Genomic DNA, 866,807 nt, shown 5'->3' with positions numbered 1-866,807 from the left:
TGTCAGCTGGGAGATTAACTCCAGAAGACATGAAGACCTGGCAGTCTCGGAGTGCATATTCAAACAGGTCAATGACCCCTTTGACGTCATTATAATGCCTAAGGGCAAAGAAAAAGAGGAGAATAGGTTTTGGGGAAGGAAGGTTGGGGGAGGGGTATTCTTATATATAATTCTTAATTTAGCAGATCTTAGATAACCTGTAGAATAAGAAGTTACATATATAGTTGTATACGTGGGGTGAAGATGAAAGTTATCTGCATCTAGAACTTTCAGATAAAATAGAGGAAGTAGGAACAATACTGTGTCTGAAATAGAGAATGAAACAACTTGCTATGTGACATTAAGGATTAATTCCTACTAGATAAATCTAGATAAATATGAAAGAGACTTAATGGAAGAGGAAACATTTGGGCTGGATTATGAGGGATTATTCTAGACTGGGGAGAGAGCATGAGATGTGAAGATACATAGAATATTTAGAAAATTGATGAGGCAGTACCAAGTATAGAGTGAAAGAGGGAAAGATAAAAGGAAAGGAGACCAGAAAACAATAGATTGAGGCCAGATCATTAGTGCTAACAAGTTTAGACTTTATTCTCTAAGTAATTGGGAACTGAGGAAAGTTTTCAGCAGAGGGCATGATCTGTATTTTAGAACAATTACTGTGATAGACCTATAGGGAATAAAGGAGACTAGAATGAGACTCGGAGGCTAATTAGGATGTTGAAATTGTCTAGAGAGAAATGATGAAGAGTTGATTGAATGGAAAGGAAGCGATAAATAGGAGAGATATTTCAAAAAGGAAAGTAACTGAGCTTGGTAAGTAAATCAATTGGAAATGCATTTGGATGCAAGAAACAGAATTTCTGCCTAATAGGGCTCAACAGATAGAGATTTGTACCTAATTAGGTATAGGTAGGTGACTGTCAGAGTTGGTGTAGAAGCTTGTATCAGGGACGTTTCTTCCTTCCCTGGGTTTTGCTTCTAGTATCGAATAACTCCTACCCCAGAGCTGACTTTAGGTATTACTGGCCAAGTCTAAATCACATGGAAGTTTCCAGCTCCAATGAAAAACAGGTGTGTCTTGATAATCTGAAACTAACTGTGGTCCATAACTAGAGACTGATCACACTTACCTCATGCTTTAATTTGAACACAGAATAAATAAGTATTTAGTTATTAGGTGACAATTATAGAATTTACCATAATGACTACTGGAATTTAGGAGAGTAGTGAATCTAAGACTTACCTAGAATTTCTTCCTATTCAGTACCTCAGATATTTATTTAGAAATTTAAATTTATAGATTTAAATAAGGTAAGGGACATGCTGAGCTCATGGATTAAAATGGACCCTAAGTTTTATAGAACAGCGTTCTATTCAAGAATAAAGCCAGAAACTAATAAAAGGGCAAGGCTTCATGAGTAGTGAACTATTACACCAGAGAAGGAGGATCCAGCATCAACTGAATTTAACTTCAATTTGTGCACAAGTGACTGGGCTTTTACAGGGAAAAGAATCATACAGAAGCAGATATGTGAAACTTTGGGCAGATTCATGGAAGTATAAACTTGAATTTCTCACAAAATTGGAAAGGGAGAGGAAGGTTGGTCTCCATGTAAAACCTGTATGAGGGGCTGGAGCAGCAGGTAGGGCGTTTGCCTTGCACGCAGCCGACCCGGATTTGATTCCCAGCATCCCATATGTTCCCCTGGCACTGCCAGGAGTAATTCCTGAGAGCAAAGCCAGGAGAAACCCCTGTGCATCTCCAGATGTGGCCCAAAAAGCAAAAACAAAACAAAACAAAACAAAAAATCCTGTATGAGCTTGCTAACTGATTCTTATCAAAGTTACACCATTACCGTCACAGACTTAGGGAGAGAAGGTCCCTAAATTCAGGTATTTGCTAAAAAAGAAAATGTAATCTCTTTTTGGCAGTTGAGCTATCTTAGGCAGAAATGTCAGAAAACTGAATTCATAATACTAAAAACTGTCACTGTCACTGTCCTCCCATTGTTCATTGATTTGCTCGAGCGGGCCCAGTAACGTCTCCGTTGGAGACTTTGTTGTTACTGTGTCTGGCATATCGAATACATCACAGGGAGCTTGCCAGGCTCTGCCGTGCGGGCGAGATAGTCTTGGTAGCTTGCCGAGCTCTCCGAGAGGGGCGGAGGAATAGAACTCGGGTCAGCCATATTGGCTGCGTGCAAGGCAAACGCCCTACCATTGTGCTATTGAGGCATTGAATATTTAGAAACTATGTTAGCATTTGCTCAAGTCTTTGTATATGGAAGGAAAGAAGGCACTGAGGAGAGAGGAATATGGACAAAATTATTTGTGCTGAAAAACTATGATTTTTTTAAATGTAGGAATACTGCTATTTATTCAGCCACTGATTAGCTGATTGAATTGGGCATGAACTCCACCTTACTTTTTTTTTTCATTTTTTATAATTTTGCTTATTGAATCACCATGAGAGCATTTACAAAGCTTTTGGGTTTAAGTCACGGTCATACAATGAAACACCTATACCTTTACCAGTGCCCATTCTCCACCACACAAAACCCCAGTATACCCCTATCCCACACCCTCCCCCTACCTGTAGGGCAGATGATTTCCACATTACTCTCTCTCTACTTTGATCACATTCAATAGTTTGACACCAGACACCAGACCAAATTATTATTTGGGATTTTACCCCAACACTCAGATCTGCTGAAAAGGCAATACTAGACAATTTGTTTTCTATTGCTGATTAAGAATAACATATGATGTCGTGTGGCTGCAGTAGTGTCTGCATGATTTTGAAATTTCAAAATTTTAACACTTAAATCTGGAGGTATTTCTGCCAAAACCTGCTGAGTTCCAAGATTTGTTCCTGAGTCTCTGGAATCATGGCCATTAAGCAGCTTGATGAGGAGCCAGAAAGGCCGTTCTGGGTGGCGACTCAGGGTCTCGTTGCTGTGGGGAGGAAAGGGGCAGCTCCACCCCCATCCTGTGAGGCCCCACATGTCTCATCACTGAGGGCCCAAACCTAACTGTCCAGTGGCCTCTGGAGGATGGCGGCCACCGAGTTGCCAAGGGGGAGCAGGAGGAGGGACAGCACCCTTTACCCCCTGATGTGGCCCGGCAACAGTAACCTACTGTGGGTTCCGGACGCATTTCTGCTAAAAGCCGCTGGGTTTCGAGATTTGTTTCTGAGTCTCTGGGATCATGGCCATTAAGTAGCTTGATCAGGTGCCATAGAAGCCATCTGTGGGTCTCGTTGGAACAGGGAGGAAAGGGACAGCTCCACCCCAACCCTTGGGGCCCCGCGTATCTCGTCACTGCTGGCCCTAACCTGACTGTCCAGTGGCCTCTGGAGGATGCGGCCACTGGGCCACCAGGGGGAACAGGCCAAGGCACAAAACCTATTCCCACCGGGGTTGGCCCAGTGCCGGTAACATACTGCAGGGACCAGAAGCATTTCTGCCAAAAGCCGTTGGGTTTCGAGATTTTTTTTTTCTGAGTCTCTAGGATCCTGGCCATTAAGCAGTTGGATCAGGAACCTGAGAGGTCATGCCTCCAATTATATAGCTGAGCCAGAGGTGGTTTGTGGTTGTGTCTCCCACACACCTAACTTTTGGCCGTTTACTTTCTTGGTAAACTTTGCCCCAAGTTTTTGGGGTCTGGCCAAAAGCACAGCAGCAATTTTGGGGTATCTGGAAGTCAGAAGGTGACATGAGGCTGCTGATGCACTCACCTCACAGGTACAGATTGACCTGCTGGCGGCACTGTGATCTTTATAATACCTACACTGAGGCCTAATCTGAAGAGACTCAAGGAGAGACAGAAAAGAGTTCGGTCAAACAAAAAATCTTTGTCATAAGAGTGATATGATGATGTTCCCATACGAAGTCAGAGGTGGAGGTTGGAGTTTTATTGCCAGAAACCAGGCAATAGCAGGTGGGTAATATCTCCTTCTGAAGATATTTTTATTTTGAATTTTTGTTATTTTCAAACTACCCAAATTATGATCATTTGTTACAGGAGCCCTGGAAAATTTATATATATATATATATATATGGATTTTCTAATATATATATTAGAAGGAGAGGAAAGCATTCCAAAGCAGAGAAGACTGAGTAGATATGGGTTGAATATACTTTTTAGGAGACACCTACCATTGTGGGTTATAATTTTAGTTTATAAGAATCAATAAATACCCTTCGTCATTAGCAGCTCTTGATTTTCTATTTTTCATAGTAGCAAATGTAGCAGCACTTTTTAAACCCCACCATGATTTATAGCCTCTATTCATCCTTTTTAAAAAAATAATAAAACAATAGAAAGTAAACATATTATTACTGTATCCTCAGGGTTCCTAATATAATATGTGCATATTTCTAGTATTTTAAATTTATCCCATTGGGTTTGGATTAATCATTCTGTCTCTTCCTCTAGATTGTGTAGTACTTGAAGGCAAGACTATTTAATTTATATTTTTTCAATTATTTAGTAAAATATTTGGCATATTCAATGATTTACTTGACAAAATTATTGCAATAACCATAATAACTAGGGGTGACTTTAGAGCTGAACTCTCCAAGATTAATACTGACTCTCTTGCTCGTTAGTGTTTACGACCTTTAGCAAAGTTACTAAATTTCTTTATGCCTCAGTTTCCTTATCATAACATGAAACAATAAAACTCTCCCATAATGGCTTTAAAATAAATGAATACATTTTAGGCATTAAAAAAAATCTAAGCATATATTGGGGCTGGAGTGATAGCACAGCAGGTAGGCTGTTTGCCTTGCATGCAGCCAACCCAGGTTCGATTCCCAGCATCCCATGTGGTCCCCTGAGCACAGCCAGGGGTAATTCCCGAGTGCAAAGCCAAAAGTAACCCCTGTGCATCGCCGGTGTGACCCAAAAAGTAAAAAAGATGCTAAGCATATAGTAAGTATTCAATACATCTAGTAGCTAGGATCTAGAGATCCCAGCAACCAATCCAAATCTAAGATCTAGGATCCAGAGATCCTAGCAACCTCTACACCAAACTTGTGCCATAATGCGCCCACAGCAAAACTTCTAAAACATGTCACCACTTACGTGGCCATGTGCTAGATCTACCCAACAAATTATGTGTTAATATGGTTATTCTTCCAGTCATTTGGTGAATATGGACAGAGAAAATAGAGCAATCTGGCCTAATCCTTCAGCATTTTATAGGAGACCTAACTACAAAGACTCACCTCAGTACAGCAAGAACACTAGCAAACCTTTGGGGAAAAACACAAAAGACCACCGAGCTCAGTGAGCAAAAATAGTATCACCGAAAATATAGACACCACCAGTAAGTCTTCAATGTCTTTAGTGACACCATGAAGAGAATGTTCAACAAGCTGAAATAAACAATGGCAAACTGGATCTTGCTACCTACATTCCTTGGAGAATCCCAGCAAAAATAGGCATAAGTGGGAAAACTCCAAGGCACATTGTACTCAAAATGATAAAATGATAGAGATAGAATAATGACAGCAGCAAGATCACAAAAAAGAACTTGCATACAAAGGGAAAGCCCAGAAACTGTACATTTGATCTATCAAATGAAACTCTGTGAACTAGAGGAGTATGGAGGGATGTAATATATAACTCAACATCTTACCAAGAACACTCTAAATAGGTCATTCAGTTTGAAGAAACAATGTAATGAATCATGGACAGGCAACAGTGCAGGGAGTCTCAAGACCTTGAAACCCATTTTACCGAAATCAATGTCTTAAAAAGCTGCTTTAAAGAATAGGACATACCTTCCAACATGTAGCATTGAGTATAGCACTCATTAATGGTTCATATGGTTGTCTTTTATGAGACTGAGATAGTATGTTTACTCCTAGATTGTAAAGAGATTTTATATATTTTCAATAATAAATCAATGTCTTGTTTGCAATTGTTAAAATAACAAAATCAATCATCACAAATTGACTTTTATTGACTTATTTCATGATAACTTCATTTACCACTCCATTTTATCTTTTTGGAGCAAGTCATATGAAATAAATTTGTTATATGCCTGCCAAGGGGGTGGGTTTGGGGGTTGAGGGAGGGAACCTGGTGACTTTGGTAGATGGAAGAGGAAAATGTTGAGGGGATTGGAATGTTGGATGACTAAAACAACTCTATTATGTTCACTTTTTAAATCATACTGTTTTAATTAAAAAATAAAATAAAGTGATTTATTATATAGTTTGTCTTCTGTTTTACACATTTGAATCATAAATTTCAGATTATTTTGTAAATATATTATTTAATTTTTATTTTGATGTTGTGATTTGCAATGTTGTAAGTAATAGAATTTCATCTCTTGTATTACTTGTCATCCCCTTGATCTTTGATTTGCTCTAGCGGTCGCCAGAACATCTCCATTTGTCCCTGATGTGTGCTAGTGTAGCCCAATGGTATCTGCTCGCTCCAGGAACATGAAGAGCCTCAAACTATTTGTGCAGAGTTTTGACAAAGAAGTCTGACCATCTCGTAGGTGGGAAGCCACGTGTCCTTTTGATGTTCCGTGGAATCCAGTCAGTAACAGCTCTAGTCTAGTGGTCATCTCTAAATCGCATTATGTGTCTGGCCCATCTGATTTTTGACGCCTTGGCAAATGAGTCACTGCCCCTGATTCTTAATCGTTGATGGAGGTCGGAACTCTGGATTTCTTCTCTCACTTGAGTGAAATGTGATATTCCAAGCACAGCTCTTTCAATTCCTCTTTGGGATATCCAAATAGCGTTCTCCTCCTGTTTTTGTAGGGTCTAGGTCTCTGAGGCGTATGTTAGTGCAGGGAGAACTGTGTAGTCGAAAACATGTGCCCAGAGCTGGAGGTTCTTCATCCTCTTAACAACTTCTTCAACGCTCTTAAAGGCGTTCCATGCTGCTCTCTTTTTCCTGAGCAGTTCTGGCGCCAAGTTGTTCCTCATGTTGAGTTCTCGACACAGGTACACTTGTACACATAGCTGCTGCATTTGGAGATGTTCATTTCATTGAGAGCAAATGGAACATAAGGAACTAGTTCATTTTTTCATGAACATTGTCTTGGTGAGATTCAGTTGCAGTCCGACCTTTCCACACTCACGGTCAAAGTCGGCCAGCATTTGTGCCAACTTGGCTAATGTTTGGTGTTATTAGAACAACGTCATCAGTGAAGCGGAGGTGGTGTAGTTGCTGAACATCTATCTTCACTCCCATTTCTTCCCATTCCAGTCATCACATGACGTTCTTGAGGGTAGCACTGAAGAGTTTCAGTGAAATGGTATTACCCTGCCAAACCCTGCTGAATTTCATATAATACTCCAATTCCAAACCCACCAACAGTGTCAGCATTCTTCTACCAACATCACAAGCTTTCCAACCACCCCTTACCCCACCTCCTTACAAAACTCATTTTGATTTATTATAACTTAAGTCATATCTTTACAGTACTGTTGGTGCTTATGGTTTTGGTAACTAGTTGACTTACCTCTATGCCACCAAAGTGTCCAACGATCCTAACTGATACTCCAAATTATCACAGTTCCTTTTCCCAATTTCATTCTCATTGGTATTATCATTTCTCTGATCCAAAGCAGGGTTTTCCTACATTTGATACCTTCCATTTTCTTGACTTCTTACTATATATACCATAGATAAGTGAGAACATCCAGTGTCCGTTCTTCTCCTTTGACTTTGCTAATTATAAAAATTTATTTTAAATTAATTTACTGTGGCTAAGTGGTTATATTTTTATTAAAGATTAGATAATATGAGTGTACTAAAGATTAAATCTTTTTGTTGTTGTTGTGTATTTAAACTTCTGACTTTTCTTTTCATTCAAGAGTTTAACTATAGGGCCAAAAAGAGTTCATGTGTTTAGAGTATATGTTCCACATGCAAGAGGCAAGTTTAATCCCTGCCACCAAAAGAACCCATCAGTATCAGGTAGCTCAAAAGAGGTTATTACTATAAGTATTCTTATTCCTTAGTATATGCATGTTAACTTTCCCTTTTTCCCTTGAAAAAGTAATATGATTCACACCTTGATAAATATTTTCATCTCTTTAGAAATAATTGACTATCTCTAGCATATCTTAATGGTGGCTACTTTGTTCATATGACATTAGCAAAAGCAACTGTAATTGTTTTGAATTTACAGACTTATTATTCCAAGATCCTTTCAATGCATGGTTCTGATACTTGCTCTTTATCTTCAAATTGTGCTATTTTTTATTTATACGTATGCCAATTTTTTTTTTTTCGGAGAACAGGGGGTGGATGTTGTTTTGTTGCTTTGGCACATGACCTATCAGTGCTCAGATGACTTACTCCTAGCTCTATGCTCAGATGTCACTACTGGCAGCGCTCAAGAGGACATATGAGGTATTAAGTTCAAACTGGAGGCAGGGTGAGGGGGAGCAGTATGAAAAGCCTTACCCCTATACCATTTCTATAGACCTCAGGGTTTTGTTGATTTGTTTGCTTTCGGGTTTTGTTTGGGGGCCACACCTAATGGTCTGACCATAACCAAGGGATTCATATGGTGCCAAGGCATTGAATCCACACCTTCCATGTGCAAAGCATGCATTCCTGCATACTGAGATAACACTTCTGCCCCAAGCTTTTCTTAAAAACAGACTAAGATAGTCTATGTAAAATAAACTGTTGAAATAGGCCAAATTAGTTATATGGTGGTTCTGTAGTGTCCTAATATAGTGTGAGAGGAGAACTGTTCTATGATTCTGTGATCAACTCCTTTATTGCAGAGTTTCTCAAACTTTTTCAACTAGTGACCTTTCCTACTCACCTTAAGAAATGTAGCGTGAGCATGTGCTACCAGAAACAACTTGGATTCATTGCCTGGTTGATTTTGCATTAATTTTTGATGATTGCATGTTCATCTTTACTTTTTTTTTTAACAAACTCCCACATTAAGTTATGAGACCCTGGATGAGATCATGACCCACCCATAATTCCCATAATTTAAGAAAATGAGTTCTGATGAGTCTGTGTCTGGGCTGAGATTTAGTAACAATTTTCTACTGTTTTCTTCTGTTTTGGTAGCACAGGATGGCTTGAGGAGGCTGGAGTTGGATATTTACCTCCCCAAAAAGTGAAATTCTACAGGCTAGAGTTGGATATTTTTCTTCCACTAAGTCATTTAGACTGTAATTATACTCCAGAGATATAAGATCTGGGGTTTTCAGGGCTGGAGCAATACAAAAAGGTGTTGAATTACTAGGTAAAATAAAGCCTTTGACAATCTGTACTGCTACTCAAAGCGGACCTTCCAAGTTATTTTGTTTGGGATTTTCCTGTTTATTTTCTTTAAGACAGCTTCATAATCTAAAAATTAATTTACATGTCTACTGAAAAATAAGTCCCCTGAGATGTAAGAGCTCTATTTAGTTTCCCTCCCATTCCATGCTTCATATCTCATATAAACATCATAAAAATTAAAAATTAGTAACAGATTATTAGAGGAATAATTGAATAAATGATCCATTTCATTCAATGATCAGTAAATAATTATTGATGAATGATCTGTAAAGTGTAATTGAAATTCTTCTCATACTGCTGACATTTTACTACTAGTTCAAATTTAAAGATAAGGTGCAGTAATAACTCATGTTAAAGCAGATCTGAGTAAGAAGTTCTCATTGTTTCTAGGACTTGCTGTTTGGTGATAGGATAATATCTTGACCTCATTTGTGAGATTCTCATTTGTCTACTGCTTTTATCTTCAGGGAAGTTTTGACTTTGGAATGACTAACAGTAATATGATGTTCTTAGAGGAAGACTGATCCGCTTTGGTAACATGGTTTTAAAATGAACTATGCTGATCTATTAAATACCTCAAGGAGATCAGGAAACAGTAGCAGGGTGGACATTCTGACTTCCCTTGAAATAAATTTGAAAATCTTCAGGCAAAAGATGTCTTCTCTCTTCCCCAGAAGAGAAGTACTCTTTTATCTGAAGAAGGAGGAAGGGGAGGAATCTGAGTGAGGAGGCCTGGAGTCTCCCTCTTATCTTTTCTTTGTTTAGCTCCACAATTTCTATCCTCCTGCATCTTTCCATGAGTCTCTCCTCCTCATCAAACCCAACACAGTTCACTGAGTTTACACCACTATTGTGTTTTCTTATGAACTCTCCCATCTCCCAACTCTCCCATCTCAAGATTATATATATGTATGTATTATATCTAATCTTATGAGAGTATATATAATGTATATATAATATATGTATATAATATATATTAAAATATAAAATCTTGTGAGAGATGGGAGAGTTCATAAGAAAATGAAATAGTGGTGTAACCTCAGTTATAATATATATGTACATATACATATATATTTTATATACATATATATAAACTCTGTATGCTTCTTTCTTGTTTATTGGTCTTTTATTGGAGGTTCCCAACAGAGGCGTTAGGAAGAAAGAGGACAAAGGTATACTTCCTCCATGATCCTAGGGTGGGGTTCAGAATAATACTCCTCTAAGTGTGTCACTTTGACATGTGGGTAATTTTGAACTAAAGGCAATCAAGACCCAGAAAATTCAAGAAAAACTTTTTTTCCTGTTTTTTAGGGGTCACACCCAGCAATGCACAGGAGTTACTTCTGGCTCTTGCACTCAGGAATTACTCCTGGCGGTGCGTGGGGGATCATATGGATGCTGGGAATCGAACCCAGGTAGGCTGCATGCAAGGCAAGCGCCCTACCTGCTGTGCTATCACTTCAGCTCCAAGAAAAAGTTTTTAAATTTAATTTTTATTTATTGAATCACTGTGAGATACAGTTACAAAGTTTCATAATCGAACCTGTCATACAATGATCAAACGCTCATCCCTCCACCAGTTGTGCATTTGCCACCATCAGTGTCCCCAGTATCCCTTCCACTACCCCTCCCACTACCCCATTACCCCCACCCCAACCCACCCCCTTTCTCTATGGAGGCACTTTACTTCTTACTCTCTAGTTTGAGGCAGTATGGTTTTGCAACACAGAAACTGAGAGGTCATCATGTTCGGTTCTTTGTCACTTTCTCCCATCCCGAGCGACCCCTCCAACCATCATTGCTTAATGGTTCGTTCTCTATCCCAGCTGCCTTCTCTGCCAATTCATGAGGCAGGCTTCCAACTCTTTTAACTTTGTTAAAAGAGCTATCTAAGCCAGAAATCTAGAAAGGTAAAGAATGAAATAGGCTTTCTAACACTGGATAAAGTTTAAAGTTATTTCATGTGAATTTTCTTTCTTTTTTTTTTTTAAATATGACCCAGGATCTGGAGAGATAGGACAGTGAGTAGAGTGCTTGCCTTGCACACAGCTGACCCAGGTTCAGTTCCCCACAACCCATATGGTCTTCTGAGTCCCACGAGGAGTGATCCTTGAGCACGGAGACAGAAGACAGAAGACATGAGAACTTCCCAGGGTAACCTCAAAACAATAACAACAAAAATATGTTCCATATGGGGCTGGGGAGATAGCTCAAGTCATACCCCTGAGTTTGGTCCCTGGTACTGCATAACCCTTGAGCACTGCTGGGTATAGCCTAGTGGCCCCTAGTAGTGCCATGTTGAGTAAAATCACATCATCTGAGCTGAAGCACTAAGTCATCAGGTCCAGACTGCCAGGCTGAGCATCATGCATGTACACATGTGTGTGTGGATGTGTTTGTGTGAGTATGTGTGTGTTTATCATACATAAGGAGGGAAAGTCAATGTTGAGGCACAAACTGTTCAAAAAAATCAGTCTGAGAAGATTGGGAGATAGTACAGCAGACACAGCACTTGCCTCGCATGTGGCCTACCCCGGTTCCATCTCCAGCATCCATATGTGCCCAGCACCAACACCCCCAGTCATCGCCAAGAGTCATTCCTGAGTGCAAAGTCAGGTGTAAGTCCTGAACACAGCCAGAGAGAGGAGGAGGAAGAGAAGGAGGAGGAGGAGGAGGAGGAGGAGGAGGAGGAGGAGGAGGAGGAGGAGGAGGAGGAGTAAAAGCAGGAGGAGAAAAAGCAGGAGGAGAAAAAGCAGGAGGAGGAGGAGGAGAAGAAGGAGGAGAAGTAGGAGGGGAAAGAGAAAGAGTACAAGAAGGAGGAGGAGAAGGAGAAGAAAAAGAAGACAACAGGGGCTGGTGCAATAGCACAGCAGGTAGGGCATTTGCCTTGTACGTGATCAACCCAGGTTCGATTTCCAGCAACTCATATGGTCCCCCAAGCACTGCCAGGAGTAATTTCTGAGTGCAGAGCCAGGAGTAATCCCTGTGCATCGCTGGGTGTGACCCAAAAAGAAAAAAAAAAAGAAGACGACAATGATGATGATGATGATGATGATGATGATGATGATGATGATGATGATGGATGATGATGGGTGATGATGATGATGACAATGAAAATGGCAATGACAATGATTATGATGTGGCAGCACAGCTCTGGCATATATACTCAATGGAATGACTATTTTATTATTCTGTAAATTTAAAAGACAAAATAAAATGGATATATCCTGAGGGGAGCAAATCACTGGCCTGGTTAGATCCCCCAATATATATATGGTCCCTAATTGATTCTTCTTTGGGGATATGAAAAAGATATGAAAATGAAAATTAATAAATTCTCCATACCATTAAAAGTTTCCAAAACCAAAATGCAAACTACCCTATCTTAGCACTCACAAGCTTTGTTGGGCCATCCTTCCATACATTTGCTCAGAGAGGTTAACAGTAAAGAAAAAAATATGTAAACATTTTAATCAATTCTATCTTGCCACCTGTGACAATTCATGGCACTGAAATCAGAAAGGATGGGATCACTTTTCCATTTCCTTAAGGTCACCAAGGACAGACAAGCTCAGGACATACTGTATTTGTCAGAAGCAAAAGAGATGACTGGTGAGGTGGCAGTGACAAATCTGCTCTAGGCTTAGCTCATTTTACTGAAGAATGTGTGTCCCCTTCTGACATTTATCAAAAGAAATTCAATTTTATAAGAAGAAGGATGTCAAATAATAGTACATAGCTAACACTCATTCTGCTGCTGTCAGAAGGCCAGACGGGGGCAGAAAGGAAAAGGGTAGATGGAAGGGAAAGTCATGCTGGCAAAAACACCAAAACCCAAAAACAGAGAGAAAATGAAACAAGGTGGAAGGTCAGGTCTAACATATTTACAGGATTGAATACATTTCTAACTAAATCACCCTTTTCTGAGATCCGCATTAATTCCTGGTTCATACTTTCGAACATTATTTTTCATCTTCTCCCAGTATAAGGAATGACACAGCTAGATTTTGTTTTGTTTTGTTCGGCTGCTGCTATATCAGAGGAGAAAGCTAATGAAACTGGGTCCAAGCCCATAGGACCAGGTACAATGAAATGTACCCTGTGGGCAGGCAATCAATATTTCTTATGGTGATGATGATGATTTTTCCCTGGCAGGAAAGGATGTTCTGGGTCAAAAAATAAAACCAAAAGATGTCACAGAGGTAGCAGAAAAAATAGAAGTCAGATTAAGCTCAAAGGAAGGGATTCTATTAGGAGGCTCATGACGGAGTTGACAAAATATTGTAACAAGAAATAGTGTTTCAACATCCTGCATTAAAATACTGGATTAAGGTACAAATTAAATCTCTTTCTCCGTGAGGGGTTTCTGCAGGACATAAGCAATTAGGCTGCTATCTAGAGAAGGCAGGAAACTTGATTAACAGGTCCAAAAAAGACAGCATAGGGAAGATGGGTTTAACACCAGGAGGTGAAGCACCAACTGCTATGCAAATTGGCTTTTCCCAAATGTTGGAACATTTCAATCAAAGGTTGAAATACACTTTTTTTTTTAAACACCACTGTTCTCAAGCCTTAAACTAGTCAAAGGAGATTTTTATTAAGTAAATGCTACTGATGCGTGTGTGCACGTCTCCTGAGATGAGGGCAGAGCCTCTGCAGATGGTTTAAGCAGGAAACAGGTTTTTGCCTCTCTTTCCCAATTTTTCAAATATTCAAGGTGTCCTAGCTAAGGACGGCTGAGCAGGCAGCTTGTGGGCTGTGGGGGAGGGTGTCAGACACTAACTGCAGTATTTCTGTCTGACCTCTGTGCCCTGTGTTCTCTGGAAGGTGCCACTTGACGTGATCCAAAGCAGTCTTATTTAGAACAGGGCGTTAAGACGCTGCTAAAATTAGTCAATGACGGAGTACTTTTATATATTTCTCTCATAAATAAACGTTAAGTCCAGAGACATTAAACCTAGAGTCTAGTAAATTTTTTGACTTTCCTCCTCAAATTTGTACTTAAGCGTCTTTGAAACTTCTCAAGTTCAAGTTATAAGGAATATTTTTTAAAAGCATCTCTTATCAAGGAAGTTTCCTTGAACGTACACTTAATCAAGCTCAGGAACATAAAAGCAGACCTTCTGCTCCTATTTAAAAGATTTTGGAAAGAACGTCAAATCTGCTACCAAATCTTAATAGAGTCATCTTCCTAAGATACAGTCATCTTACCTGCACAGCTTTCAAGGTTGGAAAATTTATAGTGGACAAGGCAGCCACATTTCCCAATCCTTTTTTTACATAGGTAATAAATAATAAATAATAGGAGGTCATATATAATTAATTAAAAATATAATAAATTAAAAATACAATAAATTGACCAAATAAATTAACGTATCTTCATATTTTTCATATTATTTTGGAGCTATAGCACAGCGGGTAAGGTGTTTGCCTTGCACATAGCCGACCTGGGTTTGATTCCTCTGCCCCTCTTGGAAAGCCCGGCAAGCTACTGAGATTATTCCACCTGCACGGCAGAGCCTGGCAAGCTCCCCATGGAGTATTCAATATGCCAAAAACAGTAACAAGTCTCACAATAAAGACGTTACTGGTGCCTGCTTGAGCAAATCGATGAACAACAGGAGGGCAGTGCATATTCTTCATATCCAGGGCTGGCAAGCTTTTCTCCAAAGGTGAATAAATATATTCTTTTTTTTAAAAAAAATTTATTAGTGAAGAACAGTTGTAGACTTACAAATTTTTGTGCTTGGGTTTCAGTTATACAATGATCGAGTACCCATCCCTCCTATTCTCCACCACCATGAATAAATATATTCACCTTCTCATTCCAGAGTCCCTTACCCCTATTCAACTCTGGTGTGACATAGCAGTGCTCATAGACAATTTTGAAACAAATGGGTGTGCCTGTGTTCTAATGAAGTGTTATTTACAGTGACCCACAGCTGATATTGACCAGTTAGTGATTTTCCTGGATCCCTGGTTCATTTTTCCCTTTCATGTCTTTCTTCAGCCTCTAACACAAAGTTGTAGCCTTGCAGTCACAATATAGCAGAGCTGTGACTAGAGACCAAATGTTATAAACAAAGACTGCAGGGGGAGATGTGAGAATCCGCTAAAAATCTGTGCTCAATCATTATCAAAATATACAGTGGGAAGTATTCGAGTTAACAATCCATTCCTCACCCTGCTGCTTGACTGATCTTTCTAAAATGCAAGTTTGATCATGGAACTCCCCAGATTAATTTACTTCACTGGCAGCAGACAGCCCTGACTCTTTAGCTTGTCACAATCAGCTTCACCACGACTGACCCTGCTTTCCTCGCTGGCACTGCTCTTGCCCTCCCCTCCCTCTGACTATGCTCCAGTTACACGGAAGGACTCTTAATTTCCAGAAAGAAACCTACCTTGCTCTCTTGCTTTTTAACCTGTGCACTTGCTACTCACTCTGCCTGAGACATTTTCTATAAACATCCTTGACCTTGCTGATCCTAGAGGACTCACTAATTTCTGGAGTATCCTGGAGGACCTCGACTCTTAGACTGTGCTCCCAACTCACCCCCTGCGTACCTGCGTTATAATACTCTCCTCACGCTCTGGAAATGTTTGCTTCCTTGTCTATTGCTCCAAGTTCATTTGAAATTCTTGAAAGCTGAAACTCCATTTTCTAAGTGCTTGCATAGTGCCTGGCATATAAGGAATAATCCATAGTGATTATGAAATCAATCAATTAGGTGAACTTTTGACCCCTCCACTCTTGAAGCCCTTAACTTCAATTGCTCTCAATTCTGAGGAGTTCATTTCCATTTGCATATTACCCAGATATGATTCTCAAACAACTAATATGAGGATAAAAATAATCAAAACAGTCAAGTATTACAAAGCCATTTTAAATTTCTTTTCTTTTTTCTTTTTCTTTTTTTTTTTAATAAGGTAGGAGCACTGCTATTTATTCAGCCATTGATTAAGCTGATTGAATTGGGCATGAACTCCACATTACTTTTCTTTTTTAAATTTTTTAATTTTATAAGTTAGTTCTCAATGTTTGATTACATTCAATATTCAAACACCAATCCCACCACCATTACACCTTCCCACCACCAAATTCAGGATGTTTCCATTCCAAACCCCAATCCCTTTTTAAATTTTTTACATAAATAAGAGTCTTTTCTCATCCACTGATCAGTCAAATGCAAGGTGAATTTTATTTGAAAAGCAATCAAATGTTTATGAGTCCACAGGATACATAAACAGATGCTTTATAAAGCTATCTAGAAGAACAGACTGTAGAAATAATATGTATTTCACAGGAAAACTATACAATGTCCACATATAGCATATTTTAGGTTATTAGATTCTACACTTCTGGAATTTTGAAATTTTTTGCAGCTTTTTTAAAGTTAACATACACTTTTTGACTGGTCTGATAGATTCATCTGTAGAAAAAAACAATTTTGCCTTAAATCCTTTACTCCATAGAAATTGTGTGTTTTTGGTTTTTATTTCCTGAGAGGCAGTGCCAGACTGGACTCAGGGCTTACTCTTGCCTCTGCATTCAGGGTGGGGTTTGGGGAACCAGGGATCAAATCTATATTGGCTGTGGGCCACGCAAGGGTCTTACCCACTGTAGTATATATCTAACCCCATAGATTTGTAGTTTTTAAAACAAATTATAGTATTTTGCCAGTTCCCTCATTGAAAGATAAAATAAAATTTTTACCACATCTCGCAAAGATAGCATAGTGGGTCAGGCAGTTGCCTTGCACATATCTAACCCAGTATTGATCCTCGGCATCCCATAAGGCCCCCACAGCATCACCAGGAGTAATTCCTCAGTGCAGAGCTGGGAGTTACCCCTTGGGAGTCACCCCTCAGCAATGCCACATCTCATGTTGTATAGGCATGTGGTAAAAATTCCTTAATTCAGAGCTCTATTTTTTAGGGGGTGGACAGAATTAAACCCATGATATTGCTGTTTGTAGAAAATTTGGAGGCGGAGATGGTGTGAGGGAAGATATTAAGTGGTTTTCAGGAGGTCTGGGAGATCCCACCGGCAATTCTTAGCTAACTGCAACTTGGGCTCAACACGAGAGACCAAAGATCTCTCTGTTTGGGCTTGACAGTGCCAGGGCTACCTGGGTTACCACGGGAGCTGCTGGTGCCTCCAGGGCTGCACCTGGAGATGCTCGAGGGACCATGTGGTGCTGGAGATCAAAACTAGGCATCAAAACTGGGTTAAGTGCATGCCAGGCATGTGTGCACTCTAGCCTCCATACTCTCTCCAGATCCCCAAAAGTTCTTAATTTTTTTAAGTTTGGTGGTTCTACCAAGCTGCCTATTGGGGTCAGTTACCCTGAAAAACAAGTGCTGGGGGACTGGAGAGATAGTGAAGTGGGTGATTGCTTGCCTTGAACATGGTCGACCTGGGTTCTACCCCCAGCATTCCATACCACTCCCCCCACCCCCAACCCCAAGCTCCTAGCACTGAGAAGAGTAATTCCTGAGTGCAGAGCCAAGAGTAACTTCTGAGCATCTCTGGGTTTGGCGGAAAAGAAAAAAAAAAAACAGGTGTTGGGAAGGGAGAACATTTCCCTTTATTCCTTACTTGGTGAAGTAATCAAGTAATCAAATTAACATCCAACAATTAGTAGAAGAGAAAAAATTATTTACATGTATAGCACAGCGATAGGCCTGAAACCCAATCATAAAAAACTCTGCCTTGTGCGAAGCCAGCCCAGCCGTACCGGGTTTGATTCCTTCGCCCCTCTCGGAGAGCCGAGCAAGCTACCGAGAGTATTTTGCCCACACGGCAAAGCCTGGCAAGCTACTCATGACGTACTCAATATGCCAAACACAGTAACAACAAGTCTCAAAATGGAGACGTTACTGGGCCCGCTCAAGCAAATCGATGAACAAGGGGAGGACAGTGCTACAGTGCATGAAGAATTCACGTAGATATGGTTTCCAAGATCAGTGGGGAGAAACAGGAATAAAATTCTTATAGCTAAGGAATCAAGGGGAGAGGGGGAACCACACATTGTGTGAAGAGGGTGACTCATGGAAGGAAAGCTCAATGCTCTGTTACTGGCTCTTTGCTCTGCTGTGTAGGTAATTTCTCTGATAGGTATTTCTGTTTATATGTCTAATCCGAAAAATGCCTCCAGCTGGCATTCTTTTAGATAGTGGAGCGATAGCACAGCGGGTAGGGTGTTCGCCTTACAAGCAACCAACATGGCCGACCCGAGTTCGATTCCTCCGCCCCTCTCAGAGAGCCCGGCAAGCTACCGAGAGTATTCGATATGCCAGACACAGTAACAACAAAGTCTCCAATGGAGACGTTACTGGGCCCGCTCGAGCAAATCGATGATCAATGGGAGGGCCTTTACCTTAGATAGTTAACACTAAGGTAAAGGTAAAGGTAAAGGCCCTCCCGTTGATCGTCGATTTGCTCGAGCGGGCCCAGTAATGTCTCCATTGGAGACTTTGTTGTTACTGTGTTTGGCATATCGAATACGTCACGGGGAGCTTGCCAGGCTCTGCCGTGCGGGCGAGATACTCTCGGTAGCTTGCCGGGCTCTCCGAGAGGGGCGGAGGAATCGAACTCGGGTCGGCCATGTTGGCCGCTTGTAAGGCAAACGCCCTACCCGCTGTGCTATCGCTAAAATTTTTTACTATTTTTATAGTAAAAATTTCTTATGAACCACTAGTAGGGCCTCAATTGATCTCAGTTTAAAAAAAAAATCCATGTAATTATCATGTCTTCCCTGTCATAAATACAAGGTGGTAAAGTGTTATTCATAAAACCTTATCAGTAATAGTATTGTAAGTCAAAGTTTTAAAATCTAAAAAAAATGTGCCTGTCATAGCGGTAGACTGATGGGTGGGAGGAAAACTGGGGACAGAGGCAGAGGGAAGTGGACACTAGTAAAGGGATTGATTTTGGAACATTGTATGTCTGAAACCCAATCATAAAAAAACTGCAATTCACAGTCAATAAATTGGATACATTCTTGTGAACAGGATATCTTGGGGGAGGTCTGCCCTTCACTTTAGCAGTTGAGAATAGCATTTTCTGGACAGTTTATACTCATACTAACACACAAATATATATATATGTATATATATTTATATACACACAAATATATATGTATATTTAAATGTTAAGTATGGATATAAACTGTCCAGGAAATTCCACATATATGTATTTCCTGATAGTTAATACCCATACTTGTATATATATTTATTACTTTTCAAAAATCAATCCAAAATAACAATAAAACTATATTCATGCCCTTATTTTCTAATTTTAAATTCATTCTCTATTACTCTTACATCTGTGCTTTGGTCTTGAATTGTTTATTGCCAATTAGTTATTTCCCAGTAATTATTGGGATTAGGTATTGAGATCTGATCATTTAATGATTTCTGTAAATTGATTAATAGTTTACAGAAAACTTACGGGGCAAAGAGGGCAAAGAATCTGGTGGTTAATTTTTTCCTTTTCTCCATTTTGAACTCAGCTGAGAGAAAGAATCCGGAGTTCCGACATCCGTCGACGATCAAGAATCAGGGACGCTGTCTCATTTGCCAAGGTGTTGAAAATCAGATGGGCTGGTCATGTAATGAGATTTAAAGACGACCGCTGGACTAGAGCTGTTACTGACTGGATCCCGCGGGATGTCAAAAGACTGCGTGGCCGCCCACCTACCAGATGGTCAGACTTCTTCATCAAGATCATGAACGATCGGTTTGAGGCTCTTCATGTTCCCAGAGCAAACAGATGCCATTGGGCTACACTAGCATGCGACAGGGATGAATGGAGATGTTACTGGCGCCCACTCAAGCAAATCAACGACTAATGGGAAGTTAAGTGATAAGTGATTAAGTGAACTCAAATCATTGAAGAATTTCCTGTCGACTAGGAAAACAATATCTAGACTGGCAAGTTTTAAAAAAAAATTTTATTAGTGAATCACCATGAGATATGTGCTTCGTTTCAGTAATACAATGATCAAGTACCCATCCCTCCACCAGTGCCCATTTTCCACCACCAATGGTCTCAGCATCCCTCCCACCACTCCCACCCTGTCCTCTCCACACCACCCCGCCTCTGTTGCAGGGCATTCCCTTTTGCTCTCCCTCTCCTTTTGGATGTTGTGGTTTGCAATATGTTTGGCCATCAGATTCGGTCTAAAGTCTATTTTCAGTCCGCATCTCCCATCCTGAGCGGGCCCTCCTAGTACCATTTACTTGGTGTTCTCTTCTCTATCTGAGCTGCCATTTTTACTCCTGACCCCTGGACAAATTGTGAAGTTTTTTAGAGCGTAAGATTTTTCTCTCTCTCTTTCTCTCTGTTTGTGTACACATTACTATAATTAAGAAGTACCTTTACCTCTCCTCATGTATGTGTAATATTTTCTTGCTTCCCAACAGTATTAATACATTCTATTATGAAATCTTATTTTAAAGGCCAGGGAGATAGCGCTAAGAGCTGGAGTGCTTGAGGCTCCAAATTAATGCCTGGAACTGCATGACTTCCCTGAACACTGCTGGTTTGGCCCTGGGCAAAATATCTTTGTCCCTGCTTATGTAATGATAATTTAGTAAATGAGATCAGTACAAAATTATTGGTTTTATTAGAAAAGCTAACCTTTCAGCATTGAACAAAGTATCTAAATGTAGATTTTCATTTTAGTTGAATATGTTCTTCATAATATTAAGTAGTTTTACTGATTTAATAAACTTATATTACTTCTACTTAAGGTTTAAACTATGAAAACTGTATATTTGCCTTTACCCATACTGAGTCGCTATTATGAGAAGTTTTATTTCATCCAGTAATTTTTTTGGTCATATTTTCAGCTTGAGTTCAATTGTTAATAGCTATAGATAATCTAGAACCTTGGAATGATACAAAACTAATGGGAATTTGTTAGTTTGTCTGACTGTATTTCAAAGTGATAAGCCAGAGTACTGATATACTGATTATCAATTGTAATTTTAAATTGGTATATATTTGCTTCTCTTTTTGGGGGGAGAGATTGGGCCAAACTGGAAGTGCCCAAAGGTTGCTCTTGAAGTAGTAGAAATAAAACTTTAGGGGTCAAGGTCCTGTCCTGCTTTTTTTCCCATGAAAAGCATGTGTTCAGCCCTCTGAGCAAATATCTTTGCCCTGCTTCTAAAGTTCACATAGAGTAGGGGGCTCGAATGGTGTGTTCAGTGGTTGAGAGCTGTCTCCCTGCCCTCCCCTGGCCTCCCCAGAAGAGAGACAAAAAGACTGGGGACCCCAGACTAATGGTAAAAATGGCCCATTTAATGTAAAGCTTCTAGTACACATATAGAACATCTGAAGGGATTTGAGGTATAGGACTGCATGTAGGTGTGATTGTACAGCCATACAAACACTTATAGAGTAAACCGTTTCAGTGGAGACAATTCTTTTGGGGGGATTAACTCTATCTCCCAGGGACATCTATATTGCTTTTCTCTTTCCCCATAATTGTACATATTAAACAATTAAGTTCACTTCTTATTAATACTTAGAGTTATTTGGACAAACACAGTAAGAGATATACTCTCCAAAATTTAGTTTTCAAGACTCTGATGACAAGCAAGGCTTTTACCTTTGGAACTACAACAACTGAAGCCTGAGTCAGGTATTTTTGACAGATGTCCAGGAGTAGATATATTTCAGTCAATTAACTCCCAAATATTAGGAGCAGCATTTTTAATGGCCTAAGCAAAGAACATTGCCCTATAGCAAAATATGAAGAGGCTATAGGGATAATAGAAATGCAGGTAATTCACTTCAAATACAAAATCCAGAGTTACCAGAAACTTTTGGCTTATCAGTAACCAAGACTGACTTGCAGAACTGTGACAATGAGAGGTAAAACACAAAGGAAAGGTTAAAGATACACTCAGGGGACTAGGGGTAGTCACAAGAGCACTGTAAGTTTCTCCAGGAAGAGGAAAAGGGCCAATTCACCGATGAAACCTAATTTCTTAGGGTCAATATCCAACACCTGCTTCTGTAATGAATGTGTTCCTTTTGATCACTTTTACACTCTTAGAAGGCTTAAATATGTGTATGGCCTTAGAACATCGTGTTGTGGTTATTCTTGAGTTCTGTTAGTGCTATAAAATGCATAAAATGCTGGTGCGTGACACACAGTATTCTACTTCCTGTTTTTCTCTGTAAACATTTTATTTGGGGGGAGGGGTTAAAAGTTATAATTACTGGTTAGAGAGATAATAAAGGGATAGGGCACTTGCCTTGCATGCAGCCACCCTCAGTTTGATACTCAGCACTATATATGGACCCCTAAGCACCAGCCTAAGTGATCACTGACTATGGCCGGGGAAATGTTCAAAGGACTATAATCTATGCTTTGCTTGGTTTGGATCCTAAGTACCTAAGTACTTAAGATCTTAAGTACCTAAGTACCCTAAGTACCACTAAGGAAGCCCCTCAAAAAAATGCATTTTTTTGTTTGTTTGCTTTGTTTCGGGACCACACCTAGTGCTGCTCAGACTCTTGGATCTGAACTCAGAAATCACTCCTGGCAGTGCTCAGGGGACCATATGAGATATCAGGGATGGAACCACGGTCAGCCATGTGCAAGGCAAACACCCTACCCACTGTACTATCTCTCCAGCTCCTTCAAAAAAGTTTTAATTATTGTGTGGCTTGACCTAAATGTAGGAGGCATAGATTCAGACAAATATAAGTACTTCTGTGTAAATACTTTCATTTTTGAGAAAAGAGTAACTCTGTCTACTCCCTAAAGGTGTAGCATATAGTTAGTTTTCAAACTCCTCTGCTTTTCAAGCACATTGAGGATACCCTCAAAGATCTAAAATTGTCTTTGAGATTTCCCAGAGGGCTCCTTTAAAATTATAAAGATTTCTTTTTTCACCTTAAAAAACTCTACAAAAAATAGAGGTACTAGAAAAGAGAGTTTATTTGATGTTGTTATCGATTAGTTTCATTGAAAGAGTTATTAAATCAAAAGAGATGCTTAGCCTGCTCCAGGTTAAACTGATATGAGTGAAACCTTGTTAAGACAAACTTCTGAAACCAAGGTTTGGATGTAAAGTTTCTAGAGGTTTGTCAATGTCATTACTGTTCAAAATGGATTTCTGTTTATCAGGGTCCTGGTGCTGTTTTGTCCAATATCAGATAACAATATAAATTATCAGTTTATATACCCAACTTTTTAAAATCAGGACTATACTCAACAGTGCTGGGGCACCTGGGCTGTTCCCTACAGACATTCAATCTGGCTCTACTCAGAGGCCATGAGGGTCATACCAAGAATTACTACACCTGACAGTTCTGGTGAAGGGCATGAGCTATCAGGGGTTAAATGAAAAGTGTTGCACATGCTAAGCATGTGAATACTAAAATATACATACATGCATCTCATTTCTATTAAGATCATAATCCACACACCAAATAAATCAATTATTCAAGCTATACAACGCAATGGCTCATGCATAGTATTCAAGCATCAGCGGTAGGGTGTTCGCCTTACAAGCGGCCAACATGGCCGACCCGAGTTCTATTCCTCCGCCCCTCTCGGAGAGCCCGGCAAGCTACCGAGAGTATTCGATATGCCAGACACAGTAACAACAAAGTCTCCAATGGAGACGTTACTGGGCCCGCTCGAGCAAATCGACGATCAACGGGAGGGCCTTTACCTTTTACCTTACCTAAAAAAGAAATTCTGGGGCTGAAAAAAAAAAGACAATACAGTGGCGAAGGCACTTGCTTTGAATGCAGCCAACCCTGGTTCAATCCCCAGTGCCACATATTGTCCCCTGAGAATTGCCAAAAGTGATCACTGAGCACGGAGCAGGAGTAACTCCTGAACACTGAGGGAGTGCCCCCTCAAAAAAATTAAAGGAAGAAATTCTGTGCTCACTAGCAGTCAGCCCTCCTTGGCTCAAAAACCACCAACTCAGATATGCTTGTTCTGGACATTTCATATAATTAGAATCATAGAATATGTCATTTTTTTTTTTGGTGATTAGTCCCTTTTTTTTTAAATGAGTCACCATGAGATGCAGTTACAAAGTTTTCATGTTTGAGTTTCAGTCATATGATGGGAACACCCATCCCTCAACCAGTACACATTTTCCACCACCAATATCCCCCCAGTATATCCTCACAACCCACCCCTCCCCCTGCCTCTATGGCAGACAATTTTCCCCACACACTCTCTCTCTCTCTACTTTGGGGCATTATGGTTTGCAATACAGATACTGAGAGGCCATCACATTTGGTCCTTTATTTACTTTCAGCACACATCTCCCATCCTGAACTATTCCTCCAACCATCATTGACTAGTGATCCCTTCTCTATTCCAGCTGCCTTCTCCCCCAGCTCATTTAGGCAGGCTACCACCCATGGAGCAATATTCCTGGCCCTTGTCTCTACTGTCCATGGGTGTCAGTTTCATATTATGTGATTTTATATTCCACAAATGAGCACAGTTGTTCTAAATGTCTGTCCCTCTCTTCTGACTCATTTCTCTTAGCATGATAGTCTCCATGACCAACCTCTTATATGCAAATTTTGTGACTTCATCTTTTCTAATTGCTGCAAAGTATTCCATTGTCTAGATGTAGATTGGTTCCTTTTGTTTGTTTGTTTTTGAGCCACACATGGCTGTGCTCAGGGCTTACTCCTGCCTCTATGCTCAGGGATCACACCTAGCAGTGCTCAGGGGACCATGTAGGATCGGGATTAAACCTGGATTACTGATGCAAGGCAAACACCCTACCTACCATACTCTCACTCTGGCCCAATTACCTCCTTTTTTTTGGACATAAAGTTTCAAGCATTTTATCTCTTGTTATTGTAAAATACTATTTTGCTGTATGGCTATATTTTAGTTATCATAGGTAAAACCTATGATAATCATTTTGACACATGGTTATCCTAGTTTTTATGCCAATTTTTATTTTTTTGCAAAAAAAAAAGTGGAATAAAGGGAAAAGATAAGTAAAAACCAAAGAGGCCAGAGAGATAGTATAGCAGGTATGGTGTTTACTTTTCATGCAACCTATCCTGGTTCAATCCCTGGCACCCATCACTCAAACACTACCATAAGTGATATATATATATATATATATATATAGGGTGGAGTGATAGCACAGCGTGTAGGGCATTTTCCTTGCACGCAGCCAACATGGCCGACCCGAGTTCGATTCCTCCGCCCCTCTTGGAGAGCCCGGCAAGCTACCGAGAGTATCTCGCCCGCACGGCAGAGCCTGGCAAGCTACCCATGATGTTTTCGATATGCCAAACACAGTAACAAGTCTCACAATGGAGACGTTACTGGGCCCACTCAAGCAAATCGATGAATAACGGGAGGACCGTGACTGTGACCATATATATATATATATATATATATATATATATATATATATAATAAAGTTAGGGTTAGAGGATAACACAGAAGGTAAGGTTCTAGCCTTGCTCACAGCCAATCTGGGCTTGATCCCCTGCATCACATATGGCCTTCAGAGCTCTGCCAGACGTGAGTCCTGAGCATAAAGCGAGGAACAAGTCCTGAGTATAGCCAAGTGTTGCCTCCAAATAAACAAAAATGTGGTAAATTAGAAAAAAAAATCTTTAAATTTGTGCCAACCTTACTAGAAAACAAAAACAGGGCATAACAATTACGTAGTGAAATGTGGTAACCTTTTTGGTCATGATTGTTGTGGGGTTCTTTCTCTGCAGTGCTGTGACCCAGGACTGTATCTGGTCATGCTGAGGTGGAAGGAATGTGATGCTGGGGATCCAACCCACAGCCAGTACAAGCAAGGCATGTTTTCTGCCCCTAGAACCTCATAGCTGGCCTAGATACGACATTTTGTATATTGTTTCACGGTTGATGGACATTTGGGTTGTTCTCAATTTTTCAGAAAATTGATATAAACTTTTATGCACAAGGTTTTGTGTGAACATGTTCTTAAAACTTCTCTAGTGTACATACCTAAAAGCAGATTTACGGTGCTACATGCTTGATCCAGTTTAGCTTTCATAATTTGTTGTTCTAAAGTAGTTGCTATACCATTTAATGTTCTGGCCAGCAGTGTGGGGATGTCCCAGTTTCTCTTCATCTTTGTCCAACTCTTCTTAACAACTGTCTTTTTTATTATAGCATCCTAAAGAATGTGAATTGGTATCATGTGATTTTGATTTATAGTTCCTTATTAAATAATGACATTAAACATCTTTTCATGTGCTTATTGGTCACACATATATTCTTTTGGGAGGAATGTTTACTTAAATTCTCTGCCCTTTAAAAATTGTATTATTTGTATTTTTTGTTGTTGTTGTTATTTAGCTATAAGGCTTTTTTATTTTAGCCACAAATTCCTTTTCAGATATGTGATTTGAAGATATTTCTTTCATTATCTTCCTTTGCAGTGGAGCGACAGCATAGCGGGTAGGGCGTTTGCCTTGCACTCAGCCAAACCGGGTACGATTTCCCCATACCTCTCAGAGAGCCTGGCAAGCTACCAAGAGTATCCCACCTGCACAGCAGAGCCTGGCAAGCTCCCCGTGGGATATTTGATATCAAAAACCAGTAAAAACAAGGCTCACAATGGAGACATTACTGGTGCCCACTCGAGCAAATCGATGAACAATGAGAGAACAGTGCTACAATGCTACAGTGCTATCTTCCATTATATTGGAGGATGAGGGTTGGGCCACAGTCACCTCTATTCAGGGTTTAATCCTGGTCTGTGCTCAGATATCACTCTTGGTTGTGCTCAGGAGACCATATGTGTTGCTGGGAATCACTGCCAGATAAAGCACCTTATTTCCTGCACTCTCTCTGCAGACCTTCCACTGTCTTGATGGTGATTTTTGAAGCACAATAGCTTGAAGTCCAATCTAATTGTAATTATTCTTTCTGTCACTTGTGGTTTTGGTGTCACACATAAGAACATTTTGCCTAAGCCAAGGCTGTTAAATACATTCTTAATTTTCTTCCAAGAGTTTTCTTATTTATCGCCTACCTATAAATCTTTCATCTATTTTGCATTTATTTTGTGTGTGATATGAGGAAAGGATTTGACTTAATTCTTTTATATAGATATCTAGTTTTTATACTTGAAAATGATATGTTTAGTTTCAGATATGTTTATTGAAATATGTTGTTTAAAAAACTAAGGTTTTAGGCTTCATGGACAAATGCCCACAGAAGTCTCAGATTGATAAAGAGTAAAGAGCCTGGCTATTTGCTTTCCAAGGTTCCCAGTCTTCCTGGTGAATATGGACATTCACTTCCTAGCTTGGCTCTCAGAATATTTTTTGGGAACAAGAGAGTAATTGATGCAAGTAATTGATACAAACCTACAGGTTGTAAAGACGAAATTTGCTAGAAAGTCTTTACTTTGTTTTCTGAGCTTCAGAAAAATAAATAACAAGAGGTTTCTAAAAGTCCAATCTGAGATTACTCACAAAAGTTTCCAACAAAACAAACATAAGAAAGCTCATATGCTGAGTTGTGTTCTTACTCCATCTCTACAAAAAATCAAACAAAACCCACTAACATAAACCTTATTTAAAAAGATTACAGTAATGTTTATCAAAAGGGAACTATGAAAACATGTGTTTTAGTGGAGAACTATGCATTATACCACATAGGTTTGCATTATCTACTTTTTAAAAGTCTTCACATTATTTTGTGTCTATTTAAAAATTGACAGCCATGTTCTGTCCTGTCTGATAGAGTTCTAACTGACTTACTTCCATAACTGAAAATCACTTTTGCCTCCATTTGCAATACCTTACTTCATGGGCTGGAGCGATAGCACAGCGGTAGGGCGTTTGCCTTGTACTCAGTCAGCCCGGCCAAGCCAAGTTCGATTCCTCCACCCCTCTCAGAGTCCGGCAAGCTACCGAGAGTATCTCTCCCACACGGCAAAGCCTGGCAAGCTAACTGATGTATTCAATATGCCAAACACAGTAACAACAAGTCGCACGATAGAGACGTTACTGGGCCCGCTCCAGCAAATTGATGAACAATGAAAGGACAGTGCTACAGTGCTACCTTACTTCATATAGATTTGTATCTTTTGACTTTTCCTTGGAAGTAAAACTTGTTTCCATATCAAATGAATAAAGTAGGGGTTGACACAATAGCACAGTGGGCAAGGTGTTTGCCTTGCACAGGGCTGACCGAGGTTCTATTCCCAGCATCCCATATGGTTCCCTGAACACCACCAGGAGCAATTCCTGAGTGCAGAGCCAGGAGGAAGCCCTGTGCATCACCGGGTGTGACCCAAAAGGAAACCAGAAAAAAAAATGAATAAAGTAAAATATTTACAGCAATGTTTCTCTTTATTTTTGTACTGGACACCCCAGCAGTGCCCAGGACTACTCCCAACACAGTTCTCAGGGATTACTCCTGGTCAATGCTCAAGTGACTGTGTGGTATAAAAGATTTTAATCTATGGCTCTCTAATGCAATATGTGCTCTAGCCCTTTGAGCTATCTCCCCAACTCTCGAGCATTCAGTTTTACATGTGCACAAGTATCTTTATTTTATTTCATATTCAAAACACTTTTTAAACAACTCAAATGGGGTGAAGAGGAAATCAGGTAAGAGAGAAAAGAATAAATGAAATGCACAGATTATGGGTGTTTCTCATTTGGACAATTTATTAAAGTGAACAAATCTTCAGAGAGTGACTTGTCCAAAATGACAGAACAAGAACGTGGGAATAAGATTAAGGTGACAGGTTAATAATCATTAATGAAAGAAGAAATTAAAATAACCAAAAGTATGTGCAAAAGTGTTTAATCTCCTAATGGGTTCAAATTTCCAAATTAAAAGAATGAAAAAGCAATCTTTTCTTACCTAAGCAACTCTATTTCTAGGTATTTAGCCAGTAAAATTCTTTTACAAGTATGTGATAATTTAGGATGTTTGTTTTCAGTATAGTTATCAAAGAAAAGTTTGGAAAAACCACAAATCTCACTAAGTAGTGCTTAACAACAAAGTATATAGAATGATACATTTTTTGTTTAAAAATAAAATATACATTTTTTTAGGGGCATGGAGTAACAAAATAGTCCTCTACACTTTTTCTGCTTTAAAGGTCATTTTGGCTTCCATAACATGCAAAAATAATATAGTGGTGACTTAGAAAAATCCTATCTTCTGAATTTAATGAAGTAGCTTCTATATTGTTCCAGTTTACATTATTCAATACATACAAATGAATTCATCTATTGAATGTATCACAAAAGCTTATCAATGAGACTGGAGAAAATTGAAGATTATTCTGAATTTTCTATTGATGTTCATAATACCCAGATATTATTAAGATGAATAATAGTTCATATATAATTATATTCTTTACCTAACCATCTAAGTTCTTGGGGGGAAAAAACCATGAGAATTTCATCTAGATCATTTTGAACAATTTATAAACTATGTATTATAGACATGTGTATTTATATGTGTACAGGTGCATATATGTTTGGGGGGTGGGCCTCCTCAGCAGTATTTAGAGACCTTGGTGCCACTCCTGGAAAAACTTCACCCAATAATTTGGGGCTGACAGTTTAGGGTTTGGACTTGGTGATACAGCACTATTGAGACTCATTCATGGGGTCACAGGGGCTACCCTGTGCTATTTGGGAGGCAGAGACTATGGGGTATCAGGGACCTCCTGCATGCAAGGAAAGTACTTTAGCTCTTTGACCTATCTCTCTAGCTCCAAATATTTAAATATACATATATACCCTTTCTATTACAAATGACTACATGTCTTTGGAATATAGTGCCCATGAAAAATTCAGTTGCTAGACGATGAATTAATGCCCAGAATTGAACATACATCATTTAATAATCATTTATGAATGAATACCATTCAAATGGAATTAACATACTTTAAAAAGTTATTTGTGAAGCTAACTGATTTTCAAACTGCATATACTTTCATTTTCAAAATAAGCTTTTAGTAGGTAAATAGCATAATATCATTTAGATCGTAAGTGGCAATAAATGCTATAGGAAATAGATTTGATCAGGAAACCAAGCCAATGTCACGGCTCACTATCCATAAAGACCATGGCAAATAATAGTAATTAGCATTTGCTGCAGGCTTGGTGCATTGAAAATGCTTCTGTCAGTTGTATCTCCAAGCAGCTCAGCAAAGCACGTCATGATTATCCTGGTTTAAGAGGAGGTGATTTGAGGTGCCTAGTGACTTTTTCCAGACACACCAGGGGGTCAAAGTCAGTAGGCTGGCCAGAATTCTGGAGGACAATTCTGTAACTGTTCTAATATATTTTTTAATTAATTAATTTTTCTTTTTGGGTCACACCTGGCTATACACAGGGGTTACTTCTGGCTCTGCACTCAGGAATTATTCCTGGCAGTGCTTGGGGGACCATATGGAATGCTGGGAATTGAACCCAGGTCAGCTGGTACAAGGCAAACACTCTACCCACTGTGCTATCACACCAGCCCCCACTTCTAATACTTTACAAAGCCATATTTTAGGGCCTTTTACTCATTGAAAGCAATTTGGAGAAATCAATCACACACCTATACATATGTGTCCCTCAACAAATCTGTTTGAATAGACCAGATAACATATTATCTATAGTTTGCACCCCAAACTTATTTCTGTTTTCTATTTAGCTCAAAGCTAAAATAAGAATAAATTTGTATATTATGAAACAAAAAAGCACCAAAAGGTTGCTTGAACATCTCGTGTTTAGCTTTTGTCTTCCATGGCCTAATTCTCTTCTCATAGCTCAAGATTGGGCTCTGAATGCAGTAAACAATCAGTGGATACTACTGATAGACTGACAAGGTCATGATGAGATATGAGAGACTCTATTTCCCATGAGATCCTCAACAAATTTATCTGTCTTGAGTGAATTATTGGTATGGAGGCCATTGAGGGCAGAGGACCAACGAATGACACTTTCAGGGCTATAATTCTTGAGAAAATATTTTCCCCCTTCATGATTGTTTATCTAAATAGTTAAATACAGCCTCTTATGATTCGGTACTTGTCTGCCACCCTCCACTTTAGAGAAACCGATTTCTAAATAATTTCTCTTGTACATGCATTTTAAAGGTGTGTAATTAACTGGTAACAGGTTGTTAGGTAGCTGATGAGGTGTGAACCAGCCACTAATTTGTTTTCTTTATTTACAACTTTCCTTGCACTTGAAGATGACAGCATGGTGTTTTTCATTCCCTGCTTACTTCACCAGATTAAAAAGTGATTTGTGAAGCCATTTTTAATTCTTCAAATTCCATTAAAAAGGAATATCCAGGGGAGTCTTAATCAAGACATAATAGGCACTAAAATGTGATCACACAACAGCACTCCTAATGCGGCCCTATTTCAGCTCTAATGTTAAGGGATTGACTCCAGTTAACTGAACTTGGTCCTAACACTGACCTACAACTTCTGGAATAACCTCCGTTTGGTTGGCCTTGACTTTATGTTAATAAATGCAAATGTTTGCAGCTAACATACTTCACTGCTTTAGAACTGTGTCAATGTAACCCCCTGGGATAATTTGTTACAAAATTATTATTATTGTATTATCATTAAAATAGTTTGCTTTTCCCCTCCAATTGCCTTGCTCCTATTTAATAATGCATCTTAAAAAATTAGCTTGAGAAGAAATTAAAGCAGAAACATAATGGAACGTGAATTGCTTAAAAACACAAGACTGGAATATTGAAAATGCAGCCGAAAAAGAAACAGCTAGCTGAACGTAGACTTGGTATGTAACTAAAGGGGATAATTTGAAACCAGAAAAAAAATATTGAGCTATTAGGGGAGTTTGAAAAGATAAATGAAAATGAAAACTCTATTTAGGGGTGGGGAATGTGACTCAGTCGTGGAAGCCTGTCTTGCATGTATGAGGCCCGAAGTTAGAGATGAAGCTCCATATGACTTCTGAGTGTGATTCTATACCCTGTGGAATGCCCCCTCTATCCCCACCCTTCATGTACCTCCACCATTAGGCAACAGGTAGGGAAACAAACACCTCTATTCTTGCCTTAAGAACTGGCACCTGGAGAGAGAGCAAAGCAAGTCACTTACCTTCCATGTGGCTATCTGGGGTTCAATCCCTCACAATCTATGTGATCCCCTGAGTCTACTAAGACTGCTGATTGCGGAATCAGGGGTGAGCCCTGAGCACTGTCAGGTGTGGTCCAAAAGCCAGAAATAAAATAAAATAAAATAAAAGCTATAACCACCAGTTAACCGATATGTGAAAATGTATGTCCAGAACTGTCCACAGCCTTGGTCAGTTAACAATAAGTAACAAAGCACAGACAGTAGGTATTTGGCAACACTCTCCATTCTACCTGTCAAAGCCTGTATCAGTCTTCTACCTGGAACATGGCGTCCTCTATGATACTGGGTTTTTTTTTTTGATGCAATATATTTTGGAGCATCAACTCCAGAAATTGCTATGGTAGTCACTCTTGGATGATATTAATTTCCAAGGCTTATGGAATTTATAATTGATAGCAAGCATTAGAGAAGGATTTTATTTTGAAATTGCAAACTTTAACTGAATGTACCCGAAATGTCACTTGACATGATTAATATAAAAATTATTAGATTTTTTTACATTAGTTTTTCTTTCCATATGAAACTATTAGTATGTGCATTACATCACTTCTCTACTTGGATTGGCTATATTTCAAGGGCAGAACATGTGACAAATAGCTATGTCCCAAAGACTGTCCCCTACCAACTACCTAACGAAGCTCTGTCACTCATCCTTCTGCCTGATGGTTGACTTTGATTTCTTTGGAGTTCTTACCAATACCTCAAATTATCTTATTTGCTAGCATGTGTTTTTTTTTATTTGTCTTGTTCTTTCTTTCTTTCTTTCTTTCTTTCTTTCTTTCTTTCTTTCTTTCTTTCTTCCTTCCTTCCTTCCTTCCTTCCTTCCTTCCTTCCTTTCTCCTCCTCCTCCTCCTCCTCCTCCTCCTCCTCCTCCTTCTTCTTATCAGTTGATTTCATCCTCCAAAGCAAAGACTCACTGTGAATGGTACCTGAACAAAGTGTGCACTCAGTATTCTGTCTGCTGAACCTCTCCTTTTATCCTGCCAGGGCTCGACCTGGCCGTTCCTCCCCTTCCCCTTATCCATCCCATTCCTGGAACTGGACCTTAGTTTGAATCCTGAATGTGACTGGGAGATCTTCAACCACTTTGGATTTCTGTGCTCTAATGTGTGATGAAGAGAAAACCAGGCTACCACTGGCCTGATGAAACATTTTGGGGTGCTTGTTCCCACTAAAGTAACATCCCAGACTTCAATCTGCCACAGAGGACTGTACATTGAATTCTTTAAGGCATTGGTTATTAATTCATTAAATCTCCATAAAGACAGTCCTCATAATACTGATAGGATTCCTATTCTGTAGACAAGGAAACTGAGGCGCAGTTTTACAACTAAAAGTAAATTGCATAAGGGCCAAAGTGATAACTCAATGAGCTGTAGTGTACATTTTCAGGTGCTCCGGGTTAATTCTTCCACATGCACTTGTGGTCACCCTGAGCACTGTCAGGATGGACTTAGAGCATCAAGCCAGGAGTAGTCCTAAGTACCACAGGTGCCATATCTGGCTAGATCTGAGCTCAGGGATTACCTTATCACCTGTACTATTTCTCCAGCCCCTATAATCTTCCTTCTTGGAAGCCAATGAAAAGAGAAATAAGAAAATTCCTGTTCAATGAGTAAATATTTAGTGAGAATTTAGTATATACTTGACATTTCACTATAGATTAGGATATGATTATGAACAAAATGGACAAGAGTTTTACACTCATGAAACTTCGTGAATAGGCAGAGGTCTATATTAGACAATTTTTCAAATCAAACAAAGTCCTGTTCAAAAACAAGACTGAGAATAATGGAAAACATGCAGTTTTTAAGAGCTTTTATTGAGGAAATTTGAACTAGTGTAGGTGGCCTGGGAGACTCTTTGATTTAAAAACAGAGAGCTTTATGGAAAAGAAAGGAAGAAAATAAAGAGGCCAGCAGTTGCAGGAATAGTTGAAGAACTCCAGTTTTAGCCATTTTCTCATTATTATGTTCTTCCAATGCCTTTTTATTTTTTTATTGTCACTTTTCTATAACATTTTCCAATTTAATATTTTTGGGAAACTTTATGTATTTATGGACCTCTGAAATTGTCCCTAGATACACTCTTTTCAAAATTTATCCTTATTTGCAGGAACTTGGAAAGAATTGACTCCCCATCAAAGAATATTCACAGACTAAGGTACAGCTAACCACACGAGCTTTACTTCAGTTTAGACCACTGTGGTGGTTGAAAGCATTTAAAAGTGCACTTAAAAATTTTACTGAGACACCTACCAGCTTTTGCCTAAAAGGAAAAAAGGAAAGGAACAGAACAGATGAAGGCTATATAAACACAATGATGTGTGGCCCTGCTCGGTGCCATCTTTAATTCATCTTCTCGCAGGAAGGAGTGCTTGCAAATTTTATCAAATAGATTTTGGACCATCCATGCAGTGTGGTGGGCCTGGATTCCTGCCAGCAGTTAGAGAAGTTGTCATTTGTTGTGTCCTATCGGTTTGTTATTATTTAATGTGGGGGGAAGGGGGAAATGTTCAGATATTCGCACTCACAGAGGTATGTGATCACAATTCTTCTTGAAATATTTTATTTCTTTAGTACATTTACTTATGGTTTGGGGACCACACATGGCTCAGGGATCACTCCTGGCGGACTCGGGAGACTATATGGAGTCGGGGGATTCAACTTGGGTTGGTAGTGTGCAAGGCACGTGCTCGACCCAGTGTGCTATCTCTCCAGCCTCATTTCTTGAAGGATTTTAAAAGGAAGATGATTATTCAGAAGTACTTGATTATAAGAAAGAGGTGCTTATCTGCCATCAGTAGCTCAGAACTGTAGATATTTTAAAACATTCTGCTACATATTATTCCAGCTGTGTAGTTTCAGATTTTTAGGGAAATAAAACATGCTTAAAATATTTTAGCGACTAGAGAGCAAGTTTAAATTTTGCCTGTGCATTTTAGAAATGCTACAAAACATTATCCATTTTTTAAAAAAATAATGTTTCACATTCTGTTAATAATGTCCAATAACAGTTTCTTTCTATTTAAAAAAAATTCAGAGAATGAATTCTCATGTATTGATTGATTGATAATATATACATATTACCATGTGTATATATTAGGCTAAAGATGTCAATATAAGATGCAATAATTTAGTCTAGTATTTTTCATGTTCAACTAAACCTTTATATATTTAATAAACAATACAACCCTAATCATAAACTTTACTGATAACATAATAAATCTCCATTATTCAGGTTCTCTAATCTTTTGCGATCTTTATTTGTTGGTAGATTGCTAAGTTTTGAAGAATGTTTCAGAATTTAAGACATCTGTAGTTGTGAGGCAAATAAATATCTCTTTTATTTTGATATTAGGTCTTTCAGACTAAGAGAATCTTGATTTCTATATTACTTTTTTTCTAATAGACTTCCCTAGTACCCAAGAACAGATTAGTGACATTTCAGGGAATAAAAATGGGAGCTCTGAAGAGTGTTGTTAGAAGTCAGAAAAATCAATCAAGAAATCACTTACAAATTGTCAGTTTCAAAAAGACATTTGGGCTCACCCTGAACTCTCTGGCAAGAGGTCCATAGATTGTTCTCTTTTGAGAAAGATAAGGTTTTCCCCCTCAGGACAATTTGATTTTTGTGTATTAAATCAGTTTCTTTTAAATAAAATGACTCAATTAAGTTTCTTTAGGTAACATTCGAAAAGTGAGTGAGGTTTTCTACACTAGAATCACCTCCACTTGCACTGTTTGATTGCTTTCTTTTTTTCCTTCATGGGTCTCTCTCTCAGTCTGATGAGGCCCACATTCTCTCTTTCTCTTTTTTTCCCTCTCCCTGTCAAAAAAAAAATTATTACTAAAAAATGCAAACAAAAGTGAGTGCTTTGCCTCAAATGTTATTCATTTCTGGGTGGGCTGGGACTTGAATTTTGTGGCATACCCATTCAGCAGTATTTGTAACTGCATGCTGGAAGTGAGGGGGTCTCTTTTCCACAGTGCTGAGGAGCAAAACATGGCTGGCCAAATGCAACACAAGCACCATTAAGTGCTGTACTAGCTCTGTGCTCTACTGGGCATCTGAGAGCAACCCACCAGCACAGAGCCAGGAATAACCCAACTGGTATGGCTGAAAAATCCCAAACCCGTTCACCAAAAATAATTATGTAATAAAGTTTTAATGTTACTTGGCTAGACTGGAAGAAAGACTCAGGAAATGGAAGCAGTTGCCATTTAATAGTAAGAAAATGAAACTGGAGTGATAGTACAGAAGATAGGGTGCTTGCCTTGGATGCCATCAACCTCGGTTGGTCCTCAGCATCCCATGTGGTCCCTTGAATCTGCCAGGAGTGACCCTTCAGTGCAGATTCAGTAGTAAACCCATGAGCACTTCTGTGTGAGCATCTTCCTTATCACCCCCTACAACCCCTCAAATCAAGAAGACTTGGCTTGACTATTTTTTCAGGTCTAGAGACTGAAATTATGGGAGGAGGTGGTGGTGGGGGTAGGAGTTGGGGAAGAGGAGGAAGAGGAGGAGGTGGAGGAGGAGGAGGAGAAAGAGGAGGAGGAGGGGAAGGAGGAAGAGGAGAAGGAGAGAATCAGAGATCAGTGGTCAGCCAGTCACCTAGCTCAACGCACTAATTAGTGTGATGAAAGCTAGTATCCTGAGCACATATCCTTTGAAAAACAGAACATCTTCCTCTGCCTATGCTCATGAAAATGATTTGTCACCTGGGACACTTTCACTTTCCTCGGTGAGAAACTCCTAAATAAAGTCTATAAAGTATTTTCTTTGAATCTTTTCCAAAGAGAAGTTTATTGACTTTATTTTCTATAGTCTACATTTCAAAGAATGATGTTTTCTTATAATTATAAAATTATTAACATTGAATATAAAACTCAGTCATAGCTTGTTTTATTGTACTTCATTTTATTGTGCTTTTCAGATAACTGCATTTTTTTTTACAAATTGAAGGCTCCGGGCAATTCTGTCCAGCAAATTTTTCAGTGTTGTTCTTCCAATAATTCAGACAAGTATGAACAGTTTTTATCAATAAAATGTTTTGAATTAAGATGTACAAAATGTTTCCATCATTATGCTATTTCACGTAATGAAATATGAAATATAGACCACAATATAGTATAAACACAACTTTTATATTCACTGGGAAACCAAAATATCATGTGACTTGCCTTACTGAGATACTGTTTTACTTCTACAGGAACTGAACTTGTAAAATCTCCAAATGCCTATAAGGTTTTCTTCATCTTCCCACTTCCTTTCCCTTATTTTCTGTGATAATCAAGGCAACATACGATTCTGGTGTTCACCAGAATTGAACACTTGCATGTAGTTTTTTTAAAAAACCACTACACCCATATAAAACTAAACCAAAACCAAGTGTTGTATAGTGAACAATCAACATGAAATCTCCATATTAGCTCAGTCTCTGAATTAAAGCAATGCAGGATCATCCTCACTCCAAATTTTCAGGCAGAGTTTTTCTGAGATGTGTCATTTTGATATGTGGAAAAGAAAGATCAATTTCTGTGGACCTTGGGAGAAACTGTAAGCATCAGTTAAAGAATGCAGATTACTTTAGATTTAGGGTAATCTTCAGAAATAACCTTTTTGATTGAAAAAATATCATAAGGCAGTTGCTTATCCCCACAGGTAAGGTTTTGTCATATGAAGTCATCCTCCTGGTTATTTTTTTTGATGCCCCAGATGCCTGTCTTGTCCTTTAACTCAGGATAAAATCTGCCATTTGTCCCATTTTTATTAGAATTATATAATATTACAATTCTACATATGTGTGTAATTAAAATTATTTTTTTCTTGCTAAGAACTGAGAAGTGTGGGGCATTTTTCTCTGTTCTCTGATAGTAGCAAATAGATTTGGTACAAAGAAATGCTGTTGCCTATTTTATGGATCCTGTTGATCAAATTGATCCAACTCTAGTAGAGTTAACATTTGGTGAGGAGGACATGGCACATTGGAAGTTGGAGTGGAAAGAAGGTTGGGAAGTCAAAAAAAAAAAGCAGAGAGCCCTCATGCTCCTTTTCCTTTCATCTTTGACATTTGTGCAATGCCTTGAAGGATGAGAAAGATTATACGTGACACATTTCTGCTTGTCCCTGGGGCTCCAAAATATGTCATCAAAATGGAGTAAGTGAAACAAGCCGATCAGGATTTACTGCTCCCTACAAATACAGCAGACTTATTTTTGCCCTGTTGGCTGTTTTGCTAAATCAGTTTTTTTTTGTGGGGTTTTTCTTTAGCACATGTGTAGCAGGAGAGGCTGACTGCTCTGTTTGCTGGATATTTACTGCCTTCCTTTTGACCACAGGACTTACAAAGACCCTCGAGTTGGAAAAAAAAAAGGCAAACATTCTATAAATCAGAATGCAGAAAATCCGTTGAAGGCCCTCCCATATTTTTACTTTACATGATAATACATTTTGAAAAGTTTGAAGAAAAGAGCATTTTTGTAAATTGAGTAATAATCTTCCATTGCATTTTAGTTTTAACATATATATTGTCACACAACCTAAATCTTAATTTCAAATACCATGAAAATTCATGTACTTGTCAGAAAAAAATCTTGATAATAAAATAATAGCATCCAGTCACTGTCACTTCCTCCTGTTGTTCATCGATTTGCTCGAGCGGGCCCAGTAACATCTCCATTGTGAAACTTTATTGTTACTGTGTTTGGCATATCGAATATGTCACAGGGAGCTTGCCAGGCTTTGCCGAGCGGGCAAGATACTCTCAGTAGCTTGCTGGGCTGTCCGAAAGGGGCGGAGGAATCGAACTCCGGTCGGCCATGTTGGCTGCGTGCAAGGCAAACGCCCTACGCGCTGTGCTATTGCTCCAGCCCAATATCATCCAACAGTTTAAAAAGTTTGCTAAGGGAAAAGGGAGCTCAGATAGAGAAGGGAACACCAAATAAAGGTGTTGGGAGGATCCTTCCATGATGGGAGAAGCATGCTGAAAGTAGACTATAGACCAAACATGATTGTCACCCATTGCCTCTTTTGCAAACCACAACACCCAATAAGAGAGAGAGAGAGAACAAAAGGGAATGCTCTGCCACAGAGGCAGGGTGGGATGGGGGGGATGGGAGCTGGGAGGGATACTGGGATCAGTGGTGGTGGGAAATGGGCACTGGTGGAGGGATGGGTATTTGATCATTGTATAATTGAAACCCAAGCACAAAAATTTGTAAGTCTGCAACTGTACCTCATGATGTTTCACTAATAAAAAGAAAAAGTTTAAAATCTAATTGCTCCTTGAGCACCACTTGAAAAGTCCAATATATTTATATATATGATATGGAATATGACCTTGTAGAAAGTTAGTTCACAGAATTAAAAAGATGTTTAAACTTTTTTCTTGCCTATACATTTTAATCATTACAAGTGATGAAATTTATAATAATCTGATCTAATTAATTTAATAGGCCGTGAATTTCATATATATTGTATATATATTGACTATGATTCTGCTTTCAAACTGTAAATCTGGTACTTAAATTATTTAGATAGAGACTCTGCATTTTCTTGAAACTTGAACTCGTCTTTAAGTGCATTTCTGCTAGAATGGAAGTGAGAGTTCTAAGCAAAGGTGCTTATATCAAAGCAGCTAGTGTTTTGAGATAAACGTAGAAACATACAATCCAATAATTTATTAACAAGACCATAAGTGCAACATTTTAAAAACAAGCTATTACAAAGTGAGGAAAACAAGAAAATTTAGCAAAACAATAAGCCAGGATTAGAAAAGACCCATAAAGTAAATTCAATTAAGTAACTTGTTTATTAGAAGGAAGATTATTTAGTCAGCATTGACTATTTCAAACATACATATATTATTCCAGTGAAAATAAAATGTGTTAATTTGTCCAATAAATATTTACTGTTGACACTATGCTCAGTGTAAGGAGATGTGAAGTAAAAGATAAATAGTTTCTGCTCTCAATAAGCTTACTGTCTATAAAAGTACAAATAAAAAATAATCATTAATTTATTTAAAAAGACTTAAAAATAGTGTTCCTTAGAAAGTTAAGTATGCTTATAGAGAAGAGGTGGTAGTAAAAAGGAGGGAGTAACTTGTGCTCACTTTGAATTATTAGAGCAAATAACTGGCTGGAGAGAGCACAGGAGTCAGCAGGCCCCTGACCAAAGGGCCCTTAGCATTCCTGGGCATTACCAAAGCCTGCAGAGCATCACCAAGTACCATCGAATGTAGCCTTGGAGACCCCCAACCACTACCAGGTTAGCCCCAGTGATCCTTAGCACTACAGGGCCAGAGCAGCAGCGCATCTTAATTGGCTGAACATTTCTTGGAGTGGTGCTGTCCCCCTGGAGCACTGCTTGGGAGCCCCTGCCTTGCAAACAGAGCAAGACAAATTCAAAATCCAAGTATACTTGTGTTGCTGGCATGGACAGTACCAGGAAGAATCTTACTCATCCTGTGAAGTGAACAAAAACTTATTCTGAATTTACTAGAATTTTGGATATAAAAATAACATAATCAGATCAACAAACTAAAGAAAAGCCCCCAACAACAAAATGGAAAGCGAGATAGAGTTTAAATGATCTGGCTTACAGTAATGACCCTGGTTAGCTGTGTAAGTTGTGGTGGTAAGGTCTGGAGAGGAAGGACTTTTCATAAGGAGAACAATGGAAACAAAAAAAATTACATGACCTAGTGGTGGTGGGAAAATATTTCCTGGGGCCAGCAAGCTGGAGGTGGTTTTGAACATAGACTCTGTAATGGAGGCTTCACACAAATACACAGAAGCAACACATTGCAGGGAAATATCTTTGACAGAAGAAAAGACCACCATTCACCACGCTCCCCCAGAGTAGTCCCTGGCAATGAAGGGGGATGCTGATAGTGTATTAGAACTACTTCCAGACAACCACAGCAGCCTTGAGGAAAGAACACAGAATCCCACCACCAGGAGTGGATGAAAATAGAAGCCCTGAAGCCTCAACAAGGAATGCCCACATACATAATCTCTCTGATGAAGAATACAGAGACAAAATGATGAGGATGTTCAATGAACTAAAAAAAAATAGTAAGATACTTAAACAACTTCTAACAAACTTCATAGAGACATTGGTAGCAAAACAATAGTAATTGGAGACTTCACCACCATATTGTCACCTATACAAAGGAAACTACAAACCATACTTCCAGAAATAAAAGAGGACTCAGGGAAATGTAGATTCATCCCCTGCTCATGGATCAGTATGATTAACATTGTAAAAATGGCAAAATTCCCCAAAGCATTATACACATTCAGTGCAGTCCTTTTAAGGATATCCATGATATTTTTCAGAGAAATAGATCAAGCACTACTGAAATTTCTGTGGAAAAATAAATCTCTACAAATAGCTAAAGCAATTCTTGGGAAAAAGAAGATGGGATCATAACCTTCCCCAACTTCAAACTCTACTACAAAGCAGCAGTGATTAAACAGCATGGTATCAGAATAAAGAGAGACTCAGATACCAATGGAATAGAATTAAATATCCTGACACAGACCCTCAAATATATAATCACTTAATCTTATCACTTAATAAGGAAGCAAGAAATATTAAGTGGAGCAAGGAAAGCCTCTTCAACAAGTGGTGCTGGAAAAACAGGGCAGTATTCAGAAAGAGAGAAAGAAAGAAAGAAAGAAAGAAAGAAAGAAAGAAAGAAAGAAAGAAAGAAAGAAAGAAAGAAAGAAAGAAAGAGAGAGAGAGAGAGAGGAAGGAAGGAAGGAAGGAAGGAAGGAAGGAAGGAAGGAAGGAAGGAAGGAAGGAGAGAGAGAGAGAAAGAAAGGAAGAGAGAAAGAGAAAGAAATAGAAAAAGAAAGAGAGGAAGGAAGGAAGGAAGGAAGGAAGGAAGGAAGGAAGGAAGGAAGGAAGGAAGGAAGGAAGGAAGGGAGGGAGAAAGAAAGAAAGAAAGAAAGAAAGAAAGAAAGAAAGAAAGAAAGAAAGAAAGAAAGAAAGAAAGAAAGAAAAAGAGAGAGAGAGAGAGCTCAGACTTCTTTCTAACCCCAGGCACAAAATTAAAATCAAAATGGTTAAAGAACTCAATATCAGACCTGAAACCATAGGGTACAAGGAGGAAAATGTAGTAGAACCCACTGTGACATAGAAGCTGAAGGCACCAAGCAAGTGGAAACAAAAATAAACAAATGGGACTACATTAAACTAAGAATCTTCTGCATCTCAAAAGATATGTGACTAAGCTATATAGATAGCCCATGAACTGCGAAAGATCATTTACCCTATACTCTTTTGATAATGGGTTAATATCAAAGATATATAAAGCACTGCTATAACTTTACAACAACAACAAAAACGACATCTAACCCTATCAAAAAAGGAAACTTCCGCAAAGAAGATTTTCAAATAGCCAAAAGGCACATGAAAAAATGCTCTACATCACTAATCATCAGGGAGACAGGGAGATACAAATCAAAACAACAATGATATCATCTCACCCCACAGACATTGGCACACATCCAAAAGAACAAGAACAGCCAGTGCTGGCATGGATTCGGGGAGAAAGGAATTCTCATCCATTGTTGCTGGGAATGCTGACTGATGCAGCTTTTTTTGGGAAAAAAAAATATGGACACTCCTCAAGACGAAAAAACAACAACTAGATATTGAGCTCCCATTTGACCCAGCAATACCACTTCTGAGAATGTACCTGGGGATCCAAAAACACATAGCAGAAACACCACCTGCATTTCTATGTTCATGCAGCTCTATTCACAATATCCAGAATCTGGAAACAATTCAAGTGCCCAAGAACGTTCGACTGGCTAAAGAAATTCTGGAGCGATAGCACAGCGGGTAGGGCGTTTGCCTTGCACGCAGCCAACATGGCCGACCCGAGTTCGATTCCTCCGCCCCTCTCGGAGAGCCCGGCAAGCTACCGAGAGTATTGGATATGCCAGACACAGTAACAACAAAGTCTCCAGTGGAGACGTTACTGGGCCCGCTCGAGCAAATCGATGATCAACGGGAGGGCCTTTACCTTTACCTTTACCTATGCAATGGAATACTACTCAATCACAAGGAAAAATGAAGTCGTGAAATTTGCTTATAAATGGATGGACATAGAGTGTATTGTGCTGAGTGAAATGAGTCAGAAGGAGAGGGACAGACATAGAATAAATTCATGCATTTGTGGGATATAAAAAACATAGTATGAGAATAATATCCAAGGATAGAAAACACAGGGGCCAGGAGGATATGTCCATGGTTGGAAGCTTGCCTCAAGTATGGGCGGGCGGGGGGGATTATAGAGGGAAGGGGCAGTTAGGATAGGGAAGGGGCAATAATGACGATAATAGTTGGAAATGATCACTCTGGACAAGAACTGAGTGTTGAAATTAGGTAAAGGATATATATGATAACCTTTCAGTATCTGTATGCAAAACCATAATATCCAAAAGGAAAGAGAGAAAGAGAAGAAAAGTACCTGCCATAGAGGTAGTTGTGTATATGTGTTGGAGGTGGGGGTGATGCAGGGGAGGGTTATTGGGGACATTGGTGGTGGAAATGTACACTGGTAAAGGGATGGGTACTAGAATATTGTATGACTGGAACTCAATCGTGAACAACTTTGTATCTGTGTATCTCACTGTGGTCCAATAAATTACTAAAAAGAAAATGACACCGTTTTAAAAAGAAAGAAAATAAAGCAATTAATTGAATGGGGAGAGGACAGACACAGAAGGAAGAATTTAAGATGTTACTGGAAATTTCTAACTTGAGCAAATTTGTATTATAATTATTGTTGCAATGATATGGGGTTACACCTCATTGTAGCTTAACCTTTTGGTTGCAGTGTTTGCACACATTTTCTAGAGGTTCCGCACTTTACTTGTTGGAACACGCTTAGGTGCAATGCATGGAAATTGCACATTTTATTGGGCTGCCAGCGTTCCCAAAGAGCAGCATCACTGAGATTGTAATTGGTGCAAGTGAGGTGGTCCAGGATTTGATTTTGTAGCCAAGTTTGAAAGGCAGGTGTTTTGCCACTGAACTATCCCTGGTTCTTCTGCAGTATCACTTTTTTTGGGGGGGTAGGGTGGAGTGGTGGTCTATATCCAGCAATGCTCAATGCTTGCTCCTTTCTCTACATTCATGAATTACTCCTGGTGGTACTCAGAGACTATATGGGATGTGGGGGATTGAACCCAGGTTGGCTGAGTGAAAGGCAAACACGCAACCACTGTACCATTAAAATGTTCCATGTTAGTACAGCATCACTTTTTGAAACAAATTAATGAAAGGGGAACAAATTTTTTCAAGTCTCTTTTATGGCTTTTTCAGTCCAACAATATATAATAAAATACAATAGTATTATTTTTACATTAAAAAGTATAACATTGTTTGACTATGCTGAAAATTTATGGAAAATACAATCTACCTAGATACATAATTTTAAAACTAATACAATGGTCCACAACAGTGAGATCAAAGTTATATAAAAGGAAGCCAATTTAAGACAAAATATCCACATGAATGTGTAAATGTCCAGACATAACTATATAAAAGATTAATGAAGTAGTAAGATATTTGGACTACTATGTGAAGTTGCTGTCAGTGACCCAATCACACACGCAGACCAAATCAGCACTTGACTGCCATATTCCACACAACAAAAGAAAGTACGTCTCTAAAAAGTTAACACTTTAATATTCTAATTGAATTGTTAGCTTGCTTTGGTAAATTATTTGCATTCATCATCAGTGTGAATAATTCCACCTTTCCATAAATAATGGAAAAATATATCTTTAGGCTAGCCCTGCCAAAATTATCTCGAGTTCTAAAGTGATAACATACAAATTAATGAGATTTTATTGTTCAAGTGTATAAAGCTGACTTAAGGAGTATTTGAAAATAATGAATAGATACAAAAATAGAGTTATTATCTTTTCATATAATGTTGGGCTTGCAATGATCAGATGAAGTGTTTGTGCTTTTCCTTCTGGACAATAATCTGAGAAGAAAATATTTATGAGTTCTGCTAGTGCTTATGTCAGGAGAACAGTAAAAAGCTCTCAGATGATAAGTCCCAGCCTGATAAGAAAGAATGTATTCCATTAGACAATTTCCAAAGAGAAGGTACTTGTTAGTATTCTAACATATAAGTCACTGTTTTCATTTTAAAATATAAAGATGTACTATATGCTAATATATAACATTTCTATGAGGTTTCTTCATTTTCCTTCTAGAAGATAAGAGATGCTTTATTTAAGTAGTATACTTTTAAGAAAAATTAATCTGTTAACTATATATATTTATATGTGTATATATATATCCCAAAATATATATATACATATATATGTATATATATCCCGAAAATGCTGTAATTGATTGTGTGTGTGTGTGTGTGTGTGTGTGTGTGTGTGTGTGTGTGTGTGCCTGCCAGAGGCCTGGGATGTCCCTTCAGTGACTCTTGGCAAACCAGACTGGTGGTTCCAATGCAAGGGTGAAGGGTGTGTCAATGTCTTCCTGTGAAAGCTAACAGCACCACTGTGGCTCCATTTTGAAAACTAGACTCCATTTTGTGCCTAAAGATGATGAGTTTAAAAGTTAAATGAGAGAAAACCCCAAGGGCAGTGACATGCAGAACCAAACCACAGATAAGAGGGCAACTGCCTCAAGACATATAGATGTTTGACTAACCTCTGCCCTAGGACATAGGTTGAAACAATGCTTTAATTTGTAACTTGCAATGAATATGCAGGATTACCTCTTGGTTTGTTTCTGTACATCTGCTTTGCCTAGATGGAAAAATCAGGGACTTGACAGACATTCCTTTTGCCTTAGAAGAAAAAAATGTATAAGAAGGGAATCAGCCCAGTGTTCAGAATTCCAAGGCCAAGGAGTGGTTCCAACTTGTGGACCCTCAGTGCTGAGTCCCTTGAATGTGTGTGACGCTGTGTGAATAAATCTTTGAAACTGCTATCCTGTCTCTGTGTGACTCAGTCAAGCCCTGCCGAGCGGTGATGTAACAGTTGCTTGGTCCCTACAGTGCCCTGGACTAGTCAGGTCATCCTGGTGGTGCTGAGGGGGCTCTGGGTTTGTAACTGGTGATGCTCAGACCATGTGGTGCTGAGGATCCAAATGGGTCAGGTGTTTATGTACCCTAACAACTATATTATCTCTAACCCTGCTTATAACTTTTTCTTTTTTTACTATCTGGTTTCCAGAAGGAAAATGCCAAATGTTCTATTTTCTTTCTAGAAGGAAAAATAGCAAGATGATAAATATGCGATGTGAAAGAATAGGTTGAGCAGCAAATCCAAGTGCCTAAATGATCTCTACCAGGAACTGAAGAGATAGTTCAAAGAGTTTGTGGCAAGGATGTGGCAAATGATATCATGGAAAAGAAATACTATTATTAGGGATGACAGGTAAGTTTTAAAAAATGTGTCATTCAAAATACATGCATATTAAATTTGGTTCTCTATCCTGGAGATCAAATTTCTCTCATTGACAATATGTAAAATCTGAAAAAAAATTTTGATGTGTTTATTTAACGAAAGAAAACAAAGCATTGGTGATAGGAAAGAATTCACCTTTTCTTATGAAGGAATAGCTTGTTCTTTCCTCTGCAGCTTCCTTTAATGTACACATGGGCATTCAAACCCACCAGTGCTCTCTATCTCAAGAACCTGGTCACAAATAATGACACATTTCGCACTGAGACATTGAAATCAGAACGAGAATATAAAGACAACCTTTATCTTGTGGCCTGTAATTCTCTGTTAAAGTGAGCCGAAAGGCAGCATTTGTGAGTGAACAGAGGGACCACTATACACTGGATCTCAAGGGCTTATTCTTCTACCTCAGAAAGTCAGAATAGAGGCTAATGAGAGACAATCTTAGAAGATTTTAGAATCTTAGAAGGTTTTTAGAATGTCACATTGTTGATTCTCATCAGTTGAAATGCAAAACCTCCACTCAAAGAAGAACTAAAATACAAATAATCCATTGATTGACATATTAACCAAATAAAGGATATAGTGTAGGCACCCACGTATTTTGGGGGAAAAAACAGCCAAATAAGTCAATTTTTTTCTTTGACATGCCAACAGAAGAGAAGTAACAGATATAATATATCCAGGTTTCAGTAAGCCTTTGATATCATTTCATTTGACATTTCCTTTCAACAAGCTGGTAATACATAGCTCAGATCACAGAGTTGTCAAGTGGCTGAAGAGTTGCAATCAAAGTATAGCTGTCAGTGACTTGGTGCCATCTGGAAGACATTTATCAAGCAATGCCCATTCATAAGGACTGTTTGTGGGCCAGAGTTATCCACAGGGTGATGGAAGTGAGCATAAGTTCAATAAATTTGCTGATAACACCAGTCTGGAGCTACTCCTCAAAACTTGCAAGGTAGTAATAGCTTTCAATGACCTTGATTAAGTTGGGCTGGTTTAGAGAAAGGATTTCAAAGCCAAGATGCCTGTTCAAGACACAGGGGCAGATTTTTCTTGCAGGAGGACTTAAGGAATGTTGCAGAAAATCTAGCAATATTTTAATTACAAAAATTTTCCAAGGCACTATAATTAATTAAGAACTCTCCACTATGCAGAGTGGCTTAGAGCTTCTTTTATTATATGAGTTTCCTAATTTGCAAAATGGGCTCTCAAATACCTGTTTCTTAATTGTCTTTTAAGATGTAAATAACCCCTGGAAAGAGCTTGACAGATACTGAATACTAAATGTTCTTTTCCTTTCTCCCTGATTTCCTCCTAGGGGGGTTGGGTGGGGAATGGGGATGGAATTTCCTAAACAGAACAGAAATTCAACAAGAAAAAAAGATTCTTCCAGTAAATGTTGGCGTTGAATCTTAAAGCACCCTTTGACATCTCAAAATATGACCCCTTAATGATATTTAGCTGTTAGGGCGCGGATCGTGATCTCCCTTAAACGACAAAGAGACTCCAGAGACTGCAAACAGCAAGCAAGGTTTATTGTAAGACTGGCTAGCCAGGGTCAAGCCACCTACACAGACACGCAGGTCAGCTAGGTGAGGCAAGACCCCGAACTTCTTCAAAGGGGATCTTATATAGGCCTTCACTGGCCGTTACAGCAAAGCCCGCACATTTTATAGCCAATAGAGTTCTAACAACGTATGCTTTCTTAACCAATCCATTTGAAAGTACATCACTCCTTAGCCTATAGATTCAAAGATCAGCATTTACGTACATAGGCATTGTGGCTAGTGGGCATCTGGTAACTCGGACATTTGGTTATCACCTGGCTTCCTTTGATTCTCAGCCCTGCATTCCGGTGGGGGTGGATAAGGGAAAAGTTCCTAACAGAGGTAATGGATAAGGAAGGGCCAACAAATGGTTTCAGAATTTACATTTCAATAAGGAATGGTTTCACTCTAAAGCTCTGCTAGGAAGGGGCAGGAAAGGGAGAGTTACTAATTTGTAGAGTTTTAACTCTGGAATCTCCCTCAGGGTCCCTAGGGACCTAACACAGCAATCAAGTAAAATACTTTTGCAAACATAGTTTTACATTTTTTATTAATGATTATAAGAATTTTAAGAAATTTATCTTCAAAAATTTGGGAGACAAATTATAGTTTCACATTGTTAGAAAACCTTTGTAGCAGGCATATGGCAGATACTCTGTAGTTGCTTATTTTATTTATCAGTCAGAAGGAATACTTTAAAAAAACTAAAGTGCTTAATAATAATTCAAAAGCATGTATTCTTCTCCCTGTTGGGAATCAAACAATCCTTTAAGAAAAAGGAAGAAGTAACAAGAGCCTGTATAGCTCACAGAAATCATTTTCACTCATAAGTTCTTATCTGAGCATAGCTAGAGAAAACCCTTAGTTCTGTTCCCATCAATAATGGAACTAGACAGAACTTGGTATCTAGTATCTGGTTAAGCTATGAGAAAGTGACAGGTATTCTTGGTCAGTCTCTTTCAAGAATCAATTCAAAGATATCCTCAATTACGAGTATCTTTCTGTTCATAAAGGAAAATATATAACAACTTCTAATATGGATTTATTAAATTCAACTCTGGTATATAGAAAATGACTTTCAGAAAATAAAGTTCCTGGCATTTAACAGTCCTTCCTTTATCCTTATACTCAGTTTAAAATCAGTCCCAAAGGGATTAAAAGCTGAATCTACAATTAAAACCATCAAACATTCCCTGATTTTAGTGTTGAGACTATAAAGAATTTTACCACTATCTATCAAAGCTTTTGTACTATGGTAAAGGTAAAGGTAAAGGCCCTCCCGTTGATCATCGATTTGCTCGAGCGGGCCCAGTAACGTCTCCATTGGAGACTTTGTTGTTACTGTGTCTGGCATATCGAACACGTCACGGGGAGCTTGCCAGGCTCTGCCGAGCGGGTGAGATACTCTCGGTAGCTTGCCGGGCTCTCTGAGAGGGGCAGAGGAATCGAACTAGGGTCGGCCATGTCGGCCATGTTGGCTGTGTGCAAGGCAAACGCCCTACTGCTGTGCTATCACTCCAGCCCTTTGTACTATGAAGATACAAAACTCTACACAAGGAAGATAATGTGAAACCAGACTTCCTCAGATACAAGCTTTCTGCTTTTATGTCACTAAAAGAAATGTGTAGTCAAATCCCATGTCCTTACTCCCAACGCTTTACCAAAAACTTTGCCTTTTCTCTGGTAATCCAATTTATCTAATAGAATTATTCTCATTGTAGCCTTTCTCACCCTTGTCATCTGTTATTCCCATCTCTTCTTCTATGCTTTGAAGTAGTTGGGCCCCCAAGGGTGGTTTATGTGAGGCAGGGGGAGAGAGATGGTCACTTTCTCCTGTTTCACTTCTTACGCCCTGAGGCCATCTGGGACTGCTAGGACTGGTAAAGTCTGTGGATGAATGCCCTTATGACACAGATCAGAGCCCCAGCAGCTCCACCAGGTGACTGTCAAGCCACACCTGACATCCATTTGGTCTTCTTGGCAATAATTCCCTGGGAGCCACAGACCCCGGCTGGAATGAGGAAATGCTCTTTGCAGCAAAAGAAAGTCAGTCCTAGACCTGACCCAGGGTTTTCAGGTTCTTGTCTTCTCAGAAAGGAATTTCAGGAGCAGACAAGCAGTGAAGTAAAAACAGATTTTATGTGGAGTGTTTTGGGGGAAAGAAAAGGAGGGAGAGCAAAGGGAGAGAGAGTAACACATTTAAGGGAAACCAGGGGCTTCTCCAAAGGCAGAGAGAGCCCCTATACACATCCCAGCATTAGATATTAAAGCATGAAAGCACACATACATCTCAAGAGGGGAGATGTAGGTGACACATGTGCTCAGGTGACACATGTGCTCGGTCACGAGGACTTGGGCTCAGGTAGCATATGTGTGCACTTCCTTTGTTCAAGGTAGCTTTTATAGGGTTTTTCCTAAGGTGCCCCAAGTAGGACTTTCTAGCTAGGTAAGAGTCTGTTGCTAGGGTGGTTGCCAAGAGGGGTGAGTTGGGAGTGGTTGGTGGTCTTTTGAAATTCCTTTCCTTGGCCTTTGTTCCTGTTGGAACTGCTCTCAGAGTGGGGGTTGTTCAGGTGTCATAACTCTCCTTCAGGTCCTTCATTGGAGTCTCTGTCTCTGCTAAAGTTTGTGTCTCTGTAGGGTCCAGCCTCTGCAGGGTCTGCCACTGGTGCCAGGAAGATCTTATCAGATGTAGGTCTTAATTCTTGCAGCTCCAGTGCTATTGGATTTATTGTAGCACTGTCCTCCTGTTGTTCATCGATTTGCTCAAGCAGGCTCCAGTAACGTCTCCATTATGAGACTTGTTGTTACTGTTTTTGGATATTGAATACACCATGGGGAGCTTGCCAGCTCTGCCGTGTGGATGGGATACTCTTGGTAGCTTGCCGGGCTCTCTGAGAGGAACGGAGGAATCAAACCAGGGTTGGCCATGTGCAAGGCAAACGCCCTACCCACTGTATTATTGTTCCAGCCCAAGAAAATGTATGGGATACTATTACAAATACCAGAAAAGGGTCCCCAGAACTGAAAGCCATGGTTACATATTATAAAAAAGTTCATTAAGCAGTTATCATAAAGATCTACTGAGGATGTAAGGAAAAAAACAACTAGAAATAGGTATACGGATTTACTACTTCTCAGAAATTTCATTGCCATGGAACCTCTCCTATCTGCCTTCCACACCTTGGACTAATTATCCTCATTATTATAATACTCATGCGATGAGGAATAAGTAAGGAAGAAGAGTAAGCTCTACCCTCTTGAGTAGGGCCAGAGCTAGTACAGTGGTTAAGGTGTTTACCTTGCACACAGCTGGCCTGGGTTTGATTCCCCACATCTCATATGGTCCTCTGAGTGTTGCCAGGAGTGATTCCTAACACCAGAACCAGGAGTAACCCGGGAGCACCATCAGATGTGCCCCCTCCCCCAGAAGAAGATAGTGTTTCCACCTTCTGCTCAACCCACCTTCCTCCACCCCCCACTACCATGCTCCCTGTCCCCCCAGCAAAAGGTCTGGCATGGGTCAGAAATGGTAAAGTCTACTACTAACATCAACATGGCACAGATGCTCTTGTGCCACCTGCCACAGGAAACAGCTGTGAAGCTGTACCTGAAATCTGCACAGTGCATAGGAAATGGTGCTAGGGATAAAAGTCTTATTCACTGTTCTATTCTCATCATTTAGAAAAGATTTATAAACTGTAGGGCTGGAGTGATAGCACAGCGGTAGAGTGTTTGCCTTGCGTGCAGCCAGCCTGGCTGAGCCCGGTTTGATTCCTCCGCCCCTCTTGAGAGCCCGGCAAGCTACTGAGAGTATATTGCCCACATGGCAAAGCCTGGCAAGCTCCCCGTGACGAATTCAATATGCCAAACACAGTAACAACAAGTCTCAAAATGAAGATGTTACTGGGCCCACTTGAGCAAATCGATGAACAACGGGAGGACAGTGCTACAGTACAGTGCTATAAAATATTGCTTCACTTCTGTCTATTATGCTGCTTGCTCAGAGCCACAAACTTTGGTTCCGTAAACTGAGCATAAGGATATTATATGATATCATGTCAATTTGTGTGTAGATTTTAAAAGACTTTTAAAAATCTACACACAAATTGACATAATATCATGATTCTTATTTTGCTTTGTAAGTGGGATATGAGGGCCTCTAAAATGCTTCAGATTTGATGAAGAAATAATCCTTTTAAAATCCTTTTCTGCCCATTTCCGCCTAGAAGACTTTGTGAGTGTTATTGGGGGTTTGAAAATTGGGCTTCACTGGGGTTTACTCCTGCCCCACCATGGGCTGGGTCACCATAACCTGCGAATGTGGCTTAGAGACTTCAACAGCCAGCCCAGAATGACAGGAAATTGAGTCTTTATCTCCCTGACATCTGGCTGAGCATATCAATTTCTATCAACTAACTCTGAAGAAGAGCTGTCAAAATACTCATGTAAATATGCTTTTCTTCTAAACTGTTAACACAATATAAGAGAAAATGAGTTTTTTTCCTGACTATTCAATTGAAAGTTGACTTGGTTGAAACAGAAGGTTAAATGTGGCGACACTGCAAATTGTTGTGAAGGGAACGCATATACATACTCAAAAATGGAATACATTAAATAACTTAGAATTACTGTCAAATAATCAATTATAGTAAGTCATAAAGCTTGCTAAAAAATAAAGCAACACAAGGCTGGAGCTATAGTACAGCAAGTAGCATGCTTGACTTGCATAAGGCCAACCAGGTTCAATCCCCGGCACCCCGTATGCCCTCTAGCCCTGTCAGGAGTGATCCCTGAGCAGAGAGCCTGAAGTAAACCCTTAACACCACCAGGGGGTGCCCCAAATTTAATCACTTAATCACTTAACTTCCCGTTAGTCATCGATTTGCTCGAGCGGGCGCCAGTAACGTCTCCATTTGTCCCTGTCGCGTGCTAGTGTAGCCCAATGGCATCTCTTCGCTCCGGGAACATGGAGGGCCTCAAACCGATCGTTGATCTTGACAAAGAAGTCTGACCATCTGGTAGGTGGGCGGCCACGCGGTCTCTTGACATCCCGTGGAATCCAATCAGTAACAGCTCTAGTCCAACGGTCGTCTTTAAATCTCATTACGTGACCAGCCCATCTGATTTTCGACACCTTGGCAAATGAGACAGCGTCCCTGATCCTTGATCGTCGACGGATGTCAGAACTCCGGATTCGTTCTCTCATTTGAGTGAAACGTGATATTCCAAGCATAGCTCTTTCTATTCTTCTTTGGGAGACCTGAATGGCATTCTCATCTTGTTTGCGTAGGGCCCAGGTCTCTGAGGCATATGTTAATGCAGGAAGAACAGTGGAATCAAAGAGATGTGCGCGGAGCCGGAGGTTCTTCGTCCTCTTAGCTATTTCTTCGACGTTCTTGAAGGCATTCCAAGCTGCTCTCTTCCTCCTGCGCAGCTCGGGTGCCAGGTCATTTGTCATGTTGACCTCTCGACCTAGGTACACATAGCTGTTGCATTCGGAGATGGTCGTTCCATTGAGAGCGAATGGGGCGTCAGGAACAAGGCTGTTTCTCATAAACATTGTCTTCGTAAGATTCAGCTGTAGTCCTACCTTTCCACACTCACGGTCAAAGTCGGCCAGCATTTGTGCCGCTTGGCTGATGTTTGGTGTTATTAAAACAATGTCATCAGCAAAGCGGAGGTGGTGTAGTTGCCGACCATCTATCTTCACTCCCATTCCTTCCCATTCCAGTCGTTGCATGATGTTCTCGAGGGTGGCACTGAAGAGTTTCGGTGAAACTCACTCGAGTCATCCTGAATAGGATTGGCAGAACACTAGATGAAGGACAACCATGTGAGCAAGCAGGGTTCCGCAAAGGATTCAGCACCATCGACCATATCCACACGATAACCAAGCTCATTGAGGTTTCTCGGGAATTCAAGATGCCGCTCTGCTTAACGTTCATTGATTTAAAGAAGGCCTTTGATTCTGTTGAGACGGAAGCGGTCACTGAAGCCCTAGCCAATCAGGGCATTCAAGCCCAATACATCAGGATCCTCCGTGAGCTGTATTGCGGATTCACTACCAGGATCTCACCATTCTACAAAGAAGTGATCGTTGATGTCAAGAGAGGGGTGCGGCAGGGTGATACCATTTCGCCCCAAATTTGAAAAGTAAAATAAAATAATCTTTAAAAATTGACCTGGAGTGATAGCGCAGTGGATAGAGCATTTGCCTTGCACATGGTTGACCTGGGTTCAATCCCAAGCACTGCCAGGAGTAATTTCTGAATGCAGAGCCAGGAGTGACCCCTGAGCATCACCAGATGTCACCCCAAAAGAAAAAATTAAAGAAGCAATAGAAAAGGGGAAAATCATAATAAAACTTAAAAATCAATATGATATGTGATACCAATACTGATCTTAAAAGATTCAAAAATAAAAAGGAATCAGGTTCAAGGAATTTAAAGCTGATTGATCCTGCTGGGGGAGGGATGCTCTACAGATCTGGAAAAGAAAATATGTACTCCTCCATTAAAATTACACATGCAAAATTAAGGCATCTGTTTATGTTTGCTGTCTATTTTAGAAACTACGAAGAGTACACATATACCAAAAAATGTTTCTAATATACTTTGAAGAAATGTGTTTGGTTAATACAATATATCATTTTAGGAAATAGCTCCTTTCCAATTCTACTATTTTTTTCTCAGATTCAAAATAAAACATTTTTACCTGTAACGTTATTTTGTTTAGTAAATTAATCTATAGTCAGTTTTCTGACCTATCTGAAATACAGGCTTTTCTATTATGAATTGCCTTATTATTCCATTCTACTGTGGAAAGTGACACTGTCAGAGTATAATCAAATTTACAATGTTTATGTGTAATTTCATGTCACCTGTCTTTTTATCCTACTTTCTTTTCATTCACCATGATTTACAAACCTGTTGATAGAGTTGGGCTGGAGCGATAGCTCAGCGGGCAGGGTGTTCGCCTTGCATGCAGCCAACACGGCAGACCCGAGTTCGATTCCTCCGCCCCTCTAGGAGAGCCCGGCAAGCTACCAAGAGTATCTCGCCCGCACGGCAGAGCCTGGCAAGCTACCCGTGATGTATTCGATATGCCAAACACAGTAACAACAAGTCTCAAAATGGAGATGTTACTGGGCCTGCTCGAGCAAATTGATGAACAATGGGAGGACTGTGACTGTAACTGTGACTGTTGAAAGAGTTGTAGGCATCAATATTACAGATCCACCACCAGTTCAGTGTTCTTCCACCAAGGATCCAATGATACCCCACCTCTTGAGCAAACTTTCATTGTCAAGTTGTAAATTTTCAATTTGCTTACCATAATTTGGTTCTGAGAAGTAATAAATCCAATAGCACTGAAGCTGCAAGAATTAAAAAATGCTCTTTCTAGTTAGGTCTTAATTTGTAATGCATATTTTCTCTAGTTACAATATAGCATGTGAAATTTTAGAAAACAGAATTATTTTAAAATATTAAAACAGGTTTTACAATGAGTAAACCTTCCTAGGCATTGCGATAGACAATTTTCTTAGTAGATGTAATTCGCAGTGTAAGAAACGGATAAAGATTTCTCCCCCGTATTTTAAAATTTTAAATCATTATTATTATTAGCACAGCGGGTAGGGTGTTTGCCTTGACTGCAACCAACCTGGGTTCGATTCCTCCATCTCTCTTGGAGAGCCCAGCAAGCTATCGAGAGTATCCCACCCACAAAGGCAGAGCCTGGCAAGCTCCCCATGGGGTATACCACATGCCAAAAGTAGTAACAATAAGTCTCACAATGGAAATGTTACTGGTGCCCGCTTGAGAAAATCAATGAACAATGTGAGGGCAGCGCTACAGTACTACATTATTATTATTTTGGGTTTTGTTTGAGAGGCACACTAAGCAGTGTTCAGGGATTATTCCTAACTTTGTGCTCACAGATTTCTCCTGACAGTGCTTGGGGGGATCTTATGCAGTACCTAGACTCAGTTCAGAGTCAGCGCCATGCTAAGCAAGATCCTTAACCCCTGCACTATTTCTTTAGCCCTCCATAATTTACATTATGAAATTTAAGCATATGCATAATAAACTAGTGTACTCATAACCAGCCTAAATAATTTTTTTGTTCTTATTTTGTCTCTACCTCTCTTTCCTTTAGATGACTTTTATAGATCATTTTGGTCAAATATATTCACGTTTGAATGCACAGATGTAATCCCCATTCTACAGAGTTATAAAATGTTATCACTATTGTAGAAAATATCTTTATGTCTCTGCTTAGCCAATCAACAATATCTGACTATGTCAAGATCAATTTTTTTGTTCTAGAATTTCATATTAATGTAATAATGATAATCATGATCATGATAATTATTATAATAATAAAAATCAATATACTGCACCCACATTTTTGTGTCGTTTGCTGGTTTTGGGCCCACGCTTGGCAATGCTGAGGGTCTATAATTTGTTCAGTATTCAGGGGTCACTCCTCGAGGTACTCAGCAGACCTTGCGATAGAATCCAATCATGGGCTCTGGCCACCTGGCCCCACAAAACTACATTTTTATGATACAACAAACCTGCACAATAAATATAAATTATCTTTTTCTTTTTCTGGCCTCCCTAGCAGTGCTTAGGAGCCCAGGGGACACTCCTGGCAGTAAGTACTCTATCCCACAAGTCCCAGATCTAATAAGAGCACTGAGCCAGCAGCATGGAGTTGTATGGCTCAGCATTGCTGCTGGGACCAGAGTCAACTTGGAAGTGCTCGAGAACCACTAGGGTCACAGTTGCTGGTGCAGAGGGACAGCTAGTTAGGGCTATACTTACTGATGTTGGGAATCATGTGATGCCAAGAACCAAACGTGGGGCCTTATATACATGTATATGTATGTACGCTAACACTTTGTGCTTTTGTGCTATCTCCCTGGCCCCTAATATGAATTTTAGACCAAGATATCTGTGTTGTAAATGTTACTTCTACAAAAATAAAATGGCGATATCTTAGAGTTCTCCAAAGAAATAAAACCACAGTGTGTGTGTGTGTGTGTGTCTGTGTGTGTGTATCCAGAAAAAGAGAGACTTAGGTGATTGATTTCCATGCTTTCGGAGGTTTTGGGAATCAAAAATCTGATGCAGAAGGCTGATAGGCTAGAAACTCAAGGAAAAATTGTAGATGAGTCCTAAGGAGTTTCTAAAGGGGTTGCTCTTTGCTCTTGAAGGCCTTTAACTAATTGCATAAAGCCATTCTGTACTATAGACAAGTCTGCTTTCACTTCACACTTAATCACTTAACTTCCCGTTACTTGTCGATTTGCTCGAGCAGGCGCCAGTAACGTCTCCATTTGTCCCTGTCGCGTGCTAGTGCAGCCCAATGGCATCTGTTCGCTCCAGGAACATGAAGGGCCTCAAACCGATCATTCATGATCTTGACGAAGAAGTCTGACCATCTGGTAGGTGGGCGGCCACGCGGTCTTTTGACATCCCGTGGAATCCAGTCGGTAACAGCTCTAGTCCAGCGGTCGTCTTTAAATCTCATTACGTGACCAGCCCATCTGATTTTCGACACCTTGGCAAATGAGACAGCGTCCCTGATTCTTGATCGTCGACGGATGTCAGAACTCCAGATTCTTTCTCTCATTTGAGTGAAACGTGATATTCCAAGCATAGCTCTTTCTATTCTTCTTTGGGAGACCTGAATAGCGTTCTCATCATGTTTGCGTAGGGCCCAGGTCTCTGAGGCATATGTTAATGCAGGAAGAACAGTGGAATCAAAGAGATGTGCGCGGAGCCGGAGGTTCTTCGTCCTCTTAGCTATTTCTTCGACGTTCTTGAAGGCATTCCAAGCTGCTCTCTTCCTCCTGCGCAGCTCGGGTGCCAGGTCATTTGTCATGTTGACCTCTCGACCTAGGTACACATAGCTGTTGCATTCGGAGATGGTCGTTCCATTGAGAGCGAATGGGGCGTCAGGAACGAGGCTGTTTCTCATAAACATTGTCTTTGTAAGATTCAGCTGTAGTCCTACCTTTCCACACTCACGGTCAAAGTTGGCCAGCATTTGTGCCGCTTGGCTGATGTTTGGTGTTATTAAAACAATGTCATCAGCAAAGTGGAGGTGGTGTAGTTGCCGACCATCTATCTTCACTCCCATTCCTTCCCATTCCAGTCGTCGCATGATGTTCTCGAGGGTGGCACTGAAGAGTTTCGGTGAAATGGTATCACCCTGCCGCACCCCTCTCTTGACATCAACGATCACTTCTTTGTAGAATGGTGATATCCTGGTAGTGAATCCACAATACAGCTCACGGAGGATCCTGATGTATTGGGCTTGAATGCCCTGATTGGCTAGGGCTTCAATGACCACTTCCATCTCAACAGAATCAAAGGCCTTCTTTAAATCAATGAACGTTAAACAGAGCGGCATCTTGAACTCCTGAGAAACCTCAATGAGCTTGGTTATCGTGTGGATATGGTCGATGGTGCTGAATCCTTTGCGGAACCCGGCTTGCTCGCATGGTTGTCCTTCATCTAGTGTTCTGCCAATCCTATTTAGGATGACTCGAGTGAACAACTTGTAGATGACAGACAATAGGCAGATTGGGCGATAGTTGCCAATGTCATGGATGTCTCCCTTCTTGAACAGTAGTACGGTCCTGCTGGTTTTCCACTGGGACGGAACCTTGCATTCAGACAGGTAGCGAGTGAAGAGCCGAGCCAGTGTATTGATGAGTACTGACGGCAGGTTCTTCAGGTGTTCAGGTCTGACCTTGTCTGGGCCAGGTGCTGTTTGTTTCTTTACCAACGAAATGGCGTGTTGGATTTCGGAAGGGAGAACGTTGGGAAAAACATATCCATCCTGTGGAATTTGGTATGTCGGCAAGTGGACATGGCTATCGAAGAGATTTGAGTAGAAGTCATGGATAATCTTCTCCATTGCCGTTCTGGAGGATGTGATTGATCCATCAGGACATCGGAGGGCAGTCATCTTGGTCTTGTAGTTGGCGAAGGACAGGCGGGCGTAACGAATACTTTTTCCAGTTTCTGCCGCATCTACCAGTACTTCTGCTCTTCTCTCTTTGAGGTCTTCCTTGATCGCATCTCTGCCCTGCTTTGCGAGCTCGGACTTCAGCTTGCAGTTGCCTGAGGCATGCACCAAACCACGCTGGCGAATTAGCTCAAGAGTTTTCAAAGATAGGCAATTTTTTGTGGCTATCTCTCTCTTGGCGTTCCTCGCACATTCATGGAGGTGCTGAACCAGTTGATCGTATTCCTCGTCAATGTTGTCAACAATGGCATCTTCCCATGTTGCCGCAATAGTACCAAAGAGTTCCCAGTTGGTGGTCATTCTGGGAGTTCTCTTTTTGAACTTTGCAACCCTCTCTCCCCACTCTGTGAAGTAGAATTTTGCACGAAGGAGACGGTGGTCCGATCCCGTTCGAAATTTTGGGACAACAGAGACATCAGTCAGGCAAAACCGTCGATTGAATATGATGTGGTCTATTTCGTTGTGGAATCGTCCACCAGGAGACTCCCATGTCCATCGTTTAGATTCTGCCTTCTGGAACTGTGAGTTACATGAATGGTCTTGGTCGACATGATGAACTCAGACAGTCTCTCACCCTGTTCGTTCCATTCTAGGCCATGGGTCCCGATGTGACGTTCTTCAGCTGATCTTCTCGGTCCTATCTTGGCATTAAAATCACCCACAATGATCTTGTAGAAGTGTGGTCTTCTTTATAGAACTTCTCTAGCTCCATGTAGAACTTCTTGATTTCTCTTTCATCATAATGAGATGTTGGTGCGTAGACAACGAAGATAGAAACTGCAGGCAGTGAGCCACATCTATTCAAATGTAAACGTCCAATTCGGGTTGTTAGGCATTCAAATGAATCAATGCTCTTGGCCAAGTTTGTGTTGACAAGGACACCGACGCCTCCAACACCTCTTTTATCGCATGTTCCGAGGAACAATTCTTCTCCAGTGTCGAAAACGGCATGATGAGATTCGTGCCTTCTTGTCTCGGTCAGACCAATGATGTCATACTTGATCATTCGCGCTTGTACCATCAGGTCCTCGATGGATGCATCTGATGCTAGCGTACGTGCATTGAAAGTACAGATGATCATTTTTGTCTTCCTTCGTTGTGGCAGCCTAGGTCGGCCTTGAGATTTTGTCGGCCTCTCCTTTCTCATCCTTCTCAGTGCTGCCATGTTGGTGAAGCCTTCAGGGTCAGGTGAATGAGACCAGTTGTAGTTACTGGTTTTGGCATATCGAATACACAATGGATAGCTTGCCAGGCTCTTCTGTGCGGGCGGAATACTCTCGGTAGCTTGCCAGTCTTTCCGAGAGGGATAGAGGCTTTTGGGGCGACCTCTAATCACCCTTGTAGGTGTTACCATATTTGAACCCTATCAAATACGGTACGGCAATTCCGGAAGATGGGTATTTAGTGTCTTATGATGTGTCACGCGGCCGCTTTGCGGCCGCGCGGGTCCAGAAAGCGTCCTGAAGTGTGGCGACGGCTGGGTAGTGGAAGTAGTGTCGATAGTGGAAGTCTGCCAGTGGGGTATTTATCTGGGTAGGGTGGGTCTCCTGCTTTACTTAAAATTAACCTAATTAGAGGTCGGAGTGACAATACAACAGTTAGGGTGCTCGCCTTGCATCTGGATCTGATCTCCAGCACCCCACATGTTCCCTGGAAACTGCCAGAAGTAATCCCTGAGTACAGAGCCAGGAGTAAGCTTTGAGTACTGTCCAGTTATGGCCCATAAACCAAACCAAAACAAAACAAAACAAAACAAAATCAGCCAATATTAGTAGTAGGGGAGGAAGATTTTTGTTTTCTGTTCTAGGGCCACATCCTATGTCCTGGGAGAGGGGAGCTACTACAGCTCAGTGCTAGGAGGTCACTTCCAGGGGACCATGTAGTATTGAAGATTAAACACAGAACTGCTGCATGTAAAACATGAGCTTCTGTGCACTAAGCTATCTCCCTGTTTCCAATTTAAAAAAGCTTAATCTTGGGCTGGGGATATTGTTTAAGTCCCTTTACATACTTTGCATAAATGTGGACATGAGTTTGGTTACCCGAGACCAAATAGCCTCTAATGATCACCAAGTATGGCCTCCACATAAATAGTAAACAAAATGTAAATTTCACCCCAAGGAACTTTTATAAAAATATCCAGAATAATGCAATGCTTGACCATATCTATATATGGTCGAGGCATATGGCCTAGTCAAGTTACCACATAAAATTTGTCTTTACATATAGACTCTCTCTATACATATATAATATATATTCATATACATGTATATATACATATACATATATGTGCATACACATATGTAATGTATGTATATAAAATGTGTGTATATGTAATGTGTGTATATAAAATGTATGTGTGTGTGTGTATCCTCCATTGTCCTTTCTTCACTTACCTATAAGCTTTTTGAGCACATTGGTTTGTAGGAGAGTATTGATTGAGAAATGTGAGGTATCGGGCCAGAACGATAGTACAGTGGGTAGGGTGTTTACCTTGCATGCAGCCAACCCGAGTTGAATCCCCAGAATCCCATATGGTTCCCCAAGTACCACCAGGAGTAATTCCTGAGTACAGAGCCAGGAGTAACCCCTGAGCATTGCTGGACATGACCCAAAGACCAAAGAAAGAAAGAAAGAAAGAAAGAAAGAAAGAAAGAAAGAAAGAAAGAAAGAAAGAAAGGAAGGAAGGAAGGAAGGTGAGGTGTTTTTCACATAATGAGACCAAAACAACAAGATGAATGGCAATTAAAAATCTCCATTACAAAGCTAAAGATAGCTCAATGGGCCTCCTGCATACTTCGCAAACAGAAAGCACAGCTTTATTCCCTGGCATCACTGTTCTCTCACCACACTAGGAGCAACCCCAAGCACAGAGCCAGGAATAGTTTCTAAACAGCTCTGGATGTGGCCCCCCAAAACAGAAATAAGTCTTCGTTATACTGTAAAAAATTCTGGCAACTTGCTTAGCTAGCTTATTAAGCAGGTCATATTTGATTACATTTATGTTTCTTTGATATTGAGATTTGTTTATTTCACGTATGGTATATCTTGTTACAAAAATCTTTATCAAACTATCTAGAATTCATTATTGAAGTAAATGATGTATTCCTCATTTTTGTCTTAGTGCTCTCCCAAGCAGTGATCAGATGTCTCCAGGGCCACTCTACGTGGTACTCAAATCTGGGACTTTCCCATGCCAAGCATGTTCTCCAGCACTTTGGGATCTCATCTGGCCTTTATCCTAGTGGTTTTTAGCATATATGTGAAGAAATAAAATTCTCTTGTGAAAATAGGGACTGGGAAGTGGCTCAAATGGTAGATCACAGGCTGTGCTTTGCAGGGTTCTGGGTCTTAGCACAGCTGGCCATAGCCTCCCATGTAACCCCTATGGTGAATTTTATTATTTTTTTTATTGAATCATATAAGATTCATGGTTACTAAGTTGTTCATATTTGGATTTCAATCATAAAATATTCCAATACCATTCCTTCCTCCATCCCCCTTGGAGAGAGCCCAGCAAGCTACCGAGAGTATCTCGCCCGCCTGGCAGAGCCTGGCAAGCTACCCGTGACATATTTGATATGCCAAAAACAGTAACAACAAGTCTCACAATGGAGATGTTACTGGTGCCCGCTCGAGCAAATCAATGAACAATGGGAGGACAGTGCTACAGTGCTACCATTCCTTCAACAGTGTATATTTCCCACCACAAGTGTCCCCAGTTTCCCTACTAGTTCCTACCATCCCCATTCCCCATCCCCAGCCTGCCTCTATGGTAGCTGTGGTAGTTCTCTCTCTCTCTCTCTCTCGCTCTCTCTCTCATTATGGTTTACAATAGAGGTATTTACAGATTATCATGTATATCCCCTTACCTGATTTCAGCACTCAGTTCTTGTCCAGAGTGATCATTTCTAACTATCATTGTCATAGTGGTCTCTTGTCTATTCTAATTGCCCTCCTTCTGCCCCTCTACTCGTGGCAAGCTTCCGTCCATGGACCAATCCTCCTGGCCCATATTTTTACTGTCCATGGATATTAGTCTCATATTGAGATTTTTTTTATATCCCACAGATGAATGCAATATTTCTAAGCCTGTCTCTCTCCTTTTGACTTATTTCACTCAGTATAATACTCTCCAAGTTCATCCATTTATAAGCAAATTTCATGAGCTTGTTTTTCCTGGTGGTTGCATAGTATTCCATTGTGTAGATATGCCATAGTTTCTTTACCTAGTTGTCTGTACTAAGCACTCAGGTTGTTTATAGATTCTGGCTATTGTGAATAGTGCTGCAATGGAAAATTAGAAGTGCACTTAGTGTTTCTACTGTGCATTTTTGGGGCCCCCAGGTTATATTCCCAGAAGTGGTACTGCTGGTTCATATGGAATTGCAATTTCTTGTTTTTTGAGGAATGCCCATATTGTTTTCTAAAAAGGCTGAACCAGTCAGCATTTCTCCCAAAAATGAGTGAGAGTCCCTTTCTCCCCCATCCACACTATTGAAATGGTAATCTAAATTCTCCCCCCCAAATAAAAGACCAGGCCTTTTGGCACTAGATGAATTCCTCCAGACCTTTAAAGAGGAAATAATGCCAATGCTTTTCAGGCTTTTCCAGGAAATCGAAGAAATATAAACATTCCCAAACAGCTTTTATGAAGCAACTATCATCCTGATACTCAAACCAGACAGAGATGCACAAAAAAAGAAAACTATGGGCTGATATCCCTGTTGAACACAGATACAAGAATCCTCAAGAGGAGACTAGCAAATAGAATCCAACATCTCAGCAAAAAGATTATACACCATGACCAAGTAGGACTCATTTCAGCGATACAAGGATGGTCTAACATTCGCAAGTCAGTCAACACCATATCAATAAAAGGAAAAATTAAACCATATAATCATATCAATAGATACAGAGAATACATTTGACAAGATCCAGCACCCATGCATGATAAAAATTCTCAACAAAATGGGAGTTGAGGGAACTTGCCACAATATAGTCAAAGCCATCTACCATAAGCCCACAGTAAGCATTATCCTCACTGGAGGAAAACTCAGTCTTCCCTCTAAGATCAGGCACAAGACAAGGTTGCCCATTCTCACCACCCCTATTCAATATAGTTCTGGAAGTATTTGTCATAGCAGCTAGTGAATAACAACAACAAAAATATCAAGGGCATCCAGATAGGAAAGGATGAAGGCAAGCTCTCACTAGTTGCAGATGACATATATTAAGAGAATCCTAAAGACTACCAAAAAGCTCTTAGAAACAATAGATTTGTATAGTGAACTGACAGGTTACAAAATAAATACTGAAAGTCCATGGCTTTCTTATATGCAAATAATTAAAGAGATGAAAGAGATATTTAAAAAAAACAATCCATTCAGGATTGTGCGTCAGGAAATCCAAGTTCTTCGGAATTAGTTTAACTGAAGAGGTAAAGGACCTGTACAAAGGAAACTACAAAACACTTCTTCAAGAAATAAAAGAAGACATGAAGAAATGGAGACGCATCCCCTGCTTATGGACTGGGAGAATTAACATTGTCAAAAAAAAACCCCCAAAAAACAAAAAAAAACAACTTCCACAAAGCATTATACAAACCTAAGAGTTTAGTATGGAAAACCACTCAATATTAACACTTTACTGGCGATGACCCAGTAACGATCTGGTTCTTTGATTGGTACTGGTCTAGAAAATCAGTGTTCCTTAAAGCTTTTCTGATAGGAGAAAATTGTGATGACATTAGCACTGGTCACAAAAGTCTTGTTACTGTTACTGTGTTTGGCATATCAAATACATCACGGGTGGTTTGCCAGGCTCTGCCGTGTGGGCGAGATACTCTCGGTAGCTTGCCGGGCTCTCCGAGAGAGGCGGAGGAATCGAACTTGGGTCGGCCATGTTGGCTGCATGCAAGGCAAACGCCCTACCGACAAAAGTCTTAAGCACAAGCAAAAATTGCATTCATCTGGGGAACATAAAGCAACAAAATGGGAGACAAATACCCAGGAGTGGCTGAGATTAGTACCAGGAATTTTGCTCCATGACCTGGAGGCCAGCTACACATGCTAGGGGAAAAGGAAGCTCAGATAGAGAAGGGAGCACCAAATAAAGGGTGTTATGAGGATCTTCCCAGGGTGGGAGAAGCATGCTGAAAGTAGACTATAGACCAAACATGATTGCCACTCATGCCTCTCTTGCAAAACACAGGAACCAAAAGAAGAGAGAGAGAATAAGGGGGAATGCCCTGCCACAGAGGCAGGGTGGGATGGGGGGGATGGGGGGTGGGAGGGATGCTGGGACCCATGGTGGTGGAGGATGGACGCTGGTGGAGGGATGGGTACTTGATCATTGTATAACTGAAACCCAAGCACAAAAATTTGTAAGTCTATAACTGTACCTCATGGTGTTTCACTAATAAAAATAAATAAATAAATAAATAAATAAAAAGAACCAAGAGATGCAGATGGTCAATAAACATGTTCAAAAACAAACAAAAAAATCCACAAAGAGTCTCTTAGACACTATAAACTACAAAATTTTAGTAATGGTTCTGATCAACATAAACTACATAGATTTGAAAATTATTGTAAAACATGTAGACTCCTCCAAGAATAAGAATATATGTGGGTGTTTTTGTAGCAGGCATGAGTCTTTCCATTGTATTGAAGTCTCTAATAGTGAATATTGATGCTGAATAGTTTTTATAGTTAACCTCTAAAAGGTGAGATGTCATGGGGTGGGTAATGGTTTGTAGTCAGTTAATGCACTGTGACAGATTTGAAAGCCAATAAATGTCTGACAATAAACGAGTAACTAAATAAAAAATTTTCAAGTTCCTGGTGTGGGTAAATCTAATGCCATGAACTTCATTTTCACAGCAGTTGACATAAGTTTCAGTAATGGTTGCCTTTTATTAAAGAGAAAAATTGAATAACATTTGAAGACTTGAATGTTTAGTCTTATGGTTTTCAGTATAGATTTATCAAGAACTGTGGAACTATAGGGTCAAAAACATTAACAATAAAAATACAACTATGCTAGCAGATTGACACCAGTAACTCTAAATTCTTGTTTTTTATGTTTCCACTTGAATTCTCAATAACTTGTAACTGGGATATCAGCTGAGATTAATCTGCCCTTTAAGCTTTAGATAAAATTGACTTAAGTCTCTCTGTCCTTAGTCCTGAGGGAAGTATAATGCTCTTGCTGATATTTTTACAAAATACTATGGCTGATTTTTCTATGCACATGTTGGCTCAGTGTTCTCATTGCTTTCTTCTCTAGCAACCTAAATCTTCATGTACTGATATACTGAAAAACTCTTTTTTTCTCCTCTTCAAAACTTTTGTAACATTTTGCAAGTTCATTCTTTTTTTTTTTAAATTCTCTCTCCTTCAGATGCACCTCACGTTTGTTTTATTTTTATTTATTTATTTATTTTTATTTAAAATTTTTTTTCTTTTTGGGTCACACTCGGCAATGCTCAGGGGTTACTCCTGGCTTTGCACTCAGGAATTACTCCTGGCAGTGCTCATGGGACCATATGGGATGCTGGGAATCGAACCTGGGTCGGCTGCATGCAAGGCAAATGCCCTACCTGCTGTGCTATCACTCCAGCCCCTGCAAGTTCATTCTTATCCTAACTCTACAATAACCATCGTCTTTAAAATTTTTAATGACTCTTAAAAAAATTCTACCTTGTATACTTTAAAAAAATAAATCATGGTGTCAAATCTTTATTAAGCTAAGGGGGGAGATGCCTTATTGATTTATAGACAGATTTTTATTTCTAAAATAATTCTATCCTTTTCTAACAGCATTGTGTTTACATCTGTACATTCCAAACACAGAGAACCAGAAAACAAGTCTTAGTGTCATACTGAAAATTTCCAGAAGTATCATATTGTAAATATACTCAAGTCTGAACATTCCCTTAGTATATAAGAATTATAAGGATCCCCGAGCAGGATCATTTAACAATTAATTATTGTTAAATCCAGAGACCTTATTTTAATCATTGCTCAAAATAACTATTTTTCATCGGAACAAAAAGTACATTTCAAGAATTTATTTGGTGGAACATTTCGGTCCAGATGGAGTTTTCAGTTCCTTTGAGAATTCATTTCCTTTATTTTGGCAAAAATACACTGAAGGGTTCTCTCTGTGCCAGACACTGTGTTAAGTCGAACATGAATTAAGTAATTTAGTCATCACCACCACCTCCATGAGGCAGCTATATTTCCAGCTCTTTTTTATTTCCATTTCACTTATAAGAATACTGAGGTTTAGGGCTAGAGAGAGAGCAAGGAGGGTAGGTTGTTTACCTTGCCCATGGCCAACACAGGTTCAATCCCTGGCATCCCACACGTCTGCCATGAATAAATCCTAAGCATAGAGCCAGAGTAAAACCCAAGCACCATTGGGTGTGACCCGAAATAAACAAAAGACTGTTAGGTCCCTAGGGACCCTGAGGGAGATTCCAGAGTTAAAACTCTATAAATTAGTAACTCTCCCTTTCCTGCCCCCTGTAGCAGAGCTTTAGAGTGAAACCATTCCCTATTGGAATGCAAATTCTGAAACCATTTGTTAACTCTTCCCTGTTGGGATGTAAATTCGGGAACCATTTGTTGGGCCCTCCTTATGTTACCTCCCTTAGGAACTCTTTCCTTATCCACCCCCACCGGAATGCAGGGTTGAGAATCAAAGGAAGCCAGGTGATAACCAAATGTCCACTGTTACCAGATGCCCACTAGCCTCAATGCCTATGTACATAAATGCTGATCTTTGAATCTATAGGCTAAGGAGTGATGTACTTTTAAATGGATTGGTTAAGAAAGTATATGTTGTTACAAATCTATTGGCTATGAAATGCGTGGGCTTTGCTGTAAAGGCCAGTGAAGGCCTATATAAGATCCCCTTTGAAGAAGTTCGGTGTCTTGTCTCACCTAACTGACCTGCATGTCTATGTAGGTGACTTGACCCTGGCTAGCCAGTCTTACAATAAATCTTGCTTGCTGTTTGCAGTCTCTGGAGTTTCTTTGTTGTTAAAGGGAGATCACGATCTGCGCCCTAACAAAGACAACACACGTAGTCTATGGTATGCCAGGGAGTAATTTCTGAGTGCAGAGCCAGGAGTAATCCTTGAGCATCACCAGGTGTGGCCCCCAAGGCAAAAAATTTAAAAAGAAACACTGAGGTTTGAGAAAGTTAAGTGATTTATTTATCCAAGAATACAAAATCCTGGCATCCCAAGTAGATTAGACAGTTCGCCCAGCAAGAGACAGGTGGCACACTTAAACAAGGTGGTGTGTGTACTCATCAAACGACTAAGAAGCCCTCGGCTCTCTCTCGCCACCTCCATTCAGTGGTCTCAGGCTACTTCCCACTGAGAACAACTGATGCCAAGGGCAGATGAAGGAGGAAATGAGGGCCTGACTGGTTGGTGATCAGTTGCCGTTTATTCCATTCTCCCCACTCCCTGTTCCAGTTTCATTAAGCCCCACATTCCAGACTCCTGTTTCCCTTGCTAGTCTCTTCACGCCCTGACTCGCCATCCTGGTCTCTCTAGTCTCTTCCAACTCCCTCTAAACCTTGGCAGTAGCAACCACACCCAAGTTCCACAGCACAGTCACCATATGAAAACCCTTCCTGCAGCCAGGAGATCAGCTCAAGGGTGAAACACCACCTAGGGTTTTTTCTCCTTTCTTTAGTCCAACAACCATTTAAACACTCATCTTAATTCTACTTCTTAATATTAGTCATTTTGTATGGACACAGTAAGAGATATATTAAGCTTGTAGGGCAGCTCTCCTGGGGAGATCTCGTTTTAGATCTCAGACTACAGTGCTCAGTCCAGATTAATCTTTCCTAACCCTAGCAGAGTTCTAATCTAGATGTTAGTTTTTGGATCATGACAGAATTTTTTCATGATCATGCCCTTAACTTATAGTTAAGCATTATGGCACTTGGCCTGGTCCATTTCGATGCCAGGGGAGCTCACAGCTTGCCCTGGGTACATCCAGTCCCTTATCGAGACCCTGCTTTTGGGGTGCTTGGAAGTAAAGGCAACTGAGGCTTAAGTTGAGAAAACAGATGCCCCAGAGTGGATATTATTTAGAGTCAATTAACTCCCAAGTTACAAAAGCATAGCATTAGCTGTCTTTCTGTGTCTATACAAAAAGGACATTGCTCTGAATTAATTATGCAAAGGACATAGTGATGTAGGCAGGTAGACAGGGAAGGCCTCCTCCGGAGGCAATGACAAAAACCAGCCCTGCAGAAAATAGGAAAACAGGAACTAAAGCTTAATAAGACCCTCATCTGGCTCAGCAACAGATCCAAAGAAGCTCCTGTAGGAACAAAAGGCCAAGAAAGGAATTTCAAAGAAGACCATCACCACTCCCAGCCTCCCTGGTAATCTCCTTAGCAATGGACTTTTACCTGGGAAGAAGCCCCATGTGGGGGCAGGTTGGAGAAACCCTATAAAGGCCACCTTGAACAAAGGAAGCACGAGCATATGCTGCCTGAGTTGGGTTGGAGAGAAAGTAACTGTCTTTCTCCTCCCCGCTTCACATAAGTCACCCGGTGGGGCCCAGGACATCAATAGGAGAAGAGAAAAGCAATATTTACAAGTTAGCAGGGTCTGATTAGGTGATAAATTGATTGACCAGTTGGGGAAGCAGAGCACAAAGAAAGGTAATAAACACAGAGAAATGGGAGTGCCGTGGGAGCACTGTGATAGGAGTATCACAATAAACCTAAGCTTCTTAAGGCAAGGCAGAAAGGGCAAACAATGTTATCCTACAGTAGTGAAGAAGCATTTGTCAAGTTATGGGCAAGGGTGAGCGAGGGACTATAAAACACATAAGGGCTAACAACAGTGGGAACCATTAGGCTTCTGTAGTTGCAGACAAGAGCATCTGGGGGATGAGAATCTGGAAAGATCCCACTAGAATTCAATTCTGTGACCCAAAGAGATGGGAAACTGATTATTATTAAACTTTCCAAGCTCTAATATCCTCTGACTTCTTAATGTGCCCAAGTGGCCAAATTCGGCCTTAGGCAAAGGGCACCTGTGTAGTACAGTTCATAAAGGTGAGTCTCCTTTAAGAGCAGAAAATTGATATAGCTCTCTCTCCCCTCTCAGATTGTATATAATGAGCACCTTAACACAGGATCTAAAAAAGCTCCAAGTTGTAATTTTGAAAGAAAGGTGACAACCTTGTGTCAAAACACCAGGCTGTGTTCATGGTTTGGAATGAAAACTTCTGAATCATAACTGCAGATGAGAGCAACTCCTAATCTCAGAGCTCACTGCGATTTTAGATTCCGGGAATACAGGCACCTGGAGAGTATATAATGCTGATATGGATTGAATGTCGATAAGGGACTTTGCACAGGCTATTTTCCCTTGGGGCACCCCAGCGGGGGGCGGGTGGGAGCCCTCCCTGCTCCAGGGGACCCAGCCTTGACAGCCGACCTCCACTTGCCAGCTGCCACCATGCTCCAGGCCAGTTTCTGGACTGCGTGGCCACGGGCATATCATAAGATACTACTTCCTACTCATTTTCCATAATTACCAGGGATATTTGGTGGAGTTCAGACAGTAGACAGCAAAATATATATATATATATATATATATATATATATATGCCTTTCAGAGAGCCCAGCAAGCTACCCAGAGTATCCCACCTGTGCGGGCAGAGCCTGGCAAACTCCCCATGGCATATTTGATATGCCAAAATCAGTAACTATAACGGGTCTCATTCCCCTGACCCTGAAAGATCCTCCAACTGTTAGGAAAGACGAGTAAGGAGGGGCTGCTAAAATCTCAGGGCTGGGACGAATAGAGATGTTACTGGCGCCCGCTCAAGTAAATAGATGAACAACAGGATGACAGTGATACAGTGATGGACTGAACGTGTTCCCCTAACTCCATTCCTTGAAATCCTTACCCTCTACAACCTTCCACCCTCATTATAAAAGATGGAGGCTGAGGAAGCTAATTGTGCTATGAAAGGGGAACCTTCAGAAATGGGGTTGGAACTTTGTCAAAGACATGGGATGCGCTTTCTCTCTTTCTGCTTTCTGCCATGTGGAGACACCACAGCGATCAGCAGCCTGCAACTCTACAGCAAGTCATCCCCAGAACTCAATCTTGCTGACACTGTTATCTTAAACATCCATCCTCCAGAAGCATGGGAAATACAGTTTTGCTGTTTATAAACCACCAAGCTATGATACTTTATATTATGACACACACTAAGATAGATGGCATTTACTCTGAGCCTGGCCAGCATTTGTGAAGAGGTTTCAAGATCACTTAATCACTTAATTTAAGTGAGGATGTGAGGGCGATCTGGCTGCGACATCTGTCACCCCATTGATCGCCAGGGTTGATTCGGCTGATCTGGCTGGCTAGGCGGGTGTCCCCTTCCTCCCTCACCGCTCCATGTGCGTCCCTCCCGAAGCTGCGTGCTCGGTCGAAGAGGACGGCCTTCCCCGATAGAGACAGACCGGTCTTCGGTCGAGGGTATACGAGTAGCTGCGCTCCCCTGCTAGAACCTCCAAACAAGGTTTCAAGATAGTCCTCTTTAAATTAATCACATCCTAATGCCCCAAATCTGGGAATGCATTGTATGGCAAAAAAAGAAAAAGAAATAGTGTGGGGAGGATTAAAATTAGTGGCTTTAAGGGGATAGAGGGACAGTACAGCAAGCAGAATCCTTACCTTGCACATGACCAACCCAGATTCAATCTTTGGCAACTCATAGGGTCCCCTGAGCACTACAAAGAGTGATCCCAAAGGGTAAAGCCAGGAATAAGCCATGAGCATCGCCATGTGTGGATCAAAAGCCAAAACAAAGGGGGAACTTTGAGATGGGAGAATTGACCTGGATTATCCAGGTAGAACCAACCTATCACAGATTTCCTTAAAGGCAGAGTCATCCTAAGCTTCAGAATACCAGAAGAATGATAGCAAGTGAGGGATTCAAGCCCCTTTTGCTGCTATAGTTGTTTGTTAGAAGGAAAGAAAACAAATACAAGTCTTTTCATCTTTTATTATAGAGAGAAGGCCACTCGGTATTTACTTTTTAGTATTATTATTGAATTACCGTGAGATAGAACGTTACAAAACTGTTCATGTTTAGGTTTCAGTCACAGAGTGTTCCAACACCCATCCTTCCACCAGTGTACATTTCCCAACACCAATGTCCCCATTTTCCCTCTCATTACCCCATCCCCACCCCCAGCCTGCCGCTATGGCAGGCACTTCTCTCTCTCTCTCTCGATATGCATTTATGAATATATGATGGTTAACGGGCTGGAGCGATAGCACAGCAGTAGGGCGTTTGCCTTACAAGCGGCCAACATGGCCGACCCGGGTTCGATTCCTCCCCCCTCTCGGAGAGCCCGGCAAGCTACCGAGAGTATCTCGCCCGCACAGCAGAGCCTGGCAAGCATATTCAATATGCCTAACACAGTAACAACAAAGTCTCATGATGGAGATGTTACTGGGCCTGCTCGAGCAAATTGATGATCAACGGGAAGACCATGACCATGATGATTAACAATAAAATGCCGGAGGACTCAAACACCAATCTTTAACCACTGGCTCTATTCACGCTCCCAGGAGAAGCTGCCTTCAGTCACCTTCCAGCATTACTTCCAGCATTGCAGAGTAGTCTGAGGTGGTGAATTGCTGATTCTGAAAAATACCTCTGCCTCAACACTAGAAAGAGTTTTGTTTTGTGTAGCAATGAATTATTAGGAGAGAGTAAATAGATTTTCAAAAACAGTCACAGAGGGTCAGAGAGATAGTTCAAAAGTTAAGGCACCTGCTTAGCTCAATCCCAGTTTGATCTGCGGCACCACACATGGCTCCCTGAGCACTGTCAGATTTGACGTAACCTCACCTCAACTCTACCCAGTGAAAAAGAAAAGAAAAACATTCCCAGAGTAAGCTGCTTAACTCCTGACTACATGTAAGTTGGAGAATGGCAGAAAGCAGCAAGCCAATCATAGGTCATTGGTGTGCATGCATGTGCATGCATGCACGCGCGCGCGCGCGCGCACACACACACACACACACACGTTTCTGCATAAAGGTAATTGCTTACTTCCACACTTAATAATTATGGGGTCCCTGAGTAATCTCTAGTCACCAAGGAGATAATAAAGTTTTCGTGTTCCTCAAATACCAGGTGAGTGTAATTGAGTCATGCAGTCACAAGTATAAATCGATCCACCTGTGCCCAAGGAGTAACAATAAGGAAAATAACAGAAAGTCTTGGTACACTCGTGATATCCCAACATCTTCATTAATTTTCCTCTTGTTGTATATATCAATGTATTCCTTGGTCCTTCAAGTGTTCAGAGGTGAACAATCACAAGAACTTTTCATGGAGGTGCTCAGGGGTTACTCCCTGCTCTGTGCTCTGGAGCTGCTCCTGCAGGAACTAGGAGATACCAACAAAGGAATCCGTGTTTCCTTCATGAGAGCATGTGCTCCAGGCCTTTGAGACATATCTCTGGTACAATAGTCACAGGAAGGAGATCCTAATGCGTTAACACATGCCATGTCTTCAACACATGGTTCATGCCAGAGAAATTCCTTCCCAGATCATTTCTTCTGTTTTGTGAGTAACAATGTCTGAGTACAAGAATCAGACTTCATAGTGTGATCCCTTTAGTTTACTTCAGAGGTGATCTATGAATTTGAAGTCCCAGGATTGTAGATGAAAAGAAATTTAGGTCTCTAGGTAATGTCTGTGTTTAATGTCACAAGGGACCTGCATGTTGAGTGACTGACTAAGCCAAGATTATAGAAAGAAAACAAGAAAATAAGCTGCATTCACCTTCTTTGTTCAATTCTTTTTTAGATGTTCGCCTCTTTTTAATGTGGTTGTAAATATTAGAGCCTTACATCAAATTGAGACTCATATTGGTATGATCAGATGGCAAAAGTTTAATTCTATATTGCGTTTTATATTAAACACTTCTAAAGAGTAAAAGGAAAAAATTTTTTTCACTATTTTTCAACATATGTATAATGCCGTTTTGACAGCACTACCCAAAATCATCAGGAATATGTTCATTTTAAGAAGTGAAAACTAAAAGGCAAGATTAAAATTATTTTTGAAAAATAAGTTTATTTAGAAATATCAGAGGAATTGCAATTTAGGTAGGACACATAAATTCTTACAAGCTATAGGTACATCTGTTGAGGATATTGGATAGTCTATATTTATGGAAAGGGTAAAAGAGGAGAGTTCAGTCTGTTAAAATCAACATCAGAATCAGCTCTGAAGCGCATATGCTGCCTGAGCCCATGTGCCTCTGCACCCACATGGCCGAGTACATGGTGCCTGAGCACATGTGTCACCCGCATCTCCCCTCTTGAGATGTGTACTTTCATGCATTCATGTAAAATGCTGGAATGTGTTTAGGGACTCTCTCCACCCTTGGAGAAGCCTGGGTTCTCTCTTGAGCGCATTACTCTCTGTCTCTGTCTCTCTCTCACTCTCTCCCCCTCCACACCTTAAAAACCCTCTAAATAAAATCTTCACACAAAACAAAACAAAACAAAAACCAAAAAAGGATCAGCTCTGAATTTTTCTTGAAGATAATACAAAGTTAGTCATTCAAGTAAATCTCAGCTTCGTCCATTTTGAGACAAATCCAATCTGGGTTATTTCTTGTCTGTTTGGGAAACCACAGGCAAAGTTCTCAAAGCTTAAAAGGAGGAAACCTTTGAGTAATGTTATATCATTAACAAATTTCCAATACTCTAAGCAGTCACTGTGAAGAATAAATATTCATGGTTTCCCATTGTATAAGTTGCTTGTAATAATATATTTCTGACTCTTGTGCTGTTTTGACTTATTTTTCTTCACTTACACACTGTTTTCTTCATGTACGTATAATAAACCTCTGTCAATCATTATTTTGATGTAAAGTAAAGTAAAGGCCCTCCTGTTGATCATCGATTTGCTCGAGCGGGCCCAGTAACGTCTCCATTGGAGACTTTGTTGTTACTGTGTTTGGCATATTGAATACTCTCGGTAGCTTGCCGGGCTTGATGATTCATTAGTTTTGCTTTAGCTATTTCTGAACTTTTGGCAATCCTGAGCTACAAATTTATGAGTTTAAGGATGAGGGATTTTTGGTGCATGTCCATGGGTCAAGATACCTTTTATTTCTGTATGAACGGGGTATTTACAGTAAAGAAGTCTCTTGTCCATGACAATGTTATTTTCCTTAGGGTACAAGTGATATTTTCCATTGTAGGTCTCTTGATTCTATTTTGTTTTATTTTGTTTTGTTTTGTTTTGGCTTTGGGGGCTACACCCGGTGATGCTCAGGCTCAGGGGTTTCTCCTGGCTCCATACTCAGGGATCACTCCTGGCAGTGCTCAAGGGACCATACATGATGCTGGGGATTGAACCCAGGTCAGCCACATGCGAGGAAAATGTCCTACTCATTGTACTATTGCTCTAGCCCCTTCTGATTCTATTTTACATGGGATTTCTTTCACAAGTATATAGCAATTTCCTATTTCTCACAAAACATTACATGATTTCCTCTATTGATTTCTATGCAGAAAATGTCCTCTTAAAATATCAGGAACCAGAAAGGACACACAGTGGACTAGAACACATACTTTGCATGTAGAATACCTGGGTTCTGCCTCAGAACCCCAAGCACTGTGAGGTTTGTGCTCAAAGTAAAATTCAAATATTAAACAAAGGTACACATGTGAAACATGAAATTTGCCACTACACTAAATGCTAAATGCTAATGCATTGTCTCAGCTGACGTGTTCTGTGAAATTTCTGCAAGTTCTATTTATAGGGTGTATTCCTAGATCCACTGGTCTATGTATTTGCACAGTATCTGTCTTCTGTTTTTCAAAGCTAAGTCAACTCCCATCTGCAATACTTCTTTTACTCAAAATGGGCTATAGGCACCAAAGTCTGGAATACCGTGGAGGCAGTGGCAAGCTGAGCCTGGGATGGGCTTGAGATGATGCTTCAAGGATAATAGCTCAGCAAGGACACCCGCTGACTTTGAAAATGAGAACAGATTTAGTCTGGGCAGGCTCTGCCCATGGCTGGTCAATATTTCAATCTAGCAACCTGGTAATTGCTACATAAGAAAGATGGGAAATATAAAAGACAATACAGCAAGTCCAGGGATCTTGTAAGTTTTTTGTGGAGAATGGTTGTTGGAAGTGGAGGCCATGTGACCATTAACCTGCTGGAAAAGTTAAGCTCTTGCTGGACCCCTAGGAAGTGCCACTGATGCTCTGCAAGGGGCATGAACCTGGTAGCATCAGTAGGTAACAGCTGTGGGTAGCAGTTACACTAAGGCATTTACCTTTTTTGTTTTCATTTTGTTTTGATCTTGATTTTGTTTTAAGGCTCCACTGGTGATATTCAGGCCTTCCTTCTGGCTCTGCACACAGGGAACATTTCTGGAGAAAATATTCCTGAGAAAGGGACCACTGGCTTTATGTTAGAAAATAGTATATTCTAGACAAGGCCTAAATATCTGCATTAATGCATAAAAGATTATAATATAATCTCTATGAATATAAAGAAAAACACTAATCAGACCTAGAATATAAATGAAATGTTAATTTGTTATTGAAAACCTACAAAATCCCTTAATAGCTTGGAGTAAATAGAATTTATTAGCCTAGTAGAAAACAGCCATGAGTGAATGCCATCCTCAGTACCAAGTGCTAGAAGTTTGTTCTTAAAAGACAATCCTTTAATGATTTTTGCAAAACTGGTTTCAAACGTTTTGTTAATTGATTGATTGATTGATTGGGGACCTCATCAGGGGCTACTCCCAGCTCTATGCTTGACTGGGAAGGATGCTCCAAGCTGTGCTCGGAGGATCATGTGATGTAAGAGATGGAATCAGGCCTACAGCATGCAAAGTATGTGCTTGATTACTGAGCTTTCTCTTGCCCACTGCAGAAGTACACTTCACATAGCTCTCTAAGTAGTTGTAAGGTGCAGTCAGAGTTGAGAATCATGCTTGCAGGCAGCATTCTGCAGTGGAGCTTTCATTGCCTTGAAGGTCCCTAGTCTGCATGGAAACAGGGTGAAAACAGGTTGCTCCAGGGTTAGATTCTACCCGTGCTGGAACTTTGATAATACCACACAATGTTGGGTCAGAAATGACTGCGTAATCATTTAGAAACAATTTTAAAGAGAGTTTTTTTTTAGAGTGGTTGAATTTTTATTTATTTATTTATTTATTGCTTTTTGGGTCACACCTGGCGATGCACAGGGGTTACTCCTGGCTCTACACTCAGGAGTTACTCCCGGCGGTGCTCAGGGGACCATATGGGATGCTGGGAATCGAACCCAGGTCGGCTGCATGCAAGGCAAATGCCCTACCCGCTGTGCTATCACTCCAGCCCCTAAAGAGAGTTTTTTTTAAACTTCATTTTAATTTAGTTTGACAGAGTGAGGATGTATTTGTTTAATCTCAGACATCTGGATCTTTCCAGTTATATCTCTTGGCTAAAGAACTGTTGATGTTTCACCCAGCCAGTTCCTTCTTTTCATTTCTCGAATTGCCTGTGGTTTTAAAGCTAAGGTGATATGTGCATTAAGAATGTGAGATCTGTGTGTGTCTCAGAGCAGATACCTAGATGCTTAAAGCAGCAGTTTCTCATTCGCCACTGATTAGTTATATAAGCTTAAAGTTTCAAGTTAAGCTACTGAAGCAATGTTTATAAATAGAATAGCTGGAACATTGAATTGAATCTGATTTCAAAACACCAGTTTAATGGAAAAAATCAGTAACAAATTAAACATCCTTCACATATTTATTGATAGGGAAGGTCACCTTTTGTTAGAGCAAGCAGAGGCATTGTGGTGTCATTTGTAATTCTGGCAGAATCAGCACATTCTCTCCTCCTACAGGTTAGAGCTCCATGTGTTCATTCATAGTGACAGAAACAAATGTCATTCCAACCTCCTTCTCAGCATGAGGACTCCAGGGTATAATGCTGGTCTTCTCCCTTGCTGGGGGATTGCAAAGCTTAATTAATGTTTGCCAAACACTTGGAGAACCATATATTGAAATTACTATGCAATTGCAAAAGATTACTGTGAGGGGAAATGATAGTAAAAATTACTGGAAAAGGAAGAGAATTTAATTGGTAAATCTTATGCTTTACTTTGAAAATTATATCAGACAGAAGTGAGTTGACTTTGTAAGTACCCAAGAATATAAAGAGTTATCTTAAGAATAGTGGTCTATAAATCCAAGGTATTGTGATTAATGGGTTGATTTAATTTGGTTTAAATTCCAATTAATAACACAAACCTAACCAACTACATTTTTTATAAAAATTATAATCTATTTGTATATAATATTTGTTTGTTAAAAAATGTTTATGCATTAGGAGACTTAGTTTTCTTTCAAGTCCAACTAGAACATTTTCCCAGCCCCACCTCCCAGACTCCAACAAGATAATTTGATTTATTTTGAAATCTTTCCTATTAGCTTTTGAATATTGTTCTGAGCCACATATTGTTTATTTGAAAATTTCTTAGGAAATTTCAGCAATGTAAGATACATTTCCTTTTCCTTTGCTGAAGCAAGCCACTGAGACAAATTTGTATGTACTATAGCATAATTTCATAATCATGTAACTTATAGTGATTTTCTTTCCCAGTCCGTTTTATACTAAAAAGTTAATCTTGTCCATTGATTATCATTTCTGAGCTAATGAATGAAGTAGAACCATTATTCTGTCTACTTTGTAAGACACAAGATCTACAAACACCAATTACTGTGGTTCAGGGCTTGAATGGTCATTTGTTGAGCTGTCCAGTTCAAGACTGGGATTGCTCATACATCAAAGCAACTCTTGCTTCACAGTCAGACTAACAGAAGCTATAATCTAGATTCCAAGGTTTAGCTCCTAGTGCATGCCATGGAACAACATCCTGACTTCACAGAAAACAACTGGGCTGCACCAACAATCTAGGATTGCTGACAGCTTTCTTAACCTAGAAAGAGCTGTTGACTAAGGTATCCCCTGGGTGTTTAAGGGATATGGCCTGTCACAAGATATAAATTCTTTGGAGGAGATTGAAAAAAAGAATATGGTGTCTCCTTGAAAACAAATGAAACTATTTTGTTGATTGTATTAGGAAGTGAGGTATTGGGTAAGGCATACGAATTAGGAACCCTTGACATCAAATTAATATGCAGTCTAACTTGAGGACCAGATAACTCAGAGGTGATGCTGTTACAGTGTACTCTGTTTCTTACCCTCAGGCAGGCAAACTCAGAAGCACAGAACCATAGAAAAGGCCACATTCAGAAGAGTTTTTACTGAAAAGAATAGAAAGAAGGAAAAGAGGGCAGGAAAGCTCCTGTAGGATAGAAGGCATCTCCTAACAGGACTCCTGAGGAAGATTAGAAACTCTTCTTCTCTTTTTTATATCTTTTCAACTAGGGGAGTAGTTGAGCACTTTTTGCTTATAGCAGGCAGACAACAGTTGAATGTTCAGATGATGCCTTGGTTGGTTCCAGGTGATGGGAGACATTCTGGGACCATCCTCATTCTATCTTTATATACTGGAAATTACTTTCTTTTGGGTCATTATTTCTAATCTCACCCTGCCTCATCCACTTTATCCTTATATCAATACCACACAGCAAATGAAGGAACAGAAGTATATGTAAGGCCAGCGGCAAGTTCTCCTGAGAGGATGAGTGCTGGCAGCTCATTTGTGTGTATTGTTGCTCTATAGCTCTGCTTTGATGAAGTCTCACTTCTACTCACAACCTTGAATACAGCAGAACACACTCTTTGATAAGACCAGATAAGGTCAGATAATGTTGAATTTGATTTGAGCATCATGCTATCAGAAGCAACAAAAGCAACGAAACCATCTTCCATCCTCTGATCCTTTTGTATTCTGAGAAAAGGCTTATTACTAAGAACCAAACTGCCCTTTCCTGTTCCCAGAGAACACTCATCTCCACAATGACTTGCTAGTTTAACAAAATTTCAAGTTTGGGGTCCAGAGAGCTCAAACTTCTGAGTGCATACTTTGCATGGAGGAAACCTGGACTCTATCCCCAGCACAACATAGTCCCCCAAGTCCCGCCAGGAGCAACCCAGAGCACAGAGCTGGGAGTAACCCCCAAACCATAGGCATGACTTCCTGCCCCCTCACCAATAAAAAAATAACTTTCAGGGGCTGGAACAATACAGCAGGTAGGGGGATTGCCTTTCACGCAGCTGACCTGGGTTTGATTCCCAGCATCCCACATGGTCCCCTGAGCACCTCCAGGAGTAATTTCTGAGTGCAAAGCCAGGAGTAACCCCTCTGCATCGCCAGGTAAGACCCAAAAAGCCAAGTACATAAATAAATAATAACCTTCCGTTTTCTTCCTCTCTTTGAAATCATCTTTACACCTGAATGTTCTCCCTATTTCAGATGACTGGGAAGATCTCCCTAACTGATGCATTTTGTCTTTCAGAAGCCAAACTTCTCACAGAACACTTTCTGGTCTGACTGAATGCTCCTCTTTTACCACTTACTTCGCAGAGCTGAACTCCAGGCTCCTATCTACTTTTGTATAATCAGCACCACACTCCCTTAGGTTTCTCTGACTTTGCAAAAGCTTGGCCTGCCTGGGCAAAACTCCTTGCCCACCTCTTTTCCCCAGAGATTCGCCAATCACCCTTCATCCTAAACTGAGCTATCATGTTTTGGAGAGAAGCCTTTCTCTTCACCCTTCCCCACTATACCTCTACACACCCAACTCACAATTTTGTTTGTCAGTGTTGTTTGTCACAGTTAGTTAACTTTACCACGACTAAAACCCTTTTTGTCTGAGCTATGCTGTACCTGATAAAAGGTAGTTGGTAAGTGTTGGGTTTGGGCCATCTGCCTGAGGAAGGGTCATAGGTTTGGAGTGAATTGTCTGATAATAACTACTTCTGTGCCATCTATGTGGAAATGAGAGTCACTGCTGTTCTGATTTGATGGATAGCACTCACCCTTTCCAGATTGGAGACCCTAATTAAGTGTCAAAGGGGACTAAATTGCAAAGCATGAATTGTCTGTTAATTAAAGGGGGAGAGCAATTGAATTAAATGATCCAGTAATTGTTTCAAGTGACCATGCATCCTTAGACTCATCCTCAATTTCTTACCTGCATTAGAGTTGAGGTCTGGTTAGGAAAACCTTGGGGCTACCTGAGATACCTTAGATAAGAGGATCCCTTGTCACCATCTTGTCCATCATGCCTTCTCTATTCTCTTTTTTTCACACTTTATTCTCAACTTTTAGTCATTATTGCATAGACTTTTAAAAATAAATCCTCGGGACGGGAGCGATAGCACAGCGGGTAGGGCATTTGCCTTGCACGCAGCCAACATGGTCAACCCTGGTTCGATTCCCAGCATCCCATATGGTCCCCCGAGCACCGCCAGGAGTAATTCCTGAGTGCATGAGCCAGGAGTAACCCCTGAGCATCACCGGGTGTGACCCAAATAAATAAATAAATAAATCCTCATAACTATGTCCATTAATATTTTATATTGCTTGTGTTTTATCAACTCAGAGCTGATATGACAACTTTTCCTTTGGGGGCTACATCAGTAGTGCCCGGGGCTTACTTATGACTCTGCTCAGGGATAACAAGCAGCCTGCTTGAGAGAACATATGGGACACTAGGGATTGAACCGGATCAGCTGTGTGCAAGTTAAGTGCCCTACCCTAACTGCTGTACTTTTCTTAGACCCTGGAAGTAGTTGAATCAGCATTACTCAACAGGAACCAAACATCACCCTTAAAATACTGTCACTGTCACTGTCCTCCCCTTGTTCATGCATTTGCTCGAGCGGGCCCAGTAACTTGTTACTGTGTTTGGCATATCAAATATGTCATGGGTAGCTTGCCAGGCTTTTTTTCTTGCGGGCGAGATACTCTCGGTAGCTTGCCGGGCTCTCCGAGCGGGGCGGAGGAATCGAACTCGGCTCGGCCATGTTGGCTGCGTGCAAGGCAAACGCCCTTCCCGTTGTGCTATCACTCCAGTCGACCCTTAAGATAAAGAAAAAGAAATTCTTGACTTCTTCTAAGCCAGGAAATTAGCTCTAATTTTGGTGGAGTGGGCAAATTTGAAAAAGGTTCCTCTCATGGAACCTTGTGTACCTCTATATTAAGTTACAATGACATGATTTGAAATTATGACTCAGGTGCTATCTAAAGTCAGAAGTTGCCAGTGGCACACAATGTACCACACTGACACCAGTTCCTACTCTGGATGGTATTTCTGGAGTTTTCAGGCTCAAAATAGATGCAGATCTCGTTTCTTTCTCCATCAAGTAGGCATTCTTCAGCTTTTGCCTTATATGCTACAATCTGATAACCATCTTTCCTGCTTCCCTTTTACCCTTTGAACCAGTTGAGAGACTTTGTTACAGGGCTCTTATTATATCACTCTGAAGCTCATGCGGCAGCAATTGGGAACCAATGTTTAGCAAGGTCCTCCATTAAGATAGCAATGTGGTGCTAGAGAGATAGTACAGTGAATAGGGCTCTTGCTTTGCACATGGCTGATCTGGGTTTGATTTCAGTCCCCGAACACTGCCAGGAGTAATTCCTGAGTGCAGAGCCTGGACTAACCCCTGAGCACTGCTGGGCGTGGTCCAGAAACAAACACAAAACAATGTATAGTCTACCTTATAATTTTTATAACAACCTTGAGAAATGTGTCTCAATCTATTTTACAGATCTTAGACTTGGACTGAAGATTATAAAAGGAAATATTTAAGTGGCCCCCCATGTTCTCCCCTGAACCCTCCTACCTCGAGATGGTGCTGAGAGTTGTTGGCAGTCAAGTCATGGCTAAGTCCCAGGCTCATTGCCCGGAGAGTCCTACCTCATATATTCCTGGAAATCAAATCAAATCAGCTTTGCCCCATCTCATTTTTAGTTTGGGATTGCTGAACTGATCATTTCGTCTGGAAACAGCGGCTAGGTTATATCTGAATGTCAATGCCGAACCTCAAGCAGAAGCTGCTTGGAGTGCTTTATTGGGAGGCTATTTCTGGTTCTGGCCAGAAAGGATGCCTAATTAGAAACATCTCCTTTGGGCTCTGAGACCAGGAGTGGTGATATCAGGCATTTGTCATGCTTGATGCAATCTTTTCTGGAGCTCCTTACGTGTCATCTGTCATCTCTCAGTTAACATTCGCAGGCTCTATATTTGCATTTTTTATTTAAAGCTGAGCAGTGGTCTTTTTTAGTTTGCATACTACTTCTTCGGCTATTCAATTAAAAAAATATATATCCAGTTTTGTCAAGGTGCTGGGAAACCTCTGTCTCTCTTTCAAGAACCCACTTACACTTGCCTACCTGAGGTGATAGCCAGCGCATGACAGCTGTGATTTTACAGTTGCTGCCGCTAGGATAGCTCCAGGACAGTTGTGAGATTTTACAACCTGTTAAAAGTGCATTGCGCATAGTAACATATTTCTTAGTTTTGTGCTTATCACTCCTAAATCCAAAGTTGTTCGCTCTGACAGTATAAGACCAATGTTAAATGGTCTAGAAATTACATAATCTATTTTAATTTCCTAAAATTTTCCCCAGTTTTAAGACCAGATTAAAGGTTCAGAAACAACTTTGGCTATGCCTAAGAATTTCACTATTTAATTCCTTGGATAAAAATTCAATAAAGGTGATTTTTTAAAAGTTTAGAGGACCAAATAATCTTTTTTATTCCTTCTTAAACTTAAATAGATTCCGTATACGAGTTAACAAATATGCAGGGTTTCTTTTTCAGTGGTGGAGAGGCGGTGGCTTTGCCAAGGAACTGGGGGCCACCAGGGCTATACATTTTGAGATATCTGGAGGCCAGGCAAGTGCCAGGGATCTAGACTCTGCAAATGGTCTTTAATGAATATTTGAGAAGACCATATTTTCTAATATACATACATGTAAACTTTCCATTAATATGATTATTTTTTGCTGTAAGTATAAAATATATTTGGCAAGAAGGGAGTGAAAACATATGCATGTTATATTTACCATTCAGCCAGGGACATGGCTCAGGGGTAGAGCAGAGTTTGACCCTCAGCCCCGCCCCCACAAAACTGGGTGTGATGTCCACATTCTCACACCGAAATTCTTGTATTCTAGACTTGGGAAAGCTCTACATTATTTTTTTTACAAGAAAGTATGATACATAACTTAGGAGAATGAAGTGCTAAGACCCCTTTCATCTTCATCCATTCACTCATAATTAGAATAATCTATGCTTAGTATTTGCATATTGATTCTTGGTGAAAAACAAAAATCTTGGTTTGAGGAACTGAAATGACCTATTCCAAAGTCTAGTGTTTTCTTTGAGATTGCTTTTCTCAGGTACTCCTATGAAAGGCAAATGAAATAGAGAGCACAAATCAGATGGCAGCCTCCAGAGAAAATTTATTTTAATTGCATTGATCTTACTTCATAAGGTTAAATACAATTATTCCCCAGGTTAGATATAATTTTTATTGAGGTTAATGCTGAATCAAGATCTAATTTCAGCAGCTTCTTAAAGTTATTTGAATTGTTTCCCCCAGCTACACAGTGATACTTATTGTTCATTTAAAAGTCCAGTTCAAAATATAGTTGGATATGTTTTTAATAAGCTGTGGTTCAAAATAAAAGATTATGCTAGACATTCTTGAGACTTTCATTTCTCAGCCTGAACATATTTTCAAAAAGTGTTTTTTTATTATTATTTTTCTTTAATTTTGAGCCACACCCAACTACGTGGCTCAAAAGGATTTACTCATGGCTTGGTCCACTGCATGCCAGGCAAGTGCCTTATTAGTTGCACCATCTCTCTGCTATCTGTACACCTACACACCCACACCCCCCTCCACCACCAAAGCCCTGTAGTTGTTTTTGAAAGTTTTAAAAATGGTCTCATATTCCTTTAATCCCTCCTCATCAAGGAAGGAAGCCAAAGGTTTTCAACCCTCCAGCAATAGAAACTCAGTAATCTGTAATGCATGGACACAAAGAACCATGAAGCTTGTGGGCTGGAAAACTTGTTCTTTGAACCCTGAGTCCCATGGAAGAAGTCCAGCTACCTGCAGCTTACCATGCTGGAAAAGTCCCATGTCAGCTTTCTAGCTGATAGTTCTAGTTGAGTCCAGCCTTCCCTCCATCCCCAACAAAGCTGCCAGAAGAGTGAAGCAGCACTCTTCTTGATACTTCAGAGGAAAGGGATTCTGTGGGTTCTTAGTAAAGAACAAATACATCTATCTTTTTCATGTGGGATGAATATAAAAACTTGTGGCTGTTAAAACTTTTGCAGCATTTTTTTCCCTCCTTAGAAGACCCCAAGATCTCCGCTGCACTTTTCTTTGAATATAATATTGAGTGTCTCTCGGAGAGCCCGGCAAGTGACCAAGAGTATCCTGCCTGCACGGCAGAGCCTGGCAAGAGAGCCATGATGTATTCAGTATGCCAAAAAACAGCAACAATAACGGGTTTCTTTCCCCTGACCCTGAAAGAGCCTCAAATTTTACTCATCTTTCCCAAGGCAGCGTTGGGAAAGACAAGTAAGGAGAGGCTGCTAAAATTTCAGGGCTGGGAAGAATGGAGATGTTACTGGTGCCCGCTCAAGTAAATTGATAAACAATGGGATGATAGTGACACAGTGATAATATTGAGTACAATTAACCCTAAGGGCTGATATCTCCCAATTTAATCTGAGGTCATAAATAATCTCTACCAAAAAAGTATTTGGGACTTCATTGTCTCACCCTTACAATCAGGACTTACTGGCTGCCAAGGACAAATGTCCTCTGATCTCACTTGTATGTGGAGTATAAAACAATAGCAAAAAATTTAATAGTAGCCAATAATAGTCTCCCTGAAGAAATGAGTTTGCTAAATGTGTGAAGAGGGAAGAAAGGGACCTAGAGACAGTGAGGGAGAGATGCTGATTCTCTAGGACAGGTGATTTAGCAACATTGTTTTCCTAAAACATTAATGTAATAGTATTAAGAATAGCTATTAAATATGCACAATGGAATACTATACAGTTCTAAGGAAGGATGAAATCATGTAATGTGCTATGATATGTATAAATCTAGAGGATATCATGTTGAATAAAGTCAGTCAGAAGGAAAGATATATAAAATGATGTCTCTCATATATGGGAATTAAAGATACACAACAAGGTAACAACAAAGGACCTAAGGCAGCACAATGGAAGAACAGATCCACAACAGTGAGTTTGCATGGGAGAAAGGAATAAAGGGAGGGGCACTGGGGAACTTGGGGGAGGGAGGCTGGTATTCTGGTGATGGTTGTGGTCTTGGAATTATGTACACATGAAAACATCATTAACAGTATTGTAAGGCAAAATGTCCTGACCCTGCGCCAAGCTGTCTTCACTGGGGCACCTCGGGGGGGGGTGGGGGGAGTTGAGTTTCCCTCCCCACCCCAAGCAGAACCCTGGCCACCGAAAACCTCCAGAACCCAACTGCCACTATGCTCAAGGCCACTCTCCACACTCTCAGACGACCCTCACCCAAGAAGGAAATGGCAGAAAAAACCATGTATGTGGGCCCTGTGATTGAGACCTTCAAGCATGCTCAGATAGGGACTGGCCCTCCTCCCCCCAGATCCCCAGTTTTCCAGTAGCTCGGCAATCACACCCACAAACTGCTCCTGATGTGACACCATATAATCTCATCAATGGCCAAGATCTAGAGACCTTAAACTAAAGCTCCCGGAAGAGAGCCACACAGAATTTCCGATCAACCTCTTCTACTCTAGCCTACTTATTTACCAAAAGTAGGACACATTTGTTTGGTTTTAACATACTTGCTTGTATTCTCTTATCTACTGACTTAAATGACTCCAGAATGAAATACAACAACTTTTACACACTTCCCTCTTACTATGGTGTGAAGGTGCTTGGTGGTGGGATTGGTGTTTGACTATTATCTGTAATGAACTATTGTGAACTAGGTTATGAAAATAAAATACATAAATATTTTTTAAAAACAGTGGAAAGAAAGAAAGGGAAAAAAACACAGTGTTGTAAATCACAGTGCATCCATTGATAAAGATTTAAGATTTTTAAATGCTGTGATTACACTAGTTATATGATAATCTTAAAAATTATGTTAAAGCTTACATTTTCAGATAGGACTTTTGGGGTACAAATTATTGCTATAAAACTGGGGAAGCATTACATTTTATTGAATATAATCCTATGAGAATTTTTCCAGTTTGTTACTAAGCTGAATAAAAAAAAATTTTTTTTTGAGGGGGAAGGGAGTTTGGGCCATAGTCAGTGGTGCTCGGGGTTACTCCTGGCTGCGTACTCAGGAATTACTCCTGAGGGACTCCAGGTATCATATGGGATTGGAGACCATAAGGGATGCTGGGGATGGAACCCTGGTCAGGCAAGGGCAAGGCTGTCAGTATTATTGCTCTGATCCCTGAATAAAACTCTTTTTTAAAAAAAAAGAATAGTGATCTCTAGAAACTAACAAGCAAGTTTCTTTCTCAGTGAGGTTAATGAGAATCACTATAATCCCTAAAAACACACCAATGGATGCCAAAACCAAACACTATCAATTGCTAAAAGCTGGAGTAAAATTTTTCAATAGTATTTCTTTTTCTATTGGAAAGTATTTAAATTACAATAATATGAACTTTCAATTTTAGTAGCAAAAATAAAGAATTGAGTCACTGCTTTCTATTATCAATTCTTACCGTATATTTACAATGTACTGGGTATGTTAGGATATACATAAACAATGTACTTGCCCTGAATGAGCTTGCAGGGCAAGCTTTGTAGTTCTAAACAACTACAACAACAAACACACCTCTTTTTAAACAATGCTTTAGTTTGGTGTTCTCTGCATGGTACTGAGGAAATAGTTTGTAGGAGAAATTTGGGGCAATACCTAGTCCATAGTTTAATGTGGAGAGGCAGAAGAAATTTTAAAGATAAACAATAACATTCGGGATAGGTAGGAAGTGTTTACAAAGAAAAAAGCCACCGTCTTATCAATTGAAGAAAGTTCCGATGCAGCAAATAGGATGAGGGAGTAGTTCCTCAGATGCCATCAGAAGAAAGCAGGGTATCCTTAGACACTGAGTTTTCTGAAAAATCATACAACATTTTATCCAAATAGGAATAGTAAGAGAAATGAAAGAAGCTAAAAACAGATAATCTTGTGCAGCCGATGAAGAGAATAAAAAGGAAAAACTGAAAGCAAACTACGATTCTTGAGAAAAAAAAATTTAAGAAGTCATTTAGAAATATAACACTTATAGCTAATGCCACTGAAAGACTGAATAGACAAAGAAAAAATTTTACATAGGTTATAAAATGTTATAGATCCAAAATTTTAAACAGAACACATTGGTTTTTTCCCCAATTAATCTTTCCTCCCTCTAAGAACAGAACAAAAATAAACCTGATACTTTCTTCTTCTTATGCAAAGAGAAAAATATGTGACATGGTTGGTAATAGTAGTAATACCAGTAGTATTTTGTTATGATGAACTTTGTGCTTAAACCTTATAAAAGCCTATTCACTGCCATAGGGAATGGGAATACATTTCCAAAACATTTACAATTTCCTTTAGAGAAGGTTCAGAACCATAAGACACATTTACATGAATATCTTGGACATAAAGTAGTTGAAAAGTCTATTCATAAAACTTTTATTTCACTCACATGAATGTAATACATGTATTTTTAACAATTATGCTTAGGTTGTTCATGAAAGTTTCATAAGCCATTAAACAAAGATAGCTATCATCTCAAGTTATTTCCCAGCTACCTTTTGCAGCACATGTATATTAGGCAAGTTTATGAATCACAAAATTGGTCCAAATGATAATGTAGCAGGGAAGAACTTGCCTAGCACATGGCTACCGTGGGGTCGATTCCCAACACCCCATATGGCCCCCTGAGGCTCCTAGGAGTGGTCCCTAAGCAGGGCAAGAAGTAAAGGTCTGAGAACCATTGGGTGTGCTGGCCCCCTGCAGCCTTTCCCACCAACACACACACACACACACACACACACACACACACACACACACACACACACACTTCAAAAAAGTTAAATACTGAAGGTAGAGAGATTGTTTTGTTTTTAATTGCTGTGCCCCACATATGTGAAGTAATGGACATCAAGCAATTCTTTTTCCTTTTTTTTTTTTTGGCAATGTTTGGATTCTGGGTTTCCAAGGGTCAGCTCCCTTAGGACAAAACCCCTATTTTCCAGAGGGGGAGATTGGGTGGAGGTGGAGCAGGCAGATAGGGATTGAAGCAAGACACCGAGCCCGAAGAGAAAGTCCAGCCCTTCAAAATGAAACCTCTGCACCACTCACATCAGTTTGTCCAGGTTAGTGGCAAGGATCTGCCAAGTCTGGGTCCAACTGCATGGTGCTCTCCCAACAGAACAGCAGCTCTCCCGTGCTGACCCCTCCTAACACAGCCAGGGCAAAGCACACGTTGTAGGTCATGATGGTCAACATGAGCACATAGCTCAGGAGCACCTGGAAGACATGCAGCCCGGTTTGCATGAGGGGAGGCCAGCACAGCAGCTTCCCCTGGTGGCTACTCTCTGCCCTCAATGGAAGTTTCTATCGAGTTAGCTTGAGTCCTTCAGAGCAGAATGCCAGGATGAACATTAGCAGGACAGCGAGGACCATGTCACTTGGGCTGTTTATCCCAAAAATAGCAGCTCCACATTCTGGTAGCCAAGGTAGAAGGTGGTGGACATCATCACAGTCACCAGGTACATGCTGCTCTCAGACTGCGAGGGCCCAGGCATTTGAGGGCTGGTGAACTACGGTACTCTTGGTGGTCTCTGGGCTGATAAGATGGCAGCCATCACCACTTTTGATGACTTGGAGTAGCAAAGGGGTGTTTTCTGAAGGCACAAAGCAGTTGATTCTGGTCTGATAATCAGGTCTCTTCTGGGTACCTTAAGCAATTCATTTCTACTCATATGTTTATTCTAAGGTTTCCAAAAATATACAAATATATAAAACTAATAAAATAAATAAAATGTACAAAAACTAACAAAAGCAAACAGTGGATACCTTTACCAATAATGAAATGTGTTCAGACTTTATTGGGTCATATTTTTTGTCTACATGCAGGGTTTCTTAAACTTTTTCCACTCATGACTCCTTGTCAGGAATGCTCAAGGCTCGCTGAATTTCATCACTCATGGGCACGTCAAGTATTCTTCTTGGACTGCTTCCTGGTTCTCATCAACGCCAACAATTTAGTCTTTACCTTTGGGGCTGTGGCTAATGCCCTAAAGGTCTTTGGTTAGTTGTTTGGGTTTTTCTTTGGGGGGGATAGGAGGAGGTAGGGTGGGAAATCACACCCAGCAGTGCTCAGGGCTTACTCCTGGTTATGTGCTCAAGGGATCACACTTGGCAGTGCATATCAGAGGATGATATGCAGTATCAGGGACGGAACAATGTGGGCCATATGCAAGGCAACAGTCTTACTTGATCTACTGTCTATGGCCTTCCCCTCAAGTACTTTGGAAAGCAATTTAGATGTATAGAATCACCTTGCCCAGATCATATGCATTCAATCAGCCCTCACAGATTTTTGGTATTAAATATCTACCCCATGACACCACTGCCATAACTATAACATCAATGAGGAGAGGGTGCTCTGTATGTCCAGATGCATAAGAATAGTCTTTCTAACCTTACTCCATGCCTGTGTGTAGCAATAAATCAGTCCTATGATCCAACTTCAAAACAATGTATTACTTGTTCAGTGAAGTAAGGTGTTCAAAATAAGTCAACCCATCTAATACAGGCTTTGACTGTTGCTAAAAATTCAGAATTGATATCATGTCAGTACATAACATTGGAAATATTCTCTTCTGTTTCTTAGGAAGTTTGCAAAGGACTGGATTTCATTTCTTTATAAATGTTTGGTAGGATTCACTAGCTAAACTCTGTTGCCGAATGCATTTCTAAGATAGGCTTATTTCACTTAGCATAATGTTCTCAAGACCCATCTATGCTGTTGCACATGAAAAGATTTTTGTTTGTTTGGGATCCATACCCAGAAGTGCTCCAGGACTATCGCTGACTTAAGATTCTGTGTTAAGAAGTGGCCACTGGTAGTGCTTGGAGGACTGTCTGGAGGCTGAGATGGAACTGACACTAGCTGCAGTGCCTCCTCCTCTTCCTCTTCTCTTCGTCTTCCTACTCTTCTCTTTCTCCTCATCCTCCTCTTCCTCCACCGCCACCACCACCACCACCACCACCACCATCACCACCACAAAAAACTTCCATTTTCTCAAATTAGGAGAGGACTTGAACTTGTGGTATACAGAATGCTTGAGGGAATGCAGAATTTGGCCCAGAGAAGATTTAGATGTATATAGGGCTGGAGCAATAGCACAGTTGGTATGGTGTTTGCTTGCACGTGGCTGACTGACCCAGTTCAATTCCTCCATCCCTCTGGGAGAGCCTGGCAAGCTACTGAGAGTATCCTGCCTGCACGGCAAAGCTGCCCACAAGCTCCCTATGGCGTATTCAATATGCCAAAACCAGTAACAACAAGTCTCACAATGGAGACGCTACTGGTACCTGCTCGAGCAAATCAATGAACAACGGGAGTGCTATAGGGCAGTGCTACAGTGCTCCTCTCCTTTCTTCAGGTGGCCCTGAGTCCCTTTAGATGTGTTAAAACATACAAAGAGATGTCCTTGTCAGAGAAAGCCTTTTGGGGTTGGGGGTGGGGATAGAGTGGATAAAGATCTAGCTTTCAGAGGGCTACTGTTGCAGCTGATGTAGGCAGGTAGATTAGGGAAGTCCCTCCACCCCTGCCTGCCCTCCCCTCCCCCATCAGGGCAATGAAATTTCTGGGAAGTAATAAAATCATCAGTCCTAAATCTGACCAACCTTGTAGATACAGAAATCAAGATCTGATCAGACCTTCTCCAGCAGCAGACACTGAGGAAACTGGACCCTCCCTACAGAAAGGGAGTGAAGGCAATTACTGAAGAACCCAAAATTCCTTCCTCTGGCATGATTAACCCTCAGCTAGCCCAGACCAGAGAAGGCTGGATCCACCCTTCCAGAGAAGATTCAGCAGGAACAAAGGTCAGAAAAGGCGTTTTAAAGAAGACCACCCCCAACTCTACCTGCTTGGCAACCACCCTAGCAATGGACTCTTACCTAGCCAGAAAGCCCCATGTGGGGCAGTTTGGGAAAACCCTCTAAAAGCCGTCTTGAACAAAGGAAGGGTGTGCATGTGCTGCCTTGGCCCATGTGCTGCTTGTGCCCACATGGTGGAGCACATGTGTTGCCTATATCTCTCCTCTTCATATTTAATGCTGGGATGTGTATAGGGGGATGTCTAGAGAAGCCTGCTTTCTCTCTAGAGCACATTATTCTCACTTTCTCTCCCTCCTTCCTCTTCCTAAAAACCTCCAAATAAAATCTGTTTTCCATTCACTGCTTGTGTATTCCTGAAATTCTTTTCTGTGAGGTTGATGTAGGCAGGTAGATAGGGAAAGGCCCTTGGCAATGAAACCTGGATTAACAAAGTTTCATGGAAGAAGAATTCTAGGACTGATCCATCTTGTGGATACAGAAAACAAAGACCTGATAAGACAATCAGGTCTTTGTCTATATCCTCAGGCAGACCCTGAGGATATAGGCCCCCTCCCCATGAAGTTCCTCAAACCCTCAGACCTCTTCCTTAATCTGATTAAAATGTGATCCAGCCCAAAGAAGACCATCACCACTCCCAACCTCCCTGGTAACCTCCTTAGCAATGGACTTTTACCTTGGAAGAAGCTTCACGTGGGGGCAGGCTGGAGAAACCCTATAAAGGCCGACTTGAACAAAGGAAGGGCGTGCATATACTGCCTGAGCTCATGTGCTGCTTGCTCCCACATGGCCGAGTACATGTGGACTGAGCACATGTGTCGCCCGCATCTCCCCTCTTGAGATGTGTACTCTCAGGCTTTTGTGTCTAATGCTAGAATGTGTGTAGGGGCTCTCTCCCACCCTTGGAGAAGCCCGTGATCTCTCTGAGCGCATTACTCTGTCTCTCTTACTCTCCATTCCCCCACTTACCCGCTTATCCCTTTCTCTTTCTCTCCAAAAACCTCCAAATAAAATCTGTTACTTTACTGCTTGTCTACTCCTGAAATTCTTTCCTGCGAGGCAAGACAAGGACCCAGTAACCCTGGGTCCCGGGTGGCAGAGGCAGTTGGAAAGAAAGTCTTTCTCCTCCCCACTTCACATAAGCCACCCGTGGGGCCCACCAACATCAAGGTGAGATAAGAAATGGCTAACCCTGACTCTCAGGATGGTAGAGGCAGATGGGGAGAAAGTGACCATCTCTCTTCTCTCCACCTCATAAAAGCCATCTGTGGGGGCCCACTGATTTCACAGCTAGAAAGACTTCAGTTGTCAATATCCCTCCAGATTTCCCCAGCAACAGACCAATGTCTCCTGATGGTGAGGTGAGTTCAGTGGGTCACTAGCTGTCAAGGAAGTCATAGGAAAGACCCTCCCAGTTCTAAAACTCAGGAATCAATGACACTAATTAAATGAATAAGCCATTCTGTGCTGAGCACTGAAGTTTCAACAAGGACTCCTTCTCCTTACTCTGCTTTATGGTGAATCCTGATTGAGACTCAGAACTCAGGAAAGATGCTTAGTTCCCATTAGAGACTTCTGCGTGAGCGGTGCCCTACTGCCCTGACATTCTGACTTCCGGCTTCTGTTGCTGGGGCCATGTGACCTCCTTCTTGGAGAATCAAAAATCCACTTCAAATGAGCATAGGAAAAAGCAGAGCTCATTTTAAATTTTAACAGTTATTTCACAAACCCAAGGGCAATAAGCACAATCAAGTGAAGACAAGGAAAGTCATGAGGAAGTTGGTGTTTTTCTCCTGCTCTTTTCTCTTTTTTCCCTCTCAATCTGTGGTTACATATTCTTTTAAACCCTTATGCAACCCATCAGCTTCATTTTTCTCTCTCTTAAGTGAGCCTTGTCAGCTTTTCCACATGTGGCACTACCTCGCTGGTCTGCATGCACTCTTAGAGCTCTTCCAAATTCCTGGCAGAGTCTGGATTGGCTAGGTTTACACCGGGGCGGGGGGGAGGGGGGTGCACACCTGCTGTGGATGGCTGCTCTGTGGCAAGGGTGAGAAATGTGGTTTAACAGATTGTCACTGTAGATTTAGAAAAAGAAAGGAAAGAATAGTAAACAGAGAAGATAACCTTTAGGTGTTCTGAGACGACTGATAGAAGGGTAGATCACAGTACTAGAAAGGGAGTAGTAGCTAAATAAATACTAGATTGAGATTATTATTACAGAGAACAAAAAAGTTGAACTGAGATATCATTTATGCATGGAAGATAATTCTGGGTTCACAAAGTTGGTAGCATGAATCTTATATAAAGAGAGTTTCAATTTATAACATCACAAACTTTCAAGGTCATCATTAGTAAGTCAAGATTGTAATTAGCAAATTCAATAATGTTGTAATTATAATATAATTATGTCATTTCTATCCATATATATATATAATCCAATTTGTAGTTCTAAAGTTATAACATTGATTTGTTGATTTTCAGTCAAATAAGATAGAACCAAGCTACTTCAACTTGGTGGCATCCCAAGTGGTGCTCAGGGGCCTTCCAAGAAATTTTCAGCCAACCTGCCAGTGCTTCAATATGAGACCCCTGAATATGGTGTTGTTTGGGCTGTGTGATGCAGGAGTTAGCTGGGCTACCTTGACTTGGTGCTCAGGGGTCTCCCAGGCTGCGTCAGGCAATGTCTTGAGCAAGGGGAACCATGAGGGTTGAACTTGGGTTACCTATGAGTCTTAGCCCTGTACTATCTCTCCAACTCCCCTCTCAAAAAATTTTAAAGTAATAATAAAAATTATTGAGGACCTAATCAAAGTTAATTTTGGAAAGTATTAAGTAAACCCTATATTTTATTTAAATTATTCATCACTTCTTGGTGAAACTTCCTTTGGAAGTATCAAAAATTTCTCAGTGGTGTTTAAATAGGTTCAGAGGCTGAGAAATTTACTTCATGAGAAATTATAATCTGTATAACTATAATGTCTGGGTTGGTGATTTTATGTGACAAAGCTGATTATAGGCTCATCCACTCTGCTTACTGAAAGTAATTTAAACTAAAATCATTTCATCTAATATTCCTTGGGTATTAAATTTGCTTCTTAGGTAACTGAAACTCCTTTGGACTTCAAAAGGAATTTTACCTACTCTAGAAAAAGTATCATGTTTCTGGATATATTACCCTTATATAATCTCTCTTTTCTCTTTGATTTCCTTGATGTCTGAAAAATCTGATGGACTAGGTATTAATTAGTTTGCATAAGGCTCTCCCCTTTGTCTATCTCAGAGAGGCTGGTTTTAAGAAAAATTTAGTAGGCATATTCATGAGAAAATTTGTGTTGTAAGTAATAATTTTAATATACAACTTTAAAATTAATTAATCAAATTTAAATAACTAATATATTGGAGGATGTGTTGTATAAAATGTATATATATAGCCCACAGCAATGATAAGATGAACAGACATGTATTCTGTTTACTCTTTGCTCTAGCAGAGCAAATTTAAAATGCATGTATGTGTCATGTAAGAGGGTGGAAAGTTATCAAAGTGGGGATTTCGTTAATTACTTGATATTAAAATTTTTAATACAGTGAACAGAATCGGTTCTTCAATTCCCTTTAATTATAAAAGTATGTAACCAGTCTTCCTTACTTCTCTGAAGAGAGAACAGAAATCAACTTTTTCTCTTGGCAAGTCAAAGCTAACTTCCCTCAACAGATGCATGCAAATTGATTCTTCAGATGAAGATGTCTCAAGTAAAGGTCAAGAGAATGCCCCAAACTGAATTGGTTTCAAAGGGCAAATAGAACTCTAGACTCATTTGTTTTCATCAATATTTTGCTGTGCCTATGATACACATTCAATAATCAAATTCCATCCAAGCAGAGAAACCTAGTCATGGTACCCTAATTTGTACCTAGATGTAAAACCATTATAGGACAAACATGCTCTGTATCACTCATTATGTCAGTCTTGTCAGTCACTTTTTCATTCTAGCCCATGAAAGTAATGCCAACTTCAGTTATTTGAATTTCCTTAATTAATTGATATGATGCGATCATAACTAAGATTTTGGCAGCAGTAAGTAGAACAAACTTATTAATAATGATCAATTATGACCAGGTGGATTTTTTGACAGCTGATTTTTACCTGACAACATGTATAAAGCCTTTAATTAGGTAAATATCGCTAACAAGCTGACCTGACCATCTGCTGTCATTTCTCTTCCTGGGTAGAGCAGTTCATTCACTGCATATGAAAATTTAACCCCTCCCAGAAAGCTCCTTCAATCAGTCCTGACTATAATGTATGGCTTATCTATCACTATAACTACTACTAGAGAACATAGTCAGTATTTCCCATTTTCCTTATAGTTCCATGAACAATTTATCAAAGCGAGTTGGCGAGAGATCTACACAATACTATTCTTGTTCCTAAAGGAGTAATAGGCCCCTCTGTGTTTTGTTCAGTCAGTGATAGCTTTATAGAAAATAATTCTGAGGTAGAAAAATTGACTTTGTTGAGATAGTAGTGAATGGTGTGAGAATAACAGTGCTAAAAGTAAACATGGGGGTTGGAAGGATAGGTGCATGAAGCTGAGCAAGGAAAATGTCTTCAAAAATAAAAAGGTTTGGGGCTGGAGTGATAGCACAGCGGGTAGGGCATTTGCCTTGCACACGGCCTACCCGGGTTCGATTCCCAGCATCCCATATGGTTCCCTGAGCAATGCCAGGAGTAACTCCTGAGTGCAGTGCCAGGAGTAACCCCTGTGCATCGCCAGGTGTGACCCAAAAAGCAAAATAAAATAAAATAAAATAAAAAAATAAAAAGGTTTTGGAAAAATAGGATCACCAAATTCAAAAAATATGAAACTGAACTCTATCTTTATAAACAGGATTGCCACATGCAAAAATATACAACTGGTCCCCTTATCATACTATATATAAAAGTTAACTAAATATTCATTAAATACCTTGTATTAGACCAGAATACATAAAATACAACAACTGAAACCTAAGCAGAACTCATTATAAAATTGATTTCAAATGTATCTTCAATAAGTTTACTCCAGTGGCAAAGAAAACTAAAGCAATACCAAACCAGTGAGACTGCATTAGGCTAAAAAGTTTTTTCCCTGAAAGAAACTGGAATTAAAATACAAAAACTCCTCAACAAATTAAATAAAATATTTCCACATTATATATCTCTATATGGAGATATATATGATAAAGATTAACTTCTAAGGTTTAAAGCTTAACAAAAACAAGTAAACCCATCTGAAAATTGGGAGAGATGAACAGACACTTCCTTATAGAAGATGCATGCATGGCTGATAGGTATACGTGAACAACCCCATCACCACGTATTATCAGGGAAATGAAAATCAAAATGGCAAAGAGAAGTCATTTCACCCTAGTGACAATGATATATATCAAAAAGACCAGAAACAGCCCATGTTGTCAGGGTTGTGATCACAAAGGAACCCTCATTTACTGTTATTAGGAATACTGTTTCAGTCTCTATGGAAACAGTGTGGAGACTTCTGGAAAAAAATACAGACATGTCTCTCATCTGACCCAGTGATTTCACACCTTGGCATCTGGTCCAAAGACACAGAACACCTGAAATATATGGGCATTATCATGTTTGGTGCAGTGTTATCTATAATAACCAAGATCTAGAAACAACCTAATGTTTCTAATGACCTAAGTGGAAAAATCACTATCACTATCACTATCACCCTGTTGTTCTTCAATTCGCTCAAGCGGGCCCAGTAATGTCTCCATCCATCCCTGTCATGTGCAAATGTAGCACGATGACATATTAGGGGCTCCTTCAGGGTCAGGGGAATGAGGACCATTCATTGTTACTGTTTTTGACATATCGAGTACACCACGGGTAGCTTGTCAGGCTCTGCCGTGCAGGCGGGATACTCTCGGTAGAGATGAATAGAGGCTTTTGGGGCAGCCTCTCACCTTTACAGGTGTTCCTAGTCAGGCATATAGGTGGGTATGATACTCTCAGTAGCCTGCCAGGTTCTCTGAGAGGGAGAACTAGAGAGTAAGAGGTCCAGGAGCTTGGTTTATAGTCTCTGGATGGCCGTTGATGGGGTTACATGATAATTGGTGGCTGTAACTGTGTAGCTAGTGGAAGGTGGGGGAGCTGGGTGGAGGAGGCCCAGTCCCGAACCGAGCAGGCTTGGAGATCTCAGACCCGGCTCCCGCACACCTGGGTTCTTCTGCCGGTTCCTCATCCAAGCGTGTGGAAAGTGGTCTCAGCATGGCTTTGACTGGTTCCCAGAGGTCTTCAGCTGTCAGGGCTCTGCTCGGGGCAGAGAGGGAAACTCAACTCGCCCTCCTCCAAGGGGCCCCAGTGGAAAAATAAGTCATGGTTTATATACACAATGAAATATTACTCAGGTCTGAGACAAAATGAAATGTCACAGTTTACTCAACTTGGATGGAACTAGAGGTAGTAATAGAACGAGAAATAAATTGAAACAAATGAGATCATCAAATATCCAGTGATCTCACTCCTGCGCTATATAAAGACACAAAGCAAAGGAATGGAAAGTCTCTAATGATAGCACATTCTTAAACTCCGACTACAAAATTGAGGTCACCAAGCATTAGTGAGATGTATGTGAAGGGTGTGGGAAGGTAGAGTAAGTCTAGAAGTGATATAAGGACCGTGGTCAAGGATCTTTGGCACTTTGATGATTGTGGAGTACTTTGTACATAAAATATAAATATTTTGTACACAAAATATACATATTAACACTATTGTAACTACATTTTTTAAAGGCAGAGAAAAGGAGGGTAAAGATAAGGGTTTCACCACAGCACCCAAAAGGAGAGAGAGAACAAAAGGGAATGCCCTGCCACAGAGGCAGGGTGGGATGGGGGGATGGGGGGTGGGAGGGATACTGGGATCCGTGGTGGTCGAAAATGGGCACTGGTGGAGGGATGGGTACTTAATCATTGTATAATTGAAACCCAAGCACAAAAATTTGTAAGTTTACAACTGTAACTCTTGGGTTGTCACTAATAAAAATTAAAAAAAAAAGATATGAGTTTCAAGGTCATTTTAAAGAAAGGTTAAAAACACAGGGCAGTGGAGTTCATGCACAATTCAATCAGCTAATCAGTGGCTGAATAAATAGTACTCCTACATAGAAAAAAAAAACCCAAAAAACATAGGATGTTGTTTTACCAGTTGTTTGAGTTTAGAGAAGACACAGGGAAGTGTTAGGAGGTTGGTGGATTATTGGTCACTCTGGAGGAAACCAGAATGTATTCTAAATATATTTTCCTTTGCATCACTAGGATAAGAATAAAAGTCCTGAGATGTGTCAATCTAGAGATCTCTGGCTACCAGAGAGTAGTGAAAAGTAGGGTACAGTCCTCTTGGCTTTCATAAATTGGGAGATTGAGTACTGCCACCTACTAGTAGAAAGAAGACTTTCTCTAGTTGGGAATGGGGATTGGACTCTGGTTACTATCTTCAAAACACAAAAATCTGGGGTTGGAGAGATAGCACAGTGGGTAGGGCATTTGCCTTGCATGCGGCCGACCCAGGTTCAATTCTCAGCATCCCATATGGTCCCCTGAGCACCGCCAGGTGTAACTCCTTCGTGGAGAACCAGGAGTAGCCCCTGTGCATCGCCATGTGTGACCCAAAAAGATAAAAAAAAATCTGGTATGTACATAGTTGGATATGTAGAGTATGATGTTAAGTGAAATGAGTCAGAGGGAAAGGGACAGACAGAATGATCGCAGTCATATATGGGAGATATATATATATATACACACACACACACACACACACATCATCTGAGAATAATTCCTAAAGACAGTAGAAATGAGGATTAGGAAGACTGTTCCATCATAGGAAAGTGGAGGTAGAGTAGGTAGAGTGCAAGTGCAGTTAGGACAGAGAAGGGGCCAGTATGACAATGATAGTTGGAAATGATCACTCTGTACAAAAACTGGTACTGAAAGGAGGTAAAGGGAATGCATGAGTAAGAGTACTGCAAAACATGGTGCCTAAAAGGAAAATAAGAAAGACAGACAGAGAGAGAGGGAGAGAGGAGGAAAAGAGAGAAGGAAGGAGGGAAGCAGAGAGGAGGAGGAGGAGAAGGAGGAGGAGGAGGAGGAGGAGGAGGAGGAGGAGGAGAGGAAGAGGAAAAGGAAGAGGAAGAGGAGGAGGAGGAGGAGGAGGAGGAGGAGGAAGAGGAGGAGGAGGAGGATAAGGAGGAGGAGGAGGAAGAGGAGGAGGAGGAAGAGGAGGAGGAGAAGGAGGAGGAGGAGGAGGAGGAGGAGGAGGAGGAGGAGGAGGAGGAGGAGTGTCTGCCATAGAGGTAGGCTTGGGGAGGGAAACTGGGGACAATTGGTGGTGGCAAATGTACACTGGTGAAGTGATGGGTATTGAAACATTGTATGACTAAGAGTCAATTGTGAATAATTTTGTAATTGAGTATCTCATGGTAACACTGTGGCACCAACCTCCTGTTGTTCATCAATTTGCTTGAGCGGACACCAGTAACGTCTCACAACAAATTGTGAGACTTGTTGTTACTGATGGTAAAACATCTGCAATATAGACTATAAGAATTTGCGTCTCAGTGAACATGAATGTTTTAGATAAAATCCTATAGGCTAGGTGAAAGACATTTAATACAAAGTCAAATTCACACATAACTATCTGATTTGATATCACTTTTAACTGTATATTTCATCTAGATGAGGTATGAACTAAGTTTGCCTTGTGTATATAAGTGCAAACACACATACACAAAGACTTGTTGAAAATAATACTTTCCTTATATATAAAGATATGTTCGTTGTTACTAATATGATGTCCCATCATAACCATGGCTGCTTACTGCATATAAATATCCAACATCCTAATTAGGAAACAAATATTGTACAAATGTTTATTTGTTTTGCCATAGAAAACACAGTTCTTGCTGCAATGAAGTGTAGAAAGGATTGTTCTGCTGAATATGGAACTTCTTCCACTCTGCCACTTCCAGAGGGAAAAGAAAATTAGACTTTAGATATAAAAGTGTGTGAATTATCCAGTTTAAAACTCAAGCTTTTTCATTTCTCACACTTGTGACTTTACAGTAAAGAACTTTCTAAGTTTGTTCATGAGGATCACAGGGATGGAAAGGGCTCACAACAGTGCTAGGGTTATAGTGAGCTCTCAATAATATCAGTGTATATTCTAGTCGTCACTAAAGACTATGAGTTGCCTTTTAAATGACATTTCAGTCATTATTATATCTTGAAATTGCATTGCTCTAATAAGGTAATCCTTTTCAAAGATCATCCTTGGCCCTATTTAATTAATTTCATTTTTCCTGCAACTTTTCCAGTTTTATCTCTTCTTACTCTTCCCAAAATTGTCCTTTATTTCTAAGAGCTTGATGGCCCTATAAGTAGCCCCAAAGGCCAGACTCTATTTTTTCTAGAAGGAATCAACTAAAAGATAAAATGATGGTGAGAGATGGCAGGTTAAAAGATGCTGGGTTCTCATCTTAGAGAACCATCTTGCCTGCGGGTTCACAAAAAAAAAATGTGGTTTACATAAGAAAATAACTGGGAAGTATATTTTTAGAAATAGCAGCTTGTAGACTGGTGGGCAACAATCTGGTCAGCAAAATTCTGTGAGAGCTGACTTTCAGAGGCTAAAGATTCCACCTACATGTTATCTTCCATATTACAGGTTTTTGTAGGAAGAACAGATAAGGAAACATTATTCACATTCTCAACAGCTTAGGCTCGGGGAGTTGGCCTGTTTTAGCCAGAAATCCAAACCCTCATTCCTTTGGGGCCCTTTTCATTTCCTATCCTGATTCATTCTCTTTCCTTCTTCCAAAAACACATTCCAGAGAATTCATGTTTAGAACTTCCTAAATGTTCATTTTACATCCCCACTCAAGCAACTTTTGGGTCAACTCCCACTGTTCTTACCTTTAATCTCCCTACATTGATAGATTACCATTTTATCATTCTCTTCCTACCACTGATTGACATTTTGGTCTCTCTGGCTGACAGTTAATTGCCTCTTAAAAACCTCTTACCCCTCCTCGCTGTCAGAAATCCAATTTTATTCAAGGCAGTGATTATGTTCAGCTCCAACTGCGATGTTAACTTTTCCAACCTACTTGTAGCTAGAGAGAACTATGTACTACAGCTCTGCTTAATACAGCGTGAGTATTAGCATCTATTTATGACTTCAGGAAAATGTCTTCTTTTACTATTTAAACGGGGAAGATACATTTGATAATCTTCTCCTTTTCTATGATCGATGTGCTCTCTGAAATAATGTGAAGCAACAGGGGAGAGAAGAAGCTAAATCTACTAGTGTTGGAATCCCTTATTTGTATTACCAGGCAACTGAACTTATGTCCACCACTTAACTCTTCATTGCTTTTATCTTTGCCTCCTCCTGCAGGGTGGTACATTTACCACTTCTATTTCTTGTACCCTTTCCCCATTCAAGTGAAAGGAATATACTATTCCATTCCAAAGCTAATAAATAGTATGGGACGCAGATAACACTCACATAAAATTCACTTCTGCTCCGTATCCCATCTTTATAGTCCCGCGCTGACTTACTCATACGGGATTGCCAGTGCCATGCACGAAACCCTGGGATGGTACAGCAGTGTGCCAAAGTCATCTCTAATCTAACATGTGTGTGTCACAGGGATTACTGTGTGGTTTTCAGTTGCTCTAGATATAGATCACTTCCTTTCCACTCTCTTGTCTTATGTAATGGGCTTTCCTAAGTGTTGGGAAGTTGATTGGAGTTTTTGTTTGTTTGGGGATCACACCAGTGGTGATCAAAGCTTATTTTCCTGTGCTCCGAGATCACTCTTGCTGGTGCTCAGGGAATATATGTAGGACTGGGGATTGAATCAGGGGCAAGAGTGTGCAATGTAGGTGCCTCGACCCAGTACTATCTCTCTGGTTCAATAGTCTTTGTTTTGATTTCATTTTATTTTTCCTCCACATTTATCCCAGACAAAAAAACTGTCAGAATGAACTCATTCCATGTGGCCACACTTGGGAACAAGCTCATGGCCTCATGATTGCCCTGGGCACTTTACGCCACTGATTCATCTTCTGGGTCCTTGTCTAAGGATCAAAAAACAGCAGGGTTACCTTGATTGTCTCAGCACGTGTAACCGCACAAGGTTTGAACTCTCAGCCTCACACACAACCTGTAAACGATTGGGGCTGCAGAGATAGCACAGTGGGTAGGGCGTTTGCCTTGCATGCGACCAACCCGGGTTCGATTCCCAGTATCCCATATGGTCCCCTGAGCACCGCCAGGCATAATTCCTGAGTGCATGAGCCAGGAGTAAGCGCTGTACATCACCGGGTGTGACCCAAAAAGAAAAAAAAAAAAGAACTGTAAGCCATCTCATCTTCTGGCCCCTTGAATCTTTGCTTTAAACCCAAGTCTTTCACAAAAATGTCAGTTGGTAATGAGGCTTTCTCCCACTGTGTTTCCCAGTCAGGACTATGATGGACAACCGCTGCCTGAAGCTGTCCCTGAAAGGGTATTCTATTCTCCACGAGACCTCAGAGACACACTGGCCCTGTCTGCAGGGCTCCCACACAGCCACTGTCCTCTGCAGAGTTCCCATGCCAACATGGGGAGACCCCTGCCAGTTCTCCCTGAGCTTCAAGTATAAACAAATCATGCCCTAATCATGTTTGGATGTATGGAGATAGTCTGTAAGACTTGAATCTTTAGCTCTTCTTTGTCTAAACTGCATGGCTGCTGGCGCTTGCACCTGGTCAGAATCCCAGGAGCAGGTTGAACCTCATAGGTGGGTTGAGAGCCACAGCCCTGCCCTCCCCCCAGGCTTTGTCTCAGCAGAAAATTATCACACTTCAGCTGTAAATCCTTTGGTACCTGGATAATAACGCTAGTTACTTTGAGGTTTGTGATTTGTCCTTTTCATAATACTGTGGAAGCCCCAAGGGTTAGTGAGTTAGTGGGTTCTACTTCTAAAACGAAAAAAAAAAAAAGGAACTTTGAGAGTATTTATAAACATAAAATAGGCTTATAATAATGGCTGAATAGGAAATAAGGCCGGGGGCTGGTCTGGTCAGAATGACAGCAGTGCTTGCTTTTCAGTCTTGTCTTCTGAGCAGCGTCAGGGAGTTTGGCCTGGTTGTAATTGATAAGGAAAATAAGAGTCTTTAATTCTTTCCTGCACTGTCTTGTCTGATTAACACCACAATGAATGGCCAGCAGTTACATCAGGGAAAAAATGTTATCTTGGCACTTACACTTGTAATTCCAAAAGTTACACAAATGACCAGAACACACCTCATGAGAAAATATGAAAGGTATGGTATGTCAAATCCAGCCTCAGAGTCCTTCTGCGGCTGCCTCTGCCACTCAGGACATGCTCATTACGTTGATAGTATTCCCAAGGCTGCTAAAAATCTTCTTGGCATTTTGTTTTATAGCTAGGAAAAGGAAGCAAACATTTTCACCCTTGTATTGCTGTTTTCATTTTTTTTGGGGGGGGGGTGTATTTGAAGTGAAAAGAGGGCTAGTATGTTGTGAAGAAAATAGTAAAAGCTCCAAAGAAATAACAAATTGTCATGTAGATATTAAAAAACTAAGTGGAAAGATTCTCTTACCATCAGCAATAAGGAAATATACCTCAGGTTGTCCATCCTAAAGATTGGGTTCATAACTGTTCATTTAATTCACTGTCAGTTTCTTTGGGAATTTAAGTGTTTGGAGACCTCACCTTGTTTTGCCCATGTAGATTAACTACTGAACTGTGTTTTGGTCAGTGAAAGATCAAATGTCTCTAGAAGCATGAGCAATCTTATATATTAACATAAAACATTGTCTCTGCCAACAACTAATCATTCCAAGATAATTAAAATAAATGTGTTCCAAAGAAGAATGCATCAAAGGCCATTGTAGGCACTTCTATTATAGTAAATACTACCATGGGTCTTGATTTCTACCTTTCTCTCTTTATTATGAACTCACTTTCACTGCATCCTCTGGACTACTGACACCTCAGAACTGCTCTGAAATGATAATCACCAGTACTGAACTCTCTTTCTTGGGACCACTTCTTTCTGCACCCATTATTTCCACATCCTTTCTTGGACATTTAAATTATTTTCTTTTGAGGGTTTGGAGAAATAATTGGCAATACACAAAAGCTATTCTTGGTTTTGTACTCAGAAATGACCCTTGGTGGTGCTAAGGGAAACACAAGCAGTGTCAGGGATTGAACTCAGATTGGCCACATACAAGGCTATCTCCACATGCCAATCCTCTTTGACTATAGCCATTCCTCCAGTCACATTCCTCCAAGTCTGAGTCACACAAATTGTGATTCTCCCCCACTTTCTCCTCATTGACTTCCCTGCCAGAATTCCCTAACAACTTGTTGCTTTAGGCCCTGGTTCTTAACGTCGCATTAGTCCTCCAAGAACGATGAAACAAGACGAAAGCAATTTTCAGCAGCTTTCTCAGGAGACAGGCTGTGACCATCAAAGGCTCTGGGAAAAAATGGAGTCATCCAAATTCCTGACCTCGGGTCTGAATGGCTCTTCCAAGCTGACTAGTAGTTCTTGTAGATTGTCATTCATTACTTCCTCCATCACATGTTTCCAAACTTCACAACTCTCCTCTGACCTATTTTTTCAGTTCATGACCCTTACTTTGAAGAGGTAAGTTCTATTCCTATGATATAGATTAAAAACATGGTCAGGGTTTGGGGATTGGGGACAAGGGGGGATAGAGAAAGAGCTCACAATACTGGATCCTCTGAGTTTAATGCCTGATGTATGGTCTCCCAGTGAACCATTGGCTCACAAACCAGAACCATGAACCACTGGCCCACAAACCAGAACCAACATCACTAGAAATAGTCCCAGTTCCCTAACAACTGCTAGGGAGGTTTCCTCTGCACCGTCCCCCTCACCCCTTCAAATAAAACCTCCACCCAAAGTAAGAAATGAAACTAGGGCTGCTTGGTGTGAACTCTAGTCCCTATTTAGCATCAAGAACTGCAAAGGAAAAAAAAATCTCTCCTCTTCCTCAACAATAACCCCTTTATTGTCCTCTGAAATCTATTCGCACTCTCGGAAACATCTTCAAACACCCCATAAAACAGCTGTTTTTCTCCAGCTCCACACTATTTCTACTATAGCTGTATCACTTTTTTTTTTTTTTGCTCTGTTTTGGAGGTCACACTTGACATTGCTCAGGGCTTACTCCTGGTCCTGTGCTCAGGGATCACTGTTGGTGGGGCTCAGAAGACCATTGTGTGGTACTGGGAATGAATCTGGTCAGACACAGGCAAAGACTAGTTCTCTGTCTCTGTAGTTGTAGGTCTTTCCTGATTTTTCGTAACATTTCTTTAGTTAGATTGGCTGAAAATCTGGAGCTGCTTGGAGTTGGTCTTCTTGCTTCCTCAATTATTCACTTTATCCAGTCTCTTTCTCACCACTTGTGTATAATCTTATATAGCAAAATTTCTAAAACATAATTTGAATAAATCCGCTCTCCCCTTCTTAAAATACCGTAAGTAGAAGAACCACTAAGTAAATGATGCTTGGAGGGGTCACTCAGGATAGGAGATGTGTGCTAAAAGTAGACTATGGACCAAACATTATGGCCACTTACTACCTGTATTGCAAACCATAACACTCAAAAGAAGAGAGACAGTAAAAGGGAATGTGCCTGCCACAGAGGTGGCGGGGAGGGGGGGCAGGGAGGAGGGGATGGGGATGGAGGATGGCGGGTGGGGGATACTGGGAACATTGGTAGAGAATGGGCATTGGTGGAGGGATGGGTACTTGTGTAAACTCACACAAGGGGGGGCTCGTCACACACACAGCGGCGGTGGCTCTATCTCTCCCGCCGCCCGCATTCGGTTGTCTCACCCTTCTCCCACCCCGGAGAGGTCGATGGCGATGGTCAGGCAGAGGAAGGAACGAGGGCCAGGCTGGTAGGTATTAGTCGTAGTTTATTCTGATTCTCTCCTCATCTCTCCTTCTATCTCTGCCCTGTCTCTCTCTGCCCCCCATTCTTCCTCCTCCAGCTACTTCATTCTCCTTCTCCATCCCCCTTCATCCTCCTCTCTCTTCTGATCCTCTCTGAACTCTCTTCTTCCTTCTGCCCCCAGCCCACTCCTGCAGTACAGTTAAATCCTCTCTCCATGTGGAATTGGGGAAACAATTACACATAGGTGCGGTCACAATCAATAGGGGTGGAGATCAACAGGGGTAGAAATCTTAGCCTCAGGGAGGACCGCTCCTAGGACAGATCCTTCCTCAGCAGGAGGACCCACCCTAGAGCATAATCCCATGGGCGTGCCTCTCCTCTCCTTGTCCGAGAAGCATATAAGAATATAATATAAATCATTTTGTATGGATACAGTAAGAAATATCTTAAACTTATAGAATTGCTCTCCTAGGGTCATCTCGATCTCAGACTATGGTGCTCAGGCCAGATAGTCTTTCCCACCCCTAGCAGGATCCTAGTCTCATCGTTACCTTTGGATCATGACAGCATTTGTCTATGATCAAACTCTTAACTTATAGTTAAGAATCGTGGCACTTTGGCCTGGCCCATTTCGCTGCCAGGGTAGCTCACTGCTTGCCCTGGGTCCATTCAGTCCCTCGTCGGGACCCTGCTTTTGGGGTGTTAGGAACTAAGGGCAACTGAGGCTTAAGTCGAGAAAGATGCCCGGGAGTGAATAATATTCAAGGCCAATCAAATCCTAAGTTACAAAGCATAATGTTAACGGTCTTCCTGTATCTATACAAAAAGGATATTACTTTAAAGTAAACTGTTCATAAGGCATAAGGTGAGGAGAAAGGCAATATTTCACTCATATATATAAAATCATAGATTTCTGGGAAACTGATCTTACAAATTAACAAAGTCTGATTAAAGGGGAAAGCTGATTAACTGGGTGGGAAGGAGAGCATAGGGAAGACTGTTTACATGTTTACATGTAAACACAATGGAAGTGGAAGTGCCTCTGGAGCACTGTGGTGGGTGTAACCAGATTGATGGGTGTAACCAGATTAATGGGTGTAACCAGATAAATCTAAGCTTCTTGTTGAAGGACAAAGCAATGTTACCCAACAGGTACTCAATCATTGTATGACTGAAATGTAATCATGAAAGTCTGTAAGTCTGTAACTGCATCTCATGGTGATTCATTAAAATAATAATAAAAGGTAAAGGTAAAGGTAAAGGCCCTCCCGTTGATGGTTGATTTGCTCGAGCGGGCCCAGTAACGTCTCCATTGGAGACTTTGTTGTTACTGTGTCTGGCATATCGAATACTCTCGGTAGCTTGCCGGGCTCTCCGAGAGGGGCAGAGGAATCGAACTCGGGTCGGCCATGTTGGCCGCGTGTAAGGCGAACGCCCTACCCGCAGTGCTATCGCTTAAAAAAATTAAAAACATACTGTAAGTACCAGAACCCAATTGCTTCCATGTTCACAGTTGATTTCACAGGCTTGGGATAAGCCCCTCACGCATGAGAATGGATCTTCTAAAAAACCCAGGTATGAGGGTTTTGTGACAGAAATCTCCAGGCTCACACAGAGTTAGGATGGCCCCCCTCCTCCCATCTCCCTGTGCTTCCAGGTCTCTGACAGTCATGACCATGAACTGCTTCTTGTCACCATATAAGGTCATTATCAGTCATGATCTAGAGACTCACAAATAAATCTTGGAAGAGAACAACACACTGCAGAAATGCCTCCAGACCCCTAAATCATCATCAGTTAAAAATGAACTCCAGCTCTAGCAACCTATTAAAAATTTTAGAATTTCTGGAGTGACATCTCATACTTTGTACCACTGATGTACCAAGAGTAGGACAACACACTTGATGGGTGTAAGGTAGAAGACAATCGATCTTGATCTATCTATATGTATGTGTATGTGTATGTGTGTGTGTGTGTGTGTGTGTATAGATATAAGCTTATGTATATAAGCACACAAGACTCAACCTGTAACGACATGTAGTGATCTTTCATAAAGGGGCTAATGGCTCCAAGGTGAGATACAATTTTCACACATTTTTCTCTAAGGAAATTTTTGGGATCATTTTTAGTTGATTATTCATAACAAGCAATATAAAATAAATTATTTAGCATCTGCCTTTAGAGCAGGCTTGGGTGGTGGTGGTAAAATTCATAATAATGGTGGTGGGAAGGTGTAATATTGGTGGGGCTGGTGTTGAAATACTGAATGTAATATTGTGAACAACTTTATAAAAATAAATTTTAAAAACTTCTTATCACCACCAGAGGGAGAGTCTGAAATCTTAAATAAATGAAATACTTATACCCTTCTTAACTTGATCATTTATCTCTGCATGCAAAGCATGTGCTCTAGTTCTCTGAGTTATTTTCCAGATGCTTTTCCTCTTCTTTAATGCCATCTCTCTGCTCTGTTTGCCACCTGATTCTCTTGTAATCGGGGTCCATTTATCATCCCTTAAATACCATTAACTACTAGGTCTCTGCTTATACAGATCTTTCTGATGCAATGTCTTAACCTGTCTTGTCATTTGAGAGTTCAAGTCTTTGAACAAGATGAAGTCTTCTCTATCCCACTTCACCCCATTCTCCTTCCATTTAGGTAAAAAGCCTCAGCATTACCATACCATCGTTATCCTGGAAAACAACATCTATGAGTCTTTAATAGTTCTATGTTTTATATTCCTTTAATAGTTCTATTTACTCATAGTTATAAATTAATAAAAAGAAAAATTGAAAGTACACATAAACAAAGAGAAAAAATACACCTATAAAAATTTCCTACCCAAATTTAATCAGCACTAGCATTTTTGCCTTATGTTCCCGTGTATATTCTAAGTATGTATATGTTTTTATAATTATTTGATAATGGGTTTACAGTCTTTTATCATTTTTCAATTAGCAGGATTATAATTATCTTCTATCAATAAGTATACATACATAATCATTTTAAATAGCTTCTGAGAATTTCATTGTATGGGTAGCTTATTAAAACCTTTCTCTACTGCTCACCAATTTTGGTCAATATTGGAAGATTTAAGATTTTTCATTATTATAGTTAAATGTTGCAATGATTCATGTATACATATTTATGATAGGAATAGTTCCTTAAAATAAATTCTTAGAGGCATAATTTCTTAACCAAGGGGCATTTTTTCCTTTTAATTTTATTAAGACATCATTTTTACAAAGTTGTGCATGGTAGAAGAATGGTTTCTGGTATACGGTGTTCCAACACCAATCCCACCACCAGAGTACCCTTTCCTCCACTGTTTCCTGGTTCCTTCTCACCCCCACCTCACCCTTCCTTCTTGACAGGGAAAAAGAAATAATTTATTTCATATTGACAGGGAAAAAGAAATAATTTATTTCCTCTTGACAGGGAAAAACAAATAATTTATTTCATATTTTGCTCCAACAAAAGATAAAAGGAATGGCAAAGGGAATTATCAGAAATCAAATAAATGAAAGTCAATTTGTGATGATTGATTGCAATGAGATTTTAACCTCTGTAAATAAAGAAACTCAATATAGTATACTGCCTATTTTTATTTATACAACTGAATTTTCAACTCTGGCATCTAAACTATGCCACAGGCCCTCCCGTTGATCGTCGATTTGCTCGAGCGGGCCCAGTAACGTCTCCATTGGAGACTTTGTTGTTACTGTGTCTGGCATATCGAATACTCTCGGTAGCTTGCCGGGCTCTCCGAGAGGGGCGGAGGAATTGAACTCGGGTCGGCCATGTTGGCCGCTTGTAAGGCGAACGCCCTACCCGCTGTGCTATCGCTCCAGCCCATCTAAACTATATTGCATTAAATTTTATTTTGAACTTAAATCCTTTTGTGGTAATTTTCATGTCTTTCCTGTCATAAATAAAGCTTTGTAAAAAAGTTTTGTGCTAGTATATTTCACAGTCCATTTTACAGAGTGTGGGAAGCTATGCTCTCCCATAGCAAAATCACCCCATTTAACTGTTAATCTCTTTCTCCTCTTTCCTAGTCATCTGGAGCCTCCTCTAAGGTGGAAACATTGCTTTCTTAATTTCTATGTCCTCCTAAGACTTCATTTGGAGTGTCTTTGCTTCACATCTAGGTCAATCATGTCAGAAATTCAAACCATCTGGCTGACTGACCTTTTCTAAGCAGGTGTGGGGGACATTTCTTCTGTGAGCTATAGGAGCCTGTGAAGACACAGGGTCTGTCCCTGGCAATGACTGGACAGAAAGGTTTGCCTCTCTCTGACTGTCCTTGGGCTGTCAGTCCCTATTACTGTGAATGACATTATAAATATCTAAATGGTCCTTGGCAGAAAAGGGTTCTCTACCTTGGATTATGGAAACACAAAATAGAATTTTAGGGATTATCAGATCCAGATAAATTTAGTTTAGTGTTTTCAAGAAAATCAATTCAAGAGCCTGTGAGATAGAACAGTGGCTAAAGCATTTGCCTTGAATCTTTACTCCTCAGCAGTACATAAGATCCCCAAGTATCATCAGGGCTGATTCCTAAGCACGGAACCAGGAGTAAGTCCTGAGCACCACGGGATGTGGTCCAATCCCACATTCTGCAAAATGGAGTATGTTCCTAGGAAATCGTGAAATTTGGTATACTTGCACCCTAAGTAAGCCCTCAATAACTACTAGGATAATCTTGCTTATAAAACCTCTGTAGTGAGGAATAGAGGCCTGATTTGGCCAATGTTTGCAGTCTCTGATCTAGTATCAAGTAAGCCCTTTCCGAAAAGAGCCCTCTGCACTCTTGTTCATTTGGTTGACAGTGGTCTCCTGGGTGTCATTCACAAGAGGTAGGCAGTGAGTTACAGAGTCTCTGCTGATCATTTGGTGGGCATTGCCAGGTGGGCATTGCCAGGAGTCATGCAGGGGGTCAAGGACATTTTTGTATTTTAACTAAAATGATATTTGCTGTTATCCCCTAGCCCTCTCAGTTTCTTTCAGCACTGTCTAATATTTTGTTTCTGACTTGAATTCTGACATAGCTCTCCACAAACTTAAAAAGTGTGGGCATGTTCTTTAAAAGCTATTGTGGGAAAACAGGAGTGCAGGAAATTAGTCTCTGGGAGCCATCACCCACTCACTAGGTTGCTTAAGTACTTTTGACTTGAATTCTACAGCAATCAAGAGCTCAAGGCTCAAGGTTCTAAAGAACACCAATCTCAGCCTCAAAAGCCTGAAGTCCCAGAATAATGAGGTAGAGAAGAAGATTGAAAATAAAACAGGTTGAAACTTACTAAGTGACATAAAATAATTACTTAGGAATTATTAATATGGGGCCAGAGAGATAGAACAAGAGTTAAGGCATTGATTGACAAGTACAGAGCATTTGTGGGCGGTGCCACTCACTTGATGATTAAATTTTGTGATTCCATGAAAACTTTTTACACTGTGTGTGTGAATTACGAATGACTTAGCTGAAAATTTGCAAAATTCAAAATAAAGACAAATGATCACCTCCACTTTATTTTGAAACTTAAAGCAACTTAGCAGAAATATTTTTTAAAGTATCTATTTTTTAAAGTACTATAATCCTAGTGGAACATGCATATACTTTAAGTATTATTTTTGGGAAACATTCACTTTTCCTCCTCATTTCCAGGCTTTAAAAAACGATTTTAAAGTTTACAGAGTTAAAGTTATACAGAGGTGAGAATATGGTTAAAGAGCTTTAGTACATGGCTGCACATTACAGATTAATGCTGGGTGGAGCCCTGGAGGTCCCTAGCATAGCTAAGCCAAAGTATTGTTTTTTGGAGAGGTTTGGGGTGAAGGTGGGGTGGGCACATCCAGAGGCATGCAGCGCTTACTCTTGGCTCTGCACTCAGGGATCATTTCTGGGGGGCTTGAAGAACTACATGGGATACCAGGATGAAACTCAGGTCTAGCCATATGCAAGGCAAGTGCAGTATCTGTTGTACTATCTCTGGCACTCATTTTACTTACTTACATATTTTTGTTTTCCCTGGAGTTAATTTTTTCTCACGCTCATCGCTCTTCCTAGAAATCTGTTTCATCCATCTCTTTTCAGTAAGTACATACACAGCAAGCCTTTCATCCACTTCATCTTCCTGGAGACAATTCACTTAGCAGATGGTGGCATTTATTATTGCTCTTCAGGTATTGTCTTCATTTCTGTTTTCAGCACTTTCACTGTTTGAAGGATGAGTAAACTCAAGATAAGTGAGGTAGAACTTGTGTTCAGATTGCCGGGGTTTTCTAGTATTTTATATAACTCGAAGATGGGAAATGTTTTCCTCACAATCTCTTCTCCAAGATGAAGTACTTTTAGTATGTCCTGTACAAAATATAACGCCTGTTACTTTTCTGTCTTCTCTCTCTCCTTTTCATTTCCTTTATGAGTATATCAGTTTCCTTAGCATCAGGTTCTGTAAAATGCTTAATTGATTTTGTTAACATTTTCTCAAATTTGGGGTAACGCAGCAACATTTTCTTCCCACACAGCAAAACACACTATCGACATTCAATCTAGGAATAATATTGCTGAAGGCACTAAAATTGGTACAACACCTTTGGGAAATCATCTGTCTATATGTAAAAAATTTACAAAAATCATAATTCCTTTGCCTCGGCAATTTGTCTGGAAATGCATTTTAAGGAAATCTGAAACATGGGAAAAAGCTGTAAGAGAGTCAATAGAATTATTTGTAGCAATGAAAAAAATGGGAAACAATGTTATAAAGTCCATTAATGGGGTAAGGTAAGGTAAGGTAAAGGCCCTCCCGTTGATCGTCGATTTGCTCCAGCGGGCCCAGTAACATCTCCATTGGAGACTTTGTTGTTACTGTGTTTGGCATATCGAATATCGAATACTCTCGGTAGCTTGCCGGGCTCTCCAAGAGGGGCGGAGGAATCGAACTCGGGTCGGCCATGTTGGCCGATAGTAAGGCGAATGCCCTACCACTGTGCTATCGCATTAATGGGGAAATTACTAAATTTGTAATATAGACATTTTATAGACAGTTATATAAAATGACTAAACTACATAATATAGACTTAACATGCTTATATTAAGTTCTATTTTTCATATAATTGTAACATTAAACCTAATATACAGGTAGTATGCTCAGGTATTGTGATTACTGTAAGTAAAAAAAAATATGTTGAGAAGTGAAACAATCTCCCTTATTCATTCTGACTTTCTGTGAACTTTACCTCACCATTCCAGTGGTTAATAGCATTATCTTTAATCTTCTAGGAGTCTCAGTCAGGCAAATAACTCCATGGTTGTCAAAGAAACTTTTCAACACACTCATTAGATTGCCAATAAATTGTGTCCTAAGGCTCTTTGAATCCCTACACTTAAAATCATCATCTTCTTCTTCCTATCAATCCTCAAATTTTTATCATGTTTACAGTGCCTCTTCATTGAAATACACACCTGATCAAAAAGTTTTTGATTTCACTATTTTATTCAACTTCAATAAAATAGTGGTTTTGTCCTTCCTCTTCAGAGGCACTAACTATCAAGGGCAAGAAATGTAGCTCAGTAGGAGAGCGTTTGCTTTGCCTGTGGGAGTTCCTGGATCTTCCCTATCACTGCAAATGAATTAAAAAGACATCACTCTGAGTAAGACTCTCCCTTAAGGCAATAGGAACTGAACTTGACCTGGGATTATCAGTAGATTGTAATGATGATATTAAGAGAACAGTGCTCAATGATATTATAAAATCAGGTATTAAATACAAGTAAAAAAAAAAGACTAAAGGGATATATAAAAATAAGAGGGGATTTAAATATATGTCACATGAAAAAATATATAAAATTATTTGTCAAATTTGCAAACCTTTAGGCTATTCTTATGTAGTAAGGGAAAGGCTTATTTCAATCAGTAACTAAGAATTCATTTTGGTACAAGTCACCTTTTAACATATTAAGATCAAATAAAGGCAAAGCTATGCATCTTGTTTTTCTCTTCGTTGTGTTTTGTAAAACAATCAATAACAATCCAGAGAGAAGACTACTTAGGTAGGAAACAGAGCTATTCATAATGTAATTATGCTTGTAGAATAGAAATACATTCAGGCTCAGCTATAATGAAAATGATCCAAAAAAGCTCTAAAACCACTTAGTTAATGTTGAGAAACAATCAGGAGGACACTGACAATGGCCTTTAAATGGGCTTGGTATTTAATGGGACAGAGGCTTTACACAATAGCTTGTTTGAGCATTGAGTTACATAAATGTCTAGGCCTAACACAGCATAGACTCATCTCACACAATTAGAAGTCAGGCTTTATTTACATAAATCTTATAGTCAGTGGGTTTGCAGTGCTTGTCAAGTCTATTTCCCCATGACCTAGCACTTTATGGAAACCAGGGAAAAAGGCTGGGATGCAGCTGGTTTGTCAAAAGCTGTTCAAGGCAGTACTCAATTGCTCTTTAGACATTGAAGTTAACTATATTGTGCTATTTTTCTAACCCTGTCAAGTTTTCTAATGCAAACATTGATAGCTGGACTTGTAAAAACTGGGTGGAAGGTGCTGGGGAGGTGACTCAGTGGGGGAGTATTTGCCTTGTATGTGTGAGGCTCTGGGTTCTATTCCTGGCACCTCTTGGTTCCCTGAGAAACACTGGAAGTAATCCCTTTAAAACATGCCAAGAGCAGGCAGAGAACACCGCTGGCTATACTTCCCCTTTAAAAAAATATTTGGATGTGGTTAGGCCAATTAATGTTCAGATGTCATCTTTTCTACTGATAGTAACCTTTTCAGTCATTTTTTTCCCAGGGTATAAATAAGCTATATCGTGAGCACTGTATCATCCAGGATATAGAATCAAAAACAGGACATAATAACAAACAGATCAATAAATATCTCTGAAAACTTCATTATGATATACCTAGAAATTTACATAGCTCTGGTTTCAGGAAAAGACACATCAATAACAGGAATAAAGACAGAACTATTAAGATTAATTGGTAATTTTATTTAATATTTACCATTCAGCAGCAACCAATAGGAACATCTGAGCTAACAAAATCTCTTGAAATGTTCTGCTAAACAGCTGCTTCAGAAATACACATACATGATAAATCAACTGTTCATTGCCAAAACTTTTTTTTTTTAAAAATAGGCTTCAAGAGCAAATAACACTGATTTATACTGTGCCCAAGCACTAGTCAACAAATCTATTAAATTACAGAGAAAAAGGAAACCAAAGAAGCTTTGTTATCTTATGCATGTCATCTTATTTAATTGGACAGTTGTACTTCTTTAAAGCAACAGAAATATGGAGTTTCCTATATTTATATATATATATTTATATTTTAAGGATGTGATTACAAACACAAAGTGTTATCATCAAAAGCAAAAGCTAGTTCAAGAAATTTCTGACTGCAAAACTTGCAAGATACAAAGCTAAAATTCATATGTTCCTTTTCTCAATTAAGAATTCTTTCACTAAACATAAATATTTAACATATATTAATTCTTCTGACATTCAAAATTGTAAAGTCAATATGGCAGAATTATTGTTAAAAGCACATATGTACAAATATTTTTCCATACATAAAGTATTTGGCATAATTATAACAATCATACTGCATCCACAATTGTTTGCTTTTATTTTTACTTTTTTTTACACATAATGGTATCTCTTATTAAAATTAACCAGTTATGTACAAAAATACTGAACATTTATTATAGAAAACCTCTATAACCAGCCTCAACAGCATATACCTGCTGAATGGTTTCATTAAGAGAATATAAAAAAGTGGTCACTGCCTTCCAGGTAAGCTAGCAACAAAAACAAACACGGTTAAACTAAAATGAGCTTCCCAACAAAAGAGGGAAAATATTTGACAGTATGATTTAAAATACGGTTCATATCTATTGTCAATCGAGTGTTATAAACAGTCAGTGAAAGAATAAACAAAGCTACAAAATACATTACTACATACAAGGTGCTTTCTTCTCACAGCTCCTCTAATGGGGACATCAGCACCACTCTCTAGATCTAAGAGACTGTTTGCAGTTTCCGAGCTATAGTGGTCCTCTTCCTTCAACTAAAAGGACAACAGAATCAGCTAAGAAAACTATCTTCTTCCACTGGTAAGAATGATGAGTTGTGAGGACTTTTTTATTTTGTGCAGGATTCAGAGTTAATGCCCTTGCCTTTGAAAAGTCCTTTTTTGTCATTTAATCATGCTAATATATTTTCTCCACGTTTTTTTTTTATCTTTTGTTCTCCATTTACACTATTGATTTAATACTGTCCTGTATTGATTCCTGAATCCTTGTTAATGGGACACATTAATTTGTGCCTATTTAATACAGGAATATCTGCTCTTTTTCAGTGACAGATCTTGCACAGGAAACTATCAAGTTAGGAAGCACAAAATTCAAGTAAACATTTCTCCGGGGTCTTTTTGCATGATTCACCTGATAGGAACTCTCAAAATAAATTGCACCTTAAAAAAGAAATACAGTTGAAAGCATGGCGTCGGAGCACTAAAGGATTTATCAACCAAATCACAAAGCAGAGTTTTAAGAATATAGACAGCTGTCAAATGTCCTAAGTAACATTCAGTATTTTGTTTCCAGATCAAAACAGCAGTCCCAATTCTTACAACCCTTAAGTGTATTATCTGACTAACCGGCTTTAACGGTTCAATCTGATGATGTGCATTGATCATTCTGCTCACGGAAAGACCCAGAAATCTCTCCTTATTTACAGAAGTCTTTTAAAGTAAGGACCATTTAAGTACTAGTCTGTGCATACACTTAATAAGCTTTCTCGGAGTATCAAGTATTCGGTACAAAGTATACAACATCATCACACAGTGTATTGTTGGACAATATTGTATTGGTATGAAGATTAAACTATATATATATATAAAAAGTGAACATAAAAAGATACAAAAGAAGTCTATCACTATTTACCACTTTACAATGCGAAACGGTTTAATGAAATTCAGCCACACTTCGGGTAACATCTGGCCTTTCAGATCAGTAACTTTTTAAAAATTGTGCAACATTATGTTAATTAAGCGGGTTTGAATTCCATTCATCTAAAGACAAATCGGAGCAAGTTAAAGTGCCTACGCTAAGTGTCTTCTCATCAGACTTAATTCTCCTGTAAACGGCAAGGGATCCGGGGGGCAGGCCCACGGGCAACAACAGCCTCAGAGCTGCGAGACCTTCCTGGGCAGGGGCCTGGGCCGCGGGCCAGGGTCAGTCCTCCTGGTCCCATTCTCCAGGTGGGTGGATCTGGCCGCCAGGGGCTTGGGGGGCAAAGCGGGCGGCTCGGAGGTGACAGGGATGGAGAGGCTGTGAGGTAGCGGGACAGGGCGCCGCAGAGTCCGCTCGTACACGCTGTAGGGCGGCGGCGTCTTGCTCTCCTTGCGCGGGGCCTCCTCGGGGCCCGGCCCGGGGCCCGGATAGCCGGACCCCGGGCCGGGCGCTGACGGTTCGTGCACCGGATTCTCAAAGCCCGAGGTTTCCGACATGCTGCACCGGCTGAGGGAAGAGATGCCGCTGCTGTAGCTCCCGGACAGGACCGGGGAGTTGGAGCTGAGTCCTGGAGAGTGGTAATCCACCGGCGAGGGGGTGAAGGACTGCACCGAGCCCTGCTCCGGGGGGAACAAGCAGGGCGGTCAGGTTAGGACTCCGCAGTATTCCTCTCCGATCAGCCCCCGACCCACGCACCCTAACTCCCAGGCCGCCTGGAGGTGACTATTGCCGGTGGCTGGTTTCGTGCAAGACGTCCACACCAGGCCCGTGGTGCTCAAGGCTGACTCCTGGCCCTGTGCTCAGGGTTCACTCTTGGCCAAATTAGGGGGGCCTTATATGGTGGAGTGATAGATAGCACAGCAGGTAGGATGTTTGCCTTGCACGCTGCCATGGACCCAGGTTCCATTCCTCCGCCCCTCTTGGAGAGTCCAGCAAGCTACCCAGAATATCTCACCCACACGATAGAGCCTGACAAGCTACCTGTGAGGTACTCGATATGCCCAAAACAGTAACAAGTCTCACAATGGAGTCGTTACTGGTGCCCGCTTGAGCACATCGATGAACGACGGGAGGACAGTGCTATGGTGCTTCAGTGCTATACCATACAAGGGATTGTGTATGAGTGGGCTGTGTGCAAGTGTCCTACCAGCCCCTACTATTCCTCCATCTCAAGAAGGGGTTAAATTATAAGCAGCCCTCCAGGGGTGCACCTGGACGGTGGGACGTCAAGGATACAGGAGAGAGGCCAGCGAGGTTGTGGGGCTAGGGGAGCACCTGCTAGCTGGGAGGTCTCCAAAGAAACCAAGACGGGTGGCATCTGAACCTTGAACCTGCAGCCTTCAGAACTGTAAGGAAACTACTGTGTGTGTGTGTGTGTGTGTGTGTGTGTGTGTGTGTGTGTGTTTTCTGGGGGGAGATAAAGTGGTTGCTTGAAATCACACCAGTTTGGCGCTCCTTAAGTCTATGGTAGCTTCTTGTTCACTCACTTTCAGCAGTGCTCAGGCAACCAGGCCTTGGTGGAGATCAAACCTGTGTCAGCTGGATGCTGGGTAAGTGCTTTCTTTAATCCCTGCACTGTCTCTCCACCCCACACGGCGCTGTTTAAGACCCTCAGTTGGTGGTGATTTGCTGTGGTGTCATGGGATGCCTGCAAACACCATGTCTCAAGATTTCTTGTGATCTGCAGCACTGAAAATATATGCCAGGCATTTCTCTGCCGGGGCTGCTGTTCATTCACTTCACCCCAGTGCCCACTTAACTCCTCCTTGCTTTCAGGGCAGGAATTCAGAGGTGCATCATTAGGTCCACAGTTTGAAAGATAGAGAGCAGGGGGAAAAACAAGGCACTGTCCCCTTCCCCTCTTCAGCAGGCTGTGAGTTCTGGGAGGCTTGCAGAGAAGCAGAGAGAGAGAGGCCAAAGATTCAAAACTTGCCTCTTCAAATCCCACTGCAGTTTCCTCAGCTGAAGCAGGACGTTGGCTGTTTGTCTGTAGTGTTTTATTTATTTATTTTAAAACCTGACATAGCAGCCTTTTAGAAATAGGAAGATACCTCAAAAAACTTGAGATTTCTGGCACTTTATAAAGAATTGGAAATTTAAGCAACACTGACTCATATATATATATATATATGTATATATATACACGCACACACATCTATATGTATATATGTATATATGTTTTGGGGTGACATCTGGCAGATTGGGGGGACCATGCCATGCAGTGCTGGGATCAAACCTGGGGTTCCGATGTACAGAGCATGTGCTCTAAGCCTGTACAGCTCTTTTCTCAGCCCCTTATCTTTTTTTTTTTTTTTTTTTTTGTGAAGGGGCATGCCTGGCTGTGCTCAGGGATGACCCCTGATAGGCACCACCATAAATGATGCCTGGGATCAAATTCAGATTGAGTGCATGCAAGGCAAATGCTTTCCACATTATACTATCTCTTCAGCCTCTCATCTTTTTAAGTATGAAGCTCGGCATCTTTGGAAGCCAAACAGGATCTGTCCTATTCAGCTGGGGCATGAATCCTTATTTTACCATAGTTCCAACAAAGATCCACCAATCTCACCGTGTTCTACTAACTTCCTGAACTCAGCCATGTGAGCTGGCTAGGCCTGTTTGAAATCTGAATTTGCTACTTTCCTACACAATATCTGTAAAAGTTTTCATTCAATGAAGGAAACTTTTTTTTGTTGTGAAAAGACCACCAGAGCCATAAACCAATGATGTTCTGGGTAGCATGTGATGCCAAGGGTCAAACCCAGGGTGCCTCACCTGTGCTCTCCAACTTCAGTAATATCTCTAGTTGCACACTCCCTTCCTCCATATGGTGTCTTAAGGAAACTCAGTCCTAAGAAATGCTCCGTGTGACCGCCAGTAAATGCTGTATTTTCTGCACTCCCTGAGTACATTCAAAGCCTATTAGCATCTCTTACAATAAAGAAATCTCAATGACTTTGTTCAGCCAGTGTTTCCTAAACTTATCTGACCATAGAACATTTTTTCATTTATCACATAATGGCCTATAAAACTAATGTTCTAGGGAAGACACTTTGAGAAATGCTGCCCTAGACTAACTTTACCTTGGTCTCTTTTTAAGCAAAATAATGCTGATAGAGATACAGCCTTATGTGCAGCAGGAGCTAAAAATGAAGCATAGCCAATGAAGTGATCTAAATTCACTGCTGTTTTTATTAAAAAAAAAATTAGAGCCCAAGCTCAAAATAAGGCAGGTAATCACAGTCTTTCTGTAGGGTTAACTCCATTTGATTGCTGAATAAAAATCATCCGTTCAGACAACAAACTGCATTCTCATCCCAGCAAAGATAGTTGGTGACACTGTGCCCTCTAATGTAACCCAGGAGTTATGACTTAAATGTCCCATCTGTTCTTCTCTTCTGTTCAACCCCTACTAGTTGCAAGGTCACACACACACACACACACACACACACACACACACACACACACGGCCAGCAGAAAAACATGCAGTGCATAGAGAAGACCATCTATGCCACCTTTCTAATCAGGTCTATTCGGTAGCCACTTGAATGTTTTCAGCCATTCGAGACTGGTTCTTAAAACATAAAATGAACCTGAGTATCTCTACTTTGCAATATCGGGTTGAAACACACGGATGTTAATTCCATGGCAAACAGTGGCAGCACATCATATACCAGGGTAAACTGAAACACCATTCTGGTTTCTTACTCTCCCCCTACCCCACCTCCCTCCCACCCCCAGTCTCCAGCTTCAGAGCCAGCATGGTCACCTGTACCATAGCTGCCATGCAGAATGACAAAACTAACCCAAACCTGCTTGAAATCACTAGCAAACATCTACATCCAGAAAGTTGGCAAATGCAAACCAAATCACACTTCTCTGAGGTTCTCCCTCATTGTAGTTTTGTTTTTCCACCTTCTCAATTTAGATCTGCAACTACCCTGGCACCACAGACGCCTCTGAGCACAACCTGCCTGTGTCTGCAGAGGCTAATTTGTCTTTTTCTATCAGGTTCGTTAGAAATAGCTCATCCACAAAAAAGAACAAGCAAGGTGCAAATCCTAAATTGCTCAGGTACAAAAAATCATTATTTCAGTACTCACTTCTGCTTATTTGCCTCTTTCTGGTGCAGCCACTCACAACACAAATCAACACCAGATTGACCCTACAGAGACTAAATACTATTCTTTACTTTCATAGAGGATTTTGTATGCTTAGAGATGTTAAATAGCCTATCTGCATACCAAATCAAATGTCTGACCTTTAAAGCTGTCTACTGTGTCCTCCAGAAATTAAATTAACTCATTTTATTCCTTGTTTTTCATTATTAAGTATATATCTCTAACGTAAGTAAAAGCTTGGGTAGAAAATGGCAAAAGAAGACTGAAGAGATAACTCAATGGGTTTAGGGAATGTTTTGCATGCAGGGACCACAGATCTATTCGCTGTATCATATGGTCCCCCGAGGACCACAAGAAGCAACTGAGTCCTCCTGTCCAGCCCCAAAATCAAAGAGAATACAGGGTTTGACTTTGTCCAAATGGGTGAGGCCTAGAATAAAGGCTAAAAAGCACAGGGGAATATTTAGCAGATCTTAATTATTGATGTTTTTCTACTTATGTGGAAATACAAACAAACTAATGTGCTTTAAACCGCGGCCAAGCTAAAAATGTCCTAGGGGAAACATTGGACCATATTTCTCTTCCTCAATCAGTGTATAATCCAGTATATCTACTCATTCTGGTTTGTACATTCTCATTACCACCATTTGAAGACCAAGACTTAATAATTTGGAATTAAATGGCTGCAACCATGGATGTGGTTCCAGAAAAGGGGAGACTATTGATGTTTTTTAGTCCTTTTCCTCCACTTCTGTTCCCATGTCTTTGTCTATGCAAATGGAAACACTTCTCTATGTACCGGGGATGAGTTTTAGGGGTAAAGGGATGTGGCACCTGTCCTGACCCCTATCTAAAGAAGGGCCTGTACCTTCATTGGCGATCGCCCTGCGGGTGAGGGGGAGACTGGTGTCGTATGTCTCGCTGGTGAAGCTGTAAACAGAGAGTGATCATTTTAATTAGGAAGATCCAGACAGTTGATGATAAACGCCCCCCACATGCACAAACCCAGATGGATGATCTAGCATGTAAGGACCTTCTAGAAAGGAGGCTGAGAGAGAAACTAAGGGATGCCTGTCCAAAAGAGATTCTGTACGAGGGGTGAGAATCAAAGAAAACCATGAGGAGACTTGTGAACAGTCATCAGCATATGCATGTTTGAGCGCACTAACACTGGCGCTGCAATTTGTGCAAACTAGATGACATTCACATGTCATCTAGTGAGTGAGGTGACAGGGCCCCAAAGTGACCCAATGTCCTTTCATTTCCTCCAAGTATACCTGGTTCTTGATGTCACAATGCATTCAAAAGTACATTTTGGTGTGAGATGGCAGCAAACAAACACTGACTCTGGTGTAGTAGTTAGAGAATGAAGATCCCTCAGCATTTAGATAAGGTCCCTGGGATCACTCTGCCATCAGTCTCCCTTTTCCCAGTCTTCTAGTCCTCCCCAGACAGAAATCTCTTATCTCTGTGTGTCTACACTCAAGGTGAGGGATTTTCCATTTCTTTCCTGTGCTCAGCTCTTGCCTCAGTCCCTGCAGAGGTGGGGGGATGCTCTGGATCTCATTATCCTTGCAAAGAAGAGCTCTTGCTCTCCGCTTCTCCCACTAGTGTTCCATCCTCCATCTGGGATGCAGTGGATGGGAGCTGGCCCTGCTGTGTGCATGCATACGTGTGTGTGTGTGTGTATGTGTGTGTGTGTGAGAGAGAGAGAGAGAGAGAGAGAGAGAGAGAGAGAGAGAGAGAGAGAGAGAATGAGAGAGAGAGGGAGGGAGAGAAAGAAAGAATGTGAGTGTGTGTGTGTGTGTGTGTGTGTGTGTGTGTGTGTGTGTGTCCCATCCAGTTCTCTTAAGTGTGACTAGACTAAAAGCCTCGGGTGAGCCAGTCAGTTAGGTAGGCGAATGCAAGCAGCTTCCTGGTTTCCCCAACCCCGTGTCTCACAGAGGTGTTCCCATTCTCCCAGCTGTCACAGTGAGGTCTGAACTTATGAAAACAACAGAAAGGCTGAGGGAAAAACAGACAGTGACAGACCCGTCCTGGACAGTGACCACAGATGACAACACGAGGACAGACCCTGAGAGCAATCAGTGCAGAAGGGAGGGCAGCTCTGCCCAGTTAGGAGTCCTGTGTGCTCGGGCTGGGCAGGGACAGGGGACCCTGTTACAACCAGGCAAGTGAGGTCTCTGGCGTGTCTGGGCCCGTCGGCTCTGGTGTTCATAATGTGATGAAACCATGTGCGGGCACAGACACAGACTCTGCCCGGAAACTGTGTTTCTGCCATCATGATGACCCAAGTCCAAGGTGGCTGTGGCTTGGGACTCATGTCCTCTACAGGAGACTCACTGACCTCAGCCACTCCACAGAATCTGATAGTATTTCTATTTACCTCTTTGTCTAGAAATTTTAACTGCTGAAGAAACCTCACTAACTTCAATATTCTTTAAAAAAAAATGTATTTCAGGTTCCTAATTTTAAACACAACCACGTTTAAATTCAAGACTGCACTCGATTTATATGTGACCGTCATGAATCATGTACAAATCACCAGGTCCTGAGCCTGAATCTTCCGCCCTCTCACTGATACGTTGCTGCAGATGATCAATTAGCCTCAAGTTCTATCTTCTGTTTAAAGATCTCCTGTCTTTCAAAAACAAATTGGTGACCTTTAGCTCTGCTCTGTACAAAATAGGTAACAGAGTTTATGTGTTTTTTTCCCCTCCAATGGCAGCTAATTGTTCATGAGTATCTATGATATACTAGGTATCATTCAGTGATTTTAATTTTAAAACATCATAATTCAATGTGGGAAATAGTTTTATTTTTTAAATTTAAAAGCTCAGTTTTACTTTCTTAATGACAACAGAAAAGATACCAAAATAGGGCAAATAAAACATGATTAATCCTGAAAAATACATGAAGGAAGAAGCATCACACTTTCTCCTAATTTTAGGCCAATAGTATGTTTAAAGCTTTAAAGCTGGTCTAGACAAGTGTCAGTCTAATGCTCTCCTGTCACAAAGATAAGGAGGGAAAGGGGCCTCATTGCTATAAAAGATTTTCAATTTTCAATCGTTTTCAAGTTCTAGAAAGGTTTAAGTAAAACACATAATCTAGGATCTTACTTCAGAGATAGTAAAATTCCGATTCAGTAGATCTGAAGTATGGTGTGAGAATCTGCCTCAAGAATGCCCCATCCCAGGGGATGCATTACCCCAGTTAATCCTATAGGGCCCTTGACAATAGACTTCTTGAAACAACAAAGAGCTCTGGTCAGTTGTTCGCCCACATGCCCATTGAAGTTACAGTCAGTCAATTCCTTTTTAGGGGCAACCTGGAACTCTGGCATCAGTTCAGAAAGAGACTGCTGAAGGTAGCTGAGTTTGCAGAGGTTGAAAGAGAATGTCAAGTGCTTAGCAGAGTTACGGTATATCTGAGAATTTGGGGAGGGTGCTTAGAAAATGAAATGGTCTATAAAATCCGGTGGCACTTCTTTTAGAGAGGTTAAATAGTATGCCTATTAATATGTGATATTAATATTAATATTCCTACTATTATGGAATGGAGCATTGTTTGATGGAATAGAAATTCAAGAAAGTGGGAGACTAAATAAACCGTGCGGCCACTGAGGTTTTGTTTTTTTTTTTTAATCTCAGACACCAAATGCCTACCTTACTCTGAGGAATTCAGCACAAGTTGGAGAGGTCAGTAAGAGTTATTTTTATAAAAGTGATTGTTCAGATGCTTCAAATACCCACCAGTCTGTGTGGGTCTTGGAGGGACAGGGGGAGAGATAAGTTTCCCACTATCCGACATGGTCTTGGCTTCTTTCCCACTGTCCAGGCTCCAGCTGCTAGGGGTGGGGTTCACAGCTGGAAGGGAATAACACAGCTAAAAACACACCATCCACTTGGCTCTTGGAATGTTTGAGATCACAGAAGAGAGTTAGAATTATCCAGAAGTAAAAGAAAGAATCAAGTGGGTTAAAAAAAAAAAACCCTTCTAAATAAACCTTTATTTAATTGCCCTCCTCACAGTTATAGCTGACATTTAATGGGGTGATAGCCTGTCTCTTTACTTCCCTCAAGCAGTCGAACAGAGCTACAAATCTCTACACTACGGTGTAAAAACTTGTTGAGAATTATGAATGTGTTTAGATGCTGGCTAACATATGGAAGATCGTCACTAGGCTATTTAAAAAAAAAAAACCTTTAAGTGAAAATTTCTGGACAAGTGCCCCTCGCCTCAAGAGAAAGTGATATTACTCTTTCACCTATTTGGCAGAATAACTGGGGAAAAACAGCCGTATCATACCACAGTGCTGACCAGCTTTGAGAAAAGGACCCTGGTTCCCAAAGGCGAAGGATTATACTGAACGTGTGCCCAAAACAGTACTTTGGATGACTGATGGTGCATTCTGGGAGGATGGGGATAATTTCCCTGTTCCATGCTTCAGTAAGATGCTAAAATGTGGAACATCACCGTTCAGAACAAGGGCAACAACACATGCGCACGGTTATAAATAGTGACAGTGCCATGAGGATTACAAAATCAGATCTTCGGAAGAGTTCCAGTAGCTTTCTTCCTGTACAGATACTGCCATCTGATGGCTAGAGTCAGGATTTCAATATTTGACTATTGTTGAATTGGGAGGTTGATTTAATGGGCTGGAATGACACTCTCTTTCTCTCTTCTTTTCACAGTAGTTTGCTTGGTAGTCTGGGTGAGAAAAATAACATATTCCCCAATTCTCCAGACAGCGAGAGAGATACACTTGACTGGGATCATTAAGGTGTGTTTAGCTACTGTTTTGTCAATTTGCACTTCTGAAGGGAAAGAATGTTCAGGTGTTGGTGTGCTCAGATGACAATGCAGCCCAGCTCCTAATGATGGCAATTAAAGTGTACTTGAAAGGGACACTTCATTAGTGACTCTTGATTCATTGACTTGTGGAACCACCCTGACTTTTGAGGCTTGACCCTGAGAGAAGCATGGGCTTGATTTGCTGGAAAGCCCCCACCCTTTAGCTGAGGAAGTCACACTTAATCTACTCTTCATCCTCCGCTGTGCTGCTAATAGGCTATTAACTGCTGGGCACGGTGTTTGTTTTTCATTTTTGTGTGTGACCTTGAGGCAGGCCACACTCCATTATGCACTGGATTGCAATTCTTAAATAGTATCTGGGTCACCATACACAACAGATGAGCTGGCAGAATGAGCTTTGTAAAGCAGAGACAAAGGGTGGGATGTGGAATCAACCTGGGAAGGTGCTATTTCTATTGTGCTGAACAAAGTAACTAGCAACTTTGTTTCTGGAAGCCCAGGGATTGCCTCTGAGGCCCACTGAATGACACCAAGGCCATTAAGACGGGGAGTTGCTAACTGGCTTAGCTGCTGCTGGGAAATCCTATAAAGAAACTGTTTTTGTTTCTGTGGTGTTTTTGAAGAATGCATCTTGAATGACTATCTCTCATTAATCCCCCAAAGAGCAAATTAGTCCTAATCATTAAAGATCTGCAAAAACTCTCTTTCAAACAGATACACAGAAGACCAGAGGAAATGAGTACAAAACATTCCAGGACTGATGAATAGGCTGGCTTTCTACCCACCTTTCTCGGGTGCTGAAAGATTTGGATCACTGCGTGGCAAGGCTCCATCTCCAATATGATTAAACAGCAGCCTCTGCAAAGGTACATTGTTTTCATGATACAAGATGCTGATATGTGAGACCTCTTAAAAATAAGATGATTACCACAACTTTTTATTATAAACAGTTTTCCTACAGTGTGATGAGCCTAGGAACAAAGAATTCAGATATATTTAAGGTGGGAGAAGAGCTTTTGGTTTGAGGGAGAAAACACAGTGTTAGAGAAGATGATATTAAATTTTAAATAGAGTGATAAATAAATTTTCATGATAAAATGTGAGGCAAATAAATAGCAAGTGGCAGTGGTACTTTTAATGAATACAAATGCAAGACTGGCAATTTTGAAATGCAAGGAAGGACTACAGAGTGTTAGCTCAAAAAAAAAACAACTCATGTGTATGGCCTTGAAGTCCTTTAGCTCCAGATAAGGTTAAGACATATGCTAGTCTATAATTTTTACTTCACAAATAAAGGCAAATTTTATATGGTTCTGCTTAATAATACATTAAAAGCAGCAAGTCCTTAAAAGTAGATGCACTGCAGCAATGGGTATTATTGAGACCCTGGCAATACACACTGTCACACTGTGCTTCAAATTTTACCCAAAGCAAAAAAGCTCAAGAGCCTAATCAGGAGAGGCTTTCAGAGTTTCCCCTGCTGGCAACAAGCTTTCCTCAAGCAGATGGAACAAACTCTGAAATTCCCTTGCAACATCAAGTGACAAAGGGAAATAAAACTGGTTGCTTGGTTCAGCCAAACGCACTCAGATATCATTTCTGTGAGACATCAGTGCTGGGCACGGGAAGTATCCTGGGACTTCTGGGAAGATCACACACTCAGCAAAGATAAACCAATCAAGCCAAATCCCACTAGCGCTCATCTGTTTCCAGACGCAGCTCCAGACTTCTGTCGGGGTAGTGTGGAAAAAAGATTCATTAGCTGGAGTGTGAGTTAACTGTGTGCAACTCCGCTCTAAAAGGATTCCCAAATAACCTCAGGTCAACCCAGGAAGCTCTGACTCTGAAACTACCTCCTTGCAGTGCCTAGAAGGCCCAATCCTTGGATTGATCCACCCTGGGCCTGAGGGAAGCCCTTCCAAAGGAAGCCTGAATGAACAAGTGAGGCTGACCCAGTTCCTTCCTCCTGACTCTGGAGTTCGGGGGGCAAGCTGAGAGGACTCAGCTTCTCCTTCTTCAGCAACAAGACGAATGGCAAAGGCAGAGGGAGGCAGCCCTGCTCATTTGCCAGTCTCATCAGCAGCGCTCACGCTAGGCAGAGCCAAAAGAAAAGGCTTTGAGGGATGGGAAGGGAATCCCGAGGCACTGGAGAAAGGAAGCAGGCGCTCTGGTGGAGGCCTGGAACATGATACACATGAAACCTTGGAAATCACAGTGCTTCAAAGACAAATAAAATTTTATAAAGGGAAACTTCTGAGCAGGGCATGCCATTCCAAGGGGTTTGACTAATGTCAGAAGTTCGTCCCACATTTTGCTTTCACACATAGGCAAACATACACAACTCCTTCATCTAAAGAGGCCCTGTAGTCAGGTAAGTAGCAGCAATGAAATAAGCGAGGAGATCTCAGAGGGTGAAATCAGTGCCTGTTTTCCTCATCATTTCAGTGCTCAGGCATATGCCCTGTGTGTGTTGTATGTCTCCGGCTTGAACTGACGTTCCTAACGTTCCTAACTGACGTTCCTAAGGCCCAGATCCGAGAGTTGGCCTGGTACAGCTTCTGTGGAGACCACTAAGCAAGCCCAGACTTCCCCTTGTTTTCAAGGATTACCTGAGAGGGTTCCACAGGGGTCGGGTAAATGGCGCTGCAGGGTCTCTCTCTGGGGGACAGACAAGCGTTTTCTCTGGAATGTTTGTGTTTGTCTGACAACAAGGGAGAAGCTGGGGAGAGAAGGACAGAGGATCACTGGCACGGCGCTGTGAGGAGCAGAGAACCAAGTGACAGTCACAGCTCAGCCAACTGAAGCCAGGGGCCATGGCTCCTGGCTGGGAGGTGCTGAGAACCCCCAGTCTACCCCATATCCTGCCACTGACCTCTGGCACTCGAGGGCGCGGAACTCGTCACATTAGGCGAAGCGGAGTGAGTGGAACTCAAGCTTGAGGTAGATGGACTTGGCTGGAATAGAGGGATGCCTTTAGCATACAGTGCTTAGAAGGGTCCCCCCCCCCCCAGCCCCGGCACACCAGAAACAAAACCACTAACATTTATTCTCAAGTTATCAACACAAGAAAAAAATTCCACTTAAAAGTACAGGAAAAGTGCACTAACTCGCAATGCTGAGGAGGCCTACGTGAGTTAATCAAGGAGCTGAGTGTGAATCCTGCCAAAGGAATGCTGTGGCGCCAGGTTGGCCTGCTTCCTGCGACGTGGGACCCATCAGCTCACTCCCTGACTACAGTCCACGCTGGGATATTCCCAGCCCAGGGCACTGAAATAGCTGCATGCTTCTAAAAAGGAAGAGAACCAATCTCTGCATTTTCTCCAAAACGTGTCAGAAGCATAATCTGGCAATTCTTTTCCAAAGATGGTGGTAAAGAAAGTTTTAGCTTCATCTTACTGAACGCTTATCAATACTTATTAGCAGAGTCTGAAAAAATATTCTGGTTGCAAGTGTTTTATTAATTTTCTAACACCAAATCATTTTTTGGGGGTGGAACGGGGGGCTTTTTGGGTCATACTTGGCGATGCTCAGGGGTTACTTTTGGCTCTGCACTCAGGAATTACTCCTGGCGGTGCTTGGGGGACCATATGGGATGCTGGGAATTGAACCCTGGTCGGGCGCATGCCGGGTAAATGCCCTACCCGCCGTGCTATCGCTCCAACCCCACACCAACTCTTCTTTTAAAAATATTTTACCCCCCAACTCTTCTTTTTTAAAAGACTGTTTAGGGGTATTAAGGGCAGCTGCAAGCATGTGGTGAGAAGTTCTAGGAGTCCTAGAATAAAGAAGCAAATGAGAAGCAGGTCTCACAGCTAACCCCACAGTTTGCCAGGCTTCCCCAGGGCTGGTCTTAGTGTGATGGGTATGGAGGGTGGTGTGGAGGAGGGGATTTTGAAAGAAAAATCTTTGTAAACTCCAGTGACCAGGAAAGCAATAAAGGCTTAAAGGTTTGTCCTTAAGGCAAGTTCTTGCTGGTAGGTCTGTTCATTAGCACCGCAGAGAGAACAGTAACTCTCGGATTGAGACAGAAAAGGAATAAACACACCCAGACAAAAAGCTAATCAAGTACCTGCATGTTAAAGACTTCATCAGAGCTTTCTGATTGCCCTGTAATATTGCTTACTTCAGCAGAAGCTTGAGAGGACAATGAGGAGGAAGAATATCGGTTGACAGCTGGGTAACTTAATGGGCTGTTTCGGGGGAAAAAAATGGTCGTTAACTCAGTCTCTGAATTGTACTTCATCACATGCTGGCATGGTATAAAACCAAAGGAAAAAAAAATAGACATCCCATTTTGTTGTCTCCTGTTTGCCTCAATATAATCAAATGTTTGAGTCTATTTGTTTCTCATGCTGTTGCTGTTTTACCAGTGGCAGCTGTCTGCAGCTGCCTCGCGGGTTAATTATTTCATTAAGAAATAGCATATTTGACAAACTGTGCCATAAAGAATGAAAGAATCATCCCAGATCATGTTGTGGGAATGCCAAATTGTCAGATAATTCAGAATATGACTTACCTGCGTCTAGGAATTACCCTGCTACCATCTGGGCTCATAGAAGCAGGTGCTGAGTTCCTACACACCCGAGGACTCCCATTAGGAAAATGGACTGGACTGGCTTGTATACAAGCAGAGAACTCCTAAAACGTAGTAGTGAAAATATTTTAGATGGGTAATTATATGGGCAAATTAACTTATGCGATATTTTAGTTAATTAGATACACATTTTGATTGTCATGAAACTTTTACACAGGGACCTATTAAAAAGAATGTTTCAGCAGTAGGCTTCCTCTCGTTAGTTTTTCAATTTCCATGAAAGGTAATGTTAGTACTGTTTTTGTTGTTTGTTTTGGTGTTTGGGCCTTTGGTGTTTGGGCCACACCTGGTGCTGCTCAGGGGTTACTCCTGGCTATGCACTCAGGAATTATTCCTGGTGGTGCTCAGGGGACCATATGGAATGTGAGAGACTGAACCCGGGTAGGCTGTGTGCAAGGTAGACATTCTACCAGCTGTACTATTTCTCCAGTCCCTTAAGATTTGAGGACTCTTGGTAAAATGGTGCAGTTTGATAGAAAAACCAAAAGATGTCACTATTGGATACTTCATTGTCCTTTTAACAAAAAGCGAACGGCAATGGTCAGACTGCCCCCTTATGGACATTTAGTGTACTTACCTGTATCCCTAAACTCGACTTCATCACAAAGAACTGGTCCACCAGCTTTTTGTGAAGGGGTCTCATATCTTGAGGTACGAACTTCTCGTGCACGGCCAAACCGAATTCTAAAATTTGTGCCTTGATAATAATACAAGGGAAAAATATTCACATCAATGAGTACCTCCAACAAGTGCTTGCTACCTGTCAAGCCTACACCCTTGAATCTTACATGGATCATTGCTGATCCTCTCAATGGGACAAAAGAGGAACAAAGATTGAGTTGCAGGTGAGATGACTGAAGAGCTGGAACTCATGCATGCTCACAAGATGAATATGGTTCTGACTATAAGTCTCTCTGATTCCGAAACTGAGTTTTCAACTACTTTCCTAGAGATTTCAGGTCTATAATATCAATCCTTTTATCTTATTTTTATTTATATTGTTTGTTTGTTTTTTGGCCACACCCAGCAATGCTCAGGGCTTACTCTTTGCAGTGCTCTCAAGAATCAACTCTGGCGGTGCTGAGGGGGACCTGGTGGGATGTTGGGGAAGGAAACCCAGGTCAGTCGGGTACACGGCAAACACCTTAATTGCTATAATCTCTCGGGCCCCAATAACAATCCATTTAAAGATGGGGAGCAGGTGGGATAAGTCAGGGAATCGGCCACTACGACAATGACTGAGGGAAGTAGTCACTCTGGATGAGTATTAAGATCTGAAAGGAGGTAAAGTGACATGCACGATACCTTTCCAGTAACAGTATTGTAAAGCACAGTGCCTAAAAGGAAAAAAGAAAAAGAAAAAAGTGCCCACCATAGAGGCAGGCTAAGGGTGGGAGGCAATGGGAGAGAAAGTGGAGACATTGGTGGCTGGTGAAGGGGTTGGTATTGGAACACTGTGTACCTGAAACTCAATTATGAATAACCTCGTGACTTTGTAATTCATGGCGGTTCAATTTTAAAAAAGGAAAAAAAATAAAGTTATGTTGTTGCATTGACTCCCCTTTGTGTTTCCTAGATGGGATGGAGAAGATGGAGTGTGTGTGTGTGTGTGTGTGTGTGTGTATGTGTGTGTGTGTGTGTATGTGTGTGTGTGTGAGAGAGCTCTTCCCTATTAACAAGGCCAGATGTTTCTCCCTAGGACTATGTTTTCTGGATCGCATCATGTTTGCCCAATTGCCCTTAACTTATCAGGTTTTTCTTCTGCCCATCCATTCCTCTTTCAGATTTTTAGTCTGTTAGAGAAGAAGGGAAAAGTGAACCTAGAATACTTTCTTAGGGGAGGGTTTTTTGGGCTACACTTGGCAATACACCTGGCTCTATGCTCAGTAATTTCTCTTGGCAGTGCTTGAGGTACAATACAGAATTGAACCTTGGTTGGCCATGTGCAAGTCAAATGCCCTATCCGCTGTACTATTTCTCCCTGAACCTGGAATTCTTAATCAGTTGCTATACTTCTGATTTTTTGTTAAAAAATATTATTCTGATTCAAAAAGCCAGTACCCAAAAGAAGAGAGAGAGAACAAGGGGGAATGCCCTGCCACAGCGGCAGGGTGGGATGGGGGGGATGGGGGGTGGGAGGGATGCTAGGACGCGTGGTGGGGGAGGATGGGCACTGGTGGAGGGATGGGTTCTTGATCATTGTATAACTGAAACCCAAGCACAAACATTTATAAGTCTATAACTGTACCTCATGGTGTTTCACTAATAAAAAAAAGATAAAAAAATAACTTGTTTTACAGACTATGTTTATTAACAAGATAAACATAAACATTCAAATTTTCTTTGTTCAGCAATACATAGCCAGAAAGTTTCATCTGAGTCACCTCACTTCTGTTTCAGAGGCTTTCAAACCATTTTTCTGGCTAAAAGCTGTCGATAGAGACATCACAGGCAGGAAGTTACTAACTCCAGTTATTGAGACTTGACAGAAGAAAATGAGAATAAACTCTTTCTCTTCTTTTTGTTGGATGGTGATGCTGAGGGTCAGACCCAGCTACTCAAGACATAAGAGGCATGCATCCCTGTGCCTAAACCATACTTCTTTGGAGTTGAAAAAAATGAGGTTGTGGGGCAGGCCTCCATGCTCTACATGGCGGTCCTGGTGGTGCTTGGTGTGGTGGCCTCCAGCATCACTGCAACTCCTGGACTATTCCTGAACTGCTGTTGCATTAAAGGCTCAGGTCTTAGTCCTGAAGCACTAGCCTGGTTGGCCACAAATCACTGAGAAGACCCCTGAACACTAGTTGTGGGCACTCTATCCACCGCCAACACCCCCTAAAAACCTCAAACAACAACAAAAAAAATGAAGTTGCATCTAGTTTGACAACAACATATAACCTGTAGACTTGGTCTGTGAAACAGGATATTGTTTTAAAGCAAAGTATTGATTACTCAGTTGCTTATTATAATATATGCTATATAAAGTAAGAATCTCACTTTTTATGAATAACTTAGTAAGAATCTCATTCACTTATTTATGAATAAATTTATTCCTTTGTCTTACATTCACTTGTACCTACTTGAACCCCCAATTTTTAAATTTTTTAAAATTTTTATTAGTGAGACACCATGAGGTACAGTTGTAGACTTACAAATTTTTGTGCTTGGGTTTCAAATGTACAATGATCAAATACTCATCCCCCCACCAGTGCCCATTTCCCACCATCACAGATCCCGGTATTCCTCCCACCCCCCCATCCTCACCATCCCCCGCTGCCTCTGTGGCAGGGCATTCCCTTTTGTTTTCTCTCTCCTCTTGGGTGTTGTGGTTTGCAAAAGAGGCACTGGGTGGCAATCATGTTTGGTCTATAGTCTACTTTCAGCATCCTTCTCCCATCCTGGGAGGATCCTCCCAACACCCTTTATTTAGTGCTCCCTTCTCTATCTGAGCTCCCTTTTCCCCTAGCATGTGTGGTTGGCCTCCAAGTCATGGAGCAAACCTCCTGGTACTAATCCTGGCAACTCTTGGGTGTTAGTCTCCTATTTTTTTACTTTATTTGAACCCCAAATCTTTAGGAAAAGTTGGCCTCAATACTACAGTCTTCAGTGAGAGTTCAAAGGGCACTGGAAGAAACTATATAAAGTTGCTTGTTATAAGTGGCTGCCATAATCTGTACATTATTACATTTATTTTGCATCAAAGTGGGTGGACAAGTGGAATTTTTAGGAAACTCTGATAGACTGAACATGAAGCTATAATCCTGACTGTCAGTTTTGATTAAATCACTTACATAGGTAGCTACACAGACAAGCATCTGTCCTTCCAGGAGGGAGAAGGGGATTGGCTTTTGCTTATCTTACCTGCTCAAGCATTAGCTCTCTTAACCGTGCAATTTTCTCTCCATCTTCAGGATGACTTAAGATATAATCTTTGGCAAAGAATGCCTAGGAAAGGAAGGGATAGTCAGCATACTTCAGTATATACAAAGGAAATTAAAGAGTTGGTTTTTAAAGATCACGTATTTGGGGGGCTGGTGAGACAATATAGCAGCTAAGGTTCTGGCTTTACATGTATTTAGTCCTCAAGACTACATATGGTCTTCTGAGTGTATCAGCCAGAAGTGACCCCTTGAGCACCACTGGTTATGGCTCAAGTCTCAACACCCCCTAACAATAATAATAAAGACCTGTCATTTAAATAGGAACAACACCATTCATTATGCATCATTAACTATGAACCTCTTTGTTCAAGGAAATTACTTGAGGTAACATTTATTAAACAATATTGATACCCTCAGTACAACAATATTTATATTCTCAATACTCCATCTAATAAAATAAACATACTTTTAACCCATAATATATCCCATTATGGAAGCAACCCAAATCCCAACTACAGATTAATGGATCAAAAAGTTGTGGTACATATACAACAGAATTCTATGCAAATCTAAGAAAGGACAAAATTATGTAATTTGCCCCGACATGGATGGAAACAGAGGTTTTCAGACTGAGTGAAGTCAATCAGAAGGAAAGGTTTAGATTCATATCACCTCTCTCAGATGTGTAAGATACACAACAATGTAGCAAAAAAGGGCCAAAGGCAACAATGGGAGAACTGAGTCACAGACCTCAAAAGAAGGGGCCTTGGGGGAATCAGACGGCTAAACTGGTCATGAGTGTGGTATTGGAATTACGTGCACATGAAAACAAGTTTAACAGTGTTGTAAATTTAAATCAATCAATTAAAAAATTTAAAAAATAAATAAAATAGCAAAATTATCCTATAATATGAGGTGGATGAAGGTGCATCACAAATGATGGTGTGTTTGCTTTATTCAGCAATGACTCGGTGTCCATGTTAGTCCGAACTTTGCATGCTGATTTTTTTTTTTTAACTTTTATTAGTGAAACACCATGAGGTACAGTTGTAGTTTTACAATTTTTTGTGTTCGGGTTTCGATTATACAGCTGATGTGTTTTTATGTTGAAAGAAAGATGTTCTGAACTCCTAAGAAATCATTATCTGGAAACTTTCAAACAACAACACCTAATAGCCTCACCTCTTGATACCTGGAAACTCCTCCATTAACCGCAGCGTCTATAACTCCATTCAGGCACATAGTGAGGGGATTAATATTCTGCATCTGTCTGGTTTGACACTGAGTTATCAGAGTCTTTAACTGCTGATTCTTATTTTCCAACACTTCAATTGCATTTTCCAGAGGGCTCATTTCTACCTGTGAAGCAAATGAGTATAAATATATATTGGATTTTGTGACATTTAAGAAGAAGGACAAAGATTATCTAAGTTCTGAATTATCTGTGCTCCCCTGTGGCTCTCATCAGTATCTCTACCAGGGGCCATCCCAGACAACAGATAAGGATGGGAAAGACAAATTATCTGATCACTAGGCAGGTCTGAAATGAAAACATGATTACACTCATTGGTTGAAATGTGATTTGGATAATCAACTCGACATTAGCACTACAATGATCACTTTAATACTTCAGAGAAAATCTTCATGTCTTAAAAAACCTGTCTCTTGTTTTCTTTTGAAGTGTTACATCTTCAGGGACCCTGTATATTATTATCACCTTTCCAGATGCTTACTTGAAGCAAAGCGTCATAATAAAAAGATGCATTTACAGGTCATCAGGTGTCAAGATCCAGCTGGGATGATGGGACACATGCCCATATGGACCCCATATGCATATAGAACCACACCATACGGTATCACAGGATGGGACACACAGTTAGGAGTTACAGAAAATAAGATCATCATTGATGCCTCAGGTTCTGAGGGAGAGCCAAAAAAGTATGATAATGACTTAAAATGATGGGCTGCATGGGGAACTTAATTGTGGAACTGATGAAGGTGTTCTTCTAATGTATGACATTATGACTGTCATTGACATTCTCTTCCAAGAGAAGGTTTTTGTGGCTCTCTGCAGGAAAGTCAAATTTACAATTAAGTACACTTAAATATCCTTCTTTTTGTTAAGAAAACAAAGCACAGATTTCAAAGGTCACTTAGGATTATCTGCATTAACACTGAAATGTGTTAGAATACTTTGTATCAACACTGAGAAGGTACATTCATTCAAAGGCACTATAAGGAGAAAGTAAAGGCGTGTGAAATCATCAAGGAGATTCTATTTAGATCACATAAAGAACTCATATAAAGGCCCTTCCGTTGATCATCGATTTGCTCGAGCAGGCCCACTAACGTCTCCATTGGAGACTTTGTTGTTACTGTGTTTGGCATATCGAATACGTCACGGGGAGCTTGCCAGGCTCTGCCGTGCGGGCGAGATACTCTCAGTAGCTTGCCGGGCTCTCCGAGAGGGGCGGAGGAATCGAACTCGGGTCAGCCATGTTGGCTGTGTGCAAGGCAAACGCCCTACCGCTGTGCTATCGCTCCAGCCCAAAGAACTCATATAAATCGATATGAAATAAAGCAAATAGCCAAACAATAAGGCAGAGACAGTTCAATGGGCTGAGTGCAAGTTTTGCATGCAGGAAGCCCACTTTTTGATTCTCAGCAGTGCAAGGTCTCCCATGCATTACTGGGACAGACCCCTTAGCAAAAAGGCAGGAGCAAGTCCTAAGGACTCACGAATGTGGCCCTCAAACCAAACCAAACCTGAAGCAAACAAAACCCCCCCAAATCAATCTTCACAATTTTTTTGTGTTATTTGTAAGGACAAAGAATAACATAAAAATCATAGTTTGGGAGATGCTGGGAAAAAATGGGTATTTTCAAGACAAGTTACTGCATCCAAGAGAGCATCAAGTAATCATTTGCTGATCTATGAATCAAAGGTAAATTGGGGACCCTTTATCAATTCACTTCTGAGAAATTATTCTAAAGAGATGGCCACAGAGGTATGTGAAGATTGATGCAGATAACAAAATGCTCATCAAAAAATGATTTCTCTCTAGTCTCCAGATTGTTTATGACCTTTACATACTGTTTGCCTCTGAGGTAGGCAGTCAGGTAGGGAGCAAATTTCAGGAAGCCACACAACCAAGGAAATTCTGGAGAGCAAAAAGCCAAGATAAGAAATATTTGGGGACATGAGATACATTATCAAAAGGAATCATTCTGCTGCCAGCTCAGGATGAAGGCCAACCGTTGTACTGAATCAATTCATAGGCAGAAACATGCTTTGACAAGACAAGACAGACAGAATGAAAACCCCGCCACAAAAGTCTTTCTCTTTGACAAGCCCTGGCAATGACTCATATGTAGAGAGTCCAGGTTGAGGCATAGCTTGGGGAAAATTGTAATCCATTTCCCACAGCAGTTCAGAGGACTCCATCCTAGAGTTGCCCATGCTTCCATTTCACACTTAAAGATGCTAAATTTCCTTTGCCTTGGGGTCGCTCAAGAAGTCCCATTCTTGGGATCACTAAGAAAATGAGTAGATAATGGACCAAACATGATGATCTCTCAGTGCCTGTATTGCAAACCATAATGCCCAAAAGCAGAGAGAGAATATGGGGAATACTGTCTGCCATGGAGGCAGGGGAAGGGTGGGTAAGAGGGGTATACTGGGGAGGTTGGTGGTGGGGAATGTGCACTGGTGGAGATATGGGTGTTTGATCATTGTGTGATTGTAACCCAAACATGAAAGCTTGTAACAATATCTTATGGTGATTCAATAAAATAAAAAAAAAAAGAAGTCCCATTCTCCACACACTATGTACTTCACTCTTTTGTCTTGAAATTCTTTTCTCTGACAAAAGCCAAGAATCTAAGACCAGGGTGGAGGCTGGGAAGAAGTCATGCTGCTTTGCAGCTGCCTGTGGTGGGCATTACTGTGGAAGCCCTGGGAGATCTAACTACTAAACCAGTCCTGAGCTTCTGGGCATAAACTCATTGGCAATGGCACTAAGTAGAAACAGGCGGAGTCACGGGAGAAACAGTTACATTCAGGTCTGGGTGATGTAGGCAGGTAGACAGTAAAAGGCCCTGGCAATGAAACTGAGGTCAGCAAAACTTCTGGGAGGAAAATTCTAAGACTGATCCACCCTATGGATACGGAAGACAGAGACCTGATAAGACCTTCTGCAGTGGACCCTGAGGAGACTGGACCCTTCCCCATCAAGTTCCTCAAACCTTTGGACCACTATCTTAACCGATTAACTTTAGGGATTCAGCCCCAAGAAGACTCCTGAACTTTTGGATCAAGACAACCAAAGAAGAGCCTATAAAAGCCACCTTGAATAAAGGAAGGGAGTGCATAGATTGCTTTCACCCGCATGGCCGAGCACATGTGGTGTCTGAGCACATGTCTTGTCCACGTCTCCCCTCTTGAGATGTGTATTTTTATGCTTTCGTGTATAATGCTGGGATGTATGTAGGGGCTCTTTCCACTGTTGGAGAAGCCCGCGTTCTCTTTTGAGTGTGTTATTCTCTCTCTCTCTCTCTCTCTCTCTCTCTTTCTCCCTCTCTCTCTCCCAGACACACACACTTCAAAAACCCTCCAAATAAAATCTATTTTATTTCACTGCTTGTCTACTCCTGAAATTCCTTTCTGTGAGTGAGCCAGACAAGAACCCAGTAACCCTGGGTCCCGGGTGGCAGAGGCGGATTGGGAGAAAGTAACCAATTTCTCCTTCCCACTTCATAAAGGCCACCCGGGGGACCCACTGACATCATGGGCAGGCGATTGAAATAAGAGAACTTGGACTTTCTAGTCACAGTAGTAAGGAAGTTAGTTAGCCTGGAGGACAACATGAAAGCAGCCCAGGCAGCCCTTCACTCTTTACAGAGAGGAGCAGCCATAAGAAACAGGAGAGAAGACAGGGATGAATAAGATAAGACATCTTCTCATTACTTAAACCTCCAAATAAATAGACTAACAGTTCATAGAAAGAAGTGATGCCATGCCCTTAGCAGGAAGTCCCAGCCAAGTGTTGTTTACAGTCAACAAATGAAGAATTCATGGGAACTTCCTTCAGAAGTTGGATAATTCTTTGTATGTTACTCTATGTTAGTAACAAAGAACGCTTGGATACTGTGAAAAAACTCGGTGGTCAGTTTGGAGAAGTTCCCAGTTTGCAAAGTGGAAGAATTTGAAAATTGCAATGGAAGGGGAAAACACCAAGTACGTTTAAATCTATGAGTTAACAACAAAGCCAAACAGACAAAATCCTCTGGCTATTTATGAAGGGAGTTAGTATATATATATATATATATATATATATATATATATATATATATATATGTACAGGGGTTACTCCTGGTTCTGTACTCAGGAATCATTCCTGGTGGTGCTCGGGGGGACCATAAGGGAAGCTGGAAATCAAACCAGGTCTGCTGCATGCAAAGCAAATGCCCTACCCACTGTGCTATTGCTCCAGCCCCAAGTAGATATTTTATAGTCAGAGTTGTTGACTTTGTTTATTTGTGATACTGTGGGATTTTTAGTTATAATACATACTGAAATATTTATAGATTAAGATCTCAAAATAGATTTATTTCAAAATAATCCAGAAAAGAATGAAATAGAAATGCAGATGAGACAAAGTTGGCATTTTTTGGTAGTGGTTGAAATAAAATCACAGGTTCATATGTATTTTCTTTATTTTTAATCACTATCAAAAATTTTAAAAGGACTCTAGCACTTGTGGCAGGATATCATGGGCTTCAGTAAGGCTACACTTAGGAGGATCAATCTTAAGAGTCTAGATGGTAACATCAGTGGAGGTAAGAGGGGAAAGAGTGGTTGGCTTCTGGATATATTTTGAAAATAGGGTATCACTATTTTCTGTCTGGGGTGGGTTTTTTTTTCTTTTTTAAATTTTTTTGAAAGGAGGGTAGAGGGTTGTAACTTCAACCACTACCATAGCTGGTAGTGTTTGGGGCTTACTTCTGGCTCTGTGCTTATGGTTGGTGTGGGGGTTGAAATCCAAATGCAATTGCAAAATAAGAGCCTTTAACCTCTGTACTATTTTTTTTGTCTCCTCAATTTTCTGATGTATATGAGGTGCGGTATAATAATATTCTCTTAACCCTTAACTGAAATTCAAAACTCATAGTATTGTCCATTTTATGAATTTAAAACTTCTTAAGAATTTTGTTTGTTTTTGAGCCCCATACCCAGTGGTGCTCAAGGATCACTCCTGGTGGGGCTCAGGGACCATATGCAATGCCAGGGATCAAATCTAGGTCAGCTATGTGCAAGGCAAGTGTTTTGTTTATTGTAATATCTCTCTGGCCCAAATATTGCTTAATGTTTATTTTTTTTAAAATGAGCTTACCAAGGGGGGAAGGGGAATGCTTTGAAAACAATATAAATGACTCCTGAGAAAGCATTTCAAAGATACTACTTTTGTTGAAGAATAGTGTGAATGATCTCCCTTATCTGTGGAACATAGAGATAAAACAAGGAATAATAATAAAAAAGGAATAGAGTATCCCACCATATTATATAAGATGATTATACAGAGATAAGTTTATGGCATTGACATACAAAATTACTGCATCTATTACCGCCTAAGTGCCTGAGACCACCACCACTCTTCCTAGTCCAATTAGCATCCTACCCACCTCTCTTCCCACTTCTTGATAATCTGAGTTTTGTAAGGACAAACTTTGGTCTTGGATCACAAAACTCAGTTTACCAAGCAGTGCGGGAGGGGAGGTGAGGGATGATGACTGGCCCAGAGATGAGAGAAGGACAGTGGTGGAGGGATTTGAGCACTTCGGTGGTGAATCTGCAGTAACGTCAATCCGTAAACTCTACTGCAACTATCTTAGACCAATTGTATTTTTTTTAAAAAAAGAAAAGGAGAATATATCCTTGGGTTATGATTTAGAAAATAAATGTTCACAATCTTATCTAAAATCATCAGTGCCACGTGTCTCAAAATTTTGAAAAGTGATGTATAATGTACTATAAAGCATATAATGTAACTTACAAGCCAGGTCTGGGGAAACTGTCTTTAATCAAATGGGTTAATAGTTCTATATAAAAGATGAATAATCACACTGAAATAAAGATCATAAATGGCAAGTCATACGATCAAAGCAGGTCATGTAGATTTATCATCTATTTGAATCTTGTCAAAATTATGTAACACTTTTTTGGTTTTCAAAATCTTTTCAAGTATTGCTTTGTACACAGTAATTTACATTCCATTTAGCACAAACTTCCTGGGTACCTACTATGTGCCCCTGGTCTCCTTCTACACTAGAATGAAAGAAGAAAGCCCGCACCTTTAATAGAAGGTGGGGACATTCCAGGCAGGGGGAAAAGGACAAAGACACAGCTTCGAAGGTGTGGGCTGCGTTCAGAGAACAAAGCAGCCCAGTTTGAGATGTTCTGTTCGGCAGCATCTACGAGTGTACATTCTAATAAAGTAGGCAGCTGATATTTGAAAGGCTGTGTTTAGTAGTGCTAAACATTAGCAGCATGCTACATTTTTTATTAGTGGGCTGTATCTGTGTGATATTTGAAAGTAAGACCTCACAGAATTTAACACTATGGGTAGTAAGTGGCTCCAAAGGCTCTGACTCATTAATGCAGGAGGGATGACTAAGAACATTTCTGTGGGCTGTGCCCATACCACTCAGCAGGAAGCATAACAATAAGCCTTTCTGAGAGCGGGGTTAGCAGTCTCTCTTCCTCTATCCTTGTACAGGACAGTAGCCAGCAGCGCTAGAGCCCCTCACTCAGCCTGTAGAAGAACACCAAGCGTGTGGATGCCAACATACTGGACTCAGGCAAAACTTCCATTCAACTCTTAGCTTACCTGAGCACGGTAAGCTGAGGAGGGGTTCCATGTTTAGAGAGATTTCAGGTAGGACAACCCAGTCCTGGGAAAGAGCCTGGGCAGGAGCTGCTCTTTACTCACCCACAAAGGCAGCTTTACTTAGTTTAAAGCAGGAGGGGTTAAGCAATCATTTCACTTTGGGTCTCTTTTCTTTTCGCTTCTTTTGATTTTTTTTCTTTTTCTTTTTGGGTCACACCTAGGGATGCTCAGGGTTTACTCCTGGCTTTGCACTCAGGAATTACTCCTGGCGGTGCTCGGGATACCATATGGGATGCTGGGAATCGAACCCAGGTTGGCTGTGTGCAAGGCAAATGCCCTACCCACTGTGCTCTATAGCTCCAGGCACTTTTTCTATCAGAGTGTTCTGACCACTGAAGGGTTGGTTCATCCAGAATGGACCAGACAAGGGAGGAAAAAGGGACAACAAGCTGCTGTCAGCTGCAAGTTCAGCACAGGTTACTGTGGAGGAGAGGAAGCAGTGAGAGGCAGTGGGGGAGGGAGAGGTCCCAGCCTACAGTGGCTGCCTCTGGCCACTGTGGTCCTTGCTGAAGCTCCAGGAGAATATTCGAGTCCAGAGGCCACTGGGGAGTCATTCTCTAATAGCACCTACTGCTCACCAGCTGGTGTGCACCCAGGAGCACATAGTGTGAATGACCACCCCCAGCATCCCTTCTTTGGGTCACTGTCTAAACCTACTGTGCACCACACTGAGGTTCTGTATTAGCCTCATGTTCCAACGAGGAAACTGGGGCCCAGAGAGAAGAATATAACTGATTTGGATGTTTGAAAAAGTGGGGCCCAAGTCATTCCTTTTTTTCAATATGTTTCACTGATCTGATAAAAGCACTGAACCTCTTGCTAAAAAGGGAAAATGTTGGTAGACATGGTCCGCCCATTGTTCATCGATTTGCTCGAGCGGGCCCAGTAACGTCTCCATCATGAGACTTGTTGTTACTGTATTTGGCATATCGAATACATCACGGGTAGCTTGCCAGGCTCTGCCATGCCGGCGAGATACTCTCAATAGCTTGCTGGGCTCTCTGAGAGGGGCGGAGGAATTGAACTCGGGTCGGCCATGTTGGCCGCTTGTAAGGCGAACACCCTACTGCTATGCTATCGTTCCAGCCCAAAAAGGGAAAATAGGTATATGAAAATAGACCTTTTTGGGGACTGGAGAGATAGAACAACGGTTTAGGCATTTGTATTTTTTTTGCTTTTTGGGCTGGAACGATAGTGCAGTGGGTAGGGCGTTTGCCTTGCAAGCGGCCAACATGGCTGACCTGAGTTCGATTCCTCCGCCCCTCTCGGAGGGCCCGGCAAGCTACCTAGAGTATCTCGCCTGCACGGCAAAGCCTGGCAAGCTCCCATGATGTATTTGATATGCCAAACACAGTCCACAACTACAAAGTTTCACAATGGAGACGTTACTGGGCCCGCTCAAGCAAATTGATGGACAATGGGAGGACAGGGACAGTGACAGGGATGACAGGGACAGCTTTTTGGGTTACATCCAGCGATGGTCATGGGTTACTTCTGGCTCTATACTCAGGAATTACTCCTGGCGGTACATGGGGGACCATATGGGATGTTGGGGATTGAACCCGGGTCAGTCATCTGGAAGGCAAATGCCCTACCTGCTGTACTATCGTTTTGGCCCCAAGGCACTTGTCCAGAACACAGTTCAAGCCCCAGAAATGGTCCCTTGACCAATGCCGGGAGTGCTTTGAGGAGAGTCAGAAACAGCCCCTAAGCATTGCCAGGAATGACTTACTCTCCCCACAACAACAAAAAAGAGAGCCTTTATATACTTCGTAGCTTCGATACTGTAATGACTGATATGAGATAATGGAAGTAACCTTCTTGCATTGGTTGGACACACAGTAAGCACGAGGTCACACAGCTAGAGTGACCAAAGGAACAGGAATTCTAAGCCTCCTAACTAAAGAAACAAGTTGACTCAGTGCTATTTAATGAAGCAAGACAAGGGACCAAGCAGTAATGAATGATGACAGATCCGTGGGCCTGGATTACAAAATTGAGATTACAAGCGGAGGGGTGCAGAGGGGATGGAAGATGTGATATAAGTAGGGTCTTGGGCATTTTGGTGGTGGTGAAAGTGCAATAACTTTATACATCAAACTTTAAATGTAAATATTATTATAACCATGTTACCTCAACAATTGAAAAATATAAAGGACCCCAAATTGCTTATGTTAACAATCCTTCTGAGGAATCCTACTGGATGGACCAGGATAATAAAAATAATGGTCCCTCTTTCATATGCTGGGAGAAGTCACTATCATAAATATTCACCAACTGACTATGAGTATTTTCAGGGACTTTGAGTCAAAAACAGAAGCAATTTGTAGACAGCACGACTCCAGGTAAACAACTGGGATAAGAAAATACTTGAGAATAAGCTGTGATGCTTACCACTTCACGCTTCTCCACTTCAAACCAGCGGGAAATTCCAGGTAAACTCTGCACCAAATATAATGACGTTCTCTCTACCCAGAGACTCTATAAAACACAAAACAAATTAAGTCCCCCAAGTTGACCTTCTTTCCAGCTAGTGAGCTATGACTAATGTTTACTATTGCCTTTTATCCAGTTTTGCTGGATTCTGTGGGCTTGTCTGCAGTATTCATTCTAGCACGCTGGAAATCCCTTCTCCCTCACGGAGCTATCACAGTAAGATACTGCTAAAGCTTATGCTAATCATTCCATTGTATATCGTCCCATCCGAAATATTCTTCTGTGGGGAACAAGTGATCTATTTTAGATAGAAAGCTTAAAAATATATAAAACCGAGGCCATCTTTTTATTTTCTCCACTATTTCTCTGGAACAGTTTAAATTAGACTGTCTTCACTTCTTGGGGTTTAGCCAGTTTTATCTGTCAGGGGTAACAGTATCTGCTAATCAACATAGGATTAGAATAACATAATCCTAAAGAAATCACAGAGCTTGATCTTTCTTTCTGAAAGGTGAGGATCGTAAGCCTCACAGAGGCAACGGGCCCTGCTCAAGGCTGTATTCTAGGTCCCTGGAGAGTTGGCATCAGAAATTCATACTGTAGAACTTCCGAACACTGCGCTAGAGGTGACAGTTGGTAGGGTACCGTGGTGATGGTGAGGTGCTGTTATTGTGCATTTATACCGTGCACGTTAATGCTATTATAACCATCTGTCTAAACTAAAATCGATCCTAAAAACATAAATCAAACTTCTGATATCTCCCTGCTTGTTCCATGTCCACACTGTTTTGGTCCCAGCTGAATGGCCTTAACCCGCACTGGTCCCCTTGTGGTGAGTGCATGATGTCTTTCACCAAGAGCTGCTGCTACCGGGCTTCTCCTTCGTCAACCAGACTTCAGTGTCAATGCCTCACTTTTCTGATTTAAGCAAGATATATCCACAACAAGTTGACAGACTTTACCCAAACTCCTAAAATAGGATCATGTATTCCACTACATTGCCCCCACCTCCCACCCCGCCAATGAGCCTGTATCCCTGTACTTGCCACTAATCTGAAATAAATAGGGCACTGCCTCTGTGACAGAAGTCTTAAGTGGTCTGGGGGTGGCGGGGAGGCCGCGAGAGCAGGTGAGTAAGGGGGTGGGGTGCGGAGAAAGGCATGCTCAAGGTGCTGAGGGGTGGCAGAAGAAGGCCCACGCCGCACTGTGGGAGGAGGCCAGCTCTTTTCACAGAGGTGCCATGTGAGTGGAATTCTCAAGAGCGAGTAGGAGTCTGCCAGGCGGAGAGCGGGGGCAGCAGGCAGGCGGCAGGAAGCCGGAGGCGCAGACACGGAGAGGCTTGTGAAAGGGCACGGCAAGAGATGGAGGAAGTTTAGTGCTGGTGAAGTGGGGAGGGAGGGTGGGCGAGCGACTGGCAGAAACTTCTAGAGGAACAGTTAGGGGACAGAGACGGAGAGCTGTGAGCATTGGAGTAATAAGCCAGATTTTTTGAAATTTACTTTTTGTTGTTTTGTTTTGGAGCTGGATTGATAGCACAGCGGGTAGGGTATTTGCCTTGCATGCGGCCAACCCGGGTTTGATTCCTTTGTCCCTCTAGGAGAGCCTGGGAAGCTACTGAGAGTATCCCGCCCGCACGGCAGAGCCAGGAAAGCTCCCTATGGCATATACGATATGCCAAAAACAGTAACAACAAGTCTCAAAATGGAGACGTTACTGGTGCCTGCTTAAGCAAACTGATCAACAACGGGAGGACAGTGCTACAGTGCTACAGTGTTTTGGAGCACCCAAGGATGCTCAGGGACTAATCATGGTGGTGATGCTCGGAAATCGCAGTAGACTGAACCAGACTGGCTGCATATAAGGCAGGCAGCCAACCCACTGTACCATTGCTCTGGCTTTGTAAGACTATGTTTTTGCTGTTGTTGTTTGTTGGTTGGTTTAATTTGGTGTTTGAACCACACCTGGCAGTGTTCAGGGGTTCCTCGTGGCTCTGCACTCAGAGATCAATCCTGGCAGGCTCAGAGGACCATATGGGGTGCCAGAAATAGAACCTCGGTCAGTCATATGCAAGGCAGGCACCTTACCCCCAGTACTATTGCTCTGGCCCTTGGGCTTTTTTTTTTTTTTAAATAAGGCATTGTTAATGTAATTGACAGTTAAAGTGATGACCATGAGGATGCAAAGAGAGAACAGTGGAGAAGGTATTAGAAGGTATGGGTTACAGGGCTGCTGGGTCTGGCAGAAATCAGGTTGTGAGTCCCTACAAGTTAACTCCTACCTCTCATGGAGCTTTGATTTTCTACGCACTGCAAGCTTATGCTACTGCAAAGGACAGCATTGTTAAATGTTTTTTGGATGTTCAATAGTAAAAAAAACCAAGTATCTTGTAGAACTAGAAAATCTGAATATTTAACCCATTACACCTTTTGTTCATTCCCATCAATGCTACACAACTAACAGAGCTACCTCTTGTGATCACTTGGCATAACTGCACAGGAACTGACCCAGGAGGAGCTGGCCAGGTGAATGCCTATTGGACCATGATTACGGATAGTGTAGAAGGATTCTCGCGTAAGCAGAGAGGAATTATCTACAATGAAGTCAGCTAAACCAATAGACACACATAAGAAGTTAGATTTTCATTCTTTGTTTAGAGGGGAAACACCATGTGGGGAATCTATCTGGACTCTGTAAATCACTGCTGTCAAAGAAAACCAGATGAGCATTAACAGTGGGGGCAGCATTGCACCTTTCTTACAGAGGACTGAAAGAAATTTTATCCCTTTCTAGCTAAGAGAGCTCTGAATTAGTAAAGCATGTTAGAACTACTGAAAACGGAGAGCACAGTACTCGCAGACCATGGGTTGCTCTTACGCTGGTTTTCTCTTTTTGTTTTGGATCACACCCAGAAGTGCTCAGGCCTTATTCCTGGCTTTTTCTTAGGGATCACTTCTGACAGTGCTGAGGGAAACAAATCTAGTGCTAGGAGTTGAGGGTGGGATCCCCACGTGTAAAGCAGAAGACTTAACCTCTATACTATCACTCCAGTCCCTCTTCAGAAATTCTAATGACACAAGGTTCAAATATGAGAAAGCAGCAGAAGCTAGCACAGAATTTTTCCACTGCTATAGTATGCTCTAGCAAACTGTTCTCCATGTATTGAATCCTTTGTTCCAGTTCATTATAATTATTATTATTTTTTTTCATTTTTGGGTCACACCCAACGATGCTAAGGGTTTACACCTGGCTCTGCACTCAGGAATTACTCCTGGCAGTGCTTGGAGGACCATATGGGATGCCGGAGATCAAACCAAGGTCAGCTGCATGCAAGGCAAACGCCCTACCCACTACTGCCTCTGACTATAAACATCTTGAGGTTTGCACAGTTGGTATAACCAAAATGAGTGAGAAAACTAAGTTCGTGCATGGATTTAAGAATGGTTTGCAGACCACAGACATTAAAACATCATAAAGTACGGTGATTTCAAAATCTCTTTTTAGACCATTAAGTCAGAGTTCCTATTGTGGGCCTCAGGGTGAAGAGTGTTGGCGAGTACCTTGTCATTTTGATGCACAGCTAAATAAACCCGGAACCATTAATGACTTATGGCTCCTTCTGATTCTGTTACTTGACTCATCTGAGTAAATATTTACCAAGAATCTTGCCCCAGGAAGCTTCCATTCTGTGGAAAGAGCATGTAATAAATGTACTGTACCTTGAATTCGTTCTCTTTATCTTTAGTGCCTTTGTGAAATGGCCTGTCATAGCGAAATTTCCAGATGTGATTCACTTTATAGAAACTTTTGATGTTGTCTGGAACACCTTCTCTCTGCAGGACCTCCTGGCTTTCTGGAATAGGAGTCACAGCATAGATCTGCAAATCTGGGATTGAAGAGTCAAGGTGAGAACCTCACTTGGCAAATTCTATGGAAGTTTGGTTTGTGTTTAGCTGTGAAGAAGTGAGGAAGGTTGTGGGGAGGGTGGAGCTGGGGAAGGCTCATTGGTGAGAGGCATTTGTTTGCTAGGTGAGGCCATGAGTTTGATCCCCAGTATCACCTACATGTGCCAGTAAAGCTCTGGTGGCTCTAGGTTGGTGGCACATGGAAAGTGCCATGGCCAGTGTACATCACAACGACAAATGTGTGAGCACCGAGGCCAGGTGTGTAACTATCGAGCACTCAGAAATTACTCCTGGCAGTGCTCAGGGAAATGGGATGCCAGGGATCAAACTCACATTGGCCATGTGCAAGCATAACACTCTCCGTGCTGTACTATTCTCTGGCACAACAGAGAATTCTCTGAGAATTTCAGTTAGTACTGGGAAAAGGTATCGATAATAATTAGTAGGAATTTATAATTCTTAAGCTAATCAGTTTCAGTAAAAGATGCATTCAGAAGGAAAACTGGGATGAAATTTCTGTGCCTCCAATGACTATGGAATTTCTTTGCAGCCTCTTACGTTTAGCTAGTGATGGTGTCGATTATATGTGTAAAATTACAAAAGATTTTCCAGGATGCCATCGCCAAGAGATTTCCAAAGATACTGGGGTACCACTTTCTCTTCCCTTCCTCCTTCTATTATAAATATAGTATCAACAGAAAAGAGGATGAACGATATGACATGTGCCAGTAAACAAAATGCCATTTCCCTATACAGAAGTTGTTTCCATAGGACATGTCAGAGGAAAGCTATTTTAAGGGCAACCACTAGAAAAGAGCTTTAAAAGCAGGATGGAAATACAGAAAAGTCTTAATAAAGAGGAAAAAAAGTCTTTATCAGAATTTTATAGGAATTTCTCCTTAGCTGGCACGTGGTTATAAAAAGAATGATTCTGTTCAGCAGGAGTTTTGCTACAACTAAGGTGACAAGTAAGAGAAGCACCAAATGGATGACTAATAGCAAGAATCCAGTGGCTGAACACCCCTGCATGAAAATGCGGTGCAGTTGGTGGCCAGATGGTCCAAACTGGATGGTAACCCCTCTGAGTGTGGATACACTGAGCCTCTGCCTGGAAGATGGTCTCGTCGGGCTGATTGGCGTGCTGCATGGCAATGGCATGGGGGAACTCGTTGAGCATCCTCTGCTGGAAGGCCTCCAGTCTCTCGTAGTCATGCCCTCGACACACAAACTCCTTATTCTGTGGGGGAACCAAAGAAGAGATCATGAGTGTGTGGCTGAGAGTGTTAAAAACAGAAGACCGGCAGTGACTCACCAACAGAGTAAAACACACCCAAATATACACAGGGGGGAAATATTTCCAAGTATGAAAAATGCAGGGCAAAGATTCTAAATTTTGTTTTGCATTACTTTTGCTTTCTCTTAAAAAAAATTATTCTGGGGATGGAACCAAGGGTCTAATATATGCAAGGTAAGTGCTCGATGATTTGGCCATGACCCCGTCCCCCTTATATGACTGCTAAGATCCAGTAGCAAGCCTCTCTCTTGCCTATGTACTTGCATGCTATGCAAAGAAAACCTGACTCTCATATCACTGAAGTACAAAACAATTACAGTTACTTTAAATGTTAATGAAAATGTGTCTTAAAATTATTTTTTATAGGGATTGGAGAGACAGTAGCACTGTACTGTAGCACTGTCCTCCCTTGTTCATCAATTTGCTTGAGAGGGGACCAGTAATGTCTCCATTGTGAGACTTGTTACTGTTTTTGGCATATCGAATATGTCAAGGGTAGCTTGCCAGGCTTTGCCTTGTGAGCGAGGTACTCTCCGTAGCTTTTCGGGCTCTCCGAGAAGGGCAGAGGAACTGAACCTGGCTTGGCCTCATGCACGGCAAATGCCCTACCTGCTGTGCTATAGCTCCAGCCCTGGAGAGACAGTACAGTGTATAATTGTCTTATACATGGCTGACCCAGGTTCCATCCATGTAGCAGCAAACTATATTATTTCAATTTTTCTAAAACCAAGTAGTAGTCCATTGTATATATTCTATTGTGTAGTATTTCATTATGTACCTTAGTTACTTTATCCAGTCATCTACTATTGGACACTGGATTAAAAAAAATAATGCCATTTGCTGCTATGTGGATAGATTTGAAGAGCATCACGTTGAGTGAAATTAGTTAGGAGTGGGCCAGACACCGAATAATCTCTCTCATACATGGGGTATAAAGAAGCATATTAGGGGACTAACAAACACCCAAAGGCAACAGAAGCAGAACTGGTCTTCAGTAGGAAGTTCACCATGGGATCAGGAGTGAGGGGGTGGGGTGGGAGACAGAATGGTGGAGGGATAGTGGGACAATTGTGAAGAGAAGCAGACACTATGATGGAAGGTGTGGTACTGGAGTGACTTATGCAACTCTACCATTAACAGTACAGGAAACCACAGAACCTAAAATTATTTTTTTAAAAATTAGAAAAAGAAGAGTAATTAGATCATATAATTATAGGGCTGAATGAATTTATTTGAGCTTTAAAAATTATCCTGAAGTTGACTTAACAATGAAAGGTAATTTTCAAGGCTTTTAAAATGTTCAAAATGAAGAAAATAGACTAGAATCTGATTTCTTTCAAAAGGCCTACTGCAGTTCCGGAGGGTGCAGTGTAGCTTAGAAACCAACAGAGGGTAACCCTTCTCTTTCATTCTGAAGAAAATGCATCTAGAAACATTTCTAAATGACTCATGATGTAGAGAGAGATGGGCTTATTCAAATCGACACTTGAACAAAATTTATTTGATTAGCTGATGTAGTTTTCTCATTTGTTAAATTCCCTTTAAAATTATTGCCTCTATCACCATAAAAGTGGGGTTTTGTTTAAAATGCAAATTCCATGGGTGGGAATAATAGTACAGTGGTTAGGGCATTTGCCTTGCACATGGGCAACCCAGGTGAGATCCTTGGCACCCCATGTGGTCCCCCGAGCCTGCCAGGAGGGATTTTGGGTATGGCCTCTAAACAAACAAACAGACAAACAAATAAATAAAATATAAGTCCCAGGTTGTAGTGAGCACAACAGGAAGGGCCCTTGCCTTGCACATGCCTGACCCATGTTCTATACCTGGGACCATGTCTCCCAAGTCCCATCAGGAGTGATCCTTGATTACAGAGCCAGGAATTATCCCTGTGAACCACCAGGTATGGCCCCCAAAGCAAAGCAAACCAAATCAAAATAAAACAAAATGAAAGTATTCATAATGATGTGAAAGGACTATTAGACTCTTTTCTCCCTCCTATATTACATCTTGCTCCGTTCTCCAATTTGTTTATACCTCACCAACTACCTGGTCTTCAGGAAACATTCCAAGGATTGTTTTGCCTTTTTCTGATTGGGATTACTAACTCATCACAAGGATGTTTTCATTAAATTATCACTTCCTACATCCAAAGATAAAATTACAACAACAATGAGGAGCTGGTCTAGGTAAAACAAATGAACAAACAAGTATGGCTACTAAATGACTTATACATTTTTAACTTTATATATTTTACTGATATTAATTGCAAACACTACATGGATATCTAGGGCTACTCAATACAAGTGCTAGCTTAAACCAGATGCTGATTAGAACTACATTATGATTTTACTGGGGTACTTTCATAAATACTTAAAAAATCATTATATGACAGATTTGATCTAAAAATTAATATTATTTAATGTAGAATATAGAATATACAATACATAACATTTTTTAAAAAACGAAAGTTAATTTTCTTCTTTCTTTCGAGAGGGGAGGCTGCCTCCTACAGTACTCAGGAAGTTTACAGTCAGCCCCAGTGACCCACAGCTAACTGGGGAACAGTAAACGCTAGGGTGATGCTACGCTGCTCAAGCCAGCTGTGTGAGGACTCACAGGGTCACACCTGATGGTGTTTAGGGACTTCCATGACTGCACCTCATAATGCTTCTGGGCTCAAACTCCAGTCTTGTGCACGGAAGGATGGTTAACCTGACCTCTGAGTTTTCTTCTTGGTCTCTCTTTGATTTTTGGTTTTTGGGCCATACCTGGTGTTGCTCAGGCTTGGCTCTATCTCTGTGCTCAGATTTCACTTCCGGAAGTGCTAGAGGACTATATGTAGTACTGGGTATCAAACCTGGTTCAGCTGTGTGCAAGATAAGCACCCTAGCTTCTGTACTATCTTTCTGGCTCCCTCGTCTGACTTTTGAAAGACCATTAAAAAGAAAAGAAGCAATTCTGTGCCCCATCTGACCATATTATGATTTCCAAATGTAAATACTGGGTTAATGAATCAGTTAACTCTAACATGATGAAAGGAAACGTCATATTTGCCTTTGCATGATTTTGAGCCAATAGAGTGAACAGTTCATCTGCAGAGCCTCTGCTGAGTCCTTGGGCACTTGCACCATCTTCAAGTCTCTGTGCCACTTACAGTGCTACAGTGCCCCTCATTTCACTGACACCCTGAATCTGGACTCAGGAGCTCTGCAGAGAGTTCCTGGTGACAGTATGTCTACTTTGAAACTAGTCTTCCAAATTCAACAAGTGTTCTGAAATTCCCATTGGTTTTTAACCCAGAATCAGGTTTCCCTCTGCCTTTAGGTATATCCAGCTGTAGAGTCAGCTTTGGGACCAGAATGTGCTTATTCTCTTGTAGCCCAACAAGGAGATTTCACTTAAGTCTACTTAATCATTTAATCAATGAAAGAGGACATCAATTTGTCCAAATCTTCATGTTTGCTCCACGTGATATGAAAATATAACTTTGTCAGTGGTATTTGGATAATGTGGAGTGTATGGATAAATAAGTCAATATGTTTATAATTTATTTTCTAGAATCATTGTTCATGAAAATTTATTAATTATACAATTAAGTTTTATTTCTAAATGACTTTAATGACTAAACAATGAAGTAAAAACATTTCTTCTTTTCTAATAGTTTTATCTTGTATCTGTGAATAGATATAGGATGAAAGTAGGATTTAGGTCAGGCAATATACCAAGATATTTGTATATTGAAAGATAAAATTTATAATTAATTTACTCATTTTACAAATTATACCAGATAGTTCTCCTTAGCTGCCTAGAGAGGTAAGTACATATCCTCTTTCAACCAATGTTTGTATACAGGTTGGAGGTAACATGTTTTCAATGAATATTCAAGCACATAAACTACAGGACCCTAGGTGAACACTGGAAGAATGGAATCAAATATATTTTTAAGTAGGAAACTTTGAATGTCTGGAAATTTTTCCTGTTTGTATAAGCAATAAATTGAGTCTCTTTGCAGGGTGACATTTACCTTCTCACAAAGTCATCAAGTAGGTCAAACAAAATTCCCTGTATAATTCTGAAAGTAGGATGTTCACAGGAGGTGAAACTGCTATGCTTTTGAGAGTGTATAATTCTCAATCTTGCAATGCAGTCATTTATCCTTAAGGCAAACATCACAGCAATCGCAGACTGAACTAAATAGTGATCATTAACCACAGAAGGGAAACAACAATAATGACCAAAGATTGCTCATAAAATATATTAAACATATTAACTTTGGAAGAATCAAAACACTGCTTGATATCTGAGCAATTGCTCAAATAAAGTATTTTAGATTAGTGTGGTGTTTATAAACTCAAAAGTTTATGCAATTTTTCCTCTGCTTGAAAAAGACAGAATATTGTTAATATCTTTTTTTTCATTGTTTCTACCTTGGAGTATGAAGGCAAATAGTATATTACTTACTCTTAAGAAAAATGGAAATTTTTTCCCATAAAATCCAACTCTGAAGAACTCCGGTTCCAGGCGTTGCTGGTCCATAATTTTGTCATACAAAGAGGCTTCCATCATCTAGGAAAAGAGAAATTCTAAATATTTCATTTCACCTTCCAATTTCACTAGTTGATAGAAGAAATCATTTCTTTTACATAGAAGGACATTTTGTTTTTGCTCAGTTTGCAGAAAAGAAAGTTTGACTCCCTTCCTATACTAAGAGGTAAGGCTCACAGAGCAAGCTTATTCTTTTAATGACGAAGGTAAAAGTTTTAGGTTTTCCAAGTTATATGGTATCTATCACAGTCACTCAGTTCTTCGGGACCTAAAGGACACATAGATGTTTAGTAATCATCTGAAAGGATCCAATGTATTATTCCATCTCACTAGAGAAAAAATGATTTTGACAGATACAATCACAGAGAAATGCCTTTCTACACACTTAAACAGAAATGAATATGATCTATTAGAAATAGAACATTTCTGGAGAATTCTAGTGCCATCTGTGCTCACCTGTGGGCTTTGATTCTATCATGGATGTAGTAATTCAGGACATTCGGAAAATGTGGCCTTGCATAGGTTGAAGGGATAAAACCAGCAAATAAACTAGCAAAGGAGGCTCCCATGGCAAAGCTGAAAGCTCTTCAGCGTGTCTTTGACAGTATTGGAACTATGAAGCACATAAAGCTTATGGCTTCTCATTCATGGTATTATCATCCCCAGGGTTTCTAGAGAAAGACTAATATTGCACCAGAAAACTTTCCTCCTTTCCCCAGCCCCAGTAACAGCACCCCAAAGAGCAGTCAGTATGAAGTGTAATGCTCTGGGTTTATAAAAATCTTAGTGACTATGGCACCCAAGGGCTCTCCCGGGTAAACACTGTAACCTCACTTCTGCTACACGGACAGGATGCCAAGAGAAGCACAGAAGCAATCTTATAGAAAACTGCAGTGTCTGCCAGGACCAGTGTGATGGACTGAGGGGGAAACAGTTTTTTCCCCCTTTGGTTTTTATGTGAAGAGAAATACTGATGAATTGCTGTCATGAAATCCTAAGCCAGAGGTAAAGAGTCTAGTCCTATTGCTTGAATAAGCTAGTTGTGTGGTAAAAGGGATTTTATGAGCTGTCAAAGTTGCTACCGCAGAATTAAAAGATAACAACACAGCCTTCATATATATCTCTATGTGTGTGCGTGCATGTGCGTATGTGTGTGCTTATGTGTGTATCACTGTATCACTGTCATCCCTGTTGTGTATCCCTGTGTGTATCACTGTTCATTGATTTCCTCGAGCAGGCACCATTAATGTCTCCATTCATCCTAGCCCTGAGATTTTAGCAAGATTTTAGCACATTGGAACCTCTTTCAGAGTCAGGGGAATGAAACCCATCATTCTTATTGGGTTTTGGCATATTGAATATGCCACGGGGAGCTTGCCAGACTCTGCCGTGTGAGCAGGTTACTCATGGTAGCCTGCTGGGTTCTCCGAGAGTGAGAACTAGAAAATAAGAGGTTCTACGAGCTTGGTTTTATAGTCTCTGGGTTTTGGCCTTTGATGGGATTACATAGCGCCGGGGGCAGTTGGTGGGTATAATACCTAGCTACTAGAATATGGGGGATCTGGGTGGAGGAGGCCCAGTCCCAATCTGAGCAGCCTTGGAGATATCAGTTCTGGGTTGTACACACCTCAGCTGCCTGTTCCTTCATGAGTGAGGCTCATCCGAGCATGTGGAGAGTGGTTTTAGCATGGCTGTAGGTGGGTTTCAGAGGTCTTCAGCTGCCAGGGTTCTGCTCGGGGTGAGGAGAGAAACTCAATCCACTCCCCTCCAAGGGGTCCCAGTGGGGACAGCCAGGTGCAGGGGCAGGGAACTCTGCATTGTTCTCTTCTGGGAGCTTGTTTTTATAGTCTCTGGGTCTTGGCCGTTGATGGAATAACATGGAGTTGGGGACAGTTGATGGGTGTAATGCCTAGCTACTGAATTATGGGGGATCTGGATGGAGGAGGCCCAGCCCTGATCCGAGTGTGTGTGTGTGTGTGTATAAGCTAATAATCCTATTTTAGAAACTCTGAAGAGCTTAAATATTACAAAATGGTATGAAATGTTTGTGACTCTAAAGAATAAGGCCTTAGAAGGTAACAGGGACTTGTCTGAACATGAGAGAAGAGAACATATAGACCATTTGGTTCAAGGATTTGAAATATTAAATTCCTTGGATACTAATTCTGTATAGGTTAGACAAATAAATAATATTTCTGAAGCTCAGGAGATCTGACACTGATATAATTTGGCCCCCATAATAATTTAAAAGTTGGACCAATTACTAAATTTTTTCCTAAATGGTACATTGTTATAAAAATATGTGTACAAGTGGAAAGCTCTTTAAAAAATATGGCTATTTCCTATAAATACTAATCTTATTAGATTATATATTTTTAGAATAGACTGAGGTCTCACATTTTTGGTATATTATAGTATCCCACAAATCAGTTTGCTACTTCGATAGCACAGTGGTAGGGTGTTCACCTTACACGCGGCCAACATGGCCGACCCGAGTTCGATTCCTCCACCCCTCTCGGAGAGCCCGGCAAGCTACCGAGAGTATTCGATATGCCAGACACAGTAACAACAAAGTCTCCAATGGAGACGTTACTGGGCCCGCTTGAGCAAATCGACGATCAACGGGAGGGCCTTTACCTTTACCTTTACCTTTACTTCTTTGAATAAGCTACCGAGGGTGCTTCAGAAGGGAAGAATCTTCTAAAAAAGTTTTTATAAAACCACTGAGATGACCTCAAAGTTAATTTCATGCCAGAAAGCTCATTAAAGTAAAAAGATGCCAAAATGAGATTAGGATGCTTACCCTCATCTTGCTCAGGTTTCTGTAGTCATAATAACTCTCATACTGCTCTGCAATCTTCCGGCACAAAATGATACCATTCTCCCAACACTGTGGACAAATAACACAAATGTACTTTTTGTTTTGTTTTGTTTTGGGAGTTACACCCGGCTGTGCTCAGGGCTTACTCCTGGCTCTGAGCTCAGGGATCAGCCCTAGTGGTGCTTGAGGGAACATATGAGATGCTGGGGATTGAATGTGGGTGGGCCTCGTGCAAGGCAAGCAGCCTACCAGCTGTACTATCACGCTGGTCCCAAAAAGAATGTGACAATTCTCAAACATTATCTTATTTCCACCCAGAGGTCAGGAGGTGTCCTTAATACTTTCTGATGATCAAGCCTTAATCTTCATAATCGACCTCTAACAGTATGACTAAAATTTTAAAATAGGAAACATATCATATAATTAACATGAAAACCATTAAGACTCGGCAGGAAGTCGGAACTGAATACTCCACCACAGCAGCTATTAGCATATGTGCAAAAACATTTTCTGGTTTCATTTCAGAATCATCATCTCAAAATAACTCCAGCTCCACAATGACCAAGGAGATGAATAAACAGGCCTTGGTGATGAGGAGGGAATAATTACCACTGACCCCTAAGGCCCAATTATATACAACTGGCATGCTGAATTCCTTGTTTGGTTCCATTGCACTTGTAAATTGTGAGGGGCTAACCCAGCTGGCTGCTCTCAGAAGAGATGCAAAAATTCTGTGATGTCGCACAGGTGCCATCAAACTTTTTCTGCAAAGGGCGGGATAATAAATACTTTAGACTATGTGGGTCATTCAGCCTTCGTGACAACTATTGACCTCTGCTAAAAGGGCGGTCATTGACACGAATGAGTTTGGTTGTATTCCTGGAAGGCTTTAATCTACAGACACGCAAATTTGAATTTCTTACAAAAATGTCACTCATCAAGCATTGTTCTTGTTTTGATTTCTTTCAACTATGTAAAATGCAAATGCAATTCTTAGACTGTGGGCTTCTACTCATGCATGACCGCAGGTGTGGCAACATTGATGAAACACAGACTTCTAGGAATGGGCCTATACATATGAAGCTCAGGATTTTGTCAAATCTGTCCTACAGTGAAAATGTTAAAGCAGAGGGGAAATGTTACAGCAGAGGGGACAACTGGCATTTCCTTGCTATTAATGCAATGACAAGCCAATGTAGTTGATAAATAATAGACGAGGAGAGAAAGAGGCAATTTCCTTACATTACAGTTTTAGATGTACCTAATTAAGTTTGTTAAAAATGACAGTCACTGACTGTATTTAAATTTTCTGTTTGACCTTGGCAGTTTGGAGATATCTAGGATAGCACCAAAAGCATTCACACAGTCAAATCAACTGAATTATATCGTACCTTTTTCAATACTTTATCACATTTTTAAGTATATGATGGGATGACATGAAATTCTTTAACCAAATTCAGTTTCATTCATCTCACTTTACAAAAATGCTGAGTGGCAGCACAGATGCCAATCTGGAGAGGTGACTGATGGTTATATTGTTTTTTTTTTTTCTTCCAGAGAATAAAATACTTAAGTTGTCAAAACTCCTAGTTCAGTGTATCTTCAATTGATGTCCATGGTTCACACATTGGAATCTTCTGGAGACCTCATTAAAGGCACAGAATTCCTTGCCTGATAGCCATTTTTTTTCAAGTGGGACATTTTTCATGTGCATGCTCATATGAGGGACCCTGACTGAGGAAACGGGTGTGCATGAACTAGAAATCAAAGGACGTGTGACACCGACATGATCACTCCACAGAAGCCACCAATGGGCAGCAGCATTACCTTGCCTCTGTCGAAGTTCTGGATGATGGCCAGGTGCAGGTGCTCCTTGCGCTGCCACTCTGTTTGCATGGGGTAGGTCAGGAACTCCCGGAGGGGGCGATCAGACCATTCCAGCAGCTCATCATATAGCAGGAGAGTATACGCAGCCTCTGAAAGCCCAGCGGGAAGACAACAATTGAGATGGGACCCCCAAAATTTTTCCCTTCAATTGGAGCTTGTTTCAGATAAACTGGAGAAAGCACTGTTTTCTGAATTTCATGATTCAGAAGGAAAATATCCAGGACATATGCCAGCAGCAGGTTAATAATGAATGACTGCATTCCCTGTGAAATGTATTATCAAAGATTTAAATTTAATCTTTTAGTTTTCTGTTAAATCTCTCTCTGTCTCTCTCTCTGTCTCTCTGTCTCTGTCTCTGTCTCTGTCTCTGTCTCTCTCTCTCTCTCTCTCTCTCTCTCTCTCTCTGTCTCCCTACATATACACTTACTTTCACCATCTTCACTTTTCTATAATGTGTGTCGGCTACTGGTAAAATAAAAATTGTTAAGAATTTCTTCTTGTATAGGGTTCAAAGACATTGGGGGGACACACTGTTAACCTTTAGGGAAATGCCCTGGGTTGGGACCAAGAGCAGCCTCTAAAGGGTTTACTTAGGAGCCAAAAACGGTACCTAAGTTCTTCTGCATAATAGAAGGTTAAACATTTGGAACTGGTCTTAGGGAGGAGGTGTCAGGTTCGAGGCAGAATTTAGGAAGGATGAAGAAGCAAGGTAGTAAGTAAGTACAGAGAGGAGAAAGAAATCCAGCAATAGAAAAGGATCAGGGAGGGCAGACATGCTGAGAGTGGTGTGTGTGAAGGCCCGAAAGAGAAGGAAGGACAGAAAGAGATAGGTGGAAGGATTATGAGTCAAAGAGAAATGTTTGTTATGTTATTTGATTGGACTCTCCTGGTTGGTCACACAAATTTTCAGTAATAGCTAATAAAGTCACTATATGTTTGGTGTCATTTGCAGGGTAACCTATAAAGGGTGATTTTCTATATTTACCCATGGAAATGACCTATAGGTTTAAGAGAGTGTGGAATACTTGTCATTCTGCATATCTCTTATTTTCTTGGATCACAAATATGTCATAGATCAGTAACAGAAACTAGAATTCATTGGCATTGATAAATGACTATAATAATTTTCTCTCCAGCATCATAATGGTCAACTCGTTTACTAAATTGAATTAAATGGACAAACTGTTATTAATCCATTTAATTACCATTCCCATATGTCTAGATAAATCCAATATAGTTTTTAACCTAATATCAATATGTGGTCATCTTTTTCTTCATTTATTTGCCTTATAGGCAACTATACAAAAACCTCCAAAGTAAGAAGGACGATTTCCAGGACAATAAATTGGTCATCTCAATGTGTAACACATAGTTGTAATAATACGAAAGGCCTGGGTCACTATCATTTTTTTTTTCTTGCTCCTTACAAAGTCCTGGGAGGCACAGGCTCTGGCCTTTTTTCTCTTCAATTATCGATGGTGAGCTCAATCTTCTGGCTTCAATGACTGTTACAAAAGCTTTTATAACCCACCAGCAGTCTCTAATCCTCCTCCATTCAGTTTGTGCATGGATCATGTTTTCCCCCTGATTTAAACCACGCAATGACTCTCTGTAGCTCTCAGGATACATTTTTAGTTTCCAAGAGTGATAGAGAAGGTTTCCAGTGATTTGATTCCTGCCATTCCCTTGTTCACATTTCACCAGTGTCCTACATGGTACAAGGTAAGAGGGGCTCACTGCTATCTATCCTAAGAAGCCTCCAGCCGAGTTGGAGCCCTTTAACCTTACTGACAGCTTTTGCAGGATGCAACAAAACACAACCTGCACAGAGGCAGCCCAGGATGAGAAAGGGACAGAGGCACCTTTTGTGGCATGAGCACTGACTGACCTCTTTCTAGTGGGAATTGAATCTGAGACAGAGAATTAGTTAACTGACAGATGCAGAAACAGAGCTGAATCAGCATGATGCAGGTTGCCATGGGAGACTGCTTCGAATGGGACAGGAATTATTAATATTAAACTGATCATCAGATCTGGGCTGTAATTTTTTAAAGTAGTGCCAAGAATAGATCCCAGGGCCTCACACGTGCAAGGCAAGTGGTTGACCGAGTCACATCCCTGACCCTGTATTATAAATTTAAGAGCCTTCTAGTTTTCTCTGTGAAGATGAAATGATTTGAGATCATTTCCTGACTTTTTTTTTTTTTTTGCTTTTTGGGTCATACCCAGCATGCTCTTGGCTTACTCCAGGCTCTGCACTCAGGAATTACTCCTGGCGATGCTCAGGGGACCATATGGGATGCTGGAAATTGAACCCGGGTTGGCTGCATGCAAGGCAAATGCCCTACCCGCTGTGCTATTGCTCCAGCCCCATTTCCTGATTTTTTAATCACATACCCTTACAGAAACTGCCAAGCACCCAAGAAAACTCCATATGTGCCTTTGCTCTCTGTCCACACTCAGCTCCTGAAACCTGAGCAGACTGTAGTTCCCCTCGGACCATGCGGGCACACACACACACACACACACACACACACACACACACACACACACCACATGACCTCATCCCTGTCCTTCAGGCCTTTCCCCCCTCAGTTGCCAAATAACTCTGACTTTCTCTTGTGTCCCAAATCAGGCATTCTTACCACAGTCTTTCACACTTCATTTGTGTCTTTCACAGCACCTGAGCACATAAAAAATATCCTTGTGACAACTCATTTCACATGAAAACTCTAAGGACAGAGGGACATCCTTCCTTCAGAGAAGACCACTGTGTACGGGCTGATTTAGAGACACTTGAATGTTCAATTCCCAGATACACATAGTCGACTGGTGGGGACTGGGGCTGGGAAGGAAGGGAAACATGGAAGTTGCTAAGGGCGGAGTTTCAGCTTGCCAGGATGAACGATCCCATAGCAGCACAGCTTCAAGGTGATGCAGATCACACAACAATGAGAACGTACTTAAAGTCATTAAAATATAAGTAGCACTGTAGCACTGTCCTCCTGTTGTTCATTGATTTGCTCGAGCAGGCCCAGTAACATCTCCATCATGAGACTTCTTGTTACTTGTTTGGTATATCGAATACGTCATGGGGAGCTTGCCAGGCTTCACCATGAGAGCAAGATGTGCTCAGTAGCTTGCTGGGCTCTCTGACAGGGGCGGAGGAATGAACCTGGCTCGACCGGGCCTGCTGCGTGCAAGGCAAACACCCTACAGCTGTGAATATGTTCTAGCCCAAAACATTTTTGGCTATATTATTAGTAAGTATACTAGAGTGAAAATAATTTACAATAAAAATTTTAATGAGAGTGTCTGATAATAAAGAGCTGCTAGCCTCCAAACCATCTTCCAAATCACATTTGCTCTGAGAGGGTCCAGAGGATTCTGGGAGGCCAGATGTGGATGAGCTGTCCCCCGGGAAGTGGGAGAAAACAAGATGCTTGACAAGTCATTGGCAGATGCTGACAACGGAGTCAAAGGGCTTGTGGGGTAGTTTGTGAAGACAAATTACACCTGTTTTAGAATTTGATTCAAGTAAAGGTGACATACATTCAGAATAGACTGTATGATGTGTGAAGGAAACTACACATTTTTATTGAAAAACTTTTAATACTGAAGAATACCTTAAAAATTTCCAGAGCTCACATCTAGCAGTGCAGGGAATAGGAGGGAGGTGATGCAGAAAAGCAGGGTCACTGCCCAGCAACGTAGGATGTTGGCCTGATGTGCTTGGGGCTGCTGGGGGCGAGCAGGGCACCTAGGCAGTGCTCTGGGGGCTGTACTGAGCCAGAGACTGAACTCAGGGTCTCACCTCTGCCAGACATGTGCTCCACCATTCTGATCCCTATGCCTTATCTGTACATGAGGTAGGAGGGACACAGTGTACTCCTGCAGTTGATTTTAAATACTCTTGCTAGGAAACTCTCACTGTTTTAGGGAAATATGCTATGTATTTATTTTTCTGCATCTTAGGAAGATAATTTTACATTCTGAAGAGGGAAGAATAAATCATAGTGAATATTTCCACGAAGTGTGCTTTTAAAAAGCATTTATAATGTTGAACCAAAATCATCATCATGCAATTAAAAGGGGAGTTCTCCAAGGGGGAATGCCCTGCCACAGAGGCAGGGTGGGAGGGGGGGTGGGGGGAAATGGGCACTGGTGGAGGGATGGGTATTTGATCATTGTATGACGAAACTCAGGCACAAAGATTTGTAAATCTACAACTGTACCTCATGGTGCTTCACTAATAAAAAAATAAATAAAAAAAAAAGAAAATATTTGCCTCCACAGAAACTTACTATGAATACCTAGATGATATATGTAATGTATATAAATGAAGTATTATTTTTCACAAACTTGAGTCTTTTTCTTATATCTTCCATTAACACTGAATGCTCATTTAATTAATCACTTTAATTTTTCCAAATTTCTTCAAATAAAGAGCTTTAATGCCAAAAAAAAAAAGGGGGAGTTCTCATGCTATGGAGATGTGTAAATTGAGAAATGCACAGTGAGTACATGAGTATGGAAAAAAAAAGACTTGATGTAGTAGAAGAGTTGGGTTGAATTAGGAATGGGTGGCACCGTCACAGAGACTGGAGAAGAGTCAGGCCAACTGTAGAGTCCTGTAAAAATAGAAGGGCTTCTCCAGCAAGTTCATTTTCTCCAAGGGCAACAAAGAAATGAGGACAGAAAAAAGATGAATCAAATGGAAAATGGGCAAAGCACTTCTCTTATGACTTTGTGGAGTACAAAAACAGCAAGGTGAATAAATAGAGACTAAAGATTTATCCATTTCCAAAATAAAGTCAGATTGATGAGGATTTTATTTTTTTTCAGGTAACCAAAACATCTCAATCACACTTCTGAGCAGTTTTACTCAGTGTCCTCTTCCGTCTCTTTCCTTACACATTTTCATTCAAATATATCAGCACATGTGTGAAGAGATATGGAGGCTTCCCTGTGATTATGGGATTAATAATATTAAAGGAGAAAAACATGCCTTCCAAGTATTAAACTTTAAATACATGCATTCAATGGTGATGACTGTCTTAAACGCTCACATTGCTAGGTACTATTCTAAGAACTGAGATAAATAAGAAAAACAATTATCTGTTTCTTTCCCTCCCTCCATATCTAGAGGCACACATACTCACTGATTAATGAATAAGGCCATATAATAAGTGGTTTCTTAGAACATGAAAAACATTGCAATGGGAAAATAGTTGGAAATATCAACTCAGCTGGTGAGAAGGGCTGGTGAGAAAAGCAGGAGGGAAAGATCTTCGGGAATGTGACAATCTCTTGAAAAGGAGCCCATCCTATTGGAGGAAAAACAAACCAAACAGAGGACAAATGGTGATATGCTGGTGAACAGAAAGGTGTTGGTAGATCTTGAATGAGTTGCATATTATGGATTAAAGACCTTAATATTAGCCCTGGATCCCTAAGGTATATAGAGGGAAATGAAGGCAGAACCATCAATGCCAAAAAAAATCTTCAAAGATGAAACACCATTAACCAAACAAGTGGAAGCAAAAGAAACAAATGGAACAACACTAAGTGAAAAACCTTCTGTACCCCAAAGGAAATGTGGTCAGGATACAAAGAGAGCCCTTGGAATGGGAAAAGTTATTTACCCAACACCCATATGATAAGAGGTTGATATAAAAGATAAACAAGGCTCTGATAGAATAAGAAAAAAACATCGAATTCCATCAAGAAATGGGGAGAAGAAATGAACAGAAACTTCCTCAAAGAAGAAATACAAGTGGCCAAAGGGCACAGGAAAAGTGCTCTAAATCACTAAACATCAGTGAGACACAAATAAAAACAACAATGAGATACTATCTCATGCCACAAAACTGGCACACATCCAAAGAACAAGAACAACCAGTGCTGGCGCAGATGGCGGGGAAAAAGGGACTCTCCTTCATTGTTGGTGGGAACACCTACTGGTCCAAATCTTTTGGAAAACAATATGGGCATTCCTCAACAAACTAGAAATTGATATTCCATATAACCCAGCAATATCACTCCTGGGAATATACACTAGGGGTTCAAAAACAAAATACAGAAAAATCATCTGCACTTCTATGTTCATTCCAGCACTATTCACAATAGCCAGAATCTGGAAACAACCTGGGTAAACAAGAACATACGACTGGATAAAGTAAATATGGTACATGTACATAGTGGAATACTACGCAGCTTCTAGGAAAAATGAAGTAATGACATATGCTTATATGATGGACATGGAGAGTATCATATTAAATGAAATGAGCCAGAGGCAGAGGAACAGACATAGAATGATTGCACTCATTTGTGGGATTTAAAAAATATATAGTATGTTGGGGCCGAGGTCATAGTACAGCAGGTGGGGAATTTGCCCTAAATACAGTCAATCAGGGTTTAATTCCCAGCATCCCATATGGTCCCTCGAGCACTGCCAGGAGTAATTCCTGAGTGTATAGCCAGGAGTAACCCCTAATCATCGCCAGGTGTGACGTAAAAAGTAAAAAACAAACAAACATAAACCATAGTATGAGACTAATACCAAAAGAGAAGAAGTTAGGGCCAGGAGGACTGATACATGGTTAGAAGCTTGCAATTAGGACAGAGAAGGGACCACTGTGACAATGATAGTAGGAAATGATTACTCTGAACAAGAACTGAATGTTGAAAGGTAGCAAAGCAATATATGAGAACCTGTCAGTATCTGTATTGAGAAAACATAATGCCTAAAAGGACTATGTGTGTGGGAGAGTGAGGGGGAGGGATGGGAAGAGAGAGAGAGAGAGAGAGAGAGAGAGAGAGAGAGAGAGAGAGAGAGAGAGAGAGAGAGAGAGAGAGAGAGACAGGCATCTACCAGCGGCAGGCTGGAGAAATGGTCATTTATGGTGGGAAATGTACACAGGTGAGGGCACAGGTGTTGGAACACTGTATGACTGAAATTCAATTATGAACAACTTTGTAACTATTCAATTAAAAAATAACATAGAAAAGAAAAAAAATGAGTTACTTTTTTATAACACATGAATTGATGGAGTTACAGGTAGAGAAGGGTTGGACAATTTTTCTTTCTTTTTCTTGGGGTTTTTGGACTACTCCCAGCAGTGTTCAGCATTAATTCTTGGCTTTGTGCTCATCAGTGACCCCTGGACATGCCTAGTGGACGATCTATGGCATTGGGGATTGAAGCCGAGTCCTCCACATGCAAGGCAAGCTGAGCACTTTACCTTTTGTACTATGTCTCCTGGCCAGAACAATTTTTTTTCTTAAAGGGTCAGACAACAGACAAATTAGGTTTGCGGGCTATATGGTCTTTGCTGTAACTACTTAACTCTGTTCTTGTAATATAACAGTGGCCAAGCACAATATGTAAGCAAGTGAATATGACTGAGTTCTAGTAAAATATTCCTTACAAAATCAGGTGGTTGGCCCATAGGCCGAAGCTTGCTGACTCCTGCTCTAGTAAAAAACTGTGAAGTCTGTAAAGAGTTCAGGTGAACTCTGATGAAGGTCAACTGAGGCAGTGAAAGCAGGAGTTATGAAAAGGAAATAGCTTTGAGAAATTCTAGGAATTCTGAGAAAACCAATAAAATATCGTAATTATTTGAAGGATATTAAAGAAGAGAAATACTGAGATTGCGTGTCCTTCTCTCCCAGAAGGAAGCTTAACATGACACTCGCCATAACCATGCCACCAGACCCCATGCTGTTTCACCTGGGGTGCCCCAGACGGGAGCAAGTGAGACCCCTCCCTGCCTCAAGGGACCGAGCCCTGGCAGCTGAAAACCTCCAGAACTCAACCACTGCCATGCTCACAGCTGCTCTCCAAATGCTCCAACTGAGCCTCACCCATGAGTGAACCTATTTCTAGATCCTGCGGCCACATTTGAGGCCATGTGACACTTCATATGCCACACCCTACCCGTACTCCAAGAGTACCACACCAGATTTGATGGGGTTCAAAGTAGGAGACAACCAAACTTAGAAGGGAATATATATATATATATATATATATATATATATATATATATACACACACACACACACAAGGCTCAATCTTTAACAACATGTCAGTGATCTCTTATAGAAGGGCTTAATGGCCCGTGGGTGAAATACAACAATCTTCATGCTATTTCCTTTAAGGATACTTTTTTGTAGCATTTTCAGAAGTTTTTCATAACAAACAATACAAAATATATTATTTCAGTTGTGCTTTGGGACAGGGATTGGGGTTCAGGATGGAAACATCTGAAATATGGTGGTGGGAAGGTGTAATGGTGGTGGGGACTGGTGTTTGAATATTAATTGTAATCAAATATTGTGAACTACTTTATAAAATAAAAACTTTTAAAAAATAAGAGAAATACTGAAGATACTATCAAGAAATATGAAAGGTAACATTCTGAATAAATAGAGATGATTTTAATTACTTATATAGTAACATTTAAATTTGGGGTAGAGAGAAAACTGAGGGAGGGCATGATGCAGCAATTCTTCAGTCAGCCACAGGCCAAGATTTGGAGTTTCTAAATCCAGTGAAAAGGTTCTTGCTCTGGCAAAGATGTGGGAGACATACTCCTGTATTTCCTAATGATTACAGCTGTATTTCCTAATGATTACAGCTGAAAATCCATAGAGTATATAAAGAAACTGTCAGGGAATTCTGAAAAATAAAAAAGTATATGAAGATAACCACTCAAAAGAATGTTCATGCAGTATCGAGTTCCTTGTTTTCTTCTGTCTATCTCCTGATTTAAGATTTTTGTCTCCTGGAACTGCCAATGGGAGTAGATTGAAAATATCTTCAAGAAAAGCTAGTTTGGTGAGCGGAGTGGAAAGACAGAAGGCTTCTGATTCTCCTCGTGCATTCTGAAATCAGGCACAGAGCAGAAATCCTGCCTCAGTGGTGATCACAGCTGCAGTTGATGTTCCACCTGGCTCTGTTCTTTCACTGCAGACCTCAGGCAGACCCACTGCAAGAGCATGTCAGGTGCACAGAGGATCAAACCTTGGTTTCAAGGACTTTGGCTTTGATTATGCCTAAGTAGGAGGAAGAGGAGTCTGGAGGAGTCAGAGTGAAGAAGATCAGAGACAGGTGGGAGCTAGGAAAAGGAATTTTTAAATTCTATGTCCAACATCCAGACTCAAACTGCATCGGGGTAGAATGAACCAAAAATCAATAGCACAATGATTCTGAGAAATGAATTATGATAAAGATTACTGTGTAGGTTTTACACTTCCACTGGGTGATACACACACACATACATGCACACACACACACACACAATATCAGAAAAGTACTGCAAAGACTTTGAAAAACTAATGGCATTCAGATCACAACCTTAGGAAATGTGTATTAGAACTCAAGGTTTAAAATCAACTGGAATGATGACTTGCTCAAAAAAAAAAAAGCCAACATTTTCTAGTAGAATTTGACAGAATCTAGAGTCTCATGATATGGCATTTAAATCTACATGATACTATCTATAATTTCTTGCTATTCAAAAAACAAATACAAAATTAAAAGGACAAAGCAAAACAAACAACTAAGTAAAAGATAATTAACAGATGCCAAACACAAAATGACTTGTGTTAGAATTATAAAAAATACTGCACTATAGCACTGTCATCCTGTTGTTCATCGATTTGCTTGAGTGGGCACCAGTAATGTCTCCATTGTGAGACTTGTTGTTACTGTTTTTGGCATATCAAATACACCATGGGTAGCTTGCCAGGCTTTACCATGCAGGCGAGATTCTCTCGGTAGCTTGCTGGGCTCTCTGAGAGGGACGGAGGAATCGAACCTGGGTTGGCCGGGTACAAGGCAAACTCCTTACCTGCTGTGCTAATGCTCCAGCCCTAAAAAATTCTATGAAGCAGTTATTATCACCATACTCCTTGAATTAAAAGTAAATAAATGGTCTTGAGGTAAATAAAGGTTTTTTAGAAAGAAGATGGAACTATTTTTTTTTTTTAAGCCAAGGGCCATAGAGATAGTATAATAAGGATGAAGGCATTTGCCTTGCACATGGCCTACCCAGGCTCACTCCCAGCACTGCATGTGGTCCCTCTCAAGCAATGCCAAGAATGGTCCCAGAGAAAAGAGACAAGAGGAAGCCCTCAGCATAGTCAGATGTGCACCACCCCACAGCATCCCCCTCCCCTGCCCACCAGAAAGTCAATTGCAATTTTAGAACTAAATAAAATATGGACTTGGAAAGGGACCATCAGAAATTATCCAATCTGAACAACAGAAAGAAGAAAAATTGAAAGAAGAACATGGAGCCATGGAACTACTGGACAATTCCAAAAGAACTAACTTTCATTATCATCAAAGGACAGGAAAATGATTCGGGTAGAAATAATATTTTAGCAAACAATCCTGAAAATTTTCCCAACTGGGGAAGGAAATAAGTTTATAGATTCAAGAAGCTCAGTAAATACAAACAGGATAAACTCAAAAGAAACCATGGCCATATATATTTTAATCAAATCACTAAAATAGATAGAGACTTGAAAGTAACCTTGAAAGTAAATTTGCAGATAGAACCTTGAATACAACCAGAGAAAATTTACAAATACATAATGGGGAGCATTTTAAAATGACTAGATTTATTATTGGAAACCGTGGAGTCCAGAAAACAGAATAATATTTTTAAAGTATTAAAACAAAAGTATTACCCAACTGAAGTTTGATATGTTAGCAAACACATACTTTAAGGATGAGAATAAAATAAAACATTCTTAGAAAAAAGGAAGCTAAAGAGAATTCACCACTGGACCTGCTGTAAAAGAAATGCTCAAACAAGTTTTTTAAGATGAATAAAAATGATTACAGAGGGAAGTCTATTACTTCAATGGAAATAAAAAAAAGAATTAATGGTCAAATTTATTCACTTAAGTTCTTTAAAATATGTATAACTACTGAAAGCAAATAAAAACATGACATTAATTTTTGGGGTTTCAATGTATTTAGATGTAATACATACCATATAAAAAGAGGCTCCCAGAACCATGCCACCGGACTCCACGCCAGGCTATGGGGTGGGTGAAAGCCCTCCCCATCCCAAGGGATCCAGCCCCAGCAGCCAGCCTCCACTGCCCAACCACTGCCATGCTCCAGGCTGCTTTCCAACACATTATAAGACACTTCCTACCCATTTATGCCTCACGGAGAGCCCAGCAAGCTACTGAGAGTATCCCGCCTGCATGGGCAGAGCCTGACAAGCTCCCTGTGGAATATTCGATATGCCAAATACAGTAATGACAATAGGTCTCATTCTCCTTACCCTGAAAGAGCCTCTAATCGATGGGAAAGGATGAGTAAGAAGAGGCTGCTAAAATCTCAGGGCTGGGAGAAATAGAGATGTTACTGGCACCGGCTTGAGTAATTCGATGATCAATGGGATGACAGTGATACAGTGATACATACCACAATTACAATGTAGAGTTTGTATATTTAGCTGGAAGTAGTAAAGTCATTAACAATAAGTATACTGCAAAGTTAGGTATGGTCTGCAAAAGTAACTTCTAAAAATTATGAAAAATGAGCAGATAGGAAAGTACAGATAGTGTAGTATATAGTTAAATATATAAATCAAAATGGAGTACTTACTAATTCAATTAAAAGTACATTCTCAATTTTAAAATAGAAATGCGTGGTGCTCAGCTTTAATTATAAAAACAGAGAAGTTTAATATAACAGTGTTTAATATATCTAATATACCAGTGTTCAGACTGAAATATACAAATACCTGTAAAATTTTGTGCTTTGAGATGTAAATCATAGAGTTTGTGGATGTAGCGTATATACATCTCTTCCTTGTTGAGTTCAGTCTTATAGAAATTCTGTTAAAAAAAAGAGTACAAGTATGGTAAGTTCCTCAACATCAGACTTTCAATATCTCTCTCTGCTGAAGTTTTATGCACTGAATCCAGAAAACTGAACTTTTTCCATATGAAATTTATCCTCAAGTTATGAATTTTTTATAAGTAACACCTTAAAAATTAAAAGATACAGTGAGCATTTTAAAAAAAAGTGATATATTTTTAAAAGATGAATGCTTAAACATTCTTTATTATACAAACCTCATTAAAACTGGCCATGAACACAGACTACATCAGGGTACAGTGGCACTGACATTTTTAATTCAACATTGTGTTAAACATTACTCAATGATTACTGGATAGATTGGCTACTCTTGGGGGATGTTTTTAACACTGATTCACAGTTCTTTCATAATGATTACTTTATGCTAGTGTTACTGTCAGTGAACAGTTGACTCAATAAGAAATATTTAAAATATGTAATATACTTATTAAATCTGATCATTGATGATTAATGAATGCCATATTTTTCTTTGTAGTTTTTTGGTTTGTTTTTTGGGGTCATACTCGGTGATGCTAAGGGTTACTCCTGGCTCTGCACTCAGGAATTTCTCCTGGTGGTGCTCAGGGGACCATATGGGATGCTGGAGATTGAACCCGGGACCACTGCATGCAAGGCAAAGCCCTCCTCACTGTGCTATTGCTCTGACCTCTAATGTCACATTTCAAGCAAAATTTTCCCTAAAGCCTAGTTTCTTAAAATGTATGTGAGGGTCATGAAGAATTAGCTTTAAAATAAAATAATGATTGGGTCTCAGTAAATGCTTGGTTACTTATTTTATAAACCTGAGGTCATGTTAAATTTTCTTGGGCAAAAAAGGGGTTGCAAGTGGGAATTTTTAAGGTCTGTTCTAAAGGGAATAAAAAGTTTCTGTGATTTACAGGCAATGATGAGTAAAAAATAGTGTAAAAGCAACTTCCTCCTGAAAACGCATGAGAGAAAAGTCATGACTGAGTTTTAATTCTGAAATTACTATCCTGAGTCTCTTATACTGAAGTTTCCCATTTGTCCCCCAAATTAAAAAAAATATAGAGGGTTTGCTTCAAATTATTGTTTTAAGAGCATATTCTCTGAGAACATTTTTTTTTATTTAAAACAATGTACCTGGATTTTACAAAACTTCTTTAAAATATTTTACACATGTTCTGGACACATTCTGTTGGCATTTTTAAAGTATGCTTGCAAGCATCCACATCTACTCTTTCATCATGTTAGAATACATTAGTCATAACTGAACTTAGTAAACAGAGGAGAGTGAACGTATAAGAAGTTGGATTCCGGTGAAAGCATGATGCTGTGAGACTCTAAAGGAAGCACTCTCAGTGAGTGATCATTGTGCAACATAATATAAGCACTTAAGCCATCTGAACCAATATATATTTTTTATTTATGTATTGAATTACCGTGAGAAAAGTTACAAAGCTTTCAGGTTTAAGTCTTGGTCATACAATGGTCAAACACCAATTCCTTAACCACTTCATACTTTTCACCACCAAGAACCTCAATATACCCACCCCGCTCCATGCCTGTGAGACAGATGATTTCTACTTAACTCTCTCTCTACTTTGATTACATTCATTATTTCTAAAAAAGATGTACCAATAATAATTCCAAATTATTATTTGGAATTTCTTCCCAACAATCAGAACTGCTGAAACGGCATTGTGAAAAAATTTGTTTTCTATGCCTGGTTATGAAGACCATATGATGTCTTGGATTTCTGATATTTTACTAATTAAGTCTGGAGGGATTTCTGCTAAAGGCCCGATAATTACGAGATTGGCGTGTGTGCCTCTGGGGCCCTGGCCATGCTGGAGAGCTGCTCATGGGGGGCAACTCATGATCTTGGCAGGGCAGGAAGGACGTGCTGGTTTTGCTTCCCCATCCCATGAGGCTGCAGTTGCCCTGTCATCGCAGGCTCATACCTGGCTGTCCAATAATCTCTGAGGTGGCAGCCACTGTGCTGCAGTGACGGGGGGGGGGGGGGGGAGGTGGAAGAGACAGACACCCTTTCCCTTCTGGGGGGGGGCACGGTGCCCTAGTTTAATGCATAGTCCATTCACATTTGAACCAATATGTTTTGTAGCTTGGACTGATAATACATAGTATGTGGAAGGAGATGAGTAGTTATGGGGGAGAGATTAGCTTGAAGGAGAGACACTTCCTTACCTAAAGAGGGACATTTATCTTAAAGGGAAAAAGCCATACATTCTAAAAACTTCTCAAGCTGATTAGCCAGAGAGAACAGTGGAATGGACCAAACTAGCCAATGCTAATTTAAATTTGTACTTGAGCTTGAATCCTAAGATCTTCCTTGTCAAATATACTTTCCATCTACTAACAGGTGTACAATCTTCAATAAAGAACTCTTCTAGCCTGTAACACTGACACTTAGTTGAACATATGAGACAAAATATTTTTTTTCCAATTTCTATCATTTCCCTCCCTCCTGTTTTCTCTTGTCTCTTGAAGATCTTGACATTCTAAAAAAACCTCAGTAAATAATGCATTCACTCCTCTCTTATTATAACCAAAATCATTTTAATTAGCAAGAGTTGTTGTACCATAAACACAAGTCTAACAACCCCACAGCAGGTTTTTATATTATTAAGGGATGATTTGCTCTAATAGTTTTCTGGTAAAAACAGCTTTCTTAGAAAACAAAATAAGCAATCACTCTTTAAATGAACAGTTCTCCTCAAAAGGAAAAAAAAATCTCTCCAGCAAGTAGATGTGATTTTTTTCATATGTCTGGCAAAACTCATGACACAAAAAACATAACAATAATTACATTTCCTAGTATAAGTCATGTCAAAGATTATGCATTTTTGCTAACTAAATATAGCATTTTGACTCTGATTTTGTGAAGCAAGTCAGAGTTCTCCTGGAGGGGATCTAAAATGGATCTTTCAAAGAGCTAAGAAAAATCTCTAAGAGGAAGTTGTTGAAGAGAACCATACTGAGGCTAGGAATTAGAAACAAAAAAGATTAGCTTTAAAGTTATGTATTTGTTCCTTTAATAGTATTCTTGTGCTGATTTGAAACTAGAACAGTTTCCAAATACTAACATTTTCTTTAAGGATTATTCTTGGTCATAGCAAAGACAGCAAGATAAATTTATGGTCGCAAGCAAATTCTGATAGGCCAATTGATTTTATTATATAACAGGTTGATTCCCAATGAGAAGCTGAGTAAACATACTTAGGGAAGAGTATTAACCCCTCATCCAAGGAAATGATCTCTCTCCTGTTATATAAATTGAGGAAATGAACCTAGGATCTACATTTATTTATGTCCAAATAGAAGGCACTGGGAAAAGACAGTGTATATAATGAAAGAAGATAACTTTGGGAAAAGGCAAAAGCTTTTCTTTTATATTATCTGTGAGACTCTGTGCCTGAATTTGGGGTATAGAACTGAGAGCATCTAAAGCTTATAGAGTATTTAATTCCTTTCCCCCCAACCCTGCACCTCTCAACACAACCTAGAAATCAGTGATCATATAAGTACGGATATAGGAGCAGCTCAGGTTGATGATCACTGGCAAAACTTAAACAGGGAGGAACACAGAAAGGAGATAAAGGAGATTTCCAAGTGTTTGGAATGACAAATGCAAGAGATGGAGCGTAGTGGTAGAGAGATTTCGGTGTATAGGCCCATCTTTGATCCCCTGCACAAAAACCAAATTTAAAAGATGTAGCAATTAAATTCAAAACGAGGAGGATGTGGTGGGTGTGGTAGAGAATATAGCATATACTCGGAGAACAGTGCAGCAGGGAAACAAAATGCCAGAAAGAAAGCAAAAGTCTTGATTCTGAAGACGACTTTAGTATGTGTGCTGCTGAAGCGAACACTTGAAGACGACTTTAAAAGGGGAATAAGTAAAACAAGACAGACTGAAATCAATGTGCTAAGACATAATCTGAGTAGAGGCAAAACAAAGTTTCAAGGTTCAAGCAAATAGAGAATAAAAGGCACACGAGAATGTTAAAGTGATTAGAGGAAGAATAAGAGTACTTGTATGAGTACTTAGAATAGGTAGCAAGGTTTCCTCTATTTTGCAAAATAAGAAAAAGAGGCTGTGGCATTTACAATTTAGAGCTAGGAGTGGTTATATATTAGTATATTTCAAATATGATTAAAGAAAGTTAACCTAAGTATCAGTTTACCCAAAGTTAAAATATGCAAAGGACATTATAAAGGTATGGTGATTCTTTTATGATGGGAATACCACTTTAATCAAAGGTTAGATATGTTATATTTTAATATAAAGTTGTTTGACCAGGACAGTGCTGTTTAGCTGGCTACGTTTTACTCTGAGAAATGTTTGGAGTGATAAAATAGATGGTCAAAATACAAAACTTAACTAACATTTATGGTTGTTAAACATTACATTTAATTTGCAAGTCAAGTGAAAACTTGTATGTTAAATAGAAAACTTATCTGAACACAAAACAGGAGATCTAATATTTATTAAAATGCACAATTAGGAACATGAGAGACAGTACACCGGGCACGGATCCTGTCTTGCACGAAGCCAACCTGCTTTATTTCCCCACATCCCACATGATCCCCTGAGGACTCCCAGGAGTATTTTGTGAGTGCAGAGCCAGGAGTGAGCCCTGAGCATCACTGGGTGTGACCCCACACCAAAAACCAAAAACCAAAAACCAAGCCAAACAAAAACCCATTCGATATAGACTATCGAATGAAGGGCAGAAAGAACTGTATGTAGCAGAAAAACAAACCGCTCTGTATAACGTCTCATGTCTCCCCCTGAGAACAAGAAGACTTAGGGATGGGGAAAGAATGTAACAAGAGAACCAAGAGTATCACAGACAGAATCCTCTGAAGCTGCTGGTGTGGGACATTCTTCAGGGTTCAGACAGGAGAATTTCCTGGGATTTAGTTCAACCTGGACATTTTCTATGACTTTTAAAAGAAACCTTTCTAAACTATTTAAAGAACATGCAATCAAAAACACATTATGGGTTAAAAACAAAAGACAGCACTTCTGTGAAAAACAGCATTTTAGAAGGCAAAGGGAAATCGTTTACTAACCAGAAGGCTAACTGTGCAGCCAATCTTTTTGCCATCTACCTCTCCCATTTTCATGCAGTCTCTGTTAAAAACAAAAAACAAGAGTCAGAATTCAGAATTCCCTCCTCAAGGCACATCACTTGTTTGGGGAGCAGGTAAGAATACAGTCAGAGTGCAGAGGCAATTGGCCAGTTTCGATTCAGATAAAGACTCGGTCCAAGAGAGAAACTAACCCCTTGCTAGGTGATCTTAGTTGAGGCTGGGGATCAGACTCCTCTAGATAGATGGGGGTGGGTGGTGGGGAGGGCTCAGGGCTCAGGGTGGCAGGGGATGAGTAAAGATGCTGTTATTCTACACCTCCTACACTACAGTGGGAAAGTAGCGGTAAATTGGGCTGCCAACAATAAGATCGAGGGTTTCATTCTTAAAATCAAAACACCATGGCTTCTAAGTAGGACAGACGTTTTAGTAATTCAAATAATACTAAGATAAAATAAATGACACCTCTGAAAGCTATGTGTTTCGTTCTCTTGTCCCCTTTAAAAGAAAGCAGCATGGTTAAACAATTCTGTTCTCTTCATTACGCTTTATTCACCTTAAAAAGGATGCTTCTAATGGGCATGTAAGCACCACCACCACCAAAAAAAAAAATTAATTCACAATAGGCTCTAAGGACCACCTCAATTCCCAAAGAACATTTAGAAAAAGAACACAACATCAAAGAACCCCACAAGTAAAACTAGTTAAAAAATACATTACTTCACTGCAGAAGTGAATTAGTCTATGGTCTGAATATTAATTCTTTGAGGAATCAACTTAAGGGGGATGCTGATCACATTCTTTCTCTCTGTTTTTCTTACTGGGGCACGGGACATAGCCTTTCTGGAAAACACGGTACTTGCCTTACCTGTAATCTAACAACCTCTCCATGAGACGAGTGACTGTGGCAATTAACGAAACGCCACTCTCCCTCCATGTTTCCCGCTCAATTTTCTTTAATAGACTGGAAAAGAAAGAACCCAGGGCATTTTCAACATTTATTTTTATCAGTCACTATGACAACCATTTTACTTTCATCAGTACCTTAAGTGCCTTAGCAACAACTGTAACATCTTACAAGTAGCATAATTTGCAAACAACATCTTACCTAGGATAGGGACCAAATAGTGGGATTCTAATCCAGGAAGCATTGACAAAGCAAATTGATTTTCAGATTATCCAAGTCATAAAATGTGAACACATACATATCATCATATTTTCAAAATACACAAGCGCCTCAGAGCTTAAAGACATTTTCCCCCCTAGTTTCTCTCTGACGCTAAGAGGCTTGTACTTTATGCATCAAATAAGGCTGCGAAAGTGAAAACGGAAGTACCTATAAGTTTACTTTAAAGTAAGATCTTGCTTTATTCACATAAAAATGTTTTCCTACCTCTCAGTGGAATGCATCTTCTTCCAAGCAATTTTACTGCAATGCAACTGCTACAGGAAAATCCTGGTACAGACGGTATGACGTTTTGCGTTTTTTTCCTTTCACTTAACATTTGCCCACTCAATACATATTGTACTATCTGTGCACTCACTCAACAGTTTCATTCATTCTGTCATTAATCACAGAGGATTGTCTAGGTGGCTGTTACACCATATCGATGACAAATGCTAAATCACAGCTTTCCTTCTATACTTCCCCTAATCTGAAGCACCTTGGAGCAGAAGCACTATGTAAACACAAAATAACAACAACCATAATAATTAGGCTCTACTTCACTTTCACCCCTGTGTTAAGGCAAGTTAACCAAATTGGCAAAGCCCTGGTAATTAAACTTTCCTTCAAAGATGAAAGAACGTAAGAATATTTCTCTATTGCTGCAAATTTTATAACTGTAATCTGTCTAAATGCTTGTTTCATTATTATCTTTGATTTAGACATAATGCAAGGTGAAAAAATTTCTTACAAGTATAATTGAAGCCTAAATGATATGATGCTTGGTAGAAAAACAAACATTAAGGAAAGAGTTTAATTTGTCACAGATTTGTATTTTTTGGGGGGGGGTTTCTTTGGCTATCTTCTCTTCCAGTCCTACACCCCAACATTCTCTCTATTTCTTCTTCCCAGGCCTCTTTTGTTACTGACATTCCAGAGTCCAGACCTCTGTCTTATGTTCTCATCTGTTGCCCATGTATGCCTGATCATTTTATTTCTGGCTTATTCTAAAGTGTTTCCTAAATTAAAGGACAGAACAGCAGCATATGAAGAGATGGATCATGCCCTGACCAATACCACAGGGAAAAGTTCACTAGTTGGTTTAAAATGTGTTTTCTTTTAAAAACCTCTGAACGGCACCTGTTTCCAACTTAAATGCCAAATTGGTATTGAACCAAGGACTCAAATGAAAATCTGCCTGCCAAAGCAATCCAGGATGATGTAGAAATTTCCCCAAGTGACAGCCCACACCTCATATACTTTAGAGGCTAAAAAAACAAAGAACCCAAGTTAAATAATAATTCTAAAAATATGTGGAGGCTTCTTTTATGAGCATGAGTTTCGTTAATTTGCACAGCCTCCTCATGCAGTAAGAAACTGGAGCTACGAATTCCTCTTGTAATAGGCAAAATTCTGCAGTGCATGCTGCCTTGATTATCTTAAGACCCAGTGTGAGGAATAAAGCTGATAGCACAGCAGCGCTGCTTCCTCAGGAAGGCATGGTCTTTCAGTAAGAAAGCTTGCCCTAAAGTAGATAATGACCAAACATGAATGACCTCTCAGTGTCTGTATTGCAAACCATAATGCCCAAGAGCAGAAAGAGAGTATGGTGAATATTGTCTGCCATGGAGGCAGGGGGAGGGTGGGGTAGGGGAGATTGGTGGCAAGGAACGTGCACTGGTGGAGGGATGGGTGTTTGATCATTGTGTGATTGTAACCCAAACATGAAAGCTTGTAACTTTCTCATGGTGATTCAATAAAATAAAAAAAATTAAAAAAAAAGAAGGCTTGCCCTTTTAGCTTGCCTGATATAACTGGAGAAGGGAAACTTATTAGCAAGTACAGAGTCTTTCTTGATAACTTGAATGACAACCATGTGTTTTAATTTAATTTATAAACATGCCCATGTGCCCATGGGGAGTCCACAAGGAACTGACCAAAGAATGGTGGAAACTGACTTCTTTGGCTATATTAGAGGCAAGGGGCTTCCATAACATAGGCAAGAGGGATAAAAAACAGATCATCTGCAGGATGATCTATTGCTCTGCAGGCTCAATGGGGGTGGTGAGGGGATCTGACATCCAGTCTACCTCGATATATAACAGGGTTGTGTTGAGGCCAACTCTTATATAAAACACCTGTGCACACATATCCTCAAACCAGAGTTAGCAACCGCAACTATGTCTTATATAGCTAATCCTCTATCTTTAACTAGAATAAGATGTGTGAGTGCTAAATAAAGATCTTTGAAATGATTTGGATTCTTACTGAGTTATTTAGAACAACAGATAAGAAAAAAAAGAGAGTCAAGGATTAGGGAAATCACTGAGATGGATGCAACCTCTTTGGGAAATGCTCCCCTCCCCACCAGCTGTACGCATCTTGAGTGTTTGCTCCAAGAGCAGAGTAACAGCTACATCGACATCTCTAGAAGAGTGCTTAGTCCAGGGAGCTGCCATTCCAAAAAATAAAGGCCAATGATTGGATCAAGTGGAGCCAGTGGAGAAGCAGAATTTAGTTCACATACTTTATTGTGGGTAGATCACATTAGAATCTATGGTGCACAAATTCAACAGTAACAAAAGTAGTAAGTCCTGACTCCTACTTAATTAAAAAGATATACAGTATGGGTAAATGAAGGTAATATACAAGTATAAAGGAACTTTTTTTTGGGGGGGAGTTCATACCCAGAGATATATTGGGTTTACTCCTGGCTCTGCACTCAGGAATTACTCCTGGTGGTGCTCAGGGATGCGGGGAATATGGGATGTGGGGAATTGAACCCGGGTCAGCTACATGCAAGGCAAATGCTTTACTGCTGTGCTACTGCTTCAGCCCTGGAAAGTTAAGTTCTAAGGAAGAAAGGCAGGATAAAAGTTAATGTTGGTTTTTGGATTGGAATACAGGAGTTAAGTTCACTTGCTTTACACATGTTTGACCCAGGTTCCATCCCCAGCACAAGAATCTTGCTCGGAGTGCCTTGTGCAGACAGAGCCAGGAATAAGCAAGCTCTGAGCACAGCCAGCTATGACCCACCCCACCCCCAAGAATTGTTTTTTTAATTTTTTAATGTATTAAAAAATACTGTCAAAAAAGGTTTTTTTGCATGGTCAAAAACTATACAAATTCCAAGTCTCATTCTAAGGAGGCTGTTTGTTGAGAACTACATTATCAGGGAGCAGTGAGCTAATTTCAGCTTCTGAACAAAATTTTTTAAGGAGTTTTAGACATGAATTACAGAGAACAAATGAGATTCTGTACCATGATGGCACGCGTTCCTAATTCATAATGTGTGCAGTGACTCATTGTAGTTATACTAATTTATTGTGAATTTCTAGTGCCAAAAAAGCATTTTATAGCTTCCTGAAATACACTTTCACTTTCCTTTCTGAGCTCAGGTAGTAATGATATTTAATTATCACTTTATATTTGATTTATTCTTGATATTACCATAAAAGCATTGAAGAAAAATAGTCATACTAATACTTGTAGTAATGCGTTAAAAATCTACAAAAAGTAAAAATCTCCATTGAATCAATCATGCACCTTCCAATAGTCCTAACTATTGAGGTATTATGCTTTAATTATTGGTTTGAGTCAGATGTCAAGGTACTTCTGCTATTTCAAAGCCATATTTATACACAAGCAATCCAAACTGTATGTTACTAAGTTTATATTATAATAGATAAGAGGCACTATAGGATTATGCATTTATTAACCTTTTGAATTATTATAAATAATTAATCAAAAATTTCAAGAGATTCATCTTACTGAGTGCCTTCTCATGTTAGTTCTTTGTTCAAACCAAATTCTAGTAACCAAATGAGAGTTTTCAAAAGCAATTTATTATATTGAATGAGATTTTAATCAAAATTCTTGCTAAATAAACTCCAGCTGCTGTGAAATACAGATGCTTTGTACATTAAATACATTAAAATGAATGAAGGCTTGGTGAATGATTATTAAAAGTTCCAGTTTAATTACAGTATCAGGAAAAATAGTGTTCAGGATTTAGTACAAAGGACTTATTTTATCACCCACTATCACCACAATGCATCTGTATAACCTTTCTCAGCATTCCATTCAATCTAATTTTCTTAAAAGCTTCAAGAATGATTTTGAATCAGGCAAGTTGAAATCTATCCATCACTTTTAATACTTTTCAAACCTAATGTTAATATATTTACTTTAAATTAGTAATCATAAAATGAATTATAGAATTTTTCATCTGCTATCAGTACTAGAGTTTTATAATATTTTCTTTTAGGATATTTACTAGATATTTTGGCATAAAGCATGTTAAATATATATTATATATACTCTTTGTAAATAATTAAAAATTCTTTATACAATAAAGATTATATGATTGAATTGTGTTCTTTTTTTTTCCTTTTTGGGTCACACCCAGCAATGCTCAGGGGTTACTCCTGGCTTTGCTCTCAGGAATTACTCCTGGCAGTGCTCAGGGGACCATATGGGATGCCGGGGATGGAACCTGGGTCGGCCGCGTGCAAGGCAAATGCCCTACCCGCTGTGCTATCGCTCCGGCCCCTATATAACTGAATTGTGTTTATACTCCTAAAAGTTTTCTGGGGAGGTCCTTTGGTGACATACTCAGTGATGCTCAGGGCTTCCTTCTGATTCAATGCTCAGCAATCACTCCTGGCACTGCTCAGGGGACTATATGCAATGCTAAGAGTTGAACTGGGGTTGTATCTGTGCAAGACCAGTACCTTGACCCCTGAACTATCTCTCTGGCTCCAAATCTTCAGAATCATGTAAAAACACTTTTTAAGCATATCAAGCTGGTTTTTCTTTCAGAACGAGATATCTAGGGTTGTGGAAATTCTATGGGGGTTATGTCAAGCTTGAACTGGATTCCATCACTAGCACCATCTCTTCTCGTGAGCATTGTCAGGTACAGCCCCAGAGGCCACTGAGCACTGTTGGGTTAGCCAGAAGGCCCCCATCACCACAGGGCCTGAGCAGCATAACAGGCTGCTCAAAGGCAAGTTGACTTGACCTAGCATTGCTGGGAGTGGTCTTTGGGTCGCTTGGTTCTTCCTGCGAGCCACCTCCATTAAAAAGAATAAATAAAGGAAGGGAAGAAGAAACAATTTAAAAAATCTCTACAATACAGTTGAGAATGACTAAGCTCCACAGGAACTCATAAAGAAAAAAATGTTGGAACCAAAATTCTAAAACACTAGAACATTCTTACATGTTCTCTTTAGACATTTCACACAATCGATGAATTCTGGGTACAAGCAATTAATCCAGTAATTATGATCAATTCTACTTGTAGGAATGACTTTAAAGTCTCTTTACAGTACTCTATTATTTCTCAATCCTCCATATAATCCTAATTACAACTTTTCCTAGAAATGATTTGTTTCTGTGATATTCTAATAAGAAACATTTAGGAAGCAATTAATAATGATGAATGAGCAATCAGAATCAATAAATTAAATCAAGTGTTGAAAAAGGGATGCAAACTGGGTTAATTTTCCCAAGAGCAAATCAGCCAAAGTTATCCTATCCTACTTTGGGAAACACAAAACACAAAAATCACACCAACTTTTCCCTCTCTCTCTCTTACCCTACTTACAATCATTATCTTGTAGATTAGGTTTTGAATTTATTAGACAGAAAAAGAGTGAGAATTGTCATGTCCGTGTGACTTGTCCTAATCAGAGACTAAAACAAGGAGACATGTCTAATGATCAACATAAGAAGACCCATTGGCCAGAGATGGGCAATTATCCCTTATTTCACACTCCACAAAGGCACACTCCACAAAGAACTCCTGTGAGACCCAAGCTGTCTTTATAGCTTTCAGCTGCTGTACTGACCCCAATCTCCTGAATAGAATTGTCTTGAGATAACATATTACTCACATACTGTTGAAGAGTTCACGATATGTTTCATCACCTTTGCCTTCTGACATCAAGCTATCCAATTTGTCAATTAGCTTGGCCTCCACCTGAAACATATCCCAAAATTACTGTTTTCTCTCCTTTCAAAGAAGGATTTCTAGGCAAACTGCAATATATCTTCAAAGTTTTTTTTAATAATAAAAAAACTGTAAATTTTGCGACAGTTGATATTATCTGCTTTGGTTAATAGTAGACGGGAACCCCTCTTGGAATCCTAGAAAGCTAATTTAAAGAGCAATGGGACTTCAAACTCATGCCAGGGTAACATTTGCTGCTGCCAAAGACATCTATTTGCTGATTTAAACACAAATACTTGCAGCCCATCTTAAATGTTTGAATTTTTTTTTTAGGAGCCATAAAACTAGAAACTCTTGTTTAAAAAAACTCACTATAAACATCAGCAAACTAACATCTACAAATACATTTAAATCATTTAAATGTTTTAAGCCTATTTTAATTTTCAAAGCAATTTGAAGTTCCTCTAAATCTTTGCTGAAGTTGAGAACTTTTCCTCTCCATGTACAGATGGCAGATCCACAGAAATATTCTAAGTCAGCAAAAAGCAGCATGAGAGAGGACACATTTCCGAAAAACTGTAATCAAAACATTTATATTTTCAAGAATATAAATCCTGAGGATCAGAAAGGCAGAAATACCCCTTCATGTATATGAAGCTGCAAAAGTGAGAGAAAACAAAACGGTAGCTAAACAAGCAGGGATTAACAGAGTTGATAGTGATAAATGAACCCCCATCCACTGTAGGTGGGAATATCACCAGGTTCAGTCTCTGAGGAAAACAGAATGGAAACTTCTCAAAAGATTGGTGCTTCCATATGACTGAGCATCTACTCCTTGGACACAAAAACATTAATGTGAAAAAATATATTAACCTACGTTCATGCAGATCATAGTGAGGTCATGGAAACAACCCAAATGTCCAGCAACAGATGAATGGTATGGAAGCTGTGGTAAATATACACACTAGAATACTATGTGGCAAGAAGAAAACATGAAATTGTGCAGTGTGCTGCAATGTAAACTGAATGGGAGGGCAACATGCTAAATGAAATAAACAAGAAGGAGAAGGACAAATATTGAATGATTTCACGCACCTGTGGTATAGAGAGAAACACAAGGAACAGACAGTATCACATAATAACAGACCCTTGATCCTGGATTACAAAACTGAGATGCCATCTAAGGTGGGGGAGTGGGTAAAGTGGGGAATAATGAAACAAACTGAAAATATCAGGGGGACTGTGCTGTAGAATCTTAGGTACTTTGGTGGTGGCAAGGTGAAAAATCGGTGTACATCAAAACCATAAAAGTTATTAGTACAGCAAATATGTGACTGTCACTGTCACTGTCCTTCGTTGTTCATCGATTTTTTTGAGCAGGTCCAGTAACATCTCCATTGTGAGACTTTGTTGTTACTGTATTTGGCATATCATCACGGGTAGCTTGCCAGGCTTTGCCATGTGGGCGAGATATTCTCGGTAGCTTGCCGGGCTCTCCGAGAGGGGCAGAGGAATCGAACTTGGGTCAGCCACGTTGGCTGTGTGCAAGGCAAATGCCTTACCCGCTGTGCTATTGCTCCAGCCCGAATATGTGACATAAACTCTAACTTTTTTCTTTTAAATAGGGGTTGGGAGGGATACTGGACACTGTCAAAAGGCTAAGCCTTGTTATTCCTTTGAATCAAATTTAAATATTGGAATAAAGATCAATACAACTAAAAAATTCTTTCCTTTAACCTTTTGGTAACAGGAAAGCTCAATGTATGCACTCAGTTTGCTTGTGCAGTTGACATCCTAGTCTAAGGTTCGAGAAAGGACAAATCCTTCCCACAGGTTACCGCAGTGACTCTGAACTGACAGTAGGGTTTACTATTGCCAACTTGAGTTAGACATAGCATGGTAAAAGCAGCTGACTTCTTATAAGAGCTGGTTTTATAATAAGAACATCTGTCTTTCCAAAACTGGAGCAGAGCTATTAGAACAGATGTCAGCAAGAAATGATAGGCTCATCTTCTCAGAATTTCCTTTGCAAGTATTTCCACTGCTTTCCCCTTTAAATTAATTCTCAATGCTTCAAGCAAGAAGCAATAAAACACATTGAAAATCAAATGCTCAAAATGAAACCATTCTCCAAATACAATATGCAGACCACTGAGAGTTCAATGATTTTAAGAATCATTAGCCTTAGCTTCCTCGGTGTTGGATCCAACTGGGAGAAAAGAAAGTCGGCCAGTTCTTAAACAAAGACCTGGAAAATTACAGAATTTTTTTAGCTAAGAGGGAATGAAATGTCTTTTCAGGATTTCCTTAGCGGCTCAGGAGAACACAGGATCAGAGGGGTGTCCAAAGGCACTTGGTTTTACAACTGGGCAAGTCAAGCTGGAAGCTGGGTCCTTTGATAACTGGTTCCATGCTCATTTCCCAATGCAGAGGTCAATCTGGCAATTCAGTGAGAGAAATGAAAATCAAATGCTCAAAGGAACACATGTGCCTACCTGTTTAAAGTTGCCACTTCGCCTCTGCTCCCAGTCCATCATATCATGAAATATTGGAATCATGACATTGCGAAGATCTGGTTGGGGTATCAAAGTCACTTCCAGGAAGGGGCCAATCAGGGCAGGGATAAAATGAAGCTTATGTTCTCCTAAATTGAATTCCAGACATAATATTTCAGAAATTATTACAAAATTTGCTTGAGACAGTTACCACCCAAATATTCAATTATAATTGTCTCCCTAAGTAAGAAAACATTTCCTTAAGTAGAAAGGCACATAATAATTCCATATGTTAATGAGTTCTTTGTAATTTGTGAGGAGGGTCCACGTACATGGTGGTGGGGCTAGTGGGCCTGGCATAACTCCGGGCAATGCTGAGGTCCAGCAGGGCTGAATCCAGAAGCGTGTAGAGTGCCAGGGGCAGAACTTGCAGTGCCAAGAATAAAACTAGGCATGTGCTCTGCCACTTGAACCACATATTTGGTCCTTTTGTACCAATTTTTAAATTAAAAACCTCCAGATGTACTTTTTTTTACAGTTCAGATAAAAAGTACAGTACAGATAAAAGTCAGATAAAAATTTAAATTATGGGGCTGGAGCGATAGCACAGCAGATAGGGCGTTTGCCTTACACACGGGAAACCCAGGTTCAATTCCCAGCATCCCATATGGTTCCCTGAGTACTGCCAGGCATAATTCCTGAGTGCAGAGCCAGGAGTAACCCCTGTGCATCGCTGGGTGTGACTCAAAAAGTCAAAAATTTTTAAAAAATTATGTAAATCATCAAGAATTGACTATACATACTATTGTACATCCATTCTTTAAAATATTTTATGCAGTGATTAAAAATGAAAATTGAAGAAAGATAACACAGGTCCAAAATTTCAATAGAATTAACTGAAAAAGCAAAGAACAATACAGTATGTTCAGTTATATTTTTCATTACAAATATCTGCATAGTATTCCCTCTCTTAGGATGAAACTTTTTTACTCTTCTAGGCCCATTCAGATTTTTTCCTTTAAGTTTTCTAATTATCCTTACTTTAAATTTTACATTTATAGGATGGATTTATCACAGGTAAATTTTAAAGTGTATTAGCACAGACTTAATCATATTATTTTTCTAAATTTATGTACCCGTAAAAAGAGAATTCTACACAGTGGTTTATTTATTTATATTTTGGTTGTTGTTAGTTTTGTTTTGGGGACACACCTGTGAATGTTCAGGGTTTCTCCTAGCTCTGCAGTCAAAAATTACTTCTGGCAGTGCTCAGGATACAGTATGAAATGCTGGAGATTGAACCCGGGTCTGCTGTGTGAAAGGCAAGTGCCCTACCCTCTGTACAATCTCTTCAGCCCCAAAGCTCTACAGTTTTTCTACAGTTTTTAAAGAATATTTTTATTGATCTACAATTTTTTTATAGTTTCAGGAGTTTAGCTCCATGCATCTATATGTGTGCTGGAGTCACCACCTTTATAATTAGAAAAAAAATTTTTTTCTCCCTAATTCTCCCTATGTGAGATTGAAAAAAAGAACAAAGGAAAAGAAACACAGTAAGGGAAAAACAAATGGTTTAATTCATTAGAACTGGAAATTTTGTCTTTAGAATTGAGCTTACATGAGAGAGAGGTGCTCAGAGGGGTCTTTGGGACACTGCTGGAGGAATGTGGGCACTCTAGTGAAGGACATGGTACTGAATAGATGTATGCATGGAAAATATGTGCAGGAAATTCCGGTGCCTCAATAAAAATGAGTAAAAATATGTTGGCTTGGAGAGATGGTACAATGGATTGAGATGCAGGTTTTGCATTACAGGATATCCAGGCTAGATCTGGCAACAAAAACATCTGGCAAACAAAAATCTTTGTAGGGCTGAGGAGAAATCCCAATAGGTTGGAATGTACGATTTTACATGGAAGAGACCTTGGTTCAATGACCAGCACTGCATGGTTCGAGCACCTCCAGGAAGTACCCAAAAACATCTGATCATGTGCTACCCCTCAAAAACATAAAAATAAGATTCTATCTAGCATCAGAGAGAGAGGTCTAAGGTCTGGAGAGCAGATTTGCATGCAGGAACCCTGGGTTCAATCGGCAGCACCACATGTTATAAATATCAGTATAAAAATGATATCCCTTAATATCAGTCACAGTTATCTCTGGGTGGTGAGAACATAGGTGGTTTTATATTATGAAAAATTTTGTCCTTTTTCATGGTAGATGTGGTGGATTGTAGAGAGATGTTAAGCTGAAATTCTAAAATAATGTAAATTAAATCAGTTGAGTCAATTAAAAAGAAGTGGAAAAAGGTGGCATTTGACTGTATACTGTTTTTTCTACCTTTTTTTTTTTAAAGAAAAAAACCTATAATAAAGACAGAACCTAAGTAGAAAACTAAATGGTGATCAGAAACAGAATAGAGTAATATTCAGAAAAGACTGTGGTGAAATAGCAGTTAACTAAAGCTAGTATATTATCAGGTGCTTAAAGATATGGTAGCGATAAATTTGGAGTAAAGGGAGGTGGGAGGGTGGAGTTGCTATAATATGATTTCATCTAGCAATTGAGTATTGGATATAGTTTATTACCCTTGTCATTTATGTTAGATCCCACAGTTTATATTTGAATAATAACACCAACACTGCATGCTAGAAAAAAAATGTACAAATTTCCCAAGAGTTAACAACCATGGAAGAAAACATATGACACTCAAAGCATCCTTTTGAAAACTGTAGAACAAGTGGTAAAGTTGACTGACCAGAACATAGCTGGTTTTGTGAAATGGAAAATTACACCCTTAATTTTCTTTTCTATCCTTAATTTATTTCATTAAGGGTCAAATATAAACAAAATCATACTGCCAATTTCAGAATTACATATATTTGTGTTAACTATCCTTTTCTCTGTTTTCTACAGGAGGGCATTAAGGAAGCCAGAGAGCTAGGATATAGACCATGTCAGTGTGCAGATACAGAGTTTGAACTTACATTGACTCAAGAATTTTAAAGGAAAGAGAATATGAAAGGAAGAAATTGAAAAGAGGGAAAAACATGGATAATGAGATTAAAGATGAGCACACTCAATGGGGAATTTGAGAAGCCACTGTTTTTGTCTTGGAGTCAGACCAGGTTGTGCTCAGGTTTTACTCCAGGCTTTATGCCTAGGGATCATTCCTGGTGGGGCTTGGGAGATCATATGGGTGCAGGGATCAAACCTGTGTCACCCACATGTAAGGCAAGTACCATACCCTCTCTACTATTGCTCTGGCTCCAACCACTGTTTTTGTTGTTGTCATCTGGTTTTGTGTGACTGGATGGGCCTTCGGATACTTGAGTCATGATCCAAATGTAGTCTCTCTCCCTTTATGCAATGCTGCGGAACATTTTCAGGACACAATGCACAGGTGTCTGCCACTCTGAAATTACTTTGAACTGCTGCAGTCATACAATTCTCTCTTCTCTCATAGGCCTCCTCAAAAGAAACATTATTTCTTGCTTTTTGCCTTCACATTGTGAATGAGGCTGTGGGAGTTATCAGATTGCTCCATGCTTGTGGTATGACTGGAGTTGCTGGAACTCACCACCTTTAACTAGCTGGGAAGGCGTTTTAAACCATGGAGCCATCTGCTGCCCATTCACTGGGGATCACAAGCGTGGGTGTAAGCTGACAGCACTGGATTTGAACTCATGACTTCACATAAACTGGATTGAGATTAATCTCTGGAGTCATCTTTCAGTTACTTAAATTACTTATTGTGTGAGGAAGAACTTGTAATTCTTTATTTACTTATTTATATTTACTTATTGTGCCATATCTAGTAATGCTCAGGGCTTACTTCTGTCCCTGAGCCTAGGGATCAATCCTGGCAGGGTTTGGAGGACCATGTGGGATGCCGGGGTTGTCTGTGTGCAAAGCAAGTGCCCTACCCACTGTAGTATTGCTTTGACCCATGCATTTTATTTATTTTGATCTAGGTAATATTTTATCCTGCCCAAGAATCTTAGTTATCCTCATCAGAGCAAGAATTCATCAATTCACCTTATTCATCAAATAAAATTTTTTATTAACCTGCACTGTAGCACTGTCCTCCTGTTGTTCACTGATTTACTCAAGCGGGCAGCAGTCACGTCTCCATTGTGAGACTTGCTGTTACTGTTTTTGGCATATAGGATACACCACAAGGAGCTTGCCAGGCTCTGCTGTGTGGGCGGGATACTCTCGGTAGCTTGCCAGGCTCTCCAAGAAGGGCAGAGGAATTGAACTCGGGTTGGCCGCATGCAAGGCAAACACGCTACCCACTATGCTATCGCTCCAGCTGCCCCACCTTTTTATTTTTTTATTTTTATTTATTTTTTTTTGTAGGAGTACTGCTATTTATTCAGCCATTGATTAGCTGATTGAATTGCTGCCCCCCCCTTTTAAAAATTAATCTAACTCTATAAATTTATCCCTGAACGAAACAATATTGGGGCTGGAGCAATAGTACAGCAGGTAGTGTGCTTGCCTTGCATGTGGCCAATCTGGGTTCAATCCCTGGAACCCCGAGAGTCCCCCAGTCCTACCAAGAGGGACCTATGAACACAGAACCAGGAGTAAGCCATGAGCACTGGCAGATGTGGCCCCAAACCAACCAAACAAAAAGAATAAATACTGGGTCAGAGGAATAGCTCAATGAACAGTTCAATACCTTGTAACCCAGTGTCTCTGGTTCTTAGTTATTTTTTTGTTTGTTTTTCTTCTTTGGTATTTGGGAAGCACCCTCAAAGCATACTCCTGGTGCTCAGGCCTTACTCATGGTTCTATGCTCACTCCTGGTGGAGCCTTGGAGACTATATGCAGCGTGAGGGATTGAATCCAGACTGACCACATGCAAACCAGTATCTTAATCCATTTAGTATCTCTCTAGTCCCAAAGGCCTGGATTGTGTTCCCAGTGTGGCTTGGGCTCCTGAGTCCTGCCAGGAGCTTTCCCCATGCACTGAGCCTGGAGTAGCCCCTGAACAATGCTGGATATATAACCCCCAAATACAAAACAAACCAATAAACAAAAATGCAAAAGAATAAATACCTTTAAAATCGACAAGCTAACAGTGACAGAATATACAGAAACATCAACTCATAGTTCCTGTACTTCCCCCATCTGCTTAACATACATATTTCAAGCACAGAATGAAGTATTTGCTATTCCTTTCCTCCGTTATATTTGCCAAGAGTCAAAAGAAGAAGCAATTGAACTCGCCCTCACTGTCATTTGTATATGCCTGTATCTGTGCTGAGAGACAGGGGGCGAGGGTGCATACTTTGCATATAGGAGGCCTGGATTTGATCCTGGTGCCACAAGCTCCCCTGAGCACCACTGGATAATGGAGCATAAGTATCCCCTGAACATCAATGAGTGTAGCTCCATCCCTTCTTCCACCTCTTAACATGCTTTTGACCACTAAATACTTATTAAGTTGCCTTGGCAAGTGAGGAGAAGAAAAAGAGAATGAAGACCGGCAAGTTTGAGTTTAATGGGATTTATTCTTGTTCTCTCATCCCGTCCCAAGAGATAACTGCACGGATTCAGTCAAGCCAGCAGAGTGATGGAATTGAAAGGACTGTGTAGGCCACCCAATGGCCATCTTGGCATGTGGCTATTAACCAGGAAGGCTTTCTTGCTGCCTGACACTAAGACCCCATGGCTTTGCACAGTTTTTGAATGTATGTGTGGGGGGAGCAGGATTGGAGAAGCAGGGAATACATAATGAAAGAGAATCTCCTGTGAGCCCAGATAGTTCTCCCAAGCCTGCGTTGGTGGAATGAGATTCAGAGTTGCTACATTATGAGCTTCGTTTTTAATCTTTCCTGAGCCTGGCATCCTTTGGCTTCCCTAATGAAGAACATCATTAGCATGCACTTATTTTCTTTTCCACCATTTGCTTAAGTATTTTTGAATCTCTTTTTAAAAAATCTCTTTTACTTATTGTTATTTTTATAAATTAATTCTTTTTTGACACTTTTAGTGTAAAAACAAACTTAAATGTACACAAAATTACAAAGAATACTAAGACAAACCTTTATGTACTCATTATCTAACTTTATTCTATGCTAGACAGACATCCTGTTTGCTTAGCCTATCTACAATTTTTCTCCCTGGGATATTAAAAACAAATGTGAGCAATTATGGCACTCAAGTTACACATGTATCAGGAACCTCTTATAACAGGTGGGGTCATTATTTACTTTGTGTGTGTAGAAGAAATCTTTATTAAAACCTCCCTGTTTGTATTAAGGCATTACAGTTGATGTCTTTCTACACAATTCACACAAAGTCCAAATACAACATTTTATAGCTTAATTTTTTACTGACTGTAGACAGGTCAAAGCACTGTGCATGAGAATGGCCTTATTGGTGAAAACACTGTCCTCCCATGGTTCATCGATTTGCTCGAGCAGGACCAGTAACGTCTCATTTTGAGACTTCTTGTAACTGTGTTTGGCATATCGAGTATGTCACGGGTAGCTTGCCAGTCTTTGCCGTGTGGGAGAGATACTCTCGCTAGCTTGCTGGGCTCTCCAAGAGGGGCGGAGGAATTGAACCTGACTCGGCCGGGCTGGCTGCGTGCAAGGCAAATGCCCTACTGCTGTGCTATTACTCCACAGTGAAAACACACTGTGGGAATTTGAACTCGGTACACACTTTAGTAGGATCTCCAACCACAGAAAACTTTCACCCAATCAGCAAAGTAAGGTCTTGGGCTATCTATGGTAACAGCAAAGTAAACATCATTTAAATGATTTCTTTTTAAACTGCAGTTTAGCTTACTTTTCCCATTGCTGATTGTCAACCACATGGTCTTGTTTTGAAGTATTTGGGGCAGCTGCTACTTGGGCTGGTAGAGTTTTCTATTTATGCACACAGAGCAGCCTGTTAGGGAGATATTGATTTTTCTACAGCAGTTACAAGACGCTGTGCTTGCAAATGTGGACAAAGAACTTACTTTATATTTACTACGAATGTTAATATAACTAAAAATAGAAAAAAAAATTGGCCTTACACCATTATGAATGCCAAAGATGGGATATTATAGTTAGACTAAACTCATTCTTTGCAAACTTTATTCTTCAAAATATGGGTTCAGGTGCATAAAATTTGGGGCAAAAGAATATGCTCTTTTCTTTCATTGGATAGACTTTATCAGTCCTTCTACTCCAAAATACTGAAAAATAGCACCTTTAAAATAGGATGTTCAGAGCAAGAGGAACAGCATAGCTGGATGGGCCGAGCGAATGCCTATATGTGGGAGGCTTAGATTCAAGCCCTGGTACCACATGGTTTCTGGAGCACAACTAGGCATGAACCCAGAGAGTTGTGTGGGGAGTAGTCACAAGAAGCATCTACAAGTTACCATTCACATTCATTCAGATGACAGCCACCAAACAATAAATGTAAGCAAAATAAATAAAACAGTAAATACTGACAGAGATGTAGAACCACTTACAATGTCAGTGAGAATGGAAAATGATGCATATTGCTGAAGAAAATAGTATGGAATTCCTACCAAACAATCAAACATACTGTATATGTTTATTATATATTAAGCACATATAATATGTTTAATTACCGTATTATGACCTACTGATTATATTACCATATAATGAACTCCCATATGATGATCTACTGTTTGCGCATATCTAATGGGTATTAAAATCAGTCTCGGAGCTGGAGTGATAGCTCAGCAGGTAGAGCGTTTGCTTTGCATGCGGCTGACCCAGGTTTGATTCCCAGCATCCCATATGGTCCCCTGAGCACCGCCAGGGGTAATTCCTGAGTGCAGAGCCAGGAATAACCCCTGTGCATTGCCGGGTGTGACCCCAAAAAGCAAAATAAAATAAAATAAAATAAAATCAGTCTGAAAATCCTATAGTTTTATGTTTAAAAGCAGACAAATCTCATGTGCTCATTTTGCCTTGTCCTCAGCAGAAAGAAGAAACCAACTTATTTCTAACATATGGAAAAATTTCCACATCTCAAAGGTAAACACCAATGCCCCAAATCTAAGTTTAAAATACTGCCCTTTACATGTGTGTTTCCAAATTAGACCTGCTGGACAGTTTCAAGTGACAAAATGTATATTTTTAAACTCTGGATATTTCCTCTCAATATATTATGTAGAAGAGTTTTTGTGCATCTACCAAAAACTGTTAAGCATCTTGATTTATGAAATCATGAAAGCTTACTTGCTTTATTAAAACACAGTGAACTCATTATTATCAATTGTTTTTCTGTTCCACATACACTGGACAAAAGCTTAAAAATATATACAATTCAGGGGGCTGGAGCAATAGCATAGCAGGTAGGGCATTTGCCTTGCACACGGCCAAGTCGGGTTCAATTTCCAGCATCCCATATGGTCCCTCACCACCGCCAGGAGTAATTCCTGAGTGCAGAGCCAGGAGTTACCCTGTGCATCGCTTGGTGCGACCCAAAAAGCAATATATATATATATATATATATATTTATATATATGTAAAGGTAAAGGTAAAGGTAAAGGCCCTCCCGTTGATCGTCGATTTGCTCGAGCGGGCCCAGTAACGTCTCCATTGGAGACTTTGTTGTTACTGTGTCTGGCATATTGAATACTCTTGGTAGCTTGCCGGGCTCTCCGAGAGGGGCGGAGGAATCGAACTCGGGTCGGCCATGTTGGCCGCTTGTAAGGCGAACGCCCTACCCGCTGTGCTATATATGTATACATATATATATACACACAATTCAAAGAGTCAGCTTTTAACAGACATGGATGATTTTTTTGCTACTACCCCCACCCCTCCACCTCCTCACTAAACCTGCACTGGCCAGTGCCTCATGAGCTACGTTAAACTGAATTTATTGACACATTCCATTGAAAAATGCAAATATATAATTATCCAAATGAATTCCACTTCCATATTTTGAATATTCAATATAACTTATTTATAGGCAAATTATATGCATTATAACTAATGCATTTTGACATTCCTAAGTAACAAGCTGACATAAGGTCTGTAAAGGGTATTAAAATAGTATCTTGAATACTTAATTTTTCTTTTATATAGTTCAGAATAGAGCCTTTAACATTTCTAAACATCCAATTCTACTTATACAATAGCAAAGACCTTTAAAATTAAGCATGTTTTGGAAAACTCAGAAAAGTTAGGATATAACTTTAGGAATATAATGCAGAAATCATGGAATAAAATGAAAATTTATATTCATCTTCTACTTGAACTATATCATGCTGGGAATTCCTAATTGAGTATGAGTCTTTTCTGACAATTCAAGAGCAGTGCTAGAGCTAAAAGTATTGATATTTAGCCAAGTGCTTAAAGATTACTTGGAAAACTTATTAAAACTTCAGACTGTTGTGTCCCATTCTGCTTCTATGTGAAGCATTAGAACCTGCATTTCTTTCAAGCATCCAGGTGCTACTGCTCTAATGAGTTCTATCCAGTGATGTTTAGGTGTTACTCCTGGCTCTGCACCTGGTGGTACACAGGGGACCATATAGGACGAAGGGGACTGAACCTGAGTCAGTTGCATGCAAGGCAAGTACCTTAGCTGTAGTACTATCTCCTCTCTGGCCCCAAGTTTCACCTGTCTAAAAAGTACTACTAGAAGGCAGAAGAGACAGGACAGGAGTTAGAGAAGAATCATTATACTTAACTAGTGATTCTTAGCATGATATAGTTCAATTAGAGGATGAATATAAATTTTCACCTCATTGCATGATTTTTGCATAAATTCCCTACAGTTATGTTCTGACTTGTCTTAACTTGCCTGGGGATCCAGGTCAATTCCCAGCTCTGCCAAGGGTCACTCTTGAGAAAAAAGGCAGGAAAAGCCTCTGAGCTCTGCCAGATATGGCTCCCGCCCTCTCTCCCTCCAAGAAGAGGGCTGACATAATAATATATGTCTGGATAGTATATTATATCTGCACCTACAAAGACCGTGGCATTTCTATGAGAAAATAATGAAACAAAAGAAAGAAAAAAATTTTAAAAAGTTAATCTCATTCACTAATGTGCACCAGAAAATCAAGTACCTAGGAATCAACTAACTAAAAAGATGAAAGACCTATACAAAGAAAATTAAAACAACACTACTTAAAGAAGTAAAGGAGGACATCCCCTAATCATGGATTGGGAGGATTAATATCATCAGAAGGGCAATATTCTCTAAAGCATTATACAGATTCAGTGCACTCCTGATAACACCAATGATATTTTTCAAAGAAATAAAACAAACATTCCTGAAATTGATATAGGAAAATACCACTCCATACTACCTCCATCCCAGAAAAGTGAAAAAACATCCTCAGGGAAAAAAGGATATGGAAGGCATCACTTTATCCTACTTCAAACAACTATGCTACAAAGCAGTAGTGGTGAAAACAGTGTGGCACAGGAATAAGGACAAACTCTCAAATCAATGAAATAAAATAAAAAAAATCTAGACAGGTACTCAGCTATACAAACAGCTAATCTTTGATAAAGGAACAAAAAATATGAAGTGAATCAAGGAAAGTCTCTTCAACAAATAGAGAAAACTGGTCAGTTATTGGAAAAACAAAACAAAACAAGGTTTATTCATAGGGAGCCTTTAGAGTTTTCTATGCACACTATCATCTCATCTACATATAGTAAAAATACAGCATCTTCTCCAATTTGAATTTCTTTGATTTCCTTTTCCTGACTAAGTGCTGTGCCAAGACTTCCAAAACTGTATTGCATAATAGCGGAGAAAACAGACATCCTTATCTTGTGACTGATTTCCGAAGGAAGGGTTTCAGATTTTTTGCTGCCAATTATGAGACACACTGTGGTTTGTTATAAATGACTGCTACTATCTTAAGGCATATTCTTTCTACCCCTCTGTTACTGAGAATTTTTATCATGAAATGATGTTCAAAATCCTTTCCTATGTTTGATATAACTGATACAACGGGTATATATCAGCTTTTTTTCTGTGTCTGATATAACTTATATAACATTTTCTTTTCTTTTGTTGATAATGGTGTGTGACATTAATTGATTTGCCCATATTAAGCCATCCTTGCATCACTGGACTGAATCCCTCTTGATCATGATGCATGATCCTTTTGATAAATTGGTAGATTCAGTTCACTAAAATTTTATTGACAATCACTGGGTTTGTAATTTGTAATTTGTAATGGGTTTGTAATTTTTTTGTTTGCTTGTTTGTTTTTGGGTCATACTGGCTGGAGCCATAGCACAGCGGTAGGGCGTTTGCCTTGCACGCAGCCAACATGGCCGACCCGAGTTTGATTCCTCCGCCCCACTTGGAGAGCCCGGCAAGCTACCGAGAGTATTCGATATGCCAGACACAGTAACAACAAAGTCTCCAATGGAGACGTTACTGGGCCTGCTCGAGCAAATTGAATAACGGGAGGGCCTTTACCTTTACCTTTACTGGCGTTACTCAGTGTTGATTCCTGGATCTGCACTCAGGAGTTATCCCAAGTGCTCCAGGGACCAAACCTGGGTCAGCTGCATGCAAGGCAAGAGTCTTACCAGCTATACTATTATTCTGCCCCGCATCCATAATTTAATTGAATTTAATTTTTCTTTTCTTTTCTTTTTTTTTTTTGCTTTTTAGGTTCACACCCAGTGATACACAGGGGTTACTTCTGGCTCTGTACTCAGGAATTGCTCCTGGCGGGTGCTCAGGAGACCACATGGAATGCTGGGAATCAAACCCGGGTTGGCTGTGTGACAGGCAAACGCCCTATCCCGCTGTGCTATCACTCCAGCCGCCCCCCATAATTTAATTTTTAAAAAAGTAATATCTGTCTTCCTTTGTCATTAGGATAATATTCTCACAGAGACAGCTAGGAAGGATACTTGTTTCTTCTATGTTTTAGAAGAGCTTGAGGAACTGCTGTGTCTGTCAGTTGATGCGGAATCAATGTCTACCTGACTTGGTCAGTGACAGGAGATTGTGGTCACTGGTACCCAATAACAGCTGTTCAGTAAACTGGTCTTGGTGGATATAAAAAGAATTTCTCATTTCCCAGAATCTTTAGGGATGCCTGCTCTGAACCATGGCCTGATGGGTGGGGTTCACCCTCAGGGTGTCTGGACAAGCTACAGCATCTGAGATGGTAGCTCCCAGTAGTGGTGGGGGATCAACTACGCCCTGGATTTGCTGAGTCCTGCCAGTTCCCACTCCCTTTCTGGCTAGAGGAACAAAACTGAACCTTATTGCATCTTGTGCCCTCTTTGAGGCAGTTTCCTCTTGCTTTGAGCTGGCTTCGGCTATTAATTTGTTAAACTGTGTGGCAGCTGGAACCTGAAGGGAGGGGCTGTCAGGGTGGAACAGAGACCAGGAGCATGTTGGGTCAAGACCAAAAGCCTGAGGAGTGGAGCCATGCATGCAACCTCTGCTGGGCAAAACAGCTGAGGTTTAGATTTTGCGGGTGCTGCTCATCTTCAGTGTAGCTATTTCCAGCCGGACAAGCTGTGGCTGCACCACCTTTGTTAGGTTTATCAAGCCCTGAGACTCTATGGCCTGTGAGTTCCAGTATTAGACAGAATTTTGTGAAAAGTCTAGACATTCAGCAGTCATCTGTCGGCTGGGGCAGGGCTCAGTTTGCATTCCTGTGGAGCATCTCTTTGGCATAACTGCACCTAGTTTGTGGCAGGAGTAGCGGCCCTCTGTGCTGTGCTTGCCAAAAGCAGAGTCTGTTTTCAAAGTAGCAGTACAGCTCTAAAACTGATGTTTGGTAGGTCCATTGCTCTCAGCTCCTTCCTCCACTAGGCTGGTGTTGTCTCTCTAGAGCATGTTTGCAGGGCTCCTCTCCCCTCGGGCAGGGGAAGTGCTCCTTAACACTGGACTTGTCTGCAGTTCTGTCTCCCAAAGTGCTGAGTTTCCCTGAGATGGTGACTATTTCCCCCAGTGAATTCTCACAGTGCGACCCCATGAAGGATTCCATGCTCTGTTCAGCTTTTTAGGCATTCTTGGTGTTGATGCCACAGGAGCTCTCTCAAAAGTGTTTCTTTTTGGTCATCTTGGTCTCACCCTCCTCCTCAATGAACCATTATTTTGAAACACCTTGTGAAATTATTACCAAGTGTAGTAGGGCGACTAAAAGGTCCCTGAGCTGCTCTAAGAAAGTTAGGATACAAAGAATAACTTAGTAGACTCAAAGTTTGAGAAAGTACTCTTCAAAGCAGACCATGCTTGAAGCTCCTTTTCTTTCTTTTCTTTTTTTTTTGGGGGGGGGCACACCCAACGATGCTCAGGGGTTACTGCTGGCTCTACTCTCAGGAATCACTCATGGCGATGCTCAGGGGATCATATGGGATGCTAGGAACCGAACCCGGGTTGGCATATGCAAGGCAAATGCCCTGCCCACTATGCCATCACTCCAGCCTCCTTGATGTTCCTTTTCTTAATCTAAAGGTACAGCATGGATTATTTCTGGATTTATATAGTTGGAGGTTTTCAAGATGCTAATTCCCTTCTTTTCCCCTGAAATTACTGGCAAGTATTGAGCAAGGGTTAAATTATATATAACAAGGCTTCCTCAAATTGCTATGTATGTTACAGAAATTCACACAGCATCAAAAATTATCGTAAAACATGAAGTGAAGTGATATTCATTCTACTTTCGCTTAGTGAAAATAAACCCTGATGTTTTCAAGTTATGCTTGGGTAAATCCAAGAGAAAAGATACTTTCAGGTCATTATACATTTAACTCAAATAGGTCTACTTTAATATATCACTAGAAGAATTACACTACAGATCTCATAAATGAATTACATATAAACACCATAAACTTACAAAGCTATCAAGTGGAATGTAATGTATATTTAGAAAGAAAGCCTATGCCAGTGAAATTTGAAACAATTTATTTCCCAAGTATTATTCTTTCCTATGCAATCAGGTCTGTGTCATGAATTTGCTGAAATAGTATGTTCTGTCTGCTGTGGCATATTGACAAAATTGGATCTATAGTTTCTTAGCAACTGCAGGCGCTTCTAAATTTTGTGGCTATGATCTTAAGAATACAGGTCAATGGTTTTACATTTTTAAGAACACTGATACTCAAGTCAGTATTTCCTGAAATTTAATCAAAATTGTTATGTTTATTAGTTTCCATTCAGAATTCTAGAAATTTTGAATTATTTTCATTCCAAATTCTGAAAAGTTGGCTGACTACTAGAATTGTGTTTATTATTGCAGCAATGCTTGATGAAAAATTTATCATTCAATAACAATGAAACACATGAAGAAAAGGTAATTTTTTCACAGCACCAATATTGAGTTAGTTTTAAGTTTTATTTGATGTCAAAGTTTTAGTTATTTTATATACTTTTGGTTATAGACACTTTGCTTCAAATACTGTCACTGCTCTCATCACCTTATTTCATTGGCATATTTTTAAAATTACAGTTGTTTTTGACTCAAGGATGTAACTCAGTGTCAGAGTATCTGCCTTATAGGTATGAAGTCAAAGGCTTGATCCCCAGTACTTCCAGGTGCAGAGAACAATCCATGTGACACAACAGATCATACAACCAAGTATATGTAAGCCCTGTTCAATGAAACAGCTACAAAGGGAAAGGAAGAGAATAAATAAAAATAATATATTTTTTAAAAAGTACAGTGAAGGGCTGTAGAATGGACATGGTTTCTCTTGTCATCACTTACCAAGATTTTGCCACATGCTGAAAATTTCACAACCCATTGTCACTCGCATGTCACCATACCTAAAATAAAATACATATAGGAGTTAGGATATACAGTCTCTTGAAAAGGATGACTTTGTACTTTGGGGGCTGCAATGTCTTTCTGAGTCAAAATATTATGTTTTAAATAAAAGATGCCTAAAGAACATTGCCTGGATACCTCAAATTTAAATCCTTGGATAAAACAGATTTGTCTCTCCTAATGTTTCTTTCTATAGTTACTCATGAGTCTTAAAAGATGGAGGGCACAAAAAGTACAAATAAATTCAATATGGAAAGTTCTGAAAATGATTGCTTCTTGTCCATGTGGTTATTGCTTTGCAACACTAATTTTCAGTTGGGGACTAAATTATGAATCAACTATACCAAGTTAAAATGTAAAAACATTTGATTTCCCCCATAGTCCCACATAACTCCCCGTTTGTACTTACTTTTCTAACACCTTTTTCTTTTTGGAAGGTGTGAACATCTCTAGCTGCAGACACAATTGGTTTATAAAAATGACTGCGAGGTAAAAGTAGGAATCCCAGATCTAAGACAAAAGCAATATAGGTCATGATTAGGGTGTTATATAAACATTTACAAGTGATATACATCCATGAGACACTGGATTTACTTCCCAAGTGATACATCAACATGGGGATAACCTAGATAAGATGAGTAAGTGATCACAGTCAAAGGTAGATAGAGGCACATGGGGATTCATTATAAGCTTCCCTCTATAGCTGTTTGCAATTTGCTTTATTAAAGAAATAAGCTAAATGAATACTATTAATCTGTATATCTCTCAATGCTTCATCCAAAGCATCATGAGTTCTCTGGTATATTCCAAAATGGCAGATGCTTTATTTCTTATAACATGTCTGAATATCTCCAAGGAGGCTGGGATAGAATATGGATTACTTTATTCCTGTGTGAATTTTATTTTTGGAAATCCTTTCAATGTAGAACTGAAAAAAAAAAGGGTGCACACTTCTTTGGATATGCTAATTTCTTTAAATTAAGACAGTATATAAAAATGCCCTGCCCAGACAAATTTTTGAGTCTAAGATTCTTATACCAAAGCAGCATCAGAAGAAAGATCAGAATAAAATGTCCAGAAATAAACTTGATGAAAAGCATTAGTGGATAATGAGAGGAAACAACTTCTCAAGTGATACTGTACAAAATTAGATAATCGCAGGAGAAACATTATAAAGAATATCTTCTAAGTACATATAATTTTTATGAATTAAAATATAAAACCTAACCAAAATAAAGGAAAAATAGCAAAAATAACTAAATAGTAATTTTAGTCAATAATTAACAGAAAAGTTATTAGTTAACAAGAAAAATGACTAACAAGAAAGAAAAGTTAAAGTAATAATTTTTTGGATGTTTTTTGTTTTGTTTTATTTGTGGGTCATACACAGCAGGGCTCAGGGCTTATCCTGGCTCAGCACTCAGGGACCACTCCTGGCGGGGCTCAGGCGACCATATGGGGAACCAGGGAACTGAAGCCGCTTGGCTGCATGCAAGACAAGTACCTACCGGCTATACAATCACTGTTGTATATTTCTCCCCTTATCAGTTATTCCCCCAAAGTTTTTTCTTCTTTATTAGTGATAATATTAGAGAAAAGGCAACTATCTATAATAGGTACAATCATAACTTATAATTCCACTCAGCAATTCTATTATCTATTCAAAGAAATATAAAAATATACAAAAATTTATCAGAACACATATAGACAGAGAGAATAATGCTCTATACATATAATTTATAATTACCTATAATTTATAAAAATTTAATGTCAAAAAAGTAGATCTTTGATGATAAAATTTTGATATATTATGAGGTATAATATGAAGATGTATTCTATGACCAATAAAACTTAGTATTTTTATAGCATTTTTGATTTCTTAACTGTTCAAATGACAATTTTTATTAAATGTTAAATATGAAAAATATTATCTAGTATCAGAGCTGGAGCGATAGCACAGCAGTAGGGCGTTTGCCTTGCACGCAGCCAACATGGCCGACCCGAGTTCGATTCTTCCGCCCCTCTCGGAGAGCCCGGCAAGCTACCAAGAGGATCTCGCCCGCACGGCAGGGCCTGGCAAGCTCCCCGTGACGTATTCGATATGCCAGACACAGTAACAACAAAGTCTCCAATGGAGACGTTACTGGGCCCGCTCGGGCAAATCAATGATCAATGGGAGGGCCTTTACCTTTTACCCTAGTATCAGAGCAATAGTACAGCAGGTAGGGTGCTTGTCTTACATGTGGTTGACATGGGTTTTATTCCCAGCATGCCATGGGGGTTCCAGAGCACCCATGAATGACCCCTGGGCACAAAGCCAGGAGTAAGCTCTGTGGCCCAAAAACCAAACCAAACCAAATCAAACCAAACAAAAACACCCAGAAAAATAATAAAGAATGATGCCAGAAACACACAAAAAATAATTAAGAAAGGAAGAAAAAAACTTGAATGGAACTAAAGGATATCATGTCAAGTGAAATAAATCAGAAGGAGAAACACCAGATGACATCACTTATGTGGAATATAAACAAAGCAAGAAAATGGACAATGGCTAATGAAAACAAACCCCTGGTTTCTGTCAACAGAACTGAGTTTACCAAACAGGGAGTGAAGGATAAAAGAGGTGGACAAGAAGCAACAGAATGTGTGACTGCTGATGCTCTTATCTCCAGGGGTCTGTGAGAACTGGTACCAGATGTGCAACCATGAGTGAGTAACACAACGCAGCACAAGGGCACCATAACTAAGTGTGTGTGGGATCTGGTCACTGCAAAACAGCAACAACAACCAAAAAAGGAGGTGGAGGGGGGAGAGAAAAATGCTATTGTAGCGAAAAAATAAAAACAAAATAAAACCATACCTTCTCTCATCTTCTGTGACTCCCACCACTTTCACAAAGAGTATTATAGCCCTAACTTTTCACAAACAAAAACAACAATTCCTCTAATGGTATTTATCATAAAGACTTATCCCATCTGGGGCTGGAGTGATATTACAGCGGGTGAGGTTGCCTTGCACACAGTTGACCCACATTTGATCCCCAGCACTCCATATTGTCCCCCAAACACCACCAGTAGTAATTCCTCAGTGCAGAGGCAGGAGTGAGCCCTGAGCATTGTCAGGTATCGCTGGAAACCCAAATCAAGCCAGACCTCATAGGGTCTTCAGTAGTCAATAGAACTGTGATCTGAAGGGTCTGGCTGGTGGAATGGGGGAAGAGGACCTTGGGATAATGGTGGAGGGGTCTTGTCAATCTGGTGGTGGTCATGGCAGAGCTGAACTGCAAGTGTAGAACAATTAAGGTAGTACAGTAGTATTTTACATACAATAAAATAAAGTAAAAACAAAAAACAAACAAACAAAAAAAACCCTACTGAAATAACCTAAGATAATTTGAAACAGCTGGAAGAAATTTAGTTTCCTATAATTAAAAGATGGGAAGTACACTAGATAATTTCCTGAAGTACGATATGAAACTCTTAAAGAGGATAGTCACTTAAAAGGATACTTACCTTATAATCAAAGTTTTCACTTAAGAAGTTTTTCCGAAGTGCATCTGACAAGTACAGAACTGTTGTAATAATAACACTAGTGAAAAAAAAAAGAATACATTTTAAAGTTGGACATTTCACTCCAGTGGAAACCACTCATCAGATAAGAATAAAAAGCATTAAGATAAAAGAAAATTATTCATTTAGGCATATGAAGCAATATTAGATAATTCATTATTAGAACTTGAAAAGACACTAGAACAAATATATCCATACACACACACACACACACACACACACACACACACACACGCACACAAGCATGTGTCTATTTAAAGATGCATGCATACATATAAGGAAATATGAATTCAAACAACTTAGTGATCTACAAATCTCTTGATGTTTTACAGTGTTTTGATTAATTTACAAATGAAGCAAAATGATTCAATACAAATATTTGATGAAGAAAGCACACTTTTTGAAAGTACAGAAAAATAAATGGAGCCCATGAAAGCAGAGACAGGGCAAATTGAGTCATTTACAGGGTGTCTGTGCTCTCCCTCACTTCAGGTACAGGATCCACACATGAGTTATAAGGGGGCAAATTCTCTCTCTCATGGCAATAAGACTAAAGAAACAATAATGCTGTGATGTGATCTACATCCAGGTCCTAAGGTGTATGGCAGTGACAATGAGGGTTTACGGCATTCCAGAGCTTTCAGAGATAGGGCATATCCAGAGCATGAGAAATCATGGAAAACTTGACAATGAGGACACACGCAACTATATACATCTTGCTGGGGAGATTTAAAAAGAAGGACATGGTAAGCATTCTTTTTTTTTAGAAGAACATTTTATATTTATTTTTTGTTATCCTTCAAAGAGAAATAACAGAAATAAAGAAGATACACAAACTGGTACTGATAGACCTACACTTTCTTTATACAGACTGCAAAATGGAGATGCTACAATCCAGAAGGGAAAAACTGAGTTGACTTTAATTTCAAAAAAAGTCATTAAATCATTATTTTTCCTTCTTTGCTCTCAATTGATATCACCTAAAAATGAGGAAGTCTATGCATAAGCATTCCAGAAAGACATGTTGAATATACCTATCTCCCTTGCTCAAGACCACCAGTCTGGACCCCAGGAAACATGATATACCATATCACTTTACTGTACCTGCCTGTAATGGTAAGCATTCTTGGTTAATTCTATAGTTAAGTAATTTGTTTAAAATATGCTACTTTTCTGTTAGAAAAGATGAAGTCATGAAATTTACATACAAGTGGTACTACATGGAAAGTATCATGCTAAGCGAAATGAGTCAGAAAGAGAGGGATAGACATAAAAAGATTGCATTCATCTGGGAGACACAAAGTAACAAAATAGGAGATTAATACCCAAGAATAGCCGAGATCAGTACCAGGAGGATTACCCCATGGCTTAGAGGCCAGCTAGGCATGCTAGGGAAAGGGCAGCTGAGATAGAGAAGGGAGCACCAAATAAAGGGTGTTTGGAGGATCCTCCCAGGACGGGAGATACACTTTGAAAGTAGACTATGGACCGAACATGATTGTCACCCAATGCCTCTTTTGCAGATCACAAAATGAAAAAGGAGAGAGAGAACAAAAGGGAATGCCCTGCCACAGAGGCAGGGTGAGATGGGGGGATGGGGGTGGGAGGGATACTGGATCCATGGTGGTGGAAAATGGGTACTGGTGGAGGGATGGGTATTTGATCATAGTATAATTGAAACCCAAGCACAAAAATTTGTAAGTCTACAACTGTACCTCATGATGTTTCATTAATAAAAATGAAAAAAAAAATGCTACTTTTACAGCCTTGAGAGTATATATTTGCAAATAAAATACATTTCCAATAGGTTCAATTAATTAACATTAATACAGCAATGCAAGGTTAGCTACTTCCCAAACAACTAAGAAGCAAAATACCAACGTATAAATTGTTGATAATCAAAACTTTTTTCTGTTTTCTGAAAAACATGAGCAATGGAGGCTAATAAGGTGTTGAGAACCCAGGTCTTGACTTAGGGTTTGGAGTTAGGGATGTAGTTGTATGACCCTAGGTAAAAGGAAATGAAACAAAACATAACACACCTTGATTGTCCTGCTAGTAAAAGAGACCTAGGTAGACTAATTACTAATTTGAATACTATGTATTTCCTTTGAAGGACATACATGTGCAACCGTTATAAGGTGGAAGCTCACTATTATAGCCTTCTGGTGAAGCAGGGCGGGGGGGGGAGTTAATGAGGAGGGTGTGTTGGATGTGGAAATTCAGGGTAGATGAAAGATAAGAACTACCAATTATTGGGCACTGCTCTACCTAGTGGGTATTGTGCTGGGTGCATGTATATAACACATATATGACTTAAGCCTTTCAGCAGATCTAAGTGAAAACTGAAATTGAGACTCACACACCATGACAGTTATAACCAGGGAAAAGATAATATAAATAGGCACTGCAAGACCAATGATGGTAACTGAAGAAAACCACCTCCATAATGTTAAAAAAGGATGTTACTCTTTATAAGCACACAAAATTCTTCAATATACATAAATGCTGAGAAATCACAGGCAAGGGGAGTTTAATGATTTACTTATTGGTCAATTCTTGAAAGTGAAAAACATCAAAAATACTTTTCATAATATATCGAATGTGGCAAATGAGTCCATTTAATATGTCTGATTTGATGAGATAAATAAAACGTCCCAGACTAGGAAGATCTTAAAATGACTCTGCTTCAATTGCTTTTTATTTCTGCCAGTAACATTCAGCTCAGGTCACAGAGGCAGCTCCCAGAGCTTCTTATGGTAACTCAGCACTGAGATGCTTTCCAGGCACACAGGGCCGCAAGTTGGCTCAAGGCATTTACATATTATTGCTCCTTCATTGCAATGGATACCTGTGGTGTTTAGGGATCTTTCTTTATTTGTCCCAATTTACTCAAACTCATGTGGCTCTTTTCATTTTATTCTTTTACACATGACTCAGTTTCTGAAGATAGGGCCCATTCATATCTCTCTGCTCCCATTCAATTGCAAAGAAAGATCAGCAATCTATTACTACAAATGATCAACTGATGAATAGATACCACTGAAATACAGGCTTCAACAATCATTTCTGACAACCATAATTTATGAACATGGTATGAAATAAAAATTCATTACATGAAAGTGAGACTGGTGCAGAAGAATTCTAACTATCAGCTTAAGTTTTTTAGTCGCCACATCATTCCGGCATTTATAACGTGTTTTTTAGGAAATGAAATCCCCCCCCCCCCATAGAAATCTCATATTTTATTACTTGTCCTTTTTTTTTTTTTTTAATAATTTATTTATTTATTGAATCACTGTGGGAAAAGTTACAGAGCTTTCGGGTTTAGGTCTCAGTCATGTAGATACCGAACACATTTCCCTTTACCAATACTCATTTTTAACCCCGAACCCCAATAGACCCCCACCTCCCACCCCTCCCAATTCTTATGAGGCAGATGAGTTCTAGTTAATACTCTATCTACTTTGACTAGATAGATTATTTCGATAGAAGATGCACAATTATTGTTTAGAGTTTACGACCCACCCCCCCCCCCCCCCAATCAGACATGCTGAAACAGCGTTGTGAAATGATTTGCTTTCTACAACTTGGTTCAAGAGTAAAATGATGTCGCGCGGCCGCTATCGCGGCCGCGCGGTTTTGAATTTCTGCTATTTTACTTATTGACACTGGAAGAATTTCTATTAAAAGTTAGCTAGTTAAGAGATTGATTTCTGTGCCTCGGTGGGGCGTGGGGGACGGCCCACAAAGCCCCCCTTCCCATGAGGTCCCCGCCGCTTCCCCGAGCCCGGCTCAAACCCGCTTTCCACAAGGCTCCCGTGCGGCCGCCATCTTTCTTTCCAGAGAGGAGCGGGCGGGCCGGTCAACGCCCTTCCCCCTCTGGGCAGGCTTGGTGGCGCGGATCAACACAAGTCCATTTGCTTTTCTGCTCCAAGCGGCTGGTTCTCTGTGCTAAGTCCTTGTGCCTCCGGGGCCGTGGCCGTGCCGGAGAGCCGCTCGTGGGGGGCAGCTGGCGACCTCGGTGGGGCGTGGGGGACGGCCCACAAAGCCCCCCTTCCCATGAGGTCCCCGCCGCTTCCCCGAGCCCGGCTCAAACCCGCTTTCCACAAGGCTCCCGTGCGGCCGCCATCTTTCTTTCCAGAGAGCTACTTGTCCTTTTAAAAATTATTCTAATGTGAAAGCTTCTCGAGAAAACTGTACCTCCACAAATTATAAATGGACTGAGAAAAAGAATCTCTGTGTTTCATCTAGGCATCAATTAGGCCTTGGAGATAAGAACATCTAAATCTGGAATTCAGTAACTTCCATACAACCTGGTGGTTTCTTGAGGTTGTAAAAGAAGCCAAAGCAAGGGCAGCCAGAAGTCACGTGCAATGGTCAAGGGAATTAATCTAAACTGTTTCTAAGCTTCAGAGTATGTGAGGATACAGATGCAAGTCTCAGGCCCTCACTACTAGCCTCAGTTTGTGAAATTGTGATGGAGCCTAACCAGTTTCTACTCTTTACTCTTAACACTTTTTCATCAAAGACATTTTTATGTGGGCCCTGACACAGAGAGACAAGGAAAACAGTTTTTAAAACAAATGATAACTTTTACAAAATATTAGAAATGTATGTCATGCCATATGGGGTCATGACCTATAATTTAAGAAGCTAGAGTTTCATATGGCCATTATTTTTATGTTCTCAAGTCCCATGCACTCTTGAATTCACTCATCATTCCACTGATCCAGTACTTACTAAGATCAGCGATATCAGTACCAATGGCCAAACCCCAGGGCCAATTTCCAGTTTTCATCATCCACAGCCCCTAGCACTCTCCATACTTTTTCCTTTATCAAACAGTGTCTTGACAGTACTTTACTAGCTCTCATCTTACAGCATGGGTTTCTTCTTTCTTATCTCATTTCCTGGCTGCATATCCAGATTGACTTTCTTGAAGGCTGGCATGATTCACGGCCCAGTTCTAAGATATTCCTCTTTCCAATCTACACTTTCTTCCTGGGTATTCTCATTGACTTGCATGCCTCAGATACAGTTCAGAGACAGAATACCATCAAATACACATTTCTGACCTGGTTGTGCTCAGGGCTTGCTCCTGAGCAAATTTACATTTCTAACTAAGCTGTGTTCCAGGCTTACTCCTGACTCTGTGCTTAGAGATCAATTTTTCTGGGGCTGGGGGAACCATATTGGGTTCCAAGTATCAAACCCAGGTCAAACACATGCAGCTCTTCTCTGTCCTTACACTAGCATCCTACTTGTCCATCACTAGCATCCTACTTGTCTCCACCTGGATATGTAACAGCATCTCAAATACAGATTCTATAACACTTCATCTCAAAAACTATTCTTTCTCAGTATTTTCCATCTAAAGGAACCATGCTATCTGTTTTCTGTTTAGACCAAAGGAAGACTGTTTTTATCAGCATGAATCCCACATACTGAGATCCTGTGGTTGGGATGTATACAGCACATTAAGTGAACCTGAAAGGCTCTTTAGAGTGGCTGAAATATGAGAAGAAACCAATACAGGTGAGGTTGGATGAAAACAACATTCATGCAAAGAGAGACAAAAGAGAAACTAGGAAGAACCAGGTAGGAGTGTAATACTAGTTCTTAAGATGATTAAGCAGGTGAATAGCAATGGAACATGAATTTTTTTTTGGGGGGAGGGGTGGGGTAGGGGAGGGGGGAGGAGGAATCTCCTGTTTTAGCTTTTCAAATCAGTTTTATCCCTCATGAAGGACCTTCTTATCCCAGTCTAGAACAAAGTTCCTTTCACGAAAACGTCATGCAACTGTACTCTTTACTTTTTATGGCATTTACTTCTATTAGATACTGGAAAATATTTGCTGAATGAATCAATGAATGAATGATCTCCTTTAAGAATCTTGACTCCACAAATTATTTACTTACTATAAGTTGTATTTATTTACTATAAGTTGCATCAAAAAGCTACATTGGTTTAGGGTAATATTTGGTTTAATTATTCAGTTGTTGGTAGTGAAAGAAAAAGAAAATTGCATGCCAACATATATACAAGATAAATTAAATAAGGGCCTGAAATCTCAGAGAGTTTTCACTGTCTTCAATAATCTAGTCTATTATAAGTTTTTAGTTTCTTGAAAATATGTATAAAGCTGTGACTTTATTTTTATACTGTATTTTGCAATGTGTATGGAAAGGGGGTGGAGAGAATCTTGTCTCAACGTGTCCTATATATTTGGTATTTAATTTTCAGCTCCCTTATGTTCCTTTTTGCTCAGATTGAGCAGTTGTTCTCATCAGAAACATCTATCTAGCACTTATAGTGGGCACAACACAGTTTTGCAAGCAAAGAAGAGAAGTCACATCTGTTCCTTGCAAAATTTAGCCTGGATATATTACAGAATAATGTTAGATATTCAGGTGAAAATTAATTTAAAACTATACTAATAATCAAGTGCCTGTCACAGTTTTTGGTACCAATTCACGTAAAGCAAGGAGGTTCCAGGCTCTGGGATAACAAAGTATATGGATAAAATTGGCTGACATTGAACTTACATGAATATATACCAAAAAAAGAGAGCAGTACATAAAAATACATATACTGGGGGATGTACAACTAAGTTGAGTTAATGGATAGGGTTATAGTGATGTCTCTGGTAAATTACTATCAATTTGACATGCATTAAAAGCACAAAAGTGGATAGTAAAAGAAGAAAATTGGATTAAAAAGCTTCTTTGAAGTACCCTAATCAAATACTCTCTAAGAAACTTAGATCTGTCTAACTTCCTCCCTCCCTCCCTCCATCCCTTTCTTCTTTCCTTCCCCCCCCCCCCCCACCCCGCTTCTCTTTCTCATGGTGGTTATCTTACTCCTGGCTCTGTGCTCAGGAATCACCCATGCTAGGTCTCAGGGGATGATATAGGATGCTGGGGATCAAACTCAGCCACCTACAAAGCAAGCACCCTACCCACTGTGCTATCTCTCTAAGTCTCACGATGTTGCATTTCTAAAACACTGAAAACCTCATATAATTTCAAAATCTGAGTAGAAAATGGGTGGGGAAACTTAAAGAAAGAGAAGAGGGGGAAAAAAGAGGGAAATAAGACAAAGGTGTACATGCATGTTTCAGGTTATCAGGCCCTGGTGTCCCATTTAGAAATTAGGTTGGAATTGCCTCAGTCAGTCATGACCAGTGGATTAGTAGTACCAAATTCTCAGAGGTGAGGACTTAGGTGTTAATGGAATGGTATATTTATATTTTGCAAAAGTAGATGGCATTTTTCTTAAAAATATTTTTCTGATTATATATATTACATAGACCCTACCCCCGACCCCCACCCCGCAAAATCATTTCCCTATTTGGTTAAGTCTATAAATGAGAATCTGGAATGTAATGTGTTTAGTCTTTCCCTCATTCATGGGATGACAAAGTCTTCATAAATGGAGCAGAAATTTTCATGTGAGGCAGAGAGATGGTATTTAATATAAAAGAGCCACATGGTTGTCAGGAAGCTCAAGCAGAGCATGTGAATGTAAGAAACAAAATGTCAGATTTGCTTTCAGTCTGAAATTCTGCCATAAAAAATTTCTAATTCAAGGCAACGTATCCCATTGCCTATGGTGTGGGGCAGGATGACCGAATAATGATGCGGAGGGAGGATGGTATCGGCAGCCAGGACTCCATTTCATCTGGTTCCTGGATCACTTCGTAGTTCTCTCAGGGTGATTCAGAATTCCTGACCTTTGGTAAGAAGGCCAAATACAAACCAACAGCTCCCACTTAAAACTGAAGCCTCCAGACACACAGATGAAGATTTGATTGTACTCAGTAATCAAACTCATTATGCTAAATTCTAAAAACAGCGATTTGAATAATCTCAATTAGTCTTCAAAATGGGAAATCTGCTTCTGTACTTATGTAAAATATAATATGCCACATTTTACTATTTGTTACTTCACAAAGTTTTTAACACATCATTTTAACACCTCCACGTCTATAAATGTATAGTGCAGCAGAAGACATATTGGGCAAATCTAATCAAAATTAAAGCCTTGATTCTTGGGGCTTTTGCCATCATGTCTCAGCGGCTGGGAAAAAAAAAGGCATCCTTGGGCCTTGTATCTATACTTAAAAGGTTCAACTTTCACCCTGAGTATAGGCTGTTGGGGATTAAAGAAGGGAAGAGATGAGATACAGGCAACTGTGAGTTTAAAATTATGAATGCTTATGAAATTGGATAAATTGCCAGAGTCACTTATTATGATAACCTGTCATTTGTCTGAAGAATTTTATCTTCATTATGTGCCCTGAGGTGAGAGAGAAAGAGAAAGAGCTAAAGAATATATGACACAGTATTTTCCAGAGAAGGCTCCAGCCTCTCTTTTCCTACCTGGCCCCCATTCCTTCAGCACTGACCTCAGGGCACTGTGATATGTCTGATGAATAATTACAGCAACTTCCAAAATTTCAACTTCAGGCCAGTAGCTTTTTTAATATCTGGCTCTAGTTCCAAATTTCATTCGGGCACTATTTTCAAGTTTCTACTGGGTATACCACTTACATATATAAAAGAAACTTTTTAACATTGAGTTGAACTTCAACATCCAATTCAAGAACTGAATCTTATTCCCAGTGCTTGGTGACATTGGCAGATGCCTGGTCTATATATTTTTAACTAAAATGAATTAAAAAATATCAGAAATGAATCAAGCGTCCAGTAACAGAGCTAGTTAAAAAGAACTATAGTGACCCATTCAAGGGATATCATACTGTTGCAAAAGGAAAAATAAAATCTAAAAGAATGAGGGTTTTTCTAGGTCTTAATGTGGGAAGACTGCTGGCATTTTTGTCCAGTTATTTGTTTTTGTTTGGGGGCCATATACATTGGTGCTCAGGGATGACACCTGACCCTGTGCTCAGGGATTACTCCTAGTGGTCCTTAGGTTCTATATGTGGTGTCAGGGATCAAATCTTGATCAGCCACGTGCAAGGCAAGCACAATACCTGCTGTACTATTTCTATGGCACCAGCTGGCAATTTTAAATAAAAGAGTAACTGGCAGAACAGTGACACAAATATATCATGCTACCTACTAGGTTCTGTATAAAGGAATGCTGGAAGAACAGGCAAGAAACCAACAAAAGTGGGCACTACAGGTGTGAGAAGAGGTTAAAAAACAGAAGGCAGGAGTATTTCAACAATGCGTATTCTATAATATAGTTTTCTTTTTGGACTGTTTTAATATAAAACCTATTAACAAATTGTAATACACACATACACACACACGCACACACACACACACACACATATATATATGTATAAGAGACATTAATTTGGAAACAAATCAAAAGATCTCCAGGAATTGGAGGTTCCATACTTGAGATAAAATTGAAACCATCAGTTTGCACTCTCCTCTCCCCATCTATAATGAGCTACAATTATTGCCAATTTAAATGTTTTAAATGTCTTACTTGTTAGCCACCAAGCGCATAACAGTCCAGTCTTTTGGAAACATCTCTGGGCGTATTAATATTCGGAACACAGTAAATATCTGCAGCAGGAAATCCTTGGATGAGAAGGAAACAGATCATTTTATTGACTTATTTTAACACACACATACACACACACACATGCACGCACACACGCACACATGCACTCATAGAGCTGTTAACCATTTCCAAAGCAATTACAGAGAAACAGGAAGTCATATAACAGTTTACCCAGGAGAAAATATCATTGGCCTTTACAGTTTTATCATCTAAGGGGCTAGTTACCCATGCCCATTATTATCTTTTTTCCACTCTTTCCTGTACAGCAGAAAAAAGGGTTATTGATTCCTTTTCCCAAGCTCAAAAAGTTTAGGATTCAGAAAATGGAAAACTGGTAATAAGAATATTATCAGGTAATTATATTCTTTTACTTATAATGCCTTAAATATTAGAACTTTTCAACTCAACAAAACCAGAATCACTTCGAAATCAGCTTTATCTTAAGTGGAGTAAATATTTACTAAATTATGTTCAACTAATATTTTAAGCAAAAACCCATGTTTCTTAAAGAACATTCTGAAGACACATTACAAATGTATCACAAGTTTACAGATATGAATAAAATGTGCAGATAATATCCTAAAGGGTTTGCTGTGTAGAAACATTCTATGTAAATGTGCCATGCAGAATATATTCTAATAAGGATGTGAGCTATGCTGAGGTTGAAGACAAATATTTAGCAGCTATGGCAGTGTCAAGATATTCTTCAAAGATGCCACATGAGCACTGTGGTATTTTTGAGCTATTATCTCTATACTGATAACCTGTAAATAATTCTGGCAAGTTGCTATCAGACATGGGATAAATCTTAAAACTTTAGAAGAGAGGCTGGAGTGAAAGTCCAGCGGGTAGGGCATTTGCCTGGCACAGAGCAGACCCGGGTTAATCACCAATATCCCGTATATTCCCCCAAACACTGCCAAGAATAATTCCTGACTTCGGAGCCAGGAGTAATCCCTGAGCAAAGCCAGGTGTAACCTAAGAAGCCAAAAAACAAAAAACAAAACAAAACAAAAATTGTAAGCCATAGTACCTCAGCTAGCTATGGTGCATCTGAAGTTACAGGGATACTTGAGGAACTAACAAAAGTCATAATGAATGAAAAGAAATTTGCCTCACTTTGAAATAGATTGGTTAAATCTAGATTTAATTTAATTTATTAACTAGAAAGTTTAAACACATTTTGCAAACTGAAGTGCTGCTAGGAAACTGGAGCTTGCATGTTACTGTAAGGCAACAGTTTGCTACTGCTTTAAGAAAAAGGAAGAAAAACCCCAACACAGGAGTTTTATTTATCAAACCCAACAACACATTATGTTAAACATGTAAGCTGACTGAATATAAGATTATGGTTGTCATTCATACCATCAGAAGATAGACAGAACCTAAAAAACTAAAAACCATGTGGTAGCTTAAAAAACATGCTAACAGCTTTGGTAAAGCTTACAAATATTTTGACAAGAACCTATTTGAGCTTCTCTGGCATCAATACTTAGGTTCCTATGTGGACATGTGTCCACCAGGTCGCGTCTTTAAATAGCCAGACAAATCCGGCCATGTTTGCAGAATCAGGAGACAACATTTCCCAAATGATTTTTGCAAACAATTTTGAGAAACACAGCCTAGTACTCTCTTGGGATAGTGTATCAGGGGCAGACCCAATCTGTGAGATCCCCTTTGCCTGCATTTCTAAAGCTGATTTTGAAACATTTTTTCCCCAGCTGATACTTTTGGGTTTCTAACAATAACACATATATTCTCTGCAAAAAAAAAAAAATCTTTCAAAGGTGAACCCCAATTCATTTTCCTATCTTGTTTTATGTGCTTAGAGAGACAGTTGAAAGAATCTTGAAAGTAGGAATCAGTTGTTTTTCAGTCTACAATCACTTAGCAATTGTGAAAATAGATTCTAAAAATACTGAAGTTTCATCTTTTCTCCTCAAAACTTTTAAGGGAATTAGGGGCTAGAGAGATAGTACAGTGGGTAAGGCGCATGCATATGTAAGGTAAGACCTTGCATACTTTTGGCCCAGGTTCGATCCTTGCCACCTCATATAGTCCTCCAAGACCTGCCAGGAATGATTCCTGAATGTAGTACCAGGAATAATCCCTGAGCATTGCCAGGCTTGGCACACACACACACACACACACACACACACACACACACACACACACACACACTCACATGCGCATGCATAAACACACAATCAACACCACCATCACCATAATAAATTTTATGGGAATACAGTATACTGTCAGTGAGGGCAATGTGTGTGGGGTGGGAGAGGGTGATGTCAGTTCCACGGAAAAAACACTGGATGAAAAGGTAGTCTACAGGAGGCAAAGCATCTATCATAGGTACAGGAGTTGAGTCTGGACAACCAACTTCTGTGCCATCTCAGTTTCCTATTCCTCTCTGTCTCACAAAATAAAAGTCACATTGGTTTGCTAGTGTACCAAAGACTCAGGAAACCGAGGTTTTAATCCTGACTTTACAGTTAATTAACTCAATAACTGTGACATTTATTTAACTGCTCTAGAACTGAGTTCTCATGCCTGGAAAATATTGGGGCTTACAGGTATTTTGTCATGAGAGGAGATTTAAAAAAGTAAATATAATCATTTACCTATTCATATACTGCATGATTTTTAATCTATCTAAACTGTAGGCTAATGCTTCATCAGATAATAATACAAAAACTCTTTTATTATCGTACTTTAATATACTTCAGAAAATATTTATTGTCGATTGCCACACACAGGTTTCACTTCAAATTTCAGTCACACATTTTAAGGCAAAAAGAACTGAAGATACATGAATTCTATAGTATCCTTCTTCTCTTCTCCACAAACAGTAATACTTTGTCCTAAATATTTTTTCAGCTGTGATCACTACTGTATATGTGCTTTTACCATGGATATACCAAATTATTTTGTGCACATAGCAATAACAAAGTAACAAATTCTTGTTATAATAAGGAAAAAGAACACTGCCACAATAATACTCTTCTTTGGATAGCTCACAGAAATGGGTTTCATATGCCATTGCTTTAAAACTGGCATCCTGGGAGCAGTTTCCTTTTTATGTTCATTTATTTCAAATAGCACAACATGGCAACTTAACTGCATTACTGGTTATCATTTAAATATGAGTTCAAAATAAAAAAAGAAAGAAAGAAATGAAAGTGGATATTTTACAGAAGCGCCTTTTCTGCAGTACAAAAGGTTCAAGTAAGAAATTTGATGTGGAAACCTTTCAAAATGATAAAAAGCTTCACATTCAACCAGAAAAGAAAACTGGAGAACTTGCTATGACTTCAAAAACTATGACTGATAATCACTCTTTCATTCATAAATACTGGGTGCTTTCCTATGTGCTAGGCACTGTGTTTGACACAGAAATCTAGTGGGATAATTTATGTTCTTTTACTTACTCATGCAACATAGCCCACTCAAATGAGCTACTAGAATGTCATCTTTGCCTTCATAAAGCTCATAGTTTGGTGGAAAAGATAAATGTTAAGGTAAAACCACACAGATATGTGAATGCCTTACAGAGGCAAACTAGGGAAGTCTGAAGGTCATGAACTCCACTAGCAGGAAAGAGCATCTGTAAAACCTCAGAGGGAAAAAGGCACAAGCTTGCTGAACTGCACGAGAGATTGGCAAGAAATGGGCTGAATGAGAAACTAGAAGCAATAAGTCAGAAAGATGTCGGGCAGGAAAATAGAAGGTAAAAGAACGGGGCCCTGAGGAACTTCATGCAGGTGTGAGGGAAACACATTCATGTTTTACAAAGATTTTCTGATTATATTGTACAAAATTTCGATTTTTGTCTATATTTTGCCAGGGTGGGGTGGGGATGTGCGGTGGGGGGGAGGTGTTTCACAGCTCTCTGGGATTTTGTGGTGTTGGGATTGAAGTCAGGCTGGAGGGACAGCACAGTGGGTAGGACATTTGCCTTGCACGTGGCTGGTCTTGGTTCAATCCCCACATCTCTCCTGGAGAGCCTGGCAAGCTACCGAGAGTATCCTGTCCGCATGGCAGAGCCTGACAAGCTCCCCCTGGCATATTCAATATGCCAAAAACAGTAACAACAAGTCTCACAATGGAGATGTTACTGGTGCCCGCTCGAGCAAATAGATGAACATTAGGATGACAATACTACAGTGCTACAGTGGGATTGAAGTCAGGACTTCCACATACAACGCATATGCTTCTGTCCTTTGAGCTATATTCCCAGTCCTAAAATCATTCTCACACAATGTATTATGGTAACAGACTTCACAAGATAGAGATCAGGTTTCTGAGACAGAATTGGTGGAAGCATAGCAGGAGGAATTCTGAGCTCATTGGAAACCCGAGTTACAAGGGTTACAAGTTACCAGCTATCCAGAGAAGCAAGCCCCTGAGATAGGGAAAAAGTGGAATATTGTCTCCCCATGGCAAGAGCAGCAAATGGGACAGGGTCTTAGAGGAACATATTTCCTTTACTTAGGACTTAAACTATAGTCAAATGCTATTTTAAAATTTGTCAAAATTTTCAAATGTACAATTCCCTTGACGCAGATTGGAATTCAATTAAAGGGTGTTAATAATCATTATCACATTGAAATCCATACTTCTAAAATTGAATATTTAAGTATATTTTACAAAAAAATAACACCCAATGGTCTTCACTCTCTGAGACCTACAGAACAATATTTTTGCAATAAAATAAAGACAAAGTTGAAATAACTACAGGAGATGATGGTTTATGAATTAGGTAGACATTTATTAAGAGGGTTCATTCACTCAACAAAGATTCAATGTTCTACCCTCTGTGCTTAGAATACAAAGAACCGGTTCTCATTTCCAAGAACCCCCATGGTCATAAAGAATGTAAGGAAACAATGAATAACTACAATGCCCTATTTTGTGCTTTCATGAAAGGGGGGAAATAGAGTCAGTGAAGGCATCATAAAGTAAGTGGTATCTGAGCCATAGCATAGCAAGAGCTGAAAGCAACAAAAGGAATGACATATTAGGGAATGGGAGGGAAGTGGTAATAGAACTGGCATTTCTGGCTGACAAGAGTCAGAAAAATTAGAAATTATATATGTGATCTGTTAGGACTATATGTGGAGTTTTAAAGGGTTTAAGTAAAAAGTATATGGAAGGGGGTGAAGGCCAACATGATGGGAAGTTTACTGCAGACAAGGAAAATCTGACAGTGTCCTTTGGGTAAAGTGAGGTCTTTGGAGGGTTCTGGTTTTTGTTTGGAGGCCAGACCTGCAGTGCTGAGGGCTTATTCCTGGTTTTCTACTCAGCAGTCACTACGAGTGAACTCTGGGGGACTATAGGGATGCTGGATATCTATATTGGGTTGATTGCATGCAAGTCAAGTGCCCTGCCCACTATACTATCTCTCCAGTCCTGAAGTCTTAGATTTAAAGTTGGACTGCTGCAGAGGTCGACTGAGACTTGATCTAATATTTTTAAAAGTTAGTGGGCCAGAATAAGGGAGACAATAAAAGATTCTAGCTGCTTCTATAACATGCATTACATCAGGCTTAAAGAAAGATCCCCGCAGTTCTCTATTAAAAGTAATAACCAAAGAACTGGAGTCGCACTGTTCTCTGTGTACATGAAATACCAGGGATATGGAAAAAATTCAAGCTCCCACTAGAAGAAAGTGGGTGTAAAAGCAAACATTACTGGCTGCAAAAGGAGGGGGCAAAAGCCATAATCATTTTCCAGTTTTTTCCTTTGTTCATTTCTTTAAAAAATGACAAATTCCAAAGAAGGAAAGAATTAAACAATGAAGAATAACAACCCTCTGGTCCTCAATCCTACACACTTCTGCTGACATTGACAAGAGCACTCACACATGAGTAGCTGAGAACTAAGTAAAAGAAATAGCACAGTGTTTAAATGCCGGGAGCTATTTCTACAGTAACTCTAGACACATTTAGGTTCTTCAAGCAAGAATGGGTTTCAAATACTGTTAGTTTTAGTAGATACTTGAGAACAACATAATTTCAAAATTAACTTTGACTTAGAGAACCAGTGGGGAATGCTAAAACAGATCTTTCTTTGAATTGATAAGAAAAGGAAAGAAAAAAAAAGAACAACAACAAAAACATTCATCTCATTATATAATTTATCAGTATTAATTTATTAGTATTAATTAGGATTTTAAATGTATATATTCCATGATCCAATAGTCTTATTCCTAGAAGTTCATTCTCAGCAATAAGGATGAAATCAGTAGAAATGAATGTATCAAAATGTTCACTGTAGCTGTCTAGTGGAAAAGATTGGAAACTTTCTGAAAGTACATCAAATACTGCACTTTCATAGCTCAATTACATAGCTACATATAAATTATTTTAGAAGAATGAATATTTGGGGCTATAAGATACCTATGACATTACTAATCCCCCAAAGAACAACCAATAGAGTATTATTGAATTAAAAAGTGCATTATGTGCATTATGTGCACAGGAAATAGTCTATGAATATATCCTATGTGCTAATATTAGCTAAATGAAGATTAGAATACATGTGTGAAAGAAAAGGGGGTGATAAACTTTATTTATCTAAAACAGTAGGGTTGTAGGAAGATTTTAATCCTAATATCAGTTATGATTTTTCATTAAATATTACTAATTAAACCATACTTCCCTCATGAATAGCCTTATTACATTTCTAACATAAATAAATAAATATATTTACCCAATAGAATGTTTCCTCTACTAATTTGGCCCTTTTAAGATAATTTTATTTCAAGACTAAAACCATCTAACTTTGAAAGGATCATGAAGTATTTTTTTATTTTTTTGCAATCTGACAGCAAAGATTTTGCTTTAGTAAATTTTATTAAACTTTAGGAAAAAGCTGAATTTAGCTGCCTGAGCAAAAAGCCAAGATGTTAATAGAATTCTTAGCTTTCTCAATTGTTTGAAGATAATGATAGCATCCATCTTCAAGACGCAGGGCAGAAGTAAAATGAGGTGCTACAGAAGTGTTTATAGCACAGTATCTTGTTCTTGGCTGTGATGAAGAGTATTATTTAACCATGAACCATTATCACTGTTGCCTATACATATTGTGCTTGTTCATACTTAACAACTTACATGCAGGAAATAAAATTAAGGTATTTAACAGATTATTTTATTACTTTTGATATAATAATGTCTATGCAAGATACTCAATATATGTTGAATCTGACAACATTAATTTTCTCATGAGGGTCTTATGAGGATTAAATACATTAATAAAAATTAGCCTCTTAATATAGTGCCTTGCATATACTAAGTTCTATATAGATGTCTGTTTTTAATATTTAAAGTCCTCAGTTCAATCCCCAAGTGTTCAAAAATTTCTGGGTTTTACAACTCATTTAGCAACAAAAAATATTATCATCTTTATTTTACCCCCACTTATACCACGTATTTTAATTGCAGCAATATTAAGATGCTTTAAAATTCTTACCCCAAATTGTACTGGAGGTACTATATAATATATTTTATATGCTTGCATTATCTTTCGAAATCTCAAAAGTTCTGACTTCTAAAATATACTTGGTACTAAGGACTTTGAATAAGTGACTATGGAGCAGTGTACTAATCTTTGAGTAATATTCTAGTACAGATTTTAGTTGCATCAACAGGAATGTTCAGCTTTGAAGAAAACTGAGAATAAGAAAATTTGTTAAAAGCTCACTCCTGAGGGGCTGGAGAGATAGTACAGTGGATAAAGTATCTGCCTTGCACATATTTGATCTGGGTACCACATATGGTCCCCCACTTGGGAAACACTGGGTTAGAAGTAGCGAAATGCATACACATATACACAGAGAGAGAGAGAGAGAGAGAGAGAGAGAGAAGAGAGAGAAATGCGGGGGGAGAGACAGAGACAGAGAGAGACAGAGAGAGGAAAAGGTATGTGGTTGACAAAATGAAAAAAATATGATATAATACAATTTGTTATTTCCACTTGATCTATTATTAATATTGTTTATCAATTTATGTTTTTAAATTTTTAGACACTAGAAAGTCTGTATAGTGTGAAATTTTGGAAGATCGAATCACAAACTTCTAAAGAAAAATCTACCCATTCGTTATCTGCATTAAAAATTCAAGTTCTGGGGTTAGAGATAATAGAGTAGGTAGGCTTCTCTTGCACTCAACCAATCCAGGTAAAGATGTATGATTCCCAGAGCTTACGAGTAGTGATTCCTAAGCAAAGAGGTATGAATCAGCCCTGAGCACAACTGGGTGTGGCTAATAAATAAATACATTTTAAAAATAAAATTCAACTTTTGATGACAGTTAACAATACTATAATTATTTTCCTTTGAAATCCATAGATTTCTGTGGGTATGTTCCAAGGCTTTTTATTCATTTGTAATTCTAAACTGAAGATTGATTATATGTTTGCAAAATGTATTTTCAGGCTTGGTCATATGCCACTAACTGCTAGATAGATTACATATGACCCAACCGATTCTTTAGCTTGATATGACTCAATTTTTCAACTGCTCCAAGGCAGTCAAATATTCTTCTCAAGTCAAATTCTTCCAGACAGTTAAAAGAAAAAAGAAGAGTGACTCCAGACTTTCTCTATATATGAAAAAGAGAAAAAAAAAAAGACACCTACAAATCTTCCCTTAGAGCACTGTGCTGTGCCAAGCAGGAAAACATTGACACAAGACGGACCCTACTGGTCAGTAACTCCCCCCACTCAGCATTTCATTTCAGTCACCGTTACAGGATGATGGTTCACATACAAAGTTGACTGGAAAATTAAAGAAGTGGAAAGGCAATAAAAATAAATATGGAGAAAAAAATATGTCATTCAAATTCTAAGCTTTTCATGAACAGCAATGGGGAAAGCATTCAAGTTCCCTAAAACTCAGCAAAGATTGAATTTTTATAAAACCAGCATCAATACTTTCTAGTCAGTGTCAGCCTGTCAGACTAGCACAGCATATTGATTTGACTATAACTGATATAACTACAACTCTGCTTCCCAGGTCACGACGCTGTAGCCAGGACTCATGGTAGCTTTAGAGAAATTAAATAAGCTTTATCTTCTTCTGTCTTTGTTAACCTCTGTTAAACAATCATATCTCCTTTATCTTTTCCTAAGGCACTATTTCTGTCTACTTAACCGAAAGATAGTCTATTTGCTTAGTTGTTAAGTTATACTGTTTCCAGTTTATTGGACTTTGATGATTGATGTTTCAAATCCTATGTCTTTGTCCAAAATAGGAATTGTTTTACTGAGTCATAAAAGTTTAAAGAGCGAAAACAGATACTCTTATCTGTGGATGATGCTAAGAGAAAAACAACTTAAATTTTAATGGGAAAAGGTAAAGCAATTGTCAAAGAATGGTAAGAACAATGATTGAATAAATATACGAGAAGCTAAAAACATATAGTAAAGAAATTTTTTAAATTGCTACTTACCCTTAGATCTTCCTTCGTATTGAAGCTATCAAGAAGTTGTTGGTAATGTCTATCGGTCATCTGTCGTAATAAGGACAGGAGACAAGCAACAAATTCTCCCTTAAAAAAAATTTTTTTTTCTTTTAGTATGGTCAGGAAAAAAAACCTTCCATAGCTTACCTTGAACTCTCTTCAAAAAGAACACAAACAGGCATGAAAAAGTTATAACGCTCTATGAAGTCTTTTTATCTTCAGTTTTTATTTCTTTTAAGATCCATCAAAATTTCTCCATGATGATTACCATTTACTGACACAGGCAATTCCCCCCACCCCTTTTTTTTGTGTGGGAGGTGGTTGGGTGTCTGCAGGTTGGGGGATGGGGGGAGGGAATAAGATAGCATTAGGACACATTCAGCAGTGCTCAGGAGCTATTCTGGCTCTGTGCTCAGGGGACTAGAAGTGGTGCTGGGGACTGAGCCATGGTCAGCTACATGGAAGGTTTGACACATTTTATCTTATTTTACTTTGACTTCACCAGGAGGAGGAAGTAGTACTAAAAATATTGAATGGTAATAGAGTATTCATGATACCTCATCAGTAACAGCACTATAAACCATACCATGAAACTTTATATATATATGTATGTATGTGTATGTATATGTATATATGGGCTGGAGCGATAGCACAGCAGTTAGGGCATTTGCCTTGCACATGACCAATCTAGGTTTGATTCCTCCATCCCTGTCAGAGAGCCTAGCAAGCTACCAAGAGCATCTCACCCGCATGGCAAAGCCTGGCAAGCTACCCGTGGCGTATTCAATATGCCAAAACAGAAACAACAAGTCTCACAATGGAGACATTACTGGTGCCCACTTGAGCAAATTGATGAACAATGGGAGGACAGTGCTGCAGTGATAACCCATCAGTAACAGCACTATAAACCATACCGTGTAACTTTATATATAATGTATGTGTATGTATATATATGTGTGTGTATATATATATATATATATATATATATATATATATATATATATATGGGCTGGAGTGATAGCACAGTGGGTAGGGTGTTTGCCTTGCACGTGGCCGACCTGGGTTCAATTCCTCCATCCTTCTTGGAGCGCCCAGCAAGCTACCGAGAGTATCCTGCCCTCACAGCAGAGCCTGGCAAGCTCTTATAGAGGCCGTGGGTGGAAAGCAAATGCCAGGCAGTGGGGAGGTGGAGAGGAGTGAACACTAGTAAAGGGATTGGTAGTGAAACAATGTATGTCAAAAACCCAATCATAAACAACTTTGTAATTTCATAGTAATAAAATAAATAAATAAAAGTAATAAATACCATTTAAAATAAAAACAGAAATTTATTTTCCCACTCTTCTGGGGGCTAACCAATGCATTTTAAGAGGGGAGGCGTATTTTAACCTGGGAACTAGGGAACTAACTCTATAAACTGAAGACAATGAGGAGCCCCAATCATTTAATGGGCCTTTCCTGTGGTATCACTCACTATAGTGATTAAACCCCATTATCAATGCTATGAGTTAGGTGCTTTAATACGTATTTTGAAAAGGTGAATTTTTGGTTCATGTAAAAAGTTACAAGGCTTGCTCAAAGTTACACTGCTCAAAAGTGCTGAGTGGTTTCTGCAGGTCTTTCTTACTCCAAAAGAGTCACGCTCCAGCTCTGAATTCATATTGTTCTCTAATTCATTAGAGTGCCTGGCAGCTGATTTGCAGGGTGTAGAGAAAGTCACACCCTGGATAGTGCTGATTTCAATTTCTTTCAAAAATTAGGTTAGCTTAATTCTGATCCATTATGTGCTTGGATGCTACACAGATTAAAGTTCAATTCTTAGAAATTAATAATGAAAAAGAAAAATATACACATTTTTGTAAAATTGAAGACCTGTTAAAACAGTTACCACTTATGTCTCCAATGCACTTCTAATTTAAAATCAGTTAAACTTCAGTGGTTCAGCAAATTTATCTACTTTTATTTAGAATAGTAAGATCTAAAATAATACAAAAGACAACAAGAAGTAATTGTTGGTAAGGCTGCAGAAATACAGTTTAACTGGGAACTGATTTCCTTTTGTTTGAAAGTAATGGAAAGAGATTATAAGCATACATGCAACATTAGAGTCCATAAGCCATCAAGGTTTTTTTTTTAACAGAGGATCTTCTGTAAGAATAGTCAAAGATATCTCTACTATCTGCCAAGGAAGACATGAAGATACTACTTAATGGCTGTATCAGAGTAGGAGATGCAGGTTAGCCTCTTATTATGTGTATAATTTGTACTAGAGTTATAACTACACACTTAGATGAAGAAATGGTTTGTTTTTTTAAAAAAACCTAAACTGTAGGGTTAGCAGATTTATTTCTAAGTCTAACATTTTACTTTATTAATAAACAAAAAAATTTTGAGACTTTAGAAGTTAAGAAAATCAAGTTCTTAACAAGATAAAATTCATTTAAAAAAACCATCAGGCATACAAAGAAGCAGAAGAAAATCATGATGTAAATAAATAGAAAAATGTCAAGCAATAGGAAAAGGCTCAAGTGCACAGGTCATAGAATTAAAGTTCAAGGATGTTCAAGTACCTATTATTACTGTATGCTGTATATTCAAAAAGCTAAAGGGAAAATGGTGAAATAAAAACATGAAAAATATCAAAAGGACGCAATCTGAACTTCAAAAGAAACGACTATGTTTTTGAGTAGTCTTTTCAAACTAGATTAGATTAAAATCCACATTAAAGGGAGGAAGAAAAGAATATAAACTTTTTAATGATGACTCCATACCAGCACATAAAACAATATCTTAGGTACAGAAGAACTGATTCAAAGCTCATAGTAACTACAAAGCAAAAAATGGCTATATATATATATATATATATGCATATATATACAAAGAGAGAGAGAGAAGAAAATTGAGAATATCACAGAAAAAACAGCCAAATGAAAGAGTATGGAAAAATCATAGAAAAAGAAGTAACAGGAAAATATAAACAGAAAATGATATGACAGGCTAGCAGTAATACACTCATATTTAAATAATCACACTAAAGGTGAATGGTTTGAATTCCCCAGTCAAAAAACATATAGTGTTAAAAGGAGAGAGAGAACAAAGGGGAATGCCCTGCCACAGAGGCAGGGTGAGATGGGGGGGATGGGGGGCGGGAGGGATACTGGGATCCGTGGTGGTGGGAAATGGGCACTGGTGGAGGGATGGGTATTAGATCATTGTATAATTAAAACCCAAGCACAAAATTTGTAAGTCTACAACTGTACCTCATGGTGTCTCACTAATAAAAATTAAAAAAAAACATAGTGTTTTATGAACTGAGAAAAAGAGAGGGAGAGAGAGAGAGAGAGAGAGAGAGAGAGAGAGAAGCATGGGGGAGAGAGAGACAGAAGAAGAGGGAGAGGGAGAGGAGGAAAGAAAGAGAGGGAGAGGGGGATGGGGGAGAGAGAAAGAAAGGGGAGGGAGAGAGACAGAGAAAGAGGAGAGAGAGAGAGAGAAGGATCCATCTCTGAAGGTACAGGCAGAGGAACAAAGGCATGCGGGGCCGAGATCTCCAAGCCTACTCGGATTGGGGCCGGGCATCCTCCACCCAGATCCTCCGAATTCCAGTAGGCAGGGGTCACACCCACCAACTGGCCCCCTGGTGCCGTGTAATCCCATCAACGGCCAAGACCCAGAGACTATAAATCCCAGCTCTGGAAGCGCGCGGCTGCATTTGAGGCTGTGCGACATCTTATTATCTCATTCTTACTTTGGACAAACTGGAAGGCTACTGAATGTAACCTGCCCACACGGCAGAGTCTGGCAAACTCCCCGTGGCGTACCCAATATGCCAAATACCAGTAACAATGATGGGTCTCATTCTCCTAACCCTGAAAGAGCCTTGAATATGGCACTTTTTAAAAAAATCTCAGGGCTAGGACAAAGGAGTTGTTACTGGGGCCTGCTTGAGGCAATCAACGAACAACAAGATGGTCGTGATCGTGATCATGTCATTAATACATATGTATCACAAAATGCATACATATATATGTCTGTGTCTGTCTGTCTATCTATCTATCTATCTATCTATCTATCTATCTATCTTTCTATCATCTATCTATCTATCTGGGGCTGGAGTGATAGCACAGCGGTAGGGCGTTTGCCTTGCATGCAGCCAACATGGCCGACCCGAGTTCGATTCCTCCGCCCCTCTCGGAGAGCCCGGCAAGCTACCGAGAGTATATCGCCCACACGGCAGAGCCTGACAAGCTCCCCGTGACGTATTCGATATGCCAAACACAGTAACAACAAAGTCTCCAATGGAGACGTTACTGGGCCCGTTCGAGCAAATCGATGAACAACGGGAGGGCCTTTACCTTTACAACTATCTATCTATCTATCTATTGATCTATCTATCTATCTATCTATCTATCTATCTATCTATCTATCTATCTATCCACATCTAGCCTTGTGTGTGTGTCTGCTTAAGAACATAAGGCTGAAAAAATGCAGCATCAATAGTGAATCCTGAGCCAGAGAGACATGTAGTGGGTAGTGTAGTTTGCCGGGCATGTGTCCAATCCAGGTGTGATCCCCAGTACTACATATGATCTCCCATACCTACCAGGAGTGATCCCTGAATACAGAGCCTGTGTAAGCTCTGAGTACCACCACGTGTGGACCCAAAGTCAAAGCCAAATGTTCCCAGCCCCCAAAAGAAAAAGAAATCCATTCAAATTTCTATCTCTTAGTTTTTCTATATCCAATCTACACTATTTCTAATTCAGCTACTTAAATTAATATAGTGATTAATATTTATTTTAACATACAATCATGTTCATAGGAAACACTGAATTTTGAAGAATTAATATATTTTCATTAAATCTAGTAATAAAATATGTTCAGTAATGAACAGACTTTCAGTAAGTATAGTTCATGTACACAGAAAATGTTTCTCTCAATCTAGGTTATTAACTATTTAAATCTGTCCTATGTGGCTTTGGGCCACTAGAAACAACTTATTCTGCCATCTATCTGATCTCTGACACATATATGACAGGTTGTCAATCCCAACACCAGGTCTCCAAGGTCACTTTATTTATGCATTTTATCTACTTAGGAACTCCATGCACATTCAACCCTGCTAAGAGGCTAACCACACAAGTTTTTACAGATATATTTCCATCTACAATATAAATTTATTTAAGCAATGTATGAATTCATTTATATTCTTTCATACTCACAATTTGCTAAAAAAATAAAAATTACTGTTGGCAAAGATTCAGAGAGTTTTAGTTTAAAATATTTTTTCACAAATAGATTTCCTATAAATCACCATATACTTCAGTATTTGCATCCCTTTTATGAGAATATTGAGCACAATGGGTATCTAGATCAATGACTGTGATAATAGGAAGATGAAATGGCTGCCATTTTCTTCATAAAATATTCATCTATGGGCCTCGAGAGATAGTACTGTGGGTAGGGCACTTGCCTTGCACATGGCTGGCCTGGGTTCAATCCCAGGCATTCCATATGGTACCCTGAGCACTGCCAAGAGTGATTCCTGAGTGCAGAGCCAGGAATAATCCCTTAGCATCACTGGGTGTTGGCCTCAAACAAAAACAGAAACAGAAACAAAACAAAAGCAAATACTTTTCTTTCCATATAATAACATTCCTCTCTTCCATGAAATTTTAATTAGAATTTTCTTATATTCCTTTCCCTCAACCAGTGTAGGATAACAACTGATGCGTCCTTTCTCCCTTGACACAAGCAGCTTAGGTTTATCAGGTTACACCCATTCCTTTATCTGTAACCACTTCTCTATGCTCTCTTCCCCAACCAGTTAATCAGTTTTCCCCCCAAATCAGAATCTGTTCATTTGTAAGGTCAGATCCTTCTAGGACACTGTACTTGTATCGTAAGTTAATATTGCCTTTCTCCTCTCCTTATGTCTTTTGAATAGTTTACTTTAAAGCAATGTCCTTTTTGTATAGATACAGGAAGACAGTTAATATTATGCTTTTGTAATTTGGGATTTAATTGGCTTCGAATATTATTCACTCCCGGGCATCTGCTTTCTCAATGTAAGCCTCAGTTGCCCTTAGTTCCTAGCACCTCAGAATCAGGGTCCCGACGAGGGACTGAATGGACCCAGGGCAAGCTGTGAGCCACCCTGGCATGGAAATGGGCCAGGCCAAAGTGCCACGATTCTTAACTATTACTTAAGAGTTTGATCATGGACAAATTCTGTCATGATCCAAAAGTAACAATGAGACTAGGACCCTGCTGGGGATAGGAAAGACTAATCTGGCCTGAGCACTGTAGTCTGAGATTGAGGTGACCCCAGGAAAGCAATTCTATAATATTAATGTATCTCTTACTGTGTCCATACAAAATGATCAATATTATGAATCTTCATATGTTTGTTGGACAAGGAGTGGAAAAACACACCCATGGGATTCCGCTCTTGGGTGGGTTATCCTGCTGAGAGAGTATCTGTCCTAGAAGTACCCCCTGAGGGAAAGAGCTTTACCCCTAATTGATTGTGACCATACCTATGTGTAAGCCCCAACCCCTCCAGGTTTTGGGATTTAAGTAGACTGTAAGGGTGGTTAGGGGGATCCAGATTCCAGAGACAGAAGGAAAATAAAGGGGGATCGAGGAGTAGAATGAAGTAGCGTGGTGCAGGAAGAAGCAGAGGGGGAAGTAGAGGAGAGATAGGAGTGAATGGAGAGAGAATTGAAATAAACTGCAACTGACACTAACCAGTGTGGCTCTCGTTCCTTCCTTTGCCTGCTCATCGCCATCGACTTCCCCGGGATGGGGGAAGAGGCATGAGACTACCGAACAGGGGCGGTGGGAGAGATAGACCGCTGCTGTCTTTTTGGGTTTACACAACCAGTAGTCCCATGGTAAACGAGAGCTCTGTACAAGCGCACCAGGCTTTCAGAGACAAGATGTATGCTGAGCTGAGTTGCCTACAAATACAACTGGTGCATATCAGAACTATGTGAAAAAAAGCACTTTGAAATTGTAAGGAACTCTGGAGTCCAATTAGTTGAGAGTGTGAGCAAATGGTCACATAAACTGCTTTAGAAAATCTGCTTTCATGTACAATTAGATTTTTTGAAAGGAACTAAATACAACGGTTTCTGTTTTTTTTTCCCCTAGTTGAACATTTTAAAATTTAACAAATGGTTAGAAGAACAAAAAGTACCTTTGTTTAAAATAAAGTAAAGCTACTGTTATTTGAAATTATGATGTAAGGAAGCCAATTCTCCTGTTGGCATTACTGGGAAGCAAGGTGACAGCCATTTTATATGTTCTATACAGAACTGGAAGCAATTTATCATGACACTCCATGGGAACTGCTTTTACCCCCAGCACGTCCTTTTCCTGTGGGCACTTCTTTTTCAGGTACAGACTAAATCATGCTCAGTGTAGAGCCACCATGTAAAGAATCTCTATTATCTCTATTTAGAGAGCCTGTTCTATGAGAAAACAATGTGCAAATGGCAAAAGCATATTTCTAGTCAAAGAATTACTTATCTTTTAGACAACAAAACTTATCAGTGACGGAGAGAGCTCAAAGCACTGAGCGTATTTTTACAAATGAGACTGTATCAAATTAAGAAATTTCTGCACCACAAGAGAAATGATGTCAGAAAAAAAAGACATCCCAAAGACAATGAGAGAATATTTGCACACTACTAATTAGATAAAGGGTTAATATTCACAATATATAAAGCACTGTCCATAGAACTTTACAAGAGAAAATACACCAATCCCATAAAAAATTGGGGGAAAGAGATAAACAGAAATTTCCTCCAAGAAGCAGTTCTCCAACAGGTATTTAAAAAATGCGTCTACATCACCTATCAGGGGACTGCAAATCAAAACAAACAAAGAGATATCAACTCAAATTATTAAAACTGGCACATGTCCCCTCCCCCCCCCACAAAAAAAAAAAAAAACAACCAGTACTGTCTTGGATGTGGGAGAAAAGAGACCTTTATTCAATACTGGTGGGAATGTTGACTGGTCTAGCCTTTTTAGGAAAATAATATAACCACTCCTTAAAAAAAACTAGAAATTCTGCAACTGTGCCTCATGGTGTTTCACTAATAAAAAAAAAAACAAACAAAAAAACCCCCTAGAAATTAAGATCTCATATGATCCAGAATTCCACTTCAAGGCATCTACTCTGAGGGTCCCCAAATGGCTCAGAAATACAACTGCACTCCTAAGTTCATTGTAGCACTATTCTCAATAGCCAAAATCTGAAAACAACTCAAGTGATCAAGAACAGATGGCTGGATAAAGAAACTATGGGACATATATACAATGGAATACTACTTGACTATAAGAAAAGATAAAAATCATGCAATTGGTTGCTAAGTGACTGCATCTGGAGAGTCTATGTTGCCATAAAATGAAATGCAACAGAGACTAGAATTGGTCTTTACTAGGAAGCTTACCACAAAGGCTGGGGGATGGGGTGGGGTAAAGACAGAATGGGGGTGGGGGGAGGACTAGGAACATTGGTGGAGGTAAGCAAACACTCTGGTTGAGGGTCTGGTTCTAGAATGTTTTATGCATGAAGTCTTTTCATTAACAGTTTTGTAAATCATGGTGCCTGAAATAATTTTTCTTTTCTTAAAGGTAGAAGAAAGTGGATAGCCTAGAAACTGTGGGATTCAACCAAGAACAAGATGTTGAATTCTCTAGTGTCTGGGTCTGGTTTTTATTTTTATTTTTTATTTTCTGCTTTGTATCCCACACTTGTCTATGAAGAGTTTGGCCTCTCTGAAAGACCAACAGTAGGCAACAAAAAATTGCCATCAGAAGTCTATTCTTTTTTGACAAAGAGGTGCATACTTTGGTCCAAACTTTCAGTAAGAACCATTCTACTCTAGAGGCTGGAGAGAAGTACAGAGGTTAAGGCACTTGACTCACATGTGGCAGACCCCAGTTTGATACCTAGTACACATATATTTCTCTGAGTATTTCCAGAGTGATTCATGTGTTCAAGTTCAAGAGTGAGGGGTAAGCCAGAAGCATCACCTGTTGTGCTCCTTTTGCCTCAAAAACTCCAAAAGACCTGTTCTATTCCAGCTGAACCTCCCCACCCACACACACACACCACAAACTGCTAGCCTTACTCACACCTTTAAATGTGAAGTGAGGATGCTAGAGAGACTACCCTCACATGGCTATGATGAACTTTCCCAAGGTGTCTCTCCAATGTCAGAAAAAGTCAAATACTGCAAATTTGAAAATAGTTAAGAGAATAAACTTTAACAGTTCTCATCACAATTATATATACATGTTAAATATATATATATATATGTATGTATATAAAGCCAAAGGAGGAGTTGGTAATTTCTTCCATGGGTTTGAGGTGGTGGGCGCAGGAAGGGATCCTGAGTGGTAGAGAAGGAGGGGCCCTGTGGTGTCAGGGACACCATGAAGTGGCAGTGAACAAACCTTGGGCCATGTACTTGCCCTCTGTGGGATGTGTTCAAGCTCTTAGAACCAAGTCCTCAGCCTGGAAGGGGTGTTTTCCAGCTACTGGTTACTCTTAGGTAAGATAATATGGGGACCCTGGATTCTACTTCCATCTGGCCAAAATTATTTAGCATCACTGCCCTTCCCTCATAAGTGCTTTTGTATAGAGACAGCTAAAACAAAGGGTCTAAATATGAGGAGTCTTATTACATTTACAAGTATGACCAGTAATAGAAAAATCACTCATCATAGCAAAACAGAAAGATGTCCATTGGAATGAAATAGAAAATGGTTATCAATGGTAAGTTGGTTAAAGATGTTAGAGTTACTCTCCTTATATGAAAATTGAAATGATTTATAGAATAAAATATAAAATACAAAAAATTAATGCCTTTTGCAGCAGGGGTAGGGGCTTGGGCCATAGCCAGCTGTGTTCAGGGCTTACTCCTAGTTCTCCATTCAGGGATCATTTCTGGGAGGGCCGGGATACTATATGTGATTCTGGAGATCAAACCCATGTTACCTGTTGCATTATCTTTCTGACCCTCTGAGTAAAATGCTTTTAAGAAAAGAACTGGAAGCATAAGGATAGATAGAAAGAATTCTTAAACATGAAATAAAAGGTATGATACATAAAATGAAAATTTGATAAAATAAACTTCACTGAAATTAATAATTATACTCTACAAAAGATTCTGCAATGATTAATAAAAAAAAGAAGCCAAAGACGGGAAGAAAATATTTATAAATTTTATATTCAATAAAAAACAAGTATATAGAATCTATAAATAACTCTCAAAATTCAACAAGGGAAAGCAGTCCAACTGGAATATGAGGGGGAAGGGATTAAATATTTCAGTGAAGAAGATAAACGGCAATAAAAGCAAATGTAAAGATGTTCAATATCATTAGCTATTAGGAAAATGCAAATTTAAACCAAAAAAAAAGGCTATCTCTACATACCTATCACAATAACAGCACCAGAAAAAATAATAATAATTTTGAATACTGCTGAGAGGAACACTTGTGAAAAATAAGGTCAGTATAGAAAACAATTTGGCATTTTTCTGAAGAGTAACAACAGTATGGTCCAACAACTACACTCTGGAAATTTACAACGTGAAAAAGAAACCTACACTAAAATCTGTGGATGAAGGTGGCTGCAGAGGTACCTGGAAATTGAAGGCCTACCCTACTACATTAATGGAAATTATCACATAATATTATATTATACTTATGTATTTATTACTAGAACCTGGAGGCACCTTAGAAATTACCAAGTAATCTGGGACCAAAGGTTCTTATTTATCCAGAATGATAACTCAGGGGCCCTGACTCCCAATGGCTCCATTTCACTATTCTAAATTCCTTAAGAATTGGATGAGTGAAAAGTTATCAGAAAGGTTGGGGATATAGAATCACGATTTCAGTCAAAGTGAGTAACATGAAAGCTAACACTGAATTTGATTCTATGAAGTAAAAACTCTTCTAACAAACCTGCTTCAGTAACCTCCTCTAGCTGAATGAAGGTATATTTGAAAGGCACACAGATCACTCTCCCTAAGCCAGATTTACTAGGTTTATACAGCAACCCATCCTCAAAGTGACTGAAGATTTAGCAAAAACACAACTGCGCTCTGATCTCTGTGTCATTTGCTTTCTGATCTTACAGTGACATCCTGGAACTGGAGCCGCATTGTGGGGCCGGATGGATGGGGCCGACTGGTAATTTCCAGGATAGTTCTCAGCAGGATGTCCAGCAGGCTGGTCACGATGACATCTATTTCCTCCAAGACAGATTTTTCCTGCATGAGAAAAAAAATCATGTTTCAGGAAAATGTAGTTGTAATATGTATATTTAATCTCTCTATAACAGAAAAGGGAGGTAAAAAAGCATTTCTAAGTATAGATTTGAAGAGTCAGAGAACTTCGGAGTTTGAGAGACTTGGATCTCATGGAAGTCACCAGAGTAAATGACCTTTTACAAGAAGCAGAGGCGCGAAAGTTAGTAGCTCCCCCAGTAGTATAGAACTTGGCTGTACGATGGAGAGCTAACATATAAATTAACTGTGGGTGATGTCCTGGAAGGAGTATTGACTACTTCAGAACATCAGCTGTGCCACTAACATAGTATGTGAACTTGGGCAAGTCATTTTGCCCTACGAGCCCCAGCTCCTTACTGTATTTTAGAATTGAATTCCTTCTTGGTCCTAAAACATTTTAATTAATTTATTTACAATTATTCTTCCATTCACTCTATCAATTACTGTAGTTTACACTAGGTATTTTCCAAAACTCTATTTTAAGTGCAAGCGACAACTTCTATAGTTATGATTTTTTAAAAAAAAAAAAACATGTATATAAACACTATAACAGGTCTCATTCCCCTGATCCTGAAAGAGCCTCCAATCATTGGGAAAGACGAGTAAGGAGAGGGCTGCTAAAATCTCAGGGCTGGGACAAATAGAGACGTTACTGGTTTCCGCTTGAGTAAATTGATGAACAATGGGATGACAGTGATACAGTGATACATACAAAGGTATGCAAACAACAGTTGACATAGGTAAACACTATTCACTAAGAATGGAGCTAATGTCAGTGGCCCTGGTATAGACTGTTTTTCTGAAGCAAAATCCATACTATACATGTTCCAAGGACTTGAGAGAGAAATGTATAATCCCCTGCATTAATTACATGCAGTGGGTTTGGGTTCTTACTATACCTGCAACAGAACAAATTTGTGTAAAAATGCTTCCTACCATGAAGCCTGCCATTGCAAAGTAGATGTTTAGAAAGTGTGAGATGAACCAAATTTTTTTTTTTTTGGCTAGGATTTTAGGAAAAACTTTCTTTCTTTCTTTCTTTCCTTTTTTTTGGGGGGGGGGTCACATCCAGCGATGCACAGGGGTTACTTCTGGCTTTGCACTCAGGAATTACTCCTGGTGGTGCTCAGGGGACCATATGAGATGCTGGGAATCGAACCCGGGTTGGCCGCAGGCAAGGTAAATGCCCTACCCACTGTGTTATTGCTCCAGCCCCTTGTTTTTCATTTTCTGTAATGAGTTATTTGATTTATTCTAAAGTATCCACAATGTTAATTTGCAATAATACTCTAAATAGAAACTTGGCACTTTTATTGGTTTCTGGCCTGTAGAGAGGGAATTTAACTGTAAATATAAAATAAATACTTATCCTTGAATACCATTCTTTAGCCCTGTCCTGGACCAGTCTTATAGCTTGGAATAATGAGTGTGGCCAGGAACAAATCATGCTTCTTCAGGCAGGAATCACTTTTAGATACCGGACTTTCCCTGTCAAGTGCTAATTCTGTTGTCTCAGTAGTGGGGCACTATCTCACTATTTCCACTGAGGTCTCCTGCCAACTCATTGCTGAGAGGTGCTAAGTATGAGTGAAACTGGAGCCTAGTACTAATCAGGAGAAGAGGAACAGGAGTCTCAGCACTCAGCTGTTAGAGATCAATATAATACCTAACACTTGCAAACTGTCAGGACTGGAAAAGGACATTCATCATGTGTGAATTTCAGAGCCAATCCTTGAGCGATGAACAATAGTATTTGGAGTTGTCCCCACTTATAAACCAACATGTGATTTTCCTCTATTTGCACAACCTTTAGTGCAATTGTATTGCATCAGGAGTCAGGAACATTGACAGCAATTCCTCAAGTCATAAAAATTTAGAATCACTATTGAAGTCAATGACTATTCTGCAAGATACTCCCAGTCTCCTGGGCTTTCCTCTGTTTCCCCAATCTCCACAGGTTCTGGCCCAAATGTAGGGCCAAACTCTGAGCATCATCATCCAACCTTTCAGCAAATGGGCCAAAAAAATTTAAAAAATGCCTTCACTTAGCAAGCAGTGATTTATTCTTACCACAGAGCATTCATCATATCAAGATTAAAGACACATGTGGGAGGCTTTGAGCTTTCTAATTTTTTCTCACTGGGTATTGAGTTCTTTCTTGAAATCCAAGTTTAGGAAGCCCAGGTTATTTGGGGTTAGAGCAATCCCACAGGGTTAAGAAAATTCCTGTAGACGAAAAGTAAAAAGCCCAACCCAGGGGAAGTAAAAGTGAGAGTTGCTGGGGTCAATCTGTAGAGTGGTTTCTCAGAAGATGTTTAAGATTTTATGTTCAGATGCCATTTAATGGGCATGCACACCTCGGCCTGTGTTTACTTACTGAGCTATTTTTCTTGATGAGACAAAACACGTTGCTAAGGATACGTGCGCACATGATCAGGTCCTTCTGTTCTTGCAGATGCATGTGGAGGTGATGTAACACGACAGGCAAGAGAATGTAGCGGGAATCTGAGGAGAGAAGCATTATGTCACATCATTTGAGTCCCACACAAACCACGTGCAAATTCTTATCTACTTTATCATCTAATTTTAGTAGTTCAATAAATCAAGCATGTAGTTTAACAGATACTAATTCTACAGGGTTGTCACTGAAAACAAAGTTCTTTTCTTCTGCCCAGGATTCCTGTATGCAGGAGTCCTTCATACTCTTTTGTTTGTTCGTTTTTGGGGTCCACACCCAGCTGTACGCATGGTTTACTCCTAGGTGTGTGCTCAGGGATCATTCCAGCTGGAGTACAGGGAACCAACTAGGGTGCTAGGGATCAAATCTGTGCCAGTCATGTCAAGGAAGCGCCTTAAGCACATCTCTCTGGCTTATGTCCTTCACTCTTATTGCAATAAGATTTTTTTTTAAACTTTTGAATTGTTTTACTTTTTGTTTCCAAATTTCTAAACAGTGTGTGTGTGTGTGCGCACACGCGCATGCACGTGCATGTGTGTTGTGTGTGTGTGTGCATGTGTGCAAGTGTGCATGCATGCCATTTCCTGGTAATTCATCGGGGTAGGTTCCCTATGAATTTACTACTGTGGTGAAGATTTCGTTTGTCTCCTCTCATCTCCCAAATTCTCAAAATACTTATATCAAATATTCTGGCTAAATTAATATTTTGGGTTTGCTGCCATTCAGATTTTCATCTCTTTGTGCATGAGCAGATATGTTCTTTCTCTGAAAGCTTTCAGGTGATTATTCCTGGTAGTTGAATATTTCATGACTATGTGCTCTGCTTTGGTCTTTGAAATATAGAAACTCGTGCTCTTTAGTTCTGGAAATTTAGGTATTTCTAGGAGATTATTTTCTTCCCATGATTTTTTCCATCTTTTCTCTGGAACTTGGACATCATTTGTGTCAGGAATCTCTTAAATTGTCTTCTATCCTACTTAAATATTTAAAAATATTTTTGTCCATTTTTTCTAAGCATTTTCTTTATTCTTCAACCTTTCTGTTCAATTTTCTAAATTTTGCTTTCAAATATCCAATCTCCAAAAGTTCTTTCTTACTTCCAAGGCATCCTGGGTGTGTAACCATGTGGGTCCTTTTATTAAGAGAGCCCCCCTACCCTGCCAATTTCCACCATATCTTGGTTCAATGTTGCCACCTGGGCATTCTAAGTAATTTTCAGACAAATAGGAACTATTGTGTGTTTTTTGTTTGTTTTTTTTGTTTTGTTTGTGTTTTTGGTTCACACCCGTAGATGCACAGGGGTTACTCCTGATTTTGCCATCAGGAATTACTCTTGGCGATGCTTGGGGAACCATATGGGATGCTGGGAATCAAACCTGGGTTGGCCGTTTGCAAGGCAAATGCTCTACCCGCTGTGCTCTAGCCCCAGAACTATATTTTCATAATGCAGTCATTCCAATTCATTTCACTGAAAGATCTCTTCTTATAGCTTCCTATACATGCTCCTCTCCAGGTAATCTGAACACTATTTCATGATAGTTTTATTTTTCTTATTGGATTATCACTTTCTTAAAAGTTTTTCTTTTCAGGTGAGAGCAATGATACAGTGGGCATGGCATTTGCTTTGCATGTGGCTGACCCAGATCTGATCCCTGGCATCTCATATGGTCCCCTGAGCACAGCCAAAGGATTCCTGAGTGCAGAGCCAGGAGTATCCCCTGAAAATCTCAGGGTGTGTCCCTCTTCCCAGTGCCCCCTCAACCAAAAGAAAGTTTTCCCTTTTTTTTTTTTTTTGTGCAATTTGACCTATGGCTTTCAAACTTACTTGACATTGTCTGGGATAAGCCAGAATAAGGAATAACCATAGGTAAAACATACAGGATTCTATATCCGAATGAAATTCATAAAGAATGCAAAGTATTCTCAACTGAGAAAGTACCTTTATCAATGTTTGGCTAATTTCTTTTGATTCGGTGTTAGGTTACAGATAACATTATTCATTATATTCAACGTTTGACTTATTTATCAGTGTTTGCATTCTGGGTTTCTTTGACTCATATGGTATTTTGTGGGGGAGTCTGTGGCACTGAGTGGGGTTTGGGGTGTTGGGGATCGAACTCTGAGTCTTCACATGCAAAGCATTCATACTGACCCTTTGAAACCCTGGTTTCTCCAAGGACAGAGGTCTGGAGTCCCAGATTACCTTTAGTGCAGGTACTGAAGTTCTGGCCTTAGGTTTCTATCAAAACAAACCACGTACAACACAGGCATTCCTCACCTTGTAACAACATACAGAATCTATACTAGCAAAATAATTCACTGAGGTCTTCCCTGAAATAGTAACTCTGACCAGGTAGCTTAAATACTTATTTATAAGTCAATTCCTCACAAAACGAACCAAGAAAAAGAAGCTGGAAGCTTAATTTGTCTTAAGCTTAATCACTGCAGAGTGATGTATCACTGGAAAGAAAATAAAGCTTTGAAAATAGAGCTTATCTGATATTGTCCCTACAGTTGGAGTGCTTTAATTTCTAAAACTTTCGTTTGCAATTTGCCAAGAAAATATCTACTGACACTTGTACGACAAAGAGTTCATATGTGGTATGTACAAAAAGAATTCCATGACAACCTATCTTAAGAGGTTATTTTTTCTGCATTACCAGGGCAATTTCAGGCAGTGCAAATGATAAATTCAGTGGGTAAATGCCAAACAAGCTGACTGGTTAAAATGCTAATTCTTACCTTTAAACAAAAGAAAATAAAACAAAAACACCTGGCCTCATCCAGTATACCAAAGGAAAAAGAAAATCCACAACTGAATAAACACTAACTTAAGGAAACAACTCTGCACTTGGTTTGTCCTTGAAAGTGTCAATACACTCATATTTCTTGTCTCTGACAAAGGCTGCTGCAATGTGTGATTTTTTTTTTACTTTTTGTTTTGCCTGTAAACACATGAGTCAATAAAGTCCCATTAGTAAATCCCAAGAAAGAGGGTGTAGACTAGGTAGGAATGGCTGAGAAATGTTGCTAGAATTCCTTCCTGAGATTAATTCTGAGGAAAGCCCTGAGCTGACCCTGGCCATCTCTGTCAGTTAAGCTTTAGACAATGATCCTTGAAGTCAGCCTGTCAGTATCTGTCCACCAGAGACCCAAGTCTTTGAATCCTGTGGTGGTTTACAGGATTTCCACCTGAGCCTCCAGCCAGCACTGGTTATTAGAGGAAAGCCCTGCAGCTGCCCCTAAGCAGCCTCCGGAAGTCGAGACTGTGAGCCACACCCAAGGGCGGGGGCCACACCCAAGGGGGCTGTACTGCATGCATCAGAGCTGCACAGAAGCAGCAGCAAGGTAGAACATGAGCAACCAGAGTTGGGTTGGACCTCTGCGTCTAAGATCACCATGAATTGAGCTGCCCAGGTCACAGAAAGCCACAAAACCTGCCAACAAACCTCTCAGGCATCAGAGGCCCCAACACTCAGTGTGGAAGGGACTGCAAAGGATTTAGGGGTGACAGCCTCATAAAGACAATGCAATGGATCATGGAAGAAGACAGCAACAACCCAGGGTGATTTTTGTGTGGAGTTTATAGATCTCACACACTGGACTTAACCTCACCTCTACCACAGGGAACTGTTCCCTAAGGAAAACAGGTGCTATGTTAAAACTTCTCATTTTATTAACTGAATAAACAATAGAAAGGGATGAGAAGAACTCCCCGGCCATGACAGAGCACAGTTTTCTAAACCATAAGTGCACAGAACACCTTTTTTTTTTCTTTTTGGGTCATACCCAGCGATGCTCAGGGGTTACTCCTGGCTCTGCACTCAGGAATTACTCCTGGTGGTGTGTGGGGGACCATATGGGATGCCGGGGATTGAACTTCGGTTGACTGCATGCAAGGAAAACGCCTTACCTGCAGTTCTATCACTCTGACCCCAACACCTATTTTTGTTTAGGGAACGACTCCCTGTGATGGAGGTGAGATTAAATCCAGCATGTTCTGAAGTTCCAACTGTAGACTTGGTGGCAGATAGAGATAAAAGGCAAGAGGGAGAAAGGGAATTCAAGAACACCCCTGAGGTTCTTTTAGGCCATGGTACTGCCATATATTGAGATGGGAGTGAGTAGGCTTACAAGAAAAAAAAGGTGGGGGGGGGCGTAGAGTGATAGCACAGTGGGTAGGGCATTTGCCTCACATGGGGCTGACTCGGGTTTGATTCCCAGCATCCCATATGGTCCCCTGAGCACCGCCAGGAGTGATTTCTGAGTGCAGAGCCAGGAGTAACCACTGAGCATTGCCGGGTATGACCAAAAAATAATTTAGCACTGTAGCACTGTCTTCCCGTTGTTCATCGATTTGCTCGAGCAGGCCCAGTAACATCTCCATTGTGAGACTTTGTTATTACTGTGTTTGACATATTGAATACGTCACAGGTAGCTTGCCAGGCTTTGCCGTGTGGGCGAGAAAGCTTGCCGGGCTCTCTGAGAGGGGCAGAGGAATTGAACTCGGGTCAGCCATACCGTTGTGCTATTGTTCCAGCCCTACCAAAAAATAGAAATAAAATAAAATTAAAAAGTTTAAAAAAAATTTCCATTTTACTTATTATCATTGGGTGGAGTGAGTAGGGTCACATCCAGTGGTACTCAGGAGTTACCTCTGCTCAAGAGACCATATGCCAATGCTGGAGATTAGAATTAGGGTCTGCTGTATGCAAGGCAAGTACTTGACCCCTTGTACTATCTCTCCGGCCCCAAATTTCCAATTTAGACTTGCTGAGTTTAGGAAGCTGGTGAAACATCATTGGGGAATCCACAGAGGAGAGGTGGCTGCTGAGATTTAGAGCTCTGAGGAGAGATAAGTCTAGATATACAAATATGAATGCTGTACGAGCACATGGATCACTACTTGTAGTTAAATGAGTCAGATGAATCCCAAGACTCTTTGATCACTCTGCTGTGCATTACCCAATACAAGTTGTCACCTCCCTCAGCCCCCCACTGCCACTACCGCACACAGACACAGCTTCATCACATCAGCACCTACTTTCACAACTAAATATAAACAGCTTGTCTTCAGGAACCGTGTCTGCTGGCTTTGCAACAATACTGCTAACATAATAGCAGGAGTGGGGTCTGCCTATAATAAACATTTGGTGAAAAAATAAATGAATGACACCCTGAGTCCTACTGGATACGAGAGGCTACCAAATCAAAGCCTAACAGTTCCATCTTCACATCTGAACGCAGCTTAAATGAGAAGCAAGTAGGACGCACATTATCACATTCAGTTTACAATGACTCCATCTGCTGGTACTCGTCCTGAGTCACCCAGAGAAAACGGAGAGAGTTGCAGCAACATACTTCCCGACCAACTGAAGCAGTTTCCCACAGTACTAAAAACAGGACATTTAGACCAATCCCACTCCCTGTCGCCTGAGAGCTGTGCAGATGGGAACCGTGCTGTGGAGGGAAGGAAAAGAGGGCTTTCACCCCTTCCACGCACTGTGCTTGCTCATGCCGACTGGTATAGAAAAGTTCAGAAACAAGAGAACAAACTTGAAAGTAGGTGTTGAGTGGCCAAAAAATACGTATTTTTACTTTTATTTTGAAGCACCACAGGTAAAATTAGGGTCAACAATGATTGGGTGATGCATATGCATTTTCTTTGTTTCTTTTCCCAGAGAACTTTTCCCCAAATGCTTCCTTTTAGGAACCTATACTTTTAACATGATTTAAACTATTCATATACTATTTTTTTGCTTGTTTTTAGGCCACTTCCTGCTGTGCTCAGGGATCACTCCCGGGGATCATATGCGCTATGATCCAACCTGGGTCAACTGCATGCAAGGCAAGTGCCCTACTTGCTATATTCACTCTCCGGCCCATACTCTAACCCTTCCCTATTTTTTTTTATAGGGGCCACTCCTGACAGTACTTGAACCCCTCCCCGCAGTGCTCAGGGATCCACAAGATGCCAGGGATCAAAAGTAGGACCTTAAACATGCTAGGTGAAGCTCTGCCATTTAACTCACAGCCCCAACCCCCAGTGCATACTTTTAAGGGAAAACAGACGGACAGACAGACAGACAGACACATACACACACCCCCCTTTTGCATACTTTCCCCAATGGCCCTGCATTATTCTGCGTCTAAAGAAAAACAGAAGCCCTTATTGAAGCAACTCTAGTTTTCAGGTCCATCTACTACCTTGCGAACTCTGGAGAGTGATTAGTTTTAAAGAAAAGGCATTTCCCAGTGTGAAAAGTACTGAATCACAATCAGTACAAGAAAAGTCAATACTATACTACACATTAGCTATTTTATTATGAAATAAAAGATACTCAGCACCCATAAATTATAGTAAGAATTTATTTTATAGTTGCTTAGTTAATGAACCACCTGATCTTAATGTTATGACCAAGATTGAGGGTAAAGGGAGGATTCATTCCAAGAACATAGTTAGGATTATCTAATAGTTCATCTCGCCCTCTCTTTCTCTCTGCTATATTCTCTCTAGTCCATACTATAACCCTTCCCTATTTTTTTATAGGGGCCACTCCTGACAGTGCTTGGACCCCTCCCCACAGTGCTCAGGGAACCTTAAGATGTCAGGGATCAAAAGTAGGACCTTGAACATGCTATGTGAAGCTCTGTCATTTAACCTCTGCTCTACTTGTCATGACCAAATCTGTCTTCTCCAAAATAATTTCCATCCTGTCCCGGCCTTCAGAAAACATGAATAATACTATTTGGGAGATAAAGGTAAAATGAATTGCTTAATTTGTATGAATTAAATACATCTGTCAGGATCTCAGATAATTTTAACACCAAACATCTGGGGGTATGGTGCCGCCAGCAGGTTAATCTGTACCTGTGAGGCGAGTGCATCAGCAACTTATTGGCACCTTCAGACTTCCAGATACCCCAAAATTGCTGCTGTGCCTTTGGCCAGACTCCAAAAACCTGGGGTAAAGTATACCAAGAAAGTAAATGGCCAAAAGTTAGGTATGTGGGAAACACACTCACAAACCCCCTCCGGCTGGGCTATATAATTGGAGGCATGGCCTCTCTGGCTTCTGATCAAGCTGCTTAACGGCCATGATCCCAGAAACTCAGAAACAAATCTCGAAACCCAGCGGCTTTTTGGCAGAAATGCGTCCGGTTCCTACAGTAGATTACTGGCGCCAGGCCACCCTAGGTGGGAATAGGTTTTGTGCCATGGCCTATTCCCCCTAGTGGCCCAGTGGCCACCATCCTCCAGAGGCCACTAGACAGTCAGGTTTGGGGCCACAGTGACAAGACACATGGGACCTCACGGGATGGGGGTGAGGCCATCCCGTTTCCCTTTCCTCCCTTTTCCAACGAGACCCCGAGTCGCCACCCACAAATGGCCCCTATAGCTCCTGATTAAGCTGCTTAACGGCCATGATACCAGAGACTCAGAAACAAATCTTGAAACCCAGTGGCTTTTGGCAGAAATGCATCCGGACCCCGCAGTAGGTAGGTTACTGTTGCGGGCCACCCCAGAGGGGAGAGGGTGCTGTCCCTCTGCCTGCTCCCTGTTGGTGTCTCAGTGGCCGCCATCCTCCAGAGGCCATTGGACAGTCAGGTTTGGGCCTGCAGTGATGAGACACGTGGGGCCTCACAGGATGGGGGTGGAGCTGGCCCTTTCCTCCCCATTCCAACGAGACCCTGAGTTGCCTCCCATGAATGGCCTCTCTGGTTCATGATCAAGCTGCTAAATGGTCATGATCCCAGAGACTCAGGAACAAATCTCAGAACCCAGCAGGTTTTGGCAGAAATCCCTCCAGATTTAATTGTTAAAACTTCGGAATTCCAAAATCACGTGGCTGCTATTGCAGCCATGTGACACCATATGTTATTCGTAACCAGCAATAGAAAACAAATTGTCTAGTGTTGCCTTTTCAGCAGATATGAGTGTTGGGGTAAAATCCCAAATAATAATGGTGGGTCTGGTGTCAAAATATTGAATGTAATCAAAGTAGAGAAAGAGAGAGTAATGTGGAAATCATCTGCCCCACAGGTAGGGGGAGGGTGGGTATGGGGGTATACTGGGGTTTTTGGTGGTGGAGAATGGGAACTGTTGAAGGTATGGGTATTTCATTGTATGACCAAGACTTAAACCCGAAAGCTTTGTATCAAGCTCTCACAGTGATTCAATAAATAAAATTTAAAAAAATAAAAAAAAATCAATCTACTTAGATATTGAATCTACCTGTTTCCTTCAGCATTAGCTAGATACCCAAGATCAGTATTTCTTAACCTTTTCTTGACCGTTGCCTGCTTTGAACCTTACCTCCTGGGGCCCCTGTCCCATGGGCATGCCCTAGTATTGTCTTGATGTTGCCAGTTTATGTGATTTTTCACCTAAATACCCTTGGAATATCCTGGGGGCTCACAGGGGTTATAGCTGAGAAACGCTGCCATAGATACCCAACAGGTGGGCCTATGGGGCTGATTTAGTCCCGTGTCTGGCTGGGGCAAGATTCCTTTCACCTACTCTCTCTAGTCCTGATGCTTCCCTGGTGATGTAATTCAGACTGGTCGTATCTTCTTATGATTTTTCATTCACTTCTTTAGTGCTGACCATAGTCTGTTACCTTTTTCTGTTTTCTCTATGGGTTAGCTTCCAGTCTAAGCTCACACATAGTATTCTATTGCCTTGCTGCCTCCTTTATATGCTTCTTCTCCCTTTATTTCTCCTAAAGATTTCAATCTCTCCACTTGACTTAGACATGGGCCATCCAGATACCCGGATAAACACCCTAGAGTGTCTGTGAGAGTTTCTGGATGTGATGATCATTCTGATTAGCAGACCAAGTAAATCCGATTGCCCTCTCCAATGTAGGTGGGTATCACTCAATTCACTGAAACACTGAATCGAACAAGAATTTACATTTCCTGCCTGTCTTTGATCTGGGACTCAGTTATCTCGTGATTTCAGATCTGGACTGGAATTTATGGCTCTCCTGGATTTCAGGACTTCGGAATCAGACTCAAACTACTCTACAGGCCTTTTTGTGTCTCCATAGAAACCCCCTTGTGTTTAATTCTCTGTTGAATCTTTTTCTTTTCTTTTTTATTTTTTGGGCTACAGAGTTTAACACTGTTTCTCTTCCCCCTGCAGTTAAACAAATTTTTCCCAGTTTTGTGAGACGTGTCATGACCCGATAGGAAATGCACGCTTCTAACCATGGTCTAAGACCCTCTGTCCTAAACTTAGATACCCTCTCTGGAGTCTCACAGTAGTGTTGCACACATGTGCTTCCTCCTACATCTCCTACCATGAGGACAGCACAGACATGCTCCATCTATCATGAAGTACACAGCTTCTGACTCAGATGGTCAGTCACTAGACTCACTTTTAAGGCTTCCCTAACACTGTTGCAAGATCTTGCGTGATTTAAGTCGAGGTGGTTGCATCTTGGAAAGCTGTCAGGAACACTGACTGTTTTTCTTCATCAAGAGAGTCTCCTTTATGATGTGCCTTGTCATTTACACATGACAGCCACTGTTTTTCTCAATGCTGAATCATTACACATTCAGCCAAGCCTCATCCTCTTGGGACCCTGCCAAAAATCTTTTCTCTAATGAGCACCAGCATGTGCTTCTAAGTATTCATTGAGTGGGAGCTACTTTTGCTTCCCTATGATCGTCCTTCACAGGAGCATTCTGCATAATATTTGTTTGTTGGATCTCACCCAGTGGTGCTCAGGCCTTATTTGTGGCTCTTTTTCCAAGACCTGAGTAAGCCTGCCCAAGGCTCTTTGCCCAATTCCTGGTAGAACTGGGGGACCATGTGGGTGCAGGGGATCAAATCTGGTTCACTGTGTGCAAGACAAATATCTTACCCGCTCTTCTGTCTCTCTGGTTGCACACTATAACAAGAGACAGATTTGCCCTTCTTCTCATTCGACAGGTTAGCACAACACCACAATCACCAGTCTCCCGACAGTGGCTGCAGAATGTCCTGCAGATCACTAGCACTTACCTCCCAGGATCAATATTTCCTAAATCTCGTATCGCTTGAGTTTTCGCATGTCCAACCCCAATAAATAATTGCATCATTCCTCACAAAGACCCACAAGCTTATCTTCTGTCTTATAATAATTATCCGTTCTCTTTGCATGGTCATTTAAGGAAAGATGGGGCAGATAAAACCAATTAAATTGAGACAGGGAGGACTTCTTTTCTTCATTTGGCAAATGCAGAATTGTCAAGGGTGTTTTGCCTAAACCTCTTCATCCTTTACACCCTCTTGTTTCTCACGCTAGTGGAGGCATAGATGCCATAGCAGAAACTCAAGGATTTTGGGGAGCAGAGTTTGAAAACCACTAAAAGAAATATTTCTTCAGAATGAGTGTAGTCAGTCTGTGGGAGGAGAGGTGACCCTAGTGCCCAGGAACCCCAGAGTCCCTTAGCCAACCAGGAATTTGGTTCAGTGTGGGAGCACAAGAATTCAGTGCTACTTGTGCATTGACTACAAATAGATCTGATGGCTTTCTGGGGTCACTATTTCGTCTAAGGGCTCACGACCTACCTGGGTTGGTATAAAGCTGGCTCTCCACGGTTTTGCCGATGCACTGCAACTTCACAGCTTGCAGGGAGTCATCAACATGCACGATGGTGGGCAGACTCCCCAGGGTGTCCTGTACCAAGTTGGCCACTTCTCGGACATCAAAGAGTTTCAACAGCTCTGAGTACACCGCTGGAAATGAGCTCAGAAACACAGCCTAAATGAAGAAATGCAAATCAACTTCCAGGTATGTCTTGAGAAATGAGATGCAAACTTCTTTTGTATTTAAGGTTGCTCTAGTACAATACACAAAAGGACATATTTCGGAATGTGAAAAAGGTACTAGATAATAAAAATGGGCAAGTCTAAAAATTACAGACATTATCAAAATAATGTTGCCCCTGCCCTCCCAATCCCATAGAATCAGCAAAACAATCAAATGGAAAGAACCCTTAATCAAGACCTGGAATGAAGTCACTTATATTTCATTTCTTTCTGGACAAACTTTTTGAAGTGCTCATTTAAATCCATTTCAGAAACCAAGTCTAGTGATTCCCTAAAGTCACTAAATTTCTATGAAGAAAAACAGGGCAGGTCTTTTGAGTGATCTACGTATTATTTCATTCTAGTTTTGCTTCTAATCAACTCTGACTTGGGGAAAGTCATTTGAACCCCTGAGGTTTCTATTTCTATCACCTATAGAATATAGAGATCATACAATGACCTCTTTGATTGATGTAAGATTTACTAATAAGCCCAGAACTATATATACTGACTAAGAAAAACATCATGTAAATACAGAAATTTGACAAGCATTTTTAAAAGGGAAAACAGATGCTAATATCAAATCCTAAGGGGCATACTTAAAAGGGGCACTGTGGGATAAGATTAAACATCAAAAGGAATTCAGATATTTTAAATTTTACAAAAGAAATACAGAAACAAAAGTTGGCCAGCTACTTGGAACAGGAGACAGACATTTCTAATACGCTGCAATTCAATGGGAAATGACACCACCAGGAAATAGTTCAAAGAGAGAATCAAACTTGTGAGTTTTGGTATTTATCTATAAACCAACGTAGAAATATCTAAAAGAATCTGCTTTTGATGCTAAAGGCATCTCAAAGAAGAATCATAACTTACTCCCAAGTGAGAAAATGTTTTTTCTGATACGAACTATATTAATTTTTATCTTTTAACTGGTAAAGGTTAAAAGAAAAAATTTGAAGTGAGAACTCAACTTTTTCAGCAGCTTTTGTAAAAGCAGTGAACATCAAAGGAGTCTGATCTAACATGGTTAATTACTGGATACTCCTCAAATCTCAGTTCCAGAAAGAAAGGGCTGGTTAGTGGGCAATTTGAAATTGAGGTCTCTGGCAAGTATATCTACTACATCTTCGAATGCAGAGGATAAAATAACATTAAAAGAGTCCGAAGTGTATCCTTCCACATTTGGAAGATCAATTTATCTCTACAAGAAGAGGATAATAAACAATAGCACCAGTCTAGGTACATTTCCTATGATATATTATGTTTTCCAAATATCAAACAGTTGAAAATTATTACAATGCTCTTAGGAATCTAATTTTGTCTTCCTCTCTCCAATTTTAGGTTCAGAGTCTCAATAATTTTAAATTACTAGTCTTTAGTGAATGGTAGCAAAGAGGTTACTTCTCTGACAGTTTTCTTATGAAACCAACATGAGAATAAAAAAAGTGTATACAAAGGATTAAGGAAGTATAAATTTAATCAGAATTACTTCTCAGAGCATGTTCTAGGCCATGCTATTTGGAAAGTGAATGAAGCCTTCTCTTAAAACACATACAGATACTCCCAGGAATATACAGTTTGGCAACAGTTGCCAAGATTTAGTCATACAAAACCAGTCTCAGGGCAAACAGGGTAAAGTTAAATTAGTCAAAACAACATGTGGTGGGGCTGGAGCAATAGCACAGTGGGTAGGGCATTTGCTTGCATGTGGCCAACCCGGGTTCGATTCCCAGCATCCCATATGGTTCTACAAGCACTGCCAGGAGTAGTTCCTGAGTGCATGAGACATGAGTAACCCCTGTGCTTTACCAGGTGTGACCCAAAAAGCTAAAAACAACAACAACAACAACAACAACACGTGGTTTACCAGAGTTCCTATACTGTGTCTTAAGTAGACAGACTAAGATGCAGTGCAAGGCTTAGGAGAAACAATATCAAATGATTGACACCAGGGGTCTGAATGCTAGTACAAAGGATAGAGTGCTTGCCTTGCACAGGGCCAACCCGGATTGATCCACAGCATCCTGTGCACCAATGGGAGTAATTCCTGACTACAGAGTCAGGAGTAACCCTTGCACACACCACATATGGCCCCCAAACAAAAACAAAGGAGATTGATTCTAGTGAAATGCCTTCCCCAAGACTGGTGGTGACAATATGCTTAACCATCAGTATGTGTATTGGTAACTGGAATTGAGACTCAGACAAATCAACAGTCTCTCCATTCAGAGCAAGGAGAGCAACGGCAACCCAACTCTTCTGCTCTGCTGGTACTCAGAAACTCAGATAGGGTGCAATGAATAAGCGAGAGCTATTCATTGGATTTCCATGAAAGCTTTGGGTTTCTCACAGAAAACATTCACCCCTCTCTCTCTCTCTTTCTCTCTCTCTCTCTCTTTTTCTTTTTGGGTCACATGCAGCAATGCACAGGGGTTACTCATGGCTCATGCACTCAGGAATTACTCCTGGCAGTGCACGGGGGACCATATGGGATGCTGGGAATCGAACCCGGGTCATCTGGGTGCAAGGCAAATGCCCTACCCGCTGTGTTATTGCTCCAGCCCCACATTCACTTCTCTTGTCACATCAAAAGTAAATGAATTTGGAGATCAAGAAACAGTACATGGAGTGCTTGGCTTGCATGTGTCTGGTTCAGGTTCAATCTATGACACCATCTATGGTCCCTGAAACACAGCAAATGGTCCCCTGAGCATTATCAGGAGGAAGCCCTAAGCACAGAACCAGGAGTAAGCCCCGAGCACAGCTGGCTGTGACTTAATCCCCTCTTCATCATTTAAAAAATGGATTGAATTCATTTTCCTTTGTCCAGTGGAGAGGAATAGGTTACCTGCGATTGTGATAATGCTCCAGATCCTTTGCTCTCTTGGGAAAGAAAGAAACGGACGGACATCAGAAGCTCCTGGATGCAGCAGCGGAACTCCTCTTCATTTTGTCCACCAGTGGCAAGGGAGAAAAGCCTCCGAGACTGAACTATATACTTAAAAATATACTCTTGAGCCTTAAAACAAAAATTTCAAAAATAAGTTTCAACAAATACCAAGAGTACTTATTTAACAATGACAAGCATAAAAATAATGACACAAAACTACTTTATTGTTTGTTTTTGTTTGGCGGCCATCCCTGGCAATGCTCAGGGCACCATATGCAAATGTCTGGCCATGTGCAAGGTAAATGCTATTGCTCAGTCTTACATTACAATTTTAGTTACGGACATAAACAGTAAGACACTTAAGATTTTTGAGCAGTATTTACTTGTGGAAGAAGATGCCTAATGAGAGAAAATATGTAGTTAATTAAAAAATTTTAATGAATTCCCATCAGTTGTGAAAATTACATATTTCAGATTCTGATTTTTTTTTTAAATTTATCCTACTAAGACAATTATCTGCTTTTCAAAAATGATTTTGCATTGAAGATAGATACTCTTGCCATCTAGCATTTTACCCTGAATCAGACCAAAATGATGAAATTTTGTAATTCTTGACCATGGAAGAATTCAGAATGTCAGCTAAAATGTATTTAGATCCTTATTCTTAAATAAAAAAATTGATGAGTGGGCAAAGAAACATAATTTGAATTATAGAATTCTAGGCTTAATAAATATCCTTAAATACTAAAAAATTGTAAATATATAAACGAGAAAATGCTTATTTTAAAAAAATGTAGGTGTTAACTTTTATCTACTGATATCAAATTAAACTAGGGTCTGCTGGAATCAACAACAGGAATTAGAAGATTACCTAAGGTCAATCAGTGAAGAACACTTTTAAGAATATGCATTTTCCAAAAGTAGGGAGAGAGTATGGGGAATATTGTCTGCCATGGAGGCAGGGGGAGGTTAGGAACGGGCGAGTATACTGGGGATATTGGTGGTGGGGAATGTGCACTGGTGGAGGGATGGATGTTTGATCATTGTGTGACTGTAACCCAAACATGAGAGCTTGTAACTATCTCATGGTAATTCAATAAAATTTAAAAAAAAGAATCTGCATTTTATTTTTTTAAGGTATCAGCACATCTTTATACAACTAAGCACCCAGACCTCAAAGAAGTGGGCAAGGTGTAAATGTGAGACTCCTATTGATATGAGTAAAATCTCAGGTTTCCTAGTAGTAATCCCGTCTAAGTCATCCAATTCTTTTACAAAATTTAAAACAAGTATTTCTCAGAAGGCTTCTGCGAGGGTGGTGGAAGCACAGTGAGGAACTTTCTGCTTAACCGCCCATCTTGAGTTTTTCTCTTTGAAACCCTCCCTCCTGTCAGTGCTGAAAATCATATATCCCAGATCCCAGATGTGTTATGGTTCAATCCTGAGCAGATGCCAGTAGGCGAGACTGGAAGAGCTCTGTCCACATTTCATCAGCTCTGGCACAGTCAGAAATGTATTTAGATCCTTGAACTGGAGTGTCAGTAATGGATCATCACCAATTAGCGGTGGTGCAGAGGAAACCAATTAGTTTAGGCATTGCTGTGCACCAGCTCTGTGGCTCTGTGAGATCATGACAGTGTGTTCCTACCTTCAACACCTCCTGGATGTGTTCCTGCCGTTCTGCTTCTGTTATCCTGTCCACGTACCACTTGAGCACTTTGATGAGATCTCTAAATAGTGGAAAGAAATATGTCAAAGGTGAAATCGGTGGAATTCTCAGTAAAGAGCCAATAAACCAAACACGTGAGGAGGTTTTTATCGTGAGGAGGTTTCCATTCCCATTAGTTCCACATTTTTTTTCCTGTAAAACTTCTGTAATATGATCATTTTACAAACTCAGAACATCAACATCACTCCCCTTTTTGACACTACATGGAGAAACCTTACTTGCTCCCATTTACAGTTCTCTCCGTCACGAAATATTTCACTGGCTATGTTCTGCATACTTGAACACAAAAATCAGAGAAAGGGAAGAACCTGGATAACCTTAGGCAGCTGCTAATTGGGATGTTTTTCCTTCCAGGGACCATGCAAATACCTGAGAGTAAGAGAGTGTTATGGTTGGATGAAGCATCACCTTCCACTTCAAACCACACTCCTATGGGTTCCTCTCTGATCTTTAGGAAGAACAAAGTTCACTGTACAAACTATCTTCATAGGATAATTTATGGAATGGTCATTTTTTTTTAAAAAAAAAGCAATAATATTTGAATTACCATTCCCACCCCTCCAAAATTATAGTATTGATACATTCATTGGGCTAGTTTTGGGTTTCTAGAAAATGGTAATTTTTAGGATGTGACAGTTTTCCCTCAGTTAGGTAAGAATGCAAGAAAGTGCCAGCAGGTAAGATGCAGCTTGAAGAACTGTTCTGAGGATAATCTGTCAATAAGTTTTTGACAGCCCACAGTTCAAGAAGATTCCATTGGCCTTATTTGTCTTGTTTGGATTGATTATCCTACTTTGCTGTGAGTAAAAGGTCATGAGCCTCTCCCACAAAGGCCCAGATCACTAGGCAGAGCTAGGCCAATATTTCAAAGACCTTCCTGCTGTTACAGCTCATCCTCTCCAAGAAAATCGTGTCGGCTATGGTTCAGTTTTGCAAAGATAACTTCATTGGTGTAAATGATCAAGACATAAATCTTAATGTGTTGTAATAAAAATACTCAAATTAAGAAAACAACAAATTTTTTTTTTACCTAATACCCATTAAATACCCCATGATGGAGAGGGGAAGAGATAAAAATGCTATGCTTTTTGGAGGGTAGGGGGAGAGTTGGTGGTGCTACATTAGATGTACTCAGAAATTACTCCTGGCTCAGTATTCAGAGATTATACCTAGCAGAGCTCAGGGAATGATACATGGTCCCAGGGATTGAACCTGGGTCTGTTGTACGCTTTTCTTTAGCCCAAAATTCTATACATTTTTTAGTTTTCTTTCTGGGCCACACCTGGTGGTGCTCAGGACTTTCTCCTGGCTCTGCACTCAGGAATTACTCCTGGCGAGGCTTGGGGGACTACAGGGGATGCCAGGGATTGATTTGGGGTTGGCTGCATGCAAGGCAAGTGCCCTCTCCATTGTGCTACACTTTTTTTAGCACACCTTGAGGGCATATGATTAAGCATATTTACATATGTTAAGATATTTACATTAAAATGAGGTGAGAATAGCAAAGACAGTATTGGAACTGGGACAGAACAGTGGGGTACATTTCAGAGTTGTTTTTCAGCTAGGCTCAAGACTGAAAAGATGTCCTGCATGTGACAGAAAGAGAAGTGGCTGCTTGCTGACAGTTATTCTCGAGGCATGTATGGGGGTAGGCACTTTCTAAAGCATGTCGTTATTCATTTACTTTTACCCTGGCTTGCATAATCTGTGCTGAAAGAAAAGGAGGACCAGTTAAAATGCAGCAAATATCACAGGCCAGAGACCAAGGGCTACACTGCTGATTACCAGAGACTCCGTCTCCCCAATATCAGCACAAAATATAGTGCCTGGTATGCAGTAGGCACTCAGTAGTAATAGCAAAATAAATGATTTTAAAACGGTAGAATGGCAAAGGCTGTTTTCCTTCATGTTTCTTTCTTAACAACACCAAGACTCATCAAGAAGTATGTATGCTGATTTGGACCTTGGTAGCCAAATAGAAATAATTAAATATTTAAGACCAAAGGCTATCAAGCGAAATTGAGATGGGGGAAAAAACAAAACACATTTTAGTCTCAGGAATAGAATTCAAGAAGCTTCTCTCCATCCCACCTCCCAATTCTTTTTGTAATCAAAATAACTTCTACCCATTAAAATAGGGCACGAGAGAAGAGAAGCAACTGTCTCAAGAGACACTTCACTTGCTGTGCTTCATTTCTTCCCTTACTCGCTTTGAAATTTTCCTATATAGCTGGTTCTGCTTAGAAAAGCTCCAAAGAAACTGCTTCTAACCCAATTACAAGATAAAGGGCCTTACCTGTATGCAAGTGCTCCGGCAAAGTGACTCTCAATGTAAGTATCCATTACAGGTTTAAAGTGATGAAATTTGCTATCTTGAAGTAAATTTATTATATGAACCTAAAAGGAAAAATTGAGCATTATAAACCAAAAGCAAACCAAGATTTTTTGGGAAGGGGTTCTTTTTAAAGTGAACTCTCATGTTATTAAATGCACATTTCTGAAAACCATTATCAAAGGCAAAAGTGAGAAACCAAATTTTTATGATGTAAAGAAATTCAAACTCACCAGGGAATCAAATACTTTAGACCCATATTTTTGGGAATTTTCATCTAAAATTCCAAATAAGGTATCCAGTGTATCTTGAAGAAACTGTTGAAGAAAAAGCAAATGAATGAATGTACTATTAGCTCCAGTCTTTTTAATCCCAATAGTTTCCAAGAGAAAGCTGTCAAAACAACATATACCTTTACTATCTCGGAGCCATCAATTTCTTTTAATTTTGATAGACAGCCTGTGATCTTGTCTGGGTGGGTTCTCCATTTCAAAAGATCAAGCATATCACCTTTCCAAAGAGAAAAAAACAAAAAAGATTCATTGCTCTAGCAGAACAGATTTCCACATGAATGAGTTCTATTGGAAAAAGCTGTGTTCATCAATACACTCTCAATACCCCTCTTGGTCACTCAAATCATAGATTGTGATGAAGTCTCTAACCTGGCACAGCAAACAGGACATTCTAATTCTGCTATCTTCCCAGGGCCTTGACTCATAAACTCCTCAGTTTATAAGTCATTTTATCAGTTGTTAGAGGTTAGATTTTACCGCATCCAGGAAATCTTTTCTTTTCTGAAATCCTGAGTTTGAGGTGTCTCTGCAATGAGTTTCCACCATTTATTTATGATAGTGTTTATCTCTGTCCTCAGAGACTATATGTACACTCTATGAGAAAGAAAGTGAGGAAGAGAGAGAGAGAGAGAGAGAGAGAGAGAGAGAGAGAGAGAGAGAAAGAGACAGAGAGACAGGACAGATAGAAGAGAGACAGAGAACTGATGCCAAACTTGATTCTATCATATTTCTGGCATATAGAACAAAGCAGGCACACTGAAGGTATCTGATTGATACTTGATGAATAATTTTGCATCTTCTCTCAGAACAACAGGAGTTTTTTGATAATTGGGATCTTCCTTTGTGCTCTACCTTCAGCACATAGTACTCTGCATAGCAAATAATTCACCTGTCAATGAAGGCATTGACAATGTTACCCACACATGGCAGGACTCTAACATGTCTGCACAATGATAAGCTTGCTCAGTGATCATAGGAAGTCCTTAGACTTCAGAACACCAGGTCTTAGAACCCATGATCACCTATCGAGATTCTGGTCAAGTACATGACCAAGCTTTTCAATTGTCTCCTCTTACTCAACTTGCGAGTGGACACTGAGGGTAAGCAGAGCTGCTGAAGAGGTAATGAGTCAATGTCTCCCTTAATTTTCTTGAACCAAGGGCTCATGAACATGCATCAAGACTTCAGTAGTCTCAAAAAAGAGAAGAACAGGTTGTGTCTAGGGGGTCAATGAAAGTGGTAAGAACCATCTAGACTAGAGCACATGGGAAGTGCATAGGGCAGGGATACCAGCAGTCCAACATTCTGGACTGCGAAATGAGAAAGGTCAGGAAACAAGCCTGGGTTTTTGTTGGTTGGTTTGTTGTTTTTATTTTTTTAGGTTAAACAATGAAATCCACTTTAAGGTACTTGGTAAAGGAGAATCTCAAATGGAACTGGCTGAGAGAAAAAAAATATCAACACACACAAAAAGAACAAAAATGAAAATAAAGAAAATTAAGAAACCGATAAAGCAGTTATAAAGAGAAAGAAAGCATGCAACAATGAGGAGAGATGAGAAAAACAAGTGAGCTCAAGAGGAAAGAAGCAACTTCTACCAAAGTCAGATTCAATGAAAAACTTCACAACTTGTTTAACAGGAAGAAATTTTGTACTAAATAAGAATGCTTACCTAAAACACACAGAGAAAAGATGAAGAAAATGTTTTTTGTGTCTTTTGTTTATTTATTACATTCAAAATACTAACACCAAACCCACCACCATTAAACCTTACCAACACCATTATTTCAAATTTTCCCACCACCACCCATGCCTGCTCCAAAGGCAGATCCGAAATAATTTACTTTGTGTTACTTGTTAAGAGTAGCACTGTAGCACTGTCCTCCCATTGTTCATCGATTTGCTCAAGCGGGCGCCAAAAACAGTAACAACAACTCTCACAATTTGTTGTGAGACGTTACTGGTGCCCGCTCGAGCTTATTAAGAGTAATCTGCTAAAAATGAAAAGAGGATGATTTGAAAGATTAAAATAAGGATTTTTTTAAAAAAAAAACACTGAATTTGAAAGAGACATGATATCTTCATAACAATCCCCCTGAATATGTTCAATATTCCTATGTAACTCAGATATCCTAGAGGTAAGATTGAAACTTTAAAAGAACTGATTGGTTATATATAGAATTTGAGTGATTTCCAGAGTGAGACCTGCAGTGGCAGAGGCAGAACTCCATTATTCCTCCTGTCTGTTTGCGGCCTCCTTCCCACCTACTTCCCGCTTCCTGCCTCTGACTTCAGGATGCTTCCCTTCCCGAGCATCTTCTCATTTATCATTCTCAATGCACCTTCCCTGCTATTCACGCTTCACTTCCTACTCCACCTCCATTCCAGCTCTCGCTCCATCTGGTTCCTGGCTCACTCTATTTGCTTGCCTGTTGAGCTTGAGGCCATAGCTGAGGAATCCAGGCCCAACAGGCTGGTGACTGCAGAGGACATAGATAACTGTGCTGGTCACCACCAGCAGTGGTATCCCCAAAGATGGCGAGTAACTGGAACAGAGCTGTTATAAGCAGAGGGACCACAGGTGACAAAACAAATCTTTCCTGAGAGAAGTCCTGAAAAAAATGTTCTTTTGTTCTGTTATGAGTGGGAATCTTTATCCAACTGACAAGAGAGCAAAGAAAAAATAAACTAGCAGGGGCTAGAGCAATAGCACAGCAGGTAGGGCATTTGCCTTGCATGTGGCCGACCCAGGTTCGATTCCCAACATCCCATATGGTCTCCCGAGCACCTCCTGAGTGCATGAGCCAGGAGTAGTCCCTGTGCATTGCCAGGTGTGACCCAAAAAACAAAACAAACAAACAAAAAAAGAAAATAAAAAGAAAAATAAACTAGTATATCAGTCAAAATGTTTTACAGTTACAAAACTGTTTTTGAATGATCATTGCTCTATTTATCCAGTTAAGAATGTTTGTGAATGATCATTATACTCAGGCTAAGTCAAAGCTTTCCTCTTAATTCTTAATTTTAACCATTTGAAGATAGTTTAATTGCAAATTAGAAATTAGAACTTACTATTGAAAATGTAGTTTTATATATTCCACTCAATAAATATTTGTTTAATGTTTAAAAGTATGACTATAAGATAGAAGAGGTATAAAATGGCTCTATGACATGTTCCTTATTGTTTTTATTTTAAAGTTACAATCTTGGGAAGAGATTGACTGAATTAGCCATTATTTGGTGAAGAAGGATATGTGGGGAAATCATTAACTGAATAAATTTTAGATTAAATTAAGGCATTATTTCTTATTTTTTTCTTTTTCTTTTTGGGGCCAAACCCAGTGGCACTCAGGGCATACCCCTGGCTCTGTGCTCAGAGATAACTACTGGTGACATTTAGGGAACCATATGTATTGTCATGGATCAAACCTGGGTTGGTTGTGTGCAAGGAAAGTGCCTTACTATCTTTTCAGCCCCTAAACTTCTTTTTGACTTAAAAAAAGTTGTATAACTGAAGTCATGAAGTCTAAACAATGGCTACTGAACTTTATAGTGTGTCTGCCATGGTGGCAGGCAGATGGCTGTGGGTGGCGAGCATGGGGACACCACTGGGGGGAAGCCAACACTATTATTGGGATTAATGTTGGAATATTGTATGCCTAAGACTCAACTATCCATGATGTTGTATATCACAGTTCTTTATTTAAATAAAAAATATATATGTATATATTTTTGCTTTTTGGGTCATACCCAGCGATGCACAGGGGTTACTCCTGATTTATGTACTCAGGTATTATTCCTGGTGGTGCTCAGGGGATGATATGGAATGCTGGGAATCAAACCTGGGTCGGCAAATGCCCTACCTGCTGTGCCATTACTCCAGCCCCAATAAAAAATATTCTTAAGTTGTGTACAATAGTCCAAGGAAGCTAACAAGTAAAATGGTTTCTTCTACCATCCCTACTCTGAAGAAGCTTAACACATCACTTAATCTGACAATAAAAACGATGCAGCAAAGTCTTCTGTTGTTGGTACACTATCCATGAATGCGGCTTTATAATGGAGAACATCGGCACAGACATACTACAGGGATATTGAAAAGCAAATCTGCTCAAGGAAACTGTTTCGACAGACCACAACACTTACTAAACTGCACAAGTGCAATGGAAATGAGACCAGTGTATTTTCCAAGCTGAATAAAATGAATACAAAATATTTTACTCCAATTTGGAAAGGGATTATCTCTACACAGAGATATGTGTCTAGAATGTTAATCTCAGAATGATCAACTTCCTCCTTCCCATCTCGTTGAAATACACTATTCATTTCCTGACTCATTTTGAGATGTCTGAGACCAACAAGGTTAATCAAAGTCAAAATGATAATTAAGCCTTATCAGTCTCCAAAAATGAGCCATGAGCATATAATGAGATGTTTAATATTTTATGGCAGTTTATCTAAAACTTTTCTCTTCTCTTAGCAAGCAGCAGCTTGCCATTTTTCATAATTTGACTCTCTACATTGGCTTGTTTTGTTTTTCAGTACCAGCATCCAAAGCAGGGTTTCACACACACAAGAAAAGTGCTCTTCCCTCAAGTGATGTCCACAGTCCATTGGTTATCTCTGTCTTCACAATTCTGTCTAATGTCTTAAATCCTAGAACTACAACAAATGAAGGAACCCTCGAAGCTGGAAATATGCTTATCATCTTTGGAAAAAGAAATTCTACTGATGTGATTAACTATTTGAAGATGGAAAAATTATTCTGGGTTACCCATTAGATGCAACATGATCACAAGTTCTTAAAAGATGAAAGATGGTTAGTACAAGAAATCTGAACATGCTCTATAGCTGATTTTAAAAACAGAGGGAGGAGCTGTAAGCCAACAAATGATGAAGGCCCATAGATCCTAGAAGAGGTAAGGAAAAAGATACACCCTGAGAGCTTCCAAGAAGAATCCAGCCCTATAAAAACCTTGATTTTAGTCCAGTGAAACTGACTGTAGTCTTTAGACCTCAAGAATTGTAAGATAATATGTTTTTATTGTTTTAAGCCAAAACATTTGTAATAATCATATGGCAATAATAATAAATATTCCTTAAAATATTTACTGGGGGTATTGGATAAAAGGGGATTTAGGAAGTATAATGGAATAGACAGACCCAAGGATTGGCAAAGCTTTAGATTAGTTATAAACATATTAAGGGAGGTTCTATTAAAGTAAAATCATTAGTCACTGAATACTGATAAAACCTATCCCTGGCATCCCATATGGTCCTCCAAGCCCCGCCAGGAGTAATTCTTGAGTGCAGAGCCAAGAGTAACCCCTGATCATCACCAGGTGTGATCCAACCCCCCTGCCTTCAAATTTACTAAAAAAGGAACTTTTAAAATTTTTCTTTATTTTCTGCAGACGGCAGCATGCTGGACCTAACCAGACCGAACCACGGAACATTATGGACTATAAAGGCATGCAGAGAGGGACACCTCTGGGGCCCTGGTGGGCTCCCCAAAGAAACTTCCTGCAAAAATACATTAGAAAGGGAGAAGCACACATAGTATAAAAATGAAAGAATTATTTGCTTAAGTTCATATCAACAGAAGAGTGTGGCATAAGAAATAGCAATTTTCAAAAGTGGTCAATATTGCACTGCTACAATTTGACTCTTTTCTGATATCAAATTCTCTGAGAAGAAAAAAAAAACTTCCTTCAACAAATGCCATTCTATCACAGAAGAAAGAGCTAATGACACAAATGTTAGGCAAAGGCAGATTTAATGAGACATAATACCTTACCGTGAAGTGATTCTTTTCTACATATTGAGTCCTGACTTATTAGCATAGCATTCAGAATGCTACTCAGATGCCCTGTACGGGAAGCATCCTTTTGTGAACTTGAAAAATGTTTAATTTGCTTCCTTCATTATAGATGATGTTTTCATGACAATTCGCTTTGTTAATCATAACTTGCTAAACAATCACTGACACAAAAAGTAATATTAGACTAGAAAAGCAATATCCATCTAATTAAACAAAAAAACACCCTTTATTCTAAAACCTGTAATAAGCACTGACTATGGAGTTGTAAAACACGAGATAAACACAGTGTTCTCTCTCTCTCTCTCTCTCTCTCTCTCTCTCTCTCTCTCTCACTGTCTCTGTCTCTCTCTGCCTCTGTCTCTGTGTGTGTGTGTGTCTCTCTCTCTCCCTTTTTCTGTTTTTTATTTAATTTTGGTTTGTTTGTTTTGGGGGGGCCAAACCTAAAAGTGCTCAGGGACCATTCAGGTGCTAACGGATCACTTTCAGCAATACTTAGAGGACACAGAAGTCCTGATGATTGTACCCAGTCCTTCACCAGCAAAAAATATACACTAGCCTTCTGAGCCATCTCTCCAGCTCACTCATTTTTCTGAAGCAAAACAAAAGTTTTGATGGTTTACATGAGAATCTATATACTTGTTCCAATACTGTGATAATTCTGAAGTTCTTAAATTACTTGCACTTAACAGCTCACTGGGTCACAATGGTTTCCCTTTGATTGAGAATCAGAAGCAGAATGATCAATAGCAGTGATTTGGAGCATGCTTCTTAGATGTAATACTGCTATTTAATGAATAAATCTACCAAAAGTCACAGGTCCTTCAATACGAAGTTTTCAGAGAAGATAATATGGTACATTACCATTTTGTGTCAGTTTTGTGGAACAGAGGAAAGATGTTATCCAAAAAGACTCCTTTGTGGCCTTCATTGCTTGATTATTATTCCCAAGGAAAAGACCCTTGGAAAAGGGTAGTTTGAGGTAGCGGGAAGTATCCTGAAGATTCGTGTTTTCTTCACACTGTTAAAAATATTTTTTAAAAGGGGGGAGAACACATGAAGAATATTAAGTATAACTTCCATCTCTATGTGTATAAAATAAGAAACATTCAAAATACCGTTACAGATAGAATTGAGATCTTAAGCAAAATGCAACGAACATATATATATATATAAGGAATTAGACATGGATTCTGAACTCAGCCCAATTTGAGTTTGAATTCAAGAAATGTCACTTTCTATAAGAGTAATTTCATTATTTAAACACCCAAAATTTTCCTTTTCTATGTATATAACCTCAAAGTAGGGCTGGAATTATGAGTACAGTGCTTGCCATACAGGCAGCTAATTTGAGTAAATTCCTGGTGCCCCACAGTATCCTCTGAGTTCTGTTGAGACCTACAAACAAACCAACATAAAATAATTAAATTACATAATCTTTCTCACATGGTGCACAATATTCTGGAAATGCTAGAAAAATCAGTTTTAAGGGACCAAAAAATTTCTCCCCTCAATTAAAAAATTATCATTGTCTAGGTAACATGGTTACAATAATGTCAATATTTATTGTTCTGATGTACAAAATTACCTCACTTTCATCACCAAAGTGCCCAAGATCCTCCAAAACTGTCCTTAAATCATTTCTGATCCTCTTCCTTTCCCCAATCCCTATCTTTCCCCACAGCATTTTAAAAAGTACTCCCAACATCTTAGCGTAGGCAACTGTGTACTCTGCAAATTGGAAATTATATGAAATTTTATTTTAGGGTAATCCTAATCCCACTGTGTGACAGAAATTTTCTCAGAGAAAATGGTGGTTAACAAATAAAAAAGAAATGAAAGATTTAGAATCACAGTTTTAGAACTTTAATATGATTATTTCTTTTGGAGGGTTATCTCTGTGCTGAAGTCTGTAGAAAAATTGCTGGGTATTTATGGAAACAAAGATTTAATGGAAACAGATTGGACATTTATATGAATACAAAGAAGCAGCACCCAGATTACTTCCGACGAGCAGGAGGACAGAAATAGCTGTCTGTGAGAAATAGTGCTATCACAACACTGGAGCCAGACAATGTACAGAAACATCTCTATAGTGCCTTGTTACCAAAGATAGTGAAGTGAATCCATCACAATCAGTTCAAAGTTGACCATCACAGAAAATACCAAGGACAGAGAAACAAGTTAACCAACCAACATGAGGCAACTACTAGACAACACCAGGAAACAACACTTTCCAGACAATGCGTGACTTTGTTCTTCAAGAAAGTGTTGCAAGAAAAGGAAATTGTTCAACACTAAGCAACAATTAAGAGACAGCTGGTCAGAATCAATGCATGGTTCTAGACTTGGACAAACTTGCTGAAAAGGATATATATATATATCACAAATATACATATATATGTTTAAATATATAGATTTATATTAAAATTTATATATAGACTAAATTCTAGATGAGATCATATATAGGCTAGAATGAATTAATGGATAAAAGTAGATTATATATATATAAATAAACACACACACGCGTGTGTGTGTATGTGTGTGTGCATGTGTGTGTATGGAGCAATAAATAGTACAGGGGGTAAGGCACTTGCCTTGCATGCAGACACTTTGGTGGAGACCCTGATTTCATACCAGCACAACATATGGTACCCAGAGTATCACCAGGGGATTATTCCTGAGCACAGAGACTATGTCCTTGAGCATCTCCAGGTGTGGCCTAATCCTTCACCCCTATATTTATATATGAGAGTGACCAAAATGTCCTTTAGTAGGTAAATATATTATAAACTGGTACTTTCAGATAAAATTGAATACTATTTAGTGATAAAAGAAATGAGCTATCAAGTGATGAAACAACATGGCCAGAAGCTTTAATACATATCATTGAGTAAAAGAAGACAATCTGAGGTTACTTACTCTATGATTTCAGCTATATGACATGAAAAAGGCAAAACTATGACCTTTGGGTGATAATAATTTTCGGCTCATCCTTGGCAAAAAAAAAAGTGCAAATCTGGTGAATGATGTTGATAATGAGACCAGGGCAATTTTGCATGTGCGGGGGGCAAAGGAAATATTTGTATCTTCCTCTATATATTACTGTGAACCTATAAAACTACTCTAAAAAGAGTTTATTAAAATGTATAAAGTAATATCATTTGGGTTAAAAAAAACCTCCATACAGAACAACACCTAGAAGGAGATACCTCATAAGATTAATAGATATCATTATTGAAGTATGGTTTTTTGTTATGTTTTAGAAATTTTTACTTTAAATTATCTATTGCAGTGTTACAGCTTTCACTAAAAATTTGAGAAAAAGTTTATAACAAATATAGACCTAATATAGGTTAGTATAAATTTCAAAATTCCAGTGGTATTTATGCCTTTAAAACTTGTTTTATTTTCAAGACTAGTATTCTTGTAACAGGCAGCTGTGTTTTTCACAGAATCCCTTTGGTATTCATGGTGTGATTCACAAAATATATTAAAATTTTTTAATAATAAATGTTTTTAAAGACTATTCAACATATTTAGAGCAACATAATTGAAATATTACACAATGTTCTCACTAGCACACCTGCAGAGTAAAAAAGGGCCAATAAGCACAAAAATAGCCTCTATAATTCTCTTTTAACATTCTAATTTCAAACGCTTTCTCTTGTAACTGCAAAATACTTCACATAGAAAAGTGCATAAACTTGTACACTTCAGTTGCTACTTCAGAAAATTCATCCATTGTTCCAAAATCTTTGATTATTGCCCCCTCCCCTTGGTTGTATACTTTCTTGGATTCTCATCTAGGACATACAAGTCACTGTATAATTCATAGCACGCCAAATTCCCCTTATTATTAGTCTTTTATTGCAAGCTTGACTAACACTCCATCTATCACTTCCTGTTTGATTAAAGACTCATGCAATCACATCTCTGACACTGTCCAACTATTTTTTATATCATTTATTTGGGAGCTAGAGCCTGCCTGCGGCTGATAATGACCTATCTGTTCACATGAATTTTGGTCCCCTTAATCAGAGAGAGAGTAAAAGAAGTAAGGCCCTTGCTTACTGTCAACATGTGGCTGATCCCCATTTGATCTTTGCTGCTTACTGCATATGGTCTACTGAGAACATCAGGAATGACGTCCTGAATACAGAGAGGTGTGGACCCAAGTCAAAATGAAAACAGAATATTTTCTCTATAGACAAATTTTGTATTACACTCCTCTGACTCCCATGCTTCCCTTCTCCTCCCCCCCAGTTCCCAACCTTCCTACTCTGCCTCCAAATTCTAACTAGTTGCCTGGCTCTCAAGCATGAGTAACCCCTAATCTAGCTCTACTTTTGCTTGGAGTTAAGTCTGTATCATGTTCTCAACAGAACCATGAATAAAAGATTTCCCTCCCTTTGGGCCAGTTTTTTTTTTTTGTTATAACAAAAAAAAAAAACATACTCCAATAATGAATAGTCACTGCTACCAACCTGGTTTTCATTTTTCTTCTCCCCTAACTAGGGGAACGAAGATTTTACCATCTGAAACATTTTGAGGCACTAACTTTGAGGATTATTTTTTTCTTTTTGGATCACACCCGGCGATGCACAGGGGTTACTCCTGGCTCATGCACTCAGGAAGTACCCCTGGCAGTGCTCAGGGGACCATATGGGATGTTGAGAATGGAACCTGGGTCAGCTTCGTGCAAGGCAAATGTCCCACCCACTATGCTATTGCTTCAGCCCTGATGATTTTTTTAATAGTTGAACTATCAATCTCACTTAAGTACAAAATAAAATAATATGAACATTTCTCCGGAACAAAAGTTATTTTATGATCTCCTTCTAAGAAAAGCAGTGCGTGTGTGCTGGTAAGAGAAGTGGTGATGGGGACAGAGTGGAAATTTTTACCCATGAATTCAGATAAAGCAAAGCAATGATTCTTTGATGAAGCCTTTGATATAATATTTAGCAGAGATTCAAACCTGATGTTTTCCCCTCCAATAGAAATCTAAGGTGATATGGATTTATATGACTTGGTATGGAATTATATTTGGAGGTTTTCACCTATTTCTGAAGAACTTAAATGGCCTGGAGAAATTACATAGAACACCTTATATACCACTTATAATTTTTTGTTTGCTTGTTTGTTTGCCTTTGGATTATACCAAGCAATGCTTAGAAGAACAGATGTGGTGCCAGAGACTGAACACGGGTCAGCTGTATGCAAGGCAAGCACTACTGTACCTTCTATCTTTCTAGTCGATTCATGTGTCACTTCTAATCTCTGAAGTTTTTAGCATGCAGCCTTAACACATCAACAATGAGATGCTAAAGCAGTTCAAACAATTACTGTTTATGATTCTTCACACATAAATAGGGCACTGGAAAGCATTCTATAATTTCTTAGTCTCATAATATAATGCACTTAGGTGAAACACTGTAACCTGAGAAACTTATTTCTTTTAATGTCATAAAAATAGTAAATTTCAGAATTATGATTTAAACTAAATTTGTGTTCTCAACTATGATGAAACTCTATCTTCATCCACTGTTGTTTTCATCAGGTATCCAGTTTTCTATACAAAACTATTTTTTGATACAAATATAACACACAAATGATGGTCATGGCTAATAAAGATGAAAGTTACAGGGAGCAAAAGAAATCACATAGCCTGAAAGCAAAAGGATCACGTAGTAAGGCAAAAAGGCAGGCAGGTAAATGAGGCACGACCTAGGAGTTTGGGAATATAATTGATAAAGGTGAGTATTCATTTTGATAAGAAAAAAATCTATAAAAGAGAAAGATGGTTTGGGGCTGCAAAGATAGCACAACAGGTAAGGTGCTTGCCTTGCACATGTCCATGTCGGGTTCAATTCTCCAGCATCCCATATGGTACCCAAGCACCACCAGGAACGAACCCTGAGTGTAGAGCCAGGAGTAACCTCTGAGCATTGTGTGCACTACATCCTCCTTTCAAAAAAAATAAAAATAAAAACAACCAGAGAAAAAGGTGGTCCAAGAGCATTAAAAAATAAAGAGAGGGGCTGGAGCGATAGCACAGCCAGTAGGGCATTTGCCTTGCACGCCGCCAACATGACCAACACAGGTTCAATTCCCAGCATCCCATATGGTCCCCAAGCACCACCAGGAGCAATTCCTGAGTGCATAAGCCAGGAGTAACCCCTGAGCATCACCGGGTGTAACCCAAAAAGCAAAAAAAAAAAAAAAAGAGAGAGAGAGAGAGAGTTCCAGAAAGTAGTCCTCTGTGGGGTTAGGATCAACCAGAGTTTGTGTGGAAAGGTTCTTCAGCTTATTAGGAGGAAACGCACGGTTCACCAGTAGCAGTGAGAGAGTGAGGGAGGATCAGCAGCAAATTCCTGGACATTCTTCAGCCAGACTAGACTAGTGTCTAGACTGTGAGTGCAATTCTAAACTAGGAAACAGACCAGAGAAAATAAATAGCAATAAACACTCCCCACATAGGCGAAGAGCTAAGAGGCAATCAAGTCACAGAAATGAGGCTGGACAAGTACACATGGGACTGCTGGGACTTTAATTGGAAATATCAAGCACATTCGATTGTATTTGGGGTTTCAATGCCTGCCAAACTGAGCAACGCAGGCTTACCACCCTGAAACTGCACTGCATGGAAGCTGATAAATGCTTTTGTTATCATAGTAAAATTCAGTTAAATCCTAAATTAAACATGTGGTTAAATATGAATCACTTTCATGCTGGGGAATACTAGAAAATGGACTATTTCGGTTTGGCATAGGAATATTTTTCCATCAAATACACTGTAAGATGTGACAAGGCAAAGCAGATCTAAAGATAATAAGAGAGTGTCCTTCCCATTTGGCAGCTCATTCTCTTGTTGCTGACACAGATGTAAAGCGTTAATGGTATTGTGGTTGATGCTTGAAAGTCGAGAGATGAGGGAAAAATGAACTGAGCTATTCCTCCTCTGAAGAACAAGGGAGCGTGAACAGAGTGTCTTGAAGTTGCTATGAAACCAAGCCACTGTCATAGTAAAGGAAGTTTCTCTCTGTTTGCTTTGAGATCCTGAGATCTGCAAAAGTCATCTTGAAAGGGCATGATGTTAATTTATTACACATTAGAGGAAAGGAGGTAAAAACCAGCCCTCTGCTTTACTATACTTGAGAGTGAAATCAGATCTGACAGCAGAGATGTGCTCCCTGCAATTTTTATAGATGAATTAAAATGCAGCCTTTGCAGTAGTAGCAGGGTGCTGAATCTAATTGACAATTTAGAGCTTGGTGCATGATTCTTTTTTTTTTTTGCCCCAAATTAGAATGAACTTGGACAGCAATGAATGATAGGCCATGCCCCAGACTCTTTCCTTTGGTACTGTCCTACATATGTGAAAGAAAGCTGCAGTGGTCAATCATAAACACAATACCAGGAACGTGATGTTTGCAATAATGTAAGCTATATGATGGGGAGATGCATACTGATGATTAAAAAAACTAGTACATGAATTCATAATATGGGATCAATGTAAAGGGGCTATAATTTGTGGGAAGTAGAAAATAAAATCTGAAGATACAGTATACTGGACAACCCACTTGCAAATATATATTACCATTACTTAATTGAAATCAGCTTACATAGCAGTGAACTCTGCACTCATTTGCTATAACTGAGTACAAAGTGGTGACAAAAACCAGTGATACCAGCTATGCTAAGGAAGAGAAGAAAGGGTTATGTGGGAAAGGAACACCCGATCTCAGTCATAAAGAATAGGAGGTTTGCTTAGCAGGTATATGTGGAAGAAACAAGATGTGTCAAGACAGTAAAGAGATTAAAAACCTATGGATGAGACTATCATACATAGCATGATGTGGCAAATACATGCAATATGGAATCTGGCATTGATTCCTAAAACAGAAAAATGAGAGTAATAGGAAAACGTAAAATTCAAAGCTTTGTTAATTTAGCTTTAATAACTCAGCTATGGTTTTGCAATGGAAACTTAAGGAGAAGTTGGGTAAAAGGTACATGAGAAACTTCTGTACTATATTTTGTAGCTTTTCTGTAAGTCTGAAAATATTTAAGATAACTTCTACTTTGGTACATCTACACAATGGAATACTATGCAACTGTTAGAAAAGATGAAGTCACAAAATTTGCTGATAAGTAGGTGGACATGGAGAATATCATGCTAAGTGAAATGAGTTGGAAAGAGTGGGATATGGAATGACTGTATTTACTCATTTGTGGAATATAAAAAAAAAACCCATAACAGTCAATAGAGAAAAGGGCCAGGAATATTTCTCCATGGTTAGAAGCCTGCCTCATGAGCTGGGGGAGAAGGCCTCTGGGATAGAGAAGGGATCTGATGGTTGGAGGGATTGCTCAGGATAGGACAAGTGTGCTGAAAGTAGATAAAGGACCTAACTAACATGATGGCCTCTCAGGATCTGCATTGCAAACCATAATGTCCGAAAGTAGAGAGAGAGTAAGAGGGAAATTGTCTGCTATAGAGACAGAGAGAGGGGTGGGATGGGGGGGGGATATTGGGGACATTGGTGGTGGCAAATGCACACTGGTGGAGGGGTGGGTGTTCAATCATTGTATGACTGAAACTCAAATATGAAAACTTTGCAACTGTATCTCAAAGTGATTCAATTTAAAAAAAAAACACTGTTCTAAAAGTCCAGGTATAAAGAACCGCTATTCAGTAAAAAACTTATCACTGGGGAAGGATGGAGGGAATTCGAAGTGGTGGGGGATGAGTGGGGAGCGTACAGGGACAATCCATGGTGGAGGGAAGTGAGCCCTCTGGGGTAGGGTGTGGTGATGGACTGGGTTATGTATTAAATCCTATTATTAACAGAATTGCAAACCGTAGTGCCTAAAATATTTTTTAAAAAAGCATAGCTGCAGTAATATGTGAGTTTTTTTTTTCTTTTTTGGATCACACCCAGTGATGTTCAGGGGTTACTCCTGGCTCTGCACTCAGGAATTACTCCTGGTGGTTCTTAGGAGACCATATGGGATACTGGGGATTAGAACTCAGGTTGGCCATGTGCAAGGCCTTAGCTGCTGTACTATCGCTCTGGCCCTTATATGTGGTTTAATTTGGCTGAAATACGGTATTCTTCAGCACCTTGGGATAGTCTGAGACTTCAAAATTTTATTTTTGCTTTTTTTTTTGGGTCACACCCTGTGATTCTCAGGTGTTACTCCTTGCTTTGCACTCAGGAATTACTCTTGGAAGTACTGGGTGGGGGCAGATGAGATGCCAGAAATTGAGCCTGGGTTAGCTGCATGCAAGGCAAATTCCCTACTTGCTGTAGTATCACTCTGGCCCCAATCTGAGACTTAAATTAAATAAGAAAATCCCAAGTTTATTCTGATACTGTCTAATATCTACTGGACTAAACGACATTTCAATGATTAAGGAAGTGGGGCTGACCAATCTGGCAACCAACTGTTTGGATATAGGAGAAGTCAAGAAACTTGCAGAGTTCTGTTCTCAGAGAAAGTAACAGAAAGAGAAAAGGTCCAAAAGGCTGGCGAAATTCTTAGCTCAAAATCCAAGTGTGACTTCCATAAGCAGAGAGAGGGTAGCTTAGTGGATGAAAGCAGAGGTGCTGGTTGAAAGAATCTGGTGGTCAGCTTCCGGGTAGAAACTTCTGCCCTTAAGGGAGAAAGCTCATCTGAGTTGTGGGGACAGAAGCAGCTTCAAGAACAGACGGAATAAAAGGAGATAGTGAAGACTAGCTGTTGATGTAGGCTGGCTTTGTTGGGCACGGAAGAGGAAGGAGGGAAGCTTTTAATTTTTGTGTTGTTGTTGTTTTTTTTTTTAAGTCTGAGAATGTTTATAATCCCCAAGGATGCTGCCATTAGAGAGGAAACAGCTACTGTTAAGGAGAGAAAGAGGACACAGTGGGGAGCAGGGTCCCAAGGACATCAAGAGGAAGCTGCAGAGGGAAACAGGTGGAAGAATTAAGTTAGGCAGACAGAGAAGGAGTTCAAGGAGTTCGACCCATCCTTTAAAACAGGAAGCTGGAAAAAAGGGAAGGATGCAGATAAGTTTGCAGGTGCTGAGGGGCAGAGCATAGGAAGCTCAGGAAGTTCCTGTCTGTTTACTTCTGTTTTCTCAGTTAAATAGAAGGGAAGTGGTGGGGTATGTAGAAAGGTGGTAAATCACTTTTGTGAGAACTGAGCTAAGCAGCTGATCAATTTGCATGCAATGTCAATAGTCTTGTATATATTCTTCAAGGCTGATACTAACCTATTACAAGGATTTCTTCTACTGCCTAGGTAGGGGGATTGCAGGGAACACTGTTGGTAGATTGATCTGGAGCTGATCTTTTTCTTCCCAAACAGAGACAAGTAGAACTTGCCCCTATAAGGGAAGATAAAGAAGAAAGAGTGGACAAAAAATAAAGACTAAATTTAGGTGATTTTTTTTTTTGCTTTTGCTTTTTGGATCACAACAGGCATTGCACAGGGGTTACTCCTGGCTCATGCACTCAGAAATTACTCCTGGCAATGCTTGGTGGACCATATGGGATGCTGGGAATCGAACTTGGGTTGGCACGTGCAAGGCAAACGCCCTACCCGTTGTGCTATTGCTCAAGCCCCTAGGTGATTTTTTTTTTTTTATTGCAGGAGAGTAACACAGGAAAACAGGAACATTCAGAAAACTGGAGAGTTGAATGGAAACTTTGTGGTCAGGGTATAGAGAGTTTCGGCTTTTGATTAGAAGTGTTTCTGTGGACAGAGAGACAGTACAATAGGTAAGGTACTTGCCTTGCACCTGGCCAAACTGAATTCTATTCCTGGCACCCCATATGGTCCCCTGATCCCTGCCAGGAGTGATTTCTGAGTTCAGAGCCAGGGATAAGCCCTGAACATTTCCAAGTATGGCCCAAATACAAACAAAAATTTTAAAAAGAGTAGTTTTGGATGATTTCATTCATTCATCCAGGAAACTATCTATTTATTCAACCTCTACATGGGAAATCCTATTGCCCACGGATGAAACGAGGTCATAGAGCTGCCACAGTGAAGGAAAACACAATGGTCACTGGTCACTGGACAGTAAACTCGAGGGCCTCTGGACAGGTTGACCAGAAGATGACTTTGAACACTCGGCTGAGCTAATTACAGAAAAGAAATTCACAGAAAATTGAACAGCCACTCACTTTCCTATAATGCCCCCCTTGCTTGTTGACCAGAAAAATACATATTGCTGGCAGAAACAAGGACTGTTAGAGAATTTCAGCACAATATTGAATAAATCTTGAGGAGGGTAGGAAACCTGGAACTGGGACATCCAGAGACAGACATGCAGATCTGCAGACACTGAACACAGGCTTCGGAAAATGAAGGAGATTCTCCAGAAGCCATTCAGCAGAGAAGCATGGTTCAGCTAAGGCACAGAATTTCTGGTGACACTTTGATACTAATTAATAATTAATGTGACACTCTGATACTAATTAATAAGAAGAGAGGACTTTCTAGATAACAAATTAATTAGTCTTCAGTGATAAGCCCAAGTCTACCTTTAAGATATCTTAGCCCCCTTTTTTCTGTAGTTTCTACATTCAGCTTGATATGGTTTTATTGAAACTTTAATTTTATTAAGGTTTAATTTATTAATATTTAAATAAACTTTAAATTTTATTTTAATTTTTTAAAATTTAATTTAAATTGATTTAAATTTTATTTAAATTAAACTTTTATTATTAAAACTTTAACAGATTCCTTTTTATTTTTTAAAATTTTACAAGTATTAACTTTTTACATTTCTCTTATAATGTTTCGTGAAACAGGCTTATTATAGCAGCTATATTCTCAATTCGAAGTAAAGCCCCAGTTAGATATTTTTACCTTATATGATCTTGGTTGAACAGTGTTACAGGAAATGTTTCTTTTGGAATAAGTGGATGGAGGAGCATGTAGAGGTCTATGATCAGCAAGTCAGTTAGTGAACCCATTAGTATATCTTAATTTTTCAATTCTTTTTATCTTACTCATGAATGCAATCATGAAATGAGTGCTACTGAAAGTGCTTGGTGAACGACTGCACCTGAGAAATTCATTCCAAAGATGGTGGCCAAAGGCAAGTGATAGAGTGAGTCCTTTGTGTGTTAGAGGCTCTGGATTTGATTGGCTCTGGATTTGATTTCCAACAGTCGCCACCCCCAACCATCCCCTCACCCCTCAAAGGCAGTGCGGATCAGCTGTGCTGGATTTTTACAGACTAAGTAGGGGGCTGGGAAATAGTACAAGAAACTGAATACTGGTGAGAGAGAAAAATTGTGACCCACAAAGGGAATATGTAAACCTTGAGATAGTGAAGGTGAAATAAAGCTGAAACAAATTCTTACAGTAGGTCATCCCATTAAGTTAATCCCTCTCCAACCATTCTTATTTGTCCAGTTTCTCACCAGCCTTTTACTTACACTGATGTATTACATCAGGAAGCCAATAAATCTCCCTATAAGGAATTAGATTCTCTACTAAGTACAAACCCAATCTGGCTGAATTGGGTCACTTTAACCTTAGCGATATTAATCAATAAAGATTCATTTGCAGAACCCAATTTCTCAAAGGTAGACGATATCATTGGTGGCGTTTTATTTGTGCGCATGCGCACACACGCAAAAAAGGATTTACACATACACATATAATAATAAGAATGAGAATTTGGGGAAAGAGGTTGGTGCCACACCTAGTAGTGCTCAGGGTTTACTCTTAGCTCTGTGCTCAGAACTATGTGTGGTGCAAAGGACTAAGGCAGGATCCGGTGCATGCAAGGAAAGTTCTTTAACCCCTGTACTAGCTCTCCAGCCACAGAGGAAAATGTCTTAGAATGTCCTTCCAAAGACCAAAGATGTTTTATGAAAATGAATAAGAATAAGGACTAGAGTTCATGGCTATTCTTTTCCTAGCCTTCTTTTTTTGGATCTTCCCATTAGTTTCTTCAAGAAATGACTTGAAAAATGAATTTCTAAATGCTCACTATTTCAGTCTCTTTTCTTGTTTTCTGGAAGATATGTGGAAAGGAATAGTTTAAAAATATCTTTATGGATCTGGTCTTATCTACAGAACAAAGCTTATGAGAGAGACAGGGGTGGCAATGGTGAGATAAGGAGTGGGAGAGGAGAAGGTGAAGGGAAAACCCCGAGACAAAGGTGTAGAGAGAGGCTGGAGTGATAGTACAGTGGGTAGGGCATTTGCCTTGCATGTGGCCAACCCGGGTTCGATTCCCAGCATCCCATATGGTCCCCCAGGCACCGCCAGGATTAATTCCTGAGTGCAGAGCCAGGAGTAACCCCTATGCATTGCTGGGTGTGACCCAAAAAGAAAAAAAAAACAAAACAAAGGTATAGGGAAACAGGCACTATGGCGGTGGGTGAGGTGTTGGAATATTGTATGCATGAATCCTTTTGGTATTGTAAAAACTGTAACTAGGACGATATCCAAAAAAAAATCCGTATGAATTTAACGACAACAATTGTACTTGAACACAGGGTAATAGCAAAGCTTAATGAAATTTGAAACTTTATTAGTAATTTGCAGATAAATAACTGAGGATATCATGGTCAGTGAAGTCAGTCAGAATGATCACTCTTAAATGCAGGATATAAAGACACAGTATGGGAACAACAAATGGCCAAAGGCAACAGAACTGGGGAGTTGGTCCATGCAACTGAGTTTATGGATGGGTGATTGGTATACTGTTGGAAGGTGTTGTGTTGGAACAGTGTGTGCATGAAACTATCATTAATAGAATTATAAAGCACAGGGCCCCAATGAAGATGGGAGGCAGGAGAAAGAAAATGATCTGAAAAGGGATGTTTACCCTTGAGATTCTTTAAACCCTGTTCAAAGGGTAAGTCCAAGTTCATGCCAGACTGCGGACACCTTTATAGAATGATCTTTCTAAAACACACTCTCAAGTATGATTCGGTCTTATTTCACAGAGGAAATCTCTCACAAATTTTAGACCCAAATTAGGCTATGAAATTATTCACAACACATCAGCTTTTTTCTTAGCTCAGTACAGGATTAAATCTTGAATACCTCACGTGAAGAGCAGACAGGATTTAGCTCAGAGTAGCTTACATAAACCACAGTTTCTCTGTTCACATCTGCAGGGAAAAGCTAAAAACATCTTTCTTTCAGAGCATTTTTTCCTTCTCTTACCAACTTCTGGTTTCAAGTTAGTACTGTAGCACTGTCCTCTTGTTTTCATCGATTTGCTCGAGCGGGCACCAGTAACATCTTACAACAAATTGTGAGACTTGTTGTTACTGTTTCTGGCATATCGAATACATCATGGGTAGCTTGCTAGGCTTTGCCATGCTGGTGAGATACTCTCGGTAGATTGCCGAGCTCTCCAAGAGGGGCAGGGGAATCGAACTTGGGTTAGCCATGTTGGCTGGGTGCAAGGCAAACGCCCCAGCTGCTGTGCTATTGCTCCAGCCGGTTTTAAGTTAGTAATTAATAATAAACAACATGAAATGATTTACAAATATCTCACATAATACTTCTTCAAAATACTAACAAAAACTTTACTATCAAGATCACTTTCAAGATCAATGGTATGATGGTCTTTAGTTAGATGGAAGACCACAATTAAATGTAAAACAAGGCTAAGTCTAACCTTATCTTCCACTGAAGATAGAAGATTGTGATTCTATGGCCGTATACGTAAAAAGAGTTTTTACATTTTATGTGAATGGACTTACAAATTTTCTGAACTTAATTTCTAACATTTGGGTAAGATTTATGTTCATAAAAATGGCTTTATAATCAAAATCTGCAAGAGATCTTAAGCAAAAATTGAACTAGTTGACTTTATACCATGTAAAAGAAAACCATGGCATTAACTGGTCTAAAAACAAAAGTTATTAAACTTGGCAAGCATTCTATACCTCTTTAAATAAGCAATGCTGAATAAATTTAATCGTAAGACAACTCAGCTACACAGGATTTTTTCTGTGGCATTAACACTTCCTGATGAATCTGTACAATGTAAGTCTGTCCAAAATTAGACAATCTACTAACACAATTGTGAGCTGCCTGTGTCCATTGGGAAGATTACTGGCATCCTCTGCTCTTTAAATTGTTTAAGCCCAAATGAATTTTCCTGTGATTTCTGAAGCAGAGTTTTGCTACTCAGTGAATGTCTGAGCACTAGATTGAGCTGATTCAAAGGTCTGTTATCAAGAAAAGTTGTATCATTGAGAAGTCACCCTGTTAGAATTCTCTATCTGAAAATCAATATTGTTATCAATAGGATTCCTAAGTGCTCATGTTTTGAAGTTCTGCGACCTTTCCTCCTGGTAGTTTTAAGTTTATCAATGTCTCTAATCAGTAATTCAGAATCTTGGATTACTCACATTCAGAGAAGTCAATTCAGGCTTGACTGGAAACTTAGAAGCAGCCCCACAAATTACCTCAAAATGACAGGAGAAAGCCCACAGGTGATGCATAGTCTAGGAATAGTTCACTCCTCTATGAGTCATTAAGAAGCAGAATCCCTGTTTGATCTTACTCCTGTGTTTACTTAGTTAAGATTCGCCATTATACAGAAGCAACAATCACAAATACTCATACAGAGTCTACATTTATATATTTTGAGAATTTACAGGTGAAGGTATTTTGAATCAAAGCACATATTTCATAAAAGAATTTCTTGGACCTGGCTTGGAAGTTAATAGATCATCTCAGGTGTCTAATATGTTTAACTCCTCTGTTTTCTTTATGAGTTACTGTGCTCTCAAATATATTTTCCTTGTATTTTAACAATGTAAGTTCTTTTCAGTCACTTTTTAAAACAGAAAGAATGTAACTGCTAGAAACAGAGGTATATAAACCATTTTTCTGGACATTACATTTCCAGTAGAAGACAGAAACAGAATACTGTTTATGAATATTAGGAAATTTGTTTCCTGGGCAATGGATGTTTCTCAATGACTAAGTTAGAAAGTGGCCTTGTTAAATCTGGGTCTGAAAACTGTCATTCTAATAGCTAGGCAGGAACTGGATTAGAGAGAGAAGGCAAAAACTAGCCAGCAGGATCAGTTTGCCCAAGTGAGAACAGGTAGGAGTCTGGAATGTCACATGATTACAGGAATAGATAAATGTGAAAATATTCTGTAGATCTAAGTCAGAAGGAAAGTATTGGCAATATTTGAAAATATGTCTGTGTAAGCTTTATGTATTTCCTATTATAGCAATGAAAAAGAGCTTAAGATCAACATATAAATTTACCCAAATATCTAAACCTAAACCTAAATGAAGATGAAATAGAAATTATCTTCAAAATATGTCTTAAAACACAACATAGAATAGAGGCAATATTTAAAAAAAATATATATATATATAGTCCCCACCCCCAGCAACCTTCCAAGAGTATCTTTTTCATTTTTTAACCTTCTACAGAGTGAAAAGACAGTGAGTCAAATAATTCAGTTCTAATTTTCACAGCCATCCCCAGTATCTGATTAATATTACCTTATGTACAATGAGCTCATGAGTGCCATCTGGGAGAGTCCTGCCATCTTCCTGCATCAGGGGGACAAAAGAGAAACCAAACAACTTCTTCTCTCCTTTCTCCTTTGCTGTGGGGGGGAAAAACGAATTATTTGCTTATTCAAGCTAAGAGTTTACATACTTGTGTTCAGATATACACTTTACGTATTTCATTATTTATTGATGCACTCCTAACAATGCTTAGAGCTATCTCCTGGTAGTACTTGGGAGACAAAATATGGTGGCAGGGACTGAATCTGGGTCAGCTGTGTGCAGAGCAAGTGCCATAATCTCTGTACCATCTCTCCAATCAGAGTTATATAGGCTTTAAAGAAGCATGGTTGCCAAGAAATATAATCCACACTGATTAGCTTCCCCTACACAATATGGAGAAGGTTTTAAGAAGTGACTTTTCTGTATCACCGCCTAATTCCAGATTTCTGCCCAATCATCAAACTATGTGCACTGGTTAATCTTCATGGAACCATCTGCTGTTATGTTTTTAAAAATGTGCAGCTTGTCTATGTTTTAATTCTGGATAATAATTTCTCTTATTTATCACTGGCATCTGCACCTTATAACAACTTTCTTCAGTGTCCTGCATTCAATTCTTCCTGATTCTCTTTCAATCTCATGGGTATCATGTCTTAATATTAATTGATCTCTTTTATTACCATCTCTTTTATTTTCCTTGTTTTCCCAATATATAAGTATACATTTAAGAGTCCCAGGGATCTCGCACAGGATTTATCTTTGCTATTTATTGATTTTTTAAAATGCTTTCTCTCTTTCTCTCTTTTTTTCTTTTTTGGCTTTTTGGGTCACACCCGGCAATGCACCGGGGTTACTCCTGGCTCATGCACTCAGGAATTACTCCTGGTGGTGCTCAGGGGACCATATGGGATGCTGGGAACCGAACCTGGGTCGGCCACGTGCAAGGAAAATGCCCTACCCGTTGTGCTATTGCTCCAGCCCCTATCTTTGCTATTTAAACTTTCTTAAGATATTCATGGCTTTGCATTTCATGAAAATCAGTGATCTGCAAAAACTAACCTGGACTGGCTCACAAGAGCTGATGGCACATCTTTCCCCAACCCCAGGTTGTCATGTACGTTGGTCACTCAAAGTTGACCCTGGTGGAACTATTACCCCAGGTAAATGAACAAACATTGAATTTAGGGGTCTCCTGTCTAGAAACCTGAAGGCTGGTTAGTAAATATTGACAGAATACCAATAAAGTCTTGTTCTCCATCTCAATTTTGTCTCAAACCTAAATCTCATTTTACTGCCTATTTGTCAACATAAAGGTGTAATAGATGCCTCAGATTTAACATGTCTGCAACAGAACATTTGATTTTTGCCGTCCAAACAAATTCTTGCCATTGTCTCCCCTCCCTCACCTCACTATATGACTGCTTCATCTCGTGATCAACCTTGGTTTTTCTCTTTCCATAGCATCTAAACTGTCAGTAAATTTGCAACAAAACAGAAAACAAACAACCACTACCGTCCTAACCCAAAGCATTTTAATATTTTATTTGGGTGAATGAAAACATCTCTTATGTGGTCTTTCAGTTCCTATTTGCCCATGCATTGCCCATCCACCTGCCACATTTATCCTCAACTTAACTCTTCTGGTGAATCCTCAGTACAGATAAAATCTAACATCTCCCCATGACATCTCTATCTTCTGTCACCTCTCTAGCAGCATTCCCAAATTATTCTAATATCTTAACCTGGTGTCCTCCCTATTCCTTGAGGAAAAACAAAAACAAAAACAAAAATAACCAGGGAGGTTTCTCCTGCCAGACTTTTGCATTTCTTTCCCAGTTACCCAAGGGACTTTACCATTTAGTTTCTGACTGATACATCTTCTTATCAAAGAGGTCTTTCTTAACTACTTCATCTAAAGTAACAACACATGCCATCACACTCTAGCACCTAATCCTAATTTAGTCTTCTTCACTACCCTATTACTACTGAATAAAGTATGCAATTGCTCATTGTTCCTCTTTCCTCTCCAGAATGAAAGATGAGTGAGAGGAGGCGTTCTGTTGTGCTTATTCATATATCTCAAAATACCCAGTAAAGTGTTCACTGCATAGTGGGTATTCAGTAAATATTTGACTTTTTGTATTTATATTATATGTGAAAAGTTAGATATTTGCATCTATACAATTTATATATTTATAATATATATTTTTTGTAAATTTATGCATTAGTGTATTTATAGTGTAATTATATAATTGTATAATAAGTATAACAAACATGTGATTATATTATTATACTATCTACTTATACAAAGGAAATATTTGTAGTGTTTGGGATTATATATTCTCTTTTATTTATGTTTGTTCTAAACCAATCTTCCTTCCCTCCTTTCTTCTATCCCTTCCTTACTGTTTTGAGGGTTTATTCCAGATTCTCCACCCAGGGATTACTCCTGATAGGGCTTGGGGACCACATGCAATGTTAGGGATTAAATCTGGTCTGCTACATGAAAGGCAAGCACCTAACTTACTGTACTATCTCTCTGGTCCCTGTTTGTTTCTAAGTTTTAACAATTAACATTAAAAAAAACAAAAAACTAAACACACTTTGTAAATAATACTTGAAGGAAAAGGTAAAGAGAACAAAGTATTAACAAGTTCAACTGAAAAAACTCTTTATGATATTCTCCAAGTTCTTAGTAATTTTCTCCAAGAGCTCTTGAACTTCCTACTCATTTATACTTTCTCCTTTTAGTAATCTTAAAATGAAAATCTTTTGTTAGACCCAAGTATAAAATTATAATAAATGTTAGTGAGAAGAATGGTACAGCATCATTGCAAGATATTTACATATTTTTATTTTGAAAGTATAACCCATGGAACTTTTCTGGGAATTTGGAAGTACTTACTAGTCATTTACCTACATTCAGAAATACCCACAAAAGGTGACTTTAAGGAACTACTTGAGCCAATACCCTGAGAACAGACAAGGTCTTCCACCTCTCCCTAAATCACAGATGAATTGCACAGCACTCAAGTAAAGTCACTGTTTATGTTTTGGCAATGGCTCCGTTCCTTCCAGATTGTAGAGGAGTCGCTACATGATGTGATTTTTGTGTATCTTTTCCCACTTCCACTGTAAATTCAATTGCTATATTCATAAGGTACACTAGTCATGGTGGTATCTGAAATACATCAGGAACACAGGATCTATATCTATCTACCTACCTAATTAATTACCTATCTACCATATCTGGACTGGGGCTTAGAGGGAACATAAAGTGGGAAATAATGAAGATGATATAATGAGAGCAAATGAGTTAAAATACAGACACCAAGAAGTGACATAATAGTCCCTTGGACAAATAATGTAATAGTCTTAGGTACTTCAGGCCTTTAAAATGAGGCAATTGTTCTACATCAATGCTCAGACTACATGGAGTGACATTACATCTTATCTGTCATTGTGTGGGACTGGTGATGCAGACATATCCAAGTGTGACATGAATGAACCAATCAGAGGAATGCAGTGATTTCACATGACCAGAAAAGTCCTTGTGGATTCCCATGATCTGTCAAGAGTTGGAACTGTATAATTAAGGGTCAGCACTTGTTTAAATCATCAGGGCTGGTCAAGTTCAAATGTGGTGTCTTTCCTTTCTATCCAACCTTCTTGGACTGAAAACAATGATGAACTTCTATAAAAGTAATCAATAGAAGGAGAACTTTGTAGATTTCCACTACCCCCTCTTTCTGGATGTTTGATGGAGATTATTATTTTTTTTCTTTTACTATGTAATACCATTTATGGCCTAGTCTACAATTGCTATTGGGTCTCCTTCAGACTTCTTTGATTTGTTGCACATTTTAGTGGTTCATCTACCCTGTGATTCTGCCTTAGAAAGCCAACTATTTCCAAAACACAAAAAAAGCCATGTAGCCATCCCCATAAAATCACTTACTGGAACAATGTCGAAATTCAAAGCGGATGTGCGCACCCCTGAATTTATCCACAGGGATGGGAAGTTTCAGCAGTTCAGACCACCTGGGACTGTTGTTATGATATAATACAAAGGAGTGGTACTCGCTGGCTGGCGGCTCTCCAGAGCCAAAGGAGATAAAATCCTAACAAAGGAAATAGGCAGGTTAAAGACAGCTTCCTTCAAAGATGATTTTGAAAGCAACAAAGCAATTGCTTTGCTCTATCTGCCAGCTGTCCAAATAGCACTACATGTGAAATTACCTCCTTGGTCATTTGTAGTGCTCTTCCTTAATCTCTAATGATAGCAGGCTGTGTGTGTGCGTGTGCGTGTGTGTGTGTGTGTGTGTGTGTGTGTGTGTGTGTGTAATTCTGCATTTGTCTGTCTGTCTGATTCTGCTGCTTAATTCTCTAGCTTTCAGTATGGACCTCTGTGACATCTGAAGGATGAGCAATTGTGTGCTCCATTTGATAATCTACTACATGGCAAAGTTCTCAAGATGCTACAATCAAAAGTCTGTAATGTGCCTCCTGGGGAGGCTGACTAGGCCCCCTGGGCTCATATTAAACACTCTTCCTTTAAGGTAAAACCTGCCATTATCACTTCAATTAGCAACACTTCATTCTTAAGATATAGTTTAGTCAAAACAAAGATTTTTTTTTAAAAACCATTTACCAAAGAAAACCATCCATCTCTAAAACAGGGCAAATAAAAAAAAAAATCAAGCTACATTTAAGAAAAAAAAACCCACAGTATTACATTTAAGAACAGTTGCTATGGGAATTTCCTGAAACAAACTCTCTAAAGCTTTTTGCTTATCTATTTTTTTTCTAAAAGGCATTTTTATGATAGAAAAGGAAAACTACAGTGAAATTTTTCTATGACAGCAAATCAGAGAAACAAATCATAGAATTAGATAGCAAATACTACATATCAGGAATGACTTGATCACATTAAAGATGAACTCAGTGCATTTATGTAGAACTGTTCACAAAAAGTGCCCAGGATTAACATACCTTTAAGGTCTGGCCACTGCTTTCTACAATGAACATTGTAACTTCCACATTTCTGGCAACGCTCTTTCCACCTTTCTCAAATTCCCCCCTTTCTACAGTGATGTATAAATCATTCCTCATTTCACCTAGGATGAAAGGAAAATTAAAACCATGTTTTATATGTTAGGAAGTATAATACAACACTCTCAGAAAAATGTTATTAGCTTACAGTTATAGCCTACTTATATATATTATCTCTCTCTATATATATGTAGAATATGTTATACTTCTACAAAATGGTTTCTAGTCTTCACCAACAATATCCAAGAACAGTAAAATCCAGCATCTGCTAGGGTAAATTAGCAACAATAAAAATGTGCATTTAGGAGATAAGTCCTGGGATTGAAGAGGAAAATGCTGTCAACCCTCATGATTTTTCAGTATATTCCTCAATTCATTTATGAGGTGTGATTAAAAAATGACAGCCTAGCAGGAATGGCTCACAGACACCAGCATTAATTATCATAGCACTTAGAGTAGAAGAAATACCTAAATGGAATAAAAAGACATAAGTGCAAAAGGTACAGTTAAAATCTAAATGTTTTCTAAAACTCATCGACAACTGATTTCACTGTTGAAAGAATTTGTATTAGTGCCTTTTGGACACAGATGTGGAATAATGCTGTCACAAAAACAAACTTGGCTTAAATTTTTTTACCATCAAACTCTTAAAACAAAAGAGAAAGATTCTAGATTCAAATTCATATGTATTGATGTACATATAACATTTTTTTCTTCCATTGCTCTTCATGAAATTTGAATGGTTTCTTATCTTACCCTTTCTTGCTGTGGCAAGAAAAAAAATAGAAATTTTATGCCAACTAGAAAAGTTAAGAAAACAGAGAACATTTTTTTTGTCTCTCCTATAAAGATGAAGTTAGAAGGAGATGGTGAGTGGACTGGAAGTGAGAAATAAGTAAGTTACATTTCATTAAAACTTATTTGATCATTGTATAATTGAAACCAAAGCACAAAAAATTGTAAATCTACAACTTTAAAAAAAATAAAATAAAATAAAGGGGGAAAAAAAAAACTTATTTGTAGGTAAAATGTGACAGGGTTGGCAAAAATGAAATTACTCTTATTAACATTTGGAGAACTAAAGCACCATTCTCTTTTTTTTAAAATAAAATATCTCCATTTTTAAAATTGAATCATCTTGAGATACAGTTACAAAGCTTTCATGAGTGAGTTTTAGTCATACAATGATCAAATACCCACCCCTCCACTATTACACATTTTCCACCACCAGTGTCCCCAGTATATCCTCTCATGACCCTCACCCCATTGCCCCCTCCGACTCTGTAGTAGGTACCATCCTTATTATTCTCTCTCTACTTTTGGGCATCATAGTTTGCAATATGGATACTGAGAGGACATCATGTTTGGTCCTTAGTCTACTTTTAGCACACATCTCTCATCCTGAGCTATCCCTCCAACTATCTAAAATATTTCCTTAATAAAGCAAGTTATGAGGCTGGAAATGTGGCTCAATGTGGGTGAAGCCTAGGATTCAGTCCCCTCCATCACATAAAGAGAGAAAATCACTAGATGGACATGATAATAAAAGCATGTCCATGAAGAGGAGATTTGTATAACCTCCTAATCAGAGTACACACAAGAATGGACAGTCATGGGGAAACCCCAATGTGCCTGCTCACCTTCTACCACAGAGACCAACTTTTATGATCACATCATTTTTAAATGGCCTGAGCTGAGTAAGGAATCAGTGAGTTATAAAATGCAAAACTTAAGTACTTTAAAAAAAAGATGAAATCTTAACCATCCTTTACAAAACTATATAAAAAATTTACTGGAAAAATGGATTCAGTTGTCTCTCAGTAATTTCTAGTATTCTCATATAGTTCATACTGGTATCAACCAGAGAAGGCAATGACTTGTAATTTCACTGTAGCACTGTACCACTGTCCTCCTGTTGTTCATCGATTTGCTAGAGCAGGCACCAGTAACATCTCACAACAAATTGTGAGACTTCTTGTTACTGTTTTTGACATATTGAATACGTCATGGGTAGCTTGCCAGGTTCTGCTGTGCGGGCGAGATACTCTTGTAGCTTGCCATGCTCTCTGAGAGGGGTGGAAGAATCAAACCCCGGTCGGCTGTGTAAAAGGCAAATGCAGTACCCACTGTGCTATTGCTCCAGCCCACTTGTAATTTCAGAAGAAGATAATATATATATCAACATCCACACATTTAAAATTATAATCATGAACTTTGAAAGCTTTTAATTTTTTAAACATCACATTTTAAAACAGAGAATTGCTCAATAGATTTTACAAATTGGCTAGATTGTTTTTTATAACACTATTAACATTATTGTATTTCTATATACATAAATTTATATACTATATATATATATGCTCATCATCCTTAGAATAGTTCCATTTTAACAATTCTATTATAGGATAACTAGTAAAATCACAAATTGTGTCTTCTAGATTTTTTTGTTTGTTTTTGGGCCACACTGTGTAATTCTCAGGGGTAACTACTGGCTCTGTACTCAGGAATCACTTCTGATGTTGCTCGAGGGATTGTATAGCATGCCTGCGATTGACCCTGTGTCAGCTGCATGAAGGGCAAGTGTGCTACCCAATGTGCTATATCTCTAGCTCCTGGGTCTTCTACATCAATCGCAAAATAACTCTGATACAGTAATGTTCTGCACATATTCTCTTTCAATAATTTGGGAGAAAGTTATTTTTTATCAAAAATTTTATTTAGTCACTGTGGTTTATAGTCACTCCTGATTGGGTCTTAGGCATACAATGTTTCAACATCAATTAACAAACCAGTGTCCATTTTTCTGTGCTAGTGATCTCATTTCCATCCTACCCACCAGTCTGCCTTTATGACAGGCATATTTTTTATAATAGATTTTTGGCACTGTGATTTATAGTACTGTTACTGATACAGTTTCATGCATTATACTTTACCACCATTCAGCAAATTCCAACCCCCCTGGAGGACATTCTTGACAGTAGGTTTCAACAGATTTAGCAGGTAAAACAAACAAGCAAACACACAAATCAGCTTGGCCAAACCACAGAGGGCTATTCTACAAAAATGTCCTCCCAAGAGTTTCTTGGGAAGGGGATTCTTCTACTCTCATCTCTTTAGAAGGAAATGATAACTCTTAACTTCAGCACCACCAGGAGTAATTCCTAAGTGCATGAGCCAGGGGTAACCCCAGTGCATTGCCAGGTGTGACCCAAAAAGCAAAAAAAAAATGTGTTTCCTAAATTATCCCCCAAAGCCTACTGAGCTTATAACCTAACTGATTCTTCTATGCCTTCTGAATTCTTTAAGAGATTCAAAGGAGGTAAGAATGGGTGTGAACGGTAAAGAAGATAGCTCAAGGGAGTAGTGTGCAGGGGGGAGGGGGGGCAGGAAGATTTCTACATAGCTGGAAGCCTTCCTCATAAATAAAGGGGAGAAGGCAGCTGGAATAGAGAAAGGATCACTAAGAAAATGATGGCTTGAGGAACCCGTCTGGATGGGAGTTGTGCGCTGAACATAGATAATGGATCAAACATGATAACCTCTCAACATCTGCATTGCAAACCATAATGCCCCAAAGTAGAGAGAGAATATGGGGAATACTGTCTGCCATGGAGGCAGGGGGAGGGTGGAAAAGGGGGGGCATACTGGAGATATTGGTGGTGGGGAATGTGCACTCTTGGAGGGAAGGGATCAATCACTGCAATTGATCATTGTGTGATTGTAACCCAAACATGAAAGATTGTAACTATCTCATGGTGTTTCAATAAAATTTAAAATAAAGGGGTGTAGTGTGCATACTTTGAGTCTATGGCACTGCATGATCTCCATTGAAAGTGACCTCCAAGCAATGCACCAGTTGATGTCACCCACAAACCAAAACCAAACAAAGATAAAAGAGAGTGGTGAAGTAAAAGAACATGCAAAGTTGGTAGAAACGGTAGGAGGGACAACTCTACTTATACTGTCTTATGACTTTCAAAATAACTTCTGCAATATAATACATTTAAAAATTAAAATACCTTAAATATATGCTTCAAATTTTTGCTTTATAGCTGTCACCATTCTCATAACCTCCTAAATATTTTGAAAGCTCTGCAGACTAAAATAAGATTTCTTTGAAAAGAGAACCCTTGACAAGAAGAACATGTCTTCTGGATGACATGCTCCACGTCTCCCCAGGAATTTTGCAGCTTGCCATGTTCTAATACTGCAAGGTGCCAGATTTTGGCAAAATATGCAGAAGGATAAAGTTGAAACAAGTGCTAATTAAAATCATTACACTTGAGATTGACTCTGGAAAAAACTAATAAGCCCAAACGGTGTTAAGAAAGCATCTTGGGTAATTAAGAGAGAAACCATAAAGTGAGTATGAAATGGAGTCACAGCACCAGTGTGAAAAGCTATTTTCCTGACAGTGTTTATTAACACCTTGCACCTCTCAAATGTATGACTCTGTGAATTTGATGAGCATGACACTTCCTATGTTTAGCAAGTCCACTGGCTCGAAGTATTTACACAGGTGAAGGCTCTTCAAAGTCTCACCGGAGATAAAGATGAGGCAACGGCGATGGGAATAAAGTCAAAAGATTTTGTGAGTAGAATTAAATGTAAATGATTGGTAGCTTGACTTTAACAATAAGAGTTTTTAACAATAAGTAGTTGGAATCCTTAATCCTTTTTTTCTTCTTTTCGGGTCACACCCGATGATGCACAGTGGTTACTCCTGGCTCTTTATGCTCTATGCTCAGGGGACCATATGGGATGCTGGGAATCGAACCCGGATCGGCCACTTGCAAGTCAAATGCCCTACCTGCTGTGCTATCACTCCACCCCAGGAATCCTTGATCCTTGAGTCTGTCCTATGAAATCCTGGAATGAAGGCAGAGAGCACCTGCTGCCATATCATGCAAACTCTTGCACCAGTCACAGGGCCTAACCCGGTACTTTATATATACAGAATATTAATGAATATTTATAAAACTGGAGAAGTTTCTCTCCAGCTTAAAAGGAAATAACACACATAAAAGACTATAAATAATAACAGCAATAGTAGAACACCTCCTTAAATCCTTCCATCAATACTCCAAGAAGGCAGTATTATTTACATTTTATAAGAGGGAAATGGAGGAGTAGAGATTAAAAGTGTATCCTATGAGTCAGGGAGATAGCCTTAAAGGTTGGAGCACAAGCTCTGCATCTGGGAGGCCAAGGTTCAATCTCTGGCATTGTGTGGTTCAATAGTACTGCCACCAAGCCCCAAGCACTGAACCAAGAGTAGATGCAGAATATCACTGGGTGCCCTCCCCAACCACAAAAGCATTCAATATATTAGCAAGTATCCCCACTTTCCCTGTGAGAGGAGTGTAAATCAACAGGAGGAGAATGCCTCTTAAACACACCAGTGTGAGTTGTCCATCAGCTGAAGACCAGTATCATGAGGAAGGAAAGTATTTATTCTAACTGACCCTCATGGCTAAAAATAGTTAAATGTACTAAATGGTGGTGGATGGAGAGACATTACAGAGGGCAAAGCACTTGCCTTACATGCGGTTTATCCAAGTTTGATCCCCATTACCCAAATGGTCCCCAAGGCCTGTCGGGAGTGGCCTCTGAGTACAGAGTCAGGAGTAAGGCCTGAGCCACAACTAGGTGTGGTCCCAAAACTAAAACAACATCAAAAAAGTAATAAATACTGATTAAATATCTGGAATTGTCTTTACAGGATAGGAATAAATACACAAGGTAATATCAGATTATAAACCATATAGAAATAGGATAGATGGGGGAAAGATTACGTAGGTGAGCAGATACAGCAAAAAATAAAATTCTTCTTGCCTAAAGAGAATCCTAATCTCAATATGAGAACAGACCTTCCAAGTCAGGAGGGGCTTAGCCTGACCTCCCATGACTCAGACACATCAGCCAGCTTTGTTCCAATGTCTGCAACATGGACCTCGTCCTTCCTGGTATTCGTCAATGGCCTGGACCCACATTGCAGAGTCTGCTAAGACCGTTAGAGCTGGGCTGGCCAATGCAGTAATCACTGCCACATGTTGCAACTAAGCCCTTGAAATGTGACTTGGCGGAAAAGAGATCTACAGTAAGTGCATAATTTTTACAGCCTTCAAAGATTTTCAAAGAAAATGAAGAGTAACTCATTATTTTATAGCTGAATTTCCAGTTGAAATAATAGTCTAGATGTATTCTGTCAAAAAAAATGTGTTAAAATTGCTCCTCTGTCTTCTCACTTTGCTGCTATTTTTTTTTTTTTTGGCTGGGGCAGAGGGGAGGGTGGAAGGGAGGTCATGCCTGGCTGTGCTCAGGGCTTACTCCTGGCTCTGCACAAAGGGATCATCATTCCTGACAGGGTCTGAGGGACCATTTGGGATGCTGGGGTTTGAGCACAGGTTGGCCATATGCAAGACAAGCACTATGATCACTCCAGCCCTTTCCTTCTCACTTTTTAAAAGAAGCTACTGAAAAAAGCAAGATTACATCTGTATCCTGCACTATTCCTCATGGGCTCAGCACGGACTATAGATGTATTGCACCTACTTGTTTTGTAGATGGCAGTGAGGGAACTTGACAGAAAGTTATCTTTTCTTCTTCAGAAGCTTGATTCCTTAAGATTAAAAAGGGCTGAATGACCAAATCTTAACTACATGGAAGAAACTGGAGCTTGAAAGCACCGGGGCAGATTACTTCCTCAAAGTAAATGACTAACAGACAAATATGTCCTGGACAAGAAGCAGGATTTCCGCTTCCACACTTTTCCCATTCCAGAGTCTGGCACTGATTACATTCTCAGTTCCTCAAGAAGGGCTTTGGGGATATTCCTGTTGGTGTTCATCCCTCTGATAAAACCTTCCACAGAGAAACAGTGAATGAACTTGATCCTGTGGGTCTAATCACATGCCTCATCTTTCCTGACCCTTACCAGAACACAAACTCTAAAGGAAAAGTCTAGAAAATGAAAAGAGGAAAAATAACATCATGTTTGGAGACTACTGATGCAACACTAGGAACAAAAATGTTCACATGGACTTTTTCACTGGAGAATTCATATCAACCACCAGTGAGACCTATTAAGTCAAAACACTGAAAATAACCAAGGAAAGAAATACAACGATTGCACATTTGCCATTGTTCAAAGTTCCATTGAGTTTTAAAGTTGCTTTCAAAATTTTAAATAAACACATATATATGTAGACACACACACACACACACACACACACACAGAATGTTCCCTTCTTATTCTAATTTGGAAAATTAAGAAGTCAAATAAAAAAAGAGAACAGAAATTGAAAAAGAAGGAAGTTGTGTGTGTGTGTGCGTGCGTGCGTGCGTGTGTGTGTGTGTGTATGTGTTTTAATTCTCTTGCTATTCCCAGCACTGTTGCAGATGGGCATCTGGGAGCACGATGCCTCAGATGTGTTAATTTGGAGGTTATACTATGGTGAGGAGAAGGGAGAACAGTGAGCCTTGTTTCACACCAAGTTCACTTCCATCATTAAAAGCTGCATGAGCATAGCACATCCCAGACAATTACTCAGACAGTGAAGTGTCATGTTGCTTTATGTTTTTCAATGATACTGCCCAGCGACCAAATGAAGGAATTCTCCTAGCAGCTGCCTGCATTCTGCTGTAAAATATGTTTTTTATATTAGATTTGCCCATCAGTTTGCTTCCCAGAGGAATAAAATTTTTTTCCTTTTTTTGTTAAAGAGGAAATACCAGTTATTTATAGCAACTGAAGGAAATAATGAATGGCTGCAAGAGCCACTGAATAACATACCACCAAGTAAACAGTTCTATAAACAGTCATTTTCGACAACAGCAGCACGAGATGCTCTGGCTGTCTGTGTCCCTAAGTGAGGCCAGGTCATTTCAGGAAACTTTACAGCTCAGGAAGCATTGGGCAACGTTGCTCAGTGTCTGCCTGGGTTTAGGCTGTCAGTCACCACAGTCCTACCACGGGGCCTCAGAACTGGGCTGGGAGCCCTGTCACATGCAACTTTCCTGCTTACTCTTACATGTGCAACTTCAACAGAGACTTGAAGGGTCTTAATTCTACAACACTCTCTGCGTTTCAAGACAATTTGGTCCTTCTGGCCTTGATTTTCAACACAGTTTTGTGTGTGTGTGTGTGTGTGTGTGTGTGTGTGTGTGTGTGTGTGTGGTGGGGGGAAGTAGGATATGGTACACTGAGAAATACTTCTACTTTGTCATTTTTTTTAATTTATTTACTTATTTTAGCTTTAGGGATCACACCCGGCATTTCTCCTGGCTCTGCATTCAGGAATTACTCCCAGCACTACTTGGGGGACCATATAAGATGCCGGGGCCGTCGAACCCTGGTTGGCTACATGCAAGGCAGACATCCTACCTGGTGTACTAGCACTCAGGCCCCTGTCATTATTTTATTTATTTTATTAGTTTCTTACTTTTTATTTTAGCAGTGTGAATCTTAACCTTTTCCACTTAGAAATACACACTCTTTGGGGAGTCTTTATCAATCTCTATCAGAAACGAAGAAAAAAAGACACAGCAGTACATACTACATGTGGTTGCTTCTTTTCATACTCATATATCCAGTAGAAAAACCCTCAAGTGGGAGAGAGAGTACAGCAGGAATGGCAGCTGCTTTATACATAATTGACCAGGTTCAATCCCCAGGACAGTGATCCCTGAGTGCAGGGCTAGGAGTAAGCCCTGAGCACAATGGGGGTGGCCCAAATCCCAAGTTAGAAAAAAAAAAGGAAAAAAAAAACTTCATTAAGGAATAAATGCTGCTCATAACAGTTCTGAGAAAAGCCTGTAAGAATTTTCTATAAGTAAAATTTTTTAGCAAAAGTAAAATGATTTCTGGGCATCACCTCTGTCTTCTTCCTAGAATGGTCATAATAAAATATAGCTATGGGATTCTCCATACAAGTTACCTACCTTAACATAACAAAACATCAAACCATTTTTAAAAGTACTTGCATCTTGTAAGGTAGATATCTACCTATCTTAAATTAGAGAGTCAACAACACTGAAAGGAGAGGGAACTTGAGGACAGTAGTGGAGGGAAGTTGAAAATCGGTGGTGTGACTGATGCTGAAACACTGTATGTGTGAAACTCAACTTATGAATAACTATGTAAATCATGGTGACATAATTTTTTGAAATTACTTGCTTATTTTTTATTACATACCTCACTTCATTCTTCAGCATGGGCCACTGAAACTCTTCAATTCAGACTGATAATTTAAAAAAAAATTCCTCTGTGTTAACCAAATGCCCAAATCTTATTTCTGTCTCATCCAAGTCACTTACCAGGCATAATAATATTAGAAAAACCTAATTTTCGCGTTATAGATACTCCATGAGAAAACACTGATGAATATTCTCTTCTGATTTGTTCAATATCTCCATGTAATAGTTGTAGGGAAACTGCTAAACCTAAAATAAATACAAGATACAAAGTTAGAAAATAGAGACAGAGAAATAACATGGACAGGAAGTACAGTGTTTCATTAAGCCCAGATCTGAGATCATTGCTTAAAATTGAGGGTTACCAAGCAGACAGAGCCAACAGAATATATAGTAATTTAGCTAATATCTTTTAACCTGAAAACCTGAGTTATCCCAACGATAAGGAGGTTCAGGGCAAGTGAAAAATTTTGGAGCAGAACACTAAAAAGAGAAAGCTTGGCTTCTAGCCCCAAAACCGTCTTTCCCAGCTTCCAGATGGAAATAGGCCCGAGCCAACACTTATTTCTATATCAACAGTGGAGGACTGAACCTGGACACAACTGATCTCAAATTAGGAGTTCTCATCTTTTTTCTTTTAGGAGGAACATGAATTAATTATCAGATATCATAAAGATAAACAGAAATCTCAAGACATAACAATTCAAGGATTTTAAGGGCATTCACAGAGATATTGATAAGTTCAGATGATATTTACAAAGGTGATATAATAAAAGGTTAATGCAATAAAAGTTATATCATTAAAAGACTATATTCTAGAATTATACAGAATATAATATTTTCCATTTTCTGCTGAGATAAGCTTAAGCAGGGTGCAGACCACTCTGAAAAACAATAGCTTATTCAGTCTTTAAAATGGTTATTTTATTGTATTTATTTTCATGCCTTTATAACACCAATTATAGTGGCATTACCACAGTGGGATACGGAGTTGAACAAATCTTTTTTTATATTTTATTTTCCCAACTCTCAGGCAAAATCTGCAGAAAGAAAATTCACATTATAAGCTGGTGAATGTTTATATATTTCCAAGATGCAACTAATCTCTCAGCTTTTAAACTTTTTTTTCTTTCTCATGTTTATATTTTATAAAAAGAAGTGAAGATGTACCTACATTACTGATAGTTAAAGGTAACATTTTTTTGGCTTTTTAAAATTATTTATTTTTATCACTGTGAATTACAAAGCTACAAAGTTATACATAACTGAGATTCAGGCGTACAATGTTCCAATACTAATCCCTTCCCCAGTCTCCATGTCCCTTTATCAGTGTCACCCCAGCTTGCCTCGTGCACTATTTGTTTTCCTTTACTTTTTTCTTTCCCCTTTTAGGCACTGTGGTTTACCATACTGTTACTAAGAGGTATTACCAGTTTACCCCTTTACAACACCTAATCCTGGTCCAGAGGGATCACTTACTTCTATTATTGTCATAGTGGTCCATTCACTAACCTATCCCACTTTCCTCCCTCATCCTAAGTGGCAAGCCTCCTACAAAGGACCAGTTCTCCTGACCTTCACACCTATTGCCTTTGGGCATTAATTATTTCCCTACTATGCTTTTTTATAGTCCACATATGAGTGAGGTCATTCTGTGTCTGTTCTTCTCTTCCTGACTCCAGATCCATTCACGTAGTAGCAGACTGCATGGCTGAATCTTTCCTTACTGTCAAGTAGGACTCCATTGTGTACCATAGCTTCTTTATTGGTTGGGGAAATTACTTCGATAGTAAAAGGTAATATATTTTTAAAGAGTCTTTCAGGAGCCAGGAATGTGACTCAAGTAGTAGAGCGCATCCTTCGTATGTGCAAGGTCCCTCATCTGATCTACAGCACTGCATGCCTGCCAGCATCGCTAAAAGTGGGTATCCCCAAGCACTGCTGGACCCAAGCAAAGCCAGAAATGCCAGGATAGAGCAGACCAAGTGTGTCCTAACCCCCACAACAAAAATTATACGACATTCTAAGACTCAGTCATCATTAACCGGAACTTAAATTTTAAATGAATTTGAATAGTAGGGCCAAGAGAATGATAAATCTGTATTCTCAATATCATCTATCTATATTGCTGCTTATTTTTTCTTACTCAATAACATTAATATTATGTACAAATTATCACTACCATTCATTGCTTATACACTGCAAGGCTAACTACAATTCTGAATCTAAAAATGACATCAATCATGCTCAAATTAACTAGAAATACCAAACGTATTTGCCACATTTCTAAATCAGAGTACTCAGTAATCTGAAATAGTATGAATAACAATAAAAATGTCAGCTGGTTTGTTTCATTCCTTTTCATTTGAGTGGCTGAAACATTAGGAAAAATTGTTTTTAAAATAACAAAATAAAAAATGAGGAGCAAAGAGATGTCTGCGGTTCAAATCCAACCTTGAGGATAAATACCCACGGGACAGTGATGTAAGAGCAGGGCAGGGCAGGACTGAGTCACTGTGTCCTCATGCCTTTTTGTTGTGTGTGGATCTAACAGAAGACTTGTGTCAGAGAATTAAATCTGCCAGGCACATAGGAATTTGAATTAAACCTGCATCCCATTTTCATTTAATGATTTCTAAGTCACTTCCCTTACCTCATACATTGGAATGTGGTTATTGAAGACGATAGAAAGGGAGACCATTTTTTCTTCATTACATGGAAAGATGTAGGAAAGTAAATATAGGAATACTCCCATGTGGCACTGCTGGTTACTTTTAAAGTCCAGAGGCAGGAGAATGAAGACACACTAACATGTGTTCCAATCCATCTGTCCCAGCAGCTATTTCTTCCTGAGTCATACTCTCCACTACCCCCCCCCCCCCCCAACACCACCACCACCTTTTCACTGGCGTCTCCATTCTCCTCCTACATCTGTCCTTTTGCCTTCAAAACACTCACCCACACTACCATCACCATCAGCAGGAGCTGATATTTGTAGAACTCTTTTGTATGCCAGCCACGATATATAACAGTCCCTTCTGCTAAGGACACCAGTCAAATCCTGGGGTACTATAAGCAAAGCTTCCAACTAGAAAACCAGAGTGACTTAAAAATTATTAAGTGCGATTTTTTTAGTAAGTGATAATATAAATTTCATCAAAAGTTTTGATCAGGGTTATGGAGCGATAGAAAGTGGATAGGCCCTTTGCCTTGCATGTGGCCCACTTGGATTCGATCCAACGCATTTCATGTGGTCCCTCAAGCACTTTCAGGAGTAACTCCTGAGCATAGGGCCAGAAGTAATTCCTGAGTACAGAGCCAGGAGTAAACCCTGAGCATTGCCAGGTGTGAACCAAAATAATAAAAAGACAAAAAGTTTTGATCAGAGAGACACTAACCACATTATATGGCATGCATAGGGAATAAAGGAAAAAAAACAGTAACAATAATATTTTTAAAATGCATTTATGCGATTTAAGTCTGTATGAAGAGAATGTGGACAGCATATTTGCCTTTCTGCATAAAGTCAGATCACTTAACCAGCAGTTATTTTTATTTATTTCTTTTTCTTTTGCTTTTTGGGTCACACCTGGCGATGCTCAGGTGTTACTCCTGGCTTTGCATTCAGGAATCATTCCTGGCGGTGCTCGGGGGACCATATGGGATGCTGGGAATTGAACCCTGGTCAGCCGCGTGCAAGGCAAACACCCTACCCTCTGTGCTATTGCTCCAGCCCCACCACCAGTTACTTTTAAAAAACATAAACAAAATACTTTCTAGAAGATAATACAATGAAAGAATAAACTTTTTTTTGACAGAGAATGTGAATATTAAGGAAAATTCATTACTGGAAATAGGAGGAAATGTGTTTTAGGGAAAGTTGAAGATGTAAGGTGAACAGAAATATATCGAACATCTTTGACAGTAAGATGAGAGTATATAAAAGAAGAAAAGCAAAACTACTGAGATAAGAACTAGGCTGTAAGTAAGAAAGAAAATGAGAAAGTGTTGCAAAAGACAGATAATACAGTATAGAAGAAGCAGAGGGAGGTGTTTGAGGGCTGAATCAATAGTACAGTGGGAAGGGTGTTTGACAGAACCCACATCCAACGTGGGTTCTATCCCTGGCACATCATCTGGTCCCCCAAGCACCACCAGAAATGTTTCCTGAGTGCAGAACCAGGAGTAAACTCTTAACACAGCTGGGTGTGACCACCCTTTACCCCTACAAAAGCAAGAGTGTTCAAGAGGTCCATGTATCCTATACTATATGTTGATTAGAAGACATGACAGTTTTCAACCTGAAAGCTTAGAAAGAGAGAGACTAAAACAATCCTAGGTGTCAAGATTTCATTTGTCTAACCAAGTGAAAACAATTTGAGGGAGAGAAGAAAACACTGCCATTTTAAATTACCCAATTTTCCTATAGTGAAGGATTCACTGAAAGTGGTAAACTGACAATATAATCTGGAACAAAAACTGATGTAAAGATGAAGAAGCAAAGTGGATGAATCTGGAGAGTATGATGCTTTTTTTTCTGCTTTTTGGGCCATACCCAGCGATGCTCAGGGGTTACTCCTGTCTCTGCACTCAGGAATTACTTCTGGTAGTGCTCAGGGGACCAGATGGGATGCCAGAGATTGAACCCAGGTCGGCCGCATGCAAGGCAAATGCCCTACCCACTGTACTATCACTATCACTCCGGCCCCTATGATGCTGTTTTATGATTAGAGGCAGGTAGAACTTTACAAGAAAAAACATCTAACCCCATCAAAAATGGGGAGAAGAAATGAACAGAAACTTCTTCAAAGAAGACATTCAAATGGCCAAAAGGCATATGAAAAAGTGCTCTAAAACACTAATTATCAGGGAAATGCAAATCAAAACAACAATGAAATATCATCTCACATCACAGAGACTGGAACACATCCAAAAGAACCAAGAACAACCAGTGCTGGTGCAGATGTGGGGAGAAAGGAACTCTCATTTATTGTTGGTGGGAATGTTGACTGATCCAGTCATTTTGGAAAATATGGGCAATTCTCAAAAAAAACTAGAAACTGAGCTTCCATTTGACCCAGCAATGCCATTTCTGGGAAAATACTCTGGTGCTCCAAAACACACAACAGAATCACTATCTGCACTTTTCACAATAGCCAGACTCTGGAAACAACCTAAGTGCCCAAGAACAGACAGCTACGTAAAGAAACTATGGTACATCAACACAGTGGAGTACTATGTATCTGTTAGGAAAATGAAGTCATGAAATTTGTTTATAAATGAATGGACACAGAGAGTATCATGTTGAGTTAAATGAGTCAGAAGAAGGAGAAGGACAGATATAGAATGACTGATATTTATAAAAAATAGTATGAGAACAATATCCAAGGTCAGGAAAAACAGAGATCAGGAGGACCCAACCATGGTTGGAAGCTTGTCACACGTGTGTGTGAGTGTGTGTGTGTGTGTGTCTGTGTGTGTGTTTGGTGGGGGTGGGGAGGGGCAAAGAGCAGTTAGGATAAAGAAGGGACCAGTATTATATGAATAGAAATGATCACCTTGGACAAGAACTGAATGTTGAAAGTAGGTAGAGGGATATACAGGATAACCTTTCAGTATCTGTATTGCCAACCATAATGTCCAAAATGAGAGGGGGTGGCAGGGAGGAGGAGGAAAAAAAATTAGGCTAAGTTTTTTAATTCACAAAATATGTCAATAACGCTTTACCTTACTTTTGTTTCTGGCCTTTGCTATGGGTAACAAAAATGAAAATGCTAAGCCAGAAATGTTCTTTTTGTTAGAAAAATATTTAAACTGAATTTTGTTTTCTGGTTTTTTTTCAGCTATACCCAGTGATGCTCAGGGTATATTCAGTGGTTTACTCTAACCAATTAAAATTAACCAATTAGTGGGCGATCCTGAAAAAATTAGAAATTGAGCTCCCATTTGACCCAGCAATACCACTCCTGGGAATATATCCCAGAGAGGCCAAAAGAGTACAGTTGAAATGACATCTGCACTTCTATGTTCATTGCTGCACTATTCACAATAGCCAAAATCTGGAAAAAACCCGAGTGCCCGAGAACAGATGACTGGTTAAAGAAACTTTGGTACATCTACACTAGTGGAGTACTATGCAGCTGTTAGAAAAGATGAAGTCATGAAATTTACATACAAGTGGTACTACATGGAAAGTATCATGCTAAGTGAAATGAGTCAGAAAAAGAGGGACAGACACAGAAAGACTGCTTTCATCTGGGAAATACAAAGTAACAAAATGGGAGAATAACACCCAAGAATAGTTGAGATAAGTACCAGGAGGTTCACTCCATGGCTTGGAGGCCAGCCACACATGCTGGGGGAGAAGGCAGCTCAGATACAGAGGGGAGCACTAAGTAAAGGGTGTTGGGAGGATCCTCCCAGGATGAGAGATGCATGCTGAAAGTAGACTATAGACCGAACATGATTGCTACTCAATGCCTCCTTTGCAAACCACAGCACCCAAAATGAGAGAACAAAAGGGAATGCCCCGCCATAGGGGTGGGGTGGGATGGTGCGCTGGGGGGTGGGAGGGATGCTGGGAGCATTGGAGGTAGAGAATGGGCACTGGTGGAGGGACGGGTACTCAATCATTGTATAACTGAAACCCAAGCACAAAAATTTGTAAGTCTACAACTGTACCTCATGGTGTTTCACTAATGAAAATTAAAAAAAAAAGATAAAATTAACCAATTAAGTATTCAGAAATCCCTCTTGGAGAGGTTAGGACCATATGTGGTGCTGAGGATTGAACTGGGGGTGGGCCACATGTTACTCACTTTACTTTCATCTCAAACTAACTTTTAAGTATATATTTTATTGGTCCAGATGTTTATGATCCAATTGTAATGATATGGTAACTAATTTTAATCACATCTATAGTCAACAATTCATCTTTAACCTAAAACAATTTTTTTTCATGATTAAGGTTAAGTTACAAAAGAGTAGATGAGGAAAGATAGGTGGAGTATCTATTAAACCCAATAACTAATTATTTGAGGGCTGTAATTTCATAGGAACAGATACTAACACACTATCAGAAAGTCTCTTTTAAATTCATGAAATTCTGCACTTTTACATAAAAATGGCAAGCACAGCAAGATCTATAAATAGCACACAAAATTAATTTTGGACTAGGTCAGCCATTACCACCAATTCAAAAACATGTGAATGTTTAGCAATGCAAAAATGAAAAATAGTGACAAACATTATTGATAAATATATATTTCAATTAAGTGTTCAGTAAGTTTAGGTAGTATATCTACAGCTGCAAGGCTTCTATCAGTGTCAACTTCTCTGTATTTGGTTTCCGTAACTGGAAAATTTAGATAATGTTAATAACTTCATGCAATACTTGGAGTAATACTGAACACAATGGAAATGCCCAAACTCTTAACTGCCATTAAGATAGCTATCACTATTATTATTTTCAATCACTTCATTGTTTTTGTTCTTATTATTCTCTAATGTGAAAAGTAACCAATTAACTTCTACCTAAAACTGTTCATTATGTCTAAGTGGTGTCAGGCACACAAAAAATATTGCTTTGAATAGGAATGCTAAAACTCACTAAATTAGGGCAAATACTATAAATTTCCTGCATATTTACATGATTATATTATCTGGAGGTATCCCTTTACTTTTTGGGAGGACTTTGGGCCACACATGATAGTGCTCAGACTTACTCATTTCTTTTGTGCTCAGGGGTCACTCCTGGAGGTGCTCAGGGAACCATACATGGTATCTGGTATGGAGACGTTTGCAAGGTAAGTGCCCTAACCACTATACTACCCGGTCCTCTGAGCACCACTAGAGTCACCTTCTGTGTCTTCTGAGCACAGAACCTAGAACAGCCTGACCACTGCTAGATGTGGTCCCCAAAAAACAAAATTATGAATAAATGAATTTAAAAAAGTCGGACGCAAGTATAGAATCAAAGTTAGTCATTAATCACAGCAATTTTAAGGTACTACTCTGACTATCACAGCTACTGTTGAGACAATTTCTTTGGGAATAGTCATTTCCTCTCTGGCTATAGTATTATCCTAATTTTATGGTTGACCAGTTTATCTAGATATGTCTAATTTTATTTATCTTGCTCATATTTTTTGCTTCTTTAACCTGAGAACTCATATTCTCTAACAAAACTGCAAATTCTCATTTCCCACCACTTTTCAAATAATTTTTGCTTTCATGTGCATACTTTATTTGATTTGGAATTACTACTAAAAGCTAGAATTACTACTATAAATGCACCTATCTTTTTCATTGAATACTTTCTATATCTCAAGTATTCATTCTGGTTTTCCACTGCATTTCCCCCTTGCATAGCATTCTGGATAGTATTTTAAGTAAATGTTTTTAGTTTACTCATTTTCCTTCCAACTGTGATCATCTGGCATTTAAGCAGTTCACTGATTTTTTAAAATTACTTCTTGGAAAGAATTTTGGAAATTCTATTTAGTTCTTTCTAATCATTAGAATTTAAAAATGATAGAGAACAAGAACTTTTGTTTTGTTAAGTGCTACATAACTAAGAATGTGAGATACTGGGTGCCCAACCAACATTATTTTTACGCAAGTGTTTGAAAACATCTCTTGTTTATTTGGAGGAAGGGACGGCTGGCTCAGGTCTTACTTCTGGCTCTGTACTAGGGCATCACTCCTGACAGTGCTTGGGAGACCAAATGGAGTGTTGGGAATTGAACTTGGGTTTACAATATGTAGAGCACGCACTTTAAGCCAGTGCTAAATCTGTGCAATCTTCCTGGCCTTCCCTGTTTTATTTTTTCACATTCTTTTTCATTGTGACACTTTCTTTTTCACTGCGAATTATTCTACTTCTAATGTAGCTTTTTTTCCCTGGTAGTCTATTATCTAAATTTTGAGACAAATCTAAACGTTGGATATGGGAGTCTCCCGGTGGATGGTTCCACAACAAAACTGACCACATCATATTCAATCAATGGTTTTGCCTGACCAATGTCGCTGCTGCCCCCAAATTCCAGATGGGGTAGGACCACTGTCTCGTTCATGCAAAATTCTACTTTACGGAGCAGGGAGAAAGGCCTGCAAAGTTTTCGAAGAGAACTCCCAGAACGACCACCAACTGGGAGCTCTTTGGCACTACTGCAGCAACATGGGACGATGACATCACTGACAACGTTGATGAAGAATATGATCGACTGGTTCAGCACCTCCATGATTGTGCGAGGAATGCCGAGAGAGATAGCCACAAAAAAAAAATAAATAAAAAGCCTGTCTTTGAAAACTCTTGAGCTCATTCACCAATGTGGCTTGGCGTAAGCTTCAGGCAACCGCAAGCTAATGTCCGAGCTCGCAAAGCAGCGCAGAGAAGCGATAAAGGAAGACCTCAAAGAGACAAGAGCAGCAGTGCTGGTAAGATATGGCAGAAGCCGGGAAAAGCATTCACAATGCCTGCCTTTCCTTCACCAACTACAGACCAAATTCCCAGGATGGATATGTCCTTCCCAACATTCTCCCTTCCAAAATCTGACATGCCATTTTGTCGGTAAAGAAGCAAACAGAACCAGACTCAGACAAGGTCAGACCCAAACACCTGAAAAACCTGTCGTCAGTACTCATCAATACACTGGCTCGGCTCTTCACATGCTACCTGTATGAATGCAAGGTTCCATTCAATGGAAAAACAGCAGGACTGTACTACTGTACAAGTAGTGAGACATCCACAACATTGGCAACTATCACCTGATCTGCCTGTTGTCTGTTATCTACAAGCTATTCACTGGAATCCTGAATAGGATTGGCAAAACACTAGATGAAGGACAACCATGCGAGCAAGCCAGGTTCTGAAAAGGATTCAGCACAATGACCATATCCACATGATAACCAAGCTCATCGAGTTTTCTCAGGAAGTCAAGATGCTGCTTTGTCTAACATTCATTGATTTCAAGAAGGCCTTTGATTCTGTTGAGGCTGAAGTGATCATCAAATATCTAGCTAAACAGGGCGTTCAAACTCAATACATCAGGATCCTCCGTGAGCTATATTATGGATTCACTACCAGGATCTCACCATTCTACAAGGAAGTGATCATCCATGTCAAGAGAGGGGTTTGGTAGGGTGATACCATTTCACCAAAACTCTTCAGTGTCACCCTCGAGAACATCATGCGATGACTGGAATGGGAAGGAATGGGAGTGAAGATAGACAGTCGGCAAGTACACCACCTCCACTTCGCTGATGACATCATTTTAATAACACCAAATATTAGCCAAGTAGCACAAATGCTGGCCAACTTCAACCATGAGTTTGGAAAGGTTGGACTATAGCTCAATCTTGAAGACAATGGTTATGAGAAATGGTCTCGTTCCTGGTGTTTCATTCACTCTCAACGGAACGAACATCTCTGAATGCAACAGTTAAGTGTACCTAGGTCAAGAGTCAACATGACAAATGACCTGGTACCTGAGTTGCACAGGAGGAAGAGAGCGGCTTGGAACAACTTCAAGAGCATTGAAGAAAAAAGTAAGAGGACAAACAACCTCTGGCCCTGGGCACATCTCTTTGATTCCACTGTTCTTCCTGCATTAACATATGCCTCAGAGAGCTGGGCTCTTAGAAAACAGGATGAGAATGCTATTTGGGTCTCCCAAAGAGGAATTGAAAGAGCTATGCTTGGAGTATCATGCTTCATTCAAGTGAGAAATAGAATCCGGAGTTCTGACCTCCATCAACGGTTGAGAATCAGGGACACTGTCTTGTTTGCCAAGGCATCAAAAATCAGATGGGCTGGACACATAATGAGATTTGGAGATGACCGCTGGGCTAGAGCCATTACTGACTGGATTCCACAGGTGTCAAAAGATCACATGGCCGCCCACCTTCGAGATGATCAGACTTCTTTGTCAAGACCCTGAATGATCGGTTTGAAGTTCTTTGTATTCCGAAAATGAGCAGATGCCACTGGGCTACACTAGCACTTGATAGGGACGAATGGAGATGTTACTGGTGCCCGCTCGAGAAAATCGATGAGTAATGGGATGTCAAGTGATTAAGTGATTATTATCATCTTAATGTGATTTATCTTTGGCTGGTATTGCTTTCTTCTCATAAATCTCATAAATTGTGGGTGTCCAAGTAACAGTGTAGAGTGGTCACATTTATACTGTTATTATACCAGCACTAGTTTTTGTTTTTAAAACCAGTATTGTATTTTGGGACTATGGATTTTTCTAAACTACTGAGTTAATATAAATTCAGACCAGTGGCATAAGCCTGAAGATTTGATGTCTCTGGGGAGAATCATACACAAGCATCACATTTAGAAACAATCAATAACTCTCTTAGGGCTGGGATTAGAAGAGTCATTTCAAAATTCCACTTGTACATATCTAAGCCAGCTCTCAATTTTGAAAGGAGACTTAATATTTAAGCCCCAAATTGCCAGGACTATCCTCATGACCCCACTTCCCTGTCAGAGTACCTACTTGAATATTTATCCTTCTAACGTTGAGTTCTTTTTCTAATTCAGGAGCATTTCTCTTTTTTCTTTGAAAGTTTAGTTCTATATATAATCTGACATCATGGCTGCAATTTATGCAGCATTTTCATGTGTTTTTTAGTAGAACAGAAGGAAGATTATAACAAATGTGACCAAAGCTCAGTCTATTATATTTCACAAAGCCAAATCATTTTAAAATTCTTGATACCCCTGTTTTCAAAAACCATAAGCAGTCCATGAGGAAATCTGAGTGTCTTCAGTGCATAATTAAATTGTAGCATTGTAGCACTGTCCTCCAATTATTAATCGATTTGCTCGAGCGGGCACCAGTTACATCTTCATTGTGAGACTTATTGTCACTGTTTTTGGCATATCAAATACACCATGGGGAGCTTGCCAGGCTTTTTCTTCTGGGAGTGATACTCTCAGTAGCTTGCCAGGCTCTCCGAGAGGGACGGAGGAATTGAATCAGGGTTGGTCGCATGCAAGGCAAACATCCTGCCCGCTGTGCTTTTGCTCCACCCAATTAAATTGTAAATGAGTAAATTAACCGAGGAAAAATTACTAGTTAACAACTATCAATCTCAAGGCTTATTTTTTGAGGGGGTCACAGCCAGCCATACCTGGACTGCTCCTGGCAGTGTCTGAAGGACCATCCAGTGTCAAGAGGTTAAACAGTGCTGCCCTCATGCAAAGCATAAGCTTAACCTACTGAGTTATGTCTCTGGTCCTCTCAACATATTTTAATTAAAAAACTGTCCTTTGCTCCAAAAGTTTATACATATATAAAATTAAGATATAAAATCACAATATTGATTAAAAGATTGACCTAAGAAATATGGCAATTAAAAAGTATTTAACACTACACACTTAGGTTAAGTTTTTAATTATCCTGGGTTACTTCCATATCACTGTCACTAACCTCCTTCAATTTGCTTGAGTGGGCCCAGTAACGTCACCATTGTGAGACTTGTTGTTACTGTGTTTGGCATATTGAATACATCATGGGTAGCTTGCCAGGCGTGTCAGTCTCATAATCTGAAGGTCCTGAGTACTTCCGTATAAGTATAGAAAAATGATAGGATGCTAAAATACATGTTCTAAAAATATATGTGCTAGTAACATTTAAATAGATGTACTAAAGATAAGGAAAATGTTTTCACAAGAGGGGTATCTAAAGGTCATATTATAAATGAGAGAAAAAAATCACAAATTCCTAAAGTGATCTGTGAGGGAAGAAAATAGAATAAAATGAGCATAAATCGAGGGAATATATGTATATATTTATTTATTCAATTAGATTTTCATAAAGTTTGGTGACTAAACTAAAATGGGCTTTTCTTTCCATTCTTATATCATATATATGCATATATATCGATATGCTGATGCCAAAAATTGCTTTATTTTATATTTCCTCAAAATAAAATGTCAAAGGGGGAAGACTGAATTAATTTTTCATCTGAAATTCAGCCAGAATGTCTTAAAGCTTAAGGAAACTCATTTTAAAAAATGGGTCCAAGTTTAAATAACCTTGATGAAAAAAAACATGATCAAATAAAAATAAAAAAAACACAGAGAGAGGAATCGAGAGATAGATTAGTGGGTAGGGCACTTGTTTTGCATGTAGTCAACCTGGGTTTGATCCCCGACATGTATATGGTCCCTTAAGCAATGTTGGGAGAGAGTTCTGTGTATGGAGCCAGGCGTAACTCCTGAGGATTGCTAGATGTGCCTCCTTCCCAAAACAAAACAAGAGAGAGAGAGAGAGAGGCACTTTAATAGAACTAAGTAGGGCAAGGACTCATAAAAGAAAGGAATTATAAGCAAAGAAACAAAGAACAAGTAACAGAAATATCTGCTCTTTTTTCCCTTTTATGCCTCAAGTCTTCAGATTCTTAGCAAGATAACTAGAAGGTGTATTTAAGAAGACTAGTTTCTAGTTAGTTATATACTTTGGGGGAATCCAAGGACTAGTATATTGACTTGAAGGTGGAAAAGGAGAAATATGGAAAGGTGGTTTGAGAACAAAACTGAGTCCGATCTTTAAAATCTCTTGAACTGCCGGGTGAAGGTGGTCACAAATTGGCACCAGAAGTGATGAACTGAAATGGAGAACGAGAGGAGCACATTTTTTTGTGTGCATGAGGATTCTAGTAGTGACAAAGAAATATTGGCAGGATACATATCAATGATGAATTAACATCTTTGGTGAAAAATGAATTAAACTTAATGTCATAAATGATAAGAGATATGAGAAGTAACCTCAGCAGTTATATTGAGATAAAGAGAGCACACCTGTATATAAGATCAATCTCTTTCACTCAATTCACAACCTCCTGAATCATTTGTTGTTGTTGTTGTTGTTGGGGTACACACTTGGTAGTGCTCAAGGTTTACTCCTGGCTGTGCACTCAGGGATCACTCCTAGTGTTGCTCAGGGAACTGGATAGGGTGCCAGAGATCAAACCTGGGTTGGACGCATGCAAGCCTTACTGACTGTAGTACTGTGCTACCCTAGTAAAAGGCGATTTTTTCTTTCCGATAGTGCTTACATACTTGGGCTGTGTTTGGGAGGAGGAGCCAAAAGGTTAAAAACAGTGGCCCTGAATCAAGGCTCGCAGCCCTCGCCGCAGGAGCCTAGAGAAAGCCTTTCTAGGGTCTGTTGGCCATCTCCGCATCCGCAGTGCGATGGTCAATTCATTAGAAAGGAACATCCGGGCGGGGGGAGCTTTTGGGTCTGGGCAAGGCGCCTGGCGTCTGTGCTGTGGTCGAAAGCCATCTTCGCGGGCTACAAGCGCGGCCTGCAGAACCAGGGGGAGCACACGGCGCTGCTGAAAATCGAAGGAGTTTATGCTCGGGATGAGATCAAGTTCTACCTGGGCAAGAGGTGTGCTTACGTCTATAAGGCGAAGAACAATACAGTGACTCCTGGTGGCAAACCTAACAAAACGAGAGTGATCTGGGGAAAGATGACCCATGCCCACGGAAACAGTGGCATGGTTCCAGCTAAGTTCCGAAGTAACCTTCCTGCTAAGGCAATTGGTCACAGAATCCATGTGATGCTGTATCCCTCAAGGATATAAACTTACAGAAAAGTAAATAAATAAAGTCTAGATATTTTTCTCAAAAACAAAACAAAACAAAACAAAACAAAAAGGGTTAAAAACAATTGCTAGATCCCACTTCTGGGTATCTACCTCAAGACTACAACAATTTTATTCAGAAAAGACATTTGTGGTGCACATATGCTATCTGAGACCACGTGCTACCTGTGCCCATGTGTTACTGCCAAGAACATTTAGTACCTGAATGTATGTGTCACCCACATCTTCCCTAGAGATGTGTATTTTGTATTTTCATATCGCATGCTAGGGTGTGTACTGGGGATCCCAATCTACATTGGGAAAAGCCTTTGTTCTTTCTTGAGTGAATTCTTCTCTTCTCTTCTCTTCTCTTCTCTTCTCTTCTCTTCTCTTCTCTTCTCTTCTCTTCTCTTCTCTTCTCTCCAACTCTCTCTCCCTCTCTCTCTCTCTCTTCTTTCAACTCCCCCTTCCTCAAAACTTCAAAATAAAATCTGTTATATTCACACATACACACACACACACACACACACACACACACACGAAAAGACATTTGCGCTCCTATGCTCATTGCAGCACTATTTGCAATAATAGTCAAGATCCGAAAACAATCCAAGTGTCCAAGAACAGATGACTGAATAAAGAAACTATATATACAGTGGAATGCTCCTTGGTTCTAAGAAAATACAAAATAATACAATTTTCATCTACATGGAAGGATCTGAGAATTATGTCGAGTGAAGCAAGAAAGGACAGATACAGAATGATCTTTCCCCTTTGTGGGATATAAAGAAACAGTAAAAAAAAAGCGCAAAAGAAAATGAAAGTTGTAACTGCTCATTGGTAGGAAGCAGAGGGGATTGGGAGGGAGATGAGAGAGTAGGGGAAGGGAGACAGGGACACGGGGACACTATGGTGGGAAGAGGACACTCTGGTGGAGGGTGTGACATTTTGTCTAAGAAATTCTAGCATTAACAGTACTATAAATCACAGTGCCTAAAATAAAGTAATTGCTAGGACTTTCTAAACTTGACCCATGAACTTACTAATATGAGTTTAGCACAACTGCCAAAAGATACTATTATTAGATTCGTTCATAAAATCATCTCCAGTAAAATATGTTTATTTCAGAGATACTTAGAACTGGCCCTAATATCAGGACTTAATTTAGGATTGGCCTTAATTTAGGACTTGCTATGAATATATGGGCAAGCATTCTGAATTTATTTGGGGGGGTTAAATGTGGGGGGACTACATGCAGCTGTTCACTGGGCTTACTCCAGGATCTGCACTCAGGGATCATTCCTGGCAGGCTTGGGGGACCATATGGAATGCTGGGGATCAAACTCAGGTCAGCCACAAAAACGCTAACACCTTATCTGCTGTACTATCATTCTGGCCCAGTATCCTGAATTTTAATTGCTCTTTGTGCTTGATTTACAACCATCTATCATGTATGTGTTTTGCTTCAGGTACCAAATATTAGGTAATGTCCACAAGGTAAGATAACTGACTTTTAAAAAGAGTATACTGGAAACAAGATATTATTTGAGTCCCAATTAAATGCCAAAAGAGAACAGCCTAGGGCACATTCTAGCAACATCAAATACTAAAATGCTGACAGGATTAAATGAGGTGTCTACACACAGAGGTCAGATACAGGACCCCAGTGTATCCAGTGAAGAGGGAGAAAAAAAGAAGCCAAATATCTAACATGAATAGTGTCAAGTGAGACAATACTGCTGGACAGTAAGTTAACTGAGCAGACCCTGGAAGCATTAGAGAGGAACCATGCTAGAAGAAGAAATAAAATAGGAGCTATGATGGCACCAGAGGTCCACTGAATGGATTGATTACATGTTGCAGGGGGCTTAGTTGCTTCAAGTTGGTATCCAGCTGGACCAGATCACCCAAATGATAGATGTTTGTTAACATGATCATCCAAAAAAACATAGGCACTTATGTTAACACTGACATTTGCTCAAATTTGGGAATGTATTGTCTCATTCAGAAACACGCTCAAGTTGATTTGAAAAACAAGGATTAGTCTCCTTTCATAATAGTCACACGTTGATATCTGATTTCAGCTAGCAGTAATCATTTTATGGATATTCCTGTTACTAAATCCTTCCTTAAACCAATCAAACCTCTGAAAGATGCAATTTTGACATTATTGGGAATAAGTCAAGAGGTTTAACTACAAGATCACCTAAATATCAGTTCTCTGATATACTTAAACAAGTAATCCTATCACTGGAATCCCTACCTGGTAAAAGAGGAAAGGTAAGATTATCTCATGATTATAACTGCTAGTTCACAGATTTGCTATTTAAGAGTTATACAGAAAATCAGACTGAAGTAATATATAATAAATCACTGAATATTAAACTAAGAACATGAGAAAATAGAAATTGGTTGTCTTAATAGAGTCTGAATCAGAAATAAAGTTTACTGATCAGAAATGAAATGGAGATGGGCAGATTGGCAAACGCTGTAAGTCACAATTATAGTGACTGATGAGATCATTCAGTGGAAATTAACAATTACTTTTTAATGAAAAAGAATTTTCATCTTAAAGTTTCTATCCATATATATTAAGTAAAAGTAAGGTAAAGGTAAAGGTAAAGGCCCTCCCATTGATCGTCGATTTGCTCAAGCGGGCCCAGTAACGTCTCCATTGGAGACTTTGTTGTCTGGCATATCGAATCAAATACTCTCGGTAGCTTGCCGGGCTCTCCCACTTCTGACAGCATATATATTAAGAATATACATATTTCAATAATACATATTAAAGATAATGTAAAAGTTAAAAAGATTTCTATTTTTTTTACTGTAACTATTACTATGTCTTTGTGAGTTTGTCACAATATAAAGCATATTGTTAGCCAGTAACATTAAACCAGTTTAGAAAATTTATCTAGAGTACAATATACAACTGTCAGTTAATATATGATTCTTTTGATTTAAATACTATCTGCAACTATAATTTTTTTCTACATGGAGTATATTTCAAATATTATTACTGATAATTCTATATAAATTGGCAAAGTAAAAGTGACTTAGAGAATAAAATTAAATTCTAATCACTATTTACATTACCTTAGAATTTGGGTTTAAATTTTAAAAATACCTCAAAGCATAAAGTAATTTTCTATTGTTGAACTGTATGGCTTTTCTTCACTGAACTTAAAAGGGAATAGTTTTGAATAAATAAAACTAAAACAGGGACAGAGAGATAGTACAGCAAGTAGGGTGCTTGCCTTGCACGCAGTCAACCTGGTATCCCATATGAGCATTGCCAGGAGTGGTTCCTGAGTGAAGAGCCAGGAGCAACCCCTGAGCACTGCCAGGTATGGCCCCAAAACAAAAATAAAACTACAAAATAATATGATAACTGCAAGCAATATCCCTGGAGTTGTTTTTACATTCTTTGGTTTTGGTAGTATTGATACAAAGAGCATTTAAAATATTCCTCACATATGAGTGGATTCTATAGAGTAGATGAGAGTTATATACATGTGTACTCACAAACATTAGGAGCACTGAATCACTCTTTAAGAACTATAATTCAAAGAAAAGGAATAATACCAATTCAGGATTAGATGACTATGTGATGTACATATATAAACAAACTATATAAATGAAAATGATTTATAGGTATAGATATATCATGTATGTATACATAGACATATATCTATGTTTATATGAGAAAGAAGAATAATACAGAGCAAAATGCTAACTGTAGAGAAATTAAGACATCTCTTATTGACTTACGATTTTTCAGTAAGTTAATGAATGGAAAATAAAGAAGTTCAAAAGAATAAGAAAGAGAGCATGGTTTAATAATTAGGAAATTCCGAAAGTGAGCAAAATGTCACGTACTATATTTCCAGCCAATAGGTGGTGCCAATAAGTACTAGTTTCCTTTTAAAAATATTGAAAGCAAAGCTTCCAAAGCAGTGTGCAAGCCTGGAGCACTGATCTCAGCCTTGAGAACTATACCAATTCGCCAGTATTGGATTTATTGACCCCATTGTTCTGTGAGACTAGAATACTGAACCCTTTAATACCCCTATCTGCATCCTCCTCCCAAACTACACATTAACTCTCTCAAAAGCCTTCTTTCACCTAAGCTAAATAAAAAACAATGTCTACATCCTTTTGGAGGTAAGACTAATCCCCCTGAATCTCATACATTCCTTCTAGCTCTAGGGAATTCCTTCTTAACCTCTGCAGATTAAAGTACAGTTGACAGAAATGCAATTTGTACTCATCTTCCTGAGACAAAAATAGAAAATTGTGAAACCTGATTTGATTAAAACGTTTGGTTTTTTCTAATTGTAAATATATATATATATATATACACATTATATATGTGTTTGTATGTGTGTGTTTGTGTGAAAACTACTATGCATGTAGAAAAAACAAAATTTTATAAGTACACAGAGAATGCTGAACAATTTACAGTTTTTCTTAAGTATACTGAAACACAGCCAATAATTTTTACACAATGTATTTCAAGTCACAGAGCTAAATTTGTCTCAGTAAATCATATTGGCTCTGTCTTATTTCACATTCCTAGAATTCAACTGCTAATGTATCTCAGAGGTGACATTTATAATAACCACTTGCTCACAAAAACAAAACTAAGACCATTCAAACGAATATTTTTAGAATTAGATTCTTTTTTTGGTTTGTTTTCTATTTGGGGGGTCATCATCTGTCAGTGCTCAGGGCTTACTCTTGGCTCTGCACTCAGGCATCACTCATAGTAGGTTCAGGGGATTGCAGATCAAACATAGGTCTGGCCACATTCAAGGCAAATGCCCTACTGGCTGCGTTCTCCCCCGATGCCCCAGCTCCAGAACTTCAAATTCTTATAATATTACTTTTGGATTTTAAAATTCCCACACAGCATGAGCTTTGGAAATTTAAAAATCCTTAACCTAACTATATAATTATTTTTTTTTAATGTTAAATGGATCACTTGCAACTACAATTGATTCCCAGTTTCTAAATTCAACAAAGATAGTGGTTTATGTACTTATAAATGTCTTAGACTAGAAGAGGGAAAAAACACAGTTAACTTAGACAAATTCCTTTATTAATTAAACAGAGTAGATTACAAATTCAAATGATAGAAAGACATCAGTGAATTATAAAGGGTCTGGAAACCAGGTGGTAGAATTTGTTGCTAAAACTAATTTCAGAGTTACTCTCATTTTCTTTCTTTAGTACCAATGCACAAAATAGCAGGTAAAATAAACCAGCACTTTATCAAGTGAACTCAATTCTCTTGGAAACTCTTGACTACACTGCTTTAATCAGCAATTCTACGGTCTAAGGAAAAAACATGGAAGTCCTCATGGCTAAATATTTGACAGTCTAAACATTAGGCACACCGACTTTACTGGAGAGGATGAAGCTGGTGTTTGTGTAACACCCAACTGTATATGGGCATATTCCTGGCTCTGTGTTCAGGGATCATTCTTGACAGAGCTCAGGAAACCACATGTGATGCCAGGGATAGAACCCAGTTGGCCACACAGAAGGCAAGTGTCTTAGCCCCAGATCTATCTCTGGTCAATTCAATTCATATACTCAGGTTTCCCCGTTATTTTTAAGTCATTAGAGTAATTTTCTTCTATAATAAACTCACAATAGCTCTCTAATACCAATCTGCTGTTTTTGTACTTGAAGAAACCTTCCTCAAGAAAGATAACAAAGGGGCTGGAGTGATAGCACAGCGGATATGGCATTTGTCTTGCAAGTGGCCGACCCGGGTTCTATTCCCAGCATCCCATATGGTCCCCCGAGCACTGCCAGGAGTGATTCCTGAGTGCATGAGTCAGGACTAACCCCTGTGCATCACCAGGTGTGACCCAAAAAGCAAAAAAAAAAAAGAATGATAATAAAGATGATTGAACAAAGGCCCACTAAGACTGAAGGTAAAAACTTTTCCGTAGAAACTAAAGTTCTTATTTACTTAGATATTCCTTTTTGAGCATCCTCTCTGAAGCAGTATTTTGGATCAGTGAAGCTGCAGGATGGGTTTGTCTTGCCTTGAGGGAGCATGAAGCAGTCCCTAGAGCAGTCTCATTCAACCTTTTTTACACCTGCAGACCAGCCTGTCTTACAGCCAAACCCATGACAGTTTTATAATCAAGAGGGTGGACCAGTGGTTTTCATCCTTTCCACATCTGAGAACCAACACGACTCCATGGGCCATTGGCTGCAAATCACTGGGCTGGAGTCCAGTAGAGTACAAAGTAGACAGAAGTTTACTAGAAATGTGTATCACACCTGAAAGAAGAAAGCTGAAGAGGGGGCTGAGTGCAAAGGCCAGGAGGCCAGGCAACTTCTTGCATTAGAAGTCAAGCATAAGGACCATACAATTTGACAGTCTGGGAATCTAAATATCACAGCAAGACCAAGGATGAAGTCTGTCAAGTGAAGTGGGAACTCCCTCCCTCCCTTCATCTCTTTTTCCCTTTCTTTCCTTTCTTTGTCCTTCCTCCGTCCCTCTCACCCCACCTCTCTTTCTTGGCTTTGGGGTCACACCTGGTAAAACTCTTGGGGTTATTCCTGGCAATGCACTCAGGAATTACTCCTGGTGGTGCTCAGGGAACCATACGAGATGTTTGGGATCAAACCCTGAATGGCTGCGTACAAGACAAATACCTTACCCACTGTTCTATCTCTCCAGCCCCGTGGAAACCCTCTCTATGGCTTTCCAGTACAATGGTTTCTTTTATGACTTCCAAATATGTAACAAAATTTTACTGCAGTATATAGCTACAAATGGATAAGGCTGTAATTGGGGATTAGGTGGTTTGGATTGCATTTTCTGATGTCTCACACAAATATCTACATAGTATAGGTGGACAGTTAACCACATGTGTAGTAGTACCTATAGCCTCTGGGGAACTTTCCAAAAAGGAAAAAGGACTGATGCTTCTTTCGAGAATTAATTGAGGTGATCAGAAGCACAATGGTTAAATTGAATCTACTTAAAAGGGGACATTAATCATATCAGCAAAAAAAATGTGCTGGAGAAAACAAAGAGTACGAAGGGTCTCTTCAAGAGGACCCCCATCTGGAAGCAGAGAGAGATCTGGGATTTACCTTTACTGGAATTCTGACACTCATGAGTAGCATTGAGAATACAGGAATCTCTCAGAGGCAAACATCAAAGCCTATCATCAAAAACTTTACCTTGATTCAAAAGGCAACTGGAACCTTCCTTCCAAAATATGTAAATTAATAAATAAAAATGAATAAGAATGGCTCTTCATCTTGGGGTCAGAGCTAAATGGTATAGAAGGTAGAGTGCTTGTTTTGCAAATAGCCAATCTGGATTCAATCCCTGGCACCCCTATGGTCTCCTGCACCCCACCAGGAGTGATCCCTGAGTGTAGAACCAGGAGTAAGACCCAAATGTTTTTTTCAATTTCTAAAAAATAGAAGAGGCAGGAGACATACCACTTTACTAAAAGTAATTTAAGTTAAAGACAAATGTGCATAGTAGCATCTAAGATATACTTATGACTTTATGTTGTATTTCATTTATACCAATCCTCCTCTTCTAACTCCTCTAGAAATTCTGCTTTTGTTAGCATATTTTGTAATGTTCTTTAAAAATTTTTAATTTGGGGACCAGAGCAATAGTACAGAGGGTAGGGGACTTGCCTTGCACATGACCAAGCTGGGTTTGATCCCTGGATTGCATACGTCTCCCAAGCCCACGAGGAGTGATCCCTGAGCCCAGAATCAGGAGTCAGTCCTGAGCACCACAGGGTGTAGCTGTCCCTGCTCAATTTTTTTTTCAATTTGGGGGAAGTTACAATAACATATTTTAATGTAGTGACTCAAACAAAACCCTACTTACTCCCTTAACTCTTGGGAGAGGGAGGAGAAAACTGACCTCATTGTGCTTAACAGCATAATGTGCTGGCACTGTGAATGGGGGGTGGAAACTTCCTGCTCTCATTGAACTGAGCCATAACATTTCTATTTGCAGTTACTTTTAAAAAATGGGTGATTTGTACCTAACATAATGTGCAGAGGCCAGAATGAAAAGGTGGTCTGAGCTTAAATTTTGGTTTTTGTAGTTGCCTGGCAGACTGAACTATAACTCAAATAACCTATACTCAAGTTTCTTTAAAATCAGTCTAAAGGGTCAGAGAGGTAGTTCAAAGGACTAGAGCATGTACTCTTTACACGGGATATGTCAATTTGATCCCCAGTACCTCTAGGAGTTGAGCCCCTAAGAACCAAGCTTTGAATAGTTCTGCATACCATTGGGTGTGGTCTTCCAAACCAAAATAAGAACAGTATTTCAAAAGAAGTGCATTTAAAATTTTTCTCTGTTTTTGTTTTGTTTTGCCCATGCCCAGTTGATGCTTGGGGCTTACTCCTGGCTTTGTGCTCAGGAATTACACCTGAGAGGGCTCCAGGGACCATATGTGATGCCAAGGATCGAACCTGCAAGCCACAAGTAAGGTAAGCACCCTGTGCACTGTACTACTGCTCTGGTAGACAGACTGGTGTTGGAGCATTGTAAGCCTAAAATAACTGTATTATGAATAACTTTATAAACTAGGGAGTTTTAATAAAATTATTATTTTTAATTAAAAGGCATTGCATTGTGCTTGCTTCGGCAGCACATATACTAAACTTGGAACGATACAGAGAAGATTAGCATGGCCCCTGTGCAAGGATGACATGCAAATTCATGAAGCGTTCCATATTTTTTCAAAAAATTAGAAATTGAGCTCCCATTTGACCCAGCAATACCACTCCTGGGAATATATCCCAGAGAGGCAAGAAAGTATAGCCGAAGTGACATCTGCAATTGTCTGTTTATTGCAGCACTCTTTACAATAGCCAGAATCAGGAAAAAACCTGAGTGCCCGAGAACAGATGACTGGTTAAAGAAACTTTGGTACATTTACACAATGTAGCTGTTAGAAAAGATGAAGTCATGAAATTTACATACAAGTAGTACTGCATGGATAGAGTGTCAACTAGAATTCATCTACCTCGTAGGCATTGGGAGGGGTGGGGGGTGGGGTTTTATTGGGGTTCTTCGTGGTAAAAAATAAGTATTGGTAAAGGGAAAGGTGTTTGATATTTGCATGACTGAGACCTAAACATGAAAGCTTTGTAACTTTTCCCACAGTGATTCAATAAATAAATAAATTATTAAAAAAAAGATGACAAGATGTAAGATAAAAAAAAACAAGTGGTACTGCATGGAAAGTATCATGTTAAGTGAAATGACTCAGAAAGAAAGGGATAGACATAAAAGATTGCATTCATCTGGGGAACATAAAGTAACAAAATAGGAAACTAACATCCAAGAATGGCCGAGATTAGTACCAGGAATTTTACTCCATGACCTGGAGGCCAACCACACATACTAGGGGAAAAGGGAGCTCAGATAAAGAGGAGAACACCAAATAAAGGTGTTGGGAGGATCCTCCCAGGATGAGAGAAGCATGCTGAAAGTACTGCCACCAGTACTTTCAATCACAATTAGACTATAGACTATAGACTATAGACCAAACACAATTGCCACTCAATGTCTCTTTTGCAAACCACAACACCCAAAAGGAGAGAGAGAACAGAGGGGAATGCCCTGCCACAGAGACGGGGGGAGGGGGGGGATGGGGGGGTGGGAGGGATACCGGGATCCGTGGTGGTGGGAAATGGGCACTGGTGGAGGGATGGGTGTTTGATCATTGTATAATTGAAATCCAAGCACAAAAATGTGTAAGTCTGCAACTGTACCTCATGATGTCTCACTATTAAAAAATTTTTAATAAAAAAAATTTTTTTAAATTAAATAAAAAATAAAATTAACAACATTGGAAAAAAAATAAAAGGCATTGCACTTAGTTCAAATAGTAGTTTTTTCCAGAAACACCAGTTAATATAAAGCTAGTGGAGGAGGAAGCTTGGAATGCACAAGGGAGACCATGAATTTGAGAATGTTTTGTTTCCTTCTTGATTTGGGACAGAATGGCCACAAAGACCTACACACTAAATTAATCAGGCAAACGTATAGAACGACAGAGAAGTTACACTGAATTTTGCATGATCATTAGTCGGCTTTTGAGCTGTCCACATGGCAGATGTCTTTGGTATCAGAGGAATGATAAATGTCTGTGTGATTGAACTGATTCTCACAAAGGGATCATAGGCAGTGATTAAAGCTTCTTTCTAATTCCTACATTTTGTTTGCCTCTGAGCCTAGGTTCTTGACCAAGTTTACTCAGTGGGAACCATCCAGGACACTAGTGAAAATAAGATTTAGCTCTTCCTGGTTGGTGGCAGTACCAAGAACAGTAAAGAAAAAGGATCAATAGCACAGCAAGCAGGGCTTTTGCCTTGCACGAGGCCGACCTGGTCAACCCAAGTTCGATTCCTCCGCCCCTCTTGGAGAGCCCAGCAAGCTACTGAGAATATCTCGCACACCCGGCAAAGCCTGGCAAGCTACCTGTGACGTATTTGATATGCCAAACACAATAACAACAAGTCTCACAATGTTACTGGGCCCGCTCGAGCAAATCGATGAATAATGGGAGGACAGTGACAGTGACAGTGACAGTAGTTTTTTAAGCTTATAGTTCAAACCAGTGGTTTTCAAATACTGGTCTGTGGATCAATATGCAGTCTTTGCTCACCAGCAGGATAAAGGGTTGAAACTAGTGAATTAAAGGACATAATTGCAGGGTTTACTTTGCATCCACATGCGACTGAAAGTGAGATAAGGAATAAACAATATTAACCAAGTTTCTGTTTTTTAAATAAACTTAAAAATGTCATATATGTAATCTAATCTAGACATAAAACTAATGTAATATATCTATAATCTTAATAGTATCATCGTGTACCTTATATGAAGTTTAAAATGTTATATATTTCAGTTATCTTCAGAAAAAAGCAAGTGTACATTTTTCTCTACATTAATCTATAGTCAGTATTACTTTCTTTCTAAGCCAATTCAACACATGAGCCTGCATGTTTGTTCACCAGTACAGTAATGTTGCTTCCAGCCAAAGGCAATAAAGCATGTTTATTGGACCTTACTGGCAGATTTCCATTCATTAAACATATTTAACACTACAACCTTGAATCCAAGCATATCTGTCATTTGGATTTTAGTAAAGAATAACAATTTACAAATTTCAGGATTTGCTAGTGTTGAACACATTAAATTTTTAGAGTGATAGCAGCATGCCATTCATAGCATAAAGAGACACTCATGTAGCTTGAGTGTTATATTCAATATAAGGAGTTAATACAGATGAAAATGAAGGACTAGCCCCTTTCATCTTATACAAATAAAAGAAAGGACCTAAAATGATACATGTAGGAAGAGTCAGCCAAACCCAATACTCACCTGCATTGGAACCAGTCAAATTATAACGTGCATTTAGCTTTTTGATGATGTTCTCATGTATTTGGTACCACTCACTCTCGGTGTTACACCTATGAAAACATTAGCACTCTGTTAAACTTTGATGATGTATAGGTTCATGCAATATCCTTTGTAGCAGCATACCTGCACTGTTCGTGGTAACAACTATAATAGCAGCTTCTGCAAGCCTCTTTCTAGTCTCCAACAACTTTCTGCAGTGATAGTCACTCCAGTGGGAGTACTGTCCCTATCTGGCAATGCCTCACCATCTATTTCATATTAGAAGTGGCTGGGATGACCAACTCACAGATTATGAGAACCTCTTCCAGAAAATCTCAAAGAAAAATTCAGGCAGAGTGAAGGTTAAGTGAGGATTCCCTGCATTTGAATCCTCACTATTAACATTGAAACATTTACGGTTAAGTTATTTATCCCGTCAGTGCTTTGATTTCTTTCATCTCTGAACATTCAATGAGTTTGGGTTTAGGATAAAATCTACAAAACAGTAAATGATTGATATATGTTAGGTCTCATTAGCAAGACTCAGCCTACTGTTACATGACCAACTTATGTGAGCATCAAAATGCAACAGTCAGAAAAAATAATACTGAAGTGAACGCAAGGTGCATTGACAAAGGCCTGGTAGAATTTACCAAAGGATAATTAAATTGCCCTCCCAGCTTTTCCATTTCTGAGCTAAAAAGCATTTTTCCATATTCTGAGTCTCAAAGTTATCCGTACCATATTCTTTAAGCTCTTATCACTTGCTAACTCCTATTATTTTGTTCACATTCACATTTGGTGAGTCACCAGAAGACTCTTATGGTTCTGGGGAATTAGACAGACCTAGGAATGGTTGATATCTGTGTTCCCTGGAGGACTCTGTATGTGATGGGTGCTTAACAAACATCAGCTGCAGAATGAATAATAGATGGATGTCCCTCTGACTGATAATTCCAGATGACTCATAAATATCTGGATTGTAAATATCCACATTATTTGTAAAGTAATTACCTTTTTACCTTCAGAGCTCCTGCAATTAGGGTGGGGATCACAGCGGGTAGGGCGTTTGCCTTGCACGCGGCCAACATGGCCGACCCGAGTTCGATTCCTCTGCCCCTCTCGGAGAGCCCGGCAAGCTACCGAGAGTATTCGATATGCCAGACACAGTAACAACAAAGTCTCCAATGGAGATGTTACTGGGCCCGCTCGAGCAAATCGACGATCAACGGGAGGGCCTTACCTTTACCATTTGCAAATTCACTATTCTATCTTATCAGTTACAAACACCCTTCTTCTTAAGAACCCTGGATATCAAGATTTTAGACATTATCAATCAAAGTGTTCCACAAAAGATATTCTTCTTGCTTACACCTGACCTGTATATTTATTTCATCACCAAAGTCTTTTTCCAGGATGAATCTGATGGGGAGTTTATTTTTGAGCCTGTAACAGTAGGATGCCAAACAGAGCACTGAGTCTTGGAAGGCCAGAAGATTAAGATGGAATGAAACCAATTCACCTGTCCAGCTGTAAGACACTAAATTGCCATTTAGTACATTCTGCCTCCAGTTTTCTTATTTCAGCTCAGTGGGAAAGGAAGAAAGATGGCTTGCTTCCTAATAGCTATTAAGTGACTCCAAAATTCATGCTTTTAACCTACTAAAGTCCAAACAAAATCAAAGCTCCTAAAACAGCACCTTAAATTATCTTTCAGGATCAGGTGAGGGGGACTTACTACTGTTCCATATTTGAGGCTCAGGGATTTAGACACCATACCAGAGACTTATTCCAAATGATTTCTAATAGGCATTTTCCTAAAATATTTTAGCCAATTCATAGCTCTTTCTTAAGCTTCAATGACTGTTTTTGGCTGGTTAGTTTTTTTCTGGAACAGTTTTATCATTGACTGGGGTGGCAGTTTTACAAGATCTCTCTTCTAGCAAGAATAACCCCATACTTATTTATTGCTCTGAAAATACAGACAATAATAACACAAAGAGTGGTACAATTTATTTTTTATGAGATACTCTCTCCGTTAGACAGTGTGGAAATTCACAGGTCTTCTGATGATAGAGGAAACCTTTGGACCCTCAGCACTCCCCACTGACTACATATATATATGTATATATAAGGTAAAGGTAAAGGTAAAGGCCCTCCCGTTGTTCGTCGATTTGCTCGAGCGGGCCCAGTAACGTCTCCATTGGAGACTTTGTTGTTACTGTGTCTGGCATATCGAATACATCACGGGGAGCTTGCCAGGCTCTGCCGTGGGGGCGAGATACTCTCGGTAGCTTGTCGGGCTCTCCGAGAGGGGTGGAGGAATCGAACTCGGGTCGGCCATGTTGGCTGCGTGCAAGGCAAACGCCCTACCACTGTGCTATCACTCCAGCCCATATATATATGTATATATATATGTATATATATGTATATATACATATCTTGCTACCACACCTGTGGAGACAAGACCAAGAAATGACAAGCCTGTGAGACATTTTAGTTTTCTTAAAAAGCAATGCCACATAGAAGCCTCATTATAACATTTACTAGAGAGAGGTGGAAATCATACCCGCGAACATACAATTTGGTTACAGGAGAGTTCTGGGATCAGGCAGTTCTGAACTCAAATCTGATTTTTGTTCTTATATTAGCTGAGTGACCCTGGTAAGTCATTTAGCCTCTCTGAGTCCTCAGATATAAAACTGAGTCGATAGCTTCTGCTTTATGGATCTGCTTTAAGGATGATGTGTAAAGGGCAACCATTATCATCAGTATTGTTTCAAATAACTTTTCAAAGAGTTGGAAGGATTATCATAAACTTCAGCCCAACGGTTGAAACGGATACCACACAAAGACAGGGGCTGCAGTTTTACTATTCACTAGATTTAGCCAAGTTTGTAATTTTAAAATCAAGGTGACCTTTTTATCTATAAAGCACAAGGGAATGAGTTTCTGGCATGAAACCACAGGTTACAGACCAATCTTTGTCACTAATTTGAAAACGTGTGACATCCATCCAGCAGCACTGGTAGAGGGTTGATAAATCCATGAAACCCTGCAGCAGGGGCCAAAAAGGGACCTGAGGGGTAAGTCCCCCAGACTGTGTGCTAGAAAAGAGGACTGGGACATCCAGATTTATCAATGCACCTTCAGCACAGAAAACGAAAGTTCATTGCTTGAGGTGATGAGTGGAAGTTTGGTCCTCCCACCTCCTTCTACAGGGTCTCCCTGAGGATGTTCGTGTAGATCAATTCCCACTTTGCAAATCTAGAGACCATAGGGGAAAACTCAAAACCTTGAAGTGATCTTAGTGCAGTATCAGTTGAACTGCATCCCTCTCAAGAGGGATGTCGAAGTAATAACTCTAGTTCCCTGAGAGTGACCTTCTTGGTGAAGGGATCTTTACAGAAGAAAGAAGTTAACAGAGGTCACTGGCCAGGGATAGGGCGTTAACACAATAGGACTGTGTCCTAATACAAAGGGAAATGAGAACGGTGACAGACACATACAAAGAGAAAATTTCAAGTGCCTATGGAAGTCATGGAATAAGTAGCTACAGCTCAGGGAACATTAGAGATTCACCGCTAACCACCAGAACTAAGAGAGCAGCCGGGAATGGACCCCCTGGAAATCTTCAGAAGGAACCAGACCTGCTGGGACTCCAATCTGAGATTGCCAGACTTCAGAAAGGTGAGCTAGTAGAAATAAGTATGTTGTTACGGCAGCCATAGCAAATTAATCTATGAAGTAGGAGGGCAATCATGGATGCTTCTCTTTACTAATGCTTACTCATTCCCGTTCATTTTATATTAAAGTTCTAAGGCACATTAGGTTTTGCACATCACAAGATATACTTGAGGTAGCAGGTGGTTCTCCCAATTCTTAAACTACATTCTTTGGTTCTTGATTTCCCAACTGTTTTGACTGGCAAACGGTGATTTGTGGGCTCACCTGTAGTGGGTCTATTGATGACTGTGGGATTTTTTGTTTGTTTGTTTGAGTTTGGGCTTTTGGGGCACACCCAACAATGGTCTGTGATGACTCCTGGCTCTGCATTTAGGAATTACTCCTGGTGGTGCTCAGAGGACCATATAGGATGCTGGGGATTGAACTCAGGTCGGCCATGTGCAAGACAAATGCCCTACACACTATTCTATCTCCCCAGCCGCAGATGGCTGAGTTTTCAAGAAATGGCTCACAAACTCAACCCTTCCTGTCCTCTTCCACTGCCCATGTGATGTCAAACTCACAACATCCAAGGTACACATGACCACCGCACCCCCCAGAAGTTCCCACAAGCACACTCCTTACATGTACACTTTCAGGATGAGGTCATCTTTCGTCTCTCCTGTCAGCAAGTCAGCAATGCTGAGAACCGCACACCCGAAAGGCCGCCGGTATTGGACACTGCAGGCATTCTTTTTCTCTCCTGCTCCCATCCGGCCTGTTCAGGTGAAAAGCAAACATGACCCACGGGGCCATTTAACTACTGCCTCTTAAACATCCACACACAGTCAGGAGACAGACCCGTCGAAATATCAACTGGGTGATGAAGGCACAGGTTTGGGGCAGTGGAGATGTTACTCAGTCTTTAGCTCTCTCCATCAATCTAGCTGGGTGGCTACAAGCAAGGGCTTACATCCTGGGCATCAGCTGCCAGGCACCAGCACAGCTGGATGTGATTCCATGTTTGGAGTCTTCTTGTCAGGGAGTTATGAAGGCACAGCAGGCGTATTCAGTGATGGTGTCTACTTCATGTTCTATTTGTTCAGGGTGTTTTCCCCCTTCCCGCCACTCCACCCTGCCCTTCTCTTTCATTGCTGCTGTGGTGGGGACTGTAGTACTCATAATCCCATTAAAATATTTACACTTAGCTAGTAGGCAGGGGTCAGGGGCAGGAGGGGGTTTGCCGAAGACTGAAGTGGAGGCCTCATAATTACACCCGGTCACTGAGCTATCTCACACAACTCATCTTCCTTCCTTCCTTCCTTCCTTCCTTCCTTCCTTCCTTCCTTCCTTCCTTCCTTCCTTCCTTCCTTCCTCCCTCCCTCCCTCCCTTCCTTCCTTCCTTCCTCTCTCCCTCCCTCCTTCCTTCCTTCCTTTCTCCCTTCCTTCCTCCCTTCCTTCCTTCTTTAAAAAAACAGGCATTTAAAAATTTCAACTCTGAGAGAAAGCAATTTGAGAATCCCTAAAGTATCACAAGTGAGCAGAGGTGATCAAGTAAGCCAGCTCTTTCAGGGCTCAGGTGGAATGTAACCGGATCACTGAAATCCCCTGGATGGCTTTTACTCTTACAGAGTTTCAACTGCTGTTTGAAGTATGTTACTGAGATGCGGTTCTCACGTATTATTGATATTTAATTACCACTGAATTACAGTGAAAAAAATACTGGATATATAATATTCAATGAGGGGATTGAGTTGCTAATTCAAATCAAAGCATGGCCAGAGTTGCATGCTTCGCAGGCAGGAGCCCCAGTTCCAATTTCTGGCATGTATAGTCCTCTAAGTACTGCCAGGTGTGACTGTGAGCACCAAGCTGGGTGCACCCCTGAGCATCACTCCCCAAAGCAAAAAAGAAAAAACAACAACAACAATGTAAGCATCAGCAATGGAGAACAAATTGCAAATCTGTCTCCAGAGGCATGGCAATAGATTGAAAGTTTATTATTACTCTAAATATTATTACAGATTACATTAGGAAAAATAGATAACTCAATCTTTACAAAGATTATTAAAGTTAACATTTTTATTAACCATTTCCTTGTAAATATAGGACAAGAACATGATTATAGCATTTCAAAGGAAGCTCATTCATAAAACAACAGAAAACTCAAATACTGAAGATTATAGCCTAGGACCAGAACCACTGAAGATTCCTTATTAGGACTCTGGTAACTCTTAACTCTTAGATGTTTTTACAGGGGTGTGGCATACATGTCAGTCAACCCCCCATTCTTTCAGCTAAAATACATGGAAGAAAAAAGACCATGGACTTGCAAATGCTACCCAAAAAGGAGTCATAGGGCATGCTTTCTTACAAGCTTCTAGTGAAGCTCAACTCATAAACATACCATTCATACCCACAGATACTCAATTTTAAGTTCTTTCCCGGCTCTGTGGCACATCAGCTTTGTTCTATGGACTGTATTGGGATGACTATTTGATCCCAGTCCTGGTGTTCCCAACTCTAATGAAAATGCATAGTTTGGCAAAAATTTTTCTAAGCAGGAAGAAGTGTAAAAAACTAAAAATATCTAGCAACCCTGAAAGAAGTATCAGGTAGAGGTAGAAAGAATTTAAGTTCAAGGGGCAGTAGGACAGGAAACGACTCATTGTCCCCCACTTCTTTCCAATTAAAGTTCTGGGCTTTGATTTTCAGAAGGAAGGAACCATAGCTCCTGCTTCTGCAACTAATGAGGGTCAGTGCGCTGCTATCAAAAGAAAATAGGTGCAAAGAACTTTCTAGAAAAAGTAAGATGTATCTGTGCATAATAGGCAAGGATCCTCCCCCTCTTACTTTTATAGCAGACAGACTAAGTCTTAACCTTTCTAAGAGAGTCTTACATCATTTTTCTCTTTAGCCTCAAAATGTTTAGGAACTAAATGTGTTCTTGAGGTTCATTTTCCATAGTAATCTCAGAGAAGCATTAATGTGAGCAAAGTTGATTGGACTGGGAAGGTGGATTAATTTCAGAGTCAACACTGCATTTTACTGACTAAATGATTGCCAAAATCTTACGAAAAATGTTATTGCTAATCAAACACCAAGTCTTGCTTTTGTCTGTTTTAAGGCAAAATACCTGGTGAGGGTGAGAGTTGGTTCTTGGGGGGAGGGGGTCATGTGGTACTGGGAACCTCAGGGGCATGAACAGTCTGTGCTCCAGACTTCTGAGTCACCTCCCTACCAGAACGTCATGTCATGTGTATTGGAAAGGCACGCTCTACTGGAGAGACTTGCTGAGTGGCTATATAATCACCAATAATCTTGTGAATTAAGGGCAGCCTCTCTGACCTTGAGACCAAGCAAGGGATGTAGACTCTCTGTCACCAGAAACCTACAGATTCCTTCTAAAAATGTTCTCTAAGCTAAAACAATTACTTTATTGTAATATTGTAATAGAATTATACTACTATAATAGAATGATATTCTAATGTTTATTAATGTATTCATGAAGATATCCAAAGCTACATTTATGTGACCAATTATTGTTACAAATTTAAATTAAAATATTCTTCAGCTGGGGTACAAGGGAGAGGTGACCCAGTACAGACCTGCATGACAGTCTCTGAAGCACTGTCAGTTGAAGCCTTGGAAGCTTCCCTGTCCCCACTGGGTATAGTCCAGAACGGTACCACAGTCCCAGGTTCTTATGTGGTCTGGTTGGTTGAGAATTACCAGGAGTTGTCCCCTGAGCTCTGCCTGTTAGGATCCCCTCTCTAATTCCTCCTCCTCACCCCAAGAATCGTATAATGCTGTACCAATGCCACCCTGGGAAGGAATATACCATAAACACATAGGAACATACATTTTAACATCCAACGCTTTAAGAGATCTTATCAATGCACCCCCCCCAATACACACACAACAAACACCATTTTCATTTATAAAAGACAGAATTCGGGCTGAAGTCAAGAGTATTATGGCTGACCTGGCTCAATCCCCAGCATCCCATATAGTCCCCTGAGCATAACCAGGAGTAAGATTTGCTCAGGCAGAGCCAGGAGTAACCCCTGAGCACTGCCAGGTGTGACCAAAAAGAAAAAAAAAAAGAAGAGAGAAAAGGAAAAAAATTGAATTCAACAAAATTAAAAACAGCATACTTTTGTTCTGTGTCTACTACCCCCCTCAGCATAAAAACATAGGACTAAATATAAATGGGTTTTCAGAAAAGACCTTTATAAGAAAAAAATATTAAAAATCTAAATTGGAATGACAATGTTTTATGAGCTCTCAAAATACATGTGATTACCATAAGTCTAACAGAAAATGCTATAAAAATCAAGATCACTATGCAGGACTACACAGTACAATGTTACTAGTGTGCAACAACATGCCTGCAGCAGACATAACAGAGCAGTTAAAGAATTAGGAAACAATTTCCAGTATCAGATAGTTAGCTGGTTGTTCCCTGTTTTGTTTTGCTCTTTGTTCAATTCTCTGTTTGCTCCTTGTTTTGTCTAGTTCCTTCGTCCTAAAATGCTTGCTTTTAGAGATAGTTCATGAGCAAAAAGAGAGACCAAATTTTGGTTCCATTGTGCAAGCTCATCACAGAGCACGCAAACTGTGTTCTGTATGATGTTAAAAAGTTTTATATAAATATTTCCACAATCAAATCAAATTTTGGGAAAGCTAGGGTTAAAAAAATTAAGAAGACATTTTCATTTTTCTTTGTGGAACTTCTTGGCTACTTAAACAAGCTGATGATGATATAACAAGTGGGGAAAATTATATTTCATAACCCTCTTATTATTGAAATCATATAATAATGTGCTGGAGCATTCAGCACTTGGATCAAATGCCAACTGCTATAAAGTTTTATGAACTTTCAGGCAAACCCATTCCTAAAAGTCTATTTATGTTGTCAAAAGAAATTAGAATTGTAAAAGATAAACACCAATTTTGAAAATGGAATGTACTTAAGTCATCCAAAGTAAACAAACAAACAAAAAACCCAAAATATGAAACACAACATATCATTAAATGACTTCCAAGGAAAGAGGACAAAGTTATGACTGCATATGAGTTTGGGTAGAAATGACCCAATTACCCAATTCTATGATTCTTGGTACCATATTTGGTTTTGACTTATTTCTGATGCATACCGAAAATAAACCACAATCACAACAATAAGAGTTATACCTACCAATTCGGATAATGTGCACAGTGATATAGATGTCCCTTCTTAGCTCACTGCTACCCAAATCCTGCCAAAAGACAAAGTCTGATTATTTCAGATTTATGTGGAAGCACTAAAAGGAGAGAACAAACAGAACATAGTATTTTCAAAAATATTAGAACTAAGATGAGCACAGTGTTTATTTATTTATTTATTTATTTTGATATAGGGACCACACCTTCCTATGCTCAGGCTTGAGTGATAGTACAGCAGTAGGGTGTTTGCCTTGCACGCAGTCACCCCAACCGAGCTGGGTTCGATTTCTCCGCCCCTCTCGGAGAGCCTGGCAAGCTACTGAGAGTATCTTGTCCGCACGGCAAAGCCTAGCAAGCTACCCATGAAGTACTCAATATGTCAAACACAGTAGCAACAAGTTTCATGATTGAGATGTTACTGGGCCCACTCGAACAAATCAATGTACAACGGGAAGACAGTGACAGTGACAGTGACCTTCCTATGCTCAGGGCTTACTCCTGGCTCTGCATTCGGACGTCATTAACTGGTGGTCCTGGGAGACTATATCTTGTGTCTGAGATTGATATGGGTAGTCTGCATACAGTAAGTATGTTACCCACTGTATTATCTCTCCAACCACAGATATTCTTAACAGAATTTTATTAAAAAATTGGTTTTGGGCCACATCTTGCAATGCTCAGGGGTTACTCCTGATTTTGTACTCAAGAATCATTCCTGGCAGTGCCCAGGAGACCATATGGGATGATGTGGATTCAGTCTGAGTTGGCCGCATGCATGGCAGGTACCCTACTCACTGTACTATCTCTCCAGTCCCTGGTATTTTAATTCTTTAAATCATAAAACCGTGTGGTTCAAATCCTGTTCTAATGATATCACTGTAAATAACTTTACTATGAATCTACTGATGCTAAGTAATATATAAAAAGAAAATCCACTCTAGCTTTCTTCTTGCACTCATTCTTTAAACATTTATTAAACATGTATTCAATAATAGGTGTCCCATTAATCCCTATTATCACAAAGCCTTGGTCAATAGTATAACAGGCTCAAAAATGTATCAAAAATTAATAATTATTATTTGTAACATAAAAAGAACAAATGAATAGTGAGATTCAGAATTATGAAAACTGTTATAATTTGTGAATTATTTAAAATTCACTGTTCTCCCCAATAACTTATCTCTCTTCAAAAATCAAAGCACAGGCCATCTTTGAAACGTTCAGAATAAGAGAAGGAACACATGGAGGGTGCGGGATCCCGGAGGAAAAGAAAAAAGAAAAAACAGGTTCCAAAAAGAGCCGAGAGCACCGGGAAGTTCCAGATGGAGTAGGCGCCGCATCCCGCCTCCCCCAGATGGAACCCTGGTGACCAGAAGCCTCTACAAACACAGCTCGAGTATGCGGGAACGAGGACTTTTTCTCAAATCTGCCGGACTACACCTCCCAGGTAACCTCTGATCCCAGAAGTCATGCCCACAGCCCGCCCCCCAGCGCCATCTTTGAAACGTTCAGAATAAGAGAAGGAACACATGGAGGGTGCGGGATCCCGGAGGAAAAGAAAAAAGAAAAAACAGGTTCCAAAAAGAGCCGAGAGCACCGGGAAGTTCCAGATGGAGTAGGCGCCGCATCCCGCCTCCCCCAGATGGAACCCTGGTGACCAGAAGCCTCTACAAACACAGCTCGAGTATGCGGGAACGAGGACTTTTTCTCAAAACCGCGCGGCCGCTTACGCGGCCGCGCGACATCTCTCTATATACAAAGTGATCAATGAGAAGTAAACCACCCAATCTTTCTCCCTGAAAATCAGAGTTAAGTTTGGAGCATGGCCACAGCCCCAGAAACACAAGGACTTAATGCAGAAACCAGCAGCTTGGAGCAGAAAAGTGAACAGACGATGCGTTAACCCAGGCCATCATTTCTGCCCAGAGGGGAAAAGGGTGTTGCCCCATTCGCCCTCTCTTCTCTGGAAAGAAGGATGGCGGCCGCATGGGAGCCTTGTGGACAGCAGGTATGAGCCGGGGGTGTGGGGGCGACTAAAACCTCATGGGAAGGGGGGCGTTCCGGTCCGTCCTTCATGCCCTACCGAGGTCACCAGTTGCCCCCCACGAGCGGCTCTCCAGCACGGCCACAGCCCCAGAAGCACAAGGGCTTAATGCAGAACCCAGCAGCTTGGAGCAGAAAAGTGAAAGGACTATGCGTTAATCCAGGCAATCATTTCTGCCCAGAGGGGAAAGGGTGTTGCTCCCTTCCGCCCTCCTCCCTCTGGAAAGAAAGATGGCGGCCACATGGGAGCCTTGTGGACAGCAGGTATGAGCCGGGGGTGTGGGGGCGACTAAAACCTCATGGGAAGAGGGGCGTTCTGGTCCGTCCTTCACGCCCTACCGAGGTCACCAGTTGCCCCCCACGAGCGGCTCCCCAGCACGGCCACAGTCCCAGAAGCACAAGGACTTAATGCAGAACCCAGCAGCTTGGAGCAGAAAAGTGAAAGGACTATGCGTTAATCCAGGCCATCAAGTCTGCCGGAGGGGAAAGGGTGTTGCCCCATTCGCCCTCTCTCCTCTGGAAAGAAGGATGGCGGCCGCATGGGAGCCTTGTGGACAGCAGGTATGAGCCGGGGGTGTGGGGGCGACTAAAACCTCATGGGAAGGGGGGCGTTCCAGTCCGTCCTTCACGCCCTACCGAGGTCACCAGTCACCCCTCACGAGCGGCTCTCCAGCACGGCCACAGCCCCAGAAGCACAAGGGCTTAATGCAGAACCCAGCAGCTTGGAGCAGAAAAGTGAAAGGACTATGCGTTAATCCAGGCAATCATTTCTGCCCAGAGGGGAAAGGGTGTTGCTCCCTTCCGCCCTCCTCCCTCTGGAAAGAAAGATGGCGGCCACATGGGGGCCTTGTGGACAGCAGATATGAGCCGGGGGTGTGGGGGCGACTAAAACCTCATGGGAAGAGGGGCGTTCTGGTCCGTCCTTCACGCCCTACCGAGGTCACCAGTTGCCCCCCGCGAGCGGCTCTCCGGCACGGCCACGGCCCCAGAAGCACAAGGACTTAATGCAGAACCCAGCAGCTTGGAGCAGAAAAGTGAACGGACTCTGCATTGATCCAGGCCATCAAGTCTGCCGGAGGGGAAAGGGTGTTGCCCCATTCGCCCTCTCCTCTTTGGAAAGAAAGATGGCGGCCACATGGGAGCCTTGTGGACAGCAGGTATGAGCCGGGAGTGTGGGGGCGACTAAAACCTCATGGGAAGGGGGGCGTTTCGGTCCGCCCTTCACGCCCTACCGAGGCCACCGGTTGCCCCCCGTGAGCGGCTCTCCAGCACGGCCAGGACTCCAGAACACAGAAACCAATTTCTTAACTATCTGACTTTCAGTAGAAATACTTCCAGGGTCAATAGGTAAAAGAGCAGAAATCCAAAACCAACATTTAATTCTTGAACCCAGCTATAGAAAGCAAATCACTTCACAATGCTTTTTCAGCATGTCTGATTTGGGGGGGGGGGGGTAAACTCTAAATAATAGTGGTGAATCTTTTATTGAAACAATGAATCTAATCAAAGCAGATAGAGTGTTAACTAGAATTCATCTGCTTCACAGGGACGGGGAGGGGTGGGGGGTGGGGTTTTATTGGGGTTTTTCATGGTAAAAAATAAGTATTGGTAAAGGGAAATGTGTTTGATATTTGCATGACTGAGACATAAACCTGAAAGCTTTGTAACCTTTCCCACAGTGATTCAATAAATAAATTAAAAAAAAAAAAAAAGAAAAAAAAAATCAAAGCACAATTGGAAGAATATATCTCATGTATATAATTACATTCACTTACCACAAAAAGAGAGCAATGTCGTTCTGGTTTATCTGGGGCTTTGGGAAGTCCATTTCTATTTAGCCGCAAGAAAAACCTCTCACTGCAAGAGAAAAAAGAAGTTTGAGATTTTGAAAATGATTTGACATTTAAGAACTTTCCTATATTAAACTCAACGTTTTTAGGTTATTCTTTTAGCATCAAATTTGCTTGTATGAATTGAGAGAGTATCTATGACAATAAACAACTGCTTCATTTCTATTATACTGGGATTACAGTAACTGCAAGAGTAGAAAATAATATGCAGACAAACAAAAGTAAATTATTAAGAATAATGCCATATTAGTTCATCTATTATTGTAACTATTGTAACTGCTCTAAAAAATAAAAAAAAAGTAAGTGTACTAAAAGAGGAAATAAGAGGAAATATGTTTGTGGGCTTTACCTAATATTTTATTTATTTACTTTTTGGCTTGTTTTTGGGCCATTCCCAGCAATGCTCAGGAGTTATTCCTGACACTTCTCTCATGAGTGACTCCATATGAAATGCCGGGGATCGAACCCGGGTCAGCTGCGTGCAAGGCAAATGTCCTACTTGCTGTACTATTGCTTGGGCCCTTGTACCTAATATTTTAAAAACATTTCATGTCATATTCTTTAAATGAAAGGTGACATTCTGTATGCATACCATTCATTAGAGGCATACTCCCTTCGTTCCTATATTTCAATCATTGCAAACATAAAAAGAGGGCTCAAGAAATAAAACTTGATTTCTTTCTTGTTCACAAAGGAGCATAAGATAGCAAACTTCACGCAGAATTTCCATTTGAAAATATAGTACCAGCTAGATTTAATTTCAACACAAATAATGCTGTTCATCAGCTATCAAGTCAAGCTTATCAAGTCAAACTTGTAAGCACCACTGAGACCCAAGGTAATGTGGGACACTATTCATTTATGTACAAAAAAATATAAATGAGTAACAGCTCAAGAAAATTTAATCCACCAGCGACCAGGAGCTTCAGAACTTCAATATCCTGGTGTCTGATAGAATCAAATGGCTGGTGCCTCAGGCAGAGATCACACAGCTTACATGCACTGAAAGGAAAATTAGCATATGGTGTGACCTAGGCATCAACCCAGAGAACAAGCAGTAAAAAAGGGATGTTGGGCATTAGTAAAAGCCTCAGATCCTAGCTAATCTCTGTTTATTCATCCTCACCTTAAAGAATGGCTCTGTCATGCAAATTCTCCCTTTCCCATTCAGTTGGAGGAATGAAAATTGTAATCAGATCTCTCAGCATATAGATTTGAATTTATAGCTGCTATGAAACAGTTTATTCTCTTTTGTAATCTAAATCTAGATAGATAAACATAACAGATTCAACTGTCTGGCTTATCTAAAAATCTTTTTCTTATATAATAACTATTCCTGACCTCTCATAAGAAAGGGCAAGCAATACACATTCAGGGCATTTCCACACTTATTACCTATTTTTCTTATAGTATAGTGGCTGATGAAAGAAGGATAAAGAAATAGAAATTGCTGTAGGATTCTCAAATGAAGCTAAAAGTTCCCATATGATTATCCAAAACAGAGATTCGGAATAACAGAAATGATGAGTTCATTAAGAATTAATGGATGGGGGCTAGAGCAATAGCACAGCGGGTAGGGCGTTTGCCTTGCACGCGGCAACCCGGGGGTTTGATTCCCAGCATCCCATATGGTCCCCTGAGCACTGCCAGGGGTGATTCCTGAGTGCAGAGCCAGGAGTAACCTCTGTGCATCACCAGTTGTGACCCAAAAAGCAAAAAAAAAAAAAAAAAGAATTAATGGATGCACAATGAATCTTCTCCAAATGTCGTTCAAGGAAAGGAACTTCATGCCCCTTTACAGTGGGAAAAAACCTTTCAGATTATTTAAAATTTAAGATATACTAAAATAAATATATAATAGGAACTAATTATACTTGAAATATAATACAATTTTATTAATAATCATATTAATAGGATTCAACAAGCACTACAAAGTACTTTATGTAGATTAATTCATAATGTCCTCACTTTGCCCTTATGAAAAATTTAATATCATCAAGCCCATCAGAAAACAAATTGGCCCAAGATTCACAGAACTGGAATGTACGAATTCCATGTCATGCATTAATTCTAAATGCTTACACTTCCTTTGAATGCTCTAAGGAAAATTTTCTGTTCAACAGGGGCAACTGAATAAATATTTCTTTAATATTGAGACAAGAGAGAAGTCATTCAACTGCCTGGATTAATCAAAAGACTCAGCCTAGTCTAAAGAGCACAGGATAATTCTGCCCTTCCTGTATTCCTAGTCTAACAGGAAGAAAAGAAGTTTTAATTTTGATTTTTCATGTTTCAATTCAGTTCCTAGTATGAAATCTTTCCCTAGTACTTTCCTCCCTTAGAGGCCAGCCGGGTATCCTAGAGGAAAGGGCAGTTCAGATAGAGAAGGGAGCACCAAATAAAGGGTGTTTGGAGGATCCTCCCAGGAGGGGAGATGCATGTCGAAAGTAGACTATGGACTGAACATGTTTGCCACTCAATGCCTCTTTTGCAGACCACAACACCCAAAAGGAGAGAGAGAACACAGGGGATTGCCCTGCCACAGAGGCAGGGGGGGATGGGGGGATGAGGGTGGGAGGGATATTATCCATGGTGGTGGAAAATGGGCACTGGTGGAGGGATGGGTATCTGATCATTGTATAATTGAAACCAAAGCACAAAAAATTGTAAATCTACAACTTTAAAAAAAATAAAATAAAATAAAGGGGAAAAAAAAAAAAGAAAGAAAGAAAAAAAAAGGTCAATGTATGCTTGGGAAATAAAAAAAAAAAGAAAAAACAACAACAACAACAACAAAACTAAACTAAACTAAAAAAGTGACCTGGAAAAGAATCTGTTTTACTTAACAAATGCAAAACTCCTAACAAACTTACTTTGTAAAAAAAATCCTGAATATACAAAATACTGGTTAAACTCCACAAGAAGAAAACATCCAACCCCATCCAAAAATGGGGCAATGAAATGAACAGAAACTTTCTCAAAGAAGAAATCCAAATGGCAAAAAAGCACATGAGAAAATGCTCTACATCATTAATCATCAGGGAGATGCAGATCAAAACCACAATGAGATACCATCTCACACCTCAGAGACTGGCCCACATTCAAAAGAACAAAAGCAACCGATGCTGGCGTGGATGTGGCGAGAAAGGGACACTCCTTCACTGTTGGTGGGAATGTCCACTGGTTCAGCCCTTCTGGAAAACAGTATGGACGATTCTCAAAAAATTAGAAATTGAGCTCCCATTTGACCCAGCAATACCACTCCTGGGAATATATCCCAGAGAGGCAAAAATGTATAGTCGAAGTGACATCTGCACTTGTTTGTTCATTGCAGCCCTCTTTACAATAGCCAGAAACTGGAAGAAACCTGAATGCCCAAGAACAGATGACTGGTTAAAGAAACTTTGGTACATCTACACAATGGAGTACTATGTAGCTGTTAGAAAAGATGAAGTCATGAAATTTACATACAAGTGGTACAATATGGAAAGTATCATGCTAAGCGAAATGAGTCAGAAAGAGAGGGATAGACATAGAAAGATTGCATTCATCTGGGGGATATAAAGTAACAAAGTATGAGATTAATACCCAAGAATAGCTGAGATCAGCACCAGGAGGATTACTCCATAACTTAGAGGCCAGCCGGGTATCCTAGAGGAAAGGGCTGTTCAGATAGAGAAGGGAGCACCAAATAAAGGATGTTTGGAGGATCCTCCCAGGAGGGGAGATGCATGTCGAAAGTAGACTATGGACTGAACATGTTTGCCACTCAATGCCTCTTTTGCAGACCACAACACCCAAAAGGAGAGAGAGAACACAGGGGATTGCCCTGCCACAGAGACAGGGGGGATGCGGGGATGGGGGTGGGAGGGATATTATCCATGGTGGTGGAAAATGGGCACTGGTGGAGGGATGGGTATCTGATCATTGTATAATTGAAACCAAAGCACAAAAAATTGTAAATCTACAACTTTAAAAAAATAAAATAAAATAAAGGGGGAAAAAAAAAAAAGAAAAAAAAAATCCTGAAAATCCTGACATTTGTGACAGATGTTTGCTCTGCTTCTTAGACTTTAGTCACTGACTGATATAAAATAATTACTAATTATATTTTTGCCCCAAACACAAGCAATGTGACCTTTTCCCTTCTCCTGTATCATGGAGAACATGATGTAAGAGAAGGAAAAATACATTTTCAACTTAGTACTTTTTTTTTTTTTGCTTTTTGGGTCACACCTGGTGATGCACAGGGGTTACTCCTGGCTCTGCACTCAGGAATCACCCCTGGCAGTGCTCAGGGGACCATATGGGATGCTGGGAATCAAACCTGGGTTGGCCGTGTGCAAGGCAAACGCCCTACTGCTGTGCTATCGCTCCAGCCCCTCAACTTAGTACTTTTGTTGTTTTGATTGTTTTGCAGGTCACTCCTTGATGTACTCAGAAGAGCTTACTCTTGGCTCTGTGGTCAGGGATTAATCCTGGCAGGGCTCAGGAGACCACATGCAGTGCCAAGGATTTGTAGTATCTTTCCAGTCCCTTCAGTTTACTAATTTGGGGGTCCAAACCTGGCAGGCAATTAAGTACCCTACCCACTGTACTCTATATTTCTGGCCCAACTTAGTGTTTTTCGAGATGCACTTATTGCTGGTCCACATCTCTACTGAAACACTTGAGACAAATTTCACATTACTTCCTGAGAGGTAATTCAAAAATTATGAATAAATATCTACAAGAATAATAATACAGAAATCAACACAGCATTCTACATATTGCAATCTTCACTCTAACAGTGATACAAAATACTATTGAATATTCACAAATTCCAACAATATATTGATAAAAAAGTAACTGTTTCCTAAGTAATCCATTTCAGAAGAGATCACTTTTTCTCTACTACTACTACTACTTTAATTTCACAAGTCTAGACAGAATTCTAATTATGTAAGTATAAAACCACATCAGATCCCATTTCATGAAGAATATCAATATGTACTAAGCCAATGCATATCCCGTAGCTTACATATGTCTTAGTGGGGAGATAAAAATAGACTGCAGGCAGACACTATGAAAATATAAGTCATGTGCAACTTTTTTAAAAAACAAACCTCTTTTAAAAGGAAAGAGAAAATATTCTCAGTCAATGTTAAAAGTAATTTATATTAATTTGGTGACATGTACAACCTCAACCAATTTTATTCAGTCAAACAGTAACCAGTTAACCAATTAAGCAGCAAACAATTCAAGGAGGAAATACCAACAAAGACACATTTCAGTTTTAAATTACAGAGATTTACTTTCTCATACCTAACTTGAATAATACCAGAATTATGTGCTTTCAAGGGTAGAATTAAAAACTGAAAATATGATTGATGTTTTGTTTTGACATATCTTCTAAAATTCTCACATGCTTTTGTGACCACAGAGAAAGAGATTTTATACTTTCTTCTGGAAGTCAAAAGGTTGTATCACCAATTAGAAAATAAAACTGGATTTTAGAAAGCATCTTATTACAATATAGACATACCCTATCATTTATACTTCTCCCCTCTAATAATAAGAGATTGTGGGTTGCTTTTTATCACTGTGAGAAACTAGTGTTCAAATTCATGACACTCTAGGTATTGGCCAGTTCAGTTCCACTCAGTTCTATACCTAGTATTTAATATGCCTACACAAACACAATCTTTTAAAACAAAATCCAAATAACTTAGAATCTTCAATTTTTTCCCAATTTGCCCATCCTTATCCATAATATCATTTAGTTTATGGTGGAGAAACTGCATGAAAATTTCCAAAGTATATGCCTCACCAAAAAATGTGAGATTGAGTTAATTAAATTCATAGCAGCACCAGATTTTAGAATATGCCATTTAATCCTATCCCCATATCATGCCTTATTACATTAAAGGTATTGTCTTTTTAATAACTACAGTTATACTATATAACTATCACTGTATAGATATTATGTATAAGATAAATCTTTAAAATATAATTAATGTTACTATAGAGCATTCATCATCAAATAAGAAAACTGAACAGTGCTACAAACACTGATAAAATAAGAGTTGATACTATTAGCAGCAGAGGAAAATTATCATTTGACTTCCCTAGCATATTGCCTTGTCTGCCAGAGGAAATTTCAGAGAAGGAGAAATTTAGTGTCCACCTAAATTCTGCATTAGCCATTGTAATTTATGACGTTATAAATAGACAATGGCAAATTATTCCTCAGAAAAAGAAAAACAAATCACAATTATTTATTGTTTACAACATGAGCTTATTCTAACAGAATTCAAAGAAACCAAGGTAATGAATAAAAGCATAAATAAGCTCCAGCTCCCAAAACTCCCCCATCCCGAGCATGTACTCATGGGGGGAATAATAGCAACTAGATAGGTACCTCTGACAAGTACTGTGACATATACGTTACATGGACTTTCTCATTTAATTCTCACAACCACTGTATGAAGTAGGGATCACAGCAATTCCAATTTTACATGACAAAATTGGGGCTCAGAGAGTCTACTTATGGTAGTCAAAGTTACACGATCAGTTGAGGATGTATCAGAATACTAATACTAACATTTCACTCCAAAGTTTTAACTCTGAACCATGAATAGAGTATTATCTTTAAAGTGTAAGGAAGGCCTTTGTGGAGCTCTGATGACCACTTAGGCACAAAATGACGAAATGAAATCAGCCATAAATAGAAGAGGTCCATTAGTGTTCTCATGCAAGGGATCCTCATCCAGGTGAGTACAATATTCTGCATAGCTGTATAAAGTACAGGCCCAGTGTGGGAGATCTGAGCTATTAGGTCAGGAATCTTTGAAAGCTCCCTCAAAGATTCAACTACCCAGTCATATTTAAAACAGATTGTTTGATATAAATGTATAAGCCCCAACATGCTGAGACTGCTGTTTGTGTTTTATAAAAGCCTTAAATAGCAGAAAACAGGCAACAAATGTTGGAAATCTTCAAGTCAAAAACTTCCCCCTGTCTTCTACCAATCATAAGACTGATAGAAATGATAGAAAATTTCCTTGGCAATAAATGAAAGTAACCGCTTGAGCAAGACTTCCTAGATAAATAAAGCTATTATTGTTTTCTAATTTTAAAACTAAAAGCAACATAAAGGTCATAAGCTCTTCTGATTAAAGGGAAATAGGAAGATTATGATCCTTGATACTGGAGTTTCCATAGTTGTTTTCATAATCAGTAAATAAACTCAATTTTCCTTTTTTACCCCTCAATTTTAATTGAAACCCAGATTCACCATACAAATATTTGGGTGTTATCAGATGGTTTTTGTTAAGATAGGAAAGTGTTTGGTTTTAGTTGAATGATGCAAGGTGAAGGCAATTTTATTTTTTAACAATAACCTACTCATTACAAATTTAAACATCTAGTTGAATATTTCTTAATGCTTGGATAATTTATAACCACTTTGTGTTATTTTAATTTTCAGAGAAAAAACATCTGAATCAAAACTCTTCTTGGAAATATAAAAATCAAGGAGAAAAACAACACTTTTTAAAGTTACACATAAGCAGTTTAACAAATCACCTACAGTTTAACATTGGTGATTTGGGGGAAATTCATGGTGATACTGGGGAAAAAGTAACAACTATGGATATAAAATATTTAAGATCCTAGACATCCCAATGCTAAATTCAAATTAAATTCTTAGAAACAGAACTTAGTCCTATACTAAGTTCCTCCCTGGCCAGAGGGTATCTCTTCCTTTCCATTCTACTTTCCAATAAACCTTTCCATTTCAACGAAGATTCCTTAGAAATAATATACTGTACTGTTTAACTGAAGATACTTCCCTGTAAATGTTTCTAGAGAATTCATTTAGAATTTTACTAGTAAACAAGTTTCTAGAGAAATAACAAAGTAAGGTCTGACAGTAGCTGATCAACAAAAATAGGGACTGTGAAGAAGGCAGGATACCTTATGATTATTGTTCTGATAATTTACATAATTTGATCATCGTAAAAGCTGACATTTCATGTGGTTGGATTACTCTGATCTATTTAATGTAATTATTCTGACCTTTCTAACAATACCCTTTTTTGCTAGAGAAAGCATCTGTAATGAAAAATGTTGAAAAGTAAAGCAATCCTGAGTTCTTTATAAGTACTCTAGGCTGAAGCAAACAATTTCTGGTAAAGAAAGAAAGCTTAAATGAAAATGGAAACGCAACCTTCAGAATCTAAGAGCTGCAAGAACTGTCAATGCGATACAGCTATATATTTACAACCTCAAATAATATTCTTATTTTGTTGTTTTGAAGCCACACTCAGCTGTGCTTGGGGTTTACTCCTGGCTCTGTAGTCCAGTACGCGGAGCCAAGTACTGAACCAGAGTCAGCCACGTATAAGGTCAGCCTTACCTGTTGTACTATTGCCCCAGCCCCAACCCTGCCAAAGATGATTTTTTTAAAAAAGGAAAATAAGCCAAGATCAAAATTCCTTCTCTTGAGTTTGATAAGAGATACAACATTTTACTGACAAATTAATAATACACATTATAGCTTTGAAGAATAAAAAATCATCTAAATCATCACTAAATACAATGTCTCGAAGGATATACACAAGTTTTTAAGGTAAAGCACTGTAGCACTGTCTCACTGTCCTCCCACTGTTCATCCATTTGCTCCAGTGGGCACCTGTAATGTCTGCATTAATGAGACTTGTTACTGTTCTTGGCATAACGAATATGCCATGGGGAGCTTGCCAGGCTCTGTGGTGCAGGCGGGATACTCTCAGTAGCTTGCTGGGCTCTCCAAGAGGAACGAAGGACATGATGCAAGGCAAACGCCCTACCTGCTGTGCTATCGCTCCAACCCAAAAAGAGGATGTAGTCGTCTCTTTAATTTGCGAAAAGCTCTAAATGGCAAGGCATAGGGAAAAAATGCTACATATTTATCTATCAATTTTCATTTATTGTTAGCATGACAGTTTTGGCAAATGATGTTCCCTTAGCGACAGTGACAAGAATGTTGATCTGATTAACACAAAGTAGTTCTGATTAATAAATAAAGAAACTCTTTAAACATTTCTGGTACACATCACACCTTGAGTTCTCGCTCTTAATAAGCACATCTATACGGAAACGGAGAATGATAAAAACAAATACATGACAGTAATGTATGTGTATATGCTCCTTTCATGCTTCCCTCAGTAATGGAAGGCTTATAACTTTCGTTTAGCTGCATCGATGCCCACCCTGTGTTGAACTTCTGCAAGGTGCAGGAACACAAACCTAATGATAAAAGAAAGGCAAGGGAAAATCTTGTCTTCAGAAAAGAAGCTAACAAAGGCCACGTCATTAATAATTCCTTTGTCAATGTTGAATCATCTTACAACATTAATGGCAGTGAATACCAAAGAAGTCCTTCTGAACTTGATAGCTTTGTGTGACTGTAATATATTCAGTAGGAAATTTAGGAATACTAAATCAATCTGAATTCCCTATAGGCAATATACGGAGCATCATAAGATGACAATGATGTCTGGGATCCTGGACAAAGAACATTAAACACAGGAATAAGGATGAAGAGGGTTTTCTGGCCACATTCTACATCCCTACGTTCTGGATCATATAAATGAAAAGAGACAAATGGCCTGAAAAAATACTTTGAACTAAGTGAAATGAGAAAGTCCATTTCAAATTCATTTGCTTTATAAACTTGGTTTTCTGCCACTTTGAAATTCCAGCCACTTATGATAATAATGTAGTAATTTATAATTTCAAAAACACTTTGAATTGTATGACTGTCCAAATGATCTAGGGGGAAAAATGAGTGATTACTTTTTACCCTTGTTTTTTCCTGCATGAATCAAGTTATTTCTTAGCATTGTTTGTTTTCCTTTAGATCTTCCTCCTGGCTTATCTCGTAAAATATCTCCTATGAATGGATTCTCCACATTTATAAAGCAAAACTTCTATAAGACACAGTAATGTGAACAAAGTGAGAGCAAGTCACACAATCTGATTGACAATGAAGGGAGAAAAAATCAGAATTTTCATACACCTGCTGGAGAAACCAAGTAACCAAGAAGAGAGAGGGCTGAAAGTAGCAGCATCTTTAAATGGGAGGCCCGAGGGAAGGTCACTATGGGTCACAGATGGACAGACATCCACACTGAAATCTGTGCCAGGATGTCTAGACACAGCAGGAAATGCTCTGGGCCGTATGGAATAGTTGATAGTGCCACAATTCACAGGGCATCCCTGAATGCCTTCTTCATCTATTTTTGTTCTCACACAGAATTGCATTTCCCTGCATGGATGGCCAGTCAGACTTCAGACTTTTCCTTATGTTGCTGCTTTGTTTTTGAGGTTAAAATCCTCTATTAATTTTATAATATAAAATTAAAAAAAAAACCCTGTGCCAACTTCCTTCAGCATTCAAAACAATAAGTGCTCTGATGTAAAAATCGGTTGGACATGTGTGATCACACCATAATGAGCTGTAAATGATGTATGAAATGAGAAATTCTAATCCACGTTCAGAGGTTCAGAGAATTAAGAATCCATAGCTGCTCCCCTCACTGCAATGTGCACTACAATATATACATAAAAACAGCTTTTTTTGGTCCTATTTGAACTAAACCACCAGGCACCCTGAAAACTCCCTTTTTTAGGTCCCGGAAGATGTTTCCTAATAAAAGATCTTTATCAAAAGAAACATGAGTTTATAAATTTCCTTTGAAAAAAGGAAAAGGCTATTAGATCATGTTAGGCTCTGAAGACAACTACTGGAAGCTTTGATGGCAATTTCTTTGATTAGACTCTTCATTACACTGACTTCCTCCTCTTCTTGTTCTTTTCCAACTGTGATCCAATGACTCCACCCTCAGCACCTGCTTCTGATGCCTATTTCCTGAGCATATGTAACTGGGAGGCAGCACTTGCAACCAATTATACAAGCCCATCGGTAGTGGGGGCCTCACAGCATCCAGCAATTTTATTCATCACCAGGTCACTTCCTAACACTTTTCTCTGGTTTGCTCTCAAATGGGTGCTGATGGTATTTTCCCCTCAATATGTAAGAAATCAAGGTCACAAAATAATTTTTTTCTTTTCCATCTCAATATTTTATTCCCCTTTTGCTGCCTTCACTTCCCTTACTGCCTCTTTAGTAAAAGTGTCCTTCTTAATTCACAGCAGATTCCTTCACTTGTGCCCTAGGTCACTTCTGCCAATTGTTCCAGGATTGACCTTTGTTTACTTTTCAGTCTCCCTCCAAGACAGTTCTCAGGAAGTCTGGGGACCCTCCTGGTGATTCTCAAACAACAGGGTCAGAGGTTCAAGCCAGGGTTGGAGGATGCAGTGCTGCTCTGTCCCTGAGATGCTAGGGATTGCCTGGGTCATCCCAATCGTGCTGAAGAGGCTCTAGGGTTACACCTGGGAGTGCTCAGGGGCCTCCAAAGTTGCACACGGAACTGGGAACAAATCAGGGCAGCTGCGTGCAAAACATTCATCTTTTCCCCTGTACTACCTTTCATCATTACGTCCAAGATTTACTCACCAATTACTAAGGGGGACGCTTCATACTGGAAAATATATTATCTTGTTTAATCATCAAATAACTCACAATGAAGATTATTGTTGTCACTTAGCCAATAAGCTAACAGTCATAAAGGACATGAATTAAGTTGTCTGAGCTGATGCACCTACTGCAAGGTGAAGGCAACTATGACCCAGATCCTTGGGTTCTGGAGCCAGCTGCTGAGAGACTATCCAATAGCATCTTTACAGATGCAGAAAGATGGGCTTTGGAAATAGCTATAAATTCAGACATACTGCATAGTGCAGTGTGATTATAGTATAAAAGAATGTGCTCACCAAATAATACTCTTACTATTTATCCTTTTCTTAAATGACAAAATTGGAATTATATATCAAAAAGAAGGTTTATTATAGGCAACATAAAACTTAAATGGAAATGAAGCATTTCAAGGGAGAATTTTCCTCTGTGCTGGAAGAAAAAAAATACACAATGTCAGAAAAGTTTATGAATAAGGGACCAGCAGAAAGCTAACCCTCTGAATTTAATTATTATAAAAAAAACTTAAGTCACCAGGGTAAGAATTTTTTTTCCCTGAAGTACAGCCCTGCTGTGATTTTCTCAAATGAAAGTCTGAACCAGCAGCCTGCATGCATATGTATCCCTACACTGAGATGGGTACCCATTAAATATATTCTCTAATGATGGATTAGTCCTACAAGAAATTTACAACTTTAATTAATGTAGCTTTAGAATACATCAGTACAAAGTAATGAAAATAACAAGGGAGGTAGTAGACAATCTACACATAAATAAATAAATTTCCATATATATTATGCATGGAAAATAAAGCCAATCATATTTTTAATGACTCATATAATTTACAGCCTGTTATAGATTATATGGCATATACCAATACAGAAAATAATAATAGGGAAACCTGTAGTTACAGAGTATCTGGAAAGCATAAACACTATTTCTATGATAAAATTATCAAAAATCACTTTAAAAAAACTTTCTAACATAAAACCACTGCCAAATGAGACATGTATTGCATATAAAGCTAAGTAGTTCAATTTTACATCTATTTATATATATTGCTACATATTTCTATATAAATCTTGGTGTTCCTAAACATATCTTATAGCAAAGGTTATAGAAATCCTCATCCTTTCCATTTTGTGGACCCTTGGCTAATTTCCTCGCTTACGATCTGGTTTCTGATGCTTCACAAGTGACTAATTCAGCACTAATTTCCCCTCTCTCCCAAACTCAAAGTTCTCCAATCTAGTCTTCTGACACACACACACACACACACAAACATATATATATGCACACACACATATATGTGGATACATATCTTTATATATATGAATATATATATCTTTTTAACAGACCCCTTACTATATATACATTAGGGAATAAAAATAGACTAAAGAAGGAAATAGATATTATAAATGCTGAAGATGAGAATGGATATAGAATAGAGATTAAGAATATCATTTACAGTCTTAATATAAATGGTGGAGCTATAGTACAGCAGATAGGGCATTTGTTTTACCCACTGTACATAGTTTGCCAGATGAAATAATCTTGATTCCCAGCATTCCATTTTGTTCCCCTGAGTACTGCCATGAGTAATTCTTGAATACAGAGCCAGGAGTAACCCTTGAGTATTGCTGAGTGTGACCCAGAAAGCCAAAAAGCCAAAAGAGAATTTAAAAATAAAAAAAGAATATTGGGGGCCAGAGAGATAGTACAGCAGATAAAGTGCTTGCCTTTCACATTGGTTGAGCCAAGTTTGATATCAGGCTCCTCATATGGTCCCTGAGTATCACTAGGAGTGATGCCTTAGCACACAATCAGGAATAAGCCCCGAATACTGGGATTTTGCCCCTGAACAAAACAAAACAAAACAAAACAAAATGAAACCAAAACGAAACCAAAACACAAGTTAGAGTGAAAAAGGACAAATTTTAGATGATATCATTCACCTACACTATAGATAGAAACAAAACAAGGGATTAGATGGTAATGAACGATGACGAATCTGGGCCCTGGATTATAAAATAGAGATTACCAAGAAGATGGGGGGAAAGTTGCAGAAGGAATAGAGAGGTGAACTAGAAGTAACCTAAGAAAATTAGTGGAGAACATTGGGCACTTTGGTGGTGGTAAGGTATGATAACTACATTAAGACTATAAATGTTAACACTACTGTAACCATGCTACCTTAACCACGATAAAAAATAATTTAGCCAAATTTAACCAAATTTATGAACTAAATAAAATTAAATTATAAATGAGGTCTAAGGAAATAATCTCCTGTGACAGCAATTCCCTTGTGAACTGGATAAATTACAAATTTTATACCAGATTGATGTTCCCTAAAAACACTTTATGAAACTTAATTTGGAAAAATCATTTTCTTACTTGTAAGTTATCCTTTACAGTGGTATACCATGTTAAAGATGCACAAAAACACATAAATAAAGTACTACTTCTTTACTGATAACTAAGCCTAGTAAGTGGCTGTAGGTAGCCTAGGCTGGTACTGCTACAAAACACTGAAGGAGAAAAAGTACAAATGAAGCTATGTGAGCAAGACACTGTCAAAACATGCCTGAATCTTTACATGCATAGGAAGAGGTGTCTGGAACATGTACCAGAAAACTAACAGTCTAGGTCACTTTAAGGAAGATAAACATTTTTGAGAGAAAATTAACAGGCTTCCTAAGTACTCTGAAGCTTCCATGACAAGGTAAATTTGTATGGAAAATGTACCTTCCCTGGCACTAAAGACAGTTTATGTTCCACTGAGTGAACTTACTGATAATTTTGACAGGGTAACTATTTTTGCATGCCAAACCTCAAAGCACTGAAATGAAATCTGAACTACTGTCACACAGAAAGAGTTAACCCTATTCTGATTCTGGGGAGTAGAAGCCATGTTACACCCAGCAGTGCTGGGGGGTCACTCTGACTCTTTGTCAGGGGTCACATACGGCTATCGTTGGGGAGGGCCACATGAGCTGCCAGGATTCAAACCATTGTCACTATCTGCAGTCACACTGTAAAGCAAGTGCCTTAACAACTGCACTACTTCTCTGGTCCCATATTTTGTGACTTTTAAAAGCACTTTGAAAACACAACTTGAAAAATCTATCACTTTTGGTTGCAGAGACTATTTTAGAGGGTCGGTGTTAGTTTCATTATCAGCATGATCAATAATTTATAAAACCTTTTAAAGCTATCAATCTTTCAATCAAGACTTTAGTACAAGTATAGAGGGCCAGGGAGAGAGCATAATGGTAGATCTCTGGGCCCTAAGAGTCTCCCAAACATTGCTGGTTGTGGCTTTAGGTGTGCCAGGAACTGCCAGGGTGGCCCTAGTCGCCCCTGAAACTGCAGGGTAAAAGCAGTATCTGCATCCTCAAGCAGAGTATGGAATTGCTGACCCAGTTAGCTGAGTATCACCAGGAGTGGTACCAAAGCCCCTGGGCATAGCTTGGGAGCCCCACCCAGCCCTCTCAAAAAAAAAAATCCAGATGCTTCAACTCTGGCCAATATAATCCTGCTCTACTCCAGAAACATTCAAATACCAAAGCACCCAGGAATGGAAGGAATGTGATTAAGGCCAGTGGGGCAGTATGTTAGAAGGTGATCCTCAGAGGCCAGGCTGAGAGCTCATAGCACTGCGTTCCTCCTACCAGTGTGGAGGTGTAGGTAGGCTCCCTGAGCTTGCTGAACCTTTGGTTTCCTCTTACCCATAGAATCAGTGCTGAAAATGGATTTGAAGCATTTAGCACTACTCTAACTGATGTTTAATATGCTCAATAGATGTTGGTCATTTGCTTGTAAAAGGAGAGAAGTTTATTTCTTAATAAGTGTGTGTGTGTGTGTGTGTGTGTGTGTGTCGTTTTCCAGGGATTTAGTTCAATCCATGGCCTCACAAATGCAAGGCAGATGCTCTAGCCATATTTGCTGCCAGAAGTTTATTTTTTCAAAGTTTGGCTATCTGACTTGTTAGAGGAATGAGCAGTTATCTTTCCTGACCATGACTCTACTGGCTTTAAGAACATAGTCCCGATAAACCCATTACCCAGCCATGATCCAGAATCTCAAGTACATGGGTTTTGTGACCGAAACCTCCAGTCTCTAGTAGAGTTGGGGTTGGGCAACATCCCCCCATCTCCCTGTTCTTCTGGGAGCCTGGCAGTCAAGCCCATGAATTGCCTCTGATGCCATATAAACTCATTACAGGTCATAATCCAGACACATAAATAATCTCAAAAGAGATCAGCAAGCTGAAAAGATGCTTCCGGACCCCAGTGTCATCATCCAGTTCAAAATTTAACTCCAGCTGTATCACCCAATTCAAAATATTAGAATTCCTGGATCATCATGTCACATTTATGGCTGTGCAACATTTCATATTCTACACTACTGATATATCAAGAGTAGCACAACACATTGAATGAGATGTAAAGTAGAAGGCAACCAATCTCAATTAATAAAATATTATCACAAAAGGCTAAACCTGTAATAACATGTTAGTAATATCTTATACAAGGGCTTAATGTTTCCAGGTTGAGATACGACAATCTTCACACATTTTCTTTTAAGGAAATCTTTCTTTTTGATCATTTTTAACAAATTATTCATAACAAGCTACACAAAATAAATTATTTAAGGCCAGATATTGGGGCAGGTATAGGTGGTGGTTGGGAAAATTGGAAATAATAGTGGTGGGAAGGTGCAATGGTAGTGGGATTGGTGTGCAATATTGAATATAATAAATCATCATGAAAAACTTCATAAAAATAAAAATTAAAAAAAAAGAATAGCCCCTCTGCCCCTACGTGGACACAATTAATTCCTGTGATTAATTGTGTGGACAATGCTCCAAACAAATAGACTCCACTGTGTTAATCATTGTAAATTAAGTACTAACGGTCCTATTGAACCACAAAGGCATTTATCTACTGATATCATCTTTTGTCCACTGATTTTCATTATATGGATTGGACTTTTATCTCTGAAAAGAAAATAAATTAGATGACTTAAGTTTTTCTTATCAAATAGTAAAGTAAAAAAAAGTAAAGGCCCTCCCGTTGATCATCGATTTGCTCGAGCGGGCCCAGTAACGTCTCCACTGGAGACTTTGTTGTTACTGTGTCTGGCATATCGAATACTCTCGGTAGCTTGCCGGGCTCTCCGAGAGGGGCGGAGGAATCGAACTCGGGTCGGCCATGTTGGCTGCGTGCAAGGCAGACGCCCTACCCGCTGTGCTATCGCTCCAGCCCTTATCAAATAAATAAAAAGAAATTTAAGGGGAGAGGGAAAGTGTAGTTGAAAAGTGACTTGTAAGATCTGGGCCTTATTTGGAATATATAAATCATAACTTCCTTATTCAGGATTTGTAAAACAATATTTATGAGTCAACAGGGGAATTGTGAATAATGGCAGAATATGGAAATTTGATGATGATAAGGAAATGTTATTTAGATAGCAATTTTTAAATAGATATACCCTAAAATATTGGCATCTAAATATAGTTTGCAGCCAGAAATTTGCCTCCCAGCAATCCGGGAAGAAAGAGGAAGAGTGGAACAGGATGTAGCTAAAATAAGCAACTGATGGTGGGTACGTGAAGCAGCTTCATGCCATGCTTCCACTTTTTTCACATGTCTGAAATTTTCTAAAAGGTTGAAAAGGAAACACATGATGATTTAGAAATACCCACAGATCCCACAATATATCCATTGTTGTACATCACAAGAAACACGAGAAGCCTCTTAATCCTGTCTTAGAATTCCTTTTTATGAGACTGTATTAATACTTTACACTCATTAACCATGACAGGCACACTGAAGGACACAAGAATTACTGCTGGTTTCAAGATGAAGGAAAAGACAGAGGTCAACTGCAGAGGCCAGAATCACGCCCAAACTAGTACCTCCTTAAACGGCAACACTGAAATCCTCCTGCAGTGTGTGTGGTGAAGCAACCCGCAGCAGAGTTTATCTTCCAAACTCTGAGGAGAGTAGCAGGTGAGGATAATTTCGACTTGACTTTTCCTGTGTCAAGTTATATATTAGAGAAAATATAAAATTAGAGGTGTACACCTATGGGACATAACTAAAGAAAGGGAAGAGCGGAGAAGGAGATTTAGGGGAGAAGAAAAGCTGAAAGGAAGAATAGAAAAAGGGAAGAGGGGGGTGAGGAGAGAGAAGAGAGAAAACCAGAGGCAGGATTCTATGGTGATCCAGTCACATTGCAGAGCAGAAGAAAAGGCCCAGCTCCTGGCCAGAATTGGAGTTCCTGAAAACATTTTAGGTCTTCTGAACCCAGGATATTGTACTTCTTTCACCAGGTAAATAGACACAAAACAAGATAATCTGCCGACTAATACCTAATGAACATTTCAGAAATCTGCAAATGTTTATAACAAGATCAAAATACAGACACAAATCAATGTAAGCCTATATTAATCCAATTTGAATATTAAAGGAAAAGAGGAACACGTTTCTGAAAAAAAATATAGTTTGAAAGAATGAGCAAAAGAATGACCTTATTTCAACTTTTTTTATCCCATAGTTTATTAAATATGTTAGAGACTATATTATATGAGTAACATTATAATGATTTGGCTAGACTAATTCATAAATCAAGCTCTTGAAGAATACTTCAACAGGTAAGCAAGTACTAGTTCCAAAAAAATCTTTCTCATGTCAAAGACAAGCACTAAGCTCTAAACATGGATTGTAACTAAAACTGTTACCTACTAATTCATTTCTTCCTACAATGTAGAAAGTAAATTTTGAAACTCTATTACCTTTGTTATTTACACACACACACACACACACACACACACACACACACACACACACACATACCCCTTATGAAGTCTGTCCTTGCTGCAAAAAACCAACATCTTTAAATACTAGGAAGTGTCAAGAAATAGAATACACTCTGAGTAGTGACTAATCACTAACATATCAATCTACATACCAAAGATTTTATAACATATGTTTATGTATTTTATGCATTAAAAATAAACTTTATGCATATGTATCCAAAAAAACATTTAACATCTCCAGAAAAAATATTATAGGACTTCTTTGGGTTTAAAAAACAGTGTATGTGGTTCAGTGTTACTGAAAAATGCCAGGTTTTCGTTTGTTTTTTAAATGGAGGTTCCTACGCATTTCCAGGGGGAAGAACCTGAACTCTTGATGGTATTATCAACTTATCATAAACCCCCCTCCCTTTTTTTTTTCAAGTCACACCTGGTGGTGCTCGGAATTCCTGGCTCTGTGCTCAGAATCACTACTGGCAGTGCTCAAGGGGACCATATGTGGTACCAAGGACTGAACTCAGGTTGACTGTATGCAAAGCAAGTACCTTATGCACTATATTTTAAAACACATAGTAAAACTGGGTCATTCTCCTTGGTTTAAAATTAACTGTAAAGAACAAAAACATGTTTTGTAGGGGGTTTGGATTGTCGATAATGCTGAGTTGGTACCACAGTCGGTAGTGTCAGTTGCGATCCCTGGTTCTATGTTCAGGAGTGCAATTAATACAAATTCACTCAAACAACAAGTGAGAGAGGTTTGATATCAGTGCCATATACTTAGTTAATGATGATTATTCCCAATCTAAAGTCATTATTCATTTTTTCAAAGAATTGTTTTATTAATTGGGGTGGAGCAGTAGCATAGAGGGTAGGGTGCTTGCCTTGCACACGGCTAATATGGGTTGTATTTCCGGCATCCAAAATGGTCCCCCAAACCCACCAGGAATGATCTTTGAGTGCAGAGCCAGGGGTAAGCTCTGAGTACCGCTGGGTGTGGTCTCAAACCAAAAAAAAATTTGCTTCATGTATCACCTCATTTACAATTCATGGAAATCTCAAGAGAGGAGGCAGCTTAGAAATCCACAGTATTCTAAGATGAAAAAAATGAAAATGAGAGAGAGAAGAAAAAAATATGCAGTTTCCTACATTCAAAAGTTTGTCAATTATATTTATCTGCTCATCATTCCAACAGAGAAATGGATGTCATACCTCCATTGACAGTTACCTGATCGGTCGATTCTCTTTACTGTCAAAGAGCGAGAAGATGACTTCGAGCTCCTCTCCCAGGTTGGAGCACATGAGGCTCTTCATCTGCACAAAGAGGTGGTGACTGCTGGCCTGCACTGGGGTATCTTTCTTCCGATGTCGGTGCTCCATCTGAATGATTTCCCCCCAAAAAAAGCACAATCAGAATCAACTAAAAAAAAAAAAACAATGGAACTTGGCAATCAAGTTAGCTATGGTATGCAATGGCCTGCGCTATAATCTGGGGAGGGACCTGCATTTTAGTATCCAGTGGATGTTATATTCCAAACTGCATTGCAATTTCTAATAGAAGGTCATCATGAAACCTTGCCTAAAGAATCTGCTTTTCAATAGGCCTGGGGATGTTACTAAGTGGTAGAAAACATGTCTGACATATGGGAGGCTCTGAACGACCTACCTTGCTAAGTGTAATAGTTGACACTAGAAGTCTGACCCCCAGCACCATAAATGCAACTCCCAGTCCATAAGAGCAATAATAACGAATATTTCATTATTTAATCCATCCTGTTAAAATAATATCAATTCACTCAGTAGATTCAGGCGGCATGAAGTTCAAAGAATTCTACTGCTGCCTTATCAACTCCCAGTGTGAGAGCAGATTATTAGTCATCTTTTTCAAAAAAAAAAATCAGACTAAATTATAGCTAACCATCATTTCACTGATGGTAGCTGAACAATGCAGCTATGACTCTGCAGTTCTCATAATTAAAAGTTCTTTCAAAGTACATAAATTGGAAAATTGTGGTAGCTTTCTGAGACAGGCTGTAGCAAATGATATTTAATCACTAGCTTAATGTTTTTAACCTCCTGTGGGGCTGCACGCAGGGAGACTGAGGACAACAAGTGAGGTACGAATCGCATTGTGTGTCTTTTTCTCATTTACATCCTCAATAACAGCAGGATAGCCACACTCGGGAGGCAAAACCAGAAGTGAGTGTTGCCACAAGTCCGAGGAAGGAAAGGAAGTACCCAGAATCCAATGGTAAGAAGAACGTGGGGAGTATCTTTCATTCAACAGTATATGCTATGCACCTACTATGTGTCAAGTACTGAGAATGCAAAGACTAGTGAAAACAAAAGTAACTCCTATTTTAATGGAGCTTATGTAAGATAAGTAGGGGGAGAGACTCAACAAGTCTGTCACTGGTATCAGGGCTTGCGATGGAAACATCCTAAATGTGGTGGTGGGAAGGTGTAATAGTGGTGGGATTGGTGTTTGAATATAAGATGTAACCAAACATTGCGAACTACCTTAAAAATGAAAATTTAAAAAGAAACAAAAATAGCAACAACAACAAAGTATGTCGCCACATACATAAATAGGAAACTGCAATTGTATATATGGAGTGTAAGTACCAGATTATCATGCACATGGATGCTGGGAGATTGGACTTGTTTCTGAACAGTCAGAGAAGCCTTCATTGGAAAGTGACACTTGAACAAAGAAGTAAAGAGGAAAAGAGAATTCTGAGCTATCTTAGATAGTGATTCTATACTGCTTGCAGCAAAGCAACAGGGTCTTTGTCATCAATCCATCAAATAAAATATATTTTTTGGTAAAATATACGGTAAACATGTCTAGTAAACTCATATGTTATAAAGCCTTCTAAACATCTATTTTCCATACTGGTACTTGGACAAAGCAGTTCACAGTCTAGCTCTGGTCACACTTTGAGAAGGACTGATTCATGATAGGAGCACAGAGAAAAATGGCAAAGGCCAATGGCTTAATACAATAGGCACTGAAAATGTGGAGAAGCGTCGCTTTCATAACACAAACCACTAATGAGACCACTTCTTTTGGATCACTTGACAATTAAAAAGGAAATAATTAGGGGACTTGAACTCCATAGAACTGGAGTTACTGACTTTACTAACCCCATTTTTTTCATGAGTCCTCTTTTCATGCTTTGAAGTATGGTTCAATAACTACTGAGGGACCAAAATGTCATCTAAATTTGTCACTGTAAATGAACAGTACATAATTACCAAAATTACTTTTTTTTCCCTTTTCTTATAAACTCACCCAAAAAGACAAAATAGAACTAGACAAATTTATCTGTAATTATCATACTTTCAACAAGTACCCCAGACTGTAAAAGTGGAAAAAGTTTTTAAAATAGAGCTCAGAATTGTAACATGTATTGGCCACAATTCTAGAAAGCACCCTACAAATACTCTCATTATTAAAAACAAATAACAAAATACATAATTGCCTTTTCTGTAGCCTATAAAATTTACTCTGTGCTTAAAAATTTATTTTGCCTAAGAAAAAGAACAATCGTACTCTCAAAAAACTATGCTATTTGGGGCTGGGCAGAGGTAGGGAACTTGCCTTGCATGCGGCCAACCTGGGTTCCATCTCTGGTACCACATATGGTACACTGAGATCACTCACATCTTACCCCAAAGCACCAGAAATCTGAGCACTATCAGGTATTGCCTCAAACCAAAAATCAAGCCAAATAAACAAAAACTACTTCTTCAACTCAAAATGAAGGTTCCCTCCCCACCACCCCCCACACTGCTTATTTACTTACTAATTTAGATAAGATTTCAGGAGTTCAGGGTAGTAGCATAAACTCCCATCATGAAATTACTAACTACTAAATGTCAGAGTTGGAGGTAGAAAACAAAAACCTTATTAAAGGAATGGTCCTCAAAGAAGTGTGTTGATCTTTACTTCAAAGCTCCCAACATAGATCATGTTATTCACTACAAACTACAGGGGGAGGGGGGATGGTAATAGCTCTTACTCATGCAAAGAATTCAATATATCTAGATCAGTAGCTCTCAACCTTGGCTGCGTTTTAGAATCATCAAGAGAGCTTTTAAAAAATACTTATGCCTAGGTCCTACTCCAGAACAATTAAATTAAAATTTTGAGAGACTGGGGGCCCTGAGAGTGGTCGTTTTAAAAGCTCCCTGGGTGGCTTTAAAGTGCAATGAGGGTGGGAATCACTGATTGAGATCATATATACAGAGAGATACCTATCACAGGCCACTGAAAATGGATTGTTGCTACTTTGGTATAATTACTGCTGTGAAACCCTGGCCACTGTATGCATGCTAGTAATTAGTCTAGCTGACTACCCCTTTGTACATGTGATAGGCACTTCAAAACTTGCACATGTCACAAGTAACATGGAAAGAATCAGCCTTTGTGGAGCTTTTTAGCATGAAAATCTTTTCCTCTTCCCTCATTCACTATTTTTCAAGGGTTGAAAGGGCTTTCTAGGGATGGATTTGGATGTAAGTGGCTTATAAGTACTTGTTTATCTCTTGGTCACTCAATACATTCAGATATTGCAAATCTATTTCTATGAAAATACTACCACAACAAAATTTAAAAAGCATGCCCACACTTCAAAAGCTATAATGTGATGGTGAAAACCCAGAAAATTCATTTCTGAAATAATTTCTACTTGCAAAGGCATCTGCCGCTAATTTTAACTACACCTTTGTAGTTTTATTCCAAGGATTTATCTAATGATGGGAATTTTTAAATCTTCATACAAATTATCAGATGAATCGCATACACCAGGGTTTTTAACCTCAGCACAGTGAATTTGTGCTGAACAGTTTTCTCTGGTGGAAGCTGTCCTGGGCTTTGTAGGGGGTTTACCAGTTTTTTTTCTAGTCAAATACCTGTAGCATATCTCCTGGTCCCAGGTCCCCAGAGCTCCTGAGCTACCCACTTCCCACCCAATACACACATCATCAGCCCCAATTGTGATAGCCAAGAATCTTCAGTCATTGTCAGGTATCCTGTGGGGATGAGATTGCCTCTCCTTGAGAACTACTGGCTACCACAATTAATATAACTATTCCAGTCACTAAAAGTCACAAAACCAGCAGCTAAGGGGGTCTTAGAAAACTATGCCAGGTTCCTAAAAAGATCTTCAGCATGCATAAATAATTTGAGGACCCTGAGGCTGGAGCAATAGCACAGTGGTTAGGGTGTTTGCCTTGCACGTGGCCGACCCAGGTTCAATTCCCAGCAACCCATGTGGTCCCCTGAGCACTGCCAAGAGTAATTCCTGAGTGCAGAGACAGGAGTAAACCTTGTGCATTGCTGTGTGTGACTCAAAATGAAAATAAATAAATAAAAACCCAAGGACCTAACTAATGAGGTGCCCTTTATTTATAGATGAACTGAAATCTGGACTCTGGCATTAAACCAGAAGTTCCAAGTGGACATATGCTAACACAGTGAGGTTTAGCACTTTTTCCTGCCCAGATGAACATAATTAGGTGAAAAAGATCTGCTGGGGGGCGGGGGGATGCTATCAAAAGACTAAAGCAGGACATTTCTTTTATCTAATGACATGGAATGAATGCAGTAAGATGTAAACACCCGTGTATCAATTGTGACACAAAGCAGATACAGAGTGAAAGCACAGGAGCAACAACAATTATGCAAATATTTTCTGCTGGGGCATTTTACTTTAACCTATAAGCAAGCAATAAATCATCAAAACAACAAGGAGCTATTTATGGTGGTGCTTCCCCTCCTCCCTGAGCTCCCACTGATGGAGTAAGTAGAGTTAGCCACTTTTCAGTTGCACAGAGAGAAAAAAAAAACAGAACTACAGAAAACCTGATTATTGCTAGGTCAGACATAAACAAGAATTTGAAATTGCCTAAAAGAAAACAAGTCCTTCGGAAGCTTATAATCATTTGGTGTTTTTCTTGGGCTATTGTCTTTGCCTCAGAAACAGTAAAATGCAACCACTATTGAGGAGAAATTAAATTTTCAAGTCAAGTCATAATGTCTTGTTTTCCTTTCCCTTAAAATAAAGACTTCAAAATTTGAGGTAAAATATTAGGACCTCTTTCCAATAGTCGTCACTGCTACTCAATTGCCCCCCAGATGAGACTCCAGAAACTCCTGGCAACACCACAAATTGAAATGTTGAGAGAGATGAAATCCATTTGCCATCACAAATATGACGTTAAGTAAAACGAACAGCAATAAAATGCATGCATAAAAAATCAAACTAGGCAAAATAAAATGTATCTCTGTGAAGTATAGTTAGTTGCTTTTTAAATATTTGACAGCCCCAGATAAATACAAAATGTCTCTATGCTCTGGCCAATGAGACGTAACTGCAGTGTTGTGCGAAATTTTCAGAAGACACATTTATGCAATCGAATACACTAAGAGGAATCTTTTCCCTACATATCTACCCCTGGAGAAACCTAACAGTGAGAACTCTTGCAGCTGCACCCTTCTTTGAATTATTCTTGACAATGGGAGACATGCCCTCCACAGCAGTAAACCTAGGTGCCTATATCACTTTTGACACCATAAAACTATAAACAAGGCCAGCACGCCCTGCCTCTCAACTTGTATGTTGAAAGAAAAAAAGAACTTTCTATCACATCTAAGCTTTAATTTTATACTTATTTCATTAAGTATATTCAAATCTAATCTTAAAATAAGCGTATAAGGTATCCATTATTTCTCAACTTTCCTCCAATAACAATGGAATACAGATGAGAAAACAATGAAAGTGGACTGAATGTTCAGCTGTTCTGCGGAGAGTTGTGAGGGAAACATTTTAATATGAAATTCCTAGTGGGTCTCCATAACATAGTAAGGATTTCTTACACATTTTCATGATGAAGAAATTGAAATTGAGGTTCTGCAGGATTAAGCAATAAAGAAATTGAGGTTCTACAGGATTAAGCAATAAATTCAAGATCACAGAGCTGATCTTGACAAAATTCAAAGAAATGGAACTGAAATCAAGTTGTTTGGATACACATGCCTGACCTTTTCATTATACTACAATAAGCTCAGAAATAATCTCTGCTGAATACTATTATGCATGATTATTGAGCATAATAGAGGAAATATAAAACAAAGCACATACTAAAAAGAAACTTCAAAATGAAACATGTTTTTTTAAAGTGAGACAAAATATGATATTCAATGAGCAAAACACACAGTACAGATGTCACATTAGTGGATGTGACTGACACATTAAAACAGATTTGATCTGTTATAAAAGCTAAGACACAGTGATGACTTTAACTGGTCATGCTATTTTGTTTTGTCTTCCTTTCCTGGCTTTTTCTAATCTATAACAATGTTCTTGCTATGAAATCATTAATCCACTTAATAAAGTTGCCAGAAAGGAGAGGGTGCATCACAAAATACCACTCTCAAAAAAACTTGAATACAGTGGGCGTCATTCTCCAGAGGCCAGTCAGGTTTGGGCCTGCAGTGACGAGACATTTTCGGCCTCACAGGATGGGGGTGGAGCCGGTCCTGTCTTCCCCACCCCAAAGAGACTCCAAGTCATCGCCCATGAACGGCCTCTCTGGCTCCTAATCAAGCTGCTTAATGACCATGATCCCAGAGACTCAGAAACAAATCTTGAAACCCAGTGGCTTTTGGCATAAATGTGTCTAGTCCCCACAGTAGGTTACTGTCCCCAGGCTACCCCAGGGGGTAAAGGGTGCTGTCCCTCTGCCTGCTCCCCCTTGGTGGCTCGGTGGCCACCATCCTCCAGTGGCCATTGGACAGTCAGGCTTGGGCCCGCAGTGACGACATTTTGGGCCTCACGGGATGGGGGTGGAGCTGGTCCTGTCCTCCCTACCCCAACGAGACCCCAATTCATCGCCCATGAATGGCTTTTCTTGCTCCTGATCAAGCTGCTTAACGGCCATTATCCCAGAGACTCAGGAGCAAATCTTGGAACTCAGCAGGTTTTGGCAGAAATCTCTCCAGATTTAAATATTAAAATTTCAAAATCTCACGGCCACTACTGGAGCCACGTGACATCATATGTTATTCATAACCAGCAATAGAAAACCAATTGTCTACTTTTCAGCAATCTGAGTGTTGGGGTAAAATCTCAAATAATAATGGTGGGTCTGGTGTCAAAATATTGAATGTGATCAAAGCAGAGAGAGAGTAATGTGGAAATCATCTGCCCCACAGGTAGGGGGAGGGTGTGGGATGGGGATATACTGGGATTGTTGGGGGTGGATAATGGGCACTGGTGAAGGTATGGGTGTTTCATTGTATGACCGAGACTTAGACCTGAAAGTTTTGTAACTGCTCTCACGGTGATTCAATAAATAAAATTATAAAAAATGAAAAAAAAATAAGGTGGAGTTCATGCACAATTCAATCAGCTAATCAGTGGCTGAATAAATAGCAGTACTCTCACATAAAAAAAACTTCAATAAAAAATAAATAAGATTCACTGAAGTGTTTATGCCAAATGATGTAATAAGGTATAGACAATGAACATATCAATGACTAAGAAAAAAAAACTGAAATAGTTATTAAGAACTGACTTATCAATGAAGACATAAATTCCCTGATGAACTCTCCAATATTCTTCCTCAGGACTTTTTTACCTTATCCATAGATTTTTGGTGGGTGTTGTTCCCACCAAAAAAAAAAGTATGCCATTTCGAGACCACTGATCTAAAATAAGTGTAAGTACAATTAAAGCATGTAAGAAATGAAAATAAGTGTGATCCCCTCATTGCAGTAAGAAGGAAAAGGGAAGAGAAAAGAAAATTAATCCCATTATTTTATGACAAATACTGTAAATTTGGAATGGTATACAAAAAAGAGACAGACTTAAAAAAAAAAAAGGAGATAGGACACAGTATTAACAAGCAAAGTAACTCCAAAAAAGTAATGTTAAGTCTGAAATAATGACTTTTGGAAGTCAATTCAAACACATTCTCTGATTTGAGGATTTGGTTAAAGAAATTGGGCACGCTGCGCCTCTGGCCAGAACTCAACAACTTGGGACTAAGTTTCCAGAGAAATTAAACAGCCAAAAGTTAGGTATGTGGGAATCATGCCCACAAACCAACTCTGGATCAGCTATACAACCTTGTTTATCAGCCTTGCTTCAGAGATCCATAAATAAATCTTGAAAGAGATCAAAATCAGGCTATTTAAGTGCATTTTTTAAACAGCCATGACTCAGATACTCACGAATGAGTCTCAAAAGAGAGCAGTATACTGCAGAGATGCCCCCCCCCCCACTCCGCACCCAGCTGATTTCACTGGGGCACCTTGGAGGGGGCCAGGTATGCCCCTCTACCTGTCCCAAATGAACCACAGCAGTCACAAACCTCTAGAAACTAATTGCCTCAACGGTCAAGGCAGACCTTCACAGGTTCATCTTGAAACCCCCAGGCATGAGAATGAATCTCCTAAAATACTCAGGTATGCAGGAAACCAGCAAATGAAAACTCCAGGCTTCAAGGAGTCAGGGATGGGTGGCCTGTCCCCATCTCCCTGCCCTTCCGGTTTCCTGGCAATCAAGCCCAAGAAGTGCCTCTGGGCATCATTTAAGCACATGATTCAGAGACTCACAAATGAATCTCAGAAGAGAGCAGAATGCCACAAATATTTTTAAAAAATCTTATAATTCCAGGAGCACTCGCCGCTTTTGTGGCCACACATCTCATATTATTCATAGCAAACAATACAAAATAAATTATTTAGCATCTGCCTAGGGGGCAGGCTTCGGTAGTAGAGGGAAAATTTGAAATAATGGTGGTGGGAAGGTGTAGTGGTAGTGGGATTGGTGTTGAAATGTTGAATGTAAAGAATTATTGTGAACAACTTTATGAAAATCACTGTCATCCCATTGTTCATCGGTTTGCCTGAGCTGGCACCAGCAATGTCTCCATTCGTCCCAGCCCTGAGATTTTAGCAGCCTCTCCTTACTCATCTTTCCCAACGCTGCCATATTGGAGGCTCTTTCAGGGTCAGGGGAATGAGACTTGTTATTGTTACTGTTTTTGGCATATTGAATATGCCACGGGGAGCTTGCCAGTATCTACCATGCTTTATGAAAATAAAATATAAAATATTCTAAAAAGTAAAAAAAAAAATAAAGAAATTGGGCACATTTTATACAAGTATTTAATAATCTGCGATGTAGAATCTCCTGCTCCCATACCAGGCTGTCTTTACCGAGGGCCCCTCAGAGTGGAGTGGGTTGAGTTTCCCTCCCTGACCCAAGGAGAACCCCAGCAGCTGAAAACCTCCAGAACCCAGCCACAGCCATGCTCAAGGCCATTCTCCACAAGCTTGGACAAGCCTCATGCATGAAGGAACCGGCAAAGGAACCTAGGTGTGCTGACCCGGGGCTGAGATCTCCAAGTTGGCTTGGATCGGGACTGGGCCTCCTCCATCTAACTCCCCCATTTTCCAGTAGCTTGGTTGTCACACCCATAAACTGCCCTCCCCAGACTGCTCCAGTGCCATCTAATCCCTTCAATGGCCATGATCCAGAGACTATAAAACAAAGCTCCCAGAACCGACCTCTTATAACCTAGCCCACTGATGTTCTCTGTCCCTCTCAGAGAGCCCGGAAAGCTACCGAGAGTATCCCGCCCACATAGCAGAGCCTGGCAAGCTCCCTATGGTGTATTTGGTATGCTAAAAATAGTAACAATAATGAGTCTCATTCCCCTTACCCTGAAAGAGCCTCCAATATGGCACCATTGGGAAGGACGAATAAGGAGAGGCTGCTAAAATCTCAGGGCTGGGACGAATGGAGATGTTACTGGCACCCGCTCGAGCAAATTGATGAACAACAGGATGACAGTGATACAGCGATACAGTGATTTAATAATCAAAGATTACAGGCAAGTTATACCAGGATGGGAAATCTAGGTCTAAGTAAGTTAGACTGAATCAGATTGAAGACGATACCATAAATTATACAAATACCAAATAATTCAGCCTTATTAACAGAGTTTCTGGTTTGGAAATGTAATGGAGGGTCTGAGAAAGATGGAGGAAAGACCATCCGTTCCAATCAAAGAGAAGATAATTTATGTTTATGCATATAGTTGTACGGTGGGGGAGTAGGGAAGAAGCAGAGCTAATATGCTAATGAGCAATGAGTGGGTACTGTTAATTGCATCACTGCCCTAAAACACAAAAGACGTAATTCAGCATGATCTATATACATTGCACTAGACTATCAAAATTATTTATATCTTCAAAATTTAAAAAACCCTTTGCAATAAGTTCCTTATTTACATTAACTTTGAAAATGGGAGGTTGAGTAGAGAACATTATGTCTGACCCAGGAAAAGAATCTCAATTCTGTGCTCAGGGCATGGACACCTTAGCTCTCAGTTCTCGTTTGTCAGAACGGTCTGTTCTGACAAAATCAAGCGCATCTGAAGAATGCCATGGCAACCACAGAATTATCAGTGAGTCACGTTGTCCTATACTTACCAATCGGTAGAGCTCAGTAATGCTGATGTCCTCTGGATCCACCATGGCATACTCTTTCCTAGGGACCAGGTCAAGACCCAGTTGTCTAGAATACAAAAATGTAAGAAGAAAAGTCATCTCAATGGAATATATGAGCCATTTTTAAAGAAATACCTTGAAATTAGACAAACCATTTCCTGGCCTTCACCTGCCTCCACTTCTCTCACCCATATTTTAAGATCTTATATGATTTGTTGTTGCAGTTAGAGCAGCCAAAGGAACCAGGCTGGACACTGGACATATGTTGACAAATTAAAAATATAAATGACAGACAAAATGAATTAAGATGGAGCAGATTAACATGTTAGTTCTCAGGGAGTGTTTCTACCAGAGGTGGGGCGAAGGGAGCTTGTTTCTTTATGGGGAGAACCTTTGGGATCATTTATTTATTTATTTATGTTTCTTTCGCCCCTCTTAGAGAGCCCAGCAAGCTATCAAGAGTATTGCGCCTGCACGGCAAAGCCTGGTAAGCTATCTGTGACGTATTCGCTATGCCAAAAACAGTAACAAATCTCACAATTTGTTGTGAGATGCTATTGGTGCCCGCTTGAGCAAATTGATGAACAACAGGACAGTGCTACAGTGCTATATTTATTTTTCTTAATTATTTTTTTAATTGAATCACCATGTCACCATGAGATACAGTTACAAAGCTTTCATGGTTTTCCTTTCTTTTTTTTTTTTTATTTTTTTGGGTCACACCCAGCGATGCTCAGGTCTTACCACTGGATCTACATTCAGGAATTACTCCTGGTGGTGCTTGGGGGACCATATAGGATGCCGGGAATTGAACCCTGGTCAGTTGCGTGCAAGGCAAACACCCTATCTGGTGTACTATTGTTCTGGCCCCAGTTTTAGTGATTTTAAGTCATACAATGTTCCAACACCCATCCCTCCACCACTGTACATTTCCTGTCACCAATCAATGCCTCCTTTCTTCCTCCTGCAACCCCCTACACACACCCCATCCTACCCATACTTTTCTTCTCTCTCTCTCCTTTTAGGCATTATTTTTTGCAATACAGATACTGAGAGGCCATGAAGTTTGATCATTTGCCCACTTTCAGCACACATGTTCAATTTGGAGCAATTCCTTTGGGATCCTTTAGATCACAAAAGAGATCTATCCACATTGGACTGGGATGGAAATCAGAAGTAGACATGGGGAAATGAAAACTTGCTCTTAAAGATTTTACCTGGCCCACAAATTCCTATTCATGTCTGAAGCTAACATGTTATTTGTATGAAACTCTTGCAACATGTACAAGGTTTTCATTCATTTACGGTGGAATCTGGATGCAGTCATATGGTTGGAGAGAAGGCAGGATTAAGAAAGGTGGGAAGGCAGTAAAGTAAGTTAAGACATGGGAAAGACTCTGTGGAAATATAGTTGTAGGGTGTCAAAACAGCTAATCTCTTATGTCAGGTTTCATTGTGGTTAAAGTGAGACATATTCTCAGGCTCCGGGCCATGTTGAGAAGTAGAAATGTGAAATCCACCTTAAAATAACCGAGTAGGTGATGTTTTATCACGGACAGTGGAAAATGAATAGAATCCTGCCAGTTCCTCTCCAGCAATATTTGTGATACAGTTCTCTGCAAGGCACCCACTTCATCCACTGCTAACAATGCTACAGAATCCAATTCATCTCTTTCATCATCTACAACCATCCCAAACTCTTCAAAATATCTCTGTAATTCCCTAAAGAAGAACACTATCTCTTTACTCTTTACCAAAACCTTTTCAACGACCACACTCCACATACCAGGTTTAATTCTCCAAGGTTAATCTGTTCCAAACCCTTTCATATCATCACTCTCTCCAACATTAAAATTGTATGTCAAGTGTGGAACCTCAGCTATTTTATTTTGAATTTTAAACATCTTGAAGCTGTGTGCTACCAAAAACCCTGTGAAAGTTTCCCTAAATAAAATTTATTGATTCAGCACAGTCTTCAAGCCAGGTACTGCCCCAACTACCCTGAAGGATATTTGCTCTTAAGATTAGAAGACCGAGGCCTTCTTAATGTAGGAGCTGACATTTAAGTAACTAAAACAGTTCCTTGTTTTTCTTTAATAATCTTTCTCTTTAAGGAACCAAAAGAATCACACTCCTTTCATTTTTGTTGAAATTATAACAAACACTGTGATTTTTATTGAGTGCTTTCACTTTCTCTGTCTTTCTCTGTCTCTGTCTCTGTCTTTCTCTCTGTCTCTCTGTCTCTGTCTCTGTCTCTCTCTTTCTCTCCCTCCCTCCCACACCCCCCACCCCAGGAAGACCACACCAGATACCAGGCAATGCTCATGCTCAAGGGATACTTTCAGTTCCATGCTTTGGGGTTGCTTCCAGTGGTGCACAGAGGACCATGTGGGGCCATAGATCAAATCAGGGTAGGCCATACACAAGGTAAGCAAATGAGCCTCTGTATTCTCTTCCTGCCTCTGACTTGTATTAAAGTAGCCTAGGTAACTCTATCATGGACTAGAAGGTATCCTCTCAAAATTTATACTGAGATGCTAATCCCAGTATGGACTGTATTTGAAGAAAAAGACTACAAGAAGGCAATAAGGATCAAGATAAAATCATATGAGGGCCTAAATCCAATGGATCTGATAGCTTTATAATAATAAGAGAGAATTTTCTCCTCTCCTTCCCTCCTCTTCCCTTCTCTCTCTCTCTCTCTCTCTCTCTCTCTCTCTCTCTCTCTCTCTCTCTCTCTCTCTCTCTCTCCTTATAGAAGACCACATTGAGAACTCTGAAAGTCAGTTAGAAAGTTCTCACCAGAAACTGAATTTCCTGGTAATTTGATTATAGACTTCCAGCCTCTAGAACTGTGATAACATGGTAGTATTTTTGCTACAGCATCTGGAGTCAACACATACAACTTTCTTGCTGCACTTCATCTAGCATTCTGCTAGGGTCTGCTCTCTACTCTCCATCTCCTCACAAGAGAGGTCTCAGTGCAAGAAATTGCGTGGAACTGGGTCAACACTGCAGAGAAAAGACTGTCCAGCACAAGGGCTTTTCAACTTCTATTACAACTGAGGACAGGCAGCAATTCATGGACCAGAAATTGAAAACCACAGATCAAGCAAAAAAGGAAAGATATGTAACCACAGGCTAGTTAACATACCCACAGCTCCTTCTACCACAAATTCATCTACCCACACCCTCTGCTGACAGAGATGGGGCAGGAGCAGTAGTCAGTGACTCACTCTTCTTAAACTAAATCCAATTGGTTCACAGGTAGGCACTTGACCTAAGTATAAATCATCCAGGATTTGCCAGTAGTTTCTGAGTGCCTAGTCTAAAGTGTCCATCTAAATATGACTGATAAAAGGGATCTGTCAGTGAGAGTCTTTCTTGGAGAAATTGAACCTGGAAATTCAGTCAGCATCAATCACATGGCACAAGAAGAAAGTACACATGAAGGGCAACCGGTCACTGCAGAACAAGAGGGCAAGAATGGATTCTAACTGCAGGTGTTCTGCATTAGATGTGGGATCCAGAACCATCTTGGGTCGCAGGATTCTATAATCCTGAAGTTTCTTTTTTTTTTTTTTTTGCTTTTGGGTCACACCTGGCGTTGCTCAGGGGTTACTCCTGGCTCATGCACTCAGGAATTACTCCTGGCGGTGCTCGGGAGACCATACGGGATGCTGGGAATCGAACCTGGGTCGGCCATGTTGGCTGCGTGCAAGGCAAATGCCCTACCCACTGTGCTATTGCTCCAGCCCCAATCCTGAAGTTTTTTTTTATCTCATAGGACTTAGTTATTGAATTTGTGCTGACTACCTGGAGTCCTCCACATGTGAAGAGAATTCTCTAGGTTCCTATTTTGTTTTGTAAACTCAAGATATACCTCCTACTGTGTGAGATTTTGTAGAATCGACTTCCCATTGTTTGAGACAGTGCTTAATAAAATGATTAAGAAATAAGGGAAATAAAGAAGGGAGAAGAGCCAAAGAGAGTTTAGAGGATACTGGAAGTCAATGAAGGTACATGTGGGTCAAATTTTAAATCTTCCCAGTCACTTAACTGCTCTGTGACATCAGGCAGAAAGATCAACTGATTCCCCTTGTAGACAATCTTAGCAGGAAGGAGACTAGAACATGGAGCATTGTTGAAACTGCCTAAGGAGAATGCTTCCAGGAAGAATACTTTTTTTATGGCCCCAGTAGAGAACAAGGATAATCTCCTCCTTCTAAACAAAGAGCTTCTCTCTACCATTCTGCAGCAGTTTGACACACAATTTTAAAATGAACATATTTTAAATTTACATTTCTCTGGAGATCTACATGTGGACAGATCTATTTCTCGGGAGATCTATATGCTGACAGATTATTTTGTAGGACAACTTGATCTAATCTCATATCGAAGACACTGTCTGGATTCCCTTTCCAATTAGCACTATTCAACATGATGTAAAACAATTTCCATTTAAAGGACTAAGGAAAATGCACACTCTATACTCAAAGTCAATTTTAAATAAGAGGCCAAAATTCAAAGAGAACAGAGTGAAACTCAGAAAAGCTATGCATTTGAGGATGATCTAAATAAAATATATTGCTCATTTTCATGCATCAGTGTTTTACCAAATTACTAAATTAGACAAATCACTCTCCAAAGTACAAAGCTAGAACTCATGTGAGTCAAAATCGAGTCATGATTCAGTCATAATTAGTGTTTTTCCTAGATATGTCCGTCCTCATTCCTTCTGTTCTCATCTTCCCTACTAAAACTGAGAAAGCATCATCTTTTTTGCCTTTTCTGTAGGTCTAAGTTATTTTTGGTAAACTAACTTTATCTAATTCTGTTCCTATTTACAAATCATTCTCTTACACTTGGGTCAGCACAATGAACAGTTAATATAATTTAGCAAAAAATTAAAAGGAAGATAATAAATAAGAAAGGCAGCATAAGTCAACTTTCAAAAGCCTTTTAGATCTCTCAGATGGGAAGATACAATGAAGTGGCTGGCACATTTTATCCACACTTGTTTTTAATTCCTCACAGGAAGTGATTCTTTTTTTCTTTTTTTGGAAGGGGGGGTGGGTACCACACTCAAAGGTGCACAGAGCTTACTCCTAGTTCTGCACTCAGGGATTGCTTCTGGAAGGATCTAGGGTGCTGGTGCTCAAAATCAGAGCAAATGTATGCAACTAATTTCATGGGCCCTCTCTGAACCCATGAAATTAATTTTATTTTTATAGAGATAAATCAATTATAAGAACTTTCCCAATCACTTGGAAAAGCATGAGTGGTGGCAGCACATGATGCTGAAGAAAACCCAGAGTTACAGTGGGTGCGTTGGAGGTTTAAAATGTGTTAGCAGGTTCATGCTCACTTGTAAAACAAAAGAGTTGGCAGGAATTAAAACCAGGTTTTGATTAATCAACTTCCATTGGTTAAAAAGAGCAACACCCTGACAGTTTCAAGTTGAATTTCTCAGAGTAAGAAGCAAATTTATCCACATTGTATCTTCTGTCTTTTTTTTCCTCTCTTTTCTGTCTGCTTCTCAAAAATTCTGGTACCTAAATCCCTTGAAAATCCAAATAGAAAATGGAGATTTGGAGAGAGGAAGGCAGAAAAGATCTGACCATATAAAGGATTGAGGGATACTGTGACTTCTTTAAACTTTACTGAATCGCTACAAGCTTAGGATCACAACCATAGCAGGTTTGTATTAATTTTTTCTCCACATAATAACATTCCTTAGTTCAATGTCAGGTGTCAAAAATCGGATGAACTGGACACATAATGAGATTTGGAGATGACTGCTGGACTAGAGCCATTACCAACTGGATTCCACGGGACGTCAAAAGACCGTGTGGCCGCCCACCTACAAGATGGTCAGGCTTCTTCGTCAAGACCTTGAATGATTGGTTTGAGGCTCTTCTTGTTCCTAGAATGAGCAGACACCATTGGGCTACACCAGCACACGAAAGGGACACATGGAGACATTACTGGCGCCAGCTCGAGCAAATCAATGAGTAACGGGATGTCAAGTGATCAAGTGATCAAGTTCAATATCCACCTTGATCAGAGGCTTAACTGATGCTGTACTCATAATTTAAATGTAAATGCATTTAAATGAAAATCTCAATCCTAGGAGGGGCCTAAGAGAGAGTGCAACAGACACATGGTTTTCACTTGGAGAGTAAGATTCATTAACACCAAATAACCCCCCAGTCCCTATCAAGAGAGATTCCCTAAGCACTAAGTGGGAGACCACTGTAGACTGTCTATAGCACTGTCCTCTCATTGTTCATCAATTTGCTCAAGCAGGCACCAGTAACGTGTCCATTGAGAGACTTGTCACTGTTTTTGGCATATCAAATACACCACAGAGAGCTTGCTAGGCTCTGCCGTTTGAACGCAATACTCTCAGTAGCTTGCCGGACTCTCTGAGAGGGATGGAGGAATTGAACCCTGGTCAGCTACGTGCAGGGCAAAAGCCCTACCCACTTGATACAAACAAACTAAATCTCTGTAGAGCAGAGGAGATGGCTCAGCATGCTGGCATGCACGTGGGAGCCAAAGGTATGATCCCCAACACCACATAGTCCTCAAGCACCAATGGGAGCAAATGACAAGCCCTTGACTGCAGCTGCCCCTGTACACTGCTAGATGTGGCACCAAAACTAAAAATAAATTAGAAAATATTAACATCCATCTTGGTCAAGAATAGTTTTTCACCTAGTTCTCCAAAGTAGCTAGTTAGTATGTACTCACAGTTCAACACATGGAAATAATCAAAGGCCACACTAGTGTGCAACTTCTGCTGAGACTTTCAAGTACATACTAACTATGCATATAACATATATGAAGGTATATTAATGTAACATTGCATTGGGCTAGAGTGATAGCACAGCGGGTAGGGCGTTTGCTTTGTGCATGTGGTCATCCCGGGTTCAATTACTCTGCCCCTCTCAGAGATCCCGGCAAGCTACCGAGAGTATCTCACCCACATGGCAAAGCCCGGCAAGATCCCCATGGTGTATTCAATATGCCAAGCACAGTAACAAGTCTCACAATGGAGACGTTACTGGGCCCGCTTGAGCAAATCGATGAGCAGCGGGAGGACAGTGCATGCATCTTGGAGGTGGGCACCGTTGAAAATTAATGAGCATAGGAAGCATTGTGAGAGCTCAGAAGGCTGAGTATACTAGCTCACTGATACACCTAAAGTAGCACACATTTGTTTGGTTTTAACATATTTGCTTGTGTTCTCTTATACACGGGCTTAAATGGCCCCAGAATGAAATACAGCAATCTTCACACACTTCCCTTTTATTGTGGTGGGAAGATGCTCACTGGTGGGATGGGTGTTTGAATATTATCTGTAATGAACTATTGTGAACTACTTTATGAAAATAAAATGTATAAAAATTGCAAAATTAAAAGAAAAGAAGGCTGAGTATAATATTTGCATGCCAAGTCCTGGGTTTGATTCCCAGCACCACATCATTATCTTCCCACCCCCGTCCCATGCCCAAGTACTTCTAGGTGTAAGCCCTGAACATAGAGTTAGGAGTGGCCCCTAAGTACCACTGGAGTACAGCCCCCAAACAAACAAACAAAAAAACCAGAAAGAAAAATAAGTATATGTATACACTAAGTTACGTTCACTCTTAAAAGTCTAAATCTACATGTCACCACGGAATCGTTTCAATCGACATAGCTGCCCTTACCTTACAGCAATTACTAACTGTTTTAACATAAGGCCTTACACTGTTTATCCATTATCATGTTATCTAGAGGAATACATTGACAAACAAATACAGGGCTAGAGAGACCAGCCAATGGCCTGAAGAACACGCTTTCAATGCCTTCCAGTTTGACCCGAGCACCACCTGGTCCTCTGCAAACCATTAGAAGTGAACACTGAGACCCAATAAAAAGATAGCATTATGAGCAATACTGGGTGCTCAGAACACTGAGCCCCAATAAAAAGATAGCATTGTGAGCATTACTGGGTGCCAGTTCCCCAAGACAAAACAAAACAAAATCAAACACACATACTAGACCTGAAGTTCATGTGAGGATAAGACTGATTTAGCGGAAGTGAGGTCCCAGTGATTCTCAGGAACGTGTCACATTCTGAGAGCACAGCCACACCTTCAGACCACGCAGGGCACAGGCAAAACAGCATCATGGCATCCATTCCAACCCAAAAGCATGTGATTCTCAGTCCATCCAGAGACAGCTGGCACTAAAGAATAGCTTCTCTCCAAAGAGAAAGCCTGGCAAAGGGCCCTCTGGTGTCTATCAGCGATATTTCCCCTCCCGCCACACCAGTAGTGTTTTCAGAGGCAGCGGCTACTCACTCATTGCCCCAGTCGAGGCGGGCAGTAATGTGGCGCTTCACGTCCTTCATCCGGTCATGGGTCAGATGGCCCACCAACACCTGCCGCCGCAGATCCAGGATTTCGTTCATGATGTGCCACAGCCGGTGGAAGAGATCACCTTCATTTCTCTAGGAAGAGGCAAACAGGAGACTGGTGGTCAGTCTCTGCACAGACTTGGCAAGCATAGCCCACAGAGAAAAGGGAAGGGGCGAGTCTTGTCTGCTCCCTCTTGGGTCTTGTCAGATTCTCCTACATCGTGACACTATACCATCCTCCATATCCTCAGACACAATCCCTGCTCTGCACACTTTCTTCAATTTCACAGTTTCACAAGGCTGTGCTCTTGCTCCAGAATCTCACTCTCTGGCTCTGGAGCACAGACACTGTGTGATCCAGAGTCGTGGCGACAGGCCAGCACCAAAGCTGAGCCTGATTCCTGACTTCACTCGCCCTGTGGCTCTGTACCCTCCAGGGCTCCTGTCTTTAGCTCAGACTAAACTCCCCAGACCTCCATGAGTTTGCCCAACTTCCACCTGCATCAGGAGACCTTCCCTGACATCTCCTGCCTGCTCCCCCAGCACCCTTCTCTAAAGTACATGTGATTTACATCAACTCAATGGCAAATCCTCTTTCCAGTCACGTGTGTGTGTATGTGTGTGTGTGTGTGTGTGTGTGTGTGTGTGTGTGTGCGTGTGTACAGCCAACCCAGAGGTGCTCAGTGCTTCCCTCTGGAAGTACCAGGGATTGAACAGGTGCCGTGCACATGTAAGGCAAGCCCCTTACCCCCAACACATCCTCTCTGGTCATATGCTGCTAATAAAGCTTTATTAAATTTTCTATCAGAAGTTGGGTACACAGATTGTCAAACTCACTTGTTGATGCTCTTTCGGGGGTTTATCTCCCCAGAACCTACATGGGTCTCAGGCACTTGGGCTGAAGGCTGTGGTGCTGCTGTCTGGCAGTGCTGGGGTCACCTGGGTCACCCCCTTAGTGCCTGAGAACCAGCAGGGCTACAGCTGGCAGTGCTCAGGGAGGAGCACTACAGTATCAGGGGTTGAACTAGACCCCTCACACAGGCAAGGTCTTTGGAGCCCTTTAAGCTATCAGCCCTTCCTTTAAGCTTTCCTACCCTCAGGAACGGAACTTTGACTGCTAGTTTCCAGTCAGTTTTTAGACCTTTTAAAAATGCTATTTTGTTCCAGCGAGGGAGATAGCTGAAAGCTATTGTGGCTGCAAGCGTTGTACGTAGGAGCTTAAGGTTTCATCCCCAAAACTACAAGGTCGCCCGGAACCACTGGGAGTGATGTTCAAGCAACACACTGGGACTAGTTCCTGCACCTGAAATTTACCAAGCAAGAGAGCTTAGTGGAAGGAAGATGGGTTAACTCCTGGCTTCAAGTCCAGCATTGGGCATGGACAAGTTTCACAGGATGTGAGTATAAGATTTCTTTTCTTTTTTCTTTTTTTAAAAATTTTCCTTTCCTTTCCTTTCCTTTCCTTTCCTTTCCTTTCCTTTCCTTTCCTTTCCTTTCCTTTCCTTTATTAATTGATACAGTTACAAAGCTTTGATGTTTGAGTTTCAATCTTACAATGATCAAACACCCATCCCTCTACCAGTGCACATTTTCCACCACCAATGTCCCCAGTATCCCTCCTCCCCCCACTGCCATCACCCATACCAACTCTTCCCCTGCCTCTACGGCAGACAATTTCCCCCATACTCTCTCTCTACTTTGGGGAATTATGGTTTTCAGAGTATAAGATTTCTTACCCAATAAACAAGAAAAGTATTACATTCCTAGGAGACTGTCATAGGGACTAGAGACAATGTTTGTGTTGAGAATAATATTAAATGCTGATCAAAAGCATAAACTCGAGAGACAGGGTACCTTGATATGAATGCCAACTTTGTTCTTATCTGGCTGAAAAACCTATTACAATTTATTAGCTCCTTGTATTTATTTTCTCATCTGCAGAATAAGGATCACAATAGCTATCTTATGAAGTTATAATGAGGATTACATTAAAGCTCTAAGACTAAAGCCTGGCCCTGAATTAGTGTCATTTAACTATCAGACAAATGCTAATACTGTTATTATTAGGGGTGTACTTGCCAATAATTCTTTTAAAAATATTTTATTTTTTTCTTTTTTTAAAATATTTTTAAATTTTACAAGGTAGTTGACAATATTTGATTACATTTAATATTCAAACACCAGTCCCACGACCAATACACCTTCCCACCAACAAATTTGGGATGTTTCCATCTCAAGCCCTGATCCCTGTTCGAAATAATATATAAAAATTTTGGCACAACCAAAATAATATATAAAAATATTTTCTTTCCTAACTATATTTACTACCCATGGCTTCATACTTTTTTTTCCTTGTGGAGATCTTCCCAAGCACTGCTAGGGGCCCAGCACCGCTCCTTGCTATATTCAGTGCAGCTATGTGGGCCTGAGGGTTCAATACGAGGCTTGGCCATATAGCATTTATCTAGAGAGGGTGCTGGGGTCCACTAGAATCAGCACGATAGTGTTCAGGGGTCACCAGGGACTTGGCAGTACTCTGAAGATCGTATGGTTCCGGAGATCAAACTTGTGGCCTTCACATGCAAGGCATGAGAACTATTTCCCTGCCAACTCTTCATCTTAACTAGAAGCAATGCTTTTAATTCTCTTCAAACTTTTATTAGCACACTACATGTAGAGTGGTATAAAAAGAACCAAGATTATCCTTAATTGAAAGCAGTTTTCAACTCTTTTTTCTATACTGGTGCTGTTTTGACCTTAGCCTGTGGCCCCCCATGCTACTGCTGGACCCCCTAGTATCGTGCCCTGATTTCCAATTATGTTTCTCACCTGTAGCCTTCTTTGAAAACACTGATCTAAAGTTCTCTACAGGGATAAATTTTCCAGAAATATCAAGTTCTACCTAATGGCCACTGAATCATATACTTTTTAAATGTTATCTTATATATTCACAAGGCAGTGCCTGGCAAGCTCCCCGTGGTGATATGCCCAAAACAGTAACAATAACGGTCTCATTCCCCAGATCCTGAAAGAGCCTCCAATGTGGCACCGTTGGGAAGGACAAGTAAGGAGAGGCTGCTAAAATCTCAGGGCTGGGACAAATGGAGATGTTACTGGTGTCCACTCGAGCAAAGAAATTCAGTAAGAAATATATTAAATAAGACAGATTTCATGTCATAAAGGACAGAGATAGCTCCCTCTTGACATACTGCAAGGGAACATCACCTGCCCCATGGTTGGGGCTGCTATTCTGGACTTCCAGCGGGAAAGGTTTCATTTCATCTGATCTCACCTCTAGTACTTATATTTAACAGAATTCTGGATATAAAATTGAAATCAAATGGACAAAAGAAACAAGCTGTTCACCTTTTCTTTAGCGAAGGCGGCAGGGACACTGACATCTGCCGCCTAATAGGACCCCTGTGCTGGATTCTATAATAGTGATACCTGACTTGACTGCTAGTGAAAATAATGGTTTCTTTTTTTAAGCTGGATTTTAAATACTAGGGCTGGGAAGATAAGTGCAAGTTGGTATAATACATGCCTAGTGTTCATGAGACTGTGAGTATGATGCCTAACACCACCTGGACCCCTGAGCACTGCTGGGTATACTAGTGCTGATGGTAGCTCTGTAACATCACTGGGGTGACCTATATTGAACTCTCATACAATATTAAATACTAGACATAAGACCCCCCCAAATTTCTGCAATATGTCAGAAACATAGCAAAAGTTTCGCTATACTTTGATGTTTTAGAGAATGGGTAAGATTTCCTTTGCTTCAGAATGAAAACAGCATAGGTTTTGGAGTAGTAGACTTAGACTTAGTGGATTTATATTTGACCACATAAGCATGGTGCAGTGGATAGACTATCACTAAAGTATTGGACAGTAAGTGCTACTCAGTGGAGTACCTGGGAAGAGAGACTTAAAATAATCAGCAAAAGGTCTTCATACAAGTATTCATTAGAAAATGGCCGCTGCATTCTATTCTAATTTTTGCGGTAAGATTACTATTATTTTACAAAGTAGCACTTTAAAGAACATTATTTGTGATCATGTCAATGACACTGAAAAGAACAGCTAACATTTCTCAAGCATTTACCCTATGCTTTTATGCTATTTCTTTATCTCTATGGATAGGCAGCCTTATATATTGTACCCAGTGTCCAGATACTGCTTTCATCAAATATCTTCCAGTAAATAAACTAAATATTTAAAACCAAACCACTGGTAAAGAACCTGATATACCAGGCATCATGAACTTAAACAAATGCAATCAATACGAAGAGATTATATCAGAAAGTAAGAGAAAACAAAATCCCATATAGCCTAGTCAGCTTCATTCTTGAGGTCCAAAGTCTGCTATCTACAGGTTAAATATTATATTTATTCCTAAAATAGCTAAATACCATTCTAGTATCTAGGGAAATTTTAAATAATTCCCTGTCTCCATTACTCAGGACACTAGGGGGTAGAGAGGTTACTCTTAGAGCTTACAACACATAAAGTTTCAAACAAGCAATATGTCCCCAAAATAGATGTTCACAACCTTAAAAGCAGATGAAAATAGCTGGACCAGGCAGAATCAAGAGGAAGTTCAACTTTGTTCTGAGAAATAGCTACATAAAAGGAAAAGTGTTGGATCTTTTGCTCAACAACAGCCATTATTTTTATAACTTTTACGTTGGGTAAAAGGTTCAGCATCCACCTGAACATTTCAAATAGCTTTATTTTCCATGTTAATGTTATGAATACCATTATTTTAAGTGAAATAACATTGGTATTTTATATTCTTTCTAGCATATTTTTTTCTAGCATAACTTTTTAAATCAAAAAGCAAATTTGCATTTCTTTTGTAAATTCCTAGTACAAACCCCTTGAGTTTAATCACCTTGACTTTGCATTTACCTCAGTCAGCTGTTACTCTGGTTTTGCCTCTAAGATTACCCTGTGTATAAACAAACTAACTTCTCTTTAAAAATTTAAAATATTCAGAAAGCCTAACCCCAGTTCATTTAGATATCAGAAAAATCACCTTTTATGTTAATGCAGCATTGGAAAAGAACTTATATGACCCATACTCAATAGACATTGGGATCATAAGACTATGCCTTATAAAGCTCATGTGTCCTCAGTACCCTTGTTCCAATACTTAAATCAATTCTCTACCCCCAAATTCATGCCATTAAAAGGTTATTTACCACATAGAGTTGTTTCCACATGGCTCCCCAGTCTCTTAATGTTGATGTCATTTCTGTGATAACAGAATCTTCCGTGGGAATAACCATTTCAAATTGTCTGTGAAATTAAAACAGAATAACAAAGTCTATATGCAAATATCATATACAACAGTTTTCTTTGAGATACCCTAAAAGCGAGACCTGGATAGGAAGCCACTAAGTTATTTTTGGTTCGGCAAACAGTAACCAGTTTTTGATTAATGAAGCACTATGAGGAATGTGGGTTAGGGCAATTTCATACTACTTCATCCAGATGAAATTGAGCAGTATGACAGAGAAGCAACAATTACAGAAGCATTCTACTCTGGTCACAATCTGACCACTAAACATCAATTCATTTAAACTTTTTTTTTTTTTGTGCTTTTTGGGTCATACCCGGCGATGCACAGGGGTTACTCCTGGCTCTGCACTCAGGAATCAGCCCTGGTGGTGCTCAGAGGACTATATGGGATTCTGGGAATCGAACCCGGGTTGGCCATGTGCAAGGCAAACACCCTACCCACTGTGCTATTGCTCCAGCCCCCCACATTTAAACTTTTGAAGAACAAAAGCCCTAATGTGTAATATAATATCACCCAGCTTGCATAAACTGCAAACTTCTCTTTTTAAGCACTAAGGACACAGAACTTAAAGAGAATGACAGACTTGTCCAATGACCGCAGTATCACAGCTGCCAACATCCAAATTCAGTGTCATACATAACTAGATGAAGAAGTACTGATCAAATGCTCATTAGATTTCATTAAAATTCCATTTTTATTATTTGCAAACAATGCCCTGTAAAGTGATTAGTAATGCTATGCATCATAGAACTTATTAAGAAGTTAACACTTTGCAGACAATTGAATAGTTATTGTAAACTGTTCCTGTGATTGGTGTAATATATACTATTTCATCTCTAAAAGTATAAAAACTATTTGGAAAATGTTCAAACCAGGATCTTGTAAGATTTTTGGTGATCCTAATGTTGAGAAGATATATAAGAAAATGGGGGTGGGGAATTTATACAACCTACTTTCAACAGAGAATATGCATATCTTTTTTTGAATTCTCTCAGTTTTTAAACAAGTTCAAAATGGCTAAGCACTAGGACACCCAAGGACAATAGAGAAAAGGGCCAGGAGGATTGCTCCATGACTTGGAAGCCAGCCTCACTTGCTGGGGAAAAGGCAGCTGGGATAGAGAAGGGACCACTAAGTGAATGAAGCTTTGAGGGCTCTCTTGGGATGGGAGATACGTGCTGAAATTAGACTATAGACCAAACATGATGGTCACTTACTACCTGTATTGCAAACCATAACACCAAAAAGGAGAGAGAGAGAATAAAAGGGAATGTGTCTGCCACAGAGGTGGGGGCGGGAAGAATGGGGGGAGGGACATTGGGAACACTGGTGGTGGAGCATGGGCACTGGTGGAAGGATGGGTACTTGATCACTGTATGACTGAAACCATTGTAATCATGAAAGTTTGTAGGCCTGTAACTGTACCTCATGGTGATTGATTTAAAAAAATTTTTAAAAGGTATTATCATTATTACTGTATTAAAAAAAAGTAGTATCATTATTACTGTTTCTCAAAACAATCCTTCTAATTACATGGATAAGAACTATTCATTCAAATTCAAATATGTACATATTTAAAGACAACAACTATTATACAGATAGTAACAACTATTAGACACTAAAGATCAAAGGAAATTACTTCTTAGCATGAGGTTAATAACTATTCTACAGTTCTTTTTTTGATACTTTGTCCAAAGTGTATATACTTGTCTTTTGTCTTCTAGGGTGGGAGAACAGTGCTTAGGGCCTTTGCCTTGCACTTGGCCAACTGGGGCGACCCGTGTTCGACTCCTCAGCCTCTCTCGAAGGGCTCTGCAAACTACTGAGGGTGTCTCACCCACACAGCAAAGACTGGCAAGCTCCCAGTCGCATATTCGATATGCCAAACACAGTAACAAGTCTCACAATGGAGACGTTACTGGGCCCACTCAAGCTAATTGATGAACAATGGGAGGACAGTGGACAGTGGACAGTAGATTTGTCTTCTTGACAACAACTATAGTTACTAAAATCCTTCCCTTGATTTTTCACCAATGGAGTTGCATCTCCTCATTTCATACTGCTGCAAAAATATTTCCCTTGTGAATACCACCCTCCTTTCTAGAGCTAAAACATAGTTTAAAATGTACAACTAGGATTTAAAACTAGAAATAAAAATAAGCAGTAATTTTTCTTTTGAAGCAGCTGTTTACAGTTAGTGATGAATATTTGCCTAAAAGGATTCTAAAATGATCTGATGCAAGGTCAAGGAGGAAAAAAAAGAATTTACTAGAAAACAAGCGTCTTAACATTTTGAAAGTAAAAAGAAAAGTAGCATGACCTCTGTAGGAATTAAACAATAGAGAATGACTAAACCTTTGCAAACTATGATTTAACTTAAGGGCCTCCATTAGGAGGTCTGAAGACCCATGAGAAAAAGAAAGGTAATTTAGCCTGTGGGAAGTTGATTTGGGTTAATTCACCAAAATGTAAATTTTTAAGAAGTACAAAATTTCCATTTTAGATGATGCAGATGTTTTCTCTTAATTATACCAAAACCAAAATTAATGTGCAAATAGTCTATCACAAGTAGTTAGTTACCCCTGAAATCATATTTTGCTCCATTATTCTGAGATATACTTTGCAATTAGTCATACTGGTGGGCCATGGGCCTACTAGTCCCCATAAAATAAGATTCAACATTAATATTCTAACAAGTTTCCTCACTGGAAAAGCAGTCACCTAGCTCTATAAATTCACAAAAGTTTTGAAGCTCATTTTTTCTTCCAGGTAATAATTAGAGAAAATAAAGCCCTGAGCAATTCTAACAATTTCTCAGTTTAGATCTTAAGATTTTTGTTCTATCCCTAAATTGTTTTAATGTTCAGCAAGTCTGTGTCAGGTGGAGAATGTGAACAAAATCTCAAACTTTAACATCAAAAAGTCTGACATGTCTTTATCCATATGTCACATCCCCAAACTAAGAATAAAAAGGGCCATATATTTACTGGTTACCGATGTAAGCAAAAATAAAATAAGGGAAAGAAGATGCTTATGTTAATGAAAATGTTGGTGTTGGTTGCCCAGACTGATCTGCTTTAAGAAGTATCACTTTCAGGCTCACAGCTATAGTATAGCAGGCAGGTGCTCCCCTTGCACACAGCTATGACAAGTTTAATCCTCAGCACCCAAGCCTGTCAGGAGTGTTCCTTGAATGCAGAGCCAGGAGTAAGCCCTGATCGCCACTTCCCCCACCGCCCACCCCCTCCCTAAGAAGGAAGGAATGAAGGAAGGAGAGAGGGAGAGAGGGGAGGATGGGGGGGAGGAAGGAAGGAAGGAAGGAAGGAAGGAAGGAAGGAAGGAAGGAAGGAAGGAAGGAAGGTTGGTTTTTATTGGGTGGAGCTATGCTTGACATCAAATTTACCCACATTCGTTTTTCCCTTCCTCAGTCAGTGTAAGATGGAGGCTAGGTAGTTTTAGCTCTAGAGAAACGAGGGGCTAGGGTTGAGCTTAGGGCAAAGAGAGCAGGGAGGACTGACTGACTGGATCTGCCTAGGGGACACTTCAAGGGTCAGGACAGAGAACATGGAACTCTACATTGCTTTACACAGCTCACTGAGGCAGAAGGGCCAGAACAAAGAGCACCTGGCTGAACTATTTTCTGGGGTGTCTTCAGATTTACTTTAAGGGAGCTGAAGAGAACAAATTAGTTTTGTGGGGAAACTCCAAAAGAACTAATAACTCCCTAATTCACTTCTGATAAATTAGAACTGCATAACATTCCTGAAGGGCACCCAGTTTGAGAGTGTGGATGTGGATATGTGTGTATGTGTGCGGGGGGGGGGGGGGGGTTGGAGGAGGCAGTGACATCTGGCTCTATTCTAAGGAACGATACATAGAGGTGCTAGGGTTCGAACCACTGTTGCAGCTAAAACCACACACAAAGTGACTGTTTAACCTTTGAACTATCTCTCCAGCCCAATTACTAAAAGATTTAAAGCAGGGACAAGAGGACAGGTCAGGCATAGGGTGTGCACCATGCTTACTCCGACCTGGCTCCAGCACTTGAGACTTCCTGAACAGTGCTCGGTGAAGTCCTGGAGGCCCCAAAACCTGCCAGGGTGGCACTGGAGGTCCCTGGCGCTGCTCAGGCAGGTCTGGGTCCTCAAATATAGCGCCACTAGCTTAGGATGACTGGCAGAGTATAGCCAGCAGTGGCCCGAGGGACCCTTAAGCACAACTTGGAAGGTCCCAATATAAATAAACAAATATGAGCAGATGTAGTGAGGGCCAAGAGGGATGAGAGATAGTATGGCAGGTAGGGAGCTTGCCTTGCATGCCACTGACCTGGGTTCCATCCCTGGCACCCCAAGGACCCTGAGCACCACTAGAAGTGAACCCTGCACAAAGCCAGGCATACACCCAAAACAAAACAAGTAAAAGCAGAAATAATTATTAGTCATCAGAATTCTTAAGGTTTTAATCAATTCTAAACATTATTACTATTAATAATATTGCCTGGGCCAGAGCAATAGCACAGTGGGTAGGGCATTTGCCTTGCATGCGGCTGACCTGAGTTCGATTTCTCTGACCCTCTCAGAGAGCCCGGCGAGATACTGAGAGTATTCTGTCCACACAGCAGAGCCTGGCAACCTACCCATGATATATTCGATATGCCAAAAACTGTAACAAGTCTCACAATGAAAATGTTACTGGTGCCCACTCAAGCAAATCAATGAACAATGGGAGGACAGTGCTACAGTGCTAATAATATTGCCTAAAACTACTACTAATAATTTAGATCCCATATATAAGACATATAAAGATTCCCATGACTCTGGGTTTTAATTCTCTGTCTATATCTAAATATAAGCAGTATTTTCTTCCTGCACGGCAGAGCCTGGCATGCTACCCGTGGCATATTCGATATGTCAAAGCCAGTAACAATAACGGGCCTCATTCCTCTCACCCTGAAAAAGCCTCCAATATGACAGCATTGGGAAAGACTAGTAAGGAGAGGCTGCTAAAATCTCAGGGTTGGGACGAATGGAGACATTACTGGCACCTGCTCTGGCAAATCCATGAACAATGGGACGACGGTGATACAGTGAAATACAAGGAACACTCAGGGAATTTATGTCATGGACTCCAAGTCCGTTGCATATGTTATTTCACTACAATCTATACAAGAGAGGATGTAACAACCACTGGATATCTGCCATTGATCATAAGAATCAGTCATTGATTGTAAGCATCAGCCATTTGGACATCTAGTAGAACACCTATAATCTCAAGGTGGGGGAAAGTCTACTAAAACTGAAGAGGCTATCAAAAGAAGGGAATCTTTATACACTCTGCTGAGAATGTAAATGGGTACAACCATTATGTAAAGCAGTATGGAGAATTCTGGAAAAAAGTTAAATAGAAATTCCATACAACTTATTTATCCAACTTTTGGGTATTTATCAAAAAATGAATAAAAATGAACTTGACGACCTATATGGACTAACATATTTGCTAACGCAATATTCATAACAGCCAAGAGCTAGAAACAATCTAAGGGGTCATTGACCAAAAAGCAGATCTTGAACATGTGGTATATATAAACAATATAATATAGTTATTTATAACTATTATTTATATAACTATTATAAAATAGTTATTTACAATGAAATCTTGCAATAAAGATGAAATCTTTCCATTTGAAACGACATGGGCAACCCTAGAGAATATTTAAGTCAAATGAAATAGGTCAACAAAAGAAAGAGAACACATAACTTCACTCATAAGTGGTATATAGGGAAAACCAGCAGATGAGTTAAATAAAACAAAATAAAACAAAACAAAACTTTTGAAGGCCAGCTAATGCTTGGTTACCCAAAGGCAAGGGAGAACATGGGGATGGAGGTAGGCAGGCAGAGGTGGTCCTGGAGAGATACAAATTAGGACAAGTTGATTTCTATGACGCAGCTGAAACCTCTGCTATAATGTAATGATATCTTAATAAACAAAAAGAATCATCCAACTGAATAGCATCTTCAGAAAGTAGCACTGCACTGTAGCACTGTCCTCCCGTCGTTTATCCATTTGCTCCCCCGGGCACCAGTAACATCTCCATTGTGAGACTTGTTACTGTTTTTGGCATATCGAATATGCCAGCCTCTGCCGTGCGGGCGGGATACTCTTGGTAGCTTGCCGGGCTCTCCAAGAGGGACGAAGGAATCAAACCCGGGTTGGCCACATGCAAGGCAAATGCCCTACCTGCTAAATTCAGATTTGAAAGTATTCCTGACTGTGCCTTAAAAATAAGCTTTAGGGGCTGGAGAGATTGTATAGTGGGCAAGGAGCTTGCTTTGCACGCGGACATGTAGACTCGATTCCTGGCACTCCATATGGCCCCTAGAGGTTTGACAGGAGTAAGCTATTGGGTGGAGCCCCAAATCCCCCCAAAATAATAATAAGCCTTAACAGTTCAAGTAAACTATTAGTTTTTGCTATTGAGGAAAAATGCAATTTCTACAGCTAAATCTGTATTACTTCTTTCCTTTTCTTTTGTTTTAGAGGAATCATACAATGCTGAGGATGGAAATTGGCATGCAAAGAATATGCTCAAACCTTTGAGTCATGTTTCCTGTCCTCTGGATTCTTTCCTTTAATCCATAAAATGAAAATTATCCAGTCATGTACTGCATACTCCTTGTGACATGGTGCCAACTATCTGGATCCAAATCTAGGGCCCAGTTATAGATGTACATGGCTAAAAGTTAGTTCTGTAAACAAGGAGGTTCTACTGTCTCATCCTGTGTTATATTACTTGAAGAATTTGTTATCTAGAGAGCTGCTTCAAATGCATTTGGAAACAGACTGGATAAGATATTTTTAAAGCTTTATATGTAAGAATATTGTTAGGATGCCCAGTCCTAACAGTATAAGAAATACCAGGTCAGTGGCTGGAGCTGTAGCACAGCAGGAGGGTGTTTGCCGAGCTGGGTTCAATTCCCAGCATCCCATTTGGTCCCCGAGCACCACCAGGAGTAATTCCTGAGTGCAGAGCCAGAAGTGACCCTGAACAACATGGGGTGTGACCCAAAAAGCAAAAAAAAAATACCATAACATCTATGAGTTTAGTGAAAAGAACACCATTGAAAGGTGTTCTATAGAGCAGGAAAAAGGCTTTGTAAATTGGTCCCATAGGATATAGCATTCTCTTCAATGTAAACAGACAGATTTAGATGCTTACAATTAGCAACGGCTCTAGGAAATTTCTGGAGTTGGAGACACATTCAATAAGTGTGGCTGCCAGGCTTCCCTAACAGCAAGAAACCCAAAAGGGGCAACTCCTACTAAGGTTAGGCTAAAGTCCCAATTTCTAGACAATGAGAACTCTCCAGCAACTTAGATCCTGTAGTTGTCCAGCACACACAGACAAGACTCTTTCATTCTTGCCGCCAAATACCTTGGAGTGCAGCATCTTTATCAAAAGACAGACAATGGCATGATCTGCTTTGGCTCCAGCTTCAAGAAAATTATACTAAAGCTACTAAGCCTTTTCATATTCTACAGTAAGCAATGTTTCTGTGAAAATCTTCCAACTATTAATAACATTCATTTCTTACCCTTTGTTCTTTACACAGGCATTTTTTAAGTGAATGAAGCTGGAAGGAAATATACCCTGAAAGAGAAAACATGAAGGTTATGAGGTTATGATGGCAGGGGAGGTTTTATAAACATAAAAGGCAGTCACACAACCATAATAATACCAGGAACAGGGGAAAATGCCTTTACTGCATGCTAGTGCTTAAAACCAGTTGTAGTTTGGATAGATGCCTCTGCTTGCTACAGTTCATATTATGTCTATATATTAAGATATATTCTAAAATAAGCACAATAAAATATAAAATCTTGCTCCTAAAAAATATGGTTTAGTACAGAAAACTTTTTAAAATTCCATGACCTGTAATAGGGAGAAAGTAAAATAAGAATTTTTTTTTACATACTGTTTTTTAAAAAAAGTTTTGTTTTGTAGCTATTCTTTATTTCTCTCAAAAAAATCGTATGCTTACTTTAAATTTTACACTAAAAATACCACTATGAATTTTGGGATAATATGGGTATTCTAAATCATGGAAGATTTCTGATGAAACTAGCACAATAAATCACCACATTGCCTTTCTGATGAAACAGGAATTAAACAAAAGATGTGCTAGCTTAAGCTCTTTATTGTAGATAAAAGAAAAGGCAACAAAATTGTTCTTTATTGTTAATAGGAAATTGAAAGAAACAACATTAAAAAATTAGCATCAATTTTATTGTCTACTAAATTACAATACCCTCAGAATAATTTTTCATGTTGAACCAACAGAAAAATTCAATTAAACATTTAGGAAAACAAAGTCATCTGAATATATTATTGCTATTGTGAATTCTATGGTAACCTAAAATTTAATAAGAAAATTCTGAATATACAAAAATAAGTAGGAATATAGGTTAAAAAACTCTTCCTCCCACATTTTACTTTATTTCTATATAATATGAATAAGAAATACAGCAATTATAATAAGATAAAATCAGAACAGTTGTTTGGCAGAAGAATAAAAATCTAATAACAAGTCACATTAAATTTTTTTTTCAAATAAACTCTCAAATAAATAAACACTGAAACTACATTTACATGTGCTGTGAGATGTCCAAAAATATATTAAATGAGAACAAAATTATTTAAAAAATTGAATTTGTCTATTTTTTTATCCCTCAGATTCTCTCTCTCTCTCTCTTTTTTTTTTTTTGCTTTTTGGGTTACACCCGGCGATGTACAGGGGTTACTCCTGGCTCTGCACTCAGAAGTTAATCCTGCCGGTGCTCAGGGGACCATATGGGATGCTGGGAATTGAACTCCGGTCGGCTGCGTGCAAAGCAAACGCCCTACCCGCTGTGCTATCTCTCTAGCCTCCCTCAGGTTCTCTTCTAAAGTGACCTAAACTAAATTTAATTAATTAACTAAACACAGTTGGATGATTCAGAAAAATATATATCTAAAGAGAATATGGTCGGGGGCTGGAGCGATAGTACAGCCGGTAGGGCGTTTGTCTCGCATGCGGCAGACCCGGGTTCGATTCCCAGCATCCCATATGGTCCCCTGACCACTGCCAGGAGTAATTCCTGAATGCCGAGCCAGGAGTAACACCTGTGTATCGCCGGGTGTGACCCAAAAAGCAAAAAAAAAAAAAAAATGAAGAGAATATGGTCGAAAGAGTTTAGTTACTTCTAATCTTGAAATGAGAAAAGACATTATTTCTTATTTACAGTCCTAAATCAGAACTAAACCAAAAAAACAAAAACTAGCCTATATGAAGATATTAGAGAATATCAAAAGTATAGGTAAACAATACCCAATAAGAGAGAGAGAACAAAAGGGAATGCCCTGCCACAGAGGCAGGGTGGGAGGGATACTGGGATCCGTGGCGGTGGGAAATCGGCACTGGTGGAAGGATGGGTATTTGATCACTGTATAATTGAAACCCAAGCACAATTTTTGTAAGTCTACAACTGTACCTCATGATGTCTCACCAAGAAAAAAAAGTATCGGTAAAAGTTGAGCAGAATAAAGTAGAAAAACACAAGTATTTTGTGGTATACAGAATAACAGGATGAGGAAATGTAATATAGTAAAGGGCATGGATGCTAATGTTGCCTTGACTATCAGCCTTGACTCCAAATTATAGGGAAAGAAGCACAGAGAAGGAAAGAAATTAAGGGGGAAGATCAGAAAGGGAAGTAACAGGAAACAAGGGTCACAGGTCTTGGTTCCACTGGTGATGTGGGAGTATGGTATGACTGCATCTCCAAAGCACAGACTCAACAACTCGAAAAACATGAGATTGAAAAGGAACATTAAAATGTGCCTGTTAGGGCTGGAGCGATGGCACAGCATGTAGGGCATTTGCCTTGCATGGGGCTGACCCGGGTTCGAGTCCCAGCATCCCATATGGTCCCCCAAGAATCGCCAATAGTAATTCCCGAGTGCATGAGCCAGGAGTAATCTCTGTGCAGTGTCAGGTGTGACCCAAAAACAACAATAACAAACAAAACAAAACAAAATGTACCTGTCAAGGTGGGGGGCAGTGAGGGAGGGAGGGAGGGGAATGGGAAAACATTGGTGGAGGGAAGCTGACACTGGTGGTGGGATTGGTACCGAAATATCATATGCCTAAAACCAAAAACTATCAGTTTTGCCTAAAACTATCAGTAATTTTGTATATCAGAGTTCTTTAAACAAAAAAAATTAAAAACCACAAATATTAATAAGGATCACTGTCAAAATTATAAACCATTAAAACAAAAAATAAAGCAAAATTCATATTAGTTCCTATGGTAACTCCTGAAATTTTTACAAATGTATGTACAATAATAAGACTGAAGGACTGGAGCACAGCAGGTAGGGTGTTTGCCTTGCACGTGGCTGACCCAGGTTCGATTCCTCCGACCCTTTGGAGAGACCAGCAAGCTACAGAGAGTATCCTGTCTGCGCAACAGAGCCTGGCAAGCTCCCCATGGTGTATTTGTTATGTCAAAAACAGAACAAGTCTCACAATGGAGACATTACTGGTGCCCACTCAAGAATATTGATGAACAATGGGAGGACAATGCTACAGTGCTAATAAGAGTGAAAGATTTCTGTCTGAAAGATGGGATGTTCATAATATGGTGATCTGACATTTCAGGTTCCTAAATTCAAGGAACCTTACCATACCCTAGAATAATCCTGCTTCAGGTATGAGCCGGGGGTGTGGGGGCGACTAAAACCTTATGGGAAGAGGGGTGTTTCGGTCCTCCCTTCACGCCCTACCGAGGCCACCAGTTGCCCCCCACTAGCGGCTCTCCAGCATGGCCATGACTCCAGAGCACAGAAACCAATTTCTTAACTATCTGACTTTCAGTAGAAATACTTCCAGGGTCAATAAGTAAAATAGCAGAAATCCAAAACCAACATTTAATTCTTGAACCCAGCTGTAGAAAGCAAATCACTTCACAATGCTTTTTCAGCATGTCTGATTTGGGGCGGGGGGTAAACTCTAAATAATAGTTGTGAATCTTTTAATGAAACAATGAATCTAATCAAAGCAGATAGAGTGTTAACTAGAATTCATCTGCCCCACAGGGACTGGGAGGGTGGGGGGTGGGGTCTTATTGGGGTTCTTCATGGTAAAAAATAAGTATTGGTAAAGGGAAATGTATTTGATATTTTCATGACTGAGACCTAAACCTGAAAGCTTTGTAACCTTTCCCACAGTGATTCAATAAATAAACAAATTTAAAAAAAAAATCCTGCTTCTCATACCAATATTTTACTAAAGATACCACGCAACACTTAAACTGAGGGTTTTGTTTTGTTTTGTTTTTGCAAGGGGGGGGGGAGCACACACAGTGGTTCTCAGAGATTACTCTGGGTCCTGCAATCAAAACATCACTTCTAGAGGGCTGGAGTAGAGGGCTGAAGGTAGGGATGAAGTGGCGGGGCCTTGTCACATGCGGAGCCAAGCATTGAACCTAGGTTGGTTGCATACAAGATAAACGCTCTACCTGCTATACTATTGCTCCAGACCCAGTATTTCTTTGTAGAAGATGTCCTTCCTCTGCCTAAATTTTAACTGATGTCTGTGAAAACAATACTTTAAAAAGACATCTATATAATGAGCTTATTAAGCCCTCTCAGAATTAATTTCAAAAGCTACATAGGACTCTTATTTAAATAGCATATCTTAATGATAACACAAGATCAAAGAAATTTCAAAAAAATCATGAAAATCTATGTTGTTGTTAAGTATTTTAGCAAAGATCCCAACTGCAACTTCAATTGTATAATGAAATGCTGATTTCATTTTTTTTATCCCATAATTAGTTTGAAGTAATAATTTTTACCTTGATATTTGGGTTTTTTAAGGCAAATCCTCTGTACCAGCCTGTGGAGAAATAACCATAGTCATATTTCAAAGAGCCATTGCAATCATTTAAAGGAAAAGGTTGATTACAAATAAATCTCTTCTTTTGTTATGGCTAAACTATAGCTTCACTATTGGTGAGTACTTAAAAATGATTTAATACTATATTGGAGATTTACATAAAGATAAAAATATTCACAATGAAAGGAAACACATTAAAATCAGAGCATCAGGCTTAAAAATTCTGGCTTTGCTACCTATTTGTTATTTAATCTCAGACAAGGTAACTGATCTTTTAAACACAATTACTCTCATTATATTTACCTATTCTGCATACTCTAAAGTCTGAGGGAAGTTGGGGCTGGAGCAATAGCACAGCAGGTAGGGCGTTTGCCTTGCACAGGACCAAACCAACACAAGTTTGATTCTCAGCATCTCATAAAATTCCCTGAGCATCACCAGGAGTAATTCCTGAGTGCATAAGCCAGGAGTAGCCCCTGTGCATTGCTGGGTGTGATCCAAAAAGATAAATAAAAGTCTCAAGGAAGTTTAAGAATTTATACAATATATAATTTCCAAATTCTCTTCATTTGATTGCAAAGACAGTGCAGTAAAGTGTGGGAATAAATCTGCACATCCTTCAGCCAAACATTTTGAGTTATGACCAGTCTGATAGTATAAGAAAAGTGAAGCCAGGTCTGATCCTCTAGGGAAACTGATAGGCACTCTCATTAGCACATCTAATACCTAAGTGCACCACAATTATTATTTCTTAGAACGGCTTTCACTTCACCTTCAAACTCTTCTGAATTTCGTAGCACTATTCTTAAGTGAGGAGTCATCATTCTCACAGTTTAAAGCAAGTACAAGATGACAGTTAAGATGATATCTGGTTATTACATAACTCCTATAAATGCATTATTTTTAATTATCACTGCAAATATAGAAATAATTTTGCTTACTGATAAGACATTATTTTACCATGTGATAAACACCCTCACCTTTCACCTTTGAAAAGTTGAATTTTCAAAAATATATATTCGAGTTTTTCATTTGGGTATATTTGTACCTTCTAAGTTTTCTATGACCGAGATCCAAGCACAAAAATTTGTAAATCTACAACTGTAAAAAAAAAAAATCCCGCCAAAGAATAAAAACTATGATTTATTTATTGGCCATAAGCCATATTCTCTGAGAAACTGAACTTGAAAATCTTCAAATATAGTACAAGTTTACCTCCGAAAAAAAAAAAAAGAATATATTGTAGAGCTGCAAAGATAGCACCTTGGACTAAGATGCAAAGCATGCTCTGCATGCAGAAGTTCTATGCCCAGTACCACACAGTTCCCAGAGCATTGCCAGAAATAATCTCCAGAGTCAGGAGTGGCCCACCCCAAGAATCATCTGGTGTGGCCCCCAAACAGAAATGAATACATGGCAAAATAAAGTGCCTGAAGAAATAAAAATCAGTCTGATGGAAACAAAATAGACCAAGATTGAAACTACATATCAGTGCTTATGATGAAAAGTCATTTCCAAGAAATACATTATTCTTGAAAAATTTCTAACAGCAACTAAAACATTTTTGAGAATTACAAAAAATGTTACTGAGTTATTGGAACAACCACACTAAAAATATTTTAGATTATAAAATAGCTCCAGTTGGTTATGAATCCTATTTTTATGCAACAACATAAAACAGGCTTTTTAATTTATCTGTAAACAATGTTGAACTAGATAAAATGCATCTGACAAGTACCAAGAAAACCTTATTGTATTTTTAATCATATCTATTACAGTGGGAAAATAACAGTCCATAACACCAACATTTATGGTCAAGCTCTAACCAAATGTAATATTTCAGTAAGGGATTAGACTTTAATCGATAATAAGCCTTAATATGATAAAATAGTTTGTCATATATGTCTAATCTTTAGGAAAAATGAATATTTTAAGATGTACTTATGGAGCTTTAAAATTGGATCACTTAAAGGTTGATGACATAACCCAGAACTGAGTGCAAGATTTACTGATAGGAGGCCAAAGTTCAATCCATGGAAATACATATTTGCCTGAGTATAGAGCCAGGAGTAGCCTTAAAGCAGTGCTCAGTGTGGCCCAAATAAATGTGGTCACATTTTATATTTGAGAAAGTCATTTCTACTCTGGGTCTGTTTCATGCCATCCTGGGAAACTACCAGATTCTAAGAAAGGCCTTCTGGTTTGGCACTGGGTCATGAAATCCCACAAGCATAGTGACTAAAATTGCTTTCTATTTTGGCGTTTAGTGATGTAAGGAAATACTCGGAAAAAAACCGCATGAACTTATATCAATAGATATTTTCCCATAAGCCAAACATTATTATACAAGAAATAAGATTTGTGAAAAATGGATCACTGTAACTACTAGAATAATTCTGGAGATTAAGTTGGTATGGATAAAACCTGTAAACTTTAGATTTGGCAATCCACTTCCATCACTACGAGCCTACTCACCATCACACTTTTCCAGGATCTGAACTGTGTCTCCAATTTCCAAAGACAGGCCATATGGGACGGTTCCTCGAAAACTGGCAATAACTGTAAGAAAAGACATAGAATCTATGAAAAAAATCGCTTCAGCTCATTCTACAGGTTGCTATTAAACACTACTGACCAAGAAAAATAAATACAAGAAGGAAAGAGATAATTAGAACCTGATGCTGTATTTATTTCAATCTTATATATATTTTGCAGAGTCCAATCATTAAGTTAATGTACTTTCCGACATCCTGGCTGAGAGTACTATAAACATATTTTTCAGATGTTGAATTTGCTAAATAATTGGTAAAATACCAAGAATGTAGCTCAGTAACATGCAAATAAAGATACTGTTTGCAGAGCTCCATAAGTATCTGGGTCCTCTGATTTGTCACTATATTAATTCCTTATCCCGGTCCTGAGGCTACAGTAATTAATAAATATGTGCTCAATATAAATAAAGAGCATGTTTCTTAATTGTCATTAAGCTTGGGTATCTTTCAATTATAGTGTGGAAGACAGTCTTTTCCCTAGACTGCAAGCTCTCTAAGAGAAAGGGGTGAAGCTGGTTGTTCCTTAATATTTCCCAGGATTTAGTCCCACATTAAGCCTAAAAGCAGACTTGCTATGTAGTAACCGATGCTACCATCTTATATAGTAATGATTACATTCTCAATTTGGACTATATACATACCCACCATGACTTTCACATATGCTTTAGCTCTGATAGCGTGTAGACAGGAGTGCAAGAGTGTACTTAGCCCTACCCTGTGGTTATAGAACAATAATAACAATAATTTAGAATAATAAAAAATGTGAAACATTTTGTATCTGTGAAGGGATAACATGCAATACAGAGGTAATGTGTGTATAGTCAGTCATCCCTGGGCAGTTCAAGCAGCTACAGAGAGAATGAAATGTTGTGAGTTTCCAAAGCATAATAAGAAAAGAAAGGAAAAATAATTGAAATGCACCTCAACCCCTGGAAAGAGAGGAATGATCTCCTGTTAAAGGCTTGCAAATCACATGAAATTTGACAGTAAATACGTGATTTTTAAGATGAAAGTATTATGAGTAAAACGCATAATTCTGATTCGGATAGTGAGATTTATATATAATCCCAATCTACCAAATATATTATTGCTAGTGCTGTGAATGTATCTTAAAAACAATATATAAATCTGTCAAAAGTCAAAATATACTAATAAGATATGGGCTTTTAGAGACGTTTAGAGTCATTCCATAACAGCAAAAATTAACATTAGAAATAAAAACACAGGACAAAAAAAAAAACACAAACCAAAGCACATAAAGTGGATGAAAATAACTGCATAGTAACCAAGTTAGAACATTTCATACAAGCACTAATTCATGATGTCATTTTCTAACTATAATCATAAATGCCATATGGCCTCATATTAATGTGTTAGAAGATGTTTACTCAGAAAACAATCAAGGGTCTGCATATCTTGACAGATTACTGCACATCACTTTTAGAGACCTGTTCTTGCAAAGGATCAACAACCCAACAGATGGTAGATTGATTACAATTTAAACGACTTCAAAACAAGCTTACACCCTGAATTGTTTTTCTACATCCATGAAGTTATCTTAACCTCTCACAACCCTCCTGGTTGTGAAATGCACGTAGCAGTACACTACATGCATTTCATTTCTTCACCTTCCCTTCGTGTTTCAATACACATTGTCTAGCTCATACGGTTCTGAAACTACCCTTCTCAAGTCACTAGTGCACGCTCACTGCGATCACATTCGTGTCACCTTCAGACATCTATTAGCTCCTGCATCTTTTACTGATTCTCTCATATTCTCAGCCATCCTCTTTAGAACATCCTTTCTTCGCCTTCTTTAAGAAAAGGGCTTGATATTCAGCCAGAATTCTAGTTTTAAGATCTTGTAGTATAAAGGCTGGTGTGGGAAAATTAACATGAAATTTGGCTCCATGAGTCATGGATTTGAACCTCAATTTGACCACTCATTTCTGTGATTTGGAAGGCGGGCACAAGCATCTCATAATTCCCAACATGTCAATAGGTATTGAGGCTAACAATGAAGGACTAAAAAACATAATGTCAAATGAAGTGATGCTCTAATCAGAAAATACTATTATCTCTGGTATATGCTAGTCATGTAATAAACCTCTCATTAATTAAACTGTGCTTTTCATTTCTATCTATCTACACTCTCCCTTTTTGGAAAGAGTTCCACCAAGACTTTCAATAAGTGACCATGATTCTTCACCTATTAACTTGCCATTCCTCTTGATTCCTGACTTGTCTAATACAAACTTCCAATTGATGCTATATCAGTTCAGATGTCTAACAGCCGAATGTAACCAATGCCATCGCCAAACATATTATCTCCTCTAATTTTGAAAACAAACCTGTTATTTTCCTTCTTCCCATAACCCACCTTTTACTAAATATAGTAGACTAAAATATTAGTCTTCTTCTAGTTCTCCTTCTTCCATTCACTGACTGGAAGACAGAAACCCAGGGGTCACTCACATCAACTGCATCCACATCTCAAACTACATAGTCAATCTATCTCCAGAGCACATCTAAAAGGTCTTCCAAGGCCATCCAATTCTCAGCATCTGCTCCCCCACAGTACTGCCACCTTTCTCTTGCCTGGACTTTCCTAGAAGTCTCCCAAGAGGGCTATTTCATCTTCCTGTTCAGTATATCAAAGCACCAAGAAAAATGTAAAACTCAGTACTGCAGCCTGTATGGTTTTTGCTCTTCTGTCTGATTTTATGTTCTAAGTCTCAACCCTGACTTCTTATCATCTGCACATAAAGACCTTTTTATTATACCTTCCTCACTCCCACACAGAACATGGTCATGAATGACCCCTTAGAAGACATGCTATCCTTTCCCACCTTGGCAGGTTAAACCAAATTCTTCTTATAAATAAGAGTTCAATGGGCCTTTCTTGGGACAGCCTTCCTTGAAACTCATCCCTCACTCTATGACATTGTACTCAGTGCTTATGCCATGTATCACTCACACACACACACACACACACACACACACACACACACACATGCCATTGTTTACAACAGACTGAATATTAGTAGTTAGTTGATTTTCATTACCGTTGTACACCCAGTTCAGTATACAGCAAATACACACTCTGAGCTCAATAAATAATCACTGAGAAAATGAGTGAGGACATAGTCATTATTGTTAAATGTTCCAGTCTTAAACGATCAAATTCCTTTATGACTGGCAATGCTATTTTAAGAGGATACTCAAAATTCTAAGAACCAAACTATATTACCTGTGAAAACACATTCTTTCATAGGAGCCGTTTGAAATAAAGATGACAGTTTGGGTGATAACTGTGAATTATCTCATTTCTTACTCAATCTGACTATGCAGGTGAGCTCTGATTTTATTCTTTAATGGCAAAACCTGGCAAGCTACCTGTGACATATTTGATATGCCAAACACAGTAACAAGTGTCACAATGGAGACATTACTGGGCCCGCTTGAGCAGATCGATGAACAACGGGAGGACAGTGACAGTGACAACTATATAATATTTGTTAACTATTAAAACAAGCCAATAATTTTTTTAATACCCTGTACTTCATCTGCTTCCTCTCTAAGACAAAAGTGCCCACCAAGGTAAACTGAAAGGTCCCTTCCAGCCCTCAATCCTGAGGGCATAGATGAGACCATTCTGCTTAGCAGAGACATGGCATAACACATTTTAAACAACCCCGAACAAGCCTAGCTTGCGTTTTAGTCACAGTTTGATTAGTAAAAAAATGGACATTTGTTCCCACGTCACTTGATAAAGTTGAAGGGAAAGATATACTCTCTTGCGATTTTTCCGAGCTCACTTTCTAGCTAGCTACCACTCATAACATTGCTTAGTATGCTGAAATCTCAAACTCCATTTATACAGGTCACAGGGTCTTTACACATAGTGTTTCACTTTGGGGAGTAGCTTTCCCTACGCCTTCAGTGTTGGGGATGGCAAAGAAGTATTGGTTTAAGTTCTATCAAGAGTGGTTCTTTCAATTTCTTATGGCTATCCCCCCTTTTGCCCATCTTAGGATCCTAATGTAATTAATTACTCTTTTATCTGTGTCCCAAGAGCACTTTCACAAAACTTAAACTGTAAAAGGCATTGCTGTATTATTTGTGTCCTTCTTATTATCTGTGTCCTTCTACCTGAGAACAGGCTGAAGAGAATTTTTTTTTCTCTTTTTGGGTCACACTCAGCAATGCACAGGGGTTACTCCTGGCTTTGCACTCAGGAATTACCCCTGGAGGTGCTCAAAGACTGCATGGGATGCTGGGAATCAAACCCAGGTTGGCCGCATGCAAGGCAAAGGCCCTACCCACTGTGCTATTGCTCCAGCCCTGAAGAGAAATTTAAGGTAGACTTTGATCTGGCCCCTTTTAGAATGGCAAGCCAGTTTCAATCTTCCAGTTACATAATTCTACTTTGCAGACCATCAAACTCATACATGCATGCATGAATGCTTCATTATTTATGCTTCAGGTTATGAAAATAAAAGTTGGAAAGGTAAAATAGTTCCAGGCAAAAATGCCAAAGATCTTAAGACATCATCGCTCAGGTTTATTAGTGGTAGCAGGTAATGTATCTTAAACTAAGGAAAATTGGTTTAGCTGAGCACAGTTGCAAAGACAACACATTCACAAAACCTCAATTAGCATTTATATAAAAACAATTAAACTCTCCATTTAAATCCATTAAATTCTTCCAAGCGTTTTTTGCAGGAAACAAAGTTACAGCTGAAATGCAAAATTACAGCTGAAAATCCCAAGCAATAGAACAGAAAGTACCAGTGCTTGCCTTGTCAACCCTGAGCACAGAGCCAGGAGTAAGCCCTGAGCACCACTCGGTGCCCCAAAACAAAATATGTTGTTTCCCCAATTATTATAAAGAAGTTATGTCTTTATACAAAATTCCTCATTGTACCTTTCCAAGGGCATTTCCCACTAAATACTGAGGTATAATAAACATAAACAAATACTGTCTTATTTTCTTTTCCTGTTTGTAACCAAACAAATTACTTAAATAACTACAGAAAAGGACCTAAAACACTGAATCCAAGGAACAGAAAATATTAAAATCCAAGCCTATTATTTCACAAAAGCCAAGAGAGCAAAGCTGCAAACAGCACATAAAAACAACTGCACGGCATTGGCTTTCTCTCTGCTCTTTGCCACCTTGTAAATATTTATTCAGGTAAATAAGCCTACAGATATAAACCCAGCATAGAGTTAAGCCCTAAAAATTGTAGAGTAGGGAAGAGAGATAGTTCCATGAGCTGATCGCAGTCAAAACCTATTTTGTTATAATGTGAAAGGTCCAGGTTTGATCCCTGACACCCAGGGTTACTCAAGCATCACAGGGAAGAAACACCCAAGGATGGAGAGAATAGAATAGCCAGATGTGGCCCCCAAACCAAAACCCTGTCCCCCAATACATTCAGATGTGTGTGAGCTAAAGTGTTAACATGTACATTTTGTAAATCAGATTAAATGTATCACTTATAATGATCTTCCTTTAGATAGTAACAGTTCAATACCCATTAACAATTTATTAGTAATTAACTGGCTATGGCAAACATTTATGTAAATGAACTTAAGAATTTTCCAGGGATCAGAGGGGCAGTAGAGAGGGTAAGGTTCCTGCCTTGCACGTAGCTTCCCTGGCCTTGATCCCTGGAATGTGATTTGGTCCCCTGTGCCCAGCTAGGAGTGATATCTGAGCGCAGAGTCAGGAGTAAACACTGAGTTCTTCTGGGTATGGTCTCAAAACCAAAAATAAAATTCAAAAACATAAACAAAAACAAAAAAATTCCAGGAATATGATTTAGAGAAAGTAGAACTAAGCTATAAAAATAGGATTCATTTTTTTAGTTCTAATGATACTACTTGGTCATACAAAGAATAAATTTATGCCTTGAAAGTTTTAAATTTAAAAACAGACTCACAGAATTCTGACTTTAAAGAGTAAAAATAGAAACATTATGTTTTTAAAAACCTATTATTATAAGTCAACCATGTACAGTGTAGACAATAACATATCCTTCATCATTTTCCAAATAATATTTACAGGAATTCTACTCACCACAATTCAATTCAAGCCTGGAAAATGCTGCCCTTGCCCTTTACGGGCTGACAATCTAAGATAAATGGAATATAATGTAGAAAAATAAAAATAAAAACACTTTGCCCCTATGACACAAACGAAAACAACCATCTCTCATCACTGAAGTTATGGCTTCGCCTTTCTAATAAAAGAATCTCCCTACTCATGCACAGGTTATGATCTGCAAGGTCACTTGTGAGCTATTCACAACACAAAAACTACTCTGTTCTTAAGTTCCCAGACTGTCCCGCAGGAGATGAGGAGCTACAGACAACATCAGTAATTAGATAAACTTTTTTTTTCTTTTTGAGGGGATACTCAATGGTGCTCAGGGCTGACTCCTGGCGCTGTTCGGGGAACCATATATGGTAAGGGGATCAAACTAGTGTCAGATGCATGTAAGGGAAGCACCTTAGCACTCTGCCCCACAAAATAAACATTTTGATGTGTGTAGATGTAAAATCTCATATACTCGCACTTGACACATAGCACTGACAATTAGGACGTGATGATAAAGCAGAGAGTGATCTTGTGGGTATTGTAAAGGAGCTCTGTTCCTCCAGAGCATGTTAAAATGAGTTTTTCTATGCCCTGATTCATTTCACATTATATATCAGGCTCTGGTTTGTCATCTATAGATGTACACTTAGCTCTATCGATCTCTAAGAGTCTGTTTGGGAAGGGGGCCTACAAATGGAGAAGGGAGAAATAGGCAGTTTTTCTGAAGAATCTGGATAAGAACTGGAGGAAACACAGAAAAATATTTCTAATCCAGGTATTGTATTTCATGAAATGGTGAAGTGTGGAAAAAAAAAAAGAGTAAGGAATTGCTTCCTCTGCACATTTACACAAACAGTCCCCTAGGGAAAGATAAACAAGGGAGGGGAGGGGCCAAGGCCAGCCTGACCAAAGACAGGACCTTTGTCATGGCTGTCCAGGGCTGGAGTACAACTAGAAGTCAGCTGGGGATTTCTATGGGTGCTGTCACCAGTGTAGAACTATCTTTCTCCTTCTGTCTTTGTTTCTTCACAAGATGATGTTCAGAACAAAATGGGACATTCAAGGGATTCATGTCAAGGGATTCACAGCTGGGAATCAGTATAACATCAACATTAAGGGAGCGTGTTGGGAAAGGAAGAAAAATGTGAACACACTAAAAAAATCTAAAGTGCCATGCTCTGTCTTCCTACCTTCAGCCCACCCATGTGATTAGAATCTGCCCACATTCTGGTAATGAACTGAGTCTCTGTATCTCACAGACCTCACACACACACTGACAAGGTGCTCATCTATGCGCCCTTGCAAAGAGGGGTCGATTCACATGATCCCTTGGCAGTACATGAACCCTTCTGATTCCCCAGAGTTGTGAACATACTCTTCACCTTGCTCATCTTGCCTTGCTACAAACGCAAAAGGTTTTGAGACATGTCCTACTGCTCCATTCTGGCCTAAGTGAATGAAAACTCAGAAGCATACTGAATAATAGGTATTGTTGTACTTGACATCATAAAAGGAATACTAGAAAACATATTGCTGACCTTGACTATTAAGAAGATGGTTCCATCTCATTATATCCACCAGGGATTTTGGAGCTTGAGTCTGCTGGATTCACCACCATTTGGACTTAAGGAAAACATGAAACGTAGCAGTGGGAGCAAACCACAGCACCCAAAAAGAGAGAGAGAAAAAAAAAGGGAATGCCCTGCCACAGAGGCAGGGTGGAATGGGGGGGCAGGAGATGGGGGGTGGGAGGGATACTGGGATCAGTGGTGGTGAATGGGTACTGGTGGAGGGATGGGTGTTCGATCATTGTATAACTGAAACCTAGGCACAAAAATTTGTAACTCTACAACTGTACCTCATGGTGTTTCACTAATAAAATTTTTTTTTTAATGTGTGATTGATTCTACCAGCTGCTAAGATTGTTAGGGAAGGCAACCCTCTTCTGGGGTTGCCTCAACTGAAGTTGCCCAAAATCTTGCCCTCTTTTAGGCAGTGACTGTCCAGGTGTAGTATGGAGGCCAAGCTTTCACAATTCCACTATGGCCAACTCTGAAGTGTGCAAATGATCAAAGCTTGGCCTTCAGTGTATAAACTTATTAGTTTTGCCATTGGGCCACATGTGGAGGTACTCAGGGACTTACTCAGGGCTCTGCACATAGGGATCACCTCTAGGTGGGGTTCAGGGGATCATATGTGGTGTCTGGGATCAAACTCGGGTCAGCCACATGCAAGGCAAACATACAATTACTCTAGCCCCTACAGTCAACTTCTGTTCTGCCCATTTCTTCTTCAGAAATCATTCTACAGGTGTGAATCCCAAGAACACCTCCTGATAAGCTACCTGCAAGCTAATCTCCATCTGAGGCTGATTTCTGGAGAGCTCACTCTTCTATACACAAGTTTCAAAGCCCACCATTGGGAGTTTCATTCTTGCAAGATTTATTTTCGAGGGAGAAGGAAAGTAACATCATTTTATCTTGTGATAACGGTTTTATAAAATTGTTCAGGGATTATTTTTAATCTTCTATGATACAGGAGTTTCTACTATTTTAGAGTTAGAGAAAAAGGAAAAATGAAATAGAAAACAAGGAAATTAATGAACCATACCAGGAAGAAATTATTGCACATACAGATGTATCTGTAGACTCTATTATTGTGGCAGTATATGAACCCTTCTGATTCCCCAAAGCTGTGAACATACTCTTCACCTTGCACATTTGTGCCTTGCTACAAATGCAAAGGCCCTTTTCTAAGTGGCTATAAGATCAACTAAAGGTCAAACAGTAAAACTCAGAACTAATTATTACATCAACCTATCCATCTTTTGAAATTATTTGAAAATAATTTAGTATAGGAAAGAGTATTATTCTGGATAGCTGCCAGCGAGAAGGGCATCAAAGAAGAGACCAAGTTTAAATGCTGATCTCAAAAAGCATCCCAGCACTTAGAAGAGAGAGATAATGTTAAACAGAGAGACAGAAGCCTAAAATTTAGCTTCACTACTTATGTCCTATGTGGACCTGGGTCTTCCCTAGGCTAACTGAGACATCACTTGTCTGGTCTATTTCACAAAGAAAACTGGAATTGTAGGCAAAGGAGAGAGTCCAGCTGGGTTTGACCATAGCAATCATTTAACACAAGTAAACATAGAATGCTGTTTTTCCATCATCGTTGCTGACTGGAAAATTTTGCATTTATTTATTTTGCTTTGAAGATCGTGCTTATTGGTACTCAGGGGACTGGGCAGTGACAGGAACCAAACCCACTGAGCTATCTTTCCATTTCATTAAATACAAATTTAGAGGCTTTGTCTGCTTCTGTCACACACAAAAATAAGATGTGAATTTACAACAGTGAGTCAAAACTTTCTATTATTACAGTTTGTTTAGAAATCATTATTAGCTATCTAAACCTAGAAAGATTCAAGGCTTAGTCACTCAAAAGGGAAAAAGCTGATTCATTTATCTGTGATAAAACAAAGGGGAATAATATCTTTCCCAAACTAGGGATTTTCCTAAAATGCTAAGGCAGAGAGAGGAAGGGGAGAAGACACAATTTTTAGCACTAATTCTGCTGCCAGTGTGCATTATTTGTCCAAGAAACAACCGCATGAGGAAGAAAAATTATAATACAGAGTTCATGACACAAAGTGAAGTGAAGTTATACCAAAACAACCAGTTCTTTCCTTACAATCTCAGTGAAAAATTTTTGCTAAGAGGCGAAATACCATCTTCCCAGAGTGCTAGTACAGCAAGTATGGCTCTTTCTTTGCTTGCAGCTGACCTACGCTCAATCCCTGGCACCCCATGTGATTCCGAAAGTCCACCAGGAATGACCCCTGAATGCAAAGCTAGGAGTAAATGCTGCCTGAGCACAGGGATCTCAAAATATATAGATATATAGATATACAGATATGGGCTGCAGAGATGTTTTGCATATCAGAGTCCCAAGTCTGATCTCTAGTACCACATGATCCCCCAAGCTGGGAGTTATTCCAAAGCTAGAAATTTTCTCCCAGGCACTACTAGGTGCAACTGAAAAACCAAAATAAAATTAAAAATTAAAAAAAAAAACACACATATGCACCCAATACCCATCTGATAAAGGGTAGGTATCGAAGATATATAAGGTACTGGTAGAACTTTACAAGAAAAATAAAACATCCAACCCCATCAAAAAATAGGGAGAAGAAGTGAACAGAAACTTCCTCAAAGAAGAAATCAAAGGGCCAAAAGGCACATGAAAAAAATGCTTTACATCGCTAATCATCAGAGAGATGTAAGTCAAAACAACTATGAGATATTATCTCCTGCCACAGAGATTGACATACACTCAAAGAAACAAGAACAACTGGTGCTGGCACAGATGCAGGGAGAAAGGGACTCTCATTCATTGTTGGTGGGAATGCTGACTGGTCCAGCCTGTTTTGGAAAACAATATGCACAGGCCCACAAAACCTAGAAATTGAGCTCCCATTTGACCCAGCAATACCATTTCTAGGAATATGCCTTGGGGACCCATCTGCATTTCTATGTACATCGCAGAATCTGGAAACAACCTGAGCACCCGAAAACAGACAACTGAATGAAGAAATTATGGTATATCTACACAATGGAATACTATACAGCCACCAGAAAAAAATAAAGTCACAAAATTTGCTTATAAATGGGTAGACATGGAGAGTATCACACTGAGTGAAATGAGTCAGAAGGAGAGGGACAGATACAGTATGCCTGCATTCATTTGTGGAATATAAAATACCATTATGAGGCTAATATCCAAGGCCAAGAAAAACTAGGGCTAGAAGGTCTGGTCAATGGCTGGAAGCTTGCCACACGTGTTTGTGGGGCAAAGCGCAGTTAAGATAAAGAAGGGACCATTATGACACTAATAGGTAGAAATGATCACTCTGTATAAGAACTGAGTGTTGAAGGTAGGTAATGGGATATACAAGATAACCTTTCAGGATCTGTATTGCAAATTACAATGCACAAAAGGAGAGAGGGAGGGAGGGAGGGAGGGAGAGAGAGAGAGTGCTGCTATAGAGTAAGACGTGGGGAGGGGATGGCTGGGGAGGCAGGAGAAAAACTGGTGACACAAGTGATGAGAAATGTACACTGGTGAAGGGACGGGTGTTGAAACATATGAATGAGACCTAATCATGAACAACTTTTTAACTGTGTATCTCACTGATTCAATCACTGTCACTGTCACTGTCCTCCCGTTGTTCATCGATTTTCTCAAGTGGGTCCAGTAACATCTCGATTGTGTGCCTTTGCTGTTACTGTGTTTGGCATATCGAATACATCATGGGTAGCTTGCCAGGCTTTGCAGTGCGGGCGGGATACTCTCGGTAGCTTGCCGGGCTCTCCAAGAGGGGTGAAGGAATCGAACTCGGGTCGGCCATGGTTCAATAAAGAATAAAATTAAAAAAGGAACCTATGCAGATGATGTGCCTTTTCCTAATATCAGTGGTAACTTCTTAACAGTTCTGTATCAATGACTAGATCCTCAAGTTATACAAAGTAGCTTGACCAGTTAAGAGCTGAAGTCATAATTTCTCATGCAATGAAAATTTGGAGTTGGTATGGATTTTAGCTGAGGAGGGATACCATGGGAGAGGTAGAAAGTTAGTGGCAAATGCAAGGCAAGGCAAAGGGTATGAGCTAGCTTCTTCCTACAAGCAGGTTTCTCAGACTGTTGCCTCGAAAACCCCATCTCAGAGATAGCCACCATACCTTAACTTTGTCACCACATGGTAATCCATCCACACAGCTCAATGCTCTCAGAAACTGTACAATTATAATACATGTTGTCATTCTTTCGCCATTTCCTCTCTACCTCAATATAGTCACATTAGGAACATCTGTCTATTTCAATTCCAGCTCCACCCTAAGCACCAAGATAGACACATGTAACTAACTGACCAAGATGAGAAAGTTGAGCTCTGTTCATTCACTTTCTGGGACCCAGCAGCATGGCCGACTCGTGAATCTCCAGACTTGGGATCACAGTTGGAAGGGTCTTATTAGTACAGGCATTTTATTGTCTGGTAGTACTTGTGAACACGGTCTTCAAGTAACTTCAATTATCCAATGACTCCCTCTACTTTATAAATTGTCTATAAAAGTTCTTCACTTTCCCTCAATTTTTTAAATTAAAAGATATGGAGAAAAATGATCTACTTCATCTTTCTGATTTTAATGAAGTCAAAACTCATGTAACTATAATAGGCAAATCAGGGAACCAGGGTGAAAATGAGTATTACCAACCCCAGCACTTATCAATAATAAACGAACTTTCAAATCCTCCCTTCATCGGGATTTTTAAAGGGCCAACATCCCCAGGAAACCACGCTCGCTGTCCTTTGCCTGTTCCAACTTTATAAATGAATAAAGCAGTTGCTTCACATGTCTTTTGTCTTACTGTGAATCTCAATCACTGATGGCAGGTATTATCTACAATAACTTAAATTTGGATCCACTATTAAGAAATTACTGTTACTTATAAAAAAATTACAAACTACTACCCTTGCCCAAGCCTTTTTTTTTGTCCACGGATATTAAAAATACTGTGTTTGGCTCAGGTTAAAAATCTTTGGAGAAATTTATCCTTTCCTTCTCTACAATGAAACTTGCCAGGCAAATTAGATACATTTTCCAAAAAATCTTCAAAAACAGACAACAGACCTGGTATTAGGGCCAAGACCAACCATTTATTGCACAACATGTTAATCATGAAAGATCGGTCTACTGTAATTCTTTGGTTTGAATAATAATTTTGCTTTTGTTTTTACTTTTCTGAGCATTACTGGAGGTGACTCAGTCTCTTCATGAGCTAAATCTGACAATGTGAATGCCCTTGGGGCTGATGTACAAAGTGAGTGCCTTTAATATTCCAGCTAACACAGGGTGAAATAATAAATGCCCAAAGATGATAAAATTAGAAAGAGGGAAAACAGTTCAAATAGCACACAAAGTGCATTATTTTTGGAAGACAGTCTAAAACTTTCGAAAATCATCTCAACATACAAAAATTACATTGAAGGTAGCATGTATTCTTCTAAAGGCATGTGGGAATTTAAATATAATTTCATATAACAAACAGGGGAAACAAAAGTCCAAATTCCTAGGCAGCACTGAAATACACTACACAAACATAGAAATAGATACAAAAAATATGGCCATTTCTTCTTTTTCAATGACTATAATTAAAAACATACTGGTTTTTAACATGACAGCAGCCCTATGCTAGTTATGTCTTATAAAGCACTGACAATTGACTGTTTCATAGTTAATGATACACCTAAACATAAGGAACATTTTTCTTGATATTTCATTTACTTGGTGGGTGACAGGGGGTGGAAGTTACACCTGAGGTGCTCTGACACTACTCCAGCTTTGTACTTGGGCGGGGAGGGGAAGGGTGTCACTCCCCGTGCTGCTCATGCTGGGTCTGAACCAGGGTTGATTGCATACAAGGCAATGCAAGATTTCAGACACCTTAACCCTGCAAGAAATTATTCACATTAGAAAGCAATTTATAAAAACAAGTGATTTTGCTTTACTAAATACCGATTAAGTGATCACAGACTATCAAGTCAATTAAAAAAGCCTTCTGAAGTTAAAATGCTCACATATGAAAACAAAAGCCCAAAACACAACAATAACAACAACAACAACAAAACCTAAAAATCTAATATGTTAGAAAGCAAATGCTTTTGGCATCAGAAGATCTCGCTTGCAAATCATAATTATTAGCAAAATAATTCATATTAAGTTTGATCCTCATCTGTAACATAGAAATACCAAAATCTATTCAAGTGAAATAAGATGCCAGGGTGAAAATTTGTTTTCTGAGGATCAGAGAGATAGACTAGCAGGTAAGGCACTTGCTTGGCATGAAGCCAAGTTGGGTTTGATCCCGGCTCTGCACATGATTCCCAGAGTGCCAGTATGGGTGTGGCCCCCAAACACCAAAAAAACAAAAGACTTTATCCTAAATTGCCATTTTATAAAAGTCAAATAAAAATATAAACAAATAACTGGTCCTGCACTCTCTTCTAACTCCAGTTCTCATCACTGAATAAATTACAAAAAATTAAGATACTTCGAAGCTTTTCCAGTCAGTGAGTTTTAAGATCTTTCTATATATTCATTACTTGTGCACTTTTCAACATTCAATGAATCTGGAGTAGTGCATTTGCCTACTAGAGAATGACATTTTTAAAAGTTTCACGTTTTCTGAGTTCTTCCTAAATGTAGAAAGAGAAAGGGCATTACTTGTTTCTGTTTATCAAGGAGATAAATGTAGAGCTGTGACTTTATGTCAAGAAATTCCAATTTATAATGGAGTAACACAATTAAAAATACCTGACATTTGTAGGGAAAATTTTCCCAAAATATGGTTTTTAAAACAATGGACAGATATATAAATCTATTTTTTTCTCTATCATCTCTTCCCTACCAACTGACCTAGATATATCAAGAACAGTAAGAAAATAGGACATTTAACCAAAATTTAATCAAAATAGATGAACTAAATGTACTTAACCATTCCCTCCTTCAAATAGATTTTTCATTTCTCTCTCCTAAGACTGGATCTTTTAAAATCCCTAATTTCTAGAGATGTAGGAATAATAGATCATTGTTACCTTCCAAGAGGAGTGGAGTCCTTGCAGAAATAATAGGTCAAATATACACCAAAGAAAAAAGGATGGGCATTACACAATTCCTTAGTGGTGGCAAGTGCTTCTACTTGTTAAAATCCTACTCACCCTGCCCCTGCAAAACCTCTGATGCCCTTCATTAATTCTGTATCCTGCATCTACTGGCCTTGTGAAAAACAAAGTTCTGAATTTACATTTCTTTTTGATACATGACTGGCAAGTCTTTTTTTTGGAAGATTAGTTTAAATCATCAAACCTTCATATTCAAAACCCACAACATAGAAAATACTCCGTAATTGACTTCACTTTCTATGCCAAAGGGTCACTTAGACACCACAGTGAAATTCTTTAAAGAAATGTAATGAGGGCCTGAGAGATAGTACAGTGGACTTGCTTGCATGCAGTTGACACCTGTGTTTGATCCCCAGCATTCCAAATGCTCCCCAAAGGCTACCAGGAGTAATTCCTAAGTGAAGAGCCAGGGGTGAACCCTGAACACCATAGGATATCCCCACTCCCAACAACCACCAAATAAAAAGGAAATACAGAAGCTGGACTATACAGTCAGGGAGCCAGATCATAAGGCCTGGTAGCAGTTCATCATAATGGCCTGGTATTAAACAGGCATTATCTTTGGTCAATAGGATCTAAAAACTTTAGTGTTATTACAGTAACATAGTGTTGTTTTGTTTTTTAAACCAGACATACTGAAGAGGTAATATAGTAATTAGGACACTTACTCGCCTTGCATGTGGTCAACCCTATTTCATTCCTGGCATTATAAGGTTTCTCAGACATCACTGGGTGCAGTTCTGGAAGTTCCTGAGCACCACTTGGTGTGACCTTAGATACCCCCAAGCAGCACTGCTGGGGTAGCCCAGATAACCCCTTGCACCACAGGACCCGAAGACCATTGAATCCTCAGACCCTGGCACTGAACCATCAGCCCAGCTGGAAAATAATCTTAGAGAGGGGCCTTCAGGTCTTCTGAGCACCACTTGGAAGGTTCAAGTAAATAAAGTATGCTAGAAATGGCTCACAAAATCAGAAAGAACATCCTCTCTCTGCAATACCTCTGTTTTTAACATTCTATACTCCCATTAGGCAAGGAAATGAACAGTTTATTAGAAAACTGTGTGAGTGGGGTATTCATGGGCTCCTGAATTTACCAGTCAACATTTGACCTTATGACTGGAAGTCATATTTACCTCTTATCATTGTATTTTTCACTCACAGTAATTTCCGGTGCTCCTTAGCCTTCTTTCCCCTTGAGACTTTTACTCTGTTTTCAAGGGAAAATAAAATAAAGGGAGACAATGCTCAGTCTTACTTCCCAGACAGACTTGCTCATTTTCCAGTCAATAGTTGTGAAAATCTAGGCTTCCATCTGCCAATTTTTTCACTAGCAACAACCTGGATTTTTCTGTGAGAAGTGTTTTCTCCATTCCTCTACATATCAAGAATTAAAACCTAGAAACTCAGGGTTTTGCTCACAGAGCATCAATGATGCAAAATGATGCAGAATGGTTTTTTAGTAGTGAAAAGGTAAAAACTCTTCCAGTCTGAAAAGGCAGAGGAAGAAAGAGACAAATAGGATAGGAAAACAAACAAACAAACAAACAAACAAACAAACAGTGAGGACTGTACACACACATATCTGCTTGGCATCCTCCTGGGACCAGAACCTAGGAATTGAGGCAAAGGGATGAAGAAAGTTTAATGGAGTTACAGAATTCTCTGATGGCATTTGTGCTCCACAATATTCAAATAATAGCCACTATAAAGCACAGTTTGTGTCTACTTAGCTAATCCTTGCTCCACTCAAGACAGTCTCTCCTAGGGCAGGAGAAACAGTCCAGGGGGAAGGGTGCTTGCCTTACATGTGGATGATCCAGGATTGATCCCCAGCACCACTTATTGTCCCCTTAACCACTACAGGAGTCATTCCTGAGCTTAGAACCAGGAATAAGCCCCGAGCATTGATGGGTATAGCTAAAAAACAAACAAGAACAAAAAGACAGTCTCTCCCTCTTGTGAGGGCAACTTGAATCCTGATAAATCAACACCAACTATATTCAAGGTAAAGGGAAGTGAGGACAGAAAACAACCCACCCTATTACCATGCCCTCCCCTTGCTGCCAGGAAAAACATTAGGTTGTACAACGAGGGCACAGACTGACATCCAAAACCATTAAAGTTTTTTTTTTTTTCCTTTTGAGCAGTATCAGGAATTGAACCCAGAAGCCTCATGCATTTCTGGCAAGTGCTTTACCACTGAATCATATCCCCAGGCCTGCTATGATATAACACTTCTTAATCTTCTAAATTATTTTCCCAGAAATCAGTGCTTTAGATTTATACATACAAAGAATTGATCAATTGCAAGAGTGAGTATAATAATAATCTTTAGAGCAAGGATTTTGGTGAACTTGTATTATTTATTCTAAAAATTACTTGGCTGTGTTGTATATATAGGTGAGTTGAGCATGAGAGATATAGAATGTTGCAATGAGACTAAGTACCTATTCTCAAAGGGCCCTTACGTTGTGAAGAAAAATGGCAGATACAAGTGAAAGTAAGTAAAATTCACGGTCTTCCTCCTGATTAGCTTAGGGGGGAAAAAGACTATGAATTTCATATATAGTTCTCATACATACCCTATATCAAAACTCCCTAGGTACAAGTAGTATAGTACAGGAGGAAGTATAACATCTTCCAACAAATCAGGCTTACTAAGCCACCCACGAGTTTGAATGTCGGCTTACGTATTTCTTGTCATCTACAAAGAAGCGCATCATTTTCCCAAGTTCTATTCTTGTATTTTCTCATGTGATTCCCAAGCCTTTCCCAGCTGTCAAATGTGACCACTGCAGAAATGAATCAAGCTTCTTTCTCCAGAGTTTCCCAAAGACTTCCCTTCTCCCTGGCACCCAGTTTAAACTAGCTGATTGGTTCCCACCACCAACAAATTACAGGGCAGGCCTGGGGCAAGCCTCAGAAAGTGAACTTCATATTAAAGGCATACAGGAAGCAATTTTAGAAAATATGCATTAGGTTATTTCTGCTCTTAAGTAATATAAAACTTGTAATCTGAGAAAGACCTCTAGCCATTAGCAAGGACAGAGTACTAGCACTCTTTCATTTCACAGGCTTCTCTCCTCTGACCCCATCCGGATTCCCTCAGGGAACACTCCAGTACTTTACCATGATCATAATCACTGCACAGTAAATGTTTACTAAACACATCTTCCATTGACTGGGCACTGCTCTATGTACTGAGGCAGGAGTACCCACACATGTCCTCTAATTGCCAGCAAGTGTCTATGGTAGGTAATATAGTTACTGCACTTTATAGGAGGAAAGTGGGAGCAGACAAATGAAGCAATTTGCTGCAGGCATCAAAGCTTGCTCAATTGGAACCAAGCAAGGTCCAACCTCCCAGTTGGCTGAGGCTTGTCCTAGCAGTAATGACTGTTCCTTGGGAGAGGCACAGGCATTACGGAACGGTGGTGAAGCACATCGCTTATGGGACTTCTCATAGGGGTTTCAAATCCCATTTTTGCTACTTAACAGTCATGTGCAGTCAAGCAAGCTATCAACCTTGCAACCATTTGGGTTCTTCAAATAGTTTAAAAAAAATAGTAACAATGTCTGGCCCAGCATTGCCTACAGTTAGAGTGCATTCCCTGAAGAACATGGCAGACATACAGCACAGTAGTTGGCATATATGGGTGGCCCACAAATGTGAGCTGCCATTGACCTCTGCCTCCACTATAATCACCTGGAAAATACCTTCAAGAATTATTTTTCTGGGGGATGGATTATGTGTTCCAGAGAAGAGCTCATGCTTTAGGTTTATGAGGTACTTATTAAGTTTGATTCCTTATACTCCCTAAGGATGCTCCCTCATGAAAATAAATGCTCCCTGATTAAATACTATTTCTCTAATTTCTAACCCATCACTCTAGTTTGCCAATAAGTGCTAGAAATAAAAGATCTGCAAATTTCTCCTCAAAGTCAAGCACAACATTCATCAATAGAAGTCATTTTCTTGGTTGTCTATCTGCATGCAGGATTTCCAGAGTCATTAAATAAAGCCTGTGGAAGTTTAAATATGAAACTGTCAAATGTGGTTGGTATGGACCTAAGACCTTTTAAAAAGGTCTCAGAATTTTGTTTATATTTCTATTCACGTTTCATAGTATCCAGGAAAAATCAGGGCAAACAAAGGGGCTAAGTTTCATTCTCACTCATAAAGAAAAACCATCTAATTCTCATTGGGCAAAACCTCAGTAGGAAAATCTCAGTAAGAAAGCATGCAACTAGACAATATTGAGTCTTCTGAATCAAGAACAGGTCTTAATTTTGGTCTGCAACTTTTAAAATCAGTAATGGTAAAGAATTCTTCCCACTCTTCAACTTTGGAAAACAATTTACTAAAATCCTAATGAGAAGAGACATTCGTTTTGTGTTCTGCCCCTGAAAGGTGGTTCCAAGTAATGTGTGGCATCATTTCTGCAAATTTAAAAATAGAGAAAGAAAACACTCAACTCATCAATTCATGGTATGTCTACATAGAATTAATAAAAATAATTCTGAAATAAAGGTTTCTCTTTAATACACATTCTAGCTCTTTTAATAATATATACATATATATATGTATATATATTATGGCCAGAGAAATAGTACAGCAGTTAAAAGTTCTTGCCTCACATGTGGCAGACCCAGATCTGATCCCCAGTGTCTTTGATGGCCTTCCAAAGCATGTCAGGAGTTATTTCTGGGTGCAGATCCAAAAGAAGTAAGTTCTAAGCACTACTGAGTGTATCCCAAAAACCAAAAAAAAAAAAAAATAAAGCCATGATATTTTATGTTCAGAACAACCAAGCAGTATCAATACACGAAAGCAACTTTTTCTCTTGATTTAGTAATCATATTGCTGACCAATAGTTATTCTTCCTAAACTGCTTGGCATATGCCTTTCAGAGGAAAGTAGGTGTTTATCATGCATATGTTGAATCATCTGGATTTGTTGCTCAAGTAAGACTACTGATGTCTATACCCCAGAAAAGACTGATCAGCTAAAAACCAACATTCTCAATTTTCAAATAAAATTACTTCATAGGGCCAGGAGTGTAGCTCAACAGTAACGTACTTGAGCTTGTGTATATAAAGCTCCAGGTTTGTCTCCTTGTACCCCAAAACAAAAATAAAAATTTAAAGATGTCATAAAAGTAATTAATTTGTTCCAAAAACATAACAAATATGTGATTCCAGTGTTATGGGAGATTTTTCTTTGCGACTTGACCTGAATATTGCCAAGATGAAATACCTACTGTAAATTCTGCCTTTGAACTTCAGATAGAGATTCAACTTCATTTTCAAATCTTTCCTAAAATGATCTTCCAACCTCTTTTTCCCATCCTACCTGACTCCCATCCCAAAATGGCTCTGTATCCTTCAAACCAGTCTGGCCCCAAACTAGAAGTCATTCTTGCCTCTTTTCTCTTATGCCCTTTAACCAACACATCAACAAAATCTGCTACTTGTAAAGGATAGTCAGGTTCTGGCCATTTCCTAGCCCTTCCACTAATGCCAAGTCAGTCAAACCACCATTATCTTGATTATTTTAATACCCTTCCCTCCAAAGGTCTCCTTGCATCCAAAACCCTGGCTTTCATAGAGTCAATTCTTTACAGAGTTATTTTTTCTAAAACTTGACAGACAGGCCATGTCTCTGCTCACAGTAACATAATTTCTTCTTCACTGTTCATTGACAGGTATTTACTATTTTCATACCTTCCAGTCTCATGAACGATGCTCTAATTAAGACCTGTATACTTTAGTCGGGTATAATTAAAATGATAAAACAAAAATCGTTCACAAAATTAGCAGTGATATTTCTTCTTCATAACTTCATACTACTAAATATATTTGCAAAACATCCACATTTACAAATTGAGAAACTTGATGTGCATTACAAAGCTGGTCACTGAGAAAGAACTTATCAACAGAAATGCTAAAGACCACCCTATAGCATTTAGTGACACTGATGCTAGTTCAGGTGTTTCCAAATGCTGATTTCAGCCAAATCTTCAACATCTACTCAGCATCTCCCATATGCCAGTGACCAAGTGACAGATACTGCTGTTAGTGAGCAAGTGATAAAGACGTCACCATTTCTACCTTCTCTTCACTGATCTCCTGAAGTTTTCACTAAACTCCCAATTCAGTTCTATTTTGTGCACTTGAAATCACCACCAGAACTAAGCTAATCAAGTCCTTTTCACATAAAATCCTTCAGAGACCCCTAAGACTGTTATGACAAAATTCTCATCCTCTGTGATTTGGCCTGGCTGCCTGCCTTACTTCGGAATCTCCTTTCTCGTCAGCCTTTATTTTGCACCAACAACACTGAATCCTTGTAGCTCCCCTCACTCCCGAAAGTGTCTCTTAATTCCTAGTTGTTTACATGGGCACTTTTATTGGGAACAGTCTTTGGTATCACTCACTGCCTGGTCTATTCAAAATCATTTTAGATTAATCAAAAGGGTATCAACTCCACCAGGGAGGCTTCCCTGACTATTGCTATATACACACAGAGGCATCTTCTACCCCCACCCAGGCTCAACTAAGTGTCCAACCTGGTACCCCATTATACCTACTGCAAGCTCTTCCCACTGCACTCATCCATGTATCTGCAGAAGTATCAATCTCCCTCACTAAATGGCAAGTCCCAGAATTTTGTAAAACATGTAGCACATTATCTAGTACATCAGGTGTGCTTCATAAGGTCACCGTTCTGCCTTTTTATCTGTTCGTGAGAACTGGTGGCAGGAAATGATGGAACATCAGCCATATCTTGCTGTGTGTGTGTGTGTGTGTGTGTATACGTGCACGTGTGCGTGTGTGTGCAATATCTATGAAGGATGACTTCTATAATTAAAAGTACTCAGACTGCTCCCTCAAAGAAATCAAAAGAAATAGTGATAGCGAAAGTCCAGCAACTCAAATTTTAGTGTAGATAAATAACATTTTAGTGGACCATGACCATGCTCATATCTATCGTTTTTGCACTACATATAAAAAGAGAGCTGAGTTGTTGCAAAAGGTAAGAGATTCCAGAGTCTATAAAGTATTTACTATTTGGCCATTTACAGAAGTGTCCATCTCTGCTCTAGAACCTCAGTTACTCTCCCTGTGATTATCCTTCCTGCTGCCTCCATTCAAATACACTTTCAACTTACACGAGAAAAGCACCAAAGGTTCAAATGAAAGAGAATCAAGATGAAAGGGACTGAAGATGGGAGATCAGTATCTTGCTGGCAACAGAAAAGCTGCTCAAGAAGTTTTAGCACAGAAGCTGCTCAGCTGGACAAGCTGAGATTATAATGAGCTGGGATGAACTCATTTACTACTCACTGGCACTTTATAATTTGGAGGCAACTAATAAAAATGATAGTTAAGAAACTTCACAAATATGTTATAGAATTCTACATGAATACTCTGATTGAATACTCAAGTTTCAGCTTTTAAAACGCAGTAAAAAAATTTTGGAAAATCTTTGCACTTCGTTTTACTTTTGCGGGGAGTCGGGGGCTTTTTGGGTCAAACGCAGCGATGCTCAGGGATTACTCTGGCTCTGCACTCAGGAATTACTCCTGGTGGTGCCTGGGGGAACCTATGGGATACTGGGAATAGAACCCGGGTTGGCCACATGCAAGGCAAATGTTCTACCTGATGTACTATTGTTTCGGGCCCCTTGGAAAATCTTTGAAATCTATTATCTTTATAAAGTCTAAGTTCAAACTGCGAAATAAAAATTATTTTTGCCAAAATGACAGGCAAAGAATAGAAACCAGTCAGTTCTTTTGATTTTTGATTAAAGCAAAAGATTGAATGTATTTAAAGTAAGCAGGAAATTCATGATTAAAAAATAATAACTGTACTATATCCCCCAAAAGCTTTGACTTTGGGGAATCAAATGCAAAAGACTTAGGAAGAGAGAGAGTGGGGAAATAGGACTGTGTATTTTGCAAGGGTTAATTAACATTCTTCACCAAAACCAATTCTCTTTAACAATCATAAGTTAAGTGTCACTCTGAGTATCTGACAGAGATACAAAGCCAGTAAATCATGGTTTCTTCCCCAACTCATAGCTCAGTGAGGGAGAAACTGGAAGCCCCAAAAAAACAAGATTAAAAATACAAGGAGCAGCAGATAAAAGTGAGGTTACTGGGGCTGGAGTGATAGCACAGTGCATAGGGCGTTTGCCTTGGACACGGCCGACCGGGCTCAATTCCCAGAATCCCATATAGTCCCCTGAGCACCGCCAGAGGTAATTCCTGAGTGCATGCGCCAGGAGTAACCCCTGTGCATCGCTGGGTGTGACCCAAAAACCAAAAAAAAGTGAGGTTACTGACAAACAAGGCAGATGAATTATAGAATTTCTTCATAACAAAGATGGCTTGAGTTTTAAATGATGAAAAGGATTTCCAAAAGAGAAAGAAAAAGAAGGAAACAATCTGAGGATGCAGAGTCCCAAAGTTCGATTTTCTGTGCCTTTCCATAAAACATTCACTCAATGCACCCCATGAAACTCTCCTCTTTAAACCAAGTAAAAGAAAGTGCTCTGCAGTTACACTCAAGGTTACTTTCACCCTCACTGGATGGTAGCATTGGGATGGAGGGGTGCAGTATGACCCACTTTGTGAAAAAAAAAACTGCACTAGAGTATGAAGGTATGAAAGACAGATCATGGTAGTGGTGGAGAAACTTTTGAAAGATGAAATTAAAGAAGAATCTGATGTTGGAATATGTTCAAAGCATAAACCCTCTGAGAACTGAAACCCTCCTGGGTAAGAGCATAGATAAGAAAGAGATTCCAGTATCTTCCTAGAACTCAATGAACACATTTTGCTTTTCTAAGAGCAAAATCATCTGCATGGCCGAACAGAGGTCAGGGCAAACACTAAAAGGGCACATCAGCATTTATTTAAAAGTCTCTACTCTGCTACCGCAAACACAGGACTCCACCATCTCACTAGTACGATCTCAAGACAATTAAGTGGTTAATACCTAACTGTCTTTTAAGTTAATACCCTAGGAAGGTTTAGGGAAATTGTTCACTTAAAGAATCATCATATATAATGAGAATTTTGTAGAACTTTGGTGGAGGTGCAGTGAGGTTTATACAAATACAGAAGTGTGAAGTTATACACCTAAAATTCGCATGAAATTGTAACCCAGAGATAAGTCAATAGATTTTAAGTTTTAAAAATGAATAGGCCACAAAAATTTGTAAGTCTACAACTGTACCTCATGGTGTCTCACTAATAAAAATTTTTAAAAAAATGAATAGGCCAGAGAGATATTACAGTGGTAGGGCACTTGCCTTAAGCACCTGATCCAGGTTCTATCCCTCGCACCACATAAGGTTGGCCCCCGTGCATCACCAGAAATGTTCCCTGAGTGGAGAAATAAGCACCGAGCACTGCTGAATGTGGCCCAAATACACTCCCAATCCATTCCCCACAAATGAATAACTTGAAACAAAATGGAAAAATTAAAACCCAAAACAAACATTTTCTGTAAGTGGAGTAAGTGAGAAAGCAACATGGAAAAAAATTGAGTATGTCCAACAATCCTAAACACAGCAGGTCATAGCGGGGCTCTCTTCTCCAGCACAAATAAGTGCTTCACTGGGATCCCTTTATCCATTTCTCTCAGCATGGAAGACATGCATTTCACATCAACTCATACTCTAATTTTGTTCTGCTGTCTAATTCTCTTCAGGTTTCCCATTGTTTAAAAATAATATTAGGGTTAGCATTATCCTACTGACAAGGTAAATGGTAAATCAGAGAGTCAATGATATTAGGATGCAAGCTGGGTAACTGACAATTTTCTTCACCTAGTTGTCCTTAAAGAATCTGTCTCTAAGCTAGGTGGCACCAAGCTTGGGAAAGTACCTGCTTATTCCCTGGCCTGAATTTTCTAGTCACTGATTTCAGAGAATATAAAGCAAACCAGGTAATTTCATCATTGTGAATAAGTAAGCACAGTAAAAGCTAACTGGTCGCTCCCTGGATGTAGAACCACTTTAATTACAGCTTTCTAGATGAAGAGCACTCATCTACCTTCCTACCCCCATCCCAGGACATATGAATTACCAGAAACCCACAGTAGGAAGGGAAATACTTTGTATCTCTCCAATTACACAGATAGGATTCATAAGTCTAGAAATAATAGTTTTTCTATTTTTTTAATGAAAATCCTAAACAGGCTCAAGGAATGAAAATAAATGGAGAAAAAAATCATAAACTGTCAACATACATTTTCAGCTCAGGACCAACACGTGGTGTTGGCAATGTCTTTTGCAAAGTCAAATTGATGTTAGATGAGAACTGTTATTAACTCCTGAACCTCCGTGCTAATATGAAGCACAGAACTTGTCACTTTGGTACAGATAATCTAAAATGTCAGCCAGCAGTCACTCTTGAACTTACATGGAAATTCATTCGTTCCAACAGACAGCAGTGCTAATGAAGACAGTAATTGCACTCACTGGGTGGTGTGTCTGCGTGTGTTGACAGAAGGAGATACTAATATGAACCAATCTGAATTCATTTAAATCCTCAAAAGTACAAGGGTAAACTACTGATGCATCACAGAAGAAATTATTTGTAAGAAATATGATAGAAACTGTGTCATAATGCATAATTTTTCTAAATATTGATGACAATTAAATAGCTGAAATAGTCTTTAAAATACTTGAATGCCCAGAATGGGAAAGTTAGTACAAAGGAGAAGGCACCTGCCTTGCAGGCAGACAATCTTGTTTTGGTCACCAGCACCATCTATGATCTTGCAAACACACCAGCAGTGATCTCCGAGCAGAGTCGGAAGCAAACCCTGAACACCAATGGGTGTGCCCCCCTAAACCCATATAAATGTATGTACACAGATATAAAAATATATATTGATGAATATTTTGTAAATATGCATTTATATTGGTACCAATAAGTTATATATTTCAAAAATGTATTTATAAATATATATTTATGAATATATAAATAATTATAAATGTAACTTATTGGTTCAAAGCAACATGCTTTCTTTCTTTTTTTTTTATTATGAAACATCATGAGGTACAGTTAATAGAGTTACAAATTTTCGTGCTTGGGTTTCAGTTATATAATGATCGAGTACCCATCCCTCCACCAGTGCCCATTTTCCACCACCACGGGTCCCAGTATCCCTCCCACCCCCCAACCTCCCATCCCACCCTGCCTCTTTGACTGGGCATTCCCTTTTGTTCTCTCTCTCTCTCCTTTTGGGTGCTGGCAACGCTCTTTCTTAACCTATGCAAAGCAGATAAGTAGGTGAGCCATTACATCTGTAGGAAAAACTTCACTGGAGTCAAGAACCCTGCTACTGGTATGGCACATTTCTCATATAAATGCTGGCTGCAAAGTTACACTGACCAACACAGAGAGCAGAAAAGATGGAAAAGATGACCTGTGATGCCTAAACTAGCATTCAGGTATGGAACAGCAAGTTCTAAGGGCATCCATCTTATTAGAACACACATCAAGACCAAGAGAACTGGATGGGACGTGAGGTTGGATTTGATAGTGTATGTTCAAATCTGAGACACACACATCCAACTGTATAATTTAGTCCCCATCCAAAGTCAATAACTGAGAACCTACTTGACTGCTTTAATGTTTAATAAATTACTAAAGCTGGTTCTGAGTATGTCTAAAATCACAATGAGACTACTAAAACTCATGAAATTATAACAAGGTGGTTGGAGTGATACACATTGTGCAGATTGCCTTTCATCTTTTCCAATCATTTTATTCATTCTGTTCACAGCAGTTTGGAGGGGAAAGGATTCACACATTTCATACCCCCTCATCTAGTCAATGAACAAGCAGAATAGTCTTTCCTCAAACTTTAACCAAAATGGATGTGAGAGGAGATCATTTATTCTTTTAGGATGTTGAGCTGTAAGGAACATGAAAGGCTAGAACCACACAGAGCGACTTTTAACAAAGAAGTTTTTCTAGAAGAGTGATGAGAACTCTGATGTTACAAAAACTCCTAAGCACAAAAGTTCCTGCAGCAATAGTCAGCACTTGAGATTTTTTTTCAGTTTTTTCCGTTAATCATCTCTTTTTCTTTGTTTGTTTGATTTTAAGCAGCACCTGGAGTTGATCAGGGCTGAGTTCTGGTTCTGTGCTCCAGGATTACCTGGTGGTGCTTGGGGGATCATATATGATGCCAGAGATTGAATCCGGACTAAAGTCAAGTTAAAGTTAAGCACTCTATACTGTGCTCTATTTTCTGACCCTAATCATAATTTTTAAATATTTTTAAAGCTAGTTTTGAATTTGGGAAGATGGCTACATGCAAATAAAAATACTGCCCACTTTCTATGGAAGAAACTTAGAAAATAATGTAATAAAAGATAAAATTTGGAATCTTATTAGGCCTATGCCATTCGGTTGTATTCGGTTAGGCCTTGAAATTTAACCTGTTGAATCCATTCCTGGTATTCCCATTTTGTGCCACCAAACCAGAAGAGAGAAAAGCAAAGGGGAAAAGAGCAGGATGAAGAGAATAGCAGAGCCAAGACAAACAATGGCCACACTCTACCAACAATTAGGCCATAGAATTGGGGATACTGGTAATCATGTGAAAAAGCAATCAGGGATGACATTGGATTCAGGATGCTGAAAAAGAGATCTCCTGTCATAGGCAGATTGGGCTGCTGAAAAGAGTCCTAATGACTGAATGATCTATAAACAAAGGAAAATTAATTTTCACAGTTCCAGTGACTGAAAGTCAGAGATTAGATTAGGAAGTCAGACACTTTTTAATCATGCAGACTCTCTAATCAGCCTTCTTCCTGACTGAAAACTGTCCACTTCTCATTGTACTCTAACATGGAATGGCAGAAAGAGACTGAAACTACTTCTCTGAACTTTTCTTTTAACAAGACTAGTGTCCGTCCTAAGAACGCTGTTCTATCTTCAAGATCTAATTTACATTCCCCAAACACCAACCTCCTAAAACCATCACATTTGAGTTAAGCCTCAATATATGAATTCACAAACACAATATATGAAACACAAACATTCAATCCATCATAGGGTCCCTAATAAATAAAGAACTTCATTCTAGTTCATTGCTGACCAAGCTAAAGACTCTCTTCATGTGACCAATAGACTCCTTACTTCTCTGTTAGTCTTCAGTGGAGCTGGAGTCTCAGGCTCTCACCTATTTAAGACCCCAGAAAGATCCCCCTTTAAGAAAATTTAATATCACTCTAACTCTCTTTCCCTCTTTCTACCCCCAGCCCTTTCTCTTCTCCTCTTCTCGTCTTTTTTTTTTTCTTCTTCTCGTCTCTTTTGTTGAGAGTTCTAGAACACAATTCCAAAGTAAGCATGTATGGAGGCAAATCGAGATTCCTCATACTAATAACAAAAGCCAACAAAAGGACCCAAGAGTTCAATGTAATTCAGCTCAATTATGATAACTATCTTCCTGGAGTACCAGTTTCCATAGACTAAGATACCGTCTCCCAAAACTACCCTTTATTTCAGATGCCAGTGGCAAGCCCAGGTTGTTTCTGTGACCAACCTAGAACCTCACCCACATGACTGACTGATCTGCTATGGTGCCTTATAGATCTCAAGAACAATGATTACTCCTGAGATCACCGATTTATTGAAAAGGATATTATTTAGGGACAAGGACATAATACAAAATAATATTCTAACAGTAAAATTGAAAGAGATGCACCGAGCAAGGTATGGGAAAACACACGGGTTTCTAAGCTCTCTTCAGAAGTTCCATTCCCCCAAAACTCTTCCTTCTGGGTGATTAAGGAGGCTTCATAACATAAGGAACATTGATGAATTAATTAGCCATTGGCACTTGATTCAGTCTCCCATCCCTTTCATTCTCCAGAGATCTATGGGTAAGACTGGAAGTTCCAACTCTCAGATCACATGACTAGTTCACCAGGCAACCAGTGCACATCCTTAAATGATACCCCAAAGGTCATGCCATGAACTTAACAAGAGACATCTTTATTGCTCTCAACACTTAATACCCAGGAATTCTCCAAATGTTTGGGAAACTGTGACTTTAAAAATATTGATAAAGACCAAATAAATCTGAGAAATATACTTTTGTTACTCAGATGAATTTGATTGTTAAGAGATATCCTTATCACATCATCTCATTTCCTTCTTGTTTTCCATGCTCCTTCCCTGCTCTTTCCTTTATATTATTAAAGACTGAGTACATAGTGCTCTAAACATTGCGGGGGGGAGGGGGGGAACCTGGCCTACTGTTTATCTTTTCATTGTGCTGACTCTAACCTATAATCAAGTTGGGACATCTTCCCTCTACCTCCCGACTCCTTTTTCTTTTGAGCTGTAATGCTATAATGCAATGACTAACTTCTTTTCAAAGAGAATTTGCTATATGGAGTTCATCATTTTATGCCCATCAAATTAATCTCATTGCTACAGGATGATTTCTACCTTCACCAGAGAACATTTTTGAAACTATTACATTAACCCTTGAAACACAGAGAAGTATAGGAGGAAGACTGGCAAACCAGAAATACAGTGAGCTGGACTTACCAAAATATTTCCCTGGCCAATATGTCAAAAGATAGAAGCAGTACACATAGGACACTGAACTCAATCAAATCAAATGAGATGGTTTCCTGAGACTCCAAACAAAAAAAAAGCGTATCTACCAAAAAAGAAGACAGTGGGTTTGCATGACAAGGCTGGCCATTATCTCCATAGGAACAGGGCTAGGAAACAGAAGTACAAATGCTGAATCCTCTGCAGGCTACAGAACAAAATTCACTAGCATTTTTAATCTTGTCATAAAACCCGTAAGTAGGTCATCACAAGTTTAAACATTTTTGACAGTAAGAAAAGTGTGATAGGTGACAATGTGTACATCATCTTGGAGGGAAGTCAGTATTCTATTACTCTAACCAAACCTTGCTTGCAGTAAGATTATATTTAGGGAAACAATCTACAAAAATATCTACTCCAACAGAATAACTACAAGAAGTACTGCAGTTTTCAACTAACATATTTGATAGCTAGTAATGCTTAAGACATTGCATACCTTAAACTGAACATTCTAAATGAGTGACTATAAACACAAAACACAAATGAGAAGTTACCAGCAGAAATACACTGATTAAATAACAAGTTTTATATATTACTAGAGTGTGATCTCACATAAATTCTGCTCTTAGCTTTCATTTCTAGAGCTCCTTGTTTCATTTTTTAAAAGGATCTTGTGGTAGTTTAGTAATCACTACACAGCAGCTAAGAATTCAGGAAGAAAGGATGTCTCGTTCTGAATTCTGCCCCACATCACACTGCTGCAATCTGAATTCTGTGCATTATGTGAACACCATATAAAACAACAAGAAGGGGAGTGGCCAAAACAGATCTATTAGATTTTATTTCCACTCACACAATCATGACAGTACATTAGTATTTTTATTGAATTATTTTCCTCCAATGCACCACTCAAACATGATGAAAGGAGATATGTAGAGAGTAAGTGAAATAAATATAATGGGTTTTACTTATATATTTAAATGTGCATTTAAATGCCAACTGTATAATTTTCCCTAATATATTTTGCTTTCAATGAGGAAAAAACATTCCAATATACTGGTATTACAAGAATCATTACAACATTCCCAAAGGACAGACGGAATGTACAAGAGCACTCATTTATTTAGCTAACTAATCAGTAAATTAAAACTGATTAAGATCACAGCTGACTTTAGTCATTAAATGCATCTGTCGATTTTAGTTGTGATAAATCTGAGAAAGTTAAACAATCCAATAAGTGATGAAGGTGCATTTTCATTTTTCCCAAATTTTATCACATATTTCTAGAAAGTTCACTATATAGAACAAACAATTGCAAAAGAGTACAATATGTACAAAGATAAGCATAATTTGAAAATATGCCAAACCTCTTTCTAGGCTTCAAGGAATAAAGGGCTAACTTAAAAAAAGATCATTTCATGTCTGATAAAGGCTGAAGAAAGATTTTTAAAAAGCATTAAATACCACACTTATAAATAGATATTTTAATATCCCATCCCTAAAACTAAGGAAAGTGAAGGAATTAGACAGTCAAATAAAGTTTCTCCAAGAGGATTGAGATAAATGTACTTTGTCTCCTAAGAGCTACAGGGATGCTCTTCCTGAAATTTACTTGCAATGTTTTCTCCCCTTCATTCAGAATTTCAAAACTCTTTTAGGCGGCACCAGTGTATACAGTTTTTTCTCACTTTATCAGTTAAGTCTAGGCTTCTCTTTCTTGGTTTTATGGACTATGAATGCTTGACCAGCTTTTGAGGACACACAATTATTGAAGCAATTCTTCAAAGAAGATGGACAGACAGCACTGGTTTCCAGGGTCCACAGTCACTGCCACAAGTAACACAGCCCCTAGAAATATGAGCTACCCAAGGTGGGGGCAGGAAGAGGCTCTTGGTCCTCTTTGTATTAAAAAATAATAATAATAAGTCTTAAGAGAGTAAGCGCCATGAACTAATCTATTATGCTTTTGATTAGGTTTTAGCTTAAAGCACGCTCCCCCCACCCACCTCTCTCCTCTCAAGCCTTTAATTTGATTTCAAGTGTCTAAGAGTTTCACTTACATGCATCATCAGGAAAAAAGGATGATGCATATTTTGGGATGGATGACGGAAGAGGCAGAAAAAAGGGAATATCGGGATAATAAATTGATCGAACAAAGCTGTATAATGTGGTGGGCAAATGTAGTGTAATCAGGCAGGATTTCTGAATTGACTTCCTCACAGAAAATAGCCTCAAAGTAACTAATCAAGAAAAGGAAACTATGTACCATCTTTTGAAAGTGGTGGCTATAGGATAGGAAAAGGTTCAAGAAAAGCTCTGAATCATGTGTATATACTTTTCTAAGAAATGAAAAAAGAATCAACTAAAGCCTGAAGATTTTCAACTAACGCTTTCATATGGAGAGAAGCAAAATTAGAATTCAATGGACAAAAACAGGCAGGACGGATTGCAATTAGAATGCTATACCTAACAGTTTGCCATATTTCAGGCTAATAAGCAGTTTTAAGGTAGGCAGAATCAGCTGTGGATGCACTGAATAGGCAGGGATCCAAGAAACTGAAATGCCTGTGTAGAAATAAGTGCACATTCAGAAAGGGTAACCCAAATACCTTAAGTGTGCCTGGGATAGACCTTTCTCGGATGTGGAACTTCACTGATCAATCTGGGTTGTCAGTCCTGAGTACACTACAGTGACTGTTGGTCAACTTAGATTCAAAGCCTATGTACAGAGTGTGCTCGGCTCCAGCTGATTTCTCTTTACGCTCATGCCTCTGGCTTAAGAATATGCATTACATTAAAGCTGACAGCCACTTTCAAATTGTGTGGGTAGGGATTTGGAAAACAAATTAGCTCTAGATAAAATAGAAAACAGATCAATTCAATTAAACTTGATCAGAAAAGTAGATAACATTGAGAATAGCCTCTATTATAAATGAGTTAGATGATTATAAAATAAACTTTCAAAAGAAAAGAATACAGCATGTGAACAGCATATGTGGAACTAAGAATATAGAAAGCATCAACCTGGAAACAGAAGTCTTTGAGAGCTGCATATTCTCTAAAAACACATGTTTCTCTAAAACCAAGTACCAAAGACTAGAGGATTAAACAAAGGCAAAGATAAAAGTAAGCTTGAGGGCCAGAACAATAGTACAGTGGACAGAGTGCTTCCTTTACATGCTGCCAACCCCCATACCCTACATGGACCCCTAAACCTGTCAGGAATGATCTCTGAATAGAGAGCCAGAATCCTGAGCATTGGTCACTGTGGCCCCCAAAACAAAAAATAAAACACAAAGTAAGCTTATAGAAATAAGCAAATGCATTGAAAATTAAAATGCTTGAAACACATTCTTTAAATCAAAAATAGCAATGCAAAGGTGATGAAAATATAATTGGTTGGAGTAAAGATAATTTACACTGAATGTAGAAAGAAAATATGAGAAATTAGGGAAAGTAGAGAGCCAGAGAATGAAAATAACCAAACTTACGGAGTTACTGCGGTTTGTGTTGGTTTGGGTTGGGTTTGGTGTGGTTTGGTGTTGGTTTGGGACTATACTCAGCAGTGTTGATGGTTGCTCCCAGCTCAGTGCTCAGTGGACAGGGAGATCATCCCCCTATAGTGCTACAGGGACCATTCAGGGTCTGGAATCAAATCCATGCCTCCTATATGCATGGCACCACTCCAAGCCTTTAAGCCGTTTCCCGGCCCCGGGAATATTATTCTTGAAGCAATATAGAGGTAAAAGATATGCAAGAAAGAGAAAAGAAAGCACATATCCGAAAGAGAATAATGAGAAAATCGTAACATAAAAAGCTCTCCCTCAAAAAAGAACTGAAACTGATTATGAGGCATTCTTATGCCAGAAAAAAAATGTATACATAATGTTTTTTTTAATTAAGCTCCACCTTAAGTCATTAAATAGAAGAACATTTTTCAGATATCAAGTACTAAAAGCAAATCATTTATTTGAATGGGAAACACAAAAATAACTTCTCTGACTCTAAGCATCTTCATAATAATACTAAATATAAGGAAAGAATGCAGACAGGTATTTTAAAAAAGGAAACTTATGACCCAAGAATATTAAGTCCAGGCAATACACGGGTCAAGTATAAAAGCAAAAGGCATGCATTTGCAAACACTTGAAACCTTGAAACAGGATATGCATGAAGCTTCCTTTAGAATAAACAAAAGCTGAAAAATTACTTGACCATGAAATTTGGATAAACAAGAGATGAATCAAAATAATGAACTCAGAAATGGAAAAACTGTAGAAAAAGATATCCTCGGTGATCAGTGTGAAACAAATATAGAACTAAGACCAAACAACTAGGGGAAAATGAGCCCAGATCAGAATACAAATGTTGTGAAACCTGTAAAAGAAAAAAGAATATAAGAAACATAAGGGGAGGTGGGAGGAAGCTCAAGTTTGTTCATCTTCTCTTGTTTCCTAAGAGGAAGACATTCTGCATTTTCTAAAATGTTTAAATTTAGACTGTCTTCTAAATTTTAATTGAGGCAGAGTTGTACATAACAAAGCACACAGATCTTAAAATGTACAGTTTGATCATTTGGCCACTCATTTAAACAATACCTCAATTAAGAAAGCGAACATCAATAATTACTAGAAATTTTCCATTATGACAATACTAGTTGGAAATGATCACTCTGGAAAAGAACTGAGTGTTGAAAGCAGGTAAAGGGATATACATGATAACATTTCAGCATCTGTAATGCAAACCATAATGCCTAAAATGAGAGAAATGGGGAGAGACAGAGAGAGAGAGAGAGAGAGAGAGAGAGAGAGAGAGAGAGAGAGAAGAGCAGTTCCTATCATAGAGGCATACTGGGGTAGGGAGTGGCTTGAAGGGTGGGAAACTGGGGACACTGGTGCTGGAAAATTACACTGGTAGAGGGATAGGTGTTGGAACACTGTATGCCTGAAACTCAATCATGAACAATTCTGTAACATTCTATTTCTTGGTGATTCAATTAAAAAAATTTTAAATCATTACTGGAAATTTGCTTTCTAGTTGTCTTCCTTACATTCATCTCCTAAGCAAAAACAGTTCCAATTCTGCCACCATAGATAAGTTTCACCTGTTCTTGAATACTATGTACTGGAATGTATATAATATGTATTTTTGGGGTCTGACTTGTTTTCTCAACATGTTTATAATAATAATCCATGATTATATCTTAAAAGTCCTTTCTTTTTACCACTATATATTACTCAACTGTATGAATGTACAACCTAAGATTTCAATTTTTTCTATGCTTCTGAATAAATTTGTAATGAATATTCTTGCACAGATTTTTCTGTGGATCTGAGTGTTCACTGGGGGACCAGTAGTAAATGTCAATGAAATTACTAGATTCTAAAGAGAACTGTCTTTAGAACCTAGTAATTTAACTTTATCATTTAACTTTACCAGAAACATTTTCCCATAAGGTCTTCTTTATCATTTCCGATATTGAAATTTATAGGAAGTAGTAAAGCCCTACAGTCAAAGCAATCCTAGGAAAAATTAAGATAAGAGGTTTTTCCTTCCCCAACTTTAAATTATATTACAATGCTATAGGGCTGGAGCGATAGCACAACGGGTAGGGCGTTGGCCTTGTATGGAGCCAACATGGCCGACCCGAGTTCAATTCCTCTGCCCCTGTCGGAGAGCCCGGCAAGCTACCGAGAGTATCTTGCCCGCACAGCAAAGCCTGGCAAGCTCCCTGTGATGTATTCGATATGCCAAATACAGTAACAAGTCTCACAATGTTACTGGGTCCGCTCAAGCAAATCAATGAACAATGGGAGGACCATGACCATGACAATGCTATAGTAATAAAGATGGGGTAGAACTCAAATAAAGATAGACCCTTAAAGACTATCTTTAGACCCGATATTATTCACTGAAAACTGCCAGGAATTATCCTTGTGTACAGAGCAAGGAGTAAGCCCTGAGTACCATCAGCGAGGCCCCCTTAAAAAAAAAAACAGACTAGGAGAAAGTACCAACACACATCTGAACACAGATTCATATCCAAGAAATACAAAGCACTTATAAAAACACACAAACAAAAAAAACAAGAAACAAACAAAATCCTAACCCCATCAAGAAATAGGGAGAAGAGAAGAACAGTCAAGTCCTTAAGAAGACAGACAGTCAACAGATATAAGATAAAAAAAAAAAAGTTCTCCATTATTTATCATCAAGAAAATGCAAATCAAAACAACAATGAAATATTATTGCATACTAGTGAGATTATTGCACATCAAAAACTGCAAAAACATTGGGTTTGGAGCAACTGTATAGTAGTATGGCATTTACCTTGAACATGACAATGTGGGTTCAATCCCTGGCACCTTAGCCTACCAGAAGTGATCCCTAAGCACAGAGCCAGGAGTAAATTCTGAGCAAACTCTCAGCACTGCCAGGTATCGTCCCAAAACAAACTAAAAACAACAACCATTGTAGGCATGGATAGAGGGAAAAGGGACCCTCATCCACTACTGGTGGAAATGTTGACTAGTTCAAACTCTGTAAAGACTCATTGAGACTCCTCAAGAAACTCAAGAAACTAGAAACTAAACGTCCATATGACTCAGAAATTTCACTTCTCAGCTTCTACCCCAAAGTCCACAAAGCACTATTTTGAAAAGGTATTTGTGCACTTATGTTCAAGGCAGCACTATTCACAGTAGCCAAGATCTGGAAACAATCCAAGTGTTCAAGAACAAATATAGATTTGTTTATGGATAAAGAAACTAGGAAATTGTGCCATTTGCCACTATATGGCTTACGGGTCTCATGCTGAGTGAAGTCTTCAGGAGAGGGACAAATAATAATAAATGGTCAAAGACAATAAAACCTGAGAACTGCTTTGTCCGACTAGGGTGGTGGTGGAGAAGGGAAGGTGGGCACAGGGGATAGTTTAGGGATGATCCAGAGAAAATGGTAGAGGGAAGGACAGTCTGGTGGAGGGCATCATGTGGAAACTTATGTGCATGAAACCCTATCACTGATAGCACTGCAAGTCAAGATCGTTCAATTTTTTTTAAAAATAGTAGTTAAGCGAAAGTTCTCCAACAGGATTCTCAATCAATATAGATTAAATTTCCAGTGTTTGTATCATCAAATCTTCCCTTCTAAGAGATTAAAGTTTTAAATATAAAAATTTTAATATGTAAATTGTATGAATAGGGGAAATTATGTCTCATGTAGACTCTTTATAGGTATAGGCACTTTTGTTTTAAAATTTCCAATATTAGGGATTAATTAAATAATGACATTCTATACAGGGGGTTAACAGAACAATGTTAAGAATAATTTAGTAGAAGAAAATTAAAGCATGTGAAAAAAATCAAGAAGGATCATTCAGTGAAATGGGCATTTTATAAAGTACATGCAGTATTATTTCTTTTAAAATATGATTACAACTAAATAATATGGATCAAGTGCATATATTTATACAATAAATTCTAAGAACTTGTATTTATAAAAAGAATCTACAAGGTCTAGGTGGCAAATCAAAATTTTTTGGTAAGACAATGCAAACAAAAACATACTTGATCAGACTAGGTAGCAATCCTAAGTGTAAACTACTAGTTGAAATTTCTTATAAACTATTTTTCTTGTATTGAACAAGGAAACACTAATGAACAAATGCTGATAAAAGTCCTTCCAGAGTATCAAATACCCAGCTATTGTGACAGGAAGGTCACAGAATGCCCAATTTTTATAATTCTTTTCAGGAGAGGAGAAGTACAGCTGTCAGAATAGATAAGAATACACAATTATAGGGAGTTTAAAAAATGTGTTTCCTCTGACCTCAATGAATGGGGAGGGGGAGGAAAATGGGGTCACATTATATTTCCATTAGTACTTTTTACAAAACCATGACCTTGAGTAGAGTCTCTGTATCAAAATCTGGTATAATTCAATGTATATGAACAGACAACAAATTTTATATCTAAGAAGGGTCAACTGACAATTTATCTTCAATGAATACTGAACAATTTCAAGAATTACTGAGAATTCTAAGTAATCACAAGAGTAAACAAACAGGTGAAACAAAGTGAAAGTTACTCTTCAACTCTGTAAAACATGTTGATAACCATAGGGAAAGAGTAAGGGGCTGGAGAGAAGGGCAGAAGAGACCATTTTTGAATACGCGAGAGCACTGGAACTTTGGTGGTGAATGTGGTAAGGTTTCATGCACAAATAGAGGTGTTAAGTTGTACTCCCCAAATCTTCTCAGTTTTATAACCCAATGGTACATCAATAAAATTGAATAATTTTCCTTCTAAAAACTCCTAATTAAAAATCTAATTAATCCACATTGTACAACTACCATGTAATAAATGATAGGCATAAAATTCACAACTTTAAATTGCAAATTCAATACTATAGATCACTCTGCTTATTGTTTCAATTTCACCAGTCGGAAAACACAGGACAAAAATAATGTTTTAACTATAGCTTCTATACCTGTATTACCTCTGGAGCAGACATCAGTATAGTTTGGAGGAACCAATGAGAGATGAAGACACTCCCTAAACTCCTGCCTCTTTGCCTTAAGATGATGTGGAAAATGTGGAAAAGGGTTATTGACTCAGAATACCATTAATGACGAATCTAGTGCAAGCATTCAATGTGTTAACACCACACCCTCCACCAGAGTACCCCAACCAACTAACCCCTCTCTCCCTTTTTCCTCTACAGGTAAACTCAGTTCTGTAGACCACTTCGCAGGCTCTGTTGCATTTTCCCTCTTGTCCCCTTACTATGTTTCTTTATATACCACATATGAGAGGTCATTCTGTGTTTGTTCCTCTCCCTCCAACTTCACTCAGCATGATACTCTCCAGATCCATCCACAGAGCTACAAATTGCATGATTTTGTCTTTTCTTATAGCAGAGAAGTATTCTAATTATGTATATAAACCACAGTTTTGTTATTCAGTCACCTATAGGTTGTTTTCAGATTTGGGCTATTGTGAATAGTGCTGCAATGAACACTGGAGTGAAAATGTTTTTTCTTTCTTTTTTTGGGGGGGGGGAGGGGGGAGAGAGAGAAGCTCACACTCAGCAATGCACAGAGGTTACCCTGGCTCATGCACTCAGGAATTACTCCTGGCGGTGCTCGGCAGACCATATGAGATGCTGGGAATCAAACCCGGGTCGGCTGTGTGCAAGGAAAACACCCTACCCGCTATGCTATTGCTCCAGCCAAAAAAAAATGTCTTTTCTGAATAGAGTTTTTGAGTCCTGGGAATAGATGCCAAGAAGTGGAACTGCTATATCATAAAGAAGCTCAATTCCTACTTTTCTGAGGAATGAACAGAGTGTTTTTCAAAAAATGTTGAGTAGAAATCCCCACCAGCAGTGGATTAGGGTACAAACGGGTTTTATTTGATGGAGTACAATCTATTATGAAATTTCATATTTTCTGTCCAACTGCTTTTACTATGTGAATTACCAGTCATCTCTGGACAGTAATAACTCTGTTAACTCACATGAATTGACACGGACTGCTTACAGAGTGAGAGGGAAATAAGCAGGCATTATCACCTACCCAATGATAAGGATAATTCATTTTACCTTTTGATCAAACCGGTATCATTAAATCTATGATTTGAAAAATAAACAATGTAATAATCTCATAAATTCCTTTGAAAATTTCATTATTAAATCATATTAAATTCTTCTGTCTTCCATAAACTGCCACAAGTCAACTCTTACCAAAAAGGACTGGATTAGGGCAGGAGCGATTCTACAGTGAGTAGGTTGTTTGCTTTGCACACGGCCGACCTGGGTTCGATCCCCAGCATCCCAGATGGTATTCCAAGCACTGCCAGGAGTAATTCCTGAGTACAGAGTGAGGAGGAATCACTGTGCATTGCTGAGTGTGACCCCAAAATCAGGGAAAAAAAAGGATTAGGTCTTAAAAACAAGAGTTTATACCTGTTGATCACTACACAATGATTTTATTGATAACAAAAAAAACACACCAATAAGATGTCATATTCTGGATAACCAATACATTACTTAAAAAGTTCAAGGTAAGATTAAGATCTCTTCCAAACTGTATAGTACCTTTGGATGAAAGCAGAGAGTATCTTTATTTTTATTTCTAATTGAGATTTAAAAATTCCTCTAAGCCACAAACACATTATAAGCAACACACTAGAACACTATTAATAAGTATGACTTCAAAAGGAAAAGGAGAGAGAAAGAGCAAGAAGGAAAGTGCCTCCCATAGAGGAAAGCTGGGGGTGGGGGTGGGTTGTTGGGGATGGTGGTAGGGAAATGGGACATTGTTGGTGAGAAATGCACACTGGTGGAAGGATGAGAGCTGATCATTGTATGACTGAAACCCAATTATGAACAGCTTTGTAATGGTCTATCGCATGGATATTCAATTAAAAAAATGTTTAATGTGGAGTTCATGCCCAATTAAATCAGCTTACTCAATGGCTGAATAAATAGCAGTACTCCAACATTAATAAAAAATAAAAATAAATGTGACTTTTCAACCAAAAAAAAAAAAGATCTCTATTAGAAAGACATTTATAGAAGCCATCAGTGGGGGAAATTGAGGTGTCACAGAATCATGAATGTTTAATGAAAAGGCAGGTAAGTTATTTACATAGAACACAGTTAATTTAAATAACAAAATAATATAAAAGGCAGAATCTGTTACCAATCAATTATAAGTAGCAACAGATCCAAATGTGCATCTGAATACACACAGATATTAAGCAAATTCTGAGTCCCACAGAAATTATAAAGAAAGTTCTTAGATTCCTTTCTGAAGTAAAGTTTTCAGATATTTAGTAGACTGTATTAGTATAGGTCTAAAGAAAAAAGACTTCCCAAAACTCAATTAATTAGAATAACTATTAATAATAATGTATATTACTATTGCTATTGTAGTTGCAGCTTCACTTGGATAGCACTGACGACTATCACTTGAAGTGCTTTACATACTTGCTGTCAATCTTACTTCTTATTCTATTAAGTAATATGTACTATTAATAAGCCCTTTTATAGAAAAAAATGAAGCATAAGCTCAGATAGAGAAGGGAGCACCAAATAAAGGGTGTTTGGAGGATCCTCCCAGGAGGGGAGATACATGTTGAAAGTAGACTATAGACTGAGCATGATTGCCACTCAATGCCTCTTTTGCAGACCACAACACCGAAAAGGAGAGAGAGAACAAAAGGGAATGCCCTGCCACAGAGGCAGGGTGGGATGGGGGGATAGGTGTGGGAGGGATACTGGGATCCACGGTGGTAGAAAATGGGCACTGGTGGAGGGATGGGTACTTGATCATTGTACAATCGAAACCCAAGCACAAAAATTTGTAAATCTACAAGTGTACCTCATGGTGTTCCATTAATAAAAATTTAAAAATAAATAAATAAATAAAATTTTTAAAAATGAAAAAAAAATGAAGCATAAAGATAACAAGATAAAGCATATAGGTAGATAGCTTATCTATCAACTATCAAATGATATGTCAGTTAAAGAACAGGGATTAGAAGTTAGGAAGGCTGCCCCGGACTTTGCATTCTTAAAAACACATTGCCTTTCATCCTTGGCTTTAACATTAGGTGTCTCTCTTAACTATTACTATAGCAACATGGATAGAAAACTATATGCTGGGTTAGAAAAAGTGTTGGTTGTTGTTCAAAACATTAGAACCGTCCTTGATTCTTTTCTCATTTTTCACACTCTACATCTAATTCTTCAGCCAACTCAAGGATGAGTTCTTTAAAATTTATCCTAAATTAACCACCCCCACCATACAAGTACCCACATGGCACTCCCTTTTTCTAGCTTGTACTATTTCACCTATTTGCCCACTCCTGCTAACTCTCAATGCTCTTCCCTTGGTTTACAGGGCAGCATTCGGTGGGATTCTTAGCATAAAAGTGATCGAGTCACTTCTCTATTCAGTATTCTCTAAGGACCTTACAGACTTACTCTCAAAACTGGGGCTGGAGAAGTAGTACAGCAGGTAAGGTGCTTGCCATGCATGCTGCCGACTCAGGTTCGATCCCTGGCATCCCATATGGTCCCCAAAGCAACATCAGGCGTGAGTGTTCAGTGCAGAGACAACCTTGAGCATTGCTGGGTATGGCCCCCAAAACAAAACAAACAAAACCTGACACCCTTTCCAAGGCAATAAGAATGGCCATGTGATATGTACCTCATCCTACTGCATCTCCTCCTCGTCCACACCATGCTAATCTTACCTCCTGCCATTCTCCTTTTGTTCATTCCACTGGCCACTCAGTCTCCTTTTCTGTTAACACCTTCTTCAGACATGGTTTCTTCTTTAAGATTTCTATTAAAATATCATCTTACAAAAAGACTTTCCTGACTACTGAACACAAACAGCAACTCTCACGCTTTCATGCCTTTACCCTAATTTGCCTTGATCTATCTCCCACCCCATCATCCTTTAATGAAGACCCATGAGATCAGCATGGCTCAAACATACAAACTGAAACAAAAGCATTAATTCTTAAAACATATTAATTTTTCTTAATCTACAAATTAAGAACTAGTAAATTGAAATGCTATATACTATATCTCTAAAAATAACAGGCAGTATGAGGACTGCCATACTTTTTGTTCACCAGTGACTAAAAAGGTATTCAGGGTCATAAAAAAATAAAATGCCACTGCAGTAAATAATACTATTTAAAAGATGAAATGATTCCATTTAAAATAAGAAAGTTAAAATTCATGCTTTATACTGTGAATCTGAGAAAATATTAGTACACGTCTCATGGAGAAGAAAGAAAACAAGTTTCCTATAGCTATTATTTATATACTTACATTTATGGAATATGGAACTACTGTATAGGAAAATCAATATTCAACATTCTGTCCCTTGGGAAAAAAACACTTAAATGAGAAAAGCTTGGCAGTTGAAAACCTACATCACTTGAGCTTATTTCTTTGTGAAGTATATTTGTTATTTGCTCCATTCTGGAAGTTTTACTAGGACTGGTGAAAAGACAACCTTAGTCAAACAAAGCTTATGATCTACAGAAAACACAACAATTAACCACATTCATGCAAACATATTCATCATGTAAAGAACTCTAAAAACAACAAGATGGTATTAAGTAGCTTTGGGTAGCAATTAGCCCTTGTCAAGTCTAACACCAGTATTAAAATGTGAAGATATATTATACCTTCAAAGACCTAAGAAAACACAATCATTTTTGAAAAAAATATATTCTTAGAGTAATGGATCAAGATAAAATTAATAAATAATGGTAATGAAATAACTAGTAACAAACAACAAAACCCAGAGGAAAATAGTCTAAAGGGCTGCTAAATTGCAACATTAAAAAAATGCTTCATTGGAAATGTATATTCTATACTAAGTAATAGAAATAGAATTATGTAAACTAGATTTAATTTGTTGCCTAAAACAAACCCAAACTGGATAAACTATACTAAACAATGTCACCGAGAGCATCTCACCTGCATGGCAAAGTCTGACAAGCTACCCATGACAGTAACAACAAGTCACAAAATGGAGACACTACTGGGCCCGCTCAAGCAAATCCATGAACAACGGGAGGACAGTGTGTGTGTGTCTGTGTGTGTGTGTGTGTGTTTCAAGATAATAGATGTGAAGCATCACAGTGATAAGGACACATGTGCCTACCTTAAGACTGCTTCAGTTCACTGCCTTGAGATGCTGTCCATTAAGTACTAATGAGGAATCCACATAGGGCCCAGCAAACTCCCTGAACTGAAGAAATAGAGTTGGAAGTATGGGGAGAACAGGGCAGTCTATAGCACATATACAGAGGTGAGCTTGCTCCACCTAAGAACTGCAAAGGTCTCAAGATTTTCTGCCTGGAACAGAACATTGACAAATGAAGAAACCACCCAACTCTAGGGAAAGAAGCAAACTAAAAGATTAGCAGAAAGTGTATATGGAATTCACACAAGGTATGTTCCCAGTAACAAAGGAAGAAATTTTCTTAAGCTCTGGGTACAGCAGGGTTTGGCCTTAGAGATGGGGTAGCAATTGTCTTAGACTAAATACTACTTTGTCCCAAAAAAATTTTAATAAAAAAACCCAAAGTACCAAATTAATTTAACCAAACAACAAATGATGGTTATAGTTATTTCTAGAAATTCGAAATATCAATCACCCAAGAAGGTACAATAAACCAATGTACAATAAAAACATTACCAAAAATAAAAATCAAGAAAATGTAGTTCTCATGTAGTTCTCTCTAAATCAATTTTTACAAATGACAATTACAATATGAAAGGTGGGGGATATAAAATACCCAGTGGAATTAACAGTAGATGATGTCAAACAAGCGATTAATAAATTTGAAAACAAAGCATAGCAGATATCACACTAAGGAAATAGTTAAAAGAGCTAGAACTCTTGTTCAATAGAGCACATATCTTGAGTGTATGAGACCTGGGTTCAAGACGTGTTTGATACCTGGCATAGACATAATATAAAATAATAATAACGTATAATTTTTAAAAATATATATCTAGGGAAGAATATATGTTAAGAAAAAGTAAAGAATATTAAGACATACAAAAACTACAAGAATTTACCAACATGCAGGCACTATAAGACATGTTATGGATGGAAAGTATCATGTTAAGCAAAATGACTCAGAAAAAAAAGGGATAGACATAGAAAGATTGCATTCATCTGGGGAACAGAAAGTAACAAAATAGGAGACTAACACCCAAGAATGGCTGAGATTAGTACCAGGAATTTAACTCCATGGCTTGGAGGCCAGCCACACATGCTGGTGGAAAAGGCAGCTCAGATAGAGAAGGGAGCACCAAATAAAGGGTGTTGGGAGGATGGCAGAAGCATGCTCAAAGTAGACTATAGACCAAACATGATTGTCACCCATTGCCTCTTTTGCAAACCACAGCACCCAATCAGAGAAAGAGAACGAAAGGGAATGCCCTGCCACAGAGGCAGGGGGGATGTGGGGGTTGGGGGGTAGAAGGGATACTGGGAACAGTGGTGGTGGGAAATGGGCACTGGTGGAGGGATGGGTATTTGATCATTGTATGATTGAAACCCAAGCACAAAAATTTGTAAGTCTACAACTGTACCTCATGGTGTCTCACTAATAAAAATTTTAAAAATAAATTTGAATTAAAAAAGACATGTTATGGAAAGTCCTTCAAAAATGCAAGTATGCAAATACATTAAAATTGAGGGTATCAAAAGAAGTGAAATTATATGAATATATATATACATACATATATATATATTTTTTTTTTTGGTCACACCTGGTGATACACAGAGGATATTCCTGGTTCTGCACTCAGGAATTACTCCTGGCGGTGCTCGGGGGACTATATGGGATGCTGGGGATCAAACCTGTGTTGACTACATGAAAGGCAAACTCCTTACCCGCTGTGCTATCGTTCCAGCCCCTATATGAATATTTTTATTTGTCATTATTTAAATCACTATCAACAGTCAACTACATGATTTAACAAAAATAATATTCATATTATAGTTTACAAACCATGTATAAACAAAATATGTAATAATAGCACAAAATATTAGAAGGAAGAAATGGAAGCATACTATGGTATGGTTGATTTATTATGCACATGAAGTAGCATATCTCTGGACTATGATATATTAGAGATATATGTTAAAATCCAATTACAATCAGAAATATAGTACAGGGGTCAAGCTCTTGCCTTGTATGTGGCTGACCGGGGTTCAATCCCTGTATCATATATGATCCCCACCCCCCAGAGTTGCCAGGAGTGAGGAAAAGCACTTTACATATAAAGGCATTAATTAGCATGGCAACAAGAAGCAAAAGAAAGACAGAATGGCTACATCAACATCAAAGTACATCTCAGAGTGCAGAATATTAGTATGGTTAAAGAAAGTTACTGTGTCTTCAAATGATTAAAGAATTATTAATTGAGAGGATATAACAATTCTAGGCATTTATGCACCTGAGAAGAAAGCTTCAATTACATCTAATTACAGCTCTCCCAAGTTAGATAGGCTGGAGAGAACACAGTGTCAGAGTGCAGCCCAGTGACTTAAATCTGAATATTGGCATGTATAACTACTAATTTTGTGATACAACCCCTCAGAACTTCCTCAGAACTCTTCAGAACTTCAACTCTTTATCCATATTGTAGGTGTGCTCAAGCCTACTTTTTGAGGATTGAAGAGAACAGATCTCAACATTTACAATTCTGGTACGAAACTGACACTAGGAATTGGTTCTTTTCCTTTCCTTTGACTTGCCACTTTATTTAGTATGTGTTCTAAAATTGAGAGTGTCACTATCACAAATGAAACCTGGCATTTCTCACCAGATTTTAAAGAGATTTCTCTTTTAAAAGACTTGACTGATCATCTGTTTGGATCAGTCATGTCTTTGTTTGAATGTATTTTTTTGTAATGGATATAATATTTTGTAAAATTATATTTACATATGGTGGATCTATTTGTTAACATTTTGTTATTTTTTTCTTTATTTTTTTAAATTAAGACACTGTGACTTATACAGTTGTTCATAAAAGAATTGCCTCAGGCATACAATATTACAATACCAATCCCACCCCAGTGTTCTAAGGATCCCTGCCATCCCCCAGCCTGTCCCTGGGGGAGGCATATAACAAATTTATTTTATATTGTTTGCTCCAACAAAACTTAAAGAAATGACAAATGGGATTATCAGAAGATAAATGAACAAAAGTCAATTTGTAATGATTAATTGCTGTATGATTTTAACTTATGGAAATACGGAAATTCAAACCATTTAATACAATATAGTATATTGCCTACTCTCATTTACAGAACTAAGTTTTCAACTCTGGCATCTAAAACATATTCCATTAAATTTTAATTTATACTTCAACCTTATAGTAATCATATCTTTCTTGTCATAAATGAGTCTTCTTCCTTTTTTTTTTGCCCCTTCACAGGCATATAACACATTTATTTTTTGAATTTTATTACATTATATTGTTTGAATTTTAAGAGATTTTTAAGCAAGATAAAAGAAATGAAAGTTATCTTGAAATGTGATGGCTTGTTTTTGTTTTTCTGACATCCAGTGGGTCACTAGGTTTATATTCTCTGTCTCCAAGAAGTCAAAGAATATAAATTTATACACAAATCAGAAAAATCCTAAATATGCTGCTTACTTGACAAAATAGTTAATGATCTGTTAAATATACATCAATTATATAACATTATACTGATCTGAAAAGAAATATCTTGGAGTACTAGATTTCAATGGCCTTCTAGGGACCGGAGCAATAATACAATAGGTAAGTAGGGCTTTTGCCTTGCATGCAGTTGAGCCTGGTTCAATCCCTGGCATCCCATATGGTCCCCCAGCTCTTCCAGGAGTAATTCTTGAATGCAGAGCCAGGAGTAACCCCTGAGCATTTTTGGGGGTGACCCTCTTCCCCCAAAACAACAATATCAATTGGGCTTCTACCCTGTCAAATATTTCAATAGAAAAATTAAACTAGCTTTTGATATGAAGGGCTTCTTTAAGTAGTCCTGATAACACTGTTTTAAACCAAAGTCCTATTGAATTTACTGAAGAGTCAAAAAAGGGGGGAGTGGGGGAGAGTTCCAGCTTCCACTGTATGTTTCCTCTTTCAGCATTGTGTGCTCGTTTAAATTCTGATTTCGATTTAAAAGTCCACATAAGATTTCATGCTGTCAAAAACTGAGATCATTAAGAATTACTAAAATCCACATTCTGAAACTAGAGCCTCTTTGAGTTATTTTGTTTAACTCAGAAATTAAAAATTAATAATTTCTGATTGTGGTATTTGATATGTGAATCAAAGTATTATGAAAATTTCTTTTGGCTCTGCAATATGTAGGCTATCGTATAAACAATCCAATGAGTGAATAATGGCTTCTGTCCAAAGGTTTAAAGAACAAATACTGTCCAAAGGCAGTATTATGAAAATAAACCTATATGTGTGCTATGAAATACTAGTGAATTATACAATCTTAAATTTATACATAAACTTAAAAGTGGAAAATGAGATGTTATTTTTAAAGCTCGGGAAGGTAGGCCAACAGAAAAAATATATAGCATGTAAGGTGGGATAAGGTGGGAATTACACAAGGCTTTACAGGAAGAAAAAAATCTGAGAATAAAGTAACATATTTTAACTGAAGTATTTATTGACATATAGAAAGGTAAATTTAATGATACCAGATTACAAAGATCTTCAATTTCTGCAAGCACATGTAACTTTTAAAGGAGAATTATTAATGCACTAAATTATAAACTCTTTTAAAATGACCCCTTTGGCAGAAAGGGTCTGAAAGAAAGATGTAGGAATTAGGAAGTAAATATACTGGTTCAACACTTTTGATATTAATTTTTGAAATAAGATACCCAAAACTAATTACAATTATTTTTAGAAAAGCTATTAATAGGTTAGAAAAAAATCAGAAAAGTGACATTTTCTAATAATAAAATTTAATTTGCACTTGGCTGCAAATATTTTTTCAATAGAAACAAGAATATGAAGGAAAGAACCTCTAGAGCTGCTCAAATTATATCGTGATTGAATGAGATGACTTGATATTATTACAAAACAATTCAAGTATTTTTTTAAAGAAAAAATAATTACTCTGACACCTTCCCAAGACTGTTCAAATTTCTTTCTCAGTGGATTCACTTTTATTGGCAACCCCATAAGAGCCTGATTATATATATATACAAACATATATATTTCTACATATATATGAATATATGTTTCTATACAACTGCAACTATATGCAGATTTATAGGTCTATGCATTTATACATATGTCATGGTCCTCCCGTTGTTCGATTTGCTCGAGTGGGCCCAGTAACGTCTCCATCATGAGACTTGTTGTTACTGTGTTTGGCATATCGAATACATCACGGGTAGCTTGCCAGGCTCTGCCATGGGGGCGAGATACTCTCAGTAGCTTGCCAGGCTCTCCGAGAGGGGTGGAGGAATCGAACTCAGGTCGGCCATGTTGGCCGCTTGTAAGGCAAACACCCTACCGCTGTGCTATCGCTCCAGCCCATACATATGTATATAACTAAAATATATTCAATGTATATATTAAAAAGCACCATCAGGAGTAATTCCTGAGTGCAGAGCAAGGAGTAACCCCTGTGTAGCACCGGGTAGGACCCAAAAATGAAAAAAAAAACTGGAAATGTTGACACGACTCTTACAGAAACTTCTATAACCGCAACCATCATTGCACTCAACAGGGCTTTGGACTTACATTCAACATTTTCAACATTCCTTATTTTCCCTTCCTCCATCTCTTTGGAATAGAAAATGTGTTTTAGATTTCCATGTTGAATTTGGTTGAATCCATCAGAAAGTTAAGCTATTTTAGTGATGGCTCTCTGGGCTTATGTTAGTATAGATCTGTCTGAAACATACCAATTTACCATGCATATCTTCACATTCTATTGTAATAATGCCCCAGGTGCAACCCTGAATTATTTTAACAATAAGCTTTGCTGCTTCCAGCTTACCTGCTACCTATAACAGATGTTGTTTCCATATAGAAGCACCTGGGCTTTTGCATACATCCTAACCTTTCACTCTCTTTCGCTAAGTCCCATCAACGACTTACATTCTCTCCTAATATTATTATTAAGCTCTTACTACTTCCTCTCAACATTGTTGATTTATACTTTATTATATGAGACTCCAGGAAATTTGCATAATTTAGGCCAAATGTAAAATTTGTCTGTTTTTGAATCAATTAAAGAGAAAACAATTTCTATGCTATCCCTAACTCACCAAAGATACATGACATTGGTGAAGGAAAACACTATTAGTGGTGGGTGTGATATTCAAACGTTGTATGAATTAAACTCTATCACTAACAGTAAAATCAGTGTTTCAATAAAAATTGGAGAAAAAATATAAGCCAGCCAAAAAAAATCAAATGTTAAATTTCCCCCTACCTTGTGTTTATTCATTTCAATTACTATTATGCCAAAGGACTTATATACCACTGTACTACTCAATTCTCTTAATCATTCAAAACCATTCAAAAGTGAGGGAATATTATGCAGCTGGCAGGAACAATGAAATCAAGCAAGTTGCTGCAACCTGGTTGCAACTGGAAGATGTCATGTTGAGGAAATAATCCAGAAGAAAGACAAACAAGGAGGGGACCACTAAGTAAATGATGATTGGAGGGATCACCCAGGATGGGAGATATGTGCTGAAAGTAGACCAAGGACCAAACACAATGACCTCTAGTATCTGTATCTGTATCACAAATCACAATGCCCAAAATTAGAGAGTAAGAAAGACTGTACCTGCCACCGAGGCAGGGAGTGGGGTAGGGTTGGGGTGGTGGGTGGGACATTGGGAACAATGGTGGTGGAAAATGTGCACTGGTAGAGGGATGGGTGCTTGACCATTGTTCAAATGAAATGCAATCATGCAAATTTGTAACTGTATCTTATGGTGATCCAGTAAAACTTGTTTAATTAAAAAAAAAGAAAGAAAAACAGGATATTACATGATAATCCCATTTATCTGTGGCATATAGACTACTGGATGAGGAAATGTAGTAAAGGGGGATGCTTGAGTCACCCTTCAACCTCATGTTCAGAGAAGGATAGGGAAGGACAGAAATCAATGGGGGAGGACAATATGGGAAGCAATGGGAAAACAGCCATGAGAGCTTCAGTTACACTGATATATGGGAGAATGGTATAGCCACATATCCCAAACACAGACTCATCAACTCTGAAAACATGAGATCTAAACTGCAACCACTGGAACTTTGTAATGTGTCTGTCAAGTTGACAGGCCAGGGTCTGTGGTGAGGAGGGAATATGGGAACAATGGTGGAAAGAAGTGAACACCGGTAGTGGAATTGGTGTTGAAATAACACATGCTTAAAACTCAAGTATCAATAACTTTGCAAATCACAGTTCTTTAAAACACACACACACATACACACACACACACACACACACACACACATACACACATTGGTTCTTACTGACTAGACATCAGTCTGGAGAGGCAGTGACGGCATAACCTTTACTAATTATAGTACAATTTTTGGCCATAAGCAAGACCTTAGGGAGCTATTTATATCCTAATCCCCAGATCAGGTTCAAGGGTTTCCAGCTCAAGATAAAGACAAGCAGAGTGTCACAATCAGACTTCATTAGAAAATTAAACATAAGGCAAAAATGCCCTGGCTCCATCTCATTTTAATGATCTAGTATACTATGCAATTCTTTAGAAGAACTTTTCTTTAAGAAAAAAATTACCATTCCAATCATTTCTTTTTCTTTTTTTTTTTTGGTGGGTGAATCCAAGATAGGGGCATATACCCAGCTATGCTCAGGACTTACTCCTGACTCTGCATTCAGGGATGACTCCTGGCAGTGCCCAGAGGACCATATGGAGCGCCAGAGAGCAAACCCGGGTCAGGCATGTGCAAGGCAAGTGTCTGCACTCTTTACTATCTCCCCAGCCCCTCCACTCATTTCTTAACTATACCAGCCCCTTTTCCTCAAAAAACTCTCAGACATTCTGCCACTCACATGTAGGAAAGCACTACTAATTAGAACAATCCTAACCAGGCAAATTTTAAAATTGGCACAAACAATAATAAAGGGCTCTTTCTAAACACATGAGAACACGATAAAATATGAGGATCTGGTTTATTGCTTACTGAGAATGCTGCTTGCTTTCACACTCACGGTAGGCCTGGAGTCACTGAATCTTGTAAAACCACTTATGTCTATTGAAACCAGTGGGAGAAAGGTCTAAGGCAAAGACCTCGTAAGTAGTACCACTACATCATGAGTCCATTACTTGGGTTGCAATCTGAAGAATCAAATACCAAATTCAAATAACTACAGCAAAGTTGATCCTGCAAGAGGAGACACTGTCGCTGGGGCAAACAGGATGAGCAGAAAGTCACCTCTAAGTCTCTCTCTCTCTCCCTCTCTCTCTCTCTCTCTCTCTCTCTCTATTTTTCTCTGTCTTTCTGTCTCTCTCTGCGTCTGTCTCTGTTCTCCTTGTCTCCCCCTCCCCCACTCTCTTTCTCTCCTCCATCCCCTCACTGCATAGGAAACACTTCTCTACAGGAAACTAGGAACAAATTTGTGGACCAACTAGTTAATGCATCCAGGGCCAGACAGATATTACAGTGGGTAAGGCAACTGCCCTTCATGCAAGCAACCCTGATTTGATACCAGGCATCACACAAGGCCCCCTGAGCATTTCCCAGAAGTGACCCCTGAGTGCAGAGTTAAAAATAAGCCCTGAGTACTACTGGGAGTGGCCCAAAACCAAAATTAAAATATTTTCAATATTGATGTATACAGAACAGTAGGGCTCAAAAAACAAAGATCTCCATTTCTAAACAAGCTCACTAAAACAAGGACTCTCCCAGAATTAAGTTCGAGAAAGGAAAACCTTACATTCTTTGAATAAAAGGGATGTAAAAGCTGCTCTGCAATTCCAAATTGATGAGACTCATCAACTGATAAACCTCCAAATGTCCCTACCACAAGTGATTCTGATTGGCAAAGAAAAGAACCCTGACCTTGTTTCCCAAAAGAATGCAGAAGTCACAATATTATTAGTGGCTTCTAACTCAGATTCAGAGAGCCAAATGTTCCTCTTTTCAAAAAAAAAAATTGCGCTGAACTGAGAACTACAAAATAATTTAAAAGAACTATTTTTCTAGTCTTTGTAGAGAAAAAAAAGATTTTTCATGCAATGTTGGATTTACATCCCTCTGCTCTCAAATCCTCTTAATTAAAGCATAAGCATTCACTACCTTTTGAATTAATCTACTTTACATTTATTTAGAACATTTCTTTCAAAAATCTGGAGGTTAATTTTTGACAAAATAGGATATGTTCTCAAAGCCCTTCTACCTATTCTAAAAAAGAAGTATGTATGAAGGTAAAATAAATGCATGTAATTTAATTCACAAAGAAAATACAAATTAAAGAACTATGAAGGAAAGAAAAATAAAGACATGAAAGTAAGACAAATCCAGGCGGCCACCTGGTATCTCAAATGTATTCCATGAATTTCCATATACTGCAAAAGATGAAGCCGAGCAGATGGAAATGAACAGTGTTCTGTTGCACCAAAGATGATTCAGGCTCTCAGGTCTTCCCAAAGAAAGACAAAGAGGAAAATGCGATCATTAACAAGAAACTCAGTGTCCATAAGATAAAGACAAAAAATAAAAATAAATAAATAAATAAATAAATGAAAGAGGACCACAATGATACTGAATGCTCAGATCAGACAAAACTTTTTCCTTCTTATCTTAAACTCTTCTTGGTTGACTTTTGGGAGGTTATGGTAAGAGGTGGGAAAGGGACAATGCAGATAGATTATGTAGGTTTCAGTTCTTCAGTGCTATTTCAAAAACAGCAGTCTTGCTTATTTTTTTTTAGAAAATATTTAGAAATTATTTAGAAAAGGGGGGCATATGTGGCTTTATTTTAAACAACAAACTGACAGTCACTGATTGGTACACACACTAGAACAACCGTGAGAATGGAAAGACAGGGGAGAAAATATTAAAACCTCTGTGTGTGTTAGTGTTTATTATGAACTGTTTACCTTGAAAATAAATGAATATGTTGACGCTGGCATGTACCACCGGTGATTCACAATTGAATATGGTTTAATTAACACAAATTGCAGCACCAGCATTATTGTGTTGAGCTCTCATGCTGTCTCATCTGAATTCTCCGTGGTTCATCCCCTTCATCACTGGTACCAGAACTGGGAGGCATCCAGAGGGAAGCAGAGATCCCAGCTGGAAGGTACAATGCATGCAGCTCTCTACTCCAGGCATATTGTGAAAGACCACAGTGCACCTGGGCCTGGCTAAGTGGATTTACGAACCAGATTCTATCAGTTTAAGTGAGCTCATTTACAAAATGAGCATTTGCTTAAAAAGATTTCTGTAAAGAAGCATGGATTAAGGATAGTACACATAATGTATGCACATGCAAATAAACAAAAATGGCAAGACTAATTGTACAAATTTACCTGCCTCAGTCAGTCATAAAAACAAAAATTGAAGATTTAATAAGATCTGAAAACAAGAGGGTTAAATCAAATTATACAAGGCTGAAATAATTAGCAAAACAATATGAAACAGGTTTTTGTAACCATTATCATCAATATAAATTGTATTCAAGCTATGTCTTATGTATTGATATCTACTATAAAAACGAAATATCAAAACAAAATACTTAGTCCAAAATTTATAAAAATATATGTTACAAAATGGGTGGTTTACTACGTGGAATAAAAAATAATTAGACAAAGAAAAGACTGCCTAGAAACTAACCTTCAAATGATTGTATAATAAAGGGAGCCGAGGTTAAAAATAATGAAGAGTATTAAATCATACCACTCTGGCTAAATTTACCTAAATATATTTTTATAGTTTAAGAAAAATTATTTATACAGTTTATTTTACAATTAGTTCACATTATAAAAACTGTTTTTCTCTAAATGCTTAGTATTATCTTAATGATAATACACAGATTATGTACATAACTGCAAATAATAACATATTTGAGAGTCAGAGTCAATTTATTAATTGACTTTTTGCAATATATAAGGCACTGCATAAACTATATAAAGTAGAAGTGTTTAGGAAATATCTAAACAGGTACATTGAGAAAGAAACACCCAGTACCAATAATAGTGCCTTACCATTCCTTCTCCCCATTTTTTAAAAAATGCTCCCATCCTTATCTCTACATAGTATATTTTAATATCATAAAGCATAGGTAATTGTCTTTCTTCTTCAAATCATTTAAAAGGGCTAGCAAGCATTGCCATCTCTACTCCATGAAGGTTCCAAACGTAATAAGAAGTGGTAACATAACGCAATATGCTGAAATTATTTTTTAATATGAATTACCTTAGCACCATTCACATTAAATTTCATCTGTGACCTTTCATCTAAGCCACCCTGTTTGATTAGAATCTCTGATATGTCTTGTCAGTCCTCTCAAATGCCTACTATCTTGAATGGAGCTCCCATAAACTAAATTTGTCACCTGCTCCCTGTTTCATTAACCCAATCATGAGCACATTAAATATTGACTCCCTTGGGCTAAGGTCTCATGTAACCAATTCTCAGAGCTTCAGTCAGGCAAGAACCTTGATTATTAGCTTATTGGATGCCTTAGAAGGGACATCAACAGATAATGAGTTCAAAGTCAATGATGTAAGCCAGACAGTAGAGAAAGAGGGGGAGGGAAGAAACCAAAATGTTGAGATGGTTTCTAAGGTCACTGTTGTTAGTATGCAATGACAAAGGTCAAAGCCTAGTTCCTCTTCTCCAGATCTCCATGCATCACACAGTTCAGGAAGTGGAGGCAGGGAGCTACACTATGGGAGGCCGGAAATGCTCTTACTAAGGTGCAAGTCAAAACTAGAGAAAAAGCTGATCTGGGTGAAAGATAAAACTCTGTTCTAAGGACAATGAATTTCCTGATCTGATCTGGGCCAAGTTTCAACCATTAGGATGAGCTTATTTCAATAATGCAGAATGTTCCAGGCAAATGAAATCACAATAAGCTTCTCAAATATTTGTAACAGCTTTCACATTCTATTTGAAGTTTCTCTTCGGCATGTATAGATACAAAGAAAATAAAGTCATCATGGCAAAAAAAAAAAGGTGTAGGAACCTACACCTTTTCACCTATCAGATCAGAGTAATCATTTATAATTAGTAATCATTAATAATCGTTCAATATTTTTCCATCTTCATTTGATAGCAATATGTAAGCATTTTATCAACTCATGCATGATAATAAAATTAGAGAATTATAGATATACAACTCAGACTACCCAATTCCATCTCAAAGTTATCTCATCAAAGACAGTTAGCACAATCATTGTGCTAACATATGATTTTATATTCATATCTTAATATAATATAAATCGCATATTATATAAATTATAGTCTATAAATTATATTAATATATAAAGAAAATTTATATCTTTAATATACATTAAAAATAAACATGAACAGGTCAAAAAGAAAAACACTGGGACAAAGAATGATAGGCAAGCACAGAAATATGGACTCTTTGCAATGACTACATGTAAAACTTTGAGAAATCTTCCTTTTCAAAGACAACTGATTAGCCTCCTTCATAATGTACTGCTCACAACTCCAACTACTCACAACCACTGGTCTTAAGAGTCTATAAAATCAACTAAAGAAAAAGAGAATAAAATTTAGAGTTAATAAATATATTTTAAATAAAAACTTAAAAAAACGATGGGCATTTTCTTGGGCTTAATGCAAAGAATTCATATCCTATACAAGGTGACAGCCACAAAGATCACCACATCTAATCCAAGGAGGTATTAAAAAACTCATGCCAATGGCTACGAGCTCGAACTGAGAGTTAATTTCATTGTCAATCCCTTCAAGGAAGAATCCCAGAGGGGGAAAACAGAGCTTCCCCCCTTGAATTTTAATTCATTTAAAGATTAAAGAGCAAAATCAACAGGGACTGAATGGCAGGGGTTAAAAGGATTATGATGTACTTAGAGTAATTTAATAATCTCTCATCTCTTACTTCATCACTTTCTCTTTTTGCTTTCCTTTATTTCACACCCAAGGGCATTGTCCAATACAAAAGGCAAAGGATGAAGTTTAAAACCACTGAACTCTGAGTCCAACATCTGTGTATCTTTCCCCAAAATTCCCAACTAACACATGGGTAAATCAGCCTTTTCAATAATTACCACTTTGGATGATATGAAGCTCCAACTTCACGTCCCTTTGCAGAACTGAATCCCACCCCTGCTAGCCCACCTGCCAGGTGCTCTGGAGAACAGCAAGCTTAAGGTGGGTCACATTATCAGGCAGTTGCAAAATTAAATCGCAGAGACATTCATAGTCACACTGGGAGAGGGTGTCACAGAATGTCAGGTTTTAGTTTGTAAGGCAGCTGAGACAGATGACCAAGGGTTAGAAGCAAGCAAGGCCTCCAAAGAACTGAATCCTGGGTCTTCATGCTATTTTCTCCCTATTTTGTGTAAGAACTGTATCAGTGTGGATTTGTTTGTGAGACACTGTCGCTTTGTATTTTTTGTTTGGGTCATTAGTTGGCTTTGAATTTTTGTTATACCTGCTAGTGTTGAAGGGAACATACTGCACTGGGATCAAAACCAGGCCTCCCACATGTAAAAAAAAAAAAATAAAGCTAAAAAATGTGTTCTACAGCCTTTAGGATTAACCCTCTTGCTCCCTGCACCTGCTTTCTGCTAGCCATCTTCCCATCTGACACTGAATCAGGGTCAGAACACCACGCAAAAATATTGAAAGTCTTTCTTGCAACTGCAATTGTCTTAAAAATAAAAAATCTTTTCTTTATAAATTTAACTGTTTTTAGAAATAAATATAAATTTAACATCCAGCGATGTTCAGGGGTTACTTCTGCCTCTTGACTCAGGAATTACTCCTGGTGGTTTACAGGGGACCATACAGGCTGCCAGAGATTGAACCTGGGTTGGCCACATTCAAGGAAAGACCCCAACCTGCTGTACCATCTCTCCAGTCCTTTAACTCTGAATATAGTAATCTTTTCCCAGTTTTATTTTGTGAAATAATAAGCACACACATCACCTGATGTGTAGGATTTTTCTTGTTTTGTTTTGTTTTTTTTTTTTGGGTCATACCCGACAATGCACAGGGGTTACTCCCGGCTTTGCACTGAGGAATTACTCCTGGTGGAGCTGGGGGATCATATGGGATGCTGGGAATCAAACCCAGGTCAGCTGTATGCAAGGCAAACGTCCTATCCACTGTACTATCACTCCAGTCCCTGTGTAGGAGTTTTAAAATGTCAACGGGACCAGAGATATAGCACTTGCCTTACATGAAACCAACCTGGGTTCATTCCCTGACACCCCATATGGATGGTCTCCAAGCAATGACAGGATTAGTCTCTTAGCCATAAGGTAATTGAGTGTGGTCAAAAAGGGGTGGGGGAGATGACAATTTTAAAAATGTCAACAGGTTCCTTTGCTAAAGAACAATTCAGTATCTAGGCTGTGTTTGTCCTTACTGGGGATTTCTCAGAGGACAATGAAATGATGATGGGGGTAGTGATAGAAAGTTTATAGAGTGCTTAGACAGTAGTTTAACAAGTATTATTTCCTTTGCTCACATATACATGTCTCAAAATAGACATGTATAGTAAAATTATGAGGCTTAGAATTAGTAAAATTATGAGGCTTAAAATTCTAAGGCTTAGAACATAGTAACAACTATTATGTAACAGAGCAGGAATCTGAACCACAATCTGGTTCCAAAGAAGACACTTCTTCATTCCTGTACTCCATTCATTCATCATTTCTCCATCTATTCATTCATTTGATAAAGTGGCAAATATTGACTGTGCACAGAATACTCTTGTAACCATGCATTCTGTCCAAATAGTGATAATTTGGACCACTATCTTTTCTCCCATCAATTTTATATTTTAAATATTTTTCAGACCTACTCAAAGTGAAAGAAAAGCCCGGTGAATACCCATTTCTTCTGCCAATGAAATTCACATTGTACGTAGCAGTATAAGCTTCAAAATAAAAAAAATAACATAAGGGAAGGCACTGCAGGGAGGGGGGCAATAAACTTTTAGAAAAAATAACAATTCTATTTTTAGTAATAAAAAACAGGATATTCTTATATGAAGCATATTATTGTAAAGAGAAAGCAATTGTCATTATGTGTAAATTTAGCTAGTGTTTTACATAGCATGAATACACTAAGACCACCACGATGTACTAATATATATGTACATATATATATCACTGTCATATTTCCAGCATGCACGCCACACTCACACACACACACATACACACAAACACTAGTGATATAATGAGTGACAGCTGAGTCCATGCCAAGTAATTTTACTTGCAAACATGTGCATAAATATACGTACATATTCTAAGAATTTTACTGTGCCCTTTCTTCCAGTACAATAGCTCCTACTGCCATTTCAGCTTTTATATACTCAGTTGCTACCCGCTAAATATAGCTACAGGAGAAAAATAATTGATACAAAGCACACGATACTTCTTGATTTGAAATAAAATACATTAGGAAAAGATGTCTCTAATATCTTCTAGTCTGAGTATACTGGAAAGACTGTCCTAAAGATGAAAGTGAAGGTTCATGAGCAGAAGTCCGCGATGAGCTACGGTTCAAGAGCATCCTCAGCGCAGAAGCACAGCCTCCAGAAGACCAAGTCTGCACATCTGCCAGTCTTTCTTTCATCTTTCATCTCACATAATACCATCAGAAAAGCAAAAGAGCATTTACTGAAGAGACACCAGATTTCTCCTTGCTTCATATCCAGCTTTAGTCTCTTTGTATCTTATTCGTCCCCTCTCAAAGACATAACATTAAACTCAAATGCAGCTTGTACTTTACAATGTTCCTAGGGCAAGACCCAGAGGTAGAGAGAATGAGCAAAACCTAGAAAAGGGAGTTGGGAGACGACACCTGTCACATGACATTGATGAATATCCCACATTGTGTTCTTGTATTTTTACAACTTGAATTTAGGAAAGGGACACTCTTGGATAGCTCCTCCTACGAGGAATCCTCTCTTCCAGTCAGTGTCTGGCAGAAGGCCAGGAATTATGAGCGATGTGAATATGACTAGAGATTCAAGGGCACAGGGAAACTGGTCAGGTCAAGGACATCCATTCTGGCAGCACAGGTGATGCGAGCTCTGGGGTGCTGGAGTCTGCTGTGGCTTTGTGGGTCACACTAGAAATAATGTGGTTCTGGGCCTGGAGACGGCAGCTGTTCTTTTTTTCAGATTGGTTCCATGAAGGCAGTTCAAGGAGAAGTTTGGGGAAATGTAGCCTAGAATGTACAGGAGGCTGAAAGGCAGACAGTGTCAGCATGCTGATGGGGCTCAGCGGGGCTAGTTCTCTTGAGTGCCCCTCTCTGGGATGTAGAGGAAGCCCTCTTGCATTGTCCTCACAGGATTTTTCATCCGATAACACATCCTTGATATTTTTATTTTTCAAATTTTCTTCGCTTAGAAGCACAACTGTGAGAAGATGAATATGTCATTAACTATATACTCACTTAACTGAATGGGGCTAGACTGAGTTCAGAATCCCTGTACAGTGCGTATTAGTGCAGTGTATACAGTGTAGAGCTCTAGACCTAAGATTCTCTGTGAAGTGTAGAAGAATGGCAGCACTTAATAGATTCTTCAGATGATCTTATGTTCAGTTGACTCTGGGGATGCTGGACTTGACTTCTAAGCTCGACTTTAAAACAAATTCATCTTCACAAATGTCTATATCATGACCCTTCCCCCCACCAGCAATCCCTATCATATAAGATATTCTAAGATAAAACAAAAACATCTATTGGGAGAAATAATAAAGGAGAGTCACAACCATCATTGGGAGCATTTACTTCTACCTGAAAAAATATAAAGGGGGTTGGAGCAGAGAGAAGGTGTGTGTGGAGGGGGGGCAGACAGAGAGATAGCAAAGTGGATAGGGCACTTGCCTTGCATGTGGTCAAACAGACTCAATCCCTGACACCTTATATGGTCCCCTGAGCCCCAACAAGAGTGATCCTTGAGTTCAGAACCAGAAGTCAGCACTGAGCACCACCTGCTGTGGCCCCAAACAAAATACAACAACAAAATGAGGGGTGTGCCACAAAATTACCATAGGATAAAACATCAAATGCCTGGAATAGAGTTCTTTGTGAGAACAAAAGAAATATATACACTGACTCTCATGCTGAGACTAACAACACGTAACTGGTAACATCTCCAGGTGATGGTTCCTCAAGGGCTTCATATCCCTTCTTTTTGTACTCTTTGAAAAAATGCCCACAGGGGCCAGAAGAAAGTACAGAGTACTTAAGTACAGAGTTACATAAGTAACATGAGCCCTACCCAGGTTTGATCCAATACTGAATGATCTCACAACAACACCAGCTGTAGCCTTGGGGGCCTGAGCATCACAGAATATAGCCCTAGAAGCCTCCAAGAACTGCCAAGTCGCGCTGGTGGTCTCCAACACTGCAGGATGCCAGCAGTACCATATCCTAGCACTGGTTTAGATAGTTGAGTATTTCCAGAGTTGACCCTCAAGGCCCTGAGAAGCCCTTGCATACACTTCCCCTAAAAAGTCACATAATAAATATTAACTTTTAAATAAGATTGTATTGAGGTACCAGTGGCTTAGAATACTATATATAAACATGCTTCACTAAGTTACATGCCACCTTGGCACAAGGGCCACACTAACATTCTCAGTAGTGTTCCACTGTATGTATGCTGAAGTGTTCCACTGCTGAAGAAAGTATACAAGACAATTAAATCATATTCGCATCATAATAAGCATGTGATTTAAAAAAAAAGTCATTGCTCTTTTTCAAATGGGGAAGATTCCTATTCCTAGAAACAAACTAGATAGTGCCAGGATACCAAACAAATAAAAAGACACCCCAACATCCTAAGGTCAGAGAGCTGTCCAAACAATATATGAGGTGGCATGTCTTCCTACAGAGTTAGTCAGGACAAGAAAAGGCCTACTGAAACAGGCAGGGGATAAGAGGAAGGGTATGAGTCAGCCAGAGAGGCGTTCCCAGAAGAGGAACAACTTCTTTAAGTTTTAAAGAAATGGAAAAAACTACCTAGAGTGAAAATTAAATCTTTTGCACGCTCACCAGAGAGCTAAAGAGGAAAAAAAAAACAACGTGTAAATGACACGGTCATGGACTGGGACCACAGCCTGCTGGGAAGCAGCATAACTGGCAGGAAACAGGCAGGGAAGGGTTTCCTGTCTGGGCTTCTAGAACAGATAGCTTTGACCTGCCTCTCGTACCTATGGGGTAGAGGAAAACTCCCCAGACCAGGATAGATGTGCAAAACAAGCCTGCAAACGCCACCACTTGAAAGCGCAATGAACTCAGCAACTTGCCACAATACCGTTGTGGAAAACTACAGCAGGTACCAATCAGATGCTCCCCGCTGTTCACTGCCACCAGCAGTTTATTAGCAGTTTCCGTAAATGATATTGGATAACTCCGGCTTCTGTGTGACCATATCCAGTCTCGGCCCATTAATCACTGCACTTAAAAGTGTTCATATGACAGCAGGTATGTAATTATAAACAGAGCCAAGAAAAGTATACGTGTCCCTCAGAATAAGAGAAAAGAAAAGGAAATGAAAGGGAAATAAGCTCCAGACCTCTTTGTTCCTGCATAACATGCTGTTCCTATTTGTTTAATTGCTATTGGGAAGTTGCACAAAGTGAACAGGTCTGCTGTGCCCACAGCCTGGTATCAACAGCTAGCAACAGGAGCAGTACTTTAACCCTGCTAGGTCGATTTCTTCAACTACAATATGGGAGGAGTATCTTATATCCCTCATTGGACCCTTGACATAGTAAAACGATGGGACAGCACTTTGAATGGCCCTCAGAATCATATTCCTGGACTTCCTTATTTATAACAGTGAGATAATATTCATCCCATAGTTTTACTGTAAAAGAAAAATCTGACCACATGAAGTACAGCTAGGCACAGTTCCAGAATAATTATAAACACGGGTAAATTATTACTGTAATGACTACTTCTACTTTAAGCAAGGAGCAGCCTAGATATACAGCAATCCAACAAAAACAAGCCTTTCATGACACTTTCAGAATGCCTCATCACCTGGAGGGAGACACATGTCTAGACCCAGAGGCTAGATTCAATGCATCCCTGTATCCCAGAGCATCAACGGCACCTGGTCAGTGTTCACAGGTTGAATCACTGGTCCCAAGATCCTTCTTTAGGATTCAAACAATCCTCCAGTTGAAGCAGCATCCCCTTCTCTTCCTGACTAAGCCCCAGTAGTTCATGAGAGAATCATCTCTTTTATGAACCAACAAAACAGCTGCCAAGTAAAATAGTTTAAACAAACAACAAGAGGGCTAGTGAGTAAAATCTTTAGGGGGATTTCCCAATTTCTAACTCCTCACACCCACATACAATGTGCCTTCCTCAGAGCAGTGAATGAGCGAATCATTTCAGTTGCAGTTTCAAGCACCTTTCAGAGCACTGATTGGATATTCTGAGGACCCAACAGATGCTCTGTTGGTTTGTCCACAAGAGAACCACCGGAGAATGATTAAACCAAGAAAATTTTGTCATCAGGAGGATGGTGGCTCTGTGCTTTTCTTCTGAGAAAAATTAGTCCCTTAGGGCTGAATATGTTTATAATATTCACATCTTTGCTCTTCTCATTCAACCAGCTACTTAACCCTCCCCCACAGAATTTCAACCAATAATAATAATAATAATAATAATAATAACAATAATAATAATAATGAAGCAGATCATTCACAAATGTAATTGTCCATTAATTACTTTCGGAAATGTAATTAATGAAAAACACAATTGTGCTTTCAACTGTCAGTTTAATAAGGGAGGCAGATAATGTCACTGTTAAAGGGACGGGCTCTACAGAAGAATAGCCTATTAAATCTCAATTAAACCTTATGTTGGAAAACTTAAGAGAACATGACTGAACTTCCCCAATTCCATTTTAATATCTGCAAAATAAAGGGGGAAACAGTACTTAGCAGTTTCAAGTCTGGGACCAGTGCTTCCTTAAGAAGAGCCCAAAAAGGGAGCTGGCTCTCTTTCCACCACAGTAGACACTGCAAAAAACAGTCCTTGTTAAACCAAAAGGAGGCACTCACCAATAACCCAACCATGCTGTCACCCAAACCTCCAACCACCAGAACTGTGAGAAATAAATGTTTGCTTTCTGAGCCATTCATATAACAACTCATCCTAATGGGTTGTTGGAGAAGCAGCCCAAGCTCATGGTGGTGATGGCAAAGACTATGCAATGGCAGAAACACGTGTGAACCAATGTCAGAGCACTGATTTAAGAGTTCACAATTCATTGGTAGGAGACAAAAATACTTCCTCGAAAGGAGTCACTTGCCAAGAAATACAGTCAAGCCAACAAAGGAGCTGGAACGGGAATGCGACATTTGTCTGCAGGCTCTTTATTTTACTTTGAAGATACAGAGAAGCTGTAGCTGGGTAGCTCCTACTTCTTTAGATTCTTCTTTGTGTAGCAGTTACTGTTTGGTTCTTACAGACAAATGGTCACAATAAAACACTGGGACAGAAAATGGGCCATTATTCCTCATATTGTTTCACCAAATACTTGTCCTAGACTTTTCTTATAATCAAATCAATAGGGTTTCAGTTATAAGGTGAAAGGAAAAAAAAAACTATTTGTTCTACGAAACCATTTTGATTTTCAAACAATATGATAGGATCTTTATAATCCACAATGGGGCTCTATTTCTAAAATAACTAATGTTTTTGATGATATTGGGCACTAGCAAGGAATATGCAAACTCTTACATTTTTCCCATTATTTTAATTTTATTTATTTTAAGTTATCAATCAGGCTGGACAGGAGAGGGAAAGGAGAGCAATAGGATCACATTTTGCTTGCTGGCAAAACTCTTGCACCTAAAGCATATGCTCCAGCCTTCTGAGTCATCTCCTTGGCCCCCTTTTCTACATTTTTTTAACTACAATCACCAAATTCTTCTTCCTTTCTATCTCCCTCCCAATTTGCAGTTTAAAATATTTTCAGGTCAGGAGATTCTTGACAATCTATGCCAAGAGGAGTGAGCTAAACATGTCAGAAGAATCCATAACCCTTGATACACTGAAGAAGAAAAACAAAACTCCTCAGAGTCATTATCAAGGATAGTTTAAAACTGGACTCATCCTAATAAACTCAAGTTGTAAATCTTTGCCACTCTCCCTATTTCAAAGAATTCAGTTCACTACTAGAGTGCTTGCTTACCATACGTACATATGGCCTTGCATTTGAATCCAGTCCCTGCCACACCAAAAGAAATTCCACAGGAATGATATACAAATTATTAAAGTATTTCATTCTCAAAGCAGCATTCACTATTTTCAAAGGAATGCAAATATAATCATCTTAAATATTTCTAACCTTTGAATTTATTCGTATTTACATTCAACTTCCAAAGTCTTATCTTCTTTAGAGTATGCCCTTGATCACAGAACAAAAATAAAGCACACAGCATTTAGAACACTGTACCAAAAACAACATATAATGCTAACACAAATGAAGCTAACTGTAAGTACCCAGCTGAAACTTCTCAAAGGAAAGGTAAAACCTTACCTCAAATTTCTAGTTTAAAAGTGTAGGCTAGAAATCACAGAGATAATATCTTTCCTTGCCTGGGGTCAACCCCAGTTCTATCCCAGCATGACATATGGTCCCCATGCACTGGCATTATTGATTCCTGAATACAGAGTCAGGAGTTAAGTCCTGAAGACTAAATATGGCCCAACCCTTCCCCCCCCCCCCCAAAAAAAAACAAACAGATAAAAGAAACACCACGTTACTCTTTAGACGTGTTTCCAATTTTCGTGGTATCTCTTGACTCTCGTAAGATGATGTGAAATACAACCTCTTCACCCCACTGATCTACTCCAAACCAATGTGAACATTAGATCTTGAGTCATAAGCTACTACAGAAGTCACAGCTACTGGGAATTCAAAATATCTTCTTTTCTTCCTCTGAGACTTTCACACAAGAACTTATATTTCCATTTGTAGTTCTCTAATAAGCTATGATATCTCCACATACCCAGAAACTACAAAGAGCTCAGAGATTTGTTATACCCTCCTAGGGAATTCTCATGTGTAAAAATAGCTCTCCATTACCTGATTACCAACTGACAAAACAACACAACAATAGCAGGTTATCCAACAATCTATTTTCATTTCACTCAATTGTTACTGTACACCTACACAAGATATTTTGGATGCTAGATCCCTGTGGTTCAGGAGCCTCTAGCTGAAACCTTGTGGTCAGATGTACTCCCCAGGTTCTGAAATATAAGCCAGTTTAAACAGCATGTATGATTAACCTTCTCCAATAGGTGTGGATGAGTGCTCAGTCCGTGTTCATATTTTGCAGGATTACATCAAGTAAGTTTCGAGTTTGCTATTGAATGAGTTATGAAAAGATATTCAAGGGAAGCAAATGAGGATTTGGAGGTAGCAAGAAGCTCAAAGTTCAGCATGAAAAAAATATTTATTCATTCCTGGATTAGTTAATAATCAGTTGGGTTGGAGCAACCGCACAGCAGGTAGAGCATTTGCCTTGCACGTGGTTGATCGGGCCGACCTGGGTTCGATTCCTCCGCGTCTCTCAGAGAGCCCAGCAAGCTACTGAGAGTATCTTGCCCACACAGCTAAGCCTGGCAAGTTCCCCGTGATGTATTCGATATGCCAAACACAGTAACAAGTCTCACAATGGAGACATTACTGGTGCCTGCTTGAGCAAATCGATGAACAATGGGAGGACAGTGCTACAGTGCTAGTTAATAAATAATCTGTTACCTATCAGTTTCGAACTCACCATCTTCTGCTCTGTTCTTGCCTTCTGGACTGATGCCCGGCAAGCCACATTTCTGCTCTGCCAACTACTGGCTCCTCCACTATTAGATGCTCATGATAGACTAAGTGAGGGTGGGAAAGCAACAGTTCCCTTTAGCGGTGTTTGGATCCAATTGGCCCGTGTCCCCACATTTGCAGAACCAGCCTTGCCCAGAGGGGCTCAGCACCAGCTGGCTGCTGGCCCTGCTGAGACATCCAGTTTGCCAGCTGAGAGCAATTCACCCTCTAGTGAAATCAGCAAGGGCTGCACCCTTCCCTCGGGTCGGCTTCATTCCTGCAAGGTGCTGTTCTAAATTCCTTAGTTGCTCTGTTTTGTCTGGGAGCCTCCCCAGGGTGGATTACACTAGATTGACATGTGGGTATCTACAGGGAATAGGCAGTGCCAGGGGTCAACTAGGAAACTGAGCCTGATTGGCATGCAACCTCGTGCCTGGATCTATCTTCCTAGTCCCCAGGTTTCTTAGTTTTGATTAGCCGATGTCTTCCCCACAGTTGCAACATCCCATATACACATTAGAGACTTTGTCAATTTTTTAGGCAGTGCCTTCAATCTAGTTAATAATCCTTCATCTTGAAGCATCTATTCAGATAACTGGTCTAAGCTTCTCTCTTTGATTGCACTTTAAGCTGATAAACGTTTTACAGCACACTATACTGCACACAGGAAACAGACTGTGAAGCAACTATTAAAATGGGGGGGGGGGGTGACAGAAATATGCTAAAGGTCTAATAGTTGAGTTAGAACCTTACAAGACAAAAAGTTATTGGCCCAGTTAGATAAAGACCTAACAAACTTGTTAGGAAACCAAACAAACAACCACAGAGAAAATGTACCACTAACTTAGGAAAAGGATTTTTTTTTTGGGGGGGGGGAGGGTCACACCCGGCGATGCACAGGGGTAACTCCTGGCTCTGCGCTCAGGAATTACCCCTGGCAGTGCTCAGGGGACCATATGGGATGCTGGGAATCGAACTCAGGTTGGCCATGTGCAAGGCAAACGCCCTACCCGCTGTGTTACTGCTCCAGTCCCCAGGAAAAGGATTTTTGCAGGGAAGGGGGGGAGGAGGAAAGGCTGGAGTAGGCTTTTTTGTTTTGTTTTGTTTTTTTGGGTCACACCTGGTGATGCTCAGGGGTTAGTCCTGGCTCTGCACTCAGGAATCATTCCTGGTGGTGCTGGGAGGGGGGAGCCATATGGGATGCAAGGGATCAAACCCAGGTTGGCTGAGTGCAAGACAAACGAATTACCCGCTGTACTATCACTCTGGCCCCTGCAGTAGACTTTTTGATGGTGCTAAGCAATGTGTCCAATAAGCAACAGTATATATGGAGATTAATATGGAGTCACCCCCTACCCCCCGTTAGATGACACAGTAATGATAGTAGGAGAACATCTATGCAACTGAGACTGCGACTGAGCTTGGAGACTGGTTAGCAAACTTATGCTAAGACGAACTCTTCTGAAGACTTTTTATGACTTAGTAGAATTTTCAGGCACAATTCACTAAATACTATATAATTAAATAAAACTAGTTCTAAATTTTGGGCCACGCTCATTGGCAGCAAACACTGTTATTTTAATCCAGTGATATGACATTATTAATGTCCAAACCAAAGATTTTCATAAAAAAATCACTCCACATAGATGCAGACATACATTCACATATCCGACTACTGAAGAATCTTCTGAAAATGTAAACATTGTTGAAACTAAATTTGGCCTGTATTTAAACAAAAAATTCCCTAGACAATAAATAGTGTACAAGAATCATCTCTTCGAGTTAAGAGTACACAAATAATGCAATGTCTACTAATTTCTTATCTTTATTTTCTTTGGACTCCTGTAGCATTTAAAGTGGTAGTTATCATACACTCATGTCACTGCACCATCTGTTATTTTCATTTCATTATTAAGTTAGATCATAAATTACTTTGTCAAAGGAAAGTATTACCTATGACATCTTTTCTGTATGCTCCTAGAATCTGTCATAGTGAATAAAAACTGCTAAAATAGTTGATGAATTGTATGCTAAAATTTTCACTTACAAAACTCTGTAATAAATATTTCATAAAACCACTTCGTGGGGCTAGAGCAGTAGTACAGTGGATAGAGCATTTCCCTTGCACATGGCTGACCCAGGTTCAATTCCCGGCATTCCATATGGACTCCAAGCAATGCCAGGAGTAATTCCTGAGTACAGTCCTAGTAACCTCTGAACATTGCCAGGTGTGAACCCAAAAAGCAAAAAAAAAAAAAAAAATCCACTTTTTTACAAGAATTCCCAGTAAAATTTGAGGTAAACTGCAGGTTTATTTTCTTCTATATCCACCAGAAACATGCGAAGTACCTTGATCATTGCAGGCATACGGTGAATAATAGTTTATTTGAACTGATAAAGGAAGAAAATAGAGGATCTTTAAAATGGAGAGAGAGAGAGACAGAGACAGAGACAGAGACAGACACAGAGACAGACAGAGAAGGGAAAGTGTCTGCCAGAGTCAGAGAGGCAGGCTCCAGGAAGGGAAGTGGAAGGAGGGAAACTGGGGTCATTGGTGTTAGGAAATGGACTCTGGTGGAGGGATGGGTGCTGTATCACTGTATGACATGAACAGCTTTGTAACTATGTATCTCACAGTGACTCAGTTAAAAAAATTAAAAATAAATAAAGTAAAATTAAAATATTGTTAAATCAAATAATCAAATTCATTATTAACTTAGAATCTAAGCATTCAGAAGTTACTAAAAAAACTTAATTGGGCACAAATAGTTACCATTTGGGGAAACAATTAAACAGGCTATTATTATTGAATTTTTGGTTTTGAGGTCATGCCCAGCAGTGTCAGGGCTTACTCCTGTCTCTGTGTGTTCAAGGATCACTCCTGGCGTTTTTAGGAAGCCTATATGGGGTGCAGGAGACTGAACCTGGGGCAGCAGTATCCAAGTCAAATGCCCTACCTGCTAAACAGGTTATTTTCGAAGAAAAAGTAAAAAGATGAGGAAAGCTCAGGACACTTGGCACACTTCCATACATTATTTGAGGATATGATCAAAGACATCTGGCTTTTTTGATTATTTATGGAATTCAATTGCTATTTTCAAAATATGTTTTGCAATACTTGGACATTATCCAGGTGGCTGGCTTAATTCACATTTCTCCCAACACTCATCTTACTGGGAGGTTTGACTGTTTTTCCTTCATGATTGCAAGTAAGTCTTCATTTTGCTGTTGTTGTTTGGGTCACATTCAGCAGTGCTTACTCCTGGCTGTTCTCCTGGCAGAGCTTGGGAACCTAATTAGGGTGCCAGGGTCTGAACCTGGGTCAACTATGTGCAAGGCAAGCATCTTATTATTTATACTATCTCTTTGGCTTCATAGGTCCTTGTTTTGGTTTGTTTTTGTGCCAGACCTGATTGTGTCCAGGGCTTGCTCCTGGTTCTGTGTTCAGAAATCACTCCTGGTAGTCTCGGAGGTACCATATGGGATATCAAGGATTGAACTTGGGTTGGTCACATAAAAGGAAAGAGCCCTCTCTACTGTACTAACACTCTGGTCCTAATTTTGAGGTAAAATATGGTCAGAGTTTTTAATGAAACAAAATGAGATCTTTAAAACTTCATTTCTAATTTAAAATGGAAATTAAATCACTCAATTTGCCATCTCATTGTTCTGAATATAATATAGGTAAGAAACTAAACACTGCAGGCAGTTTCATTTTTCAGGAATACATCTCATTAAGAGATGACTAAATGTACCATTAAAATTACTTCTCATAGCATAAAACAAAGAATACTGATGAGATCCTTTTCCCTGTCTTTAATTCTTTTTAAGAGGGGAGCGGGGACTTGAGGGCTTTCCAATTGGTACCGGGGATAAAACTTGGGTCCTCACAAATACAAGGGAGTTGCCTGAGTCATCTCTCTGGCCCTTGACTGGAAATTTCTTTTTCACCAAGAGATAGGTTCAACATTAATGGCAAGGGATGTGGTATGGTTAAGTAGAGTAGTTAGACAATACTAATTTAATTTGCTATGAAATTAAAATAGAAAAAAAAAACCCAGAAAAGCCAATGGGGTGGGCAAAAGCAGTTTTATGCCAACCAATATTCAATGAGTTGGGTTAATATCAGTCCCCAGTTAGAAGTTTGAAACCAAAAGAAGTAAGTACACTTCTGATAAAATCAACACTTAGGGACAAATGTTCCTCCTATTTGCATAATGAACTACTACATAGTAACAGTAACCCCAGAAGAAAAAAATGCTACAGATGTTAATCAAATATCCCAGTAGCAATATATTTGGGTAAATATATTGCAATTTTTGCTGATGAGATATCTGACTAAAATTGGTAGTATTTTTCCTTCTGGGATAACAGTTACTATTAACTTTCTAGCAATTAAAAACAAAAAAAGTGCATTATTTGTGTGTGTAGAATGTGGAAAGCAACTCATAAAAACTTAGAAAAGGAAACCAAATTAGCACATATTTTCTTTATACATCCAACAGTATAAAATATTTTGTAAAAAGTAAATAAATCATTTAAAAATATACTTCTGATAAAACAGAAAATTATTAATTGATTCTGCCAATGCTGAATGTAGAACCAAAAAAATATTCCAGTATTAAATTATTTATAAGCACTCCATAATGGGCTGGAGTGATAGCACAGCAGGCAGGGCATTTGCCTTGCATGTGGCCCACCCGGCAACCCAGATTCAATTCCTCCATCCCTGTCGGAGAGCCTGGCAAACTACCACAGCAGAACCTGGCAAGCTACCCATGACGTATTCGATATGCCAAACACAGTAACAACAAGTCTCACAGTGGAGATATTACTGGGCCTTCCCCCAACAAATCAATGAACAACGGGAGGACAGTGCTACCACTCCATAATGAGTTGTGGTACCTAGTATTATAAAATCGTATTCTAAGTCATGGCGGGTGATAGATTGCTTCAAAGAACACCTATAATCTACTTATATTTGTCTTAGTGTTTATTTTTTAACATGCCAGGCATTTGTCTATGTTAGCACAGCAACAATCTAGGCTGAATGTTGATACTGGGAAGCACTGAGCAATAGAATTTTCTCAATAATGCTCTGCTTCTTTTGCAAATTTGTATTTATTCTAAAAACTTACAAAAATAAAACCATTAATCAGCTAAACTTAAATGTGTTAGAGGTAGCTAAGAAATATCAAAGTAGTCCCAAAGAAAAATAACAATAAACATTAATCAATTTGTGGGAAATAATCATTGAAGGTATAAGCCAAAAGGATGAAATCCTGATCATATTTATTGAATACATCTACACAGATGTTAGACTAATTACTAACAATATTTATAAATACAGGAAATTGTTCTTTACTAAATGGTGTATTGATTAGCAGATGAATTCAAATCAGAAATTTTTATTAAATTCTTGGGCATTAGAGCTACTGGATATATAAATATATCTTCTCCAAATTAGGGTTCGTTATAGAGGTCATCTAACTGTGCAGGCCTGTTTGGTTCACTGATTAGCCTAGCAATACTCGGGGGTCACCAATCCAGAGATTCCTGCCAGTCTGCTCTACTGATGTGAGCCTGGATCCTGAGGTGCCAGGGATCAAACTCGGAGCCTTACAAGTGTTACGTCCATTCCACATTTGAGCTATCTCCCTGGCATCCGTCTTCCTAAGTTTTCTTCTCAAGAGATGTCAAAAGACATTTAGCTCGTTGACATCTAATTCAGAGTTTAGTTTTCCTCAAAAACAAACAAGTGGGGCCTTACCTGTGGCTGCCCTGGGTTTGATCCTTGTCACCACAGGCTTCTGCAGTATCACCAGATGTCACTCAGGAGGCCCCGATGCAGTACTTGGTGTCGCCCTGGAGGTCCCCAAGTACTTCTGGGGCTGCTTAAGAGCAACCAACCAACAATAACAGAGAATAGGGGTTTTAAAATGTTTAGTGTTTTTTTTTGGGGGGGGAGGGGGGTCAGACCAGGCAATGCTCTGGGACCAGGAATCACTCCTGACAGTGCTAAGGGAAGCATATATGGTGCAGAGAATCAATCAGCCATTTATAAGGCAAGCACCTCACCCACTATACTATCTTTCTGGTCCCAATGATAGTGTTCTTCTCATTATTTTGCCCTGCTTATCTCATATAGTCTTCCCTGACTATATAAAAGAAAAAAAAAACCACAAAAATGACATTTTTCTTACATGAAGCAAAAATAGTCTACAATTCCCTCAGGTACTTCTCCTGTTATTAGCTCTCTCTAACTTTGATTAGTAAGAGCTAACTATTTTAGGTAACAGTCTTATTTGGGGAGAAACACTCTAACTGCAAGCAGGGCAGATGATAAGATTTAGGAAGGATTGTTGTGAATTTTCAAAGAAAGGTGATTTAAGAGTTCATCAAGTTGTAAGAAAGAAAAACGCTGTGATAAGCTTCACCTTCTCCCCTCAAGTGGGAGATGGTCAAATAGTGTTTTCTGGGTGAGGGCACACCATTAATCAAGGATAAGGAAGCATGCAGGGTGAAGCCGCACACCTACATAAATGCGTGTCCTGGAGTCTATCCTAAACATACATTATCACTGCCTTTGGTAGCACTGTAGCACTGTCCTCCCACTGTTCATTGATTTGCTCAAGCAAGCCCAGTAACGTCTCCATTGTGAGACTTGTTGTTACTGTGTTCGGCATATCAAATACGTCATAGGTAGCTTGCCAGGCTTTGTTGTGCGGGCAAGATACTCTCAATAGCTTGTGTAGCTCTCCGACAGGGGCAGAGGAAGAGAACTCGGGTCGGCCGGGTGCAAGGCAAATGCCTTGCCCGCTGCCTATGGTACACTGTAAATATATAAATGTATTGGTCAATATTAATTTCTAAAGGTTTTACAAACACAAGTAAATTGTGGCACATTTTTTAAAAAAAATCTGTTAAACTGAAGGAAACTAACTAGCTTATTTCCGTTTTGTACGGGGGTGAGTCATGGCATAACCTAGCATTTTTTATTAACTAAAAGTTAAATCTTAACCCATGATGTTATGTTGAAATATACTGGTGATCAAAAAATAGATAAAAAATAAATACCTCATGTAGTTCATAAACTAAAATTAGAACCAAATTAGTCTTCAAAGTACAAAGGCCATTCAAAATCTAGTTGTAGCACTTTAAAATCTATATGTGAAGCACATTTGCAAGTTTTATCATAGTACTTTCAAGGGAAATGACAAAGCACAGCAAGCCCAGAACTAAATAAGGAGAGAAATGGGTTTAGAGTTCTTGCCCTCCAGAGTGGGAGGAGTGCGGGTATCTGGTGGCCGTGGGATGGAGTAACTTTGTACATCTATACCATAACATGAACACTATTATAATACTATTACCCAAAGAGCAATAAAATAAGTTATTTTTTAAAAGGGGCTGAAGTGATACCACAATGGGTAGGGTGTTTGTCTTGCACATGGCTGACCCGTGTTTGATCCCTGACATCTCATATGGACAGCTAAGCATTGCCAGAAATTATTTCTGAGCACAGAGCCAGGAGTAACCCCTGAGCACTTCTGGAACAAAAAAAAAAAAACCAGAGAGAGAAAGAGAGAGGGGGAAAGGGGGGAGGGAGAGAGAGAGAGAGAGAGAGAGAGAGAGAGAGAGAGAGAGAGAGAGAGAGAGAGAGGAGAAAATGTCTTCTCTCCACTCAGGCTGGGGAAGAGAGAATTTACTCTCTAAGGAATAACCGAAGGAACCAGAAAAAAATACTTCAAGACTTGAGAGATATGTGGCATTGGTATACTAAGGAACTTCTCTGGACTTAATTTCCTAATTTGTAAAACAGAAATCATGAAAGTTTCTAGCTCATAAGGACATCGTGAAAGATGAAATAATTTCAAACAAACACGACAACAGCGTCCATCACACACCTGAGCTCAGCAAGAGCTGGCTTTAATTAGTAACTTCTTGACTTCCCAGAGCCTCCAGAAGACAGAATTAGTGAATAATGAGGGAATGGTAGAGGAAAACAAAATTTGACACAATGTTAGCTATAAATCCTACTTTCCTACTTCTAGCATTCTTTATCTTCATGTTACAGGGATTTCTGGTAGGTTGGGATTTTAACTCTTCAACTTACTTAGCTAAAGTTGAATTTCTATCTTAATTTTTTTATAGTAAGATTTCTAGAAAAAATACAGCCAAATATCAATCTTAGAAAAACAACAAATATGTTTTTTGTATAATGATGTCTCAAAGATTACATGGAATATGTTTTTACTTAGAATTTTTTCTCTCTAAAATTTGAGCTAACTGGTGTCCCAGATTTCATATTTGCTAAATCTGACAAATCTACTTAAAAGGATAAATAACAAAAGGAAAGTAACTTATAATGTTTTTATTTAAGCAATTTTTCAGTTTCCTTTTTCATTTAGGGTGTTTTCTAATATTGATACCAGACTCCTATGTATGTATCTGTCACTTTATGTTTAAGCAAAGTTTCAGAAATTTTTCCTCACTGACACATGCCTTAGTCATATCTCATATTTCCTGTGCCAGCTTAAATTGCTCAAGAAAAGGTTATTGTCACCATGTACTTGTGGCAACTTGTAAAAACATCACTTCCCATTTGGCTAAGGGAAGACAGGCCTTATGGTAGACTTTTGTTTTCACCTCTCTTAAGCACAGAAAATACAGTTCCTCTATTCCAGGAATATTTGCACAACAGACATAACCAACTATGTGAGATATGACGGTTTGTCAAAGAGCACATCTGTCATTTTCCTAAATCCCTACAAATAAAGTACATTCTGGTGATGGTAAAATTCAATCAGCTGATAAACTGCATGAGACAATCAAGAATTTCAGTCTGTAACACTGTAACACTGTCCTATTGTTCACTGATTTGCTCAAGCAGGCACCAGTAATGTCTCCACTGTGAGACTTGTTGTTACTGTGTTTGGCATATCAAATACACCACAGGGAACTTGCCAGGCTCTGCCATGCAGGCAGGATACTCTCGGTAGCTTGCCGGGCTCTCCGAGAGGGACAGAAGAATCAAACCCAGGTTGGCCGCATGCAAGGCAAATGGCCAACCTGCAGTAAAGTAATTGTTCTGGCTGTTGTTCAACAATGTGAAAGAAATTTTTTAAGGGCATAAATGATAACGGTACATTTTTGGAGAGCTTGACAGGTAACACAGAAGTCATGGGTAGGAATTGTCATCTGAGGAGACCAGAAGGGAAAAACAGTAAATATGCTGAGTTGTGAAGGGAAAACCAGTAACGCTACAGAGCCACTGCACAAAACCTATGAAAAGAAGAACCGAAACAAGAATAATCCCAAGTCAGGCTATGGAGATCAGTAAAATTAGAAAAATCGACAGTGTGTGTAAGCTGTATTATAGTACTTGATTCCATGACAAATTCTATACTCAGGGTTGTAGGGGGACAAACAAGATAATCCAAGTGAAAATATTCCACACACTGCAAAGTCTTTAGGAGATGCCAGATATCATGGTCATAAATCAGGATTCTAGACCTCAAATGAAGGACAGAGTTCTCAAGCAGAGTCTTACAGAATATATAGGAGTACCATATCCCGCAGAACACACTAGACAAATAAGAAGCAAGAGAAAATGATTTTCAAGAAGGAATGTTCTAGATTACGTGAAGTGATATCGTCATAGTCTTTGAAATTTACTTCGAATCAGTTATTTTATGTGTTCTATCTGCTAAATCAAATGCTTTGAAGATCACCACAGAATTTCTACTGCAGTAGCTCCAGTTCCTCATGAGTACTCCTCACACATCTGAGTTCTAATGCACACTTATTAAAATTAAGTGGTTAATTAATAGGTTTTGTCTTTAAGAAAAATGGGGACCTGAACTTGAAACTCAAGAATGAAAGGATTAAAAATGACCTAAGATCTCAAAATCTAAAACATGATGCCCCCAGAGTCGAGTCAAGGAGCATGACGCTTATGGATAGGGGTTACCCAAGGGGCCAGACTTGGGTTGTAACCCTGCTCTACCTCTTAACAGCCGTACGACAAATTGGGCAAATTTCTGATTCTCTCTGGGTCTCTGAAGTCTCACAGGTTGTCAAATGGATTTCACAAGGACACGCACCAGAGAGATCTGTGGGAATAAGTAAGCTACTACATGCTGAGTTTTTTGCACAAAGCCTGGCCTAGGAAAAAAAAATAACAGTAGGAACAGCAACAAAGGGAACAGAATGAGTGAATTACTGAAACAGGAAAAACTTATAATTTAAAATCTACATCATGACTGGGATGAAAAGAATCCATACTGACAGAAACATGCTTTATGAGATCACAAGTACATCTCATTTAAGCATAAAATTCTCAAGAACTGTACTAATATCTGTGGTAGACACAATCAGCACTTTACACTCATCTGGGGATTGGGAAAGACCATGGATGACTGAGAACATGCCATGTAGGGGGTTATAATTCCACCAGAAAATCAAGGGGGAAAATAGAGAATGGCTAAAAATAGGAGTGGTGGGTTATGTGATAGAAAAATATATCTTTTTTTGCCTTTATACCATTTGATGATAGGATTTAGAAAGCCCTCATAAATTCTGAAATTTCCCGTCATATCAAACATAGTAATTGCAATTTATTAGTTTTTTCTTTCTTCAATAAGATAGAAAAACCTATAAAGAATAGATTGTTAAACTGCAAGCTAAGAGATTTGGGAAGATGTTTTTATATAGTATAATGTCACCTTTCTACTTAGATTACAGTTAATTTACTATATTTAAGGATTTCTATTAAACAGACAAAAACACTTGATGACCATATCACTTGCTGAGACGTTTCATATCAAAAGCAGTTGAGAGAGACAGTGTTTTTTTCATGACTGAAAAAATACATGATTTTGTTAACTTGATAAAAATCCACCCACATGCAGAGTTAGAAACAAACCTGAATAAAGAAAATAATCTATTGTAGAACATATTTAAATAAAAATTCATTTTATTACTTTTAACTCATTATGAAAATTGTCAATTTAAAGTCCATTGGGTCTGCTATGTGAACAGATTAAGCACACTTGAAATTCGCACTAATTATAATTAGCATTAATTAAACCCCCAAATAAATGTTCCAATTTCATAATGTACTTTTTTCAGTGTCTACATAATACTAATCTTTTTAATAAATCTTTTCCCCATTGACCACACTAAGGTAAATTCCGGTGGAATTTAGGAAGAATGAATATAAATCAGGTATTGTAATGTTACATTAACATGATTTTTAAGTAGCTGAAAATCACTTTATCTAATATGTTAGACTAAGATTGCCTCAGGCTTTCACAGCTATCACCTTCATTGGTTTCATTTATAAGCATCAAGAGATTAGGCAATTTGCCCATGGTTCTTCTGTGACTTAGTTGAAGACATAAGGTTAAAAATCTAGAAATCTAGAGTTAATTAGCAAAGTATGTGACCTAGTTACTGTAACAAAATGAGTTAACCCCTGTTTCCTAGAGATTTACCTTTACATACTAAGTTATCCCCTTCACTGACCTAATCCTAAAAGTCAATTTATTGGCACCATCAGGAATTCCTTTTAAAACAAACTGGGTAAAGAAAAAAAAGACTCCCTAAGTGTACTCTACATGAAAAAATGCTTTTCTTTTCAGGAGATCCGAAATCCTCATATAGAACTGGCATATCTTTAGAGAAACATGATTATTAGTAGATTTAGTTCTCAGTGATACTGAATATATAAGATAGAATTAAAGGCAGAAGGATTTGAGTTTTTTTATTTGCTTTTTGTTGTTGTTGTTGTTGTTGTTGTTGTTGTTCTCAGGTCATCCCTGGCTGTGCTCGAAGACTTAAAGACTTACTCCTGGCTCTACACTCTGGGATAACTCCTGGCAGGGCTGCAGGGACCAGAGGGGGTGTCAAAGATCAAACCTGGGTAGTCACATGCAAGGCAAGCTCTCTACCCACTGTACCACCTCTCCAGTCCCAACAGTGCTTTTTTTATGAATACATAATAGCCATATTTTACATAAAACCAATGTTAGATCATAATACCAATGATCTTGTTTACTATACATTTTGACAAAGATTTTTCCTTTCCCACCTTTCATCTCAAAGGCATACATTCCTGCTCCACAACTGCTGATTCAGTGACTGACTTAGTTTACCTGCGGGATGGAATCAGATATGATGCAAGAACTGAAATGGGTTTGCCCAGTTAGCCCTCTTATAATCTGTACCGTCACTATAGGAAAAGATTCCCTTACTTTATATTTCCCTCTGAATAAACATTTGTGAAGCAGCCTAATCCATACTGAGAACTAACGTCCAGAGAGACCCGCAACCTGGTCCAGAAACCCCTCCTCCCCCATCAACTCAACCACATCAGTGTCAAGGAGAAAGCATGACAATTCTTTTAAGCTACTGAACTGTGGGACTGTTACACAGCGATGACTGACGAATTCAGTAATGAAAAGAGGTTGAGACATTTAATTGCCTCTGCTTAAGGCTCTATATTTTTTGGTAAGATTTCCCAAAAAAAATATCAGAAGCTATTAATATATGTTAAAATTTCAAGAGAATAACTTTCTGCAAACTAGGAAGTTGTGGGCTTAAGGAGAGAAGGGAGGGTGTGTCAAGAGAGCCCTGAGACCATGTGGAGGGAAACAGACAATGGCAGAGGATGTGGGGTTGTGGGTTAAAGCACTGAATGCACAAAACAAATCACAGCACTTGAAATAAAAATTAAACAGAGTAAATTTCAACTGACTAGGACATTCATTTTTATAAAAAGCATCCCAAAGTCTCAACTTTAACAGTGTGAAAAACCTAGTTCTTAGGAGTTCTGTGTCCAAAAAGAGAACAAGCACTCTCTTTAAATAGTCTGCTTAGCTCTGCTGAACAGTTAGTTGTACCAGACCGAGTTAATATACATTCATCTGAGGTTTCACACTGCTGAGAAGCAATAAGAAATAGTCACGTGACGCTGTGGGTTGGGAAAATATTTATTTCGGTTCTCACAAAAAACCAATGCAGAGAATTTTAAGACTTGAAAAATGAAAATGAAAGAAAATCCTTGTTTCCTTAGAAAAATCTCCTTTCATGTTTTTACAGAGTGAAGTAACACTCAGATTTAATGGCAAATCACAGGATAGAACTTACCGTCACTTTATACTACTTTTTACTAAACATTTCTCTGTGTGGCAGACTTTGTGCTGGGTTATCATGCCTACCAAATAAACCACTCAACCACCCCAAGAGATATACACTATCACCATCCGCATTTTAGAGATGAAAACAAAAAGAAAATGTAGAAAGAGCAAAAGTAAACTAGGAAGTGGTCAGGCAGGGATTTGGAGCCAGGGTTAATCTTACTTCAGAGCAGTGGTGTGATCCATATACTATTCAATGAAAAAATAGTTCCAGGATCTTTATTTTAATATCAGAACCAGCCTGCCATTTGGATCTTACAATAAAGCTATCTTCTAATCTTTTCTCTCCAAATTGAATAAAAAAGATAGAAAGGAGCAAGTCAAGGCCCTTCAGAGATCAGTCAACAAGATTAGAGATTAATCCTAGCTGGCCAAACATTAATGGGGCTGTGCCAAAAATACACAGGGGTCAAATTGACCTGATGAGGCAATCTGTATAAAAGAATAATGATCAAAGTGGATTGAAACATTCAATACATTTCAACGCATGTGTTCCTAATAATATTTAAGGGGAATGGGCAATTACTCCTTCTTGGAGGTTGCTATAGCACAAATTTATTACTCTCAAAATTTATAAATTTATAAATAAGGAGAAGGAATAAGTTATTTATTTGGCTAATCCCATACAACTGTATTTCAAAGTAATCAAACAGTAGATATAGTGTTGGTTGGGGAAGGCAGCTAAAGAAAAATTCTCTTCAATAGATATTAAAGAAATGGCAAGCTTTTGATAAATCACAATTTTCAAATTCCTAAGGGGAAAAATAGATTTAGACAAGGATCACCAATGGATGCTAACTCCAAGAGGTAAGAAGTTAGGAGAGAAACTTGGGAAACTTCATCATGGGATCCAAATGATGCTTTGGAAGAGTGTGAGTGCGTATCTTGACCAGGCATCACTGGAAGAGGGACAGCAAACACCAGGTTCTTTTGAAAGAAAGAGGAGAGGACACAGCATCCATCACGAGGATACATCTTGCAGAGTGAAATAAACAACCTCTAAACCTAATAATGTCTCTAAATGTAACAACACGCATTACACAGAAAATGCTGGCTCTGGGAAGTGGGGGGGGGGGGATGGAGTGATAGTATAGTGCATAGGGAGCTTGAATTGCTTGTGGCTGACCTGGACCTTAAATGGTCCCATGAGCCCACCAGGAATAAGTTCTGAGCATCTCTGGGTGTGGCCCCAAAACAAAACAAAGGAAGGAAGAGAGAGGGAGAGAGGGAGGGAGAGAGGGAAGGAGGGAGAGAGAATGGGAAAAAAGAAAGGGAAAGGGAAAGGGAAAGGGAAAGGGAAAGGGAAAGAGGGAAGGGAAGGGAAGGGAAGGGAAGGGAAGGGAAGGGAAGGGAAGGGAAGGGAAGGGAAGGGAAGGGAAGGGAAGGGAAGGGAAGGGAAGGGAAGGGAAGGGAAGGGAAGACAGAATTAGAGAAAATGCTACTTCTAGGAAAACAAATGAAGGAATTACTTAGACCATAAGAAAGTAATTGGCCAAATCTACCGTACAGCACAACTCAACCTGCAGAGAGCTCATTTCATCCATAAGTCAAAGGCTGGAAGGGGAGGGTGGGGGGTGGGGGAAACAAAGCAGCCAGGGAAGGAAAGGCAATAACTGAATAAGAGACTAAAAAGATGCAATAACACTGAAAATGTGGACTTTGATATCCTGAATGGGATGCAATGGAGGAACAAGTCATGAACACATTTTTGCAATCTACTCTCATAAATAAGTATTGTTATGTTCATTCTTGAAACTGCACTTTATTATGTTATGTGTGACGATGAAATGAAAATTTATTTAATATACACTAAAGTCTCTTGAGGTCAAATGATACATTAGGTTGCATATTTAAAAAAAAAAACTTCTCCCCAAGAAAAAGAGACAAGGAGCTGCAGGGGTAGCAGAGTGGCTCTGCACAGAGGTCTAGGTTCTGGGCCTGGTGACATATGGTCCTGAGACTATTTGGGGTAAGCCTGAGCAGAGAACTAAAAGTAGTCTGTGAACAATGCTAAATGTGGTTCCATCCCATCCCCCAACAATAAAAAAGAATGGAATGCATGTAGCACTGTAGCACTGCTGTCCCTTTGTTCATTGATATGCTCAAGCAAGCACCAGTAACATCTCCATTTGTCCCTTTTGTGTGCTAGTGTAGGTCACTGGCATCTGCTTGCTCCAGGAACATGAAATGAGACTTGCTGTTACTGTTTTTGGCATATTGAATATGCCATGAGTTGCTTGCCAGGCTGTGCCTAGCGGGCGGGATTCTCTTGGTAGCTTGCCAGGCTCTCTGGGAGGGATGGAGGAATCAAACCTAGGTCGGCCATATGCAAGGCAAATGCCCTATCAGCTGTGCTATAGCTCCAGCATGTAATATTAGAAATGCATATAATGTTAGAAAAATAGAAGCGGAATGAGTCAGAAAGAAAGGGACAGACAGAAAGATTGCATTCATCTGGGTAACATAAAGTAACAAAATAGGAGACTACACCCAGGAATAGCCGAGATAGGTACCAGGAGGTTTATTCCATGGCTTGGAGGCCAGCCGCACACGCTAGACAGCTCAGACAGAGAAGGGAGCACCAAATAAAGGGTGTTAGGAGGATCCTCCCAGGATGGGAGATGCATGCTGAAAGTAGACTATAGACCGGACAGGATTGCCACTCAATGCCTCTTTTGCCAATCACAGCAACCAAAAGGAGAGAGAGAACAAAAGGGAATGCCCTGCCACAGAAGCAGGGTGGGATGAGGGGGTGGGGGGAGGGATACTGGGATCAGTTGTGGTGGAGAATGGGCACTGGTGGAGGGATGGGTACTCGATCATTGTATAACTGAAACCCAACCACCAAAATTTGTAAGTCTACAACTGTACCTCATGGTGTTTCACTAATAAAAATTTAAAAAAAAAAGAAAAAGAAAAATAGATAGACGAGGGGCCAGAGCGATAGTACAGTAGGTAGGGTGTTTGCCTTGCATGCAGCCAACCCAGGTTCAATCCCCAGCATCCCATATGGTCCCCCGAGCACTGCCAGAAGTAAGTGCAGAGCCAGAGTAACCTCTGAACATTGCTGGGCGTGACTCAAAAAGGGAAAAAAAAGGAAAGAAAAACAGAAGATTATTAGATAAATAAGACTGCGAAGTGTGACTAATCATTAAAAGTCTAGAAAATGCAGAGGTATATTTGCAAACTTATATGTTTAAATTTTCACGATAAAATTATAATGAAAAAAATTAAAAAATTTTTAAAAATTATAATGAGAGTTCTAGTGGAGGGAAGCTGTTGGAATGTTTGTTGCATGAAACACTAACACTAACACTATTGCAAATCAGAGGGCTTGAAAGAAAGAATACTGAAAATAACTGGGGCCAGAGGGATCGTACAGAAGGGAGGACTCTTGGGTGTTTCTGCTTTCCTCTTCCAAAAAGAGATTGAGTGGCTTGAATGTCTAGCACCACCAACTACCAAAACCAGTTCTTCCCACCATAGGAAAAGTCGTCAGAAAGATAAGATTCCAGTGAATCACACTCTAAACTCTAGACACGAAGAAAAATTAGAAAAATAAAGAGGAAACCCTGCAGACTTTCGGTTCTACATTTTGTGGTGCGGACGAGGCAGGGCTCCTCTGCAGGGCTGTGGGCACTGGTTTGTCAGTTTTTATCCCCAAACGCCAGGTAGATGCTGCCAGTCTCTAGCACTGTAGCTCTAATTTTCTTTCCCCCCTTTCTCTATGCTTGTTGCTGCCACTGTGAAGTCGAGGATCATGAACATGCATGGCTGTAGGATCCACACACTAGTCTGTGATGCTTTCCAGGGCTCGCACACCCAGCCACCATACTCCCTCACTCTGCCAGGCTATTCACCCAGGGTCACACTCAGTATCTGTGGTGCAAATACACATGCACGATGACTGGGAATCACACACTCGGCATAGCTGGCAGGTGCGGGCCCATTTTTCAGATGTAGTAGTGCTCACAAATCCATGGTGTGGATTCAGTTCTGGCATCAGATAGTTGCAACATGACAGACACCACATAATCTCTTGCCTTGCCAGGCAAGCCAAGCAGCAGAGCTCTGGGACCCTAGTTCCCTACATGCAGAAGGATCTAGCAATTCAACTCCAGCCTGAAGTTTGTAAGGCACGTGCTTTTGTCACTGAGCCATGACTCCAACCTCATATTTCTTTTCAACGTCAACTGAAAACTCACTCTGCTTTCCTACCTCGTGTTTGTTGGTTTGGTTTGGTTCTTAGGCCACACTTGAAGGTTCTTGGGCTACCCCTCACTCTGTGGCTCAGAGTTCCTTCAGGTGGGACTAGGGAAATGAGGGGGTACCAGAAATTGAACCCGGGTTCCCGTGTGCAAAACGTGAGCTCAGCTTGATGAGTTACCTCTCTGGTCCCTTCCCACCTCAAGCTCACAAAAACACAGTCCACTCCAGACATTCTGGATCTGGATTGACTGAGACTGCTCTACTATTTAGTTGCTCTGTCATTTGTGAAAAGTTTGCTGTCTAAAAAAATGGGAATAAAATTTGCATATCCAGGGACAAAGAGACAGTACAGAGGATAGGGCACTTGCCTTACAAGAGGTTGAGCCAGGCTCAATGCCTGGCACCCCGCAGGGTTCTCTGTGCCTCTTCAGGAGTGGTCTCTGAGCTCAGAGAAAGGAGTAACTCCTGAGCACAGCAGGGCAAAGTCCAAAAGCAAACAAACAAAAAACTTGTATGTCCCACTCACATAGTACCCCACTCACACAGGGTGACAGAGAGGTTTAAATAAGTTAAAATATGTAAAGATGATGGCTTACAATGATGCCTGGGAAGTATTAAATAGTCAATGGTGCTTTTTAGGTATTTGTGGACAATGAAAAAAGACATACTAGATTTTTAAGAACCAGAACATAGAATTTTAGAACACAGAATTTTATTTTTTTCCCTTTATTTTATTTTATTTTTTTTTAAGTTGTAGATTTACAATTTTTTGTGCTTTGGTTTCAATTATACAATGATCAGATACCCATCCCTCCACCAGTGCCCAAGAACACAGAATTTTAGAACCAGAACATAGACTATCTCAGTAATTTTCATGTTGTTACACAGAGAAGTATTAATATTTTGGACATACCTATTAAATAAAATATCAGATTTTCATTTATGTTTTTCAATTTTCTCTTTTTAGTGTATCCTCTAAAACATGTAAAATTGAATTTATGCATTAATTTTTTTTCTGTTGGACAGGATTTCTGCAGAACTTTAAAACTAGAACTTCATCCCCTTTCCTCCTTTCTCAAGTTGTAAATTAAACTTTGAATTTAAGAGCACCCAAGCAATATATTATCCATAAGATAATTATCACACTAATTCCATTAGCTGCAAAAGATTAGAGAAAAAATATACAAAATGTGTCAGGTCTTCCTCTACCTAAAGGAGGTGGTCCTTTAATTCATGCCCTAGATAAGCTTATGGGTATATGCTCCTGAGATCTGAAATGAATGATCACCCATAACTGACATCCAGAATCTTTCCTGAACCTTCTGAAGGTATTCATACACTGAAAAGAAGCCAATGTAAAATTCATTTCCTATAAACTTGTTCTTTCCCAAGTATTAGCAGAGCAAAGAATCAGTCTCAACTCTACCCTCTTCTAAACTGAAATCCCTCCCTACTGCAAGGTCTTAAATCTGATGATGCTATTGTCTCGTGAATGACCAAACATAGGGGAGCACTCAGAAGCCAACTGCTGAAGGCTTGTGCATACAGTTAATAGAACTAGGTCTGCTTTCATTTCAGCTAACACCCCACATCCTCACCAACACTGGCTGGCAGAAACTTGAATAAAAAGAAATGCCACGGATAATTATTTCCAGCCTGATTCACTCAGTATTCACATACTTCCCCATGTCCATCCATCATGGGATGAATTTCCCAAAAACAATAATCAATAATATTTAATCACAAGCACTGTCTGCAGCCAGCCAGTCTGTACAAGCTAGAGCGATAGTACAGTGGGTAGGGTGTTTGCCTTGCATGTGGCTGACCCAGGTTTGATTCCTCTGCCCCTCTCAGAGAGCTGGCAAACTATGGAGAGTATCCCACCCGTACGGCAAAGCCTGGCAAGCTCCCTGGGGTTTATTCAATATTCCAAAAACAGTAACAAGTCTCACAATGGAGACGTTACTGGTGCCTGCTTGAGCAAATCGATGAACAACCGGGATGACTGTGCTACAGTGCAGCACTACAGTGGTCCTTTGCAAGGAAATAAATCAATATTCATTAAGCATATACTAAGAATTAGAAATTGTCACTTGTCACTTTTTTAAAATCCCCTTAATAACTTTGTGAGGAATTTTTATCTACATTTTCCAACAAAAGATGCAGAAATTCAATGATACATCTACAAAACAGCTTGTTACAGACCTAATGTGTGCACTTCGGTCTCAAACACCAGCTCCAAAAGGGAGAAATGGTGTCTCTCAACCTGAAAAAGAAACCAGGATTTCAGCTTTTCCTTGATCCTGCAGGAGTTCCCTGGGCTAGAAACAACCAATCTCTTCAAATGTAATGTCTAAAAACACTCAAGTGAAAAAAATGGTTTCTCCAAAGGCTACTGCAGTAGAGACTGCTCTAGAAGACCCTTCCTCAAAGAGCTTGTGATCTGCATTTCACTTCTCCTTTTCTCTGCCGGCATGCCCCACAGGCAGCAGCAGCAGACCAGGAAGTCATAATAAGAATTCCAATTCTGAAATAGCACTGCCCTCCTTTCCCAAGAATGAGCAGCACAAACAGCAGCCTTCAGGCACCAAGAAATGACACCCCTGGACACCTCAGGGAGTCAGGGGGGTGCTGTGCTCTCTGCTTGGTATTGGGGAGCAGAATATTCAGTGTCACAAGGAATCAACCTCCAGTTTAACCACAGAGAGGTTTCTCTTTTCTCTCTTTCACATGCTGCTATTATGGAAAATGTGTCACATGGGGAGATAATTGCATTTGAAGGCAGAGAAGAAAGTAACCCAAACATGGTAGAGAGGTTTGCTGCATTCTTAAATACACAGAGACAGAGTGCTGCATGAAAACTGGATATAAGAGTTCAGTGTCACCCAGGGAATACTGGCTGGCAAGCTGATCACATAAAAACATCAAGTGGATCCTGTCACATGCCTTCTCTCAGCTCTCTCCCCACAATCACTGTTCTTATTAACACCGTGATTAATTCTCCCAAATAACTTTGTAAAATACTTTTACAAAGTATTTAAGTTGTTCTACAAACCATCATTAATATACTCTTCCCAAAATACAATCTGTAGTATTGCAGATTGAATTAAAAGTCATCCATCAAAGGGGTGTGGGGGTAATTTCATTAAGAATTATATTAAAATCACCTCTCTGGAACCTAAAGTTCACTATGTGCCCTCACCCCACTCCATGGCCCCCAACTGATTTGCGCCATCCAACAATTTTAAGCAGATCTATTTCCCCTGTTTTAAAACATTCCTGCAGTGGTAGTGTTAGCAGTCAGCAAAGATACTGTTTAAATGAGAAATGCTGTATAAGCAAAAGTATGGAATCGCTTTCTATGGAAACCCTTATTGCTGTAATACATCACCTCGAAGACTAGTACAAGAAATCCAGTGACTGTTTTTTAATCCTAATTTTTCAGGAACAGAATTTCCTAACCAATCTAAGATGACTATTAGCTTTTTAAAGCTTGTCTTCAGAGAGAGAGAGAGATAAAGAGAGGGGGGGGGGAGAGAGAGAGAGAGAGAGAGAGAGAGAGAGAGAGAGAGAAATGTGCCTCCCATAGAGGCAGTGGGGGGTGGGGGGAGTGAGAGGCCAAGGGAGAAAAACTGGGGACATCGGTGGTAGAAAATGTACACAGGTGAAGAGACAAGTATCGGAACATTGTATGACTGAAACCCAACAATTCTGTAACTGAAAAAAAAAATTTTAAAACTTGAACTTAAAAAGTAAATTGTTTAAAAAAAAGAAGTGGTAAAAGATAGAGATTCTACTGAAAATCTGAGATAAAAAACTAGAATTTAGGTTAAAATTTTAGGGTATTAAATGACAAATGAATGGACTTTCGATATGCAAAGGGAAAACTATAGAAGATGGTTATTTCAAACAATTTAGTTTTCTATTATAGAAACTGAGACTAGATATTGTAAGATCATTTGGATCACTGAAATATTGAAGACTGACTGAAAAACATACAAAACATGTATCAAAAGGTTATTTCAAGAGCACATTTGTGCCATTTCTCTCAAAAGATAGAATCCATGTATATCCACCAAGGACAAAGTCCTTACTTTTAATTACATGAGAGTGTGATACATTGCATTAGGGCCCAGGAGATGACTCAAAGGGCTGGAATGCATATGCTTACGCACAGGAGACCCATACTAGCTCCCTGGCACCACGTGTTCCCCTTAGAACCATAACAGGTACTAGTAGTCAACAAGCACCCCCGAGTGAGGCATTAAAAGTGTGTGTGTGTGTGTGTGTGTGTGTGTGTGTGTGTGAGAGAGAGAGAGAGAGAGAGAGAGAGAGGAGAGAGATGGGGGGTGTCCAGATTAATAGTTATGACAGAGAGGGAAATTTGATGATACAAGGGAGTACTCGAGGATGAGCCACAGTGAATTTCCTTTGTGACAGTAATAATAAATTTAACTGATGAAAGGGGAAATATGAGGAATGAGTCTACATTTCAGCAAGGCCCAGTCCTGCCCAAACCTGCTTTATCAATTGGAGATGGTTTTAGATAAAAACACCTCCCAAAGAGTTTGAATTTATGCCCAAGGAATCTCATTTTTATAAAAGAACACTTTTCAAATTGCAACTACTAAGTTGGGGTTAACTTTTAAAAAAGAAAGAATGAAACGATCTATTACACAATGATTATAAATAGATTTAAAAAAAAAATTGTGTGACCAAAAAATGACAGAATCAGCAACAAAGAGTTACAAAATGTAAGAGTGAGAAGAGATTTAAGAGTGAGAATAAATTTAAGACCCTCAATAGATCATTACAAGGTTTCAATGATCATTTCCATTATCATTACAAGGATTTAGTATGAATTTTCATACTTCAAAAGAAAAGCATACAATATTGAAAAATAAAATCTACTTTATTTACCACTTATCAGGGACTCAGTGGCGTATAGAGTAGCATTTAAATTCTTAGATTTTGGGGCTAGAGCGACAGCACAGCGGGTAGGGCATTTGCCTTGCATGTGGCCGATGCGGGTTTGATTCCCAGCATCCCATATGGTCTCCAGAGCACTGCCAGGCGTAATTCCTGAGTGCAGGAACCAGGTGTAACCCCTGTGTATCGCGGGGTGTGACCCAAACACCCGCCTCCACCACTGAAAAAAAAAAGCATGAATTTTGTACACAATGCAGACAAATTTTAAAAATCAAAAAGAAGTAAAACAGTTGTATTGAGGGTAAAACTGAACCATGAAGGAATAGATAAAGACAAGTGTTAAAGAAATTAAAGAGGAGGCTTAAGAGGGGAAAACTGGGCCCGGTATAATATTTTTCAAATGCACTAATATTTAGTTAGATTTAGCTTAAATCCAAGGCATAAATGGTAAGCCTAACACAAAATGGAGCCACATCCCAAAGTATTAATCTAACAAGAGACAGAATAAGGGACCCATGAATTCCTTGAAATCATTTGACTCTATGAATCCTGTGAATAGAGAATTCAACACACATCTCACAGAAGTCCCTTTTCTCGTGGCTGTTGCCATGATAACTATGTTAACAAATGGCTTCCTTCTTTCTAGAACAGTCATGCTAATTTGAAACATCTGTACAAAGTTCACTGATACAGAGAGAGAGAGAGAGAAGATAAAATTATGAGGCAAAGGGACAGGGAGATAAGTTGGGGGTCAGAGGCATACTGGACTCAAGCACCCTGACTCCACATGGTTCCGAGTCCTTGCAGCAGCCTAGCCCCACACTGCCAAATGGTCCTGGTGGTCCTGAGTTCAGGTTCTGCGCAGCAATGCATCCTCAGGCCCTAGCAATAAATCGCCTGGCCTGTGTGACTGGCATGGTTGGGAATGGCCCCAGAACCATGGCGTACTGCTAGAGTGCCCCTCTCTGCTCCACAAAAGCAAATTAAAAAATAATAAGAATATCAACATTTCATCAGATTCACCTAATAAAACTGAATAAAACAAGTTTTGAGACTGTTGGTATATACTGAAGTAAACAGCAGGATCTACACTAATCTCTTCAAAGAAAGTTCTACAGTTATATGAATTGTGTGCACTATCTGTATAAGTGCATTTATAGGTAGGTATAATTTTCTGACCCTTCCCTAATGTATTCATGTGTTAATTTTTTTCTCCACAAATTATATAGCATTTAGAAGTTAGGGTCAGTTTTTGTCACAACACAAAGCATGGCCATATACATAGGCAGTGGTCAATAAATATTTATTTAGCTAAAATAATTTAAATGCCTTTGAATTCCACCCAGTAGCCAAAAACAATGTTATTGGTCTACAAGGGACACCAGAATGAGTTGAGATTTCATTCTCATCATACCCAAGGAGATCCAAGGCATAGCTGATTAACAATGGTCACAGACAGAAAACCAGGAAGGACAAGGAGACAGGCCACAGGACATTCTGGCTATGGACCATAGGTCATAACATCCGGGAGCACAGGAACAGAAAGTCAACTGCTGTCACAACAGAGAAGTTGAAAGTCTGTATAAGAGTGGTAGAGGCTGGTAGTGGTAGAATTGTAGCCTCTAAAGGGGGAAACTCTCTATGGAAAGCAGAGCCCCAATACCATGCACTCTGACCACTGGAAAGCACCAAGGGTAGGGCATAGGAGTGGAGCGCATGTCTTCTAACGAAGTGGAGAAGTTAAGCCAATAGAACCCAAGAAAGGGATCAGGAGAAGTAGTAGAAATATATGGATATAAAATCATCAAGCCACTAACTTCAGGATTCTTAAACTTCCTTGACTGGGAAATTTACTAGTTCCAGATTCTGGAGAAGGTGTGAAAATATCAAAACCACTCTACGTAAAGAAATAAGAAATCAGATTGTTCTATGGGCCTCTGTAGAGTAAACACATGTTTGAGTATTATTTTTATAGAAACAAGGTAAGTAACACATACTTTCGCTATTTATTTATTTGCTTTTTGGGTCACACCCGGAGAGGCACAGGGGTCACTCCTGGTGCTGCACTCATAATGCTGCACTGCATTGCTTGGGCGATCATATGGGATGCTGGGAATCAAACCCGGGTTGACTGTGTGCAAGGCAAACGCCCTACCCACTGCGCTATCGCTATAGCACCTTCTTTTGCTATTTAGAGTGATCACACAAGTGAATGTATTGACAGAAATTTTAAAAATTGAATCTTAGGCTTATGAATTTAATAAAACTCAAAGCACCATTTAAGCTGAAAGTAACTCACTTATGATTTTGTCATCATTATCTGAGATGCAGGAATAAGTAAAATGTGAAATTTACAGGGTAACTCCAACACTGATAGAGTTCGGACCTGAGAGAGGTTTGTCGATAGGAAGATGAAACTATTTAATGGGATTCAGGAGTACTAGTGTGGAAATTGACACTGAAAATCTGTTATATAACCCAAACTGTAATTGTTTTTTAAACAGTTGCATATAAATACCATGATCTTTTGAGTAATGTTTGCTTTTTCTTCTGCCCTATGGCCATACAAAGATTAAAAATACCTTAAATAGGAGTAAATGCCAATACAAAATCATAAACACTGAAAAGAAAAATATAACCCACATTCTCCTGGTCATATTCTCTTAAGCTAAACTAGTCACTGCTAAAGAAAATTACATTTTATCTCATAATTATATCATTTCCTATAGCCACAAATAAATATATACATAATACATACTGCATACAATTTGAAACAAGATAAATGTTTCTAATGTTGAATTAACTAAGAAAGACTCAGAGCACCTTTAAAAGATGCACAGAAATCAATTAAATTCTTGAAATTTACAATCTCACGTTCAGCCTAGCAAGATAAGGAAATAACAATCCAAGGAAATCAACAGACATCAATCCTAATAACCATGTGCAGAGAATCCTTAACTCGTGTGCCTCTTTTAATTAGGCAACTTCAACCTGAAAAAATAGTTTGTTGTATGTTCAACACAATTAATAATTATGATTTTGACTTATTAGTTTACTCACTCAATCCCTATCCTTCACAGTCCACTGTATGTTCCATGAGGTCAGGGATGTAACCACTCTATTCATCACTATCGTGGCAGTAGGCATTCATTAAAACAAATAGACTGACCAAATTCATGAAGAAACACTACTTCCTTTGAAGGTCACAATCTAACAATGTAATTCAATTATTATGTCCAAGAAATTCCACAATAAGTGATTAAAAGGGAAATAAAGCATAGACATAATTAAACACACTAACTAGATGGGCACAATAGAAAATAAAATGGACTGAGAATAGAACTCTATGTCAGATCACAGGTTTTGCATACACGAGGCACTGAGTTTGATGAGACACTTTCCAAAAAGAAGGAAATATCCTTTCACTCAAAATTATAAATATCTTTGTAGTGTTTATTCCACTAATAGAGTACTACTGACACAACTACAGATAAAATACAATTAAAAATCAATAAGAATAATGAATAACTTTTGTTTTTATAGGTTTACTGCACCAATTAAACATTGATAAATATTTGCAAACTACAAACTCACAAAAAGCACTTTATCCTCTTAGTTCTATACTCCATGAAATATTTTAACAAAAATAAATTCTGGCAATGCAAATGAATTATGTTCCACACCTACATATGCCAACCACTATAGCATCTTATACAATGTTCGGGTACTGTTATAATTCAGGTATTAGTAACTATATGAAAGCTGTTAAAAGCTATATATCTTTGAGGAATAACAATACATAATTCTACACAAAAGTAAGTGACTTGGGAAATTGCTCTTTTTAGAGCTCTGATTCACCTAAGATTCTACATGGAATAGCCTTGGGTTTGGATATTGAGTTAATATAATTTATCGGAAGAGTGAGAGATGGTACAACGGACTGAAGCACAAACAATATATACAAAACTCCCAGGTTCAATTTATGGCACCTCATAGTTCCCTGAGCACCAGTGGGTGCCTCCCCTTTCCCTCGAAGTACAATCTACCAGTTGAGGAAGGAAGGAAGGAAGGAAGGAAGGAAGGAAGGAAGGAAGGAAGGAAGGAAGGAAGGAAGGAAGGAAGGTCAGTCACAAGGAAGGGAAGGAGGGAAGGAGGGAGGGAGGGAGGGAGGGAGGTGCTGAAGCATGTATGATAGTATGTGTTAGTGTATAGCTAAGTCAGTTTTGGTCACTGGCACACAATATGGTCCCCCAAAACAACCAGGAGTAATTTCTAAGTGAAGAGTCAAGAGTAACCACTGAAGGTTATTGCCAGGTGCGGCCTTAAAACAAAAAGAAGAAAAGAAGAACAAGCATACATGTACCAACTTTTCACCTTAATCTGAGATGTCTTCCATTCTTTTCACTAAATTTACAAAAGGAACTTCTTCTCTATTATGAAAATTCAGACCAGGGGGTAGCCTGACCTTCATGCCCATCCATCAGGAAAGTTCACCAAAAATGGAGAAAGAAAAAACAAAGGGTTAAATTTCCTTAGGCTTTCACTCTACATCCAGGATTACATATACCAAAATACCTTAATATTTGTTCATATCCATCCCCACTATACAGTGTAGTAATTCAAGAGTCATACCAGATTATCTACCATATCTCCCAGCCCCAATATATAAGACATTCAAAGGTTTACCAAAGGCAAAGATGAAGTCAGATGTTCTGATGTCTCTTCTCTTTCCCTACTCTCTCATTAGAGATGAGAAGATTAACGAGGAAATAGAAATATTACTGAATAAATAATAGAATAGTATAAAAAAGTGAAGAATAGAATGAAAAATAAATTCCATGAGCTGCAGAGATAGCATAGGAATTAAAGATACCTGACTTGCTTTCCTTGTGATTGACCCTGGTTTGATCCCTGGCACTGCAATGTCCCCTGAGCACTGAAGGAGCTATTCCTGAGCACAGAGAAAAAGGTTAAGACTCATTCCTTGCACACAGCAGACCCTGGTTCAATCCCTGGCACCAAGTATGGTTCCCCAAGTCTAGCCAGAAATGATCCCTGAGCAAAGAGCCAGGAGTAAGCCCTGGCACAGCCTGGTGTGGCACCCAAACAAACAAACAAACAAACCAAACAAACAAAGCCGGAATTAGCTTCTAAACACTGCCATGTATGACCCTAAAACTCACCCTTGAGTTTAATTAGCAAAAGTAATTAATTAACTAAAAGTAGAATTAAACTCTCTTCTTAGTGGTTTATGCTCTAGGACCAAGGAGATGACTCAAAGAACTTCTGAAGTACATGCTTTGTATGAAGGAGGCCCATGTTCAATTCCCAGAAGCCCATGATCTCCATAATCCTTCACTGAGTATGGAAAAGTAGCTTCACTGGGAATGAAAAAAATACATAAATAAATTATTGAGATTCTAAAGTCCGTGCTTTGAACATAGTCTTGGAAGCCAGATGGAAAAGCCAGCACCAATAAGTATCTATGAAAGAATCTTTAGGGGTCTGGAAAGATATGACAGAGGGTAGGGTGCTTGCCTTGCCCACAGAAAACCCAGGTTCAATCCCCCCACCCCCATACCCAGCCCAGCCAGGAATGAGTATATAATGCAGAGCAAGGAGTAAGCCCTAAACACCACCAGAACTGGCCCTGAAACAAAACAAAACAACAACAAAGAACATTTCATCTACTGTGAAGTCCCCTCGGTAAGAAATTGGGTGTGAGTTACAGAAGAATAGGGAGAGGGAATGAGGGGCCCGGAGAGAAGATTTCTGCTCTTACAACCACTGTAAAGATGAACATTATTGGGGGTGGAGAGATAGCATAGCGGGTAGGGCATTTTCCTTGCATGCAGCTGACCCGGGTTTGATTCCCAGCATTCCATATGGTCCTCTGAGCACCGCCTGGAGTAACTCCTGAGTACAGAGTCAGGAGTAACCCCTGTACATCGCCAGGTGCGACCCAAAAAGAAAAAAAAAGATGAACATTATTGTGGTCAACAATAAACCAAAAAGAGTCTTCTATCCAGAATTAGCAAGCATTTTTATCACAGTCAGACAGGCGTCGGAATAAATTCTAGCTCCATTATCTCAGTGTAAGATCATGCTGATTTATTACATATCTCAGAGGCTCGTTAAGAAATTCATCTATAACATATATCCCAAAGTCTTTTCAGAACAGTGAAATGCTCTGCTCTAGTCTCCAGGCGGTGAGGTAAATTCTATACTATAAAGAGTTTTTATTTTCATACGTGGTTGCTTAGCATCATGTATGTCTATGTGCAAAGACAAACGGTACCAATAACATGTAACATATAACATTATTACAAAGACCACCAATCAGCCCTAGCGAAGTCCTGACCCAGTACCAACTTCTTAAAGCAATTCTCTCAGTTGAATTTGACATTTATCTTTGTTTTTGTGTGTAATTTTTCACATATTTTCATTCCAACGCCTCATTTTCCAACCATAATTATTTTTGGGGTTTTTTTTTGCCTTTCCCACAATGACAAATAGTTTTGGTTTTCTTCCCCTATTGCCCTCAAACAGCTCTGCAGTTCATTCTCGAACTCTTTACATTTTTACATTGCACTGATCAATTTTTATTAAGGTCATTTTGAGTCCAGCCCTTATTCTTTGGCCTTTCTATAGATGTTGATGCTTTGGGGTTTTTCCATAGATACAAAGTACCTCCCTCTCCAGTGGATCTCTTCCCTTCAGCTCCCAAAATCTAATTTTTTTTTTTGGTAGAGTTTTCTTACTGATGGGAAGTGAAGTGAGATATGTGTAAACCTCTGGTAGTGTTGAGTCAGAGTGATAGTACAGCGGATAGGGTGTTTGTCTTGCATGCAGCTGACCTAGATTCAATCCCTGTCATCCCATATGGTTCCCCCAAGCACCGTCAGGAGTAATTCCTGAGTGTAAAGTCATGAATAACCCCGAGCATCACTGGGTGTGACCCAAAAAGCAAAAAATAAAAATAAATAAATAAATATCTGGTAGTGTCAATATATACAATTTTGTTTACCAATTATGTTTATACCTCTCAGAATGTCCGGTAAACTACCGAGAGTATCCTGCCCACACGGGCAGAGCCTGGCAAGCCCCCTGTGTCATATTAAATATGCCAAAAACAGTAACAATAACAGGTCTTATTTCCCTGACCCTGAAAGAGCCTCCAATCATTGGGAAAGACGAGTAAGGAGAGGCTGCTAAAATTTCAGGGCTGGGAGGAATAGAGACATTACTGGTGCCCGCTCGAGTAAATCGACGAACAATGGGATGACAGTGATACAGTGATACATTGCTGTTTACAACAAAAAAGCATTTGAAGTATAGATAAAATTGACTCACTATATAAGACAGTTCCATTTTTGGGCTGGAGCGATAGCACAGCGGGTAGGGCGTCTGCCTTGCACGCAGCCAACATGGCCAACCCGAGTTCGATTCCTCCGCCCCTCTCAGAGAGCCCGGCAAGCTACCGAGAGTATTCGATATGCCAAACACAGTAACAACAAAGTCTCCAATGGAGATGTTACTGGGCCCGCTCGAGCAAATCGATGATCAACGGGAGGGCCTTAAATCATATTTACTTTCTAAAAATAGATTTTAGTGAAATATGTTTACAAATATATTACAGAAATAGAGCTAGTAGAATTCTCAGACTACAATAATCCCAAAACTTGGAGGGCAAATGGAAAGTAAGAACAAGATAGATTTTCTCTAACAAAACCACAGGGGCAGAAATACTAAAAAAAAAAGTATGGGAACTTGAGAAGCCTAAACCAGAAAATCAGAGGCTCTCTTTCCTCATTTTCCAGTGCCAGGTCCTAAAAACTAATAACAAAAGCCCCAAGAGTATCTACAAAGCAACCACTTTGCTCCCAGTACAAGCCTGATCATGAGACCTACTTACTTATGGCCTTAGAAACAAATGTTCACTCTTAAGGCATGGTAGATTAGAGAGAGATGACCCACCTAGGACTTAAAAACTGATAAACTTTTGGGGTCAGAGAGATAGTACAGGGGTTAAGGTGCATGCCTTAAACATTGCCTTTTCCGTGCACTACTGGGAATGACCCTTGAGCACAGAGCCAGAAGTAAACCCTAAGCAACACCAGATATGGTCCAAACACCAGAACACCAGAAATGAACTTCTGTGTTTCCCCTGACCACTCTTTTTCCCTTCTCTGGGAACTGGGGCCCCGCAGGACCTGCTTATCCCTTCAGGACAATACAGATCCAGTTTCTCGGGGACTATCTAATGAACCAAAGCTTTCTCCCCACTAGGAGAGCAAACCAAGCTCCTGCATCCCATTCTCAACTTTTTCTCCCAGAAGCCAATATTAGTGAAGCAACTGCAGGGAAAATTAGGTCTGATTTTTTTTTTCCTGGAATCCTGGTCATTAGAGAACAGGGGTTAGGTAGGTTAATGCTCTCTCAATCTTATAATGGTACTTTCACAACAGATGTGTTATTGCTACTGTATGTCCTGGAATATGAATCATAACATGTAGCAATTATTACTGAATTACTTTTAAGTACACCACTGAAATAGAATGCCTCATTAACCAGCCTTGCTCCCTCCATTAGCAAACTAATCATTAGAAGAGGGCCCTTGAAGAGGAAGGGGGAGGGGGGAAGACTCCCAACTCAGAGCCTTTACAGCCTCTTTGCACATAATTGCAGCCCATGGTTTGTGAAACTTGGCTCTCTGATTGCAAGGGAAGCGCCAAAATTGGAAATTAACCTTTCCTGCTACCAAACTCAGAGAGCTGCTCAGCACCACCACCCCTCATGCTCATGCTGGACAGCTCAATCTAGGACACACAAGGAGAAAAGGACACTCTTTGGAACAACACTGCCCTTTACGTTTGTGCTGTTGCTGTCACTGTCCTGTTGTTCATGGATTTGCTCGAGCGGGCCCAGTAACACTGTGAGATTTGTTGCTACTGTGTTTGGCATATCGAGTGCGTCGCGGGTAGCTTGCCAGGTTTTGCCGTGCGGGCGAGATACTCTCGGTAGCTTGCTGGGTTCTCCGAGAGGAGCAGAGGAATTGAACCTGAGCTGGCCAGGACGGCCGCGTGCAAGGCAAACGCCCTACTGCTATGCTATCGCTCTATCCCTAAGTAGTATAAAAAGAATTGAGAAAGCATAAAAAATACTTCAGAATACTTCTATTTTGGTTGGGTGAACTGATGAAAAATAGGTGGCGGGAAATGAGGTAATACAAAATTACTGTTAAATGGTGTGATGTCAATAATAAGTAGTTAAGGGGCTTAAATAAGATGAGATCAGTAACATCTGGGGTCGGTAGGTTGAAGAATAACTATTATGACTCAAGAAAGGGATTAAAGCATCAGTTTGGATTATCCCTAAGAGACTATTAGTGTAATATGCTGTTGGGCTCATTGAAAAAGCCAAAAAAAAAAAAAAATCCAAAACAGAAACAAGAGAAAAATCTGTCCATTATTAGAAATATGTCAGAAACCATATTGAGGACATTATTCTAAGCTTATATTTAAGGAGAAAAACTCCTACTTCCTGCCATTTTGGAAGGTCATCTGGAATGTGTTTAGGTTAACTCATGGATGACGAAATCCTATTATTTTCAATAACCTGTCAGCTTCAATTTTCAAGCTTTCTCTAAATAACATATGGAAAATAACTAAAGAGAACACAGAATATACTTAGGAAAATAAAATTTAAAAATCAATGCAAAAAACTGAAACTATTATAAAACAAATCACCTAATTTTTCAAATTTATGAGACCAGGGAGTTCACTTAAAGGCTGGAGCATATGTCTGGCGTGCTTGAGGCTGGAGTTCAATCTCTGACACTACATGCCCTCTCACTATACACACTGCAGTGTGATGGCCCCAGCATGGTGGGCCTGAGCAACACTGATTCTCCTAGTCCACTAAGCCAGCAGGCCACTCAGCTGGGCACAGTATGATCACTAAGTGGCCCCTAACCCCCAAGCACATCTTGGGAGGACAACCCCCCCAAAAAAGAAAGTACACAACACAAGAGAAAAAGATAATGTGCCCACAAAACTTCTTTACACAATTTTTACAATATCTTGAATATGTAATTATACTCTTATAATTAATTTTATAATTTTATGTCATTTTATATATTTGTATATCATGGAAAAAATCAAACACTATGTGAGTTTACTTGAATATCCATGATAAAGTTTAAAATTTGATTCTAAGCTTCTAAGAGGTATTGGGGAAAAATCACTAAATTCTAAAACAATTTTCCTAGACATTTACCTAATAGTGCTAACAAAGTAAGAAGACATGTCATGGGTGTGGAACTCCACAGAAGTTTCCACACTGCAATTCTTAATACAGTCTATACGTTTGCATCCCCCAAGATTCCCATACTAAACCTAACCCTCAACTTGATGGCATTAATAGGTGACTAGGTAATGAAAAGGGATTTCCAGAGGATGGACTCAGGCATCCCACCAAAGAAACCTGAGAAGTACATCTGACCCTTCCACCCTAAGAGAACACAGCAAGAAGCCATCGCAGAACCAGAAAGGAGGTTCTCACTAGACTCTTATCTGGCCAGCATCTTGATCTTGGACTTCCTGCATTGCAGAACAATGAGTAATATGCTTCTTAGTATCCTTTTTTTTGTTTTGTTTTGTTTTGGGGCCACATCCAGCAATGTTCAGGAACCATATGGTATCAAACCCAGGTCGACCAGATGCAAGGCAAGTGCCCTATACCAGACACTCCAGTCCCTCCCATCATTCATTTTATAAGACATCAGGTCTGTGCTGTTTCGTTACTCTCATCTGAATGAACTGAAGTACTTATTCATCTCCAAGCGAGAGAAGAGAGCATAGCATTCTGTAACACTCCAGCTTAGGAGAAGTGGCAATGCAATCTACAAAAACAAAATATTTAGAAATGAGTGGACTTGAATCCTTTATATGCACTGTCTTTTTCTCTTAAGCATATTTCTGACATTTTTTTAAAAAGTCTGTAACAAAGGTTGATGTAACCTTCTCATCAGTTTCCAGAGATTGATAATCCAAACTGCTCAGGATGACTCTCAAAGCAAAAAGATTAGACAGCAGGGCAGAAACTTGTTAGACAAATAGAAAAATGTTTATATTAAAAGACCTCCCAGTAAAGCATACGTAAAAAGGTGCAATGCGGAAGAGGCTATGGGCTAATCAAGATAGCAGCAAAGATTCTGCTCTGACATTTAGGTATGTATTTGGTCAGAACACCCAGGAATCTATGCACTGGAAGACGGCAGAAATGCCTTGAATCTTTAAAGTTCTCAAAATGGAATGTCAATAATAATTTCAAGTATCTTGAAGAAATTGCTATTTCTGAGGAATATGGCTTCCCAATGAGGCCTTTGATGTCACACCCTCAGAGAGCTGAACAAATTGACTAGTTAGACGCAAGTATCATTTAACATTTGCCAATTGAATGGAGAGGGGAAAAAAAGACCAGCCAATGGCAGTAGAGATTATGAGGATATAGAATATTGATGCATTAAGTTCTGTCTGGGCTGTGGCTTTTTACCTTGAATTTTTAAGAATGAAAGAATATGTATACAAAGGAACAATGAGTAGCACAGAGAGAGAATTCAAAGGGCAGAATGCATGTTCTGCATGTAGGGGGCCAGGTTTATGTCCTGAGCACCTCAAGGTCCCCTGAACACCGTCTTAGAATAATCTCTGAGCACAGAACTAGGAGTAGACCCAAGCACTACTAGGTGTGGTTCAACTCAGTCTCAAAAGAACAATAAAGCACTGAAAACATATAAAGAAAAAAGAAAAATGGAGTTATTCTTGAAATGTTTTACTTTATATAAATTACTTGGTAATATTTCATCAAATTCATAAAGAAATTTTTAAGTAACCTATTTTGACTTGACCATTGTTTTAAATGTCTGGTAGCAGGGTTGAAGAGATAGTTCAGAGGGTTAGGCACGTGACTCGCATGCAGTTAACCCTGGCTCGAAATCCAGCACTTCATGTAGTCCCCCGAGCCCCATTAAGAGTGAAAACTATGCAAAGAATCAGCAATAACCCTGAGAACTGCTAATCGTGACCCCAAGGCTCACAAAAATAAATAAAATTAAGATAAAAGACTAATAGGTACACTACATTCTTTCATTTAGGGGTCAGGAAGAGTACAGCAGGTAGAGACCTTACTTCCCTTTCATGCCGCAAACCCAGGTTTGACAATGGCACCCCACATGGTCCCCGAAGCCTGGGAGACCAAATGTCAGAAGTGATTCCAGAGCACAGAGCCAGGAGTAAGCCCTGAATACCACCAGATGTGCCCCTTCCAAATATTTTGCATTTATTTAAAATTTACTACTTATAGTCTATTATGTATGAGGCATTATACTCGGACACAGTAAGCCCATTTGCGTAAGACCCTACCATCACATCTTCACATCAGGACTCGGGAAATGAGTGAGAGCATGTGAATGTTGAGCATAACCATTTTGTTTTGGGTGCTAGAGACAGAATCAAGCATGAGTCTCAGAGACAAACACCCCATGTACTCTGACCCTGAGCTACAACCTCTGTACTAACAGACAGTCCCTTCAGCTTCAAACTGAATTGTGTCTCCTCAAAAGCCATATGCTGAAGCACTAACCCTGAGTACCTCTATCTGAGACTGGGTCTTTGAAGAGGCAATGCAGGTCATAAGAGCATCCGATCATAAAAGCAGGGCCTAAGCTAACCTGATTGACACCCTAAGAAGAGGCACAAACACAGAGAAAAGGCCACATCAGAACACAAAGAAACTGCAGGGGAATGAGAGACCTCAGGAGAAACCAAACTCTCAGCACCTTGACTTGGACTTCAAGGAGTTCTTCTAGTTGAAGTCACGCTGTCCGCAGTAGTTTGTTAGGGGAGCTCGAGCTGAATGACAGAGCTCCTCTGTAAGGGAAGCAATGACATACCATCAGAGGAGAACAGTGTTTGAATGAATGGATAGAATCAGGGGGCGGCTCCTCAGAAGGAGCTCTTTGCTTGGAGGATGGATACTGAGCCCAGGTCTCGGGGGAGACATCTGAAAAGCTGCCAGCTGCCCAGTTTGGCAATTTCTGGTGCAGTAGGCATGGCAGTGAAAGCCAATTAAAAGTCACGCAGCAAAGGGCCTTACATGCAGGGAATTTATCCTGAATTTGAGAGAAACCGAAACACACATAAAAGAGAAATTATCTATTATTCAGCCTTCAGTTGTAATGAGAGTGACCACTGCAAAATGTGAACAGCCTTGGACAGGGCAATGAAGTTAATGAAGTTTCTGAGCTTTCCTTTTTAAGCACAGCACCCCCCCCACACACACACACGCATACACATGCACGCACGCACACACACATTAAAGTTCCAAATATAAACATTCTAAGATTCTAGAATTAGTGTATTACATTTTTTCGGTCATATACTCAGATATATGGTGATATTATTGAATTGTTAGACTGAATTTTGAAAGCCTTGCAAAATAGATGTCACTTTCTTAAAAAAAAAAGATGCTAAGTCAAATTCTAAATTTATCACTAATTCTAAATTCATAATCTTGTTAGGTGTCATACACAAACTGAAGTGATACATATATTTATATTTCTAGGAAATTAAAAAGCGACTGAACTAAACAGATACCCCATTAGAAGCTTGCTATTTCTTTAAGCCTGATAGTTCAAGTCAAGAGTACACTCACGCTCCCTTGCTTTTTTTTTTAAGCCTTTGGGGGGGGACTAGCAGGAAGGGGGGAGTTGGAGAAGGGGGTTGGGTCACACCCAGTGGTGCTGGGGGCTACTTCTGGCTCCAGGGACCATGCAGTGCTGATGACTGAATTGGGGAGGGCTGAAAGCAAAGCAAGCATCTTACCCTCTAGACTAACTGTCCAGCTCTCTTTTTCCCTTTGAATTAAATTTCTACTTCAATAAATAAAGGTGCATGAGATAACTGGTCTACAAAAATGAGTTTGGGGTGGGGGCATTCAAAGGAAATCTTGGGGGAGGGAGGTGGGCACACTGGTGATGAGGAAGGTGTTGGAATTCTGTACACACAAAACTCAATAACAATAATGTAAATCATAGTACCTCAATCAATAGCAAGAATGAGGTGCAATATTTCACGCCACAAAGTCTGCTACTTATTATGGAGTTACTTAGAATAATGTTAGATCACTTTCCTGATGAAACATTTATTTGCACTCCCTTAATTGCAGACCCCAGTGGAACTTAGATCATTAAAAGGGTATTTAAAATCCCGATCATAAAAAGAACCTTTGCCAAACACAGGAAGTTTCCACAGATAAAAAAAAAAATAAACTAAAAATTTCAGGATATGACCTTTAATTACATCCTTTTATTTATCACAGACAAATGTCAAAATATCCACATTATTGCATTTTAATGCCAGTAGAAGCCCAATAACTGCTAAAGAAATTATGAAAATGGGATGTTGTAATCCTGTTTAAGCATTTAATCTCATTGAATGTAAGGAATTCAAATTTTCAACAAATAAAACCAGACTCTTTATATCAGAGTGCTAGTAGGGATATAAAGATGACCAAACACTTTCAGTCTTTGGCTCAGTTTTATTTATTACGGGAGAAGGAGAAAAGGAAAGTAAAAACACACCAGTGTTAAATTCATGGCAGAAGATTAATCCAAGAAAAGTGTTCCTGAATATCCTTTCCTGAAGGATATTTCTCAATTATAAGACAGTTGTCCTTAGGGCTGGAACGATAGCCACAGTGGGTGGGGCGTTTGACTTGCACACGGCCGACCCAGGTTCGATTCCTCCATCCCTCTCAGAGAGCCTGGCAAGCTATCAAGAGTATCACACCCGCACAGCAGAGCCTGGCAAGCTCCCTGTGGTATATTCAATATGCCAAAACAGTAACAACAAGTCTCATAATGGAAATATTACTGGTGTCCGCTGGAGCAAACAGATGAACAATGTAACAACAGTGCTACAGGGCTACACTGTCTTTAGTGAAGAAAGGCAGGCAAGCTTCTGGTCCCATGGTGACTTCCTGGAGGCTAGGGTTTCCCTGGTACAGCTGTGTAGCCAAGCTCAGTGCCCTGAGCATTCAATTACCCAAGTTAAATCTTGGGCATCAGGGACCAGTGGGTCAGGCATTTGTCTTGCATGTAGCTGGCCCAGATCCAATCCCCTGCGCTCCATATGGTCCCCGAGCTCACTAAGAGTAATACCTGACCACAAAGCCAGTAGTAAACCCAGAGCACCACTGGGTGTGCACCTCAAAATGAAACAAACAAAAACCCTTGGGTATCAGCAACAAGGGAACCTTTCCCAGACTCTGCAGGGACAAGATGAAAGAATTTGCTGCTCATGCTCCTTTCCTCCAGTTAGGATGTCAGGAGGAAGAGGCAACAGGAAGAGGTAGAGAGGCTGGCCATCTCAATTCCTCTGCACCACCAGACGGAACATTGAGTTTAAAAAAAAAAAGCAAACAAACAAACAAAAAAAACATGGTAAGCTGAAAACATAAAACACACCATTGTTCTTTTGAAGAAAATGTCATACAAAGTCAGGAAATCCACTTCTCCCATAAATGCAACTAGCTTTCATGATAGAAACTTGTTGGCTACCTGCTCTCTCGAGGTAAAAAACTACTGAACTAAAAATAAGAATGTACTGATTTTTAGGGATACTGTGTCTGAGCAGAAAAGGAAGTTGATTGTGTTTTCAGAAAGTTTGGATGATGATTGGTTATAGATACCATGGATTTGTGAGTGATTAGTGTGCATTCCTATATAGAGCACAGTTTTTCTATTAAGCTGTAATAGAAAATATCTTTGAATGCAGCACTTTTTTTTATAGATGATTCCCAGGAAGTCAAAGGACTATCAAATAAGAATACAAACTCCCTACTCTCCTAATACTTTTCTTTCAGTAAACTTTATTAACAGACAACTTTTCTATCAAAGCAAAGAAAATCCTAGAAAAAAGCTTGGGGGGGGGGCAGGGGATGGGGGACACACCCAGCGGTACTCAGAGGACCGCAGAGGATCAAATTTGGATCAGCTGCAAGACAGGCAAATGCCCTACCAGCTGTACAATCGCCTCCAGTCCCGCTAGAGAAATCTTATCCTAAAACACTATTAGCATTTACAGAACTCAACTCTGATTGGAATAAAATGTGGGGAGAAATGCAAATCTTTAGTGTAAACCACACTGCGGAGTTTACTTTGAGAGGTATTTGCTTGATATATGTAGAAAAGTCTTCTCCCCAGAGGTAAGATTTGGGGAAATCTATGTAGGGCCAGGAACAGGGTTAGAAGTAATACGAAGACTCTTCATTTCCCTATTGCATGAATGAAGAAACCTGCATTTAACCAGGTTCATTCATGCCAGTAAGTGTAAACTGATTGTTCTGAATCAATGTGTCAAACTGAAGTGTTATTTTTTCAGCCTGATATGAACACCTCAGAGACCTGAACTCCCCCCCACCCCTGCACCCTATTTTAAGCAGTCCTTGTCCCATCTACAAACCTGGAAGGATTCTGATGGCCACTGCTCACATCTCAAGACATCCTCCCAGAGTGGGAACTCTGAGACAACAGCATGATTTCTCAGTGTTCTCCCTCAAATCCCTTCTTCATAACATCGGTTCTGTCAGAACCAGCTATTGAGCAATACCTGGGGACAAGATGCTTCGTATGTGATAAGCCAAAAAGGCCAACTTTTTTTTAACAAATTCATGATTGCAGTAACATTGGTTTACAACTTTATATGTATTTCAGATTAAAGCACTATAGTTTACTTTTGGCTTCCCTATACCATGATCACTGCCAAAAGTCTCCTTTATTTGTTAGCATATAATAAACATCTTCCCCTCAGATATCACCCGTGGGTTCTCTGTATCTAAGAGTTTCTTTTTATTTTGTTTGCTTTGTTTCTTTATATTCCATATATGTGACACATAAGTATTTGTCTTGAATTACTTCATTCGGTCATTTTGGGGGCTGGAACAATAATAGTACTGAGTGCAGGGTGTATGCATTGGATGAAGTTGACGTAGGTTTGATCTTCTGCACCCCACATGGTCCTCTGAGTCCCACCAGGAGTGATCCCTGAGCACAGAGCCAGGAGTAGGCCTTTGAACACAGCCGGATGTGCCCACCCACACCACCCCCACATACAAAAAAAATGATTTGTGTGACTCATTTCACTCTTATTACCCACACAGTACATGTCACAAATAGCAAAATTTCTCTCATTTTTTTCTGGTAATTGAAAAGTGTTATTATTGTGTCTATATGCCATATATTTGTCAACTGATCTGTTCACGAGGATTGGATAGTTTTTATATCTTGGCTAATGTGGACTGTACTACATAGTGAGCATAGGGGTACCTATTATATTTTCACACTTGGGTTTCCATAATCTCCGTATAAATACTCAGAAGCTGGATCACACCATATTTTTGTGCTTAGGTTTTGAGCATCCTCACTACTGTTTCCCAGTGTCTACTCCAGTGCATCTTCCCCTGCACGGTACATGACAGTTCCCTTTTCTCTGCAGGTAGAGAACAGCTTTATACAGCTGCCCTAGCAGGGGACATCCCCAGCCTCTTCTCTCTCATCTGAAACACAGGTTACAGATCCGCCAATGCCTCCAGGACAAATAATGATGGCTGCAGATTTCCTCTGTAACTTCCATCAAAACAAGGGCTCTCTTCCCCACCAGTGCTGATGCAATAAAATATCTGGGACTTCCCAACCTAAGTTATAAGAAACCCGGAAATTGCCACCAGGGCCACATTTCCTGAAAGCTCTTGAGTTAACAGGGTAAAAAGCCTGACTACTTTGGTACAGTCGTACTGATCAGTAATAGCAGACAATTAATTTGATAGCAGACAAATAATAGCAACCCATTTAATTGTCACAAATTGGACCTCCCTTTCGAGCAGCCCCAGAAAATTCTCTCTCTCTCTCTCTTCTCTCTCTCTCTCTCTCTCTCTCTCTCTCTCTCTCTCTCTCTCTCTCTCTCTCTCTCTCTCTCCTCTCCCCCTTTCAGTCATCAGTTAGCCCTCTCATAAAATTCCTCAACTTCTACTTCATGTCTTGAACCCCTCACCTGGCACTTAATACTGAGCTACGGAGGCTTGCCAGGTGTTGCTTTGGTGAAAGTCTACAACTCCAGTAGACCCTTGAAGGTAGTGCCAGGTTACCATTAGGAAGGAAAAAAATATTACACTGCTGACTTTTCAATGAAAATAATCCTGGAAATAGGAAACAATAATAAATGAGGACAAAGACAGTGGTGAAAGCGGCCACCATCAGGGAAATCCTGAAACAAAACGGGCCCCTGGACTGTAGAAGTATTTAAACCAAAAAGTGGGCTGGAGAGATAGGTCAACAGGATGCGTGCTTACCCCATCTATGGAAGGCCAAGATTCAATCCTCTGAGCACTGAATATGGTCTCCTAAGCACCACTAGGAGCAACCCCTGAACACAGAATAAGTAGCAGCTCTGGGAAATACCAGCATACACCTCCCTCAAACCATAAGTCATCTGGTCCTATGACCAGTATCTGAGAGCTGAGGGGATAGTGTCCAGAGAGCAGAGAGACTGGAGAGGAACTGGGCCATGGTCAACTTAAAACTGGGAATTTAAAGGCAGCTAGGAGGTCATCAGTCCAGATAGGGTTAATGCTAAAAGATGAAAAAGAAGGAAGAAAGAAAATTATAATTATTAAGGTAAGAAAAAAAAGAAGAAACTTTGAAAATTCATTTCTCACGATACTCCTCCATGAAAGACTTCCCAAGCACACAAACTCTAATTAGCTTCTTTTCAAAAGATTTTATCGAAGATTAAGAAAATTCTGTCAGGACCCAGCCAAAAAAGCAAAACATCAGTTTCCTTCCTTCCTTCCTCCTCACCACCTTCATTTGACTTACATGGTTCATGAAAAGCACTACTGGCTTAGGAAGTCTATTAGGCTCAAGAGATCTGTGATGTTTGGATTTTTGTCTAACCATCCCCCAAGTAAGAAGCCAAATAATGAATACTGAGCCTACCTCAATGTGCTCCCTGAAAAAGGACAAAAACAAAGAGGCAAGGTCAAGCCCTTATGGCAGTGACTCCTCAAGACGAATACTGGGAAATATTTGCTCCCAGTCAGATCTTCCAAATGTTAATGCATTTCATTACATTAAATCAGCATATCACAAAATGTCAGCAGGAAAACTTTTGATATATTGGGCCAGTATTCAATTCATAGTAGCTGGGACAGATTTTTCACAATCCTCACTGTCACTTTAAAGCACACATTTGATCACTGACAATAAATGCTGTCAAATGCCTCGAAGTGACAACCTTCCTTGTATATTTCCAAGAAAAATGTCTGTCAGATTCTCGTTAAAATACCCATCATTTGTCCAGTAGCCTTCCACATAAAAATGACATTAGTTGAAACAAAAATCAGCTAGTTCAGCTTGCAACTCAAACATTTTTGGAAATGCTTTTTTGCTCAAGACAACCAACATTCTTTAGTATGCAGCAGAAGCACTTCTGGAATGCTTCCGGAGTTGTGACACAGAATATTAAAAAGATCTGAACCCAAGAAGTGAAATTTTTATAGTTTCCTCAAGGACAATCTTGAGTACAGGTGAGATGTTTTCCCTGCAGGTACATAGAGGTGAAAAACACAACAGCTAGAGATGGTGTCCTAGCCTTGAATGGTACAAAGGCACCGAATGTTTTCCCAGCACTGCTTTTGTACTATTAGTAAAAACTGAGAACAGGGTGGCGGGCACTAAAACAGAAAACCCAGTGGAGAAAGAAAATAATATCTGAGTATAGAATGAAGATAATTTTGTCTTTGCACACCTTGCCCCAAGCATCCAAGGAGGACTCTACAAGTCTGTAGTTTCCTCTCTGGGAGCCTTCATTTAGACCATTAGAATATATCCCGGCTGGCTCACTCTCCAGAGAGCTCCAGAGCAGATACTTTTAATATCAAAATGCTGTTCATTCACCTACCTAAAACACAAACACTACCTAAAGCCATCCCTCCATCAAAATCCTTCAAGTTCTCCTCATTAACGGTAAAATTCGCTGCAGATTCCTACTGGGACACTAAAGCCCTTTGGGGTTCACAGAACAATTATTCTGGTCTGAATCCCCCAAGCCCTGCACTCAATGCCATCAATCTAGGCAAACAAAGCTTGGGTTGCCTCAAAGTGGCATTGGCTTTCAGATTTCCCTCTGCTAAGAATGTACCTGTCAATATCTAACTGTTGCCTACATCTGTGATTCTCATACCTGGCTGCATGTGGGAATCACTAAAGTTATTTTTCAAAAATACCTATTCTAGTCTATTTTTTGAAATTTTTATTTATTTGTTAATTGAAGCGGAGAGACATGCACAGTTACAGAATTGTTAATGATTGGATCTCAGTCATATAATCTTCTAATACCGGTCCCTTCACCAATGTACACTTCTCACCACCAATGTCTGAAGTTTCTCTCCCTCTTGTCCACCCCTGCCTCTATGGTGGGGTTCTCTCTCTTGCTTTCTCTCTCCCTTTCTCTCTCCCTGTCTCTCTGCTTCTCTCTCTCTCTCTCTCTCTCTCTCTCTCTCTCTCTCTCTCTCTCTCTCTCTCTCTCTCTCTCCTTCTCTTTCTCTCCTTCTGAGCCTTATGGTTTGCAACACAGATACTGAATGGTTATCAGGTAAACCTCTTTAAAACACTCAGTTCCTATCCAAAATGGTCATTTCCATCTACTATTTTCATACTGGTTTCTTCTCTATTCTAAGTGCCGTTTACCCACCAAGACATTCTTGTGGGAAGCTTCCAACCATTGGCCAGAACTCCCAGCCTCTGTTTTCCCTGGCCTTGGATATTAGTCTCATACATGTATGGAATAACCCATGAAAGAATAAAAATACCTATTAAGTCCCTCCCCCCATCAACTTTCATTTAATTTCAGTAGAGTGACATCCAGAAATAGGTCTTTTTACTTCATGGGAAAAAGGCAAAGGGCCACACTGGACAGTATTGGAGGTTATTTTGTAGTACTTGGGAAAACAACCATGCAGAGATGGGGAGAGAACCCTGGGTTCCCAGATATCAAGCACGTACTCTAGTCCTTTGAGCTATCTCCTTGCCCAGAAGAGTCATTTTGTTGCTTTTGTTTTGGTCTTTTATGTTTGGGCCACACCAGGCATTGATCAGGGCTTACTCCTGGCTCTATGCCCTGGATCACTCCTGACAGTGGTCAGAGAAAAAGAGTTATTCTTAAGAATTTCCTCTATTAGTTGCTTTCAATCCCTGCTCCAGGAACTGGTCTAGAAAAGGTTATTACTGATTAACTGGCAGGTGCTTCCAACAGGCTAACCATTGGTCCATGGACTGAGGCCACTTCACAGAGGAGCCAGTGCTATGACCCGTGAATCCCTTTGATGTGTGGCATGTGGGGACATAAGGCATTCCCCAGAAAAGGAGGCACTCTCCTATGCACACCCACAGTCTCCTGTCCTCACCTTCTCCAGGGCACACTTCTTTCTGCCTCATAGTCCAGGTCCTAAAACTGCGGGCTAAAATCCAGATGGGCCCATGTTACTCTTTAAAACTCGTCGATTGCCTCAAGCAGGCCCCAGTAACGTCTCCTTCATCCTAGCCCTGAGATTTTTAAGAAAGTGCTATATTCAAGGCTCTTTAGGAGAATGAGACCCATCATTGTTACTGGTATTTGGCATACTGGGTACGCCACGGGGAGTTTGCCAGACTCTGCCGTGTGGGCAGGTTCCATTCGGTAGCCTGCCAGTTTGTCCAAAGTAGAAATGAGATAATAACTTGTCATAATAAGATGTTGCGGCCACGCGGTTCCAGGAGCTGGGTTTTATAGTCTCTTTTTAAAAATGCATTTTAAATTAAATTTCTTCACAATTTATTATCAATAAATGTTTGGCTCGCATATCCATTTATCTATCTATATGCCCAGGGTTGCGTACAAACTTCTTGGGCAAAAAAGGTCTGTTCATGGAAAAAGTTTAAACAGCCCTACTAGCAACTGTTCTGTCTGCCTGATACCCCAGGGCAGCTGTCCACTATCCTCTAGAACAGCACCATGCTACGTTCCTGACTCCACTCTCTGTAGCCCTAAACACAAGGCTCTGCCCAGACATAGATTCAGCTTTTGCATTTTTTAACTGTTGTAAAATATACATCACATAGAACAGACATACCAAAGTAACTAACATGTACAATTCAGTAGCATTACGTAGATTCCCAGTACTGTTGTAATGATCATGTTGACTAGTTCTAGAAATTTTTATCCCTCCAAATGAAAAACCAAAAATCATTAGCAGTCAACCTAGTTCCCATTTGTCCCTTCTCTGTGGCAACTATGATCTGCTTAATTATTTTTGAATCAACCTTGGACAACTAACCAGAATTATCACTACGTCTTAAAACCTCTCTCCAATTAACTGTCTTACAAGTCTCATGTCACCTAAGTACAAATGGCCTCTCCTACCCCTCAGAGTAATATAAGACTTCCAGCATACAATACAGAGCAACTGTATACAGAAATTCTCGTTATTATATCATCCACTCATCTACAAAAACTGTGTGTCTTTTATTTGGAAAGGAATAACAAAAGAAGCACAAACAAGATGGAAAAAAACAATTCTTTAAAAAACCCTGCAGCTTGACCCAAACTATAACAATTAAACTTAAAAATGTTGGGCTGGAGCACAGCGGGTAGGGCGTTTGCCTTACACGAGGCTGATCGGTTTTGATTCCCAGTATCCCATATGGTCCCCCGAGCACCGCCAAGAGTGATTCCTGAGTGTAAAGCCAGGAGTAACCCCTGAGAATCACCGGGTATGACCCAAAAAGCAAAAAAATAAAAATAAAAAAGTAACTGTCAGGGGCTGGAGAGAGAAAGTACAGTAGATAAGTGCTTGCTTTGAATGAGGACAGCCTGTGTTAGATTCTTAGCAACTCATATGGTCCCAGAGCCTTTTCAAGAGTCACCCTGAGCACAGAGTCAGGAGTTAAGTCTTGAGCACTGCTGAATGTGGGCCACCAAGGAAACAAAAAACAAGTGAATTTCAGGAGTTGGGTTTGGGGGTCAGATGAAATATGGGGTAACCAGTAGAGAGACTGGAAGTGGGAACATTATAAACCGATTTTAAAGAACAACATAAATCACACTGTCGAATTAATGAAAAAAAAATACTGCATCTTACTTATGCTATAGTCAATTTCCACTTACATTTTAGAAAACGTTATGGGAATTGATAAGTAATTTATCAATACACTTAACAGCACTTCACATGAAAATCATTCAAAGGAAGAGAGAGAGTAGCAAGACGATGATTATAGTCAGGAAGATTTCAGATTAATTTGGAAAGAACATCTTGGCTTCTCACCAAGCCAAATAGGTCATCCAAATAAGCTTCATAATCATATAAAAACAGAATGATAAATACACAATGTCTCTACCACATTATATATACATACATATATATATGTATATATATATATATATATATATGCAATTGTCAAAAAAAAATTCCCATTGCTTGCAATTGGGTGGTCACTAGTACTTCTCTGCTCATTTCCAATTCGTTCCATCTCTTTCCTTTTGCAGTACAAACTATGAGACAATCTTCTTTTCTAACTCTTAAAGCCCCCGTTTTAGGCTTGACCTCAACTCATGGATCACACAGTATTCTTCTGTAAAACAAGTGGTGCAAAGTAAGTTCAGGTAACTCTCAGTCTCCCACTCTGACTGTGGCTTCCCAAACTTGGCATCTGCTGACTGTTCATGGAATGGCATGCAGCTTGCTTTAGTGAATACCCAAGTGGCATAAAAATATCTTCATTTGCCCCCCCCCCCTAGATTGCCTAGTAATTTTAAGCGTGAGGTGTCTGCAAATAGCTCTTCTATATATTTCTTTATTCCTAAAAAGACTGAGCATCTATGTGAAAAAAAGAGATGGGGACAGGGCCAGAACTAGTCACTACTGTAAGCTGCCTGTTTACAATAATTGTTGGCAGTAACAACATCCTTAGACAACAGCCAAGGAGTTATGAAGTTATGTCATCCCATTAAGAACCCAGAGCAGGAGAGGAGGTAGGAATTTGGCTCTAAAACAAGAAACTACAGCAGACAGCACAAAAGAAGAATATAGAGAAATGAAAAAACAGCAAAATCCCATAAGTTTTGCTCCAAGCAGACCTTGTAGCTTTTAGTCTCTGTCCTCTTCCTGCTATTCAGTAACTACCACCTGTTACTGAATAGATGAAGGGTTTCAGGAAATGGCAGAAATGCCTGTGAACAGGGCAACAGAATAGAAAGTAGCTTCTTTCTCTTTAATGTTTTTTTTTTTTAAAGAAAAAGTCACCATTAGGACAGAGGAGATAGCTCAAGTAACAGAGCCCATGCCTCGCATGTGCCAGGGGCACTGGATGCCCCCAGATCAGTACTACCAGGTGTAACCCCAGTGCTCCCAAGCACCACCAAGACTGGCCCCTTAAAAATTAAGTCAAGTGATTTTGGGGATCACAGAATAACTTTACAATACCCAATGCTGTTGGCACGCAGACACCTCAGACACATTAATTAAGGCTGGCCAGAGAAACAATACTTGCCTTATTAGTTTCAACATGTGTGCCAAATCTAAGTAACTGCATTACATTCTAAATAAGAATTGGAAGCACACTGCTTTATCCTGTAAGAAAGCACAGATGCGATGGCCATGTGTAAGCACTAAAGTCAGACAACCTGGGTCCAGATCCTAGTTCTACTTTTCTGTTTTGACTTGATTTGAAGGAGCGATAGCACAGCGGTAGGGTGTTTGCCTTACGCGCAGCCAGCACGGCCGACTCGAGTTCGATTCCTCTGCCCCTCTCGGAGAGCCCAGCAAGCTACTGAGTATCTCGCCCGCACGGCAGAGCCTGGCAAGCTCCCCGTGACGTATTCGATATGCCAGACACAGTAACAACAAAATCTCCAATGGAGACGTTACTGGGCCCGCTCGAGCAAATCGATGATCAACGGGAGGGCCTTTACTTACTTATATGTATAATATATAAAATAACATATATAATAATGATGAACCAGCACCTCTCACTTTTTGAATATCTACTATGAGCCAAATGCTATGCTGGATATTTTATGTGCTAATTTTGCAAGATTTAGTAACTGGCCCGCTGTCACCATATGTAAACACAGCAAAGCTAGGATTCAAATCTAAGTCAGTCCTATTCCAAATCTCATGCCTCCTTTATATCTGAAATAGCATTTTGGATATCTGATGGCTTATGTGTCTCTCAGCAGAATCTCTAACTTCCAAGCAGTCTTCCTCCTCTTGGGAGGAAGGAGGACTTCATTCTGTACCTACATTCTTTGAAGTCTCCAGAGGGTTCTGTTCAGCACAAGCTCCTGACACTTCTCTTTACTGTTCCCACTTTCCTTCTCTTTGCTGATGGGATGAACAGGGGTGACACACACTCAGGTTACGCTGCTCACATACTTAATTGTGGTTCTGACTAACAGTCACATATCTGGTTCTGGTGCATGCACATAGGCTCGCACTGGTTGTGCAGCAAAGAATTAAATTGCAGCATATAGGGGCTGGAGCAATAGGACAGTGGCCAGGGCATTTGCTTTGCACATGGCTAACCCAGGTTCAATTCCTGGCATTCCATATGGACCCCTGAGCAATGCATTTAGTGATTCCTAGTGCCCCCTGAGCACCGCTGGGTGGAACCCAAAAACAAACAAAAAACTGCAGTATGTAGAATAAATCTTATGTTTTAGAGTGAATGCTCAATACATCACCGCCCCCACTTCAGGGTGACCGAAAGTCTTCTATATTGCATCATTTGGAATAATTATATTGCCTCTCAAAAAATTCAAACCAGCTATTTCAAAAATACCAAGGTTAGTCACATTCTTTCTTTCTGAAATGTGAAGTGATTTTGTATGCATGGTTGCTTCCACTGACCTCCAGACAAAGCTCAAGAAATGACTTTGGAGGTTGCATCCCGAATGATGCTGCAGCAAGTGTCTCTTGCACTTCAGTCATCATTGAGGCCATGCTGAGAAGGACATTTGCAAAAGCAGAAGACAGTAAGGGATAAGTACATATTTATAATGAAACCACTAGAAATAGACCACTTAGGTTCAAGCTTCAGGGCCAGGGAGTAGCTCAAAGGGCACAAGTGTGGGCAGTACATTCTGGAGCTGCCTGGGTTGGGTCCCTGGTGCTGCATGCTTTGAGCACCCCTGGGAGCAATCCCCTAGCATTGATCCAGGAGTCTCCCCGCAAGTAACTCTAAGTATTGCCCACAACAAATCAAAACCAAAGAGATATAAGCACTTCATCAAGTTAATTAACCTCCCTCAGCCTCACTTTACCTCAGCTGGGTAGTTTAAGAGTGTTTAGTCATCAGTCAGTTGTGAATCTTAAATATGACTGGTAAAGATTCTTATCAAAAAAGACCATGTGATTAATAGGGTCTCCATAAATGGTAGCCTCATCATCATGATTCTTATTAAAGAATTACTGAATTTTCTTTTTTAAAACTTGGGTTAATGGAAATGCTAGTTATTTCTAATCAACATACTATGAAACTCTCAAAGGCCTCTGAGTACCTGCTAGAATCCACGAATGAATCTATGATCCAATTTAGTACTCACAATAACCCGGTGAATTCAGTAGGCCTCGCCAACTCCAAATGATATATACTATTAAAGCTCTGACAAGAAGCGATAATTAAAATGAGGACGAGTTGTGAGTTTAATACTCTCTCAAGTTTACATCCCCTTTCTTGTTCCTTTCCTATTAGCACCATTATACCAATGTTGGGCTGGAGCAATAGCACAACGGGTAGGGCGTTTGCCTTGCTTGCAGCCAACATGGCCGACCCGAGTTCGATTCCTCCAGAGAGCCCGGCAAGCTACCGAGAGTATCTCGTCCACATGGCAAATCCTGGCAAGCTACCCATGATGTATTCAACATGCCAAAAAAACAGTTACAAGTCTCACAATTTGTTGTGAGATGTTACTGGGGCCCGCTCGAGCAAAAGCGATGAATAATGGGAGGACAGTGCAGTGCTATGCCAATGTTGCCAGTAAAAACACTGAGAAGCAATATAATTAACCAATATATGCTACCCAAAACAGGCATATGTGTTTTTAAAAAGGAATTCTAAATTTAAGTTTCCCTTTTCTGAAATAATGTTCAGAACAGAAGAATTTAATGGTGCTCAACTTGTAAGCAGCTCACTCAGATTCAACGACCTGGTCCCCGCTACACACTGTTCCACGCAACCCTGTAGGTCTGCAAACACCACCAGGATGACCTGGGCAATATACAGAATCACATGCTTCCCTATATCATATATATATTATAATATATCATATGTCATATATATATATCATATCCATCATATCCATTTGACTTTTTCTAGGTGGCTGAGTCAAGTGTGGCCCACTGTTGAGCACCTTCTTGGAGGAAAAAATTAAAAAACAATAAAATATAATACTGTTCCTCCCCACCCCGACCAGGGCTCTGGCAGCCGAAGACCTCCAGGACATCTTATCAGAACTTTTTTTTTATGACATCTTATTGTCTCATTCCTACTTTGGACAAACTTGCAGGCTATCGAATGTAGCCTGCCCACAGGGCAGAGTCTGGCAAACTCCCCGTGGCGTACCAAATATGCCAAATACCAGTAACAATGATGGGTCTCATTCTCCTAAATAGCCTTGAATATAATCTCAGGGCTAGGATAAAAGAGACGTTACTGGGGCCTGCTCGAGGCAATCGACGAATAACAGGATGATGAAATGAAAAATGAAATGAAAAATAATACTGTTCATTTTGACCAGTATCTCTATGGGCATATAATTTAACAGCCCCTTCCCTTAATAAAGTAAGATTTTATTACTATCATCCAATCCTTGAAGTTCTGATTTTTGTACCCAGATGACTCTCTCAATGTTAAACTACTATCGCCTTGAAAACTGATCATTCTTATTGGCCAATAAACATGCAAGATGGTAGTCACTCTAAAAAAGTTTTGAAAAAAGCAAATCATGCACTTACAGATGATCTAGTAACTTTACACTTTGATATTCATCCTAGACAAATAAAAACTTACATGTGCACAAAAATCTACAGATGAATATTCACAGCAGATATATTTATTATATCCCTAAACTAGAAACAACTAAACGCAATCAATATTCAATGGATAAATATTTGAAGGTGCTCTGGTTTAACCATAGTAGGGGACACTGGCGATAAGGAATAAGCTATTAATAAATGAATGGATCTCAAAGCATTATGTTTTGGAAAGAAGGTGGAAAGTCAGTCTCAAAAGGTTAGACATGATAAAAATCCATTTATGTAACATTCAAAAATGCCAAAAATTATAAAAGACCAGGGCAGGTAGAGGAATGAGTGACCTATAAGGAGTAGCAGAAGGAAGTTTCTTTGTGGTGGTGGAACATTCTGAATCTTAATTATGGTTGCAATTACATTATATAAATGCATATGTATGTATGCATATATATACATATATCATTAAGTTGCATACATATTCACAAAATCACAAATCATCCTGTTATTCGTCGATTGCCTCGAGTAGGCCCCAGTAACATCTCCTTCATCCTAGCCCCGAGATTATATTCAAGGTTCTTTAGGAGAATGAGACCCATCATTGTTACTGGTATTTGGCATATTGGGTACGCCACGGGGAGTTTGCCAGACTCTGCATACATATTAGTACCTGTATAAACTAAACAAAGTCAGTAGTTTTACGGAGAAGCATTGGGTGCAGTTGGGGAGTGGGGGAGATTTTTTTCTCTCTCTATAAAGTGAGTAGTGGACAAAATAAGTTTGGGAACCTTCTGTTTAACACATCCATATATAAAATACCTGGCAGTATTTCACCATTTATGAAGTTTTGATATTTTTCCCCAATGTCCCTAAAACAAGCAGCAAATTGGAAAATAGAACCCATATTCCCCAACTCATAATCCAATTATCTGTCACACCTTTTATAAAGGAAGAAACTGTAAATGTGCTGCTCTGTCATAGCTTTTGCTTTACAGTGAAGCCATTTTTCCTCTGTCAAGTCTTTGGGGGTCCTGTCCCAAATGAACAAGCCCCAAATACTGATAGCAGAACTTGCTTCTACCTAGACAGGTCAGCAGAGGCTTCCTCCAAGGTATACAATTTGAACTAAATCTGAAGGTTGAGTAGGCTGCCACCAGGCAGAACTGGAAGGAAAGATCATTCCAGGAAGCCACAGGACTAAAACAGTTCCCCAGACTTAAAGAGCTGGAAGGACGGGGTCAGCTAACATGAAGGCGCTACAACACAGTTGAGGGGAAGAGATGAGTTAAATCCAGGAAAGATGCACCCCCTCCCCAGGGCTTTATGGTCAAGAGTCCCAGGTGAAAGGTGAAAGAAACCTAAAACTCAAGGATACACTCACCATGCTTCACCTATGATGAGTGTTCTGATGTGTCATCCTTTCATAGCTAAGACACCTACATTTGTTATTATCTAATGCATACATTTTGCAAGTTAATATAAACAAAATCTGTTATTTCTAACAATTTCCCAATAAACATGAGTGCCATGCTGTTTACTTTCTGACCAAGCAAAGTAAGAAAAGTTTTCTATGGAATTAAAATTAAACCGATGATCAGTGATTACAAAATCACTAGACAAAATTACACGGAGAAGGTAAAGGAATTTCAAATAACATACTTCAATCATATCCACTTTTATTCAACTTGCTTTCTCAAAATCGGTCTGTGCTCTCATAATAAACTTAACCCATATTTTAAGTAAACAAATATGGGAAAAAGTGAAATGGACAAGAAGTGAATAAAAACATAGATACACCCTATCGAAAGGAACCAATAATTCTTGATTTAAATTTAACAGCTTTGTTCACTGTGGCAATAAAATATTAATGGCATTGCCAAGTTGAACTCACATGGGCAATAATTCATATTCTCCGAGACACAGTCTTTATTTTATGGCAAGTCATTACATCAGTAAAAGGCACCAAAAATAAATCCATTTGACTTCCAGTATTTTAGAAAATAAATAACACCATTTCTCCCAATGTCAAGTTAGCTTTGAAATACACAGTCTTATAATGCGAAAACTTCCATGATATCAAAGAAATGGCATGCCACAGTCTATAAATAAACCTCAAAAAATAACAAATGTGATTCTGCTTCTTGTACTTTTTTGATGTGTCTCCTGCTCTTTGAATCAATCTCACACCCTGAGCATGAGGTGTAGGCCGCACATTGCATGGGGCCAGCTCTCCATTCAGTACATGAGATTGTTTCTAATGTGCTATGACCCATGATTGATCAATCACCCTCCACTGACTACAGATCATGGATCTATAGGAACGTGAGCCCAGTGTACCTGGGAAAAGTAGAAAAAAGTGAGTAGAATACAAGATTGCTAACTTACTAGAAAACTCTACAGGTGGGTCATTCATCTACCTGAGTGCTTAATGACTTGTGATTTGATAAAGGTAAAGGTAAAGGCCCTCCCGTTGATCGTCCATTTGCTCGAGCGGGCCCAGTAACGTCTCCATTGGAGACTTTGTTGTTACTGTGTCTGGCATATCGAATACTCTCGGTAGCTTGCCGGGCTCTCCGAGAGGGGCGGAGGAATCGAACTCGGGTCGGCCATGTTGGCCGCTTGTAAGGCGAACGCCCTACCCGCTGTGCTATCGCTCCAGCCCTTGTGATTTGATAAGACAGGAAAAAAAAAATAGAATGCCTTCACATCTAAAAAGTCACAGAGCTTTTTTCAGAGTAGAATTACTCATATTCACATGCCCAGTTACTAAAATGATGCTTCTCTAGGGGCTGTAGATAACAGCACAGCAGGAAGGGCATTTACCTTGCACGCGGCGGACCCAGGTTCGATTCCCAGCATCCCATATGGTTCCCTGAGTACCGCCAGGAGTAACTCCTGAGTGCAGAGCCAGGAGTAACACCTGTGCATCGCCACGTGTGACACAAAAAGAAAAAAAAATAGATGCTTCTCAATAAAAGCTTTTCAACAAAATCAATGATAAAATGAATGCGTACGTGGTCCAATTCAAGAGAGCTGAAATGTGGCACATACATCTATTACTGATTAACTTATTTTTTTGTTACAAGAATTTATCAGGTACCTGTCATGAGTCAAATACCAAGAAAGCTAATGAGGAAGTGTTTAATAATACGGATCAGAAAGCAACAGGAAAGAACAACTTCAGCCAAGTGACCTGAGAGAGAAAGAAAGAAAAAGAGTTAGGGATGGTTGCATCCAAATTCAGGGCTTCAAATTGATACTGGTTTACAAGTAGAGGAAATGCTTTTAAGTTCTTTTCCCTGGAAAGAGGTTGATGTCCTGTGGAGAGCGCATGTGGAGTCTGGAAGCAGAAGACTAACTCAGACATGAGCAATCATTTACGTGTTCATCACCGTGGTCCTGAAAGCTTTGAAGATCTCATTCTGGAGGTATTTATTAATATCTGCATTTGGGGTTCAGATGAAAAAGGTGTAGGGAGGAGGAAATGTCAGTTCCTCTGACTATTAGGAAATCAGTGGCCTGTCCTGGTGCTTAGTTTAGACGTCTCACTTTGATAGGTTCCCTTAACCCCAAGTAAATTGGCCCCCTACTTCACAGCCAGAGGTCATTTTCTCTGTTGTCCATTTCTCTCAACTCCAGGGATTCTTGAAGAGGTTTAAGCCATACAGTTTCAAAGCTGCTGTTTTGTTTGAATTTAGCTTCAACAGTGAAAGAACAACCTGCCATTCCCAAAGGATTTCTAGGTATCATGAACAAAAGAAAGGGAACTTAACCAGGAAAAACCTGGGAGGAAAACAGGACATAGGCTCATCACAGCCTGATAGCAACTACACAAAGGATGTATCGATAAAAATAGAATAAACAAACATTCACGGGGAGATGGTATCTAGAAACAGAACAAAGATTGATGTCATCCCTGCCCTGAACAGGATCTCAGAGAAGAGAGCTATGGACAACAAGCATGCATGCAAACACACAGAAATGCATTGGGGCAAATGCTCTAAAGAAAGAAATGAAAACAATGGCCTTTAGTCTTGATTTTGATTTTTCACCTACATTCCATCTCCTTGGTTATAAAGACATCAGGGGCATGGGACACACAAAGAAAGCCTAGGAAGGGACCAGCAGAACATTCTCTGGCCTTAGGGAAATTTAATCATGCTTTTTATTGGGGGCGGGGGTTGACTTGATCCCACAGCTTGAGAAACTCACTCAACTGGCAGAATTTTTCATGGAGGGACACACACACACACACACACACACACACACACACCACTACTGCATTTTTCTCAAGAGTACAAGTTTCACCCCTCAGTTTAAATTAGTGATGCAGGAAAAGAAGATGGATGAATACAGACAATTTAGTATTCATATTCCTTAGAAATTAGAGCCCCAAATTCAGCATCATCACAGGCCTCTAAATTTCAGAAAATGATCTATTTCTGTATTGCTGAAGCTCCCTGAGACTTCGAGGTCTTCATCACGACCTAACTACCAGCATAGGGCCATAAAATTCCTCTCTCTTGAGTATTAGAGTGAAAGTGACACAGGCAAGGATGACGTGGTATGTTGTACCTGTGGGAGTCACAGAGCTATGAAATGCTGCAGCACGTCCACAAATAATTCTGTTTAGCTAGTCAGAAACCAAAATAGCATCCATGACTGGTGGAGGCAGAATTTTTCTTGCCATTCCACAAATGTTTTGTCAGGGGCCCTGTTAAAACTTCTTCACAGTCCTGTTCAATCTTGTAACAGGTTTTTCAATTTTACACCTTTTTAGTTGAATGAGAAAAATGTGGTATAAAAAGATGACGAGAATATATGCTTATAAAGAACAAAGATTGCTTCTTTGGAAGAACGTCACACGCAGACAGGTGTTTACTACCTGAGATGAGTGTTTCTCAAATCATGAGTTATATCTTTTTAATAATGACTTCAAGATGGGAAAATTTTTCTGAATAAAATTAAATACAACAGAACAGAAGAGAATGAAAAAGAAGAAACCAGACTGCAAATACATTGCCAGGTTAACTATGATTTGGTGAAATGTGTACCACAGTAGAGACTAGTATTTTAAAAGCAAAACCTTTCGATGATGCTAATTTTGCATTTTAAAAATGCAAACACACTTTTCATCCTTTTCATATTACTCTGATTGTTCACTCTTGTGACAATACTTCAGAATCATTTCAACTGTAATCAGACCATGTCTCAGCCCTTTGGAATTTAGTTTCAAGATGTTTAAAGAAAACATAAGTTAAAGTTGGATCTTTTTCCACAGTAATAGATTTCCTCCTGGAGGCCTGGAAAGCCTACAGAGATAACAACAGCTTAAGGGAACAATAAATTAACCATTCCAAACCATTAAAATTTGATGTACCTTTTTATTTATTCTTGTTTGTTTTGGGGTTTCACCCAGTTGTACTCAGGACTTACTCTTCTCTGCACTCAGGGATTGTCCTGGCAGGGCAAAGGGGACCATCTGGAGTACCAGGGATGAAACTTTGACAAGTGCCATATCCCATATACTATCTCTCTGGGACCCTATAATCCTTTTAAAATATATATTTTATTTCATTTCATTTTGGGGTTTCAAGAACCACATCCAGAGGTTCTTAGGAGGTACACCTAGTTCTATGCTTCTGGCAGTTCTTGGGGTACCATATGTTAAGCCAAGATTTAAACCAGGATGACATTATTTTAAAGTAATATATTCCCAAAACATCAGAGTAGGACATGTCAGCTGAACCAATAAACTATGAAAATTGATCCAAAGAAAACTGTGGATGCTTTTACTAATATTATAAAATAAATCTTAGAAATTATAATAAAATATCTAAGAAGAGAAAAATAAGAGGATACATGAATAAATATAGCAAGGGATGTTTTAAGACTCCTCATGTGTATTATCTTATTTAATGGGAAAATGTCTGACCTATGATTCAGAGAAGTACACTCATTTTCTCAGAGAAGCAGTAAAAATGCTGTGATTAAAAAACTGCTTCAGTAATTTTCTGATTCAATATTCACTTAATTAAAAATAAAATTTATTTCAACATCAAAACACATGTACAAATTTAAAAATAAAAATTCATTCTTCATATAATGAATAAGCCTTTTCTATGTAATTTACTCTTTCTAAATCCTCGGTCAGTCATTTCACATCATTAAGACATAATTTACTTAAATTAAGACAATTACTCTGAATTGGAATCTGGAAATCGATTCTTTTACATTGATAAATACCCTTGCATTTTTGAGAAAATATAATTCAGTCCTATTTATGAAGATGAACTGAACTTTAACTCATTTAAAAACAGTTAAATCATAAAAGCAAATGGATTCCTAATTAATAATTTAAGCTTTACCTTTCTTGACTTGTTTATGTATTTTTAAAAGAAGTGTAACACACATGCCTCTTTATCCTTCTATTACTTTAATGTTTTATGTTCATCAATTTATATCTTCATTCTTCCATAAAAGTTGCACATATATAGTAGATATTGTAAAAATTTATTGTCTGAATAGAAAGATTACATAAGACACAATTTATTCCAATACCCAATTATAGCCTAAGGCTTTTATTAAGTTTTATTCCCCAAAGAAAATTATTATTAGTTATACTGCCTGTCTCCTTTAATCGACAGAAAATCATTGGTCCAAGCACTTAGGATTAGATCCTCACAACTGACAGGTTGCTGTTTGATTAAGCTGCATGCAGACTATTAGGCAAAAATAAATAAAAAGCATTGAGAACAGAAATTCAACTATCAGAGATGAGAGACAGAAAAAGAGAGAGAGAGGGAGCACTTTATATCTAACCTCAGAAAGAATGATGAGCAGCTGAATCTTCCCATGTGGGAATGGGCTGAAAACTCTGGGGTATTCTTGGAATGGGGGTGTGCCAATCCCCCACACAACTCCACACTCACCAGAAAACTCAGCAGTCCCACTCTACACCCACCACTGCAGGCAAAGAAATAGACCTGTAATACATCTCCAAAAGAATGATACCGCCAAATCTTCCCAGGAAGACTAGTGCCGGATGAGAACTTTAGGGCCTTCTTGGAATGGGAGCAGATGTATTCCACTTTCTGCCTGAAAGCACAGCAGCTCATAGCCATACCCAAAAGCCTCAGACATAAAAATGGCTCAACAACACAAATGAAACAGCAACATAACTCATGAAACTACCAAGCTACCAAATTTTTCCAGATCTATAGCTCCTGATCCATTCACAGCCATGTGACACCTTAAAATTTCATAGTACTGTCAGCCCAATAGGATTAGAGCAAATCTGATTGGAAGTTGCATAGAAGATCACCAAGATCAATGAACCTAAACAATAACACAGAAGGCTCAAGTAGCAATAACCATCACTGGAGAGCGGTAGAGCATTTGCCTTGTGTGCAGCCGGCCCGGCCGAGCCGGGTTCAATTCCTCCACCCCTCTCGGAGAGCCCAGCAAGCTACCAAGAGTATCTCGCTGCATGGCAAAGCCTGGCAAGATACCCGTGACGTATTCAATATGCCAAAATCAGTAAAAACAAGTCTCATGATGGAGACGTTATTGGGCCCACTTGAACAAATCGATGAACAATGGGAGGACAGTGACAGTGACAGTGACAGTCTTTAGTAACATCATTGTGTGATATAATAACAATTATCACTAAGTGACTCTTATTGATCTAAGTTTTGATAATTCTATTTGCGCTTGTGTTGTAACACACAATATGCAGTAAATTTATTTGTGCTTGCGGGGGGGGGGGGTGGCAAGCTGAGGTTGTGGGTGGAAAAGTGATATAGGAAAAGGGATATAAGTGATGGAATTGGGGGTAGCATTGGTGTTGGAAAATTGAATGTCTGAAACAGCTGTAGTATGATTGAAAAGTTGCATAGAAGACCACCAATATTAATGAGCCTAAACAATAAAACAGAAGGCTCAAGTAGCAATAACCATCACAGGAGATTTTCAAACTATGACTTTAGTAACATCATTGTGTGATATAACAACTTTGTAAAACACAATGTTATAACCATTTTTAAGCCATTAAAAAAGAAGAAAGGCCCAACAAATTTCTCTAATTTATTCTTATCTAGGGACTATATAGATTCTAGTAATTCCTCTCAACAAAGAATTGAACTATTCCAAATTACCCTAAAGGCCCTCCCGTTGATCGTCGATTTGCTCGAGCGGGCCCAGTAACGTCTCCATTGGAGACTTTGTTGTTACTGTGTCTGGCATATCCAATACTCTCGGTAGCTTGCCGGGCTCTCCGAGAGGGGTGGAGGAATCGAACTCGGGTCGGCCATGTTGGCCGCTTGTAAGGCGAACGCCCTACCCACTGTGCTATCGCTCAGAAATAATAATGAAAACTGAATCTTGCACTTCCCCAGGAAAATTTCAAAGGCTAACTGAAAAGGTAATGGATGCATAAAACGGGGAAAAAAGACCCTTATAATTCATATCAATACCCTTCCATATTATTCCTAATTCCAGGCTACCTGTCCCCAAATAATATGTAAATAATATGTAGTCAAAAGAAGAAAACCAATAATATGTAGTCAAAAGAAGAAAATCAAGTATGAAGCACCAATCATGAACTGATCAGACTTTCCATTCATATTATAGGAAGAAATAATTCTTTGAGTCAAACTTCCAAAGATATTATTGTAAATTAAATGTATTTTCAGAAGTTTCTACCTCAGTAAAGTTTACAATTCAGATCAATAGCTTGCAAAATTTCAAAGTTCTGAAGACATGGAGAACAAAATTTAAAAAGAAAAAGACTTGTACCAATAAAAAAAATTTTTTTTAATTTCTCATATAAATGTTTTCATTTTTTAAAAAGTGTAGAAGCTATGAAGGACTGATAATATAGAAAAACTCATTATGTGTTGGTAGATATTTTTTTCCCACCTGTGTTTTATTTCACATCTGCAATCCCAGACAAGCTTCTGAAGAATTCAGTATAAAATCACGCCACAACTTCCTCTCCCACAGACAAGTACAATGTACTCATGAAACACAAGATAATATTTATTAACTCAATTCAGACATCTAGGAAAAGATGAGAAACTATAAAATGCCATAACTCATTCACTTATTCTGATATGCTTGAAGTACTTGCTGTGTGTTAAGCCTCTTCTAGAGGACATTTTAGGAAATAAGATTTTTTTTTTTTGCTTTCTTCTGTATTGCTCTCTGCACCACGCCCAGTGATGTTCAGAGGTTTCTCCTGGCTCTTTGCTCAGGGATCACTCATGACTGTATTTAAAGGACCAGAGTCAGCTGCATGCAAAGCAAGTGTCTTACCCTTGACTCTCTCTCCAAACAAACAGAACTTCACTGGGCTCTCTAAGATTATAGTTACATGGAGAGCAAAAGACCTGCTACAACCAATCAGGTTTCAAGGTGACGTGATAGAAATACTATGACAAAGGCCAGAAACAAAATATTTTACGAGTCAAGATGAAATGGTCTGCTGTACAGAGAAAACTACAAAACGCTACTTCGGGAACTAAAAGAGGACACGAGGAAATGGAAAGATATTCCCTGCTCATGGATAGGGAGAATTAACATTGTTAAAATGGCAATACTCTTCCCCAAAGCATTATACAAAATCAATGCGATTCCTATACGGATATCCATGACATTCTTCAAAGAAATGGAGGAAACGCTCTTGAAATTCATATGGAGCAATATGCCCCCATGAATAGCTAAAGCAATTACTGGGAAAAAGAAAATGGGAGGACTCAACCTCCCCAACCTCAAACTCTACTACAAAGCAGTAATAATTAAAATAGCATGGCACTGAAACAAAGGCAGAGCCGCAGACCAATGAAACAAGGTTGAATATTCTGACACCCCCCCCCGAAATATATGATGAGCTAATCTTTGATAGGGGAGCAAGAAATGTGAAGTGGAGCAAGGAAAGTCACTTTAACAAATTGTGCTGGCATAACTAGACAGCTACAGGCAAAAAAAATTTAAAAATGGGCTCAGATCTCTACCTAACACCATGCACAAAAGTAAGATCAAAATGGATTAAGGACCTCAACATCAGACCAGAATCCATAAGGTACTTTGAAGACAAGATTGGAAAAACCCTCCATGACATTGAAGCAAACGGTATCTTCAAAGATGACACGCCACTGGCCAAGCAAGTGAAAACAGAGATAGACAAATGGGACTATCTTAAACTAAGAAGCTTCTGCACCTCAAAAGAAACAGTGACCAAAATACAAAGACAGTCTACAGACTGGGAAAGGATATTCGCCCAATACCCATCTGACAAGGGGTCGATATCAAAGATATACAAAGCACTGGTTGAACTCCACAAGAAGAAAACATCCAACCCCATCGAAAAATGGGGCGACGAAATAAACAGAAACTTTCTCAAAGAAATCCGAATGGCAAAAAGGCACATGAGGAAATGCTCTACATCATTAATCATCAGGGAGATGCAGATCATTAATCATCAGGGAGATGAAGATCAAAACAACAAAAAGATATCTCACACCATAGAGACTGGCCCACATCTGAAAGAATAAAAGCAACCGGTGTTGGCACGGATGTGGTGAGAAAGGGACCCTTCTTCACTACTGGTGGGAATGCCGACTGGTTCAGCCCTTCTGGAAAACAGTATGGATGATTCTCAAAAAATTGGATATTGAGCTCCCATTTGACCAGCAATACCCCTGCTGGGAATATATCCCAGAGAGGCAAAAAAGTATAGCTGACATGACATCTGCACTTGTTTGTTTATTGCAGCATTGTTTACAATAATTAGAATCTGGAAAAAACTTGAGTGACTGGTTAAAGAAACTTTGGTACATCTACATAATGGAATACTATGCAGCTGTTAGAAATGAAGTCATGAAATTTACACACAAGTGGTTCTACATGGAAAGTATCATGCTAAGTGAAATAAGCCAGAAAGAGAAGGACAGACATAGAAAGACTGCACTCATCTGGGGAATATAAAGTAACAGAATGAGAGATGAACACCCAAGAATAGTTAAGATAAGTACCAGGAGGTCTGCTCCAGGGCTTGGAAGCCAGCAGCATATGCTGGGGGGAAAGGTAGCTCAGACAGAGAAGAGAACACCAAGTAAATGATGTTTGGAGGATTCGCTCGGGATGCGAGATGCATGCTGAAAGTAGAATATAGGCCGAACATGATGGCCACTCAATACCTCTATTGCAAACCACAACACCTTAAAGGAAAGAGAAAGCAAAAGGGAATGCGCTGCCACAAAGGCAGGGCGGGGTGTGGTAAGATGGGGTGGGGGTGGGGGGGTGGGAGGGCTACTGTGATCATTGGTGGTGGAGAATGGGCACTGGTGGAGGGATGGGTACTCAATCATTGTATTACTGAAACCCAAGCACAAAAGTTTGTAGGTCTACAATTGTACCTCATGGTGTTTCACGAAAGAAAGAAAGAAAGAAAGAAAGAAAGAAAGAAAGAAAGAAGAAACTATCTGGTTTATGTGACTAAGCAGTCTTTTGGTGGAGATCAAATTTAATTTTGATTATGAGGGAGGAATAAGATTTTAAAAGATGGATAGATAATTTGAGAAATGAGAAATAGAGCATAGACATGCCTTAGTTTGTATGTCAATAGAGTGATATGCACTTTTATTTGTTCTATTTCATCATTTCTCTTCAACATATTCAGAGTCCAGGAGATAAGCAAAAGGCAGAAAAGAAGAGGTGGTTATGATGGTTATGAGTGTAGAGATCCTCCAATGTGAAGCCCAAAATAATAATAATAATAATAATAATAATATAGTCTTCATCATAAAGGGAAATGTGAGGCTATCAAATAAGGTTGAAAAGGGAGAAGACGAGAGAAAATTAGAGGAGAGGAGAGGGGAGAGAATGAAACAAAAACGAAATCAAGTGTTGGGTCATTTATACTGCAATGTAATAGGCACAGATAGCTTACTGTCACTGTATCATTGTCATCCTGTTGTTCGTCGATTGCCTCGAGCAGGCCCCAGTAATGTCTCCTTCGTCCTAGCCCTGAGATTTTAAAAAGTGCCACATTCAAGGCTCTTTCAGTTTCAGGAGAATGAGACCCATCACTGTTACTAGTTTTTGGCATATTGAATATGCCACGGGGAGTTTGCCAGACTCTGCCATGTGAGCAGAATACTTTCGGTAGCCTGCCAGGTTCTCCAGAGTAAGAACTAGATAATAATAAGATGTCGCGTGGCCGCAAATGCAGCCGCGTGCTTCCAGGAGCAGGGTTTTATAGCTTACATGCACTTAAGCTATAAAAATGCGGCTGCGTGCTTCCAGGAGCAGGGTTTTATAGCTTACATGCACTTCATTTTGGGGAATTGCTATGTGTTGCCTATATTCTGCCTTCCATTTAAATAAGGATTTGGAAAGGTCTTAAAAGGTCATTTACTTCACTTCAACCCAACTAAGTGAATTTCCTTCCGTGATCACAAAATAATTTTCTGACACAAGACAGAGAAATTGACACTAAACCTCTAATAACCCATCAACTCTTTGACATGGCATATAGTACACTTCGCCATAGCATAGAGATGTAGGGAAGAATTTTTCTTGAGCTAAAATCTTCTTACATCTTGGTCCCAGGTCTAGCAGAACACAGAACATTATTTTTCATCTAGTTTAAAACACTCTTTTTTTCATATTTTATCAAAAATATCTCAGAAGGTGCTTTGTTCTTTTGCTATATTAATTGAAAGCAAGTTTTCTTAGTGACGAATAAGGGCAAAATGCAACTTACAATCAGTGGTTGCTCAAATGTGATAATCAAATAATAGTATCTCCCAAAACCCTGCTCTTAATTTTTCTTCATTGGCGTATCTTTCTTTCATCTTTAGCAAATATCCTCAAATGGTAAGGACCCTGGCCCTGGAACCACATACTCAGGGGTCTAGGAGCAGTGCCCCATTTACTGGGTCACATCTCTTTGTATTGCAATTCTCTAGCTGGAAAAGGATAAATAAGAACACCTTCCTCAAGGGCTATTTGTATGTCCATTATAGTATAGTGCGTGGCATCAATCAACACTCAGTACACTTACCCATTATCGTCATCTACCCCATCCTAAATAATTTCTTCCTTACAATTATTCTCCATATGACAGTTTCTGAAACACTTGCCCACTTCTGGGTCCACTCCAACTTGCCCACATTCTCCTTAAAAAACAATGTTTTGTTCAGGAAGGAACACAGTATGTTCTCAGTAATTTGGCTTGATTATGATACGGGAGGACTTACAGATCTTACTTGGACACTAAATATAGAACATGGGCTACAGTCTTTTAGGCTGAGCAAAAGGAGAACAATCAAGAAAACAAGGACAGGGCCAGAGAGATAACTCAACAGGCTGAGTACATGCTTTGCATGCAAAACGACTGGGTTCAATTACCAGCACCACATGGTCCTCTGAATACCACTGTGCAGAGGTAAGGGTAGTCCCCAAGCACTGCCTGTTGTTCCTGCTCTCCCCCTGCTCTAGCAAGAGAGAGAGAGAGAGAGAGAGAGAGAGAGAGAGAGAGAGAGAGAGAGAGAGAGATCAAAAGAGAGAGTATTTGCAGAAGAAATGCTATAGTTTGTATATTCTGCTAACAATTGTAGAGGTCCCAGCATTCATGCCAGAAATGTCAGAATATTCTACAGGAAGAGGACAAGAGTGGTTCCAATTCCAAATAAGTCCAGAAAAGTTCATTAGCTGTAGTGTAGTATGTACTTGGGTGGTCGATGTGGTGCTGGAGTGATGTATGCATGAAACTACCATTAACAGTACTGTAAATCAAAGTATGCTAATAGAGGTTTGTTGTTGTCTGTTAATAGAAAAGTTTATATCCCATCCAGAATCCATAAGGAGTCACTCCCAGAACATCTGTATATCCGCTACTAAAACTACCTGCTTCTTGCAGAGACACGCACGCAAAAACCACGCACAGGGCCTGAGAGATAGTACAGCAGGTAGAGCATTTACCTTGCATGCGACCAACCAAGGTTAGATTCATGGTATCTCATAAGTTTCCCTGAGACTGCAGACCTGAGCATAGATCGAGCCAGGAGTAACTCCTAAGCGTTGCTAGATGTTGCCAAACAAAACACCACTAAAAGCAGGCACCATAAAACAAGGAAACTAGGAAAGGTCTCTGGCTACCTCTAAACAGCAAGATTACGTCCTGCCTGGGAAGTAGCAAACACGACAAACACACCCACGAAGTCCTGATGCCTGAGAAGAAAATTATCATGAGTCCCCAAAGCAAGGCTTGTGCACAAGAAGACAGGAGCTTCAGGTCAGCAGTTAAGAACCCCAAAGCAGGTATTCCATTTGGTCTTCTACACTGCAGTTTCTTCAAGAGTACCATTTCAGGGCAGGAGTTATAGTACAAAGGTTAAGGCACACTCCTTCTATGCGGCAGATCCTGGTTCAATTCCTGATACTCCATGGTCACCTGAGCATCACTGAACAGGCCTGATTGGCACACAACCTCAGGCCCTGCTGGCCGAGAATCTCTGGGAGGGATCTTCAGCTCCTAAGCACCACTGAGGAACAGCCAACAAAAGTGATGATGTGGAGGTTGGAGGTGTGGCTCCATCAACAGAGCATGTCCCGTACTGTTCATAACAAGCAATACAAAATAAATTATCTAACACCTGCCTTTTTGGCAGGTTTGAGTGGTGGCAGGAAAATTCAAAATAATGGTGTTGGGAATGTGGAATGGTGGTAGAACTGATGTTGAAATATTGAATGTAATCCATTATTGTGAACAACTTTATGAAAATATTTTTTAAAAAATTATGAAAAATGGAGTACATGGTATTCATATTGAGACCCTGGGTTTCCTCCCCAGCACTGCCTGCATCCTCCCCGATCCACCCAATCCCATACCAAGCATCCTCAAAGCACAGGAATACCAGTAGGTAGGGCCCCTTCAACAACTAAAAACAACCACTATTTTTTAGTATAAAGGGTAACTTGTTGAGACAAAGCTGGGTGACAGGGCAATAACTCAAGTTTAACCCCTGAATATGAGTGAACAGAATTTCAATTTAGGACTGGAATGATAGTACAGTAGACAGAGGGCTTGCCTTGCCATAGACGATCTGGGTTTGGTCCCTGGCACCACATATGGTCTCCCAAACCCAACCAGACTAATCCCTCAGTACAGAGCCAGAAGTAAGCTCTGAGCACCACCCAGTGTTCCCACATGCCTGAAACCCCTAAAACAAACAAACAAAAAAAAAAGAATTTCAATTCATCGAACTTACTATGAGAGACAATAGGAAAAGAATAAAATTTTAAAATTCAGTGGCAAACTGATATTTCTGTAGCCAGTGTGACAAGCTGAGTGTCTACATTCTACGGATTCCTGGTGACAATGAAACGTTTCCCAAGAAAAAAATAAAAACAGGCAAAGCCACACAAGTGGTGGTGATGCGGGGTGGGAGCGGCCAGCACAGCCTGAAGTCCAGATTCACTGTTCATCATCCCTCTATGCACCCCCAAAGCTTAAGACTAAATCCAGGAGTGAAAAAGAACGTGGCTGGAATCCTCCAAGGGAAAATCAGGAGCCAGCCTGCACAGTTCTAAATGTCCTTTTCTCAAAGGATTGGTTTTTTTTGCAGTCCTGGGGCTTGAAGCCAGGGCTTCGGATGCAAGGTGTGCACTTGATGACTGAGCCACATCCTAGGCCCAATCAGCGTGGTTCTAGTAAAGGTGAGGAGCAGAAATCAGGAGAGCAACCCAATCAACCCGAGTGCTGAGCTCGTCCCAGAGCAGGACTGGTCCACTATAGGACACTGTCCTTCACTTCCTCCAGGCACATCCAGATCACAGCCAGAGCCCAGTACTTAACGCACTTCTTTGTGCTCCAGAAGCTCATTATTTTTCACACAAGCACATACTTCTCAAGCCCAAAACCCACAGGCTAAACGGCTGGGATTGTTGTGTCATTCCTTAAGATTAATCCTGGATCTTCTAGCAGTCTACTGTTTCGTGGCAACATTATTCCAAAAATTTAGTTGTGGATTCTCAAAAGATATACAGAAATAGAGCCGAGAGGCTTTATGCAAGCCTCACTACCACCAACAAAAACTAAAAGCAAAACCAAAAAAAATCATTTTACTGAATGTTCTTTTGCTGGTTTGTTCGGTTTGGTTTAGGGCTTACTCCTGGCTCCATGCTCAGGATCACTCCTGGCGGGCTTGAGGGACCATATGGGGTGCCAAAGATAGAACCTGGTCAGCTGCTTGCAAAAAAAATGGTCCTACACATGGCACTACCTTTCCAGTCCCCATCTCACGTAAAAAATAAATAAAACAGAAACAAATGTGCTCTTTTGGGTTGGTCTTTCAGACCATGACAGCTCTGCATAAATCTGAAAAATAAAGGCAGCGTTAGGGAATTCCTTTTAAGTCTTTTTGGCAAATTCTTCCACGCACAAAACGACAAGAGACAAAGGGCGGAAATAAATATCAGAACTTGCATTAATACCTGACCTTGAGCAGGAAAAACACATACCTGGACAGCTGGTTTGCACAAGGCTCTTCAGCTGTTGAGGAAATCTCTTTTTTGTAAATGCCTTGTTCTCCTCTGAGACTCCTCTAAGTTTTTCTACCTGAATACTCCAAACGCTGACTGGTGCAGCCAAAACGACCAAACTCAGCATCTCTGTTATTCCCTCCTGAAGAACTGCCCTGTATCATCAAATCAACAAGCTGCCTCTTAGATGCCAGTCCAGACAGAGACATAATAGTTTCATTGGCAAAACCCAGAGGCTCTCTCAGAGCTTTTTAAAAAAATTTTTTTCAGTCTTTTTTGGCCACACCCAGAAATACTCAGGGGTTACTTCTGGGTCTGCACTCAGGAATTACTCCTGGTGATACTCAGGGGACCCTATGGGATGCCGGGGATTGAACCCAAGTCAGCCGCATTCAAGGCAAACTCTCTACCACTGTACTATTGCTCCGATGTCTCTCAGGGCTTTTTTATATTCAATTTTTTCCAACAACCCTAAATGCCAACAAAAATCCTCCAGTGTAAGACACACAAAAGTTACTGGTCCACATATACATCAAAGACTGCTACAAAAGATACTGTGCATGATGGATAGTTTCACAGGTCAACACTGCTGGTCTACAATACCCCATCCTTTCACCAAACACTAACCTAACCACTGCTGTGAAGGGATTTTTAGTTAAAACAATTATTTAAAAGGTGAGTAGAGGGATCCAGAGCAATAGCATAGCAGGTAGTGCACTTGCTTGGCACGTGCCCAACGCAGATTCAATCCCCAGCACTCCATATGGTCCTCAGAGTCCATCAGGGATGACCCCAAAGTGCTAAGCCAGGAGGAAGCCATGAGTATTGCCCAAGGAGGCCCCAAAACAAAAAGGTATATGGAACCATATGCAGCCAGTGGAAAGGACTTTAAAGTAAAGGCTTTCTTGAAAAGGTAATTTTGCATCCCATCCACATCATCAGTACATGTCCAAAGATATATTAGATATATTTACATATAAATATATCTAATATACAGTTATGTTTCATCCCATATATGTATTTATTTATACCACAACCCATATAATGTAAATATCGCTATAAAATCAATGCGTTCTATTTCTCTGGAGAGCTCTGATTATTAACACATAATTAGCTTGTATCCCAACAGACCTCTCAAACTTGAAGGGCTGAATTCAGATATAAACGGAGGTCAGGGTAGGTGATGTTACTGGAAGGAATAGCAATAATAGATAATAAACAGTAATGAACGGGGAGTCTCATGACTGCAGACACGAGGGAATACATGGAGCTACCCAGAGCTGTGGGCAGGGACCCACAGGCACAGCAGAGGTGCCAGCTGCAATCGCTGACCCCAGGCCACTCGATGTTCCATTTACTCAGAAGAACCCAGACATACTTCTGTTCTGAAAACAGAAGCCCCTCAGTCCTATTCTTTAGTCATCCACTTCAAATTTAAAGTATCTGTAGTACACAGAACACCAGGACTAGAGTATGGAAGGTGTTCAAGTGTGGGTATCTAGATTACCCTGATCCAAAATTATAGCACTAGGAAGACAGGAAAAGAAAGAAATCAAGGGGTATATAGAAGAGGCAGACGGGAGATAATGGGCAGGGGGTAAGGGCCTCAAGCACATCATTGAAGCAAAGGTGTGTATTCCTCTACTTGTATATATCTGAACCACAGAACCAACGGATCTGAAAGTGTAAGACCCAAACTATAACAACCAAACTTTAATGTGTGCCTGTCACAGGGGCAGAACCTGGGACAGTGGTGATGGGAAGTTGACACTATGATGGGATTGGTGTAGCGACACTATGTCTGAAACCTGAGTATGAACAGTTTTATAAATCACAGTGCCTTATGAAGTATTTTTGGTCAATTTTAAAACATTTAGTAATTTCTACCCTACAGAGACCAAATAAAATGAGTTTGTGAGCCAGGTGGGAAATAGAAGAACACAGGCAGGGCCTATTTTTAGACCCCATTTGCAGATGAGGAAACTGAAATAAGTTTTAAATAACTCAGGCCAGATCCTACAGCCAATTAAGTGGGACTGTCAGGCTCTCCAACTTGACAAAGAACCGGGCCACAGACAACTCTGCTTACCTTTGTCTAATATCTTCATATTGCAGAATGTGTAGTTCTTGATTTTCATTTTAACTTTCATATGTTATAGGCTCAGAAAGTCAGACATAGAAACTTTACAGGTGGAGAAAATGTAATGTATTTTTCTAGAATTAAAAACTAAATTCATAAACTAAAATCATACTGAAGGCCCCAGCCACATGAAAGAGCCAATAACAACCTGTTCAGTGCCTCTCTCCACTTTCAACACAGAAAGCACACCTCAGGAGTAATCAAATAATTACTTTGATTTTACTTAACCATCAAAGTAATCCAATGATGGACGGCCTGCTAGGGTTGGCATTGTTATTCAACCATATTTGTAAGTGAAACATTCAGTCACTGAAATCAGAGTGCCTACTAACCCACTTAAAAAATCAAATGTCTCCAAAGATGAAGTCATGAAATTTACATACAAGTGGTACTACATGAAAAGTATCATGCTAAGTGAAATGAGTCAGAAAGAGAGGAATAGACATAGAAAGATTGCATTCATCTAGGGAATACAAAGTAATAAAATGGGAGACTAACACCCAAGAATAGCCAAGATAAGTACCAGGAGGTTCACTCTGGGGCTTGGAGGCCAGCCACACATTCTGGGGGAGAAGGCAGCTCAGATAGAGAGGGGAACACCAAGTAAAGGGTGTTGGGAGGATCCTCCCAGGATGAGAGATGCATGCTGAAAGTAGACTATAGACCAAACATGAAGGCCACTCAATGCCTCTTTTGCAAACCACAGCACCCAAAAGGAGAGAGAGAACTAAAGGGAATGCCCTGCCACAGGGATGGGGTGGGACGGGGCGGGGGGAGGGCTTCTGGGAGCATTGGAGGTAGGGAATGGGCATTGGTGGAGGGATGGGTACTCAATCATTGTATAACTGAAACCCAAGCACAAAAATTTGTAAGTCTACAACTGTATCTCATGGTGTTTCACTAATAAAAATTTTTAAAAAATCAAACGTCTCCAGCATACACCACAGCTTATATGTTTTTTTTGTTTTTTGTTTTTTGATTGTTTGTCTGTTTATGGGCCACACCCAGCAGTGCTCACAGTTACTTCTGATGGTGCATGGGGGGAAGGGGAGGGTCATTTAGCACCAGAGATCAAACCCAAGGCTCTCACATGCTCCAGTCTTTCGAGCTACCTCTTTGACACTCAAACGTATTCTTTGCTGCTACCAAAATAATCAGAATCCTGCAGTATGTGAATATTATTCACAGATATGTGTCAATATTTATAGCTAGTTTATATGCATATATAACAGCTAGCTTTGCATGCTTTTAAGACTGACACCATGAGGTATATATAGCTACCTGCACTGTGCTCTTGCTGCTTCTACATGATTATCTGACATCTTTTTATTTGTACTAATATGTACCATTTCATGGTATGAAAATAAATGAATGGAAAAGTGTGATTCCATTTGTTCATTATTATTTAGTTTGCATGATATACAACGTAGCAAAGCACATTCTTACACATGTTTTCATGGGACAAATGTGCAGCTTTCTTTGAGGGAGAATAAGAGTGAGAATTACACTGCGGTGGTTTCTGCAAGATGGTACCACTAAGGGAAGTGGGGGGAGATATGTAAAGGGTTGTTCTGTACTTTTCTGTAATTTTAAAATTACTTCAAGATAAAACACTTTTGAAAAAAAGAAAAGAAAGCAAGCACCTGCTTAGGGCCACTCAGAACAATTCCCCAGAGGCCTGGAAAGCTTTGGGCTCTAACTTGCACAGACAAGGGCTCCATAATCAGGGGAAATGAAGAAGCAGACTCCTGAGAAACCCACCCCAGAAATGTCACAGCACTGCCATGCAAGCACGGCTGTTCAGAATGCCTCAAATAGCTGAGCTTACATATGGTCAAGGGTGGTTAAGCAAAATCAAAGTGATTCTTTGAATATTCATAAGTCAAGGCAAGAATTTACTTAAATGGAAAAGAGCAGAGACTTACTAGAGCCAGAAAGTCTCCCTAGCCAATATATCTAATAATGCATCTCGTGAGTGTGTTTAATTCTATGCATTAGGGGCACATCTAAAGATCTGAGACACGACCCCACACTCAAAAGACGAGAGAAAAGACCCTGTTTGAGATCAAACATCTCTTGTTCTTTCCAACCAGTCAGAGACTCTGTGCTATGAGAAAAATTAATTTACACAAGGGCCCGAGAACACTGAGAAGGAGATATGGGCCAGACCCAAGTGTACTTTCTCCTCCAGGAGGCTGCCTGCCTGCCTGCCTGGGCTTTTTTCCCTCCCAGAGTGAGGTACATCACTCATCGCCTCCACTCTGCCTTCCGATGCAACCTTCCCCATGGCCTCAATCAGTTAGCACTTGTAGATGTTTTGATAGAGATCATCTGTAAGTCCCCGTTATGTTTTTTTAGACAGGCTGAAAACTTCTCAAGGCATTATGTCGATCCATTAAGAAGAACAATTTCAGAAAGAAGCTGACACTGAGAACAAAAAAAAAACAAAGCTTTTGGTAAGATCTCTGCAAACACAACTTAAGGAAAGTGTAATGTTCAGAAGAACTTCAGTTCCGAAGACAGTTTCCCTCCATTAAATTCTACTTGTAAAACATCCCTTAGTTTCACCTGCCTCTAATGACAATTTATTCAGTGCTAGATATAGGACTCTTAGGAGATCCTGCCAATTAGAAACATCTGTTGATGTTTTCCTACCTTTGGACACATCCCACAAACGAAGTAGCCGCCTATCACCCAAACACAACTGAACGTTTGGCAAAGGGATGTGAAATGAAAGCCTCAGCGAGTCTTGCATCGAGTGTGCTTTCTCTGACTAGGTCCCACAATTGTGGCCCACTCTCAGGAACAGTTTGACATTTCAGCACCATATGGCTCAGCAAGGATCCAAAGGCCACTCGAAAGCTTGCCAGGCCATTTGGCATTTCCAGCATTTACCCATGTGGATGGCACCAGATACCCAGCTCACAGCTGCAGCCTGAGTCAGGCTGAGGAGAACCAGGGTCCCTCCAGGATGCCAGGTCAGCAAGAAGCCAGTCTGTGGCCACAGAGCTTTGCGGCTTAGTACCACTACGCCAAAGCTAATAAGCAAATGCTCATTTGCCCAGCTTCTTGGCACAGCTGAGAAAACATGCTGGTGGTTTTACAAGCAACTGTCTTTCCACCCTCGGTGTCACGTAATCACACCTCACACTGAACTCATACCTCAGAAGTGCCCTGAGGTATGCTCACTCTCCTTGGGGTACTTGGGCACCTTGGGGAACCTGTGAGGACAACTAAAACCAAGAAAATCCAAAAGTGTGAAAAGAAGGACCCCACCACGGAACGACCTCCTCTCTATATGCTTGGATTTCACCATTGGAGATCTAGTCCCCACATGCTTACGGTACACATCTTGGAAAATGCATTTTAAAACGCTGTTCTTTATAAGCTCTCAATTCACAACTTCTCATATGCCTTTAAAAGCAGCTCCCTATGTCATGAAACAGTGTTTAAGCATGAGAAGGAGGATCGTTGAAGGTGCCAAAGCAGAGACTTGGGAGGGTGAAAAGCAGCAGCAAGAAGGCCGGACAGAAAGCAAAGGTGAATGTGAATCGAAGACAATTTGCTACTCAAGGTCTGTAATGAGGATATTTTACGAACGTAAGTGCTCAGTTAGGCTGTAATCGCTGAACCACATCTCTAAGCAGTGCTTTGCTTTAACCAGCCATGTCTCATTATGCAAGAAATACACACACACACACACACACACACACACACACACACACACACCACTAATAAACCTTCAAATTAGAGCTAAGATTAGTTTGGTGCACATAAAACTGAGCCACATGCTAGCATATGTTGTTCAGGAAAAGGGCCGGAGGGCTTGCAATAAGGCAGTGCTATATATTCAGATACACAACAGAAGTCTTCTCTGTTTAGAGTGCCAAAACTGGTTATTGAAAGGATGAGAAATTCCATACAGACTCACCATTCCTCAATAACAGTTCATCTCTATAAAAATGGAATAGGATCATTAAACAGAGTTTTTATAGTTCCTTCTGGTTCACCTAATTTCATTCTTTCTCCACTAAGTTTTGCATTCCACTAGACATGCATGTACTCTAGGGATGACTTTAGAAACATGATTTGCATGGAGATGCCTTTTTCATCTAGTTTTGTCTCAAAACTACAAGTCCAGGTCACAGCATCCAAGTTACAGAAAATTGTTATGTGGGAAAAAATAAATTAAACCTGCAAGTGTGTGAGAGCAAGGACACACAAATATATCCATGACAACCTACTACTCAATGTCATCTAACTTCTCTTAAACTGCATACTTGATTAGAATGTGGCCAAATGTTTATCCATATTACAGAAAAGAAGTGAAATATACTGGAAGAGAAAAATATTACAACAGCATAACCCACCCATAACAAAGGGACCCAGAGCAAAGGAAGCCACAACAAATCCAAAGATACTTGACACCTAAAATCTCAATGTGGCAACATTTAGCAAACTTTACAATATAGATGGGCTTTTGTAGCAGGAAGACACAGTAGCTCCCAGACACACAGCTTTGGGAATTGGCTGCATTTTAATTGCTTCACCAGAGAGTTTGCTAAAAAGCCTCTTTTTTAAGGCTGGCATGGGGAGGAGTTTCTCCAACTCAGGACTGCAAAAGGCTCCAAAGCTTAGTTATCTTAAAGGGGCTTACAAAAGTTTTCCTTAACATACAACTAGCAAAGCTGTATCCTCTCCTTGATGACCAAAGATTTCAGGTCTGTCAAATAAAGAGCAAGACAATGTTGATAGCAAAGAAACACTTGATAATCTGGACAAGCTGAAGTACGCTTTTATCAATATATCAATATCAATATCTATGTTTTTTTCAATAATTTCTGATTAAGAGCCAGAGAAATAGTTCTGAGGTAAGCATGTGGCCAATCTGGGTTTGATCTCGGCACTAATATGTCCCTCCAAACACCATCAGGAGTAACACCAGAGCACAGAGCCAGAAGTAGTAGCCCCTGAGCATCAGACACTGGGTATGCCCAAAAATCAGTTTTAAAAAGTGTAGGGATTACTGTCAGCACAGAGCCAGGAATAGCCCCTGAGTACCACTGGGTAGGGCCCAAACCAATCCCAAATAATACTGTGTGGTTGTTTAGAACTTGTGATTATTTGTAATTTGGGTTACTAACACCATCAAAAACTTACCATTTTTTTTCTAAAGAGAGAACACAATAGGGAAAAGTAGCAATGCAAACAAAATCATTCTTCTATTATTTAACAAACATTCAAGTCCCCAAGACATCTTGTATTTGCCTTCAAATCACATGTGACAATTGTATATTTACTAAAGCTGATCCTCAGTAACATGCAATATTCGATCCAGTTATTAAAGGTGTTGGAAAGCAGTAGAATTCTTATTTAATGGCACTTACATAGGCTATCTGCACTGAATAGACATTAACCATCTAGAGTCTGGATCATTTGAATTCAGTGTGGTCATTAGAAATACGCATAGGTAAGCAGTAAATTACTGGGTTTTTAGAATATAATCCAGATAAATCCACCTAGTCACTATAATGATCTTTCCCACATAGCATGAATACATGTTTGGAAGGATAAAGGATATTTTAACCTAGGCTCTACGATTACCAAAATAAACCACTTTTTAATTCCCTAGAATAAATTTTTAAGCACAGGCATTTATATCAATGCATGCTTGTTGTTGTAAAATCTGTCCATTTTGTTCAGGTAAAGTGGATTACCTTTAACAAAAGCGCCACATTCTTACCATTATCATATATTTTACTTAAAGCATTTTCTTTTTAAATGTTTCTTAACCCTTGCCCTATACCTTCAAATAGACTTCAGGGCAGACAATATTTCCTCCAAGTTAACTGTTTACCTACTTTCCTTTGTATGTTAAAAAAAAAAAAGAAAGAAAGAAAAAGAAAAAAATCTGTTTAACCCTACATCAAAAGATCCTAGTAATAACCTTAACTAAAATGAGGGTGTTCTCTGGGAGGTAAGGGAGTCTTCACAGAAAGCCTTGAGCCACAAATGCTCCATACTGAATTCAAGAAACTGAAGACATGGGTAAAGAATCCATCCTTAAATACGCAGGAACAGTTCCCAGGAGCAAAAGTAGATTTTGATAAGGAGAAGCCTCCATCAAGAGTAGGCCAGAGAGCCTCAATTTAATTACTTCTCCATCTACTTAGTATTCCCCCTGACTTACTATTTCCCCATCTCATTTCACAGACTCTACCAGTTTTCCCCTTGGGCCTCATATCATCCCTTTGTACCTACACACACAGCCTCTTCCTTTCTTCCACACTCCTGTGGCTAAATGTTCTCTGTATTCTGTCTCACTTTCACTGCATCCGCTTTACAGTAAACTGTCAGTGAATCAACACCCTTCATAGAAGTCTGTGTAGACAGTAACACACTAGGAAGACAAAAGAGCTAAGAAGGTGTCCTTTTTTAAAATGACAGAGCTAGGAAGACAGCTCGAAGGACTCATGCAAATGCTTTGCTTACAAGGGACCTCAGATAGAATCCCCTGCACTGCATGGTCCCTCCAAGCACTGCAAGGAGTACAACGTGTCACAGCAATGAACCAAGTGTGGGCACCAAACCAAAACCTGAACCAAAAAAATGTAAAAGCCACATAAAACGGAGACAAAAGCTCTCCTAGCTGAAGCCAAGAACACGTGGTAGATTCCAGCAAAAGGAATGATGTTGGATTTTTCAAAGCCCACCTTTCAATCTCTGGAGTGCAGAGACCTGGTGATGAAATCAGAAGACTGGCTGAGAATAGCACTAAAACAGAGACAAATTATAAGAGAAGGAGTTTCTCGACTCTCTTTTTCCAGTCTCCCTGTGACTAGCTAATCCAATAGGAAAACAACGATAGTTTCCAAAATATTTAAAAAAAATGACAAAGTTATATTTGTGCTTCTTGATTATCACACTGAATAATAAGACTTAGTGGCATATTTCACAAATACTGCTATTTCAAATGCTACATTCAGGGCTAGAGAGACAGTACAGTGGGTAGGGTGCTTGCCTTGCATGCGGTTGACTCAGGCTTGGTCCCTGGTATCCCATATGGTCCCCTGAGGATTGCCAGGAATAATTCCTGAGTGCAAAGCCATGAGTAACCTTAAGCATCACTGGGTGGGTGTCCCAAAAATCAAACAAAAAATTAAGTACCACTGTCATCTTTTGCCTACACTCATAATTGAAGGAAACGCTAAATTTCAGCCTAGGGACTGGACAAAATGAAGTTGATTTGTTGTTGCATTAAAGTCCAAAGACCCTGGAATTCTAAAAAAAAAAGCCTGGGATCTCTAGTTAAGAAGCCTAGGCACAATTATTCTTCCCAATCCTAAAATAATTGGGGGTTCTTAAAGAAATTACTTCTAATTTCATGTCAGTACAAATCATACAAATCGAATGCCATGGCCCAATTCAGCAATGTAAGGACACACAACTCCTAAAGCACAAGGGGACCATTAATTCCCTTGCAGCTACAATAAAGACCTTATAGTCCTGAAGTCTGACTCTGAAACTGAGACGAAGCATCCCGAAGTCCAAACATGCTTTCCTCCTTGGATGGCTACCTATAGCGCCCTTTTGTTCCCAGTAGTAATTCTCTACTCCCCAAACTGAAGATATATAAACACTGCTGTCTGAATCTATGAATTACTGTTTCCGTGTTTAAAAACAAACAACTTTTTTTTTCAAATTTGCAATATTAATTAGATAAAAGGTTTATGGGCAGGGAAACAACACAGCTCTAAATGTTTCTGTTGATTCTAATGTGTACAATTTTCATATATTAAAGTATACGGAGAGAAACCAAAAAAATTCCATTGCTGAAGTCAAGACTATAAAACCATCTGGAGAGACAGTACAACAGGTTAGGTGCTTGCCTTGTATGCAGCCAACCTGGGTTCGATCCCCAGGCCCTATATTGTTCTCTGAGAAATGCCGAGAGTAATCCCTGAGCGCAGAGCTAGAAATATAGCTGGGTTTTACCCAAAAGAGAATCCAATTTTGGGGTATATATGTACACACACACATATACCTATATATACATATACACATATATCACTGTCACTGTCACTATGCTCTCCCCCACCTCCCCCGTGCTTGAGGGACCATACGGGATGCCAGGGATTGAACTCAGGTTGGCCATGTGCAAGACAAATGCCCTACCTGTTGTAATCATTCTGGCCTCTAGACCTTTCTTTCAAAGTCTACCTCTCACCTCTCCAGAGTGCAGGCAAAGGACCTTGTAAAGAATTCAGGAGGCTGGCTGAGAATCAAGACTGAAATAGAGACAAAAGACAAGAGAACAGGAGTCTCAATTTTTTTTTTTTTTATGATTTGGCTGCATGACCAGTGCCAGGTTCTGCAAGAATTCCACAGCTCTACCTTTGCCATTGTATTCCTAGTTTCTCATTTGAATGGATCACTTGAATTTGTGTCCCAGCACCATGTGTAAATTGTTATGAACTAGCACTAAGCAGGGAGGAGGAGGGGAAATGAAAGGAAATTAGGTTTTTAGCACTTGGGGTACATAATGATAACCTTTCCATTAACATACCAACCAGGTCTGATAACCCCTCTCTGTATAAGAATGTATCAGTTTTAAAGTCCCTATAGGAAAGGAATACCTCATTAAGAAAATGAAAACATAGGAGGTCAGAACAACTGTACAAAAAGCATACAATGAGGGGCTGGAGCCATAGCATAGCAGGTAGGGTGTTTGCCTTGCACGTGGCCAACCCAGGTTTGATTCCCAGCATCCCATATGGTCCCCCAACACTGCCAGGAGTAATTCCTGAGTGCAGAGCCAGGAGTAACCCCTGTGCATTGCCAGGTGTGACCCAAAAAGAAAAAAAAAAGCATAAAATGAATCCTTCACAGAAAATAAAAAACTATCAAAGAGAAGGTCAATCATCCAATCCTCAAAGGACAGTATTTCCAAGGTACCTACTTCCTGGATTTAGCAAGTGTGACAGAGGAAACAGAAATGAGCTTGGGGCCTACCGTTCTAATCTACAGGCAAGTACCGAGAGGCTTGGGATCTACCCTAAAGGCAACCCCCCAAAGAAGGCCTGAGGACCAGGTTGAGTTTGCATGTGCTCAGTGGGTGGGGTGAATGGGAAGCTGCAACAGCTGCTGACATTTACTGAACACTTACCACCAGCCAAGGTACCAAGTGCTTCACAAAGTTTATTTGACCTTCATAAAGATTGTGCATTATTATTTCCCCCATTTCAGGAAAGAATAGAGAGGTTAAATAATTCATAAAATAAAACCAATTAAGAACCCCCTTGGCTTGGATTTCAACCTAGGTCTAATTTCCAGTCTCTGAAAATGTCCTTACTTGGGGCATTTCTCCTCTGAAAAGCCCAACTTTAGCTTTTAATTAAACCAGTTTTAACTTTAGCTTTTAATTAAATCAGTTTTGATATTTTATTTCAAAAATATCCACTGCATATACAACTATAGTTAATGAAACTTATTCCAATGCTTATCATTTCATCATAGTTGGCAGAAATATCAGGATACAAATGACCTAGAGATTAAGTAATTTATGGGTAAGTCGTTTCCCTTCACTCTCTTATCTTTAGGGTCCTTTTCTAATAAGACCCTATAGCAGACTCTCAATCAGCGGGGCCTCAGCCTCTGCCCCTCATCTTTAGAGATAACCTCATCTTGTCTTGTCTGATCCTCTCATACAGTCCTGTGCTGATTACTGCCTTCAGAAACAGAAACAAAGTCCGTCATTTTGACAAGCAGACAATCCCATTCCCCTTCTCCTGTAAGCCTCCAGATGTTGGCCTGTTCAGAATCCCAGTTCCAACTCACAGATCTTGTCCCCAACTTGTTTTCCCAACATGATGTCTGCTCACCCACTGCTGAACACTAAGCCACTACTTTCTGACACAGTTCCAAGTTCCATGCTCCAGCGCACCTCAAGCACCAGCATAATTAACAATCATCATTCTCAAACCTCCCCACAAATGACTGCAGTACTTTCACAGGGCTTCCATGCAACTTCCATTCAGAGGCTATTTTACTCCTAGTCACTTCCTTTTTAAAACATTAAGGCTGACAGTATCTCCAGAGCATAATTATAAGGTATGACTTGGCTCCAGCCAGGCTGGGTATGCTGAAAGATTTGGGGGGTTGTTTGTTTCTGCCTAACATATGGCTTCAAGATTGGTCTTCCAGAGTTATTTAATGGAGGGTGTGAACACTTCTTCCTTATCTCTACTATGCACAAGACATATAAAGTAAAGTGACATTCAACTATGGGGGAAGCAACTTAATTCTGTATACTTTTATTACAACCTGGAGCCTGTTGCTAGCAGAGATGATGCAATTCCCATCTCAGAAGCCATTTTACAAGAATGATCTGCACCTAAAGCAAGGACAGGTAGTCATTAAAGTCCAGGCTGTGGCATCTTAATGTCAGATGGGGCTCATAGTTGGTAGCTACATTAGTCTCTTGAAACCTCCTTTTCTTCATGTGCACAGTAACAGTGTTATTTACCTCATAGGACTAAAAAAAAAAAAACACCCACAACTCATATATATACATATATACACATATATATACATATATATAGTATTCAATACTCCATATATAATCAACATTAATGATATATAGTAGAAAAGGGGAAAATGGTCCTATAACAGACTTCATAATGCAACTGTCACATTAGAGTAAGAAAGAGAGTTGAAGGATCCTTTAAATTTTAGTTCAATGGCAGGCAGTCACTTGTGATATTCAGAAATCATCACCAATATGTATCTCTGAGTCATATGCTGGAACACAGTGTCCTTTCCTGAGCCCCACTTTGATGCTGGCATTAAAATCAACAAACACAAAGCTCTGTTATCTCAGGTCTGTAATGTTTTCCTTATAGAAAACTGTATCATTTTTTCTTTTGTCATATGAATGTCTTTTATCAATAATGATGAAAATTTAACAAGAATAAGGAGAAACACAGTTTGAACAGTTTTTAATGATCTGACCACCCTAACAAATCTGATTATCGATAAAAATGTTGTATCTGGATGCAGATTCAGCATGAAGGGAAGGAATGGAAATCGCACAAAAAAGCAGAATGCAGAACTACATCTTTAACTAGAGCACCAAATTGCTGATGATTTTTTAAAAACATGAATTGCCAGCTGATCAAGTTAATATGCATAACTTGATGTCTAGCTACATTTGAAACAGAAGCTAAAAAAACAAAAACACAAAAAACTTTAAAATCCATTTAAAGATAGGCACATGAATAATAAACGCTATTTTCTCAAATGCTATTTTTATATAAAAGCACAGACTCAAATTTAATTTTAAAAAAACAGAAAAAATAACTCTTCCATGTTACTATGTAAATAGCAAGCTTAGAAAATGGACAATAAGACAATCCTATGACAGAATATTAGCATTGAACAAACTCTTCGACATTATAAGCAATAAACAGTTTCAGCACAGCTGGCTTCCAAGGACTTCAATATTAACAAACAGGCTTAATATTCTTGATTTACTACAGAGTTTTTCATCAAATAAAATAGTCATGGTGATGATAATTGGACCCACATGCCACACAGCACGCCTCATAAAGACACAGCTCTGTGGTGTGATGAGGTACAAGTCACAGAATCCAACAGGAAGGCAATGTATACAGGCATTCTTAGCTTGCAGTATTGAGAAGATTCTGTTTCCCTGATTCAACAAAAAATAAACAAATGGGGTATATGCAGTCCTCGTGTCCCTGTCACAGAGTTTAATCAGAAAAACAAACTCATCCATCATTCATAACATTAACAAAGACCAACTTGTAAGAGTATGTTGATGGTTTACATCCACTAAGCTAAAAGATACATCCTTGGCATCAAAATATAAAAACATCAACATTTATTCAAACAAGACACTGTGATGATAGATAAAGCATCTATGAGGTAATAAGAATTTCAATGTGCGTTTGTATTTAACTATTTCAAAAATACGTAAAAAAATAGGCTTTGGGTGGTGATGGGAGGGAAACTGGGGACATTGGTGGTGGGAAATGTACACTGGTGGAGGGATGTGTGTTGGAACATCACCCCGTATGACTGAAACCCAATTATGAACAGCTTTGTAAAGCTCTATCTCATGGTGATACAATTTTTTAAAAAGATAGATCAGTAATCACACAAAATACCAGTATCAATTTCAGTAATAATTTAATGACAACAAAGCTCGTGATAAAAAGGAAACATTTATGTTGTCTTTCTACTTCAATATTTACAATAAATTATATATGTCTGCGGAGAACATGAGACAATAGATTCTTAGATTATGCTTTGTTAACGTCATACAATGTATTAACTTGCAAGTTCTTAATTTATTCTCTTTATAAGAAAAAAATAGCATGAACCAAAAACTGATGCCATTTTGAAATCTCAATTGTTCAAAAGCAAGAGAAAAGCAAAATTCAGTTTTCAGTAAAACTTACTTTTACTAAATCCAATAATATTTAATTGAAGTCAACTTCCATTTAACTTTTTAATTTAAACACAATTTAGTTTGTAAATTTTTTATTTACTTGATATTTTATGTTAAAGTTTCTATACAGGGAGATGATCAAATACTAAGAGGCCAAAAATAACTTAAAATTTATGAAAGTTATTTGGAACTTGTAAACATGAAAAAGTAGTTCCCAACTAAATGACAAGTTATTAGTTCTGAGACCATGTTACAATTCTAGTACATATATGCCTCCATCAGCTTAGACATACTATGGGTTAATTTTTGTATGGTGAAGCATTCTGTGAACCAAATCATTATTTGTAATATTATTCCAAGTAGAAAATTAAGTGACAGTTCCAATATAGAATGTGGGAAGTGTGTGAAGGACATGTTGTCCTATCAAAACAAAGATGATGTCCTATCATGTGCCAATTTCTACTAGCTCACTTACAGAATAAGCAAACAAAATGTGCAAGGTAGCATACCAGGTATTTTGGAGGGCTGAAAGCAACAATATTTCAGCAGTGTCAGCCTCCAAATTAAAAGTTAGTAATAATGAAAATGAACCAATGGAATAGAAAGTACAAAAACCCTATCAAAGATAACTAGTGATAGAGTACATTCTTTTATTATAATAAAAGAATTATTATTATTATTATTATTATTATTGAATCATGGTGAGTTACAGTTAACAAAACTTTCATGTTTGAGGTTCAGTCATACAATGATCTAATACCCATCCCTCCGCCAGTGCACATCTTCCACCACCAATGTCCCCAGTATCCCTTCTCCACTCTGTCCCACCCCTCCCCTGCCTCTATGGCAGACAATTATTCTCTCTCTACTTATGGGTATGAAGTTTACAATACAGATGAGAGGCCATCATGTGTGGTCCTTTATCTTTCAGCACATATCTCCCATCCCAAATGATCCCTTCTAACCATCATTGACTTCGTGATCCCTTCCCTATCCCATCTGCATTTTTCCTCAGCTCATGAAGTATGGAGCAATCTTCCTGGCCCTTGTCTCTACTGATCTTAGGTGTTAGTACCATATTATGATATTGTATATTCCACAAATGATTGCAGTCATTCTATGTCTGTCCTTCTCTTTCTGACTCATTTCACCTAGCATGATACTCTCCATGACCATCCACTTATATAATCAAATTTCATGACTTCATCTTTCCTAACAGCTGCATCAGTATTCCATTGTGTAGATGTACCAAAGTTTCTTTAACCAGTTGTCTTTTCTTGAGCACTCGGATTGTTTCCAGATTTTGGCTATTGTGAACAGTGCTGCAATCAATGAACAGGGACAGAGCAACATTTTTGACATTATTATAATACATATTTTAAATTATCAGGTGAAAAAAATTAAGTAATTTTCAAATGACACCATACCCAAAGAAAGTGAGATTGAACAGTACAGCTGCTTTCATGGCACATTGCAACATCTCCATACTGCTCAGATATTGTCTGAATATGTCCTATTTCCTTTGCATTTGCTTTCTGACATACAGGTTAATGTCACTGTCACTGGTCATTGTCCTACCGTTGTTCATCGATTTGCTCGAGCATGCCCAGGAACATCTCCATCGTGAGACTTGTTGTTATTGTGTTTGGCATATCGAATACGTCACGGGTAGCTTGCCAGGCTTTGCCGTGCGGGCGAGATTCTCTCGGTAGCTTGCCGGGCTCTCCGAGAGGGGCGGAAGAATCGAACTCGGGTCGGCCATGTTGGCTGCTTGCAAGGCAAACACCCTACCCGCTGTGCTATCACTCCAGCCCACAGGTTAATGTAAAACTCTATAATGATGTTCTACAGTTGTTACAATGTCCTTAAGGTTGAAATAGTAAAAATATTAGATATTTTTTTCCTTTTTTATGAGCAACACAGAGAGTATTGTCAACTATATATCAAGACAACTACTCTCTGCTATAAAAGTACTAAGTCAGAAAATGCTATTTACTCCTCCATGGGATAAAGATATTCTCATGTTCAGATCACTGGCTTAAGGTGAATTAATTCATAAAGTAGAGAATGGTCATACATCTCATAGCATAAATTTCCCTTTCCTATGCAAAAGTCATTTGGTCATGACCTATTCCTACTGACCCTTGATCAAGACCCTTCTCCACAAGTGCACGCTAGACATGCAACAACAGAGAGCACTTCAGGTAAGCTGGGTCTGATACAATGGCATGCATTACTCTGATATGTAAAAAAGACTCGGGAAAAAAAGAGAATACTTGACACAATACCATATTCATACATACACATCACTGGTGGTTTCCAACGCATCAGGGCAGACATTTCATTTTTATTTATTTAATTAATTAAAATTATATTTTAATTTAAGTGACTGGATTGTAAGTACAAAGCTCCAGGGGCAGGCAACAGCACTCTCCAAAAGGCAATCTAGCCGCACTGGAGTCCAAGTTGTAGGGTTTCATAGGGGATCGTGGAAACTGAAGCAAAAGGAACAGAGGCTTCGAGAATTGACAGAGGAGCAATTCTTGTAAGTCACAGACCTGGTCCATTCACTTTACCAAGCCTCAGCCTCTTTATCTTGATAATGGGATCTCAATGTCGACTTCTCAGATGCTTGGTGGAAAGGGTTTCCTCTCCCTGTGTCTGGCCCATAAAGCACTTGGTACTACATTAGTTCTCTCTCCCCTTCATTTCTCCTCCATTCTTCTCAATCCAAAAGAACCACATAGTTGGAACTTCCAGGCAATCATGAGATATAATGTTATGAAGAAGCCATAAAGAATGTCTGAGTTTCTGAGAAGCAAGGTAATAAGGGGAAAAGAAAAATCACATCTGGTCTAACATTTTAAGTTGGTGAAAAATTTTATGGCATCCAAAATTATAAACTACATTCATTTTGTAATATTTAATTATAACCGTACTTTATTAATGATCCAGGAGGCAAAGCATGCTCTTTTCTTATCTTACAAAGTATGACATGCTTATAATAGAGGCTATAAAAATCACATAAAATTGTGTAAATGTTGCTTAAAAAATGTAGGCTCTACAAAAGCGGATTTGAAGATACTCTGTATTTCTGTTGTCGGGGATAAACTATCCAGCATTGTCCCAGAGTTCAACAAACGTTTGATGGATTACAAAAAGATGAAGTTTAAGAGTAATTACTGACAGTGTTAATTACATAGCTTTAGAGATGATGAAAAGACTACTCTCTCTCTCTCTCTCTCTCTCTCACACACACACACACACCATGCAAGAAATTTAATAGTTTCATTCACCAAGACAGAAAATGAACAATCAAATTTATTCCTGACAGTATAATAAATATGATAGGATTATATACAGTATTATCGTTTAAGTGAAATATGCACTTACAAAACAATTTTTCTAAAATATTCATTATGTATGGTGCTGCCAGTAGGTCAATCTGTACCTGTGAGACGAGTGCATCAGCAGCCTGACGGTGCCTTCAGACTTCCAGATACCCCAAAATTGCTGCTGTGCCTTTGGCCAGACCCCCAAAAAATTGGGGCAAAGTTTACCAAGAAAGTAAACGGCCAAAAGTTAGGTATGTGGGAGACACACCCACAAACCACCTCCGGCTCAGCTATGTAATTGGAGGCATGGCCTCTCTGGTTCCTGATCAAACTGCTTAAAGGCCATGATCCCAGAGACTCAGAAACAAATCTCGAAACCCAACGGCTTTCGGCAGAAATGCATCCAGTCTCTGAAATAAGTTACAGGCGCTGGGCCACCCCAGATGAGAATAGATTTAGTGCCTTGGCCAGTTCTCCCTGGCGGCCTAGTGGCCACTATCCTCCAGAGGCCATTGGATAGTCAGGTTTGGGGCCTCAGTGATGAGACACGTGGGGCCTCACGGGATGGGGGTGGAGCTGGCCCTCTCCTCCCTGTCCCAACGAGATCCCGAGTCGCCACCCAAGAACAGCCTTTCTGGCAAATGATCAAGCTGCTATAACGGCCATGATCCCAGACACAGAAACAAATCTCAGAACCCAGCTGGTTTTAGCAGAAATCCCTCCAGATTTAAGTGTTAAAATTTCAGAATTTCAAATCATGCGGCCACTATTGCAGCCACAAGACATCCATATGTTATTCATAACCAGCAATAGAAAACAAATTGTCTACTGTTGCCTTTTCAGCAGATCTGCGTGTTGGGGTAAAATCCCAAATGATAATGGTGAGTCTGGTGTCAAAATATTGAATGTAATCAAAGTAGAGAGAGAGAGAGAGTAATGTGGAAATCATCTGCCTCACAGGTAGAGGGAGGGTGTGAGATGGGGGTGTACTGGGGCATTTGGGGGTGGAGAATGGGCACTGGTGAAGGTACGGGTGTTTCATTGTATGACCGAGACTTAAACCCAAAAGCTTTGTAACTGCTCTCACAGTGATTCAATAAATAAAATTATAAAAAATTAAAAATAAATAAATATATGAAATATTCATTATTAACATTAGAAGATAGAGCAACACAGAATTTCTTCTTCACACTTTTCTCCTACCACCCTAATTTTGGTGCTTAGCATAGATCTTTTTTGATTCCTGTTTTGTTTCTGCTTTGGGGTCACAGTCACTGATTCTCAGGAGGCTACTTACCCTTCTCAGTCTCAAGGGTCACTTCTCGTAGTGTTGAGGTGGTAAGGGACCATCTGGTGCTAGGGATCAAATATAAGTCTCCTAAATGCCAAGCATGCATTCCAGCCCTTGGAGCTATCACCCTGGTTTGAACTTCCCTTTTTTAGGGGCGGTGGATAATATAAGGATACCAGAAACCAAACCCAGGGCCTTATGCAAGTGAAGCATATGCTCTACCATTAAATTCACAAAAAAACATAACAAGTCTTCCTCATTTTCATAATAGGCATATTTTCTACTGTGGGTGTGACCCTCAGTTATGGTTGAGCCCCAGTCAGGTTTATTTCCCATCATTTGAAAGTAGTCCTCAACTTTGTGGGAGGATAAAGCTTCAAGCCACAGTACCTCAAATGTGTTATGCCCACCCGCCGATCCCTACCATCTAGCACTGAGACAGTGAGAGGAATTCGAGCACATTTTAGCCTCCTTCTAGACAGTAATCACGGAGGACATCAACGTCTCCCCCTGCCCTGAATAATGGCAAACCAGGGTGTGCACCCATGGTGCCAGCCTCTCCAGTGACAGGCATATTTTAAGGATGAAAAAAGACCCCCTCCTGAAGCAAGCATACTCCAAACAGAGAAGTCAGTCTCTGGATTTTTAGAATATGATAGTTGTGGTCAAATAATTCTGGAAATAGAATTCAGGGGAAATGTACCCCCAGTAGAGCAGAAGCAGAACCACTACTCTGGTCCCAGGTTGCTGAGGATCAAACAGCTGGTTACTGAGCTTAAATTCGCCAGGCAAAGGAGAGAGAGGAGAGAGAGGAATGCTGCAGGCAGAGGAATGGTCAATACAAAGGCTTAGATGTTGTGGTACAAAAATCTATGCAATAAATTCCATGAAGGTGAAGGTTCAAAATATGCACTGAAAAGCATACAAAAGCATCTGGGAGACACAGACCAGATTCAGGTCATGAAAACTCATCCTCAAAACTCATCTTTAAAAAAATGGGACTTGATCCCAAGTGATGATGCCACAATTTTACATCATTAAATGACTGAGAGCTAAGAATGCGAACTTTTCACCTACAGTAGGGAGGATGAATTTGGAAGTAATCAGTCTGTGGAGAGACCACACGCTGGGTTGTGATTTCAATAACTTGAAAAGGAAATGATTGCTTACACGAGTAAGGCTGGATGGAGAGAAAAGGGCAGGTCTCAAACACTCCAATAGTGAGACCCATCAAACTTGGTGAACTGATGGTAAGAAAGAAGAACAGAGACGTGCAGCGAAGAATGTAGGCCTACCAGACTCATAACTTTCCTTCGCTCGGCCAAAAGGCATTTCTGCAGCCTGGGCAGGCCAGAAATCTTCACAATGCTTTCTTAAGCATGAAATAAAACACACTGTTGAAAGGGAATTAACACCACAGAAACAAGAAGGCATTCGCTAAAAGTCTGTAAAGAACCTCTTGCTGGCCCCCCACCTCCAAATTCCCAGATGCTACTGCAGCTCTAGGAAATGCAATCAGCAATGAGGCCCCAGCTTCTGGCCAGACGACTAGGTGGGCTGGCATATTCTACTGGCTTGGTACCATAGTGCCATAGAGTTTCAAGCACAGGATAAATTGTTTTCAAAACTAATTTTGAACAAATAAAATAGGAATACAGGGCCGGAGTGATAGCACATTGGAAAGGGTGCTTGCCTTGCACACAGCCAATCCGAGTTCAATCCCTAGCACCACATCTAGTCACCAGAGCTCTGAGTGATCCCTAAGAGCAGAGCCAGGGGTAAGTTTTAAGGACTAGTGGGTGTGGCTCAACATCAAAACAAGCAAAACAAAACAAAAGGAATACAAATGCCATTGCGAATTCAGTATTTAATATGTTTGGATGCTATACCTTCATCTCTGTTTTCTTCTGAGCTTTTTGTGTTGTCCTTGAACTCCTAAGGATGACAGATTAGTAAGTAAGGAAAGTAAAGGCCCTCCAGTTGATCGTCGATTTCTCGAGCGGGCCCAGTAACGTCTCCATTGGAGACTTTGTTGTTACTGTGTCTGGCATATCGAATACGTCACGGGGAGCTTGCCAGGCTCTGCCGTGCGGGCGAGATACTCTCGGTAGCTTGCCGGGCTCTCCGAGAGGGGCGGAGGAATCGAACTGGGGTCGGCCATGTCGGCCACTTGTAAGGCGAACGCCCTACCCGCTGTGCTATCGCTCCAGCCCTCGAGGATGACAGATTATCTTGTTTTATTCTAATTTACAAGACTTTGTACATTACAAAAAGATTTTTAACTTGCCAATTATAATCCTTTATGTGAATATACTTTGACTGCATGCATTTTCCTTGGCAAATAACACTTGGATAATCAGTAAAATGCTGAATCTTCTTTACTCATATATGAAAAGAAGTCTCTAAAATGAAAGCCAACTATGAAATACTGAAAACCTCAGAGAAACTATCAGTTTTAATATACTCTGTACAAGTAAAAAAACTTATCTTCAGAGAATTTTTTAAATGAATGCTGAAATCTATTTTAATTAGTATCTCAACAGTGTCACATAAATGAACATTTCCGAAGCAATGCTTAGGCAAATCAACTGTTTCAAAATGTGGGGAGAAGTGCTGGGCTTTAAACACTGAGCTTCACACACACAGAATACATCCCAGGCTCCGTGAATATTTTAAAGATTCCTCAGAGCTTCTCACTGACCACAACTACGGTGTAAGGTTTGTGCTTAAAGGTAAGATCTGGCCCAGTTTCATCTAAGTTACCACAAGCCATTCGAAGAATTCCATCACCAGAGACATTGTGTATTTGTAAAGTGGCTCGCTCTCTGCTGGTTGCTATGGAGGATGTTACAGAAGCCAAAAAAAAAAAAAAAAAGCTGGGCACAGTTTAGCTCTGTGAGTATAACGAAATCCCTTCAGAATACTGCCTCTGGGAACATCATTACAAATATTACCCTCTTTTAAAAAGATGTTATTTTCTTTTTGAATGAAACTTTAGCATTTTTCAAATCTGCACCACACTACAAATTACCACCCACCGCTGTCCCAGCCTTTCTTCTTCATAATCATGGACATAGGGCTGGAGCGATAGCACAGCAGGTAGGGCCTTGCACGAGCCTTGCACACGGCCAACTGGGGTTCAATTCCTCCGCCCGGCAAGCTTCTGAGAGTATCCCACCCGCAGGGCAGAGCTTGGCAAGCTCCCTGTGACGTATTCGATATGCCAAAAACAGTAACAACAAGTCTCACAATGGAGACGTTACTGGTGCCCACTAGAGTAAAATCGATGAACAACGGGAGGACAGTTCTAAGACAGTGCTACTCATGGACATCTGCATTTCTGCCCTATCCAACCCCCATCAACAAATCTCTTTCACCTGTGAGGAATACATGAAGCCCCTTGCTGTTTCTGCAGATTTCCCTGCCCCTTCTAGTTCTCATCTCCCGAAACCACTGTTACGTTCTCACCACACCACCTTCCTCACATCATTCTCTCCAATGTGTTCTCTACCTGTGACCTATACTTGGACACTCTACACTTGAGTCCCCAACACTTGATCTGACCTTAGGTTCTAAGTTCTTCCTTGCTTCCTTCAACCCTTCACTCCAGCTAACCTGTCCTTCTTCCTCTGATCAAAAGATAGCTTGTACTTCCACACTGATTTTGCTCTTGCTGAGAGTGTCTTACATTTCTCAAAAATCTAGATCATATAAGTCACCCTTCCTCTTTTATGTTAGGCTAAGTCTTCCTCAGCTGGAGAGACAGTACAGCGGGGAAGGTACTTGCCTTGCATGCAGCTGATCTGGGTTCAATCCTCAGCAAACCATATGATGACCCGAGCCCCACCAGGAGTGATCCCTGAGTATAGAGGCAGGAAATAAGCCCTGGGTACTACCAGGTGTGGCCCCAAACCCCCAAATAAATAGATTAATCCTCTTATCTTTATTCCAATATCCTCACCCCAATAACAATCTCCTTTTCCCACTTTCTGTAAAGTAAGTTGTCATAAAGACAGATAATTGTGCACAACTTTTCTTCATTGCTTGTAAGCTTCTAGGCAACAAACAAGACACAGGCACCACCCACCACAGTGCCCTCACAGTCAGAACAAACACTCCATATCTGTCTTAATCATGCAGCTAGTCATTAGCAAGCTTCAGTTCATCTGCAAATGAAGGCTCCTGTTGTACCACTCTCAAAGGGCTTTTGTGACTATCGAGTGAGATGATATTATTTTTTAAATACTCAACAAATTGAATTAGTGGAATAATATAATTAGAAGGGCAAAAGTGCACTCACACAACACCAGACAGCCAAATAAGACAGTATGCTATTAAGGTCTATGAGTGTTAGAAAGCCACGGGTATTCAGAGAGCCAAGACTCCACCAGGCTTCACAGAATTACAGGGGCAAGTTTTCTTTGGAGGAAATGATTTGAAGCAAGCTTGGGGAGCTGGAAGAAGAGCTACTTGAGCAAAGGAAGATCAGTTAGGACAAAGGACACCAACTTAATCTATCCAGTCCTTCTGAAGAGTCTCTTAATCTCCTTAGTAAATCATCAAGAATGTGAGCATGGCAGTCAGAGGTGACACAGAAATCTGAGCAGCACTGGAGGTCTCTTTCAACAAGCACCACAATGTCCCCAGCCAGAGGTCAGCGGCCACAGCAGAAAGAAAACAGAATGTTCCTTCAGCAGGGAACAACAATAAATTTGTTAAACTTTAGCTTTCTATACACTTATCTTTCTAAATGGCTTACTTGTGCTTGGTGATAGTGACTATTAAAGAGTCTATCACTGCCCTCCTCAATTTACAATTCACACTTTTTTCTTGAGGATACAGGCTTAGCAAATGACTTCCTGGCTGACACTGGGTCTGGGCTCTGTGAAGCCCAAGGCCCAGCATCAGGGTTATCACTGTCATCTTGCACTTCTATGACTCAGATACAGACACTGATGTAATAGATTCAGGAAGAAGAAAAGAATTCAGAACACGATTGAATCTTCTGATTTTAATCATTAAAATTCAGCTTTTAAAGCAGAGAGAACAAAAGTACCATCAATGGCAAATTTCATACTATGATGTTTACCTGGAAGTGGCCAGTGAATCTTCAAATATACCCCATGCATAAATATTGCACAAAGATTGAACTTAACTATTACTATCTGATAAGTATATTATCTAAGAGAAAGTTAGCAAACACTTTTTTCTTTTTTTTCTTTTCTTTCCTACTTTGGACAAACTGGCAGGCTACCGAATGTAACCTGCCCACACGGCAGAGTCTGGCAAACTCCCCGTGGCGTACCCAATGTGCCAAATACCAGTAACAATGATGGGTCTCATTCTCCTAAAGAGCCTTGAATATAGCACTTTCTTAAAAATCTCAGAGCTAGGATGAAGGAGACGTTACTGGGGCCTGCTCGAGGCAATCGACGAATAACAGGATGGTCGTGATCCGTGGTCGTGAAAATGAATAATAAACATGCTGTACTTATTTAGAAAACTGCATAAAGCATAAGCCTGTTCCAGAATCTAGGTGAGACCATTTCTTATACAGTCCCACATTACCATGTTTAGCTCAGCTCTCATAGGAAACAGTCTGATGAGACACACAGTCATCAGAGAAAAGTCAAATACACTTTTTGTGTTTGGCATGGAAAATCTGACGGAAAACCTCATTTTCTAGAAACTCAAATTACACTAGAAAGGATAATTAGCAGATTTTGCTTTGATCCAGAAACCTGCCTTTAGCATAGTTTCAACCTGTAAAACAGAAAAGTAGTTTATTAGGTCTACATATTAATTTCATGGCCAAAAAAGGGGGGGGGGGGTAAGAGAAAAACAATTCAGTCCACACTGATGATCTAGAGAGATTAGGCTAATTTATGAAAGGAAGCTCTATTTCCTGGGAATCACAACTCTAGTTCTGGAACAATCTCACTGGACCACTTAAGTAATATTAGTAGTTCACTTATAACATTTATACACCTTAGTTAATGTGACATAACAAAATTGGAGAACCTTTATGCCAAAGTAATTTTTTTCCACAGTGACTTTAAGTAAAGGATAACAAAAATCCTTCATCCCAAGCAACCTAACTAACTAAAGACTATTCTGAACTCAAGTTGCTATTTCCCATTCAGAGGGATTTCAACTTCCCAAGATCTTAAGATGTAGAAAACAGAAATGGCGTATATTATTAATATGGGGAGGCGGGGGAGGTGATTAAAATATTCCTACTAGCTAAAAAAATTACTTTTCATTATGAGTATAAAAATCTATTAAATGCAACTGCCACTATTGTGGTTGGATGCTAACTATGCTTATTGCGGTGATCAGTTTGCAATGTAAACAAATATAAATTATTACATCTCAACCAAAAAAAAACATGGCTTAAAAAATAATAGTGTAAGGAATTTTTTAAATACATCACATTTTTTATTTTGTATTTTTCCAAAGAGAGTAAGTCCAAATAATGTGAAACCCCATTTATCTGGCATCAAGGGAGAAGAACTCTGGAGGAGTGGTTTCCTGAATAACAAACACTCAGCCATTCATTTGCCTGGAGTGGAAGTATTGTCCCTCCTGCCAACACACTTCCCCTCCTCCACACTGCACTGCCTGGCTGGGCCATCATTCATGGTATCTCAGCCCCCTTGACTCAAAGGTAGCATGTGACCCACCATGGATCAATCACAGTCAACATCCGCCAGAATATGGTGGTACTTCTAAAAGAAGGCATGTGATGCAAGAAGGCCCTACTTCGCTTCAGTTAATTCGTGTGCAAATACTGAGAGAGAGAGGCCTCTATTTTTCCCCCCATTCAAAAGCTTCTCCATGTAGCCTAAGGACAAAAACAACTGTGTCCTTAAAAATGTCACTGAATCTTCTAGTACTTGCCATGCCTTTAAACCACTGGTTATATGTGTCAGCAGTTTCAAGGTGGATTTTATCACAAGGAACCTGGTTTATAAAAAGTTCAAACTTCAATTAAAGTTAATCCAATGTTCAAGAAAACCTTCTCCAAAAGAACTGAACACCTCTACATTTTTTTTTGCTTTTCTGTTTATAGTTGGATATTTTAAGTCATGGTAAACACAATTTAACCTTTTCTTATTGATCTAGTCACTTCATTTGAACAAATGATATTCTCATGCATTATTGAATTATCCAGGGATAGGTAACTCTTCACCATAAAGGTCAATGCTGCTTTGAAATAGTTTTGTGTGTTTATGATACTGGAAGCAAGAGAGCATTGCCTGAATCTGGGGGCTGGAGAAGAACTTGTCCTCTTTTGTAGCTGCTGATGCCTCTACAGTCACTGCCTGGTCCTGAAACAGGTGGGTTTTCCCCCTAAACAAAAAAACCATTTACTAAAGGGGAATAAATTAAGGCAAGCCAAGCTGGTTGTTGTGAATGACTAATTGCACCAGGTCCTTTGTCTAACACAGAACAGAGCTTCAGTCAAGTTACAAGGCAAACAAACAAAGATGGGGGTGGAGAGAAGAGGAAGTCCATGCTACACACCCACAGTCACCCTAACATTCTGGTCTCCCAACCCTTTACAAATCCTCTGCTCCTTTCTCTGTATAACCCACTCCACCCTGGCCAACAGCATCCCAGCTTCTAGGCCTCTTCTGATCGCCCCCTTCCTCTTCCTTCCTCTATGGCCTCCTTCTGACAACTAACTGCATTAACTTCTCAACTTCCCATGCATAACATCTGGAAGAGGAATCTTAGCTGGTTCTTCTAATTGGACCACCAGCAGTCTGAGTCAGTCAATGGTCTCGGGTGTCCATCTACTCCTCATACAACTAGTGGTGATCAAAGAGAGGTTCTTCCCATTTACTTATTAATTTATAATTTATTTCAGAAGCATTCATACAGAGTTGAGTAATTAAATGTAATTGCACACTCAAGGTCAAATTATGACTACATTATATAGATGAAAATTCTGAGACATAAGAAAGCAAGACATTGCCAACAGTCAGTAAGTTATACAAGCTAAGGTTTGTTGCTGGGATTTATATGCTTAACCTCTAGTCCATCAGAAAACCCACGATTGGGGCCAGAGTGACAGTACAATATGTAGGGCACCTGCTTGCACATGACTGACCCGAGTTGGTTTGATCCTTGGGATCCTATATGATCCTCCCAGCCTGCCAGGAGTAAGCCCTGAGTATGTACCAGGTATGGCCCCAAAACCTAAACAAAACAAAGATTCAGTTTAGAATACAAGGAATCCATGCAAATATATATCATAAATTATGTCCATTGGTTTCTGTATTTGTTAATCAATTTCTATGAGTATATTATATGCCAGACACACTTTAGTCTCTGAAGGGATGGCAGTGAACAAAATACAAATAGTATCTGAGAGGTGTTTATATGCTGATCATGTCAAATGTTACCTTGTACATTTTTATTGATTATATAGCACATTTAACATTCTTTAAAGACATACATTTATGACTGTTTTGAAGTCTGGTAAAGCCACTGGAGAAACCTTTAGAGTCTATGTATATTTCAAATAAAAATTTAGTTGTGCATCATATATATCTATCTCTATATATTTGTTAATCATATATTGTACACACATATAAAATACAAGTATGTATACATGCACATAAATGGAAACCATCGCTTTTTTTTGAAGTGTGAACTTATGCATAACTTCCTTCTTCCATAGTGGTAATATCACTGAAAAATAGGTTAAATGTTTGAAGACTTGATTAAGTGACTCCTCTTATGTCAGTAATAGTATTTTTGAATAATGAGTTATAATATTTCCTAATATTTTAATCCTTATTCCTCTAAAGAAATCCACAAAATATTTTTTTGATATTTAGGGCAAAAGAAAATGGGGTAAAATGGTTTTATTATTTTCAAAGTTTCCGAAGGTATATCTCCAATAGTTCTCAAATACAAAAGAACACATTAGTGGACAAAATTCAATTCAGCCAAATAGCTCAGAGCTGGACCAAAGTCCCAGGATCTTAATTAAGAACTGTTATTCTTCAGGGAACAAAACCAGGAACACTGATTATCCTTTGCCTCCTGTTTCCAAATTCTTCCAGGGAATTTTTGAAATTAATGTTGATGCCAGAAGAATAAACTTCCATTTACAAGTGGATCAGAAAAACAGAAGCAGGTGGTCAAGTAGCTTAACTGGCACAGCTTCCCACCAGTAGCTGGATGGCCTGAATTCAGCCTGGGCCAAGGTCATCAGCAACCCCCAATGCACAGCTGTACAGTGGCCAGTCCCTCACGCTTACAAAAAAATGCTTGTGAAAGGCAGGAAAAGGCATGGCTAAGAAAATACCTCCCTGGTTACAAAATCTGCCAGTGTCATATTCAATAGCAGAAAATCAACCTACTAATTTAAGATGCCCATCAGAAAAGGAACAGCACAGAAATAGAGCAGAGAGCAAAATGCACAACCCAGATGCAGATACTCTTGGCAGGGATGTGACAGATGTATAGGAAAAATCATTTTTAAATATCAATGATTAAAATTTATCATCCAAGAAGTTTCCTCAAAAAAGAAATACAAATGGCCAAAAGGCCCATGAAAAAATACTCCACATCGCTAGTCTTCGGGGAGATGCAGATCAAAACAACAATGAGATATCACCTCACACCACAGAGACTGACACACATTCAAAAGAACAAAAGCAACCAGTGCTGGCATGGATGTGGGAGAAAAGGGACACTCTTTCACTGATGGTGGGAATGCCCACTAGTCCAGCCTTTCTGGAAAACAATATGGACAGTCCTTCAAAAACTAGAAATTGAGCTTCCATATGACCCCGCAATACTACTTCTGGGACTATATCCTGAGGATGCAAAAAAGCACAGTAGAAATGACATCTGTACCTATATGTTCATTGCAGCACTGTTCACAATAGCCAAAATCTGGAAACAACTCAAGTACCCTAGAATAGATGACTGGTTAAAGAAACTTTGGTACATCTACACAATGGAATACTATCCAGCTGTTAGGGGAGATGAAGTCATGAAATTTGCATATAAATGGATAAATCTAGAGTGTATCATGCTAAGTGAAATGAGTCAGAAAGAGAGGGACAGACATAGAAGGACTGCACTCATTTGTGGGGTATAAAACAACATAACATGAGGCTGACACCTAAGGACAGTATATACATGGGACAGGAAGATTGCTCCATAGCTGGAAGCCTGCCTCATGATGAACGGGAGAAGACAGCTGGAATAGAGAAGGAATAACTAAGAAAATGATGCCTGGAGGAACTGATTGGGATAGGAGATGTGTGCTGAAAGTAGATAATGGATCAAACATGATAATCTCTCAGTATCTGTATTGCAAATCATAATGCCCAAAAGTAGAGAAAGAGAGTATGGGGAATACTGTCTGCCACGGAGGCAGGGGGAGGGTGGGAAAGGGGAATATACTGGAGATATTAGTGGTGGGGAATGTGCACTGGTAGAGGGATTGGTGTTTGAGCATTGTGTGACTGTAACCCTAACATGAAAGCTTGTAACTATCTCACGGTGATTCAATAAAATTTAAATTAAAAATAAAATAAAATAAAATTGTTCATCCTGACTCTTCATCTCTATATAGGTTTGTTGTGTCAGGACCACACCTGTTGATGTCCTGGGGTTACTCCTGGCTTGATGCCGCTGTAGAAGTAGGGAGTAAGCAGGACGGGTTGGGGTGTGCAAAGGGGAGAGGAGTCACTTTAGTTAATGCTCCAGGGACCATACTGTGCTGAGAACTGAATCCAGGCCTCCTACATGTGCTCCAGCCCTTTGAGCTCTCTGCCTGATGCCTTCATAGTTTTGACAGTTTCTTTTAAATGCCTTTGGCTCTTTGTTCAATCACTGGTTCAATCACTGGCAAAATTTAAGAAATTCAATTAATCACACTAGGCCTAGATTACTTCAGAACAACAACAGGGGTCAGTGGGACAATACAGTGGGTAGGGCATTTGCCTTGCATGCGGCAGACCTAGGTTCAATTCCTTGTCACCCATAATTTCCCCCAAGTCCACAGGAGTGATCCCTGAACAGACTGCCAGGAATAAACCCTGAGCACCACCCCATATAGCACCAAAACAAACAAACAAACAACAACAACAACAAAAACCCTGAGTACAAAACAACAACAGACTTACTAAAATTTAGTATAAAAATTGTACTAAATGATCTCTAAGATTTTGTTTCAAGACTTAAATGTCATCATCATAAAATGAAAAATGCTTTTTAACTTTTGGCCACGCCAGCAAAGTTTACCCCAACCCCTCTTCATTTAAGTAACAATGATCCTACAACTTCAAAACCTATTCACTTGGATGATAAAACCCTCAAGACTGTATACACTTAAGTTAAAATTTAAAAATCAGGGATGGAACAATAGTTCAGGCAGAGGACTTGCTTTGCATGCAGCTGACCTGAGTTCAATCCCCAACACCCTATATGGTCTCTCAAGCCCCACCAGGAATAATTGATAAGCACAGAACCAGGAGGTTGTTCTAAACACCACCAATTGTGAACCCCCCCTAATAAAACCCAAAAGAACAACAACAACAAATGCTGAAAATTATATTGTATTTATTTAAATAAATACATTGCATTTTCTGCAGAAAAAAAACTCCACCAAACATTGTAGCACTGTAGCACTGTCCTCCCGTTGTTCATCGATTTGCTCAAGCAACATCTCCATTGTGAGACTTGTTACTGTGTTTGGCATATCAAATATGTCATGGGTAGCTTGCCAGGCTTTGCCGTGAGGGCAAGATACTCTCGGTAGCTTGCAGGGCTCTCCGAGAGGGGTGGAGGAATCGAACCTGGGCCTACCAGGTTGGCCGCGTACAAGGTAAACGCCCTACCTGCAGTGCTATTGCTCATTAGTATTTTTAAAATTTCTCTCAGTGTTTCTCAATAAAACCTATACAAGACTAATACAAAAATCAAGTATGGATTACATCTCAAATTGTACTTTACATCTTAGATTGTTAGCACCCATTCTGAGAGCGGTGCATTAAGCTCCATATAGTGTTCTGAGCTATGTAAATCAGAAGAAAGTGAAGAAAGTGGCTGTATGTTTTGGACAAACTGCCAGCACACAAACATAAAATTCCTCTATAAAAGTGGTTAAGCTACATAGAGGGCAAAGCAAGGTAAGTGCTGGCCACGGTTGATAAAAGAGTAGTTTTGAATTCCACTTACAGCTGTATTTGTAAGTGTATTTTCATTGAAAGAGAAAATCGGGTTAACCTGCTGCTTGAATTTGGTTCAAAAGTCCATAAAAACTGCAAGTAATCACGGTAATCTTTCAAAGAAGAAAAATAGCACACACTGGGTGATGCTTTTCAGAAAGATACATACACTTTTGGAGTCCCACTATTATTTCAAACTTACAGTTTTCCAAGTGAAAAATGACAACCACACAGCTTGAGTGATTAAATTTTATTCTCCAAAATTAAAATGCCACTTAATGCAGAATCCTTTATGTTTTTGAAAGATTGAATTGCAAATTTTACAACCAAATAGTTGATCTTTTAAAGAATGAGTCTTACAGTTTGCTACAACTTGAATGGACCTCGAAGATATCATTTTAAGTGAAGATTAAAAGGCTAATACAGAATGATCTCACACATGTAGTGGAATATAAAGAAACAGAGTAAGGGAATAAACAATGCCCAATGATAACAGACCCTGAGAATCTGCGTATGGAACAGAAGTATGTAACAAAGGCAGGGTATATCCAGACACAGAGCTAGAAGAACACTAATACTCTGGGGATAAGTGTGATGGAGCAATATTACATTACTAAAAGACTGATATTAACACTATTATAATAATCCTCCACCCCTCTCGGAGAGCCCGGCAAGCTACCAAGAGTATCCCATCCTCACAGCAGAGTCTGGCAAGCTACCCGTGACATATTCGATATGCCAAACACAGTAACAAGTCTCACAATGGAGACGTTACTGGGCCCGCTCGAGCAAATCGATGAACAATGGGAGAACAGTGCTACAATGCAAAGCTACCTAAACTAACTAACTAACTAACTAAATAAATAAATAAAAACTTTCTACAAAGGAAAATATGACTGAGTAAAAAGCATTTTATGGTTGACAGTATAAAATTTTCTAACATTAAGCAGAGGCGTCTCAACTACACATTTGTGACTTTTCTTATAGCTTTTGATGAGATTTGTAGCTTTTAATGGTCTGTATTCTAGAATATAAATCAAGACAGAGAATCAAAAGCATCTACTTCTTTCTCTTTTTTTTTAAGTTGAAAAGTTTTATTTTCAACTTAAAAAAGAAAAATCAAATATGAGCCAGAGTGATAATATAGGAGGTAGGATGTTTGGCTTGCATGTGGTCAATCCCAGTTCAATCCCTGGCATCCCAAAAAGTACCCATAGCAACAGAAGAGTGATCCCTAAGTACAGAGCTAGAAGTAAGTCCTGAAGACTGTCATCTGTGGCCCCTAAATAAATATAACAAAACAAAACAAAAAAGCTAGATGAGTACAAGAAAGAATGTAGACTTTTCCACAGAGTGGTGAATACTTCTAAAGCAAGAAATATTTTATACCCACAAGGAAGGTGCTGCCAAGTTAGGCTGGAATGCTGAACCATCAAAAATGACCGTATCACCACAGAATTTCACCACGTCAGGGAGCTGAGTAGTGCAGCACAGCATGGAGCATATCTATAGTCCTAGAAGTTCTATATATAATATATATACACACATATATATGTATATATATGAATAGGGAAGCAGCATAATTAATTTCAATCATATTAATCCCATTCATACTTCTCTGAAGCAAAGTTTCTTAGTCCTCTTAGGCTATTGATATATACACAATCACTGTAAAATAATATTAATCATTATAATCTCTACTCCCATATGCTTATGTAGGAAGTAATAGGAAGGAAGAGGTTGCAAACAAGCAGCAAAGGAAATTTAAAGTGATAGTCTAATAACACAATAGGAAGAACAAACTACAAAAGGCAAAGAAAAGTTCTTGGTATCTACCCAGAGAAGCTCAGACACTAATTCAAAAAGATAAATGCATATCTATGTTCACTGCAGTGCTATTTACAAAAGCCAAGATCAGGAAACAACACAGATGCCCATGACAGCACAATGGGTAAAGACGTGGAATATATACAAACTATAGTCACTTAGTTTTACTTATTCTTTTCCTATTTTAATTCCTTTTCTTCTTGCCTAGTTTCTGTGACTAAGATTTTCAATACAAAAAGTTGGCAGATGAATGGATAAAGACGTGTGATGATAGTTACAGTAAAAGATGAAATTTATGCCATTTGCTGCGACGTAGACTGGAAGGTGCTGTGCTAAGTGAAATAAGTCAGAAGAAAAAGGAATATCTTCACTCATACATATTTTCACTCATAAATATTTTCACTCATACATGGCACCTAAAGAAACAAGGAAAGGGAATAGGCAATTTCCAATGAAAACAAACATTCAGACTTTGAGCACAGAATTTAAATTATCAAAAAGGTGGAAAAGTAGTTTATAAGGAAGAAGTGGACTGTAATGGAAGATTACTGGCACTTTGGTGGTAGGCTAGGTGCAATGACATCGTACCACTACAACACAAAAACATTTACACTGGTGTACATCAGTGCTTCTTAGAATTTAACAAAGAATAAACAAGCAACAAATAAAAATCACATACATTTATAATTATTTATTAAGGATCAAATACAGTTACCTCAATAGCTCCAGAGTCTTTATGTTGTGGACTAAGAAATTGCTTTCATAGTAATTACTTTAATTACACAAAAGGTTAAATCATATTCAAATTCAATCTCAGAGGGAAATATACATACGAACATATACACACACACAACACACACATATATATATTTGGGAGAGATGACAAGGTTGAGCCACACCTGGTAGTACTCAGGGTTTACTCCTCACCCTTTGCTTAGGGATCACAAGCTTGGGGGATCATATAGATGCCAGCGATTAAACCTGGGATAGCAGCATGCAAGGTAAATAGCCTACCAGTCGCACTACGTCTCCAGTCCAGTAGTTTTACAAAATTACTCTTCTATCCTCTTCTCTTCTCTCTGCTGCCACTGTAGATACAATAACCAGGAGCCACACACTCTTAGTGTTGCTGCGCGTGGGGATCACACACCTAGAGATTGGGCATGCACACTCACGCTTACCAAGGTCACATTTTTGCTTGTGGGACTCGTACATATTTTGATTGTTGTGCTCAGCAGGGCCACACTGCTGGCCATGGCCCTCAGATGCCAGAGATCAAACTAATGACCTCACACCTCCAAGTTGGGCACCTTTGGCCACTGAGCTATGCCCACTGGGTCCACAACATTTTTCTTGACAAATAATGTTAAAAGGATAGTCAGAAAACTAGATACAGCACTCAAATAACCAGGCACTTTTACAATGAAAATGTTAAAACTAAAGGGAGCTTATGAACAATTATCAAAATGTTGAGCTATAACAAAATATTATCAGATACTACCTCAGAGAATATACTCGGAAGCAAAGTTTGAGATATACTACATGTGCTAAGTTTACCACATGTGTTGAAAACAAGAAGTGGTTTGTTTTCCAGTACAATTATGTAGTCACTTTTCTGTCTTGCAACTGTGGCCATGCATGTAAATGTGATTTACCACTGTGAAAAAATCCCTATTGTTATAATACCCAAAAAGGCCAAACTGACACAAACATACATTGACAAACATCCACTAAACACCCACCAGTTACCGTCCATGGTAAATACCGCAGAATGAATGACTTAAACAATTTAAACAATGTGCTACCCCACCCGACACCCCTACTTCTGTAGGCTGAAAGCTCAATATTAAGGTACTTGGTTGGGAAAAGTGGTTTATTTTGAGGGCTTTCACCTGGGCTTGCAGAGGGCTGTTTTGTTGCTGTGTCTTCACTGGCTGACCCGTTGTGCAAGCACACCTCTGGTGTCTCTGTGGATGCAAATTTCCTCTTCTTATAAGGACATAAGTCACCAGTTAGATCAGATCCATGGTCTCAGTCACATCCTTAAAAACCCTGTCTCCCATTAGAGTCACATTCTAAAAAACTAGAAATTTGAACTTCAACATACACATTCCAGCGAGTAGCACTGTCCAAATGCAATTTAAAGCAAGTGTTTCAACAAGTTTTGGGGCTATGCATTTTGACATTCTTCATAAAAATCTAAGAAAATGTTCTCCTGTAAGGATCTTAACATTCATTCAATTGACCAAAGGAAATACCCACAAAAATAAGAGAAACACTTGCAGAACAAGAAAGGCCAGAGGATTTTTGTCTTCCTCATGGGCTCACTTTGATGTGCCAGCCTCTCTCTCAGGATCCTCAAGCACTTCCCTGTAAGAGAATTTGAAAAATCTGAGAGGGTTTATCTTCTATGTATCATGAAAGGGGAACCATTAAAAGTAAATAATGGCAGATAAAAGCCAGCTCATCTCAGTCCTAGTTGATGAAGAGAAAAAAATGACTTTGAGATACTCTGCCAGTATTAAAAACAGAGGTAAAAAATCAGGGCAATTTGCTCCCTCCAAAGCCAGACTCTACTAATTACCTAAAATTATAGTAATTCACATTTTCAAGTGTTTATCTTTTGCAACAGATAAATTCATTAGCTTGCAATCTATCATTAAGTGGAAAAACTGATACCAAATGGTAAATATTAGCCTATTATTATATATAAAAAAAACTCACAGTAAATACATTTAAAAATGTAAAGACACAAAAGAGGAATCTTAAAGAATAACAACAGTTTATTTTTGGTGGTAGTTTTACAGATAGGTATTGATCCTTTTTCTTTACCTTTCTTGGTACTTCCACCAACCAGGAAGAGCTATATCTTATTTTCACTGGTGTCCTGAATGGTTCCCAACTGAGTAAACTTGGTCAAGAACCTAGGCTCAGAGGCCAACAAAATGCAGGAATTAGAAAGAAGCTTAATCACTGCCTATGAAGCCCTTTGTGAGAACCAGTCCAATCACACAGACATTTATCATTCCTCTGATACCAAAGACATCTGCCATGTCAACGGCTCAAAAGCCGAATAATGATCACACAGAATTCAGTGTAAGTTCTCTGACGTTCTATACGTTTGCCTGATTAATTTAGTGTGCAGGTTTTTGTGGCCATTCTGTCCCAAATCAAGAAGGAAACAAAACATACTCAAATGCATGGTCTCCCTTGTGCATTTTATGAGAAAGAAACCGCAAAACACCTCCTAATTTATAATTACTTTTCCATGTTTCAATACAACTTTCAACTCAGGGAAAGAGGGAAATGTCACTTCCGGACAATAGGCCTTGCTTTACTAGATTATTTTCCATTGTCTCTTTGGAAAGACTTAGTGACAAGGCAGCTGTTTTGTAGGCAGCAGGTCCTCTTATCCTGGTTCCCTAAGGAATCATTTCCTAAAGAGATTAATAACAGAGCCAAGCAGAAGTGATTCTGAAGGCTATGCTGCTCTTTTCAAAGCAGTCAGCAGTTAGTTCAAAAGGCTTCCACTGGGGACCTACTCTAGCTTTCCAAATAGTTATTAGCTGGGCAATATTTGGGTATCACCTGCTCCCAAACTCTAAACACACTGAAAGAATTTGCCAGAAACACCAGTTAATATATAGCTAGTGGAGGAGGAAGTTTGGAAATGTCCAAGGACACCCGCTGTCCAGCAAAATCTCACCGTAAGACATTTTCATTGGCAATTCCAAGTGGAAAACATCCCCCAAGGAAAATCTACCTCAGCAGTCTTATGTTCAACAATCTAGTGACCAAAATAAGTCAAGAGACCGAGCGGTCTACATCTCTGCAGCTTGACAAAAGGGGAAAAGGACCTTCAAGAGCAAGGTGGCAGTCTGTGAGAGGGGCCTGTGAGAGGACACTCTGGTCATCTGGAAGCAGCTTCTCCACTTTTCCACTGGGCCTTCTCCTCCACTGCAGATTTACTCTCAATTCTCCCACTTCATTCTCTACCATCTCAGCCTGCCAGAGATGGTTTATACCATTATGAGGATAATGTTTTCTGGCACCTTTCACCCTAATCAGACTGAATACCTTCAACTTCCGGGCTGCCTGTAAGAGTCCATCGTATCTTGTTAGATTGTTTGTATACGATATTGAATAGCTCCTACTTTTACCTAATGCCAAACAATGCGCACACCCATGCGCGCGCGTGCACACACACACACACACACACACACACACACACACACACATAGACATACACAATCTGGAAGCCATGCTGCTTTACTAGCTTGATCTTTCCTCTTCCAATGGCATTACCAATGCAGAAGTTTGCCTGGTCACTATCACTTCAAGGGTCTGGAGCAGACATTAGGGAAAGAAATGCGGTGGCCACCTTGCACAAAATCTCAAGTTCGCTATTACCTACCTCTGCCCAGCTGAAGGACCTCAAAACCTTCTATTTATTTGCTCTTGATTTTGTTTGGGGACCACACCCAGAGGAGCTCTCTTCTGGCTGAGCTCCAGGCACCAAATTTAATGAAGATCAAATCCAGGCACCCCACATACAAAGCATACGTTTAGCCCATCAAGCTATCTCTTCAGCCCCCTAAAACCACTTCTTTTCTTTTTTGTTTTCTTTTTTGTTATTTTGTGAGCAGGAACATGGAGTGGGGAAGCAGGAGAGAGGGAGTTGCAGGACAGGGAGTCCTTCCATCAATTCTCACCTTGCAATGTCAGTGATTCAGAGCAAGGCTCTGAGGATGAGCTGCTGCTCAGTCCTGCAGTGGTGGGGGTTACCCAGGCCACCCCTACAGAACTCAAGGGCCACTAGAATCACAGCCAGGAGTGCCTTGGGAACCATGTGGTACCAGAAATCAAAACAGGGTAATAAGCATGGCAATGCAAAGTGGGTGTCAATACCTGTACTATCTTGCTGGTCACCCAAAACTTTTCTTAATCAGCATCCTAGAACAATTACATACACATACACACACACACAAAAACCCTTACATATACAGGAAAGAAATAATGATTGTAGCAATAGGCGGTAGTTTTAAAAATTATCTATTATTACTATTATTATTAATACTTAATTACAAATTCACGATGGTCCTTCCAGCAATGCTCTCATGTGAGATTCAAAGAACTCCAGAGAACTCTGATTTTAGGGCCTTTGTCACATCCATATTTTATTTTTGAATGACCAGTACCTGGCTATCACTAGAGATACTCAGTTTTACCTTATGACTTTCCAGTGCATTTTTTGTTTGCATGAATATTTAAAGATCATGACAACTGTTTTTCTTAAACATTTCTAAGTTAACACCTAAATTTTTATATAAAGTTAAAATATTTAAATGTCTCTTTTGCAAACCACAACACCCAAAAGGAGAGAGAGAACAAAAGGGAATGCCCTGCCACAGAGGCAGGGTGGTATGGGGGGGATGGGGGGTGGGAGGGATACTGGGATCCATGGTGGTGGGAAATGGGCACTGGTGGAGGGATGGGTATTTGATCATTGTATAACTGAAACCCAAGCACAAAAATTTGTAAGTCTACAACTGTACCTCATGGTGTCTCACTAATAAAAATTAAATAAATAAATTTTTAAAAAGTTAAAATATTTAAAAGGGGGCCAGAGCAATAGTGTAGCAGGTAGGGTGTTTTCCTGGCACATGGCCAACCTGGGTTTGGTCCCTGGCATACCATATGGTCCTCTGAGCACTACCAGGAGTAATTTCTGAGTGCAGAACCAGGAGTAACCCCTGAGCATCGCTGGGTGTGACCCAAAAAGCGTAAATAAATAAAACATTAAAAAATAAATTAAAAAGATATAATTTTCAAGGTATACAAAGATATTTGAAAACTAAACTATAACATAAGTAGGCTGAAGAATCAAACTGCTAGAACTATTTCCTATGTATCATTATTTACTTTTATAAAATCCAAAAACTTCTCATGTGACAAAAAGCACTATTTCTTACTCATTTTGAATTTGCATTTTCGCTTCAATACCCCCTAAAAATTTTATCTTAATAAAAATTTTTATATTTGATTCCATTAATCTCTCTACAATATACATGCAAATTAAATATAATATATGCATAAGCATCAGAAGATTAATGTATGTAAATATTCATGATCACAGGGAAACTAAAATTTACATAAAAGTTATCAACAGAGTAGCCTTTGTTACTTTGTAACAAAGGTCATTTTATAAAAGTAAAAATAAAAATTTATACAATTTTATAAAAATAAAATTGTAGAATCTTAAATGTTTCTTGTGACTGCAAACTTTTTAAAAATTGAATTGATTTATTTCAGTTATTATGTACACATTAATAAAAACAAATTACTTTTAAACCAATAAACACATATAATAAGATACACAGTAAGAGCAAATTTTATAATTTTAAAGAATTAAATGTGATACTTTAGAAATATATCTCTAAACGAATGAACCACCTTAACCAGTTAAATTATTTATTTGTAGATAAATATTGCTGAAGTAAAACAAAATTTAGCAGCAATTTTATTCCTCTCTGCCCTCCCTCTAGTCAACTAAAGGTTGAGAAAATGTATTCACATAAATAACTAGATGGACTTTAAAGTCATGCTAATAATTTTCCCCAATAGTTTGAATTCCTTCTGGGACATATGCCAGAAACAATCTCAGGGTGATCTATCATCAAAATTATTTTTAATGATCAACTGACAACTCAATTAAGTCCTCTTTCAATTTGTAGAAAATAAAGAATTAGATGCCACCTGAATTGTGAAAGTATTTGTTATCCTGTCATTAGAGTCATTAATTTTCATCAACACTGATACCATTACTTCTATCATCCCTTTGTTTGGAGCCAGAAGTTTTTCTACCTTAAGAGCATTCAAGTAAGATAAGGGATGCTGAAGAGTGGCCTTTCTCTTGTCCTGGATGATGTCTTGGGAAAAAGGAAGAGGGAATGGAGACAGTGAGTACTAAAGAAAGAATGCACACAAAAATTAAGATCTAGAAACAGATATTCTAAAACCCACCAGTAACCCATACCACCACCACCAGCTTATCCTCCCTAGAAGTCTAAGGATTTGTGAGGACTCCAGATACCTTGACACCACAATATTCTATTTGGTTCTCACTACAAGGACAACAAAGGGTTACAACTGCGTTCTGCATCCCAAAAGTGACACATCTCTGTCCACCCCGTCTCTCATTTTACCTTTTCGTCTCTGAGGACAATTCAAAATTTTCCAATTTTTAGCACAGAAAATTTTGTTTAGCATTGAAAACTTTGTTAGTACTGAAAAAAAATGCACTGAGAAATATTTCATATATGCAATGTATGTCCTTGTCTAGCTGTTCTGGAATCAAAGCAAAAAAGACCTGTATTTTGCGCAAACCTGCCAATTACTGTATTTTAATTACAGCCATTTTTATCCTCCAGAGTCTTCTAACCATCAAGTCCTGCACAGTAACAGTGTGGGAACTGACTCATTACAGAAAGCTGTCTCCTGAGTAACTACTTTTTAACCAAGTGCATTAGCTCTCAGAGAATTACATTCAATGTTGAGACTGCACGAATGAGCATATAAACAGTCCTGCCAGTGGTGCTGATGGTATGATGGTGGTGGTGGTGGTGGTGGTGGTGGTGGTGGTGGTGGTGGTGGTGTGTGTGTGTGTGCGTGTGTAAAATCACTCTACAGACATTGATCTTGGTTAACGTCTTCCTTTGGTGACCTATGCTGCAGTATCAGGAGTCAGGATTAGTAAGAAGGGTGAAGATGAAAGGGAAAATAATTCTACTGCCAAATAACTTCAAATTCCAGTCATCACCGCCTGACAATTAAGCTCCAGGGCATACATCATAGCCAGACCAAGCAGTTAGACAAAGATACCGAGACTCTGTTATCCCTGCAAAGTGGTACCTTTCAGTGCTGTTAAAGGCATCAGACCACAGTCAGTAAGGCTGAAAAAATTTTTGAAGAGTTTATGCTCAGGAATCTGACAGTTCTGAAAGACACGGTCTGACATCACGCCTTACTGTGGCTTTACGGCCTCTGGGCAAATCATCTCTCCACCTCGAGACAGCATCTACTTCACAAGGTTCCTCTGAGACGTAGACAAGCTAAAAATGCATTTTAGAGCGCTTAAACCTTGATGTGTGCAAAGTATAACTGTTCATTCAATAGAAGCTCTTGTTGTTAAACAAAGCAACTCCTTATACATTTATAAACCAAATTCTTTGGAAATCAATTCAGTTCATTGATAAAATGTCAAAACAAAACAGGGTAACACTGGGAGCTATTTTCATAAGAATTTAAAGTCCTTTTATAAGGTTTACAAAAAAAAAGAAAGAATCACTCTTTTGGCAAAGTCCAGATCTTTATCAACACGGCATTAGTTCTGACTAAAGGAGAGGACGCCTGCTTTGCAGAAATGTTTTTCTTCATACTCAGGAGGCACGGTGGGCAGTCTCTGGGCCTGACTGGTTACCAGCTGTCATTTGCTTAGCATAATCTGTGTGTGTGTGAGCATGTGTGTGTGTGTGAGAGTGTGTGTGTGTGTGTGTGTGTGTGTGTGTGCACGCGCGTGCGCGCTCGTGTATGGGCACAGATCATAGCCAAATACACTCATCTCCTGGGACTTCCATGCTTAATGCAAAATGGCAATGGGACTAGGTCAAACCAATAACGAACTGTTTTAAGAACATAGGACCAGTCCACGGTAAAATTCTAAAAATGTTTACTGACACTCTCCAAAATCCTGCAGTCACTAATTGCTTCCTGAAGACTGCTTTTGGCCTCATTTTCCTTCAATGGTTTCAGAAGGGAAGGACTGTGGTGTTAATAACAGTGCAGACACTGTGAGCAGTGGTGTTCTTGCTGCAAGAAGTAAGCAAAAGCAGATCATAGCACCCACTTCTTCACTCAGGAAGTGAAGTTTATGCTACGTTTCTCTTCCTATCTAATTTTCTGTTGCTTAAATGAATACGTAAGAGTATAAAATCAAACAAGAGAAGGAAGTGAGAAAAATCGGTTGTTCCCTGGCACCCCACGTGCTACCAGGAGTGATCACTGAGCACAGAGTCAAGATTAAGCCCTTATCACTGGGGATGGCCCCCCAAATGCAAAAGAAATGATTGGCTTTACATGCTTTTAAAGAAGAGATCCAAAACAAAATAATTTTTCTATCCAACACTCAGAATTCTTTCATTCTTTGAGCTATTAATCTCAGTTCAGAACCACAGAAGAGTTTGCTTTTGTAAAGTTCTCACTGGACTGGATCAATGGCACAGCGGTAAGGCGTTTGCCTTGCACTCAGCCAGTCTGGCTGAGCCGGGTTTGATTCTTCCGCCCCTCTTGGAGAGCCAGGCAAACTACCAAGAGCATCTCGCCCGCATGGCAAAGCCTGGCAAGCTACCTACCCGTGATGTATTCAATATGTCAAACACAGTAACAACAAGTCTCAAGATGGAGATGTTACTGGGCTTGCTCGAGCAAATCGATAAACAATGGGAGGACAGTGTCCCTAAACTTCTCACTAGGCTAACCCAGGCAAAAGAAATCAGGATGCTCCATTACAAAGAAGATCTATTGTTATACGCGATTGTCTAATACAGCCAAAAATTTCCAATACAAATGAAACTCTCCTGATTAAAAAGAATTCAAAAGCTGCTTAAATTGTGTGTGTTTAGCCAATGCCTCAAAAATTATAGTAAGAAATACTTGAACACCTAAGAGACTTAATAAGGAACAGAAGTGGAGACAGAAGTAAGCAAGTTTCAGGTGAATTCTCTAGAAATTCTGCCTTATAGATAGTAATACAGCACTTATACACTGAAATTTGTAGGAAGCAAAGCACCCAACATAGAGCTTTCTTAGATACATGTGCATAAAAGAGCAGATGTGAATTAAAAATGTATGGCACTTGAAAGAAGCCCACTGCAGAATACCCCTGCTTCAAAACAAAGTCTTTCTAGTATCACCAGTGTAAGTATTGTGTTCAATTGTTAGCTGGGGGGACATATAACTCTGTTGGGACAGCATACCAGACATTACACAATGCTCCAGGGGTCCCAAATAGTAGAGCCCAGAACCTATGTTTGGTATATACACAGGGGGAGAAGGGGTTACCCAGGGGTCAAGGGTGAGGTCTGAGGATTGCACGAATCGCACAACTACCACTGAATCATCTCAAGACCTCAGAATGTGGTTTTTAATTGATACCCAGAGGCGTCTCTTCAAAAGCCTTAGCGTGACATCCAACAAGAGTCTAGCTTCATTCGAAACATGGAAGCTAAACTGACAGTTCTACTGTTAAGATTTAGGAGGTCCTGATAGCTTTATTGAAAATATCCAAGTCAGGAATGTCCAGTTAATAGCCCTGTGAAATGGGTGATGAATATCGAACTTCTCCTTGTATCCGTTTAATAGAATCATAAACACTTCTCCATTTAGACTCTTCAGAGTACGTGAATGTCTGACAGGTGAGTGACCTGACAAGACATCAATCCCATTGTGAAAGGCGGGGAGTGCACACATCAGCTCCTTGTTCTGTAGTAACGCTAAGTCCAGAAGTCTACAGTGAAAAGATGTAATCAAAATTCCAAAGTAAAAACTAAAACCTGACAGCTTCAAAGCTAACCACTGAGCAGATGCCAATTCCAAGCAGCTGTAGCTCACTCTGCAGACAAATAATCATACAAGACAAATGATGAACAGTGGCGGAACAGAGCAGGGAAGAAGCCGGCTTGCTTTTCCCCAGACCTCCTGGGTGGTCACAAAGCCTGAAGAACCTGCTCCTTCCACGTAAGCATGCAGAATACCAGAGGCCTTGGAAACAGAGGCACAGAACGCCCCAAATACACTAAAGTGCCCTCTTCCTTCAGCAAGCCACCACAATAGACATGCTGCCCAGACAAACAGGTAGAAATTCTGCTTTCCTATGCTTGAAAATAAATATGAGTTGACCTAGTGAAGTTAAAACACACTGAAGCAGATTCTGTGACCACGCAGTTAAAGACTCTGGCTTTTCCTTAAAAAAAAAAAAATCTCAGAGAAGAATGGTACAATTACAAAAGGAACCCAAGTTCGAGTCATATGACTTTCATATTTCTATGATGCCAGCATAAGCCCGCTGCCAGCTGCAGCACCCTAATAATGGTGGCACCCTTCTTTTGAGTTACTGGGGTTCTCACACTGTGACTATATATTATTTCATGGTCTTCAGGGTGGACAGAGCAGCTTTTGTATTAGAGGCAGAAGGTACAAATTCCCCAGTCAATCACTGCTCATCCCTCTAGGAAGCAATCTCCAGAAGGAAGACTATCCCCAAAGCTGAAAATAATAGCTCATTATAGCTGTCTTTTCTTTGATTCTCATCCCCCCAACACACACACACACACACACACACACACACACACACACACATTGTTCTCTTCCTGTTGTTGTTGCTCTTGCAATCACCACACGTCACAGATTTGCTCATGGTGCTCACCAGCATCACATACTTGGCTGCAGTGCTCACACACTCACTGCTGTGCCACTCCCCCATCCCAAATGGCAGTGCCACAGGATCACATTCAGCATGTGGGGGGGTGCAAACACTAACAACTGAATATCCCCAAGCTCCAAGAGCCGAATTATAAAGGGAAAATAATAAAAGTGATTTAGCAAAATGAGAATGATTTGCACAACTTTGCTTCAGGATCAAGTGAATCCCATGAGACAAAGAAAGGATCAGCAACCCCAAATGCTGCTGATTTTGTTATTTTGGTAAACTGACACCACTCTACAGGCTACTACAATAAACACTATACTATCCAATGTTGGTGAGGGGATGAGGAAGCAATTGGCTGACAGTACAATATGGTACCATGTTGAGAACAATAATTCAACAAGATTTATAAAAAATTTAAATCTTGTACTTCTATGCCTACTTTCGTCAGACATATTTAAACAGCTACAATTACATTACTGCATGCATTTGTACATAATATAAATAAAATGTTTCTGAAACAGTGCTGTTCAGAATAGCATGATATTAAAAACCACAAAGTACTCTTTATTTAAATTATGATAAATTCTCATTATGGAAGAACATGTAATTATTTTTAAAAATGGGTTAGTAAGGGGCCAGAGAGAGAGTATAAGAGGAAAGGCACTTGATTGGCACATGGCAAACCTCAGTTCAATTCCCAGCACCAAATATGGTCCCCTGAGCACCACAAAGAGTGACCCCTGAGCAGAGAGACAAGAGTAATCCTGGACCACGGCCAGGTATGGCCCCCAAATGAGAGAAGAGTAATTATACACACTGGCCTGGATCTTCATGAAGGGATGAATGGATACAAATGTGGTAGATGCAGACGACAAAGAATACTCAAACCCAAAAGAAGAGAATGCTGGAATTTGTTATACTGTGGATTGATCTAAAAGATTTATTTTTGTTTTGTTTAGGGAAGACACACACACTGTGCTCGGGACTACTCCAGGCAGTGCCGGGAACCATGTGGTACCAGGACTCTAACCTCGACCTCCTAAATACAAAGCACCTGCCAGCCTGTTGAAGCTCTCTCCTGCCTGATACAAAAGGAATCATGCTAGACAGAAAAAATAACAGAAAGAAACCTCCAAGATTTCAATTATAGATGAAACATAAAATAGTCAAAGATATATAGGACAACTGTAGAATGGTGGTTTCCAGGACTAAACAAAAAGGAATGGAGGGGGGAAAGAAAGAAGAAAAGAGGGAGGAGGGAAGGGAATGAAAGAAAGAATCAAGGGTTGAAAAGGTTGAGGCAGTAGATGTGTTCATATCTCACGGTAAAAGAACAAAATGTCTTTAAATACACATATAGCCTCCTGAAAATTATGTGTTAACAAGTTCACAAGAGAGTCTATAACCAGGGGGGACGCAATGAACTGATATAAGACAGCACCAGGAACAAGAATCTGAGGAACAAAATCCAGAACGCCAATTGTCAGTCTATCACTAATTTTCAATTTTTGTACCAAATGCTGTCAAGTATTATAGACAAGTCCCCTGACTTCAAGCACCAATTTTCTATCATTGATTTATGTGATCTTAGACAGTTCATCTAATCTGTGTGCCCCAATTTCTTGAGCTGAAAATGTCAATCTATTTATCCTGTGCCATGATTGTGATTGAGTGAAAGTGCTGAGAAAAAATAGGCATAGAAAAGCACTTTAGTGGTTATTAATATTATAATAGTTTTGCAAATAAATAAACTCTAAAATATACTGTTTTTCAGTTTTGTTTTGTTATTGGGTTACTCCTGTCTCTACTCAGGGATTACTTCTAGAAGATCTTGGTAAACCATATGTGGTGTTGGGGATCAAATCTGGGTCAACATTATGGAAGGCAAACACCCTAGCCACTATATCATTCCATTCGCTAAAATATCCAGGATTTTTCATATACTCATTTTAAAACATATCTACATGGAACATCTTTAACATGGAAAAATTTTAAGATGCAGAATTTAATGTGTTCACATTTTTCAAATGATGCACAAGAACAGAAGAGAAAGTAAGTGAAAGTTTCCACCTCCAAACATTAGCCATGATCATTAAGAAAAAGGAGACTCTGGAGCCAATGAGTACAGAGGTCAAGGCATGTAGCTGCATGTAGCTGCAGTCCTGACAACTGTTCAAATTCCAGCACAGCCTGTGGCCCCTGAGCATAGAGACAGTGACCATCCACCCCCAATAAAAGGAAGGAAAGAAGGAAGGAGAAAGAAAATCAGGGAAAGAGGGGAAGTGAGATTTCTACTTTATACTCTCTTCTTCTATGCTGTCTGAACTTCTAATCAGAGGCACATCTAAAATGAATACAGCCTCATTTCACTAAGGAAACTTAATAATAAATGATAGCCCTTCCGTCAACTGCAGAGAGAAAGGAAGGTCAAACCAGCGGGATTCAAAATGTCAGCATCACTAGCAATGAACTGGAGCTCACAGGACAGAGTTGGATGGGCAGGCGTCTGGCTCAGCACCCAGGCAAAGTACAGCATACAAGACTTAGAAGAGTAGACACAGAACTCACAGTAAGAGCACAATGGTGCTCCCTAGAGTTGTGCAACCGGGTGGCTACTGGACTATACAATGATCTTGTTCAAATGAGCCAACGAACTGCCAGGGTTCCAGCACAGCTGACTCGAACCACAAGCACTCTGGCTGGCTTCCAGACGCCAGGGCTCCCTCTGCACAGTAGCACGACACACATCGCTATACACAGGGTCCAAGCAACACTCCCTTATTCGGAGCGTAGGTCACAAACATGCTAGTCTCTGGCATCATGGTCCCTGCAGAAGTTCGAAGGCAAACTGTCTGCAAAGGGCAGCTCCCATGGAAAGGGAGAAACTGACCCAGCCCACTGATAATAACCTCCTCTGCCAACTAGTCAACTGCCAATCAAGTAAGGATCAAAGAATGCAGAGTCTTTGTTCCTTCCCCTGGAAAGAGAAAGCGATTAAGGGCTTCATCTTAACAAAGACACTATAAACAATCGGTTTTATTTTATAAAGCAGAATAGCTAAAAAAGAAAAAAAGAAAAACAAAAGAAATGCTAAGCAAAAGGTCATCATAGAGTATGACAGAGTCTAAAGCTGGCCACTGAGCTAAAAGACTTTAACTTTGTTTCACGGCTGAAAGTCATAACAGAGGGCACACTCTCGGTCCTGTTACCTTGTGGGGTTATGTCCATCAGGGACACCATGGCACTGAGAGTGGACAGCATTCCTGTGCCACCAGGGCTTCCCAATAATCCTATCATCATAAACACATTTCGAAATAGTAGGGGTTCTGGAGCTATAGTACAGCGGATAGGGTGTTTGCCTTATATACAGTCGACCCATGTTTGGCGACCCATCTCCGGCATCCCATATGGTCCCCTGAGCATCAGTAGAAGTAATTCTTGAGTGCACAGCTGGAGTAACCCCTGAGCATTGCCCGGTGTGGTGCAAAAAAACAAAATCAAACAAACAAACAAATAGTAAGGGCGGGGGGGAGGGGTGTGATATTTCAGTCAGGTTGAAAACTGTGGGTCAGCATTGTAACAAGCAGGAGAATTATGATGACAATGTCTACAGGGTTACCTAGGTGCAGTCATTCCACACATCCCTTTAGGCATGCTGGACTTTACTGGACACTCTTCCTTTACCCAGTTCTATCTCCCTTTTCTACTTCACTTAGGCCAACTTGTATAATTCCTTCTCCAATCCATTCAGGTATCACCTTCAGCCTGACAGGGGTCCTTCCTCAGTGCAGGACCTGCCATTCCCAAGGTCACAGTCAGCGATCTCTCATGGCCTCTGCTGCAGGTAGCAGCCCCGGAAATTCACTCACTGTCTCTGGACTCAGACATGCTGAGTGCCTGCACTTAACACGCTTAACAAGCAACTGAATTTCTCAGCTTACTGAGATCAGAAACTGCATCCCTGAAAGTATGGAGCCAGCACCCAGGAGGGCACCAAATCTGGGCAGGGTTAGGTTTTTCCAGTGCCTACCCTGCAACATTCCCTACTTGTCCCTCCCCCTCCCCCCTCTGCCCCCACCCAGGTCCATGGCTACCTCCTGTGGGCACAACTCTAAGCTGCTTCTCCACAGCACCTAGCAGTCCCCATCTCTTTCTCCAACACGAGCATTACACAGGAAACACTAGCATTTGGGCTAGCTCTAATTCGAGGTTTAATATAGCATATGTTCTAACTTGTCTTTCATTTTTTTTTTCCCTTTTAAAGCAGGAGAGTCAAGCCTCTATTTTTTTTTTTCCCTTGTAACATCCCAGCAGCTTGGTGCTGACCCTCCTCACAACCAGTTCTCTGGATGAGCTGGTAACTACTTCCTGACAGTGCATCTCTGTTCCTTTGATCAGACTCTTGGATGCCAGCTCCCAAAACTGTGAGTCACAGCTTTCCTAAGGGGTTTGAGTAGTCTATCTGCTCCTTCCCAAATACCTGTGTAGCCCCTGTAATTCCCGCCGCCCCTCCCCCCCACACACACATACACAAACCCATGGGGCACTCAAAGAATAGTAAGTTATGGGTGGAATCATGACTGGTTTTTCTATCTAGTGCTTAATTCCATCATGAACTCAAGGTCATTCATAATAATTCCCTGTGCCTGTAAAGTCCTTTCTAATTTACATGGCTTCACAAGAATGATCTCCCCTCATCGCAATAATTACAATGTGAATAAGCTAGGCAGTTTGCATTATCTCTGTTTACAGAGCAGGAAACTAAAGCTTAGCATCCCTACCCACACTTCAAAAAAGACACCTGACATGAGCTGTAAAATGATAAAGAACCCATGGGAAACCATTAGTGCCGAACTGCAAAGTCGCCAGTACACAAGCCCCTGGCAGAGGCTGAGGTTGGCCTGGGGAATGCAGCAATGACATGGAGACATCACACTCATAAAGATGAGGACCATCCAGCACTTTTCACTTGCACATGTTGGTTCCAGTACTTGCACATGTTTAGGTACAAAGCATGTGATAGATGAGCACAAAATTGCAGGCGAGAAATGATGCCTGTAGAGGAATGCACTGAGACGCCAAAACAAAAAGAGCAGAGCTCGTCTGCAAAACTACCACATTTTATTTGTGCTAGGTCAGTAAACGTCATTCTCTGGGCCTGTTTCACCATTAAAGGAGAAACATGCAACCTCCTTTTACCTAGAGGTTAAGATGATCAAGCAGAACAAGTGCAAAAAGCTTTCTAGTCAAAAGTCCCCTATCAGTGAAATCAAGTATTATTATTCTGCATCCAGGGAAGTTATCATTTCAGCATGCAAGTCATAGGTCACCTTCCAGAAGCTTCTGGGGCAAAGGCCACTCAAAATGAAGGACACACTGGATCTCCACAATACTTAACTCAACAGAGTATTATCATTCGCTGTCCCTGGTCTTTGCCAATGCCCTCCCTGAAGGACAGGAAGGTCTCTGCAATCAACTTGACTTTCCCCACACTGTGAGTTCACACTTCTAAACTGCCTTTCCTAAATAGGGCAGGTATTTCCTAAATCACCTGGCAAATGATAGGTACCCAGAGAGAGAAGGGGTCACTTTGGACCATCAGAGCTGCATGATGAGGGATGCTCCAGTTTCAGGCTCAGCTGACTTTCTGCCCTCCTTCCCTTCTCATAATACCTACAAAAGTGATGGGTGGGGCCGGAAAACTTCTTTGGGAGATCATGGTAGCCTCCACAGGGAGCATAATATAAAGGGCCCAATCCAATGCGAAGGTTTCAAAATCCCAACCTGCTCAGACATTCCTTGGCTCTCTCTCAGGTCAGTGGCCACCTTCCCGCCCAAGTCCCATCCCGGTCGGCTTGTCTGGTTTCAAAACTATTTTCATGCTGCAATAAGAATGATGGATTTTGTAGAAGCCTAACTACAGGGCAATGGACATCCTGAAGACCCACACCATCTTCAAGACTCTCATCATCAACTCCCCAAATTATAAAAGAACAACAAACACATAACTGGAAAGATACCCAAACATAGTGCTAAAAGCCCTGGGCTTGGAAACATGACAACAAATCGTGCTGGCTCATTAACCTGGAAATCTTGAGCAGGTTCTATGACATCTCTGTGGCTCAGTTTCTCACTTGTAAAATTGGGGTAACAGTGTCCATACCATGCAATTTTCGTAAGCATTAAACGAAATAATACACAACTTTGCATAGTGTCTGACACATAGTAAGAGTTCAGTAAATGTTTGCTATTATTAGCAAAGCAAAGCATTGCCTGGATTAGTCCAACACCACAAAATATGGCTATGGTAACAATGTAACAGCCTATTAATGTTGGTGCTGATGTAGAGATGCCAACACAAGGATATTCTGTTCTTAACGAGACACCTGCACAATAACTGGGACTTGGACCCAATGCCCACTAGATAGATCACAATAATTTTCCTTTTAAGACTATTAAAAATACCAAGACTATCAGGACCTCCTCTAGAGTACTCTGAGAATCCTGCTTGCAATTCCATGAATATATATATGTATATATATATATATATATATTTGAGAATTCTGCTTGCAATTACAGGAATATATAAATCTGTCACTGTCCTCCCATTGTTCATCTTATGTAAATATACATATATATAAAAAAACAAGAGTTAGACATCAAAATAATATGAGATTCAATAAGATTATAAGAAGATGGGATGTTTCCCTAATCACATATTTGGTGCATATACTTATATCTTATATTTGCTTCTTTTTTGTCAAAAGGCATGTACCCCTGAGTACTTTCAGTGTCCTGACAGTCCCCAGCAGCAGGGGGTTGGGTTGGCTGAAAATTGTTGGGAATGGTCCCTGGATTCCCTGAAAACTCCTTGGGAGGCCCCCCAAATAAAAACAAATTTAAAAAGTAAAAATTATTAATGCCTACATAGGGGAACAAAGCAAAAATTTCTAAAAATTGACTACAAGAGAAATTAGCACTTGTCAGTTGCCTTTCTTAAAACTCCTGCTCATAATATGCAGTTGCATCCACCACTAAAATAAGAATGCAAAAATACTAAAAATTCCAAGATTAACACCAAAGTAATTAATTCATGTGTTACAACCATTCTACAGTCAGAAAATTATTCTCATAAGAAAAGGTTAACAAATTGCATAAGACATTTCCTTTTCGAGTAAATTTAGGAGGAATAAACTGAAAATTCAGAATTTAAGAAATTCAGAAAATTCAGGAATTTTGATGTCCTCATGCCTAAAAACATTATCTCCATTAATTTCCTAATCTTAAATATCTATTCAATAGCCACATTTACTGCGTTTGTGAAATCCTCCCCTAAGCCTCCTCCAAGCCCCACCCCATCTTATTTTCATAGCTGTTTGTGTGGAACTACAACAAAGGGGTTTTATGATGTTTCTCTGCGCTCTGCTTTTTGCAAGTCTTTGTGTGAATGGCTCAAGAGTTCAGAAAAGAAAAGCAATGGTAAAGAAAGGTTGGTGTTAGCTCACAAAAGCCACCATTTCTCAGGTGGAAAATAGTAATGTCATGCCATGATGACATTTTGCCATGTGTCACAATGATTAACAGTTCTAATTTTTTCCAATTAGGGAAGTAATCACAACCAATCGTTGGAATCTGACCAATCTGGCATACAGTGGTCTAGAGAGGTTATAATTTGGATATGGAATAAAACCCTAGATGAATCTTTCTTTTTGACAGCTAAGTACAATATTATACTTCCATCACTAAACTATTCACAACCAAAAAAAGTTCTATGAAATAAATTATTTTCAAATCTGGCACTTTAATCTATTTGTTTTCTTTGAATTGGTACAGTGTGACTCAAGAAGAGAGATGAGGTTTTATTTGTACATTTGAATAATCTGCCAACCAATTTGGACAACCAGTGTGATATTTAACAAATACTAAAAATCACAGAAACCTAATTCCAAAGAAAATAATACATAAAATTGCAAAATGTAGTTCAATGTCTTGCAGAAGAAATCATCACAAAGGGTAAATGTTTCATACACTGTCCCTCATACACCTAAATACAAACTCAAGCATTCAGTTGTAGAATGTTCCAGACCATTCCACTGAAATCTAGAGTATCCAGGGCATCTGTCACTTGTTAACAATGAACTTTAGAATTTCAAAGACACCTAGAGAGCAACTTATCCAATACTGTGGTTTTACAGAGAGACTCTAAGAAAGCCGCAGGAGATAAATGCATTGTTACAATCTATAGAGTTACTGTGAGATCAGAAATTGGAACTCTTTTACTTTTATAATATACACTCAAGCAACCCCTTCAAGGGGGTACATTATAGGATGATGGGATCAAACAAATGTATTTTCAGACGTGAATAGGTGCATCAACAAAACTGGTGCAGATTTGCCCACATGGCACGTGTGCGCTAGAAAATACAGCTATTCCATGGTAACACATAGCTCCCCAACCTGCCACAGAAAGCAGAAAGATGCCAGCTTTTCAAGACATACTGGACATGAGTCTCAAAAGCTTGCCGTAACTGAAATTTACCCAAGATCTTCCAGTCTTTTCTGAAAACATTACACCAGCTCAGTGGTGGTTACAAATAAAATTGCCTTATTCTCTTATTTTTAAAAATAAATTCTTAGAATCTTATGTGCACCCAATAAAAACAGCATCTGATCCTAGCCAATTTTATATTTTGAAATTTTTATCTGCTCAGTACCAAGTCAGTGAAAAAAATGAGGAGGTTATGGATCAGGATATAGAAGAGTTAGAGCAAATGTCCAGTATGTGTGGCAAACAGATACTGGACCACTTGGTCCCCAATCACCAGGTATAGCTCAGGAAACAATGCCACATTCCGCCCCCCCCCCCCCCCCCCCGCCAAGCACTGCTAGGTATGACCATGGATGTCATCAGCTCTGCAGGATGACCTTGTGGGTAATGCCAAGCACCTGGGTCTAGTAATGAAACTGAACTATCCGAACTCCAGCCATCCTGAAGAGAGCAAAACCTGTGATACTATACAATGGGCATGACAAATGGCTTCTCACAAAGCAATGCAGTAAACAAGACTATTCTCATGAAAACAAAAATTTAAGAAATGGTTAGATATAAGTGACACAGGCTATCTCTTCACCCAGGCCATATATCTACATTTTGTTGTGGCTTCACAGCAAAGTGAATGTGTTTTGGTTTTTTTTTCTTACCCATGAGTAATTGCATATTTTGTAGCAATTTTGTGGCTGTGTGTGGATAAAAGCTTACCTTTCAATCTCGGGGTTCTCTCCTACTGGTGAAAGGAGGCTAGGAATTTTGGCTGCAAACCTCAATCACTATAAAAGTGGGGAAAACTTGGAGGAAGTGCTAGAAGTGTCTAGGACACAGTGTTAGCCAGAAATTGTTCTGTATACAATTGACCATTACATGATGGCCAGAGCATGTGACAAACAGACGTGCCTGAACATCTTCTGGCATTTAAATCAAGTCTGGCAGCCATATGCTACCACAGAGATTTTACTTGTAAATACTCTTTAAAAAAAAACTAACCAAATTGACTCAAATAAAACTTTCTTTGCAGAAAGGAAGGGACAAGGGGTGGTGATCACACCTGGAGATGTCCAGGCTTCTTGCAGGAAAGGCATGTATTCAGCCCTTTGAGCTGTCTCTGTGACCCTAAAACTTAATTTTATACTCTACTTTTTTAAATTTATTGAATCACTGTGAGATAGTTACAAGCTTTCATGTTTGGGTTACAATCACACAATGATCAAACACCCATCCCTCCACCAGTGCACATTCCCCACCACCAATATCCTCAGTACACACCCCTCCCTTTCCCACCCTCTCCTGCCTCTATGGCAGACAATATTCCCCATACTCTCTCTACTTTTGGGCATTATGGTTTGCAATGCAGATACTGAGTGGTTATCATGTTTGGTCCATTATCTATTTTCAGCACACATCTCCCATCCTGACTGGTTCCTCCAGCCATCAGTTTCTTAGTGATCCTTTCTCTATTCCAGCGGCCTTCTCCCCTTTGCTCATGAGGCAGGCTTCTCTCATTACGTAGCAAGTACTATATAAAAAACAGAGAATAGAAAAACATATCCAGCCCTATTTTCTTTTTACTGTTCTGGTTCGGTTTGGTTTGGTTTAGGGAGCATATCCAGAGATGCTCAGGACTTACTCCTAGTCCTGTGTTCAGGGATCACTCCTTCATTCCTGGCAGGACTCAGGGGACCAAATGGAGTACCAGGAATTTGAATCCATATCAGTTGCATATAAATTATGCATGCACCGTACCCACTGTCACTGTCCTCTCTGGCCATTCTAACCCCATTTTGATAGAGCTCAAGGTTACCAGATTTCTTCATGAAATTATTCTTAACTGAAAACAACATTGTTTCTATTTCTGCATGTATTTGGGGGGGGGGGGGATTCCATCCAGCAGTGCTTGGAAGTCACGGCCTGGCCATGCAGTGTCAGAGCCCCAAAATGGAGAGCAGGTACTCAGCCCCTCAAGCTCCCTTCCCAGCCCCTCTTGTCTTTATTTTCTCTCTGGATTGCTTTAATGCCAGTGTCTTACATTTACAGAGCAAATAGAACCATGCTCTATGTTTCCAGATTAACATAGGTAATTTAATAAAAATTCTGTCATTTTCTCTGGCAAATCCTTGTCGTCTTCTGGGTCAACACTTGAGGATGTCAGGAGCATAAGCCTGACTAGATTGGTGGAGCTCAGAGGCTAGTCTATACATTCGGGACAACTTGGTCTACATACTTAACAATTACTATAAGACACTAATCTTAGAACTTTGTCCCTCATCAAGAAATGCATCTGCTGTGTTCGCAATGTTTACATGTTCCCTGAGTTTATACACTGGGTTCTGATGTCTATGTGTTTTTATTTGACTAATGGTTGGCTAGTTTTTAGTTTTAGAGTACTCTTGGCTCATGAATAAACATGAAACCAGGAGTGCTGAGGACTACTCCTGGCTCTGTGCTCAGGGATCACTCCTGGGAGGACCATTTTTGGTGCCAGGGATCAAAGCAGGGTAGGCTGCATGCAAGGCATGCAAGGCCTTACCCACTTTACTATTTCTTTGACCCGCGCCCATGAGATTTTGTTCAGAAGTGAGGCCTTTTGGAGATCCTTTGCTCGTGACAGTAGAATACTTGGGAATGGAATTATGCCTTATAAGAGATCCCACAAAATTCCTGATGCTTCCCACCATGAGGAAGAAGCGTCATCAGAACCTGACCGTGCTGCACCTTAACCTAGGGACTCCTAGCCTCCAAAATTTGGGCAATAAATTTATATTATGTATTAGTCATGCAGTCTATGGTATTTTGGTACAACGGTCCACAGGGATAATACACCATTTATTCATTGATGTAACATTTGGGGAACCCACTAAAAGTTCCCTCTGTTACCTGCCAAGAAAATCAAGCTTATCATCCAGTTTTTCTGGGCTCAAATCTTCAAGAGTCCACAACAAGGACTGGACAGCGAGCACAAGCAGGTAGGGTGCTTGCCTTGTAAGCGGCCCACCAGGGTTCAATCCTCAGCCCCCAATATGGACCCCTAAAGCTTGCCAGGAGTGATCCCTGCACACATTGTGAAAGCTGAAAATATGCTCTAAGCACTGCCAGGTGTGGTCTGAAGGAAGAAAAAAAAAAGGTTGCAGAGAGGAAGCATTTGGTACAGCTGTGGAAGGAAGAACAGCTTGCATTTCTGCTGGGAGGAGCTAGAAATGAAAGCTCTTAGAGAAGAGACACCAAGACCAGGTTTTCCAGGTAATGGAGGGAAGAAGAAATGGCCCAGCCAGGCAGCTTCAGCCAAGTGCAAAAGTATGGATTCTGATGATGCACATGCAGGAGGAAGAGGCACAGCACTGGACTGCAAACAGGCCAACTGATAGCAGAGCCTGTGTGCTAGGAAATGATTTTGGACTCTATCCAAGTTAAAAGGAAACATTGCAGGCATTTTTTTTTAATTTTGGGTTTTTTGTTTGCTTGCCTGTTTGGGGGCCACAACCAGCAATGCTCATGGGTTACTCCTGGCTTTGCACCCAGAAATCATTCCTGAGTGTGCTCGGCAGACCATATGGAACCCTATAGCTCGAGCCCTGAAACTGGCTTTGTTTCTGTTTTTTTCCAGAAGAAGCGCTACAACCAACCTATCTTTCTGCCAGTCTTAGAAAAAAACCATGAGAAATAACAAACAAAAAATTAACAATCCCAGTGATGGAGAGATAGTATAGGAGGTAAGACACTTGCCTCGCATGCAATTGTCGTGGGTGAAATCCTGGTTTGAATCCTGGCACCTAATATGAACCCCTGAAACCCGAACACCCCTGGGGTTGCTCCTGAGCACTAAGCCAGGAATATCCCCTCAGCACTACCTGGTGTGGCCCCAAACACAAGAAAAAATACAAGACGACCCCTTGTCTAAGGAACTTTAACATAGGTCAGATGAAAAAAATGGCAGGGAGGGTCCTGCAGAGAGGCGGAAATTACCCCGTAGCAGAGGAAAAGGTTTGCCAGCTATTTAAAGCACAGCTCTACTCAGGTGTTTATGTTGGACAATCTTGGTAGTTTGTGACTCACTCCTACTGGGACTATCTCAAAATGAGAACTTCTGTTCTTCTGTACAAGTTCTGAGTTTTCCAGGATATGAGACACTCCCTCCTCGAGGCTGTTTCCTCAGGCTCACAAGTGAATAATATAGCACTATCCTAAGTCCTTATCTTAATTTTAAAGCTTGAGGGGAAATATCTGTCAACCTTCACACTGATTTCTCAGCAATATGTTTATGCAACTGCCTTACTGAGTGAATATTTAAAGAAAAATAGGATAACACCTACCTAGAGAAAAGGTTGCTAAACTAAATGAGAGAAAAATCATGAGACACTGGGAACTTCTCTTGGTCAGAACTGCAATCCAAACCTCTTTGTGTGGTCATCAAAGCAACCACAATGCTGTACACATAATTGAAATACCTAATAAACAACAATCTAACATAAAAACATTTTACATCAATGTGTCATAGCACATGCCTTTAAACTTCACTAAGGAAAAACAAGTAGTACATCAACTCTTCAGAAGTATATACTTACTACCTGCTATCAGAAATACACATTAAAAACAAAATATGGGAGGGAAAAAAACAAATACCACTTTCTTCTCCTCAGACATATGGCTTTCAATACTGAGAGATGTCTCGCATCAAAGTCTCACAGAACAGAACCTCGTCTATCTTTCTGAAATACTCACCTAGTTTTCTTGGAGGTGGGGGGGTTTGGGAGTCGGGATGACTAGGGGTTGTATCTGTGTTTGTATTATAAATAATTTCATCTGGGAGATAGGAATTCCTACACCCAATGCTTTGAAGGAACTCAAACAGATCTGATCACTTAAGACAATGTAAACAAGTTTGCAAAATGCCAATTCAAACAAAGAAGTACCTGAGGTTATTAGAAGATAACTATCATCAAACAGTTTAATTCAATTAAGTCTGTGCCTCTAGAAACAAGCTAGGGGAGATAGATTTTGGACCACAGAAAGGACCTATAATAATTATATCCATTACAATGAGGTTCAGGATTAGGCTTCTCTCTTTTTTTTTGTTCTTTTGATGCCTAAAATTACTCTAATCCATTGTAGCAAGTTATCTCAACTGCCATAAAAAATATAACATAAACTAGGTGTTTTAAGCAACAAAACTCATTTTTCTCTCAGTTCTGTAGGTTGAAAATCCCATATCAAAGTCTGACAGGGTTGACTTCTAGTGAGAATCTCTTTCCAACTTGGAAACAGTTGCTTTCATGCTCATGGCTTTCTCAGGAGTATAGAATGATTTTACTATCCATGGTTTCTTATAAGGATACTAATCACAATGGCTTAGGGACCCACCATTTTATCCTTAATTACCTCCTTACTCATGTACCAAAAATTAAGGGGATTAGCACTTCAACAAGTGAATTTTGGAGAGAAACAAGCATTCAGACCATCTTACCTGAGAATAAGCAATAATTCCCCATATTTGCTTTAAAAATCTCATAAAGCTGTTGACTCTCTATGTTGACCAGTTTGGCTTCCTATATTGACAAAGGGTTCACTGTCTCACAAGACAACAGTTTATGGGGAAAACAAAGGAAGAATGGAAGGAAGAAAGAGAAAGAAGGAAGGAAAGAAAGAGAGAAAGAGAGAAAGAGAGAAAGGAAGAAAGGAAGAAAGAAAGGAAGAAAGAAAGAAAGAAAGAAAGGGAGAAAGAAAGAAAGAAAGAAAGAGAGAGAAAGAAAGAAAGAAAGAAAGAAAGAAAGAAAGAAAGAAAGAAAGAAAGAAAGAAAGAGAAGCTGAGCAGGGAAATCAACAACATCTATCTCCCAACTAAACATTTGATGGAGAAAACAGCAATTTTAATCTTACATGAACCCATTTGAAGTTCTTTTTCAAAGAAGGATTAGGTTCTTTTTCAAAGACTCATATCCCAAGGCTATGTGAAAGCACGGCTTCACTGTGGCTACTGTGGAATGAACAGGGCAGTGCCACTTGCCAGAAATCAAGCTGGTAGAGCTGCGAAAGCCACTCGGAAACTTTGGAACAGAGTTCCTGGTTAGAAACGACAAATGAAAGCATGCTTCCCAGACTCAACTTCCACATGTCTAACCTCCATCCTGTGAACTCAACTCAATAAGTCACACTAGCTTCATAAGAGTTTATACAATTTTTAAATGATAATAAGTTCATGATAATTTGGGCAGTTACTGAAAAGTAGAAAGTTGAAAGAAGATGTGTGCGCACACACACACACACACACACACACACACACACTCCTTGACTTTGTGATGTCTAAAAGGTGCTGGAGCGATAGCATAACGGGTAGGGCGTTTGCCTTGCACGCGACCAACCTGAGCGACCTAGGTTTGATTCCTCTGCTCCTCTCGGAGAGCCCAGCAAGCTACAGAGAGTTTGCATGGCAAGCTTGCCCATATGGCAAAGTCTGGCAAGCTACCCATGACGTATTTCATATGCCAAACACAGTAACAATAAGTCTCACAATGAAGACATTTTACTGGGCCTGCTTGAGCAAATTGATGAACAACGGGAGGTCAGTGCTACAATGCTACTACATATTTACCTCCCATCCTCCCTTCCCCCCCCACACACACAAAAAAAAAATCCTGTAAACACAAATGTATTGCTCTGCATATTTTAGCATTTCCAATCTGCAGCTATCTGTAGACACTTTCATGATGTTTGAAGGAAGTATAAATCTTGTTTATTGAAATATTATTTGTGCATTCTGCTTTTCAACATGCTGTTGGGAAAACCTCACAAACATGCACAATCTGGCATGAGATATTTGTTTCAGAGAAAACTGTCAGATAAATAGAAATAACTAATGTCTTAGCCAGGCAATGGACTAACGGGAAGCAAGAAAGACCATAAAATTTAGTTTACTACAAACCCTAAATGGACAGCTAATATTTTTTACTTTAGAGTCCCCCATCCCCATATTAATAAAGTGCTTTAAGATGACTGCTCTTCGGAAATTTAAGACCTGTCATTTTAAAACACAGAACTGACAACCACAGTACATAATCAAAATCAATACAACTGATAAAATCCCATCTACGCTGATCACTTTAGTCATTCCACATGAATGAATGGACTGGAAGCCTGTTCATCGGTCCAGAACTTTCCTTTGCTCCGTCTATTTCCAATTAGAAATTACCACCTCATATTTGATAGTATAGAAAATTCAAGGGGGCATATAGCTCCTCCCCCACCATTCTCTGTCTCTCTCTCTCTCTCTCTCTCTCACACACACACACACACACACACACACACACAAACACACATACATACACTCCCTCCCTCCCTCCCTCCCTCCCCTCTCCCTTTCTCTCTCTCCCTCTTCCTCTCACCCCTCTCCTAAACGTGACTCTCCATCCACATTTCACCATATAGAACTCCTTACCTGGTTCAGAACTTCCTCTCATCTTACCTACTACAATAACCTCTCCTTCCTCATTTTATGCCACACCCCCTTCATAAGCACAATATACAGATCTGAAGTTCAATGCTTCTCATATTTCCAATCAAGAGGAATTTTTTCCAAGTCTGCTGACAATTTCCATTTCTGATGTTACAAAAAGGCGGCTCCCTTCAGTATATTAATTGCATTTTCTCTCTACACTACGCAGTTGAGTGGTTTTAATAAAAAAAAAACTTTATTTCTTTTGTCAAGTAACACATAATACCAGCAATATCTTTTATAAACAGAAACACCTGTGAAATTATGTCCTTTCTTGACCACACAATGTCAACATATAAGCGATCAATTAGTATGCAGATTAACTAAATTGATTAAACTATTTCAGTATTGACATACATGTTGTTTCACAGACAATGGGACAAGAGCTCTGTGCAGAAGGGTTTTATTGCTATTTGTTTTTCCATGTACACTCTGAGAAGTGAGATTACCAAATCAAACTCCTGCTAATGCCTGCCATGTTAGGCAAATGGCATAACGGGTGAAGAGCAGGCTGAGTCTTAGAGCTTCTGGGTTTCAGTCCTGGCTCCACCATTTCCTCTGTGACCTTGGGCAAGACACTTAACCTTTCTATAACCCTCCCCTTTGAAACAAGTGATAAATGAATCTTCCCCATGGAGTTGTCAGAAGGATCAAATGACAAAACATGACAGGTTCTGAGAACTATGTTTGGCAAAAAAGCAAATGTTCGACAAGCTAATATAAATTTGAATTTATGCTTGATACATATATGTTTATTTATGTTTCCAAATAAGTTTTTCCAAAAAGAACATATTAATTTTCAGCAAACCCAGCAGAGTGGTACATACCATTGTTAAAGCATCACTGTTACAAAAGGCACTAACAATTTTTTTTCCTTTTTTTTTTTGATGATTCAAATTTATTTATTATCAGGTAAATAAAGATATCCATGATTTCTTACTTGTTACACACATCTTGTGAACATTTGAGAGTTAAAAACAGTTGTTCCTTACATATATTTCAATAGTTTTAAAGTGATAACAGGGTGGCCAGAGCTAAAAGATAGCAGGTAAGGTGCTTGCCTAGCATGCAGCAGGCTAGCAATTGATCCCTGGCACCCCACATGATGCCCAGAGTCCACCAGGAGTGACTCTAAATGCATATCCAGGAGTAAGCCCTGCGCACTCCTGGATTTAGACCAACACACACACACACACACACACACACACACACACACACACACAAAGTTTGGGGGCCAGAGAGATAGTACAGTAGATAGGGTGTTTGCCTGTCCAGGAGGTTGACCTGGGTGTGGCCACAACACCAAAATAAATAAATAAAATGACAAAAGGCTTGGGGAGTTTTACTTCTTATTTCTTTAATCTTATACAAACTCTGGTCAAAACAAGCTTACCAGTTTGGTCTGTTTTGTTTTGCTTTAAGAAAACAAGTTACACAAGCTGCTGCGATGCCTATAAGAACAATAAGCAAAACATACACACACACATACACACACACACAACAGGTAGCAAAGACTGGTGGGTGACATTCCTAGAGTTGACAAACCCCATTTCCAGGATATCTATTATATGTATTCCAGAGAGACTATCAGGATAAAAAGATCCAAAACATATCATTATATGGCTGGTTCCAGATCTTGCTAAAAGATTCTAGGAGGGAGACAATGAAATAACTCAAACATTGTATATGTGAGGTTTGACTATTCATTCCATCTTTAATGGAAGCATGACATCGTTCAGGGAATTACCTGGAAGGGCAAGAGGGCATGCTTGGGCTCAGCTCAGTTCCAGCAGTGAAAGGTTCCTATAAGGGTCCCAGAGTACCACCAGGTGTGACCCAGTAACAAAGGAAAACAAAAGGTATGTAAAAAGACTGACTTAAACTGAAGGAAAACTATAGGATACAAAATTTTAAATCAAGGAGCCAGCACAATAGTACAGGGGGCAAGGTGCTTGCTTTGCATGCAGTCAACCCTCATTCAATCCACAGTACCACATATAGTTCCCTGAGCCCAAACAGGAGTGATCCCGGAAATCAGAGCCCCAAAACAACAACTCCATGCCAATGCTTAAATAAACTTGAAAAAAGTCACTAAGGCCTGAATTCCAGTACCTCCTGATCATAAATGTAGCATCCACAGAGAGTTTTTCAAACTGTGCATCAGGACCCATCAATGAGTCATGAAGTCAGTGACAGTATTTCTTTTTTAATTAAAAAGAATGGAACATCAAATGATGCACAGGTAAATATTTTTCAATTACATGTGTATGGAGTAAAGTCGGTGTCTGTGCATATGCCTGGTCAGGAAATAAGTGTAATTCCTAATAAAGGTGATAATCAATCAAGATTCAAAGCCAATGATCACTTAAAAGTGACTACTTTCACATCATGTCAGTGATTTGTTTCCTCATCTCTTGAAAGAAAACTATTCTCCTGGAGTGCAGACCTCAAATATTTTCACACCATTTTTGTCCACTCTGAACCATGACAGCATTTTGGTTGCGTTTCCTTGGAGTTTTCTGTTTCCCTACATACTCACAGCAAAAAGCTACAAGGAGAGAGACTTGGACATTCTGAATTAAGGACTATTCTGAAATTATGGGGTCCTTTTGGAAATGGCTAGCAGAGCAAAAAAGCAAGAAAATCCAACATTTCTTGGCATTTTAAAATAATCTCCTGTGCAGCACCTGGGGGTGAGGGTGGGTACAGGAAACAAGGAGAGGAAAGGCGACATCTCTGTGCTACTGTGCAACCTTATAAAAGAGTTGTCACTTAGGAGAAGGACCAGAGCAGCAAACATGTTTTATAGGCTGTTCCCACAGGAGGAGGCCAGACCAGGAACATCAGCCGCCGTCCATTGTCTACACTGCCCTTCCTTGGAGAAATAAATCACTTCTTTCTTTTTACCGCTTAGAGTTTAGGGTCTTTTATCAGGACCTAAATGCCATAAACAATTCCAAGTAGGACATAGTTTGGGTTACTTTATTTTTTGTTTCAGTGCTGGGGATCAAATCTAGGTCTCATTCCTGCATGGCACACGCTTGACCACTGAGTCACATCCCCAAGGAGACACATCATTGTTTCACTATACATTGTTATCTGGACACATGGTACCACAAATAGGAAACATCTTAGGATACCGCTTAAGATGTTTAGGTAAGAAGAAACATAAAGAAGAAGAAAGAACTCCTGAAGGAAAAGACAACAATGACCCCATATAAATAAGAGAAGGTATCTTCTCATAAAAGAGGGGGCCCATTGAAAGAAATGCTATTCCTGGAGTAGGGTGATGTCTCAAAGGCTAGACCATAAGCTCTGCGTGTAGTAATCCTGGGTCTGAACCCTGGCACTCTATGAGTCTCAAAGTAGCCCCTTCCTCAATTCTTCACAACCCGTCCAAAAGCAAAAGGAGGGGAGGGGAATGTGTTTCCTATTTTATGAGTCCCAAAGTCACTTCAAGAGGAATGGAGGAGAGGAATATTTGTGAGGACTCAGAAATACTAGTACTGTAATACCTCACTTTTAAAACATCATACATGGAGTAGGAGAGACAGTACGCAAGTAGAACAATTGCCTTGCATGTAGCTGACCTAGGTTGGATACCCAATTATCTCGTATGGTTCCCCAAGCCCTGCTAGGAGTAATCCCTGAGAGCAGAGCTAAGAGTCAGCCCGGCTATAGCTGGTGTAGCCCCACATAAAAGTAGTACTGTAGCACTGTCCTCCCATTGTTCATCAATTTGCTCGAGCGGGCACCAGTAACGTCTCCATTGTGAGACTTGTTGTTATTGTTTTTGGCATATTGAATATGCCATGGGGAGCTTGCCAGGCTCTGCCCTGCCGGCAGGATACTCTTGGTAGCTTGCTGGGATCTCTGAGAGGGGCAGAGGAATCAAACCCCAGTTGGCCGTGTGCAAGGCAAAAGCCCTATCCACTATGCTATTGCTCCAGACAAAAGTAAATAAATTGAAAGAAATAAAAAATAAAATGCCATGCACAACCTTCAGATCAGCTCACTCTGGGCACACTTCTTTTTCATCAGGTTCGAGACTGCTTTTTCTGTTGCACTGATAAATCCATCCAGGTTCTCCCTCTAAGCTCAGCCAGACTCCCACACTGAAACACACGGCAGAGAGCAGCAGTTTTCGGCTCAGAAGACTCACCAGCTCACCTGAGAACACCATGCCTCACTGCCTGGTGAATAAATGAGAGCAGAACCAGAGCTGCTCTGGTCTGAACCTTTTCTTGGATTCATTCCCACCACTTTAAGGGAGGTGTTGTGGGAGGAGAAGTTGTCACTGGCTGCAGGAGGCTGAGTGACCCCAGAAAGTGAGTGAATGAAGGCTTTTGAGTCAGCACCCCGGACTTCCCCCAGAAGAGAAGGAAGCTGACTAGAAAAGCGAGCAATCGTCATCTCCATTCAGCTTGCCAGAACTTACCTTTGATATTAGGACACAAAAAAAATACATGAGATGTGTCCCAGCAAAGGAGTCTCTCTTAGGACAATCTCTACATAACACAGTTGTTTTATAACAAAAGAATTCAAGTGCTAGGAACAGCACTTCAGAACTGTAACTGGGAAGCACCTTAGTGGACCCAGAGGATAGAAACCAGAATGGCTGAGTGGCCACAGGTCGCAGAGCTTGACAGGGGTGTCAAGACTCAAATGCAAGCTAACTAGGATCTACCAAGAAAGAAAAATAGGACTATCATCGTGCCCATCAATTATGTTTGCCAAGAAATAAAGGTCCCAATGCCTTAGAACTCTCGTCTTATCACTATTCCTACAGTCAGAACACTTAGGGTATATACTCATTATAAAATGTTTAAAGATAATTCATCAATCAAATGGAGGGGACAATACCCACACATCAAGTTTGAAAGGAACTTCTGGACAAGAGAGATAGTACAGAGGTTAAGGGACTTCCCCTGCAGATGGCTAGCCCTAATACAATCCCCAGTACCCATATACATACCCCTCCCCCCAGGGCGAAGAGTGACTCAGGAGCACAGAGCCCAGGGCCAGCCTGATGTGGCCCAATACCTCTTACCCCCAAAAAAGATTTTCTGTCTCTGATATGCCTTACTGCTGGCATAAAATTTAATTTTCTCCATGCTTGTAGGTGCTTGAGACTGAAGATACATTGTTATTTCAAACATAAGTGATGGTAGATAAGAATTATCATTATAAAGTATATAATTCACACCGAAACTTCAGTGAGGTCTTCAGAGATACAAAGATCAATTTACTTCAAAGAATGAGGAAACTGGATTGCTAATATGTCTGCCAACAGTCAAACACAAGTGCCCAAATTTATAAAAACCAGATGATAAAAGTACATAGACTCTCTACGGTTAATAATAATAGGAACTTCCAGCACTTGCAGCTACAAATAGTGCTTTCCGTGGTGAGGAATTAAGTCCACACACTGTATCCTAGCAAAATTTTCACCCCGCACACACACTCACTCACGCACACACAAAGACTAACAGATGGATTCTAAAACACGGCTAAGCTTTCCCTAAGCCAAATGCTCAAATTTAATAAATGACAAACATCCCCCTAAGTGTGATACTGTGTAAATGAGCAGGACAAATCCCTTGGCGCTTTCACCTCTCCTCTTACTCCACCTCCTATTCCCAAACCACCTCTTCCACCCGCCTGCACCTCCCCTACTATGCAACCAAATCACAGCCGCCCAGAACCGAGTTGTCTCCTGCAGCCCAGAGCACTTGACTGATAATATCCGGTTTGCCATTCCAGGAAATCCCAGAGTGGGTTTTAAAGCCTCTGCCCACAGCTTGTAAAGAAAAACAAGAGAAGAACTAATCGATAGCAGCACCCCAGCTGTGCCCTGGCACATAAAGAAACCGAGAAAATACCCGCCCCCCTCCCCCGCCCCCGTCTTATTTAACAGTCGGAAGAGAGCAACATCTGGATCAACTCCAAAGCTGGACGATGCTGCTGCTGCTGGTCTGCGCTCCTGTTTGGAGTGTTAAAGCTGGTGACAAGGAGACCCTTCGGTTCCGGACTGGTTCGGCAAAGCCAATGTCTTTTCCCATCAAGGGTTAATCTACCCTGGAAAGGCTGGGGTGGGCTGGGAGGGGGGCGGTGGCAAAGAAAAAATAACAATCACAACGTTTACTCCTTGCCAGCAGAGTTCCTGGCAAAGGTTCCCCTTACACTTAGAAGAGAGGGAAAGCTGTGACCCCTTCCCAAAGGTGGTCCAGGACAAACTATTGTCTTGCCTACCTGCCAAAATAGAAGCCAAGGTAAAAATATAGGAGTGACTTTGTTCAATCAGACGGCCTTTCAGGGAACCCTAGAGTCCTCTCCCTCGACGAAGTTAAAAAAAAAAAAAGAAAAGAAAAGAAAAGAAAAAGCCCCCGTGACTATGACTCCCTGGAAAGCTTTCCAATTTTTTTTTTCATTACAGGAAAATGAATTTAGGACAGACGCAGATACCAACACACAGACTCTAAGCCTCTGGCTCTGGACCCAATTAAAAAAAAATTAAAGTACGCCAATCAGCAGGACAAAGCATCTATGAAATAAAGATTGTTAGTAAAAAGCCATCATGCTTTCTCCATGGTAAAAAAATCTTCGGAGAGCTCACCATGGCATTTTGGCTGCAGCGAGCTTGTCAAAGCGAGGCTGGGCTTCTTCATAACCACCACCACCACCCCTTCCCCAAAAGCACTGTCAAGGGGTGCCCCAGCTGAATGCAAACAAAAAAAAAATCAGAAAAAAAAAAAGAAAAGAAAAGAAAGAAAGGGTAGGAGGGACGGGAACTGCGATCGGCCCGCAACGGGAGGAGGGAAAGGAAGAGAGAGTCCCGTATTCATCAGTCAACATTAATGTCCTTTGTTGTTCACCTTTGCACAGAACGGGCGAGCGCGACCCGGTTCCTTCCCCACCGAACGCCCGAGCCCGGGCCATCCCTTCCTAAACGCCCGCTCCCCGCCTCCCCGAGGTCCGCTCCCCGCTCTCCCGCCGCGGGCCGCTCGGGCAGCCACCCCCGGCCGTGCTCACTCCGGCCAGAAGTGCAAAGCCGAGCTGAGACGCCCGCGCCTCTCGGAGCAGCAGCGCCGGGGACCGACGGGTTCCCCCTTCGCCCCCCTAGCCCGCGCCGCCGCTCCGCGCACCGCCCGGCTGCAAAGCCGGGATGGGGAGAGAGCAGGACGGGGCTCGCCCTGGGCTCGGGAGGGGCGCTCGGGAAGAGCCCCGTGTCACCTTCTGCACTCAGGGAATGCGGCCGCGAGCCCGGGGGGTTGTGCCTCCCGTCTGGGGTTGGGGGGGGGTGATATTGTTTATATTGTTTTGGGTTTTTCTCCCCCCCCCCCCCTCCGCTCCTTGTTGGTGGTGGTTCTCCCTTCCACCCTGGGGAAAACGTTGCAACCCACTGCTGCTGTCTACCCCGCCGTTTGGGTGGAAGAAAGGGAAGGAGCGAGAAGATCGCCGTTCGCCCTCCACTTCCAAGTTGACACACACACACAAACACACACACACGACTGGTGGCCACCCCAAACTCCGCACACCGAGCGGGCAGGCGGCGCAGTATCCCCCCAGACCAGACACACACACACACACCCGAGACCTCCCCCGGGCGTCCCAGCGCTCCAGAAGCCGCTGCCGGGACGACCACCGATCCCGCGGTGATGCCCTGACACCCCAGCTTGCAAGCCCTCACTCCAGGGCTGCTGGCTCCCAGAAAGCCTTGAACCCGCCACACGATGCCAAGGAATTTTTTTTTTTTTTTTTGGCATTTCCAGCCGGGCGAAGCGCAAGAGGGGCGCGGGGTTGCAAGGACGCGAGACGCGCACCGGGCTCTGGAGCCAGAGCGGAATAAAAAGTTCGCCCCGAGGAGACTCACCCACGCCGTATTTCTCGTGCTCCGTAGGTATCCACATGGTTAATAAAAGGGGGGGTGGGATTCCAAGAGTGCGGGTGGGGAGGGGGTCTTCGGGCTTTGTAAGATCCGCGCCCCTGCTCCGGCTCACACAACAATGCACAGCTCCCGAGGAGCGGCTGCCAGCGCTGGAGCCCCCCGCGGCTCGGCGCAGGCTGCGGGCGCTGCGGGCACGGTCTGCGCTGGAGGCTCCCGAAAGCCCCGGCGCTCCCACCGCGCGGCCGAAGCTGCGCCGCCCGCCGCTCTCCCGGCGGCGACTGCTCACAGTCCGCGGACGCGCTCCCGGGAAGCCGGCGGCGCAGTCATTGTTCTGATTCACTGAACTAAGCGAACACGCCGGGGCACTCTCGGGCGCACCCCCGCCCGCCAGCGCCTCTTCAGCCCTCCCTGCCCACAGCCCCCGAAGCACACTGGGATTTGTAGTTCGGACGGTGTGTGTGGGAGGAGGTGGACGAGGCGCTGGGGTGGGAGGAAACGCGCCTCATCCCGGAACGGGGCGGGGCATTCGTGATTGGAGGCGGGGATTTGGGTCCTGTAGCCACATTCGATTGGTCTAGAGCAGTGTGGCTGGGCGTGGACGTGGAGGAAACGCCTCCTGGATAAGGTTTTTTTTATTTTTTTAACCCTCCGTGAAGTTTTCATTGGTTCTTCGACTTGCTCGCCCCGCCCCCTCACCCCGCCCCTTTCACTCTCGCTCTAGTCATGGCTGCTCCCAAGACCTTGGGGACTGCTACCCAAGTAGACCCTGATGGCAGCCATCCGGGAGCCGGGGATGTCACTTATGAAGGTAAGTAGGATGCCGAGGAAGTGTTTGTGCTTTGTCTTCGTTGCTCCTCCCCCGGAAGATTTGACTAATCGCCGAGCAGACCCGTGGAGTCTTTTGGCTCTGAGACCAACCACCTGGCCGGGACCGGCCTGAGGGACGAGCCCTAGGGCAGAGGTGGGGTGGAAAACCGGCGCTCGGTAGGAAAGGGAGAGGAAAGTGAGAAGAAAGAAATAGCCGGTGACTCTCCTTCGGCGCCTGTTCTCTTTGTGATCGCTGCGGAATGGGTGCGGGTCAGTTTGGGTTGGCGCGTGCGGGATTCCAACTCCGAGAGGCGCGGCAGGTTTCTTCCGCGCCCGCAGGTCGGAGGGGCGTGGCCTCGAGGGGTGGGGAGTATCTTTCATTGGGGCTTTTGGCGTTTTTTCAGTGGCTGCCCTGTCCCTTCTCTATAGATTTGCTCTGTGGCTAGCTGGTGCGGCCTCTGTGTAGTTCCTCGCACCTCCAAGGATCTCCGAGGGACCTTCCCCGGCTTGTCTTTAGTGACCAAGAGGGAAAAAGAAGTAATCGAATACTTCCTTGGAAGTTATGATACTTCCAGGAAGTTATGAAAACCATCACAACTGCTTCCCTACGACTTGATTTTCGGGTTGTCCATCAAAGCACTTCAGACAACCAAACCCAAACTTTAAAAGCTGTCTTTCAAAGACTCTTGGCGTCTTTAGCTCTAAAGGGACTTGTCTTTAGGATCATTAACCCCATTCTTTCATTAACTGCCCTTAGTTCTACATCCCCCCCCTTTTTTTTTTGCCTTGGCCTGTAATTTAGCAGAGCAGATTGTCTTTTTCTCGTGCATGGTGTTTGAGGCTTATATTTGATACTAAATTTTTATTGAAATATTTTGTTTGATTTGGTTTTTGTTGCTTTCGCTGTTAAACGGGCTTAATTTTTTCTTTCTCATCCCTGTTGAAATTGTGATTTCTTCCCTTTTTCCAACAATGGAACTCTAGTTTTGAAATTGTTGCAAACCCTCTATTCAAGAAATTTTTCTTGCGGAGGACATAGTACAGCAAGCATGGCACTATGGCACTTGCCTTGCATGAGACTGATCTGGATTTGTTCCACCTCGAGTATCCCTGAGCATATCCTGAATACTCTCTGAGTACCACCGAATGTAGCCTCAATCCCCAGCACTCAAAAAAAAAAAAAAATTGGACAAGCAGGCCTATGACTTAAATGTAGTTATTCACACCCCCAACCGTTCAATTTTGAGTTGGTTATATGGTTGGTACTTTCCTCATAGTAACAGACTATTAAGGTTTTCTAGATTTTCAAAGTTTCGGAGAGATATACTTAAACATGATCTCTGGTGAATTTTTCTTGCAGATCAGTTTATCAAAAGAAATTTATATAATTAAATATTTCTTTTAAAAACATTGTAAAATAGTTTAAATGATTTTTAAATTATGAGATCTTTTGTTAGAAATATTTTTAAAATGTTGCAAGATGAGGAAGGTAAAACCAGAAAATTGCTCCAGTACACACAGCTCAACCAAGCTACAACTGTTGAAGACTTAATAGGTGCTTTTTCTCACATATTCCTGTATGACACACATCTGGATGTTTGGTTTTTGATTTGTTTGTTTCATAATAAAAATAGATCAGCCTCTCATTGCAGCACTGTTTACAATAGCTAGAATCTGGAAAAAACCTGAATGCCCAAGAAGAGATGACTGGTTAAAGAAACTTTGGTACATCTGCACAATGGAGTACTATGTAGCTGTTAGAAAAGATGAAATCATGAAATTTATATACAAGTGGCACTACATGGAAAGTATCATGCTCAGCGAAATGAGTCAGAAAGAGAGGGGCAGACACAGAAAGATTGCATTCATCTGGGGAAAATAAAGTAACAAAATAGGATACTAACACCCAAGAATAGCCGAGATAGGTATCAGGAGATTTACTGCATGGCTTGAAGGCCAGCCACACATGCTGGGAGAAAAGGCAGCTCAGATAGAGAAGGGAGGACCAAATAAAGGGTTGTGAGGATCCTCCCAAGATGGGAGATGCGTGCTGAGAGTAGACTCTAGACCAAACATGATTGCCACTCAGTGCCTCTTTTACAAACCACAGCACCCAAAAGGAGAGAGAGAACAAGGGGGTATGCCCTGCCACAGAGGCAGGGTGGGATGGAGGGGACAGGGGGTGGGAGGGATACTGGGATCAGTGGTGCTGGAGAATGGGCACTGGTGGAGGGATGGGTATTCTATCATTGTATAACTGAAACCCAAGCACAAAAATTTGTAAATCTACAACTGTACCTCATGGTGTTAAACTAATAAAAATCTAAATAAAAAAAAAATAAATAAATAAAATAAAAAAATTTTTTTTTAAAAAGTAGATCAGCCTGGAGCCAAGGAGGTAGCCCAGAGACTCTAGCTGTGTTTTGCATGAGAAGGCTTGGGTTCTATCCCAAGCACCTCATGGTCCCCATGATCAAGTTGGGCTATAACCCCTAAGCTCACCCCCAAATCTTCAAGCCCTCTCTGGACCAAAAGTAACTGTCACCGTCCTCCCGTTGTTCATCGATTTGTTTGAGCGGGCCCAGTAACATCTCCATTGGAGACTTCGTTGTTACTGTGTTTGGCATATCGAATACATCACGGGTAGCTTGCCAGGCTCTGCCGTGTGGCGAGATACTCTCGGTAGCTTGCCGGGCTCTACGAGCGGGGTGGAGGAATTGAACTCTGGTCAGCCATGTTGGCTGCGTGCAAGGCAAACGCCCTACCGCTGTGCTATCGCTCCAGCCCAGATTAGTCTATTTATGCTCAGAGATTTGCAGTCATCTTTCTCCCAATTATCTGTACTAGACTCTTCCGTATAGTACATTTACTGCATCCTCTTTTTCTAGGGACTGAGTTCATAACCTTCCATCAAGTGGATGTACCAAACTTTAGTCATGCCTCCATTTATGAACATGCAGTATGATTTTAATCTTTCAACAGTGTTGTGAGCAATAGTTTATTGTACATTTTCTTGCTCACAAGGCATGTATATCTTAAAGAAACATGGGGTCGATTGGTACACTTTATAAATTTTGATGGTCAGTACAGTCATGTGAGTAATATGTAACATTGTCTTTTCATAGAATTAAGTATATTTACAGATAACAAATATACTGACCAACTCTGAGAAAATTATTAGGCTAGGAACAATAAATGACTGTTGGACTGAATTGAGTAACTGAGAGGAAACTTGATTTTCTTTCCAATTTTTAAATTTTGCTTTGAGGCTACACCCAGCAGTACTCAGAGCTTAGTCCTAGCTCTGCACTCAAGGATCACTTCTGGTGGGCTTGGGGGACCTCATGGAGCACTGGGGATTGAACCTGGGTCTGCTGCGTGCAAGTCAAGCGACCTATCACTCCAACCCTTCTGTTCCAGTAATTTTTGACAAAAGTATTTATAATTAAGCAACTGTGAATATGCAGAATCTATAACACTAAATGGTTATCTACCCTGGATAAGCATTGTCACTAATTTGTAGCAGTCAGTGGGAGAACTTCATGATTGATTTTTATGTCATTCTTAATCGATTGAGTTTCCATTAAAAATCCCTTAAGTGTCATTTGCTACTTTATTCAATTCCTTTTTAAAGCCTTCTAAATGTGATTCAAATTTTGGTTGGAAATAATGATATTAGACGTCTATTCATTTTTTTTTTGTTAAGCAATAACTAAAATTTGCCTTTCCCAGTTAAACAATTTTCTGTAAACTGCCTCTTTTTTCAAATTTTTTTATTTTATTGAATCACTGTGAGATACAGTTACAAATCTGTCATGTTTGAGTATCAGTCATACAATGATTGAACACCCATCCCTCCACCAGTGCACATTTTCCACCACCAATGTCCCCAGTATCCCTTCCCAACCCACCCCTCCCCCTGTCTCTGTGGCAGACAATTTTCCCCATACTTTCTCTCTACTTTTGGGCATTATGTGAAAACTGCCTCTTTTAAGAAGTTTCCTCAAACTCTGCTTAAAACGTCCATCTGTGTAAAATATCCAAGAACAGAGTGGAGTGGGGAGACTTTGTATAGGAATCCTCTCAGCTCTCTTAAGATTATTTCCAAAGTGAGCCATTTGGTATGTACTGGGAAGTACAGTACCTCCCCTGAGACCATCCTTGCCAGGTTCCCAAAGCTCCATCTTTCAGAGGTTTCTGCTCTTCCTGACACATTGCTTTCCAAGCATTTGAACAGTAGATAGGATTCTCTATTTTGCCCTAGCATCGAACAATGGTAAATGGACTTAACATTTCTCACCTGTGGGGTTGTGTTTATCTCTTTCTTTTGCTCTATAGTTAAGTAGTAAGAAGATATATATCTCTAATTTACTACTAATACTTTCAGGAACTTCTTGCTACAGAGGCAATTTCTGATGGTGTTAATTTAGGCTTCTGTAGTGTACTGTTCTGACAGCTCAGTTCTTTTCCTTGGGAATGAGTGTCCAATAGATGATGATCACCATAATACTACTTCAGATCTATAATGCTTTTTCTCTCGAGATTTTGTAATCGATGATTTGCATGTTTCTAGAAAAAAATGGGGGTAGCAGGCAGAGTCACCTCCTCATTCTTGTATTTCCTATTTCGTTCAATGGAATCAGGCCTTAACTCAGATCCTAGGAAGATGTTTTATGTGTGTCATAACGCTCAGATCAGGAATCTGATCATTGTCATTTAGATCTAATTTTTCTGTTCCTGAAATAACCTTGATTGTGTTCTAAGTTCCTTCACTTCATGTCTTTACCCACTTTTATGCTCTTTCTAAGAGCATGTATTCACTGCTGAAATACCCAAGTCCTCACCCTCCAAACTGTTCCCTTGGAGGCCAAAATTTTGTTGTACTTATTTTTGTTGTCAGTACATTACCAGTGTTTCATAGATGTTTGTCCAGAACTAAATTCTAACCTGATTTGGATTACAAAACCTTCCTGTGAACCTCATTGACTTCTGTCTTCCGCCCCCACCTCCAATCCACATTGTGAAACACAAATGTTTTCATTGGCCTTCAAGTCTTCAGTATAATTCTAATGCCTCTGCAATTCAGTCCATATATGGAGTGTGACTGGCATTTGAAGTTCTAACCTCCTTTTCCAACCTCATCTTCAGTCACCCTGCTTCTCTTCCCAAATCACCATTAACACAGTTTTGACAACCAATGGTGATTACTTTTTGATAGTTTTGTTGGGCTGGAGCAATAGCACAGCGGGTAGGGCGTTCGCCTTACAAGCGGCCAACATGGCCGACCCGAGTTCAATTCCTCCAACCCTCTCGGAGAGCCCGGCAAGCTACCGAGAGTATTCGATATGCCAGACACAGTAACAACAAAGTCTCCAATGGAGACGTTACTGGGCCCGCTCGAGCAAATCGACGATCAACGGGAGGGCCTTTACCTTTACCTAGTATTGTTGCAGTAGACCATGGACTTCCTGAGGGCAAGGGTTGTCTCATTTTAGCACAGCGGTAGGGCGTTTGCCTGGCACGCAGCCAACGTGGCCGACCCGAGTTCAATCCCTCCGCCCCTCTCGGAGAGCCCGGCAAGCTACCGAGAGTATTCGATATGCCAGACACAGTAACAACAAAGTCTCCAATGGAGATGTTACTGGGCCCGCTCGAGCAAATCGATAAACAACAGGAGGGCCTTTACCTTTATGTTTTGCATGTAGTAAACACTGTAGTGACTCAATAGTTGGAATCTGTTTGAAGTTTATTCAAAGTACTTAGAATGACTGCTAATCTAAGCAGAAATTTTGAAATAGAAGTTAAAAACAGAGTATTTTATGTCAGTACAAGTTGTGCTTACCAACTAGAAATGCAGAATATCATCATGAAGATAATATTCTCTCAGAGATAATCATACTTTTCATTTTAGCATGTAGCTTTTTAGTTTTCAGATTTGGGGGAGGGTGTTGGGAGGTACACATGGCAGTGCTCAGGGTGCTATACTCAGAGATCACTCCCGGCAGGGATTTGGGGGTAATATGTGTACAAGGATACAACCCAGATTAGCTCTGGGGATAGTATGTGTATGGGGATCCAACCCAGGTTGACCTGCCCACTGTACTATTTCACCAGCCACAAGTCTTTTCAGCTATCTCCTGGAGCGATAGCACAGCGGTAGGGTGTTTGCCTTGCACGAAGCCAACATGGCCGACCCGAGTTCGATTCCTCCGTCCCTCTCGGAGAGCCCAGCAAGCTACCGAGAGTATCTCGCCCGCACGGCAGGGCCTGGCAAGCTCCCCGTGACGTATTCGATATGCCAGACACAGTAACAACAAAGTCTCCAATGGAGACGTTACTGGGCCCGCTCGAGCAAATCGATGATCAACGGGAGGGCCAGCTATTTCTTAATCAATTTATTTTGGGGATTGTTTTTGATATTACCTTCCCCCCACCAAAGAATACTTTAGATCTCTCTTTTTTTTTTTATCATTTGGAACACTAAATGAAATGGAACTGCTATCTATCTGGCTTTCATCATCTCTGTGATTTACCTAATATTCCCTGAATTTGTCATCTACATAATGCTTAAGTCAAGTCCCACGTATTTGATATGACAGTTATCAAAAGAAAATTTGATCTTATCTAGGAAAGGCTGTACTTCAATTTAAATTCTGATATTTAGTAGCAATAGCAATATAACATGCGCAGATTGCATATGCAATCATTTCAACATTTGCATTCGTTTCAACATAAATTCTAAAATTTATGAAAATATTATTATACCTACCTCGCAAAGTTTTGTCCTTTTTTTCTTTTTTGCTTTTCTTTTTTTATGTGTGTGGAGGGGTCACACTTACAGCACTCAGGGGCTACTCCAGCTTTGCTCTCTGAAATCACTCCTGATGGTGCTGGAAGGACCATATGTGATGCCAGGGATCGAATCCGAGCCAGCCACATGCAAGGAAAGTACAGTACCCAGGGTCGCTCCAGCCCCTGTCATTATTTTTTAATTATATATTTATTAAAAACTGGCATAGTCTTTTGATAAGTTGGAATTCACTAAGTGTCACTTTCAATTTAAAGACACACTGACTTGTGCTATAAAACTGCCTGCTCCCTGATTCTGTATTCTCTGAGGAAACACTCTAAATTGTGGTGTAACCTACGGGAAACTAAGGAATGTTAATGATAACCGCTGAGGCTGCTCATTTCTTTTTGAAATTTGGGTTTGTCAGGCAGCTATGTGCTCCGCAAGCCTTTTATGTTACCTCGGTATCCTTTCTCACCCCTTCCTAAGGCTATCCCATCTTACCAATCTCCCAACTACCCACATCTTACCGTACCTTCAGAAACACCAAGAGGTTCAGATCATCTCATATACTGGTATGATCTTGTTGGATACGGGCCAGAGACTGTCATGAAAGAAAGAGAATAAGAGAAAGCTAGCTTTGTGGGCTTCCTTCAGAACATCCTTTTATTTTCCTATTAAAAATACTCTGGGACCAAGTTCATAGGATATTAAAAGGAGATGAGAAGCATAATAAAGATAATGTTTGTGGTAGCTAACATTTATGGAGCAGTGACTGGTCTAAGTACTCTTTCAAAAGCTTTCACAAGTCTTCTTTAAGTCCATGCATCCTACCCATCCATCCCTGAGATAGATACTCATATTGTCCCTTTTCAAAGGAGGAAATAAGTATAAAGATAGTTTTCACAGGGTCAGAGTAACTGATGGAGAAATTTTTATCCAGTGCCCTATAACAGATTTCACTGTATCACTGTCATCCTGTTGTTCATCAATTGCCTCCCGTAGACCCCAGTAACGTCTCCTTCGTCCTAGCCCTGAGATTTTAAAAAGTGCCACATTGGAGGCTCTTTCAGGGTCAAGAGAATGAGACCCATCATTGTTACTGGTTTTTGGCATATTGAATACACCACAGGGAGTTTGCCAGACTCTCCCGTCTGGGCAGGATACTTTTGATATATATATCAATATATATATATATATATATATATATATATATATCAGATATACAATAGTAATTAAATTCCACTGAAAGAGGTATAACATACATAGACTTTCCCTGAATACAAATATCTTCAAAAGCTAATATTTCCAGTCTCAAGAGGTTATGCAAAGATTAAGGTGTTTGCCTTGCATGAGGCCAACCAAGTTCAATTCCAGGCACCACATATTGTCCTCTGGGCATCACTGAGAGTTATCCCTAAGCACAGCCTGAGGAGTAGCACGAGCATCTCCATTGTGGCCCCAAACCAAAAGAAATACTTCTAAATAAAGCTAGTGTTGCTATAAAATAAAAAGATAGAGCTAAGATTTAGAGAAAAGAGTGTTATGTACATTTTGAAGCTCATCTGCTTAAGATCAAATCCTGGTAATTAGCAGCCACAGGCAAGTTAATCAACCTCTGAAATCTAATTCTTTTTTGTTGGTTGGTTGGTTGGTTGGTTGGTTTGTTCGTTTGGATGCTCAGGGGTTACTCCTGGCTCTGCACTTCGGCATTACTCTGGGCGGTACTCAGGGGACTACATGGAATACCAGCAATTGATTTGCCCTACCCACTATACTACCTCTCTTTTCCCCAACTTGTTTCTCTTCTATTAAGTGGGTAATAAACATTATCAGTTCTTATGGAGTTACTGAAATGATTAATGAAATGACAGATGTAATAGCTTGATCTTCAGTAAGTAGTGACTGTTATTTGATCCGTAGACTTTTTATGGACTTGGTGATGTGTATAAGTGATGTAAGTGTTAATTTTTGAGTACTACAACCTTAATACTTTTTTGCCACTTCAAAATCAAGTTTCTGCTGAGAATTTGTTAGGAATGTTGAGTCACAGATATTGGATTGTGTATATTTCTTACTGTGTTGTCATATACCATCCTATCAAGCAACACAATAGCATTGCCTTTCACAACACCCATCACAAGGGTGCCCGCTTCCCTCCATCAGTGTCCTAAGGGTTCTGCCACCCTCAGTAAGCTCAGTTCTGCATATAGAACCTTTAGTACTGATATCTTTACCACCTGTTTCTCTCTTACTGTGTCTTTATATCACACATTTGATTGTTGAGATGGTGACAGCTACACACATATAGATGAATAGAGCTACTCATGAACTTATACAAAATTATAAATCATTGATAAGTTGATACAAATATTCCTTCAAAAATTGTATCACTATACATTACATAAAATATCTACAACTGGAGCAATAGTTGCCACTTAAGACTAGGTTGTTTTATCTACTATCTCACTAATTTCAATCGTATATGCACTGTAGCACTGTAGCACTGTCCTCCGTTGTTCATCGATTTTCTTGAGCAGGCACCAGTAATGCCTCCACTGTGAGACTTGTTACTGTTTTGGGCATATCAAATACGCCACGGGGAGCTTGCCAGGCTCTCTGAGAGGGACAAAGGTATCGAACTCGGGTCAGCCATGTGCAAGGCAAACACCCTACCAGCTGTGCTATCGCTCCAGCCCCAATAGTATATACATTTAAAAATTAATAGTATGAGTAATTCTGTACTACTGCATTAATTGGGTTACTGGTTCAGGTGCAAACAGTATCTGGTAGGGCAATGTTTGTAAGGAGTTTATGTTGGCCTATCCTCTTGATTCCAAAAGGACCTGTCTTATAGGCCTTTTAAAATTTTCCTTTAAATTATTTTTTTAATTCTCTCCTCACTCTTACTAAATTGTGTATGACATTAAATAAATCATATGACCTCATATTGATGAGGAAACTAATGTGATATTAAACAGGATATATTGTTGATGGTGATAATGATAAGGATGACAGTAACACTGTTCCTGCTGTTCCTCCAGAAGTCTGGATTGGCCTTAAAATTGCAGAATAATCAACATCAGAAATGAGCAATTGCCCTGATTTTTATATACATGATATATAAATAGCACATGGTATATTAAAGTACAGGGTTGTCACATGTCCCTTTACTCATCTTCTGGGGCAGTGCCAGTTTGTCATGGCATTTGGTTCAAGTGATAATTATGGGTCATCCCATGCTGGGTGCTAAGTGAGACACAAAGAAGAGAAACTCTGGCCTTATTCATGGAAATGTTGCATTGTAGTTGATGTCAGTAGGCATTTGTGTTCTACCAGAATTAAAGGGAGAGTCCATTCTGTTTCTATATCATGCTGTGGGAAAGGTGTATACATTTGAATCTATAATTCTTATGCATTGACTGAGGAGCTGAACATAAACGTTTAATAGTTTATTTTTTTCATTATTTTAAATTTTTTTAATTTTTTTAAATTTTTGTTTATTTTTTTTTTTAATTAGTGAAACACCATGAGGTACAGTTGTAGACTTACAGACTTTCTTGCTTGGGTTTCAGTTAATGGTTTATTTTTAAAAGAAAAGAATTGCAAGCTCTGGGGCTGGAGCAATAGCACAGCGGGTAGGCGTTTGCCTTGCACGCGGCCAACCCGGGTTCAATTCCCAGCATCCCATATCCTGAGTGCATGAGCTAGGAGTAACCCCTGTGCATTGCAGGGTGTGACCCAAAGAGAGAAAAAAAAAAGAATTGCAAGCTCTGTCTCCTGTTTTCTTAACACTGTCTCATTTCATGTTTTTTCTTTAACCAAAGACGAGCCCTTCCCTAGTAATTACAAAGACCCCTGCCTAAGAATGTTTTGTGCGTTTTTTTAGAAAAACTTAGAATTAATTTTCTTGTGTGTATTTTTGTACAAACACTAGAATTGTCTTTAAGAGAAAGACCTCAGAATTGTAATTGTGGTTATTTATTTAACACAATCTTGTGTTATATAACAAGCTGCTATTCACCAGTAATAGCCAATTAGAAAGGAAAATATCTTGTACAGCTAATCCTAATTACCATTATAAAGCAATTAATGGCAGGAACTATTGCTGAACTGTAACATGATATCAATCAAGCTATCTTTGCTAAAACAACCATACAACTAATTTCCACAAGTGGAGGAGGGTTAGGGAAGGAAAGGAAGGTAAGAGAGTCTGAATGCTTATTGTAATTTCTTAGAAACTAGTTTAGGACTGATGTTTAAAAGCTTTATAAATACCCACTCATGAAAGAAAGTAGTGTTGATAATTTTCTGGGACTTTGAGATATTTTTCCAGTAGTAATGATCATAGTCAGTATTTGTTTAGTGGCAAAAACTGAACAAGGAGTCAAAGACCTGGCTTTACTCTCATTTCTGCTTCTACTTGATTTCAGATATATTTGCACTAACATTATTTTGGTTTGGGGCTGAGAGACAGCAGATAGGTGGACCCTTTGTACCACAGTGGTCCCCAAGCCCTGCCAGAAGTGATCCCTAACTGCAGGGCCAGGAGTCAGCCATAAGCACCTCCAGGTGTGGCCGAAATACCAAAATAATAATGACAATAATAATAATAATAATAATAATAATAATAATTTGGTTTGTAATGAGAGAATTATTTGTTTTATCATCATTTCAATAGCATCTTCGAAGTAATACTAGGTTTATTAGTTAAGTCATCATTATATGCACTGCTTTCCCATTGTTCATCAATTTGTTTGAGTGGGCCTCGTAACGTCTCCATTGTGAGACTTCTTGTCACTGTGTTTGGCATATTGAATACATCGCGGGTACCTTGCCAGGCTTTGCCGTGTGGGCAAGATATTCTTGGTAGCTTACCAGCTCTCCGAGAGGGGTGGAGGAATCGAACCCAGGTCGGCTAGGCTGACCACATGGGAGGCAAATGCCCTACTGCTGTGCTATAGCGCCAGCCCCTATCAGTAGGTAGCGCGTCAGTCTCATCATTGTATGTATCCAATATATTTACATGTCTATTTTCTGTACAGGCTGGAGCGATAGCACAGCGGTAGGGTGTTTGCCTTGTACGCAGGCAATATGGCCACCCCGAGTTCGATTCCTCTGCCCCTCTCGGAGAGCCCGGCAAGCTACCGAGAGTATCTCGCCCGCACGGCAGAGCCTGGCAAGCCACCCGTGATGTATTCGATATGCCAAACACAGTAACAACAAAATCTCCAATGGAGACGTTACTGGGCCCGCTCGAGCAAATCGATGAACAAAGGGAGAACCGTGACTACATTTTCTGTACAGAAAAAATACGTACCTGCATATATCCTTAAGAATTAGATAGAGGTGGAGGAATAGCTCAGTGGAGTCGAGTACAGGCTTTGGGTTGCTGTTCTAGGCGTGACCCAGCAGAGAACAAATAAAAGAACTAGTTGTTGAGTCTGCCAGGCCAGTCAGGGTGGAGAGATGAGGAGATCCAGGCACATTGGGGCAGTGTTATTGGTGCTCTAATGGTGGGTGTTGTATGCCTGAAACATTAATATTAATACTAGTGTAAATCATGACACCTCAATAAATTACCAATGCATATTTTAAAGATGTCGAGAGAATCCCCATTGCTTCCCTCGCCCCTTTTAACCATTGGATGTTAGTGCTCATTACAGTGCATTAGGCACTATGCAGCAAGGCTATGTGTCAGCCCAGGCACACCTGCATCCTTGTCATTCCTTGAAACTTCCAGGCCCACTGCATGGGACAGTCTTAGACACTGACCAGGTGAATCAGTGATTAATTGAGCCTCTCAAATATCTCTTAGTAACAACATTCACTTGTGCTTACAAGAAACTCAATATTGGTATAGGCAGAAAAAAATTACCATCTTGACAGCGTCAGCAAGTTAGTGAATGTCCTGAACTTCACATTCTTTCTCCTGTTAAGTAGGGTGATGAAACCTGTTAAAATTTTTTTGAGACTTAAATTATTCAGATATTTAGATTCAGTGCCTCTTAGTTCTCTTTATATTAAAATCAAGGGGGAGGGGGGTGAGAAATGTTGCAGGACCATAGAAATAGTGCAGAAGGTTGTGCACATGCTTTGCATAGGAGAGGCCTGATCGCCAGACCCCACACCGCCTGGTCCCCCAAAGTGAACCAGGAGTAACCCCTGACTACTGCCAAAATAAAAACCAAACAAAAAATAATTGCACATGTGAGTATCATTAATCAGATTATCATGTTAGGAAATTTGTAGAAAATTACTTAGGACATGACTTTGTCTCTTAAACTGAGTATTCTCTCTTTAGGGTCCTTCCTTGTCATCTCACCCTGTCCCCTCTTCTTTCCATTTATAATGAATCATTCAAGTCTGAATTACCTACCGATGAAACAGAGACTTAGTTCAAAAAATGAAAATTAAGCCTTTCCATGCAGAAGCGTCTATATTCTAGATGCTGTAGTATACAAAGCAGAAACAAACTAGGTCTTGCCATCAAGATTCTTATGACCTAAAATGGAACATATAATAAGAAGTATACTTATCTTATATGGTAGAAGTGTCAGGGACCATCAAAGTGATCAAGATGGGGACTGGAATGATAGTACAATGGATAGCGCATTTTCCTTGCACACATCCTACCCAGGTTTGATCCCTGATATTTCATATAGTCCCCTGAGCACTGCCAGGAGTAATTTCTGAGTGCAGAACCAGAAGTAACCACTGAGCATCACTGGGTGTTTTTTTGGCACAAAAACAAAAAAACAAAGTGATCAAGATGGATTGAACAAGAAATACCATATCCCAACAAGTGTACTGAATTGAAACAGTATAACATTTGGACATGTAGAGACAAGGGAAGCAATACAGTCCTAGCAATTGGCAGATGATGAAAGAAAAACTAAAAACATATACAGCAAGTATCAAGTTCATTTATTTTTGTCTATAGAAGACGGTAGGAAAAGGAAGTAGTGGGAAATGTTTGGGAAGCAAAGTTGAAGCTAGAACACAAAGCCTCCGGTATTAGATCCTGATTTTTGAATATGGGGTTTGAAGGTTAATTGTATTGAATGAAGAGTACTAGCTGAGTCAGAAATCTTGAATTTCTAAAAAAAAAATGAAAATGTCAGTAAGACAGTGAGAGACAATACTTTATTAATATGTCCTTGTTATTAAGCTATAGTTGGTAACTTTGAATCTGTTTGGGCTGTTACAAAGACAGTCTGCAAACAGAGAACACCATAAAGACAGTAAGAAGACAAACATCAATTAGAGTAGAGACAGATCTGTTAGGAGGAAGTATTCAAGAAAGGCAGAACTGAACAGTAAGTAAAGTGGCAAAATTATTTTATACAGGAGCTATTGCTCTAAAGAAAATGAAACTTCAATATAGAACTAGATTCAATTCTAAATAGGAGAATGATCATTTTTAGTCAAGGACCAGATTTCAGGAAGGGGGTAGTAGCTGGGGTGTGGTGATGGGGGACAGGAGTGGGAGGGGGCAAGGGGGTAATAATGAAAAATGTCTAAGAGGAAAGAAATATCAGGGGTCTGGTAAACTAATTTGATAAGATTCTTGCTGAAGGCAGACTAAGTATAATTATAACTTAGAGGATGGTAAAGTATAGGGAACCCCATCACTTGTGGATTCTCTACACTGACTTAGTACTTTTGCTAAAATCGAGTTATTTGGGTCAGGCAAGGCCCAGTCTCAGAAAGGATTTCTGAGAACTTGACTAATATTAGGTAAAAAAGAGTCTTTGTGAGTAGCAGAAACAGAACTACAAGCAAACTAAACTTTAGGCAATGAACTCAAGTCATTAGAAGATCTTAGAAAATCAGGTTTAGGATTCTGAGTGACGCATCAAGTCAGGCAGGGTATAGAGCCAGGGCAAAAAGTTGAGCATTCAGTTACCTAGAAAAGGAAAACAAGTTGAGCATTGATTCCAAGAAATATATCATGTGCCTGGTGACTAGCATCCCAGGCCAGGTAGAAAGGAGACCAAAGAAACTGGGTTAATGTAGCGTCACTGGCATGTGGGGGTCTCTGCTGGAGCAGAGCCAAGCCTCTGGTGGGCTTGGGGACCCCTGCCGTGCTGATTGGCAGCATTGTCAAGGGCTTAGCTTAAGGCAAGTTATTACAGTTGCCCATATGGCTACTGAACTCCTAACCCTGAGCTCATTAATCCTGAATAATCAGCCAGTTGTAATATGATTCTCAAGCATAAGGTGATAGCACCCTTTCTTGTTCATGACCCCTGGACTACATGGAATTTGCTGCTATGGAGAAAGATTCTTGTTCTGATCTTTTTCCTTATGAAATGTCTGTGAGACATTTGACAGAACAGATTAAATTAAAATGCTAATAATCCTCCTGTTCATGTAATATTTTTAGTTACCAGTAGTTACATCAGTTACTCTAAGAGCACAATCCTCTGTTTTTCTGCTTACATGAAACCCATAAAAATTGTATGTGTTTTTAGAGCCTAAATAAATTCAACCTTTAAGTAATGGATTGAGGGGGATATTTCTTGGCTCTCCTTTTAAAAATCTCTTCTAAGATATTTTCATAAAAATTTGTATTTTTATTGTTTTTATTCAAGTTAGTGCATTCTGTTGATAGTTTAGGCTATGTGTTGTTCAGGAGCATTTCAGGACTCAAAAGAGTTAAAAGATATTATAAATATACTGTAGTTGACCAAATTATTGGCTGCACTACCTTTTCGTCCAAATAGGATCTGTTAGTTAATACTTCATGGAATGCTAGTGTTCCATGGAATTTAATTTGGAAGGTGTTACTCAGAGTCATCTCTCTCTTGAACATGTATTTATTAAGATTGGAAGTCCCCATGGAGGGTATCAGGCTAAGTGAAATGAATCAGAAAGAGAGGCACAGACATAGAATGACTGCAATCATTTGTGAAGTATAAAATAACATGATATGAGACTGACACCCAAGGACAGTAGAGACAAGGGCCAGGAATATTTCTCCATAGTTGGAAGCCTGCCTTATAAGCTGTGGGAGAAGGCAGCGGGAATAGAGAGGGGATCACTAAGTCAATGGTGGTTAGAGGGATCTTTCGGGATAGAATATGTGTGCTGAAAGTAGATAAAGGACCAAATGTGATAGCCTCTCAGTATCTATTGCATACCATAATGCCCAAAAGTAGAGAGAGAGTATGGGAGAAATTGTCTGCCATAGAGGCAGGGGGAGGGTTAGGATGTGGGGGAGGGGTATTGGGGACATTGGTGGCAGGAGATGTGCACTGCTCTGGTGGAGGGATGGGTGTTTGATCATTGTATGAGTGAAACTCAAACATGAAAGCTTTGTAACTGTATCTCACAGTGCATCAATAAAAATTTAAAAAAGAAAAAAAGATTGGACATCCCAAACACTTCCATCTGTGAGCATCCTCCAGAACATTCTCCCTGTTTAATCATCTTCCTAGCTTTCATACTTTACCGTATGCCCTTAGTGGAGGGGAAAATTAAGTGAAGGGTATTAAGCAAAGACTGAAAAAACAAGCATGACCATTTAGTCTAATGGAGATGTCTAAAAAGTGTATCCACCCACCCCATTCCCCACTATTATCCTAATAAGCCAAAATCCTTTTGAAAATGTCTAAGGTAGCATTCAAATGTTTGTTTAAACATACCTACCACTTTGGGATAGTAATAAGATTTATTATTCAAATAAGTGTCTTGTTTCTTTCTTTCAGTGCACTTAGTACATTTGAATTAAGATTTGAATACTGAACGATAAAAAAAGAAGTATGTTTTCAAGTAGCCAGCCTCTAACCTCCTGTGCCAAAGCACTCAAGCCTGGCTTCCTTATTTAGTCCAGTAACTGTAGCTATTTAATGCATTATTTAAGGTTATAAAATTTTAACTCACATTCCTCTCTGCTTTCAGTGGCTTTAAGAATATAGGTTATTCAAGATTTCTTTTAGTTACCTGTGTGTATGTATCATCATTGTCAGCAATTTCAGAGTATTGGCAGTATTTTTGCATTGTTTATTAGTTCAATGAAGAATTCAGGTATCTCTTTGTGTGATATAGAGGTAATTTGTTTTGTTTATGGGCCACACCCAATGGTACTCATGGCTTATTCTTTGCTCTGTCTGGCTCAGGATCCAGGATCTCTGCTGGTAGGGCACTGGGGACAATTTGAGGTGCCAGGGATCAAACCCAAATCAGCTATGAGTAAGTCAAATGCCCTATCATAATACCATAGTATTATCACTATGGCCACAGAGATTAATTTTTAGGGAAAGGTTTCTTCATTACTTTAAAAAAGAAAAAAGGTTAGAAATGGTCCATGGTACCATTGTTACTCAGCTCTACTTTCTAGTATTTGGAACCAATTTGAAAGTTTCTATTTCATCAGATTATCACTTGCATTGTATGTGATTTCAAAGTAGACTGATTTAAGTAAACAGTGTCAATATAAAACAGCTGTATGACTCTCTTGATTTTGTCATTGCTGTTAAAAATCACTTATTTGCTTATATACCTTGTGACAATACATTGATGGCTGGTTCTGAACTCATTGTATTTATGAATAACTAGGAAAAATAATTATGCCATTGATATTAGCTAACCCTTGGTTCTTCCTACTGTGGAAAAAAAAGTCACAAAATCTTAGGAAAATTCAAATATTCAAATAATATGAGTAGCGTATGGTATTTTTATAAGTTATACTCATTGTCAAGATGTCAGAAAAGTCACACTCTTTGAAAACTAGGAAAGATTCCTTCCTCCCTTCCAGCTCCAGTCCAGCATGCCTCCTTTGGCTGTGGCAATGCTTCTGCCTTTTGATAACCTTCTCCTCTGCGTTTGTCTTCTCTCTTTCATAAGGACTTCAATCATTGGATTTCTGGTCCACCCTAATCCATATAGTCACATCTCCAGATGCTTAATTTGCAAAGATATTTATTCCAGACAAGGTCATATTCTGGTATATCAGGTGGACGTGTCTTTTAGGAGTGACCATTCAATTTATTTCATATGTTCAAAGTGCCTCCAGATTTCTAAATAATCTTTCTGGTCTGACCAAAGGATGTGCGCAAGAGAGTGCATGATTTCACATGAGTTGGGGAGGGGAGAAGTCCTGCCAATTTAGTTCTGTTTGGTTTGGTTTTGTTTAAGCACTCTACAGCAGATAATATCTGCTATTTGACTATGGACACCGACTTATGCATTGCTCTTGTTCTCATAAATATTAAACTTGTTAGGAAGTAACTACTGAAAATTTGATAGGGTTTACTTTTAATTGTGTAAATCTCTGTTTTAATCATCACTTGTTCTTTTTATATTTCATTGTTTTAGGAATTTAGATTGTACGCAACATGTGCTAAGACCTTTTGATTATTGGCCAACTGCCACAAGTTTGTCCTTTCTGTCCTTTCATTTTGTTTTGTTTGGGGCCCCACACCCAGCAGTGCTCAAGGCTTACTCCTAGCTCTGTGCTTCGGGATCACTCCTCGTAGTCCTTGAGGGACCATCTGGGGTACTGGTGATCAAATCCAGGTCAGCCACACATAAAACAAGTGTCCTCTCTGCTTTGTTATCACTCTGGCCTCCTGTCCTGTCTTTTCATGGATTCTGAAATTAAATCTTAATCTTAAGGTATGGTGCAAAGAATACTAAATTTGGACAGAAAAATTCAGTTATAGATTAGTTGTATAATATTAGATAAGTCACACTCCCTCCCAACTTCTTTTTTTCTCAGAACCCAGACATAATCATTTCTCTTACATTTCAGAGTAATAGATGTTTTAAGGATTCTAAAATTTGAAGGTTATATAAATTTGTGTTATATTAACATCTTACATGAAGTAACCATCTTTGGATTTACTGAATATGTACTGTTCTGACTATGTGGTATGACTAGCCTCTTCCCTTGAACACTTATCACTAATCTTATCACTTATTTATGGAATGTTAGATCTGTGGGTGACATAGGAATGTCACTCTGGGAAATATTTCAAAAGGACCAGACATAGTTCTGTCATCTTTAAGCTTGTAATCTAATTAGAGAAGTGATACGAATATCAGTAACTGGGTTAAGTTCTGCATAAATAATTAATTGTATAGAGCAGTATTTCTTAACCAAGGGCCATATCACTTGCTGTAAGCCCCCAAGATATTTAAAGGGGGCCACAGGTGAAAATTGCTTAAATGGGTTGGTCTTCATATAAGATTAGGAGACTAACTGGTAAGACAGGATGCCACAGTAAAGAAACAAGGTCAGAAGTGGGCCCAACCCTCATTCACTGTTGGTGGTAATGACAACTTGTCCAGCTTTTATGGAAAACAATATGAGCACTTCTCAAAAAAAAATGAGAAATCATGTTTCCATAAGTCCCAGACAATTCATGGGCCCCAAATCTCTGCTCAGAAAAGACATTTGCATTCCTGTGTTCATTGCAGCATTATTCACAGTAGCCAAAAATCTGTAAACAACCCAAGGGCCCAAGAACAGATAAAGAATCTATTCAGTCTTAAGAAAAGATGAAATTGCACAATTTGCTGCTATGTGGATGGACATGAAGGGTATCATGCTGAGTGAAGTTAGTTAGAAGACAGACACAGAATGATCTCATAAAGGGGATGTAAAGAAGCACTATAACAAATACCCAGAGGCAACAGAAACTGAGAATTGGTCTTTAGTGCTAAGCTCAGGATGGGGAAGAGGTGAAATAAGGGATGGGGTGGGGGTGGGAGAGACAATGGTAGAGGGAAATGACACTCTGGTGGAGGGTGTGGTGTGGGAATGTTTTATGCATAAAATCCCCATCATTAACAGGATTGTAAACCACCATGCCTAAAAAAAAAGAAGTGGGCCCCAGTCAAAGAAAGATTGAGAAACACTAGTTTAACGCATTGATTCTTAAACTTTTTCCATTTGTGACCCCAAGTATAGAGATCAAATATTTACTGGTTTAAAAAAAACACACACAAAAATTAATTTTTATGTGCCTCCACCTTGATTTACACATGTCCGTGTAAGGTCCTGACCCACAGTTTAGGAAGCTAGGGTATAAGGAAATATTTACTTGACATGGGAGATAATAGTCGGCCTCATGGAAGAAGAGAGAGAGATAAGAGAACTCAAAAAGATTCCACAAGGACGTGAATGGGTACAAATTACCAGAGCCTTGAATATCAGTCTGCGTAAAAGCAGCATGCAAAACCAAACCAGATATTGTAAGTCTGCACAAAGCCAAATTCGCTTCTTAAAAGTAGTGGGAGATAAAATGATTCCACCTGACATACCAACTTACCAGAATCAAGAAGTAGTGTGTTTAGTGCTCAGATCCTTTATTTATGTGAATGTAGATATTTCTTATGTTTGGATCTTTATTCTCCATCACACCAATTTGTCCCCAAAATCGGTTGGTAAAATCTCTGCAATAAAAAATATGAAAGTACATATATAGATCTCTTTTAGAGATCAACAGAGACACATTAGGCTTTCTTAGGATCTTGAGCTGCAGCAAATCTTTCTTTATATAATTATTTTTGCGATTCTGTGTGCAATATTGTGGAGTTTACATGAAATAGGCAAGGCCTACAAATGTGTAAACCATCATGCAACCTTCCAGCTCAAAAAACCAGCTATGGTTTCTCTAGGAAACTATGTTCTATTTAGTGTTCCTCATTGCCAGTCCCACTGATTTAATCTGCCATTTCTCAGTGTAAATTTTCCCCCTACACTTTATAAAAACACTGTGGTTTACAAAGTTGTTCATGATTTGTTACAGGCATTCAATATTTCAACACCAATCCTACCACCATTACACCTTCCCTCCACCATTGTCTCCAATTTTCCCAGCCATTTCCTAAGCCTGCACCCATAGGAGACTCTCAGTAATTTATTTTGTATTGCTTGTTATCAATCATTTGCTAACAGAATGATCAAAAACTGTTTCCTTAAAAGAAAGTGAAAATTGTATATATATATCACTATGGAGCCATTAAGTTCTTGTATAAGAGATTACTAAGATATTGTTACAGGTTAAGTCTTCTGTGTTTATGTTTAGCTAATTGAGGTTGGTTGCCTTCTATGTTACATCCTATCCAATCTGCTGTGCTACTACTGTTTTAACATAGTGTTGTAGAGCTGAGATGTCACTGCCATGAGCTCCAGACGTTCAGAATTTTTAACAGGATGGTACTTCTGGAGTTAAATTTTTAACTGGGTGGCAGTTTTTTGGTGTGGATGTGACTGCCCAGAGCTTCTGAAAATACAGGGTGATGGTGGGAGGTAGCCCATCTCAACTCAGAGAAATCCTGAAGATTTCAGTTATAAAACCCATATACCTGAATTTTCAGCAGGTTAATTTCTTGGTGAGTTTTGTTCCAAAATGATAGAGTCCACCCAGGGACAGGAAGCAATTTTGGAATGTGGGAGCAAGTGGTTGCCAGCAGCAAACATTTATTAAGCACACAGTTATATCCTGAATGCTACAAAACATACATGACAAAGTTCCTACTCTGACAGGACCACTTCTCTTATTGAAGAAAACAATGCGAAAGTGGAGTAAAGGAAGTGTTTTCTGTTTTTGTTTTTTTTCCTAAGTGCATTTTATCAGCGAGATGTCTTCTGACCTACTGACCTGCCTGGGAGATTGGAGTAGGCATCACTGTGACTACTAATTCTAGTCTACTCAAAGAGATAGTATAGGATTGAGACATGCTATACATGTGGTGACCCCAGTTCGACCCTCAGAATCATATGGTCCTTTAAGTACTGCCATGATGTACTCCTGAGCACTGCTGGTTGTAACTCAACCTGCCCTCCCCACAGCACCACTCAGTGTCTAGTCTTTGCCACATGCCTGTGTGAGGTAGGCATCTTTTTTTTTTAATTACAGATTTTTTTAATTGATTAAAATACTTTGAAAAGAAATAAACCCTTTGTGTCCCAAGCCCAGGGAACAGTGTGAGCTATGGGAGGAATGCGTAAATGGGTCTTTTTGGTGCTGGAATAGTGCTGAATCTTTTTTGGTTAGACTCCTAAAAAATCTCTTAACAAACAAATGCTAAACCAGTAAATAAGGGAGAATTTTAAAAAAATATATGATCTAACCAGAAAATGAGCTGGAGCGATAGCACAGCGGGTAGAGCATTTGCCTTGCATGCGGCTGACCCAGTTTCGATTCCTCTGCCCCTCTCAGAGAGCCCTACAAGCTACCGAGAGTATCCTGCTCGCACAGCAGAGCCTGGCAAGCTCCCCTTGGCATATTCGATATGCCAAAAATAGTAACAATAAGTCTCACAATGGAGATGTTACTGGTGCCTGCCCGAGCAAATTGATGAACAACAGGAGGACAGTGCAGTGCTAGCCAGAAAATACAAACCAAAAGAATGGAGGCCCACTACCTACTCAAAAAAAATACAACCTGCTTTGGTGGGGATGCCCCACTTGGATATTCAGGGAAAATGGACCAGAATAGATCTCGAGGTTGACACCTTGATAGAAGGAGGGAGCTAGAACAGAAGGGAAAGCTTGGAGATATCCTGTTCCTGCAATTATCTCAGCCAAAAAATGATATGGTAAAGTGGGAGAGATTAGAGAAGGGGCAAGAGCTCTATTTTTTTTTAAGGGGGAAGGCTTATAGATCATGCAAAAGAAGCTGAATTATCACTTACACAAATGGGAGTGTTTTAGGTGCGTGAGTAATATGAATCATATTTGCTAGATGGAAACAGCCTTGTAGCAGTTTTTTTTTTTTATATTGAAGTTAGACTCCTTTTAATGGGCGTGTGCCTTATGCAGTTCAACTGGATGCCAAACTGAATAAGTCTTTAAAATGTGTAAACCATCACGCAACCTTCCAGCTCAAAAAACCAGCTCTGGTTTCTCTAGGAAACTATGATCTATTTAGGGTTCCTCATTGCCAGTCCCACTGATTTAATCTGCCATTTCTCAGCCACAAATATGACTGAGGGCCTGTTTTTTCTCCTTATACTTATAACCACAGCTAAGGTGTGGTTTTCACATTAGGAAAAATAATCTAAAAAGCACTGATGGAAGTTATGCCTGTAAGTGATTACTCACTTGACTCTGTTGCATAAAAAGCTATACTTTAAAATTTCATTTCCTAGCTGAAAGTAAAGTTTTAAAAATAATGGGTTTTAAAAACTTTTTATGAAAGAATGGCTATTTACAAATTTCTTGATAATTGAGTTGTAGACATAAAATATAGTCAGTATCCTTTCTAATAAAAAATGACCATACATTTTGTGAACTCTGTTTTTTCTTGTTTGATCTGTGGCAAAAATTTAACAAGCTACCCTAACCCTCCTGGAGCAATAGCACAGCAGGTAAGGCGTTTGCCTTGCACGCGGCCGACATGGCCGACCCGGGTTCGATTCCTCCGTCCCTCTCGGAGATCCCAGCAAGATACCAAGAGTATCTCACCTGCTCGGCAAAACCTGACAAGCTCCCCGTGACGTATTCAGTATGCCAAAAACAGTAACAACAAGTCTCACAATTTGTTGTGAGGCATTACTGGTGCCCACTCGAGAAAATCGATGAACAACAGGAGGGCAGTGCTACAGTGCTACCCTAACCCTCCAAATTTTGTAAAACTACAGAATTTTTCAAACAAGATTGAACAATCTTTAGAAGGAAGAGTTTTTGTATATCTTTTAAATTACGTGTGTGTAATAGAATATGTTGATATGTTTGAAGTGAAATTTAATCTCAGAAAATAGAAAGGGGAAATGCTTTGTTGCTGTTATTTTCTCATTGGAAATGTATAAGTATAAACTGAAAATTCTTTATTCTGATTTAGCATAACTGGTCAGTCCAAGGTCACTCTCACATGCTTTTAAAGATCTTTAATCTTCCACTGTAATCTTTCTTTTTTAATAAATTTCACATTTTATGATCAACTCAGTGATCTTTGAAATCTTCCATGTCTATCATTTGACCCTAATGAGAGATTATAATTTTCAATTTTTTTAAAATCTTCCATCTCCTTATTTCCCTATCGTCCTCATTTAGAGGACGATAAAAATTTATAATAAATTTTTTATTACCTCTACATTTTTTAAATTGTGTTCCTTGATTTTTTTTTCCATATGAAGGGCATTTTCTATTTCTGAGAGTTAGCAAGCATTATTAGTCTGGTATGTGATTAAAACATTCATAGACCTTTACACAGGATTTTTTAGTCTATCATATACAGTTATTCTGTCTCCTAATGTCAAGTGTATTTGATTTAATTTTAATGGGTGAGAGGCTAGTCTATTGTTTAAAAATACAGAAAAGCTGGTAGTTTCCACTTCATTAGGAAAGACAAATGCTATCAATTTAAAATATTAGGTTTTCTTCAATTATCTTCTTTGATGAAAATGATAGCAGTATACAGTGTTGTCCGTTCACCCAGAAAGATTTTCTCTCTCCTTAACTTCAGTGAGTTCAAAGTCTTTTCCCCTATATATCATGTTTTTTGTTCTGATGTTTTTGTTGAGGTATCAGAGATGAAACACAAAGCCTCACACATGCAAGACAAGAACTCTGCCTGCTGAGCTACTTCCTCAAACCCTGTCATATATTAAAGAGTGAAAAGACGATTCTTTTTTTAGGGGGAGGACCCTTTCAAACAAATCGGGGCAGGAGGTGGGGCGGCAGGGCTATTCCCAGTTATGCTTGGCATCCAGGACAAACGATTCAGTTCTCAGGCCTGTTCATTCAGTGCAGCTTGGGACCAGTGGTGCTGGAGATCACTAGCAAACACCATATCTGCTGGTGCTCAAGGGCTTCCAAGGCTCCATTCAGTAGTGCTGGGGAGAGGAGACACATGTCGTGGCAGGATCTAACTTGGGCCTCATGCGTGTAAGACATGCAGTCCACCCCTTTGAGCTATCTCTGTCCTGGAAAGATGATTTTCAAAGTGAATAACAAGATCTGGCAGATTAAGGTAGGAACTAGGATCCGTATAATTGGGATTAAATATGTTGGTGGGGGGGGGGGGGGCGGGGAACATGCATTATATAGTGAAGGGTCGTGGGATCCATTAGACCACAGAGATAAACCTTGTGAAATCAAATGAAATGTGTCTATTTAGAGAATTAGACCAAAGTAGTCTGAAATTGTGAATTAACCCCTGAAATTCTAATGCTCTGAATTTCCAGTGTTCCTTCTAGTACTTATTTTAAGCTCATTCACCTACTATGAATTAGTTTGAAATCCAGTTTTAGGTATGAAGTACTAAGAAGTAAGGCCATTGCTCTAGGTTACTGGAACTGTACCATGTACATGGTATGGACACAAGCAATATAGCAGGCACATTAGCTGATTTAAAAGGATAGGCAAGAAATTATCCTTTTTCTCAGGATTCCCTTGAGTTTGCATCTTTGTAGCAATTTAGTGGCAGTGGTTGTATATCAGATGTTTTGTGCAGCTGTCTGAGAATCTAGTGATGCATTTCTTCCCTTGCTCTCCCTTTTTTTAATTTTATTTATTTATTTATTTTATTGAATCACAGTGAGAAACACAATCACAACGTTGTTCATAATTGAGTTCCAGTCATATAGTCCTCCAACACCCATCCTTTCACCAGTGTACATTTTCCACCAACAATGTCCCAGTTCCCCTCCCACTACCCCCAACCAGACTCTAGCCTGCCTCTATATCATGTACTTTTCTCTCTCTCTCTCTCTCTCTCTCTCTCTCTCTCTCTCTCTCTCTCTCTCTTTCTCTCTCTCTCTCTCTGGTACAGATACTGAAAGATCATGTTTGTCCCTTTACCTACTTTCAGTACTCAATTTTTGCCCAGAGGTTTCACTTAATTCTTGAGCCACTAGCCTAAATTTTTTGGCAGGTTAATTTCTCGGTGAACTCGGTTCCCAGATGATGGAGCCCAGACAGAGCCATTGCATCAATTTTAGAGTGTGGGAGTGAGTAGCTGCTGGGGCTCTATTTGGTCGGGCACTGGGCTAACCCACCTCCCTCCAGAGTGCCCCATATGCCTCAGCCATAAGCGAACCCCCATCAATATTAAATCATATTTCTTAGAGCATAATTTCTTGCTTTATCTCAGTTTGTGTCATCAGCAAAAGAGAAGGAGGTTGCAAAGGAAAGAAACCAAAAGTCACATACCTGTTCTTGGCAGCTCTTACTGTAATCCTTTTCTCAATTTTCTTATTTTGTTGTTTTTGTTTGGGCCTGTTCCTGGTGATCTTGTGGGGCTTCTCATTCTGTGCTCAGGAGTCACTCCCAGAAGTGCTCAGGGGATCAGGCAGTACCAGAAATCATTCCTGTTGCTCCAGGATGCAAATCATGCATGCCACCCTATTTACTCTTCCCTCCCCACTTGGCTTTCTCTCTTCCTGACCACTTAGCTTTCTCTCCTACCCCCATATCCCCACCCTTAGCTTATGGGTTATACCCAGTGGTGCTCAGGGCTTATCCCTAGATCTGAGCCTAGGGATCACTCCTGGCAGGCCTCAGGGGATCATATGTGGTACCCGGGAAACCTGTATCAGCCCCATACAAACATCTTACCTGCTTTACTTCACTTTGGCCCTGTCTGTTTACTCCTAATACATCATGGTTATACCACCACATCACAAATCCTTTATATGTAATTCTTCTTTAAATTATTAGCTTTTATTTCTTTTTTTAAATGAAGGAGTATCACTATTCAATCACTGATTAAGCTGACTGAAGCAGGCCTGAACTCCACATTACTTTTTAAAAATTTTTTTATTGAATAACCACAAGATTGACCATTACAAAGTTGCTAATGATTGGGTTTCAGTTATACAGTGATCTAACACCCATCTCTCTACCAATATACATTTCCCACGACCAGTAAAGAGGTCATTGTATTTGTTCAGGGTGCTCAGTATTTTTATTAGGAAGGTACAACTGGAGTCGCTGTTTTAACTGGGTGGCAACTTAGAAGTGTGGAAGTGACTTCCGAGCTTCCGGTAATACAGGGAGATGGGGGGAGATAGCCCATCCCGATCCCTGAAGATTTTGGTCACAAACCTGCATACCCGAATTTTCAGCAGAAATTATCTCGGTGAGGTGAATCCTGAGACTGTGGAGTCCAGCTGGGAACATGGCATTGCTTTTGGATTTTAGGAGCTAGCGGCTGCCGGGGGCTCTGCTTGCCGAGCTAAACTGCCCCCCTCTGATTTACTCTAGTCTATTTAGCCTTCCATAGTCCAAAATTAACTATGGCTTTTGATCTCTTTCAAGATTTATTTATGGGTCTCTGAAGCAAGGCTGATAAATGAACTTGTATAGTTGAGCCGGAGGTGGTTTGTGGGCATGGCTTCCACATACCTAACTTTTAGCCATTTAATTTCTTAGGAAACTTGGTCCTGAGTTGTTGGGGTCTGACCAGAGGCACAGCAGTAATGTTGGGGTATCAGGACGCCTGAAGGCACCATCAGGCTGCTCTGGGTATAGCTGATTAGTGTTTTTATTTAACTTTTGTGTGTATTATGAGGAAGTAGTTCTTTGTATAAGGACATCCAGTTGTCCTAACACCATTTGTTTAATAGACAATTGTTTATTCAACTGAATTGTTTTGATATCCGTGCCAAAAAACAATTTACTATAAATGTGAGGGTTTATTTCTGAACTGTTGACTTGGTTTTATTGATTTATACTAATCTTTTTTCATGCCAATATAGCCCTGTCATAATTGGTGTAGCTTTTTAAGGTAGTTTTGAAACTCATTAAGTATGAAACATCAACTTTGTTCTTCTATTTTTAGATTTTTTTATTTACATGCAGACTTTTTCCAATATCATGATATATTAAAAGAAAGCCAGTTATCAGAGGTTCTTTGATGTGTTTGTTTGATTCTTAGCATATAAATAATATATTGATATCTTTTATTAATGGTCTATATTCAGATACTAATCTGAATAGGTAGCATTTGAACTTTCTGGGCTTTAGATTTTTCTTATGCTTAGAGGCCAAGTCAATTAAATTCCTTCCCTAAATTTATAGCTTCTGAAAATGTGCGCTTAGTAATCTCTTCCTTCCTTCCTTCTGTAATTGTACATGGAAATAAAATACAGGCGAGAAACAGAATTTCCTGATGAGTCATTATTAATGAAGCACCCAAGTATTATGATTGACAATAAATTGTTTTTTTGTAAACTAAAACGGTTAATAGTGCTGTGATAAATAATTTCATTTTTGGTGACATTCTACAACCCCTTCTACTAACCTTCATTTTTTATGTTTGAGATTAAGTGCAATCTATTATTTCAATCTATTTTTCAAGCATAAATGACACTGAAATGGAATCTTTCTGTGTAAATGATGCACTTTTTTTGTAACTGTAAGTGAGATGTTAATGCTGGTTAGCATATGTGGCTACTTACATTTCTGATTATTACACTCTTTTTCTCATATTCTCTTTTCTTATTTCTCTAAGGTACTGAACTCTGAAGGGACTTTTTGCCTTTGTTAAATTTCAGAATATTTCTGTTCATCCAGGTAGATCCATTGACTTTCAAGTACTAATGACTCTTCTTCAGAATAAATGTAGAATTAACTAGACATTGATTTTTATATACAGAGAGATAGCAGGAAAAAATAAATACATTATCCAAAGTCTGGGGGGTTATTCAGATATCATATTGCATATATTTTTAATTGAACATGAGTTTTTAAAAATTAAATCTCACATCAGTGAGAACAGCATATGTCAAAGAAAGAAAGAAAAAACAAAATTGGAATCAGTCTGTATTGGTGGCAGTGTAGTAAAAAAAGGGAGGGGTGGAGATTCTCATACACTGCTGGTGGGAATGTTGTCTGTTTTAACCCAATGGATAACAAAATATGGAGATGTCTCAAAACAGTAAAAATAAAGCCGCCATATACCCAGCAATTTCACTTCTTGATATCTATTCCCAGACACAAAAACATTCATTCAAAAGAATATATGCAAGCATCATTACATCATTATAGCATTTAGTAAAATAGTCATGATATGGAATCAACCTAGGTAAATGTATAATGAAAGCATGGTATATATATACACAGAGGAATACTATGCAGCTGCAAGGCAGGATGAAATCATGCAGCTCACTACAGCTTGAATGGAACTGGAGGAAGTTAGAAGTTGGAAAAACGTTAAGTACCAGATGATCTCATTGTCTGTGTATGTAGACTAATAGGACAAGGAATGCAAGAGATCAAAGAGGATACCTACATTCTTCTGGTCCCTAGATTATTGAACAAAGAAGGACAGGGAAGGATAGAAATCAAGCAGGGGAGTATGAAGAGAGTGTAGAGGTGTGGTATGTGTATATACTTGAACTATAGAACCAACAGAACTGAAAGCATGAAATCAAACTACAACCAAACTTTAAAATGTGACTGTCAAGGAAGCAGGCTGTGGGGTTGGGGGGGAAACTGTGGACATTGGTGGAGAAATTTTTACAGTGGTGGTGGGATTGATATTGGAACATTGTCTGAAACTCAACTAGGAATAAATGAAAATCACAGTACCTTAAAGGAAAAGAAAGAAGTGCAAGAGAATTAGACATTGATTTATATATACAGAAAGGCAGCAGAAAAAGAAAAGATGGATTATCCAAAGCCCAATGGGTTATTCAAAGATTATACATGTATATGGTTTTCTTTATTCAGTAAGACAGTTAAAGTGTTCTTCATTTGCAATGGCAATTGACTCATTTTACTAATGTATCTAGATGAGAATGTATGGTCATTATTTGTCAACATAATTTTTCGTTTACAGCTTCATAATAAGTAATAGTGTATTTAAAATTTTTTCAATGGGATTTATGAAGATTTGTGACAAATGTAATATATGTTCCACTTTTTATATAGAAAAATTAACCCAATTTTTGTTATTTTATTTTCACTTTGTACACTTCGTTACAGTACAGAGGAGCTCAGATTACATTTCTCTTCCTTTTTTCCTTATGTGTGGAGACAGAGCTGGGTGGGTGAGGGCTATTCAGGCTGGTGGCATTCCAGGGACCAACTGGGACCATACCAGGCATCCTGGCCAGATGGTGCAGGGGCCACCAGGGCTACACCCAGAAGTGCTCAGGAGACCAAGTGGTATCAGGAATCAATCTCAGAGCCTTACACATGCTAAGCATGTTTTCTACCACTTGAATTATCTCCTGGCCCCTTTATGTCTTTTTTATTATTATTAATAGTGAATGACCGTGAGGCACAGTTACAGACTTACAAACTTTCATGCTTGCATTTCAGTCATACAATGATCAAGTATCCATTCGTCCACCAGTGCCCATTTTCCACTGCCAATGGTCCCAACATCCCTCCCACTACCCCCGCCCCATCCCCTCTACTCCACCTCGCCTCTGTGGCAGGGCATTCCCTTTTGCTCTCTCTCTCCTTTTGGGTGTTGTGGTTTTCAATAGAGGTATTAAGTGGCTATCATGTTCGGTCTATAATATACTTTCAGCCCGCATCTCCCATCCCGAGTGGGCCCTCCTAGCACCCTTTACTTGGTATTCCCTTCTCTGTCTGAGCTGCTTTTTCCCCCTAGCATGTGAGGCCAGCTTCTAAGCTGTGGAGTAATCCTCCTGGTATTTATCTCTACTATTCTTGGGTGTTAGTCTCCCATTCTGTTACTTTATATTCCACAAATTAGTGCAATCTTTCTATGTCTGTCCCTCTCTTTTTGACTCATTTCACTTAATGTGATACTTTCCATGTTGATCCATCTATATGCAAATTTCATGACTTCATCTTTTCTAACAGTTGCATAGTATTCCATTGTTAGATGTACCAAAGTCAAGTGTTTCTATTTCCAATAATTTAACTTTGTTTTTCTCATGTATATTCTATCTTCCTGTCAAAGGCTTTTCCCAGTTATTCTGTCCCATGGCTCTTCAGGTTCTTGTTGACTATTTGCAGTTTTGCAACCACCCCTGGTCCTAATAAACAGTGCTTTGAGACCCTCAGGCTCTGAGGGCCAATGCAGCTGAGTGAGAGGGAGGGAGACTGCTAGCTGATGTTCCACTCTTCTTTTTTGTGGGGTTTTCTTGAGGGTTAAAAGAAAAGGAAGAAAAAAGAAGGAAAGAAATGAGGGGAAAATTTGAGCTCTGGGCTTGTGGCTTGTTATATCCTGTTCTGATGTTATCTCTAGGTCATTATAAGAGAGAAGGTCAATTCCCCAGTTTTGGAGTAGGGGGATTGGCTGAGGGATTAGTTTGCTGCAGGTGCCATAATGTCATAATGCAGCACCACAAATTGGGTGACTTCAAACAACAGAATTGTATTGATCCCCTTCTGGGCACGGTAGTTTGAGTTCAAAGTGACAGCTGAGTTAATGTAAATACTTGCTATAAACTGTAAGGAACCATTATGTACCTCCTAAATTCCGCTGGTTTTACTGGCAGACTGGTTGGTAGATCATCAGCCAGCTCTGTACACTAAGTTCCTTTTCTAAGAAATATTAAATGCACCAATTGCTTTGTATTATGACCACTCATAATGTAACTTTGTAAAGATACATTGTGAAATATGAGGAGTTACAGGACATATAAATTAATGCTCACAATGTCTAGGAGGAAAACATTTGGGCCTCATTCCTGAAGCCTGTCAGGGTTCAGACTTGAATCTGTAAACCTAGAATCTGGGGACCTGCAATGTTCTCTGCTAGTGATATCCCTGGACACTTGATAGTTCGCGACTTCTGTTTCCTTATCTGGAAAGTAGTGATGTTATGCAAGCACTCAAGTGAAAGTGTTTTTGGTCTATGTATTCAGGCGCAGTGACATAAAATGGATAAAGTCTTGACCACTAAGAAAGACCCAGTAAGATACAGATAGCCATGTAGACTTTGAAAAGTCGGTGTGAATACAGAAAGAAACAAAGAGTATTTCCCAAGCTCCCAAATAGTGTCTTGGAAACTGGGCTAGCTGCTGTGGGTAGAACAAAGAAGAGAATTTGCTTTTGTCCTTGAGGAAGTCAAAAGAGGAAAGCAGGTCTGTTAACAGGCAAACCCTGTATGCTTTAATAAGTAATGTTTTGAGAATGTAATGTACATGTAGATCTTTTTGACAAAGAAAACTTGTGGAGGGGGTAAATATGATCCTGAAGGCTTTATGGAGAGAGCTTTCACAGAAATGGCTGCAAGAGAAGGTGATTTTTTTCATTTTTTTAAAAATTTTTTTATTGAGTCACCGTGAGATACAGGGTTACAAAGCTGATCATATTCAGGTTTCAGTGATACAGTGTTCCAACACCCATCCCTCCACCAGTGTACATTTCCCACTACCAATGTCCCTGTTTCAAGAGAAGGTGATTTTGAAAGCTGTATTGCTAGATATTCAGCATCACAGTTTAGGAGTAAAGAATCTTGGCTCTTAGTTGGATAAATAATGAGATTTTTGTGGCTATGTTTTCCTATAAAAGCAGAAAACTATAATTGAATAGAAAATATGAAGAATCTTCCACAGAGACTGACGTTTTTGTTTACTAAATTTGGGTAGTCTAAAATTCTAACATAGTCATCCTTCTAAACACGGAGGTAAAGAATCTTTCCTCCTGCAAGGATCATTTGGATTTTAATTCATCATTCATGGGCCATCCAGTATAGGCATACTGACCATGGGCAGCTGATACGAAACATGCAAGTCTGTCCTGTCATGTACAAAGGCCAATCCTCATAGGCCATGGCTTTAATGTCAGATATTCTTCACCCCTGTAACCATTAGCTAACTATACTATAATCAGCTTAAACCTAAAATTAACTTTTTTTTTTCTTTTTTATTAGTGAAACGACATGAGGTACAGTTGTAGATTTACAAATTTTTGTGCTTGGATCTCGGTCATACCCCGATCAAATACCCATCCCTCCACCAGTGCCCATTTTCCACCACCAGGATAATATCCCTCCCCCCCCCCCATCCTCCCATCCCCCCATCCCCCCCTGCCACTGTGGCAGGGCATTCCCCCCTGTTCTCTCTCTCCTCCTGGGCGCTGTGATCAGCCAAAGAGGCATTGAGTGGCGAACATGTTCAGTCCAGTCTACTTTCAACCTGCATCTCCCCTCCTGGGAGGATCCTCCAAACACCCTCCACTTGGTGTTCCCCTTTCTATCTGAATTGTCCTTTCCCCTAGAATACCCAGCTGTCCTCTAAGTTATGGAGTAATTCTCCTGGTGTTGCTCTCAGCTATTCTTGGGTATTAATCTCATACTAAAATTAACTTTTGATCAGTTTTAATAATGCTCCCAATGTCCTTTGGTATGGGGCGCATGCTATACACACACACACATATATAAAATAACATCAGGGCCTATGATAACAAAGGCCCCCCCTTTTTTTTCAGTTCAGTATTCTACTTGTCCTCTTAATTTCAGCACACTAGCCTTAAATTTAAATCCAAAAGAAATAACTATAGAGGCTGGAGCAATAGCACCGCGGGTAGGGCATTTGCCTTGCATGCGGCCGACCTGAGTATGATTCCCACCATCCCATATGGTCCCGTGAGCACGCCAGGAGTGCTTCCTAAGTGCAGAGCCAGGAGTAACCCCTGTGCATCGCCAGGTGTGACCCAAAAAGTAAAAAAAAAAAAAGACTATATCAATAAATATTTTATATGTATATTTCCTCACTGTCATCACTGTCCTCCCGTTGATCATTGATTTGCTCGAGCGGGCCCAGTAACGTCTCCATTGGAGACTTTGTTGTTACTGTGTTTGGCATATCGAATACGTCACAGGGAGCTTGCCAGGCTCTGTCGAGCGGGCGAGATACTCTCGGTAGCTTGTCGGGCTCTGCGAGAGGGGCGGAAGAATCGAACTCGGGTCGGCCATGTTGGCTGCGTGCAAGGCAAACGCCCTACCGCTATTGGTAGAGCGGAGGACTGTATATTTCCTAAATATTAAAAATTTAAAAATTAGAAACTGGTCTTCATAATTATTCATATAATTATTCATAATTCATATAATTTAGCAAAATGAATCAGTGCATATGTTTATATCAGTGTATAAACAAGTTTGTAAATCCAGAAGATACTAACAAACAAAACAAACACTGTCTTCCCGTTGTTCATCGATTTGCTCGAGTGGGCCCAGTTACATCTCCATTTTGAGACTTGTTGTTACTGTGTTTGGCATATTGAATACGTAGCTTGGTAGCTTGCCAGGCTTTGCCATGTGAGCGAGATACTCTCAGTAGTTTGCCAGGCTCTCCGAGAGGAGCGGAGGAATTGAACCTGGCCTGGCCAGACTGGCTGTGCGCAAGGCAAACGCCCTACCGCTATGCTATCCCTGCAGCCCCAGAAGATACTAATGGATTAAAAATTTAGCTTTGCACACCCAGGAGTGATCTCCAAGTACAGAGCCAGGTAATTGAAGAGCAGTTCTGAATGTGTCCCACTCCCTAAAAAAAAAGAGTTAGTTATATATACCAAAAGTGAAGAACTGCTAGTTTAGCTAGCCTGATTCTTGAGGGGTATTAAAAAAAAATTCTTTTACAAAAATTTGTTCTTCCGTTTGCTGCAGTATAAAATATTGTAACTTTATGTACGCCTTTGCATTACAAACTTCCTTAAAAGCCTTTTTAAAAAATGCATGATGTTACAGAAAGGAAGTACATAGTGTCACTCACCTCTGTCTGTGTCACCTCAGTATTAATGTTATTAAATCATTTGCAAAATGAATCAGTGGGCAAGGAATGTGACTCAGTGATAGAGCACCTGGATGCGCTGAGCTGAGCACAATGGTGAAAGAACCATAAGCTAATTTCAGGAACTTCCAGTGCAATTTATGAAGCAAAATATATAAAAGTAAACTGACATTACCCGTAGCAGTATTTTATTGATTACCAAATGATTTGGTATATTAGAGAGATGTACTTCTCAAACTTTCTTTCGGTGTTAGAACTGCTTTCAAATTACTTGATACAAAATGTCAAAATACTTAGACACTAGTGAAAGGGGGTCAGGCAAGGCAGCTCTCTACAACTTCTTTCTCTCCACCACTCATGGGACTCCTTGAGATCTGACGCTTGGGATTATGGTAGAAATCTTCAAAGTTAGCAGATAACGAGGAGCAAATTAAAAGTAGGAACATTCCCAGTTGTGCCTGCTAAGAGAACAGTTCTAAATAGGGACTCCTCTTCACATTGGTATTTACAGAGAAAACAGGATTTAAATGGATGGAAAGGAGGGAAGAAACAACAAAGGCAGTGGATCGTGAGAAGCTGGGCAGATAGGTGATACTCCGTATACAGTAAGCAAAAAATACAGTTTGGGATTTGTTAGGTGAAAAATGGAAATGCCACTTAATTCCTCTTTTGCAAACCACAGCACCCAAAAGGAGAGAGAGAACAAAAGGGAATGCCCTGCCACAGATGCAGGGTGGGATTGGGGGCATGGGGGGTGGGAGGGATACTGGGATTAGTGGTGGTAGAGAATGGGCACTGGAGGAGGTATGGGTCCTCGATCATTGTATAACTAAAACTCAAGCACAAAAATTTGTAAGTCTACAACTGTACCTCATGGTGTTTCACTAATAAAAATTAAGAAAAAAGAAAAGAAAAGAAAAATGGAAAGTTGGGAAGGTTTTATTTTAGGAACTGATGTAGAGTCAGAAAATGTGGAAAAGGGAGATTGGTAACATGTACAAGACATTTGTAAGTGGCTATCATGCCACTCTATACCTTAATAAAATGTACTCCACAATACCACTTTTTAAAAGATTCTGGTTTTGTTTCCCTCCTTATATTGTGAAAGGACCATAAGTCTTTTAAAGATGAAAGGTTCTGTATGCTGGCTCTATCTCATTGTGAAGGAGAATTTATACCTTAGATTATACAAATATCAGAAAGTGGGCAGTGCCTCTTTATTTTCTCAAAATGTTGGGTGCTTTATTTTTTTCAATTCACCAGTTCTTTTCATTTTCTTGTGTACTGATGATTTCTTGCCAGTTGTCCCCATAGCAACAATGGGAAATGCTAATGAAACTGCAACATCTTAAGCTCTCCTTTAGAGTCGCTCTGTTAAAATAGCCATGGACAGGATGGCGTTTATTATTTTCCTTCCTTAAAAGAAATGTCTGTTTTGGAATATTTCCCATAATCACGACTTCTTAAACTGTCTGATTAAGTGTTGTGGTCTGTAGAGAGAAGCTTTTATCCAAACGATAAGGCATCGTTGGGGTACCATCTCATCCCCCACATTCATACCCTGTGTTAGTCTATGACAGAGGTTCTCAAAATATGGTTCCACAGTAGCAGCAGCAGCAACAACAGCAGCAGCACCTCGGGAGGTGTTAGGAATGCAAATCCACATGCCAGTACCCCAGACTTGTTGACTCAGCCTTTTAGGAGGAAGCCCAAGACTATTATGGTATTTTTTTTTTTAAATTAGTGAGACACCATCAGGTACAGCTACAGATTTACAAATTTTGTGCTTGGGTTTCAATTATACAATGATCAAATACCCATCCCTCCACCAGTGCCCATTTCCCACCACCAGGGATCCCAGTATCCCTCCCATTCCCCCATCCCCCCTCATTCCACCCTGCCTCTGTGGCAGGGCATACCCTTTTGTTCTCTCTCTCCTTTTCGGTGTTGTGGTTTGCAAAAGAGGCATTGAGTGGCAATCATGTTTGGTCTATAGTCTACTTTCAGCATGCTTGGGTTTCTATTATCTATTTCTATGAGTTTGCACAAATGTCTGCACCGTTGTAACCACAACTGCTATTTAGGCAGAACATTTCCACCACCCTCAACCATGCCTTATGCCTCTTTCCAATGCATTCCACACCCTGCTCTTGTTGCTCCACCTTCCATCATTGTAGATTCCATGTATTTTCCCTTGGGTTTCATAAAAATAGAGGTATAATTTGGTCTTACAGGTTTTTTATTTATTTTGCTAACCTAGTATTGGCTGGAGAATGGGTGGAGCGATAACACAGAGGTAGGGCGTTTGCCTTGTACGCGACCGGCTGAGCCAGGTTCTATTCCTCCGCCCCTCTCAGAGAGCTGGGAAAGCTACCGAGAGCATCTTGCCCGCAAGGCAAAGCCTGCCAAGCTCCCCTTGACGTATTCAATATTCCAAACACAGTAACAAGTCTCACAATGGAGACGTTACTGGGCCTGCTCGAGCAAATTGATGAACAAGGGGAGGAGAGTGCTATCGAGTGCTAACCTAGTATTACAGTGATTGATTCATGTTGTAAGGATAAGTAGGATTTTTAATTGTGGAATAGTATTTTATTCGAAGGACAGAGTTTATCTCTACCCTTGTAGGAGGATGTGTTAGTCACTTAAGAAAATCTTCAAGAAAATCCATTAGTGAAGTCTAAAACTGGGAGGTGGAGAGTTAGGTGTTTATGTGCTTGTTTGAGGTTTAATTCTTGGAATGAATTTGTTCAAACTTAATAGAAAATCTCTTTTATTCTTTTCTTTGCTTGCATTCCCATGCTCACCCAAATTTCTTAAAGGCCCTCCCGTTGATCGTCGATTTGCTCGAGCGGGCCCAGTAATGTCTCCATTGGAGACTTTGTTGTTACTGTGTCTGGCATATCGAATACTCTCGGTAGCTTGCCGGGCTCTCCGAGAGGGGCGGAGGAATCGAACTCGGGTCGGCCATGTTGGCTGCGTGCAAGGCAGACGCCCTACCCGCTGTGCTATCGCTCCAGCCCAAATTTCTTAGTACTAAGAAATGTGGTTAGAATTGGGAAATTTTTATAGTCTATATTCTTTTCATGGGATAAAAGTTTATAATACCCTTTAGTTTACCTCTTTAAAAACAACATAATATTTTACAGAAGGTACTTAATAGATTTCTGAAAGTTAAGTTTTTGAGTAGTTAGTTTTTCCAAGAGATTACATTTGTCTCTGACTACAAACATCACTGTTTGAAGATTGTCATCATGTCAACACATATTTTTACTTACTGGTTCCACATCGGTTATTTCTAAATTGCTGTATTTTTTTGTTTTTGTTTCCATAGTTATTTTTACTTCTTCTGATTGATGATCATTCATTTATTAAGCAGACAAATGTTCAGCCAGCATCTACTCTGCTGGGCACCACAATGGGTACTTGAATTAAAAGAATGTACACAACAGGCACACTTTCTGTTCTCATCAGACTTAAACATTTAGAAGCATTTCATCTTCTCCCCATGTCATAATTTTTGGTTCCATCTATATGGTTGAGACAAATGATATAAAAAGAATGTTGATAGCTGAAACCCAGCCACAAACTGAGAACCTACTCAATTCTATACAGGTAAAGGAAATGATGGAACTGGGGTAAGAAGGGGAATTAGAAGAAGTTGAATAACACCAGGTGTGACCTCTTTGCATTAATACTCTCTGGCTTGATGTTGGGGTACTAGAGTGTATAAAGAAGATGATGAGTGGGGTATCCTTGTCTTAATGAAGCAACACCCTAGACCTGGATAGTTGACATTTGAAAATGGGCTCCCAGTGTCCTCAGAATCTGATTTGTTTGTTTTTAATGTGTAATCTCTCTCACAGTTTATCATAGTGTTAGCTCATTGAATGAAGAGAACATACAAATTCAGAGAGATCCATGGAGATAGATTTGATATGAGAGCTGTTAATTGTCCCTGAGAATCAGAGCTCCTAAGTTAAATGCATGAGTTTTAGTATCTACTTTAAGAATGTGAGATTGTTTTCTATTTTTACTTCTTACCTTATTCAAATTATCAGATGAAGTGAATGAAAATAAAGGATAAGGCTCAGTTATATTTTAATATCAGATAAACCATTAACGGGCTTTTTTTTTTCAACTATATATCTCAAATTTGCACAAGATATACTCTCACAGTGCAATGTTTGGGACATGTTTATACTAAAAATAAGATTTGTTGTCTGAAATTCAAATTTAGCTGGGTGTAGTCTATATATCATTTCGCAAAGTATACCTAGTACAGTGCTGTTTTGAAGTCGTTGCCTAAATAGCCTATGATAAAGGATTTAATTGTTTTTCTATTTACTAATACCTTTAAGAATATTTTTTTTAATTTAGTGATGACTTAATAGCAAGCTGAATAAACTTTCAAATAGGAACTCTTTTCTTAAAAAAACAAATCTGATCACTTGTGGAGTATGAAACAACATAACATGAGGCTGACACCTAAGGATAGTAGATACACGGGACATAGCTGGAAACCTACCTCATGAGCAAAGGGGAGAAGACAGCTGGAATAGAGAAGGGATCAATAAGAAAATGATGGCTGGAGGAACCGGTCGGGATGGGAGATGTGTGCTGAAAGTAGTAAAGGACCAAACATATATCTCAGTATCTGCATTGTAAACCATAATGCCCAAAAGTAGAGAGAGAGTATGGGGAATATTGTTTGCCATGGAAGCAGGGGGAGGGTGGGAAAGGGGGGGGGGTGTGCCAGGGATATTGGTAGTGGGGAATGTGCACTGGTGGAGGGATGGGTGTTTGATCATTCTGTGATTGTAACTCAAAGATGAAAGCTTGTAACTATCTCACGGTGATTCAATAAAATTTAAAAAAAAATCCGAGAAGTCAGGAGATAGTACACGGGTTAAGGCACTTCATCAATCCCAGCACATGCTTTGTCCCAGACACCACTGGGGAACCACCTGCAAGCACAATCCTGGGGGTAGCCCCCAAGCACCATCAGGTATAACCCAAACAAAACAAAACAGTCTGGTTGTATCTAAGGAAACCTTATTTTTGCTTTTTTTTTAAATTTTTGCTTTTTATAGGACCTTGCAAAAAATGTCCCTAATGTATCTTATTGTAACACAAAAAAAATTTTGGCTCAAGGGAGTATTTTTATTTACATATTTATCCCCATGCCTCCAGCTTGCCTTTGCAACATATAAAATAAATGACCTTTATTTAAAAAAATCTTTCTATTTTAGTGCATTAGTCAATCAAAATCAAAGTGCCTAGCACTTTAGTTCAAAAAGATGTTCTGCTTCCTGATACCCAAGTCACTTTGCAATTATTTTTGTATTTTTTGAGATTTTCATATACTTTCTTCTCTGATATTAGCCATCTGTATTGATGAGATAATAAATGAGGCTTGTTGCTAATGAATCGATTCATTCAACTGCTAGATTTAATTAGAAAGACATTTAACATGCCAGCAGCTGTTCTGGTTTTCTTTCATTATTTCCAAATATAATGTAATAAAACACAACAATTTTTAATATTATGCATATATTAACCTAAAGCAAGATGTCACTGTCATGTATTATGAAAGACTAACTAACAATTGTGTTAAAATTTCAAATATTCGATGCAAACCTTAATGCCCAAAAGGAGAGAGAGAGAGAGAGAGAGAGAGAGAGAGAGAGAGAGAGAGGAAAAGTGCCTCCACAGAGCATGATGAAGGTGGTGGTGGGAGGGGAACTGGGGACATAGGTGGTGAGAAATGTACACTAGTGGAAGGATGGGTGTTGGAACATAGTTTGACTGAAACCCAATCACAAACAGTTTTATAACTATTTTACGGTGATTCAGTAAAAATAAAGATCACAAAAAATATTTCAAATGTTAGAATTTAAGGTAATCTTAAAACACTCAACATAGCTGACACAAGATAAAATCTAGGAGTAAATGCATATTGACTTAAAACAACACCTGCAGAGAGAGAGAGAGAGAGAGAAATTTAGGAGCTATTTTAATGTTTAGCTTGTAATTACTGGAGAAATTGGAAGGGAATGTCTTATTGTGTAGTGAAGCACAAAAGTAACAGCTTGTACAAATTTAGCAGTATTCACTGTGGACCTTTGGCCTCCAGCATACCCTACCTAGAAAAGAAATTGAAGGAACTAGAGCCAGAAAGATAGCTCAACAGACTGTAACGTATGCTTTGCATACAGGGGGCCTGGGACCAGTTTCCAACACTGCATCTTTCTCCAAGCACTGAGCCAGGAGTAAGCCCTGAGCACCACAGGGTATGGGACCAAAAAAAAAAAAAAAAACCTTGAAAAAGAAATAAAGGAATTGCATGTAGTGTCTCAGAAATCAAACATACAGTTGATATGAAATAAACTAACACAGCTATAGCACAGCAGATAGGGCATTTGCCTTGCACACGGCCAACATGGCCAACCAGAGTCCGATTCCTCCGCCTCTCTTGAAGAGCCCAGCAAGCTACTGAGAGTATCTCGCCCATAAGGCAAAGCCTGGCAAGCTACCCATGATATATTTGATATGCCAAACACAGTAACAAGTCTCACAATGTTACTGGGCCCACTCGAGCAAATCAATGAACAATGGGAGGACAGTGACAATGACAGTGACAGATTCCTGAAGAAAAAGTTCTTTCAAAATATCAAATGGATAAGTTCATTTATCCTGAGAAAACGTCTTACTGTATGGAAGAAGAGAGGGGAGGGAAGGAGGGAGAGGAGGAACGAGCAATTCCTATCTTAGCGCTTTCTTAGCTCTTTTTATTCTCTAAGTGGTTTCTTTTGTTTAAGAAAAAAGTTCTATGTATTTTTTTAATACAGGCCTCATAATAAAACATGGTTTTGTACCATTTGGGGGTTATTTTCCGATTCCATGAAATCTTTCAAAGTTCATGTTTATGGCAAGAGAAACAGAATAGATGTTAACAGGTGCTTGCCTTGTTCTTAGCCAACTCGGATTCCAATCTGGGTACTTCATATCGTCCCCTAAGCACCACCCAGAGTGATCCCGGAACACTACCAGGAGTGATACCTGAGCACAGAACCAGTAGTAAGCCCTGAGCACAGCCAGGTGTAGCCCAAAACAAAAAATAAAAAAGTACATTTTTAATAACTTGCTTCGAATCATTCTGTCATTGAGCGATAACACAGCAGGTAGGGCGTTTGCCTTGCACGCAGCTAGCCCAGTCGAGCCGGGTTCGATTCCTCCACCCCTCTCAAAGAGCCCGGCAAGCTACCGAGAGTATCTCACCCACACGGCAAAGCCTGGCAAGCTACCCATGATGTATTCAATATGCCAAACAGAGTAACAACAAGTCTCAAAAAATGGAGACGTTACTGGGCCTGCTCGAGCAAATCAATGAACAACGGGAGGACAGCTTTTTTTTTCTATAATCTTCACACCAACAGATAGCCTTGAATAACCTACTTCCTGATTTTACTTTTTTAGGACACTGCAGTGGTGGGTTTGCATCTAATCACAGATGCATCTAATAGTTTAATCTTAACCACCAGTTAAATTTTAATTTCAGAATACAAAGAATGGACTCATTTTCTCACACTTAGGTAAGCAGAGGATGAAATGAGGAGAGGCAGTACGCAGAGATAACGAAAACAGTTATAGATTCTGATACCTGCATTGTCTTTCCCATCTCCAAGTAGTTAGAGCATAATTTGTGGGGGTTTTTATTCTTTAATCGGTCAACTCACAAATTTGTGACCATTTTCTTTTAGGTTAGCTTTTTTTTGCTGGGTTTTTTGGATGGAGGGGGGAGGTATAGAAAAGGGGCCACAGCCAGCAGTGCTAAGACGACACATTGCATTTGAGTTATCTGCCCTGCCCCAAGTTAGCATATTTTTCAGGAGTTATTAGAATTACCAATGTCATTCATAAGCAATCACACTAATGAGAGAAACAGATGAGAGGTTGTGATCATTATTGTCTCTAAAGAATAATTGTTGGGACAGTAATAATTGTCTCTACGGAAAGCTTACCTTGGTGCTACTCCACTTTCAGTTTTGCTCAGAGGGTTTTGGAAGATCTCAGCCATCATAATACTTCAGGCATTAGGTAGTTTCATAAATTCATTGTTGTTGTTTTAGGTGCCATTTCCAGCGGTGTTCCGGGCATACTCCTGACTCTGCTAAGAGATCACTCTTGCTAGGACTTGAGAGACTGTTTAGGGTACTGGGGATCAAACCCGGGTCAACTGCTTGGAAGGCAAGCACTGTATCCACCGTACTATCGCTCCTGCCTCTGCTTCATAAACTTTAAAGTAATCTTTTGGGGGTACTGGATTAGAGTCTTTGAATTTATACTGGTTTTCCCCTGAACTTTAGGCTGTCCTTCAAAACTAAGTATAAAAGCCTGGACCATTTGTGTATTTGATCTTTTGTAAAATCTGTTTTATCTAACAAACACTAATTTGACTTTTGCCTTTAAAAAAAAAAGTAGGGAAAAAAAAAAGTAGAAGACTGCAGATGAAATTTGGTAACTACAATAAAGAGCTACTTTCTGGTTTTTTTTTTTTACTTTCAGGTTTCAAAAATTATTTTAAGTGAATACTTAGCAATATCAGTCTTGGTTTTTTTGAGAGAAAATAGTTTCCATATTGAAGAGTGAAAAAAAGTTTTTTGATGTTCACCTCTCTCATTTTTTTCTTTGTGTTGAATATTGCTACATGTGACATTTTGCCCCAAATTCTTATGTTCTTTAATACTCATTATCTCTTCAAAATTATTTTCTAAGAATTTCTTCATAATCTCCTGTTAGGACACCAGTGCTCATTTGTGTAATCCTCTATCAGAGCTTCTAGCCAAAGTTTTTGTCTCTTTCTGCTTCTTTTTACTTGGAAAGCAAGGTGACCTGAGTATCTTTTGTTCCAAACTCAGTTAATTATTTGTATATTTTTAATAACATCCTATGACTCATCCTAAGGCAATAAACATCTTTGAATTCTATTAACTGTGTTAGAGGCTTAGTAACTGTGCCTCTACTAACCATTTATTCTGATGATAGATATAAATATCATTTACCATTTTCTATAGAATGTGATATTTCCTTCTTTGTGTTTCTCTAAGAGTTCTGTACACTATTCCGCCTCTGCTTGCCTTTAATATCTCTCCCCTTTCTCCAATCTTCCCTAGTTTGTTGTGTCAGTAGATTGCATCTCCCTTCATGTTACTTCAAATTACTGATATTGTTAAAAAGCAGTAAAATAAGGAGTATTACTTGAGCCATGTATATGGACTGCTAGCCCTAACTTCTGAATCTTAAAATGGCCTACACTCTGACGAGCAGTGTTCAACTTGTTATTCAGTGCACAAGGAATTCCATGAAAGTGCCCTCCCGTTGATCGTCGATTTGCTCGAGCGGGCCCAGTAACGTCTCCATTGGAGACTTTGTTGTTACTGTGTCTGGCATATCGAATACTCTCGGTAGCTTGCCGGGCTCTCCGAGAGGGGCGGAGGAATCGAACTCGGGTCGCCCATGTTGCCGCTTGTAAGGCGAACGCCCTACCGCTGTGCTATCACTCCAGCCCGTAAGGTAAAGGCCCTCCCGTTGATCGTCGATTTGCTCGAGCGGGCCCAGTAACGTCTCCATTGGAGACTTTGTTGTTACTGTGTCTGGCATATCGAATGCTCTCGGTAGCTTGCCGGGCTCTCCGAGAGGGGCGGAGGAATCGAACTCGGGTCGGCCATGTTGGCCGCTTGTAAGGCGAACGCCCTACCCGCTGTGCTATCGCTCCAGCCCTCCTGGGCCTAGAGAGGGGGCCAGGCCCTGGTCTTGCCGCTGCCCCCACGTCATTGTCCACGTGCAGCCATGAAAGTGCATTGTAAAGAAATATTGTCATTATTTTCACATGGCAAACTTTTCATTTTCAACTTTTTTAGTAATTGTATTTTTCTAAATTTTTAATTTGAGAAAAACTGCCTGTGGTTTATTATCTGTCTTAAGATTAAAAGTTAATATGTTTTTATATTGGTAAAGTAACAGCAAAAAAAATTTGTTCCATGATATTATCTTTCAGAATGCTTTATAAACAAATGTAACACTATATATAGACATATACATTTAAACTGTATTTCGCCTTATTAGTACAATAGCTCTGTAGCACTGTCCTCCCGTTGTTCACCGATTTGCTTGAGCGGGCCCAGTAACGTCTCCATTGTGAGACTTGTTGTTACTGTGTTTGGCATATCAAATACGTTACGGGTAGCTTTCCAGGCTTTGCCGTGCAGGTGAAATACTCTCTATAGCTTGCATGGGCTATCTGAGAAGAACGGAGGAATCAAACCCGGCTCAGTCTGACTGGCGGCTTGCAAGGCAAACGCCCTACCACTCTGCTATCACTCCAGCCTATTAGTACAATGATACTAATTTCTTCAAAAAATTTCTTCAAAGCTTAACATTTAACAGGTTTTATGGTTCAAATTAGTCTCAATTAAAAATGTCAGTACTGGGGCCAGAGCGATAGCATAGCGGTTAGGGCATTTGCCTTGCATGCAGCTGACCCAAGTTTGATCCCCGGCATCCCCTATGGTCCCCCAATCACCACCAGGCATAATTCCTGAGTGCAAAGCCAGGAGTAACCCCTGAGCATTGCTGGGTGTGGACCAAAAAGAAAAAAAAAAAAAATATATATATATATATATATATATATATATATATAATAGACACAGTACTGCAAGTATAGCACTTAATTTGCACGCAGCCAACCCAGGTTCAGTGTTCAGTGCTGCATATGGTTTTCCAAGTCATTTCAGGGGTAATCCCTGAGCATAGAGCCAGGAGTGAGCCCTGAACATAACAGGATGTGGTGCAACTCCCAACCCCCACACACCCCCAAATCACTACTTCTCTTTGACTTTTAGACCACACTCACACACCCACAATGCTCAGGAGTTCCTCCTGGCCCTGTACTCAGGGATCACTCCTGCCAGGACTGGGGGGGGGGGGGGGGGGGGGAGGCGGCAGGGGGAAGGGCATATTTGATGCTGAGGAACAAATATATCATGCAAGGCAAGTCCTACCTGCTGTGCTTTCCAGTCCCCCAAATCAATACATTTTATTGTAAAACTTGGTGAATAATACTGCTTAATCTGGTAGGGCTTAGCCACTTACATTGTCCAGACAAAATAATAAAATTAGGTGGAGTGAATTGAACTTCTTTATAGAAGTTAAAGAAGACCACACCTTCTACAAGATCATTGTGGGTGATTTTAATGCCAAGATAGGACCGAGAAGATCAGCTGAAGAACTTCACATCGGGACCCATGGCCTAGAATGGAACGAACAGGGTGAGAGACTATCTGAGTTCATCATGTCGACCAAGACCATTCATGGTAACTCACAGTTCCAGAAGGCAGAATCTAAACGATGGTCATGGGAGTCTCCCAGTGGATGATTCCACAACGAAATAGACCACATCATATTCAATCGACAGTTTTGCCTGACTGATGTCGCTGTTGTCCCAAAATTTCGAACAGGATCGGACCACCGTCTCCTTCGTGCAAAATTCTACTTCACAGAGCAGGGAGAAAGGGCTGCAAAGTTCAAAAAGAGAACTCCCAGAATGACCACCAACTGGGAACTCTTTGGTACTATTGCGGCAACATGGGAAGATGCCATTGTTGACAACATTGACGAGGAATACGATCGACTGGTTCAGCACCTCCATGAATGTGTGACGAACGCCAAGAGAGAGATAGCCACAAAAAATTGCCTATCTTCGAAAACTCTTGAGCTAATTCGCCAGCGTGGTTTGGCGCATGCCTCAGGCAACCGCAAGCTAACGTCCGAGCTCGCAAAGCAGTGCAGAGATGCGATCAAGGAAGACCTCAAAGAGAGAAGAGCAGAAGTACTGGTAGATGCGGCAGAAGCCGGGAAAAGTATTCGTAACGCCCGCTTGTCCTTCGCCAACTACAAGACCAAGATGACTGCCCTCCGACATCCTGATGTATCCATCACATCCTCCAGAACGGCAATGGAGAAGATTATCCATGACTTCTACTCAAATCTCTTCGATAGCCATGTCCACTTGCCGACATACCAAATTCCACAGGATGGATATGTCGTTCCCAACGTTCTCCCTTTCGAAATCTGACACGCCATTTCATCGGTAAAGAAACAAACAGCACCCGGCCCAGACAAGGTCAGACCTGAACACCTGAAGAACCTACCGTCAGTACTCATCAATACACTGGCTAGGCTCTTCACTCACTACCTGTCTGAATGCAAGGTTCCGTCCCAATAGAAAACCAGCAGGACCGTACTACTGTTCAAGAAGGGAGACATCCATGACATTGGCAACTATCGCCCGATCTGCCTATTGTCTGTCATCTACAAGTTGTTCACTCGAGTCATCCTAAATAGGATTGGCAGAACACTAGATGAAGGACAACCATGCGAGCAAGCAGAGTTCTGCAAAGGATTCAGCACCATTGACCATATCCACACGATAACCAAGCTCATTCAGGTTTCTCGGAAGTTCAAGATGCCGCTCTGTTTAACATTCATTGATTTAAAGAAGGCCTTTGATTCTGTTGAGACGGAAGCGGTCATTGAAGCCCTAGCCAATCAGGGCATTCAAGCCCAATACATCAGGATCCTCCGTGAGCTGTATTGCTGATTCACTACCAGGATCTCACCATTCTACAAAGAAGTGATCGTTGATGTCAAGAGAGGGGTGCGGCAGGGTGATACCATTTCACCGAAACTCTTCAGTGCCACCCTCGAGAACATCATGCGATGACTGGAATGGGAAGGAATGGGAGTGAAGATAGATGGTCGGCAACTACACCACCTCCGCTTTGCTGATGACATTGTTTTAATAACACCAAACATCAGCCAAGCGGCACAAATGCTGTCCGACTTTGACCATGAGTGTGGAAAGGTAGGACTACAGCTGAATCTTACGAAGACAATGTTTATGAGAAACAGCCTCGTTCCTGATGCCCCATTCACTCTCAATGGAACACCATCTCCGAATGCAACAGCTATGTGTACCTAGGTCGAGAGGTCAACATGACAAATGACCTGGCACCCGAGCTGCGCAGGAGGAAGAGAGCGGCTTGGAACGCCTTCAAGAACGTCAAAGAAATAGCTAAGACGACGAAGAACCTCCGGCTCCGGGCACATCTCTTTGATTCCACTGTTCTTCCTGCATTAACATATGCCTCAGAGACCTGGGCCCTACGCAAACAAGATGAGAACGCTATTCAGGTCTCCCAAAGAAGAATAGAAAGAGCTATGCTTGGAATATCATGTTTCACTCAAATGAGAGAAAGAATCCGGAGTTCTGACATCCATCCACGATCAAGAATCAGGGACGCTGTCTCATTTGCCAAGGTGTCGAAAATCAGATGGGCTGGTCACGTAATGAGATTTAAAGACAACCGCTGGACTAGAGCTGTTACTGACTGGATTCCACGGGATGTCAAAAGACCGCGTGGCCGCCCACCTACCAGATGGTCAGACTTCTTCGTCAAGATCATGAATGATTGGTTTGAGGCCCTTCATGTTCCCGGAGCGAACAGATGCCATTGGGCTACACTAGCACGCAACAGGGACAAATGGAGACGTTACTGGCGCCCGCTTGAGCAAATCGACGACTAACGGGAAATTAAGTGATTAAGTGATTAAGTGAATTGAACTTCTGATAATGACCATCCCATATGGTCACCCAATACGTGTGAAGCTGAGAAACTGAGAATTTCTGTGCATTTGTTGATGCCATGTGGCTTGGGGTCAATAAGTTGAAATGGAAGGAAGGCCTGTATTTTGTGGACACACAAGGCATCAGGACTCTAAAATATTCTTCATAGGTGATGGGAAGATCTAGCAGTAGGCTGGCGTTCTATAGCTAGATGCTGAGTCTCAGCAAATTTAGGCACTAGAGTGATAGACTTCTCACATTCTACTCCTTAGAAGTCTTTTGACACAAAATGGTCCCTGTTGCATATTCCTGTAGCAGAGCCTGAAGGAACTACAGACTGTATGTTCATTGTGGGAATGGCTTGAGTCACAAAGGTAGAAGGGATAGCAAGAGAATTTATGGAATGGCTCTTTCCCAAGACCCCTGCATGGTAACTGAAATAAATCCCAAAAGAGTGTCTCCTCCCCACATACTCAAGACAAAGCAAAGCAATCCCAAAACTAGAGACAGAGTGTCTTCTGCTGGATCAACAAGCACATTCGAAAAAGGTTAAAACCTGTGACAGAATGACTGCTACAGATAGACCTTCAGAAATCAATCACAGTAATGGTGACTCTAATGGAAATGGAAAAGTGAATTAAGCATAAATGTTTTGAAGAAAACACATAAGGTACATTAAATACATTCTATCAGCAAACAGAACAGTCCTAAAATAGAAAGAAAAAAAAATGTAAGAGCAGAAGTTCTTCTCCAGGGCCCGACTGTGTAGGGCATTTGCCTTGCACGTTATCAATGGGTTCAATCCCCAGCATGCCATATGGTCCCCGGAGCACTGCCAGGAGTAATTCCTGAGTGCAGAGCCAGGCTTACCCCCTGAGAACTGCTGGGTATGACGCAAAAGATTAAAAAAAAAAAAAGAAAAGAAAAAAAGTCCTTCTCCAAAGAGATTAAAGCTATTTTTTTTATCCTAACAAGAGATACTGGATATGAATAGTACATAAATTAAAAGAAAACTTCCTTTGAAAGAATATCACATAAGCTTTACCTATGCAAATTCCTCAACAAACTTAGAAAATTGAACGTAAGGTTTATTAAGAGAATCATTGGGGTTGGGGGTGTTTGGCTATACCCAGTGTCTCTTGGGAGATCTTTCTGGCTACGTGCTCAGAGATTGGAGTCAAGGTTAAAACTGCCACAGCTACGTGTAAGGCCTTACTCGCTGTACTGTTTCTTTGAACCCAGGAGGACCATTCACCATGACTTAGTTTATCAAGAATGCAAGGGTAATACAACTATATGAATCAATTATTTTAATATACCACATGAATAAGGTAAGAATCACATGATCATATCAGTGCATGCTGAAGTGAACTCTTATGGCTAAAACTCATAAATTGGGACTAGAAAAAACATACTTAAACATTAAGTTTATATAATACATAAGGATATACATGATAAGAAAGTTAAGGATGATCACCCTTGGCAGTTCTGTTCAACATAATTTTTCCAGAGTAATTAAGTAATATTGAAATAATTCATATCAGAAAAAAATTAAGGTATTGCTGTTCACAGATGGCATGATAATATGCATAGAAAATCCCAAAGAGTTAGAAGTAATAAAATATTGCAATATAAGATGCAAACCAATATAAAAGTGAAGTGCAGTTTATTTACAATTAATGAGTTAGAGGAAAGGGAAAAGTATGAAAGCTTGAAAGTAAACAAAGGAGGTAAAAAGCCTAAATATGAAAACTATAAGTCATTACTAAAGAAACAAGACAAAATAAAGAAATGGAATGATGTATTGTGTTCATGCATTGGAAAAATGAATTTTGTTAAAATTGTTATATTATCTAAAGCATTTTATAGGTTCTATATAAACTCTCTCATTCCTCAATGGCATTTCCATGGAAAGAAAACAAACAACTATAAAATTTGGATGGAATCGCAAGATTCTGAATAACCAAAGTAAACCTGAGGGGTCGGAGTGGAGGGGAATGAAGATACCTTATTCTCTAACTTCAACTATTCCTTAAGGGTAATAGTAATCCAAAAGTATGGAATCTGGGATGACACATAAACAGCAATTAAATAGAATTATGAACTCAGAAATATGGAAGATTAGTTTATAACAGAGGAGCCAAAATCAAATTGTATAGAAAGGATGCCTCCAGCATTGGAGACTTGGAGACTTGGAGAGCCACATGTAAAATAGAACTACTAGATCATTGTTTCAATATCATACACAAAGATTAACTCAAAATGAATTCAAGACTTGGAAATGAAACCTAATACGTTCTGGACAATAAACCTTGTTGGATATGTGACATCCCGTAAGTACATAGAAGAAAACACAAGTGGAACATCTATAGATACTGACCTCAATGGTGACTTCAGAGACTTAGCTCCAGCTGCAAGGAAGCAAAGCCAAATAGGTTTACATCAAAGTATAAAATTTTGTGCGCAAAAGAAACTGCCTCAAAAAATGGAATGATATCCTAATGAATGAGATGGGATGTCACATATCCAACAAGGTTTATTGTCCAGAACATACTAAAAGTCCAGACAACTTAATAACAACAAAACAAAAAAGGGCAGAATAGATACTTGTCCAAAGGACAAGTATAGAATGCCAGTAGGCACATGGAAAACTGCTCCACCTCATAATTCACTTGTGAGGGAAATGCAAATCAAAAACCACAGTGAGTTTTCAATTCACACTTAGTCCAAAGCTGAGAAGCAAAAGTGTTTGCAGGGTACAGACTAAATGGAATTCTCCAACCCTGTTGGTGGGAATATATGTTAATCCAGTCATTACAGAAAGTGGAATGGAGATCCCTTTATAAACTAAAATTAGAAATACCAAATGACCCAGCACTTAATTTATTCAGACTATAAAAACTAGTACAAAAAGATTTATGAACGACTGTTATGTTCATAGCCAAAACATTGAGACACCTAAATACTCATTGAGTCAGTGGCCCAAAATGCTGAATAAAGTAATAAGGTATGTTCAGTGAATACTACTCAGTGATTTTATTTTTTTAATTTTATACTTTTTAAAATTTTTTATATGAATATCCCTGAGATAGAATATAACTAAGCTGTTCATAGTTGGGTTTCAGTCATACACTGATACATCACCCATCCCTCCACCAGTGTACATTTCTCACCACCAGTGTCCCTTGTTTCCCTCACACCATTCCTCACAACTTCCCCACCCCCAGCCTGCCTTTATTTATGGCAGGCACTTTTCTTCTTTCTCTCTTTTCTTTTGTGCATTATGGTTTGCAATACAAGTGCTAAGAGGTCATCGTGTTTGTTCAGGGCATTCAGTATTTTAATGGAAAGGCAAGGCTGGAGTAATTTTTTTAACTGGGTGGCAGCCTTGGGGTGTGGCCATGACTGCCGAGGCTTTCAGAAGTACAGGGAGATAGGGGGAGGTAGCCTATCCCAACTCCAAGAAAGCCTGGAGATTTCAATCAGAAAACTGCATATCCAAGTTTTCAACAGGATAGTATCTCGTTGAGGTTGGTCTTGAGATAATGGAGTCCCACTGGGAGCATGGTCGCAATTTTGTATTGTGGGAGCAAATGGCTGCTGGGGCTCTGCCTGGGCAAATACTAGGCTGACCTGCCCTCACCAGTTTACCCTGGTCTGTTCATCCTTGCACGGGCCTGAGATTACGGAGGCTTTTGATCTCTTTTGTGATTTATTTACGGGTCTCCGAAGCAAAGCTGATAAATGAGCTTACATAGCTAAGCCAGAGGTAGTTTGTGAGTGTGGCTTTCACATACCTAACATTTTTTTTTAACTCCTCTACTATTCTCTATTGCACTAAAAACAACTTCCAATATAAGACAACCAACACATACTGGGGAAAAATATACGAGAAGGAATTCATATAAAGAATAGTTTTAATATTTCAAAAGTTTTGATGAAGGATAAAAAAGACCCTGAATCAAGACCCTGAATGATTGGTTTGAGACTCTTCATGTTCCTAGAACGAGCAGATGCCATTGGGCTACGCTAGCATGCAACAGGGATGAATGGAGACGTTACTGGCACCTGCTCGAGCAAATCGATGAGTAACGGGGTATCAAGTAAAGTGATCAAGTGATCAAAAGTTTTGGGTCTTGGGGCTGAAGAGATAGCACAGCGAGTAGGTTGTTTGCCTTGCACGCGCCCGACCCAGGTTCGATTCCCAGCATCCCATATGGTCCCCTAAGCACCGCCAGTGGTGACTCCTGAGTGCAGAGCCAGGAGTAACCCCTGTGCGTCGCTGGGTGTGACACAAAAAGCAAAAAAAAAAAAAAAAAGTTTTGGATCTTGAAGCGATAGCACATATACCTAACTTTTGGCTGTTTAATTCTTGGGAAACTTGGTCCCTAGTTTTTGGGGTCTGGTCAGAGGCACAGTGGCAATTTTGGGGTATCAGGAAACCTGAAAGCACCATCAGACTACTGATACATTCACCCCGTGGGTACTGGTTCACCGACTGGTGCCACTGCACCTCCTTACTTAGTGATTTTAAAAGATGAAATGTTCCTTTTTATGGCAACATCATTGAAATTTCAGGTGATCATACAAACCAAAATAAGTCCAAAGATGAAAGATTATTATCAGATTTTTTTATACATAAAATATAAATACCAAAGCAAATGATATAGCAAATGACAACAAAAATAATCTGTAGATGGTGAAATATATAGTGGTTCTCAGAGGGGAAACTTCTGAAATGTATATATTATTATAACATATAGCAAATCAGTTTTAAAAATCTAATTAATCTGTATTTACTTAATCAGTAAAAAAAAATTTGTATTTAACCCAAAAGGAGAGAGAGAACAAAAGGGAATGCCCTGCCACAAAGGTGGGGTGGGGTGAAGGGGATGGGGCGGGGGTGGTAGAGATGCTGACCATTGGTGGTTGAAAATGGGCACTGGTGGAGGGATGGGTACTCGACCATTGTATGACTGAAATGCAAGCACAGAAGTTTGTAAGTCTGTAACTACCCCACGGTGATTCACTAATACAAAATTTTTTTAAAAAACTGAGTAAACAAAGGTAAGAGTACAAAAAAACTCTGTATTTAAATAGTATAATTTATGTATTCAAGAAAGGCAAGTGATGGGCCAGAGCATTAGTACAGCAGATAAGGTGCTTTCCTCGCTTGTGGCCACCATGGGTTTGGTCCGTAGCACCCCATATGTCCCCTGAACCTCACCAGGAGTTATCACTGAGCACAGAGTCAGGAGTAAGCCCTGAGCACCAGATGTGGCCCAAATACCCCCAATTTTTTTAAATAATTAAATAAAACAAAGGTAAGGGAAAATGAAGTCTTAGTCTAAATGTTAAGAGCTGGGCTTTTGATTTTCTACTACCTGGATAATAAGGCTTTCAACTTCTTTCTGTGCATCCCTTCAGTTTCGGAAGAGATTCTGTACCAGAGAGAAAAATTTAGATGTACTTGCTGAGCAGTGGAGAGAGATATTTCCTTGTAAAGCATAGTCTTTCTACTTATTTGTTTTTATTAAACGAACATTGCGTTATAAACACTTTTCTGAACAAAGCAGACTGCTGATGTTATTTTGAATTTTTGGAGTCAGGAACTGGTGGCATGAGAAGCAGGAGAGCTATGTTGGAAGGTTTCTCAGATGATCGTATAGTCAGTGAGTGAAGCTGTTGCCTAATCTTTGACCTTGAGAGGTGTTGTCATGAAATTTAGTCACTGTCACTTGACTTACTGGGAGGGGTGTAAAACTTTTGGACCAGGGACGTAGCTCACTGGCAGAAGCACATATATGAGACCTGGGTTCAATCCCTAGCACTGCAAAACCAACCAACTAACCACTTTATAATTCTTGTACCACTCACAATTAGCAAAACTTTTCTCATAACATAATCTTTAAATTGGATATTGTATATTAATTTTCTCAACACTACTGGAAGCAAGCTGTAATCTGGCCTTTGAGAGTAAAGGCCCCTGCACAATGAAAGCCCCAGCTTAGATCAGCACATTGGCACGATGTAACACCTCACATTTGCCTTTCACACTCATGTTGTATAGGTCATGCCATTCATTTTCACTGTGTGTGTTAACACACAGCTGTACTGTGTCAGCATTTTATACAGTGTTTATCACACTTTTAAATAGCTATCATTTGCTTTCTAGACCAGTGAACTTTTAAGATTTTTTTGAGAGGGGAGAGGGTAGGGGCGGGCCACACCGAAGAGTTTAGTGTTACTCCTGACAGTAGTGGGAAGGACATCTATTTTTGGAGATCACACTCAGGCTTCTGCATGCAAGGCATGTGCTCCACACATTGAACTACCTACCTGGCCCTGAGGTTAGGTGTTTTGTTTTATTATTTTTAATTTATTTTTATTGAACCATCATGAGATACACAGTTACAAAGTCGTTCATGATTGGGTCTCAGTCATACAATGTTCTAACACGTGTCCCTTCACCAGGGTACATTTCCCACCACCAATGTCCCTAGTTCCCTTCCCACCACCTTCTCCACCAACCTGCTCTTATGGCAGACCCTTCTCCCTCCTCCTCTCTTTCTTTTTGGGCATTAGAGTTTGCAGTACAGATGCTGAAAAGTTTCCATGTTTGACCCTTTACCTACTTTGAATACACAGTCCTTGTCTAGAGTGATCATTTCCAACCATCATTGTCACAGTAGTCCCTTCGCTATCCTAACTGTCATCCCCACATACCACATCTGGCAAGCTTTCAGCCGTGGACCAATTTTCCTCACCCTTGTTTCTGCTGTCCTTGGGTATCAGTCTCATACTACATTGTTTTCTCATACTACATTTTTTTTTAATATCCCACAAATTAGTGCAATAATTCTATCTCCATCCCTCTTCTCTGACTCTTTTCACTCAACATTATACTCTCCATGTCCATCTATTTATAAGCAAATTTCATGACTTCATATATCCAGCTTATGAGCTTATTCACTTTAATTTTCCTCTAATGAATTATAGCACTGCACTGTCCTAGCACTGTCCTCCAGTTGTTCATCGATTTTGCTTGAGCGGGCACCAGTAACATCTCCATTGTGAGACTTGTTGTTACTGTTTTTGGCATATTAAATACACCCTGGGGAGCTTGCCAGTCTTTGCCATGTGGGCGGAATACTTTTGGTAGCTTGCCGGGATCTCTGAGAAGGATGGAGGAATCAAACCCAGGTTGGCCGTATGCAAGGCAAAATGCCCTACCCGCTGTGCTATCGCTCCAGCCCTTTAATGAATTATACTAAACAAATATACTAAACAAATTATACTAAAATAAATTATACGAAACATATATATATATATATATATATATGCTATTACTGTTGTTTTGGGTTTTAAGAGCCACAGCCAGCAGTACTCAGGGGTAACTCCTGTCTCTGCACTGTGATGCTCAGTGGACCCTGGAATGCTGGAGATTGAACCTGACTTGGCAATGTGCAAGGAAAATACCCTACCTGCTATACTATCTCTCAAGAATGTTGAGTACAGAATGGCCCCAACAGTGTTATATTTTTAATGTCCTGAAAATGTGACCAAGTCCAAGCATTTTGTAGAAACATTAATGAACTATTCATAACTATTTCTTTATAAAAGCAACCCAAATCCCAGAAAGTTCAGATAGCCTAAAAAGGTTTTGTTAATTGTCTTGAAGGGGACCAGGAAAATGGCCTAAAGGGGTCAAGCTCAAGCTTTCTGTGTAGGAGCTCTGAGTCTGAACCTATTCCCCAAGCACTGCTGAGAATGAGCCGCAAGTACTGCTCCTGGGGTGGTTCCTGAGTGCTGCCAGGTGTGCCCCAAATGCCTCCAAATGGAATAAGCTGCCATGCCCCTAAAGAAATGAATTCAGTGATTCCATACCTTTTTTGCTGAATATTGGCTATCTTACAATTGTACCTTTTTCTTTTTTCTCTTGTGGTTTTTCTGCTTTTCTAAATAGTTCTAAATGTATTTATGAATAGGACCGGCCACTCTGGTGGGGAAAAATATGGATTGCCTGAGATTAAGGGTGGTACAGATTTTTTCTTCATTTGCTCGCCATTATCTTACATGGCCTTTTGTCTGAAAAATGGATTGGAAGAGAGGATTATTTCCTTTCAAGTCTTCCGATTACAGAACTGCCATATTGCTGAGATGGTATTATAAAAGTTTGCCGTTTCTTTCTTATGGTGATCCACTAATAAAAATTTTTTTAAAAATGATAAAAAATATATTCCCAAAGAAAAGCTTTACCATTTCAACAATAAAAATTTGTCAAGTAGAATCTTATGACTTAATCAATGCTAAATTATCTAGCAAATACTGTCACAATCAGTGTATATCGTGTCAATAATAGGTTTTTTTGTTGAGAAGTTAGGCTAAATTAGTAATTATTCAATTTATGCCTTGCCAAAATCCAAAAAGAAGTGGCCTGCTTTCTTAACAGTAGTCTTTGTCGTGGCATTAACTGTTTGAGATGGCAGAATTGCTTGTGTAAAAAAGTAGAGAACATATTCGGTGACTTATCCCTAAATGAAAAAAATCCATTTACCATAGATGCTAATTGGAAACACCATTTGACTTTATTCTAAATCAGCAATATATTAGAAAAATGCATTTGTAAAGGTGTCAACAAAACAACACTTTCTATTTAATGGATGGATACACCTAATTTTTCCTTTCATGGAACCAATAATAGATATTCAGGAACAAGAATTTAAATCAGTAGTTATATGGTATTTGTGTAAATTCCATATTCGCTAATATGATTTTCTGTGACCAAAAAGAAAAATCATATTTGACCATCTTCAGTAAAACAAAATGTTTTTACTAACTCATTAATATTAATGAATTGTGATAGTAACACTTAAAAAGATGACCTAGAATGACTATTTTAATTTATAGAGACATATTATTCCCACAACTCAAATTCAAGATTCTTTCAAAAACACTAATTATACATAATAAGAAATATTAGATACATAATTTATAATTTTCTAGTTGCCAGCCCATCTTATTAAAATATTGACTGGCATACTAATTATCATATAATTGCCTGTCAAACCAAATCAATTAAATTAAGCTAAGCCCAATGCCTGTGGCTGCACTGTGAAATTTCCACAGGGCACCACTTATTTTGGAGGCATGAAACACCCAATAACCAGTCATGTTGCTTTGAGTCAAAATTTACCTCTTATTCCTGTTTTCCCTCTCTCCACCCTACCTATCCCCAGGATTTCAGTAAGAACATTGTTTCTTCTTTCCCACCAACATTTTTTTCATCTGTAAGCATTTTATTTTACTATTGAGCCCCTTGTCGTGATCACCATTATTGCTTGCAGCATTGTTTCTTAATTCATCACATTTGCAGTGAACCAAGAATAGGATTTTGATATGTTTAAAATTTATTTCTGAATTTATATCCCCTAATCCTTTGTCTGCCCCCTTATCACTACTGCCTTCTGCTGGTAGAAGGAGATCAAGTTGAAGAATCGGTTACCATTACTTCTTAGCATGTAGTATGGGTATCCATCCTAAAATTCACTTATACCCACAGTATATCTCGTCAGAATAGAGTTGGAATAGAGCAGTAAGGAGTGAAATAACATCGCAGTGGGAGAATATATAAAGCCATTTATTTATATCAGAAGATAGTGTTTTAGCCTTCATACCAGCATCTTTTGGATTATAAATTTCATTGGCAATAAAAATTTGAGTTAGAGAAAATATTTGAGTTAAGGAAAATATTTCTGGAGAACTGAATATACATAACCATATTTTTTGTGTGTTTCCCTGTTTGAGAACATTTACCCTTTCATTTGCATTTAAGATTAGTTTCTTTAAATATTTTAGTTACAAGTTCTGAATAGTGAAGACATAGTAGATAACTCAGGCAGAGTATTAGCTTCCACTGTTTCCCCTCTTATTTTGAGGCAAATATTTTTTATTGAAAAAAATTTAGCAAGAGAATATGGACTTTTCCAGAATAGAAAATGGACAGAGAAAACATGGACAGAGAAACTTCTACTCTATTATGTTTTGCTCCTAAGCTGAGACTCTTCTAGATAGCAGGTATAGATCAACTTTCCAGTCTCTTCTAGCTCTGATTAACGGCAGTTATTTTAGCAGCCATAAAAATAGGAGCTAACAGAATTTATGTCTTTATCACTCATGTGCTTTACATTAGTTTCCTCCAGTAACTTTTAACGGGCTGGAGCAATAGCACAGCGGGTAGGGGTGTTTGCCTTGCAAGCGGCCAACATGGCCAACCGGAGTTCGATTCCTCTGCTCCTCTCGGAGAGCCTGGCAAGCTACCGAGAGTATCTCGCATGCACGGTAGAGCCTGGCAAGCTCCCGTGACATACTCAATATGCCTAACACAGTAACAATTGTTGATGAACAACGGGAGGACAGTGATAGTGACAGAACTTACAACAACTTAGTCAAGTGAATGTTATGATCCATTCTACAACAAAGACAGTTCATGTTGCAGAACCAAGCTAAGAAAATTAAGAAGTGTATGGATGATTGGCTTAATAGGAGGTAAGGGAACTATGAATAGAATACTGTATTTTACAGTACGCACCCTCTTTTAGCATATGGCAGACCTGTCAAACTTTTTCATCTTGTTGGGCTGAAACTCTACTCAATTGGAGAGCTGCTCCCCATCGCTATTCCCTGACCACTGACAGCTCCCTCTACTTTTCGGCTTCTGTGAGTCTATTTCAGATACCACTTAATCACTTAATCACTTAACTTCCCGTTAGTCGTCGATTTGCTCGAGCGGGCGCCAGTAACATCTCCATTTGTCCCTGTCGCGTGCTAGTGTAGCCCAATGGCATCTCTTCGCTCCGGGAACATGGAGGGCCTCAAACCGATCGTTCATGATCTTGACAAAGAAGTCTGACCATCTGGTAGGTGGGCGGCCACGCAGTCTCTTGACATCCCATGGAATCCAATCAGTAACAGCTCTAGTCCAACGGTCGTCTTTAAATCTCATTACGTGACCAGCCCATCTGATTTTCGACACCTTGGCATATGAGACAGCGTCCCTGATCCTTGATCGTCGACGGATGTCAGAACTCCGGATTCGTTCTCTCATTTGAGTGAAATGTGATATTCCAAGCATAGCTCTTTCTATTCTTCTTTGGGAGACCTGAATGGCGTTCTCATCTTGTTTGCATAGGGCCCAGGTCTCTGAGGCATATGTTAATGCAGGAAGAACAGTGGAATCAAAGAGATGTGCCCGGAGCCGGAGGTTCTTCGTCCTCTTAGCTATTTCTTCGACGTTCTTGAAGGCGTTCCAAGCCCCTCTCTTCCTCCTGCGCAGCTCGGGTGCCAGGTCATTTCTCATGTTGACCTCTCGACCTAGGTACACATAGCTGTTGCATTCGGAGATGGTCGTTCCATTGAGAGCGAATGGGGCGTCAGGAACAAGGCTGTTTCTCATAAACATTGTCTTCGTAAGATTCAGCTGTAGTCCTACCTTTCCACACTCACGGTCAAAGTCGGCCAGCATTTGTGCCGCTTGGCTGATGTTTGGTGTTATTAAAACAATGTCATCAGCAAAGCGGAGGTGGTGTAGTTGCCGACCATCTATCTTCACTCCCATTCCTTCCCATTCCAGTCGTCGCATGATGTTCTCGAGGGTGGCACTGAAGAGTTTCGGTGAAATGGTATCACCCTGCCGCACCCCTCTCTTGACATCAACGATCACTTCTTTGTAGAATGGTAAGATCCTGGTAGTGAATCCACAATACAGCTCACGGAGGATCCTGATGTATTGGGCTTGAATGCCCTGATTGGCTAGGGCTTCAATGACCGCTTCCGTCTCAACAGAATCAAAGGCCTTCTTTAAATCAATGAACGTTAAGCAGAGCGGCATCTTGAACTCCCGAGAAACCTCAATGAGCTTGGTTACCGTGTGGATATGGTCGATGGTGCTGAATCCTTTGCGGAACCCGGCTTGCTCGCATGGTTGTCCTTCATCTAGTGTTCTGCCAATCCTATTCAGGATGACTCGAGTGAACAGCTTGTAGATGACAGACAATAGGCAGATCGGGCAATAGTTGCCAATGTCATGGATGTCTCCCTTCTTGAACAGTAGTACGGTCCTGCTGGTTTTCCATTGGGACGGAACCTTGCATTCAGACAGGTAGCGAGTGAAGAGCCTAGCCAGTGTATTGATGAGTACTGACGGCAGGTTCTTCAGGTGTTCAGGTCTGACCTTGTCTGGGCCGGGTGCTGTTTGCTTGTGAATTGTGCACTAATCCCTTTGTGAGTGGCTCGTTTCAATAATTAGAGAATGCGGGCTTCTCCAAAGTAGAAAATGCAAAGGACAAAAAGAGACTTCCACGTTATTATATGTTTTGCTTCTAAGCTAAGAGTCTTCTAAACAGCAAGTATAGATCCACAAATAACCAACTATGTGGAATAAAGGCTAAAACACCATCTTCTAATATAAATAAATGGCTTTCTATATTCCCTCACTGCAATATTCTAAGTCATTTTATGACTTTTTTTTTTAAGTAGTAAACTCCTTCATATATACTACACTACACTTTTTTTGTAAGTAGCTAAACTCCTTCATATATACTACACTACACTTTTTTTTTCCCAGCTATGCTGGGGTGCCCTTCCCACCAACACTCAAGGGCCTGAGCGCCTCTTCTGACTATAATCAGCCCAGCCATACTGGGCTGAGTGTTTGGTTCTCAGGCTCATCCATGGAGCTGCTAGGGTCAGAAACTCATCCATGGAGTTTTTCTGGGGCCAACAGCTATACCAGAGAGGTGCCAGAGATGAAACTCAGGCCTCTTATCTGAAAAGCCTGCACTGCACTGCCTTGAGCTCTCTCCCCAGCCCATGCTTTTTAAAAAATGAATTCATCAGTGAACACACACTAGTTTACATACCCACCGACAATGTACACAGGTTCCCTTCCCTCCATGCCTCTGTCAACATTTGTTACCACTGTGTCTTGGATACTAGCCACTACCGCAGATGTGAGGTGATACTCGTTGGGTTTTTGATTTTTTTTTTTTTGCATTTCTCTGATGATTACTGATATTTAACATCCTCTCAAAAATCTGTTGACTCTCTGTCTTCTTTTAAAATAACTTTGGGTGTGCTGGATATGTTAAGTCTTTTAGTACTTTGTATCTTTTGTGTTTTGTAGTTTTCAATGTGTATGTCTTCTATCTCATTCGCAAGCTTATTCCTTTTATTCTTGTTGATAGTATTTTATGTGGAATTGTCTTCTTAATTTGCTTTTCAGAATGTTCATTACTGTAAATAAAAATAGAGCAGAAGTTTATGCTGATTTTGTATTCCACAAGTTTGCTGAATCCTTTCAACTTTTTTACATTTTTAAAAATATTTTTACTTTTTCCAATACCCATCCCTAAACCATTGTACATTTCCCACCACCAATGTCCCCAGTTTCCTTCCTGCCCTCAACACCCATCCCGCTTCTCTTCCCTCCCCCCTCTTCTCTTTCTCTCCCCTCCCGCTCTCTCCACCTCTCTCTTCCTCCTTTATTCCAAATTTTCGTTTGGCCTTGGGAGATTATAGGAATCCAGAATTTATCCATTTCTTCGAGGTTTTCTTGTTTCATTGCATAAAGATTCTTAAAGTAGTCTCTGATGTTGTTCCTTTGGATTTTTGTGGTTTCTATTGTGATGTTCCCTCTTTCTTTTTTTTTTTTTAGTAGTGAACATTATTTATTGTCTACAATGCAAAACATAGTACAGACAACATACATTTTCTTACTGAATTTTTGTCTTAGTCCTGTGGGAGAGTTAAAAATAAGACAGGTGGTTGAGGAGATAGCTCAAGTATTAGAGCGTCTCCCCTAGCCAGCATGAGGCCCTGTGTTTGATCTCTGGCACTCCATGCCCTCCCGTATCCCCTGCCATCTGCCCCCTATACCCTGCACTGCTGGATATACCCCTAGTGGCCCCTGAGCAGGGTGGTGATGTCCCCTCTTTCATTTCATATTTGGCTCATTAGGTTTTCCCTCTCTCTCTCTCTCTCTCTCTCTCTCTCTCTCTCTTCTCTTCTCTTCTCTTCTCTTTCTTTGTGAGTCTTGCTAGCGATTTATTGATCTTTATTTTTTTTAAAGAACCAACTCTTGGTTTATTGATCATTTGGATTATTTTTTGAGATTCCAGCTCATTAATTTCTGCTCTAAATGTTGTTACTTCCTTCCTCCTTCCTCCTGACTAGTTTGGGATCCTTTTCTAAGATCTTAAGCTCTGAAGTCAAGTTATTTGTATGGGTCCTTTCTTTATTCCTGCTTTATGCTTGCAGAGCTATAGTCTTTCCTCTTTACAGTGCTTGTTCTGTGTCCCACAAGGTCTGGTAGCTCATGTCCTTTCTCTCATTCATTTTTAGTAATCTTTTCATTTCCTCTTTGATTTCCTCTCTAACCCACTGGTTGTTTGGTAGAAAGCTGTTTAATTTCCAGGTGTTTGATTTGATTCTCTGTTTCTGTGTGTGATTAACTTATTTTCAGTGCTTCATGGTCTGAAAAGATAGTTGATACAGTTTTTATCCTCTAAAATTTATGGACATATGTTTTGTCACCCAGCATGTGGTCTGTCTTGGAAAATGTCCCATGTGCACTGGAGAAGAATGTATATTAGGCTTTTGGGAGATGAAAAGCCCAGTATATATTTACTAGCCTTCTCTCTTCCATTTCATCCTTCAAAGCCAGTGTTTTTTTTTTACTGAGTTTTAGTCTCACTGATCTATCCATGGGTGACAAGGCAGTGTTGAATCTCCCATTACTATTGTGTTGCTACCAGTATTCTCCTTGAAGTCTGTTAGCAGCTGTTTTAAGTATTTTTCTGATCCTTCATTGTGTACATGAACATTTAGGAGTGTAATTTATTCCTGCTGTATGTATCCCCTGATTATTAAGAAATGACCTTCACTGTCTCTTGTAAACTTTTTCAGCCTAAAATCTATGTTGTCATATACTAGTTTTCTACCTCGTTAGAGGGAGTTGTTTACTTGAAGAATTGTTTTCCAGCCTTTCACTTTAAATATGTGGTTACTCCAACTATTTAAATGTGTTTCTTCTAGGCAGCAGAATGTTGGAGTTCCATTTTTTTTTATCCATTTTGCCACCCTGTGTCTTTTACTTGGTGCATTTGACCATTGACTTTGAGAGAGGTAGTCATGGGGTTTTGTGCCATCTTTCTTTAGAGGACTGTGGTGTTTGTATCATTTCTTCAAATCTGAATGAGAGTCTATCTGGTAAAGTATTCTTGGTAAAGCCTCCATTTTGTTAAGTTTTTTTAAACTAGAGCCCACCATTGTCCTCAGATTTTTCTATAGGTCTGCTGTAAATGTAAGGGATGCTCCTTTGCATGTAGTGTTTTTTTTTCTTTTTGCAGCGATGCTTAGGGGTTACTCCTGGCTCTACACTCAGGAATTACTCTTGGCAGTGCTTGGGGACTATATGGGATGCCGGAGATTGAACTCAGGTCAACTGCATGCAAGGCAAATGCCCTACACACTGTACTATTGCTTCGGCCCTACATGTAATTTCTTTCTTTGACCTTTGTGCTGTTAGTAATTTATCTTTAATTTATCTCTGTATATGGTGTTCCTCATTCTGATTAGGATATGTCTTGGAGTCTTTTTAGCTGATATGTCTAGGTTTTCTTTTAGCAGGTACCCTTTGGGATTCTTGGATCAGGATGCCTGTGTTCTCTAGCTCTGGGAATTATTTTAGCAATAGTATCTATAACTATTACTATTTCATTGGGGTTGCCTCTCTGTCCCTCTGGAACTCTGATGATTCTTATGTTGTTTCTCTTGATTCCATCCCCTATTTCTGCTCCTTGGGTTATTTTTTTTTAATGTAGGAGTACTGCTATTTGTTCAGCCATTGATTAAGCTGATTGAATTGGGCATGAACACCACATTACTTTTTTATTTTACTGTGTCACCATGAGATAGAGTTACAAAGCTTTCATGTTTGAGATTCAGCCATACAATGATGGAACACTCATCCCTCCACCAGTGAACATTTTCCACCACCGATATTCCAAGTATCTCCCCTTCCCCCACATTCCAGGTCTCACCCTTCCTCTATGGCAAGCAATTTTCCCAATATTCCCTCTCTCTAATTTTTGGCATTATGTTTTGCTCAAATTTTCCCACCACCATTCAAGCCTACCTGCCAAGGGCAAATGCTGGATAATATATTTTCCATAGCTCATTTTGAATATCATGAGAGCTCGCACAGCCATTATTGTAAATGTAGATTTCTAGATTGTAAATGGTTGGGTTCCAGAGACATCTCTGTATGGCACTAATCGATTTTGTGATTCAATTGGGAGTCTCTGGTCCTCTTGGACCTCCACCTAACACCATGCACAAAAGTCAGATCAAAATGGATTAAAGATCTCAGCATCAGGCCCAAATCCATAAGGTGCATTGAAGACAAGGTCGGCAAAACCCTCCACAATACTAAGGCTAACGGTATCTTCAGAGATAAACAAATCGGACTATCTTAAATTAAGAAGCTTCTCCACCTCAAAAGATACAGTAACCAGAATACAAAGACAATCTGCAGAATGGAGAAGGATATTGTATAACTGAAAACCAAGCACAAAAACTTGTAAATCTACAACTGTACCTCATGGTGTTTCACTAATAAAAATCTAAAAAAAAAAAAAAAAGAATATACTGAGGGGAAAAAAAAATTTTCCTTCTTTTCTCCTAACTTGAGTTGTTTTTCCTCTTTATTCCCTTATCTTTAGTTTATGTGGCCAACTCCATCTTTGTTGGCCTGTATCATAATTTTTGTCCAGTTGTCTCATATTTTTCTTAGGATAAGGTAAGGTAAAGGTAAAGGCCCTCCCGTTGATCGTCGATTTGCTCGAGCGGGCCCAGTAACGTCTCCATTGGAGACTTTGTTGTTACTGTGTCTGGCATATCGACTACTCTCGGTAGCTTGCCGGGCTCTCCGAGAGGGGCGGAGGAATCGAACTCGGGTCGGCCATGTTGGCCGCGTGTAAGGCGAACGCCCTACCCGCTGTGCTGAATTTTATATTTATTATGTATGTTCCTGGTTGTTGATAACACCTTTTCTGTAAAGAAGACATTTCATTTTAAAATAGTAAGTTTAATCAAAATCTTATGCAGGAAATGACCACATAAAACTGATTATGTCAACATGGGTGTACCTAGAGCACATTATGCTTAGTGAAATCAGTGAGTTGAAGAAAGATAAGCACTCTATCATTCCATTCCCGTGTGGTACATATAGAAGCAAAATAAACTAAAGAAGACCAAAAAATACTTTTAGACTATAGCGCAAAGTCAGTAATTGCTGAAAGAAGATCAACAAGAAGGGAATTGAGTAAATAAGGTAAAGGATCAGTTGTATGGCAAAGAGTAAATTTGAACTTGTTGTGGTGAAGTTAATGAAGTGATACAAATACTGATTTATAATGAATACCTAAAACTTGTACCACAGTACTACTTTAACAAAACAAATTACCTACCTTCCTTTTTATTCACTTTTGTTGCTGTCTTGTTGAGGAATGCATATACCTTTTATTTTAAAACTATTTCACTGTTAAAGAAAATTGGGGAAAATAAATGCATTCATTATGCCACAAATTTGGGACAAATAAATGCATTCATTATTTCTCTTTTGTGTATTTATTCTTTTGAATCTAATACTTACATATGTGTGCATGTACATGGATAGTGTGTAATTTATTATAAAGGGCCAGAAATGTAGTTTAATGGATGGGCACATGCTTTGCATGTAGGAGGCCCAAGTTCAATGCCTGGCATTGCGTAGTTCCCCAAACAATGCCAGGTGTGACCCAAAAACAGAAGAAAAAAATTCATTTCGGAGTGGCTCTTTACCACTAATAGCATACATGTTTTTCTGCACCTTTCCGTTGTCTTTATAACTGAAGTGTTGATGCATTCTTCAACCTTGAACTAACCTTGACCTGCATGCTGGCCCACAGACCAGCAGTTCTAACAAAGGTGGTGGGTCAGCAGTTTTCAACCTTCCTACTCCTGCAGCCTGGCACCTGTCTGTGAGCTAGTGATTGAAGATCTCTGGTCTAGATGAACAATATGTATTTCTCATACATATTTAATATTTGTCCAGAGTTCCTAGCTCACAGCTTTCAAAGCTCTTTGAATATCCTAAGTATTGAGAGTGATAGTAATGTGTTTTGTGATATTTGATGAATTACTTTTGGAAAGTTAAAGATGGTGTCTAATCACTAGTGGGACACTTGTAATTAAAAGTTTGGAAACTTTTATACATACATGCCCACCCCATCTCCACCTTAGAGAAGGAAACAGTGAGTCAAACTAAAGAGTGAGTCAACCTCCTCTGCCCAAGGATTTAATGAAATGTGCCTATGGGATGAGACCTCCATAAAACCTAGAAAGAGCATAGTTCTGAGAGCTTCTAGGGAGATTGATGAGCTCAGAAATGCCATCAAAGCTTCATCTCTTTCCTTATACTTTGCCCTGCGTGTGCATCTCTTCCTTCTGGCTATTCTTTACATCTGTCCATCAGTAACATCTATTACTAAGCCTGTAATATTATAGGAAATAAAGTGTTCCTCTGAGTTCTGTGTGCCAGTCCAACAAATTAATTGAGCCATAGAATGTATCACTGGGACCCCAGTCAGAAGTCCTGGTGACAACCTAGAATTGCCATTCTAGAAAGAGAAAGGAAAAGAAGAGGAATAGTCTTGAAGAAAGAAACCTTTGCTTATTGGTGTGGAAAACAACTCCCTACCCCCACCACATGGTGAAATCAGGTACAGAATCTTGAGTACTGATTGAGCCTCATCCAACATCCTTGGTGTGGTCAGAAAATATATAACAATGCTGATCTAAATCTATCCCCCTATATTCTCTCACTCAGTAAAAGCAAAGTAATATTTTAAATACTGGACCTTAATAATATGTAAATACTACATATGCAAATGATTAGACCATCAGTAATTAAATAAGGGTCTTCCATCTTTAATCTGGGCTTTGGAGTTGTGGTTTAAAAGACTACAACCAGTCTTTTCCATTCCTCAAATGTCATTTCAAAGGCACACACTCTGTTAAATCGAGTGACTGAGTTGGTGAGGAAGGAGACAGTGTAAGAGAGCGGTACCATCAAGAATTGAGAAGTGGGCCACAGACCAATGGAACAGGGTGGAATATCCGTACACACAACCCCAAATGTATGAACATCTAATCTTTGATAAGGGAGCAAGAAATGTGAAGTGGAGCAAGGAAAGCCCCTTTAAAAAATGGTGCTGACATAACTGGACAACCACATGTGAAAGAATGGACTTGGACCTCCACCTAACACCATGCACAAAAGTCAGATCAAAATGGATTAAAGATCTCAGCATCAGGCCCAAATCCATAAGGTGCATTGAAGACAAGGTCGGCAAAACCCTCCACAATACTAAGGCTAACGGTATCTTCAGAGATGACACTCCACTGACCATCCAAGTGGAAACAGATAAACAAATCGGACAATCTTAAATTAAGAAGCTTCTCCACCTCAAAAGATACAGTAACCAGAATACAAAGACAATCTGCAGAATGGAGAAGGATATTCACCCAATACCCATCTGATAAGGGGTCGATATTAAGGATATACAGAGCACTGGTTGAACTCCACAAGAAGAAAACATCCAACCCCATCAAAAACTGGGGTGATGAAATGAACAGAAACTTTCTCACAGAAGAAATCCGAATGGTGAAAAGGCACATGAGAAAATGCTAAATATCACTAATCAGCAGAGAGATGCAGATCAAAACAACAGTGAGAAATCATCTCACACCTCAGAGACTGGCCCACATCCCAAAGAACAAAGGCAACCCGTGTTGGCGCAGATGTGGCGAGAAAGGGACTCTCCTTCACTGCTGGTGGGAATGCCATCTGATTCGGCCCTTTTGGAAAACAATATGGAAAATTCTCAAAAAAATTAGAGATTGAGCTCCCATTTGATCCAGCAGTACTACTCCTGGGAATATATCCTGGAGAGGCAAAAAAGTATAGCCAAAATGACATCTGCACTTCTATATTCATTGCTGCACTGCTCACAATAGCCAAAATCTGGGGAGAAAAAAAAACAAGTGCCCGAGAACAGATATCTGGTTAAAGAAACTTTGGTACATCTACACGATGGAGTACTATGTAGCTCTTAGAAAAGATAGTCATGAAATTTACATACAAGTGGCACTACATGGAAAGTATCATGCTAAGTGAAATGAGTCAGAAAGAGAGGGACAGACATAGAAAGATTGCGTTCATCTGGGGAATATAAAGTAACAAAATAAGAGATTAACATCCAAGAATAGTCGAGATAAGTACCAGGAGGTTCACTCCATGGCTTAAAAAGGCCAGCTGCACATGCTAGGGGAAAGGACACCTCAGATAGAGAAGAGAACACCAAGTAAAGGGTGTTGTGAAGATCCTCCCAGGATGGGAGATGCAGGCTGAATGTAGACTATAAACCGAACATGATTGCCACTCAATGCCTCTTTTGCAAACCTCAGCAACCAAAAGGAGAGAGAGAACAAAAAGCCATGCCCTGCCACAGAGGTGGGATGGGATGGGGGGGATGGGGGCCTGGGAGGAATACTGGGATCATTGGGGGTGGACAATGGGCACTGGTGGAGGGATGGGTACTTGATTATTATATAACTGAAACCCAAGCACAAAAACTTGTAATGTCCACAACTTTACCTCATGGTGTTTCTCTAATAAAAATTTTTTTAAAAAAGGAATCAAAAGAAAAATACAAATGCAAAACAAAAAAAAAAAGAATTGAGAAGTAATTTTACTTTCTTGGATTTTAATTATCAAAATAAACATATCACTTAATAAATAAGATTAAGCTAGATATTAATGGGGTACAGAAAGGTAATACGGTTAAAGCGCTTGCAGCCCACCTGAGTTTGATCACAGGCACTGCGGTATGATCTACAAAATTGTCAGCAGTGACCCATGAGCACACAAGCAAGAGTCAGTCCTGAATACTGCCAGATGTGTCCCCAAACCCCCAGAAAGTTAAATCAGAAAAACCAAAACTAGACATTGAAGTCCTATGAAATAGTGCAATGTCTGTCAAATCAAAAGCTTAGAAAAAAGGCCTAAAGCTGTTCTTCAGATTTGATGAAGTGCTTTAAAAAGCTATAACCAAATGAATTACTTAATATTAACAAAGAACACATGTAAAGTTTTTTTTTTTTACTTCGAAAACTTGGGAATTTGTTTATAGCATTTTCCAAATTAAAGGAGCAAAAACAAAAGGCCCCTTTGCTGGTATCAATATTGTTTCATCAGGTAAGCATTTAATTTGATTCTGAGAATGTGAAGCGAATAGCAACTAAACTCATGATCTGGGTTGATTTTATCACCAAATTATTTCTATTTGAAAAAAGCACAGGAACAACTGAATAAAATGGAGGGCTTTATTGGCATGAAAATAGCATAAGCTGGGAAGGATGTCAGCCAGCGCAGGCTTCAGAATATCTCCCCCCCCCCCCAAAAAAAAAAAGAGTAGGGGGTCTGGGTTTAGGTCCAGCAGAAAGAGAGAGTGATATAGCAGCATACACTTATTTCAGTAGCTTTTCAGGAAACTCATACATGTTCATGATGAAAAATGTATGGTAAGCATGCACGACCGAAGCATGTACAGTGAACATGCATTGTATATACAGAAAATGGTGGAGAAACGTCATCAAGTGTTCTATAGTGTGTTTTATAGTGCAGTAAGATAAAGGACAGAAAATAGCATTTTGAGAAGGACTCTAATGCATAATCTCTACTAGCGGGTTGTCTAGCTAGGGATGTGGGGTCTTTGATCGGTGCAAAAATTTTTGAAGTTCTGACTTCGCACAGTTACAGCCAGTACCATTCAATGGGCAGCGTATGCCAGAGAGATTCTCACACCCTCCAAATCACCAGCCTCAGTCACTACACTCTTTTTTAGCTTTTTCTAACCCCAAAGAGTTTTTCTAAATGTTTGCCAGGGGCGGGGAGCACGGGGGAGTAGTGGAGTGGAGGATAAAAGAGAAGGTGAGACATTGTTTCTTTTTTTTTATTTCAGAAGTGGTGTGGTGGTAGTAATGCAAAGTACATTGCAGAAACTTTTTAAAATAGGAAGTGATGTGAGAGGTTTCCCCAACTCTCTACTATGACTTGCTGAAATATCTGCATGTAGTCTGTGAAGATATGGGCATTTCTTCTCTCATTTGACTTAGGGAAAAGGAACCTCACAACCCTCTGACTTTTCCCTAATTATACCAGCAACCTTATCCATTTGGCAGCCGTGACACATTGAAAAGTTCAGGGCTATTGAGTATTGATAGGACTTATTAAAATTTTGCCACTTGTCCTTTTTTACTCCCAAGAAATGTGTCTGCAGCTAAAGGTGTGCAGGTATTTAAAATAGGTATGCAAATCAGAAATTACTGATAATAAAGTATACAGAAATTGATTATAAGACACCTTTTTCAAGTTATCCTCAATGAGGTCATAACTCACATATTAAGAAGCCAGGATCTAGTACAGATGTATTACAGGTACTTGATTGTTTTGTTCCCTAGATAGACCCTTATTGCTCAAAGCATGATTTTGCCTGGGAGCTCCATCCTGCAGAATTTCAAGCCTCTGTTGGTGGCCTCTAACAAACACACACCAACTTGAAATTGATGTGAATGGAATTTGAAAAGTACAGTGGAAGAGGCAAAGTAGGAGGCTGGTTGGAATTGTGTTAAGGTCTGGGAAAGAGAGAGGGAAGAAAGAAGGGCTGAGTAGCATCTCAGCAACACAGTTGTAAGAAGTTTCCCGTAAGGCTAGATCTCTCACTAATGTCATCTGTCAGTGAAGTTATGTTTCGCAGGAAAGAATCTGCTGCAGGTTTTCTGCTGGCTCCAGTCATTTACTAAGAGCAGCCTTAGTTTGACTTCAGTGCAAGTGGGACCTGAGACCATCTTTCTATTATTATCAGAGCTACAGATCTGATTAACTTGTTTTCCTGGCCACCGAACTTACTAAATTGGAATCTTGGTTTTAACAAATTCTCCAGTGATTATATGCACAATGAACTTTGAGAAATGCTGTTTTAGCGATAGCACAGCGGGTAGGGCGTTCGCCTTACACGCGGCCAACATGGCCGACCCGAGTTCGATTCCTCCGCCCCTCTCGGAGAGCCCGGCAAGCTACCGAGAGTATTGGATATGCCAGACACAGTAACAACAAAGTCTCCAATGGAGACGTTACTGGGCCCGCTCGAGCAAATCGACGATCAACGGGAGGGCCTTTACCTTTTTACCTTACTTTGACACTTAGAAGATCTTACCCAAAATGAGTAAAATTGTGCATCACTGGCTTAAAGGATCCCCTCAAAAATTCAGCTCCCTTAGGATAGTATTTTTTTTCCACTTCATTTGAAGAGAGTTGCTGTTCAAAGTGAGAACTAGAGCAGATAATTTGTTGTTAATTTGTAACAAATGTGTGAAGCTGATTTGGGGCCAAAACAGAATTTCCAAGATCCTTTGCCTTTCTTGCTGATACAATAAATTTTCCTTTTTAATCATTAGAGTTCATGGCCTCTATAGCAATGTCTCTGTATCTCTTATCTAGGTAGCTTGTGGTAAGACGTAGATAGAATTTTACTGGTGACAGCTGGAAATAAACAATCTGTTAGGCTAATCTTACTGGATTACATTTACTCTCCCAGTGCCTAGTATTTGGAGACTTTCTTCAGTGCAGAATAAAATAGCAAGTAAGCCTTGCCATAAGGCCTTTTTGTCACATCATTGATGTTCTTTCTGAGCTTTGCACTCTCAAAATAAGTAGGATACCTACAACCCAAATGAAACTGAATCATGGATTTCTAGGAAATGGTCTAGGAACTACTTCTTGGCAACAATTGCATTTCCCCCATTCAACTGTAAGGCCAGTTGAACTCACTAATACTTTTGAAAAGCACTCCAGGTAATGAAAAGTAAATATGTTTGAAGGCTAGTCCTCTAAACTAAAATATATATGGAGGATTCAGATCTGTAGAAACATCCTCTGGCATGGAATGGTATCATTTCCTTTGCATTCTTACTCTATGTTTAGTGGAGAGTATCTTTATCTTTAAAAAATAATTCTTCCTTGGGTCTGGAGAGATAGCACAGCGGGTAGGACGTTTGCCTTGCACGCAGCCGACCCGGGTTCGATTCCCAGCATCCCATATGGTCCCCTGAGCATGGCCAGGAGTAATTCCTGAGTGCAGAGCCGGGAGTAACCCCTGTGCATTGCCGGGTGTGACCCAAAAGCAAAAAAAAATTAAAAATTAAAAATTAGCCTTAATTAAATATGGCATACTTTTCATTATATTCATTAACATTCACTCAGCTCCTGGGAGAGAACAAGGCAGAGTCTCCTACCCTGTACCTGACTGTCTCCACCAGGGCCCAACAGCTGAAGACCACCGGGGCCCAGCCAAGGCCATGCTGGGACCACTCTCCACACACTTGGATGAGCCTCACGCATAAAAGAATTGGCAGAGGAACCCAGGTGTGTGGGACCCGGGGCTGAGATCTCCAAGCCTGCACGGTTTGGGACTGGACCTGCCAGTAACTAGACAGTTACACCCACCAACTGCCGTGTAACTCCAACAACGGCCAGGATCCAGAGATTATCATACTCAGCTCCTGGGAGAGAACAAGGCAGAGTCTCCTACCCTGTGCTTGACTGTCTCCACCAGGGCCCAACAGCTGAAGACCACCGGGGCCCAGCCAAGGCCATGCTGGGACCACTCTCCACACACTTGGATGAGCCTCACGCATAAAAGAACTGGCAGGGGAACCCAGGTGTGTGGGACCCGGGGCTGAGATCTCCAAGCCTGCACGGTTTGGGACTGGACCTGCCAGTAACTAGACAGTTACACCCACCAACTGCCGTGTAACTCCAACAATGGCCAGGATCCAGAGATTATCACACTCAGCTCCCAGAAGCACGTGGCCGCGAATGACATCTTATCATCTCATTCCTACTTTGGACAAACTGGCAGGCTGCCAAATGTAACCTGCCCACACGGCAGAGTCTGGCAAACTCCCTGTGGTACACCCAATATGCCAAATACCAGTAACAATGATGGGTCTCATTCTCCTAACCCTGAAAAAGCCTTGAATATGACACTTTAAAAAAAAAAATCTCAGGGCTAGGACGAAGAATACGTTACTGGCACCTGCTCGAGGCAATCGACGAACAACAGGGTGGTCGTGATCGTGATCATTAACATTCTTTGTCTGAGCAACTACAGCCCAAAAACAACCCAAAAAGTTGTGACCTAGACCACCCAATATAGCCTATATCCATTAAACGTGGTTAGACTCTTCGTTGCATGTGGCAAATAACCTGAAACAGCAGAGGGTTTGCAGGTGCAGTAGGAAGCAGCTTAAAGGATTGTTTTGGCATCATCTTCAGCCTAAGTATATACAATTTGTTGCCCATATTGTGATGATTCTCAATCATATATCATATTTGGACCCTAGAATTTTAATCCAGCAAATTTTAGCCTTTCCTCTCCTCTTGAAATACCTCTGGGAGATGTGACATTGACCAGTGTCCAAGAAGAAGGCTTGAACAGCTGCCCTGAGTTTCTTCCCATCAAACCTCAAAGGAGAGTTTGATCTGCTTAGCAATACTCCCTGCCTCAGGACTTGTAGAAATCGTTTTTAATGTTAATAAAGTATACTGTTCTCTGTTACTGTTTATTTTCCTTTGGGGGTACATATAAGTTTCTTTAGGATTTTTTAATGCAAGAGGTAAGAAATCATTCTAAAGAGAGCTAGTTTCAGCCCTTTTTTTCCCTTTTTCTTTTTGACTCTCCCAGATAGTAAAGATTGTATCCTGGAACCACTTTCCCTGCCAGAAAGTCCAGGTGGCACCACTGCTTTGGAAGGTTCTCCATCTGTGCCTTGTATTTTCTGTGAAGAACATTTTCCTCTGGCTGAACAGGACAAACTTCTCAAACACATGATTATTGAGCATAAGATGGTCATAGCTGATGTCAAGTTGGTTGCTGATTTCCGAAGGTAAGTTTTAGTTTTGTGCCTAAAGGTATTAAAGTTATTATTCCTTTAAGATATGACATACATTTAAAAAATCCCTCTATGATATAAAAATTTATACTTGTTTATCATTGGCTTACAGTACCATAGAATTTTAGAGGTTTGGTTTTACATTCTGTACGTGTATCATATTATTAGAACTCATATCACCACCAAAGTTCTAATACCATCCCATACTGTCAAAGATCCTTCTTTCCAGCCCTCTTACCCCTCACCCCATTCCCTCTGGGAACCACTATAGTTTTCACCAAGTCAAGAAGTTAGTTTGGTTGGTTTTTTAGAGTTTATTTATTTTTTATTTTCCACCTAAATAAGGAACCACGTAGCAATTATCTTTAACCTCCTTACTTAGGAGTGGTGATATACTTTTCAAATGTCTTCTTAAAACTTCTTAATCTTAAAAACTTTTAATCTTTCACGTTTGCTTTTTGAATGTGTAAGTTGTATTTGAAAATTTCATATACTGTAGAATTTCCTACCAATGCTGGAAATAAACCAGCTTCCCAGATAGCATCAGTGCCCCTGAAATTGTTAACGTTGCTATGCTCTCTTTTGTTTTTTTCTGTTTTGGTTTTGTTTGTTTGTTTGTTTGTTGGGAGGGGACATACCCAGCTGTGCTCAGAGCTTACCCCCAGTTTTTCACTCAGGGATCACTTCTGTCAGTGCTCAGAAGACTGTATGTGGTGCTGAGGAATTGAACTCAGGTTGATCACGATCACGACCATCTTGTTATTTGTCAATTGCCTCGAGCAGGCCCCAGTAACGTCTCCTTCCTCCTAGCCCTGAGATTTTTAAAAAATTGCCATATTCAAGGCTCTTTCAGAGTTAGGAGAATGAGACCCATCATTGTTACTGGTATTTGGCATATTGGGTATGCCACAGGGAGTTTGCCAGACTCTGCCGTGTGGGCTGGTTACATATGGTAGCCTGCCAGTTTGTCCAAAGTAGGAACCAGATATAAAGATGTTGCGCAGCCGCAAATGCAGCCGCGAGGTTCCGGAAGCTGGGTTTTATAGTCTCTGAGTCTTGGCCGTTGATGGAATTACGCAGCGCCAGGGGGCCAGTTGGTAGGTGTGACCCCCGCCCACTGGAATTTGGAGGATCTGGTTGGAGAATGCTCAGCCCCGATCCTAGTAGGCTTGGAGATCTCAGCCCCAGGACCCGCATGCCTTTGTTCCTCTGCCGGTACCTTCATGTGTGCAGAGAGTGGTCTCAGCATGGTGGTGGCTGGTTCTGGAGGTCTTCGGCTGCCGGAGCCCTGGTCGGGGCAGGGAGGGAAACTCAACCCGCTCCCCTCCAAGGGGCCCCAGTGAGGACAGCCAGGCGCGGGGGCAGGAGGCTCTGCACTGTTTTCTTCTGGGAGCTAGGTTTTATAGACTCTGAGTCTCGGCCGTTGATGTGATTACATGATGCCAGGGGGCCAGTTGGTGGGTGTGACCCCTGCCTACTGGAATTTGGAGGATCTGGGTGGAAGATGCTCAGCCCCGATCCGAGTAGGCTTGGAGATCTCAGCCCCAGGACCCGCATGCCTTTGTTCCTCTGCCAGTACCTTCATGTGTGCAGAGAGTGGTCTCAGCATGGTGGTGGCTGGTTCTGGAGGTCTTCGGCTGCCGGAGCCCTGGTCGGGGCAGGGAGGAAAACTCAACCCGCTCCCCTCCAAGGGGCCCCAGTGAGGACAGCCAGGCGCGGGGGCAGGAGGCTCTGCGCTGTTCTCTTCTGGGAGCTGGGTTTTATAGACTCTGAGTCTCGGCCGTTGATGTGATTACATGATGCCAGGGGGCCAGTTGGTGGGTGTGACCCCTGCCTACTGGAATTTGGAGGATATGGGTAGAAGATACTCAGCCCCGATCCGAGTAGGCTTGGAGATCTCAGCCCCAGGACCCGCATGCCTTTGAACTCAGGTCAGCCACTTACAAAACAAGTTCTCTACCGGCTGCACTAGCTCAGTCCCTGTGTTTTGTTGGTGCTTCATGCCATCGGCATTCTCCAATTGAGAGAGTCCTTTCAGGGCATCCAGAATAGACTCAGTAAAAGACCACTCAAAGGGCAGGGTTTGGAATAGTATGCTTAGCCACAGTCAAAAAAATCATTGTCCAAACAACTCTGGGATTGATGCTCTGTTCTTGAAAACCAGAAGATTTTTTTTTACTTATATGACTAGCCAAAAGGATATTTAAAAAGATAAAAACAAAATAAAAATAAATAAAGCAAAAAAAAAAAAAAAGAAACAAAGTGAGTTGAATGACCCATTCTAACAGATAAATAATGCAGGCTATTATTCCTTTTTTTCCCAAATACATAATAACTAGAAGTGCTATGCAAGAAAAATTTCTTCTCTTAAGCAGCTGTAATAAAATAATTATGTTCATGACATTATTAGTTAAAACTTAGAAATTGTTTTCCATAGAAATAGCATCATAGTGGTTACAGCTTCCATGGTTTGTTTGGTTTCTAGAATTTTAGTATAGCTGGTAAAGTTCCAATTTGAGATACACTGTCCTATTTTTCTTAAAAAAAAAATTAGAACATTAGAGTATTCCAGACATTGTAAAATTCCTGCATTCTGCTTTCTCTCCCAGTGTATACCATTCCTAGCAAGCAAATACTTTCTTATGATGACTCTTATACAATAGAAGCTAGGTTAAGAGTGGAAACTAGACAGAACTAGTGTTGAATGGATGTTTAGTTACCTCCTGACTAACTGCATGACCTCCAGCAAGCTATTCAAACACTCAAAGCATCTGTTTCCTTATCTATTAAATGCTTGTAATAACAATCCTCATATTATTGGCCTATGTTACATAAAACAGAGCACGGCTAGTGCTGAGACGCTGAGACATCTCTTATATCCAATAAGTGGTACTCAGAAATTTCATTATTTTTTTTAATGTAGGATTACTGCTGTTTACTCAGCCACTGAGTAACTGATTGAATTGGATATGAACTCCACCTTTTTTTTTTCATAATTTTGTTTATTTTTTTTCTTCTTGTATTTATTTATTGAATCACTGTGGGAAAAGTTACAAAGCTTTCAGGTTTAAGTCTCGGTCATACAATAATCAAACACCTTTCCCTTCACCGGTACTCATTTTTCACCACCAAAAATCCCAATATACACCCCCAGAAATTTCATTATATTTTAAATACTAAAATATGTGTGAAATTTTAGTTTTCTACATCTATGCTTTCTGCATCCATGTCTTGAGCTTTCAATTGTTATTTAGTGATCTGAAAATAGTTGTTGTTTAAAAAGTTTAACTTTTAAGAAAATTTGATTCTGTTTTCTGAATTTTCTGAATTCCATTCTTGACTTAGAATAGCCACAAGAGTATTAGTGAATATTAGCCCACCTTAAACTTCTGAACTGTCTTGCATTTATTGAATGGCTCCTTCCATCCACTCAGTATTACTATTCTTTGTTAGATTTTAGTGCTGCCTGGTCAGAGAAAAAGATTGCACATGTACGGAAGGAGTGTTCTATTGAATGCCTAGTTATAGTTGAATATTTGAAAGGAATAGAATTTTGAGCTAACTCGAAAGACTGGAGTACATGATAGAGCCCAGGTTTGGTCACCAGCACCTCATGATTCCCCAAACTCTCCCAGTTGTGGTCCCCCAAAACAAACAAGGCAAGTAACATAATGCTCTGATGTATATACGCATATATTTTATTTTTATCTAATTATTTTATGTAATTAGATCTGTGAATTTTTAGACTTCTTCACCTAGAAGCCTTTAAATTTTTTTCTAACTTAAATAATCATTAGCAGGACTAGTGTAGGGGTTATAAGTTTTATATGATTCATCTTTTTGTTTTAATGTGAACCTGTTCTTTTATTATTCGAAATTTTCTGAAATTGCAGAAAGGATCAGATATATAGCTCGAAGGACTGAGCATATACTTTGCATACAGGAGGGTCAGGTTTGAACCCAGTAACACATGGTTCCCCGGTACCACTGGAAGACAACCCTGAGCACAAAGTTAGGATTACTCCCTGTGAATCGCCAGGTGAGATCCAAAAACCCACCATCCTCCCGAAGGGGTGAAAAATAAAAACTACATAAGAACATGTTGCTCTCCCAATGATAATTGAGTGTAATATTAAAATTTTTCTTTCAGCTAACATCTGTGAGGACTGTCTGAATCATAGTTTGTAATTTGTCCTTTGTTGTTATATGCGACAGCTACATAGCTAAACTTGTACCAATACTCTTTTATTATTGATATTAATCTCGCAGGTGGGCAGGAAAAGAAAATTACATACTAAGGCTTGGGTCTTAGGAGTCAATAATTAAATGTTGGGATCAATCACCCCTCTAAATATGGTTATGTAATAAAGTAGATGCCTTAATTAAAATGAAAGAGATTAATATCTAAGTGTTTTCTAAATAAAGTATGTGTCTAGCATGAACTTTAAATTTTGAAACCTAGAATTTTCTTCTCAACTGACCTCCTAATTAAAATTTTCATTCTCAAAAATAAAGATAATTTTCTGTTTTTATTTAATGTGATAATTAATAGATGTTCACCCTCAATAAATGGGAGGAAGCTCAGAGGTCTGGAGGATAGACTCGACATTTGGGGAGTGAGGGGCCCCAAGTTCAGTCCCTAGCCCCATTTCAGGTAACACTAGGAGTTCCCCCTCTCCTTTTATTCATTTATTTATTTATTTGCACTCTCTATTTTCAGGAAGTAGAAATATGATAGATACAAATTGACCAATAATGTATGTGAATAAATGTTAATGGACTTTAAACACATACACACACACACACACACACACACACACACACACATGCGCGCGCGCGCGGTTCTTTTGATAATACCTTGCTGAAGTTGCTCTCAAGTATTGCTGGAGGTGGAGGAAGAGGGGAGGGGATTCTGGGACCCAACATTACTTAGCCAGTCATGCCTGAGAGCCCCATGCCTGGCTTGGTGATGTCTTGCCACTCTGACCCAGCAGTGCTTAGCACCACTGCGCCGCACCTGGTCATGCCCAGGAGTCTCCAAAGCTAATCCAAGAGCTGCCCAGGGAGCCATGCCATGTTAGCAGTCCAACTTCAGGCCTCACACTTACAAGGCATGTGCTGCAGACGCGGCATCATATTAATTTTTTCTAACTTTAAACAAACAGCTATGGAAGAACAAGTTGGTGAAGCAAACAGTGATGTTCAGTTGGCACAAGTTAACTTCCTTCTACCATCCCTACAGCTTGAATAATTCTTAAATATATATAGCTTCTCTAAGAAGAATAAATTGTTGCTTCTAGGAACAATAAATAATAAGGATGGTAGACAAGAGATAGACTTAACTTTGTGCTTTACAAGAAAGAAGCAGTCCATTTTTATGTTAAATATATTTTGACATTTTCTGTATTGGAACAAAGTAGTGGCAAAACTTTCTCAGACAGAGGGAATTAAATAAAAACAACGACAAAACAATCTTTATTTCGAGCTATTTAACCAAGTTATTTATATTGAATTATTTGCCAGCTTTATTCGGTACATAAAACTTTCCTAGAAGATGAATGTTAACTCTTTAATTCTTTCCCCATTTTATATTAAATTCAATTCATTCAGTGCTGCTTAATTAACAACTATATCTCAAGTCTTTATGCCTCTGTCAATAAGCACAGCAGTTGCCTTAAGAGGATGAGCAGGCACAATATTACTACAAAAATCTTTGTGAGATAATTCTGAGAAACATCGTTGAAGTTTTTTCAAAAGAAAAAATAGGTGTTCATATCTACTAATTACTATAGCTTTTTAATACAGTATGAAATGCTTTGGGCCAGAGCGATAGCATACCGCATAGGGCGTTTGCCTTGCATGTGGTGGACCTAGGTTCGATTCCTCTGCCCCACTCAGAGAGCCCAGCAAGCTACCGAGAATATTCAGTCCCCCCAGCAAAGCCTGGTAAGCTCCCCGTGAAGTATTCGATATGCCAAAAACAGTAACAAGTCTCACAATGGACACGTTACTGGTGCCCACTCGAACAAATCAATGAACAACAGGAGGACAGTGCTACAGTAAAAAATGAAGGTTTGGGGAGCCTGGAGTTATAGCACAGCGGATAGGGCATTTGCCGTACTCGCAGCTGACCTGGGTTTGATTCCCAGCATCCCATATGGTCCCCCAAGCACCGCCAGGAGTAATTCCTGAGTGCATGAGCCAGGAGTGACCCCTGTACAATGCTGGGTGTGGCCCAAAAAAATTTTTTTTTAAAATGAAGGTTTTTAAAAAATACATATATTATTAAATCACAGTGATACACAGCTAAAAAGTTGTTTCTGACTGAACTTCAGTCATGGAATGTTCCAGCACTGGTCCCTTCACCAGTGTACATTTCCCACCTATCAATGTCCCAGTTTCCCAACACCCCCCCACTCTGCCTCTATGGCAAGCACTTTCTCTCTCCTCTTTCTCTCTCTCTCTTTCTCTCTCTCTCCCTCACTCTCTTTCTCTTCCTCTTCTCTCTCAATCTCTCTTTCTCTCCCTCCTTTCTCTCTCCCTCCTCTTTCTCTCTGTCTCCGTCTCTGTTTCCATCTCTGTCTCTGTTTCTCTTTCTCTCTCTCCCTCCTCTTTCCCTCCTCTTTGTCTCTCTCTCTCTCTCTCTCTCTCTCTCTCTCTCTCTCTCTCTCTCTCTCTCTTCTCCCCCCCTTTTGGGTTTTATGGTTTGCAATACAGTACTGATAAATTATCGTGTATATCCCTTTACCTTCTTTCAGTACTCGGTTCTTGTCTCTAGTGATAATTTCCAGTTGTTGTTGTCACAGTGGTCCTTTCTCTATCCTGACTGTACTCTCCTGCCTGCAGCCCCCACCACTGGTGGCAAGCTTCCAATGATGGGCCAGTCCTCCTGGTCTTCAAAAAAAATGAAGTATTAAATGAACCCTTAAGACTGAAAACTATGTTTACAAAATTATGACAAAGGCATGTATTAAAAATATTCTATCATTTTTGCTTGTTTGTTTGTTTGTTTTGTTTGGGTGCCACATAAGTAATGCTGGAGGTTGTTCCTGGCTTGGTGCTTGGGAGTCACTTCCATTGATTCTTCAGTGACCCTGGATTGCCCAGGATCAAACCTGAGCTCCAGCCCTTTGTACTCTCTCACCACCCCAGATCTGTTACCAGTAAACCACTTTAAACCATTATATTGTCTCTTAATTTAAGACAATATATTGAAGTGGTGCTATCAACCAAAGAGAAATGTACATATTGACACTTGTTAATTCTAATTACAAACTAAAAATGTTGTATTATTTACTTAGCTAGAACACAGGTTAAATTTAGGCTCAGTCAAATATGTGTTGAAATTCACATCTATTTATAAATTATGTTACAATAAGACTTATACATAATTTAAATATTTAAATCACCTGGTAATCTCTGATTATATTTTGCTTTTGTAACTATCTTTGTTATTGCCACCTGACCGTTGTTCAGAAAAAGAACACTCAAAGAACAACTCTGGGCCTGTTGAACTGACTTAGATTCTGCTTTAGGTAGCAGACAATACCTAATGCATCGTGATGTTACTTAGAGATGCTACCTACAAAGTGTCATTTCCAATAATTCATGACAACTTGTGTGTGGAACAAAAAAATAAATTTCAACCAACTTAGAAACCATTAGGCTATGAGCAAACAGATGTTAACTTAAGTACTTAAGAAGTAAAGATTATTTCGAACCAAGGGTTATAAGCTAGTATATAAATTTTTTGTTTGGTTTTTGTTTTGTGGGTTTTTTTGGAACGGGAAAAATTTCTCTTTTTGAAAGGGAAAAATTTCGTTCACCTTCCCTTCAGACTTCATTTCTGCAATTTAGATTTGTTATATCAAAAAAGCATTCTTGATCTCTAAGAAAAATGTTTCAAGGACCTAATGTAACTAGTTCAGAGGCATGCTCTCTCTCTCTCTCTCTCTCTCTCTCTCTCTCTCTCTCTCTCTCTCTCTTCCTCCCCACCCCCCATTTTTCTTTTTTTCATTGTATAAATTGTTCCTCATACACTACAGACTTTGTTGCAGAAGATTAGAGTTTGGATTTGGAGCCATAGAGACCAATTTCAAATCCCAATTTTGACATTCTAATTGAATGACCTTGAATAAATTAAGTCTCAGTAAGTGGTAGCAACTAATAATTGTCATCCCTATAATTCTACTCTCCTACCTCCTTAGCCACATAAATAAGTCCTGATATTATTTTAAAAACTAGTTTGAGGGGCCGGAGCGATAGCACAGCAGATAGGGCATTTGCCTTGCACACAGCCGACCTGGGTTCGATCCCCGGCATCCCATATTGTCCCCCATGCACCGCCAGGAGTAATTCCTGAGTGCAGAGCCAGGAATAACCCCTGAGCATCGCTGAGTGTGACCCAAAAAGTTAAAAAAAAATTAGTTTGACCTTCTAATAAGTGATGAAATGTTACTGTTTTCTTAAAGAACAGTATTTCTCTACAATAAAATTTTTGGGGGGATCACACCTGACAGAGTTTGTGGGACCATGTACAGTCTGGGCATTGAACCCAGTTTGGCCATATTCAAGGCCCTATTCACTATACTATCTTTACAGCCCATATTTAATACCCAGAATGTTGGACACTGCTTTACATTGTATTGTCCAACTTAAGTATCAAAAAAAAAACCTTTCAATCCAAGTGTGTATTCTGAATATAGACTCCTTTTCCTGTTCCTCTATTTGCTCTATCTGCAGAGCTGTTAGTCTTTTTGACTTGTGTAGGATAACATTGGTTTATCCTTTCTCCCTTGCCACAGGGGGCAAGTTTTATCAGGATAGACCCATCACAGTGCTCCTGAGTCGCTCCCATTCCTTTGCTTATCTGTAACCTCTTTCTTTGTGCTCTGCTTCCCCAAATGATCTGTCATCTTTTTTCCTAATCAGACTCTTGTAAGGTCAGATCCTTCTAAGGACACTTGACTTGTATTCATAAGTGAAATATTGCTTTTCTCCTCTTGTGACCTTTTGCATAGTTTACTCTAAAGCAATGTCCTTTTTGTATAGACACAGGAAGATAGTTAATGCTATGCTTTTGTAACTTGGGAGTTAATTGATTTCGAATAATATTCACTTCTGGACATCTGCTTTCTCCTCTTAAGCCTCAGTTGCCCTTAGTTCCTAGTATCCCAGAAGCACGGTCCCAACAAGGGACTGGATGGACCCAGGGCAAGCTGTGAGCTACCCTGGCATTGAAATGGGCCAGGCCAAAGTGCCATAATACTTAACTATAAGTTAAGAGCATGGTCATGGACAAATTCTGTCATGATCCAAAAAGTAGCACCTGTCGGGCTGAAGTGATAGCACAGTGGGTAAGGCATTTGCCTTGCATGCGGCCAACCCGGGTTCGATTCCCAGCATCCCATATGGTCCCCTGACCACCACCACGAGTAACCCCTGTGCATTGCCGGGTGTGACCCAAAAGGCAAAACAATAAAAAGTAGCAACTGAATTAGGACCCTGCTAGAATTAGGAAAGACTAATCTGGCCTGAGACCTGTAGTCTGAGATCTATAGCAAGATGGCCCCAGGAGAGCAATCCTATAAGCTTAATGTATCTCTTACTGTGTCCATACAAAATGACTAATGTTTTGAATGTTTATATGTTTGCTGGACTAAGGAAAGGAGAAATACACCCATAGATGGAATTCCGCTCTTGGGTGGGTCGTCCTGCTGAATGAGAGTTTGTCCTAGAAGAAGCTTCCCCCAGGAAAGGGCTTTACCTCTGTTGATTGTATGACCACACCTATGTGTAATTGCTACCCTAACCCCTTATGCTTTGGGATTTAACTAAGGCTGTAAGAGTGGGCAGGAGGAGACAGAAGAGGGAAAAAGTGTGAAGGAGCAGGATCCAAGAGGAGAAGGGGGATCAGAGGAGAATGGAAATGAGATTGGAATAAACTGCGATTGATACCAACTAGCCTGGCCCTCGTTCCCTCCTTCGTCTGCCCATCACCATCAGCCACCCGGGGTTGGGGGAAGCGGCGCAAGACCACCAAACGCAGGCAGCGAGAGAGAGAGCCGCCGTGACCTTTTATATTTATTTTTTTTAATACACAGACTTGAACTATGGGTGTTATCTCTAGTCATAATTTCAAAAGCTAAACTTCTAACAAAAGACTATGCATATAAGAGACTTAATGGTATTGACTCTTTTATTTTTATAGTTTTGTTTCTAGGGCCACTCCCCCCAGTGCTCAGGGGCAACCTCTTGCCTGGTTCTCAGAGATGACTCCTTTCTATGTAAAACATGTGCTCCAGCCCATGTTGCTGTCTCTCCAGTCTAGCATTGATTCTTAATTAAAATAAAAATTGATGATAATTCAGAAGACAGTCAGGACACCTCACCATTCACATAGATGCACACTTACTTCCCTTAGTCTGTGAATATTCCCCAGAGCTAAGCCACGAAAGGTGTTAGCACTGCCATTTAACAAACTGTATACCCATAATGAGACTAATATTATAGAATGCCACTATTTACAATTTACTGTAGAGGATATATCTCAACTGGGTTCTTAAAGCAATGATCAGCAGTGATGAACCTCTCCTTTGATTATTCTTCATGGAAGCTATAGTGGAACTCCAGATAGAATTTGGCTCTCCTGTTCTTTCAAATCAGTTATCTAAGTGTCTGATTCTTTGTTGTGGATTTGATTGGTCATGAAAATATATGTCTGTGTATCTCAGTTAGGAAGAACAATCTGTATTTTCCTAGGTTCATTCATTTCTGTCACCACTTTTGCAGTGCAAAATACACTGAGTAGAAATTAAGAAAAGTGGCTGAGGGGGATGGAGCGATAGTACAGTGCATAGAGTGTTTGCCTTGTACACAGCCAACCAGGTTCGGTTCGAGTCTCAGCATCCCATATGGTCCCCCGAGCACAGCCAGGAGTAATCTGAGCACAGCCAGGAGTAATTCCTGAGTGCAAAGCCAGGAGTAACCCCTGTGCATCGCCGGGTGTGACTCAAAAAGCAAAAGAAAAAAAAAGAAAAAGAAAAGTAGATGAATGCCAGGAATATAGCTCAGGGGTCAGAGTGCCTGCCTTGTAATCATGTTGCTCTGAGTTCTATCCTCAAGCATTGCCCACAGGATGTAGCCCTGGTGGCCCCCAGCACTACTGACCTGGGTATCACGACATTGCCCGACCCAATAGCAATCCCCAAATTCAACCAGTTGACCCCAGGACCCCTGAGCACTGCTTGGGATGCATCTGCACACAATAAAACAGTGACTTGAGTGTTATTTTTATAACTTATTTTTCCTTTGCCTTATTTCTTTTTTCTTTCCCTATCAAGGAAAGAAGAAAGAACAATTCCTCAAGGGCAGAAAGGAGAATAGAACAGCTGTGTAGATATTGAGGCATGGAGGGTACTGAAACTTGCCCCCCCTTTTTTTTTGGCAGACAAAAAATATGCCTACTGTTTCAACCTTTTGTAGGTAATTTATCTCTTACCTCCTTGTTTTATAGACATTGATGAGTTTATGTACAATTCCTTCTGGCAGTTCTAATATGGAAATCAGTGGACTAGACATATCATCATGGTGTTTCATTTATAATATTTATGATTTGAGGCTGAGCTGGGCCCAACATACATTATTTTCAGATCTTTTGAGAGAAACAGTAGCATAGTTCTACAAGAAAACATTCTCCCTTTGCATAATCATCCAAGTTGAGAGTATAATTATACATAAAAGAAAAGAAATATATAATTCTGTATTTATACAGAATTCTTTTACCTTTTTCTGTTCACTGTGTTATCATTCATTTATGTTTATATTTTGCTTTAGCCCATATCAAGGTTGTCTCATAAACCTCTCCTGCACACGTTCTCTTTTTCTAATTCCTGAATGCTGTTTCTGTAGAGTAATATGAAGTGAAGTTTTCTTGGACCTCATTAGTGAAACCATTTGAACTTCGGCTTCTGTTCTTTGGGGGATTTTTTTAATTACTCTTTCAATTCCCTTATTTTTGTTCGATCTGTTCAGGTTTTCTACTTCCTTCTGAGTCTATCTTGGGAAGTTGTTTGATTCTAATAATTAATTTCTTCTAGGTTCTTCAGATTAGAGTCATAACTCTTCCTCATTGTATATCTGTGGTGCCTTTTAATATCTCTTTTTATCTCTGATCCAATTTATTTGGGTTTCCTTTTCTTTTCTTCCTCATGACTCATACTAATGGTTTGTGAAACTTATTTACTCCTTTAAAAATATCAGCTCCTGGTTTCATTTATACTTTGTATTGTTTCTTGGTTTCTAATCATTTTTTTATGCTCTGATTTTAATTAGCACTGTAGCACTGTCCTCCCGTTGTTCATCAATTTGCTTGAGTGGGCACCAGTAACATCTCCATTATGAGACTTGTTGTTACTGTTTTTGGCATATGGAATACGCTACGGGTAGCTTGCCAGGCTTTGCCGTGCGGACAGAATACTCTCGGTAGCTTGCTGGGCTCTCCGAGAGGGGCAGAGGAATCGAACCCGACTTGGCCACGTGCAAGGCAAACACCCTACCCGCTATGCTACTGCTCTGACCCATGATTTTAATTATTTCCTTTTTTTTTTTTTAATTGTTTTGGGACTTTTGGGGTTTTTTTTTTTCTAGTTTCTCAAGCAATGAGATTTGACAATTGATTTACACTTTTTCCTGGTTTTGAACTTCCCCTTTTGCAGCAACCCATAGGTTTTGATAGTTTGTGCCTTCATTATCATTTATTTTGAACAATCTTTTCATTTCTTCGTTGGCTTCCTCCTTGACTCAGTTATTATTTAACAGAATGTTTTTCAGTTCCAAGTGCTGGAGCTTTTTCCAACTTTCCTCTCTATGGTTAACTTCTATCTTCATGACATTACCTTGGTCTCGAAAGATACTTGGCACTTGATATGATTTATATATTCATGACTTTATGGACTCTAAATGTGTCCCCAGCATGTGAGCTGTGCTGGAAATTGTTCCATGTATACTGAGAATATGTATTGGACTGTTTGGGTATTGGAGGGACCTAAAACATCGGCTCTTCCCACCCTCATTTAGGCCTCTAATTTCTTTATTGAGTTCAACATGTTCATGGTTGGCCTGTCCAGTGATGAGAGTAGGATATTAAAGTCTCCACTACTAATGTGTTGCCATCAGTGTATCCTCGGATCTATTAGCAGCTGCTTTATAAGCTTTTCTGCTTCTTCACTTGATGCATATATATTGATAAAAAGTTAAGTCCTCTTGATCTTTTGGTCCATTAATCAATGTGCATACTCCATTCCTTTCTTTTACTACTTTCTCTAGCTTTAATGTTATTTGATCTGTTACAAATATGGTTGTCCCTAGGTTTTTAATCTGCCATTAACCCATATGATTGTTTTCAAGCCTTTTATTCTGAGCCTATGTTTATCAGGAGTGTTCAAGTGTTTCCTGTTCTATCCAGCCTCTGATAGAAGAGTGTCTATCAGAGTGCCTTTTGATAGAAGAGTGTCATCCAATTTTTTGTAGATAATTATAGAAATTATTGATAAGAATGAATTTGTTTCCATTTTCTATGAGGATTTTGGTCATTTTTGCTATTCAACATTTTTGTTTGTTTTTATAGGTGACCATTCAGTATTTATTGCAGAGCTAATTTATATGCAGCAAATATCTTCACTGTTGTTTGACTGAGAATGTTTTTTATCACTCCCTCAAATCTGAATGATAACTTTGCAGGGTAGAAGATTCTTGGTAACAGATTCTATTCATTTACTGCTTTGCACATGTCTTTCCCTTCCCTTCTTGCTTGTAAAATTTTATTTGAAAAATCTGATAGGGAATTTAATGATTTTTTTTTTTTGGTTTGGTTTGGTTTGGTGCCACACCTGGTTATACTCAGGGCTTATTCCTGGCACGGCACTCAGGAATTATTCTTGATGATGCTTGGGGGACCATATGAGATACCAGGGATTGAACCCAGGTCAGTTGGGTGCAAGGTAAATATCCTACTGGTCCTTGGGAGAAGCTAAAAGTGGATTCCAAGTGTTTATAGCAGCCATCCAATGCTCCCATTCACATAAATCAGGCTAGTGTCTGTGAGTACTCTTATCTGGTACCTATGGGTGCCTTGTGGTGAGTCAGACTATTTCTTGCAGTGCTGGAGCCCACCAGACCACACAGAGTCGTCACAGGGCTCATCTGGCAGAGCCAGTGTGGGTGAGCTAAGCCCTTGCTCTCTTGGGAAGGGAGTGGGTAATTCAGGCATGGCCACTGCAAATACTCACTCGTCTGGCAGGAGCAGTGCTCAGCCTGGCACACTTCTCCTGGGAAGGGTCAGGAGCCTTCTGGCTGTAGTGAGTTTTCACAGGGCTCACTTCTAGGAAGGATTTTTAAGTGGTTGCAATTCAAGATGGCAAAACCTTTATCATTGTTCCAGGGACCAATATTTATTTGTAAATCCCAGATTAAAGAAAGAATTTTAAACCATTCACTTATAGCTCATAACAAGTCTTAAATCAAAGCATTTTAAAAAATTGTCCAGGGCCATAGTGATAGTACAGCAGTGAGGGCACTTGCCTTACATGTGGCTGACCTGGGTTGTATCCCAGCACCATATACAGTCCCCTGAGCCTGCCAGGAGTGATCTCTAAGTATGTGTGCCCCCTACCAAATAAAATACCGTGTCGAAATCTCTCCTCATTCTAAGTACTTCATTTATTTCTGTCCCTTCTCTTTCACAGGTATTGTTTTTTGTTAGAAATTTTCCTTTTTTATCCATCAGCTCAAGTAAGCGAATAAATTGTCAGCTATAGTCAGACTTTCCATTTCCTTTCTTGCCACGAAAGAGATTGCATTTTCTATTTGGTTCCATGTGATAAATGAAATTGCAATTGCCAATATAAATCTTGTTAGATAAATGGGGAGAAGAAAACCTTGCTGAATGTGATCATCTCCCTCTCGTCAGAAATGCATGACTGAGTGCTATGCTTTTTGTTTTAAAGTGAAATGGTCTTATTTAGAGAATATGAGAGAGAACAGAGATTATGAAATACCACAGAGAAACAGAGGGAATTACAACCCAAGTTGAGATGCTAGAAATTCTGGAATGCAGAGCACTGCCAGTGAGCTTCTTTAACTCTACTTTGAATATACGAATTGTGCTTGTGAGCTTGGCTGTTTTTACCAAAGGCTAAAATTACCTCCTTATTGCATAAAGTGTGGACATAGGAAATCTTTATATCTTGTAATAATGAATTTACACTGACTTCCCATTGCATTACAATTATGACCTGTGTTCTTTTTATGTATGAGATAACTAAGTTTTTGTCTATGGGAAATGGTGTGATAAAGCCTATTTAATCATTGTAGCATTTTTTTTATTTCTTTATTGAATCACTGTGGGAAAAGTTACAGAGCTTTCGGGTTTAGGTCTCAGTCATGTAAATATCAAACACATTTCCCTTTACCAATACTTATTTTTAACCGCGAACCCCAATAGAACCCCACCTCCCACCCCTCCCAATTCCTGTGAGGCAGATTAGTTCTAGTTAATACTCTATCTACTTTGGCTAGATACATTGTTTCGATAGAAGATGCACAATTATTGTTTCGAGTTTACGGCCCCCCCCCTCCAATCAGACATGCTGAAACAGCGTTGTGAAATGATTTGCTTTCTACAACTTGGTTTAAGAATAAAATGATGTCGCGAGGCCACCATAGCAGCCGCACGGTTTTGGATTTCTGCTATTTTACTTATTAACCCTGGAAGAATTTCTATTAAAAGTTAGATAGTTAAGAGATTGGCTTCTGTGCTCTGGAGTCATGGCCGTGCCGGAGAACCGCTCGTGGGGGGCAGCTGGCGACCTCGGTCGGGCGTGAAGGACGGCCCATTACGCCCCCCTTCCCATGAGGTCCCTGCCGCCCCCAACCGCGGCTCAAACCTACTGTCCACAAAGCTCCTGTGCGTCCGCCATCTTTCTTTCCAGAGAGGAGCAGGCAGGCGGGTCAACACCCTTTCCCCTCCGGGCAGGCGTGCTGGCGCGGTTTAACACATAGTCCATTTGCTTTTCTGCTCCAAGCGGGTGGTTCTCTGTGCTAAGTCCTTGTGCCTCCGGGGCGTGGCCGTGCTGGAGAGCCGCTAGTGGGGGGCAGCTGGTGACCTCGGTCGGGCGTGAAGGACGGCCCATTACGCCCCATTGTAGCATTTTAATTTCACATAAAGTTGGATGTGATTTCAAAGAAACTTCACTGTCACATAAAAGTAATTCATTTTAACTTTTCCATATGCTTGTTCGTTGAATTTGTAAATCACACAATCACAAAATCACAAATCATCCTGTTATTCATCGATTGCCTCGAGCAGGCCCCAGTAACGTCTCCTTCATCCTAGCCCTGAGATTATATTCAAGGCTCTTTAGGAGAATGAGACCCATCATTGTTACTGGTATTTGGCATATTGGGTACGCCACGGGGAGTTTGCAGACTCTGCCGTGTGGGCAGGCTACATTCGGTAGCCTGCCAATTTGTCCAAAGTAGGAATGAGATAATAAGATGTCATAATAAGATGTCCGGGAGCTGGTTTTTATAGTCTCTGAGTCTTGGCCGCTGATGGGATTACACGGCGCCAGGGGGCCAGTTGGTGGGTGTGACCCCCGCCTACTGGAATTTGGAGGATCTAGGTGAAGGATGCTCGGCCCAAATCCGAGTAGGCTTGGAGATCTCGGCCCCGGAACCCGCATGACTTTGTCCCTCTGCCAGTACCTTCATGTGTGCGGAGAGTGGTCTCAGCATGGTGGTGGTTGGTCCTGGAGGTCTTTGGCTGCCGGAGCCCTGGTCGGGCTTTGTAATTTGTAATTTGTAAATAGTAAAGTTAATCATTACTTTGCCTTTACATGATAATTTCATTTCATTAAATATTTATTTCATATTTCTACAATACTCTACTCCCTTTCTGTTTACAAATTTCCTTGCAGTTCCAGTCAATATTTGATTTGTGGCTGTGGAATAATTGAATGTTCTTATAAAATCTTGTAATTTAAGACAGTGCTCAGGACGATTCCTGACTCAAGAGTCATTCCTGGATGCTCATGGGTTATATGGTGTCAGGAACTGACCCCATAATTCCACATGCAAAGACTGTTTCGCCTGCATTCAGACTTTGAGCTGTCTGGCCCAAAACCTTCCATTTTAAAGAAAGTTGTGTTCCAAATCTTTTCACCAAATGTTCTTTTCTATTTTTCTAAGGTACATTTTATATTGGAGGAAACGGTTCACTGAACAGCCCATTACAGATTTTTGTAGTGTGATAAGAATCAATTCCACAGCTCCGTTTGGTAAGTATACATGTTGACTACCATCTTTTTACTACAATTCCAATTTTTAAAAAAAATAATAATCTTTCTTTCTTCACTTAGAATTCTCTCACTTTTATGAGAGCTAAAATTATATCACAGTGTTTATGACTCCTAAATTCAATAGAACTAAAAGACTATGTAACAGAGAAGAGATGTATGGTTAGATAGACACATAGAGAGAAAATAAGTAAGTGGACGTGCATAAGTGTTCACATTGGTAGCGGGGCAGGCGACAGGAGAGACTCCAATGGATGGTGCTGGAGGCTTCTCCAGGCTCTGTGTTCTGGGGTTGTTGCTGGCCGCTGTGTGATGCTGGGTATCTGGGCATTGAACCAGGGTCAGCCTTTGCTGCTGAGGAGCCTTAATACCTGTACTATCTCTCTGGCTCTTGTACTCACCCTTTGTAAATTCTTCTGGAAGAATATGGTAAGCATTTTTCTCATTTATGTTCTCTAATCTCTCAACAGAAGAACAAGATAATTATTTTTTGCTGTGTGATGTTTTACCAGAAGATAGAGTACTAAGAGAAGAGCTTCAAAAACATAGATTGGTAAGAATAGTTTAAATGAACGAACAGGGCACTGGAAAGACATACAAAATTAATGTGTATATGTGGGTGAGTGGGTGTGGTTTTTTAACTTTTTATTCTAAAAACTTAATTATGTAAAATAGGAGACAAAACATGAAGATCCTAAAACCAGAAAGTAAACAAGTCCGAAGGTTAAAGCATTTCATGTTTAAAATGCAGAGAGAAATTGGGGTTTTGTTTTGCTTCCTGAATTATCTCTAAAATAACAAGAGAGCTTACACATTTTAGTGTAATTTTAGCTGACTGACACATGCAAGGCTTCAACACTCATGGAAAAATGCCCTCAGCTAAATTGACTTGAATTGATTAACTTTTTTTCTCCTCTTCACTGGAATGTGCTATGTACTAGTACTTCTTTTATTCCCCTTTATGAATAAAGCATATGATTTGATCAAAAGAGTAACCTCTCTCACTTTCAGCCTCAGCCTTAGCAAGTGGGTGTGACATGTCGGCATCTTTCAGTGCAATAGCCTATATTTGTGAAATTTTTTATTTTCAAGAGTTGAAAAGAAATTAATTTTGAAGTTCCTAACTCTGCTCAAAACCAAGCAACTTTTCATTTTTTTGTGATTTAGTCGCCCCTATTACTTGGAATTTATTTGCTCTTCCCTTGGTAGTTTGTTATCTGTCTTTTGGTATCTTTTGATTTGACAGTATGTGTTATAAGAGAAAATTATGATTTCAATGTTTCTGCCAAATCTACAAGAGATCTAGGAAGAATATAAAGTTTGTCTACATTAGTCAGACAGTTTGAGGAAGTCCACTGGAACACATTTTATTTTGCAAACCTCTCAAATGATCACTTTTCCCCTAAAAAGAGAAAATAATGTCTGTTGATTTATTATAAGAAAAATTCTGTTTTTACCTATAGCAGCAAACCCATCCAGTGAAGAAATGTACCTTTCCTGAATTTCCCTTCTTTTCCTTTAACAATGTCTTAAAATACCATCAAAACATGAAGATCATTCAAAGATTTGGAGTACATGCCTTGCATGCACACAGTGCATGTTTGATCCCCACCACACAACACCACAAGTACCATTGGATCCTGATAGTCCCCCACAGCACCAAAAACTACCTCCCGAACCCCAGATATAAGTTAAAAATCTTCCCCAAAAGGATGAATTTAGTATCTTATTTTATGGATTATTGTTTGCTTGCATTTATTCATAATTTTTTAATTTCTGTGAGGTTTTTTCACTCTCTGAATCAGGAATGTTGTAGGGCCAGGGAGATAGTACAAAAGGGTGAACCATACCTGATATTATGTGCCTTTTTCTGCCTCCACACCAGTACTTCCTGGTGAGCCATTTTCCATCCCTGCGTCTCTGAGCACCAGTGAGGAGACCCCCTATTTACAAAGGTTAAGAAAAAGAATGATCAAATTATCACAATCTAGAACCTCAGAGATTTCTTTATAAGAACTTAAGTCCTGGGGTCGGAGCAAAAGTACAGTAGCCAGGGTGTTTGCCTTGTACAAGGCCAACCCAGGTTTCATTCCCAGCATTCCAGGTAGTCCCCTGAGCCCTGCCATGAGTGACCTTGATTGCAAAGCCAGGAGTAAGCTATGAACACTGCCAAGTGTGTGCCCGCTCCCAAAAGAAAAAATTAAAAGTAAAGAGGAAACCAGTGAGATAGTACAGTAGGCAAGGCATTTATCTTGCACATGACTGACCCAGGGTATTCCTTATGGTCCCCCAAGCATCACCAGGAGAGATTCCTGAGTGCAGAGCCAGGAGTAACCCCATGAGCATTGCTAAGTGTGCCTCCAGAACCAAAATAAAGAAAGAAAGAAATGCCTTACTTCTGATAAATGTCGTTTAAACCAGCAAAATTGCTTTATGGCAATTTAATAATAAATTAAATGAGTGTATCATCCAGTATGTGTTTGAAGGAAAGAACTTGGCTCACTGTCAGGAGAACTTCAACTCAAATTCATGAGAGAGAGTACTTCTGCATTTGCTTTCCTGATCCATCATGGCTGGCACGTGTGTGCATCTTTAATATTGCCCCTTGTTTGAAACTCCGAGTCCTAGCCTCTTCAACTTGGCTCTCAGCCCATGTAGGGCTGTATAACTGAATATGGGGGTTACAGATAATTAGACAACAGGAAAAGGTTTCTGAGCACACAAGCACAGACAAGAAAACTGGACACATAATGAAGGAAAGGGTTTCTGGCAGTGCTTGCTCATGTTGCATTTCTGAATTGGAAAGCGGCCAGGAATGGGAAAAGTCTAAGAAGTCCTGCTCTAAGTAAATACATTGGTGTGAGTTGCTCTTAGCTCAAGATGACTTTGTAATGTCTTTGAGGACAATAATTATGTCTGATTTTTAAATATCCTCAGTAACACTTAGTATATTGCTAAGATCATGCTGGTGTTTTGGTCTCCAAAATCCACTTTCTGAAAAATAAATTCCTATTTTCATGTGAGGGATGAAGGCATATAAGTTCCTAAATGATGCACTTAGTTACTATAGTGGATTTAAGGCAGGAACCGTATTTCTATTTGCATTTTCTGCTCGTCCTGACTGGTTCCTTGGTACTTTGTAAGATGTGTGGATCTTTTTAGTTTTCGTTTTGAAGAGCTTCATTTCTACACTTCTTTGAAATTATTTATCTCTACTCCAAAAGAGAACTACAGGATTATGAAAAGTCTTACAAGTTTGAATAGTTTATACACCTTCCTTCCTTTAGCTGCCCCATTTTATTAATTTGGGGGAGGGGGAGAGTAATGGGAGGTCACACCCAGCGGTACTCAGGAGTTACTCCTGGCTCTGCACTCAGGAGTGACCCCTGATAGTACTCAAGGGGCCTGATGTGATGCCAAGAATCCCAGTTGGGATTAGTAACGTGCAATGCAAATGCCTTACCTCCTGTATTATATCTCTCTAGTTCTAGCTTCCGATGATCAATGGGAGGGCCTTTACTTACTTTTTTAGTTCTAGCTTCCATTTTTTAAGTAGTGGGTTTTGACCACTAGCCTACAAACCCGTGCCAGTCGTAGAAATTATTACCTTTTAGCTGATAGTGATTTTCAACAAACAGTACTAGTCCCCAAAAAAGGTTTGCTTTTTTCATTCTTCCCTTGGATCAGAGAAATAGCTCAGAAGGCTGGAGTGCACACATGGCAGAGACCTGGTATTTGATTCCCATTAGGTGATCCCCAGAGCACCTAGCCAGGAGTAGCCCCAGCACCTGTAGTGGTTCTTGCCCTCCTTTTTTCATCCAAGCATAGACTCCTGTGTCCACCTCCGCTAGGCTGATGGCTAAAATTCTGGTGTCAGTGAGCTCAGAATAAGTAATAGTTGGCTGAATGCACCTGCAACCTTCACCCCCACACACCGTATAACTCCAATTCTAAGTAAAGTTAAAGTTATATTTCACTATTCCAGAACTGATAATTTGCCTCTTTAACTTTTCTCGTAATGGTACCACCATTCTCCTGGTCACTAGAATCATCATTAACTCATTTTGTTACCTCAGCTCGTTCCTTGCATCATGTTTTAAGTCTTATCAGTACCACCATATCCATACACTTCTTTGCAGTGCTAATACTGGTTTGTTTGTTTGTTTGTTTGTTTTTAATGTAGGAATGTTGATATTTATTTATCCACTGACTAAGCTGACTGTAGTGGACATGAACTCCACATTGCTTTTTTTTAAATTGAATATCCATGAGATAGACAGTTACAAAGCTGTTCATGATTGGGTTTCATAAAATGATCTAACACTCATCCCTCCACCAGTGTACATTTCCCACCACCAATGTCTGTTGTTTCACTCCCACCATCCCCCAACACTCCACCACCCACTCCTAATCTGCCTCTTTAGCAGACACTTTTCTTCTTTCTTTCTCCTTTTCCTTTTGTGCATTACGGCTTGCAATACAGGTATATCAAGAGGTCATCATATGTGTACAGGGTGTTCAATATTTTTATTGAAAAGGTAAGGCTGGAGTAGCTTTTAACTGAGTGTCAGCTTTGGGGTGTGGAAGTGACTGCTAAGGCTTCCAAGAAGTACAGGGATGTGGGGGGAGGTAGCCTATCCTGACCCCAAGAAAGCCTGGAGAATTTCAGTCACAAAATCCGCATACCAAGATTTTCAACAGATTATATCTCAGTGAGGTCTGTTCTGAGACGGTGGAGTCCAACAAGGTGCGTGGTGTCAATTTTGGATTGTGAAAGCAAGCAACTGCCAGGGGTTCTGTTTGGGTGGGCATCAGGCTAACATACCCCCGCCCCCCCGCTTCAATTTACCCTGGTCTGTCCAGCCTTGCACAGGTCTGAGATTAACTGCAGTGTTTGATCTCTTTCAAGACTTATCTATATGTCTCTGAAGCAAATTCGATAAATGAGCTTGAATTGTTGAGCAGAGGTGATTTGTGGGCGTGGCTCCCACATACCTAACTTTTGGCCATTTAATTTCTCAGGAAACTCAGTCCTAAGTTGTTGGCATCTGACCAGAGGCAATGCAGCAACATTGGGGTATCAGGAAGCCAGAAGGCACCATCAGGCTGCTGATGCACTTGCCCCACGTACAAGTTGACCTGCTGGCAGCACCACCCCCCCTAGTGCTAATACTTTTTTTTGTATTTTTTTTTATTTTATAAAGTTCACAGTGTTTGATTACATTTAATATTCAAACACCATCCCACCACTATTTTTGGGGGGGGTGGTTTGTTTTTATTTTAATTTTTTTATTAGTGAAACACCATGAGGTACAGTTATAGACTTATAAATTTTTGTGCTTGGGTTTCAGTTATACAATGATCAAGTACCCATCCCTCCACCAGTGCCCATCCTCCACCACCACGGGTCCCAGCATCCCCCCCCCACCCTCCATGCCCCCCGTCCCACCCTGCCTCTGTGGCAGGGCATTCCCCCTTGTTCTCTCTATCTTCTTTTGGGTACTGTGTTTTGCAAGAGAGGCATTGAGTGGCAATCATGTTTGGTCTATAGACTACTTTTAGCATGCTTCTCCCACCCTGGGAGGGTCCTCACAACACCCTTTATTTGGTGCTCTCTTCTCTGTCTGAGCTTCCTTTTCAACTATAGTGCTAATACTTTTTAATCTTAATTTATCTATCATCTCAACTCACAAATCAATATACATTGCCTCCATTGTGTACTTTGTCTTTTTCGTGTGATGAAGTATCACACCTTAATTTGATTTATTTTTTAACTATTATAGGTGCCATACTAGTGGTGTTGGGGACACCGGGTGCCACATATCAACCCCAGATTTGATGTGCTCTGTCACTTGATCCACATCCCTGGACCCATTGTTTCCAGGATTTTAATATTAAAACATACAGCAGATTATTTTGTGCTTTTCTCCAAAAATTTGCAGTGTACTCTGTCATCTATGTTTACTGCAACCTGTCTGGATTCAAGCTGCATTTCCAGCATCTTTCTCCATTCTTTCTCTAAAGTACCCAGTGTAAGAAGAGATTGGTGTTGGAACATTATGTGACTAAAACCCAGTCATGAACAACTATGTGAAAAAAAAAATCAGAAATGAAGCACCCAGTGTACACTTGTTCATTGTACTGGACATTGTTCTAAACCCTGTTGATCTGGCAGTGGATAAAGATGCAATGGTCCCTGCCCTATTAGAGATTACATTCTAGTGAAAACTCTGCTTAGTCCACCATTGCACGAGGATGTTGGGTACTTTCATGACTCAGCTTCAGCTTTTATGACTACCTGCCCTACCTCTACTCTTCGCCTGTGTAGAGCTTACCTCGCCAAACATTCACAAGTGCTTCACTTTGTCCCAGATGCACCTGTCAAAACTAATAATCTCTTCTAAGTTCTGTTGACACACTATTTTATTCTGTTTTTCAATTACATTGAAATCTTTGGAAGTCAGTATACTTTACTGAATTAGGTATCTCTTAAGGGTTTGAGCCATCATGTTCAGTTTTTTATTTTCTGTGAGCCTGGTTCATACAGCATTAACTTAAATTTAATCCTAAAGTATTGGCTTGGCATTTCTATAAAGCCATATAGTCAGCTCTCCCTGATCTAAAAAGAGATAAAAGAACCAAGGCAGGCATCTTTAATCACTGGCTTATACTTTTTACTTAAGCATTTTTTTTAAAAGTACTAGTTTCCCATTTGTCTACAGAAGATACATGGCATTATAAGCTCCCAGTAGCACCATGTAACTTTTAATTAAAGTGGGAAGAGGGAAAACATTCATTTAACTGCACAGAAATTAAAGCTTTTTAATCACTCTTTTCAAATGTCAGCTTGAGAGGTCATTCATGGCAGCTATAAATATTTAATGAAAAATTTAACCTATATACGAATTTAATTCTCAAAAAATGGGCTTATTTTGTTATATTTTTCTATTGCTTCTTCTTATCTCCTATCTTCTTCCATAAAAAAATAAAAATAAATTACCTATCTCCTACTTAGAGAATATTTTCTCCCTCATACCACGTATTTTTGTAGATTTTATGGAATTTCGGTAAAGAGATAAATTATTTTATATCAGGGATCTTAAATTAATAGTTCCTTACATAATTCCTAACATTTTAGTACAGGCTCCAAATTGTATCTAGACAAAATTCCCAAATGTAAGAAATATCCATTATATATAAATCATTCTTAACAATGCAACAGAGATTGTATTACCCAGAATGGGCATTGAACAACTTTAACCTTCATATGAACAAATTCTTTTTTTTTACAATTTTTTAAAATTTTTATTAGTGAAACACCATGAATTACAGTTGTAGACATACATTTTTGGCGCTTGGGTTTCAGTTATACAATGATCAAGTACCCAGCCCTCCACCAGTGCCCATTCTCCACCACAACTGATCCCAGTATCCCTCCCACCCCCTATCCCCCCATCCCACCCTGTCTGTGGCAGGGCTTTCCCTTTTGTTCTCTCTCTCTTCTTTTGGGTGCTATGGTTTGCAAAAGAGGCATTGAGTGGCAATCATATTCAGTTTATTGTCTACTTTCAGCATGCATCTCCCATCCTGGGAGGATCCTCCCAACATCCTTTATTTGGTGCTCCCTTCTCTGTCTGAGCTGCCTTTTCCCCTAGCATGTGCGGCTGGCCTCCAAGCCATGGAGCAAAATTCCTGGTACTAATCCCGGCTATTCTTGGGTGTTAGTCTCCTATATTGTTACTTTATGTTCCCCCAGATGAATGCAATCTTTCTATGTCTGTCCCTCTCTATCTAACTCATTTCTCTTAGCATGATACTTTCCATGAAGTACCACTTGTATGTAAATCTCATTACTTCATCTTTTCTAACATTTACATAGTACTCCATTGTATAGATGTACCAAAGTTTCTTTAACCAGTCATCTGTTCTCGGACACTCAGGTTTTTTCCAGATTCTGGCTATTGTAAAGAGTGCTGCAATGAACAAACAAGTGCAGATGTCACTTCAACTATACTTTTTTGCCCCTCTGGAATATATTTCCAGGAGTGGTATTGCTGGATCAAATGGGAGCTCAGTTTCTAAATTTTTGAGGATCATTCATACTGTTTTCCAAAAGGGCTGAACTAGTCGGCATTCCCACCAGCAGTGAGGGAAGGTCCCTTTCTCGCCACATCTGCACCAACACTGGATGTGGGCCAGTCTCTGTAGTGTGAGATGATATCTCATTGCCGTTTTGATCTGCATCTCCCTGATAATTAATGATGTACAGCATTTTCACATGTGCCTTTTTCCCATTCAGATTTCTTCTTTGAGAAAGTTTCTTTTCATTTCATCACCCCATTTTTTGATGGGGTTGGATGTTTTCTTTTTGTGGAGTTCAGCCATTACTTTGATATCCTTGATATCAACCCCTTATTGAATGTGTATTGTGCGAATATCCTTTCCCATTCTGTAGACTGTCTTTGTATTTTGGTCACTGTTTCTTTTGAGGTGCAGAAGCTTCTTAGTTTAATACAGTTCCATTTGTCTATCTCTGTTTTCACTTGCTTGGCCAGTGGCATGACATCTTTGAAGATGCCATTAACTTCAGTGTCATGGAGGGTTTTGCCAACTTTGTCTTCAGTATACCTTATGGATTCCTGTCTGTTGTTAAGGTCTTTAATCCATTTTGATCTTACTTTTGTACATGGTGTTAGGCAGAGATCTGAGCCTATTTTTTTTATTTTTATTTTTATTTTTTTTTTGCATTTAGCTGTCCAGTTTTGCCAGCACAATTTGTTAAAGAGGCATTCCTTGCTCCACTTCACTTTTCTTGCCCCCTTATCAAAGATTAGATGATCATATGTTTGGGGGGAGATGTCAGTATATTCAACCCTGTTCCATTGATCTGCAGCTCTGCCTTTGTTCCAGCACCAGACTGTTTTAATTATTACTGCTTTATAGTAGAGTTTGAAGTTAGGGAGGTTGATTCCTCCCCATTTTCTCTTTCCCAAGAGTTGCTTTAGCTGCTTGTGGGGACTTATTGTTCCATATGAATTTCAGGAGTGTTTGCTCCATTTCTTTGAAGAATGTCATGGGTATGGTTATAGAGATCACATTGAATTTGTACAGTGCTTTGGGAAGTATTGCCATTTTGACAATGTTAATTCTCCTGATCCATGAGCATGGGATATCTTTCCATTTTCTCGTGTCCTCTTATTTCCTGAAGTAGTGTTTTGTAGTTTTCTTTATATAGGTCTTTTACTTCCTTAGTTAGGCTGATTCCTAGGTACTTGATTTTCTGGGGCACAATTGTGAATGGGATTTTTTTCATGTCACTTTGTTCTCTCTCACTATTTGCATATAGGAAAGCCATGGACTTTTGGGAATTGATTTTTTAGCCTGCAACTTTACTATACAAGTCTATTGTTTCTAGGAGTTTCTTGATAGAGGTTTTAGGGTTCTCTAAATATAGTATCATATCATCTGCAAATAGTGAGAGCTTGATTTCTTCCTTTCCTAACTGAACACCCTTAATATCTTTTTATTGCCTAACTGCTATTGCAAGTACTTCCAGTACTATATTGAACAGCAGTGAAGAGAGTGGGCATCCTTGTATTGTCCCTGATCTTGGAGGGAAGGCTCTCAGTTTTTCCCCATTGAGGATGATGTTTACTGTAGGCTGTGGTAGATGGCTTTAACTATATTGAGGAAAGTCGCCTCTATACCCATTTTGGCCAGGAGTTTTCATCATAAACAGGTACTGGATCTTGTCAAATGCTTTCTCTTCATCTATTGATATGATCATATGGTTTTTATCTTTTCTTTTGTTGATATGATGGATTATGTTGATTGATTTCCGAATGCTAAACCATCCTTGCATCGCGGGGGTGAATCCCACTTGGTCATGGTGTATGATCTTTTTGATGAGTTGTTGTTAAATTCTATTTGCTAGTATTTTGTTGAGAATATTTGCATCCGTGTTCATCAGAGATATCGGCCTGTAGTTTTCTTTTCTTGTGGGGTCTTTGTTTCCTTTTGGTATTAGAGAGATATGGGCTTCATAGAAACTGTTTGGGAGAGTTTCTGTTTCTTCAATTTCCTGGAAAAGCTTGAGAAGAACTGGCAATAGGTCCACTCTAAATATTTGGAAAAATTCACTAGTGAATCCATCTGGACCTGGACTTTTGTTTTTTGGGAAGTTTTGATTACAGTTTCAATTTCCTTGATGTTAATAGGTCTATTCAGGTACTCTAGATCTTCTTGATTCAGCCTTGGGAGATTATAGGAATCCAGGAATTTATCCATTTCCTCTAGGTTCTCTTGTTTCATGGCATAAAGACTTTCAAAGTAGTCTCTGATGATCTTTTGAATTCCTTTGGTTTCTGTTGTGATATACCCCTTCTCATTTCTGGTTTGGTTTATTAGAGTTCTCTCTCTCTCTCTCTCTCTCTCTCTCTCTCTCTCTTTGTGAGGCTTGCTAGTGGTTTATGTATCTTATTTATTTTCTCAAAGAACCAACTTTTGGTTTAATTGATCTTTTAAATTGTTTTTTCGGGCTTCTATGTCGTTGATTTTTGCTCTAAGTTTTATGATCTCTTTCCTTGTGCTCGATTTGGGCTCCTTTTGTTGATCCTTTTCTAAGATCTTGAGCTGTAAAATCAAGTTGTTTATGTGGGCCCTTTCTTCCTTCCTGAGAAATGCTTGCAGAGCTATAAATTTTCCCCTTAACATGGCTTTAGCTGCATCCCATAGGTTCTGGTAGCTCGTGACTTCATTCTCATTTGTTTCCAGGTATCTTTTGATTTCGTCCTTGACTTCCTTCCTGACCCACTCGTTGTTCAACATTCAGTTGTTTAATTTCCAGGTGTTTGATTTGGTTTTCCTTATCTGTGTGTGATTCACTTCTATTCTCAGTGCATCACGGTCTGAAAAGATTGTTGATACTATTTCTATCTTCCTGATTCTATTGAGGTATGTTTTGTAGCCTAGCACATGGTCTATTTTGGAAAAGGTTCCATCTGCACTGGAGAAGAATGTGTATTCTTTCTTTTTGGGGTGTAAAGCCCTGTATAGCCCTCTCTCTTCTATTTCTTCCTTCAGAGCCAATGTTTCCTTGCTGAGTTTTGTTTTTGTTGATCTATCCAGAAGTGATAAGGCAATGTTGAAGGCTCCGGCTACTATTGTGTTGCTAGCAATATCCTCCTTAAAATCTGCTAGCAGTTGTTTTAAATATTTAGCTGTTCCTTCATTAGGTGCATATACATTTGAGAGTATGATTTCTTCCTGTTGTACGTATCCCTTGATAAGTAGAAAATGGCCGTTGCTGTCCCTTCTAATCTTTTTCAACCTGAAATTTATGTTGTCAGATACCAGTATGGTCACACCAGCTTTTTTGAGGGAGCTGTTTGCTTGCAGGATTGTTTTCCATCCTTTAACTTTGCTCTGTTGAGATGAGTTTCTCGTAGGCAGCAGAATGTTGGATTCTGTCTCTGAATCCATTTTGCCACTCTGTGTCTCTTAATTGGTGAATTTAGACCGTTGACGTTGAGAGAGATTATTGTTATGGGGTTTTGTGTCATCTTTCTGTAAGAGTCTGTTGTGCTTGTAGGGTTTGTCTTGTCTTATAGTAGCCCCTTTAGCCCTTTTTTTAGGTTTGGTTTTGAGAATATGAAGTTCCTGAGCTGCTGTTTATCTAGAAAATAGTGTACCTTTCCTTCGAGTTTGAGTGAAAGTTTCGCTGGATAGAGTATTCTTGGTGAAGCATTCATTTCATGAGTTTTTTCACTGTATCCCACCATTGCCTTCAGGCTTGGAGGGTTTCCTCTGATAGGTCTGCTGTGAATCTAAGGGTATGTGATTTCCTTCTTTGACCTTGCTGCTTGCAGTATTTTGTCTCTATCAGCAGCATCGATCATTCTAACTATGATATGTCTTGGAGTGTTTATGTTAGGGTCTCTTTTAACTGGCACCCTTTGGGCTTCTTGAATCTGAATGGCTGCATTGTCCAGCTCTGGGAATTTTTCAGCAATGATTTGTTTAACTGTGGTTTTTCATTGGGATTGTTTCTCTGACCTTCTGGTACTCCAATGATTCTAATGTTGTTTCTTTTGGAATCCTCTCCTAGGACTCTGATTCGCTCTAGAACTATTTTGAGGTCTCTTGCCATTGTTTGTTGTTGCCTGTTGGCTTGGTTCAGCTGATCTTCCAGCTCACTGATTCTGTCTTCAGCTGTGGTCATTCTACTGTTGACGGAACAGACTGAGTTTTTTATTTCATCTACAGAATCTTTTATTTGTGACATTTCTGTACGTAGCTTTCCAATTTCTGCTCTCATTTCTTCCCGTAATTTCTCGATTGTTTCTCTCACGTTATTGGACTCACTGTTTCATTGAGTTCATTGAACATCTTCATTTCTTCATATCTTAATTCTTTCTCAGAGAGGTCCTTTAGGTGAATAGCACCTGCTGAGGCTTCTGGACTCTTCATCGTCCTCCCCACATGGTGTAGATTTGCATTGTTTCTTCATGTTGGTGTGTAGGTATGGGGACTAAGTTGTTACACTAGATTTCTTGGTATGACTAAACTACCTACAGCCGCGTGAGCGTTGGCCAGCCCAAAATTAGGCCACGCCCACTTCTACAGAAGCCACGCCCACTTCTGAAGAGGCCACGTCCCCAGGGGTACCTGGTGTGTGTGCTGGGTAACAGCTGGGAGGGAAAGAAGACCGGCACAGCGTTGGGGATGAACAGGAAGAGGCTCAGGGATGCCAGACATTCCAGGGTCCTTGAGGACACCTGGGGGGCGTACATGGAGAGAGAACAAATATTTTTATTTTGGAAACAACTATAATCTCAAACTGATACAATGCTACATTGAATGCTAAAGTTTCTCTCTTTGAACCCCTTCAACAAGACCTTAGAATTCACAAGGCTTTTTTTAATGTATATTGACTCTGTTAGGTCAGTAAAGCAATATATCTCTGCTTAAATGGAAAAGTTAAGGTCACAAATATTAGTAGCACTGTAGCACTGTCCTCCCGTTGTTCATCAGTTTACTCAAGCAGGCACCAGTAACGTCTCCATTGTGAGACTTGTTACTGTTTTTGGCATATCAAATATGCCACAGAGAGCTTGCCAGGCTCTGCCGTCTGGGTGGGATACTCTAGGTAGCTTGCCGGGCTCTCCAAGAGGGATGGACAAATCGAACCCAGGTCGGCCTCGTGCAAGGCAAATGCCCTACCCGCTGTGCTATCACTCCAGCCCACATATATTAGTAGGTATAATTAAGGCCATGGTTATATACTATAATAAATAAAGGGAAGCAACTCAAATTCTTATTTTCCAACTCCAAATGCCATTCTACTTTCAATTTATCAGCATGCTTTATCAAATTTGATCTTCCTTCTGTTAAGCAAATGTGACATTTTCTAAACTGACATGTAGGAATTCATCAAAAATGGATGAACAGGACATGAACACATATGTAACTAAATGTATTTTTTTCTATTGCTCATATTTTTTAACAAAATAAAATTTCTTTTTCTCTTGGATAAATAGTAGATAGAATTTTTTTTGTCCCTTTAAGTCTAAGCTACTTACATTTTCTTTGAAAACTTGAAGATAGTGTGTTTGCAGGCTTTCTTCTATCTTTAGAGAAATAGAGGGTTAGACCTGACCCTAAATTTGTCCAAGAAAATACTTCCTCAGTCAGGTAACACTATACTGAGCCATGCAGTCAATCCTAATGGTTCTCTTAAGCACTTTTTAAAAAGTTTCCCCGGGGGTGGGGAAGAGGATGAAATAGCCCATAGACAAATTTTTAAAGCCTTCTTTTCTTACCTACTACTTTCTTCCACCTTTAATAAAATAGAAATTGGGCTTTTCTAACTTCTTGTGTGCTTAAACTCCTGCATTTTTTAAAATTTGTACATTTACCCTTTATTTTTCTTCATGATGTTGTATTCCCATGTAAATAAATCATTTACATGGAATTTATGTCATTTATATAAATATATAATATACTTTTTATAAAATGTATATAGTTTTCTGTACTAGTTAATTTTATGTAGATGTTATATAATTTTTTCTGTACTAGTTAATTTTATGTAGATGTTCTATTCTGTCACTTCCTTACTTTACAAAAGCCATCTCAGTGAGACTCTTAAAGAGAAGAAAAATACTATTTTTTCTATGTAGCAAGCAGATGGTTATGGTCTTTATCACTGCAGTTTCAGAAAGGGTGGGAGGTACTAATGTCTTTCAAGAAGGTGAGATATTAGTCAGACCAAATCTCATGGATTTGAGTGTATATGTCACCCAGCTAAGAAATTTCTATTTACTGTGGCTTTTCTAATTTATTAAGATCCTTAATAATGTCACAGCTTTCTCTTTTCTTTCTCTTATCCTTTTAAAATTTTCACAAAGATCTATTTTATTCATTTTTTAAAAGAAACAAGATTGTGCATTAATAATCCTTATTTGGATAGTTATGTATGCCTCTGAATATAGAGACATGTTTATTATATATATCATGTGAGTGTGTTGCTAGCAAATTCAAATGCAAATCATCAGACACTAGAAAATAGCTTAGTTTCTCTCAGTGCTACCTGACTCTTTCTCTTTTTCTTTTTTTTTAAACTTTAAAAGGGAATTCTTTGGAAGAATTTTTACTTGACCCTGGTCAAAGGGCTTCTCAAATATTTAAGTGAGTTGCTAGCAGAATCTTTATGGAAGTGGTTGAAATTCTACACCAACATCCTACCCATAAAAATTGTTGATACTTATATTTTGCTATTAATCAATCTTATCTTCTGGTTCTTAAATTAGTAGAAATTACTGAGCATGTTCTACCAGGAAATAAAAGGTATGTTAGAAAATAATTGAGTTTCAGCATAACTGAACAAGGTTAAAATGAAAACACCATGTTTGTCACAAGATACCAGAATGGCACAAAGAATAGAAGAGGTGGTATTGTTTTATACACTGTCCCCAAAAACAACTTATAGATTATTTCAATAAAGTATATAATGTCTTTCCATTCATTCATTTTGCTTAACTCCAGTCATTCAAATCCTCCAAATAGATTTGGAATTCTTCAGATAGATGTACAATAAAATTCCATCTTGCTTACCAGAACTTCAAAAGATAAGGTGGCTTTCTTTTCACCTGTCTGCACTCTGCATCTAGCCACTGGGACAGTATCTCTGTTCCGCAAACACTCCCAGCTCTTTGAGAGGGTATTTCTTCTATCTCTGAAGGGAACAAGAGTCTGGGGAGAAGGTGACATCTGCAGTAATGATGCAACAAGCAAAGAAATGATTTGGAAATGCTTTTGAAAGATAAAGACTTTTGAAGTAATCTAACGGTTGACTGATATGATTTTGGAAAAATTGCCTTCTGTGAAAGATTAGCCGAACCATCATCTACAAAGTAGATAGTTAAATCACATATGGAGTGGCTAACTTGTTGAAAAATCTTTTTTGTGTGGGTAGGAAAGATTTAAACTTACTCTGTATTTGAGGTTATAACCAAAAAGAAGTTGCAGTTGGCCAAGGAGATAGCTCAAGGGTCGAGCTTCACATGTTTGAAGCCCTGGATTTGAACCCAGCACACAAAGAACAAAATCCAAGCAAATTTTTTTTTAAAATACACACACACATTTATGTGCGTACACATCACATGCACGTATATTACTTTAATTAGTTCCTATTGTTGGAGGACAAGATGGAGAGAAAAGAAACATCTTTGGTCGCTTTACTGTTTATCACCAACAATAGCTGATGCACCATTCACCTTGCTTGGGTGTCAATACCTTAAAAGAATGCCAGTTCAGACTCTCTGGGGCTTGTACTCATAAGCTGCAAGTGGTCACGCTCTTAAAAAGAAAAGACTCATCAGTGCTCCATATGTATTAGGGGCTTTGCCATTTGGTGTGCAGTCTGCGTTCTGATTTGTAAACAACCAGTGTAAAAGAAAGCTAGTACTTGTGACTCATTTATATCAATAGTACAGACCTTTTTCTGCATCAGGTTAATGCCAATTTTAATTTTTGTTACCTTTTTAACCTTTATTATCCTAACATCTGCTGTTTCATTTCTGTGTGCATATGCTTAGCTTTTATTGATGACTGAAAATTCAAGAAAATCCTAAACTCTCCCAGAGTTGAATCTCCCTCCAGGATTGCATTTCCCTTCGCTGAGGCGCCTCATGCTTATTTTATTTTGGGAGTGGAAGATGCTCTGAAGCAGGGTGATTCTCAGACCCAGGGATGTAGTGCCCCTCCAGGGCCAACCCTGGTACTGCTCAGCCAGCCTGGTGTTGGCAGGGATTGAAATCAGGTCCTTGCCCATCAAGTGTTCATCCCTTGCTCTTAACCCTTTCCGTAAGAGTTACATTTCTCTTCTCATAGCATTTAAGCAAAAATAAAAGGCACTCTGTACCTTTATTGACCCCTGGATGTACATATTAGGAGTGGTACTGCACGTTTGCTTTCTTTCCCTGCTATATCATCTATCAGTATATGGCCAAACCTACCTCATCTTTTAAAAAGAAAGGCCTTCATAGCCATACTTTCAGTAATTTTAATTTTCAGCAGGTAGGGTGTTTGCCTTGCATGCGGCTGACCCAGGTTCAATTCCTCTGTCCCTCTCTGAGAGCCTGGCAAGCTACCAAGAGTATCCAGCCCACACAACAGAGCCTGGCAAGTTATCCGTGACATATTCGATATGCCAAAAACAGTAACAACAAGTCTCACAATGGAGAGGTTACTGGTGCCCACTCCAGCAAATCGATGAACAATGGAAGGACAGTGCTACAGTTATCTTGAAATATTTAAATTCTTTAACACCACGCTACATGCACATAACTTTTAAGAAAAATATAGAACTTGCTTCACAAAAAGCAAGTTTGTGTTCTAGGCTTGTCTCGCCATGCATTTTGTTATGCTCCAAAACACATGCCCACTCAGAAGGAATTTGGAATAGGATTCTTGGTTTGTTTTTGAGGGGGCCATACCCAGGACTTACTCCTGGCTCTGCACTCAGGGGTCATTCCTGGTGGGCTCGGGGGATCATATGGGGCATTCTAGGGATGCAACCCAGTTCAGCCTTGTGCAAGGCAAGCACTCTACTCACTTCGCTATCTCTCCAGTCCCTCTGCTTTATTTTAGTTGGTATCTTAGTAATTGTGTACCATTTTTGATTAAAGTACATATAGCATTTCTTCCTTCCAAAATAGTTCCAAGAAGACACGTACACCCATGTATATTATTCTGCTAACTGAACCATGACTTAGAAACACAGATGTTTATACTATCTAGCTGACATAAATAAGTTCAAAGGCAAATGTTGTTGTCTAGTATCTAATCAGCCTTGTAACTGGGTTATCACTAATAAAAGCATCAATAAATGACTACATTTACTCTAGTATACGGTTTTGCCAGAGGTTTATCTTTGGAGGACCTGATGGCAAATAATGACACTCACTGTCAGGTGTTCTTAAGATTCTTCTGACAACCCTTTCCCACTCACATACTCAGTCAGGACCAGGCATCTGGTGACACTTTAACCCTGCTAAAAAGTGCAGCCATCAAAAAACACAGCAGAACTTTGGAGGCTAGCAGCTGGTGTCGGGAGGTTGAGCATGGGGAGCAAAATTGCTTTGAGGATGGCCAAGGAGAGAGCCGGGAGTCAGAAGCTCATGTCTGTCATGGATAAGGCCCCAAGTTTGATCCCTACACACTCCACCCCCCAACGTGACTATGGTGTCCACAGTACTACCGAACAACACCATGTTACTAATCACCAACATTGAAATGTTTAGCCTGGTTGCCCCAGCATCACTAAGAGTGGGCCCCAAGGGCCCTCTGAGCGTTACTTGGAAGCCCCCTACAAAGAAACAATTATTTTTAAGGGCTCTATTGTCTAGTGTGTGACTTTTCTATTTTAGACAAAGAAGTAAATGATTTCCCGTTATGTCTGTACATTTTCTATAAGAGCATCAGCCCAATGGCTCCTAGTTGCCTCCATCAGCCTGTGGCGAGCTGAGAAAGTCCACATACTCAGAGCCGCAGGTTCGATCCTCAGCACTGTGTGATTCCCTGATCACTGCTGGGAGTAACCCCCAAGCACAGAGCCAGGAAGAGCTCCTGAGCTCCACCAGGTGTACTAAAAAAAACTACAAAAAAGGAAAGAAAGGAAACAGCACCATTCTAGGGATCCTTTGGGCAAAATTCTTACAATGTGGGGCTGGAGCAGTAGTACAGCAGGTAGCGTGTTTGCCTTGCACACGGCTCACCAGGGTTTGATCCCCAGCATTGCATATGGTCCCCTGAGTATTTCCAAGAGTAACCACTGAATTGAGAGCCAAGAGTAATCTCTGAGTTTGCTAAGTAAGGTGCTCCTTACCTCCCACCTCAAAAAAAAAAAAAAGATTCTTACAACATTAAATATTTGTTTTTAAAATACATGTTCAGGGAAGATCGTTGGAGAAGTTGATAGTTTTTCTAGGATAGTCTCTATCTGCAGTCGGGCCAGCAGATAGCTCTTTTGTATCAGAGCATTTCAAGGCTCAGCTCTCTGCATCGGTCCCACTGTGCTTAGAGATGTGCTTTCATGTGCATGTTTTGAGGGTTGACCTGAGAAAGTCTGTTTTCTTTGGTTTGCATATTGTCCAATATATACTACACTACGTGTTTCTTACAGGTGACTTCTAGCTATCCGATTTAAGCCACACTTCACCAGGCACTACCCCCACAAAAGTGTCTTCATTTCCAATACCAACAAAGTTAAGGGCTCCTTTGGCATATTTTATTTCTTTCCCCCACCCCCAACCCTAGGTACAAAGGTGGAGTTAGGGTGGTGGGAGGAGAGAGGTGCCAGGGTTCAGATCCCAGGCCTAACACATGCCAGGAAAGTGTTTCACACTGAGCCACGAACTTGGCCCCACCTTCACTTCTGACCTGTTGTCTACATTTTAAGGAGATCCTGCTGTCCCCTTAGGTGACTTCTAGGTGTCACCTACGACATTTGCCTTTGCTCTGACAACTCACAGAACTCTAAGGATGACAACTCTGTTTTAGAAATAGCAATCAGAGCCACATCAAAGGAAGGGTGGGAGAGGCCTTAAACACGCATCTTCTATCCTCCTCAGTTAACTGAGATTGCTATGGCAATATGCCATAAACTTCCCAGCTTGAGTCATTCTGTGCTTCCTTCTGCAGCACAAGTTGGTGGCTGCTGATCAGGTGAAAAAGAAACACTGAAAGACAATTACAGCATATTTGTTTCAGTTTCTTTCCTTCCCTCCTTTTCTCTTTCCATTCTAGCCCTCACCTTTCCCTTATGTCGTTGTAGAGTTGGGATCTGATTAAGATTAGCTGTAGCATAGGTTTGAAGTCACTTACTGAAGAAAAGAATTATGATATTAAGACACAGTCCACAGGAAGCAACACAAAGATGTGCAAACCACAGTCCATCAGCTCACGGTTTTATTAAAAAGAAAAAAAATCTCATGCTGCATAGATACATTAGATTTTATTCATGGATTTATAGATACAATGGATGAAAGTGAATGGTACAGATATTGTAGTTTGAATTTCTTGAGCAGCAATTTGTTGAGCAGCTGATGAAATCAGATAAAATTTTCATTATAAAATAGCCATAGATTAAAAAAACACATAACTGTAAGAATACACGATCCATTTATATATTAGGCAAAGAAGTCATAAGAACAAGCTGTGTGTTTGTCTAATTGGTTTAAAATGTCAAGTCTAGTAGCAAAGAGGTCAGTGCCGAATCTTTCATCTTTATTCAGAAGCTGAAAGCAGAGAAATATCAAGGAAAACAACAGGGAAAACAACAGATATAGCAGATGGCACTCAATATAGGCATAGGGGACTGACACGTAGGTAGAAAGTGAAAATGTGAGGGGCCAGAGCAATAGTACAGCAGGTAAGGCACCTGCCTAGCACATGACTGCTGCGGGTCCAATCTGTAGCATCCCATATAGTCCCCTGAACATCACCAGGAATGAATCTTGAGTGCAGAGCCAGGAGTAAACCCTGGTTACACCCAGGTGTGGCTTTAAAAGAAATAGAGAGAAAAAGAAAGGAAAAGAATAAAGAAAATTAAAATGTGAGTTAGGTTGGAAATTATTTTTTTAAGCCAGTTTACAAAAGAAAATTCAAGTTGAAGGGGTATCTAAATCTTTTTTTTTTTTGGTCTGTTTGTTTTCTGGGCCACATCTAGGCAGGGCAAGCACCTTTCCTCCTTGGACTATCTCCCAGGGCCTCAAAATCATTTTAAAGATACTGTCATACCAAACTTAGAAGAGTTCCCTGGTTGAGTGATTCTATGCACGGCTATGAGAGAAAACTACCCACTCCTAGGTTTCTTCCCAATCAAGCCCCAGAGGCAGAACATAATTAGGAATTCTGTTTCCACACCCAGTGGTACCTCTCCAGTCGAGAGTGTGCACCCCCTCCCTCTGCCCCAAATCAGAACTGGGGCCCAGAGCTTCCATTAGGGATGCAGGAGAATCTGCATATTATTTTCAGAAGTGCAGATTATCTCTGAGGCACTGACAATATTTCACATATACCTCCCACCTGTTGTAATAAGTATTTCATGGTGCTAGCAATAAAAATGAAGCAAACAATTCAAGTAAAAGAAGACAAATTTTAAAAAGCAGGGTGAGATGGGGATATAAGTTGAAGATGAAAAGTTAAAAAAGATATGTGCACCTATGTGTACTCTCTGTGTCTGTCTCTCTGTCTCTAATTCAGAACAATGTTTTTCAAATTTGGCTGTTAGCTTTCTTAAAAAGAGGGAAACAAACCAGACAGGGTTATTTCATAATAAAGTATTTGGCTGGCTCTGCCCCCTCTTCCCAGGAGGCTGCCTTTAAGTTCTTGATCTTTCTTGAGTGAATGGAATGTCTTTGTTATTCTGGGTGGGCCTTTGATTATACTTGATAGTTTATGCTAATGAATAATTCAGGATGGGAAGTGCCTTCCAAGGGGACCAACAATGTGATTAGTGGGTCTGCGCTTGGAGCCACAGAGCAGCCTGGCCACAGAGGTTTGGGGAACTGGAGCCTGACTTCAGCTACTTGGCCTCCACAGGACCCCAAAGCTCAGAGCTGCTGTCCTGATGAGAGGCCCCAAGGAGAGCTCAGAGAAATGGAGTCTGGGTGAGACATGCAGAGACTCGGGGTTTCCTCCTGGGCATGACCCGGCTGCCTACCAAGCCCTGCTTTGCTTTGCTGGTTAGCAGTACCCCGCAGAGTACCTGAGCATATTTTATATTTCTGTTTCACCCAATTAGCAGCCACCAACATGAGTGCTGCAGAAGGAAGCACAGAATGACTCTGGCTGGGCTGTTTCCTCAGATTGGAGCAAGGCAGCAGCCCGGGGAGCTGGGCGTCACGCGCAGGTGTGGGTCCCTCCACCTTCCCTGCCTATTCGAAGATCAGAGGAAAGAGCTCCTCCATCCAACAGACATCTGTCCCCCTATCTGGGAGGCATGCTGGGACGTAAAACATGGATTAAAATGCTCCCCCTTCAACAATCCTATTGTCTGGTGGGCTCTATTTTGTTTTGGTTTTTTTTGTTTGTTTGTTTTGGGGTTTTTTTTTTTTTAATTTTATTGAATCACCGTGAGATAGTTACAAGCTTTCATCTTTGGGTTACAGTCACACAATGATCAAACATCCATCCCTCCACCAGTGCACATTCCCCACCACCAATATCCCCAATATACCGCCCCTTTCCCACCCTCCCCCTGCCTCCATGGCAGACATGGTTCCCCATAATTTCTCTCTACTTCTGGACATTATGGCTTGCAATACAGACATTGAGAGGTTATCATGTTTGGTCCTTTATCTACTTTCTGCACATATCTCCCATCCCAACCGATTCCTCCAGCCATCTTTTCTTAGTGATTCTTTCTCTACTCCAGCTGCCTTCTCCCCCTTGCTCATGAGGCAGGCTTCCAGCGATGGAGCAATCTATCTGTCCGGTGTATCTACTATCCTTAAGTGTCAAACTCATGTTATGTTGTTTTATACTCCACAAATGAGTGCAGTCCTTCTATGTCTGTCCCTCTCTTCCTGACTTACTTCACTTAGCACGATACTCTCCATGTCTATCCATTTATAAGCAAAGTTCATGACTTCATCTCTCCTGACAGCTGCATAGTATTCCATTGTGTAGAGGTACCAAAGTTTCTTTAACCAGTCTTCTATTTTAGGGCATTTGAATAGGTATATAGAAACCAGAGCCCCTACAGGCCTTTCTGATCCTAACCCAGAGACCTGGGGAAGCTCTTCATTTTTTGCCTTGGCTAGAGAGATGCTGTCTGTGATATCTCCAGCCAAGGCAAAAAAATCCTCGTTCTTGCCCCGGTTTCTTGAATTTTCTGAGCTGTCTTCCTGGCCTGGAGATCCCAAAGTATGGGGCTGGCAGAATAGCTTCATCCTGGCTTATGGGTGACCACGCACAGTGCTGCTTAGGTGCTTAGTGCTACTCCAGTTCTGCACTCAGGAGTGAGCCCCTGGCCGTGCCGGGCAAACCAATGTGGAGCCAGGCATTCAAACTAGGCTCAAGGGGTGTCAGAGCAAGCTGCTTACCTTCAATACTGTCTCTGCAGCCCCAGCATTGGGGTTCACACTCAATGTCCTACACTTGCTGGTCCATTCACATTTGGGCACATGAAGCCACCGAACCCTCTTCTGGACCACTAGAAGAAGGGGCAAGGAGTACTTCATGGGTACTTCTGAGTCCTGGCCTCTATTCCTGCAGAGCAGACAGATTGGCTGAGAAGGTGCAGGACCCTGCTGTTTCCGCAGGAGAGGAGCTGCAGAACCAGGCACACAGTCACATGGTTTTAGCTCCCTACCTCTGAGGTGACTTCTTGCTTTATGATCCCTTCTCTCACGCGTTGCCTCTCATCTCCTAAATGTGTTTCCTAGAGCGCACACACACCTTCAGCTCTCAGCAGTCAGGTCACATGACTCAGGGCCCACTGATCAAACTTAAATTTTGCCAAAGAAAACCTTAGATGACTTGGTATCACTCTGCCTTGGCCTCACAAATCTTTTGTTTTTCTGAGTGCAAACTAAAGAAATGATAAGAAGGTTGAGATTTTTACTTAGCCAAATTTGAGCTCTGTCTTCATGAGATTGAGAAAAAATGAGCCAGAATGATGGTTTTGATGACTTCTAATGAATCCTGTGGGCTGAAAACAGGAGCAGGGAGAGAGAGTTCACACTGCAAAAGCAGAAATTATGATCTTTATCAAGAGCTTAAACTGCCATATTTTTTATTTTACTGCTAACAAAGGTGTCTATCTAGGTTACTGAAATGTGTAGCTTCTTTTGGTTTTTGTGGAATCCTAAAAAGTTTCGTTTTCCTTTTCTAGTACCTCTTTTATTTGACTTTGAGCTGTCAGTGTCCATTCTTATGTAAGGTTTGTTTCCGCTTAAAAAACAGTAATTAAAATTGTCTGATACATTAACCTTCCCCCTTTCATTCTCTTGCTTTTATCTGTCCACTTACCATCAGCATAAAGCCTTAACCTTCATGAATAAAAAAGTGTTGGGTTTTTTTTTTTATATTTGCTGTAAGCAAGGTCTTTTTATTCTGCCTATTGAAAAACTAGCCTTTTCCAGTGCTATAACTTATGTACACTACCTTACAGACCTAGAAACTTCTCTGTCAGTTTTTAGAGATTTTTGCAATTGCTCACATTTGGGCCAAGATTCCAAGGATGAGGTTTAAATAACCTCAAAGCTTCCCAAGCTCCTTATCTGCATTTCTTTTTTCTCTGATATCCTTCCCCACAAATTCCATTCATTTTAGTATTCTGAATTCCATGTTTTTCCTCTCTACTCAGTGAGGTAAGCTGCACTTTCTTGAGTTTAACTAATCCTATGTTGCAATTTGGAAAATACCACCCAGCAAAAAAACTAGTGATATATATTTTTTTCTTACAAGAATTCAACACCAGAAAACATACAAAATGTAAATTTCCTATTTGGAATTTCATGTTTAAAGAGAAAATGGATAGTTTGCAGATGTATACTTATATAAGAATTGCAGAGCTTTCTTAAATTCAGAGACTCTTCATTTCCCTTCAGAAAGCAAGACAGACAATAATTAGCAAAGAGATGGTAGTAAGACTAGTGTAGAATGGATAACAATGATATTTAATACTTAATGACCCCTGCACAACTTGAACTCTGACTAAATTATTTGATTTAATTCGGCAAAAAGTGATGTGAGGCAATACTTTAATTTTTGTCTTAAAAATTATGGAAAACTGGCATTAAAGAGATAATACAGGTGTGTTAAGTTGCCCATTTTGTATGGCACCAACCCTATTGGGTTGAAGCAAAACGGGAATATATGAAAGCAGGTATTACTTTCAATTTCTATTTGAAATGCTTATCATTCCCCAGGCATTGCCAGGAGTGATCCCTGAGTACAGAGCCAGGAATAAGCCCTGAGTATCGAGTATGTGGCCAAAACACAACAACAATAAAATTACTTGCGTTAGAGAGTGATACAATAATTAAGTTTGAAAGGCAGTCTTGGGGGTTTGATTTTGTCTTTGTTATTGTTTTTTGGTAATGCTGAGAGCCAAACCTAGGGCCTCACACATACAAGGCAAGTACTCTGCTATTGACTACATCATCAGTGCCTAATTTTCTAGTAGCCAAATAGAAGATAAGTTTGATGGCAAAAGAATTAAAATCAAGAAGACTCTTTAGGAAATTTATTTTTTTAATAATCCCATAATTATGGATTAACAACTCAGGGTGTTGACACTGGAAATGGTAGCATAAACCAGTATAAAAGATAGGACAAGTGAAAAATTAATCAGAACTTAATTGCAAAATAAACTGAAAATCAGAAAGAAGGAAGTCAGTAATACCACCACTTTTTTTTTGGAGGGTAAGGATCATAGAAATGTAATTAAATTCAGGGATGAGGGTGAGAATGATGACTGTTGACTTGAAGTTTTGATGCAAGAATTGTAATACAGAAATTTGAAATAATGTCTGCATTCATATATTCCCTTTTTGCTTCTACCAAAATTTTCTTACATCCAGATTATGACATTTTTCTTTAGATGGTTATACATTTATCAAAGATAATATTATACATCTGTTTCTACATTACAGAAAGAAATTCTGGAACAACAGCAGCAAGAAAGAAATGATAACAGTTTTCATGGCATCTGTATGTTTTGCAATGCAGAATTCATAGGAAACAGGTTGGCCGATATAATCTTCAAATATTTCTCTTTTTCATCTAAAAACTCAGCAAACTACCCATAATGATTGTATAAGTTAATTTCTATGGGTTGCCACAAGGCCCTTCAATATATTAGGAGTGCCTTTTTTTTTTTAGTATGCCTACCTCAAAGATAGACTATAGCTACTCTAAGTGAAGTAAGGAAATATAGTGTTTAACTGAAAAACAAGTTTATATTTGCTATAGTAACTTACTTACTTGACTGATAGATAAGACCATGTACATTGGTCCCTAAACATACCAAGGGAACTTCTGAGCACAGAACCAGGAATAACAAATAACCTCTGAGCTATTCTACCAGGTATGGCACAAAAACAAAATCAAAGGAAAAACAATTTTTTTAAAGAATGATAATTTAAAAAAAAAAAACGAATGATAGTTCAAGATTTAAGGCGCTTGCCTTGAACACAGTTACCCCGTTTGACCCCTGGTACCACAAATAGTCCCCTAATATCACCAGGACTGGTCCTTGAGCTCAGAGCGAGAAGTAAGCCCTGCACCCAGCCATGTGTGGCCCAAAAAGAACTGATGTGATTATATTTGTAGCTACATATTTGATAATGTTCTTTTCATAGTCCAAAAATGCATCTCAGTGTTTAACATGCTTATATTTCTACTCCTTGTTACTGTATTCTACAAGTGCTGTTCCTGAACTCACTTGTTCCTGAATGGTTTACAAATAATGCAAATGGCTCAAATTTCTTTCTAGATCTGTTCTTTTGAACCACATGGCCAGAGAACATGCTTTCAACATTGGGTTGCCAGACAACATTGTGAACTGCGGTGAATTTTTATGTACATTACAGAAGAAGCTTGACAAGTAAGTCCTTTTTTAATGAAATATGATCTGAAGCTATGTTAATCTTGACCTTTGTTGTGAAGTTTGAAAAGTTAATTTAAGATTTAGAAATAATTCAAAATGGAATTTTCTCCCTTCTCTCATATCAGAGCTCTCATTTTTTTATGCCAGGGCTCATTTTGCCTGTGTTATATTTTCTTTTGTTTTTCTAATTAAAAAAATGTCAAATGTGCCAAATAACACACCATAGCGGGTATGTTATTTAGGGTCTGGAGAATATACTCACTGTTTAGCATAAGAAGTAGACTGAACATTATTAATTCCTCTGAATGCTTCTGCATGCCCAGAAACCACTAGTTTTTATTTTGGATTTTTAAATTTTGTTACTTTCAATATGATTTTTCTATAAATTTAATTAGACATAGTATACTGTATACTATATGCATTCTCCTGCCTTTTAGTTTTTTTCCTTACCTTTTCAATGTTTGTTGTTTGTTGTAATGTGGGGGTGATGGTGTCACATACTTAGTCACAGTACTGGCGTACTTCTTTCTTATTTTTCTTTCTTTTTTTTTTCACTTTTGGAGGCTACACCCTGCTTTGATCAGGGTGTGGCCTTCTACAAGGATTTGCCTTGTACCTGGGGGACCTAGTTCAATCCCTGGTGCCCAAATGGTCTCCCGTGCATGCTGTGGCTGACTCTGCATTCAGGGATCACTCCTAGCACAGCACGCACAGGAGACCATTTGGAGCACCAGGGTTTTAACCAGGTCCTCCAGGTACAAGGCAAATGCCCTAAGCATTGGACTATTGCTTTGCCCCACCCTTACACCACCCTGTGCCTGCATATTTCTACTTCTCTAGCTATCAAACTGACTTTGAAAATCTATCCACTTATCTTTCTTTTTTTTTTTTTTTGGCTTTTTGGGTCACACCTGGCGATGCACAGAGGTTTCTTCTGGCTCTGCACTCAGGAATTACCCCTGGCAGTGCTCAGGGGGCCATATGGGATGCTGGGAATCGAACCCGGGTTGGCCGCGTGCAAGGCAAACGCCCTACCCGCCGTGCTATTGCTCCAGCCCCCATATCCACTTATCTTTCAGATAAGATTTTCCAAGACCCAGTTCTCTTCGTTTAACTATAATACCGGAAAGCACAGTATCTCCACAACCTTTTGGGAAATGACACTAAAAAAATAAATATCAATTGTTAAAAGTTCTGGATTCAAATTCTGCTATCCTCACTAGTTTTGTTTGTTTTTATTTGGGGGCCACATCCAGCCATGTCAGGGCTTATATGACTGTACTCAGTGATCACTCTCTCCTGGTGGGGCTTGGGAGACCATATGGAGTGATAAATTGAACCTAAGTTGGCTCATGCAAGGCAAGTATTCTACCTGCTGTACTACTGTTTCACACTCTCAACACTATTTTTATTTATGTATGTATGTATGTATTTATTTATTTTTAATGGAGTCACTGTGAGATAGAACCTTACAAAGCTGTTCATGATTAGGTTTCAGTCTTACAGTGTTCCAACACCCATCCTTCCACCAGTGCATATTTCCCAGCACCAATGTCCCCATCACCCCCACCCCATCTTCCTCTTCTTCTCTTCCTCTCTCTTCTTCTCTCTCTCCCTCTCCTTCCCTCCCTTCCTCTTTCTCTCTCTTCTCTCTCCTTCTCTCTCTCCCTCTCCTTCTCCTTCCCTCCCTCCCTTCTTCCTTCTCTCTCTCTCTCTCTCTCTCTCTCTCTCTCTCTCCCCCCCCCCGCTCTCCTTTTGGACATTGTGGTTTACAATACAGATAATGAAAGCCTCAACACTGTTTTAAAGCATCCCTCTTCACCCTATAAAATAAGATCAAATGTGCTTTATAATAAGAATAGTAGTAATGAATGTACCTAATCAACTTGTCACTTATAAATTATTACTATAAAATAATGTAGCTATTTCAATGACATAAGAAATAGTTGAAGTCCCCTGAAAACCCCAGTGGCCGCCTACTTCCAGAACCCAATGAGAGGTGCCGGTAAGCAGATTCAGTGACAGCAAACTCCAGGCCTCAGGAACAGTGGATGGTCTAGCCCTCTCATACCCCCCCACCCCCCATGCAACCCTGGAGGTCACACCCACAGACTGCCTCTGACTGCTACTTAAGTTCCTTAATGGCCACCCCACGATCCAGAGACACACAAAAGAATCTCCAAACTGAGCAGCTTGCTGTAGAGATTTCTCCAGACCCTAGTTATCTAAAATTTTAGAATTCCAAGAGCACGTGGCTGTTCTCACAGCTCCGCAACATCTTATGCTATTCATAACAAGCAATACAAAAGAGAATATGGGGGAGATTGTCTGCCGTAGAGGCAAGGGGAGGAGTGGATGGGAAGGATACTGGGGACATTGGTGGTGGAAGATGTGCATTGGTGGAGGGTTGGGTGTTAAATCTTTGTATGACTGAAACTTAAACAGAAAAGTTTTGTGACCATATCTCACAGTGATTCAATTTAAAAAATTAGGTTAATATTCTGAATTTAAAAAAAGTAATCTGTAGCACTTGATACTAGCCGAGCTATCTGTGTCCTAGCCTTGATGAAAGGCTTGTGATATGATGTGATAGCTGGGTTTAAAAAGTGCAATATTAAAACAACAGCCATGAGTCTTTTAAGCCCAGTGTGTAAAGATACACTCTGAGTTATAACTCACAGGCACAACTGGCTAGTAGTACTAGTTGTAGCTAGTCAAATGTGGCTTTTAGTAACTAAAGACAGGTTCATTATTTCATTTAATTTCTTAGAAGTATGTTATTGAACAATTATAAGATATACTTTTCTCAGTCTTTCTGTAATATACCTTTACTAGTAAATGTACATATTTAACAAAAAAAAAAGTAATCTGGTGTGTATGCCCAATTCAATCAGCTTAATCAATGTCTGAGTAAATAGCAGTACTCCTACATTAAAAAAAAAAGAAGAAGAAGAAATAGTTGAAACAATATTTAGTAGAGATGAAAAAATGCCAAAATTGAAATAACAGTTAATTCAATTGTTAGCAAGTTTTTGCAAATGTAGCACTGTCACTGTAGCACTGTCATCCCTTGTTCATTGATTTGCTCAAGCGGGCACAAGTAGCATCTCCATTGTGAGACTTGTTGTTACTGTTTTTGGCATTTTGAATACGCCACGGGTAGCTTGCCAGGAGAGTTAAATTCATTTTGCCCAATTCCAGAAAGTAGAAGTCTAATTACAGGCAGTAGAAACTGTCAAGTTTAGTTTGAGAAAGATTTTTTGTTAGCAATCAGTTTAAAACCGATAATTACTGCCTCCTGAGGTCATGAATTCCCAATGAGTGGAATTATTTGAGCAGAAGGCACATAAGAATATAAGATGAAAAAAAAAGAATATAAGATGATAATAATAAAAAATAGCAATAATGTACCATTTATAAATCTTTTACTATATACTATGAACTATATTTATAAATACATACTTTATGGTACATGTATTTTATACATACCTAATATTATATACATTTGTACACTTTATTCATAGATATATATATATACAACTTATAATAAAATCCTCTAAGTGTAGAAAACATCTTGCTGTTTAGAGATAAGAAAATGAATGATAGCAGAGAGGGCAAGTAAATGACAGGAAGTTTCTCAGCTAGCTAGCAAATACTAGGTAGGGCTCAAACCCTGTAATTCAATTTACAAGATATGTGAGTTATACCACGGATTCATTATGCTAAATGAAATCAGTCTAGTTATCATTGTAATTATTTGAAGAAGACATGTACATTTTCATTATTAGAATAGGTCGTTTGCATTGTTAAAAGTTATCTTTAAATAGTTGCTGTCATGTTTTTAATCAGTCAAGTTGACCAAATTAATCAACTACAAAATAAATCCACAGCATGCATCCTATAAAACCAAATGAATAAAATGGGAGGAACTCTGAAAGGATGTTGTATCCCATTTGAAGATTCAGTATTGAGTCAAAATGACTCAATGTAATACAAGATTGTTGCAGCTTGTTCAGTCAGTCTGTGCTTGCCTGTTTCTTTTAGCTTGCAGTGCTTGTACTGTGAAAAGACCTTCCGCGACAAAAATACTCTGAAAGATCATATGAGGAAAAAACAACATCGTAGAATCAATCCTAAGAACAGAGAATACGACCGATTTTATGTCATCAATTATTTGGTAAGGCTTTTCTTTTCACATTTTAAAATTTGATTGCATTTCTTAAAAACAGAATCTTCCTAAGAGCCATCTAATATCTAAAAAGCTATCAGAACAAAGGTCAACTTGTATTTGAGGGATACTTCCAAGCAGTGATCAGCTTTAAAATAGTTTACAAATATGACTTGATTTGACTTGTCTTTGATTTACCAGATGGTTGTATAGTGAAAAAGTCATGTGTAGAATTCAGAGTGATCTTGGACACTCCCCACACACACCAAAAAAAATCTCAAAACCCTGATCGTTGTATTATCTATTACTTTAAAGCCAAAGACTTGCATAATCTGTTCAAAAAAACAATTGTTGGCCAATGATATTAGGTGCTATGCTAAATAATTCTTTAAAATCTACTTTTTCACCTTTACCTTGCTTCCATTAAAAAAAAAAATCTGGGGCTAGAGCGATAGCACAGTGGGGAGGGTGTTTGCCTTGCACATGGCCAGCCCATGTTCGATTCCCAGCATTCCATATGGTCCCCCAAGCACCACCAGGAGTAATTTCTGAGTGCATGAGCCAGGAATAACCCCTGTCATCACTGGGTGTGACCCAAAAAGAGAAAAAAACTTATCCTTCCCACAAAATCTTTATTATTTTCATAGATCAGCTTATTTTTCTTAAGATTTTATAATTAAAATAAAATATTCTTATTTAGCAGTCTAATAAATAAAAATACAAATTATAGAAAATAAAAAATAAACTCCTAAAACTTGGCTAGCTACTATCATAACATACTGAATTATTTTATCTGTTGATTTATGTAAGAAAAAAATAACTATGTGACTTCGTAATCATAAACCAAAAAAAATTAGTGTTATTTTAGTAACACTTTCTAAGAATTTTTTCAGATTACAACAATCCTAAAAATAAAAAAAGACAAAGTTCTGTATTTCTTACTATTAAATTTATACTATATAAAATTCTTTTTTTTCTTTTTATTATATTATTTTAGGGACCATGGTTTACAGAGCCATTCATGGTAGTGTTTCATGCATAGAAGATTCCAGCACTATACCCTCCACCAAAGTGCCTGCTCTCCCCCCGCCCCCAACCGTCCCAGGGCCCCACCCTTCATTCTGCTCCCGTCTCCATCTCCCCTACAGTGGTATGCTTCCTACTGAAGACCAGTTCTCAGTTTTTGGGTCAGCTTATTTTTAATCCTAATTTAAGAGAAACTAAATCCTTTTACTAGGCAAGAGGTCTTTTGTTTGTTTGGAAAGTAGACTTGAATGATGGGTTTACCATGTCAAGAATTTTAAGGATATTGAATGCCCTTTTTACCCAGAAACCTCAATACCACTTGCTGGTCTCTGAAGATCAGGTTTGTTTGTTTTTTTTTGTTTTGTTTTGTTTTGTTGTTGTTGTTGTTGTTGTTTTATCTTTTTTTTTTCCTTCATTAAAAGAGGTCTTGAGCTAAAGGCAGATGTCACCTAGGAGGCATTTGGAAATTTAAGAGGGAATTGGGGAGGGAGGGGGCTATAGAGGAGGGTCATACACGGCAGTACTCAGGGCTTACTCCTAGCTCTGCACTCAGGGATCTGTCCTGGCCATGCTCAGGGGACCATTTAGGGTGCCAGGGTTTGAACCTTAGATCCACCAGATAGAAGACAAAAGCCCTACCCACTGTATTGTTGCTCTGGTCCCAGAGAGTGGATTTTTGAATGACGCAGTGACTAGAGATTGCTTTTGGCCCTGTCCTTATTCTACAAAGAATGAAAAGTACGTGTGTGTGTGTGTGTGTGTGTGTGTGTGTGTGTGTGTGTTTTTAAAAAAAAAAAAGGTTGCTGACCAGAGAAAGACAATACAGGGATTAAGATGCTTGCTTTGCGCTCTACCAAATCCATTTTAATCTACAGAACTCAGGTACCCTGAGTACTATTGCCAGGGGTTACTCCGGAACACACTGGGTGTGTCTGAGACCACCCCTACAAAACTAAAAGGAAATGAGTTGTATAACTCCCCAGAAGGACTAGTAGGTGGGAATTCTGTTTTTAAAAATACTTTTCTTAAACAAATAAAATCTTTTTTTTATCTCAATATGAGTGAATTAGAACCAAACCCCATTGACTACATAAGTCTAACTGAATATAATTAATCATTATATCTTTTGCACAGGAACAAGTACATCCTACATTATGTCAGAAGTTTCTCTTCTAGGGTGAATTTTTGTCTGTTATAGCTAATCCTTACAGTGTTAAAATAAAATTCCCCTTGAGAAGCAAGTTTAGCATATGTTTGAAGATTGACTTCGAGAGGTTGCCATGGTTTACTACAAATGTTTTACAACTAGCTAAGGGCAAAGGCTCCCTCTGAGTTCTTCAGTCTTCTCTGGAAATCACTCTGCCATTAATTCCTAGAGCAATTGCTGCTTCCAGGCCCAATTCACTCCAATAGGGAGTGCACTTCAGTTTTAGCCCTAAGAAAGATTCAGTCCTGAAGAAATGTGGAAGCAATTTAATTGTACTTCCTCTGGGGCTCTTTAAAACAATATTCAAGAGCTGGGGGCCAGTGGAAGATTATATAGCTGAAGGTGTTTGCCTCTTGCAGGAGCCTTCAAAGGTACTTCTCAGATCTGCAGGCACTCCTGAAAAAGCAGGGTAATACTCAAGTCCCTGGCCACCAAGGGATAACTGAAATTACTGTGAGGGCCAGGCGTTTCTAGATGAGCTTGCTAGATTATCTACCCATGGAGTGCCCACATTTTACATGGCATGAATTAGGACGAGAGAGAAGAACTTCAAGGGAATTAATTGAAGGAATGATATGTAAGATAAAGATTAAATCAGTTTATGGGTCAGAGCCATAGTACAGTGAGTAGGGCATTTGCCTTGCACCCAGCCAACTTGGGTTTGATCCCCAGCATCTCATATAGTCCCAAGCTTTCATGATTGAGTTTCAGTCATATAATGATTGAACACCCATTGCTCACCAGTGCGCATTTTTCACCACCAATGTTCCCAGTATCCCACCCACCACCCTCACCCCATCCCATCCCCTGCCTCTGTGGCAGGCACCTTCCTTCTTACTCTCTCTCTACTTTTTGGCATCATGGTTTGCGATACAAATAATGAGAGGCTATCATGTTTGATCCTTAGTCTACTATCAGCACACATCTCCCATACAGAGCGATCCCGTCAACCATCCTTGACTTAGTGGTCCATTCTCCATCCCAACTGCCTTCTTCCCCAGTACATGAGGCAGGCTTCCAAACCAACTCCACACATATTATTGTTATCCCATCCTATAGGTTAAGAAGCAAGGGCATTGAAGGGTTGAGGCCAAAGTCACATGCCTAGAATAATTTAATTAAATTACTTAATCTCATCATTACCTTCCTTTTTTCTTCAGGTTCTAGCATTTAAAATAGTATTAGTATAATACATAACTACCTCTTATATTTTGGTTTGTGCTTTTTGGTCTAGTAGTGATGAATTCATAATGGTCCATCCACCCGCTGTTGCCTCTGCTGTCTTGTAACAAGCTACAAGGTGTATCAAGGTCTAAGTAAAGCTGCTATTGATCAGCTCCTTCAGGGTTCTGATCCACAAGAATTAACTCATCCCACCCACTCACCTCTGCATGCTTTCTGCTGAGGCAAATAGCCTGCAACAAGAGCATGTGTTGTTTTAATCCTAAAATGTGTTATGATACCCCTGGTAGTTTGAAAATGTAAATTTGCCTTTGAAAGGATTGAAGATGCCAAAAGATTTTTAAATCATCTAAAAACCTGTCTCTGAAGACAGAATTGTAACTGTCCTAAACTAGCAGAATGCCTGTGACTGGTATCAACCTTAAAACATTCCAGATTAAAATGTAAATAAAAGATCTAATGGGTGTATCAAAGACGGTTCCAAATGCTCATAGTGTACAGTTGGAGAACCGTGAGATCAGAGCTATCTAATCATCATTTTAGTTTTCTTTTAGATGTCACTAATGAAAAATATTTAAGACAAAGAATAAATTCTCTTAAAAGCTTACTTAATCAAAATGTATTGATATGCTATTTATAACATACCTTTATTTTTTAAAAGGCAATAAAAAAGAACAGTGAGATCAAGTCACTATTTATTCCTGTGAGGGAAAAAAAAAGCTAACAGTAGTACATGAAGATCTACAAAGATAGCAGGATTTGTTTAGTATCCAGTGCCTGTATATTCATTTCTCACTTCCTCTTCCCTGCAGAAGTGATCACATTGGCTTTCTATATTCTCAAACATTTGTATACCTCCCAGGTACCTGACACTGGTAGAACAGAAAGAAAGTTATGACAGACAGGTGGTTGATTTGAGGCACTGCTCTCAGAGAGTTGAGGGGTCGGTTGGTAGGAGAGACATGCCAGCCAGCACTTTAATTTCAGCATCCATTAGTGGTTTATATAAAGTTAATGTTTTGACCTCTCCTGTAGAAAATGTACGCAGTAATTGAATCATGCACTCAGAGTGCCTCAGATCTATTTCAAACAGAATCTCCAACCCAGCAGTCATGGAAGCATCAAGTATACTTCTGGCTTGATGCACTCTAATATAAAAGGTGGGAGAGGCAAAAGTTTCACCCCCCTCCAAAAAAAAAAAAAGACAGAAAACAGAGAAGCCACACTAGCTAATTTTAGCTTTCTTCTGAAATCAGTAAATTGATGTTTCTTTTTCCTTCTTAGCCAAGAAGGTTTCCACTTTTAATAATTCCATAAAAGTTTTTGACTAATAACAGATTTGGAACTATAGGAAAAGGCCTTAGCATAGTTTAGGTTAGGAACTTTTTTGTTTCATTTCCTCATCAGCAGAAGGCTCCCATGGATAGTGGTGATGCTTAATGGCCCAGGCAGCATGCATCAGATATTCCTACCTCAGAGGGCAACAGACTACTCTTTCGTTAGCAAGTCTTTACCCATAATTCCTGCATCACTTGTACATGCTTCAGAGGTTTTCTAAAGCAAATTATTTTCTCAGTGGTTTCAACATTCTTTGATTTGAATTTTTTGTTTGTAGTTGTTTCTGGGCCACACCTGGCAATGTTCAGGGGTTACTCCTGGCGCTGTAGTCAGGAACTATTCCTGGTGGTGCTGGGGGGCCATCTGGGATGCTGGGATTGAACCTGGATCAGTCACATGCAAAGCCAACACCTTCCCTGCTGTACTATCCCCTACCTGCTGTACCACACTCCATCCCCTGAATTTTTATTCTTAAAATATACAAAACCATTTGTAACTAAGACTCATACCCGGTTATGTCATTGTTTTGTTAGAGTTGATGAAATCATTTGTAATTAAACTTTCTAGAGAGAGAGCTCAGTGAACTGAGTGCGTGTTTTCCATGCAGAAAGCCAAGGGTCAAGCCACAGCACTATGTGGTCCAAAAAGCACCATTGGGAGTGACCCCCCCCCCCACACACACACACACCGCAAGCACAAAACCAGGAGTAATTCCTGAGCATTACAGAATGTTACTCCCCCCCCCCAAAAAAAATAAAATAAAATAAGCAGTAAAAAAACATTTCTAACAATGAGAAAGGGAAAGATAGGGAGAGAGAATATGTGTGTGAGCACATTTGAGTGTGTGTTTTAGAAAGGAAGCATGAAGGGGGTCCTTTTATTCCCCATGGGTTTTTGTTATTGTTTTTGTATTGTGGACAAACCCCGAGGTGTTCAGGGTTGTTCCTGACTCTGCACTCAGGGGACCATATGGGATGCCAGGGATGGATACCAGGTTAACCGCATGCAAGGCAAACGCCCTACCCTCTGTACTATCGCTCCAGCCCGTATTCCTCATATTTTTCCCTATCATTGATCATAAACCATCTGATGCAGGGGTTTGAGGGGGTGTTTTGAACATCTTTACTGACATGTTTTCCAAACTTTGTTTTTCTTGTATTCTTTCCTGACATGATTCATGAGTAGGCACAGTGTCTTAATTAGAGAATTATGTAGGGTTTTTTTTCTCTTGTAATAAATCACAAATTTAACTGTACAAGGCAGAGTATTCCGGGAAGCTGGGCCACTGTCACATGCAAATCATTTGTTTCCTAAAATGTTAATGAGCAAAGAATTCCATGTTCCTCTTAAGTAGCAAATAGTGCTGCCTAGATAAACCCCTCCATATTGTTACTGAACACTGAAAAAGTTGCAAAATAATACTTTGTATTTGAAAGTTTTGCCAATGAAAGATATTTTTGTCACTTTTTATCTTAGAACACTTATTGATAAACAACATTTTTCCATATCAATGAGAATGATAATGTCAGTCATGCCTCTTTATTGAGTACTCTCTCACAGTAAGGATCCTAAGACTCAGTTGGCAGAGATCAATCACTGTAGCACTGTAGCACTGTCCTCCCGTTGTTCATCAATTTGCTCAAGCGGGCCCAGTAACGTCTCCATTGTGAGACTTGTTAACTGTTTGGCATATCGAATATGTCATGGAGAGCTTGACAGGCTTTGCCGTGGGGGCGAGATACTCTCGTAACTTGCCAGGCTCTCCGAGGGGGTGGAGGAATTGTACTCAGATCAGCCAAGTTGGCCGTGTACAAGGCAAACACCCTACCCACTGTGCTATCACTCCAATGCAGAAAAAGTTTCATTCACCACCAGAAATTTTAGCTCACAAGGATCCTGTTGGTAGTACGGAGGTCATTCTTGGCCACTAATAAGCTTTGTAAATTTCATGATAACTCTGGGAAGTATGTTATAGAGTCCAAATTAACTCTCTCTAAAGATGTTATGGCAAATCTCTGCATGTTTAAATTTATTCATTTAGCTGACAGATAATGACAACTTCAAAACCTCTCATTATCTCATTAAATTGATAAATGATAGATTCCCTCCCCCCCCCCCCCCCATGACGATGCAATTCGGCATTCTTTGGTTTTACTTAAATAGATACTGTTTTTGTTAAAAAATACATATTGTTCATAACTGAGAGTACATTTTTTCTTTATTGGTTTTTGAGTCTGGGGCCACACTAGCAGTGCTCAGGGGCTCCCTCCTGTGCACAGGTGTTTCTCCCTGTGGTACTTGGGGAACCAGGCTGTGTCAGGGATCAAACACAGGTACCTCCCGGCAAAGTATGTGCTCAGTCCATTGAATTTTCTCTCTAGCCCCTGAATTTTAGAGATGTTCTTCCCGAAGAAGACCTCTGAACAAAGATATCTGTGTGTAACAGGTCAGGTTGAACCTTGCCACAAAACTAAAGATTGACCTCTTAAAACAGTCCTGTTCATGTTCTACATTGTTCTTTCATAGACAGTTTGCTTTTCATAGACAGTTTATACAGTAGGAAAATTGAGTGCAGAGAGAAGAAAGGAGAAAAGAGAGAAACAAATGGCTCAAGGAAAAAAAGAGAAACAGTTGGGCCAAAAGAAATTCCCGATCTGTCATTTTATGAAGTTTTGCTGAAACTATGAAATTTTCCACATATCACTCTAAAAGAGTGGAACCTCTCCATGAACTGTCAGAGAGATACGGGGGATTTGAGATGTTTGAGTACCTTCGTTGTGTGATACCAGGTGCTTTATATTTGTTTAATTACCTTACAAAATCAGATTTTTAGATTTCAGTTTGTTTTTTGGTAGCCACATATGGTGGTGCCCAGGGATCACTCCTGGCTGGGCTCTGGGAACCATATAGGGTGCCAGGAATTGAACCTAGGTTAGCCACACACAAGGAAAGTACCGTACTCACTGTAGTAACTCTCCAGCCTCAAATTGTTAGACATTAGACTTTCTATTACAATTCAAAAAGGGAAAAAAAATTGTAGGACCATATCCAGCGATGCTTTGGACTTACGCCTGATCACTCCTGGTAGGCCCCATTGGCTGTGTGCAAGACAAGCAGTTCTCCCACTGTACAATCTCTCCATCCCCAGTTTTTAGGCTTTTTCCATTACAGTGCAGCTCAGGAACTACTTTCTAATACCTTTGGACTAAGGACATCACTCAAGAGACATGTTGGAGTGTGATGTGGCCTGATTTCTGTCACTGGCACCACATGAACCTCTAAGCCCCACTGAGTCAAGCACTGGAGTTCCCAAACCACCACAAGCCCCCAGGCAATACTGCATCACTGGGCCTAAGCACTGAACCATCAGGCCCACATCCCCAGGCCCAATATTGCCAAGAGTGGGGCACTGCGCCCCCGAGCACCTCTTGGGAGCACCCCACACCCAGACACTGCTACAAAAGAATAGAAACAAAACAAACAAACAAACCAAAAAAAACACTTTCTAGTACCCAGGAACAGTGACAATGAACAAAACCCCTGTTCTCACAAACATCACAATGGAGTAGATAGCTAGCAAAGAAGAAAATAGATATAAGAAGTTACTTGTAGGTGATCTATACTTTGAAGAAAAAAATAAAATGACCTTAGAAACGGCAAAACTAACTTGGAAACGGTGGTTGTTATTTCGGTCAAAGTAAACTGGGAAAGAGTGGTAACATTTAAGCAAAGACCAGAACCAGGCATGGCTATATATGGGGAAGCAGTGTTAGAGTAGATGATAAAGTGCAAAAGTAGTTGGGAGAAGTGAATTTGCTACGTTTGGAGGAAATCCAGAGAGGATCTGCTTGGAGCTAACTGTGCTAGAGACAAGGCTGGACATAAGGGAAGGAGAGGAAGCTGGGGTGGAGCCCAGATGCCATCTGAAAGCCCTGTGTGCTTCAAAACTGTGGCAGGACTCAAACAGGGAAGTGTCCTGGAGAAAGAGTAGCACTGCACTGTAGCACTGTCCTCCCGTTGTTCATCGATTTGCTCGAGCAGGCACCGGTAATGTCTCCATTGTGAGACTTGTTGTTACTATTTTTGCCATATCGAATATGCCACGGGAAGCTTGCCAGGCTCTGCCATGGAGAAAGAATAACATGGCTAATATCTGTAGGGGAACTTGAGTGGAATCAGTCTAGCTAGGAGGATGTGTTGGGGGTCCCTAAAAAATTGCTGGTTGTTAAAAGAAAAAGAATTCCCAAGAAATTCTAATGTGAATCTAGAATTGAGAAAAGCTGGTTGACATTTAAAAGAATTTTATGTAAAGGGTTTTGCTGCTTTTCTAAACAAAAAGAACTATTTAGAGCCATCCTACAGGTATTGTTTAAAACCGGTTGAGCGTGGATTTTTTTTTTTTTTTTTTTTTTTACTTTTTGGCTTTTGGAGTCACACCCGGTGATGCTCAGCGGTTACTCCTGGCTCTACACTCAGGAATTACTCTGGTGGTTCTCGGAGGACCTTTTGGGTTGCCGGGGATTGAGCCCATGTCGGTCACGTGCAAGACAAATGCCCTAACGCTGTACCATTGCTCCGCCGCTCCCCGCCATGTGGATTTTTGACTTGTTTGTATACACTTTCAGTTTCTCTAATTTCTCTTTCTCTTCAACTCTCCACCCCACTCCCACCCTCCGTTTCTCTAATTTATCTATTCTTCCTTCCTAAAGGAACTTGGAAAATCGTGGGAAGAAGTTCAATTGGAAGATGATCGGGAGTTGCTAGACCATCAGGAAGAGTAAGATTTGTGATGACTGCTAATTAATTACAGTGTTTTAAGAACAGAAAAACAGCCCTTTAAGAAAAGGCTTCTTAAAATAGGAAGACATAGAATAAAAAGGAAGAGATCTTCTCTCTAAGCCGTGTACCCTTTCATATAACAGCGCAAAAACTCAAGGTCAGAATAAGTTGACATAAAAATCACTATAGCAATTGTGAGTCCAGCTAAATAGCCTTTTGTCATTAAAGCCATTGAACATACAGGCAGTTTATAATTCAGAGAAAAATACAGTCTTGGCACTTGCATTTGGGAGGGGGAGAGAAAACAAAACAAAAACAGAAAAATACAATCTGAAGTGGTCTGCTTGCTCCCTTGTTTGTAAGGCCTAGAAGTGATATTTGATCTTTGAACCCTATCATTGGAGTAGAGATTAGAACTGAGTCATTTGGCCTTGTTCTGTGTTCATCCCATTGATGACTAACTTAAAACATTCATAGTTTCTTTCCTTGAAATTATAAGACTAAAGAAGTAATCCTTTTTAACCTAAGATTTCTGTGTTATTCATCCTTTTTTCATCCAAATCTATACAGCCTTTTTTTCCCCCTCAGGAATTTTGATTTTTCCCTGGTTTAGGAATGACACTTTAGAAAGTTAGTAGTATCACCCCCCCCAAAAAAAAAGTTAAGTTGGTAAGAAAGTTATTTTTTAATAGAATAGTTTTTTTTAAAGGGCCCTGTCTGCTTTACTGAGTTCTCTGTCTACCACCAGATGTAACATTTGCCCTGTTTAAAGTGATCAGTGTTTTCTGCATGAAAGAAATGGCTCTGTCTTCTTAAAATACACCATTTGTCATGCCGAAACACATCCCAGCATCACCCCTCACAGCACGTAGACTCGGTGGCTGTGCTTAATGAGAGTGCACAGCACACATCCTGGCAGCCTCCTTCGCCAATTAAACCTCGCCGTCTCCGACCGACATCGGGCAGCTTCCGGAGTGAACTGGCTGCTCCGAACAGAGGCAAATCGAGAACATGCAGCAACGCCTGTGCACAGTTGATATTCATTTCCTGGTACTGCTTTGAATTTCAAAAAGTGTATCAGAAAGTCGTGCTACAATGTGACAGTCACAAAATGGCACAGACTGGCAGGATTTCTGGGGAAAAGAAAGTCCTACTGCAGCAAGATGTAGTGCACCCTCCGGATGAATGCAGTCTCCAGACTATTTTTTTCTTCCGTGCAGGGATTGGTCTGACTGGGAAGAACACCCTGTCTCTGCTGTCTGCCTGTTTTGTGAAAAGCATGCAGAAACAATTGAGAAATTATCTGTCCACATGGAGGTGAGACACTTGCGTCCGTTTGAATTTTGTCTTATGCTCACAAGGAGATGCTGATCCCCTGCTTCTGGTCCCTTAGGTCATCGCCTAATAATTTTAGTTTCTCAGTTATTTTCCTATTCCTAAAGGGCTCCTAGGAGTGGAAGAATACAGGGGTGTGGGGCTGGAGCTATAGCACAGCGGGTCGGGCTTTTGCCTTGCATGAAGCCGACCCAGGTTCGATCCCCAGCATCCCATATGGTCCCCTGAGCACTGCCAGGAGTAATTCCTGAGTGCAAAGTCAGGAGTAACCCCTGAGCATTGCTGGGTGTGACCCAAAAAAGGAAAAGAAAAAAAAAAAGAATACAGGGGTGAAAGAACTTACTTCGCATGCAGCTGACCCCTACCCAAATCCCCAGCACCAACATAATGATTCCCCCAAGCACTTCCAGGAGCCACTTCTGAGCACAGAGCCAGAAACAACCCCTGAGTACTGCTGGGTGTGGCCACAGAACAAAACAAAATTTTTGTTAAAAAGAAAAGAAGGGGCTGGAGCAATAATACAACAGACAGGGCATTTGCCTTGCATGCAGCCAATGAGGTTCAGTCCTCAGCACCCTCTATGGGTACCCCTAGCCTGCCAGGAGTGATCCCTGAGTGCAGAAACATAGTAAACCCTAAGCACAGCCGGATGTGGTTCAAAAGCCGGAGGGGAGGGGAGGGGAGGGGAGGGGAGGGGAGGGGAGGGGAGGGGAGGGGAGGGGAGGGAAGGGGAGAGGAGAGAGGAAAGAGGAAAGAAAGAGAGACAGAGACAGAGAGCTACCCAGAGGGGCCCAGGAATGACTCAATAGGCTAAATAAAGCCTTGCAAGGGTAAAGCTTCCAGTTCAATCCCCAGCATCCCATATGGTCCCCTGAGCACTGCCCTCCACATGCAATGAGAACTAAAGAATGTAACTACAGCTGTGGCCAGAGAGATGGTACAGGAGTTGAGATGCTTGCCTTGCATGTGGCTAAGCACAGTTCATTCCCTAACACTGATCCACTGGGCACCACCAGTTGTAGCCCAATAGCAAAAAATAAACCAAGTAATTAATTTTTTAAAAAATTTAAAATGTACCTCATGGTGTTTCACTAATAAAAATTTTTTAAAAATTTTAAAAGGAATGCAAACCTCCAGTGAGTACCATGACCGAGTATGTGTGCAACCTCTGGTCATTACAACAATAAAGGTAAAGGTAAAGGCCCTCCCGTTGATCGTCGATTTGCTCGAGCGGGCCCAGTAACGTCTCCATCGGAGACTTTGTTGTTACTGTGTCTGGCATATCGAATACTCTCGGTAGCTTGCCGGGCTCTCCGAGAGGGGCGGAGGAATCGAACTTGGGTCGGCCATGTTGGCCGCTTGTAAGGCGAACGCCCTACCCGCTGTGCTATCGCTCCAATACCAAAGGAAAAAGGAGGATGAAAATGTTTAGACAAAAGCAACTGGCCAGTTCCATCAAGAAGAACCAGAACATTAGGTGACTTAGTTCAGACAATTAACCAGATCTGCATAAAGCTATTAGAGCCAAATTTCACAAATCACTGACACCTTTGAGATGCCTCAGAGATCCTTCTAAACTAGAATGTAAGACCTTTACCACAACTAACAGTGTCCAGGATATAGACAGGCTCTAAGTCTTTTTTTTTTTCATACTTCCTATGCTGATGAATAAGGAGGTCAAGGAAGAAGAAAGTTACCATTGACAAAATTCGAGGAAGAATGTGGGTCGAGATGGCAGTGAGTTTAGTCTTTCAGCTTTGCATAGAGCTCTTCATAGCACTAAGCCTTAGGTAAATATATGTGAGAGATGACACGCTATTTGGGGGATAGAGAAACAGAAGATTAGGGATTGATACTGTCATAGCTTTAGGTAAAGGACTGATTATAATCGAAAAATACAAGTTGGAATTTTGATTATCCCTACCCTCCTGCCATCCACCACTGCCTACATAAAACTATTCTCCTCTTCGTCCACCTTCACTTCACTATCATTCAGCTATACTGTTCTTCAATAAAATAAGGAGATGCATAATATTGGAAAGGCCATGAGCATTTATTCTTATAATGATCATCTACTACTCAGACACATTGCCACCAGTGCAGATGTATAGTTTTCAGTATTTAAGTTTAATATACAATACTGTAATATATATTTCATTGAAAGGAACAGAGATCCTATACAGGGGTCCACTTTGCAGTGTCCTCAACCTCTGCTCAGTCACTTTGTATGATAATCTGTTACTAGCAAGAATTCCTAAGTGGCCTGCCTCGATACTAAATGCCTTCACAGGAGTCAGATGCTCTTCTTGCTCTGCTTTCTCTGTTTTAATATAACTTGAAACATTTATCTAGTTGGATGGTTATAAGAATAGGACTTAAAAAAAGATAAGTCTCTGAATTCTAAATAGCAAAAGAAATTTATGGAAAGATATGAAAGAAGAAAAACTTCTAGAATTAAGCAGTGTATTTTGCTTTTTGTTTTGTTTTAGGTAGCCACACTCAACTGTACTCAGGGCTTACTCCCAGCTCCATTCACAGGGGTCACTCCTAGTAATTGGTAATTGCTCCAGGGACCATATGCAGTACCTGGAATTGAACTGGAGTCAGTCACAAGAAAGGCATGTGTCTTAATCCTTGTACTGTCTCTCTGGCCCTGAAGTGCACATCTGACATCCTAAAATGAAGAGCAGCATTTGTTATCATCCTGTGGAACAAAGAGTCATTGTCAATCATCTTTTTCAGATGCACAATACAATAGGGCCACACTTATGTAGAGTGGGTGGATGCCTCTGTCAGATTGCTTAGTGCCTCTGTAGTCAATGGTAAAAACTCTATCTACAAGCTACGAATAATTAAAATATCTTATTGTCAATTAAAATGTCAGCTGTCTTAAAGTAATTATCATGACTTCTTTGGACTGTGCTTTTATTTTTTGTGGGGGGAGGGGGTGCCAGTAATGTCTCTGTTCCTCCCAGCCCTGAGATTTTTTTTTTTAATTTTTATTAGTGAGACATCATGAGGTACAGTTGTAGACTTACAAATTTTTGTACTTGGGTTTCAATTATACAATGATCAAATACCCATCCCTCCACCAGTGCCCATTTCCCACCACCACGGATCCCAGTATCCCTCCCACCTCCCATCCCCCCATCCCACCCTGCCTCTATGGCAGGGCTTTCCCTTTTGTTCTCTCTTTTATTGGGTGTTGTGGTTTGCAAAAGAGGCAATGGGTGACAATCATATTTGGTCTATAATCTACTTTCAGCATGCTTCTCCCATCCTGGGAGGATCCTCCCAGCACCCTTTATTTGGTGCTCCCTTCTCTATCTGAGCTGCCCTTTTCCCTAGCATGTGTGGCTGGCCTCCAAGCCATGGAGTAAAATTCCTGGTACTAATCTCGGCCATTCTTGGGTGTTATTCTCCTATTTTGTTACTTTATGTTCACCAGATGAATGTAATCTTTCTATTGGACTGTGCTTTTAGAAGCACTTGAGGGGCCAGAGAGATTCCAGCAAGTAGGTAGGATACGACACTTGCTTTGCACAGCAGCTGTGCTGGCTTCTATCCCTAGAACCACATACAGTCTCCCAAGTCCTTCTAGGAGTGAAGCCTGAGCACAGCGAGGTATGATGTAGCCACAAAAATAAAAAGCAGTTCAATGTGGGGAGTAGATCTTGAGGACTTCCAAAGCAGGAAAGTCTGAACTGAGTTTCTACAGTGTTCAAACTTCTGTGAGTAAAAACTGATTATATCTTCAGCATGAAACATTAAATCATTTATATGCTCAGAGATACCTTCATTCCTTTTTATAGGATGCACATGAATTTGATCTCCTCAAAATTAAGTCAGAACTTGGTAAGTTTGATTCAGTTGTTTTCCATGGTGTGTTTTATACACGGTCCTGTAAATGATGCTCATGTTCTGCAGTTGTGATTGGGGAGTCAACCAAAATGTGTTTCACCACAGATGGTCTTATCAGAATTGGCGGAAGCAGTAATTTGTGACCATTTTGAAGTGTAATATTCAAATAAGTTTTTTTTTAAAAAATGTTAGATCATCTTTCTTCCTCTTTGCTGTTTAAATGAATTTCTTAGATAAGTTACAACTGAATAATATCTATTTTAAAGTGGTAGGAGCTAATTGGAAGAGTATGGGTTTTGAGGTCGGAATTCATTTCCAGCTTCAGCACTTAGTAGCTATGTGATATTGGTCATCAGAACGCTACACAGAGCAGATATGGTATGGAAAAACACCTGCACTATTTGGCATTCCAGCAAGAGTATTCCCTAAAGATGTACTCAATCATATCATTCTGAGTACTACTACACTACAAAGATTAGGGCATCAAGACGTTTAGTGCTGGTGAGCTAATGGATCCAAGACAGTAAAAATTGATTTCCCAACCCTTTGTTCACTTTACTGATGCTGTAAATGTGTGTGTGTGTGTGTGTGTGTGTGTGTGTGTGTGCGCGTGTGTATGTGCACGTGTGTGTGTGTGCACGCGCTTGCGCATTATGGTGCATAGTTACTTAGTTGACAAGATCTTGTGCTCTATAGCCATTGCCTGGTGTTAGACCCTGGTTCTACACTTTTCAGTGTGCATCCTTGAACTGTTTCCTAATACATAATGTAGATAAGATAGAACTGCCTTGTCAGATGGCTGGAACACAGCCTGGCATACATAGGGTCCCAGGTTCAGTCTCTGGTACAATATGGTATAGCCCTAGTCATCCCCAGCACAACTGGGAAGGCCTCCCAAAACACAAAGAGAGAGAGACAGAGAGAGAGAGAGAGAGAGAGAGAGAGAGAGAGATGAAATACCTATGTTATAGGTTTTTGCAAGGACTAAATGTATTGAGAAAGAGAAAATAATTAGGGTCTAGAGAGATAGTGTAGGGGTTAAGATGCTTTCCTTATTTGCAGCTGGCCAGGGTTCAATCCCTAGCACTGTATATGGTCCCCCAAGTCCCTCCTATAGTGATCCCTGAGCATCACCCAAAAAGCAAAAAGAAAATATTAGATCAGTGCCATCACATAATTCCTGACTAACCATGCTACTGTGTAAGTATCAACTATAATTATTTGGCATGCTTCAACATACTTGATTACTGTACTTTTTGGATTGGTTCATAAAGTGAATTTTTAACAATATTTAACAGTGCAAAAGTAAGTCTGACCAGTTGCCTAATGATTCCTTATTCTGCCATATTTTTAGGCTTAAATTTCTATCAGCAAGTGAAATTGGTAAATTTTATTCGAAGGCAGATTCACCAATGTAGATGTTATGGTTGCCATGAGAAGTTTAAGTCCAAAACTGATTTAAGGACTCACATGGAAGCCGCCAAACACACCACACTGCTTCCCGAAAGAAAGATCTGGGACCAACCGCAGTAAGTACCATATGGGATGCTGGAAATTGAACCTGGATCAGCCGCGTACGAGGCAAACACCCTACCTGCTATACTATTGCTCCAGCCCCTGGAAAGAAGAATTCTTAAAATATATATATATATATTATTTTTTAAAGTAATCCTCCTCTTACAAATATTACTATTTCATATTTTGTGATGTTGGGAATAGAGATAGATTTATAGAAAACTATCTAGTTTGAGTTTTTAATGGTGTATGTGTGTTGTTTGTCTGGTGCTGGGGATTAAACTCCGGGCCTCATTCATGCAGGTATATGCTTTAACTATTGAACTACATCCCCAGCTCCAGAACTAAAGATTTTTTTTAATTCTACTTTTTTTAATATTATAAGCACCTTTCTGTTATCTAATACACGTCTAATATACTGTTAATAAATATCCACATTTCCAGTATCCCATCATACGATCATATCCTAATTCTTAAGTATTTAGGTTGAACTTTGCTTTTCTCCCTCTTATAAATAGTGATATAATATATATATTCACCTGCCTCTGTATTTGCATACTTACTGAATTGTTTTCTTTAGATAAAGTAGAAATGAAATTACTGTGTCCTTTGTGTAAGCCTAGGACATTCGGTATGTGCTTTGTCCCTTGTCCCTTTATCTTTCCCCCTTCCCTTAGAGGCAGTTGTGATGCAAGTGACTGGAAGTCTCCCAGAGTTGACTGTGGTACTCACACCCTTGCTTCTTGCAGTGCCACCAGGACCCCGCGCCTGTGTGGGCCAGTCTCAGACCTGCATGCTCTCCCATTGAGCTCTCCTGAGGCCCCAGTGTTAGTTTTTGGTGGACATTTTTTTTTATAATGTTGAGAATCTTACATGTATGGCATGCACTCTGCCACAGAGACACATCCCTGCAGCTGATCAGCTGGCATGTAGCAGCGAAGAGATGCTGTCAGATTCCAGAGATCCCATCCAGCCTGTGAGCTAATGAGGGAACTTCTGAGAGGCTGTGGGGCTCCAGCTCTCAGGAAATATTAAATTAGGGCCTGCCCGTGCCCAAGCCAAAAAAGCTTCAATTATTCCTCTTTAAAAGCTTCTAGACTTGGAAGCAGAGTAAATATAGCAGGTAGGACTCTTCCCTTGCATGCAGTAGACCCAGGTTTGATCCCCAATCTCCTGAGCACTGCAAGTAGCAACCCCTGAGCACAGAGCCAGTAGTCAGCCCTGAGCACATCTGGGTGTCTCAAGAATGAAGCATACAAGCTGTTATAATTCCTATAATTTTTATTTAGAATGAAATCCTTAGATGTACTCAGAACTAATTTCAAAGTGTATTGAGGGAAGGAATCAGCAAAACAGATTTTTTGGAGGTGGAGACCCCCACACCTGGTGATGCTCAAGGGTTGCTCCAAGCTTAGTGCTCAAGGAACCAGTTCTGGCAGTGCTCAGGGGAACCAAATGGGATTGAGAGATCACATCCTGGTCAGCTGCACATAAGACAAGGTGTCTACCTGCCCCTACAATCATCACTACAGCCCCATTCCTTTTTTATTTTTTCTCTCTCTCTTTAGAAAGTAGGCCAGTTTTTTGGAAAGTAGAAGAGAAAAAATAAAGGAACTCCTGTGTGGGGAGGAACTTAGTATGAGAACAAGTTCCAGCAAAACAGACTTAAAATGTTATAGATATATTATTTTCTGGCCACCTAGAATAAAGGAATTCTTATGATTAGTTTGGAAAAAATAAAAACACAGGAAGAAACAGTTGTTTCCTATCAGATGAATAAAGTATGACTATGCAAAAGGGTTATATCAGAGGTTTGTTAACTTGATGCGTGGTTGTTTTCAGGTATTACTTTCCAACCTATGAGAATGATACTCTACTGTGTACACTCTCAGACAGCGAAAGTGATCTGACAGCCCCAGAACAGAATGGAAACATAGCCATCATCAGTGAAGACACATCTAAACTCTATGCTCTGAAACAAAGCAGTATTTTGAACCAGTTGCTACTTTAAGAGCCCTTGAGAAAAACAGGAAAAAGAATTGCCACAGATAGACATGAAAGAGTTGAAATTTGAACATCAACAAAGGATGACTTCACGGTGAAGTTTACATTTTTAAACAGTGAATGTTATTTTAAAGAATAAAGTAGAAAAATAAAATGAGGACTTTTTATATTGGGGCTCATAAGTTTTATTATATAATTACTGTAAATTATCTGATGTCATTAGATTCATAATTGTCTGTAACAAGGAGTAAATGAAGACCAGAAAGAAATGAAACATTCCAATTATTTCCAAATCTAATTTAATCAGTTGTTTCATTCTCTTTCCCACTGAATTTTTATCCAACAGTGCACACAGTTTGACAGACATGAACTTTCTGTATTACTATTAGTAAGTTGTGAGCATAGTAACCAAAAGAAGAGCCACAGAATAAAGGAAAATGGTCAAAAACCTGCATAGTGCACAAATAAAGTATATAGATTAGACACTAGTTCACAGGAGAAGTACGTTCAGGGTGGTATGACCGTAGACTAGACACTAGTTCAGAATAATTAAGATATGACTCTACTCTCATTACTTCATTACTGCTCTCTGCCGAGAATTAGCAAGCTACCTAGAAGTGGGCAGTAAGTCAAATTATTTCCCTTGCAATGCATTTATTACTAACAGAAAAGTACCCCTTTTTTGAAAGCATAAACAAAATACCATTATGATACCTAACAAAATAAACAACTTCTGATTATTAAATGTTTTTAATTTATGCTAATGTTTCTTTGGCACATTGAATACGTCACGGGTAGCTTGCCAGGCTTTGCCACACGGGTGAGATACTCTCGGTAGCTTGCCAGGCTCTCCGAGAGGGGCGGAGGAATCAAAGCCAAGTCGGCCAAACACAGTAACAACAAGTCTCAAAATGGATTTACTGGGCCCGCTCAAGCAAATCGATAAACAACAGGAGCACAGTGGCAGTGACAGTGACAGTGTTTCTTTATTTTTTATTTATTTATTTTTAAGTCACACCTGGCTCTGCACTCAGAATAACTCCTGGTGGTACTCAGGGGACCATATGGGATGCCAGAGATTAAACCCAGGTTAGCCGCATGCAAGGCAAATGCTCTCCCTGCTGTACTACCCTCCGACCCAAATTCATTTCAAAATAAATAAATGAAGTTTCTTTATTTTGTCTCAAATAAAATTTTCTTTGAAGACTGAACCTGAACCTGTCCTCCCGTTGTTCATCGATTTGCTCGAGCGGGCCCAGTAACGTCTCCATTTTTTTGAGACTCGTTGTAACTGTGTTTGGCATATTGAATACGTCACGGGTAGCTTGGCAGGCTTTGCCATGTGGACAAGATACTCTCGGTAGCTTGCCGGGCTCTCAGAGAGGGGCGGAGGAATCGAACCCGGCTTGGCCAGGCTGGCTGCGCACAAGGCAAGCTCCCTACCGCTGTGCTATCGCTCCAGCCCAAACAGTACCACAACAGCAGGAATATCTCCCAAGCACAGAGCCAACAGTGATCCCTGATTGGGCAGGTGTGACCCAAAAACAGAAACAAAATCCTTTAATAGTTTTGAAATTTATAGGATAAATATTGTTTGCCTCCTGATATGGGCAGTGAATTTTTTTTCTTTGTTTTGACCACACCAGCAGTGCCCAGAGATTATTAAAGATCTACTCAGATGCTCAGGTGCCGTGTGGTGCTAAGTGGAACCCAGGCCTCCCTCAGGAAAATTTGAAGTCAGGCCAGAGAGTTAGTACAGGAGGAAAGGCTCTTACCTTGGATGTTCAATCCCAGTACCCTATATGGTCTCCCAAACCCCACCAAGAGTGATCCCTGAGCACCAGTTTAACTCCTGGTGGTGCTCACAGGACCATATGGGATTCCAGAGATTGAACCCGGGTCAGCCGCATGCAAGGCAAATGACCCAAAATAAAACAGGATGCACCCAGCCCACTGAGTTACCTAGATCCCCTAAACAATCACTTTTAAAGTTTTTTCCCTATATTGTATAAAGAATATAATGAAGACAAAAATCAAACCAATGTTGAGGAATAGTATATAAAATAATTGAACTTTACTTTTCAAAATTTAGTGTCCTGAAAAATAAACTGAAATACTCTTTCAGATTCAAGAAGACTCAAGAGACACTACATCTAATCCTGGATCAAGAAAAATCATTTTTCGTTTGCTATAATAGAATCAATGGGACAATGGACAGAAGTTGAATAGCCTCTATAAAATGTAAAACTGGTGTTGATTTCCAGACCTTAGTAGTTATACTGTGTTTGTGTATGAAAAGGTCCTTGTCTTTAGAAGATACACAGAAGTTTAGGAGTAAAGGAGATTTGTTTGTAACTTATTCAAAAAACGATTTAGGTTATAGAGAGAGAAAATGAGAAAGCAAGTAAATCTAGACAAAGCTATGTTTGACCCCTAAACTCTGTGTATATAAGAATTCTTACACTGGGCAATTTTCCTGTGAGTCTGAAATTGTTTCACAATAATAGTTTTTTTTTAAGATTTCTTTTTATAGTTGATTTGTTAAAAGCAGGTTCCACGTGAAGTCAATGCATGCATTTGGTTGGTCTTATCATCTGTAATTCCTTCTCCTTTGGGGTAGGGTGTCAGATGCCATTGTTAGAGACACTGAAATGTGCACGGTTGTATTCTCTTAGTGTCATTTTATGTGTTTTTCCATCATTTTTTTTCTGTCAACTGGTAGATTTAGAAGTTTTCTTTTAATTTGTTCAACTACAGAGAAATGAAGCTGTACTCCCCGATTCATGTAGTTTGTAAAAGATTATAAATCTATAAAATTTTAATTTAAAGAATTGTGTTTAAACTATCAGAGAAACTGTGTAGTTCCTGTTGCCTGACATTGGACATAGAACATCCTCTGTGACACTTTGAGAGGTCAAAGTACTAGGATTTACCAGTGCATTCAGGAATGATATCACAGTGTATCATATCATTTCGCATCAGTCTTACATCTTGGGCACTTATGTTTTTTCCTTTTTGGATCACACCCAGTGAGGCACTCAGAAATTACTCCTGGTGATGCTCGGGGTACCATATGGGATGCTGGGAATCAAACCCAGGTCCGGCCACATGCAAGGCAGACACCCTTCCCGCTGTGCTATTACTCCAGCCCCAATCTTTGGCACTTGTTATCTATATCTGTTTTTTGTTTATTTGTTCTTTAGGAGTTTTAAAATGGTGATTTCCTTAATTCTGTCATTTATTTTGCTTTTATGTTTTGGTTTTGTGGTGCCAGGAATGGAACCTAAAGCCTCAAACAGGCAAGGTTAGCTTGTCATGTATATTTCTACCACTGAGATTTTCTACGACTTCTTACAAGTGGGTTCTTTATAAAGCAGAAATATGAGTAATAGAATCTATAGTTCTAGTTTTCCCTTTTTAAAACTAGTCTATGCAGGAAGTACCAAAGAATATTCTCCCACCCCTGAGCCCCAAAATTGAATTTCTAAAGTATATAATATCTGACTGTGATTTTAGATATCTAAACCTCTGGCTGTGCAGAGACCCCTATAAAACTTTATTGAAAAAAGGAAAAAAGCAAAATAGAGTTGAGTCCTTAAACTGAAGAACAGCTAAGTTAAAGAAACCAGTTAAATTGTTTTTAAAACAAAGATAAAAAATTCAGTTACTCCTGTGCCTAGAACCTTATGTCTCTAGGAAACAGATTTGTTCAGGAAATCAAAAAATAACTGGCGTGAGTCTCTAAAGTGCTTTCGTCTTACTCAGAATAGGAAGAATAGAAGAACAAGAACAAAATCATCTAAATATTATTAAGCCAGAAAAAAACTTTTTTTTGGATACAAAGTTGAAATCTTAGATGACAGATCAGATAATATAAAAGGAAAATTAAATTGAAAGGAAGACGAGCAAGTAAAGTAAAAAAAAATAATAATGTAATTTCATTCATATAAGAGGTTTTTTTTTGAGTGGCTTTAGGTTTTTAAGAAAATGATTTGATATTAAAGAAAGTGAATAAGAATATAAGCAAAAACTCAGGAGCAAGAATATAGACCACAGGGGCTGGAGGACAGCACAGTGGGTAGGGCATTTGCCTTGCACGCAGCCAACACGGGTTTGATTCCCAGCATCCCATATGGTCCCCCGAGCACCACCAGGAGTAATTCCTGAGTGCAGATCCAGGAGTAACCTCTGTGTATTGCCAGGTGTGACCCAAAAAAGAATAATATAGAGCACACCATGCACTGGGGTGCCTCAGATACTCAGTATCTGAGCCTCAGTAGTTCCTCATTGGGGACTACTGAAAACTGAACCAGAGATCAAATGTGCCCGGAAAACTGAAAAATCAGAGACAATTAGATGGAAATTGGCTGTTCAAAGGATAATTTCCACATTTCACTGTCTAAGTAGGGACTCAAGTACTGCTGGTACTCAGAGGGAGCACACCTGAAAAATGAAAATTTAAGTGCAGGCATCAAGAAAGATAAACATGGTACAGGAGAGCCCAAGCAAACAGTGAGAATTTGATCTGGGAGCTCTCAGTCCAGTCAGAAAGTGTATGCTGCTTAGTTTACTCGAAGGGATGAGAGGTCACTGTTCCAGGAACAGTGTTAGCTTTTGGCAAACCACACTGGTAATTAGTTTTTAGAACAGAAGACACTCCCGCCCGCCCCCATTAGATGAAAATCCAGAAGAGGGCTGAAGCAAAGGTCCGGCAGGTAAAGCACTTCCCTTGCACATGGCTGATCTGGGTTCAATCCCTGGCATCCCACATGGCACTACAAGACCACCAGAAGTGACTCCTGAGTGCAGAGCAAAAAATCACAGACAACTTTAGCTAAGCACATATCTGTTGAAGAAAGGGGAGAAGTGTGTTTGGTTTTGTTTTAAAGAAAAGTATGTATTAGATTCTACAGATAGTATTACTCCTATTTGCATTAGGTGTATAAAGTGTGAGGGAAATCAAGCACTGACCCTACCCACTATTGCTGGAAAAGTAGAGAAAAAACATTCTGGAAGCTTATCAGGGAAGATAGTGTGGTAAGGATGGTCCAGCAGAGGTACCTGTTCTCATCAGTGAAATGGGCCTGAAAGTCTAATTCCACCCAGTATTTGTTCTCTGTTTCTTTCATAGAAACAACAGGAATAAATGTAGTTGAGTTTAGTACTGCACTAAATAAAGATGATACTTCCTCGCCTCCCTCGACTCAGGGTCCATGTGGCAAATGAGATGGAGAAGAAGCATCTTCACTGGGTGTTCTTTAAAGTGCACAACACTAACACTTCGCTGCGTTGTCACGTCCTCTCGCCTAGGATGTTGTCTGCATGTGGTACAATGAAGTTAAGGCACTTCATGACAGTTCAGTATCAGGGGACTCTGGATCCTGCCCATGCGTTGTCCACACCAGCCCTGGGATGCTGATCTGATCTTTTTCTGTCAATAAGAAAAAAGGCTTCTGTGATTTCTCTTCCTCCGAAATCAGCCAGTATTTCTTACAATGTCTTCTCCACAATGGGTCATGAATTGAGAGTTGGCTAAGTCTTCTGCTGACATATCAACAATTGATCAGATCCTGTTAGTCCAGGAAAGACAAGATAAGGAGGAGCAGGTCGGTGGGCAGCAACTCGGACTCCATCTCCATGGCTGCCATCCTGCTTGGCCATTACCAACCTGACCTGGCCCCGCCCCAGCTCCTTCTCCTGGCCCCGCCACGAGGCCTGCTCCCCGGACTCCGCGCCAGGCTGTTTTCACTCAGGGGTACCCCAGCAGGGTGTGGGTGAGAGCCCTCCCCGCCCCAAGGGACCCAGCCCCAGCAGCGGACCTCCACTACCCAACTGCCGCCATGCTCCAGGCCAGTAGGCAACAAATCACAAACACTGTCAAACACTGTCTTCCCATTGTTCATTGATTTGCTTGAGCGGACCCAGTGACATCTCCATTTTGAGATTTGTTGTTACTGTGTTTGGCATATTGAATATGTCACGAGTAGCTTGCCAGGCTTTGCCATGCAGGCGAGATACTCTCAGTAACTTGCTGGACTCTCCAAGAGGGCCAGAGGAATTGAACCTGGCTTGGCCAGGGCTGGCTGTGCACAAGGCAACAAATCATAGAAATATAGAGAGAGAGAGCCTGGCAACCTACCGAGAGTATCCCATCTGCACGGGCAGAGCCTGACAAGCTCCCCATGGCGTATTCAATATGCCAAAACCAGTAACTATAATAGGTCTCATTCCCCTAATCCTGAAAGAGCCTCCAATCTTTGGGAAAGACGAGTAAGGAGAGGCTGCTAAAGTCTTAGGGCGGGGACGAATAGAGGCGTTACTGGTGCCCACTCAAGTAAATAGACGAACAACAGGATGACAGTTATTCAGTGAAGGAAAAAGTCTTTCTGTGATGTTGGGTTTTGTGTCCTGGGTAGTCCCAAAGCCTAGTATACCTAGAAAGTCAAGTTTCAGGAAATTCAACAGCAGTTCAAGTTCAGGAATACTCTGAAGATGTATTCCAGCTGCAAGAAGAGAAGGGATGAGAGGACGTTCCCTCAGCAGCCTAAACAGTTCCAGCAGCAGCAGGGGGCACGGTGGAAATCAGTCTAGACTCCAGTACATGCTCAGGCTAGGGAGGTTTAGCAAAAAGGGATTCAAAAGAGAAAGGAAACTTAAGAGGTTTTCAAGATGCAAGGTAGAGAAAAGAGTTCTCAAACGAGACTTTTGCCTGGTCTTATCACCACTACAATTATTTTTTTTTCTTTTTGGGTCACACCTGGCAATGCACAGGGATCACTCCTGGCTCTATACTCAGGAATTAACCCCTTGCGGTGCTCAGGAATACTGGGAATCGAACCTGGGTCAGCCACGTGCAAGGCAAATGCCCTACCCACTGTGCTATGGCTCCAGCCCTCCAAATTTCTAAGCTGTAAGAAAGAAATTCTCTCTTTGGGGAGGAAAATGTCCTTGATATTTACATTCCCTCCTTTGGGCTGCAACTGACACATTTAAATAACCTGAGGAGAGGTGGTTCAATGTGACCAAAACATGTTAATTTATTTAAATTGACGTTAAATGCTTTATATCCTGAACCTGGAGAGATAGCACGGGGGTTGAGGCACTTGCCTTGTATGCAGCCAACCTTGGTTTAATATCCAGCACCACATATGGTCCCCTGAGCACCTCCAGGTATGGCCCAAACACCTCCCCCACCCAACACTCCCTCAAAAGTTATACAATACTATGGAGATTGATAGGAGGAGTATTTTTAGAGAGAGGGTAGGGAGAGGAAACATAGAACATAACATCTGAGTTTGCAGATGTTATGTAGACCAAAAAAGGGACAAATTAAAGAGAAATAAAACACATCCCCAAAAAGGACCTTGAGTTTGAAGGGGTCAGAAAATTGTAGGAAAAGGGTGTTGTCCCTCCAACTGCTTCCCCTTGGCGGCTCGGTGACCGCCATCCTCCAGAGGTCATTGGACAGTCAGGATTGGGCCCACAGTGATGAGACACATGGGGCCTCACAGAATGGGAGTGGAGCTCGCCCTTTCTTCCCGGCCCCAATGAGATCCCAAGTCGCCACCCACAAACGGCCTTTCTGGCTCCTGATCAAGCTGCTTAATGGCCATGATCCAAGAAACTCAGGAACAAATCTCGGAAACCAGCAGGTTTTGGCAGAACCTCCAGATTTAATTGTTAAAATTTCAGAATTCCAAAATCGCGAGGCCACTACTGCAGCCACGCAACATCATATGTTATTCATAACCAGCAATAGAAAACAAATTGTCTACCGTTGCCTTTTTGGCAGATCTGAGTGTTGGGGTAAAATCCCAAATAATAATGGTGAGTCTGGTGTCGAAATACTGAATGTAATCAAAGCAGAGAGAGAGTAAAGTGGAAATCATCTGCCCCACAGGTAGGAGGAGGGTGTGGGATGGGGGGTATACTGGGGTTTTTGGTGGTGGAAAATGGGCACTGGTGAAGGGATGGGTGTTTCATTGTATGACCGAGACTTAAACCCGAAAGTTTTGTAACTGCTCTCACAGTGATTCAGTAAATAAAATTATAAAAAAAGGGGGAAAAAAAGTAAGGTGAAGTTCATGCCCAATTCAATCAGCCTAATCAATGGTTGAATAAATAGCAATACTCCTACATTTAAAAAAAAAGAAAAAGAAAAAATTGTAGAAATGCAAATATATGAAAATGCAATGGTTAGAAGAGTCTCATTTGTAAAGTGTGTTTGTGGAGCTTGTCAAGGTACCATCTCGTTCTGATAATGAAGTTGTTACTATCTTCCAAGTACAGGGAAGAGATGAGAACCTTCACAAAAGGTCCTGACCGTGGTTTCAGGGAGTGAGGACAGAGTGCCTGTCTTGTGCTGCCTTTTTGCCTTAAGCTCAAGATCAGAGTGGTATGTTCGTGGATTTCATATTCTGATCTCCTACAGTCTCATATGTCACCCTAGGAGAAATAGCTGTTGACTCTTCCCAAAGGATAGTGAAATGTGTTGCCTACCCTTACACTCAATTTGACTCCCAAATAGTTTAAATTTTCAGGCCTGTACTTCCAATGACTTACCGAGATGGATGCGCATCCTTGGGAAATGCAAGCAAGCTGATGCCGGGTCTGAGAGTGGCAAGTGTTTAATTTTGCTTTGATAGCTACTTGAACACCTTGCATTTTATTTGTTTTTCTTTTTTGAATTTTTTTTTTTTGGCTGGTGGGGTCACACTTGGCTATGTTCACAGACGTATACTCCTTGAACACTCTGGAATTAACTCCTGGTGGTGCCGAGGGAATCATGAGATGCCAGGGATTGAACTCTAGTCAGCAGCATGCAAGACAAATGCCCTACCTGATGTATTATCACTCCAGCCCTGATTAGTTTTCTATTGTTATTGCTTGTTTGTTTGTTTGTTTAAATTGGTTGGTGTTGGTTGATTAATTTTGTTAGCTTGTTTAATTTGGTTGGTTATAAAGAGTGAACTATACCAGAAACTTGGTGTTTACCTGCTGAGACTTGAAAATGCCACTCTGTTATTTCTAGGGAGACCTGGCTAGACCCCCTAAATCATGGACCAAAGTGATCTCCAGGCACGAAGAAACCCCACTGTTCAGATCTAGCAAAGTCAGAAATAAGGAAGATTGAGTTATAAATGTTAATGTCTCTTAACCTGAACTCAAGCAAAAAGTAAAATGTAATTGTTAAATTTTCATTTCTCTCTGGGAAATTTAAAATGGTAACAAGAATACATAAAATGCTGGAGAGCTTATATTTAAGTTAGGGATGTCAGCATGTTCCTGAGTGGGTCTTATTGATGTGCTATGCTTGTCTCTGATCTCTTTGCAGAACTTCTGATAGACTCCTCTGAACCACATGTTAGATAATCCAGAATGGAAAGTGAAATGGAGGGTTTTCATAGAGGGCTTCTGATGGCCCTGGAATGAATGACTTCATTCACTGACTTGAGAAGACAATAGTTTTTATGCTGTTGCCTCTCCAATCGTTTCAAGAGAATACACAGAGTAGATGCCATGTAGGGTTTGGTGGTTTTATTGGGGGGGAGGGAGGGAGTAAGGGGTTGGAGTGGGGAGAGTGAATGGTGCTCATAATTAGAGTACCACTCACGGTTGCAAGGAGATGGTTAGACTGTTGGGTGGTCTTGAGCTTAGTAGATGAGTACAAAGAGCTAAAAGAATACAGATCTCTGTTGGAGAAAGTCCAGGAGTATTGAAGAGGGGAACTTGCTCTCCCTAGCATCTTATTTCCATGAGAAAAGGAATCAATTACAGTAACATTCTTGGTTTCTTTCTGCCCCCTCTCTCACTCCTACAAAGGAAGAGTGAGAGGGGAAATTTTCTGACAGGGAAATGTGGAGAACAGAAACCAGGCATCTATGACTCAGAGCCTTCCTCCCCCTCTCCTGGCTGAGATCTGCCTGTCTACAAAGAGAACTCATCCTCCAGCTCCTGGCTCTACCCATGAGCACAAGGCCCTGCAGTTGTCCAACACTGTGACTGCATAGACAAGTGCCCAATGTGGAGCTTACCTTCAGAATGCTTATTTGCCCCAATTAAAAGGCATATTGCCCTAATATCATCTGCGCTGGCAATATGCCTGCGTTTGATATGCATTTCACCTCACCCTTCCTGAAGATGCAGAATCTCTCAGGGATGGTAAGGAAACCACTTCTCGGGGCAAGAGTGATAGTCCAGTAGATAGGGTGCTTGCCTTGGCATGGCTGACCCGAGTTCCATCTCCTTGCACCCCATATGATCCCCCAAATACTGCCAGGAGTAACTCCTGAGTGCAGAGCCAGGAGTAACCCCTGAGTATTCTCAAAGTGTGTTTCAAAAATGGGAAAAGGGGTAGGGGGAGAAGAAAAGAAAACCACTTTTCAGAGATCCTACCAAGCATGCTGCATTTTGATGGTCAGGAGGTAAGACAGACTTAGAACTGCTGGAGCTAAGGCTGAACAATAGAGCAGAACAGGCTACAGTATCACTGCTGAATTAAATGGACATAGTCATCCTGAAAGAGCATCAGGACTAAATATTTAGATTGAGATCTATTAGACCATAAGACAAAGATTTGAGTGTGGGTCTCTTATTTGGTAGATAAACACAATAAATAACAATTCAAGAAATGGGAAAGTGAAAAAAGGGCAATGGAAACTATAAAAAATAGTTTGCATGAATGTGCAGGTAAACGCTAGCAGAAACCAAGCTGTGCCTTACAGAGAACTTTCTGGAGAATGAGAAAATTGAGGCTTAAACTTGCCTCTCACCACAAAAGGGAAATAAATGGTGTAGTAATCCCCCAAGTTCCATTAAACTGGAGTTGAGGACTGTATCCCATGCTAGGAGCAATAGCACAGCGGTAAGGCGTTTGCCTTGCGTGTGGCCAGCCTGGCCGAGCAGGGTTCGATTCCTCCACCCCTCTCAGAGAGCCCAGCAAGCTACAAGAGTATCTTGCCTGCAGGGCAAAGCCTGGCAGGCTACCCATGATGTATTTGATATGCCAAACACAGACAACAAGTCTCACAATAGGGATGTTACTGGACCCGCTCGAGCAAGTCAATGAACAACGGGAGGACAGTACTACAGTGCTGAATTTCCTGGAAGGTCAAGCCTGCCTTTCTGATTGGTCTAGTGCCCTCTGGAGGCTGGAGATGGGCAACATACAAGTCTAAGGGAGCCAATGTTGAAGAAGCCCTGAGAGGTGTATTAGCACAAAACAATGATTGATGCGAAGCCAGAGAGGTAGCTCAGTGGTCAGGCATGCATGAAAAGTAAGATGCTCAGGCTCAACACCTGGCACCAGAGTCTTCTGAACACCCCCAGGAGTAACTCCCAAGCACAACTAGGACTATGCCTGAGCATCACCAGGTGTGGTCCAAAAACAAACAAGATGTTTTATGTAAAGCTTAGCTGTACTCACAAGTTCTTCCATATGTGTATCATCTCACTTGATACTCAAAACCATGTTGTGAGGCATCTATCTTGGAATTTTCATCATTTTACAACCAAAAAGGGATTAGAAATTGGGTATAAGAGAGATGGGGAGGGACTTACCTGAAAGTAAAAAAGCACAACAAGCCTTCTCTTTTATTTATATTACAAAATAATATAGAGGAATTTTAAATGAGACCAAGTTGAATCTTAAACACTGGGGAGACCGAAGTTTGGTCCACACCCAGAAGTAAGAGGATCATTCCCCTAGAGGTGCTTGGAGGCCCATGTAGTGCCAAGGATTGAAAAGAGGCTGACCATATCCAAGGCTTAACCCTCATGCTATCTCGCTCTGGCCCCCAAGACCTGGACTTTTTTCATAAGCAGAGAAATAAATATGCTTTGTTTTTTGTTTGTTTTAAGAGAACAGAATCTAATTGAAAATAATTAGAATGAATAGAATGAACTGGGGCAGAGCAATAGTATAACAGATTAGGAACTTACCTTGCACACATTTAACCCAAGTTCAATACCCAGCATCCTATACTGTCCCCTAAACCCCACCAGAAGTGATCCCTAAGCACAGAGCCAGGAGTAAGCACCACTGGATGTGCCCCCTCCAAAAATTAGAATGAATAATATATGTGCATTGTTGAATTTATATGCAGAATTAGCACTCCAAGTCACTTTAATTAACCTCATCAGATTTTATTGTTTGCTTACTCTCCAGAATAGTTACCATTTATCTTTAAAGTTTAATTCAACTATTTCAGTAAACTTTATTTTGTTGTTGGTTTTATTGGTTTGTTTTTAGGATTGAGTACTTGGGGCTTTTGTTCTCTTTTAGGGCACCCAGACTCACCTGTGCTCAGAGGCTACTCCATGCTTGGGGGTTACTCCTAGAGATACCCGGGAACCATGTGGTACAGGGGATGGAACCCAGATTTCCTGCATGCAGAGCATGAGCTCCTTCCTGTTGAGCCCTCTTTATGGTGCTAGATAAGCTTTAGAGCTGAGTTGCAAGAGGAAGCAGAAGTTGCAGTTTAATTCGTGCCTTTTAGTTGATATCTTTAAAGAAGCTAAAAAGCTAGAACATATTCAATTCCTGATGACAGCAATTTGCAAAATTGAATGGCAGAGCAAGTCTGTGAATTCACACTGAATACATTCAGCTAGGCTAATAGTAATTTCACTGTGTTCTAAGATTCAAGCTAAACTGTGTCCTTTTTTACTTTTAAAGTTGAGCTCCAAAAATTAACTTTTTGACGATATTCTGTCAGTTGTTTTGAATACAGACTGAACAGTAAATAGAACCATAAACTATTATTTTGGGGTTTTGTTTCTGGGAAAACAGCAGAAATATAAAATAATTGGGGTCATTTTTTTGAAGCTTGCTATATACTAATACCACGATCTTTACCTGAGTGTCCATTTCCCTTCACCATTAAATAGTGGTAAATTTTAATAATCAAAGAACTAACAATTTAAGGAGTAGAAAGTGAAAGACAAAAACTCAAAAATAATTTAACTGTTTCTCTCACCAAAAAAAAAAAAAAAAAAAAACCCTTTCCATGCCTCCATCATTGCCTTCAAAGAGAAAGTTGTCAGCTTGGCATTTAGGACTCCTCATATTCTGGCCATTAGTCTCCTTCCTCCATGGCCAGTCACCAAGTCCAATCAATTCTGTCTTTACTCTGCCACCATTGTCTGAATGGAAATACTGCAGCTACCCTATTCATCACCCTCATTTCCTGGCTGGTCACTCCAATCTTTCCTCATCAGAGCAGTGAAAAGTGGTCTTTATAAACCTTTTTCAAGGGCTGGAGCAATAGCACAGTGGGTAGGGCATTTGCCTTGCACACAGCCAATGCAGGTTCGACTCCCAGCATCCCATATGATCCTCTGAGCACCACCAGGAGTGATTCCTGAGTGCAGAGCCAGGAGTAACCCCTGAGCATCGCTGGGTGTGAGCCAAAAAGAAAAAATTAAAAAAGAACCCTTTTTCAAGTTTGGACTGGGGAGATAGTGCAAAGTCTGGAGCTCACACTTTGTATGTGGTGAGCCTGGATTCCATTCCCAGCATCACCCCCAGCACCACATAAGCTGGAAGCAAGCATTGGAACTATTGGATATAGCCCCCAAAGCAAAAACCTTTCCGTAGTATAAGAGCTTTCCTTGCTACTTACCCAACATCATTCACTTCTCATTTCTTCACTTCCTAATTGTCTTTGAGTTATTTCAGGGAAAGCTGACCACTTAACTCCATTAAGGGACCACCAAGCCATCCAATCAGAGTGAAGGCAAATTTCTTTGAAATGACGTAAGAGTAGACAAACTCCCTTTTCCAGTGAAAATAGAAACACATATTCAGGTTGGTGCTTTAACCACATGCTACTGTGAAAGGAACTTAGCACAAGGACTCCCACAGGGAAACAAAGTTGAGAGAATTTTTGAGAAATGAAACCAGAACCTCCCCCTCAGCTGTCCTTGAGGGTTGGGTGGGAGTTGGGAGTTCCCCACACCTGGCCATGCTCAGAACTTACTCCTGATCTTGCGTTTAAGAGTTACTCCTGGCAGTGCTCGGGTGAAATGGGATGCCAGGAATCAAACCTGGGTTGGCTATGTGTAAGGCAAGTACCTTACCCACTGTGCAGTATCTCCAGCACCTTTAAATCAGTCATTTTAACTCAGTTCAGTAAACCTCCTTTTACTGCTGAACTCCTTTCAGGCGGGGGGGGGGGGGGGGAGGGGGGTTCTGTAACATGCAGTGAGGCTTCCTAGCTAATAAACATGGTTTCCCACTGAACATGGATTCAATTTTACCCTTCTTATATAAGCCCATGAGTCACTCTGAATGGACCCAGGCTGGTGTCCGGTCACTCTCCATCCAAAAACCAGACCCCCTTCTTTTCCTCGAGCAGACCATCCTTTTTTCCACCCTGATTCCTCCACATGTTGTCTCCTGCCTGGACTCACCCCATTGTCATCTCCTTAGCATCCAGTGGAACCCTCTCCACATATTGGACCAATCCATTTCTACCCATATACTTGTTCCTTGTCTGGGTGGTTTCACGTTCAGGAACACAATAAGAAAACAAAAAGAGTAAAGGATCTGATGGGAGTAGGAAATAGTCTTGAGGGCCACAAGGGAATATTGTGCTTGGTTGCTTCTCATGCTCACCTCTGAGAACAAAATTACAAGCTTTATAACAAAATTTGCGGGGACATTAAATTTTTCTGGAGTTAAACAGAAATTTTTATTCTCAAGGATCTCAAGAGACTATCATATAACACACACACACACACACACACACACACACACACACAAAACACATACCATGCTTTATGTTGGCTGGACGCATGCACTGCAGCTGGAAGATTAGGAGAAGGTGGAGAGGCAGCTGCAAAGCAGGGAAAGAGCAAAGGGCTGGGAGAGCAAGCAAACATTTGAGTCCGGGAGGATGTTCATACCCTCTTGAGGGTGTTTCCATGGGCAAAGCAAATGGCACAGGGCTTTTCTTCAAAAGCATTCTTCAAGAAACAGAAAATAGACTGGAAATGATGGCTGTTCACAACATCCATAAGGAGAGAGATAGAGCAAAAGGTAATGCCCTGCCACAGAGACGGGAAGAAGGGGGTGGGGGGATCAGGTGGGTGTGGTGGGAAGGATACCGGGTTCATTGGTAGTGGAAAATGGGCACTGGTGAAGGGATGGGTACTTGATCATTGTATGACTGAAACGGAAGCACGGAAGTTTGTAAGTCTGTAACTGTACCCCATGATGATTCATTAAAAAAAATTTAAAAAAAGAACTGCATGCTAAAAGTAGCTAAAGGACCCAAAAACAATTTTAAAAAAAACAGAAAATAGACTAGAGATTACTAGGCGTTGGCAAAGGGGCAAAGGCAAACTGTTGGATGTTTACTGACTTTCCATCTGGAATCATGAAAATGTTCTAGAAATAGTAGTTATAGTTGCTCAATGCTGAGAATTTCATTGATTTGGAGGCAGCGGGGAAAGTGGCTGGGTAGAGCTCAGAGGCTATGGGAATGGGGATAGAACTTGTTGGTCACACGCAAGGCAAGTGCCTTAACCCCTGTACTATCTCTCCACTCTTTCTCCCCAAGCCCCACTTTTGTTTTTTGGTTCATACTGCCTGTACTAGGCGCTTACTCCTGCCCTGCTTTCAATGATTGCTCTTGGTGGCACTCAGGAGAGCATATATAGTGTCAGGGATCAAACCTGGATTGGCCACATGCAAGCCAAGCACCTTAAACCCTGTAGTATCTCTCCAGCCCCCTTAGTGAAAAAATTCTGGAATTGAATCTTGACTCTGATTGATTGAATCATGGGATTTAGAGAAAGTTAAATTGAATTTCTCAAAGCTGCTGTTTTCTTGTTTATAACGTGGGGATAATATTAAGGAGCTTGTGTCTTTGTTAAGCAGTGCTCAGCACACAGGAGAAGATAATCAATATAAACTAGTGTGTTAGAGTTGGTTTGTTCTAAAATCCAGGCCAGGCATTAGGAATGGGCTAACTTCTCCTCCCAACCCACAAACTTCTAAAAACCTCTGTCTGAGCAGGACTCCCCACTTTCTACATTCCTATCTTTATTGCTTGTCAGATTCATTTCCTCTTCAAAGTTGTCATTGATGTTCTTTTGAACTTTATTTCATCTAGGTAAGTATATTCACAGACATAGGGGCCCATCATACTAATCTCTCCACTGATGAATATGTTTGAAAATTTCCTTACCAAAAGAAGTTCAAAATGTCTTTATTCCCATGAACTGTTGCAAAGATTCCATCCTTAATGGTAGTTCTGACCAATATCAAATGACCTCTACACCTGGGCAATATGTTTCTGGCACCATCTCTTGAAGCCCCTCTATATGTAACTGCTAGAGAGAGCTGCCAGGAACTAACATGGCAGGCATGAGGAGGGAGGGACCTTTTTCAGGACTTTTGTGTGGATTGGTTGTGAATTATGTCAATCCTCCTATCATATGCAGTGTCTGGCTGTCAGAGCTGGTGTTCGATGTAGGTAGACCTTCATCATAGCCCCAATTTGTCCTTATCCCACTGTTGAGAGTTGTTGACTGGGCAGCAGCAGGGAGCAATCCTTTAGCAAACCTATGACTCTCACAAATCCGACTATGAACTCTTAGGGAACTGCTAATAACTTTCATAGTCTTCAGAATATGGAGACCCAATGGGAATTGTGCTTTTGAATGCCACACTGCTGGGCACATCTTTGACATCTGACTACCCAGAAAATGAAACTGTCAAGTAGAGTAAAGGGGAACTTTATGATGCAGTCCTTTCAGAGTAAACTTGAGGTTGAGGAATACAGTTTTAGGCAGGCAGCTCAGGGGTCAAGGTCTGGGCAGACATTTTTTTCCTACAACAACTTCAGAGGAACTTAACAAGAAAATTTCTGAATATTCACCAGTAGCTATACCAGAATGCGAGGCTGGCTTAGAACAACATTATCTTATGTGCCAGGTAGAAGCTGTTTACTTTTTTTCTGCCACAAAATATTAACTACAATTTATGATATTTTTTTTTTGGCATTTTGGGTCACACCCAGCGATGCTCAGTGGTTACTCCTGGCTCTGCAACTCAGGAATGACTCCTGGCAGTGCTCAGAGGACCATATGGGACGCTGGGGATCGAACCCAGGTTGGCTGCATGTAAGGCAGATGCTATCTCCACTGTGCTAACACTCTAGCCCCATTAACTACAGTTTAAAAATAGCAAATGGCAAGGCCCAAATTTGAGTTTTATTTTCAAGTTCCACAGTTTTCATTCCTAGCTTACTGACTCCATGACAGAAGTTTACTTATTTGAACATCTACATCTAGAAAATGGTTTGTTTTCAGTTCTATTTTCTATCAGAAGATGATTAGGAAGTCATCATTGAGCAAGAAGGTATGATTCTAGTTTTGGGGGAGGAGGTCTTTGGGTCACACCCAGTGGTGCTCAGGGTGTACGCCTGACTCTCTGCTCACTCCCCATGGCCTCCAGTGGTGTTGGGGGTCAAAGCCATATCAGCACGTGCAAGGCAAGTGCCCTAAGTGCTGTACTATCTCCCAGACCCAAGAAGGTATGATTCCTACAGTTAAAACCACAAGGGCCGGAGTGATAGCACAGTGGTAGGGTGTTTGCCTTGCACGCAGCCAACATGACCGACCCGAGTTTGATTCCTCCGCCCCTCTCGGAGAGCCCGGCAAGCTACCGAGAGTATCTCGCCCGCACGGCAGAGCCTGGCAAGCTCCCCGTGACGTATTCGATATGCCAAACACAGTAACAACAAAGTCTCCAATGGAGACGTTACTGGGCCCGCTTGAGCAAATCGATGAACAACGGGAGGGCCTTTACCTTTTACCTTTAAAACCACTAGTGACAGAGAGCTAGTTACCCAAAATTACACAGCAAAATGAGACCATCCAACACTTCAGCAATATTCTGGTCATGGCACTGTGCAAAGATCTTCCAGTGCTGCTGGGAAGTCCCATGCATCCACATGTCATAACTAGGGCTGCTAGCAGCACAGCAATTAACATGAAAAAACACTAAACACTCCTTACTAGGCTAGAGGTGAACACAGCCCTAAGCTCCCTGTATAATTTTCCAGCATTTGAGACTCTCTGGTCCTAGGAAGAAGTTCTAGTGTGCAGTGGGAAGAATTTCTGGTGCCCTGGTACCCGTATTCTGTGTACCTGACCTGGCCACAAGTGCCTCCTCTGCCTTTCACCTTCACGGCTACCACCAGAGCAGGCTCAGACCAGGCCTTCTTGGGGAGAGACTCATGCTGGAGGGAACACTGCCCGCTGTCCTCTTAGCTGCCCTAAGATGACAGATTCTTCCTGTCAATCTCCAGGAGTCACCTTGCAAGTCACCTACTTGCGTTCATTGTGTTGAAATTTTGCTATTGCTTCCGCAAGAATTGGTCCATTGTTGGAAGCTTGCCACAAGAGTGTGTGTATGGGGGGACGGGGAGGGGGGGGTAGGAGGATGGAGTTGAGGGAGAGGAGGCAGTGCAGAGCAGTTAGGATAGAATATAACGGGACCAATATAAGGGGACCAATATAACGATAATAGTTAGGAATGATCACTCTGGACAAGAATTGAGCATTGAAAGTAGGTAAAGGGACAAATATGATAATCTTTTAGTACCTGTATGGTAAATCATAATGCCCCAAAGGGGAGGGGAGAGACAGAGAGAGACAGAGACAGAGAGACAGAAGAAGAAAAGTGCCTCCATCAGGCAAGCAGAGAGGACAAGGGCGGGCTGAGGGGAGGGGTGGTGGCACATGGAGGTCAGGAAGTGTGGATATTGGGGGTAGGAAATGTGCACAGAAAGGAGCATGTACACTGAAAAGTAAGAAAAAGGGTGATGGAAACATTGTATGCCTGAAACCATGAACAATTTTATAGCTATGTATCTTGCTGTGGTTCAATTAAAAATAAAAAGGAGGAAATTGCCGTTATTTGGTGTTTGGGCCACACCCCGCATTGTTCAGGAGCTACTCCGGGCTCTGTTTGTGCATGTCACTCCCGGGAGTTCTCAGGGGACTGTGCATTGCCAGAGACCAAACTACAGAGAAAGCATGTGCGCTATACCATTGAGTTATCTCTCTTGTTCTTGAGATACTTGGACAACCTCACTGTCACAACATCCAACTCTGCTCCTAAGTCTTTGCCAGGTATTTCTGTTTGCTGAGAAGAGTTTATTAAGTTTGTTAACCCAAACCACTTTCTCTTCATTTTCCTTATAAGGTACCAGGCAATGAACAGAATGTCACAAACCAGGGCAATGCTGTTTTGGAAGGAAGGTGCTCTGTCTATGCTATGTCAGCTGTCATTCACAGGGGCTCCGTAGACATGCTCTCATCCTCCTGAGAGTGTGTCTAAGCCCACTGATGGTTACTAAGATCTAGACTCGTCTCTCTGAGCAGAAGTGACTCTGTAGCAGCTCTCTACCACCACATATGATGCCTCCCTCCCCCACAGCACCACCAGATGCAGGCCTTTATCCTAACCCACTGCACTCACATTAGCTTGGATGTGTGGGTAAGAAAAGTAAAGGAAATGTTTGGAAATATCCCTAAGGAGCCAAGAACGTCCCACCCATACATTTTCTTCACAGCCTGGCATGTTCTTTCAGGCCCTAAATGTTAAACAAAGCTTTCTGAGTATGACTCCACAATCGTCAGAGGGTTTCTGTGGCAGGCCGTGAGTGGTGGCTCAGAGAACCGTGTGTGTGTGTGTGCATGCATGCCCACGATCATGCTCACTGAGCCTGTCATGCCTTCTCTTCAGTGGATCAGGCACTGGAAATCAAAATAGCTGAGTAGGTTTTCTGCAGACCACTTCTGCACTGCTGCCCTGGGGAGCCACTGAGTCTTTCCAAACCTCAGCTATTCATCTAAAATGGTGTTGGTGAGGAATGTAGAAGGCCCAGCACAATGGATAGAATGTAATAAGGACTCCGTAATTTGTTGTTTAGGCTCTAAGACTCTTTATCAATTGACTGAGCCCAGAGCCTGTGTGCAGATAAAGTAAGAGGGCCTTTAAAAGAATATAGAGGAGACTTGATTCTGCTTTGATATCATTGTTGCTCAAAGTGCTCTATTAGAAAGACATTCTTTGGATTAATCACTTCCTTCCAAACACCAACTCTGGAGCCTACTTTACTAAGCTCTTTATGCTGGTAGACTATACGAGCTTGATATGAAATATGTACCGTAATGAGTGCCCAGAGATTTTGCTTCTCTGCAGATTAACATTGAATGTGGAAAAGGGAGAAAAAGACCATTGGAGGGGTCTGTTGTCTGGAATCCTATGGACCTCTTCCAGGTAGGGGTGAATCTGGGGCTCACTTTTAACTGTGTGGCCTGAGAAGAAAGAACATGGGCTTTGAGGAAGCCCTGAAAGAGGAAACCAGGTGCGCTTAAAGTTCAGGAAGAAAGCTGAAGGAAGAGAGAAGACAGCGACTCTAAAACGTCTTTGAAAAGTATAAAGGCGAAGGATCTGAGAAGGGATCAATCAACCATGTCCATTTTGATCCTGAGTCGCTTACAGGAATGGGAAGGGACACAGCCAGGGGAAATCACCAATTGAAGAAATGTCTTCGGTAAAAAGGAGAAAAGGAGAGGGAAGGAAGGGAAATTAGAGAGTAAAGGCATTAGATTTTGACTTGCCCTGCCTTACAAAATTGTCTTATAGTAGAAAAAAACAAATAAAAAAGAGAACTGGAACCCGCCTACATTTCTGAGGAGAATGTAGAAACGGTGCCGTTTCATTTCTTTGACAGTTTTTGGTTGTTTCCATACCTAGCAATTCTAATTCTTGTTATGGATATAGGAGAAATGAAAGTATGTCCACACATGGGCCTGAAAAATAGTTCAAGTTGCTGAGTGTGTTTTTCATACAGAAATCCAGTTTCCATCCCTGGCACTGCAGGGTCCCCCAAGCTTTGCTAATAGACACCCCTAAATACAGAGCTAGGATAGCTTCTGAGCACAAAGCTAGGTGTGTCACCTGGCCCTGCCCCACCAAAAATGGAATATATATCTACACAAATGAAATGTTCATGTTTTATAGTAAAAACATGAATAGTCATCACATAGTAAAAATAAGTAGAAATAATCCGAAGGACAACAATTGTTAAATGGATAAACAAAATAGTCATACAATGGAGTATTAGTTGACAATAAAAAGAATCATGAACTGATACATTATAACATGAAAAAATCTTGAAAATATCCTAGGCATCTATCCCAAGAGCCCCTAAATGCTATTTCAAACAGAGTTTTACACTCCTATGTTCATTGTAGCCCTATGTACAATAACCAAAATCTGAAAACAATACAAGTGCCCAAGAATCATGATCATGATCACAACCATCCTGTTGTTCGTGATTGCCTCGAGCAGGCCCCAGTAACATCTCCTTCGTTCTAGCCCTGGGCTTGTTTAAAAAGTGCCATATTCAAGGCTCTTTCAGGGTTAGGATAATGAGACCCAACATTGTTACTGATATTTGGCATATTGGGTACGCCACGGGGTGTTTGCCAGACTCTGCCGTGTGAGCAGGTTACATTCGGTAGCCTGCCCAAGAATAAATGAGTGAATAAAGAAATTGTGGTATATGTGTGACTGGGTACCATGTGCATGTACAATGATGTAGAATTAGATACACAAAGCAATAAGAAAAACTGAAATCCTGCAATTCTCTGCTATATGAATGGAACTAGAGGGTATCATATTGAGTGACATCAGTCAGAGAGACAAGTATAGAATTATCTTTCTTATACTTAGACTACAAAGTAACAAAAAGGGGGAATTAAAATTGGTCAATGGATGAGGCTGAAGGGATAGTATTGAGGGTAGGGTGCTTGCTTTTGCACACAGCCAACCCAAGTTCAATCCCTTATATCCCCTAAGTCTGCAAGGAGTGATCCCTGAGCACAGAGCTGAGAGTAAGCCCAGAGCACTGCTGTGTGTAGCCTCAACCACGACCCCTCACCCCCTCACTTCACACAAAGGAAAATAGCCCATGGTAAGGTCTGGGCCTATGCATCCTGGAAGCACTGTTGGGTTCTTGAGAACTGTATGAAAGGTTTTCATACTAATGCCCAGACCTCTTCTTTCCCCGTCACTCATTCTGTCTCACAATGCCTGGTCTAGTGGATGACTCCCAAAATCTTGTCCCTGGGCCTCTCTTGGGCTGCACCCCAATGGTTTCCTGATGTTTTAGCTTTCCTTAGTGTCCAGCCATGACCACACGTTCACGGGCAAGATCTCTTTGCTCTATACCTGTTGCCGGACCTCTCAGCTGTATCCCAGCAGTTTCTGTGGTCCCTGCTTTTCTCAGTCTTTGGCCACTGTCATGTGCACATGGAAGAGACTCCAGTGCTCAGCACCTTGCTACTATCAGTACCTTGTTATTACTTGGTCAACTGGATCCTGACTGAATCTGGGCTTTCCTGGGTGTCTGAGCCCTGCCTGTATTCTCCATTGGTCTGGGCCCATAAGTCCTGCCTGTATTCAGCCATCTGTCTGGGTGCAGGATCCTGACCTGATCACCTGATCCTGTAGCCCATCTGGGTACATTTGAGAATGCAAAGAGAGAATGAGCCAAGGGGGAGCAGAGAGAGACAGAGAGTCGGAGACAGACAGAGAGAGACAGGGACAGACACATACAGAGAGACAGAAACAGAAACATATAGAGAGACGGAGAGACAGAGACAGAAAGAGACAAAGAGACAGAGACACAGAGAGACAAAGAGACAGAGAGAGAGATTGGCTGGAGTCTTCCTTTAATCTGCTGTTATCTCATGTCCCTAGCCATCTCATTATTTATTCTGATTGGATACCTTTTCAATAGGTGAGATTTAAACTTATCAACTAAATTCACCTGACTAATTTCACCCTTCCACTCCCGGTGTGCCAGTAACAGAATGTCAGAGCTGACCTGCAGAACTAACTTTGCCAAAGGAGTGAGCTGGTTGGTAAATGAGGACATTGTGCTTTCAGGGATTGAACCTATGTGCAGAGCAAGCACTCTAGCCCTTTGAGATATCTCCCTCACACTATAATTCCTTGAAAATCATGAAAAGCATTGAATTACATACTTAAAATTTTTGAATTTGTTATTAAGGGCTATACCCAGCAACGCTTTGGGAGCCAAGCAGAGCCAGGCATGTGCTCCAACCCTTTAAGCCATACTCCTGACCAATAAATACTTAAATGGGTCAATTCTATGGTAGATCATTCTCAAATAAAGCTGTTAAAATAATAAACAATTTCACCTAAAGGTTGCTTTTCTTTGTACGCATTTTCTACCATTTTCTAGGTTTGCATTTCTAACATTTCTCTTCTGGTATTTGGAATTTCACTGAGGTGATGACCAGGAATTTGAACAAATATATGGAGAAGTTAGTGGTGTGTGAGAGAAGTTTGTGGTTATGGCATTGGCAGTGAGCTTCTGTGGTTATCTGAAACTTTCTATTAATTGGCGAAAAAAAAAAAAAGTGTACCTACTACCACAGATACATGAGTTAATCTATCTACCCACTATCCAGCCAGTCACTCACTCACTCACTTACCCACTCATTCCTTCATCCATTCAGTTAACATTTACCAGTATGTTCTCTGTGTTAGAAGAACCTGTGTTATTACTGGAGACAGTGATGAAAATAACACTTACCATCTGTATCTTTGAGGCAGTAGTGTAGTGGTGAGTCAATCAAATAAAAAGGACATTGCAGCATCATGAGAGCTGCGTGCTGTGAATAGTGAACACAGGGACTCAGGGGTTACAGATATTTGTCAATCTTCATGAGTCAATTCTCTCAAAGTTCACCCCAACTAATTCTTCTAAATCGATAACCACTATGAATATTGTCTTTTCCTCTTGCACTCTAATAACCCATTTTTCTTTTCCCAAATGCAAAGCATGGGCTTCAGTCCTTGCAGCTTCCTCTTTGGTCCTTAGAATCAGGGACTTCCTCTATAGAAAGCATTTCAGTAAAGTACTCTTAGGATATTACCATTTTTCAGTGCTACTGTACTGTCAAGGTCACAGCCAGCCACGAATGTTCTAGCAACATGGTAGTAAGAAGTTCAAATGCATCGAAATTACTGGATTAATTTCCTTCCTTCTGAGACTGTGGGTTTTCTCCTCCTGGTGACGCTCATTAGATAAAATTTTATTGCCCAGTCTTCTGCATCTGTCTCCATCTGTCTTAAACAGCTGCTTTTGGTTTACCTATACGCTATTAGGAGTCTTGAAAATCCCTTCCCACTACTTCTTAATTCTGGTTCTTTGAAATACTTTGGAAGAAGACTGGTTTGTTTTTAAAAGCACTATATTGTCCCTATCCTCTCTGTCAATTTAATACTTTTAAAAAAATCACACTACCAATCTCTGTATAACAACTGAATTTTTAAATATTAAATATGCTTCTTCATAATCTGTTTTATTTTTGTTTATAGATGCTCCTAATTTTAAAAGAAACCATTGGTTTTCATATAAGTTGTGCTATTTTGAGTCCTTTAAATAGGACACTGAAACAAATGGGTTCTTCAGTCATATTGTTTATTTGTTTGTTTTGAACCACATCCGTCTGTGCTTAGGGGTGCTGGGGAATTGAACCCAGATCAGCTGGGTGCAGATCTAACGCCTTACTTGTTGCACTATCTCTCCAACCCCGAAAGATGTGTTATTTGTAGTTTTATTTATAATAAGTCAGCACCAAAAATGTTAACATGAGAAGATATTAATTAATGCTATGTTGATCTAGACATTACTTTGAGAAGTGAAGAAAAGGGTGAATTCTATTGATTTAGAGAATAAATCTCAAGTATTTGAAAATAGTATCTACAATAAAGTCCAAATAATATTTGAACATATCTAAGTTTCACGATTTGTTTGTTACCAACCTTAAGTAATGCTTTAAAAACTGTTGACAATGTCAGTTTCTACCTCAACAGAGCTGTTTACTAAGATTAAAACTAATTCAGGGTAAAAAAAAAAGTTAAAACTTTAATTGCTCGACCACAACACCCAAAAGGAGAGAGAGAACACAGGGGATTGCCCTGCCACAGAGACAGGGGGGATGGGGGGATGGGGGTGGGAGGGATATTATCCATGGTGGTGGAAAATGGGCACTGGTGGAGGGATGGGTATCTGATCATTGTATAATTGAAACCAAAGCACAAAAAATTGTAAATCTACAACTTTAAAAAAAATAAAATAAAATAAAGGGAAAAAAAAACTTTAATTGCTCAAAAAATATTACTTAATTTGAAATTACTATAAATAGGACTCAATTTATGCAACATCTTGATGATAACTGCCTAACTTGTATTTTTATTTAAATAAAGGAAAGGAAAATAAATGACTAGAATAAATACAAAATACACTGAGATAAGCATGTCTTTATTTCACTGTTCTTTTAAATATGGCCAAACCATTGATAAAATACAGATATATGCAATAATAATTTAATTCTACTGTGTTTAGTAATTTTTTCTATTTTCAAGTTTTATACTTACCTATTTTGTTATTATAATTTTTCAAAGTAGGAAAAGAAAACATTTTATTTAGCCGTTGGTTAGCTTGACTTATAATCTTTAAATATAATAACCTGTAGCTTGTCAACTTCCATTTGTACTTTTGTCCTCTGGCTAGCACAAATGGCTCAGTAATGCCCACTTCATTCCTTAGTTAAGAAAGCAAAACATGAGAAATAGCACAAGGTTAAGGTGCTTGTTTTATTCCATATGGTCTACGAGTACTGTCAGATATGATAGCTGAGCACAGAACACCTAATTCATAGGTGCCTCAGAGATAATATAGTACAGAAGTTCAGGCACTTGCCTTGCATATAGCTAACCTAGGTTCAAATTCCAGGCACCATATATAGTCCCCAAAACACCACCAGGGGTCACTCCTGAGCACAGAGCCAGGAATAGCCCCTGAATACTTGCTGGGTGTGGTGCCCCAAACCAACCAACCCACCAACCAATAACACACAGTTACTAGAACTGAGCTCCCTGTGCACCTCGTCCCTTGAAAAAGAAGTCTACTTTCAGGGGTGCAGACCAGAAGACCTTGAATATGCATTCTCTCTTCCTTTCTATGAAGGATGTTTTTCTTGAATGTCTCCTCTACAGGGCATAAAGAGGCAGCAGGGGGGAAGGGCCATGAGGAGGGGTAGGAGTTTGTCCAAGCAGAAAGGGCAGGTGATCTGACTTGCTCTGTTCCTCCAGGGCTCCACAGGGAATCCTTAGACACAGTTTAAGACATACATGAAATACTGAGCCAAATCTGACTTGGTCTCTCTCAGGTAGTCTAGAAGTACAATCAATTATCCACCAGCTGTCTTCATGCAACAAGAAACACATGACATTGATTTTATGAAGTTCTAATGCTATTTCTGAAAAGGTCCTAAGATTGACTAAAACTCCTATCGGATGACTATTGTCCTAAAAAGAATGACCCCTATCTTCTTCTTCGTTTTTTTTTTTTTTAAGAAAAGGAAAACAACAAAATCAGTCATACAACAGATTTCTGGGAAAATTTCTGTTCTGTATGTGTGCCTAGCAAATCCCTTCAGTTTTTCCCGCATCTTTATTGACCTAGAGCCTTTGTTGCATAACGCATGAGGTTATCCAGTGTCAGGGGAAGACCTTTGGGCCAATTTTGTCTCTCCTAAATGTGGTCATAGGACGCAAGTTCTGTGAACTTGTGATTGTTAGAAAGGTCCCTGGTGCATGACATTCCTGGTTGAGTTTGTTAGCATTTCAGCATTAGAGTTCAGTTGGTGCTCATAGTTGAGAGGAAAAAAAAGTTAAACAATTCTAATTATTAGTGAAATGAATAAAAAGATGACAACACAGTGGCTGTGTGTTAACATAAATATGAGTTGAGATTCATATCTGGGAAAAAAAAACTCTTAAGATAATTTTGTTCTGGGGCTTGATACCTACCATTGTACCTTTCATTCTCTCATCTCTCTTATTCAGTCTCTAATTATCTTCCTGCAAAGGTATTTTGGGGTTTTTTTACTTTTGGGTTTTTGCTGTGTGTTTTTTTTTGACACTTGAGCTTGCATTGTCAGTTTATCAAGTAGAAGAAAGTTTGGTTTGTTCACTAGTATTGATTACCAACAGTTGAGTTCATTCAAATATATATTAATGTAGAATTTTCTAAAATGTTCTTATATTAAAGTATTGTAAATTTTTTTCTGGATTCACACCCAAAGATTCATTTCTTCCTAATGTTATTATGCCTGTAGGTACGGTTCATTAACACACGTATTTTTCTTTCATTGTTGTAGGAAGTATAACCAAAATTATAATTAAAGGAGTTGATTGAATAATACATAAAACATAGCATAATAATACCATTCTTAGATATTACAAAATATAATTCAATATAATGAACCTTTAAAAATGTATCCATTATCTTATTTAGGCCAAAATAAAACATACTCTGAGAGTTTTTGGCTGTTTGCCTAGACTTTTCAGTGTGGATGATGAAGCAATGCCAAATACTATAACAATATATGAATATATATTATAATATAGATATACATATGCACACATTTAATTTTCTTTACACAGATTACCTTTCTATATGTGACAAATACTCTACCTTAGCAATTAAAATCTAATAGTGAAATCATTCATTTGTGTAAGAAAATCATGAATTACTATATTATGCCCTGAGGTTTAATAAGTAGTTTTTTTAAAGTTGTAGGGCTGTTTTATAATTATTACTACAAGGTTTTTTTGGGGGGAAGTGTTGCCCAGTAAGTCCTACATCACGTAGTGCTCAGGGTTTACTCCTGGTTCTGAGCTCAGATTCATTTTGGCAATATTTGGGGGTGCAGAGTAAGTTCCAGGGATCAGCCCAGGCTGGCCACGTGCAAGACAAGCACCTAAACCTTAAACTCTGTACTGTCTCTCTGAACCTCCAAAGTTATTATTTGATTAGCTCACTGCAGAGGAGTCTTCTGCTGAGATTTTTACTGCAAGCAATTGGGAGTGTCTCTCTTTAGCTGTAAAGTAACCCAAAGTTCCTTCTGGAGGCTCCTCACAGTGGTGTTGCCATCTTATACCCTTGGGAAGCATTCTGTGTGTGATGAACCAACCCCTTTAACTAGGTTGAAAGTGAATTTATGTAGTCTAATTGTGGGGAGGTATATATCTATATATTCATAGATAGATAGATCAATAGATATATAGATAGATGCAAATAATGTTTCTGGTCCCAGTTCCATCACACATCATATGGTCTCCCAAACATTGCTAGCTGCTACCCTAGAGGCTCCCTTAGCACTGCCAGGGCTGCCGGGGAACTCCAGGCCTGGAGTTCTAGCAGCCTGCATCCTCGGGGCCTTACTCCCACTGAACCTCAGACCGAGCTCTCAGAGAGTTGCAGGGAGGGCCTGGCTTTGGAGGCTCCAGACTCAAAAACTAGATACATATTCTTGTTGTTGATAACCTCAGAAGAAACTTTTTTTTTCCGCTTTATTTGTTTCTATGTTTGGTGATGCTTAGGGTTTACTCCTGGCTGTGTCCTCAGGGATCACTCCTGGCAGGATGGAAGAAACTCATAGGGTGCTTGGGATTAAAGTCAGGTGGGTCATGTGTATGGCAAGCTCCCTATCCCTATGGCTCTGGCTCCTCAGAAGGAACAATTTTGTTGTGTTGGGGGCCATACCCAGTGATGCTCAGCGGGTTATTCCTGGCTCTGCACTCAGGAATTATTCCTGGCAGTGTACAGGAGACCATATGGGATGCTGGGGATCAAACCCAGGTCGGCCACAAGCAAGGCAAATGCCCTACCTGCTGTACTATAACTCCAGTCTCATGAGTTCTTGCCTAGATCTTACAAGAATCAAAGCACCAGATTTAGTTAAGTTTTGCCCCATTCGCTCTCAATGGAACGACCATCTCCGAATGCAACAGCTATGTGTACCTAGGTCGAGAGGTCAACATGAGAAATGACCTGGCACCCGAGCTGCGCAGGAGGAAGAGAGCGGCTTGGAACGCCTTCAAGAACGTCGAAGAAATAGCTAAGAGGACGAAGAACCTCCGGCTCCGGGCACATCTCTTTGATTCCACTGTTCTTCCTGCATTAACATATGCCTCAGAGACCTGGGCCCTACGCAAACAAGATGAGAACGCCATTCAGGTCTCCCAAAGAAGAATAGAAAGAGCTATGCTTGGAATATCACGTTTCACTCAAATGAGAGAACGAATCCGGAGTTCTGACATCCGTCGACGATCAAGGATCAGGGACGCTGTCTCATTTGCCAAGGTGTCGAAAATCAGATGGGCTGGTCACGTAATGAGATTTAAAGACGACCGTTGGACTAGAGCTGTTACTGATTGGATTCCACGGGATGTCAAGAGACCGCGTGGCCGCCCACCTACCAGATGGTCAGACTTCTTTGTCAAGGTCATGAACGATCGGTTTGAGGCCCTCCATGTTCCCGGAGCGAAGAGATGCCATTGGGCTACACTAGCACGCGACAGGGACAAATGGAGACGTTACTGGCGCCCGCTCGAGCAAATCGACGACTAACGGGAAGTTAAGTGATTAAGTGATTAAGTGATTGCTTTGTTCTGAAAACTTTAGGTTACATAAAGTTAGGCCAACTGTGGGTGGCAAGGGCGCCAGATTACTGGTCTGGTGTTATTCCTAAGGTCAGGAAACAGTAGGAGAAGACCAGGTTGGCTAAATCTTTGGAGGAGTTAGATGAAAGGTTTGATTTGGGATCTGTGGAATTTGAGGTGCTTGGAAACATCAAAGGATATTGAGCAGGAACCGGACCCCTGGGCTGTGCTGAGCATATCTGTCTGTCTCTTTAGGTGTCTGAGCCTGCTCTCAACTCGGAGAGGATTCCCTGCATCAAGAAACTTCCTTTGTTTCTAGCTTCTGGGTAGGATAGCTGAATAGGGCCCCTGGCAGCAGATCAGAGCTGTCTAGCGCCGTGTATTCGTCTGTCTTTCATCTCCCTTGCAGAAATGCTGTGGGCTGGCTCCATCTCTGAATCGAGGATTGTAACTCTTGAGCACTGAGGGCCGTAGTACAGGGGACCGGGCACTTGATAGGGCCCTTGTCTTGCACATGCCTGATGCTGGTTTGATCCCTAGCACCCCAAATGGTTCCCTGAGTGCTGCCAGGAGTGATCCCTGAGTGCAGAGCCAGTTGTCTGCCCTGAGCTCAGCTGCATGTGAACCCCAAACAAAAGAACCAAACAAATTAAAAAAAAACTTCCTCTCAATAGCTTCAGTCAGATGGCCCCGCCTTCCAACGCCTCTCTCTCCAGAGTCCATTTGCCCCACAGAACTGTGCCTCCCTATTATTTTTTCCTTACACTCTGTTCACCTATTCAAATTGTACCATTCTGATCATCAGTATCAAAGGACAGTTTCAGCCTAGAGTTGTTCTGTGAACCATCTGCTCATAGATGTAGCAGAAACTGGCATGGGTGATAAGGTGATAAAATTTCTTGAGAGGAGGGAGGGGAGTACTTAGGACCAAACCTCAAAAAAAATGGGGGGGTGTTGAAGAGACAGTACAACATGTAAAGTGCTTGCCTTGCAGGATGCCAACCTGACTTTGTTTCCCCTGCACCATATATGGTTTCCCCAAGCCCCTCCAGGAGTGATCACTGAGCAGAGAGTGAGGGGTAAGCCCTGAGAACCACCAGGTGTGACCCAAAGACAAACAAAAAGCCTACCTTGCCTCCCACTAAGACAGGGCAGTGAGAAGTCACCTCCAGAGAAATACTTCATCTGTTAAAGAGAGAACATGGTATGATCTCACACAGAGAGAGACAATTGTACTGAAGGAATAAGATAAATCAGAATTATATGAAAATGAGAGAATAAATGTTGGATGCTGGAACAACCCCCCCTCATCCCCACACACACCTACAGAATTTTATTAAAGCTGTATGCAAATATTTGTGCCTTTAGCCAGCAAGATTCATTCTTCCATGAGTGGCCAAGTCCCATAAAGTAGTAATATAAACAAAGCAGCAGTTAGTTCTCAGTTCTATGAATGATATTCAGAGAGAGTTATGGGCTGGTCTAGACAGCACTGATGGCCTTCTTATCTTGTCGCTCTGCCGTCCTCAGCAGAATAGTTCTACCTTCATGGTTCAGTATGGCTGTTTGTGATCTGTTAATCTAACCTGCATTCAGAGAGCAGGACACTTCACAGATGTTACACATTTATATCATTGTCCAGAATATAGGCAAATGATCATATCCACTGGTGAGCTACTGAATAAAAGGAACTTTGTTCAGTCTTGTCATGGCCTCGGCTTTAAAAAACAAAAAAGTTTTGGTTTGTTTGTTTTTGGTGGTGGGGGATAGTATTGAGATTATCCCTGATGATGCTCAAAATTTACTCCCAGCTCTTTGCTTAGGGTCCAGCCACATGCAAGTAGTATCTCCTATAATATCTCTCCAGCCCAGAAATCTAATGCAGAAAGTAAGAACAAAAATTGGAACATCTCAAGTGGTTTTCGCCAAACAGATTATTCAGTCATTTGCTTTCTTTCTCATTCAAGAGTTTCCTTTTGTCCACGTTTAAGTTTTGATGACCTATTGTCCACCAAAGCTGCATCATCATGGCCTTTTCTATATACTGTCTCCCACCCTCAAGCGCTCTTGAAAACCATCAGATGACATCAAGAATTCAACATTAGCCAGAACAACTAGAAGGATTCCTCCACCCAGCTCACCTCATCCTCAAATCTTCCAGCACAGGTGCCCAAGAACCTGTAGAGAAGATGCAGTGCAGGAAAGATCAGGGACAGAGCTGAGCCCCACACACATTTCCACTGATGCTGCTGAGCTATAAGCCCCACCTCTTGCAGCTGGTTCTGACTTTCTGTGACATAAAATACTAGGATCTCTTTGATTCGTGCACATTTTACAACCTGCTTTAGGCAGAGGTGAATATGTGCATGTTGCCTCTGGCTACACATCAGGTTTCCAGACAGGCATAAACTACCCACTGATTTTTTTTTTTCTCTCGGAGACATATGATGCGTGGTGAATGGGACTATAAATTTCTGCAGAGATGAAAATTCAAATTCCACAGTAGGTACTCATTACCATGTCATTGGGCTGCCTTTTCACTTAACAAATATGGTCAGCTTTGTTTATGGGACTACTAGGAAAAGTAGTGCTTCACCCAAAGAATTTGGCTCATTATGTGAGAGTAAAGAAAATGCCCCATATCCCCCTCCCCTAAATAAAATTCTAAAACAATGCGGGATAAAAACAATCTTAGGCCTGGGTGTGAATTAAGTGGTAAAGCAACTGCTAATGGTGTGTGTGTGTGTGTGTGTGTGTGTGTGTGTGTGTGTGTGTGTTGGATTAAGTGATAAAGCAACTGCTCTGTGTGTGTGTGTGTGTGTGTGTGTGATTCCTAATACCACACATCCCAAAGAGTGGTCCTGGTGGTCTCAGAGCACAGTCGGGTGCAGCCCCCACAGTAGCAACAGCAAATGCACTAACAAGTAATTTCCAAATTTAATCAAGGTGGGAAAGCCACAAGACAGTAGGATTTTTCTTATTATGATGACTCTCTTATAACTGTTTTCTTGAGGGGACTTGTGTGGCCACTCTGGCAATGCTCAGGGACTTCTCTGGCTCTGTGCTCAGCACCTCTCCCCAGCCCCCGATGGTGCTCAGAGGACAGCTGATGGCCGAGGACAGAACCTGGGCCCAAAGCACAGAAAGCCTGAGCCACTTCTGAGAGCAATCTGCCCAGGCCTAATTTTATTTATTTGGGGCAGGGGTTCCCTGCTCATTACGGTCCCTTCCAGCAATTCTTAGCCAGTGCGCCCAGTGTTTTCATGTGAAGTCCTGAGGATGCAGTGCTGTCAGGCCTTGCAGTGTGGGGGCCACTGGAGCCACTGAGGCACAGCTACTCCTTGCAATGCTTCGGACCCATGTGGTGCTGGGAATTGAACCAGGCCCTGCTTCATGATAGACATGTACTTTAGCTCCTGTCTCTGGCCTTCTTTTTACTTTTTATGCCAGTATTTCATGGCTTACTGAGTCAATAACTGCTCTGTGACACCTTTTCCTTGATTTCTAGAGCTCAGTCTTAGTACATGGTACAGAATGTAGCACAGAGCTGAAGAGATTAAGACATGTGAATGTTTCCCGCCGACCCTGGTTCAAATCCCTGTAACTACTGAGCACCGAGCCAAGAATAACACCCAAGAGCGCTGCCTTCCCCCACTAAATGTAACATGGTGAAAGGGACTTATGAGAAAAACAGTTGGTTGTGACCAAAAACAAGACCTTAAAATCTAGCATATAGAAAACGTTTGTTTTGTTTGGGGGCCACACCCAGCAATGTTCAAGACTTACTCCTCCTTCTATACTCAGAAATTACTCCTGGCAGTGCTTAGAGGATCATATAGGATGCCAGGAATTGAACCCAGGTCAGTGCGTTCATGGCAAGTGCTATCTCTCCAGTTCTGAATACAAGGATTTTGTCGAGAAATAATGAAACTATGAATGACTAACAAAAGCTTTGGGTTTTTCTACCAGTGTTACTTAAATTATTATATTTGTCTTGTGACTTCAGCTGAGATATTTCTGTTCGGACAACAGGGGCTAGCTGGGTTAGTCTAATGATTATTAGGTCCCAGGAAGCTCTAGATTTCAAATCCCAAGGGTGTTGTTTTAGCCAGATGGCCACAGGGTTGTGAGAAATTCTGTTTAGTGGGAGAACCAGTGAGTCATCATGTGAATCTACCCATTTGTGTGGGTAGAAAGATGTGAGCAATTAAAGACATCTCTCTGGAATACTTTTAAAAGAACCTAATAATGTCTTAGTTCTCAAATGGTAACAGTTGAATAATGGAAGCATTTGTTACTTTGGTGACAAAATACTTGAATATATCACCCTTCCACTTAATGGAAGATTTAGAATCCCAGTGTAATTGCTTGGCCACATGGTGACTTCTTTCCTGCTGCATAGTAACTAAGTAGCAAGTAGCATTGTTGTCCCCTATCGTCTGTAAAAGAGTCTTCTTAATTTTCTCATGAATAAGATATTCAAACTGCTAAAAAAAAGAAAAAGGGCCAGAGAGATAATTTAATAGGCTGACCACATGCTTTGCATGCATGCATGGAGGCAGTGTTTGATCTTTAGTACCGTTCACTGCTGGTATGATACAAAGAAAGAAAGAAATGAATGAATAAACAAACAGCTGAATAATAACTAAATTTGTGGCAGAATCTGCTGACTAACCAAATCTGCTGTTGTATATCCAACTGCCCTCACCCCGAAACAAAATCCTGGGGTTCAAGCTTAGCTGAGTGCTCCCAGCTCAAGGTTCCTTAGAAAACTACCCTCAAGCTATTCACCAGGACTGTGGTCTCACATAAGGTTTCTTTAGACTCATTAGGCCATGATGCTGGTTTCTCTGAAGTTCTTTCTAGTGACTGATAGGCCTCAATCTCTTGGCAGTTGGGTTTTGTTGTTGTTATTGTCATTGTTGTTGTTGGATTTGGGGGTTCACACCCAACAGTGCTCAGGGCTTACTCCTGGCTCTGCACTCAGGGATCACTTCTGGCAGACTCCGGGGATCATATACAGTGCTGGTTATAGAACCTGGGTCAGCCGTGTGCAAGGCAAGCACCCTACCTGCCGTACTATCTCTCCAGCCTTGGGTTCTTTCCATGACACAGAAATTGGCGTTCCCTGGGCAGGGCTGGAAAGAAGACTCAGCATCTAACAGAAGCTAAACTTTTTCTATGTTGATCTCAAATTAATTTGTCACTTGGTCATATACTGAAGTGATTCAGGAACTGGAGAGATATTACAAGGGTTCTAAGGCACTAGCTTTGCATATGGCTGACCTCAGTTCCATCACTGGCACTGCATGGCGCCCTGAAGGGTCACACAGAGCCACCAAGCACTTTTGGGTGTAAAGGGATGGCACAGGTTTGCGTATGAGACAGTGGTAGGGTGTCATTAGGTGTACCAAAGACGTTTCCTGCAGCAATGCATTGAAGTTTTACATGTTTTAAATAATTGTTTGGCATATAAGTGATTTTGCCTTTACAAAGTATTTAAAATTAGAATCTGTAGAAATCTGAAAAAAATATAGAAAAAAACTAAATATCAAGTCAGGTTTTTATTATCTTCTTACTATTCTGAGTCTTTAAAATTCATCTGTCACTGTCACTGTCCTCCCGTTGCTTGAGCGGGCCCAGTAACATTGTGAGACTTGTTACTGTGTTTGGCATATCAAATACGTCACGGGTAGCTTGCCAGGCTTTGCCATGTGGACGAGATACTCTCGGTGGCTTGCTGGGCTCTCCAAGAGGGGTGGAGGAATCGAACTCGGGTTGGCCAGGTTGGCCTGGTGCAAGGCAAATGCCCTACTCGCTGTGCTATTGCTCCAGCCCATGTTTATAGTATATTTGGCACAGTTGGAATAAATGCCATACAAACTTCCTAAAACATAAAACATGTAGGTGCACAAATTTGCAGTTTATATTAATTAGCAGAAATTCATTTAACATTTCTTTTGGTGCAGAACTGGGAATACATTTTCTTCATTTGTGTTCATCCAGTGTTTTGTTTGTTTGTTTGTTTGTTTGTTATTTTAAATCATTGAACCGTGTTTGAGTAAAGCAATAAAGCATTGAAGCATTGAAGTTTTTGTTTTTTTCCTGTATGTTTTTGACCAGACGTGTGTGTGTGTGTGTGTGTGTGTGTGTGTGTGTGTGTGTGTGTATTGCCAGAGATTGAACTCAAGTCTCCTGTATACCTGGCATACACTTCCCCTTGAGCCACCTCCGTAGGAAGTTTGTAAATTTTCAGCAAAAAGTTTCTTTCCTTAAGTTTTTCTCCATACATATTTCATACATATTTCATAACTTATCTATAGTTTTTTAAAAGTATATCCTGTTTGGGGTTTGTTGAGATTTTTGGACTTCTGAGTTTATACTTTTTTATCAGATTGAGAAAGATTTTTGCCAACATGTTTGCAACCAAATACTATAGGAAGTTGCGGGCTGCAAAGTCTCTTCAGGTGCTCAGAAGCTGCTATGCCCTTCTCCCACCCCCATTTTTTGTTTTGTTTTGGGGGCTACACAAGGCGACAATAAGAATTACTCCTGGCTCTGCACTCAGAAATTACTCCTAGTAGTGTTCAAGAAACTATATGGGATGCCGAGGATCAAACCCAGGTCATCTGTGTGCAAGGCAAGCCCCTACCCACTGTACTATTGATCCAGCCCCCCTGCATCCCTCTTTCCGGGCTTTGGGTGTCCCCCTTTAAAGTGTTAACACTAGCTTTAGTTTCAGATAGATTATTCCTATCCTGAGCCCTGGCTCTTAGGTATGCGTAGTTCACACAGAAATTACAAATTTCTTTATTTGTTTGTCTCTTTATGGGTTTGGGGTGACACTCTTCAGTGCTTACTTCTGGTTCTGTGCTCAAGGCTCATTCCTGACAGGACTCAGGGGACCAGAGGCAATGCTGAGGGTCAAACTTGGGTTGCCATATATAAGGCAAGAGCCATAACCACTGTACTGTCTCTTCAGCTCTGGTTTATGATTTTAATATTCTGCCACAACATGAATGAACCTTTAGGGTATTTTTCTCAGTGGTATAAGCCAATTACAAAAATGCACACTGAATGAGTCTACTTATATGAGGTGTCTAAAGTAGTCAGACTCTTAGAAACAGAAAGAATAGTAGTTGTTGGGGACCGAAATGAGAAAACAACAAAGGAAACTGTTCTTTCTTTTTTTGAGATCAAAGAGTTCTGATCTGTAGTATGAGTTGTATACAGCTAAGATGCAATATTGGACATTTAAATGATATTTTTATCACAGGAAAATTTTTGGATGATCATTGTAATTAGAAGTTTGTCTTTTTGCTTTATTTGTTTGGGGATGGGTGGGTGGGGTACACTCATTTGTACTCAGTGCCTATCCTGGCTCTGCTCAGGGGCAAGCTCTGGCCATGCTTAGGGGACCATATGTGGTGCTGGGAATTCAAACTGGGGTCAGCATTATACAAAGCAAGTGTCTTAATCCCTGTACTATCTCTTCAGATCTTACATTTTAATTCTAATCTAACACTATGAAATAAGAATGAAAACTGACTTCAGTTTTCAGAAGAATAAAAATTGATGATGGTCCTAGGCCCACAGGAATTGAAGCTTGGCAAGCTTCTATTTCTTTCTAGAACTCTCTGCTATAGTCGTAGCAATCTAATTGGACTGGCCTGCGCTTCATGCCCACTTTTTTTTTTTCTCAGAAACCTGAAAAACTAAACCTTGTCCCAACTGATTTAAAAGAGTGCCAAAACCCCATCCCCCACCCAAGCTGTGCCAAATATGCAGAGGGAGGGTAAAGTGGGAGGAATGATGTCTCCGGGAATCAGACAGTAAAGACTAGTTGAGTATTTGGTGTAAATGTTACCAAGATTGAAAACAGGAAAGAGTGGGCATCATAAGACAGGAAAGTACATTATCTTCAGGAGAAACTGAATAGTGGAATGAATTACATCTTAGGGACTGACGAGAGAGTCCAGGGAGTAAAGTGCTTTCCTTGAATGTGGTGGGTCAATCTCTTCAATCCCTGACTTTGCCTATGGTACCTTCAAACACTGCTGGAAGTCACTCCTGAGGAGAGAGCCAGGAATAGACACAGAGCAATGCGGGGTGTAGCCCCCAACGCTGCCTGATATCAAATTAGAGTTTATATTGAAATATCTGGCCTTTTTCCTTTATCTTAAAGAGAAGAATCATGTAACTGACCTACTCTTAAGACAATTTTAGCTGCTGCCTTATGATGTCAAACTAAACAGAACATGCTCATAAATCTTAAATGGAAAGCTTGAACTCATTCTCAAGATTTTTAGACCCACCTGGTTCTGTTATGCTATTTTCAAAATGCTGAAACTTGGCAAAAAAAAAAAAGTATAGATAGAACTTGGGGGTGGGAGATTAGCATCACATGTACAAGAGCGAGTTGTCTGTGTCCAGAATGTGCTGCTATTTGAAGCGCTAAATTATATTGTTGTGTAAATGGAAACAAAGGAACAGGTTGGTTTCGGCAGCATCAGGATGCAGCAGCTATAAGCTGTTTGGCTTTGGAGTGGTCACTTACCCTCTCTGTGCCTCGGGTTCCTCGCCAATAGCTGTCACTGTCACTGTCCTCCCGTTGTTCATCGATTTGCTCAAGTGGGCCCAGTAACATCTCCATTGGAGACTTTGTTGTTACTGTGTTTGGCGTATCGAATACATCACGGGTAGCTTGCCAGGCTCTGCCATGCGGGCAAGATACTCTCGGTAGCTGGCCGGGCTCTCCAAGAGGGGCAGAGGAATCGAACTCGGGTCAGCCATGTTGGCTGCGTGCAAGGCAAATGCCCTACCGCTGTGCTAATAGCAAAAAAAAAAAAAAAAGAGAGAGAGAGAGAGAGAGACAGACAGACAGACAGAGAGAGAGAGAGAGAGAGAGAGAGAGAGAGACTGATAGTTCTTAGCTCATTTGACCACATGAATAAATTACTAGAGTCAGTCCTGGCACATACCAAAAATTCAATATTTTTATTTGCCTTCTTAATAGGTTGATGACACTATCAAACTTAGCTGTCTTACAAAATGTATTGCTTAGAAGATTATTGAGTGGATCACTTTACATTCTAGGGGAAAGGGGAGCTCAGATAGAGAAAGGAGCACCAAATAAAGGGTGTTGGGAGGATCCTCCCAGAATGGGAGAAACATGCTGAAAGTAGACTATAGACCAAACATGATTGCCATTCAATGCCTCTCTTGCAAACCACAGAACCCAAAAGGAGAGAGAGAAAACAAAAGGGAATGCCCTGCCACAGACGCAGGGTGGGATGGGGGGATGGGGGGTGGGAGGGATGCTGGGACCCGTGGTGGTAGAAAATGGGCACTGGTGGAGGGATGGGTGTTTGATCATTGTACAATTGAAACCCAAGCACAAAAATTTGTAAATCTACAACTGCACCTCATGGTGTTTCACTAATAAAAATTAAAAAAAAAAAAGAGTGGATCACTTTAAACTCATCCCCACTAAGAGTTACTATAGTGAAATAGCTCAAGGGTCCTGTGAAAATGGTAGTTGGTCACCCTGGTATTAAAAGTTGAGTGTTACATTAGGAGAAATAGTTAATTTTAAATCATTGTAGGAAATCTATTGTGCAGATTTTGAAAGGGCATAAAAGAAGCTTAATTTTTATGACTTCTCTTGAAATATGCTACAGATGCTGTGAAAAATGAGGACAAGAAGTGGGAGGCAAGAGTTCTCAGATGAATGTGAGACTGAAGATATTCCTTGCCAAGATTTTTGGTTTTGTTTTTTTAAACTTCAAAACTGTACCCTAGAGGTCTCAGGGGGGCTGGTACTGAGAGGGCCAGGTGAGAAAAGTGAAAGCTTCTGCCTTATGCTTTGGGGCCTCCTACTGTTCATCCTTCACTCCTAAAGGTCAGAGCATCATGGAATCAGAAGCTTCCTATCCCTTTGGAATTCCAAGTTAGTGACAGTAACAGGGTGTTGGGTATTGGGGACCATAAAAGAACTTGGTATCTATTACGTTGAATTCTACGTGATCTGTTTAGACTTGTTCTCATGTCTCTCTGCCACTCTGGCTAACCTCACTGTGGCATTCGAACCTGGAATCCCTTCATTCTCCTCCCTTATCCCCTTCCTCCTTCTCCTCCCAGGAATTCACTCTGAGCATGTTTCTGCCATGAGATCCAGATCCACAGATCCTGGCCCAAGACATGCAGTTCCACCCCTCTCCTGCTTCTCAGTCCAGTTTGTTGTTCCACTTCTATGTCTGAAAAATGGTTCAATCCTGAAAGGAGAGGAAGCTCCCCACAAAAGAATGGGCTAATTTATCAAGTTTCACCAGAACTATTCCTCCTCAAGATTTGGTTGTTGGTGGTTTTTGTTTGTTCTGTGGGTGGGTTTTGGGTGGGAGGGAGCACACTCAGCCCTGCTTGGAGCTACCCTGGCTCTGTGATCAGGGGACCTTGTGGTGCTAGTGATGGAACAGAGACTTCCTTACGTGTGAAATGACATTCAACTCATTGAGCACTCTTCTCTCTCTCTCTCTCTCTCTCTCTCTCTCTCTCTCTCTCTCTCTCTCTCTCTCTCATACAATACTTGCTAAAAAAAACTAGCCACTCTCACAATGACATGAAACAGGCCATAGTACTCAAAACAAGCCCTTAAAATCCTCTTTCAGACTCAGTGTCTGAGATTCTTTCTAATTCTTCATTTATCAGGGATTCAAGTCTCTTCCTTTTCCTGTTTGTAATTTATATGTTTTTCTTTTTTCCTTTTGGTTTTTAGACCACACTCTGAGGTGCTCAAAGCTTACTCCTAACTCTGTACTCAGGGGTCACTCCTGGCAGGCTCAAAGACCAAATGGGGATATAAGCTAGTATCCTGAGGTTTGGGTTTCACCCCCAGTGGTTGTAAGGATTAAACCTGGGCTTCCTGCATGCTAAGCATGTCCACTAGCCCACTGAGCTTTTCCTCCAGATCCTTAAATAAACCTCTTTATGCAGAAAAAGACAATAATATTGAAGTTCATGAAGAAATATTATCCTGAAGAAATACTATCAAGCAAATTGATCCAAGGATTTTGCTGAAGGGGTTTCATTCTCTTATCCTCTGGCAATAATTAAAATGCTTCTCCATCTCATCCAAAGTCTTATATAAAGGCCTGAGCTAGTAGGAAAGGCATTTTTCTTACATGCCACTGACTCAGGTTCAATTCCTAGTAACACATATTAGTGTCCTAGTACCACCAGGAATCATCCCTGAGCACAGATCCAGGAGTAAACCTGAGTACAACAGGAGGTGGCCCCCTAAGTTAAAAAAAAAAATAATAAGTTACTTGTATTGCTTGTCAGGAATAGAACTTATGTTGGCCACATGCAAGGCAGGAACCCTATCAGTTGTACTTTCTCTCCAGCCCCCAATTTTTAAATACTTTGGAGTCATGTGCCTCTGCCAGTGAGACCATTGGAATGAAATATTTGATTCCAGGTATGGTGTGACAGGAATAAGTCAGTGATAACTGTCATACAGGAAACTTCTGGAGAAAACCTAAACTAGCAAATACTTTTAAGTACTCTTAAGATGGCTAAGATGTCCAGGCTATTATTTTAATCTTCCGACCTTGAAGTTTCAGGGATAACATGATTTCATCCTTCTCGTATCCTCTGACAATAATTAAAACGCTTCTCCGTCTCATCCAAAGTCTTATATAAAGGCCTGAGCTAGTAGGAAAGACATTTGTCTTACATGCCACTGACTCAGGTTAAATTCCTAGCACCACATCCAGTGTCCTAGTACCACCAGGAATGATCCCTGAGCACAGATCCAGGAGTAAACCTGAGCACCACAGGATATGGCCCCCAAAGTTAAAATAATTATAATAATAACAATAATAATAAATTAATAATACACTTGTTTTGCATGCAGCTGACCCTGTTTTTAATATCTGGCATCACATGGTCCCCTGAGCACAGAGCAAGGTATTGCCTCTACCCCCACACCAAAAAAATAAATATATAAAATAATTTTTAAAATATAAAATAAACTCTGGAATTTGAGGCTGGAGGCACAGAATAGGGGTTAAGGTACCTGTGCTTCATGTGACCAAGGATGGAGATGAAGGTAGCCACTGAGCTCTGATTAATTATTATAATTAATTACCCCCTCCAATTAATTAAATATTTTAAAAGAAACTGAAGATATGAGTTGCATTTTTATGTTTTAGTCTCAAGGCCATCCTCACTCATCCTCTCTGTTTTCCTACATCTTTTAGGAATGACAGCCCCTTCAGCAAAATCCTTGGATCAATTTCCTTGATAGTATTTCTTTGGGATAATATTTCTTCATGAATTTCAATATTTTTGTCCTTTTCTGCATATATGTGAAACTTCAATTTAAAAAAGTTTATTTAAGAGGGGCTGGAGCAATAGCACAGTGAGTAGGACGTTTGCCTTCCATGCTGTCAACCCAGGTTCGATTCCCAGCATCCCATATGGTCCCCCGAGCACTGCCAGGAGTGATTCCTGAGTGCAGAGCCAGGAGTAACCCCTGAGCATTGCCACGTGTGACCCAAAAAGCAAAAAAAACAAAAAAAAAAAGTTTATTTAAGGATCTGGGGGGAAAAAGACATGCTTTGCATACAAGAGGCCCAGGGACCACTGGGAGGAACTCCAAGCAAAGAGCCACGAGTAGGCCCCAAACACCTTCAAGTGTGTTTCAAACATCAAAAACCATAAAGTTTATCTAAACCTGTAGAAAATGTTAATGGGCTCAGGGAGATAGATGGCGCTAAGTATTAGAGCATAGGTTTTGCTCATGGGAGGCCCTAGACTGATCTGTGTCATGAAGTGGTCCTCGGAGCACTGGCCAAAGCTATCCTGAGCACCCAGATGGTCCTGAGTGTGGAGTACCCAGCATCACTGAGTGTGGGCCCCAAACCAAAGCAAAATGAAACTAAAAGTGAGTCGGCATTGACAGCCACACTTTTCCTCTAGGCTTTAGCTTAGTTACACCCTTTGCCGTGTTTAAGAGTACACAAGTGTGTACAGAGTCTAATTTACAAGAGACCCTTACAAGGAGTTCCTTTAAAGCAGCAGTCAATGGAGTTGTATGACCTGGTGGGGGGTTCATTTGCAATCACTATTATCCCAAATAATGAGGCCAAGTCTGTGAACTTTGGAGAGCCTTAGCAAGGAATTAGAGGTTTTCAAGAGCTGTAAGCTGCATGTGCAAAGACCCCAAGCAGCTAAGAGGCTTGTAATTTGATAATGAGAGTAGTTGGGGCTTTGTTTGCCTGTTTTGTGACTTTAGACTTGTAGATGTGTTTTTATTTTATACTGAGAAATATCTAGGCCCCTGCTGAAATGAAGAAGACTGATTTTGACTAAAGAGTAGTCTGATTATGGGTTGATTATAACCTGAAATGTTATTTATATGTAGAAAGAGAAAATTTTGCGTTATTCCTTAAAGACTTGATCTTAAAGATCATGTCTGAAACCCATTCGCCTGTACTAATCACTTCATCAAAAAGCAGCTCTTACCCTAAGAGAAACAAAAACGTCACTTTAGGAGATGAGATGTATCTCTAGGTAATAGCCATGACCTTAACAATTGTGCTGTAAAGCAATTGTGCAGTAAAATTTAGTGGTCATCCTCACTGCTCCGGGTATGCTGTGGCAGTACCGGATGTGGTCAGATGTGCCTTAACCCAGAGCATCTCTTCTCGTTGGATGACCTTGAAAGGAAAGTCAAGTGTCTTTTGTCTTTGGGGGCTTCTTTCAAAAGTGAGAGGCTGTTGAGGAAGGTCACCTTCTGATAATAACTCTTCATAGTTAACATGAGGCCTAACAGCTGTGTTCTGTGAAATAAGCAACTTCCCCAAACAAGATGCTATTCATCATCAACCTTTCACAGGGCGGTAGCAATCACCACTTAAAGTTAAAAATAGAACCACCAAATCTGCAGACCACTCATTTTAGTGTATTATTTTATGATGTGATCCAAAAAGTGAGAAAGACACTGTCTAATGGCCTCCCGTAAAGAATATAAGAATTTGCTCAGAGGTTGAACATTTTCTCATGAGCTGCAGAATGATTTTACTCGTGGGGGTGAAAATCCATATGTCAAAAACATCTCTTTCTTCTTCTTTTTTTCATGCTCAGCCACCTTAGGAACAATATTTTGACATTTTATTAGCATGCAATTAAAACCCCTTTGTCTAAGGCCTGGCTCTAAGTTCCTGGACCAGGAGCTACCCCAAATGAATTGTATTATATATCTGAGAGAAAACAATTAATTTGACAGTTTGTGGAGCTCTGGCCCCTTGATGGAGTGAACAGTGCAGTGCTGCACTCTGTCGGGTGCTGCAGAAACATACAGGCTAGATTTTGTGGGTTTGCCAACAGTTTCCCCCAGGGAGTGTCCCAAACCACTTCCTTTAGAAGGATTTAGACTTCTTTACAGTCTTTTCATCTCTTCTCAACAGAGGTTGAGAGAAATACAATGAGCCATGCTGTTGAAGGGAAAATGAAGCACTTGCTAACACCTTCAGTGGAGACTGTTAAGTTAGTGATTCCCTCCATCCATCCACTTGTCATGTTTCATTGGCATTTTAGTTTTTCCTGGGGCCACATCTCGCGATGCTCAGGGTCTACTGCCTCTGTGCTCAGGGATAATTTCTGGTGGTGCTTAGGGGATCATATGAGGTGCTGGGGATAGAATTCAGGTTGACTGTGTGCAAGGCAAGTGCCTGCTGTACTGTCACTCTGGCCTTCATTTTGTGGGGGGTTTTTTTTGGGGGGAGGGTTGTTGTGGTGGTGGTTTTTGTTTTGTTTTGGGGGGGTTGCAGGAAAGGGTCTTTGTAGCAAGATAAAAATATTTTTTCTTGGCATGTCACTTCCCTTTTCTAAAATAAGTAGGACTGACTGCATGGCTCCCCCATCCACATAGCAGTAAGAGGGATTCTTTGCCTAACTTTAGCGTTTTTTTTTCTCTTAAACAAATTGTAGTTTAGGGGCTGGAGCAATAGCACAGCAGGTAGGGCGTTTGCCTTGCACATGGCCAATCGGGGTTCGATTCCCAGCATCCTATATGGTTGCCCGAGCACCACCAGGAGTAATTCCTGAGTGAAGAGCCAGGAGTAACCCCTGTGCATCGCCAGGTGTGACCCAAAAAAAGCAAAAAACAAAACTTATAGTTTCGGTAACATGGTTTTGATGCACAATAGCACTGTAACTCTCTACCACCAAAGTACTCAAGACCTTTCCTCTTCCCCACTGTCCCTCTGTCACTTCGTTCCCCCCCTCACTGCCTCAATTCTGCATGGCAATGAGCCCAACTTCATAGAATGATCCACCAACCCTCAACTTGATGGTTTGGAGAGGTGGGGTCTTGGGTGCTAGTCAGATAATAAGAGTTTAGTCATCATGAAGAAGATTAATACCTATAAATTAATGATTTTTTTATCTCTTGAGATGATAGTTTTATTGATTGATTGATTTTGGGTTTAGGGGGCCATACCCGGCAATGTTCTGGGGTTATTCCTGACTCTGCACTCAGGAATTAATACTGACCACCACAGGCGATTCCAAGGATAGAAACTGAGTTGGCCGCATGCAAGGCAAGGGCCTCACCACTGCACTATCTTTCCAGCTCCAATTTTTATCCATAATTTTGTTGATGTGCACAGAGCACCTTGACACCCTAGGGATAAAGTTCTTCTAAATAAAACTTTTATCTATGTTTATTAAAGAGACAAATTCAGCATTAAAGTGTTTCTTAAGAGGCTAGACTATATTTTTCAGGCATATTCCCATATTTCTTGTCAAGCATTTAAGAATCAAAAAAAAAAAAGATGCATTCACAGTTGAAAGAATATCTGACTGTATTTTTAGAAAAAGCAAGAGTTTGTTGTGATATCAACAGAAATCAGTCTCTGCTTTAGACATGCAGCTTTCAAATATATTTTTCCCTACTTTAACACCATGGTTGACAAAGTTGGTCATGATGATTTAGTACAGGCGTACAATATTCCAACACCATAAATATATTTTGTAAGTGAGAGGCCCTTTTGGGATTGTTTATTGTTTCTGCAGAGAGACTTAAATAGTCCTTCTATTCCAAACACCAATGTCCATAGGCCTCAGATGGTTCTGTGTTCTCTTGCCCTCTGCTGGCTAGATTGAGCCCTTCCTCTGAAGCATGTCAACGGAGACCTATAGTCAGCACCGGACATCCTCTGTCACGCTTATTTTTATCAGTTTAACAAAGTCTCTTTATTACACCAAAAGTTAGAACCCCAGTTTGATTCCTGGCACATGTGGCCCCTCAGGTGTCCTCAGGGCAGCCCTGGAGACCCCCAGCACTGCCAGACTGGCCCAGGTATCCATGGTGCTGCAGGGCTGGAGTGGCATTACATCTCGGGCCCCTGCATTGAGCCCATAGCCTGATTGGCTGAGAGTCTCCTGGATCTCCTGAGGGCAGCTAATCGCCAAGGATAAAAATGGACAGTTAGAGGCCGGAGCAATAGTACAGCAGGTAGGACATTTGCCTTGCATGCTGCCGACCCAGGTTCGAACCCCGACATCCCAAGCACCGCCATGAGTAATTCCTGAGTGCAGAGCCAGGAGTAACCCCTGAGCACGGCTGGGTGTGACCCAAAAAGACAGAGAGAGAGAAAGATAGATAGATAGAGAGAGAGAGAGAGAGAGAGAGAAAGAAAGAGAGAGACAGTTAATGCCCTCTTATCCATACAGGCTACACTCTAGGACTTCTAAGAGGTTCCTAGACAGTATCTAACCCAAACCCAGTGACCAACCTCATGGAAAGTCCTCACAGGTGCCTTAAAGCTTCCTGGTTGGCGGAGTCCTCCTGCTCAGTAACTGTGGCATGCCCTGGAGTCCTCCAGGCCACTTGGGGTAAGGTCAGCCCTTCCCTGATGTGCTCAGTAAAGGAGAGTGAACTGCTTCATCTCAGGCCAGTCTCTGCATCACCCCCGCTGAGTTGCATCTCTTCTACCTACAGGTGTGGTGCTCACAAATTTTTGTTGTTGTTCTTAAATTTATTTATTGAATCACCATGAGAACAGTTACAAAGCTTTCAGGTTTAAGTCTCAGTCATACAATGATCAAATACCCATCCCTTCACCAGTAATTATTTTTCACCACCAAAAGAACCCCAATATACGCCCCCTCCCACCCATCCCAATACCTGTGAGGCAGATGATTTCTACTTAACTCTCTCTCTACTTTGATTACATTCATTATTTCGAAAAAAAGATGCACCATTATTGTTCGGAATTTCCCCCAACAATCAGAACTGCTGAAAAGGCATTGTGAAATAATTTGTTTTCTATTGCTGTTTATGAAGACCATACGAATTTGGGTTTCTGATATTTTACTAATTTAGTCTGGAGGGATTTCTGCCAAAAGCCGGATAATTACGAGATTGGTTTGTGTGACTCTGGTGCCATGGCCATGCCGGAGAGCCGCTTGTGGAGGGCAACTCGTGGCCTCAGTAGGGCGTGAAGGAGGTGAATTTTTTTAAAAATTTTTTAATGAATCACCGTGAGATACAGTTACAGACTTACAAACTTTCGTGCTTATGCTTCAGTCACACAATGGTCAAGTACCCATCCTCTACCAGTGCCCATTCTCTACCACCAATGTTCCCAGTATCCCTCCCACCTCTCCCTATCTCCCCCCACCCCTGCCTCTGTGGCAGGCAGATTCCCTTTTCACTCTCTCTCTCTCTCCTTTAGGGTGTTGTGATCTGCAATGCAGGTATTAAATGGCCATCACTTTCAGTCTATAGTCTTTTAGTACCATCTCCCATCCCGAGTGAGCCCTTCAAGCATTCTTTACTGGGTGGTCCCTTCTCTATCTGAACTGCCTTTTCCCCCAGCATGTGAGGCCAGCTTCCAAGACATGGAGCAATCCTCCTGGTCTTTATCTCTAGTATCTTTGGGTGTAGTCTCCCATTTTGTTACTTTATATTCCACAAATGTATTCTCTCTTTTAAAATATGTGCTTTTCCCCCTTCTTTTCCAAAGAACGAGTGTGAGGCCGCTTGAATTTGGGGAGTTGGCATTATTTTCTGAGGAGAAAGCTATAAAGGCCTCTTCTGATTTTGTTTGTGTGGCTCCGTGAGAGAATGAGGTAGGAAGCAAGACTCAGTTGAATGAGGATGGGAGGGGGCAGGGAGAGGGTATGAAGAACTCTCTGGGGGAATAGTTGAGGCTTGAAGAGAGGGCCAGTGAGATTGTCTGGAAGCAGAACCTGGAGGCACCCCTGGAGGACTGTGATAATGCAATTGAAGTGAGCATCATCATGGAGGCGTCTCTTGCAATAGTCAGCTGCAACCTGTTGTAGTCTTAGCTAAGGAGCATAATGAAATATGCAAAAGAGATAGAAGGAAAACTTTAAAATACTCCTATGGAACCCAGAGACGAGATGAGCAATGGGAAGATAAGGCATATTCTTAGAACGGATATTAACCAGTTCCTCCCCAATTAATATCCATATTTACTGTGGATGCATGCAAAGTGGTCATTTGGGGGTGCTGAGAGATAGTACAGCCAGTTAAAAACTTAACCTTGCTGGTGGTCAACCCTGGCTCAAATCCTTGGCCCCACAAAAGCTCCTCTGAGGGGCTGGAGAGAGCACAGCGGGTAGGGCATTTGCCTTGCACACGGCCGACCCGGGTTTGATTCCCAGCATCCCATATGGTCCCCTGAGCACCGCCAGGAGTAACTCCTGAGTGCAGAGCCAGGAGTAACCCCTGTGCATGGCCAGGTGTGACCCAAAAAGCAAAAAAAAAAAAAAAAAAAAAGGAAAGAAAAAAGCTCCTCTGAGCTCCAGGAGTCACTTCTCAGCACAGCCAGGTATAACCCTCCCCACACCACCCAAAAGGGGCCATTTCCACCCTGAAATCAGAAATATTTATTCTAAAGCATATAGGAGAAGTTAATAAACCAAGAATATTCAGCACTGGAGTGATAATACAGCAAGCAAGGGCACTTGCCTTGCACGCAGCTGATCTAGGTTCCATTCCCAGCACATCCTATGGTCCTACAAGCCTGCCAGGAGTAACTCCTGAGTACAGAGCCAGACTTAAGTCCTGAGCAGCCAGGTGTGACCCACAAACAAACAAACAAACAAACAAAAAGAATATTCAGGAAAAGTCTCTGAAGAGACACAGTGAACAAAAATTCAAATAGACCATTCGAAAAAGACGACAAGTTGATGGATTTTAATTTGTTTTTAAGGATTTTCTTCATGAATTTTACTTTAGTTATTTATTCATAGCTCACACTCAGTGGTGCTCAGGACTTACTCCTGACTCTGTAATCAGGGCCCACTGTTGACTGGGTTTGGAGGAACCACATGTGGTGCTGGGAATTGAACCTGGGGCAGCTGCATGCAAGGTGGCACTTTACCCACCATACTCTTTCTCTCTCTCTTGAAAGAGGCTGGCATACCCGTAGCGTATTCGAGATGCCAAAAACAGTAACAATAATGGGTCTCATTCCCCTGACCCTGGAAGAGCCTCCAATCATTGGGAAAAACAAGTAAGGAGAGGTTGCTAAAATCTCAGGCCTGGGACAAATGGAGATGTTACGGGCGCCCACTCAAGTAAATTGACGAACAACAGGATAACAGTGATACAGTGATATTGTCTCTCTGACCTAGTATGTGTGTTCTGTATTTTAAAAAAGAACATGGGGGGCTGACGCAATAGCACAGTGGGTAGGGCGTTTGCCTTGCATGCAGCCAACACGGGTTTGATTCCCAGCATCTCATATGGTGCCCTGAGCACTGCCAGCAGTAATTCCTGAGTGGAGAGCCAGGAGTAACCCCTGTGACACAAAAAAGGAAAAAAAATAAATAAAGAACATGGTCTTGGGCTGGGGATGTGGCGCAGTGGAATAACAATTGCGTTACATATGTGAGACCCTGGGTTTAATCATTGACAATGCAAAAGAGGAAAGAAAAAACAATGGATCTTAAATATCTGGTGGGAAAAAAGTGTTTTTTTCAGGAGTAAGCCCTGAGCACATCGATGGGTCTGCGCCAGCCCCCACCCCGCCCAAAGGTTACTGTTGATAATATTTTACTATGATTATGTTATACTGAGTTTCTCCTGTACATATCTTTTTTGAATTTGTAAAGATTCTTTTAAAAAGTGGAACTGCTAAGACATCATAAAAAAAGGCCCTCCCGTTGATCGTCGATTTGCTCGAGCGGGCCCAGTAACGTCTCCATTGGAGACTTTGTTGTTACTGTGTCTGGCATATCGAATACTCTCGGTAGCTTGCTGGGTTCTCCGAGAGGGGCAGAGGAATCGAACTCGGGTCGGCCATGTTGGCCGCTTGTAAGGCAAATGCCCTACCGCTGTGCTATGAATGGAAATTAGCTGTATTAGTTAATTCTCCATTATTCTCCAGGGCAGCAGTGTCATTCTGCACTGGCAGTAATCATAGCAGCATCTGTTTTTCCACCTCCTTCCCAACAGAGGGAACTGCACCAATCAGAGAGGTGAATGTGTAATCTCTGGGGCAGCTTGGAAGAGCCCTGGCAGCTCTCTCTCTCTCGCCACCCAGGTTCGTATAGACTAGACTAGACTAAACTCTCAATTTTGCTTAGATTACCAAAAATTTAATTTGCAATATTACTGCTCTCCTGTAGGATAATATTGGTTTGTCCTTTCTGCCCTGTCGCAGCAGGGAGCTTAGGTTTATTGAGTTACTCCCGTCACAGTGCTCCCATTCTTCTGTGTTTACTTGTAACTTCTTTCTTTGTGCTCTGTTGACCTGTAAATATTGTTTTTCTCTTCTTCTTAAGTCCTTTGCATAATTAATTCAGAGCAATGTTCTCTTTGTATGGACACAAGAAGACAGTTAATGCCATGCTTTTGTAACGTGGGAGTTAATTGACTCTGAATGATATTTTCCTCCTGGACATCTGTTCTGGCAACTTAAGTCTCAGTTGCCCTTACTTCCTAGCACCCCCAAATCAGGGTCCTGACAAGGACCCAGGGCAAGCTGTGAGCTATGTGCTACCCTGGGATCGAAATGGGTCTGGCCAAAGCGCCATAATGCTTAACTCTAAGTTAAGAGTATGGTCATGGACAAAATCTGTCATGATCCAAAAAGCAATAACTAGATTCAGACCCTGCTAGGATTAGGAATGATTAATCCGGCCTGAGAACTGTAGTCTGAGTCTGTGGCGAGATGTCCACGGGAGAGTCACCCTACAAGCTCAGTGTATCTCTTACTGTGTCCATACAAAATAACTAATATTAAGAAGTAGAATTAAAATGTTAATTAAGTTATTGGACTAAGGAAAGGAGAAAAACACTCTAAGTGGTATTTTGCCCCTGAGCAGAAGAAGGGACTGGACTGTTAAGTGTGGCCCAACTCTCCTTTCCCCATAAAAATAAGAAGACTAAAAAGAAAAGATTAGATAGAAGTTATTATAACATACTGGGGGTGTTTGTTGTTTTCTTGTGGGTGTTTTCTTTTGGGGGGTCACACCTGACGATGCACTGGGGTCACTCCTGGCTCTGCACGCAGGAATTACTCCTGGTGGTGCTGGGGGACCATATGGGATGCTGGGAATCAAACCCGGGTTAGCCGCATGCAAGGTAAATGCCCTACCCACTGCGCTATCGCTCCAGCCCCTCTTGTGTGTGTTTTGGTCACTGAATCACCCCTGGAGTTCTTAGGAGCTACTCCAAGCTTCATGCTTGGGTGTCATGCCCTGCAATGCTCATGAGACCATGTGGCTTTGGGGTGGAATTAAAGCCTCTACATGCAAAGCAAGTGCTCAGCCTGTTGAACTCTCTTTCCAGCCCATCTTGTGTATAAGAAAGGAGGAAAAACAAATGAATGCCTGCCAAAAACAAATTTTGCTATTTTTTTTGCCAATAATTTTGCCAAAATTAAACATTGAAAAGAGAGACAAAAATTAGCAAAAAAAAATTTTTTTTTCAGAAGGGACAGGAAAAGTGGGCAGCAGAGATAGAGGCAGAGGGGACTTCTCCCTACATTTTACAAGTTTTAAGAAATAGGAATAAGATCAAGAGACTCCCATGTATGTTCGGTGGAGGGAGAATGTCCGTTTTCTTGATGACCCTGGACTCAGAGCTTCCCCTGTAGACTGTTCTTCATGCCCAAACCAGGTTCTGATGCAGGTCACTGATGGATCCAAGCCACTTACCTAAGGCCTACCTCTTTGTAGGCACTCAATAAGTTTCTGCTGGATGAGCAATACAACTCTTTGTGATCAAAGAAGTCTTTATTGTATGCACTTTTTTAGGGGCGTGTGGGACTCACCTGGCAGTGCTCAGGGATTACTCCTGGTTCTGTGTTCAGGGATCATTCCTGGTGATGCTCAGAGGAACCATATGTCGTGCCAAGGCATGGAAATTGGCTCAACACCACATGCAAGGCAAGTGCCCTACCTACTGGATATTGCTCTAGCCAGTACTTATTTTAATGTTGTAAAGCTGGTACAGGACAAGCACAGGGACTGTTTGCTTGATCTATATTGCAGGGATGGGGATGGATGAGCTCATAATCAGTGTTCAGGGAGTCTGGGGGCCCCTCCTGATGACACCTGGCCAACCAGTCACACAGCTTAATGCTAGGATCTGTTGATGCAGCCCTTTATTGATATTTTCTATTTATAACACTGTGATATAATCATTTTATAAGCTATGAAATGCTCAGGGCAGTTCAAATCAAGATTTTTAAAAAGCAAGATAAGGTCACCATTCTACAGCAATGACCGCTCCCTTTTTTAATGTTTCCTCTTCTACCTATTCCTAGAAACTTTCATTGGAATAATAAGCATACCTTCTTCATAGCACTTTTCAACAGGAGCTATGCTGTGCCATGGGAGGGGGGGGAGGTGTATGCATTATTTGCTAGAGTTTCCAGCAATTTGAAACATTGTTGTGGCAAAGCTCCCAGTGATGTATTTGATATGCCGAACATAGTAACAACATGTCTCACAATGTTACTGGGCCGCTTCAGCAAATCCACAGTGCTACAGTGCTACAATTGTGGATAAATGGTGGAAACCAATTCTAGGTGAGTTAGGAACTTGTCTGAGTGAGGATTCAAATCCAGAAGTCTCACCCTAAGGGCAAAATTTTTGTTGTTTTTTCTGTTTGGAGACACAGTCATGGGCTACTCCCAACACAGTGCTCAGGAGGCTTTACGGTGCTGGGAATCAAATTCAGGCCTCTTACATGCCTGTGGGCAAAGCATACACTTAGCCCATTGCCTGCCAGTCTCCGAGGGCAAAACATTGGTTTGGTTTTGTTTGGGGGCCACACCTGGCAGTGTTCAGGGGTTATTGCTGACTGTGAACTCAGAATTATTCCTGGCGGTATCCTAGGGAAAAACAAGGGCGGTATCCCATTGGAATCTTTCAGTGGATATTTTGATGAGCACGAAATACTGAGAGATGTAAAAGGTCAATGCTTAATGATTGTCAGATCTACCAGTTTATTATCAAATCAAACCTATGGAAAGAAATATCTTCATTTCCATCTAGCCATTTTTGTGGAGTTTTGTGGGGGGTGAGGCATACCCAGTGGTGCTCAAAGTTTACCAGGGGCTCTGCGCTCCAGGATCACTTCTGTTGGGTTTGGGGGACAATATGGGGTACCAGGGATTGAACCCAGGTCTACTGTATGCAAATACCCTACCTGCTTTGGTTTCCATATGGCCATTTTTAAAGAGAGATTGACTTCTTCTCTGTCATCCCTATCATTGCTGCCTTTCACTGTAAGTTGATGAGAAAAGAATGGAGAAATCCCTCAAAAATAACCATGTAGCGACTCCCCTGGAAATTCACTGAAAGAGAAAAGAGAGAAAATCATTAGCAGCTTGATCAATTCAGCTCAGCATGAGCCTGGGCAATGCAGCTAGAATCATGGCAGCAAGGGAGCAAGCTATTGACTAGACCTGAGTAAGCAACAGATAGGAAGATGCAGCTCTGCCAAAAAAGCTCAGGCCCAGAAAGAAATACCCAGTAGAGGCTGGAGAAAAGGTGCAGGGTTGCAGCACAGACCTGATTTGCACGAGGCCCTGAGATTGATCCATGCCACCACCTGTTCCCAGACCCCAGCACCAATGACGATGCCCAACACACCAGCCGGAAAACAAATATGAATAGGAATGAAAACTGACACCTTCATTATTTTTTTGACACCTTAATCTTTAGCACAAATATGGAGGTCAGAACTTTCAGGACATAGCATGGCTCTTAAATGTCAGCCCAGGAACAATCTAGAAGCCAGGCCTGGCTCCAGAGTATGCTCTGGAGAGAGACAGTCTGGGTGAGAGATAGCAGGTGGGGCTCCTCTCCTAATAAGGGTAATGCCACACCCTCTCTGCAGGGAGGTGCCCCTCCAGTGGTCCAGAGAGAGAGAGAGAGAGAGAGAGGGGGGGGGGAACAGCAAGGCCAGAAGCCCTGGCTGAGACAGGCGGATGCCTGTCTGTGCACATCCAAACTGTGCACCATTGCCACACAAGAGAGGTTTCTATTTGCATCCCCTGGGTGTTGGGGAAGTTCTGAGATTGGGCTCAAGAGGGAAGGAAGTGGCTCTGTTGCTGACAGTGGCTACCCCTCACCCCCTGCTCCCAGCGCCAGCCTCCTGTGTCTTGCATTGGTTGTGGTCTGGGTTGCAAGAATAATAGTTGGGAACAGAGGAAATATTTGTGACAACTCTGTCTTCATGCCTGTGACTTCTAGCCCTTCTTCATTTTATATGTGAGGACCCAAGGAGAAGGGGCTTAGAGGAGAATATGGGGCTAGCAGCTGCCATCTCAGATGTCAGAGCAAGGATTTGGGGTAGTAAAGGTTCTCCAGGAGGCGATGGTGGTGGGATGGGTTTCCCGCGAAGATTCCCCTCCCCCAACCCCCACCACTGCTCTATTTAAACACTGTGGTTTACAAAGTTGTTCATGATACTTTTGTTGCAGGCATTCAACATGCCAACACCAATCCCATCACCACTGTCACCTTCCTTCCACCATGGTCTCCAATTTCCCAACCACCCCTCAAGTCTGTCTCTGTAGCAGACCCACAATAATTTATTTTATATTGCTTGTTATCACTAAATGGCTAACGGGGGGGCTGGAGCAATAGCACAGCGGGTAGGGCGTTTGCCTTGCACGCGATTAACCTAGGTTTGATTCCCAGCGTCCCATATGGTCCCCCGAGCACTACCAGGATTATTCCTGACTGTATGAGCCAGGAGTAAGCCCTGTGCATCACCAGGTGTGACCCCCCAAAACAATTTTTTAATTAAATTAATTAATTAAAAAAATAAATGGCTAATGGAATGATTTAAAAAAATATACATATGTATTTTTATATGTGTGTGTATGTGTATGTATACCTCAGTAAAAGAAAATTCATGAAAACTGTTGTATCTCACCATGGGGACATTAAGTTCTTGTCTGAAGGTTTACTAAGCCATTGTTGCTAGTTAAGCCTTCTGTGTTAATGTTTATGTTAGTTGAGATTAGCTGGTTTCTACGTTACATCCCAACCAATCTGGCAAGCTACTCCTGGGATGCCAGTGTTGTAGAGTTTGGAGATGTGACTCCAGAAAATCAGGAATATTTAACTTAGCAGAGCAGAGGCATGGTAACAGCTGTTGGTGTGTGAGTGTGGCTGCTGGAACTTTGGTAGGGCGGACACTTGGCCCGCTCCCCTCCTGAAATCACTCTTTGAGGCTTCTTTTATAGAGCACCATTAGGATGCTGTAGCTTGAAAATCTGACCAAATCCACGGTCTTAGTTTTAGTATGGAACAGAGTGGGTCAGTGATAAACACGGATGTGACTGGGAGATTCTGTAACAGAACAGATGGCCAGGCAATGCCCCACCCCCTGTGGTGGCCTCACGCTGCACAGACAGATTAGGAAAGAGAAAAACAAAGAAAGAAAAGTTTTTTTAAAAAAATATTGGGCCACACCCAGCTGTGTTCAGGGTTTGCCCTTGACTCTGTGCTCAGGGATCATTTCTGGTAGGTCTGGGGGGACCATATGAAAGGCCAGAATCAGACCAGTTTTGGCCACTGACAAGGCAAGCGCTCTACCTGCTGTACTATCTGGCTCTCCAGATTAAGAATTTAGTAAAGAGATGACATATTCGTCTATGTTCTAGAGAACACATGTAATTTTTTTTATTAAAAAATGTTTTAATAGTGAGACATCATGAGGTATAGTTGCAGACTTACACATTTTTGTGCTTGGGTTTCAATTATATAATGATCAAATACCCATCCCTCCACCAATGCCCATTTCCCACCACCATGGATCCCAGTATCCCTCCCACCCCCCATCTCTCCCCATCCCACCCTGTCCCCACCCTGTCTCTGTGGCAGGGCATTCCCCTCTGTTCTCTCTCTCCTTTTGGGGAGAACACATGTAATTTTATCTCCTTTGCTTTACTTACACTCATTTGCATTATGAGCAATTCCTAAGAATTTATTTCTTGGGACTGGAGAGATCATTCAGCTCATAGGGCTCTTGCCTTGCTCACGGCTGACCTGGGTTCAATTCCCAGAATCCCATATGTCACTCCCCACCCCTCACCCTTTCCACCCCCCACTCCCCCAGGCCTTCCAGGAGTGATCCTTGAGTGCAGAGTCTGTTATAAGCGCTGAGCACTGCTAAGTGTGACATCATAACTAAAATTATTAAATAAATAAAAATTTATTTCTGGGGCTGGAGCGACAGTACAGCGGGTAGGGCATTTACCTTGCACGTGGCCGACCCGGGTTCAATTCCTAGCATCCCACATGGTCCCCTGAGCACCACCAGGAGTAATTCCTGAGTGCATGAGCCAGGAGTAACCCCTGTGTATCGGCAGCTGTGACCCAAAAAGCAAAAAAAAAAAAAAAAATTATTTCTTCCTCCCGCTATTTTAACTCCTTTGGAGTTGGGATGGGGAAAAGAGATTTGGCCATACTTGACATTGCTGGGGGCTTCACCTGGCTTTATGCTGGGGGATCAGACCATGTGGTAAGATGCTGAGGGTCTGTCACACATAAGGCAAGTGTGGCAATCCCTGTATTAATTATTCCAACTCTCACTTAACTCTTTTATTTTTATTTTATAATTAAAATATTTATTTATTTTTGGGTTTTGGGTCACACCCAGCAATGCACAGGGGTTACACCTGGCTCAGCACTCAGGAATTACTACTAGCGGTGCTCAGGGGACAATAAGGGATGCTGGGAATTGAACCCGGGTCAGCCGTGTGCAAGGCAAACACCGTACCCGCTCTACTATCACTCCAGCCCCTAAATTTTTTTTAATTTTTAAAATTTATTTACTAATTTATTTTTACAAAGCTGTTCATGATTGCATTTCAGTCATCCAATGTTCCAACACCCATCCCTCTATAGTGGAATTTCTCAGCACCAGTGTCCAGAGTTTTCCTTCCACTTCTCTAAGCCTCCCACCACCACCCCCGCTTGAGGTACCTCTCTGTTCTCTCTTTTTCTTTCTCTCTCATTTTAGGCATTGTGGTTTGCAAAACAAATGCTCAAAGGTTATCATACATCACCCTTCACCTACTTTCAACACAGCTTCTGTCCAGAGGACTCATTTCCAAATAATGTTAATATCAGACCTAAATCCACAGAACTCTTTTAAACGAAGAACCCAGGTGGTGAAAGTTAGCAGCTTTTTCTGCTCAGAGGATCCCCCTGATCTGCAGGTGGAAATTCTCAGGCGTCAGAAAAAGCACCTGCCTATTTGGTCATGACTCAACAACAGAAGTCAGAAGGCTCGTGCCCAGAGAAGGAAAATAACCAGTTGGATCAGTGGGTGAGAAATGAGAGCACAAGTAGGCCGAGACAAAGAAAAGGTCAGCTGCAAGTGGGTCAGGAGATCGGCATGGACTGGTCGGGCCTGGAACACTGGGCTGGGAGGCCTGCCATGGAGCTCAGTCCTGGGGGAGGGCCCGTGATTCAGCACTTTCTGTCATTCCAGAGGCCAACCCCAGGGCGCCCAGCAAGGCTGCCTGCTGTTCAAGCCTGTCTGTTGTGGCACACACAGTTCAGCCGAGGTTCCAAAGTCTTGGCTGTTCCAGAGCTGCTGTAATTCATCCCAGTATTTACCGCCCTTTTATTACTTTTTAAATCTTAGACCAATAACTTCAATGAGTCAGATTTGGGGCTGTTCCCAGTTACTTTATCTGATTGTGTTGTCACATACTAATAAGTCATTGATGCTGGGGATTGCCAGGTGCTGAATTTACCTGGAAGAGGTTTACTTGGGCATCCATTCTAGTTCTCAGAATCCTGCTAGAAGATAGATGTTATCTCTATTTGCACACAAAACTGGAGGCTTAGGTGCTAATTAAATCATTGAAGGACTGACAGAGGCCCTAACCCAAGCCTCTAACTCACTTGACTCTATTTCCTTAACCTTTACCTGCAACTGAGATTAATGATTTATTGAACTTAAAGGAAATTAGAAGGTGATTATAAGGCAAGAACAAAGTAAAAGCAAAGAGTAGGACAGAAATTCAATGAGAAGGGAGAGAGAAAGGGAAGCAAATGCTCTTGGCAGGAAATCAAGGTGTTCCTTATGGCCACAGAAGGTTCTACACAGAGGCTTATTGACTTTCGTATCATCTCAGGTAGAAGAGATCTCAAAAATGTTTTGTATGCAAGAGGCCCAGGTCTAATCCCCAGCACCATATGGTCCCACAAGCACTGCTTGGACCAACAGCCCCCCGCCACTCTCCCTGCCCTTCAAGCACTGGTGTGGGAGTAATCTCAAAGCAAAATAAAACAAGACAAGCATTCATTCTATTTTCAAGACTTTAAAAAATATCTTCTCTGTTTGCATTTGTATATTCCATATATGAATTTTATATTATTTTACATTTGTTTGGATTGGGGGGGGCACATCTGACATTGCTTGGGGGTCTCTTCCAGTGGTACTTAGGGAACCATGTGGTGCTAAGGATCAAACTGTGGGCCTGTCCTGTCAGAAAACACTGAGATGTCACCTGGTGGCCAGAGATTGATTATAGGAGTTACGGTGCCTACTTTGCATGTGATCAGCCCATTTCAATCCTCAGGACCCCATGTGGTATCCCAAGCCCCATGAGGGGTGATCCCTGAGCACAACATCAGGACTAAGTCCTGAGAATCGCTGGGCATGGCCCCCAAACCAGATAAAGAAAAATCAAACTTTAAAAAAGAAAAAAATAACAAAGAGGAGATAGTTCCAAGGACTCAAGCGCACACCATACCAGTCACTATAATTGTTCCTCTTGTGGGAGGTGGGGGGGTGGGGGTGGGGGCAAACATGTTGATTCTGTAGAGTTCTTTCTGGTCACCACTGTACTTTCTCTTTGGTAGAAAATAAACACAACACCTTATGTCAAATGACTATTGGTTCATGGTATTTGTTCTCCTTTATTTGATTAATGAAACTCTCCTGAGGTTTAGCTGGGCACATGTATCCTCAACTAGACATCATATTTCACAGCTGACCTTGCAGCTGGCCACTTTGCCAGGGGCTGGGGCCAACTTCCTGCTTTCCCTCTTCTTTTGCTGACCAAAAGTTAGGCTGTAGGAACAGGTGAGCAAAATGGCAGGGATGGCAAAAGCAGTTCTGCGTACCGGTCTTGAACTGATCGCCTCTGAACCTTGTCATGAGAGAAGCAAACTTCCACTGAATTTTATTATTCCAAGTTGGTGTCTCCTTGTTATAGCAATTTAATATGTACCCTGATGAACTCCTTTATTTCTAATGTAAAAAGTAATAGGCCGGCACCGGAGAACCTCTTATTTAATTATAAGTACAAAGAAGATGACACAAACAATCCCTGTTGATCCCCCTGCTGTTCTGATTGATTATTCTCAGTTGTATAAGCCTAATTACCTTCTCTTCTTTTCCCACCTACCATTTTGGGCATAGCCAAGATCTAAATTCTCTGTCTCTATTCTCTGTCACAGAGAATGATTCATAGAGAGATTGATTTAGTCATTAAGTACTTAATTTGTTCGTTCAATATCTAGTTGAGGACCTACATTCTGCTAAGTGCTGGAGATACAATGACTCAGACTTGGCTCCTACTCCATAGAGAGAAGTGAGGAAAGGCAGATGTAAACAACACTTTTCATTCTTTTTGATAACCAGGAATCTAACCCAGAACTCGTGCATGCACAGCACGCGCTTTGCCATTGAGCAACCTCAGGGCCCTAGGTCAGTCCTTCTGATGTGTACTGTACTGAATGCCTTGCTGGCGCTCTGCATGTGGAACTGCAGTAGGGGACAGCGAATGCACTGTTGGCGATAGAGGAGTGGTTGTTGATGGGGGCAAAGACTCTAGGGAAGGACCATTCGGATCAAGGGAAGTGGAGAGGAAGAGGAATAAAGAAAAAGGAAGGAATGTCTAAGATAAGGGGACCCCCAGGGACCAGTAGCGTAGATATGAAAACTTTCTTTATTCTTTGGTCTCGGTATTTGTTTTCTTTTTCCACAATTCTTTTTTTTCCCCTCTGTTCCCACAATTCTTTTGATTTGTATTAAGTCACCATAAATTACAAAGTTGGGTTTCAAGAATACAAAATTTCAATGTCAATCCCTCACCAGTGTCCACTTCCCTCACCAATACCCCCATGCCCCTGTTGTCCTCCACCTGCCTATATTATTATTATTATTATTAGTGAGAAAAAATACTGGGACATTACTGGTGCCTGCTCAAGCAAATCTGTGAACAATGGGAGGACAGTGCTACAGTGTATTATTATTATCATTATTATTATTGTTATTATTATTATCCTGCCCCTGCGCCTGGCTGTCCTCACCGGGGCCCCTTGGAGGGGGGAGGGTTGAGTTTCTCTGCCCCCCCCCCCCCAGAGCAGAGCCCCAGCAGCTGAGGACCTCCGGAGCCAGCCACGGTCATGCTGGGAACACTCTCCACACGTCCGGATGGGCCTCATGCATGAAAGAACTGGCAGAGGAACCCAGGCATGAGGGTCCCGGGGCTGAGGTCTCCAAGCCTACTCGGATTGGGACTGGGCCTTCTTCACCCAGACCCCCCATCTTCCAGTAGGTAGGCGTCACACCCACCAGCTGCCGAAAGCGCCAGGTTGGTCCCATCAACGGCCAAGATGCAGAGACTATAAAACCCAGCTCCCAGCAGCGCATGGCCGCATTCGCAGCCGCAGCCATCTTTTTATCTTTCCTTTGGAGAACCTGGCAGGCTACAAAAAGTATCCTGCCCACAGGGCAGAGTCTGGCAAACTTCCCCTATCGTACTCAATATGCCAAATACCAATAACAATGATGGGTCTCATCCTTCTAATCCTGAAAGAGCATTGAAATGGCTCTTTTAAAATCTCAGGGCTAGGTAGAAGGAGACGTCACTGGTGCCTGTTCGAGACAATCGACGAACAACAGGATGATTGTGATCGTGATTATTATTATTAGGCTGGAGCGATAGCACAACGGGTAGGGTGTTTGCCTTGAATGCTGCCGACCTGGCCAACCAAGTTCAATTCCTCTGCCTTTGATTTCTCCACCCAACAAGTTACCGAGAGTATCTCGCCCACATGGCAAAGCCTGGCAAGCTCCCTGTGACATATTCAATATGCCAAACACAGTAACAACAAGTCTCACAATGGATCCGCTCGAGCAAATTGATGAACAATGGGAGGACAGTGACAGTGACAGTGATTATTATTATTATTATTATTATATTACTTTGAATAAGGAACAAGGAAAGGTAATTTTTCTCCTACTCTCTATTGTCGTCATCAGATCTCATCCAGTGTGGTAAACACTGGTACTTAATTTTTTTGGCTATCCTTTACACAAATGTTCTTTGTGACTGCACACACACACATCAGTCCTTTTTCTCCTCCACGTGGGTTTAATCTCTTATGCTAAGTATCTGTCCCTGCCTGGCTGAGCCCTGCCTGAATCTGAACTTTCCTGGGCGGCTGAGCCCTACATAACCAGGAATCTAACCCAGAATGTAGGGTATATTCTGGGGGCAGGGGTGAGGGCAGGGGTGGAAGAGAGAGACAAGAGAAGAGAGAAGAGCGATCCACCAGCGTGGTTACTGTGAAGGTTAGGATATCTAACTTTCAGGCTGCCTTCCAAGGCTCTGGGAGTAGCCCTCATAGCTTTGTCGTTTTAAATCTGCATCTGAAAGAAGGCTCACACCCTCGTTAAGTTACTGTCGGCTTCAGACACAGAAAGTCCAAGTCCACTCCCGCCCAACCCCTTTCAACACCTCCTTCTGATTGCTGCTGGATTACTCTTCCTAAAATACTCTTGGTATCATGAAAATCCTCTCCTCGAAAGCTACTGTCAGTGATTCTTTATCAACTTATCAACCTGAGATTGCCCTTTACTTCCTCTCACTAAAATCACCTTGCAACATGTTTGTGACTTTCTGAAAAGTAATACTGACCTGTCTGCCAAAGAGGAGAAATGTCATTTATGCATGTTGAGAGTATTTATTTTTTAAAGATTTTTATACAGTAGAGCTCCCTTCTTTACTACTGATCTTGCTTTGGTTCTATGTTATTTTTTTTTTCTTTAGACTATGTTTGTTAGTTTTTTGGGTCACACCCAGCAATGCTCAGGGGTTACTCCTGGCTCTTCATTCAGGAATTACTCCTGGCAGTGCTGGGGGACCATATAGGATGCCAGGGATGGAACCTGGGTTGTCTGCATGCAAGGCAAACGCCCTTCCCTCTGTACTATTGCTCCGGCCCCTTTTTCTTTAGACTTTTGCCTAATCTCAGACTTAGTCGTTCAGGAGTGATGTATATGGGATGTCTCATACTTACAGAAATCATCAGACATAAGCAGAGATGTCATAGGGGACACTAGAATGTGATGAAGCATTAAAATCCTAATTTTGGCAATGAGGTTCAAGGAGTTAAACCAACATGTGATCTAAAAAGAGTTACCTTGCCCTGCTCCAGGCCCAGATTCAAAATTCAAATGACTCAGCCCAGATTTAAGACCAGTTTAAGGATCAACTCCAGAAGACACAGGATTCCCAGCTGAATTTCAGTGATAAAGCTCCTTAGGAATCAATTCAGCAGAATAAAAGGTCTGTTAGAACTCTAAATGCAGATCATTGGGGCTCAGTATTCTTTCTCACAGACAATGCCCTACTCATAAGAGTTTTTTTTTTGTTAGTGAAACACCATGAGGTACAGTTGTAGATTTACAATTTTTTTGTGCTTGGGTTTCGATTATACAATGATCAAATACCCATCCCTCCACCAGTGCCCATTTTTCACCACCATGGATAATATCCCTCCCACCCCCATCCCCCCCATCCCACCCTGCTTCTGTGGCAGGGCAATCCCCCCTGTTCTCTCTCTCCTTTTGGGTGTTGTGGTCTGCAAAAGAGGCATTGAGTGGCAAACATGTTCAGTCCATAGTCTACTTTCAACATGCATCTCCCATCCTGGGAGGATCCTCCAAACACCCTTTATTTGGTGCTCCCTTCTCTATCTGAGCTGCCCTTTCCCTTAGAATGCCCTGCTGGCCTCTAAGCTGTGAAGTAATCCTCCTGGTGCTGATCTCAGCTATTCTTGGGTATTAATCTCATATTTTGCTACTTTATATCCCCCAGATGAATGCAATCTTTCTACGTCTATCCCTCTCTTTCTGACTCATTTTGCTTAGCATGATACTTTTCATGTTGTACCACTTGTATATAAATTTCATGACTTCATCTTTTTAACAGCTACATAGTACTCCATTGTGTAGATGTACCAAAGTTTCTTTAACCAGTCATCTGTTCTTGGGCATTCAGGTTTCTTCCAGTTTCTGGCTATTGTAAAGAGTGCTGCAATGAACAAACAAGTGCAGATGTCACTTCGACTATACATTTTTGCCTCTCTGGGATATATTCCCAGGAGTGGTATTGCTGGGTCAAATGGGAGCTCAATTTCTAATTTTTTGAGAATCGTCCATACTGTTTTCCAGAAGGGCTGAACCAGTTGACATTCCCACCAACAGTGAAGGAGTGTCCCTTTCTTGCCACATCTGCGCCAGCATTGGTTGCTTTTGTCCTTTTGAATGTGGGCCAGTCTCTGAGGTGTGAGATGGTATCTCATTGTGGTTTTGATCTGCATCTCCCTGATGATTAATGATGTAGAGCATTTTCTCATGTGCTTTTTTGCCATTCGGATTTCTTCTTTGAGAAAATTTCTGTTCATTTCATTGCCCCATTTTTTGATGGGGTTGAATGTTTTCTTCTTGTGGAGTTCAACCAGTATTTTGTATATCCTTCATATCAACCCCTTGTCAGATGTGTATTCGGCGAATATCCTTTTCTGTAGACTGTCTTTGTATTTTGGTCACTGTTTCTTTGGAGGTGCAGAAGCTTCTTAGTTTAAGATAGTCCCATTTATCTATCTCTGTTTTCACTTGCTTGGCCAGTGGCATGGCATCTTTGAAGATACCACTAGCTTCAATGTCATGGAGGGTTTTGCCAACTTTGTCTTCAATGTACCTTATGGTTTCTGGTCTGATGTTGAGGTCTTTAATCCATTTTGATCTTACTTTTGTACATGGTGTTAGGCAGAGTTCTGAGCCCATTTTTTTGCATGTAGCCGTCCAGTGATGCCAGCACAATTTGTTAAAGAGGCTTTCCTTACTCCACTTCACATTTCTTGCACCTTTATCAAAGATTAAATGATCATATGATTAAGGGGAGATGTCAGTGTATTCAACCCTGTTCCATTGGTCTGCAGTTCTGCCTTTGTTCCAGTACCATGCTGTTTTAATTATTACTGCTTTGTAGTACAGTTTGAAGTTCGGGAGGTTGATTCCTCCCATTTTCTTTTTCCCAAGAATTGCTTTAGCTATTCGTGGGGGCTTATTTTTCCATATAAATTTCAGGAGTGTTTGCTCCATTTCTTTGAAGAACTCATAACAGTTTTATCTACATGGAAAGCCCCCATACTGGAAAGTTTGTGAAAATCCTATTAAAAAACAAAACAAAACAAAACAAAACCTTGCTGGCTAAAAAGGTAGTATACGGGTTAAGGTACTGGCCTTGCATGTGGTCAACTCTGATACAAAACCCTGGTTCCACATATGATCCACTGAATATCCCCAGGAATCATGCCTGAGTACAGAGCCAGGAATAGCTTCTGAGTGGCTGGAGCAATAGTACAGCAGGTGGGGTGCTTGCCTTGCATGTGGCCTACCTGGCTTTGATCCCCGACATCCCATATGATCCTGGAGCACTGCCAGCAGTGATTCCTGAGTGCAGAGCCAGGAATTACCCTTAAGCAAGGCCGGTGTGACTCCCAAACAACAAAAACCAAAAAGAATAGCCCCTGAGCTCCACTCAGGTATGATTCCCACCCCCACCCCTCAGAAACCAGTTTTATCTTGAAACATTTTATCTTGAAATTCCCCACATCCCAACTCGGGGGTGTGTGATTCTTTTTTAATTCAAGAGACTCTCAACACTCCACATTCACCTGAGCACATTTTTGTTTCCTTTTAAATAAAGTCGCTTTACTTCTTTAGTTGTTTCCTCCTGTAATTCTTTTCTTTATTTATTTTTAATATTTAAAAATTTTTAAACTTTAATGTAGGAGTATTGCTATTTATTCACCACTGATTAGGCTGATTTAATTGGGTATGAACTCTACCTTTTTTTCTTTCCTTTTTATAAATTTGATCACTTGATAAATATAAATATAAATTTATTTATTGAATCACCGTGAGGAGCAGCTACAAAGCTTTGGGGTTTAAGTCTTGGTCATACAATGATGAAACACCTGTCCCATCACCAGTGCCCATTTTCCACCACCAAAAACCCCAGTATACCCCCATCCCAGCAGGTTTTGGCAGAAGTCTCTCCAGATTTAATTGTAATTCTTTTCTGTGAGAGTAAATAGTTAACCTGAGGCACTTGGGCGGAGGTCAGGCTGACGTTTCCTGCAAAGAGCAACCCTTGCCCCTGTCTGAAGCCAGAGCTTCCTGAAAACTCCCTGAGAATTAGCAGGGGTAAATTCCCTACCACATTGCTCTGGTGGCTCTAAGGCATTGTCTGGTGGCTGCCACAGTAGGACTGGTGAGACCCTGGTGTCCACAGGGTGCTCATGGCAAACCAGTCCAAGCCCTTTTGGGTGCCTCCTTGGTGAGACTCTGGTGAGTCCATGCAGATGGCCAATATCCCTCTCCCATTAAAGCTACATTCCCGCTGACTGGTTTCCATCCTTCCTCCTGCCGACCACAGTAATATTGAGTCAAGAACAATTTTCCCTCTAGAAAGTTTATTCTGGCACATGAATCTGTGGATGTCAGTTACTCAATAGTTTGAATATCTGGAATATGATATGCTGTCAGGTGCAATCACAGAGCTGTCCTGGGTCATTCTCTTTGGTGAAAGAAGAGGAGTCTGCATTGTTGTTCGCTGCATTGCTTCCTGATAAATTACTAAGGAGGATTTTTCTGCTATCTGAGCAGCTGCTGCTCCACGTGTGAAAAATCTAATTTCACTTCCTAAGCTTTTCCCCCCAATGTCCCTTCTGCTTCAACAGATTCTCACTCAGACACACTAAAATGGGACTCATGATATCAATTTATTATCTCAGCAATCTCAATAAAGAAGACAGTCTCACTATGCTTTTCTTATGTTTTTTTTTTACTAAGTCACTGCTTGGATCTTTCTATGAAATAATGCACTGTACAACCTCGTGTTTCAAAAATTGCAAGTTGGGTAAAATTTCCACAGACAGCCCTTCAATTTTTCTTAGAAGAGGATAACATACTATGGAGAAAAGAAGTTCCTTAAACAAAGGCAACATGTTATTATTAGAGCACAGCTCTGAGACCCGGAGCACTTTAGGATGTTCCTTCCAGATTGTTCTTATCTTCCTTCTTCTGAGCCTTGGTTCTGTCTCTCTGGTATAAATTGGCAGATACAAATTATAGATATGAGACCTGAGACACAGTACCGATGTTAAGGTACTTGCCCACATCCAGTTGACCCCAATTTGAATCCCCAGCACCACATATGTTCCCCTGTACCCCAGGACTGTTAAGGCTCATTCCTGAGTATAGAGCCAGGAAATTGTACCTAAGCACCAGGGGGGTGGGCCATCAAATCCCCCGCACCAGCCAAAACAAAAAAATTAGAGGTGTGCTGAGGTTGACAGCATCTGCAGAACCCCAAAGACTTCCCTTGGCTAGAGGGAGCTGGTTCTGCCAGCCAGGAAAAGCAAATAACCATTATCAGAGGCAATGGAGAACAGATGCAGAGGCTACAGCGGAGGATTTGGGGAGTCAGTTCACTTCATGGAAATGCTATTTTCTGCAGTAGAATTCTCTTCTGTTAGCCCAAGGCTCAGTGGGGGTGCTTTGGGGAAGTTTAGGGTCTGGTCTCCTGGGTGGAGGAGGGCAGACTGAAAAGCTGGTGGCAACTGGTGAAAGGTGTGAGAGCATGAGAGGTGGCCTGCGGGGAGAAGGCAGCTGCCTGGCTCCAAGCTCTGTCTGAGGTGTGGGTAAGGGCACTGCCAGCACAGCTGTGGGGAGAGGCAGGCAGTACTTGAGGGGGTTCCAAAATGTCACTGAAAGGACATTTAGTGGTATGAGGTAAACTTGTAGAAGGTAAACTTAAAAAAAATTTTTTTTGGTTTGGGGGCCACACCCAGTTGTGCTCAGGGCTTACTCCTGGCTCTGTGGTCAGGGGTCATTCTTGGCAATGGTTGGGGGTGGGGGGCATATGCAGGGCAAGGGGATCCAATAAGAGTTGGCTGGGGTTGGAGCAATAGCACAGTGGGTAGGGTGTTTGCCTTGCAAGCGGCCAACCCAGGTTCGATTCCCAGCATCCCATATGGTCCCCGAGCACCACCAGGAGTAATTCCTGAGTGTAGAGCCAGGAGTAACTCCTAAGCATCACCGGATGTGACCCAAAAAGAAAAAAAAAAAGAGTTGGCCACATTTAAGGCAAGTACCTTCACCCCTGCACTATCTCTCCAGCCCTCAAAGGTTAAACTCTTTTTCATGTATGCATTTGGATTCTTTTTGCCCTTTGAAGACTAGAGATTGTGACGTCTGTCAAACGCAGAGTAAATACTAATAAGTCCACATCTAGTACTGACATGTCATGTCCAGGAACTAAGCTAATGCTCCACCTTCCTCTCTGCTCTCTGTGCCCATAAATAAATAAATAAATGATTTTAAATGAGTTATTTACACTAAATAATTTATAAAAATTATACTAAAAATTTTATAAGGCTAGTCATACTAATTTTATTGCAGAGGAAAGGACATCTTGATACAAAAACATTACATAACTAATAGTTTAGGTAGTTTTCCAGTGATTACCAAGTTATATAACTAAGGTCTGATATGCTAGTATTTCTTTCTCTTTTTTTAATTAGTGAAACACCACGACGTACAGTTGTAGACTTACAAACTTTCGTGCTTGGGTTTCAGTTATACAATGATGGAGACCCATCCCTCCACCAGTGCCCATTCGCCACACCAGTGATTCCAGTAGCCCTCCCACCACTCCCCCATGCCCCCTTCCCCACCTCACCTCTGTAGCAGGGCATTCCCTTTTGCTCTCTCTTTTCTTTAGGGTGTTGTAGTTTGCAATAGAGGTATTGAGTGGCCATCGTGTTCGGTCTATAATCTACTTTCAGATGTGCTAGTACTTCTTATTTATTTATTATTTATTTTAAATCAACAAGAAGACCTAGGATACATAGAACACTAAGCAATGACCTTTAATTTGAATAGTTTTTATTACATGGTAGAATTATGGAAAGAGTTTCAACAATAGTTTTGGTTTTTATTTTTTTTAATTCAAGATATGTATACAAGGGGCTGAAGCGATAGCCAGCAGAGTGGGTGTCTGCTTTTCATGTGGCCAACCCAGAGTCTATCTCCAGCATCCCATGCGGTCCAATTCCTGAGTGCAGAGCCAAGAGTAACCCCTAAGCATCACCGGGTGTGACCCCCCCCCAAAAAGACCTCTGACAAGCTATTAAAGGAAAAAAATGTATACAAGAAGGTGTTTAATATAAGGGAATGATGTCAAAGATCCATATCATATATTTGCCACTTTGAAATGCCCAGAAGTAGCCCTGGGCATTCACAGAGATGTCCAAAATCTATCTAACTGTTTTAACAATCTAACAATCTGATTCATATAGGTCAGCATACCATGTCCCCCCAGCTACTCACTCAATACAAGTGGCCCCTGGCCAGTGGGGATGGAGACCCACCTGCAGAGTTCCTTCAGCTCCAAGTTTGACACAGTCCTCCAGATGGATGGAACTTGTTAGGTTGATTTCTTCTTTCTTGTTCTCTCTTCTCTCATCCTTCTTCTTCCCGCCAGCCCCCCCCCCCCTTCCACCTTCTCACTGCCCTCCTTTCTTTGGTCATGGGAAATTTTCAGCTCACCACTTTTTCAAACAGTCTTGCTGCTGCTGGCAGTATCTTGTTTTCTCTATTGTGGCCAGAAATCTGCTTCCATCATGAATAGTTTAGAGGCCCTGGAGGTAACCAAGCAAGCTTCAGAGTAGGCCTGGGGTTGCTGTTTAGACCTTGTTACCCAGAAATGATTACATGACTGCACATAATATTGTTTTAACTCTATGGCCTATGATTATCGGTTGGTTTGTTTGTTTTGGACTGTGCTCAGGCTTTACTCCTGGCTCTATGTTCAAAGATCACTCCTGGCCATGCTTGGGGGAACATAAAGGGTAAGAGGGTTTGGTTTGGCCACATGAAAAACATATTTTTCCTGCTGCACAATCTCTCCAGTCCTACAAATGTCCTATTTTTAAATTAAGAATCTCAATATTGGGGCCAGAGAACTATTACAATGAGTAGGGTACTTACCTTGCAGTGATCAAACCAGGTTTCATCCCTGGCACCCCATATGGTCCCTAGAGCCCCACCAAGAGTACTCCCTGAGCACCACTGGGTATAACACAAAAACCAAGCCAAACCAAAAAAAGAATCTCAAGATAGAATGAGGGAGATGGCTTAAAGACACACATTCCATGCCAGGAGCCTAAGTCTGATTTCTAACTCTGTATGAACCCCTGAGTACCACCAGGAGTAACTCCTGAGCACAAAGCTGGGGGTAGGCCAGAGCAGCACATCTGGGTATTACCCTAACGCTTCCTACCTCCCCCCCCCACAAAAGTTTAATACAGGGTTCAAGGAGAAGCTCTGTGGGATGTAGTACGATATGCATGTATGAAGCCTTGAGTTGGATCCTCAGTGTAGTTCTGGTGACCCCAACACTGCCCATCTCAAGACCCCCTCTCTGGGCCTAAGCACAATTGTTGATCCATATCACCAGATTTTCAAGGAGACACCCCGGCCCTGAGCACAGGACAGCAAAATTCAAGGTGATAATTCTCCCGTAACAACCCTTCTCTTTGGTCAACAGGGCTCTAGTCTGACTCAAGAGTCAATTTTCCTCTTTGTCTTTGAGAACAAGAAGCATAACCTATGCGCTGGGAATGTTTTCGGTGAGACTGCCTAGAGCCAAGGTACAGATGGGGTGTGATCATTCATCTTTACGTGCACAGCTGTGATTTACCCTCCCTCCCTGCCCCCAATTCCTCAGTGTCCAGGTAGTTTGCCTCCCATCAGTTCTGAAGTGGGAAGGAAGACAGCAGGGCGAGAGAATGCCCTTGTCCTGCCCTCCAGAGTCTGTGGGTGTCTATTGTGGGTGGCAATGCTCTTGTGCATTTCTCCCTGCCGCCTCATCAGGGATGACAGTGGTAATGGAAATAAAGAGAGGGAAGGGACTTCTAGAGACTACTTCGTGTCTTTGTGTTTCAAATCTCTTTGAGATGAAAATTCCAGTCATGTGAAAGCTCAGGTTTGAATGTGACTTACATCATGCATTTCCCATGGCAGGTTCTGTCCCTGACATAAACGTTCATAAATATTTTACCCATTTTGGTTTTTAATAAATATAGACTTAGCAGACAAGTGATTCTTGGTGCCCATAATAGCCTTGCACTGAGGTATGAGCACAATGGAATAGCAGACAGTGTTAGTCATCAGGTCAGCATTCCAGTCGGGCTCTCCTGCTGCCTACTCCTGTAATTATGTTTAAAAAAAAAAATACATGGGCATGAATGTCCATAGCTTTTTAATTTTATTTTTTAAAAATTTTTTTTTCTTTTTGGATCACACCCGGCGGTGCACAGGGATTACTCGTGGCTCTGCACTCAGGAATTATTCCTGGTGGTGCTGGGGACCATATGGGATGCTGGGAATCAAACCCGGGTTTGTGCAAGGCAAACGCCTTACCTGCTGTGCTATTGCTCTAGCCCCTTATTTTTAAAAAAATTTATGTTTTATTGAGTCACTGTGAGATACAGAGTTACAAAGCTGATCATGGTTGGGTTTCAGTCACAGAGTGTTCCAACACCCATCCCTCCATCAGTGTACATTTTCCACCACCAAATGTCCCCAGTTTTGCTCCCGCTGCCTTCCTTCCAGCCTGAGAACTCTGATCAAGTGCTTCCAGTACCTGGTTCCTCTTTCAACCAAAGACTCCTGGAGTTAAATTAGCAAAGTGTATGGTTTTCGTGTTTGACAGGCAGGCCTAACATATGGCTGGATATGCAAATCCTTCTTCTGAACTCAGGACAACTGTACGAAAATAAAATATAAGTAAAGAGTGAAGGACGGCTGTTGAGGTGACCTTTGGCCCTTGACAACTGCTGGTGTCAGTTATGGTGAAGGATTGGTAGATGGGCAGGGCCCCTGGGCTCCTCATACACAGAGAAGAACCCATGCTTTCTACACGGAAAATTTACGCTCTTTTGGGATCTGGCACTGTGTGAAGAACATGTGTCTTCATAGGTGGGAGGATCTGGGCGTGATTCCTAACACATGACTCCAAAATGTCATAGAAGCAATGAAGTGTGTGTGTGTGTGTGTGTGTGCGCGCGCGCGCGCACACACACACACACACACACACACACATATATGGGGTATATGAGATGCCAGGGATCAAACTCAGGTTGGCCATACAAGACAAGCACCCTACCCGCTGTACTGTTTCTTCGGCTCCTCTCTACTTTTAAAAAGAGGGGAAAATACTGTATCTTGTCTGTGTCTGAGATATTTTAAGTAAAACAACAATGCTCCTCATTGCAGAATGACCCTCCCACAAGTACGAAGGCATCTTGGTATCTTCGTAAGTTCACAGGGTTCAGGAGATGCTCTGTGGACTAGCAGTGACCCTGAGTCTCACTACAACAATGATGGTGTTTCAGCAGCCAGTGCTTAAGGGAATTTAATAAAGCAACAAGGCTTTTATTGTTTTTTAATTAAAATTTTAATTTTAAATATGGTAATTTTTATTGAGGTAGCATTGGTTTCCAAGATCATATGTGTTACTGGGGTACAATTTTCCACCTCTTCAAAATCATTATCATACCGCTAAAGTACCAATATATCCCTGTCCCAGCCAATTTCGCCCCTACTGTTTTGTTTGCCCTACCCATTCCTCCCAGGCAATCTCATTGCAGAGATCAGAGGGCAAGTGTCTGTTTTCCTTTGCTAGGTCTGTCCCCAGGCTTTTCTTCTCTGTATCCCAACAAAGGAGTCAGATCATCTGAGAGGTTGACAGGGTCTTCTTTATATTTGCTATGGCCATAAAAAATATTCATTCATTTCTAAATTTAAGATTAACACAGCAAATCAAGTCATTACCAATATCATTATAAAATCTGTTAGTGTAATATTTCATTGGCTCTGTTATTACAAAAACGTTGTAATAAGGGTAAAATTAAATGAAAGCACTGTTAACTAGATAATATTTTCTCATAAAATCTCAGGATTTTCATAGTCCATTTAGAACCACACAGACCATTTGTGGGCCTCCTATTACCATGCTCATAATACTGAACAGAATGATTAAAAAAGAATTGGATGCAATAAATATAAACGTGGTGAAAGCCCAGTGCTCTCCCTATGGATTGACATTTTAAATATCCCACACAATTGGGCACATAAGTGACTGGATATGTCTGCTAACCGAGTAGCCCACTTTGGAAGTGTTTAGATCTTTTTGAGTCACCTGTATAATTTAACAACTTCCTCTGAGAGGTCTTAAATATTATTTGGCACTCCTAGTTTGGGTGCTATTATGCTATGAGCACATAATGATGGCTCGCTTTGCAAGGTGCTTTTAAAGTCTGGATTAATAGTGAATAGTCATTCTTTATTGTATGGCCATCATTTTACTTTAGATTTCAGTGAGTAATGGTGACATTATCTCCTCTCTGCAACACTCCCTCAAGATCAGATCCACCAGATATATAACCTCCCACAGAACCCAGAGTATCTCTGAAAGGTTCACAGTTGTCATAGTGATCACGAAATTATAAAGGTTCAGAACTCCAGGCTCATTTTCATGGGTAGTGAAGTTTTCCAGGACAGTGAGTCATTGTTGGAGCAGAGAAAGCCTCTAAGTGGTTCCCTCTTTAGACCAGCCAGCCGGTGACTATAAAACATGTATCTGACAATGTAGTAGCCATAGGCTGTCCTCTTCTCACTGTCATGAAACTGACATGTTCCATGTTTATTTTACTTGCTGAATATCATCTTTTTAAAAAGTATTTCAGGGGCTGGACTGATAGTACAGTGGATATGCTGCTTGCCTTGCAAATTGCCAACCCACAGTTCAATCCCTGGCATCCCATATGGTTCCCTGAGCCCACCGGGAGAGAGTTCTGAGTGCAAAGTCTGAAGTAAGCCCTAAACAACACCACACAGAAACAAACAAACAAACAAACAAAAATTATTTAACTGCAAACTTTACTGAAAGGAGAGTACCTCGGAATTTTGCCCTAAACCAGATGAAATTCTCTATAGGAGAAAGAATGGGGGTGGGGGAAACTGGTTCACTTGTTGAAAGCATTTTCTCATTTTGGTGGCAAAGGAAACTTTTTAAGAAGTCTGATTTCCCTTATCAGTCATCTTTATGGGATACCTTCACACAGAAAAATATTTAGTGTTAAGGGTATTCAATATTGTATAATTAATAATGCATTGAATATGATTATGTATATTTGTAGGAGTCAACCGGCTAGCAGATAAACATACTACTGTTAGAGAGACAACTTTCTGTTGACTGATAGAGCTACTGTATGCAATGTATTATACAATATTGAATAATTACACAGTATTGGATTCCCTTAATGCTAAATATTGTTCAAAAAGGCCTGAATGAGAGCAGGATACAAGCAGCATAGGAAGAAATCAACAGGACAAAGGCCAACCAACTTGACTTTTCCACCAGCCTGGCTGGGAAGCATTTTCCTTGCCTTCCTTACACACAGGTAGAACTATACATATTTGTTGACGTGTTTTTCCTTTAACAAATTGTTGCTTATGGGCTTATCTGTGTTACTCATGGAGTTCATGGAGTTGGGGAGTTGGGATACAAAGGTGAATAAAGGCAGAACCTTTCTGAGTCATGTCTTGAGTAACTGGTGCTTCAAAGGGGGAATCCCAGGGAGGGAAGGAACTGTGTTAGCTAGACGGTGAACATGAAGTCAGGAAATGTAAATATTTTATTTCATCCTGTATTGTAATTGAACACTAACAAGGCATCATGCATTTGTCTATGTCTAAACATTAGTAGTCACCTATGAAAGAATCAAGAAAAACTTTAAGTAGCAAGATACTTGACTTTTTTGTGTTTTTTTTTTTTTTTGAGCCATACTCAGTGATGCTTAGGAGTTACTCCTGGCTGGTGCTGAGGAATGACTCCTGGTGGAGCCTAGGGGGCCATATGGGATGCTGGATGTGGACCCCAGGTTGGCCATGTGTAAGGCAAGCACTTTACCACAGTAGTATTGCTATAACAAAGACCATTTACCAAGTTTAAGAAAAAGACTTGGAAATACCTTCCTGCCTTAAGCAAATGTCTATTTGAGTAACTGCCAGTGATCTTGCTTAGCCTGGAATACATGAAGCAATAGATATGGAAAATCCTGATTTCAGAGGTTTTTAATCCACGGTAAAGAATATGGGTTTTAACATTACAAGCAACCAGTAGCCAATGAAGGGCTATCACCTAGGCATTAATAAGATCATTCAATCAAAAGTATTTCTGGGCACTGGAGTAAAGTGCCACAGATTTGAGTGCCTGATTTGCAGGTAGGAGGCCTGGGTCAGACCCCCATACCACATGCTCCCCAAGCACCACTAGGAGTAACTTCTGAGCAATACACTGGGAGTAGTCACTGAACACAGCCAGTGTGATTAAAAAAACACAAAACAAACACAAACAACAACAAAATTTTAAAGTATTTATGGTATCCATTATTATTATTAAGTCGACTTACAAAGATGAATGGGACAAAACGAACTTAGAGCACTGTTGTATGTAGGTATTATAGTGTATATGTAATCTGTATAATACACACACATACTCATATATTCAACTTAGTGCAACAGAAGTCATAAATCTTTTGTAGTAATAAAACTGCTATTATGCACATTAAAGAGAATAAGAACAACCAGTGCTGGTGTGGGTGTGGGGAAAATGGGACTCTGATTCATTGTTGATGGGAATGCTGATCGGCCCAGCCTTTTTGGACAACAATATGGACAATTCCTCCAAAAACTAGAAATTGAGCTCCCACACGACCCTGCAATACCACTTCTGGGAATATATCCCAGGGATACAGTAGAAATGACACCTGCACTTGTATGTTTATTGTAGCACTGTTCACAATAGTTAGAATCTGGAAACAATCCGAGTGCCAGAGAACAGATGACTAGTTAAAGAAACTTTGGTACATCTACACAATGGAATACTATGCAGATGTTAGAAAAGATGAAGCATGAAATTTCTTATAAGTGGATGGACATGGAGACTATCATGCTAAATTAAATGAGTCAGAAAGATAAAGACAGACATAGAATGATTTTACTCATTTGTGGAATATAAAATAACATAATATGAGACTAATACCTAAGGACAGTAGAGACAAGGGCCAGAAGGATCGCTCTGTGCTTTGAAAGCCTGCCTCATGTGCTGGCGGAAAAGGCAGTTGGGATGGAGAAGGAACCATCAATGATGGTTGGAGGTATTGCTCAGGAGAGGAGATGTGTGCTGAAAGTAGACTAGTAGACTAAGGACCAAACGTGATGGCCTCTCAGTATCTGTATTGAACACCATCGAGTCCAAAAGTAGAGAGAAAGAATGAAGGTGCCTGCCACAGAGGCAGGGGGTGGGATAGGAGTGGGGGTGGCGGGAGGGAAACTGGGGACACTGGTGGTAGAAAATGTGCACTGGTGGAAGGATGGGTATTTGATCATTATATGACTGAAACTCAAATCATGAAAGCTTTGTAACTGTATCTCACGTAGATTCAATAAATTATTTTTTAAAAAAACCTGCTTCTCTTTGATATTACTTCTCTTTGATATCCATCATGTTCCAAGCACAAGCTAAGTACATACACATATTACCTTATTTGAGAATGCTAGGAATTCTATTTTATAGAAGAAATTGAAGCACAAAGATTTAGTAATTTGTCTCTGCTAGATAATGCAGCCAGAGTGTAAATCCAAATGGTCTAAGTCCAGAAAATGTGCTTTCTACCATGAAGCTGGTTGACTTTTAGGTTGACCTTGCGACCACTCACTACTTTCGGACTAGCTGGAGCAATAGCACAGTGGTAGGGCGTTCGCCTTACAAGCGGCCAACATGGCCGACCCGAGTTCGATTCCTCCGCCCCTCTCGGAGAGCCCGGCAAGCTACCGAGAGTATTCGATATGCCAAACACAGTAACAACAAAGTCTCCAATGGAGACGTTACTGGGCCCGCTCGAGCAAATCGACGATCAACGGGAGTGCCTTTACCTTTACCTTTACCATGAAGCTGAACACATGGTTTTTAATTTATTGGGGGGGGGGGGTTTGAGGGTTTTTTTTTATTTAATTGGGATATGATAGTTTATAATAGTTTAGAAGTTGTTGTTTCATAGTTGCAAAGTTACTATGTAATTCCCTCCACCAGTGTTTCATTATCCTTGCACCATTATCCCACTGTCCCTCCCACACCATCCCCAGGACTGGGAACTGAGCACACATGCAGGAGGCCTGTATTTGATTTTTGACACCACAAGGTTCCCTGAGTGCTACCATGAATGCCGAAGGAACATCCTTCCCCCGCCCAAGAAACAAGAAAAGAAGGAAGGCAGGAAGGCAGGAAGGCAGGAAGGCAGGAAGGCAGGAAGGAAGGAAGGAAGGAAGGAAGGAAGGAAGGAAGGTAGGTAGGAAGGAAGGAAGGAAGGGAGGGAGGGAGGGAGGAAGGGAGGGAGAGGGGAAGGCAGAAAGGCAGGAAGGCAGGCAGGCCGATCATTTTAAGAAAGAGCACTCCAAGTCAGTATGGAACGGGGCCAGACTAGAAATGGAAAGACACATCAGGAGGCTGAGTAGTAGCTTAATAGCAGCAGGGGCAAAGGAGGGGAGAGTCAGTGTGTTGTAGGTGTGAGGCGGCTTACTGTGCTGGATGAGGATAGGTTTCTGACTTGAGTGCCAAGGTGGTTTCATGTCAAGGGTGAAATAGGTCAGAGTGGGGCAGGGGTTGTGCAGGTGATTGTGTGTGTGTGGAGGCAGGCAGGTATGCCGAGGATGCAAATTGAGGGGCACATCTGGCTTCTGGGGGTTACTCTGAGCTATGTGCTCAGGAGATCCTGTGGTGCCAGGATCAAGCCTGGGTGGTTTTCATGCAAAGTAAGTACCTTAACCTCTATACTATCTCTCCACCCCCCCCCCCAGTTAAATTTTTTATTTACTGAATTTCAGGAGTCCATGGGACAATAAAAGACATGGGGTTCTGCAGTTTAGAGGAAATACCAAAACCAGAGATTGCATTAATGTTATCTTTGAATATTTAAAACATTTTCATTAGTTAATTGTATATTTCGAATAATCTAGTAATAACTATCAGATGAAATATATGCTTAATAGCATGAGAAATAGGGGTCTCTCCTGGTATTTCTGGGGGTCACTACAAGGAGCATTCCCGACAGTGCTTGAGCTGGGGGCATATGGGAGCACTGTAGCACAGTCCTTCCATTGTTCATCGATTTGCTCGAGCGGGCACCAGTAAGGTCTCCATCATGAGACTTGTTGTTACTGTTTTTGGCATATCAAATATGCCACGGTAGCTTGCAAGGCTCTGCCGTGCAGGTGAGATACTCCCCATAGCTTACCGAGCTCTCTGAGAGGGGTAGAGGAATCGAACCTGGGTCGGCTGTGTGCAAGGCAAACGCCCTACTGGGTTATAATTTAAGATCTCATACATGCTAGAACAAGCGTTTATACTTCAGCTATCTCCTAGTCTCTGCTTCATTTTAGAGAAAACACGTAGGCAGATAGTATAACTTATAGGACGATGAAAATAGTGGATGTGTGTATAGCTTTGAGGAGACAAAAAACAGTGAGAGGAGGATAACATAGAGACAGTGGATTATGTTAGAAGTAGAATTTGGGAGAACAAATGCATGGAAAGAATATGCCTGAATACTGACTAAGCATATGAAGAGCACAAAAGTGTAAAAGTTATGGAGGCCAGAGAGATGGTACAGGGGTTAAGGCACTTGCTTTTCATGTAGCTAATCCTGTTGATCCCAGACACTGCATATGATGCCCCCAAAACCACCAGTAATAACCTGTGCACAAAGACAGGAGTAACCCCTGAGTAGTTCTAGGTGTGGCCCCTATGCTCCCTCAACTCTCCTCATACATTTCACTAAAAAATGAAAAGTTGGTTCACTTCCTATTTCTATAGTTTCTGGATCAGCCTGGCATCTTAAAATGTATTTCAAGAAACAGAATTAAGAGACAAAGGTGAATTTGTTTCAATAGATGCAAAAATGGAAATCATTTAAAAGTAGAAATTACCTCCTTCACAAAAAAACATCTAGGATCAGGAAAGTAAACCAACAAGTAAGCAACCTTCAAAGAATTGGTGATCATTTTAGAATCAAATTAACCCTAGAGGAAATTTAATCCTGCAGTCTTTTAAATATAGAGAAGTCACCACTGCTCATCCATCTTGGCAGCTGTTGTTTAGAAGGAAAACTACCGTTCATGAATCATCATTCTTAACTTACTTAAAGTCAGCCACCTGGGACACTGTGATAGAAAAATTGATTCTGGGGGCTGGAGAGCTAGGACACTGGGTAGGGTTTTTGCCTTGCACTTGGTTGACCTTTGTTTGATAATCAAACCCAGGCTGATCCATATGGGCCCCCGAGCCTGCCATAAGTGGTCTCTGAGCACAGAGCCAAGAGTAAGCCTGAGCATAGCCAGGAGTGGCCCCCAAAGGAAGTTAGTAAAAAGCTAGTTTTCAGTTAAAAAAATTATTCTTAAAGGAAGTCAGAGAGAAGAAGGTGAATGTGGGATGAACCCAACTGTGGTATACAGAGCAACAAAACAAGGAAAAAAACAGTATCCAAACTTGAGGGCTAGAGTGACAGTACAGTGGGTAGGGCATTTATGTGCCTTGCATGCAGCTAACCCGGGGTTCCATCCCCAGCATCCCATATGGTCCCCTGAGCACCGCCAGGAATAATTCCTGAGTGCAGAGCCAGGAGTAACCCTTGGTCAGGAGTATGACCCCAAAATACATGACCAAGGAGGGAGAAAGGAAGGAGGAAGGAAGGAGTTGATTAAAAGTTACAGAAGGACAGTAGTGGAGGGTCTTGGGCACTTTCTTTTTCCCTTGGGCACTTTTGAAGGAGTGGTAGTTGAACAGATTTCAAATAGTATGTGAGTGGTCATGAAAATATGAGAAATGACAGGAAGAAGTGAGGCAGGGTTATAGATCTCTCTGCTGTTTAAACCAAATCTCAGGCAGAGTAAAGACGTCAAGGCTAAATGTACAGTGAGGAGAACATTTCACCCCTTTTGATGTCTCTCTCAAGGTCACACCCCTTGTGACACTTAGAGGGAGCAAGCGTAGACCAGTCCCAAGTGACCTCTGAGTAAACTGCAGGTCACTATTCAACCATTATATTACTTCCGGCACTGTGACAGTTTATGGCAACTCAGGGAAATGGCCAAATACGACCAGGACCTCAGACCCTCACGTATTCGCAGCCATTTGGGGAGGAGAGTGGGTGGGATCAGAGAGGTGGGAAGTGTGGAACCAAGAGAAGAGGCAGAACAAAGGCTGCGTTGGTGTTCCCCTTTGGACACCCCACTTCCTGGTGCTTGTAAAAATGTCTTTCCTACTTTGTCCCTCCCCCAATACAGAGTACTTGTCTTTTCTACCCTTTAAAACAAATGCTTAGGGAACACCAAATGAAAGGTGTTTGGAGGATCCTCCCAGGAGGGGAAATGCATGTTGAAAGTAGACTATGGACTGAACATGATTGCCACTCAATGCCTCTTTTGCAGACCACAACACCCAAAAGGAGAGAGAGAACAAAGGGGAATGCCCTGCCACAGAGGCAGGGTGGGAGGGGGGGTGGGGGGAAATGGGCACTGGTGGAGGGATGGGTATTTGATCATTGTATGACCGAAACTCAAGCACAAAGATTTGTAAATCTACAACTGTACCTCATGGTGCTTCACTAATAAAAAAAATAAATAAATAAAATAAAATAACATCAAACAAAAAAAAAAACAAAAAAAAACCCCAAATGCTTACTTTAAATATTTTGGGCCTTTCATCCATGGTCAGGCCATAGTATAGTGGGTAAGGCATTTGCCTTGCACATGGCACCCTATATGGTCCCCTGAGTGCCACCAGGGCTAAATGCTGAGTGCAGAGCGAGGAGTAACCCATGAGCACAGGGGGGTGTGGCCCAAAACAAAATAAAACGTTTAAAATAAAAAAAATATTTTAGGCTCTCCATGAAATCCTTTTTGGGAAACACAAGAATCAAGGGGCAGGTGCTTGAGATGCGAGATGCGTGCTGAAAGTAGACTATAGACTGAACCCGATGGTCACTCGATACCTCTATTGCAAACCACAACACCCTAAAGAAAAGAGAGAGCAAAAGGGAATGCCCTGCCACAGAGGTGGGGTGGGGTGGGGGGAAGGGATGGGGGGGGAGGGCTACTGGGATCATTGGTGGTGGAGAATGGGCATTGGTGAAGGGATGGGTACTCGGTCATTATACAACTGAAACCCAAGCACGAAAGTTTGTAAGTCTACAACTGTACCTCATGGTGTTTCACTAATAAAAAAATATTTAAAAAGAAAAAGAAAAAAAAAGAATCAGGGAGCAGGGCATGCTGGACTTCAGTGCCCCCTTCTCACGCTTAATCAGTGCTGAGGTATGGTAATTCATATCAATGCTACTGTAAGCATGTTACTTAAACTATAATAATAATAATAATAAAAATAATAAGTCAGATGGGGCCAAAGAGATAGTATGATAGGTAGGGTGCTTGCCTCAAATGCCAGGTTGGATCCCAGGCATCCCATCTGGTCTCCAGAGCCCTGCCAGGAGTGATCCCTGAGCACAGAGCCAGGAATAAGCTCTGAGCACTACTGGACGTGATCTCCTGTCTGCAAGGTAGGCACTCTACTCCTGAGCTCTACCTGGCCCTCCTCTTCTCAAGAGTTCTTTTTGCTAGATTGGTTCGTGATACCATGGATGATGCATGAAAACTGGCAGTTCACTCACTCTCCATAATTGATAAAAAAATACTGACATGCCTCCAAAGTTGAGGAATCTTTCTTTTTCATTTCTTAACCCCAGTTTTGGGACACACCTGGCATACTGTGGGGCTGCTCCCAGCTGCATGAATAGGAATTTTATCCCAGCAACTCGACTATTTGGTGTAGTGCGGGGGGGGGGGGGAGGGGGGGGGTTGGGGTCAGGCCTGGTACCTCTGCCTTTCAGGTACTACCTTTCATCTACGACTTACAGAGGCCTTACCAGTCCCATGAGCTGGAAACTGCCTAGACAGTTCTCTAAGAGACACAAGACTGAGGAAAACAAGGATATGACGATAATAATCTACTGATTATTCTGGTTTGTGAGAAATAGAAAATGACTGATTTAATTTAAGCATAAAGAGTTTATTTAAGAACTCGGGGCTGGAGCAATAGCACAACGTGTAGGGCGTTTGCCTTGCATGCGGCCAACCTGGGTTCGATTCACAGCAACCCATATGGTCCCCTGAGCACCGCCAGGAGTAATTCCTGAGTGCATGAGCCAGGAGTAACTCCTGTGCATCGCTAGGTGTGACCCAAAAAGCAAAAAAAAAAAAAGAGTTTATTTAAGAACTCTAAAGGACTTCCAGAAGTTCTTCTACTTGGAAGCAGAAACCCATCCCAAGTCAGCAACGCTACCTCTTATCTGTGCTTCTCCCTACAATCCTGGTGATTTTTCCTCCCTCAAAGTAGCTTCTTGTTTTTTTTCCATGTCTGGTAGGCAAGATAATAACCTTTTTATTCACCAATGTATCTTTACTGCTCAAAATCCAAACAAAGTATGGATATTTTTCAGTTCTAATGCTTAATTCCCAGGAGCAAAAAATCTGATTTATAAATGAGAAAACGTGAACTCAAATCATGTATCTTGGACCTGGAGAGGGAGCTCAATAGGCTGAAGCATGCTTCGTGCCAGAGGCCTGGATTTGATTCCTGGCACTACATGGTCCCCAAGCATTACGACAAGGACCCCAAGCACAGAGCTTGGAGTAACCCTGAGGACCGATGTGTATGGCCCACAAATATACAAACAAAAGTGTCATACATAAGATCACTAAACTGACAAATGGTAAGAGCATTTAACAGTTTGAAACTCTGTATGGGGAGGGGGGCGCATTACCTGATGGTGCTTAGGGCTTACTCCTGACTGCAGTCAGAGATCGCTCCTAGCAGGGGCTCGGAGGATCATATGAAGTGCCAGGGATTAAATCTAGGTCAGTAGCATGCAAGTACACTACCCACTATACTATCATTCTGGCCCTGGTCAGAGTATTTTGAATTGATCTGCCTGAAACCAAAACCTGTTGACATTCCAATAAAATACGTAGGTGCCAATGAGATTTTTCCAGGAGAATATTGGATCTCTTCTTGACTCCATCAAATGACTTGTCCTTAAAGGTCAGGCTAATTTTGGGGTTGGTAGGGCTTAACTCTCTTAGCCAAAAGATCTTCTCTTATTTTTATTTTTATTTGGGGGAGGCTGTTTCCAAACAGCATTCAAGGATTTGGGGGGGCCACTCCTGATGACACTTGGATAACTGGGCTGAATGGTTCAGTTGGTGATGCTGCTTGGGCCCAGTAGTGATGGGGGACACCTGTCATCCTGCTGATGCTCAAGGGCAACCATGACCCCTGACAGTACTCAGAGGCTCCAGGGATATACCTCTCAGTGCTCAGAAAGTGATGCAGCACCAGAGATCAAATTCAGGTTGTGGTGTTGTTGGTTAGAAGCCTAAGAAGTGAGTGAGCCTATGATCAACCAGAGCGATGTGGCAGGGAAACTTGTCCCTACTGGAGAGATTTTGATTGTGGGCTCAGACAGGGTGAAGGGAAAACTCAGCTGGCTTCTTCCCAGGTTTCTCAGACTTAAGAAAATAATTTCAGAAGGATACAAATAGTGAAACAAATAACTTATTGAATAGGGGAAAAAAGAAATGCAGATGATTGGGGTTTGATCCTTAGCATGGTGTATGGTCTCATGAGCACAGAGCCAAGAGTGTGCCCTGAGCACAGAGACAGGAGTAAACCCTAACCACTGTCAGGTCTATCCCTTCATAAGCCACCCTTCCAAAATAAATAAACAAGTAAATAAATAAAAGCAATATACCCAGAGAGAATGTGTAGAGAAGAAAGGGCCTCTTGAAGTAAGGGAAGGAACTGCGCAGCCCAGGTTAGGATGCAGTGAACTCCAGGCTGGAATGTGCACTGCTGCAAGCTTGTTTTCATATGCTTTCGACAGACTGCCCTGGCTTGGCTGGGTTGGAGCCATAGCACAGCGGGTAGGGCGTTTGCCTTGCACGCAGCCGACCTAGCCCACCCAGGTTTGATTCCTCCATTCCTCTCAAAGAGCCCGGCAAGCTACCGAGAGTATCTCACCCGCACAGAAAAGCCTGGCAAGCTACCCGTGACATATTCAATATGCCAAACACAGTAACAAGTGTCACAATGGAGACATTACTAGGCCCGCTCGTGCAAATCGATGAACAACAGGAGGACAGTGACAGTGACAGCCCTGGCTTGGCAGATTTCTATGTAGCTACGAGTCTTGTGACCAGGGCACTATCAAAGAAAAAAAAAAAAAAGGATATTGAACCCTGTTGATTTTCCATACCAGGCTTTAGAGCCTGCTGAATTTTCTTTTGAGGGAGTCTAGTTGAGTTTGGGCTGGATCCTGGGTCATCTGATGTTGGACTCTCAGGCTGATCTTAAAATCTGGGCTGGACAATGTCTCTTCTGCAGACCACAGCACCCAAAAGGAGAGATAGAACAAAAGGGAGTGCCCTGCCACAGAGGCAGAGTGGGATGGGGGATGGGAGGGGTGGGAAGGATACTGGGATTGGTGGGGGTGGAGAATGGGCATTGGTGGTGGGATGGATACTCGATCATTGTATAACTGAAACCCAAGCACAACAACTTGTAAGTCTACAACTGTATCTCATGGTGTTTCACTAATAAAAAAAAAAATCTGGGCTGAGTCATTTGGATCAGGCGACAGAACTCCTCTTGGGTGGACATCTTGGCGTAACTCCTTCTAAAAGTCATTCCAAGGAGTTCGCGGCCTGTTCCCTACCTACTTCACGTCACCTGTGCGCCAGGCACCCTGTTCCCCAGAGCTAGGCATCTCACCCAAACCGTCCCTTTAGCTAAGGGATCTTTAAAATCCCATCAGCAGAGAAGCATTTCATTCCATCCTTGGTTTAACACAGGGAGTAACTCGTTATTAAAGAGTCGCTGACAGGCACAAAGTCCTTGACACAATGATCTCATTTTATTTTTATGAGAGTCCAGTGACATAATGGGGCAGGAATGACTTGCTTCAATTTATGGATGAGAAAATGGAGGTTTACTAGGGCAAGGTGACTTCTCCAAAAGAAAAATTTGGAGCCATTTGTTCTGGGGAGCCTGTGGCCGAGTCAGAGGTTGATGCGGGGTGGGTGTGGGGGGGCTTCTTGCTCACACACATCCCTGAGGGGTGAAACTGTAGCTACTCCAGGTAGGCTCAGAGGGCAGGGCAGGCCAGCTCACTTCCTGCTGAACCTTCTTGCTAGACTCAGGTTTCCTGGGTCAGTGACCCTGCTCTCACTTATATCTTTCCTTGGGGGAGTGTGGGGGTGTGGGAGCACACCTGGCTGTGCTCAGGGCTTACTCCTGGCTCTGTGCTCAGGGAGCACTCCTGGTGGTGCTTAGGGGTTCGGGTCAAACCCTGGTCAGCGAGTGCACAGCAAGCAACTTAAGCACTTCCTTTCTGGCCTGTCATGTCTTTGTAAGGTTTTAGAACAGTATTGGCAAGACAAGTGCATGTTGGTTTAACGATTACAAAACTTTTTTTGTTTTGTTTTTTGTTTTTTGGCTATCCCAGTAGTGTTCAGAATTGCTTCTGGCTCTGCACTCAGAAATTACTCCTGGCAGTGCTCAGGGAACCATACGGGATGCTGGGAGTTAAGCCCTAGGTCAAACATCCTACGCTCCTGATTAGGAAATGTGTAAAGGTGATAAGCACAGGGTCAGGAGATGGCTCTGTAGCTCATCTGGTGCCCTGAGTTGAGTCTGAACTCCCGAGCTGGGGTGGGATAGCCATGGTAGCTGACAGCATGTGGGGCAAGGCATTGCACTGCAGGTCAAGCATGTCCATCAGATGGCACAGACCAGTGAGCACCTCCAGGACTGGACCCAGGGACCCAGCATTGCTAGGAAAGCCCCTATCTGCCCCAAATGATAACTATAGTTCAAGTCAAGGTCAGGCAAGCCCAGGATGTGCCTATGTGGTGTACTGAATTGAAAGAAGAGGAGAGAGGGAGCTCAATGAAGGATGCTTCGCTAATCATCAATCTTCCTATAAATAGAAACCAAATCTCTGTGGTGGTCTGAGAGGTGGGAGACAGCCTCAGATCACAGGATTCCAGTTGGCAAAAACAGGAATCTTTTATTTATTTATTTTTTTAATGAAAATGCATCTGTACAAAAGCTCTGCAACATTTCTTTTTCCTCTTCTTTCAATTGTAAAGTTCTTTGTTCTTTCAATTGTAAAGTTCTTTGTTAAGTTTTATTACCCTTTCCACAAACAGCCTCGGTGGACTGCCAGAAGACAAGGTCATCTTCTATGGGCTCCTGGCTCACATAATTAAAGTTTATCTTTTTTGTTTTTTACTTGCTAATTGCTCTTGAGTCAATGCAATTATTTCCCAGCCTCATGAACCTAGAGGGAGAGAGGAAGATTAGCTTTTCTCCCAACCCTATTCAATATTGGAACAGTCCACCTTGCAGTGCTGGAGGTTTTTTCAGAGGGGAGGGGGTGAAGACACACCCAATGGTGCTCAGGGCTCACTCTTGCTCTGTGTTCATGGATCACTCCTGGCTGTTCTAGGGGGGGATCATATGTGGTCCTGGGGGCTAAATGGATCAGCCACATGCCTTAACTCCAGTTATTATCTCTCCTGCCCTGAACATTATTTACTGTAACTTATTTATTAGAAATATCCTTAGAGAAAGCATGCAATTTTAAAATTAAAAATTATACTGAAAATATCTCCTATCCAACAACAAACAAGTAAAACAAAGTACATTTTAAAAAGTGAGGATTCTCCAGCACGGCCGTGGCTCCAGAAGCACAAGGACTTAATGCAGAGCCCAGCAGCTTGCAGCAGAAAAGTGAATGGACTATGCATTAATCCACACCACCAAGCGTGCCCGGAGGGGATAGGGTGTTGGTCCCTTCCGCCTTTTTCCCTCTGGAAAGAAAGATGGCAGCCGCTTCTGAGCTCTGTGAAAAGCCAGGTATGAGCTGGTCGTGATGGAAAGACTGAAACCTCATGGGAAGGGGGTCGTTCCTGGCTTGTCCTTCACGCCCTACCGAGGTCACGAGTTGCCCCCCATGAGCAACTCTCTGGCACGGTCATGGCTCCAGAGCACAGAAACCAATCCCATAATTATCTGACTCTCAGCAGAAATACTTCCAGGGTTAATAAGTAAAATACCAGAAATCCAAAATCGCGTGGCCGCTATTACAATGCCTTTTCAGTATGTCTGACTTGGGGGTATAAACTCTAAATATTAATGGTGCATCTTTTGTCTAAACAATAAATCTAGTCAAAGTAGATAGAATGTTAACTAGAATTCATCTGCCTCACAGGCATTGGGAGGGTTGGGGGGGGGGGTTATTGGGGTTCTTCGTGGTGAAAAATAAGTATTGGTAAAGGGAAATGTGTTTGATATTTGCATGACCGAGACTTAAGCCTGAAAGCTTTGTAACTTTTCCCACAGTAATTCAATCAATCAATCAATCAATCAATCAATAATAAATGGAAGTAAAAACTAAAAAAAAAATTGTAAAATTCTGGAGAAACAAAAAAAAAGTGAGGATTTGGGAGGGGGGGGCTGGAGTGATAGTACAGTAGGTAGGCCTTGCAGGAAGCCAACCCAGGTTCGATTCCCAGTATCCCATATGGTCCCCTAAGCACCACCAGGAGTAATTCCTGAGTGAAGAGCCAGTAGTAATCCCTGTGCATCGCCAAGTATGACCCAAAAAGAAAAAAGAAAGTGAGGATTATTGTTGTTGTTTTTGAAATTAGGTGACATTCAGGGATTACTCCTGGCTCTGTGCATGGGGGTCACTCTTGGATGTGCTTGGGGGACCATAAGTGGTGCTGGGGATTGAACCCAGATTGGACACAGGCAAGACAAGAGCCTTACCCCCTGTGCTATCATCTCTTTGGCCAATTCCAATGAGGAATTATAACTAAATTTTCCACTGTACCCTTTCTCAAAAGAAATGGGTTTCAAATTAAACACTTTGCATTGTCACTACTCCTGGCAACAAGAAAAAAACTTGCAAAATGGAAAGTAGGGGCCAGAGAGATAGTCCAAGGGTTAAGGCACTTGCCTTGCCTTGTAGGCAGTTTGATCCTAGCACTGCATATCATCCCCCAGCTCTGCAAGAAGAGATCCTTGAGCAGAGCCGAGTAAGCCCTGAGGCACAGCCAGGTACAGCCCAAACAACCTCCTCCAAAAAAACAAACAACTAAATACCCAAAGTGCAGTTGAGGGTGATATTCTGGAGTGGGGGTGGAGAAAGTGGTAATCCTTGTGATTTGGTGTTGGTGGAGGTGCAGTAACTTTAGACACCAAAAGCATAAATGTTAACAATGAAATGAAAATTATGAAAAAAAAAAAGTGAAAGCAGGGCTAGGGGTGTGGATTGGTTACAGAGCATTTGCCTTAATGTGTGAAGACCTGGTTTCCATTGCTGGCTCTGCACAGACTCCTGAACACTCCTGGGAGGGACCCCTGAGCACCAAATTGGGTGAAGGTCCCAGCACCACCTGGATGCCAAGTGTGGCAACAATAACAAAAGCAATAACAACAACAAAAAAAGTCTTGCTGAACATTAAAATGTCTGGTAAATGTTTAAAAAGTAAAAAGCAACGTAACCTAAAAAAATGATAATAAATTGATAATTCAATTATTTGGTTGAAAAATATTACAATTTGGGAATATAGTTGTGCTACAGTCTTTGAAATATCAGAAAAAAAAAATCTAAATCTTCCAAGCAGTCCTTCGGCATGAATAACACCAGGCCAAGGGACACTAAAATGGAGGAACAAGGCAAGACTTTGCCCACATGGGACTGTCCGGGCAGGACTGCAAAATGACAGGGCTCCTGGGAATAAACAGGCAGCCCCATGTGGCCGGGCAAGACAAGGGCAAACCCAGAAGCAGCGGGGCCTTGACTTTATCACAGACTCACTGTTTACTGATGTCGTGAACTTGGAGAAGTTGCAAAACCTCCCTCATTTCTTCACCTGCCGAATGGTAAAACAAGTCTTCCCGACATAGGAATGTTGTAAGAAGTACACAGGATGTATGAAGAGAAACTCTAAGTGGTCTCACCACAAAAAATGGAGCCCGGGGACTCATGGAGGTGGTATGTTTGTAGCATTGATTTTAGTGACAGTTTTTCTTTTTTTCATTTTTAAAAATTTAAAAAAAATTTTTAATGAATCATTGTGAGATTCATTACAGACTTACACACTTTCATGATTATTTTTCAGTTCATACAATGGTTGAGTACCATCCCTCCACCAGTGCCCATTCTCTACCACCGATGTTCCCAGTATGCCTCCTGCCACCCCCACCTCACCCCCCCACCTCTGTGGCAGGCACATTACCTTTAATTCTCTCTCTCTTTCTCTCCTTTTGGGTGTTATGGTTTGCAATACAGGTATTAAGTGGCCATCACATTTGGTCTATAGTCTCCTTTCAGCATGCATCTCCCATCCCGAGTGAGCCCTCCAAGCATCCTTTACTTGGTGGTCCCTTCTCTATCTCAGCTGCCTTTTCTTCCCAGCATGTGAGGCAGGCTTCAAAGCCATGGAACAATCTTCCTGGCCCTTATCCCTACTATCCTTCGGTGTTAGCTTCATAGTCCACAAATGAGTGCAGTCATTCTATGTCTTTGGTGACAGTTTCTCAGGTATCAAATTATCTCCAAACTCATCAAATTATATATGTGAAACACATCCACAGCTCTCATGTTAAACCTTCTTAAGCTGGTGTCTGAAAAAATCAAAAAGAAAGAAAGCATCTTGAATAGTGTCCCTGAAGTGACCTCTTGATACTGGGGGGGGGGGGGGGGGCTCTCACTTGCTGGGGAACATACCAACAGATAAGAAGGTGGTGTGGGAGATCAAACCCCGGGCCTCACACATGCAAGGCAACTGCTCTATCACTGAATGTGGTATGAGCTTACATCCATATTTTCTATCTTACTTTTGGGCAGGTCTGGAGGCCAAACCTGGTGATACTCTGGGGTTACTCCTGGCTTTTTTGCTCAGAAGTCACTCCTGGCAGTGCTTAAGGGACCACATAGGATGCCAGAGATCAACCAGGGCCAGCCACGTGCAAAGCAAGCACCTCACCCACTGCATTTTCTCTCCAGCCCCTGTATCTATAACTTCTAATCTCATCTTTTACTATACCTTAGTTTCTTTGACTTTAAGAAAATTTTGCAGAGACAGAGGAAATTCATTCCCTCAATGAATTGTCCATTATTATTTACCAGAACTACTAGTATGGACAGTTGTATAGCTGGGACCCACTGAAGGCAAGAGGGGAGATGAATTCTAGCTCACTGCTAAACATCAAGCTGAGGGCCTGGGTCTCTCTTTCTGATTTGTCACTGTCACTGTCCTCCCATTGTTCATCGATTTGCTTGAGCGGGCCCAGTAACGTCTCCATTGGAGACTTTGTTGTTACTGTGTTTGGCATATCGAACACAACACGGGTAGCTTGCCAGGCTCTGCCATGTTTTGATTTGTAAAAAAAAAAAAAAAAAGAAGTGCCACCAGGTCCTGGTAAAGCCTGGCATCTGAGTCAGAGATGATGAAATTTAACTCTGCCCAATTTGTGTCTGATGGGGATATGGAGATGTCATCGAGAATCGCAATAGCTGTAATCAATGCTATTATAAGGAGGGTACTATAGGGCACCAGAAGAGAGATAGTTCAATTAAGTAGGAAAGGGAGTGGGGGCAGAGTGATAGTATAGCATATAGAGCACCAGCATTGCACATGGCCAACCTGAAATTGATCCCCGGCATCCCATACAGTCCCCATAGTCCTGCCAGGAGTCATCTCTGAGGACGGAGCCAGGAGTAAGCCTTGGACATCTCTGAGTATAGCCAAAAAATACATATAAAGTGGTGGAGGGAAGGAGTAGGGAGATGGTTGGGGGCGGGGGGAGCATGTCCTCTGAGATCAGCATCAGGATGTCTCTCCTAGGCAGAAAGCTGACCTTCAGTGATCTCTTCCGTGAGTAAACATTCATCAATTACCCACTAAGTTCTAGTACTGAAGACAAGGAATAAAAGAGAAGCTCTCACTTCACTTAGCTCTATGGTCCTGGTAGGTCAGAGAGGCACTGAAAACTGAACTTCAAGAGTTCTAGAGGTGGAATATAATTTTTAAGAATAACACTGGCTGGGGGAGGTGGATGGGGGTGGGGGTTACGTTAGAAAGGAGGGTAAAGGGCAAGGTCTCTTGCCTACAGGGGTTAGTTGAGATCTGAAGGATCACCTCGGAAGCTGGGGAGGAGGTGGGGGAAGGGGAGGTGCCATCAGGCAGAAGGGAGAGTGGTGACAAAAGTCTGAGGTGGTACAAGTTTTGTATTCTGAGCTACAAAGAGCAGAGTATCTATAGTCTAGCAGCGAGAAGGGTCCAAACATGGGCAAGGTCAAGAGACTTGAGCACAGTCAGCCCAGAGACATGCAGAGGCCCAGGGGCAGAAGGGAAAGGCTGGTGTTGTTAGGAGAGCTGAGCTGAGAGGCCTGCGAGACCTGATGACAAGTCTTAGGAGAATCTGGGAAACACTGACTTCTGCTTAATGTTATGTAAAGAATTCCATGCAATCAGTGCCCAATGTCATTCAAGGAAAACCTTTTGGGTCAATGCCATCAGAGAACTGAACACCAGCAATACTGAGTTATATGTACTCCTTCATTTGGAGCCCAACTCCAAATATAAAGATCCTGTGAGAGTTGAGAATGCAACTCAGGGGTGCCAACAAATTCAGATTACTATCAAAAATATCTGCAACATTTGAGCATTACTTACCATGATGGGGGATAGCTGTTTGATGCAAAGTGGGTTTTTTTTTTTTTTTTTTTTTTTTTTTTGCTTTTTGGGTCACACCCGGCGATGCGCAGGGGTTACTCCTGGCTTTGCACTCAGGAATTACTCCTGGCGGTGCTCAGGGGACCATATAGGAAGCTGGGAATCGAACCCGGGTCCACCGCGTGCAAGGCAAACGCCCTACCCGCTGTGCTATTGATCCAGCCCCTTGATGCAAAGTTTAATGGAGAAATGTTTTATGGGATACAACTTATGAGAAAGAAGGAAGAGGCAATGGATAAAGTTGATAACAAAAGCAAAAAAAATGTGATTTTTAGAATTAAGGCATAGGAGAACTACTGTGCTTCATAGTACATGAGGCAAATGGTACTATGCCAGCTGTCTAACTTACATTCACAATTTCTTCTTCGTGGCAACAGAATTTGATATTACCCAGGATATTCCATTAACCCACTAAGTGTATTAATATCCCGGACTCTTTTCTGCCACAGATCAACATGTGACTGACTTCAGTGAATGTGATACAGGAAGAAGTCACTGTTCTTTGAAATAAAAAAGCAAAATCCAGCAAAGAGAAAGCCATTTTTGTTTTGTTTCCCTTTCCTCCTAGTATTGGCAGTTATTTGAGAACTCAATATTGTTTGGGCTCTTAATTTCCTTTATTATGTTGAAAAATAACTGTTAACCATCACTGCAGCTGGGCTGGGGAGCTGGTTCAAGGGCTGGAATGCATTGCTTTGCTTGCTGATGCAGGCTGCAGTACCAACACCGAATGGGGCCCCCAAGCACCTCTGGAGCTTGACCCCTGTCTGGGGCATATTATCTCCAGCCCCAGCACTGCCAGGTGTGGCTGCAAAAGCAAACCAAATTAAAACAACAAACAACAGCTGCCACTGCAACACATTGTAATATAAGGACAGAACTATGACTGAACCCTTCTGGTCTAAAGTTAAAATGTAAATAAAATAATGACCTTAAAAGGTCAGGGATATGACAATAAGTTGGGTGAGACAAAAATTATAAGTCATACTTATTTCTGCAGAAACTCCTTGTCAGAGGCAGTAAATAAGTTCCACAGATTCGGGGCTGCAGCTATAGCACAGCAGGGGGTTTGCTTTGCATGTGGCTGACCCGGGTTCGATTCCCAGCATCCCATATGGTTCCCCAAGCACCACCAGGAGTAATTCCTGAGTGCCTGAGCCAGGAGTAACCTCTGTGCATCGCCAGGTGTGACCCAAAAATAAAAAAAAAAAGTTCCACAGATTCTTCGGAAAGGAAGAACAAACAAAAATTCAAGGTTTTCCACCCTTCCCCACTTGCCTTGCCTTTTACACTTCAGAACAGCTACAGGAATCTCAGACCCGTTATAAATCAATTTTTGGAAGGAAAACACAGAAGGCACATTATTGTCCTGTTTTTAGACCTTCCAGTTTTCCTCAAGGTCCATACTGATTGTCTCAAGTTCACGTCCTCTTTTTCAAGAAAGACAAAAAATGAAAAATTGTGAGGGGTGTGTTTTGGGGCCACACTTGATGGTGCTCAGGGCTTATTCCTGCCTCTGTGCACAGGGGTCACTCCTGGTGGGCTCAGGAGACCATATGGGATGCCAGGGATCAAACTTAGATAGGCTGCGTGCAAGGCAAGTACCCTACCCACTATACTATGACTCTGGCCCCAAGAAAGAAATGTTAAGTTTTTCCCTTTACCTGTATAAATAAAAATGCAGGGTGTGGTGGGTGGAGGGTGGAGGGGGCAAGGATGGGGAGATAGATTTGAGCACTGCTCCTGTTTTCACTGAACTCCGTAAGTCAATAAAATCCTTCCCTTGCAAACGCCCATTTTTGGCTCCCTGATGCCCTGACTGGTGGGTCCTCTTTGTTTTGGATGAGGCCAGAGTGATAGGACAGTGGCGACGGCACTTGCCTTGCATGTGGCTGACCTGGGTTTGATCCCCAGCATCCCATATACTTCCCTGAGCACTTCCAGGAGTAATTCCTGAGTGTAGAGCTAGCAGTAACCCCTAAACATTGCTGGTGTGGCAAAAAAACCAAAAATTTAAAAAAAAATTAAAATTGATTAAAAAAAATGTCCACCACAAGGGGACTGGGAGCCCTGCTAATCTGTTTGTTGTTCCAGGACCAGAGAGTATAGGAGGAAGGGCACAGCCCGAGCACCTTGGGGTGTGGCCCTGGCCCCTTTCTCCCCACACAATATATCCACCCCTAGTGAAGATGACACCTGGACACTTTAGTCTCCAGGTGAGACCCAGCTACCCCCTCCATATTCAGTGTATCTTCATTCTTCACAAAGGGAAACTGTTTAGATAATAATGTATCTATGGGGTGAGTAATGCCCTATATGTTGTGTCTCAGTGTCCGCCCCCCCTTCCCCCCCTCCCCCCGCCCCCTGCCCCCAGCCTCAGCTCTGATCCTGGTGAATAAGCTCATGTGAAGTGCTTGTCCTTCATTGACTACTGGTCTCAGAAGGATGGGGCTAGAGGTGCCCTAGCACACAAAGGCAATAGGAAAGATGACTAGCTTTTGCTGCGTGACTGAATGCCCACTCAGCCTCTGGTTTCTGGTGGGATCCGGAGAGCTCTGAATTCTTGTTTGGTCTGTTGCTGGCTTTGCCCTGACAGTTTTAGACTGGATGATTAGCTGACTCAACCACTGTCTTTGAAACTGCACGCCAGTGAATTTGTTGACTTGTTGTGTAGAGCCCTGTAAGCCTGTTGATTATTTGAATGAATTTGGCTGTTTGGGAGTTGAATTTCCTAGGTGAGGAAACAAAAAACCATAGAACTGTGTTTTGTGCTGTTGTATAAACAGCACAAAAACCATAAAACCTGTAAAATCTATAAAACCTATAAAACAATCTATAAAACAAAATTGAACAGACTATCTGCTATGTATCTGTGTGTTTCCATGTACTTGTGTTTCAATTTTGCCTTTAGAATAATTGACTTTTGATAATGTAACTGTTTGCAATAAATGTAATCTTGTATTATATTTTAAAAATTTTATTTTAAAGTAGTTCACAATATTTGATTACATTTACTATTCAAACACCAATCCCACTATCATTACACCTTCCTACCAACATATTTAGGGTGTTTCCATCCTGAACCCCATTCCCTGCCACAAAGTAGAACTGAAATAATATAACTTGTATTATTTTTGGTAAAGTAAAAACTATTTAAAAGCAAAGGGTTTGGTTACAAACAAGCCTGTTCCTAATGTTTTGATACTGGGCCTAACTACGTTTTTCTTGATTTTTTGGTGCCACACCAGCAGTGCTCAGGGCCTTCTACTGACTGCAGGGGTCACTCCCAGTGGTGTTCAGGGCCATAGGATGCTGGGTAGAGAGCCAGGGTAGGCCATATGCATGGCAAGCGCTATAGGCCCTGCACTGACTCCTGCCCCTGGGTATAAGTCCTTCCCTTGCTCCCTCTCTTTCAGCAGTAACTGTGACTGGGGTCACCACACCAGTTGTGGTGCTTGTACACTCACTGGTGGTGTTTGTCAGGAGTTGGCCACTTCAGGAGTATTTGCACACATGCTAGCAGAGGTCACTCTCTCAGATGTGGTGCTCACACACCATCTGGTAATAACACTAACAGATTCCCAGGGGGTTGTTTCTGGGCCCTCGAAGAGGCTCCTCTGCTTTTGAAGCATGGTGCTTATGCAGACCTGGCTCCAGTGCTCAGGAGCTCAGGCATACTCTGTCAAGGTGCCGGGGTCCCACCCAGCAGAGCTGCCAGGACAGCACTTGGTACAAGCAGGTGACATTTGGGATCAAACTCTTGGTTTCATACTTCCAAGCTTGCAGCTGCCACTGAGCCATTCCATACACCCTAAGTAGCTTTGCTCTGCCTATGTTTATACAGTTTATTCATTCATTATTCATTTAGTGTATATATAGGTTTTTGTTTGTTTTTTGGTTCACACCTGGCAGTGCACAGAGGTTACTCCTGGCTCTGTACTCAGGAATCACTCCTGGTGGTACTCAGGGGACCATACAGGATGCTGGGAAATAAAACCTGGGTCAGCCGTGTGCAAGGCAAACACCCTACCTGCTGTGCTATCACTCCAGCCCTAAGTGTATATATAGTTTTAGGGGTCCTACCCACCAGTAATTATTCCTGGTTTGGTGCTTCTGGCAGTTGTTAGGGGGTCAAATGTGCTCCTGGGCATTAAATCTGGGTTTCCTGACTGACTGCAAAGCACACACTCAGCCCACTGAACTAGCTCTCTGGCTCCCAGGACCTGCTTTAAATTCTGCCACTTTGCTGCCAACCTCAAAGGAAGAATCTATATATGTTATATACATGGGACTTGATTTAATGTCAAGAGATGCAAGCAGCTTTCTGGACCAAGGATTGAAAAAAGAGGGGTCTGCATAGTAACTCAGCAAGAAACTGTAACTCAGCATTAACTTTTATATCTGCATGCTGGAAAACCAGAGCAATAAGGGCTGTCAACGGAGACAGAAACAAAGAAAGATGTAGCATCTTGCTCAGCCAAGCAACAATGTAGCAGCCAGATGATGTAGCAGCCAAATGATTCAGGGAGGGGGAACTTTGACAACCTTGGCCTTGTCTGTGGCTCTGTGGACCACAAGTTTAAGTACAGAGGGGCTAGTGCCTGAAGATCTGTCACTGCATACGTGCAGAGCTGAGCTTGTGCAGAGTTGAGCTTGTACCTCTTTCACCATGCCTTTTAGAATCCCAACCTGGGAAGGTATTAGTGGACTAACTTTGCCAAAAATTTCTGTGAGCCAGAGGTAACATTTCTTTTTCTTTTTTTTTGGTGATGGTGGTGGTGGTGGTGGTGGGGGGCACATCTGGTGGATAACACCTGGCTTTGCACTCAGGAATTACTCCTGGTGGTATTTAGGAGGATATACGGGATGCCAAGGATTGAACCCAAGTTGGCTACATGCAAGGCAAATGCCTTACTTGTTGTACTATCTCTCCAGCCCCTTCTCCCTTTTCCTGACCCAGAAAAACTGAGTTCACAACTAGTTCTTAAGTGTTTACTTAATATCTACTATCTATAATTACAAAGAAACCATTTTTTTAAGCACTTATTTTTAAACATTTATTTTCTGTTTGGGCCACAGATAGAGGTGCTCATGGCTTGCTACTAGCTCTGCACTCACTTCTGCTGGGCTCAGGGAACAGGGATTGAACCCAGTCAGCCAAGTTGAAGGCAAATGCCATACCAGCTATACTATCACCCTGGCCCAGAAAACATAAATTTTTTTAATATGCCATGAAAGACAGATGATTGAAACCAGACCAGATTCTTATCTTGGGGAGCTGATAGCTCTGAGGGGATAAAAGTGTTCACAAACAAAGGTGAAACATGTATGTGTATGTGGTAGGCCATAGCTAGACCTGCTGAAAGAAAATCATGAATTCAATAGGTGCAGATAAAAGGAGTGTGCCCCAGTGACCACAGCACAGCACAAGCTTAAACATCTGGAACCTGGATATTGAATCTGGATCCATAGTAACAAAATGATTGCCTGGGTATAGGATAAGTGGTTTCTAAGTTACAGTTCTATGTTCTTCTAACACGTGTCACTCCACTCCTGTCTACTAAGGCCATACACTGCCAGCTCTCTGAGAAATGATACAAGGTATTTCCTGGGAGCTGTCTGGTTTACCTGCTCTCTGCCATTTATTTTCTGCTTCAGGATTAAACATTCACCCTGAAATGTTACCTCCTGTATAGCATTTCTCAAAGGCAGTGTGGCCTCGGGGGGCAGAATATGTGACAGTAGAGCATTACAAAGAATGTTAGGAATTATGGTTTATTTACTTATTTTTTTGCTTTCTGGGTCATACCTGGCAACGCACAGGCGTTACTCCTGGCTCGTGCACTCAGGAATTACTCCTGGCAGTGCTCCGGGGACCATATGGGATGCTGGGAATCGAACCTGGGTTCGCTACATGCAACGGAAACATCCTACTCGCGCGCTATTGCTCCAATCCTGGAATTATGGGTTTTAAGATTAATTCTAGTAGGAGATGACATTTAAACTGGGGCTTGGGAGATGTGTAAAATACTATAAGGTAAAGATGGAGAGAAGGGTATTACAGGAACATAAAACAATATGAGTGGTAAAATAGGGGCTGAAGGGTGGGCCAGTGGCCTGCAGAAAAGAGTAGGTGATACAGTGAAAGGTAAGCTGGAAAGGGAGGTGTATGTCAGGTAAAGAGAGTTGACATTTAATGTATTAGTAATAAAGAACCAGGGGATTTGGGAGGGGGGAGGTGCTTTTTTTGGTCATTAGGGGCTATATGCAGTGCTGAGAAAAGAACCTGGGTACACCACATGCAAGATCAGAGCCTTGCGTTCTGATTATCTCTCTAGTTGCCCCCCCCCCCCATCCCCACCCTACCCAGGAGTTCTTTTGAGCAGCTATTAATGTATGTGAAATGGTTGAGTAAGGGATACACATCTGGCAACACTATCATGAATGACACACTGGTGAGGAGATTAGGACATTCCCTTCAAATGCCCAAGCATGAGGTGAAGTAGTATGTAATTGAAGAATAAGACACAAATATAAGGGTTTATTGCAAAACTTTAGGGGTGCACCAGAAAGGGGAACCCTGTATGAGTCTGTGGTTTTGCATTTTGACAGGTTAGGAGCATCATATTTTGACTAGACAAAGAGAAGACAGAAAGAAGAAGACATGTAAGAGATCATGGACTGAAGTGTGTGGGGGACCTGCAGGTTCAAACGTGCCAAAGGGAGTTTGAAAAGAAGAGGAACTTGGAGAGTGGCGAATTAGTCACCTACTGAAGGGTTGAGTCAGTGAGTCGGATCTGTCACAAGCACGAACCTAATCACAGGTCCCAAGTACATGACAAACGTAATAAGGAAGGCAGATCTCGGAGCACCCTGGAAAATAACAAATATTTGCGAATATTGGTTATTTATAGCTCATGTTTGTTTTCACCGGCTGTGAAGTTCTCAGAATCAACCTTTATCCCAGGTGGACCTCGGAAACGAGCAGGGTATAGAAAAGTCAAAGGGCACAGCTGCGTGAAAAAGTCTGACACCACAGAGCCGGCTGGAGAACTTGGGGTGCCGGTGAAACTCACGAACTGGGCTGCAAAACGAAGTGGATGACAGCATCACCGTTTTATTTAATACATTTGACTACTGGCGGCGCGAGCGCTCACTACAATCATAAAAATGTTTCCCCAACGTGGGTAGGGCTGGGCCCGGGTCGGGGGGGGGGGGGGGGGTGAGGCTGGCAGGCAGGGCTGGGTCAAGATTGTAGGCGGGAGGCGGCGAGGAGCGGCACGCGACCCGCCGGGGACACAGGAGCCACGCTGACCGCGTCGTTCCCCGCTGGAAGCGGACTGCCGTCATCAGGAATACCCGAAGCATTGCTCATCGCCCGGGGACCACTCCCGAGTCGATTCCAAGTGGGCGTCGGCACCGCCGCCCCGGCAGGGGCCCTGAAGCGCAGAAATAGCCACCCGGGGGTGGGGCGGGGTGGGATGCAAGGTGGGGGGAGGCGCCTCCCGGAGCATACATTTCCCAGCCTGCAGAGCGGGACCCCAAGACTCGTTCCTGGCTTTGCAGCAGGGGATTGGCGGGCGTCCTCCCCGCCCCCGGGTGGCCCGAAACGGGGCTCGGGTGGGGAGATGTGCGGGGATTGGCCGGCGAGAGTTCGAATCCCTCCCACGGGTGGTGACGATGCACGGCGGGCTTGCTACTTAAGGCGTCGTGGCCTCGCCCGCCCCGCCTTCGCTCCCGCGCTAGAGAGAAACATGTATCGTTTCCGATCACAGCTCTTCACGGGGATTTCTGCTGCCGCCACCGCCCACTCTCACCCCCGCCGCTTCTCGCCTCTGTTGTTAGCCGAAGACTCGCCCCTCTGCCGCCCGCCGCACAGACGCACCAGTAAAAAGTGCAGCTCCATCGGCTGATCCTCGCTCAAGCTCCGAGTCCAGGCGGCGCCGGGCGTCCCACGATGCCGAAAAATAAGAAGCGGAACGCTCCCCACCGCGGCGGCGGCGGCGGCAGTGGCGGGGGCTCCGGGGCAGCTGCTGCGACGGCGGCCACAGCAGGTAGAAAAAGGGTATCCCCGCCAGTCCGCGGCATCCCGGTTGCCGGCCGGTCTGGCGGGTCTCGTGGCGCGAGGCACGGCGGGAGTCGTAGTTCATGCCCGGCGAGACTTTGGCTGGCGCGCGGTCTCCGGGCGAGGCTGTCAGAACTACAGTTCCCAGCGTGCCCCGGGCGCCGCGCTCGCGCGAGTTGGCGCTGGCATGCGAGCCTCATTCCTCCTGGGCGCCGGCTGTGGGGGCGGGGAGGGGGCGATGCGGGGCGGGCGGAGGTCCCCACGCTGTGTGTGTGTGTGTGTGTGTGTGTGTGTGTGTGTGTGTGTGTGTGTGTGTCGGTGTGTCGGTGTGTGTCGCGATCGCGAGTGGCATGAAGGTGGGCGGGAGAGGCGGTGCCCGCCGGGGGCGCTTGCTTGCTCTCCCGAGCTCCCGGGGGTTTGCGGGGTGACCCGAGAGATCCGAGCGTGGCGTGCGTGCGCGCTGCCCCTGGCAGCCTGACACTCCCTGGCACCGACCGGGGAGCACCGGGGAATGCCAAACGTCCGGCGGGTTGGGGCCCGCTCTTGCGTCACGCGGCTCTGGCCTGGCGCGGCGGGGCTGGGGTGACGCAGAGGCGCCTGGGTGGCTTTGCCTCCCGCCGCCTTTTTTTTTTTTCCACTGCGTCTCCCGCGTGTCCACGTGGCCCGGCGGAGTGGCTCAGAGCCACTGTCCTAGCCTAATGCTCCAGTGCTCTTGCCTCTCGGACCTGCACATGCCTTGAGGCCACCTCCACCACCCCGGGGTGGGTGGGGTGGGGTGCAGCTCCGCATTCCCCTTTGTGTCGCGTTCTACCGGGTCAGCCCGCGCTGGTGCTGGCGCTCAGGGTGCAGATGAGATCAATTTTAGGATCTTTTATTTTATTTTTCTGTTTTCTCCGTAACTGCAGTTTATCCTACGTGGGTTGGATGGTAGGCGGGTACTTAACTCAATTAATGACTGTCCACGATGAACCATATGGTTAGCACAAAAGCTCTGCAGGCGCAAAGTGCTACGAGAGACCACCCTCCACGAAAACGAATTGGGAACATGAGCTGGATAACATGACCTCAAGTCATAATGGTTGAGGTGATGGAGTTCAGTTCACTCTTAGAATATCCCCAAGTTTTTACCTCGAACCTCAGTTCTTAGGTATTCACACAGCTCATTGACCCTTACTTATCTTGATACCACCTTAATTTGTTTCGAGGTAGATCAGCCAGTTTTCGTGTTAGGGGTGATTGGAAACTGATATTTAAATAACTTTTCTTTTTTAACTAGGACTTAAAGCTGCAAGAAGACTTGTGGCTCTCTATTAAACATTTTAGCAATTAATAAAATGGATACTATCATTTTTCCCTTTGTATCTTTTCATCTCTTGCACTTTTCAGTGACCACAAATTGAAATTCTCATCAAGGTGTAAAATAGGTGGTTTCTGGTTTGGGTGGTAGTATCTGCTATGTGTGATTTCAGGACAGCTTTACCTATGTTGTCCTTTCCCTTTAGCTTTGCTGCACCCCTTCCTTGTTCCAAGGAAACATTTTAATTCTGTCTTCCAGAACCTTATTCATTTTATTCTTTAAGTTTAGTTTACCTTTTGTTGATGAAATAATGGAGAAGCAGGAAGTGGAGGTCATTCTGAGACAAAGATTCTATTGCTGGCCTCTTTGAATTTCAAACAGGCTTTTATACCCATCCGCCAACAACTTCCTTCTCCCCTGACCATGGGAGGTGCCTTTGATTTACCCAAAGGCTCATTCATGATCTTGCAACCACTTTATTGCTGCTGCTTTTTCGATTCTTTTTTGGTCGCAAAGGTATGTTTAAGCACTGAATTTTCGTGTATACAAGCAAGTGAGAAAATAATTCTTTAGTTTATAAAACTGCACTCTGAAAACCTTTTGAGGTTTACACTGGGGCTGAGTAACTTGCTTTCCTCTGAATGAGGAAGGGGAGGAAGGGCCACACCAACAGTGCTCAGAACTGACTCCTGACTCTGCTCGGGGATCACTCCTGGTGGGGCTCAGGGAACCATGTGGGGTGCCGGAATGGAAAATGGCCCAGTGCAAGGCAAGTGCCCTACCTGGTTTCTGTAAAACATTTTTAAAAATTATTTTTGGTGTTGGGCTACTCAAGGCAGTGCTCAAGACTAACTCCTGACTATGCACAACAACCATTTCCACCATTGCTTGGGGCACCCTGTGTGTTGGGATCCATAAGCAAATAAAACCCTTTACTATTGCTGTGGCCCCTGTAGAGCGTTTTAAAAAGACAAAACCCTTGTTTGTAAGGAAACTTCTAAGATAAGAATTTGATGGCGCATCTCCTCAATAATGGGACTTAGGATCACAGGATGGATGGATCTGACCTGTATGTCAGGCATTCATACCAGTTCTTCTAAATTTTAATAAATTTATTTTATTAAATTTTATTTACTTTTTGAGCTTGGGGTTTGGGGACCATGTCCAGTAGTGGCCAGGGCTTATTTCTGTTTTTGTGCTCAGGAATCACTCCTGGCCTTAGGGTGTGCTAGGGATCAAGCCCTACCACTATACTATCACTCTAGCCCCCCCAATTTTTTTTTTTCCCTACCTTGAGCTTTGATTGACTTTAGGGGTAATCGATATGTTCTCTAATCATTCCTTTACTTAAGTAACTTTGTGCTTTTAATTGTTGGATTTCTAAAGTAAATTTCGATATGCCAGACACAGTAACAACAAAAGTCTCCAATGGAGACGTTACTGGGCCCGCTCGAGCAAAGTAAATTTAGAAAAATTAAAAGCTAATCTGCTGATTTGCATATATGCGACACAATTATTTATTGTCCAACCTTCTTTTACCTGATAGGTGGCCAGCATCGAAATGTTCAACCTTTCAGTGATGAGGATGCATCGATTGAAACAATGAGTCATTGCAGTGGTTACAGTGATCCTTCCAGTTTTGCTGAAGATGGTATGGGTTTTGAATTTGCAATTTCAGATTGGTGGTTTGGGGTGGAGGAATCTTGTGGTTAAGATAAAGCTGTTAGTATTTCCTATGGGTTGTTTTTGCTACTTTAATTACAGTGGTTGTTTCTTTTCTTCCTTAGGCCCAGAAGTTCTTGATGAAGAAGGAACTCAAGAAGACTTGGAATACAAATTAAAGGGATTCATTGATCTGACTCTAGATAAGAGGTTGGAGACCTTGGCCTTTTCTGATTATTCTAATTAGCCTCCTTTAGATATGCATAAATTGTGTGTCTGATTCTAAAGCTTGATTTGTATGCTTCTCTTTGTTACTGTTTTATTCTTTTTTGGACTTCTGTTGTTTCCTTTGTTTTTAAATGTGGATAGGCACTTGCTAGAATTTAGCAGTTAACTCAGATTAGTCATTGTTTTAGCATAAAGCCACATAACTATTTGATTATAATGTAAACGGATTCACTAAATTTAAAATTAGACTTCAACTAGAAAGATAGCAAACTTTGTTTTAAAAAGCCTCATTCAAAATTTGCTACGAACATAAGGGGAAAAAAAGCAGTGCTAAATCGTATTCATATTTCACAATTGTTCTGAAAGTGACTTAAAATAAAAGGGGTCCAGTGTATGAGGGATAAGGCACTTGCTGCACACGTGGCTGATCCTCATTTGATCCCTGGCACCACATTGGTCCTGCAGACTGCCTGGAATAAGCCCTGAGCCCTGTCGGGTTTGTCTAACCCATGCCCCAAAAGCCCACAAAAAGGGTTGGGGAGATAGCTCAAAGGACTGGAGCCTGGTGGCCCCAAATTTCAGTCCCCAGAGTTCACACCGAATGTGTGTGAGGCCCTGGTGCCCCTCCTCCCTCCAAGGTGGGCAGGGATGTGGCAAATAAAAATCTAGAAATAACCAGAAAAGCCCAGAAGATGTTAATCATGAAGTTTAAAAATATTTTGTAGTCCTGGAAAAAAAATAATGTTTACTTACATATGTGTCTAGTATAGGAGAATATGTTCGTATGCATTGGAACCAAACACTAAGTAAATTTTAAAGTTGACATTGTAAAACAAATGAAAAACTGTTTTGCTATAAAGTGGCTTTTAGAACTTTTCATGTAATAAGGTAAATTGTAAAGGAAAATTACTCTTAAGAAATGGTTAGGACTTGATGACAATTAGATGTTAAAAATCCATAAGAAAATATCGAGAGGGAACTATGAGGTATTTCAGAAAGTCATTGACTGATAGTACATTCCAGCTTTATCTTTTGTTTTATTTTAAATAGTGCAAAAACAAGGACAGCAGCTCTTGAAGGCATTAAAAATGCACTGTCATCAAAAATGCTTTATGAATTTATTCTGGAAAGAAGAATGACTTTAACTGATAGCATTGAACGCTGCCTAAAGAAAGGTAATTTCCTGGTATTCAAGTCACAGGGAAAGAACTGAAAAGGGATTTGCTACCTTCTTGTTACTTGTGCTACTTGTACTGCTTGTTAATGGCAGTCAAAGATGTATTTACTGCTTCGTCTTTATACACCATATTCTTCAGTGGGAGGCCTGCCACTCAGAGGGGGAATGATGGAGGGTAGCTGACCCTGGGAGAAGCAGTGTTATGCATGAAACCTCATCATTAAACAGTTCTGTAACCACAGTTTACAGTTTACAGGAAAAAAAAAGGTACCTGTCAAGGAAGTGAGGTGGGAGGTGGGAAGGAATCTGGGGCCATGGTGGAGGGAAGTTGATATTCATCGTGGGTTCGTATTAGAAAATTGTATGCCTGAAACTCAACTATGAGTTAATTATGTAAATCATGGTGCCTCAGTCAAAAAATTTAAGAAGTACATCATATTTGGTGAAACTCAAAATTAGACTCCTGGGAGCTGGAGCGATAGTACAGCGAGTAGGGCATTTGCCTTGCATGCGGCCGACCTGGGTTCTATTCCCAGCTATGGTCCCCCAGCATGAGCCAGGAGGGCATCGCCGGGTGTGACCCAAAGAGAAAAAAAAAATTAAGACTCCTTAAAACTTACTTGTAAATTAAATATCTTGAGAGACTGGGGTGGATTGTCATGCTCTATTCACTCAGAAGCAATGGATGCCATTCCGTTATGTCAGGCTTGAAAACTTGGATTAGTTACCAACTAATTTCTTGTTAGAAAAACTATCATACTTCATTGTTCTAAGATATTAAAAGTATGACACTCATTTTTTTTCTTGTAATTAAAGCATCCGTAATACCTGTAGATGATAGCTTTTTCTAGGATCCCTTGGAACATGTGCTACAGAACTTTGTAATTGAGATTCTAGAATTCATATTGTTACAGTCACAGACTTTAAAGAATTACAAATAGAGATCTCTAAGATTGTCCATATTTCCAGACTAATATAGGCGTCAATTAAAAATATTTGGGTATGTCTGCTTATTATTTTGCTAGGGAAATCATCAATTTATTAATAAGATAATTTATAGCAGCCAAAATGGAGAAAGCACACATTTCTTTAAATTGACTGAAGTGAGCTGGAGTGATAGTACAATGATTAGGGTACTTACCTTGTATATGGCCGACCTGGGTTTGTTCCCCGGCAATCCTATGGTCCCCTGAACTTCCCAGGAGTTTTCCCTGAACTCTGAGCCAGGAATAAGTCCTGAGCCCTGTTGGGTGTTATGGTTGCCTTCCCCACTCCCCCACCCCCCACCACCATGCCATAAAGTTAAATAAACTTAATTTTGTTTTCTTGCTTGAGTTTTGGTGTGGGTGAGTATTTGGAAGCTTTTTTGTCTAAGCTCATACCAAGCAAATGCCTGGAAAATGTAAATTTTACATATATATAGGCTTATTTTTGGATTAACTTGTGGTGGTAGTTGGATGTTTCTCCTAGTTCTGCCTGGAGCGATCCCAGAGCACGGCTGGGTGAGGCCCAAAAATCAAAACAAATTTTATTCTAGGGCTGGTACATGGAGCACATGCTTTGCATGCAGGAGCTGTGAGCTCAATCCCTGGCACTTTGTGGTCTTCTGAGCACAGCACTGTGTACCCACCCGTTCCCAAATTAAAAATAAAGATTTTATTCCAGCTGGCATATTTTATACAATATTAGACAATAATTCTAAGTTCAAATTTGCCCAAACCCTTTGGTGTTATATATACAGTGCTCAAGAGTAAATTTACATGAACATTTACATTAGTGTATTTTCTATGGTTTCTAGGAGCCCCCTTTATTAATTTTTATTTTTATCTTTTTGGGACATTTCCAGCTGTCCTTGGGATTCTTCCCTTCTTAATGCCCAGGGGACTGGGCAGTACTGGTGCTTGAACCCGGCCCTCCCATTCCGCCCACTGAACTGACTCGCCCCCAAGAGCCCCTTTAATTTTATTTATTTATTCATTTATTCAGTTTTGCTATTTGGGCCACACCTGGCGATGCACAGGGATTACTCCTGGCTCTGCACTCAGGAATTACTCCTGGCGGTGCTCAGGGGACCATATGGGATGCTGGAAATTGAACCTGGGTCGGCCACGTGCAAGGCAAACACCCTCCTCGCTGTGCTGTCGCTCAGGTCCCGAGACCTTTAATTTTAACTTAGTTGAAGAACAGTTTAGTGAAGATGGAGACTTTGAAGGCTTAGTTTGTCTGTGGACTATGGATATCTGAAATACTTGGGAGAGAAATGCAAAGCTACTTGAGCCCGATTCTGTGAATGCAGAAATGACGGGGCTAGAAATTGTGATTTTGCTGGGATGCCCTGCCCTCCCTTCAGTGTGGTGATCACCTCTGTTTCAGAAGTGAGAAAACTGTTTGGGAATAAGTGAGTGGTTCGGAGTAGAGCTGGGCTGTGACTGAGGTCTCTTTCCAGAGTTGGAGCTCTTGAGCTTCACCAGCTTGGCAGCGCATTTCAAAACCTGGCATCATATAATGGGTTTCATAAATGCTTGGTGCTATTTTGAAACTGAACACATTTGGGAAATTGCTGCCTTAAGTCTACTGAAGATTTTTTGTAACGGTGTGTGTCTTGGCTTATTTGATAGGTAAGAACGATGAGCAGCGTGCCGCCGCAGCACTGGCGTCTGTTCTCTGTATTCAGCTGGGCCCTGGAATTGAAAGTGAAGAGGTTTTAAAAACTCTTGGACCAATCTTAAAGAAAATTATTTGTGATGGAACAGCCAGTATCCAGGCTAGGCAAACTGTAAGTATAAAAGTTACATTTTGGGGTCTGGAGGTGGATGACTCAAGGGGTTGGCGTATACATACAGGAGATCTTGGCTCCATCCCAAGCACTGCATGGTCCTCTGAGCTGAGCACTGAGCTGGGAGTAGCCTCGAAGCATTGTCAGATGTGGCACAGAAAAGTCACTGAAAAAGCTTTTCACACAAAAACAATAGGAAATAATATATGTATATATATTTTATATATATATATATTTATATTTAGGCGTGACTTTCAGGCATTAACATTTTCATTCTCACTTATTGTAATTTTACTTAGCAGAATGGCATGACAATTATTTAAAGTTTTCTGAGACCCCACAGAGTATCCCAAAGTGAGCAAATTTCTACATATTTGAATATCATGAAATTGAAGATCTTATATACCAATATGAAATACTGTGTTGCATTTCTTTCTTTTTTTTTTTTTTTGCTCACACCCGGCGATGCACAGGGTTTACTCCTGGCTCTGCACTCAGGAGTTATTTCTGGCAGTGCTCGGGACCATACGAGATGCTGGGAATCGAACCTGGGTCGGCCGCGTGCAAGGCAAATACCCTACCTGCTATACTATCTCTCCAGCCCCCTGTGTTGCATTTTAGATAGGGGGAGCAGACTGTATCAAATATGTATCAAATATTTTAGTAGCAGTACTTAGGGCAAACAGGGTTTTGCTGTGTTTGGCTTCTGATGGTGCCTTTAATGGTGTCTTTCTGATGTTTCTTTTTTTGTGGAATCAAATATGGAGTCATTTATGGTTGCATTTGTAGATTTGGGAATTCTGGAACTGACTTGTGAAATATTCTTAGGTTTTAGGGTTTGGAGAAGCATTTGCTCTCTTGTTTGATTTCTGTTGCTTGTAACATTTAACTTTAGGTTATGGGTATTTTGTTGATTTGGCGACCACTCCAGGCTGTGCTAGGGACTGGCAGTGTTGGGGGCAGGGCAGGGTGGGCTTTTTGGTGCCAGGGATCAAACCCAGGGCCTTGTATGTGCTAGGCCCTTGCTCTGTGACTTGAGCCCCACGTAATCCTGACCCTGGTTTTGGTGTTTTTATTTTGAGTACTAAGTGATTATAAATAACAGCATTAATACTGTTACTTCATACACGTAAATAAGGTCTTAGGTAGACTTGAAAAGTGAATCTGAATCTACAGGATATAAAGAATTTTACTTTGGGGGCATACCTGTCAGGGCTCAGGACTTACTCTTGGCTCTGCACTCTGGAATCATTTCTGGTGGTGCTCATGGCACCATATGGGTTCTGGGGATTAAACCCAGGTTGGCATAGGTGCAAGGCAAGCGTCCTACCCACAGTACTTTCACTCCAGCCCTAAAGAATTGAATCTTACATGAATTTGAATATCCTATTAAAATAACCAGTTCAAAACAACCAGTTCAGTTGAAAACTTGAATACTGATTATTTAAATTAGTTCTTCATCTTTAGCATTATTTAAAGAAAACAGTGCTTTTTTTTGTTCAGATAAATTAAAAAAAATCTGTTTCTTGGGGTTGGAGCTATAGCACAGTGGGGAGGGCATTTGCTTTGCATGTGGCCGACCTGGGTTCGATCCCCAGCATCCCACTTGGTCCCCCAAGTACCGCCAGGAGTATTTCTTGAGTGCAGAGCCAGGAATAACCCCTGAGCATCGCTGGGTGTGACTAAAAAAGCAAAAAGCAAAAAAAAAAAAAAATCTATTTCTCTTTGTTCCAGTCACTGTATGGATAAGCATGTTCTTTAGGCATTCGTTCTGCAGCTCTGCCCCATCTAGATCTTTGCATGTCTCAGCTCTTGTAGCTAAGTAGGGAAAGCCAAAAAGAGAGACTCACTCTAGTTTTGGGCTCCTCTTTTCATTTGCCGACTTTGGAGCCTGGGAATAGATTGTTTCCCCTGTAGGCAAAATAGGAATTTGGTGGTTTCCTAGAGATCTCTTCTTCCCTCTCGTCTTAACATAATGTCCAATAATTAACGCTTCTACTAAAATATCTAATGACACTTTTGTTGTTTTCCTTTTTTTTCTCTCCTTTTTGAGTAGTTTCACACACATCTTTATTAAGAAATTTATTTATTTTTGTTACTTTGAGGCCATACTTGGCTGTGCTTAGTGTTTGTTTCTTTCTGACTCTGTGCTCAGAATCACTCCTGGTGTTACTCAGGGGAGACTATGGGATGCCAGAGATCAATCCCAGGATGGTGTCATGCAGGGCGAGCACTTTAATCCATGTACTCTCTCTCTAACCCTAAGAAAGTTCAGTGGAATTTTTCTGAAGTTACCTTTTGAGTGTGACATAAGAACTTAGGTTAAAACACATTTCCTTTAACTCTTCATCTATATTCTTTATTTCCATACTATGGTTGGTACTTAATGTCTTATTTGGGGGCTTGGGGGAGCAGAATGAGTGCCACATAGGACAGTGCTCATATTTATGGTGGGGTCAAGGGCACTGTTATGGTGCCAGGGATTGAACCCAGGTTGGTCATAGGTGAGGCAAGTACCTTACCTATGATATTCTCTCTCTCCAGTCCCGAGAAAGTTTCCTTACTGAATTATAAAAGCAGGAAGGTGGAGAGTTAAGAAAATTTCAGACACTGATGACTTTGTTTTCTTTGTGTTTTTAGTGTGCCACATGCTTTGGTGTTTGCAGTTTTATTGCCACAGATGACATCACTGTAAGTAGAAGACCCTTGGCTGTACTGAATTGCATATTTCTCATTGAAGGCAGTCATCTTATTTCATGTTCTTGTATATCAGGAATTGTATTCAACTCTGGAGTGTTTGGAAAACATCTTCACCAAGTCCTATCTCAAAGAGAAAGACACTAATGTCATTTGCAGCACCCCTAATACAGTGCTTCATATCAGCTCGCTCCTTGCATGGACGTTATTACTGACCATATGCCCAATCAATGAGGTGAAGAAAAAGCTCGAAGTGTATGTATCCTCAGTTTCATATTTCATAAAAACATTTCTTGTGGCATACTGAGTTATGTTCACGTAGTAATGACAATCTGTTTTGTAGGCATTTCCACAAGCTTCCAAGCCTTCTCTCCTCCGATGACGTAAATATGAGAATAGCTGCCGGCGAATCTTTGGCTCTTCTGTTTGAATTGGCCAGAGGAATAGACAGTGTAAGTATCTGATGAGAGCAGAAGAAGGTGGCGTCACAGGGACCACATTTCTGTCATTGTCTGATAATTAGGTATTGGATGTTAACTTTGGAGCATGGCCAGTTGAGCACCAAAGAAATTGATTACCCTGCTCCTTGGCAGTGGTAATAACAATCCTTTTAAAAGGAATAGGCTAGGATGTCGATCAGCATTTGAGCACATGTCATCATACTTCATTCTTCCTGTCTGTAGAACTGAAGGTTCTAGACTCAGCAGCATTCACGAAGAGAGCTGGGTATAGTATGGAGTCTCTTTAGATTCCTGGGATATGAGACACATTTACTATCACTATCACCCCATTGTTCTTCCATTTGCTCGAGTGGGCCCAATAACGTCTCCATTCGTCCCTGTCACGTGCTAGTGTAGCTCAGTGACATATTGGGGGGTTCCTTCAGGATCAAGGGAATGAGGACCATTTATTGTTAACTGTTTTTGACATATCGAGTACACCACGGTTAGCTTGTCAGGCTCTGCCGTGCGGGCGGGATACTTGGTAGCTTTTCGGGCTCTCCGAGACGGATGGAGGCTTTTGGGGCAGCCTCTAATCACCTTTACAGGTGTTGTTCCTAGTCAGGCACATAGGCGGTTATGTATATGTCCACAATGTAATAATCGAGAAGAGTTTCCTCAAGAAATGAGACACATTAACTTTAACAAAACTCAGGCCTGATCCTTGTCAGAGGATTGGAGTCATAGGTGCCTTGTCACTGTTATTTAATGTCCCGCTGGACATAGCCCCTTGGACATGCGCTCTGCGGTTCTTTCCCTGTCCACTGTTCACCTGTGGGTGCTTGATAGCTTGATAGCTTGCTCTTGCTTTTGCCAGAACACCCAGGCTTTCCAATTTGCCTGAAACTGTACCCTATTTAAATTGTAAAATCTAGGCTTGCAGGCAGCCTCTCGTTTCAGGCTAATTGAGATATGTGGTCACCCTTGTTTGTGACCTCGTACTGCATTTTAATTTAAGAAGAAATACTATATTTCCAGAGTAAAATCTTTTGTTGAATTATTCAGGGGTTGGGAATTTAGTTGAGCCAGAGAGCCTTGGGCAAGTACCAAGTGTGCGCGGCTTTGGGTTTGATCCCTGGTGCTGCAAGAAAAGTGGAAAAATTATTTAGCATTAATTCTACATGGGTTAATGAATGTTCTGGGTTGCCCCATTTCTTCACGTTCCATTCTTGGACTGTTTAAAAATGTTTAGGATTTAAAAAACTTGAATCCACGAAAGTAAGTTCATGCTGTCAATAGCAAATGATTCTCAGATTGGATTCATATGTAGGAATCAGCTTTATTATATTGAGCTAGTTATCGTGTCCATAGCATTTAAGGCACAGAAACCGGATGTACTAGTTTTTCTTTCCTTTTTTTTATTTTTCTTTTTTGGCGAATGCTCAGGGGTTGCTCCTGGCTCATCCACTCAGGAATCACTCCTGGCGGTGTTTGGGGGACCATATGGGGTGCTGGGAATCAAACCCAGGTCGGCAGCGTGCAAGGCAAACGCCCTATTTGCTGTGCTATCGCTCCAGCCCCGGATATCCAAGTTTTTCATCTTCCGTTCCTTAAGCTGGCCGGAAATGATCATAACTTTTCTTTGTATTCTTTGAAGAGCAAGAGATCTGGAGAGAGAGGTCAGAGGTCAGCGGTATATACCTGCCATTGCATTCCCCTCCTCAAACACCACTGCATGGTCCTGGTGACCCCAGGCTTACTCCTCAGTGGGCTCTAACGTTGATTCCTCTACTTAGTTGGCCAAGTATTGACTGATAGAACTCCATCCCCCAAGGAAGTAATAGTGCATCTAAAATTATGCTGACTTTATTAGGTTTGTGTATTATACATATTAAAACCATATCTTCTGTTCTCTGGGTTAATACTGAGGTAGCCTAGAGAACCTACCCAGATGTTTTACATCATGTAAGTCCTTGTTCAAGGACAAAGAAAAGCTGGATTATGAACAAACATGGTATTTTGTGAAGTAAAGGATTGTCTGTTGCTGTGGTGTTACGTACAGTGTACTCAAAAGATGTTCTACACCACTGATCTATTCTCCTTGATCCCTCACATTTATACTCCTGGAGAGTGACTGATTATATATGCACTTTGAAGAAGAGCAGGAGCAGAGAGGCTTATTATTATTATTATTATTTTTTTGCGATCTCTTGCTTTTTGGGTTGTGCTCTGGAACTGTGCCTGATTTGGTGCTCAGGGGTTACACTGGTGGTACTAGGGTTGAGCTGGGGCGTGTGCATGTGCTCATTCCTTGGAGCTCTCTACAGCAGGGGCTTACTCTTCCTTTTTTTTTTTATTTTAATTTTCCTTTTCTTATTGAATCACAGTGAGATAGACCCTTACAAAGTTGTGCATGATAGATTTGAGTTCCAATACCCATCCCTCCACCAGTGTATATTTCCCGGCACCAGTGTCTCCAGGTTCCCTGTTAGCCACCCCCTGCCTGCCTGTATGGCAGGCGCTTCTCTCTCTCTCTCTCTCTCTCTCTCTCTCTCTCTCTCTCTCTCTCTCTCTCTCCTTAATAGAGCAAGCTACATGATAATTGCCACTGATGACACCATTTTGTTTGGGCACCACAGTCTGTGGTTCAGTGCTTGTACCTGGTGGCTCAGCAGTTGCTCTTGGCAGGCTCGGTAACCATACCGGATTCCAGGGATTGAACCTGGCTTGGCCCATGTGCAAGGCAAACACCTTACCCACTGTACTATCTCTCCAGCCCCCTCTAGTGACAAAAATTTAGAGGTTACAGGGGCTTTTTAAAGTGGGAACTCGAGAGTTTTACTTTTTGGCTTATGCATGTGTGTGCTGGTTTTGATCAGCTAGATAAATTGTTCATTTTTAATTTTTAAATTTATTTATTTAATTTTTGGTTACATCCGGTGATGCACAGTGGTTATTCCTGGCTCTGCACTCAGGAATTAACTCCTGGCGGTGCTCAGGGGACCATATGGGATGCTGGGAATCGAACCCAGGTTAGCCCTGTGCAAGAACAGACGCCCTACCTGCTGTGCTATCACTCCAGCCCCATGGTTGTTTTTTTAGTGGGTTCTTGTTTTAATTGCCATTCGTGGCAGTGCTCAGGGACCATGCAGTGTCAGGGGTCTAACCCAACGCCTCCACATGCAAAACATACACTCAGCCTTTTGAGCGATCTCCCTGATGCATTTCTTTTATTTCTTTTTTATTTTTTGTTTTATTTTTTTGCTTTTTGGGTCCCACCCGGCGATGCACAGGGGTTACTCCTGGCTCTGCACTCAGAAGTTACTCCTTGCGGTGCTCAGGGGACCATACGGGATGCTGGGAATCGAACCCGGGTTGGCCGCGTGCAAGGCAAACGCCCTACCCGCTGTGCTATCGCTCCAGTCCCTGATGCCTTTCTTTGAGTTTTTAATGTTTCTATGAACTGTAAATTAAGAAAAGGCTGGGGAGGTAGATGAGCTTCCCCCTCCTGCCCCAGATTTTTTTATTGAGTCGTTATGAGAAGATAGACCATTACAAAGTTGTTCATAATTAGGTTTGTCATACAGTGTCCTAATACCCATCCCTCCACCAGTGCACATTCCCCAGTTTCTCTTCCACCAACTCTCTCTCTCTCTCTCTCTCTCTCTCCCTCTCCTTCCCTCCCTCCCTCCCTCCCTCCCTCCCTCCCTCCCTCCCTCCCTTCCTCCCTTCCTCCCTTCCTCCCTCCCTCCCTCTCCCTCTCCCTCTCCCTCTCTTCCCCTCTCCCTATCTCCCTCCCTCTTCCTCTCCTTGAGTATTTGGTTTGCAGTATAGGTACTGAGAGGTTATCATGTATATCCCTTTACCTACTTTTTAACACTCAGTTCTTGTCTAGCATGATGATTCCCAACTATTATTTGTCATCCTGGTCCCTTCTGTATCTTACCTAAGCCTAAACAAGCTGTTTGAATGCAGGCACGCATCGCCCCCTGAGCACCATGGGGTGTGATCCCTAGAACCATGGACTGCAGGACTGAACACTGCTTGAAAGACCAATATATATATATATATATATATATATATATATATATATGTAAAATAAAAAGAGCCCAAAGGAAGAGATTTCTTCCCCTTTTTTGCCAGTGGGGTCAGGGTCACAGGACTTCTGGTTCTGCACTCAGGAATCACTCCTGGCAGGGCTCAGGGGACTCTCTGGTGCTGGGGGAAGTCAAACCCAGGTCAGCCTCATGCAACGCAAGTACTCCACCAACTGTACTGTTGCTTTGGTTCCAGGATAAAGAGATTTCTTAAAGAATTTGACTACTTAAACTATAACACAGAAGCCCATTATCAACCTCAGGGTGATAGCAAATAATAAGACTTCTTGTAACCCCTTATCTTAAATAATTCAGCCAAATTGTGCAGCTCATATAAATGCTTTATTGCTTATTTGGGACCGTGCCAGTGAGTTAGGAATTAGGTGCTTTCGACAGCATTCCTTGTAACTTTTAGAACTCGAATACATAACCCTGGCAGTATGTGCTCTGGTTGCTGGGGCAGCAGCTTTGGTATGTGTATCTGATTCGCCCTGGACTGCTTTGAAATTCTGGTCATGCCTTGCATTCAGAAATGCAAGGGCGTGATGGATATTTGTTGAATACTTCTGGATAGACTTGGAAGGGGAATGTTAATTGTTTAGTGCTGATAGATTATCTTGCAACCAAAGATTCTGGGTCGAATTTTTGCCTCCTGTGAATGCTGTGTGTCCATGTGCCTGGGGGCCCCAACAGCGTGAGGATTTGTTATTACTTCAGACAGTACCCTTGGATATTTTCCAAGGTGGAGTGTCCCTGAGGGGGACAGGGTGGAGCCGTAAAATCCTCAGGCAAATTGTTTTTTTCCTGGCAGGACTTTTTCTATGAGGACATGGAATCCCTGACTCAGATGCTGCGGGCTTTGTCTACAGATGGAAATAAGCACCGAGCCAAGGTGGACAAGAGAAAGCAGCGGTCGGTGTTCAGGGACATCCTGCGGGCAGTGGAGGTAGGCCTCAACATCAGGCGAATGCACGTGGGGTCATTCTCCAGACCCAGCTGAGCACCGGAGCAGAGCAGTATCCTCATTTGAAGATGGAGGAGGATTTTAATGACATAAGTGAAAGTATAGCTTTATAGTAATAAAAAATCTGAGTGAGGAGCTAGAGAGAGGTTTGAACAGGTCAAGTGTGAGCTTTGATGGTAGGAGATGCAGGTTCCGTCCCCAGTACGGCACACGACAATCCCTGAGCACTGCTGGTTGTGGCCCTCAAAGAGGAAGCCAATGGGAAGGGTATCTGACTCACAGGGATAGCCTTTATGTGGGGACCCTGGGTTCTGAGTTCTGGCAGCGTATGGCTTCTGAGCACTGACTGGGAGTTCCTGTCCTCTATGCCAGCATTGCCTGGAGACCCTGAGAACAATGACAAGAGATGTATTCCACGGGTGTACTTATCCTTATTTCAGCACAGCGTATTTGTGAGGCTCTTCCTACCTCTTGAATACCTTGAAGCAAAAAATGTCTGTACTCTGCCTAGGAAGGCGAATGCTTAACTGAAATAACAGAACCCGGTGTTTGAATACGGCTCCCTAATATCAGTCGTTGATCCTCAAATCCTTCCTGCTGTCCTCAGATTTGTCTTAAGCTAAGTAGCAAATCAGTTTAAAAACCTGCAGAGATTAAAATGAATGGTTAAAATGAACTGTAGAACATGGGCGATCTTACTGCAAGAAATCCCAACTTTCACACTTTCACTTTTGGGCCACACCTGGCATTGCTCAGGGCTTACTCCTGGCTCTGTGCTCAGGGAAATCCTGGGGAACTCAAGAGAGGCAAATCTCTGACCCCTTTCCACTTTTTGGTTAATCAGATCTTAGAAGAAATATTTTAGACTGGGAGATGACCCAGTGGGGCTGGAGCACAGCCTTGTCTATGGGCACGGTCCCCCAGGCCCTGCTGAATATGCTTCACCTCTCCTGCCAGGAAGGAGATACATAGGCTAGAAAGGGTACATTTCTCATTATTGCGAATAAATTTCAAGAATATCACCACAGAATGTTTTTATATCTATCAGAATTTACAACAGGGAGAGAAGAAGATGGTTGAAGGGTAGGGCACATACCTGCTTAAATGCAACTCACCCGAGTTCGATCTCTGGCATTGCATATGGTTCTTTGAACCTCACCAGGTGTGATCCCTGAGCCTAGAATTAACCTTTAGCACTTTCAGCTATAACCCCAAAATAAAACCAAAAATCCCAAAATTTAGAAGCATCAATTTCAGCCCACTTGTTGCCAGCATACCACTTACTTTCAACCAAAATTCATGATTTTAAGGTAATACTCTTTAAATCTGCTACCATTTGATTATTAGGTGCTTTGACATACAATTAATGTCTTTTTTTTGTCTTAGCACTGCACTATAGCATTAGTTTTGAAGCATGATTGAAACGCAGTTATGTGCATATACTCTATTAACCTCACTGCTGAAAGTCTAGTTCCACAGTTCCAGAGAGATGTAGGGAACTTGCTTTTCATGTGGCAGAGCTGGATTTGATCCCCGGCATCCTGTATTGCCCCTAGAGCCCGGCAGTAGTGATTTGTGAGTGCAGAGCCAAGAGTAATCCCTGAGCACTGTGGGGGTGTGGCCCGCCCCAAGACAAAGACAAAAAACCACAATGCAAGTCCAGTTTTATCTTTCATTACACATTTGTTCCCATTTATTTCCCTTCTCCTTTCCCTTCTAGCAACCATTAATTGTTCTCACAGTCCAAATGTTTGTTTTTGTTTAATTCAGTCCATCCATCTGTTTTGACATAGCACATTGAGTGTAGCCGTGTAGCACGTTGGTCTTTCTCTCTGGCTTCACTGGTGTCTGCATGATGCCCCTGGGTTCCACTGTGGTGATTGCATTTCCTTCTCACATTCTCATGTTCTTTCAGAAGAATAGACTTTGTCACCGCTGTGAGATGAGGATCCAGTGGTTCTGATTTGCATCTGTCTCCCTTTTAACTGGATGGCATCTTTTCCTGTGTCTCTTGGCCATCTCTCTGTCTTTGGGTAGAATTCTACAGTTCAAAATTCTCGGCCCATTTTTTTCTCATCAGGACGTTAGACTTGATTTTCTGACTTCACTTCCATTATCTGTCTTAAGCAATAATAAGATCTTTAGGAAAAACTGTGAATGAAGGTTTAAGAGCAATACTTAGCAAAATTATAGTTTGAACTAACTGTGCAACTGGGCCACATGCTGCAGCAGGTCACGTGACAGCATCGCCAGTTGAAATTGATTTGGCCCTTGGTGACCTTTGCAAGAACAGTGATGTACAGGGCTGGGAGAAAATCCCAGGGGTAGTGGACTGGGAAGTGAAGTAGATAGGGGTGCGTTTTGACTTTTTCTCAAATGTGGCGATTGTGGGAAGGAGAAAATAATTGGTCCCTAGATGATGAGAGGGTTTGTTATTTTGTCTTGTTTCTCGCTGTACTGAGACTGTTCATAAAAGGAACCAATGAGAAAGGCTTGCTTGAAAACATACCTAATGAGTTATGTTTAGCTTTGAATGGAGAAAGGGAGGGTTTGAATCTGATTTAGGAAAGAGAAGAAAGCAAGGATACATGAGTTCGTTCCTGGTATCTTAGGTAGGTTTTTGGAAATTAGGATTGCTAAAATAATCTTTTTTTTTCTTTTTTTTTTTTTTTTTTTTGCACTGTTGTAACAGACTTGGCTTTGTCTTTCATGGAAGTGCTCTGTCTCAAACTTCTGATAAGCTTATGGTATTGGGATAGATCGCTTCGAGGTATAGATTCGTTTGTAGGCAAGGAAACTCACTTAGGTTGAAGTATTGGCTCAAACCCCAGACTACTGAGTGGCATATCCACCAAAGCCAAAAGTTTATGTTTTTCTACAATCATATATATTGGATCATATATGTGGCTGAAGATAGAAAAGGAATCTGATAGATGAAGAAGGCAAGACAATTGCTGTGATGTCACCTGTTAAGTTCTTTCATTGAAGTTTGTTTTTCCCCCAGTTATCCCCTACCATTGTGGATGATTTATAGTCATGTGAAGAATCCTATCTTGTATTTACTGTGATCTGTATTCCCATTGCACTCATTGTTTCCCCACACAAACCCCCAGCCCCAACATGGTTACTCCTTAGAAACTGTCTTGGCAGAATTGCTTCTCTAAAATGTTTTTTTGTTTTAGTCTTTAATTTTATTGTAGTTGAGGTGACACGGTTAGAATACTATCAGCATTCATGCTTCAGGTATAAAAAAATTACTGTTGGGGTCAGAGCAATAGCACAGCAGGTAGGGCACTTACCTTGCATGCAACTGCTCCAGGTTTGATCCCTGACGTCCCATATGGTTCCACAAGCACCGCCAGAAGTAATTCCTGAATGCTGAGCCAGGAGTAACCTGAGCATTGCCAGGTGTAACCCTTTCCCCACCCCCCAAAATAAAGAATGAACAAAAAATATTGTTGCTGCACCTCCACCCATCACCACAGCGCTAGAGACCCTGGCTACACTCTCTGTATGCCTCTTCTCTTTCAAGAAATACTTGTTTTGGAGTAGCACCAGTGTGATTTTATACTTGTGCTGTTCCATCATGCGACCATGGAGTGCCAAGATCCCACTACTGTACCCCACAGTCATTCTCTTTTCCACATCCCCAGCTCTGAAATCTTGGACATAGATGCTGCCTCTTTTTTTTTGGTGGAGGTTGGGGGAGGGAGGATTTCAGCTGTGCTCAGGGGACCATATGTGGTGCTGCTTGCTTGGGTGGGCTACACGTGTGCTGAGCATGCACCCTAACTCACTGGCCTGTCATTCCTGCCCTTATTTGTTCATAAGCTACCCTGACCCAGAAGCCTTCTACTTGCTGGTTCTTTCCCCTACGTGGTGGGTGTGTTAATTCCATTTGCCTTCACTTTCTTTCCCAGGCCCCTGCTTCTTCCGCTTGTTCCACAGTTGCTTTGCTTGTGAGGTGAAAATTTGCCCTAATAACCTTCCTGCCTTCCCACCAATCCTAGATGTCTAAAATACCTGGCTTGCTTTTGGTGGGTGGGACTGGGGAGTGATTTTTGGATCACATCCACTGGTGCTCAGGAGTTACTCCTGACTCTGATCTCAGGAATCACTCCTGGCGGTGCTCAGGGGACCCTATGGGGTGCTGGAGATCGAACCCCAGTGGGCCCTGAGCAAGGCAAGCTCCTGAACTGCTCTACTACTGGTCTGACCCTCTTTTTTTATTATTTTTTTAACTGACACCTAAAGCCATTCACCACAGTGTTGCTTTGCCAGTAATATGTATCCAAAATTTGTATGCCTTCTAGTGAACCACAACTATATATAAAAGTATATATACTCTTTGTTTTATACCGAGTAGTTTTTTCACAGCTCAGGTATGAGCTATAAGTATAAACCACATTGATTACATATCTCAACTTGTATGTCAGTTTAGAAATTTGTGTACCTGTAGGAGCTCCTTAGTCTATTTCAAATCTCTTTATAATTCTATTTCTTCTATTACTAGGAACGGGATTTTCCAACAGAAACAGTTAAATTTGGTCCTGAAAGAATGTATATTGATTGCTGGGTCAAAAAACATACATATGACACCTTTAAGGAGGTTCTTGGATCAGGGATGCAATACCACTTGCAGGTAAGTGGGTGATTTTTGTGGGTTTTTTTTTTTTTTCTTTTTGGGTCACACCTGGTTCATGTACTCAGTAATTACTCCTGGCAGTGCTTGGGGGACCTAATGGGATGCTGGGAATCAGACCCGGGTTGGGCTGTGTGCAAGGCAAACACCCTACCCGCTGTGCTATCACTTCAGCTCCTTAATTGGCTTTTGAGTTCATTGGATATATAGAATGATTTCAATGTGATAGAAATAAGTAGATTTAATTTTTGAAAGCAAAATTGAATGTAAAAGTTGACTTAATTTTGGCTTGGGGGTCACACCTGGTGGTCCTCAGGGGTTACTCCTGGCCCTGCATTCAGGTGTTATTCCTGGCAGGGCTAGGAGACCATATGGGATGCATGCAAGGCAAAGCACCCTACCGCGCTATACTATGTCCTTTGATTTTATTTTGTGTTCTAGAAGTCTTACTGATCTTTTTTATGAAAACGGTATGATAGAACTTTTCTTGGATTCAAGGCATCGGGGAACATTTTATCTCATGAAAAGCGAAGTGGCGGGCAGAGAGCTCCAAGGGCTGGAGCCTGTGCTTTGCCTGTCGGCGCTGAGTTCCATCCCCAGCTTCTGTGCCACGTGATTCCCTGAGCTGCACCCCGTGTGGTCAAAATGAAAAATTGAAGTGGAAAATAGGAGATTAAGTCCCTAGTTATGGGATCCATATAACATCCGTTAGAGTTCACCTTGTGGAAAGAATTTTAAAAGCAGCTGCTTTTACTGAGTCCTTTTTCCTTTTCCTTTCCCTCAAGTCAAATGAATTCCTTCGCAATGTATTTGAACTTGGACCTCCCGTGATGCTTGATGCTGCAACACTTAAAACAATGAAGATTTCTCGATTTGAAAGGGTAGGTGTGTTAGAGCAAAGAGGAGCCTAGGCTTTGATTCTGCCAGGCGACTGGGTCTTTAGCTGTGTCTGGTTTTCATGCCTTGTGATGTTTTCAGGCAGAGTAGCTGGCGATGAAGTATATGTGTTAATGAAAAACTTTACCTCTTTATCTTAAGCTGTTTTCACATGGTTTCCATTTATTCTGTCATTTTGTGTTTAAACTTTGATATTTTGGGGCCCTGTAAATAATACTTTTATAAACATTTGTGTACCTCAAAAAATTATTTTTTGAATACCTTATTAGGAATAGGAGAGGTAGCATAGGGATTTAGATTTTTGCATTGCACATGACAGAGCCCAGATAGATCCTGGTACCCATATGGTCCCCTGTGTACTAACTAAGCACAGTCATTGTGGCCCAAAAACAAAACAAAATAATAAGCCAAGAGTACTTTTTTATGTCATTGAGATATACCTCAGAGTGGAGATACTAGGTTGTGTGGTCATTCATGTTTAAATTTTAGGCAGCAGGGCTGGAGATAGCACAAAGTGATGAGTAGAGGCTTTGCACACAGTAGACCTGGGTCCGGTCCTTACCAGCTCAAGTCCCTGAGTTGGGAGTAATTTCCCCAACACAACTTAGTGACTTAGTGTGGTGCAAGAGAAGAAGAAGAACAACAAAAAAACCCACAGCAGAATAGCCAAACCAAAACCAGATAAAATTTTAGCGTCCACCAAGAGTGGCTGCTGTACTTTGTGAGTTTAGAAACATTTGTTATTGTCTGTCCTTTTCATGTAAGTGAGTATGGCGTGTTCAATTATATAATTGTAGAATATAGTGAATCATTTTTATGACTTAGTAATTGACGGGTATTAAAATTTCACTACCTTTATGGTAATAATTAATAAAACATTAATATTTTGGCATATTCTTTTGAGTCTTCTTGAAAAAGATTCTTGGGAACACAGGGCTAGATGATAATTTTGGTCTGTATTGCCAAATTACTTCTAAAGTTGTTATAGTGATTTTTCATTCTTAATTGTTTTCAGTACTGAATGAAAGCATATAGCTTTTACAACATGTGTTTGAACGTTAGGTTTTATAGTTTAAAACTTTTTAAAATTAATGTTTATGAGTCTTTTATCAACTTGCCCCTTAATTTAATTGACAGTGTCACGGTTGAGCATCTTGTTCACATTTTGACCTGCCTTTTCCTTGAACTAGTTATTTGTGTTAATATTTTTCACGTGTGTGTGTGTTTAAGGTTTGGAGGACCATAGAGAGCAGTACCTTGGGGGCTACTTAGGTGCATTGCTCAGTGTCACTTCAACAGTGCTCAGAGAACCTTGTAGTACCAGGGCTCAAGCCCTACACCCCTGTATTCAGAGCACACACGTCAACCTTTGAGCTCTCTCCTCGGCCCCTCTCTGTAGTTTATAAGCATTTAAACTATTGATGGGGCCGGAGGGCTGGTTCAAGTGTTGGGCAGTAACCAGCATGAGTAGGGCCCTGTTTGATCCCTGGCGTCCATTCCTACCCACCTCCCTCCACTGGATATGGCCCTGTGCCCCGGGCCACTGCAGAGTATGGTCCCTAGAGTTCAGTTACTTTATTTCTTCCTTTATGCTTTATTTTTTGAAGGATGTCTAGTGGCTTACATGGATTTTTCTTTTTCATTTCAGCATTTGTATAATTCTGCAGCTTTCAAAGCCCGAACAAAAGCTCGAAGCAAATGCCGAGATAAGAGAGCAGATGTGGGAGAATTCTTTTAGGTTTTCTGCACTTGAAGACTACTTTCTCATTTCCAATTTTTATTTTATTTTTTTGTAACTTCTAATGTATTTAAACTCTAAAAACAATTTTTATCTTGGGTCAGCATAGGTAGTTTTTATAGCAGGGGTTATAATTTAATGTTAAACTATTGCAAATGGGGAGTTATGATGGCCGAATATTTGAATATTCTCTGTAAATATAATCAGTAAACATGAAAAAATTCTTTGTCATGTTTGGTCATTTTTCTATTTATGATAAATGCAAAATAGGGTATTTTCCTTAATTTCATTAGAAAACTATTAGCCACAGCCAGAGTTCTTACACTGTGGCTACAATGATAATAGATCTAATACTTGTTAAACTTAAGCTTTTTAACAAATGGTTTCCCAAACCAATTTGGGGAACTGGTTCAGGGAAAGCTCCTGTAATTTTCCATATAAATGGACCTAATACTTTTGTCACTGGGATCAACAGAAGGAATCATACCAGATCTTACAACTACAGTCCAACTATTGGGGGTTCATGCTGAATTAACACTCATCAGTTGACCATATTCGACCACAAGCGAAACACTAATTTTACTACTGTGTAAGACTTTGTGTGCTTTTCTTTGAAATAAAGATCTTTTCATACAGAAAGTGCTTCTTTTCTAATAGGGGGGAAATGTGTCCGAAGAATGTTCAAATAATGAAGCCAGGGTTAGTGGGTAGCCCTACAGATGGGCTGGAGGGGCCTGGGGAGGGGTCTGCTGGGGTCTGCTGAGGTGCCAGGGTCTGCCGAGGTCTGCTGCATCTGACTGGATGCATGCAAGGCAAATGCCCTACCTGCTGTACTATTTCCCCAGCCCCCAGGGAATGTTGTTTTGCTTGTAAGAGGCGCCTATGGCCAGGACCACATGGTATTTTTTTTTTTTAATTTTTATTAGTGAATCTTTAAAAATCTGGAGGCTGAAGACCTCCAGAACCAGCCATCACCATGCTGAGACCACTCTCCACACGCATGAAGGTACCGGCAGAGGAACAAAGGCATGCAGGTCCCGGGGCTGAGATCTCCAAGCCTGCTTAGATCGGGGCTGAGCATCCTCCATCCAGATCCTCCAAATTCCAGTAGGCAGGGGTCACACCCACCAGCTGGCCCCATGGGAAGCGCGTGACCACATTTGTGGCCACGCGACATCTTATTATGACATCTTATTATCTCATTCCTACTTTGGCAAACTGGCAGGCTATGGAATGTAACCTGCCCACACAGCAGAGTCTGGCAAACTCCCTGTGGCGTACCCAATATGCCAAATACCAGTAACAATGATGGGTCTCATTCTCCTAACCCTGAAAGAGCCTTGAATATGGCACTTTTTAAAAAATCTCAGGGCTAGGACGAAAGAGACGTTACTGGGGCCTGCTCGAGGCAATCGACGAACAACAGGATGGTTGTGATTGTGATTAGTGAATCACCATGAGGTACAGTTACAGACTTCGTGCTTGCATTTCAGTCATACAATGATCAAGTACCCATCCCTCCACCAGTGCCCATTTTCCACCACCAACGGTCCCAGAATCCCTCCCACCACCCCCACCCCGCCTCTGTGGCAGGGCATTCCCTTTTGCTCTCTCTCTTTTTGGGTATTTGCAATAGAGATATTAAGTGGCCATCAGTCTATAGTCTACTTTCAGGTGACGTCTACCATTCCGAGCGGGCCCTACTAGCACCCTATACTTGGTCTTTCTAGGCACAAACCCTGACAAGTAGCCCCTGGTCTCTGCTGTGTGTGACCCCAAAATAAATGAAGCCAGATGAGGGAGTGGTTTGGAAACATGAAAATGTGTGTGTGGGGGGAGGGGGCTGGGGGAGGAGTTGGGGATGCGGGTGGTGGATATGACAGCAATCTCTTTGGAATTCAGATAATGAGGGTTTTTTATTTTTTTTACCATGATGATCAGGAGTCCTACATGGTTGGTGACCTGGGGGTTTACAGATGGCCGTGCTGGTTTGATTGCTTAGCACATGGGGTAGTGCTGGGATTCAGCTGTGAGCTTCAGGCTTGCAAGGCAGGTACTTGGCCTCAAAAGAGTTGGTGATTTAAAATGTACTGCTTTTTGGTTTTGTTCATTTGGGGCCTATAACTGTTGGGTCTTGGGACTACCCCTGGCTCTGCTCAGGGATTGCCCCTAGTGATCCTTGGGACCATCTTGGGGGAGATTTTAGACTCCAGTTACATCATGCATACAAAGTATGCTTGGCTTAGCTCTCTGGAAGAGTTGCTACATTTTTGTGAGGTTTTTTTTTTTTTTTTTTTTGTGGGAGTTGGGGAGGCTGGAGCTGGAGCTGTCTCCCAAGCTGTGATCAAGGGGGACCTCCAGGGGTTGCCTTGCAATGTTTTCAGAACCATGTGCTGGGGATTGAGCCAGGGCCAGTCACACGTAAGAAGTTTACCTTGACCTTTTTGCTATCACTTTGGCCCCATTGAGATTTTTTTTTTTAACTTCATGAAAACTAATACCTTGGCAGTACCTTAAAATTTTTACTAAGCTTAATGTTAAAGCTATATAAACTACATTTAGTTTAGAATTGTACATTTGAGGATGGGGGTGGGTGGAATAGGTGGCAGGGTGCTTGCCTAGCACGTGACCAACTTAGGGTCTATCCCGAGCACTCCCAATATGGTCTTCCAGACCTCACCATGAAGGATCCTTGAGCACAGAGCCAGGAGTAAGTCCTGAGCACTGCTGGGTACAGTTCAGACACCTCTTTGCCCCACCTCAAAAGATGTACAGTATTTGATACTAATGTAAATAGTGATGAGTGGGGAAGCATATAAGAGAAGTACCAAAATTATCAAAGGTATTTTTCCCAAGCCAACGTTCCTCTCCATGGTTTTAATAACCGGATGACTGATGTTCCCTTAATTGCAAGTCATCGGCTGTCTTATGGGGTTCACTTGGCTGTTAAGAGAATAATTAATTAATTAATAATTAATTATAGTCTCAGAATATAGAACTTGAGTAGTTGAGTTTCCATCTCTATTTCTAGTGTGTCAGGACCATGCACATAGTGTTATCACCCAAAACTTCAGTATCATTGACTTACATATATATAATTTTTAAAGTATTTTTAAGGCTGAAGAAAAGACTACCCCATTTCCCCTTCCTCAGTCCTATCCTAGAATGAATTCTTAAGTTTTTCCCTAGCACCTTGGTTTCAAAATTCAGAGGAATGTACTTCTATGTAGCACTGTAGCACTGCCCTCCCTTTGTTCATTTATTTGCTTGAGCGAGCACTTGTAATGTTACTGTTTTTGGCATATGGAATAGGCACTGGGAACTTGCCAGGCTTCGCTGTGTGGGTGGGATACTCTCGGTAGCTTGCCGGGCTCTCCGAGAGGGGCGAAGGAATCGAACCCGGGTTGGCCGTGTGAAAGGCAAATGCCTTACCTGCTGTGCTATTGCTCCAGCCCATGCTTCTTTGTAGTATAGTTATTTCTTAGATGGCTTAGCTATCCTACTCCTATTGGATAGGTGAAGATTTCTGCCTTGAAACTTTTATGATTCTCCTTTTATTTAAAAAAAAAAAAGCAATTTAAGTGACCACATTTCCATGCTCATTCTTAAACTAGTTATGTTTGAGTTTCCATTCATTGTCCCCCAACTCCTTTCTTTCCCCTTTTTACATTTTTTTGGGGCAGGGGAGGGAACTATCTAGTGGTGCTCGGGTCTCCTAAGAAACTAAGCAATGCTGGGGATCAGGTCTGCCTCCCACATGGAAAGCCCATGTTCAGTTCGTTGAGCTCTCTCTTCGCCACCTGCTCTTGCATTCTCCAAGGGTCACATACAGCTGTGCTCATACACACTTGGTGGCAGTGTTAACCAGGGTCACACACTTGGTTGTGCTCGCCGGGGACTATGCCTGAGTCATAGGATCACAGTGGGATTGTGTTCGTGGTAGCACTGTGTGATGTGGGACATGCTGGAATCAGCCGTGGGGGGTCTCACACAGCCCCCAGAGAGCGCTTGTTTCAGTCTCACTCTCATGCCTGGGACAGCAGTTTCCTGAGACTTCATCCTGGGATTTTTCTTTCCCCCTGCCTTGTGTCTTGATTTTTTGTTCAAGTGAAACAGTTCTTCAGTAGCTCTGGAAATGATGACACAAGAGTTTAGTTGTGGGGGCTAGAGCAATAGCATTGCAGGTAGGGCGTTTGCCTTGCACGTGGTGGACCCGGGTTCGATTCCCAGCATCCCATATGGTCCCCTGAGCACCGCCAGGAATAATTCCTGAGTCCAGAGCCAGGAGTAACCCCTGTGCATTGCCGGGTATGACCCATAAAGGAAAAGAAAAAAGAGCTTAGTTGTAATGTGACTATATGTATGAGAGATAGTGTGACTTGATATGTAAAATTCTAGGTCACTGTCACTGTCACTGTCTTCCTGTTGTTCATCGATTTGCTCAAGCGGGCCCAGTAATGTCTCCATTGTGACACTTGTTACTGTGTTTGGCATATCGATTACGTCACGGGTAGTTTGCCAGGCTTTGCCATGTAGAAAATCAAATTATGGATTATGAGCACACTGCTCTATTCTAATCAAATGCCTGTGATATCTGAGATTTAGTTGTTCATTTGTTTGTTTGGTTTTCCTTCACTCTGAGAATTGCTATTTCTAATGCTGTAAAATGGTGTAGTATTGTGCTGTGGTGTGCTCTAGCATTCTGCAAAGTATTTTTAAACTCTTGATCATCCCCTTAATACATTGACACATTTTCTTTGATGTGGAACTCTATGAGAGATTAGGATTTTGGATTTTGCATCTGTATTTTTTTTCTCTTACTCATTTCTTTTTTATTTTTAGGACTGGGGATTTGGGCCACATCTGGCAGTGCTCAAGGCTTACTCTTGGGTTTGTGTACAGGGACCATTCCTGGAGGTACTTGGGACCATATGTAGTGCTGGGGATGGAAGCAGGTTCTGCCACATACAAGGCTATGTGCCTTATCTCTCTGACCCACTCATGGAGTTGTTTCTTATGGGAAGACTTTGCAACCAGAGCTTCAATTTTTCTATTGCTTTTAATTTTTGTGTTTTGCTCACATTAAATTGCCCATTTGTATTTAATTCTCTGAACTTTAATTCTCTTCACTTCATGCTTTGCTGCATCTTCTAGTTCTGACTCAGCCTCAGTTCTGCAGAGTCAGCATGGGTTTGCTGGGATGTGTAACAACTGTTACCTGCTCTGTAGTTAGTATAGAGATGGGAACATCGAAAGTACAAACGTGGTGTTGGTTTAAATCTTGTTTAGGGGACTGGAGTGATAGCACAGCGGGTAGGGCGTTTGCCTTACACGCAGCCAACATGGCCGACCCAGGTTCGATTCCCAGCATCCCATATGGTCCCCCGAGCACCGCCAGGAGTAATTCCTGAGTGCATGAGCCAGGAGTAACCCCTGAGCATTGCTGGGTGTGACCCCCCAAAAAATACTGTTTAGTATTGTTTTGATCATTTTTGTCAGCTGTTTTTTTTTTAGGGGGGGTGGATTGGTGGAGGACCTTCCAAGAAGTGCTCTTGAGGTCCCGTGGCAACATAATTCTCAGTCATCTGGGTGGGGCAGTTCAGTATTTGGGCCTCGGTATGTGGCGTTGCTTGGTGCCAAAGGTTCTGGGGACCATCAAGGTAATATTGGTGGTCGCAGGGGCCACCTGGTGATGGAGAGGTTTCCAGGGTGATACTAGGGCAACATTCTATTGTAGGCTCTGGCAGCAAGGTAGGCCCTCCTCAGCCCCTGATTTTTATTTTAATTCTCTTTGTGCCTGGAGTTTGGGGAGGAAGAGTGGAGAGCAAGTGTTAATCTGCACATTAAATTTATAGACGAATGCCTATTTATTCATGAAATTGATGGGCAATTGCAAGACAAGGACTGCTGGGAATGAGTTCCTTGAGAGAGAAACAGCGTGTGATACAGCTGCTCACGGCGTGGTTCCTGGTTCACCTTGCTGATTTGAAAGAATCGTTTATGGTCCTTCATTTAAAAAATTGGACTCAGCAACATTGAACTATCTCTCTGACCCCTGGAATTTAAACTTTAGTGTGGGCTATATGTTCAGATCTCAGCTCTATCACTTAGAATCTGGGTTATATAAGGTTTCTTAGCCTCCATTTCCTTCATCATTGAGGGGGAATTAATATTTAACATGGTTGTAAAATTAGAGGCTATTTTATTATTTTTCTCTAAAGATAGATTTTTTTTTTGGTAGTTCTGGGGAAGGATAGATCTTTTAGACAGTTCAGGTGGTTTCCTACCATTATATTTTAAAACTGGGCATGAGGCCAGAGAGCTATTTATAGAGTTGAACACGTTGCTTTACATGTGAGAGACCTGAGTTAGATCTCCCGCACTCTGCCCCGTATCCCCCCACCAATAGAGTTGGAGTAGCCCCCAAACTCTGCTTTATGTAGCTCCTAGATAAACCAAAGCAAAAAGCACAAATTGGGCATAATGGTGGAAAAAAGGTAACAAACACTTTTTTTTTTCAGAGATTTTTTTTCCCCCTAGCATCTGATATGCTTAATATATGAGTCTGCAGAACTGAGGAAACTGTTACAAATTATATTGTCTTCATGAATTGGTCCTCAGACATAGAGGAAGCTAAAGGAAATGACAGTCTTTTCTCTTAGAGTAAGGTGTAATCTGGACTGAATATAAACATACGAAAATTTTGTCAAGCAACTCCTTCCTTCCTTCCTTCCTTCCTTCCTTCCTTCCTTCCTTCCTTCCTTCCTTTTCTTCCTTCCTGTGCTTGGAGGCCCATATGTGATCCTCAGGGTTGAACCCGAGTCATCCATGTGCACCTTAAGTCCTGTGTTCTCTCTTTGGCCAAAGCAGCTGGTTTCTAATTGACATGTAACTTACTTTCAGGATGAATAATGCCCATTTAATCATGGCAGTGGAAAGAAGGATTTGACAGGATTGCACGTCAGTTTATCACCTAATCCTATCTCCTGCCAAAATAGTTCTCCCTTTCTGTTCGGGATTCCAGGATCAAGGGCTTTTGGGAATTCAATCTCCTCCTCATTGTAACATCTTTCATGTACACCAGAGGGCAGAAGCTCCTTGGAATTTCTGTGATGGAACCACCTAAGAGAAAGACTGACCTTCCTGGCAAAGGCAGATGGATAGAAACTCAGAGAATAAAGCATTTGAAGAAGAAAGGAAGCCGAGGAGACAAAAGGCATCCATTGACCCCAGCCCACGATTTCTCTTTTTGTTAGTCACAAGTCTTTGGGTGGGGAGCCTCTGGAAACCCTAAAAGTCCTTCAATCTGTTTTATCCCCTGAATTAGTGTCACCACCTTAGTCTGTCCTTGTCTATTTCTGTTCTCTGGTTACTCCAAAGCCCTGTGCAAGTTAGCTGTCAGGTGGCAGCTTGAACTGGCTCCAGGATATTTATATATGGGAGCATTCCATGGCAAAAGTCCTGGAAATGTGACAGCTGACAGTGGCCTCGGCCAAATAAGGACATTAGCTTCTATCCAATTAGAAACTCAGTAGTCCCCAGCTGAATCAGGAGAGGGTCTGATTTTTGGCCCCCCCTTTCCACATTATAGTTTCAATAGCACATTTACTAAAAACCTTAGACATTGCTTTTTTTTTTTTTAAAGTCAGCATTTGGGATCTTCCATTGCTTAGCTGAATTAAACTAAACATAGACCAACAGTTACAGGCTCAAGTCGATAGGCCTTGTGCTAAAGGAAGGCAGAGAAGAGCTACTGACTTGTACAAAGTTTTATTATAGTTGCTTCTAAAAAGCTGATTTTGTTTCCCTTGGCAACCAGGCAAGCGAAGCTCACATTTTTGTAAGTAATTTGCATGTTATTCCTCTCTACCAAGACCGAATTCTGACGAGTTGTGGACACATTCTATTGCATGTGCTTTGTGTGTGTGTGTGTGTGTGTGTGTGTATGTGTGTGTGTGTATGTGTGTGTGTGTTTTAACTTTTAATAGAAATGATTTAGACTTGGTTTTAAGAATTGTTTCCTGAATGTGAATTTCACTGACTCCGAAATGGAATTAAAGAACAAATTACCATGACTCACCTAATAAAGCTTCCCATTAGCTTTGAATTAAGCCTTATTACAACAATTTTGATCTTGTGACAGTAACACTGGCATGAATAACTTCTGTGATTTTGTACCAAGTATCTGTGGGGGAAAAAAATGAAAAAGCAAAGCTGTTTTTTGTAGAGAATTTTCTTCATTTGTTAGGCTATTTATAGGTAGACAAGGACTTCTGAACAGCACAAAATAATCAGCTATGCAGCATCAATCTAAACGAGGGAATAGGCATTTACTTACATTTTTCAGCTGCAGCTATTAGAAAGGAATATGACAAAGGATGCTGCTTGCCCGGTATTGCTTAGTGAGATATCAGTACCTGGGACTTGTGGGTTGCAGAATTTAGCAACCCTTTGGGCTCTCCAGTCCTGCTGATTGCTCCAAGATGCCCTCAGGAAGGAGATGCCAAAGATAGTAACAACCGGGAGTCTGACAGCTGCGGGCCAGGTTTTAGGTCTCGTGACTTGACTTGCTGTCATTTGCTGCTTCTTATGCTGCACTCAACTCAGTTTTACCTATTCTTTATTTTGCACATTGTACTGAACTGAAGGAAACATTGAAATATCTATTTCCATGTGCCTTCACCCTATGAGGAAGACTTTTTTTTTTTTTGCAGGACAATTTGTAGCTCACTGTAAGTTGTTTTCTTGGTGCTTTTGGATTTGATGCTTTGAGTCACCTTTTGAGTCAGTTAGCAAGACCGGTAATTTGGAGATTTTATTAGCTGCACTGTTCTTAAGTCAGTTTTTGTGGCTATGATTTTCTAGCAAGTCCTCTACTGTGTAAATGTTGACTAAGCCCCAGTATGAGATTTAAGTGATAGTAATTACATTACTAAAAAGGAAGCTAGGGCTCACGGATATTGTCAGTGATCCCAAAATGAACCTTGCATCAGTTACCATGCCTGAAATAGAAACTGTCTTTGGCAGGATCATCCTATGATGTGGCATTTATGAATTTTATTATGCATCAAATATTAGTTTTAGGATAAAAAAGCATAAAGAGATTATAACATGTATCATATAAATATTTCTCAAGAATACTTTAGAAATCTGTGGCCATACATTAGCTAATACTTCTGGGCCTTGGTTTTATTTTTTTCAATTTGTTTTAGTTTTTTGACTTCTTTGGGTCACATCTGGAGATGCTCAGGGGTTATTCCTGAGTACTCAGTAAATACTCCTGGCAGTGCTCTGGGGACCATATAGGATGCCAGGGATTGAATCTGGGTTGGCTTTGTGCAAGGCAAATGCCCTACCCATTGCATTATCGCTCCAGCCCCTAAGCCTTGGTTTTAAATGTACAAGGATAAGATTTGGCTGATTTTCGTTACTTCATGCTACTTCTTTTTGCAGGGATGTGGGTGGTACCTCAAGTCATTCACTTAGGAATGCTTATTGGCATATATCTAGAATTTAGTAACCAATACTTAATGTACTTTAGTAGCATCTTGCCATAAATACCTTAGGAAATGATATGTTCTTATTCATAAACATTTCAGAGTAACTGAAATTTTCTTTTTATATTTTAACCTTAAAAAGATTTGGCTAGTGATATCATTGTTTTCCTCTGCTAGGTTTGGAGGCATATTTTGATCTATTTATCCTATTTTTGTGATGCCAGGAATTGAAGCCAGTTCTCAGCTTGCAAAACATGTGCTCTATCATTGAACCACATTCCTGGCCCTTGAGAATACATTTTGTGCTAGGAACTTTTAGGCATCCACAGGAAATTGTTGGTTTATTGGGTTTTAATACTTTAGAGTGCAGTTTAGTTGTTTATGCAACGATAGATACCTTTGTTCAGCTCTTTTGTTGCAGCTCACAGGCTTTTTGTGGTTTTTGTTTTCTAATGTGATTTCTCCTATTATATATCTCTCCATCTGTTGAGTATTAAAGGAAAACTCTTAGATGTTAATGAGAAGAAAATACTGAGCAGCGACATTTTGTCAAGCTTAAGTCTATTGCATTTAAAGTTCAGATAGACAGCATGTGTAATTTTTGTTTTGTTTTTTGGTTGTGCAAGCGATCAAACCCAGGGTCTCATCCAGGCAGGGCATGTACTGTCCCACCGAACTACATGCACCACCCAATCAAGAGGATTTTTGCCCTGTTTTATTTCAGTCCATATGCTTATAACTTGCTGCCTCAAATGCTGTTAAAAATTCTGAGATTTAGATGCCTCATAAAATATTTTGGGTGTTCTGGAACTGGAGCGATATAGTACAGTGGGTAAGGCACTTGTCCCGCAAGTGGCCAACTTGGTTCTTTTTTCTGGCATCCTTGTGGTCCCCTGAGCACTTTGGTGAGTGATTCCTGAGTACAGAACCAGGAATATCCCCTGAGCATCATCATCAGTTGTCCAAAATCAAATCAAACACACAAAAAATATTTTAGGCGTTCCAACTTGATGTGGAGGCTTCAAACCTGGCACTGGACATCTGAAGATTAGAATTGGTGCCTACCCTAAAGAATTTTTAGGGCTCTTTCCATTTCTGGAGAAGCCTGCGCTCCCTCTGAGCGTGTTCCTCTCTTACTCTTCATTTCCCCACTTATCTGCTTACCCCTCTCTCTTCCTCTACCAAAACCTCCAAATAAAATCTGTTACTTCACTGCTTGTCTACTCCTGAAATTCCTTTCTGTGAGCGAGACAAGAACCCTAGAAACCCCGGGTAAGGCTTGGGACTAGTCTCTCCTTTCCTGCAAAGAGCAAATTCTCGCCCCAACTTGAGTCCGTGGCTCCCCGAGCAATCCGGTGGCGGGGATTAACTCCTGTGCCGAGAAGACCAAGCGAACTTCAGGTGTGGCTTGACGGCCACCTTGTGGGGCTGGCGGGGCTTAGGTCCGTGCCGAGCAGGGGCTCACTGAAGAATTTACCAGTCCTAGCCTACCCAGGGACTCTTGGGTGGCAGAGGCGAAGTGAGAGAGAGTGATCGTCTTTCTCTCCTCCCGACTCATGTGAGCCACCCGTGGGGTCCACCGACATCAGAACTTGGCGAGCCAGCCAGGAGGTAGCAGTGAAGAAATCTACGAGGAAGGAGGTAATCTGTGGAAAATCTGCTGTGAAGATGGTGATCGCAAAAACTCATCTTTCATTGCCAGGGCCCTACTAAACGAAGGCAGCCTGAGATTTCACCCCTTCTGTAGGCAGGTTCAGCGCCCCTTTGTCAGCATGAAGCAGCTCCAGAAGACGGAACTTCAACCATTCTCCCTTAAAGATTTAAGGTGGTGAAATCTCTAGGGGGGGGAGTATGATGTAGGCAGGTAGACAGGGAAAGGCCCTTGGCAATGAAATTTAGATAACAAAATTTTAGGAAGGAAACAAGACCTGACAAGCCCTTCAGCAGACCCAGAAGAAATTTGATCCCTCAGCGGGGAGCCATCAGACACATCTGCATCCTTTAATCCACTTTTGGTGAATCTGCCCAGAGAAGATGCCAGAGCTTCCAGACCAAGACCACCCCAAGAGCCTATAAAACCCCACCCAAAAGCCCATTCAAGGCTCTCTCCATTTCTGGAGAAGCCCGTGCTCCCTCTGAGCGCGTTACTCTCTTACTCTTCATTTCCCCACTTATCTGCTTACCCCTCTCTCTTCCTATCCCAAAACCTCCAAATAAAATCTGTTACTTCAAAAAAAAAAGAATTTTTAGGGTTCAGAGAGATAGTACACGGGGAAGGTGTCTGCCTTGCTTAGCACCAACTGTGGTTTGATCCCAA

The 866,807-nt window shown here is 40.3% G+C and overlaps 6 protein-coding genes, 1 long non-coding RNA gene, 2 other non-coding genes and 1 pseudogene across 12 annotated transcripts in view; 8 read left to right on the top strand and 2 right to left on the bottom strand.

Annotated features, from left to right (window-relative positions):
- Positions 1 to 118,906: 118,906 nt before the first annotated feature.
- On the bottom strand, positions 118,907 to 592,072 carry DOCK4 (dedicator of cytokinesis 4). Of its 4 annotated transcripts, none has more exons than XM_056117998.1 (53): positions 591,937 to 592,072; positions 390,149 to 390,232; positions 387,633 to 387,673; positions 383,330 to 383,385; positions 375,634 to 375,730; positions 370,374 to 370,522; positions 362,005 to 362,089; positions 351,724 to 351,875; positions 332,041 to 332,122; positions 328,215 to 328,275; positions 323,660 to 323,792; positions 319,331 to 319,419; positions 293,443 to 293,568; positions 284,065 to 284,189; positions 283,031 to 283,193; positions 279,061 to 279,167; positions 263,422 to 263,578; positions 256,859 to 256,956; positions 256,680 to 256,763; positions 256,411 to 256,511; positions 254,034 to 254,115; positions 252,344 to 252,514; positions 249,250 to 249,442; positions 238,608 to 238,735; positions 236,078 to 236,212; positions 224,907 to 225,005; positions 215,374 to 215,468; positions 205,851 to 205,926; positions 202,748 to 202,848; positions 202,279 to 202,337; positions 187,584 to 187,732; positions 185,033 to 185,118; positions 179,079 to 179,105; positions 178,839 to 178,934; positions 177,953 to 178,013; positions 172,758 to 172,851; positions 160,927 to 161,075; positions 159,082 to 159,168; positions 156,195 to 156,299; positions 151,532 to 151,673; positions 150,251 to 150,417; positions 146,493 to 146,579; positions 137,335 to 137,511; positions 136,133 to 136,216; positions 132,849 to 132,968; positions 132,194 to 132,315; positions 131,747 to 131,867; positions 130,550 to 130,631; positions 130,287 to 130,396; positions 128,463 to 128,535; positions 126,612 to 126,725; positions 123,725 to 123,786; positions 118,907 to 119,352 (listed from the first exon to the last, which is right to left on the bottom strand). In XM_056117998.1, the coding sequence occupies exons 1-53, from the start codon at positions 591,971 to 591,973 to the stop codon at positions 118,909 to 118,911; spliced, it is 5,925 nt and encodes a 1,974-aa protein (XP_055973973.1). In that variant the 5' UTR covers positions 591,974 to 592,072; the 3' UTR covers positions 118,907 to 118,908. The 4 variants fall into 4 exon arrangements, with proteins under 4 accessions (XP_055973973.1, XP_055973975.1, XP_055973976.1 ...); XM_056118000.1 differs by having other exon boundaries at positions 131,801 to 131,867; XM_056118001.1 differs by lacking the exon at positions 126,612 to 126,725.
- LOC130027579 (60S ribosomal protein L35a-like) lies at positions 307,324 to 307,972 on the top strand. Its single transcript, XM_056118433.1, has one exon. It carries the CDS (start codon positions 307,324 to 307,326, stop codon positions 307,924 to 307,926), a length of 603 nt encoding a protein of 200 aa, XP_055974408.1. The 3' UTR covers positions 307,927 to 307,972.
- On the top strand, positions 307,441 to 307,559 carry LOC130027882 (uncharacterized; annotated as a pseudogene).
- Positions 316,571 to 316,677, top strand: LOC130027960 (U6 spliceosomal RNA). Its single transcript, XR_008793144.1, has one exon. It is a non-coding gene; the product is annotated as a U6 spliceosomal RNA (small nuclear RNA).
- Positions 592,073 to 592,656: 584 nt separating the features above from the next.
- Positions 592,657 to 733,615, top strand: ZNF277 (zinc finger protein 277). Its single transcript, XM_056118002.1, has 12 exons — positions 592,657 to 592,759; positions 666,761 to 666,962; positions 684,216 to 684,304; positions 684,793 to 684,875; positions 709,486 to 709,577; positions 710,328 to 710,438; positions 714,486 to 714,618; positions 724,072 to 724,139; positions 725,362 to 725,458; positions 729,289 to 729,331; positions 730,692 to 730,866; positions 732,695 to 733,615. The coding sequence occupies exons 1-12, from the start codon at positions 592,675 to 592,677 to the stop codon at positions 732,861 to 732,863; spliced, it is 1,347 nt and encodes a 448-aa protein (XP_055973977.1). The 5' UTR covers positions 592,657 to 592,674; the 3' UTR covers positions 732,864 to 733,615.
- Positions 712,966 to 713,130, top strand: LOC130027891 (small Cajal body-specific RNA 1). Its single transcript, XR_008793102.1, has one exon. It is a non-coding gene; the product is annotated as a small Cajal body-specific RNA 1 (non-coding RNA).
- A 98,326-nt stretch (positions 733,616 to 831,941) lies between the features above and the next one.
- Positions 831,942 to 832,226, top strand: LOC130027543 (uncharacterized). The gene has a single exon (XM_056118383.1). It carries the CDS (start codon positions 831,942 to 831,944, stop codon positions 832,224 to 832,226), a length of 285 nt encoding a protein of 94 aa, XP_055974358.1.
- A 15-nt stretch (positions 832,227 to 832,241) lies between these two features.
- On the top strand, positions 832,242 to 855,219 carry IFRD1 (interferon related developmental regulator 1). The gene is made up of 12 exons (XM_056118382.1): positions 832,242 to 832,367; positions 835,222 to 835,326; positions 835,463 to 835,547; positions 836,616 to 836,740; positions 839,361 to 839,518; positions 842,159 to 842,209; positions 842,292 to 842,470; positions 842,559 to 842,667; positions 847,564 to 847,698; positions 852,230 to 852,358; positions 853,144 to 853,239; positions 854,904 to 855,219. The coding sequence occupies exons 1-12, from the start codon at positions 832,271 to 832,273 to the stop codon at positions 854,991 to 854,993; spliced, it is 1,359 nt and encodes a 452-aa protein (XP_055974357.1). The 5' UTR covers positions 832,242 to 832,270; the 3' UTR covers positions 854,994 to 855,219.
- Positions 855,220 to 858,585: 3,366 nt separating this feature from the next.
- LOC130027701 (uncharacterized) lies at positions 858,586 to 863,396 on the bottom strand. Its single transcript, XR_008793042.1, has 3 exons — positions 863,332 to 863,396; positions 863,074 to 863,178; positions 858,586 to 859,122 (listed from the first exon to the last, which is right to left on the bottom strand). It is a non-coding gene; the product is annotated as an uncharacterized LOC130027701 (long non-coding RNA).
- LSMEM1 (leucine rich single-pass membrane protein 1) overlaps positions 862,590 to 866,807 on the top strand; it is a 14,011-nt gene continuing 9,793 nt past the window's right edge. Inside the window, exon 1 of the mRNA XM_056118554.1 lies at positions 862,590 to 862,833. The gene's annotated coding sequence lies outside the window, so the exon portion shown is untranslated. The remainder of the gene's footprint in view (positions 862,834 to 866,807) is intronic.

This window comes from Sorex fumeus, unplaced genomic scaffold (assembly GCF_029834395.1).
Source record: "Sorex fumeus unplaced genomic scaffold, SorFum_2.1 ptg000037l, whole genome shotgun sequence".
Classification (NCBI taxonomy): Eukaryota; Metazoa; Chordata; class Mammalia; order Eulipotyphla; family Soricidae; genus Sorex; species Sorex fumeus.
This window is presented reverse-complemented; position numbering and strand designations above follow the sequence as displayed.

Coding starts and splice junctions, on each gene's coding strand:
- LOC130027543 (XM_056118383.1), top strand. CDS start 831,942: ATGTGCGGGGATTGGCCGGCGAGAGTTCGAATCCCTCCCACGGGTGGT.
- ZNF277 (XM_056118002.1), top strand. CDS start 592,675: ATGGCTGCTCCCAAGACCTTGGGGACTGCTACCCAAGTAGACCCTGAT. Junction 684,876..709,485: donor AGCTTCAAAAACATAGATTG/GTAAGAATAGTT, acceptor TCTACATTACAG/AAAGAAATTCTGGAACAACA. Junction 725,459..729,288: donor AATTATCTGTCCACATGGAG/GTGAGACACTTG, acceptor TCCTTTTTATAG/GATGCACATGAATTTGATCT.
- IFRD1 (XM_056118382.1), top strand. CDS start 832,271: ATGCCGAAAAATAAGAAGCGGAACGCTCCCCACCGCGGCGGCGGCGGC. Junction 832,368..835,221: donor TGCGACGGCGGCCACAGCAG/GTAGAAAAAGGG, acceptor TTTACCTGATAG/GTGGCCAGCATCGAAATGTT. Junction 842,471..842,558: donor GTGAAGAAAAAGCTCGAAGT/GTATGTATCCTC, acceptor TCTGTTTTGTAG/GCATTTCCACAAGCTTCCAA.
- DOCK4 (XM_056117998.1), bottom strand. CDS start 591,973: ATGTGGATACCTACGGAGCACGAGAAATACGGCGTGG. Junction 263,579..279,060: donor ATGAGCTCATTGTACATAAG/GTAATATTAATC, acceptor TATTTTTAACAG/TGTGAAGAAAACACGAATCT. Junction 236,213..238,607: donor TCATCAAGAAAAATAGCTCA/GTAAGTAAACAC, acceptor TTTCTCATGCAG/GAAAAATCTGTCTTGGAGGA.
- LOC130027579 (XM_056118433.1), top strand. CDS start 307,324: ATGCAAGCCTTACTGACTGTAGTACTGTGCTACCCTAGTAAAAGGCGA.